We start from the raw sequence: 1,097,118 nt of genomic DNA on the forward strand, positions 1-1,097,118 counted from the left end.
CAAAAATGCCAGGCAATCGGAAGTTAAATGGAATGAGGTGGGCAGACAAGTCAAAGGCTCGTTATCCTTTGAGCGAAATTAAATTAAATTTTATTTAAGAGCCAATGAAAAATACATGTTAAATGCAAACATACGAAGAAGTCAACAAAGTGGACTAACTTATTTGGTTTAAATAATAATATTACAAATTGCAAATAAAAAGCAATTCATCATTTTAATTTCTGAGTAATTGAAGGCATAAATTGTATTATATTTCTTGCAGAGTTTCGACTTGTTTTTACTTCGCTTGCCCTCCGGCTGCCAGAGTTTAAAAATACATGGCGTATACGTAATGTTGTTTTCCAGCTTGTTTGTTGTCTGTAGTTGTAGTTTGACCCCAGGACAGTTGGCTGCCGCCAAAAGTGCGCTTAATTTTTAACGGTAAATTATAAATTATAATTAAGGTAGGCGGGGTGAAAAAACGTTTTGAAGGTGGAGCAAATGCAATTAATTAAAGGCGGCCGGGACTCGCTGATGGATGGCCAAACCACGGGGAATGTGTAATTTAAAATTAATTTGCACTAAATGGTATTGGGATTGGTGGTGTACATGCCACATGCAATCGCTGTGCCACATTGCGTGTGGCGCAGAAAAACCTTGAAATGCATTTAAAATACTTGCCACCTCTTCGCGTTCGTATTTTGACACGAATTTTTAATTGTTTTCATCGCAGGTGGGGAGTGGGAAATTGGCACATTCGGCGGGCTTTTTGCACTCTGCGGTTTTCTAAATAACTAAATATCTTTGGGGCTTTGGTTCAAGTGGGTCTCATTGAGCCACTTCTATGGCTGCACCACACCACCCGACCATTTGTTCCACATTCTCCGGCTCTTTTAGCCTCACATCGGGGGGCAAAGTTTCCAGATATTATCGCTGACCATTGCCCCGGTCACTCGGTCTCCGTCCACTTTGCACTTTCCATTTTTCCACCTGCCCAACACTCCACCCACGCCATTTGGACTTGGTTCTCTGCAGCATGTTGATTTATATTTATATTTGCTGTCCAAGTGTATCTCGGCCCGGCTCTAAAGTGGGTTATGAGGTTGCCAGCGGGCCATAAATTGAATTATGGCTCACCAAATGGACAAGTCGTTAGTGTAAATTATTGTCAATAAAGTTGAACATTAATTGCAGAAGCATTGCCTAAAATTTATTTGTAATTTTTTTTGTAAAAAACGCATTACTGTATATTTATTTTAAAAAAATTGTTGTTCTAGAATATTTTATTTTGTTATATGCTATTTACATTAATTATGTTTTATAAAAATATTCTCATTTTAGTTTGGCTCACTAAATTACAAAATGCTAGAGTAATTTTTTTCGCAAGTTATCAATACCCCCAAAATCATTCTCTACATATAAACCCACTCTCGCCAGTTCCTTTTGCAAAAATAGAAGTACATAAATATTTAAATAAATCAATCAGACAAATGAAAGCTCTTGTAAATATTTGTAGTCTGCTTTCGAGGGTCCCACTCACACATATAAAAACGACCACTCAAATTTATACAAAAACAATCAATTGGCAGCTCAAATCACACACACATATGCACGCACTTTTGTTTCTCTTTTGAATGGGCTATAAATGCCGGCTAAAGAAGCGCATAAAAAAACCTCGCCATAATGCTTGAAATGTAAGATAAACAAACCGGCAAAAAGATTCGCGCACAGCGCACACATACACAGGCTTTCGCAGGCACACTAGCAATAAAAGAGAGTTTTTCCGGCTAAACGCAAACTCACCAAATTTCCCTTGGAAAGAGTAATACGGACATTTTGAGAGGGAAGTTTTCGCTTTCGGTCTTTGTGTTGGAATGATTTCTTGTTTGAGGTAAATTGGATTTTATAGCCCGTTTTTTGTTAATGAACTTAATAAGTTTTTTTTTAAATGTGTTGAATTCAGAAATACGTTTTTTAATAATTAATAATAAATTATTATTAATAATTAAGTGTTGTAAAATCTTACAAGCTGATTCCAGTTCAGAACTTAGAAAATAAAAGAAGAAAGAATGCTATAGTCGGGGGCCCCGACTATCAGATACCCGTTTCTCTAAAGGGAGTGTGAGTGAGATGGAGATTTAAAACTTTGATCGGGCATAACTCTTTAACGGATGGTCCGATTTAAAAAGTTTCTTCTACATTTCGAAAGGTATTAATACAACAAAATTGCATTTATAGTTTTCCGAAATCTTGGGTGCCACACACATTATAAAGTCGTTTGAAATATAAAAGAAAATCGATTAATGCAATTCTGTACTTTATTTTAAAGGTAAACAAGTTGAATAATTCAACTTTACAAGTTGAAAACGTTGAAAACTTCAACTTTTAAAGCAATTAATTTTGCAGCTGAGTGTCGGGAACACTGACTACAGGCGAGTTTTCGGGAACACTGATCAAAAGCGGGTTAATGATAGAATAGGCTGCGGCCTCGATCCAATTCCTGAGCACAACCACATTGGCGTAGACATCGGGGATCAAGGGATGACCACAGAAGGAATTCCATGACGAGAGGCCAATTAGCTGGTTGCCGGGAATACTGACCAAAGGTCCACCGGAGTCACCGCCGCAAGGTCCTTTGCCCAATCCATTGGCACAAATCATATCCTCAGTAATTTCTACATTGTGAGTGTTACAAGACGGTTGGCTTTCACTGTAGGCAATCTGGCAACGGGCGTTGTCTTCTATCTGGACGTAGGCTCCCTGCAGGGTTGCAGTGCCAGGATCGGTGGCACCTTCCTGTGTGTTACCCCAACCAGTGATCTGTGCCCATTGTCCTGGTTTCGGTGCTTCCTTCGCTATCTCAATGGGATAAGCCTTTTCTCCCAAAGGAATGGGCGTACGCAAAAGGAGCAGAGCAATATCATTGGCATTACTTCCGTAGTTTGTTTCCGGAGAATAATCTTCGTGAACTTTAACTTTATCCACAACTCTTTGGTTATCTCCTCCCCATGTCGAGGATCCGAAAGACACAGAAATGTCACTGGCATTACGTCCTCGAACACAGTGTGCCACTGTCAGAACTATGTTTTCCTTGTAGATGACTCCGCCGCAACCTTTGGATTGCGTAATGTTCAGACCAACTTGCCAGCGATTTTTTTCAATCGGCGCGGGAAAACCGCAAGCGATCCTTTCGTCAACTGGATGAGGAACCCTTCCTGCAGACAGAAGGCCAGCTGCAAGCAGAATAACCAAACTCTTTGTAAACATATTGAACTTGTTTAGACTTTTGGTTTTGGTATGCACACTTAAAAGTGACTCCATCTTTTATAGTAATTTTCTGAAAGCGGTCAATCGTTACATAACACGAACTACTTATCTAAAAGAAATATATAATGTTTTAAAGTTATGTTCGCTGTCATATGTAATTATTTCCGTGTTTTTGCTTGGTGTAAAAAAGCTATAATGTTTTTAAGTTATTTAGGTTGTCATAAATAATTATTTCCGCGATTTTTGCGTGGTGGCAAAATGCGTTGCCCATACATCAAGATAACAACAACAAGCAGAACGATATAGTCCGGTGCCATGACTATCAGATACCCGTTACTTAGCTAAGGGAAGACGAGGGAGACGGAGATATGCATGCCGCAAAGCGACTGCTTTCACTGCTTTGATTTTTTTATTTTGTGCAAATTTTTTATTAAATGGTCCGATTTGTACTTCGATAGGTATAAATAAACACAACAAAATTGGATTTTTTACTTCTTAGAAATCTTTAAAGATGTGGGTACCAGACATATATTAACATTTGTACTGAATATTCTTATACTACAGAACAAACTTATGTACAATTTAAATGAAAAAGTTGTTTAATGTTTTTCGAAAGGTCAAATTTACCTGTTTCATTTGTTCTACTTGTGTTTTAGAGCACGCATTGCTGCGAGAGCAAAATGTAGCTCACTTTGGGGGCCGTAAAATTGTTCACTAAAATGGCTTTTTAGGTGCACTTGACGACAGGCCAAAAATACAAAAAACTAACAAGAAATACAGGCGCCCGCAAACAAGGAAAACAAAGCATAATAAATTGGGTTTTCTTGCTGGCGTGGCTGCTGCACTTAATAATTATAATTTATGCAAGAGTCAACAATTGTGGGCGACCGAAAACGGTGCCATACAAAAGGTGTACTTGGTGCTCACAGGGGAAGTGTATAAACTTTCGCCGAAAACTAAATTTGCATGGTTTTGTTTCTTAATTGCCTTGAAAATGGACTTCCGTTGAGGATAAGTTATGATCAGGAAGGCCTTGTGGTTGATAAAAGACATAATCAGGCCAAATTCCAGAACGAAATGAAATTTAATTATAACAAAAATCATAAACAGAATTTACTTGGCTTTCGAAAGTTTCTAAAAATAATTTCCTTCAAAATATTTTCATTATCAACCACCAAACTATTCTGATATTTAAAAGATACAAGTTTTATAGGAAGCTTTTATATAAATATAGCAGAACTATCATTTTATTATTGGCTATCCATTCATTTCCAAAAAAGCTTCGTTTTGAAGAAGTGATGAAGTGTGTATGCAATTATCATCTAACTGATAGCCGGACTTTTGGCCTGTTCCTGACATTAACGCGATGTTTGGGGCCTTTTGCAGTCGCGCCCAGTGAATTTCGACGGCGGAGTTAGCGAGGATTCGAATTGATGTGCTTCAATAAATTTCGGCTGGCGTAGTCAACGAGGTGTGTGTGTGGGAAGCACCCCAACCACCCCTAAGTTATCCTGTCCGTTACAATGGTATATGGGTATATGGTAACCGAGACCGCAACTCCCCACCCTTTTGCAAGCCGCAAAACCAGTTGACACATGTTGCAGTTAACATGGCAAGTGGATGTGCCATGGCTTGTATGCCCGTATCCCGGGTGGAGAAGGCTTCAAATGCCAGTTCAGTGGACTCTGTTTGCGGTGCAAAGTGATTTGCCATTATAGCACATACCCACCCACATAGTTTCTGTTCCCACCACACACACCACACTTGCCCCTTTGGGACCGCTGTCTTTGGCACTTTGATCATTTGCCATTTGCCTGTTTGCGTTTTAATTAACTTACACCGGCTTAATGAACTTTCCAGAATCCAGGCCTTTCAGCTCGAAACGAAACGAAAAGCAATCGGAAAGAGGCTGCTTATTAGCTCTTGACACGGTTCCATCCACGGTTCCATCTCATTGTGTTCCGGATATTTACCGGGCCATTCGCCGATGTAATTGTCGTTGCGGCCATTCGATCTGATGGCCAGCACCTTGGTCATAAGGCTTTGGCTTTGGCCACCTCGTAAGCTGCTTAACCGCTGAGCTCTTGATTTCCAAATGAAGTCGGTCGATCCGAGTGAGTAGGTGCAGTCGGGGGAGGTTTATCGCTTAAGATTACAGAATTTAGAGCTACTGCAGTACCTAAAAATAGTTTGATACTTAAATAAATAAATACAACATTGCCAATATTTATAAAATAAGTGGGGTATAATTTTCTTACATCCCTTAAATAAATATTCATAAGTATTTACCAACAAACAAATTAAAACGTCATTAAGGTCTGTTTGGGGTCAGATTTCCGTAGCAGCCGAACAACAAATCCATAAAATTCCATAAAAATCATTTATGTAATTGAACCAGGAATTCGCGAGGCTCTGCCATTAACAGAACAACAATTTATAAAGGAAAATAAAATTTTCATTAATTTCATCAATTGAATTCGTATTTTTTTCGTCGACGGGAATAATGGTTTTTCGTTTAATATTTTCCGGGAAAAGAAGGCTCCAAGGATGTCAATTTTTTCGACAGCTCTTCCTATTTGCACTTTGCCCCCACGGTTGGCTGTCAAATATTTGATTTGGCCTTGGTCTAAGCTTTTTGAAGGCCGCCTGGCCACTCGAAGCGAAATGCCTCTCGACACGAAAGCGTTTGAATTGTATAAGCATTCGAGTGGAATTTTAAGATTAGTGGACTCGAGATGGACTCGCCTAATTGGGCAGCTTATTAAAGCGCCCCCAACTAACAGGCCGTAGTCATTGAACTTGAAGTTGGGGCCAACTTTCTGCAGAGGGAAACAGCTGCTGGCTGGGAAAAACTTTTCGCCCACTTACGTTCGAGTTTTAGCCCCATAAATTTCCATATTCTGGTTGGGAAAGTCGAATGGGGAAGCTGAACAAACATAGTTGATCCAATTAACTGGCTAAGAATCACTTAGGTCGAAAGTTTAGCCCTGGCCTTCACTTCACTTCACATTGCTTTGGGGCATCAGAGTTATCCCCCTTAAATGCCCACTCGATTTCACCATTCTTCAAGTGAATCCCTTCAGCGATTTCGAGTCCTGTGCGAGTACACATGTCCTTTCCTCCGTTTCATTGTCCTGCGGTCGCCACAAACGAAGTGGGATTGCGGGGCTTTTGACGAGACAATCTGTATTCATTGCCACTTTAATATTTAGCGATGCGTAAGTCGCTGTCAGTCACTCCGCAGTGAAGTGATTTTTTCCCTCCCGGCTCTCTGTGTATTTTCACTCAATTTTTTCCAGTGATTTTAAGTGCAATAATTTGCATTGCAACTGACACGATATCACTGTGAAGTGCTGTGCTTCCCGGCGGCACTCACCGCCAATTGACGAAACAAACACGCTAGTTAAACATGGCAGAAAAAACGAGTGAATTTAAATTGCCAGAGAGCTATTTGAATTAACACTTCCGAAAATGTACAGAATAATTGGCGCATTTTTATCATTTTCACAAAGAAATACAAATCGATTTTCATGTCTGTTTTGGTTGTCTGGCTGAAAAATAAAGAAAAATACTCTTGTTTGTCGTTAAACGAGTTCATCTTTAAATGTACGATTTTTTGTTAATTAAGCAATTATTAAAAGAATTTTAAAATTTTTCTGTGGAATATTTTTAAAATTATCGGTTATAAACTAATTATTTCTCTCACATAGCTTTCAGTAGTTGTATATTTAATTATTTTCTCTATTAATTATCTTGGTAATTTGCATAATAATAAATTTTACTCTAGCCGAGTAAAAATATTGTTTAAAATATTTTTTCAAAGCTAAAAGAATAGGTATTTCAGTTGTAATCCGCTTTCAGTAAAAAAATGTCAAAGTTGTGATCCCGAAATGTTAAAAACCTTTCTCCGCTTTTTTAATCCTTTGACAGGACACCCCTCGTCTTTGCATTGCAACTCATTAAAAATGTTAAAGGGGCAACAACAAAGCCAAACAAACGGGCAAAGGACGAAAACGCAAGGAGGAGGAGAAGGAGGTACGGTGGAAAATCAGTGAAAGATGCCGGGGCAAATGGAGGAAAAGGAAAAATCCGCGAATGAGTCAAGGTGAACACACTCACTTTGGCCCAGAGATCCGTTTTGGCAGGCAAATGAAGCCGGGGTCCGGACCTCGGAAGATACCCCCCTCGGAAAACCCCTTTAACCTCACCCAACACCCTTTTCCATCCCACATTCACCCACCTTACCGAATGCATTTCCTCTAGACTTTTGCCTCGCTTCCTTTGTTTATTTGCTCAGTGCGTTTTCAGTTGACTGCATTGCCTTGTCGTGGGTCGTGGAAAAGCGGGGAAAAATCGCGGGAAAGGCAATGGAAAATCGGGACTCGGAGGGGAGGAAAATGCAATAAGTCACCGATTGGCGACAGGCTGCACAAATGTGTGGCCTAGTGCGAAAAAAAAGCGAGCGTTGCGTACATAAAAATGGGTTACCAGTGCAAGGCTGCCCAGGGCATATTACGTATACGTACCGTTGCCCAGCGTAATGGAAAGCCATAAAAACGATTTATGGCAGTGGAAAAGAGATGGCAACAGGCCAATAGGGGTTAATCAAGGTCAACCTCCTGGGATGACTATTAACTCCCCCTTTTTTGTCGTAAGAACTACTTGGTTTATTTTAGTGATCTTTACTTTAAAAAACTTTACTTATTTTTGAATTTAAAAAATAATACTTTTAAGATATAATACAAACTATTTTCTTATAAATTCCCTAAGAATCGACAAAAGGGCGTACAAAAGTCAGTTCACTCTACCAGTTTATCTTACCATTATCTTTCGGCCACACAATTGATTGAGTTTGGGGATTTGTAGATATCATTAGCTGTCCCACATGACATTTGTGTACGTCCCTGTCTGATTTAGCCATTTATATTCACGTTTCCAACCCGTCGGCCCACGAGATCTTTCGGTTCTGCTGGGGCTGGGTTGCAATTAATCGTTGAAAGGATTACACGCCCCCTCAGAGGTCCGTCGGACTCTCATCTGCCCACTTAAGTGATGCTAATTTATGGCCCCGGCACATCTTGTTTGTTTGTCGTCTCCGATGAATAAGCTTTTCCCCAGGGACTTTTCCCCTGACTTTGCTCGTTTGCCGCTCTGTTTGTCCCTTGCCATTTTCACCAGGAGTTTTGCGGTAAGTTTTTAAGCCGAGATTAGACGGCCATTGTTGCCAGTTTTGTCCATCGTCGTCGGCGGCTTGTTGTTCGCATTTCAATTGGACAACCAAGAAGACGGAAAGTAATATCAGTAACATGGTATTTAAAGATTTCTTAAGATATCATGGTTTAACAAAGCATATCAATTGATCATGACCATGGTAAAAGGGAATAATTACTTTCTTTTTTTACGGAATACATGTTTTTATTGTATTAAATTGTTTTACATTTTTTTAAACTTCAGTAATAAGTATTTTTTGCTTGGATAAGCAAACCCTTTTTTAAACCATACGATTTAGGGACTTCCGGCGTTATTATCATCTTTCTCTTCTAATGAAAGTCATTGAAATGCAGGTCAAAGGACACCTTTGTCCCTGCCATTTGCATCCTGTTTTGCCAGACCATCAATTTCAGGCGATTGTTATTGTTGTTATGGTTGCGACACCAAATTGCAACCGCATCCGAATCCAAACCGCCTAATCAACGTGTGACTCGCACACTAATGAACTACGGCCGCCAATTAGCCAATGACCACGCCCACCGCCCACCTGCTCTTTGACCTCCGCGTTTGACCGCAGAAGATAGAGTGGCATTGCCGACCTGCCGAACAACACGGTTGACCCATTCGACTATCCATTTAATGGCCTCAAATGTCATCAGTCAAAGGAGTACGAAGCTGCTTTGTGAAATCCTTGAAATGCTCTAATATCAAATGCCATACTGTAGATTCGCAATAATGTCCTTGCCGGTACTGGTTGTCAAACTATTCCTCATGAATGTTGGTTAGGATTATTCCCAGGGATTCTCAACTTGGCGATTTGTCATGTTGATTTGAAGTAAATTTAAAGAAAAATTTTTTGGAATAATTCAGTTTATATACAGCTATTTGTTTTTTAATTTTAAAGATAAGCATTTTTTCTTCTCAAGAATATATCAGAAAATATTTATTAAATACAAAAAATTATTAAACATTTTTAAAAATACTTACTTAAATAACTTTTCACCGCAATTTGAAAGACAAACATTTGTTCTTAATATAAATTAGATCTGTTAAAGTAAACATAAAAATCTCAAGTGTTTAAATCACTTTCGACTGTATTCTTCTAAGACTAAAGTGTAAAAAATTGACATTTAACACCCATATCGAAACCAAGGATAACCAATTTTCCTCGGATTTGTCAAGATCTGTTATGAAGATCAAGACTCTATCGAAATATAGGTAAAAATCAGAATGTTTTTATGGCGCTGCATGGTGTTGATCTTATTTTCACGGAGCTCTAATGGAATCCACAACGGAGTCGATGCTAGATTCGATTTTTGGAACTTCATAGTGGCTATCCGAATTAATGGGTATCAGGAGTGCGGTGGAAGTGTAATCGATAGTCAAATTGTCATCACGGCCGCCCAGTGTGTCAAGGGTATCGCATTGAACAAGATTACTGTGCGTGCTGGTTCTTCAGAACCTTATCGAGGTGGCAAAGTCTTCAAGGTAACAGCGGTGGTGGTTCATGAAAAATATAAGGCTCATGAGCTGAACGACGACATTGCATTGCTGTGGCTCAGTTCATCTGTTCTATCGAGTAGAGTAACCAAAATTCCGCTGACCCAAATTGAACCCGCTGAAAATGAATATCCAAGCAACGCGGGATGGGGCGAGAAACAACTGGAGTCCTATGTGTTGCCCAAAAAACTGCAGAATGGAGTCACCAAACTTCGACCTCGAAGCGTTTGCGTTGAAGAGCTGCTCGATCCAACTGGCCCGGAACTTCTCTGCTCATTTTACATCCAAAACGACATTTGTCCCGGCGACTATGGAGGTCCCTTGATCCTGGCCAACAAACTGGTCGGCATTGCAGTCCAAGGACACGGCTGCGGATACACCGAACTGCCCTCTCTTTACACGAACGTCTTTCACTACCTGCGATGGATTGAGGAGAATTCAAAGAAACTCAAGAAAAATAAATAAAAATACAAACTTAGAATTATCAAGAACGAAGCTTTACATAAGTATTCATATAGTAATAAACCATTTTCAAAAAAAGCTCTTACTTTAACACTGTTTGCAATGGGATAATAATAACAATTATAATAACCCTTTAATTTATATCCCGAAGCTTCAAAAATGTACGACTTTCAAAATCTCTGGTAGAGTTCAGACCCGGCAAAAATATCTACAAAATTAAAATATTATAAGCTAACAAAGAAATGCGATTCCATTTTCAAGCATATAAACTGTTAATAATATCGAACTTTTTTTTAAATGCTCTTGTTTTTATTGCTACTATAGTAGATTTTTAGGTATTAACACCAATACAATTAATATTATTCACAATTGTTTTATTAATCCATTCGCGCAGAAAAGCCACATCTGCATAGACTCCAGGTTTTTCTCTAGCACAGCCCTCGCCAAACGACACTATGCCAATGAGCTTCTGATCATTAACGCTAACCAAAGGACCTCCGGAATCAGTTGTACACGACCCGCTTCCAGGCTCATCAGCACAAATCATGTCCTTAGTTATATTTTTTAAATTATTATAGACATTCTGGCAATCATTGTGATCGATGGTAGCTACATGGACGCCTTGAAGTACGGGCCATACATATCCAGAGTTTTCTCGTGTAAATCCCCACCCTGTTACCAAGCTCATAGTATCTTCTTTAGGAGTTTCTTCAGCTAGAGCTATTTTCTGTACATTAGCATCGAAAATGAGAGGTGACTCCAAAATCATCACGGCAGCATCATGGGCAACTGTACGTTGATCGTATTGTGGATGTAATATGGCTTTAAGAACCTTTACCACCTGTCCATCCCTCTTCCAATGCGATGATCCAGCGCGCACTGATATATCTTGAATTATTTGTCCATAAAGGCAGTGAGCAGCAGTTAGAATAACCCGCTCGCTAAGTATGGTTCCACCGCAGAAGTGACCCCTTTTATCTTGCAACGATACTTGATAGGCAACATTTTCGATGGGAATGTAGTGTCCTCCAATAATCCTTTCCTCGGGGCCAGCAATCCTCGCAGCGGAAACCAATACAGCAACTGATAAGAGCACTATATACTTAAAGAACATTTTAACGTTGTTTTACTCAAGTTTCCGGTGTCTGAAATGAAAATTCTGCCCATCTTATATAGGGATAGGTGCTTACTTAATTCTAAATTCTATAAATTAAGAGATCTATAAATTAAGAAGTTTATGGGAATCTTATCTTTATACCACAAAAATGTATCTCCTTTTTTTTCTGGTGACCGTGGTAATGCATTTTCATTATAAATTCCATCTAAGTTCTTTCGCGTTATCTGTAATTTTTTTTTAATTGTTTACTTGCCAATTACACATGGCTACTATCCTAGGTTCATTGTATTATTGTTTTTATTGTTTAAATAAGTAAAGCTTTTATATTATATTTTACTTTACTTTGTTTCAAAATTCTAATTGCATTGGAAATACAATTCTTTTAATTTTTACAGAAATTCTTCCACTGAGTTTAAGTTGTTTATCACGTCATACATTTGAGCACGTTGCATATATGCTGTGAGAACAACTGAAGGCCTAGCTGAATCGGTGAATTTGTTTTAAGTTACAGTTTTACTTACCTCCCATCAAGGAGCCTATTATGATAAGTTTAGATAAAAGACCACTTTTCTTGATATTTTTCTGTTCCTGCGGGGCCTTCAACATGTTTGGACAATTTGGACAGAGAGGTCTTAGCTGCTGATCATTTTCCATAGCTGTTTTGATCAAACTTGAGAGTGAATCCAGACCAGAATTAGCCAATGAAAGGGGCTTTTGCTCCAGACAAACAGATAAGCTATTAACGGAGATATCACTTCTAGAAACTCCACGAAAAACTGACAAGATTGTCTGGCCATTTAAATGATCTCGAGGAGCAAAGATGGAGTGGATAGAAAAGAGATGATTTAGATCCTCTTGATAGTCAAGTTTATGTAGAGTGATGCTTATCTCACAAGTACCATAAGGCTCTATTCTGCCTGCACAGGGAATAACTTTATAGAGCCGCACGACGTTCGATTTAATCTGTAAAAGAATAGTTGGGAATTCGTACGGTACAGAAATAATATTCAGATCATCTCACTTTGAACAAAACCTGCTTATTGGTGGGATTCAGCAAAGTCAGCAGCCTCCTTTGACTTCGATCGTATGGGGCATAGAAAGTCAGAAGTTGAGGACTCACGCTAAGCAATTCCAATTCCATACCCCCCTCCAAAATTCCCCCTTTCAATTGATTTCGACTTTTGCCAGCTTCCCTTCTTTTTTTCCTTTTTCAAAAGCAACCGAAATGTGTCGGAAATATGCCAGGAATCGGAATGTTTCTGACAGCATTTGCATATGCTGCCCATCGATCCGAGTGCAGTCCATGTTTTTGCATTTATTGCCACCAGATGCCACATCCTAAATCCTCCCAATCCCCCACTACAAACATTTTCCCACCGAATCGCTGACCACAGCTGGAGGCATCATCGCGCATTAGCATTAGGCACTTTCCATGTTTTGGGGTTCGGCGCTTTCAAATTATTTGCAATCCATTGCACTTGTTCTGGGCAGCCAGCGATTGCGAGTGCGATTCCCATGCCGAATGCCGTTTCCCACAACCGAATGGATGATGAACTCAGCTGTCCAGTTGCCTTTTTGGGTCATTCATCTCCCTGGGGAGTACTGAGTACCGAGAAGGGAAAACCGAGAGTCTGGTGAACAATTGATGATGCCATATGTGGGGCGCCCTAGATAAATAATGGCACTAAGAGACGTTTAGATTGATTCACCGAATCAATTCTCCGGTTAAATTATTTGTTTCGCTTTTTACATTTTAGGGATTGATTTATATATTTTTAAAATATTACCAGTGTCCTTAAAATATTAAATCCTTTTTTATTTAATTAAAAGATGCTTAATGCAAACATGACTAACATCGTAACTTATGTTTTCTATCTGGATAGCGAATTATTAGTTGCATTTTTAAGTTAAATGAAGCTATTTAATATGGTTTATATTACATATTAGGTATCTGTATTTAATTCAAATATTTGTATTTATTGGTACAAACTTTTTGTTGTCCGTATTATTTGTATTTTATATCTTTCCCAGAAAAGTAGTTTATCTAAATTAAATTACGCAATAAAACAGATAGTTTTTTCCCCTTGGGTTTGCGACAAACATTTATTTTAAACACACTTTCACCTGTCATTAATTGAGTTATTTTCTGGATTATTTTTCCAATTTCATCTCCTCAGATCGAATCTCCTTACTTGCTTTTCCTTTTAGCTACCCATTGATAATATCATGAATCAGCTCCTTATAGTCTACCATGCCCTGCTCGTTGATCCTGCCCTTCAGCAGTTGGTCCGCCTCAAAGGCACTCAAGCACTCTCCGCACTGGGTTAAAATACGTCGAATTCTGATGGCGGGGAGCAGACCGGAATTATCCGTATCGAAGAGCTTCAGGCACTCGATGAAGTGCTCCTCCTCGATCTGCTTCTTCCGGGGACTCAGCCGGCCACCGTGCCTGCCCAGACTACTGTAAATGGTCATCACCTCGTCGAAGGAGATGCGCTCCATGGTGGAGGCCTCGAACTGGCGGACATGTTTGCCGACCATCGCCTCGGTGGGATTGGCACCCATCACACGAAGACAGTCGCCCAGGTGGCGAATGGATATCTTATTATCGCCACGGGTGTCGTGCCCCAGGAATATCTCATGCATTTCCAGGATGCGGCTCTTCTCCTCGGGCTTTGGGTTAGGAAGCGGTGCTGTCATCTTCTGATTGCAGCCTGGATGATTGGTCGATGATGGATGAATGGATGGGGGTTTGAGTTGATTGCCTTTCTTGGACATCGTCGGACTGTCGGGGTCACGGTTTATGGATCACGAACTACGGAATGGACGGGTGCAATCGGCTATAATCGTATATTAGCTATTAAATGACACACATGGTGCTGGGCAGACGGAAAACAATGATTGGAAGGCACAGAAATATGATTATGCCGGACATGCTGACAGGTGAAAGACGACTGACTTGATACAGATTTAATTTACAAATGTCAGCCGATGATTGAGTAGAATAATTCTAATAGAATTCAACAAAATAAAATAAAAAATACAAAAAATAAAAATAAAGTAGAACCAATTTAGTTTTAAATAACAATACAATTAAATATAAAAAAGGTTTCTTAGTTCGTTGTGTGCTTATACTCTAGTTTAATATAAAAGACTACTAGGTTTTTGAATGCGTATATTTTAGTTTTTAACAATCGACGGCGATTTCCTAAATACACGTACACAGAGAAAATTATCAAAAGTTTTAGGTGCAAAATAAGGGGTAAAACATTTTAAAAAGTAAAACGTTTCATACAAAATTATTTTACTTTGCATTTTTAAAACGTTTTCATTTTTATTTTTAAAACGTTTTTATATGAAAACGGCACCTAAAACGTTGTATAATTTTCTCTGTGTATTTACGGAAGTAAGCCACATCTGCGTAGACTCCAGATAAATTGGAACGAGCATAACCATCACCAAAAGAAACTATTCCAATGAGCTTTTGATCTTGTATGCTAATTAAAGGTCCTCCGAGATCCTGTTGACAAGAGATCTCTCCAATAGAGTAGGCTCAAATCATGTCCAAAAATTGCTTTTGGGTTGTTTTTTGATTATTAGAGTTTTCAGGGACACACCTGAATATTTAACATGTTAATAACACAAGTTTTTTACAGTGCTTGTTATTTTCCAAGCCCTGCTTATGACAACCAACGTAACTTCAAAACATTATAGCTTTTTTTAAACCGAAAAGCAAAAAAAATATATTGCTTAATAGATAAGTAGTTCGTGCTATGTAATAATTGACCGCTTTCAAAAAATGACTATAAAAGAGGGAGTCACTTTTCGGTTTGCATACCAAAACCAAAAGTCTAAACAAGTTAAACATGTTTACAAAGAGTTCGATTCTTCTGCTTGCAGCTGGCCTTCTGTCTGCAGGAAGCGTTTCTGCTTCAGGTTGCGGCTCTGACACCCCGATTGAAAAAGCTCCCTGGCAAGTTTCTCTGGTGATTAAGGAATCCAAAGGTTGCGGTGGAGTCATTTACAACGAAAGTATAGTTCTGACAACCGCACACTGCGTTCAAGGACTTAATGCCAGTGACATTTCTGTGTCCTTCGGATCCTCGACATGGGGAAAAGGTAACTTAACCGTTGTGCAAGACGTTACCATTCACGAACATTACCACCCGGAAAAGAGCAACGGAAATAATATTGCTGTGCTCCTTTTGCGTACGCCCATTCCTTTGGGAGAAAAAGCTAATTTCATTAAGTTAGCGATGGTAATGCCGAAACCAGGAGAAAAGGTGCAGATCATGAGTTGGGGAACCACAGACGAAAAAGCCAATGCAACCCTTCAGGGAGCCAACGCTGAGATCGAAGATAAGGCCCGCTGCCAGACTGCCTACCAACCGTCTTGTAAAACTAAAAATGTAGCCATAAACGAGGATATGATTTGTGCCAAAAAACCTTGCGGCGGTGACGAAGGCGGATCTTTAATCAGTGTTCCCGGCAACCAGCTAATTGGCCTCTCGTCATCCTTGTGTGGTCAGCCCGCGATCCCCGGTGTCTACACTAATGTTGTTAAGCAAAAGTATTGGATCGAGCTCAATGCCTATTTTGCAATAGCGCGGCGTAAAAATTAATTTCTTTAAAAGTGGAAGCTTTTAACGTTTTTACTTTGTAAAGTTTAAGTTTCCCTTTAATAAGATACAGAATTGCATTGATCGATTTTCTTTTATATTTCAAAGCTTGCTTCGGTTGGGAAGCTGTAATTCCAAACTGGTTTTAGCTGTGACTTTTTGGTACACCTTCGATCCTGACTCAGGATTCCTGAGTTATAAAAGTACCTAAGATTAGAACAGCATTTTTTAAGTTTGAAATGATTTCAATGTCTTAAAATCAAATTGGGCTTTATCAAAAAGTGGTTGAATAATTCTTGTATTTATGTTTTCTAAGATTTGACCCCAATTTTCCTGTCACGTTTCACATGGAATGAGCCGCCTCTCTTTTATAGGGCTACCTTCCGTCCAACTAACGGAAAAACCGCAACATATTTATAATGATAATGATAATAATATTTAGTATTGCGAGATAACTCCAAATAGGTCGCCTGGGTTATCTCCAATGATTTAATGACTTAAGAAAATCTACAAAACTAAAGATAAAAGGCATTATTTTAAAGAGCGTTTTTTCTGTTTCCCAGGATCAACGAATCGTGGAAGGTTTTGAATTGGTGCCTTATCGAGTGTTTTTAAAAATAATAACAGAACACTTACATAGTTACATTTTATTATAGAAAAGCAGAAAACATATCAGTTTGCTATGGATCATCTACAAGCTCTTCTGGTGATTCGGTAAAGGTGGGTCCTTCCTATTAGACATATAGACTACGCCTCTTGAGTTCACCCATTTCGCTTGGATGTAATGCTACAACCATCCCCCTGGCTTTTTAAACACCTAAGCCTGGACATCTGAAATGTACTTGCATAGGACGAACCGAGGTATTTTAATTCTTTAAATTTACACAGAGACAATTCAAATAAAAATAAAATAAACTTGAAAATGGAACGAAATTCACATACATTGAGAGAACTTGAAAAGGACCATTCGTGTCCTTAATTCAAGTAGATTGTGCTTTATTTTTTTTCTCAGTGTTTATTAAGAATATTTAATGACAAAAACAATTGTTTCTTAATTGGTAAATCTTAATAATCATTTTTCAAATTTCAGGACTAGGCAGAACTTCCAGAGAGCACTCTAATTTTCTTACAGTGCGCTCGATCCACGTCTTGAAAAAAACGGTATCAGCAAAATATCCAGGCATTAGATCTCGAAAACCGTCTGAAACGATGCCAACGAGCCGAAGCGGTTTAAGGGTAACCAAAGGCCCACCAGAATCTCCATGAGAAACACCCTTGCCAAATTGGGAAGCACAAATATTGTCCTCCGTTAAAATTATGGGCTCGTCTTCAGCCAATAATTCTGCCAATAAATTGTAGGCCCTTTGGCACTTATTTCGATCCTTAACGGAAATAAGTACCGCATGTAATTGATCAGGACCTTCTTGGCCAGGACTAAAATATGTCATCCCCCAACCACTAGCCAAAACTGGTGTTCCCGCACAAGGAGTACTCTCGGCCAATTCGATATTATGCGTGAAGTGGTCAAATTTCAGTGGGATGCTTAGGAGAAGCACTGCGATATCATTAAAGAGATGTCTATTTTTAGCACCGTAATTCTCGTGGGTAATAACTTTAATTACGTCCACCAACTGTCCGCCATTTCTCCACGAGGAAGATCCTGCCCGCACTGATAAATTATCCACCTTTGGGTCTTCAACACAATGGCCTGCAGTTAGAACAATCCTTTTGCTGTATATAACACCACCACAAAGCAGTAAACCATTTTCCAAAAGAGCCACTTGATATATAATAGGGGATCCAAAGGGTTCTCCACCGACGATACGTTCCTCAGGGCCTCGGACCCATACAGCAGATACAACACCAAACGCGATGACAGATAGTAAGCACCAAACTATCATTTTTAAATTTGTAAACTGCTGTTGCTGTTTTAGAAGTTCCCCACTGTAGCAAAGTTTTCAATATCTCATTTAAATAGGAAGCAACTCTTTTATAGGTCCGCTTAAGTCGTAAAAATAAAGCTATTAATCAATTGCTACATATTGTTTAACTTGTACACAGTTTATCTTTTTTTTTCAATGATATGACATTGTTATGGAATTTATTTTTTTCTTCCGCATATAGATAAGTGTAAAGAAAAAGTTCATTTTCGTTTTTCTTGGTTTACAAGTCGAAATTGTTAATTAACAGTACGCCAACTGTTAAATTTGATGTTTGTTGGCATAATAATAGCAAATTAATAGTTATTTTATTCATTTAATAAACTAAAGTAATTCCTGCCAAAGATTACAAATATATTTGACGATTTCAATATTCTTTATTCTTAATAAACGAAATCAAGAATAATGAAGTCCCGAAAAACCAATTCGTGAACCCTTTACTCTTGATTTTAAGAACACCTATTCCCAAGAAAAGTGAATAGAAAAAATTCTGAAATCAAGCAGCTTTTTTCTCTTTTTTTTTTTATCTTGATGTATGCGCAACGCATTTTGCCACCATACAAAAAAAAACCCCGGAAATAATGATATATGACAACCTACATAACTTAAAAATATTATAGCTTTTTTAAAAAAATGTTGCATCTACACGAAAAACACGGAAATAATTACATATGCCAGCCAACATAACTTTAAAATGTTATAACTTTTTTCTAAACCAAATATATTGCTTTAAGATAAGTAATTCGTGTAATGTAGTGATTGACCGCTTTCAGAAAATGACTATAAAAGAGGGACGCACTTTTCAGTTTGCATACCAAAACCAAAAGTCTAAACAAGTTCAATATGTTTACAAAGAGTTTGATTCTTCTGCTTGCAGCTGACCTTCTGTCTGCAGGAAGGGTTCCTCATCCAGTTGACGAAAGGATCGTTTGCGGTTTTCCCGCGCCGATTGAAAAAGTTCCCTGGCAAGTTTCTCTGGACATTAAGCAAACCAATGGTTGCGGTGGAGTCATTTACAACGAAAATATAGTTCTGACAGCGGCACACTGTGTTCGAGGACGTAATCCAAGTGACATTGTTGTGTCCTCCGGATCCTCGAAATGGGGAGCAGGTAACTTAACAGTTGTGGATGAAGTTTTTATTCACGAAGATTACTCCCCGGAAACGACCTACGGAAGTAATGCCAATGATATTGCTGTGCTCCTTTTGCGTACGCCCATTCCTTATGGAGAAAAAGCTCGGCCCATTGAGATAGCGAAGGAAACGCCGAATCCAGGACAATGGGCGCAGATCACTGGTTGGGGCACAACCCAAGACGGTGCCACCGATCCTGGGACTGTATACCTGCAGGGAGCCTACGTTCAGATCGAAGATAGCGCTCGTTGCCAGATTGCCTACAGTGATAGCCAACCGTCTTGTAACACTCAAAATGTAGCCATTACCGAGGACATGATTTGTGCCAATGGCAAGGACAATGGACCTTGCGGCGGTGACTCCGGTGGACCTTTGGTCAGTCTTCCCGGCAACCAGCTAATTGGCATCTCGTCATGGAATTCCTACTGTGGTCATCCCTTGATCCCCGATGTCTACGTCAATGTGGTTGTGCTCAGGGGTTGGATCGAGGCCACAGCCTCTTTGGCCAAATGAATATCTTTAAAAGTTGCAGTTTTCAACGTTTTCACTTTGTAAAGTTGAAGTATTCAACTTGTTTACCTTTAAAATAAAGTACAGAATTTCAATTATCGATTTTCTTTTATATTTCAAAACTTATTGTGTCTGGGAAGTTGTAATTCCCAACGGGTTTTAGCTGTGACCTGTTGGTCCACCTTCGATTCTTCTCATCTTAGTTTGGCCTTAAATCAAGTTGGGCCTGTTACCACTGTATCAAAAAGTGGCTGAATAAACTCAATTTAACTTTCCAGAGGTCTTTGAGTCGTCTTTCTTAAGTCTTCGGTGTGGTCTTAACTTGCGGTGGTGTTAGGAGGACATCATTTTATCAGCCGCCCGATGTATTTATTATACACACAAAAAAATTTGCTTGGTAAAATTGACCAACAAAGATAGTTGCGTAACTATTAAAATAGTTACGTGTATTTTGTTTTTGCTTTGGGTTTGTGTCTTTGCTAATTGTGTGTATTTTGTTGTTGTGAAATGACTATTTATTTAGTAGAATTGAAAATTTTGCTGGTTGGGGCCTGTTTGACAATTATTACAGTTCATTTTACCAAGTTTTTTTTGTGTGTGTAGACCAGGGACCCTAACTGTTATGAGTTTTATGTTAAAAATCACATTTTAACAGTTATTTTCTGATTTGTAAAGTAAAAGTCAAAGAATAACTGTTATTTTTTGAGTTTTATAATAAAAGTTGTCAAACACCCGTTATTCGTCGTAATCAAAAATAAAACTCAAACTTGATTTATGGCGATTTTGTGGGTAAAACAAATTTAAAAACAAGAAAGGAAGCTAGCTTCGGCCAGCCGAAGCTTATATACCCTTGCAGATCATTCCTATTAATTAACAAATCGCAAAAATGTTCAATTTTCTAATATTTCTCATTAATTTTCCGATCGTTCCTATGGCAGCTATATGATATAGTCGTCCGATTTTGATCAAATTAAAATTGAAATTCGGAAATATTTAAAAAGAGTTATATCCTAGAGTAGAAGATAATACAATAAAAACCAAAGAAGCTAGAATTTGTTTCCTATTACTTTTCCATTAATTTTCCGATCGTTCCTATGGCAGCTATATGATATAGTAGTCCGATTTTTTAAATAATTAATTCGAAATTCAGAAATATTTAAAAAATAACATCCCCAAAAGTAGAAGGTAATATTTCAAAAAACACCGAAGCTAGAATTTTTTAAAGCTTTTTTCTTCCGATCCTTCCTATGGGAGCTATAAGATATAGTTGTCCGATCCGGTCGGCTCCGACATATATACTACCTGCAATAGAAAGAAGACTTTTGCGAAAGTTTTGTCCCGATAGCTCAAAAACTGAGAGACTAGTTTGCGTAGAAACAGACAGACGGACAGACGGACAGACGGACAGACGGACAGACGGACGGACAGACGGACAGACGGACAGAAGGACAGACGGACAGACGGACAGACGGACATGGCTAGATCGACTCGTCTTGTGATGCTGATCAAGAATATATATACTTTATGGGGTCGGAGACGTCTCCTTCACTGCGTTGCAAACTTCTGACTGAAATCATAATACCCTCTGCAAGGGTATAACAAGAAAGGAAGCTAGCTTCGGCCAGCCGAAGCTTATATACCCTTGCAGATCATTCCTATTAATTAACAAATCGCAAAAATGTTCAATTTTCTAATATTTTTCATTAAATTCCGATCGTTCCTATGGCAGCTATATGATATAGTCGTCCGATTTTGATCAAATTAAAATTGAAATTCGGAAATATTTAAAAAGAGTTATATCCTAGAGTAGGAGATAATACAATAAAAACCAAAGAAGCTAGAATTTATTTCCTATTTTTTTTCCATTAATTTTCCGATTGTTCCTATGGCAGCTATATGATATATTAGTCCGACTTTTTAAATATTTAATTCGAAATTCAGAAATATTTAAAAAATAACATCCCCAAAAGTAGAAGGTAATATTTCAAAAAACACCGAAGCTAGAATTTTTTTAACGTTTTCTTTTCCGATCCTTCCTATGGGAGCTATAAGATATAGTTGTCCGATCCGGTCGGTTCCGACATATATACTACCTGCAATAGAAAGAAGACTTTTGGGAAAGTTTCATCCCGATAGCTCAAAAACTGAGAGACTAGTTTGCGTAGAAACAGACAGACGGACAGACGGACAGACGGTCAGACGGACGGACGGACATGGCTAGATCGACTCGTCTAGTGATGCTGATCAAGAATATATATACTTTATGGGGTCGGAAACGTCTCCTTCACTGCGTTGCAAACTTCTGACTGAAATCATAATACCCTCTGCAAGGGTATACAAATATAGTTATACAATATGCACGGTTGGCTTTTTTTAAAGATTTTTTGTAAGTTATATAAAACTCGGTTAGCATGTTTTTTTTTTAATAATTTCATTTTTTCAAAAATTTCAAAAGAATAACTGTTATACATAAAAATCAACAAATAACAGTTATTTTTGACTTTTATTATAAAAATCAAATAAATATAAATCATTACGGATTTGTAAACTACAATGGCTTACAAAAATAATGGTATATTTCAACAAATTTTTGGACTCTTCTAAGTGCATGATTTTTTTGGTAAGAAAAATTTACAATAACAGTTATTTTCGGTCCCTGGTGTAGACAAACAGAAAACATATCAGTTTACTAGGGATTATCTACAAGTGGTTCTGTTGAATTGATAAGGGTGGCTTATGCTATAAGGCACGATGGGGACGATGGTCTCCCCGTCAAACACAGCTATATTGAGCTGTGCTCGTCTTGAGTTCACCAATTCCGCTTGGAAGTAATGCTACTGCCATCCCCTTGGCGCATTATTAAGTATAACATTTTAAAAAATAAGAATCAAATAAACTTGAAAAAGGAACTTAAACCATTTACATAAAGATAACATTTATCTCAAAATAAGAACATTTGCGCTTACACGGTTTTTAGGAACGAATTTTCTTTTTTCAAGTACAATGTGCTGGGTTTTTTTCTCTGTGTATAATAAATATTTTTACGACAAATACAATGGTTCTTTCTTTATTTAAATATCTTAATATTATGTTTTAAGGTTAGGCAGAACTTCCAGACAGCACTCTAATTTGCTTACAGTGCGCTCGATCCATGTCTTGAAAAAGGCAATATCAGCAAAATATCCAGGCGTTAGACACCCAAAACCGAAATTAAGAAGCTCAAAAATTGTCCTCCGTTATAATAATGGGTACGCCTTCAGCCAATAATTCTGGCAATTAAAAGCATTTTCTCATTTATTTCGATCTTTAACGGAAAGCTCTACGGCATGTAATTAATGAGGACCTTGCCAGGACTAATATATGTCATCCCCCAACCACTAGCAAATGCTGTCGTACCTGCTTTAGGAGTACTGTCGCCAAATTCGATATTATGCGTGAAATTGTCAAATTCAGGGGGGTCTCCACCAACCATAAGTTGTTCAGGACCTCGTACCCATCCAGCAGATACCATTCCAAACACGATGAAAGATAGTAAGCTACAAACTATCATTTCTAAATTTTTGGACTGCAGTTTGTAACTTAGAATTTCAATATCAAACTGGAAAGAAACCGACTCTTTTATGGGTCCGCTTAAATAGCAGCCTTATAGAAAGCCATAAATCAATTTTATTTATCGTTTAACTTGTGAGTAGCCTATCTTTCACACCAAAGATATAAATATGTTATGAAATTTGTTTTCTTTTCCCCATACAGATAAGAGTAATGAAATATTTTAATATTGTTTACCTAAGTTAAGTAAGTTAAGAATATGTGATATGCGACATGATTCTTATAAAATTACGCATCGCAGAAATTAAAAAATTAAACTAAGAAAACAAAGACCATAATTTATTAAGACCAATAATACAATTTGTATAAATATTATTACTGATTCTTCCTCAGATACCTAATAGAAATATTAATTTCCTTATTAGTAATTATTAAATAATTATTGTTATTAAATTAAAATTATAGCTAAGTCAAAAGAAATATTTCATACTGCCAGAGAGTGCAAATATATTTTATTCACAACGCACTTAGCACGTAAATGAAAATCACGGAAATAATTACTTACGACAACCTACATAACTTTAAAACATTATAGTAATTTTAACCAAAAACCCGGAAAAAATTACCCATGTCAGCGAACATAACTATAAAACAATATTGCTTTTAGATAAGTAGTTCATGTTATGTAACGAATGACCGCCATCAGACGACGACTATAAAAGAGGGCCGCACTTTTCTGTTTGCACACCAAATCCAAAAGTCTAAACAATTTCAATATGTTTACAAAGAGTTTAGTTCTTCTGCTTGCAGCTGACCTTCTGTCTGCAGGAAGGGTTCCTCATCCAGTTGACGAAAGGATCGTTTGCGGTTTGCCGATTGAAAAAGCTCCCTGGCAAGTTTCTCTGTTGATTAAGCCATCCGAAGATTGCGGTGGAGTCATTTACAACAAAAATATAGTTTTGACAACCGCACACTGCGTTCAAGGACGTAATCCAAAAGATATTGTTGTGTCCTTTGGATCATCGACATGGGGAGGAGGTGAATTAAGACCGGTGCATGAAGTTTTCATTCACGAAAAGTACTCACCGGAAACGACCTACGGAAGTAATGCCAATAATATTGCTGTGCTTCTTTTGGGTATTCCCATTCCTTTGGGAAAAAATGCTACACCCATTGATATAGCGGACAAAACGCCGACACCAGGACTATACGTACAGATCACTGGTTGGTCTACCACCCACCTGCAGGGAACCGACGTTAAGATCGAAGATCACGTCAGATGCCAACAGTTTTGTAACAGTCTCATTACCGAGGATATGATTTGTGCCAATCGCATGGACAGAGGACCTTGCGCCGGTAAAGAAGGTGCAGCTTTGGTCAGTGTTCCCGGCAACCAGCTAATTGGCCTCTCGTCATGGAATTCCTTTTGTGGTATTCCCTTGTTCGATGTCTACACTAATGTGGTTGTGCTCAAGAAATGGCTCGAAGCCTTTAAGGCTATTAACCCTCTGCAAAATTAATCTCTTTAAAAGTTGAAGCTTTCAACGTTTTCACTTTGTAAAGTAAAGGTAAAGTTGTTTAAAATAAAGTATAGAATTGCATTAATCGATGTTCTTTTATATTTCAAAGCCTTTTGTGCTTGGAAAGCTGCAATTCCCAACTGGTTTTAGCTGTGACATTGTGGTCCACCTTTGCCTGATTGGCTAAACAGAGAAAATACTGACATTCTCATCTGAGTTAAAAAGGTTCTTAAATTCAGAATGACATTGCGTAAATTTCAAAGTTCTTAAATCAAGTTGGGCGTTATTTACAATGTTAATTTCAACAACTAAAGTCCGATCAGTAGTGTACTCTTATCAACAGGTGGTTGAATAAACTCAATTTAACTTTTCACTTCTCACCATTTTGTTCTGATAGTGAGAACCAGTGGCGGATCCAGGATTCTGTTGTGGGGGGTGATATCAGAACAATTTTTTTGTTGCATACTTTTTGAATACCAAAATTTCTTTTATTTTTCACCCGAGTGGGGGGTGATATATCAACCATATCACCCCCCGTGGTTCCGCGCATGGTGAGAACCGATGATCCAGATGTCCTTCAGTTGTCTTTCTTAAGTCTGAGTGGTCTTCGTCTTAGCTATTACTCATGGGTTGGAACTTTAGCAGAGTGACACTCAAAGAAAATCTTCAAATTGTTCTTATCAAAAAAATTTGTGATATCAAATCCGATTTTAAAAAGTAGGTATTTATTAAAATTATATAATTAGCTTTTGCTAACAAACTTTTATGAAACATTGTACGAATATTTTAATGACTTTTAAAGTCATTTAATTTTAAAAAATTAACACAATTATTGAGCTAAATGGTTTTCCTAGTAAGTAAGAAAAGTAAGAACTTTAACGTATGAATACAATAGAGATTGTTTTAATGTAAGTAAGTATCTGATGAGCATTATTGGTAATCTTTTAACGGGCTGCATGCGAAGCTTTTTACAGTTCTTTCGATCCATGTCTTGAAGAATGTAACATCGGTGTACAAGCTAGGAGTAAGACATCGGAATCCTGAAGAAACGATGCCAATAAGCTTGGTGGGTAATAAAGTAACCAGCGGACCACCGGAGTCTCCTTTGCAAGCACCTTTATCACTTGACGAGGCACATATGTTGTCCTCGGGTATATCATAATGTTCTTCAGCCAATAATTCCGCCAATAAATTGTAGGCCTTCTTACACTTTTTACGATCTTTTACAAAAACTGTGAGGGCCTGCAATTTATCAGGACCTTTAGCACTAGGACCAAAATATTTAATTCCCCAACCGGAAAGCAGAGCAGGTGTTCCTGCCTTCGGAGTACTCTCGGCCAATTCGACATTTCGTGTAAAATTGTCAAATTTCAGTGGGGAGCTCAGGAGAAGCACAGCGATATCATGAGTAAAACTGGAATAATTGTATTTCGCATGTGAAACTGATTTAGTTATGTTCACCGATTGACCGCCATGGTTCCAATACGATGATCCTGAGCGTACTGATAAATCTTCAATCTTTTTGCCATGCAAACAGTGGGCTGCAGTTATCACAATCATTTCGCTGTATATAGCACCTCCACAATATTGAATACCTCCGTGCAAAAGGGCCACTTGCCAAGGAATGGGCTGTTGAACAGGTTTTCCACCAACGATACGTACTTCAGGTCCTTGCATCCATGCAGCAGATACAACACTAAGTACCATCACATATAGTATGCACAAAAGAATCATCTTGAACTTCTTAGGCTAGCGTTATTATAACTAAGTTCTCGCAAAGTCGACTGGCAAGAGAAACAAGTCTTATATAGTGACTGCTAATGTAGTGAAACAATAGCAAGCTACCAATTAATTTTTATCAAATTTTAAGCAGCTTTTCAGTTGCATAGCCCTGACATTTTTTGTGGAATTTTTTAAGCTTTACCAATCAAGATAATTTTAATGGGATAATCCAAAAAACCTTATTAAAAGTGATTAAATAATAATTGGGTAACCGATAGGCAGCAGTCAAGTTGCACAATTTATAGGGAGTGATTAACGATATTCTATGAGCCCGCGAATGCAAAAGTCCTATAAAAGAGCTGGAAATCATTTAAGAAACAAATTCAATCTGAAAAAGTTTAAAATGATTACCAAGTTCTTACCTATCGCGTTACTGGCTGCTCTTGTGTGTTCCACCAGGATTCCAGAACCTGAGGAAAGGATCGTTGGTGGCGGTTCTGTTCCAATCGAAAAAGCACCCTATCAAGTGGCTCTATTAGAGTATGATATACAAATTTGTGGTGGTGCTATATACAGTGAACGGATTATCCTGACTGCAGCTCACTGTTTGAACCGCACAGAACTTGAAAATTATTCAGTGCGCGTTGGATCATCCTTTCCGCATTTCGGTGGACAAGTTTATAAGATTCAGAAAGCCAAACAACATGAGAAGTACATAGGGGATATATTCTCTGATCCCTACGATATTGCAGTGCTTCTTCTGCATAAGTCTTTAAGACTTGGAACATCAAGGGTAAATAGTATCATCCTTGCTGACAAGACTCCAGAACCGGGAACTGAATGCTTTGTTACTGGTTGGGGAGATACAGTTGAGGGCTCCACTTTGCGTGCACCAACACTAAGAGGTGTAAAAATTACCGTCGAGGATCACAAGACTTGTCAAGTGGCCTATTTTGGAGGTGTGACTGAAAAAAGCATTTGTGCTTCCGCTGCGGGAAAGCGTGCATGCCATGGGGATTCTGGAGGTCCTTTAGTATGCTTTCCAGGCCGCGAACTCGTTGGCATCGTTTCCTGGTCTGCAGGATGTGCCAATCCCAATTTCCCTGGGGTTTATGCAAGTGTAGTTTATTTTAAAGATTGGCTTACCTCTACGATTAGCAGCCTTGAGTGTAAAAAAGGTAATGAAGGTGAAAATGTAAATCAGAATGTAATTGTTATAGGACCCGTAAACACATTTAAGCCTGAAAAAGGTAAAGTTAATAAAAATGAAACTAAAATTGAAGCTTTAGAGCCAGAAAAAGATGAAGTAAATATAAATCAAAATATTATTGATATTAAATTCACCCCTAAGCCAGAATTAGGTAATATAAATAAACATGAAACTGCTAAGCCCACAATAAATAATGTAAATAAAAATGAAATTAGCATCAACAATTAAGCCTGTAAAAATTAATGAAACTGCAAATATAATTGTAATCAACTCGAATAAGAAATACATATAATTCAATCAAGATGTTAAATTTATTGCACAAATAAACGAATGTAAATGCAACAACTGACTTTAAATTTGTTAACCTGGTTGTCCATTTCAAGAACTCACTTATCTGGGATTTTCAAATCACATTAGCAGTAGGGAGAAAATGTTTCTTTAAAAATATGACCTGGTCATGTTCCTCGTATTTTTTCTGTGACTCGTCGGTTGACTTTTTCAAATTGATTGCTGTGCCAGCACTGTTCTATATCCTGTCCCGATGCTTATGAAGTTATCTCGAGTGAATAGTTTCATCCTGCACCAGTCGATCGATGGATTGGCATCGATGTCCTGGCCTCCTGAGAGGCAACCGTGCGACTTTACCAACTTATCAGCTTCTGGTTTTTGCTTCGCCCATTGCTCATAATGCACTTTGCATGTAAAGTATTTAATTAAATGAAAAATAGCAAAACCCAGAGGAGGAACCTGCCCTCCTCTTCGGTTACCGTGGCATCCGCATCCTTACATGCTCGCATCCTGGCGAGGGCCGCAAAAAAAAAGTTTATTTGTTTCGTGGCTGCCTCAGTCAGTCTTCATTTATTGTAAATGAGTTTGCCCGGACGGGATAGTGGGTTTCGTGGGGGGAAAAAAAGGATGCATGCATATATTCATGTGGGCCAAAGGATGCATATTGAATAAGACTGCTCGGCACGCAAATGACATTCCAATTCAATTCCGATTCCCAATGCAAATAATTTGCAGCCGAATGCTATTAATGAAGGAATTCTGGTTGGCGAAATGGAGACTATCACGAATATGTTAATAACATTTTATTTGCCGAACACTTTGACTTTAAATGGCTGCCAAAGAAATGAGGTTTCGGTCTTGTATTAAGAATATCCAAAGAATATGTATTTTGTTTAGTCCTACACTAGTCACAGGGACTCTGGAGCACCATGATGAAGTAATCCTCCTGCGGACACAACATCAGCTCGTGCTGGAGAGTCCGCAGCCGCAGGAAGGTGAATTCGTTGGTGGCATCCATGTCCAGGACCACCTGGCGAGCCTTCTCCCTCACAGTTTGCATTAAAGCCGCATAGTGCAGAGTCTGGTTGTATTCCAGGGTCGTCTTGATGGGAATCCCATCATTGTCCACCACAACTATCCCGATAATGTTCTTCATGGACTGAAAACGCTTCAGCAGCTCCTCCACTTCGGCGGACATTTTCTATCTAATTATTTTACTGAATTTTCGAAGTGTATGTGTGTGAGCAACGTATTTGACTTTTACGAATAATAACAGCAAATGAACAAAATTTCAAGGCTTACTTAAAAAAATTATTTTTTTATAAATCTTGTTCATTATTTTTTCATAAATAAACTAGTTGTATCATTATTATTAAAAAAATTTCATAAAACATTTAAAATCAAATGAATCACCTTTAAGACTGTACAATACATTTAATAAATAGTATTTTTTCACCGTGTAATGTCCAAGGGACTTTTCATATGACGGGTTCATTCCATCTGCCAGTTTAACGAGTCGATACAAGTTTTATGATGTTCGGCATAATCCGGGGGAGCTTCTGGTGCTGTTGTGTCCGTAAATAAGCATTCAAGTTGGCAACAATGCCGGATGTCGGACTGCAAAAGTTTCGCTTTTGTGGATGGCAAAAGTACGGAAAATTAATTGAATGCTGTTGATGCTGCCAATGCCCCTTCCCCCAGACGTGCTTTTGGTCCTGATCCTGATTCTGCTGCCGGGCCTGGACCACTCGAAATGCAGATGAAATGTTTGCATCAAGTTCGAGGCGGTGCGGAAATTATGCCACTCTTCCGGCTCCACCAGACTTCGGCAGACAAAAGCCGGACTTCGGACTGCGGACTTTGGACTCCAGCCAGAGTTGTTATGAAAAAGAGTGTAAAATTGTTCACTTTTTAAATTAATTAAAAGTCTTAAAACTCATAATGAAATTACTCAAACGGGCAGACAGACGGACAGGCTGGATGTGAAAAGGATTCGGGCAGTGAGTGCATACATATATGCAAATTCCTGGCCAGACTTGAGGGAAATTAAACTTCTTTTTCGACTTCTGGATGGCAAGGAAATTCATTTGGTAATTAAATCAATGTCCATGTGAAAAACCTCAAATGTAATTTGTCATGCAATTCCGGAGAAGTCAAAATGTGGAAAATACTCTCTCTAACTTCGTTAAATGGGGCTGGAAATGGAAATGGGCGGGAAAAATGTGGGAAAGCGTCTATGCATTTTATTGCATATTTGTTGAACAAATAGTTAGTTTTGCATAAAAGAAGTAAATAAAAATAACCAAATTGAAATGCAACAGGAGTCAGAGTGCAAATCCTCGATCCTTGTTTTCATGTTGATGCTCGCTCACGAAACTAAAATATTTACAAATGTTTTCGCAATTTATGCAACCTGCAAACATTCGCTTTTCACCAGTTACAAAGTCACGGTAAAACAAAAACCCTTTTTCCATTGTGCAATGCAATTTTGCAACTCTGATGGTGATTTGAGTATTTGTTTAAAGTGAAAAATATGCTGCAATGTAATTTGATATTTATAACATGTTTGTCTTCCTTTTTTTATAATAATTTAAGTTGGTATTTATGCATAGAATTTCGTCTGGCAACGCCAGAAATCACATTTAATTGGTTCTGGCCTTTCAGACTTTGAGCTTTAAAATGCTAAAATTTTCAACTCTGACATTTAAGCGATTTAAGTCCACGTAAATTTTATTTCGATGATATTTGACTCTTTTAATGAATCTGTAATTAATCGCAAATTAATTGATTTTTTTAATAAATATGCCTGGTCATATTTATCATTCATCTGTGGGATTTCCTCTGCTTTGTCACCTCTCGTTTCCTGCAGTCGGCATTTGCATAACGCTATTTAATAAAGAATAATTTATTAATCAACGAATCATTGGCCATATTTGGCCATTCTGGCTCCTGCAAATATTTCAACAATGCCACTAGGTGATAATGAGATCAACAGAGCCCAAACGACACACCATACCGACCATTCTGAGAACTCAAATTTAAAGTGCCAAATTCGAGTAAGTGAATTATGAGCCTGGGCAAGTTAATGAGAATCGGATTTCATTTGCAATTAGCAAGGAGCACACGCACACATCACATTGTCAGGGCCCACAGCTTTATGCCCTCTATGTTGGTTAATTTCGTTCTGGCCAAAATTTAAATTATGATTGAGCATTGAGCATTGCTGTGGCTGTGTACGTGCCAGCTTTGTTCTTAATTGAATTTTAATTAATTGCCGTGTGTGACGGAAAATGCACGACTGTAAAGCTGTTTTAAAGAGCACAATAATTATGTTTAAAGGAAAGAAAGGCTACTAAATTAACCCTTATTAAAGTTATTTGAATATATTTGGCGGGAAACAAAAAAATTAACCCTGTATTTCAGCATTAATCCATAGGACTTTTGAATTTAAAATATATTGTTGCATAATTGTAGACACCTTTTTTTTTGATATGAAATATATTGTAGCATACTTCAAGACACCTTTTTTAAGTGATTTTAAAACCTTTATTCATTTACCATTAGACGTCATTGTAGGTATGTATAATTAATTTTCTTTATTTTTCTTCCGAGCGTAGGCATATAATTTCCATTGAGAAAGGTTAATGTCACTAAATTCCCAGAGGTAAATTGAACCTTTTGAAATAAATCGCTCGGCGTGCTTCTAAATATAGCGTCAATCGCAAGTGAAGTGTCAGAAGGGATAAAACACGGCACAAATCCACGAAAATCGCTTCCTGCCTCCGCCTGCAATGCAATCTGATTTCGAGCGACTTAGGGTCCTTAAATAAAATACTCCGATACTGGGGAGCTGGTAAAGTGTGAAACTTTTTCATTTGACGCTCGCTTGCGCTTGCAAACTCATAAGCAAAAATGCCGGGGGATAACATTTTAAATTAAATATTAGAGCGAGGGCCTCTGTGAAAGGAGCCTCTGGGCAGGATAAATGCGTAAACACGATACCCCACTGTGTGTTCAAGGATGCCGTTTTCGACTCTACGTGGGGGTGTGAAACTGTTTGTCTGCACCTGACGCCTTTTTGTTGTGCTTTTTAGTATTTTATTACATTTCTCTGTTTGTGGGTATATGTGGATATATTTTTGGATGAGCCTGTTTTTGGCTTTTAAACCTAAATCATCTTGATAAATGAAAAGAACATTTCGGTAAGGAAATCCTTTGAGTGGCTAATCTTTGTGATTTGGGGAGCACTTTAATTATATTACCAGATATCCTTTTTATACCCGTTACTCGTAGAGTAAAAGGGTATACTAGATTCGTGCAAAAGTATGTAACAGCTAGAAGGAAGCGTTTCCGACCCCATAAAGTATATATATTCTTGATCAGGGTCACTAGCCGAGTCGATCTAGCCATGTCCGTCTGTCCGTCTGTCCGTCTGTCCGTCTGTCCGTCTGTCTGTCTGTCCGTCTGTATGAACGCTGAGATCTCAGAAACTACAAAAGCTAGAAGGTTGAGATTTCCCACACATATTCTTTGGCTTCCTACGCAGCGCAAGTTTATTTTAGCCGAGCGCCACGCCCCCTCTAACGCCCACAATCGCCCACTAACGATTTTAAAATGGGTCCTCCGCCCACATCTTTAAAGATTTCCGAGAAGTATAAATGCAATTTTGTTGTGTATATTTATACCTATCGAAATGTAGAAGACATTTTTCAAATCGGACCATTCATTAAAAAGTTATACGCTTTATAAATTGTCAACATATATCTATCTCCCTCGCACTCCCTTTAGCTGAGTTACGATTATTAGTCGGGACACCAACCCGACACAGCGTTCGCACTCCCTTTAGCTGAGTGACGGGTATTAGATAGTCGGGACACCAACCCGACTATAGCGTTCTCTCTTGTTTATTTTCTATATTATTTGTTTTTTTTTTCTCTTATTCAATTATGTATTATCCATTTCTGTCGATTACGAACCACTTTCCGCTTAGTTCTTCCATCGCCACTTTAATGCCCAGCAGACCCACCACATTTTCTTATCAAAGTGCAAAACTTTCATCATATTTAACGAAAAAAGGTCAACGATGAATAAAATAGGAAAATGAAAAAAAAGGAAGAAAAACCTTGACATCACCTTTTTCAATCAACTAAAAAGTGTCTTGTGCGCCACCGACTTTCTCCTTTCTCCGCGCCACCAGCACCACTGACTCAATAAGCCGGCATTTTATTTGCATTTTTTTCGTCACTTGCCCGCCGTCTGTCCCAAAGGCTGTCTGTCGTCATTTCTGCCGCTTCGCTGGCTGCTGCCAGCCGAGTTTTTCACTTTGGGCCTCCAACGATTCTGGAGGAGGAGGAGGAGTGGGAGGTGGCGTCCCAGTGGGTGGCGGCAGGAGGTGGAGCCAGGAGGCTGGAGCCATCGGCGGCAGCAAATTCATCATCGTCTCAGCACGCGTCTGTCAGCCGCGCTAAGGATACAATAAATGTCTTTCGCGGTCGCCCATCTCGCAGACAGCGTGTCCTTTCCCAATGTGTCCTGATGGCCTTGCTTACACTCGAAAAAATATGGGTAGAACATGTTAAGCCTGACATTTTCTCATGATGTGTTATTTCTTAAAATAACAAAAAAGAAATGTATTTAAATTTTTTTTTAAATCATTAAATTTTTTTTATGAACAATAAGTGTTTTTAATATTTTATTACATTTTGTTTAGTGTTTCTGTTGGTTCCTTTGTAGCCAGGACACCCTGTATGTGCTGTGCTGTGTGTGTTTGAGGTTGAGTGAAATACTCTGTCGGATTAATATGCAGTAGCGCTTTGCATTTTTTTGTAGCCTTCTCTTTGGTTTGTATCGTCATTTTCCGTTGCTGTTGGTTTATTCATTTGCCTTTGCCAGCAGCAGCTTTTTCTTCTGTTTTTATATATATTTTTCTTTTTTTTGGTTTTGCCTCTTAGCCCTGAGACTCAGGTGCACTTTGGGGATAACAAATTAAACAACTTTATGCAAGTGGAGCTGAATAAATTGCGACGGGTCTCGGAATATGGATTCACTCGACATAAGCAGGTTTTTTCCTGGTTCTGTTTTATTTTTTTTTTAGAATAAATATAGTTATTGGGATTACAGAAAGTGCTTTCAATTGGCTTGATATTTTTTTGTAATTAAATAAAATCAAAAAGTTTTATAAATTGTTTAATATTTTTATTTCGCAGTTAACCATTATAAAAGCGCCTATTTCTTGGCTTTCTGTCTGGCTGCGCCGTACACCTCACGGAACTGGGGATACTCCAATTTGCTGATGCTCTTCAGCTCGAAAAAGGCCTGCTTGGCCAGCCAGTGGATGACGGGGCTCCTCCACTCCTTGAGCACAATTTGGTACTTCTTATCCTGGGTGTCCTTCGACTTCATGACCTGGCCGTAGTTGTACCACACGTAGATCATGCAGCGCAACTTGTAGACCCACAGGTGATTGGGCACCGAGCGAATGATGTCCTGCAGCCGAGCGGTCTCCTCCATGGCCAAGTTTCCCAGGACAGTGTGGTCCATCAGGCTGTGGGCGACCTTCAAGTTGCCCACATAATTGTTGCGATTCTTGGTCAGAGCGATGTTGGCCCTATTGATCAGCTGGTCGGCATTATGGACTCCACCGGGCGACATGAAGTTGTACTTCACATTGAAGCATTCGAATTTCGCCAACTGCTCAAAGATGTCCACATCAATGTTGTGGAAGTCCTTCCACCATCCATCCCAAGAACGATAGTTCCTGCCCCGATAGATCTTGGTCCACTCCTTGCAGAGACTTTCGCGATGACGGTTGATTGAAAGAGCGGTAGACTTTTGGTCATTATAATCATCGTAATGGACATCCTCTATCTCGTTGTAAATGTGCTGAATGATGGGCGCATCCTTGGTTTTTTTCTTGCGTATTATATAGTTGGGCGTCTTCTGGAAATAGCGCACCGCGTACGATCGAGACTCCACAAAGGCCGACTTCGCCATTTCGTTGGTTAAGAACGGCAACTTGAAGCCAGCAATCATAAAAATCTTATCCGACGGCTCAGTACCTCCGGATGTTGGTTCAGGTTGATTAACCGACTGTCCATTATTTCCAAAGTTTTTATTGAAAAACTCACGGCGTTCGAAATCATCATTGCGATTATGTTCAGGCTGTCCATTGTTTCCAAAGTTACCATTGCAAAATTCTCGGCGCTCAAAATCCTCATCACCACGTTGATTTAGATGCTGTCCATTATTTTCAAAATTTGCATTCGAAAATTCTCGACGTTCGAAATCTTCATTGCGATTATTAAAAACAGACGGTCCTTCTGGAAAACCATATGCATTCGAAGGCGGCTCCTGAGTCCTGCGATAATAGGGTTCCTGAATATTTTGGACGGGTTCCTCATCGGGAACTTCGAAAAGAGCACGGCGAACTGGCGGCGAGCGTTCGCGTTGGAAACTTTGGGGGTTTTCCCAAATGAGATTCTCCGGCGGCGGTGGAGCACTGGTATTCAAATTGAATTGCCCTCCGGAATTAAATCCATTCCAACCACGCTGATTGCCTAACTCGCGATACATCATATCATCATTGACGGGGGGACGTCTGGTCACCATCCCATCGGTATTACCGAGGTTTTCGAAAAAATTGCGCTGCTTGATTTGCTCGACCGCGTGAAGAGGCAATGGGCGAGGACCACCTATGGTCATCCTCTGTGGAATTGTATTTCTTATGAATATTCCTTAATTTCTACACTTGAACAACTTACTCTCTTCATAATCGGCCGGTCCCTAAGCAAAATTGGACGAGTTGACATTTTGCTGCTTACTTCCAAGTTTCGATGAAATAAAATAATTTTTTTATTCCGGAGCTCCTCAAAGCATTCACTCGCTATGAAAATAAAATTCAGAATGATGATTTCCTTTATATGACTAAGGGTCTAGAAAATCGCCGCCTACTATGCTTAAAACTATATTCTTTATTCAATTACATTTTTTGATTTTTGCTGCTGAATTTGCTGCCATATTTAAAAAGCGATAAAAGATAAATTTTTTTAAATTTTATTTTTAACTAAAGCCATTCAAATATGTACATCTGAATGCAACTTCTTACAAATTTATTTCTAAATTTAATAACTTAGTAAGCCATGCTTTAGACCTCACATATAGAATTCTTAACCAACTTGCAGTAATCCAGAAAAAAGTTTTCCGAAAATTCTTGTTTTTTATGTAAATTGAATATTTTTTCAACGAAATAAAATGGACGCCTCTTTTATGATTGCCCTGCTCATTTCGATATTTTGCCATTGCATAGGCCTCTTCTACAATCCCGTGGAGGCCAGTACGGAATCGACTGTTTTCTTGATAATCGCCATAATGTTCCTGCACAAATTGAAGTCGGAGAGCAGAAGGAGTTCAAGATTAATACAATTGGGAGCAATACTCGAGGTGGCGGGCCTTTGTCTGGCGATCCAGGTGCTTCTGGTGGCCATTTGGTTTCCTGTCTTTCAAGCTCTGCAATTCTTGGTGGACTCTATCTGCTGGAATTTGCGTAATTATGTGAGCGACGAGCATGCCTGGATGGTGGAAAAAATCAATCAATCGGCGGTGACAGCGTTTCTACTGGTCATGGAGTCGGCCTGGTTACTAAAGGGTTTCGAGATCAACGATGTGCAAAAGTTTTTCGGCTGCAAGGACGACTGTCTCTCGAACAGTGTCCTTTCCCTTGTGGCCAAAGAGGAGGTTAAGGTTTTGCGCCGGGAAAGGATCAACTTGCAGAAGGAGCGCTTCTTTCAGTCGGCCCGGAAGTAAATAATTTATAATTGTATTCAATGGACTTTTCAAATAAAACTAAATATATTTATTAGCAAGTATTTATCCCCGTTCATTTTGAATGCAGTTTTCTTGTGCTTATACATACCTATTGAAATGTAGAATAATTTTTTCAATCATGCATGCTAATCTCCCTCGCACTTGCTTTACTTTATATTCGACTACAGCGTTCTCTCTTGTTTTGATATTTTGACGAACCAGAAAATATTTTTTCCCCACTTTAAGTTTCAATTCATTTTCCTCACTCCTTTAAGAAACAATAACGACAATATGCGGCAAGCCCTGCTCCACTGGACGTGATAAACTTTCGGTAATAATTTATTGCAATCACTCAACTCAACGGCCACGTCAATGGCCACGGCAAAAAAAAGAGGACAAAATGAAAAAGCCGGAAAAATATAAGTGTAGCTGCGAGTGGGCAATATTTTAAATTGCATCCCGAAGGATGGTAAAAAATAAGAGAGCACAACCAAGTGAAAACATTCGAATAAAATGTGCCGCACATTCGACACACGTCGCGACAACGAATGTGCAAAAAATTGAAATAAATAAGATATATAAAATGGTGGGACACAAACACACACACACACAAGCGATTGGGGAGTCAACAATTTATGCATCGCAGATACATATATATTTACGACTCCCCATTCGATGCGATAAGTGTGTTTATTTGAGCTTGCCCAATGCAATATTTACAATGCAGCGACACCAATCTTGGGGCATCTCCTGCGGCACACGCGGCGTATGTGGAATGCGGAAAATGGAGGATATGGAGGATGCCTGTTTGCTGACTCGGCGACCACGCCCCCTTTTGTCCCATAGACTCTATGGGCGCAATTAAAGCAAACAGCCAGGGGAAACTAATCTCGAGCGGCTCGTAAATTCCGAGCGGGCATTCCTGTGGGACACCACACCCTCCGAAGGATATCAAGGATAGCAGCCCATCCTCCTTCCTTGCCTCCTTCCTCATCCGGCAATTGAAGCTCTGTACGAAATCTGCGACGCCGGCGGAATGACTAAGCTGCCTTTCTAATTCCTCCTCGGTTTGTTTACGCTGCCAGCGAATCTGGAGAGGATATTCATCCTCTTCCTCAAGCGAGAAAGAAGTGGCCATCGCATGTGGAGCACAGAGCACCTAAAAGTGCCAGATGCTGAGCGCATGAGTTCGGGATTGAAATGCCGAGCCAAGGCATCATTTGCATATTAATTAAATGTCAAAAGGGTAGCGTCAGCAAACAGTTTGTGCCCGCTTCCAATTAAATTGACTTGCGACGAGGACGAGGATGTGAGGCTAGCTCAATCAAGGTCAACTAAGAAAATCGAAAGATGTTTACAGATGAAAACGGGATACCCTGTAGAAAGAAATTCCCCAAAAGTTACCATGTATAATTTTAAAACCTTTTCTACATTTTTCTCCTAGCCTGCCATGCTAACGAATTCGATTGGCTACCAAAGTACCTAATCCAAAAAGCCTAGAAAATGACTTTTCAACTTTCATTCTACTTCACCAAAATTGCAGTATTCTTAGCCAAAAATTGGCATCTGTCCATTGGGAAGCCCACTGCCATTTCCCACAATCTCTGGCCATTTTCAGGTCGTCTTCTTGACTTGAAATGAAAATTCCATAACCCGCTTATGACGCACTGCTGAAAAAAGGCTGTAGGATGAGGATGAAGATGAGGATGGGTATGAAAAGTCTGCCTGACTACGACAAGTGACATTTTGCGTCAATGGCTAAATGGGTCTCACTTTTCTGGTGCTGGTGCCCAAAAATTCGTCAGGCTGAGTCTAATTGGCAGATGCACACAAAACAATTGAGGTTCTGGCAGGGTGGAAAAGTGGATGTAGGTTAAAGTGTTGAGGGATTTCCTCTACTGCGTACTATGTACCTACTTATTAGCTGAATTAGTACATTGGACGATTGTCCATATCTGGTAATGCCAAGTGTGCATAAGACCCACTGACAATTGACTACGGAGTTGGCTTTGATTTCATCTTTGATGTCTAATGGATATTCTTTGGTTAAACTCCAACTAATCACTATCCAAGCCCGACTTATCCGCAATTCCCCGACATGTCAATTAAGTGATGAAAATTCCTTATCTACCCACAAGGCACCAGGGGTTTTCCTCCCCACCACCGCCACTGGCAACTGTCTTCGTCTCCGGTTTTGGTAATTTGCCAGGCCAAATGTCTGCTCAAGTCAAATGCGAAACTTGGCAACCGCAGAAGCAGCCACTCGAGGAGCAGCTGTCAAAACGTATAGACGATGTGAAGTGGATACATCACGGAGCTCCGGCAACAGTTGAAAAGGCTTGCGAAGCGATAGACAGGCAGAGGGATTTCGGCAAATCCCCAACTTGCATTCCACATGCTGCGGCTCAAAAGATATGCAAATCTTTAGCGCTGCTGGAAATGTCAAGCGAATTCGGCAGCAGGAAATTAGCACCCAAATTACAACAGAACCGCTAGGAATGTTCTAGTGTGTTAACTACGCATTCATTTTGAGTGATGAAGAATATTTATTACAAAAATAATTAAAATGAAATCAGTATTTCTGTTTTTAATAGAAAAATAAATTTTTTTTATATTTATTTATTTTACTTATTTTTACTTATTCTCTCACTCTCTCACTCAATTCTCTCACTTAAGAATTTTTTATAAGTTACAGTACAAGTGTTAAAGTGGTTTATATATTTAATATAAATTTGAATATTTTTAAAAACTTTAACTAACAAGATACCTTATAATAAGAAGGTAAACTATTTTTTTAGTACTTTTTTTGTCAGGTAAAACTCGAAGAAAATGTATTCTCCCTTCCAATAATATTTTTTTAATATTTAAATAATTATAATGATGGGCACTTTATTAATAAAATTTCAATAAAAGCAGTAGTTAGTATATAAGTTATCATTTCAATAAATCCCAGTGCCATTGTTGAATTGCTTTAAGTGTGTGCAAGTATTTTCCAATTGGTTTTCCCACTTTCCGGCTGTAACTTAGCATTTTCCCGGCAGTCAGCAAATCCAGTTACTCAGCTTGAGCGGCATTTTACGCTTCACCGCTTCTTCTCGCAGAAATTCCTTCGTATTTCCAGTGTTCACTTAAAACGATTTTCGGTCGCCAGTCGAGCGCGAGTAAGTCAAACGGAGTGACCTTTAGACTGAAGTCGAATAAATCGCCTGATGGCCAAAAAGGCATTTACCAATTGTGCACTTTCAGCAGCTGCAAATTTTCCATTTAACCATTTATCCATTCAACCCACAAAAGTATGCTAAACACGTGGCAAACCGTTTTTGTGGAAAATCAAATTATCAGCAAATTTATTTAATGCATAACATCGGGGATGACCAGATAGCCACAAAAAATAAATACGCTTTACACACGCAATTAGCAATATTTCGGCGGCCAAAAAAGCCATTGAAAATTAATCGAAATCAATGGCGATTTCCCGTGGTATTTTCGGTTGATTTTTCTGTGTCACCCCGATAGCCGGAAAATTGGCTCCGAAAATGCTAAGCCACAAAAGCTTTCAGTTTCGGTAGAGCGTATGCAGGTTAACCCACAATAAATGTTTATCAATGAGCCATTATCAGCTAATGGCGAATGCTTTGCATAAGCCAAAATAATCAATTTCGAAATATATGACCACCTGAACCTGAAATTGACGAATCAATTTAACACATAAACGCCTATGAGTCAAGTATCCATGGGGCCCAAGCCCACTAAATTTAGCATAAAAGCCCAAGTTTAGAAGTTTCCGGGAGCCACATTTTGTTTGCCTTTTCCCCCTCTCGAAATGGAGCTAGCCCGAGTTGATGAACTGTAAATGAACTTTGTGTTTGAATTCGATTTAGTTTTATTGCAACATGCTTGAGCAGCAGCACTCCATCTAGACATTTTCCCAAGGACTCGGACTCATGCATCCGCCTGTGGGTTGCGGAATCGAAAGTTGGGCCATTAAATAGCAGCAGCTGCAATTTGTGGCCCATGATACAGCCAATGTACACATAATATCTGTGCAATATTGGATGGGTTATATGCAGCCCTTTCAAGCATGTAAGGAACATTTTCTTCAAGGAAATCTAATGAAAATTCAGGATATTGGATAGGTAGAACTTATATACTCCATGGCAACACTGCTTATGCGTGATATTGAGCAGTTAAGTCATCAAAACGAAATCACAAAACGCAAACAGCTGTCATCGCCAGCATTCGTGTGACAATTAAATGACGCACATCATTTGCAGTTATGTCTTTTTATAAATTTTCCACTTAATATGCATGACAGTCCTGCAGATTTTCACACAACCGACAAATGAAGACAGATGAGTTGACAATTAATCCCGGAATCGCAATCGAGCATGAATTTCTTCTCCAACCACAACTATATATAAGGATTTAAAGTACGTACAAAAACTTATCAGTCAAGTGCAGAACGGGCTTTATCCGCATCAACTTCACTTTTTATTTACATTTCCATTAAGTCAACACGAAGAAAAAAGAAGTGGCCAAAAAAGCAGGACGAGGAATATAACGAAAAGCCCTACTTCAGCACAAAAAAAAAAACGAAAACGAAACGAGGTGGAAAATTTACTGAAACAAAGTCAACACGAATTTGCAATTTGGTATAAAATTTCCACTGCGACCGCTGCACAAATTGCTAATTCGCTAAAAACTTCAAGTTGACACAAGAAATTTGTGTGAATTCATTTTTTATGCGCCTCCTGTGGACGCGGCGTTGAATAAGAGAGCACGATTTAAGTAAAGGGAGATAGGGAGTGCAAAGTCAACTGCTCGGGAAACTCAAGTGTGACTGAATTTTCACTCCCGATGTCCTGCCTTTTGAAGGCATATTGATAGATGTTTTACATTGCCTTGAAAAAATATTATTATACAAAATTTTTGTACCCATTAAATTAAGCAAACATTTTTATTTATTTTTAACCAAAATGTAAAAAAAAATAAGTTGTTTTAAGTTAATATATTATTGCACACAAATATATATCAATCCTTTCAATAGTTTTATAAAAATTCTTTATCCTATTAAATTTAACTAGAATACATTTTTTTTGTCTGACCGAAAAAATTGAAAATAAATAAAATGTTAAAATAAAATAAGTATTTCAATAATAAAATTAGAATCAATTTTTTTTGTAAATGTAAATTAAACTAAATAATATCTCTACTTTGTAAAAAGTCCCCTAATTGTCTATTTATGTAGAATTAATCCATCAGAATTGTGCGTCAAAAAGAAAAGCGCTTTAAAAACAATGACAAGCAATAGTGATATGTTCTTGACAGACTAAATAAATGTTTTGCAAAGCTGATAAACCAGAATGATAAGATATGTGACGGAAATATATTTAAATGTTAAGGTCAGCCAAGGACTTTTTATCACAATCAGGTTTTAGAACGTTTTAATCAACAAATTAAATGTTTGTATTATCGAAGGTTAATCTCTCACCATAAAGTTAAGTGACTAACGATTTGTATAATTGCCGCCACCACTTTCCCCATCCACTATTCGTATTTGTGAATGAAATCAGTTGTTATCTTTGCTCGTTTACGATACACTTTGTTGTTGCGCTTATCAAAATCAAAGCAAATCGTCGACAGTTTGTAAATATTTGCACGGCACTCTCGACATTGAGTGGGAACTTGACAGGGCTTTGTATTGAAGCTTATCGCGAGCACTGTGTTTGCATATTTTATAATCCCCCCTTCGATTCTCCCGGGATTCCCCGAAATTCGGGGCATCTGAAGCATTTGCAGCAGGGATCACAAAGAAAATGCATTTATCTTTGGCCACTGATGCATTGGTTGTTATTAATATATCCGATTGATAAATACCCCAGTACTAAATTAAAAGTGTCAACGGAGGAACCTTCAGCTTTCCGCAGCTTTGTTCCTTTTTCGCCCCAGCTGGATTTTCGACAACAAAGCATTTGACATTAGTTGAGATTTTCAATGCTTTTACCCCATTTTCCAACATTTCCCCCCATTTCCACGGCGTTGAAAACGTGTCAAATGGAGCAAGAAAAACGGCCAGGGGATGGGATGGTGTTCAGTTCGGTTCGGAAAATAAGAAGTAGATTGGTTCGGTGCAGCCATAGAAAGGCATCTACATCATCGCCATGACGCCGGGTCTAAACTGTTTGCCAGTTTTGCCAGCTAGCCAGCTTGCAGCTCGGCACTTGGTCAAACTCTCGGGTACAAAGTTCGCCAAATTGGAAAATGCCAAGCGAAATGCCGAGGAAATGCAGAGAAAGCATAGAAAATGCGGTAGGGAAGGAATGGTTTTAAATGCCGCTCAAGGTCTTTCGCTTCCGATTTGATTTTTCCCCCGTCTTTTGCACGTTTTGTGTTACGCACTTATGCTGACCGTCTATTTTTACACATTAATTAGATAACAACCATAACCCAGACAAAACTGAGCCCTAGCATGGCGCCAGTTTATAGAATCGATTCTGCAGGGGCTTGACTCATGTGAATTTCTATTCTATTAGGTAAAAGCAGTCACACCCACAGCGGCAATCACAGAAATAATACCTTGACGGTAAAAATTCCTATCGTTGATTTTTAAATTTTATTTGACTCATGGGAATTGTGGTGTAAAAAAGTACAGAGTGAATTACCACCCAGTCACACCCACTGCGATCTTGGCCATAATGCCTTGAGAGTAATGTAGCGAATTTCGCAAAGCGACACTGCCCTAGTTTTATGTGCCATTATGACTCAATGTGGATATAGCTTTGTCTTTCAATTGGAGTCATTATCTCTCGGGGTCTGTCAACAAAACGGTTCAAGAACGTGTCCGATTGCATCAAATAAAATGTTTGTATTAACGTTTCCGTTGCTTGATTCCACTCAAACTAATGAATGGCAAGAGAACTGTCTGTAAGGCGACAAATGCACATTTTCATGACTGGAAATCAAAAAACAAGATTAATTGTAGGTGTGTCTTGAATATTAATTGGCAAAAAAAAAATATATTTATTTTAACTTTTATTAATTTTAAAATTTTTGATTAACATATTTTACACATTTTGTTTTGTACTTTTTAGTTTAAAATATTTTTGTGGCGTATTTATGTAAAAAACACAGGTTAAATAGCTTCTCCATTAGAGGATAAATAAATTATATTTATTTCTTTCTATCAACCTTCTTTCGTTAACCCATTCTGTTTGGCAAAGAATATATTTATTAAAAAAAAAAACACTTTATTTTCATTTTTATTATTTTTTAAAATCATGATTACAATATTTAAATAAAACCTTTTATTTTCTGATAGTTTTTTCAGTTTAAATATTTTTAACAGTTTGTATTACTTAATTTTAAATACTTTTTTGAAAAACAGTAAAAAGTAAGTAATATAATAATAAGTTCGATTTATTTCTGTGTATCAATTGCAAAGTTTTAACCCGTTCATTATCATTTAGAGTAGTTGACTCGATGACGGTGTCAAGTCAGCCCGTGTCATTTCCTCCAGGAGCCACCTCAACTGTTGAATTCAATAATGACACTCGATCCAGCTCCCCGGCGAGTAAACAACAACGGCATTAGGAAGTGGGTGGCGGCAGGTGGCAGTTATACTTATAGCAAAACTTTGGCCCGTGGACGGGGAAAACTTATTTGCTTCGAAATTACGTGTCGCCAAAGTTGGCCGAGGCGACATTATACAATTTATATGCACGTATTGCGCTCTATCCAAGATGAAATGTCGACTCTGAGGCTGAGACTGAGGCTAACGCCGTGCCTGCTCATCAACGTCATCAACGAGAATGTAATTACATTTTCCCGATTCATGACAGTTTTGCATAACCAAGGGTCCCGTTCATGCCCTCGTACTCGTCGTCATCCCCGTCCCCATTTCCGTTTCCTGTCACTTCCTCCTGTCTGGGATATTGCGTTCATTAATGAGGCAGGCGCGAGTGGCAGCCACAAAAGCCGAGCCAGGGATATGGCATCTGGATGGGGCAGGAATCTCCGTCTCCGGGAACCTGAATGAGTTTGCAATAAGCCGTCGAGAAAACTTCATTTAAAATCTATTTAAAATATCTGATTATAAAGGGTAACCATAATGGAAAGGTGCGCAGAGTTCATAAAAATCAAAGTTGATGGTATTTGGGTATTAAAATAAGTGACTGCTATTGCACGCCACTTTTTAATGATTTTAACAGGAAATGAAAACTTTTTTTATACCTTATAATAATATCATAATTCTTTGGAGAAAAAGTAGTATAAGAAATATAACAATAATTACCTTTCCCAATTTTTTGTAATAACTTTTCATAGTAAATTACCAATAATACAAATTAATTGTTTTTTGCTGAAGTCTCTACAACAACTCTTAAGCTTCCTTTCAATATTTACATTGATTCGCGTCATAATTCGCGGCATTTAAAACTGTTTCAGACCGCTATTGCTGGCACGTCATGCCCAAAGATTAGTCAGCCTTTGTCGGAACCCCACAACTGCGACTGTTCACCAAACTCCATACAGTTGTTGGGGCGGCAAATCAACTGATAAGAAAATCTGGGCAGGTTGCATAAAAACCCTCGCAGAGCCCCAAACGACTTCAGTTGCCACCGACAAGTGCCAGCGCCAGTGCATAAATATTTAAATTAAAATTAACAAAAGCATTAGTAGTTCGACTTAAGTGGATTCAAGTCAAGTGTGGAAAAGTGCATTTAAAAACTGCGAAATGAGTGTTCAACAAGTAAGAAGGAAAACTAATGAAAATATCATTTAAGAATCCTTTATTTGTTTTTAAAAAATAATAATACAGAAAAAGTTTTAACAATGTGTAGTGCCTGTGACCACAAATTAATGTTTACCAAAATACTTATAATAGTAGTTTTTAGTTTTAACCGTGGGTTTTATTGTTTCTTAGTTCGAGCAAGAAGTTCTTAATGCCCATAATTCATATCGGGCCAAGCATGGAGTTTCGCCCTTGATATTGAGCCCCAAACTGAATCGGTTGGCCACCGAATGGGCCAAGGTAAGATCATCTAGGATCTGTAGCTACGTAAAACTCTCTATTCAGACATGATTCCCTTTAATCAGTATTTGCTGTCGAGCAATCGCATGGAGCATCGCCAGAACAGTGGATATGGAGAGAATATCTACATGGCCTCCGGGGGAAATCTAGAAGGATCGGATGCCGTCAGATCCTGGTACGAAGAGGTACGACAATACAATTGGAATTACCCCTCCTTTCAAGGCAGCACGGGGCATTTCACTCAGGTGGTTTGGAAGAGTTCCACTGAGTTGGGCGTCGGTTTTGCAAAAAGGTAAGACCTTTTTATTGAAAATAATTACGTGATTCTATTTAAATATTTTCCACAGGGGCAATACCATCTTTATAGTGTGCAACTATAATCCCCCTGGCAATTACAACAATTTGTTTAGGGAGAACGTAGTTCCCCCGAGGCGATAAAAACGGTTTTATTTATAACCTACAGTCATTCCAAAGATATACAGGAATTTTTATACCCGCATTAGTGAATTTATATTTTGTTATCAGGGAAGTACTCTAAATAATTTCTTGAATATCCCTCAAAAATTTTTTAATTACTAACATTTCTTAAAAGAAATACCAAATGGTATAACGGATGAAAGCTTTACAAAGTAGCCTTAAATATTTATACCTTCCCATGGATATATACATACGAATATTGAAAACCAAATATATGCAGCCAAAGAAACAAAACAATTTTGAAAAATCCTTTAACATTTTTACAGAAGGATTACACCTCTCCGTAATTGAAATACTTACCTGTAAATTTGTAACCAATAGATAATTTTTGCTTAAATTTAAAATACATACAATGAAATATACATACAGTTTTATTTAAGATCAATTATTTTAAATTTCACTATAAGGACTTAAAATGTTACAATATGATAAACACAGTTAATACAAGAGTTCCCCACATCGATTTAATTACTCTTCGATGGTGCACAGAGTGGGCCGTGGGCGGGAGGCAATACCGGCAATAATGCTGCTTGAATATCCTTTTTTTGAGACCTTTTGGCTGCTGCTGCCAACACCATCGCATACATTCGAGGAATAGGAACTTGAAGGAGTTGCGGATGCTGTTGGCTTACTGCGATTTTTGGGCTGCTGGCGATGGACGTAGATTCCACTCCGTCGAATTTTGCGATACAACGAGATGTACTTTCCCGCCGTCGTCGTCCTTGGAACAATGCACTGTTCACAGAAGGCGGTCTTGCTGCGGGCGGCCTCGCTCAGGTGGGCGTGGCCCAGGGCCTGCAGGAAGGCCAGGACGAAGGCGTAGCAGTTGTGGCTCTCCTCTGCATAACTGGCGATGGACCACCGCACCGACTGGGCGCAGATCTATTAATGCAAATGTTCGAAAGGAGCGATGGAAGCTTAGGGATTTGCATTGATTTTGATAAGGGTGGATCGATTTGCTTGGCCAAAAAATATAAAATCAGATAAATGGCAATAGGAAGCAGTAGGATTTTAAAATGCAATGGAAGAATGTCGTATTTTGGAAGGAATTCATTGGAATTTTGGTTTAAAAATATATTGATGCATACTTTTAGACACCTTTATTAAATGATCTTAATTTCTGTGGCAACTGTCAACCTTTTATTAAACAGTTTTTATCTCTTGCAACAAATCGAGCCACCCTAAATTTCAAGGACCGCATTCTGCACTCACCTGCTGCAGGACTTCGTCCCAAAAGTCGTGCCACGGCTCCGGCACATCGCCCACCATCAGCGATTGCCGCCACTCCGGCGGATTATCATCCCGCCGATGGCGGCGCAGGCCAAAGCGATCGAACTCGACGATGTCGCCGCCGGATGTGGTCACTGCGATATGCAAATCGGTGGCGTTGCTGTAATCGCTGCGGAAACACAATGCATCAAAAATGTATTCCAGCCATAAAAGATACTCCGCCTAGCAAAGCCCCAAAGAAAAAAAAAATGTTCGGGAAAATTTGCACAAATTTGTTTGGTCTGAATATTAGAGATGATTCTGGCTACCCGAAATAAATGGAGAGAAGCCGCTTGGAATAGTCTGCCTCGTTTGCTTGGCTTCGGTTTATGAGATTTGAATTTTTTAAATTCAGAAAAAATCTACACCTTTTGAATTTTAGTGCTTCAATTGTTTAAAAAGTTTAGAAAATGTGGTAAACAATTTTTTTTTTGCCAAAAAAAACCTTAATATAAGCATTATTACTTTATTTGGAGAATATTATATTTATATTTTAAAATGGGACATGCAAGAAAAGAATATTTATTTGTATTTAAATTAAATTCTCTTTTAAAAAATGATAAGCCATATAAAAAATTCCCGTCCATTTTCAAAAAATGCAAAATCTTCAATTTGAAACGCAGTTTGAAACTAATAAAAACATTTATTTGATTTGTTCGTGGATTTGAGTGCCACCAGCTGCAGCAAATATGCTTTTGGACTGGTCGGTACAGTCTGAACGATACTCACTTGAGGAAATCGCCGGTGGAGGGACGCAGGACAATGGCGCATGGATACTGTGTGGCCCGCACAAAAGGATATGGCAAGCGAAAGGGCAGGAGCAGCAGACGGGGACCACCCCTGTCTAGTTCCGCATTTGGATCCGCATTCGCATCCGCATTCGTATCCCCATCCGCATTCGCATCCACATCCGCGTCCAGTGGGGCATTGCAATGGGGACAAGTGTGCGGCAAAGTGAAGCAGAAAACTTTCACGTTGCAGTGATGAAAACAGAGGATGCCCGGATCCGAGGTAATTGTGGTTGTACTTGTCGTAGCCAACATGGCTCTGTGTATGAGTTGCCTGTACAGTGAAAGAAAATAAGAACAAAAATAATTTTATTTATTATTTTATTTTATTATTAAAAAAACCTAAATGAAATAAATTGGAATCAACTAACCAATTTAATTAAAAAATTTTTAAATTTATGTTCTCACCAAATATTAAATAAAATATTTTTTGACGTCAATATCAATCACAATAAAAATACCTTTATTGGTGCTTATTTCTCTAAGTTGCGGCTCCTACTTCTGGATCCTGTTTTCTGGTTCCTGGATCCCGGCTCCCGAGTCTCCCCTTCTTATGTGCCCCTGGCACTGTGGATCCTTCGCCTTCTGCCCGTATTATAATTGATACACTTTGTCTATTGTGCCACTCTCCCCGTCTCCGTGGCCTTCTGTCTCTTTGGTGCTTGTGGTTTTTGGCCTGAAGCGAAAGGCCTGAAACGAAACGTAACGAAAAATTCTTGTAAATAAGCCGAAACCAGACGAAGTTGCGACCAAAAGCGGTTTGCCCGGCACATTCAGGCGGTGAACACTTTCTGTGGTCAGCAGAAGGTAAAGGGTCATGGAAAAAGACTAGGACTACCAGGGAGTTCAGGCCAAAACTGTGCGCCCATTGCGATATTTGTCATCATTATTGGTTGGTCCTGGTTTAAGTTTACTCAAAAGCTTTTTGATGTTGGAAGCACCCAGACAAGAGGCAAACAAATTGGAATAATAAGTAATAACAAAGCAAATAGGTAAAAAAAAAATTTCAAATCATTAAAAATATTATAAAATATATTATTTAATTTAAAAAACAATTTTAATTAAATAACATTTAATTTAAAAACAATTTTAATTAAATAATATTTAATTTTAAAAACAATTTTAATTAAATAATATGATTTATTGATTTAAGCCTACAACCCAATGTAACCTGTTTACTTAGTGTCTCCCCCGACAATCAAAATGATTACCAACCCTTGTTAGCGTGCCTGGAAAATCTTACTTACCAAAACCGTAAGTGCCGCACCCTCTTACCACAAGAAAGCTCCTCAATCAATTAAAACCATTTCGCAGAAAAGCCACCCTAAAAAATCAGTCATATGTTGGCCAACGAAGAAAGCCGGCTTAAAAGAAAGCGGGCCAACACACAAAAACGTAAACAAACCGGCAAAATGCGAAACCCACCACCTGACCAAAGGAAAAATCGGAAAACTGAATGCCACCAAATTGCCCAAAACAATAAAGAGAGCGAGGGAAAAGCTAACGAAAGAGAGCCAGGGAAATTCTATCACCAAAGGTGGAAAATGCATAATTCACGAAGCAAATTTCCCGGCTTCTCGCCACTGCGGACTCGGCTTTTCGGGAACGATGGCTCTAAGGAAGCTCGAGGCGAACCAGTTGACGGCGAGCCGTGCGAGCAGACGGTCGTGTTTCAGTCGCAGTCCCTCAAGGAAAGGTTCCCGACTTTCCCCACATATAGAAATCCATTACCATCATTACCATCGACACAAGTGCAACGTTTGTGAGAAACAGAGAAAAACTGTGTGAGCGATTTCGAACGCAAAAACGCAGGATATATCGTCGCATTATCCTTGCCAACCAAACAAACGAAAAACAAAAAACCTTAAAACAAAAAAAAATCAAATAACGAACGGATTTTGCTTGTTTACAACTCTTGCGGTCAGGACTTTTACGGATTTTCAGGGGGGTGTTTAGTCGTGTTAGTTTCTGTGGTTTTCCGCCCCGTGCCCTCTGTGTGTTTGTGTTGTGCTGCTGTAAAGTGGAAGACGCCATGGCAACACATTGCTAATCGATGACGTGACCAAAAACAACAAAAATAACCAAGGGACAAGGATAACAACAAAAAAATAAGGAAAAACCCCAAAGGAGCAAAGCGAAACCCCCTCTTCACACTTGGGATAACACAAGGATAATGACCATAAACTGACTTTGGTATGTGGCAATCAACATTTTGACAGCGAAAATTTGGCTAACTGATAAGTGTTGCCGTCTAACGAAATTCATTTTTGATAGCCCCTAAGTTTAGGCCCTTTTTGCTGCTTTTGGCAACCTCTTTTCTTTTGCGGCCGAATGCCTCGTTTCAAGATCGAAAAAGATATGCCAGCACGGAAAGTTGACATTCCGCAAACAAGCACGAGGAGCTGCCAAAAGGATATAATTTATTTCAACTTTTCCTTTTTGGCCCTCTTAACCCAATTAGTGGGCGTGGCACTTGTACGAAATTAAAATGTTTACTTTGCAAACTTGCCAAAAAATTGAGAGAAGAACTATTCATGAAAACTTTCTATGACAGATTAAGTGGATAATTTTCTGAAATGGGTCGCTAGATTATAAATTGCATAAAGATAAGACAGGTAATCGGTGCAGAATATCCTTAAATTCAAGAAAGGTATGTCAAAATAATTATACAGTCAGGAACTACATTTAAGTATTCGAACCAACATTTTCCACTATAAATATTTAAAGATTTTGAACCATGAAAACTTATAGAGTAAGTTATTCTGTTTAACCTTTGTACAACTTTATGTTCCCAACAAGTTTCAACCTCTTTTAAGTTGGACGTTAGAAAAACAAAAATTCATAAGTGATTTAAAAGTTTTCTAAAGAAAATATTAATTGAGATAAATTTAACAGGTATTACATTTAATTTTATTAAACGCAATTTACATGGCAAAAAGAGATATTTTTTTGTGTGATTATCAATATTAAATGAAAAGACAAACATTTATTATTTTCTGAAACTGATATTCTAACAAATTATGTTTGCTTTACTGACGAGCAAAAAGTTAAATTGGTTTTTCTCTGGGTCATGAATAAGCCAAGTAAGCAGGCAAAGGCAAAATAAATTGTGGAATTTCGCTTAAAGCCTCGAAAGAAAACGTGGATAACAAGCAGGATAACAAATGCAATAAAGGATACGACAACAGGCCTTCGGAGACTCAAAAGGAAAGTAACCAGAGGTGGATGGCAAAAATGGGCCATAACAGCAACAATTTCGGTGAAATCCAAACAAACTTTATCTCTATGTTGTTTGCCAACTTGAATTAAACACGCCCCCAAACACACATGGAAAAAAAATTGTCCGGGAAAATCTCAAAGAGTTGCGAGAAATGAAATTACAACTTGCATCCTCTTCCAGTCTTTTTTTTTTGGCAAGGCACTTGGCCCAGAACCTTCTGAAGGAATTGTTTGGCCAAAGAAAACATAGAAAGAGAAGCGCAAAAAAATGTCTGAAATCAAGTTAAGTTTACGCATTTTTAGTGCAAATAAAAAAAAAAGTGAAGGCAAAAGGAGTGCAGGCTACAAAAGTAAGGAATAAAGTATTTACATGGCATAAGGCATTTTAAAAATGCACAAGCGTAAAAAAAGTTCTGGACAAAATCCCTTTTTTTTTGGTCATGCTTCAAATTATCCTATCTAAAAACGAATTTCATACACCCTGAAACTAAGATATTTAAATATTTTTTAGTAATATTTTAGTTAAAAGTTCAGTAAGTGCATTGCTTTTATTTAGTTTTTGTAAACGTTACGAAAAAAACTAAAAAATATATGTTATTTTGTTTATATAGTAAGTTCGTTCTGTTTCAAGATACTTTGATATTTAAAATATCCCTCCGAAAGGATGTCCAAATATCAAGTAAATAATTAAGTGTGAGAGAAGAAGGAGCTGCCAGGACCTGCCAGTAAGTAAATTTAACGGCAGCAACTGACAGTAAAAATTGCTCAAAATTTTATTGTCCTGTGCTTCCCCCTTTTCTTGGCCCTTTACGTCTTTTTTCCGGTATTCTTTTGTTTTGTTTGGTCCGCAGCTGGTGACGCAGGATATAAATTACATGGGGAACAATAAGAAAAGAAAGAAGAAAAAAACAACAGCAGCGGCTACAACAAGTGTTCAGTGAATTAATAACAAAACGGCGACAATAACGACAAAGTTGAAAATCCTGAAGGGCTGTCCAAATGAAATAAGCCGAGTTGACAACTTTGCAAGCGGCTTCCTTTGCCCCAAAAGAGAAACTCAAAATTTCCCGCAATGCGTGAATTAATTCAGAAGACACGAGACACACACACGCGATGCCAGTTCTGTGGGGCGAAAAACAGGTGCGTGCGGGAAAATTATTTGGGAGGGGGTGGCGGAAAATGCGTAACTTTTTTCCGTTCGAACTAATTATGACAGCTCAGGAAATACCACAATGTTTGATTATTTTTCATATGGAATTATAAAACTATGTAGTCCCGTTTAGTTGGGCCTAGTCCCTTTAGGTGATTGAAAAATTCTATAATAATATCTGGAAAAAAATTAAATCAAATTAACACATTTGAGTTAAGAAATATTACCCAAAAAAAATTCAAATATTTATTTTACAACTTCTTTTTAGTACAATTATAATATTAACAGAGCCTTTTAATTTAAGATAAAAAAAACATAACCCTCTTTCTTGATGCGCCACTGGCTGAAGGTGGGCTTCACTTGTGCCGCATGCCGTTGTTACCTCACCGCCATTTTCCTCTCCCCCACTTTTCCCTTGCTTTCCTGCCACTTCGGGATGATTTTCCCCTTCAGCCCCTCGACAGCTTCATAAAGCCAAGTGTTTGCGCTTTGAAGTTTCCGCTTCCGCAGTGAACAACGAAACGTTGTTGTTGCTGGTTGTTGTCACAGGTTGTTGTTGCTACTGGTTGTTGTTGCTATTGCGGCACAGCATAAAACATACTTATTTTGAAGTTGGTGGCACATCCAAAAAACACCAAGAGACACACACTTTTATGCACTAAGAAAAAAATGTAAAATAATTGCCTTGAAATGAAAACCAAACCAATTTTTGGTTGCATACTTTTTGCCATACATTGCACATTTATTTATTTCACATATTATGTGAGAATGTTATACATTTTTTAGATTTCTATCCTTAAATCTAAACAAAAAATGTTATGCTATAGTTTTTCTTATGTGATTTTTGGACTTTCCTTTTTACGTTGAATTTATAACTTATACATTTTTTTTCAGTGCAGCAAGAGTATGGCAATGCTGAGCACTTGGCGAATTTTCTTTCGGCTGCATTGTTGTTCACCTTTCAGCGTCGCATCTGGTGTTTAAATCACGCAAAATTTAAATTACAAATTTCTTCTCGTTTTCAGTGGGTAAAAACCCCCTAAGCGTCAAATTTAGTTTGCGAATTGTTTGCTCAAGGGAAACTGAAGTGGCTGGGTAACTTCAAGGTAAATATTTAGTTAACTTTTGGGGCCAGCATTCAGAGAGTTGTTTATTTATTGCTAAACAAAAGTCCGTTCATTTAATCATAATTATTTAATCTATTAATTAAAAGTTTTCACTTTCATGACTTTGACCACTATCAAATTGAATGAGGTCAGGAATTGGCCTAAAATCTCCTTGAATTCCAATCTTTATTCGCACTTTTATGCTGTAAATATTTGTACACGTTGCGGTCATAAATAACGACAGATTCATGGAATTTTATTACGCACATTTTATGCGCCACAAACCGAAAATAACAAATACCAGAGTGTGAATAAAAATAAAAATGTAGGGGATACGCGACTTAAAGGAAACTCGATATGAGTGAAAGCGAGGGAAAAGGGCAAACACTTTCACTTTGTGCCCATTTAAGGTCGTGTATGGTGGCATTTTCCCCTACGTACGTGCAATAAATAAGCGACTTATTTATGCCCCTCACACAGACAACGCCAATAACAAAGTATTTGGGTTAGTAATGCCATTTACGAGGCAAAACAAACATAAAGCAAAAATGTAAAAAAGCTCTGTTTACGTGTATATACACACGAGTATATTCCTGCCGGTAAATCCGTCTTCAATGTAAGCTCTGCTAAATCTTAAAGAGGAAAAACGAAAAAATAAGAGAACAAAAACCCAACGGACGAACGTTCGTCTATTTAACTAACTGTGCATAATTCATAATTTAATTAAGAACTCAGCGAAATGAAAAAAGTTACACGAGGGACATTGACGCGCCCCCTCTCTGTCTTTTTCACTCTCCCCGTCTCTGTCTCCATTTTCCATTTCCATCCCCCTCCTGCAATTGTGTGTGTGAGTCAATGGCTGAGAAGCCCTGCTTTTCAGTGGGACGGTGGCTTGACATCTTAGCCATGTGGTGGTGCCTGCAAATGGCCAACTGCCAACGATGGTCCGGGCCATAAGTCAAGGAAATCTCCGCACCCAAATGACAAGATTTTCCGCAGTTGAGGGAATGCATAAACAAAGCTCTGGCTGGGATTACGCTTTCAGAGGTGCGAGAATGTTTGCTAAGCCCAAAGATGCATTTCACACAAAGACTTTAACGGCGGAAAATGATGGTCAGGGGAAATCATTTTGGGTTTTGATAACCTTCAACAGTTTTGGACCATTTTGAAATTTGACAGGCTTTAGAGGTTCGGTTCTTCACCCAACAAGAACGTGATATGAAACGATGATCAAATTGATGTTATATGGTATAAATTTTGAGTTTGCTCAGAATATAAACAACACTTTTTTTTTGTCGATTTCAAAGAGAAATTGGTATTGCATAGTGAAAACGATATGCGTGTAAATATCAGAAAATTACCCTGCCAATATCGATTTGATCCCGACGTGTTTTTTTGTATGTATTTAAGAATTTATTTTTTAATTTATAATTTTTTATTAATAATGACTTTTTTATTGCAAATTTGCATTTTTTTAATTATAACAAAAGTTAAATGCCCAAAACCGATTTGAAAATTAGTTATAAAAACTAAGAAATATATGTAGGAATGCTGTAAAAGCTCATAAATTTAATATTAGAAAAGGTAAATTGCAGTCATAAATATTAAATCCCTGGCCAATAAATTATCGCACATTTCCGCCGCAAAGTCGGCAATTGATTAAAACGCATTTCTGTGGCGCCCCAAAGTATCCACAGAATCAAAGCAAAAACCAGCGGCAACTGTGGAGAGGAGAAGAAAACGTTCAGTGGAAATGCCAAGCAAACCGCAAACGATTGTCCAGAACATTGTTCGATTTTCCCACCCCCCGTTTCCCGGCCAATTTCCACATTTCCACTGCCAACTTGTCACTGCAGAACCTAACAAGCCGCACAAAAGGCGTCCCTGCGACTTGGTCAGCTCTTCATTTGGTCAGCTGCTGACAGCAACCGCCATTCGCCACCACCAAAAGTGCCACCAACAACATCCACCAGCAGCAGCACAGTTTGGTGGTTTTCCTCCGCTTTTCCCCTGCCATTTTCCACAACCCTTTGCTTCCCCTCACAAACCTTCCATGGTTAATTAACTTGCCTCGCATCGCGTCGACTTGCCAGCGCAAAAATTCCTTTGAGCGAGTTTCATTTTTATACTCCCTTCGCTGCTACAAAGTTAAATGCTTTGACTTTAGCGAAAGACAAAGGGAAAACGATTTTCATCTACTAATTTAATTGCTGCGACGTGATATTGAGGGGACAAAAAGCTAATTGAGGAATCATTTCAAGACCTTATTGATTAAGAGTCAAAGGAAAGTTTTTAGCAATTAATACTTGTTCGTCTGGACTAGAAGGTGATTATTTTGAAAGTACTTTTAAAGCTGTTAATCATATTAAACGGAGTTTTAAAATGAATTAGGCAATTGGCGAAAATAAGAAAGTTAGTTAAGCCAATACAAATATTTTAAATATTTCAGACTAGGCTAGCTGTTGTCCTTGAATTTTAAATTGTAAAATTATTAAATCAAATAAATTAGGCAAATTGCAAATGGAATAAAATAAGTAAAGATTATTTAAACTTAATTTAACTTAATATTTTAACCTTAAAATTTCACTAAAAATATATGATAATGACTCAAACCAAATAATAGTTTAAATATTTTCAACTATCCTCGTTGCTTTTCTTAAATCTTTAACTATAAATTTCTCCAGCCAATTTATAATCAGAATCTTCTGCATAAGCAAAATACATCAGAATTAGCATTCTCACATTAAAGTTAAGCCAGAATCTACAAATTTCCAGCACGAATTTGCAGTTCTCGTAATCAACGAGTTGCATTTAAATTAACTTAATTTTCTGCTCATTTGCAAATGCAAACACTTTACTTCTCTGTGAAGACACGCATGCAATTACAGTCGCCCACATAAATATATAGCCCAGGCATTCACTTAAGTTGCACAATTTTAATTACAATTGTAGCCAAGAAACACAGACACCAATGAGCCACGCCCACTAAATGGAAGTGTTAAACAACAACAAAAAAAAAGAAGAAAAAAGAAAACAAGAAGCAAGTACAATAATAAACATACAGTGGAAATAAGAGAAGGATGCGGGTATCAAAAAAGGAAAATTCACATTGCGGAAGCGAAAAATTTTCATTTTAAGCGATAAAAACTTTTATTACCACTACGAAAAATGTTGAGAATGTTTTTGGCCGCCTGGCAGTATGCAACATTTTTGCACAGTCGACTTTTGCTCCTGCACACATCCAATAAACACACATACAAACATATATACAAAAAGGAGCCATCGGAGTTATCTCCGCCCACAATTCGGCTTGCTTTCCAGCCACTTGTATAATCGATGTATCCATGCCGATGCCTTTCTGCTTTCTGCCTACGAAAAACCCCCTTTGGGCACGCCCCTTGAAAATCCCCCCCTTTAACATCCTTTGTGTTGTTTATGTTACATTTGTGTGTTGCCTGCTTTTATTGCATTTGCGGCGTCGTGATTTTCTGGCGAAACTGGTTGAGGTTGGCAGAAGGAGTTTTCCCCCAAAGTGGAGCACTTTTCCCAACACTTTTTCCCTGGAGGAGGGCAAACGAAAGTAGTGCACAGGATTAGCCGAGGAGAAGAGCCCTCATTTTAGGCTTATGAACATTGCCGAAGCATATTTCATGCTCATATTGATTTTTGATAGCAACCAAAGTCAAGCTGGAAATGTGAAAATGAAAATGAAGGAAAAGTAAACAGGAAAATGCTGGCAATTCCCTGTTGAAAGTGCCTGTTATAACGAGTTTTTCCTAAATCCATTGATAAGTTTATTTACTATTTAAGTTTATAAATGAATCTTAAGGATGATTGACTAACAGATTAGAACTCTTTTAAATGTATTTAAATTAAGTAATATCAATTTAATCTATTTAAATGGAACTACTTGATCGTCTTACCCCAAAGGCAAACATTGTTTCTGGAAAATTAATCAAGCTAATGCTACAAAATGTGGTTAGCCCTAACCAAAAGCAATCAATTGATTTAGTTGTTCAAACCAAGGACAATTACAGCCATCAAACCAATGTGTCCGGCAACTTCAACCTCAACCGGAGAATGCTCGCAGATAAACGTATAAATAACCAATTCAGATTCAATTTACGTTTATTGAATCGCTTGCCCATATGGCCATCGAAAACCAAGCAAAACAAATTCGAAACAAAAACTATAAGGATAAAATTAAATGCAACGCGATGTGTATAAATTGCAAGACAAATACGCTTAAATAAATCTGCAGGCAGCAGAGATTGCTTTAATAAATATTGCCAAGGGGGGCGGCGGTGGTGGTCAGGAGAAATGTGTTTACACAGACCAAACGAGCGGCAAAAAAAGGCAAACAGCTGAAGGAAAATCAACGACAATATTCGAAACATTTTTAAAACACATTTAGAAAACAAAGAGGGAAGCTACCAGAGCGAAATGGTTCAAGCCCAACAATGTTAATGTCGAAAGGCAAGAGCTAGGTCAGCAAAAGGGACGAAATAAAGAAAAATATACGAAAAGAAAAGAAAAGAGAATGGCGCCAAAGTCAAGAAAGGCGAACACATGGCGTATGCGCAATCTTCGTGTATCGTGTATCCTGAGAGCTGCTCCTTTGTGTGCGAGAATGGAGCGCGTGCTGACACTTAATCTTCCAGTTGACGCAGATGCAGCCCAGGATATGGCAGTCATATATCCAGAAGGCTTTGAACTTCCTAGGCAGCGGATGTCGCATGTTATCCGCCTTCCTAGAGGGCTCAGAAAGCGAGAAGAAGAGGCAAAAGATAATGCACCGGGTAAAGAGGTTTCCTTCTAGGCTAAAAAATAAACTGAATTCAGTTGGAAACTAAAGCAATAATAGCTCATTTTGTTATTGATTTCCCTATAAAAAATAACAACTTCAAGGTATTTATAGGGAATATTATTTTTTATTGACCATTCTCCATTAAGACATAGTTTACCACTTTTTTGCTACAAAGCAATTTCAACCCCCATTTGACCAACACTGCGTATGAGTTATGAAAACCATTTCCCAACATCATAAGCAGCAACTGTGACAGAGAAATGCTCACGAATACTTCAAAGTCAGAAATTGATTTAAGTCAATTAATTATAACGACCAGCAACAACAATAACAAGAAAAGTCGACCGACTGGCCTCGCCCCCTAACTAACATACCTAGCATTCCACCCCCTTTTTGCCCCCCTGGCAATAAAGTATTAGTTCTTTGATAAGTTTAAGTACCTATACAGAAAGATCAAATTGATATGTGCAGGTTAATTTAATATTTTTTAAAGATCAAGATTATGTCTATCTTACTATTTTTATAACTTTTATAAAATGATAAAGTATTAAGTTGATATGTTTTTATGAATTTTACATTTAATATATGGAATTTTTATTTTATTCATATGAAATAAGGTAGAAATGATCGATTTTGTTTTCTGTGTACTGTATGTTAAGTATATTTCTATTGTATCATCAATTTATTTATTATTCTATAAAGAACTTAACGTTTTACTTTTGGAAAACGAGTTAAAAAATGTATTTTCGTGCAATCTTGAATAAATATTTTAGAGTGTTTATCCTTCGATGAAATAGGTAAAACTTTTTTGACAGTTCAAGTTTAGTAAATGAAGCTAAAACATATAACTGATATATTCCCAATATTTTTCCTCTCGGTGTGACAACATCAATTGGCCAGCTGCTCTTCGGTAGTCTATGATTTTGGGGACAGGGGTTTTCGGGTGGATGGTGGATGAAAAGGGCCATGTAATCGTATTAGGCAAACGGAACTGGTAGCTGGCCGAGCACGTGTTTGCTGAATGGGGGGAGGAGAATTGGGGAAAGGTGGATGGGCTTAGGATGGGTTGCAGGGGGGGTACTTAAAGGTAATTGTATTTGTGCACTGCAAACATGGCGTGTTTTATTAACAGAGAGAGCGAGAGTGGAATGTGTTTACTCATATGTCTTGTCAAAGACAAGTTAATTATTTTAACATGTGTGTAACTCTGCGTTCCTGCGTTCGTGTGCGTTCATTGTTGTGTGTTTAGCAGGAAACACCCAAAATTTACAACAAGATCCCTGGCTCAATGGCTTGGCATATTTCGCTCTTTCCTGGCTACAGAGTTTTTCCAAATATTTGCACAATATTTGTCAGAATTAATTAACAATATGAGCGAGGGATTGGCGGAACACTTGTGTTGTCTCAGCATATTTCAACTTTTTTTACGCCAGCACTTGTTTAATCGAAAGCGCTTTGCATAAATTGCACAACTCAAGCCGAAAAAAAATGTGCACAATTTAATTAAATTTATGCGAGAGAATTTCTTTGGTCTAAGGAAAAGCAAATAAACATGGCAGAACTACGAGAATTTTATAACAATGTGTTACAGGAAAGTAAATTAAATTAAAAACAAGAAAGGAAGCTAGCTTCGGCCAGCCGAAGCTTATATACCCTTGCAGATCATTCCTATTAATTAACAAATCGCAAAAATGTTCAATTTTCTAATATTTCTCATTAATTTTCCGATCGTTCCTATGGCAGCTATATGATATAGTCGTCCGATTTTGATTAAATTAAAATTGAAATTCGGAAATATTTAAAAAGAGTCATATCCTAGAGTAGAAGATAATACAATAAAAAGCAAAGAAGCTTGAATTTATTTCCTATTACTTTTCCATTAATTTTCCGATCGTTCCTATGGCAGCTATATGATATAGTAGTCCGATTTTTAAAAAAATTTATTCGAAATTCAAAAATATTTAAAAAATAACATCCCCAAAAGTAGAAGGTAATATTTCAAAAAACACCGAAGCTAGAATTTTTTAAAGTTTTTTTTTCCGATTGTTCCTATGGGAGCTATAAGATATAGTTGTCCGATCCGGTCGGCTCCGACATATATACTACCTGCAATAGAAAGAAGACTTTTGCGAAAGTTTCGTCCCGATAGCTCAAAAACTGAGAGACTAGTTTGCGTAGAAACAGACAGACGGACAGACGGACAGACGGACAGACGGACAGACGGACGGACGGACGGACAGACGGACAGACGGACATGGCTAGATCGACTCGTCTTGTGATGCTGATCAAGAATATATATACTTTATGGGGTCGGAAACGTCTCCTTCACTGCGTTGCAAACTTCTGACTGAAATCATAATACCCTCTGCAAGGGTATAATTAAATTTATATTTAATTGTGTGAATCCTTTAGTAAAATTTTAACGACTTAGGTAATTTCTACATTTGATTGATGTGCCTACTTAAGTTTCATATTGCATAATAAATCAACATCAATAAATATTAAGTAATTACCAAACCTATTACTTCTCTCTCACTTTCAATACTAATTTCAACCCCTTAAGAAGCTTAAATATTTCTATACCAAATCCTTCCTGTAATTCATGGCACAATTCATCACTATTTTGCCATTTATCTTACCAACTTCCTGAGGCCGTTTTCCCCCTAAAAAAACCTGTCACTCTGCTCCTCATCACCGACTAACGAAGCCGTAGAAAACCTGCTTATAATTACCCCACCAGATTACACATTGCCTAACAAGGCCCATTCATTAATGTCATCAAATTCTTGAAGGACAGGCGACAACGTCTTCCATCTCGTCCTGCGAATCTGCAACATTATGTCAACACAAACACACACACACACCCTCACTCAGTTGGCAAATGGCTCACGTTAATGGCAAATGTCCCCGGTCCCCGAAAACCATGGAACTTCAGCTCCTGGGATTTCCACAAAGTTGCAGTTGCTGCAAATGCCATAAAAAGCCATCTGAAACGGCAGCAACAGCAGTGGCAACAATAAAAGCAGAAACATCTAGGCTGTGGATCTGCTGAGTTCTGCTTCTGACCTGGCTTTCATTCAGGTGGACGACGTGAATTTGCCGAATGAAAACGTTTCGTTTCGGTTTTATGGCCCAACCTGCGATAGTTAACATTTTTGCAGTGGAAATGGAGCTCAAGTATGCAGGTGCCACCGAATTTAATGACATTCGCTGTTTAACGATGGCTAGAAAATATATATATTTCATTAGGGAAAAAACAAGAAGAATTTCGGGAAATCTTAATAAAGTTTTGCATTTTTAATACCAGTTTCCTGCACAATAATTCTTAGTTTAAGATATGATTACATATCGTTGGAGATCTTAGAAGTTCATCCAGCCATGGTTTTTTTGAATTGCATTTTTATTATAATTCCCAACTGATTTGTCAACTGAAAATGGCCAACATTTCGTTTGTTTCTTGTTGAATAGAGTGGAAAAGCTATGCTGTGTGGAGTGGAAAGTGGTGGATAGATGCACTCGGCAATGTCTCTGTGTAACTTGAACAACTTCAGGCTTCTTCTCCGGCAATTCGAGATTGCCTCTCCAGGACCTTCTCCTGCCACGCCCACTCCGCCCCTCCGCCCACTTGGCTCTTGGCCAGTTTAAGCCATTCGTGCGCTTTTCATGCTGCCTGTGTGTTTACAAGCTAAATTCATTCGCCGTCGCTCGTCGCCTGCCGTCATCAGCAATGTGATGATATCCCTGTACCTCCTGTGCATAGAAAACCCCCCTACTCGTTGTTTTCCACCTAGATATTGTCGCTTTCTCTATCTCACCGCTCATTGTTGTTGGCCGCCTGAGAATGCAAGTTTGCTGATGGGAAAATGGCTGCAACAATGGCAACACGAGCCTCATCAGGATCTATTGCCTGGCGTCAACATGACAACGGGAAATGCACTCAAAAAATAGTCAATGCAATTTAGAAGATTTTAATTCATTTTATGCTAACAAAAATAAAGCACATAAATATATTAAGTAATCTATTTAGAAAGTAATAAAATTAGTTAAAAAAAAATTAGGAAGACAGCTATAATGGGAACAATAAAAAGTAGAGCTTGAAAAATATCGATATTTTCGATAATTTCACAATATCGATTCGATAACATCGATGTTTCGAAGGGAAAACACAAATTAAATATCGGGAAATAGCCAACTGATTTTTTACCTTCTAAAAAGAAAATGTTTTTAATAGTGGAAATAAAACATTCTTTAAAATCTGTAAAAATGCTTTATTTTTTTAAGTGTACATTGTGTTTGTCCCATCTACCATAACGATATGCGATAAGTTTATGCAAGTCAGTGGACGTTAGCGTTTGCTTCTTTCAATTTGTACAGGACTCTAATTTCCAGCCGAAGAAAGGTACCAATCTGAAGCTCTCCCCATATTAGCTGGATAAAGTCCCAACATTATGACTGACGTTGGCCATATAGTCGTTGGCTCAAACAATATGGTCAGAAAACTCTGCAATTCTCCCAGGCAAAGATAAAAGGCAGTGGCAGTTGCTCGGTCGTTGGCCAAGTTAAGTCGGATTTATGTTGATGATGCACTCGAGTTATGAGGCGACTGACTGCAAGTTCTATTTGAGATCCGAAATCCGTCTCTCTTTTCCTCTCTCTCTCTCTGTCTGCCCCAATGTCCTGGTCAGCTTTCCGTTGCCATGGCACATGTTCACATGTTTGGGTTCTGCAATTGACGTTGCGTTCGCTAGAATTCTGAAATGGTCATATTCTGCGGCAGTCATAAAAAATATTTATTCTCTACCAGAGTTAAAAAATATCCTTTTTTCCCTTACTTTTTAGTCAAGGAATTGTATATGTGACAGGAAATATTTTGCGACATTTTAAAACAAAGAATAAAACTTGCAAAGTTAATTTAATAATCTACAGAACCGCTTTAAAAAAGTAGCGTATGTTGAATTTTTTTTAATATTTTTTTTACATTGGGCATATTCTGTCTCCATCCTCCAAACGCCAATCGCTATAACAGCAAAACATCTAAGTACCCCAAAGCAGCCAACAAACTAACCCAAATCTATGCAGCATATGTGTGATATGCGAACAAGTTCTCGGGTTTATTTTGACACATGGGTAATGGGAAATGTAGTGTACATCTGGCCATCAGACGAAGCGAAATGAAATGGAAAGCCACATGGCGGCATTATGGATTAGATGTGTAAAACGCTTTTCGACTGTCACACAAAGTGATGTGCTATTTGGGGATTTACTTTGGGCTTTGCCAGCAAATATATATTTATTTCCCAAAAAGGGACTCTCTCAATCGGATTAGAGTGGAAGGCTTCATTTATAATCAATTTATTTTACTAATTTCCTGCCAATAAATACTATATGGAAATCTACTTAATTAATCCCTTAAATGTATCCATAGAAAATCATTTATGATCTTTGCAGAGTTTAAAACTAGCTTAAATTTACACAAATTTATATATATTGTAAAAACTGCGCAATAAATCGACCCAAAGTATTTAATTGCCACTTGGTGGGGACAAATCCAAAGCTTTTCACCCCTCTTAAACAATTGTTGTCGCAAATATTATCCCAAAATACTCATGGTTTTTTTCTATGCGCTCTCTGCACTTTTTACAGATTGCAAATTGAAATGGCAGCAACAATGTGAACGACCAGAAGAGCAACAATACCAGCCAAGAGCTTTGAAAATAAGCAGCGAAAAAATAGGAAAATAAAATATCATCAGATAGAGAGATAGACAAATCATAAACAAGAATGCCGGGCATTTGCGGAGGACTGTGAGGATTGCAAGGATGCTGATGCGATGCGAAGGCGACGCAGATTGCATTCAAGGACCGCTGGGCCAGCAAACAATCAGTGGGGCAAACAATGAGAACTAATAAAGCACTTAAGCGGATAGACGACCAGCAACAAGGACACTCTCCAGCCATAGCAACAGTAGCAGTAGCAGCAGCAGTAGCTTCAATCAAAATAAGATTCCCCACTCGGCCACGGGGCGTATGATCAACGTGCATCAGTTTGATAGCCAGACAATGGCGGAATCGCCTCAAATTAGACGCGACATGAGTCGCCGATGTGCCGCATTGCCTTCGAAGGACACGAAGGACCGTGTGGATGGGGCCAGCACAGTTTTGGGGGCAACCACCACACCGCTGACAGCCAACGGAGCCACCACCACCGGGTGGCCACCGACTGTTGCCGTTAACCCGAAAGACATGCAACGAAACCACCTGCTAAAGATGCCAACAACAGCAACAATAGAGAAACCAACGATAACAGCAGAAAACACCACCACCACCAGCACCACTAGAAAATCAGCAACAGCCGTTCGGTACTCGAACTCCCTGACAACATTAAGGATATTAGCCAAGGGTCTGCTGCTACCCATCCTCATCCTGGGCATCCTCGTGGGCAGCAGCCAGGCGGGATTCGCCTGCCTCAGCAATCCCTGTGTGTTCGGCGTGTGCATCGATGGACTGAACAGGTGAGTTTGGGTGCAAAGCCCCCTGACAAATGGCTAGATAATGATAAACTACACCCAAAAAAAAATTTGATATGAAACGATGATCGATTTGATGTTACTCGATATGCTTGAAAGGTAAACAACAGGCCAGTTCGAATTTCGAATGTGTCTTTCTTCCTCCCACTCATGTAATTTTGAGAGAGTTTGAACTTCTCGCTTCCACTCACGTAATTTAAGTCGCCACACTGCTACTTCCTGTCTTTTTCGAAGTCTTAAAATCTCCGAGAAAGAGTTCGTTAAAAATCGATATCCGTATGCAATACCAGAAATTTACCATGCGAATATCGATTTGACTGCGATTTTTGTGTAGCAATTTATGAATACCAAAAAAATAAAAACGACAAATTAAAACTGCTAATAAAACACCTATAATTTTAAATCCATTAAATTCAGATCAATTTCGAATAATACTCCGGATTGAATTTCCTCCCATTACGATAGATCTCGTGGCAGTGGTTTCATCATCCTTAGCAAAAGTTTAAAAACTCTCCCTATCCCCTCCTTTTTTTTTTGCTTATTATCGGCCTGGCAGCGACCAATAAACCCGTCCAACACATTTCGAGTGGCAATAAACTTAAGCATCAGGAGAGCGAGCAGCTTCAGTTTCAGTTGCCATCGCCGGATATACCAAACCATGGGATCCCATACCATATACCATATAGGGAAGCCTCGATGTTGATGCCGCCACTTAGCAGGGAAATGAATTTGCCGCAGCTGTCCTCCTCCCTGCCCCCCTTTGGTTTTATTTTCTGCTCCTGTTTCAGGGGAGAAATATCCCATCCACCAGCCTTGCATCCTTCACACTTTTTTAATGCATGCCCGTTTAAATGGGGTTAAGTTGCGGCCACTGCAAATGGGGAAAATGTGGAGGCGGAAAAGCCAGAGGGCTGGGCCAAGAGGGGTTGAGTGGGTTTCAATTGCAAGCAGCTGGAAAATTATTAACTTGGACGACCAAACCAAAGTGCATTCTTAATGCAGAAAATTTATAGTCAAGATATGCGAAATATTTCAAGTTGTATTAAAAATTCAGCATGCATAGCGAATGGAATTTAATTAAATATTTTATTTAAAGATAATCATGTTTTGGGGAGAATTGAAATTGGAATTTAATGAAAAGGTGGAGGAAATATTTTTAAAATTGGTTTGAGACAACAATTTAGGCCGAAGATATTTTAATTTTATAGATATCCAATTTTATTTTATTGATTTTCATTTTCTAACCCAATCTTTTCCGGAATTTTTTCCATTCTATTATGCACATTTTTAGTTAAGGAAGACTATGCAAATCCATTGCAAATATCACCCGAGTCTTCATTTCATCTCAAATTCAAATCAGAGAGAAGCTCTCCAAATTGCTGCACTTTTCAGCCATTCAGTGGGGTAAACTTTTGAGGCTTAACTGTCGGAGATTCCACCATGAGATTTTTCCTCAGACAAACATACATACATAGCCACTACACAAACAAGTTAGAAGACGAACGAATTTCTCTCCTTGACGCCGTTTATACAACTAAGTAACTGCCATTTTATTTTTCTATGCTCACTTCGCGATATATGCAACCGCTAATCCCACCCAAAAACCATCCAGAACCACCCAACTAGCGACGGGGAAAAGCGGTTAAGGCATTTCTTTTTTACGATGGCTCCATGCGAAAGCTGCAAGTCAAATGCGAAATGCGAAAACCAGAAGCTTGAAATCTCTTCCCCGCCTGCATTTTCCCGGCATTTCCCAAAAAAAGAAAAAAAAAACTCAGGCTGGCCAAGTCGGATGGATGGAAAAGTTTATGTGCTGGCAAGCGAAATTTATAGCTGCAATTAAATTTAACACGATGCCATGAGATTTAAACGGATTAACTGAATAGTTTTCGACCATCTTAAACTTTGGATCGGCGGGGGCGTCAGGGGGAAAATATCGCGGTGGAGTTTACTGGCTTCGAAGAACATTGATATTTTATTGGTTTATCCTGGTTTACTTGCCCGATAAGCGAGCTCTTAACTGTTTTATGAGTTCGCTCTAAAAACTCCAATAAAAGCTGACTATAAAAGATGAGCAAGCGGATATGATTTGCTTGGCAAATTGCCAAAGCCATTAAGTAGTTTACCCAATTGAGATTTGATAATGGAGACTTCAAGAAAGTGGAAATCTTGAGATACTTAAGAACTTAAGAACCATAAAAAAACAACAAGATAGAACGCTATAGTACCACGACTATTAGATACCCGTTGCATGCAGCAAATCTACTGGTTGCACTGCTTGAATTCCATTATTGCTCATAACTTTTTAACGAATGGTCCGATTTGAAAAATTTAAAATACATTTAATAATACATCAAAGCTCCCAAAAAACGTTACAATAAAAGGTATTCCTTATTTTCTATGTTTAAAAATGAGAAGCTGATTTCCAAGGTAACCAAGAAAAAACAAACACTTTTTCTAAGAATCCAATATCTTGATGGCTTGCACTCTGATATTCCGACCGCAAAGTACCAGTCCAATGCCATTATGTAGTCATTTCCCAATTGCTCCTGGCTGAAGGCAACAAATCAAATGGTCTCCCGGGTGAAAATGTCCAACCGAAGGCCATAATCAGCCCGAATAGAATCTCGAGGGCTTCAGTTGGCTTCACCAAAGTGAACTGAAAACAAGGGCCGAGAACAACTGAACAGAACGGCAGAGCAGACGAGTGTGCCTAGGTGATTATCCCCGTACTTAGACCATAACAGACATGTGCACCGGGAGGAGCCTTCAGCTGCCGCCTCCTGCATCCTAATGTAATCCATTATAAAGGACAACAGTAAGCCAACGTCACTTACGGTACACGGGTAAAGAAACTTCTTTAATTAAGCCGGGTTTTCCTGGCAGCAGTTTTTACCTCAGGTTACACTCGGCCACAGTTCCCCTGACACTATTCTTTTTTATACCCTTGCAGAGGGTATTATGATTTCAGTCAGAAGTTTGCAACGCAGTGAAGGAGACGTTTCCGACCCCATAAAGTATATATATTCTTGATCAGCATCACTAGACGAGTCGATCTAGCCATGTCCGTCTGTCCGTCTGTCCGTCTGTCCGTCTGTCCGTCTGACCGTCTGTCCGTCTGTCCGTCTGTCCGTCTGTCCGTCTGTCTGTTTCTACGCAAACTAGTCTCTCAGTTTTTGAGCTATCGGGATGAAACTTTCCCAAAAGTCTTCTTTCTATTGCAGGTAGTATATATGTCGGAGCCGACCGGATCGGACAACTATATCTTATAGCTCCCATAGGAACAATCGGAAAAAAAAAACTTTAAAAAATTCTAACTTCGGTGTTTTTTGAAATATTACCTTCTACTTTTGGGGATGTTATTTTTTTAATATTTCTGAATTTCGAATTAATTATTTAAAAAATCGGACTACTATATCATATAGCTGCCATAGGAACGATCGGAAAATTAATGGAAAAGTAATAGGAAATAAATTCTAGCTTCTTTGGTTTTTGTTGTATTATCTTCTACTCTAGAATATGACTCTTTTTAAATATTTCCGAATTTCAATTTTAATTTTATCGAAATCGGACGACTATATCATATAGCTGCCATAGGAACGATCGGAAAATTAATGGAAAAGTAATAGGAAATAAATTCTAGCTTCTTTGGTTTTTATTGTATTATTTTCTACTCTAGGATATGACTCTTTTTAAATATTTCCGAATTTCAATTTTAATTTAATCAAAATCGGACGACTATATCATATAGCTGCCATAGGAACGATCGGAAAATTAATGGAAAAGTAATAGGAAATAAATTCTAGCTTCTTTGGTTTTTATTGTATTATCTTCTACTCTAGGATATGACTCTTTTTAAATAATTCCGAATTTCAATTTTAATTTGATCAAAATCGGACGACTATATCATATAGCTGTCATAGGAACCATCGGAAAATTAATGATAAATATTAGAAAATTGAACATTTTTGCGATTTGTTAATTAATAGGAATGATCTGCAAGGGTATATAAGCTTCGGCTGGCCGAAGCTAGCTTCCTTTCTTGTTTTTTTTTGGCTCTTTGCATTTTCGTTTCCGTTTCAATTTCAATTCGGTTTGCCGAAATAGAAATGGAAAAACCCAATCCCAAATGTCTACCAAATATTTATTTCCACAACTTCTCAAGTCTAATGTTGCGCTGGCCAACAGTTTATTGCACTCAACTGGCCGGCGGTTCGGCTGTAGGGTATGTGTGTTATGCATGAATACAGGAAAACGAAACGAAAACGAAAATTCAGGAATATAAAAGAAAATAAATGCGAGAGTGCAGTACAACTAACTTAGCTATATTAAAATAAAATTTATTATTTAAAATAAAATCGTAAATGTTTCGTTCAATAGGATCTTGTTTGATACATTTTGACATTATTCTAAAATGCGTTAAAAATTATTTAAGCTTTTATAAAATAAGCTTAAAGTGTATTTTTAATACTCTTTTTATACCCTTGTAGAGGGTATTATAATTTCAGTCAGATGTTTGCAACGCAGTGAAGGAGACGTTTCCGACCACATAAAGTATATATATTCTTGATCAGCACCAATAGCCGAGTCTATCTAGCCATGTCCGTCTGTCCGTCTGTCCGTCTGTCCGTCTGTCCGTCTGTCCGTCTGTCCGTCTGTCCGTTTCTATGCGAACTAGTCTCTCAGTTTTAAAGCTATCGCGATGAAACTTTCCCGAAGGTCTTCTTTCTATTGCAGGTAGTACATATGTCGGAGCCAGCCGGATCGGACCACTATATCTTAAGGCTCCCAATCAAATATAAGAAAATTCATTGTAACTTTGTAGGAAGTAGGCGTTTTGATTCTTGACTACTTAAAAACAAAATTGAAATAAATCGAAACGCTGAATCTGGAATCCCTGGAACTGCACCGAGTGAGTATTCTTTTATCTACAAGGGTATATAAGCTTCGGCTGGCCGAAGATAGCTTCCTTTCTTGTTTTTAATTTCATTAAACCGATTTTAATTTTTATACAAATTTAAAATAAAATTTAGTTTTTGTGATTTTGTGGCTAACGAGTTACAACAAGTTGTGAGTCAGCGTATTTATCTTTGACGTCCCACTTCAATTATAATCCGGTTCTATCTACCCTATCCGTACTATCCATATTGTGCCATTTGCCGAAACTATTTTTATCCAAAGCTCGCTTACTCTCTAACTATGGGTTTTCTCCATTTTCTTTTTTGCCATCCTGATATCCCGCTGTTTTTTAACCAACCTTTGATGCATCATTGACACACCGTTCCGCACACCCACCAAAACACGATGGAAACAACTAAAACAACAGCTCGTACTCGTGTTACTGCATTGATGGCTACACAGGGATCCAGTGCCAAACGAATTGGGACGAATGCTGGTCGAGTCCGTGTCAGAACGGCGGGACATGTGTGGATGGTGTGGCCTACTACAATTGTACGTGTCCGGAAGGATTTTCTGGTAAGTGTGCCCCACGCTATCTAACCGGTTGGGTGGACTTTTTATATGTGGATGGGTCCGATGGAGAGGAGTGTGTGCTGTGCCGCCTGAATGCGGTTTATTTTGGGGACCACCAGCATCCAGCTAAAATTCACGAAACTAAAACGGTGCACATGCATAGAAAATAATATTGTGAAATAATCGAAATATTTTCTAAATAAATAAAAATTTACTTTCACTTGGGATCGAATTAATTTCATCCTTCAGCAAAAAAGTTTTTTTTAATTTTGCAAATTTTTATTGTAATTTAGAAATGTTATGAAAGTATATTATTTTTTAATTTATAAATTTATCTTTCAGTAAGACAATAATTTTTATAATGATACCTACTAACATAAAGATATATGGAAGGAACACATATTTTATTCATTCAATTTTTTTCCCAGTGCACTTTAACAAATAGCAAAGCCGGGGGAAAAAGGGTTATGCAGTAAAGTGGAGTGGCAAGCCAGTTGAGTGGGTGAAGTTCCTCTTCCGTTCCACGTGCGAAATGTATTTTTATTAAGCCAACATAAAAAACTCAGTCTCGCTTGGTTTGCACTTGGTTTGAGAGCCTGAGACAGATCCCCCGGCCCAAAAAAACGCCAGCTCCGGCAAATAGAGAGGAATTCCTGCCAGGACGCGCGCACACAGGATTCTCCGTTTTGCCCCCAAACGTATTTGTAAAATTTACGCGGCACGAGAAAAGGGCGAAATAAAAATATAACGTACAATGCTCGTTTTTACTTATTTTCCCGGCATTTGCTCACATGTGTCTATTCTTCTTTTTAACGCGTCCTGCGAGGCAGAGAGGGCAAAAAAAATCCAAATATAATATAGAAAACAGCAAACGAAAAGAAAATAGGGAGTCATTGAAGTGCAGAAGCCTTTTATACCCTTAAAATGCTGTTGATTCGGCAGGGAGAAAAACTTTCGATGAGTATTTTCAATAGCCTAGGTTATTTTCTTACTTAAAGAGACTTGAAGGATATGGAGAAAGGTTAAAGCATAAATAGCAGGAGTTTTGGAAAGGATTAAGCTTTTTTGGGCCCTAAGTAATCTAAATAATAATAAAATATTATAGAGAATTTTTAGTGCAAAAATAATAGGAATTGCCTCTGTTCAAAAATGACTAAAAAATTATTTTATTAAAATTTTTACCTTTTTCGTCTTTTCTGTATAATTACCTTATCAATTAATATGATTTATATATGATCCTTTACAAATTTATGGTTTAAAAAGTTAGAAATCGAAAAGAGTTCATCTTGTTAATATTTTTTGACCCCTTAATCTGAACAAAGTACCCATTTCTTCAGAGTATCTGAAAAAGTGAGATGATCAAAGCCGGGCGAGAAAAACGCTTTGAGAGATCTCCAAAGGCGTGAAAACGGAGGCAATCCGAAGAGGGAGAGACATGGAGTAAAAATGGGTAAAAGTGGAAATTCGAAATGGGAAATGGGGAAAATGGGAAAGCCGAAGCTGGTAAACCAACTTTAATGTTGTCTATTGTGGTAGTCAATGTTGGGTGCTTAAGTTGCCTCTTGCCACTACATCTGTGTGTGTGTGAGTGTGTGTATCTGTGTGGGCCAAGCACGGAAGTCTAACCATGAATGTATCTAATGTTCATCCTTTTGGCTTCGTGTACAAGAAGACACATAAACACATTTACTTATGGTACGTGTGAGAAGAGAAGCACTTAGTGTCCGTTCATATATTTTCTTTTCCTTTTTTTTCTAGTGCCACCCCTTTGTCGTTGCACAAAGTTGACTTTATAAAATTTAGTGAAATTTATAGCCAGCGTATATAGGTGTAATATGTACCAGATTCGTATTTGTAGTCGTATCAACGCTAGACTAAAGCCGAATTACAAATTGCAGCAAATTTGTTCGGGAACTTTGCTGATGAGTTCAACGAGTGGAACTCCAGCTGAACAATCAGGCCAGCAGAGGTGGCTAAATGATATGAATGGACCAGGGGGCCAGGGGGATTCTAAAAACAGACCAAAAGTCATTGACTGACTCTTTTGGCCCAAAGAGTCTGGGGAATAAATTACTGAGTTTGCCAGGAACATTGGTTACATGTGTTTTTCGGCTGGTTGAAGGCATTTGAATTGAAATAATGGAGAGTAAAATTGTAGTTGATTGAAAGTTATGTTTTTATTTAAATAAATCTTTTGAACTGAAAAAAGAAATAAGGTTGAGCCAACTTATTTTAAAATCCATTTTTTATTTATATTTTAATATTAATAAATCATAAAATAAAATATTTTTTATAGTATTCCCAATTATCCTAAATAAACTCGGCAAGAATCGCAATTAAAGGCTGTCCTCCATTTTTATCACTCATACGACGCGTTTAACAATTTTGCTCCCCCATCGCAGAACAACTTTTATCGTCTACAGCCGAAACAATTGCATTAATTTAACATAAATAGAGCGGAGCAAAACAAAGGCCCACAAAGTATAAGCACTGCAAATGAAATCAACACAAAAACAAATAAAATTATGCACCGCACAATCCCTGGACCCCTTCTTTTTCACCGATTTTGCAGAGGGAACTAAGCGATTCCATTGCAAATTGCTCTCGGGCTGCGAAACAAAAAAGACAAGCCCAAATGTAAATAAAGCAAAAAAATGCATAACAAATTCAGCGCTTGAAAAAAGGAAAGCGAAATATGCTTTTTACCAAGGCAGCCGCAAAAAAATATATTATACAAACACACTCATATATAATAAATAGATTTTTTGCCAAAAGCACGAGAAATGTCGGAAATGAAGCTATAAACTGGGAAAAAAGGCGACCCAAAAAATATAATATGTATATATATATGTTAAAATGCAGAAAAATTCAGGAGAATTTCAAAATGAAATGCAGTCTATGAATGGGAGTCTAACGCAAAACAAAGCGAAATTAACGGATGCAAAGAGTTCTAAAAAAGGTGGGCGGAAAAGCAGGAAAATGGACAGACGCCTCGGGGCATTATTTAACCGCTCATTGAGTTTTGGAAAGCTTTCACCTTGGTCGAAACCCGCCACCCCCTTTCACCCTCTTTAAAGGATTCAGCAAATGCAAATGAAAGGGACCGCAAGATAATGTCGGAGCGGGACAGCCAGTGTTCTAATTAATTTTATGGGCTTCCTTTGCATTGCGCATATTTTCGCGGCCCTTTTGCCCTATTTTTTTTTCGGCTAGCTGGTTTTAGCGTTTATGTTTATGCCTTTTTGAAGTGGTTGCGGGAGATATAGCGGTATATCTGCCGGATCTAGGGTATGTGGTGCCATGTAGATCGTTATTTCGCCTGTTCCACTTACCAACTCTTTGTGCCGACTTCTATGACTTTGGGGATAAAGTGGTTTTCCGGACTAAATTGGTTGCTTTGATTGGGTTTTCAGTTTTACTTTCACTCGATCTCTTTGACATCCGTGTGGCTTTTACTTTAATCAAGCTAATTATGGGTGCAGCTGAAAATTAACAACATTAAACGTGCTATTATTAATCACAAATGTTGTTAAAATCACCTTTAAAAGTGTGAAAAAGTATGCAATAAAAAATATCATAGGCATTTGCATTGAATCCAGCAAAATATTGTTTGCATACTTTTAGTGACATTATATTATTTAGTGACATCCTGACATATATCTTATATCATTCGAAATATCTCCGCTTAACTTTCAAGATCATTCTTGGCATAAAGACATTAACAAGTACATCTACATCTTCATATCGCCAAGAGCCTGCAATCCTCTCTGTAAACTGCAATCACCAACAGCTTAACCTTGCTCTCCTGACGCAAACATCAACTCACACACACAAATCACCATACCGCCATACCCACACAATCACACAATCCAATAACAAAGCGTTGGGCATGCCTTTGTCCTTTTGCTCCTTGGCTCCTTGCCTTTATGCAATCATTGCAGCCACCAAGTGAAAAGTGTAGGGAAATGGTAAAAGCGGGGTTGGGAAAAGCGCTTGGCTTCATTGCAACGCGAAAACAATAAGGAGGGGGAGGGGGGATTTCTGCAGGATGGAAGAAGGTCTTCCTGGGCCTATTCACCATTGAAATTTCGCATTTCACATTCATGCAAATGCAGCAAATCAACAATGAAAAAATAATAAAGGATGGCACTCGAATGTGGGAAAAACGAAGAGAAAAATGCTCTAAAAATGGTAACTTGAGGGCAGAGTGTTGAATTTTTAAATTATAACTTTTTCATTTATAGCTAAAAATACTATACTGATACCAAATAAAAATCAAAAGAATTCAGAAATAGAATGTATTATTTTTTAAAGATCTAAGTATTTTTTACACTATTTAATATGGGCCTCTGCGCCTTTTACGAATATTTGCCTTTTTTTAAGGATTTCGTTTTGTTTTCGTTTTGTTTTTCCCACTCACTCACTTGATATTTTATCGTAATTTTCCTGGGCAGAAAGTCCTTCGTTTTTTAGGACTGCTTCATCAGCGAGTTTTTGAGCGAGCGGCTGCGTGTGTGTGCATAAATTTGCACCTGTTCACCTGTTCGTTCTACTTTTTCGCGCTCGCCGGGCAATTTGCACACATTTTCACGTAGCCAGGGAGATACATTCAATCAAGCATCTGGTTGCTCAGTCGCAGAATCATCCATCGATTCATGGCTTTATTTGGCTTGTTTCTTTTCCTTGATTTTCCGGCACCGGCAGCCTTTAATCAGAGTCAGCAGCTTTAATTCCCGACAGCGCCCCGATTTATTCCGTTAAATATTCACCCAATTTTCAATTACATGACTCAGCGATTCGCATACATTTTTTATTTCAATTATCCAGCGGAAAACGTGTGTGTTTATAAATAGAATTCAAACCAATTCCACCAACTGTTTCTCGTTTCTCATTTCGCAGAGGTGGCTAATCAATGGTCCTTTGGGATTCAGTTTTGCTGTTCATTTCTGTTGTTATTCTGTGCGACAGCAGCGTAAAATATTCATGGCTTTATTGATTTTATAATGTCAGCCAGTGAGTTTGATGAACTTTTCCCATACGCGGCGGGTGAGATATTTTTGTTTGCTTTGTCACGGGTCCTGGGATTAGTCGTGTAATCGAATACGATTAAGATTTTTATTTGTCCACACAACAGATGTGATTAAATAGTTTTGTGGCAAAAAGGCTTAATTGGCTTTAAATATCAATCGAGAAAATTCCTCAATTAAGTACTCTCAAAGCTTTGATGCTCTAAATCCTGTTACTCAACTTAATTGGTGGGTAAATCTACTCGGAGAAATGTTTTGATTTATTTTCAAATAAATACAGGTATCAATAAAAGATATTCTTGGCATTTTATTTTAAGTTTTTATTTGTGATGGGAGTGTGATTATTTCGACACTTCAACTAGCAAATAACTTATTTGTGTTGCAAAGAAATATTTTCCGCCATTTTGAATACATTTATTGATTTTAAGTCACACACTAAAGTCTCAGAAGTTTAAAAATTAAAACTACACAATACTTTCTAATTTTACGCAACATTCTCTTGAAAATTAATAGGAAGGAAAACGGAAAATCAGAGCTGGGGGAAATGTAGTACAAAATGCAATTAATTAAACGCGCTAATACACGTACATACACTTCCAAAGCCGTTTTGTGGGTGTAAAAGTGTGGATTACTTTTCCCCGTGAAAATGAGCTACGTTTTCCTATTTCCTTGCTTGCTTATTGTCAAGGATTTCTCTCTCTCCGAAAAAAAAATAAATGGAAACTAAGCAATTGGATGAGCAACAATGCGCACCACAAGACATTCAAGTGCAGGCCAAGCATTTCACATCAAGAGTACACTGCGAGGAAAATTTCTAAAAATGTTTTACAAAATATCTCAAAATGATTGGGGTATTGAAATAAGCCAACGTTATTTTTAATAGCATACTTTTAGACACTTTTATTAAAAAATTTAAAAATATTTAAAAAAAATTTATTGCGGTATTATATATGCGGTATATGTTGCTAATATTATTTTATAAATAATTTTAAATTATTTCCAAATACTTAGTTATATTTTTCTATACGACTTTTAAACTTTAGACGAATTTCGAACCATTTTATTCGAGTGTAGATATGCGAATTGAAATTGCGAGATTGCGAGTGACATGAATTGCTCGGGTTTTCGACTGGGGGCTGGCTGAGTGAATGGATCCCGTGATTAGTTTCCCCGTCGCATTCGAAAGCAGCCCAGAATCCGTGCAATTGGAGCAGGAATCGGTGGCAGGAATGAACCCAAAGTGCATTTCATTGCTCACTGTCGCAGGTCGCAGGCAGCGATTTACGGCAATGGATTCGAAGAAGGAAGTTGCTGGCCAACCCAACCCCCGAATATCACGAACACCCCCAAATCCACCACTCCCCCAAACCAATGATAATAGATTGCACTGGCTGGGATTAGTTTCGCATACAAATTGCGGAGGAGACGTGGCTCAAATCCCAACAAGCTAAATACTGTTCTTGCTTTTGGGGTAATTGAAGAATTTCAAATGAATAAACCAATAAATTAAAAGGATTTAATTTTGGGGAAAATTAAGCCAATTGCAACAAGGAATATAGTGATTTGAAGTCGTCAGAACAGATTTAGAAATACCCTTAAATTCGATTGCCATTCCTAATGCTCTTAAAGTTATGCTTTTTCAAAAAATCCATTTTTAATTGCTAGCAAAACCAAATTCTGTCATTCTTTGTTCCGAACTCCAGTTGCTGTTAATTATAATTTAAGCCGAATCCTGATCTCTGTTAGACTGCCAGCACTTTCAGCTTGTCGTGCACTCACTCGTTCATTTATGCATTCATTCAGAGATTTCAGAGGAAGCTGCAGCAAAGTATCCGAGTATGTGAGCATAAAATGCAAACGAAATGTGCAATATTTTCAACTCATGCACCTTTAGAAACGATGCCAGATTTCGAATGCACATTCGCCCAGCAGCTTTTCCCCTGCCTTTCTCCATTACTCACAATATATATCTTCCATGGGAAAAGGTAACAAGCAAATAAGAAGCACAAAATGTGTGCAGATAAAATTCAAATTTCAATTTGTGCATCGACTGGTGGGGAGAAGGGAGTCCTGAAAAGGACGAGCTGCCTCAAGGACTCGAGGGGAAAATGGCCATGTTTATTGTGACTCGAAGCCAAAACAAATGTTCGTACCTTGTTGCACAAATGTTTACAGTTCGCTGCCAGCAGCAAATAATAACAGAGCAAAAAAGAAATACATAACAAGAAAACGATGAAGAGGCAGCAAAAGCAGTAGACAGGCAAAAAAAGTTTCAATAAAGAAATATGGGAAGAGGGAAGGTACAGGCTTAAAGTGAAATTCGAAAGAAAATTTTAAGGGTCACCAACAAAGTATTATAAAATTAAGAGTATTTCCAGAAAAAAATGTGCAAAATTAAATATTTAATAAAACTTTGAACTTGATTCCTTAAAAAAGAAGCATTTTAAATCGGGAAACCGAAACAAACATTTATCAATTTCGAATATTTTGCTGACCGAAAATTTATCAATATTTTACCATCACTTAAAATTTGATAAATGGTTTATTTTTCCTATTTTCCTTTTCGTTTCAAATATTCCAACAATCGACATGAAGAATGTCAGAATTGTACGCCTCTTTTTTATTTTCATTTTCAAATTCCCAAATGGAAACCGAGGAAACCCGGACAACCAAAGCCCGTCCATTAAACAAAGCGGAAAAAAAGAAGACAAAGAGATAGGGGGGAAAATTGTGCGTCCAATTCGAAAAAATTCATTCATAAAACATGCCTCGTAGATTGCGGCAGTGAGTGAAGCATTTTTTGTGCCCACAAAAATGACCGATGCCGCCCCCTTTTCGACCCTCCCCCCTTTTCACCTCTAACCACGCACATGGTGAAATAAAATGAAAATCGATTTTCACTTTAACGACTTCACACATTGCACGGGACCCCAAGAAAAAGTATTGCAAAGGCCCCACCGAAACCACAAACGGAGCCAAAACAATGAACAAGAAAAACCAGAAATCATCGTGAATGCATTGAGGAAAGGTAAACCCAGACGATGTGAGAAAATCGAAAGGGGGAGGAAGTAAGGTTCCGTAGAAGGTGCCTCTGGTCTACTGAATTTGGGTTAAGAACTGTGCGTGAGGGGTTTTCTTGCTCAGTATTCTCTATGCTTTCTGTGTGCTTGACCACTTCCTGTATTTGTGCATGAATTGGAGCGTAATGTGACATTTCATGTGAAGCACACAAATCGGAAAAAAAAGAAGAGGAGAAAGAGTTGACCATTTGGGTGTTCCTTTACCGCCGGAGCTACATTTCCTATGCGCAATATTGTAAGCTATTGGGAAAGCTTAAAGTAGGGAACCAAATTTAAATAATATTGAAATTTTTGGGGAGGCTAGGGTTTCAAATGTACATATATCGTAAATGTACATATATCGTAAATGTACATATATCGTCTTTTATAAAAAGTCAATCGGATTTCCAGATTCAAAATATTTTGTTGCATACTTTTAGACACCTTGTAAGTGGTTTACTAGAGATGCCTCAAAATGCGACTTTTAAAGCAATAAAAAAAGTTATAGTATGAACTTCTGCATTTCTCAAACAAGTGATTAAATTTTACGGACGTTCGTAAGGAAAATTGAAATATTTGTAGAATTTTAAGGCCTATCTGCTCCCCCTCCCACCATTAAAATCATAAAGCAGAATGCGATTGCCTCGCTGCGATGGCCATAAACAAATTGAAATGTGCAGCGACTTGATGGCACTTTATGGTCAGAATGGGGAAATTGAAGCTGTTGCTCTGCCATGGCAGTGAAATACGAGAAAGTGCCAGGCTGGCTGGAAAATCCATTACTCAATCGAAGAACGGGTCCGAGCGGGCGATAAATTTAAATACGGTTTTTTATGAGGCCCATAGAACAAACGAATACTTTATCCCGAAAACGATACTAAAGAGTTTGATAATTGCAAGTGTTGCTACAAAAAGATTTATGGTTGGGGGACTAAAACAACATTTATAAAATGAAAATAAAATTTATATTGATAAAAATTTAAAGATAAATAAACTTAAGATAGAATTTGACAACTTTACTTTGTTTATTTTGTATTTGCCTGCATTTCGAGAAGTACCTGCATAATTACCTGTCCGAAATGAATCACACATCCCAAGCGCAAGATTCCATTCTCCGAAGTGTCCGACATTAATAAATTAATTTAAATTAAGTTGAGTATGAGGACTTGAATGCAAATGTAATCACAGAGCCAACAGCCTGGAAGTATGCAATATAAATTCGAGCACAGACCGCATAGTTTGATCGAAATGTGCATGGGAACTAAACTATATTTGCTAGGTAGACATTCCTGAAGCTGAGCTGAAATCCACAAAGGCACACAAAGGATACATCTAAACATATACACACGTATAACTACAAGTCATAAGATACATATATTTGGTATATCCACCCGTCATAAGGCAAACAAATGACATCGACTGACATCCTGTGCTGTGCTCGCCAGGATTTTGCGATGCCTTCTTCGCTTTCAGTTCCCCTTTTCGTGTTGATTTAGTGCTTATGCAAATTTAATATATGTTCAGGACTCTGGCCCATTTGCATAGACTTACATTATTGTTGCATTATAAAACCAGACACAAGGTCCAGACACGCACATTTATCTTTTATGACCGCTCGCCAGCTGCATTTCTATTTGAGCATTTCACTTTTCCCTTTTTTTTTCTCCTTTTCTACCCATCAGTGTACGTATTTTGTATAATTTATGAGTTCAAGTGATAAATTGTTCGGAACCCGCCCCCTCAATTGCAGTCCACTTGAATGCAATTTTCTGCTTTAAATTAAGATGATTTCCTCCTTTGTTCGTTTGGCGCATTAATTTGGCCAAAGTGCAGGGGAATTTCAAACGCCGACTTTTTTGACACTTTTGTTTCGACACTTTGAAGTGCTTTTTTTCTAAAAGACCGAGAGAAGAACTTTTTCTTCAGCCCAGACAAGATAGGCAAGATGGAAACTTTCATGGGGAGTGGAGCCGGAAAAAAAACTTTAAGCATATTTCTCGCCAACTTGTTGCCAAAAAGAGTTTGGCCAAGAAGGTGGCAGCGAAACGCAAACAAAAGGCCCAAACTCCAAAGGCGTTTCTATGCCGGGCAAATAAATTCTGAAACTTCAGCCATACAAAATATTTCGCTGGCAATAAATTTTGCAAAGAGCAGGCTGTGCGCACACACCCAAAAATATTACTCATACGCAGTGTTGCACTGGCAATAGAAAGGACTTCCCCCCCGAATTTTCTCATCCCCCATGGCGAAGATTGTCTGTCTGTTTGTCTGACAGTTGCTGCCTTTTGGCAAAACACTGAGACCAAGTCAACGTCGCTGCAAGTTGTTGAGCAGAAAATTGAAAAGTATTTCCAAGCATTTGTTGCCATTGTTAGCTGTCAAACTCGATACCCCCAGCAGTGCAGATTGCTCTATCCAAAAAGGAACTGAGAATTTTGCTAAGTTCTTGGGAAATTCTCTGCCATTGGAATGGAGTCTAGTTTTTTTTTTGTTTCTCGAATTGCGCGTAGTCTAATTTCTCTATCAGACAAACAATTATTGTGTCGATATTATAATTTTGTTCTTAATATTTATTTTATTTATTGAATGTTGAATAATATTAAGACTTAATTTTATTATCGGGCTTAGCAATATTTTTAATTTTTTTTTAAAGTGTTAAACATGATTTTTATGAATTTTTATATGTTGTTTTGTATTTAAAAGTAATAAGCTCTATTCTATAAATTTTTCAGAATAGAAAGAGTATTTTTTAAACTTATTTAAAAAGTTTTTAAAATATTTTTAATTTTTTAGATTAGTAAAGTATTTTTTGTAATTGTTTAATAGTAATAATCTTTACATTAATAAATTTCCTAGTTTAGAAAGAGTATTTATTACAAGTTTCCCTTTTCCTACAAGTTCTCACCCATTTCTCCTTGCCACTTCATGCACAGAGTTTGAAGGACAGCTACAAATTTTGGCATGTGTGTTTTATATCCAGTCTGTGTGGGTGGGTTACGTCTGTGTGTGTGCGTGTAAATATCCTTTTGAATTGTTTATATTGCTTGCAACCAAATCAGCACTTGTAGGGCTTGTTTTGATTGCCATTGATGCGCTTGTATCGAAAACTTTCCACTTTCTTATTTTTTTTGTGAATAAAGAGTAGAGAAATAAATTGAAAGGAATAGGATAGATGTGGAAACAGGAGAAACTGAACATTGGTGAATATAATGAAAGGTCATTCAATTGCACTTCAATTGTGCGCACTTGTTTCAAACGCAAAGGCAAAGGGAAACTGAAACTGAATCAAATGGAAGAAAAGGTTATTTAAGGGCCGTACAGCAATTTACTGAAGGGCAAATGGAAATGAATTCGATTCCCCTTCAGTTATCAATTAAAATGCCATGCGTATTTTTCTAACATTTTCCTTCAAAGAGTTCGCAATATAAAAACGCAATTAAAATTCATAAACTAAAACCGCAAAGCTAAAAACAATTAGCCTTTGGTGAAATAAGTTAAAAGCTCATTGCGGCAGGCGAAAAATAATTAAACCTCAAAACAATATCAATATCAATATCAGCTATAAATAAATAAATAAATTCCCTCGGTGCAAAAGAACTTTGAACTGCAAATATACATATTTCTATAATTAAAATGCAAAATACAAGTGGGTGGCTCTTTGACCTCCAGACAAGTAAGGTTATTCATTCGACATTCGTTTCAGGATCCAAATGCGAGGAGAATGTCGACGAGTGCATGTCGAATCCCTGCCAGAACGGCGGACTTTGTCGGGACAGAACCAATGGCTACATATGCACCTGCCAACCGGGCTACCTGGGATCTCACTGCGAACTGGATGTGGCTGTCTGCGAGACAGGTGAGTGAGATTCGAGATGATGAATGATGAAGGGACCAAACTGGGTCGAGCTTGTCAAAGGTGGATATATGTTTAGCAAAATATAAACGGCATTAAATGGAAATTTGTAAAACATCAAACTAGCATTTTCACTTGAATTATTAAATGGCTTTTTAGGAGACGAAAAGAATGTTGCAATAATTTTTAATATTAATTCTTGAATTAATTATCCGAGCCATAAATTCTTCAATACTTTTATTTATATGCATTTGCAATGAAAAGCAAATACAAAACAAAGCAATAAATTCTTCTTTTTATATTTATGTGCATTTAATTTTAATTAAATTGCAAATAAATGTGATGATGGAAAAATGAATTAAAATAAATAATTAAAAACTAGCTAAGAGAAAATAAAACAAAAATTGTATACTAATTTATTAGGTTAAAAATTTCCTCAGAAGATAAAAAAGAATTTTATTAAATTTTTATATTTATGTGCATTTTCTTTTAATTAAAATGCAAATAAAAGTGATGATGGAAAAATAAAGGATTAAAGATAAGCTGAGGGAAATGAAAACCAAAATTGTTCACTAATTTATTAGGTTAAAAATTTCGTCAGGAGATAAAATATAATTTTGTTTAACCAAATTAAGGTTTTCAATAATAGTTCCCTAACTTCCATACTTTTTACGTTTTCCTATATCCTTCAAACAGGAACTGGAGCTCGTTGCCAGCATGGCGGCGAGTGCATCGAGGGTCCTGGACTGGAGTTCACCTGCGACTGTCCGGCGGGCTGGCATGGTCGGATTTGCCAGGAGGAGATTAACGAGTGCGCCTCGTCGCCCTGCCAAAACGGAGGCGTCTGCGTGGACAAACTGGCCGCCTACGCGTGCGCCTGTCCCATGGGATATACGGGCATCAATTGCGAGGAGGAGATCCTCATCTGTGCCGACAATCCGTGCCAGAATAATGCCCTGTGCCTGATGGAGGAGGGTGTGCCCACTTGCTATTGTGTTCCCGATTACCATGGCGAAAAGTGTGAGTTCCAGTACGATGAGTGTCAGCTGGGTCCGCGTTGCATGAACGGCGGTGTTTGTATCGACGGAGTGGACACCTTCTCCTGCTCATGTCCTCCTCTGCTAACTGGTATGCTCTGCGAGTGTTTGATGGTGGGCGAGGAGTCCTTGGACTGCAATTACACGGCACCAGTGACGCAAGCTCCACCTAGGAGAACCACCACTACGTCCACAGTGGCGCCACCTACCGTGAGGCCCGTCACTCCGCCAGAGACAACGTTACCACCAAAAGTATCCGAAGAGGTCGAGGTCATAGTAGCCACCACAACTGCACCAGCGGAAGTGGTGACCTCTGCGGTGGTGGTAACATCTTCATCCTCTTCCTCATCCGAGGAAGTCGTTTCCGTGGAGATCAAGACGCCCACTTTGGCTCCCCCCGAAAGCGATAGTCACAGTATATCCGTAGAGCAAACCACGGTGGTTCCAGCACAACCTGAACTTGAACCAGAACCAGAACCCAAGCCACAAATCCCAACCGAATCGGAATCTGAATCGAAATCGGAAGCTGAAACTGAAGAGGAAATAATACCGGTCACAACAGCTCGACCGCCAACAAGTCGATCCTCCAGCTCATCGGAAGAATCACCGAGCATCTTTACCACTTTACCACCTCTACCGGGAAAATCCCAAACTTCCGCCTCGGGAGAAAGTTCGGGTGAAGTGATTACCTCCGAGGAATTCACCACAGTGCCCCATTTCGAAGTGAGTGGCAGCAAAAGCGAGAGTGGCAGTGCAGAGGTCACCACTTTGCGACCCACGGTGACACCCAGCATCACAATCTCAGTGGACATCACCTCATCCAGCAGCAGCAGTAGTAGTTCGGAGTCCGTGGAAATAGTCACAACACCAGCTCCCATTTTTGTGCAGCGAGTGACTACGATTGAGACTAGCATCTCCATAGACTATGTAACACCCACACCGCCCCCTGCGCCTCCGAAGGAAGCCACTACGCAACGAGTAGCCATGCCCACATTTGCCACAGAGCCACCACTCGATGTGGTGGAGACGACTGCCCCAACGCACCACCTTTGGACGGAGGTGCCCACCACGGCGGCTCCTTTCTTCACGGAATATCCCGCCGAAGTGCTGATCACCACACATCGAACGAGTGCCGGCAGATTCACCACAGTGCAACCACCTGTCCAGAGCACCACAACCTCACCCACTGACGACTCTTCAGCATCCATTGAGCTACCCACAACGCACACTCCGCAAATTGTGGTTACCATATTGGATCCGAATGAGACTATATCCCCGTTGATCACAACCACCGGGCTGCCAACCACGACGCATCATCATCACCATCATCATCACCACGAACCGGAGGGAACCACTCTTCAGCCTCTAGAGGAGGACGAGCACCACCATCACCACCATCATCATCATGAGGAGGTCACCACTGCGCCACAACCAGTGGAAGTGACAACGGGACATCCCCTGCAAACGGAGGACTTGATTGGGGTTCAGGAACCCGCTGTGGTGACCACAGAGGCGCCTTTTGTGCCGCCCGAAACAACGGTTCTTCCTGCGGTGGTGGTGGTGCCTGTTACGATTGCACCACCTGGCACTCCAGCACCACCTGTTCCGCCGGCAACAACCCTGCCAACACCTCCGGCTACCGAGCCACCACCGCCACCCACGGCAGCACCCACTCTACCACCGGTGACCCTTCCTCCGGTGACCCAGCCACCGCCCACCATACCACCCACTCCGCCATCCACGCAATCCGCACAAACTTTACCGCCACCGACGTCGGCCATAAATGTTTACACCACACCCGAAGCGCCGCCCACGGCCTCCCAAACGAAGCCAACGGCTGTCACGGAGAGCAGCGAGGAAGTGGAGGGCAGCAATACGGTCTCCTCCGCCGGCGGAAGGGGTTCCGGCGGAGTGCCCGAGGAGAAGGCAGGCGATGTCGATTGCATCAAGCTGGGCTGCTACAATGGCGGCACCTGCGTAACCACATCCGAAGGATCGCGGGTAAGTAACCGATTGAATAAAAACACTTTGAAATATTTATGCGTACTTTTAAAATATTAAACCATACCGAAAGAGAAAAACAAAAAATCGAAAACCTTTTAAAAGAAAGTGTATAAAAGTATGCAGTGAATACGAGTGAATCTATCGGAGTTTTAAATTCAAATATTTACATAGCATACTTTTGGACACCTTTGGATTTTTTTCTTCTTTAAAACACCCTTCCAACGAATTTTCCCCAAGTGTAGCCAGCCTCAGTAGGTCAATCGATAGGGACCCCAGCACTTTGGCACCTTAACGAAATCGAGTTGTTTGTTCGATGCCAAAACAACCAAAAACTAGGTAAAACAAGAAAGGAAGCTAGCTTCGGCAAGCCGAAGCTTATATACCCTTGCAGATCATTCTATTAGTTTACAAATCGCAAAAATGTTAAATTTCTTATTATTTCACATTCATTTTTCGATCGTTTCTATCACAGCTATATGATATAGTAGTTCGATCTTTTAAAAATTAAAATCGAAATTCGGAAATATTTCAAAATAGTCATATCCCAGAGTAGAAGGAAATGTAATAAAAACCAACAAAGATATAATTTTTTTCACATTAATTTCGATTTAATTTTTCGACCGTTCCTATGGCAGCTATATGATATAGTGATCCGATTTAAAAAACAAAAAAACCGAAATTCAGAAATATATAAAAAAAAATATTCCCAAGAGTAGAAGGTAAAATTTCAAAAAACACCGGAGCTAGAATTTTTTTACGTTTTCATTTTTTGATCCTTCCTATGGGAGCTATAAGATATAGTTGTCCGATCCGGTTGGTTCCGACATATATACTACCTGCAATAGAAATACGACTTTTACGAAAGTTTCATCCCGATAGCTTTAAAACTGAGAGACTAGTTTGCGTAGAAACGGACGGACAGACGGACGGACAGACGGACGGACAGACGGACAGACGGACGGACAGACGGACAGACGGACATGGCTAGATCGACTCGTCTAGTGATGCTGATCAAGAATATATATACTTTATGGGGTCGGAAACGTCTCCTTCACTGCGTTGCAAACTTCTGACTGAAATCATAATACCCTCTGCAAGGGTATAACGAGGCATCCTACGGTGCTGATTGTGTGCGAGCAGTCAACTTCACAATTTTCAACCCCATTGAGTTGCTAATTGGCCGTGTTGGAGTTGTGCGCCTCCGGGTTCCGTTTCCAATTCCACCTACCGACCATTAATAAGTCATTTAATATGCCAGCTAAGGCTGCAATTGCCTAGGCAATGGTAAATACACCAAGTAACAGGAATGGAAAACGAAAATGGACTACCATAATACCCTGTGTAGGAAGTAAAGTAGTTTAATGTATCTACCATTCCTACCACTAAAAAATCGGTTACCAATTTTTAAAAATGGATTTAATAATAAAGTATACTTACTACTTAATTTAATAAACATAACTAGGGGCAACCAATGACTACTCTCCACTATAAAATCTAAAACAACCACGGCAATTCAGTTGCTAGGTTCCCGTTTAACCCCACTGTAAATACAATTTACAGTCCCTGCAATCCGAGAGGCTTTAATCAGACCCTTTAATAGGATACTCGGCAAACGAGGGAGCATTAGCATTACCTACTCAACGGCCACACCCACGAGCGTTGCACTGGCGCCAACTAAATTTGCAAATTGACAACCTGAGAGGACCTCACAGCTCTCAGCTGCCCACGTACAGATAGAGATGCAGATAGATTTCCACAGATGTGCTCAACTTATACATAAATAATCACGTGTTTGTCGGGCAAGGTGAGCGGGGGAAAGGCAGGACTTGTAAGCAGATTTACTAAGCAGATTGTTGCTAGGCCAACGGACAGTCACATAATCGAAGTACTGGCTTGCTTCAGGTGGAAATTATACAAGGCAAATTATCTAGTTGGAGTTTATTACTTGCTAACCAAAGAAGCTTTAAAAAACTCCCTAGGTTTTTGAGACCACTTATAACGGTGCCTAAAAGTATGCCACAATTAGGAAAAAATATTTCCTGCATACTTTTAGACACCTTTTTAAGTGATTTCAAAACTCTTGTGATTTCTGTTGCACCCCTAGTATGAAAATCATGTTTTCTTGCTCTAATCAAAACCAAAGTTTATTTTGGAATATTTTTCCTGGCACATTTCCGGTAAAAACTTTTGCCAGCGCACAACCTTCTATCTGTCTGCTCTAATAATATCTTACATTTTTGTAGTCTCTTGCCTGCCTGTAAGTTCTCAGAAATGCCAATTGCTCTCGTAAATGAATAGTTAAGAACTTTGGAAATAACAGAAGCATTAAAAACAGGAAAATTTCAGGTAGAAAATCAGACAGCAAATAGCAAAATGCCGGAGAAAATGTTCGGCAAGCGAGACCACAAAAGCCCCTCCCAGTTGCTCTAGTTGCACTAACAGCTAACAATGGCAGGCCTGCCAAAGTATGCCTATTCAACTATTTATGAAAATGCTTGTGGTAATTTCAACCCACCCAAAAAAAGAGGATGGTATAGAGCTAAAAATAAGACCGAGCGAGAGGGGAAATATCGAAACTCGATGGCAAACAGAAAGCCATTTCAAATGGGTACTAATAACCGGAAAATTGTTCACAAATGATTGCATGTTAGTTCTGTTTCCATTTTTATTTGGAAATTTCGGCTGATATGGGGAAGTTACATTTGGGAAAAGCTCGAAAGGATTCAACATTGTTGTTTAATATGCTGTTTCAATATTATTTGCAGCCCTTTTAAACTGGAATTTTCACTCAACCAGAGGCATTGAAATTTATTGAAAATTGTGTAGGTCATTAAAATATTTACATGGTTAACAAATTCTCACCAATGACCATGTAATTTCCGCCCCTCAGGCTTTGTATCATTTAATATTCATTCCCCTTTTGAAGGTCAGAGTGTGTTGCAATATCTCGATAACCGAGAACTCCCCAACAACCACTAAATATATCACCATTAATATGTCAGCATGGCGCCCAACGTTAGCCAAATTAGTAGCACCACATGCAATTCCAGTTTTTTACGACCGAAACGTGAGGCCAATATGAGTTGACAGTGCTTGGTTAATATGAAAGCCACAAGCAAAGTTGGATAGGATGCTTAATAAAAAATCTCTTTCAAATTTAAGGATACATCGTCTATATTTGTACAAATATTTACACTGATTTCTTTAAAGAAATATTTGTTTAAGAGATACGATTAGCAAAAACTGTAGTTATTTTTAGAGTTCTAAATCGGTTGTTAAAATAGTATATCTTTGTAATGTTTTACAATATTTTCTTTAATGCGAATTTTTTAAGATAAATCTATCTCAACCACAGAACAGGTTGCAAACTCTTAAGTCACTCTATACACAAGAAGTTTAGCGGCACTAATGCAACTAATTTATTATTCAGACCCAGTTAATGAGTTAACAAAGCCAGCTGGCAATTTATTTATAAACTTTAGCTGCAACACACGTACATACATAGATCTCCAAAGTGTACCTATGAATCACAGGCACTCACACACAAAAACGGGGAAAAGCGGGGAAATTAAGGGAAGAAAGAGGGATGAAAAGCCACTCGGCATGTGGCCAACATGTTAACAAGAAAAAAATTAAATTTTCATAATAAATTTAGCGCTTGAGTGAGTGAGACAACACCGCAGGATGAATTTGTTATTGTGTGACACAACCGCCCACACACTCACTTACCCACACTCAAGCACTCACACTAATGCAGGCCAAGAAAAGTAAAGCAAATAGAGAAAAGGTGCGAGAGGAAATTATTTCACAGAGCATATGGCACTTTATTGTTGCCAAGTAATTAAACTAACTGCACAAACACTCACAGCAGCTCACACACACTCGAGGCTTTTGTTAATTTTCAGATTCGCCATTTTTATGCACTTCTAAAAATATTAAGTATACGTAATTATATAAATAAAATTATTTTTTTTTTTAACCAAATTTTTGGGTTTTAATAATTATTTGTTTTTAGGTTTTTCGATTAATGATTTATAAAATGAATAAATAAAAACAAATATTGTATTGGTTTTTAAAAACATACAATTAAAAAACATTTCCACTTCTAAAAATATTACGTATACGTAATACGAATAAATAACATTTTTAATCGACTTATGTATCTAATTGTTAGATTTTTTATATTTTTTTTAGGGTTTAATTCAAGGAGTTTATAATGACATTTTTTCCTGCATTTAAAAAAGTATAAATTAAAGGATGCTGTGAATTATTTCCCTCAGTGCTTGTTGATTTGCCATCTCTTCCCACGTCGCCTTTTTTGCATTTGTATAAAGGAACAAAAAACAGACTGGCAGAGCGACAGACATACACTTACATATGTCAGCTGTCATATTGGTTAGGCAAAAGTGGGAAATGTGAGGGGAAAATGGAAGGGCGGTGGGGGAAAATGGGGGGCGTGGCATGGGAGAAGTGCAGGCAAAGTGGCACTCGCACTCGGCGAAAGTCACTCGTAAAGTGGCATTAAGCACATTTCAAGTGCTACCCCGCCGAGTTTTTGGTTTTGGAAAATGTTTGCCTGGCTTCTGGGACCAAGCCAGCCCCCGGTTTCTACCCATTTTCCAACACCACCCGCCCCCTCATCCAATTTTCCCCAGGCTCAGTGTGTCTACTGTCTGCATTGCGTTGCTTTTGCCACCGCCAATGCCACTAATGAAAACTTTGTTGAGCCCTTTTAGGCTCCTCCATCACCGCCACATGTCTCCCTGACTTAATGCGTCCTCCGCAGACTCTTTTCCCCGTTTCCCAGCGATGGCTTTCCCCACACCCCACACCCCCACCCCATTCATCGTCCCATTTGAAGAGTGCACTTCAGTCATTCAGGCCATTCCAGGCATTTGCCTGTTGACATTTCCAAAGGCGTGTTACAATTAATTTCCATCTGGCCAACGCAATGAAACGCAAATGGGGAAAACGAGGTGGAAATGTTTGGCCAGTGAAGGACTTTAGAAAATCTGAGGGAATAATCCAGCTGCTGAAATTGAGTGCTTTAAATTATTTTGAGAGATACTAGTATTAGTTACTAAGCGGTTTTGCAGAATATAGTAATGTTAAATGGAATTGTTTTGTAAGGTTTTTATTGAAAAAGTGTCTTAAGATTTAAATGCAGCATATTTCAATTGACTAATTCCATTTATGAAGGGTATATAAGCCGCAACGGCTTAAATTTTTGGATTTAGTGTAATATTTATTTTGCTAAAAAAAAGAATTAAAAAAAAAAAAATTTTAATACTCACATAACATTATTGCGATTTTATCTACACAATTTAAATCGGTTTAACACATTTAAATTTAATGCTAAAGAATATTCAAGTTTTCCCTCTTCAGCAAGGACTCATTTCCGTTTATTTTTTTTCCACCCAGCCACACAAATTTGAATCTTAAATCTGCCACATGTTCTCCCTTGGCTCATTTTCGTTACATATTACTGTATTTTTTCTGCTCTTTTTTGTTTTTGGCCAACATTCATTATGCGCCAGCCAAATGCCGCAAGGTCAAAAGCTTTAATTAAAATGTTTCCTGTTAGCAGGGCACATGTGAGTGGAGGCAAACAAAAAGAGAGAATGAACAGAGTCGGCTAAAATTGTGTGAAAAACTAAATTCAGCCCACTCGGTGCCCTCGATGCTGAATAACACCCACAATCCGCGTTTTTCCGGCTTTTTCCCAGCTTCATTTGTCTAACAAGAGCGGTACTACAGCCAAGTTGGGCAAACAAAAACAAAGTTTGCGAATAAACTTGCAGCAAACACTTCAAATAATTGTTATGAAAGCGCTAGCAGCAACTAGAAAAGTTTTCAATATTTTTTTCAAGGTCACAACGGATTGAAAAAGCATGCAAAAGTGTGCTATGAAAATGTGATATGATATGAGCATCGAGATCCGCGACCCGTAAACATGTGATGGAAAAATAAAAATCATCCCAGCAGGGAGCCGATTTTAATGTTTTTTGTACTGGCAAACAAAGTGTGCGACTAAAAACAAGAACAGCGGAAATTTGTTGCCCCGAGGAAAAGAATGGCTGGTGAAAAGCAGTCTGTTCAATCCTTTTACTCTGGTTCGGTATTTTGTATTTCCGCCAAACAGCGGGGGTGTTGCGAAAGGGTTTTCATTTTCGTGTCGGGTTATAAAAGCTTGAATAATGTCCTTACAGATTGAAATATTTATGTTACAATTAAGACGGCGCTTTATAAAGAGTTCAAAGTTAAGAGGAAAGTATAAATATGCTGAAATTTCAATAAAAATCTGTGCTTTATATGTACTAAGTAGCTGAATTTGTAATATTTAATAGAAATTGAATTAGAAAGTCAAAAAATTTGATTAAAGGTTTTATTCTATTTGAAGAAAATGCACATATCGTACGCATATCGTTTTACCGTGCAACACCGATTTCTCCCGAAAATTCTCTGACTTCGAAAAAGAAAGCAATAAATAGTGGGAGGGAAAAAGACACATTCAAAATGGTTATAATTAGGCCAGTTCGAATTTCGAATGTGTTTACATTTCGAGCATATTAAGTCAAAGTTGATACCACATAACACCAAATCGATCATCGTTCATATTAAGTTTTTTTTGGGTATGTCTATTATAGATTACACGTACCATTTAGTTCATAACCATCAATTCTCTTAGTATAATGGTAGTAATTTCCTTTTGAAATAATTAAAGAACATAAATAACCGTTGGACCGTATAGTGGTTCAATATTATTTGTCATATATTTTTTTTTAGGAGCACCTACCAAACTCCTTGGGGCAACTTCCAACATATGGATAACTTCCCATTAATGGGTTGTCATTTCGCCTCCCCCACCAAAGGCATTGGCCAACGTGACTGTTGCGTTGCTTTACCTTATTCCCCCGCTTTCTTGGCACTTAATTTGCTCAATTTGAGGGGCGGAGTGGAAAAATCGGGGAAAAGTTTTCGGTCCCCCTTTTCCCCTCAGAACTGCTGTGTTTTCCTTGGCCCGCCTGTTGCAGTTGCAGTTTTCGCTCCTTGCACTTTTGAGCGTCCCCTGGTGCGGCATAAATTATTAAAACCAGGACAATGGACAAACCGAAAAAGGAAGGCGACGGCAACTTCGATACCGAGGAGAGCCAAAAAGTTAATTCATATTACTTTTCAATTTATTGGCATTTTTTGAACGTGCTTTTCTTATTGAAAAGTGAACAAAAGTGGCGGCGTGGTGGGCAGAAATTAAATTAAAATTGTTCAAGTTTAGTTCCGCTTTTTGGTGGGACTTTCCTATAAGTTTTAGTGCAAAGTTCGGGTTGTAAATATTTTGTAGCTACTTGTAAATATGTGCCTTGAAAGTGTAAGGAAAATAGTTGGGGATTCGAAACTTAAATCCTATTCAGTTGAGTTAATTACGATATTTTAACATCACTTTTATTTTAAAATATTTCTTAAAAAATGTTTTAACAAAAGTTAATATTTTTTCTGAAAAGTTTGATTAGGTATTTAGTTTTTAAGTGAATATTAAGCTTCAAAAATAAATACAAACTCAAAAAGCAAACAATTCTTTTCCTTTTGAATTTATAATTATTTTATAATATTTTTGGAATCTTTTTTCTTTCAGTGTGTTTGTCGCTTCGACCGCCAGGGTCCTCTTTGCGAGCTGCCCATTATCATCCGGAATGCCGCCTTCTCTGGCGACTCCTATGTTTCGCACCGCATCTACAAGGACATCGGGGGCCACGAGTCCTTGGACGCCGTCCTGCCGATGCACATTCAGCTGAAGGTGCGAACGCGGGCCACCAACGGACTGATCATGCTGGCCGCGGCCCAGGGAACCAAGGGGGGTCACTACATGGCCCTCTTCCTGCAGAAAGGACTCATGCAATTCCAGTTCTCCTGCGGATTGCAGACGATGCTGCTGAGCGAACTGGAAACGCCGGTGAACACCGGCCACGAAATTACCATTCGAGCTGAGTAAGTGAAAAGTGTCGACCACGGAATGCAATTACGCGTGTACATGCACTGGGGAAAAAATTTGCTATTATCAAGAACCATGCAACAATAAGACAGATTTATGAAAATACGAGACCTTATTTATTTTCTAAAGTTTCTTTAATATTTTTGAATCAATTTACATTTAAAAAATATTATAAATTGTTTAAAATTGATATACATTTTTTTGAACATTTTATAAAATTATCTTAGAAATAACTCAAAAAGATAGAGAGCCATTGGATCAATTTTTGTTTCATATTGTATCCGAAATACTCCAACTTTGGGAAATATAAGATCGTGACTTAGATTAGAGGCCCATTTCTCCCAGTGCAGGTATGGAGGTAGGTAAGTGTGGGTCACGCCCCCAACTTGCGAATGATTGAGCGGGGCGTCGACGACTGCCGGCATGTTAATTAACTTTTTAAACTGCGCGCCCCGCAAGGTGGAGGTCAGCATATGGGTCAGTGTCAGGGAACAGGCGGTCAGGACATTGCCCATTAAACGTGGCCCGCGTCGAATCCCATTTCATCCTCTGTTCGTCCGCAGAGGCCACAAATTATAATGCTTCAAGTGTAGAATAAATTGCAGTTTTTTAGCTTCTCTTCGGCGCCGACCTTCCACTTCCACTTGCCCATTTCCGCTCGCCCATTTCCACGGACATTAAATCCTGCGGGGCTTCCACTTTTGCCATCCATGCGTAATTAGTTGGAGATTTCTTTTTTTTTATTTTTTTGGTTACTTTTTCTCTTATTTTTCCTTGGTTGAAAATTTAATTTACCGCATTTGCAATGCTCACAACGGAATTTTAACGCCAAGGGTATGAGGATAATTAATCGTTTAACTAACATTTCCTGGCCAAAAAGGAAAAAAAGACAGACGGACTTAAAAGTAATTCAAATATTTTCACTATCGCAGCGCATTACATTCAAAATGAGGAAAATAAAGTTTAAATGGGTTTTGGCTTGCATCAGATGTACGAAAATAGTTGCAGTTAACTGGCGGATAAACTAAAAATTTGTGAGCATTTAATGCTAAAGTTACTAAATGGGCCAACATTACACAGTGGTTTCCCCCATAGGCCAAAATTCAAAAAATCGACTGAACCCAAAATTGGAAAAGGGTATGCAAATTTTCTCTAAAAAGCTCAAGCTTCTTTGTGGCATACCAGATTTTTCTGGAAAACTATCGGTACTTTAAAAAAAAAGACCTAAAGTCGTGAGCAAGTGTTTAGTCGCAAAGCAAAACTGCGCGCATCACTAACTTTAAAAGCGTGTATTTCTTAAATTACGTGTCCAAATTAATATTCTGTGATATGGATTTTGAAGTTAAAGGTATTATTTTTAAGTTTCGATATTAATAAAAGCTAACTTGTGTTGTCCTTATTATGAAATTACTTTCTAATGTTTTTAGCAGCTGTTGTATTCGTCTTTTAATGTTTACTTAAAGTTTTAACTGTGTTCCCCCAAGATTCCCCGATTCATTTTTTATTCAGTGTAATTGTTAATACCTTAAGGTATAAAAAAAGTTAAAGCTAGCTGCAGATACTTGCAGATGTGTCCATAATCAACAATCTACTAACAGCCTCTATTTTTGTCTTTAAGGTCAAATCAGCTGTTTATTGTGTTCTTTATTCGTGTTTCGTGTTTTTATTAGGTTCAAATTGTAATTTTCAGGGACCGAAAATAAGCATTATTTTTTATTTTTTGAATCTAAAAATCAGTCACTTATAATAGTCGGAAAACCAAATGAAATACACCATTTGGTTACTATTTAGATAACCTTTTCAAATCCGCAATGATCATGGTTTCTTGATTTTTAATTGATATTGCTCAGAAATAATCATTATTTTTGAGTATTAAAAATATATATCAGGAATAATCATTACTTGGAAGTGAAAAAAATATCGCTCCCAAATAATGTTTATTTTGAGAGCGATATTATTTCGCTTAAAAATATCACTCTATGTGCAATTGCAGCCGCTCTAAGCTGAATTTTACAAAGATTTAAATGTGTGCTTGTAGGTGGAAGCACGGAGCATATATACAGATACAAAAAAAATGGATTTTCTGTGTATAAACCATTTAAAATGCGGCTTTAAGTTTACAAGAGGTGTGTACGTATCACATTATCTATCAACAGTAGACATTTATGTCATTTATGTGTTACTAAAACGGCTTACCAAGATATAATGAACTATTCCACCCAGAACTAAATCGATATGTAGCCTAGGTGTTAGTGTGTTGGTAAACAGTGCGGTGAACACGAGTTCGTACCCCACACTTTTTTTTCTCCTTTTCTGCAAAATTTTATTTTTTTTTTTATTACCATTTGTACTACATATCTAGGCAACTAATATATTTTTGAACCACGGAACATAACAATATACATACTCATAATAAATACATAAGTATTTTACTGTGAATAATATACATAAAATGTATTACATATCTAGGCAACTGATATATTATTGACAACAAAAGTATAAGTTTTTCAGTAAAATGGGTCGAAAACTTAACTGTGTGTTCCGAAAATGTTTCTCTTTCGATGCAGAAAAAAACATATCTCGATGCAAAATTTGCAAGAAAGACTTAACAGGCAACTATAACTCTAACCTGGAGCGGCACTTAAAAACTCGGCACCTGGAGTGGTACAATTCTGAGAGGGGAAAGCAGGAGGACGTTGAGGTTGCTCAAAAAAAAATAAAGTATTCGTCCACCATGACCCAAAATGAAGTAAAAGATGCATGCATTGAGTTGGTAACAAAAGAAAAAATGCCTTTATCCGTCCTAGACTCCAAGGCTTTTAAAGTCCTTACCACTCAAATTTTTCGTGGTCTGTCTATGAATGTCGTGACGTCAAAGAACATTATGGATATCGTCAGTGAAAAACATGACCATATGAAAGCAAAGATTATATCTTTACTAAATAAAAAAGTAATATGTCTAAAAATGGATACTGCGACAAGGTGCAATAGAGGAGTTCTGGGCGTTAACGCTCAAATTTATAGCAAAGGGAAGCTGTTTATATGCACCTTGGGTATAATAGAGCTCAACAAAAAACACACCGGTCAAAATCTCTGTTCTGAAATATCGAGCATCTTAAATGCTTTTAATATAAACCAGGATCAAATATACGCATGCACAACAGACAATGGGCGAAACATGATAAAATCTGTTGAACTTTTAAGCGACCTAGAATGTGATGCGAAAAGATCGGATGGAGAGCCAATCGACGAAGAAGAACTTCTCGAGGACCTACGGATACAATCTATCCAATCAGTGAAATGTGCTGCACATACACTGCAGCTTTCGATTAAGCAATTTTTTGAGGCAATCGGTTGCCGTGAATCCATTAATAAGGCAAGAAGTATTATAAAACTTCTTAGAACACCGGCTTACAGATATTTCATAAAGGAAGAGTCATTGGCGCAACCGGTATTGGACGTAGCTACGCGATGGAACTCCACGTACAGCATGCTTAAAAAATTTTTGACATTTGAAGAGTTTTGTAAGAAACATTCTGAGCTTCCACAAAGATTAAGTGTTCCCGAATGGATTGAGCTTAAAGACTTGGTGAATACTTTGGAGCCTGCTTATATAGCAACACAAAAATTGCAATGTGCTCAGCTATACATGGGGGACTTCTACAAACTGTGGCTTGAGCTAAAACTGACAATTGGGGTCATGAACAGTTCAACCAGCCAGACATTCAAAAAATGTATAGAAAGTCGGGAGGAAAGCCTATTGGCAAGCAATGCTGTTGTATGTAGCCTTTATTTGGACCCAAGAATAAGGCGAGTCTTGCTACAAAGTCAAACCAGTTTAATGTACGCTAGGGCTAAACTCAAAGAACTGATTGTAAAAATCTTCAATATAGAGCAAAACGTAAGCCAAAAAAATATATCCACCAAAAATATTAAATTGATAATAATATTTTTAATTTTTTTGTAGATTCATCCTAAGCAATGCATTAAGGAGGCTTCCACATCGTCAGAATCACAAAGTGCTGTAAATATATTTATCTTTATAAATACACAAATCAACACTTATGTTTTTTACCTTTTTTTATTTGTTTTAGATTCGCTCATCAATTACAGAGAACTCTTCGTCTGCAAACGCAGCAGGAAGCAATAGTAGCTCCCTGCTAAGTGAGTTTTTAGACTCGATTGAAGTGGCATCGAGTGATGAAGAAGGCGATGAAATCATGGATTTTAATATAAAGGCAGCAAATCGAGAAATCGATCAATATAACCCCAAGCCAATTGATGTGAACACTGGCATCATGGAGTATTGGGAGCAACAAAAGTTTGCATATCCTTATCTGTATAAGCTGGCCACAGTAGTGCACGCGGTTCCAGCCACACAAGTTAGCGTCGAGAGGTCGTTCTCCGCTCTTAAACTTGTTCTAACGGACTTGAGGTGCAATCTTAGCTCAGAGTCCTTACAAAAGCTTTTATTTGTTAAACTAAATGAATAAAATAAATGCTTTTCTAGTTGGCAGAATATGTTACTGTTGGGTTTATATTCTTTGTTTGATTTACTTTCTTTTAACTTAAATAAATCTTACCGAGTTGGATCGCGGTGCAATAGTTTAAAAATATATCAGTTGCCTAGATATGTAGTACAAATGGTAATAAAAAAAAAAATAAAATTTTGCAGAAAAGGAGAAAAAAAAGTGTGGGGTACGAACTCGTGTTCACCGCACTGTTTACCAACACACTAACACCTAGGCTACATATCGATTTAGTTCTGGGTGGAATAGTTCATTATATCTTGGTAAGCCGTTTTAGTAACACATAAATGACATAAATGTCTACTGTTGATAGATAATGTGATACGCACACACCTCTTGTAAACTTAAAGCCGCATTTTAAATGGTTTATACACAGAAAATCCATTTTTTTTGTATCTGTATATATGCTCCGTGCTTCCACCTACAAGCACACATTTAAATCTTTGTAAAATTCAGCTTAGAGCGGCTGCAATTGCACATAGAGTGATATTTTTAAGCGAAATAATATCGCTCTCAAAATAAACATTATTTGGGAGCGATATTTTTTTCGCTCACATGTAATGATTATTCCTGATACATATTTATAAAACTCAAAAATAATGTTTATTCCTGATACATATTTATAAAACTCATTAATAATAATTATTTCTAAGTTTTTTGAATTTCGCTTATAATGATTACGGTCCCTGGTAATTTTTGTTTTCTTTTGCTATTATTGGATTTTTTGTTTATTATTATTATTGGGTTTTTTATTTTTCAAGTAATTTACAGGTAATAATCAAAACTAACGGATTAATATTCGTGGGCGGAAAAGAACCCGAAGGCGTGGTTTCTTATCCGCTTAAATATGATTTAGATGCAATAATAGTTAAATAAAAAAAAATTGAAACCAAAAATAGCAACGAGTTTCAAATTTGGTCCGATATTTTGTATGGTAGCTATATGATATAGTCGGGCGATATGTCCAATTTTTTGTTGCTATATTTAAAATATTTTTATAGAATTTTGGGGAAAATTTCGTAATAATATAACAACTAGAAGTATTTTTGGCCGCTGCTCCCATACAAGCGGAACCACTGTGCATTAGTGTAAAAAGTTATTTAGTAAAAGAACAAAAATTTATTGAGTTTTTAAAAAAAGTTAATGTAATAATTAAAAGATCCTGAAACTTAAAAAAAAATTTTCCAACGTAAATATTTGCAGCCGTCTAAAACAATTTATAAAATCAATGCCCCAACAATTTTCACCATTATCAACCTGTTGACTCAAAAAGTCATCAAATAGTCCTGCAATATTCAAATGACCGGCACTTAAAGTCATCATCAAATTGTCAGCAAGTCAAAACCCACAATCACTCAATTTTCCGCCACGAAAATGGGTTGTTTACAATTCAGCTGTGAGCAATTACTTAAAAATTGCCATCAAATTGATGGGTTAAGCGCATATGGAAAATGACCAAATAATCGTTTAAGGCGAATAAAACTTGACTAAGGCCAAAGTCAAATCTGGGCAAATTTAATTCCCCCGGCGAATCAAGGATAGACGAAACGCTGGCATAAACAGGACATTAAGGAATAAATATATATGTATATATCAAAAAGTAGGACAAAGTGTGAGCGAGAAAGCCGCCCATATAAATAATTTACCAGGGCAGTACAAAAAAGCGAAAGTGAGAGGCAGCTAGGGGGACACATTCACATTTTACGACTATCGAATCGACCACAAATTTACTTTTTAGCACTTGGTCCCAGCTCGGGGCGATCCAATGTCCGATGTTAAGGGCCTCTCGTCCTATATATACTTGCACAGAAAAAAATAATGAATTTTAATAACTAATTTTAATTGTAATCTTTTAATATTTGTCCCTAAATACGCAGCAACCAAAACTATTTTGAATATTGGATAAATGTTAATATTTTTTTATATCTTTAGTTCATTTTTTTCATGCAGGAATTTACATTGATTTAAATTAATTCTATATTTTTTAAGAGGAAATAGTTTAAAATTCTTTTTTAACTTCATTTTAAGATTCCTTGGTAAAAAGGATTAATCTTCCTGCGCAATAGTGAAATTTCATTTTTTGAATTATTAAAAATATATCAAGTTAATTAGTAAATATTGTAAATATTTTTTCCCGTGCACTTATATTATATTACATTTTTCCCTCGCTTTGTTGGGTGTTGTTTTTGTGTTTTGGTCTGGCAAGTGGATTTACGAGCAACAAATTTATGTTCGTTGCCTATTTTTATTTGCCTTGCGTGCTTAATCGTCCGAGCAGAGGGAACCGAAAAGGACTTTTTCGCCCGGGGGCCACTCGATGACGACGATGATGATGACGATGGTGTCGGGCCTTCGATGAACTATAGTTGCCCCCTGCCCTTTGGGGAAATCTAACCCATAGTGGGGAAAAGCGAATCCCACTCTCTAATGAGCCTAATGCCGTTCGGCACAATTGACATTTTACTTAAGGACTTTCATCGAACTGGTGTTGCGCACAATTAGTGTAATTAGAAAGCAATAACAATTACCGTTCGTCCGGGCCTAATTGCGGCCACATTTCTTTCCGCTTTCGACGGGAATTTCGTTTTAATTACTGTGAATTTGCCTAATACAATTCTCGTATTAAGTTCATTAATTAGGATGACTGGCTCTCCTTGGCAGCTTCCGCAGAGCCAAGAAGTTTTCAATAGCATTCAATTGGCCGTGTCAATAAATTATATTCAAGGATTTCCCACTGACTCACACCCAAAGAAAAACATGGACTCCCTTCGAGTGTAAACAATGCTAATTTAATTTGTTGTTCAGTCAAGTGCAGCTAATTGAACTTTAAATGGCATTGAAGGGAAGTTTGGATTTTTGGTTTTGTTTCGTTAATGGAACTATGATTTTAGGGAAATGGTAATTAATTTAGGCTGTGTAAAAGGGTATTAATTTAATGGCTTTTGCAACTTAAAAAGGATACATAGGATAGCTTTAAAGAAAAAGTATTTTCATGTACACTGCTGAAATCAACGTCAAATCCATTTTGCATATGTTGTAAAAACTAAATGCAATCAGAGAAAACTTTTCCCATCTGGCCAGCATATGGGCAACTTTTTTATAGCCTTATTCTGCTTCATAAAATAACAATAAAATATGTGTCTTTCTGCAGGCATTTATTGCACTGGCTCTTTGGCATTAAAATATCTACATTCAAATGCAATAAACGCGAAGATATGAATCCCAGTTCGTCCATCTGCCCAAACCCAAAATCAAACAAAAAGGGGATATTCTTGCGACCAAAAAAAATAAAATCAGAAATACAGCGGATGAGGCCGCACAACAAAGAACATTCAAATAAAATCAGGTGACACCATGCGGGGCAATAAAATTTGGTGGACCCTTTCAGAAAAGGGGAAATATTCCCGCCGTATTTTCCACCGAGCTTTTACCTCTGTCACATCACAGGAGCAGTAAAAATTCCATACCACCTCAGGACAGGCGAAACAAAAATTTGACAGTCGATTGACATTGCAGCCAATTGTTGGGCGGAGTGGAAATGGCTATGGCCAGGAAACTGTGGTTTAAAGTTAATTTATATGAAATCAAAATAATTTATAAATTAATTAATATTGTTAAACTGATATTTACTACCAAAAGAGAATCTCCAAGAGAGAATTAGGCAAAATGATATTATTTAATATCAACTTTACCAGTATTTCATGTATGTATATGCGTATTAGAGCCCTGCACGAGTAGAGTTTAAAATCAGCTCTGAGCTTGAGCTTGAGCTGTTTGTTTGTGACTTTGGAATCATAGGTCATGGGATCATAGAATCATCGAGTAAGAGCTCCTCCCATGAGCCTATGATTCCAAGAGCCCTTTCAAACAGTTTGGCTCGAGTAGCTCATGTCAAAAAAACAAACCAAACAAACAGCTCACGTTATTCGAACAGAAATAGCTCCAAGGGCTTAATGTCAAACATTTACAATAAACAAATATACAGTATTTTATTTACAAAAAGAGAAAACGATTATAAGAGAATCATGGCCGACCGCCAGTACTTTTTTTAGCAAACTCTTAAGAAATCGCGGTCCGTAGAGGGTAATTTTTTTTAGCGATTCTTGGGGGGAGAAACGTTTTATTATTCACTAGTAGAAGCAGCAAAATAATTATCTTCGGTGGACCGCGATTTCTTAAGAATCAAAAAAAGAAGAGACGGTTACAGGAAAACTATGGTCGACAAGCAATTTTTTGGCAAACTGTTAAAAAAAATTGCGGTCCATCGAGGGTAGCTATTTATTTATAGCAATTCTTGGGCGGAGAAAGGTTTTATTATTTTTTAATTTTTAACAAAGATAATTGTTGAAGACGACAACATATTAAATCGAGTTGATCTTAAGATATTGCGGTTGCATAAAAAGCCACAAAAATCCTTCATCCAACTTATTGCAAAATAAAAAAAAAAAGGTTTTTTCAGCTCCGGTCGAAAAACTGAGCTACTCGAGCCCATGATTCCATGAGCTTATGATTCCATGAGCCCTTTGTTTTCGAACGAGTCGAGTAGCTCATTGTAAAAATTTAGGAGCTGAGCTATTCGATTTGAACATTTTTGTGAGCTGATTTACTCGAGCTGTTTTTTGAAATGGGAGAAAAAGGGCTCTACGAGTATACTCGTGCAGGGCTCTAATGCGTATGCATAACCGCTTTTTTTTGAGTAGTTGTATATATTTTAATCTTGAATTTTTATCTCTAAAGGCAGATAATTTCTAAAATATAAATAAAATAAAAAAAAATTGACAGAGCTCCAGATCTTCTCTCATGTTTGCTGAACATAGTAAAAATCTTTAGTCCAATTTTTAAACAAAAATTTAACCACTGTAAATAAATACGGGTGGTCGTGAAAGCATTGCCTTCTCTGAAAGGTCAACAGGCAAAAGGTAGCTCAGGATAACAGATTGCTGGCAGGACCCTTTTTTGGGTGGACGAGGGAATTCGCGACGTGGGGTGGTGGATTGTGGTGTCATAAATATTTTCACGCATCGGCATGTAGGGAATTTTTCCTCAAAAGTCGTCCCCAAAAGCCGGGAATGCAGGGAGAGACACCAGCGCCAAAGAAAAAGTACGACGTATTAAATATTTGATGCACTTTATACTATAAAAAAAATTAAAAAGTGAAAGCTAAAAGGAATGCCTCGAATGTCCCTTTTTGCAGATTGGACTTCAGCCGGAATTACACACACTGCAACGCCTCGCTGCTGGTGAACGACACGTTGGCCATGTCCGGTGATCAGCCCACCTGGCTGAAGCTCCTCCCGGCCCGTCTCCACACCCCGGAGGCCATACTGAACACCTGGCTGCACCTGGGCGGAGCGCCCCAGGCACCGATTGGCCTGATTATCGAACTGCCGCCGGCCCAGAGCGGCACCGGCTTCACCGGCTGCCTTCATACGCTGCGCATTAACGGACAGGCTCGCGAGATTTTCGGGTGAGTCTACATTATAAGTGGGCACTGAGGGAAAGAGTACCATCTTAGATTTTTAAGATCATTTTAAAACATTCGTTTTGGATTTAAAAATCAATCATTAGTATTATTCGTGTAAGTTTGTAACTATTTGTTTTTACTAAGGTCATATCTGTTTTTATTTTTATTATGTAAATTATAAATTCCTTTTATTTGTAATCCATCTTTGTGCTTACGTCATTTGTTTTAAATTATAAATATAAAATAAGATTTTTAAAGAGATTTCTTACTGATGATTAAAATATTAGATACTTAAATTACATAGAAAAACTCTTTAATTAAATACTTAAATAAATATACCTTTATGTAGGTTTGCTTTAAAATATAAATAAATAAATATAAATATAATATTATTTAAGATTGAGAGAATACAATTTTTAAATATTTGTTAAGTTATTTTCAATTTTTTTTTGGGATAAAACAAATATTTTTCTGAGTGCCCTTAACCTTCTTCTCCAATTCCCCTTATTTGTTGCCCTTTGGGCTCTGCGAACACTGGACCACGGCTAATGAACAGCTCCCAAAAAGTTACGACTTCTTTTGGGCTTATGGCGAGGGGAAGGGGGGAAAGGGGAACGCATATATCTCCGCCGGGGGCATCTCTTAAATGTTAATGCCGCTTACACTCTTCCGTAGATGGAACCCCAAAGGCGAAAGGGGCGGGAATAAAACGAAACCATCAAAATGCCGCCACACAAAGTTGCAGGTGGTGAAAGCCTTGGAGGAGTTGCAGTAAAGACGGCCAACGAGCGTTAAAAACTTTTTTCGCAGGTACATGAAAAAATTAACTCTGCTTACGTGCGGAGATATAAAGAATATGGCCAGAGGTCGCAAATATTTGTAGCTAATACCAAAAAAAAAAAACATATAAACCAAATGGACTCGCATGTGCCCAATGGGACTGGCAAAAATAAACAAAAGTACTGTCATTAAATAAGTTATAAATTGGACTCGTTTCCCTAACTGTGATACTAATTAATCGTATAATAACACTAAATTCTGTTGGTTTTATTTTTCAAGGGTTTTCCTTAAACTAGTCGACTAAACTATTAAATAAATCTTGAAATGTCATAAACGTACATATAAAGTGTTCTTGACAAATTCATTGCTGCCGTAGACCTCAAGTTTCTTTACCAAAGGAACTTCTTAACCATAAAAGCAATAGCCATGCTAAAAGCTTATATATTATGGCCTCTTAGCAAGTTTGCTAGTGAAAATGCAGCCAACCCGATGAAAAGGACATCTCAAAGGAGGTGGAGGTGGTGGAGCTGTGCTGATGATGGGATGAGGACAGCCAGTCAGCGAATGCGGAAGCCATTCGTCAGTGTGCAACGTTCATAAAAGCGCGAGCACAAACAGATGGCCCAAATGCAGAGGGTTGTGGGTAATAATGGGGGTGGAGAAAATAGGGGGCAGAAGAAAGGAGGAGGGGGTGGGTCACATCCGTGTCGAAAGCGCTGACAGCTGTGGGCTGTTTGTCAAATGGCGCACAAGGATAGCGAAAAGGACACTCTGTCCATGGTATTGGCATGTTGAATTAGCCCAGCTCATGAAATTAGCTGCGACACCTAACTCATCGCCCTGTCTCAATTCTGCACAGAGAAAAATTAAATTCGTAATATTTTAATATAAATTTGACAAGTTAATTTTAAAACTTTTTACAAGAATTAAGATTTTACCAATTAATAACTTATCATTACTTAAAAATCTATTCTACTGAAATATATTTAATAAATATTAAATATATTTATTTATATATTTAAAATAAATATCCTAGAGCTTAAATAAATATAATATAAATTAACAATTTTATAATGAATGTATTTTATTAGTATTATTTTGTGAACTGTAACCCCCGATCTTCTTTCTTGGAAATACTATTTAGTAAATACGTTTTGACTGGGTTTAGAAATATAAAATGAATTTTTTTAATTTACTACCGATTTCATAACATATTTTGGTTAATTTCTTTTTATGTAGGGATGCCCTGGATGGATTTGGCATCACGGAATGCGGCTCTTTGGCCTGTCTATCAAGTCCTTGTCGCAATGGCGCCGCCTGCATAAAGATCGAAACCAACGATATTGACGAGAACGGCGAGAAGGCGGAGAAGTGGAAGTGCAAGTGCCCCACCGGCTACATGGGACCCACCTGCGAGATATCCGTGTGCGAGGACAACCCGTGTCAGTACGGTGGAACCTGCGTACAGTTTCCGGGCAGCGGCTACCTCTGCCTGTGTCCCCTGGGCAAACATGGCCACTACTGCGAGCACAGTAAGTAATCGGAAAAACAATGTTCTTCAAAAAACATATCCCAAATTATTCAAAGGAAATCAAGAAGAGACGACTACCAGTTACGCCTTACACAATTAATTAATTTCAAAATTAATGTTGATTCGATAAGAAGTTATAAGTTACAAGATAATATATAGATAACACATTTTCAAACGTGGCACAGATAAATAAAAGTTCATAAGTAGTTTAAATAAATTATATATTATTTTTGTTATCTTGTTAAACTTACCTTTAATTTATGGATTACAAAAAGCTGATATATCCTGCAAATAAAACAGAAATATACAATTAGATCTTAAATCAATTTTAAACGTATTTTTAAACGATTAAAGAGTTACAAGAATCCTAATGAAAATGCGATTTATAAATATTTAGATCTCTACACTTAAAAGTATAATTTCTCCTTTGTATTTTATTTCTTAAATGAATGCTAAAAATGTATTTTAAATATTCTTATTTCATAGATCTTGAGGTGGCCCTTCCCTCCTTCTCCGGTAGCGTCAATGGCCTCTCCTCGTTTGTGGCCTACACCGTGCCCATACCCCTGGAGTATTCGCTCGAGCTGAGCTTCAAGATCCTGCCGCAGACAATGTCGCAAATCTCACTGCTCGCATTCTTCGGCCAGTCGGGATATCATGACGAGAAGAGCGATCACCTGGCGGTGAGCTTCATCCAGGGCTACATAATGCTGACGTGGAATCTGGGCGCAGGACCTCGTCGTATTTTCACCCAAAAACCCATTGATTTCCGGCTGGATGCTCCGCGAGTTCCATACGAAATCAAAGTGGGTCGCATTGGTCGACAGGCGTGGCTTTCGGTGGATGGAAAGTTCAATATCACAGGACGATCGCCGGGAAGTGGAAGCCGAATGGATGTGCTGCCCATTTTGTATTTGGGAGGTCATGAGATTGCAAACTTCAATACGCTGCCGCACGATTTGCCGCTGCATTCGGGATTCCAGGGCTGCATATACGATGTGCAGCTGAAGGCGGGTCAGGTGACCGTTCCGCTGCAGGAGACACGCGGGGTCAGAGGTCGCGGGGTGGGCCAATGCGGCACCAGGGAGTGCCATCGCCACGCCTGCCAGCACGACGGCGCCTGCCTGCAGCACGGAGCAACCTTTACGTGAGCTCTACTTTTCAAATTTCTAATTCTAAAGGCCATTACAAAATTAATTATTAATTTTTTTTGGTTCACTCTAATTAGTTGCATCTGCCAGGAGGGCTGGTACGGTCCACTCTGCGCCCAGCCCACCAATCCCTGCGACTCCTTCAACAACAAATGCTACGAGGACGCCACCTGTGTGCCACTGGTCAATGGCTACGAATGCGATTGTCCTGTAGGACGAACGGGCAAAAACTGCGATGAGGGTAGGTTATTATTAAATCTGAATATCACAGCCACAAATAAATTAGGAAGATTAAACTTAGGGTTTGTGGATTGCAAAAGAAGAGGATTACGCTACCATAATATATCCCTAAAATCCTTAAAGTTAAATACAAATTTAAAATGTTCATAAATTCTTTAAATATGAATATTTTTTTAATATTTTAAAATTTTATAAGATCTAAAATACATTTTTTTTAGTTTCGAGAAAACTGTTTTAATATGAATAAAAATATTTCAAAATAATGATTATTTTTAAAGTACAATTTATCTATTTTCAAAATTATAAAAAATAAATATTTGCTTCTAGTAAATTTATAAATGGGAATAATATATAGAAAAAAATATTTTAAATACATTTGGGACGCTCCATATCAACCCGGCCACCCCCCTTTTTTTTTAATTTTCTATGTGGACAGTACCACATTGATTGCAAAGCCCCTTGCTTCCAATATTTTACCTCATACCCATTTTTTCAATGTTACCACTCTTTCGCCGTATAATCGCGTTAAAAAGAAAACACAAAATAATTTTTATCCTGCGAACGGAAGAAACAATTGGCATGGTTCGAAATCAGCAAAACCTGTCTTTCCATAGCCGATTACGAGAAAAAAAATAGATTTTATTGGACCGTAGATGACCAAGCGATAGCGTTTTTAAAGTCTAAAAGTGGGATTTCGTCCAAAGGGCCAGTCTGCAAAAATACCATTATATTTTTCTCAGAAAGCCTCATATTTAACGGATTTTATGCCACTGATTTCAAAGTGGGATCTCTCTTGAGGAATTAGCTATGAATTCTTTTGTACGTTTTTGTAGTAGTTAACTGTCAGAAAAAGCTAATAAGTAATATAAAATAATCGTATATGCTTTGGAAAAAATTAACAAATCAATGAAAAGAATTCATAGCTAATTCCTCAAGAGAGATCCCACTTTAAAACCAGTGGCATAAAATCCGTTAAAACTCGGGCCTTTTGAAAAAAATATAATGGTATTTTTGCAGACTGGCCCTTTAGACGAAATCCTACTTTTAGACTTTTAAAACGCTATCGTTTGGTCATCTACGGTCTAATAAAATCCATTATTTTTCTCGTAATCGGCCATCGAAAGACAGATTTTTCTGCTTTTGAACTATGCTGATTGTGCCTTTCGTTCGTAGGTTAAAAATGATTTTGTGTTTTCTTTTCAGCGCGAATATACGGCGAAAGAGTGGTAACATTGAAAAAATGGATATGAGGTAAAATATTGGAAGCAAGGGGCTTTGCAAACAATGTGGTACTGTCCACATACAAAAAAAATCAAAAAAGGGGGTGGCCGGGTTGATATGGAACGTCCCATTTATAAAAACTAAATCAGGTGATTACTAGTTTTTAGCAATTTGCAGAGAGCTTTAAAAATTTGTTTCTGTTTTTTCCTTTTTATTAGAAGTGAAATAAGTTAAATTCTTTTATTGCTTATCTTTTTTTTAGAAATCCGTTCCCTGAGCGACGTATCCCTGACCGGCAGACGTTCATATCTGGCGGTTCGCTGGCCATATCTGTATGATGGCGGTGACAAACTGGGCGCCAAGCGCTCCCAAATGGTCAGCTACCGGAATTTTACGAAAAAGCTAATGCCCCCGAAACCGATAACCACGCCCAGTACCCATTTTGTGATGAAACTACTGAATGAGGTGGAGAAGCAGCGCAGTTTCTCGCCAGTTCCGTTAATGGGATCGAAGACCTTCGAGGAGCACCATCGAGTGCAGTTCTTCTTTATCGAATTCCAGCTGCGACCGCTTTCGGAACGCGGATTGCTGCTGTACTTTGGAACCCTAAACAACAATCAGGATAAGAAGATAGGATTCGTATCGTTGTCCCTGCAGGGTGGAGTGGTGGAATTCAGGATCTCAGGACCCAGTACTCATGTGACAGTGGTGCGGAGTGTCCGGATGTTGGCCATTGGCGAGTGGCACAAGATCAAGATGGCGCAACGGGGCAGATGGCTCACTTTGTGGGTGGAGGGCAGTGCCTCATCGGCCTTGGCCCCATCGGCAGAAGTCCTGGTCGAACCGGACTCACTGCTCTACATTGGCGGACTGAAGGATGTGTCCAAGCTGCCGCACAACGCCATCTCAGGATTCCCCATTCCATTTAGGGGATGTGTCCGCGGACTGGTGGTCAGTGGAACTCGCATTGTGCTCAACGAAACCAACATTGTGGGTAAGTAAACTTGAAGTGCACAGAAAAAAATTTCATATGAAATAAGGTCATTTTTACCTAACTTGATATCAATAAAAAACCGATTTGATTAATGTCAAATTTATGATTTAAACATATCAAATTGATATTTTATAATTTCATAAGTTATAATAATACTTTTTTAAGTACTGAGAAAAAAAGATAACCGAATTCTTTGTTTATATCAAAATTATCTGAATAACATGATCTTTAAAAAATATTAAATTTTGTCAATTTTTTTCCTGTGTGATAGTTGTTTAATTTTAATATTTAATTAATGTGGTATAAATAAATTCCCAAGGGTTTTTTAAATCTCTTATAAAAGTGCTTGAAAGTATGCAGTCAAAAATAAAAAATATTTCGTTAAATACTTTTAGACACCTTTATTAATTACTATATAAGTTTTGTTGCAATCTAAATTTATGTATATTTTTTAAATTATCTATTAGAATCGCGCAATATTCGAGACTGTGATGGCACCGCTTGCGGCGGAGATTCCTGCGAATCCGGCGGACATTGTTGGCTGGACGAAAAGCTGCAGCCGCACTGCATCTGCCCGGAATATGCGAAGGGAGATCGATGCGAATATTCGGAGACCTGCAAGCTCATTCCGTGCAAGAATAATGGAAGATGTCTGAGAAGTGGGCGCTGTTCGTGTCCCAATGGTTGGGGCGGGTTCTACTGCGAGATTGGTAAGTGCCCGAAACAAAAATTAATTAAGAAGTAACCAGGAGGTCAATAACCATAAGCTGAGCTTAAGATTCGGTCCGCTCTCCAGTTTCCGAACAAGCGTTTTTGGCTACAATAGCAATAAATCATATTAATGCCAAGCGAAACAAGTTTCATAAATCTTCGCACAGCTTCAAGTTCAATTCCCAAAAATGTGTCACGAGTAAAAGTTTGTTTTCGCAATTCCTACAGTAGCTAAAATGATTTTATTATAATTTTTGCTTTTTTATTCCCTTTTTGTTTTTGTTGATCTCTTTTTGTGAGTTTTGTTCTGCGGAGTTGTAGTTGTGGGGCAAACAAGTTTTGAAGCCGCATCATAGTAGAACAACATTATTATTATAATTAGAGATTGACGGCAGCAGAAAAAAACCATTAACAGCGGGGCACTCTGGATGGTTCAGTGCACAGCGGGGTCAGGAAATTGGTTGGCCAAAAAATAACACAGAAATTAGCGATCTGTGATTCACAACAAAAGCAATAGAGAGCACTATAAATCGGAATGATAATAGAGATGCAGATTAATTAAAACTTGTCATGACTCAAAGTTTAATGCTCTCGTTTTTAACAAATATACAAATTTTATATTAATTAATTTCTCCCTTTATCCCTTTTTAATAATTGTTTTAATTGCCCCTTTTCTTTTTTAATTAATTGTTCTATCTATTTTAAGCCCATAAATATCGCAGTTCTAGAAACTTTTACCGACAGTTTCAATTATCCAATCAGTAATTTCAATCTTTTTATACCCCCTCATAAATGCAACATTATTCAAAATTATAATGACACCAACCGAAACATCAATCAAGCATCTGCGAAACAAGCTTTTTGATTATATGAAATCGGCAGATGCGTTTTATTTATTTTTTTTGCTATTTCTTTATCCATCGGATGTTATATGTGGATATTCAGCTGTCTGCCTTTCACTTATTAGCAAATTGTAAATTAACATGCCACAAAAGCAAGTTTAAGTTGAAATTGAAGAAATGCAAGCCGGTGAACGGAAAATGAAAAGATAAGAAGAAGTATAGGAAAAACTTAGAAGGTAGATCAACAGAAATCATGATGTTAGGGAAAGCGAACAGATGATAGACATTATGAGATAAAGAAAAAGATGGTTTATACAAAAAAAGATAGTAGAGAAAAGTGAGAGGAAGTGTAAAGAAAATTAATAACCGCACGATAATAAAGATTAATCTTTGCTGCAAGTTCAGGTTCTGAAGATGATTCATAACGAGAAAAAAAATGGAAAGTAAGTGAAGTTGAAGAAAATGCTGACAAATGGATGTAGACAAATTTGATGTTTGAAAGTCGAGACATAGAAAAAAAGAATAATCATTTATTGGAAAAAATTTTAAAATAGATAATACAAATGGTTTAAAAAATGACTAGATTTGGATTTTTTGTTTTGTATAAATTAAACTTAGTTCCGTTTTCTCGTTCGCCTGTTGAATTTAAAGTAGGGTTAAAATACGGATTTCCCATACGATTTTAAGGTTTTAACACTACTTTAAATTTAACAAACGGACGAGAAAAGGGCCCTTCATTTATTAAAAAAATTCTAATTTTTTTGTCTTATAAAAAAAATAAGATTATAAGATCTCTTTTCCTAAGTACATGGTTAGACAAAATCCCCTGAGTAGTTTAGAAAAAATATTGAGCAAGTCTAAGTGGCAGGTGATGGTAGGCTTGCTTATAAACGAGATCAGGGTCTGAAGATGAAGATTCATAAAGCGAAACAAAAGACGAAGACGAACAATGCAGCTGGAGCGGCAAGCTGATGCTGTAATTTAATTATGTATCGCATGCAATATGTTTAATGCAATGCCCGCGTGTGTGTTTGCTTCCCCTCTCCCCGCCGCAATATTATATTATTAATATGTTTTCCTGATTTTTTTTCTGATTTTTCTAGCCATGAGCAAGCCGACGACGCCGAGCTTCCGTGGCAACAGTTACCTGATCTTGCCGCCGCCGCGAATTCCGATGAAAGACAAGCGGCGGGGACCCTCTCTATATGTCCGCCCCCGCGAAGCCATCCAAGTTTCGCTGAATTTCTCCACCATCGAACCGGACGGCCTGCTCCTGTGGAGCGAGCACGAGAGGAGCAAGTTCCTGGGTCTGGGACTGGAGGCGGGTCACCTGAAGTTGGCCAGCAATCTGCTGGGAAGTTCCAACGATACGGTTAGGGCCCCGGCGAGTGGATTTATAGCCGATGGCGCCTGGCACTGGACGAGTGTTCTATTGGATCGGACGAGGCTGGAACTTCAGCTGGACGGCGAGGTGATCTTCACGGAGAGATTACCCGAAAGCGGAAGATCATCTCTGGCCTCGACAACCCCCAGAACAGCAATATCGGGCAGGCGCAAAAATTCAAACAAGGAACCAACAATTAGCTACGAGGATGTCTTCTACTTGGGTGAGTTTCAAAAATTATAAACATTTTTTTAATACCACTTAAAAAATATTATTTTTTTAACCGAGAGAAAATGAGTTTATTATTTTTTAAGTTTTCTAATGGTAATCTTAAATGCGATTGGAATTTTCATAAAATATCATAGCCCTTTTAAAGCCCCTTTCTAAGAACTATAAAATAAATATTAACATACCAGTTTATCACCAATTAAATCACTTCTAATAACGTATCATGATACAACTTAAAATTTTTCAAACTTAATACATTAACAAATGCATAGATAAAAACTTTAAGTTCACTTTAACTTGTTAAACAGTCGAAATTAAGTAATTTTGTTCTGAAAAGTTATTATAGGCAAAAAAAACAGGAAAAAAACCCGCACTAACGATCGATATTTGTTTTATACTACTGAGAACAACGAAGTTAGGCCGATTTAGCAAGATTTGCAATAATATTTTATTGATCACTGCACTAAACACTTAAAACATCGACTTCAAATTGTTAGTTGTTGAAAAGTCGCGAGCCGAATAAACACTGACTTAAGCTGGGCTGCCAACTCGGTGGCTTAAAACAGCTGTTTTTTTTAATTGTTTATTAAACAACGTCAGCTGTTAAGTTTTAGCATTTTTTAAAATTATAAAAATATGCCATGATTTCTTACAAATTTGGCAACCTAATTGGTAAAGCTTAATTTATAAAAATCAATTGCATTTTAATATAATAAGTAATTGTGCTGTTGAGCGCACTGTTAAATGTTAGCTAACAGTAGCTTAGACTTTGTTTTTAATTTTCAAATTTTATTATAAATTAATTGTTTAAACTAGATTACATCAAATAAAACCAGAAAACTAAATAAACATTAAAGATTTTTACTTAAACTTACAAAATAGTAAATAAAACCACTATGTTAGCCTTTAAAGTGGGCTGTTAGGCGCGCCAAGCCAAGTGCTGTTAGCTGTTAGCCACATATTTACATTTTCCAGCACTGGCAACATTCAAATTTAAATTCAATTGATAAGAGCGAATTTCTTTATCATTTCTCACAAAACAGGCGGATTCCCCAACTCGGACTCGGTGAGCAGGCGCACAAAGGGCCGGTTCTTCGATCCCTTCAAGGGCTGCCTGCAGGACATCCAGTTTGGAGCCGAACCCACAGCGATTATCAGCGACTTCTCGACGTACCAGGGCGAAAATATTGGATCGTGTGATCTGCACGGCGACGAGCCGCTAATTGTATAGGAAACGAAATCAAAAGAATATCGGCAAAATCGGAGTTACGAATCTGTAGAACACTTTGATCAATTTGGTCTTTCTAAAGAACCTAATTGACGACGCGATATATAGAGAGAACTACTTGTAAGCTAAGTGATAAGCGAGTTTATATAGGAAGTGTATTACCAGAATCAATATATACACACAGTTTTGGGCAAAGCTATCGATAAAAGACAGACGAATAAAAGACAAGAAATGGAACGTAATTTTGTAAATTTTATAGAAATAAATGAAAAACAAAAAAAAGACAATGTTTAGACTTAAACCGTGAAAGCAAAGAAACAAAAAAATTAACTGGTTTATCAAAACAATACAAAATTTTAGACTAGGATCTAAATCTAGAAAATACCGATACCAAAATCAGATATAAACTTCTCTTACGTAAGTGATATTTCAAGTGGAATAACGATTATATGGATAAACGATCCAAAAAATGCAAACTTAACTTATCTGTATGTATATTGTTTTTGTTGAGCCAATTATTTTGTTATGCAATCTTTAGCATTTTTGTTATACAATCGAAAACCACGATTATTTTCCCGAATTTCAATACTCAACTATCTACGAAAACTGCCCTCAACGAGCTTCTGCCACTTTTAGTTGTTTAACTATTAATTTTAATTTAGTTAATTGGATATTCGACTCCTTGTTATCTATGTACGTTGAATAGCATAAAAATCTCCTAATTGAAGCCATTTAGTTGCCTTGTAGTAAGTTAGCGTATACTCTCTATGATTTATCTTGAACTAACTCAAAATCGAAGTCGACTATTCTAGAACAAATCAAGAGGCATACGGAAAATCGATGCTAGTCACACAATACAATTATTCTTATAAATGGGAAACCAAAGTAGCGAGAAAGATACAAACAAACCAAAAAAATATATATACAATACTTATACAATACAAAACCCCAAATGAAAAAAATGTAACCAAAACTGTAGGTTAAGTATGTATTTATTTCGAGAGACATCTTAATCAGTTATAATTTTAAATAAAAAGAAAGTGGGAATTAGAAAAGGTTAATAAACTTAAAAGATGCTTGGTTTTATTCGGAATTACGGGACCTAAAATCTTTAAGCATTTCTCGACATCTTGTTATATCATCGCAAAATAATTTGCTAACTGAATAAATAATAGTAATGTCCCTTTTTATTACTATTATTTGAATAGGATTGCGTAATGTAAATGTTATTACCAATATCTTGATAAAACTGAACTTGCGTTGTTTTAGCTGATATTTCCTGAAACCCTAAATCGTGCTGTTTGGCATATCCTTCGGCCTCTTCCTTGGTTACAACCCGACCTCCAGGTATGTCCACCTTATTGCCAATTAACACAATTTCTCTAATGTTGTCCTCTTTCTGAAATATACCATCTGCTTTTATAATACTCAATATGTAAATATGTACAAATGATAACTTACCATTGCTTTAAGTTCCGTGGCCCATTGTTTCGCTGCCTCATAACTCTCCCGATTATGAATGTCATAAACGAGGACGGCCCCATACGTATCATTTTTATAAATCCTTTCACATAGACGACGTACTTCACTCTGAAAACTACATAATGCAAGACTTTTTAGCGACGACTTTCAAATAAATCCCTAAAGAAAACAGCGTATAATAAAGAATATTGTGATGCCAACTACATATGTACATAAACTATGATCGGCTTTGATTCTAGAAAATTTGTCGGAATTTTAGATTTTATATTATTTTGACAAAGAAGGAAAAGTGCATGAGATTTTTAAAGCCAATGATTTTTACAGCCAAACAATATAACTATGGCTGACCGCCAATTGCAGTCCTTTGAGTATAATGTTTTCGCGATTTTCGGGGGAAATCCCTTTTCAAGAATATTTCCTTTGTAACTTCCCCTAAACTCAACGTACGCGAATGATGTTTTCTTTTTCTTTTATTGCCCGTATGTATGTGTATCTCACTAAGTTTTTCGATGATATTATGGATTTTAGTCAACAAGAACGGAATAGCAAATGCAAAAATAAATATTAGTGTTGCTTGTCAGTGTCACAATTAGTCTGCACTTACCGCTTTTCACCCGGCGTGTCCCATAAAACAACCTCAGTTATCAAACCATTTTTTTTCTTTTCAGGCTTAATTTCGGTTGCAGGGAAAGTAGTCCATGGTAGATTTTCCAATTTACACTGCGATATCAAGGACGTTTTACCAACGCCGGTATTTCCCAAGAAAATTATGCTGTACGACATCGTCCGACCAGCTTTGAAAGCGTTCTAACTGCACACTTACTATGTTTATACGATAGCAATCACGATTTCTTGAAAGCGCGAAATAGAAATAACCCCTGTTTATACGACAGCCGAGAATTCATGCTTTTATTCACTCTCAGCTGATAGGGATGCCGGACCGGCAAAAATATCTAATTTTTAATACCACTGATTAGAGATATAGCCTATAAAAGGCCTTCAATTTCTAGCGATCTGGCAACGTCGATCATTTTTTACAGAGTTACCATACTGCATATCACCAAATCACGCTTTTGGGCTGAAATCATAGTCAACTTTCGTGTGTTGCCGAATTCACGAAATGGCGTTTATACAAGCACGAATCGGCCGAAAGCGTGAAATGATAGCGTGAATTCGGCATCGTATAAACACAGTAACTGAAATAATAAGTCTGGAGGCGAACAATGAAATAAATCTGTGGGCGAGGTTAGAGGTGTGATTTTCGATACATTGATGTCTAATTATGTTTTTTAAACATCGATATTTTTGAAGTAAAACCATTAAATCTATTGTACCAGAAAATCAGAATGAATTTAATAAACAGCCTATTCAAAACACACAAAAGTATAGAGTGTAGTGCTTTAGCTAAGAAGAAAACAGTCAACCCAATTTGAAGATCGATATCCCCAAACATCGATGTTTCTCCACCTACTCGAAGTTGATTTCAACAATTCTGGAATTGGGGAATCCCATAAATACTTCACATAAAGCGAAAATCCAATACCAAGTTTTTCATTTACTCATTCGGGATGTGCATATGTATGTATAATAGGGCGGTCCACATTTGTATGGAAATTTTTAAGGTCCTACTCTCACCCGCTTATACGGTGCGTATTGCGGTATTCAAGGTATACCAAAAGAGAATTTTCAAAAAAATCGTGTTTTAGGGTCTGCGAATTGGTTTCAAAGTTTATCACCCATACGCACTGTTGCCTTCGATCAAAAAGTTTTTCTGATCAAGGTGGCATAGATATTAACAATTCAGTTGATGTTCTGCTCTCTTTTTATTCCAACGAAATTCATAATTTGACAAGACAAGAAATGGGAGAACGATTTTTTTCGACCAAATTCGAACTGTTTTATATGTCGTATGAGTAATTTTAAAGCAAACTTTGAAGACGTTTCGCAAGGTCTAAATCTCAAAAAAAAAATTTTTGTTTTCACATACATTTTTTGCATACTTTAATATACCATGTTAAGGGGTGAGAAAAGAATTTCATTTTTTGGACCGCCCTAATGTATAAGCGTTGGGAAAATGTATTGTGAAAATTTAGTTATTAATTTTATTTTATTTATTCCGAATTTAAAGCACTAAGTTAATGGATTTTTTTGGGATACCATATCACAAACTGGTTTTTTTATTATACATAATCGAAAGGGTATTAATTTTTTTCAAAGAATCAAAGAAGAAAATAAAAATTGTTTCACAGCGATTTTTGCTTATTTTTCCTTTATTATTCGCTTCTCATTTTTCCTCTCAGAAACTTTGCTTACATATGCACTTTATTGTTTATTTACAAATACCAAGTTGACCGTCTGTACTTGAGTAATGTTTTCGCATTTCGTATAGCAGTTGCTGAAAAAAGAATGAAAAGTTTATCAAGACTAAACCAAGATCGCAATTGAACTAACCGACTTCGTGAAAGCACTTATAGACATTGAAGTTGGTTATTGCGGATGTTTCCCAAAAGATCAATCCGTTTCTTTCGGCATATTTCTCCGCCTCCTCAGAAGACACAACTCGATGGTCGGGAATATCAGCCTTGTTGCCCACTAAAGCTATAACTTTTCTGGGTTTCATAGTCTAGAAATTATGGAAATTTAATATAAAGCCAGTGGAAAACCAATATTTAAGTCCCACCCAATCATTGAGTTCCTCGGCCAATTTAATCACGTCGTTGTAGCTCTTTCGATCATGAATATCGTATACCAGCAAAGCACCTTCGTGATTGGAATATTGCCTTTGCACTATCTCCTTAAATCTAAAAAAATTAAAATTATATTACATTTTAGTTGTAAGGAAAATATGACTTAAAAATAAGTATGAACACCTGGGGCTGAAGAATTCGCGTTTTATCATTTTTATATAAATCCGGTAAAATACTTAATTTACTTAGTCTGAGTAATTTGTATGATACTCACCGCTCTTGACCCGTTGTATCCCAGATTTTTAGTCTGGTAGTTAGATTAGGTTCGAGAATAGTTTTCATCAGAAACTCCACTCCCACAGTGCGATGAACTTTTTTAGGAATATCGCCGTTTACATAATGCAACAACAACGATGTTTTTCCAACGTTAGAATTTCCTAGAATCACCACCTCAGAGCAAAAGAGAAACGATGTTTTTCCATTCTTAGAGTTACCTAGAATCCCTTCAGGGGAAAAAAGTTTCTGCATCGCTGATCAATCCGTTTTGGAAGCGCTCCGTTTCTCGACTAATTAAACGAATCCTCCAATGAATATTTGTGATTTCCCTTTGAGACTTAATTACTCATTATCCATCATATATTTAGTAGTGACTAGCTTTTTAAACCCAAACAAATACTCATATCATCTTAAAATAACTGTCTGAAATCCCACCTCCTTAATCATAATCTTTAATCAAAAAACCGCAAAAAAACGAAATAGGCCTAGGAAACCCGCAATTTAAATACAAATGTCGATTTATTCTCGATTCAAATCGAATGACTTCATATATATACGGATTCATATATATATAAGTATATACGATGTTTTCATTTATTATAATTTATAAATGTTAAATTTAAATACATACAGACAACATAAAAATTATGAATTGGAAAGAAATAAGCATCGGATCATTGATGCTTGTGGAACGATTTAAACAAGTAGTTTATGGTATTGTGTTGTTCGGTTTCGTTTTATTTACGTTTGTTTTCTCTTTGCATTATAGTAAAGTATTTCAAGGTTTATGTTTAAGATTTCACTTTACTTCCTCCGCTTAATTGCATACTAGATGTAAGTTTTATTTGTATTTTAATGGTTTACGATAGTTTCTTCTTTCTCGTTTATGTTTAAAGATAGTAGCATTAAATCTTCGATTGTTGCTAGAATGTGGAAAAATAGTTCAACGCAAGACGAAATTAAAAAAAGTTAAAATTATGCATAATTTTTTTTTGTGATTTTTCTTTTCTTTCATTTTCATATGTGTATATATAATTTATATAAATTGCAACTATCACACGTGTCCGCCGCGACCCGGAGTCGAATCCGCGTCCGCATCCGAATCTGGAGACAGGAATCCGTGCTCCGGAGCCGGAGAGACACACACATTGCCACAGACCGAGGCGAGCGAGGATCTTCAGCCGCTGGCCTGAACTTTTGCTCCTTGTGGTGTTTGTTTGTTTTATTTGGAACGCTGCTGAGAACAACTGCAACTGGAATCTTCCCTTCTCACTTAATTCGCTCAGAAACTTACACGAAATGTAAACTTTACAAATATTCTTTGCTCGCTTAGATGCTTTTTTCTTTTCTTTTTTTATACAATACATTTTCAAACTTTCTACGACACGATGAACTCTGCAAAAACCTTCTGCGCTTTCTCTTCAAGTTTTATTATGTTGCGTTGTTATTTGAAATGGTTTATGTTGGTATTATATTGATAGTGTCAGTTTTGGTTTTTCTTCTTTTTTTTTGGACAGATATCGAGTCTAATGGGGGAAATTGGGCTGTGGGAAGTCGTAACTAACATTCTTCAATTGCAACTTTTGGGACTCCTTCGTATTTAGGTAATATTTCTTATTATGCGGTCTTTATCATTATTGTTTTTGTGGCTCTCAAATGAAAGTAGTGTCCCCTAGGAGAGCCTGCTTTAGGTATTTCTTTCTGATTCTGGTTGAATTTTTAAATAATTTTTTTATTTATAATTATCAGCATAAACTTTTCAAATCTCTCGTTGGAAATTTCATTTTCTATAAGATCGAAAACAATCAATATTATTAATCGGAATCATCTTTCGTTAGTTGGCTTGGACTAACCTACAAAGGGACATCACTTGCAGCAGTTGTTCGTCGGTCGATTTGTTTCGGTTCCAGTCGGCCTTATGCTGGTTCCTTGATTGTTGGCGCCATCGTTCTTAGGTAGTTTCTTGGCTGTAATTGGGGAAGTGATTAGCAAAGTTTTTTGTCGGTTATTAATAGCTTACCAATGGCCAAGAAGATGTCGTTGACATTCATGCCCGTCTTGGCGGACGTTTCCATGAACAGCAGCCCGTTCTCCTCGGCATATTGCTTCGCTTCATCGAACTCTACGACGCGAATGTTTGACAGATCTGCCTTGTTGCCGGCCAGCGCAATGACAATGTTTGGTGAGGCCTAGAAAAAATGAAGAAAAGGATTAGTACATTAAATAGTAACATTTATTAAGTAAACACCCAGTTTTAAGGTTTGGAAACATAATTTACACCCATGAGTTCCCCCATGGCCAAGAAAAATAAATAAATAAATGCAATGGGGCGTGGATGAATGCCGAATGCCTCGAATCAAGTTCAATGCACTCACTGTGTGGGCTCTTAATTCATTCAATAATGAAACTCTCTACACGAGATAGCATTGACCTTGATGTTGGAACCGGAAGAGTGGAAATAATCGAAAAATTGGCTCACTTGTTTATGCAGTTCCTTGACCCAAGTCTTCGCACGCTGAAAACTGTCCTGATTCTGTATATCATAGACGACAATGGCGGCCTGCGCTCCCCGATAATACATGGGAGCTAAGCTGTGGTATCTGTAAGTACAAACAGAGGTGTGTTTCAGTAAGGAATAGGGAATCATTTGATCTATACGATTTTAAACGATGTAGCGGCAGAATAAGAGCAACTGCTGCATCGTTTACAACAAGATTTCCCATCGATAATTACCGCTCCTGGCCAGCCGTGTCCCAGATCTCGAACTTAACGACGGTGTCCTCTATGCAAATGGTCTGTGTCAGAAAGGCCGCACCTATCGTGCTCTCCTGGTACTCGTGGAACTGTCCCTTGACAAAGCGCAGCACCAGCGATGACTTGCCCACAGCGGATTCGCCCAGCAGCACCAACTTGAATTGGCAACTTTTGTTCTGCGATGTGCCATTGGGTCGTTGCGCCGCTCCAGTGCCGCTGGCACCGCCGCTGCGTGGTGTGGTTGCCATGATCGGTTGCTGGGTTGGGATCGGTTGCGGATGCGGTCTTCCTCCTCTGAGATGGCAACTGGTAATTGGTTCTACGGACGGTTACTGCAACTTACTCCCTCTGCTGAGTAAGCCTTGCGGAAAGATTGCTGGTGAGTGTGATGGATGCGGAATCTAAAAGAATAAATTTTTATAAAATTATTTTTTTTTTTAAATTTAGAATGTTTTTTCCGGTTGATTTTCCCGTTTTTTGTGGGTACAACTTTATTATTATTTTTTTCAAAGTATAAATTCTTCCATGTTTCATGTGTGGTCCCATGAAACGTCAGAGAACCGAGAGGCGCCTTCGTTTGTTTAATGACGCCGTCGACAAGCCCAATAAATTTAATTCAATATGTACATATATGTTCTCATATCCCATCAGTAAAGCAATAAGAGAAAAAAGAAGCGCCTGCTAATGGTAATCAATAAATCCCATTGAAACTGAAAGCAATACGCCCTACAAAAAAAACTCTCAACCGAATAAAAATTACTTAATTCCCCAACTTTTATACATCAGAAAACAAGTCATTATCATTTATGTCACTTAGCAACATAATTCAACTGATAGCCAAGCGATAAGGGAATTAAACTTTCAGAGAAAGTACTAATCCGCCACTAGAATTTTCAATGTCAAGCGGTGTGTTTGGAAAATTGCTTGCGTGTCATCGTCTTCAAACACAAACATAGTTAATTGCATGTGCAAAAACAAACAGAGCAACAACTAAAAATACTTTGGCAAACACAAATGGGAAACCTTAAAAATGTTGTTTAGGCGCAATTATTGTTTTTTCCGCTTTCTTCGTCTATTTCCAAACCCTTTTGTAAAAATAAACGAAACTACGAATTTCTTATCGGTCTATTGTATGGGGAAATCTTGGTTATAGCAATAAATACATTTATTGCAGCTCCTTTAGGGGCTACTAGACAATTGATAATGCACACATTTTCTGATAAAAATATTTCGAGGGCGGGTTATTCACGAATGTATAATGATTTTGTGTATATATTTATTATATACATATAGAGGACGCCTCGAATTATTCCGAGGGAATGCGTGTGGGTCTCACAATCTATCTGCTATCAGTTCTACTCATATGAATCATACGCACCATTGGCCCCTGGTTTTTTTCTGGAATGCGAGACAGTGCTATAGTGGATTTGATCTCCAAATAAGGTCAGGTTTTTTATAAATTAATAATAAAATTTCCTACTTTAAAAGACTATGAAAATCTAGTTTAATATTAGGACATCCCAAAAATATGAGTCTATAAATCTATTAGGTGATTTAGGTTCGAAATCATTACAAAGTACCCAAGCATTTTCTTCAGATCTTAAAATTTGATCTTTATTTGACAGACGATGGGAATCTCAGACTTGCGACTACAATTAATTAACACATTGAAGGCAGACTGTACAGTGGAGATAATTCTACAAAGATCGTGGGATGGAATTCTACACGAAGCTTGTTTACTTTGTGGAGAGAAGCGAGTTCAGAGCGGAAAGATAGGGGATGAGGGAGTGAGTGAGTGAGTGAGGGCGGAAGCTGTGATAAAAATCAATGCAAAATAAATTAACGAAGGAGAGAAAAGCGGGAGAAAGTAAAAGCGTGACAAACATATTGTTGTTGTTGTTGCCGAGCGGCGTTATTAAATTAACGAGCGGGGAGAGAGCGAAATATGCAGGCCGTCTCTCTTTCACATTAAAAATGCAGTCAGTCAACAATTGTTTGTTTCTCCCTTCCGCCCCCTTCTATTGTTTTTGTACAGAGACTTTGGAGCAAAGTGCACAGTCACACACACTCGCATACACACAAAGAAAAGCCGCAAACTTGCTCTCTTTCTTTTTTTTTGTAAATTCTCTCTCACTTGCGATAAAGAAATTTCGCCTACAATTACTTTTTGTTGTCCAGCGAATGACGTATTTTGCATTTTATTGCGTCTGTAGAGAAGGAAAACCGGAATTTAAATTTAATTAAAACAATCCGTTGCTCAGTAAACCAAAGGGTAATTTTCCATGGGAGGCAGACAGCTGGCAGAGAATAACTCACCGGGAAATGTATAAATTTATCTAACTCTAGTTAAGGCGGTTTTTTTAAACCTTTAAGACACTCGAACAATAGAACTGCCCTTCGCGCCCGTCTGCGGAAAATTCAATAAAATATAAAACAACGTTCAGGAAATTACGGTTCTTTTAGAACAGCTGACGATGCGTCATTCACACGTACCAACACAAACACAACGCATCAGAAGAGAGAATGAGAGCGAAAGCAACAACAGCAGGCAGTCACAACAATAATGGTCAATCAAATGGGAGTGAGATTTCTGAGGAATAATTTAAAAAATTTATAAAGTGCACATGAAATTGTAATGGCAATAATATATTGTAAAAAGAAAAAACAAAAAAAAAATCTTTCAAAAATATTTAAAATTGAATAAAAAATATATATTTATCTTTTGCTATACAATCTCACTTTCTCAGAAAAAATAACATTTGGAGTATTTTTTTCCCGGTTATAGTTTCTAGGTATTATTCACGTGCTCTCGACTGTGGAATTGCCTCACTCGAAAAGTCAACAAGTGCAATTTTCTCAGCACGCATATTTCAGGCACGTCTAAAAAACCGAGAATACAATTAGCGTTATATTTACAGTCGCACATACCACATGGTAAATATGTATTGTATGACAATTGCGGTTCTCCCATTTGCAAAGTGAGCGAAAAAGTCTTGAATAAACAAATGTAAAAAGGCGAACAAGTAGGAGATGCGATTTTGTTTACATTTCGGCTTTGGAGGAAAATTGAGAGAGGAAAAGTGGGGGGAGTATATATTTTTTTAGGAGACATGGACGATAAGAAAATGGATTGCAGATAAATACACACACACACACACCCGCACTGTCATGAATTAAGACGCAAATCAAAACGCTGGAACAAAGAACCGCAACTTTCGCTCCATTCAGGCGATTAAAGCCCTAATAAATCGGGTGATAATGGGCACCGATCGAGTTCGGTCAGCTATATTCTTTGCCCATTGCACCTGCAGTCTCTTTATCACCCAACAATGGAAATCGAGCACTTTTCGAGCCATTGCTAACCACTGTGCACGCTGCACTTGGAGCAGGTCAGATGGCCGTCTCGCTCTAGCGCCCGCTCTCTTGGGCAACGCACCCAAAAATTTCAGGGCCATCTATCGCTCTCGCTCTAGCGCTCGCACTATGGCGGACAGGGCGAATTTTTACACAATTTTACACAACTTTCTTAATTAATTACGGCGGGGCGACGAGTGTAAAGGCGAAAAACAACAACGCAAAAGCACTCGGAACCACGCACTTTTCAACGCGCCACTCGCAACCCATTAAACCATTTGCATTTACGTTTTTTCCCCTCGATTGAGTGCCCCAAAACAGCTCCAAGAAGACGAATCGAAACGAAACGAGCACAGAGGGAGATAGATAGCGACTGACGACTCGCCTCGCAAATTTATGGTCGCAAAGTCTTGTTTTTGTCGATTGATTTCCTGGGCGACGTCACCGCTGCGCAAGTGCTCTTCCTTTTAGTTGTTTGTTTTTCGTCCTGCTGCCTTGTGGGTGGCCGGGGAATTGGCGTGGTTTATTTTTATTGGTAAACTTAACTTACAACTTTCTTGCAATTTTTGTGTTTGACCGCAGCGCAACCGTTGGAAAATACCAAAATAATGGGTGTATTTATTAGCGCGGACTGCAACCTATCAGCCAATCGATACTTCCTTCTTATTATCGATAGTTAGCTGGTACACCCTGCGGTCATAGCGTAGACAACAACCTTTTCTATGCGTATTTTGAGGTATTTTTAGTTATATTCCAGTTGGTATATTTCAATAGTCTCGCCACGGTCATACTAAAGGGAAGAAGTAATAACATTGCGAGAAAAGAAGACGTGAAAAATTAAAGAAAAGTGTGAAAAAGTGCGAAATTAGTTTATACAACTAAATTGGAATTTAAATCGAAGCAAACGGACGGAGTACTGCGATTGAATTGATAGAAAAAACTACTGAATATCGTGTCCTGCACGCACACACTCGCACAGCCCTGCACACACACGCACACAGTTGGGCCTGTCGTCATCTCTCTCGCTCTCTCGCTTCTTTTTTTTCTGTCGCAGCTGCAACGCAAATTCCAAAAAGGATAATCCCCACCGATCTCGCGAATCCTTTCGCTGTTTCGAGAGCGGAAATTCAGCCGCAAAGGTGGGCCCCCAAAAATCAGCTAATCAATATTGATTTTAGTTTGCGGTGTGTCTACTTTTCGGGTGCTCCAATCAAAGTTTTTTGTGTGTGCGAAATTCTCGGGGATCCAGGATTTCAAAGGATTCTGCACACGCACACGCATGCACACTCTTGCAAATACAGTGGTCACTCGAGAAAGCGAACAAAAAAGTATAAAAAAAAGAGAAAGATATTTTTAAACTATTACACGTACACAGAAAAAAATTGATTTGATACGAACGCTAATTTGATATTTTTGTACATGTATTGCAGTTTTATTGAAATTGATTTTTTTCGCTTTATAGCAAATATACAGATTTCTTTAAATTTTACGAATTTTTTTTTTCTTTTAACTTTTTTTTTCTTTTAATTTTTTGAAATTTTATTGAAATTTATATTTTTTGCTTTATAGGAAAAATACCGATTTCAATTATATTTAAAACTATTTATTCAAAAAAAATTTTTTTCACCTTGAACTTTACTCCGAGAGAGCACTCTGTTCTAATTTTATTTAAATGTCTACAAAATGTCTAATATATAGTTTCGGTTATTTCAAAAATAATTTAATAAATTTAATTTTAAAAAGATTTAACTTAAAAAAATACATATATTTAACTTTGAACTTTACTCAGAGAGCGCACTGTATATACACACCTGATCTAGAACTTTTCCCTACCTGCAAATGGATTTCTGCCCGGTACCTCATTATATAAAACGATTTCCCCGCTTTCTTGCAGATGATGACCGAGGAAAACTCGAAGATCTAGGTGGATCAAGTGGTTTTTGGGTCCAGTTTCGGGACCTCGACACGAATAGCATGTTCAGTCCTATCAAAAAGATATTCACGTACATACAAAAAAATGCGAGCGGCTCGAATATGTTTAGCCCATCAGGAAACACGACAGCCGGCGAAAGTGCCCACGACGAAGGCGACAGAAAGGATCAGGAACTGGAGGATCAGGATCAGGGGGATCAGGAGCAGCTGCAGATACTGCCTCAATTAAACGACGACGACGACGAGGACGACATCGAGAGGCAGATCAAGACCTCCATAATCGATGCCACCAAGGTGCATGCGGCCAAGGCCAAGGCGTTGGCTTCCTGCTCCTCATCCTCGCTACCCCTTCCCCTGGAGCAGCTGGACGATGAACTGGCGGACTTTGCCCACGGACCGGCGGACACCGAACTGGAGGAGCAATTCCTCGAGCTGGACAACTATCCGAACAACGAGATCATCGTGCTCAGCGATGCGGATCTCAACTCTTCCATTGCCTCTGATGCGGTGTCCGAGGATCCGCTGGCCATAGACAACCTACTGGACTCCTCGTCGGTCACCACAAACGAGGAGGTGGACACCAGTGGCGAGTTGCTGTGGCTAAAGTTGAATAACGAAACGGAAATGCCCACTGGCTCAGGGGAAGTAACGTCCAGCAATCAGGAATCCCTAGAGCCCGCAAAGCCGGCGAAAACGAAGGATGAAGAGCTGCGAGACGGAGGTTCGGATTCCGGTTTGGGCAGCGAAACCTCCGCATTGCTTAAAGATCAGGCGGAGAAGCCAGAAACCGAGCCAGAAGTGCAGCAGGAAAAGCAGGAAACCAAACCCATTCGATCCAATCTCAAGCGAAGGCTGGAGGATGCCATCGATCTGGTGCCCGACATGTCTGCTCCCCCGGTGGCGGCCCAAAAGCGAACCAAGCGCTCCATTAACTTTGACGAGGTGAAGGTCTACTACTTTCCACGGCAACAGGGCTTCAGTTGCGTGCCCACTGCAGGTGGATGCACTTTGGGCATGGGTGCCAGGCACATAGCCTTCAAAACGATGACCCTGGCAGAGCATGCGGCGGAATTGAGGCGGGCACATCGCAGCCAGAACCAGGAACTCCAGCCACGCGGCTCCAGCAGCGATGATAGCGAGGAATCCGAGGAGGATTACCTAAGCGAGGGCAGTGGTTCGGATGCCGAGGACGGCTCCAATGGCTTCCTGCAGCCGGTGACGCCCAAGCAGAGAAGAGCCCTGCTAAAGGCAGCGGGAGTGAGAAAAATCGATGCCAGCGAGAAGAGCGAATGCCGGGATATCAGAAATTCGCGGGAAGTATGCGGCTGTTCCTGCAGGGAGTTCTGCGATCCGGAAACCTGTGCCTGCAGTCAGGCTGGGATAAAATGTCAAGTGGATCGAGCCATGTTCCCTTGCGGCTGTACACGCGAAGCCTGCGGCAACACCGTCGGTCGGGTGGAGTTTAATCCCACAAGGGTGCGTACGCATTACATACACACGGTGATGCGGTTGGATTTGGAGCAGCGACAAGGCTCCGTTCAGCCGCAACAGCAGCAGCAGCAATCCCAGCAGACTATCAGCTATTCGCCGGTGGGAACAACTGCTCCGACATCCGCGTACTTCCTGCAAACGCAATCGAACTACAGTTCCGGCTATGCCTCGCCAGCCTACACGCCCGAGAGCAGTGTGAGCTACTACCAGCAGCAGCAGCAGGGAGTAGTAGTGCCCACTCCTGGCCAGGTGATCCCCCAGCAGCAGCAGCAGGCGCAGACGCAGAGCTACGCGGCCTACGCACAGTTGGACAGCCTGGATTCGGGCCTATTTGCCAGTGGCAGCAATGCCACGCCCTCCTACGGAGAGCTATATCAGTCGCTTAGCTACGGCAGCACTCAGGTAACTATCTTTCAGGGTTCGGAATTTATCACACATGTTAAAAACATGTAAAATTGTATTTTACAAAAGTGTTAAAATGTGGAAAATAATTGTTAACATACAGCTCGCTTGTGTTGTTTACACAATGTGTTATTAACACGACGTGTTTTTTACACACTGTGTTTTTAACACAAATGAAAATTACATTTTATGGACATTAACGAATCGAAGGGAAAATGAAGAATCAATATTGGACCAGGATATCTTAATTGTTATTATTATAAATATAAATTGTTTCAACTACAAAAAACCGTGAATTTTTCAGTTCAACATATATTTCTGACGTTTTAACGTCAAAAACTCATTGTGTTAAAAACACGTTGTGTAAAAACACATCGTGTAAATAACACATCGTGTAAATAACACAAATAAAATGTGTGTGTTATTTATGTTTATAATATATGAAAACTGCAACTTTTTAAACTCGTGTCAATACCTTTTTTGAACTTAACACTTTATTTAACATGTTAATAACACAAGTTTTTTACAGAGTGTGTTACTTCCCGAACCCTGCTATCTTTAGTAGCTCTTATAATATGTTATTAACCCTTGGTTTCCCCTACAGATCACTTCCTATCCGGCTACCTATCAGCAGCATTCGCCGTCACCTGCTGGAGCACCGAGCTCCTGCGCCTATAGCTCCTGTGCGGTGCCTTCGGTTCCGCCGTATGGCAATGCCACCACCACCGCCTCCAGCAATGCTCCTTACCAGACCACCGCCGTCTCCACCTCCTCCACCTCGCCGTCACGGATTGTTGTTGTTGGAAATCCAAATGCCGCAGCATCCGCGGCAACAGCATCTTCCCCGGCCAACGGCAATGAATTCATCAGCTTGAGCACACCGATCGCCAGTTCCTCACGCCTCTCGCAGATCAACGATCTGCTGCAGCACAACCGCAACACCACCGCCGCCTTGGTGGCCGTCTCCGAGGGTTTGAGCGGTGTTCGCGGCTCTTCCAGTGCAACCGCCACCGCCAGCACCACCACCATCGACTCGATCGACACACCGCCCATTGTGGAGGAGGGCCAGCAGGGCCGGGGATGCATGAGCTTCGAGGCGTTGCCCCCGCCGCTTGTGAATCCAGCGCCCATTGTCGCCGTGGTGGAGAGCAAGCTGCCACCGATGACCACGCCATCTGCCCCTCAGCCACGCCAGCCGCTGGAACAGCATCACCAGGCCTTGAGCGAGTCCACCTAGAGCAGGGAATGCGCCACCAAATCCAATTTGGACTGGGTCGATTTGTGGGGTTTTAGTAGATTTTAAAAGCAATTCTCAGTGAACTTTGAATTGGATGCTATAGTTTTAGAAATTCGTTTTTAATATATAAGTTTTAAAGGGAACCAAAAGTTCTTTGTTAAAAAAGAACTCAGTTTTATTAGTAGACCAGAAAATCTGTGGAAATTCCAAAGTAAAGTCAGTTAAATTGTAATATTCTTCCATTTAACTACTTTTCTTTATTTAAAAAGAACTAATTCTTATTAGTAGACCAGAAAATCTGTGTAAATTCCAAAGCATCAAAGTAAATTTCAGTTTATTACAAATAATAGTTAAATTGTAATATTCTTCCAATGAACTACTTTAATTTTATTTAAAAAGAACTCACTTTTAAATAGTAGCTCAGAGAAATCCGGTAAATCCAGTAAATTCCGGTTTATTACAAATGATAGTTAAATTGTAATATTCTTTCTTTGAGTTACTTTTATTTTATTTATTTTTGTTGAAACCTGCTCGATACCTTTTCTTCCGGATCTATTGAAATTGTATCCTTTGTTGCCAAGACAAAATTCTTGAGAATTGCAAAAAGAGCACCCAAGAGACCCACCCTTAAATCGGAATAGGCGGAGGCATCTAGAGAGCTGGGAATAGTTTTTATAGCAATTTTACACAGCAAAAGACTTCATTACGTTTAAGGCGGCGGCGGCGGTGGCAGGTGTGGCTGGGCAATGGAAAGGGAAAGGAGCAGGCAAAAGGATAAACAGGGGCAGGAATCAAAAAGGACAGCGTTGGCGTCACTCCTCGATTTTGGGAGACCTCTTCAGTAGCGGCGAGGGTCATAAAAAATGACTCGGACCGCCTTGTATAAATCATTTTATTGTTAAATTCTAATTAGTCTCTAAGTGCATACTGTAATTTAGTTACTCTGTTGCTTAAGTTATGTTCCCTTCGCAAAATCAAGTTATCATCTATTCACTTTTTTTTTCAATTTTATTGTATAATCTTAAACGAACAAATTACTGCGTTGCTCCAATGAATTTAATGAGCTGAGAGCCCCCATATTTATCCCTAATATTCTGTGTCAAATCTGATTTAACCCAGCTTAACTACAAAAATCGATCGTTAACCGATTTTGTGTTTTGTACTCTGCATTTAGTTACGAAGCCAATCTAATTACCTAATGAGTTTTATGAGCCTTTTGTAGAATTATCCTCGATTTAGCTGCGTTTAAGTATTCGTTTAGCTCCTAAGTTCCTCATTTCTGACCCTTAGCGTATTAGAGTTAGTGAACCAACAACAAATGGCAGCAACCAGAAAAAAAGAAAGCGACAAAAGCATCCACAACATGCAGTACGATTTAGAAATATGTATATGCAAAACTTGATAACGACAAAAGCGAAAAAAATGAAAACGATAAAGAAAAAATAATTGCAATTATTTAAATAAATATTGAATACAAAATAGCCATATAAATGTTTTTAATTGTAGATTCATCAATTTTATATTTTTATAATTTTCAGGTAACTAAAGAAATAAACTGTATTTATTAATTACTAACTTTTTTCTACTCTCCTTACAGCTCACATATCTAAGGTGACCCCGATCTAAATAAATAATGAATCCAAATTAGCTATATTATTTTTTTTAATTGTAGATTCATCAATTATATTTTAGTAATTACCAGGTAACTAGAGAAATAAACTGTATTTATTAATTACTAACTTTTTCCAACTCTCCTTACAGTTCACATATCAAAGGTGACCCCGATCTGTCGTCGCAGCTCATCGGTAATGGCCACTAGTTCCAGACTCTCGGCATGCGTGAATTTCGGGCTCTCCAGCAGACGTTTCTCTATGCAGCGACGCACTTCCTCCGCTTCGTACCGCAGTCCGCAGGTGTTTGTGTAATGGAAATCAAACTTGGCCTGTGGCAAAGGCCAGGATTCAGGCGGACCATTGGATCGGCTCAAGTGGGTGCAGCACCAGTAGTTGGACAGCTGGAAGATTTACAAAGTATGGCTAAAAACAGCTGTACTGCTGTACTGATAATCCCCCGTGATTGCAGGGTTCAAGAGCTCACCTTAATCTCGCCTTTGGTGCCCGTGATGACGGCATCGTTTTCTAGATTCTCCAGCCCCGTCACCAAAGCCACTAATCTTCGCCCATCTCCATAGTCCAGCATAAACTCACCCTGTACGTCCACGCGATCCTTGTTGAGTTGCGTTCCGCTGGGCAAGATTTTGACGGGCGAAACGCCGAAAATGAACTGTCCCAGCTGCAAAGCGTAGATGCCGAGGTCCATGAGCACGGAGCCACCCAGCGAGCGATTGAACACCCGTTCCATGTGAGCCAAGCGGAAACCGTGCTGGATCTTCACCTGGGTCACCTCACCAATGGCATCGTTATTCAGGAGCTCCCTCAAACGATCGTAGCTGGGAAAACAACGTGACCACATGCCTAAAAATATAAGAATCTATGATTAATATTTTTTAAATTTTAGTTTAATGGATCCACATCATTACCCTCCATAAGAAATACACCCCGCTGTTCTGCCAAAGCATACAGCTCCTTGGCCTGCTCCAAACTTAAGCATATTGGAGTCTCACACAGGACATTTTTACCCCTGGCCAACATCAGATGGACGACAGCGTAGTGAAAGGGATTCAGCGTGCCCACATAAACCACATCCACCTCGCGATCCAAGGCCAAGGCATCGAATCCATCGTAATGTTTGGGAATCTGATTTCTCTGGGCGAATTCCTGAGCTCTCTGACCATCCACATCGGCCACGGCCACCACCACATGGCGGGATTTCTCCACCGTTCCCAGGGCGGTGACAAAATCCTGCGTTATCCTGCCCGCCGCCGCAATGCCCCAGTTCAAATTCGCCTGGCTCTGCATTGTGAATGTGAATGCTCTATGAATGGGTATCCGTATCCGTTCTGTTTTCGAGTCGAGCCGGGCAGCTACTGACGCCATGATAATGATACTGAGTGCCCAGTCCCGAGGGGTTTCCTATCAGTCCCTGGCATCTGCATTCATTGCACTTTTCGTATTCCATTGCATTCCGGTGTTGATAAGGAACCAAACAGATCCGCACACTGCCGCTCTATAAGTCACATTTTTTGGTGATGATGATAGGGGTTTCTATAAACTTACTATATTAAATTAATTTTCAGAATCCTTTAAACACCAGTCTTCTGAAAAAAACATTTTACAGTTCACAATATTTGAAAATTCTCATTGTATTAAAAATTGTCTTTATTCCACAGAAAAAAAATTCGGAATTTATACTTGGGAATTTTAAGAATAATTGAATCTATAAGTCACATTTTTTGGTGATCATCATTACCAATGGGTATAAACTTACTATAGTATATTAAATTAATTTCCAGAATTCTTTAAATGCCAGTCATCTAAAAGAAAGACGAAAAAGTTCTAGAATCTTAGAGTTCTCCACAAAATTCCCAAACTGATCACAAGGTTTTCATCCACTCCATATACGTATTCCAAATCTCTAAAGGGCTCTGACCATGAAGTGTTCTACGCAATCGAACTTATCTTATCACTCAGAACTAAGACGAGCCCCCTTTTTTTTACGGTTATCTGCAAAAACGACGTGTGTACAAAACTATAAAAGTACAGTTGCGTAATTTCCCAAAAGCTACAAATTTAAGAAAAGAAAAAAAATTAAGTTTTTGGAAATTTAATTTATTTTAACAATTTTTAAAAAGATGTTTAGAATAATATATTTTGCCTAAATTAGTAAGAGCTTTAGTCTAAGTAGGTGCTAAAATCTTGATTTGAGATAAGTAAGCAGAAACCCTGAGATAAGAAACCCCCGCGTTCTTTTTCTTCCAGCCCCTAAATTAAAAGACGCCTATCATGCGGCGAAAACGTGATCAATTGTGTGTATAGTCGAGAATTTTGCCATATCATCTACTTTAGTTACACCCCAGGCAGAGTTCGACCTACTGGGAATGTCATTGCTGCCGTTTCGCAATCAATATTTTGCCTTATCGCACTGTTTGTCAATCCTTGATATAGAGTGGGGCATCGGGAAAAAAACATGGAACCAGTGGGGTAAACTTTTTCTAGGAACAGGCTATGTAATATGAATTTTACACTTAAGATATTAAAAATAAAATAAAATATATATTAATTATGGTTAAATTTGGTTAGAAAATTTTGAGTATTAAATTAAGAAAATATTTTTTATAAAATGTCTGTTTATTACTTTATTTTACTGTTACACATTTAGCTATATAATCTAATTTTACTGCTCATCGTACTTGTTGAGCACACCGATCTGCTTGCGGATGGTGTCCTCGATTTCGGCGAAGAGCAAACTATCGGCGTAGGTGACGTTCTTGTTCTCCACATCGCCGGCGATGATGGACTGACGCACTGCCTCCGCCTCGTACCGCATGGCCTCGGAATTGGCGTAGTTGGTCTCGTACTTGCCCTTGGGGGGCAGCCACTCCTTCTCCTGGCCATCGATGTCGATCAGCTTGTTGGGCGTCCAGAAGTCAATCAGCTAATAGATAATATATATAAGTATTACATTCTGTTGAATCACGTTCGATCAATCGATTAGATTGCTTACCGTAACTTGTCCTTTGGTGCCCTTGATCACGGCGGTGTTGGCCAGCTTCTCCTTGGACGAGAAGCGCATGCGAGCAGTGCGACCACCGCTGTAGGTCAAAGTGGCGCTCACATCATCGTCGATGCCCTCGGCATTGAGGGTTCCCGTGGACTCGATCTTCTCGGGCTTCTCCTGGAAGGCCCACTGCGAGACCTGAATGGTATAGATGCCCAGATCGTAGACCACACCGCCGCCCAGATCGCGTTTCCTATAAAAGATATTAGTTATTAGTTCAAAAGTTTATCTGATTTAAAAGTCAACTCTTTCTACTCACTGCAAGCGATCCACATGGGCCAATGGGAAGCCGAAGTTGACCTCCACATCCTTAACCTGGCCCAGTTGTCCGTTGGAGATGAGCTCCTTGACGCGCTGGTACGAGGGGAAGAATCGCGACCACACGGCCTCCATGAAGAAGCGCTTGTTGGCCTTGGCAGCGGCCAGGATGCCCTCCACCTGCTTCTTGTTCATGGCCAGGGGCTTCTCGCAGAGCACATGCTTGCCAGCGTTCAGCATCAGCACAGCCACCTCGTAGTGCTGAGGGTTAAGGGTGCCAATATAGACCACATCTGGGGAATTAAATAAGTACATTAAATTTTAAAATATTAAAAACAATTTAAAAAAAAAAAATTCAACAGAAATTTAATTTTATTAATATTTTCTTTCAATTTAATTGCAAATGAAGTTTACACTTGAGAATTATAAAGGTAAACGAAAAAATTTAGTTTTAACTTTAGTTTTAGAATTTGTTAATTTTAATTTTTAATTAAAGAATTATTTCTCACAATTTTTTCAAATTCTCATTGTATTTATTAAAATAAATAATTCGAAATTTACACTTGGGAATTATAAGGAAAAACAGAATAGAATCCTTCCGTTGGATTTTTAATTTCTTCTTAAATTGTCGAATTACATAGTTATAGCTTTTTTTATTATTTGTCAATTCCAGTTTTAATTTAATTTTATAAATTCACATTATATTAAAAATTGTCGTTACTCTACAGAAAAAATAATTCGAAATTTATATCGGAATTATAAAAAAAAACTGAATAAAATCCTTCAGTTGGATTTTTAATTTTCGAAGTTATTTAATACATTTTTTATAAAAATTTTTTTTATATACTCACCGACATCGCCGCTCTTGGCCAGCTCATCGTAACTTCCTAGGGCCTTGGGGATGCCGTGCTTGGTGGCGAACTCCTGGGCGCGATCCAGGGATCGGGCGGCAATAGCCTGGACCTTGTGGTCGGTGGAGGGCAGGGTGCTCAAGGCAATGACGAAGTCCTCGCTAATCTTGCCGGCAGAGGCAATTCCCCAACGGATGAGTTTCGACATGTTGCTGGTTTGTGGAACGGGCTGCGAATGAGTGAAGAGCCGAGTGGATTGTTAGTTAAATACATACGGGTGGAAGCCCCGGAGAATTCTCCTTATCAGCGGAGAATTCGAGAGAATCGAGTGCTATATCTCTCGCTCTACCGGGAGTTTATCTTCCCTCCCAATTGTTTGAAAGCAAATCGACCAAAAGTAATTGTGCTATTTCACAATGTTATTGAATTTGACCTTGTTTGAGTATTACTTGAATTATTCTGGATGCCACCTGTACGGCAATTCAAAGTTATCAGCGGATCGAACGAGCCCTCCTCTCTTGGCCAATAAATTCCCCAATAAATAAAAATACTTGTCACGTTCGCCTCGCTACGCAGAGATAAAAGATAATTACATAAATAATTTAAAAAATGTAGATTATCTTGTCATGTTTTAGATGGTACTTGAACTCGATTTGGTACATTTTTGTATAGCTTTCAGGCTAAAAAAAAAAATAAATAAATTGTACAAGAAGTAATACTTTATTCTTCTTTAAATCATTCATTTCTTTGGATATATTTTTTTAATGGTAAACCTTTTTTTAGTTTTTGATACATTTTGTTCTGTGTAATATATTTTCTTAATCTTTTCTTTTTTTATTAAAAGTATTATACTCTATCAATTTTTTTTGCAGTGTACCGATCTGCTTCTTCCCCTTCATTTTACCTAGAACATTTGTTTTGTTTTCCAACAGGCAACAACTGCTTTACTATATTTCTAATTATTTCTCCTATTTTATAAAACCTGTTTTGCATATAAAAATTGAAATAACCTTGGGTGTTGGATAAGCCGGCTATTTTTTTTAGATTTTTTATAATAAAAGCACTTTCGACGTGTGATTATAATTATGATAATGATAGCGATGAACTCCCCCGCATTCTATGTATGTAAAAACTTCTTACGTTTAACTTGCTGAACTAAACGCTTGGATAAAACTTTCCACTGTGTTGTTTTTTTATGCGCGACAGTTCTATTTATAACTTTTTTTAATAAACTATTCCCTGCGCACCCGACATGAAAAACAATTCGATCTCCTCGATTTACTTGACAATTGAGCTTTTGACCACTGTGGTGGGTGTACCAGCTAAACATGCCGTTGTTCGCGTTTCGCGGTGAATGGCAGTTGGAAGAAGAGGATAACAGCTGTTTATTGTTTTCGTCGCAGATTTCAGAAATTACATTCTCTAAAATGCTACGAAAATTATTATTTAACACTCAAGTAGTATTAAAACAGCAACCAAAGGTGAGTATAATTGTAACCCATAAGTAAGAGATCGTTAAACATTCCCTATTTTGCAGTTACATCACATACAACACTTGGCAGCAGCCAAGATCTTGCAACTCGAACAAATCCACATTGATGAGGCCGTCAAATTGGAACCCACTTTATCCATTTTCACACCTGAGATCTGGCGAAGGGCCCATCAAACATTTCAAAATCACGGCTTGGAAACGGTTAATTTCCTGAGGATCGTTACCGGTAATCCTGCTGTTTTGAAAAGAACTCCAGAGAAAATAATCAACAGTCTGGAAATCTGGAGAGCCTGTCAATTCGGCGAGAATCTACTACACCTGCTCCTTACGAAATATCCTGAATTACTGGACATTAGTGACTCTCACCAGCTACTTTCACACATTGGCTTTCTCAAAAGTCGCGTTTCGACCAGCAAAAATGTTTGGAAACTATTGATGAACAGCCCGGATTTGATAGCACAACCCGAGGAAATTGTGGAGGAAAAACTGAATTTCCTTATCGAAGTGATGCGCATTGAAGTTCCGGAAATAGTGAAATCAGCTGCCTTAACTCTGCCTTTTGAGGAGATGCGTTGCCGTCACGAGTTCTTGGTGCGCTTGGGTCTGTTCAAACCCCGGCCTCAGAAAGCCGATCCCAATGAGCCCACTTCGAACCACAAACTCTATCAGATTACGGACACTTCCGAGAAGAGCTTTGCCACCAAGATATGTCACGTCACCCTGACGGAATACGAAGCCTTCAAGGAACTCTACGCCAAGGAACTGGAGCGCAAGTCCAGAAAGGCCAAGGAAGAAGAGGACCTTAGCGATGAAGATGAATAGGTTTAGGATTAAAGATAATTGTTAAAGATATTTTATTAAAAATGTATTACAAAGTCCGGACCCGAATTTTTGTATGTGTTTATCTGTTCTTCAATAATTACCTTGTACAAAAAGCATTGTTCCTTAATTAAGGGATATATTGCTTAATTTTTTATTTATTTTTTCTTTTAAATTTAAAAGGAGTCGTTTGATACGCAAATAAAACGTGATACTTCATCACATTTCCGGTAGTACATTTTACCAAATCCAATCGCAACGCAGTTCTCATTTGAATCCAAGTTATTGGGTTGTCCGTCGTTCCAATCTAAGAAATTAGCTGTTTTGTTGGTGTCTACAGATATGTATTTGCCCTCCTCGGATATATCGTTAATGCCAACCCAGAACCACAAGTTCTGTTTAATTTTTAGGTTTAGGGCGTCAAACTCCTCTTGTTTTTTAAAGGACACCAAGTGGGCGACCATCTGCTGACAGCTTTTTTCAGCAGTGGTCCAATCTTGGTAAACATCATTTTGTATATAGAAGTGCCGGGAACCAATTCGCTCGAAGTTTTTCAGGTTAAATACTTTTGTGTAAATCCTGATGAGGGTTTCCTGAAGGTCCTTGTATTGGCTTGTTGTATTTATATTCAACGAACTTTCCATCTTATCCAATTTATTCTTAAAGTCTTTTTCCTGGTTTTCTATCATCGTCTGTATTGCGATCTGCTGGGTCTCTATCTTGTCTAACTTTTCCCGCATTTCGGCCATTTGATCATAAAGTGGATGTAGTGCGGCGAGGCAGAAGGCTCCACACTGATTGGGAGCATCTTTCAAGATACAAACTGAACAGGAATCCTGTGATTGAGCCAGGATTGAACACAGGGTCCAACCAAAAAATTTAACGAAAAAATAATTCTTGTACTCGGTCATTTCAAATATGTACGTTTACTAAAGACAAGTGATTGTAATGAACTGATTTCTGGGTTTGGGGACCATTTACATAACAACATTCTCTCTGCTTTAAATTCGAATAATGATTTGCTCAATTGTGGAATTTACATAAATGCATTAAATAGGAATACCCTTGCTAAATTGAATTTACACCGACAGCATATGCGATACATATCGATAACATATCGACAAACGAAAAACGTAACGTATCTAGACGAGTTTTGCCATCTCTACAAATACAACTATTCATAATAATTTCTTTAAACACGAAAACGCGAGTAAAACTAGCGGGCTTTAATTGATTTCATTAAAGAATCAATTTGGCTTTACACCCCACTCGTGTTTTTCAACCTGACCTGGCATTTTCGCCCAGGAAAAGCGGCCAAAAAAGCGAGTGGAAGGGTAGGGTAGAACGGTAACCTAAGCCCACAAAAAAAAAAAAAACATGGAAGTGTGTTAACGACGTAAGTGTCAGTTTCATTTCAAAAACTATTCAGCTTTCGAGTCAAATTCGTTTCTGAGCATTTTGTGTGATTTTTATTTTGTGATTTTCAATCGTGTGCTTTGTTTGTGTTGCGTTGGTGTGGGTAAGTGTGTGCGCTGCGGTGCGTCGGTGTGAGTGGCTGCGCATGTGTGCGGCAGTGGAAGCGAGACGGCACCACTCGAGTAGCGGTTGTCAAAAACAGCTGATCGGGCCCAGGGGTGTGGGTGCACAAGGGGCGGCGCTAGTGGGTGGCGGGGGCGGAGAGGGGCAGCACTCACCTGTAAGCTTTCGCTGAAAAATTTACGGTATAAAAAGAATTGTTGAACTTGGAAAATGCATTTAAAAATGTGATTAATTTTCTAAAAACACTTATTAACGTACAGTTGTTACCCTCTCTACAAGTGGTTTCCATACCTGTGGCGAATTTTCATGCGTGGAAAATATGTCGATTCAGGGTCAGGGTCCTGCGCTAAAATGATATATTAAATCAGTAAAGTCCTGTCAAGTGTATTAAATATTTTAAAATAAATAAATGATAAAAAAGTTTTAAAATTTTTATTAAATAAATTACAAAAATGAATTAATTGTTAATTTTTAGTAAATAAATTAAAATAATTTTTTAAAAGTTTTAAAATTTGTATAAAATAAATTATAAAAAAGTTTTAAAATGTTTAATTTTTAATAAATAAATTTAAAAAAATTTTTATTTTAAGTTTTCTTTTTAAATTGTTATCAAATAAGTTTTAGAAAAGTTTTTAGTTTTATTTTTAATAAACAGTTTATAATAATTTTTTAATTGTTTATTTTTAGTAATACATTTTAGTGAAAGCCAATTAAATTAAATATATGTAAAAGTATTTAACTCCATTATAAAAACCAAATGAATATATTTTAAAATGTGAAATATTTATTTTTTTCCTTTTAATATTATTATAATATAGAAATTCTTAACTATAAACTAAAAAATCCCTTATTTTACAGGTGCTTTAAAGGGCAATTTTGCTCACTCTACCGAACCCCCTGGGATCCCGCGATCCAGTTTCTGTCCGGAATGCCCCTGAACGATGTGGCCTCCACCGGCGGAGTTTATCCGGAAAATGGAACGAAGCACAAGGCGCAGGCGATGGCGAAGCCACCGGAGTCTTCTGTTCCGGGATCGTCGGGACTCTCGCTCTTCGCCCTGCAGAACCAAAAGTGGCAGCAGGTCTTCGACTTGGACAAGGTCATCAAGCAGCTGCGAACGGCCGAGAAGACCTTTCTGCGCGGCGGGAAGAACTCCTCCGCCGCCGGCGCCGCTGGCGGAGATCAGCAGGCGAAAGTTCAAGTCCAGCGCCTCCAGTCGGCGGACATGGCCTACTACGATCTGGTGCCAAAGTTGGCCAGCCGAGATATAGTACTTTGTAGTTCCTGCTCGGGTTGCTACACGAAGGCAGGCTTCCAGCATCACATTGCGCTGCAGCATCCGAGCGTCTGGGAGGCCACCTCGAGCAAGGTGACCAATGGTTCGTCCGCAACCAGCCACGATTCGCGTCTCACTGCCACGGAGAACAGCCAAGAGGGCGGCGTAGTGCCCAGTTCGCCCACGGACACGCTTTCGGCCTCCACGCTCTCCAGCTGCTCCAATGGCTCGAGCAGCTCGGCCTCGCTGCAGCATCCTGCGGGCGCGGGATCCTCCAGCACAACCACCACCTCGTCCTCGTCCTCCTCGTCGTCGTCGCGTCACAAGAGCAGCAGCAGCAAAAGCAGCAGTTCCTCCGCATCCAAGGGCAGCGGCAGCAGCAGCAGCACTTCCGCCGGCAGTCGTTCGCGTTCCAAGTCGTCGAAGAACCGCCACCACACCTCGCCAGCTCCGGCGCCCGCGTTGGATTCGTCCAATCACAAGGAATCGAAGGGTTCCAAGAAAGGTGCGGTTATAGCAGCACCGCAGCCTGTTGTCGTCGCTGCTGCTGTTAAAGAGGAACCTCCAGCTGCCCCGGCTGCCATCAGCGTGTTCTCCTCCTCCAGCAACTCATCCTGCAGTCTACCGCCCACGCCCACATTGGGAGCAGCCTCCGGGGAGGTGGCTCTGGGGGTCAACTACTCACCTGCCCAGCTTCAGACGGAGGTGGAAAAGCTACCCGAGCTGCAGCCAAAGAAAAAGGTATTTTGTATTAGTTTAATCTTATACACAAAAAAAATTTTGTTTGGTAAAATTTACCAATGAAGATAGTTCAGTAACTATAAAAAATAGTACTTTAATTTGTTTTTGCTTTATGTACTATTAAATAGTTAAACGACTATTAAAATAGTTATGCTTACGGGATGTGTGTATTTTGTTTGTGTACCTTGAAACTATTTTAAATAGTGAAATAACTATAAATAATTGTATATTTACTTTAAAAATAGCAAGTTAACAACAATTTATGGTTCGAGCACTTTCTACCCTTTTTTACAGTTGCATAACTATTCTTTATAGTAGCTCTTACGTTTACAAATTACGTAAGAGTAACAATTTACTTAGTAGAATTGACAATTTTTATGGTTGGGGCCTGTATGAAAATTATTTATTAATTATTTACCATGTCTTATTTATTATTTACCAAGTCTTTTTTGTGTGAAACTATTTTAAATAGTTATTTAACTATGAACAATAGTTAAGTTAATAGTATATAGTGAAATAACTATAAATTATTGTTTATTTGCTATAAAACAGTAAGTTGACGATAATTTATGGTTCGGGCTCATTCTACCCTTTTTTACAGTTCATAACTATTTTGTATAGTACAAATAACCTAAGAGTAACAATTTACTGAGTAGAATTGACAATTTTTATGACAATTATTACAGTTGATTTAACCAAGTTTTTTTTTGTTTGTATACAATAAACAATAACTAAATTCTCTGGCTTTTCAGTTAAAGGGCTCAAGCGATCATCGAACAAAAGCTGAGAAGGAGAAGAACAAAGAGAAGCCGGCGGCGGTGATGGTGAATCCCTACGAGCAGCAGCAGGTGATCAGCGAGTTGGATCAGGCCGTGTCCTCCATTACGGGAGCAGTTTCCTCCGAGCAGGTGGCTCCCGAAGAGGAGGAACTCCCATTGCCCAACACCTCCGATGAGAACTCCATTTCGCAGACGCTAGACGAAATGCTGGACAGCAAGTTGATCAACGAGATTCTCAATAACTTTGATGAGAGCGCCTTGGACACTTCGCAACAGCAGCAGCCGCAGCAGCAGCAGTCGCAGAATGGATCTCTTTCGCATCCCGCACAGGCGACGAAAAGATTGCGCTACGAGGATGGAAGCATTTCCGAGGACTACACCGTCTATCAGCAGCAGTCGGTGCAGCAGGTTTACGGCGAGGAGGAGCACCAGCAGCAGCAGGAGCTGACCACCATCGATGCCATGCAGCTGCAACAGCTGATCTACCAGCAACAGCAGATGCTGGAGCAGCAGCAATTGCAGGAGCAGCAGCAGCAGCAGCAGCAACAGCAGCTGCAGGAGGATCAGAAGCTGCAGGATCAGCGTCAGTTTAGCGTTTACAATGTGCCATCGCTGACGGATGAGACAATGGTCAGTACCCAACAGCCACAGCAGCTGGAGGAGCACATGATCTTGCCCAGCATCATTTACGAGATCAGCGAATCGAATCCCGATTCCATGCTGGAGCAGCAGAAGGTTCTGGCCGAATTCCTAACCCATGCGGGCTATGAAAATGTCGACGTGAATGTCGTTCAATCGGTGAGTTCTGCAATGGAGACCACCACCACCAATCACCACCACTTGGCGGACGAGCTGGGTGACTTTGAGTTCAGTAAACTGGAGACTGTTAGCGACACCGTAAAGACTGTTAAACCCACAACCAATCCTCAGATCACCACCCATCATCCATCGCTGGCCAATGCCAAATACCACGAGGACAGCTACTTCAATGTGATGCTCTACTCGGGATCGCCACGTCCGCTGGCCATGAACACATTCGGCATGGTGAAGATGCCCCAGGGATTGGGTGTGACATTTCGCAAAAATCTGCTGACTACTCGCAAGGCGAACAATAATTTGTTGTCCCTGACGGGTGGTAATCATTTAGGCGTGGTTGGCCAGCTGGCACGCCCACCGCCGCTGCCTTCACCCGCGTTAAATAATGGTTTTCCGGGGAAGAATCCCGCTTCGGGAAGGACCATCTACGCCCAGCGATCGAATGTCATAGCACAGGATCGATTGAGGTGCAATAAAAGGGCGCTAATCAGTGGGAAAACTGGAGGAACAGGAGTAATGACGGCCAAGCGTTTGAATGAACTGCTGATGGGAAAGGTCAAGAAGGAGGAGAAGCCACAAGCGGAAGGAGAGGAGGAGCAGTCGCCGCTGAAAGACAAAGAACGCGAGAAGGAGGAGGATAACAAGCTGACCTTCAGCTTCTTCGAGAAACGCCGCCGGCTGTTGGCCGGCAAGCAGGAGCAACTCCAGAACTTGGGCCGCCCCAACTTCCACCTGCCGCTCCAGAGTAACCACAATGCCAGCCAAAGTCAAAGCCACTCGCCGCAGCATCTCCTCAAGAAGCAACTGCTGCGTACTTTATCCGACAGCAGCAGCAACATCAACATCAGCAACATGAACAATATAAACAGCAGCAGCAGCAACAACACTCCCAGCGCCAATAGCAATCCTCCCTGGAAGGGGAACAATTCCAATCCGGGCGGGAACTCCACTCCAACCAGCAGCGACTTGATGCGCGTCTTTGTCTGATCTGTTCTGATCGGATCTAAAAATCAGAGCCGCGCATCCCTAGTTATATATGTTTATACAATACGAAATACCGATTATGTGCAGCCTCTTCTATAAATGCTAAATTAGTTTTTTTTAAATAATTTTTTTAAATCAATTCTTCATTTTTTAAAAGTGATAATTAGTTATCGATTAGTTGATTGTATGTAGTTCTCTGTTTAGTCTATGCCCTAAGTTAACTTAATAAATATACACATTTATTTTCTCGTGGCTAAGCATTACGCTAAGTACTCGTAAATCATTATTTATAAACGCTGTAAACTTTTAAAAATACAAGAGCATGCCTAAGTTCAATTCTATTTCAAAAAAAGAGAGTTTGTTTCATTTACTGGATAACCATGAATTCCAAAGAAAAATGTAAAATAATACCTTACCCACATACATTTTGTTGGGATTATTTTCCTGGAAAAACAAATGGATTTCAAGCAGGTTTAAATGTGGGCTCTCAGTTGGATTATAAAGGGTGATGCGATGGTGATCTCCTAGAATTCCGAAGACTACCTGGCGACAGATTACGGTCGACTAGGTGATCCCAAAAATGGTGACCTCAATGTGCTGCTAAACGATGATGGTAAACTGTGGAGCCGGTTAATATTTTTCAGCAATACCTCCCTAATATCCCCTTATCTAAAGGATTACATGAAGGAACTTATTCAGAATAATATAAATTGCCCGGGATACCGAAAGTAAAGAAACCAAATTATCTTTTTAGGTATATCTTTATAGATACATAGATATAGATATTATTTATCACATGAAAAATTCGTTAAGAAATAACGGTCGAAAATTCATGGATTAGATGGTTCAAAAACGCGCTATACATTTATCAAAGTTCAGAACCTTTCACCATTTACAATACGAGATACATCAATAGAATCAGTCAAAAACGATTAAAAAGCACTGGGAAATCTTATTTAAGTAAAAACTACATTTATTTTCACATTTATTACGGATTTAATAATTATATATATCCAAAATATTTGTATTATGAACACTTTTAGACTATTTATAATGTCAAAATAAATGTTGTATAGAGAAATACAAAACATAAATCTGTTACAATATTCATAAATTAAGATGATATAAATTATATTATCTAAAAATTATAAATACTAAATAAAATAAATATATATAAAATATTCAACGTACTTGACCTATTCAGTTGTCGCGGAGTGTAAGTTGTAGCGGCTTGTACTTAGCACACGAACGGTCACACTGGCGGACAGGTTTTTTCTTTTCTTCGGCGAACAATTAACATGGACAATAACATTAGACGCTCATAATCATCTTCTAGCCGCTTAAGGCCAGGTGAGATCATCATCATCGCTGGCCGAGAAATGCACCTGAAGATGCTGCTAGCAAAAGCGTGAGAAATCGCCGGGGAAATCGCTGGAAAATCGCTTGAAAATCGCATGCAACGAAGTACTTAAATTTTAACGAACCGAAGAACTCAAGATGCCAATCCTGCCAATTCTCATGGGGCTACTGATGCTCCCACTGTCCTTAAGCCACTCTCACCAGGATGCCAAGCTCGTGGATGGCTTCAGCCTGCCCAGTCTTCCCTCGGAGCACCTCATCCGGTACCTGAACACATTTCCCAAACTGAAACAACAGCTGACCACGAATCTCACCGGCAATGCGAAGGCGACCATTTCATCCGCCTGCTGGGGTCATGAAAGGGATTGCAAGCCGGATCACCGCTTCCAGACGCCCCAGTGCCCCGGGGAGCACACCGGCTGGGCCAGGAGCAAGGATGCGCAATTAAGGACCTTCTACAATCAAGCAGACTTTGGTTACATCCAGGAGCAGCTCTCCCAGTTGGCGCCGCAATGTGTGCCCACTTATCTGGGTGATTCCTCGCTGGAGTGCACCCACTATCTGCGCTTTTGTCGCGGCAGGAATCTCCTTTTCGACTTTCGGGACTTGGTTAACAGAGAAGAGCGGATACGCTACCACATGGATGTTCTAAGTCCTGGTCAACTCCTGGGCCACTGTGACCTAAATCGAACTAGGCTCTCAGGTGAAATGGAGCACATTGGTTCGGCCCTGCAATCCTGGGGTCCGGAGCTGCGCAACTTTGAGGTTTTACCTCATCCCGTACTGGAAAGCGGTCTCTGCGATGTCGTCGTGAATACGCCCACTTTCATCATGAAAATCGACGCCACCTACAATATGTATCATCATTTTTGCGACTTCTTTAATCTCTATGCCTCGCTCTTTGTCAACCAATCGCATCCGGCTGCTTTCAACACGGATGTGCAGATACTTATTTGGGAAACGTATCCTTATGATTCGCCTTTTAGGGATACTTTCAAGGCCTTCTCACAGCGGCCCGTTTGGACGCTCAGCGATGTGGAGGGCAAAAGGGTGTGCTTCAAGAACGTTGTGCTGCCCCTGCTGCCCAGGATGATCTTTGGATTGTTCTACAATACACCCATAGTAAGTGTACAAAAAATGAAATGGTAATGGTCAATTTTCATAACATTTTGATATGAATAAAGATTATGTTAATCTTTTTTTATATTATTTACTCAAAAAATACTACATTTGGTATTTTTATGATATGATAAAATATCATGTTGATATGCTTGGATCTTAAATTTGACATAAATCATATCGGTTTTTTATTGAAACAAGATAGAAATAACCCTATTTCATATCGGTTTTCTTTCTGTGTGGGAGAGGGGAAATAGAAGATCAAAACAACTATTAAATTGATTATTTCTTTTTTAGATCCAAGGCTGCTCGAATAGTGGACTGTTTCGAGCCTTTTCCGAGTTCATCCTGCACCGGCTGCAGATTCCCTACAGGCCGCCACAGCAAAAGATCAGGATAACCTACCTATCACGACGCACAAAGTACCGCCAAGTGCTGAATGAAGATGAGCTGCTGGCTCCGCTGGAGGAGAACGATTTGTATTCCGTGCAGCGCGTCTCCTACGAAAGGTAGATACTACCTCCTTTTAAACACTTAACTAATTATAATTCTTTTACAGACTCTCCTTCACCGATCAGTTGGCCATCACCCGCAACACGGACATACTCATCGGCATGCATGGCGCTGGACTGACGCACTTGCTCTTCCTGCCCAACTGGGCCTGCATCTTCGAGCTTTACAACTGCGAGGATCCCAATTGCTACAAGGATCTGGCTCGCCTGCGTGGCGTTCGCTATCGGACGTGGGAGCAGCGGGAGCTGGTCTATCCGCAGGACGAGGGACATCATCCCGAGGGCGGGGCCCATGCCAAGTTCACCAACTATAGCTTTGATGTCCAGGAATTTGTGCATCTCGTCGATGAGGCAGCCAAGGAAATACTTAGCCACAAGGAATTCCCACGCGAGTCATCAGAAAATCCCTCCAAAACGCAGCACAACGAGCTGTAGATTGCCACAATTGTGATTAAATGCATTTATTTTGCTTATTTTCCAGATCCAAAATAAATCGGTATTATAAACTATTCTTTTTTTAAATTTGAATTTGCAAAGTGTGACCATGTCTTTGGGTTTGTTATCGGTGGGAAATTCGATAATTTGATCGAGTAAGTGCCATCACTATTATTGTTTACATTTTACCGGCAAAATCTATTTTTACAATTCTTAATTTTTTAAGTTATTTTGACTCCAGAAACTTCAAAAACTATGCACAATGGAGGCCGAGGAGGGTGGTTTTATAAAACACGAGTTAAGCCAACTGGATCTGAATTCCTGGAGATCTGTTAAGGAAAGTTTGGATAGTTTTTTGGTGACAATACCCACTGTGCTGGGTTTCATCCTTTCCCGCCTGCTTTGTGGACACCTGCCGGTGCTATCCACGCGGAGATTCCTGCTGGAGTTCCTTTTGATTGGATTACCCACCGTCATTTTGGTCACCGTGGGCAGTGCATATAGCTACACCTATTCCCTGGTGGTTTCTTTAGGTGTTTTAGCTTATACCTATAAAAATAACCCTCACGAAGTGCCAAAACTCAGATATGAGGTCGGCAAACGACCCATAGTCTTCACCCTGCTGAGGGCCACCGCGTACAGTGGAACCTGTGCCGCCATTCTGGCCGTGGACTTTCCATCCTATCCCTTTGATTACCGGAAAAGCAGGACTTTCGGTGCCTCCACGATGGACATGGGCATTGGCCTGTTTGTGGTGACTATGGGATTGGTTTCCCAACGAACGAGAAACACCGCTGACCTGAAGAAACTAAAGAGATCTGTGCTTCCCTTGCTGATTTTGGGATTGGCTCGCACTATTGTTATTGCAGCGATTGATTATCATCAGGATGAGACGGAATATGGTCGGCATTTGAATGCCTTCTTTATCCTGGGCCTCACCAAACTGATGGGCAGCTTCTACAGTCTTTTGGTGAAGTCGGATGAACAGCTTCTGGGACTTTCATTGGGTATGTTGCAAGAATAGCATCTTAAAATGATTGTAATAATTTTTCCTTTTCATTTTAAGGTCTGCTTTTCCTGCATGAACTGCTGCTCCAAATGGGTCTCTCCGAATTTGTGATGTCCTCTGCACCCCACGAGGGCTTTTTCAGTGGCAATCGCGAAGGCTTGAGTTCTCTACATGGCTGCGTGGCTCTCTATCTGCTCAGCATTTACTTTGCCAAGTGGTATACCTCCCGGGATCACCTCAGTTATCCAGATCTAATCATCAAGTTAAGGAAAATCCTTTTGTTGGCCATTATCTGCTGGCTTTTGACTTTTATAAGTTCATACTTAACAGGCATTGCACGTGTTACATTTAGTTTTGGCTATGTCGTTTGGATTTCCGCTGTGTGCCTAAGTCTTATTGTGATTTATGCCTTTTTCTTTGAACTGAAACTTGTTAACGTAGATTTTAATAATAAGAAAGCGTCTGGAGATGGCAAGGAAAAGAGCCTCAGCCTGCCCACCTTTGTGGAGAGTCTAAACACCAATGGTTTGACCCACTTTATGCTGTCCAACTTTCTCACCGGAATGGTCAATATGTCCTTGGACCCTGGTCATCGAAATGATGTGGAATCCGTTGCCATACTATCCGTCTACATATTTGTTTGCTCTGGAGCTGTTTTTATTATGCTGAGAAAGGGTATACGTATAGCTTAAAAAAATGTGTGATATATACTTGTATTATAAAAATATTCCAAACAAAAATCCGGGTAAGAGTTTATTCTTTAAATTGACCACACAATTAAGAAAGTATGCAATAGCACACCTTTCATCTTCAAGGACTACAAATCGACTCAAAGGGCATAATATAACCGTTCGGCATGACCAGAAAAAGGATGATGGGTGCCTCCGATCCGATTTTGGAGGGCGATTTATCCGCATCGGATTCCTTGTAGACCTCGTACACCATGCAGCCATCGTTGCCGCGAATCAAGCGGGTCCACAGCCACCTTTGATCCTTGCCACTGCCCCCGGAAAATTCCTGCGATGCCAGCTTCGTTTTCAGTTGATGACAGGCCACCGAACAGGTGGAAATTGGGCTATCCATGCGCTCTTTGATTGTCGCACTTCCGCCCGCCTTTTTCCGCAAAGGAATAATATCCGCCGGATGATCAAAATCCACGCGAGGAGTTCGCTGCCGAGGACAACAGGCGGCGGCACTCAGGCGACTCGAGGTCTTGCAACAGGATTTTGGAGTGCAGGGAGTAGGAACCTTTGGAATACAGGTTACTGGAGTAACCTTTCGACTGCCGCAGCTGCTCGTCGGTTTGGAGCAACAGGTGTTAGTAGTACTGGGCGGCTTGGAGCAGCAGGTGTTCCACATTGAGGACGAAGGAGGAACCGAGGTGCTAGCGGAAGTGCAAGTGGATGTCGGTGGACAGGATTCCTTTTTAAGAGATGATCCTGAAATTTTCTTTTATATTAGAAACCTTTTATCCCTTGAAACCCTTTTAAAACTAACCATAGCCCGCCAACTCCAGCATGGGAATTATTTTGGTGGCGCCCGAAAGATACAAAATGCGATCCAGGATCGTCATGATCACCTCATCCGGATGCGGACCCAGCATGTCGAAAACGGGCGCCTGTGGGGTCTTCTCCAGCCTCAAACCGGGCGGACACTCACAACATCTCGGCGTCTGGGATCCACAGCAAGAGCTCATGGTTCTAGTGTCGTCTTCTAATGTTGGTATAAATAAACACCCAATTTTTCCAAATGATTTTCTCCCAAAAAGCCGGACCGGAAGTGAGTGTTCTATGAGTGCTCGGCACTGGGCTGCTTTGTCCAAAGGGGCCAAGCGGCAGATGTCAAAGGTGCGATATCCGGCTTAGGCGCACGGCGAAGGCGAAGGCGTCACAAAAGAGATAAGATTTCTATTAAGGAAATGACTGGAATTGCTGGCATTGTCCTCTGGACAGCCGGAATGAGAGCACAGAGGTCGAGCGACTGGGAAAGGATATTTAATTTAACGGCGCTAACAAAGACCAAATCAAAGATGAGCCTGCGGGCGAGGCTAAGCATTCAGGACTTAAGGAGTGCGCAAATGACCAGCAATGAGCTCCTTATTGGATGAGGAAAGGGTATGACAGGGTTACGGGGCCTTTAGCTATGATAAAGTCTTTGTAGGGAATTATAAATGTACATAAAATCAAAAGAATAATCTAAGAAATAACAAATGGCTTGCACCTTTTACATACGATATAAGAAATTCTTTCTTCTTTAATGCAATAGTAAATAAAAATATAAAAACCTTAAAACTAAATATTTCACTGTGCTGTTTTCTAAAATATACTTGTAAAATAATTTATAAAGGTGTTCAAAAGTATGCAACAGTGTATGCAAGTGTTTCAGAACAACGCCACATAAAACTAATAAAAAATATTGCATACTTTTAGACATATTAAAAAGAGATTTTAAAATTGTATGATTTTCGTACAACTCTTGTTAAACAAAATTTTGTATTTCAACTCTTCTTTTAAAATTTTTTATAATAATATTTTTTAAGAGTACCGAAAATTCGCAATGTCAAACTGATATTTTTGACAATTTTTTCTCTCCGCCATGAATGTAATTACGGCAACAGTTTCCGCTGCTGATGCGTAGCCTCTGTTCGTCATTCGGCTTTGATGCGCTTTTAATGTCATATCCTGGCCAAGGACGAGGGCTCTTATCTGATTTGGGACAGCACAAATGCAATTTCCGTCCGCCAACCTTTCAACCCTTCTTTTCCCCCCGATTTATGTTCAGTTAATAGCTGGGAACCAAATATAATCATATATAGTATATCAGTTTATCTAGAGGCGTGTCCAGAAAAACAGCAACAGGAAAACGGAAAAGCCACGAGCACCTGTTCCCACAGGGGGTGGCTTTTTGGCTTTGATGACAGATTATTTTCATTAGCAAAAGAAACGAATTGTTGTCCATTTTTGGGGAGTGGAAAATTATGAGCGTTAATTATTACACAGGCCAACAGTGTTTTTGGTGCAGCCCTATGGGCATTAAATTGTGTTAATATAGACGGATATAAGCATATCTGCATACTTAGTTTTCGAGTTTAACGGGTGGTATTTGTGCAATCGCGGTTATAAAAAAGTAGCAACATTTTATATTTTCATTTAAGATATCTTCGAGGGTCTGTGCTCAGTTGTAATAAAACCTATGCCAAAAAATTGCTTAGATGCCCTTCTACATAATTGCATTTAAGGTTCCATCATTATTTGAGTTAATTAAAGCCTATGAGCCATTGAAGAAATTTGTTCACCTCTATTCCCAACCAACTTGATGCGGTGAACAGGCTTAAAAAAATACAAGGAAAAATATGTGCCCTAAAATATTTTACATGCATCTAGAGGCGTCTTTTCCCGAATTTTTGAGATAAATCCCACTTTTGTACTTCGAAAAATGGAATTTATAGAATTTTTTCCGTATGAATGGGAAAAGTAACAAGTATTTTGGAGTCACTCTTACGTAACGAGTTTGTCGTGATTTTACACAGTAGGCTTTTTAAAAATAACAGTGGCGTCGCCTTAAAATTGTGGTGGGGATTTTGTTTAAGGCATATTAACCCCTTAAAAATATAATTTGTCTATGTTCGGCGCCTACTGCTAACCAAATTGAAAGGCACATTTTTACGAATGTGTCAGATATTTATGTAAAATGGGATTTAAAAATAGTTGTTACTTTTTAAGTTCTTAAAGAAAAAATTCTATAAATTCCATCTTTCGACGTACAATGGTCTTATTTGTCTTAAAAATTCGGTGAAAGACGCCTCTAGATGCCTGTAAAATATTTTAGGGCACATATTTTTCCTTGTATTTTTTTAAGCCTGTTCACCGCATCAAGTTGGTTGGGAATAGAGGTGAACAAATTACTTCAATGGCTCATAGGCTTTTATTAACTGAAATAATGATGGAACCTTAAATGCAATTATGTAGAAGGGCATCTAAGCAATTTTTTGGCATAGGTATTATTACAACTGAACACAGACCCTCGAAGATATCTTAAATCAAAAAATTAAATGTTGCTATTTTTTTCAAACCGCGATTGCCCAAATACCACCCGTTAAACGCGAAAACTAAGTATGCAGATATGCTTATATACGTCTATATTAACATGTTTTAATGCCAATAGGCCTGCACCTTTTAATAAAGTCCATTTTGTTGACCTGTGTTATTTTCATGTTTTCCCCAGCATGTAAAACATGATATCCTGATTGATGTAGCCAACAATCAGGTTGAGAATTGGTTTTGCCTGCTTTTTTGAGCTGCCAATTTGCTGACGAGCTCCTTTTTTCGACTGCTCGTCAAATCGGATTCCATTCAAAAGGACCATTCATAAAGGGAAATAAAAACCCAAATATATGTGTGCATATGCATGAGTGTGTCTGCGTGAAGGACTAAGCTCCTGGGCCCTGGGGAAATCGCTTAAGCCGTTCATAATGAATATCATGTGTATGCGCTTATGTGTGTGGGAGTGACTAAGCTGCAGGATATTTTGGGAAAGGGCAGACGGAATTTTGCAAAACATAAATTATTTATAGCACACTTCTAAGGGCACCTATTTAGCAGGACACCTACACGATTTTTTTGTGATAAATACAAATTCTAAAATTAATTTAATTTATCAGTGAGCAGTAATTACTGGAATTATATATAAGGGCAAGATTTACCATCCCCCTGCACAAGTATTTGGAATTTCCTTACAATTGCAAAACATTTCCATAGAACTTTGCCAAGTTCCACATAAAATACTGATTCGTTATGGCTTCTCTACAACAGCCCCCTGAATTACCACAAGAGTTCGTGACTTACAGTGAGGCACAGACTCCATAACAACTCCCGGCACAGGGCAAACAAAATGCTTATCGAACAACAGTTTTTATCGGAGCTTATACGTCATGGCAGCAGGCAAAAGGAAGCCCCATTCCCTGGTACTTTTTGAAATGCTTTTAGTGAGCGAAATTGCGCAATTGTGGAGCAATCAATGCGAAGCCAAAAAAAGTGTTGAGCAAAATCGAATGGAATACAGGACACATGGCGAAATAAAGATGAGATTTCATTTTACAAAATAAATTCAAATCATTTTTGAACTTAACCAATCTTACGAGAGAAGAGTATTCGAGAAATTACAAGACTTTTAATTCCACTTCTAAAGCTGTCTAAAAGTATGCAACAATATATTTTACTGCATAATTTTAAGGACCTGAATAAGATTTTTTCTAATTCCGTTTAACTCTTAATTCTCCTTTGTTTTTATAAAAAAAATTTTTTATGATTCGATGTTATGTGGTTATGTAATATGCGGTCACATCAATTCGTATGCAATACCAGAATTTTACCATGCGCATTGCGATTATTCTAGTACTAAGTACGTATGTATAAAAAATGAATTTTCCTTATTTTTTCAGTGTGAAAATCCAAAAGAAGATGGACAGACAGTCGGTTGCCATGCTGACGTTCTCGGTCTGGTCTGGGTTCCATCAAAATTGCGTTGCTGTTAAATCGTGCGGAAGCTGATATGATTATGACCTTCCAAAGTGCACTGAGTATCTCCCATGGATACACATTGCCTAGTTGCATTCCCAACGATTGCAGCAATTAGCAGAAATATTTTCGGTAGTCTACCCAAGATCACACTCTTTTTTTGGCCAATCGCATTAAGTGATTCCAAGTTCTAAGCACTCCACTTAGTGGCCATGGTTATAAGACCCAGACATTAAGAAGATTAATTCGCAAAGTCGCTTGTTGTTATTTTTTCTTTTCACTTGCCAAATCTCAGATAACGTTATGCATCATTGTGTCAAAGATTTGACAAATCTTCGGGAGGCCAAAAAAGGAAAAAAATAAGGAACTGGAACAATTTCACATTTCTCAAGTTGAAATGCGAAACCGGCTTTCGGTTTTCCCCCATCGATTTGGCATTCTCTAAAAGGAATCATTAAATAAGAAAAGTTTGCTCGGGGAAGTTGCCCCCGTTTTACAGGAAAACAAATGTAAGGAGTTTGATAAACTCACACAAAGAGCGAAAACATTGCGAAAAAAATCGCAATAAAAAGCCGAGACAGGACATTGCCCCCCAAACTCAGTGCGCATTTAATAAAGCCTCACAAATGGAATGACTTGCTTCGGCACTCCCTGCTTTTTTGCCTTATTTTTTTGCCACACAGCGTAACCGCAACACGTTAACGGTTTCGGTTTCACTTTGTGATTTACAACAACAGAAATCGGAGGGGGGTTCTGGATCCCAACCCCTCATCAACGTCTGCCATCCTGGCGCGCTCATGTGTGAAAAGGTACTTTGGGAGTCTGGGAGTTCCCTCAGACGGCAATTGTTGTTGCCCATGATCTCCTGCTCCTTTGGCTGAGGAGAAGATATCTGAAAGATTCGTATACCCTTCTGCAGGGATGATACCAGTATACAAATTACCCTCCCAGGGGAAACGATTGATTTTAGCCGATTACTCTGATCACATTTCGATTTGATTGCTAGCTTTGATTTGGAAAAGCAATTTTTAAAATTGTATTACAAAATTCCTTGAAAAGGAAATGAAAAAAACTTTTAAATTATGATATAAAATTTATATGATGTTGTTGTCAGAAGAAAGTCAGTGGTGGATCCAGGATTTTTTATTATTGGGTTTTTAGAACCAATTTTTTGTTGTACACTTTTTGAATACCAAATTTCCTTTCATATAGACACATTTGCAGGCTTTTTAAAAATCTAGGAATACAGTAAACTTGTTTAAAAATATATTAATTTTAAAATCATACAAAAATCATGTAAATTTCCAACAGAAGTGAATATAAATGAATGCACATTTGTGTCTTTCTGCCGGTTGAAGAAATCCCTGTGAAATTAAAATTCACAAATCAGTAGGTGGCCATTTCCAAGTCATTAAATTCATTAAGAGTCGACTGGCAAAGTTAAACGAACGAAACTTTTCCACGTGCCGCCCAAAGATAAAGATATAGATAGATAGCAACAAGGGCGGTGGCGTTGTCCCAACAACCTGGGAGAGAAGGACCGTTAACCTTCAACCTTCAACCCACAACCCACCACCCATCCAAAACTCATGGCATTCTTCGAGTGTTATCGGGCGGACAGCATCATGCATATATTAAGCGTAAATTGCCTTGGCATTCATTCCAAAGAGCTAATAGAAATGTCTGCTAGTTAATTTAGCGTCATGAAGTTGCCCCGAAATTTTTTCATCGAGACGGTTGCTCGGGTGATGAACAGACTTTGAAGTGGTCAGGGCAGAAAAGGGAGGAAAATTTCTGAATGTGATTCCCAAAAAATATCTATGTTGGGTGTTTTGGAAAAAAGAAATGAAATAAACTTTTTTCTTATACATTCTTTTCATTAGAATATGAAGACTATTTATTAATAACATCTTCTTCTTGAATGTTTGTTGTTGTTTCTCCTTCTTTTGTTAGATCTTCGGTAAAATTTTCTGCAATATTAATATTCTTATTTTTTTATTTTTTACATCTGTTGAAATTGATGTTTTACCACGACTATTATTATTTTCGGTTAACTGTTCTATATTTTCATTCGAAATACTTGGATTCTCTTCTGCATTTCTTTCTGTTTCCCAATTTTGTTCCTTACTTTTATTTTTTTTGGGTTCACCGTCCAAAGAGATCTGTGATATTCTAGGCAGATCTTGAAAAGTTTTAAGAAAATGTCTCCTAAACTCTTCCTCGGGATCTTCAAGTCTCTCAGTTTTCACTAAATCTCTCTTCTTTTTCTTCTTAAGCATAATATCATCCTCGAATAACTCCTCACTTGAATCAGAATTAAATTCTGAATCAAATGAAACCTCAGAAAGCCGAGAGATATCTGAGTGTATTCCAATATTTCCATCGCATTTATTATGGGTGTCCTGAGGTCTACATTCACCGTGTAAGGAGACAGAAAGATAAGATAAGCTTTCTTGATCGGGAAGTGGATTGGATTTTAGTTTAGCACTATTGACAGTTATTTCATATTTATTTTCGCTAGTTTCAGTTTCGCAGTTTTTGTCTTCTTTGATACTTGTTGAATCTGGTGAAGTATAACTGTGCTTTCTGAGGAATACTTCCTTAGAACGGTGGGTCGTGGGCTCCTCTCCAGACTTTGGATCTTCCAATCTGAGGGGCTCTTCTTCTTGTGTCTTCTTACTTATTTCTACCATTTTAGAATCTGCATCAGATACCTCCTTCATTATATTTGGTTTTTAGTGTTTATTTTGCATAATTTCAAAGCTTACTATTCCATTGTTTGTCTTTTATTTTTCTGACATTCAGCTACTACTGCTATAGTAGTACTTTAACTTCTTACACTTTCATTTCATTTTGATTAATAGATCTACCCACTTTCACTTAGTTTGCAGTCTATGGTACATTTTTCTTGATTATTGTATTTTTTCTGTGAGCTGTTGACACCACATTTTTTTTATACTTTTACAATTAATTTATTTTATAGCCCAGCCAATAAAATTGTAAAAAAGCTGCAATTGATGCAAGCCAAAAAAATAGGTGAGTGTGGAAAAGCTTTTCTCCGCTTTCCGCCGAATGAGAAATTAAAACTATGTTGGAAACTATGGAAAAGCTATGGTCCATTGACGTCAGCAGGCGGCAAAAGGCGACGAAATGCAATGTTCAAAAATAGATAAAGGCATTTCGTGAAACAGGAAATCTGAAAGCAACCCCTTTTCTAATTGCGAACGCCAACTTTTCAGCGACGGGTGGGCGGGAAAGCAACCCTTTTTTGCGAGTGGGCGACGACGTCGACACTCCATTAATTGAAGCCCCTGGATTACGGGAAATGGCATTGTCTTCCCAAAGAGCACCCGCTGCGAAGTCCCGTACAAATCTTTATAATCCTCGATAATTTCGTTAATGGCTTTAATCACTTACGCGCAGGAATAAAAAGGATTAGGCCCGAAAGAGCGGGAATAATTTAAATAACATTTAATTTTATGCCAAGCTCGGCGAAATTTTCAAATGGCGGCCATTGCGATGAAAGGTCCTGGCTCCTCCTTTTGCTCCTGGTTGTCCTTGTGTGCATAAGGTCACACACATACTCACACTGTGGGAACTCTGTATACAAGTATGGTTATTTACCTAAATGCCACAGAAGCATGTATCTATATACATCCAATTAGGCGGCAACAATTGTTGCCACTTTCGTGGGGGAAACTCAACACTCTCTTCTCAGTGCTGTTCAAACTCAACACGAAAGTTTTCGGGGGGAGTCGAAAAAAGCTTCGTCCTGGCGGCGGCAGCTATAAAAATCCCGTCTCTGTCACTGGCGCCACACACAAACCACAATCGACGCCCAGGAATCGGACGTGAGAAGGGAGCGCAGCCCGGAAAAAAGTAGAGGAAAAAGATAAAGGGAAATCCCCCTCGATATCACAAGGATATGCCTTGGCAAGGACCCCGTTTGCTGTGGCTGCACTGCCGACGGAACTGGCGGAGATGTGGATATGGAAGTGCGTCTGGAAGCCCAAGAATCCAGCTCTCAGTTGCTTGGAGTCGGTATCAAAGGATCCCGTAATTCGAACGGTCGCGTGGGAGTAGTTCTTATCGCTACTCCCTGCTATTATATCTCTCAATGAACCTAAAGAATATCATAGCAACATCATATCAATCCATATCGATATAAAATCTATGATTAGCAAATTGTTTTTATTGTGGTATTGTTTTAAATTTATAATGGAAATTAAATGTGATTTTATGTAAATAAAATAAGTTACTTAAAATTAAATAAATTTAACAAAATTGCAATCAATTAATATATTTTTTACATGGGAAAAACAGTTTTTTTTGTGCATAAGAAAATTAAATAAAATGTTTAAAACATGATTATTTAAATTTATATTTCTTTAAATTTTTCTACAATTTAAATGGGGTTCTATGGTTAATAAATGTGGAACATATAAAAAATTAATTACTAAAAGGTGAACAGTATATATTACAGATTATTAGGATTTTAATAATATTTCTTAAATTTTAAAGTTTTAAACTTTTATGTTTTGATATTTGGACATTTTTCATTTCATTTTTATTAAATATTTTAAATAGAAAGTTGTTGTATATTTTTTGTACAGTTTTTAATTTATTCGAATTCGAGAGTAATAAAACCAGCAAAGAGCAAACAATCGATGCGATTGAACCGCCTACAAAGGCAACCATCAAGTTGGCAAATAAGCAGGTCTATTTCGACCCTCATTCCCCAGGATGCTTAAAAGTAATCAGAAAACTTTTGTGAATTGTGGTGGGCGGTGCTAGAAAATTTGCATATGTCAACACGAAAGAGCAGTAAAAATTGCCCTGAAACACAATTTATTTACCGAAGGAAGAAGGACGAAACGCATTGAAGCACAAGAGATACATTTGCCCGATGAGCAAAATTGAAATCTTAATTACACGGGGTTGTTCCACGAATCTCCGAACCGCTTGGCAAACAGTTTAAAAAACAGTCGAGAGCGATGTTTAGACACTGGCTAAGCAAACAATCCAGCTGGTTCGTGATTTGTTTGCTCAGCTCTTAATCATACCGGGTTCTCAACAGAGCACTTTTCATCGTGAAAAGCCAGCGGCAGTGAAAGTTTAATATGGCATCGATAACCCCGGGTGGCAATATATCGCCTTTTGGTCTGAAGCTAAACGCTGGCAAACAGTCGGGGGATGTTCTGCAGCATCCTTACTCCTTACTACCCCCATCCTATCAGATCCAACTCCATAAAATAGCCCTCTGTTGACGATGATGAGGTGTGACTGCCACCGCAGTTGCTGCCTGCTTTGTTTTATGCCTTCATCATCGAATCCTGGAGAATCCTGCTGTTGTGGCATCCACTTGAGGTTAATTGAATTTCATTGCGTCCTTGCTAAATGGAAAACGTTTTTTCCCCATTTAAGCTGGTTAGTCGAAACGTATGGAGCACCTGCAAAGCAGTATTATTAATTGAATCCGATGGTAATTGAAAAGTTTTCAGGCTTCCTAATTTGATATAAAGTCCAGGTTTCCCTTTTGGGTTTAAATTTGGGTAAAACAGCAGGACACTAGAAATCAAAATTTAGATTGAGGTAAAATTTGTTTTGGCATCTGGAATATGTATAATTTAAAACCAAATTTATAACAAAATATTTAATATATAAATATAAAAAATATAAACTGTAATTTATTAAAAAAAAAAATCATAGAAAGCTGAATCACAAATCCTTGAGCAACAATTTCTTTCGTTTATTAACTTTCTATATCGAGTTTCTCAACTTTGGCGACACATTAAAAGGATTTCGCTTGGCACGTGCCTCTGCACACTTAAGATGGGTGGTGAAAAATAATAAAAGAAAAGTGGAAACTTGAGAAAAAAGCCCTGAATTAGCATTTATTTTCAAAGAGCGTGTTTATTTGGCTATTTATTCAATTTTAATTTCAATTCTTTCCGCACTTTTCTTCGCGCCCTTAGAACAATCAGTCACGGGTGCAGAAGGAATAGATGCGATTACATTTAATTGAATTTTTCCGCGCTCTGTTTGCGGAAAGGAAAGCCAGAAAAACCGAATTGAATGTATTATATTACCAATAAGGAGGAGGCAAAAAAATAATAAAAAATGCGCAGCGCGATTGGCAATACAAAAAAAAGAAAAGAGAAGAAAAATCGGAAAACGTGATGCGGCCAAGTATTCAAATTTCTGAATTTTTTGGGCGACAGACCTGAGGGATAAAATCGAGCTGAGCTTGTTACGCTAAAGCTGCCTCATGCATTATTTATTTATGTTTGAACTAACAAGCCGCAAGTAGTCATAAAAATCCTGTACAGAAAATACCTGTTGATGAGGCCACACAACTCGCTAGTTTAACCCTCAATTACCAAAGTCTCGGGGGTGAAATTGAACCACGTGAGGGAAAGAGAAAGATTCCCTGGGGGGTACATTAAAATTTTATTAACTCGTCGGTGGTATTAAGAAACACTTGGCACGTTAAATCAATTTGCCATTTTATAAATCTTCATTTCGCACCTGAGACGTGATCCTGGCGAACAGCAGCAGCAGCAGGAGCCACAGGTGGTCCTGCGAAAGGAGGACAAGGAGCTTTGGGCTAAGCCCCGCAGCTGAAACGTGACTCCACGAGGCAGCCGAGGATTTGTTCGTTTATTTCTATTTATTTTTTGGCAAACATTTTATTTGCGAACTCATTTCAATTAGCTAAAATGCCCTCTTTCACACCATTTGCCTGATTGTTTTTCTTTGACCAAATGAGTGTGTTGGTTGTCGGGGTTCATTGCCCATTTTGGGGGCACTTTTAATTTCTGTAATGCCTTTTGTGATCTCTGAATCGGTCCTAAGTGCACTCGAGCTGCGTATTATTGTTACATTTTATTGTCGTCGACAGTGAGCTTTTAAGAAAATTATACAATTGCATTATGACGCCGCACTGACCACTTGGAAGCCTCGAGGCTCCCTTACTTTTCTTCTATTGCTATCTCTAACGATAGAGTTTAAAATTTCCAACGCATTGGAAAACCAGGAGGAGGTCCTTTGGGCCACACCACGCCAGCGAAAAGAGCAATCGTGGCAAACAGGGAGTTGTGTATTACAAATCGCTCAACGGGCGGCCCACGAAGGACGACGACTGTCAATGTTTTCGCCCTTTTGCAGTCGGTGGGTGGCATAATTTATGGCCGCCCATCGTTTCCCGTTCTCCGATTTCCGCGCTACTCCACTGCGGTTATTAAAATGCTCAATGCTCTTACCCATACCAAAGAACCAGATCCACACTCCGGTTTTCAGGACCTCAGGACTCCAGTTCGCATTGTCGTCAGACTACTGCAAAAAAGTGTAGCACACTCGCCGGCGCCGACTAATGGCAGTTGAAGGACCAAGCACGGTGGAATGAAGTCTTGATTATTTAGGAAACAAGGAAAAATAGTTTCAAAAACTCATTTTATATTCTTTAATACTAGTTTTAAAAAAAACTAGTTAATTAGGCAAAAAAGGAGACAAATAGATATATAGAGAGGACATGCCATGTTTTTATATGTTTTATTGTTTTATATGTTTTATATGGGCTAAATAAATAAATAAATATAAAATAACCGTTTACTGTTTTGAAGCAGTTTATATAAATTGTTAAATTTTTAAAAAATGTATTTAAATATTTTATGTAACATCAAGAGATACTTAATTTTTGTACCAAAATATTCATATTTAAAATGTTTTAACCCAAAGATATATAAACCGTATCCACTGTCTAAGCTTCCCTTTCGCCTGATAATCAATAAAATGTTTTGGCATTTACTTTCATTGTTTGCTGCTGATGCTGCTGCTGCCGTTGCAACGCCCCTTCTGCCACGCCCACGCTCAAGGACTATATTTGCATATATTTCGAGTGGCAACTGGCAAGGCATATTGCCGGGTTTTAGGTTTTATATCCTGCCTGTTCGCCGTGCTCAAGTCCTTTGCCACCGGGCGTGCCTCGTGAATTGTTTCACTGTCGTCGTTCATTTGGGTTGATGTCCCACAGACTGAGGACATGAAAGTCGCTTAATCTACTTAAATGTCTTTGAGTTTTAAGTCTCCCAGCCCTGGCCATTACAGAGTCTCACACTGAAAAAATTGCTTATTTAAAATAAATTGACCTTAGTTGATATTTGAAGTGGTTTGATAGTTATAGGTAAATGGTGAATTGTAATCAGATTATAATTTTATGAGTGATTTGTCGACCACTGTTTTATACTGTGTGTATTAAAAAGTTACATCTTCCGCGGATATTTTAAAGTATTTATTTAATATTATAATTATTTTGTGACTGTTTTTATTTTTTTTTTTTCTGTGTACTATTGTCTCTGCGAATTGAGACACGACTGCATCCCCTCTTACGATGGCGTTATTAACATGGATTTATGGCGTATCGTTCGGAGACTTAAGGCCGCTATTAGCGCACTAAGATGTAAACAAGCTGGGGCCGAAGGAAAGTTTAAAAGGAAGCAGGACGACGACTCACATGTCAATCAACCGCCGACTGCAAGGTAACAAAGCAGAAAAACGCAAATTTCAAATGAGAATTCGCTGGCGAAGCTGAAAAGGTAGCATCGGATAATTTCAATTAAAAATGCCTTTGAAAAGGCATTCGGTGGCTGGTCGCTGGGCAACCATGACAAAGCGTCCTCATTGATGTCCTTGTCGCCTGCCGTCGTCAACTGCCGTATCAGCAGTTTTAAATCTGAAGGAAAAATCAGGGGTGACTCAGGGGTGGAGTTATGCTATGTGGGGTGGTGACTGCAGCTTAATTGAGTTTCGCTTTGACGGCAACCGCATAAAAGGCAACAACTTTTAAGTATTCGCATTCACAGCAATTAAAGCCCTGCTTTTGCCAGGACAATCTGGACTTGGGCAGAGGAAATTTAATATTTTCCTAATGATGCCAAACACATTTTGCGGTTTCTTCACACAGTTGACCAAAAGGTTTGGTTTCGAGGGTTGCAGATTATAGCTTACCTTAAAATTTCATTTACAAAATCATAACACCAAATTCTAAAAGCTAAATTTAAATAATTTAGACGTTTTCTTTAACCTGGTAATTTAAATCTATCTAAAAAAACTTTTGAGAAGGTACACAACATAATTGTTTTGAAAATTACTTTTACAATAATGAAAAAATGCATTAGCATATTTTGAATCTGAAATATTTTTGACATGTTATAAACGAGAACTCAAAATAAAACTAACGATTTTCTTAATATAGATTTTACTGCTTTAATACACTCTAGTATCTATAAGTTCCTTCTTCCTCACTGAGTATTTCCCAAAACTTGGTTTAATATTGCCGCCCCGCAAAGCAGACTTTGCAGATTTTCTATGGCCATTTTTAGGGGTATGTTTACAGCATCATAAAGTTATCAACTTGACGAGCTTGTTGTTGCGATGACGTAGCAAACAAATTTTCACAGTTAACAATGGGCACGTCGTCGCTTCTGTTCTGATGGTTCCACGCCTGTCATTCCATCCCGGAGTCATTTTGTCAGCCCGTCCGCCCCATCCTCCCACTCGTTGTCGTCCTTCCTGATCCTTGATGGCAGCATAATTGATGCACTCGAGCGTAAGTGATTAGATTCATTATGATGCCTGGCAGGCAATGGCAACGGATCTTATTCGGGGCGATGGGAGAGAAGAGGGTATCAGGTGTCCAACGGCGAATTGAAATGTTTGAAAATTTTTAAAAAATTTATTATAACCGATTTAAAGCCCTGGAAAACTAGGGACTGCCCGCTGCTGCTAAATGATGTGTGACAATATTTTTATTGCCCGCTCTCTCTCTCTCGTTTACGACTGAGGGTCGTGCGGAATGGTAGGGGTAAAAGCCAACGTGCGCCAACATTAATCAAGGCATTCTAAAGATTCAGATATACACATTTATGAGTAAATTCATGCATTTTGAGGGTAAAACACAAAAAACGAAGGCAACAACAAAGAGCGGCACACGCCGGGCGACAAAAGCATTTGCTTCCGGTATGCCGCCTGTCACTGCGACTTCTACACTCAGCCAAAAAATAATGTCCTCAAAATAATATTTCAAATTAATCAAGATTCCGAAAACATGGTTTAATAAATAAAATTTACTTAAATAAATATTTTTTGTAATGAAATTTTTTTTTATTTATAGAGTGAATCTCTTAGGATTCTTTTATAATTTTTTTTGAGTGTTCTAAGGGGTAGGGGCAAGTGGGCGGTGGGTGGTCCTGTGGTAGGTAGAGTGCCTGTGCATTCTAGCTTGAAATAAAGTTGCACTGACTGACGCTTTTCGCCTTTTGTATTCCGCTCTTATTGTTGTGCGGCAAGCGAAGAGAAAAATGTATTTCGAATGAATAAATATATTCTTTCTATGACCCTAATGGATTTCGTTGTTGTTGTGCGACTGACAAAGAGTTGAGTCCTAAATGGAGGCATATGCTAATTATAAAGGGTAGATCTATCCTGGGGTAATAAAAGAAACTATAAATATAAGTGGTATATCATTTCTTTTAAGGGAAAAATATTTATGAGATAAAATTAAATAAGTGAGTTAAAGAAATTATAAACATATAAAAAAATTTATTTTTATAGTTACAGGATTATTCAGAATTATTAAAAAATCGCTTAAATATATAAGTTTTACGGATTCCGCAGGACTGCTTCGATTAAAGTAAAATCTCCCATGAAACAGACATCTCTTACACCCCCGTCTCATCGCTTTCCCCGGAGTTTCCTTCATATCTCTGACGCTTCCAGCTATTTGCACACAAACAAAAATAAATATTAAATCTCAGAAATCGTTTTTGGGCAGAGACACTCACCCTTAACCCTCGACCTGCGAACTCCCCTCATTCCCAAGGATTCGGTTTATTACTCTTACTATCCTATGTTCTATATGTGGCACGCTTATCGACGAGCACAGCGTTTAGTTTTGTGATTGAGTGGGTGGACATGTGGATTGACAGCATGAGTCTGCTGAATCCACAGAAGCTCATCAATTTTCCGCCTTCAATTTCCCGCTGAACCTGTGGGAAAACCGCTGCCTTACTTTTGTGGATTCAGTGTGGAAATTCAACCGCTTTTAAAGTCGTCAAAGTTTTTCGACTGGTAATTAAAACCGCGTGAAACCCTTTACTGACGGTAATCCGCAGATACTCCCCTGCCATAACTCACTCATAAATCAGACAACGAAAAGCCATACATCATAGACACCGTGGGGAATCCTCCAACCGAACAAAAAAATATATACACAGAGATGACAAAGCTGCAAAAGTTATTTTGTAATTAGTGCAAAAGGCAAAGACAACGGGAGACCGCTTCGAGGACACGGGGCACAACAAGCCCAACAGGATAATGATGATTACGCTGGCGCAATGAAATTGAAGACGACTTTCTGCCGAAGCTGCACTAATTACCGCTGACGCGCGATGGGAACGATGGGAAGCCAGGACGGATTTCTCCAATCCCAGTATGAAACTCCGGCCGGGGGACTGTCAACTCAAGTTTGACACTTTTTTGCTGACAATTTATGAGAGCGGACCAACAGCTATGGGTTGTGATTGGGGAACAGTGGTTGTTAAATAACAATTAAGTATTAAAAACTATTATTGGTATTTATAAAATTTTGTAAAAGTTTTTTCTGTAATTTATAAATAAATGATTATAAATAATTTAAATTAAAAACGAAAATATACCCGTAGAATATAGTCAATGAGCGTTGTTCTATACTGTACGTAAGCGGCAGAGGGTTGGCAACACAATTCCCTATGCTCAAAGTAACCAGATATTTATCTTATTTTTCTATTAATAAAATTGTCTATTTCAATAGCATTTTTGGAAAATGCATTGTAAAGTCATTTATACGGAAAATTCTGATCTTTTTCAAAAATACACTTTTAGTTTATAATTCCATTTTTGATATATATTATCATTTATGTTATGTGTCTAATTTGCAGGATAGGGAACTTTTAAAGGGCACCCAAATAAATTATAATTTTTAAAACGAAAATTATTTTTTCAGATTTGGTTTTCAGTAGATTTTTCCAACTGTGCACGGTGGGTAAGCTGACTGACACTCGAACCGCCTGACAACGCCGCCACTTAGTTTAGAGTTTTATGAGCGCAATTCGATTATTCTTCATTTACGTCAATCAATGTGGAGGCTGCTTTTAGCCGCTAGCCGCGCACCCTTAATCGCTTTGTTTAAATAGTAAAACGCCGCTTGGTTTGAGACTTTTTTTCCGAAATTTAATATCGCAGATGAGAGGCTGTTTTTGTTGTGGCTGCCTTTTATTGTGCCGCCGTCTTGTCTATGAAATTCTGTCTGCCCCAAAGTCTGCTTTTTCCTGTTTCTGTTTCTGCTTCGGTTTCTGTATCCCTTTCGAATGCGAAAATCCCGCTGCTGCTGTTTTGTTGACTTTCATTTCATTTCCCAGCTCGTCGGTTTCCTCGTCCTGCTTCTTGTTTATTTCGCTTTGCTGTTTACTTCCGCAACTTTATTATAGCTTTTTGCTGAGTTGCAACTGTTTGCCTGTTTGCATTATGCCTATGAGGGTAAGGCCAACGCGTCGTATTAGCAACGTGGCCAGGACATCTGGAATGGGATCCCGAGCGGAAGCAGGGGCATCCTTGAGGCATAGATTTTATGTGGATTATGAGACGACGTTGTTGGCGGGTGAGAATCGAGGCAGTTGCTCGCACTGTTTACCAAGATTATTGGCTACTTTAAGTGGTTATTAAGAGTGCTGAGTTGAGTTGAGGGAAAATATGGCATACATACATAGAAGTATGTGTAAGTATTGAACTCTAAACTATCTCCTTTTGGAAAACTTGTTATTTTTTTAAAGTTTTACTGGACTTTTTGAGAGGTGTGCTATTATTTTACATAGATTATTTAGCTTTTAATGCATTTTCTTAACTTAGATAAAAAAATTATAGATAACAAAAATTTTTATCTTTTCAACTTTTTTCAAAATTACAAAGAAAATTGTAAGTATAGAGTGACCCTTTAAATATTTGTTGTGTTTTTTATTGACAGCTGTATAAGGCTGTAAAGATATCCTTTCCCTATTAAGATCAGTTACCAAGCTCATATTAAGTTGTGGACTTAATAACTAACGATTACCTTTGCTTTTGTCATTGGATTGCCTAAATAAAAACATATTTTAATTGAAATAAAGAAGTATGGGTAACCACAAATATTTCTTCTTTTAGTGAGATTTATAGTTGCGCTTAAACATCCTATTTAGATTAACATATTTTATTTATTTTTTAATGTGATAAAAAAAATCAATTTTTTAAACATTTCCGTTAAGGCCGTTTGATTTTTAGTTTTTTCCTAAATACATTATCCGTTTCTTAAAGAGCTTAAAAAAACTCCCCAATGTACGAAACCCTTACTTAAGTTTGAAACAAAAAATAATGATATATTGTTTTACCTTATAAGTGCCTAATAACAAATGATAAACCATTAAAATCCATAAATTGGTCAACATAAAAAGCATCACGTACAAATTGAATCGATCAAATGGCAGAGAAGGAGACTCACTCATTTGTAGCTGGTCAATCAGCAGGAGGAGCGCTTTGTGGATGCTCATCTATAAATTGTACCATTTTTGCCGAAATTTGTAAAGTTTGGAGCTATTTTGAGCCCCCTCCCCCCCTTGCACCTAGCAGACGGGGGAAAATATTCAAAATGGCTGACATTCTGTGGAAAGTCGGAAGAAGGAGGAAAACAATGGAAAATGGCCTGGCAACATGTTAATAGCATTTCATGCACGACTGAGATTCGCATGCCAGCCCAAAAGAAGGTGGCACATTCCCATGTACCTCGAGCGACTCTGATTGGTTCTTTTTGGCCAGGTGGCTGGGTGATTCCCCCACCGCTGCCCCAAATCCCAGCGGCTACTGTTGCCATCCGCCGTCGACCAATGCCGAAAGGACGAAGGACTGCCGAAGGATTCTCGGGCCTGCGCAACTCGCATCGTCGCGGTGAGCTTTTCACCACATCAAGTGCGAATGGGACGGAATGCCTTGATTATGCTGCGAAGGAGCATAATCCGCTGGCAGGACATCCATCTGGGCAGAAAAGAAAGGCGAATGCGGGCGCTTTTAGTTTCACTTCGTGCGTTGTCCTGCTGAGGCCAAAAAGCGAGCCTGGAGCTGCGGGTATATAGCTGAGAAATTACAACTTAAATATATTAATTAATATGGATATATAGTGGAAAATATCTGAATAATCGTGTGTTTATATAGAGTAATTCGATTAAGTGCTGGTCTAGTGCTAAAAGCTAAGAAAAACTACGATTCTGTGACTACGCCTCGTAATACCCTTGAAAAGAAAAAACTCGCACGTTCCAGTGGTTGAAAATTTCCAGTGTATATACTACGCTCCTCCCACCCCCTCCCCCCACCCGATTTTTCCACCCAACTTTTCACTACTTTTGCCCCATGCCCACCGCTACAAATATATGTGTATATACAAATGATACTTTCCAGACCGAAATGGCAGCTTATGTATCCAAGTTCCACCGCCACCTGTCCTTCCCTGTCCTCCGCCGATCTTCGGCTGGAGGTCCACATCGTCGCCGATTTCGAACTGGATGTCACACAGTCTTCAGACAGAGTTGGATTCGGATCGCCATGGTCCTCGTCGTCGTCGGTTTTTTAATAGACAACCTGCCGCCGGTCTCGTGGTCAAACTCTGTCTGGATGTTGTCGTCCCACATTCTAAGTTCTTAATTGGTTTATAAGAAAGTTTTAGGTTTTTCCCTTTTTTTGCGGGGCGTGTGTTGCTCAGAAAATGTGAGATTCCTATAAATAAATAAAATAAATAAAAATTCTAGCGACTTAAAAAAAAATGTTTATATTTTTACATCCCTTAACTAAATATAAAATCTAAATTTTATATAATTTTATTATCCCACTTTCAGCGTATCGCGTAGTGTTTAATCAAGCTATATAATCTGTTATCTGTGTACCTTATTTGTGATATCCTAACCAACAACAACAAAATAGTTTAAAAAACTTAACGAATTTTGTTGCCTAATAAAACGTAATTAGCGCCAGGAAAACTACCGCAAATAACTGTGCTTAAGTTCCAACTAAAGGACAATTACATAATCGTTCACCACTACCAAATGGATTACGTAACTCTAGTGTGGCATGTAAGTAGGCATTGTGGCCAAAGGTCAAAAGTACAACTATTTTGGGGATAGAGATTCGAATGGAATCTTGGAGGAATTTAATAAAAAGCTGAGAAAAGACCAAATATTTTTCTTAATCAAGAAAACCATTTCTAAATTCCTGCTTGCAAAATGATATTTTATGTTTTTGTCAGAAAATTAAATGGATTTCAAAATAGCTCCAAAAAAACTAAATTACGAAACTATTTTTATCATCAAATCAAAAGAGTATTTCCATCTTAAAATTCAAACTAAAGTAGTTTTTGACTGTTTTCGTTTTCGTTTAATAACTAGACACACTTTTCTAACCCTATGGAATGAAGATTATGGTAAGCAAAAAATGGGTACAATTTCATACACCCGCTAAATGAAGCATAAAAGGCAATCAAAATGGCCCACAAAGCCAGAAATATTTACAAAATGTTCTGCCGGCTCAGCAGTTCCATTCCCTTCATCACTTCCTTAAAAGACCCAAGCCAAATTTATGAACATAAGCCGCTTACAAGAAATGTGCAAAATGATGAAATTGTACGAGACTTTTGCTTATCAGCAGCAGAACACAAATTTTTGGACCCTATTAATAAACGGAACAAATCTCTTTTGCAGGCACTGTAAATGAAAATGCACAAACTCGCCGAATATCGAAATTAAATGGCTACCAAGTGAGAATCCCCCGCTGAGCTGAGAACGAGCCAACCCGAAAATAGAGTCATCAAATTTGTGCTGGCTTCACGGAAATTAACCGCCGCCGATTCGCCACGCTTATATACACGGCAATCCGCCGTGAAGTAGGCAACAAAATATATTTATGCGCCCAAGTGATAACAGCGGAACAGGCAACGAAGCACAACAGACGCCACTGACTTTGGCCTAGGCGGAAGGACGAGACAGGACGAGGAAGGACTCAGCGATCCGGAGAGAGGGGCGGAGTCTGGACAAAAAAGGAATACGACCACAGCATCGCCATGAAGGGTCTGACGGCGTTTAAGGAGAAGGCGACAGGCGTGTTTGGCGGGTGAGTCGAATATGATATGATACCCATACCGTTAACACTAAGCAGCAGGGTTTTGGTCATAGCAAGCATTTAAAATATATTTTAAATTTTAATTTTAATGTAAAAAAATCATTTATTTTATTAATTTTCCAATCGAGCAAGAAACAGAATATTTAACACATGTATAAATATTTGTTTTTTACTTTTAAGATAGAAAAAAATAGATATTTATATAGAAAGAAATATTTAGGTTTTTGAAATTATATATAAATGTGTCTGAAAGTATGCTGTAAGAAACGTCAAACGAAATAAAAATGTATTTACTCTTCTGCTGCATACTTTTTACCACCTTTTAAAATGAGACTTTTTTTTAGTTTCTGAAAAAAATGATAAAATTATTCTTAAAATGGGTAACTTTTTATTCAGTCCCAGCTTCATTTAAATAATATTATTTCCTTGCTTAGCGTTTCTTTTTAAACTTTTTGCTGAGAAGTGTAAACCGATGACTGGGAGCAATATGCCCCAGAATGAAATATGATTGCAATCAAATGGACTTTAGATAGAACAAAAGGAATATTGAGTTTAATTTAACGCAAGGCTGGTCGGTGTTCGTGGTTGGCTGAACTTGACCATGCCAGGATAATGCAGTAAATATGCTTCCACCGAAATTGATACGCAGCTCAATCCCGACTAGCCGGCGTCGCGAAACTTCGGCACGTGTCGCGCCCCGGAAAGTTGTAAAATTATTGGCATGCTTAACAAGTCATTAAAGGGGGATGGCCAGGATTCTGATGACTTTTAGGACTTTCCAGCGGTGACAATGAACGCACTGGCATGCCGACGGTGAGCTCCTCACCGGTGCCTCAGGAATTCCGGGCACGTTGGCAGCACGTGTCCGGGAACTTCAGCTCCGGCACCTTCGAATTCCCCGGGCAAAACACAATAAAGTCGTACTTTTCTCGGGCATATTGGACAAACACTTCATGAATGAGTGACTGAATGTGTGCGAACCTGGTATGCAATTTTATGGCCACACCTCGCCTGATTTCTCAAGGACCTTGGGGCGCTAAATTAGAAATTGGAACAATAGGTGGCACATGGCACATCGCTTTCATTAAGGAATGTGTTGCATACCGACGAAGGGCTGCTGCTGCATCGTTTAGGGCAAATGAAATTGATTTTTACGAGCCGTTTCCGTTTCCGTTGCCAACAGGACCTGCCGCTGAAGCCCTCGAGTGGCACTTGGCGCGAAGAAATTGAAATGCCTCATCAGGAGGGGGGTTGTGCTCAAGGAGTTCCTTTATCCTTGCCAGTGAAAATGAAATTAGAATTGCCATTGAAGACGCGGTCGTGTCGCTGACAAGCCACCATTTCACCCACCCTCCAAATGCCGCAGCATCTCTGTTGTCAGGACAAACAAACTAATACACACCACATATATATTCCTATATATATCTGTGAATGTGCCCCATTTACATTTCTAATGGTCGCGTTTTTGTGGCAACGTTAAAGTCAAAAGCGAATTCGTACAAAAGCCTTCAGCTTGTGGCGCCAGTTATCCTTAATCTGGGCGGCGCCAAAAAGTCTGCAACATTTTTACTGACAATCAAAAGAGAACTTTAGCGCCAGAGATAGTTTGGCGAGGCGTCAAAAAAAATACCAGTTCCAGTCAAGGATGGAAAGTGATATCTGAAAACAGGCGAAGATGAGATGTTCTAAAATAAATATATAATTATATTTTTAAATAAAAAAAATACGGAGTTTTAAAAAGTGTTTAAAAGTATGCAGTGAATAAGGAATGAATTTATCGAACTTCCATAATAAAAATGTTGCATACTTTCGGATGTCTAGTATCTATAAATAGTCTTAGTAAAAAATATTTTGTAACTACGATAGAAAAGACAATTGTTCTAGAAGCTTTTACTGATATTTCATAGATTTATACTGAAGAACTTTAAGATACTGTGTTGATATAATATATAGATAATAAAATCATCTTTTAGCTCGTAACAAACCTAATGACAGCCATAACGCAGCCCTATTTTTTTGCAAAGGGCAAATAAGAATTGCCGCATAAAATTGGCGTCAGATTTAAAGTCGGTCAAGGCGGAATTTTATCGAAGGACGCAAGTTGCTCCCTTAGCTCCGTTTTTTTTCTTTCTGGTCTTGTTCAGGGGATCCTGCGTGACCAGACGAGGGTAGCTTTTTGCGGCAGACAGTTGAGTTATGTGACAGGCGGCGACTTCGACTTCGACGACGACAAAGTTATATCCACTGTAGTGGCTTGTTTTTGGCTGGTGGCTGCTTATTAGTTTGTATTGCATACTTATGGGGACTTTGTCTGGATATTTATGAAGAAAAATGCCAACTGTCTGAGGGGCAAGGGGCTATATCTCAGTTGATGTGTCACTTATCCCGGGTTAATGGCTTGGTCAGGGGTTGGTTAGGTGGTAGGTGGTTAGGTCACCACTCTTTATCAGCCCAGATATCAGCTAACACACATCCATCAATCAGCCGCTGACAAGGTCTTTTAACTGTGTTTAAACTGGGAAATCAAATCTGGAAATGCGATTTTCGATTTTTTACCTGCTTCAATCAACTTTAAATACTCGCAGACATGCTATCAGCACTTAATAAAATTGAATTTTATTCCACACCGAGGACGGAAGTTCTGCCGGCAATTCCTACCCTCGGTCACCGCAATTCCTTTGGGACCCTTGGGAAAAATAGCAACCACCTTCGATGGGTGGAATTTTCTTAAGTGAGGGGTGAGACGCAGCTGTTGCTGCTAACAAGCCGAAAATATTTGTGTTTTCACGCCCTCTCGTTGACCTGTTGATTTGGCTTGCTATCCGCTCTAATTGGCATGAATTATGCCTCAGGAGAAAAATGTTTGGATTATTTAAGGAATTATCTTTGAAAGCATATTTTTTATAAGAATACAAATATTTTAGATTTTTATGCATTTTTCTAAGATATTATATTTATTATCTCCAAAACTTGGAAAAAAATGTTTTTGTTTTATTTAAATTCCTATGTTTAGAATCAGATTAAAAAGTTCATAAATAATTACAAAATAAATCTGAATAATACATTTATAATTATAATTTTGGTTATTTATTCTTCTTTTAGCCTGAAGCCCAATATGGAGAAGTTCGAGATATCGCAGGGCTATCATGGCGGTCACGGTGGCTACGAGGAGATGGAGGGGGGCGACCGGGAGGGTCGCGGACCGGGCGGTGGCCACGCCTACGACGACGACGACGATCGGCCCGATTCGCCCGCCTCCTTCGAGGAGATCGAGCGACCGCCGCTCCGAAAGATCGACAAGTACTGCAAGGCGGAGTGTCCTTGCATGCCGGCCCGCTACACCATCGCCACCATGGCCTGCGTGGGATTCATGATCGCCTTCGGAATGAGATGCAACATGTCGGCGGCCAAGCTCAAAGGAGAGCACAACGGGGTAAATATATTAATATAGTAATATAGTACAACGTTGATAATAACACTTTATAAAAGTCAGTATAATTTTATAACCGTGATTTTCTATAATTAAAATTATCATTCTACAAACTATGTATTAAGAATTCCATTTTAGTCAAGTTATAAAGTCTTAAATGAAATAAATATAAAATCTAATTCAAGGGCTTAAACTATCCAATTAATTTAAAAAGCTTTGATAAGTGTATGCTATTTAAAAATACTTAATTTTGAATTTAAACTACATTTTTTGGATAAACGCTTTTTATTTGATTAAAAAAAATAAATAATTTTTTTTAATGGGAATTTAATAAGGTCTTGATTTTTATTAAAATTTCATAAAAATTATTATACTCATTTTGAATTGTTTTATTTACTTTGTAAGTTACACAAATTAAATGATACATTCTCTCATAAAATTTATTCCACATCTCCACGCTGTCAGTCTGCATATAAAATTGATCAAATTGTCAGCATTAAATGAGCAGAAATAAAAGCATGAGGGGGGAAAGCCATCAAATTCGCTTCGTTTGGCGAGAAGCTGTTGTCAATTAGGGAGTGTGTGTGTGTGGGTATCCACCCACTCAAAAGTCATATACAAAAGACCACGCCCCCACATAGAAACAGTGAATCCGGCTTGACGCTCGTTAATAAATGCCTGCAGCGGTTTTTAATGATTGCTGAGCTCCGTCACCCATCCCGTTAAATGTTAAAATGTATTTCCGCCTTTTATTTTTGCAGACTGTTTTCATGAACTGGACGGTCGCCGTGGAGAGCCATGTGGACTCGTCCTTCTTCTGGGGCTATCTGGTGACGCAGATTCCCGGCGGCTTCATCGCCTCCAAGTTTCCGGCCAACAAGATATTCGGCCTGTCCATCGTGAGCTCCGCCACATTGCATCTCTTCGTCCCATTCGCCATGACCCTGATGCACGGTCATGTGGTGATTTGCGTGAGGGTCCTGCAAGGACTCTTCGAGGTACGTAACCCAACCAACCAACTTACCAAATTCGATTTCGCCACAGATCAAAGCCGGGGATTACGGCTGCGTGATGTTGCGAAAATGGGGAGGGTTAGATTTTGCTTTATGATAAAGCAAATATGTGAAATGGAAACATGTCCTAAGCCCTCAAAGGGATGGGGGTCCTACCAGGGCAAGGGAAAAATAACAAAAGCATTTATTTTAATGCGATTTCTTTGTGTGAAAGGACTGGGGAGTATGTCATTTTTCTTTGGCTCGGAAGGGAAAGCAAGATACTTTGTCAAAAGATTGTTTGCTCATTCGATTTTGGCAGTAGCTAACAAATATTATTGAATGTCTTTCTTGAATTTTTTTTTGATAGGTTAGGCAATACATTCAAAACAAGAAATAATAGAAACAATGATTTTCTTCTAATAAAATAATAATATAAATCCTAAATGAGTGAGTGTTAAAATATTTTTACTAAAGCAAGGAACTTATTAGATTGTAAGACTGCCTAAATGTCTTTTAATTAAAAAAAGTTACCTATATTTTCCCACTTATTTTTCCCCAGGGCGTTACCTATCCGGCTTGTCATGGCATTTGGCGCTTCTGGGCGCCGCCCATGGAACGTTCCCGACTGGCGACGCTGGCCTTTTCCGGTTCGTATGCTGGCGTAGTGGTGGGACTTCCGCTTTCCGGTCTTCTAGCCGATACCGTGGGTTATCAGGCTCCCTTCTACGCCTACGGGGTATTCGGAATCATATGGTACATGTTCTGGATATGGTTGTGCTTCGAGAATCCGCGCAAACATCCTGCCATCAGCATACCCGAGCTGAAGTACATCGAGAAATCGCTCGGGGAGTCGGCTCATCCGTCGATGCCCTCGCTGAAAACAACTCCTTGGCGGGAGATGATGCGTTCGATGCCCGTTTACGCCATCATTGTGGCCAACTTCTGCCGCTCGTGGAACTTCTACCTGCTGGTGCTGTTCCAATCCTCGTTCCTCAAGCACAAGTTCGGCTTTAAGGTGGAGGAGGCTGGCTTTGTGGGCTCCCTGCCCCACTTGATCATGACCACAATAGTTCCATTTGGCGGCATGTTGGCGGATCACCTGCGTAAGAACGGCATCCTATCGACCACCAATGTAAGAAAGCTCTTTAACTGCGGAGGCTTTGGAATGGAGGGATTGTTTTTCCTATTCGTCGCGCATTCCTCAACGGCGGTGGGTCTTAAGAAATACAAAATTTTGTTTTGGATTTTATAGTTTTTAATTTACAGACGGGAGCTATGTTTGCCTTGACCTGCGGCGTGGCCTTCAGTGGCTTTGCCATATCCGGCTACAATGTCAATCATCTGGATATTGCTCCTCGCTATGCTAGTATCTTAATGGGATTGTCGAATGGCATTGGCACACTGGCTGGCATCATTGTGCCCTACGCTTTGGATGGACTTATCCAGCAAAATGTAAGTAAAGTTTATGGAAAAGTATTTATTGGTATCAAAGATCATATACAAAAAGTCACCAAACATAAAACTGGCGCCCAACGTGGAATCATATGTTTAGGCCCCACGTTGGGCGCCAATTCTATTTTTAAAAAAATTAATGCTTTTTGTATCATTTTAAATCTTTTAGCCTACTGGCTGCTGGACAACAGTGTTTACTCTGGCCGCTTGTGTTCATTTGGTTGGATGCACTTTCTATGGCATTTTCGCATCCGGAGAGCTCCAGCCATGGGCGGAACCGCCAGCCGAGGAGCAAAAGGTGTGGGCACCGCCACCAGGTGCCATTACCAACACGGATCCTAGTCAGGCGGGCATGTTGGGTGACTACATGAAGGAAACTTCATTTGTAAGTGAAAAACTGTTAAAGTTATACACCTTAAAATATGTTAGTAGAATAGAAAACTTTATTTAATTCTTATATATTTTTGTATAGAATATTACTTTAGGCATTCATCAATTAATTTTTTCCCTTTGAAAAATAGGGTGCCCCCGAGTACACTGAGCAGAGCCAAATGCAGCAGTCGAATGCCATTAGCTATGGCGCCACAGGACACGTGGCCAACAATCCCTTCGCCATGGCCAGTGGTGGCGCACCACCGATTGCAGAGGAGGATGCCCCGCCGAACTACGGGGATGTTTCCAATTCAGGGCAATATGGATACACGCAAGGACAAATGCCGTCCTACGATCCGCAGGGATATCAGCAGCAGTAAAGGGTCACTTTGAGATATATCATAGCTTTTAGTTGTAGTCGGAAATCGTTTGACGTTTATTGTTTGTTCTTGGTGTGCCGTTAAAGATTCCACCCATTATCTCTCCCCATTTGTTGAGTTCCATCGCTGAGGGGATCCTAAAACGCCTTTCGGAGTTTATAAGTATAATAACTACAGAGTAACGAATTTTTCAGCGAATAAGGGGATTCCACATGCATCACTAACACAATGAAACTATGTACCTAACAGAGAAACTACATATGCACACACAGCAATACCGATAGCCATTAACATTACCGGTAGCCCACATAGACCCTAAAAAACTGGCCTAATCGATCTATATAGCATATATACTACTAAGGCCTCGCTTGCGCGAATTTCTATTTACAAGCTCCGAAAATCCAAATCGAAAATGCAACACAAGATAGGGAAAGAACTGGAAAAATATATTCAACACTTGTGTATATCATATATCATCACATAATTTATACGAAGCCTATAATAATTATATTTAAATCGGTATAATCGTATATATATATAGCCAAAGATTGTTGTTGAACTGCAAACTGCAAGTTTTATTACCGTTGATGATATTATCTTCTGTGTAAAGAGAACATTTTAATCAAACCCAAGCAATTGTTGATGTTCGGCACGAATGATAACCATAAAAAGTACTAGCTAATCAAAAAACCATAATAATATTCTGTTATCATATTAAATATTTACGTTTAATTTGTTTTGTTATTACAATTTAAAGATGCACCGTAGGCTTTTGTGTTAGAAAAACATGAGCAAGGCATGATGTAGGCACTAAATACAAACCCCTTAAGTAGATAGCCGTAGGCGCATATAACCTCAGACTTGGTCTTCATATGCTCACTACAATAAAATAATAATAAGAAAAAGGAACACTTGAAATAAATATGTAAAAGATTTTTATAATTTTGATTTTCTTTGCCAAGAAAATCTACAAAAACATTTTTTTTACCTTTTAAAATATTTCTATGTTAAAAAATATTTCATGTAACTTTCTTGGCTTGGAAATTCAAGTATCCTTTTTTAAAATAATAACTATGTTTTAATATGTTTATTTAATTTTGTTCCTTTTGTAAAAATAAAAAAAACTTATTCTATTACCACTATTAAATCTCTCTAAAGTAATAAATTTAAACAATTTCGAAATATCTAGTAGATTGTAAATAAATTCGGCACTAAGTAATTTTATTTTATTTTAATATATGTATTTATGCACCAAATTTGATTTTAGAGCACAAATTTATCTTACAAAATGCACAGTTACTTCTTATTTTGTTTAGTTAATCGCACCATTTTTTCATTTTATTTAAGTTAGCAATTTAATTTATAACTTATATTACTGCCACACAAAACATATTTAGACGCACTTACTTTCGCACCGTTCAATTGAATATACAAATTTACAACAACATTATTTCTAATCGTCTGTATATTATCCAAACGTATTAAACTAGCCACAAGTATTATAAATAACTATATAAAGGTAATTTAAATTATTCACATTTAAATCACTATGTATTAAAAACGTGAAAATTTTCTAACTAAAAGAGTCAATTCTAATACCGTAATTTGTACAGCGCAGCGAATAAATACTCAAGCAAATACTCGTATAGCAAACTTATACTAGCTAATATATATTACAATTTTAAATGTTTTTGGATGCAAGTTCCAAGTTGAAGAAAACAATACTGCTTGTGTGAGCGACAATACTTAGTGACGTAAGCATAGTTAATAGTTAATACATTTATATTCATCTATATATTATTTAAATTTATTAATTTGATTATAGGCACAAATTTTTAAACGAATGCTTCGCGCAGGCAATTAAAAATGTTGGCCACTGGGGCGTATGTGTAATATTAGGATAGTTACAAATCCATTCTGTACATAAAACCATTTTATCAATTGAGTATTAAGCTCTATTAATTTGGAGGTTACAAAGCTAGAGACAATATCTTACTTATAGATTTAATTTCCTGTTTTGTAATATTTTTCGTTCGTTTTTGAGAGATACTCAAGCTCTCGGGGCTGTGTGGACAATAATAACATAGATGTATGTTAACCAGAAAGCCACGGTTACAACTTTTGCTTGCTAAAATATGAAATAATTAAAATCCCTTCACATAACTGTTTGTAAATAAAAGAAGTGTATCTCTATAGTTGAATGCCATCATTAAATGCTTTTGTGAGTAATTTAAGTGTACATAAAGCCAAATTAAACCGAAGCATAACTAAATCTTAAACGAGCGCATCTTTAATAGTGTTAAACCGTCAGTTTTTTGCCATCGCCAGTCACACAAGAACAGGTTACATCTAGGGTATTTTAACTACTAGCCAAACGTAAATGTTGTGCGTGAAAATGAAGTTAAAAAAGCTAAGAAAATGCATACACTTTCATACAGAAATATGGGCGCACAAATTAGAAACAGATATATGCTAATAATATAAATCATATAAATATACTCAAATCATAAATTAAATGACAAAGGGACTGTGAAGTCTGCCCCACAGAATCTTCTAAATATTGAAAAGGACATAGTAATGATATTACCGCTATACTTAAACCGTGTATATAATTAGAAACAAAATATTCTTTGTGTTTACTGAGAGTTCTGCATACGAAATATAAAATATTAAATCGAAATTAAAAATATTAAACACCATCGGAGATCCCTTTTCTGGCAACACCCGCCCATGTTGTATAATTTGTATGGTAGTTAAACCAAAATAAAATAAATACTTATATATTTCAGTGTATGCTCATTAACAAGAATAAAACAAATAACTATTCCTAAACATAAACGAGTAAATAAGACTCAAGACACAGGAAACCCACTATTAATTTGAAAAACAGCCTACATTTGGTTAACAGAAGTATAGATACAAGCCCCTTGCATGAAATCCGGTTATACGAATACCGAATATTTGAAGGTCGTGAAAAAAGGACAAAATTATACCCAATGAAATGTATTTGGAATTCAATAAAACGAACATGTTAAAAATTATGCCAAACAATACGAGTTTTTTATTCCACACTTGTTTCAGCATAAAACTTAAATATTTATTTGTACAAGTCCCAACGAAAAATGGCTGCATTTAGAACTAATAACAAAAATATGAAATAAATAGGTATCGAATAGGAAACAAGCTAAAATCACATGAGTGCTACGGTGTAAAAGATGCATAATAAATCCAGGTGGTTTTCCAAAACGATTCGAATACAAATCAATGTAAAATTCCGACTTGGCCAAGATACAAAACATTATCTCCGTACTCCCTGGTATTCTCCATTGGATCGTCCTTTGCCCGGAAATCCCCGAGCAAAAGGCGCCTTGGCATTGGTGGTCACATAATAATTCCCTCGAGCTCTGTGGGAATTAATATAATTATTAAAAAATTCTAGAAATGGAATTATATTAGTACTCACTTGTGGGAACAGTGTTCGCCCATTAGCACATATTCCGAGTCCTTGGGCTCACACCAACCTATCAGGTAGGAAAACAAGTTTGGGCAAGGACCCGCATAGAATCCCCGAGTCGTGGTTATGGACTCAATAAAGTAAGGTGTTACTTTCGTGTGATCACAGGCCAAGGTTTCTGGGGATTTAAGAGGATGGTAAAATATATTAAAATTGGGTTGGCAAAACAATCAACAGCATTATTGATACTATCGATGGTTTTAGACCGATATATACACTATTGATAATATCGATAAATCATTGTATCTGATTGACGATAGTATTGATAATGTCGATAGTGGCCACTTGTTTATTTAGTCTTATTTTCGATATTATCGGTAATATTAATTATAGCCACTTATTAATTTTAAATGGTTTTCAATTAATCGATAGCTAAATTTTCGATAAAATTAAATTTTAATTATATAGATTTATTTAAGCACACTCACGAAACAACGTGGCTGATCCCACACAAGCTGGCTGCCTGGTGCCTCCGTTGACATAGAAATCCGCATGGCCACTGGAGTGCCACTGGCCCAGGATTCCGGCTCCAGTGTGGACGACATCCACAAAGTGGGCATCTGTCGTGTCCAAGTCCCTGGAGTTGTTCGCTCCCGCATAGAAGAATATCGTTGGATCCAGCGCCGTAATCCTGCCCAGCTTTCCTTCCTCCGGCTTCAGATAGTTGGCCACCAGCCCAGCGATGTGGGCACCCACACTGTAGCCAATGAAGTGCAGATCATCCGGCTGAACGCCGCGGGGATGACGAGCGAGGTATTTTACTAATTGTGAGATGCAAAGACTTCCGAAACGCGGGGCCCAGTCCATCTGACTCAAACAGGGCTCCTTCACGGCATCCGCATAGTCCACAATGATGATGTTATACTCGCCCACACTGAAGTAGGCCTCCCGAAGATCCGGACTGGGACTCAATGTCCGACCGCCGCCGAAGCCATGGATTATGATCTTGGTGGGATGGCGGGGATTGAAGTGCGTGTAGTACAGGGCATTCGCATCCAGGACATCGATGAATTCCGGCTGCTCCTGGGTGCGCCTGGTGTACAGATAGAACTGGATCTTCGGGTGCGGACAGCGGTATGGCTTCTGCAGGCAAGAATCCGTCACATAGACTTGCGTCTGATTTTGACCAGCCGCCACCGCAGCAGCCACAACTCCCGCATTTTGACCAGCTGTATGTGAGATTGAAATTGCAAGATTCAAGATTTTAGTTGACAAACAAGTTTCGCTCTACGATATTACATTTAATTACATAAGAGGTAGTGGGGGGGACTTGCAGCGGCGACATTGAATGCTTGCAATTTGGCACGACGACGCAAATGTCATGCGATTCATGTTGCAGTCGCAAGAGTTGCAGAAAGTAAAAGTCAGCCAAAAACGGAAGTGACGCTATATTGTGGCTCACTTCACTCTTTGTTTGCCATTTGCGACTGGGTTTATTTTTGACAAAACGTGTGCTGCCCATGATATAACTAGAGCTGGATCTCGAAAACTGAATGCGGAATGAATATGCGTAATTTATTCGTATTTATGTGCTTCATGCGGGGTGGGAAAACCCATTTGAGATCGGCTTATCTGACACTTGGGCTTCAGATATGCCCCAAGTGGTTCGGATTCGCAATTGTTGGCAGTGGGTTTCACATGCATCGTTATGCTCTTTGGGTTATCCATTAAACTATTGTGTGTATCAACCATTTCACGCTTAATTTATTTTGCTTTTAATGGCTATTGCTTTATTTTTAATTTAATTTTGGGGACCTATAACATTGCAATTTTAAGGATCTTTAAATATTATAAGCTTCATATCCTACAAATTCTCTAGAACTTTAGTATCCTGGTATGTAAAGCATAAAACAAAATACAAAATATATACAAAAAATATTTTGGTTTAAATTTTGAATTGTTCAAGTATTTCTTAAATAGTTTTATAAACTTTACAGTCTACTTAAAAATGCTTTAGTAGCGAACAAGAAGAACAAAGAAAATAAAATTAATTAAAAGTAATAAATAAAATAATTTAAGGAAACATACAAATTTTTAAAATATTTGAATTTTACAGCAGTCCGCTAAAACTTCGAACTAGTTCCAACTATTTTTGTATCAGCAATGTTGAGCTCACCGCATGCGTAAGAAGCCGTCGTAATGCGGTTTGAATCTAAATGGCCAAATTAAAAATCTAACCGAGAATCGGCCTTCAACTAACTCAGTTGGTGGCGCCCAAAATGTTAACCAGCAATTGGCCCACTTGTAGTTGGAGTTACTCGTAGTTAGACGATAACCAAGAGTCATGCAACCGGTCTGGGAAACTATTGCAGATGCAGACTCTTGCCGGTTGGGTGGGCGCACTGGAAATACCCGAAGATATCGGCTGCCTTATAGGGCATATACGATATAGTATACCCATACCCCAGCGACACAGTGAGCACACATGCCCCAATTTAGTCCGATTTCGATGACAAGTGTTCGCTAGACCAGCAGCTGGTTAAATTAATCATGCAATAAGCGTACTTTTACATCAGAGACCGTAGCATAATGCCACTCAACCGCCCACCGATAATCATGATACAGACAACCGAAAATGAACATTATGAAAGCCGTTGGTAATGTTTAAAATATACTTTTTATAATATTAATATTTCCGTACTTATTTAAGGCTAAATTCCAACTAAACTCTAGCAAAAGTAGTACACATTTTTAAAGAAGTTGGTAATGTTCAAAGTATAAATGTAAAAATATTATTTAAAATATTTATTAAAGGCTCAAGTCCATCTAAACTCCACTATTCACTTGTATTTTCCCCAAAAAAGTTGATCCAACTTAAGATCCATTTTTATTTCTCTGTAGCCATATCATTCCCCACCCGCACTTTCCACTCTTCAATTAGCAATGGGCTGTGGTCGCGGTCATGCCTCAATTGCCTTCGGTTTTTCTGTTTTCATTTGTTTTTCACAATCGTTTATCTCTGACTTCGTGAGCTGCTTTTTCCATCTTATGTAAGACCACTCCTCCTGCCCCTTTTTACAATTTTTTTCACCATTCGGGCATTACGCATGCCAATTAAATGACTGGGATTTCTTTCGGTGGGTTTGTTTATATTTTTTTGGCGGGAAAAAATGCATGGGGAAATTTTTCGGTACTTTGGAGCTAGCCGGAAAACTTTGTCCAACTAACACAAATCAAAACCGAAACGGAAGCAGTCGAATGCGGAAGGAGAAATGCGAAGTTGGACGCGAAACACGAAATACTCATCGCCTGCTAAGTGAAAGATGATTTTTTGGGTTGGCTCGCTTTTGATTTGGCTTTATTTGTTTTTTTTTGGTTTGTTTTGTGGGTTTTTGTGTTTTTTTATTGGCCATGAGTCATGGACATTGTTTGGCTGGCTTTTACGTTGGAGATTATTGGCCAATTGACTTCGATTTGATATCGAGATTTGTGTGTCATAACCTTAAGGCTTTCAAGTGGTGTCTTAAATGGTGTTGCAAAAAGCCTTGCATGTCTTGTTTCTTTCATTAACAAAATTCTTAAAAAATTGCTTTATTACAGGCTTTAATATGAAATTAACTGCTTCTAGATTGCAACATATAGTTGACCCACTTTTAGGCTATAATTGCTTGGATTTCCGTTGGTTCATTGACCTACTAACTAGCCTAATAACAGCCCTTTAAAATAAACTGTAATTCTATATCAACTGACGACCGTGGCCCTCTGATTCTGTCTAAATTAAAAACTTGACAATGACACGCACCCCGAGTAACGCGCATACGCCCCGTATGACACTTTTTTTCCAGCGGCAATAAAATATAACCAGGCTATAAATACATTGCAAAAGCTAAAAAAGCTACAAAGAGTGTCAAGGTGCAGGGCCAACAAAAATATGAATTCATAATTAAGTGGCTAAAAATTTTAAAGATTTCAGGGCGGACTTAAACAGTAGTCGGGTCAATTAATTAACTTGGGCTACGTGAGATTACAAAAGTCACACCATGACAAGGCAGACTTTATGATTTTTGTGTGGGATGAGCCTCTGAAAAATATTTTCGGTACTCGAAGAGAGTTATTTATATGGCTGCTGGCCGAAGATATGAGGCAAGGTCGAAGAAAATGTTGGTAAATATTGGGCAACTAACAAAAAAAAAGAGGAAATTTAAGACGACGCCAATTTGAAGTGTCAACAGAAACACAAACCGCGGTGGTCACAATGACAGAGCGAAAAGAAAGGTACCGAAAAATATTTAACAACAAAATAGGTGCCAACCAGGGCGAAAGTAAAAGTTTAACTTAAATTTATCTCTTTGGGTTTCTTTTAGCACAACAACGCATACGAACCGGCGAATTCCAGGCGCAAAAAGAGTGTAAAACTCGCGCAGAGCAGCTGCAGCCAAAAGTCTGCACTTTTTTGCTTCCTCACACACTTTAACCACATGTTTTTCCGTTTATATTTTTTTTGGCAAATTCACACTACTTTTAGTTTTAATTGCAATTGCAAGTGCGATTATATAACTGGGCTATATTATGTATTTATAAAGCGGGATCTTTGGGTCAAGACCTGCTCGTTGACCGGCGCCTCAAACCGTCTCAAAGTGCAAAACTCTTTCTTAAGCACCAGCTCGAGAGCTGGTCATTGGACTCGATTTCGATTTCAATGCACAGCAAGACGACGGCGAAGCTGGCGAGGCATAATTCCGGCTGCCTCCGCACAGAAATTGATTCAGTTTTGTGTTTTACCACACTTCTTTTACTTTTTGCAGGCACGCGCGGTTTTTCGAGGTGTATTGTATCGGATTGGATTGGATGCTTGGGATCGATCTTGGCTTTCTCCGCCTCGAAGTACGCGAACACGTGCGATTTGATTGCGCTCCGGCGAGCCACTGACTGTCGAGTTCGTTTCCGAAGTCTTTCGTTTTTGTTGGTCAAAAAGTTCGCACCGGCGCACTGAAAAAGCTCGATCTGCGTGTAAAGCTTTTGTTTTCGGTATTTTAATACGAATTTGAAAGGGTTTAAAAAATATCAGCAAATAACCATTTGTAATATAAAAAATCTAAATTATTTTAAATATTGAACTGTACAAATTGGACGTCTAAAAGTCACAAAAAATGTGCCCTTTTTTTCATAAATTAGAAAATTTACTTATATTTACCCATTTATTTTAAAATTTTCTCCAATTTTATTAAAACGTTCAGTTTACTTCAAAAACATTACTTCTTAAAGTCATGGCAAATATTTTGTAAGACATTACAGTAACGACATCTGAAAACTCATTGGCAAGGCAAAGCGGTGCAGAAGTCCACCGGCAAGTGCCACATAAGAAACTTTATTTTCCCGCATTCTTCGAGGATGTAATCCCTAGACGCCGGATCCATGTAGACGACAACCTCATAGTTATTACATCCTTTGTAAATCACTTTTGAAGCATAGTCCTCCGAGCAGGTTTCCAAAAGTGTCTTTCTCACGACACACCATTTCTTAGTATCGAGGCAGGCATTAATTTTTTCTATAATGCCAAATACACTACACAGCTTCACTTCGTTGACCATCGGAATCACGAAGGAGCAGCGCACCAGTTCAAAGTTTTTTATGACCATCACCAGTAGACACTTCAATAAATGACAAATGATGAGAAGCTAGGAAATTTGGAAATAAAACTTTTAAAAACACTATGACTAAAAATTTACAAAATTATAGAAAGTTGTTTACTGTACGGTTGTTGAACTGAATGTAAAACCTTATGGCTAGACATATAATGTGTTGAAGTTTCAGGATTCACCTGCTTTGTTCACAATTTTTAAAAATTTGGCAACAGTCGCGTGGATTTTATTTGGATTTATATGTATGTGACTTTACATTCAATTTTTGCAATTAGTTTGGTCATTAGCTTACTGGGTTTATCTAAATTGTAAGTTGTAAATTTGTAACAAATATTTTTTTTTACAAAAAAGACATAAAAAAACACATCATTTATGTAATTAGTTGCACACTAACAGATAGGTTAATCTAAATTGTAAATTGTAAATTTTTAACAAATATATTTTTTTTTAATAATTTAAAAAAAAAATGTTATATGCATCCCTACTGTATTTTACATTTTAATAATTAGGTTGCATATTAATTAACATATTTGGTTTATCTAGGTCGTAAATTTGTAAGAAATATTTTCTTTAAAATAAACAGATAAAAAAGAAAAAAAAATTTAAAAAAAAAAAGTAATTAAAAATGGTTTACAAATAATTGTTTAATAATGATTTATATTTTCTAACTCAACTTAATGCTAGGTCCGTGAATTTACGAAGTACCGAAACGTCGAATTCGACTTCAACCAGCGGTCCTTTGGCGAATGGCGAAACCTCATGGGTTGTTAGGAAATACGAGCCCGAGGCACTGAAAGTTCAAAGGGGGAATTCAGAAATAAACCATACCATAAAATCCAGTAATATCATACTCAGCCGAAACAAAGTAACCCATCTGGGTGTTGGGCATATTGGAGTAATGGCTGCAACGCTGCGAGAAGAAATCGAACCAACCGCCGCACTGCTGGGCCCAAAAGCCCCTTCTCGAGACAATGGACTCCCCGTAGTAGACGGCTGCCCTATAATGATTGCAATTGTAGAACCGCCAGTTGCTGATGTAACTGCAGCCCCGTTGGTTCAGCTGATCGAGATTCGGATAAAAGTCCGCATGGCCCATGGGCGGCAGCATGGAGAAGAAAAAGGGATCGGTGTGGATGATGTCCACGAAATCCGCATCACTGGCATCCAGTTTTTGCTGCAGCGAGGTCTGCATCATGAAACCAGGACCCGCCGGATCCAGACCCGTAATCCTGGCCAGCGGTTGGCTCACATAATTGGCCACCATCCCGGCCACTTGGGCACCCAAACTAAAGCCTATCAAGTGGATATCCTCGCGTGCACAGATTCCAGCTGAGATTAGGTTATTTATCAGTTGAGCCAGACACTCGGAGACAATGGGAGCATTATTCACGGCCCAAGGATAATAGCAAGGCCACCGCACTAGGGTCTCATAGTCCACCGATATCACATTAACTGGCTGAGTTTCAAGCAGCACATCTCTAACTTCCAAATTGGGTGTCAAATTCCTGTTGCCTATAAATCCATGGATGAGTATTTTTAGCGGCAGTCGAGGTTCAAAGAGATCCTTTTGTGGATTCAGGGGATCCAGTAGATAGGGATCATCGCGGGTTTGGCTGAAAATTAAAGATAATCACTTCCTTGTTTCTAGTTTCCTATAAAAAATACACCTACTTGGTGTAAAGCCAGAAGGAAACCCGCGAATTGGGACACTTTTGCTCGCCGAAGACACAAAACTCTGGCAGCCAGCCGCGCAGCTGTTTTTCTCCTTTACAAAAACCGGAGATTATTAAAAGGAGAATCACCGCGGTATATTTGCCCATGACTAAAGTCAAAACTGCTCTAAGCTCGCATTCTAACGCCAATTCTATTAAATTTGCACGGCCTAACATTGAAAATGGCGTGGAAAATGGGGGCTCATTGAAAAAAAAAGAATAATAATAATACTGGCAGGTGATAAAAAGTCAAGGTCGCCAAAGGTGGTGGAAGGTGGGTGGCAAACAGTGGGTCAAGGTCGCTGCGGGTGGGCTTAGGCGTTAGAAACTGGTAATGAAAATGCTATTCTAGAACAGGGGATAAAAAAGCATTGATTTATGGAGGAAGGTTACTGGGTATGATAAATATGGCTTATTTCATAAAATAACCAGAAATAAACTAAATTTAAAGACTGTTTAATTTAAGCTTTGTTTGCAAAACAATTCTTATTTTTCAAAGCAAACAATTTTCTTTATTTTTACAAAACAATATCTTAGTTTAAGTTCTAGTTCTAATAACCCATTATATCTTTTAATAAGGGACTTAATTTAATTTAATTTCGGTTTATTTCAATAATTTAAATTTTAAATAAATAATTCTCTATATTAGTACTTATTTAATAATATTTCTAGACAAAGGCTGATCTTCTTCGCGATCGATCCAGTTTAATTGCTTATCTAAATCGGCTTCATCCATTTTAACAATAGCTTTCACCGCGTCCAATTCGAGAAACGCCTCCAATAGCTGCGGCTCATAGTCATCGTCGATTTCATTGTTCTCCCCATTCAGATGGAATTTGGCCAGGGTGTGACTATTGTCCACATCCTCCAGTTTGCCCAAAGCAAAGGGCGACGTACTTCTGGTTTTGAGGAAATAAGAACCTCTCAGGTCCTCCGAAACATGATAGCCCATTTCCGCCTGAGGTCCGGTTGTGGGACAAAGTCCAAGGAGATGGACCAACCAACTGGAACACTGGCGTCCCCAGAAACCCACGGTGGAGTTGATGGACTCGGCATAGAAGCGAGGAGCTCGCTCATGATTGCAGCTCCCAGGATCCTGCATATTCTCCTCCATGCAGCCGGGTTGTTGGGCCCCGAAATTGGGATAGAAATCCACATGACCCGAGGCTCTCAGAATCCCACGACCGAAAACATCCGTATGAATGACGTCCACAAACTCGGCATCACCGGGATCCAATCGTCTTGAGTCTGGACCCAGGATAAAGAGGGGCTTTGCAGGATCCAGACCCGTAATCCTCTTCAGCTTTCTCTTCAGATAGTTGGCCGTCTGACCAGCCACCTGGCCACCCAAACTAAAGCCAATCAGGTGGATCTTATCGTTCGGCACTATTCCACGATCCACCAAATTGTTGATCAACTGCGCCAGGCATTGACTCACTAGGGGAAGATTCTGCACCGCCTGGATGTAGCAGGGATATCGCACCAGTGGCCCATAGTCAATGGAGATCACGTAGACGTCCTCGTTATGCAGAAGTACGGGGCGGATCATGGAATTGGGTGCAAAATCACGGTAGCCTGTGTAGCCATGGATGAGGATCTTGAGCGGCTTCGGCGGTTGGAAGTCCCAGGGATTGAGGTCCAGGGGATCTAGCAGTATGGGGTTTTCTCGGGTAGAGCTGTCCGTAATTAAAAATGAGATTTTAATTTTATATTCATTAATTGACAATTACAACATGACAAAAGTATGTATAAAAAAAAACATTTTTTTTAACAAATCTATTAAAATATAAAAAGAATATAATCACAAAAAAAAAATTTTTAACCAATCTTTTAAAATATATTTTTAAAAATATTTTACTTACTTCGAGTAGAGCCAGAAGGATACATTTTTATTGGGACATTCTCCACGAACGACTTGGCAGGCGGGATCTATGAGACCCACCAGTGGATTGGCAGTCGCACTCCTCAGTAAAACTGTTTAAGTAGAGTCGAAATAGAGTCCCCTAGTTTTATTTTTTTTTTTGGGTCTTACTTACTCAACAAAGAGAGCCACACCGTCGACTTCATGTCCCAAATACTCGTACTTCTAAGGCCGTGTGTAAACTGGGTTCCGGCCAACGAGAGTGGTTGCTATTTAAGTGGAGCAGTTATCGCCTGGCAGCGATCTTTCTATTGGCAACTGATTGAGCCGGCGGCATACATATGTAAGCACCCACACAGGGGCAAATGGTGGTGTCAAATGGTGGGTTCCATTGGGGCCAAACGAGAACGAAAGTAGCCGAAGTTCGCGTGGTTGGTTACGAAATACATTGCAAACGACTGCCTTAAAAAATACTTTTTTTATATAATAAAATCGTTGAAAACTTTTGATTTCATGCAGATTTTCAAACACTGTTAAAAAAACGAAGTAAATTATGATATGAGAATATTAAAAAAAACAATTACAGTTAAACTAAAGATTTTAAACGAATTTAGTGTTAATATTATTTCAAACAAGAAAGGAAGCTAGCTTCCTTTGCAGATAATTCCTATTAATTTACAAATCGCAAAAATGTTAATTTTCCTATTATATTCCCATTAATTTTCCGATCGTTCCTATGGCAGCTATATGATATAGTCGTCCGATTTAAAAAAAATTTTATTCGAAATTCAGAATTAGATAAAAAATGACATTTCCAAAAGTAGAATGTTATAGGTTCAAAAACACCCAAAATATAATTTTTTTAAATTTTTTTTTCCCGATTGTTCCTATGAGAGCTATATGATATAGTTGTCCGATCCGGCTCGTTCCGACTTATATACTACCTGCAATAAAAAGAAGACTTTTGGGAAAGTTGTATCCCGATAGCTTGAAAACTGAGAGACTAGTTCGCAAAGAAACGGACAGACGGACATGGCTAGATAGACTCGGCTATTGGTGCTGATCAAGAATATATACACTTTATGTGGTCGGAAACGTCTCCTTCACTGCGTTGCAAACATCTGACTGAAATCATAATACCCTCTACAAGGGTATAAAAATTACAGTTAAAACTAAAGATTTTAAACGAATTTAGTGTTAGTATTATTTCTAAAAACAAGAAAGGAAGCTAGCTTCGGCCAGCCGAAGCTTATATACCCTTGCAGATCATTCCTATTAATTAACAAATCGCAAAAATGTTCAATTTTTTAATATTTCTCATTAATTTTCCGATCGTTCCTATGGCAGCTATATGATATAGTCGTCCGATTTTGATTAAATTAAAATTGAAATTCGGAAATATTTAAAAAGAGTCATATCCTAGAGTAGAAGATAATACAATAAAAAGCAAAGAAGCTTGGATTTATTTCCTATTACTTTTCCATTAATTTTCCGATCGTTCCTATGGCAGCTATATGATATAGTAGTCCGATTTTTTAAATAATTTATTCGAAATTCAAAAATATTTAAAAAATAACATCCCCAAAAGTAGAAGGTAATATTTCAAAAAACACCGAAGCTAGAATTTTTTAAAGTTTTTTTTTCCGATTGTTCCTATGGGAGCTATAAGATATAGTTGTCCGATCCGGTCGGCTCCGACATATATACTACCTGCAATAGAAAGAAGACTTTTGCGAAAGTTTCGTCCCGATAGCTCAAAAACTGAGAGACTAGATTGCGTAGAAACAGACAGACGGACAGACGGACAGACGGACGGACAGACGGACAGACGGACATGGCTAGATCGACTCGTCTTGTGATGCTGATCAAGAATATATATACTTTATGGGGTCGGAAACGTCTCCTTCACTGCGTTGCAAACTTCTGACTGAAATCATAATACCCTCTGCAAGGGTATAATAAATATTTTTTATTAGTGTATAAATTGCGTTCCACATTTTTATGGAAAAAGGCGTGAAATCAAAAATTTCTTAAGTAGTTATAAACATTTTCGCGACATCTCTTTTTTAGTTCGCAGTTTGGCTTAAAGTTTAAAGGTAAGAGTATTATTTTTTAAAGCATCAAAAATATTATAAATTCCATTTGTTGATCGCAAAAATCGCATAATTAAAACAAACAAACAAAAAAGTGTAAATTTGCCTAGTTCCCTCAGCGAAGTTAACTTTTCACGGTTGAACTATTTTCCAAATCAGAGAAAGTGAAGTATTAACTAATCCATCGCGTGTACACAAAAACAATCAATAAAACACTTTATTGGCTAATTAGTTAGGCTAATTGTTTATCCAACAAATAAATGAAATTGCGATTATTCAATTAATTTGCAACTTTAAAGTCTACACTTGCATCCACGTCCGTTCGAATGAAACTACTGCTGCAAAATGTGGCTTAAACATTTGCTACACTCCATTTTTATACCCTTGTAGAGGGTATTATAATTTCAGTCAGATGTTTGCAACGCAGTGAAGGAGACGTTTTCGACCACATAAAGTATATATATTCTTGATCAGCATCACTAGACGAGTCGATCTAGCCATGTCCGTCTGTCCGTCTGTCCGTTTCTATGCGAACTAGTCTCTCAGTTTTAAAGATATCGCGATGAAACTTTCCCGAAAGTCTTCTTTCTATTGCAGGTAGTACATATGTCGGAGCGAGCCGAATCGGACCACTATATCTTAAGGCTCCCATAGGAATATTCAAAGATATATAAGAAAATTCATTGTTACTTTGTAGGAAGTAGGCGTTTTAATTCTTGACTCTTTAAAAACAAAATTCAAAAATAGAAACGCTGAATCTGGAATCCCTGGAACTGCACCGAGTGAGCATTACTTTATCTGCAAGGGTATATAAGCTTCGGCTGGCCGAAGGTAGCTTCCTTTCTTGTTATTATGTAATTTCAATTAAAACGCAAATCGGCTGTAAGTATTCAAAAACAAGAGAGAACGTTATAGTCGGGTGCCCCGACTATCAGATACCCGTTACTCAGGTAAAGGGAGTGCGAGGGAGATGGAGATAGAGATAGAAAACTTTGATCACGCATAACTTTTTAACGAATGGTCCGATGTGAAAAATTTCTTCTACATTTCGATAGGTATTGATAAACACAATAAAACTGCATTTTTACTTTTCCAAAATATTAAAATTTTAAAAATCGTATATTAGCGATTATGGGCGTTAGAGGAGGCGTGGCACCATTTTAAAACAAACTTGCGCTGCGTAGGAACTCCAAAAATCTGCATGCAAAATGCCAATCTTCTAGCTTTTATAGTTTCCGAGATCTCAGCGTTCATACAGACAGACAGACGTTACCCTACGAGTAACGGGTATAATAACAGCTTTGGATTTCAAAAATAGCAGTCGGCCTGTGACACGCAGCGTTAACATAATAGGGGTATTCCAAGAAAGAAAGCTGAAAAAGTTTATTTTTCTTTGAGGAACCCCCCTTATGTTTTCACGCAAAGCTCCCCAATCAGGGCTGCTTTGGGGCTTTTCGAACAGCTGAAAAGCTCCCCAATCAGCAATTCCACGGAGAAGGGCACAGCTGTTTTTAAAAATGATAAGTAAAACTAGATTTTCAGCATCATCGCTGATTAGAATCGCCCGTGTCCGCAGCACCTTACATAATGGCCAAGCGAGACACCTGGAAGCAGATGCGCCAGATCTTTGGCCAGGCGGTGGAGGCAGTGCACCCAGAGCGAATATTCGCCGACTACCAAAAGTTTGACTTGCGGGCAGTAGTCGGTGAGAACCCTAGGGAAATCTCCATAAAACTGGATGGAGCAAAGCAGGATATCAGCGGGAAGACCTGCCACATCGTGGGCTTTGGAAAGGCTGTCCTGGGAATGGCCAACAAGGTGCATCAGGATCTGGGCACTCGCTCTGCTGGCGGAGTGCTAAGTGTGCCGGTGAACACCCTAAAGCAGTTCCAACAACCCATTGCAACGGGTTTGCGGATTCACGAGGGAGCAGCCGGAAATCTGCCTGATGAGGCTGCTCTGCAGGCTGCCCAGGAAATCCGTCAGCTGGCCCAGAAGATGACCTACCAGGACATCCTCTTTGTTTTCATCTCTGGCGGCGGTTCGGCTCTCTTGCCCTTGCCCCGTCCACCTTTGACCTTGGAGGACAAGCGCAATATTGCTGATAAACTAATGAAGCGCGGAGCCAGCATCCAGGAGATCAATGCCGTGAGGATTGCCTGTTCGGACATCAAGGGCGGTCGCCTGGCTAGGATTGCCGGCCAGGCGGGTCTCCTTGTGACCTTTGTGCTCAGCGATATTATCGGAGATCCCCTAGAGCTAATAGCGTGTGGTCCCACCATTCAACCGGTGGTTGGAGCGTCCCCTTCGGACATTCTCAAGAAGCATCAGGTGTGGGAGGAGCTCTCACCGTCGATACAAAAGGTGTTTGAGCCGCCAGAGGAACTGGACAATCAATTGCTACCCAATCACAAGATCTTTGTGGTGGGCAGCAATGTGATAGCCACCTCGACAGCCGCCTTGGAGGCCGAAAAACTGGGCTACATTCCCTGCGTGCTCAGTTGTGGCGTTCAGGGGGATGTTTCCCAAGTGGCTGGCGACTATCAGAGGTTACTACATGGCATCCAGGAGGCCAAGCAGCAGGGAATACGAGATGCGCAGCTCCGGGAGAAGTATGCCTTTGGTGAGAGAAGTTTTCCGGGATTCCGAAGGGCCCTGGAAGATCATCTAAGCAGCAAGAAGCCGCTTTTCCTGATCTGCGGAGGCGAGCCAGTCATCAAAGTTTGTAGAATTTATATCCTAAAAGTGTAATTTAATCATTAATTTAATTTTCAACAGGTAACTGGCCAGGGATTGGGTGGCCGCAGTCAGCACCTGGCTTTGCTCATGTCGCAGACTCTGCACCGCGACGAATCCCTGAGGGATTGCACCTTTCTGAGCGCCGGAACCGATGGCATCGATGGACCCACCGATGCAGCCGGTGCCATTGGAGACAGCAGCGTGGTGGAGAGCTACTTAGCCGATCACACCCTGGATGAGCTGGCCGAAACGCTGCGTAACTGCGACAGCTACAACTTCTACAAGAATCTCGCGCAGGGCGAGCACCATGTGCTCACTGGACACACGGGCACCAATGTAATGGATCTGCATTTCCTGGTCGTGCCTTAGTTTTCAACGCCCCCGCCCATAAATACACAGATACATAACATATAACGCATAGATGTGGGGCAGTTCGTTAATGGAGCTGCTCTTGAACCGCAGACGACCGCAGGCAATAGTCGTTTAAATTTGTTTTTACGATTTTCCTCTTTAATTTTGCTCTATGAAATTTTAACGACTTTTTTCATTAACATTTTTAATAACCATTGAAATTCAAATATTTTGTGATCTTTATGCTCTGAGACAGTCTCCGGTTGTGAAATGAAATCAGCCTGGAATTGTCTTGATTGTAATTATGTGGCAGGCGACAGATGTGATAAATCAATTTGTATATGCGATCACCGCAGAGCATAAATATATCTGAGTAATTTCCATTCAATTTCCATTTCTTTTGTACTGCGTCTCATAAAAATGCGCTGCTAATAAATCATCTTAATTGTTCGAAACGAAACGAAACGAAACGCCAAAGGCAAACAGTAGCCAGTAGCCAGCGAGCAACTACAACAATAGCCAGCGATAATTGCAATTAAAAATGTAAATTTATTTGCTTCGCTTTATTTCTATTTTTTATTTTTAGATTTAGCAAAACTGAAAAACTAAAACGCGACGCGCGCCCAGTTGCAATTTAGCAATTTTTACAACCGCTAACACTTTGACTGCATTTTTTTCTAATTGTGATTGTTTTGCCCGCTTCTATCAACGCTTCTTATTGTTTACTTCGTGCGGAGCACAAGTATAATTATTTTGCCGCGCATATGCCACAATTATTAAATAATCACATTCGCCAGTCAGTCACTCTCTTGTGCTATTTTTGCTCGATTAGGTTTGTTATTAACTACATTCAGTACTTTAGAGATGACTAAGTTCTGGTTCCTTTGAAACTATACTATGATAAATCTGAAATCTCTGGCTGCTGCGCACACAAGTCATTTGTCTCTATGATGGATTGTCATCAGATATCAGAGTTTTTTCTATTTTTATTGTAATAAAAATTGTAATCGCCTAATTCTTGTAATGTATATATAGCTAATATGGATTCTAAAAATATGCAAGTACTGCTGAGTTAAAGTGTTAATATAATATTTTTTATATATTTTATAATACGGATAAAAATACATTTCTGTATAAAAATGTAAATATTTATGATTGAATTTATTTGAAACAAAAAATCTATTTAAGAGTCAAGAAGATTACTGCAGAGATTACCAGGAAATGCCATGGACTGCCTTCAATTAAGAGCTCAGCTGCCCACTGGTGGACATGTAGGGCCCACTCGGAGATCCGTGGCCGACGATTAGAATCGTTTCCGTTTCCGCTTTGATGGCACAGATGTCATCAGCTATATTTAACATTTTTATTAGCCACCGACCACCGACCACTGACCACCAGCAGCCAACATCAACTCCCCTCCCACAGATGGATGGAATGTCGCGTCAATTTGTCTGGCCGGGCATGGCAACAATCTCGGCGAGCATCTCATCATGATCATCATCATCTTCGGAGCAGCAGATACAGCAGCAGAAGCATCGGCAAGATGGAGTGCAAGTGTCGCGTTGATTTATTAATTAAGCATTGGAGCGCGGCAGCTGACGACGATGCTAATGAAGTACTCGCTGGAAATTTTAATTAACGATCCCCGATCCGATCGCCATATAGCATAGATTCTTCTTGTGTTCTGTTGACTTATGACATCACACCCAGAAAAGCTGAACACAGTGGAACACCAGCTGCCAGCGATCTCATTGCCAGACAAACTGACGACGCTTATCACAAATGTACTTACAAACAAAAAAAAATATATATATGCTCGAAATCACCAGGGACATTGCGCATACGCCGCGTGGCCCCAAAGCCAACAATTAAACACTGTTCACCGCAAACGCAAACGCAACGCCTCCGGGCGACATACATAAATTTCATTCGCTCGTCTCTGCTCTTAATTTGTCTAGACAATGGCAAAGTTCACTCCGAACAAATATAATATAGGCAAAGTTCAATTAACGCTCGTGTCACATGCCTTAGTTGGGGGCAAATGGATACGAAAAATTCGAGAAAAGACAAGGAACGGAAAGCAATTTGCATTTTGCTGGGAAATCATCTTGACTTAGCCCCATATGAGTCACGTTCGAAGACTTTCGGTTGGAATCTCTTAATTTGAAGCAGATGTGTGGGGGAGATTTTGGGCGACCTTTTGGGCAAACTTTTGTGGCAATGAACTTGACAAAAATGTGGTAATTTTGGGAAGAATGCTTGAAAAACATTCATATTTCTAAGGCAGGAAGAAGCTTAAAAAGATAATTATTTAAAATATAAAAACAAATAAATTTGCAAACCATGTTTAAATTTTTAAAACTTCTTTAAAATATTAAGCCCTTATAAAATCACTTTTTTTTTATGGTAATATACAGGCGATGCTTTTTCCTGAGCTTAGCAATTTTTCAAATTTAAATTCAAAGTAAAGGTTGCAAAGGTAAAAATCGAAAAGCAATGAAAATTTCAATTTGACACGCTTAATAGCCATAAAACATGTTAAAAATTTTAGATACGCTTCAGTCCACATACAATATGTGCTAGAGATGAAGGCTTAAAATATTCTGCTGCTAGAGAAAGGTCCTCAAAAGAGAAAGTGATGAACTGGCTGGTGCTTCTTGTCCTGGGAGCCTTCATAACGATGGTGAAGGGCGCAAACGAGCCCTATGTGTGCGATGGAAAGGACGACAGAGTTTGTGATGAGTACCGCTGCATATGCCGACGAAGGACAACGGAACGGTATCCACACACGGATTATGAATTTTGAACAGAAAATTAAATATAATATGCCACTATAATTCCATCGCTGGGGTTAAATCTCCTTCGACCTTGATTTCCTTTGGGGGTCCTGGATTCTGAATTAAATTTAGCTTGGGATCATTGAGCAGCTTACGTGCAAGATACAGGAAAGGCTTTTCCAAATTAAAGTTCAATTTCACTGATATTTCATAGTTGACCAAGTTCAGCTTCCGGCCGAAAAACGACTGATTGTTCCGCATCCTTCGGTCATCCATTATCACCATGTCCCGGTTTTTGCAGATTACCACCGGGATTTGGCTGCAGATGCGCATCAGGTCGCGGTGCCACTTTTCACAAATGGCAAACGATTTCCTCGAGTTCAGACCGAACATAATAATTGCGCAGTCAGCTTGGATGCAGTATCCATCGCCCAGGCCAGCCAACATTTCCTGACCAGCGATGTCCCAGACCATAAAGTGAATATCTCCGCGGTTCGTGCGAAAGGTCAAAGGGGTCAGATCCACCCCCACTGTGGGCTCGTACTTTTCCGGGTATGATCCATCTAGAAGTCGCCCTATAAATGCCGTTTTTCCTACCGCCGCATCGCCCAAAAGGACCAGTTTATAAACTTTCATCGTAATTTTCTAATGTGAATCATTCAAAATTTATCTAGTATCCAGAATTCGAATAAGAGTATTTTTGATCGTTTAGAAAATTAAAGCTCGGCTTGCTTTATGACACAAACCATAATCAACATTTTTTTTAAATAGTTAATTTTTTATAAATGTTTTAATTTGGGATAATATTTTTATAAACCTTCTCAAAGAATTAAAACGACTATAAAAATATATTAAATACTAGAGGTTTAGTTATGTCAATTTATAAGCCAGAAATGCATTTTGCTCAAAAGTAGTAATTAAAAAAGTTTCTCTTCTAAACAATCAACAAAAAACTGTAAAAATAAAAATTTTTAATAAAAACTATCTTACAATACAATTAATTTTAAAAGGTTTTTCTTTTAGCTTTTAGCTTCCCATAAACCTTTTTTCGATCTTGCAACATTTGGGTACTGATGTTCATCGCAGCAATTATGTCTAACCGATGTTGGCATTAATAATTTCGGCCTGCTACTTGCCATTTATCAAAAGCATTGATCTCCCCCATATGCCGAATGGGCAGCTTAATGTCAATCGCCTCTTTTTCAAGCTCTGGGTTTCTTTTTTTTTTGTTTTTTTTTTGCCCCCTGAGCTCTGGACCATTAATGCATTACAAATAGGTGCGGCAGACCGCAACAGCAACATGGGGCAAAGGGACTTGGCCACAGACGCTTCGGTGCCGTTGACCAACGTGACTGAGATTGAGATTGAGGACTGCATCTCGCTCTGGCTACCTGAAAAGAAAAGAAAAAAAATCAGGCAGCAGACGACCTCAAGTGTACGGCAGCGCAATCGAGTTGCTGGTGCAGCAGCAACATGCAACATCCATAGTCCAGAAGCAGTTCAAGTTTGCGCCGAGGAATTCCTTGCCGCTGAAATAATTAAGCATTGCAACATTGTTTATTGTTGCTGTTGCTGCTGTTGTTGCTGTTGGGTGTTGCAGGCTCGTTTAACAAGGCAGCCAAGTTCTCAACAAGTGCCTCCTCCTGTTCTACAAGTTTTTGCCTCTCCACTCGGATTTTTTTTCATTTTTTTCTGCGGCTGCTGTTGGTGCCACTCTAAGGAATTTCCATTTTATTTACATTTAGAATGTGCCGAACGGACTCGTCGCATGTAAAGCGGGCCAAATCGAAAGCTATTAGACCTATTAGCATATCGGGCTGGAACATGGAAAATTTAGTGGCAACATTGTTGCCGTCGCGATAAACGCACTAAAAAACCGAGTCTCCGCTTTTATTACCGCATCAAAATGCCATAATTCCGCAGACCGAAAAAGAATAGGAAGCGATCGTTACTTATGTATTGAGAAATAAATGTAGAAAATGCCAATCGATTGGCGTTCAATTTACGGCGTTTACCTGATTGTTGTGGCCAGCCCACAGTTAACTTAATTGCCACTTCCCAAGCGCTTTATTTACGGAAATGCTGGCCGTCAAGCGACACTATTTACACTTAGAAAAATTATTGATTAACTTGTACAAATATTGGAGAAGAACGGTCGATTTTTCTAAAAGCTCAAGAAATTCAAACATGTTGGTCTAAACCCAAAGGATTAATTTGCTATTTAACAGATATCCTGTAAACTGAGATAATGAAGAATATATCTTTCCAAAACCCTAAATCCAATTGTTAAATACTAAAGAATTTCATTGAATTTTTTAAAGAATATTTTTAGGTAAAATTTAGACTGATGTAAGATCCATATTATTATTATAATAATCGGAACTATCTTTCCACATCTGAGTTTTTCTGGGTGCATAGACTGTGTGAAAGTGTTGTCAATGCTACCGCTTGGCCATAGCCTACAATCGCGATCTGGTGATCGAGTTGGAAAGGAAAATAGCAAGAAATAATAATAACAACAACTAAAATTTTCCATAACCTCAAAAAAAAGAGTAAAAAAAATATAAAAAAAATGCGGCGGCTATTTATAAAATGCGCAATCTGCGAGATGCGTGCGCCTATCTGTCCGTCGGTTTGTCGATGCCGCCAGCTGTGTGCCAACACCCCCTGCCCCCCTTTTTGGAGCCCCTTTGGAGCCCCCTCTATAACCCCCCTGCACTAGGTTGTCTGCGTTTATTGATTTATTAGAAAATTCCAATGAACAAGTTTTAATACACGACACACGGCGAACGATGAAGTCGATGTTGTCAGCATGCTTGTTGTGCTTTTTCTGCTCCTTGCCGCGTTGCTTTGTTGCACTTGTTGTATTCCTGTGTGTTGCAAAGACAATGCGGGGAAGAAAGGCTGCGGAAAAGAGACGGGGAGACTCGGGCAGCAGCTGGAAAAAGTAACAAGTGCAATATTTTAATTACGCTACAGCAACAGCAACGATGACTAGAAGATCAGCGGCATCAATTAAGTTTGCAGCATGGATTTGGGCAGCCAGCGTTGCCAGATTGATGTAACCCATTGCGTATGATTGATATTGCAAATATCTATGACACATATAAACATTTATAAAAAATTTTTTTCGCTTAAAATAAATCTGGATTTAGTTACTCAAAGCTTGTATGTTTTTATGATGAAGGAAATATTTCTATATTACTTTTTTTTAAACCTTATACATTTTTTTAAATAAAAAAAAACTTGTAACAAAGATCAAAACTATTGTATTTATTTTAATTACATCCCATCAAGTCTGACTCAGTTAAACTCTCACTTAGCCATATCTCAACTCGATCTAGTTCCAATAGCTATTACTACAAGCAATACGGCAACGCCGATCGACTCAAAAGATTGTCTATTTCCAACTCTAAGCATTTTGCAATCAATTTAGATTTGCATTAGCATTCGCTGCAGTCTCAAGAAGTCGGAGTCCGAGATTTGGAGCCAAAAATAAACCGAACCAGTTGGCCTGTTCGCAGCGCCGAAAAGTCAAATGTGTAACAGCTTTAAAGAGCTGAAGAGCGGGCCAAAGAAAGTCGAGATCGCCGAGCGGAGACAGAAGACTAAAGACTGAGAAGACTGAGGACTGTGTAGATTGTGGAAGACTGGAGACTGTGAACCGAAGACGGCGACTGAGAGAGTTGAAATATTGTAATTGTGAGTCTGGCTTGTTTGTTATTGTTGCCTTAGCGGTTGCTTGTTGTTTTTTTGGCTTGATTAATAATTAATCGCACTCGCACACATATACGTATATCTGCATATGTATATATATATCGCTGGTTTTAATTACTCAACTTAAATGGCGCTTTGAGCGACTTAAGCAACTTGCTTTTGTGTATGCGATCGACTCTCACTACTACGAGCTCAAAACTAACTAACTAGCTGCTGGTTTGTTTTTGTAGTTGCTGCTGGGCCGCCGATGTTGCTGCCGTGCTGTTGCTGTTGCTGCTGTTGCTGCTGTGCTTTGCTTTTGCTTTGCTTTGATGTTGTTGCTGCTGCTCGGCTCTGCTCCGTCTACGGATCGCTTTTGCCTGCCTGTTTGCCTTGCCTCGGCCGCTTTGGACGCTCATTCAGTTTTTTGCGCTCAACGCTCGTTGTACGGAACCGAAAAACGCGTTCGTTACGTTTCGTGTAGAGTGTCGCCAAATCGCCAACGAAAATCGCTTATTACAACCGAATATATACAGCCTCTAATCACTATTTTTCTGCTTCTGTAATCGTTTCGCGGTTTATTAAAAAATAAGAGTTAAACGCTGATAGTCTCGCCCGAAGAACGGAACAGAAAAAATCTGGAAAAAAACAGAAATATCTCTCAAAGTTCTCTCGTTTCCGCGATCGCTCGCTTAAGTCTCTCCGATTTTCTGATACCGATACCGATTCGGTATCAAATAAATAGGTATATTTGTGCCTGTGTGTGTGTGTGTTAGTGAGTGATGTGTCTCTGTGTGTCAAATCCAAATCCAAAATAGCCAAAATCTCAGCTTGGCCACTATCTATCACTATCATCAGCATCTCAAGCAGCATCAGCAAACATGTGAAGTGCCAGTGATTTCCATAAGCTCAAATCGAAATCGAAGCCACTGAAAGAGAGATATAGATAGGTCGAAATATCTGAGTGGATATCGGAGTCGAACCAGTGTATAATGTATGCAACGTTCGCGAACTGCCAGAATTGGTTGTTGTTGCAGTTGCAGCCAAAGGATTTGTGGATTTTGGAGCGTAACTGAGCGGCGTGCAGCAGGTGCACCAGGTAAGCTAAATTTAAACGTTTCTAGCTTATAATGCGCATACGCCATGGTGGCTGCGTGTCCAATGCGAGATCAATCGAATCAGTTGAACGTCTGGCAAAACAGCTGACCGGGAAAACTGGAACTGGGTGCAATATCTGAACCATTTACATATAGAAACGTTTATGGACAGCTTATACAATTTATAGAAACTGTATAAATCTGGAAGTATTAGATTTATTACTAAATTTCGCAATAAAAAAGACTAAAAATTCGACTATAGGAAAAAACAATATGTCTTATAATTAATATTTCGTTCTGTTAAACTACAAATGATTGTAAAATTCCCATTCATTGACAAAACAACCGCAAGAACATTTGAACATTTTTTCCGTGTAAAACCAGGCTTAGACAAGAATTTCAAAGCAAAAAAAAAATGGAAAAAAAACACAAAAAAAATTTTTCCTAAAACGGATAAAATTATTAAAAGTAACAAATATTTATGTATGAAAAGTAAAGAATTTAAATTAAAATGTTTAGTAGTGTCAAATATTCTTTAGATCTTCTTCTTCATTATTATGTATAAATTTGGATATCTAAAATTTGGCTGATTTACTCTAAAAATATAGAGACAATTATTTCGTTTGTTAGATCATTGTTTTGAAAAACTAGGAAGTCAAGGGTTGATTATCAGGGAACGTAACTGTTATAAGTTTTATTTTAAAAATCACACTTTAACAGCTATTTTCTGATTTGTAAAGTAAAACTCAAAGAATAACTGTTATTTTTTGAGTTTTATAATAAAAGTTGACAAATAACAGTTATTCGTCGTGATCAAAAATAAAACTCAAACTTGATTTATGGCGATTTTGTGGGTAAACAAAATTTTAAAAAAATATAGGTATAAAATATGCGCGGTTGCCTTTTTTAACAAATTTTTAGTAAGTTATAAAAAGCACGGGTATCATGTTTTTTTTAATTATTTCATTTTTTCAAAAATGTCAAAGGAATAACTGTTATTCATAAAAATCAAAAAATAACAGTTATTTTTTGAGTTTTATTATAAAAATCAAAAAATAAAAATCATTACGGATTTGTAAACTACAATGGCTAATAAAAATTGTGGTGTATTTAAAAAAATTTTAGGACCCTCCTAAGTGCGTGATTTTTTTGTATGAAAAATGTACAATAACAGTTATTTTCGTTCCCTGTTGATTATACAATGTTTGGCATTAGCTGATAAATCCCTTCCGCCAACTTGATATTATTGCTGAAAGTTTCGACACATTTCCCCGCTGTCTCTGGGCAGAGAGTGAAATTCTATCTCTAGACCCCGGACATTATCTCCGGAGACATGTGGATATCGAGTGTCACTTGCATATTCATGGGGGCCAAGTGATGAACTGAACTGAATCAACGGCATTCCCCACCAATCACAATTAGCGGCTGACACTGACGTTGGCCATGGTAAAAACCCTTTGACCATATGCCATATACTTGTTAATTTATGACGCCATTTGGCTAATTGAATAATTATATGTGACTGGCTGGGCGTGGCTGGTGTTCGGTTGAGTTTGATCCGATTGCATAAGCCATCCCACATGGAATCTAAATCAGAATCAGAGTCGAAATCTATATCTACATCGCTTTATCCGATTTGCCTTGCTAATTCGATTGGGGCCACTAAATCAGTGTTAAAGTTCACCCCACTAGGCTCAATTAGTTTATTAATTGCGATTTGCATTTGCGAAGCGCAGAAAACCTGGTTGGCTAGGTGTGAAATTGATAGCTTCGAAATGGGCAAAAATAAAACTAAAACCCCGATAACAAAACTAAGCAACCGCAGAGGCAGCAGCAACATCAGCAACTTAGAAGCAACACAATATAAACAGATATAGCAACAGCTGGCGAAGAGGCCATGAAGGTCTACCACTTTCGGAAATTCGACAAAAATGAAATAAAAATCGTGAGCACGCAATGAAGCAGCCAAGTTGAAGTTGGCTTCCACTTCCATCTCCATCTCCATCTTCATCTTGGCCTGGCAAATCACGTTGCTGATAACAACAACTAAGCAATGCGGCAATAATTTGCTGCCCATACCCACTTCACCCCGCTGTTGGCCAAGTTAAGTGGCTACTGGTCATCAGCAGAGGCAGCAGCAGCAGCAAGTAACTGGCTTAGGCCAACATTTTTATCAAAAGTGGTGGCATTAGCTACCCTACCCTACTGGGGCCCCCCCTTTTTCCCCTCCGAAAACAACAAAAACTGGTCAGCCTCTCGAGACTCCCAATAGTTTCACTTATTTTACACGCATTTCTTAACGATAAATAAATTCCACAAGCAGATGCGGCCAGCAACAACAACTTGGCCCGGTCAGCAACAACTTTTGCTATCACGTTTCCATGCAAACAACACACAGCCACAAAAATATTTTCATTGGTATTCGCTTGTACTTGAATTGCCCCATGAAAAAATGCAAAAGGGAGGGGTCTGGGGGAGGGGGAGCTGGAGGGGGGAAAGAGGCTGCAGCAGGTGGCAACTGCAAACTGCAGTCGCAAACTAATGCCTCAGGTGCTTTTGGCCTGGACTTTGCACCTTTGTCTACCGTTTGAGCCATTCGGATGCCAGATTTCCGCCTGATGTGGCGCCCCAAGGCAGCCGAGAACGATATCCGATATCGGTGGCTGACTTTTCATTATTTTATGGGCTACACCTTGACTGAAAAACCACTCGGATTGCACAAGAAGTGCGATTTGAGAACTTATTTTAGCTTAATAATGTTATTAATAATATAGGAAAAGCTTAGAGCAAGATTTGTATTTCTTTTTTCATATTTTTTATTTATCAGGCATTATTAGATATTATATATAATATTATTATAATTTGTATACAAATATTTTGGGAATTTCCATTTCTTTGGTTATAAAAATGTTTTAAAAATTTTCAATATTTCAGAAGCTTATACTCTTTTGGAATTCTGATTAAAAAGCTTGAAATTGGATTAGATCGATAGGAATACTTTCCAATTTGGAAAATTTATAATTTGTAAAATATTTTATCCTTTTTTTAAAAACAATTAAATCCCTAATAAAACCCTTTAAACTTGTTCATAAATAAGACGAATTTTTAAATTTTAATATATCGGTCAATTACACATTACTGAATTATTTATTAAGTATCTGAAGTCAGTATCCAGCACATCGGCGACATGGTTTTTTATTTAAATCCAACCAAGCCCACCTCAGTCACCTGCTAAACTTCTATGCTAAACGAAGATGAATGAACTCGACTTCAAGGTGGCCCCACGAAACGATTTGGCAACGTCTTCTTTCTGTCAAATCGAGAACTGATCAATTTTGCTTTTTATTTTATATATTCTCTCTCGAAAAAATATTGTATAAGGTCATCTTCTTCAGAACCCGGCCATACTGGTTTTTTTTGTTCGACGGTCCAGAAGAAGATGCTAAACGCTGTAGTTTCACTCGGCGGGGCAACGCGGCGTATGCGGTATACGAGTATAACATGCGAACTTGAGTTACTGTTCCAATTCAAATTCACTTTTGCCCCGGCCTTTCTAACCGCCTCACAATGATACTCCTAAATATCGGTATCAATTTCGCAGATATACATATATTTATTGTATATGATTTATCATGTCTGACACTTGGGCCAGACCACTTGTCAAATGGGAAATAGCCACGACAACGACAACGACAACATGCTGTGATTTTAGATAAATTCATAACTCAGCCCAACTTGTCTTGCCTTCAAAGTTCAAATCACTTGGCACTCGCATACACACAGTTTGGATCGTTTGGATCGTTTGTGTTTCATGTTAATTATTTATTTATGAGTTATTTTTGCGCGCGTTCATTATTCGATAAGCCTCAAATGGAGAGACACCATTTACATTTACAGTTATATATCGGGGATCGGGGCATATCGCGTATGCGATTCTGTTTGTTTTCATTCTGAAAATATTTTTATACCCGTTACTCGTAGAGTAAAAGGGTATATTGTATTCGTGCAAAAGTATGTAACAGGTAGAAGGAAGCGTTTCCGACCCCATAAAGTATATATATTCTTGATCAGGATCACTAGCCGAGTCGATCTAGCCATGTCCGTCTGTCCGTCTGTCCGTCTGTCTGTCTGTCTGTCTGTCTGTCTGTCTGTCTGTCTGTCCGTCTGTCCGTATGAACGCTGAGATCTCGGAAACTATAAAAGCTAGAAGATTGACATTTTGCATGCAGATTCTAGGAGTTCCTACGCAGCGCAAGTTTGTTTCAAAAGGGTGCCACGCCCCCTCTAACGCCCACAATCGCATATATACGATTTTAAAAATTTCAATATTTTGGAAAAGTAAAAATGCAGTTTTATTGTGTTTATCAATACCTATCGAAATGTAGAAGAAATTTTTTAAATCGGACCATTCGTTAAAAAGTTACGGCGGATCAAAGTTTTTCTCCATCTCTTTCGCACTCCCTTTAGCTGAGTAACGGGTATCTGATAGTCGGGGCACCCGACTATAGCGTTCTCTCTTGTTTTCTCTCCATTTATACTCTTGGCATTTCGAAGGAAGCAAGTCAGCTGTTGCCGCTGGCGAATTTCGATTTAACGAACTTGAAATCGCTGTATGAACTGCTGGCGAAACGATAACAAACAGCCACCGCAATTCTCTACTTATTATTATTTTCGTTTTCCTCTCGGTTGTATTTTGTAGTGTACTGGCAACGCGACATTAATCAGCGGACTGCGAAACAGAACTTAGTTTGAAGTACAAACAAATATAGAGCAGGAGGAACCTTGTAGTTGCTCAAACATATATGTTTTCGTCTATGATATGTGGGCCAGCAGGAAATTCACAGAACACATTGATTGGGGATCGTTTACGCGGGGCTTTACAATTTCAGTGCAAAGAAAAAATGTGGATAAGAAATAATTAGGAATTCTGGGAAGTTCTTATCAAATAAGGCAATTCATTCATGTTTATTTTTCAGTACTTAGATGTAGTGAAGAAAATAAAATCTAAACTTAGCAGGATTTTATATTTGACTTGTTTTTGGAAAGTGTAGTAATAAATATACATTTTTTGAATATCCTTATAAGTGCTGGTCGAGTATTTGAATTTTTTCTTCCCTCTTACAAAACTTCTAAATACAATTATCACCATTTAGAAACCCAAAGAAATTGGCCTTTACTCGCCTATTCGATTACAGAACTAGTTCTCTGGGTCCACACTTGTTTTTATTCACCTTTTGTTTGTTTGTTTTTTTGTTTGATGACAACGTCATCGTGATGATCATGATCATCGGCGAGAGAGATAGTTATGGACTGCTTCACAGTTAGCTGGATACGTCAGTTGAAACCACTTTCGGTTGGATTCGAAAAGCTTAAACTAGATTCGAGATCCAGATCTTTGCAACCATTCAATAACAAGATTTACATGTCTTAGTTGCCAACCACAAAAATTCAAGGAAACCTCAGCGGCAGCGATTAAAATTTTTGTGCAATGCAAACAAACCATAAAGTGCATTTTCATAGCTACATTTAAAAATGATTTTTAGTGGTCTCATGTTCTGGGTCACTAACGTAATCTATTTATTGAAAAAGGGGGATTTTCCAGTTAGTCAGTGGACGTAAAGTCAACATCCTGCGGTGCATTCACACTCTTGACTCCGGCTCTAAAATGCTCCATTTTCACTGATGCAAATCGCTTATCAGCCCAAGAAAGTGCCAGTGACACAAACACACTCATTTTGGTACAGGGTGATTAAAGAACTAGGATAGAACTAAGTAAGGAACCCTCTTTCCCAAAAATCTACCCAGATAGCAGTGTTAACACGTTTTAATACAATATTTAAAATATTTTAAAAGTACTTTTCTGATTGATCTAGAAAAAAAAGATTATCCATTAAAATATGGAAATCGTTTTTTATTACAATTTTTTTAAAGTAGGCCTTTCTAGTTGATAATGCTATTCTAAAAATACAAATTTAAATATTTTTGAACCCTTTATAAAACCTTTGCGGTCACCCTGTTTTTGGGGTCTGAGTGGGACACGCGTTCCAGCGTTTATTTCAGCTCCGCTCTGCTTCTCCGGCTATCACTTCACTTGACTTCACTTTTAAGATTTAAGGCGGCGGTAGCCTCGTCGTCTCCGCCGGTCCGCCCCTGCTTCTGACCCCCTGCTCCTCTCCTTTACCTCGCCGCCCCTGATAAGCGCCCACTCTTCCCCTCTCTGTCTCTCCCCTTTGGCATCACTGCAAAAGGTCTTCTTTGTTGTGAGTTGGAAAAGAAGAAAAAATCATCATAACAACGAGCAGAAGAGGATCACCAAGAAGGGGCTGAAGCAAAAAAACAGCACGAGGTTTGCTGAGGCGGCAACGGCGCTTGCTTGTAGCAATTTACAATAACAGCAAAAGGTACACTGTGAGAAAATTTTAGAAAAGTTGATTTCTTTAAAATATATTAAGCTATAGGTGCCTAGGAATGACTTAATCTTATTTTTTAGTCTTATCTAATGTCACATAAAAATATAAAGTAATTTTTTCTTTGGAGAGGGTTGAAGATCCCAACATCAGTTCTAAGAATGAAACTACAGATCACTTACAATATGTGGTAATATGCTGTACCCTAACTACTGCGAAATTTGTGTGAAATGTAAACAAAAGTTTTACATATATATAGAAAATAGAGGATTAAAGACACAAAAGCCATTAAATTAAAAAAAGTATTTTATTTAAAGGATATTTATTTTTTTGGTGTCAGTTCTTCCTTTTTTCTTCACGAAGTTTAATACTTTCGTTATAAAAAGGTTCCTGTGTACCCACTATGCATATAGTAAAAGCAACAATAATAATAACAACAGCGACAATAGCAACAAAAAACAGCTACAAAAACAAAAGAAAAGCAACGAGCGTCATCGACGACAACAACGAACGACGACGACTACTCCACCAACTGGCATGGCAGTGAGACGTTGATTGCCACGGAATGCCGTCAAACAGGTTAAAAATGTAGGTAGAAATTCAATTAAAAATTGGTTATTTATTTATTTTAGCATGCACATATATGGCAATAGCCGCCGCAATTTCCCCCTTTCCCCTGGCGATTGTTTCCTCCGCAAAGAAATAGTCACACGTTCGTACGAGTAATTTAATTAAGCTTTATTTTTGTGACACCCAAAACTCCCGGCTGTCAATCAAACGGCGTCAAGCGTGCTCGATTTGAAAGTGAAAACCCCGAAAAGCCCAGCAGGTGGCGCCAGGTTATTATATCTGCAGTGGACTCAGCCTTTCAGGTGCAACAGATACAGCTTCACAAAGACTCTGGTGCAACTTGTTCCAAAGAAATTTGCAATAAAAACTAACGCGCCCGAGAATTGGCATGCAAATCAATCATATGGGAGGTGCTTTTTATGAAGTAGTCGACGGCATGATACCCTGTAATACTTCTGATGGGTACGAAAATTTATAATATTTAGTATGAAATAAATATTTTTAAAATATTATTAAAAATTATTAAAAATTATATTTTTATTAAAAATTGTTCATGTCAGTATTGTAATACTTAAATCGTATATATTTGTAATTTTAACTCGTTCAATACCCCTAACCAGGGCAAGCCGATCTTGATCCGAATCGAACCTATCAGTTTAATCTGGTTGCTAATATACCAGCATCCAGTTAAAACCGATAGCAATTGCTTTTATTAATGCAAACCGCAAAAAGTTAATTTTAGCTGGGCTATTTATAAATCAAATAAAAACACCTCTTAACGAGGTAAAAAACTAGTGACGATCGCACCTTCAACGTACAAAAGTTCTGATATCAACTTTTGTGACGAAAAATAATTTTAGATGCGACTAAATAAGTACGCTACCTAAAATTTACTCGTTCGGCCCGCTTTAGCAAATATTTAATATCTACACGAATGTTTTTCTGTTTTAGCGTGCCGAATGAATAAATTTTAGGTAGCGTACTTATTTAGTCGCATCTAAAATTATTTTTCGTCACAAAAGTTGATATCAGAACTTTTGTACGTTGAAGGTGCGATCGTCACTAGTTTTTTACCTCGTTAAGAGGTGTTTTTATTTGATATCAGAAGTTTTTGTTTGTTTACTTTTGCTCTCATAGGTGCTAATATAAACATTTAAATTTAAATTGGTCATAAATCATAATTCTTAAACTATTGTATTTTAACGAATTAAGTTAAAAAGGCGTTGAAGTATTTCAAAATACCTTTTAAACGAGGTATAGCACATGTGTGTACCTTTAGTAGTGTAGAACTTAAAAACTAACGAAATTTAGCCATTTTTAGCTATTTTCCCGCTAAAGTAGCGGCTTTTTCCAAAAGTCGTAGAACAAAAGATTCCTATATGGAACTCTTAAGTGCAAATTTACTGATTCCATGACCCTAAAATACAGTTCGGATACCCTCCCACAAAATTCAATACTCAGGGAGCGTTAATTGTTCGAGGTGGCAAAAGTGGCTATTTTCGTATAAAAATAACTTTTAAACGTGACTTTTTACAGTAATGTGTTATATACCAAAATTTAAGGAATCTCAAGGGCTATACAGTTTAAGGTTTTAAAGAAAATCGTTAGAGCCGTTTTTGAGAAAAATAAAAAAAAGCTAAAAAAAAAGTTTTAAAAAATTGTCTTTTGTTCATATTTTTTTAATTATTACATTTACACAAATTGCATATAGAAGGCGTTTATAGCATTTAAAAATACCTTTCAAACGAGATGCAGCACAAGTCTGTAGCTTTAGTAGTATAGAAGTTACGGCTTTCCGATTTTTAGCTATTTATAGCTGTTTTCCCGCTAAACTAGCGAGTTTTTCCAAAAGTGGTAGAACAAAAGTTTTTTATATCGATGTGATGAACGTCATATAAAATTTTCAAAACTTAAAAAACATGTTTTGGACAAGTGGACAAGTGGACAAACTGACAAACAGAAATTAATTTTCATTTTGGGAAGAAGAAGAAAATCTTATTTTGGCTATAACTTTTGAACGGAGAGTCGGATTTTGACAAATGATCCCTCATTCGACGGGTATTTTCAAGAGGAATACAACTAAAACATTGCGAGGGGGCATTTATCCCCACCGGCCCCAACAGCTCCAAATTTGGAAATTTTCAATTTTTCACTTTCACCGCTCTCTCTCCCAAGCCAATTGATTTTCTTAAAGTCTTGGTATGCAATCCTTTAAGTTTTTGCAATACCTTTCGATTGGTGTATTACTCATTACGATCGGACTATCACTGCCGATTTTCAATTTTGCGGCTATATAATAGTAGTCGCCTTCGCACACTCTCCTGGTGCGCTTCGTCACTACATGGACTGCCGTCCATAGTGATTAGCAACTTTTGCGGCCCACTAACAATCGATCGAGTCATGTGCGATTTGCCCATATACGTAAGCACAGATATAGTTACGACCCCAAAGCCCGTAACTGGTTGCAGATATTACGAGAACGATCTCAGGTCCCCCTTTATAAGGTGGGAGAAAGGGTAAAAGACTGAGAGACGGAGGCGAGAATCATCTCAAATTTTGCCTGATGGATCGCTTCAATTTGTGACTGTGACGGGCTGTGATTAAGATACTAATGCGATCGATTTGGAGACCGCTTCTGCTCAGCTGGAAGCTGCCTGCCACTATCCGCTTTTTTCCGAACCTCTGACTCTGAGTGATCTTTGCCAAAAATCAAAATTCACACTCAAATTCACTCGAATCGTTTTTGGGGTCTCTGTGGGAAATATTTGAAAAGAACTTTGCTTCCAGGAAGTTCACCTACCAGGTGATCCCCGATCTCGATCGCACACTCCACTCTGTTTGATATATAATGGAAAAGTTTCGCCTACGAACGATTGTGGAAAAATCTGCGGTAGCTTGGCTGGAGCTTTTTCGCCCAAATAAAATAAAAGCATATTTACCTGGGAATTTTCGGCATTTTTATCCAATAAAATTTCGCCAAGTATGTGAAATAGTAAATTTCAATGAATTTGCATGACATGCAAAAATTCGTGGGAATGTTTAAATTGACTTGGAAAATTGTGAAATTCATCCTGAGAATCATAGTTTTGCGGGAAAATTTCGAAATGTAATGAAATAACTCACAAGTGTCTTGGGGACTTATATTTTATAAAATCTCAGTTTTAATGACCAATAGGAATTTAAATTTATAAATATGTTGCATTGCGAAAATGAATATTTTGCAATTAGAGAGTCTAAAAATATAACGTAATTAAAGCTTTTTAAAGAAAGTATAAAAATAGATAAGCAAAAGATTATTGATCTCATTCCACTTCCCATCGAAAATATGTACTTCCACCAAATCCATCTCCATCATTGTGTCCAACTGACAGGCATATGGACCTTTGATCCCTTTACACCGTTTCAATCAGTTTTATGGACCGGACCCCCATCCTATAAAGTCTGCCTATCAACAAATATGCGCAATAGTTGGGGGTCCCAAGGCTCTTCGCGGGTAAATGAACTATCGGAACTGCCGTGACCACCAAGTTGGGCCTACCAAACAATTCGCCTTGGAAAATTTCATGCAACTTTCCGCGTGTAAATAATTAAACCATAAAAGTCAATCGAAATTGAGAATGTTCCAATAGAACGGATCGCTTTGAGGGATTCAAAGGCGAGGGAAGTGTACTTATTTATGGCATTTATGGGCTGGGCCATAAAAACTTATGGATAGCCAAATTCACGGATAAATTAAAATAATTGAAATACTTTGAGATGTTAATTGCGATAGGCGAGGCGAACTTGTTGATGCTAATGACCAAACATAAATTTCAGTGGGCCAAGAGCAGGCTGGAGATACAGATACAAATGTGGAGATGGAGATGATGCATAGATATAGATATACAACTGTATATTTTACCGGCCGGCGTGGAGCGCGCATATGTATGCAATATGTTTTCTCTCTCTTTTTGGTTTTTCTCGCTTTTTTCACCTGGCCTCGAAATCGAATTCGCCTCATTTCCATGAACGCATTTTCATTGCGCGGCCACAAATCATAAATGTTTCTTCGTTCTCCGGGCCACAAAATATTTAGACAGATTTTGTTGCCAAAAGCCGTTTACGTTTACAGGTGGCTGCGGTGGCGCTGATTCGAGGCGATTTTCGCAGGGGTATTCTGCGGATAATCTACTTTGCAGCATCATCATCCCAGCTGGGCGGCGTGGTCAAGGTTAAGCGACTACTCCAACTATGCATATCTGTATCTGAATCTGTGGATGTATCTACACGGAAGAAAAATAATGAAATTTTGCACGAAATATTTGATGTTCTTGCTTTAGGTCTCAGCATTATTAAATATTTTTTCCGTATTTTATCAATTGGTTTTTAGTATAATTTTGATGTCTACCCTTCATTTTTTAATATATTAAAAAACCTTTCCAGAAGATATTCAATTGCTACTTAAATGAAAAAAATATTTCAAAAAAGGTAATATTTATAAATAATTTTTTTAAACAAACTTTTTGATCTTTATTTTTGTTTATGCATCAATATTGTTTAGATAACCATCTTCGAATAGTTTTTTCTTTCTGTGTATATCTGTATCTGCTGGCTGGCGCTGCAGGACATCATCATCATCGGCAGGCGTGCGCTTCTTTTAACGATTTCAACAAAAATATTTCGCTTTCTGCGCTGCTCATTAATTCGTTTCGATTAAAAATTGCCTTTTTCTCTTTTATTTTTTTCGTGTGATTTTTTTTGCTGCTCATCTGCAGCTTGTTGTGCATAAAAATCACAGCAAGAGATCACTTCGAAGAGTTTCTTCGCCCCGCGGCAGATGTATCTCAGAATCACAATCAGAGTATCTTGATTTGGATTTGTATTCAGATTTGGCATTTTGTCTAGCGGTGGAAAAACAAGTTGCCGTTGATGCGAGTGCCTCTGAAATTTTTATGGGCCGCTTTTTCCTTTTTTTTTTTGGTTTTTTGGGTGGTTTGGCCAGGGGCTTTTGTTTTGGTTTGTTTATGTTTAAAACGTACGCTACGTGCAATTGCTCTGGCAGCCCATTTGTTTATTATAAGGTCTGCGGCAGACTTCCCATGCGTGCCACTTGTTCTCACTTTCGGCTCTTTGTTTAGTTTGGGATTGGCGTTTGGATTTGGCCACTTAATATACAGAAATATACTCGCTTATTGCTGCAGCCGCCTTATTTATTTGCCTTTGGCATATTTTTTATTCGCAGGGCTTCTCCTGCGGCTCTTTCTCACGTAATCATTGCAAATATTTCGCACTGATTTGGAATCCCAAACTTTGTTTCTATTTTATATTTGCTATTTTCTATTTTCCGACTCGCCTTTGTTTATTTGCCCCGCGTGTGTGTGTATATTAGCGGGAAATAATAATTGAAAGTGTATTTCCAAGAATAGAATCTCAACGATTTGTAAGTGTTTTAGCCAGTTTTTAGCGAATGCAAAAATCAGGAAGAAATATGGTATGATGTGTTTTCCACTGGCATTCGATTCGATAGAAGTTTGGGGCGGGAAATTAATGGTTTGTTTTCGATTCGAGTTGCACTGATGAATGTGAGGCAAGGTTCCCCAGAAATTGGATCAGTCAACGGAAAGTTGTGGGCAGACCTGAAAACAAGAACTTAAAAATTAATAGAATAAATATACACAATTTTTCTGCAATTAAGATTTTCACATAGACTTGTTTAAACTAAATAAAATCATTAAAAACTGTTAAGAAATTTTAGCAAAATATTTACAAAATATTTATTAAGATTAATAAAAACGTAAATACCTATAAATGGTACAGAAAATGACTTTATACAATTTTCAAAAATGTATTTCGGTGTAGATTAGCAGAAAATATATTTAAAAATCCTAATTAACTATAAATATATTCTTTACAAATAATTAAACCTTAAATAAAAGATGTATGAATGAGAATAGAGATCCTCACTTTCATTTTAGTTTTAAAAATTATTCCCCCCACCAAAACAGCAAAGAGCCCTACAATGTATACCGTTAATCTCAATGATCTTGTGTATGTGCAGCCAACAAAAGAAAGCCAAATCGAAGCTTAGCCAAACAACTCGAACTCGGCCAAATGACTCGACAAATATCACGCATACGCCGCCTGAGATCAATGGGCATTATCATTATGGCTGACGCTTTCCACAAACACACACCCATCACGGGGAGTATTAAAATCTCATTACCAATGCTAATTAAAGGAGGGAGCCGCCCCAACTTCGCTTCAATCCGTCAAGTTCAAAATCACAATTTTTCTTTACACTCTTCTAACAGAGATTTGTGGATGCACTGCACCCGGCGAGCAATGTTTGTTATTTTCCAAGTGCCCACACGCTCTTACATAAATTATTAACAGCCGAAGGCAAATAAATAAACAAAACATTGGGCCAGCTTCTTCGGATTCGGATTCGTATTCGGATTCTGCAGCTGCAACTGCAAGTGCCGCTAAATCGTTGATCATCGCCAACGCTAAAGCTGTCATCATTTGTACATTCGTACCTGATCTCAGATCGTCCAAAGTTCAGCCGGCTATATCTAAATTATCGATGTCCCTGGCATTGCGGGAATCCAAACAAATCGGCTTCACTGCGTAGAATTTATTAATCTTCGCATTTAGATATTTTTCTTAAGGAAGACATTTTTTCTATAATTTTTTAAAAATATTCCGAATTGGTTTCATTTCTTTCACTGCACACTTTCCTCTTCTCATTTTTTTTGTGGACTGCTCGTGTGCATTACCGACTACTTAACAGCAAATCACTAAACATGTTTAAATATTTTAACTTGTTCGGTAGCCTGTTTGTCATTCGCCAGCCGCATTTGCCGAGCGGCAATATCTAAACGAATATCTCTCTCGGACGTCCCAACGCCTTGACAAAAGAAATGAACTGTTTTAAAGTGCTGCTAGCCGAGGAGGCCTCGCTGTCCACTTGCCTGGCCTGCCGGTTAAAAGATCATCCCAGCGGAAAACTACAAAACCCAAATTGAAAAATCATCAACCTCGTCAGCTCTGGATCTTCTTTCTTGCTTGGGCCTGGTCAATATTTGACTAAGAAATTTTTCACATTACCAGTGATCGGTACGGGGATCGAGGGAAGAGCAGAGTGATCTTGATGATGCTCAGTACTCTTTTACGAGGTGTATTCGTCGATAAGGTCGGGGATAAGTGTATAGTTATAATATTTACTCATATGTTGGCTTAAAAATAAAATTATTTGTAAAAATCAATTCAATATTAATTTCCGTTGCTACACAGAAAACTAATTCTATATGAAATAGGGTAATTTCTACCTTATTTCATATAAATATTATGATTCAAACATATGATTTTGATATTTTATCATTTCATAAAAGCTATAAAAATACTGTGTTGAAATACCAAATTTAGAATTTTTTGAACAAATATTGTTAAGTAAGATAAGCATAATCTTAAATAAAATATGAAAATAAATATTTACTAAATATTTCTTTATTTATTCTTATGTAATAATAACATTGTTTATAATATATAATCTAAAATAAAAGGACATTTTATTAGGAGAAGCTTTACACGAGGAAGCTAAGATCTTGTAGAGAATTTTCAAGATTTTTTTATAGCCAATTCCAGGGTAGACAAACTTCGATCTTTTTTCCTGGCGTTACTCCTTGACTCCAGCCTGCTGAGTGAAATGTTAGCGGCGCACACAGACACATTGCCTAGGAATTGTTTACATAGCAGTGAAGCCCAGCCTCGAGATCTTGGTCTTCTACTTGGACTGCCTCTGCCTGTTGCCTTTTGGCTTTTTGCCTGTTGCTTGGCCAGCGTTTTGTTTGATGTCGGCCTCGTTAAGAGCCAACGAAGCCAACGAGCTGGGCCGCAGCCGTATACCGTGTTCCATGTTCCATGTACAACCTTGTTTGCTCATGAACAGTTGAACAGTTGAACGTTGTCGTTGAACGTTGGCCGCTTACTTAGCATTAAGTTATTTTCATTTTCAATAGGCCGTACTGAATCTGAATCTGAAACCAAATTGGAATCCCAATCCGAGTCATCTGCGATTCCTGGCCATTCCATTCCACTGGAGTGTTTTCCTTTCGACGGCGCTCTCGAGTGCTCTCCAAACTGTTGAACTTCACTTGTTTTCCCCAAGCTATTAAGCCACTTGATCGACCATCCATACATACCGATCTCCCGATCTCCCTGTTCTGGTCATTTTCGGCACGATGACGCTGCCTTCTGGGAATTATGCAAATTTAGTGTCGAATGATGAGCGTGTGATTTATGCCTCTAAATCGCTCTAGCCGCTACTTCTGATTGCATAATTAATGAAGTTTGGCCCGGATGACAAGTAACTATTTTTTTGGTGGGAAAATACATAATAGCCTCGGCATCGGCATATCCCAATCCCACAAAACATTAAACATTTTCACACACAAAATACGCATGGCATCCATTTCCAGGGCCTTGTTTATTTATGTTCCACTAGCTTTTGGCTGGCGAACGTCGCTTTTTGCGCTGCCCGCTGGCACAAAGTTGCAAAAATTTGGCCACAAATCAGCAATCGCAATTATCAAAAACGCTTCAAACAGGCATCGCTACCTGTGCCACCATAAATTACCAATTAAATGAGCTAGTGCGAAGAAAGCACATTTCCAAACTAAATATTGAAACGCAATAAGTTCTGAAGATCACCAAGAGACCAGGTGGGGCAAAAGAATAGGGACAGTGGTCTCTTATACATTTTTTAGGAAATTAAATTCAAAATATTAAATACCAATAGGATTGATCAAATTCATTTAATATTTTTCTCCTGCCAAAATTATTTGTTTTAATTGAAATTATCAAAATATTTAAGAGAATTACTATTTCCATTGATTCTTATATTATTTTCCACTGTTTTGCATTTTCCTCGCTGTCTAATACGGCAAACCTCTATGAAATTAAGTTGAAAACTTGGCCCTCTCTGGCTGAGGATCTCTCAATATCTTCGGAAACGAGGCGGGCGTGGGGTCAAGATGGTTGGGTGGGGATGGGAAATGCGAAGGGGGCCTTTACGGTAAATTGCGCTGCTCGTTTTTGGCGCGTTTGCGCTTTGCGATTAATGCGCTTGTGTAAATAAACAATAAATATTAAGTGTGCTACACGCCGTGGGCAAAACGACGACGAAGAAAAGGAACAATCTGTTGGTTTTGACGGCGGGGGGATAGTATATGTATGTAGGGATTGTAGCTGGCGATGGAACGCTTTGGCGCGCAATTAAATGTAGCACTTTATGCTGGGCACGATCCGAATGCGGGAAAGATGCCTCCGGAGGAGGAGAACTCCCCACCTGGTGGGTGGCATGCGTGTGCTATGAGGGACACACATATCACCCCTTCAGCCCCCCGAATATTTCGATTCCCTTCTCAGACCGACCGTTTGAAATTTCAAGGCACCATGATTTCTAGGGGTTATTGGCCCTTTAAACATTTATCTTACGTATTCTTAAATAATTTTTTGATAGATACTTACAAATCAAATATAATTTGGTATTGCTTGATTTCCAGTAATACATAAATGTTAAGCTATTAAACATCGATCTTTGAATTTATATAGCATTTATAGTCCAGACTAATAAAATATTCTTAATTATCCTGAAGCCAAAACGGCTTGACATAAAAATCTAAAACAAACACAGAAACTCGGAAATAATATAATAATAATTATAAATTACCGAAACCTGCTGAATTTCTAACTAATTAATACAATTTGTATTTGAATTTCTAACTAATTAATATTTGTAATAAAAATTTCTTTATATTTCTTAAATAATATGATCATTTGACTAGTTCTTAACCTTTTCGGGATCCGCACGAGCTGCATTTGGCTGGCGTGCTCAGTTGGCCATTACCTCCTGATCGATCCTAACAAATCTGGATCCCCCGCCCTAGATACACCTTTCTCTTTCTCCTTCTCCGCTGTCTGCGTCTACCCCTCTCTTTCGTCTGTCGTCGCATCCAGGCGTAACGCACAAATTGTATTGATTATGCGGCTGCCATGCACTTTTCTTGTATCTCGTATCTGGTCGCGCCGTAAATGCTCATTTGATTTGCGAAGCAATCTGTTTGTTGTGTAATAAATTAATGCACTTGATTTCAACGCTTGGTCAATGTCTGCGATTGGGAGGTGGGTGGCTTCCCCATCGAAGGTGTGGGTAGTTCGAGAAGAACTCAGCCAAGAGATCCGTCGGAACAGCTGTTGAACTTTGGGCAACCAGGCGTATAGAGGTGATCTTTAAAGTTCAAAGGGCAAGGCCTGTGAAGCCTATTAATATCATTTATTTGCAGTATGATATAATGGGTATCAAAATATTAAGATACTAATACATGCTAATAAGGAGTTTCTTATGTAATTAAATTAGTTGAATATCAAATTTATGGGGATTAATTTGGATCTTTAATAATTTAAAATTTAATTGATTATATCAAATAATTGTTTACAATATTATTATATACTACAAACAAATTGTACAAATTTTCCACTTTAAAAAATATAAGTTTCCTTTAATTTTTCCGATATGCGCATTTTATATAACCTTCCCCATTAACTCTGTTGACCTTGACTTACTCTTTCGTGGTAGCCATAACTCACTTACTCTCTGATGGATGTATATATATTTTCCCAGCAGTTGTTTACATCTACATTTAGTTAAATGCAATTCGGTCCATAAATTTTGGCGCGTTCTACCGGGAATCAACCATTAGATAATAGTTTTAATTTGCTTATATAATGCTTATATAAGCACGCGGGAAAACGGCGTTTTCAGTACCGCGAAAAGCGATCAAAGGTCAGAAAAAGGCAAGAAAATACAGACTTTTTCGCTGGAAGGCGCCAACAACGCAGAAAAGCGTGGCGTGGCGGCGGCAACTTGTTTCTCTTATTTCTGTACTTAGTGGGTTAATGTATCTGTAAGATGTCGGTATATTCCGTATCTAAATCTGTGCTCGCAGCTGTATCTATATATGTGTTATGGCCTGAGCGCTTTGCTTTTGATGTTGATTAATTGCAAAAGCTGTTGATTGATTTTTATTGCAAATATTGATAAAAAGTTCTGTATTAATTAACGTGAAAAACACGCGTTTCGTGTTAATTGGAAAATGGTTATTGAAACTAAACAGAACCCAAAAGCAAGTGAGCGTACAAGCTACGCAAACAAACAGAACGGCAGCAGCAACAAACAAACAAACAGACCGTGAGATACAAGATACAAGTTGCATTTTGTGGAGCGTACAAATTAACGCAGCCAAAAAAACCCAACTGGAAAAACTGAAAACTGAAAAATGAAAACTGAAAAGTTTCGACACGAGAACAACGAGAGTATCGCTGTATTTGTGGGATATGTACCAGTAGCAGCCAACATTTGATTTATGCTCAACTTTGATATTTACCGCCTAATAAACAAAAAATTAACGCAAACGCAGCTAGCCGCATTATAAGTAGATGTATCTATGTATCGCACTAGAAATCTCTATCTGTATCTATTTGAGATTTTCGCTTTGATTTGTACTTGACATGCGTGCGTCTGTCAGAGGGGCAATTAAACAACATCACCGGAGTGCCAGTCGGTATAGGGATTGGAATTGGTATTGGGACTGGGTTTTGGGTTCGTTTTCGGGAACGGAATAGCCACCGTTGAAAGGGCAAGCGCTAATATTTGGTATTTGTTTTCGGGAACCAAGAGTTAGCGCCGGGCCACCAACGTCGATGAAAACCGGCGAAAGCCGCTGACGGCGAGCTGCGAATGACGTCCGAAAGGAGTTCCTACTTGTCAGGAGACACCATCCCGAGCTAGTCAAATTGACTCCTGGTAATTAGTCAACTGAAGTGGCCAAAGGGCGCATCACTCGCCACTGAAAGGCGGTGCTCCTTGAAGTCTGCTTTTTACTGGCCTGCACTTCAACAAAAAGTGAATTTAAAATTGATTAGGAAATTGGCAAATGTCAAATGACCCATTTTACTATCTACATTTATTTGTAACTAAGTTAAGGAAAACTTCACAAAATAAGCAAACATAATTTTAGTCCAAATTCAGAAATCATTTTTGTGTTATTATTTAATTTAAGCGTTAATATATAAAAGCTAACGGAATATATGAAAACAAATAGTATAAAAGCTTAAGATTAAAATTTATAAACGGTTTGAGTTGCACATTAAAAACATCTAACAGTTGTAGAACGATTTAATTGGCGCCCAACGTGGGGTTGCTAGTTAGTACTTGGCGCCTATCGTAGGGCCAAAATACACATGATGTTCCGCGGTGTAAATACTTTATATGCTTAGAAGCAACATTTTATAAATTTAATTTTTTAATTTCTAAAAAAATTGTCTTATTTTTATTGGGAACTTTGGTTTCCAGTGTTTTGTATTGGAATGCTGGTCCTAAAACGAGGCAACTGCGAGACGCCTGACAGTCTCTCCCTCTCTCAAAGGAGCAGTCATAAATCAATGAGGACCCGGCAGCAACATTGCAACATTGCAAGATTGCAGCATCCCAGCAACGCTGCACCGCATTGCTCCTGGCCAGACAATTGGCATGGCTAAATGCGAATGGCAACTCATAAATTTATTAATTTTTAATTAAACTTACAACGATTTGTAATTCCAACATGGTACCACCATTTATGGCCCAGACTGCTGATGGACTGTTGTTGCTGCCGCTGCTTCTGCTGGTCAACTGGTCGGAGTTGGCCAACTGAATGAATCTGCTTTAGCTCCAGGAGGAGAGCTGGGGGAACTCATTCTGCCGATGTCAGCCCGGAAACAACTCATTATCCTAATTAAAACGTGCGCCATGCGCGCCCGTTGCCATATATGAGCAATGCACGCGATCTGGCAATCGAGGCGAGTCCGAGTCTGCGGCTGCATGCGAAATTAGAAGATTGCCAAGATCCGAGATTCGAGATGGCACGTCCGATAAGATCGACTATCAGATGGTCGCCGGAGGGCCTTGATTTATCGCTATCGCCGTTGTAAGTGTAAATGCTCGATGGCTAGGAGAAGGATAAAATGGCAAAAGGGTTTTGTTTTCGGTAGATTCTAATGATATCTACACCTAAACAGAAATTGATATGTAACGATGATCGATTTTACGTTATGTGGTATCAATTTTGACTTGATATGCTCGAAATATTAACAACAGGCCAGTTAGAATATGTCTTTCTCCCTCCCAGTCATGTAATTAAAAGCGTTATCTCGCTCTATTTCGAATTGAGAGAGTTTTCACTTCTCGCTTCCACTTACGTAATTTACACTCTTTTTCGAAGTCAGAGAATCTTCGAGAGAGAGAGAAATCGTTATTGCTAGAAGTTTACTATTCGAATATCTATTTGACCTCGACTTGTTTTTTTTTAGGATGGATGTTAAAAATCGTTTAATATTACTTTCTTTCACGTTTTTGCTGATTATATTGCGGTGCTGATCCATATCGAAAGCTCTCACGCTGCCATCTCTAATCGCCGAGCTGATGACGAGCGCCTGTCTCCATTCATACGCACTGTGGACAGCCAGTCAGCCAGTTAGTCAGAGCCATTCACCAGACGAGACTTGAGACTAGAGACTAGAGCGGATCGGAGGAGAATAGCTTGTCCTGCCCAAAACGGGATGGACTGGGGATGGGTATAGGGATGGGGACTCGAGCTCTGATTCAGATGAAGATGGGGATGGGGATGGGTAGTCGGATGGGGCGAGGCGCAAGCGCATTTACAAGATGCCAGCTGGCAATTGGCCGGCAAACATTGCGGCTGCTCAACATGTTGCTGCCCCATGTTGCATACTGATCGATGCGGCTCCTTTGGCCGATCCTGACATGAATGGCTTTAACCATTTTTGGGCCTACAGCTAAGTGCTGCACGGAGCACATCTGTGCTGTGCGGCATTACCGATTGCCGATTGCATTGGTAATGAGTGAATCGCGGTACGGATTCCCTATGAATGAAGCTCGTAAATGGCGAGTGTATAAATTGTGCGGACAACAGAGAGTTTATAAATTATTTTCAATGTCAAACATAAGCCTTATAAATAAACAAGTTATCTCGGAAGGCAGGCAGAGGGGGTAAAAATAGATCAATATACTCGTACCATACGATCGATTCGATATCGAGGCTGATTCGCAATCCCTCTCTTTGGGTCAGCAACACAGAGCACACAAAAACCGAGTTGAACAAACAAACAAAGTAGCATTTTGCATTTGGCATTTTGCTCAAATTGAATTTCATTTTGCGGTTGCACTTAATTCGGCGATCGCTGCAATAATTTTGTTTACAATTTACGAGACTATAAGAGTATGTAAACTTTAGTGCCTTCCCAGACTCTCCGATCCGTTGCGATGTTGATGTTGTATGTTATGTTCCCCATCATCAGCACCTCGTCTTTCCCAGCTGCGAATTTATGGCGACAAGGTGACAGATTCTCAAACGATTTTATCATCTTGGCAACAAAGTTGGTAATATCGTATCGAGTTTAGCGCCCGCCTTTGTTTGGATTGGAGTGATCGCTAAGTTCGCCTATTTTACGGTGCTTTTGATTGAGCCAGAGCATGGAAAATGTAACATAACTTTATGGATCCACCGATGTTTACTCTGGTCGTCGTATTGGGGGCATCTTTCAGATAAAAAAGGACGCAAATAGGAAGTGGGTAGAGTGTGAAAAGTGCATAGGCTTCAGGTTCCGTTAAACCATTTTTTGCACTTCATTGGGATTTCAGAAAAACATTGGAAGACCCACAACTACTTTTGTTCTTTCTATGGTTTTAGATAGGTTACAAAATATAAAAAAAAAGTTTGTCTTTCTTTATTTTTTTTTAATTTTAACATAAATTTATATATTAGCTTTTATCTTTGAACTTCTAAAATTGCTTTGGTTTTACACAACGCCTAAGCAACTATTTCCAAAAATATGAAATTCAATAAATGTGAGTATAATAACCTGACTAAATCGAAGAGGCAACAAAAGCTCAAGTGCCGATACATAAAAACCAACAATGGATATTAGGCAACATTTATGTAAGTGGCAGTGGCGATTATTGCGCCATTACGATTAGTTTATGTGGTAGCAACTATAGTACACAAGACCCAGCAGATAAAGCCAACGACTTGGCAACAGTAAATGAAACGAGTGTTTACAGCCCCGAAGACAAAGTAAATTAATGTGCTCTGTTCGCGGGATCCGAAATAGTTAGTGTAAACAAGGAGGCACTCTTGAGAACGAGCAGTGGGAGAACTATATGGAAGCTAGAGCTGCCCTGAGATTGAATCTCTGGTTAAATATTTATGAAATCATAAAATTTGATGTCTCCCTTCCGTTGGCCACTTGACAGTAATGCGACCATTACGGGAATGTGTCGACTTGAAGAACCCGAGTCTTCTCGGCTTCTGAGTCCCTAACGCCGGTGCTAATGATGATTTTGATGTGCAGTCAACGGATTGGCTGCAGACCCAAGAAGACCCGGCGATTACGTGGAGTACTACCCATTTCGATTCGATTTCCCCATGCCGATGCCCATTCCCTTTCCCATTCCCTGTGCAATGTTTGTTTTATGCACGATCCGTTGTTTTACAATCGCTGTAAATAAATAGAGGCCGCAGATCAAAGGCCTATCAATTAGCACCCATTTCGATTATGCTGCATGCTGCATATGCAGCACTTGCACTGCCTGCAATTCACACCCAATTAGTAATAAATTTGAATGCTCACTGCAATTTGCCGCCATTCGGCTTAACAGTTATGGTGGCCATTAAGTTTTATCGATGGCGCTATAGCCATAGCTATATCTTCGACTCCCGGTCCCTAAGACTCTTGTCTTCGATCCTCCATTCAGGGAGCCAATTTGATTTGTGGCCCACTCGAGAGGGCCAGAAGATATCCACCTTTGATATTCTCGCACGTACCCCGCACAAAAAGCGATACGTGGATGCTTAACCGAACTTAATTGCAATTGACTTTTAATGCTTATGCGGGCTGCCCGCTGTGTTAATTCGAATTCAAACTGTTTCCATAAAGTGGGAGCCATGTGGCTCCCTCCCCATTTCCCATATGGATTGCCCAACGCCGTTGATGATGGCAAGAATACTCCAATATTGTCGAAGAAGTGTCTTATTTTCGACAGGGGAACTGTCAGAACTTCAATATCTCAGACACCCAAATTATAAAGTAGTAAAATATTTTTATGTGATTAAAAAACCCAACTAAAAACTTAAAGCCTATTATAAGATTATGATATCATAGAATATATATAAAAGATGGCTAGAGATCGTTATAATATATTACAGAATTCAAGGAAAGATAAAATACTGTCATAAAACGTTATATTCTCTATATACAATCTCTAGCAATATTTTATATATATTTTATGCTATTCTATCTATTCTATCATATCATAATATTTTAATATTGACTACTTTAAAACCTATTATAATATCATGAAATACATATAAAAGATGGCTGGAGATCGGTGTAGTAAATTCCAGAACTCAAGAAAAGATATAATATTGACATTATATGATCCCACAGTCAATCAAGTCAAAAATAATAGACTTCAAAATGCCTTTTATTAACCACTCATCTTTAATTGCACTTAATTCGGAGCTGGCCCCCCGATGCAATGTTCCCAAGGGAATTATTAACTGGCGCTAATAAAACGCTTCAAGGTATTGGGTTACCATCAGAATGGCATAAATCAAGTGCCGGATCCTGATGGCTAATGGCCAGCGGCGAAGGAGGAGGCTTTGTTACCAATTTATAAACAAACAAAACGATTCCGACCGACAACAAAGGCAGGGACATCGGCGGCAGCATCAAATTACCACAAGATCTCCGATCCCGATCCCTAAAACCCAAAACCAAGCTAAAACCCAGACCGACCGAAACCCATACCCATGCCCCGCTTCTTACAAAACGTTCAGGATCAGCTTTCACAAGATGCAACTTAGATTTCGAGTCCCCAGTTGCAGTTGCACTTTACGGCCAGTTTGTCATTCATCGCAGAGCAAAACACAAAACACACAATAATAACGTTTTAATTGAACAAAAGACAGGGCAGGGAATCCAGCAAGAATCCAGAGAGCCAGTCGAGCAACAATTGACGATTGTCGTAGGAATCGTATTCGGATTGCATTTGTATCGTATCGTATGGAAGGAGTCTCTGTTCGCCTGCAGTTTTGCGGCTGCCTCATGAGGTTTGTTTTTTTGTAGCCGTACGAGTATCTTTGTATCTGTATCTGGTTTTTCTAAAGTGACTGTGACTGTCACCTTTCCATCAACTTGAAGGCAGGCGGCTGGTGAAAGGCTCTCGTCTCTTGACGGCCGTCCACGTGCCAAGAAGCGGCATTGTTTGGCGACTTTTGTTCGATGCCTGCTCCTCGATGGTAATTGATTAGCTGGCCAGCAGCGAAACGAAGCGAATCAATGGGCACGTATAAAGGATCCCCTAATGAGATCCATTTGTTGATGAATAAACTGTGTGCGCACAACCAGCTGAAACACTAGAACATATAATAATGGCCATATTATGTTGCCTAATTGGGGGAGGGAATTTTCGGGAAGTAAATATCTTTATTAGGACACCCTTATCTTTATCAGTACCTTTTGGGTGATATATTATGTGTCGTAATGTCATAATTGTGGCTAAAATTAGTTAACAAAGTCACTGGAGCATACTAATCAAAGAAATATAAATTTTAACTTTTCTTTTCCACCATTTTGTTTTGAAATTGGGAATATGCAACTCAAAATAAGAACATTTATGGGTAGTCTTTATTTACGAACCCGTTTTGAATAATATATCGTAAATATCATAACTGATAGATTTTCGTAGTAAGAAAGTTTAAAAGTGAAATCGAAGGTGTTTGAATTAATTGTAAATTTAGTGTAGTTTTTGTTATTGTTAATAATATTATATAATATTTATAAATTTTCACACAATGCCTAAGCCTCTGTCCACAACTAACAACTGAGAGAACCAAAGAATTTTTTAAGATTTTTTTTAAATTTTTTTACATTGTGCCTTTATCAGCATTTGTAAACAATAGATTCAGTTAAATAATACATTGATTCGGTATTTTCATTTCAAAAATACATAGTAACTCTCAACTGCCTAGCATGCTAGACTTTGATTAAACTATACCAGCTAACCCGGGGAACCCGCATCCTTGCAGTTCCTATCCGCTTCGAGGACAATTAAGACTCACGCCCCCGTTGCGTGCCAGGGAAAACAGAATGCGAAAAGGGATCGAGATGATCCTGCTGTGCCCGAGGTCCTGGCATGTGGTCAGTAGACAGCCGTCTAGTATCAGTACCCCCGTCTAGGATCAGGATGCCATTCCCATTTCCAATCCCATTCCCATCCAGAACTTGGCAGTTTTTGCGCTGCGAGATGTTTTTGCCGGGCACTTGTCTTTAACAAATGACACACGAGCACTTGATAAATGAACGGCAGCTGATAATGGATTTCGTATTTCTTTCTTTTTTTCCTGGATTCCTGTTTTTGGTCCAGTGAAAGTAGCGCCAGGGATGGCAAACGGCGATAAGCCGTCCAAGGACTCCGATTTCTGGTGGTCCGATAAGCAGGGCAGTGCAAAAGGTAATTAAGTGCCATTAAAAGTTGAGTGGAGAGCCGGCATTCCTCGGGGCAAATGTATCTGTATCTGTTTATCTGCCGGATGCAGCGGCAGAGCGAGAGAGGAAAAGAGACCCAGCGAATCGAAGGAGGAGCACAGAACGACACCAAACCAACACCATCACGAGAATGCCAGAATGCCAGAAGACCAGAAGAACACCACACACAAAGACACAAAGACGGACAAATCAGACAGACGATTAACATACAAAAGGATCTCCACGAACTTTGGAGCCCGCCTTCTTCTCGGCGAATGTATCTGTATCTGTATCTGTGTGGAGTGGCGTGGAGTTTCTCTGTGCGCCAATGGGCATGAATCACCGCGGGGAGGTGGGGCATCATGGGGTTAAGCAGCCAAAGCGACGACGGAGAGACTGGGTTTTGATGGCAGAACTTACCATCCAAATTATATCGATTCTTATTCTCTTGGCTTAATTTATTTGAATATTTCAATCAATTCTAATACCTAATTTTTATTTTAATATATCACAATTTATTCTGTGATAATAATACAATGTAGTTTACGAAAATATTTCTTCTAGTATTCTTAAGAACCGTGGAAATACCCGGGAAATTCGATGCTGGGTATAAGTAGGGAAGCACAAGTGCCGGACAGACGGCGACAAGTGAAGAACTGGACAGGAACAAAGGCTACTTAAGCAGCCTTGGCGCCAGTTGGCCATGTGTGGTCAAGTAAAGCCACAATGTCTGGCAACGCTCCATTTGGTCAGTCTTTCGACCAGACGACGCCAAACGGACTTCAATGGGATCGCAACTGAGTAGGGAGTAGATGGGATTTCTCTCAGATGAGCTTCATTTCCGGTTGTCACACAATAGTAAAGTCCTTATAGGACTTTAATCTTCAAAACAGCCGATGCAACAAAAGATCTTAGGACTTATTATAACAATCAGAAAGAACATTTAATTTTATAAAGAGGAAAGCAGCTGTACTTATTCTTAATAAACCAAAAAAATTAAAAATATAATTTTATTTAAGTGTATTTACTACTTCCTCCACCCCAATCAGACCTTTGAGATCCCCAACTGCCAGCTTTGGCTAAAACCTTTTGGCTTTGTGTGAGTTTTAAAGGCAGCTCCACCTACCAAACCCCGATATTCGCCGTCTTCTTGGCTGGTCTGCAGCACCTGCTCAGTAAAAAGCAGCAAAAACTGCAACTACAACTGCAACAGCAACTGCAATCTTTTGTGGCAGAGTCACGTTGGCTGCGCATGCGCGGGTGTTTCGAAGACGGAGAAGAATTGAGGAAAGAGGCCCGAGTTACCAAAGCGTAGAGTCATCTCCACAAACAAACAAACGAACAAGTGCAACAACAAAAAAAGGCAGTTAAAATGCATTTAGCTGGACGACTGCCTGTGTATTGGTGCCGGGAGTATCTGTGTGCGCCTGAGTGCGAAAGAGCCGGCATGTGTCATTCTTATGGCTGCCACCGCTGCCCTTTTTTTACCTCTTGCCTTCCGACCAATAAAATTATACTAATTCCTGACTTTTTGATTTCATTTTCTGTGTTTGTGTGTTGTTGCCAAGGATTTCGTTACCTAAGCACACACACACGTGAAACGAAAGTCGGGGGCTCTCGCTCGCACATCCATGGCATGTGCGGTGATCGGTGATCATGATCATGATCATCGTCATTATAGCATCGCTGCCTGGCTGGCTGGCACATTCGAACGGCGGAGCATCGGAAGATCCGAGGTCCCAGACTCCAGGAATGCGCAGACAGTTTGGTTTCGTACTTGGCTCATTGCGCTCGTGCAGCTCGAAATCCCAATCCCAATCTCCCAATACCCGACAGCTAAATGCTCCACTCTGCTGGCCGAAGGAAACGAGTCGGCTGATTGGATACTTAATTCGCAGCAGTGTAAAATGTAAGTAGGGGTCTTTTGGAAGAATGTTTGGAAGAGTGTTAGAAAATTTCAGAATTTTTATTTATTTTCGTTAAGAACTCAAAGTTATATTTTGCTATTTATAGAAACTTTAATCTGCAGAGAATAAAATTGATATTATTGTCTGCCTTGTTAAAAGGAAATAATTGTTTGAAATATTGCATTGTAGTTTCTGACTATCAAAAACAAAATGATTTTCTTAAGGGAAGTGTTTGTTCTAAATTTTGTGAGCAAAAACTCGGCTTCGTCATTTTATTTGTTAGCTCATTATTAATTTCGAAGCAATTTACAAAATTATTTATTAATTTTTTTAGTGCTTATTGAGCTTCTTCAAAAATCTAAAAATGGTAAAGCCAAATTTTTTATAAATTTAGCTTATAAGAGTACTTAGAAGATTATTCTCTATATTTCTAATTAAATTAGAGATAACATTTCACCATTATTCGAAAACCTAAGTGCCAACCCCAACTTTTACAAAATGCCTGCCTTGAAATCCCAAAGATTTTGAAAACCAAAAAGCTCAGAAGGTATGGACGATTCTCTCCAGAGAAACCACTCAAAGCCCCAGAGAACGTCGACCAATTAACTGGTTGAGTGTTTGTGTGGTCACTCGAGAGAGCGGCGATAAAACGAGGAAGATTTTGACGTCGCGCTGGCTGGGAATCCGAGTCCGAGACCGAGAAACGCTAGACGAGATGCGTGATCATGATCGCGATAATGATGGAGATGGGGCTAAAGCCCCAAGTCTTCGAGTTCTCCCCGAACTGCGGCTCTCTCGGCTAGGCACTCGCTCTCTCGTTCGCCGCCGAAGTGTGTATCTGTGTGTGCTCGGCGCTTCAGTGTGTGTCTGTAGCCGAGCCGAGTATCTGAAGTATCGGAATCAGGTAGAGGTAGACAGAAAGGCGTTAGTCGTTCAACAGCGCTGATCGAGTTTAAATCTATAGCGAAATGAGCGGCGGACAGTGAGCCACTTGGCGTGAACCCAAAGCTTTCGAGAAAACAATTCTCGGGCCACCAAAAAAATACAGAAAATACAAAAAGTATCTGACTGATTCGCGTATCGTGAGGCGTGAAGATCGATCTCGATCCCTCCGAAAAAACAAAAAGATATCGGTGCGGAAACAAAGAAATTGAGGCATTTGAGGTTGTTGTGCGCGAGTGTGTGTCTTCTGCTGGGTGTGTGGAATGTCAACTGACGGGTTGTAAAGGGAAACCCTGAAATCCGAACAGCCAGCCAAAGCAAATAAAGCTGTGAATACGAAATAAGTACAACAAACAGATACAGATACAGATAGAGAAACAGATACTGGCGATGCCTTGAGATACAATTTAAAGAAATACAGTGCGTGAGTGTCAGTTGGAAAATATGTGGATAATCTGCCAGCCGTCAGCCGAAGGAGCCGCCGGGTGACAGGTGCACCGCCCAGAGCCACCCAGATCCCGATCCGCATCCAGATCCTAACCCCGTGTCATGTGCCGCGGCTTTCCAATCCCAGCCACATCTACCGACCAGGTGCGCCTCGAATGCGGCAACACTATTTTCAACAAGAACTCGATCTACTTCATCTACAATTATCGAAGGAAACAGAAAACAGTAGCCGAGCCGACATCCCTATCAGATATTTACACAAGCGTGATTTATTTGAAAAGCGAAACGACCGGAGCGCCATAAACATCTGTAAATTGTGCAAATATATCCAAGTGTAACCGAAAGCCGCTCGCCGCGATAACGGATCCCATTCCCATTTTGATTTTGATTCTGATTCTAATACTGAATTCCCCAAAAACCGATCCCGTCATAAATTCAGTGGAACGAAAAGTGTACGAGACAGTTGGTCGCTCCTATTTTGCTTGCTTATTCCGGGCTATCCATCACACGGCTTTCGAATTAATAACCGAACACATGTCGTATCGATATTCGACTTGAGCGATACGGGCACCAAACGGGAGATCCAATATCAAGCGATACCACCACTCGACCATAGGAAACTTTATAAGACTGAGGTGAGTGCCAGTGCCGGGCCTTCGTCCACAAGACCTAAGCTTATGTAAATGTGTCAGAAAACTGAAAAACTGAAAGACAGAAAGGGGCGGAGGTGAATATCTGAACTTGTGAGAACTGCACACAAGACGATTGCATAATGACATCGAATGCACCCATTCGATATGTAAAAGCCAAGTTCATTTGATATTGATCAAATAATTGGCGGTGCGAGGAATTTTCGGGTTGTTCGCCTTGTCGATGGCATGTGGCATTCAGTATTCGATATTTGAGAGAACTCAAATTGCTCTTCGCCAAAACTTGGCTATTCGAATTGGTAATGGGATATTTGGCAAATGTGGTTCGGCAGAAATTATGTTAAAGTCAATTGGTTGGGAATATTCTGATCCAGTAACTCTTCTTTAATTGATTCAATTTAAATAATATTTAAATATTACAATCTATGAAAAATTTAATTTAATTAAAAGTTTATGCTCAGTAATAAAATCAAGATTAGACTTCGTTAAAATGGTCACCTAGAACTAGAGTTTAAATTGTATTTTTAGGTCTTTAAAAAAGGTTCTAAGTAATTTTTTTTGGTAATTTATAGTTACCAAATATCAAAATAAGTGTTTCCGAAGACCTACCTTTCCTTATAAATATGGCCTTGACTTAAATCAACCTGTTGCTAGGACAATTTTGGGTTGCGCTTAATCAAAATATTTCCCCACGTACATCATAATCGTATTGTACTCTGGCCAGGGATCCTATTCCAAGAACTTCCCTGACCTTTGTTGGCCAGCACAATAAAGTACCGTTTTGATACACAACTAATATTATAGATGGGAACCTCTCAAAAATCTTTAAAAAAAGGAGAACATAAAAAGCGGCGGCAAAGACAAAACAAAAACGTCAATATCCTGGCACATAAATAACCCAGCAGAATATAGTCTTCGATTCTATTGTATCCGCTGGGTGCGTGAGTGTCCAAGGGTTTTGTGCCCACGTTGGCGTTTATTATTAACCAATCTAATTGCTGACGTTGTGCGGCACAGATTACTATGCTATATCTTGATTTTTTAGTATTGGGTAACCGGAATAAAACGTTAATCATTAATAATAAAAATGTGTCAATTTGCGAAACATTTCGGAGTCGTTGGTGCTGCGACAAAGAGCTGAAATTTGAACTTTAGCAGGCACTTGCGACATTTCACAGCTCGGATTGAGCTGAGTGCGAGCTATATAGATATTATATATATTATGATATCTGGTGTCTAGTGCGCGTAGTTTCACTGAATGGACAGCGAGCTTGGAAATCCCGGATATCGCCTGGCATTCATCGGACCGATCGGTCTAGGGGAAACCCCCTCTTCGGGGCAGGTAGTAAAGAACCTATAAATACGGCTAAACTCTGGCTGGAACTGAAACGGATAACTGAAAACTGAAAACCACACGCAACCACAACCCACGGCATACGAAATTCTGGGAACATATTAAAAACAAACAACAAATTATGAACAAATCATAAACATATTTATGAAATTTAATTTCATTCACCCTTTCCATGGTTTTCCCCTCCAATTTCCTAAGTTCAACCAATTTTCCCGTCGACCCGACGTTTCTTATCAGAGGCCCAAGATCTTGTGTGCACCCCCCAGCGTGTGCCATCTTTTCGAAAATTCCAATTTCCAATTTAACCATTTAACCGAAAGATCCCGATCCCGATTCCCAATCCCTTTGCGCTTAAGCGCCCTGTCATATAACAAATTTTTGTTTTTAGTACAAGATAAGATGGTAATCTTTATGTGAAAAACAACATGTAATTTGTTCTAGGTGTGTGCGTGTGCGTATGGCGTACCTTTCTCAAACTCATCTTGAGATAAAATCTCGGAAATTTATAGCCTATAACCAAAATATATAGAATACTTCTAATAATTTTCATAAATTTTCCAGATAGGGTTTTTGAGCATTTGCCGCCTGTTTGTAAATCAAAGCGTTATAGCTATAGCGTTTGCGATAAGTGGAAAATATGACGATCGAAGCTACTCTAATAACCGAAAAGTACAAAAAAAAGAATTGGGGGAATGGTATGGGGCTATATTGAATTTCTATTCGTAGACACAAAACGATAAACCTGGTCCCAAAAGATCGTGTGTCAGTGCAAAAGGTGCAATGTCCGCCTGCGATTGCAACACTTGCCGAAGAGCAAGTGAGAGGGGTGGTTGTTTAGAGTGGGAGGGGTGGTAGGGAGAGGGAGTTCGAGGCTCGGGAGAGAGAGCCACCATTTTTTACCGGCACCTTTCACCCCGTAGGACCATAGCCATAAAACTTTTGGACCGGCGCTCTGCGCTGCTCTCTTTATTTTCTCAAATGGGCCAAAAGGAAGCGACGTCGATCTGCCGCTGCGCTGCCACTGCCTCGGCCGCAGTCGCAGTCGCAGCTACCGCCGCTGTCGACGTCGCTTACCTGCCGAAGAAGAAGAGCCAGCGTTCAGTCGCGCAGCGCACGTCGTCCAACGCACACACGCTCAGAGACGCACACATATAAAGAAAGATACCGCGAAAGATACAGATACCAGATATTATCTGTCAGATACGAAAGAGTTGGACCCCTATAGTCGTCCCGCTTGCACCCATGGCCGCCTGAGTGTGAGTGCAAGAGCGGATTGAGTGGAATACGATCTCGGTCCCAGTCCGAATCGAATTCGGATTCGGATCTGGAATCGAAATCGGAATCCACATCCGAGTCCCTAGTTCTTAGCACATCCCGAAGCTATAACCCTTGACTTAACCCATGTTTTCGTCTCTTTTCAGAGTTGCAAGCGACCATGCGCGCATGGCTTCTACTCCTCGCAGTGCTGGCGACTTTTCAAACGATCGTTCGAGTTGCTAGCACCGAGGATATATCCCAGAGATTCATCGCCGCCATAGCGCCCGCGCCCGTAGCCGCTCAGAGTCCGCCAGAAGGATCATCTGGTTCCAGATCGGGCGGAGCATCAACCAGCACAGCATTAGCAAAAGCATTTAATCCATTCAACGAACCCTCCTCCTTCAGTGATAGTGATAAAAGCCATCTGAGTAAAAATCAAAGCAACCGCAGCAGCAACAGCAAAAAATCACATAGCAAAAGTGACGCGAACAATCGACAGTTCAACGAAGTGCATAAACCAAGAACAGACCAATTAGAAAATTCCAAAAATAAGTCTAAACAATTAGTTAATAAACCCAACAACAAAATGGCTGTCAAGAAGAACCATAGCCATCATCATCGGAGTAGTCATCACCAGCACAGGCAGCAGCCCAGAAAAGGAGCAGCCTCATCCACAGAATCTCATCAATCGTCGATTGAATCAATCTTCGTGGAGGATCCGACGCTGGTGCTCGACCGCGAGGTGGCATCCATCAATGTGCCTGCGAATGCCGGCGCCATCATCGCCGAGCAGGGCCCGTCCACCTACAGCAAGGAGGCGCTCCTTGTCAAGGACAAGCTCAAGCCGGACCCCTCCACTCTAGTCGAGATCGAGAAGAGCCTGCTCTCGCTGTTCAACATGAAGCGGCCGCCCAAGATCGACCGCTCCAAGATCATCATCCCCGAGCCGATGAAAAAGCTCTACGCCGAGATCATGGGCCACGAGCTCGACTCGGTCAACATCCCCAAGCCGGGACTGCTGACCAAGTCGGCCAATACAGTGCGAAGTTTTACACACAAAGGTGAGTTTCCGATTTTAATATATTTTAATAGCCATTTAATTCACAACCGGAAGCGGATATATTACTTAGAGGATGCCTCTTCCGTTTTTTTCATTGTAGAATTATCTATATCATTTTGAAAGGCAATACTTAAACGGTTTAAATATTTTGTTAGCTAAAAATAATGATAGTCCTGCTTTTTGTATTAAAATATCACTTAAAACGGGTTAAATTCATTTTCAGAAGATATTTTAGTTACTACTTATTAAAAACTTGGATGATTTAATATGTAGCCTTTAGTATGAACCAATATCTAAATTTAAGATATGCAGACCTTTATGGATTTTTCTGTTTTAGTGGCACTCTTTGAGGCATCTTTTGAATATATTTTAAACATATATCGTCAGAATTATATTGCCTTTTTATAAGAAGAATAATTTCCATTTTGATGGAAGAATGTTGATCCAATAAATTGTATACATACTGGTTTATCTAGATCGTTTGATACATATTTATTTTGCGAAAAGATTAAAAGGTATATTTAAATGAAAGAACTAGGAAATTTGATTAGGAAATGGATATACATATAGGCCAAGAATATTATAAACAGAGCAACTTGCCTACTTTATTAGGACATACAAATGTAATCCAATCCATTTTCGATTACTTCCTATACCTGGGTTTTCCACCTGCTCTTTGCGCACCGCCAAAAGGCTTCGATCTGTATTACCCCTAATTTATATATTCCCACTCATCGCAACGCGTACTTTCCGCTACCAAAATGCGAATGAAGACCGAATCGGATTTTCCCTGAAATTCTAGTTCATCTAAGCGATTTGCATACCTGCTCTTCTCCTACATGAACACCCCGATCCTGCGATCCCCCGATCCACCCCTCATATCATTCACGCAAGCGCTGTGAAATCACGCGGAAATTCCACGGCTTTTCCAAATGAACAGCTAAAAGGACACGAGAGTCCTTTTACCTGCTCTTCCGCGACGACAGCCCGGCAGTGACCTTGAAATTTTTCCCCGGAATTACACCAGGAACGTTTAGCGCATGCGCTAAATGGCTTTTATATTGTATTTGTAGGAATAACAATTATTATTAAAGCGTATTTCGCATTATTTTCCGCAGGATTATATGGTCGAACAATAAAGCAGTTAGGAGCAGGTAAACAGGCAACACACAAACCAAGTGTCTAAAGCCAAGTGTCTAAGCCGACTGGCGAGTCGAGTTTGTCTTGGTTACGGTTCAGTTTTTGGCCACGTCCTAAGGATGCGGCATCTGTGCCGTTTTCGGTCTTCAGTTTTGGGTTTCGGAACCCATCCCTCCGCCTGATTCTCGCTTCCCAAAAGAATTTACGACTCGCTTTTCTCTTTGTGCGAGGTACTTGAGAGCGGCGTCGATTCAAATTAAGATTTCCTCGGCAAGCGTGCAGAGTTTGCACCTTGCCGGTGTATATATACATACTCGTATAATATACAGATCCCAAAAGGTAGGCCGGGGTGGGCCAGGGTCTTTAGCACAGGCGCCAGTCGTAAAAAGGCGGCTGGACAACTGGAACGTGCGATTTTCGACCTTCTTTGTCCCAGATTTCCCGAATGCACTTTCCACGCTCTCGAGCGGTGGGTGTATTTAAGCAGGGGGTACTTACTTACTCAGCAATCCAGAAACCAGGAATACAGGTAGTCGGACTCTCTGGCCGACCGAAGGTGTGTCTAATCGTCTGGCAGGAGATCCGAGCCCGCTTTATATCACCTGATCCGCCGGATCGTCCGGCTTAATTCGCTGATTCCGATTTAGGGGGGTATAAAACAGGCAGGTGATAGATAAGGCTTGGTTAACATTCTTAAAAAACAGAAATATACAATATTTGCGAAATCAAAAAATGAATTATTTTATGGAACTTGGAGAAATGATAACATAAACATAAATCTTTTATGTACCCAGTATTTGAATATTAGATGATTTATTTAAGGGCAAAGGGATATAACTATTTTCTAAAAGCTTAGGGAGTGGCAGGAAATATATTTTTTATTATCATTTACTTTATATGTTTCTTAAATTAAATATTTCTTTTGAAAGGGCTTTTTAAGTAAGGCAACTAGGCGAACATAAAAAGAATTAATTATTTAGATATCATCAATTTTGTTAATATTACTTTTAATCCTCATTTTCCAACACCAAACTTACCTGTTACCCCCTTTTTCTCCCATTTCCAGATAGTAAAATCGACGATAGATTTCCGCACCACCACCGGTTTCGTCTGCACTTCGACGTGAAGAGCATTCCCTCGGACGAGAAGCTGAAGGCCGCCGAGCTGCAGCTGACGCGGGACGCACTGAGTCCGCAGGTGGTGGCCAGAACGTCGTCGGCGAACCGCACCCGCTACCAGGTGCTCGTCTACGACATCACGCGGGTGGGGGTGCGGGGCCAGCGGGAGCCGAGCTATCTGCTGCTGGACACCAAGACGGTCCGGCTGAACAGCACGGACACGGTGTCGCTCGATGTCCAGCCGGCCGTGGACCGGTGGCTGGCGAGTCCGCAGCGCAACTATGGACTGCTCGTCGAGGTGAGGACGGTGCGATCGCTGAAGCCGGCGCCACATCATCATGTACGCCTGCGCCGCAGCGCGGACGAGGCGCACGAGCGGTGGCAGCACAAGCAGCCGCTGCTCTTCACCTACACGGATGATGGGCGGCACAAGGCGCGCTCCATCCGGGATGTTTCCGGGGGAGAAGGGGGCGGTTCGGGGGGCAAGGGCGGAAGGAATAAGCGGCAACCGAGGCGACCGGCGAGGCGCAAGAATCACGACGACACCTGCCGGCGGCACTCGCTGTATGTGGACTTCTCCGATGTCGGCTGGGATGATTGGATTGTGGCACCGCTCGGTTATGATGCGTACTATTGCCACGGCAAGTGCCCCTTCCCGCTCGCCGATCACTTCAATTCCACCAATCATGCTGTGGTGCAGACCCTGGTGAACAACATGAATCCCGGCAAGGTGCCAAAGGCGTGCTGCGTGCCCACGCAACTGGACAGCGTGGCCATGCTCTATCTCAACGACCAAAGTACGGTGGTGCTGAAGAACTACCAGGAGATGACCGTGGTGGGCTGTGGCTGTCGATAGATTCGCACCAGGAGCACCACTTTTCTATTTCTATATAGGAAAAATGGAAAATGGAAAACGAAAGGAAATCGCGAGCGAGAGAGCATCAAATGCTGTTTGGTTCCAAGCCGTCAATGCTTTAAACACAACGCAAACAAAATGGACTGAATATTTGAATTTTAAGTGTAAATCGTTAGACTTTAATCGTATAAAAAAGGCGGCAGCCACGCCCCCACGCCCACGCCCCCGCAACCACAAGAAAACACCGCCCACCTACGGAGCCTCTGTCGATTTCCCCAGCCAGGCTGAGGAAAAATCCTAGATCAGAGCGATTTTGAGAGCGCAGAGTCCACTGTATATAGCCGCCATGCCACGCCCCCCTTAATCCCCACCACCCCAAGCCCATCCGTCAGATACTTCAGATATTAGATACTTTCGTATCTGTGTGAGCTGCTGCTGCTGAAGATACAGAAGAAGGAGAAGAAGAGGATTACGTGTAAGAGTTAAATCGACCAATTGAACAAATTGTATAAAAATGCTAATATATATATAAATATTAAACAACTATATCGATGCGAACTGGTATCTACTGTATGTACATGTTTGTGGAAAGGAGACCTATTCTACTAGCCGTTTTTTGTTAATAATTTTATAAAGCAATAGCAATCCATTTGTAAATTAACTAGCGCGAGTATAATCGAATAATGACTTGAAATTACTTAGGAACTATCAGTCCTAAACACATAGTTTTAGAAACAGATATTGTATATGTACTAAAAATACCTATATACTTTATACACACACACTCATCCATAAGCACACACACATACAAAACAAACACATATCGACGAAAGGGTATTCAAGCTTCGTTCCGAATTCAACTAAACGTAACTGTATAAACAAAACGTATGCTCTATAAATATATGAATAACTATTTACATCGTTATGCGTTCTAAGCTAAGCTCGAATAAATCCGTAAACGTTAATTAATCTAGAAACTTAAGACCTATCGCCTAAGCTCAGCATGTTGGATAAATTAATAGAAACGAAAGAAACAAAAAAAAACAAAAATCACACAAAAAGAAAGTCCGATGAATGGAAAATATCGATTCGTGCCTGATGTTGCAGAGCACGATTTGTATATGTAATTTTTCATATAAACTTTATTATTTTATTTATTTAAAACAAAGCATATTTTTGATGACGACGATGATGATGATGAGCGGGAGCGAAAAAAAAAAGAAAGATGAAAAATATAAAAGAAAAACAATTTATTAAAAGAATAAGCAAAGTTGATTTATTTATTTTAGATTTGAGTTGGGGGAAAGAAGGAACTTAACTAAAAAGTAATTTTTGTAATATTAAAAAAAAATGATCCTTCGAGCCGGATTTGAACCAGCGACCTATGGATGTCTACACTCGTTGCACTTCTACAGTCCACCGCTCTACCAACTGAGCTATCGAAGGTGTTGTCAGCTCAGGTGCTAGTTCGAAATTTTGTCACCTTATCAAAATAAATTCAGCAAGTACTAAGCAAAAAATCAAATCAAGCGAAACAATGGCAAAACGCTTATCGCAGCATTAAAAGCGCCAACAACAAAACTGTCACAGGTAATACCCCAGTACGTGTTGATAAGAAAACCAAGTGCCAAAGCTATAGATTAAAAACATAAGAAAAAGGCATAGCATTTAGTGGAGAGGTGGAAAACCAGCTGCAAAAGCTCAGCTCAACGGGTAATTTGTTAATTAAATGAGTCCGCTCGGAACGACTGATAACGATCTGCATGCATATCAACTTCTCTAGAACTGTCTAAAACGTAACAAATTGCTGGCAAATGAAACGATAGGAATCTGGAATAACTATTCAAACAGCTGAATGAACTTTGATGCTGATAAGGGTGGGTAATAAATATTAATTATACTACATTTCAGGTCAACAGCACATTTTTCGTATTCCCAGTTGATTGTTTAAATCAATGTCAAGTGATTGAAATTGCACAACAACTTGAAATGGTCAGAAGGTAAAAAAAAAATATTTTTAAGAGTTCCAAGCTAAAACTATTTTTCTAGCGAACTTTTTTTTAATTGAAATGATGAATGATATATTTACTATATGAAAAGTGTATTTTCAGCTGAATTTAAATCGCAGAATTGAGAGCATACAAAGCTGATAAGAATGGGGATTGCCCTATACTCAGCTTTAGTTTGAAAATCCCGATTTGACCTTGGTCTATTAATAGCCTTAGCGATTAAATGCTATTACAAAACTAAATGAAATGAAAATCAAGCGAAAGATGCAATTCCGTCGCAAGAAGGTTTGTATGAGTCATCTCCTCTGGGTTTATCGGAAGAGTAAATTAATTTACCCATCCCATCCCATGCGGCAAAGTGTATTTTTTTGGGCTCAATTAAATGACTCATCAGGTGGACGATATCGAGGCTCTTGGTCTTTTCAGTTGACTTGCCACACACAAGGCGTCGGAAGATAAAGTCCACTTAGGGGTCTTACGCCTTGCCAAAATATTTCTCGGTTTTCCTAGGAACTTGGCAATTTTTCGTAGGCCATTCCCAGATCTGTTGAAGCGATAGTAGAACGCCCACATATTGAGATTGGGACTGGGAAAATTCATTCAATCATAGCGGGAAATTGATACCAAGATCAAGAGCTCTCACCGACCATTTGAGATCGAAGACCGCTGATAAGCAAAACTTGGTGGAAATTCGAAAAAAGGGAGAAACTAAGCCGAGAGCCGATTCCTAGTCATTCTTAAAAATTATGAACATTTGTTGTAACATACCTGAGCAAATTACGAATAACTAACCCTCGCCGCGGGAATCATTTTTCCTTATCTAACAAGACGTTTTGAGCAATCGATCCACATGCACACTCACAGTCGAGGCCTCGGAAAACCTTACTCAATGGATCACACACAAGTCGCCGCTCATGGCGCTTAGCCATCCCGCTTTACCGCTTTCCCTGTCCCTCCGCTCACCTGTCCCTCATCTTCATCTCCCGAGCCTCACCTGCCCCTCATCCCCGCATCCCAGCAGCCCTGCATCTGTGTGTTTTCCTCGGTAATTATCCGTAAGCTGTCAGTTTTTTCGCTCCGCTTCCTCCGATGCACTTCTTGGCTAACATTTTTTGACCATCGTAAGTGAATATTAGAGATGACACACCGCAAAAGTATCGAATCTATAACAATCTACAAATCGTTTTTCTTTAATGTAAAAATTATAAATAATATAAAACAAATTTAATTTATTAGTTTAGAATTAATAATATTTAATTCAACTTCTGTTGAAACTAATTCTAAAATAACATTTATTTATTTTTCGGATTTTATTTATTCTTTCTTTTATTTTAGTATCACATTTAACTTTAATTCTGATTATTTTTTTTCGAAATATTTTAAAAGTTTTGTTACTATTCTGCTTTCCTATATAAGAGCTGCCATCCCTAATTAATACACATATATAAAGAAACCAATATTAGTTGTATGGCCGTTTTCGGGTTTTCGTTTTTTATGACTTGCCGCATTTTTGGCATCCTAATTGGTTTGTTAAGTATGTATTTCCCTGGACCTACCTTTTGGGCCGTCAAAAATTGCCCTCTGTCTTATCGGGAACACACTTTGTCCGAGTGCTGCTGCCGAGATACAAGGTGGTATGTGTCCTAGGCCCCCGGCCGAGTTCTCTGGACCTCTGGCCACTCGCCTGATAAGACGGATCGTGTCTTCTGCGCGCCTCTGGCATGATTCACTTGGTTAGGGTTCCCGAATCCCAATCCGAGTACGAGTCCCCGGCCCACAGGCGATGCTGCGTAGATGGTATAGGTGTATTTGGTGCATTTGGTTCCCCGGGGAGATGACTCACGGGCGGCGTTTACTAGGTGGCCACGTTAATTGTCGCCCCCGATACGCACTGTCTGTGTTTACACCCGTCGCCGTCCTTTCATCTGGCCGAAAAGTAAAAACAAAAATACAAGAAATCAGAAAAACAATCGCCTCTCACATTCGATATTCATTGCTGGCTCTGCATAAAGCGAAGCTCATTTTCCCCCCAAGACGCCTGCTCGCCATCGAAATACCGCCACTTAAATTTGTCTCCGCTGATAAGTTGTCTTTCACTCGGATTGTTTATGAACTCGTTTTGCAGCGAGCCATATATATACCTTCGATAGCTCAGTTGGTAGAGCGGTGGACTGTAGATTGGAATTACGAGTGTAGACATCCATAGGTCGCTGGTTCAAATCCGGCTCGAAGGATTTTTTTTATTTTTTTTTTTTAATTAACTTTAAAAAGGATAAGCCGATACTCAAAACTTATACTCGAACTTATAAAGTCGAACAGTCAGAAAAATACTTTCCTTTTTGTAAAGAAATTTTCATTTCGTCGCCTTTTTGATTGAAGTGAGTACTAGGCTTCAGTATTAAACATTTGTTTGTGAAAACTTGTGATTTGATTTTTTGAACTTCTATTGTCAACTTTTTAAGGAGTTGCTTATGGTTTTAAAATGTAGGCAAGTTAATAATAATACAAATTTTTTGTAAGAGAACCATACTCTTCATGTTATGTTGAACAAAAAATAACTTTAGTTTTAAAACAATACATTCTGTATATTTTCCTATATGAAAAGCAACATTTTGACCTTTTATAAAATAAGGAAAAGAAAAAACCATACATCAAGCATTTATTCTTTTAAAAGACAACCTCAAAAGAATACTCTGATAAATCTGAATCAGATCATAAAGGAGAAAACAAATTGTAACAAAAATTACAGCCCTCAATTTGCATTTGTCCTTTCACAAAGGACCGGCCAGCCACAAAGCCGAGAGCCAAGATCCAGAATAATAATAACAACTGGCAGCCAAAAAGGCAACAAAGGCTGGAGCATCAGCATAAATGTGCAGACTTTTTGACTCACAATCGATGGAATCGAATACAAAACCGACTCTACAGACGTCCTGCCGCTTTGGCTGCCGTTTTCTCTGGCTCATCCGGCTCCTCCGCCCAAAAACAGATGCTATCAATACATCATTTGCCTTTGTGCGGCTGTCACAAATTCATTCACCTGTTCTCGGGCCACGACTTCATCATCAGAAGCCCGAGAAGCCGGAGCAGCCGAAGCAGCCGGGCATCCAGACAATTATACTGCGTTGATCTCCAATTAGGCTGTCGAAACTCCATTTACACGGCCAACGGGCGTCCCATAAAACATCAAGACTGGGCCTTTTATACATACGCTTATAGGGGGGGAAATATGAGGGCATAAAGGCAACAGATTCAGCTCTCTCGTTAAGTTGCAAGTCATCATCGCATCTCCTCCACCATCATCCTCAGCGGCGAGTTAAGTAAATACAAATATGAATGAATATGAATTGCTCACTGGCTCCTTGTGAAGATCTGGATCTGCATCTGGATCTTGGCAGATCATCATCCGGCATTGTCTCAGCCGTCATTCCCCATTCCCCCTACCAAAATTCAAGTCGAGTGTTCGGGCGTACAACTCAAGAGTGTTTGCCCTTTCAGCGATCTCGATCCCGATCTCTTGGCCATATAACAGTTGCACTTTTGCCTCGCTGAAGTTCGAAATTCGTGTAATTTCTTAATGGCTCGAAAATATACCGACATTGCTGCACACATACGTTGTATATTCCTGGGCTCTGAAGCCATATATATGTATAAACGGATCTGGTGTGCTCGACCTTAATTAGTTCAACACTCGTTAGATATTCTGCAAAGCCACAGGCATTCGCCAGTGCGCATTTGCATGCCGATGATTGTGATTATGACGTTGGCATGCCGTCGAAGAACTTAATACTCGCCTTGGAGAATGGCTTTTTCCTCATTACTGAAATTCCAATGGATCATAGTTTGCCGAAAACAGACAGTACAGGTACCCTACAAAAATGTTCAGTCACTTTAAAAGATTAGAAAAAAATGTTTGTAGAATTTAAATAACTTTCTAAACATATTTTATTGAAAAATAAATATTCAATAATTATTGTTTTCGTAGCATTTGCATTTAAATAAAGAAATGCATTCAAATATTCTTAAATTAATAATCGTTTTGAAGCTTTCTTCACATTTTTTGTGTTCCAGTTATAAGCATTTTAATTTCATTCGCTTAAACCTTAATCGTTTGCCTTCACCTACTCAAATCTTCATTGTGCCTGGCTAAAGCACTTAATACCGTGCATAAAGCCAAAGTCTTGGCACTTTAATAACCACACATAGCCGGGTGTTAAAATGGGGCGCCACAGCCATGGAAAGCCAGTGTGGTTTGCAGCGCGTCGCTTTGTCTGCAGCTTCAGCTGCGGCTGCTGCTGCAAAAAAATAACAAACAAAATAAAGACTGAGAATGCTTTCCAGCTTTCCCCGACAGAAGAGGAACGTTCCCGCCGGGAGCAAGAAATCTTATTAAAGCGTAACTAAATGCCACGGATTAATGTCTAACAGGCGGTGGCAGGCAACAGGTGCTGCGCATAAATGCCAGTTTAGTGGCCGGTCTGACAGCAGGACATGCTGGGAGGAAGTGGACTTGGACCCCACATGAGGATGCCGATGGGGCATAAGCATATAAGCCTTGGCCGGCTAATGAAGGCCACTGCAAACGGCAGCAAGTTCGCTGCCTAAGTCACTCGTTAGAAGCTGGCGGCAAGTTCGCTGCCTAAGTCTTTCGTTTGAGGCTGGCGGAAACGAATGCGCTGGATGATCGCCTGAAACGCAGGCAGTAGCAATTGCATATTTGAAATGTAATCAAATCAAAACAAAAACAAAACAATTAATCAGCAGAAAATGGCAAAATGGCAATGACTTTGCCTGTGAAGCGAATATATTTATATTTAATATCCAATTAGCATATCCGAACGTGTGCCCTGCTATTCAAATGAGGCGAGAAGTTAATTGAATGTGAATTCATTGCTTTGCTGCATGTTCGAGCCGTGTGAACTCAGCTGGAGTTTTGTGTCTTCTAGAAAATTTTATTCGTTAGCCGATTTAATACCAAGCGGCACTCGCTGTGACATTTATAGGCATGTTTCACAAGCCCTAATGACTCAACCGAACTGGATCATAAAATATCTACTTTATTTCCTGCTCCAGCCACGTCGCCTGCCATCAGAATCAATTCGAAATTTATCTTTACAGTTATACATAAATTAGTATTTAATTGTCCCTTTATTTGCAAAATGTATAATAAAACGGTTGCCAGACAAAACAAAGAGAAACTGCAGTGAAACTAGATGTATGCAAATATTTTTTATATATTTTTTTAATTAATCGGGATATTTTATTACCGGAACATTGATTAATGAAGGTCTATGGCTCGTATTTCAAGCCTTGTTAGTAAAAATATTATATTGGTCTGTAAATTATAAATTAGTTACAAATAAATTTTTATGGGCCATTTCAATGCAAATAAAGTAATTAGTGAGTGGAACGCCATCAACTAGTTGGAAATAATGTTAATGGAAGTAAAGATATCTTGTTTAAACCAATCTGGCTATTTTCATATGAAAAATGATAATATTTGCCCACATTTAACCCTTATTGAGTGTTTCATCATTCCCCACTTCAAACCCACTAATCCCGTAGTCACTACAAGTTCTCCCTTCCAGTTCGCCGTCACTAATTGCATTAAATAAACAAAATAGTTGCTTATATGCGTAATTATGAATCGCATCAGTCTGAGCAATTTTCCAAGCTGACCAAAGCCCCCTTCCCTTACGGATCATTTCAAGCAATTAATAAACTAAAGACTGCATTTGAATTTTCAATTTGACACAAGCTCCCCGCGTCCGAACGCTGAGTGTTAGTTTGATTTATCATTTGCTAATTGAAAAATTATACTGTTTTGTATTTGTCAGGCAGTTAGTTAAAATGTTGTCATGTGGGGGTGAATGGGGAGGTGGGGACCACTGACAGTGCCAATTTATTGAATGATTAGACTCGGAATCAAGCGCGCACGTTGTAAATGATACCGACGACCGAGGAATTTTTCCTAGGAATTTTGATTGAGTTGAATAAGCAATCGAATGGCTGATTTTCGTATTTAATATGTAAACGAATTGTGTAAGTGGCCGGCTAAAAATAGCCGATTGGCATAGCAGACTTACCGACTGACTCGTCAAATTCCAGCCCTGCAATTCCGAGCAATCGAGAGACTTAGGCAATGAACTTGTACGATCTCGAACACAGAACTCCGGCTCATTGTTATCCTCTGGAAGGGAAAGAAGGAAGAGGCAAAGGTGACTGCAGCGGGGAGGAAAGCGAAAATTTATAAGCTACCCGGCGAATTAATGCACATAAATAAACAAAATGTGACGTTGAGCGAAAGACAAGCACTTGAAGTATTTTAATTGTCTAAATGCCAGTGCTGATGATCAGCTCCGATCGCCGACTACAAAACCGAACCGAAAGCAGCCTTCAACAATTGCTCTGCTCTTTAAAAGCACACTTGGCAACAAGAAAGGATTTTTAGAGCTTTAAATATAATAATATAGGGAGCAGTACGAAGTACGAAAAAGGAAATCATTTTTAAAATTCATACCAAAGCTGAAATCTGAAATATTTTTAAGATTTTAAAATTAATTTAAGATTTTTAAATATTTTTAAAGATATAACAGTTTAGTTTCAAAAACTAAAAAACTATTATAAACTATTCGCCCCAATTTTAAGGTAAAGTATTAAATAATTGTACCTCTAATAGACTTGAAGAAAAAAACTTTTTTCGAATTTTTAATAAATTTTAATAATAGTATACTCCAAAAATAAACCTATCCAGACTAGTGTAGTCGAAAATCACCCATCGCATTAAACTTGGGAAACTGTGGAAGCTGCGTGGCGGCCAGGAACCTTTTGGCCGCTTGCGCCTACGACAATTTATGTGTTGGCTCGAAATTTCTCACAGAAAACAAAGGAAATTCCAGTTGGGCCTGAGGAATGTGCCTCTCGCTCGCGCGTTAAGTGTCCCGCTCGCACCGCCATGCGATTGGGCCGCCGCCGCTGACATTTTGCATTTCGTGCAACGCATTCCTTGGGGCGCATGCGTACCACACACCAAGGACCATGGACCCTGGACCATGGACCATCCAGCACACAGCATATAGCATCCAGCATTGACACTGATGAGTCCGCCGGACCGAGGCAACCTCGAATGTCGTTGCCAGAGGCTGGTTTCTTGAGTCTGTGGATCCAAATCTGAATCCGAGACGAGGACCAGCATCATCTGGCCACCGCCAAGGTGGTCACCCCAAATGCAACACGCAACAACAACTGCGGCGTGATTGTTATGGCCGTGTTCTGCAGCTCCTCTCCCTTTTCCCTGCCCCACAGTTGCATTGTAAATTCGTAAAACAATAAAGAAATAAATTACTTTGGGCCCCAAGTCCAAGCTCAAGAACTCTTGGCCAGGTGGGGGGAAGCACAGACACAGACTCAGACTCAAACTCAGACTCGCAGGCTCACAAAGAACACGACAAAGCGTTGAAATCGTCGTGGCTTTTGTCCGAACAGGAACAGGGCAAACAAACATACGGCAATGCAGAATGAGGAGGGAAAATGGCCGTTCCCTCAAATCGCCAGCCAGTGTGGCCCCGCAGTTGTTTTGTTGGCCAGGTTCTGTTGGCCATCCCACTCCACTGCACTCCACTCCATTCCACTCCCACAACTCCAAAAGCAAACATAATGTCTGACATGAACTTTGCGCGCTGCTGAAATTGCGATTTTAATGCAATTCGTGAGCCAGCCAATCGTTCAAGTCCAAGTACAATTGGACCACCCCGATGCAAGTTGCATTTGTACTGGGACTCGGGATTGGGAATGGTATGGGTTTGGGTATGAGGATGGGCAGGTCAAGTTCTTGGCCGAGCGAAATAAGTTCGAAACACCCGCACCAAGCAGGCCAAATGATGATGAGGCCAGCACACGAATATATGCCGTCTATTGCCGTAGGGAGATCAAGAAATAAATCTATTTAAAATCGTAAAAAATACAGGAATAATGCGATTTGATTTTTTCTATTTTATTTAATTTTTAAGACTGTTATAAGACTACTAACGGTCGAGGGCCCAACTATAATATCATTATTTATATTATAACTTTTAAAAATAAATTAACAAGCTGAATAAAAGAAAAAAATATTATTGAAAATTATTATTATGAATATAGTTATTACTTTCTCTTTTTTATAAACTAATCACATGTTTTAAAAACTTTTAAGCTCCTTGCTTCCATGTTATATTTTATAAAATATTTTAGACTAGAAATATGGAAACAGCCCTCGTTTTTATGATCTTCCGCCCCGAGGGCATGAAGAAACACAAAAGCATTTGGCGTTGCCAACATGTCTGCCATGACAAAAGCTCCACGCTCCTCAGTTTTCAGACTTCAGTCTCGAGTCTCCAATCTCGAGCCCGTGATATTGGTGCGGAGTGATCTCGGGAGAGATCTGGGACGGGGTCTGAAAACTGAAAACAGAAAACTGCGACTGAACGACGAGCGAGTGTCATGAAATGCCAAAATGTCTAGCTGCGAACGCTACACACGAGCGATCCAACATCAACACAATGATTTCAATAATCAACGGAGAGGCGAGCCTGTTGTTTCTGGTTGCTGATGTTGATTTTCGGCTTTTGATTTTATGTTTCTGCCTCGAGGGCTTAATCTAGATATATACAAGCACATACGGAAAAAACCGGAGAAAATCATCGACAATCAACCGTAAAAAAGTGCTTCAGAAATTGGAATAAAGGCAAGTCTTTTTGTTGTTTCTCATAATTTTTTGTTGTTTAAAAAGGGGGCCCAAGTGCCACGCCCCCCTTCTTGTCCCCTGACCACCAACCGAACCGAACAACTGTTCAATACATTTTGCGTCTTTAATGGAATTCTTATCGTGCAGCAAATTATTGTTATTAATTATTTTCAATTCAATGGAGCAGGTACGATCGCTTCGATCGGAGCGGAGCAGCCTTTCCGCAGCCACATCAATTGCTCAAGGGTTGGGAGCGACACGCTGTCTGTGAATTGTGACTGCGAGTCCCAGGCAAAGTGTAAAAAAAATATGAAAAGTTTCATTAAAAATTTATTAGTGGCCCGGCCGTGTGCTTGCGCTCGTGTGGAATTGAGTGGATTCGGATTCGGATTCAAGTGGAGTGGCCAGGCACACCTTGTGGTGCAAATTAGAAATCGCGCTGATTGCGGATTAGCCTCCAGTTAAATGATGTTTGACTGATGTGGATGGGGATGCCGTTCGCGCTGGAACTGGAATCGGCATCAACATCGCCATCGGAATAGGAATCGAGGTGGGTCCCAATCGCCATCGCCCTGAACTCTGGCTCATATTTCAACGGCATTTAATATTTAATAAATTGTATAATTGACCGGGCGGCGACTGTAAAATGCGCGGGTGATGGCTGTATTTTAAAGCCTTCAATTGCAATAATATTTGGTTTATTCGTTTAGTTTTAAAAATTTAATTTATTTAAAGGTAAGTAGTGAATATATTTAATTGGGTATATATTTAATCGATTTTAATTTTAATTATATCGTTTTTTGAAATTACAATTTTAAAAAATTAGTTATAAATGTTTTCTTAAATTCATAATTAGATTTAAGCCGAATCTATTTTTTTGTTTTATACAAAAAATAAATAACCAATAAGATATTGCAGAAATTCCGCTTTAAAAAAAAAAGTTTTTTTATAAAAAAATCAATTAAAAACTAGTTAGTTTTTTTTTAAACTATATTAGAACTTTTTCCAACTTTCGCAGCCCCCTTTCGCCAATAACAAAGCTAATAGCCTCATAAGTCCAATCTTCTCAGTCCATACCTTTTGCCACCAGTGACTCCACTTTCCGCAGATGCAAATGAAAACAATGTTCACTATTCATTGCCCATCAATGTTGGCGGCATTGGGGCCTTTGGCCGTATCTCTTCTTTTTTGCACCCCATGGAGCGCCAAAAAGTAGCCAAGCGTGTGTCGAGTCGATCGGCGATCTTTCGGCTTACAAATTAGAAAAACCAACAGCGGCAACAGTCGGCAGCTTTTGCCGAACAGGATGAAGATGGGGAGGATGATGAAGCTCTCACAGCGTGATGATCGTTCATCATTATCATTTATCATGTTCAATATTCAATGCGTTTTGCGTGCACAGCAAACAACAAATAAAAATGTCTGTTTGCTGGCCATATGACAGGCAGAAATGCCATAAATGTGTTATACGACCGCCACAGCGGCAGCAGCAGCAGCGAATTCAACATTATTTTAATGATTTGTAATGGTTGTCAGATTTTTGGAGGCTGTTCCATATGGGAGTGCTTGCGTTGTTGAACTTTAAACGATCACATTGATGGGAATTCCTCGGCTCGTGGATGTTCGCACAGCGAATATGCCTGGAAGTCGAGTTTACCCTAGAAATCAATTGGCAAATATCTTAACTTGTGCTTTTCAGAGCCGTAAAATTGTTATGGAGAGTCATTAGATGTCTAGTTAAAGTTAACTGTTTGGCAATAAAGGCTTATATTTTGCCAATATTATCAGGCATATTCAAATGGCATGCAGCTTTTCAAATATATTTCCTAACAGTTATGTATATATTTTTTTTCTCTTTTAATCATAATTACTCGCCATTTTGAACGAATGTTTCTCATTTAACTTTTTTATTACCTTTTTTCAACTCCTAAAATGAAGCCATTAATTTTTCTAACCGCTTTTGCGGTCGAACCGATTACCCACTTCCTTTTCAGCACCCACTCAATTAATTTGTTGCTATTTCTGACGGCCAGTCAGAGGATCTGTGTGGTCCCAGTCATATATACCGACCGCAAATTACTAATCAGCCCGATCCGCAGACACACACGAAGATTCCGAAATTTATGCGGCTGATTAGCGCTACCCAAAAACATTTTTTAGCAGGCAAACAAATTAGCCCCACTTAAGAGCGTTCACAAAATTATTCCGTCAAAATGAGGAGAGACTTCCCGAAAGGCAAAACTTGGCCAACACCCGAAGTGTCTATGCGGACACCTCAGCCACATCCTATGCCGAGCTCTTATTCGATCCGATCCAATCCGCAGTCGAAGTCGAAACAAAGATATACAAATAAAGACAAAAAATCATATAAAAAATCGTTAATAAATTTCACAGACGGACAGAGGTTGGGACTTGGGGACTGGATCTGGATCTGGGGATCGTATCGGAAAGGAACGGAACGGGATGGCAGCTGCAGTCGAGCGTGGAATGGGTAGAGCTACCCTTTTATGCGGCCAGCTTTCGGGGCCCCGAGCCAGATAATCTAAAGTAAAACCCGTGGAGCATAAATAAAAAAGAAATTACTTAATTTCTTAATAATGTTGATGCTGTGTTGCTGTTGCTGTGTTGTTGCCAATGGCTTGTTTCGACAACTTTTTTATAATCCTTTTAGGGGCTCTCCCAGGCGGCAGCTGCACTGTGAGAAATGTAGCCTGTGCGGGCCGCTCTTTTAGGGTTTTGTGTTTTACATTCTGTTGAAATGAAATCTTTATTTCCTTTCGTGACTATAATTAATAATTTTCGGGCAACATCTGGGCGGAGGAGAGAGAGAGAGGCGGGGTGGAGCAGCCTCTGACCACCGATCACACCACACACGCAGATCATCATTATTCCAACGATGATGACGATGATCATCAAGGCGAAGTCGAGGTCTGCCTTCTTGGCCAGCAGAAATTGTTTTATGTCTGAAAATTGTTGGTTTGCCACAGCCCTTGATTTTGTTTCTGGCTTTAATGTTTCCCTGGTGGCCAGCATGTCTCCTGCGGTTTGGCGTTCTGTGTCTTCTTCCTTAGCTTTTGGGTGGTTAGCTCACCATGTGTGTATTTGCATTGGGTTTGTAGTAAATCATTTGCTAATTAGCAAGCAGGATCCGAGGTTGAGGCAGCGCTAATTTGAATATAATTGTGAGGGAACATGTCAGCTCAAAAGATAAAGATATTACCCACAACATATGGCTACATAAAAATCTTAAGATATTTTTAAACTCTTCCTTTTGTTTAAAAAATTGTATACCTTTTTTAAAAAATTTCAAGACGAAAAGAAAATTATAATTATCTTAGCAATTGTATGTTCATTTTATAAAGAGATTATAGGAACTCTATTATTTTATTTAAACATTTAAATAAATCTATTAGTGAAATAAATTCATCTTTACTAATAGATTAATTTATTCCCTAATTAATACAGAAATAATACATTTTCAAAAACAAAAACAAAAAATTATTAACCAAAAAAAGCCAATTATAATTATCTTAGAAATTGTATGTTAATTTCTTAGTGATGAAAATTAATTGATCGATTAATTATTGTATTCCAGCAGTCAGCAAAAATTCCTTCCATAATTTATACTGGTTCGAATTGCTTGGGAATTCCCAAATGCAAAGCCCGAAACTCCGGCAAGTTTGCTGTCCAAGTCTTTTGTTTGGCCCACCACTAAGCTTCACTTTCAACGGCATTCCTTTCGTTTCGTTTCGATTTGTGGCTGCTCAGCCGAGAATTAATGTCTTGCGATAGCAAATTTAATTTATTGCGATAATTTTTCATTTTTATTTTTGTCAACAGCCAAAGGAGGCAAGCGGATGGAAACAAGAAAAAATAAGCAGACTCCCAAGCTGAAATTTGAGAGAGGTCGGACTACCTGACGAGCTGCACGCTGGAGTAGCCCGCGATAAGCGGTACTAATAATGGCTAATAAGCCCATTATAAGGGTATAAATTGTTTTGTTAGCACTTTCAATAAATTTCGCACAAAATTGTGTGTGTTGCCCTTAGTTTATGTTAATGGACGCTCGGCTACAAATTGCAATGTCTCTGTTTTCTGTTTCCAACTCGCCATGCCCTTTGTCTCTCGTCGACGCCATTCACTTTATTTGCAGCTCGACTTTTATTATTTGCATATCATTGCCAGCAGATTTTTAATAAATTTTCGTGTTTGCCTCTTCTCCGCGGCTTTTCCACTTGCTTGTAGCATTTATCTCGGCATCTGTCCCTCTGTCCAGTGTCCCCGAGTTGCCAACATTTTGTCGGCACTTTTGGTCTTTGTTCTGCGCTGCCTCGGCTGCTGCATTTCAGACTCCTTTTTTTGTTGATTTTCTCATTTTGTATTTAATCGATTGTTCATTGTTTTGTTTGTTGTTGCTGCTGCTGCTGTTGGGGGTCTTAATGTGGCAGCCGCATTTATTATTTCGACATTCTTAACGAACTCCGAATTTATGAGTTAATACAAAAATAAGCATAGGGATTCGATTCTTGGCCAGGTCTCAATTTGTAACCGGTCTCCCCGCGGAGCTGGTGAAATTTCGCCCCATAAATTACTCACTTAATTGCCAATTTGCACTTAATTTTTCCTTCTCCGCCTGCAGTTAATTAAGCCGCTTCAGCCGCATTGCGCATACGCAGCGTGTGCCGGCAAAGGCATTTCGCTACGCTCTTCTGACCTTGTCTGGTCCAAAGTGTTGGGGCACATCGATACGGTTATTATTTATGCGAACTTAAAATGTGTGACCCCCAAGCGGTAAATGGTGGTGGCTCGAGGGTCAGGAGTGAGTTTTCCAAAAACAGTCAATATTATAAGGTAAAATTTAGGTTTCATTGTCAATATGCAGTGCCAAAATCTAAATTTAATGGCTAAAAATAAAATGAACCACGCTTATGGTATTATATATTTCTGACTTTAGCTCACTGGAGACGTGTTGTCTGGCAGGCAAGTCTACGCCAAAACTAGGCAAAACCAGCAAAAAAAAAACCAAATGAAAAGTGAAGCCGCGGAGAGGGGGCTCTGCTGTGGACGGAACTCTTTTATTTGTTCGAAATCGAAACCTGTATTGTGGTTTTTTGACAAATGCTCAATATGCGACAGCTGTTTACCCAATAAATCCATTAGCTGTGCAAACAGCAACAACAAAGACAATAAATTTACCAATTGACAAACAAAAGCAGTGCTTGCTGCTGGGTGTGACCAATAATCGATAATTGTAGCTTAATTTATTATTAAACAATTTTAAAGCGCAAACGCTGCGAGGGCGGTAACGTATAACAGTTACGTAAAATTAAACTTGTTATTTAAAAATAAAATTCTTTACCATATAAATACTTTAAAAATAAATGCACATAAAACTCCACATGATAAATTTAAAGGAGTCATAAAGTTTAAAGCTTACTTTTTAAGCCCTGAAGCTTATAAAATTATAATACATATTATTAAATTTAATATTATTAAATAGTTTTATTGGTTTTTATAAACAAATTCTTGACAGCACTTTTATATTTATATTTTTTAAAGTTTTTAAGGAAAATGTGGATGTGGCACGTAAATTGGGTTTTGATTTTATTAGCTCAACAATCTTTTTCACTTACTTTTCCTAGCAAAACCCATCGCTTGAATGTAATTAGCAAACGCAAGGCGTAAACATATCAAATAGTCATTGCCGTTTATCCACCAAACGCCGTAGACAGCGCAGCGCCAACGATAAATGTTCAAGTGACGTTGGCAACAGCGGAAAACAAAAGACTCAGGCAACAAACTTGAAATCGCTGTGGCACATTTCTCTGATAAGCAACCACTTTCTGTATGTGTGTGTGTCTGCGTCTGTGTTTGAGTGTGTAGCGAAGCGTAGCTGTATCTTATCTGGCCAATCAATCTTTGTTGTTTGTTTTAAACACGTTTCATAAAAATTAAATTTTTTATTTATTAAGCAAAGGCATTTGATGGCGTGCTGTGAATGATCCACTGCGAGAGATACATACGTCCAACGGTCGTGTGCTACACAAAAACACCGAAAAAAAGCCAAGAGAAAGACCGAGGGTTACGGGGGTAGAAACACCTGCTGGGCAACCCTGCCTCTGTGCCGGCTCCACTCAACTCAAAACCAAGCCCTCACTGTTTGTTGTTGCGTTATTATCATATGATATCATCACCCGAAATTCCTCGCTCGCAAATAAATCCTACATCTAAATAAATTTCAAATTCTTGGCTCAAAAGCACACACGTACGCGTGAGTATCTCCCGCTGCTTTGTTTGCATAGCATCGGCAGCGCTGCTCAGCATCATAAAATATTAATTAATTAGTCGGGGGGAAGAAAAAAGGTCTTAGAAAGCGTGCTCAGGCAGAGAGAGATATACGAGATGTTGGCAGTAAAACTCCCTAGATAAGCTTAATCATTAATTTCCTTTGTATTTGCTCAGTCTTCAAAGCAAACAAGTTTAAGTTTATGGCCTTTTCTGTCGTCGCTCATCGCTCTCTTTCCAAAGATCTCTTTCGATCGCTGCTACACTTGCTCTTGAAGAAGTTGTTAAAGTTCGTTTTATTGACTCGGCAAACGATGAGAAAATCAGCCAAATATTGTTTGTCCCCTCAGCTCGCTAAGCTGATTTGGCCGATAAGTAATTTTATTTTTATGCCATGATTAAATGAATCTTTATGTGGGGAGTCGAGAACACAAAACTTGTTTCGAAATCATATTAACCCATTAACGGGTTTCTCAGTTGCTATAAAGCTCTTGAATTGCGTAAGGAAATTTAACGAGAAGCGTAATTGGTTCATAAATGTATACAAAAAGTGAAAATAAACATGAACTTAAAATTATAAAACAAAAAAAAATAGTAATAATAATATTATTAAATTGAATTAATATTTTATATGAAGAAGTTCCTACACCCACTATTTTATTTTTTCTGACTTTCATGGGTAAACACTTAACCGATTTCACAGGGCGTATGCGCAATAAGGAAATGCCCGCCAACTTAAAAGGCTTTTAACGGCAGCCCACGCCCAGCCCACTGCACCACTGAAGTTCAAGTGCAGACAAACAGATATGGCGAAAAAGTCGCAAAAAACAAACAGACCTTTTGCATAACAACCAATGCAAATAAACATAAAACCTAATTGTTAGCTATCGAACGGAGTTGCGACAAAAAGGGCTGGCCCCTAAATCAATCTGCAACAATTAATGTTAATGTTTAATAAAATGTTGAATATATTGCCTATGGCTTATTGTTCCTATTTATATTTCGCGCTTGGCGATTAATGGCGTGCACGTTTTTGTAATATGTCACATCAAACTATGCGCAGTCCGTTGCATTAGCAATTAGTCGACAACAACAAGCTGCAGTGCAACCGCAAATTAAATTGCTAACAAATTACAAAACAATTTAGAAGGCATTCCGAAAATGGCAACCCACGATCCGAGACCGTCGGATGCGCCAAGCATTTTAAACTGGGCAATTAATTCAAAGGTGGCGCGTGGGATACACTTTCAAGCGGAATTAGAAAAATTAATTGTTATAACTTGAGAATAAATAAAAGAAATCATAGAAAAAAAAATTGTATTAGAATGTAAAATATAATAAAATTGATTATTGCCTATTTAATAAAAAATATTTAACTGCATTTATTATCCCACATTTTTTACATTTCCCAATCGCTCAAGAAAAATCTATATACCCCTTCGTTTTCTTTGCCAACTTCTATAAACATCTGACAAAACTATTTGCGGCATTTGTCGACAAGATTTCCATTTTGTAAAAACACATTTCATTCGACAGCCGCTATTTAAATGGCCAACAACATGTGCATTAAGACAGCTGGAATTTTCAAATATTTTTTGATGGCTTCACCAAAATTGGCCTCCAAAAAAACAATTTAATTCTCGAATAGTTCTAACGAGTTGCTCGGCTCATTCGTTGGTGGTCCGTCGGCAATTGCCGGCTCACGTTTTCCAACTCATGGTGGAAGCTTTTCGGTTTACCGAATCACTTCAGCCGCCGCTGCGTGGAAATATTTTAAATAGTTTTCTAATAGCAGCCACGAATAAAAATGCAGCTATTGGATCTCTGGGGAAAAAAACGCATCTCATGACCATAAGTGATTTAAGTAGCGATCAGAGAAGCCAAAAGCGGAAGACCCGAGGTGGTGTTTTCCTTGAACAACAGTGATTAGCAGTTACAATCTTGCATTAATTGTACCTATTTTAAGAATACTTTATTAAAGCTTAAAGTTCTACAGTAAAAACAGTAATAATAAAATATTTTCTTATTTTATTATTTTTGTTTAGAAGATTTTTTCCATTATATAAATAGCAAAACAAAGCAAACAAGAAAAAAAACTTTAAAAATTCTACGTACATGCGACATAATAATGTCAATCAGCGAAAATAGAAACTTTTTCCATTAAAAGTGCCTGCTTCCTTTTCAATAATTCAACAGATTCCGATGACTTCAATTGAAAGAGCATCCAATTCGCATTTCAAGGCTGACGAATTCTTTGATCGCGCGCCGCGTAGTCTGCGATGCGTAAACAAGCGTCTCCAATTGCCCCATAAAAAAACTCAATTGCAGACAAATTGTCGCCAAAAAAAGTCGGCTGTTTATCTTCGAAGCCAACACGTTCTCATATTCGTATAGGGCGCGTATCGATTACAATTGCACCCAAATGTTTACGCTCTGCGTTTTCCGGGGGATCTCGATTTTCGGGGCACTTTCAAGCCGAAGGCCCCACAAAGTCTAGCATAATAATAATGCCAAAAACAGCAAACAAAGCTGGCTAAATCGGGATCGCTGGGGGCGATTGCCGGGGCTGTCTCAATAATTCTTTTTATTATTAATAAATACGGCTTAGTGGGTCTGTTTGTTGTCGTTACTGTTTTCTGACTGCCGCTGCTTTATTTTATTGCTGGCTCTGTTCTGTTCTCTGCTGTTCTGTTGGTGCTAAATAAACAAAAGGCGTGTGTCGCCGTCGACAATTCGACATTGGGAAGCCAAGGCTTTGACTTTGAGCAGCGCTTAAGCCGCTTGGAACTGGGAACATGAAGCTCGAAGATCTGTCAGAGATCTTTCGTCTCTTGGGCTGCTGTCATCGCTGAAAAATTTCGCCAGCCTTTATCGTTGCTGTTTGGGATTCACATTCACATTATTATTATTATTATTATCTGTTTGGCTTGTTGTCGTTTTTTTGTATAGTTTTTTTTTGGGTGCTGCCGCTGGGTGTGACAAATTAACGTCGTGCCCAAGCGACGGCTGCTAAACAACAACAGAAATACTCAACAAAAATCGCGCGGCGTCAAAACGACGTGCAAAAGTTGTGGAGCCAAATTGTCTGGTTGGTTATTTGTTTAAGCTGATTTGTTGCTGCCTGTGATTTTGAATGGGCTGGCAAGCGATAGAAAGTCCGAGCTTAGCATTATTTATTTGCCCGTAATTTAGGTAGAATTATTTTTATTTATCTAAGCATACTATAATATTTTTACATTTACTTTTTAAGGGCAAAATGAACTACAGTTCCTAAAGAATTTAATTTAATATTATTACTTTACATATTTTACTAATGCAAAACCTAACTAAAATTAAGAGCTTATTGTAAGAGCATTTTCTCTTTGGTTTTACTTCAACTTTCATTACTTTTTGCCTCATCTTTTTATAAATATTTGTCTTAAATATGGTGTGATATGGTGCGATGCCAACCAAATTTTAAAAAATTCCGTCTAAAACAAGCCAAAGTCAAGTTTTTTTTTTTGAATAGACCAAGACATAAATTACCATCCACTTAAGGTTTTTGATTATTTTTTCATGTTCCTCGCTTTTTGTAATTTATGGAGTTTTTATTTATGAAATGCGCAATTCAGAAATAAATATGCGCATCAAAATGGGTCACTAAGCTTGACAGTTATAGGGCAATATACAATTCTCTGCGATGACCAAGAAGTTGGCCCAGAACAAAAGACTCTGACAACGAACTTGTTCTAGGTGCTCGCACTCCCAACTCTGCATTCACAATTAGTCATGCAAATCAGCGTTGTCAACGTAATTAAAACGTAATGACCGACAGATCAGCTAACGGTTCCAGATGTCATAAACTATATCCATTCGCCTGGGTCTTAATGGCAAATTAAAGCCGCAAACGCGTTTCCCAGCAGCATTTTCATTTTCAGCACACACCCCCACTTCAAACCAACGGCGACAATTTATTTTATTGCATTTAACCTTTTTTTTGTATCTTTATTATTTCAGGAAAATAAAATCACAAGTCTATATCCACAGTTGCGGTTTTGTGGCTATTATTTATGCGCTAGTTGGGGTGTGTTTCGCGTGGGCGACTGCCGGTGTACCGGGCAACACTTTCCCGAGGTGTTGGTGCTTGAAAACCGAGCTCAGGTCTCAGATAGATTGTGGGTGGGCATTGAGCTGAGCTTAGTAGCTAAGGAAGCTGTAACGGCTTTGTTATTATAATGCAAAGTGCAAACAGCAAGGCTATAATCAAATAAACAATAAGATCTAATCATAATATTTCCATAATTAAAAGGATATATAACTTTTACACAACCCCATTTCTTTAACCATTTGTTTCGCTTTATATTGCTAGCTCTAATCAAGAGTCCAATTTATTTTCCTTAAATAACAGGATTTGCCCGACAGGTTGGCTCTAATTGTTGCTGCCCGAGTATTATTCATTAGCGGCGGCTGCGTCAATTTTTCATGATTAAAAATGAAAAGTGTTGGCATTAAGTGGAGCCGGTTGATACTTCGAGTACCCCCAAAGACCTGACATCAAACGATCTCTGCATATTACTCATACGCAACGTTGCACCTGCTGCAGCCGGCAGTGCAAACTTAATTACTAAGCAGGAAATATTAGCGCACGTAGCTAAAGCAAATAAAACTAATGAACAAGAAATATTAATTTGGCCAAAATAAGAAACACGCGAGGCGGCAGCGATCAGCAGCTTTCAAGTGCCGAAAGAGTTGGACCCGAAGTTTTGTTTGGAGTCGAAGTCGGAACCAGACCCACAGACCACACTTTGCCACGAAAAACCTGAACATGCATTTTAATTGCAGTGGCCTAGGCTTTGGGGATCCGCGAGGCGAAGGAAAACAAAATGCTCTGCCACAATTTGTTTAAAGCACGGCACCAGTGTGAAAAGGAAAGTACAGAGAGTTTTTCTTTATAGAATGTTGGTTACACTATAGGGTGTAAGCTTACTGAATAAAATGTTACCAAAAGTTTTTAAAATATTTAAGAATAATCCTCTACTTTAGGGAAAAATGAATATATTGTTAACATTTTTACAATAAATAATAAAAAAAATTTTCTTTTTAAAGTCAATGAATAAAATATTACTAAAAGTACTTCAAATATTTTACAATATTCTTCTACTTTGGCAAAATATGAAAACATAAATAAAATTAATAAAATAATTCAATTTAAATTATCCTTAATTCAATGAATAAATATTTCCTTATTTTAATAACGTTAATTATGATTTTAGGAAAGCTAAAGTATTTAAAGTGTTTTTGTTTTCTCTCAACTTATTTTAGTTTTAAGTTATTTATATTGTTTATTATCTAAGAAATATTTTAATTTTGTTATTTAATTTCAGGATTATTTATATGCGACTCAAGACCCCTTTAAATGCTTCTTTGTAGGGTATGGCAAAGAGTTGTTCAAACAATTGTCTGCTGCATGTCTAGTCGTCATCGTCATCGCCTCTCCGCTTTGGTTGTTGCTGGGGCTTCACTTATTGCACGAAGCTAACGATGTTTGGGCCCAGTCCTCAGTCTTCAGCCGGCAACTAAAGTTGAGCAATCAAATAAAAATACTAAACCAAAAGAAAACGAAAAAAAGCGGAGAAAAAACATTGTCACGTCAAATTCATGTCATTTAATTAATTTTGTTTACTTGCTGCAACATTAATTTGTTTTTGCTGCCGTTGCAGTGGCGACTTGTTGTCTTTGAAAAAATTTTCCATCGTCGTCTGTGGAAACTGCCGTTGCTGCCCGAGCCTGAATAATATCCATATACACGGCACACATATACTGTCGTAGCCAACTTGAATAGCATGCCGAAAAATATTTTCCCACATGACTGCACTTTATGCAAATAAAACAAGACGCGAAATTCGCCTGAAATCAAAGTTCTCGTTGTGTATTTGGCCTGGCTTTTCTTGTCTCGTTCAAAGATTTGCCGACAGACTCTTGACGGGCTGTCAAATAAATGTCGCTTTATTCAAATTTCGCATTCGCACTAATTGTCTGCCGAACGAAAAGAAAAGACAAAAGGAGCTGCTAACGAGCACGGTTTTTTTACTGGATTTTTTAGCTGGGTCTTAAGTGCAGATTAGCCCTGAATTGGGCAGACTTTGTGTCTCAACTTTTGCAGGCTCAAAAGCCCTCGGCTCCTCAATCAACTTTCGATCAAAAAAGCACCGCAGCCTTTGTTTCACACACACAAAAAAGGTTCGAGTGGAACCTTTTTGGCGGCATTTTGCATGGCTCATTTGATTTTTGTTTTAGATGCGTTCTGATAGATCAAAAAATGTATAAAGACAATCGCAGGCACATTGGTTGAGGAGCAGCGAAAAAAGTAAACTAAAGAAAAAAAATCTGAGCCTGAGAAGCAAAGATTAAGAGAATAATGTATACATATCGGTTTTTCCTTAAATCCAATATTATCCAGTCTTTATAAAGAAAATTGCAGAACTACAACTAAAATCATAATCCATTTGTATAATTTTACATATTTCCATTTTGACATATCTATTTATTAAGTTAAATGATGTAGAGGGTACTTAAAACCCACTTTATAAGGCAGCACATCACTGTACTGAGATACTGTCAAGACGCTTATTGAAGTTGAAAAACGGAAATTATCAAACGAAACGAAAGAGATACGAGAACCGGAGACCCGGGGAACATACGACACCGGATGTCTGGAAAGGCCATGTTCTCGGGCATTCGAGGAGCAAAATGCCAAAGGATATAGGGCTGAACCGGCTAACTGCCTACAAAATGTCTGCTTAACCTGCGGATGAGTTAATTAAATCTGTCAATACTGAATCCCCAAAAAAATTCAGGGGGGTTAAAGAAGCGGGGAACTGACCATCAAACCATGTCCCTGGCCATGTCGTCGTCCATTCAAGCGACCCATCATCATCAGCAGAAGCAGCGGTGGCCATAAAAAATGTAGCACGCCATGTGCGGGCTTTTGGAACCGGGATGGAGGATCGAGGATCGAGGATCGGGAATCGAGATTCGGGGATCGAGGATCGACTCCTTGCCTGGAATGTAACTCGATTCCTATTAACTCATCAAGTTGGGCGCTGGGGCGTTGGTTCACTGTATATACATATGTGTTTTATTTATTCTTTTTTTCTGTTTTGCGTTGTGCCTCTGGTGGCCAGGCGGATTGAGAAATGAGCAAAAATTAAATCAGTTTCGGTTAAGCAAAGGGAAAAAGGCTTAAGGCAATTTGTAGCCCTGTGCGGTCCTTTTTCACCATCGTCCACAGGTGAGACTGTGTGCGAGTGTGTCAATGTGTGTGCTGGCTTTATAAAGGCAAATATGTTCACACACTTTACTAATAGCTTCATAAATAATAACCAAGGAGGTCAAAATGTTGGCCAAAATGCACTGGGAGAAATGTAGCTTCATTCAATTAAATACTCCTTAATTGTGCTAAGCCTAGTCCTTTGTAATCAACCAACAATATCACTTGACTTAAAGCCACAACAAAATCATCTATAAAAAAGCTGTGAACTTAAAACGTAATACTACTTACTTCTAATAAAGTTTTTAATATTTCAAACAGGCAATATACATTTTTTTATTCCTGGCACTTCTTTTATTAGTATTTTAAAAAGTAAAATAAATCTAGAAAATATTTTTTTGAATGTAGGTAACTGGAGAGAGGGTAAAAGAGATTCCAGCCACCCTGTCAGCCAGTCAGTCGCACATCCAGTTCCTTGGCCGTGTCCCCCTTCCTTTCCCTTTCCTCCTTTCCTTTCCGTTTGTGCCCCACACGGAGTTAGTTTTACCGTACACTGAAAAAAACCCTTGGAACATCTTTAAGTTTTCACACCATTAATTTTAGAAAACTAAACATTTTTAGTGCTTTTACCAACCGAACAATAATGATAACATAGTTAGATTGGCATATAAAATATATCAAATACTTAAGAACTATGCTATAGTCACCTTATAAAATAGGTAAAGCTTTCGAAATTCCTCACAAATGTTTTATTTTTGCTGTGCATCTGCAGGTGTGTGTGTTTATAGAGGATTGTGCGTCTCAAGTTTTCAACAACAAGATATAAGCCAATAAAGAAGGAACAGCGGCGAAAAGGATGAGCGGCCGGCCGGCCTGGCATACAGGGCACAAAAAGAAAGCGCAGGCAGGGAGAATATACCTTAATTACGGTTAATGGAGCGTTCGAAAAAACAAAACCGATGGCTTTATATGTGGCCGAGTGTGTGTATCATATGTTGGATCTCCATCTCCGGCCGAGTGCCACGGCGAAATAACTTAATCACATTTCGAAAGGAGAAGAGACGACCGCAAAAATCTGCGAGCCATGTTCGTAATTTTGTATATAAATGAGATGCGGCCACCTAATGAGCCTGATTAACCAACCGGGTTGGGTCTTGAGTTCCCCAGTTTCCCAGTTCCCGAGATCTTCAGATCCTCACGGGCGGTCTCTGTTGCGATCCTAACCGATCCCCTACGAAAAAGAATGGGCTGCGGTGTTTCATTTAACTGCTTTCATGCCACAGATCGCGTCGAATGGGACGCGTCCTTTTGACCTCGAGCTGGGTCTTTGGGCTCTCGATCTGCGATTCGGGCTTTGGGCCCTGCAAGTCGAGGTTCCCAGCTCTGGAATCCGGAGTTCTGCCGATCTGGAGCTGCGACTTTATGATCTGGCTTCGAGACGCTTTTAATTTGCATACGATGTGTCAATGATGTGGACGACGACAACGACGACAGCGTCGCGTGTGGTTTTCCTTTGCCTCGGCTGCCCTGCTGTCGCTGTGGTAATAAAAATCGCTTTTGCCTTAAATGCCATAAACAAAACGCCTGAACATTTTTGCTGACAGATGTCTTCATTGAAAATTATACATAGCCTGGTTCCTGGGGGTTATTGTGCGGGGTAGAGTTGGTTTCTTCATCATTTTTTGTGTGTTAACAGATCGGGCATCCAGAGACGGGCTTTTGAGGCTTTTGGGGTTTAGTCCCAGGCGTCAGGTGGCTTAAGCGTGAGAAAGTTTTGCCGAGGCTTTTTAAAGTTTGTACTGGTCTGGGTTTTTTGGTACTACAGAGTATTTTTTTTAATAATTAAAAATAATTTTTGGTCGATTTTACATAAGTTTTTGCATTATATTAAAGCTATCTATTAATATATAGAATTTTTTCAATCTACATTATTTCATAAAGAATTTCTTAGCTCGGATTGGTTTTCAATTATACAAAATTTTTAATTAAATGTATTTTTGTTTATAAAAAGAGGAAAAAAAATCGCTAGGAAAAATTGCTTCTTTAAATAGAATTGCATTAAAAAATGAAAAATAATAGAATAACTGATTTAAATTTTAAATGTATTTTAATTTCCATCATAAGCTTGTTAACAACAAATTCTTGTAGAGTAACTATAGTTCATCACCACCTCGTCTGTCCTTAAATATTTTTCGGCTGCTCTTAGTCATGTTTTGGCTATTTGGAGCTAACTGCCTTGACTCATGGCTGCCGGGACATCGTACCGTTGTTCCCTCTCGACGGGAACGCCACATAACTTAATCATAACATTTTGGGTGGCCTCCCAGTGCCCAAAACAATGCTGAATTGTTCTGGCCAGGCAAAAAAAAGAGGCACACATAACATGAGGATGAAGGGGCGTTCCGAGGGGGGATACACTTTGATTTCAATCTGATGCTGGGCCAGCATAATAATATTGTATCATTGTATCGCAAGAAGCCGCATCGCCGCCGACGAGGACGCATCGTCGTGATCGTGGGGGTTTTGTGCGATTGTGTGATTGTGGGTCCATGGGTTACCAGTTGGCTGTTGTTGTTTCGGCCCATCATCATCTCCGTCATCAATGGCAGCTGAGGGCCTACCGTACAAAAGGCTCACTCGCCGTCTTCCAAGCCTCCGAAACTCTCCTCCGTCGTTATTTGGACCGTTCTTTGGCACGCTGAAAATTTTATGACTTCATTTGCTGACCACCAAGCGAGCGGAGCAGAAGCCCCCGAATGAAAAAAAAATAAAAATGCCGAGATTGGCTCATAATAGGCCGCGTTCTTGCCTTTTGATGGCCTGTTTAGAAAGCTTGGTCTCTTTTTCGGCGCTTCTCGGGATGCAATACCCGGAATTTCGTGCAGCGGCAACACAATAGCCCAAAGGATTCTCTGAATTTCGATCAGCTTGCCGATTGGGTGGCAGCCACTCAGCGCCGCCGGAATTAACTAGCTCAAACGAAGTACCAACTAAGTGGACCCGTCGAGAAGCCCCAGGATTTTGGAGGGAAAATAATGAGGGTGCTATGATCGCTGAGTTTAATGAGTTGATTGCTTGGCAAACTTATTTTGTACAACTCATTTTTGAAAGAAAAGTTCTGGGCATAGAATTCGATTTCCAAATCTTCTCCTTTCAAAACATTTTCTAAATAAAATGTTCTCTATATGTAAATTGTCTACATTAACCAGGGACCAAAAATAATAGTTTTTTTTAGATTTTTACCTAAAAGGTCTAACTAGCATTTTTAATTAATTTTGTTTTCCAAATCTTCGTAAACATTAGAAAAATATTTGATGTATGTTTTAATGGAGTAAAATTCATAATAATAACGGCTATTTTAGGTTCCTGATTTTAAGGTATAATTTGTAATAAAAAAGGTACCTCAAAATAATGTTAATGAAGTAACATTAAACAAAATATTCAAAAAATATTATATATCATCGTTTCCGTTTAGTTGACAGTCTAACAATAATAAAAATTATTTCCTTTAATTTATACCAGAAAAAAGGGAATTATTTATTGAGATTACACAGATTTTCCCCAGTTTCCCCGGGCAACTTGCACAATAAAAACGACAAAAGACCAGTCAGCCACGTATCGTTATCTGTAATTTATGCACTTGTACTTTGAATCACTTAGTTGCTCTTGTCCTGCTCCTTGATTTCCGACCCCCACCCCCTTTCGCCCCTTCCCCTTTTATTTATCCCCCTGTCAGTGGCTCATTGTTGTTGCTGTTGTCACACACACACACACTCGCTCACAGAACAAACAACACAGAGCGATTAAGGCGATACGATTGTGATCTTATCAACAATGCCCAGCGATCAACCACAACAACAACACCATGGACAGGACACACAAGGAGTTGCCCAGGGGAAGGGGAAAGCGGCAGGGGCAAGAAGGAGTTAAACGCAAAACAAGTCACAAGTCCCAGGGTGCGTGCGTAGAACAGCTTTATAAATGTAAATTAGATCTCGTTTAGCATCGACTATGGGCCTCGTAAATAAATGCCAAATGACATCATTATCATCAATGCTTTGTTCGCTGCACACAGTGGATTCTGCTCCTGGGGAACAGTGGTAGGAAAACAATGGGAAAATTACTGAAATTATATGTGAAGTAAAGTAAGACAATAGTTTATGATCTTAAATTTAAAATCCGAAAAGCATTATTTAGAATAATTCTGAGATACAATTTAAACTCCTTTTTCTATCAAATACCGTTCTTAACAAATAGAACATAATTTTTCCTATTTCTATAATCCCTTTAAAAACTTTGCTATTAGCTAAGCTTTTTTAATTGGTAAAATAAATTCAACGCCCCAAAAAGCGTGCAAGGTTTTTTATTTAATGAGAAAAAATAATTCTTACAACTTTGTTTCAGTGGCGTTTACCGCTCTAAATTTTTAAATGAAATAATATTATAATACAATGTTGATTTTATTTATTTTTCTAAAAATCTGGGTTCAATAAAATCTCTGATTTTGGTTTTAATCAAATTTCTTAAGGTTTTTAACCAGTGTACCTTTAGAAACCTCATCCACAATTCACAATGCCGATCCCGATTTTATCCCTTTTTGGTTGGCTGTTGCTCCCGTTTCGAATGTCTCTGTTGCTCGTTATCTGTTTGTAGTGGCTGCCTTTGAAGTTGTCGATGGCAGCGGTGATAAGAGGGTGGGAAGGGGGGTTGGCAGGATGCCCTGACCAGGAGATATCCGTAGGTCCAGAAAGCAGACCCTTATCAGTGACTGGCGATCGACTCTTGGCCGGTGATAATGACTTGTAAGTACAAAATGGGTTGTCAGGATTGTTGCTGTTGCTGCTGCTTCTTCAGCTGTTGCTGTTGCAGATGTTGCTGTTGCGATTCTTTCGGCAATCTTCTGCTTTTCGCTGCACTTTTGCAATTCTGCCTGCACATCACTTCAATTAATTTCGCTGCTTTAATTTGCGTTCTGTTCGAAGTTGGCAACTTCAGCGGCTGTTGTCGCCGTAAACTTACAAGCAAATCGTGCTCGACGGCGTCCGTTCGTCTATGCCAGCTTCATTATTTTTTCTCCATTTGTTTTTTGCTTTCCAGAGTCTTTTTCCCTTATTTTGTGTTCCTTTTTTGCTGTCTTGTACAAGCTACAACTGCAGCAACATCATGAAAAATGCATTTTCAATGAGAGGATCCGCAGCAGCCACATCCCATCGAGGTAGACTGTCTGTCTCTCCAGCCTCAACTCACTTAAAATTCTTGGGTCTTGTATGCCAACTGCATCGCCAGGGGGCGGGGCAGGGGCGGTTGCACTTACAACCGGCGATTTCGACTGCGACTGCGAACTTTTGTCAAGCACTGTAAAGTCGTTTCGGCCAAGCGGCGCTTGGGCCTTAAAACTTAAAAACAAAAGACGCTGATGGCAATGAGTGTGTGACCAGGATGTGAGAATCGCCATCATCTTCACTGAGCAAAAAAATTTAATGTCATTGCTAAATTAATTTTAAAAAATTATAAAATAAATACATCATTTCATAAATTTGTCTAAAATAAATAAATGATAAATTCACAAATAAATAAAGACGGCTTAAGTAGAATATAATAAAAAATATTTAATAAACCATATAAGAAAGATTGTGTTTAATCCTAATCATTATCAATATTATAAGTGGGATTATAAGTAATTTAAATATATTATAAACAATATTTAAAAATTAAATAGTAAAATTTATAGGCTCCACTTAAATGTGCAGTGTAAATCGATGTTCAAGTTAATGACTCTCTATGCTGAACATGGTCAAGAGTCAGTTGCCAGTGGCTCCTCCAACTCCCCGAGTTGCGTATGCGTTTTTCTTGGAAAAACCCTCGCCCACATAATTTTCAATTTTTCCCTTAGTTTAGTGACTCTCTGTTCTTACTGTTCTTACATTTTGACCACCGGATGTTGACGATTGCCGCTGCGGCTTCTCTTCTCTTCTAATTGCCGTCGGAGGGGTCAGAGGGCACTCGAGGTGCCTTTCCCTATTCCCTATTTTCCCCGGCACATCTGCTGCTGCTACTTCGGCGGGGCAACAAATTTTCAGGCAATTAGTGAAAATGTTTCAATTTACAAAACATCCAAATGATAAGCGGGAAATTAGTAAATAAAGACATCAAAGCGCAGGGGAAGCCGGCGCTAATGGCGCTAGAGAAAGAGGATCGGATCGGATCGGACAGGTGGAGGAATTCGGATCGGAATGGAATGGAACTGGGGATACAACAGGTGATTAATTATAAGCACTGACAAAACATAAAAATAAAAAATTAACCGCGTACACAAATACGTAATAAATGAAAGCGGGAGGGTTCCCAAGAAGAAAGGCGAGTGTGTAGGCAGTTGGAACAGTTTTATAACCCCCATTTCGAGGGTATGTGTGCGCCCATTAATCGCGAGTTAATTGCCTACAAAGCGGCGGCTAATTGCCCACGTTGTTTGAGAAGTCATTGATGTGGGGAAAATGGAAGTGAACTCTCAGGTCGGATTCCTTAAGACAAATTGTCGCTGGGATTGGGTCATAATTATTTCATATCAGAAATATAAATCTAAATTTTTAGTCATTTTGTTTTCCATTTTGTCACCATATTACTTGGGTAAAAATAATATTTTATTACTTATTACTTAATTATTATTTTTACAGCAAAACTTTACAATTTAATAACTTATGATAAATATTTCTAAGTAGGTATTTTATTCTTTTTACGTTTATATAACACTAAAAGGTTAACTTAATTTTCCCTCAAAGAAAGCCATTTCGAAACCGTTCTGTTCTGTAACCACATGTTAGTTCGACTTTATTATGCACGAGTCTAAAACAAACCACACGCAGAAATAAAACCATCGCAGCCAGAGCAGCAAAAACTACTTATGCCCAATGGAAACGGGAGATGGGAAATGGAAGTTGGGTGGATGGTTGGATATTGGTTGGCCATGGGCTGGATCCTCGCTTCTCGTTCCTCTTCGGTTCCCAGGGCACGCAGATGCTGCAGACTAAAGAACCAAGAAGCTTCTTCTCCGGCAGACAAAGCGGTGCGTGTGCAATTGCCAACTCCAGCCAAAGAAACGTCAGCACAGGCCTCCAAACTGGCCAAGATCCATGGAGCTTCGGGGGATCGAGCGGTGTGGCTGGCGAGGATGGGACTTCGACTGGGGCTGTGCGGCATAAATTGCGCATAAAACATGGAAAATGAAGCGATAAACTTGAGATACGCGATCGTAAAGCAAAGGTAACGTCGTCGTCTTCGTTGCCTTGGCTCTCCAGTCTGACCCGAAGACTCAACAATTACAGAGAAAAGAATTTTAGGTATTACAAAAGTCAACTTAAGAACCTATTTCTGATCTTAAGAAATAAAGTAAGATATATAAATACAAATTTTAAACACAGATTTAATATGATTCCTTTTATCCATTTTTTTTTTTTTTTTTATTTTTCTAAAAATTGCTGGACAATTTAAACTATTTTTACATATAACAAGTATATCCTTAAAAAATTATGTTCCCAATCAATAATGATATCTACAAATTACAAAGATTTGTTATACTAAATAATATAAAACAAGAGAGAACGCTATAGTCGGGTTGGTGTCCCGACTATCTAATACCCGTCACTCAGCTAAAGGGAGTGCGAACGCTGTGTCAAGTTGGTGTCCCGACTAATAATCGTAACTCAGCTAAAGGGAGTGCGAGGGAGATAGATATATGTTGACAACTTATAAAGCGTATAACTTTTTAATGAATGGTCCGATTTGAAAAATGTCTTCTACATTTCGATAGGTATAAATATACACAACAAAATTGCATTTATACTTCTCGGAAATCTTTAAAGATGTGGGCGCAGGACCCATTTTAAAATCGTTAGTGGGCGATTGTGGGCGTTAGAGGGGGCGTGGCGCTCGGCTAAAATAAACTTGCGCTGCGTAGGAAGCCAAAGAATATGTGTGGGAAATCTCAACCTTCTAGCTTTTGTAGTTTCTGAGATCTCAGCGTTCATACAGACGGACAGACAGACAGACGGACATGGCTAGATCGACTCGGCTAGTGACCCTGATCAAGAATATATATACTTTATGGGGTCGGAAACGCTTCCTTCTAGATGTTACATACTTTTGCACGAATCTAGTATACCCTTTTACTCTACGAGTAACGGGTATAAATATATGTTTTAAAAATAATATTATTAACTTGATAAATACTAATTTATTTTTTTTTAAGATTTTCCCCAATTTTTCTCAGTGTTCGAGGGGAGTTCCCCTTGTGCGGAGCAGCATGTGGGGTAAGAGCCAACCGGCCGAGCATGTCCAGTGTATTTGTTTATGTTTGATGAAGCTGTTGGCTGCTGTTTGTTGGTGGCCATTAGGAGCGGTCCGGCCAACAAAGAAGCGCCCGAGGCCAGGATAATGAAGACCCAGAAAAGTAGGGTTCCTCCCTGAGAGGCCCTCGCTTCACTGGCCCCCTCTCTTTATTCACCAGCCGGTTACAATTTCCTTGCATTTATTTCGGTTTTGTTTTCGTTTTGTTTTTAATGATCGCCGGGCCAAAAAGGGGGCGTGGCCGGTCCCATGTGATGCGTCACGCAATAAGATTTTTGTTTAAATCAATTTCTTGTTGCACATTCTCTGATGGCTTCAGGAAATGGCCCACAGCCATGCGGGGTCCTCATCTTTTATTATTATTTTATTTCACTTCTTCGGCATGCTTTTTGCCTGTTTTATTTAGCCTGTTTTTGGTAGCCCGGCTAACAAGACGCTAACAAGCCGGCTCCCACTCCTCCAACTCCTCCTTCGCCACCAAGGATGATCCATCCATCCAGGCTGCTCTTTTATTGCCAGCAAATATTTGGAACCTCTCCCTCTGCGTTTCGGCTCGTTTCTTCTTCGTCGGGGGTGCTTTATTATTATTTGGCTGATTAATTAACATGCCGCTCCCGATCGCCAAAGGAGGACCACCGACGGTCCCAGAAAATGTTTGTGGTAGCACCAGCAGCTACTAACAGCAAATGGGAAACCAGAGATCTTGGTAGATCAAAAAAATTAAAATGTAAATATAAATAACACACAGTTTGACATGCACAGAGCATTACGGAAATTAATAAAAAAAAGAGTTTAAAGTATTAAAAAGTGATGCAATTTAATTAAATATTTAAGGTATAATAGTAACAGACGTTTTAAAAATAAAATCATCAAATGCCATAGATGGCGGCCTTGGTTTTCTATTGAACTATAAATGGGGCTTTTAAAATATTGTGTATGGTGTACATTTCTTTAAAAGTGGAAAAAAGCGTTGATCTTGTTTTTGGGAATTTTTGTTTTATCTCGACTTCTTGTTATACGATTTTGGTTATTAAAGACAGATTTTAATTATTTAATGCGATTAAAATGTCGCTTTATTTTAGTTTTCAAAATGACGTTCTAAAAATATTTATTTTAAGTTCAGTAAAGTAGATCATATTGTTGTCATCATTGTTGATCAACATGCTTATATTTTAAAAAATTAATACCAAAACTATAACAAATTCAATCAGATGCAAACCTTTTTTTAACCTATTCGATTTATATGAAAGATGCATTTCGAAATACAAATATTTTGCTATTCTTTCCAATAGTTGCGCTATAACTTTTATACTTACTGTGATAAAATCTATATTTGATATTTCCATAATTCTGACGTTTGAATCTTAAAAATTTCTTATCATAAGAACTAAAGAATTTCGTAAATCCATATAAAAAGCGTATGCATTGGAGAATGAAGGTAAAGTATACATATCTGGCCAGATCTCGGCAGACTCTTCACTTCGAGTCATCGTCCATTCATTGGGTCTGAAGATCCGAAACCCAAGTTGAAGCTGAAGAAGCTAAAGATCGCCTTCTCTGTCTGGCCGGCACTTCATTTTGTGGGATCGTCCGACCGCCTGACTGGCTGTTTGAGCCCGGCTCCTCGAATTTTGGAATTTGTTCTGCCTTGTTAAGAGTTGTTAAGATTATGATATATGTATGGGACGTCGGCGAGTGTGTATCGGTGTGCTGGCGAAGATCGGTGGGTCGAGGGAACTGGAAGACCCAGCAGACCCAACAGAACCAAGACGACGACAGCGGCAGCCATTATGATTCACAGCAGGAATGTGGGAAACGGCTGCCTGACCATTTTTTTTTCTCCTCAATTTTTCGGGTCTCGACTGGAGGAGGAGTGGAGGAGCTCTTCTGGGCTCCAAGATCTCCACACACAGATACTCACGCACACCGGCACAGTTGCATTTACCACATAATCGATTCATGCATGTGGCAAGTTAAGAATTTCTTTCATGTTGCGTTCTCGTTGTTAGTTTCTGTAGTCTTTTTCCCTCTCATTTTTTCTTTATGATTTGTTTGAGCCGCATCTTTTCGGACCACCCGTACCCGTGAAATCACTTTGGGTTACCAGTTTCTGGCTGGGAGTCCGACTTCTCTTTTCCCCTGTATTTTTGGTGTTCTTCTCTGTTTTTTTCTTTTTTTGGGTCTTGGGCTTTTGTTAAATTGCTCTTGTTTATGTTAACATTTAAATTGTGGCCACGGGTAGTCTGGATGGATAGTAAGCCAGGCCCAACCAAAACCAATATTTAAACTCAACGCTCCATGAATAATCATCGTCATCGTCAGCGTCATCATCTCTTCTGCGGCCTTTCAGCGGGGCCATCAATTCTGATTTACCAAAAGTGTTAATTAGCCCACGGATCGGTTTTTTCTCCTCCATACTTTTTCTCATTTTTTTCGGTATTTGTTCGCCGCTTATCTCGGAAAACTTCCTACAGTGGGTTGGATTTATTTGGAAATACTTTCAATGGGGAGCTTTATCTTGTTGGAAATTTAAGTGGATTTATTGGGTTCGATTTCTCAGTTTTTTTCTTTTTTTATGATTTTAAGTTCTGATGGAATAATACTTTACGTTTAGAAAGTTCTAATAAAATATACAATGCCCAAGTATTTTTTCAAAAATTTTCGAAAACGCATGGAAATTATTTGAAATTTTTACTTCAGGTCCTGGATTTCTTCTTTTTGAAAATTTAAGTGGATGATTTTAAGTTCTGATGAAGAAATACATTACGTTTAGAAAGTTTTAATAAAATATAAAGCATACAATGTCAAGTATTTTTAAGAAATTTTTAGAAAACGTATAGAAACCGTTCGAATATTTTAACATTATATTCGAAATCATTCGCATTTACTTAGTTTGTTTTCTAAAATTTAAATGAACTTCTAGATATTGACTACAATTTCCATTTCCAAACCGAACCAAAGTGGGACTTTCAGGGATAATTTAACGCCCTTCTTTGATTGACTTGCCTGCCATCCAAAAGAAGCGACATTCAATCAGTGCTGCAGAGCTTCGATAAAAAAAAGAGCTGCTGAGTGCTTCAGTGCCACTCTGCCATCGACTGTCCATTCATAGTTGGTCAGGGATAGTGCTAATTGCCGGGTGCTGTCCCTGCCAGCTTCTGCGCCTTTGCTGCTGCTGCTGCCTCTGTCCCCAAGTGCCGCGCATAGTTGTCGCCCCATAATTGTGGCACCAACGCCGCCGAAGGCATCGGGAATCGGGCCGGGGCCATCATCGCCTCAGCCGTTGACTGGTTGTCTGTCAGCTGTCCATCAAAGCGTTGCCAAGTTGGTGTTAATGGGTGCCTAGAATGCGAGTGCCCGAGTTCCCCTTTTCCCTTTTCCCTGGGCTTGTTGTACACGAGGCTACGCATGTTTTTGCTTGTTGTCCTTCGGGGATTAAGCGTCAGGTTGGAGTAATTGCTTCCCTCTTCTTTTTTCTTTTTGCCTGGCATTTAATTTATTTTTGGATATGCTTAAAGTAAACGAAAGAAGCCACACAGAAACACACGCATGCACTTGCACCCAGAACCCGGTCCACTCCGCTCAGCAGCAATGGAATCGGAGCAGCCGCTCCTAACTCGTCGTCGCCGCTGGTGACTGAATCTCGCCGCCCAAAGCGGAGAGCTCCTTAAGGAACTGCCTCGCGTTGGTCAGCGTGGAAGCGCCATAGATGATCCGCCGTTGCACATTGGACGTTTGCTTCTGCTTGATGAAGTCCACCAGGTTCTGGTACTCAATGTAGTTGCCACCGCCGACCATAAAGACCACGGCGTCCTGGAAGGGAGCCCGGTTCTTGGGCAGCACGTCGCCGCCCTTGAGAAGCTTGGGATCCAGATACAGATAGTCGTCGGTCTCCGCATTGCTGCGGCACTCCATCACCTGCTCGGTGATTTTCGTAACTGGAAGGTTCTAAAAGGAATATTGGGATATTACAACTGCCTTTTATTTGGAGAAGTTTTTACTTACATGCCGCTTAACCACCAGATTCTTGACGCCCTCCATCACGAAGGAGCTGCCCTGCGAGACGAGCTTAGTGAACATGGACACAGTCTTGGTGCCGCCGCCCTCGTACTGAGTGGCCTGGCTGATGCTTGGCGAGCGGTTCATGATGCCCTTCCAGCGCTGCACATACGCCAAGGCAGTCAGATCACAGCCCGCCGCCTGCAGCGCCTCCTTCAACCGCTCCTGCTCCGATTCGGGCAGCTGCTGGGCGCAGATAAAGTAGATGATGTACAGACGCAGCTTGTCCTCCGCCTGGCCGAACTCTCCATCGCGCAGGAGGTCGAGTAATGGCCTGTCCAGTGTCTGCTTCGACATGACCTTCTCCTCTATCTCAAAGTACGAATCTAAACGGCGCGCCTTGATGAAGTTCAGAATGGCAGTGGCGATCTTGGTGTGCATGTCGATCAGTCGCTTCTTCTCCATCAGCTGGGGCAGCGAATTGACGGCATTGGTCAGCCGGGCGGTGGTGTCGTTGACCAGCGAGAAGGCAATGTCCGACTCGCCCTCGATGCCCATTGAGGTCTTGAGGCGCTTGATCTCCTCCTCGGAGTTGCGGTACGACTCCAGCTCCTCCTGAATGGCCTCGGCCACCGTGGGAAACGGACTGCCCTTGTGCGTCATCCAGAAGCGATCGTTGCGGTCCAAATCGCAGGCCTTCGGCTTCTTGCGGGCTCCTAAAAGAGGGGATAATTAATATAATTCAAAGTTCAGGCTGATAATGAGTCATTCAACTTGCCCGCACTGGCCGACTCATCCTCCACGTAGACCAAATTCAATCCCAGGTCCAGAACATCGTGCACCAGCGCCTGATACGACCAGGTATGATGCAGCGGCGTGGCCAGATCCATATTTCTGTCCAGCAGCAGCAGCACGGGTCGCTGGAAGCTGAACACTCCGCCGCCCGCCTGCGTGGCGTCCATGTGGAACAGATTGGCGCGCGCATCCCAGAGATTCTCGCGCAGCTTCTTCTCCAGCTTGCGGGCCACCATCTCGGCTGCGCTGTTCCGCGGACACCGGATGATGGGCACATTGCCCAGGGTCACGAACAAAGCGAATAGCGAGTCCACAATCGAGTCCATCAGCGCCTCCATCTCCTCGTCGCGGGTGTTGGCCCGATTGATGGCGTAGTAGGAGAGCTGCTCGCTCTGCTGGTGCTTCAGCACAAAGAAATCGTCCTCCAAACTGATGAAGTTCACATACTGATCGTAGACCCGCTGGATATTGGCCACGCAGCCGGCGTGCAAAGCAGCAGCGGCCAAATTCTCGATTTTGCTGCGCGTAATGGGAGCCAGGAAGTTCAAATGATACACATCGTACAGTCCGTTTGAGAAGTCTTGCTGAATCCTGTCCAGATTCTCGTCGGTGGGCAGGCAGAAGTATATAGCCGGCACATCTGGTATAGAATCACGATCGGAGTGGAGTTGCCTATGGGATAATGGGTATATATAAGCTAGATTCCTGGAGGATCAGACTTGACTTACACATGCAGGGTGACGCCCAATTCGCGCAGCTCCTTGATGGAAATGATGGGCGATATGATGTCCTGGCCAACGCGATCGTAGATGAGGATCTTCCACACGGGCTCAGCGGCCAAGGCTTTCGGCTGCTGCGAGTTTAAATTAAGCATCTGCTTAATGGCATCTGGAATTGGATAGGCAGGAAAACCCATTAATTAAGCTTTCCCCTCAAGGAGATCTCATGTTTCGGCGGTTTCTCACTGATTTGGCGCTCCCGCAGGGTCAGCATTTTGTGTGTGGCTGTGGCGGCCGTCGGTCTGGGTTGGTTTCAATGGATCTTCAACAAACTTAGCCCCTTTTAGTGGCTAAAAAACATAGTTTACAAAAAAACAACACGTCACAAGCGACTGCGGGCAACGCGTTTTGGCCAATTTTAGTGCATAGTGGGGGCATCAGCTGTGCCGAAAGTGTGAACGCTAGCAGCGGAAATACCAAAAATAATACATTTTAGTATTTTTTTAGTATAATCGAAGAACAAAAACCGTTGACTCTGGTAGAACACCTTGTGTTTGCCCAAAAAGCCGGTTTAGTTTTTGAATTTCGAACGTTTCAAATTTGTGAATATTATTTTACATAAGAAAATGTTAATCATTTCTTTAAAATCTATTTGGTGTAAGTCGAGCTTGATCAGGCGCAGTTTCATTCTGGCTTTCGAGCTACAAGGTTGAAATTCCAACACAAGTGACGGACAAAAAGTTTTTTTTAAACATTTCATATTTTATCATAACTAAAAAACTTTTGGTAAGATATTAAATTAAATTCTGCAGCTTGCAGCCCCAAGAAAGGGGGTACTCCGGTAGACATCAAAAGAAATAATAGATTATTAGAAACATGAAAATATAACTTTTCGTAGGAAATCATTCAAGAATTATTGATTTAAACCGTAATTTCGTGAGGCATATGTTCGATTATTTTTTCTTTTCTTGTGGTTTTATTATTTATTTCATTTCCATATAGTCGATCATGTCACATACTCATATATATACATACGTACAGTGACGTAGCCATAGTATTTCCCACGAAATATATATAAAATGTTATATATAAAATTTATAGACAAAAAAATGAGACTGCGAATATCAGATAAGCGGTTTTCGCTGATCTTTTAATTTCTAGCGAAAAGTTACGTGTCGAATGAGTCATTTGTTTCATTTGCACACAAAATATGTATATTGAGTATGATAATGAGTCGATCGATTCATTTGAAACAAATCAGCACTCTTGCGTCGTCGCTTGATCGGCATTGTAGAAAATAAATAATCAAGTATTCCCTAAACTTAGAAACGCTACACTGATAAAAAAAAAATAATTCATATTTAATTAAAATATTTTTCTGAATGTTTTTCATCCATTTCGCTTTTTATTAATTTTAAATATGAAAATATTACAATTAATATGTATTGTTAATTAAAATGTTTTAAACTTTAATTTCAATATAAATTTTTTTAGTGACGTAAAATATTTAATTTTAATATTATTAACAAGGAATATTGGACCTTAATTAAAATATTTTTTATATTAAATATTATAATTTTGTATTCAATTCAAATAAAATATTCACTCAATATGCAAATATTTATTTTAGTTATTTAATTTTTTTTATCAGTGTAAGCAAAAATATATATGTTAGCGGCATTAAACAAAATAAATAATCAAATATTCCCTAAATGAAGAAACGCTTATCAAAAATTTACACATTTAAATTGATCATCTTTAAAGGGCATAGCAGACTTACCTAGGGAAAACGGCCCCCAGCGATTTTTAAAAATTTTGAATCAGCGATGGTAGATAATTAGAAGGAGAATATGGAAACCAATTTTCAAAGCTATTGGACATTTGGCTGAGGAGTAATCGTCTGCAATCCAAAAATGTATTTAAGTTTATATCTGACCAACGGAAACGCTTAACTGAAAATTAGTGATGAGAAATCAAAGGGATAAGAAACAGGTCCTCGCTAAAGAAGCTTGGAATTTTTAAGACTTTTTAAAAGTGCAGAAAACCACGATTAAAATTTTCAAAAAAATTTTTGACCACTTTCAAGTTTTGGCAACACCACCAATTTTTTACAGCTCCTGTGTCTTTTAACCATTGAATTAATAAAAAAAAATCATAATTTTATAGGTGGTGCAACAGTGTCAAAGAAAGGAAAAACTAGATTTCAAGTAGTTTTGTGGGACTTTTTCTACAACCCGGCCACCCCAGTTTTTTTTTTTAAGTTTTTGAAGTGCACAGTACCAACTTGATTGCAAAGCCCATTGCTTCCAATATTTATTCTCACACCTATTTTGGCACTATCATCACTTTTTTGCCGTATTTTGGCGTTAGAAAGAAAACAAGAAATCAATTTTATCTTTCGAGCAGAAAGCACGATTTGCATAATTCAAAAGCAGAAATATCTGTCTTTTCATGGCCGATTACGAGATAAAAAAAATAATGCTTTCAGACCATAGATGTCCATAGATGTTCAGACCATTTTTTAAGTCCAAAAGTGGGATTTCGGCCAATAGGTAAGTTTAAAAAATACCATTCTATCCCAATTCACTGGATTCAATGTGGGATCTCCGTTGAGGAATTCGCTATGAATTCTTTTCATTGACCTATTACTTTTTTCCAAAGCATCTATAATTTTGTGTATTACATATTAAAAATTACTACTTTTGACAGTTAAGTAATACAAAAACGAACTAAAGAATTCACACAGTAAATTGGGTTCCCTTTTGCGAAAAATAGAATGGTATTATTTCAAACTTGCCCATTGGCCGAAAGCCTATTTTTTGAATTAAAAAAATGGTATCGCTGGGTCATCAATGGTCTGAAAGCATTATTTTTTTATCTCGTAATCGGCCATGAAAAGACAGATATTTCTGCTTTTGAATTATGCAAATCGTGCTTTCTGCTCGAAAGATAAAATTGATTTCTTGTTTTCTTTCTAACGCCAAAATACGGCAAAAAAGTGATGATAGTGCCAAAATAGGTGTGAGAATAAATATTGGAAGCAATGGGCTTTGCAATCAAGTTGGTACTGTGCACTTCAAAAACTTAAAAAAAAAAGCTGGGGTGGCCGGGTTGTAGAAAAAGTCCCACAAAACTACTTGAAATCTAGTTTTTCCTTTCTTTGACACTGTTGCACCACCTATAAAATTATGATTTTTTTTTATTAATTCAATGGTTAAAAGACACAGGAGCTGTAAAAAATTGGTGGTGTTGCCAAAACTTGAAAGTGGTCAAAAATTTTTTTGAAAATTTTAATCGTGGTTTTCTGCACTTTTAAAAAGTCTTAAAAATTCCAAGCTTCTTTAGCGAGGACCTGTTTCTTATCCCTTTGATTTCTCATCACTAATTTTCAGTTAAGCGTTTCCGTTGGTCAGATATAAGCTTAAATACATTTTTGGATTGCAGACGATTACTCCTCAGCCAAATGTCCAATAGCTTTGAAAATTGGTTTCCATATTCTCCTTCTAATTATCTACCATCGCTGATTCAAAAATTTTAAAAATCGCTGGGGGCCGTTTTCCCTAGGTAAGTCTGCTATGCCCTTTAAGATTATAACTGACAGTTACTCATTTTAGTTCACCATGACCCACGACATCAAAGAAGAACTCTTGGTAAGTACAAGCTAAATTATTCATTGATTAAAGTTCTAATAAACAAACTAATATTTTAGCCCAGTTCCGATTCAGAGATGAATGAAGTGAATGGATCAAGCGATCAAAAGGAGGACGTACAACTTGTAATTAACCTGTTGAAACGCAAACTTGAGGATGCGGACGAAGAACTGAAAGTGAAGGATAGGCGAATCGCTGAACTAGAATCCCTAATCAAAGTCAAAGAAGAAAATGGGATTCAAATTGTGAGGCTGCCTGGTATTGATTTTGATTTCGATGCAGCTTTTGAGGATATTCCTTCAGCCGGGTCAGAATGGATGGTAATCCAGCGACGTATCGACGGAACTGTATCCTTCAACACACTGGATGCAATGCATGAACATTGGTATAAGCACGGATTTGGAAATCTTGAAGCGGAATTCTGGTTTGGTTGCGAAAAGCTTCATAAGTTGACTACAAATCGCCGGCATGAATTGTACATTCAACTTGTCGATTTTCAAGATGCTACTGCCTATGCGAGATATGATAACTTTGTGGTTGGCAGCGAAGGAGAAGGATACGCTTTGAAGTCCCTGGGTGAATACTCGGGAACCGCTGGAGATGCCATGTCGCGATCTGTGAATAAGAAATTCAGGCACTACGACTGTTACTATGGGTGTTTTTTTTTTTTGGAGTTTAAGTTACCGCGTCATCCGTAAGTGATGCGGAGTTATTTGGCCGCCCTGGTGTTCCAGGAAAACGCCAAGGCAAAATTCGTTTGTATGTGTTTCAAATTCACTTAACCTAAAAGTGAATCCACACCACGAGGTCCCTTGCCCTACCCGGCGCGAATTGTGCGTGTTCCTTCAAGGGCCTGTGAATGTGGACTGTACTATGGGTGTTATAATAGGGCGTTTTATTGGTCCTGGTGGGCCAATTCCCAATGGTAATTATATAAACTGTTATCATAAACCATAATAATAATAATTTAATATTTTCAGCAATCTGAATGGTTATTACCATTCATGGGAAATGAATCTGACTGATACGAATGGCGTTTGGTGGAGCACTTGGAACAACAGAGGAAGACTTAATCTGAAATCGTGTAAAATGTTTATCAGGCCATACCAAACTGAATGATAATTTAATCATTTGTCTACTCAAAATTCAATCAAAAGAACAATATTTGAAGGAATTATTTTTTAAAGTTTTTGCAAGTGGTTACAAATTTTGTAAATTAGTATGCCATTGTCCAACAAATACTTTAAAATAAACCAGAAATCTATTTGGTGCAAATGTTTTTTTTATTTGTACCTATTAAAAGTAAAATTTATTCTCTCAGTTGGGATGGGTTTTTTCCTTTTCAGCTAAATACTTTTAATACTACTAAAAAATATTACTAATACTACCCAAAAACAAATTTTTAAAATAAAAAAACCCGACATTATTTAAAAAAATTTTCAAATAAAAGCGTGTGACCAGACGAGCCTCGATCTATTGCAGTGGATACAGGCTATACACATTTTGGTCGGTATTTTTTAATCAACTAAAAAGAGTGCATTCGCAGCAGGTTGGCAGCTCGCTTCGGGATTTCCGGCATGGTCACACCTGTCAGCTGATTTCGAAAAGTCACCCTACTGAATTTCCCCGTTTTTCGTTTCATTTATTTTCATTTCGTCGACGCGAGTGGTTCGTTGTTCCGTGCCGTTTTATTTACGATTTATAGTGAGTGCAGTGTTGTCTCGCATCGAAATGATCCTGGAAGCGGAGCATCCGCATCAGCGCGTCGCGAATGCCGCCCAGGCGGTCCGCCAATCGCACCTCCGCTGGCGCCTTTCGCATATGACCGCGATGAGTGCCAAAAAAACACATTCGCGTACCACTTGCTGCGGTCGCGTCGTCAGTCGGAATCACTTTTTCAAGCACAGTCGCGCCTTTCTGTGGTTCCTGCTCTGCAATTTAATGGTGGGCGTGGACCGCGCCCACTCCCAGCTGCTCATCAACGTTCAAAATCAGGTGCGAAACTTCAAAAAGTATTATAAAAGAAAAATTGCCCAAATCAAAGCCCCCAAAATCACACAAAGCCAACAACAAAAAACAATGACGCTGGCAGCGCTGCCCATTCCATTTTCGAACAGCTCATTTCGAAAATGAGCGCGCCAAAACAAAACAATTTAAAAATGTGAGAGAGTACGAAAGGGCGAATAAGTGAGGTCTTTAAGCAAAATAAACAAAACGGTTGGCTAGGAAATTTACAAGAATTTACGAAACGATATTATTTCAAACTGTATGTTTAAAAGGACATTTCTTTTGAAAAATGGTAGATTTCTTTGAAAAATATTTTTAAGGGAAGTTTAGAAAAACCATTACAAGCCATATAAACGAGATTTTGACAAATTCAAAAAGCGGGCAACTTTATAACTTGACAACTATTCAACAAACTTTAATTTTTAATGTGGATAGACTTCTTTTAATATGTTTTGTGTTATTAAACACAACTCAATCCCACTAAAAAAAACTTTTTTATTAAAAAAAAATTATTTCTCGGGATTGAATTTAAATTGTATATATTTGATAATTTCTAAAACTAGTAACATAAACTACTGATGGTTTATAGTAGCTTAGGTTATTATATTTCTTAGAAAAGATAGTATAATCTGCATTGAAATCAAATTAAATTTATTATTCCTTTATCAGTTTCAATTGCTGCTTGGCAATAACCAATTTGGATTAGAGGGGAACAGATTTCTTCTTTTGATTTATGCTTTATGATTTAAATAGAGCATTGTTTGAATGTCCAATTATAAGCTAGTCGATCGTTAAGATGGAAATAAGATTTAAAAGGAATAATTATCTTAATCTCTTGCTCCATAAAAAAATACATTAAAGAAAGTGAATTATTTAATAAAATAAGTGCAGTTCAATGTCAAACTGGGGGCTTTCACTTTCCTGACGTTTCATTTTTCCACTTTAATATTAGTTGGCTTTGTTTGACTGCCTCAATATTGACACTTTGCTTTCGGCTTTTCCATAAATTTTAGATTAGTTGGCCAAAAAAGCACGGGGCTTATAATGAAAGCTGGCAGCAGCCAAACTCGCTGTTTCTGTCTCTTTCTCTTTTGCTTTTGCTATCTCACTTGCACACACGGGGCCATATTTGTTTACATGTGACATCCTTCATTGTTCTCCTCACTCTGTCCCTGGCCCCAAAATGTCCTGTCCCGCTCTCTTCCTCTGCTCCACTTCGCCTGCATCCTCTTTGCTCCTCTCTCTTTCCTCGGCTGTTCTTTGTTTACATGCGCCTTTGTGCAAACACACGAAAAACCCAGGAAAACAAGAACAAAAAAAAACAACAGAAAACAAGGATGTTTCAAGGATCGAAATTCCAAATACCCTTGCAAATCCATTAGTTATATAGTTTCTAATATTATTGAAATTCTCAAGTTTTTAAAGAATCCCATTTAAATAAATATTAATACCGATCCATTTCTAATAAAACGCTCTCTTGCACATTTAAAAAGAAACACAAAGCAAATAAAGAATTATCAATATTAATATTTTAACTACTTATTTACATATCGATTTTATCGATATGAATATTTTATCGAATTATTTATATATCGATTTGAATATGTAACTTCTTATTTGTATATTGAAATGATCGATATTAACTTTTTAAAGTTTAAAAGTAAAGATTAAATAAAAAGAACACTAAAATCCGACACGAACTAATTAATAAGGAAATAATAGTACTCTTTTTAAATCTATATAGACTTTAAGTCTAAATAGTAATACCCAAAACCAGAGTATTGCAACAATAACACCCACAACCAACATATTTGTTCGTGTTACACGTGTAGTAAAGGGCAAATTCTGTTGTTGTTGAACTACATTTCGGATGTTGTTGTGGGGTGACGAGTTGACTCCCCGTTCTCATCCTCATCCTGCCCTTTTGCCATAGCTCATCTCTTCTCCATTTCGTTTTCGTTGGCCCCTTATGTTTTCTTTTTCTATTTTTCAACTCTCTTGACTCTAATTTGGTTCATGGCCGCCCAGCTTCAGGAGGTCCTGTCATAGTTAATTTAAGTCCTGACAACACAGGGAACCCCTCGGCATCATCATCTCATGGCTGCCTTTGTGCCGTATTAATATTTTAGCTGGCTGGTTGGTGGGGGTGGAGGAATGCCGAGTGCCGAGAAAGTAATTTAACACTTGTTGCTCTCTAATCCGATTCTTTTGCAGGGCGGCGAGGTGATCCAGGAGAGTATTACCTCCAACATTGGCGAGGACCTGATAACGCTGGAGTTCCAGAAGACCGACGGCACGCTCATCACCCAGGTCATCGACTTTCGCAATGTAAGTGTAGTACCAAAAAATCTTTTCGAAAGCCACACGAGAGCCCAAATTAAAAGTTAAATATTCCTCTCTTCCACCCGCAGGAGGTTCAAATCCTCAAGGCCCTGGTGCTCGGCGAGGAGGAGCGCGGCCAGAGCCAATACCAGGTCATGTGCTTCGCCACCAAGTTCAACAAGGGCGACTTCATCTCCTCGGCGGCAATGGCCAAGCTGCGCCAGAAGAATCCGCACACCATCCGCACCCCCGAGGAGGACAAGGGCCGGGAGACCTTCACCATGAGCAGCTGGGTGCAGCTGAATCGCTCCCTGCCCATCACCAGGCATCTGCAGGGCCTCTGCGCCGAGGCCATGGACGCCACCTACGTGCGGGATGTGGACCTTAAGGCCTGGGCGGAGCTGCCAGGTGAGTGCTATTTTTTTATGATATTTTCAGGGTTACTCCTGATTAAATGCCTAAAGGTACATATATATCTAAGGATATTCTTGTGATGATAGGTAGGATAAAAATATATTAGGCGACAGAGCATATCTACTCCATTTCTATAATTTTTTTGTTGGTATTTTTTTCGATTTTTATTAAACAAATTTCATCTACTTACCCCAGGAATATGCCAATTTAATAACTTAATTTTTTTAATGGAAAACAAAAACCTTTTGTGCTTCTGTTTATATAATGTTCAGGCTGTAAATGGGTATTTCGCGTGTGCTACACGCAATATGGTTTAAGTTCTACACAAACAACATTAATAAAACGAAATTATGAAAGGACACACGTTGTTGAACAAGTTAAAACAACTTAAATGTGTTTTAAAAAAATGTAGCTTTTTAAATGTATAGAATTTTAATTAAAAGTCAATGGTCGTCCAAAATGTAATGCTCTTTTATTTTTAAATTTATTTGAGATATCAAAATTTAACGAATTAATACATAAACTCCTCAGAAATCGTTCTAAAATAAGTAAGGGAAAAACTTGGGTGTAGATATCGTTTAGTTCTGAGGGAATTTTGCACTTTGAAACTTTCTGTTTACGCTTTTCGTTCCGTTTTCCGTTTGTTGCCTTCCCCTGGCTCCTGCAGGCTCCTCGATTTCCAGCCTGGAGGCGGCCACCGAGAAGTTCCCGGACACGCTCTCGACGCGCTGCAACGAGGTGAGCAGCCTGTGGGCGCCCTGCCTGTGCAACCTGGAGACCTGCATCGGCTGGTATCCCTGCGGACTCAAGTACTGCAAGGGCAAGGGAGTCGCCGGCGGAGCGGACTCCTCGGGCGCCCAGCAGCAGGCGCAGCCGACGAATTATCGCTGCGGCATCAAGACCTGCCGCAAGTGCACACAGTTCACCTATTATGTGCGGCAGAAACAGCAGTGCCTCTGGGATGAATGACGACGCGGCGAGCTGCAGCTGATGCAGATGCAGATGCGCTGTGCCAGGCGGCGGAATGGGAGTGAGGATGCTGTCACCTGCCCGGGTGGTGGTGAAACAAGAGCAGCAGCAGGAGCTACACCGGCGACAATAACTGGGAGGAAAGATGGGAAGGATACAACGGGCGCAACAACGACGACCAACAAATTACGCCAACTGCTTTTGTTGGTCCAGCAGCAGATGCCTTTTGCTCTGTGGAGTTTTCCGGTCCATCACATTTCCCAGCCCCATTCGCAAACCCCACATAAACCCAGCGAGCATCAGCAGCATCAGCATCATTCTCAGGTTGCCCCCACCTCGTCATCACCATCATCATCATCCTCATCCGCAATGGCCGCCATCGTTGCGTGATAATGAACGCTCGAAATACCCAACTTCGCCATACTCAACCCCAAACTACACGGCCAGAAAAAAAACGAGTGTTGACACTTTTTCCGCTCACCATTCAAGATTCTGGATTCTGGTTGGACCACAGCTAAGATAAAAAGGAGTAAAGCGAAATAAATGTAAAAATGTGCTTCTGTATACTATGTATATATATATGTATATTTAACGATGATTAGCTTTTAGCCAGCTTACGTTTTACGCTTATGCCGGATTTCGTTTTAGACCTAGATTAGGTGTCCTTATTCAATTTGACCCGAAGTGAGCTCGCTGAATTAAAGGTTAAGCACTTATAAAACATTTTCCTCCTAGCATTTACCTTTATTTTATTTTATTGAATACTCTAAATTTTCTATCTAAAGAATTACTATAAAATTTGAGACTTTATAGCGTTTTTTCTATTCAACTCTTCTCATCTTTCTTCAACATTTTCTCAGGTATTTAGGAATTGCTAACCATTTTTCCTTCAAGCTTTCTCTAGCTTCCTCTAGCTTTCTTCGCTTATTTATCTGTTCTAGTCCAATGCCAATTTGTTTACTTTGCCCGTTCACTTCACACTTTTTCCATCCACATTGTGTGCAGCAATTTCGTTTCAATTACCCTTTTACAGCGTTTTATATTTCCTTTGTTTGCCTTTAGCTCCACTTCACTTTATCTTACCTTTACCTTTACCTTAACTGAAGCCTGATTAGATGTATTAAGAATGTTGGACACAATATCACGTTCCACGCTCCTTCCACTCGTGTTGCGTTGAGCTCAAGAATATTAAATAGGTATAGGGATATAAATAAATTAAATGTGGCCTTAGCATATTTTATGAGCGGTAGAAAAAAAGGAAATTAATCGAACTAAGGAATTTGTCAGGCGTTGGCAGAAGCAGAAACAGAAACTCGTAATTAATTGTGCTCATAATAGTTGTAACAGAAAAACCACAAGAATATGATATATTGCCATTTAGGGGATGGTGAGAATGTGGGGAATTCTACTAACCAAAACGACTGCCGCAATAAAAGCTTTTCTATCTTTTTCCACTCGATAATGGCTGTTTGAGATACCCCGTTTTTCTCTTTCTTTCCAATCTTTCTCCCTCTAAATCTACACTAACTAAAAACTAGACCGTAAACACGCCTGCCTTTTTGCCTTTGACTTGTAACCTTTTCCACTTTATATTCGAAACAAATGAAATACCTTGCGAAGAGAAAACCTTGAGCAAATTAAATTGATACCAATAATAAACAATACCAAGAACAATAATCTATTGTATAAATTTCAAGAACCTAGTCTACTTAGAGTGTTAGAATGGCATATTTTCCTAAAAGCGTACTACAAAAAAGAAATCAAATGAAAACAAAAGAAAAAGTCTTAAACCAGTTTCGACGACAAGAAAAACCAACGGTGATAATAATTTTTTCTACGATACAGAAAGGCAACTCCTTCGACTCACTGTGTGAAAATGTAATGGAAACGAAATTGATCAAGTGTAAAAATTGATTAGTATTAATAAGCATTTAAATACGATATAAAACTCGATGATCTGAATTGTGTAAAGAGCATTTGCCAATAATAAACGATTAATCGACTAGTCCTAACGAAAGTAATTGAAATTAATAATTAGTCTTAATACAAATGCTGACAAATTCTACGTTTTATATAAAAAACCAATAACGAAAACATTAAAGCTGTCTTTTATTCTGAATGGAACTATTATTTGCATAGATTTTGGTTATTTTCGATGGGCAAGCCAAGTTTATTAATGCATTATTCCTAATCATTGAAGAGCTCTCCGAATAGCCAACCAACCAACCAACCTCTCAATGCATTAAAATGCCCGACATGCTGTGCGTTGTTTGCCCAGCCCTTCAGTACTCCGCCAGGACCTGATCCGCATCCGCATCCGCATCCTGTCTGCAGTGCAGGCTGCACGGAAGGAGCCGTCTTGAGCCAGTGGCAAATCCTTTATGCGATTTGTAATTCATGAGCAGAGCGCACAGATTCTTATCATTTATTTTACTGCGCAATCGGTATCGACGCGGCGGGGCTAAAAGGAGAGGGGAAAACAAGGACCAAGCCAACAGACATCTAGACAAACACTTCCAGCCAATAACTATATTCATGGCGTCTACTGTAGCCGACGATAGCTTAAGACGTGCGGAAACCAAATCGGCGTCGTAGAAAATTGAATTTGTTACGATTTCGCAGGAGTAGAAGTACGACGAAGAGGAGGAAGGGGTGGAGGAGGACCCCCTGGAAACCCTATTCCGAATCCGAATAACCAACTGAAGGGGAGCCAACGTATGTGCATGCCTAATGAGCCATGAAATGCCAGAGCCTGGATATCTGGATCCCTTTTGCCTTTGCTTTTTTCGGTAGGTCATTTCCTGGTGGGTAATCAGCGACAGCTGGCTGCTCGAAAACAAACCCCCTGGTGGGTGGATTGCTGGGTGGTTGGCTCATGGGTCAGGGCCACCCAGTGACCTCCGACCCTCCACGTCTATATAATTAAAGCATGCAGCTGCTGGCGTGTAAATCAAACAAAATCAACTCTCTTCGCAGGCTCTTAATTAAGTTTACACTCTCGGAATTCGATTTCTCCATCCATATTTCTCGTTTTTCCCACTGGTCAGTCGTAAACCCAGCAAATGTGGCGAAATCAATAAGGTGAGTGCGTTTAATAAATATTTAAATAAGTTATTTAATTTATGTATATTGAAATATATTTTAATTCATTTAATAAATAAGTGTTTAAGACTAATTTAAGGTGTCTAAAAGTATGCTGTAATATATTTTGAACTCAAAATTCATTGAACCTTTATAAATAAAAATAATAACAAATTTATTGTAGGCAAGTTTAAACTTTTTTTATATTAATATTGCATTTAAATAAACGCTGTAGTAATTACAATATTTAAAATATTTGAAAAACTACTTAGTAAAATCTTAAAATCTTTAATTTTTTAAACATCAAGAGCATTGCTGTTCTTCCCCTCAACTTTTGCATTGAAATCCTTCAAAAATCTCCGCTCTTGACATTTGCAATCGGCAGTGGTATGTGGTTTGTCGGTTTCAGTGTCGGTTATCAGGCCAGCGAAAGCAGCTTTCTCCCCACGACATTCCACCCCTTATTCGCCACCCCCCACACTCATAGAAATTTTCCGGTAAAATCGCCCTAAAAACAAGGAAAATCGCCCTAAAACGGGGGTCAATGGCGACTAGGCAACAAAATTAGGGCAAATTGCCCTAAAAATACGGGTGAATTTGTCACACATTTAGGGCGATTTTTCGTAGATCTAGGGCGATTTTTCTATTTTTAAAGCTAATTGCCCTAAAAATAGGAAATGAGACCCTTACACTAAAGGCAGTTTCCTTTAAATCCAGGGCGATTTTTCTGGACTTATAGGCGAATTGCCCTGGAAATCGGAAAAAATACCTTTAAACTAAAGGCAGATTTTCATAAATCTAGGGTGTTTTTCTGGATTTTAGGGCAAATTGCCCTAGAAATATGAAAAAATATCCTGAAACTAAAGGCAGATTTTTATAAATTTAGGGCGTTTTTCTGGATTTATAGGCGAATTGCCCTAAAAAAAGCAAAGTGCTCCCCAAAATTTCCCGGCTTTTTTTCATAAATAAAAATACGATTTCATTATTTTTTTGTTTTTTTTATATTTTTGTTTGTTGTTATTTACACAATTTGTAATTATATACATTTACATACTTTTCTACTTATTCTTATTGCTAAAAGAATTACATCGATCTTAAAAATAATGTTTTGGCTTAATGTATTTTTTGGTCCTTAGGTTTTGTGCTTCCGCCGGAGGAAATTTTAGGTCTTTTAAGGTTTATTACAATAAGTACTGATTATCAAATTTTACTTCTAATTGAATGCATAGAAATAATATTTTTTTTTGGAATGAACAGATTGTTTCTTTAAAATAGTTACAGTTTTAAGGTTTTATAATCCTTCAAGAGTTCGGATAAAGCTTTACCTTTCTTATCAGACTATAAATGAATTTCATAAAACATTTTTTGGATAAATGTCGTGGTTTAAAACAAAAAATATTTTGAAGCACACATCAATACTTTTCAATAAGGTTGGCATTCTATAAATAAACCTCTGATAGGTAAACTGGAAATTCACCAAGGTCAAAAAGGGCTTGTTCCCACGTTGCAGCTGAATGGTTGCAGTTTCGGCTTTCCGGATTAGCAATTTTCCGTCAATGCCTTTAGATGTGTTTGCAGTTCCCCAACAGTAGCCTTCCAAACCAAGAAACGGCTTCGCGGGTCCGCAATGGTGTGCTTCGCGTTCTTGCTCCCGCCGTCCTTTTTTGTCATTGCTGTCGCACCAACACTGAATGGATCGCAACCCAAATTAAAGTTGATTGTATCTCTATTAAATAAAAACAGTCTATTTATTGAATGAGAAAAGAAAAAGAGAAAAAGCACATACCTTCAGCGTGGCTTTCCAAAGATTTGAGCAGTTTTATTCCCTTACTTTCGCTTTTAAAAAGTGCGAAAAGTGGTTTGCGGAAGCTGGATCTCAAAGACGTTCTCAATCTAAAACAAGAAATAAAATTGTTAGAAATGAATATAAAAATGCACTACTAACAGTCAGAATTTTCATTTAGCCTGCGATTGCGTTTGCTGCTACTTCTGCAACAAAAGCAAATTTCGGTTACTGACGAAATTACGCAATAGAAATTTGGGGGTTATTTTGGCATATGCACTTGTGAATGCGGTTTGTCCGGTGCATAAATACAGATTTCTGGTAAATATATACATCTGTATACATGTGTATATTCTGTTGCATCATTTTTTTTACCTCAAGCATTATTTACATATACACATACATATATGTATACTCTTATTAATGTTCTTACTTTGTTCTGCCACACTTCCAAAACTCTACATCTGGACCACTGCTTCCAGTCAAATCTTTTTAAGTTTCAGCTGCATTTTCCTCTGTTACAGATATGTAAATTCAATTAGTTTTTAATATCCAAATTGCACAATTATATATGTATGTACTCACCAGAAAACAGAGAAAGAATCGCCTCCCAAGTCCTTTAATAGCGTTTACATTTTTCACTTTTTCACAAACACGCCTTTCGCCGCCAAGCGCCCGAAAAATTATGACAAAGTCTAGACAATGCAACTCTTTCTACCCCCACCCTTGCCACTGCAACGGACGAAAGTAGCAAAGAAGAAGAAAAAGGGTGGACTTCTCTAAAGTCAAATGCGCTCAGCATCAAAATTCATAGAAAAAGGTACGCCCTAATATACACACACATTCACTTGTTTTGACCTGTCAACCACACACACATACACACATGTATTACATATGTATCCATTAATTGCGTCTTAAAATTTCGTTTGACTCTTCCTTGTTTTTAGGGCAATTTCAGAACATTTTTTTTGCTATTTTGTTCAACGTTTTAAGGCGATTTCGCCCTAAAAATAAGAAATTACTTTTGGAGTCTACTCATGAAAATTCGCCCTAAAAAACAGGGCAAATTGGCCTTTTTGGAAAAACTAACCCTAAAAAATATTTTCCATGGCGATTTTTCGTAACTTTAGGGCTAGCCACCCGTATAATAAGAAAAATTTTCGTAGTTTTAGGGCGACCTCGGTTTTAGGGCGACTTTTCTAGTATTTAGGTAAAAATTTCTATGAGTGCAGAAAAAGTTCTCGAGTGAGGGCGTACTATACTCGCAAGTCCATATGCCTCCAATGTTCGTGTGTGAGTGGCCGTGCTCATTGCTGTGGCCATGTGAGTTTTTCCTATTGACTTTTCAGGTCAAAAGGCGGCTGTGCGCTTAATATTTGCATAACTACTTAAAGCAACCGGCACGAACACGGAATGTTAAGGTACTTATCATCTGGCAGAAGGGCTCGAATCGGGGACTCTCGGTCGCTAGGCATTCGTGTGTTTATCTCTGCGTTAAATTAAAATCACTCATACGCCGTGTAATCATCGCAAATAGGCCCTCCAGAGTTCGCTTCTGCAGCAAAGTTCAAGGCGCACTTAAAGCGTTTGCAGGAGGGGGAAGGGGGTCTTAAGTCCCCTCCCCAGAAACCCCACTAATTTGGCCGAGTCACGTAGGACGGTGAAACAAAAGCAGCTGCAAAGCCGACGACTTGCCAACTACTTTTGAAATGTAATTTTCACTTTTGCCAACTTGACAAACTGACGCACAGACTGACATTTCCCTTTGTCATGGGCGTATGGGGGGTCAAGGGGGTGGCATTTCGGTTTTGCCCCCTGTCCCCGGGGTAATTGAAAGTTTTAACAATTAGCCGGGATCGTTGAGAGTACCAAGTTTATGGCCAAATGACTGCGCCTAATGGTAGGCCGTAATTATTGTTTGTGTGACCCTTGAATTGAACTCAATTTTAATGAAAATGGCTACATTGAGTTAAAAGTTGAAAATCATACAAGTTTTGCTTGTCTTTTTGAAGAGTTTTCCATTAAATGGGCTTCTTAATTAAAATAAATCATATTTGTGTGTTCATCCTAAAAAAGACATATTTAAATGTGCGACAAATGAATTCAAAAACTAAACCAATTTATTTTAAGATTTAGGAGTAGCGAATTTTTTCGTAAAGTTGTCCTTAAAATCACTCATACGACACGTGGAACCAAAAACTTAATTTAAAATGTATAAGAATTTATATAAATAAAAATGTTATATACATTTTTTTAGTCATTAAAATTGTACTTATTTTATTCATATTAAAAAGAATTTTTCTTTTCTGTTTGTTCGTACATTAATTTCAAATCAAATCAATGCGATTCCATCTTCCGGAACACCTGCCGTCTTAATTTGTAATTGTCATTCGATGACAGTTAATTGAATTGCCCCAATTGGATGACCCCCAGGCATTTCGGAAACTTTTTAGGGACCTTTCCTTCGTCTTTCGGCTGTCATCATTATCGCTGCCATTATGCGTGTGGACGGTCGGATGGTCAGCCCTCGTTTGTGTTCCTCAACTGCACTGCACATAAATCAATGACAATCAAAATTCATTTCGTTTGCCTTGATTTATTGCTTTTGTTTGATTATGTGGGTGGTCTCCTCCTTCCATCCCCAAAAATGCGATGTTCTGGCTTATCACAATGCATATTAATGTGAGTTATGGTGTGTGTTTGCCTGAAAAGAAACAAAGCAAAACTAAGTTCGGCTCGGAGTTCGGTGATTCCCTTTTTTCCCCATACAAATATTAAAGACACACAGGCAGCAACGGCATGTGCACGCCCTCTTCAGCTGAGTAGCAACCTTTTCTCAGTTTTTATTCCGCATTTTTTGTTACTTTTTGGGTTGGTTGGGTTGGTTTATACCCAAATCCACGCCCCCGCACTGCTGCCAAATCATCAATCAAACGCGTGTGATTTGCTACAGTTCAAATTTCGCTCTCAGTTCAATCGTTCAGCCATTCAAGCAGAAATACAAATATTTGCTTTTTTCCAAAGTACAAAAGCAGCCCTAAGGGTTGGGAGATAGGGGACACTAGAAGAAAATCCAGCAACTAAGAAAATAAATATGTAAGAATTTAAAAATATTTATATATCACTAAAAGTTACTCTGTATTTTGAATTTATATTTTTAGATTTATAATATATTTTAAAAATATTTATAAATAGTATTATCTTCATTAGTAGTAGGTATATCGTATTTATATATATTTCTTTAGGTGTAGTGGATGGGCGAAGGGCATAGCCAGTTGGGCGTCCATGCCGAGGGCTTAGTTCTGTCCTTCCTGCCTGACTGACATGGCTTAAAAATCGAGGCCTCTTCTCCAGCTTTTCCCGTCAAGAGTCGGCAGAAAAAGGGTAAGCCACTCTTCGCTCACAGGTAGCAGCTGTTACTCCTCCTCGCTTTTCCCAGTCCAGGTCTTCAGCTCTCCAGTTCTCTAGACCTCCTGCTTTTTCCATTTTCCGACTGCCTAATCTCCTGTGTGATGGGCTGGCAACCTGTTACATGATTTACCCCACCCCACCCACTTCTGCCCCAAAAGGAGCCGAGGGCAACAAATGGCCTCCGTAATAAGGCGCTGTGAAATTATTTAGAAAATTTAGCTAGCCAAGGGCAGCACCTTTTGGGGGCTTTAGATCGGATTGGTCGGGCTGCGGGGGCATAAAGTAAAATGGAATTTGTTTTCATCTCGTAGAAAAAGTTTTGTGGCTGCAAAGTGGAAAGACCAAGAAAGCTTAAAAGGTTTAGATGCTTATTATAATCCCCCAAATCATTTTCGGTTTACCCTAAGAGCTTTTATTCACTGGGTTATTGAAAGTTGAACAAAAAATACTTTAAAATATCTTTTTTCCTGGGAGTCTAAGAATCAACATTAGAATAAATGTCAAAGAGGTTAATATTAATATTTAATCTAAAAATAAAACAGTAAAGCTTTATTCATATTGTAAAACCATTAAATTTTTAAATTAGTATTTTTAAATATTATTTTTTAGGGCAAACTAGGAGTAGCGAATTTTCAGTGAAATCACCCATTGTGCGAGCCACAATTAGCTTTAGTTCCACTCCGAGTTCCAAGACGAATCCCCAGCTCCGGGGCACTTGAGCCGTTTCCGGCAGATGCTCTAAGAAACCGTCCGGAATTGCAGGGCTTTTTGAATTGTTGCCAAAAACAATTTATGGCAGCACACTGTGTCGTTCCAAATTTTGCGCACAATTGAGAATTGTGCAATTGCATTTTGGCCGCCGGAGGACGTCCAGATAAAAGGGGGAAGATGTGGAAAATGGGGGGAAATTGTTGTCCCAGCTGCCGCTTAAGTTTTGCATATTTATTCGATAACGAAATAAGCGGCACTTAAATTGTAAATAAGGCCTGCAGCAGCTGGCACTGCCACAATAATTAAAAACAATACGCTAGGAAATTATGCTTAAAAGTTTAATGTGCACGCTGGCTGGCTAAAGAAGAAGAAGAAGAAAAAGTCCTGGCAAGAAGAGGAGCGGAAGGAAGCGGCCGAGGACGAGACAAGCAGACGCATAAATCTTCCAAGTGTTCACTTGGCTTCATTGCAACTGCTTAGCTCTGGTTTTCACTGGGGAAAAATAATCACGATTTAGTTTATAAAAATTAAGTTTTTGTTTATTTCATACATTTTTCGTATTTTTATTTAATAGGTCAATAGAAACCTAATAATATTTATATTCAATTATAATTGAATTATAATACAATAATTATTGTTGTGTTACCAAAATCTTGATGTAAAGTGTTAGAAAATAAAAAATATTTAAATATTTGTGTCGTTCAACATTTAACAATGAATAATAAAAATATATTAATGAAAAAAAACGTTGTAATATTTATAATAAATTATTGATTTTTTATTACCCAAATACATACAAATGTTAATGTGTAATACCCTCATACTAAATAATTAATATTTGAAATAATAATTTGAATATATACTTTAATTTTCTTTTTTAATTTATTTGTTGAAGATTTCTCCCTATGGATCTTCTTTCTCTGGCGGAGTCTCGAGTGCATTTGCTAATGACAAAGTCAAACAGGCGACAATGGTTAGCGGAATGCCAGTGTCTGAGTCCTGCGTCCTATGTCCCGCGTCCTGCGTCCTTGAGTGGCCACAAGCTGCCGCTGGCGATTGTCGTGCAATGCGGCGGCAAGTGTTGAAAGCATGTTAATTGCTAGCCATAACACCAGCAACAACAATAACTATGCTACAGCTACAGCTACAACTACAACTCCGGCGCCAGCTTGACAAACAAAGTTGAGGGGGGTTAAAAATGAGGTAAAGTAGGGGGCAAGGTGTAGGCCTTTTGCTCCACTTTTACGCCAAACATAAAAGCCAAAGCAGCACCATTTACATGTGCCTAGCGGAAGTGGCCAAACCCTCCTTCTCCCATAATTTTCCCCAGTCTATTTTCCGCACCCCTATTTTTCCACCCCCACCTAACTAGGCCTCCCATCAAAGCTCTCGGAAGTATTTGTCGTGATATTTATCGCATAAGCCATTTCTCTTCGGGGCCTCAGCGGAAAATTGTGAAAATTTAATTGAAAATATAGCCGTGCCTTGTTTTCCGTTGTTGTTGAAAAACAGCGGAACCAGGAAAAGCGAAGCGGCAAACTCTGCATCTCATCAAACATTAAATTCTATTTTTTGCATAATATTATTGATTTTCTTTTCATTTTTTGGCAACAGCTGGCACAAAGTGGCGACAATAAGAGAAGTGGAAAACGTTTTGAACAAATAAACATGGGCAATTTAAAAATGGGTCATGCCTGGCTTATATGAATATTGTTTTATTAATAAGCTTGATATGGAATACAGTTTGTATACAAAGCGAACAGCTTTCCTTGAAAATAATTCGATTTATTTTTAATATTTATCAGACTTTAATTATACAATTCAATGGTTTTTTAAATGTAATTTATACACTTCAAAAACTAAAAAAAGCATCCTTGTAATCAGAGTCAATTTTGTCATTTTTTTAAATGTATAAAACCAATATTTTTTTGCCTCCTGTTTGGACTCCGACTGAAAATTTATTTGCCAAACGATATGTTTGTAGTAAAAAATTGAATTTTTAGTTTTTTCTAAAAGGTTTGTGGCCCTTTTTTGTGGGCTCTCTTGTTTATGGACTCTTGCCGTGTTTATTTCATTTGCACCTTTTACTTTTTCACTTTCGCGCCGCATTGCCACTCCGTTTGGTGTAAATTTTTTATAACCCAACAGGAGTTTCATTTGAAAATCACAGATGAAATGATGAATTCCCGGTTGAAATGAAATCGAGCGGCAGAGAGTCCATGAAAAAATCTATTAAAACCCCAAAGAGTCCGCGCCGAAAACATTTAATATCTGCTTTAATGCATATAACTTTTTAATTAAAAAAGAGAAGAGGACGAAAAAACGAGCATCGTTAAAATCCTGAGCGCATAATCCTTTTTAAGCGGCAGCAGAAGGGCAAATAAAAAAGAAACACGTACATTTCTGCATCCGCAAATTAATTTGTTTACTTAGGCTTCTGCTTTTGCTGCTGAGAACATTTGCTGACAGTTTCGAAAAAAGTACTGTTGTACTCTTCAGGTTTTTAAGCCAAAAAACTTTTTCCATGCATGATAATAAAAAATATATACATTTTTATTTAAACCATATATTAAATCTAATAATGTTTTTAACTATATAAGGCAGTATACCTGTTATTGTTGAATAAATATAAACCTTTTATAAAAAAAAAAAAAAAAAGTATAAAAGGGGTTTTTAAACTACAAATATAAAATATATATAAAACATATATACTTTAAGAAATAGCCTAAAGAACTCGCGTTAAATCACTGTAATTTTTTGTAGCATACTTTTTGGGGCTGAGTTTTTCGCCTTTAATGCTGAGGCTAAGCATAAAACCATTTACAAGCACTTAGTTTGCATATAACCTCAACACAAATAGACGAGGGTGGAGGAGGTTTTGGTGTAAAGGGGTGAGGGCTGAGGGGCAGACGCATTTGCATGTGAAATATGCATGAGTTGCCATCTCCTGTCTGTCTGTGTGTGCAAATAAACATAAATGTAGGGAAAAAACGCTGAAATTGCAAATGACAAGTTTTGCACTAAGCAGCAGCGCAAATACACAGCGGACAGTGGAGTGAAAATGGGGAAAAGGGTAAAAGTGGAAAAGCGGGGAAATGCAGAGGGTAGCGGCTTGTTACATTGACACACTTACTGCATGATGAAGCAAAATGAGTGACAAACTGACTGCGCGATGTTGTAAGCTGCTTATTAAGCAAAGCCAAGATGAGAATTGCACCGCATTGCGACCCAAAAAAAAGAAAAAGAAAAAAATACAGCGGTCCAAAAAAAAAATATTTGTCTGTAAGTGAGCCCTGCAAAAGCGGCTAACTTAAAATAAATAAATGGGTTACTTTCGCTGGGGCCGCTCATTTGAGACCCAAATCAATGTCAACGAGTGCTCCCCTTTGGGATCCAGCTTTTGCCCAGCGAAAAAGTATCAGGGAAAAAGGGTTGACGATTGCCAATTTTCTTATGCTTTAACACATTTTAACAGATAAACAATTTATAATGGTATTTTATATCGAAAATTGATAAGAATTGTGTAAAAAAAATTCAAATTTAAATTAAAAACAATATTAAAAATATTAAATATTAAAAACAATTTAAGCAAAAAAATAGGTAAAAAATAAATTAATCCAAATTATAAAAATTTAATAATTTCATTAATTTAGGTGGATAACCTTTCTTCCGGTGTACCCTCCGCCATCACGTGCCGTTCCGTGATGAAGTTGCCAGAGTTGTGAGCTAAAAAATGAGGAGATGGGAAGAGGTCCTTTGAGACTCAGTTAAAAGCCGAAAAACTTGGCACACGCAAAAAGGTTTAGACGCACCGCCGAGATTTCCTTTGGCCAGGGAATACGAAACTTTGTACCTACATAGCTTCAATAAATAACGAAATGACACGCAAAACAAAACATTAAGGAAAAGAATTTGGCGACAGCTAGAAAAAAGGAGATGCCCTTTTAAATTGATTAAGGTTTATTAAAAAAGAAGGATATAGAAAAAAATTATAACAACTACAAAAATTAAGTTAACTTTAATATTTTAAAAACAAATACAGCAATACAGCAAATTACAATAAAATAAAGCACATTAAACCTTTCGAAAATGCACTAGAATTTTCACAAAGCCATTTTATTAAGGGCAAATAAAAAATGAAAGCTCACTCGCTTTGCTCGCTGACATGAAAATGTGAGCGTTGTGTTCCATTAATTTGCCAACAACAATACCGAAAAGGGGAAAAAGAACATCTAGACCAAGAACTCACTGATTTTCGTGCCTGCCTGGAGCCATTGTTGTTGTTATCCTTAGCCAGGATGCTGTTGCTTTGACGCTTTAACGAGCACCGTCTAAGCACTCTGCGAATATGACGATGCGTTTGCTAATGCTTGTTTAAATATTACGCATACGCAGTGTTTAGCGATTTCTGAACATTTTCTATAGAGAAATCTTTTCTTTTCAGCATTTTTATTCATACCAAATTTAAACCTATATTTTATTTTCACACTAAATATTTTTTAAGATATTTCCTGAATTTTCTACCATATTTTCAGTAGCTTGTGTGTCGCAAACATTGTGTACTTTCGGGAGCGAACACCGTAATACTTTGCGTCTTGCCTGAATGGGGGAAAAAGTGCATTTTGACATCTTCATGCGCTCCGTTGATCTCGAACCGAAAAAGTTAATGGAAACGCATTTTCGATGCGGGTCTCTGTGTGTGTAGGGGATTTGTAGCTCTATTTTCCAGGAGCCTGTCACCGGAACAAAAGGATTCGGCTTTCAGCTTCAAGTGTTCGATAGCTTTATGCAGGTGAGTGCACTGTATAAAGGGAATAACTCACGATGGGTTTACTTTTACCGCTTCCTTTATTCAAACCTGGCTTTGTTTGCCTGGGCTAATTGGTAGAACTCCAGCCGATATCGATTTTTTGGATATGCTCCCAAAATCGGTTTGAATTCTTTTTTATTTCTGCCATTGCCTTTGTAATATCTGCAGCTGCTGCTGCATCTGGCAAATATTTATGCCGAATGCCGAACTTGGTTGGGGCTTTGCATTTTGAATTTGGGTTTTTTTCTGTTCCTGTTTCAGCCTTTGCCTGTTTGAGCACACATGGGCTTTTTGTGTAATCCAAGGCCTCGAATTTAATTAAAATTTTGGTTTATGCTCTTGAAATGGCTTCAATGGCGGTGAAATCGGTAGGAAAGCATCGATGTTGCAATTATATAAATTGAAAAATTGTAATTGGAACGCTATTGAAAGAGAAAGCATTGATTCAAACAATACAATTGGCTAAACTAATGAAAAAACTGGAAAAATTCACTGAAGTGTGAAAATTGTGAGTTTTGCATATAAGTTTTTAAAATTTAATACAAATATTATTCTCATGCTTTAAAGTTTAAACATTTGAAATTTGAAAAGAGTATTTCTTCTTATAACATTTTTTTAAAAATGTAAGCAAAGCATTTAATATTAAAATTTAAAATTTAATACAAATAATCATATTAAGTTTGAAAACGATAAAGAAATATAATTTTTTAATTAATGCTATCCCCTCGTTTGTATGTTTATCCCCTATTTGGTTAACTTTTTCTGTCTCCTTAAAGGCGGTAATCACACCTGGTAATTATATTAAGGCCTTAATTCCGCAACCCGCTGTGCGAACAGGTGTACTTAAGGTGTTCTGTTCTCCGACTCGCATTGTTGCTGATGCCCATTAATTTCGTCTTATGAAATCTCTTTTACATTTAACTCGTTTTCTGCGGGGGGAAATGCCACGCCTCTGGGCGGGAAAATGTTACACATTAAAACCTTTTTTTCTTTTTTCTGTGTTCTGCTTCAAAAGTCGTAAAACCGAGTTTTATGAATGCGATTAAGCGCGTGAACTGCAGAAGAGCATATTTCTCCTTCGCCGGACTGGATTCTCACCGCCTTCCATTTAACTGTCTCATTTTGTTGGCTTGGGTCGTCCTACTTTGCTTTTGTGCCCGGAATTTGTCATTTTTAATGACTGTGAAAAGAATGCGTTCGTAATTACATGGCAGAAACGAAAAACTTTCTGCAATGTATTTATGTGTGTGTGAGTGTTTCTGGGGGACTGGCATTCCACTGTATCATAAATTATTTTACTTATTATACTCTTTCGGGTTATGGGGAGGATTTCTGGGTTATTTTGGGGAGGGAGATAAGTAAACGGAAACCACAAAGAAATACATTTTATGGGAAGTTTGGGTCGTGGTTTAAAGGGTTGTGGCACGGGTTTTTTTTGGCAGAATGGCGGGTGCAACATTTTATGCCTTATAGATTCTCTATTTTACAAAATTTTACAAATTTTTTATAAAGAAAAATACTAATGAATAAAGTGATTAAGGCTATAGCTATGGTGATTTTTAATTAGCTCTTTTAAAATTCCTTTTCGTCTGCCTGTTCTGTCTTCACTTAAGTTTTTAGCATAACTGAGTTGCATGAACCAACTTAAGATGGCCATCTTCCCCAACCGCAAATTTCAGCCATTGTTACCCCACTTGAATCCGTTTCCAACTTGGCTGCTGCCTTTCGTTTTCCTGCCTTTCATCCGCATCCTTGTAGGTGGCGATGTCTCTGCCATTCTCTTCCTGTCTTCCTGCCCTTTTCTTCCCTCCCTGCGGTTCTTCGTCCTTTTTTTGCCATGACTGGCATCGCTTTCTTTTTATTTGCCGTTGCATTCGCACTTAAGTGATTTTGACACTTGTCCTACTTTCCATGCGTTGATTTTTTGTGTCAGCAGACCAAACGCCTCCCCTCGAAACTCTATGGAGGTATACTTCCTGACGAAGTTGTTCACCTTTCAATAATGCTGTGACAGACGGCGACGGAAGTGGATCCTGGATCCATGGAGCCGGGAGTCTGGAGAAGAGTTGGAGTAACCCAACTTTTTGCCACTACTCATTTTCAAAATTTTCCACTCTATTTTACACTGAAACTAATTTTATTTGTATTAAACAATTAGAGACGATCCTTTCATTAGTCTAATAAATAGTTACTTAATGTTATTTTAATATTCATGACCTGGAATTAAATTGGTTCATAATTTTAATAATTGGTTTTTAGTTTAATAACTATTTTATTTCAAGTTTCAAGTCCTTTTTTAAGGCGTCTAAAAGTATGCAGTGAAAAATAAGAAATCTTCTTATGGAATAAATTAATTAATTATATTGTTGATTTTCATTATTTAAGCTAGTGTTAAAATTCTGATAATATATTTCAAATATTTATGTGAGTATCATAGGCTGTTTTTCAGTGCTCATTCGCGTTCGGCTCTTGTACTTGCGTTCGTTAGTTGTAGTTGTATTTGCAGTGGCAGTTGTTGTGGTTCCAGTTGTCATCATTCCGTTCATAATACTCAACGTCATCAGCGTCTTTTGGCTTTGCACTGCGATGATGGGCGACAGGCAACTGAAGTGCACTTTTGCGGATTTGCCTGATGATTTGTCGCTGTGTGTGTCTCATTCCCTTTCTCTATCACTTTTTCACTCCCCGTCCTATTCTAAGCATCTCCAACTGGCTTTCTGACTGCTTGTCAGCCTGCCCTCCTGTCTCCTGTGCTCCTGACTCTTTGCCCGTTTGTCTTAGCCCCACTTCACATGCACATCGTTGGTTTTCCGGCTGAAAGTTCGCTTTTTGGCTTTAACTTGACTTTAGTGGGGGTTTAAAGGCGGTAGTTACTGTACGGTAAAGCTTGCTCAAGGGTCTCACTGTGTCTAGGTTTTTTCAGCGGAAAGCGGAGGTCCACATGAATTTTTTGAAGATTTTAAATCCTCTTTTATCACTTATAAAGAGATCTTAAGTACTGCATACTTTTAGGCTCTAATTCAATGGTTTTTCAATTGTTTGAAATTCCTCTATTTATTTCTTTTTAGGGATATTAAGTGAAACCTTAACCGCCGTCTTAAACTTAATTCCTCTAAATTATATTTAATCGATATCTGCAACAAGTAAAAAGTTTGTATCGGAAATTAATGACATCTCTTAAACGTATTAGTTGCAATGTCTTTTACGCTTTTCCCACATAAAGTAATAGCAAAACTTGCGGAGATTAAATCATTTCCTGTCCTAACCCAACCCAACCCCACATAACATAGAAAGGCACAAACTTTTCATCGCCCAAAGTTTTGACAAGAATTCCGTCTCCCTTTTCTTTTCGGTTTATCTTTTATTTTTTACCCGCTTTCAAAGTGCACACATACATATATTTTACAGCTTTCTAACACACAGACACACTGTGGCATTAAAAACTAATTTTATTTCTAATTAATTTTGACGTCTCGTCGTTTGCGGTTAAATATCCGGGCACGCGAGCAGAGGCTTTGTGCCATTGTGGTGCGGGTTGTGTGGGGCGAAGTCATTAAAAAAGTTGCCAAAAGACTGGCTGAGCACAACTTTTGGCACGTTCAAAGGAGGAAGTGGGTGGTGGGCGGTGACTTGTATCTGATGAGGTTCGGCTGGCTCCCTGTGTGTATTTAGTTGTCAGCCTCAGCTTTCTCGGCGGTGGTGGTGCACATTTTAAATGCCTCAAATGAAATTAACAAAGAAAAAGCCGTAAAATGTCACCACAGCAGGTGTGTAGGTACACACATCGTATATCTGCCACAGACAGCGACCATATATGTATAGTATACCATACCATACCGTACTATATATACATATATAGAGCATTGTGTGATGGGCGGTTCAGTGTCAGTGCCAAGGAAACGGCATTATCCCCAAGCATTGGGTCTTTTGGTTAAAATTTAAATGAACTTGGCTTTTTCAAGATGTGGAATAAAGTTGTCTGCGTTGCTGAAGGAGTGGTGTTGAAAACCAGAAAGGTGCTTACATTTTGGTTTGCTGATTTGCTAAGAAACCAAAGTCATTGGGTGAATTGCAAGAGATATTTTAGAAATGTTTATTAAACACTTTCTTTACTTTAACAGTTTCTTGTTAGTTTAAGAAGATAAACACAGATGTTTTTGTAATTTTTAATTATTTAAAGTTTTACTTCCTATTCTAATAATGTTTCTAAAAATTTTATTAAATTCTTCAAAAATCTGAAAGAGGATGAAATGCAAAAGTTCGATAGGCAACTTAAACAATGAGTCAACCATCACAGCTTACAGTACAGCGCCCCTTAAAGCTCTCATCTTTTGAATGGGTTTATTATCGTGGCTTTCGTCTCCAACCCAGAATAAGCCATCGTTCGCAGCTCTTTCAGCTAACCGATCATTGTTCTGTCCATTGTGCTCACTGCGGCGTATACGCAATATATTTTTCGGGTTTTATTTGGCCCTGGTCATTTACAACAATGTATGCAAATAGTGTGGGTATATGGCTGCGGCACGCCCTCCGCCCACCGTCCCGCGGCCCTCGAATTGTAAACAATATTGTCAACAAAATGCCCGCAAAAACAAACACACACACATACTCTTGCACATAAAGCACTATATTTTGCACATATATACAGACAGGCAAACAAAAGTTGCAGTTTTGCGATGTTCGTTTTATTTGGCTTTGCCCAAAGGTTTAGCAATGGCTATGGAATTTTTGATATGAGCCGCCAAAAAGGAAGTACAAATAGGAGAGTTTTTGCCGATTATAGACCTTAAAGATACCTTATTTTACAACTTAAGATGATTTATTTGTAATAATAAAATATTTCTACAAATTTAAAGGGTATTTAAATATATTAAACAAATTATTTTAAGAAAACACATTTATTACAAAATTAACTTATATTTAACTTGTATTAATAAATTAATTAATTTCCGATTTTTTTTTCCTATTTTAGATTTTTAAGTCAATCGGTTTCGGCGGAAGGTGCTACTTCCGGTTTTTATGGGGTCCTCTTTTAAAAGTGTAGATACTAATTAAATTGCTCATTTTGCTTCCTTTTAATAAAAAGAGGGATGTTATCTGTACCTGACACCTGAGTGTCCATTTGACCTTATTTATGTCCAGGGTGTCAAAACAAAGCCTAGTTGGCGATAATAAAACCTTAGGTCATTTGCTAAAGCGCTTAGTGTCAGAGTTTATTTGTTCGGCGCGTGTATGTTTGTAGGCCCTTTTATGGCTTTATTAAAACTAATAAACAATGGCAGCGACCAACAACAAACACCCTTTGCCCAGCGCTCTGTTTTCCGAGTTACGCTTCTGAGCTGCTAGCTCCATCGATTTCTGACCCGGACGGAAATCGGCTTTCACTTTTGGTTTTTCCTTCCTTTTTCATGCGTTTCCATTCGATTGTCGTAGTTAATGTCTCCGCAGTGGCCGCTTTTTTGCGCAATTAACGCGGGTAATCCCATCGGCCGGCTCGGTTTAAATGCATTTATTTACTTAAACCGTGTAAACAATTGATCAATGCGCTGCCGTCGCATTTTGTGCCGCGACGTCCGCCTGAAATATTCAATTAAAAGTTGTTAAACGAAACAATTACAAAGCGAGCAACAAAAGCGTATGTTCACGTCTCCGCACATTGAGTGCAAATGGAACAATGTCAACAGTGGTGGTGCAGTTTTTTCCCCAAAAGGACCTCCCAGCGGGAGTCCTGGCACCACAAACCACGAGGGAGCGGATCCGCAGCACAGTAAACCACATTCGAGAAAACCATATGCCCCTTTTTAATATGGGCTTTGAGCTTAATAAATAAATGCACGTTTTTTAAGTTTTATTAAAAAAATTGTATAAAATCAAGTAATTAATATTTTATAATAATAATTTGATTTTAAATGACAAAAAGTCAAAAATATTAACATTTAAAATTTTTTTTGCCATTTTATACAATTGCAATTTAAGCATTATTAAATAAAGAGAATATAGAAACTTGTTTTATTAATTTTCTTTGTATTCCTGAGTGTTTTAAGGCATTTTATGCCCAACTTGTTCCACTGTTTTATTCGCTGTCCGAGGTGTGATGGACTTAATTGTGCCGCAAAGTGAGTTATTTCTGAAAATCGATGAAAATTTACCGCCTTTGATTCAGTGTTTCTTTTTTTTCTTTACTGCAGTAACTCCACTATTGTTTTTTTTCCTGCGGTTGGCTTGGCAGTTCGCAGGTTGGCTTTAATATGATTGTCTGCGATAGAAATTTACAAAATTTACGAATGAAAAAATTAATTAACACCCTGGGGAAGGCATTCAAGCGGAAAGTGCATAAAATCAACAGTCCACTGGGAGTTGTGTGTGCGAAAATGACAGTAAATAAATGTAGTTTAAAAGTGCCTTCAACTTTCGGGCTTAAATGCAAGGCAATATTTTGTTGGTTGGCCGCTCTTTTCCATGGCTTCTCATGGCTTTTCGCCGGCTTCATTAGCTATTCCAAAGTTGGCTGTATATCAGGCGGAAGATTCATCTTAATATCCGCCGTCTTTTGCGGGACTCGAGGCTCCAGGCAGCAGGATGCACTCGTCGTGGCCATAATGTTTGCTCTGCCACCCCAGCCCCCGCCAAAAAGAGAACCTCTTCATCTTTTTTTGGGGCACAAACTTATGCCGCACATTATGAGAATGCCGTTGAGCGTCGTCGCCTGCACATAAATTAATGAAAATTTATTTATGCCCCGAAAAGTATAGTGCAAACAATGGTGCGCCGCCTTCTTTGAGAAGGTTGGGGGAAAATGCTTTCCAGTTTTCAGTTTCCAGTGCATTAAGCAATGAAGAAGACGCCACCAAAGGTTGCACACACATATATCACTCGGGGAAAATGTGTGCAGCAGTTTTGCTATGAGCAACTGTCATGCAACGGCAGGAATTCCAACTAAAAAATCAATTTGTTAAGCTTCAAATGGGAATTTTTCGTTGCAAATGGTGGATACACCGATCCGCTCCTTGCCCCTTCGTCATCGTCACTTAGATAATATGCTTTTGTGTCGGGTGAAAAATATTTGCCAGGATAACAAGCAAGGTGTTCCGTGTCGCATCCTTCCCCTTTTTCCCGCTTCGAACAAAATGACTTTTCGTGCTGCTTGCCAAATGGTCAACATTACATTTCCTATCTCTCAGTCCCGCTTTTCTCCGTTTTTTGCATGCAGTTTCCGTTTCCGTTTGGCTTAGTTGGCTGTCCTTCCTGTCGCTTTCCCCTACATTTCCCACCCACTTTGCATGTTGTCACGCTCTTCGTGTCCTGCACTCCAAAATGCACTTATCATTGTGAAGGTTCCTGGGGTTCAGCTCAGGACTTTGTTCACTTTACTGCCGCAGTTTGTAGATGTTTTGTCGAAAATGTCAACAAAATCCAGGCATTAATACACCATATTTAGACGGAAGCCTGTAAGTCCAACGTATTCTGTTTTCCTTTTTATGTCCTTTCTGCCACATCATCAATTACACATTTTACAACTGCTCTGTGTGCTCTCTGTGTTTTTCCCAAGGATCCCCCACTGGATCCCCATCAGGATCCCCATCAGGATCCCACAGGAGGTCACTGGCAAAACAGACATAAATCAAACATTTCCCACGTTGCGAAACAATTTCCGACTCAAGACTCCCTCTTTTCATGTCTATCTTTTGGCTGAGTTTTATTTATGGCATCCGCCAAAACACAAACTGAAGCACATACAGTACAAAACAGACAGACGGACAGACATTTGATAAATGTATAGACAATATGACTTCAGTTAGAAAATTTACAATTGCTTTTAACTTGATACGTGCTCGTAATTGTTGTTGCCATTATTGTTCTAGCCCGTTTGGCGCATTGTATTGCATTTTGATTTGTGGTTTATAAGCTTTTGTTTGGCCCATAAATTGTGCTTTATTTTGCATGCAATTCTTGTTGTTGCTGGCAAGTTTTGCCAATTGAATCGAAACTTTAAAACGAAGTTGAACAATTCCTGGTGAGTGCTAACATGTCGTATGGGTAATTTTTTTCCAAAAGCATTCCTAAACTCTGATTTTATTTTAATACATTTTATTACAAATTGTATTTTCTTTTGAAAGGTATGAATTTTATATAGAAATAGTTGAACTAAGGACAGGGTTGAATGACCTACAAAAAATTGGTTTAAAAAAATGCATATAAATAAAATAAAAAAATAAATAGAAATACATTGAGTTTGTATCAAACTCAAAATAATTTATATGAATAGGGATTTTTTATATTTATTTATGTAGTTTAGTATTATTTTTATTAACTTTACTATTTTAGGAAACTTTTTCTGCTTGAATTTAACACAAGCTTGCGGTACCTTTTTCACAAACTTTCTGCTTTCCCCAATTTGGCAGCAAGAAACCGTGAAAAACAACTAGCTGGGAGACACAAAGTGGAACAAAAATTTCATTTTGCTGCGCAACATTTCATTTAATTCATTCCTTCATTATTTTCATTATTGGTCACATTTTATGATTGTTGCTTTGGCTGGCAGTGCGGAGCCTTTTGAAAGGACCTTTTGGCATTTGCGGCATGCAGCTTAATTTAATATGCGTCTCACTCAACCCTCGGTTTATTTTCGCAACTTCCGCCGGATGATGTTTTCTTTATGGCGGCATTTTATGTATTTATTTTCGGGGGACGACTGAAAGGGTTTTACTTGTGCACGACACGTAACTTCGCCAGATGTCCAATCTTGAGTGCCTAAATTATTTATTAGGCATCTTTTGCGACAGCTTACGACCTTATGAAATATTATATTCTTTGTGTCGAGGCAGCAATAACAAATGAAACATATGGCCCGGCAGGCGGCCTCTTTGGGTGGTGGGTCAGCTCATAAATTATTTGTCGGATTGTGTGACCCACAGGTCAGGCATAAATCCAATCAAATTGACAGAAAGTCAACGCAGAAAGATCTACATATTCATTAGACACTCTGCAATGCGCCTGTCTAAGAACAATGTGTACAATATTTATTTTCAGAAGTTAATTTTTATGTTTGAAGTATGTTCAAAAAAGAAATTAGTTGGTAAAAATTTATTTAAAACATTTATTTTTCTAAATCAGCCCAAAAGTGACAGGAATAAATACAATGGATAATTAGCTAAAAAAATGTGGCTACAAAAAAAAATCACTTAAATAAATTAATCTCCGAAATAAACCATTATTTTAATGAAAAAAAAACATCTTAAATTTCGGAATAAATAAAAAAGGTTTTTTTGTAATCTCCGAATTTAGGGAGAAATTGGGTAGAATGTATCTACGAAAACGTGGCTCACTTTCCTTGGAATACTCTTGGCTATTTAGTCCTGCACACTTTCATTTAAATAACCATGAGCTTTTTGACATCACAAGCGTTTAAATTATTCATTTGCATTATTGTTTGCCATTTGGCCAATTAAATTGGCCACAAGCAGACTTTATATTTATTCATAATTTATACATTGGATTTCACAATATCAAATGAAAGCCACTTGACTATTTTGGTCGATAGGCCAAATTATTTACGACTGATTGGCTGGCATGGCAGCTCAATGTTCGTCAATAAAATTTGTCCGAAAATAGACCGAAAAACACGATGAAGAAAATGTGATAAATTTTCAATGCTTTTGATCTGTGAATTTGCCGTTTTCCCCAATTCGTTAATCAAAATCTATAGGCGTTAGGTCTTGGAAATGCAGTCTAGCAGCAAATTGCTAGTTTATATCGCTTGAAATTTATTTAGCCCGTAAAATGCAATCTCAATTGCAGCCGAAGGGAATTTCTATACTTCTGTTTGTTTTTGTGTGTTTTGGGGGGCAACAAATTTGCCATATCTTAATGGAGAACAAAGACACATAGACCTGAGTTAAACTGAACTGAACCGAACCCAATGGAAGGAGTGACTCTGGCCTGTGGACTTGACTAAGGGAAAGCCGAGCAAATATTTATTTGGACTTTCTGGGCGCCACTGGGCGGAATATTAGTTATCCTTGTCCTTGCCAGGACACTCCATTTGCACCTGCAAGTCCTGCCAAGGCAAAGCAAATGCAGCTGAGGCTGCAGCTCTTTATGTTTATTTTAATTGAATTGTTTCTGGGCGTATTCAAACCAAGGCCCAGTTGAGAGTGCACGTTATAAATTAACAGCTAATTGTATATGCAAATTAAACTGCAGTGCCACTGCAGCTGGCATTTAATTCATAATTTAAACACATTCGTTATTTATTTAGTTTTGCTCTCGAAACTGATGGGATTAATTATGCAAGTTAGGAGTGAATAGTCCATAGAGGTTGTTAAAAAATCTTTGTATACATTTAATTAACTGTCTATACTTAATATAAATATCTTTGCTATCATATAAAATTATATATTACTTACTTAACAACTGGAGAGTCTTAAGTAAATCTGGGCCAAGTTAATTTGCATGAATGGAAAGGCCAATTAAATATACACACAGTTAGCCGAATTAACAAAGCGTCATAAGCTGACCGACACAAAGCACATTGCAAACAAACACTGGCAAATTGGCAAACAAAAACATGTTGGCCAACTTGGGGGCGTCAGTTAATAGATTTATGCAATTGAAGTACTCCGACTGCGATAAACTCAACAGAATGGCATAAAGCTCGGGTAATTTCCGCTCCCTTGATGGATGGAGGACTTGCTGGGCGGAAGGACCTCGAAATGTCCATCAAAAACTGTGGCCATGCCAGAGACCATAACTGATAAGATATGAAAAGCAATTTACGTAAACTGTCAACGGCAAATGCGCCCTCGAGGACACGCTTTCATTTCATTTCGTTTAATTTTATATTTATTTTTTATTTATCCCCGATTACGTATTATTGACATTTTAAAGCCATCGCTAATTAATGCGCCTGATTATGTGGTCGAAGAATATGACATATCCATAAGTGGGCGAGAAATACGTTTCGCGGTTGACATTTTTCGTATATTCACAGTCGCAGGTGGCATTTACGCAGAGCATTTTATGATCCCCGATATGTTTTAGCAGCAGGCTGTGTTGTCTGTTGTTCGCCACCCGGAAGTTGTCACTGTCGTTGTAAGACACTCGATTGTGGTGCCAATGGAAGAAGCTCAGATGGTTCCTCGATGGCATCAACTTCACCCGGCCCTCGAAAATGCCACGCCAGTCCACGCGGCTCTGTGAAGTCTCACATCGCGATTCGCGAAAACTCTGCTCCAGGTCGAGGAAACTGGAGATCTCTAGACCATTCTTCGAGCGCATTATAAGGTAGACTATGGTCTAAGGGGTTAAATGATTATAATCTTTTATTTTAGAATTAAAAACAAATTCAATATCTCATGACTAAGACCCGCATTTACTAACTACCTAGCTTCGAGTTACTTTTAAGTTTTGCAAAAATAATTTAATCCTTTTAAAATAATTTTTTTAAAAAACAAAATTAATTTTAACCTTAAAACAGTCAATAATCCTTAAGAAACATATGTTTGGAAAATGGTTCTAAATATAATCCTTAATATTCCCTTACCGAAATTTGTTTATCCACCAGCTTCCTCTCCCGAATGGCAAACTGCTGGAGGACCTCGTCGTTGTTGTTCAAATAGTCACCGAAAAGTTTCAATCCACATATTCCCCGTGGCTTCAGTAGTATTAACTCCTTAGCCCTTCGCTGGTGGAATTGGTCGCGAGTTAGAAGGCTGCCCAGGCAATTCTTTCCGCAAGCATTCTGGATCAACTTCCTCTCGACCTTTTTGTTCCGCAAGTACCGGATGTCCTTGATGGTGATAAAGCTGTCCACATAATCCTGGTACTTGTTGAAGTTTATCAAACTCATTAGGGAAAACGCAGAACAGAAATTATCTTAAAGATTCTGGCTAATTGAATTACTTTTTAACTCGGACAAAAAGTAACTCAAACCAAAAGCTGCTGAAAAGGCAGCAAAATTGCGATTCTGTGTCGATAGCCTTAGTGTAAATCAAAAAGTATAATATTTTGAACAAGTTCGGGGAAAATACATTTCTGACAACTGACAACAAACTGGCAACTTTGGCTCAAAAGGCAAAACTTTTGCTTGGCTTTTGGGAAGACAGAGTTATTCCTGGATTCAATTTCGCAAGGAGATCGCAAAATATACTAAAATATAAGTAATCATAAAAAAATGTTCCTTGTAATAAACCGAAGTGGAGGGAAAAGTTCAGCAAAGGTCATATCTTAATTGAAAAACTTGCGGGAAACTGATAACTGGAATGGGCTCGAACAATTTGTAGCCGCTTTAATTTCATGTGCTGCACAAATAATTAAACATTGCCCACATAGAGTTCCCTTGCTAGAATTCGCAGCGCTGTTCGTGCGGCAAATTTAATAAATGGAAAAAGTTTCACAATGCCCAAGCTCCGACTTTGCCCTTGTCCCTTTTTGCCCCAGAATTGTGAGTATTTTCAATTACACTTTCCTATGTGCCACGCCTCCTCACACCGCCCAAACGCCCTCCCCCACACACACATACACTCACACGCACGCACACCGTCAGGGGCATTTCGCGTATTAAACTAATTACTTCATCAACATTTTAAACTGCCAGCCAAAAGGGAAATTTGCATTTTCAGCCTGTGCGAATGCAACGCTCTTTGTCCTTTTCCGCTTGATATCCTGTTGAGCGCAGACTGTCGTGGATTAGCAGGCTAACAAGTGACACCTAGTGTTCGGTTATGCGCTCTATAAATCCTGAGAGGTGCACACTATGCGACTATAGATCAGCTTAGCACATATAGTGGGAGGCCTTTATGAACTTTCAAAAGGTCAACAAACTTTTATCAAAAGGATTTTGATTTTACAAGTAAATAAGTTGTGAGGAAATGACGAGGGTTTTAAAATCACTTTAATGGGTGCCTAAAAGTATGCAATAGAATAAATATACAGTTGCATACTTTTAGACACCTTAAAAAGCGATTCACAATTTTTTTAGTTTTACGGGTGTAAATATTTAATATTTAAAACCATATGTTTGGTTTTTTTCATGCATTATATATTAATTAATTATTCTGTGTAAAAAACCTGCAGAAAACAAATAACTCAAATGTTAAGAGTTTCTAATCAGCCGTTATTATAAAGCAAATAGGGTGTGGAAAATGTCCTGCATTTCCTGGCAGTTTTCCAACTTGCTTTTCAATTTCCACACACAATACGCAGCAAGATTTTCCGTGTGGAGGTGTGCGTCTGTGTGAATTTACGCTATTTAGACACGCTTTTCCACTGTTTGCAGTTGTTGCTGCCGTCGCTGCAGCAATTAACATGCAGCCGCTGCCGACACTTGGAGCCCACTTGCCCTCCCAGAATTTTCCTCGGGATTTTCCCAAGCCCTCTGACAATTTCCCAACCCCCTACCCCCATTTTCCACCCCTCCGACGAACGAATTGCTGTTCCGTTTTGCGTGCTTTGTCACCATCTTGCCGCTTGCCGCCGTCTTGAGCGCGTAAATTGCTACTTCGCGGGGCAATCCTCCTCTATCCTCACCCCGCTGAAGTCAGGACTACCAGGACTTCCAGGACTCTGCCAGGACTTGCCGGGACTCCCGTCTTGGCCGTGGCCATTGTTTGACTTGGTCATTAGTAAATGTACTTTGTCGCAGCATAAAAAGGAGTTAAGTGCGCACTCTAAGGATTTATGTGCATTACCCAAGAATGAGGCAGCAATGCTCAATGTGCCTCTGCCATGTGTTAAGTGCACATTTTTGATGAATGCGGAGGTTCCACCAACTGCTTTTCAATTGCAGAGAGTGCAGATGGGTCAGGAATTTATAGTTGAGCAGTTGCCAATCACTCAGTCCCTAGAAACCATATCCATATCCCTTTTGATGGGGGAAAACATCTATATTTCATGTCCTGGACCCCTTTGTTTTTCCTCTGTGCGGCTAGAAAAGTAATTGAAGAGCATATTGCATGCATGAGCAAATAATCCCAGTACGCTCTTAATTTGAATTCCATTTTTGGCTCCCCATTGGGACTATGTAATCCCATCGTTGCAATTTCCTTATTCTAATGTCATTTGGCAGTGGTGCCACATGTCCGGCAAATAAATTGCATCCAGCATTTCCCTACTCCGATTCCTTTGAACTGTTGGCAAATGCTAACACAAATTATCAAGTTACCATAAATTGCTCTCGCCCAACCCGTACATCTTGCCAATGAAATCAAAGCCACATAAATTGCGCAAATAATTCTGCCTTCTCTGCGACTTTCTCCCTGCAGCTGAAAGTGGCGCCCAACGAAATGCAGCCAAGACAAAAGGAAAAGTAGGAAAAGGAGGGGCCAAAAGAATCATCACTTACAACTGACCACAAAAGCTCCTCGTCCCATGGAAGCGATGGTCCCACAATCGATCAAAAGGAATTATGTCTCAACACAATTGTAAATAAATCTTTGCGGCCATGTGGACATCATGTGCATGCCGAGGTCCTGGCCAAAGGACTTAGCTGGCAAAAGGGAGATGGGAGATGGACGATGGGACAGCCAGCTGAAATCCTGCATATCACAGACACTGGGTATATGAAGATTGAGTGGTAATGTGTGCAAATCTAAAGCTTTCCTTCCCAGCAAGATTTCCCCGCCCTTCACTTGCGGTTGCCTCCCTGCACGTTGACATGTTGGTAAATTGGTCCTTAGCTGATTGCATCGATAGCCGAGGCCGGTCTTAGCCAGAAACTGAGGGGGGAATTAAGTGTAAATGCCGGAAATTAATCTGCTCAAAGAGGGAGGACAAACGGACAGGCAAACCGAAATAGGCCCGAACCCAAATTCAATATTATTCAAAGTGATTTTACAAGTGCCGTTGGCACTAGGATATCGCCTCGTCGTCCAGCTGCCGGGTTTTCTTTTGAGCATCAGGGCAAAATTTATAATGCCCATCGATAATGATTTGTAATTTAAAGCTCAAACAAATTTCCGGCAATTTTATGCGGCAGACACGCGCCAAACATTTCCCGCCATCTTGTTTACTTTTCATCTGGCATGAAAAATAACTTGAAGGCTGTGTAAAAAAACCAAACTTATCGCCGTAATCATTGAGCCACGGAAAAAACAGCACATTAATTTGTTTCTTGTAAACTGCCTTTGCCGAGGGCTTTGTGCAATCAACATGAACGTGAGCATCTTCAATGGTCGGGATTGTTTTGGTTTGGTTTGGTTTCGTTCCTTCGTTCGTTTTGGGAAACTCCCCAACCGGAAATTCGATAGCAGGAAATGTGAAATGGCCGTTAATGGCGTACACAGTGCGTATGCGTAATGTGCGGGTGAACAGAGTAAAATAACTAGCCTTTTTGTCTCAATTCGTTCCGGGGGCATATTATATCACATGAGCTGGGAAATTAATCAAGTTTAAGTATTATTTCAAAAAGCATATTCATTTATAGCAATAATTCATACCCGTTTTTGAATATTTGTCAATAAATTCTTTATTGTTTCCTTTTTGTGGATTTTAATTGCCAGATGATTTATTCTTTTTAAAGAAATGGCTCTATAAAAATATTGATTTGTATGAAATATTGATATGTTTAAGCAATAAATTCTGGTTTAAGTTAATTTATTATTTTTTTCTTTATTTATATAGCTATTTATTAATTTATTTTATTTATTATTATTGCTTATTATACCTTCTATTTTACGAGACCTTTGAAATTTTCCGTATTCCTTAACGGCAGAATAACCTGATGCTGCAGACATTACCCAACTTGCTGGTAAATATAAACAGGCCTGTGGGCGATTACCGGTAATAAGAGCACATGTTGATGGAACATTAGGACATCACAAGGAGGCGGCTGGGGGAAATGGGAGTGGCACTTCATCCGACATCTGCTGCCGCTTCCTCAGTCGCCTGTCATGTCTATTGTTAGTCGCCCGATGTTGCCTGTTCCTCGTCATGTCGCCCATTAAAATCGTGTACACCATATGCCAGCCATATTAATTTTTTGCCACCCGGAAGTCTGGAGTGTATGTGTAGGTGCCACGCCCCCTTCCAGCCCACAAGCCCCGATTGATAGGCAGTTGCTGGCGATTACGTGGCTCCTCCGTTGACGGCGACACGTGAGATGTGGATGCGCTTACGTGGTTATGGTTATAGTCCTTACGTAATTTCGTTTGCTTATAATGGGCATTGTTGTCGTACAGGCAATTAAATCCAATTGCATGCAGCCCAAAAAGGATTAAGGGCAATTGACCCGCCAGTAATCTGCTTAAAATGTATTTACTAGGTATTGGTTTCAAGACATTAAAAGGTATTTGGAAAGAGGATTACAAAGAAAGCGCTTCAGATTTAAAAATCTGACCTGTAAATATTGTTAAAAAATCTATTTAATTAATTTAATTTAAATATAAATGTAATTAATAAATTTGTTATGACTAAAAGTATGCTTATCATTTCTGTTTTCGTAAGTTGTTTTGTAATTTAAAACTTGTTTAAATTTTTGGGGAATATTAATTTGCAAAGTTTTCAAAAAACATATCCCAGCCACATCATTAAAATCTGCTCTTGTATCTTCTATCTAGCCAAGTTTTCGGCCCACAAGTTTGCTGCTTGCTAACGCTTTAGTAATGACCGACCAACATCAACTCCTCTGGAAAATCCTTGCCGTTGACCGCACACAATTTTGTTATTTCTGCGGCAGACGAGCAATGTATCCAAGTTGACGGGAAAATGTGAATCCACAGCAGTGAGGGAAATTTTTCCGTTTGCTGTCAGTGGCTCATTTGGCTGCTGAAAAGGCCAGAAGTCTGGACGAAGTTGGGCACACAGACAGGCTGGCTGGCGACTGGCAAAAACGAGGGGATCGCATCCTTTGGACTCAGTTTATTTTTGGGGTAAAAACAGAGGAAGTGAATAAGTTGTTGCCAGTGTTTACTCGAGACTGCAAAATGGCCTGCAACTATCCCTAGAGAAGTGTTGTTATCAAAGCAATATGAAATGGACGGAGGGCTGGTTCTAATCCCAGTTTACAAGCTTATTTCCATACATAGAGTTCTCCGAGGCATAACTCAATTTGTGTTTGTTTGAACCAAGGATAATCATGTGAGTCACGATCTCTGGAGAATTTTCCCCTTTCGCAGGGCAACAAAATATAATATGATTTTAATCATATTTCCCGTAAAGGAAAGATTGCCTTGGCCTGCCAGCTCCTCTGCACTGAGCCTTAATAATGCCCCAAAGCATTTTACCAAAATTGAAAACTCGTGCAAATAATTTGCATAATGTACGAGATATACATGCTCCCCTCATAAGTATAAACGAGAAAAAAAGTGCACGAAACAAGTCGCCTTGTTCTTTTTGGCTGTCAACACACTCACAGCTTGGGTCATATTTATATTTTGTATTATTTATGCATACGAATGTGTATATAAAACGCTTTTTTTGCAAACAGTGGGAGGTATACATATATGCCGGGAAATATGACAACTAAATTAAGAGATAAACATTTCTTTTTCAAATTATTCTTTCTTTTTTATATTAAGAGTACAAAAAGGCAAATTACAAAAAGTCTTACCTTAAATACTTTAAATAAAAATCTTAAACCAATTTTATAAACTCAAACACAACCCATACAAATTATTTTCCGCAAAAAAAAAATATTCTTAAAATGGTTAATAATAAACAATGTTTCTGAAGCATATAACAAATTATAAATTATTTTTATATTTTTGTACAATTTTCTTTCTGTTTGATCCATAGTCCCTGCTTATTTAATATGCGAGACGCAGGAGTATATTTCACTTGGAAAACGAAATTAGCCCTAAATGGCTGGTAGCCCGAGGGGCTCTAATATTAAGTACTTGACCCACTTTCCCCTCCCATTTCCTCCCTTGAATGACATGGAAATACATGGATAATTATGGAAAATACTGTCGCAAAATGGGCCATGGATGTCTGGTGTCTAGCTGGCTTTTTTGCCATCCTCAAGTGCAAATTTTCCCATGTCCTCGTTGGCTTCGGTTGCAATTTATTTATATTGTAGACAAAGCTGCCCGGCCATCTCCCCTCCGATCCCCTCCCCCCGACCCTTTGACCTGACTTTTGCCATTGGCAAAGCTTCAATAATTGCTGCCAAATTGCAGGCGAAGAAGTCAGCTCTGCGGCAAATGGCCGTCCGAAGGGAAAACTTAATTGAAGTGTAAGCTGTTGAAGATGGAAGCTGCCTTCGGTCAGGTTTTTCCACTTTCCTACCAGCGAAGCCAGGTCACGTCAAGCTGCAAAAAAAAAGAAAAATAAGAATTAAAAAGTTTCAGCAAAAAAAGAAGAAAAATGGGAAAAAATAAGAATGCAGCAGGAGAAAACCGAAGCCAGCGCTCTAATGGATTAATTTACTTTGTCGCAGTGCCAAAGCACTTGAAATTGGAAGGCATCAGGGCGTGTAAAAGGTTTTTGTGGTCCCCTGCCACGCCCACTTCCCTGACTGCCTGCCTCCCCATCTCTTTTTTTAGGGGCGAATATTCCCGCTTAAATGGCGCCTGTCGGCTTTGAACCTAATTGAAATGCTGATGAAAAGAAAATTGTTGTTTAAAAACAATAATCAAAAGTGGAAAACTGTAAAACGTTTTCCACACTCACACAAACACACACACACCTTTGTTTTCATAAAAAGGAAGCGAAACGGCAGCTAAACAAAGCTGGAAAAACAAAAACAACAACAACAGAAAGGCGGTAACAATGTTGCTGGCCGTGTTTTCCCCCAATTCCCGAACTAGCTAGTTGGCTAAAATGGCCGAGGACGACCAGGTTTCCCTTTCAACCCGTTTCGCTATTTATAGAAATAACAAAGCACTAAAATGTTGCCCAGTAGAAATGTACTTTGTTTTACCCTGGACTGAAATAAAGTTGGTGAAACATTTTACTATTTACAAAAGCTTAGGAAAGATAAGGAAACTAAGAAAAAGTCCCGAACTTATTCACAAAAATTAAAAATTTTTTTTTCAAATATTTATTTATTTATTTATTTAATAAATATTTAATAAATAAATAAATAAATAAATAAATAAATTTAATAAATATTTAATAAATAAATAAATAAATATTTGAAAAAAAAAATCCAAAAAAAAATTTTAATTTTTGTGAATAAGTTCGCATTTATAGCACTTTACGTATGTAAAACTTTTAATTTTTTAGAAAAGTTTACAAAGGTATCTGAGCTCAAAACAAAGCAAACAATTTATACGCGCAACAAAAAAATTAAAAAGTTCATAAATTTTAGATAAAAGATTTTAGAAGCCATATGTGGTCAAAGTTTTTACAATTTCACTTTGCCTCTTATAACATTTCATAAACTTTTTTATTCCGCTAGGGAAGCCCATTATCCCAAAGGAAACTTATGCTATTAAACATAAAACAAATACTAAATGAAAATCGTAGATAAAAACACCTCCAATACCTGTCATGTATATCCCCTGAAAACCTGTGTTCCCATCTATTTGACGCCCCTCCTTCGCATCCTCAGTTTTCCGGCTGCCATATGTTGGTCAAAAATAAATTGAAATGGTTTCCCTGCGCCCCTGAATTTTAACCAGGAGTCCTGGATCCCCATGTGTGTGTGTGGGAAAGTATCCTCGCTCTTTTGTGTGTGGAAGCCGCAAGCATTTAGCAAGCGGCGCCTTAACGCCGGCAACACTATTTCAGAGACCGAGATAAAAAGTCCTGAGAAACGGGGAGAGGGGGAGGATGGGGGCAATTTTAGCATTAAATTAGGTAACCCCACACCGGTTTCGGCCAGGTGGGAGAGCTTAGCCTTTGCGACATCGTGTACCCGCATGTTAAGTAGTTTTTATGTGGCCTTGCCCGCTGCTCTGTTGTGTTGTGCCGTTGCGAGTGCATCATTAATTTTAATTTGTATTGCCCAAGCCGACGACGACGACGACGGCAACATGGCCAACTGGCAGCCATGGCAAGGACATCCCGGCCAGGACACTCGGCCATCCAACATTTAGAACCCAGAAGCTAGAACCCACAACCCTTCCTCGGTTTTCCCTGCTGGCAACCGCAATCCGACAACGTCACTTGCATGGCTGTTAAGTTTCACTTAAAGTGCCTCTTTGTTGTCTCTCTCTTGATGTCCTTTTCGTCCTTTCTGGCCCCCAGTGGGGTTAGGATGAGGGGTGAAAACCTGAATTAGGATATGGGCGTTAGGGAGTTATGAAATGTGATGAGAAAATATTGTGCACCTTGGGATAGAATATCCCGTAGAAAATATCCACCTCCTCGTTGCTGGAAAAACGAAATACCACAAAAGTATTTCGTCGGTTTAGTTTGATTTTTCGTTCGATGGCTATCCAAAAATATATATCTTGACTTTTATTGGAATAATGAATTGAATGAAAAGTTTTGGCCAAATGAATTTTTGTGGTAAATCGAAAAATAAAATATATGCGTGAGTGCTGAGAGAAAAATCAAATATTCTGCAGCAATTAAATTGGATTTCAACCAGTAGCCAAAACCAAACAATAATTAAATATATACAGAGCACTGGCAATGTATTGAATTAAAGTTGTGCAGATTAAATTGACTTAAGTCTTGGAAAATTGTCATATCAATGAAATATAAATTACTTCATTTCAGCCAAACAAATTGTCCACCTTTGAAAGGTTAACTAATCTACTGTCATTCCAAGGGGATGGAATTACTAAATATTTAGCACCCATTTTACCACATGTTACCCCATAATTAGCTGAGGCTTTTCCAGGCCCAACTAATTTTCGGTTTGCTTAGGGTGAGAGATTCGGCAGCTAATTGCTGGGAAAAACTTTGATGTGATGAAAAAAGTTGGCCCGCTTTTTACGTATATAAAAATAATATTCTATTTAAAAAGGGATAGTTTATATAAATAGGAATTCTTCGAGTGGACACTATCTATGTTTTTGGCTATTGATGGTAATCCCAATCGATTTTATTGATACTGTCATTTGAAAGACATATTTTACGTATTACAAAAATGAAGGAAAATTATGAAAAAAAAAAATTTTTAAATTTATGCTTGTGTCATAAAACTTATGGGAAAAATAACGATCTAAATCTTACTGCGATTAAATAGAATCAAAATTCAAAGTTAAGGCCTAACAATTGAAATACTTTAAAGTATCTTTTTTTATAAGATATACCAAAGATTACATTTCAAATTAAATTATTTTTTCAGCGATAGTATCGATCATGGGCTCAAACCATCGATATTTCTTTAATTTTAAAGCTGTCGATAGTATCGATAGTGCTATCGTTTTTTATACCAACCCTACTGGTAATGATAATAATTTATTTTACGGCTTGCTTAACTCGCACACAGACTGGGTTCTTCAGACTCTACAGCCCCCATATAAACTAGCAATCAGCGGTTATGTAGAAAACGCCAGACCCGCCCAGCGCAGCAACAACATAATTACACTTGTCAGTTCATTGTACCGCAAATGCTCTACGCACAAACAGCACACATGGCTATAACATCATACTACCTACCATACCAACGGGATTTTCCCGGGTAACTGGTAACTGGACCAACTATACTGGTGGAATGGGGGTCACTGGACGGACATTCCGTGTAACCAAAGTCGCATGTTTCACGTGCCAGCAGCAAGGACTTCATAATGATGCTCCCTGGAATTGGGATCGGGATTCGGTTGACGATGATGATGATGGTAATTTGTTGTGGCTAATTGCGTTAAAACCGCATGGGCAGGCATTGAAACGTGACACATTTTTGCGCCATTTTCGGGTCACGCCAACAGCTAAAAGCCAACTGGCAAATGGCAAGTGTAGTTTGCGAAAAATATAAAATATGCGAAAATCAGCAAACACAAACACAAACACACTGACCGTCAAAAGGTTTCGCCTGCCACAACATTATGACTAGAACATCCCCTTTTCGAGACCGGGTTCATGCAATCCGTTGGCAGGCAGGTCGACAGGCATTGAAACAAAGTCATTCCGGGGCCAGGAAAATGTTTTCAGCCTCTGGCAGGCAAAGTGTCAGCCTCAATCAGCCATTCACTCAAACAGACTCTACTCATCCGCCCCGTTGTCCCAGTTCCCAGTCCCTGTTCTCCGTTCCCTGTTACCCGTTCCCCGTAACATTCGTGTCTGGGCAATAAATTTGTCAATTCTTATTTATTATCCATCTTATTTGTTGTCCCCTGTGCAGCGATGTGCGATGTTTTCCTGAGTAGCCGGCTTTTTGTGGGGCCTAAAAACTACCAGTTCTCTGGAGATCTTGAAGGTGAAATATAGGATGTTATCTAGCTAGTACCTAAAGGTTTAAAAAATAAAACAAAATAAATATAAGAAGTAAATTCTATAAACTTTCGATTTTTTTAAGGTGCAACAGAAATCACTAGGGTTTTAAAAATAATGAACAAAATATTATTTTTCGCAGGATTCCAAAATACTACCGTTTTTAAATTCATCTCGTGATTTTCTTGCGCTAACACATTACAATATTTGTATCTCCTCGAAAGAGTTAACTGATATGTTTTAAAACCATTTATTTGATTTTAAACACATTTATTTGTTCAATGTTAAATATTTATTAATTTTATTTAATTTAATATATATAAATTTTACATATATAATTAATTTTTAAAGTCCAATCCAAAAGTAGATCAATGAACTCTAGGTTTAAAGAGCCGCAGGCGGAACAAAGGCCTTAAAAAGGCGAACCCAATGATTTGGATTCTGCGTTGATAGACACGAAACTTTATAAACTTGCGATGTAGGTGTGTGTTTTTCTGCTTTTGAGGTATGCCATAGCATTTTTTCTTTATTTATGTTCAGGCTTCGCATTTTTTTGGTGTGTTAGTTTCCTCCCCACAATACATACATATATCGAACGGTGCCAGCCATAAATAAAATTTAAGCTACACCAGAACGACGACAGCTTGGGCATGCGAGTGTGTGTGAGTTTGAGTTAGTGTGTTTGTATGCTTATGTGTGTGAGTGTGGGCACTCAGGCAACAAAAGGTAGCAAGGCGCAGTGGCATTTGATTTATGATTGCTCACCCAGTGAGGTTAAGACTTTGAAAATATTTTCACAGACACACAAAACACGAGGGACCCAGAGGACATTCCTCGGACTACTAGGAAATCGGCAGGATGGAAGTGGGATAGGCATAGGTCCTATAAGTTCAATGGCCTAAGTTAGCCTCATCCCCACTTCAACATCTCCTGCTGTTTCGTGAGACTTTGTTTTGTTCTCTTAGGCCGTAATGCACAGCACAAATACGAATACAAACACAAACACACACACAGACAACCCCTCGCAGGATACTTCCTCACACATCTCGACTGCTGATCCTGCTGTTCAATCTAATGGGCGCACATGTCTAAAACTGTGAACCATTTGCCTAAGAATCTCGCACGTTTCCTGCGATGGAGCAAATGCACTGGGAGAATTAGATGTTGCAAAAAGAAAAGTATTAAAGTAGTTGATCGATTGGTTTTTTGATAATTTTCATATCTACAGAATTTACTAAGAAATAACGATTTTGAAATCACACGTAAAGGTGTCTAAAAGTATGCAATAAAAATAAGTCAACAACATTTTTCAAAATATATTGTTGCATAATTTTAGACACCTTTGTAATTTCAAAGGCAAAATCTTTTGAATCTGTTTTTATGCAAACGACTATCGTTTAACGACTAACGTTTAACTTCTTTTTTCTTAAAATTAATTTATTTTAAAAATGCATTTAAATAAATATGATTTTCTCTCCGTGCAAATATTTAAGGCAGGAAGACTGACGAGCTGCCTTTGCCGCACGTGCCTGTTCGCTTTATCAGGCCAATAACGTGTGTGTGCGAGAACAAGTTTTAGCATAAGTCTGGCCAAGTTGCATTCAACATTCATTGTTGTTGCCATTCTTGTTCCCGTTGTTGGTGCCTCCGCATTATGGAAAATAAACTTGCATATCTTATGTGCGGCCAAGTGCCAGCCTTTCTGCCCAACTTTTCGTTCCGTTTTAAACGACTATGCCGCACCAGAACCAGAGTTCCCCAGAACAGCAGAGAACTGAATCATTTGCAAAACAATTAAAGTTCTATTAGGCGGCAAATGCAAATTCAGCTCGTTTCGGGTGCTTTCGCCCACACACATACACTCGGCACTTCTCTGGGATTTTTCGGTTGTGTCGCATAAATGTGTTTGCCAGTTTAGTGCATAAGCCGTTTTAATTGTTTCGTTAAATGAGCCAACAGCAGAAGCAGTGGAAAGCTTAACCGTAAAAAGTTTTTGGGGCAAAAAGAAAGAGGAGTGTGAGCAAAATGTTTTGCATGTTCTTTTATGATATGCAGATTGCTGGAATTTTTTAAAATACAAAAAATTAAATAAGTGGATAAAAGAGCTTTTTAGGCGGCAGGGAAGATTATCATTTAATGGTCTCTCGCATTTTTGGTTTAAGTATTTTGCTCTGGAGGGATTAAACTAAGCTAGTTAACTGTGAATTTAATAGGGCTTAAATTAATATTTATTAGGTGGTTTTTAATCTTATTTTTGCAGCAGATTTAACGAAAAATGTAGAAACCTTTAATAACATCTTTTGATATGCACAAATCAATATGCAATGCCAATAATCATCAATTTATTTATCCGGCTGCTATGGCTAAATTTCCGCTTTTTCCAAACCATCCAAGTGTCATATCATTTCCCTCGCAATTTGTCCAGCAATATTTTTGCAACAATGTCTGGACCACTGTCAACACACTTTTTACCTCTTTTTCTCTGTCTCTCTCTTTTTCTTTCTTTCTCTTTCAGCTGTGAAAAATGCATTTTATTTGTGCAATTTTTTGCCGAGACAGTTACACAATTTGTTTAGAGGTTCGATTCGGCAAATGTTTGTCAATATGTTTTTATCAAATAGCAACAATATTTACACATGCATAAATTTTCTGTCTGTTCGTGTGAGGCAACCCACACGACACGTGGTATAGTATATATATAAGGATAGGTGTATATAGATCTCTATATGGTGTGTGGGCGAGACACGTCCAATGGGGAGTTTTATGTTTGTGTCAATAAAGTTTTATTTTATTATTTCGATGCAGGAATGAGTGTGAGTTTGAGTCTGTTGCCAGCGGCATTCGCATGTTTGCTCTATTGAATTTATATGCATCCTTTTCACTTTGTATGGCATGTTATATACGCACGTGGCTGGACCAAAATAAAACATGTTGCTGCTCCCCGCTCTCAAACTTATCGAATTTATGTTCGACTGTGTATTGAATTTTAATGGTCTTTCGAGGCAAACGCACAAAATGCTTCAGGGAATTTGCAGCAAAAACTACTTAAAATAAACTCATCGCTCTGCTGCTCGTGCTCTTAAATTGGATTTCATTTTGGTTCTCAAAGAAAGAAGGAGGAATGGAAATGGAATGCGTTTGGGGAGTAAATAAATTGTGTAAAAAATATGTTTACCGAATAAAAATACATATCTGCAATTGCAACCGCAATCAGGGAAATTCGCAATGGGGACTTGCAGCATTTGCTTGACATTTACATGAAAGGGGAAGCTGCATCAAAGGCAGCTGGAATAGAGAACGACGACGAAGATATAGTCCGCCCCCTTGCCATTAATATTAGAATTTATGGATGCCAACTAACAGCAGCAGCAGAGGCAGCAACAATGCAACAACTTTGACAACTAGCAACTACAGCTACTGCGACAACGACAACGACAACAACAAGGGACAATGTTAACGCCATCGTGCATTGTTAGCAAATTCAAGTGTCTGCCGCTGCAGCAGCAACAACAAGAGGCAAGGAGTAACACCAGCAACAGCAACATGCAACATGCAGCAGCAGCAGCAACTGCAATGCCAAGCGGAAGCAGCAACAACAGTTGCTGATAACCATAACATTGAGTGATATACGAGAGCGGAGAGGGTTGATTGTGGATGTGTGGGTGTGTTTCTGTATCTGTGTGTGCCAGGACCTCCTTTGTGTGTGCTGCTTCATTGCTTAACGCAGCATAAGCAGCAACGCAGAGGCAGTCAGCCAGTCAGGCAGACAGCCAGAGAGCAGCTATGAGGAGGGGTTGTCGATGGCCCCACTAATTTCTGCTGCACATGCAATTTTTTTATGCACCCCCCCCCACCCCCCCCCCCCCCCCCACTCACTTTATTTCACCCCCTCTTGTGACAGTTTTTAATACGCTTTCTTTTCGAGGGAATGGCGAATGAAAAAGAAAGGGGCTTTGCAAATCATCGGAGGAGAGCTGAGTGTGACAAGTGGCCCTCCTTAATACACAGAATATGCAGTAAATATGCAGTAATATGGTAATAATATCCAACATTATTCTTTATCAGAAAAATTAACTTTTAATATTTTCTCATATATTTTTATACCCGTTACTCGTAGAGTAAAAGGGTATATTAGATTCGTGCAAAAGTATGTAACAGGTAGAAGGAAGCGTTTCCGACCCTATAAACTATATATATTCTTGATCAGGATCACTAGCCGAGTCGATCTAGCCATGTCCGTCTGTCCGTCTGTCCGTCTGTCCGTCTGTCTGTCCGTCTGTCTGTCTGTATGAACGCTGAGATCTCGGAAACTATAAAAGCTAGAAGATTGACATTTTGCATGCTGATTCTAGGAGTTCCTACGCAGCGCAAGTTTGTTTCAAAAAGGTGCCACGCCCCCTCTAACGCCCACAATCGCTTATATACGATTTTAAAAATTTCAATATTTTGGAAAAGTAAAAATGCAGTTTTATTGTGTTTATCAATACCTATCGCAATGTAGAAGAAATTTTTTAAATCGGACCATTCGTTAAAAAGTTACGGCGGATCAAAGTTTTTCTCCATCGCCTTCGCACTCCCTTTAGCTGAGTAACGGGTATCTGATATTCGGGGCACCCGACTATAGCGTTCTCTCTTGTTTTTTATGGTCTGTACATTTCTTAAAATTTTAAATAACTTTTTTTCATTAGAAATTAAAAATTTAATTATTAATCTTTAATAAATGTAAATTAGCTTTTGGAATTTAAAAAATAATCACAAGTAGATTATTAAGTAGGTACCTAATATTAAATAATAATTCTGAGAGGGACAAAAACATTTAAATTAAATCGAAAAATAAATAAAAATAAAAACAATTTATAAAAAACATACATATTGTTAAATAATATTAATTTGTAATGCCATCGCTTATATTTCCCTTCTGAAAGAGTATATCCTTCTGTTTCCTTCTACTCTTTCCTCTGATTTTTCTGCTCTCGTTTTTTTGCTTATGTCAGCCCAACACCACGAAAACTCGCACACACACACACACACACACTCGAATGTGCAACGGAAGTGCATTAAGCGCCATCGATTGTGTGCTTTAAAAATTATGGCAAGCCCGATATTTTGTTGTTTGGAGGTCAGCCATATTGTAAATTGACTGCCTAGAGCTCAATCAAAGTTTATATTACCCCAGAAAAGCAGAAAAGTAGAAAAGCAAAAATGGCACCCACTCGGGCGAAGAACATGCCGTTGTTGCCAAGAAGAAGTTGTATAAGCAAAGTCGATAAGGGATACACGAAAATATATTGTATGAGTTTTTGTGACTCGACATATAGATTGTTCCGTTCGCACACTTACTCGTCCTGCAAACTCTTATTTGTTATTGTGCTGTATTTTCCGGGACTTTTGCTGCCTTGTGGCTTTTATTCGTGCTTCGTGCAGCGGCAGCTTTCAACTTACGACGACTGCAGCTGCCAAATGTCTACCAAATATATATTGAAGTCTATTAAGTTAATGTCGCGTAATTTAGCAAACTGTCAAAATCGCTGGCAAGTGAACAGCAACTAAATTCGTTGCCATTCAATAAGTTTACTTGACATTGCCAAGTTGTTGGCGTGTGGATGTTTTTGCGATAATAGAGTTTTGGCTGGAACTTTAAAGAATACCGAAGCCTTTGTCGTTTAGTTATTTTATAGCAAAGTTAGAGGAATTATTGATTTATTTTGAAAAAAATTGTACAGCATTCATACTTCAACATTTACACCTGAATTAATGTTGTATTTACAAAAGACGTTAAATAATATAAAAATAAATACCTACACAGAGAGAATTCTGAGATCTCATCTCAGCTAAAAATGTTCTTAAAAATATAACAACATTTTATGAGTTTAAACGAATTTTCTTAATTCAAGAACAAATGCTATAAATTCTTTCTGTGTAGCGCTACCTTACCTCTAGCATACCCTTCTAGAATTTCGTAATTTGGCCTGTCATAATAAAAGCAAGCGAAACAAACAAAAAACTCCGACAGACAGGGCTTTTGAAAAGTGCGCAAAACATTTGAATTATTTACCATAAACTTTTTCCCCATCTCGCAGACAAAAAGCAGCAGCAATTCCTTTGTACAATATGGTATCTACATATATATGTATATATTCCCGCTCTTCTCACAACTCGGCCAAATGCTCAATTGCTGTTGATGCGTGGTCCTGTCCATACAAATTTTATGGCATACTTTTACGGGCATTTCCGTTTTGTAAACATGAGCGAGGCGGAAGTGGGGAAAAACGAAGAAGGAGAAGCACAACTTTATATGATTTTTATTTGAAAAATACCGAAATTGATTCGATGCGCTATTCGTGGAAAAGGGAACATGAACCTTATGACAGAAGGAGAAGTAAAAAAAAAGCAAGTCAAGTATAAAACTCATGCAAATTGACAAATAGTTTCTGTGACTTAGTTGCAAATTTAACATTGTCAAGTTACTTCTTTTGTTATAAATATTTTAGTATTTGTTATGGCAGGCTTTTCGGTAAACAATTGGAAATCCTTTTAGCCAGCAACCAGGGATTTCTTAATTGGCAAAGCGTCTGCGGTTAATGTATGATTTGATTTCGCCTCAATTACTTTGAATTATATCACAAATTCTGCATGAATTTCAATTGTCTGGCATTATCGTTCGATTGGCAATTTGGCAAATGGTTTGTCAATAAGCCATTTAAATATTGAACACACTTGCCACTTAACTGTCCTTTCTGATTAAGCGATAGCCCCGCCGCCACAAACAAAGAGTCCTTTTTATTATTGTGTAAACAATACATACACACAAAAAAATTTGCTTGGTAAAATTGACCAACAAAGATAGTTACGTAACTATTAAAATAGTTACGTGTATTTTGTTTTTGCTTTGGGTTTGTGTCTTTGCTAATTGTGTGTATTTTGTTGTTGTGAAATGACAATTTACTTAGTAGAATTGACAATTTTGCTGGTTGGGGCGTGTTTGACAATTATTACAGTTGATTTTACCAAGTTTTTTTTTTGTGTGTATAACAGTTTTTCAGTTGCATTTATCATAGACAAAAAACCATTGATTTTTCATATGCCTTTTGAATGTATTTAAGTGCAATTGAAGCCATTGGTAAAAAAAAAAATGCATTTATTAAAGAAATTTTTAATTATTTAAAATATTTATAGTTTAAGTTATCAAACTATATTGTAAAATGTTTTTAATTATCATACCCAAATAACAGTTAAATTACAATTTTGTAAACAATATTTGCTCTAGATGTTAATATTTAATTACAATAAATATATGGATTGTATTTTTATCTCTTCGATGATTAAATTTTCGCATTTCTTCCACTTTCAGACTTTAAATTAAATTCAAACTGGCCAAAATGTTTGCCAATTAGTTAGTGGCCATGCTCAAATGCCTGGTGATCCGATGCGTGTGCATTGTGGCTTAAATTTGAGCTTTCCGCTATCTTAAGCCGACACGCACTCAGATGCTCCTGCATCCTGCATCCTGGAGCCGGGAGCTTAAGACGTTGCCCGAATACCCGACACCTTGTCCGTGCAATGCTAATGAGCTGGCATTGGGGAAATCCCCCCACAGCCGGGCTCTCTGTTAATCAAGCGAATCTTGCATTAAGCTTACGCACCCCGGAGCCATGGAAACTTGGAAACCGGAGGAGCAGCCGTAACCTAGGATCACCCGTAGCTCCTTTTGTTTTGATTTTCGGTGGTCGGGCGAAGTCAATACATTTTGCGGCCGGCATGTGAATCAAACTAATTAAATATTTACAAAAGGCAGCCAAAGCCAAAACCCATCAAACATTCATTGAACCTCGTTTTGACTTCATTAGCCGCGAATCCTGCGGTTGGTCGTCTCGCAAGTCAAATTTACGGGCAGCTAAAGCTATTTAAATTTGAAGTTTGACTAGATTGGAAAACAGTATACAGAGGAAAAAAGAACTGGAATTATTTTGTAAGCTTAAAATTCTATTCTATTATTACATAATTAATAATTAAATATTAAAAAAAATCCAAGAAACAAGAGTATTTATAATAAATTAAATATTTTGCAGAATCAACATATATTTAAAAATATTTACCCACGGCAAGGTAAATATTTTTCTTGCGGCTTCGAAATGAAAGTCAAGTGAAGTTATGATAAATGTAAGCGGAAAAGCGGCGGCAACAAATCATGAAAAAATAAACTAAAGTTTAATTTGAATTTCAAGTTTTCGCGAAAAACTTTCCGTCGCAGTTTTCGGCTTGTCTCCGTTTCGTCCTTTTTACCTTTTTCTTTCGCTACTCTATTATAAACTTCCTTTCTGTTTGCGGACAAATGCTTGGCAATTACTTTTTAAGGTTCCCCGAAACAAATTGATTGCCAACGTGGAGTGGAAAAGGAATGGATTCGAGTGGAGTGGAGTGGAGTGGAGTGGCAAGGAGCGGAGTCCTGTGACGGTGACGGAAGGTGAAGGAGCGAGGTGAATTCAACGTTAAAATAATTCACATCGATAATGGCGCTTTAATCGCATGAAACTTCCGGCAATTTGCCGAAGAGTGTTGAGTGCTTGAGCTGAGTTCTGTCTTCCTGTTCCCGCAATGATTTGCCAGGGGCAAATTTTAGATTCTCAATGGAAGGTATTGTGTACACTTGAATAAATAAGAAAATTAATTACATTGCAAGTAAATCGATTAAAATACCCAACAACAAAATACATAGAAAATATATATAATAAAATGTTGTACAGTTTGTATTAATTAAGTTAAAATATTTGGAAACATTATTAAATAAGTAACAAAAATTAAACAATCAAAACTTTATTCCTTGTAGAATTTTCCTATTACGGCTTAGTACTCAACCCAACAAAAAGTCGTCCAAAACAAAAAACTTCATATGAAAAACAACGTCAAAAAATTTTGTTTCATATGAAGTTTTTGTTTTGGACGACTTTTTGTTGGGTTGAGTACTAGCCCTAAATAAAAATTATTTAGAGAAATACTTATTTGTAAATTAAGAAATATAAAAGATTAGTGAGAATATAATATTTTAAATTAATAAATGAATTAGTTATTAATTTAAAATTTAACAAAAAATCATTGATAATATGAATACAGCTTACGTTAATTAAGTTGAAAGATTTTGGACAATATTATTTTATTTTGGTATCATAGAGTTTTATAGAATTAACATAATCATTTTCCCAGTGCATGCCAATGAAAGCCCCAGCTTTGGTTGAATGCTTTGCCGCGCTAATTTGGTTAATGTATCCTTTATATCTACAGATACCCACGGATACACACACACACAGATTCGGCACATACTGCTTGGAAAGTCGGGTTCTCTCCATTCTTAATTTCGTGTTTTGCTTAACTTTTCCTGTTTTGTTCTGTGGGGCAAAGGGGAAAAGGTAAAAGTGCGGGGGGACCAAGTCGTTGACTGTGCAGCCGTCTACAAATCCGCCGGCTTTGTGCAATCAGCGTTAACTTGTTTTCCCTATTTCACATTTATATTTTTTTCCCGCCCTCGTTTGTTCGTTGTTCTTTCCTTCCGCCCCCCTTCCCTTGGCCCCGCCCCCTTTGGCCTTTGTCCCTTGGTTAGCAGATAAAGTACAAGGCAAAGATATGGAAATGTTTATTTAAAAATTTTCGTCTTCTGTTTATTTTCGTTACCAACCCCAAAAATCTCCCAAACACACATTGCGTATACGTAATGCGAGCTGGCATGTGGGCGGTGACTGTGCGTGGGAAACACGGCGTATGCGTACTCTTAATTTCCTTAAACACTTCATTAGCGCAAATGTTGTGGCTGCCTTGGGGAAATCAATTGAGTAAGGGATTAACATTTGGCTGAATTTTAATTTATCTTGGGTTTCTTTAAGTACCTTGCTGTGATTACTTTTTCTACATTTCTTTCAGCTAGCTAAGGGCAATAAGAGCTTCACTTTTGCCCATAAATCAATATTGGTATCTAGAAATTACCTCAGCAAATTATAAAAAATCAGAAATAAATACTATAATTTTTTAAAAATAAATGAAATTAAATATACTTTTATATTTAATTTAAATATTTTCCTTACTCTATTTTCTGTACTTTAAACTGCACTTTGTCAGTGATTAGTTTGCTTAAGTGAACGCATTATATTTGCTCAGCTAAAAGAATTAACGCATGACTTGCTGCCATATGGACAAAAGGCGCAGCTCGTTGAAAAAGTCGAACAATAAGCTAGAAAAAACTACTCATCTTCGGTGGAATGCATTTGGACAGTTTGAATGGGTTTTCCGTGCAGCTCAACTGTCACTAATCGAATCGGGGCAAAAGGCAGAAGGAGTGGTAAATGAGTATCTCTCTGGGGATTCAAGGGAGGATCCCTATCCCTATCCCTATCCCTATCCAGATCCAGCCATTCAACAGTCACTTAGCTGCACTGCTCTGTGCATCCTTAATTAAGCGCAGAAAGGAATTGTTTAATCTGCTTGAGAGTGTCCTTCGTCCTTTGGCTGGCCGTGCAATTAAGTAATTGAGAGAGAAAGCTCGGCGAGGGAATCAATTTTCGTGGAAGGGGGTGATGGGGCGAGAAAGCCAAAATCAATATTTCACTTGGCGTAAGGCAAATTTTCATAATTGAAAACTAAGTGCTGAGCAAAAAAGTTGGCCATTTTGCAGGCTCTCAGTGACTTTTGTTTTTATGGCATAATCATGGTAGGCTCCCCTCCTCTAGGATTATAATTTTTAACGGGTTTTGGTGTGAAAAACGAAAACACGCGGCCAACTTTTTGCCTTTGAGGCCCAGAAACTTTGCCACACGCATACAATTTGACTTTGAAATGGTATTCCTCTACACTTTAAAGTCCTCTTCGCCATTCAGCCATTCAATTATACTGAGTGTAGTTTTCAATAAACTCTGCGCAAAGTTCCATTTGAAAAATGGCAAATAAATGCACGCTTTCTGCGCTCGCGAATTCAATGAAGCAGCTAAGGGTTTCCGCAGTTCTAGGAAATAAAACTAAAAATAAAAAAGAAAGGGAGGTAGAGACCATATCGAGGGTCGCCTAATGCAATTTGTGCTCGAGCCCCAAGACCCAGTTACAGTTAAGCGGATTGCCCCGGACATGTATATAGAATATTTATACACTCTTAGCTTAAGCAGGGAAAACACCGAACACACTGCAGTGCAGGAAAACAGAGAAAATCGCCACTTGAATGGCTGAACGAGAACGGTTGCAAACTGTTGCTTTTGTTTTGTTGCTTTCCGTGCTTCTTTCTGGTACAAATGTGCAGAGGATTTACCCAATACCCGATACACTGTGATGATGGAGTTGGAGTGCTTTCATTTTGAGCAATCGCATTATCATAGAAAGGTGAACAATAAAATGGACGTGAATATTTGGTACATATTTATATGATAGATTTATCTAAGCCTTGAATTTTGAAGGGGAAATAGAAAATTTGAATAAATATACTCAGGGGAATTTACCTACATTTTAAATCAAAACAAAAATAAAATCCCGAAAATAGTCCAAAATAAATACCTTACAATAATAATAACAAGCCTACATTTAAAATAAAAAATATACAATAAAGTTAGAAATATATATTAATAATAATAAAACCCATACAAACCCCAACTATCATTCTAAAATTGTTGTTGATTTACAAAAATTCGGCAATATTCTTGTTTCATCTATTTTTTATCAAAACTTTTTTTAACTCCTCCCATTTCCCTTGCCATTTGCCATCTACTCCTGTTACAGGCTAACCCGTTTTATCCGCTATCTATCGTTGTCCCTTTTAGGATTTAGCAGTGCGATTTTTCACTCCCTGGAGCGACATGTGCGTAGCCCTTGTCCGGCGATCGGGAAACTTAACTGTCACTCGCAAAAGTTCATTGTCGAGCAGCTTGGAGAGGCAGCAGCTCCAACAGCAGCAGAGGATTGTGATAAGCAACAGCCTGCAGCTGGAAAATCTTGAACGAAAAAGCCGGGAAAAACTTTAGGAAAACTTTCAGCGCGGAAAAGAACTGAAACTAATTGTTTGGCAAAGTTAGTTAGGGGACGTGACTAAAATATCAGGCGAAGCGTATCAATTACCAGGGCAATGAGCCGGCAAAAAGCCATCGAACAATCCACACCATCCAACCAACCATCTAACAAAATTCAGCTAAATTGTGGAAAACAGGGGGCCCCAAAAAGGATCCGACAATTGCCGCCTGCGTGGCACATCATCAATAAAACATTTGGTTTGGCTTTGCGTATCAAAAAACGTAAACCCAAATTGCGGCCAAAGGGGTTTTCGATCAACAGGCGGGCATAAATCAATCACTTCCTGCCCTTTCGAGCAATTGGCCCCTCACATCGAATTGGTTTTGCATGGCGAAATTTTATTTATGGCCCCCGAACATCACAGAAAGTCTTCCCTTTGTTCTCGGGGCCTCTCAAAATGTGTGTTATTTGTGCGTTTTTGATTTGTGGCACATAATCGACACATAGTCGACAGCATTTTCTCTAATAAATATGATTTATGCGCTGGCCAAAAACGGAAACGGAAATGGAAACTGTAACAACTCACTCTAATGAGACATTTTCCTGCTCTTACTGCTACAGCTACCACAAAAATGTTTTCCCCCTCTGGGGATGGGGGGCCTTGGCAAAAGTTTACAATTTTTTGATTGACTTTGGGCCTGATTGATGCACGACTGGCGGCATTCGATTGACATTGATTTATGGCCAGCATCGGTTGGCATATTGCCCAGACATTGGTGACAATTGCTTCGGCACTCTGTTTCCACATTTGCAATTGTTTTCTAAAAATTCTCTGCGACTCTTCCGGCTGGCAGGGCATCCATCAATTTGTTTTTGGTAAAGTATTTTGATGATTTCTACACGTGGTGTGTGAACCTATTTTATTAGAAACCCAGTAACACTATTGTTCACATGATTAGGTGCAATAAATAAAAAACAAAGTTCTCTTTTAAAATTAAAAAATAATAAAACATGTAAAAAACATTTCTACAAAATAAATATATACTAATTTTCTTTAACCAATTTTTGTTATCATCATACAAACCTATATATAATATTTTTTTTTACAAATATTTATGTATTTATAAAAATATGTTTTTAAGTTTTAATCTACAAACCATTTTCTTCGTATTTAAAGAAAAGAAACATCCATTAGTTATTATAAACCATAGGTGGACAGGAATACTTTCAACTTGGAGCTGGTTGACATTTAAAGACCATTTAAAATATGTTCCCTCAACCTTCGTTCGTTCGTCGCCGCTTACTACATTATGCACTCACAACACTCGGCAGCTCATTCATTTTATTTATTCTGCACTTCAAAGCTGTGTGTTCTTTGCTAAGCCCCACCCCCGGCCACGCCTCCTCCTCCCCCTTTTCCACCTGTCCAAACAGCAAACTCCGTTGAGCTGAGGTGAGCGAAAAGAATTTGCATAAAACACAAGGCTGGCAAAAACTCGACACTATTTCATTCCAGCTCCCGATTTTGGCCCCCCACCTTTTCACATGTGTGTGTTTGTTTTGACATCAGTTTTTCATTACGATTGTCACGCTCTCACGACTTTTTGGGGAAAGAAGCGAAAGAACCACATCGGTGGTGGGGCAAAAAAGAAAATTACAAAATCCCTTTCACAAATACATTTTAGTTCTCGCTAATTAAATATGAATGCGGTGGCTATTTGGCAGCATTAAAGTTTAATAATCTGGGGGAAATCTTAATGGTTTTGCTTCAGCTTAACTTAACACTTTATTGGAGAAACTTTGTTCAATAAAAATATATCAAATTTGAAATCCTAATATTTGTTTATAGTATAGGTAATACTTATATCATATTTATTTTTTTGTAGTCCAAATTTAAAAAAAAAAATAACAAAATAAATATAAAAATGCAAAAATAACAAAATAAAAAATTGATTTCAATTCTTGAAACTATATTAAATTATACATTTATTGGAAAGAACCTAGGTACTACTTATTACTTAAAAGATTAAAAAAAAAAATAATTGCTTTAAAATTTAAGCTATAAGGTTCCAAATTCATAAATATTTTCTTCGTTTAATGAACGTATAGAATGTAGAAAATATCTATTAATTTCCATATTCCCATGGTAACTCCAATTTCAAAATGCTGTCTCAAATAGCAGTTAAAGGAAGAAATGGGTTAAGCGGAAATTTAATTTAATTTCACTTTGCCCCAACTCACAGTCCACAGTCCTTGCTGGCGGGTCCTTCGGTGTGGTGGGCCTTCTGCGGGTTTCCATCGGGCGGCGGCACTGGGCAACTATTTTCCGATTTACCACAAGAGTCGCTCTGCCACTGGCGGCTGCTTTTCGGCTACATTTCTAGTTCATTTCCGGCTAAAAATGAGCTGCTGCTTTGGCTGCATGGGGGAGGGGATATAAGGGGGGGATCTCGATTTCTGGGTATCCGTAACTACGATTCACATGTGGCTCACATTACCATCGATGGCAGGTTGCACCGGGCGCTCTTGCTCTGCCACTTTGGCACGCCTTTGTGCATAATTTTCCAATTACTATCAATAAATTGGCCCATTTTGGGTGTTCTTTTCCAGGGCAGACCGTAAAATTTAATTGAGAAATTATTACGCCGCAATAAGTTCGTTTAGTTGCTCCATCTGCACTTTAATTACCGCTTAGCATTTGCATTTTGGCCAATTTTTAGCATTTAGCAGGAGGAGTTGCAGCTGCTCGAACATCGAATCGAACTGCAAATCTCAATGCTGCAATTCGTGCTCGGCAAGCAAACATTGCATAAATTGCTTGGCAATGGCCACTAAAATGCCACATGGAATGGCAGCACGACTTTTGGCCATCGCTTTTCCATCCAGTTTTCCCAGCCCGGCCCAGCCTTCTCCTCTTTATGGTTTCCCCAGCTTGGCCATAAGCCAGAGCCAAGAGTATGGCAATTTGTAGCTGGAAAAGTTTCGCTTCCTTGTGCCACTCAGTTGATTTTGCCGGAATTGCGACAGAGTTCTGTGGAGAATGGGTGCGAATGTCGCAGATAAAGATACAATATTCAGATATTATTGGCGGACAAAAAGTTTGAATTGCGTCCTAATCGAAAAAGAATGCTAGTGAATCTGTAACTAAAGATGATGGCTGATTGGCCTGCTTTTATAAAAGTTAAGTTACAAAATTTCTGCTTAAGGCGTTAGTAAGAGTATTTTAGATTTTACTTTAACAAAAAAGAGCATAGAAAAAAAATAAGTTAGAAATTATATGTAATTTTTTTATATTTATAAAGATATAACATAAATATAAATATATAACATTTTAAATAAAAAATAAATAAAAATAATAAAAATGTATATATTATATTAAATTTCTGCACTTGTCTACTTTGATTGCATTAAATAAAATTAGAAAAAAAAAAACTTTCTAGTTTTACCTTTCAAGATTGACTTATCACGTAATATTTGTTTACATTTCATTACTTACGAGTATTTATAAAATTATGAATAAAAATATATTTCAAGCCTAAAAATATATTAGTAATTTAATTCAACTACTGGCTTTTCAATATTACATTATAAATAAAAAAATGAATAAATTTCTGCACCTGTTGTCTTCTATGATTTGCTTTAAATAAAATCTCAAAAAAAAGCTTCCTTATTTTCCATACATAGGTTGACTATTTTAACTTTCACTGCCACCATCAAATAGATTTGACTTTTCCATGCATTTCTATGAGCCGAGCTGCCTGACATGAATACGTATGCAACCTTGATGGCCCGCCATCATCAGGGAAATCACAATTCGCCCCCTTTTACCACTTCCTCCGCCATATGCGTTGGCGTTTTTGTCTTGAATCCTGTAACTGGTGACTGTGCAATGAATTCGCAATGAGCAGAGGCACCTGTTGCACGCTGTCGCCCACTAATTGCCCCCGAAAACTAGGCAACACAAATTGTTTTGCACAAAAGAGAAAAGTCAATAGGAAAGGCGAAATGGAAAAGGAAAGCCCGCACACAAGCACACAACTTGAAACTTAAATACAAGAAGCGTGAAAGCAATTTGAGGAGCAAATTTGTAGCCACCTCTCGCTGTCTCCGAACTTTTCTCTCCGCTTTTCCCGAGGGAAAAGTTTTCCCGCTCGCCTTTTGTACCGACTGTCCTCGTCTTTTCCCATTTTTTTTTTTTGCACTTTCTGTTTGAGGCACAACAATCGCATTTGCCAACTTCATTTATTGTTTTGTTAAGCTGCTAACTTTAGTTTATTGCCACGCAGCAAAGTTGCCCTGCAGCTCGCTCTCCGCATATAATTTGTCATATTTTTTAATGACTTTTCAAGTGAGCTTCCTGTGCGGAGGGCTGTAATCGCAAATGAAAACCGAGTCAACAGCTACATGGCCAACATGAATTGTCATTTTGTGTTGGCTAATCTGTTGTCTGTTTTTCTCTGTGTTTTAGCTGGTTTTTGGTCTCTTTTTCGGTTGCACGTGTCGTATACGTAATTTGCGGTTACCTGATCTGGTTTATTCTAGCTGGATTTTCACCAAAAACCTCAGCCTGCCTGCCCTTTGGACTTTTTGTAATTTATTTCATACCGACTCTGCCATTTATTATGCAAATGGCACACAGTTCTGGGCCATAAACGCAGACAAACACCGATTCTGGCCCACAAATCATTTTCATTATGTAGTCAACCTCAAACTCCAACTGCAAAACCCGTAATTTTAGCGAAAAATACTCCGCAAGTGCGTAAAAATAATTGAAATTATGAATTGAATCGAATGGAAATAAACATTTTTCACTTTCAATAAACGCGATTTTATGTTTATTGATTTTCAGCTAGTCAAACAGAAATTATTACAAATTAAACGGGGCCAATTGAAATGGACACAAAAATGAATTCATAATATAAATGCGCATTTTATCAATAAATGGCATGGAAATTGCGTAATTAAATTAATTTTTGTGTGGGAATTAGCGCAGCTGGAAATCAAAAGTATGCAAAACTCAGTTCATTTAAATATTTATGCTTAAACACTTTGAACATATAAATTTGATGAATTGGCTTTGATTGAAATGCTTTCATTTACATTTAGCTTTATGAATAATTAAGCTTTATAACTTTAGGCAACTAATAGGCAATCGATAATAATTATTCTTATTTTAATTGAATAATATTAAATGCAATGGCTTATGCAATATTTATTAGCATTTTTGAATATTTAATCTAACCGAAATAAATAATAATTGAATATTAATTGGCAAAGAAAATTATTTTAATTTAAAAATACCGATTGCCAGCATATCAATTTGCCTATTTCTTTAAAATATTAAAAGCCAATTTCTTTAAAAACCCTTAAATGTTTTAAATGGTTTTTAAAAATATCTTAAATGTATTTAAACGTTATAAGGCCTGGCCCAAAGTTTTCAACCATCTAAACTCTATCTAAATTGAAATCAGCGTGGACCAATGCTCAACAAGTTATGACTGCAAAAGTTTTTGTGCTTTCGCTTTCTCTTTTGCATTCTAAATCAGATCCTGGAGGACAACATCCTCCATATCCTGCCGCATTAATGCAGCGGGGTGTAAACACAGGCGAGCAGACAGGCGCTGGTCTCCTTGGCTAAACATTTATTTGTTTATTTACCGCTCGCAGCTCGAAGCTCGCAGCACCACAGCTCACAACTCCAGGCACGTCAGCAATGTCAACGGCAGGAGCAGCCAGGAACCGCGCTTACAGACCGCAAAGCATTTTCCTGCTGGCGCCGCAAGGTATGCCACAAAATGACAACGGAAGAAGAAAACCAAGAAGGACATTTCGTTAAAGCCAGGCTAATGCCTTTCAATATCAGCTGGAAACGTGCTGCGCCTTAAACCGAAGATGGGATACTGGCATCCCGAAATTCAATCGGTTTGTTGAAAGGAATAGGGATAAAATTATGTACCAGTTTAAAATTATGTTAAAAACGTTAGCTATTATTCAAATAATAAATCTAGAATATTTAGATTTTTAAATGCCTTATTGATTCTAAAAAAAGATAGTCATGTTAGATAAATAATAACCGCATAGTTTAATGACCCATTTATTATTAATCTCTTCTAGCCTGAAAACCTCATTATTAATATTTATTAGCATACCATTATATTTCTAATCATAATAAAATACACATTTTGATAATTTATTAGCTCTTTTTATATTTAAAAATTAATAGTGGAACTCGTTTCATAAAATTATTGATCTGGCAAGTATTTTCTTGACAGGCAATTTTACAAGCAAATTTTAAATTCGAACTTTCTGAATACCTTTTCACATATATTGTATCCCCACTCTCCGTGCACCGCAATTCAATTAAAATTTGCTGGAAAACTCATTAGGCGAGTCAAGCGACCATAAAGTTGTCAACTATTCCCGCAAACCACAAGGCGCACAGAGGCGCACACTACGTATACGTAATAATATTCTGAAATTGCACTCAATTGGTTCGTTATGAGGCCCGAGGTGTCAGACGGCGACCCATTCTCCAGGCATTTCGCCCTCTATTCATCAGACTCCTTCTACATATCCCCATTTTACTTCCTAACTTCCACTTCCTGCCGCCACTTGCCACTTTCCCATTTTCCCACCCACAGTAGATGGATATTGTCGCTTGGCAATTTGAAAAACCTGCCGCTAACAAGAAAATCGAACACCTTCTGGCAATTGTAGGCGTGTGCGAGTGTGAGTGTGTGGGTGAATGTGTGTTTGGGCACGTGTGTGCGTGCGAGGACATCAACCCTTGACAACTTTGCCTTGCCAGACAATTTTGTAAAGTTCTCTTTCCTATGCTTCCTTCGTCCTCCATCTCTCTGTACTCAAGGCACTCGAAAAAGTATTGATCACTTTCACATTACGTAATTGAAAAACTTTAAATATTTAGGATAAAAAACTAATAAAATTTACAATCTTTTTTATAGCTGCCAAAAACTAAGCCGCGAAAAGAAGAACCTGAAATTCTTAGGGCTTTTGCCTTTACAATTTATTGTTGCATACTTTTAGACACCTTTATTAATGTTAACAAAACTAAAGTTATTTTTGTGGCAATCTAAATTACATGTCTTTCTATAGTTTTATTTCGAAGTGACACTTTTCTTAGAGTGTACAATTTGAACATTTTTGTCGTTTTAACTTATCGAAAGAGTTAGACGAACATGAGGGCGAACTAGCGTGCTGGAAAACGCACACACGCAACCCGTTTGATAACTATATTACTAGACGTTAGTGCGTCATGGGTGTGAGTTTCTCGCTTATCGACAAGCTCACACATTGAGGAGTTGCCTTCGCTCTTTATTTTGAGTCATTTTTTATTTTCCCCGATAATTACTAAACGTTTTTATTGCGGCGACAACTTGATAAAAAGTCAGACAGACCCGCCCACAATATTAGCCCTTCTTCGGGAATTTATGCTAATGGTTTCCCCTTCGCCTTTTGGTTAACCTTTTTTTTTTTGGGTTCCTAAATTGTATTCTTTTCTCTTCTCACTGGCGAGCCCTTCGAATATGCACGATAATAATTTTATAGTGTTAAATGGGCCACAACAACATTGGCCCAAAATGAATGAGCCCAAAGAACCCTTTTCGGAGTCGTTACAGGACATTAACTTTTGTGCCAACGGACGCAATTTGGTTCCGACAAAACGCTAAGCATATTTTCTTATCACACACTCCCACACTGGGGAAAACATCTTTCACAGGCCCAACGCCCCAGTCCACATAAATCATCTGAAATGCTAATTAACCGCTCAGGTCTCCCGGGGAAACAACGGGAACTCCAGAACTGCAGATTGAGATATCATTCAGCGGTTTTTTCATAAGCAAAAGCGGAGGAAATTTCGCCCCCTCCCTGCGGAAAAACTCAAGCTCGAATTTCATTCACAGGAAATCCCCGCTTTGTTGTTACTGTTCGGAAAATGATTTGCACTTTGTTGTTGGCCAATTGTTTTGTCGGCTGGCGTCCTCTTTGACTTGTCGATGTAATTTAATTTGACAGCTCAAAATTCGCAATTTGCATTGGAATTGCCAGCGGCCAATTGGCGGGAACAGCGCGCCAAGTTGAAAGTAAATCCGTAAAATCGTTTTTACGTACAAATAATGAAAATGACATCAGCAGAATGACCTCGAGGGTTGGGCGGCGAAAATGGAAAGTTGAGTGCAAAAATTACGCGGTCCGTGCGTGACTGAAAAATATTGGAAAATGAAAAGAAAAGGCAGCGGCTATAAGCTGGGCACAGTGGAAATGTTGAAATATAATCTTAATTAAAAAAAATAATAATAATAAAATACCTTTAAACACATTTCAACATGATTTCATAGCCCTAGTGATATTAGCATACCTCTCCTAACTGTGTATTTATTTTATTTTTCATTTATTGTTTCAATTTAATTTAATTTCAATTCACAAATCCCACCCACTGTGCAACCAATCGACATTAGAGCCAGCTGTTCCCAGTGGCTTACTGCTGACCCTTTCAAGTTTCGAGTTTCGGGCAGCGCGGCTCATTAAGAAGCCATCAGGCATCCGGTGGCGAGTCCTTGCCGAGCAACAGTCGCTTTTCCTCATCCTTTGAATGGACCCCCTACCCCAAAAGTCCCACTGTGCATGTAATAGGAGTCCATGAAATGGCACAGGGTTCCGATGAGTGAAGTGCTGGCAAGTGCAGAACTGAACCGGCGAACTGACGATGGTCATGTGTTTTATGCAAATTCAATTGTTTCCTGTTGCATTGCAAATTGTTTGCCACTGGCAATCGGAATCGATGCCGATGCAATGCCTTCCTCCCCCTGCCTACAGTGGATATGCATTTGTTGCGTGGTTCGATAGTGAGTGGGTGGGCTGGGTGGTTGGGTGATGGGCGAGTGGTTGCGTGAAGGGTTGAGTGCAAAACGCCGTGTGCCCGAAGCTGCCACTCAAGAGCTGCGCCTGCATTAATGAAGTCGCCATCAACAGTGAAAGACAGCTGCGCTTCAGGGGAATTCAGGGGTGGAGATCATGGAGCTATGGACATTTAGGAATTTTTTTGGGGGTTTTTCAAAGCACGGTTTGTTTTTTCAAAGGAAAGCCGTTTCTAAAAAATTTTACAACACTAATTTTTTAAAAAATAATATAATTTTCAAAATTGCTAATTGTCTAAAAGTAGGCAGAGAAACAAAGAAACTTAAACTTTCAGACTTAAAACTAATTGTTGCCTGCTTTTCGGCAGTTTTAAAAGTGAATTTCAAACGCTGAAAATTTCTGTTGAACATTTGACTGACTATTTTAATGGAAATCCATCAAAAAAAAATATAATTAAATATTTCATAGTTTGGGGGCAGTTATAAAAGTGCTTTAAAAACACTACGTGATTGTGCGATCTTATTTTCAAACAATTTCAATGGTAACCCCCATCTATTTATCCTCTCCAAAGTGCGGCACACGCTTTTCCGCTGCAGGATTAAATCATAAAGTTTTTATTTGACGCACCCACCCACTAGTTTACCCGCCGCAAAATCTGTGTGCCAACAGCAGCGGCGAACGACAAACAGAAACCGAGCAAACAAATTAAGCGGCAATGACATGCAAGTTTAGACGCTCCCACAAAGCACACACATACCGATACAAAACACACTCTCGTATTCAGGACACCACGTACACACACCAACACAAACATAACTCTGATGGCGCAATTTATAAATGCCATAAGCCCTCGCTTTTTAGCCCACTTGCGACTCCTTCCACTTGCGTGTGCTTGACAATTTGCATACAAATGTGTACACAAAATAATACCTGCCAATAAAAATAATTGACAACTGACAGTAAAAATAAACAAAGCCACATACACACGCACTCACACTTGTGCGTTGGCAAGGCGAAAGCAAAGGCAAACATTAAATAAAATATGTGTATTCAGCTGGGGGATGTACAAAAAGCTGGGGAAAACTTTAAGCAGCTGTCAGGATTGATTGGGGAAGTATTTTCCAAAAGTATGGTTGCCTGAGAAGGGGGCTCACATGTGGCTTATGCCTAATAAAGTTGACATCGTCACCTTGATTGCGGAATTTGCGACGTGATTTTCATTTTAAATAGATTAAATGAGAAAGTTTCGGGGAAATCCAAGTGGGCTTTTTATAATGAAAATTTATAAAAGTAAATAACAATTTAATAAAATGTAATAAGTTAAAAATATAATATTCCCTTCTGTGTATTTCCATTGATTTTTAAACTTCATGGGATTTGAGAGTGGCCTTTTTTTGAAGAAAATTCATAAAAGAAAATATTAATTTTATAAAATTTAATAAGTTGAAAAATACAATACAATTTACAATTTTTTAATTCAAATCTAATTGAATATGGCATGTTTGGCAAAGCTTGCCGAGCTTCTAATATTTTTACCTCTTTGTGTCGAGTCGCAACGCCCACTTTGCTGCCCCCAAACCCCCCGACACCCTTTTTTTCCATTTAATCCACACCTCCTTCCACAGAGTATCTGAATATTATGCCTGCCTTTGCCTTTTGTGCACAGGACCAAGCTCACTTTATTTGCCGCGCACAACAAACAAACCACGCATGTATACACAGAGAAAAATAAAATGTAAATATTTAAGGGCAGGAAACAAATTTTTTTAATATTACTGTTAATTTGTACCTAAATAGTAGTAATAAATCGAATATAATATTTTTAATATTATAATATTTTTTTCTCAGTGCATACACTACCCACACTATTCTCCCCTTGCGGCCACGCCCACAATCGCCTTCATTTACTTCACTAGCCATTTTCTGGTCCGCTGTAAGCTGCGAGCATTAAAGTTAACAAATAAGGCTTAAAAACTGGTTGCGTGTGCGCCTGTCACGCCTCCACAGCTCCACGCCCACTTAAGCCCGCCTATTTATTCTCTACATATATCTGTGCTCCATGGATTCCTTTAATTAGCTTACGCAAGCTTTAATTAAAATATTTTAAATTGCTACACAGTTATTTCCATTAAAGAACAAACGATACACCCAGTAATTAATTGTATTAAGTCGAATCCCCTGTTTGTGTTTATTTTTTCTAACCAAAATTAATGACATTTTCCGGGAGTAATTAATTAGAGCTGGGGGAGATGGATGTCGCAACGGCCAAAAACTGACACTGTGTCAGCCTGTCTGGTAATTGACAAGCCATTATTGTAATTAAAATAACTCATACGCAGCGTTGTTCCAATTGCAAACTGAAACGGAAAGTGGGTGGGTGTGGGCGCATATATCATGACGGGCTCGTGGGCGTCACTTGTAGCTTTGAATTTATTTATGTAAAACAAAGCCAAAACCTTCGCCATTCGCTTGCCACTCGCTTTCATTTCTGCGGTCAAAATAATTGTCGCTTAGGTAATAAAATTTGATTTATTCTGCAACACTCACCCTTGTCTGTTTTTAATGGCAGGGCGGAGGGCACTGACAACGCTGCCAAAAAGCAAATTTCAAAGAGTTTCAAATCCAAAGTGACCAACAAATGCTCTCTCTCTAGTGGGCCATTAAAGCGGTGGCAAAAACACGAAAAATAAAAAAAAGTTGGGGCAAGGATATATTTTTCATGGATTTTTATGGGCACTCCTAATTGTTAAAGGTGAATGCGTGATTTATATTTTATAGATACAGATATAAGAATTTAGACGAAATGAAAAAAATATGTTATAATATTTTTAAAAATTAAAACTAAAAACGATAAGAATTTATTCGGAATATAATATATAAATATTTTATAAAAATTCTGAGAACCGCATCTAAAAACTTTTCTAAGAGTTTCAGGTATTAACCCTTCATATTTTTCAAAATTAAAACAATTACCAAAACTAAACAAAAATTTAAGAAACGATAGAAGGTCTAAATAATTAATGGCCATAATGTAATGGCCAGAACATCGTCAATATCAATAGCTGTCCGGTGTGATAAATGCACTTAGAGCGGCAAAAACCGCAGCATGAAGCGAAAGCAGAATTCAATTAAAAAATACTTTCTGGCATTATTTAATGCGGCAACATTTGTTACCCGTTTGGCCCACCGAAGCCGGGTAAAATCACTGCATCACCGCGAGGGAAAAAATCGCATTAAAAGCCTGCGAAAAGAAAACAAAAGCAGAAATCCCTTCGCTTTTCCGCATTTCCTTCTTGTTTTTTGTTTTTTTTTATCGCTGGCCACGTTGTGTTGTTTTGTTACCCAAAGCGCATTTTTCACTTAGCTGGCAGTTTTGCTGGATCGTCTCTTCTCCGGCGGGCTTTGTTTGCGTCTGTTTTCCGCGCTGGCCAATCACGCATTTGGCCAAAGCCCAGTCCCCTTCAAAACTGGCCAAAACCAGCAGATAAGGCCAGAACCGGGAGAAGCACACACAAAAAGCGGGAGCAGCGAGGAGAACACAGTGGCAGAGCAGCCGTAACAACAAAATCGAATGCAATTTATTTTCTAGTTACTGTTAAGCTGATTGCAACTGCGATGGCGAGGCGATACCGATGACGATGGCAATGCTCTGCGAGCCTCCAACGCTTCGGGCCAGGTTCTTACACGGAAAAAATATCTAATATATAAAGAGAACTATCAAAAGGCACAAAGCAATAAGAAAAGTCCACAGATTAAATAGATTAGCTTAATTTTGCAGTCTATTTATTTATAAGTCACTATTTTAAAACTTCCTTGTTGGATACGATACTCTGTTAATAAAAATAATAATATAGTATAAATATTTGTTATATTTTATATTCTTATATTTCATTTTCCTAAATAAAACCAATATTCCTTTCTGTGTAATCTCTAGTCCTGCAAAATCCTTTGAGCTGTACAGGAGGCCCTTCTGCTTTCCCCATTCCCTTTTCGTCCTCCATGATGCAGCAGTGAACGCACAAAAAACAAAACTCCTAGCCGCGAGTTTGCCTGTTAAAGGCCAAAAGCGTCACTTAAAAGCGAATCAACAGAGCACAAATGCCTTTTGGCATTGGAGTTGGTCAAAGCAGTTCATGAACCAGTTGGGGCTTACACGGTGCTGAAAAGCACGACCTAGTTCATAAGAAAGAAATATAGGCATTACAAAATTAAATTCCATATCATAATTGTCAAGTTTGCCAGAAGCACACAATACAATATTTTAGAGTGGTTATTTTATTTTCATTTTTAAAAAAGCTCAAAAAAAAAATTTTAACTTAAAAATATTTTTTGAAGTTTCATGTAAATTTTTAAAATTAATGTTTTTACTTGATCATTTAACTAGTTCACTTTACGTCATCTCTACTTATTTGTATGGCCCAGCGTTTCCAGGACGTCGAATGGCCAATTCACAAAGCTGAAAGCAAAAATTCCAATTTAAGCGGCGTGTCAAAATTGCAAATCAAAGTTTAGGGTTCCCGGGTCCGCAACTTTTAGCCGAGTGTTTGTATGAAAAGTGCTTGATTGAATGCCCGATTGAGTGACTGACAACTGGCTGACAGCGTTGGAGGCAGAAGAACGAAAGGACAGACTGTCCAGAATGGACAATTGCCAAATCGTCGCAATTGTCCTCACAATTTGGACCCACACTCGCATTCAAAAGGGTGAACCGAATGGTCGGTTAATTTGAGGCAATCACGGGGCAAATTGAACCCACAGCCAACTCAAAAACGGTTGCAGTGTCGTCACTTTTATGCCCCCAGATGGGGGTAGTATTACAGTTTCAAAAGGGATCAACCAATGATGCGTATTGACCGAACTGAGTTCTCTTTGCCATCGCCTCGGGCAGCCAAATGGGATTCACCATGTTCAGTTTATGTAAATATATTTCGGGATTGATTGGCAAGACAAGCTGAGATTTACATGAAAAAGAAAAAACATCAGAGAAGATTTGGTAAATGGGGTTTGCAAAATAGCCAAGAGAACTCAGAACATCTAGGAAATAGAAGATTCCTTAACAAAATTGTATAAAATCATCCAAAAAAATAAAACAAATATATAATATATATATAATGTAATTATATACTTTAATTTATCTTTAGCCTGAAAGAAAATAAACAAAGTCATCATGAAAATCATTTAAACATTTAGTGACCTCAAGAATATTTAATATTTTTTATTTATTTACAAAAATGATTATAATATTAAATCATTAAAAATCAATTCTAATCTACATACTTTATTATGAGGTGTATGATAATTATAATTATAATTGGAAAATTATCTGATTTCTTTCTTTCGGCAAACTACAACTTTAAGGCTGTGAGAGGATGTGATACAAATGAGGTGCGTACTTCTAACTACCCCAGGATCATATCCTTCCTCTGCGATATGGGTCTTCCAGGGGAATACTTCATCGCAGGAACCCCAACCATTAGCACGTGCTGTTTCGGGCCAATGGTAAAGTCCACTTCTGACAAGAGTCAAACGCTTTCGAGGGGGAAACAACGTGCATGTAATTGTGTCGCCCGGGACAGTCGGCCTAATCCGTAGCCCGTGGCCACTTTTCCTGCTGCCACTTAAAAATCCACTTAATCCCGCCGTCTTATAAAAATAACACAAAAAAAAGAGGAAAAGCGGAAAATAACAAATCTGGGGGCCTGGGAATGTATTCAAACTGCAAGTCGATTGTTATTTTTACGCCAACGGCGGAAATAGACATCCTGCCTCGCGTCCTGCGAACAAAAAAGAAGGGAAAAACTTTAACACAACTTTGGTCGAAAGCGCGGATGGGAAAACAGGGAAGTGGGCGAAGGAAAAGCGGGCAAGTCAATGTCGACTGAAGGAGTAAATTTTGTGCGGCAGTTGGCCAAAGTTTTTCCCCTCACTGGGCAGGCTAGTAGGTAGGTAGAAGTACACAGGACCTTGCCATTATTGAAAGTGCCCGTTGAGTAATTTAAAAGTTTGCGCCCCAGGACTCAACTTGTAGTCACCCATAGAACCCAGGTATTGGGGTCAAATTGATTCCTTATAATAACAAGAAATCAGACTTTAAATCATGTGCCTGTTCGAGGCAAACTTGTTGGTTCCCATTTTGGTTGATGGCCGATGCATGCAAGCCGATTGCCTCTGGAGTACATCAAATTCCTCAATAATTTTAACTCGCCAAAAGTTTTTCTCGTTTTTTTTAGTTCATAAAAAGGGACGAAATAGTAGGGCAATCCTGGCTTAACTGAAACTAGAGATGAGAGCGTGAGGGAAGTAATAAATATTTTCAGAAAAATGTTTCTAACATAATTTCTGAAGGTGTCTAAAAGTATGCATTGAGTAAAATAAAGACAACTAGCTTGAAAAAATATCGACAATTTGGTATTTCTCGATATTTATTTTGTGGTTTTCCATGAAAACTTCGATATTATCGAATCAATATTGTCAAAATATCGAAAATATCGATAAATTAAAAGCTATGGTACTTGGGGCTTTAAAATCGATTTTTACCCAATTTTTAACCCTGTATAAATAAGTGATTTTAATAGTAATAATAATATAAATTAAATTTATATTTTCTGAAAACCCGTGTCACACCCGAATCCTAATTGCTCATCTCTAGAAGTCGTTTTTCCAATTCGATTGCCCCAAAACAAGATTAGTGTTTGGGGCCAACGAAATCCGCTTTTATTACCGAACGCATTAAATATTCTTGCGTCAATGGACGAAAAGCCCGTCGTGGGAAAAGGAATTTGTGGTGCGTGGATGTAGAAAAGCGGGAATCTGGGAATCTGGAGGATGGGGCGAAAAAGGACGCGACTATGTGTCCATGGCCATTTGGGATTTGTTTTACAATTTAGTCACGCGCCCGGCTCGTTTCTTTTTATATTTCGTGCCCACCTTTTTAATTAATTTCTCCTTTCGCCGCTTTCGGCGAGATGAAAAAGCCATTTACGCGCTTCAAAGGATGCTCGTTAGGGTTCTCTGGCTCACTAATGGCAATGTCCATGCAAATCAAAATGGCGACACGGCGACTTCCGTTTCCGCTTTGCACGCTCTGCCCCCTTCCCCTCCCCGAATTCCCAGGGACTCCAAACTTAATCCTTTCTCCCGCACATTTGTCGCATGCGTTAATTTATGTTTGCCTAGTTTCAGTCTCAGTTTCTGCTACTGTTTCCAACTTTTGTACTTAATTAGCATAATGAGAGGTTCTCGGCTGCCATCGTTATTGTTCCTGCCTGCTGTTTGCTGTTTGCCCTGCTGCAACACCCAAAACTCCTTCAACAGGAGTGTATTTAGTCAGTTTGTTGACTTTTCGAGTGCCTGGCAGCTGCACACTTACCGTTAAACTTTGATTCAACATTGAAGATTTCAGCCGTTAAATATGCCTCCGAATATTGCCATGGCATCATGAAATTGTAAATGCCTTTAAGAGTAATTAAAATGATACGCAAGCAGTAAATACACAGAAATAACAAAACAGGATTAAATCGATATACTCATGGCAAATTTCTGATATTTATACGCATATCGTTTTTACCATGCAATACCGATTTCTTTCTCTTTGAGATTGTCTGCCTTTTATTAAGGTTAAGGTTAATTTCCAGATTTTTTAGCCCCGTTGCAAATGGCTCTGCCCGACCTCTGCCGCCACACAAACACTACAACACTGGTCGGCACACACACATTTTTTTTCTTAATTTGTCTAAATCTAAATAATAAACCTGCACATGCTCCTAGCCTTATATTAGGTCAACTTAAGTATTACTTGCTATTTGTGCATTTTCATGATGAGGCGCATTCAAAACTTGGCAACGTCAAAGAAAAGTTTTCGAGACGAAAAGCGCCCATCCACATATTCAATTGGAGTTACAAGTTTAGAAAGTTCAACAGCAATTTGTGTGTTCTTTTCGGGGGCTTTTCGTCCAAAGATTTCATAAATATTAAAAGAGTGGGAATTCTTTTTATGACCACAGAAACTAAATGAAACGCTTGTCAGAGGAGCTCGTACATACAGACTCAGAGGCCAAAGAAGTTGGCCAAAGTTTGCACTCCACCGACTCCTTTTCGAAGTCGAACGCAGCCAGCTGTGCAATTTGCTGGCAAAACTCAACAATTTGTGTGTCTCAAAAGCATAAGGACTGTCCAGGAAGTTTGGGTGGTGGGTCTCCAGCTGGGAGTTGGTCTGCGAACTTTTGGGCAAGAACTCCTTTATTGATAACCCTTGCATTTATTTTACAGTAAGAATCTATGGATCTCTACAAATCTCAATCATCCTCTATTTCACCATCTTCCAAAGTCTTCTTTTTATCGGGTATTTTGGTGAGATCCACTAAGGGAAGTTGGCTGGTAGATGATTTCCTTTTCAACCTCTTCCTTATCAACGCCATATCCACTTTGGGTTCGGGCATGCGAATGACCTTGGGCTGCTCCTCCTTCTCAACCTCCTCCTCGTCCTTAAAGGACACTGTTTCCCCCGGCGCCAAGCGCTCCACCCAATCGTAAACCCCATTGGCCATGGGCATCCAGAAGGCGATGAGCAAGTCGGCGCTCACAAACATCGTGGCCCGCGGATTGAAGCGCAGGCAGCGCACAGGACCCACATTGTTGCCCTTGAGAACGGCCACGGGATAACCATCGCTGGCGCGCCAAATGTGAATCCTGCCCTCATCCGCTCCTGAGAGAATAAACTGAGAATCTGGTGTGTAGGTGGCATCCAGAGGCTGCCTCAGGTGATTTCCATAGCCCGTAAAGGACTGCTGAAAGGAGCCATCGAAGGCCGAAACGCTGAACAACCAGGAGTGATCCGTGCTCAAGAGCATCGTCTTTCCATTCGGCGCAAACTGCAGCTGGGTCCACTTGGCCTTGTCGTTCACCTGGTATACGAACTTCTGGCACGGCTGCCCGCCCAACATCCGCACATCGTGGATCTCGATGCGTTCCGTATCCGTACTGGTGGCCAGGACCAAGCCGGCAGGATCAAAGGCGCACAGCGGTTGCCGAAGTTTCTTCAGGTGATGCGTGTGCGTGGAGCAGCGAAAGTCCCACACGTAAACCTGATCATCCCGTCCCGCGCTGACGAATACGTTCTCGTTTCCCGGCTGCGAGGCCAAGCGATGGACACTCTGCGAGTGACCGCTGAAAACGCGGACACAGTGACGCGTCTCGAGGTCCAGGCAACGGATGGCAAAGTCATACTGGGGGAGAGGGATTTTAATAGATATGTATACAAATAAAATAGTTTTAAAAGATATTTAGGGTGTTCAATTGCGTTGAAAACTTTGTAAAGTGTAAAAGTGTAAATCAATTCCAACAACAATTTCTATACAAAAAAGTTTTCACGGCCTACTTTTGAAAACTATTTTGTATAGAAATTGTTGTTGGAACTGCCTTACACTTTTACACTTTACAACGTTTGCAATGCAATTGAACACCCTAAATATATTCTTACACTAAACTAAGGTTTTATCTAAATATATCTACAGGTATCGATTTTTAATTTCCCTTTTAAAATTTTCTTTAATATTTCCCAAGATATTTGATATTTATTATATGTTAAAATAGTACTTATTTATTTATACGAAGAAAAGAGATACGGCCAAAAAGGTTATATATATTCCCGACTTATCAATTCTAATTTTAAATATTTCCGAATTGTATCTTTCCTTTAAAAATATTTTCTTAAATATTTCTAGGTTTCTTAAGAATTGCTTACTTATATAAATCATACTTTCGCAATCTCTTCAGATTTTGTATACTTTGCTAAACATAGCAAACTTAACAAATCATATAATTTAATAATATTACATCAGTTTTGCTGAGAACCCTTTCTTTTGTTTTGAAATTCAATTTATTTAAGTAAATCCATTCTAAATTGTATGTCATCTGTCATAATTTGTAAGTAATACTTTTAAATTTCTTCTTTCAGGGATTTTCCTGAGAACCCTTTCCCATATTTTTAAATCTTATATGAAAATATTCTACAATTAAATTTAAATACCTTACCCTCTGCAAGGACAGACATAAAATTTTGTTAATTTCTTAAAGCGAAAGGCGTACACTCTCTCAAACCCTTCTCCACCAAACCAAGACCTCTTTGTGCTTTTGGCTTTGTGTATTTTAGCGCCCCCCTTACCGAACTTTCCTTTGAAGCCCCTTACCTTTGAGGTGGAGTGCAGGGCGCGAGTGTCCCGCTGGGTGAAGCAGGCCACCTCGGGAAGGTAGTGGTGCATGTGCACCTGGCAGAGCTCCGTCTGCCGAGTGCTGCTGAAGATCGAAAGGGCGGAGTGGTCGCAGGCCAGCAGGCGACGTCCGTCCGGAGAGAAGTCCAGCGAGACCTTGTGCTCGTCCGTCTCCTGGAACACCTTGGCCACCCGGAACTGCCGCATGGCATCGTCATTCAACCTGATAGACATTTCTTTTGTAATATCTGTTCAGTATGCAAATAATGCTACCCAATGAAATGTGACATTAAAGGCACTGGTAACTAGATTACTTATTAAGATAATAAAACACTAAAACACTAAACAAAGGTAGGGGCACTAATAAAAACAAAAACGATGAACACCAAAGATTTAATTATTTAATTTAAAATTTTCACGATATGTAATAAAAACAAAAACTTAAATTAAATAATAACAAAAAAGATATAAAAAATGTAAAATTTAACAATTATAATAAATTTAATGATTTTACATATTTTTTTAATGACATAAAATAAGTAATTTGTCTAATATTTTAAATATTTAAATAACTAATATGTCTAATATTTTAAATATTTTTAAAATCTTTTTTCTTAAAGTACAAACAGTACAAACAGTTTGAGTTTAATTTTTCTCTCGTCATTGAAATTTAACTGATTTCCTTACAAATTTAACCAACACTATTTTCCAGCGACCGTCTTAAAATTTAAAGCAAACTGATTTGAATTTGCCCCGGATCAAGTTGATTAAATCAAGTGTTGAACCGCCTGCCACGCCCAGCGGACCGCCCACTGGCGCAGCTGGGGATGCATTTTAATTTCCATTTCGCGACCAAGTCCCAGATAGCCTTGTTCCTCATCATTGCGTCTCATTAGGGGCGGTGGGTGGTTGGGATAGTGGGTGTTGAGTGGTGGGCGTTGAATGGTGGCTAGTGGAAATTGAAGAAAAAACAGTCTGCTGAGTTGGCAACGCAGCTTGCCATCGGCTCCTTCAATCTCCACTTGTTGACCAAATGCCAGCAACTTGTTATTTAGGCCGATTTGCGTCATTAGTGCAGCGCAGGACCCCGCACTCCTCCTATGTTTTTTTCCCCGCCACCCCGGAAAAACCCAAAAACTCAGAGTCTAGGCAGCAGCTGTCGAGTGGGCAAACATTTTTGGCAGTAATAATTGAGGGAAATACCAAGAGTAGAAAGTGAACTTTTAGCCGGGCCAACGGAACTCTCTCTATAGCTTGGCGATTTAACTTGAAGAAAATGAAAAGTTTTTTAAGAAAATTTAATCACTGCATTAATGCAGAGTTGTTGAAGAAGATGATTTTACTTTTAACATCTTTATAATTTACCATTTATTTTTAGGTAGTAGATTAGATAGATAAATTTTTAATATTATTTAGACAATTTTTTAAATAATTTTTTGATAACTTTTAAGAATAATAATATAAAGAATAATATTCCAATTACTATATTTTAGGAATTGCATTTATGATTAATAAATTAATTAATTAACCATTTATCATGCGAGGATCCACGGGGGATATTTTCAATCGTGTGAAAATTAACGGGTATTTAAAAAGAATGCAACAACAAATTTGTTCTAATATACCCCTACAACCAAAACCTAGAGAGCTTTGGCTCAACTTAGTTTTTTCTTATACCCTAATAGATTTGTCCTTATATGAAATCTTTACTTCTAAAGCAGACGCAACAGAACTTAATTGACGTAGCTCGGCGAGAGTCCTTGAATGACAGGTTGCTCGTCAAAATGCGGATTTGTGCAGTGACCTCGGGCTTAGCACCTGGCCATATCAATAGCCACCACCTTCACCACCAGCAGGTGATTGTGGTCGGAATGGACTGTAACTCGATGACCCTGGCCAGGATGGCGGATGCGACTTGCGACCCCCGAAAGGCAAATGTAATTGTAATGTAAGCGGAAATAAGCGCCGCGAGGACACGCAGTGCTCACTCCCATCTGGCGTCGCATTTTAATTAAAATTTATAAGCCTTGGTCGGGGATTTGGCACCGAGCCACAGGATGTTGGATGCTGGCAGGACCAAAGGGCTGGTGAGCAGGATAGCAGGATAGCAGTCCCAGACCCAAGCAGTCATTGCTGGCGCGGCGTTTTAAGCTTTTAAGTTGCGGTGGATTTGCGAGGCTTTTGGAATCGGATTTTATGTGAAAATCAACTGCGGTGCGCATAAATTAAAAATCAGTCCGCAACAACAAACACAAAACATGGACGCCCATGGGCGAATTATTTGTAATTAATTTGCCATATTAGCTTTCTCCCACTGCCACAGGTATTTCCATTGATCCCAGGTGCTCAGCAAAAAAAAAAGAAGAAAGCGAACAAAAAATTGCCTCGCAATTTGCGCATTTGCGGCTTTGCGTTTGTCCAATTAAATTAAATTTATTTAAACAGAAACAATTTCGAATTACCATTATTATCCATTCCAATGGCACGGGTCATAATTGTTTTCGATCAAAATGGTATTAATAATATCAATTACGATTATTGTTTTTTGTAAAGAATGGAAATCATTAAAGAGGTGACATCGAACCTATGGGCATAATAATAACTTATTAATAAGAAATATATTTAATACGACTTTTTGTCCAACACTTAAGTTAAAAAAGAAGAGAGGAGGAGAGCCCTAACTATTAAAAACCCGTTACTCAGCTAAACAACTCTAATATAAATATGCTTTCTTGTACGTTTTTCGCGCAACAAATTTTAAATATTTCAGATTTTGCAATAACATGATGGGAATTAGAGCGACCAGAGGGTATTAAGAACAACAAAAAGTTCAAATTATCCATTTAAATTCAACGATCTCTTAGAGCTGTCAACTCTTTTCCTAAATATTTTTATTTTCTTCTTACGGATCCATGAAGACCAACTGCACTTTGAAAAGGGAACCAAAAATAAGTGTAACGTCAACATCTATCCTCTCTAAACGCAGCCTATCCAAAACTAAATTTTTCCTAGAAATCGCCAGGAGTAAATTTCAAACATGAAATTGGAACATTAAAGGGCATGAAACTGGATATCACAGTCACCCACTAGCCACAATCGTCACAAAATTCGCCTGGCAGGGATTACTGTCCTCGGTGGCCTTATCATAGCACCACACACACATAGAAGGGGAGAACAGGAAGTTCCAAAACCAAACTGCTGGCCATTAATTGCCGCCTTTCGATTATCCTTGCGACAAATATCCATTTGGCTGTCGGCCAGACAGGATTTCTGTTAGCCAAAAGCTCTGTTTACTGATATTTTATGCGCCATTCGGCGACTGCCATTGCACTAATTGCAATTTTAGGCACGTTCCCTGGCCATTTGCATAACACGAATTCGCCATTTAATTGTTCACAAAAATAGATTCAAAATTTCCAACATGCACGTGTCTCATCGAAACGAAACTGGTGTCAAAAACCAGGAGAAAAAAATTGAATTATAAATCTATGTTGGCCAGCAATTTAATTGCGCCATGTAGGTAACAAATCGAAAATCCGGTCCAATGGATATTTGTTGTCAAGCGCAAAGTGCAATTTGTTGTCAAGTTTTTTGAATGAATTCCTTAAGAGAGCATAAATTTTACAAGCACATGATATTCGGGGATGGGGATGGTGATGGAACAGTATTGGGAATGGGGAGTCGAGTTTATTACGAGCTGGGGCCCTCGGGACCCGGGATAAAGGTTCAAAGTGGCAGCACAGCTAAAAATTTGTGCAAATTTTTCAATTTCCAGGACCCTGGGATCCTGGCACTCTGGACGGCTGGGAGTGTCGGTAAATCCTGGCGACTGTGCGTTTGTCAAGTTGGCAGCAACAACAATTGCAGTTCACATACACCAGGAGGCGAAGTCAGTTGAAAACCAAAGCCAAAGTTCAAACACAATATCTCAAATATGCACAGGACTTTTCATGTATGTGTGTTGGTGGAAACGTTTAGAAATACACTTGAAAGTGTGTAAAAATAACAGGTTATGAAATCAATCCAAAATTTATAAAAAAAATTTATAAAAAATACATAATAAAATGCACACAAAAAAACACTACGCGGTCGAATCGATATGCTCATAGTAAATCTCTTTCTCAGAGATTCTCTGACTTCGAAAAAGGGAGAAAAAAGCCAAGTTTTCAATGAGCGAGTGGGAGGAAGAAAGACACATTCGAAATTCGAACTGGCCTGTTGCTTACATTTTGAGCATATCGAATTGAGGTGCGCGCATATCAAGTCAAAATCGATCATCGTTTCATATCAAGTTTTTTTTTGGGTGTTCATTCAATGTACAATATTACTTTAGCTAAAATTTTTGAAATCACATTTATATCTTGATTGGTTATTTGATGATTATTTCTTCTTGTTTAATTTAATTGATTTTCCTCAGTGTAAGCTTGCACTTTTCAGTACTTCTGCGTGTGTGTTGAACGCGTTCCTCGTGCGTTGCTCAGCAGCTGCCTTGCACCTCTGGAATTGAATGGTCGAGGGCCACGCCCCTTCGAGCCGTAAAAGAAGATAAATGACAGAAGTGAGCCATATCAGACACAGTCAGCAGTCAGCAGCCTGAGGACTGAAACCTGAAACCAGAAAACCAGCAGCCAGCGGCTCTAACTGCTTTGCATTTGGCCCTGCAGGTCGGCACAATTTGCCATCTTGAGGCTGCAGACGTCGGCCATCATCAAAAGTGAGTCCTTGTATCCCCCTGTCCTTCGTCCTTGTCCCCGGTCCTTGGTCAACTTTGCATTTGATTAAAAGCGGATAGCCGCCTCTGATGAATTGCACATGTGGCAGCTCCTCGTTTCTCGCTTTTGTGCCCTTATGCCATTATCAGGCAAAGTCAAGGCAGAGCAGCATACGCATCCGTATACGTAATGCGTATTACGTATACGTACTTTCCAATTCAGAACAGCTCACCTTCACCTTTCCGCTGCCTTCGGCCTAGAGCACTCTCGCAATCTCAATGGCCGGGGTGGGGAAAAAATTTAATTTAATATTCATATGACTGTATAACGCTACAAAAGTCGCAAAAAATGAAACGGACAGAAAATGCTCGTTAAATAAACCAAAAAAAGGCAGAAAATAACTGCGGGTGTATGTAGGAAATAAAAAGAAAAGTAAAATGGAAGACTTGCATTTGTCACCAAAACGAAAGATAAATACACTGGGTTTTAATTTATTGTTAAAAATATTTTTCAAATACTGAATATTATCACTATGGACGGCAGTCCATGTAGTGACGAAGCGCACCAGGAGAGTGTGCGAAGGCGACTACTATATATACACGAAGAAATGAAAATCTACTGTGATGGTCCGATCATAATGAATAATACACCTATCGAAAGGTATTGCGAAAACTAACAGGATTGCATACCAAGACTTTAAGAAAATCAATTGGCTTGGGAGAGAGAGCGGTGAAAGTGAAAAAGTGAAAATTTCGAAATTTGGAGCTGTTGGGGCCGGTGGGGATAAATGCCTCCTCGCAATATTTTAGTTGTATTCCTTTTGAAAATACCCGTCGAATGAAGGGTCATTTGTCAAAATCCGACTCTCCGTTCAAAAGTTATAGTCAAAATAAGATTTTCTTCTTCTTCCCAAAATGAAAATTTAATTCTGTTTGTCAGTTTGTCCACTTGTCCAAAATATGTTTTTTAAGTTCTGAAAATTTGATATGACGTTCATCACATCGATATAAAAAACTTTTGTTCTACCACTTTTGGAAAAACCCGCTAGTTTAGCGGAAAAATAGCTATAAATAGCTAAAATTCGGAAAGCCGTAACTTCTATACTACTAAAGCTACAGACTTGTGCTGCATCTCGTTTGAATGGTATTTTTAAATGCTATAAACGCCTTCTATATGCAATTTGTGTAAATGTAATAGTTAAAAAGATATGAACAAAAGAAAATTTGTTAAAACTTTTTTTTTAGCTTTTTTTTAATTTTCTCAAAAACGGCTCTAACGATTTTCCTTACAACTTTAAACTGTATAGCCCTTGAGATTCCTTAAATTTTGGTATATATCATGTTTATGTAAAAAATCGCGTTTAAAAGTTATTCAGAAACGAAAATAGCCACTTTTGCCAGCTCAGAACAACTAACGCTCCCTGAGTATTGAATTTTGTGGGAGGGTATCCGAACTGTATTTTAGGGTCATGGAATCAGTAAATTTGCACTTAAGAGTTCCATATAGGAATCTTTTGTTCTACGACTTTTGGAAAAAGCCGCTACTTTAGCGGGAAAAAGCTAAAAATAGCTAAATTTCGTTAGTTTGCAAGTTCTACACTACTAAAGGTACAGACATGTGCTATACCTCGATTAAAAGGTATTTTGAAATACTTCAACGCCTTTTTAACTTAATTTGTTAAAATACAATAGTTTAAAAATTATGATTGACCAATTTAAATTTAAATGTATATATTAGCTCCTATGAGAGCAAATGTAAACAAACAAAAACTTCTGATATCAAATAAAAACACCTCTTAACGAGGTAAAAAACTAGTGACGACCGCACCTTCAACATACAAAAGTTCTGATATCAACATTTGTGACGAAAAATTATTACACTCGTCATTAAATAGACTTTCTAATATTTTCTCATTCGGCACGCTGCAATAGTAAATGCCTGTAAAGGGAAAAAGGCTGGAATAGTTTGCTAGGGCGGGCCGAATGAGAAAAGATTAGAAAGTCTATTTAATGACGAGTGTAATAATTTTTCGTCACAAATGTTGATATCAGAACTTTTGTATGTTGAAGGTGCGGTCGTCACTAGTTTTTTACATCGTTAAGAGGTGTTTTTATTTGATTCTTTTATTATATAGATTTTAAAACTTAATACTATTGCACTTAAATTATTAAAAAAATGTATTTTTTTATATTAAGATAGTATTTGATCATTAATATTAATACTAAAAATAATTAAACTAAAATATTAAATTATTGAAAGATGCACTTAAATATAGGAATTCAAGAATAAATATAAAATAAAAGGAATCGACTGTTTCACTGTTTTGTTCCACTCTTTTAACCTTAATATGATTGTATATTTCCTTTTAGAGAGTAATTTACCACCGCTATTCAGTTAAAATTCTTTCCGTAAGATCTGTCGTCCAGAAATATGACACTGAGCTGCAGAAGGGGGTGGGTTTTTCGTGGGTATTTGTGGGGTTTGCGCCCCCCTGAACGTCATACAAAGTAAACACTCTTCGCACTCGGCAATGACAGTGGGCATGAAAATTTATTGCTCTCACCCCCGGAATGCCAGACTCTAGACTACCCGACTACCCATTCCCATTCTACAGACTGCCAGGCGTTGGAGTTCCGAATCCGAATCCGAATCCGCGGCGCATTAAATTTCGGCGGCAGGAGGATGTCTGCCATGCAACATGGCAAACTATGGCACTGACAAAAGTTGGAAATGTTGGCCATGGCCAAGCTCGGCATGCGGGAGAAAAAAGAATTACGGACGCAAATGGAAATACAGGGAAATAAATTCCAGCACAAGAAAATGCTGTGAAGGACCTGCTTGCTATACGACTTTTGTAGCTCGAAATATATATTTTTTAATATGCATAAATTGCTCACTTATTTTATTTGCTTTCATTTTTGGACAACCAACAACCGGAAATCAAAATTACTTTTGCTAAATACACTTGAAATATATATTTTAAGCTTTAATAGAAATATGTTTTATGAGAGCTTTCAAATGTTATTAATATAACACAAAATATATGAAAAAATCGTCGTTTATTTTCAAACAACTTTTTCAATAACTTCGTTTCTATAAATTAAAAATCAACAATAAATAAACCATGCAATCCAATCAAGATCCGAAAGGCAAAAACCTTTATTTGCTTGCATGTGTATACATTTCATATCATAAATACGAGTATATGCACCCGTATTTATGATTTTTTCGCAACAGCTGAAAATGGAAAAGGAAACGGGCAAAAAAGTTAAGAAGTAAAGCGGCTTGGGCCTTCAGTGCTGACAGCGAATTTCATAGTAGCCCACAGTAATTGTCCTTCCCGGTTCTGTGCATGTGTGTGTGTGTGCGATGTCCTGACAGTTGCCAGTGCTCTTGACAGCGAGTGTGCCAGGGTGCGAAATGCAAGGGTGTGTGTTTGTCTATGACAGGACCTGCCGCGAAGCCGTTGACAGTTGTCAATGTTATTAGCGATATTAAGGAAGCACCAGAAGTTGGATGGGCACATGTGACTAGTATCTCACGACGCTTCCCTTGAAGGATTAAATTGAATTTTGGTTCAGCATTTTTAAAAATTTAAAGAATTTATAAAATAATTGTTATGTGTGTGACAAATGACTAAAATTTATTCAAAAATACTTCAAATTTTTTTAAAATTAGAAATGATCAAAGAATTAATTTTTTTTTTACTTTCAAAACTTTTCTTTTGACAAACAAATTTGAAAAATTATATATTTGCGATTAAAATGAATTAGCCCCCTAGTCCAAGGACATCACGCACTCATCCCCATCAGCTTTCCCCAACAGATTAACCTTACAAGTTGTAAGTAATACAAAAAAAACAAATATCAGCAAACTGTTAATCAAGACCTTCCGAGAATCACCCACACATTCCACTCTAATTGAGTTCTCCAGACTGACCAGTTAGAATTTCTCCTTGACAGCAAACCTTGTGTCTGTCTCCAATATCTTGTGGCTGATTCCCTTAAAGTCAAACAGCATTTTCGTTATCTACAACTGCCCAAGGACCACAAAACTTCATCTGTGCTCCCCAAGCAGGATATATCCCACACCATTCACTGCACACGTATTTGCTGATTGCGAAACAAATATTGACAAGGCCGTAAATTCTTGGCCTTTTTCTTAGTTTACTCTAGCCACCATTGTTGACCAGTTAGCCGCTTTAAAGGTTCAAATATGTTAACTGTTTACATTTTTATTTAAAATTTATTTTTGTCTTAATTAAAAAAAAAAGAAAATAAAAATTTTTAATCTAAAACCATATCATATTAAACGTTTTAAATATAATAAGATTTATTAGAAAAGTCGTACGATTTTTTAAATTGTAATTCAAATTTAAATTTTTAAAAGTTAGGAAAATAAGGCCAATGTAATAAAATGTAGGCTACTTAAAAATTATACAATTTATTAGAAATGTCTTTAGATTTTTTAAACTTATATATTTTAATTGTGTATCTATTATATTTATATTTTAGTTTTGGGAGCTGACGTTTTTTAAGACTTTATTTTTAGACTTTTTCTAGACTCTTTATATATAGTAAACTATATATTTTCCCATCTGGTGCTGGCACCACTGGCCGAAACCCACAGAGACGTTTCTCTTATTTTTCCAGTCTGCCATATCATGTTCCATGTTGACGCACTAGCACAAAAGCTGAAATTATATTTAAAACTTCTCTTTCTCGCTTCCTGTCTTTTTCTGTGGCTATTTCATTTTCTTTTCTTTTTTTACTTTCTCAGCTTGTGGATGGCATGTTATTTACTTTTGTGGTCATTGTGGGCCATCCTCAGAGGCCCCCAAAAGCCCCAAAGTTATAATTCTTTAAGTTTTTATCTGCCGCACACATACTTATATAAGTAGATGGGTCCTTTTGGCTGGCTGGCTGCTTAAGTGGGCGTATTCGCAATATTCCCAGCTATATATGTACTCGATGGGGGCGCCACTTCAGCCATAATTTTAGCATATTAATGATTTATGACGTCTGGGGGAGTGGAGGGCGAACGAATTAACAGCAACAAAAGCAGCAACAACAGCCCTAAAGTTCCTGTCTATTTTCATTTAGAATTCGCTTAATTTTCATTCGCCGCCCCTAATGAAAATGTCGGACAACAGGCTGCGCTGAAAAGTGAAATTTCGCCTGACTCTTCTTGGGCCACTTTCAATTTTAATTAAGAGTTGAACCTTTGACTCGGTCTATTTAAGGCTTTTACATTCGGGTTGATTTCGTTTTTGTTCAGCCCGGCTGGTTTTCTTTACTTTCTGGCGATTTATGGGCATACAACAAATTTGTTAAGCTAATGATGCCATTTTTCCTGCCCAAATTACCTGACCAGGCCCACGGGGCGCTTGATCCAAGCCATTCCATCGCATCTGGGCCAGAAATACACAAATAAAATCTGGCCAAAACTGGGAGAAAGCCTAAAGTCATGTGTGGTTTTTATACGGATAAATTGCTTGGAGATGCGGTGAACTGCTTTTGGAGCTAGTTCGCTTGTATAAGGTGGGATATTAGATTGAGATATATGGCTATATAATAATAATTAATTGTTAAGATTAGATAAATAATGTTTAAGCCATCTGAAAGGCTTGTAAATAATCAATTTAATTTATTACTTTCGAGATGAAATAGGGTAATTTCTTCCTTATTTCATATGATTAATGTCAAACTTATGATTCAAATAGCTAAAAAATACGTTTTTTAAAATATCTAATGTAAATAAGGTATTTTTTCATATTAAAATGATATGAATAACTTGATTCTTACAAATATTAAATTAACCTGCACATATTAATATGATCTTTTGTAAATATTCTCGCACATATTCTCAAAATAGTTATATAAAAATCCCAACCTTTTTTTTATTTTTTTTTTATTTATTTTATTTTTTTTATTTTTTATTTTTTTTTTATTTCTCTTGTGGTTAGTAAAATTTTACGAAATTCTTAGCTAGTTCTCTTCGGGCAACTTGATCTCCCATCTCCATCGTCAACTATTGAGACTACAGCCCCACGTTTGTCCAGCAAGTTGTGCCAACTCAGCAGAAATATTTGCTCTGGCTTACTGACAAATAAGTACCTGCCATAAAGGCGGAAGATACTTAACCTGAGCCGTTCTTTATCCTCCATTTCCGGACAAAATGGCTAGTAAAGCTGCCCGGTGAATGTTGCCATGGTGAACTTGGTCGAATTTCCATTTAATTAGCGGCCACGTTTGTCAGGGAAAAATCAGGGCAGCAACACCATCGGAAAAAATGCAATGAAAGCAAAGCAAACCAAAGTCTATTAAGCAGGCAAAGCCAAAACGGCAACGTAGCACAGCTCCGATTTAATGCCAATAAACCGCGTGAGGCATTGGCATCGGCATCCGAGCCAGACAAACCGGGTTCCTGTAACCGAGTTAACCAGCCAGAACCCAGAACCCATCTGAAACCCCAGACCAAATGGGGGATTCCAAACAATGTTCAATCGGATGGCAAACGGGGGGGTTTCCGGGGCAAAAGGGTAGACAAAGGGCTGGAGGAAAAGAGTAATCTACCAACTGAATGTGCAACATGCCAATGCACATGATGTGTTTAATGGTTAAATTGTTGCTAATTCCATTAGCCGTTTGCTGACCTGCATTAAGCCCACTTCTACGTGTGGGTGCACAGGGGAAAATTTTCAAAGGATCTGTAGCTTAAGGTTAAAGTAAAGGATTTTAACTTAATCAGCAAATTTGTTATTTATTTTAAAAAAATCTTGAAATAAATGCATTCCTTGTATCGACTATCAGATACCCATTACGTATAAAGAAGTCCGAGGGAGATGGACATATGCAAGCAGTAAAGCCATACAGCAGCAGAGCGACACCTAGCGGCAAAAAATTGTATTGCTCATAGCTTATAAATGAATGATTTGATTTAAACAATTTTTGAATGGGTATGTAATAATGAACTTGGGCTAAATGTAGAAAAAAAATTGAATCTGTAACTTACAAAAACCATCCTGACTTTCCCTCAGTGTCTTGTTATGTGTGTTAGGATCTGTTTGTGGCGGTGTGGGTGTCCGTGTTGGTGTGTTTGTTGTTGTATTTGTGGCCAAAGTGTTGCAGTTGCCCCCAACTCCATGGAGGCAAACAGAAGACCAGGCCAGAACCGAAAGGCGACCCGCTGGCAAATGGAACGTGCACAAATTAATGTTACGTTGACGCAATGTTGGCAAGGCTCGAGTACCGTGACCCCCATCTACTGTCTCTTCCCCTTCTTATCCGGCCCACTCCACCACCCACTTAGCCACCCACTAAGCCAACCCACCAGCCTCAAATTTGGCACATTGTTTGCCAGGGTGTGCAGATTTGTCAAACGTGTTTTTGGGGGGCAACGGAGGCGGAGATGTTTGAGTACCGGAGCTGATTGGAAATGCCATAGATTTTGGGCCACTCACAAACGGCCAAGGGCAGCAGCACACCGTTCGGGGGATCCCCCAGCATTTACAGCCGGAAGAAATTAGCCTGGCTGAAATTTTCATTGATTCTAAAGAGGCCTGCATAAAGGTAACTACTATTTCTAAAGCTTTTCTGTCTCATTTTGACCTCCACCAATTTCAAATAAACCTACCTAAAATATTGTTGTCTATATTTATAATACCTCTAATAATAATATCTATTGATAGCCCCATCATTTGATAATTTATATTAACTATTTTTAACTCTTTATAGGTACTAAAAATATTTTATAAACCATAAACAATAAAAACTAATTTATCACAAAGCTAAATTAAAATGTACATAATTTATTTAATTTTATTTGTATTTTCATGTTTTAATTTAATCCCCAGAACTCTTTATAAATATAACTTTTTTTTAAAAAACATTTACAAATTTAAGAAAAACAAGAGAGAACGCTATAGTCGGGTGCCCCGACTATCAGATACCCGTTACTCAGCTAAAGGGAGTGCGAAAGAGATGGAGAAAAACTTTGATCCGCCGTAACTTTTTAACGAATGGTCCGATTTAAAAAATTTCTTCTACATTTCGATAGGTATTGATAAACACAATAAAACTGCATTTTTACTTTTCCAAAATATTGAAATTTTTAAAATCGTATATAAGCGATTGTGGGCGTTAGAGGGGGCGTGGCACCCTTTTGAAACAAACTTGCGCTGCGTAGGAACTCCTAGAATCTGCATGCAAAATGTCAATCTTCTAGCTTTTATAGTTTCCGAGATCTCAGCGTTCATACAGACAGACAGACAGACAGACAGACAGACAGACAGACAGACAGACAGACGGACAGACAGACGGACAGACGGACATGGCTAGATCGACTCGGCTAGTGATCCCGATCAATAATATATATAGTTTATAGGGTCGGAAACGCTTCCTTCTACCTGTTACATACTTTTGCACGAATCTAATATACCCTTTTACTCTACGAGTAACGGGTATAATTATTGCAAAGCTTCACTAATTAAAATAAAATGTGTACCTAATTTTAAAGAACTTAGCTTATTATAGGATTTCCATGATTTAATCCCATTCCCATTACTCTTATTTAAAAGTATTGCCCAAAACCCAACTCTTTTATAACTAAACCGTCCTTTTCACGGATTTAAAATTTCTGCATCAAGGATTTTTAGCACCTGAGCCCCCGAAATTAAAAGCTACCTGGCCAAATGATTTAACCCACAGAAAACCCTAAAACGTGGCAGCGCATTAAATTTGTTTAGTATGTGCACTAAAGTAAACGCGACAGGGCATCAAGCCGCACAAATGGTTATGGGCATGGGAATCTGGGTTGGTAAAGGGGGATCCTAACCCCCCCTTTTCGCTCCGCTCCGCCAGCTTCATTCAGTTAACGCGTCGCAGTGGCGTAGTTGGCACTTTTCTATTTATTTGCCCATTAACGCTCATTTGCGGTTATCAGGTAAATTGGATAAAAGCCAACGTAGCATGAAGCCTGTGCCTCTGCCTGTGTGCCTCTGCCTCCCACTGTGCAAAATCCTGTGGAAAGTCCCATTTTTCCCTCGCCACCTCCCGTTTTCAGCTCTCTGGCACTGCTTATCTTCGAGTGTTGTTGCAACATGAAATGAAGGCTTTGGCTTTGACTTTGCCTCCTGCCACACTGGGCACAAAAAATTGTAATGAGCTTATGGAATTCAGTTGAAAAAGTGATGGAATAAGCTGGTAGATTAATCCAATTAAAAAGGGAAACAGTTTGGCCAAATAAATGTGGGCATAGTTAAAGGCAAAAGTTTAAAATGAAGGGCCATAAATATTAAGATCATTACTTAAATGTATAAACTCAAGAAATTAGTTAATTTTTAGGTTAATTAGAGTTTTTAATTTAAAGTAAGCTTTAAACTCTATACTCCCATACTTTTCAATTTTTTATCCGTACTTTAAATTTAACATGCGGACGAGTAAACGGAGCTTTTTCAGCATTTTATTCAATCAAACATATAATTTCCCTAACCAATTTTAAATATTTATATTAAAACATAAAATAGAAGATATTACCCAAAATATTTCATTCCACTCCCACTTTTTTCCCAGTGTCGAAAGGAAATGAAAATATTCTTCCAAGTGCCCTCCGAATTTCTTGCCAAATCGTATTTCTTTCGTTTTCGCGTTAACTGCGCCAGTCATTAACTTTTTACGACTGTTTGATCCTGGTGTATCAAAAACCACACGCAAATACATTTATATCAAATTTTCAAATTGAATCCAAATATTTGCGGTGACAGAAAGCAAGCCGTAATTTTGGCAAGCAATCCGCAATTCGTTTGGCCTAATACATAAAACGTTTTGTTGCCGACTTATGGGGGCCAAATAAAATTTCATATTCCCTTTGTGGCAAATATTTTTCACCCTTCGACAGGCGGGGAAAAAGAGTCCAAATTTAAATGCGCCATATTGCAAGCTCAAATGAAATTTTGTGGCTTGTTGCAAAACAAAAAGCTGCAAAAAAAGGGGAGATGTACATAACACAGCAAGGAAAAAAGTGGTCTGCATCACAATTCTCATGCACACGCGGTTGCATTGTGGCTGGGGATCGGCGTTGTCCTTCGTCCTTCGACGCCGTCCACTGCATGCGGTCGCTCAATATGCAAGTGCATAGAGAAAAGGCTCAGCTATCCACTCAGAAAAAATATAATAAAAATTTAGAACAAAACCGAAAAAAACATACAAAATTATAAAAAAATTGTTTTATTTTTTTTTTTTGGGTTAATAATGAAATACTAGAATAAAAGAATAAAAATAATATTTTGCTAATATAAAATAACAAAAGATTATCAAGTAAAACTTGAAAAAAATTATTTTTTTGTTGAACTAAATTAGTTGTATGCTATAAAAAATATTACAGTTAGTATAAATATTGAATTCAGCACCAAGACCCCTGCTAAAATTAATAAAGAATCTTTAATAATATTCCAAATATTTATGATCTGTGGATTTTTTTTTCAGAATAAGCTCGAACTTAAGCTAAATAGGAGAAAAGCAGGGCGGGTAGAAAAGGGGGCGTGTCAGTTGGTCTGCGGTCGGTTTGCGCTAAATTAAATTTCGCCGCGGTTGCCCCCAAAAGTCCAACCCACTTGCACACACTCGTCTACAAATTACTATTGCGCCAAAAATATAAAAAGCCAAATACCCAACAGCAATCCTTATACAAAAGCAACATCTGCACGCTGCACTTATGCAATAAAGCCGAAAAATAAAAAAAGAGAAAAGAATTACGAAAAAAAAGCGTTCAGTTTTTATTTTTGCAATTTTGTATATTTCAGTTCGACGTCGCCATTGAGGAAGATTCCCAAGCCGGTGTCTGCGCCCATGGGCACCTTTTTCGTTTGCTCCACTAGGTAATTCGAAAGGATATGCACGATGGCTGTCTTAACGCTCAGTTGACCCACTCGCATTCCTAGGATAAGTGGGTTAAGAAAAAGGTGAAATTGTAAATATATATAGAGGATTTTTAAAATGTATATATTAGTTTGTACATTTAGTTGAGAAATAACACGTAATTATTAAAGAATAAAACCTAACAAATGTAATATTTATAAATGTAGCTAATGGTTTTTAAACTAAAAAATAAAAATTGAAAAACATTTTAAACATTTTAGTTTTAATTCAAATATACCAAAAAAATAGAAGAGCCTCCAGTACGTACTTCAAATTATAACATGTTCATAAGCTCTTAACCAAATTTTAGGACTCACCTAAACAAATACGAGGACCATCACCGAAGGGCAGGAAGCATCCACGTTTGTTAAGTTCACTCGCCGCTCCATTCTCGAACCGTTCCGGCTTAAACTCACTGGCCTCCGGATAGATGTCATCATCATGGTGGTATTGAAAGGCAGGGACCATTACTGTAGTGCCTGGTTCCAAACTCACAGTTTTCTCATCGCCCAAATTAAGCTGGATGGGCTTAGTGCAGATACGCATGAAGAAACCGATGGGAGTGGTCAGTCGAAGTGACTCTGAAAATATATTTTTAATTATTTTTTATTAATATAAATAATTTAAAATGTTTCTTTAGGTTTTTAGTTATTTTATAGTTAACAAAATATATTATTTTTCTGTATAGATCAGGGACCGAAAATAATTATTATTTTTATTTTTTCAAACAAAAAAATCGGCCACTTATAATAGGCCTAAAAAAAAATGATTTTCACCCAAATAATTATCTTTGTCCAATCTATGCATTCCCGCCATGATTTTTAAATTTTTGATTTTTATCTTTTTGTTCAATGGTAATCTTTATTTTTGATCAAAAAAAATAGGACTCAAAAATAATTTTTATTGATGATTTTTATTTTTTTTGCTCAAAATAAAACTCAAAACAGCCTCGCGTGCTTCCTGTAAGACTTTTCGCCAATCTGATTTCACAGCCGTCTAAAGGCTTATCAAAGCAACCTCCACGATTTTTTGCAAATTTTTTTAACCACTTTGTAAAAATAACTTATCCTATGATTTTTATTTTATTCCGATCAAAATAAAACTCATAACAGCCTCGCGGTCCTCCTGTAAGACTTTTCGCCGATCTGATTTCACAGCCGTTCAAAAGGTTATTAAAACTACCCCCACGATTTTTTGCAAATTTTTTTAACCACTTTTAAAAAAATGGCCAGTTGATACAAAAAGGGGAATACAAAGCGTTTCTCCTCCCAATATTCCATTATGTCGCAGGTCAGGCTAATAGGTTTTTGCAAAAAATCGTGGAGGTAGTTTTAATAGCCTCTTAAACGGCTGTGAAATCAGATTGGAGAAAAGTCTTACAGGAGGCCCGCGAGGCTGTTTTGAGTTTTATTTTGAGCAAAAAAAATAAAAATCATCAATAAAAATTATTTTTGAGTCCTATTTTTTTTGATCAAAAATAATTATTATGCTCTAAGTAAAATATAAAAATTGAATTTTAATCATTACAAAGTAATTTTTATTATTTAACTTATAATGATTACGGTCCCTGGTATAGATCTATAGATCACTTACCATTCAAGCATTGATCCAGATAGGGCAGGGCATTGAGCTTTTCGTAGCTGATATTACCATCGGAGGCCAAGGCGTCTAGTATTTCCGATCGCAACTTTTCCTGCTCTTCGCGGTGCTCGCTCAGCTGATAAGATATAGTGGTTGTTATTTATGAAATGTTTCTGAAATATTGTGAAATTCCCTTACCGAATAGAGCATGTGGTAGAGAAGTGCTCCAGAAGTTTCGTATCCATCCAAATGAACGGTGAGGGCGTGACCCACTGTGTCGTGAATGGAGTTTCCCCGCTGTTGCAGTTGGATGAGATGCGATAGGTAGTCCGTGCGACCCTCAGCAGCTCCACCTTGCCGAAGTTTCACTGCATCCTGGGTTATTTGCAGGAAGAACGCCTCCGCGGCCTTGGTAAAGAATCGCATGCTGAACATTTTCCGCACAAAGGGAGCCACTAGGCTCTTGTTAAACCGAATCATCGAGCTGAAGGCATGGACGGTCCATTCCGTGGAGGTCTTCTGGAAGGCGCCGATCTCACCAATTTTGCCGCTTAGAGAACCCGCATCGATGCCCCATATAAAGTCCGCCATTGTGTCGGCCGTAAATCGATAGGATAGCTGGGGATATACAATTATTTTTACCAAATTAAACTTCCTGTTTAAATACTCACATCTCTGGTTTCGATGACATCGCCCTTCTCCCGTCGCGCCCTCTCTATGTAGTCAACCAACTTCCGACCACTCTGCTCCCAAATGGTAAAGGCCTGTTTCAGTCGAGTGGGCGTCAATCCGCCCGCATTCTCGGTGCGCCTTCGTTTCCACTCCTCGCCAGCACTGAAAAAGGGTGACTTCTCCACATACTTCTCATCCGGATTGTGACCCACAAAACTGCTGGTTATAGTGTCACGAAAATAACTAAACTTGTCCACCAAAATCTCATGGGCCAAAGCGGGATCCAAAATGAGAAGTTGCGGTTGTCGAGTGATGAAAGTTCCCACAGCTCTGTGTTTGCTCTTGTATTTACTAGAAAATTACATATATAATATAATAATCTAAAAATTAATACATATTTTCATAGACCCACTTGTAGACATCCTGAACATCGAGTATGAGACTGCGGCTCTTGTTGACTAGAATGCCCGGATAAGTTCCCAAAATGGTCAGTGGTTCGGCGGTGACTACGCCCCGCTTTTCCCAATATTTGTGGTACCAGGTGAGGTAAAAGTAAACCCCCACAAAGGCCACATGCACGAAGGTCAGACACAAACCCACTATGGTCAACATGGCCAGGCACCCAACGAATCGTTCCGATTCCCGCGAAGTTCACTTGAAAACTGCCTGTTGGTCTGTGCGGCCCAGTAAAGCGTTTAATCAGAATGGAAACATACTATATACGTAGACAAGACCTATCAAATTTTAATCAGTACTTAACAATCTGCTTTATAAGTCGTATTACGTAGGTGTTTGGCACACGATTTTGATACCATTATCGACAGCACTCTGTTGATAAGATTTTGTTGGCGAGGTAAGTTAAGTAAAGTCCAATCTATGCTATTAATTTGATTATTATTACTATTATTATTACAATCCAATTAGTCGATTTTATAAACCCATTTTTTTTAATAGTCAGCAAGATTTGTTTTTAAATTTTTGTTTACAAACAAAGCAATAAGAACTCATAATTTTTTTGATGGCATAATATATATAATTTTTTGCTGTTGATAATACAAATCTATCTCAAAAACCGCCGGTATTCCAGGTTAACATCTCCCTGCAGAACGACTCCAAATCCGGAATCTCCCTTGGGAGTCAATCGTTCCTTTCCGCGCACCACTTGAAAGTCGCTGAGAATGTGAACTATAGCTGATTTCAAGGTCAGTAAAGCCAATGGAATGCCTGCAAAAATTATAAACAAACAAAAAAAATGTATATAAATATATTTCATTGATTACCGTTTTTGAAGTCTTACCCATGCAAATACGCGGACCATCACTGAACGGAAGAAATATACCCTTCCTCATTAATTCCTGATATGCACCATTATCAAAACGTTCGGGTTTAAAGGCGTCGGGATCGGGGAAGTATTGTTTATCATGATGAAACTGATAGTTCGGAATCATGATCGTCATGCCATCTTCAACATCCAGACGTTTAAATTCATTTAGCTGAATAATGGTGGGAAATGTACAGACTTTTGTATACTGCGGTATCAAACTGCTGAGTCGAAGAGATTCTGAAATAAAATTTGGATATTAGATGATTAAATAAAATCTAATTTAAACCCACCGTAGACAACTTGCTCCAAATAGGGCAAAGAACTTAGCTTGTCAAAGTCAAGATTCTTTTCTGATTCCACACTGTTGAGGATTTCCTTTCGCAGCTTCTGCTGAACAGTCGGATTCTCAGCCAACTGAAAGAGATATATTATTAGATAGGTATTTTTGGTACTCTATAGGATCCACCCACATAGTATAGAGCATGGAGGAGAGCCGTTCCCGTGGTATCGTATCCATCTAGCATCACAGTCAACGCATGACCCACCAGATCATCGTGGCTGGCCTGTTTTTGGTCACGAAGCTGTAGCAAATGTGACAGATAATCCGTTCGCGGGGAATCACCACCGCCCTTCAGTCGCAACTCAATCGATTCCTTGGTTAGATTGGAGAAAAACTCATCGGTTTCCTTGGGATAGAAACGGAAACGCAGCAGCAGGCGACTGCAGGGTGCCACAATGGAGGCCATAAAAATAGATAGCATATAGAAGCAATAACTGGTCCACTTGCTGGCCATCTCTTGCACTTTATTGGGCTGCTCCAAGGGTCGTGTTAGGGTTCCAGCATCGATGCCCCAGATGAAATCAGCCATTACATGGGCCGTATAGCGAAAGCAGAGCTGAAATAATGATTTATAAAAGTTGGAATATTTTTAGTGGAATATATATAATTTATCATTTGGAGAGAAATCAGTTCTTAGCAAAAACCGACATTATAATACGGATATTTGGTAAAGGTATGAACATTATAGCTTTACTGGTTTGGGCACATAGAACAAAAATTGACAGAAAATCAGATTGAAATGTGCTGGTCAATTTAATATAAGATCAAGTTATTCATATCATTTTGTTGAGAATGAATATTCCGTTTACAATATTTGTTCCAAAGGTACTACATTTCGTATTTTAAAAAAGTATTTGTTTACTTTAATGAAATAATAAAATATCAAGTTGATATGTTTCAATCATAAATATGACATTAATAATATCGACTTTCTATTGATATGAAATAAGGTATTTATATGCTAATATTAATATCCAATTTTTTCTGTGCCTAAACCTCCAAATTTAAAGGAGTGTTTTGATATATATTATTTAATATTTTACTTACATCTCTGGTCTCTAGGATATTATTTTTCTCCGTCACCTGCTGGGTCATATAGTCTGTAAGCATTTTTCCACCCTGCTCCCAGATGTTATAGGCCTGTTTTAGGCGATTTCCCGTTAGTCCCGCCTGAGCATCTGAGGGAAGACTCCGCCAGGATCGTCCCGATGCCCAGAATGGATTACGCCGGGCGTACTTGTCCCATTTGGCATGCCTTATATACGAACTGGTCAGCGAGTCCTTGTAGCAGCGAAAATTGCCGACCAGCACTTCATGGGCCAATTCCGGATCGAGAACCAGAATTTGCGGCTGACGGGTTACAAAAACGCCCACAGCTCGATGTTTGCCCTTGTATTTGCTGTAAAGATTTCGGAAATATTTATTTATATACAATTTTTGTAGTATTTTTTCCAGACTCACTCGTAGATCTTCTGCACATCCTCGACCAAATTGCTCTTCCTGGTGAGCAAACCGGGATAAGTGCCCAGCAGGGTCAATGGACGGGCTGTGATCAGACCGCGCTTGCGCCAGTATTTGTGGTGCCAGGTGAGATACAAGTAGATGGGCAGCAGCAGCAGGTGCAGGAGGATCAGGACCAACGATACTAGGATGTACATATTTCCGCGCCTCTTGTTGCTGCAGGTTCCTCCGCCTCTCGACCAATACTGATCGAACGGAGGGAAGCCGAAGCTGCGACTCTCGGGGAGCATTACAATCCGGAATGGATGGACTGGCTATTGATAAGGAGAAGAGAGCCTAGTGTTTTGACACTGATAGTTACCTATGTATATTCTGTATTCTATTTTGTTTATATTTATAGCTGACTTATCTGCTAGACTACTGTATGTATATTTAAATTTACTTTCACATTATCAAGCGCACGAGCGGAACAGCTGATGATTTTCTGATTGAGAGTCTTTTGTCTTGTGTTCTTATCTTGTACTCTGCAAGAATCCAATTCTAATCTTTATTCTGGTGAAGATGTAAGGTTAACAGATTGCGAAAACACCAACAAGTTTTATATTTTTTTGTTTTTATTTATAATTATTTATTATTAACAAATAAAATTAGTATACCAGATCGGACCTCGAGTCCTGAAAAAGTGCTCAATAGTAAACATATGTCGATGAAATCACTTATAGATTGAATTTAGTTTGTTTATTTATATTAATGTGGATAATAATATTTATATACAAGATTGAATTATTATTTATCATTTTACATGTTATACTTGGAAACATCTTTTCGGATTTAAATTTTATTTATTAAATTTGTTGAGTCACATTACTAAATATCTACATCTGCCTGGCAAATAAAGTTATATCTGTTGGAGCAGGGCGTCAGCAACAGCCCCTCGTCGCGGTCGTAAAAAGTAAAAATTGATACGCAATTTTGGGCGTGCTCCACGTGGACGGGTTCACCTTTGCTCCATTTCAAGAAGGCAGCTTTGTCAGAAGCCAAGGACACAAAGTTTCCCTGCTCTTTTTGATCGTTGATGCCCACGTAGTAGAATGAGAATGGCGTGAGTCTGGCGAGGATGGCATCCGTCTCTTCTTCGTCCTTGAACGCGGCCAGATATCCGCCCATTTGGCGACAACTACTGGCAGCGGTGGTCCAATTTTGTGGGATACCCGAGTCGATATAGAAATACCTGGTCCCGATCAGCATAAAATTTGCCGGCGGGAATTCCTTCTTCAAGGGGTCCTGGGACTTTAGATCCTCAGATTGACTTTCGGTAGCTGCTTCCAGAGATCCATAGTGACTACCAGCCGTTAACACGAAGAACAGAACGACTGCGAACTTGGACATTTTTGATTTAACAAATATAAACGCGATTTAGTTGAGTTTTCAGCGGCAACTGCAATACTAGATTTCATTTGGTCTGTTCATATTGCTTATTGTGAACTTTTATTTTTATTAGACCCTAGATAACCTTAATTTTTGGGAGCTTGCTGTTTAGAAAGTATTTTTGCGTCACGTTTTATATCAATGATAGGAGCATCAATTCGTTTTAAATTCCTGACTATAAATAAATATAGGGGGCATAGAAAATGGGAAATAAAATAAAATATTTTAAAGCGTTTTTTACTGCTTTTATTTAAGTAATGGTGGGAAATATTAAAAAATATTTCACAATATTATCATAAAAGAAGATGATAGGAACAGCAATTTTATGATTATTACATTAAAATGTATCCCAAAACAATTTAAATGTTTTAATTATAATTTGATTTCTAATTTTATTTGTTGAAATATTAAACCGGTAACATGAATTCGGAACATCGATTGTAATTTGATTAAATTTCGTTATCTGCCTGGCAAATAAAGTGTTTTTTGTTGGAGCACGGCGTCAGCATTAGGCCTTCGTCTTGTTTTTCATAATTAAAGATTGCAACGCAGTTTTGGTCATGAAAAACGTAGTCGGGTTCATCCTCACTCCACTTCAGATAGGCGGGTTTACCAGAAGCCAGAGACACAAAGCTCCTCTTTTTTTCGTGATCGTTGATGCCCATGTAGTAGTAATCCCATGGAGTGAGTTTCGCAATGATGGCCTGAGCCTCCTCTTCGTCCTTAATTGCGGCCAGATATCCACCCATTTGGCGACAACTACTGGCAGCGGTGGTCCAATTTTGTTTGACATTTTGTTCGATGTAGAAATACCTCGACCCGATCAGCTCAAACCTTGGGGGTTCTACCTTCTTTGTGGGTAGTTTTTCCAGCAAGGTTGATAGGGTGTCCCATGGACTCTGCGTACCCAGAACCTCAGATTGACTTTCAGGATCTCCTGCCAGCGATCCACATTGACTTCCGGCCATCAACAGGACGAACAGAACGGCTGCATACTTTGACATTTTAGATTGAAGAATGGGAAACCCGAATTATATTAGTATGGAGCGACAACTGCAGTATTGGGTCCCACTCGGGCTGTTTATATACCTGTTTGCCACCATTTCTTTTTTTTTAATTGGCCCTAGATAACCTTAATATTTGGGAGCTTGCTGTTTAGAAAGCATACGCTTGCAAAAGGTATTGCAATAATAATATAAATCATCAGAAGCAAAATAGCACTGAACTTACTTAAGATGATAGGAACATCCAATCGTTTAAAATTTGCGATTACAAATAAATATAGGGGGCTTAATGTAACAGTAATTAAAATAATGTTTATTAATGATATAATGAGAAAATTTTTTTTTAATACCAATTTACTTTACTGTTTTATTTTTGAAAAAGTTTTCAAGTGAATGTACCCCTGGTATTTAAAAGTAGATTTTTGTTTTATATATTGTACAACATCTTTGTTTAATTTTTATTTTACCGAAGATGATAAGAACAACAATTGTATAAATTTTACTTTGTATAGAAAAAAAATTTGTATAGAAATAAAAATGTTGATAACAATATTAAAAATCAAGATAGCTATTTTTGAAACCAATTTTAATGTTTTAATAAAAAGGTAAACCTGCTTTCTGATTTTATTTTATTTGTTAAAATAATTCATAACAGTTTTCTATATTTCGTTATCTGCCTGGCAAATAAAGGGTTCATTATTGGAGCACGTCACCAGCATCAAGCCTTCGTCGTCTTTGTCATAAGTAACGCAATTTTGGTCATGATAAACGTAGTCGGGTTCACCTTCTTTCCAATTCAAAAACGCTGGTTTGCCAGAAGCCAAAGACACAAAGCTTCTCTTTTTTTCGTGGTCATTGATGCCTAAAAAGTATTGACCCTGCGTAGTGAGTCTCTCACTTATGGCCTGTGCCTCCTCTTCGTCCTTTATCGCAGCTAGATATCCGCCCATTTGGCGACAAGTCATGGCAGCGGTGGTCCAATTTTGTTGGTTATTTTCTTCGATGTAGAAATACCTGGAACCGATCAGCTCGAACTTAGGCGGGGGAAATTTCTTCTTCATGGGTAGTTTATCTAGTAAAGTTGATAGGGAGTCCCAGGGATTCTGCGTACGTCCAACCTCAGTTGGAACTCCAGGAACTCTTGCGAGGGATCCATATTGAATACCAGCCATTAAGACGACGATTACAACGGCTGCGTACTTTGACATTTTAGATTTAACAATTGAAAGTCGTATTAGATCAGTTTGGGGCGACAACTGCAGTTGTAGAGCCCACTTGGCCTGTTTATATACCTGTCTGCGAACGCTTTTATGTATTTGGCCCTAGATAACCTTCATATTTGGGAGCTTGCTGTTTAGAAAGTATTTTTGCGTCACGTTTTTATACCATTGCAAAATGTATTATAATTATAATTATAATATTATAGCTGCTAAATGAAATGACGGTATTTAATCAGCAGAAGCAAAATAGCATTGACCTCTCTTAAGATGATAGCAACATCTAATCGTTATTCATTTCTAATAGAAATTTTTTAACTTTAAATAAATATAGGAGGCATAGAAAATACTAATAAAAATAAAATATTTTAAATCGTTTTTTACTTATTTTTATTTAAGTTAAGTTAATAGGTTTATATACCTGTTGCTGTTTAGAAAGTGATATATTATATTGTTGCAGCATAAGTAAACAACGCCTGTATAGTATATATTATATACTCAATAAAGAAACCTGTATTCTTATTTGTAACAAATATTTATAAATATATATAATCTGGCCTAATCCGTGTGGAGCAGGGGAACGATGAAGAACTGGACAAAGATCTCCTCCTGGCCCTCGCCCTGCATGACCAGATGCAGTTCCAGCAGGCCAACGGAGTTCGTTTTGATGGCCACCTTGGTGGCCGCTTGCATCGCCTTGTTGGTCATTCGGATCTGCTGACTTTTGTAGCGAGCGACCACCGTCTGCTTGCAGTTGAACATCATCATCATGGGACTCGTTTTGGCTACCTCCACGCTGAAAACGGCCTGCATGATGCCAACGGTGGTGATTTTGAAATGCGGCTTATCCGGCGATGTAACGAACTCGAATTCCTCCGCCGATTTCTCCAGTTCATGGAACACTTTCGATAGATTCGGTCCGCGTACGAAAATAACATTTATATCCGAGTCCTTCAAGCTCTTGTCGTAGTCAATTGGCTCCTCGCTGTCCATTGTTTTGATGGCGCACTCGGTGTTCACATCCTCGTCGTCGTAGGGATACAGAATGATCCTCAGAGGATCGCCCTCATCCCTGTACATCATCCTCAGACTGCAGTCGGCGGATCCAAAGAGATTTAGGCACTCGGAAAGGACATTCATCTTCAGGCCGAAGCTCTGGAAGTCCTGCACAACAAACTCCGTGAAGGCGCCCGGCGGCATGAAGAGCGTGGCCTGGGTGGACTTGCCCTGCTCCACGGTGATGCGCAGTCCATCCTCGGACACCTGCAGCATTCCATACTGGGGATTACATAAATTATAATTTAAATAAAAGAAAAGCTTATAAAAGTAGAGCTCACATCATTGAAGCAGATTGACTTTATGGCCTGGTTAAAGGTCTTGATGTGATCTAAGCGAGCTATAAACTTGTGATCGCCGTAGGGCGATTGTGTGGCATCAGCCATCCTAATCCTCTGCAGGGGGATCCTCTAATCCCTGAAGATGTCCCGCTGCAGCTCTCTGAGTTCCTCCTTTTTGAGCACCTGCTCGGAGGTCTTGCTGTCCGTGGGCCTAAGCAATTGATGGAGTCGCAATGCCAGGAGGTGCTGACAAATGAAGGACTCCCGGCTCTCCTCGCTCCAATCCTCCAGAATGCCCGCCTGGCCACTGGGAACGTCCGGGTAGAGGACTCCTCGGGGCAACTGCAGCACTTGGCACTGGAAGAACTCGCACTTGCAGTAGTTAACCCGCGGAATTAACCGGAAATACTCGGATCCCTTGGAAAGTTCGACCACCCAAATGTGTCGGTTGATTTTGCTGTAGAAAAAGGTGAAGCTATAGTCGTCCAAAAGTTGAAGGGATCGTAGTACCAGTTCTTCGCCCAGTAAATTGGATAAATCGGAGAACAACTGTCCACGTTGTTCTGGAATTTTAAATTATAGTTATTTACAATTGGAATTTTATAACTCGCTTAATTTTACCTTTTGTCAAGCTGTTGGATTCCGCTTGTTCTCGATATATTTCAAAGGTTTGATCGACCAATTGGGGTAAAAAGCTATTCGTAATGTTTTCCAAATCGAGCGCCATTCAGGACATCTTTAAATCAAGTTTTTTTTAAGGATAATACATTTTATTTATAAACAAGGCCGCCAAAAAGCCGGCTGAGCGTCATCAGCTGTTTATAGGATAACAGTCTGGCAACGCTGTTTTCTGGTCACCTTAAATCATTTGGGATATCGATTATTTTTTTTTTGGCGCCACTTTTGTATATCTAATATATTTAAATTCAAAGAAATTCAGAATATCAAAATATTCGAAATTGTTTGAGGAAACATTTTAGTGTAACATTTCTCCTGTAAGACTCGTTCCACCCCCTAAAACCCCCGAAAATACAAATAAAACCGTAGTCTTTCTTGGTTCGGATTGGTAAAATCATCTTCGAGATCTTCAAAAATATTCTACACGTAAGTTCAATGTAGTGTTAGGCGCTATATAACTATGGGCTATTTTTTATAAATCTGTGAGAGTTTAAGCGTTAATATGCGCTCGTTTTTTTTTTGGTGCTAGTCTAAGGTATTAATCATTAGGCTCTAATAATACTACTACTATTTCTATCTAGATAATGTTCTCCTTTTCGTGCTTTACGCCACTGCTGCGTCGCTTGACATTCTGGATCTTCATCATCTTGTTCTCATCGGCGCACTTGGTGGTGATGGCATTGCGCACCTCCTTTTCGCTGGCATTGCACTTGCGTGTGACCGCAAATATGATGTCCTGGATCTTCTGGGGATCCAACATGCGCTTGAGTGGCTTGTCCTGATCCTTAAAAGCGGGTGATGGCTTCCCCGTCATCGAATGCGTGGCCAAAGTTTCGCGATCGAAAATGGAAACGAGGAGTTTTCGGGTGGCCAGCGAGGAAACCGACCAGTTGACGTTCTCATAGACGCTGGCGGGCACACAGGTGTTATTCGGGCCAATGGACACCATCACGTTGTCCATGCTCTGCTTCTGATTCTTGCTGAGATCGGTGAGGCTACCATTGCGGATTTTCATTTGGGATTTCGCTGGCAATTTGATGTTCTGTCGCGGCGATTCCTCTGCCAACTGAATCTCCTGCAATTTGCGGCGCTTGATGAAGTGTAAAGGTGTCCCAGTGGTTTCCTCCTCCTCCCTTTTGATGCCACTGCTGATCCTGTACTGCTGATGTAGATTCTGCTGCTGCTGCTGATTCTCCTCGCCCAGGCAAATCTCCAGTCGATCCGAATCCGCCGAGGTACTGAGGCTATTAAGACTCTCCGCCGCCAATCGAATCTCAATGGCATCCGCATCATCCGGTGCCGAGATGATCTTGTAGTCCAGAATCTGGGTATTCTGAACAGGGGCACAAATCACCGAACTGGGCGGCGTGAGGATCTGGTGGCTTTGAACCGCAGGCGGGGTGGGTGGTTCAGCCAGCAAGGTGGCTGCCTGCTGCATCCTGGCGGATGTGGCATGTATTTGGGATAGCAAATCCGTGTGCTGCTGCAGTTTGGCCTCCAAATAGCGAACCTTATCCCGCAGCGCACGGTTCTCGGCCTCCACTTGGGGATCCGGCGCGGAGAGGCTGTGGAGCAGCTCGAAATCCTCGCTAGAAGTCTGCGACCAGGCATTTAAAAACAGTGGCCCACTGCTGCTCCGCTGGAACTGCGAATCCCCGCGAGAATTGGCGTTGACTATGCGCTGATATTGCTGGAAATTCAGGGGGTTTAAACTCATTGGATAGTCAAATTCCAGGAGCTACTCACGTTATCCATGTTGAATCCTCCAAGGATCTGCGTCAACTAAAAATTGGCGGCACAATGCGAAAAGCGGTTGCATTCCAGTTCCAGGGGTGGTTTTTTTGTTCGGTTTTCCACCGATTCCTTTTCCCTTCCAATTCCCCGGGAAGGGAAGCAAAAGCAAAACAATGGTTTCCAATCACACGCACGCTACCTGTACGCACACAGGGACAGCAGAAGTGCACGCATGTGCAGGGAAGAGAGCGTCTGTGTGATCGCTGTCTCTCTCGCTTTCCAGGTAGACACGATATCCTGTTCGCTTCCAGGTTCCTTGTTCCCTGTTGCAGGACGCTCTCTCCTGTTTATTTCCCAACTAGTCCAGCTGTCCCTCTTCTCATTCCCACTTTTGGCATGGGTTTTGCGCGGGAAGCAGAGTTGTTGTTGTTGTTGACATGACAGGGTTGTCGAGTGGCACGAACAATTGGCAATACTGCAACTATCGATTTGGGAGTCACGATGTTTTTAATAAAAAATCCTATTTTACTAATAATACTACAAATTATATGATAACTGAATAGCCAAACCTACATTTGTACTTTTTAAGCGATTGCTTATGAATGTTTATATATGTTTTGATTTGAATTTGACATTTTTAAACAATTTTAACGATAATTTTTTAAAACTTAGTTTCTTATTAATAAAATATTTTGTAAAACCGATTAAAAATGGCTTAATTCCATTGATATAGAGATTCTGGAGTACGGCGAAGGTCAGGTAATAATAGAATAGAACTAAATGTATTAGAACAATGTATAAGAATTCGTTCTTAAAATCCCAGAACCCAGAAAAACAATAGTTGGGTTTTGAAAGTAACCGGTTTTCAGGACCCAGACTGCATGTAATCCAATGGAATTGGAATCTCTCCTAATATAATTTTGATCCTTTTGGAATAGTGGTCCTCACTCACATGCTCTCTGATCGGAAACACACCCTTAAATTCCGAATTCGTATGGATACCTTATTGAAGGGTAAGTCTACTGGAATTCCGTCAGGTAGGTCGGCTATTGTGATGCATTTTGAATGTGCAGATAGATGGTACGTGCTTATTAATAACTTGATATATTTTTAAAGGATTTTCAAAAATATGGTAAATTAAATGCTAAAAAATTACTTATTATTTCAATATTTATTTATATTTCAAATTTTCATGTCAAACTATATATGTAACTAATGGGATGCACAACTTTTAATGATTTTAAAGTAAATAAGCTCCGAAACTCAACAAACATCAAAATATGTTAATGTTTCTAAAAAAAAAAGGTTTCAAAAACTTACAATCGACAAATTTTCAAGTTTTCATGTCAAACTATAAAAATAATGGGGTTCACAATTTTTAGATCCAAAACTAAAAAAAACCTCTAGAACAAATACCAAATAAATATGTTAATTAAAAAAAAAAAAAGAAAAATTTTAAAAACTTACAATCGACAAGTTCTTTGACTCAACTTTTACAATTCCTATGTAAATGATCTCGATTTGGTGACCTTGGCAGCCCTGCACCTTCAGGTAGGATTGCCATCTGGCGCAAGGAATAATAACAGTTAATCCGGGCCATAAAAACACGATTCCGAAACAGATTTACCCAGGGAAATATATGTAGATATTCGCAAAAGAAACCCCGTCACAGCTGCACTTTTTGGCCAGGACTTAACCTTTTTTCGCTACCTGTTGCCAAAATCCGCGAGACACAATGGCGGCCGGATTTCGTCCTTACGAACATCAGGACTCCCCCTCTAACCTTACAAATAGCGAGTCACCGGGAATTAGCATGTCAGTCGTCCGGAGAACGGAGCCGCCGCTGTACTTTCATCCGCAGACCTCTGTGATCCTGCCAACCGTTCAGTATTCCCATCCATATCACCATTATCTGAGTCAATTTGCACCGAACTTTGTGCCCTACTACTATCGCCTGCTCTCGCGTCCCATAATGAAGCAGGAGGAGATGGACATCGAGAACTACATCAACTACGAGGTGGCCTCCCAGCAGACCATGATGCGGCAGAGGTCCATGAAGCCGCTGGGGCAACTGCAGATCCAAATGCCGCCGCCCATAAGGGTTAAGCAACCAATTCCTGTAAAGCCCATCCCAGTTCGCCGCAGTTCCCCACCCAAACGTCGCGTGATCAATGCCCAACTGGTGGCCATAGCCACATCATCCGGTGGCATCAAGAACATAGAACCCAGGGTAGAACCCCTGCCCGCCGTGGAGGAATCCTTCAAGCAACAGGTGGCCAAAGTCCAGAAGAGTCAGCATCACTATGAACAGCTCTTCGGGCGCCTAACCACCATGCTAAAGACTCTGAATCAGCGATACGATAACGATGCCGAGGATGTGCCGGCTCCACCTTCGAAGAGACCCCGTCACATGTCCACCAGCTCCTCGGCATCGTCGCATCTCCAGGATACGGGCTCCGAAAAGGACGAGAAGGATGCCTCCGTTCAGTATCCACAGCGTGTGCAGAAGGAGGATGGCAATGCTGTGTACATACTCGGTCCAAATGGCACCCAAATCACAGCGAATCAATATGGAGAAGTCTTCTGGACCAATGCCCCGGTGGCCACGAGATGCCTCCTCTGTGTGGTCTTCAGCAGCGATGAGTTGGCCACTCACACGCTCACTGGGAAGCCCTCACCCGCTTTCTATGGTCGCGAAAGACCGCCGAAGCTTCAGCTCGATCAGCGCAAAGTGGATGATATTGTAGTCTGCGTTAGAAACCGAACGGGCGGCAAGGAGCGGGTGATCCGGGCCACCATAACTACGAAGTGCGCGGATACTGCGAAGAAATATAAGCGACGGGCCAAGAAGGCCCAGAAGGTGGCCATCAAGGAGGAATATTAGTGGCTAGATAAAATCCGGCTATGATTAAACCTTGAAACTTATCAACGACGCGCCAAAAAGGCGCAGAAATATCCGTAATATTGTAAATATTTCTTATAGTTCCTGATAAAAGTAGCTGTGTCACTTGTAAAATGATCTAGCTGTGATTCAATAAACAAAAAAAACCTAAGAACTTGTCATTTTGTAAATATAGTTCGGGTTGTATGGGTTGAAAACGTTTATCGAGTGCCAATTTAACGAATTTGGATTTATTAACACCTTTGAGTGCTTCCTTCAATCGCAGCCATTTGCACTTGAATTTTAAAAATATTTATTACTCTATTGCTTCTTCGCCTTGGGATCCCAGGCCTCCACTTTGTTGGGTGTTGTGGTGTAGGGGTAGTAGGCCTCTGTAAGAGGAGGGGTTTATAAATAAGGCTTTAAATAAGCTGTCATAGATGATTACCCTTGGTGCCGGAAAGGTTCTCGCTGTGGTCCGCGATCCACTTGTGCTTGGGACGGCAGCCATCACGAATGGGGGGCAGATCGGTCTATAAGAAAAGCCAAAAATTTATATAATATGAATTAAACTATTGATAGACCCAGAAACGGGTAATATAATGGTTTGAAATAGAGCCCTGCACAGGTAACCTGACTTGTTTGTCAAACCTTAAACCCAACCGACCTACTTGAAACCCATTTGACTTGGGTCGTTTGGGTTTGGGTAAGTGAGTCCTATTTACCCAAACCCAAACGACCCAAACCCAAACGACCCAAGTCAAATGGGTTTCAAGTAGAACAGTTCAGGTTTAAGGTTACCCAAAGAAAAAAAATTGATTTTTAAATAATGATCACAATTTTCACAGCTCATCGACCCGTCGCGAATTCTTAAGGTCAAGATGGTTATCTGTGTATAATATTTAAAATTAAAGGATACGATATATCGACATTTGTTTCCACATCCTCCGCCCATGCGAATTCTTTTGGTCTTCAAATTTTTCAGATGTATGATCCACAAAAACAAATTCTCTTGCTCTAAAGAATTCGCGGTTTTTGAAAAATCAATATAGAACATATTATTAGGTTTCTTAGTTAAGTTATGTATGATCCACACAAATAAATCCTCGTGTTCCTAAGAATTCGCGGTTTGTGAAGAATTAATAATTATAGAGCTAAGTATAAGCATTAGTGCCTTAGCTAAGAAGAACACGGTCCAACCAATCTGAAGATCCTCCTGTTCTTAAGAATTCGCGGGTTGGAAGAATTAATATAAAATCTATGGAAGTTCTTAAATCAATCGATTTTTTCAAAAACCGCGAATTCTTAAGATAAAGAGGATATATTTGTGTGGATTATACATAACTTAACTAAGAAACCTAATGGTATATTCTATATCGATTTTTCAAAAACCGCGAATTCTTAGGAACAAGAGGATTTATTTGTGTGGATCATATATGTATATTCCATATTTATTTTTCTAAAACCGCGAATTCTTTAGAGCAAAAGAATATGTTTCTGTGGATCACACATCTGTAATATTTGAAGATCAAAGAATTCGCATGGGCAAAAGAAGTGGAAACAAATCTTGACCTTTAGAATTCGCGACGGGTCGATGAGCTGTGAAAATTTTCATCATCGTCTTATTTAAAAATCAATTTTTTTTCTTTGGGTAACCTTAAACCCAACCGACCTACTTGAAACCCATTTGACTTGGGTCGTTTGGGTTTGGTGGGTAAAATGGGTAAAATTTTACCCAAACCCAAACGACCCGAAAATTTTGGGGTCGGGTTGGGTATGTAAATTTTTAAAAGAAAGCCTGACCTACTTGAACTGAAATTTCGTTTGGGTACCCAAATAACCCATTTTGTATACCCATGCAGGGCTCTAGTTTGAAACTATGTTTTCTATCGTACTTACAACTATATTGTTTAAAATCGTTCTTGAAAAGGTATGAAATATAAGGTATTTACTTAAAAACTATCAAAAAAACTTAAATCTGCTCTAAACAGATGGTATCTTAACCAAATAATATAAAATATCTTGTTTTTATGATATTAAAGTTTAGAATGGGTTCTAAAGTTTCTGAAATACTCCTTAAAAACTATTAAAGAAACTTAAAACTAATACTCCTTTAAAAGGTGAGAAATATATGGAAATTTACATAAAAACTATTAAAGAAACTTAAAACTTCTATAAACAGATGGTTTCCTAACCAAATGACATAAAATATCTTGTTTTTATGATAAAACTATATAGTTTAGAATGGGTTAACTGATATTCAGAAAATACGGATACTTTTTTCATAACAAATCCCCGATATTATTTAAGGATCCGTAAACAGAACCCACCTTATAGTGCATCCAGCCGTACCACTCGGCGGGAATCATGGATCCATCGTAATCCGTGTTCACATGGGGGGCAAACTCGATCCAGCGATTACGGCCGTAAAAGTAGTAGGCGTTCTCGAAGTACTTGTTGCCGTACTTGTCGATCCCCACCAGAGTTCCGATCTTCAGATCGTCGTTCCTGAAAAATTGTAAATAGGTTTCTGAGGATTGGAGCAATCTTATATAAGATCGAGACTCACCTATAGAGCTTCAGGTAGGTTTGCTTCAGTCCTCCGGATTCCCGGATGATCTGGAACAGCTTGGTCAGGCGGTTGAGGCCCAGGAACTTTGCCATGCTGTCGGGGAAACCTAATAAGTTATTAAACGTAAATAATTTCGATTTTCTTGGCTCACTTGAAACAAAAACAAAGTCGGTTTGCAGTGTGACTGCAGATGGATGAAATACCTAATAATACTAAATACTAAAGATACTTTTAATACTGCATTTAATACTAATATTTATTTATTTAAATTCGAAGGAATGGGGCAAAACCGACATCCAAAAATAAATAAATAAATAAATTACAATTCTTTTGTGTTTCATTTAAAATATAAAACTATTTTCAAATTACCAGTTTTTAAAAAAATGTAACAATTAAAAAATACCAGAACTTTTTTTTGCTATATTTCTAAAAGCATACGTTATAAGAAAAATTAATACAACGAATTAACATTTGTGGACTTCAATCAGCCTAGCTGAACCATCCCTTTTTGTTCAGTGAGTTCCACTTGGCAATGTTCACCAGAATGGAGGCCACACACTGATCCTTGTCCCGATTTTGTCCGTAGTAGTCGACAAACTCGCCATCGGGATTCACGAGGTACATGATGATGGTGTGATCTACGATATAATCGTTGTCCTCATCCCGCGGACCGGCACTGAAGTAAACCCTGAAGGCCTTGCAAACTTTGCGGATCTGTTCGACGGTTCCTGTGAGTCCGAGGAGTTTGGGCGAGAACTCCTTAACATATTTGGCCACCACCTCTTTGGAGTCACGTTCTGGGTCCACGGTGATGAAGATGGGCTGCACAGCCGGCGTTTGGGGGGACTTTTCTGTAGGGAATTAGAAAGAATTATAGGTAAAATCCAGAAGAAATGTGAATTTACTTACCCACTTCATCCACCACGGCGGCCATTTTCTCCAGCTCGTCGGGACAAATGTCCGGGCAGTGGGTGAATCCAAAGTAGATGAGCAGCCACTTGCCCAGGAAGTCCTCCGATTTGCGAACCGCTCCCTGGGAGTCCACCAATTCCCACTTGCCGCCGATGGCCGCCTTGCCCAGTTGCCGCTGGCGCTCCTTCAGCCTCGCCTCGTCCTTCTCGCTCTTCACGTACAGCATGAATCCCAGGCCACCGGCTCCCAGAGCTCCAATGACCGCCAGACTTCTCCAGGAGATCGGACCCTTGCCTTTGGTGGAATCTGCGGGAGCGGCAAAGTGACGGACGGTGGGTTGTTGGGCCCAACGACGGCAGCTGCTTGCCATCAAGCGTTGCAGGGAGCGGGACATCCTAGGTCCTGGTTTCGGGAATTTTCAAGTTTTACGTAAATCTTCTGGAGAAATAAATCTCGCCGGTGCCCCTGCTGCTTCTTCTTCTTACTCGTTTTGCCAATCACAGGAAGTGACCAAGCTTTTGGTATATTTTTGTATTTCCAACGCGCTGCATTTAAACAGTTTGGTATTTTTGGGTATAACCACAACGGTCCTATTTCTTCCAACACGTGCGGTTAATTTTTGTTAAATTATTTTTACTAAAGATTACTGGGGAAAATGGCAACCACAAAGCGCAAGCAGCCGCTGCTGTACATGGAGGAGTACCGGGTGAAACAGGATCCACAGGACTATGGACTGGCGGACGAGGTGTTTACCATAGAATCCTTCAAGGAAAAACTGCATATAACCATTGTGAGGTAAGTTGGAAAATAGAGATTTCTGGCAAGGATTAACCGGGTTTTATCTCCCAGAAACGACGAGGAGGGTTTGGAATTCGATCTGATTGGCGTCTATCCGGCCATTGCCAATGCCTTCCGCCGCCTGATGCTCAGCGATGTGCCCAGCATGGCCATCGAAAAGGTGTACATCTACAACAACACGTCGATCATCCAGGACGAGGTGCTGGCCCACCGGATGGGTCTGCTACCGCTGCGCGCCGATCCCCGGCTCTTCGCCTATCGCACCGAGGAGAGCGGCGAGGCGGGCACCGAGCAGGATACCCTGGAATTCGAGCTGAAGGTCAAGTGCTCGCGACGTCGCGATGCTGGCAAGGATCAGTCGAACTTCGATGATATCTACAAGAACCACAAGGTGTACTCGGGTCATCTGAAGTGGCTGCCAAAGGGAAAGCAGTCGCAGATCTACAGCGAGAGTGCAGTGAACTGTATTCACGATGATATATTGATTGCGCAGCTTCGACCGGGTCATGAGTTGGATCTCCGCCTGGTGGCGGTGAAGGGGTTGGGCCGAGATCACGCCAAGTTCTCGCCGGTGGCCACGGCCACGTATCGTTTGCTGCCGCAGATCAAGCTGAATCGCGAGATTTCCGGCAAGGATGCGTATCTCCTGCAGAGCTGCTTCTCTCCAGGAGTCATTGGAATCGATGAGAACGAAACGGCGTATGTAAAGGATGCGCGCTACGACACCTGCAGCCGGAATGTCTATCGCTATCCGCAGCTCAACGATGCCGTCACTTTGGCCCGCGTGCGAGATCACTACATCTTCTCCGTGGAATCGGTGGGCGCGTTAAAACCCGAGGTCATCTTCCTCGAAGCCGTCAAGGTGCTGAAGAAGAAGTGCCGGGCGTTCATAGACGAAATCGAGTCGGGTTAGTTATTTATTAAAAGATTATTCTATGTACATAAAACAACGTATAATTTGAGATATATAATATGTAAGAACTAAGCACTGCGTTTCAATTCGCGCTTGCGCTTGAGAATCTTCAGGCGGAACTCGGTGAGCACCACCTGCAGACGCTCCTGGCAGAGTAGAGCGTCCTCCAGATCCATGTTGTTCAGCTGCAGCGCCAAACTCTTGCCGAAAAGATCAAATTCACTAAGAATGGCATCATCTTCGGACATGGCATCGTCTTGAAATTCCGCGCTCTGTGGTTCGTCTGGCTTTATGTTCATCAGCTCCTCCTCCTCGTAGACCACTTCCTGCTCGTGGTGCTCATCTACCACATGCTGATCCTCCTCCACGATCTCCCCATCCACCACATACTCCTGCTCCTGCTCCTCGTGATACGGCTGATCGGTTCGCAGTAGATCATCGAGTATTGAGTCGTTTGAGTGAATTTCGTCATCGTCCTCCGCCTCCTCGTCGTCGTCATCCTCCATTTGCTCCGCCTTTGGCTCGTTCTTGATCTTTGTCTGCATTTTGTTGACCATCTTTTGCTTGGACTTGGGTTTCGGCTTCGGTTTGTTCAGGGGCTTGGGCTTTGGCTTGGTCAAAATAATAGAAGCCTCCAAATCCGGATCGTGCTCATCCTTGCAGAGCTCTCCTTTTACCATGTTCTGTAAGTTTAAAGGGAAATTGTTATTTTGGGTGTATATTTTGGAATACTATTCTCTAGATGATTTTAAAAAAGATACGTTATTTTGGAGAGGTTTTGATTGTAATGGATTTCTGAACAACCTTTATAGAGAAATTTTACCTGTATAATGTAATTAACGAACCAAAAAAAAGAAAATAAGTTAGATTTTTGAATATAACTAATTAATATTAGATATTTTTGGATATTGAACACGAAATACTAGATAGATTCTAGAACTGTTTTTTGGAAGACTATTCTTTGTTTGGTTTTAAATAGGATACCTTATTTTGGAGTGGTTTTTGGTTGGAATGGATTTTTGTACAACATTAAATTTTCACTAAATTTAACTATTATATTTAATTAAGAACCCTAAAAAGGAAAAATAAGTAGGATTTTTGAAAAGAACAAAATAATGTTAGATATTATTGGATATTGACCACGAAATACTAGATTAAATAGCTAGCCCTTCCTATTGCCCTTGGATAATCCCCACCTGGTACAGGATGCCGTGGCATTTGGAACTTTCCTGATGTTTCCTGGTCACCAGATGCTGCTTTATGGATGCCAGGCGGGCCAGGACATTGGTATCGCAGATCCTGCAGTGCGCCGAGTAGCCATCGTTGCTCGAACCAAGCCAGCTGGAGAAGGCCGGGAACTTTTCCCACTCGCTGCGATAGCGCTGGTGGTACAGTCGCTTCACTTTCTTGTCCTCCTCCTGCTTGTAGACCTTCATCATGGTGCTCTGCTCTCCAAACGGCAGCCGTTCGTCGGAAATTTAAGGAAAATACTTCTTTGAAAGGTGAGCGCCAAAAACAGTCTTTAATAACTGCTGGCTGTGGTAATTATTTTGGTATATTCCAAAAAAAAATTGCAAGCGAAGAAAAATCTAAAAGTCAAAGTAGTATGACTGTGTTTCGATACCAATTTGAATACCAATATTTGCAGCCAGGGCTGCAATGTGTATAGTTGCAATGGTCACATTAAAAGGTTGTTGAAGAGGGTTAACGGTTTTATTCAGCCTACAAAACTCATTTTATTTAAATGTTTCCTTGATTATACTTCTTTTTATTAAATATTTTACAATTCTTTTAAATTTTACGGGCAAAAAAATTATCTTAACAACGAAAGCATTTAATAAATTAAAATTTATGATACTCAAATGGTTTGAGTCTCAACTAATATTTATTCTAACCCAAATACGGTACTACTGAACTGCGATGACAAAATAAAGTAGCCGAGGAAAAACTTAAAAATTATTTAATTATAATATAACTCGAGACAACTTCGGCATGGTCATTCCAAAGGAGATCCTCAGCGACTACCGGGAGCTGTACGAGAAGGCCAACCGCCTGGTGGAGGAGGAGAGTCGCAGTGATCCGCCCACGGATCCATTTCGTTCCCACTACAAGGCTCGCGATGTTTTATCCGATTTAAAAACTCAACTGGACTCGCAATTGGTCTCCATCCTGGCCAGCGAGGATGATGGCGGCCAGGATGACCTCTGCTACCGCTCCCTGCTGGCCTTCGTCTGCCGGGATCTGGGCAGGATCTACATCTACACAGAGGAGCCTGCGGAGGGCGAGAAGCTAATCAATCGCTGCCTGGATTTAGTTACCCCTTTGAAGGATCGTCCCGAGGGCATTGTACCTTATATAGGTGCCATCAACGAGCTGAGCATTGTGCTGGCCTCCAAGGAGGAGTACCAGAAGGGCCTGGACATTCTCCTCCAGGCGGAGAAGAGCTATGAGGATTTTAAGGCCAGTGGTCGCCAGGCTTTGGCCATCAAAGATATATTCAATCCCCCGGAGGAGGGAGAGGAATCCGCTGCAGCGGGCCCGAAAGAACTGGAATCTCTGTATACCCTGGTTTCCTTCTACATGGCACAGATGTATGGTCATCTAGGGGAGCCGGAAAAGTCGGCGAAATGCTGCCATCGCACTTTGCACCGCCAGCTGGAATCTAAAACCTACGATGCCATTGATTTCGCTTTGAACACGGCCACTCTCTCGCAGTTTTATATCGGGGAAGAGCGCTTCCAGGAGGCAAGGCATCACTTAGCCGCCGCTACTCTAATTATGGCGGAGTACGAGGTGCACATGCTGGAGCCCGAGATGAGCGAGAAGCAGCGCCAGGACATCGCGGAGACCTTCAAGCATCGCTACGCGGATATCGCCCGCTGTTGGGCCAAGTACGGTTTGTACTTGATGCACACCTCTAAACTACGTTTGATGCGGGACGAAGATGACAGCGAGGAGGCCAAGAATGTGGAGAAAATCATGCGCAATCTTCGGCTGGCCGAGGCGCAGCAGTCGCGGTTTCCCGGCCTCGATCTCACCGCCTGCGAGAATCGCATTAGTTGCGAGTACTGCCTCACCTTCGACGATGCCAAGCTGGTCTTCCACTTCGTCAACGAGTGGCTGGATATTGCCAAGGATTATTACAAGGCCGAGAACGAGGCCACCGAGTACTCGAAGATCGTGCAGGATTACGCCGAGGCGTACGAGCACATTGCCTTTTTCGAGGAGAATCCCGAGAATCAGGCCAAGATGCAAAAGCGCAGGGCCAAGTTTCTAGAGGATCTACTCGATCTGCTCGACCCGATTTTCTACATGAAGATCTGCCGGGAGTGCTGGTATGGCGCGGGCACCGCCCATGCTGCTGTACTAGACGTGCGTCTGGATATCATCAGGGCCACGAGTACCCCTTCACCGGAGGAGATTAAGAAGGTCAACCAGAGCTGCATGAAGGCCATCAAGCATTTCGAGAGCTATGTTAAATCCTACTTAGCCAAACCGCAGAGCGAGGAGTGGCGCCCGAATATGGACGTGGAGGAGCAGCGTCACATGCTCTACGCCCACTTCCACATCGGTCGCATCTACTACAAGCTGATCAGCGCCCATCCGCTCCAGCAATTGGAGCATCTGGCTAATTGTCACTCTTACTACAAGAGATTCGATGCCGGTTGTCAGCTGCACAAGGAGGCCGCTGAGCCGCTGCAGGGAGAGATCGGTGTGGTCCGCGAAATGCTACAGCTGCTGCCCCTCAAGATGAACACGGTCAAGGCGAGATTGGGTTAGAGTAACCACATCCTGACATAACCATTCCCAAGAAAATAACAAAGAGTTGCATTTGCCGAAAGCTTTATAGTTAGTCTAAATAAATCGCTTACGTTACAAGGATATTTCGGGAATAATTTGTATTTTTGAAGACTTAAGTTGGTTTTTACCTTGGTTATACTGTGTTAAATAGCCGTGGTTATTTTAAATTATTTATAAATTTTAGAGACTGTGAATAACCGGTGTTTAAAGCTTTTATTTTTAAGTGCCTGCCTAGATTTTTTTATGTTCGAAAAAATTTAATTTGTTCTATTTGGTCACAAAGTATATACAAATCAGAGTATTTGAAAAAACTATGTTAAATAGCTGCAGTTGTTTTTAATTATGTATAAATTTTAGGCACCGTGAATACCAGTTATTTGAGGCTTTCATTTTATTTAATTTTTTTAAGTTCAACAAAATTGTTTTTTGTTCCTTTTGGTCACAAAGTATATACAAATCAGCGAGTTTGAAAGAAAAACTAAAACTTTATCATCTTTGTATAGCTCAACAAATAATATAAAAACTTTCTCCTGTCAAAGGTTTTTTTGAAATTTCTATCTAGCTATTTTATCTAGCTTGTTTTTTTAAGTCTCCTAGCCAAACTTGCAAAACAACGACAACCCTGCCCGCTGGCCATTCACATGCGAACAGCTGTTTTCCTCCAAAACAGAAAGAGGAAGAGCGCCGTGAGAAGTTGTTGGCCTGGCCAAAATCAGGGAAAATATAGTTTAATAGCCGAATCTAGACTGCCAGCGTAGTTTTTAGTTACTAACAAAGATATACCGATAAGTGGTTCCTCGAAAAATGGCGCACGCCACACCGCAGGTGCGTAAATAAACAGAGAATGCAGAGGAAACTGTTAGCGCGCCGCGTTTCTGTGACGCAATAGCTAAGTTAACTCTCGTAAAACCAATGGAATAACAAATATGTTTGATCCTTCTCCCTTAGGGCGTCAAGCTATTGAACGGATGGAAGCGTCCGGGTCGCTTTGACAAGGGTCTGGGCGCCCAGCTGCCCGAGGCGTACCGGAAGTTCTGGCGCGAATGGAAGCTAACGACCCCCGCTGCCGTTCATTACATCCCCAAGGAGCAGGAATGGGAACGCGACGAGGTGACGCACGCCATCAAGCCGGTGCAGAACATCCCACTGCCCCTGATCGACACCCCCGAATCGCATCAGGGCATCTGGGGCGGTGAGGCGGTGATCAAGGGCTTCCAGAAGCGCCAGCAGACAAAGCGTCGCGTTCCTCACTTTTGGGTGCCAAATCTGCGACGCTCCGTGGTCCACAGCCATGTGCTGGACTCGTACATGTCCGTCGTGGTGACGGAACGCACGCTGGAGCAGATCCACGAGTGCCATGGCTTCGATCACTATCTCTTGAAGAACCGTGCCTGCGATTTGCGCTCTGCTTTGGCTTTGAAACTCAAGCGTGAGGTGCTGCAGGCCCTGCAAAAGGGCGTTCCTTCGTTGGCTGCTGAGCCTGAGCGCCAGAAGGAGGTGCTAAGGGAGTACAGCCGCTATTTGGAACCCTATACACCGGAGGAAATCGATTGGTATGGACATACCTACCTGGAGGCCATACGCAAGCTGCAGAAGCAGCTGCGCGAGGCGGAAAAGGTGCTGCCGCATAAGCTTGAGTTCCGCAGCCAGTTGATTGAACAGCTGCGTCAGGCGGGGATCAGCGAGGCGGGAAAGCTGGAGAAAACCGAAGCACCAGCGGGTTCTTCGGGGGAGCACAAGGATTCCGACATCGAGGCGCTGACAAAGCTGTGAGTTCATAAAGGTTTAACTCCTTAAAAACATTTTCTAATCTTTAATATCTTACAGGGAATCCTCGCCCTCCTCCAGCTGGCTGTCCAAGATCAATCCTTTCGGCAAGAAAGAAACCTAGACCAGCCCCCATCCTCGCTTGTTTTTGATTTATGTGTTTAGCCTCGAGAGAATAAACATATTTTCGGAACTAGTTTAAACGTATTTATTGCAAATATTCGTTAGATTTGGTAGAGTGTATAAAAACAATCAGAATCACACACAGAACGTGAAAAGTAGAAAAGGAATGATTGCAAATCCCCAAGAGAATACAGAAATACATACAATACATAGAGTTTGTGCCGTATTAGCTCATAGTTTCAGGCTTCCTGGCCCTAGGCAATGGGGTTCTTCCTCATCAATTCGATGTCGGCCTTCATCATGTCGCTCACAAGCTCCACGAAGCTAACTTTGGGCGTCCAATTGAGCTCTCGATTGGCTTTGGAGGCGTCGCCCTGCAGCAGATCCACCTCGGTGGGCCGGAAATACTTGGGATTGATGCGAACGCGCACCACGCCGGTGCCTTTCTCCACGCCCACCTCGTCCACACCCTTGCCCTGCCACGTTATCTCGCGATCGATATGCTTGAACGCCGCCTCCACGAATTCCCGCACACTGTGCGTTTCCCCTGTGGCAATGACGTAGTCCGAGGGCGAGTCGCGCTGCAGCATCATCCACATGGCCTCCACATAATCGCTGGCATGTCCCCAGTCGCGTTTCGAGTCCAGATTGCCCAGCTCAAAGTACTCCATTTGCTTGTGATAGATCTTGGCCACGCTGCGTGTGATTTTGCGCGTCACAAAGTTCTCGCCACGTCGCGGACTCTCGTGGTTGAAGAGGATCCCATTGCAGGCGTACATGTTGTAGGCCTCCCGGTAGTTGATGACGATCCAGAAGCCGTACATCTTGGCGCAGGCTGAAGGGGGTTTAAAATTTAGTTTTGTAGTTAAAGGGTAGGGTTAACTAATAGAGCCCTGCGTGAATCATTCAATTTTTGTTTTATTATAGTATGCCATGAAATTTCTGATTTGTTTAATTTTCTAATTCATTTCGAATTGAATGAGTGAATGAATAATTTTTATGAATTTTCCAGATTTTTTTTGTGTTTTCTTTTGAGAACAAAAAGTGGAACATTTTTTACAAATCAATGTTAATTGCTTAGTGAATAAAATTAAGGCAGATTTAATCACAAAATTATGGCCCTTTCTTTTTCAAAAGAAATTTTCGTTTGAATTATTTCGGAATTCATGCCATGAATAATTTTTATGAATTTTTTAATTTGCCATATTTTTTTGTGCTTTCTTTTGAGAACAAAAAATGAAAATTATTAACAAATCAATGTTAATTGCTTAGAAAATAAAATTCAGGCAGATTTAATTACAAAAGTATGGCCCTTTCTTCTTCAAAAGAAATTGTCGTTTGAATTATTTCGGATTTCATGCCATTCATTCATTCAATTCTATTAAACTCAAAATTCAAATTAATTCATTCATATAAAACAAATAATTCAAAAGAATTAATTGAATCCATTCATGCAGGGCTCTATTAACTACTTACCATATGGCGACCTGGGATAGAAGGGCGTCTGTTCGTTTTGGGGCGTCTCCACGACTTTACCATAGAGCTCCGAAGTGGAGGCCTGGTAAAACTTGACGTTCTTCTCCATGCCGCAAGTGCGAATGGCGTCCAGGATGCGCAACGTGCCCACGGCATCCACCTCCGCGGTGTACTCACTCAGGTCGAAGGAGACCTTGACATGGGACTGGGCGGCCAGATTATAGATCTCCGTGGGCTTCACCATATTGATGATCTTCACCAGACTGCTGCTGTCCGTCATGTCGCCGTAGTGCAGCTTCATCCGGCCGCCCTTGTGCGCCTTGGGATCGGCATACAGGTGCTCGATGCGTGTGGTATTAAAGGTGCTGGCCCGTCGGATGATCCCATGCACCGCGTAGTCCTTTTTGAGCAGGAACTCTGCCAGGTAGGAGCCATCCTGTTGGGGGAGGTTACAAGTAATCAACTGGTGCTTTAGGAACACGTCACCGTGAGCTGGCAGGGATGCCCCTGAAAGCAGCGTGACTAATCCATCCATCAATTACACACCTGGCCGGTTATGCCTGTTATCAGTGCCACTTTATCACGGGAATCGCCTCCGGCACCGGTTCCATTTTGGTCCTTGCTGCCGTTGCTGCTGCTTTCGGGACGTGGCCTTTTGCTTTCCGGAGCCCCATCGGAGGACGACATGGTTGGGTGAGGTTTTTTTCAGCAAGTTCCAATCCTAGTTCGTATTTTCACGGCGCCGCTGTCCGGAGAGTAAACAAATTGTATCTGCGGCGCACAGGTAGAGCTAGAAGAATAATCGATTTGTCATCGATACATCGATGTGGCTATAAATATTTCGGACAGTGGGGCAAGTAATGTAAAAAAGTAATAAAATGTTAATAAAAACTAAATTATTTAAAATAAAAACAGTTTTACTAAAAATTATAATGTTAAATAAAAAAAGTACACGGACACTGAAATTATTCGAAATTATAACCAGGGGAGTCAAAAAAATCTCTTTGTCACAGTATCCGTTCCAAATTAAGTATAAGATTTAAAAGCAGGTTTTTCAGATATTTGTCCTACAAAACACCTACAAATCTCTAAAAATGTTGCCAAACTTACGGATATTTTGGTTTGTTTTGAACAAACAGCCCTTAAAACCGTCGTAGATTTTTGTGACTAATCAGAATATGAGTAATTTGCCAATAAAAAAAACCTATAAAAACTATTTAAAGAGTGCAAACTTTTCTAAAACAAACCAAAATTGATTTTCCAGTTTTTATATTTTTTAGCCTTCTCCACTTTCTCCCCGCTCTGTCCCACTGTGCGGCAGTGTTGCAAAGCGGGAAAACCCACGTAGCGATTTTTACCTTTCAGGCGAAAGTCGGACGAAAATAACGTTGGCACAACCACCTATCTTATCATTCCACCTCCACTCCCAAGACGATCCGATCCGATCCCATCCGATTTGCCACCGGGCAGCAATATCTTCTTCGGAATCCGAAACCGCAACCGCATTACGTGTGCGTAGGACGGTGGCTTTCCATTTCATTCTTGGATCGACCGGTGATAATACCGGTGCATAGAGGGCACTTTGCTAATTAAGTGATAGATAAACGAAATAAAAAGGCAGCACAAAAATGACGGATCTTATCAGGCAGGGAGCTCTGTTCCTCATGAGCGAGAAGTGCTACGATAACTACTTCCTGGAGCACAACTTCCTGGATGGTGAGTGGTAATTGAACCTTAAATCCTATCCATTAACTATCTAATAACTTTTCCAGTTCCTTGCTTCAAGGCCCTTTTAAGCAAGGGCCTGGGACTAGCCATCATTGCCGGTTCCGTGCTGGTCAAGGTGCCCCAGGTGCTGAAGATCCTCAACAGCAAGTCCGGCGAGGGCATCAACATAGTAGGCGTGGTCCTGGACCTCCTGGCCATCTCCTTCCACCTGTCCTACAACTTTATGCACGGTTATCCGTTCAGCGCCTGGGGCGACAGTACCTTCCTGGCCATCCAAACGGTGGCCATTGCCGTCCTGGTTCTGTTTTTCAACGGGCGAAAGGCCCAATCTGGATTGTTTCTCCTTGGCTATGTGCTGCTCATGTATGTCTTGAATTCAGGACTAACTCCCATGTCGGTCCTGTTCACCATCCAGAGCTGCAACATTCCCATCCTGCTGGTGGGCAAATTATCACAGGCGTACACCAATTATCAGGCCGGATCCACTGGCCAGTTGTCCGCCGCCACCGTGATTATGATGTTTGCTGGCTCGGTGGCCAGGATCTTCACCTCCATCCAGGAGACGGGCGACACCATGATCATCCTCACCTTCATTGCCTCCACCTTTGCCAATTCGGTCATCCTGGGCCAGTTGATCTACTACTGGAACAAACCAGCCGCCGGTGGAGTCAAGGATGGCAAGGCCAAGAAGCCCAAGAGCAAGAAGGTGGATTAAGGAAATAGTTAAACAGAGAGATTTGAACTCGAAACATAGGTTGCAACAACTTCTCGACATTGTAGAACAAATAGGCAAGGTTTAAATAAATTGAGTCCTAGTTTATTAGCTTGTCCTGCTTCTCAAAGTGCTCCTGCAGAAGAGCCAAAGCCCGATAGCGATGCGAAATGGTGTTCTTCTCGGATTTGGGCAACTCGGCGTAGGTCTTATCATAGCCCTTGGGCTGGAAAACCGGATCCCTGCGATAAAAGCAACGAATTTAATTAGAAATAGAGGTTTTATCAGGTTAGTTACGCAAGTGACTCACCATCCAAAGTCCCGGGGACCGCGAGGCTCGACGATAAGGCCCTCGGTGATGCCCTTGAAGATTAGGGGCTCTGCATCCGCACTCTCGCAATAGCCAAAGGTGCAGATGGCCTGGCCGGATTTGTCCTCCCAGCCGGTTAGCAAGCGATGCAATCCCTCCGGCTGCAGCTTCTCCAGGAACCACTTGATGTAGGGACCCGGGAGGCCTTCTAAGGCATTGAAGCACAGACTGGTGTCCTCCACCAGGACGGGTCCATTCACCTGACGCGCCGCCTCCTTGCACTTCTTGATGGCAATCTCATTGATGTCACCTGGTAATTGTACTTAGTATTTATCATTCAAGAAGAAGCGATTTACTTACCCTGCAATTCCGGCAGATCAATCTTTTTAGAGACAATTGTGCGCGGAAAACTGGGGCCCAAGATGGCAACCAATTCCTCCAGCTTCTTGGCGTTCCCAGTGACAAAGGTAATTGGTTTCGACATGATAAACACCACTTCCAATTGTCCTTCAATCTAAAAGAATTAGTGACAATTTTGTAAGTGATTTCGAGAGAGAAACGTGCGGGCAAACAGCTGTTTTCTGTTTAGCTTGGGCGCCAAATCAAAAACAGGGTGGTTATCACTCAAAAGTTTGCTTGAATTTGCACAAAAATAGGTTTACTTAAATTAATATTTATTATTATAATACATTAATAATCAATATAATTTAAGAGCCTTGACAGTAGCTAGTGGATTTTATTCAATATGTTTAAACTTAATTTAAAGACAGAATTTGTATTTATAAGAGCGCCAAATCAAAAACAGGGTGGTAATGACTCAAAAGTTTGCTTGAATTTGCAACAGACGCGGGCACAAAAATAGATTTACTTAAATTAATATTTATTGTTATTATAATACATTATTATTATTTATTATTATAATAATAAATATAATTTACGAGCCTAAACAGTAGCTAGTTGATTTTAATCTAAAGACAGAATTTGAATTCAAATGGGCGGCAAATCAAAAACAGGGTGGTTATCACTCAAAAGTTTGCTTGAATTTCTTACAGACGCGGGCACACAAATAGGTATACAAATTATTTAAGAGCCTTGACAGTAGCTAGTTGATTTTATTCAATATGTTTAAACTTAATTTAAAGACAGAATTTGTATTCATATGGAGTTTTCTTTTTGGGAGGACAATGGTTTTGGGTTTTTGGGATGACAAAACTTGTGAATAAATAAAACATACACATGAAAAACTTTTTCCAGCTGGACAAACGTTTAGTCGTCCAGTGTGAGATGCAGATTGGCCGACGGATGCAGACCGAGTTCCTTCAGGGAGCATTGATTGTGCTCCGCCTCGAGGGATTTGCGCGGGAAGGCGCAAATGAGCTTGTAGCCCTCCTGTGGGATGTGCTTGTGCGTTTGCCTGATGTACAGCCGCAGAGTCTGCAGCTTGGTGTCCGAGGGCCAGCGCAGCTGGACCATTTCATCTGAACCGGCGACATTCAGCAGGCGCAGCTTCAGCGCGGTCAACTCACTCTTGGCCTCGCCCAGGTGATTCTCATAGGAGGCGGCTGCCACGCCCTTGAGCTCCTCGTCATCGAACTCCTCCAGGCTCTCGTTATCGCTGGCTGCCTCGGTATTATCCTCGGATTTCTGCGTGCCTCCTCCGTTCTCGCTAATGGAATTTTTGATCGCCAACTCCAGCTGCTCCTCTTCGGTCAGCTCTAAAACCTTGGCCCTCTTCTTCGGTGTTCCCTTCGAACTGGCTGTGGATGAGCACGAGGCCTCCGGATCCGCCTCCTCCTCGTCATCATCGATGCAAGTGGCCGATCGCTTGGAGGTGCTGGGTGCATCCTCCTGGATAAAGTCGCGATGCTCCTTCAGGAACTGCCTCAAATCGGGCAGGATATTCTCCAGCTTTGGCTCCACACTGCGCCACACTTCCTCGCCTGTGCGCGGATCAATGACGCACAGGTAGGGCAGCGTGGCGCAGTGATAGAAGGCCACAAAGCGTCTGCCCTCCGAGGTGTCGTTGTCCACCTGCCAGAAGGTGAACTGCCGGCGTATCAGTTTCTTTAGCTCCTTGTCCGACCAGACGTCGCGATTTAGGGTCTGCGACTGGAAATTGTCGTCTTGCACGTTGATGAGCAGCCAGCGCTGCCGCTTGGTGGCAAATTCCCGGGCGGCAGTCAGGGATCCCGAGTAGAGTATGTCTGTGGGTGGCCGGAACAGGTCACCGAGGCGGGATGTGCTGGTTGCGGTGCTCGTGGAGGATCGACTATTCAGAGCCATGGCCTGGCCGGCCACCACCATCTGGGCGGCTCGTCCGCGTCGCAATCGATGGGCATTGGGATCGGCATAGACGCCGGTGGCTTGGAGCTGCTCCTCCATCAGAGCGCCCTCGCGGGCAAAGTCCCTCAGGGGATAGACTTTCACACGCTGCGAGACGCGCGATAAACGGCTGCTGCTGCCCGACGCAAAGAAGTTGTCGTCCTCGGGCAGGATCAGTTGCTCCCGCACCGGAGCTATGGGCGCCCGCACCTCCTCCTCGTCGTCCAGCAGGGGCAGCGATCCAGATGCAGCTGCTCCCGCCGCCGACGAGGATGTGGAGGCAGCCTGCTCGAAGAACAGAGCCACGGCAGCGGACACATCGTTTTCACAGGCTCCCAAATAATGTTTTGCCTCCTCCGCCGTGCAGGCGGTCACTTCCATGACCTGCTCCACCAGCGCGTCCGGCGCCTCCGTACTGGACATGGCTGTGCTCGGGCGGATTACTTCTCGGGGGAGGGCGCCTGGTTGAGATGCGAGGTCCGGAAAATGCGAGTGAACGGGAAAGCGAGAGCGATTTTCCAGGGACAGATAAATGCGTCCGCACAGCTGTGAGAAAATGCAGTGCTATCGATATCGATGTGGTCTAAGTTAACGATAACGATTTAACACAGGCACAGGTTAACTGTTTTTTATTTGAAATAAATAAATTAAGTAGGGCATTAAGTAGGGCAACCATTTGCTTAAAAAAGATTTTGTCAACAAACAAATAATTTGGAAAACTAAAAAAATCTTAGCTCACTTTGATGGAATAAAAAAAACTAAAGATATCTTCTGTTAAAAAAAAATATATATTTTAAATATTTGTATTGTAATTATATGATGAACATGTTCCAATTGTTTAATTGATTAACGTAATGAATTTAAACGAAATCCATTAAATTTAAAAAATTCAATTTGCGTTATGTCGCAAATGTGTCACCCTACCAAACAGAAAGCTGCCACTCCAGTTGACCAACACTACTCCCACTAGTGTTGTGAAACGGCAGTCCCTGGTCAGCAAAGCAGCAAAGAGGCAGAAAGACTTTGCGTCTCTTAAAATCCAGATAAGATTCGGAATCGAAAGGGTCCCCGAAAATATGACTAATCCGCGCCCCGTCTGATCGGAAATAGTCGAACCACCCACCCGCGAATATGTGAGCACCGTGAATTGGAGAAAATCGAAGCCAGCAGAGCAGCAGCAGCAATCAAAATCGAATGCAAATCAAGTGCAACAGAGAGAAAAATTGAAAGTGAATTTTCGGAAAAGCCAACAAAGAATATAAATATACCAATGATTTGCGAAGGAGTTATGTTGCGCGCACTAAGTTGAACTATTCAACCAGGTTGCCCTTTTCCCAGTTGTTGTTGATTATTTGTTCTCCCCCGTTTTTTGTTTATTGCTGCCCCGCGCGCTGCTGACGTCGCAAGATGGTGTCGCTGATAAAGAACCAACTGCTCAAGCACTTGTCCATGTAAGTCGAGTGTGACCTGTAGTGCATGCAAGTTCGTTTTGCACCCAGCAAATCGAATTACGAAACTTGATTAAAACAGCTTGCAAAGCGGAGAACTTGGAGACCGAATTGATTTTTCCCACTTTTCCGCATTCCTGATTCTGTGTGTGTGTGTGTACTGTTTGCAGCTTCCCACCCACCCCACAGTACCGTTATTCGTTATTCCACCTGTACACTGCCCGCTTTTATGCCTTCTTTATCGTTTATCGTTCGCCTGGCCCCATGCTAATTCGCCCAGCCACCCAGTCCACCCACTCCGCCCAGTGCCACCCCCTTTTTAAAGTAACAAGTGGATTGCGTTAGCCAATTCCCACCCACCCAAGCTACTTTACTTTTTTTCGCTCTTGTTTTTCTTGGCGCCGCATCGACGTCTCTGCGAAATCGAATTCCCATTCCCCCGAACTCATTTTCCAGCATTTGCATGCGAAATTCAATTTTCCGTCTTGTCCTCACCGCAATATGGTTTACTTTCGACGGTTATCCGATATAACCCTCGCAAAATAAAAGGTCTTTTAAAGCAAAATCCAATGTTTATTTGTTTACTTGCAATTATAAACATTACTCTCAGAAGAGGGGTTCCCCAAAATTTCTTAGGAAGGTTATTACTCATGCACCAAAAACAAAAATTTAAAACTTTTATAATTCATTCATTCACCCACTTTAAAAACTTCCATTAATAGTTACTCGCAGATTTCTTAATCAAGCTTTAAAAACTAATTGAGTTTTATTATTTTTAAATAACATTTTTCAGAAATTCCAATCCATTCACTAAATTTTAATAAGTCATTCATTCACCCACTTCAAACAATTCTATTTAATTGAGTTTTATTCTTTCTAATTAATATTTTTTGAGATCCCAATCCATTCACCCACTTCATTTATTTACTCACAGATTACTTAATCAAGCTTTAAAAAATAATTGAGTTTTATTTTTTTTAAAAAACATTTTTTTTAAAATACCAAACAATCAACTAATTGATATTATTTTCAATTAAACCGAAAGCTTTCAGAAGCACCAATCAATTAACTGGTTTTCATATAAATTATTCTGATGTTATCAAAACTTTTAGCAGGGTAATAAAAAATAAACAGATGACCCATAAATAGGCAATTTCCTAATCTTTTAGCTCTTAAAGGTACTTAAATTTCTGTGAAAGCAGCTTGATAAAAAAGGAAAACACTTAAAAATAATTATATATTTATCTATTTATGCTTTCTAAGTACAGAAAAGGTCAACTGGTTAACCTGTCTGCTATGCAGCTTATAAGCCCAGTTAATTAGCTCTCAAGTGCTGTTTCCCAGGGAAATAATAATGTTTTCATGCTCGATGTCGAGCATTTATTTTTATATCTACGCCCACGCATGAACTTTAATATGTCAAGTAGTCCTGCCACCTGCTTAAACAAAGGCATATTTACCCGTAACACATTGCCATTGTCTTGGCCCCTTTGTTGTGAATATATATCTTTTCACTTTCCCTTTCCCTTCTTGAGTTCTTGAATTCCCTTCCACGCAATTAGGCTGCAAACAAGCCAAGTTTATAACACAACAGGGCCAAAAATGTGTAAATGCAAAGCAAACTTGTTGCCCAAAGTTGTGAGGGAAATAAAGTTGGGGATAAAAAGGAAAAGCTTTTTATAACCCTCCATGTCTTGGAGTTCAAAAAGGTACAAAAGCTAACCTGATCGGAATTTTTATATTCGGTGGAGATTCCTTAATGCTTGGTATCCAAAAAGTTCTTAAGTAGCAAGTTGTGGAATTCCGCTTCCGTGGAATCCCCCCAATCAATGTCCACATTTCGATTTCAATTATGCCCGGCCATTAGCGGGAAATGGGTTAATTGGGTGGCAAGCATCTGGCGGCGACAGTTCACCCTTGGTATCGAACCCCTTCTTATGTAGTTTCAGCACCCCCATTACTTTCTATTCATCGGCAAACTCAATGCGACGTGTGCGACGAGGCTGATCTAATTGTTAAGACAGTTGTTGCTTCTCCCCTTGTAAACTTTATTATTTCCCTTTTATAATTATAGTTACTGCAAGAACCTCTCCTCGGACAAAATCAACCTGAGCACTTTTCGCGGCGAGGGAGAGCTCTCGAATCTGGAGTTGGACGAGCGGGTGCTCACCGAGCTGCTGGAGCTGCCCAGCTGGCTGCGCCTCACCTCCGCCTGGTGCAATCATGTCTCCTTCCGGATTAGCTGGACCAAGTTGAAGAGCGTGCCCATAACGCTGGTGAGTAATCCCGGGGATTAAGAGCAATGAACGGGCAGGAAGGGGAACGATAATGAGGATGTATTATATTTTAAAGACCATATCTGAGTTTACTTTAGATTAAATAATGTCTAAAGGACCTTATGAATTTTCAATATATGGTTTTTACTTCATTTATCTTTCGTTCCTTGATTTGTAAATGTGGTAAACGATTAAAAATGTATTTATCTTAACTTACTTTCATTTGTCTTATATTTTAAGTTTTCTATGGTGGAAAACGGTTAAAAGTTTATTTTAAAAAAATATGTATTTTAATAAGTCCTAAATAAGACTTTAAAATATAAAATCAGGAGGTTTTCAAACCAATGTTGTTGTTGCATACTTTTTGAATACCACATTTACTTTTATTACCACATATGTACTTTCAAATAATGTATAAAGTACCTTTTAAATGTTCAATATACGGTTTTTAATTCATTTATCTTCCATTCTAAAATATTAAAATGTGAAAAACGGTTAAAAATGTATTTATCTCAACTTACTTTCATTTATCTTCCATTTTAAGATTTTTAAATGTGGAAAACGTTAAAAATGTACTTTACAAAAATACATATTTTAAATGTAATCCTATATAAGTTTTAAAAATATAAAAAAATTTTGTTTTCAGACCGAATTTTTGGTTGCATACTTTTTGAATACCACATTTACTTTCACTTTCAACCCTAGTAAAAAGATTAAGTGTAAAGTTATTTATACATATTTTTAATTGTTAGAAAACTACCTAATCCACATTCCATAATCTCCTCCCACAGACCCTGGATGAAGTGCGCATCACCATCGAGACCTGCAATCCGACGAGTCGCGATGCCGGCGGAGGATCAGGAGCAGGATCTCCTACAGCTGCCGCGGCGGCTGCTCTGCCACAAGTGCCGCAGGGTAAATACAGCTTCATCCACAAGGTGGTCGATGGCATCACCATAGTGGTCAACACGGTGAACGTGAACTTTGTGAGCGCCGCCTTCACGGCCTCCGTTCAAATGTCGCGCATCCGTGTTGAATCGAAGACTCCCAAGTGGGCGAATGCCGATCTGCGACTGACGAGGCTGAAGGATGCCCAGAAGGGCATCATACTGATCTTCAAGGAGCTCTCCTGGCAGACGGTGCGCATCGAGGCCAGTTCCACGCAGGACAAGTCGCTGACCCCGCTGCGATTGCTCACCAATCACGCGAGGTGCCGGATTACGATAAGGAAACGGCTCGCCGACTGTTCGCTGCTCGCTTCCCGCCTGGTCCTCATTCTGGACGATCTGCTGTGGGTGCTTACGGACTCGCAGCTAAAGGCGGCTCTGCATTTTGTGGACTCTTTGTCGGGATTGATCAAGGCGGCCACGCATGCCACCCAGAAATCGAAGGCGGCTCGCAAAATGCAGGTAAATATTTGGTTTGTAGAATGATGATCTTGGATTACCCACTTAACCCACTTTCCAGACCCTGCCCGAGTACAAGGCCCAGGTGGAGCAGCAGCAGAATCGTCTCTCCGAATCCGCCCACACGACGAATGCGCAACGCATGTTCAACGCCTTCGATGTGCGGGAGACGTCGTATCATTTCTTTAGTCAGCGCATCGATCTGCATTTGTGCGACGACGAGGGAGACGGGCGCTCCAGCTATCCGGATTTGGACAAGGGCGGTGCCCTGCAGGTTTCGGTGACCGCCTTTCAGGTGGACTACTATCCCTATCACCTGGCCAAATCGGATCGCTCGCATTGGGCCAAGTACAAGGAGGCGTCGGTGGCACCTGCGTTGTGGCTCAAGGAATCGCTGAATGCCTTTCGCGAGGCCGTTCTGAATCTAAGTCAACCCAATCGACCGGCCACACATGCGCCGCTGGAACGGAGCACTCCCGCCTCACCGATTATGCTGAGTGCCAGTATGTTGGGCTCCCAGCATGGAGGAGGCAGCTTTTCTAATGGCAGCAGTACGCCCACAGCCGGCGGATTGGCTGGTGGTTCTGGGGGATCTGTGGGTTCTGGTACCGCCTCCGTGAACAGTCAACTTTCCCAGGCTGCGCAGCAATGGAGCACGCTGGAGAACCTGGCCAAGCTGATGAGCTCTTGTGTGATCCTGCGAATCGAGGACTTTACCCTGTATCGAGTGACCACGTCGGGGAAGAAGTCCATGCCCAAGGAGTTTGTTTCGGGTATGGATTCATCTTGAAACGGTGTACAGATCACTAACAAGCCACGCCTACATAACAGCCCACAAACACTGAATAGGCTTTAGTTTTATGAACTGATAACTCAGTTTGTAAGATTCAAGTCTTGAGCATCTCCAACTAATGTAACATTTTGGCCTCTCTTTCTCTCGTTGCTTTTAACTGACTTGACCATTCCATCCATGATTCATATGTAAAACGCTTTTGTTGTTGTATTGTCGTTATCGTTGCAATTGTAGCGCAACATAAAAGGAAGAGCAAATCCTCAGGTGAATATCAAAAAGGTTCCAACTCTGCTGATGTCATGTTGCATTTTGATAACTTCACTTTACTTTATTGAAAGGAGTGAAAGATTATTAATTATCCCAATCCATTTTGCAGGTGACAAGGACCGGTATTCCTTTCCTGCCGAGATGCCGATCATACATGCCGAGTATACTTACTTCTACTATCCTGGCGACTTTGTCTTTCCACGTGAGTTTTGAGTTTACTACAGGGTTTGGAAAATAACACACTCTGTAAAAAACTTGTGTTATTAACATGCTAGAAGTCAAAGTGTTAAGTTCAAAAAAAGTTATTGACATGTGTGTAAAAAATTGTAGCTTACTTATGTTAGAAACATAAATAACACACACAGTTTATTTGTGTTATTTACTCGATGTGTTTTTTACACAACGTGTTTTTAACACAATGAGTTTTTGCGGTTTGTGTAGCTTAAAAAACTCATATATGCTTCAAACGGTTAAGAATAACAATCCATTCGATTCGGTAATGTTTATAAAATGTAATTTTCATTTGTGTTAAAAACACAGTGTGTAAAAAACACGTCGTGTTAATAACACATTGTTTAAAAAACACAAGTGAGCTGTGTGTGCTAAAAATTATTTTTCACATTTTAACACTTTTGTTTTTGGCACACATGTCAAAAACTTTGCTCACACTGTAAAATGTAATTTTACATGTTTTTAACATGTGTGTTAAATTCCAAACCCTGGTTTACTATTTACTATGATTTCTAATATTAATACCCATATCTTTAACCCAAAACAGTGCCTCCTTCGAAGGTCTTTGTGCATGTGAATCCCATTCAGGTGCATTTCGATCTCAGCTCAATACTGTGGCTCAACTCCTTTGGCCTGAATCTGCACGAGAGCCTGCTGCGCACGAGCGTTGGATCCCAGCAGCAGCAACTGCCGCGCGGCTCGATTGCCTCCAATGGCACACAGATGGCCGCCGCCGTCAATGTTGACCAGGAGCCGAATCTGATGTACATGGACGTCAAGGTGGAAGCGATTATGCCGCGTGTCGTCATGGAGGCGTCGCTGGATTCGCCCAGTCAAAAGGATCGACCGAAGACGATGCAGATTCAGGTGTCGCGCTTTGCATTGACCAACATCCGGGAGATGGGTAGCTCCAGGGCGGATCTGGCCCAGGCTTTACATTCTCTTCAAGAGGGATCCCTCGTCTTTGGCTCCGGCTTTCCCTCCGTCGAGGGTGATATGTGCATCGTAACGGATCGCATTTTGTCGCATGTGGCCGCCTCGGATGTTAGTATAATGTCACCCGTATCGCCCACAATGCCCCGATCCGCATCCACGCAGTACCTATCCCGTTATGTCATGTGGCTGGAGCCGCGGGATGTGTGGTGCATCAAACTGGACCCGGTTTGGGTGGATTTCCTGGGCGCCCGCTCGCTGGGGCCCAACAAATCCATTCCGTTCGTGGACGCCGTGCCCATCACACTGTGGCTGCACTCCGGCTCCGCCCAGGCACAACTGGATGTGGGAAAGAGTGGCGGTGGTGGGATGGAGAGCATGGGCCTGGCCCCGCTGCCCACGTTGCCGCCACTGTCGCAACCGATCAATCCTTTCCTGAGCGATGAGGATGTGCGATTGGGAGGCTCGCCTCCAGCTGAAGCTGCTCCGGATCGCACGGCGGATGTGCATGCCATTGCGCACATCTCGAATCTGGTGAGCCTGCAGATCGATCACTATCAGCTGCTCTTTCTGCTGCGCCTTGCCGAGGAATTGAATGAGATGTCCACCTTCCTGAATTTGGACGCCGAGCGCATATTGCAAAAGGTAGAGATATGCTATGATTCCATATTAACCATTGTTAATTTTCTATATCCCTTTTGTAACCCCCAGCAAAACGAACAAAAGTCCATCATTTTTGGGTGCGTTGTGCCGCAGATCGAGGTGACGCTCGTGATGCCATCGCCAACACCTGGTAAGGAATCAAGTGGTGGTGATGCTGAAAGCGTCGTACCCGATTCAGCTAGTTTGGGTGATGATTTACACATGAATAGTAAGAATTTATATATCTTTTGTTGTCTCTTCTTCAACTCTCTTTAGTTTTATGGTTAAGTGACTCACGAAAACTAACAAACTAACTAAAAGTCTGCGAACCACACACTACTAACCTAGTTAATGTCTAACCTACACGTAGTTGTCACCGATATCGTGTTGTTCTTAGTACTAACCAACCCTCCTCCATCACTCAGATCACCAGACTAACTAGAATCCTGCTAGGAGCCAGTGTTTTACACAAGCCGCTGTAATTGTCGCTTACGAATCGTACCTCAACTTTTACAATTGGGCACCTAGGACCTTAGACACTCCTTTTAGGTGATGTTTAACTGAAGCTGATGGGAAAATTAATTAAGATTTACTGTGGTATGCCATATTGATTCTTAATTTTCCCTTCGATTCATTAATGTCCATAAAATGTAATTTTCATTTGTGTTAAAAACACACTGTGTAAAAAACACGTCGTGTTGATAACACATTGTGTAAAAAACACATTTTAAGACTTTTGTTTTTGACACACATGTCAAAAACTTTGTTCACACTGTAAAATACAATTTTACATGTTTTTAACATGTGTGTTAAATTCCGAACCCTGTCATAAAACCAAAGCTTCAGTTAAACACTCCTTATAAAATATCTCGCATGTCTTTTTGTACTAACTTACTAAGCCAAGCAGCAATTCTAGTGCATATCTAATATATTGTAAACTGATTGTAAATCGAAAACTTCCCAAATAACACTGATAAATATCAACCAGGCGGCAACATCACCTGGCCCACACCACCGCCATTGGAGCAGCTAAAGAGCAACACTTTCGGCAGCGTAGAAACACCATCCCCAGTGACCAATGACCCGCCCTTCGACAGTGGCATACACATATCCAATCCCAATACCCATGGGTAAGATTTAATTAGGGGGAAAATAAAGAAAATTAATTTATACTCCTTATCCCACAGCTACAATGTTCAGATACAGAGCACGCCCACGTTGGCCTCTTCCACGATCAGCCAGGCATCTCGTCCGGATACGGGCATCTCCACGCAATCCCAGTCCCAAACGCAATCAATATCCTCCGCTTCGAAGAGTGGCAGGAGTGCAGGTAGTAAATCCGGCGGCGATACCGTTCCCAGTCTCACCAAGGAGATCAACTCGGGTCTGCTGTCCATGAAGAAGGGCTTCTCGAGCTTTATGACCTCCATTGACTCGGCCATCAAGTCGGGCACACCGAACGACGATGCCAGTGATACGTTCTCCATACAGAGCGATATAAGCTCAGATTCGGAGAACTTTGCCATTGTGATGGGCGACGACAAGACCATGGATTGCATGGATGTCATGTTCCGGCTGAATCCCTTCACCAACGACAACAACATGAAAGCCTCGCCGGTGGAGGTGGCCAGTGAGGTGTACGAGGAGCAGCCCAGTAGCTACAAGACGAACATGTCCTCGCCATCGGAACCCTCGGAGGGCAGCACCTGGCGGCGACGTGATCTGGTGTCCATGGCCACCTTTAGGTTGCTTTTGTATTAAGTAATCGTTTGAAGTCAGTTAGTAATTTATTTTTACACCTGCAGATTGACCACCGTGGAGCTGATTCGTCAGCAAGAGGGTCCCAAGTCCTCGGTTCGCCTGCAGGTGGCCGCCGTTTCCTGCGATGAATGCGGAGCCATTCCCTGGGATGAGTTGCAGGTACAATTTGCTGACGATTTCCATTTGCTTTTGCTGGAATCTCTTTAGTTCCTTGGCCTTTCATTTGTTTTGTGTTTAATTTGTAAATACAAAAAGAAAATCAATTGTCATTCTTTGGTTCCTCTAAAGATTTTGCTCAATTAAATGTTTTGCGCTTAACTTTCTGCATGTTTCGATATCTCTTATCTGAACATTTTCTATAAGAATCACTGTTAAAGTTTCAATATATTTTCGGGAGTCCCCCGAACAATTTATTTAAAGCAAATTAATTCTTTCTGTAAGATATCTTGTCATATAATCATTTTCTCATTATATTTTCTCTCTTCTCTCTTAAAAACAAATATTAAATATACTCGAAATCAATCTCAATGTGTGCTAATCGAAATCAAAAACAATTTCAAAACCAACTCTTTATAATCAACATGAAACGAACACTTGTAAATTGATAAATGACAATCCTTACATGACACAACTTTCAACAATCACCAACAACTACAACAACAACAACCAACCAACAACTACAACAACACTCCAACAAAAAATAGATCGCGCATCAAGCAAACAAGGTATAAAATATACAAAATTTGAAATTACTTAATTTACTTAATTAATTGCTTAAGATTATTATTTCGACGCTTTGTAAATACTATCGAAATTTATGATTTATTAACATAATTTAATGGTTTTTGGTGCGACCGTTTTTCCTTTTCATTGTAGTGGACTTTTGGCTTGTTCTTGGCCACTAGTTGAGTAGTTAATAGCTTGTCAACCGGGTCGTTCATAGCTGGTAGCCACTGTGAATTGGCCCCGGAATAACTTTGATCAAGCATTCTGCCTTTCGTAGCAATCGAGAAGCTCTTGAGGAACTTGTTTGGAAATGGTTTACTCTCGTTCGAATGTTGTTTTTGAGCATGTGATGCGCCGGTTAGACGAAGCTATCTCCTAAATATTTGCTAGAACTTCCCACACAATAAGTACATGTCTAGAATTCCCCACCCACCTGAATTCTATTTTTATTTTTTTTCTTTTCCTTGGTATTGCTTTGTTAATGACTTATGATTTGCAACGAATTGGTAACAAATGCATAGGTAAATGCGGTCGAAAGAAGTACAGTAGAACAATGAAAACAGCACCCATTGACGTCATGTAACACCGACTAACAACTGTACTGGTAAAAAAATCGAAGAATAACTAAAAACACCCGCTTCTTAAACAAATGAAACATTATTCCATCCCCTCCATAAAACCCACATCATAACACTATCAAATCCACTCAACTCAGATACCACATTGCATGGTGTTGTTGCCTCTAGCTTAGCATGTTGTTCCCTAGTCGTTCTTCCAAGTAGCTAATCATGATCATAGATTTGTTTGGGCTTATATTCTAAAAATGTACCCTGATTTTATCCCCAACTCAGACCAAGTTTGGAGCGCGATGCAAGGCCTGGAATCTGGCTCCATATAATCCAGAGGCTCCACCTTGCATCCGTCTGCGCTTGGAGGAAACGCTGAATATGCCAAAGGAAATTGAGGGCCTTATCGATCGCAAACGCATTCAGAGGTACGTTTATTTCCGATTTATTCCAAATTTCGATCTAATATACTTGGTAATTTTCAGCTGGATCACTCACCATGCCGAAATTCGTGTTAAAGACATCAATATGGACCTGTCGATGAGCACCGTGATTGGCCTGGGTGATCTGGCCGAGGATGAGGTCATATCTCCCCCGATGCCAGTGACAGTAAGTTTAATTCTATACACAGAAAAAAAAATGGTAATGGTCACTTTGATATTTTTTAAAGATCAAGTTATTCATATCATCATCATATCAATCTTTTCTTAATCTTAATTGCTCAAAAAATACTACATTCCGTATTTTTTATGATATGATAAAATATCATGTTGATATGTTTGAATCTTACATTTGACATAAATCAAATCGGCTTTTTATTGTTATGAAATAAGGTAGAAATAACCCTATTTCATATCGTTTTTTTTCTGTGTAGCTATTCATTAGTAAAGGGTACTAAATATTTTCAATCTTTCGTAGGTAAATCTCGAAAATGTACGCATAAACTTGCTTGAGGACCGTCCACCCGTAAATATTACCTCACCGGGTCCAGTGCCCATAAATCTGTGCATTGGTCGCATGCGTCTGGAGCGAGACCAAAACGGATTACTCAATATTCAGCCCATAGGTGGGATAACTATATTTCTATTTCCAAAATATAATATAATATTTTGAGTGCTATATGGCAGATACAAACATGAGTGCCACTCAGCATCAGGCGCTGGGCAGTGCCTTATTTGGAGCACCTCGTGAACGCGATCGGGAGCTGCTCTCCATGCAGCTGGTGATGCAGCAGATGAAGCTGGACAACGATCAGCTGCGCCGGCAACTGGTGGACTCCAAAGTGAACACGGATAGCTATAGGTGAAAGTTAAAAAATATTATTTTCATAAAGGAGGTACTCATGTTTGTATAAAATCCTTGACAGGCAAAAGACCAAACAGGAGGCGGATGTCTTGAGATCCTATTTGAAGGCCGCCCAGGATGATATAAGCATACTGCTGGAGGAGAAGAAGGCTTTGCTGGACACCATCCGTTCCCTGCAGGTAATTAAAGCTAATGGAGGTTCTCTTTTCAAAAAGACTTTCTCACCGTTTCACTGTCTCTAACTTTGTTGACCGTAATGTTCACCCAAACTTTTCTTGCTGTTGTTGTTGTTATTATTGTGCGTAAAGTTAAAACACGTTAAGCTTAAGAACACCACAAATAATAATGCAAGGATTAAAGGTCAGTTAATGCCCAGCACGCTTGAGCCTTGCCTGCACGCCCTCTCAACTTTTCACATGCGCTTTTGCCTTTCTTTTCCGCATTATTATATAGAGAAAATCTAACGAAATTATTTGCTTTCTTGCAGGTACAACTGACCTCATCGAATATGAACCGAAAGAGTGATGGCAACAGGTAGCATAACTGCATGGACTGCATACAATGCTGTGGCGAGAACAACAACGCCTAGCAGTAAGCTAGTCTACAGTCAGATGATAAAAGATATAGTCGCTCTACCCATGACGTCCTCAACATCATCGCCATTCGATCTTGAGTTTAGCAGAAGACTGAGCCGTTCCCGAAAGCGGGCACCTTTCACGTTGCCGTTCGTCATTCTTACTTATACAAGAAACGTCTATATATAACTATAACTACTATATACTTACATTGTTTTTATCGGTTTTAAGCTGCCACAAGCTTTTGCTATCGTTCCAAAGAATGCTTTATTTTTATTCGACACTTTTTTGGAAAGTTTTTATGTTGATCTATTGCGTAGCCTTTTTAGAAACAGACTTTTAACTTTTAACTAACCACCATTGTTAATTATTTTACAAAAAGATAATCAAAGCGAAAGCTCGAACTATGTACAGTCGTGTCATTGATATTGCGCCTACTCAGCATATTGTATATTATAATATAACTAATTCCATTACTATTGGATAGGACATATTGTTGTGATTCATGATCATATCAAAAAAAAACAAACAAACTGAATTCTAGTAACTATTATGCATTGCTGTTGTAATCGTGTGCTAGCTAAACATTTGGCCAAATTTATTATATCGAACTTTATAGTATTCCCTCCGATGGGATAGACTCATCTAAGAGCTATTAAAATTTGTATTCTCGTTCCCATTGCATTCCAATCGACTCGATCATCGTTTGCCACAACTACTAATCAAAGCTAAATAAACAATGCAATACAATAATCAAAAGTGTTATAGACATCCTACACCTACGCCCACTAATTAAAGAAAACAAACTTAAATCAAATGTACCATGTTGAATGAATCAAAAACTCAAGTCAGTAACGCAACGCGTATACAAATTTTAAATTACAAGATTTCATATTTCGAATTGTAAATGAACAAATGTTTGTATTTGTATTATAAAGTTTAATATTAAACTAAAACGATTATTGATTGTTATACATTATACGAAAGTTTTCATCTGTAGCTAGGCGAAATAAACCATAAAAAATTGAAGTCATATTATTACAAATATATTCAAATGTAAATGTTCGCGTGGTGTGTTTTATTTTGTTTTCTAGATTGGGGATGTTCTAACCTGGGTATTGGATATTATTTACATTGATTTAAAGCAAAATACTGATTATTGAGCTTTGAAAAAATCTGTACTTTTGTTAGAAATAGGTTTTTTCTAAAATGTTATTTTTTGCTGTTGCTTAAAAAAACTAACAACTAATAGCCCAATCCTATCACTTTTAGGATGATTTAAAAAATATATATTTTTTCCGATTTGAACATTTTTAATAAGCGGTTACTTCATGATTTTTTTTTGAAAAATGTCCAAAAATAAAAATGTTCTGGTTTAAATGTAAATCGATTGGGTTTTGAATTACGAGCTTAACAAGGTATGACTTTCCATATTTGAACAATTATCTCCACAGTTTCGGGCCAAATACTGATTAGGGATTCTGTATTTTCTCTACTTTTCCCAAACTGTAATTTATACATGGCTTACAGCTAAAACCGACTTTTTAAAGTTGACAAATCCCCCAAAAGCAGCTACTCTCAAAGATATGCTACGTTTTAAAGGTTTGAAATCTGGAAATTCCCCCGTTATCCCCCTCAAAACCGTTCAAAATTTAGGACTTGAAATTTATTGACTTTTAACACCAGGAGAACATAATCCGCAGCAGGAGGCAGCTGGTAACTCTGACCTAATTCAAATAGCGGCTGTTTTTAAGATGGTTGCCCATTCCAAGCTTTTCGTCCCCCCAGCGACCAATAGGAATTAAACTTACTGGAAGACAACCGTTAGTTTAAAGCAAAGCGCAAATTAGAGATGGGCAACCACGCTGTTCTGGACAAATTTGTGTAGAGCTTGCCGCAAAAAGCACACCCCTAAGTAAGAGCGGATTAAACTAATCAGCTGATTGTTTTACACCTGGCAAACGTTTCTGTTTGCCTGTATCTTAATTTTATACCTTTTACCAAATAGAAATAAAACAAGAAGCGGTATACTTTTATAAGAGTTTATTTTTATTGAAACTTTACGATCATAGCCAACTGCTGTTGCTGTTGTGTCTCATTCATAGAATTAAATACTTTTAGAGCGCTTCTTTTACTGCCGTCTCGATCTCTATTCATAGCAAACTTACTGCACATTTGTGTGTTATTTCTCCTGTTCTTTTTGGGATTACATATGTAAAGTTGCACTAAATTAAAGATAAACCCTCGAAAAGTTGCACTTAAAAATTTCGATCTTTCTTCAGGCGATGTCTTTGTTTATCTCACTTACATGTTGTATACATATATATATTTCAAGTGTATTAATTTGCAAAAATATCTATTGGTATATAGTCTGATTTAGAAGAACGCCTAAAATACAGTTATGGGATAAACTGCACATGCACATATGTATGTTAGTACGTCTATATGTGGGGATTCCATCGCAATACGAAATTCGAAATACGCAATTCAAACGCAAAGTTTCTTCAACAATCAAGCAACAAAGTGTTACAGTAATAATAGTAATGAACATTTAAGCTACAATTGTGATGACACTTGCCGATGCCTTCGCCTCAAATAAATTTGCATTAAATATTTGATTTAATTTCATGTAAAATGCTTACAAATTAATTGTACAATGTGAAACAAGGCCATTTATGTATGTAAATGAAGCGGTAAGCTGCTCGAAATTCTTCCATTTATCTTTCGTTATGATTTATGATTAATGCTTGCATTCTCCTCCAGTAACAGGCGCGTGTTTAATGACTTACGGATCAGCTTACTTATTAGTATATATATTTTTTGTTTGTTTGTTTGTTCTTTATTAAAAATGCTAGAAAACACAAAAATCATTAGTTGTGGATTTTTTTACTTCATTTTTTATTTGATTTTTTCTTGTTTGTTTTTAGAGTAATCTTAGTTCTTCTTGTTGTTTTATACAAAAAATCAACAAAATAGTAAAACTAAAACTAAAGCAAAGAATTAATTTAAAAAGGTTTACATGAAAACTAAGAAAGTTGAATAAAGTCGAAATGATGATATTTGATTTGAATCGGAAATAGCTGGAAAACTCATAAGAAACTTTTAATTGCATTGCTGCGTCTATATAATCGTTTTCTTCATCTTAATCTCCCTTACTTTTGATGTTTTTCTTTTTTGTTTGTTGTTTCGTTCGTTAAAAACTTAAAGACACTTGGACAATGTTTGAAACTGCTACGAGTTGTTGGTTGATAAGTTCTTGTTGTTTGGGTTGTTTTTTAAATTTGATTTACAATTATCGATTGATGTAGATTGCAATTATACAATTAATATGTAAACATTGCTAGACTTGTTATTTATTTAATGCCTGGATGAATATTAAAACCATTCAAATAATGCTTAATAAATAAATAAACATGTTTTTATTGTGGTTTTGTTTCTGTTGCTAGTGCGCGGGTTCTTTACTTCTCCTTGTCAGACTCGGTGGCGGCGGCCACGGGCTTCTTGTTGCCAATGGGGATGGCCACTCGGATCCTATATAAAAGCAGGGAATTAGTAAATATATTTATAAGGATTAAAGGTTGAGCCAAACTCACTTGTCGGTGATTTCTGTCAATTTGCTGCGCACCAGATCCAAGTAGGTGTCGATGGATTGCTTGTTGTTCTCGTAAACCTTGGGCAAGGTAAACAGCGAGACAAAGGCTAAACAAATAGAGAGGTTTTTCAATTGTAAATCCAAATAGAGCTAAGGTAATTTAAAAAACCTACCCAAGATGACCAGAGTCATGCCATTGAACCAGGCACCCACGTAGGTGAAGACCCACAGAATGACGCCGAACTTGATCGAATCGATGATATCCTCAACCAGGAACAGACGCCTCAGCTCGGAGGTGAAGCCATTGATATGTGCCACAGCCACGCCGGCAATGTTCTGCACCTTGTCCTGCGACAGCGTCAGATCCAGCTCCAGATATTCCCTTTTAAATAAATAATTAAAATTAAATTAAATAATTAAAAAATATTAAATAATAACTCACTTGAAGGGATGTCCCTCGTTTGTCTTTTGCACGGCCTGTGTGACCGATTTGTAGATTCTGAAGGCCACGGTTCCGAAAAGAGCCAAAAGCGACAAGTAGGCGAACACACTGATCACCGAGAAGCTGGAGATGGCCACCAATGTGATCAGGCCGGCGCCGAAAACAATGCCGGATTTCTTCACATCGCGCCAGTAGATAAGGGACTCCACTGGAAAGAAGATCAAGAAATTTAATTAATATTTGTTTTATGATTTCTTATTATATATTTCCCATTTCCAATTTAAACCCCTCATAAACTGTGAAAAGAGATGAGATACAAAAATATACAGACACACTTCTCTCGTCGCACGCATTTACATATATATCTTTTTCGGATGGCGGCAATTATGCAATCTATGAGATAAATAGATGAAATGGATTCGAGCACCTCGCGTACATCTGCTTGGGTGGTAATTATCATTAGCATTTGCTCAAAACAGCCTGCAGCACAACTAAGCTCTGCATTATATTTTGTAAACCCAAGAACCCCCTATACTTTTACCGATTCCCACTCACACAATTTGCTCGACATTTCGGATTTTTCCTACGGTTGGATCGTCGTTCGCGGTGCTACGTTTGACTTTCGTTGCCAAGTTCTACACACTAGAGAAATATTATTTAGCGTCTGCTGCTGCTGCTGGCCGGGAAAAGAACATATAGGAAAGGCGCTAGAAGAAGAGTTCAAATTTTCCGGACCCAGCCGGAAAAGAAAAGAGAGCCGCAAAAGAGTGTTTTCTAAATGGGAAGAGCAAAGAAAGAGTTCTCGAGTGGTGAACGGAAATGAATAAATTGGTTGTTTTAATCGATTGTCCAGAATGTATCTCTTGGTTCTCAGACGCTGACGTAAACACCAACTATCCGCTATCCGCTAAATCTCTTGGCCAACGACTTCGGCTTTTCATTCGCTTTCATTGGATTTACCGATAAGAAGTCACTGCCCCTCGTCGTCTGGGTTAACCCAATTAAGATACTCAAACAAACAATAGTTCTATAAATAAATCTCAAGTATTGGATCCATTGGATTTGCTGGTTTTATTGAGAGGTCATTAATTCGAAGTGATTTATAAGGGTTCTCAGGTAGGAAATCTAGTAAGGTGTAGCCATTAATGAATGATATACGGGCAATAATGATAAGCAAACTATTATGAAGGGTTGTTAATAGTTATGGTACTTAATGGTTATTTGTTGTTATCTTGAAATGAACATTACTAGTCCCAATTTCTAGTCATAGAATAATCATATAATCAAAAATCCACTTGGTAAATCTATCTAGAATATCTGGAAATAAACACTAAATTGCTAAGATAATCCTAATCCGAATTTTTAGTAAAAAAAACTATCTTATAATCAAAAATCCACTTGGTACCTCACTCTAGAATACACCTAAACAAATAAGAGATAAATTAAAACAAAAACCCGCTGGGTAAACTAGTTTTCGACTGGGATACGGATTCGAATTTGTCTAAAGTTGCCAGGCCAGAGGGGAATATTATGTAAATATCGTGGAAATAAATTAGAAAGGAGACAATAGTGATGAGATGGCAGCGTCTGAGACCCTAAACTGGGTTAAAACCCTCTAAGAAAGAAAGCTCTCTTTCTCTCTGTCTCTCGTGGGAGAAAGTTTCCAAGGTATCAATTGAATCGAAGATTTTCGTTACAATTGCAACTTGAATCCCGCTGAAGAGATGATGATGGAGGAACTGGTTTGGTTTGGTTTTGCCTTGAAACTCGTTTTGGCCGAAAGTGAAGTGCAGTCTCACATCAGGAGTAGAATGTAGTAGTGAGAAATAATTACAAAAAAAAGTAAAGCAGATAAGACTGACTGAAACTGATAACATACTCGGTACTTAGTACCTGCAATGTCTACACTTGTTTAATAATTCAATTTAAAATTGCCCATGCAAGCGGGATTTATGATGATGAGGTAAAAATTTTGTTTTTGCATTGTTGCCAAGGCACTCGGTTCACAACGTGGCAAAAAATAAATATATACTTAAAATTAGCACTAGAATGGTAAAGAAGGTAAAAAAAACGGTATAGTAAAGACTGGATTTCTTTTTTTTGGTTATAGGAAATGTTTAATATTTTGGCCACGCTGGCGGTGATGATGATATTCTGCTGCTGACGTTGGCAGCAATCACTGCCGCCGTATGCTCCATAAATAATTTTTATTCCACGACCCCGCGAAGATAAGAACAGAGTTTCGTTGCTATTGGGTTTTAAGACCCCAACAAAGTGGACAACGTGGACCAGGTGATAACGATCCCTGGATCTATTTTAGTATTACCTGGTCCGCGCTCGGGAAGCGGCTGGAAGTTGCCGTTGGAATTGTTGCGTGAGTAGCGCTTGCTGCCGCCTGCCATGTTTTTAGTTTTATATATTTAAAACGATTTAAAACCGTTACTAGCTTGGCGCCAAAATGTATGCAAAGCGGGGTGGAAGTTTTGCGTGTCTAGGCTTAATTACAGCTATGAAACTTCAGTTAGTCAGTTAGTTAGTCACTATTGAGACACGCACACACGAGACTGGGACGATTCGGCCGACCGTCTGAATCGAGCGCAGCAAAAGAACTGGAAGAAGTTTGAGCACAAATTAAACCAACAAGCCTCCAATTTGCCATCGCATATGGGGAACGAAACTGCTTGTTTCCAGAGGCGGCAGAGCGAGCGGGACAGCGCATGGGGGGCATTGGGGGTGGAAGAGAGAGGGGGAGAGAAGAGGAGAGGGCGCGAGAGTGGCGGCAAACAAGTTTTATGGATTGAAAAAGCAGTGGGAGCCACGCCAAGCAGTGCACAGTGGGCGAGCTATCAATCAAATCGATTAATCATTAAGGTGTTGTTTTAATGGCACTAATCAGCATCAAATGTTTTTTTTATTCAACGCAACGCCGAATGTAATTTTTTAAAAAATCTCAAAAAAGTACTTAATTATGCCAATTTCTCCGTAATTAATTTTAATCGTAGATATACAATAAATATTCCATTTATTTATTTAAACAAATTTTTAATTTATTGGTTAGTGGACAGCGATACTTTATGATTGCATCAAATAAACAGTTACCAAAAATAAATATTAAATTAATTACCGCCAATCTAGGCATCCCGACCCACTGTGCGTCGGGAGAGAGCTCCATTGGAGAACGGGAGAGAGTGGAGAGAGCGACTCACTGAGTCGACGATCCGCATTGAAAGTAAAAGATAACGCGCAATAACAACAACAAATAGGGGGGAACAAAACGAAGGAGGGGGTGGAGTATGTACAGATGTCAGCAAACGTGTCAACCTCAACCACGAACTTGGATTCGCACTCGGCTCCGCTTTATAGAGCCGAAGATTGGAGATTGGACTTACGTATTGGTGTTACGTTGAGTGACGTAGTGGGTGGGGTTTTGCGGTTGAATCATGGATACGGAGCGTGACCAACAATGGCGAAATGCGGGAAATGCCAACACATACCGTTTAGGTTTAAATCAATAAATTAAATCTGCACTCGAATCGCTTAAAGATTTGCACTGCTTATCTATAGGCTAGGTTCAATGGACTGCTTGCGGCAGTTTGACAGCCACTGTGCAGTGAAATTTTCAAACCCCGCTTAGTACGAAACGCAATAGGCGGGAAAATTGCGTTTTGGCGAAAGGCGCAAAAGCGTTTATAGTGACATCATCATTCGCAAATCCACTTAAATCCAACAACCCCAATCACCTCTAACGCTTTTGCGTTGCTTTTCTTTTTTGGCGCGTTCGAATGAGTAAGCTCTGCTTCAAATGATATCATAGCGATGTTAGCCGCTGACATAATTCCTAAATGTTTGCTAAGAAATAAGCATGAATAATTGTGTGCACCTGACATTGTCAGAGAGAATCTGCAGAATTGCATAAGGCCATCGTGTTATTAAACAATTAAAAGAAATGCTGCAAAAATAAATAGAGAAAGCCAAAGAAATATACACAATATTCGGGGCATATCAGTTTTTAATCAAACATTTACCATATTTCTTTTTTGAGGAAATTCTTTCATCTGGCAAAAAGCCCGTCACGCAAAACACACCCAATTTGAAACCCCAATAAAGTTCCACGAATGACAAATCACTTGAAACTTTGTTCGCTTATCAACAGAAAAATTACCAAGGGGGAAGTGCTGATAAATATGAAATACCCCTTCCAGATTAGAAATAGTTTTAAGGCAATAAAATTCAATCACTTTTCGCACGTTAATCAGAAAAGAAATTGAGATTGGTGACAAAGCTTTTTTATTGCACAAATCAGAAATGAAACGGCAAGAAAAAGTTATCAATGATTCCAAAAATACTCAATTCACCAGTTTCCTATCTAATCAAAATACTCAAGAAGGAGACCTAACAGCCTTCTAGGCCCGAAAACTTTTCCCACTTTTTCCTTTAGTTCTCAACATTTTCCCAAAGACACTAAAAAGAATATTTATAAATAAATTATAGCTGCAATTAGAAACAACGCACAGAAAGAGAGTGTGATAAAGAAAGAGAATGAAAGAGCATGAAATAAAAGAAATTTCCCCAAGGGAAATTCTTGTTTCATATACGATTTTTCAGCTGGCCATGCGGTCGGCCCTCATATATTTAACAAAAATCCCCACTACATATTCGTTAAATTCTTTTCGGATCCCATTTAATTTTTCCGTTTTACTTACACGACTCACGATTCAGGGGCAAGTCTTTTAGTTCGCCCAGCGATTGCAGCAGACCTTGCAGCGTTTCCAGACCAGCAGCCATCGTATATTGTATTGTGTTTAGATTAACTGAGTATATATGGTTTTATTCTATCACTAAAGCTTTTTCGCCCGACTGCAAGAGAAAGACAAGTCAAATGTAGCGAAAGTTCTTTTTCGAGTGGCGGTATGCGAATACTACGCGGTTCACGGATCGAGGAAATGCGAATAATGCAACTGCGGGCATTAACACTAACCGTTTGCGTACAACTGAACGATCGCGAGCCAAAACCGATGGGAACCGACCTAGACGACTAGAGATATAGAACACGGCCGAGAGTTCTTCGCACTCGCAATCGGAATGGGAATGGCTGGCGGAACTGATATGGAAAGTGCCCGTTGACGGGGCCAGATAATAAGGATAGGATTAAAATTATTATTATTATATTATTTCATTCACTGTTGATTTATTTGCTTTAAAACGATAACCGCATGGTCTAGGTGCAAGTCTTGATATTGAATATGTGATAAAGTGATCGCTGGCTAAGGGAAATTAATTCTTTAATAATATTTTATAGATTTTTTTGAAGAACTGATCAAATTCTTAAGAAGTGGTTAGAACGCTTTTTAAAGTATCTTAAAGTATGCAATGATTTTTTACTTGATTCTGGAAAACGAATTAAAGAGTTTTGAGTTTATTTTGAGATTATTCTGTACCATTTCTATACATTTACCGTTCAAAAAAATATTTTAAATATTTTTATTTTGAGATTAAATCCATTTACATTTACCACCAGAATAAAATTTTTTAAAATCTTTTTTCCTACACTTTCTGGAATTTCACACTTTCTAGCGATCACTGTATCTTACATATATCGCCAGCGTTAGGGCACCTATCCAAGTTATATAATTAGAAAAGTATCCGCACAAAAAAACACGAGAAATTCCGAGATTTCTGGGGACGGGGGGGAAAAGCAGAGTGCTAATGCGACAATGACAAAGTCGCGGATACGTGTTTTCTGTCAGCTGCAAGTGCAGGTCATCCGAGGAGTTCAAACAGCTGACTCAATCCGTATCTCTGGCATCCGCAGAGGAGGAGGATGTGGATGGGGAAGACACTATGCAGTGCCATATAGCACTGGCACCACCGCAACGGACACGCAAAGTGCGGAAAGGAAGGGAAGGAACCATTTATACCGATCTCGTTTTCGTGGTCGCGTTTTCGTTTTCTCGATTTCGATCTCGATCCCGTCTCTGGGGCAATGTGACGTTGTCAAAGTCCGTACATCAACTAAACTACAATTAATTTCAGATGCGCTCAGCTCGTCGCAGGGCGAAGCGAACTCAATGGTGCCTATGCGAACACACACTCGTGCTGAAATACACACGCAGGTACCCAGCTCGGTGTACAGTGGCGGTTAATAATATAGGTTTTTATTTTATGATAAAAAAATTGAAAACAATTTTTTTTACTTAATATTTTGTTTATTTCTTGCTTTAGAGATTACGGAGATTCGTCATTTAAATTTCACACAATTTGTTAGTCTTTCTTCGTTGAGTCAGGACGTTGTTTTCAAGACTTTTGAAAATATTTACTGGGTGGTACTGAACCTTAACTTTCCCATGACAAATAGCAAGTTTTTAATACATTTTTTTGTTACCTTGTCTTAAAGGTCACTTCTACTATGATATGTTGAGCTCCTCTATAAGCTACACAGGGAATATAAAACCGTATTAGTGGGCGGTAAAAGTAAAAAAGCTAAATAGTAAAATAAATTGTTGCAAACTTCACCAGAAAAACCCATATTAGTAAGGAAAGGTTTATGATTTAGAATCTAAAACTTTTTCTAGATTTTCCAAAGTGCGAAAACGCCTTTCAGGTATGCAACATAATTCACTTAAACATATCCTTTCAGCACGAGAAGTAAATTTTTTCGGTAAATTACTCCTTAATTAAAGTAGCACTATTATCCTGACCCCCACCGTTGGCTATAAAGGGAAAAGGGAAGGGCCCTGCTCTTGGCGAATTTCAAATATAATGATTTCGAGAGAATCGTTCAGAGAAAGAGAGTCGGAACCCATTGAGAGAGGGGGTGGGTGCTTTTATTGTCGAGCAGCACGCATTTGTAGCCGTTAATGTAGTTGTCGCCTGCCAGCAAACACACATGTGGGAAAATGCAATCTATGTAGGTAGACGAATACTTTTCTCCCGAACATGTCTTTGCAAGCAGGGAGAACAGGTAAAAGGAACAGAGAGCGAGGGTCCAGGTGAGAAGTAGAGAGAATGAGAGGATACAAACAAGGAAGCTGAACCGAATCGGTAATACCGATCAGGTACACGTGATCGGGAGCCAAAAGGTCCTAAGCGAACTGGTTTTGGTTTTATGGACACAGTTAAGTACACTTAAGTAGATTCTAATAAATGTTTTCAATATCCAAAGGTCATAAAATAATAAATAAACAGTTTAGTTTGATGAGGGTTTTAAAATCTTATGAAGATGCTTTTTATTTGAGAAGGGTTTTTAAAATATTTATAAATTTTCTTTACAAAAGAGGATTGGACTTTATAAAAGTGATCTTATAGCAAACAGAAGCTTTACAAGCGATTTGGAAAGAAGACTAAGCTAAGATCTTGAAATATTTTGGTAATACTGCAATTTGTCTACTGAATACATTGAGGAGGGTTTCCAAAATCTTTTTAAATGTGGTTCCCAAAGAGGTTTTAGGATCAGACTTTACAAAAAGATCATATAGCTAACATATGCTTTACAAGCGATTTGAAAAGAAGAGTTAAGATCTTGAAATATTTCGTAATATTGAATAAAAAAAATTGACTGAAGATAGAAGTTTTTCAAATTAATTTATTATTTCGAATCCCCACTGTTTCAATATTTCGTCGCTCTCTAGTTCAACTGCTTGACCGCCCAGTGCAGCCTATGTACGTAGCAATCTTTAAATGTTAACAACAACAACAGCAACCACAAAGATAATGCCAGAGCAGCAACAACAATGACAGAGAATGGCTGAGATACTTAGCTAAAAGGCTAAAATTAGCAGGCAACTGTGAATTTCAAAGTTGACGCCGGCCGGGCAGACAGCATCCAAGTGTCCCAGCCTCCGAGGGGGGAAGAAAGAGAAAGACAGAACGCGATGAGAGCAGTAATGAATGAGATGGAAAAAGACAGCTTTTCGTTTTGGAGAGCTTCATAAACAATGACAATTGTGGGGCTCTTTCTCTCAAGTTAGTTCTCAAGTTCGCTCTCACTTGGTAGATTTCAAGGTTAACGGTTTCTCACCTTGGGGGCCGAATAAGTCCCACTGCTTTATCACTGACGAAAGCAGTATACTGCTTCCATCGAAAGCGCTCGAAATTTAAAAGTGCAATTTATATTTTATTACATTTTTGGCGATCTGACGTCAAACCCCGATAAAAACAAAAGCTCTAAGTACTCATGACTCGCCGACTCTCTTATCTCTAATTTCTTATTGCAAAGAAGTTATCGCTAGCCAAGGAATTAAGTCATTTCTACTGGCTTATCATTGTTATTCGTGCGGCGTTCCCGCTATTTTAGCTTTTTGCACTTAAATGCAAATTTTTCGAATATATAAATAATATTTTTTTTGGCGCAGAATTAGCGAAGGCAAGAAAAATGCCATCGATGATCTAATCGATTTCGGCTGGAAGTATAAAAATGTATATATAGACACTTTGTTGACCACGTAGCATTTCTCTTTCGACCGTTACTCATTCTAGATAGTCTAAAAACTGAATGAAACAAAGACCTAAAGACCGGAGGTTAAGATAGTTTTATCTTTAAATATAATAGCAATGTTGTCATGTCTAAAAACTGAAATGATTCCAATTTCACTACGATAGCTATTATCACATCCAAATACTATTCTATAATAGCTATTAATAAAATTTAAATGTAAAATATTGATTGGCAAGTGAAATTTTACGAGTTTGAATAGAAATTAAAAACTGGGACAATGGGTGATTAATCATCATTCTCAACGCTAGACTTGTTACGAATCATACATAAATCTCTAATTAACAGTTTTACATTCACCATACAAACGCCGCTTGGTTAGCTTTTCTTTATGGCCAAGTCCGGCGGCTGGAGAATGCTAATGTGGGCTGACTTCCCGACTGACTGACTCGATTATTCAAGTATTCGAGTGCCCACAGTGGGCAGTCCACGGCGAACAGCACTTAAGCTCTTGGCCATGTCCAAATTGGGCATCGTACTCAGGCAAAAGCCCCAGTGAAAACCATCAGAGCCACAGGTTCATGTCTAGCCACTCGTGCAAATTATATTTTGGCCAACGAAGGAGGAGAACGAATAATGTAGAATGTACGAAGAAAGCATATTTTCGCCAATTTGGGAGTGGCAGAGCAATGAAAAATTGATTTTTCTGGTCTAGCACCTTTGGGATAATAATCACAAAGTTTTACGGAAAGCGGAATTATTTAAATTTTAACGTTTCTTATTTACGAATATTAAATATTAGTTTATAGGCTCATTAAAATGCAACCATTTAACCTTGAAAATGCATTAATCTATAGAGATTTTATAACATTTACTGGCACTTATCCAGGTACAGTTTTCCTTATAAAGTGCTTTATACAATTAAATAATTTTATAGATTGCGATTAGGGACTCTATACATCACATGTATAATAAAACACCGATTAATTTTGAAGCCAAAGTCCAACATTCACTATGACTAAAGCAGGCACAAAATAAGTGCATGATTAACGAGTGATTTTTGTATATTAACTGCAAACCTTAGACGGAGGCTAAATTAAATGCGAATTAGTCATCACAAAAACAAATGATTTTCACAGCCCAGAGCTGATTAAAAATGGTATACTAAATGAATGCACCTACATATGTTTGTACAGTCATATAAGTACCTATAGAAAGTGGATGGAGCGTCGCTTGGACTAAGCTCAGATTGCATGCGAGGCCTTTGGCCCCTCTTCTCTGTGGAAATCGGGGAAAATGGCAGACGCCCCATATCAGTTTGCAATTTGCAGTTGTAAAAAGTTTTTTGTGAATATACATAAACAGTAAAGCCTCAAACACTAAAATTCAAATGCAGATATAATATTTAGCATTTAAGAAAATTTTGGTTTAAATATTTTTTATCAGGGATTATTTACATTTTCTTTTCTATTGTTAATAAAAGGTAAGATCAACTTTAAAGTCAAGTTAGCTATTTAAAGGGGGTTTTCAAAAATGGGTTTGAAATTTAAAACTTTTCAAACTTTGAATTGTTTTTAGAAACTCCTAGTACAGTTTTAATTATTGTTATTCAATGTTAGACTTCCATCACCCGTTTGGTTGTTTCAAATAATATTTCTTTTAAGTTCGTCTTAGGCCAGTATTACTGTACTGGACAGCCTGGTGGCGTTTGGCGGCTGAAGTTGGGTTGGCTTAGCATGCGATCCGATTACGGTTACCGCTCACCGCTTCAGTGCAAATCGTATGGCTGGCGGGTAACTGAACTATATAAAAACGATGGCTAATTGCAGTGCGACTGGACTTGCTACTAAACATATAAAAGGGGTAGGTAGGTGGAAATTGAAAGAGGGGGCGTGGCAGCTACCCCGCAAATTATTTTTAGACACCCCAGGTGAAAGCAGCATAAAACAGGGATATAAAGCGGTGCTAGCAACTAAACTAATTAAGGGTTTCTAAAGAAAAATTAAATAAAATTACTGAATAACTGGAAACTTGCTTTGTTTTTGTAATTTTATAGTAGAAATATTGTGAAAATTCGCAAAATAAATAAGAAATAAGATTGGAAATGAAATGAGCTGTCGAAAAAAAGAATATAACAAGCAGGATAAGACAAAAAATACTTTATAATCATTTGAATACCGCTTAAATATTTCTCCCAATAAGTATAATATTGCCCTATATAAGAACTGCGGGGTAACGAAAAAAAAAGTTGGATAGATAAGCACACATACAGAGACAATGCAGAAAAGAGCACTCGAAAGGATATGCGGAATAATGTGGCATACTTTCTGGGGCACTGCTTGCAGAAATTAAAGCGCCAACAACAACAAAAGCCTCCCATTTGTACTTGTGTTCGTGGGCTCTTAACCAAATGGGGAGCAAAGCAAAGCAGCAACAACAACAAAAACAGTAATAACAAAAAGGACAATGGGGGTGGCTCTGTGATGACATCATCATCATCATGATGAACATCATAACGCATATTGACAATCGTTTCGTACGATTTGTACAGTTTACAGTTACAGTTGAAAGGTCTGATGGCGACCAAACCAAAAACACCGCGGTCAAGCAGCACAGTCGAGGGCACAGTTTTAGCGGCACTTACCTTGCGGGTGTAAACGTTCGGGCTTAAACCAGGCATCTGCAAATAGGCGATTGATATATTGATTTTCGTTAGTTAGCGGTTAGTCGTGGTGCGAAAAGATAATGAAAACAGGAAGGAAAGGAGATGGCGTGCAAAAGCGGTTAACTAAAAAGCGTTACAAGCACTGAAAGTTAGGAAGAAAGCAGTTTAGGCCACTAAAATAATGCAGTATTAAAAAGAAAGGTTTGAGATAAAAAATAGTCATACTACACAAAAGCTTAAAAACCACTTGTACAACATACTACACACTCGATATAGACAAATTATACAATCCTTAATTATAAAACTACCACCCAGGTCACCGTTGTCAGAGGTTAGTTTTGTTGTTTTTCATCTTATTTCCCAATTTCGGGGTGAGTTTCGTTTTGGGGTATTTTTTCTATATTTATTTTTACCACTTACTGGGATCGAGTATGGAGCAAATCAATGGGCGATGCTTGCACACGCCATTCTGACCGGTTTCGCCCAATGCAGACATTATTTTAGGTTTCGCTTAGGATTTGTTCTTTATTTTTAGCACACTTTTTTCGTTAGCACTACGGTTTATCCTTTTTTCTGGATAGTAACTTTACGGGTTTTTCCGTTTTATTCGATTGTTTTCGTTGACAAAAGCACAGCGAAAAGAGAGAGAGAGAGCGATGAGAACGCACGAACGAATGGGTATTACGACGTTAAGGTATTACGCTATAAGAATTTTTCACTTCCGTGTGGCGGCCTCACGACGCGTATAGAGACTGAAACGTATCGGGAAAAGCTTCGGCCCAAAAAGCAGGCCGGGGAGTCTCCCCTCCGGAAAAAGGACAACCCTAAGCTCAGAGCGGCGGCGCCGAGAGAGAGAGAGATTTAGAAACTGCAGAGCGAGAGGCCCCCTACTGTGCCCATTTGAGCCTACAGTAGAACTTTACTAGCTCAAAAACCCTTTACTGTACAGCTGATTATAATAAATGGGAGAAATTAAATCTCTAATAAATGTGTCTAAAAGTATGCAATACAAATTATATTCATTTTTATTTGAGATATTTATTTTTGAAAGATCAACCCACTTTATGGTTTTAGATTTAAAGATTTCCTGTACAGCTGATTATAATAAATGGGAGATATACAATCTCTTATAAATGCGTCTAGAAGAATGCAATACAATTTTTACTAATTTTTGTAAGTGATGATTATTTTTAAATGGTAGATCGACCCGTTTTATTGCTAAAAAAAATATTGACAAAAATGTTTCATATCTTTATTATTTTTACTAGATTTATTTATTGTTAAAAACTGGGGATTGGGGTAAAAGTATTTCATATTCAATGGGTATTTTTATTCTTTATCACAGAATAACAAATTAAATGAAGTTAAATGATTTTGAATAAAGGAGGTTATTAGTCACTATAGACTTAAATTTTTAATGCAGTCTATTTTCAAAACTCTCCTTTCAGAGAGGTTCCACTGTAGTCGCAGGGCTGAAGGCAATGCAATGAAGGCGAAATCGAAATCGAAATCGATGAGAGGGCAACCGCAAGTCTCGCCAAGTTGAGCAACCGCGCTTAGCCCTGAACTCGGTGCTCCGGCTCGGAAAATTGCCGCCAAGTTTGGGAAAAGCTCTCTGGCTCGGGGCCATCGATTTCACCTAATGCAGCTGACCTGCCTGGAGATTCGAGACTGGAGACTGGAGAGTTTTTCCGCGAGTGGGGAGACTTTTCCGCGCATGCGTTGCCCCTGCAGGAATCGAATCGTTCTTGTCGCCACCCACTAAGTGGGCCGGAAATTACCAGACGCTCAAAACTTTTGGGTGCGGTGGGTGCAATTGAGCTGCAGATGCTGTTGCTATTGGTCTTCCCCACCCTCCCCTCTGCCCTTTGACCCCGCCCTACAGCTGCGTGCGGCGTGAAAATTAGATGGGAAATCAATCAGCGGACACTCGGAAAGCATTTCCTATTTTTTTCTGTCTTTAAAATCATTCATTGATCCACTTTGCGAAATAGATGCTTTTGGCCATCGACCAAGTTATGACATAAAATGCTTGACGCATTCCAATTGCGATGTGCTGCCAAATGGGAAAAACTTCTTTGACGGGTTAGCACAGTTCCGGCAAGATGAAATCGATATTTAGCAGGAGGATAAGGAAGCATGTTTTCCGGTAAGGTTCCGGATGGTAAACCATACCAAAAGCTTTAGAAACTATTTCTTTGGTGTGGATAAATTTGACCTATATAAGTGTTCCAGTTAAAAAAGGAAAAGTATAGGAATGAGAGAATAACTAGGAAATAATATTTAGTAATTTTAATATAGGCATAATAAGAAATATCTATGTAATGTTTAGAAAACTTATAAAAAAAAGGATTTTGAAAATGTTTCATGAAAAACAGCATACTTTTAGACGGCTATTAAAAAAAATTTAGGGCGGTAGAGATTACTTATATTTATAAAATCCATAACAGAATAATAAGAAATATATAAAAATTAAAAATAATGAAATAGGTAATTTTCTTTATGAGTTATACACATAAACATCATTAATCCCACATTATCTCTTATCGAAAATGAACTACAATGATGACCATATTATTTTTGGGGTTAGCTTCGGCAAAAAGCAATATAACTTTCTTAATATAGAGCAATTCGTCTGGGTTTTCCAATGAATGCCATGCGTTTTTCTTTTTTAGTGGGCTAAAAAAAGCGATTTCCCCCACTTAATCGATTTCTGCTGCGTGGGAGATGCAATTAACCGAAAATAATTTAAAAGAAACAAATCGACAGAAGGAAAAGTTGTTTACTCACAACCAATTTTCTTCTTTTTTTTTTGCCACAAACACAGCACAATAAAAAATAAAATTGTATGTGTTTTTTTCTCTAGTCTGGAGGAAATTGTTAAAGTTAATATACACAAATGTGTAAGGTTAAAATGTGACTTTTTGATATCGCGAGCTGTCAGTGAACTACAGTTGAACAGATCAGAAGAGAAGAGAAAAGAACAGATAATGCGGGTGCGATAAGGTGGATGCTAAACCATCGAGGAAGATGCAATGGAAAAATCCGAAACCAAATTGGAAGACAAAAGCGCAGCGAAGACAAAAGAACAGCTGGTAATAATATAAAAATAGCCGCATAATCGCAACAAAAGGGATGCACACAGACTGCAGACAGAGGCGTCGATGAAAATCACTAATTGGAAAATCTTTTTCCGCACTCAGTGGGTTGTCTACATAAGAATTAAATTATCCCAATCCAAGGCCTAAATTAACCCAACGAGGGGCTGTCGAAAGGTAACTACTACTACTATTAGAAACCGTGAAAAACGTGAGCTTGCCAAATAGTAGCAGAAATTACTACGCAACAATAAATTACTCTGCCGCAAATTGCTTTAATGGAAACAGAAAACAAGAAAAGTAGAAAAAAAACTAAAACAGAAAAAAGAATCGTAATGAAATAATGTGAAATATGAACGGACATGTGTACGTCAATGGAGGCAGTCACTCGGTTTGGGTATAAAATGGTATATATATAGTATGTATACCCTATATAATGGAGAGCTTTTCGGAATGGGCGAGGGGTTACAGCAGAGAGCAGCTGATTCATGCCGGTAAAGTATCTCAATAATGGTGAAACTAGCTTCGAGAATGTTGCCCCCTTTGATATACGAACGTGATGAGTTGCCCGGTTCGGATTAGTTATGCAATTTGCCTTCTTTACCTTTACTTTACTTGTTTGTAGAAGGTTTACCTATTTGCTTTTTCTCTATAATTCATTGTGTTACTTTCCGTAAGATTTGGCTCCCTACCTATTTAATTGCTTTAAAAACAGTACCTATAGAGGTTATTAAACATTTAAGAGGCTTATAGGTTTGAACTCTTTTATACAAGTTGGTAAAAAAGTTGGAAAATATTTTTTATTTATCAGGGTTTTAATGAGATTTAAATAAGGTTTTAAAATATATTCTCATTCATATTTTTCACAATAATTTTCTGGTTAAATATCATCTCAAAAGAACATTTATAAGAAAAGGGTTCTTGTTGTTTTTTATAGCTAATTGACCCCTGTTTTAACGGACAATCTTGTACATATAAAAAAATTACCTTTCTTTATAAGAAATATATTATTTTAATATTTTTCTCAAAATATTTTTTTTTATATTTCCTTTAATTAAAAACTAGTTGTTCCCTATAGCGAATGACCCCTGTATAAACCAGCCATATTTCTGTTCGTGGCATTCAAATGCGTGTGAATCACGCGGTGACGATCGATTTGCGAAAAATCTATGGAACCTATGAGGCTGCCGGCATACGGCTGCTGTTCAAATGCCGGAGAATGATTAATAGCAAAGGCCAGTTCCAAAGAGAGTTCCCTCATCTTCTCCAGAGCCATCGAAATTTCTCCGCCTTGCGATATAATATAAATTAAATAAGAGAACCCGGGCAAAAGGCGATGACATCATGAGTAGAGTTGGGTCGGCGGAGGAAAAAACCACAGAAAAAGAGAGCGGCGAATGACTAACGCACAAACAAAAATTAGAAAAAACAGGGAGGCAGTGGGCGGCAAAGGGCGTGGGATGCAAGGTGCGCCGCAAGGACACTAAAAAACAAACATCAAAATAATACGCGAGTTACGACAGTGCAATGTGATACTCTAATGACGACGGGGGCACAACAAATTAATTAGAAACGCAATGATAACGAGTTTAAAAATAAAAATAACAATCATATTTGCTCACCCAATCCGTATTTGTAGAAGATCTCCTCGACGGACACAATCTTGGGCTGCGGCGGAGATGATGATGATGGAACAGGCACAGCCTTTGGCTTGGGCGGCTCCTCCTTCAGCTTGGGCGGCTCTGGTTTGGTCGTCTCCTGGACACTGGGCTTGAAGACCACCTCCTCGTCATCCAGATCGGTTACCAAAGCGGTTGTCACGGGAACAGCCACTGGAACCACTGGGGATTTGGCAACAACTGGCGGCGGAGCAACTGCAGCGGGAGTGGGTATGGAAATGGGAGCTGGAGCTGCTGCCTCCTTAAAGTCACTCAACAGATCCTCCGAAGAGATAAATTTCTCATTGTCCTGCTCCTTGAGGGCATCCACAATGGGTTTCTTGGCCGGCGATGGAGTGTACGAGACGGACGGCGATTCGGTGTCCGAATCCTGGTTGGCATGGGTCAGTGGAGCAGCAGCAGGAGCAGCTGGGGCAGCAGCTATTGGCTTGCCCAGGAAGTCCTCATCCTCCTTCTCCTCTTCGTCGTCATCATCATCATAGAAATTGGCCTTGGACGGAGCCGTGGGCTGGAAGGCCTGAAGTGGAGCCGTTGGCTGGTCACTGAAGCTGCCCAGGAGGTCCTCCTCCACGGGAGCAGGAGCAGCAGGAGCCGGAACAGCTGGCGGAGGAACTGCTGGCCTTACTGGAGCAGCCGGAGCAGCTGGAGCCTCTGAGAAGGGCGCCAAAGGAGCAGCAAATCCCCGTTCAGCATTCATAAAATCGGTGGTCAGTCCACTGATGCCCTGCTTCACCTCCTTGCCGGCGTCGCGCAGAAAGTCCTCGAAATCGTCCGCTTTCTGGGAAATTTTGGTGTCCAGCTCCTTGGCGCCGGAGGACAAATGTTGAACAAACTCCTGCGGCTCCCCGAAATCCAGATTCTTCTGCTCATTGGCGAAATAGTGCTCCGTATGAGCATTATCATCCTGGGCGCCACCGCTCACATTTCCAGCATCGCCGCCGAGTCCCGAATCGTCGTAGGCCTTCTGTGCCCGCTGGAAGATGTCCTCGTTGGTGGCCGCCGCCTCCTTCTTCAGTTCCGCAAAGTTTAGATCCATTTTTCAAATTTTCAATAGGAAAATTTCACAGATGTTTTTTTTTTCGGATATCCTGGACTTTCTGATTGGAGGAGCGACGCAAACACACGCACGCACGCACACACTCACGTCGAGATGTCTCTCCCGCTCACACGTACACCACGCACCCACTCACACAAGGGCTACAGCTGATTTCGCCGGTTGGTAATTATTACTTCTGCTTTTTCTGTGGCGAAGAAAGCCGCTTTTCGCAGTGCTTTTTGTGCTCGGGAACGTTGAATTTGGTTTGAGCTACAGCAACTTTTGCCGTCGACGAGTTTTGAAAACAGTAATGGGCCTGCGCCTGAGGTGCAGTGTCGAAGAAATGTACTATTTTATACCGTTTTTGGGCTTTCAAATATACCAGAAATACTTGCAATAAACGGTCTCACTCAAATGTTGGGTTGGTGTCCTCGCTAAAGTATATTTTCGGTATTATATTGTTATATACCGATAATTTTTACAAATGGAGTTGGTCGTGGCTAAGTTAGCGAGGACACACTCCCAATAGACCGCTGGGAAAAATGGCCTGGCAACTCTAGCTTTCTTCGCGGTAAATTCAAATTTCTTTGAGTAACAACGAAAAAATTACATTAATTACGTTTAGACTTTACGGCACGTTTTTGATAAAGTTTTCACAGATCTCATTACGGGGTGCCACAGATCTCTTTTTTAACTAAAATCCATTATGGTTTTTACGTACATTGATACACAAAAGAAGAAATCTTTGATGCTTTAGTTAGCTCTATTTGATTTATTTATTAACGTAACAACCACTTTCAGGCGGTCCACTTGAGGCATCGCGTGTCCTGGTGCGTATTGAGGCACCTGACGCGGCAGTAACGCGTTCCGCAGGCGGTGCACGAGTACAGCGAGAAGTTGCCGCAGACGGCGCAGAAATGCCGCACGGGCTTTTGGGGAGGCGGCGCGGCGGCACTCTCGTAGTTGGGCCGCTTGTCCTTGTCCTCCTCGAGAAGCTGCTGGAAGTTCTTGCGATACTTGGCCCGGAAGTACTCGGCGCCCTTGCGCTTGCCCTTCTTCTCCTTGCCCGTCTTCAGGTTGTCCTGGAATTTGGGCAGCTTCTTTGACATGACCAGATCGGCGTGGGGATCGTCGTGGAAGTTGTCCTGCTCCAGGGCCTCCAGAGCTTTGCGGGCGCGCCTCTGCCGGGCAGTGGCATCCAGGACACGCTTCTTCTCAGCGTCCTTGATGCGATTGGATTCGCGACCCGTCATGGTTGTTATTTAGTTTTTTTCGGGTGATTTTTGAAGAGGGGTTTTTCTTAAGCGTCCTTGTCGTGCAGCGGGAAGCTTATCCGGTCCATTAAATCGTCCACTCGCGCCTGCAGCACTTCCACAATGTCCGTGGAGATGAACAAATGGTTCTCGTCCAGATCCTGGATAATAAATTTGCGACCCAGTGCCAGCTTTTCGTCCAAATGCAGCAGGAATTGTTTCATAGCAGGATCACTGCAGGGAATGGGGTATTTAGAGGTGTACTATCATAAAGGCGACCACTTACCACTCCACCAGCACTCCTTTCATAACATTTACCATGTTGCAAGCATTTGTTTGCCGAAAAAAATAAACAATTTGGCAAATTTCAGACGAGCACTCGGGCAATCACAGCGAAACGCAGGCACAGAGATGGGAGAGACGCGAATTTCATATCGATATATCGATGTTTTTGTAAATAACTAAGGCTATCGATGAATGTTTTTAATCAATTTTGTAAAGAATAATTAACAAAAAGTTAGAAAATTAGTAATAGGTGCGTTAAATGTCTCTTGTATTCCATTTTTAATTGTTGACATCATTTAATTAAACATCTAAAAACAACATCCGACATTTGCCAGTCCTATCAGTGCCATTCACAGCGAGACGCCGTGACAGGGGTGCTTGCCAGTCACACCGACGACGAACACTGTAGCAAAAGTGTGAGCAAATATTGAATTCCAAATTCAAGGGAGAAAAATAAAAATCGGGCCAAAAAAACACAATGGAAGCGCTGAACGGAAGGAATATGGCCCTGCTGGTGCTCTGCCTGTGCGCCGCCTATGCCCTGGTGCTCGCCGAGGGCGAGAAGGAGATACCGGCCACGAAACTCGGCCAGAACATAGCGCCTACGATGACTTTTCTTTATTGGTGAGTAAATATGCGGGGCAATTAGCATAATAGATAAGGCGCTCTGACTAACGTGTCTTTTTAGCTACTCCTGCGGCTATCGCAAGGCCTTCGAGGACTACGTGGGCCTGCTGGGCGACAAGTATCCACAGATTCAGGTCAACGGCGGCAACTACGATCCGCCGGGTCTGAACTACTACCTCTCCAAGATTATATTCGCTCTGAAGATCATCATTATTGTATCGGTGGTCAGTGCGCAGTCACCGTTTGCCTTCCTGGGGCTAAACACGCCCAGTTGGTGGAGCCATTTGCAGGCCAACAAGATCTACGCCTGCATGATGATCTTCTTCCTGGGCAACATGCTCGAGGGCCAGCTCATCTCATCGGGGGCCTTTGAAATCACCCTAAACGATGTGCCCGTCTGGTCGAAACTGCAAACGGGTCGCTTTCCCTCGCCGGAGGTCCTCTTCCAGATCATCGACAACCATCTGCAGTTCACCGAAAAGGTTCAGGAGAATCCGGACTTTGTTAAATAATAGCAGCGAAGGGATCGGAGAAAAAAGCGGCGGGACAGCAGCCGGGCAACACCAAAACAGATTCCCATTCCCGGCTCTGAATCCGCACACTGAACCCACTTACACTTAAGCTCTTGTCCTGATATTACCTACTTAGCTGTATCTCCCTCTGTTTTCACCCTCTACAACTTTGTATCCTTTGTGTATTCCTTTCAATTGCTTGGTGATCTGTATGTGTTCTTTCGTTTGAGCGGACAGGATGACGATAAGAAACCGGACAAAGAAACCGGGGTACATCTCGAGATTAAAAGCAACACAAACACACAATGAAGTAGAAAGCCTGCCTCTAGATAAAGATGTACCTTGTCCACAGCCTTTACGGGATTGAGTATGTGTATCATTACTTGTTAGCGGGGGAGCACCTAATTATAAAGGGATATGTGAAACCTTTTTCAAATTGTAATACAAATAAAATTCGCTCGACAGTTTCAAAACAGAAATAAACGGAAAGGATTTTTTTTAGGGTTTTTATACATTTAAACAAGAGCCCTGCATGAGTTGAACCAATGAATTATTTTGAATTTTTATGTTTTATGTGAATAAATTAAGTTGAATTTTGAGTTTAATAGAATTTAATACATTTTAATTTTCAATAAACTCGAATTAATAAAGGCATTCATTCTCTAAAGAAAGAGCAAAAAAGTGCTGACAAATTCAGTTCGAAATTAATTTGAAAATAATTAAATTTATTTATTTTTGAATAAAATTGAATTAAATAAATAAGAAATTTCATGGCATACTACGATACAAAAACACTGACTGATTCAGGCAGGGCTCTATTTCAAACCTAAACTTTTTTATTTTTTACCCTTATCAAATATTAAATTTTTTTAATCATTTGTAGAAAGTTGTAGGATTTCTTATATTTGGTTGCTAGCTGTAAAAATCCCTGCATTTTTTGAATTTGAGATCCTTTTTGGACAAGTTACATCAAAAAACACTTCAGAAAAACCTATCATATATCAAATCTCAAATAAAACAATATCTCATATGCATTGGTTTTATGTGTTGTAAATTTTATTTATCAAAAAACTGGGTTTTGTTTTTGGTTTTGTTACGTTTACAATAATCCCAACAGAGGCAAAAGATTTACTTTCTTTGCAGTGCAGGCAGTGGTTACTCTTCTCGTCCCCTAATTTAATTTTTCATTTTTGGCATGTGTGTTATATGTTATTAGCTTTCGGTGTGTCCACGTAATTAGATTACATCTCCACGGAAAATGGCACTGTTCAGTGGGTTGGCATGTTTGCTTCTCGGTTTTGGTTGATTAACTTTCGGTTGGGTTTTAGGTTTGGATCGTAATAGACTTAAGACATACATTTAACTGCTACTTATTAGCGAATTCTGCAATCTAGGGGGCGGTGGTGTCCTCTCGCGGGCGTCGGTTGTACTGGCGGGTATCGCCCCCATAGCGAGCGTACTCGTTGTAGGTCTGCAGGTTGCTCGGGCGCGGTCCCTGCTGGTACCTTCCGTTCAGATTGTTGGATGAGGCCGTGCTCCACGGCTGCCGTTGTGCCGTCGATGGTGGGTACCTCGAAGCGGAGTTCCTGTTGGAGGAACCGGAGGAAGACCAGCCAGGATTGGAACCCGAAGACCAGGCTGAGTTAGATCCCGGAACGGATCCTCCCGAAGACCAGCTAGCTCCGGTACTCGAACGTGGATTGGAGCCGGTGGACCAGCTTGAGCTAGATCCCGGAAGTGATCCTCCTGAGGACCAGCGACTATCAGGATTGGTACGTCCATTGGAGCCGCTAGACCAGCTTGAGCTAGATCCTGGAATGGATCCTCCCGAAGACCAGCTAGCACCGGGAGCGGTACGTCCATTGGAACCCGAAGACCAGCCCGAGTTAGATCCCTGATTCGAGCCTCCGGCGGAACCGGAAGACCAGCCTGAGTTATATCCCGAATTGGAACCTCCCGAGCGGCTGGATCCTGCCTGATTGCTGCCGGAAGAGTAGCCAGATCCAGAAGCACTGTTAGATGGCCAGTTTGCCCTAAAGTCGGGGCGTGAATTGGGAATCAAGGATCCACCGCTACGCCGGCAAACAGTGCACCTGGAAAATAATACAAGATATGGTATTAGAGGTAAATTGGTTACTCCTCAGCTGAGTTCATGTCCCACCTGCTGATCTTGCTGGTCGGATCCGCCTTCAGGGTCTGCTGGCGGGGCATAGTGAACTGTTCGCTCTCCTCGATTACGGTTAACCAGAAGGAGGCGATGGCATCGTAGTAGTTGCAGTGTCCATTGCCATGGCATTCGATCACCGGCTGGGCGCGGAACTCCTCCAGACAGGAGCCCGGGGAGACTAGGTTCTGTCCAACGCCTCCAACGTTGTCCAAGGTGGTCTGTGAATGAGGTTTCGGTGGTTTAAGTCTCTTTCAAGTGTCCAATTAAAACTCTTATACTAAAAAAAGGATTTTACTGCAAACCAAGCTAAACGACCAAAATTTGGTGACCCCGACTTTTTTTGTATATTTCTTTTTTCAACCGACTTCCATAAAAATCTCAAAAGGATTTTTGAAAACTCTATTTAAAGTATACAACTTTCTTTAAGTGTCCCGAGACATCTTATCTACTAACTCCAAAAATTTGGTGACCCCGACTTTTTTTGTAAGTTTTTGTTTTCAACCGTTATCCATAAAAACCTTTGAATGTTTTTCGAAAACTCATTATTTAAGTTATACAACTTTGTTAAAGTGTCCCGAGATTTCTTCTCTACCAACTCAACAAATTTGGTGACCCCGACTTTTTTTTATATATATTTTTTTTAAGCTATATTTAAGAAAATCTTTAAAGGATTTACGAAAACTCGTTACTTAAGTTATACAACTTTCTTTAAGTGTCCCGAAATATCTTCTCCACCAACTCAAAAAATTTGGTGACCCCGACTTTTTCTCTTTTGTGTTCTTTCAAAATTCAAATGAGTATAAATCCAGAGGAACTCACCATAAGGTAACTGAAGCCGTTCCACATCTCCTCCCAACCGTTAGGGCACTCCGGTATGGACATGGACTGCGAGTGCAGGGCGATGATCCTGGTCTTGGTCTCGCACACCGCGCAACTAAGGAGGAAAAACGATCGTTAATCGTCAGGTAAGGCAAGCATAAAGTGTAATTCCTTACCGCGAGATGTACTTCTCCTGGTCCCTGCCCCGAATGGGAGTCATGGCCACGTTCATGGGCTCGGCGGTGGACAGCCACAGACTGTCGTCGTTGTTCTGGGCATAGTGGCACACGTTCACCGAATCGCACAGCATGTAGGGCATGGTGGTGAACCTCTGCAGGCAGGAACCGGACTGACCCAGATCCTGGCCGACCGCCAAGCTGGCGCCCACGTTGCCCGACAGGGAGTAGCCCTCCCACAGCAGATTCGTGCCGGCCGGGCACTGGGGCACATTAACGGATTGCGAGTGACGGGCGAAGATGAAGCCGCGGCTCTTGGGCGGCGGTGGTGGTGGCGCTGGCTCACCTCGTGCTCCGGGCTGACCACGCAGACCAGGAGCTCCGGCGAAGCCTTGCTCACCCTTATCACCACGCTGTCCCTGCGGTCCATCGGCTCCAGTGTAGCCGACCTCGCCCTGCTCACCACGATAACCGGTCGCACCGCGCAGTCCCTGCAATCCTTGGTATCCCTGCTCGCCGAAATCTCCGGGTTGACCCTGGAATCCATTGAGTCCAGGCTCACCGCGATCTCCCTTACGAACGGCGGAGTAGGGGTGTGTCACTCCCGGTTGACCCTTGGGTCCGGCCAATCCGTCAATGCCATCGATTCCACTCCAGCCGATATCGCCAGTGGGTCCTCGAGGTCCCTGGGGACCTACCCTTCCGCTTTGTCCCGGACGTCCGGGGAATCCTTGCTCACCCTTGGCGCCGGTCCTTCCAGTGTTGCCCTGATAGCCTTCGTCTCCCTTCTCTCCCTGCCTTCCAACTATGGCGTAACCAGACTCACCACGCTCACCCTGGTGACCGATCTCGCCCTGCTCTCCCTTCTCGCCAATCAGGCCATGTCGTCCATTGTGTCCAGGCGCACCGGGATAGCCCACGTCGCCAACTGGTCCCGGTGGTCCAACGATGGCGGGGCCACGATGTCCGATGGCACCGTGGGCACCATTCTCACCCGATTGTCCTGGTGCTCCCTTTTGGCCCGGTCGTCCTGGACGACCCACGCGACCATCTAGTCCAGCATCACCTTCGTCGCCCTTCTGCGCCAGTTCAGTAAAGCCGGGGGCACCGCGAGGTCCTTGATCTCCGGCGAAACCCTTCACTCCGGGTGCTCCATCGAAGCCCGGCTGTCCTTCGAAGCCAATGTCACCACGTTCACCTTGGGCGCCAGGAGCTCCGACAAAGCCAATTTGTCCTTGTTCTCCCTGGGCGCCACGTTCGCCCTGGAAGCCGCGTTCACCCTGCTCTCCGCGATAGATTTGACGATCCTCCACGTTTAGGATGCGTCCTGGGAAGCCAGCTTCACCTTCGTCTCCCTGCTGACCCTGAGCTCCTTGCAGTCCAACTAGTCCACGAGGTCCCTGGTCACCAACGAGACCGGGACGTCCATCGTAGCCAATCTCGCCGCGCTCACCCTTGGCACCTTGGGGTCCGTCGAGTCCCACCTGGCCGATGGGGCCTTTCAGGCCATTAGCTCCACGGCGTCCAGGTAGGCCGCTCAATCCCTGAGCTCCGACCTCACCTTGCGCACCCTTTCCGCCGGCCAGACCGCGATCACCACGCTGGCCCTTCAGTCCGTAGCGCCCGTCGAGTCCATTGAGTCCGGGATTGCCCACCTCGCCCTTGCGGCCAGCAGCTCCGTCGAAGGCCACCAGCGAATCGCCAGTGGGTCCACGCTGACCCTTCTGACCGGTGGGTCCACGGTAACCGATTTGTCCAGTTACACCTGATTCTCCGTCGTCACCCTTGATACCACTGTAGGCACCAACGCCCTTGGGACCCTGACGACCGGGTACTCCGGGAGCCCCTTGCTCACCCTTGCGTCCAGGAAAACCGTTGGCTCCGGGATAGCCATCTAGTCCATCGTCTCCAGAGAGACCTAAAAGTAATTTTAAAGAAATTAGTGGACATTCTATTTATTGCTTAAAATTCTCTAATTGCTAAAAAGTTAACAATAATTGGGTAGAGTAAATATGAGAGATCTACCGAGTGGATTAAAGTCTTTTTAGGTAATATGAAAGTTACCATAGATGAACAAAAGTGATCGTGTGGTCCTAACTAGTGCTAGTACCAGTTGGGAATTATAAACAGGCAGGTTAAACAAAATAATAAAATCTTTCTTGAAAGGCGTCTAAACTATGTGGTTCCTGAGAACTAAGTAACTTGTTACCAATAATTCGGTAGAGTAAACTACCGAATGGATTAGAGTCTTTTTAGTTAATATGAAAGTTACTATAGACGAAAAAAAGAGATCGTTTGGTCCTAACTAGTGCTAGTACCAGTTGGGAATTATAAACAGGTAGGTTAAATGAAATAAAAAAATGTTTCTTAAAGGCTTCTAAACTAAGAGGTAGCTAAGTAAACCTTAATGACCGCTTACCTTTAGGTCCGAATTCGCCGTTGGGTCCACGAGGACCAATGTCACCCTGCCGTCCATTGAAGCCGATCTCGCCTTGATCGCCCTGATCGCCAGTCATGCCGGGAAGTCCACCGATGCCGGGACTGCCGGGATAGCCTTGAATACCCGGACTGCCGAGAAGTCCACGACGACCAGAGTATCCGATGCTGCCCTTGGCGCCGTGCTGTCCACTTTGTCCCAGGAAGCCCACCTCACCCTTTTGGCCCTTCAGACCGTGCGGTGCAGTGCGTCCATTCCGTCCGGGTTCACCCTGCGGTCCAACTGGGCCAACTAGGTAGTCACCACGCTGACCCTTGTTGCCGGGCAGGCCGGTTTGTCCTTCAGCACCGAAGGGTCCCATCTCGCCCTTCGCTCCCTTGGGTCCTGGACGACCGGCGAATCCGTACTGACCTGGTCCACCGACATCACCGGGCAATCCCTTGACTCCCGGACGTCCGGTCAATCCGATTTCTCCCTGAATCACCGCCTGACCCGGCAAACCGCGTTGTCCCTTGTATCCTTGGTTGCCATCCAGGCCCATGGGGCCATCCAAACCAGGCAGACCTGCTGCTCCCTGGGGTCCGTAATCACCGATGGGTCCGGGATAACCCTTGGCACCGATGGGTCCGGCAAAGGATTCACCCGCCGGTCCGCGGTCACCGAGCTCACCCTTGAGGCCGTCATCTCCTTGTTCGCCCTGCGCTCCCTGGTCACCGGGCAGGCCAGGATATCCCAGTTCGCCACGATCGCCGGTGTTGTCGATGATCTCGCCCGGATGGGGCTCACCCTTGACGCCCTTGAAGCCAGTGTCTCCGTCGTCACCGCGCTGTCCCTTGCGGCCATTGAAGCCCGCCTCGCCGGTCAAGTAGATCTTTGGTTTGGAAGCATTAATTCCGGGTGCGCCATTCTTTCCATCGCGTCCAGGCAGACCATCGCGACCTGCGAAGCCGGCATCACCGTAGTCACCACGCTGTCCGGGTTCTCCACGGGCACCGGGGGCGCCAGGTGCTCCGTCCAGTCCCTTGTCACCCTCCAGTCCCTGCTCGCCACGTCGTCCGGCGTCACCGTCGTCACCCTGCTCGCCCTTGACGAGGGCGCCAACGGTGAGGATCTCTCCCTTGCGACCGGGAGCTCCAGTTTTACCCGGGTCTCCGGGAATACCCGGAGTACCGGGCAGACCACGATGTCCAGCTCTTCCGGGCTTACCGGGCAATCCCCGCTCGCCTCGTGGTCCCAGCAATCCTCGCTCGCCGCGGCTGCCATGAGCACCCGGATAGCCGGTGTCACCCTCTTGACCACGCGGTCCTCGAGGTCCAGCACTGCAAATGGGACAGTCATCGCCTCGGATTCCCTTGTCACCGGGCAGGCCGAAGAATCCGTTGCGTCCATCGTCACCGGGACGTCCGCGGACACCGGGCGGTCCCTGGGAGCCCTGCGGTCCAACGATATTGTAACCCTCGCCGGGCAGACCCTTGTCACCGGGCAGACCGACCTCGCCTCGTTCGCCGCGATAGCCATCCTTGCCGGGCACTCCATTGAGACCAGCCTCTCCCTTGGCCCCCAGCAGATTCAATCCAGCATCACCGTGTAGTCCATAGCGACCGGGAAGACCCGCTTCGCCGGTGGGTCCCTGAGGTCCCAGCGGACCCAGTCGTCCATAGTCACCGGCATCACCGCGTTCACTGCGTCCGGGTGGACCACGATTGCCGTCCAGTCCCGGATCTCCTGACTGACCAGCCAGACCGATGGGTCCACGACGTCCCGGCTTGCCGGGCAGACCGGGCGGACCTCGGTTGCCCACCTCTCCGATGTCACCCTGCGGTCCCATGGGTCCCGGCAGCGATTCACTCAAACTGGGATCGTAGCGTCCCGGTGGACCGGCGTTTCCCTGGACACCGGGCATGCCGTCGAAGCCGTCCTCTCCGCGCTCTCCCTTGCTGCCATCCCATCCATCCAGTCCACTATAGCCGGGGGCACCCTTCACGCCCTTGTCGCCATCCGGGCCGGCTAGGCCATCCTTTCCTGGCTTTCCTCGCTCTCCGGTGGTTCCCTGCTCGCCAAAGGCACCCGGCAGACCATTACGACCGACCGGACCTTGTTCACCAGTCGGTCCAACTGGTCCCGGATCGCCCACGGGTCCAACATAACCCTTGTCGCCCTTCATATCGTCATTGTCCTTCTGCACAGCCGACGACAGAGTGTCGCCCTTCTCACCCTTCTGACCAGGTGGACCTACCAGGGAGTAGGGCAGCTCCGATATGGCGCCAGTTTCGCCCTTGGGTCCCGGATTGCCCGGGTCTCCCTTCTCTCCTGTGAGGCCGGCGAATCCGGTGTCACCCTTGTTGCCGCGATCCCCATCGAATCCGGGCGCACCGCCTAGGCCAGGAAGTCCGGACTCGCCCCGGTTGCCCTTGGTGCCCTTGGAATTGATGCCACCCTCGCCGGCTTCTCCGGGAGGACCCTGTTGACCGGGCTTTCCCTTCGGACCACGAACTCCGTTCGCGCCAGGAATTCCAATTTTGCCCTGCTGGCCGGGTCTTCCGTCGCAGCCGTCGATTCCTCGGGGACCTGGGGTTCCCGGCTCGCCGCTGGGACCCTAGATCAAAACAGGATAAATAGGTCTACTTTTTAGATTTTTTTTTTTATTGCTTGTTGGAAACAACAAATATGAAAGCAAGAACCATTTCTTGTGAGGCGTGTTTAAAAAGAATGTGCCTACTTCGGCTTATACAAAAAAAAATGGAGAGGATAAATAGGTCTTCATTTTATTTATTTATTAATTTTTTTTTTCTGCTAGTCGAAAATAAGAACCATTTCTTGTGAGGCGTGTTAATAAAGAATGTGCCTACTTCGGCTTATACAAAACAAAAAAATGGAGAGAATAAATAGGTCTTTATTTTATTTATTTATTTTTTTTTTTTTTGCCAGTTGAAAATAAGAACCTTTTCTTGTGAGGCGTGTTAATAAAGAATGTGCCTACTTCGCCCTATACAAAAAAAATGGAGAGGATAAATAGGTCTTCATTTTATTTATTTATTTTGTTTTTTTTTTTTTGCTAGTTGAAAATAATAACCTTTTCTTGTGAGGCATGTTAATAAAGAATGTGCCTACTTCGGCTTATACAAAAAAAATGGAGAGGATAAATAGTCTTCATTTTATTTATTTATTTTGTTCTTTTTTTTTTTGCTAGATGAAAATAAGAACCATTTTTTGTGAAGCGTGTCAATAAAGAATGTGCTTACTTTGGCTTATACAAAAAATAAAATTTTGTTTTATAGATCACATAGCAGAAAGCGTTTAAAGTGAACCGTAATCTTGCTTTAAAAAATATTTGTATTATTTTTTTTAACCAACTCACCGTAATTCCAGGGTATCCCACTTCACCTCTGGTTCCAATATCGCCCTAAAAATATTTTTTTTTTAATCATATGCGATCATATAGGAAATCCGAGTAATGAGATTTCTTACACGATGTCCCTTCTCGCCTTGTTCGCCATACTCGCCGGCATCTCCTTTCTCGCCGATTGGGCCGGCTGGTCCAAATGGTCCCTCATCTCCGGCCGGACCTTCCAAGCCAACCCTTCCAATGGGTCCTTGAGCACCCATACGTCCCTTGATGCCCTTGCAGTCGCATAGCGTCGTATTGCAAATCTGGAATAAAGAAAATTGATATTTGCCAGTCAGTCGGGGGAACTAATAGAATTTTGTACCACTGAATATATACCAAGGAATATAGAAGTGGTCTTGATTGCCCCTGATTGGAACTCTCATTTGGGTAATCGAAGATGTCAGAATCAATTCGTTTTATATTCGTTATGCCATTCTGTTTGATTTACTCATCCTCACACGCATCACGAAATATTTAGTTTTAATTTCTTAATTGATCTTTCAGTTCCTTTTATTAAAATAAGTTTTAAGCTATTTGCTAAAGGAAACGCGGTAGCGTTACTATTTTTTTGACCGCAGCTGTTTGATAATAGACATACATGATTCCGTTTGTAACTCCGTTAAAAAAATTTGTAAAATTATTTTGATTTTGGGGTTGGACTGACAAAACATGAATCCGTTCGCCTGTAATTGCAGCTCAAATTAATTTTCAATTCTGAAATCTTAAGTTTCAAACAGTCTTATACTAACGAATTGACCTTCGGCTCGTTAGTTTTATGCTTGGTGGTTTTCGTGCAATTCCTTTCCATAACATATGAAAAGCAAATGAAATCCCAGACCGCGGGGTTTAGCCAGAAAATCAACAACAATAATAAGTAGAGCTGCAACATTTTTCAGCTGCAGCTCGCAGTTCGCAGCTTTAATTGCACAGTTTCCGTTTGCAATGAGATAATCTTCTATATGAGTACGTTTACTTTGGCCTAGTCAATTGAGCGAGTGCATAGAACACGCTCACTGGACCTCCTCGCACTGAAGTTGAAAATGTGAAAAATTCGAAAGGGGGGAGGTGGAAATCTTAGAAACCCCCCGGTTTCACTCCACAGGCACAGCGCATTTTTAACCCATTTAATGTGCATTTATTTATAAACAACAAGTGCAATTCGGTAAAAAGCAATTATCTGGAATATTTCAAATTGGGAAATCGCTTTGATATCCACTTTTGAGGTAGGTTGAAAGTTGAAGAAGAACACCTATTTATTAGCACATTTCTTGCGGCTTCCTCATTGATGTCAGCAGATAAACATCCTTAGTTTTCCAACGTATTTATAGAATTGACATAATTTCATGTTGGTTAAAAGTCCGAATTTATAGCCCCGCCTTCATTAAATGGAATTTCAGTGCTCGTTCAAGTTTTTCTCTGACAGTTCCTCCAAAAAACAATTTAAAAATAAAATTAAAAACAAAAAAACTGCACACATGTTGCACGCATGTTTCGAGATTCTTTGCTTAAAATCTTACTTTTCATTTTTTTGCATATGAAATTTGTGTGTGTTTAATTGTTTGCTGCCTGGAAAAATTGGTGTCAAATGTTTGCCAAAGCAAATTCTCTTTGGGATTAGCGAAGCACCTCCGGATTGAATGGATGACTAATGGAGAAGATGCAAGCGACATCGGTAGAGTTCAAAGCCCCGGAAAATCCTCAGCAGATGAGTTCCCAGAAGTAAATCTGCTCGCAGGAGATCAAACCATCTGTTAACTAAATACTCGCATCACCAAATCCCGAAAAGAGAACGCTAAAGGTAAACAAGAACGGAAAACTAAAAGCTGAAAACTAGGAAAAATCGAAATAAGATTTTTCAATGCGGTGAACCAAAAGATGTTGTGGTTTTTTTGTTTTTCTTCGCCGCCAGCGAACAAATGAAAAATCCGAGAAAATGCAGATACCAAAATAAAATCAAGAAATCGGGGGTGCAGGTGCACAAAAGCAATTGCACTCGATTTCTGGAACAGAGCAGCACTGTGAGAAAAACCTCTGTATAATGTGCCATCGAATCTATTTCAATGGGAATTTTCGATCAGTTCTTGGTTTCATTCAAGTCTTTTGTTTCACATCACACATTCTTTCAATCGAAAAGGCTGCCAAAAGAAACCGAAAAATATATTTGTATATCCCAAAGGAGACACCATCGAATTTCATTCAATCAATTGCCAAATCTGAAACCCAAGGAATTCTCCTCAGATAACATAAAAATAAAATATATGTGAAGATAATAAGTATGTCAAACTGTGGAAATTGTTGCGGTAACACGTTCAAAAGTGACAGCACTGCAATTTCCTTGAACTTGACACTGACTGCACAAATGCTACATATGTATGCTTATGATATATACCCCGTCCATATATGGGCCACTTTTATTTTATTCGGTTTTTTTTGATGGCACCACAGCCCCAGACAGCCAGAAAACGCACCACTAAGTGGCGTCGTCGAAGGGGAGAAGGGAACCACTCGAAATGGGGGATTTCGATGGCTGTTGCACTGTGTTTCTGTTGCTGTTTCTTTTTTCACATACAAATATAATAATAATATATTCACTCGATTCCGCCGATGTCAGCAAAGGAGGCAGTGAGTAGTCGGCTGGGGGCTGGGAATATTCGCAAAATTAATAATAAAATTCCTCAATGGGCACGCGTGTCTGAGGAAGAGAGCTTAGCAAGTGTTTGATAACCCCCTTTTTAAAAAACCATTAATAAGAGGGGCATTTTTAAACTTAAGATGACACTAGTGGATGTACTGAATAATTAACTGCATACTTTTAATGATTTTTAAACTAATAATTATTTTATTGCGATCCTCTTCACTTGAAAATACATTTTTAGATTGTTGCATAATTTTAAATAAAGTGTATTACCTTTTTAACTATTCAGATTACTTTTAAAACATTAAACAAATGTTTAATTGAATCTTTTTGTTCAACTGAAAAATCTAGAAAACCTTTTAAAATTGTTTACCTGATAAAGAATTTATTTTGGGGACTATAAAACAACTTGTAGATCGTTGTAGCACTATAAAACTATATTTTCAACAATGTCATTTCCACTCCAAACATTAAAATAAGCCAAAAAAATCATTTTTGTAATTTTCCAAATTATAAATACTTGTATACTGTATAAAGAACTTAATTCATAAGATGAATTTTTAATTTTAAACAAAGTTTTTTAAAATATTTGGTTTCCCTTTGGCCTTGACCCTTGAGTAATCCAACCTGTTGCCCCACTGTGACTGCGAAGCGAAAGTCTGACCAAATCGGTGGACTATATATGCAAGTTCAGATGCGATAGTGTGTCGCTATGCGCGCACTTAAGCGCATTTACACATGTTAAAGCCAATTGTCCCAGTTGCCGATATTCCGTCTCGCTCGCACTTAAAACCCAGCCGAAATGCATAGTTTAAGGTCAGTGCGAGGCCTCCACACGGTTCCGAAAGCCCAGATCTGTTATATCTGGAATATCATCCATCTCTGGCGCGACAATTGGGCACACCCACCCACGCTAATCGCTTGCCGGGCGGAAAGATATAGAAATAATGAGTGGGGGAATTCTTTTTCATCTGAGAAACCAAGTTTATTGGCCCGACACGTTCTGGATATCTGAACAGTGGTCCTGGGTATCTGATGACAGTCCTCGGGTGCTAACTTTTCGCCTTTCCGCTGAACTGTAAGCGATACTACCCTAAAACTCTGGCCACCAATTCGACGGACTGCAATTATTCAGGGAATGCAAAGCGCAGCGAAATGTCTTCGAAAGAGATAGAACCACTCGGTGGAAAGAGATGGCTACACAGAGAGAGAGAGAGAGAGGCGTCTGGTAATCTGGGTCTCAAAGTTGGTGGCCTGGTCCGCCCGGATGTGGCATACAAAAAAAATAATTATAATTATCAGAGTGTCGCATATAAATCACAGCTGATAAGACTGGACACATTTTCAAGCCGCGAGAGAGCGGCATTAATTAATACATTTAAATTTGGCATTAAATTATATTTCATACATATTTATTACAAATCTTCATATGTCTCTTGTTCCATGTTCTTTTTTGAATTCGAATTCCAGGCGTTGGACAAAGGGGTTATCTGTTGCAGACACCAAGACATCAATGTGAGTTCTTTGTTGCCAAGGGAGAGTTGAAACAAAAAAAAACTTTTTAAGTAATTCAGAACTACATTTTGTACCGAAACGTTTTTAAACTGAAAGAATGAAGATCCTTCTTAACTTAAGAAACTGTTTTAAGAAAGGATTTCTATTTTTTAACCTTTTTCTTACTTAAAATATTTGATTGGCTCTAAGGAAATAGATGAATTTAATTATATATTTTTCAAAAGCTTTACAAATAAGGAAAAAACTACTCAAAATGTGTATTTCTAATGTTCAACTTCAACTGCAATCTAAGGAAAACAGTTTTTCAAGCTATGAAGATGCAGATACAATTATCGAGGATCCTTTTGTGCGTCACAATTGACCCAATTTGCCATGTCAGCCAACACGCGCCATCAATCAACCGCGTTTTCATTTTCATATTTATATGCCCCATGAAGTGGAGTGGGAATTTCGCACCAGAATCAGTAACAACAACAAATCTGTTGTAAAATGTGCATCATAAACGTTTAGAAAACTACATGCAACAATGAAAGGCTGAGATAGGAACTGTTGTATCAGACCCAGAAATACTACTTGTTTTATAAATATTCCTAAAAGTAATATGAAATATTAAACAATTTATTTAAACCGAAAAAATTTATAAATTTTAATAATAATAAGGATATGAATACACTTTAATTTATAAGGATTAATCAAATCATAATAATTTATATCAGAAATACCATAGAAAATAATTATTTCCCTATAGTAATACTATTATATAGAACCAACTATAGACTTCAAATCAGGGACCGTAAATAATCATTATTTGAGATTTTTATTTTAAAAGGCCCACTGAGGTTTTTACATATTTTAATCAACAATTTAACTGGTTTTTATGCACTTTATAGACATAAACAAATAACAGTTAATTTGCTTTCCAGATTTGTTGAAATGCATATACTTTGTGGACAAGAGTAAAAAGAACGTTATTTTTGACGTTTAAAACAAAATATCACAGTAGTCTTTTTAAAATAAAAATCTCAAATAATGATTATTTACGGTCCCTGCTTCAAATAGTTTATAGTAGCTCAAAAACCATAAAAGTATTTCATTGAACAGTCAACCTAGTTCCGATCACAAAAGTACCATATTCATGGCACCAAATGAGTCAGAACTACAGGGTAGCAGTATAAAAATCGTATATGGGCCAACATATGAGCAGCGTGTGATTGACATGAAAAAGTAAGACCCCCACACATACACACATATGGAGCATAAAATAATGGATGCACATCTGGACGGGCGCACTTGCAGCATGACATCATTTTGCTCCGGCTTGACATCATAACATGTAGAAAAAGTAAAAAAAAGATGCAGGAAAATCTGCACTGCCACTGCCACATGGCGAACACCCACGCACTCCGCAAGTGTGCAAAAAAAAAGAAAAAGAACAGAAATATAAAGAAGAAAACGCAGTTGGGCCTATTTAAGTGCCCGGTTACGGCATCATCGCACATAATTGTTTGGACACAAGCCTGACAGATGATAACTAATTGCCCTGCACTCAAATTAACATTGAAATTGATGGACAGCGGGCTGTCACAACTGAATATTCGCAACGATCGCCAATAAAGTGGCGATAAGGAAGCGCCAAGTGATTGAATTGCCTCAGGTTGCACCTGTCCTGAAATGTACTTTATACTGATTCAAAAGAACTGAGTTCTAAATTAGTCAATCAATTTAATTCTGAACCCAGAAACATTGTTAATATAACTATATTATGCATCAAAAAACTTCAATTGTATTAATATTGTTATTATATTCATTTAATAATTGGTTGAAAATATCAAAATACTAATAGACTTACAATTAAACAAAGAGAAATTCCTATAGTTTCCTATCTTTTATGTGATCTTGTACCGAATATATCTATAATATTTACAGTAGAACTTATTTAAAAAAAAATAAAATTTATGATCCTAATTTTTAACAAACATACAAATACACTTTTTAAATAAATGTCGGTTTAATATTTATTTTAGTCGATGCCAGTATTCCAGTATCTCCTATTCCGAATGTCCTTTAAAGATAATTTTCCCATAAAAAATCATGTCTCAACGACAGTTCTCCCAGTTATAGATCGTTTTAAAATCATTAACCCATTGGTTAACCATCTCAATGGCCAGCAAATAAATGCGGCAATCAAAACTCTTGAAAGTTAACCAAGCAAATTAAGTCGAATTTATTTTTAGCCATGACGCTAGATGTTTGCCGTCTGAAATGGAATCTCAGTAGCGCGGGCACATCATACATTGTACCTATGTAGTATATATACCATATAGTGTCTAAATATATGTACATATAGAATTTCAGATGCTCTGATGAATATCAATTTCATAAGCCGAGTGTCCGAACTGATAAGGCGGTTGGAAAAAAAAAAGAAAAAGGAAAAGGAGAACAACGAGCTGCAGTTATGAGACAGATGACTGATAACCCAATTTCACGAGCTTCTTCAACACTGGCTCTCTCATAAATAATCGTTTCAATTTACGAAATTCATTACACACAGGCGGCTACTAAGTGGCCCCTGCCCATATCACTCATACGACATGCTGTCCATATCGCACACACACACACACACACTTAGAGACTTCGCATAATTTCCGCATTCAGTTGCAGATAAATAAATAATTGAGTCAAATTGAAATGCAACTCGCCAAACAATTCTACTCAAGCACGCAAATAAACTTCCACAAGGAGTCCAACAATGAGATGATGATCATTGTTGTCCGAGTTGTTGCTTTTCTTGGGCGGTCTTCTCTCCAGTTGGATCCCCATACCCATCTAGATCCCCATCCCCACTTCGATACCCATTTCATATTCATTTTATTTCCATCCCCATTTGGCCCCGCTCTGTCTGGCCGGCGGTGGTCAGTGATTTATGCCAGCATCTCGGGTCAGTTTAGCCAGGACCAGTACATAAACAAAAACAAAAAGGAATTGAAGCACTAAAAGAAATACATGGGTAAGATAAATCAAAATAACTAAAATAAACTACTACTAAAATAAAATACTAAGGCCGTTTTCTCGTCCGTTTCTTAAATTTAAAGTAGGGTTAAAACCTTGAAATCGTATGGGAAATCAGAGATTTAACCCTACTTCAAATTTACCAGGCGGACGAGAAAACGGCCCTTGATCAAAAATATTGTAAGGGTTCAAAAATAAAAGATTATTTTTTTGTAAAATCAACTATAGTATATGGAATTTCTATAATGCAGTACTTCAACTCAAAATATCGGAAAACTAAATAAATATCGTTTTGATCTCACAAATTTATTCTTTAAAAATAAGCTTACTTAAAAACTTAAAAACATTATAGTTACAGAATTTAGTTTTAGCTGGATTTATAAAAATATTAGATTCCCATAATGTAGTTTCCAACTTTAAAAATTATTTTGAAATTTTTTCCTAAACTCTAATTTGTTTTTCCGAGTGCATAAGTGAAGTTTCTAAGCAGAAGCAGCCGCCGCAGAAGCAACAACAAACACCAAGAACTTTCAATTCCAATTTGAAATGGTGCAGAACGTCAAAAGATTGCCGCCCTCCCCCTTTTTACCCTCTTTAGCCCCCCTGACCCCCTGGAATCCCATCATTCCAGTGATTCTCCAAGAGAACCCTTCACCGATCACTTGAGCTGCTAATTGTCGGAATCGAACAGCACACACACACACACAATAGCACACTTACTCGCAGGCAATAACGGCATTTCCATATACATATGTATATTTATAGCAAAGCAAGTGCAGGAGAAATGAGAAGGGGAGGAAGAGGGGACTAGAGGGGGAGTGGGAGGAGAGTACCGACTGATAAAGACCATTTATCAAAATTCATTCATGGAAAGCAGCCTCAGCTGCATTCGATGAGTTCATCTCTCACCACACTCTTCCTCTCTTCAATTCAAGCTGCTCTTAAATGATCGGCTCTCTTTCGCCTAACGGAAAAGGAAATCATTTGTTCGGTTAATGTAGCGCCAAGCTGGTTGCAAAACCCATTTACAGTTTGAGGGGCACAGACTAAATGCTATTAACTGCTAAGAATGTTTTTAAAAACCTTGATGCTATGATAAACACCCTTTAAAAATTCTTCAAAAATACTGAAAAGTTTGGAAAGTTATTGAACAAGTTTTTCTAGTTTCAATGGAATAAAAAATTTATATTTTGTAATTTAGGTGGTAAGTATTTTTTAAAAACTGTTTTTTTTTTTAAGTTTTTTATTAATTGCTAATCTTTTGAGCCCAGCTAAATTCCTGTAACTTTTTGCACAAATTCGAGATAGCGGCATATTTTAAAACTACTATAAGGAAGAGGAAGTATGAATAATTACTAATCATGAGTGCATATTATAGAAACTTTTATGATTTCATTCAAATATTGAAAGAAAGAAAACCTAGTTGATAATGCCGTTTAATGAGTTGCTTTATAGTAAGTAAAAACTGCAATGATTATGTACAATGTATGTTTTGAGTCATTTTCTTATCGCCAAGCTATTTTTCGCGAGAAATGTAATTCCCCTTTAAACTTTTGTTCACCAAAAACTTTAATAAAAAGAATCAAATATTCTAGAAACCCCATTTTTCGATAGGGTAACTTGAACAACGGTAGCAAAAAGAAGTCAAGTTTTTCAGCGCTTTGCGGTTAATCTTCCAGATCTCGCAACCCACAAGACCTGGCAGCTCTCACTCGAAACTGGGGAGTTAGGATCCCAGACCCATGGCATTGACCACGTAACCGAGTGCGAAAAGAGCCGGGAGTCGAATTACCAAAGTCGTCAAACGAGCTGCACACTTATGATGCCAAACACGTGAGCGCTGAGGTTCAGATCCAAAGCGAATCGAGTGCAAAATCCGACAATCCAACACAGAAATATTAAATTAACTTAGTCAAAGGCAAAAAGTCAGGCCAAGCCGATAGCCTCTGGGCCTGCTGGCGACACTTGTGTTTCAGTTCTATTTTTTCTAAATTCGAGTCTAGGAATCCATGTCGCAATCAGCGGAACATGCTATCAATGGCGTCAATGCCGCCAACATAGCAATAGGTCTAATTAAATGTGTCGCAGCCTGATAAGCAGCACCGAATGCCATCGAAAACTAGGTGCCGCTCCATTTTTGAATCCACCCTTTCGAAATATTTTCGTAACAAAATGCCATTTGACCATCTAGTTGACCAGAATAATTAAATATAATTAATGCAATTCTCTAGATTGGGAAATTCGTTGTTTAAAAAAATGGTGCATAGTTTTTAGGGCACCCAAAAGCAACGTTTCTCGTCTATTTTAAAAATAGATCCATTAAAAAATCATATAATGATTAAGTTAAATTGTAATTTAAATCGCAAATCCAACTAAAATTACGACTTATGCCTTATAAATGTTCCTTTTTTGGTTGTAATATATTTATTATTATCATTAAAATGCTATGATTAAATAACATTTCAATTTAAATCGCAAATCCGGCGCAAATTGCTGCTTGTGCCTCATAAATGTTCCTTGTTTGGTTATATTATAATGAATATAATGTAATTATCAACGAAAAAAATGTGCATGACATTGCCATTTCTTAAAAATGGCTACAGAACGATTCGGCAATCTCAATCGTGCCCCATTTTGGCAATGATTATAAACTAATTTTACGACTAATCTCATTATTACCAAATTTAATTTTAATTGCTAGCCGGAAACGTTCAATGGCGAAGTCCTAATGGGTATGCCAAAAAAAGCCGAGTCCTCTAAATTGAAAGATTAGGGGGTTATCAAACGGCGTTATCGCCCAAAACCTTTTCACCTTAAGCCAAAATAATTCAATGACATAATCCAATCCCTGCTGGCTGATGGACTCGATTGAACCCCAAGAATCAAGAAATCAGGGACAGACTTATTGGATTATCGCTGAAAGCCAAAGAGTTGCAACTACGCGACGTTTCCATGCCGGAAGTGTGAATGAATCAAAAGAGTGCAATATTGCAGAATAACAATAACAATAGCTGTGATGATTAAGAGCTGACCTAATTTTAGTTGTTTATGGTTGATACAAAATGCAGGCGAAATCGATGAAGACAGTTTGAAAAGCATTGGTGGACCCATGAGTTCTTTTTTTTGCAAAATGTTTTTAGAAATATTTGATTAGACGAAATCTTTTAACAAAAGATTTCTTTAAATTATTTAATACAGTTTGAGAAGCACTCTATATGGTAATCTTTAAGCACGACATGTTAATTTAGTATTTACAGTTTGAGAATCACTTTAACAAATCTAAGCTCTGTTTAATTTTAAAAGTACTTTTTAAGGTATTTATTGTTTAACTTTATGTTTTAATGGGTTATATAGAAAACTAAATAAACTCTACGAATCTTCCAGCTTTACAAAATTAATAAATATTTATTAACCCCTTAATTTTTAATATTTTTACTTTGAACTCATTAAAGTATTTGAAATTCAACTCCTTAGTTTTCACTTACCTTTCCATCCGCCAATGTTACGGAAACAAGGCTGCCGAAGATGAAAACGGCGCCCAGCAGACCCGAGAGATGCCGTAGATCTCTGGGTAACATCTTCGATGGGTCCTTTGGTCCTATCCGCAAATTATTTAAGTCTCACTCTGGCGGCCTACCAATCCAAACGTCCCTCTCTCTCCCACTCTCTCGCTCAAAACACACACGAAACTGCCAACGAAATAGACATAATATAAAGAAATTAATATATTTTCGATTTTTAAAATTTCTTTAAAAAAACGAACATTAACGAGTTAAATATTTAAGAACTGTGGGAAACTAACAGAAAACGCTGATTTGCTGCTGCTGCGATCGTCGGGCACAGCACTCTCCCCACATGTGGAGATCGTCAAGCGTTCGAAGTATTACTAAACACGAGCCCCACCAAAGAAATTCGAATTCTTCGCCCGCTCGCTCGGCACGATCGTCTCGACTCGGCAGAGATCGGCTACCAATACGCATGCAACTGGCTAGTGAGATGGTATTGGTGCAGTTAGTTCGCTCAGGCACACAGGCCAGGGACAGACTAGTCCGGATGGACGTGGGTTTTGGGTGTAGATGTGCCCATAACTATGGCCGTGCCTATATGGTATATGCTCTATATGGTATGGCTCTGAATTTAGCACTTTGACGCCTTGAAACGAGGAAATGAGGAGTTGAGCCCGCTAACCAAATCAAAGCGGCCCGTTTTGAAGCATAAAAATCTATTTCCCATTTTGATTCTCAGTTTCTGGAGAAGGGTATATTAATTCTAAGCCTTATAGGATCAAATTTAAAGAAAATTCACTTAAAACTCGCGTTGAAAACCTAACATTCGAATTACATTTATGCACACTTTTTGTAGGATTTAAATTAAAATAGTTGGGGCCTATATTCGACTATTTATACTTTATTTATTTCCTTTATAACCTCCATTTTCTCTCATATTTTCGTCAGAGGAGTTCTGCTTATTAAAGATCTCTTTATCTCTTTACCGGGTATATTCTAGTCTCAAGACTCCCACTCAACTTCTAGTGGTTCCAATACAATTCGATGCTTGTTTGTTTGTCGCGCTTTGATTAGGTTAAGGCTTTTTCATTTAGTATATGGCATATGTAGAACTGATAAGACGGATATGTCTGAGTATTTCCTGTTAGAACTACTGAACAAGAGTCCAAGCTAGTCGGGCCTAACGTTCTATTAATTTCAACGCAGAAACACCAAAATAGAACCTTTCGAAATTTGAGCTTCGTTCTAGGTTTTGAGGCCAAAGCATTTTGAAATTCTATGTCTTGATAGAACCACTATCAAGGCCTCGTTCTAGTTGGGAAAGAGTTCTTTTGTCCTAGCGTACGTGCAGTCGGATATGCCCCAATGGCCCCAATAGATCTTTTCTAGGAAGCTGCGGAGATTAAGTTGGTTCGGATTTTGTAGGCTCTGCAATAATCGGAAGTGTCCCACTTCTTCAGCTCAAATATTTTTCCATAGATATTAAATATTTTTTTCTTAATAAAAAAGAATTTTTGGTGAAAAAAATATCAGATTCCTTTAATTGAAATTTGCTACTAAAAATGTTGTTTTTTAAATACGTTTTTATCAGCTGTTACACAAAATATTATATCATGTAAAATTTAATGTCTTTAGATTAACAAATCTTAATATCTTAATATAATCATCTCTTCAAGATGAAAGATGTTTTGAAAACATTTTTATATTAATCCTAAGATTTTTATTTTACTTTCAATAAATATTTATAATCTTTCAGGTTCAGCTTTATAAAAAATATTCGTAATACTATATAAATGATACTTTGTCATTGTAAAATTAATGCCATTAGTTTAATATATTTGTATTCAGCTTATTCCTTGAGTAAAATATGATGTGTATAATTTAATAAAAACGCTATGCATCAGATAATATCATACCAAATAAGTTCATAAAAAGAGTTGCATACCTACAGGCGAAAGAAAATTGTATTCGTGGCCTCAATACTTGATTGATTAATTCGAAAAAAAATATGTTGGAATTTAAAATTAAATGTATTTTTGTAAAACTTGTATAGTTTTTACTCTATTCGGGAGCAGACTTTCTGAGATTTTAATTGGCTCAGTTTTACCTTTTTAACTTAACTTAAATTTATACTAAACCTAAATTATTGTATCATAGTAAAACGTATGTAAATATTATTTCAATAACTTAGGGGCTGTTCATATTTTACGTAATCACAATTTTGGTGATTTTTATGATGATTACGTAATTTATGGACAGCCCCTTAGGTGAAACTGTAAAAAACCTTTAATTTCAACCTCCTTGAAACATGAAGAAGAATTATAATTTTTGAAATTATCCGGGCCCTAAAACATTTCTAAAAACGTAAAAGCAAAATATGAAAAGTTAAAAGATAAATTTAAAGAATTTCGTCGCAAACAAAATGTAACTAAAAATTTTAATATGATATGTTATCCTTTAAATTCTGGGCCCTGTAAGAAACAAAAAGTCTGATTAAAATACTTAATGTAAAAACAAACAAAATTTGTATGTGGCTATAATTAGAACGTGTACCAAAAAAAAAAACAAGGCTTGATAAGGAAGCCTTGGAAATTCCCAGTCTGAGAACCGAAAATTGTAGTCCCAAAGGCAGGAGTCGCATTAAAAACGGAAGCCATGTGCCCGATCTCTGGGGCGGGGGCTATCAGCTAATTTCGAGATGGAAGCTTGGGAGCTTGGTAGCTTGGGAGCTGGAAGCTGGAGCTTGTAGAAGGTGGCTCCCGGGGAGGTGAACCGGCGGAATGAAGCTGCTGTTTTATTGAGCAACTTAAATCGCATGTGGCATATCAACAGCAGCGACTTAGTTTTTTACACTTATCACCAACTTTTCATTCATTCCGCTGCGACAATGTTAACCGCTGGGATTAGTGGTGTTGCTACATACGATCCGTCGCCCATCCGTTCTATATGGCATATGGCATATGCCATTTGCCCACCCCCACCCCCATCTACATCCCATCCACAGCCCATCCAATCACACGGATAGTGTACGTGAGCCAAAGAGCCGAGCGAAGATCGGGTAAAGCCGAACGATCGACGATCGGAGATCGGGAAATCGTCGGTCGCTTTGGGCTTTTGGATCGCTCGAACTTATACTATAATTAGTCGTGTTCCGTCTCCCCGAGTAAGTAGTAGACTGGGCTCGTTCCAGAGCTCCTCTGGCCAACTGCCTTTAGTTTCTTTAGTCTGTTCTGTGGAGCTGAGTGGTGTGTGCCGTGCGTTCGGATCGGATTGCTCGGTTGTGGCTGTGAACTTTTGGTAGGGTCCCGTTGACCCGCCAGTTAGTTAGGAGTCCATCAAGGAACTTGAAACAAATTTTAAAAAATATATAATTTAAATATTTAAATCAAAGCAGAAGAAAACGCTTAAAAAACCTGTAGATAGATCGCTCACCAAATCTTTAAGCGAGCGTTGTGCCAGCTCCAGTGCTTCTCAAACTGTAACGTGAAAATGAAATGTTCCTTCAAGCTCGGACCTTAAAAATGAAACGAAATACAAGCATAAAAAATAAAGCAACTTGATTTTCCCACAAATATTAAATAACTGCCACTCTTTGAAATTATTCTGCAACTGTTGCGAAATTAAAGTGCCCAATTTTCTGGCTCATCTTTCCAGGCCCAACGACGGCAACATATAAATTAATATTCGACGAGAACCGAGAAAATTATTGTGCAGGTTTAAGTGCATAGGGCATCATGTTGCCCTTCTGGAAGCGGTAAGTGAAGATATACTCCTAGATATATCAAATAAACCCCTTACAAAATTTTGAATTAAAAAATTGAATACATAAAGAAAATATGAAATGGTCTCAAAAAAAGGGAACGATTAAATTAGGGAATCCTTAGTTCTGTTGAAACCATGATTAAATGAACAATTTTTTTTAAATAAGCTGACTTAAACCTGACGAAGAAAATTAAAAAGTAATTTTTTACTTAGAAATTTAACATTTAAATACGTGTAAGTTTATTAAAAGTTAAAACATTTATTAAATACAAATATTTAAAAAGAAATGTGTTATAAATATTTTAATATTTAAAACACTTACAATATTTCAATATTCATTAATTCAATAGTTTTTATTAAAACTCTGAAGAAAAAATTGTTTTGTATGTTGTATTTTAAAATGTAATTGTTTTTTTTTTAATAAAAACTTAAAAGTTTTCCAAAACGGCTTTCCAAATCCCACCTGTAGACTCTTATATCCGTTAATTTGCCAAGATCATATTGAGTTCTCTTAGGAAAGAGTCTGCTCTCTTAGAAGATTCTCTTCCACTGATAGCTTAAGAAAGAGCTGTCACTTTAAGAGAGAAGAGAGCTGCAACAACAAGAAACTAGACTGATAAGAGAGATCGCTTTTAAGAAGCACAGTTCCTAACCCCCCGATCTCCTTCGATCTTCTCTTTGCAGGCTGCTGTACGCCGCTGTCATCGCGGGAGCGTTAGTCACTGCTGATGCTGTAAGATCCAAAAACCCCATAATCCATTCGGATTTTTAACTCTACTCTTGTATTCATAATCTCCCTTAGCAATTTTGGAAGACCTCTGGCACGTCCGGTTCGATCCAGGAGTCGGCCAGGCACCAAAATCGTTACGATCCCAGGAACCCCATTGACCCCAGCTTCGAAATTGTGGACTCCGCCGGTCAGCAGCGCGGTGAGCCGCTGCCCAAGAATTGTACGGCCGGATATGCGGGCTGTGTGCCCAAGTGCATTGCGGAGAAGGGCAACCGGGGTCTTCCGGGACCCGTGGGACCCACAGGAGCGAAGGGCGAGACCGGATACCCGGGATTGGAGGGACCGCTGGGCGACAAGGGCCAAAAGGGTGACCCGGGTCCGTATGGAGTTCGCGGCGACAAGGGTGAGCGCGGATCGCCGGGTCTCCATGGTCAGGCCGGTGTGCCCGGTGTCCAGGGACCTGCCGGCAATCCCGGTGCCCCCGGTTTAAATGGCAAGGACGGCTGCGATGGCGAGAATGGTTTGGACGGTCTGGAGGGTCTATCCGGAATGCCGGGACCCCGTGGCTATGCCGGCCAGATGGGCGGCAAGGGCGAGAAGGGTGAGCCGGCCAAGGAGAACGGTGACTATGCGAAGGGCGAGAAGGGTGAGCCCGGCTGGAGAGGCACAGCCGGTTTGGCCGGACCCCAGGGCTTCCCCGGCGAGAAGGGCGAGCGCGGTGATAGCGGCCCGTATGGAGCGAAAGGACCTCGAGGTGATCACGGCGCAAAGGGCGAGAAGGGTGCCTCCTGCTATGGACCCATGAAACCCGGTGCCCAGGGTGTCAAGGGCGAAAAGGGTGAGCCGGCAGGGCAGTCACCACTCACACCGTCGATCACCCTGCGCGGAGACCGTGGCGATCAGGGACAGAAGGGCGAGCCCGGTCCATTGGGCCGCAAGGGTGAGGCCGGACCGGAAGGTGAGACTGGACTCGATGGACAGAAGGGCGAGAAGGGTCTACTCGGCCACCCAGGCGATCGCGTAAGTACACTTCCGCTTTAGTATTAACTTAACAAAAAGCTTTCTCAAAAGTGAGACCTCTTCCACGCCCGGTTCGATCCAATCTTATATTTAAATATATATAAAGTGTCCTCGATTTGAAAACAACTTTTCTTCTTTTCAAGGACTTTTTTCTCATAAAAGTGAGGGCCCAATTTTCTAATTGAGAGCATGTGAGCTTCTCTTATTTCCGCTCTCCAATTTATTTTAAGGCATTCTAAAAGTGATCCCATTGCAAATTCTCAAAATCCTACTCGATTTGAAAACAACTTTTCTTCTTATTAAGGACGTTTTTTCTCATAAAAGTTAGATGTCCAATTTTTAAATCGAGAGCATGTGAGCTTCGCTTATTTCCGCTCTCCACTTTTCTTTAAGGCATCCTTGTTCAGAAAGTAACATCTAGATCCTTACAACAAAATCGAAACTAAAGAGCACCTTTCTTTTATATTTAAGAACGTTCTGTTCTGTGAATTCGTTTGTGAGTAACTACTTTCTGCTTTCCCATCACAGGGTCGCCCAGGTAACTTTGGACCCCCAGGACCTGCCGGACAAAAGGGAGATCGCGGTGAGCCGGGCCTAAATGGTCTGCCCGGTAATGCCGGACAAAAGGGTGAGGCTGGACGTCCGGGACAGACGGGTAAACAGGGTCTGCTCGGTCCTCCGGGACCGCCAGGCGGTGGCCAAGGAACACCAGGAGCCCCAGGACCAAAAGGACCTCGCGGCTATGTCGGCGCACCCGGACCTCAGGGATTGAACGGAGCTGATGGACAGACAGGCCCGCAGGGCTACACGGGACAGAAGGGAGGCGCTGGCCTGCCCGGACGACCAGGCAACGAGGGACCAGCTGGCAAGAAGGGAGACAAGGGAACCGCAGGACTTGATGGACCCCAGGGCCCGATTGGACCCATTGGACACCAAGGACCACCGGGACCGGAGGGAGAGAAGGGTGAAGCCGGTTTGCCCGGAATTGGAATTCCTGGAGTTAAGGGAGACGAAGGACTTTCTGGGTAAGTTATAATAGACACATTTCACTTTGTGCTCCAATAGTTTTGGGATAACCCAAAATAAGTAATTTCGAAGTCCCTATATCTTCAGTTTGATAAAGTTAAAAATTTAGATACATTTTTATTAATATTTTAATGTTTTGTGAGAATTGTATTTGAGGATATCAAAGGGTTCGTGCCCCACGTTGGGCGCCAGATGTAACAAACTGTTCTTACTTTTTGCGCGGAGTTTTTTAGAGTTTAGTTAGAGTTCCCCCGATTTTGCAATTTATATAGATTGCTAATAGTAAACTTTTCGCAATGTAATCCTTTCGTCGAATAACATAAAATTTGTCTTATCCCCCAGTTATCCCGGACAGAAGGGAAGCAAGGGAGAGCGCGGCTTCAAGGGCAACGTTGGTGTTCCCGGCGACTCCAAACTGGGCCGTCCCGGTGCCCCCGGTGTGGCTGGAGCTCCTGGTCAAAAGGGTGATGCCGGACGTCCCGGTACTCCTGGCCAGAAGGGAGACATGGGCATCAAGGGTGACGTCGGCGGCAAGTGCTCGTCGTGCAGAGCTGGACCGAAGGGTGACAAGGGTGCGAGCGGTCTGGCCGGAATTCCCGGAGGCAATGGCGCCCGCGGTCCGCCCGGAGAGCGTGGTTATCCCGGCGAACGTGGACACGATGGCATCAACGGACAAACTGGACTGCCTGGCGAGAAGGGAGAGGATGGTCAAACGGGAGTGCCCGGAGCCGATGGAGCGCCCGGTGAGTCGGCCATTGCCGATCTGAGCCTCATTGAACCGATCAAGGGCGAGAAGGGTAATCCTGGATGGGCTGGCGCCCCCGGAGTGAAGGGTGAACGCGGCTATGATGGACTTCCCGGACCAGCGGGACGCAAAGGAGAGTTCGGCCTGAAGGGCGACAAGGGACTGTCTGGAGCTCCCGGCATTGATGGAAGACCCGGACGCGCTGGACGTGATGGTACACCCGGCCTGCCCGGCGTTTCCATCAAGGGTGAGCCCGGTTTCCATGGACTTAACGGAGCCAAGGGCGACAAGGGTTCGTTCGGTTTCAGCGGCGAGAAGGGTGAGCCCGGTACTTGTGCCGCCGCTGAGATCCGAGTGCCCGCCAAGGGCAACAAGGGTGAGCCCGGCCAGACTGGAATGCCGGGACCTGTTGGTGCACCTGGCCCGAAGGGAAACCAAGGTTTCGATGGACTCAAGGGCGACACTGGTCCCCAGGGACCTGCAGGCCTCGAGGGACCTCGCGGATTAACCGGACCACGCGGTGACAAGGGCAACCAGGGAGCCGTCGGTGCTCCCGGTAATCCCGGCAAGGATGGCTTCCGTGGAATCCCCGGACGCAATGGAGAACCCGGTCTGCGGGGAGAGCCTGGCATTTCGGTGGCTGGTCCCGTTGGACCTCCCGGTCTCACTGGTCTCACTGGACAGAAGGGCGATCGCGGACCAGTGGGTGCTCCTGGTCTACCCGGTAACGATGGCAGCGTTGGCTATCCCGGCGACCGAGGCGATGCTGGTCTGCCCGGCGTGGCCGGACGTCCTGGAGCCGTGGGCGAGAAGGGAGATGTGGGACCACTGGGACCACCCGGCGTCGCCGGACCTCCTGGCATTCCTGGCATTGACGGCGTACGTGGACGTGATGGCGCCAAGGGTGAGCCCGGCAATCCTGGCCTGGTCGGCATGCCCGGCAACAAGGGAGATCGCGGCGCAGTCGGCAGTGATGGACCCAAGGGCTTCCCCGGCGTCACCGGTGCTCCCGGAAAGCGCGGACCTGCTGGTATTCCCGGAGTAACTGGTGAGTTCTTATCATGAGGAATTATAATAAATTAAATTAAATTAAAAAATTAATTAAAAAAATCCCACTCACAAAAAAAAAAAAAATCTTAAATCGCCGCTAAATTTTTCTCACTCACAAAAAAAAGATTTCTTTAATCGCCGCTATATTTTCCTTTCCGTTAGTTCTTATCATTAATAATAAAATAAATTCAAGCAATACACCTAACACATTTCAATCAAAATCCCACTCACAAAAAAAAAAAAAATCATAATTAAAAATCGCCCCTAAATTTTTCTTTCCGTAAGTTATTATCATAATATAATAAAATAAAGTAATACCTTCTCACACATTTTAATACAAGTCCCACTTCCAAAAAAAAGTCCCACTCAAAAAAAAAAAATAAATAAATAAATTGCCGATATATTTTTTTTCCGTAAGTTCTTATCATGAATAATATAATTAATTAAAGTAATACATCCCACACATTTCAATCAAAATCACACTTACAAAAAAAAAAAAAATCTTTAATCGCCGCTAAATCTTTCTTTCCGTAAGTTAATAACTTATATATCATGTCAAAAATAATATAATAAAATAAAGAAATACCTTCTCACACATATCAATACAAGTCCCACTCACAAAAAAAAAAAAAAAATCTAAAATCGCCGCTAAATTTTTCTTTCCGTAAGTTCTTATCATAATATAATTAATTAAAGTAATACATCCCACACATTTCAATCGAAATCCCACTTACAAAAAAAAAAAAAAAGACTTTCGCCCCTATATTTTTTCTTCCTATTTCAATTCGCAGGTGCCAAGGGCGACAAAGGAGCTAATGGCTTGACTGGCAACGATGGACCTGTGGGAGGACGTGGTCCCCCAGGTGCTCCTGGCTTGATGGGCGTGAAGGGTGACCAAGGCGTGGCCGGTGGCCCCGGACATCCGGGATTGGACGGTCTGCCCGGCGAGAAGGGTGCCCAAGGATTCCCCGGTCTGGATGGAGCTCCTGGTCTGCCTGGCGATGCCTCCGAGAAGGGACAAAAGGGTGAGCCCGGTCTATCCGGACTTCGAGGCGACACTGGTCCAGCTGGAGAGCCTGGTTGGCCCGGCGAGAAGGGTCTGCCCGGTCTGCCCGTTCACGGACGTCCTGGTCCGCAGGGCGAGAAGGGAGACGCCGGACGCAATGGCGTCGATGGACGCGATGGACTGAATGGCGAGAAGGGCGACCAAGGACTGCAGGGCGTTTGGGGCCAAACTGGAGACAAGGGTAATGTGGGAGCTCCCGGTACCCCCGGTGCTCCTGGCCTCGATGGACTGCCCGGCGCAGCTGGTGCCCCCGGTCCTGCTGGCTATCCTGGTGTTCGCGGCGAGAAGGGAGACCAAGGTCTAGCCGGTCTCGATGGACTCAAGGGTGCCACTGGACCCGCCGGACTTCAGGGCTTCGTGGGCGCCACCGGTGAGAAGGGTGAGCGTGGTGTACGTGGTCAACCTGGTCTTCCGGCCGCCGTTCAGATCGAGAAGGGCGAGAAGGGATCCCAGGGCGAGCGAGGATTCACCGGAGAGAAGGGCGAACAGGGATTCATCGGAGAAACCGGTCTGACTGGACGCGATGGATTGAAGGGCGAACGCGGCCTGCAGGGACCACCTGGCGCCAATGGATTGAACGGCTTCCAGGGTCCCAAGGGCGATATTGGACCTCGCGGCGAGGCTGGCTATCCTGGAATCACGGTCAAGGGAGAGAAGGGTCTACCCGGTCGCTCCGGCAGGAACGGACGTCAAGGTGAGGTTATATTGCTAATGCAACTAATCGTAAGTCTTGTGGATACATATACCTATTTGGAACTGGGGGTAACTTCTTGTGAAATCAGTTCTTTGCTTAAAACTCTCCCAAAAGAAGAAAATTTGGTTAAAATATTAACCTTCTAGCTTTACTAGCTTGGACTCAGCTTTAAACCTTCAAATATTAAGGAGTGCCAAATTTTATTTTTTTTTTATTTGATAGCCTAGAGCCACTATGAATTTTTTTGTTTTTATTTTAATTCATATAAAAATAAGAAAAATATTAACCTTCTAGCTTTATTGACTTGAACTCTGCTTTGACCCTTCAAATATTAAGAAGTGCCATTTTTTTTTTTTTTTTTTTGGTTGATAGACTAGAGCCACTATGTATTATTTAATTTTTACTTTATTTTATATTCCAGCGCTACAAGTGCAGACTTATAATTATCGCGCTAGTCACATTGCTGTTTTATATATAGAAAAATAAATTATCTGCAGTATCCATTGCTCACTAATCCTTTACCCTTACCCAGGTCTTACTGGAGCACCTGGCTTAGTTGGTGAACGTGGTCTGCCCGGTTTGGCCGGCGAGCCAGGACTTGTGGGTCTTCCAGGACCCATTGGACCTGCTGGCATCAAGGGAGACCGTGGTCTGGCCGGCAGCCCCGGACTACCAGGACAGGATGGCTTCCCCGGCGCACAGGGATTGAAGGGAGATCGCGGATTGCAGGGCTTCAAGGGAGAACGTGGTTTGAACGGCTTCGAGGGACAGAAGGGAGACAAGGGCGACCAGGGCGTGCCGGGAGCACCGGGTCTGGTTGGATTGACCGGCGAAAAGGGTGACATTGGCTACCCGGGATTGGATGGCAATGATGGACCTGCTGGCCCAGTTGGAGAACGTGGCTTTATTGGATTGAAGGGACGCGATGGACGTGATGGTTTGCCAGGTCAGCCGGGTCAGAAGGGTGAACCGGGATTGCTGCCGCCACCGGGACCCAAGGGTGAGCCTGGTAGGCCGGGACTCGATGGACCCAAGGGCGAGCGCGGACCTCCGGGACCAAGTGGCCTGATCGGCATCCAGGGCGAGCGCGGCGAGAAGGGTGAGCATGGCCTGATTGGAGTGACCGGAAGTGTGGGTCGTCAGGGACCCAAGGGAGATCGCGGCGAGCAGGGAGAGCGCGGATTCGAGGGTCGTATTGGTGAGATCGGTCTGAAGGGAGAACCCGGAGCAGAGTGCAATGCTGCCTTGGACTATCTCACCGGCATTTTGGTGGCGCGTCACAGTCAATCGGAAACCATACCCACGTGCGTCGCCGGACACACGGAACTCTGGACAGGCTACTCCCTGCTGTATGTCGATGGCAATGACTATGCCCACAACCAGGATCTCGGCTCCCCCGGCTCCTGTGTGCCCAGGTTCTCCACCCTGCCCGTGCTGTCCTGCGGACAGAACAACGTCTGCAACTACGCATCGCGCAACGACAAGACCTTCTGGCTGACCACCAACGCCGCCATGCCGATGATGCCCGTGGAGAGCGAGGGAATCCGGCCGTACATCTCGCGTTGCGTTGTCTGTGAGGCGCCTGCCAACGTGATCGCCATGCACAGTCAGACGATAGAGGTGCCCGACTGCCCGAACGGCTGGGAGGGTCTCTGGATTGGCTACAGCTTCGTCATGGTGAGTACAGCCTCTGAAAAATCTTTACAGATTTTGTAGAAGCTTAAATTCTATTTTGTTGGGTTTATTAATACCTATCGGAATTCAGAAGACAATTTTAAAATCGGACAATCCATTAGAAAGTTATGAGCAAAACATTAAATGGCCGCTAGGTGGAGCCAGTAGCGGCCGCCATCTCCATCTTTATATTATGATATCAGTCAGAAGTTTGCAACGCAGTGAAGGAGACGTTTCCGGCCCTAAAGTATATATATTTTTGATCAGCATCACTAGATGAGTTGATCTAGCTATGTCCGTTCGTCTGTCCGTCCGTTTCTTCGCAAACTAGTCTCTCATTTTTTAAGCTATCGGGATGAAACTTTCCCAAAAGTCTTTTTTCCATTGCAGGTAAGATATAAGTCGGAACCGGCCGGACAACTATATCTTATAGCTCCCATAGGAAATATCAGGAAAAAAAGTTTACAAAATTCTAGCTTCGGTGTTTTTTAAAATATTACCTTATACTCTTGGGAATATTTCTGAATTTCGAAATAAATTTTTAAAAAATCGGATCACTTTATCATATAGCTGCCATAAGAACGGTAGGAAAATTAAATGGAAATTAATAGTAAAAAAAAATTATTTCTTTCTTGATTTGTGTTACATTCTTTTCTTCTCTGAGATATAGCTTCTCTTTAACATTTAAAAATTTCGAATTAAATTTAACAAAATTCCTAGATTATATCTCATAATTAGTATTATTAATTACAATATTACGAAAACTTTTCTTAATAACTTCTTAAGTAATTGTCCGATCTAAAAAATGTTTGGTACGTGGATAGATCTTAATTTAAGAAGACAACTTTTTTAATCCAATCTCTTTATTCCAATTTAATTTCATAGCACACTGCTGTGGGCAACGGAGGCGGTGGACAGGCGCTGCAATCGCCTGGATCCTGTCTGGAGGACTTCCGCGCCACGCCCTTCATCGAGTGCAACGGCGGCAAGGGCACGTGCCACTTCTACGAGACAATGACCAGCTTCTGGATGTTCAACCTGGAGAGCACACAGCCGTTCGATCGGCCCCAGATGCAGACGATCAAGGCCGGCGATCGGCAGTCGCATGTGTCCAGGTGCCAGGTGTGCATGAAGAACTCGTCGTAGGACCTCTAAGTAGTAGCACACCCCAACCCACCCCACAGACGCCCACACAGCACACACAGCATAAGTTTAATCTAAATGTAAAGCCTTAAATTTACCAACGAACCGTGTGTGTGTGTGAACCATTCACACACTCACAACACAAACAAACAAAAACACCGACGAAGAACCAACACTGCTACAAATTCCTTAAACTAACCAAAAAAGAAAAAAACGGATAAACCGGTCGAAGTGCTATTTACAGACCCGGACCACAATGCCATTTTTTTATCTGCCAATTAATGTTCTAAACAAATAAACTGCTTCTAAGTTACGTATGTAAGTTAAGTAAATCAAACAAATAAATAAACTAGCCTCGGTGGTATGTCGAAAAATATTACAAAATATTATTATGCGCGAGCATGTTCCATTTTATTTCTGATTAAAAACCCGATTAAATGCGAATTTTATGCACCATACATATAAAATGATTATCGAACGAATCCATTGACTTAGATCGTCTCCTCAACTGCTATACACAACTTTGTCGCTTATTGTTTACGTTTATGAAACAAACAAAAAATGGTAAAATAAAGAAAATTTATAAATACATAATAGATTTTTGAAATAGGAAATCTACATAGCCTTACTCAAGATTTCGATATTATCGTTCGGCTTATTTTTATGTAATAGATACTTCTTATGAAAGAACCCCATAAGTCTATTAAGATCTGAAAAATGTGTAGTTCCTTGGTTTTCGAATCGATATCCCAGACAAAGATTTAAAAACTTTTGTGCTTTATAATGTACCCCTAACCCTAAATGATTAGATCTTCTTCGTGCGGCAAGGGTTCAGGGTAGTTGTTGTGGTGGAAAACCCCCTATTGGAGAGCCCTTAAAAAAGCAATGCCAAGGCAAAGAAGAGAGAACGAAAAACGAAAACTCACCACGTGCACTTGTGCGCATGCCTTTCGCTCTCCATCCGGATTTCTAGTGGGGGTTGGGTTCTCCCAGGGGGTGGCAATGGCGATTGGAGTCGAGGGATGTAAGACCATATGATAATGATATGCAGACACACACACGCACGCACATATTCCAATTGGTGGTTGGAAGAAAAATAAGGGTAGGCCTTTGTGGCTTCAGGTTGGGAAGCAGTGAGCAAGTTGAGTTGGACACCAGAAGCCAGTGAGACTTGGACGCAAGCGGTGGCGGTCGTCGGTGGGAGTTGAACCATCAGGCAGATAAGCGGAGCAGCTTTTGGGAGTCCAAAAGAGGTGGAGGAGCAGCAGCTGAACCAAGAAAAAAATGTGTGTACCCCGAAAGAAAGAGTGAAAATTACGTGTTACCTTTGGAGAACTGAAATTAAGGCAAACCAAGAAGTTGAAGAGGCCACAAAGTCACCGGAAGTGCACCCAAATCCCCTCTAGAATCAAAAGCAGCAGCAACCCCCCAAAGAAAAAACTGAAAACTCAGACTCAACCCCTGTATTTATGATTATCGTGCTGCTACTGCTGTTCCAATCGCTCTGCCGCTACTGCCAACGCCTGGTGCTCTACGTCCACGACCGATGCTTCCCGAGGAACGTGCGTCTGCTCCAGGAGGTGGCCGAGACGGTGGGCGATCGTAAGGCACCGCAGCGCCTGGCGGAGCAGCAGTTGGAGCAACAGAAGCGCAGCCAGAAGCGCCGCATCCTCGAGCCCATCCTTCCGCTGGTCGGTGGAGCCAATTCCGAGGCCTGTCGCTTTTGTGCCCACAGTCCGCAGGGCTATTGCCGGCATCACTTTCACCTGCAGGAACTGCAGCTGCACAGGCAAAGGGGTTCGGGTCGTGGTGAGCAGGATTTCCGGCAGATCCGGAGGATCAAGCGGGAGCTAAAGAGGACTATAGGTCAGCAGCAACAGCAACTGCAGCCGGTGAGGAGCTATCGACTGAATTCCAGCTGGAGCAGCAGTTCCCTGAGCAGTGGCTACGCTTCGTTGACCACTTTTGGTTCTCAGGAGCAGGTGGAGAACGAGGAGGAGGCCTCTTTGGATCAGGAGAGTCTAGAGGAGATTAAACTGGAGGAGAAAGAACCACAGGAGCTGCAAGGGGAAGTTCAACAGCAAGAAGAAAACCCACTTTTTTAGCAGGAACTTCCCAAAGAGGTTAACCTATAGTTAACCAATGGTTAACCTACAAATTGGAAAGAAAATCTACTAGGGAAGTTGCCACTCAAAAAATCTACGAACTTGCCTTGAAAAGGAGAAATTCAACAGCAGGAAGAAAGCCCACTCCTTTAGCAGCAACTTCCCGAGGAGGTCTTAACCTACCCTTAACCAATGGTTAACCCACAAAGTCAAAATATTATCTACCAGGAAAGTTACCACTTAAAAAATCTACAAACTTGCCTTTAAAAAGGAACCCTTAAACTAATCCTAGTCACCAAAGAAACCTAAGAGGTAAATTTAGAAGAAAAAGGAATAGACTAGCTAACGGCTAGTTAACCACTAGAAGAACGAGCTTCCCCCTTAAGCTGTCATCGAGAAGAGGACCTCACGAGCTAAAGACGCAACCCCTGAAGCCGCTCCTTAATCAATTCCATCGACTTGAAAGACCGAACGGAGGACAACCACCCCCAGCAGGCCACATCCCCCGAAACGCTTTGAAGTGCTCCCTTTGTTTTCCGTTTTGAGTTTGAGAGGCGAAAAATTTCTAGTCACAAAACAAAACACAATGTCTGATGTGGAAGTGGATCCGCCACAGCAGCCGTCACATCCGGTGGTGGCGATAGCACCGAGGAGGCGTCGCGGTCGCCGCGGAGGAGCTGGCTGCCTGGCCATGCAGTCCTCCTCCTCGCAGGAGGCAGCTTCATCCTCTTCCTCCTCCTCCTCCTCATCGCCGCTTAATCGATTCTGTCCACTGTCCAAGGGCGTCGAGGATAACTGGACGTGGAGTAAGCGGCACCGGTCCAAGGAGGTGGTGCTCAGTGGACCCAATTCCCGAACGGTGCACTTCCATCCCAACTGGAGCAAGGGCACCGCCGGCGTTCAGGGCAAGCGGTCCCTGAACAACGGTCGCTACTACTGGGAGCTACACGTTTCGCAGCGGGTCTTTGGCACCTCGATTATGTTTGGAATTGGTACCAAGTCCGCGAGGCTACATGCCAATGCCTTTCGGAATATGCTGGGCGAGAACGAGCACGGCTGGGGACTCTCGCACAAGGGCGTCCTGTGGCACAAGGGCGTGGCCCTGCTGTACACGAAGCGCTTCCGCGAAAACCATCCCACCCAGATAGGAGTGCTCTTCGATGGGATAGAGGGCACACTCACCTACTACAAGGATGGCCGGTGCCTGGGCGTAGCCTTCAGGGGATTGGATCAGGTGAGATGTCCTTAAAGATCAGTGGTGGCCAGCAGAAGCAGCGGAGATGCAATGAATGAATTACAGCGTACGTGAGCGCCAAAACAGCGCAGCGGCAGAGAAATTCGCTATCCCATGGGCCATCACTGCTATAAATGTTATTTTAAACTGTAACTAAGCCTGCCCTTCTAATCCCCTCCAGATTGATGAGCCCCTGTACCCCATTGTCTGCTCCACGGCGGCCAAAACGGAGATGACCCTTAAGTGCACCCGTAGGGAATTCGTCAATCTCCAGGATCGCTGTCGGGCGGTAATAATGCGTAGGGTGCGCAGCTCATCGCAGCTGGAGAAGCTGAAGCTACCGCTGCCCATCAGTGATTATCTGGGCGAGGTTATAGACGAAATGGAGCCCCTGCGTCAGGTAGACAATTACGATATACTGTGCGATTTGTAGATGATCCCACAGTTAAGATTAAGTTTATAGAGTACGTCCTTAAACCGCCCCCAGGTAAATGAGCTGGAGATGTGCATCATGAATTATGATTTGTAAGCGGCCCGTGAATCTGTTTTTGTGCCATCAAAGTGGAGTGCACTCCGCATCCGCAGACGATGCAGTGTGCCTCAGGGACATGTAAATTTCTCGTAATAGTTGTAAAAGAGTGTATTGTTAAGAACCAAGGATTTATCGAGGTAATCCGAAATTTCAGTTTTGTTTTTAGCTTTCTGTTGAGAATTTTTAGCAAAAATATGTGTGGGGAAATAGGCCAATTCGGTGCAATATTTGTGATATAAGGAATGAGAGTAAATAGAATCGTATTTTCGGGGCTTCAAGTGCTTGCTATATAACCGCAAAATAATTACTTTAGAGCTAAGCATATTTTTCGGTACAGACGAGTGTGAAATCTAGTCAAAAAGAACACGCTGCTAAACTAATTTTGTATAATCGCAGTCGGCAATTGCAGCTTAATTAATGTAATCTAATCAGACGGCAACGTTTCTAGTCAAGTATTGCAAATAAACTGTAAAAACTTTTAAGCACATGTAAAAGTTCAGCACTACAAATTATTTAGTAGAAATGATTTATTATTTTGTAGTAGTTTTTTTGGTGTCTATATAAATTACTACACATAATGTAATTGGTAAATGAGAAACCAAACATACGACATGAAAATGAAATTCGTAAGAAGCGCTCAAAACAATTTAGCGATATTGATTTGGATTTACATAAATAAAACATAAATTTACTAACTAAATTAAGTGAAATACAATACTAAGCACAGGTTTACTATAGCACGATTGGCGATTGGCTGTGGGATCTACAGCTCGTCGGATAGATGGTTGATGTTCTGTAAGTGGTCGCCGTAATCGGTGGCCTCGCTGCCCACAAAGGTGTCGTAGTTGTTGAGTATTTCCAGGTAGGACAGCCTGTCGTCGTGATCCTCATCGGTGGACACGAACAGGTGATCCACTTCGTCGGTGGCAATCGCCGTATTACTTGGCACAATCCAGGATAAAACTTCATCACCTGTGAGCACCCCATCTCCATTCGTATCGTGATCCTTGTCGAATCGCTCCTTCTCGGTGATCAGCCACTCCTTGTCGTGCTGCGAGGCTGAATCGCCTACGAACTCCTGGAAGTTAATCTTGCCATTGTGATCCACATCCTTCTCCTGCATCGTGTGCTCCAGCAGGATGGGCAACATTTGTGGATGCTCCTCGGGATTTTGGAAGTAGACAAACTCCTCTAGGGTCAGCACGCCATCCTTATTCGCGTCGGCCGCATTGAACATCTCCTTGTCCTGCTTGATCATCTTCTGCTCATCCTCGTAGCTGTCATAGTCGATGGTCTCCTTTTTAAAGTCCTCGTCCTCCATGGCGTAGGTGTCTTGTAGGTATTCCTTCCACGTTATTTTCTCATCCGCATCCTGATCTATTTCCTCAAATCTGTCAGCGGCTTCCTCCTCAGATAGTTTTCTACAAGGTTTAATTTTTTGTATTTTAGTTAAGGTTTTAAATATATGTTTTCTTTTTTTTTTAATTTTTTTGAAGCAAGCTCAAAGCATTTACAATTGCCCAAGAGATTATTGGCTTGGCTAACATCGATGCAGTATTAATCAACAGACAACACTCACTTAAAAGACCTTAATATCCAGGCTTTCAACTCGTGCCGGTCAATAAATTCGTCCTTATTCAGATCCATCATCTTGACCAGTATCAGCAGACGTCGCTTCGATTCCTCCGGCGTGAGTGTGTCGAATTCCTGAGCCTCTTTCGTATTGCCTAGTATTTTTAAAAAATCATAATAGTACATAAGCGTGAAGATTTGAATGGTACATTAAACAGAAGCAATTTCATTGACGTGTTCCTTTCGGAAAACTATTTTAATGGTTTTACAAGGAAAACACTGTGCGGAAAGCGCGGTATAAAATAAAAATAATACTTACTCTAAATATTAAAAAAAGGTAAAATTTTAAAAATTATGATTTTTTCTTGAATTTTTTGAATTCGAAAATCCTTTTTTTATGATATGCAAAATCGGCTATTAGCATTAGACATAAAACACATTTTTCATAAATTTGAATATGTATGACTGAACCATATTCTCTGATGTTTGAATGATTCTTTCCATGTGCAGACCCACAAAAATAAACCAACGGCAAGTAAACAAAAAATATTGCTAAAGCATACACTGCAAAAAAATTAAAAAATGTATTCTGTGCCTAAGAACTTAACACTTATCTACATGTTTAAAAATATAAAAAAATATAAATTAAAGAAAAATTTACTATCGTTTTTCCAAAAATAGGTATAAATTTTCATCATTAAAAAAAAATGGTAAAAATTTAGAAATATGTCACTTATTTTTAAAAGAATAATACAATTTTTTTATGTTTTTTTTTTTTGGTAGGTTGAATACTGGGCCTTATGAATCATAAGTTATGATTCAAAAAACTACAAATTTTGTTGTATATATTTCAAAACAATCAAAATTTAATTTGTCTAAATGAGTAAAATTGAAATATTTGGATTTGTTTAAAATAAATTATGAAAAAGTTTCCACAAGTGTTTCTTACAGTGACCACTAGATTCTCAGTTTTATGAGTTCCCCCTGAATGGATGATGATGATCTTATTTCCTAGCGCTGACTCACCTATGATGGCCTCGTGGTCGAACTCCGAGTTGTGCTCGCCATCCGGGCCGTGATGATGGGCGTCCCGGGGGGCGTAGATGCCGTCCTTGACGCGCTCCTTGCTGAGATGCTTCTCGTGCTTGTGACTGTTGGCCACCGCCCCGTTGGCGGGCATGGGACCCACGGCGGCCAGGAGGGCGACGGCACACAGGGCCAGCGGGAGGAGCGGCATATTCCTAGGCATTTTAATTGATTATGCCGAGCAGCGCGTTTCTCGTTTTCTTTTGATTATTTTTTTTGGCAGCTTCCCGAGCACTTGAGTGGATGGGGATGGGGAGGGGGATGAGGAGGAATATGAAATGCACGAAGAAGATCGGATGGACACGTAATGGTCCAACAATACAATGACCTCAGTTCACCTTTCGCCAGCCTCTGAAATATGCAAATGTCAGTCGAAAAATCTATCTTTCGAATTTAAATACCCACCCAGCAGACCGACAGCTGTTGGCTTCGATTGTCACTCTTGGATATCTTTAACTACTAACATTTATCTTGAGGCCTTTGCTTCTACGTACAGGGGTACATTGTTTGCACTTAACTTAATTCACTATCTAGTATATGTATTTCATTCTAGGTAAATATACGTTTATTTATTTTTGCTGACAATAAAAAAACGGAGAAGCGAACAGTGTAACCCCTAGCGATACATAACCGTTTGCCTATCGATTTATCGATATAGCCTCGAACACTTAACAACACTGCACAGTTTAAAATTGTAACTAGCGATTGTTGTTTTATACGATAGTATTGTTTCTAAAATTATAAATGAAATAAAAACTCGTTTATTGGTCCTTAATTTAATTTAATCCAGTGGGTAAATAGAAAATTCTATCACAAATTCCAAATATCGTTTACTATCGACCCAAAACTTCGATATATCGATATAACCGTGAGTTACAAAGTTGCAAATTTGTTGGATTTTGTTTTTCTCTCCGCAATTAAGGAAAAATAAAGTAATTAAAAGGTAAATTACTGCTAGAACAAAGGAAGTTCAGGCTACCTACAGGTATAGCCCAATAAGAGGACCAGGTGAGCTATACCATAGAAAATCGAAAAGAAACTGCGACTCAGGGTAAAATAAAAAACATCTAGAAAAGAAAGGAAATCGGAGATGATTAAATTCAAATGACATCATTTTGCGACAGCTGTGTGGCATAAACCTCGTTTGGAGCCGCGCGTTTATTTATTTGGAAATTTGATCATAATTTACGTTCACTTTGTGGGCCCCAAACACGCAAAGGACACTCCAGCCAAATGGGTGTGCGTGTATTTTTGGCAGGACTATGTTTGTGCTTGTGTGTGTGCTAGTCCCTTGCTAAAGTATTTGTGTAGGAGTTGTTGACCGGCTCGGTTGGACTTTTATTTTTATTTTATCATTATTTCCACTGGGCGCCGAGCAACAGAAATACTTACTCATTAGTCGACCGGTCAGGTCAGTAATTATAGTCCCTGACGAAAGCTTGGCATGCAACTGGTCGCGGGGAACGACTTTATGGCGAGGGAGAATGAGAGCCGCACAGGGGTGTCGTCAGTCGAATTCCAGGGGGATTGGGGTAATGGTATCCGGAAAATTTCCATTTTATTTTTTCTGAGCTTGAGTTTTTCTTTAATTGTTGAAAAAGTATAGAAAACAGTTTGCTTTCTAAATTTTTAATATTTAAAAATTATATTGACATTTATTTTTAATTGGCTAAATATTAACTTAAAAATGATTTATTAAGCGACTAAATATAGTAATTTCCTCGCTTACACTACCGGTGCGATTCGTCACTACGTGGAATGCCGTCTACATTGATTGTAAAAATAAACTCAAAATATTGGCTGTGGTATAATTATAAAACAGCAAAAAGTTCGAGTTTTATATATATGAAATATAAAAATCCGTTACAAAAAAGAACTGATAAAATTTTTTCTTCGAAGGTTGTTCATGTATTTATTCGTTAAAACGCAAACCTAAAAAAATCGTTATTATTATATTTTAAGCCCAAATTTTATAGGAATTAAAATATTGAAATATATCTTAAAAATTTTCGACAAACGAAAGACAAATGCAAATCTATTAAATGTAGATATATTTACTCTTTTACACAAAATTCATTAATCCCCTTCATATTTTCCGCCCTTGCCGTTGGCTAGCACATATTGCATATCGCTTGGATGATTATCCTGGCCGAATGCGTCACTTTGTCATTTGGGTATCTGCCACCTTACACCGTAGGCTAATCCAATAAAAAGCTGCTAACCATTTCAGAGAGCCACGCTGCGCGACGCCTATAACAAAAAAAGAAAAACCACAACAGTTAAGCTAACGCTGGGAAAACCTCTTGGTCGAAACGTGGAACCCGATTTCGGTTTCAGTCGAGAGTCAACCTTCAGCAGCGCAACAGCGAGCTTTTTACTTACCCCCCCCAAAGTTTCGGTTTTGCCGTTTATAACTCATTTGTTTTTTTCACTTACGTTTTACGGTTTTTCGTTGGCACGCCCGCGCTAATTAATCCGAAGATATCCAGCAGTAATCAGGCCAAATGCCGTACATTATCATACGGGGGAACTTAGCCTCCTACAGCCACAAATATCCATGGCGAGTGCTCGTCTCCGGATTGAAAGGTAACGACCGTTCAGTCAGTCCCGTAGATACAATATCTCACATCTTCGTTTCGTTTCGCTTTTATTTTGTCGTCTGTTTACTGTTTCGACACAATTAATTTCGAGAGTTTGCCAAACAGATACGAACACACAGATACTTTCCACCCATACGAGCACATCACGCTAGCTTTTTAAGCGTTAGCTTCGGTTTTTCCACTTTGCACTACGAAAAAATTTTTTTTGAATGGCTACACAGTGACGGCAAATGTAGCTTGCCAGTAGTTGTGATTTTTCTGAATTTATCCTAATTTTTTCTTGGTTTTTGTAGGTTTCTTATTAAAGCTGCGCTTTTGTTGCATGGGCTCTTGCTTTATCTTGAAAACACTTGTTTTTTTGTGACCTACACTTTTTGAGACTATCAAACATTTTTAGATTGAATACACAATAGTCGTCAATATATTATGCCTGCTTATTTCAAATCTAATTGTTAGAAGATTAATTAAAATTAGAATTTGTGTACGAGATCTTTAATGAAACAAATTTAAATTTGTGGATTAAATATATCGTTTGCACATAATTATTAAAACGGAGTTAAAAAATAATAATTTTTTAATCTTGATATAAACAGAGATTGAAAATATATCAATACTTCCCCAAAAATCTAAAACTTTCGGTTAACAAATAAATCTTGTGCAATATTTTAGCACTTAGCCTTAGTTATTTTTTTTTCCCCATAAAATCAACAGCTGCCCTTTAATTGCATGCCATTTGGCCCCCAGGAACCCGCCTTCCCGCACCGTTCCTCTTTTTACGACCGGCACTGTGCGAAGTTTTGTCCCGCAGACGAGGTCTTCGTCAGTTTTGTTTTGTTTTTCGCTGCGTGCAGTTCGCTTGGCCGACCGGGTCTGCAGTTATATACATATAATATATAGATATACACCCGTATGTACGTACACCACATATTTATATCGACTTAATTCCGGTGCATATTTATGGAACTTTTATCTGTGCTCTGGGCAGAAGTCAATGCACTGGGATCTAGATAATAGACACAAAGAACACACACACGAGAAACTCCCATTTTTTGTTCGTTTATTATGAAACAGCAGTCAATAATTTGTTTGCCATTTCGCTTAATTAGTACACTCACACCAAAAAGACAATGGCCCTGGGCTGACGTCATTATCCAAGCCAAACGGTGTTATCTATCTTTTTGTTTGCCCTGTTTAAACATTTAGCCACACCAACCAGAGGAAAGGGAAAGCAATTTCCCAAGAAATAGCACCCCTGATAACCATTGCCCATTCCAACGTAAATTCTTCTTTCAGCTGACGACATCGAGCAGTTGAACAAGTTCTCTTGCGGCGGCTACAGTGACGAGTCCACCATCGTCTACCTAGTGCATCCTTGTCGGATTCTATCGGCGCTAGAAGTGAGTAATCCTAGCCTAATTAGTACACAGAAAAAAAATTAGATATGAAGTAGGGTCATTTTCACCTTGTTTTACATCAATCTAAATTGCAGCCGATATGGTTAATGTCAAATTTATGATTTAAACAGCCGATATGGTTAATGTCAAATTTATGATTTAAACATATCAATTTGATGTTTTATCATTTCATAGAAGTTCTAAAAATATGGTTTTAAAATACCAAATTTAGTATTATTTCAACAAATATTGTAAAATAAAATAAACATAATCTTTATTCATATCAAAATGATATTAAATTAACCTGCACATATCAATCTGATAGTTCTGTGTAGTAATAACTATATAGAGGTACTATAAAAATAGATAGTATGATTTTATATACTATATTTTACTACCAACTATACCCTGCTTAAGTAACTAGTATAAATAATTCTTTGGAAATCAGAACTGAAACTAATAATGTTTATAAAAACATAGTAACTATCATAAATTTAATATTTAGTTTGAATTATTTATATTGTTAAAACTTTTGGAAAAAATAAAAAACTTGAAAGATAACGGACAAATTTGGTATAGATTAAATACTATCTACTGACACACCATTATTTTATCAGTTCTACAAGTTTTTATCAGACATTCTAAAAATGTGAAATGTAGGGAGGAATTCCAAGTAAATGCCTTCTGATAACTTCATTACTTCATTGAACCAACAAAGGATAACCTCTAACCTTACCTTCAATAACTCAGTGACTCATGGATTACTTCATTTTCTCTTTCAGATCCTGGGATTTCGCGTGGTGGCCAGCTCATCGACGGCCGTGAAGCAGGACTACAACGAGTATATGTGGACGATGCGCAAGGAGTTCGACGAACCGGAACCCCTTGAAGCTGAGTCCGTGGTGCGAGAGAACCTATCGAATATTGGCCGCGAGGCAGCCAGTTTAGGCAACTATCACAAGGTGGATTCCCCTGAATAAGGAATCTGTCTAAACAAGCTAGCAATCAACCAAACAAACTCTACTCTAATTGTATAATTTTGTGTGTATGAATTGTGTGTGCAACGTGTGTGCGTGTTTTTTAAGTGTGGACAAAACTATAGTAACCTAGGGAATACTGTTCCAAAACATACTGTTCTCGAGTGAAGAAGGAGGCGACCAACCGAGTCCCCGAAAGACGAACGAACTATGAGTGAGGGCGTGGCCGGTGTGAAGGAGTCTCAGAATCTCAACAGCGAGCTACCTCCGGCAATTGTGACCGCGGCATCGGCAGTATCCTTAAACGCCGCCACCACCAACACCACCGCAGCCGTTGCAGCGAATGTAGTGACCATTCCCGTACCCATCCTGCAGTCCGAGGGCAATTTCGCATACATTACGGTCAAGGGCTCGCTGCACGATTACACTTGCACCATCTTTGGCCTGAACCAGGCGGAAGTTCAAGCCCTGTCCAAGCGCTTCGAGAGCGGAGTTAAGGCCTGCGTCAATGGTATTATGGTGGCAGTGCCGCCCATGGTAATGCTAAACACTCTGGCCCAGCTGAGCTACAAGGTTGTCTGCAGTTGCGGCGAGGCCGAGATTTGCTGGACCATGCAGCGTGAGGTCTAATTGGTTACCCAGGATCACACTGTCAAATAAGCTTCATAGGCATCGAACAACTGGAAAGCACAAGGAAAGTCAAGGAAACCCAACTCGAAATTAACTAGAAAAAAGGCTAAAATGGATCCACATAGCGCGGACAACTGCAAGTGCCACAAGCAAACGCAGCCGGCACAGCAGACGCTCAGCGACATGGACTTCGATCGAGGCATCTGGAATGCAGGTAGGGATTGGCCTTCTACAATAAGGTTTATAGCAGATTTCGGAAAATAACACACACTTTAAAAAACTTGTGTTATTAACATGTTAAATGTCAAAGTGTTAAGTTAAAAAAAAGTTATTTACTTGTGTGTAAAAAATTGTATTCTACATATGTTGGAAACATAAATAACACACACATGTCATTTGTGTTTTTTACACAGCGTGTTTTTAACACAATGAGTTTTTGACATTAAAGAGTCCGGATTGTATGTTGAACTGAAAAATTCACGTTTTTCTAGAGTATAATAATTCATATAAGCTTTGAAATGGTTATAACTAACATATGGCCCATATTGGAAATGTGAAATGTAATTTTCATTTGTGTTAAAAACACAGTGTGTAAAAAACACGTCATGCTAATAACACATTGTGTAAAAAAACACAAGTGAGATGTTTGTGCTAACAATTAATTACTGTAAAATACAATTTTTCATGTTTTTAACATGGGTGTCAGAAGCTTTAACCTATTACCTTTCCTTCCAGCTATCTACAACGAGGTGGAGCGTGTGAGGGAGTTCATCAAGAAGGGCCAGGCCATGGCTCGCGATGACTGCGACTATACGGCTCTGCACTATGCGGCCCGCAATGGCAACGTGCCCATCTGCAAGCTGCTCCTCGACGAGGGCAAAGTGGATGTGAATGCTGTGACCAAGGCGGGAGCCACCTCCCTGCATCGCGCAGCTATGATGGGTAAGACAAGCTCCATTTAAATTTATTTTCCAATGAGTACTATTAGATATTTGATTTGCAAGGCCACTTGGAGATTGTTAAGCTACTGGCCGAGCACAAGGCGAATCTTCTGCTGCAGGACGAGTGCGGACAGAGTGCTTTGCATCGGGCAGCCATGCGTGGCCACCTGGAGGTGTGTCGCCTTCTGCTGCAGAAGGAGCCGACACTTAAGCTGGTCAAGGATAAAAAGGATAAAATCGCATTTGAGTACATCATGGAGAACGCCAATGATGACTTTAAGCTATTGCTGAAGCCCTAAAAGGGCTTTCTCATTCCCCACAATGAGCATAAATGTATTCTTTATTATACTTTAAGCACTAAAATGTTTTCTCTTTAAAACTTTATTTTGTTTTTTAAGTCTGTTAACACGTTTTCTATAAAATTGCACCCGATATCGTTGTAAAATCCTACTTTAAAAACAGCAAACGTTCTTTTTTCGGTTTGCATTGTGTGAGAGATCGATTGTATAAAAATGGAAAAGTAATCTTAACGTTGGCTTAGTCAAATAACCTAGTGGATACATCATTTAAAAGAAATCATCTAAATAGACTATTAACATGAATAGTAAACATGAAATGTGCAAGTAATTTAGACAAGGGATTAAAACACAGGAAGGTACGAAATTTGTGTGGAAATTCTGTTAAAAACTTTGTAGTACATGGATAAGAAAATTAATATCACAGAGTCGTGTAACGAAGAAGGTTTTGCAGAATTAAGGAAAATATAATAAAGTCCTAAATCGTATTTTACACAACCTTCCTACACACTCGACGCCAATATACAAAAAACCTATATGCTACATACCATATAACCATAAATATAAAACCTATATAATCTGAATAAACTCCTAAAGCGCAATCAATCCCAAGACTCTGTGCATCTTATAACAGGTAGCTGTGCCTGTTCCGATCCCCTCACCAGGGGAAGCTCGGCAAAGTCGCTGAGGTAGAGCTTCAGGGTGGCGGGTATGGCGAACTCATCTACGATCCTGCCCAGCGATGATCGTTCTCGTGTAGGCAGATACCTTTGCTGTATCTCTGGCCGCGTTCGGAGGGATTTGCCGAGACACTCGCGTATCTCCAGGCGAGCAAGAGATTGCAGAGATCGTGGTTGAGTGCCAAATAGAGACATTACTCGCTCGAATTCCTGGCGGGCAGGTGGCCAATCCTTGGGCAAAGCTCGATGCTTGTGCGGGAACTGGAAGCCCGTGTGGCCTGTAAAATAATTAATATTTTATATTATAAATTACAGAATAGAGTTCCCAACTAGAGCCCTGCATGAATGGATTCAATAAATTATTTTGAATTTTTTGTTTTATATGAATGAATTAATTAGAATTTTGAGTTTATTTTGAGAACGAATTCAAACGACAATTTCTTTTGAAGGAGAAAAGGCCATAATTTTGTGATTAAATTTTCCTGAATTTTATTTACTAAGCAGTTAACACTGATTTGTTAAAAATTTTCCACTTTTTGTTCTCAAAAGAAATCACAAAAAAAATCTGGCAAATTCAAAAAATTCATACAAATTATTCATTTATTCATTAATTCATTCTTTCGAAATAAATTAGAAAAACATTCAATTTATTTCACATAGAACAGAATTAAACCAATCAGAAATTTCAAGGCATACTATGATAAAACAAAAATTGAATGATTCACGCAGGGCTCTATTTTAAATTACAGAATTAAGATCCCAACTTACAGAGTAATCTCGCAAAGGAGAGACTAGAAGGCGAACAATTGTATCTCAGCTCGTTGACCACATGCTCCCGGCAAATCTGCGCCATATTGCAGCCCTCGTGTATGAGTAACTCTGCTAATTCCAGGCGATGCAGGTTAATAGCTCTGGACAAAGGAGTTTGACAGTAGATCAGGCCGCAAACGATTGTGGGAGCACACGAGCCATACAAATCCCGACGAGCACTTGGTAATTTGGCGAGTAATACACGAAGGATACTCCGAAACTCCTTTACACAAACGATCTGCTGCACGGCAAACAGGACCAGACCCTCATCCTGGACATCCGAATAGAGACCCAGCCGGCGATGCTCCTCAGCTGCTTCAAGAAGATACTCCAGCATTTCGGGCCGCTGCAGATGGATGGCCAGCATGATGGGCGTGTAGTTATCACCATCCCTCACCGACAAACTCTCGCCGTACTGCAGCAGAAGTTCCACCATCTCCCGATCATCATACTCCACGGCGAGATGAAGGAGATGTTGGGAGGCCAGTCGCCGAGCTCCTCGCTCCAGCAGCAACTTGGCCATCTGGCCATGACGACCCCGCACCGCATACTGCAAAGCCGTGTGATTCTGCTTATCCTGAAGGTTTATCCGAGCTCCTCGTTCCACCAGCTCCTTGGCCAGATCCACCAAACTGCAGGCTATGGCCGTCATCAGCGGGGTCTCACCCTCGTCATCCGTGTCATTGATATTGATATTCGTTTGGAGCAGCAACCTGGCGGATTCCGGGGATTTACTTTCAATAGCCACATGCAGAGCGGTCTTGCCATCACTCAGGGTTTTGGCATTGACCAAAGCTCCATGTTTGATCAGTAGCTTGGTGACCCCGGCGAATCCCGCTCCCACATGCAAGGGAGCATATCCTTCGCTGTTTACGACATTAATGGGAGCACTGTGTTCGAGGAGGATTTTTACACACTCCTCGTGACCCCAACAGGCGGCATAGTGCAGAGGAGTGGCCAAGTCCGCATCGTATAGGTGGGGATCCTGCTCGCGACAGGAGACACAGCACTGGGATATGAATTCTCCGGTATTCTCGAAGGTTTTTGCGTAATACTGATAAAGCTGACTCTCTTCTTCTCCTCCTCCGCCTCCTCCATTTTCAGAACAACTTTCGAACTCATCCACCCACTCAAGTTTCTCCATACCTTCGGGCGTTCGCTCGATCTCCAGATTATCCGTGTGAGCTGGAATTTATTTTAAAGAATATATAACAATTGAGAAATCAAAATTATAGAGGTTACATTTTACAAATATTTGAATTGGTTACTTTATTTGAACAGTTTTCGAGCTCAGTTTTTGCCACATAGCACTCACACGGTCTACTGCAGTTGGAACTGAACTCTCTTGGCCATTTTCCAACTGTTATCAGCTAGAGAACAAATCACGATAACCGGTTTCCGCTCTCGACCTCCAACATTTGGGTTTTCTCTGCGCTTGCATTATGCTGGACAGCCGAAAAGAGACAAGTTCCGGTCAATTTAGGTCAATGACTACACAAAAAGATAATATAATAAATAAAATTTAAATTATAAATACAAATAGCCTCGATAATAATGAATTTTACTTGAATTATTTAAACTTAAATGGTCAATAGCTCATAAATATTTTTTAAAAAATAAGACAAAATAAGATGATTTAAATAATAAATGTTTACATATCTTAAAATAAAATAAAATTTGTTTTAAATAAATAATTAAAAAAGAATTTCGCTTGAATTATTTAAACTATAAAGGTCATTTGCTTATAAATATTTAAAAAAAAAATATTTAATTTATATTAAAATATTTAATTATGTTAAAATTAAATTCAAATCTTTTTTTAAAAAATAAGAATCCTAAATTGTATAGTTTTTCAAATTAATTTTCGGGAGACGAGCCCCTTCCATTTCTCTATCGATTTTATTTCGGCCAGCTGTTGTTCACCTGATGGAAAACTTTCTGACCATTTAAGCCACGCTTTTCCAGAAAAAATATCTTTTGCCATTTGTAAACTTTTTTGTGATAACCACAATTGCACTTGAATACTTTTATAATTTTTTTCCGAAAGTATATCTTGTTTATTTTATTTCACCGGAAGTGTTTCCCTCACGAGTCACTCGTGGAAAACTCACACTGATGGAAGACATCCAGCTCGGGCTCCTCGCAGGACTGCACCAGGAGCTCCAGCAGCTCGGCGTCGCCCAGAATAGCCGCTGTGCCCACGGCTGTGCGTCCGCAAGTGGGCGATACATACGAGGCCTGGGCACCTTGCATGATGCAGCCCAGCGCCTGCTCAAAATCCCCACTCTGCACGGCAGTCAGCAGGCGTTCGTTGAGGTCGTAGGATAGCATTTTGCCATTGGGTTAGTAATATACTTAATGGCTAATTCAAAGCGGGTTAGCAAAACGCGAAGCAAAAAACGGAACAAACCAAATAGGATAAGCAGCTCCTGCGAAAAGTGCGTTGATGTCGTCAGCGGCTGCAACACTCCCCCGGAAAATGTGATTGAAAACTGAAAACCAAACAACCGATGTGCGCAAGACCAAAGCCGGCGCTACAATGGGTGGTTGTTTTTTGGGGGGCGCATTATATACCAATTTTCTATGCAGATTACAGTAAAGAGAATAGTCAGCTGGCAAAATTCGCTTCCGAGCACACTCAATGCTGTGTTTTGGTTTATTTTCGCCATCAGTGAGCGCAGATGCTATGTTGGTGAATTATGAATGTGTCTCGTTGCCACAGTTTAAAAAAACGTTTAACATTAGCTAGTAGTCTACTTGATTTCCTTGGCTTCCTTGGCGTTCTGCAGGGATTCGGTGATGAAGAGCTTGGCCAGCGACTGCGAGCAGAATTGGGCGATGTGCTGGGCGTGGGTGTTGATCTGGCCCGAGGTAATGGTGGCCGTCAGACGGGCGGGCACGGGCATGGGGCGGAACTGCTTGGTCACCTCCTCCTCGGCCACCGTGGGCTCGCCCTTCGAGGTGCGAACGGCGTTCTCGGCGGCCAACTTGGCCAAAGCACGGTGCTTCTCCTGGAAAATTAAACAAAACAAGAGGAATTAATTTAAAGAATATTAAAAAATATTAGTTATGAAAATTGGGTTCTTAATAGGCACTTTCTATCACCTTTAATAATTTTATAACATGGTAAGGGTACAAAAAATGTTTATAATTATTTTTATTCATTTTAAAAATGGAATTAAAAACAAATATTTCAATATTTTAATGTAGAAATGCCCAACCTTCATAAACCAAATTTATTTTTACAAATTCTATTTCAGGTTTTACAAAAATATACAAAAATAAAACAATACGAAAAATTAATGTTCCGAATATTTTAAAATATTTCCTAGCCTGACTAATTTTGTTAATTGGAATTTAAATTTCATTTTTTTAACATGTCCATTAGACATTGTCTACCCAGTTTGTTCTAAAAGTAATTCCTAATTATAAAAAAAAAATCAAAACTAATAAATAGAAAAACAGAAATAATTTCCCAAAACTAATATGAGAGAATTTATATTTTCCTAGCTAAACTAATTTTGTTAATTCGAATTTAAATTTCATTTTTTTTAATATGTCTAGAAGACATTGTCTACCCAGTTTGTTCTAAAAGTAATTCCTAATTATTAAAATAATTCAAAACTAATAGAAAAAACAGAATTAATTTCGCAAAACTAATATGAGAGAATATATATTTTCCTAGCTTAACTAATTTTGTTAATTCGAATTTGAATTTAACATGTCTGCCTAGTTTGTTCTAAGAGTAATTCCTAATTTTAATTCCATATGTATTACTCTTTTTAAAAATCGAGCTCTAAAACCCTTGACTCCGATCATTAATTTTAGAACGATTTTTCTTACCGTATCCTGCTTGAAGACCACCTGCTGGTACTTGTTGTAGCGCACCGCCTCCTGGTACAGCTCGTCCACGCGCTCGATCAGGCTGCGCATTTGGTTCTCCAGCACGGAGGCGGTGCCCAGATCCAGGAAGTTATGGCCCTTGTCCTCGGGCAGCAGCTCGTTCAGCTCGCTCATCATGATGTTGGTCAGGGGCGAGTTCTTGATCACAATGGGGATCTCGGCGAAGAGGCTCTCGTAGCCAACCTTCAGAGTGCGGAATGCCTCGGGCGTGAAGTCGCCGTCCTTGTACATCTGGATGGCCTGGGGCGTCAGGCGGTAGGCCTTCAGGCAGAGGAAACCGCGCGAGGACTTCTGCGTATCGTAGACCACCACGACGGACTCCTCGATGCTGGTCTGGTAGTGGTACTGCGACTCCAGCAGGGCCAGCGACAGGCTGTTGCCCACATCGGAGCTCTGGTACCAGCCCACATGGAGATGATCGACGTTCACGCGACGCAGGCGGCGCATCACGGTCAGCTGGTACATCTCCTCGTCCATGGTCTCATCGCCGCTCTTGGGGAACGGGAAGCAGTTGGTGATCTCCAGGCACTTGTCCACCACCAGACCGAGCAGAGCGCCCTGGGCGAGGTCCATGTTGCTCGACTCCTCGTGGCAGTGCTTCACCATTTTCATCACGGCCTGTAGGGGGATATAAGTTAATTATTTGTTTAAATTATTTTGTAAAAGATGACTTTTCGCTTTAGTCATGCATTTGTACAGGGACGTGGTGGAGTTAATTCTTTGGGGTTATGTTTTTATTTTTTTGCCAAATTAAAAGAAATACAAATTAAAAATTTTAAAATAAACATAAATATACATTTAGTTATTAATTTAGTTATATTAGAATGTTTTTATTTGGTTAACCATTAAAAACAATTAAAAGTAAAAAAAGTAAACAAAAAAAATTAATTTTAATTATTAATTTAAATATATTATAATGTTTTTTTTGTACAACCATAACAAAAATATTGCATATTAAAAGGAATTCAAAGTACAAAAATTTTAACAAACAAAAAAATACATTTTAGTTATTAATTAAAATTTATTGTTGTTATTTGTTTAACCATATTAAAAATATTGTTTATTAAATATTTTGCTAAAAAATATAATTTTCATATTTCGAATTTTTAAGTTAATTTTATTAGTTTTAAATATTTTTCCCTTATTTAAAAGGGGATTAACCGGCTTTTGTACCCCTCTACACCACGCCCATGTCCCCGCACACACACACACCCAAAGCAGGCGAATTTTTGAGACAGCGCGTGGCAGCAACTTTTGCCGCTTCCGCGCCGGCTTCCACGGCCCAATCCCGGCCAGCTCCTTTGGCCAGGAGCAGTACTCACCAGACCGTCGCACTGGACATAGTTGATAGTGTTATCCGACTCCTCGGTGCGGGCAGCATGACGATTTGCACGATTTGCCATGTTGGTGTTGACGAAATGTTAGCGAAAAGAGCCCAACGACGTGAAGTCGGCTGCAGTAGAAAGGCGGCGTTTCGCAACACTAGACTAGTGTTAAAAACACTGCCCTGCGTCAGCTGTTCGGGCGAGCGATAAAAAAAAGGGCCCCCCAAAATACACTTTTGTTTATCAGATAAAAACGACCGAAACTGAAAGAAATTCCATTTCCTGGAACACCGAAAACTGGGTCTCTTTGCCACGACAAAAGCGGAACTGATAGCCGTTGCCAAGGGGCTAGAGCTGCGATTTGAAGTGGGTGAAGTTTTCAGACGTCTTACTTCAGTTTCGGTCTCTCATTCGAAACGCAACGCTGGCAAATCGTAGATCGCCAAGATGTCCACTAATTGGCGTGAATTGTTCCCCACCAAACTCACATTTGTGATCTTTCTGCTGTACATGTCCCTATTTATAGGGCAGGGTATGTAATCCCTTGCAGGGAGCTTTAAATTAAGGCTAAGCCGCACCCTAATTTTTCGTCTTTTTTTCAGGCATCTTTGTCACAGCTTCCCAGGAATCGAATAATTCCTATGGTTATAACACCGTCACGGTTGTTCTGCTCACCGAGGTCTTTAAGCTGATTGTTTCCACCTGCCTGTACTGCCGGGAGTTAGTAGTTATGTAGAGGGAATCCCCTTTATTACCCAACTAATCCTTTGTTGATCCTTTTTGCAGCCACAATCTACGCTCTTTGGTGCGGGATGTGCACAAGGATCGCAATGTTTTGGCCCTGTACATGGTGCCCGCCTTCCTCTACTGCCTGTACAACAATTTGGCCTTCGTCAACTTGGCCACGTTTGACCCCACCACGTATTATCTGCTGCTGCAGCTGCGCGTCGTCGTCACCGGCATACTGTTTCAAATTATCTTCAAGAAGTACCTGTCGCAACGGCAGTGGATCTCCCTGATACTACTCACACTGGGCTGCATGATGAAACAGATCGATTTCGGGAGTTTCTACAGCGATACCAATGATGATAGCGAATCGGCAGCTATACAGCAACAGCAATCACTCAATCGAACGGCTAGTAATGCTCAAATTCATGGCAAGAATATGTCTGGATTTGATTTCAGTCTGAGTGCCGTTTTTATATTGGCACAGACTATCTGTTCTTGCCTAGCTGGCGTTTATAACGAATATCTGCTGAAGGATAAGGGCGCCGATGTTAATATCTTTGTGCAGAATGTGTTTATGTATCTGGATTCGATTGTCTGCAATGCTGCCATCCTCCTGCTGCGCGGCGAGCTCCTGGACGCCTTCAGTCCACAGAATCTAAGCAGCATCATGCGCTTCAGCGTGCTGATTATCATTGTAAACAATGCGGCGATTGGCATTGTCACGAGTTTCTTCCTTAAGTACATGAACTCCATACTGAAGACCTTTGCCAGCGCCTTGGAGCTGCTCTTCACGGCTGTCCTGTGCTACTTCCTCTTCTCCATACCCATCTACATGAACACCGCGCTGGCCATCGCGGTGGTGTCCTATGCCATCTATCTGTACACCCAGAGTCCGGTGGTTAATCTCGGCAAGGTGCGTCCGCTGGCCAATTTGAGCGATGCCGGCGCCAGGTCAACGGACAAAAGGAAGCTGCTCGACGAGGAGGCGGCCGAATCGGACCTCGATATGGTGTAACTAGTCCTAGACTTAATCTTAGTCTGTAAATAGTTGTGGAAAAGTGCCTGCAAATGTTTTGAACGCCAGACGAATGTATTGAAAATGACACCAGGCTTTGTGCAATTGTAAATACCAAAACTTTTGCTTCTCTAGTTTAAGACTCTCAGCGTAAATGTATTTTAATCATAACATGATGGTAATCGAAGGAAAGATGGTTTTACATATGAATAGGGCTTCTTCAAGAAGCTTTTAATGGATCATATACATTGTATATTGGTATATTGGGTTGTCTGGATAATCTTAGTCTAGAATCTAGAGTGGTGTGCTGACATCATGACCATCTTCCAGCATGGGCGCAATGCGAGTGGTGAGGGCCATCTGGACAGCTTCGTTGTCCAAACTTTGGAGATAGTAGGGACACTCCTTGAGGTGCTCCTCCATGTCGCGAACGCGGTGCGTGGCGTTGTATTTGCAGGTCTTCAACGGCGGTCCGTGGTAGTTCTTCTCGCACTTTACGATGTGCTTGGGCATCCGGAAGAGCATGATGCGGTGGGTGTCGTCATACGGACAGATTCCATACTCGTAGTCGGCCATTGTGCAATCAAAAGGTTTTGTCAAATTACAAGCTTTTTTGTGTATTAAGTTACCTCCAAACCAACCAAGAAATTGTGGAAAATACAAGCTTTAGCACGATGGTTTTTCAGTTAATGTGACCATTGAAAGTCCCGCTATGTTTTGAACTTTCGACTAGAGGTGGGAGAATGTTGAGCTATCGATTATACTATCGATAATTAAATAATAGAGTATTTTCTTTGACGATTAAATTTCTAAATTAATTCAATTTTAATTTTAAAAAATCGACCACAGCTTTTTAATGATATATAACTAAAGATAAGTACTAGATAAATTAAACTAAATTAATCATTTTGGATACTAAATAATCGACCACAGCTCACTAATGAATATAACTAAAGATATATAATAATATGTAAATTAATTTAACATTTTGAATACTAATATTTCGCATTTGTTTCATTTCATTTTGGTTCTTTCTCTGTAATATTTTTAAAATCAGCCATTCAACTGTTTAAAAAACCCAAAACGTATTCAAATGAATTAATATCCCAGAACTAAAATAATTTATTTAATTTAAAATAAATCAAAATAAAAAGAAAGCCTTAAAAGCTTGATCATAATTATAATAATATAAAATTGTTCAAAATTATCTCAGTATATATTTCCCGCATCTGGACATAAAGAGCTAGTGAGTTGGAAATAATTAAAAACTTTCTGGGTTGTTCTCGAACTCTCTACGAATAGGATTTTCCCGAACAGCTGGAACAAATAGAGGAACCCCCTCAACGCATTTCCACAGTGCGGTCACACTCGGCAAACCGCGCGTAAACCCCGTCCCTCCCTTTCGCCATTCATTCGTCGTGAAAATCTCGTACAGTAGAGTTCGATCAACTGTCAATTCCGTCATTGTAACTAAACTAATTTTGGAGACCGAATTTAAGCAAGTGAAAAATGGCTCGTACCAAGCAAACAGCCCGTAAATCGACCGGTGGCAAGGCGCCCCGCAAGCAATTGGCCACCAAGGCGGCCCGCAAATCGGCTCCCTCCACCGGAGGTGTCAAGAAGCCACATCGCTATCGCCCTGGAACTGTGGCCCTTCGTGAGATTCGTCGCTACCAGAAGTCCACGGAGCTGCTCATCCGCAAGCTGCCCTTCCAGCGTCTGGTGCGTGAAATTGCCCAGGATTTCAAGACCGATCTGCGCTTCCAGTCGGCGGCCATCGGAGCTTTGCAGGTAATGTTCGGTCAGGGGTGCTCCCCCTCCCTTTCATTTCACATGTTCATGTAATAATGGGTATCTCTACTACGCAATTCACAGGAAGCCAGCGAGGCGTATTTGGTCGGCCTCTTCGAGGACACCAATCTGTGCGCCATTCATGCCAAGCGCGTCACCATCATGCCCAAGGACATCCAGCTGGCCAGACGCATCCGCGGTGAGCGGGCCTAAATGCCCCTGGCCGCCATCTTGGATTGGAAAAGCAGCAGCAGCGGCGGCGGCGGGAAAAACATCAACCCACAGCTGTCGCTTCGAGGGGGAGGAGGAGAAATGGAGGCGGGGAAGCGGAATCGGAATCCCTCAGCAGCAGCTGCCGCCGCTTAGTTCTTAGGTCTATCTATACTTACAGATAAGTAATAAATAAACAATGTTCTAATAAAATCGAATCATTTTTTTGTAAAAGTTTTTTTATCGTTATTAATCCATTGAATGTCAAAAACAAAAAAATATTGAGTGTAGCTATTGGCAGCATAAAATTATCGATTTATCCCTTAGATCGGTTATCAAAACTATTCGTTTTGAGTTTTAAGAAGTCTGTTCTGTTTCTTTTTAATGTCTCTATTTATATACAACATTTTTTGATCGCATTTCGTATATCATATATATATTCCATTGAATCACACTGGGTACCATGAGGTAGGCAGCATATTTTCCTATTTAAGAACATTAACAATAGATATTCTAATATTATACATCTTCAGACTGGATGGGAAATTTCCCAGGATCCGGACAGTTAAAGGCCTGAACAAAAGCAGGTAGCATTGTCACTGAATTGCTGGGCGGTCCGCCCTTAACAAAATCGCTCCTAAAATACAAATGTTTACCAAACTGGCTCTGTCCAAATCTAAAGAAGAACAACTCCCTTAAAGACATGGTGGTGAAGTTGAGTTGCCTCTGGCTGAACTTGGAACCCTCTGCGAAATAGGCTTCGTGGGCCAAATTGAGAATGACAAGACTCTCTTCGCGCAAACTCTTCGATCGTTCTTGACTCCATAAGTTTTTACAAGTAGGACTTCCTTTTATAACATGGTTATCATCGAACATGTGGAATAAATTGACTTTATGCCGTTTGCAATTACCGATATCTAAACCTTTGAACATATTAACCCCAAGGCGGATTGCCAAGGGAATCATCTTGAAAATCTCATGAGCTTCAGGATCAAAAGAAGAATCCGCTAGAAGGTCGTAAGCCAGATAAATTGTGTTTTCATTATTAGCAGTTGTGAAAAATTCATTTGAGATGGGATAGGAATAGAGGATGTACCGTTTGCTCTTGGCAACTGGATCGACCAGAAGGCTTAATTCAATATTCGTTCGGTGCTTCAAAATCTTCAGGTGGGCTGCCTCCAGATCCTCGTCAAGATCAAACTCCAGATCCTTATAATAATTAGTTACAAACCGGCGGTGTCCGCCTTTTCCGGGGAGATTTCCAATGCTCAAAGACAAGCTCTTCAAGCGGTTTTGCAGGTAAGCTATCTCAGGGGTCTTCAGGTTTAGGGAGTTCCTTTCCAATCTGATAATAAACTGATTACGCATGGCTTCAAATACCTTTCCGGCCTGGTTCAGGTAGCTACGGAACTTTCTGCGTCCCAAAATCCGTTCCTCGTATAAAAGATTGCTGGCGAATTCGAGGCAAAAGCGCATGACATTCACACAAGAGTCGCTTCCACCATGTCTGGATTTTCCTAGGGTAAACATAACATAAAACTGGAAGCGTGCAGTGAGGTAATGGGCCACCACCTGGCTGTCGACGGAGGTTAATAATTCCTGGAGTCTCATCATATAGTAGAGATTCTCTATCTGCACTTCAAAGTCCGGCGAAAACGGGCGATTAAACACAATCTCCAGATATTTGGTTAGGAGCACTCCATAATGTTCCAGTTCTTTTAGACTAATCCGTTTACCTAGACTAGTATTTTCCTGCTCATCCTCCCACTGTTTATCTGATGCAAACAGCTTTTGAAGGGCCTCATCCAGAGGGGCTATTTCCTTTGCCAATTCGGTGGACAGGCCAAGACGGAGTAGGGATTCGAGGAATCGGAACTCGAAGTTATACGCTCTTTTTAAAACCACTATGGGTTGGCCACTTTCCTTATCCAGTAGTACGTTCATTCCAAACATGACGTCATTTAAGCCATATCGACGAAGTCTTCCCAGTGTCTCCATCCATTGAAACTTCTCTTTGGGCCACTCACTTCCTTGGTTTGTAAGAAAGGGCCAAGATAGGTTTTCACCCGGTGGAACCAGTTTGAAATACCTTAAGAGACCTTTTGATTGCGACGACGCCAGACAAATTTTGTAGAATCGTCGGACTTTCTCCTCCAAGCTGTGCTCCTCAAAAGCTTGGTCCTTCAGTCCATCGAATAGGTTTTCAAACTGGGCGTTTACCGTCGGTGACGATTCCTCCCATTCAAGATTCTTTTGGGAGGAATTGTAGAAATTCTGGCACGGCTTGCCTTTATCATCCATTTCACCAACCATGCAGTTGAAGATTTCGAGATTGGGATTTGTAGTAGCTACTACATAGCCCAAAAAAATTGAGATTATAAAAATAAATTGTCTTGTTTCCGTCATCTTATTCGAGAAAGTGATAAGAAATCTTAATTTGCTCAGTGAAATTCGCGGAAAAATTGCCGGTCAAACAAATCTGACAAAATTATATGAAATTCTCTTTTGCAATGTGACCATTTTCGTTGACTAAACGTTCTTAAATAAAGGATTGGATGCGTTTCAAGATTTTGGCTCTGCCAAAAAATTAAGCAGCAAATATAAAAACTCATGTTCTCAAAAATAAAGTTTTTTTCAAAAACAAAACGAAATTCCCTTTGTGTAAAACTTTGCTCTAAACAAAAGCTGTTTTTATCTTTTAATACGATTAGCTTAGCGGGTTTGTGGGATGAGGGGGGTAAATCGTTTGAGGAAAGCAAATGCAAAATTTTACTTAAAGACTATGGTGTCCAGCATGGCGCCCAGACACTGCACAATATTGTTCTGCATGACCTTGTCCACCTTCTCCTCCAAATGCCGTTTGGGGTCCTGTTTGCCCACATTCTTGATCGCCAGCTGTTCGGGCGTCATTTTCTCCTCGTCCTCCAGCGACTGAAAGAAAGAAAAAGGCGGTTAATTGAGGTATATCTTTGAAATTGAATGAATCATCACTGCAACCCACCTTGTTGTAATTCTTGGCCAGGTCGAGCATCTCGGCGACGGTGTCCTCGTTGATAGAACAATGCTCGTTGTAGTCGGACAACGTGAGGCCATCCTTCCAGGACTTTTTGTGCAGATTGAGGAGCATCTTCTGCTCCAGCTCGTTCTTGCGGTAGTTGATGCTGATCGAGTAGTAGTGGCGATTCAGTCCATGGATCAGCGCCTGCACCGATGGCTTCTGCAGGTGACCCAAATTGGAGGTCGTTTGCCGAGGCTCTTGTCCCAAAACCAGCATATTGGGATTGATCAGGCGGAAGGCATCGATGACCACCTTGCCCTTGACCGACTGAATGGGATCCACGACGACGGCAACGGCTCGTTCGGACAAAGCTTCGAAGGATTGCTGCGTATTGATGTCCACGCCGGAGAGCCAGCAGCCAAAACCGGGATGGGAGTGATACCAACCGACGACCATCTCAGGTCGACCCGTCTGCTTCAGCATGTCCAACATCTTGGCCTGGAAGACGGGATCCACGGCCTCCACCGAGACTCCTGTGCCCGTTTGGGGCATGGCAAAGACATCGATGACCTGCACCGTGTAGTCGTCCACGAATTCGCCCAACATGAGACCCATCACCTCCATGGGAACGCCGGCGCGTCCGTGCTTGAGCATCTTGAGCAGGGCCAAGGATGAGATGTACACCTGCTCGGCGGTGTCCACGACGGGCGCATCTGTGGGCGGGGCAGCCTGTGGCATGGCGCCTCCAAGACGTAGCAAGCGATCCATTTTATGCGGCTAATCGAGGAGGATCCAGACTTCAGTTAGTAAGAATCGAAAAGCGCTGACTAATGTAAGTACTCACCTCTGGGGTTTCGTAGACACTCTGTATTCTAGACTTATAGAACCTACTTCCTACTGCTTTACGTGTAATTTACGTTCCTCGCCGAAAGCAGCAACAAAAAACACAAAGCCGTCTCGTTTGAGTTTGCAGAATTGCAAGTAATACTCGCAGCAGTGTTGTATCGCGGGCGGGCTATCGAAAAGCTATCGGAGGGAGGAGATGACAGTTCGGGGGATTTACCGCCAAAACTAGCTTTATTTAGACATTAAATATTTCTTCACTTTAGTTCAGCGGTCGGCAGCGCCCTATTAAGTGAGCATAGGGTTTTGTTCTGCCGGCGCGCTGCTCGCACATGTACAACGTAAAACAGCGGTCTGCACACACACATCGATGAGCTGCCCAGTGCAAATTACTCACACAAATATAAAACAAAATGTCAACGTATGTGTGTGCCGACCGCTGCTTTAGTTTGATAAATGTTTTTTTAATGTATAAATTACACAGGTACACAGCCAAAAATTTCCACGAACCATTTCAAGTTTTCCATGATATTTGGGTGCTCCTGAGTAAAAGTCCCATACAAAATTATTTTCCATCACCTACAGGTTCCGCGGTATAGCTAAGAATACAAAAAACCGATGTTTGCCGACATTTTGAATTACGTGGCCTATATAATTGGACCAACCTTTATTATTTTCGGTAGGACCTACTCTCAATACATCAAGGCATTCCTAAAAAATAGTCCCCATTGTGAACCATTGCCCATGTCTTTGGAATTCGACGCCAAAGTTGAAAATCCCAAAATTGTAGAGATTTTTCTGATGGAAAAACAATTCTGAGGATTAAATCTTGAATGGAAGTAATTTTAACTATTCATTGTATCTATTGTTCATTGTATGCTTTAATTTCGGTTTAAAGCGATTTCATGAGAATATTTTTTATTGGATTTATTATACTAATAAAACCGTTTTTTTTATTTCATTATCTACTCCTAAATGTTGTCAAATTTTAAAAAAGTCAAGGCATCCTACAGAATGGGAGTAAACATTTACATTTCTCTGTGTATGTTCAGTGAACGTATTTTAGTTTCTTAGTTCTAGAGGTTGCCATGACTTATTCAAAATTTGACAACATTTAGGAGTAGATAATGAAATAAAAAAATCGGTTTTATTAGTATAAGAAATCCAATAAAATGTTCTCATGAAAACGCTTTAAACCGAAATTAAAGCATACAATGAACAATAGATACAATGAATAGTTAAAATTACTTCCATTCAAGATTTAATCCTCAGAATTGTTTTTCCATCAGAAAAATCTCTACAATTTTGGGATTTTCAACTTTGGCGTCGAATTCCAAAGACATGGGCAATGGTTCACAATGGGGACTATTTTTTAGGAATGCCTTGATGTATTGAGAGTAGGTCCTACCGAAAATAATAAAGGTTGGTCCAATTATATAGGCCACGTAATTCAAAATGTCGGCAAACATCGGTTTTTTGTATTCTTAGCTATACCGCGGAACCTGTAGGTGATGGAAAATAATATTGTATGGGACTTTTACTCAGGAGCACCCAAATATCATGGAAAACTTGAAATGGTTCGTGGAAATTTCACAAAGTTTAATTTTGTGTTCCTGTGTTATTTGTTTGTTTTGGTTTCAATCACATACAAATGAATGAGCAATAAAGTTACCTCTAGGAAAAGTGTCAATTTGTAAAATCTAAATCTAAAATCTAAATATAACTTAATATATTAGGTTTTTTTAATAAAATTTTTTTATTACAGTTTTTCGAACTACAAAAACTTTGAATTTCATTAAGTTAAAATGATTTTAAGCAAATTATTTAAATTTTAATAATTGATAATTATTTTTTTTTTAATTGTCGACTTTTTACGAGGTTATTTAGCTATTTTTCGGTTTGCTAGTTGTCAACACTGGTCATGTACATTTCTTAAAATCGATATATATTTCAAAAATCGATAACAATTATTGGCGGCAAATTCAAATAGTTTCAAGTAATATCGGCAAAAATAACTCAAAGAACGCCGAAATGCCGACAAAAGTGCATTCCATTGGTTAATTTTTTGTACAACTTTAAGTACAATTGCGGTTGCAAGTTGAGTGAGCTGAGGAAAACTAAGACTTTCCGCAAGACCGAACACCGCAAAATTTATAATGCACCATCCGCCCGCAAAATGCCATGGGAAATGAGGTCTTCGCCAGCAAAAGCGAAACAATTTGGGCAAGTACACAATGCATATAGCCGCCTTTGTTTTTATTGTGCCAATTAATTGCACCGAAAACCTTTTGCCTTTTGCGGTCGCTTTTATATTTGCCTTTCACCTGGAGATTCAGATTGAGATGGAGCTTCCCAGCCCCGAAAATTCGTTTAAAATGCCATCAAAAAGGTGGAAAGACGACATACACCGGCTACAAAATCCAAAAATCCCGACGATTGCAACACTCGGACTACGACTACTCCATTTTCCGTCTCGCTTTGTTAATTGAACAATAGTTTTTCCATCTGCCAACAGACTTTTCCATTCGCCGCTCGGCTTTTCAGCTTTTCAGTTTTTCAGCCTCAGTTGCATTTTGTCGCTCGCCTTCAGCACGCGCACCACAATTGTTGTTAAACTTAAAGTTAAATATTGTTGGATTTTTCGCGCTCGGTTGAACGTTTTGCCGCTCGGTGTTCTGTTAAAGATTTCTGCAATTATTTGCATACAAATTGCTAGTAAATAGTGCACTTAATTGCCGACAGCGTAGCTAACTTCAGGTATTTTTAATAATTTTGTTAATATTTCTAGCTGAAAGGTGGCGAATTTCAGCTGAGAGCGACATATTTGTGTCGATTTGTGATTTTGTTGTTGGCTTTGGAACTCTTATCACGAAAACACGGCCACAAAATTGTTCTTGTTGATAAGTGAGAGAGGGGAATTTAGAGAGCTTTTTTACAGGGGGAGTGTTTTAGAGGTACACAAGAAAAATTAATATTGTGGAAATTTAATGTTAAAAAATCTATACAAATTTTTATCTTGATTTTTAGATTTTAGTTCTTAAATTTTAATTTTTCCCTATAAGTTAACACTTTTTTTCTTATAATTTAAAGGCTAGTGAACTCTTCAAATGATTTTGCACTGTGTAGTACTCAAGAACGTTACATTTAATTACTTAAACAGCTGCCTGGTATTTACTTAGGCACCGAAAACAAAAGAAACGTGCTCCATTTCGCCATTGATTAAATATTTTCACATCTGACTTGAGTATCTTAAGCGCTATCCATTGACCTTGTCAACGTTTAAATCAATCCCGTTCGAAAGAAATGCCGTGAATGCACTCAATCTGGTTACAAAAAACGTGGCAAAAAAATGTAAAGACGGTATTACAGTGAAGTGAAACAAAACGAGGAGAAAAACACGTTTGTTCAGCTGTGAAATTGACCTTTTATGGCCTATCTCAACCCAAAACCAAAACCTCCCAAAACTGAACAATTTTGTTGAAGCTGTTTGAGTTTAAAAGAAATGAGCGGAAATACTTTACAATGATAGTTGCTCTAATTGCTACCAAAAATGGGGAAGGGGATTTTAAAGCAGAGAAGAGAAGAGAAGATAATAAGGGCCAGATGAGTAAAACAATTATTTTGGTTTCAGTCATTTGTTATTCTTTGTTATTATGGGGAAAATGTTTTGGAGCTCTTTCCAGAGATTTACGAAAATTACAAGAAATTAAAAAATAAAAGGGGCTTTAAGCTTACAACTAAAACAGATTAACGAACATTGAACTAAACATTTAAAAAAATAAATAAATTAAAAGATAAATACATTTTATATTGTTTTTGTTGACAAATAAAAATATACTTACTATGCAATTTTACATGTTACATGTTACTTTTTACTAATTTATTTACTTGTTTTCACACTTAATACTAAAATGAAATTAGAAATCTTTTAAGCTGTTTAATATTTTAATAGACTTCAAGTTTAGCAACTTAATTCCAATCGATTTGACCAACCCAACCTTATCAAAGATTTCGCGTCTGATATCACATTAAATTGCTGATATCGCCGAAAAAAAATTAAAAAGAAATTGCTTATAGCCTTTTCAAAGTGTCATATAAATTTTCGCAGGTGCTTGTAGCTCTTCTAACCCGAAGACCTTTAAGATCGTGTTGGTTTTTCTTTTTGAAACGAGAACAGCCAGATCCATTGACACCGCAGAAGAAACCGAACCGCAAGCGAAAAAGATCTCAAAAACAAATTTCGTAATTATCTGCAGGGAAAAAAAAAATAAAAAAAACTGAGAGTTGCATGTCTGGGAAACTGCTTTAATTTCACTTTTCATTTTGGATTTGCCCAGCAAATCAGTGCAACTATTGGCGAGCGGGATGGAGTATACAATATGGGTACGATCATAATTATTAATTGCGGACTGAAGAAAGTTTTAATTACCCCGAGGAGCGTTTAAGATAATGAAGTCGTTTATCTGAGGCATTCAATTATAAAATTGCTTACATTTTGAAAGTGCAACCAATGATTAGAAATTGATTTGAGCTCAATTTGCATTCAGCTCATTTTCTTAGGCATAACTTAGCATTTCACTTTCTGAATGGGTACACTGAGAAAACATACAATTATTATCTAATTAAAGAAAACTATAATGGTCTCGATTTAAGGAAGTATTTTACTGTAACTGAACAAGTTATTAAGTATTAAATGCTTATTAGTTTATGTTATAAGATTTGTATTAAGATTTTATAGGGATAAACTAAATTATATTCTTATAATTAAGTATATTTGTATAAGAAAATAAATTATTATATTGTTGATAGTTTTTTACTTTTGTAGTGATGTTCTAATTTATTTTCTTTTATTGTATACACACAAAAATGCACATGAACATTTTTTTTTATCGCATATCGTTTTAACAAAAACCTCTTTTCAAGCATATCGAATTTACGGGGCCGCATATCAATTTAAAATTAATCGATCTATGTTTCGTATCGATTTTTTTTGGGTGTACCTACTTTTTAATTATTTTTCAGGAAATTACTTGAGAAAAAACCTTTCTAACCTTGCTATAATTGTTCTCTGTGCAGAGATGATGACGTCGCTGCAACTGGAGACGTCATTGCCGTTGGAGAAGGACAACGGGCCCGTGGAGGATACGGAAACCACCACCCACACGGCATCCACAACTCCCACACGCATTCCACATCCTTCGGTGGCCCATTTCCGGCGTTCCGCCTCTCTGCGCCTGCGCGGGAACCCCTCATCGGAGCTGGGTTTACGACCTGAACACTGGCCAGCCGGCGGAGGCGGATTCAGTTCGCGCGCCAAGCTCACGGCGATCCCATCCGGCCAGAAATCGCGTTCGCAACCGGTCCATTTGAGGCGTAATCGCAGCTGGAGCAATTTAGGCCACAAAACGGAGCAGGAACCGGAAGTGGAGGTTTCGAAGGCGGCGGATTCGGAATCCTCTGTAAGCCATGCCCTATGCAACGCCACTCAAATTCTTTCCCTGGCTGAAGACGAGTTGGAAGGTCCGAAAGTGACGAACAGCAATATGGCCAACGGAAAACCGCGAAATCTGGTAAGCTAAGTCGTATATCGTATTTCGTATTGATTTTCACTTGCCGCTGCTGACCTATGTAACTTTTAGTCGAAGAACCGCCCTCGCTATTGGGGGTGGTAAAAGGTTACAGGTTAAGGGATGGGTGGGGTGTTAGCACGCACTCGTAGTCGGAAGTACAGGGAATATTACGAAACTATCTGGGGAGCGCTAAAGGCATTTTCCGGGAATTTAGGAGCGGTCTTCTTACACTCCCACTTCAAAATATGTACATTTGCTTACCTCATAAGCTTATTCTATACTGTTATAGAAGAATGTCTACACACAAAAAAAAATCTTGGTAAAATCAACTGTAATAATTGTCAAACAGGCCCCAACCAGCAAAATTGTCAATTCTACTAAGTAAATAGTCATTTCACAACAACAAAATACACACAATTAGCAAAGACACAAACCCAAAGCAAAAACAAAATACTCGTAACTATTTTAATAGTTACGTAACTATCTTTGTTGGTCAATTTTACCAAGCAAATTTTTTTGTGTGTATATAAACTTAGGTGTATTCATTTTTTTTTGGCTAAATGATAGTCAAAATTATTTCAAGAATAAATTTAGAATTTGACTGCTATGAAAAAAAACAAGTACAAACTTTGTAGTAGATTAATTTCCGAGTTGTTTATTAAGGAAAGGAGTGTCTGTACTCTATAAATCTAATCTCTATTCCATTTGCTTTGTCACTTTTTGTTATTTTTCGGATAGTTGTATGATATTGAATTTAAATATGGATAATGGAAACAAAATATATCGGAAATAAGTATTATCATACACAAAATTTGGGATTTAAAAGATAATGAATTAGTTATATGGTCTTAGATCTTATGGGTTAAGAAATATTCTAGAATTTGCTGATATCATTTCCTCAATATCTAGGAATAAAAAATACTCATAAAATATTATCATGTTTCATAATATCTATCACTTCTTCAGGTTTCGCCAAGTTCATAAAAGTATTGTTTTGTGATTATGGATTTAAGTTTCCTGGAAAGTTATAATTGATTTAGCTGGGTAATGCCATTTTGTCACTTGCACTTTTCGAGCTGTCGTGATGACACGCAGCTTACAGGTTGTACTCTTCCCACCGACAGCGATCATTAAACCAGATATACTATATACATAAGTCTGTACGGTAGGGAACAAAAAATAAACCCAAAGCTGAGTTTGCATAATACTGGGGTGAAAGAGAGAGAAAGAGAAAAAAGAAAGGTGAAGACAAACACAGCTTACCTTACACACGCTTCACCTTCTCAACCTCAAGACCCCCCAAATCTCCCCCCTCCCTTGCTTTTTACCAGCTGTTTCGTTTCCACTTCCGCTTGTTCCGTTTTGCCAAATTGTACCTAGGAAACAGCTGATTTTCGGTTTGTTTGGGTTTTCTTGTGATTTGCGGGGGTTGAGAGAGAACAGGAAATGCAAGTGCGCAGCTTTTGAGACCCCCTCCCCCTGCTCCACTCTCCCGCCTCTGTTTTTAACCACCTTTTTTTTGTATCTTCTTCGTCTTTTTCGCTCTCTTCGCTTCTTGGCCAAGTGATTTGCCTTTCAGTTGATTTTTTATACTCACCGCGTTCAGAAGATTCGCGGTTCGGCTCTCTGATATTGTTAAAAAAAAATTTAAAAACCTTCTGGCTTAAACAATTCAAGCGTGCATTTTGCCCTTAATTCTCGGTTTTTTCCTTCGCCTTTTTAATATATCCCAGTACCTACACTAAGTACGGTGCGAGCAATTTTAATTGAAGACAACACAACTTGGAGCCATGGCTCATAAATGGTAATTACGCGCCTTGGACTCCACCATACACCTATGGGTATATTTAAAGCCATCATTAAAAGTGGAAGTTCGTTGGCCCTTTTGCATTATTTATTCATAATTGTTATTGATTTTCGACGCTCTACGTTCTAATTATGACGGAAATGTTCCAGTGAAAAGTGTGGTTTTTTTGGGGGTAGTAAGGAAGTGGCACGTGTGAATGCGTAATTTGTGTGCATAGAGAAAAGCAAAGTGAGGAGAATGCATTTTATATACAAGTTACAAAATAATTGAGTAAATTTACAAAAAAAAGTTTATTCTCAAGCTTTCTTTTTAAAAACCTTTGTAAGCTTTTGTAAACAAGTTTGTACAACATTTTTTTATTTATTTTGAGCTTATGAAAAAACACCAATTAGGGATGATTTATACGATTTTTTAGGTACAGACGAGTTTATATAAATTCAAAGAGAGTTTATATCACACTTTTTGAGGTAAAAGAATTTTGATTGTAAATTCTTGAGGTTTTTTAAAAGACCATATTAGTATTGTTAGAGAAATAAATTATTTTTTATTATCTAAAATTAATTTACAAAGAAATAAACTTTTTTTAAAAATTATTTCACTAATTTGTTAAAGTAATTTAAATTACAATCATTGGATATTCATTTTTACATCACTAAATTACAGAAAAAATCTATAATCCTTTACCATCCATCCCCTTTAATTTCCCTCCCTTTTTCGACCCTGAAAAGTAGGCAAAATTACTGTAGTCCTTTTTATATTTTAGCCAAAAACTTGGCCAAAACAAACATTCCCACAATGGCGAAAAGCGATTGCCAACACGTGACCAGAAGAGCAGAACTTGGCCAAGAGCCAAGTGGGCTGAATTGGCCATTACGTGAGTTTGGTCCGATGTTCTCACCTGCATTGTGTCTGCCGCCCATCTCCTCCATTCGGAATCAAAGTCATTGATTTTCTTAGTCAGCAGCTTAATTGATGGCACCTGAGCGCCGTATAAGCCAGGTTAAAATGCTTGAAACGTGACTCTTTGATGGCTTTAAGACGATGGCTTAAGTGCGTAATGTAAACGGGAGGTTATTATTATGTGGCAAAGGGGGTTTGGCCCGGTTAACAAGCTCTCTTACTATTATTATTATTTATATTCCCTTTCCCAGACTGGTTTTTTAACCATTGCTTAGCCGTGCGTAAACAGTTTCTTTTTGGCCTGGCCATTCCAGAAATGCCGTGAAGTATTCCCCAGAACTTGGGCAATTAAATAGAGCAAGAAACTCATTACTGATTATGAAATAAACGTGAATACATGTGGCATACAAAGAGTAGAGAGAGAATGCAAGAGGCAGTTAAACAGATTTGTCCAGATACCATGGGCCATTCAATCAACCAACTGATGAGTTGGTCAGTGTGGCAGAAAAAAAAGGGGCTTTACAAATGGGCCAGTGGTTCCTAAATCACTTCACATCGGGGACAACAAAAGAATCAATGCAGTGCCAGTCAATGAACTTTTTTCTTTCGTGGCATTTCCATTGAAAGGGTTAGTTTAAATACTTAATTTAATAGGATAATTACTTACGGGAATTTTTATAAAATCTAAAATCAGAATCAGTATTTATTTGCATTTCCTATCATTTGATTTATTATTTTTTTTGGCTATTTCAATTTGTATTAGGCATACATTGTATACTAGTGGCACCATGGCAAGTGTACTTTTAAGATTTTTAAGTCCATATACCAAGTGTTGCAAATTTTGTAGTGACGATTCGATAAAAAAGGATGCATTTTCTTCACAAACAGCTGAGTACATTTATCTATTTTTAATAGATTTATTAATTGCTAGGTCTTGCTAACCAAATAACTAGGTGCTTAATTATTTCCTAGCCCTAAGCTACCTAACCATGGGAAAATGCTTAGTGAAATCGATATGCGTATAAATAACAAAAATTTACCATGCGCATATCGAGTTGATCCCGTTGTGTTTTGTGTGTAATTCTAGCTTAATGGTTCGAGCTCTTGCATCGATTCTTAAAATTTTTAGCAGCAGTTTTGTATTTATAGATTATTAGTTTTTTGCAGAAAAAGTTTATAAATGATTTCGCTCTAGTTTTTAAGCTTCTTTGTTTACTTTCCACCAAGTTAATTTACAAAAATTATGCATAGAAAATGCTGAGAAATTTAATGATTTAATCGACGCAGCCACGATTTAAGTTAGTCGGCTAACTAGCTAAATGCAAAATACTAAATGCCCCCTTTGAAGCCCAGACTAATGAGCGGTTAATTGACCACAAAAATGCTGCTGCTAAAGGGAGGGGATCTTGAGATTTAGAGAGAAATAGAGAAAGATCGCCGCAATGAAAGTAAGCAAAGCGAATGCGAATACAAACCGAAAAATGTTTTGTTAAATGTATGGCAACAAATTGCTTTTAGGGGCGTTGCAAATGCGAATTGGTTTACCCTGCATTTTACGCGGCTATGTCTTGTTATTTTTTTTCTCCATTTTTTTTTTGCGAATATCTCACAAATAATCCATGCACGACTGAGCAGCGACCACGCAACAAAATTAGAAAATAGCTAAAGAGTGAAACAAGAGTGTAAAAAAAATAAGAAAAAAGATTAAGCGATCGAGGGGCAGCCACCACAACGGCGATAGATAGTTTAGTTACTAATCGCAGTCTCCGGCCTTTCATCCTCCATCTCTCCAATCGCCAATCTCTAATCTTCAATCTTGCAGTCTCTCAAGTTGAACGGCGGCAGTGACATCAGCAGCAGCAGCAGTGGCACCTCCTGCATGAAGGAGTCCTCGCCCAGGACACCCCAAACGCCGGCAACTGGAGGAAAAGCACCAGGATTAGGATCTGCAGAAGAGACATCACCACCATCCCACACCTGCATTCGCCAGGGAAACTGCGTCAAGGCCGCCAAGGGGAAGCTATCCACCCTTCACGAGTCCAAGATTTCACCAAGAACGCCCCCAGTCACTCCGGATTCACCTAGTACCTATCTGGACGATGATCTAGACTCCATGTACTCCTTTGCCACCACCACCTCGGGTCGCTCCACCATGTCCTGCGAGCATCCCTATGTGGCCAGGTAATATTTGCTTTGATTAGAAGCCTGGGGTTTTAATTAAATTCTGTTTACTAAGACTTTTCCCCTAATTACAAGTATTGGGGTGGTTTTTTTTAATTAAATTTTAGAACAACCATTTCCTCAATTAGTATTACATTATAGGGTTTTTTTTCTTTCTTAACTATACCTATCAAATACTCATTTAACTCTTATTATCTTATCTTTCACTTTTTTTTTAACCACACAAATCAGTGAACTTGGCAATCGTTTAGCTATGTTGACCACACATTTTAGGCAGTCAACTAAAAATATTTCTAAATACTTTAAGATTATGTTTTATAGTTCTGATTAATGATATACAATTAATACTATAAATATCTCTACAATGTTTGTCTGAACATATTTTATTTAAAGAGAGATTTTATTCTATACAGCTCTTATTTTATTATTTTTCATTAAAAATCGATTTTAAAGTTTTTTTTCCATTTTTTTAAAATTAAATTTCACAAGTTCTGATATAATAAAATTATTTTTTTTTTATCTATGAATATTTTTATTTAGTTTAAGATTTAATAGTGGAATTTAAATAATTTTTCTTAAGAAAAAATAATAGATAACCCTTTGGTCTAGGTTTCTGAATAAAATCATGTTTTAATAGAAAATTAAATTAAAACAAATTTTGTCAGGTTTTATTATAATGTTTTTAATAACATTTTTAAAAATGTTTATTAAATATATTTTGTATCCCCCTACAGAAACGGCACCACTTTCAGTGGCCGCAAGATGAAGTACGTGGTGCACTGCTCCAACTACGCGGGTCAGGTGGGATCGGACTATCTCACGCCGACGCAGCGGGCACAGCGGCAGATCCGGCGGCTCAAGGAACTGCTGTGCATTGCCCGGCAGGATCTCGAGCAGAAGGATACGGAGATACTGCGCCTCACCCGCGAGGTTGTGGAGCTGCGACTGTTCAAGGCATCGCTCAGTTCGCCCGAGGAGCGATCCGCTTCGTCGGATGCGGTGACTGTACGGGAGGCGGAGCTGAAGACCTCGCAGGATGTGTCGCCCATCGTGGACATGGTGGACGAGGGCAATGCCAAGGGCAGTCCAAGGCATCTCAGCCGGCAGCATGTGAATCACTCGCAACTGCAGGCCATGCAGATGTCGGCGGAGATGCAGAGCTCCTACGCGGACTCCGGTCACTTTGAGGACCTCACCATGTCCTCCGTGCACTCGAAGGACTCGCAGACGCAGAGCGAGGCTTGCGGAAGCTCCACTCCGGATGGCGAACAGGAGGCGTTGGCTTGTGGAGGCGCCGGTGGCGATGTGGCCAGCAATCTGGAGAACTACGAGCTGCAGCGGCAGGAACTGATACGCATGTACGAGCATCGCATCGAGGAGCTCATCCGGAGTCAGGATAACGCCACCAGCGATCTTAAGCGGTCGCATAATGACAAGGTGGAGGCACTGCTCCAGAAGCTGGCCGAGTGCAACACCCGCTACTCGGACATGGTGCCCGACTACGAGCAGGCCAAGCAGCGCATCCGGGAGCTGGAGAGGCAGCTGGAGGATCTGCAGCGCAAGCTGGTCGAGCACGAGGAGAAGCAGAACAAGATGTACCTGCACATGTACCAGCAGGGCCAGGAGGCGGAACGCATTTCTAGAGCGGATCAGGTGGGATTATGGATTTGTTTAGATTTATTTAATAATTTGGAAAGCTTTAAATTTAAAATTTTACCAAATATTACCCTCAGTGATTTCAAGAAGATTCTCTCCATTTCAAAAATAAGCCAAAATCGATTCTATCTTGAAATTGACACTAATTTTATCTTGAGAAACCTAATAGAGACTACTTTCATCTCTACTTTACGATCGCTTTAACTCCAAACACAAACTTGAAAGCCTTTTTATCTTGATTTCAAGAACATTTTTTTTCTTTAAGCCAAGATCTATTCAATATTAAAATCAAAGCTACTTTCATTTTGAAAAACCAAATCAAGACCACTTTCATCTCTATATTTTTACAGCTTTATCTCGAAAAGCTAACTTAAGAGCATTTTTATCTTGATTTCAAGAACATTTTTTCTCAATAAGCCAAGATCAATTCAATCTTAAAATCGAATCAACTTTTCATCTCAAAAACCAAATCAAGACCCCTTTTATCTCTATTTTTCAAACTTTAAAGCATTATCTTGATTTCAAGAAGATTTTTTCCCAAATAAGTGACAAGGGCAATTCTCAACTTGATAACATTTAATCTTGGCCTTTTGAATTAATGTAGTAAAACTTAAACTTCATGATTCCTACTTACCTTTTCCAGGCCCTGGACTTAGCACAGCGTCAGCCGGAGAGCAAGGTGTCCATTAATGAGCTGCTCCACCAGCTGCAGAGCACGCAGGACGAATTGGAGAACATACGCGTAAGATTCTTCAATATATTCCTCATCCTATTTTCGGTTTTGTTTTGTGTGTTGCATTTTGTTGCATCGTGAGGCATCTCAGCATATCTCGACACCATCACAAGAACAACAAGAACACAACGCGACAAGAACAAGAACAAGAAGAACACGCATTCGCTTCATCTATATAGCATATATATTTTGCTTGTGGGCGTGGCACTTCAATTGGGCTGACTTTGCCATGCTGGAAAAGCGGCACTTAATTGAAATGCCCGCTAAACGAAACAAGCAAAACATTTTTCTGTTTTACTCCGTTTCTAGCTGTTAAGATCATTTTGCATATAATTATTTTCTAGCAAAGATTACAACACATTTAAACTTACATTAAATGCAACATCGTTTACTTTCAACTCGTTTGATTTGTTTCATTTCCATTACGTTGCGAGTTCGATTAGCCCATAAGTACAGTCACGTAGTGCGAAGTGTGGCGAGTGCAAGCAAGTGCATGCAAGTAACCAAGTACAGTTCATGTTTCGATTCCGAACCCTTCCAATTGCATGCTGGACTTAAAGTTTAACTCTCTTTCTCTGTATTTATCCTTGGTTTAATTCTGTATTCTTACTTTTACTTTAATTTACCAAAAAAAAGCAACAACTCTTTCTAAATTTTAAATATTTCTGTCGTAAAACAACCAAAAAACCAACTATTTTTGTAGGCATCTGAGTGCAGAATGAGAGAGTGCGGCAGTAATAATGCTCTCCTTACTGCAAAAGAGGCGATTTCTTTGTGGGTACTTGGCGCGCGTAAGGTTTGTAATATCCCTAAAAAAATCCTCCCAAAACTAACTAACTCTTGAGTTTTTATGGCCAAATTTTCTGAAAAGAAGACGAAAAAGTATTTTTAGTTGCATTTTATGATTTGATCACGCACATTGGCTATATCGAACATTGGGTCTTACCATCCAGAAATCCCTCAGCTCACCTCTCACCCCCCAGACTAACCAGCATTTTCATCCGCATTCAGGGTAAGGTTATTGGGTTCCAAACTACGAAACTATAACTTCGATTAATAATTTCCATTTCGAAACATATCGTATTTATTCTGTTTTGTAAGTACTTGTTGTTTTCCGAACCAAAGTGTTTTGTAGAGGTAACAACTAGAGGTATGTTCAACATCATCCACACATGACACTCACATCCGGCTAGATGAGTTCCCATTTCGGGAGTACCAGATAAACACACTTAAAGCTAATCTCTATCTAAGATCCATTTAGCATGTGGTTCATCTCAAAGTTAACTTCCAATTAAAGCCCAACGAAAAAAACCATATAACCGTTCCCAAAAAACAATTCAGTGTTACATACATAACATTATAACCTAAATGTTCATATGGCATAGCACTCTACCAACGATTAAAGCGAACCTTTTGTAAATACATTTGATTTCAACGACTAACCACACTTTCAACTGCGAGTTTCAATATTCTCAAATTCTGACTAATCTTCTCTACTTCTTCTTGCACTTTTTCTCTCTCTCCACCCGAAAAACTAACCCGATTAAAATGTACAAAAATGTAAAAAATCTAGACCATTTACCGTCGCCTGCTGGAGGCCCAGAAGAATCGCACCCATGTGGATCCCGAGGTTACGCTGCAATTCCTGAAGAGCGCTATCTTCTACTTCCTGACGGACAAGGAGAACTCGCAGGGCCATCTGCAGGCCATCGAGAGCATCCTGGAGTTCACGGACGCCGAGAAGCAGAAGATCAGCGCCGCCAACCGAACGCCAAAGTGAGGTCCCCGCTATCATCGTTAACCACTGCGTATACTTATTATTAACACTTAGATTGAAAGCAAAAGTCAGCAGAACGATGTCGAAAATTTTGGTTCGCGCAAAATTGCATTGTTCTCAATATTGGTCGTTATGATTAGCTGGCGATTTTAATTGCAATTTTATTTAGGTCTCGGAATAATTTTGTTAAATTATGATGGCGCCGATGTTTTCTTTCTTTGGCAACGAAGTGTATAAATTTTCCTATAAGTTAATTTTGAATTACGTATTTAATCGGTCTAAGGCTTAAGGCATACTAGTACGTCCTTTATAATATTACGAAAATCTTAAGAGAAATATAATTTTACAAAGTCTACGTAGTTTTTGTAGAACTAGATAATCAAGTGAGAATAACACCAGCAAGTTTTGGTCGTTTCTGTGGAGTTTTAATGGCAAATAAATAAAAAGGAAAAATAACTTGTTTATATTGTCTATTTTGGGTGGTGGGTTTATTTTTGAAAAACGATAAATCAATTAAAAATGTAACATCAATAACAATTCTTGAATATTTTTTAAATATACTTTAAAAAATAACTGTAAACATAGTTAAATTAGTTTTCATGACGAATATAGCACAATCGTCCGATTCTCTGAATAATACTATATTAACATTAAATGTGAGGCTTAAAAAGTTATCTCTTTTAAAATATATTAAAAAATGAAATCGAGATTTATAAAATCGAACCGAAATCTCGATAAATTTGTGTTCGAGTAATGGCTAAAATGGTAGCCAAGTTCTCCACCTTACCGCGTTTGCTTTTTGTGGTATTATTGCACTACACGGTCACACTTTCTCTCTTTTCGATTTTTCGTTTCCGGCGGGTAGGTGTACAAAATTTTTGCTCCACGTTTTTGCCTTTAAATTTATCTTTAATTCTTTTCCACGTGCACAGATCACTGCTGGCGAATCGTTCCTGTGTTTAACACACCAAAAACAACAGCAAAATGGTAGGAGGGGCCTTGAAATCCGCCCAGAATTGACCCCAAACTAACCACATTTGTAACCCTCTATTATTGACAGGCCAAGCGCACCAAGAAGGTTGGAATCGTTGGTAAATATGGTACCCGTTATGGTGCCTCCCTGCGTAAGATGGTCAAGAAGATGGAAATCACCCAGCACAGCAAGTACACTTGCTCGTTCTGCGGAAAGGTGAGTTGCTGCGGTCTCTACAGACGTGGATGTGGTTTAGGGTGGACCAAAAAAGCAATCCCAAAGCGAAAAAAATGAGGAACATTATTAATGGACAATTCTTAAATAGCGCCAAAATTAATGTATGATATCAAACTGAAATTAATAGAATTTATGGCCAAAATATATCAGCAATTATGAAACTAGATAATATGAAATATAAGAAATATATCAGCAATTATGAAACTAGATAATATAAAAAATTATAAAACTAGATAATATATCTAAAATGCTTTAAAAAGATTAATACAAAAACATGTGTAATCAAAGAATTAATTACTAAAGAGGCAATAAGATTTCAATGTTTTTTCTATCCATAAATCTAATAATTCAACCGGAATACAGATTTTTGTTTTTTAAATTTTCCTCAAACGAATTTAATTTTGTATTAATTTGTTCATCTTAAATTAAATTACTTACACTATATTTCGATCATTGGCATTATTGTTCCCAATTTTCCCTTGACTATTTCCTTTAACAAAATCTTATTGGGCATCCAAACCGAACCACTCTAATGTACACCTATCTATCTAATATAGAGATCTGTTTTAAATAAGCTTACTAACTAATTTATCCCATCCACAGGACTCCATGAAGCGCGCCGTCGTGGGCATCTGGTCCTGCAAGCGCTGCAAGAGGACCGTCGCCGGTGGCGCCTGGGTGTACTCCACCACTGCCGCCGCCTCCGTGCGTTCCGCCGTCCGTCGTCTGCGTGAAACCAAGGAACAGTAAACATTAACGGATCGTCAATGGAAACATCTAATCCAATGCTCCGCTATGCTAGTTCCCGTAGTTTTAATCTGACAACGCGATTTTCCTGTGGTTTGCGCCGTGCCGGTCATGTGAAAATAAAAAATGGTTTTTACTTTTATCAGTATGCGAAAGTGAAGTTTATTTACGTGGAGAAGCATGTGTAGTGGCGGTCTCTTTGGATTAATTAAATCCATTGCAAACGCCGGTTATTCTTGTTCTAAACGATGCAGCTGCTGCGCTGTAATATTCGGTTCCCATAGAGAACTTAGCAAAAAGCCAAACGATTTCAATGTCCTCTGCGTAAAAGACATAAAGTACCAATTTCTCGTTCTCTTGTCAAATTTGAAGTAGAGTTTAATCTTTGAAAACGTGTGGGAAATCAGGGATTAAAGATTCCATGCGGACGAGAAATCGACCCTAAGAGTAGCTGTTTTGGAATCTCTTCCCGTCGTCTTGTTGACTCATAGATAAAGAATCTTTTGCTGTAGATTTGTGAAACCCAAAACCATCAAATGTATATTCCGATGTGTAAAACGACAGGAGTATCAAGAATTGCGGCCTGCAAGTTCGTCGCAGATTGCAATTTTTTCCAATTCCATTTCCGAAAGAGGAATTTCGTCAGCATTCCCATATTTCCTCTTGAAAAATTGTTGACAGCAATTCATTTATTAGTGGTTTTACGCCAAGCGTACCATGAATAAAACAACACCGAGGTTTCTCATAATTTGTCATTTTTTTATTTATAAAATTTAAAAAGTCTCTAAACAAACAAAAATCAAATTGAAATGATAAATTCATAAAAAAATGTTGGCTTACATTCAGTTTAGCGTAATCATTCTATTATTCCTTCGGTTTGTGTTTTGAGAGATTTTACAATTGAGAAATGGGAAACCTATATTTAGCTAAATATATATAAATCAACAATTTAAAACATATAGGCAGCTATTATGTTGTAGTAGGCCATAAAAACCGGTCGCACAACACATACTAAACACTAGTTATAGGATTGGTTTCGGGAAAGGGTCTCGACACCTGCCTGTGTTTGTTGCTTGATTGGATTCGTTTTCCTGTTCTTGTTATTTTAAATGTTAATTAAAAATTGCACCGTCACCAGTTAAAATAGTTGCTATTTTGCCATATGTATATATTGTTTCTCTATAACTATGGGTTCTCCATATAATCGTTTTTAAAAATAAATTTAGCTAAAAAGTTTTACTTGGCCTGTGTCTTGTCTGTCTTATCGGTTTGCTGCTGTCAGGGGTCTGTGGAATTTCGTTTTTAGTCAGGTTATGCTTCATTCTTTTGATTGGAATACTTTTCGAAATATTTACACAATAGCTGAGAGAGTAAAAGTTCTTCAATTTTGAGCAATATTTTAGTCGAGAGCTATTGTTGATGTTATATGCCAAACTTTGATTAAATCTAAATTTAATTTAGAACTTAATGGTAAACCTAAAACTAAATGCAATTTATAGTACAGTTTTGCTTGCTTCGCATATGTGTATATCATATAGGTACTACATAAATATTTTATTTAAATGTATATTTTTAATAGCTACATTAATCGTATTTACATTGTTTTTATACGTTTAGTTCTCTTCTGAATGTAGTTTATAAATATTTTTACACTGTATTTATGATATGCGTGCATTTTTAAGAGATTTTCTTATTTTTTCCGTTGTATAATGATTATGGTTTAGAAGCATTTTCGTGTAATTTCCATTTGTGATATGAAGAGCGCGTTATTTTGTTACAAAGCAACAGATTCTCTGATATTTGAATAGCCTAAATAGTGAAAAGTGCACGGAAAGAACAACCCATAAAGTGACATAAAGTTTAAATACAAAAACAAAAGTAGAGAACTTTATATTTCCTCAAGTAAAATTCTAGCTAGGAATGTCGTGTGCTTGGGGTTTTCGGTGAGGAGGGATTAGAACCTTTCTTCATCATTGTATTGTATTTAGGTTATATTATTATTTTCTGCTATGACACACTTGTGGCAATTGCTTGGCCTGCATTTGCTTGGATTCAATTGATGTACTTTTAAAATTATATTCTGTGAAGCACAAAACGTCAGTTAAATGCCAATTTATTGGTACTTGGTCGAAGCTAATGTAAATTTACATTACAATTACGTATACCTAGATAAATCGTAGAACTGCCTGCCTATTTCAAACACATATACATGTATATCATGTAAACAGATAAATCTAAATTTTTAGTATTGACTCTCACGCAATCACACACGCGCATCAAGATTTTGGGAAGACATCCTGCCGCCGGAAGAATTCTCCGGCCGCAAACACATTCACGCACACAGAGAGAGAGATACAAAGATATTTGCATAGAGAGAACTTAGATCCAAATGAACTTAGGCTGCTAAACGTCAAAAACAAGAGCCAGCAAGGATTAAACATATATATAAATTGGAAGTTCTCAGTATAGTTAGTAGGATCCGTTGAGTTTAGTTGTTGTTGTTGTAGTCGGGTGACCCGGTTCGCCATCCAGCTAGTGAGCCTGCCACTTGAACTTGGACTCCATTAGCCACTGCTGGCCCTTTCCGTAGCTGCAGGGACGAAGCAGCGGCGTGTTGGCATCATCCCGCGTGGCGCGCTGTAAGCACTGCCCAGTATTCGTGTGACGAATCCATTTCTCCTGCGAAATAAGTACAGAATATATTAGTTTCATATTGAAAAAGTATATAAAAATGGTATTTTAATTATAATTAAGTTCTTTCTTTAAGGGGTTACTACACTTTTTTTATGATTTTTTTTTACAAATATATTTTGTTTTTTTTTTCAATTAAGAAAAAACGTCTAGTAAGCTAAAGAATGTACATAACTGAAAATATGAAAACAATTGGTTCATAACTTCTTGAGTTATCGCGTCCACCGACTTTTAAGACGTTGTTTCTATAACATAGGATCATAACTTTTAAAGGGTATAACTCCTTAACTATTGATTCGTTCGAAATGAACTTTTCTGAGTGTAGTCTAGACAACTTTAAGTAATTAACAATAAAAACATTTTTTTTTAAACCCTTAAAAAACTACTTAGAAATGCACTCACCTCCGCATCGTAGACCCATTCCTGATTGCCGCCCATGTTGTGGCATCGCACCATGTTGACGGGTCCGTTAGAGCTGGATGCGTCCAGGCACAGATCGTCGGACATGATCTGCTGGCGCTTGGTGTAGGCGAACACCTGGTTGCCGCCCAGGCCGTGGCAATAGCTAATGCCCACCTTCTCGTTGTACTTCCTGCCCATCGTGTCCAGGCAGGTTTCCGTTTCCGCATTGCGGATCTATTTTTATAAGAAAAATCAAAAACCAGTTAAAGATAACTAATCAAAACTCTAAACTTCAACTTACCTCTCCAAGATAGTAATAATCCAGAGGCATTAAGCTTTCGGGATAAACATTCTCCAAGTACCAGCGGAAACTCTTGCATTTGAGGCGATCACGCAGAGCCTTACGATCGCTAACATCGCCAGCCGAAGCTTTGCGAGCTCCTAAAGTTATTTTATAAATAACAAAGAATAGTAAATAAAATACATAGGTTAATTAGGAGATAATGGAATTAAATACATATAACATATATGCTTGGTGAGTGTTTTGTGTATTAAGAACTAGGTGTATGTGTTGTTAGAAAGGCAAGTTAAAAATGCTTTTGTGACTGAATATAATTACATAAGAATACGTGCTGGTAATGAAAGATAAATACGATGAAATACTATGGAACATACATAGTTAGTATACCAAAATCATGCAAATACTGTATAACATTTAAGCATTTCAACTTTAAAGCTACATTGATTGTTCAAGCAGTACCAATAATGTTATTTACAAGCGTCTTATGCATAAAAACTAGAGCTTGAAAAAATATCGACAGCGAGATTATCGAATCCATATTGTCAAAATATCGAAGATATCGATTATTTTCAAACTCTAGAAAAAACCATATTATGGTGTTTTTTTAATAAAAGCTAAAAACAATAATCCATTACCAGTCTAAAAATACATTTAGCTTTATTAGTTTTTCTACAAAAAATAATAACTGGGTTCCAGGAGGTTCCAGTTTCTAATAACCACTCCCACTAAATTTAAACCTTTGTGATTATCCCTCTTCAAAAATAGAAATATTTTTTGGGGGTGGAAAATGGGGACGCAATTGGGACAAAAGACAAAAGAGACAGGTGGGTGTATTTTTTTGGGGGGTGGTAAAAACAAGACCATAACGATACCAAAAAAAAAGTCACAAAAAACACAGAGAAAGAAAAAACTGGAAATCGGGGAACCAGTAAAACAAAAACTTTTTGCAAATCAAAGATAAAAAAGGTGAAGAAAGCAAAAAAAAACATTTCGTGGTTGGATTCAGTTGATTGATCGGTGGGTTGCTATATTTTTTGTTGTTGCTGTTGTGGATTGGATTTCGGTCACGGCCATGCCATAAATCATAAATATTGATATAAATATTTATTATGTGTGTGAATATAGACATTGCATAATGCTAATGCAGGGCGTGCTGCTTGCTCGGGATAAATATTGTAGTTGTATGGTATGCAGAGATATATATATAGAGATTTACGGAACAAAACACACTATTTAAGAGACAGACAATAGAAATTAGAGAGTGGAGAAAAAGAACGTGAGCATGAGAGAGAAAGTGGAGGAGGAGCATTCTGTTGTTTGGTTTTGTTTTCTTGGTTTTTTGCTTGTTTTTTTTTGTATTTTTTTTTTTAGTTTGTTAACCTGGATAAAAACTGTAGTAGAACTCTTTCCAGTCGTCCAGCCAAACCTCGACCAGACGGGCATTATTGTGATTGACTATCTCCGTGGTGCCGCCGGGGAAGGTGTACGGCGTAGATTTGCGGAAAACGTGACCCACACGGGAGCAGGGCGCGATCTCGAGCACACCGCCGCACATCCACACCTGGATGGTTTTTCATATTTCGTATCGGTTTTGTCATTTGGGGATATATATTGGTCGTGTGTTTGGTTGGTTGTTATTTTGACAATCGAGCATTTTGTTGGTCAAGGAGTTTGGACGAGAAAGATATACACAAAGATATATAATATATAGAAAGCTGTTTGTTTATAGAGCGGTTTTAGCCAAGCCTAGCTTTCCGCACTCCCAGCCCTAAAACCTTTAAGCAATTTCAAGGAAAACGGCTTTCAAATTGAAAAATATCCAGGGGGAAATAAGAAAGAGCGACCCCTATAAGTCGGTATTATTTTTGAGGGATTATAAGCACTTTGTATGAAGAGCAGGGAATTATGCGTGGAATTTATACTTGAAAATAGGCCAATATTTTAAAGACTTCTCATAAAATTAAATTAACAAATATTATCGAGATAATTATTTTGATCTGATATTTTAGACGTCGTATTTTTTCCTCTTTTAAATTGGTTAACAAGTATTTTCATTAACATTATAATTAGATTTAAGCTGTATATAATTTAGGGTTTTGAAAAAATAAATTATAACCAAAAAGAGATCGATAAAATTCCGATATCATTTTTCTAACAAATCGATTTCACATAAAATGCAACCTCTAGTTATTATCAACCGTCTGCAAAGTGCTTATTAAACCACAGCCATCTTTCAAAACAACCAGAACACAGGGAACAAAAAAAAATTCAACCAAATATTAAATATTAGTTACAACTTAGGGTAATAAACGAAATATTAATATTAATTACCAATTGGTCAGATACTTAAAGCATAATTAATAAGCAACAAGTTAGTTTAGCTTAGGGTTTCAACTCGTTATTACTAGATAACTGGATTACAACTGGATACGTTTGGTGTTTAGTTTAAGGAAAGATGATATTATTTCTTAGTTAGCTGAACTTGATCTTGATTTGATGAACAGTCATGAGAGAGAGCATGAGCATGAGAAACTGAGAAGAATTGAAGAAAGAACATCGAGAAGAATTTCATTTATAGAAATCATAAAAGGAAACGAAACGTACTAATTAGGATATATGCCAGTGCGGTTATAAGGAGGAAGGTTGATGTGTTCGTACATCGATTCGGGAGCTCTCTGAGTTACATGACATATTTAAGGATAGCTATGTTTATATAGTAGGTGGTTACACGAAATCATTAGCTATAGATTAGTTTTATGCTCGAAAAAACATATCAGCTTGATTGAATGTTGTGTGTTAGTGTTTTAGTGGGTGGAGGGGAAGAACCTTTTCGAAAAGTGTTTTTTTGTTGTTTGGTTTTCTGTCTGTTAGCGTTTCGAAGCCAATTACAAATAGATAACGAGTAATTCTTAAAGTTAGGAGTTAGATGCACGCAATTTAAAATCGACTTGTGGTTGGAATGTTATTTGACTGTTTAATTTGTTGATTGATTGTTTGATTGTTGTTGGTTTTTTGTTGTTGTTTTTGCGAACCTGTGCTCATCGAATAATAGAAATCACGCCACTCGTCCAGCCAAACTTCGGCCACTCGGGCCGCATTGTGCAGCACAATTTTGGCCACGCCGCCGGGGAAGGTGTACGGCGATTTGTCACGGAACACGTGGCCCACGTGGGAGCAGGGGATTATTTCTAAAATGCCTCCGCACTGCCAAATCTGCGGGTTATCATCGATGATTGTTTGTAATGATTTGGTGTGTATTCGTGAGTAGAAATAAATTTTGGTTTCGTTGTTTTAGCTCAAATTTAAAGACTTAAATTAAATAATGTTTAAATAAAAGAAGGAAAAAAAAATCTTAATTTAAGGCAAGGCCTGAAATTGAATTTTCTTTTGCGGCTTGGCTTGGCAGCTAAGGAAAAGAAAACAAAAAAAAAGAGAATACGGGAAAAGCCATCTGTAAAATGCCTTGATATTGCCTTACACGGAACGACATCTCCAGATTCTCGCCGCCCCAAATGTCCATGCCCTCGTCGTAGGAGCCAATCTCATAGAAGTAATCCTTATCGATGGAGAACAGCCCACCGGCCATCGTTGGAGTCCTCAGTGGGGCAGTCCTATCGTTATTCCGGCGCGCCATTTCTCGCGATGGCACTCGGTACCTGTATGTAGTATAGTAAAGAGGATTAAAGAGTTACTTTATAGGGATTACTCCTTCCATTTCACTCACCATCTGAAGTTGAGCTTCCAGTTGAAGCCACCCCACGTGGAATCCGAGGCCGTGATGTATTCGAATGTCTCATCGGAAATCACATCAATAATGGGGCAAACAACCGTTCGACGATTCTGCACAATCCGCGCCAGCAGCGGCTCCAACCAACCTTCGGTGCACTCACAATGGGCATCCAGGAAGGTGATTACCTCGCCGCTAACATGCTCGGCTCCCAGCAGACGAGCCCGAATCAAACCGGAACGCTTTTCTGTGCGCAGCACAAACGTCTTCACCGGCAGCTTGGCCACATACTCCTCCAATTGTTTGCCCAGGAAGTCTGTAAAATAAGATAAAGAAGATAAGTCAGAACTAACATCTTGCAATATGTATTTTTTGCTATTTCTCGATATTTAATTTGTGTTTTTTTCCTTGTAAATATTTATAAATTTGAATCCATATTATTAAAATATCGAAAATATCGATAATTTTCAAGCTCTACCTTGAAAGTTCTTAAAAGTTTATTTGTGTTTTCACTTTTAAACATCGATATTATCGAATCAATTTTTATAATTTTAATCAAATTTTATATATTCATGAAAAAGCTAACTGTCGATATTTTTTCAAGCTCTATTTCAAGGACTCTTTGTAAATCCCTCAACTCACCCCTTTCGCTGGCATCGTCCACCAGAATGATCTCCTTGAGCAGGGCACGCGGTGACCGATTGATAACACTCCAAACGGTACGCAGCAGGGTTGTCCAGGCCTCGTTATGGAAAACTATCACAATGGAAGTGGTGGGCAGCTTAGAGGCATAATGTTTGCGACGGCAACTGCAAAGGGGGATAGAAATCCGGATTGAAAACCAGTTGAAACCATGTTAGGCCTCTCTTACCCTTCATGCCGCACATCAGTCAGCGAGCGATTCAACGAGATCATGTCACTGGCCAACAGATTAAACTGGTTCTCCTTGAACTTCTCCTTCATGAGATCCTTCATGTCAGCGGGTATTTTCACCGGCTTGCCCATCTCGCCCGGCTTGCCCTTGGCCTCCTGAACGGAGGGCGCCAGGAACCACTTCTTTAGCACCACACTGGGATAGGTCATGGATATGCCGCCAGGCGCAAAGCCCTGGCCCATGATGAGAGCTCCACCCGATTCGCCATCTATGGATTTCTCCGTATTGATCTCATTATCATCTACCAGCTGATTGTCATCCACCAGGCGTTCGGCATTGGGCAGCTAGATATTGCGGAAGATAAAAGTAAATTACATTTAGAAATAGTTAATTAATTATTGCACACTTTTTACTACAGGTAGTATAATTTTAAGGGATAAGAATAAGATTTTTTTTTAAATTCAGAAAAATTGCCAGCCTTTGGAAATGGACAGTATTTTTTCTTGAATTTAGTAAAATAGAAAATATTGAAATTTTCTAGATTTAAAGGCAAATATTCTATAAAAAGAATACTTTTTGGGCATTTTCAAGGGCTAAACTTAAGAAAGAAATGTTTATGTGTGTGGCATAAAGCCCGCGGGCACAGTGACACTTTATGAGTGGGCGTTATGACACTTACAAAAGTGTCATAAAGCCCGTGGCCCTAATTGAACGAGTATATTTAGACTCACCTCCACGTCGTACTCCCCGGATCTTTTGCAGCGCCATCCGTCCTTGCCAATGCAATCGGAATAGCGGGCGATGAGGACAAAGTCGAAGATCACCCAGACGAGCGAGGTGAGCAGGACGATCCGACAGGTATTGGAGCGCATGCGCCCGCGCATTTTGCGTGTGAAGGTCGAGAAAGTCATGATTGTTCTAATCTCTGTTAACTATCGTTCGTGCCTAGGCTATTATCCTGGGTTAACTGTTTTGGCGATTTGGGATTTTGTAATTTGATGATGTGGAACTAATATCTTGGTTTAGCACTGTTAGTACCCTGTTTTCTTTTTTAGTTGACGATATGTTGATGTGTGTGTTTTCTTATGTTATGTGTGTTGTGGTTGTTTGTTGGTTTATCAATCGTTATCAGACTTTTATCGCTCCCTCAAGCGTGAAATGTTATTAACTCGGTTGTTGGCACATATGGGAGCTCCTCGACTCGTCTCGTCTCCCTCTCTCTAGCTGTCTGTCTGTGTGCCGCCTCCCTTGCACTCTCGCTCATGCTAGCCCTTTTCGGTTTGACCTTTGACTCCTTTTGGCTTAGAGTTTCTATTGCCGCATATCCCTTCAGAAAAGATCACCAGTCCTTGGGCGACGATTTCCAGGTCCAGTTTCGCCTCGGAAAACTCATTCCCGGACCACTTCTAGATATTTTTGCTCCAACAGTTCCCTCCGGTTTTGAAAAATGCGACCTTCGTTATTATTAAACTGCAAGGAAAGGAAAAAAGAAAACAATAAGCATCATGATAAATCGTTTTGCTGTAATGGATAGCGGTGAACAAAAAATAAATGAAAGTTATGATTTCATATCGCTGCCGTGATTTATTTTTATACCCCAATAATCAAATAAACACTTTTTGTTACCAAATAGATAAACAGATAATTGAGCACAATTTATTTTCCGTTATTTGTAGAGCTATTTCTTCCCAATTGAGTTATACGCATGTGTTTGCAATTAGGGTCGATATAAGTAATTAATCATCATCCCATAATGATTATAATCATTATCATTCCAGTTATCTCTGGGTTATCAATTAATGTGAGTCAATATTACTCTTGGTAGATTTAAGATAAGTCATATTAATTTACGTCAACCTGGGAAAAAGCTAACATTAGCTTGTTAACGATTTTTTTTCAAAATAAATTTTAATTTTGCTTGATTAAAGTATGAAGAAAATATATAAAATATATGTTATTTTCTTTGACTACAAAAGCAAAGTTAAGGCAAGGGTTTCCCTTGGCTTTTCAAATGCAATATTTGTGAATGCCAAACAGGAAATAGAATATGAACTGAAGCAAGCAGCTTAATAAATTTGATTTTTATTGATATTTTTGTTTTGGTCCTCTTGTTGTTTGAGAAAGTAACGCAAACATTTTGCATGCAAATAGCGAAACCTCTGCATCGATAAATCGTATCAAAGCTTAACTTTCAATACCTTTTTTCCGGCTTGAATCTTGACTTTTTCTGTCTATCCCACCGCGGAATCTCTAGCGCTTTGCACACCAAATGCCAAAGGCAAGTATCAGCCGAAAGAGGAGAAAAAATCTGTGTGGTTTTTTTTCTTTCTTCAAATGCCGTTTTGGCCAAAAATTCCATTGACAAAGGTCATAGTCGCAGAGAAAAAACAACGGCAAGACAAGCAGCATCAGTTCCACCAACAACTCGCGCCAAACAAGCTGTCAGAGGGAGGGAGAGAGAGCTAGGAGTGACAGAGAGGGAGAGAAGGAGAGGCAGTACTAGCCAAAAGCGCAACAACTCTTAACGGTATTCTGACGGGGCTTTTCTGACTCCAATCATACCCTCTCAAGGGGTATTACTAACTTTAAACTGGAATTTATCACTGTTATTAATGTTATTCCCTATTTTATATAAACTTATAATAACTGGGACAGGTAATTCGATAACAATAAAAATGGCATAAACATTCAATCAATATTTAAAATTTGCGTATTATTTAACTGTTTGGTTTTACTTTCTATCAGAATTTTTTGTTTATTTAAAAAGTTAAAAATAAATTATTTAAATTTGCTAATGCAAAGGTCTTAAAAACAGGTTTAACATTTAATAATGTGCTTATTAAGGTTTTAATAATATTTGAAGGACCATACTCCCTATAAGAAATATATACATAAATTTGTTTTTTCAAATGCATTTTTATTAATTTATTTATTTCAACACAATTCTCGAAAAATTTGTTACTTCTTGATTAAATTTGTAGCTGAAAATTTGTTTGAATTAATTTCAAGAAAAAGTTAAAGTTCACCCGTTTTTTAGAGTATTTCAAACTTCGATGGTCGATTCATTTCAGTTTTTGCATCTTCCATTTTTTGCGCACATAACGTGCCTTTGAATCATTCATAAGGCATGCGACGTCAACCTCGTTGAGCGGCAAACTAGACAAGACTACGGGTCTGGGAGATCGTAGTCGGAAAAACAGAAACCAGTTTCCCACCATCTATCCAACACACGCACACTTGGCAAGGCTGCCTGGGGGCCAAATGGAGATGCAAAAGTGGGTGGTGGGTGGGTTGAGAGGCACAACACTCTGCTTAAATATGCAGTTGCATGTGCAAGACCCCAAAAGAGGCAAACTTCAGTGGCGCTCACTGGAGAGCCCTTTCAGCCATGTCAGGCCATCAATAATAAATTTGATAACAAGGAAATGTGAAATATAAATTCCAATTTTTTTTTTTTATAATTATCCAGGCGCGTTCGGGTAAAAGGTCATATTAAAAACCACGCTCCGAAATGCGAGTGCTCTTAAAATTATTAATAATTCAGCACAGATTTCCAGAAAAAAATTGAAATGCCATCTCATGATGCTTTCAATGCCCTGAAAACTTTATTTGATAAATGGAAACGAAGGATAAAAAACTTGCACAATTTATTACGTGTTTCCAATAGCTGACCTAAAAAAAAAGTTTAGAATAACTATTACATCATGACAAGGTATAAAAAAACCATCTGTCAAAAGGTCTTTCGCTTCGATTCGGTCTGCTTTTGTCGCATTTAAATTAATCAAATTGAAACAGCTCTGTTTCACGGTTGTTTATGTTTGCCGCCAACCATTTGCATGCATATTCCATCCACTATAGACAATTCAATTACAATTATGTCAAATGAATACATTTTACAATTTCAGAGTTCTGCTTGAAAAGAGCATAATTGGTCTGGTAAAATGTTGAAATTCAATTAAGGCCCCGCACACATATTATTCGAATCGCAATGGATGGATATTTTGTTGGGATGAGCGGTGGCTGTCGAAGTCACGCTTTGTGAACTGCTAATTGACAGGTAATCAGTTTAACTGCTGAAAACAGCAACGAAAGTAAACAATTATATATTTTTCATAATTTACAGAAGGGGTGGCAAAAAATAAAAGTGAAATTCCAATGAGAATTAATCACAGATAATAACACTTCACCCGTTATCTTTGCTCAAGAAATAATTGAATTACCATCTGATAACCACAATCTACATTATAACTTAATTACAATGTTCTATTCAAAGTAAGTGAAGCTGGGAAAATCAAGAAGAGCAGAGCAACAACGCAATCACAGTAGTTTCTCACTTTGTGTGACATGCAATAAACGAATTAATCTTTGTCACAAAATAATTGCATTCTCTAATAAAGAAATCATAAAGAAAATAAATATTTCAGACAAATTTTTTGTCTAAAATCCCCCCACATCAAAATTCTGGCTCCCCCTTTTGGCTAACAGTCTTGTTGATTTAATAAAAATTAATATTGAAAAGTTCCTAAACGATAAAGTTCGTTTTCCCTTAGCCTCCTTCTCCTAAAAACAATAAACAATACTTATTGCTGACTGAGAATAGCAGAGAAGTTATTGAAGTTCCACAGTTCTCAGCAGTAATTTGCGGGAAACTCTCGACTCAATGTTGAGTCGCAGTGCCGACAGCAATTGATGATTTATGTACGACAATCGACTTCAATTGTTGCCGGCTTCTCTGAACTTGAGCGCTGATTTCTGTCTGTCTCTCAGATTTTCCATTCGTGGGTGGCTCTCATGATAGAGATTCAATGCTTCAAGTTTTGCCTTTGCCTTTTATACTGCACTGCGCCAGCACAAATTTTTTTGTCGTAATTTAATTTTCCGGGATTTTAATTAAAATAGAGCGCGCGGCGCGAGCTCAGCAGTGCGCAAAAATTCACAGCACGTAACATTGAAAAAGTGTCAAACTGCCATAAATTGAAATATTCCAGTGCTGCCCGTCCCTTCTCTTCTTTTTATATTTTCCATCTTGAACGGGGCCACAAAGCGGAAGCTAACATTTTTTACAAGGGGCCAAAAGGAGTGGGTGGTGCTGATGAGCATGATGTGGCGCCCGCTGAAAGCTTTTCAAGCTGCGCTGTGTTTATTGCCACTGATAAGGCGCTTGGAGGTGGGCGGGGCAGCGAGGGGCGTGGCAGGCCTCTCTATGTACAGTAGTTGCTCGGGAATTTACAAAACTTTTCGGTTTTTTCTGGTGGTTTTAATTTCGAACAACTTTTCTTTTTATGATGCCGATTTACGAGTGCTCGTGCTATAACTTTTGCGAAACATATTTTAAATTAAAGAATTTTTGAAACCGATGTACAAATGATTCAATTTTTTTAAATCCCAAAGTATTTTTAATCTTGCGGTAATTTAATAATAAAAATGTAATAAATATGCCAAGTTCATTTCTAAAATTAGTATCATTTAAAAATAAATTTTAAAACAAACTAAAAAAAAATTTATTTCAAAACATCTTTATTTTTTTAAATTTAAAAATCTTTTAAATATTGAAACATTATAAAGATAAGAATAACTTAATAACCTTAAATAACCGTTTCAAAAAAATCAAGAGAAACCTATCAAACTTCTTGAGATTTTTAAGGAAATTACCTTCTCTATAGGAACATAAATATCATTTGATATCTAGTTCCTCTGAAACACTATTGTAAATGGGCTAGCTCAAAGAAATAGGTAATATTTGTACAATTTCTCAGCAGGCACTGTAGATGAGCTTGTAAGCGCGTTTCAACTGAACTTGTGCCCCAAAACACTTAGCACGCTTGTTGAGTGTGTGGCGCGCACTCAAAAAAGCGCACAGCAATTAATTTGATGAAAATCTGTGTCAGCTTTTACAAGAAGTTCTCAAACACGAGGCGGAAGCGATGTGAAGCGGAGATAGCTGCATAATGTTAACAGATCGAAACTGTTTGAAAGAGACGTTTGTACAATGTACAGCCATCCAAATATTATAGTTTATTTAATAGTTATGGCCATATGACACTAGGAATGATTTCGAGAAACTTTATATATTTAAACAAGACATGGAAGACATTAAAAACGATTTATACCCTTGAAACATTTAGTTCATTTACGGTTACTGAACTTTTTCAAATAAATTCAAAATTAAATCAAGTGTCATATGGCCATTAGTAGTCGAGTGAGAAAAATCTGTGCATGTTGTCAATCAATTCGTAGTAATTTATTAATGAATAGGCAGCTGTGTTGACAAAGGTCACGTCCCGTCGGTGACAAAAAACAATCAAAAAGAGCAGCAAAGCCAATAAACGAGGGCAACAACTATTGTGACAACGCTTACAAAATGAAATTGTAACACAAAATGCAATTAAGAGTGCAAAAAAAAACGAAAAGGAAAACGGCAAGCAAACCAGTAACAGGAAAATAAAAACAAAAGGCGCACAACACACAGTGAAAACAATTTGGAAAACGTAGGCAATTAAATGCAATTAATGAAATTGTACAATTACGAGAGTAGTTTGCTGACCCGCTGATGACCATTTGACGACGGACTGGTTTTAAATGGTGGGTTCCCATTTGGTCGCGATTTTCGTACATTTGCATACAATCCATAAAACATGGAAAAGATTTGTAGAAAATTTGAAAGAAAATAATAAACGATTTTGGTTTTTTATTTTCATTTTTAAAGTGTTTATATATTTTTGAAAAATTTGGGTCCATTTTATCTCCCGCATGTTTAAACCGTACTTTTAATTTAACATGCGGACGAGAAAACTGGTTTTAGTACTCCTAAATTAATAGTCTAAATAAAATATTCTTGGAAAGCCTACCTAAATAAACCAACAACACCTCTGAGAACAAAATATGTTGACTAATAGGCAGACATTATTAGCGCTACCACTTGACTTCCAGACATAATTTTGCGTACCCCAAAACCAACACAGGTTCCACACACATAAATTCATCATCTCAATGCCCCAGCATGCGCCCCATGTATAAATCATCCGACTTTAAGTTTGGGCACCAGAAAATATATTTGGTATAATTAAGTACACTCGTTTGGCGCACACTTCAACAACAAGTCGCGCCGAACTGAAATAAAAAAGTTCACATAAATTTCAAGAGTGTTTTCTTCTTATTCCTGTTTCTCTGGGGGGATAATACTTGTTGTAGGTGTCTCGGGGGCCCTGCACTCCGGCACTTTAATGATCTGTGGCCAACTGCCAGAAATGTCGGGGATTTCGAGAGTTCGGGAGTTCTGGGCTGCCTGATGTGAAAGGCGAGTAATTTATATTGCACACAAATAAAATTTATTTCGTTTTCATGTTGGCATGCAGAGAAAAGGAGAAGCCGGTCGAGCCGGGAATGAAATGATACAAATTAGCGCTATAAATACGCTCCATACACAAACACACAGGTTCCACAATCCACACACCGCTCGGCTTTTGGAGTCATAAAAACAAATGCGATGCCAAGTCCGTCCGGCAGGTTAATGAACTAAGACGTCGTCGTCAGCGGCGATGACAACGCCTCGCAATTTCAGCTAATAAAATGCTGATTTTCCCCCCTCATCAGACTTTATTTTTTAACAGTCGTACTTCCCTAATATGATACACAAGAAAGTTCTTGGAATTATTAGAACTAAGAGTTATAAAGAAGATTGTTATGCTCATATCAGAATTTTTTAAAGTTTTTCCACCAGTGATATCCTAATTTATTGCGTTTCTATCACTTAAATCACATTAAATATTCCTGCATTTTGTGATTTAAGTAAGAGAAGCTCTACTGTTATACCCGATAAAAACGAGTCGTGTTCAGAGATATGGGAATATCAATTAAAAGAGTCCCCCAAAGGGGCGCGACAAAAGGTTATATCGTCTGGGGAACGTTTCTAACTAAGTGAGAAACAACCGGTTTTAATAAAATTTGGCATACATATTTAGATTTAAAATATGGTGTGTGCTTTTATTCAGCTGGATAAATACATTATTTGCAGTTGCCTGTTGTGTGAGTTAAAATAAATCTAATTTAACCCAGTTAATTATCCAAATAAACGCAAATGCAAACCGAGCTAAGCAAATACATTTTAATAACACACAAAAGTAATTCATTTGATTGCCCTTTGGTTGGGTATCAATCAGCATAAATGGACAAAGCCATAAAAATTGCTTTGAAGATGAGATTTTTCCGCCGAGCCGACCAAAAAGAGAAAATAAATGACAATGAATTAAATAGGAATTTTCGAGAGGAGAACCGAAAAGAAAAGTAGAGGGGAAAACCTGTCACCAAACGAAGAGAAATGTGTCGAAATACGAAAATTGACAACTGAATAATGTATCTGGATATGGGGACATATTATCATCATCATTATCATTTGCAACCATCAACTGTTCCAGACTCATAAAGCGGATTTTGCGCTAATTTTTCTGTCTTCTGTCTTTTCTTCTCGTCGAATCTTTTGGCAAGAGAAAGAAAAAAAAGATTTCATGACTCGCATTTTAATTAAAAGTAAATAGAAAGAGAGAAAAAGTGGGTAAGAGAGAAGGACAACGAATCGGAGCTTAATGTTTGGCATGTGTACACAGGAAAAAATGTGTATATGATATAATTATTTGATATAATAGTAAAACTCACTTAACAATAACTGAGTTTTAATATACTTGCTTACTAAAATCAGGATTTTTGTTATAAATTTTACATAAAAATTGGTACAAAATATAAAAATGTTCTGTGTATCGAAAAGAACGAACAGAAAAAATAGAGTAGAAAAAAATTCCGCTGTGTTAAATGTAGCAGAAGAGGATAAGTAAGAGGCGGGGGCGTTTAGAAAGCAGAAATATGCTAAGAGACCCAGCGTTTGCATAGCAATTGCTCATTTACAGTACTCGAGTTCTTTTTCTGCGGCGTTTTTTATTTAAAACAAACTTTTTTTTTGTTATACCACTTTCCTGCAATTTGTAAAACTTTGCACGAAAACAAGGCAGGCAGTAAAAAAACGCTGAACCCTGCGCATAAAGGGGGAGACAAATAAGTGGAACAAACGAAAAGTTTTTCGAGGTTTGACATTTGGCACAATGGTAATTCTATTTGGACCATCCTTGGGTGGGCTTGAACTCGGACCCGGAAAACAAAACCCCCGCTTTACGCTGTACCCGCATCATTATTTTCCTTTGGTTTCGCTTTGTTCTGCCCTCTAATTATGCCCAGCAGCTTCGTTTATGCGATTAAGCCAATTATGCATTGAGAAAGGTTGACTTAATTAAATGGGATTATAATTGCTGTTTAGAAATTTCGAAAATTCGGGTGCTCTGTTGGTACGCGCTGTTTTCGGCTGCATTGTGAAATGGTTTTGAGAGAGATTAATAGGAATTTTAACAATTCTTCATTATGGATTTTATAAATTTGACCAATTTTCACCTCAAATTCGATTCAACATAGACATGAAATAAATTAATATTTAGACTAGCGCACTTCAAATTCATTTCCATTTAAACTTGACAAATTCAATTCAATCAGTTAAACTAGTTTTACCAAATCGAATCAAAGCAGGTCAGTGAGTTTTCGAATAAAAGACCCAGTCCCCCTTATCCCCTTATCACAAAAACCAATCACGCATGAATGCATCCGGAATTAAGAGATTCGAGGGGGGAGAAGAGGGGGCGTGGACGTGATTTTGCGGTTTTTCGAACCATCGGCGCACACCCTACTATCCCCTCTCTCTTTTTGGCGTATTGTTTCCTTCCCTTTCGCACACACACAACACAGGCCAAGCCAATCTCTCTTTGTCCCATTAAAATGTTATTTCCTTATTATTGCCTTGACTTAATCGCCTTCCTTGCCAGCAGGGTTTTACCCCCTCCTTTCTTCTTCGATTCCTTATTTTTCCCCCACTGTCCCACTTTTACAGCATTCTCCACTTTCGGACTCACATATAGGGGACAATTGTCCCCCACAGCCCACAGAGCCCCACGTTGGGCTCTATAATAATAGCAATCCCTTTTTAATGTTTTTATTTTAGGTTACTGCTTTACAATATTTGCGATTCGTTAATTAATTTATTAATTTATATCTCACATATTGTAAGCATTTGACAACCCCTAAAAATATTCACATAAAGGGCAAAAATAGATAAGATCGCGAGAATTTTTACAAACTATTAAATTTTTTTTAGTTATATCCTTCTTAAAGTACTATTATCTTGACCTTAGCTGTATGAATATATGAGTGACTGACGGACTTTATTCCCCCATTTCCATTTGGCTCCTCGTTTCCATGTGATGCGTGTCCATGACAATGGAATACAAATTTCTATGGCACACATTTGCTTATTTCTGCTCTCGTAGATTTTTGTATTATTTTTTCTCGGTTTTTTTGTAAGGGAGCAGCTTACACAACCTCATAATCTTCAGCTCGGCGCCGCCACAACAAACTAATGCAAAGTGCCAGACCTACAACACTATGCCAAAGAATTTCTGAGTCATCGTTGCGCATTGTGATTATAATGGGGCAACATCTGCAGATTTAAATTTCAATTTACACAAGAAAGATTTTAAATTTTATTTATAAAGAAAGTATACAACAATGTAGGTTTCGTATATATGTATGCATCAAGAGAATTGAAACTTGTTAACCAGAAAACATTTCTAGATTTATCACTATCAATTGTGACAAAGATATTTGAAATTCATCAAGCTCAAAGCTGTTGGTAAGAACTTATTTGCGGTGGGGAGGAAAAGAGAAGAAAACTCTTTGCTAAGAGTCTACAAAAGTTTCTAAACAAATGTACGCAAAATAATAAAGTTATTTGGCAAGTATTTACCCAACAATAAATTTTGGGTCGGGGGAAAAACAGACAAATTTAATACTACCATAAAAGCAGCTTATAAATGTGAACCAATATTTTAATAATATTTATTCAATTTAAAACCAGTACAGACTAGCTTTTAGTTTGAAATTGAAGTACTTAAATTGTTTAAAATTTGCAAATAATTTTTAAAACCTTTGAATAATTTCCCTTGCTTTTTTTTCTATAAATTTGGCAGAGTTATAAAGAGAAGCTGCATTGTTTCTCCCTCAGTTCATCATTGGACGTTACGATTGTCAGCTTATCTGTTATGCAAATGGTATTGGGCTATTGGGTTGCAAGCACAAATTGATTGGAAACCTGACACAGATGGAAACCAAGTGCCATTGAACTAATTAAAACACCTTGCGTAACCGTTCGATGCTGCTTAACCATAGTAATTAGCCTGATGAGGTGACTTTTTGTTCCATGGGACACACGTGAATTGAAGAACCTCGAATTCTGGAGAGCTAAATTATGTTAGGTAAATGTTATTTCAATGTTTGCTTCGCTATCGCTGTTCCATATTCCCTACTCGCATGCGAAGTGCCTTAGATAACAGAACATTCTTTCCGGCTACTTTTCATGCACTAATAGTTGATCAGAATTTATGGGGCCACCATCATACCAACCCAACCAACATAGCAACCCACTATGCACCCATCCACCCACTAGTTTGCATTGCACCCAACGGAGCTGCGTTGCCAACCTTGGTAAATATGCTGTGCTGGCTCTGCTGCATTGGACCTTTGTTGTTAATGCAGCCATTGTTGCTGGCGGGTGTGGTTGCTTAGCTTAGCGTTGTCATCTTGGCTATTTTCCGGTCCAATCTGGTTATTATCAAAGGTCAGAATCGGTAACTGTATGGGCAACCACAATTCCGTTTAGGTTTCAGAATTCAGTTCTTGAATTTCATTCAGTAGCAATCTTTTTTACAAACTATTATTATAGTCAAAAATTTTTAAAAGTATTTTTTAGTACCATTTTTTACTTTTATGTATTTTATATTTTTATACTCGTTTTGTCTTTTTAATACCTATTGAAATGTGGAAGAAATTTTTCAAATCGGACCATTCATTAAAAAGTTATGAGCAAATAAGTAAATTCAAGCAGTGCAAGCAGTTGCTTTGCTGCATGCATTTCTTAATCTCTTTTACACTTCCTTAACAGGTATCTGATAGTCGAGGTACTCGAATATACCATTCTTTCTTGTTATAAGGGAAAACAACCTTTAAAGGTAAATAGCACCAACAAATTTGGTACTCAAGAAGTGTGCAACAAAATTGGTTTCCCAAAACCACCCACAACCTATTCCTGATGATTACATTTCAATTTAAATTAACTAAGATTACATTTACCATAAACCAATTATATGGTGAAAATAGAAACTGGACAATTTTTATTAGCCACCGTTGTTTTAATTTAGCATTACTGGCGGTGCTGCTTGGCTGGTTGGTTCGCTCCAGTACGATTTGGTTGGGTTTTCGGCGGGGTTTGGGTTTGAGTTTGGGCCCGGGTTTCGGTTGGGCTTTGTCAAGTTCGACCCTGGGGGCATGGCTCATAAATTTTCGCTGCTATTGCAATATGAAATATATGTGCAACATAATTGAATTGCGTCTGTGTGGGTGCAGTGTGCGGCGTACTGTTAATTTTTAATTTATGCTCATAAATAATCAAGGCATTTTCATTAGACAACAATTTAAAGAGAATGGAAAAAATGAAAAGAAAAAGCGACGGAAAAAAATGCAAATTCATGGGCGAAAAAAAAACAAACATAAATTCTAAAGAAATGGGAAAAACAAATGGGGGGCTAAAGAGTATTGTATTCAATGGTTTCATAAAGATTTGTTCAGGGAAACTAAGTGCATCTATAAGCTGCTTTCACCATTTGTTTAAAGACAATATTTATGAATTTACCGTTTTTTTTCCTCACGATTAAGGAAAAGAATTTCTTGAATTCCTCTTGAAATACCCCTATTTCATAAAAATTCCATACCTTTTAAGATGCTTCAATGCTTCTTGTTGACCTCCGGCTTATGAACATTTTTTAGTCAGCTCAAGTGCCAAAAATAGAAATAAAAGTGCTAAATTTGCGGAATAGATTCCGTTTCTGGTGTTAAATGCCGCGTAATCATTTTCGGAAGCCCATAAAAGCGCAACTAAAAGAGCAGAAAAGGCGAGGGAGTTAAATCGATGGTGGTGGAGTGCGAAAGCTGTGCAAATATATACCAAGTCAGCTACGTCAGCTGGGCATTTTAATGTGTATCTTGTGACATTCGAAACAGCAGCTCGGAAAACGAGCAGGGGAAAAAAAAACACAAAAGAAATAAGGCCAATGATGCTTGTAATTGTAGCTCCAGTTGGAGCAGCGACTTTTGTTGGTTTTGCAACTGCTGTTGCTGTCGCTGCTGTGTTTTCTACCCACTTTCGCTCCAAATTCCCCCTTCCCCATTCCATTTTGACTGTTTTTGGCCATGACGGCCAATTGCAATTTCAAGGCTGCAACTCCAAGTCGAGCACTCCATCTTCTTCACCATCATCACATCGCATTGCATCGCCCACATGCGCAAACAAGTCTTAAAAACTCATTAACGTTTAATAATGTGAAAAGAGAGACGCCGCCGGCTGAACACTTGGCCACTGAGTTGTCACCAGTTTGTGGTACAGATAAAAATATTACGGATTTTTAAGACAATTTCATTACCAATTGGAAAGTTGCTTAGAAAAAATGCTTGGAAACGGCTAATCTTTCAAAATATCTAAATCTTTTATTTAAGTTTTAAGATGATCTTAATTTCCTTCTTATCATAACTTCTTTTATAATAGAAGATGATCTTAGTTTTAAACTCATCAGAAATTAATATATTTTATTCCTTTTATTACAGTTTTAAGATCATGATATCAGTTCCAAGATGATCTTAATTTTATACTCATCAGAAATTAATATTTTTACTATCTATATGACTCTTTTTTTTCAGTTTTAAGATCATCTTAGTTCCTTTTCTACCATAACTTCTTTTATAACGTTAGTTCCAATATGATCTTTAGATTTTTAATCATCAAAAATAAATATATTTAACATCTAAGTTATACAAAACAAGTTGTAGTTCATATTTCCCCTTTATAATACCAGTTTCTAGATGATCCTAATTTTTTTCTGTGCAGCTACCCAGCATCCTATGTTTACTGCCCCCGATGGACATTTGCTGCACTCAATCAAGCTCGAAAAACCGAAAGGGGGTTGATATGGGAGGTTGGCGGATGGCAGGGGGCTAAATTCCGGGATGAGTTGTCTTCATTTTGCCATGAGTGGCAGCGGGCAACTGCAACAGAGCAACCATAAAAGATGACAACGGCAATAGCATCATTTTTGCTCTACTGCCAGCGTGTTTTTTTGGTCGAGAAAGTGACCACAGAAGGAAAAGAAATGCCAGCATTACCTAATGGACTCTAAAATACTCTGAAGTTAAGATGATACCATTAAAAAAATATCTTAGAGATATTATAAAAATCAACCAATCTTTTTAAAAAGAGATTTACTTGATTAAATATCAAGAACCCAAATTTATCTTCAGGAAAGTGTAAATCAATAATTCGTATCTCAAGAAGTGTTTCAATTAACAACTTCTTAGTGTAGACAGTTCTTTAACCCAGATATCTACTCTATAAATAGAACTCTCGAGACATTCCAATTCCATCGAAAACTCGATCATGAGCAGGAAACTGTGTTTAAGACCACAACATTTTGTCATCTCATCTGTGGGCCGGCTTTATCACTTCTTGCTGTCCGTCTGTCCGTTTGTCCGCTTGTCCGTTCCGTCCGAATAAGAAAACGCAACGAAAAAACCGCATGACAGTGCTATAAAAACCCAGCTTCATCCTAGATAATTACGATAGAGTAAACCCGCTTTACTGCGGGGAAATCTTTTCTTCTACACAGCATCTATATATCTATCTGTGCAGCTTCTTCTTTGTACGCTGCCAGCCATAACTGTAGTTGCAGGTGTGTAGGTAAATGTACTCGTGTAGTTGTTGTAGTTTCGGTGTTTGCTCGGGGGAATTTACGGAGCGTTGATGGCTTTCTCCTCTAAGACTCGATTTTATGGAGGAGGAGGAGGAGAAGGAGGGAAGTGGATAACGTAGTGCTCCAACTAAACTGGGAAAATGGGAATGAGGAGAGGGAGATGATCTCTAGGCCATTAAGAGTGGCCACTGGCCAGCAAAAAAGTTTTCGTTTATTGGAGGCATGGGCCAGTTTTATAGCTTCATTTGCACACAACAACTGCTGCAGAGGCCGAGGTCAGGTTGCTATATCATAAGGGGGCATAGAGGACAGGTGGGCGCAGGAGTGGGCGTGGCTCGTTAGCAAAGTGCAAGGTGGATCGCTGTTCTTCAAGCGGAACGGTAGCCAAAGGCCTTCAGAGACTTCTAGCTAATCGAAAGCTTTAAATTAAAAAAATAATCTTACAATTTTCCTTTATCGTTATGATAAAATGGAATATCATATGGTTTATGCGACAATATTTCAAGATAATTGCAGATAAGGTTTAATAACTAAAGAATTCCAACGAAAAATAAATTGTACAAATATTATGTTCTTCTTGCGAAAAATTTTGAAGAGAAAATATTTATTCAATTAACACTAAAAACTTAAAAACTTTTAGTTTAAACGATAATTGTTAACTATTTTAAAAGATAAGGCCCAGTGAAATGAGTAATATTTCCAAGAATTCGACCAAAAAAAAAGCACCCAATAACATTTTGAGCAATCAGTAAGTAGGAAATGTTTCCGCGAAATCTTTCCCACAATCAGTGTTTCTTCTTTGTGTGTCGCGTATTGCCATTGGGGCTCTACTATAGCCAACGAAAAAGTCACGACCCAAGTGAGCATTATTTTCCGACGATCCGGTGGTCACTATCATCATTACAGTGCGGCCGATAAGTACGTGGCCCATTGTCATTAGCTGTGGGCATTAATTGCAGGTGGAAAGCGACGACCTTAATGCATTCGGTTCCACAGTGCCGGCTGATAAAAAGCAATGCATTTGCAATGCCACGAGTTGAAAGCAGAAAAAAATAATCTCGACTAGGGGATATCCGGTAATTACTGTCGTGTTAAAAAAAAATTGTAGGTTCAGATAGTAAGATTAAAATAATGCAAATTTCTTTTTGGATAAATTAAATTCTTTGTAAATATTATAAAACAGAATAATAATTTTCGAGATCATAGATCATTAACTGTTGATCCCGATAAGGAATATATGTAAAACGTCGGAACTGACCAGTACTATATAGATTATGCCCTCCCGACTCACAAAAGAAACGGGCATTAAGCAGGAAAGAAATCCTATTAAATCAAATTTTTCAGAATCTATAATTTTCGAGATCACAGATCATAAACTGTTGATACCGATAAGGAAAATATGTAAAACCTCGGAACTGACAAGTACTATATACAATATACCCTCCCGACTCACAAAAGTAACGGGTATTAAGCCGGAAAACTGCATTTAGCCAGAAAAACGAGAAGAGGAATCTTCAGCGGATTTTATTTACACGAACCGGTTTAATTGGCTCGACCCCCAATCAAAATCAAGTTCACGAACGCACTGGCATTACGAGTCCAATAAGTGCATGCGGGGAAAAACAGATGAAAAGTCTCTCGTGGAAAATCGCTTACCCAAAGGGAAAATCTCTGGAAGCTGCAGGATGTAGAGATGAAAGGAGAAATCAACAAAAGTGTTGCAGGATTAACGCGAATTCTTTTCGTTTTTCTTTTTTTGTTTTGGAGTGTGTATGTGGCGAATTAAAGTGACCAACAAAAACAGACACACACACACGGGCAGGCCGCTCACTAACTAACACACACACTCGCACGCACTGAGGGCGAGCGAGAGAGAGGGGGTAGAGAGTTGGAGCGAGAGAGCGAGCGAGGGGCGATTCGGAAATTGAACACGTTTGCCGCGGTTCCGATTTCGATTTCGATTCCGGCGGAGGGCGTAGTACCGCCCCTAGAATGTGGGCGACCCGGTTTATTTACACGTCCGTATGCCCGAATCGCTCAGATACATATATACATTACAGACCGCGCCTGCTGCTGCTGCACTTTCTACAACTACAACTACAACTCTCTGTTGCGTACGCGCGTGTGTGTGTGTTGGTGTGTGCGTTTCAAGTGCACACGTATGCAGCTGGCTGTGATTTCTTCAACTTGATTCGATTTTTATCCCGAAAATACTCGGCAAAAACTACTCACACTTGCACTGCACAAGCACTGTCGGATCTCTTGATTAATAATTAATTCGTGCGCGACGCGACATGTCCTCCCCGTAGCAAAAAATTACCAAGAAGAAGAGCGGTGCGGTGGCTTAAATAGACTTTTCGGGTTTTTGGGGTGACCAGAAACTCACTGAACTTCGGGATGTGAGAAATAATACCGATACTTTCTGAGTAAAAATAAATATCGTGACTGGTTCACAAATTTTAAGATTAGTTCTAAAATTATTTTGTTGTTAAGTAATATGATATTATAATACTTTATAAAAATAGCTATTAAATGCATTTACAATACATATACAATAAACTCCAAAAAATATTAAAAACTACCTTTTTCTATTCCTTAAATCCGGAATTCGAAATGTAAATGTAAACATGTACAAATAAATACAAAATTGGTAATAGTCTAGAAGAGCGGCCTGAGCACCAAAAACCGCGAAAAAATTACCCTCGATGGACCGCGATTTCTTAGGAATTTACGTGCAGAAGATTATTTGCGGAAATGCATGGTTCTCTTGTAATTGCATTTCAAAGTTGCGTGTTTTGCTATAAAAACAAAGTAGGATTTTGAGGTGTTTTGTGTCATTTTGCTATAAAAACAATGTAGCATTTTCTAGGAATTTATGGGTTTGCTATAAAAAACAAGTAGGCTTTTGTTGCTTAATCAGAAATGGCACTTTTGATTTTTGTTTACTATGGATTCCTGCAACGGGTGCACTATTTCTTATAAAGACTTTCTTGCCATGGACGAAGAAGAAGTGTTTGCATTTCTGCAGAGACATGGAGTTGTTCTAAAGAGCAAGGACTGTCCCAAGGGTACCTAGCGCGATTCACTTTTTTGAAAAGGCACCCAAACCACACCTCAAGATTCCATGCAATTTTCTCAGCAATGGGCGAATTGTTTAATCCTGAACGCGATGTTAGTATTTAAAAAGAGATGGGAAATGCTAAAAAAGCGCGATTTTTTTTTTTAATTTTTTTGCCTCCGGCGCTTTTTTAGCATTTCCCATCTCTTTTTAAATACTAACAATTAACTATCTTAAATTTCAGGAATCCACCGATACGGACAATGAAAAAGAATAGGCTTAATCTGTACCACTAACCAGCATTTTTTATAAATAAATATTTACTGTCCAATCATTAACCATAGTTTTATATAGCATTTTATTTACTATTACAAATAAGTTACAAGTATAAGGAGGTACTGATAAAGACTAAGGTTGATCCTCCTCGGATTGCGATTTCTTAAGACACATCTTAAAAATGTATATGTTGGTCATCCATGGTCGCCCAAGCTCTTAAGGAATCACGGTCCATCGAGGATATTAATTCGCGGTTGTGGGGTCTGGCCTGCTATAAAAACAATTTCACATTTTTGTCGAATTTTTTCGAACGCTTATTATTTTGACAACAAACGGAAAGCCCATATGTTTTTTATAGCAAAATGACACAAAACACCTCAAAATCCTAGAAAATCCTACTTTGTTTTTATAGAAAAACACGCAACTTTGAAATGCAATTACAAGAGAACAATGCATTTCCGCAAATAATCTTCTGCACGTAAATTCCTAAGAAATCGCGGTCCATCGAGGGTAATTTTTTCGCGGTTTTTGGTGCTCAGGCCGCTCTTCTAGACTATTACCTTGTAGAAATTTAGTCAGCAACTAAATTAAAGAAATCAAAATATCAATACCGATATTTTTTAAATAAAAAATTTATTTTGAATGGATCCCCTGCTCACACATCGATAGGCAGCACGCACCCGAAATCGAAGAAGAAGATGCATATCGATAGGCTGGGCAAATGACAAATTTTTTAATTACAATAAAAACGCCGACGAACTCTGCGCTGAAACTCACTCGCCTCGCGTCTTCCCGCGTCGCCATGCACAGCCGCAGTTTGCTGCCGGACCCGGCTGTCTACCAGCCGGACACCCTGGACCTGAACACGGACGGAAAGGCGGCGGACTATTGGTTCGGCTGCTTCAGGGACATGGTCGCGAAATTCGCCAAGGTGGCGGAGAAATCGCAGGAGGAGGATCAAACAGCCGCAGAGCGGGCGCAACAGTTCCAGGCGGCTTACCTGCAGCAGCTGGAGGAGCATCAGCGGAATGTGCCGCAGAACAAGGGCAAGGTTATCCTGGGAACCAGTGAGCTGCTCCAACTAAACGAGACTTTGCTGCGTCGCTATGGCTTCGCAGATCCCTGGCTGCGGCAGAAGAAACTGGAGAATGCCTCAGCGGTTTCTAGACTCAAGCAGCGCCTCCAGGAACTCGACGCTCTGGAGGATGAGGATGCCAGGTGGACTGAACTAGTGCGCGGCGTGCTGGCCGGCAATATGTTCGACTGGGGCGCCCAGGCCATATCCAATATCCTGGAGCAAGACAGCAATTTCGGCCTGCATTCAGCTTTGGAGCGAATCGAACAGCGTCCCTGGCTGCTGGACAATCTGGACAGTTGGCTGCAGCGACTGAAGGGCGAACCCCACAAATGCGCCGTGGTCTTTGTGGATAATAGTGGTGTAGATGTGGTCTTAGGTGTACTCCCCTTCGTTCGAGAACTCCTAAAACGAGGCACCAAGGTGCTACTCTGCGCCAATAGTGAACCCGCTTTAAACGATGTGACCAGCAAGGAGCTGAGTTCCTTACTAGATGAATGCGCCAGGGAATGTGAGGTTCTGCAGCAGGCTTGTTCCCAGGGAAAACTCCTGGTCTATGCAAATGGACAGTCAGGACCTTGCCTGGATATGCGCACCCTGCCCCAGGAGCTGTGCGATGCCATCGCCGCAAATGAGACTGATCTGCTCGTGATTGAGGGCATGGGAAGGGCTCTCCACACAAATCTAAATGCCCACTTTGGCTGCGAGACCCTCAAGCTGGCCGTGATCAAGAACAAATGGCTGGCCAAGTACCTGGGCGGTGGCGAAACCATGTTCGCCGTCATCTGCAAGTTCGAACCGGCATTGCCCAGCTAGTCCAGGATCAATTGTCTCCCTGTCGTTCTTTGTTATCCCCTGTTGACAGACAAACAAAGATGAAGATCATCTGGGTTCCTTGTTCGAAATTATTGTTATGATCCATAATCCACAGTCCCACACCGATGAGATTCATATGTGTATAAACCTAATCTTAATGCAAGTGCTTTTTTCGTGGTCACCTCACCCATATAACCGCTAAAACTTTTAATAATTAAAAACAAGAATATATAATAACAAAGCCTTTTGTTTATCATCACGGCGGTTTATTATCGGTATGGACTGCAATATTGATAAGGTGCCGATAAGGTCTCGTGGTTGCTGGTGACATTTCATCAGCTCAGCCATTTCCCACCATAAAACTTGGTTAATGTCTGTTTATATTTACATGCGGTCTCGTCTCGTTTATTTTTTGTGGCCTGACCTGCGTTGCGTGCCAATTCTTAGCTTTAGCTATCTCACTTATCTTTCGATTCGTGGTCGAAATAAAAAAGGCAGCAACAAAGAAGACAGTCACCATAATAACTGGTTGATAAGCAGATAGTAGATAAGATCGGCGAGCGAAGACGAGACCAGGAAGTGCATGATCTTAAGCTGTATTCAAATTAAATTCCGATTCACAGAACTTGGAATGAAAAGCCAGCCAAGCTATTATTATAAAATATGTCAATAAAAATCCAAAAATAACACACTAGACTGTAAACAACATTTTTTTGAACTGCAAGTTTTAGCCTTTCATAAAATTATTGGGAATATGGAATAGTGGGTCAATTTACTCAATAAAATACAGGGTATAAAGGGGTAGGCTTATCGACAAAACTGGTATGGAAAGTTTATAACTATTTTTAGAAATATTAAGAGAATATGATTAAAGTTATCAATGAAAAAACAAACGCTATACATGAAGCTTTTTTTCATTCAATGAGATAAACAAATATTTTGGTGGACGCAATTTTGGTTTTTGTATTTAAAATGATAGTTATAAATGAAAGTTATAAACAAGCATAAACATAAATAAATCAACGAAAATTCGAGTAGCAATACAATAAACAAATGGAATACTTCAAGCTTTCTTTCATTTACTGAGATAAACAAATAATTTGGGAGGCACACTTTTTGATTTTGTACTTAAAATGTTTAAACAAAATCGAGTACCAGTTTAAATTACTTAAAAAGTTTTGAAAGTTATAAAAAAGTATACACATAGACAACTTAAAAGGTATGCGAAAAAACTGATTTATAAAAAATTATACTTATACTTGAAACACAATACACGTCGACAAATTACTCATAAATAAAGCAACCAAAATTCGAAAAGAAAACTTGTTTGAATAACCAAATGTAACGGAATTTTCGAAAATCTAACAGGGTGGCGTGCCTCTAACAGAAAAGTTAACGTTAACAGTGGGCCGCCTAACATCAGCTGGCGAGATCTCGTGTCACGAATTCACCCCTTCAAATCGTCAGCTGTTCGCAGTCAGTTTTTCGACGGTCGTGTGAAAAAATTAATGCAAAAAATCCCCAACAGATAAACAATAAATAGGCGTGCGGAAAAAGGAGGAAACCGGGATTAGTTGAAACTCGCGTCGTTTTGGTTCTTTTAGTTTCCTTAAACCACTTTGCTTTGCGCTCTGTCAGGCATTTCAGTTCCGTTTCAAATTCGTGGCCCAAGTAATTTATCGGCGGATAATATGGATATTCTGAGGAAAATGTTCAAGACCGAGGCGGAAAAGGAGCCGGAGTAAGTACTGGATAATTGGGACTACAAAGTCCTGGGCATTATGCAAGTTTTGGGGGCCTTAGAAACATTGCAACGGCGTAAAAAGTCTAAAAATATTAAGGGGGGCTGCGAGAATACAGCGGCGTTTTTCAGGCGACACTGGATCGATAAACCAGGCACCTGCCTTTATAGATACATTTTCACCAGGATACACACACGCACGCGGAAAAGCGCCCGTTTTTCGCCGTTTTCTCTCCGTGTGGGAAAAAGCGGAGGCTGCGTATTGAAGCACCCGAGGGTTGGAAATCCCAAATCCCTACTCATCCTCCCCGTTTTCCACTCTCTTTCTCTCTCTCTCACTTTGGTAAACCAGCTCTTCGGTTTCCGCTTCCAACAAGGACGAGTTCCGGAAGCCCCAGTGGTTCGAGGAGGCCGAAACGGATGACGAACTCTTCGACGATGATCGCAAGTTCGCGTTCCAGGTCTTCACTAGTCCTTTGGAGATGCAGAAGCACTTCGAGAGCCAGCTGCAGCGACTCCTGGAGTCCTTAAATGATAACGATGGTAAGCGGTATTATCTCGAGGACTTTTGGAAATCGTTATAACATCCTAAAACTTGATTCTAAATATTTGTTTTTGAAATTTCCGTTCTCAATATGAAATATTACTCTTTTTTGTAACCCTTTTTAAGAATTTTCAAGGTACTGATTAAAAATATTGGTTTATCTTTCATCCGAAAATCATCAAAAAAAAGTATTTAAAACTATCCTTTTTTTAGCTGTTTATTAAAAATATTCGGTTATCCTTTAGTAGAAAATCCTGCAGATAATATAATATCTATTTCTAACTAGAAATACCTTTTTTTTTGTATGGAGATATTTTTTTGTACTTTCTCAGAAAGATTTTCCGAAAAATGCATATACTTTAAAATATGCATAAATAAAATATTTAAAGAAAAGTATTTCTTGTTAGTCTATTAAAATAAAATATTAAAGTATCCTTTCTAAGAAATTTTTGCAAGTTTGTTTATTGTAGGGAGATAGCTTAGTTATTCACTCCTAAGAAATCGATTTCCACCAATCTAATTGGTTGTTTGAAATGTAATTTACCGAGTGACACATAATCCATAGGTAATTGCAACTACGTAGGTTAGCAGAATAATTTACCTTACCTTAAATTACCTTGAATTTCAACTTTATGGTATTGAAAGAGATTTCTGTTTCCCACTAAATAATAACATTTAAAATTATACCTTTTTAATATTTTACCTATTCAGATGGCTTTGAGCGGGACTTGAAGGAGGACTTCCTAAAACCGGGCTTCGAAAGCAAGATTCTGAAGAAGTTTGAGCAGCAGAAGGACTTATCCCTTGATACCGATCTGGATGGCGAGTAAGTAGTTCAGAAATCTGTAAATCTCACAAGATTAATTTCTAAATAAATATTTTTCAGGATCTATGCCGATCAGTTGCACTCGCTCATCCAGCGCTTGAATCCCGAGGAGAAGTACGAGCCGGGCGACCAGGAACTGGGCAACATTTTGCCATCGAATCAGCATGGCTACCGGAAGAGCTTCCAGCGAGCCAAGCTCACGGATGAGGAGATGATCATGGGTCGGATCCATGGCACCATTTCCGCTGATGGCGACGGCCAGTCGTCGGCTCGTCCGCCGCGTCCGCCGATGAACAACAAGCCGGACATCATGACACCCATGACTCCGATGTTGCCGCGCAGTGGAATGTCTCCATTTGGCGGGGTTTTCGACGGCAACTATCAGGTGGGAAAGATTAGGAAGTTTTAATGGATTCAATGAATTATTTTGAATTTTTTATTTTATATGAATGAATTAATTAGAATTTTTAGTTTAATAGAATTGAATAAATTTAAATTTTGAGTTTAATAGATTTGAATGAATGAATGCCATGGATTCCGAAATAATTTAAATGACAATTTCTTTTGAAGAAGAAAATGCCATAATTTTGTGATTTAATTTGCCTGAATTTTATTTACTAAGCAGGTAACATTTATTTGTTACAAATTTTCCACTTTTTGTTCTCAAAAGAAAGCATAAAAAAAGTGGCAAATTCAAAAAATTCATAAAAATTATTCATTCATTCAATTCGAATTTTTTTTTTCTTTTTATTGAATTTAGAATCTGTCCTTTGGACAATCACTAAGTGATATAGGGACACCTTAACTATTATAATATTGTAGATAAAATTTGTTTACAAACATGTTCAGAAGCAATTCGAAATGAATTAGAAAAACATTCAATTTCATTTCACATAGAATTGAATTATAACAATCAATTTCATTTCACATAGAATTGAATTATAACAAATCAAAAATTTCATGGCATACTATGATAAAACAAAAATTGAATGATTCACGCAGGGTTCTAATAGGAACCCTTCTTATATATAAAGTCTCTAATTTTTTATTTTTTCCCTTAGGGTCCCAAGCTCTTCAGCCAGAGCGTGATGACCAAGACGGTGCGCAAGCCGGATGGCAGCTATGAGACCACCAAGGTGACTCAGGACTCGTCTGGTCACAAGACCACCACGGTAACCAGGATGATAGATGGTCGCAAGGAGACCATTGTTAGCCATGATGGCGGGGAGGCTTCGCCCATCGGAAAACAGCAGAAGGAGGTGGCAGTGGCCCGTGGCGAACGCAACATATTCGTGACAAAAGAAGGCTACGCCATGCCACGGAACCTCTGGTGACCAGTGGTGAACAACTATTGCCCCAATCAAGACAGGCGATCTCTGCTGGAGCAACTGAAACAACAGCAACAACAGCAACAGTATGCAGATAGGCTAAAGCGATTCGTCGGCAACATAGTCCCGCATCCACACAGCATCCAAATTAGAACCTACTACATTTTAGTTTACATTCTCCTTAGTGTTTGGTGTTTTAGATGAAACGCACTTGAGACAACAACAGCAGATGACGACGATTATTGACCATGATTTAATTGACCAGCGGATTGATCCAGCTGGCCATGTATATTATGTGTGAGAAAAGGCGTACTACACGCCGCACTTTCAGTTCCCAGATCCAGGGATCCATCACCTCTCTGCCAGGCCACAAAAAAGCTCGAAATGGAGTTTTGGTTCTCGGCGAGGGAGAGATTGATTGAGCGCTGCGAACGTGTGATTTTCAGTTTTGCGAGCAGCAGGAAAAGGCCAGCCGGTTTTTGGGTTGAAGACTACTACTTCATCCAATCCCCCAGAGAGCTGGCAAATCGCCGAAAAACTTCGGCAGTTATTATGTATTATTGTATTTGATTCTTCGTGTTACTATCTGTGTGTCTCAATGTGCTGCGATCGTCAGCATCTAAAGTGCCCGTAGTGATTTAACAGCGCGAAAAAGATTAAAAAAGTAAATGAAACCACTATACAATACATTACAATACAACAAATCAAGTTTATACACTATCTATCTATCTATTGCGTTAATATTTTGTTAGTTATACACACTCTACATTTTTTATATGTACACTTAAACACCCTTCGTGGTGAATTGATCTAATTTCTGCCCAAGCAGTCGAGTTCAACTCACAGTATTTTGAATTACAATTCGGTTTTTTGTTTATATTAGTTGTTAGTTTTACTAATCTGTAATGCCTAAGTTGATTTTCGATCAGATCTAATGTTTAAAGAGGACACAATGCATACACGCATTAGTTATCATTCAAGAAACATGCAAATAAAGTGTTGTGCAATAAAAACTGGGGTTGCCTGTGATTTTTTGGGAGGAAAGGGAATTGGATATTGAACATTTTTATAAACTGACATGGTGGATATAGGCCAGGATTTCTTAAGCTACTCATTTAATAGAGAATTTTATATTATTTTATGGAATTTGAGAAGTTTAGCTTGGTAAGTAAAGTGGAAATTTGATAGTAATAACCAGAATCAGGGATCAAAACAGGTAAGAATCTTTTGGGACTAAATATATTCAGGAAATATGAGTATATCACTAAATAATAGTACTTACCTAAGGTAATGTGGTAATTCTTTATAGAAGTAGTGAAAAAATCTGGTTATAATTAAGATAGGTCACTATTTTTAGTATAGTTGGGTTTAAACTAGAGCAACAAGATTTTATGGACTTCAGAAGCTTGTTAAATAAAGTAAATAAAGTGGAAATTTGATAGGAATACCCAGAATCAGGAATCATAAAACTTTACAATATTTTGGGACACAATACATAAGTAACTATCAATATAGCAATTAATAATAGTACTTACTTATGGAAATTTGGTAATCTTGTTCTTTATAAGGACCCTTTTTTTAAGCATTCTTTATAAAAGTAGTGAAAATCTCTGTTATAGCGTCGATAGAACACTATTTTTAAACATTCTTTATAGAAGTAGTAGAAATATCTGGTTATAACGAAGGTATTTCCCTTATTGAATGCATAATTTTATTCAGTTTAGTTGGGTTTAAACTAGAGCAACAGGATAGACAGGTTTTCAAGATGCTTTACAAGCTATTGGCTGTTAACCACCATAGATTTCGACTCCTCAATGATGGTGATCATCTTTCTTGACGAATCGCAGGCCGCAGTAGCCGCAGATGTGATTGCCGGGTTTGTCCTGCACATGAAACACAATCGTACAAGTGATTTCTATAAGATATATATCTAGTTTCGAGCTCACCAGGTTGATGTAGACCTTGGGATGACCCAGGGGACCATCGCCTCCGTCGCAGAAGACGACGCGTTCGGTGCATTCCTTGGGCGGCACCTCCTCGATGAGCTTGATGCCCCAGTTCTCGTTCACATACCGCTTGGCATTCACAAACCGCGCATTGCGGTAGTCGTCCTTATCGAACACCTGAAATGAGTTAAAATTTAGATATTTTGATACATATTCCACACAATGTTTGCGTAATCGCAGGATGGTTTGGTGGTTCCATTCGGAAATTCTCAATTATTCTTACTTGTCCGGTGTGCGTGACCTTCTCGATGTCGTTGCGACAGCTGGAGTGACGGACGGTGGCCAAGGGGCTCATCCAATTCTGGCGCGGACGGCCGAGTTTGGCCAAATTGTTTACCAATTGCTTGCTGGCCATTTTTTATACCACAAATTTGCTCGCACAATGTATTGTGACAGGAATTACCCTGTGCCTGTCAGCTGGCCTAACAGCGCGTTAACAGCCCAGATGTTAGTTGACATTTAGTGTGGCGCTCGACACTGTTAATTTTAAATTTTTAAGCTTTCCCATTCCTAGCACTTTTTTTACAAAATTCTCAATTAAATTGAAATAAAAATTAATTTCTTTAATAGTCTTATTTTCCGAAATAATCCACTACTGGGGCTTCACAATTATTTCATAAAATGTTTTATAGCTTCAGATTTTGTTTTTTCTTGCGTTTGTGACTGTTCTGACTCACAGGAAAAGCAAAATTGTGCTTTTGAAATTTATAAAGCTGAGACAGCAAAAGAATTAGCCTAAACAGAAACAAAACAATAGAACATAACATGATTTTGAATTTAAAATTACGTTCTTTTCAACATTATAATTATTTTATACAAAACGTTAATATATTTGAGTTAGAAATCTTTTTTTTATATTATCTAAAATGTTTTAAATTTTAAAAAATAGTTTAACATGTGTTTATCTTTTCTAACACTATTTCTTTTTTAGAGGATGTCCATCCCTGATCTATTTCTTTACGTTGACAACACTACACATTTTGTGACGCCGCCGGCTTTTCTAAACATTCTTGTAAACTATTTTAAGCATATTGCTGATTTAATCCTGCAGAATGAAAAGTGATAATATCTGGACAGAAACGATTGCCCAATATATAAAGGTTTTGTACTACTCTCTAGTCGCCCGATGACCAACTTGTTAGGAAAGAACTATTGGGTCAACATGTAAAAAAGATGTAAGAAACTACTAAACCTACTCTAAACATAAATACTTAACTGTTTCTTTACATAATTCATGATTGTAATTCGGTAACAACTATAATCGCTGGAGGAATCTCGCCTTTTGTCCAAGTCTTCTATCGAAACGCAGAAAAACTCAGGAAGATCCAGAAGAATTCTCTGCCCGAAGATTTGTTGGACCTATCCGGACTATAACTAGTGATTGAAGTGTACAATCTAGTAAGATATTATAAAATAAAAGTTAATATTGGGTAAGTTAAATATAAACATTTGTAATATGATTTTGTAATATATTTTGTACTATCCTTCTTCATCAAGTTTCGTATGATTCATTTGTACAGATTCCGTATAGTATGCCAAAGTTTTTTGCGCCACCTAATCGCACGGTCTTCTCTCAAAAAGATATTGTTTAGAAGCAGGGGATGTAAACAAAAACCGAAGAAAGAGCACACTTTTCCCTTGAAGAAAGCGCCGCACGAAAAGAAAAGCCGGCAGAAAATGCCGAGAGCGGATTCTTCGTGCGCTTTCCCCGAACCATCAGTTCGAAAATTTTCGAAATTTTCCCCCAAAGATCGGTGCTGTGCCTCCTGGCGCTTGGGGAGACCATTCAGTTAGTGTTTCGTGCTCGTCGAGTGTTGTTCTCGGTTCTTCCTCTGCAACATCTAAAGTTCTTCATTGAAAAGTCTTCTTTCCTGCCATCCATGCATATATACACGCCTCTATATATACGCATATATAGAAATTGAAATTGGAATTGTTCGCGCAGTGAATTCTGGTGTAAAATCAAAGCGAATTTACGGTGTGTAATGTTACGAATTAATTGGCGTATACCATGTGTGTGCTATTAAGATCCCATTGAAAAAGCTCAAAGAAATGCCAAAATTTTCAAGGATTACATAATCGGCTGTGAAGTGCTTTTTGGAAGAAAGAAAAAACGTGTTTTTCCACGTTTTCCGGTGCGAGAAAAATGAAACGGAAAGAATATGGAATTGTGTGGTCCCAAAATCGAAACAATGGATCGATCAAAGAGGATTATATCCCATAAAGCGGATGGCAATTAAAAGTGGTCCCAGAATAAAAGTGAAGCATGCGAGGCTGCATCTTTTTGCTCTCGGCATGGTTTCCTCCGACCAAACCGAACCGAAAGTTTAACGAACTGAGTTCATTTCTATTTTTGAATAATTCGAAAGCAACGGACAACGGAAAACCGACAACCGCCGCCGCAAAGTGAAAAGTCTGCATGAGTTTTCCCTCGTCGCGGTGGTGCGATTGGTATTGGGGGACGTGTGCTTTTTAAGTGGTGCCGATACACCACCGCACCTCCGAGCCGCCTACACTGTGCAGTTTTTGGTTTTTGTTTTTGGAGAATCCATAAAGGAACTGAAATATTGAAAGCAGATGACGAACCATTTTTCGGCTACAGAAACTGTGCAAAATTCTGGAAAAATTCTAGAACAGATGAGAACAGTGGTGGCAGGATATGAAGAATCAATTGTATTTGTTTTTGAAATTATTTATCAAATTTTGGATGTTATTATTGGCATACATCAATTACATTTTTGTTTAAAATCATTATTCATCCCAATTTGGTCAAGTAATTAAAGTAAATAATATTATCCTTATAACAAACCAATTAATTTAAAAATAAAAATACTAAGTTATAATTATTTCTACATTTAATAAAAAATATGACAACTTTGGGTTTTTAAACCTTGATTAGTTATATTTATTTTATTAAGAAAACTTTTCTGAAAAAAATGTTTAATTTTAAATAGTTTATTTATCTAAGAGAGCTTAAAATCTTTTAGTGCGAAATTATTATAATTTTCCATTTCAATGTCTGTTTATTTTATCAAGCTCAATTTATTTGCCATCCAAATGAAATTGTTTGCTCAAGACAATTCACTTGAAAAACAATTATTTAAATTTTCCGTTCTGTACATAATGTTTTCGAAATTCAGCTAATTTCACTTTCACGCAGCATCCAATACGAAATCAATGAGTTGAGACGTTTCCAAGGTTCCCACGCACACACTGCGAGGAATATATCATAGACTTTTGAGGCCTTTAAACAATTTTGACAGCAGCTAATCCCCAAATGCTCACTTCTCTCCTTGCTGCCTCTTTCGATCTGTAGCATAATGTTAATATGTATTCATATATGAATTGTAAATTTTCTGCCAGGAGCACATATATTTTCACTAATATATGTGACAACTAACTGAAATAAATATTTGTGCGCCAAAAAACACTCTTTGGAGACTCACGTCAGCCCCATTTTTAAAGATTGTCTAAATGTTTAGAGCACTTCCGTTAGAATCTATATCTTTCTTATATGCGGATACTATGTGCGTAGTCTGGTGAAATTAGTTGGCTAACCGTTTTCGAGAATAGGTCATGATTTATTTATGTTTCCTTGGCTTATTTTCATTTTTGTGGTCCACTTGACATAATTGGGTTGGATGTTCAGGTGATTGTTTTGGCTAATGAACAAATGATGATTTATGATTCTGCAAAGTTTCTGTGGATGGTCGAAAATATGCCAACCAATTCTTCGTTAGAATTTATGAATGTAAAATAGTTTAAAAAATATTTATTGAATATTAATGGTTTTACCTACATTAAAAATATACTTCATATGAAACGATGATCGATTTGACGTTATGTGGTATCAATATTGACTTTATATTTCGGTGCAAATGATATGCAATACCAGAAATTTACCATGCGCATGTCGATTCGACCGCGACCTTAAAAAAACAAATTTTGTGGAAGTAAAAAGACATTTTAAAAAACCTAAAACTCAATACGCCCCAATTTAAAGTCTAAATACTTAAAAATATAATTTTTTAATATTTTGTAATTATTCCTTTGCCAGTGTAATATGTTAAATTAAATCCACCAAACCCGTCCAAAAGTCTTTGTGAAACAATAGCCACCCCGCTCGTAAATTCGAAATAAAACCAAACCCAAAGATCTCGATCGTCTGGAACCGTTTGCCGCGAAGATGTCCGGGCAGCAACCGCCGCCGTATGGGAATGGACCACGTGGCTGGAATCCGCGTGCCCACAATCCCGCCTCGCCATCGCCGTCGTCCTTCCTCTACCGTCCTCCCTCGCCGTGGACCACGGCGCCCAGTCCGCCGCCGATAATCTCGGGACCTCGTCCCTATGGACACGCCATGTCGCCGGCGCCGATCAACCAGGTGAGGGGTCAACGCGGGAGCAACAATATACCCCATCCACGGCCCCAATGGCCGGGAGGTAACCAATCACCGGCGCCCTATCAACAGGCACCGGTGGCCGCAGGAGGTAACTATGGCTATGGAGGACCATCGCCGGCCCCACGTCCCTTTCGACCGGCTCCGCTGCAGCATCAGAACTCGTATGGCCAGCCGACCAGCTCCTTCCAGCTGTCGCCAACACCATCGCCCATTGTCTGCCAAACTCCGAGTTCGGATTTCAACTACAGCAACCGACAGACACCGCTGTCGCATCATCAGTACCAACAGCTGGGTGCCACGCCACCGCAGTTCTTCCACCAGCAGCAGGGAGCACCGGTCATCCCACCACAACCGAGACAACAAGGAGGACATGGAGGACACGGACTGGCCCAGGATCAGATCGATTTCGTGGGCGTACCGCTGGAGCCTCCGCAACCTAAATCCTACGTGATTTACGATGACGAAGAGGAGTTCGGTCCCTCGACAGCCGAAATTATTGCGAACCAATCGCAGGACTACGTCGACGAGAAGCTTGCCGAATATCAGATGACGATATTGCAGTTGCAAGGTGAGTGCGGAAAAATTACCATTATAAAAAAAATAGAAAAATTCATAAGTAACGAAAAAATATTTTTTTTTTAAACCATAAAGAAATTGTTTTTTGTCAATTTCTTTCTAAACATAAATCAATATCATTGTAAATTAAAAAATTTATAATCTTAAATTCCAAAATCAAAATAATATAATTAAAATTTCCATTTTTCCTATATTAAAAAAAAAATTTTGTTTACAATTTTGCTATTTTTATTGAACATGGTCTTATTGAAAAGGCTACATTTTTGGAAGGCCTATTTAAAAATATTTTCGAATACCATTTAGAATCTCCTACTTATGTATTTCTCTCAGTGCATCTGAGTCAGCGGCATTCTAGAATTTTTTTTAAGGTGACAACTTGGACGCCCCTTCAACACACAAATAACGTGTAAAATATTTGATTTTCTCTTGGCAAAGCATTGAACTTTGTTGAATCAGAGTGTTTCGGTTTATTTTTTCTTGATGGCCAGGCGGGGAAAGCGAATGTAAATGTCAACCGAACTTGACCCAGACAGCCTCATCGTCCCACGTTCCCCCATAAACCGAGTGATCCGATTCCGATTTCGAGACCACCGCATCCGCATCACACTCCTGACATCATCGCTCGAAAGTAGACTATGGCCCAGATTCTTTGGCTCTTTTTCACCTTTCGCCGCTTTTAAGTGCCTTTGGTTCGAACATTATTTTTGGCTATTTTTGTGCCTTAGGTGCGCTTAGCCAAAGGTAATGACATAATGTTGTCGCCAAAATGGAAACGGAATATAAATTTTTTTGGCAATCGTGCAAATTGCAATCGCCAATACGGGCCAAACACATCGAATGCCAAATGAATCGATGAATTGTTATGCACACATATAGATTGTACATATGTGCTTTCTAACAATTCGCAAGTGCCGAGAATGAGATAATCTGTTATTTAATATTTTTCACTTTTGAGGGTGGGTCTAGAAAATATTTGCAAAGTCAATTTAATTCTTTTGGCAATTTACTTTGGTAATTCGTATATCTTAACACTTCTGGTATCACTATTAAATGTATTGAGAAATTAAAATTTTTTTGTTAGATATTTAAACATATCAAAAAACTAAAGATTGTAAAAAAATGTTAGGAATATTTTTGAATTTTTTTTATGCCTAATCTGAAGTATGTAAAAATATGTTCCTAATATTGATTTTGAGATAAATATTTATTTTATTTCGATATATAAATTTTTCTTTAATATATTTTATTTTGAAATATTTTATCAACCGTAATAAAAGTATGTTTATGTAGTGTTTATTGTAATGAAAACGCTTTTAAAGCTAAAAATGCAGAAACTTTTAGAATTTTTTTTTATAAAAATCATATTTTTATATTTTGGAACCTGTTTTATTATAATTGAAAAGAATTGTTTTCGAAAATATTTTTAGTAATGGTATTATGTTTATTTTTCACTCAAAATTTCCTCTTACATTTCAATGGTTTTATGCTTTGAAATATATGGCTACATTGAATAGGCAGCTTTACACACTCAGGACAATAGGAAAATCGGATTTCTTTTGGGCCACAATTGCCGGCACAAGTCGAGTGTAATTAATTGAACGGCGTGTGATCGCACTTTGTGTGGAACTGATAGGCGAGGCTTTGATTTTGAGCCTTTTGTTCGGTGTACTTAGACTGATGATGAGTGGAACGGCCAATGAGATCACTTTTTAAACTCAACGAGTCTGTAGACTATAGACTCGACTATGGGATTATTCGGAAAAGTTGTTTATAGACTGAAGCACAACGCAGTGCTTTGAATGCGAATGTTCCAATGGTAATGGTGATGATGCCAGAGGTCCGGTGCTGATGTCACTGTGGAAATGGCTTTATTATTTTATTTTTATGTACATTGCATTTGCTCCGTCTGATTCCCATTCCCATTCCCATTGTCTTGTTAGGCCCCAAAGTTTCCAACCAAAAAAAAATAAAAAAACTTGGCTGCATCTTGATTCAGTTTTAGGCTAACCTATTTTTAGTCGCTTGTTTGGCATGAAATAGGTATCTCAAGGGACGACGGTCTGTGCTATTTTCGTATAATTTTCTCGCCCTGCTTTCTGGTTTATTTTCAAATTTAGCTGCGTTTTTCTTTTTAGTTATTTTATTTTTCTTATTCGTTTGGCTCTACTCGAACTTGTCTTGTCACGTCGAGAAATGCGATTAAAAATAGAGTTTTTAGAGTTTTCTGGGATTTTCAGCTGTTGCGTTTGGCTTCGTTTTTCTGGGATTTCGATGTGCAACACATGGATTCATTTGTATATTTTCAAAATACATGAAAAATGTACAAGAACTGAATTTATGGGGATTGTGGTTTTAATTAGGAGGAATTATATGTATTTTAAAAATGTTTGAGAAAACATTTAGGTTTAGCTAAATAAATTGATCATTATTTATTTAGGTTAGTCGGAAAAATGTGTAATGGTTTTTCTCCCACAATAAAAATGATTAATTACCTCTAATAAATCTTTGCAACTATACATAGATCATCATAGACTCAAGCTGATGGATATTTTAAGGTTATTTCAACTTGATTTCATTGAATGGCAAAATCTGTCTTCAATATAAAGTGCTTTAAATAAAACTTGTAATCCCCTGTCATGTTTAAGGTGCTATAACTTTAATCTATTTGACAGAATTCATTTAACAGTATTATATAATACAACAAATCTCCGGCCAATAAAATCTGATGAAAGGAATCTTGAAATTCCACATTTTAAATTTTGATCAAAATGTTTGTTAATTTATTCGTTTCTGCTGCAAATATATATTTTACAATAAACGTTTTGCCGAACACCCACGCGCCTCCACAAAATGGGAAACATATGAGAAATTTACATATATCTGGTTGAATACGTAGATGTATAATTGCTATAAATAGGGAATTCTCGAAACTAATTTTATCATTTTTCGCACATAGAAATCGGGCATGGATGATGATATCTCGACATATGCAAATGCCTCAATTCAAACAAATCAAAAATGTTGACAGTTGCCCAGTTCTCCTTTCGTTTTTTTTTGTATTTTTAATTGCTTTTCTACTTTTTCGAGATCTGGTCGTATGTGAGCACTCAAATATTTTATGGCTAATAGTTTATATCGTTTACATAGCTAATTTTTGTGCAAATAAACTTTCTTGGCTGATCTTAAAAGGAATTCATATTTCTTTAATTGCCTCTTGAACTGACTAAGGCCTCAAAAGCGAAAAAATATGTATTTGGCTTCTTCCCGATAGATGAATTTCTGTTTAGAGAATCGATTGTGATGCCTTGAAGTCAATATTTGAAGACCAAGAAGCTCTGTTCGTTTGCCTTGCCATTAAACTGAGCTACTTTATGGTTAGGTGTGAAATAAATGAGGAAACATCAAATATATCTTGAGAAGAGAAAAAGAAATAGCATTGAAAGTGCTGAAAATCGAATATTTCGAGAGCGGAAACCAATGTTTATGCGAAATAATGTTTGCCCAAAAGTCGAATTGACTGCTGGAGATGTGGATATAAATATAGATGGTCTAAAATTAGGAATCGTATATATGTACTACATAAGCAACTGGATCATGAGTCTATATTCTATATTCATTTGGCCAAAGGAAACTAGATAAAGAAATTTTTGTATAAATACTCAAAAGTCTTGCGGATGCGTAATTCTCCATTTAATGGTAACAAATCATGTGATGATTTCTGATCAAAGTGGATATACCATCTATAATTAATCATAGGAAATTCCGCTCTTTATAATTTCTTGTTTTTTTAATGGCAAACCATGTCTTTACATATCTAAGTTACAACCGAGTTACTCATGGCCTTTCAAGTGGCTGCCACTTAACAATTTTACAACCCGCACAGTGGCTCACACTCGTGGAAGCTCGTAAACAAAATTATGCTATAAAATAAAATTGAACATGTGAATTCTCTCAAGAAGGCGCCACTTTGTTGCCTTTTCGGAGACCAGCTGCTATTGCCACCAATGTTTACTTTGGTTTTATAGATGTTTCTTACATTTTCGAATTTTACATGATATTTCAAGTGGTGGTGGAGTGTGTGGATCTTAAGTTTTGGTCATTACAATAAGTTACCAATTAATAATAGAAAAAATGATTTAAGGCTTTTCATTAGCAGAACATTCAAAGGGGTAATAGCACTTATAAAGCTAAAAAAAGATTTATTTTAAGATCTTAAAAGGAATTTAAAATTTGGAATACAAAAAAGGTATACCTATTTTAAGATTCTAAATAAATAATATGAAACTATAAAATTCAAATATTACAGATCAACAAAGTTTGTTTTTTCGGATCCTGAAAAGAATATGCAATTATAGAACTTAAATATTCTAGACCTACAATAACAACTTCACTATGTTTGCAATTAACAATTTTAGGGGCTCTAAAAATTCCATATAAATTGTATTGCTTTCGAATTCATTAAAATCCGCCGACCTTTGTCCGGTTTGAAATTAGAATTTGTCTATGAATAACAAATTCAATTGCGTTGCAAGCAAATTGCTTTAGGCCATTTGAAGTGCAACTTTATATCTCAGGGCCAACTTCTCAGCGTGACAACCAGTGCTGCCATTTTGTCCTTTTTCCGGACAGATCTGTCCTTTTTTTAACGGGTTTATCCGGAAAAAATTTCAAACATCCCCTATCCGGAAATCTGTCCTTTTTTCAAAAATAAGGTTTTGAGTGTTATTTTTGCCAGTCGAAAGTGTGTAAACCTGTTTTTATATGCTAAAACGCCTTTTTAACCATCAATCTTACAGTTCGGCACTTAAAAAATAATTATTTTTACAAATTATCAAAGCAGTCGATGCATTTTCTTTATAGTACGATTTTTTCTGTAGCAAAAAAAAGAGGAAAACACTTTAAAAATTTCTCAACTTTTACTCTCTGCTTTTTTGTCAGAAAAAAATTTCAGATTTTAACGTCTCTTATTCGGGTTTGAGGCAGATATTGAATTTTTTTGTATTACCAATATAGTTACTTGAAATGCTCTTATTATTTTAATAATTTTAGATTATTACGTATACGCACAAAAATTTACCATGGTAAAATGTTCAAACAAAGAAGGATGTGAGTCGGGCGCAGTAGGTCATTACATAATTGAATTTAATATAAAATCCATTTAAATTAAGTAATTATATAACCCATTGGTAAAACAGAAAAATGGAGGCGCATTTACTTTTGTCCCTTTTTTTGTCCTTTTTTAAAATTTTTTGTCCTTTTTTTCCCTGTTTTTTTGGCTTATCTGTCCTGTTTTTCAAGCTGAGTGATGGCAGCACTGGTGACAACAATAAAAATATAGAGAAAAAATTCATATCAGATGCAATGCAATCACCACAGCGTGACGTCATTAGTCTAGTCTGGTTTGAAAAATACACGGCAAACTTGTTTATTTCTTATTTCTGATTATGTAAGCTCGCCAAACACGATGAAAAAACATTTGTTTTGGTTTCGGATTTATGAATGGCTTTCATTAAGTGCCGCTGTAAGTTGAGCTTTGCCATGCGCTGACCCATATTTTTAGGTCTCTCTCAAATGCAGTTTATTTTTTCTTAAATGTTTGTAAAACGATCCAAGTAATCAGGGTAGTTGTTTATAATAATCCATACTTATAGGCATAAGCAACCACCGGCCAAGGGCTGTGTAATTGATATTTTCTCACGCTCCATGATGTCACGCAGTAAAGGTGTAAGGTAAAAGGTTTACGATTACAGGCCAAAGCATTTAAATGCCACCCATTCATGTAGAGGAGGGCAAATCTCTTGGAGAGAGCTTACAAGAAATGGGGAGAGCTGGGTTTCTCAGAGAGACCCGAGAGTAACTGTTCCGCTTATCATTCAACAATTTTACCACCCTATAAAGGGGAACTCTTTTTGCGTCGTTATAAAATTAAAACTTTTTTATTTTTATGGGTTATTTAAAAGGGGAAAACATACAAACCAATAAGCTGTACTTTCATTTTAGGAGAATTAGTGATATTATTAGTGGATAAAAGCTACAGATATTATTTATAATACCTAACAAAAAACTACAGAATCCTTAATTCTATCCTTTAAAAATGTAGAAAACTTTAAAGTAATGAAACAAAATTTTTTTTATGTTTAAATTATTTATGATCTTAACTAACAGACTAGTAAAAATTCTAAACATTAGTTGGGGAAAGGTAAACACAGAACGTTGACCTTGTAAGATCTCGTTTCATTACTTAAAAGTTGGAACCCCAAAAGGTTTCTTCAAAAATCCTCACCCCCCTTAGAAAAAGCCGGCTACTGCGCCACTGACCCTAAATAAAAACAACCAGTCGGTTCAAACTCGGTGAGTACGTGCTGGAGTGGTAAACAACATCCATCAAAAGTCGTACAAAATATTGCGTGTGCTCATCGCGCTCTCTGTCTCAAGTTCTCTCTGGGATATTTAGTATCTCTCTCGATTTTAGAAATACCAACACACATCGGTGAGCACAGACTCTGGAAACATGAGCTTTACTACGATTACTATATACGCCGAGCTCTTCTCTCACGACTTTTTTTTTTTGGACTGGACAAGGCGTAGCATATTGAACGCTTTTTGGTTTGGGTTTGGGCTCAGTATTCAGTATCGAACCGGCTTTCTACGACAGCGGATTGGAATCGCGGAGCGACAAAGTCGCCGGGCAAATAATGTGATATAGCCGGCTGCCCACCAGGCTAAGTTGGAAATAAAATAAAAAAATTCAAACCTCCAACCGAAAAACACACAATTCTCGGGGCAGTGAGAAGAATTGCGAGAGCAATTTTCTTACCTAACCCAACGTGAGATAATCTCAGGCTGTCGCCTAATAAAATCCAAAAACCCGAAAGCTTCGAGTGTTAAATATTCCTACCTAATAAAAAAGAAGAAGCGTGTGTTTTTGCTTTTAGGCAAATTAAAGTTGAATTACGTGTGCCGAAAAAGTTAAAAAAGACTGAAGGCCATTCAAGGGTTGTTCAAAGGAAAATTCGGTGAAAAGTTTCGGTGTGTGTGTGCATTGCGTGAGAAAAATCAATTCTGCATTTGGTGGAAAACCAAAAGGAGTGGAGAGGAAAAAGGACAAAGGCTGGGGAAAACTCGTAACCGATGACAATTTGGCTTGACAAGGGTCTATTAGCGAAATCAATGCCATTATGGCTGATAGTGGAGGAGGACCAGGATCCAAGCACAAGGATCCAAGTTCCATAGATGCCGGCCTCCATGATGATGACGTGCCTCCAGTCCCAGCTGTTCGCCGGCGTCGCGCGCATGAGCAGAAATCCTCGAGAGAGCAAGTGGAGCAGGAGGAGGAGCGGCAGGAGGAGAGCCAACAGCTGGAGACATCGACGGTGACGAGGACTTATATGAAAACCATCACCACCTCCCTGACCACCTCGAGTAGCTCGAATATAGAGGAGTTGGTCCTGGAGGACCAGCCTTCATCTGCTCCTTCGCCCAATCAACAGAGACTCCGACAAAAGGTGGCCCAATACGAAAAGGTCTGGTCGGATGGCTCTAATCCCGTCAAGCGGCCCGCTGAGCAAAGCTCCGATGAGCTGCGTTTGGTTGACGATCCGGAAGATTACGATGCCGAGAATCCCTTCGAGATAGATGTCCACGAAATCGAGCGGAGATTGCGACAGGAGAGGCAACGTGGATTGGCCGAGGCGGAGGCAGCCAAGTTGGCCTTCCAGCAGGTTCAACTGAGGCACACAACTCCTCCTCGTCGAGTCGAGGTGACCAGTGACCAGGTGGCGAGTCCTTTTAACGTAACCCTTCGCACTACCAGTCGCCTGATGAGCCCCTCTGGCGAGCAGGGCAATGTGGAGGAGCATTTGGCGCCGTTTAATGTGACCCTACGAACGGCTCGAAGGACCAAGAAAAGGGAGCTCAATGAAGTAGAAAGTTTCCTTGAAGGAGAAAGAACTGTAAGAGAGGTTCCTTCCGCTGATGGCGTGAGAACCATCATCACCTCCTCGATGACCAGCGATGGCGGCTATGCCGAGGAGAAGATCTATCGCCATGGCGAGGGCTATGTTTCGCCCAGAGATTCGCCATCCTGGTCGCGTTCGAGTATCTCCAGTGAGCGATCCAGTGTGACGCCACCGAGGAGCGTGGATTTAACCGCCGGCGGACGAAGGATACTGATCAAATTGGAGCAGGAAAGTGAACTAATCGGGGAGGACTCAACCGATTCGTTTGGTGGCCGACAGGAAGTACCCATGGCAACGGGCAACATTGACATTACCGTCGGCGGTAGCAACCCCCGCCGGCGTTTGTACCAGCAAACAACTGTCCAGGTGGGTGGTGGTGCTACTACCCCCGAACAGGTAACACCACCCCAAAGGCAGAGACCCAGGGACCTGGAGCTGAAGACAATGCTTAAAACATCCACGCCAATTGGCACGAAGGAGCAACCGCAAAAGGGTCTAGTTAGTCCAGCTGCAACGTGCCAATTGCGCGGTTCTTCGACGGAAGAGCCACGGAAAATTGTAAGCCACAAAACGATAACCAGCACAACGACCAAGTCCTCGTCCTCATCCTTATCCACGTCGCGTAAATTAATCGAAACGTCGCCGGTTGTCGGGAATATCTCGGAAATTCGTATCGCCGGTAACGATCTAGAGATCGATAACGATTCGGACACCGAGGGCCGACCGGCCAGCAGTATAGTGATTGTGTCCACGCCCACGCGACCTAGCACTCCTTCATCCCAATCACAATCCCATTCCGCATCCACATCCGCTTCAGCTGCCCACGCCCTCAGCGGCATCGGCACTTTCAGCAAGAGTCTGCGCCAGGATTATCAGACTCTGGCAACGCAAAGTGGCCGCAGCAACGAATCACCCAGTGAACAGGAATACCACGAGTTCCAGTCCACCATGGCGTCCATCAATTACGCCCGCAGCAATTCCCAGTACGACAGCCATATCAAGGAGAAACGAGGTAAAAATCGAGAGAAAGTTGGTTAGGATATATCACAACAGTTGAGTTTAGGAATCGGGAAAAACTAGGGTTGGGTTAAAATAAAAAGATTTCTGAGAACATTATATTATGGTGTATTATACTTTCAATAATACAGTTTTGAAGACTTCTCAATGTAAAGTTTTTATATTCAAAGAAAAGATTTCGAAAGAATATTGGATTTCGGAAAAAATATTTTTTCTTTCAATATTTTTCTTCTTTTCAAAATTACAGTTTTAAAGTCTTTTCAATCCAAAGTTTTTATATCCTTATATTAAAACGACTTTTTGAGAAACCCAATTTTATTAAATCTGAATTCAGAAAACAGCTTTTCTAAGATTTTAAAAGTTTTAATCTTTGAAGCCAATAAAAAAAAAGTTTTTAAAAATTTAAAACGTAAATTTTTTCAATATGGACCTTATACTTAAATGACAAGAATTTTTCTACTTTTTATTACAATGTCTTCCTTAGAAATTCAAAAAATCTCTTTTGAAGTTTTTAACCCAATATTAAAATATATTTTTACCTGCAGTTTTGAAAAGATTTAATTACAAGTCTTAATTGTTAAAACCACATTCTTCTTGCCCTTATCTTCGAAAATTTAACCAAGGTAATCCCCCATTTAGCCTATTTTGAGGTAGATCTTATCTGTAACAAGTTTATACCCCCAACCGCCGCTGGTCTCCAGATAACAATGCTCAGTTATTTCGCTCGCTTCCCGTTTAGAAAACGATACATATATAATGGGCAAAAGTATTTTTAGAGGATTCTATAGGTTGTCAAGGTCAGTCGGCGGTACTTTGTGGTTACACCTGCGGCCGAGAGACATTTGTATGTTTAATTAATTATTACAGAAAAACAATCGATAAAAAACAAAACTGCCAAAATGACATCATCCAACGCTTTGAGACGCAGCAATTCGAACTTTAACTTGTTTAGCTGGCTGTCGTTATAAGTCAGTCGGTCGGTTGGTCGCACCCCGAACTTCTATACTTTTATACTATCTGGCGATTTATATTATTTATATACTGGCGCACAGTGCGTTTGTTATGTATTCGCCCCATCGACTACTACTGTTGGCAAGCAGTTTGTTACCTCTTTCCTTGGGTTCGGAAAAAGAAGAGGGAATTTATTGGCAGCGAAAAGCACTCGAACTACCCCCAGAACAGGTTGATGATGGGGTTGGGATTGGGATTGGGATCGGTATTGTATGTAGGATTGCTGTCTATTATGTGACCTCCTCGGCTGTTATTATGTTAAGCACAACAACCAATTAAGTGTCTGGCAGCCTGTCTGTCTTGCCCTCCTCGAAAATGTTGATCTGAGTGGATCGAACAGCGTGTCCCCCCGAGAATGACTAGCGCAATTTTCGGCCTGCACTTGACGATACACACGTTGTTCATCTAGGTATATGCAAATATTTTTTCAGACACATATTTGTATCTATAGATACGCCCTGCCATTCGCCTATGAGCATTTTGTTTGCATTATCTTTAATATATGATGAGTATCAGGGAAAGTTCTATATGCATGAAGAATATTTTATGGAAATTGATTTTTCATGTTTGCCATTTGGGTTGCTGAGAAGGTTTTTTGTGGGCTCATTTAGTTATAGGTGATTAATAGGTTACGATAAGGTCAAACAGGTGGAATACTTTGCAGTTTTGCAAAAATGTTATTTCTTAATTCAATTTTGTGAGCACTTACACAAAAAAAAAATTACAAAAGATCAGATTGATATGATATGAATGATATCATTTTAATATGAATAAAGATTATTTTTATCTTATTTTACATTATTTTTTGGTATTTGGTATTTTACATGATATGCTAAAATATCATTTTGATATGTTTGAACCATAAATTTGACTTAAATCATATTAACTTTTTATGAAATAAGTTAGAATTTATACTTTTTTATATCGGGTTTTTTTTCTGTGAAGGTTCCTAACACATTTCGAGTTGCAAAAGCTCTTCGTAGGGTATCTAGAAAAACCTACAAAAATCCCTAAATCGTTAGATGTCTTTATATGACAATTAGTGAGCATAAATCAAGTTTGCGTGAGTTAAAGTATTATTTTTCCTCTTCTCGGATCATCGTCAATGTCAGCATAACGGCTCGCTGTCAAATATTTTGATGTTGCGTGCTTCCAACAAACTTTTCGAATGCTTCGATAAATTTGTTTGACAAAGCAGCACAAAATTTGCCCCAAATGTGTGCCATATAACTATATTGGCAGGCCTATCCACACACACAATATCTCTAGCATATCAAATGTATATATAAAACGACATGGGGACAGCACTTTATAAATTTATAAACCAGCAAAAGTACGTCAAGCGTTCACTAATTGATGACAGTCACATGGATGTATAGTATACAGTAAACTATTGATTGGTGGCTTTTGACTTGGTTTCAATATATGTCCTCACTTTCCCAGCAATTATCATTAATGCCATTTTAATGGGTGGCGAAAAAAAACGTTTGAAAAACAAAACCTGCAACTCTTTCAATATTTATGATACACCTTGCGGTATATCCAGCCATTGAGCTTCATCAAGCCGCATTTCAAAGCCGAATTTGGTTTTGAATATGATTTATGACAGATATTCAATGCTTGGTTCAATGAAAATGAAAATGTTTTCAAAACAAAGTGGCATCTAACGTTATCTCAGGCGATCCGTCGTTGTAAGTAATCCACACAAACGGAACAATCCCATCAGCAGCCGTACAACTGAGATCATCGCCGACTTATTTATTTATTGATTCTGCTATTGTATTTATCTGTCAGTTGTAATATTTATAGGGCATGTAGTCGAGCGGATTTTAATTGATGCCTAAAATGCGGTCCAGAGAAGTTGGCGCCTCTGACTGAAATTTAAGCTGAGGTTTGTAAGCTAAGAAGCGAATCAAATTTACACCCAAAGCCGAACTTGAAGTACCCACAAGTTTGCACTTAACCCACAAAATATATATACACAGAAACAAGTTCAAACAAAATTTTTATTTCATATCTATTAAAAGCCGATATGATTTATGTCAAATTTATGATTCAAATATATCAAATTGATATTTTATTATACCATTTAAAATACCAAATTTAATAATTTTTGAATAAATAATGTAAAATAAGATCAACATAACCTTTATTCATATCAAAATGATATGAAATTTACCAGAGCATATCAATCTGATCTTTAGTCAATTTTTTTCTGTGTATATATTATTTTGGCTTTTTTTATGTGGGAGCAGATTCCTCTCCAGATGTTGGTCATGTGGCCAAAGAAATTAAAAAGTTCTTAATTTCGTGGCTACCTCCTCCTCAATTTTCTGTTCTGCTCGTGGGCAGATCTTTTGAAGATCTCTTCTGTAGCTTCTTTTGCGGTTTTCGTCGTTTTAAACAAATTATCTTCTTTGTTTTTGTTGCCATATTTATTTTCTTTTCGTTTTTGGGTACTCAATCATTTAGTTTTTAGTTTTGGCTATCGGTATCTGCTGGTTTAGTGAACGGTATTAATGACAAAAATAAATAAACATACATATATGCGCCTTCTGATTAGGGTAAACATACAGAGTACATATACTTAGTTATGACGCAATCGCAACCACTTGACTCTATGAATCCCCATATCGTATTTGCATCTAATATTTTCGAGTAGCTGTGAAATGCTTAATGGGTGGGGGTGGCTAGATTGGGAGGGGCAACCTGTCGAAGGCAATGGAGCGTAAAGTTAAGTAATGCCATTTATAAGACTCTTCAACATGTTGGCTACAGGCTACAATTTATGCGGGCTTTTTCTGACATATTTGCTGCTCACTTGTCGCCGCAGGTGACAACGACAAGTGCAACTCGACACACCTCACTGGTTTTCACTGTATTTGCGTTGAAATTTAAATTTAAATTTAAACGAAATTTAAACAGTTGATATAATAATCGAACAGTCTATGCTGGAGTGATCATCACATGGTCGATTGCCTCTGGGGAAGGTCAACATATTGAGTAGTTTGGTTTATTATAATATCAAGATGCCTTATCAAGTTTCACGAACTTTGGAATATAATCAAGTTAGACTGAGTCAGTTTAAGTTTAGATAATATTTTGGGGTTTTTGTTAAGGAATGTGCGATAGTAAAGGTATTTTCAAAAAGATAAGGGTATTCAAGAGGGGTTTATAATTTCTTTGCAAGTTTTAGAGAGTTCTCTATTCTATGTTATCCAATAGGTCGTGCCCCAAATAATTAAGCCAATAAACATCGGTTTTTGTATTACGGAAATCCCCTGCCGCAAAAACGCAGAACATTTAATTCTACGCACTTCCGTTGAAAAGCCCAACATATGCTCTATATCGTGTGGATTCAAACACACTCCCCCCGAAACGATTCGATTGCCTTTTGTTTATGCAAATGTAGAGGAACATTGGTTTTATTTTCCTATTTTTTTTTTGGTAGGGAAACCCAAACAATTAGCTATGCGTGAAAGTAAATAAACTATTTTTACCAAACACTTCTTTTTTTTTGTTCGGTCTCTTGGCTTCTTTTCTATTTATGTTCTGTAACTAGGCCAAATCAGACAAACGGGCGACTGAAGCTGAATATATAACAAACTGACTGCCCTTTCAGTACTCCACTTTTTAGTGTTAATATTTTTAGTAATTGGTAATTATTCTTAACGGGGTGAAAAAGCTCATAGGTTTCATTCATAAAACCGTACAAGTATTTTCTAAGAATTTGGTTTTCACAATTTCCACCACGCATTAGACGCGCTCATTAAATAGCAAAAATAGCGAAATAAACATAAATAACAATCAACCGACTTATCATTATAATCACCATCATTAACTCACTGACTGACTGAACCATTCATAAGATGAAGTAAAAAAGAACCGACAACCAAAACTGAAAAAGAACAAGAAAAAGAAGAGAAGGCAACAATTTACCGCTGTTAAAATACTTTGTTTTCATTTCTGAAGAATCTATAATGTCCATGCCCTCGGGGATCTTGTAATCATTCCATACATCATTATTGAAATGGAAATTGAAATTAACAAACCTGAAAAGTCATTCAACTTGAACGTTACGCCCTGGCCTGATTTTGCCCCCTGTTAATTGTTCTACGCATAATGCGGTGTAAAAATAAAACTCGTTTCTGTATGCTTTTACTTTTGATATTGCTGTTTGATTTTGTCTAAAGAGTTGATCGAGCGAAGCACTTAGAGTTAGGGAATTATAATTGCCCTCGGATTTAATTGGAGCCTATAGGTTTGTTTACTCTGTATAGAAAACTAGTTTTAGAAAGGTTTTTATTATAATAAGTTTTCATATCCAAAAATGTAAAATATTAGTCCTAATGTTTCTTATACAATCTTCCAAAATCCAAATAAAATATTATATTATATTATCAATATAATACTTCATTATTTTTATTATTTTCTAATTTTTATTGAGTGCGAGACATAGAAAATTCTACACAATGTCTGATAAGCTTGACCCGTATTAAACTACTTATACACACTTACTTACTTATATAGTCCTTATCAGATTCCCCAACTTCGAGTGCATTTTTCCTTATCTTTGCAATAATTGGCAAATATTTTCGCTATCAGCAAAAAGTTTTGGTAAAACAAAAACTCACTTGATTTATGGCATACTAAAAGTTTAACTAATCAACATGTGTCACACATATACATTTATTTTTGGTCAGGCCAAGACCAAAATAATACAAACAGAGCCAACTAGTTTTTAAAGAAAATATATTCAGTATGCCAAATGCGGTAGTTAAGTTTATATATTCGCGAAACATCAAAGATTTGTTACCAAAAATATCAGGTTTATATTAAACGAGTCTCTGAAGAGGCGTCTAACGTATTTGAGCAAAACAACTTAATTGTTTGGGAATAACAACAATAGATTTTATTTTTTGAATTTAAAAAAAAGTATATTTAGAAGAAAAAAACGATTAACACAGGTTTATATTAAAATAAAATCAGGTTAATAATATCTAAAAAAATTAAGGTAACCTTAAACCAGAAAAATTTTAAATTTAAACGTAATCACCTTAGGTGTACTTCAGGTATATTGTTTTTTGCCAAACGTTTACAAAATTTCGTTGGCCACAAGTGATTTACAATGCCACATTTGTGTTAATTTATTATGGGACCTGCTACATCGAATCTTTACAAGCCATTAGAGCATTTGAAAAGTGTCTGAAAGAACCATAAAAATGGCCATTAGGTGGGGTTTGGTATTTTACCTTGCCTCAAGTTCATCCAAATGCACCAATTTGTGGGCTTTGCCTTTGCCGAAAGTTGGCTAAATTGTGTATTTCACTTTAGAACGATTAATATATATATGAAAACGACTTTCAGTTGCTTTGCAAATTGCGCAACCTTGAACTAATTTCTATTTAAATAATCTTTTGTCAACATTTCAAAAATTGCGTCACTCAGATGGCAATAAATGAATGAAAATTCAATTCTAGAGAAATTGATAATATAAGCGAAATGTTGAGGGGATCATTTAAAATTAATTATTACAATTTGTGTGTTTTGTGTTCTTACTTTGTAAATCGTTTTGATAATTGGCTAAGCGTTTGACGCTTTCATGGCTGCGTCGATTTATTTTATGTAATAATTCTTATTCCAAGCATTCCTCATGTCTAACTGTAGAAATTTTCCATTTTCGAAAAACGAGTATTTCTTATTTATTACGGGAAATCTATTTTGGTTTCATATTGTTGGCATGCCTTTGGCCGAATGCCAGAAAGCGAATAGACCACGCACTGGGCCAAGTATTCTTGGAGCTGCTCAGTTCCCAATGGGCTGGATTTGGTCTGGTGGGGATGGGAATGGGGATTTTCCCCATCAGACAGCTGCTGGCTACCATTTTCCATTTCGACTGCACTTTTCCATAATGATTCTGCTTAATGCGTTTATTCTTTCGCTCTCTTGTGTATATTTTGATAATTGTTTACAAATTGATGTTTTTAACGCTTTGTTTATTATTTCAATTTGTCGGCTAAAGAATGAAATTGAGGTAATTAAGGCGCACAAAAAATGACTAAATATTTGGTTTGGCAAATCTCAGTTTTTGTGTTTACAATTGGCGGTCTACCTTTTGACGCATGCAAAGGGTCAACGAAATTTGAAATATTTTCCACTGATTTTTTATGGGCTGGTTTTCGTATTTTCAACTTTAATGTTTAAATGATTCATCCGAAAATAATTTTTAATAAGTAAATAAGAAATATATTTATAGGTACAATGCATTTTTTGTATACCCATTATATTTTAGCTTTATTTGGATATATTTAGGATTTCTTTAAATGATTCAGTCAAAGAAAGTAAATAAGAAATATATTTATAGGTGGTTAAAATATGAAATAAAAATCCCATGCAATTTTACAATGCATTTTTTTGTATACCCATTACATTTTTACTTTATTTGTATTTATTTAGGAAATAGTCCCATAAACTGTTAGCGATAATATCGCCAAAACAAACATGATGTCATCGTGTTTATTTCGCTTTATACACCAACTTAACTGATAATTCAATTAAAGCAAACATAAGTTTTAAAGACAGGCCGAACCAAAATGAAACCGAAAAACTGGTATATAAGTAGTATGCCCTGTGCATGCCAAGAAATGTATCTTATCGGTTGGGGTTTCAGTATCTTTGGTAGTATCGTCATGTCTCTTTTTTTGCCTTTTATGTCTTTGTCGTCTCGGCTGCCGACACTTGTCCAACAATTAATTGCAAATGAACGAAATGTATTCCTCATTTACTGACATTTACCTTTTCTCTCTTTTTTCTTTAAATTTTTCAGAGGAGCAAGAACGTGTGCAGAAGAAGACATTCACTAATTGGATTAATTCATACCTATTGAAGGTGAGTCTATCGTCTATACGTCTCAATCGATTTGCCATTCGTCTTAGTGAGAGAGGGGTGCCAATGAATTTTGTCTACACCAAGTGGCATTGGAATTTGCATATAGATTTGCATGTGATAAACCAAGCGTGAGAGGTGTTTGTGTCTGCCAAAAAACTAAACAAAAACTAACGCACCACCACACAAAATAGGTTAAGGGGCGTGACATGTCCATCACTTTGAATACAAAATCAGAAATTACGCGTGATAAGCGTATTTAAGCTTTTATTTGTCGAGTAATTATGATGGAATAATAAGCGAAAAGCGTTTGTTCAAAGATATTGTGATATAACAGATATTAAACAGCGTGAAATTTGAAGGTTGTTTTGGGGATTGTCGTTGTCAAGTAAATAAATCAGCGAGTGAATAAATTTTAAGACCCGATTTATGACGGTTATGATTTTTAATGATATACATTTTTTAATTTGTACCTTGTTTTGTACAATAAAAAACATAATTAGGTTTGTATTTTTTTATGAACAAACATTTTTCGGGACCTATTTATTTTGCCTCTGGGCTTTTGATCTTTTATGACCACCATATAGATTCGTAAAAAGTCCACAAAGCCCACAATTTCTAACATTAGCATAAATGTGTGTAAATACATATGTAAATATGTACCTTCAGGTTCTGCACAAACATTTGTCATGTCTGAACATATTCGAGTCACTCCTCATCGCCGGATAGCTTCCAAGAATATCTCACGAGCACACGCACCCAGTTCCTAGCAATGCTAGAAATTCCTCAAGGCATTCCTATAGGTGCTCTCCATCTTTCTTCACTTCAGTCTTTTGAACAATGCAAAAAAGATTGAAAGAAAAAAGAGAGTCAGAAGTTGACGGGGCTGTCGTCTAACCAAACAACCAGAGAAGAAAAGTGGTGAATTAATGGAAAAAGTATCTAGCAGATAGTTCCGTTTCTGGCGGGGATCGGCCGATGGCTTCAATTGCATTGCCATTAACCCGCAAGAAACCCACGCGACGCCTACTGACTTACTTTCTTGTCCCGAACGGAGCTGATTTAATGCACTTTTCAGTCTTTTCAGACTTTTCAGATTGAGTGAGCCATGTTTCGTTTGGTGTCTCAAATGCGTTATCTTTTAATACCAACGGCAATCTGCAGACATGAGCCGGCAATTTTTTTTCTGCCCACACTATTGTGGGAAAAATATTAGTAGTAATTGGAAAATTAAAAAAAAAATCATACTATTCTAATAAAACTACAAGTTATTATAGGAATTATTTGTGTTGTTGCTTTTGATAGTTTAGAAATTAAATACAGCTTTTTAAGTTTTTTAATTTAAAATTGATTATTACATTTTTTTTTCGTTGTTTAGTTTTATAAAAGTGTTGTACATACTTTGTCCATGTTTTCTACATACTTTCTCCATCTTTTCTAGATACTTTGTCCATGTTTTTAGTTTAATAATATGAGTTAAAAAATTTATTTTTTTTAGAGGCAGGAAAATTATACATATTTTTCCCCTACTGTGTATTAGTGCTTTTACGAAAAAACATTTTGCCGGCCGGCCGGCAATTATTCCAATACAATCCAATCCGGGCAGCCATTGAAAACCAGTTCCTCGACTCAGAGAGTGCAGCTCGATAAGGCTGCCAGTTGAAGTTGTATGTGGCATGGCACATAAAAGGAGCAGCAGACGACATGCAAGGCTCTCAGTCTCAATCTCCGTCTCCGAATCGATTTCCAGAATGCGTGGGTTCGGCTTCCCTGATTGAAGTCATATTTCAGCTGTCCCAGGAGTTGGAGATGCAACATCTACATCTCAGAGTTATGCAACCAATATGCAAATGAGTCACTTAATGTGCATAATGACAGGGCAAATTTGCAGTCGCTGTCGCTTTTACCATTGCAATTGCACAACGATTGGCTTGACACGTTTCACCGAGAGGCAATAAATATTACTCTTGCCTTTTGCTAATAAAAAGTGATTTATTTAATTTGCGTTCACCTATTGAAGCTTCGTTAGACCCGTCAATTAGCAGGCATCTTCCATTTCCCCCACATTGTAGCCACAACAGATACACACCGAGTAAAAAACATTTGATGGGGGCAGCCCAAAAATGTTGGATTGGTATTCGTTTTATTTATTTTCAAGCTCAGTTCAAGGTGAACGAGGTTTACATTTTCGTTTTTTTTTGTATTCGGTGTCGCTAGCGACCCAAAAACCCGCTCTGGACGCTCGCTTTTCATAGAATTTGATTAAAATTTATGAATTAATTTAAACGCTTCGGAACCAGCGTGGTGGGTCGCCAGTTGGATGTTCAGTTTTTGAGGGGCCCCAGTTCGCTTTCATTTCTTTATGACATAATTGATGGCAACGCCCCGGCACGAGTCGTGCCCTCTAAATTCGTAACTCCCGCATGTGAGTCTATATCTTGGTGGACCCATAAAACCAAAGTGAAAGGATCAAGCTATTAGAGGTGATTAAATTAGAAAGGATTTTGTGTCGGGAAAGTGGGCTACGATAGCTGGCGGTGGGAATATTTGTCAGGTGCTCATCTTATTGTGTTGGACAGGTGACAAGTGAAAAGATTAGAAAAGATTTACAATCCTCCAGACACTGAATCACCCAGAGAAACGGATTATGGTTATGACTGACTTATATAGTTTGTTGGAAAATTACTTTACCGTATTTCTAAAATCCGATTATACCATTTTATAACGAATTGCTTGACGAATAAAATGTAATATTATAGAGAAAAAAATTATACTTATATTTTTTTAGACATTATTCCCTAAATATAATTTATATATAGCAACATATCATTGAAATTTAAACCAGATAAATATTTAAAGACTTGTAAGAGAATTTTAAACTAATAGTGGATAAATAAAATGTAATATTGAAGAGAAAAGAGCATTATACTTATTTCCTCGATATTTTTTCCGAAATATATTTTGTATATAGCAACATATCATAGAAACTTAAACCAGATAAATATCTAAAGACTTGTTAGAGCATTTTTAAGCACTTAAATATGGTACTAACTTATCAACTTTGCTAGAAGTAATTATAATACTCAGCGGTCTGATCAAGGCAAGGTACCCATTTTGCGATTAGCCGGTAAGACCCATTTAATTTTTTTGATGTCATGTTCGGGGAGTATTAAGTTCCTAAGAGACGACTCCCAGGAAACGGCTGTAATGACATATGTCAGCCCGAAATAAACAGCGGAAAGACAAAGAAACTTTTTATATAAAGCACTATGACACCATAAATTCCGGAACTAAATGGAAAAGAAAGAGGCGTTTCTAGTGGAACAGGAAACGGAAGCATTGAAATTGATTTCGCAATGTCTGTTCTGAAGGAGAATTCACACAAAAATGAAAAGTTTTTGCTGTGAAAAGTTTTTACCCAGCATTGTCATTGTCTTTTGCATGTTGGCAACAGTTGAATAAAGTTTTGCAGCAACTATTTGCCCATAAGAAAGCTCAATTAAATGCTACACTCAATTACAATGAATTTTCCCCCCTCTGTGTTGTTTGTTTGTTTGTTGGTTTTTGGTGCCACTTCCGCTGCTGCGGCCTTAATGGCATTACCTTAAAAATTGTAATCTTTTGCGGTGGATTCAAGTTAAATGCCTGCTCGTGCCATTTGCCAATTTGTCTTCTTTCGCACTCGCAAGTATTACGGCAAATTATCGCTATGGCAAACAGAGCAATTTAAACTATTTTAATTGATTTAATGCGCCTTAATGTTGAACGATTCCGTGAGTTGCATTTAATTGATTAACCGAAAAATAAAACCTATGCAAATCCCAAACGAGCAGCCTAAAGTGACCAAAGGCAAAACATTAAATCCGTTCAGTGCACCCCATTAAGTTTGTTTATTTTCATAGCTATGAGTGCAAAACGTTGGTATAGTATAGTGCACATAATATAGTCATAAAAGTGGCATTAAAAAGTACACCAAATAGCACTTTAAGGCAAATGTGGTCTACTTTGCCCTCCTTAAGAGAGAGAGAGTTCGTAAAACCAATTAAATTAAGTGTTTTAAGCGGGGAAACTTTGATTTCTGATTAAGCATAACACTTGGCATAAATTTCGGTCTTAAGGTGGTGATTTTCTGGGTGAAGACTTTATGTCTCTAAATATTTTTATACCCGTTACTCGCAGAGTATATCTTTAAATGCAATTATTTTGTGTTTAAATATACCTATAAAGAAGTAGAAGAAATTTTTCAAATCGGACCATTCGTTAAAAAGTTATGAGCAAATAATAAAAAATGCAAGCAGTCGCTTTGCCATATGCATATCTCCGTCTCCCTCTCACATCCTTTAGCTAAATAACGGGTATCGATTATAGCGTTCTCTCTTGATTTTAGTCGTTTTTAATAACCTTCTTTTGCATTGAAGATATTTTATGAAATATTTTTTTTAATTTTACATTACATTTTCCATATAATTAACTCAAATCCATTAATTTGCTTATCCATTTCAGCGTGTTCCACCGCTTCGTATCGATGATTTAATCAATGACTTACGCGATGGTACGAAACTAATTGCATTGCTCGAAGTTCTGTCCGGAGAACGCCTGCCCGTGGAGAAGGGTCGCGTCCTGAGACGTCCACATTTCCTTAGCAATGCCAATACGGCCCTGCAATTTTTGGCCAGCAAACGGATCAAGTTGGTTAATATTAATCCCGCAGATCTGGTGGACGGGAGACCACCAGTTGTGTTGGGTTTGATATGGACAATCATCTTGTACTTCCAGGTAAGCATGCTTATACATTTAAACTTTTTATTAAATATAACACTCCGAGTGCACCAGTTCACGAATTGAGAGCACCACCAAAAATTGGTTGCTAGTTGTACACCTTCTCACGAGGCTACCACCAGTAGAGATGTACACACACTCCAAGTCAAAAAAAAAATCCCACTTAATTTTGAAACTTTGAACGTAATTAACCCCATGAACCTTCTTTTTCTATATACTTTTTTATTGATATCATAATCTTAAAACGTACACAAGCTTCGTAAAAAGAGGCGGAAAAACTTAGTAGTAGTTATAAATTATGCGCCACAGGTGGGTCCAAGTCGAACGTAATTGTTGTTATTTTGTCGTGTGTACCTCATACATACATATATCTTTTTGGGTAGAGAATCGTTTTTAGTTCGGTAGCAAAAACCTTTAAAGGCACTTCCCCATATCTTAAGTTTAACCATTACATTGCATTGCATGCGGAAAGTTTTTTATACAAGCAACTAACTCAATTATTTATTCATCATAGATCGAGGAGAACAGCCGCAACCTAGAGTATTTGGGTCATGGTATTGGCGGTTCGGTTAGTTCCCTCGACAGCGTTGGTAACCAGAAGCACGGCGATCTGAAGGCTGAGAAATGGAAGCAGGGTGCCAGGAAGACCCTGCTCAACTGGGTGACCAATGCCTTGCCAAAGTGAGTAGATCAAAAAAATCTATAGGTTTACTTTTATTCATTAATATATCTATTATAGGGATAGTGGTGTGGAGGTGAAGGATTTCGGCGCCAGCTGGAGAGATGGCGTCGCTTTCCTGGCCCTCATCGATGCCATCAAGGCGAACCTGGTCAACTTGGCTGAGCTGAAGAAGACCAGCAACCGTCAGCGCTTGGAGACTGCTTTCGATGTGGCCGAAAGCAAGTTGGGCATTGCCAAGCTCCTGGACGCTGAGGATGTGGACGTACCCAAGCCGGATGAGAAGAGTATCATGACATATGTGGCGCAATTTTTGCACAAGTATCCCGAACCAAAGGTGAGTTTAAATCAAGAAAGGAACCTATATAGCTTATATACCCTTGCAGATCATTCCTTTTAGTTTACAAATCGCAAAAATGTTTAATTTCCTATTATTTCCCATTAGTTTTCCGATCGTTCCTATGTCAGCTATATGATATAGTCGTAGGGTTTTGATAAATTTTAATTTTAATTCAAAATTCAGAATTAGATAAAAAATGGTATTTCCAAAAGTAGAAGGTTATATGTTTACATTTTTCCCTCGATTATTCCTATGGACATATATACTACCTGCAAAAGAAAGAAGACTTTTGGGAAAGTTTTAGCCCGATAGATTTAGACTGCAAGGGTATAATTACATATCATTCCTCATAAAAACCTCCTTACTTATAAAATAATATCACTTTTTCAGGGTGCCTCTCGCGACCAATCGCATGTGCAACAGGAGGCGGACGAGCTGCGTCGCTTCCTGGTGGAGAAGACCACCGAGTACGAGCCCATGGTCATGATGAGCTCGTTCCCACGCGATTTCAGTGAATATTTACTCGCCCGTTCCGAAGTCGATGCCCATTTGGCGGCCTATAATCGCTTGAAACAGCTCATCGAGAGCCAGAGCGGATTCCTGCAGGTCTCCCGCCAATCCTGGGAGGAGATCAACGAGCTGTGGCAGCGCCTCCAGTACCAGATGATGTACTGGCTCTGGCTGCTGGACTCGGAGCTGCCCGGCGACTTTGGCACCGTTGGCAAATGGTTAGCCGAAGCGGAGAAACTATTAATGGACAATGATATACCGAATGCAATGAATGAGGAGACGGCCGCCGTGATAAGCAGGAAGCTGGAGGAGCACAAGCTCTTCTTTGCCGATCTGCCACGCATTTTGGCCATGTTTGACAATGCCAAGCGATCGCCGCTGGCCCAGCAGATTCCCCTGGAGCAGTTGCGCAACATGGAGCGCCGTCTGCAGGAAGTCGGACCAAAGGCAGCGGAGCGCAGGATTCGTTTGAAGTTCCTCGAGCACAAGTGCTGTCTGATTGCCTTCTTGAACCTCGTGGAGAACAAGATGCGTGGCTGGACCGGGAAGTATGGGCACGAGGAGAAGGTGGCCCAACAGCTGGAGCAGTACAAGAACTTTGTGTCGCGCAACAAGATCTTCCAGGAGTTCCAGAAGGCCTTTGTCGATATGCAACAGGTGGTGGAGGAGTACAAGCGTGATGGCAATGTGCCGCGCAAGGAGATCAACGAGATCGATCGGTTTATGTACGAAACCGAGGAGCGTTGGAAGCGCGTCTCCATGGAGCTCAAGTGCTGTCAGAATTCTCTAGAGGAAGTGGTCAACTGCTGGCGCAGCTGGAACCAATTGGCTCCCTCCTGCGAGGAGTGGCTACTGTTGGCCGAGCAGAAGGTTAACCAGAGCGAAGACGAACGACTGGACTTCTTCCAGGACATACCCGTTTGGAAGGATAAATTTGATGCCCTAGCTAACTCGGCTAACTATCTGATTGCCTCCTGTGAGGAGCCCATTGCCCAGCAGCTGCGTCAGCGTCATGGAGCTCTCTCCGAGCGCTTTGAACGTTTGTTTGCCAACACCAAGCAGTATATGCATGCTGGAGACATCATACGTTCGCGGCAGGAGTACAAATCAGGCATAGAGCAGCTTTCCCGTTGGCTGCGAGGAGCTGAAGCTGTTCTCGACCAGAAACAGATCCTCGGCAACAGTGAACAGATCAAGCAATATGGCCAGCAGCTGCAGCAATTGGCCAGCGAAATCGATGACAACGAGGAGCTGTTCAAGACCATCAGCAGGAATTTCCAATCACTGATACAAGACCTCTCACGCGACGAGGTGGACAAGATGATGAAGCTTCTGAAGCAGGAAAAGGAATCTCTGGTGCGCATACGCGCCCAGTTGCCTGCCAAGCTGCATCTCTTCCATCAGCTGCAGATCCAACAGGAATCCCTGGAGGCCGGGCAAAAGGAGATCCATCAGTGGTTGACTGAAGCTGAACAGCTGCTGGGAACCCATAATCTTACGGGAGGACGTGATGCCATCAATGAGCAACTCCTCAAGCACAAGACCTACTTCTCACGCACCGTCTACTATCGTTCCATGCTGGAGAGCAAGAACAAGGTGTTCCAGAATCTACTAAAGGCCGTCTCCGCGGATGACAAGATCGACACTGCTCCGGCTACTCAACAAATGCAGCAGCTGAACGAACGCTTCAACTATGTGATCCAGAATGCCCAGCAATGGGAGCAGCGATTGGACTCGGCAGCCGGTGGATGGAGCAACTTCAAGGACAACGAACGTGTGGTCAGCGAATGGCTAACCCAGGCCGAATCCATGCTGGTGGAGAAGCATATCGAATCGAAGACCACCATCGAGACGCAGAAGTACTTCTTTGAGCAGGTCAACGATCGCTGGATGAACGATCTGGTGCAGTCGGCTCAACAACTACTGACCACCCTGCCCGCCCAGGAGCAACCTGCTGTGGTGCACAGTGTGGAGCAGTTGCAGTCACGCTGGAAGAATGTCCTTTCCCAGGCTCCTTTGCACCTACTGAAACTGGAATTCCGCCTGGACGAGAATGCCTTCTATCAATCCCTGAAGGATGTGGAGAAGGAGTTGCAGCTGGAGCAGCAGGCTCTCAATCGCAACGAGGATGTGGACTCTATTCTGCAGCGCAACCAGCAGTTCCTCCTCCAACAGGATGCGGTTCCCCGACTGGAGCGTTGCCTCCAAAACATGGAACGTTTGGCCCAAGCCCACAGGCAACAACAACCCGGTGACATTAGTCTGGATCAGGCCTACGACAATGCCAAGTCGCAGTGGCAACTGTTGTCCAACAAACTGGGCGACATGCGCCAGACTCTCCAGCAAATCCCAGCCCAATGGCAGGGTTATCATCTGAAGTTCAACGACATGGTCGGTTGGATGAACGGCGTGGATCAGAGCCTTAAAAATATCGTAAATGAGGTCAATACCATGGAGGAATTCGAGAAGGAGAAGGTCGTCTTCCAGGTGAGCTACTTAGAATATCTTCTTATAAGCCTTCCATTTCAATCATCCCTAAATAATATTCTCATTACCCCATCATGCATGCCTTAAGCTGAGGGAGCTAGTGGTAACTAATCTGCTTTTAAAAAGAATCCTCTCTGCAGTAACGTAATACTAATTAAATGTTTCTCTTTCCATAACAGAAAATCTGCCAAGATGCTGACAACAAACGCGAGGATATGAAGTGGTTGGTCAAGACATTGGACTCTCTGCTTAGCTACGCTACCGAAGATGAGGCCAATCTGGAGCAGAAGAAACTGGAAGACCTGATCGCTCGCTACAAGAACCTCATACCCACAATTGAGATCACCATGGTGAAGACGGAAGTTTTCTCCAAGTGCTACACCTACCGCCGTGAAGTCCACGAGGTGGTGTGCCTACTCAGCAAGGTCAAGGATCAGACGGCCAATATACCAGCTCCCGATAGTCTGGAGCGTGTGAATCGCCTGATTGAAGAGCAGCAGTATGCCATCAATCAGCTGGATCACCAGCGTCCGCACATCATGTCTATGCTACAGAGAGGACGTGATCTCATCAAGGATGTGCACGCCCCGGCCTTTGTAAATACCGAAGTGAAGAATCTGGAGACTGGATGGAATCAGGCGTACACTGAAACCTCCGACAAACTACAGGCCCTCAAGGGCACCCAGGCTGTTTGGAGCGAGTTCGTGGACCAGAAGAACGACATCTTCTCCATGTTGCAAACCGCAGAGACGGAGCTTCGTTCGTTGACACCACTGCAAACCGATCCCAAGAACGTTAGCCAGGATCTGAAGTCCAAGAGAGATTTGAATGTGCAATTGCAGCAGGCATCCCATCAACTTTTGCCTAAGCTGCATGCTCTCAAATCGGAACTTGCTCCTCTGGCTGCCGCCGACAAGCGTCCCATTCTGGAGAAGGAAGTCACGGAGGTGGAGAAGATGTTCTTCAACACCATGGAGCATGTGAAGGATCGCGTCGGCTATCTGGAGGACTACAGTGCCAAGTGGAACAACTACAAGACACGCCTGGCCGAACTGCAGGAATGGGCCAACAAGGTGGCGCCCAAGAACATCGAGGCCCTTCAGTCGGAGGATCTCACACCGGAGGAGCGTGTGGTCAAGGTGCAGGCCTTCAAGCGCGTCCTTGGGGATCGCATGAAGCAACTGGATCTTCTGGCCGCCGATGCCTCCGAGTTGGCGCCCAAGGAGGGCAACATTGCCGAGGCCAAGCGACTCAAGGGCGAGATTACCAAGCTGCAGGAGGTCCTCAGTGCCATCAATCGCAACGTGGACCATCAGGCACAGGCTGTGCAGGAGGATCTCGTGAACTGGCAGCAGTTCCAGGCCGGTCTGCAGCAAATCAAGCCAGCCGTGGAGCAAAGCGAAGTCAAGGTAAATAATGTAGTTTCTAAGCCCATCTCCCTCGAAGAAGCCGTTGCCATGCAACAGAATGCCCAACAATTCGAGACACAGTGCCAGGAGCAATTGGACAAGCTCCATGGCATATCAAACATCAGTCATAAAATGTTATGTAAGACCAATGCCCCCGATGAATTGGATGCCATGCATTCGCGTTGGACGGCCGTCCATGAGAACGCCAAGCAGGCGAGCTCCAAGCTCGAGAAGTTGGTGGCCAATTGGAAGTCCTTTGACGCCGATGCCGCCAAGCTCGAGGATTGGGTTGGCCAGGGTGAGCAGCTGATGTCCCGACGTCCAGCTGTTCTGAATACCCCACACATTGATAAGCTCGAAAAGGAGCTGGTCAAGCTGAAGTCCTTCAACAACGAGATCTCGCAGCAGCAGGCGAAGCTCGTGACTCTGGGTCAGAATGCCGATCAGATTAGTTTGCACTTGGCTCCCGAAGGAGCAGCGGCTTTGAAGGATCGGGTAAACCAAATGAAGGGCAAGTTGCAGAAGCTCTCGGAAGCCACTCGCGGTCACATCAACGAAGTTTCCGATGCCATTATATCGCGGCAGGACTTTAATGCCAAATTGGTTAACTTCTCCAACTGGATGGAGCAGCTTCGTAATCAGGTTACCCAAGTGGAGGAGATCAACCCAGAGCGTGTTGAGACCAGTCTCCATGTTATTCACGCCCTGCTTCAGGAACATGCCGATAAGAAGCCAAGCTTTAATGCCATCTACGATGAGGTTAAGCAGTTGGCTTTGGGAGCCACTCCCGAAGAGTCGAATGCCCTGAATGATGCGTACACCGCTTTGGTGGTGAACTACCAAAACCTGGAGACCAATATGCTGCAAAAGAAGGCCGCTTTGGAGAAGTGGACTGAGCTGCTTGGCTGGAAGAACGACACAGAGTCGCATTTGAACTATCTGAAACATCAGCTGGACAAACCGGAAGGACCCGCTGCCGAGGAGCTCGCGAAGGTCATCGATGAGATCGATAATCTGGGTCAGGGCATTGCCTACTGGAAGGGTCAGGCCAAGGAGATTGACGAGAATCCGGCCATCCAATTGAGAGATGCCCTGTCCCGCCGTCCACTGATTGCCACCCAAATTGTTAACGATGTGGAGAACAAGCTGGAGAACCTAAAGCTACGCTCGCAGAACCAACAGCAGCAAATCCAACAGATGACCGTACGCAAGGACAAGTTCCACGCCCTGGAGCACAACTTTGGTCAGGCTCTGCAGGAGAATCGCGCCAAGCTAGACGAGATTCTCAGCCAGCATCCCACACTGAACAACATCGATCAGATCATTGCCGATTTGGTCGCTCTGAATGAGGCTTTGAAATACCAGGCGGATCTGAAGAATCGCATCCATGACGAAGGTTCTTTGCTGATGCGTGAGGATATTGCCAGCATGCCTGCCATTCAGGAGAGCCTTCTTGTCATGGACAAGAACTATGATTCTCTGCAGAACGAGATTGCCGATCGCATTCAAAAGTACAACCTAATTAGCCAGGCTCTTAGGGAGTATGCCGATTCCAAGGATAAGTTCTCCAAGGAATTGAAGAAGGCAGAGGATTTGTTCAATGCCATACCGCAACAGCCACGTGACGAAACCGAGCTCCATCAGGCTTCCGAGAAGACCAGGAAGACCATGGAGCAGTTGCGCAAATCGAAGCTCAGTTTGGATGAACTCGAGCGTCGTGGCAACAATGTAGGCAAGCTATTCAGTGCCATTGGAGAGCCAATTCCACAGGAAGTGCCTCAGGAGGTAACAGCGGCCAAACAGCACTGGCAGGATCTGCACGACAAGACAGCGAAGAACGCACATGTCTACGAGACTGAAGCCGTCATTTGGTCACAGATCGAAGATGCTAAGAAGGACCTGCTACCCTGGTTGTCCGAAACAAATCAGGGACTCTGCGATGCTGCGGATAACTCGATTGAAATTGAGTTTGGACCCATGCGTCTGAGCAAATATCGCACGGAGTTGCCTTCCTACCAGGCTCTGAAAGATTCGATTGTGGAGAAAACAAATGACTTGGTGAAGATCAACAAAGGCGCAGAGATTCCCGCTCTATCGGCTCTCAATAAACTCTTGACTGATCAGTTCGCCGAAGTTAGCAACAATGCTGATCGTTTGAGTGCTGTTACCACTTCCTTTAACGATCAGGAACAAGAGTTGCGCAAACGCTCGAAGGAAGCCGGCGAGCGGGTAAGCAAACTCCGTGAGCAGCTGATCAAGTGCGACGACATGTCCGGTGATAATAACAAAATCATGGAGCGTCTTCTGCAATGCCGTGCCTTGCGTGGTGAACTCGATAATAGCGGAAACGAAATAGACAATATCAAACAAAAGGTCGATGAGTTGCGTAACCTGTATCCCACTTTCAGTGAGTCCATCATACCCAAAGAACTGAACAATGTGCAGAAACGCTATGAGAACGTTGATCTGTATGCTAAAAAGATTGAGAGTTCCCTGCTGCAGTTCCTCAAGAAATTCCATGCCGATAAGGTGGGCATGCTGAAGCGTATCATAGCCACCCAACGCGAGAAGGTGGCCTGGTGTCAGCCAGAGTCTTCTAGTGACAAATACAACCTGGACGTGAAGAAATCATCGTTGCAGGAGGTCAGCAAGAGCATTGATGACTGCAAGGCGCGACATGCTGAAACACTGAAGTCACTTGAGATGTTGAAGGCTGTGGAATCGCCGCAAAACCTGGCCGAGCTCACCAACGATGCTGAGTTGTTGCGTAAGGATATGCAGGCTCTGCAGGATAGCTTTGACAAAATCAAGGGAATCCTCGACGAGAACGTCGATTTGTGGTCGCAGTATGAGCAATCGAATGAGCAGATTTCCAACTGGTTGCGTGACGTTGAAGGACGCGTCAAGGCCGAAACTAGCATTCAAGTTAATCTACCCGAGGTGCCACAGAAACTTCAGGAATTGTCTATCCTCCAACAGGATGTTTTGGCCCATGAGCCCATAATTAATAACCTTGAGCAGACGTCCCAGCAGCTAATTGAAAAGAACCCAGAGGCGAGAATTGGTCAGTTTGTCACTCATTTGGTGCAGCGTTATCAGGCTGTGGCCAAGGCACTGACTGGCTACATCGACAAGATCCGTAGTGCCCAGTTGTCAAATGCAAACTTTTCCAAGGCAGCCAAGGACTTCAATGAGTGGTTCGGCGATGCTAAGATCGAGTTCCAAGAACTGGCCCGCATGGGATCGCCTGGATCTTCTTCGGCCACAGCTCAGCAACTGCAGACTGTTAAGAACTACATCAAGACCTTCGATAATGGCCAGGTTCTGCTGAACAACGCCGTGGATATTGGTGAAGCCCTCTATCCGGTGGTTTCCCCTGAGAATCGCGAACGTATCCGTTCTGATCTGCGCCAAATGCGCGAGAAGTTTGACTATCTGCGCGATGAGGCCAATGCATTCATGCAACAGGTTGAGGGTGTTTTGATTCAGAAGACTTCCATCGAAGAAAGCTACACTCAGGTTTCGCACTACCTCAACGAATCGAAGGCAAAGGTTCCCGCCGGTGACGAATTGTACCCAACTTTGGCCACCAAAAAGGCTGCTCTTCAGAACTACAAGACCCAGCTGCAGGAGATTACCCTCCACAAGAATGCTCTGAAGCAATTGCACGACAAGGCTGTGACCCTGTGTGATGATGAGTCGGAAAGGAAAACCGAAGAGTCCATCCAAGAGTATAACACACTCTCCAAGAAAATTTCCGATAGGATTACAACCGTGGGCAATCATGTGGTTAAGCATGAGGCTTACGATCAGGTTCTAGAAAAAGCCCAAGATTGGCTTAATACCATTAAATCCGAAGCCATTGACATTCTCAACGAGACAACATTCGAGAAGGAGGGCGCCGAGGAGAAACTGTTAGTTGTGGAAAATCTATTGCAACACAAACCAGAGGGTGACTCCATTTTCGACACCTGTCACAAGTTATTGGAAACGGTGCTCACTCAAACCCATCCCAATGGTCATCCAGCCCTGCTCAAGGGTTTCGAGGAACCGAAGCAATCTTGGGAGGACTTCATGACTCTGTGTCAGGATTCGTTGGTAAAACTGAAGCAACTCTGCTCGAAATGGGATGAGTTTGACACGATTATTGAAGAGCTGGACAACTGGATGAAGAATGTCGAGGCGGTGGTCAAGAACCAGAACCTAAAGAGCACAGCCGAAGCCAAAAAGGCTCATTTGAAGCAGCTACAGGACATCGCCAAGGATATTGAACGTCGTGGTTCGGCTATCAATGAGCTAATGGATCAAGGTCGTGAGATTGAAGGTGAAACCGATTTGAACCTTAAGTTGTCTCGCCTGAATACTCGTTATCAGACCCTGAAAAATCTATGCAAGGAATCGATTGCGAAGTATGTGAACTATGTGAAGGATCACGAAAGCTTCGATAACGATTTCGATGCCTTCAAGCAGAGTCTTCAGTCGTCGGTCGATGAATTAGCTAAGACCAATGAAATTGTCGGAGATCAAAGCGTGCTCCAGGATCAGCAGAATAAACTGCGTGAGATGTCCGACAAGCGTATTTCGGATTCCACACTCTTCGAGGGTCTCATCGACCGTGGCGAGAAGCTTTATGGTCACACCAGTCCGGAAGGCCGTGAAATCATCCGTCAGCAATTGCGTTCTCTGCGCACTCTGTGGGACAACTACACCGATGACTTGAACTCGGCCACGCAAAAGATTGATCAGTGTCTGCTGCAGTTCAATGAGTTTAGCATTGCCCAGGATCAGCTTACCAAGTGGCTGAAGGATGTGGACAAGGCCATGCAGAGTCACACCGAACCGAAAACGACGCTGCAGGAGAAGCGAGCTCAACTGCAGAACCACAAGCTGCTTCACCAGGAAATCACCACGCACAATGTTCTTGTCGATAATGTCTGCGACAAGGCACAGATACTGGTGGACCAGATCAAGGATAACTCGTTGAATGTTTACCTGGCCTCGATCAAGCAACTTTTCCAGAGCATTGTCCAAAAGTCCGATGAGATCCTGCACAATCTGGAGAATTGCGTGCAGAAGCATAATGAGCTTAACAATGCCCTTTCTTCGGCTAAGACATGGATCTCGAATGAGAAGGCCAAGTTGCTGGAGTGCGACGATGCCTATGGCGAGAAGGCGGACATTAAGCGCAAGATCGAAACTTTGGGACAGTTGGCTCAGAATAAACCACAGGCCATGAAGTTGATCAGCGACATACGTGATCTGTTTGAGAAGGTAAAGGCCACGACCTCCGAAAAGGGCAACGAAGTGCTGGACAAGGAAATCGAGGAACTGGAGACCACCATGAAGAGTCACTTCGATGACATCGAGGGCATTGAGGGCAAGCAGAAGGATGTTCTCGCCCAGTGGGACAAATTTGAAAAGGCGTTGGAAGAACTCACCAAGTGGTGCCGCAATGCAGAGGCTGTTTTCCGTGAGCAGCAGCTGAAGTCCACGCTCCACGAGAAAGTGGAACAGCTGGAGAAGTACAAGATCCAAAGGGAATTGATACTCCAAAAAGAGAAGGAAATCGATGCCTTTGGGGATGCTGCGCATGCCCTGCTCAACAACTGCGGAGCGGATCGTCTGAAGACACTAACCACTCAAATTACCAATCGCTATCAGCTGCTACAGGTTCTCAGCAAGGAAGTGGTTAACCGCTGGTCCAACCTGGTCGACGATCACCAGTTCTTCCAAGACAAGTACAACGAGGTGGACTTGTGGCTGCAACCCATTGAAAAGCAGATGGAGAAGGTACTTTTGGATGAACCCACCCAGAGTTCGAACATTCTGCAAGTGCTGCTCTCTGAAAAAGAGCAAGCAGAGAGCTTATTCGCTGCTTTGAATGCAGCTGGAGAAAAGGCTCTGCCAGAGACCTCAACTCAGGGAAGGGAGAAGATTCGCAAGGACCTGCGTGATATCCGCGATCGTTGGGACAAACTGGACGAGGGTATTCGCAACCTGGAGAAACGTCAGGAGGCCCAGGGTGTTCAGCTCTCTAGCTACCAGGATATTCTCAATCAAACAGTTAACTGGTTGGATCAAGTGGAGAAGCTTCTGCACAATGAAAACCCATCCAGCTGGACCAGCGCCCAGGAAATCCGCTCGAAATTGTACAAGTACAAGGCTACCAACCAGGACATCAATTCCCACAAACGCATCGTTGAGGCAGTGAATGAAAAGGCGGCCGCCCTTCTGGGCAGCGCAGCTCCTGCCAATGCGGATGAGATCTCCAAGGCAGTGGCTGAGGTGAATAAGCGTTATGAGCAAGTGGGTCAAGACTGTGCCAAATTGGTTGCGGATCTTGACGATGCCTTCGATGTGTACCAGCAGTTCAGTGAGTTGCAGAAGGCCCAACAGGACTACCAGAAGAATCTTTGGGATCGCCTCACCGGTTACTCTGACTACTCGGGCAACAAAGCAGCCCTGCAAGCACGTCTTCAAAAGATCAACGAGATTCAGGATGCTTTGCCGGAGGGAGTGGCCAAACTGAAATCCCTCGAGGATCACATTGAGCAACAGGCCAGTAATATCCCCGCCCGATCAAAGGAGGCAATGGCCCGAGATCTGGCAAATTTGCATGCTGATTTCGAGAAATTCGGTGCTTCTTTGAGCGACGTGAAGAGTGGTCTAGAGAATCGTCTTCAGCAATGGAATGACTACGAGATCAACTTGGATCGCCTGATCAATTGGTTGGGTGAGGCGGAGAATGCTCTGAAGAACTACAATCTGAAATCGTCGTTCGAAGAGAAGGAGGATCAATTAAATCGCTTCCAGTCCTTGGCCCAGAACTTGCGTCAAAACGAAGCCGACTTTGACAAGATGAAGGACGATACCTCGGAGCTAGTGCAAAGTTCGGGTGAAACCAGGATTGCCGTAAATGTGCAGCAGGTTTCCTCCCGCTTCCAGTCGATCCAGGCAACCGCCAAGGAGATTCTCAAGAAATGCGAGCAGGCTGTCCAGGACCATGGCCACTTCAATGATAAGTACAAGCAGTGTGCGGATTGGTTGGCTAATGCCCAGGCCCGTTACGATGATTGCTGTGACTTGTCCACAGTAGCGTCTCGTGACGATCTTCTGAAGAAACAAATGGTTATCCAGGAGCTTTTGGCTCAGCAACCCACTGCTACCCAGCTTCTCAATAGTACCGTTGAGCTGGGCGAAAAGTGCTATGGATCCACGGCAACCGAGGGTCGCGAAGCCATTCGCAGTCAGCTGGATGATCTGACATTCGATCAGTTGTTTGATAACATTGCCATCACAGCGAGAAAGATTCAGGATAAAATTGCCAAATGGTCTGGCTTTGATGAGATTGCCGACAATCTGAAGAGCTGGTTGGATGAAACGGAGAATTCTCTTCCAGCTGATATCGAGCTAAAAACCACTCTGGATGAGAAACGCACTAAGCTGCAAACCTATCGTGACATCCTGAACGATATCAACAACCATCAGGTGGAGGTGGGTAATCTTCAGGAGATCGCCGCCAATCTGCCAGAGAAAACGGACCTTGTGGATCAGATACTCAAGGACATTTCTGATCGCTTTGGAAAGCTTCAAAAGCGTGCTCAGAACTACGTGGAACGCTATGAGGGTATTGTAAGTGCCCATCAGCAATACTCCAAGGCTGTGATGGATGCTCAAGAGTTTATCGATGCCACCCTGAATACGGTTCACTACTGGGGCGATCTGGATCTGGAACAGATCTCACTGCACACGAACCTCGATCGCCTGAAGAATTTGAAGGCCAGTTTGGCCGACGAATTCCCTCGCGTTGATCAAGTGAGGGCTTTGGGCGAGAAGGTCATTCCGGGTACAGTGGATGTGGGCCAGGTCAACATCAAGTCTCAGATCGACACCACTCAGCAGGAATGGGAGAGTCTGCTGGCCACCATCAGCTCGACCATTGAAGCTATTGAAGCGCGTCTTCAACACTGGTCGGAGTACGAGCAATTACGCGACCAATGTTTGGCTTGGATTCGTGATACGGACAATAACCTTCACGCCATCGACCTAAAGGAGGATCTTCCGAAAAAGCGCGCTCAGTTGGATGCACTAAAGGCTCTTCAAGGAGACGTGCGCGCCAAGGAATTGGAGGTTGATAATGTCACGGAGAAGGCTCAAACCTTGCTGAAGGGTCCTTCCAGCACTCGTGCCTCGGGTCCCGAGCTGGTGACCAAGTACCAACAGATCTTCCACAAGGTCAAGGAGCTCAACAACCGTTGGCAGCAGTATGTCACGTCTCATGAAGATTTCGACAACGCCATTTCCGATTGCTCTTCTTGGATCAATGACATCAAGGAGAAGTTGGATTACTGCTCCGACATGTCCTCTATGAGTCCCAAAGAACTGGATAAGAAGTTGGCCACTATTCAAGATGTTATTTTGCTGAAGGACGAAGGTTCTGCCCGAGTCTTGAAGATTCTTGAGCAGGCTCAGCATGTGCTGGCCAACACAGCCCCCGGAGGTCATGAAGCCATCAATAAGGATCTTACCGATCTACAGGATCTCTGGTCAGGAATTGCTCTGCGCATCATGGATGTCAAATCCAATCTGGATGACTCCATCACTCAATGGTCCGGTTTCCTGGATCAAGTGCAAAATGTTCGCAAGTTCAATGAGTGGCTAGATGGTTTGGTCAAGGAATTGAGTGAGCATCAAACTACGATGACTGAGAAACGAGCGCAGTTAGATCGGGTTAAGTCTACAGAGGAGAAGGTTCGCGTAGAGAAGATCGATGTGGATGCCCTGAAGATCCAAGCCAAGGAGATGATTGCCAGCGGTCAACAAAGTCAGGCTGCCTTCCAGGCTCAAAAGGTGCTCGATACATTCGATGAACTCTTCGCCAAGACCCAGAAGCTGCTGTCAGATCGTCAGGATCAGTACAGGGATCATCGATTGTTCAAGGAGGCCTACGATGATTTGGTTAGCTGGATTGGACGCGCCCGCGAGAAGTTCCCCTCATTGAAACAGAGCAGTTTGAGCGATAAATTGGCCATCGAAAATGCTGTCCAAGCTACGGAAGCTCTTCTCAACAAACAAGCTCAAGGTGAACTTCTGGTCGAGCACTTGGTCCACACTGGAGAAGTAGTGCTGGCCAGTACCTCATCTCAGGGTCAGGAGATCATTAGGAATGACATTCGTGCCTTGCGCGACAGCTTCGAGGGTTTGTTCCGTGAAATTAACCAACAGAAGGAGAACCTGGAGGTCACAATGGTGCAGTGGCGAGCCTATAAGGAGGAGTATGAACGGCTGATGGAATGGTTGCAGCAGATCGATATCCTTGTAAAGAATCACAAGCTTAACCTTTGCCCCAATCTTCCTGATAAGGAGAAGCAGGTGGTTGATATGAAGGAAGTGATGTCACGTCTGGAGAAAGGCAAGGATGACATCGATAAATTCAATGCTTCGGCTGCCAGTTTGCTAAAGTCCCATCTGGATACCTATGTGAACAATCAGCTGAGGCACTTGGGTTCCGTCTATCAAGTCCAGGTAAACCTAGCCAAGGACGTTCTCAAAAAGGTGGAGACCAACCGCGATCAGCATCGTGAATACGATGCTAATATGAAATCTGCCAAGGATTGGATAGCCAATGCCAAGGCCACAATTCAGTCGGCGGGCGAGGGAGCTGGTTCCAAGGAGGCTCTGCAACGTCGCCTGGAGCAGATCCAGGATTTGATTCGCAACCGTGAGTTTGGACAGAATTTGGTTCATACCGCCATCAATAATGGCGAAAAGATTATCCGTAACACTCGGTCCGATGGACGTGATGCCATCAATAGCGAGATGAAGGAACTCCAAACCGAATGGGATCGTCTGGTGAAGAAAATGTCCACAGCTAAGGTTCAGTTGGAGACTAACCTCTTGCAATGGGCGGATTACAGCTCAAGCTACTCGCAGCTGCAGCAATGGATTACCGACAGGGAGGCCAAGTTGCAGCAGGCCTGTGAACAGAAGATCGTTAAATCCAAGAGGGGTCAACCTGGTCTCAGCAGTGGTTTGAGCGAACGTAAGGCCAATCTCCGTCAGACGAATAACATTGTCCAGGACATAGTGTCCTTTGAACCCATGATTCAGTCGGTTACCTCGAAGGCTTCTGTGCTGCAGCAAGGTGCCCCGGGCACTGAGATCTCCGATAAGTACGAGAATCTCACCAAGCAAGCCAAGGATCTGTATGAAAAGCAGAAGAACACCATCGAAAGCTATCAGTCCTTGATTGATGCGGGCAATGAGTTTGCAACCTGGCTGAGAAATGCCAAGGAACGATTGAGCAAGTGCTCTGAGCCCACCGGAGATAAACAGGCTTTGGCCGAGAAGACCCACCAACTGAAGATTCTGCAGGGTGAGCTGCCCGAAGGTGCTCAGAAACTGAAGAACGCTCTGGAGCAGGGTGAAATTGCTTGTCGCAGTGCAGAGCCCGAGGATTGTGAGATCATCGAACAGGAAGTGGCCCTTCTACAAGAGGAATTCGATGCGTATAGGGAGGCCCTTAACAAGGCCAAGGATTATCTGGAGGTGGGCATTGTCAAGTGGTCGGACTACCAGGATCAGTACACCGAAGCTTTGGAGTGGTTAAGCAAGACCGAAGCCTTGGTGCAGTCCTACAACAAGTTGCAGGACAGTTTGATCCAGAAGAAGGTGGTGCTCGAGCAATTCCAGGGACTTCTGCAGAACCTTTTCGACTGGCAGAAGACTCTGGATGATCTGAACATGAAGGCCCAGGTTCTGCTGGAGACTTGCTCCGATACAAGGATCAGTAATGCCATAATGCAGTTGACCACCAAATACAATGCTCTGCTGACCCTGGCGAAGGAAGTGATGCGTCGCCTAGAAATGCACTACCAGGAGCATCAGCAGCATCACAGTCTGTATGAGGAGTGTCAATCGTGGATTGAGAAGACCCGCGAGAAGCTGTCCGAGTGTGAACAAATACCCGGAACTCTTAACGAAGTTCAAATCAAGCTGAACACAGTGAAAAATCTTCGCCAAGGTTTTGAAACTGGTCAGAACAAGTTGCGTTACCTTTTGGAATTGAAGGAAAAGGTGATTATGAACACCGAACAAAATGGAGCAGCCAAGATCCAGGAAGATACCGAACAACTTAAACAGGACTTTGACAAACTTTTGGTGGATCTCAACGATGTTCGCCAGAAATTGGCCAATCGCCTTGCCCAGCTGGAGGAGATCTTTAAGCTCTACAAGATCCTGGTCGAATGGCTGGAGGATGTGGAGCCGAGTGTCAAGGCCAGTGATGAGTTCCTCAATGATTTGAGTGAAAAGCGCGCAGCATTGGAGAAATTCCGAGTAATTCAGCGTGACATCAATGGCCACAACGATATTGTGGAGAAGATTAATCAGCGTTTGAAGGAGGATAACAGCTTGGATCTGAACGACTTCCAGCCGGGTCTGGGCAAGTTCGATGAGCTGCAGTCGGTGGTGAATAAGATCATCGAATCGCTGGAGAACCAGGTGAACAGCCATGAGAAATACAAGCAGGCCTACAATGAGCTGCAGGATTGGCTGCGTCGCACTCGCATCGAAGTTGAGCAGTGTGCCGACTGCCATGGCGAGAAGGATCAAGTGGAGAGCCGTCTCAATCGATTGGGAGATCTGCAGTCCGCCTCGTTGGAGGGCAAATCCCTGCTGGAAGCCTGCGAAGAGCTCAGCCAGGCGGTGATTGCCACCAGCGGTAGCGAGGGCCAGGACAATGTGGCCCAGGAGATCAAGCATCTCACCTCGGAATGGGAAACCCTACAGGCTTTATCCCGCGATGCTCGCAGCAGTTTGGAATCTTGCCTAGCCGCCTGGCAGACCTTCCTGCAGAAGTTCAACAAGATCAACCTTTGGATCGAAACGATGAGCAAGCGCGTTACCAAATCCCAGGAAGGCGAAAACAAGACCCCCGAAGATTTGGTTAATGCCAAGGTAAGAAATCTTCGTCAAGTCGAGATCTCGCAACTGTCGCACGCACCTCTAACCAAAAAAAAGTACTAAAAATGTAATCGAATATATATCTATATAGCCAAAGCGCGCACGTAAAGTAGAACTCACCGACAACAAAATTTGTATCTAAATACCTCGTACCGTGAGAAATTAAATCATTAACTTAACCCACACTAATCACTACTGCTAACTTTTCAGCTAATCACTTTGTAATCTCAATTGCAGCTAATCATTTACACAGACACTTGTCTAATGCCTAATTGCTTTATGTGCTTTCAATGTGCATTGTTAGATTGTGAAACTAAAGTATTTTTTTCCCCTATAGAAACTGCTTGAGGAAGTGCTGGCCGAGAAGGATAATGTGGAGGACTTAAATGATAACTGCGAACTGCTCATGGAGCAGAGTGCCTGCACTCGCATTCGAGATCAGACCATCGAAACTCAGGCCAACTACACCAAGCTCTTGACATCCGCTCAGGGATTGGTGGCCAAAATCGAGAAGAATCTATCCGATCACACTGAGTTCCTCAACTACAAGAAGGAAATGGACGCCTGGATAGAAAAGGCCCAACAGGTCCTGGACGATTGCTCCACCGATGGCGATGCCGCTATTATTGCCCAGAAACTGGATACCGTCAATGTGAGTTTTTATAGTATCTAAAAAATTAAAATTTTGCAAGATTTTGTCTATCAAATCTCAGTATTTATTCTCGATTTATTTCCAAATTTTGGTTTTATTTATTTTTTATTTTTTTAGTTATTTTTTTTTGTCCTATTTTTAAAGAAAATGCTCTTTTATAGTTTTTAATAGATATTTAATTCAAATTATTTCCAAATGTTGGTTTTATTTTTATTATTTTTTTTTTATTTCTTTTTTATTACTGTTTCTTATTTTTAAAGCAAAGGCCCCTTTATAGTTGTTAATAGATATAGATATGTAATTCAAATTACATTTATTTTGCAGTCTTTGGCTTCCCGTCTGCCCGAGGGTCAGCATTTGTTGGCTTTGGTGCAGGATGCCTACTCGAAGGCGTCGAACATCACGCCCGAGGATAAGCAGGAGAAGTTGCGGGAACTGATGACCAAGGTCCGTGAGGATTGGGATGCCTTGGGTCTGGCGGTCAAGCAAAAGTTGAGCGATCTTAAGCAGGCACAAAATCGTTGGAACGACTTTGCTGCCAACAAGGATAAGCTTGAGAAGTGGCTGAATGAAACGGAGAAGACTCTGAAGGTGGCACCCGAGACCAAGGGTGAACTAAGCGAAATGAAGACTCTGCTGGAGCGCTACAAGACTCTTTCGAATGAACTGAAACAGAAGGGAAGCGAACTGGAGCAATTGCAGTCGGAGGCTCGTAATTTGGGTACCGAAGTGGATGCAGTGAATCGCTTGCAATCCCGATGCGATAAGCTCAAGAACGATTGCTCCGCTCACATTGCTCTGCTGGAACAGGAGATGTTCGACTATAATGCCTACCACCAGAGCCTCCAGGATGTTGAGAAGTGGCTGCTGCAGATCTCCTTCCAGCTGATGGCCCACAACTCGCTGTTCATCTCGAATCGCGAACAAACCCAGGAGCAGATCAAACAGCACGAGGCCTTGTTGGGTGAAATTCAAAAGTATCAGACCAATTTGGATGACCTGAATGCCAAGGGTCAGGCGCAGATTAAGCGCTACGAGACCTCAACTCCGGCCATTCGTCCCACAGTCGAGTCTCAGCTGAAGAATATCCAGGACAGCTATAACTCGCTGCTGCAAACCTCGGTGCAGATCAAGAACCGCCTGCTCGAATCGCTGGCCAAGTTCCAAGAGTACGAGGACACTTTGGATAGCATTATGCGTAATCTGGAGACATATGAGCCGATTATTCAGACCGAACTTGATGCCCCGGCTACCAGTCTGGAATTGGCCCAAAATCAACTGAGATGTGCCCAGGAAATGCAGAATAAACTGAACAACGAAAAGTCCCGACTGGCAGCTGCCGTTCAGGCTTGTGAGGCAGCCACTGCCTCAATAAGTCGTCCCAGTTCTCCGCTGGAAACCGCCATGCAGGCCATCCCCGAAAGGGAACTTATCGTGCGCGCCAAGCTCGAAGATCTGCTGGATCAGGTAGGACCAACATTAAATCTGTATTGTAGTTTCACTTTTAATAGTTAAAAATTCTGTAATTATAATTTCTCAAAAAGAATGGAAGTATTGTGTACACACAAAAAAGCATATCGCCGTAAAATCGATAATCGCATGTAAATTTCTGGTTATGCTATAAGCATATCGCTTTAACATGACATACTCATTTCGAGCATATCAAAGCTAAAGTTGATATTACATAATGTTAAATCGATATGCGTTTCATATATATTTTATTTGAGTGTAGTATAGTAGTTTAACTGCTTTTAACTGTATTTTTTGAAATACTCATATATTCCCATTACATTTCTTAAATTATATCACTTCGAAAACTTTTAAAACGTAGAAATTCTAGACTTCCATTCTATTTTCCTTTTATTATCCTATATTATTTTCTAACAAACGTCTTGTTCTTTTTATTAATCCCTTAACCACCACCACAAAACCCAACACTGCCCTAACTTTTGTTGATTTTGCTACACTTCCCGTAAATGTTGTAAAATGCACTACCCATCAAAAAAAAAATCGCTATGCCTTGCGCTTTGCTGCTATAAAGAAACCGCCTCCAAAGACTCGGAGCTCAACTGAAGATGTCAACAGAGATGATGATGATGAAGACGAGGATGATGTTGAGATTCAGGTTGAGCTCAGCGATGTGAATGAGGCGCTTTTGGATCCGATTGCCCACGAGCGTGTCAGCAACTATCGTCGCATAGTTCGTCTGAATAGCGCCCATGTGGGCAAGCTGAATGAATTAGTTGCTAAGGTAAGAGTAGGGATCAATAGGTGGCGGACTGCATGGCTATAAGTTTAGCAATTGCTTGTTTATTTTGTTAAAAAAACTTTTAATTTAATAACCTCTAAATGCTAATTATTTTTAATAATTCCTTTGATTTAGGTGCAATCCCACTTGGGTGGTTTGACTGCATCCGTTAGCGAACTGGAGCAACAGCAGAAGCAGCGCGCCGAGCTGCAGGATTGGGTGAAGAAGCAGCAGAGCTCTGTCTCGGATTGGACGATGCGTCCATGCAAACTCCGTCCAGAGGCTGCTCAACAGGAGCTGGTGTCCATGAACGATTTGTTGAACTCCATCGGTGACAAGCGATCGCAATTGATGCTGGAAATGACAGGATCATGTAAGTACTTTTTCATACATTTTTAGGTGGCTCAAAAGTCTCAATCACCTGACCCTTTTTATGTTTTTTAATTTCCCAATTATTAGTGGGCGATGAAGACACCGATCTGGATGACAACATCGATAAGCTCGAGTCGGAGCTCATGGATGCCATTGCCAAGAAGCAGGCTGGCCAGAATGTAATTGATGGCTATCGCCAGGGAATGGCTGATGTCCAAAACTGGTTCGATACCCTGATCAAGCGCATGGACGTTCTGGATCGCGGTTCTGGTCTGAATTGTGCCCAGAAAACGGCGGCCATTAATGAGATCAAGAACGAATACGAGCTGCAGGGTCACCCCAAGATTCAGGAACTTAAGGGCAAGGCTGCGCAGGTGGCGGAGGTCATTAGCAATCTGGATGGTCAGCAGGTGGAAGAACAAATGAAGTCACTGGATCGTCGCTTTGCCGATCTTGGCAAGCGCATCGATCGCAAGGCCCAACTTCTGGACGTGACCAACAAGGGAGTGGAGGGAGCCAAGGGCGAGATTGATCAGCTCCAGAATTGGGTGAAGCAGCAGATCGAGGAGTTGCAGGCGCCCACTCCTCTGGGCTACACACCCAAGGATGCCGAGGCCAGGCAGCAGAAGATCAAGAGCCTGATGAAGGATGCCGAGGCCAAGCAATCGCTGGCCGATGTCCTGGAGAAGCGAGTGGCCAATATGCAACAGGAGTTGGAGCCCGTTGAATACTCCCAGCTGGAGTCCGCATTGCGTAATCTCAACTCGGAGAATCGCAATCTATCCGGAGTCCTCAAGGCTGAATTGGATCGTGCTCTGGAGGCCAGCAAGGCTCGCAAATCCCTGGAGAACGATCTGGACAAGGCGCGCCAGTGGTTGAAGACCAAAATCTCCGAGGTGCGTAAGCTGCCCGTGTATCACCCACTTACCTCCACTGAGATCGAGAAGAAGATCCAGGAGAACCGGAAATACGATGATGATGCCAAGCAGTTTAACGATAGCGTTTTGACCGACGTTCAGCGACAGGCTGCCAACATAATGAAGGATTGCGATGACGCGGATAAGGCTGCACTGCAGCAGATCCTGGATGAAATCGCCGCCGATTATCAGACCCTAAAAGATGAAAGCAGCAAGAGAGGCAAGTCCCTGGATGATCTGCTGCAGGGTCGCAAGGCTTTCGAGGATTCGATGAAGAACATGGGCGATTGGCTGAACGAAATGGAAACCGCCACTGAGGGTGAGTTGCGTACCACTAGTCTGCCCGTTTTGGAGGAGCAGTTGGCACACTATAAGAAACTCCTCAATGATGCCGAGAATAAGGGAGGTCTTATTAATGACGTGTCTGAGCAGGGAAAGAGCATCCTGCCCACTTTGAGCAATGCCGATAAGCTGAAACTCAACGACGATATCAAGAACATGAAGGATCGTTATGGCAGGATCAAGAATACCATCGATGATCGCGTGAATGCCCTGGGTGATCACATCAAGAAGTACAAGGATGCCAAGAGCAGGCTGGCCGATTGCAGTCAATTCCTGGGCACCATTCAGCAGAAGCTCAGGGAACTCAATCGCCCGATTGGCTCGAGGATTGAGGATGTTCAGGATTTGTTGGGCGCCTATGAGGGAATACTCAAGGAACTCAAGGACAGCAAGAGCAAGATGGGCGACATGCAAATGGACGATTTGCCCGAGCTGCAGAGCATTTTGGCCCAGCAAGATGATATGATTAAGCTGATCGAAGATCAATTGGCCCATCTGCGCCAGCTACTCATGCTCCGCGAACAGTTTATCGCTTTGATTAACGAGATTATTGCCTTTATCATGAAGTACACCGATGTTATCATTGATATTGAAAACTCACCGGATAGTCTGGAGGATAAGATCAACAAGTACGATGATGTCATCGTGAAGATTCAGGAGTGCGAGGGTGTTTTGGCCTCGGCCAATGACAAGGGCCAAAAGATTGCCTCCGAGGGCAATGCTGCCGATAAGAATAGCATTACGGAGCAACTGCAATCGCTGAAGAACCAACTGCAGAATCTTCGCAAGGCCGTGGAGTCGCAGCGCCAAAAGCATCAGCTGCAGCTGGAGTCCCACAAGAAGATGGGAGCCGAGCTGAGTGAAATCCTCGATTGGCTGCACAGTCATGAGGGAGCAGCTAAGTCGCGTCCCCTGTTGGATCGGGATCCCGAATCCGTTGAAAGGGAGCTGCAGAAACACCAGGCGCTCAGCCAGGACATTGAATCATATCTGGATAAATTCAATAAAATCAATAATGGTGTTAAAACCGAAATTGGCATGCCCAGTTCCCTGTTGGAAATGCTTTCCGAGGGCAGATCCTTGGTGGCTTCCCTGCCCCATGAACTCGAGGAGCGTGAAAAGTATCTGAAGAACAACCGCGACTCTCGTTTGGAGTACATGCAGTTGGTGGCCAAGTTCAATGATTGGGTCCACGAAGCCGAGTTGCGGCTGCAGAACAGCCAGCATGGCATCGACTATGAGCATCTCGTTCAGGATTTGGATGAACACAAGATCTTCTTCGGCAACGAGGCTCCCATTCGCAATCTGGTGCACAAGCAGATCCAAGAGGCTGCGGATAAGATTTGGTCCTCGCTGAACAACTACGAGCAATCGGAACTTTCGGCCGAGTTGGCTCAGTTCCAAACCAAGTTGACCAATACTTTGGCCAATGCCAAGACCCAGCAGAGCGAGTTGGAGAAGGAGGCGGAACGCTGGCGGGAATATCAGCAGTCCATCGATCGCGTCAAGGCCACCATCGAACGTACCAAATTCAGCGATGAGCCTGTCCAGAATTTGGCCGGTCTTCACTTCAACATCCAGAAGCTGTCCCACGCCATCGGCAATGTTCAGGTGAGTTTTGGAATTATTTGCGGTTTGTTTGCAGGGTCTTGAGTTCTTTTAAAGACATTTTCTTAAATAGGAGTAAAAGGTTCTTCAAGTTTAGGAGTGGGAGTAAATGGATTTTTTTTAGTTATTAAATAGTTATTTTAAAAATGTTTATTATAATGTTAATTGACATTTTCTTAAATAGGAGTAAAAGGTTCTTCAAGTTTAGGAGTAGTTATTAAATATATTATAATGTTAATTTGTTTTAAAGAAAAAAAATTTAAAAATATATTAATTTTAATTTTCTCAGTATGGAATTTTATTACAGAATTTTTATAAAATTCTATATAGTAGGTAGTATAAGCAGTAAGAAAATAAATGCATTAATTTTAGTTAAAAGGAAAATAATAGTTTTTATCCATTCTTAAAACATGTTTAAAACTATTAACAAAGTAAATTAAATGAAATGAACTGAGAAATATATGCAAAAAAAACTACAATTTCACATTTAAAAATATTTCTTATAATACATTTTTTTGTCCATTTTTTTTTTATTTTAAAATTAATGAAAAAGGGTTTAATATTTATTAATTGAAGTGTTCCACTTTTCTATGATATAAGATGAATTTCAAAATGGAAACTCAACATATGGATTCTATATGGGCCACTTTTGTGTGTATTTAGGCACTCTTTAAAATAGCCATGAATATTCAGCTGTTCGCTTGCATGCTTTGCTCATATTAGTGTGCAGCCAAAAGACCTGTTTTCCAAAAAATGACACATTGCACAAGGATGTGCCATAAACATACATATGCGAACGTATCCACTTGAGAGCAACTTTATGGAGTGGCACTGCCACAAAAAAACAACAACAAAAATCAAAGTGCATTCGTTTTGCGTCGTTTGCATTTCGTAGTCATGGTTTTGCCGGCCGGCAAAAGCAAAAAAAATCACACTCTCTCACAAACTCACTTTCAATTGCATTTGAGTGCGAATCTCTTAGGGAACTCTCCTTTCTCTTAGTGCCAGTTTGGTAATCTCTCTTCATTTCATTTATTTTTTGAGTCCATAGTTGTTTATTGAACACGTTGAGTGCCCATTTGTTTACTTTCGTAAGCTTTTACCTTGGGAACTCATTAAACTTTTAACCTACTAGTTCACTATTTGTCGGTGTGTCGGCCTCATCGAGCTTATCGTTCAGTCGTCTGTTGTCAGACTTCCAGTTCGATTATAATTATTCAAGGCATTAGCTCGATTTTTATGCTCAGCAACTGGAAAAATCAGCTGTTGTTGTTGCTGCTGCTGCTGCTGCTGCTGCCGCCAAACGAATTAAGCTCATGACATCATCAGCAGTAGCAACACTGTATCAGGCAACCAGTTTTGAGCCAGGGATGGTGTAAAGTTTGGATTGAGAAAATATTTATTACCTTTAGTATTCAATTTTTATCTTTTTTTTGAGATCTTATTATTATTATTTGAGTTTATTATTCATAATAATCTAATTCAATTTCAAATTTGTTTCGATTTAATAAGTGCTTTTTCGTATATTAAGCACAACTTACGATTACACCTAAATGAGGTTTTCATTGGTGGGTTTTCAAAAATGGATTTTTTTTTACTACTAAAGACATTATTTCCTTAAATAATATAAAAATAAAAAATTCTTTTTGATTAATACTATTAAATTAATAGAGCTAGAATTAAAGTTTCAAATGGTTTTGTCACTCTTCTTTAAAAAGAATCCATTAACTTTATAGTATTTCAAGGTCTCAAAAACCTTTGTTTTTGTTTTAGCCCTGGGTTTTCAGTGAAATATTGAGCTACAACAACAACAAGCGCACATGTTAAGTGACTTTTGTCGGTGTTTGTTGAGCGAGCTTTAAGAGCACCGGCCCTTAGGGGCTTCCTCTCTTTTATGGCTCTTTTGCACACAGCTGTTTGGTTGTTGTACTTGCAGTTTGTTTGTTGTTATTGGTTTATAGGGCAAGCCGGCAATTGTTGTTGTTGCCAAACTTTTGAGAGAGAAAAAGAGACAGCGAGAGAGAGTGACGTGCACACGGTGGCGTATGCGTGATATACATAGCACATGCGAAGCCCAACTTTTGCCGCCCACGCCCACCCAAAAAAAAATGTTACATATGTATTTAGATACATTTTGGCAAATAGAAGCGAAAAAACGTGTTTGCCCGGCTTTTAGCTCTCTTTCTGCGTTCTCTTCAGTTATTTAAGAGAAACGAGATTCTAACTCGTGCTTATTTGCTTTTTGGGCCTGTTGGGTTTTTTTGAGTTCCACCGAGTTCACTTCAAGTTGAGACGTTTATCTGTGCGGTTGGCAGCGTGTTTTTGTTTTGTATTCGCGATTCGTACTATATATATGTACCATATAGAGAAAGAGAGCAGAAGAAAGAAAGAGGAGAATCGAATCGCTACATTTGTTAAATTTGAATTACCCGTTTCGTTATAACAAATGCCATGTGCTCGAGGCAAATCGCAAATTGAACAGAAATAAAAAATACAAACAAAAATAATAGCCAGCCAGATAGACAAAGGCTAACGTCATCGGCCATTTGAAATCTATATAAAAAAGACCAATAAGAAATCAAACAAAATCAAGCCCACAAAAAGAGGCTACACTTGAGGTGCGTGTGTGTTTGAGTGTGTGTGTGTGTGTTTGTGGAAAAAAATCTATAAAATTTTATACGAATTAAGCAGCGTTTGCCTTTCAACTCGCTGGGTTTCAGACATATGTCAAAGTTGAACTAGGGCACTACACATCTGCTTTTATAGCGTAACTCGAAGACCAAGAAGCAAATTTCTAACCACAAACCTCTTATACGTCTATATATATTTTGTATAAATCGCGATTCCGGATTTTTAGCGACGTTACGTCAGAATAATATTTCACATACCGCTCTTCTTGTTCCTCGCACATTTTCAGAGCCAAAATAGCGATTTAGCGCTAGTCAACCAGCAGGCCCAATCGCTAATCCGTCAGGCCGACGCCCGAAATCGCCAGCTGATCGAACAGGATAACGCCGGTTTGAATAGATCTTGGCAGGATCTGGTACGCAGCTTGGAGCAGCGCCGGGACAACCTGCAACAGTTGGCCGAACATTGGGACGGCTTCGAAAATAGCCTGCACGCCTGGGAGAAGGCAATTGGTCGACTGGAGGACAAGTTCCGCAATGTCGATCCGACTGTAAGATCCCGACGTCATTTGGAAGATACGAAGAATGCCATTCAGGTGAGTTAACACGTCCACCATTTAAGGTCAGCTTGGGTATTTACATACATGTTTGGATTTTACACTGAAAAATAGTCTGTTAAATATCATATCATTTGAATACAATGTCAAACATTTTGAAGCAAGAGGTTACTAGGTGTCAAAAGCAGGGAACGAAAATAACTGTTATTGTAAATTTTTCATACAAAAAAATCACGCACTTAAAAGGGTCCTAAAAATTTTTTAAATACACCACAATTTTTATTAGCCATTGTAGTTTACAAATCCGTAATGATTTTTATTTTTTGATTTTTATAATAAAACTCAAAAAATAACTGTTATTTTTTGATTTTTATGAATAACAGTTATTCCCTTGACATTTTTGAAAAAATGAAACAATTAAAAAAAACATAATACCCGTGCTTTTTATAACTTACTAAAAATTTGTTAAAAAAGGCAACCGCGCATATTTTATACCTATATTTTTTTAAAATTTTGTTTACCCACAAAATCGCCATAAATCAAGTTTGAGTTTTATTTTGATCACGACGAATAACTGTTATTTGTCAACTTTTATTATAAAACTCAAAAAATAACAGTTATTCTTTGAGTTTTACTTTACAAATCAGAAAATAACTGTTAAAGTGTGATTTTTAAAATAAAACTTATAACAGTTACGTTCCCTGGTCAAAAGAAACATTCTATTTATTTTATTTTATTTTCTTTATTTAAATGTTACTTTTGAAAGATAAACTAAGTTCCCATACATATGTTTATCAAAATGAGCCATTATTGTTATTATTGTTGTGTACCATGTGAAACTTTTTAAAGCAAGAGGTTATTAGATATCAAAAAATACATTTTATTTGGTTTATTAAAATGTTCAATTTAAAAGATAAAATAAATTCCCATACATGTTTATCAAAATGAGTTCCTACAGTTATTACATTTTTTCCACCATTTTTAAAATTTAAAGATATGAATTTTGTATTTTTAACTCATATTCGTATTCGTATCTCATTGTGTATATATTATGCGGCACCCATTCATTCATTTAGTTTCGTTATGGCAAATCCGCCCTCCCTTGGGGGCTTTTATGTTTGTCAAATATTTTTACCAATATCCATGCATAAACACAAACCGTGTCGGATATACATATCTGTATGAATATGTATATATAGCCGTGAACACCATGCCGACATCAAGTTCATGGTCACGTTGGGGAGCTTGCGCTCTCGTAGTTCGACCCGCTCTTTGGGCTCTCTCTTCTCCCCAACTTGAGCTTCTTAAAAGCTATGTAGCAGCTGAGTTTCAGAAGCAGGTCCAAAATAAATTTAATGATGTGTTTTGAATGATTAACACGGAAAGGCATTAAATCACAGTAATCAAGAGAAGAATATGGCTAGCAAAACAACATTCTAACTTTCGGTTTCTTTAAACTCTTGATTTTAGTTCACCCAGAGAACTTAGGCCCACTATTGATGAATGACCTATAAAAAGCATAGATTTTTTATTTACATATTAATAGCATTATTTTATTGCAACTTTATGAACTCACTGTAGTAAAACCTTGCCACATGATTAACTAAATAAAATTAGTAATTAGTATTTGTACTACTTATCAGCAATGATTTGAATGATTTGTTGTTGACTGAGTGAGATCATTGTTTGGGGCGATAACAGCTCTTGATGTTTATTTTCAATTTGATTACTATAATTGTACAAAGTTTCTAAAAAAAGCTAGTCCCACCTCAACTTCAATGGCAGGCTTTCAAATCACATTTCAATTGAAGCAATTTTCAGCCATAAAAGTTAGGCCCCTTCCATATCGAACTAACGATGTTGTCATACATGTGCCATATAAAGCTGAATTCACCGATAACGACAAAAAACAAAAGAAAAACCGCCAAACTTTACGATGATAAACAAACGCAAACACATAGTTAAGGTTTTAAGTTTTGTCTTTCCAAATGAGACTATAAATTTTATTTATTTTGTTGTAGCTCTCAGCTTAGATCACAAAAACTTCTTCCCAATCAAATAACCTCAAGCTCCGAAAGCTGCAAAGTCAAGTCAACAAATTTATTTTTCTCTTATTCAATGGTGACCTTCCAAAACAAAACGAAAACTGGAAATGAAACCGAAATTGAGGGAAATACAAGTTCTAGAAAAAATAGACATGTTGCAATGATGGCTATTAATGTTATTTATTCATCCATTACATGACCGCACCAAATTAAGCTTAATAGAAAAAAACTTTGTAATTAATAAATTTCGTATTTTTATAGGAACTACGTGAAGAATCAAATCAACTTAAATCATCACATAAAGAAATCGAGGCGCTCTCTAAATCCATCCTCACATTCCTTGGGGAAGTACACAAACCCTCGGCGGAGGCCATACAGGCCAAAGTGGATAAGTTAGTTGAACAGCAGGCCAAGTGAGTACCCACTGAAACCCCAATTACCTGAACTGAACCCTATATACATTGTGTTAAACTACGCGTGACTGGGGACCCAAAAAAAAAGAAAAACAAACCCAAACAGAACACAAACAAAGGTTCCGATCGAAACGTTTAATTCCGGAAATTGAATTGGCTTGCATACATTATCAAGCTGCCAAACTTGTTGCCTAATGAAAATGAATGGCAATTTATAGAATCTAACTGGTTACAGTTGAATATCTGAGAGGTTTTCATGTTTATATCATAGTCTTGGAGAAATCTTATGATGAAACGAATTTCTATAACAGTGAACGAAACCTTTTACGAGCTTTGTAACTTCATAGTAATATTTTTAATTGTAGCTATAAAGAGAAATTTTTGTTCTCGCCTTTTTCAAGCGTTTCCTAAGTCGCTTGACTAGTTCGGCCCTCGAAATGCCATCTTATTGTTATAGTTGAGTCAAAAACTGACGTCAGACCAACTGTTACGCTTCGTTGTCGGCGTTTTGTTGTGTGTGCATTACGTAAGCCGGGGATTATAGTTTTTTTTTTTTACCCAACTCATCCCTCCATTTCCCTTAAACATTAAGTTTAATTATAAGTTCTGGGAAAAACTCTTTTTTTACTGTTTGTTTTTTTTATTTTTTCCGGGGGCTATCCCGTTCTTCAAAGAACTGTGCCAAAGCTTCGGTCTTATCAAACGCGATAGGGGTCTTAGGAGGAACCAACATATATATTATTTATACGCTTCTCGCTTTTTTTTTTTGATAAGCGACACGAGGAAAGACGAATTCTTTTGCCGTGCTTTTACGGAAATGACTGATATATATTTCAATTCTGTTGTTGCCTGGCGCTAGAAAAACACGAGAAACTGTGCCAATATGCCAATTCATTTTGCTCTTCTTGTTGTTGATTGTTTTTCTTTGATTTTTTGGCGGATTTTCATTCGCTAATTTATTTATCACGTGCCATAAGCTTGGCAACATGTTGCCAGCAACATTTATTTTGGTTGATAAACCTCGAAACTCACCATACCCGCAGATCACGTAAACACTTTTTCCACTTTTTTTCGGCTTTTTCGTTGACAGCGGCCCACTTTTCTCCCTTTTGGCCTTTCACACTGACACAATTTCTGGCTAGATCACCCAGCCCCTCAGACTTTTCCCCTCATTCTACTTATTTTGTTTTATTTTTACACACAATTTGTTGTTTTTCCGACAGCACAGTCTGCTTGAAAAACGAGAGCAGCAGCTGTGGCTATAATTTGCCTCAAATTTTCCCCACAGTTTCCCCCCCAAAAAAACCAACCGCAATGTGCGTAAGTTTTCATGAGGCTTAAAACGAGTGAAATGACAAATGTTTTGACTACTGCCAGGCGATGACGGCTTCGATATTTCAAACACAAATTATATGGATAATCACGTTTCACTGTTGATTGAGTAAATAACAACCAGGAGGACGTGCTTGTATCATTAAAATTTGAATATTTGTTAGTACTCCCAGTAAACCAATATTCCATAACACTGAATAGATTCAATTATTATTTTCCTAATTAATTAGAAAAACACTTTCTAATTTAAATTTTAAACATGGCCATTATAATATATTTTCCAAAATATGACATATTTTCTGTTCTATAAATAATTAATTTCTTTTTCATTAATCACCCCGAATTTTCCCAAAAATGTGGCATTAAATTAGTTGAGGAAAAGGACCATGAAATATTTTTCCCATTCTTTTTATAAGAAAACTGTCTGTTTATGAAATAATCGCTTCCCAGTCAATTCCCGAAGGCGTCCCCCATTAACTCGCTTAAATATTCCTTCCTTTAATTGTTTTCATTTTCGAATGCGGCTGTCCCAAACAAAACGAATAAACTATGCCATCATCACGCCGAAAAGAATGATCTAATATATACCTCCAAGCGGCATGTCATCGATAATTATATAGTCACAACTGAGATATGTATATTATGTATCCCAAAATGCGACGCAAAATTCTAATGCATTTACACACTTGAGATATTAATAACAATGTTTTCGACATGCAAAAATCTAATCAGCCAAAAGACATTAAATATTGCGTAAGCCTCTTGCACTTTGTGGGGATTTAATAATTTATTTTTAACAATTTCTGTCGCTCTGCGGTGAACAGCGTGTTTATCTAGAAGGCGGCAATTAGCTCCATTAGCGAGTAAATTTGATTTTTGCTCAAATCGTATAGGGAGGTTCTCAAGTGAGATTATTATTTGCCATTGATGAAATGAAGGTGAGGGAATACGCGATAAAGCGAGGTGAGCAAAATGTAAACAAAATGCCGAAAAAATCATAAAAAATAAGTAAATAAAAGACACAAGTGAAATTAAAATTTTTAGCTTGAGTTGGGTGACTTCATCGTTGAGAAATGGCAAAATTATGAGCAAAAAAAAGGTAAACGAGAAAACCATATGTGCAAGTTATTAAAAATGGAATGATAATTGAACAATTGCTGAATCACACGAGTATGTCGTAGATTTTACAATCTTATCAGGTTTATAATAATTCATTAGGCACCCAAACAAATCCAAAACTTAATCTGTGATTTGCATATGCATTTGCATTAACAATTTGTCATTGGGGTTAAAGCAAAAAAAAAAGAGAAAATAACAAACTGACAACAACAGAAGCGAATAATAATAAAAACTTTTGCCCAAATGAGGTAATCGGGTAATAATAAGTTTGTTTTTGCCACTGTTAGCCGTTAACAGAGCGTTCAAAACGGTTTAAGTGTTCCATTCCACCGGCTTATTCTTACTCTCTCTTTTATTCTCGGACTCTCTCTCTCTCTAGTGGTAGGTTTATTACCGGCTTTTCTTATCTAAACCGGCAAAATGTCACATATTGGCTTTATCAATCAGCTTTTCCATTGAAAGGGTGGGAATGCCCTGGAAACTTGGTTGATTTTAGCCGGTTTTTCGTTTAATGTCAAGCTCTTTTGGCCATAATAATTAGTAGTATCCACCTCAGTCTCGCGTCCCCCTTTTTTATTCAGATATTATAGAGTGTGGTGAGTTTTCGTTCTTTTATTTCCGTAGAGCCTTCGTGCGCGGCGCTGTTAACGATCGACAGCCGACGAAAGCCGAAGCAAAGGGAACTGAAAAGTTTTTGGCAATTTTTGCGTGCGCCGCCAGCGCGTTGAGAATCTTTACGAATCAGTTTTTATTTAGAGTTAGTTGCAAGCGGACGTGTTTCTCACAACTGGATGGCTGGAAACTAAATGAAAGAGCAAACGAACGAAGCGACCGCAATACATATACGCATATTTTTAAATCAAATTAATTAACTAAGAAGTAGTAAAAACCAGAGAAGCAGCAAATACCGGCGAACCACAGGAAAAGAGGAAGAAAGAGAGAAAAAGAAATGTATGGCAGTGGATTTTCCTTTTGGCCTAATGGCTCTTAATTGAAAAATATCTTTTTCCTTTCCGATTTCTTCTATTTTCATGTTGAAGTTTCGAACGCCGCTTTGTGGATTACCAGGCGTATACGTAACGAGCACGAAAAATCAGCAACGAGTCAAAGAGTTAATTTTCTATTCTAAAGCATCTGCTTGGGTTTCACCGAAATTCCTCGACCGGAATTTTGAGGCAGTGGAAGTCAAGCAGAGAGCTCTCGGAAGTTCCAAAAGTTGAGCACACTTCTGCCTCCCAGAAAAAAGGAGGTCCGAAAGTTGTCGCCAATCTAGAAAAGAAGCAGCCAAAATCGCAGACAGAAGACTGAGCAGCAATTAAAAATTGTAGCTAATTGCCAGCGACTTACGCACTTGTAGTTAAAGTCGTGAAAAGCATAAGGTGATTGTTTGGGCACAACAGAAAAAGAAAACATAAAAGTAGTACTTAAATCCAAAACGATAGAGACTTCAAGACTTCACGACTTTTATTAAGTCATCGTAGAGTATAACCCCTCGAAAACCCCGTCGTCATATGCAAAACAACACCGGTCTCTGGTACTTTGTATACTCGTATACCTGCCAGGGTCGTCAGGTGTGATTGTTTTTGTTATTTATTCGATTCGGCGGAGAGTCAGAAAGTCAGAGAGAAAGAGAGAAAGAGAATATAATATGATTCGCACGCGTTTCTACTTTAAACGATGACGTAGCCAAGGCGACAGAAATAGCCACTGCCAATTGCTTATCGTCGTTTTTTGAGGGCCTGATTACATTCCTCCTGTCGCCATAATTGATCAAACTATGTTTTGCAAATGTTTCGGCAAACAACGTTTCGTATATTTTTCGTTGTATTTTTGGAGCAACACACGCCGCCATTTAGCTGCCTTTCACTTTCACTCGTGCCCGCCACGGCATTTCTAGCATATTTTGCCATTTAAATTAGAGCCATGCACTAAATTTAAATCGTTAATTTGTACAAAATGGCAGCCGACTTAAAATAGCGTAGAGGAAAAATAATTTTTCTTTTCTATTTTATTTTATTTATTTTGCCCGCTATTCAACGGCGGCTGCGGCAGCAATTCAAATCTAAACATTGAGAACTCACTAGTTCGATATTTGTTGGCTGCGAAAAATGACGCCGAAATAATTCTGGCTAGTTTATAGAGTATCGTTTATTTCCGCAGCCCAATGTTCTGTTCTCTTTTCGGCGGCTGGGCGCATTTAACAATTAAATTTGAAAATGTTTTCAGCCAACTTGTCGGCCAATTGGCCGTTAGCCAAATGTGTGTGTTGACTTGGCCTCATCTTGGGCCGCATTTCGCCTCGGCTCCTCTGTAAATATCTGTAAAGGGCAATAAACGTTCCATTAACGAATCCCTCGTCATTCCATGCCAAGTGCAATCGTTGATCACGAAAACGAACACTTGTTGTCGGCACACACGAAGTAATATTTCAAATACACTTCAAACGATTTGGGCTGCCGGGGCGTATGAGCGATATGCGTCATGTGCTGGAAATACGGAACGGAAATCAATGCGAAATTCAAATACGATCGATCGTTACTCATTGATTCATCCCGCTCACTGCAACGCCCCAATGACGTCAGCTTGTCTACGGCCAAAAAATGCAAATCAAAAAAAAAAAAATTTTAAAAAAAACATAAATAAATGGGATGAATATAAATTTAAACATGCGCCGCTTTTAAAAATACACACAAGCTAAAACTATAAAAAAAAACAAGAAATTTTAAAAGTTGTGCGTGTAGCAGTAGGGAATATTTTTATTTTTCTTCGGCGGCTTTTAACAGAAAAGTTCGCTCTTTTTGCCTCTCAATGGGATCAAGGCAATTTCGAATTATGAGCAATGTAGGAAAATCTTTTTCGAATTTCGAAAAATTGCTCAGACCCGACCAAACGTGTGCGAGCCATTTCATTTAGAAAACTCTCTTGTAGCCAAACGGCAGCATTCATTTTTCACGGAAATCTTCGCAGCCTCGAGGCCAAAGCCCAGTGGATCTTACATATATATATAGCCATATATATATGCGCAGCAAAACTTCAGAATTTTTCAGCCTTTTGTGCCAGAAGAATAACTTTTCGCCCCCCATAATACATCTCTTTATAGATAGAGGTCTTTAAAGAGATCTCTGAATTCTATCTATACCATCAGGAACCGCGTGGTTTTTACACTGTCTTCGCATAATCATATACCATTAAATAACGTGCCCCTGAGAAAACTCACCCGCTCTACTTTTTCCAGATTGAACGACACTCTGCGCGATAAGGAGCAACAGGTTAGCAAGGATCTCGAGGAGATCGAGCAAGTCTTCCGTCGCATCTCGCAGCTGCAGGACAAGCTAAACGCGCTACAGGATCAACTCCAATCGGTTCACGTCTACGACGAGCATATCTCCCAAACCGAACAGCTTCTGATCACTTTAAATAGCCAGGTGCAGCAGGCCGCCGAGGAGAGCAAATCGCTGGTGGCCCAGACAACGGCCCACTATCAGGCCAAACAGAATCAGCTGCCCAGCGACATTGCCCAGGAGTTCACCGCACTCGAGCTACTCGCCGAACGTGTCCAGGTGACAATGGAGACCAAAGAGAAGGATTTCAAGCGCGCGAAGACCGTTCGCACCGAGTATGTGGCCGGTGTGGATGAGATTCAGCGCTGGCTGCTCTCGGCCGAGGTGCAGGTGCAGGAACGAAGCCTCACACCGACACAGATGAAGGAGCTGCTGCAGCGCATCAATCACGAGATCACCGCCATCTACGAACGCTTCACCCTGGTCAAGACCAACGGTCAGCTGATCATCGAGAATTGTCGCAACAGCGAGGAGAAGACGCTGGTGCAGACGACCATCGATCAGTTGGCCGCATCGCTGGCCCAAGTTCGTGGCTGGCTGGATGAGAAGAAGCAGGCGGTGGGCGATAGTCTGGATGCATGGACGAGGTTCATGAATCTCTACCAGATCGTGATGTCGTGGGCGGCGGAGAAGCGAACCTTCATCGATCAAACGATTGAGCTGCGCACCCTGCCCGAGGCACGAAACAAACTGAACGACTATGTGACGGCTGTGAAGAGTATTAAACCGATTGTGAAGCATCTGAGCGAAATGGACAAGGAACTGGAGCACATTGGCCAGGTGACGACTGTGGGCGATCTCAAGGACAAACTGCAGGAGGCCGAGGATGCGAAGATATCCGTGGAAGCGGTGCTGCTAGAGAGGGTAAAGTGGTCTGACCTTTGGGACTCGCAACCAGTAAATAATATTATTTTTCCCCTTTTTCTTTTTTTTCTCTTTTAGAACTCCCTGCTGCAAGAGGCCTGCGAGGAATGGGACCAATGTGAACGCAAGATTAAGGATATACGCTCTTGGCACGAGAAGACGAAGCAGAGCCTGGACTCCTCGCAGCAGCAGAAGAAACCGCTGCGCGATCAGCTCGGCTTCTGTGAGAAGACCCTGGCCGATATTAATGTGCAGAAAACGAAATTGCGTCTGTCTATTGAGAAACTGGAGGTGAGTATTGGCCCCGGCGGCTGCGCTAATTCCTCCTGCTTACCATCTCATCCGCAGGTTCATTTCCGCAACGGCATGGGCGGTGATCCGCGCCTGAGCGAGAATGTCGATGATCTGGTGCGCGTGCTCGACGGCCTGGGCGAACTGGTCAAGGCCAAGTCGCAGAGCCTCGAGCAGACGCTGGCCCAGATCGATGTTTACCAGCAGCAGATGCAGACCCTGCGCCAGCGCATCATCCAGGAGGAGCAGCAGCTCCGCCTGGTGATGGCGCCCACGTACTTGCCGCACGATCGCGAGCGCGCATTAGCCGAGCAACAGGTACGTACCGTCCAAGTCTTTGCCAGATTTAGTAGACCCGTTTAGCAAAAAAAAAAAAAAAAAAAAAAGAAAACCAGCTAGCAGTTTAGTTCAGATAGCAGATACAAAGTATATTGCCAGGAGCTCTCTAGTAAAGTCGGTTATCCAATATTAAACCCCCTGATCTATATCATTTCGTCATTGCTGTGAACGATCCTTCATCGCTATGAAAAACAGTTGACAGAACAACAAAAAACAAAAGTTATTAACCCCTTACCCGAATATCTATAATATACAAAACTTGATTAATATTTGAAATGGTTTTGCCCCTTGCGCTTAAATGTGTGCGGGTAGATCTGAAGAAAACAGTTGCACGGTGGCTGCGTATTTAATTTTATTTTATTTAGTTTTTCAAGAAAAAAAGAAAAACAACGCGCATTTTTATTTTCTTATTTTTCAGTTTTATTCACTTTTTCGTTCGGCAAAATTCTATTACGTTTTTATTTTCGAATTGGTTTTATTTCATATGCTCTCACACAAATCAACATTTATCATTCACATTTCATTTTTATGTTTCCTTACGTTTAAACATTTTTCATTTCTCATCTACCAACCGTGCAGCTCTCATTCTCAAATGCCATTGCTATCATATCGCTCTCATTGGAAAAATACCCACAAAAAATTATACCTCATCAAAATCAAAGCTTGCGAGTCTCATCATTACCATTTGTCACGTGCTGCGGCCCGAAAGTATTTTTAATGCCCAGAAACAAATAAGTTCTTGTCGTCAGGGTTAGGCCACCCAGAAAATAAAAGCAAATTCCTACGCATCCAGACAATCACATGGACTATTTTTAGAGTCAAAACGTTTTCCATTGTTTTTGTTGGCCATAAACAAAATGATTATATTTAGAAGCAGGTGGCCTAGCAATAGGTTAAAATCAAGATTTCCCTTGTTGTTCAAATAGCTTGTAATTTTAATACTAAAATTTAACTTTACATTGCGAACTGCAATGTTGGCGGTAAGTGGCAAAATATAGAATTCAATTCAATTTGGTACTGTAGCTAATTTTGATAATAACTAAGGGGGCAGCTCTTGCTATGAGAACTTTTTTGATTCCCTTCACCTGACCTCACACATAAACACCCAAAAGAAAGTACAGTCATCACATGGCATTTAAATCGTCACATTTTATGGCACAACTACAACACATTAAGCTTTGGCTTAGACATTTTTAAAAAGTTTTTAATTTCGTTTAATTTTTATTTGATTTAATTATTTAGTCAGCTTAGCCAAGCAATCATTTTCTTCACAAAGCAGCTCCCTCTCCTTCTCTATATACCTTTTCTATAACTATCTGGTATTGTAAAACCGAAAGTCGGTTATCTTTTAATTATGGTTACGGTTTATAATTTGATTTGGTATTTTATTTTTTGACAATTGTATTTCTCTTTATCTTTTCTCTACGTAACTTTTGTTGAATATAAACAAAAATCCTGGTGTCGTTGCGCTGAAAAACAATCGAAAAACAAACATGCAAATTATTAAACACACTCCATAATAAACATTGTTCTTTACTAATAATATATTAAACCAATTAAAACTTATCTTTGGGCTTTGCTCGCTTGCCTGTTGCGCTACTTATAAAACTGTGACTAATCCAAATCTGCTGCATATCCGATGTAACCCCCCTTTAACGCCATCGAATAAACAACCCTTGATCACACACCCATAAACAAACACACATGGGTACTGCTTACTTCTTCTTCTTTAAAAACGAAATATCGAACATGGTTAATGGTCGCTTTTCCTGTATCTATCCCATGGCGTATAATGTGCTCGCTGTCTTAAAATTACCATAAACGAATCTCAATATATATGCTGACATCTTTTGTATTTCTTCTCTATATATCTATATATCTGCTCTCACGCCAACCATTCGAACTCTTTCAAAAAACAATAAAACATGCACCATATATACCCTATATATATAAACAATAGGCATGTCGGGAACGTGTCAAAAATCTGCATTCGAAAATAACTGCACGTAATGAGCGCATCAAGTTGTTAATACATCGCGGCACGCCGGACGATGCCAAGCTAGAGATTTAGGAAGCCGTACCCTTAACCATAAGTTAAAGCCAATCTAGAACTAGATCAAAGCCAAAGCAGCCACCCCGGCGTCTTCCGTTTGCCCTTGCTACCGCTCTCCTTCTCCCAGGGACGGTGGCCTCGGCCAAACTGTCAACTGCCGTCACTATTCTAATCAGAAAAACATGACCCATGTTTAAGAATTTACAATTATATATATATATGCTATATTTAAACAAAATAAATTAAAATATCGAATTATATTTTTAAAAACGCAAGCCCCTTTTGAGTATAATTTATGAGGGAGTTTAGGTTATTGTTAGGTAGCTTAGCTTTGAGTCCCCCCCTTTGAAACCCCTGCAATCATATCAAAGCTAACGTTTTTGGCAAATCTTCCCCCTATCTCTCCCACTCTCTCTCTCTTTCACTGTGATACGTGAACCATGATGAACAATTAGGCAATGCGAGAATCAATCGATGGCATGCAGCAAGTCTACGATGCGACCGCTCGAAAGTCCTATGCGCTGGATCCCCATTCAGTGGTGACCACTTCATCGACTGTCTCGTTGCTTATGAAGCCAACGGCGGCAGTGGGTCTAACCTATGCTGAAGTGTTGTCGGGACAAGCGAGTCCGGTAAGCAGCGGTAATGAATCGGTAACACCAAATCCCCGACCAGAACGTGACCCCTCTACAACGACGACATCGACAAGATCAACGACCCGGCAGCAACAACAAACGAACGACGATACTCAGAACCAGACAATTATTACAACAGTTACGACTACCACAACAACTTCGAGACGTACCCAAGGGGATGAAGCCCAAAGCCAGGAGCGATACGAGTTCAATGGCGGAGGCAGCACTATTCCCACAGCGATATATGAGCGCCAACAACAGGTTACACCACCCAGCGACAACACCCCAACCTCAGTTCCTAGCACAGCAACGACAACGACAACCAACCCCAACACTCAGTTCATCGAAAGCGAGCAGAAGCACCATCCTCAGGCGAAACCGGGTAAGAAACTTCAACCACCGCGGCCAGAACGTCGTGGTCGCTCGCCCAGACGACGACCTCAAGCTCCAGCTCAACCACAACCCGCAATCGAGATTCAATTGGAGCAGCAACCGCAACAACAACACCAGGAACAACTCTATTTGCCCATTGATGATCGGACTAGATCTCGTAGCCCCATGTGGGTGCCTGGATCGACTTCCTATGCCGAGGTCCTTCGAGGTCTGGAACTGGAGCGCCTTAAGGCCGAACAGCTGGCCGCCCAGGCAGTTCAAGGCCGCACGGATCTTACCATTCAGGATGTAGTGGATGCCAGTGCCGTAGTTTCTGGCAGTATTTACGTACCCGAACCCGAACCACAGCCCATCAAGGAAACGCAACAGCAACCGCAACTGGAACAATACATCACCGAAACAAGCACAGAACTGGACTATTCTTCCCCGCAGCAACAACAGTTGCAGCAACCACTGCTGCAACAGTCTCACCAACCGAAATCCCTCAGCAATTACGAAGTGCCCATGACAGCAGAAGAAATTGCAGCCACCTACTTGCAGCCCGATCCTCAATTGTATCAGACAATGTACGAAAACGTGGCCGATAGCGGTCAGTGGGGCTATGTGACAGGAGGGTCTGCGACCGAGCCACAGCAGCAGACTCAACAGAACTATTACGAGCAGATCATGCAGATGCAGTATCCCATACAGTATCAGCAGGTGGCTGTGCCACCGGCGGCGGCTACACAATATCAGCTTTTGACAGGTTACTATCAGCCGGTGGCTCAGACCGAGCCCTACTCGACGGTTTATCCCGCTGAACCGAATCAAATTTACTACAGCCAGCAAACGACTGAGTACTCCCAGGAATACCCACAGCAGCAGCAGCAGCAAATCGAACCCTTGCAGGACTACCAGCAGGAGACGGTAGAGCAGACCTATCTGCTTGATCCCTATCGGGTGGAGAACACTCTTACCTCGACCACGGGCAACAGCGTGCTGGATCGCGTTGTTACCACGTTGGCATCTATGGTTCAACAGAGTGCAACAGAGCCTTTGACCACCAGCACCCAGCAAATCCAACCGGAAGTAGTCCCAAGCGAGCCGTACTACATTGAAGAGCATGTTCACATGCTGCGACCTGTAGAACCACAGGAGTTTGAGCAGGACGAACCGCGACCAGACATTACTTTTGGTCAATTTGATGTTGATGCTATCGAAACCATACCATTGGATGAGCCACAAGCTCCGCAGTTCCCGGTCGAACCTCAGCTCCAAGTTCAATCTCAAGCTCTTACTACAACCAGCTATGTAACGGAGACCACCACCATTGTTTCCGAACAGACACAGCCAACTGTGATATTGCAGCAGACTCAGGAAGTCGTCGCAGTCCCAGAAGTCCCACAGCTTCCGGTCCCGGAAGCTCCAACAACAGTTACGGTCCACCCCCAGCCTCAGAGGCGAAGCAATAAACAGGTCCGGCCCCAGGACATCAGTACAGGCAGCACCTACGCCGAAGTCCTTTTCGGTCTCCAGCACGCAGAACATCCAGTTTTCCAGCCATCCAGCCAGCAACCGACCCCAGTGCGCCTTACGTCCTCGCCGCCCTTGCAACGCAAACCAGAACAGGCTACAATCAGTACTTCTACCTTCACTAATAAGAGCAATCAGCAATCCAGACATGTCGAGAAATCGCCAACATGGGAACGCAAGATTGACAATGTTGAGTCGCGCACATCGCGTACAAAGAGAGTGAGACACGAAACTCAACCAGAACCATTGCCCATTAGACAGAGTACTAGGAAAGATGGTAAGACAAGTAAGAAATCCCAGTCACCCGATAGAAATGGTGTAACTTTGGTGGAAAGCAAGCCAGTCACTGATGCTCCGATTTCCCATCCGGTGGTTGAAGAGACTTCTAAGCCAGAGCCAAAGCCAAGGAAATCAAAGAAGACTAAGAAGTCAACCGATAGTGAGAGCATTACAATTGCTGAGCCAAAAGATGAGCCAGTGCCATCTAAAAAGGATAAGAAACCGGCCTTACCTGTTTTGGAGAAAAAGGAAACGGTGGTGGAGACAACTGTGATAAAGAACATAATTGAACCTGCTGTTGAGATTACTCAGCCACTAGAAGCAGCTCCAGCTCCCTCAAAGAGAGATAAGAAACAAAAACCAGTAAAGGAAAAGGAAGCTCTAAAGCCAGACGACCCTGTTGCTGAAGTGGCACCAGTCGCTCCAACCAGAAAGGAGAAGAAGCAAGCCAAGACGGTTATTCAGGAGGTTGTAAGCACCAAGTCCAATGAGCCCATCGTCGAGACGGCAGCTGAAATTGAACAGAAATCTGTTCAGGTAAAGCAGGAAAAGAAGCAAACCAAAACTGTTGTTGAGAAGATAGTTGAAAAGGAGATTGTCACTGAGGAAAACCCTGTGATTCCAGTTGCACCTTCAAAGAAGGACAAGAAAAAGACCAAGACAGTTGTGGAGCAAGAGGTCAGTAAGAAGCCTGTTGAGCCTGTTATTGAAAAAGAGATTGCACTACCATCTGTGATTGAGACAAAGGAACCTGAAGTTAGTCCTACTCTGTCCAAAAAGGAAAAGAAACAGTCAGAAACTGTTGTGGAAACCTCTGTTACTATCACAGAAAACGTAAAGCCAGTTGTTCAGCCAGATGTTCCTTCTTCAGTGCCTACAAAGAAGGACAAAAAGCGTTCTAAGAAGGAAGCTAAACATGATGATATTGAAGTTCTTTCAACACCAGTGGAATCTACTGCTGTGGAAACTAACGTCGTTACCATCGAGAACACTGTGGTAACTGAGCCTGCAGTTGAACTTTTCGAACCAGTTTCGGAAAATACGGTTGCAAAAACCACAAAGGAAAGTTCAGCAGCTACTGAAGCTTCCCCGGCAGATATTACTGAGACTATTATCGAAGGCGAACCCACGATTACTACATCGACTAACACAATCTCAACGGAAAGTGGCACTACAACCATCACAACGCGAACAATAACCAAGCACATTACCAAGCGCATAGTAAAGCGAATTGTAGACGGCAAGGAGGAGATTGTCGAGGAAGATGTCATTGATGATTTGCCTGAAGAGAACATTTCCGTTGAGCAATACAATTTACCAACGATCGAAACTACTATCAATGAGGTGCCCATTGATGTGACTGGAATCTCTACAACGCAGGACACAATCGTGCAGCAGGGATCGATAACTAAGACTGTTATTACTAAGACAAAGCGCATCCTGAAACGCATCACCGAGGATGGGGAGGAAATAGTTGAGGAGGTCTTTGAAGATGAACCTGAGGTGGAACGTGATGTAACACTGCTGCCTACCACAGTTGTGACATCCTTGGAAGTCATAAAGGATGCTGCACAAAATGTTGTTGAAGAAGTCCTTAAACAAGCTGAGGAAATTACGCAACCCGAATCGCAGAAATTGATCCAGGAGAAAACAGTTGAGGTGGAAAGTTTAGCTGTACCTGAAGAAACCAATGAAGTCGTGGCTGTGATTACAACTGAGAAGGAGCTACAGAAGCCGCAAAAACCTTCGAGAAAGGATAAGAAGAAACAAAAGAAATTGGAGAACAAACCTGAAACTTCCATTGAGCAAAAGGTTGTCGAAATTGTCGACCCACAACTAGAAATCACAGAGCCCCTGAACATAACAAGTGCAACTACTACGGATAATACTCAAAAACAGTCGTCTGAGCAAACCTTTGTCAGCGATGATAGCGGCCTCATTAAGACGACAGTTATCCGTACAACCAAAATCGTTAAGAAAATCAGCAACAGTCAGCAGGAAAGCCAGGAGATGACCTCTTCGACTTATTCCGATGCACCCTCATCTTTGGGGTCTAACGATTTGGCAGAAGAAGCTACCGAACCTCCCAAGATAGAAAAATCGGAAACGAATAGCCGCGAAATAAGCGATGAGGGCGTGGTTAAAACAACTAAAACCACAACCACTAAAACCATCAAATCTCCCAAGGTAGAAGAAGCTCAAGTGGAACCATCATTGGAGGTTACATCACCTGTAGCGGATGTGGTGCCTGAGCCCGAGGAGGGAGGTGTGATAAAAACAACTATTGTGCGCACCACCAAAATTATCAAAAAGATTTCCCAAGAAAGCGAGAACATCAGTGTGGCCAGCAGCGAAGCCGAGACTTCCCTACCAATTGTCGAAACAGTCATGCAAGATGCTCCGATTGTGGCTGAATCTGTTACAACTGAATCAAACAGCGAGGGCATAACTAAGACCACAACAACACGAACAACAAAGGCTGTGACCAAGGTTCTGAGCGAAACTGAAGATGCAATTTTAAACCTACCTGATGTTCCTGTCACCTGCGCTGAACCGGATGAATCCATTGATCTTCCAGAAGTTCCTAAAATCCCTATTGGCGTAGAGGATAAACTCCTAGTTACGGCTACACCTATCGAGGTTCCCCAGCTTACCCAAGTAAAGTCTACAGTTTTAGACTTCATTGTTGCAGAACAGAATGCGGCTGAAAAATACACCAAGCCACAGAATGTCGTTCCTGAGATTTCAGTTATTGAGGAACCTTATAATCTAGCTCCAATTGAACCTGAACCTGAATCTTCAGAGGTTGGGGATGTTGTCAAGACTACAATTGTTCGAACAACAAAAATTGTCAAAAAGGTTTCCCAAAACGCGGAACAAAATGTTGACGCTTCTCTTCCCGATCCGGACATCGAAGAACCGGAACCAGTAGAGCCTGTTGACCAGGCTAGTGGTGGTGTAACTAAGACAACAACTGTGCGTACTACAAAGATCGTGAAAAAACTAAATGAAGATGGTGAAACTACCACGGAGGAGACTAGCACCGCTAGCGAACCAGTGACAGTACGAGAAGCTTCGCCAACTATTTCGGAGGTGCCGAGCGAATCTTCAACCACATCAAGTCAAATCGACGGTGCAATCATCAAAACTACGACGATTCGAACAATGCGAATCACAAAGAGAATAGCCAATGACGGACGAATTCTTCTCACAGAGAGTGAGACACCGGGAGATGTGATTGTGACTTCAAGCATTGAGATGCCCGATCAGAGGCCAATTAGTCCGGTTGTTTCCTCGCGTTCAACCTCCCCTGCTGTAACGCCTAGTTCCGAACTAAAGCTAGATAATCTGGGTTCAAACATACAATTAGGATTGAAGGACAGTCCGACTGGGGTCAAGGTTATTGGCATCGAAACAAGCACAATCGAGTTGCCGAAGCTTGGTGAACAGCAATACGCTGCAAACAAGACTAATGGCGCCATTAACGAGACGGATAGTATTACCACTACTACGACGACTACCAAGAATACAATACTCACGACCACACAACGACGAAGCTTCGAAACCGAAGATGGCACAAATGTTCTTTTCGTGGGAGAAGGCATTGACGGTGCATATCCACCGGGCACAGTTCAAAAGATTTCCCTAATAACCCATGAAGAGAAACTGAAGACACCTATTGTGAAAATGCATCTTGATTTTCCGGAGGTTAGTCTTCGGGTGACCGAGACTGTGACTGAAAATGTGGAATCCCTGCAAAGAACAGCCGAGAGTAGTAAGAATTCCGTGATTGAAGTAGTTGAGTTGTCAAAAACTGAAGTCCCAGAAGCAGTAGAACTTAAGACAGACCCCATTCCATTGATAGCCGTAAAAACTACCCCATCAGATGAACTAGTCAAGATCCCAGAAGCGATCCAATTAGCTTCCTCTGAAACTAGCCCTGCAGAATTAAGCCCTGAAGAGCAAAAGCTTTTCGAGGACATTCAGAAAAAACTATCCAAGAAAGATAAAAAGAAGCGACCCGCTATTCCCGAAGAGTTCATTAAGCAAGAAACGGTTCAGGTTATTCTAGAAGAGAGTAAAGGTAATGAAGCAATTAATGTCCCCTCTTTAGTTGAAGAACTAACCGATGCAGTTAAACCCGTAGTTAAGCAGGACACGATTGCGCAAAATGTTTCCCAGGACGAGTCCGTGATCTCTAGTGTCAAGTCAATCGAACACAGTAAGACAGACGTTTGTTATCAAGAGTCCGTTAAAGAAGTATTGCCAGTTTCGGAAACTCCTGTTCCAACCAAAGAAGAAGTGCAGCTTGATACTCAGGCAATTCCTCTTCCAGAATCCGAGAATTGGCTTTGCAACATTTCTCAAGACTCGTCTTTAATCTCCTCCGTCAAGTTAATCGATCACACGAAGTCAGACATTCTTTATCATGAGTCTATAATTAAAGTTGTCCCTGTTCCTCCTCAAGAAGAAGTGCCAGTTGAAAATACATGTGAAACTCAGTCAAATCCTGCTCCTACTAAAATCGCTAATCAAATTATTTCTGCCCAACCAAGCGCATTAATTGCTGACGCATTTGTGGCTAACACGGTAAGCACTTTAAGTATAATCACTAATGTTGAGCCACTTTCTCCCCTTGAAAAAATATTTGAAATTCCCAAATTTGATTTATCTACATTTAATATTGCTGAGGGTAATTATCACATAATCAATTCTAAAGGTAAAGAAATCGAACCAGTAAATTCTACAGAACCTGAACCTATACATTCACTAAAGACGGTAAGCTTTGGCGATGGTTCGGAAACTAGTAATAAAACTAACGTCACCGACATGGGTTCAACAACAACACCGGTTTCTGTAGCAACTCAACAAACAGAAAATGTCCCTACCATATATAACTTTGAGGTCCCCAAATTTGACATAATTTCGCTTAATAAGGCTGAGGCTAGGCAGAAAATATTGGAAGCCACAGAGGTTCAAGTCGAAATCACTTCTGAAGAAACAACAACTACTGACCCAATTGTTGAACCAGTTCCCAAGCCACAAAACGAAGTTACGCTTGTTGAAGAAGTGGTCAAGTCTGGGTCAATTGTTGAAGCTCCGATAGTGGATGAAACCAAGACAATTACAACAGTTACCACCACAATTCTGACTACTGAGTCTACCAGCGAAACTACTCTTTCTGAGGAGCCCAAGCAAACAGTTGAACCGGTGAAGATACCTGAGCAACCAAAGAAGCCAGCATACGCCGGTCTGCCCGTGGATGACTCTTCCAGCTCGTGGATGGATGTTTTGGACGAACCCATGAACTTCTCTGATGACGAAGAAGAACCCATTCCTGAACCACAAAAGGAAACCATGGTCGTCGAAGAAGTTGTAAGGCCTGAGTCGGTTGTTGAAGCTCCAGTTGTAAATGACACCAAGACTATTACAACAGTTACCACCACAATTGTTACAACTGAGTCTACCAGCGAAACTACTCTTCCTGAGGAGCCCAAGCAAGCGGTTGAACCGGTGAAGATACCTGAGCAGCCAAAGAAGCCAGCATACGCCGGTCTGCCCGTGGATGACTCTTCTAGCTCGTGGATGGATGTTCTGGATGAACCCATGAACTTCTCTGATGATGAAGAAGAAGCTCTTCCTGAGCCGGTCGTCGAAGAAGTCGAGAAGCCTGAGACAGTTATTGAAACAATTCCTGAGCCACAAGTAGAAGTAACGCTCGTTGAAGAAGTTGTCAAGTCTGAGCCAATTGTTGAAGCTCCGTTAGTGGATGAAACCAAGACAATTACAACAGTTACCACCACAATTGTGACTACTGAGTCTACCAGCGAAACTACTCTTCCTGAGGAGCCCAAGCAAACGGTTGAACCGGTGAAGATACCTGAGCAGCCAAAGAAACCAGCATACGCCGGTCTGCCCGTGGATGACTCTTCTAGCTCGTGGATGGATGTTCTGGATGAACCCATGAACTTCTCTGATGATGAAGAAGAAGCTGTTCCTGAGCCAGAAGTAGAAGTTTCGCTCGTTGAAGAAGTTGTCAAGTCTGAGCCAATTATTGAAGCTCCGATTGTGGATGAAACCAAGACAATTACAACCGTTACCACCACAATTGTGACTACTGAGTCTACCAGCGAAACTACTCTTCCTGAGGAGCCCAAGCAAACGGTTGAACCGGTGAAGATACCTGAGCAACCAAAGAAGCCAGCATACGCCGGTCTGCCCGTGGATGACTCTTCTAGCTCGTGGATGGATGTTCTGGATGAACCCATGAACTTCTCTGATGATGAAGAAGAAGCTGTTCCTGAGCCGGTCGTCGAAGTAGTCGAGAAGCCTGAGACAGTTATTGAAACAATTCCCGAGCCACAAGTAGAAGTAACGCTCGTTGAAGAAGTTGTCAAGTCTGAGCCAATTGTTGAAGCTCCGTTAGTGGATGAAACCAAGACAATTACAACAGTTACCACCACAATTGTGACTACTGAGTCTACTAGCGAAACTACTCTTCCTGAGGAGCCCAAGCAAACGGTTGAACCGGTGAAGATACCTGAGCAGCCAAAGAAGCCAGCATACGCCGGTCTGCCTGTGGATGACTCTTCCAGCTCGTGGATGGATGTTGTGGATGAACCCATGAACTTCTCTGATGACGAAGAAGAACCCATTCCTGAATCACAAAAGGAAACTACGGTCGTCGAAGAAGTCGTGAAGCCTGAGTCGGTTGTTGAAGCTCCAGTTGTAAATGACACCAAGACTATTACAACAGTTACCACCACAATTGTTACAACTGAGTCTACCAGCGAAACTACTCTTCCTGAGGAGCCCAAGCAAGCGGTTGAACCAGTGAAAATACCTGAGCAGCCAAAGAAACCAGCATATGCCGGACTGCCCGTGGATGACTCCTCCAGCTCGTGGATGGATGTTCTGGATGAACCCATGAACTTCTCTGATGACGAAGAAGAACCAGTTCCTGAGCAACAAAAGGAAGTTACGGTCGTCGAAGAAGTCGTGAAGCCTGAGCCATTTGTTGAACCAGTTTCTAAGCCTATCATTGAAGCTCTTGTTGTGGATAATACCAAGACTTTTACAACAGTTACCACAACAACTGTTACCACTGAGTCTACTAGCAAAACGAGTATTCCCGAAGCTTCCGCTCTTGTCGAAGAGGAGATTACCTCTGTGGAAGCGCTGACAATAGGCAATGAGGTAGAGAAAGTTAATCAATTGGAGAAACCCCTGGAGGAACCTATTGATACCTGGTCCAGCGTTTTGGAGGACACAATTCCTAACACTGGAAGCATTGGCTTCACTTCAACCCTATCAGCGGATGCTCCTGAGTTTACTCCTTCTTATTTGAGACATACTTACTCCGACCAAACGCATACGTTCCTTGCAAATGAAAGAGTGTACAACGAATTTATTCCAAGGAATAGGACAGAGCAAACGATTGTTCCACAATCAAAGCCCAAAAAAGCTAAGCCATCAAAGCGACAGAACAAGAAGGTGGAACCACAGGAGGAAATTCTCAATGTTCAGCCTGTACAGGAGACATACGTTCCAGAACCGATACAAATAGTGGAAGAGGTGGAGAATATTTGGACGAAGAACAGAGATGGAAAATCCTATGCTGATGTGCTACTTAACTCTGGCGTCACTGACGAAGCTGTCGCTACAACTGACTCACAGCCCCAGAAAGAAGTCCCGGCCACACCAGCTATAGTCAGCACCAAGACCCAAGAGCGCAAGAAAAAGACGAAGCCCGAGAAACGACCTATAGTTGAAAAGAGTATTCAACTGTCTGCACCAAGCACTGAAAGTGACAAATCTAAGCCGAGCAGCGACACGGAACAGTCCAAGCTTACCACCGAAAGTGAACTATCTAAACCAACAACAGAAAGTTCAAAGGAACCATCTTCCGACGAGAGGGATGTTTCTAGCACCACCGAACTGACTTGGTCGGCTCTTGTGCGTAGGCCTGGTGAATGGTCAGATACAACAGTAACTAAGAAAGAAGTTACCCACGCACCTGCCTTAATTGAGGAAAAACCTCGTAAGAAAGAAAAGGAGGAGACCAAAAAGCCAGCAAAGGCCAAGAAGACTAAAAAGTCAAAGAAACCAATCGTTGAACCAGTTTCCACCACATCTGAAGACGAACAACCTGAACCCGCGCCAGTACCAAAAGAGGCTTTACCTGTAGAGAAACCTGTAGAGACGAAACTGACAGAAGAACGGAATAAGAAGTCAGAGAGTAGCAATGCATTCTCCTGGGCCTCACTTGTCAAGAGACCGGGCGAATGGATCGACAACACTGTTACGCATATTAAGACTGCTGTAGCAACTTCAACAGACGTAAGGGAACCAACAAAAGACAATGATAAACCTCAAAGGCCCAAGAAGCAAAAGTCTAAGAAGAAACCCACTCCAGTGGCAGAACCTGAATCCGAAATTAGTAGTGAACCGGCGGAAGAAACTGTTGTTCAGCGCGAGGTCGAAGTTGAAAAGGCCATTCCTATCGAAAACACAGGAAATTCCTTCTCTTGGGCATCTTTGGTAAAGAAACCTGGCGAGTGGGTTGATGACATAGCCTCCCGTAAGAAGCCAGTTGAAGCCCTTAAAGAAGAGCGCAAGGAAGAGACGCAACCACGAAAAGAACGGAAACCTGCAAAACCAGAAGCCAAGCCTCAGTCTGAAAAAATCATCAAGCGCAAAGTCAAAGAGGAAACTCATGAGCCTAAAATCATTCAGTCGACATCAGATGATAGTGATGTTGTTGAGGTATTACAAAGTCAAGATGAAAATACAATTACATGGGCTAAAATCGCCAGTCAAATTGATCATATGACTGATTTGGCACCTAAGGCTAAGAAGGAGGTTCAGCCGATCCAAAAGACAGTCAAAAACGATCGTTATGAGAAACAGGCAAAGACAATGGTTCGTGCCATATCTCCAGATGTCAGTCAAGTTCAGAAAGAAAGCGGTCAGTCCTGGTCCTCAGTGGTTAGTCATCAAGTTACTAATTTTATAGAAGCAGAAAAGATTAAACCATCACCTAAATTTACTACGGACAAGGCCAAGCTCAAATCTAATTCTCCACCAAAAGTCACGAAGTTGGAGGAACCATTGCAAGACCCAGAATACTTCCCAGTTTCCAAACTACAAGAAAACAAGACACAGAGGTCATGGGCTGAAATGATTGACGATGGGTCGGAGGACGTGGTGGTTGAACAGAAATCGTGGAAGGAACTGATCGAAGACGAAGTAGAGATTCCACTTCTTCCTGAAAATGGGGAAGAGGCCAACATAAAACAGATCATTAAAACCATCCAGGAAATGAAGTCAACCAATGAAGAAAAAATCGGCCTCGGAGAAACTAAAACGGTGACAAAAGTCACAATCATAACAGAATCAGAACCCTCGCCACAAGAGGACTTGGTTATCGAAAAAATTACGAAAACTGAGCCATGTGTCCAATCTTCAACTGCTGACGAAAATAAAACGGTGACAACTGTTACCACCACAATTGTAACTACTGAGTCTACCAGCGAAACTACTCTTCCCGAGGAGCCAAAGCAATCTGTTGAGGCGGTGAAGATACCTGAGCAGCCAAAGAAGCCAGCATACGCCGGTCTGCCTGTGGATGACTCTTCCAGCTCGTGGATGGATGTTCTGGATGAACCCATGAACTTCTCTGATGACGAAGAAGAAACTGTACCTGAGCCGGTCGTCGAAGAAGTCGTGAAGCCTGAGCCAATTGTTGAACCAGTTCCTGAGCCAGAAGTGGAAGTTTCGCTCGTTGAAGAAGTTGTCAAGTCTGAGCCAATTGTTGAAGCTCCGATAGTGGATGAAACCAAGACAATTACAACAGTTACCACCACAATTGTGACTACTGAATCTACCAGCGAAACTACTCTTCCTGAGGAGCCCAAGCAAGCGGTTGAACCGGTGAAGATACCTGAGCAGCCAAAGAAGCCAGCATACGCCGGTCTGCCCGTGGATGCCTCTTCCAGCTCGTGGATGGATGTTTTGGATGAACCCATGAACTTCTCTGATGATGAAGAAGATACAGTTCCTGAGCCGGTCGTCGAAGAAGTCGAGAAACCTAAGACAGTTATTGAAACAATTCCGGAGCCACAAGTGGAAGTTACGCTCGTTGAAGAACTTGTCAAGTCTGAGCCAATTGTTGAAGCTCCTATTGTGGATGAAACCAAGACTATTACAACCGTTACCACCACAGTTGTGACTACTGAGTCTACCAGCGAAACTACTCTTCCTGAGGAGCCCAAGCAAACGGTTGAACCGGTAAAAATACCTGAGCAGCCAAAGAAACCAGCATATGCTGGACTGCCCGTGGATGACTCTTCCAGCTCGTGGATGGATGTTTTGGATGAACCCATGAACTTCTCTGATGATGAAGAGGAACAACTGCCTGAGCCACAAAAGGAAACTACTGTCGTCGAAGAAGTCGTGAAGCCTGAGCCAATTGTTGAACCAGTTCCTGAGCCAGAAGTGGAAGTTTCGCTCGTTGAAGAAGTTGTCAAGTCTGAGCCAATTGTTGAAGCTCCTATTGTGGATGAAACCAAGACTATTACAACCGTTACCACCACAATTGTGACTACTGAGTCTACCAGCGAAACTACTCTTCCTGAGGAGCCCAAGCAAACGGTTGAACCGGTAAAGATACCTGAGCAGCCAAAGAAACCAGCATATGCTGGACTGCCCGTGGATGACTCTTCCAGCTCGTGGATGGATGTTTTGGATGAACCCATGAACTTCTCTGATGATGAAGAAGAAGCTGTTCCTGAGCCGGTCGTCGAAGAAGTCAAGAAGCCTGAGACAGTTATTGAAACAATTCCTGAGCCACAAGTAGAAGTAACGCTCGTTGAAGAAGTTGTCAAGTCTGAGCCAATTGTTGAAGCTCCGTTAGTGGATGAAACCAAGACAATTACAACAGTTACCACCACAATTGTGACTACTGAGTCTATCAGCGAAACTACTCTTCCTGAGGAGCCCAAGCAAGCGGTTGAACCGGTGAAGATACCTGAGCAGCCAAAGAAGCCAGCATACGCCGGTCTGCCCGTGGATGACTCTTCTAGCTCGTGGATGGATGTTCTGGATGAACCCATGAACTTCTCTGATGATGAAGAAGAAGCTGTTCCTGAGCCGGTCGTCGAAGAAGTCAAGAAGCCTGAGACAGTTATTGAAACAATTCCTGAGCCACAAGTAGAAGTAACGCTCGTTGAAGAAGTTGTCAAGTCTGAGCCAATTGTTGAAGCTCCGTTAGTGGATGAAACCAAGACAATTACAACAGTTACCACCACAATTGTTACAACTGAGTCTACCAGCGAAACTACTCTTCCTGAGGAGCCCAAGCAAACGGTTGAACCGGTAAAGATACCTGAGCAGCCAAAGAAACCAGCATATGCTGGACTGCCCGTGGATGACTCTTCCAGCTCGTGGATGGATGTTTTGGATGAACCCATGAACTTCTCTGATGATGAAGAAGAAGCTGTTCCTGAGCCGGTCGTCGAAGAAGTCAAGAAGCCTAAGACAGTTATTGAAACAATTCCGGAGCCAGAAGTAGAAGTTACGCTCGTTGAAGAAGTCGTGAAGCCTGAGTCGGTTGTTGAAGCTCCAGTTGTAAATGACACCAAGACTATTACAACAGTTACCACCACAATTGTTACAACTGAGTCTACCAGCGAAACTACTCTTCCTGAGGAGCCCAAGCAAACGGTTGAACCGGTAAAGATACCTGAGCAGCCAAAGAAACCAGCATATGCTGGACTGCCCGTGGATGACTCTTCCAGCTCGTGGATGGATGTTTTGGATGAACCCATGAACTTCTCTGATGATGAAGAGGAACAACTGCCTGAGCCACAAAAGGAAACTACTGTCGTCGAAGAAGTCGTCAAGTCTGAGCCAATTGTTGAACCAGTTCCTGAGCCAGAAGTGGAAGTTTCGCTCGTTGAAGAAGTTGTCAAGTCTAAACCAATTGTTAAAGCACCAGTTGTGGATGAGACCAAGACAATTACAGCAGTTACCACCACAATTGAGACTACTGAGTCTACCAGCGAAACAATTCCGGAGGAGCCCAAGCATACGGGTGAACCGGTGCAGATACCTGAGCAGCCAAAGAAATCGGAACCATTACCTGCAGATGCCAAGAAAAAGCCCACTAATGTTTGGGAACTGCACTCATCATATGCTGATGTTTTGAGGCACACGGTGGACTTTATCAACTTAGAACAGAAAAATGTTGAAGTACCAACTCAACCCCAACCAGTTAAAAGTCAACTAGCAAAAGAACCAGTAAAAACTCCAGAAATAAAGGAAAAGACCAAAGCTAAGAAAGAAAAGCCAGCGAAGAAGCCTAAAGATATTACCATTTTGACTTCTGAAGATAAAGTATTACCAATAGAAAGGGTTTCACCAAAGGATGAAATTAAAACCTCTTGGTCAGCGATGGTCGATGACGATTTAAAGGATAGCGTAGAAGCAAATCTTCCTAGTAACGGTACCACTTTGTGGTCTTCGATTGTCCGACAAGGTGTCCAGGAACCTTTTACAAAAATTACTCAGCATGATGATAACGATAATATAGCTGGAGAAAGTCCTTCCAACCAACAGCAATCGCATGACCTACATGACTTTATTTCCCACGAAAGAAAATCAGTAGTGATTGAAAAGACTAAGAAACAAAAACCAAAGAAGGAAAAGAAACCCGCTAAAACGGAATCTCTTGTTGAAGTGGTTACAACTGAGCCGGAGCGTTTTTCGGAGGTCACTACCATTGGCAATGAATTTAAGTCAGAGGAAGAACCAAAACTTCAATCAGTTGCAGAAAATTCGACAATAAATCCAGTGTCATGGTCATCCATTGTCTCCCAGACTGTAGAAGTAACTCCGATAATTTCAAAACCAAGAGTATCTGAAAAACCACATAAATCAGTAAAATCTACCGCCGTGCAAGACTTTATCAGTCAAGAACAAAACTACTCAACTGCTGTAAATGGAAAACACAAGAAACCAAAATCGAAGAAAGAAAATAAACTGGCCAAAGAGGAACACGGAGTTGAAGTGACTCCGCTAAAAGAAGACGTTTCAGACCACTCAATTACTGATGAACCTAATGCAAAATTGGGAGCTGATATTTCAGAGGAAGTTTTGCCATCGCAAGCCCTATCGTGGTCGTCCGTCGTTTTACAAACATCACAGACACTGTCTTGGTCGTCAATTGTTTCACAAGACGAATACTTCAACTCCTCAACAAACAATATTTCAACACCTACCGAAGAAAAGCCAAGGAAGCAGAAGGCTAAGAAGGAAAAGAAACCTAAGGTGGAACCTGTTCAAGAGCCCGTCACTGAGTCTGTTATTCCAGAGCCTGTTGTTGAACCCATTGTTGAAGAACCTGTTGTTGAGGTAACCACTGTTGTGGAAGTAGTTACACCAGAGCCACAAGCGGAACCCGCAGAGGTCTCCCCATCACAACCTTTGTCCTGGTCCTCTATTGTATCTCAAACAACGGAAGTCACTACACACGTAACAGAGACACGAGTCACCGATGAGCCCGAGGATCAGAAACCTACAGAAGAAAAGCCTAAGAAGCAGAAGGCTAAGAAGGAAAAGAAACCTAAGGTGGAACCTGTTCAAGAGCCCGTCACTGAGTCTGTTATTCCAGAGCCTGTTGTTGAACCCATTGTTGAAGAACCTGTTGTTGAGGTAACCACTGTTGTGGAAGTAGTTACACCAGAGCCACAAGCGGAACCCGCAGAGGTCTCCCCATCACAACCTTTGTCCTGGTCCTCTATTGTATCTCAAACAACGGAAGTCACTACACACGTAACAGAGACACGAGTCACCGATGAGCCCGAGGATCAGAAACCTACAGAAGAAAAGCCTAAGAAGCAGAAGGCTAAGAAGGAAAAGAAACCTAAGGTGGAACCCGTTCAAGAGCCCGTCGCTGAGTCTGTTATTCCAGAGCCTGTTGTTGATCCCATTGTTGATGTAACCATTGTTGAAGAACCTGTTGTTGAGGTAACCACTGTTGTGGAAGTAGTTACACCAGAGCCACAAGCGGAACCCGCAGAGGTCTCCCCATCAGAACCTTTGTCCTGGTCCTCTATTGTATCTCAAACAACGGAAGTCACTACACACGTAACAGAGACACGAGTCACCGATGAGCCCGAGGATCAGAAACCTACAGAAGAAAAGCCTAAGAAGCAGAAGGCTAAGAAGGAAAAGAAACCTAAGGTGGAACCTGTTCAAGAGCCCGTCACTGAGTCTGTTATTCCAGAGCCTGTTGTTGAACCCATTGTTGAAGAACCTGTTGTTGAGGTAACCACTGTTGTGGAAGTAGTTACACCAGAGCCACAAGCGGAACCCGCAGAGGTCTCCCCATCACAACCTTTGTCCTGGTCCTCTATTGTATCTCAAACAACGGAAGTCACTACACACGTAACAGAGACACGAGTCACCGATGAGCCCGAGGATCAGAAACCTACAGAAGAAAAGCCTAAGAAGCAGAAGGCTAAGAAGGAAAAGAAACCTAAGGTGGAACCTGTTCAAGAGCCCGTCACTGAGTCTGTTATTCCAGAGCCTGTTGTTGAACCCATTGTTGAAGAACCTGTTGTTGAGGTAACCACTGTTGTGGAAGTAGTTACACCAGAGCCACAAGCGGAACCCGCAGAGGTCTCCCCATCACAACCTTTGTCCTGGTCCTCTATTGTATCCCAAACAACGGATGTCACTACACAAGTAACAGAGACACGAGTCACCGATGAGCCCGAGGATCAGAAACCTACAGAAGAAAAGCCTAAGAAGCAGAAGGCTAGGAAGGAAAAGAAACCTAAGGTGGAACCCGTTCAAGAGCCCGTCGCTGAGTCTGTTATTCCAGAGCCTGTTGTTGAACCCATTGTTGAAGAACCTGTTGTTGAGGTAACCATTGTTGTGGAAGAAGTTACACCAGAGCCACAAGCGGAACCCGCAGAGGTCTCCCCATCACAACCTTTGTCCTGGTCCTCTATTGTATCTCAAACAACGGAAGTCACTACACACGTAACAGAGACACGAGTCACCGATGAGCTCGAGGATCAGAAACCTACAGAAGAAAAGCCTAAAAAGCAGAAGGCTAAGAAGGAAAAGAAACCTAAGGTGGAACCCGTTCAAGAGCCCGTCGCTGAGTCTGTTATTGCAGAGCCTGTTGTTGAACCCATTGTTGAAGAACCTGTTGTTGAGGTAACCACTGTTGTGGAAGAAGTTACACCAGAGCCACAAGCGGAACCCGCAGAGGTCTCCCCATCACAACCTTTGTCCTGGTCCTCTATTGTATCTCAAACAACGGAAGTCACTACACACGTAACAGAGACACGAGTCACCGATGAGCCCGAGGATCAGAAACCTACAGAAGAAAAGCCTAAGAAGCAGAAGGCTAAGAAGGAAAAGAAACCTAAGGTGGAACCCGTTCAAGAGCCCGTCGCTGAGTCTGTTATTCCAGAGCCTGTTGTTGATCCCATTGTTGATGTAACCATTGTTGAAGAACCTGTTGTTGAGGTAACCACTGTTGTGGAAGAAGTTACACCAGAGCCACAAGCGGAACCCGCAGAGGTCTCCCCATCACAACCTTTGTCATGGTCCTCTATTGTATCTCAAACAACGGAAGTCACTACACACTTAACAGAGACACGAGTCACCGATGAGCCCGAGGATCAGAAACCTACAGAGGAAAAGCCTAAGAAGCAGAAGGCTAAGAAGGAAAAGAAACCTAAGGTGGAACCCGTTCAAGAGCCCGTCGCTGAGTCTATTATTCACGAGCCTGTTAGTGAACCCATTGTTGAAGAACCTGTTGTTGAGGTAACCACTGTTGTGGAAGAAGTTACACCAGAGCCACTAGCGGAACCCGCAGAGGTCTCCCCATCACAACCTTTGTCCTGGTCCTCTATTGTATCTCAAACAACGGAAGTCACTACACACGTATCAGAGACACGAGTCACCGATGAGCGCGAGAATCAGAAACCTACAGAAGAAAAGCCTAAGAAGCAGAAGGCTAAGAAGGAAAAGAAACCTAAGGTGGAACCAGTTCAAGAGCCCGTCGCTGAGTCTGTTATTCCAGAGCCTGTTGTTGAACCCATTGTTGAAGTAACCATTGTGGAAGAACCTATTGTTGAGGTCACCACTGTGGTGAAAGAAGTTACTCCAGAGCCACAAGCGGAACCTGCAGAGGTCTCCCCATCACAACCTTTGTCCTGGTCCTCTATTGTATCCCAAACAACGGATGTCACTACACAAGTAACAGAGACACGAGTCACCGATGAGCCCGAGGATCAGAAACCTACAGAAGAAAAGCCTAAGAAGCAGAAGGCTAGGAAGGAAAAGAAACCTAAGGTGGAACCCGTTCAAGAGCCCGTCGCTGAGTCTGTTATTCCAGAGCCTGTTGTTGAACCCATTGTTGAAGAACCTGTTGTTGAGGTAACCATTGTTGTGGAAGAAGTTACACCAGAGCCACAAGCGGAACCCGCAGAGGTCTCCCCATCACAACCTTTGTCCTGGTCCTCTATTGTATCTCAAACAACGGAAGTCACTACACACGTAACAGAGACACGAGTCACCGATGAGCTCGAGGATCAGAAACCTACAGAAGAAAAGCCTAAAAAGCAGAAGGCTAAGAAGGAAAAGAAACCTAAGGTGGAACCCGTTCAAGAGCCCGTCGCTGAGTCTGTTATTGCAGAGCCTGTTGTTGAACCCATTGTTGAAGAACCTGTTGTTGAGGTAACCACTGTTGTGGAAGAAGTTACACCAGAGCCACAAGCGGAACCCGCAGTGGTCTCGCCATCACAGCCTTTGTCCTGGTCCTCTATTGTATCTCAAACAACGGAAGTCACTACACACGTAACAGAGACACGAGTCACCGATGAGCGCGAGAATCAGAAACCTACAGAAGAAAAGCCTAAGAAGCAGAAGGCTAAGAAGGAAAAGAAACCTAAGGTGGAACCAGTTCAAGAGCCCGTCGCTGAGTCTGTTATTGCAGAGCCTGTTGTTGAACCCATTGTTGAAGAACCTGTTGTTGAGGTAACCACTGTTATGGAAGAAGTTACACCAGAGCCACAAGCGGAACCCGCAGAGGTCTCCCCATCACAACCTTTGTCCTGGTCTTCTATTGTATCTCAAACAACGGAAGTAACTACACACGTAACAGAGACACGAGTCACCGATGAGCCCGAGGATCAGAAACCTACAGAAGATAAGCCTAAGAAGCAGAAGGCTAAGAAGGAAAAGAAACCTAAGGTGGAACCCTTTCAAGAGCCCGTCGCTGAGTCTGTTATTGCAGAGCCTGTTGTTGAACCCATTGTTGAAGAACCTGTTGTTGAGGTAACCACTGTTGTGGAAGAAGTTACACCAGAGCCACAAGCGGAACCCGCAGAGGTCTCGCCATCACAGCCTTTGTCCTGGTCCTCTATTGTATCTCAAACAACGGAAGTAACTACACACGTAACAGAGACACGAGTCACCGATGAGCCCGAGGATCAGAAACCTACAGAGGAAAAGCCTAAGAAGCAGAAGGCTAAGAAGGAAAAGAAACCTAAGGTGGAACCCGTTCAAGAGCCTGTCGCTGAGTCTGTTATTTCAGAGCCTGTTGTTGAACCCATTGTTGAAGAACCTGTTGTTGAGGTAACCACTGTTGTGGAAGAAGTTACACCAGAGCCACAAGCGGAACCCGCAGAGGTCTCCCCATCACAACCTTTGTCCTGGTCCTCTATTGTATCTCAAACAACGGAAGTCACTACACACGTAACAGAGACACGAGTCACCGATGAGCCCGAGGATCAGAAACCTACAGAAGAAAAGCCTAAGAAGCAGAAGGCTAAGAAGGAAAAGAAACCTAAGGTGGAACCTGTTCAAGAGCCCGTCACTGAGTCTGTTATTCCAGAGCCTGTTGTTGAACCCATTGTTGAAGAACCTGTTGTTGAGGTAACCACTGTTGTAGAATTAGTTACACCAGAGCCACAAGCGGAACCCGCAGAGGTCTCCCCATCACAACCTTTGTCCTGGTCCTCTATTGTATCTCAAACAACGGAAGTCACTACACACGTAACAGAGACACGAGTCACCGATGAGCCCGAGGATCAGAAACCTACAGAAGAAAAGCCTAAGAAGCAGAAGGCTAAGAAGGAAAAGAAACCTAAGGTGGAACCCGTTCAAGAGCCCGTCGCTGAGTCTATTATTCAAGAGCCTGTTAGTGAATCCATTGTTGAAGTAACCATTGTTGAAGAACCTGTTGTTGAGGTTTCAACCCTTGTCAAGGAATTACCTAAGCCTCATCAGTCCGATTCAGTTCCATCCCAGGGCTTGTCTTGGTCGTCCATTGTCTCCAAGGAAATTATTGAAACACAAAAGTTGCCTGAAACTTCCCAGAAATCTTTGGATGTTCACGATTTTATCGCTCAGGAGCAAATATATTCAACAGTTGTGAATGATAAAACCAAGAAGCTGAAACCCAAAAAGGAGCCGAAAATAGTTCAGCCTATACAACAGCCTGCTGTAGAAATCCGAGAAAGAGAAATAAAATCAGTTCCTGAGCCATTGCCAACACAAACTTTGTCATGGTCGTCAATCGTTTCTCATAATATCGATTTGACTCCAACGTTTACAGAAAGCCGTGTTACTGAACCTGTGGATGTGATCCCCAGACCTCAAAATGTTCTGGACTTTACTCCTCAAGACCTGTCCGTTCACACTGACGAAAAGAAACAAAAGCCGAAAAGGGAGATGAAATCGCCTCAGACTAAAGGTCAGACTGAGAAACAAATTATAGAAACTTTCGTTGCTTACGAAAAGGTACCAGAAACTGAACGCATTTCTGGGTCTTCATCGCCCGAATTTAACATCCCATTGCCGGCTCCAACGAAACCGTCTGTCTGGTCATCATCAGAGACCTACGCCGAAGTAGTAAGAAAGTCTGGTTACACCAACAACACAAACATAAAGTATCAGAGTGAATCGACTAAACCAAACGTTCGGGGTCAAAATCAGCTGGCCCCTGAAAAGCAGACACAGGAAGTTCTTTTGGAGTTCCCTGATCCCATCATTCCCTCGATTAAAGAAGCGCAAACCGACGACCATCTGGAGAAACCCTCTCAGTTATCCTGGAAGGACTTAATAGATGAGGATGAAGGCGACCAATCAGAATCCTGGTATCAGGAAGAAACAATTGCCGTTGAAAATCAACCGCAGGAACCAGTACAGGAAAGACGTTCACGGATCAGCGATAAACCAACAATACAAATTACAGAAGTATTTACAGAAACTCAACTGCAGGCCGATAATGATCAAGGATTCTTGGAAATTACTTCAAAGAAGAGAAACCGCTCACGCTCTCGCTCGCAACTATCGCAGATTTCTAATGTTGACGAGAAACCACAAAAAAAGAAATCGAAGAAACCAAAAGATAAGACACATACAACACCATCTCAGAAGCCAGTGCAACCAATTCAGGATGCTAAGCTCCCTAAGGAAACTGAGGCATTTGAAGAAGAAGAAAAAAGTGCCACAATTCCGGTTCGGGAACCATCTCCTGCTCCCGCCCCAAACACATTTGGAATGTCATGGGCTGCCATAGCCGCACATAACGTACCAGAACCTGCTCAGCAAATTCGACCCCTTCAAGTTGAGACCAAGGCTACTTTTGTTGAAGATGTGAGGAAATTAACAAAAGAGCACACTGTAAGCATTCCAATCACATTGGAAGCAACGGAACCGAAGACTAAAAAACCGAAGCAAAAGTCGAAGCGGAAATCACCCACTGATGTGGTTGATTTCCTCAATGCAGAAAAATCTAGTCATCAAGTGATTGCACCCCAGCCTGTTCAAAAGGAGAAAAAACAAGACGAAATTCAGGAAGTAGACAGTGAAAAGCCAACTCCTTTGGCTCCATTCATTGACACTAAATTGGAACCTAAAGTTTCTGCGTCAACCGAAAAAGTGACAGAGACTACATCCATCACAGTTGAAACGGTCACTTCAGGTGAAATAGAAACTCCACTTGCTCCATTTGAAGTTGAAGCCGAAGCCATGGAAGACACACCAATTTCTGAGCCAGAAAAGAAGATCACGGTTGCTGAAATAGTAAACGAGGCTGAGCCAACCGATGCTAAGATTGTAGATGAAACTAAGACGATCACAACAGTTACAACGACTACAATTTCCACGGAGAATACCAGCAAAACTTCTATTCCTGAGCAGCCCACGATACTTGAAGAGCCAAGGAAACCAGCTTACGCCGGTCTGCCCGTGGATGACTCCTCCAGTTCGTGGATGGATGTTTTAGATGAACCCATGAACTTCTCTGATGATGAAGAGGAACCAGAGCCACAAAAGGAAGTTACTGTCGTCGAAGAAGTCGTGAAGCCTGTGGCAATTGTTGAACCTGTTCCTAAGCCACAAGAGGAAGTTACGCTCATTGAAGAAGTGGTCAAGTCTGAGGCATTGGTTGAAGCTCCAGTTGTGGATGAAAAGAAGACTCTTACAACAGTTACCACCACAATTGTGACTACTGAGTCTACCAGCGAAACTACTCTTCCTGAGGAGCCCAAGCAAACGGTTGAACCGGTGAAGATACCTGACCAGCCAAAGAAACCAGCTTATGCCGGACTACCCGTGGATGACTCTTCCAGCTCGTGGATGGATGTTTTGGATGAACCCATGAACTTCTCTGATGATGAAGAGGAACCAATTCCTGAGCCACAAAAGGAAGTTACGGTAGTTGAAGAAGTCGTCAAGTCTGAGCCAATTGTTGAAGCTCCAGTTGTGGATGGTACCAAGTCTATCACAACAGTTACCACCACAATTGTTACAACTGAGTCTACCAGCGAAACTACTCTTCCTGAGGAGCCCAAGCAGATACCTGAGCAGCCAAAGAAACCAGCTTATGCCGGTCTGCCCGTAGATGACTCTTCCAGCTCGTGGATGGATGTTTTGGATGAACCCATGAACTTCTCTGACGATGAAGAAATTGAGCAACAGACTCCTTTGGAACCACTCAATACTCAGGAAACCGAACTCGTTAAGGTTGAAACCATTAATGATGACCGAAAGCACGACCACCCAGTTACAAGCACTCCACTAGCACCTTTTGAAGGTTTCACTAAGGTTGTAGAGGCTGTTGATGTGGTTCGCAAGCCAGTCGAAAGAATTAACACAATTACTGAGATTACTGAAACTGGAAACACTCCTTTGGCTCCGTTCGAAATGATTCCTGACACTCCAGAGACTGCGTGTGCAGATGATGCGTTCATATGCGAAACATCCTACTGGTCAGCAACACTAAAACCAGGCCAGAAACCGTCAGCAACATCAACCACAGTTGAGACAACCGAGACAACACAAGAAGAAAGTCAACCCATAACAGTAACTATTCCCAGCGATGAAGTTATTGATGAAGTTGCCGTACAGTCACCCACTGATCAGCCAACAACATGGTCAGCAATTGTTCAAACCGAGACAACAGTCTTCCCAGCACCAGAAGAAAAAGAGGGCATTGAAAAGAAGCCTGATTGGTCTACTGTTGTAGTGAGCAAAACTACCGACTTCCAGGAGCCGAAGCCCTTGGATAATGTAGAAGAATCGGAGAACGTTACATTAACAACAACAACATATGTGACAACAACAGTGACTACACATAAGGATGCTCCCATTGTAGAGGATAAGTCCCAAGGTACATCCACATCTTATGTATCCACTGTGGTAACCAGCCATAAAAATGAATTGGCTTTGGAAGCTGAACCCGCCGCTCAATTAATCGAACCTGAAAACCTCTACGAGAATCTGAGTCGCGAAGGATTTAAGTTGCATCCTCAATACGATTTGTTGCAGGGACAATACCAACAATTGCAGGTAGTCAATCTAACGGAGGAACCGGCATCAGTAGAGGCCAAAGAAGAAGTTCCTTCTATAGAAGATTATGTGATAATTGAACCCGAAGCGATACCCCAAATTAATTCCGAAATCCTTGCATTCAATCTTTATCTTGACCAGACCAATCTATTGCCCCAGACTCGTATAGATGTTGATACGATTAGCCAGGTTCTCACGCTCGAAAAACCAGCTGAGCTTATTGTAGAACCAAAGCCTCTAGTAGAGGAAGTCAAGATAGTAGAAGTTCTTGATCAAAATGAAATTTTAGAAGCTTCTGTTGAACCCCTTGCTGAAGAACCTCTTGCCCCTGAACAAGCTCAACCCCCGACCCAACCCAGTGAACTGCTCTGGCACCTCAGCCAAGATAATTTCGTCAAACTAATCAATCACTATAGACAAACGGCAGGCGATGCTTATGCATTACTGTCAAGGACAACCACAGACAAGACGAAAGCTCAGGAAACTCAAGACGATAAGCAAAAGACTGACAGCATTACAGAAACTGTAGTGACAACGACGATAACGGATCGCGTTGTAGAAAAGACTGAACCAGAAGCATCGTCACTACCAATCATTCCTACCGCTCAGCCACTGGCCGCACCACCGGTAACCGGCAACCTCGATCAGTTGCGTCTGAATCTGTACCTGGACGACTGGCAGCCCGCCAGTGTCGAGGCAGATTTGGCCGACGATTTGTTCGACAGACTGAAGCGTGCTGATGTTGCCAGTAGCGAAGCGGAACTCGACAAAGACAAGAAGCAGGATCAACCCGATGGTGATATCAAGAAACCAGACGGTGTTACTGGCTTACCAGACAAGGACGAACATGACAGTGACGATGATGACGACGACGACGACGACGATGAGGGGGGTAAACCGACTGTGCCAGAAATTCGCAAGCCGAACGACGACGATGATAAACCGAACGACAAGGATCCTGGTAGCGGTAGTAGTGGTAATGCAACCCCCACACCCGAGCACGATACCCAGTACGGTCAGAACCGTAGCTGTTCATCGGAGTACAGGTCCACCGATCTGCCGGGTGGAGTGGGTCATTGGCGCGATGACAGTACTTATTTGGCTCTAGAAGCCGAACAGCCTCAGGTTAAAGTAGGAAGTGAAACACCAGAATCTGTACTAACCGAAACTAAAACCACAAGTTCCGCCCCCGTCCCCGTCTCTGCCCCTGAAACCAGTCCCAGTACAAGTACTAGTCCCCTTAACGTTGCAAACGCACTAATCCAATTGGCAAGCGCCACAACTCACACGCTGACCGCCAAGGCGAACGCAGCAGCAACAGCAACACAAGCAGCAGCGCTGGCAGCAACTAGCGCTCTATTGCCGGTTGCAACGGCCGTAGTCGATAAGCTAACGGCGACAACACCAGCGGATGTTGCACATGCAACACCGTCAGCAGCAGCAGCAGCAGAAACACCAGCAACACTACCAGCAGCAGAAGCAACACACATCGATACGACAACAACTAGCAGCAGGGAAGAGAAGGTGGTCTTGCCTACCGAAAATGAGGGTGTGACCAAGCGCACCACGACAACAACTACAACCGTAACGACAACAACCACAATTGAAACGCCATCGACAACTAGCACCACAACGACAACAACAACCACAAGCAGTAACGATCTGCAACAGCAACAACAACGCCAGAAGGTGAACATCACATTGAGCCTTCGTTTATTCATAATTCTAATTTTTGCAGCTTTTCTGTGTGGTTTCGGTATTTGTTCATGGCTTTTATACGGCAATCGTTCGTGTTGCTGTTGTGGCCAGGTCCCGGCCAACGCATGCTGCTGCGGCAATGTGTTGCAAGATGCCGCATCAGCATCCACAGACCCTGGAAATTGCCCGCCGTAAAGTTGGTCTGGGCCTGTTCACAATGGCAATTTTATAATGCAATTGCCTAACTACTAACGTAACTTGATTATCAACAAACATGTTTGATTTTTTATATGTTATTCCTAAGTTTTTCATTTTTATTATTTTTTGTATTGTATGTGTTATTTTGCTAAACGCATCCAATAGGCTTATGTTTTTGAGTTTGTATACCTAAAGAAAAACAGTTACTATTCCTTTATAAAAGCAACTAACTTAGACGTAAAGAAATATGTAGATTTGATGTACTCTAGTTCCTTCTACTAATCGATATTAACCTTTGTAAAAGCCCAGTAATCAGAGACTACTAATGGTAGTGATAATAATAAAATCTATATTAACCAACATGCACGTTTTAATACTGAGCTGATTTATATCCATATCCCCCCAGCGTATATGTAGTTTCCTTCGCAGATTTTTCGCACACCAGAGCACGAAACACAAGCACACACACGATCACGCATATCGAGCACTTTTCCTGCCCCACACACAGTGCCGCACAAAAGTGTGTGTGCACGCAATTAACGAGTTCCCAAATGCAGAAACTGTCCATTATGTGTACCGCACGTATATATGAGTTCATTGCCTTGCCTACCGCCCTGCTATCAAGAATTTGCGCGCAGAGAGTATTCCCTGCCATAGCTATAAATACCACTCAACCCAACGGATCCGATACGATACGATCCATGCGGTGCAGGCCGTCTTAGTTGCTCAAAAATAGTCTCCCGTTTATTTTACAATTTTTAGTCTGAAATGTGCAATGAACGCGTTGAGTGCGAATCTTGAAGAAGTATTTCAAGAATCTAAATGTTTGTTAGTGCCAAAGTGTGTGTAGCCCAAAAAGAGTAGATAAAAAAAATTGAAAACAGTATTTTAAAGGATTCTAAAAACTTGTAAATATATTGTCGAAAGAAAGTAAGTTTAATTTCCACTCAAGCATTGCATTTAATTTTCCAACTCTCTACCTAAAGACAGACATTAAGAATCGCATTTTTTGGTACTTTTGTCTACCGCTGTGTAAACGCCTACCTCATAAAATGCCGCCATTTAAATAAGTTAATTATTTATGCCAAATGCATGTGTTACGTTATGTTAAACGAAGTTAAATCTAAGAGCTAGCGTTATTTTTAAAATCATTAATTAGCATTCCCTTAAAAGAAATATTCCATCCATGTTGTATGGCTGTGCATTGCATCCATTTGAATTTTATAAATACCCATATATATAATTACTCTACTTCATGTACATATGCTGTATGTGTATAGAAGCCGGCAACAAATATTTACATCAACTTTGTTCCCTAGCAATAATCTTCCGAAATTTTGCAATCTTTATTAATATTAACCCACTTTTTACACCATCTCCCCAACAACAAAATCGAAACAATTAAAAAACTCTAGGAACTAATTACGCAAGAACTCGACGAACTGCTCCAATCGCTTTCGAGCGTCGAGGATGGCATCGCCAATATGAACCAGAGCAGCCTGGAGGGCATGCTACAGGGATTGAAGGTAATGAAATAATCTAAGGCCAATATAACACCACCTTTTTGGATGCTTGACACTCGGCATGTAATCGAACGTAGCTAGATTAATATTGAATTAAAATATACTCACCCCCTTGTATATAACTTTTGTAAACGATTATTGGATGCTGGCGTGTGTCAGAGAATTTTAATAACTCAATCGCATCACTCCATACAGAATCGTACATTTTTTTGTCAGGAAAAGAAACCCTTTTTTTTCGTTGTTAGTACCGTCCAGTTGTAGTAGTCGTTCCTTTTGCTGTCTAAATATTACACTTTTGTAGGCCCAAAATCCTATACAATGATTACAATTTGCACTTTTATTTGCGACAAACACATTTCTGAAACCTCTACTTTATACGCCCGATGTGCAGCTAATCCAAAGCAATCTCGAAGTACATGAAAGGGACGCCATCGAGCTGAAGGCCCAGGCGAAGAAGTTACCCACGGATCCGGCAACTGAACGTTTGCTCAACGAGACCGTGGATCGCATTGATTTGCTACTCCGCCGCACTCAGCAAGGCATTACCATGATAGCGGTGAGTGGTTGAGACTTATCTCTATCATTTATATCTTAATTTTAATATTTTATCCAATTTAGAATGCTATGCATGGCCAGAAGAAGCGTCAGCAGGAGATTGACGAGTACCAGCAGCATCTGCTGGAACTGGAGCGCTGGATCATCGAGGTTTCCGCGGAATTGGCCTCCTTCGAAACGACTTCGGATAGCAGCACGGATGAGCAGGTGCTCAAGTCGCAGGTGGAGAGGAGCCAGCAGCTGCTGCGCACCCTCAAGGATCGCCAGCAGTCCATGGAGGATCTGGTGGATCAGACGCGTCACCTGCAATCCCAGCCCGATGTTGCTCCCTTGGCCGACACTTTAATGGAGCAGCTGCAGAGCATCATCACCATTCTGCGGGAACAGGTCACAGTGGCTACCAAGCGCATCTTTACCATTGAGAAGCGCATCGTGGATTTGCGGAAGGCCAAGAGCGAGGAGGCGCAACGACAGCGTGTGCTAGCCGATTCACTCATCAAGCCACCAACTGAAGTTCCAGCCACCCCGGAGGCCGCTCACGAATCCATCGAGTCCAACGAGAACACCATCGATTCCAGTTCCATGCCCGAGGAGGAGATCAAGCCAACTGGCGTCTATGTGGAGACACAGACATCGCTTAGCCTGCAGCAGCAGCCCCCAGTTCAGGTGGTGACCACCACCACTGTGGAGGCGCAGACCAGCTTTAAGGAGCCAGCAGCTGTGGAAACCGTTGAGGTGGCTCTCCAAACCCAAAAGGAGCGCTCGCCCACCGAGAACATAATGGTTACCCAGACGATCCAACGCGGCCAGGAGACCATCCAGATCGACACCACTCGCAACAAGGATGTGCCTGATGAGCCCGAAGATGTCCAGATTGAGGCTCGCTATCATCAGCGACCCCAGGGCGATGTGGATCGCGCCACTGAGCTGATCCTAAAGAATGTACCTCAGGCATTTGAAACAACTTTCGTGGAGCCCGATGAGACGACCACCGAAGTGATTGTGGGACCCGATGGCACCAAGCATATTGTGCTGAAGAAGGTCACCCGAACCCGCCAACAGATTGTGCAGCAGCAGCAGATCAGCTCCATTGAGACAATCAGCGATTCGGATGGCAACATCGAGGTGCACTCCACGGGTCAGATTAACCTGGAAAATGTCCACACCACGGACACTAAGGCTGATCCAGAGGAGGGCAGTGTCCACACCGTAATCACGCAGCAAACACGTGGTGCCGTTGTGGATTCATCCCAGCCCGAGGGTGTGATCCTGCAGGAGTTCGAAACCGAACCCACAATTGAGACGTACGAGGAAGTGATTGCCCCAGGATCCCAGGCGCAACTGATTCCCATGCAACCCGGCGATGTTCAAACCCAAGGCACAATTCGAGCTGTAGTGCAGCAGGTTACCCGTAAGGTCATCCGTAAAACGCGCAAGATCATTAAGCGCGTGGTTATCATCGACGGCAAGGAGCACATCACCGAGGAAGTGGTCGAGGAGCCAGAGGAGATCGAGATCACCGAGGAGGAGACAGCCCCGCATATTAACGTGAATATTGTGCGAACTGTGGACGGCAGGGTGGTAAGCGAGGAGGAGTTCCAGCGATTGATGCAGGAGCCCGGCGTTCTTATCGAAGAAGTTGCCACGGATCTGTGCAAGCCAACAGCAGAACCGCAGCAACAGGTATTTGATATTGAGTCTACCCAAGTCACCACCACCACAAGAACAGCAACCGCAACCACACATGAACAAGAACAAGAACAGCCAGAACAACAGACACCACAACAAACGACTAAAGAAGCACCTGTAGAGTTGCCAGCACCTGAAGTAGATGTTGAACAACCCGTAGAAGTTGCCACTACCAGTCCCGTTCATGTTCCAACAGCGGATGTAGCTGAACCCAAAGACTCCTCAGAACCAGCCATTGTAGATGTCGCAACAGTGGTCGAAGATATCAACGAAATTTGGCCACTGGAACATCATCTCAAACCCACCAACATTGACTTCTCCCAGCACGTCGAAGAATTGGCACCACCACTAGCAGAGACTGAAGCCTCGATGCCAGTAGAGGAAATTTGGCCGACCAGCCCAGAAACTGGCAACTCACTGACCCTGGAGCACTACGAATTCGAGCCACAATCACCTCGTGAAGAGAGCACAAAATCGGATGAAGTTAAGCCTCAAGAGACTGAACCGGAATCTGCAGCTGAGATTAAGCCAGAGCCCATTACCACCGGAAGTATTACCATTACCAAGACTACAACCACCATCACAAGCTCTACGGAACTGCCAAGGGAAACTATCGTGGAGGACTTACCTGGAGATAAAGCACCGCTTTCTGAATCGAAGACCAAGAGTGACATTCAGAGTTTCCTTGAAGCCGAACAGACTCTATCCGCAGCTCTAAAGGAACAATCTTCAACGCCGACTGTAACTTCAATTGTTGAAACTGTGCAGCCTGCGGAAATTGTACTTGATGAGAGGACTGTGGATATCACCACCATCAAGACTGAAGAAAAACAAGAAGAGCCTGTTCCACTGGCGGAGCTTAAACCATTGCCTGTAGAAGAACCGGAACAAGTACAGCCCGAAGTGGCAGCCCTTGAGATCATTGAGAAGACTGAACAAAAGCCAGAAGAGCCGGAAAAACAAGCAGCTCCTGCTCAAATCGATCTGCGTTCTGCCACCCAACTGTTCATCTCTGGAGAGGCTGCGGCTTCTACAGCACCACAAAAAACCTTCCAAATCACCGCTCCCTCCCTGGAGGACAATGGCGCTGGTGTGCTGAAGGTTGTGCTGGGCAAGGAAAGCACCACCGAGGAGGATAACACTGCACCAACCACCGGCAAGGTTAGCATGACCATCATTGAGACTGCCGCTGCTCCCGTCGCCGACGCCAAGCGGCGTCGAAAGAAAAAGAAGAGAAGAGATACGAAGCACGAGGAGGAGGTCGAGCAAGAACAAGAACCAGAGACTGAGCCGGAGGTAGTGGCACTGCCCGTTAAGGAGCCTGAGTTGGACTCGGATCTGCCCGTTTCTCCGGAGGATTCACCGCGTGATACCGTGCGTCATGAGTCCATTGTTGAGATCAGTCCCGACAGCGATTTGTCCAGCATTGAGATTGACTCAAAGGTCAAGGTGGTGGAAGATGCCGTCGTCTCTTCGCCCTCGGAATCCCCAAGGACGCCAATGGTTGAGCTGGTTATTCCCACCGAGGTTGTGGAGCTGGCATTGGTGGAGGATGAGGAACAGCAGACCACACCGCGCGTTCCCTCGCCCACTGAAGAATCCGAAGTCGAGCAGGATCTTAAGTCTGTGCAGACTTCGCCGCAGCATCAACCCACACTGGATGAGACGGCAGTGCAGACGAGTCTGGAAGTGCAGCCCGAAAACCAGGAGAATGAATCGCAAACCTTGATTGTGGAGATCACAGAGACTGAGGCACAAACCACTCCCCGCAGCGAAGAGAAGCCAGTGGCAGTGGAGATATCCACAACCGAGATTCAAACGGATGTCAGTGGCCAGCCAGCCGAAACTGTGGAGATTTCAAGCCAAACCACAGTGACTACCACCATTGAGAAGGAACTGCAGACCACGCCGAAGGATTCGCCTCGCGCCCCCGAGCCAGACAGCAGTGATGTGGTGGAATCTCTGGTCCAGGATTTGGTCAAGGATATGACCACCGATCTGCCAGTGCGAACCAGCGAACAATCGACCGTAACTGAAACCACCACAACCACTGAGACCCATGTGCAGACAACCACTCCGGAGCCAAAGGAACAGGCTGAATTTGTCAAACCGGAAACTGTTCATGAGGAGACCTCAACGGTGGAACTGGTGCAAGTCGCCGATGGTGAGGCGCAAACTACGCCTCTTGGAGATCAGCAGCAACCCGCTTCCCTGGATGACACATCTCTGACTGCCACTTCGATATCCGTTTCGGAACCGTACGAACTGGAGGTCAAGACGACAGTGGCCATTCCCGCCGATTCTGATACATCTGTGGCCGAGCCGACGGTCTATGAATACACACAGACCATGCAACTGCCCAAGCAGGACAAAAAGTCCAAGAAGGACAAGAAAAAGAAGCAAAAGAATGAGCCTCAATTGGAGCAGCAGCTGCCGGAGGAGCCGCAGATCAGTGTGACGGTTGAAATTGCACCCGAGTTGCTTTCAGAATCAGGTATTGTGGTATCCACCAACCAGCAGATCGAAGAAGTGCCTCATGTGACACCCGTCGTGGAAACTCCCATTGAACCCGAAGAGGAAGGAACACCCAGAGCACAGAGAGTGCAACTCCAGATCACCAAGACCACTGTCTACGATGAGTATCCCGATCTGCCGGTGCACATCACCGAGCAGAATAAGGTGCTAATCGCATCCCAGCAGAGTAAGCGATCCGGAGCAGGACCCACATCCTCGGCGGTAACGATCGAAGAGGTCGGTTCACCCACGGAGGAGCTGGTGGTGCCCATCACCCCGGGACCGGACAACCTAAGTGGCGAGCCCCAGAACATTTGGTTCAGTGCCACCACCAGTGTGGATAAGACACCCATTGAGCTCTCGCAGGCTTTGATTATGAGCGAGAGTTTGCAGCACTATCCAGGACAACAGCAACCAATCCTAATCTCCACCAAGGAAGCCATTGGCGACCGCATCAAGCAGCTCAAGCAGGCATCGCCCCAACAAGCCACTCCCCTGAGCAATGTGCTCCATTTGGCCACTCTATCTGAACAGATTAAGGAGCTGCCCACGGAGCAGCGTCTATTGGAGGTGAATGAGGGGCTCCAGGATCTTGATGCTGCCATTAAGAATGGTGACAAGACGGTGATTCAAACCACTGTGATCACGGTGATTGAGAAGGTCTCCACATGGTTGGAAACCATCGAGTATCGCGTGTACCTCATCCGTCAGAACTCCAATGAAGGACCCTCGGAGGAGAAGTTGGACAACTATAACCAACTCAACGAAGAGCTGAGCACCATTAAGCAGAACGTGGGCAAACTGGAGCGACAATTGTCCAAGGCTGAGCCGGAACTACAGCAATGTGTGGATTCGCTCAAGGAGCACGTGGAAGCCGTGGAGCAGGTGACGCAACAGAATCAAGTCCAGGATAGCAATGATCTGGACAAGTGGCACAGCTTCGAGGTTCTCTTGTACAACGTGTCCTCGGTTTTGGCCCAACTCCAGCAGAGCTACGATCTTCTGATCAATCAGGAGTATCCCCTGTCCGCCAAGCTCGCCCAGCTGGATGATTTGGAGCAGCAACATGAGGCCGCGCAGCAGCAACTTGCGCAGCTTTGTCAGAATGCCCGAGCCTTCCAGCGTGACTTCCCGGGCAAAAAGATGCCGCAGGATGTGCACAATGCCTTCGAGACGAGCAAGAATATCGGCAACAATATCCAGGCAGAGCGTGAGCGGGTCCTTCAACTGCAATCCCTGGCGGAGGAGTACGAACAGACCCTCAAGGAGTTCACCAAAATCACTGTTCTGGCCGACAAGCTAGTTGAGAGCCCCATTGTTTCCAGTTCCCTCGAACAGCTGAACAACGAGGTGCAGAAGCAGCGGAAGTTCTTTGTGAATCTCAGCCATTGTCGTGCCATTTTGGAGTCCCTGGAGGAGAATATCGATAGTGAGACGCGGGAGAAGCACTCCGAGTTGCACAAGGAGCTCTACAACAGGGCCACCAGTCTGCTGGACAAGGCCTCCGAAAGGTCTTCCAAACTGGTGCAGGCTGCCTCCCGCTGGACTGTTTTAGAGAAGGGAATGCGAGATGAATTGCAGTGGCTGCAGGTAGCTCAACAGAGAGTCCCCGATCTCTCAGCCGTCACATCCGCCGACTATGATCAGTATACCACCCTCTATCAATCGCTGAGCAATGATATCTCACATCACTACGTCAAGATGACGCAGCTTTCGGGAATAGCCAACAAGTTGCAGCTCCTCGTGCAGGCCCCCAATCTCGTAGAGGAAACGAATGAGGCTCTGATAGTGCTACTCAAACTTCGCGAGGAGGTGGCTTTGTACCTGCATCGCCTGTTGGTCTTCAAGGAAATCTGGGTGCAGTACGAACAGCAAACGGACAAACTAGAGGCCTTTGTAAGGGAAGCGGAGCAAGAGCTAAGGAACATTCAGATACCATCGCAACCCACCCAACAGCCCATCGAGCATATGCGTCAATTCTGGGAGATTAAGGCCCGTTTTGAGCTGCACAACAATGTGCGTACCGATACGGCGGTGAGTTTCGAGAAATCCCTGCAGGTCATCCCACTGGCCGATGAGATGCTCCAGCGGCAGTTCCATGCCCAACTGGAGGATCGCTGGCAGGCCGTCGCCCAGGCCATCGAACTCATTCAGCACAATATTGTCGAATGCCTGTCGTCGGAGGATGTGCCTGCGGATGAGAAACTCAAAATGGTGGAGCGAGAGCTGCAGGAGATCTACCTGACCATGACCAGCATGAAGGGTGTGATCAAGAACGAAGAGGAGCTCTGTTTGTATATTGAGCGGGTTCAAGTCCTCCGCACCCGTGTGGGTTTCATTGGCAACGAACTTGGACGGATTGGACTGCAACAGCCCGCCATTGAGCCGGAAAAAGTGGGCGAACTGTTTGCCCTCTCGCACAAGATCAGCACCCAGATAGCCGAGGAGCTGGAAGGAGCATCTGTGCTGCGTGACCAACTGCAGGCCATCCAGGAGGGTATCAGTAATCAACGCAAACACCAGGCCAAGATCTCGGTGATCCTGGATGAATGTGAAGCGGCCGAAAGGCAGGGAGCCGATGTTCTCGAAAAAGCCGTGGCCGATTGCCAAGGCGCCGGTGAGGAACTGGTGACCAGCTGGCAGGAGATCATGCGCATCCGCCAGATGCTCCACACCCTGCCCATGCGACTGAAGATGTCTGTTTCGCCTGTGAAGTTGGAGCGGGATATCTCCCAGCTGCAGGACGACCACGCCTTCTTGGAAAGCAAGTGCACCAATATTATGGGCATCCTGCGAAACCGACTGGCCGTCTGGCTGCGTTACGAGCGCCAACTGGAGCTGGTCCATGGATCCGTCCAGGAAACCGACTTCATGATGGAACTAATCCGGGTCCACGGTCAAGTGGACTACGAGCGCCTGCGCAAAGCCACAGAGCGTCTGGAGGTAAGTTGACCGCCCAATATTTTATGACTTTGTTTACGCGCGCGGTTAGGGTTCGAATTATATTGGTTTCTATCTCCGTTGCCTCTTTATTATCTCGCTACCTGCTGGGCAGAATTTTCGCGAACTGCTTATCAGCCTTGTTTTTGCTGAGGGAAATTTGTTACATAAACCGCAGAATTTTCCTGACGGCCCTTAGTTATATTCAAATACTCGAATCTTTAACATCTCATGGAAACACAAGAAAGTCTGCTTATATTTTGGAATTTTTACTGTTTTACGAAAATACCACAAAGTCTTATAAATTGATAATTTAGGAACAATGCATTTGTTATAAAAAATTGTAAGTTGTATAATTTACAAAAATGTTGTATTTAATATTTTTTCATAATAATACAAAATTTTTAATTTTTTCTACAACTTTTTACAAGAGTATTATATTTAAATCGTCAAGGTAAAATTAAATTTTCTAAAGAGTTTGCACGATAAGTGATGATAAGTGACTAAGAACAAATATAAAAACCTTTTTTAACTTATAAATATTTAAAGATATCTTTTAAAATAAATTAAAAATCATTATATCGATTATAAAAGCATTCAATATTATATTCCTAGTAAATCTTCATATATAATTCACACAAGTTTGTTTGAATAGTGTGTTGCCCGCTTCCCAGCGGAATGAAAAGCTATATGGCCGTCAAGCTTTTCCCCAAGCTTTTTCGTAAGCTCTCGCTGTATTGTGGGCACTTTACGTAGCAAGTTTATCGTGGCCGCACAGTTAACGTTAACTTCGAACCGAGCGCGTATCTCCCGTCGCGGTCGGAATACCATACACCATATATAATTTCGACTAATCCATCTTTATCCGGGAATTTAAATCACCTCGCAGGGACTCGCCGGCGATCTTCACAACCGCGAACAACTGATCGATGAGCTGAAGGGTGCCGCTAAACCTCTGATCGAGAGCTGCGATGTCCAGATTGTCGAGCAGATCGAATCCGCCGTCCAGGAGGCGGTAGTCGCCTGGAATGACACCAGCGAGAATCTGCAGCAACTGCGAACGCGATACCAAAGAGCCGTCGAATTGTGGGACAAGTACCGCAACGCCTCCGCGGCCGTCAAGAGCTCCATTGACCAGCAAATGGACACGGTCAAGTCCCTGGAGCAGCCCCTGGATACGCTGCAACATGCCAAGGTAAGTGCTTCCCCGTATGCCGTGACCCATTCGGGTCTTCCGGCAAACGGGTCGTATGAGTGATGTGTATCGCGTGGGCGACAGTGATGCCAACGACCTGTTTTGCTTGTCAGATAGGTAAAATATCAAATGTCGTACAGGAAATGACAATAATTGACCAAACAATAGGTAGGGAATATGGGTCAATACTTTCTCATTCTAAATTCAAAGACACCAAAGGAGTAATCTGTTTTTTAAATGGTTTCTTTGGTCTATGATTTAACAAAGAGTTTAGTAATTTTTAAAATATGCAGAAAATAATCATACAAAAATGGCACTTTTCTTGTAAATTTATTTTTAATATTTCTTGAAAAAATAGAATTTCTAAGATAAAGATATCGGAAGAAAGTTTAAGGCATTTTTGTTTTAATTTTTTTTTAACAAAAATTCATACCATCATCACTGTTAGATGGACTATTTTATTTTGGCGGCAAACTAGGACAGAAGTGCGACGCTTTAATTGCCCACTGGAGACGCGGGTGGGCAAGAAGCTAGTAATTACATTGATTTTCTCCGTAGTACTCGCCCTATCAATTTTTTTGGGCGCGTCAATGTAATCGGTTCGTAATAGTTCCGCCATATACATACCTACATATATGTGAGCTAACTTCTGTTCCGTTGTGTTTGTGTCATAAATTATGCTTGGGTAAATAAAACAGACATCGTCGTACGATTTCTTTTCGGCATTTACTTAAAAAATTAACGCATACTCGGCTCGACGTTTTGTGTTTATTGATCATTAGGGTCATTATATTATAGGCCCTACACGATGGTGTAATTATATTTTCGGATAGGCAGGCAGGCAACCAAGCCAACTGTCATTTCACACAGGAGAGTTTATCAACCCGGTGGCGGGGTTATATTTTCGTAATATAGTATTTTTGTATACATAGCAGCTTTATCAACAGCAGCAGCAGTGGCAGAACAGGTCCGCAAATGCCTTGAGCTCCGAAAGAAGATAAATGTAGAAAATCACAATCTTATTTCTTAATACTCTATGTATGTTGGCATTTTCAATGCCACTTCTCTAAGCGCTTGTTTGCTTATGTTTTCGGCGTGATAAAGCATCGGCAAATACTTGCCAGATGATATCATAGGGCGGACATTACAAACCGCCGGCACTAATGCTCTGAATTAGAGAATTTATTCATCGAGTAGTGACCTGTTTTCCCTCAAATTGAAAACGAAAGTGCGCTGGGCACTCGCAGCCCTAATTACCATTTGTCGGGTAAGGGAAAATGCACTCGACAAACGCAGCACGACAATTGATAAGGGTCTGTGGTTCGAGGTCTCTGAGTAACGAAATGGAACGCCAGCCCGGCCGGCTTGAGCTAAATACTTTCCGTCGTCGAGTTAAATATAAACAAGTGACATTTTGCTAGCCATCCGAAATAATTGTGTTGTGGCTTTCGGGATTGTGGTTTTTTCAGAAAGAACTTTTTTATGGTGAGAGAAGCAGAGAAAACATTACAAATAATTATTCTAATTATTCTAATGGAGTTTTGAATGATAACGATTGAAATTAATTCAAGAAATTAATATAAAATGCAAAATGAGTTCATAGGTTAGTCCAAAAGTAGAACAAAGAATGCTTTAAACACAGTATAATATTTTTGGTATATTTTATATTACAGTTATAGTTTAAATATCGAGGTTTTGGTTCTTTCAGAAAGAACTTTTATATGGTGAGAGAAGTAGAGAAAACATTAGAAATAATTATGCTAATGGAATTTTAAAAGATAAGGATTGTGAGAAATTAATTCAAGAATTTCATATAAATACAAAATGACTTCATAGGTCAGTCTTAAAATAGAACTAAACCATTAGGTAATACAATTAAAACACAACCTATTTGGCAGTAGAATATTTTTGGTATATTATATAGTTATAGTAAAAATGGTAACTTGTTTTGGCCAGAAGTTTCTGCTTATGGAGAACATTATGTCTCTCTGTTAATTGAGTGGTTGTGATTATCTAGACCCTGAGCCTCATTATCTCTATGTTTCTATTCACACAGGTATGCCAAGACAACCTGACGACCCAGAATGATAGAATCTTGGAACTGCGCGACATTGTGGCCAAGATCGCCGCCGATGTGGGCCTGGATGCCTCGGCCCTGATGCAGGGCGAGTTGGATGCACTGGGTCAGCGGCTGGCGGAGTGCAAGGATGCCATTACCACGCTGGCCAATGTGGCCGAAACGCAGGACAAGGAGCGCAAGGAGCTTGACAAGGAGGTGACACTTGCCAAGGAATATTTCAACAATGTGCAGCAGGTGAGTGGTTAATGAAATTATGGTGGATAGTCCATCCATACATCCTAACCAGCTATCGATTATAGCTTTGTTTAGATGGTTATTTTGCATATGTTAGTTCGGTTTTAGCGTGTGGAAATTCCCACACTAACGAAACTAGCCGGCAAGTGTTATTGTTGTTGTTCCTGTTGTTGTTAATCCAATACGAAGGACATGCTATTTTAAGTGGGTTAAAAGTTGAAAAAGTTTTTGTGTACCCTGGGTCCTGGCAGCAACAACAACCCACTCACCGTGGTTTTTCCTCATCATTATTGATTGATAAGAGGCGTGAATATGCTTTTTGAAATTACTAGCAGTGGGGGAGTGGGAATAGCTTATAAAATCGTAATTGACACTTGCTTTGTAGGACGGATGCTGAATATTTTATGGAAATATTGACGGCTGCATGTCCTTTGTTTTTAAACTAACTCTTTGTTTTATTTCGCCTCTTTATTGGGGTTACCAATTACCAATTATAAAATTTGGATTCAAAACAAAACAAAAATCTGACATAAAATCGAAATTCGTAAATAATTGAATGAGAATAGTTATTAATAATTTCTAAAGCAGTTATTCAGTACTTAAAAATTTAGATACAAATATTTCATATCAAACAAGCAAATATTTGTGTTTTGTAGTACTACAATATTAATACGAAATTCGTATAATTTATAATGCCATTAAAATCAAAACCAACAATAAAGTCAACGGAAGCTTGAATGATTTACGATCATAAAACTGTACGTTTTACAATCAACTTCAGTGATAAGAACCATAAAAATGCCTACTATAAATTACCTCACCAAATTGGGCATTTATTGGTGGTATTTTTGGGACACCTTGCCCCACTGTAAGCTCATTTGCATGGCACATGCCAACCAGTTTGGTTCGCCACCCTCTTCCACTCCCATTCACTCCAAAACCCAACTCCTCCCACCCATCGACGCCTCAGACAATTGAAGTTGGTTGGCATGAGGTCATTGCCAGTTGGCGGAAAGAGTTGCAATGTGCCACACGACCGATTCCCATTGTTGTGGAAGCCATGCAGTGGACAGACAAATGGTAACCAGAGACATCCGAGCAACCATATTAGGGTCAGGCCAATTAGCGAGGCAAAGAAAATATTTCCAAATAATAAATATTAACATTTTGATTTCCTTTGTTCGCAGGACATTTCCCGCGAGCCACCGCAGAATCCCAAAGAAAGCGAGGAGCAGCTGGCCGCTTTGCGAGCCCATCTCCAAACGCTGGCCAGAACGGAGGAGCAGCTGCGTCAGCTGAAGGAACGTCATCAGAACAACGAGGTGACACCTTCAGCTTCCCCTGCCGATGATGATGGGGTTCTGGAGGTCCTAGCCCTTTGGCAGAAGATATTCCAGGACACCTTCCAGGAGTACCATCGCCTGTCCACGCGACTTGCCCGCAGCCAGAACAGCTCGGAGGCCCTGCGATTATGGAGGCAGTACCTGCAGCACGTCCAGTCCTTCCTCTCCTGCGCCATTCCCGAGGATTACAGTAGTTTAAGGGAACAGCAGCAATTGTGCGCCATCCACCAGAACCTGCTCATCTCGCAGCAGAGTGTCCTATCCGAGACGCCACTTGAATCGGAGCTTTCAGAGCAGTACAAGGCCCTCACCAATCTGCACAATGAAACTCTCTCGAGGATCATGCAGAGGAATGGTGAACTGGAGCGTCGGGTGAGCGGCTGGAATGCCTATCGCCAGCAGCTGGCTGCCCTTTTGGATTGGCTGCGTCAACGGGAGGCGGAGCGTAATGCCCTCCAGTTGCGATACATTCATCTGAAGCGAGTGCCGCACCTGAAGAACCGCCTGGATGCGATGATCCAGCAGCTGGAGCAGGGAGAACAGCAGTCCAAGGCTCTGCAGGAGCAGCAGCAGGAGTTGGCCCGCCATTGTGACGACGCCCTGGCCACCGCCATGCGCATGGAGCAGGCCAGCATTGGCCAAAGGATCAGCAATCTGCGGGCGGCTCTCAAAACCTGGCAGGGATTCCTGCAGCGCGTCACCCAGTTATCAGAGACGTACGAAAAGCGGGTGAATCATTTGCAGCAGGAATTCGAGGCAGCTCAAAAGCTACTGGATGAAAATAGTGAATCCCTGCCCACTCAGCCGGCTGCCATTGAGCAGCTTTTGGGTTCACTAAGATCCCAGAGGGTCCAACTGGGTGCCCAGGTGCCCAACCTAGAGAGCTTGACAGTCACCCAGGAGGAGCTTAAAGAGTGCATCAGTCCGCATGACATGAAAACCATTCGTCAACGCAACTGGCTCCTCTGGCAGCAGCACGCCGATCTGGACTACCAGCTAGCCAACTTGATTAACTCCATTGAAGAGCGTCTATCCCTGCTGTCGAACTACCAAATCCGCTACGATCGCATCTCCCAGTGGCTGCAGCGTTTGGAGCAGCGTGTGGAAAAGGATGCGGATGTCACTGCAATGACGAATCCCGAACAGGCAGCCAAGCAGCTGGAACAGCAAATAAACTCGGAGCTGCAGCTGAGGGATAAGGAAAGGGAGTGGCTACTATCCACCAGCAGGGAACTACTCACCCTCTATTCCGAGCCAGAGGTTCGTTCGCAGGTGCAACAGCAGAGCGATGCGCTCATCGATCGCTGGCAGCGTCTCAAGTATTTGTGCAAGCAAAAGGCCACCAAGATCGGGGAGCTCAAGATGACGCTGCTCCGTTTGGAGGAGCGCATTGCCCTGATCCGTGCCTGGCTTTTCGAGGTGGAATCTCAGTTAGATAAACCCCTGAACTTTGAGAGCTATACCCCAAATGTGATCGAGGCCAAGTTAAAAGAGCACGAGCAGATCCAGCGATCCATCGAGCATCACAGCAGCAATGTGGGTGAGGTCTTGAATCTCGTGGAGATGCTGCTCAACGATGCGGACAGCTGGCGAACGCAGGTTAATACCTCTGGTCTAGCTGCCTCTGCCCAGAATCTGGAGCAGCGCTGGAAGAATGTGTGCAGTCAGTCGGCGGAGCGAAAGAGCCGCATCCTCACCATTTGGAATCTACTCCAGCAGCTCATCAAACTCACAGCGGAGCACAAGAATTGGTTGGGCAAGCAGGAGAGTCAAATAGCGGGCTATGAAAGGGATCAAAAGTCGCACAGCAAGTCCAGCAAACTGGAGGAGCGGCAGAAGGAGCTCCGTTCGAAGCTGGAGGAGCTGGAAAGCCAGTCGGTTAATCTGCGTCACCTAGAGCAGATCTATGCCAAGCTGACCTCGAGTGCCGGCGTCGAGCCGGAGAACATCCAGAAGTTGACGCTGCCCACCAAGGTGATGGTGAGCATGTGGCGCCAACTTACGCCACGTTGTCATGCTTTGTTGGATGCCATCGACAAGGATGCCAAGCTGATGCGGGAGTTCAACAATGCCCAACTGGAGGCCACCAACTCGCTGAGTGCCATACAAAAGGCCCTCGAACAGCTGCCCAGTGTGGAGGATCAGCAGAGTTCCAAGGCGGAACCAAAGGCGGTGCTCCAGCGGCTGGAAAGTCTGGAGAAGAAGCTGCAGGAGGCCCAACAGCATGTTCAGCAGGCGGATAACCTGGCCCAGGAGGCCAAGACCAGGAGCAAGCAGCAGCCACAGCTGAAGCAGCTGCTCGAACTGGTTTCCGCTTACACAACCCTCTGGCAAACTGTCCAAACCCGCATTGTGACCCTTAAAACCAGTTGGCTGACCAGGGCAGCCGCACAGGTGGCCAATGAAGCCGCCAATGCCGCCGTTCAGGTGAACACACTGTCGCAGCGGAAACTCCGCCAGGCCCAGCAGATGCAGAGGGAAACCTCCATTACCGCAAAGGATGCCTACATCATGGAACTGCAGACGGCCATTGCCGAGTGCCAGAACAATCTGGACGAACTGCAGCGCACGGTGGTGGACAAGACCCGCAAGCCGGGACCACAGAAGATCGCCAAGCTGCTCGGCAATGCCCAGTCCTCCACCGAGCTGGTCAAGCATCTCAGCCAGCTGCTGCTCACCGAGTGCCAGGCGGACCAGCAGGCCGCCCAGGTGGACACCGTGGCAGAGCTCACGTTGCGCTTCGATACACTGCAGTCGCAGTGGAAGGCGCGACAGCAGCACGATCAAAATTCAAGGTGGGATTTTATGTTTATTTAAATCTGTGTTGGGATATTTATTTTGCCAAACCCAGGGAATCTATTTTTCAGTCTATTTACTTAGCTTTTATATTTAACGAATTTATTCCCAGGGAATCTATTTTCGGTCCATCCAATTAGTTCTTATATTTAAAAAATTTATTACAAACCCAGGAAATCTATTTTACAGTCTATCCAACTAGTTCTTACATTTAAAGAATTTATTCCAAACCCGTGGAATCTGTTTTTCGGTCTATCCAATTAGTTCTTATATTTAAAGAATTTATTCGAAACCCGTGGAATCTATTTTTCAGTCTATCCAATTAGTTCTTATATTCAAAGAATTTATTCCAAGCCCAGAGAATCTTTTTTTCGGTCTATCTTATCAGCATTTAAAGAGTTTATATTTTATAGTTTTTTGGTTACAAAAACTTATTGTATTTTGTTTATCCGCTGAATTTTTGGAGTCAAAGTGGCATATTTAAGAATTTCCCTTCCCATTTGTGTCTCAAATGCTCCTAAATCAATTGTTAAAAGACGAACGGCATACTGTATAATGGCTCATATTATAATAGATGACTTGTGTTCGTATACATTTAATTTAAATTTAATTTGGTATTTTTAAAATGAGTTTGGCAAGATCTCTGAAGATTTGAGGTATTCGGTTAGCCGAATCCAATTTCCTTTTTGGTGTTTGGGTCTGTTTTTCGACTAACAAATTGTTTTATTGCTTTCCATCTCGCTGTTGCCTACTTCTCTCTCCATGTCAAAACACGCACACGCATAATCACACCCAAAAAACAAAAAATCTTAACCATGCTTAACTCGAACCTGCGCATTCATGATGACACCAAACACACACTCCAGGTGCCACCTACCTGCATCCTACAAGTACAACTGCATTCAGTAAGTGTAACTACCTGTTTTCCCAACCTCCTGCTGTCTTAAACCAATCCTGTGTTCTTTGTGGGACTTTCCACTAGACAAAAGCTGGCAGCGAGTCACAAATGGCTGCCAGACTCCAGGGTGGAGGACAGCAAGAGGTCGGGAACTGTATGCCCAAAGTCTAAATAATGGATTTTGGAAAGGCCTAAGCCTGAGCTAACAAATAAATAGTTACTATAATAATAATAATTATATCAATATTAATTACTAATTTATATTTCACCCCTTAATTCTACCCCTTTTAGCGAGGTCGGCCGGCTAACGTGTCCGCTCTGCACACAGCGAAACTGGCAGCAGATCGACAATGATCTGTGGCGCCTGGAGCAGTGGCTGCAGTTCGCCGAGAGCACCCAGAAGGCCCAATCGGCTCCGCCCTCGAATATCGAGCTCTTGGAGGACGTAACGCAGGATCATCGCGAGTTCCTCTTGGATCTGGAGAGTCACAAGTCCATCATATCGTCTCTCAATGTGGTTGGTGACCATTTGGCCACGCACACCTTGGATACCGAGAAGGCGAGGCAGCTGCGTGGTCGTCTGGAGGCGGACAATGCGCGCTGGAACAATGTGTGCATCAATGCCACCAAATGGCAGGGTCTCCTCCAGACCGCCCTGATGGGCAACAGTGAGTTCCATCAGACCATCGATGAGCTGGTCAATTGGCTGCAGAGCACGGAGCAGAACATTAAGGCTTCGGAGCCCGTCGATCTCACCGAGGAGCGTTCGGTTCTGGAGGCCAAGTTCAAGAAGTTCAAGGATCTGCGTGCCGAACTGGAAAGATGCGAGCCGCGGGTCGTGAGCCTGCAGGATGCAGCCGATCAGCTGCTTCGATCAGTTGAGGGCTCCGAGGAGCAGTCGCAGCACACCTACGAGAGGTAAGGTGTCCAGTGGGCCAGTTCCGAGGGCGGAACGAAATAATTCGAGAACTAAGGGATTCTAAGAAAAGGGAAAGTGTACTAAAGTTAGTTGGGCGGAATTTAAATCCAGTATTTTATGTAGTTCTAGTTGCTATATTGATTTCCTTTGATTAGTTTGAAAATCCTTTTTGTAATGAGTAGTAATCATTATTGTAGACACCTATTAGTATTAGTTTTCTCTGATATTTACCCATGTGCTATTCCCCCATATAAATTATCAAATATTTCGGCCTTTATTGCTTGCCTTTTTTAACATTTCAAATATACCCCCACATTTTGCACACTCCACCAAAATACTTTCGGAAACTCAACCTTTCAAAAATTATATTCCACCTTCCCTCAAAATTATACTAAAACTATCTGTAAAGATAGATAAACCTTTTGGAACTTCCTACAACTAAACTTTCTAGACCCCCACTGTTGGGTTTTATATTTAGTAGAACGTATTTCTTAGCTTTACCCTCCCAACTATACAAAATCAATCATTCGTTTTTGCCTCTACACATATATTTTGTGTTGCCGTTTTTGTTGCGTATATTATTTTGTGTTGTATTTTTTGGTACTCAAAATTCTTTCGTCCGCCCATTCTAACCCTTCATCCAAACATAAACCATTAAGGGCCCATGCAAATGTTTTAAATGCTCCAGAACCCTTTCCAGATTGACCGATCTCCGACTGCGTCTTCAATCCCTGCGTCGTCTATCCGGTATCTATATCGTCAAGCTGGGCGCTGTCCTGGGCTATGAAGGCGATAATCTTGGCGTGCCACTGCACATGTTGTCGAGTGAGGTGAGTCTTTCTTTTCCTAGTTACTCTGTTCATTGGTTTCCTGTTTACAAAAAAAAAACTGGAGTTGTCCTAAAAAATATTTGATTTATTTGTTGATTTGTGAGCGCACCAGAAGTAAGTGAACCAATTGGCAGTCGAACGAGAAAATATTGAAAATTTAAAACCCCCTTATTATTTGTATTATTTATAATTTTTGTATTTTTCTTTCTTTTTCTTTATGGCAAAACAAAAATCTAGCTTTTGGATAATACTACATTATCAACCTCTTCTATGCAGGCCGCCGCACCAAACACAGAAAATGCAAAGTAAATATATTTAGAAATTTGATTTTAAGTTCTTGTTTCACACATGCATCGTAGATTAATATTATGCACTTTATATTTGTAAATGAAAAAAAGAGCACATTGTTTTTCCCTCAGTAGTTGCATGATTTACAAACAGATCTCATTGCTATTTTTGACCTTTACTAATAGATTTATCTTTCGAACCCATAGCAACAGCGACGGCGATGCTGTCGATGGCGATGTCATCAATACCACGGTTCTGGCGCGCGGTGCTCGATTCCTAGGCCGCGTTGCACGTGCCTCCCTGCCCATTCAGGCGCTCATGCTGCTGCTTTTAGGTGTGGCCACTCTGGTGCCCCACGGTGAGGACTACACCTGTATGTTCTCCAACACCTTCGCCCGCAGCCTGGAGCCCATGTTGTCGTATCCCCACGGACCGCCGCCAACGTAAAGTGGCCGTCGAGTTGCAATTGGATTAGTGCAATGAAAAAAAATCAAGACCCGAAACCCATAACCCTAAATGTAATGATCAAGAAAACCCAAAACAGACCGCAGTATAAAGATGCCTTTTGTAAGCGAAATTCCTGTAAGAAAATTCAAAAAAAAAAGAAGCGTTCAATAATGAAATGGAAGAGTTGTACATTTGTGTAGTTTATCACATTTTGTAATTGTATGTAATTTTATAGAGATTCGATAGCTAGAGGCATTAATAAAACAACCAATTTGTATATAACCTACTGAACAGACTCGACAAGCCGAACATGAAACAAATGAAATGAAAGAAATGAAGTAAAGAATATGCTAACTATTCAAAACTAACGACAAGTAACGAACTAAAACTTTTGTAAAACGATATATACATTATACATATATATTTGCACAGCAAACAATTTATATATTCATATATACCCAACATATATGATCCCAAGAAAACTATAGAGAACCCCAACATTTTGTATATAAAAATATCTAAGCTAAAACGAAATCAAAATACGCACACGAAAATTGTACTCATCACCGCACGTTTCCTTGTTTCGAGAGATCAATGGCAGCAAGGAGTTGCGATTGGGATCCTGCAAATTTCGTGGAACATTTTTGCAGGAACCAAACACGAATCCTTGCTGCCATCGATGGGCTAGAGAAGTGAAAGAATCCCAAGACAAATCATGACCCACATAGACCAATCGCCTGGAGAACTAATTGGAATCCAGTGTCTTTTGTTTCCTGCTCGTCTTTCTCCCAAATTCAAGGCGATGCAGCTCACAAGAGACATTGGCTTCTATTTAGACTCTGGCCCTTAGAGCCCCCCTTGCCAAAGGATACGTCTACCCAAGGCCAAGTTCTCTCCCACGGCCAAGGGATAGATGGGAAACCCTGCAGTGCGCCAGCCACAGGACACTGCGAACACCTCTGATCCTTAAACTCCAACCCGGCAATCGGGGGGACTAGACATTTCAAAGCATTCCTGATACTCATTTCCAAATTACCCATAGACATTTATCATCCTAGCCTCCTCTCGCCAAAAAACATAGGGAAACGTGCGTGCCACGAGCATTGAACAAAACGAAGCAAGTGTCCTATGCCGGTGCTAAACCAACCAACAAATTTTCTATGTCTAGAAAAAATGTAAAATGCGTATACAAAAAAATGAAATGAAATTCATAAAACAAAAGATTAACTCTTTGAAAAAAAATCGTAAAAATGCAATTTGCAAATAGACAAGCGACGTAAGTCCATCCAGTAAATTTAACCTATTTTTGTTGTTAATATTTTTTGATAAACCTAATTCTATTTGCCTTATACTTACCCAACTTGTTTATTACAACTATTTTTTATTATTATTTAAAACTTGAGCAATTATTGAGAAAATACATACATTTATTTATTAGACCTGTACGATTTATTACGTATTAAATTAAGTTTGATTTAAATGTTAAATTTGTGTACTTTGCTGCTTCTATCTGGTTATTAAATAATGAGCCGTTATCAAGTTAATATAATTTATGTAGCATTTTAAGATTTCCTTTCTTGTGAACAACTGTACCTTTATATGCATTATGATTATTAAACAAAAATATTAAAAATAAATTTCTGGTCTTTTCTTTAAGCTTTTGAGAAACTAGCTTTGGTACAGTACATATCATATTGTATCAACTCATTTACTGATCGGTAAAAAAAATATTGGAAATACCTTTTTAATGACATATAACAAAATTTCCTACTCATCATTATTATGAAAAACATTAGATTGTGAAAAATAAAAGGCTTTAATTTGGTCAAGCTCTTAGAAAATGACAAGAATGAGATTGAGAGATAGAATTCAACAAACGTGCCCACGAGACACCTTTCAAGTTTTTGTTAAAAAAAACAAAAAGTTATTGTTTTGGAAAGATAAGATTGCTGACGAAAACTAACTAATCGCCTATCCACTTGACAATTATTCTTCAAAAATTAAAGAAATTACTTAAGAAGTACCAATGAGTATCAAGCCCTTGAAAAGATTATTATAATTACAGTAAACAAAATTACAAAGCAGAAAGGGAAATACTTTCGACCCTTCTAAAAAGGTGGCAGGTCGAAATATTTTTTGTTGATGTTAAAACGTTTTTTAAAGTCGTCTATATTTTACTCATGACATTATTTAACTGTGAGGGTGTATAAACTTCGCCTACAGACTTTTAAAGAAGATAAGATTCAAACTGGAAAATACGAAATTCCCCAATTTACATAACAATAAAGGAAGTTCCTTAATCGATACCGACAATCCATTGTACCCAATTCCACGTGCCTTTTTGGCGATGATAATGCGTACAGCTACATATAAACATATAAATAAGCATAAACATATAAATGCGAAAATGATTAGATTGCAAGCGGAAACTATGAGCAACCTTCATATTCGATAATCGCAAATTTTTTGGAAAGATATATTTATTTTAAAATGAAGATAAGATTACCAGCGCGTATGATAATTAGACCGATTTGAAATAAATGAAATGGCTCAACCGACACGGAGTTGAGTTCTGTCTAAGATCGCGAGACGTTGTGACATGGGTCCGATTACTGCATTTCTCTTATTCCTGGCCAGCTTTTTGGTCCTGTTCTACGTCTTCCTTACCTGGAATTTCAACTATTGGAGGAAGCGAGGCATCCAGACAGCCACAACATGGCCATTTTTCGGCAGTTTTCCGAGCATTTTCACCAGGAAACGGAACATTGCCTATGATATTGATGATATCTACGAGTATGTGCGGAAAAATGAACAATATATGAATATATTGTTATGTGAAGAAACCAATTGTGAAAGCCATATTAAATACTTCTTCCTTAAATTTATGAAAACTAAAAAAATCTCTGTACAAAGTGCCTCTTAAATCAGATAATCTTAACTCTGTGCTTCGTTAGAAGAAATGTTGCCTACTTAATTGGGCACACATGCCATGTGGCGTATGAAACAAAAATCTAAAAGTGCGAAAACTGGTTTAATTTTATGTGGTGAAATGAAATTTGATAATTTTTAGAATTCCTTGATGATTCTAAAAAAAACCTGGTTAAAGAATATTAGTTAATGGCTTCAAAAACTAAAGTAATACATTTTAATTCAAACAGGAAGTACAAGGACACGGAAAACATGGTGGGCGTGTTCACCACCCGAGTTCCCCAGTTGTTGGTTATGTGTCCGGAATATATACACAAGATTTATGCAACCGACTTTCGTAGCTTTCATAACAACGAATGGCGCAATTTTGTAAGTAGAAACTGATTAGATGAAGATGATTAGTGGCTGAATTTCACCATTCCTCAACAGGTGAATAAAAAGACGGACATGATTCTGGGCAACAATCCTTTCGTCTTGACTGGGGATGAATGGAAGGAGAGAAGGGCGGAGATCATGCCAGCATTGTCACCTAACCGAGTAGGAATATATATAATTATTTCAAAATAATAAAATAATTATATTATTAATAATTCCAAACCAAAAGGTAAAGGCCGTATTTCCAGTTTCCCAAAGTGTGTGCAAAAAGTTTGTGGAGTACATCAGGCGGCAGCAGGGAATGGCCACCTCCCAGGGACTGGATGCTATGGATCTGTCCCTCTGCTACACCACCGAAGTGGTTTCCGATTGCGGACTGGGCGTTTCGGCCCAGAGCTTCACGGACACCCCGACCCCGCTGTTGAAAATGATCAAGCGGGTGTTCAACACCTCCTTCGAGTTCATCTTCTACAGCGTTGTGACCAACTTGTGGCAAAAGGTTCGCCAGTTCTACAGTGTGCCCTTTTTCAACAAGGAAACGGAGCAGTTCTTTCTGGACATCATCAGGCGATGCATCACCTTGAGGCAGGAGAAGCCGGCGCAACAGCGGGATGATTTCCTCAACTATATGCTGCAATTGCAGGAGAAGAAGGGTCTGCCCACGGAAAACATACTTATAAACACGATGACATTTATTCTTGATGGATTCGAGACCACGGCCTTGGTTTTGGCTCACATTATGCTGATGCTGGGTAGAAATCCCCAAGAGCAACAAAAGCTAAGGGAGGAAATTGGCAAAGAAGAGTTGACTTTTGATCAAATGTCCGAACTGCCCTATCTAGATGCCTGTATCTATGGTGAGTGAATCTTTTTAAGCCCCAAATTAATCATAACTATAATCTCAGTAATTTATAAAATTATTTTCCAGAAACATTGCGTTTGTTTTCACCGCAAGTGGCGGCCCGTAAATTGGTAACCGAGCCCTACGACTTTGAGAACAAGAATGGAGTTACTCTGCGTTTGAATCCCGGTGACGTGGTCACCATACCCGTAAAAGCCATCCATCATGATCCTCAGTACTATGAGGATCCGATGACATTCAAGCCGGAGCGGTTCCTAGAGATCAACGGGGGTATGAAGAATTATCGGGACAGGGGTGTTTATCTGGCATTTGGCGATGGACCGCGACACTGTCCAGGTTGGTGGTCTTATAGAGACAAAAAAAACTGTATAACTGAAGAAAAAAAATTAATTTTTTCAGGCATGCGATTTGCACTGACTCAACTGAAAGCAGCACTGGTGGAAATCTTACGTAACTTTGAGATCAAGGTTAATCCCAAGACCCGTTCGGATAACCAGATAGATGACACCTTCTTCATGGCCACTTTGAAGGGTGGCATTTATTTGGACTTTAAGGAGCTTTAGATTTACATTTAAATTTTAAGTACTCGTTTTAAAAAAAGCCGCAAGAAGCTTTATTAATAGAAAATACTATTTGGAGAATTGTAAAAAAATACTGTTAGTAATGCTGTTGAAAATAACGCTTTGAAGATTATCTGAACTCGTTGACCCATTCCAGAGTTTTATAACGAAAACAAATGCTTGCCTTTGGCAACAAAGAAAATGATAAAGGAAAGGAGAATTGGTGGCCCACGTTGCGTATGAGTTATGTGCGCCGAGCGTTTAGTAAATACACAAACCGGTTTTGTTTTTTAGCAAAGACACAAGCCGGCTGCAACGAACATGTTGCTGGAAACATGATTACGAAAAAAATGTTGAGCAACAAAATGCTTAGCAACATGTAAATGAAACCGAAACAAAAATAAAGAAAAAAGAAAACCTTTAAAAACGAAAGGCGGGAACACTGTTAATATTTTGACCTCAGCTGTATTGTTTTGCGTTTTATGACTATGTTTTCTTTTATTTTTTGTCCCTTAAAAAAAATCCTAAAAATATTATAAGACTGGGGTTTGAAAGATAAAGAGTGTATCTTTTGAAAAACTTAAACATCAAAACAAACAATGAATCCGTTGACCTCTGAGACCTCGACCTCCGGAAAGTTGGCCAATTTCAGCATTTTTCGAACTTTGAGGTCCTTGTGCTAAGAATCCTTGCGTCGGTAAACTTTTTGGAAACGCAGTTTAACTTAAAAAACATTAATTTTGTTGCACAGTGTAATCATTTGCGTTCAAAGCAAAAACATAAGATTTAATTGGAATTTTAAAATATTTAAGTTCTGCTCAAACGATTCCAAACATGACAAACAGATAAATAAAAGTTCAAACATGGCTGCGCATTTATCAGTTCACTTTAGTTCCAATTCAATTAACGTTGAAAGTCGGTTCAGCTCAGTAAGGTTCCGACTGCCTTATAGAACGGTTGTGCCATGTGTCCCATCTGCTGTACGCTGCTCTTTATAGCAGGGTTTTTGGCCCTGGTCTACATATTCCTCACCTGGAACTTTGACTATTGGAGGAAGCGAGGCATCCAGACAGCTACCACATTTCCATTCGTCGGCAGTTTTCCCAGCATGTTCACCAAGAAGCGCAACGTTGCCTACGACATCGATGATATCTATCAGTATGTGCAAAAAGATACGAATTTTTCTAAGCCCAAACCTGTTATAAAGTGACGTCATCCCCTAGGCAATACAAGGAAACGGAAAAAATAGTGGGGGTGTTTACCACACGACGTCCCCAGCTGCTTGTTTTGTGCCCGGAATATATAAGCAAGATTTACGCCGGCGATTTTCGCAGTTTCCATGACAATGAAAGGGGGAATTCGGTAAATAGAAACGGACTATTGGAGAACAGTTAAGGAATTCATTTTATACAACAGGTAGACAAAAGTGTGGACAAGATTCTGGGCAACAATCCATTCGTTCTAAAAGGCGAGGAGTGGAAGGAAAGAAGGGCGGAAATCACGCCAGGACTATCTCCCAATCGAGTAAGATTCATCCTTCTTTGGCTCCAAATAAATATTATATCGTATTATATTGATTATATTGTTAGGTCAAGGCCGTATATCCAGTGTCGCAGAGTGTGTGCAAAAAGTTTGTGGATTATATCAGGCGTCAGCAAAAGTTGGCCACCTCCCAGGGTTTGGATGCAATGGAACTGTCCCTCTGCTTCACCACCGAAGTGGTTTCGGATAGTGTCCTCGGGATCTCAGCGCAGAGCTTCACGGACAACCCAACTCCTCTGGTCGGAATGATCCAGCGAGTGTTCAACTCGTCCTTCGGCTTCATCCTCTACAGCGTGTTGGTCAACATCTGGCCACCGATTCGCCGGTTCTACAGCGTTCCCTTCTTCACCAAGGAAGCAGAAGACTTCTTCTTCGACATCATGAGGCGATGCATTAAATTGAGGCAGGAGAAACCGGAACAGCAGCGAGATGATTTCCTCAACTATATGCTGAACTTGCAGGAGAAGAAGGGTCTGGATGCGGCCGAGCTAACTGCTCATACGATGACTTTTCTTACTGATGGTTTTGAGACCACTGCTCTGGTGCTATCCCATACCCTATTGATGCTGGGACGTCATCCCGAGGACCTGCAAAAGGTGAGGCAGGAGATTGGCAGTAAAGAACTAACCTTTGAACAGTTGACCGAACTGCCCTATTTAGAGGCCTGCATTCATGGTGAGATACCTTTGATTAAATTACAGAAAATCATATATAACAATATTATGATTCACAGAAACCCTGCGATTGTTTTCACCGCAAGTGGCGGCCCGAAAACTGGTAACCGAGCCCTACGACTTTGTGAACAAGAATGGTGTTACCTTGCGAGTGAATCCTGGGGATGTGATCATCATTCCAGTGAAAGCACTGCACCACGATCCACAGTATTATGATAATCCACAGGCTTTTAAGCCGGAGCGATTCCTAGAAGTCAATGGCGGTGTAAAAAAGTATCGGGATCAGGGAGTATATCTTCCCTTCGGCAATGGACCGCGCATCTGTCCAGGTTGGTTATTTTATACCCTTATCAAAAAAGAACTGATAACTAAAACAATCATCTTTCCTTAATAGGCATTCGATTTGCTCTCACTCAACTTAAGGCAGCTCTAGTGGAAATCGTACGAAATTTCGACATTAGTGTTAATCCCAAGACCCGATCGGATGATCGACTAGATGATACATTTTTCATGGCCACTTTGAAAGGTGGTATTTACTTAGACTTTAAGGAGCGATAATAAATCGGTTGAAGTTCCTCAATCGATATAACTAAGATCGTTGATAAGATAGTAAGCCAATTAAACAAAAACTTACAAAAAATTCCAATAAGTACTTTTATTGATAATACAATCTTTGTTATTAAGGTGCATTGCAAAACCAAAATAATATAAATTTTCAGGGTGAACCCGCTTCAACATTTTACAATAATTTAACAAGTTTTACCAATTCCTGTCAAGTGGTTGATAGTGTCACAACATTTCATGAAATTACATTATTTTTCCGTTATCACCCAATCTTCTAAAAGTGATAAGAAACTCAACTGTTTATATTAGCTTTTAATCTCTGTTTAAACTCGCCAAAGATGTAAAAATTTATATTTTACTATTAATCACTTTAAAAACAGCTCATCTGTATGTTTAAATTACACTTTTATCACCTTTAAATTGAGCTTAGCGACCCCCTTAGTTGTTCTGCCCTTGATCTTGATAACACAATCAGTTCTTATCGCCGAGTCAAAAGCAGTGCTATTTATGGCAACCATTAGATGTGGTGGTGTAGGCAATTTGATCAATTTGTTGACTGGGTGAATCCATCTGCCTGCCATTGGCCATTCACTTGACTGATATCAAGTTTAATTTAAATAACTGAGCTTGCCCAATTGAGCGACTCAGTTGGTTTCCATCCGCGTTCGCGACCGGTTGTGCCATGTGTCCCTGTGTTTCGACGGTTCTTTTCGTAATCGCGGCCTTTCTGGCCTTGATCTATGTCTTTCTGATCTGGAACTTTAACTACTGGAAGAAGCGAGGCATTCCCTCGGCCAAATCATGGCCTTTCGTGGGCAGTTTCCCCAGCGTTTTTACCCAGAAGCGCAACGTGGTCTACGACATCGATGAGATATACGAGTAAGGGGTTGTTAAATATAAGATAGTAGAGCTAGTTAACTTTTTACTGATTGCATTTTCAGACAGTACAAAAACACCGATAGCATTGTGGGGGTATTCCAAACTAGAATGCCACAACTTTTGGTCACAAGTCCGGAATATGCTCACAAAATTTTCGTTAGCGATTTTCGCAGCTTCCACGACAATGAGATGTCCAAGTTTGTAAGTGGGAATGATTAAGTTCTGATCTTGAGATTGGATTTTTATATAACCTGACCAACAGACTAGCAAAAAGGTGGACAAGATTCTGGCCAACAACCCGTTCATATTGACAGGTGAATCCTGGAAGGAAAGACGCGCGGAGGTTACACCCGGACTTTCGGCAAATAGGGTAAGGTTATTATTATTATCTCATTTGAAGGATTTTATCTATCTATCCCCCAAGGTCAAAGCTTCCTATCCTGTTTCGCAACGCGTTTGTAAATCCTTTGCTGATTACATTAAACGACAGCAACGAATGGCCTCCTCGGATGGTTTGAATACCAAGGAATTGTGCTTGCACTATACCACCGAAGTGGTTTCTGATTGTGTTTTGGGTATCTCCGCCCAGAGTTTCACTGATAATCCCACACCTCTCGTGGGAATGATTAAGCGAGTCTTTGAGCAGTCCTTTGGATTCATCTTGTACACAGTGGTGGCCAATCTATGGCCACCGATCCGAAACTTCTACAGCGTTGGTCTGTTCGCCAAGGACGTGGAGGAGTTCTTCTTCGATATCATGAGGAAGTGCATCCAAGTGAGGCGGGAGAATCCGGGACAACAGCGCGACGACTTCCTCAACTACATGCTGCAGTTGCAGGAGAAGAAGGGACTGGACGCCGTGGAGTTGACCTCACATACCATGACCTTCCTCACCGATGGATTTGAGACCACCGCTCAGGTGCTGACCCATGCTTTGCTACTCCTGGGACGCAATCCTGAGGAGCAGAGGAAGTTAAGGGAGGAAATAGGAACTGCGGAGTTGACCTTTGAACAGTTGAGTGAACTACCTTTTATTGAGGCCTGCATTAATGGTAAGTTGGGATTCTCATAGGGGGTTCATATATGAACTTACTAAAAAGGTTTATTTACTTGCAGAAACCCTACGACTTTTCTCTCCCCTGACGGCTGCCCGCAAGGTGGTCACTAAGCCCTACGAGTTCCTAAACAAAAATGGAGTAGGCGTTAAGGTTTATCCGGGTGATGTGGTCATTATTCCAGCCAACGCCTTCCATTACGATCCTCAGTACTACGAGGATCCGCAGTCCTTCAAGCCCCAGCGATTCCTGGACGTCAATGGCGGAGCCAAGAAGTACCGAGATCAGGGTGTTTACTTTGGTTTCGGCGATGGACCGCGTATTTGTCCAGGTGGGTTACCTAGCCAAAGGTGAAAAGGGAAATCTTTAAAAAACAATCTGTAATTCTAGGCATGCGGTTCGCACTCACCCAAGTTAAAGCCGCCCTGGTGGAGATCTTGCGGAACTTTGACATCAAGGTCAATCCCAAAACACGCACGGATAATCAGTTTGATGACACATATTTTATGGCTGCCTTGAAAGGGGGCGTTTGGCTGGACTTTGTGGATCGCAAATAGACAAATACCTCATTGCTGCTTTGTATCTTATCAAATATACTTTGTAAAGCTAATATTATTTTATTTTTTCAACACTTTTAATACTTTAATTTGGTAACTTGACTAGTATTACACTTTTAGTCCCGACTGAGGGCTAATTGAACTAGGGGCAGCACCTTTATAGAGGACAGATCCGCCAGAATGGCTTCGATGCTGTCTAAGGAGGCCACCTGCATGATGCTCTCTTTTCTGAAACTCAGGATAATGATGGCGAATAGCGGCAGGATCTCCAGGCTATCGAAGCCAAGGATCTGGGAGGGAAAGTGGGTTATCAAAACCAAGGAAGGATAAAGATAGGTTTCAAAGTTACTTACCAGATCCCAGAGAACCAGCAGTTGGTCGGGTGGTAAATGTCCGGAAAAAGCGCGCATCAGCCACTTGAAGACGACCCTTAGACTATTGGGTAGATATATTAGGTAAATAAGAACCTCCCACCATTCCAACTTACGGCTGAATCTGCAGCTCCCGGAAATGAGACCACAACTGCGGTTCGTAGGTCTGCAAGAGCTTCTCGAACAGCAGGCACAAACTCACGATACCCTGCGGATGAGTATTGATCGTGGTCAAGCGATGGCAGTAGCGGATGTAGAAGGCCCTAAATGTGTAGTACAGATTCACCGGCGAGTCGTAGAGATAGCAGAAGGGGGCGGCGAACATGCAGATGCCATGGAAGGGCACCACGCCCGAGGGCGGACCCTCGTACGTCTTGCCCTTCACCGGAAAGGTCTCGTACTCCACACAGCCACCGATGTCCGTGTCTCGGGAGAAGCAGAGCAGCACCTGGTACAGTACGTCCTCGAACACAAAGTACTGGTCGTCATTGGAGGCAGTTAACTGGATATCCTTGAAGACCAGTTTGTCTACGATATGATCGGTGGTCCAGACAGCATTGCGCAGCTTCTGCCAGTAATCAATGTCCTATAAGGGATTATATATATCAAAAATTTAGCAAAGGGTTAACCGAGGGTTAATTGATTCCATTACATAGTCGTGCAACTTGCTGTCTAGTACAGAGGCCCAAAGAGCTCCTCTATAGGGTGCCGGGGTGCAACCCTTCTTCAGGAACTGCTGACACATGGGTGCATGCCTCCCCTCCAGAATCCGCTGACATTGGACCGTGAGATCGGGCACTCCCAAGTAGCCATCACTTCGTAGGAGATCCGCATAATGGGCACGTAGCTCAAACAAGTTCTTCACGGGCAAGGCAATGTGCGAGAACTCCCACTGTGGTATTTGACTGGTTAAAAAATATTATAAAGTATTTTAATATTTAATTGCTAATGGATTACAAGGCTCACTCTGTATTCTCGGTGGTTTTGGCGGGTCCTTTCAGCGAGAGTAGCACCTCCAGTAGATCTTTGGGTGCGTAAACCGGTCTATAGTTGGCCAGATCTAGGGTTTCGACCTTAAGTGTGATGTCAGTTTGGAAATCTCGAAGTTACCCACCCATATTATAGTTGCTCAGTTCGTTCCACTTGGCCATAAAGTCCTCTCGATCGGCACTGATCCTCGGTTGTCCATGCAGTGGAACCTTCAGCTCTGTACACATGGCATTCAAGCTCTTTCTAACCCTTCGATCCCAAAGAACTCCGGCCCTTTTTAAATAGCCAAGAGGATCACTAACGGTGGGTTTCTATGAGAAAAATAAGTAAATTAATAATTAATTTAAATTTCCTTGCCCAAAGACTACATACTAAAGTGCATAAAGTTAAAGAGCTGGTTGAAAGCTCCATATTTGCTCCACTTTGAGAGGTTTCTGATGAAATCATCATTTTATTTCTCTTATTTTATTATAAAGGTTGAACTTAAAGAACAGAATTGTAACTTGTTTTGGGTAAAAATCGGAATGTTGGAATGATAGGTATAGAAAAGAATACCTTTGTAAGGTGATATGTGGGTTGAACAGAACGGTAAAATATAATCAAATGAAACCTAATTTTAGTTTAACCGGTGAATTAGAAAACGGACCTTAAACCTAAGTTTGTTAAAGAAACTTTTTCTGAACAAATAGATGACTGTTATATTAATGTTCGTAAAATGATATGTGTTTCAAACAAAAAGGTAAGATCTAATCATATTAAACCTACTTTTTGTTTAACCGGTGGATTAGAAAACGGACCTTAAATTTTAGTTTGTTTTACTCAAACTCATTCTGAACAAATAAATGAATGTTTTAATAAGGTTCGAAAGGTGAAATGTGGTTTAAACAGAAAGATAAGATCTAATCAAATGAAACCTACTTGCAGTTTAACCGGTGGATTAGAAAACGGACCTTAAACATCGGTTTGTTAAAGAAACTATTTCTAAACGTATTAAAGGACTGTTTTATTAAGGCTAACAATAATACCCACCGCTCCCTGCTTATTCGCCAGGGACTTGTCATCGGGTTTGGCCAAGCGACTCCGCACCAGATTGTAGACAATGTTCCGGATCTCCGTCTCCAAGCCGGCGCTCTTGATGGCATCCTCCAGGGTGTTGCGCATGTCGTGGGTGTCCACGCTGGGATTGCAGACCAACTTCTGCAGCTCCTTGTAGATGGGCTCATAGCTCTTTGTGTTCTTGATGGCCGCGATTACCTTGGCGGTCATGTGATGGATGCTGGCATCCTGCAGCTCCTCCATCGCAATCGATCGACCGTTCTGTTGAGGACTCCACAGCTAACTAACTACCGACTTACTATTCACACCGTTTCTGATTAGCCCCAAGTTTTGGGCGTTCCGTTTGACTTTTATCGATCAAACTCCGCCGCCTGTTTTGATTTGGAGTCTGTCGTCGCTTCTTGGCGACGGAATGCAAACACTTGTTTGCCTGCTAGTTTCCTTGCATTTCGTTTGTTTCAGTTAGTTTGACTTCATTTGCCGCCCCTCGCAACCGACTAAATTCCATTATGTTTCGTTTCAAATGAAAAGCCAAAGGCGCGTGAAATTGCTTTCCCCGTATACTTTTTATTTTCATGCACATTCTTTTTCTTGGCATCTGTCACCTGGCTAAACGAGTTGTTGACATGGCTGGCGGAGGTGCTCCTCCTGTTGATTGCAAAGGTGGGCAAAAAACCAGCCAAAACATGTGTGTATGTCGACAGTATTTCACTTGAAAATTAAGATTAGGCACAAAAATAAGTTTTTTTGAAGGGGTTAACAACAAAAAATAAGAAAACAGGGTCAAATACTGAAATGTCAATCATTGCTAAACTTGTAAAAAGATTTTTCCTAACAGCAAAAAACATATTTTCCAATTTATTTATTTAAAATAGGTTATTGGATTGGTTAATCACATTTTAGTAACCCATATTTCTAAGCATCAGCTTTGTTTTCAAAGAGTTGGTCTATGAGTTCATCGTTCATGAAAGTGCGACCTTTGAGCTGACGATTAATATTCTTATAGTTTGTCCCCTTTGCATAAGGCGGTCCATTATTGGTCTCCAGAAAATACCTGCCCCTGGCTCTGAAATAAGTTAGGTTCCATCACGAAAATCTTTCGAAAACTTGGTTATTCAACTTACTCTGGATGAGCGTAGAAACCCATCGGTTCTATATCCTTCTTGGGAACACAGGCCCCTGTCGCAAAACTCTTGTAGTTGGGACAGTAGAAGCCATAAAAGCCGGCATTTGACGAAATGGATTCGGCGTAGTAATCAGCGGCTCGGTTATGGTAACAAAAATGGGTTTCCACTGGAAAATAAAAAGTAGGAAAAGAAACATACGACCTAGTGAATTACTTGGACTTACTTTGATTCACCGGCCCACAATTAGGTTGCTCTACGCCCATGTTCAAGTAGAAGTCCACGTGGCCCACTGCCTCCAGAAGGCCGAGCATCAGCACATCCGTGTGCACAACGTCCACGAATTTGGCATCAGTGGGATCAAGTTTCTGGGCCGTATCGTTGACCAAGTAAAGAGGTTTGGCCGGATCGAGGGCAGTGATATGTTCCAACTTATGTTCCGGCATAAACTGGCCCACGAATCCCGCCACATGGGCACCCAAACCCAAACCGATAAGATGCACATCCTTATTCGCGACCAATTTGCTTTCGAGTAGCAATCGCAGCAATTGGGCAATACAGCGACCCACGTACTTGGCATTGTGAACTGCCTCCGAGTAGCAGGGTTCATTAGCCAGTTTTTGAAAGTCCAAGGATATCACATTTATATCCAGCTTGATAAATCGAGGACGTAACTGGACGTTGGGCGTATAGTTGCGGTGACCATTGAATCCATGGATCAGCACCTTGAGCGATTTCATGGGTAGAAATTCAAGTACGGGAATGCTAAATGGTGAGATCTCCAATCCCTCCGGTTTTTCTTTTCTGTGGGTTTCAACGGATAAATCAGAGTAACCTATTAATAACCTTTCTTATCGCTCTTACGTGTAGAGCCAAAAGGTAATGTTGGCATTGGGACACGCTTCGTCACGCAGGGCAAAGCAGTTCGATTCCTCATCTTCTAAGCCAGCCACAATCATAAGAATTGAAAAGCCTAAGAAAAGGATTGTTACTGTGCTAAGTTTTTATGAAGGGCGCAGCACTTACCTAACAAAAAAAGGAAAGACCACAACTTGTTCATCATTTCCCTATTCCTATAAAATCCCTTCTAATTTTAGTTTTTACTTTAAACGCTCTAGGTGGCCTTAATCAATTTCGTTTCGTTCGGCCGGAAAGGAGACCGGAAAGCTTTTATAATTGCAAAAGTTTTTGCAAGTTGGCGCCCAACGTGGGGCGCTAAAAAAAAATCAAAGAAAACAAAAATGTTTAGCGAAATCAATGTAAATATGTAATTAGAATATTTAATTTTGGCCTTTTTGTGCAAAAAATCATGAAATCTAAAAATGGGAAAATTTAACAATATATTTAGTTTTTTAAATGAACTGAAAACTGATAGGAATCAAAATGTTGGATTATAAGCATTATAAAAAACTTAAATTTTTGGATTTTGTATCATTTTTGGCCAAGTTATAACAAAAAAAAATTTTTTTGAATCATATTTTTAGCAAAAATCCAGGTTTTTAGTCATTTTTAAAAAACAAGTAAAACGCTAAGTACTTTTGCACTATTTTCAGATTTTAGATAACTCTTAAACAAATTTTTTATAAGAGCAAAAATATGTTTAAAGATCATAATTAGCGTTTCGCCCCAGTAGCATTGACTTCGCTCCTGGCCAGTACAATTTGCAGTGGTAATTACGTCGTAAATCTAGCCTTAAATTTCATGCCACCAAACTGTCAGCGTCCGAATTAGAACTTATGCCACGAGTGTGGCCAACACTCGTGCTATTTATACAGGGGAAAACGAAATTATGCAAAAACAATCGAGGTGTCGGTGTGTGAGTGCACTCTCTAGAGGAACTCAGGAACCCCTTATACCTTATACCCCATTATACCATCCCAACCTATGCATGGTGGGACATTCCAAAAGTGTTTCTCGTTTTGTCATAAATAATAAAACTCAAATGACCATCAAAGCTAGTACTGCCTGCCATTGCCTTTGCCAAAAAATGCCGCAGGAAGGTTACCCCGTCCGAATCCAAAAACCGAACCCATTCCTAAAAACAAGAACCCCTCTCCCCATTCCAACTGGCCTGTCCATCTTGCTTGATGTCCATTTGCCCGCCTGAATGCCTGTTTGTTTGTTTTAAAGCAAAAATATAAAACCAAATCAACATTTTTGCAAAGAGTGAAGGGGGAGGAGGAGGAGGTTCGGATGGGTGTGTGGCTAACCGCAGCACTAGTAGTCACCTACTGGTAGTCAGCTAGCCGCAAAGAGCCTGTGTGGAATCGGCTGTGGACTACCAGCAGCAACCATCGGCATCTGGCCCACACTCATGATCATATGGACAAAAATTGCTATAAAGTACTAAAAATACAATTACCGTGAGAAAATCGCGCTGATTTTGTGACTGATTGTGAAGACGTTTATAGTCGATTTTTAGTGACTGACTGAGTGACCGACCAGGCCGCCTATATATGTATGTACTTATGAAGAGATATGGATGCGAGGGTGTACCTATATCTGTATAATGTATCTGTATCTGCTGTTGCTGCTCCTCTGCTCTTTGCATAATTGTGGCGTGCGCTGTGCGCTCGTTTTTCCGGCTGCCAGCGCCAAAAGATGATGGAGATGACGTCGCCGTTCGGCCGACGAACGACCTTAAGGCCCCCAACCAATAACCCAACCCAACAGAACCAAGAGAACAGGCAGTGCACCTGTAACACTTTGATCTGATTTAGATCAGCGTCTGGCCAGAATCAGTCTCCGCATCCGCCTCCATCTCCACCTTCACAGCCACCTCCACCTCAGTTCACATTCCAATGGCTGTTAATAAAGTGCTTTGCCGAAAAGCCAAACCAACAATAACCCATGGATGGGATGCTCTGCTCCTCTGCCGACAACGCTGCGTATGAGTGACGCTTCCACTAAGCGAAATTTGTTGTTTATAAATAATGATCTTGGCCAGGCGATCGGTTTAGTGCGCGCCCGCAGGCCAACGCAGTTGGAACGCATTGGAGATTGGAATACCATCGCTCGCTCGCAAATTGTCGTCACAACAGATACAAAATGGTATCTATCGGGTGTAGTTTCTTCTGGGCATAGATTGTGCAATCGTTTATGATGTGATGTGATGGCTAATTTCTATTTGGATAACCCCCTTTTAGGAGGACGATGAGAAAATGGACATCATGCGCAAGGCATTCCAAATGTTCGACACACAAAAGACGGGCTTCATCGAGACGCTGCGCCTGAAGACGATCCTCAATAGCATGGGCCAGATGTTCGAGGAGAGCGAACTGCAGGCTCTGATCGACGACAATGATCCCGAGGACACCGGCAAGGTGAACTTCGATGGCTTCTGCAACATCGCCGCCCATTTCCTGGAGGAGGAGGACGCCGAGGCCATTCAGAAGGAGCTGAAGGAGGCCTTCCGTCTGTACGATCGCGAGGGCAATGGTTACATCACCACCTCAACGCTCAAGGAAATTCTCGCCGCCCTCGACGACAAGCTCTCCTCCAGCGATCTGGATGGAATCATTGCTGAGATCGATACTGATGGCTCCGGTACCGTGGACTTTGATGGTTAGTTATCCCAGTTATTTTTAAAAAATTAATATATAAATATTAAAATTTTCTATTACAGAATTCATGGAGATGATGGCGGGCGAGTAGAGGAGCAATCGTGTGTGCTGACAAAACAAAAAAATCCAACCAAAAAATCAAGCTTTTGTGTTTAATAATAATTTTTTATTATTTTTAAATAAATTAACTAAACGCTTTAATACAAACTCTAGTTCTTGTGGTCTGCGCGCAGTAATAATGAAACAGAAAAAAAACTGAAAGATACATATCCATCTAGTTCACATAGTTTACTTTTTGCTCTTACAAATCTAGCCTAACATCTAGCTTAAGCAAGGTTACTTTTTATATAATAAGAACGATAAGAGATAAGTTAAACGGTTACAGTTAAAGATACATATATAGTATTTACAGAATCGCTTATAACGATAATATATAATATATATACTATATATCTGTATGGTTAGCGGCCTATAAACATCTTTGCTATTTACACAAAACAAAAGAGCCGACACAAGTGCACTTCTCGATAGTCCTTAATATATCTCTGGATATACATATAAATATGTGCTACTTATAGAGTGGGAGGAAGGCTCCTGTCTTTACGCTCTGTCTTAAGGCAACTAATTCCGTGGATTTTACAAAAGGCAGCATTTACTTGCACGAAAGTCTGCAAAGTTTTTACCTAAACACTAGATACAAACATAACACATAAATACATATATATGTTGTATGCTGAGGGGGTCGAAGAAGCATGGGGATCTTAAATCGTAAAGTTAAAGCATACAAAAGCTGGCACAAAAAGTTAAAGTATGTTACATGTAAATTTCGATTCTGATTGATTTCTTTTTTGTTCTCATACTTTATGTACATCATACATACTCTCTATATTTCTCAAATAGTTAAAGCATTTTTCTAACCAAAGATTTTTGCAGGGGGCCTTAGAAACTAGCTCCTGTTAGCTTAAGTAGTAGCGCTAAATCTAAATCCTCTAGCTTACAATCAGTGCGGCGATTAAAGTAACCCTATAATGTAGGCACCTCTGAAGGATCCTCTGCTTTGCTCCGCTCAAGTACAGGCAACTTATGATTAGAACCTAACTATTTATAAAGATACAGAAAAACAGAAAACTAAATGCAACTTAGGTCAAACCTAAAACGATACTATGCTGCTGCCTAGACTATCTTTATGGGCACATCGATCAGACAGTCTGTTTCCAGCCGCCCCAGCGTCTTCTTGACGCGCAGGGCCGTCAGTCGGACGGTGGGATTCGGGTGCCAGCACTCTAGCATGATTTTGGAGACGGTGGCCAGTACATCGTCCTCCTGCCAGCGCGTTGGTATCGGCGGCCGGAAGCCCTTTACGCAGACCACCGCATGCATATCCTCGAAGGTGGGATCCGAGGGCACAACATCGTGATACGGCAGGGCGTAATCCTCGCAGGTGGTCGTCTTGGTTCCCGATATCGGTGTGTAGCAGCGACGTGCCATTTCCCACAGCACCAGGCCCACTGAATACATATCCGCCCGCTTGAACTCCTCGAACTGCTTGGGATCCAGCTGTTGGCTCAAAACCTCGGGAGCCATGTAGCGCCGGGTGCCGACACGTGGATTCTGGGCAATGTGTATGACATCCAGTTCCGAGTTGTATTTCACCGCCAGTCCAAAATCAGCAATGGCGCACTGTCCGTTCCGTTTGACCAGTATATTCTTGCTCTTGATGTCGCGATGTGCAATAGCCGGTTTGCCTGGCGTTCCAAAGATCTCGTCGTGCAGGTGGGCCAAACCAGAGGCCAGCGAGAAGGCCAGTAACTGAAGCTTCTGCGGATTGATAACCGACATGGAGAGGTAATCGTGCAGGCTGCCCATCTCGTGGTAGTCGGTGATCAGCAGCATCTGTGTCCAGCTGCCGTTGCCCTTGATGTCGGCGGCAATGAAGCCGAGGATGTTGTCGTGACGCATCAGCACCGTTTGATAGATCTCCGTCTCACGGAACCAGGAAGCCTCTTCGGTGGTGAAGAAGGTCTTGACGGCCACCCGCTCGTCGCGCCACTTGGCCAGCCAGACCTCGCCGTAGCGTCCCTTGCCCACCAGTCGCACCATCTGAATCTGCTTGGCAATCGTACGCTGCACCAGCAGTGGCAGTCCCGATCCGGAGCCCGAACTCTGCTCCACCAGTTGGGAAAGCGGGGACAATTGAGTGTGACACATGGAGTTAATCAGACGCGGTTGCTTGCGCAGCTTCTCGCGCCGCTTGTAGGTGAGGCACAGGCTGGCCAGGATCAGCATGAACACGGACAGGGAGATGATGATGGAGGCGAAGACGGCCAGTGTGTGCACCGATTCGCTGCTCACGGGCAGATCGGGCGCCGGTGTGGTCAGCTTGGGCGTGTAGGTGGGATAGAGGTCGCGGTTGCAGAAGTCCTCCTTGTCGCAGCACACGATGTTCTTGCCATGCAGGTGAGGTACAGCGGCCACTTTGCACTGTAAAGATATTTTTATTAATTAAAATGTTTAATTGATTTTTAATTTATAACTTACCATTAGAAAACCGCCGTTGTCTTCTGGGGGCATGCAGCCAAAGGTGCGCTCCTCCTCGTACATCCCAGTCGTCTCATCGTACAGCTGCTGGACGGCACTGAAGCAACTGCCACCGGGTCTCGTCTCACAGGTTCCATTGCTCACATTGTCTGGACAGCTACCATCGCAGTAGCAGGTCAGTGAACGGGCTGTAATGGAAAAACAGAGAGTTTTTATTAGTATCTTCCATGGATAAAATGTAGAGTCGGGTATAAGGTTCTTCATTTTCCTAGTATCATAAAATTTCCAAATCTATTATTAAATATCCCCTATTTAATGACTCTTTCAATGTTGTTTAGTGGCTCTAACTTCTCAATCAGATACTAAAACATGTTTTATACAATGTATCTTAAAGACCCCTAAATACTTTCCAAAACTTCTTTTAGTAGGTTGCAAAAGATTTTTCACTAAAGTGCACTTAAAAATTGATGAGTAGGCGGGGCTAATCCTTCAATGGCAATCATTAATGATTGCTTTAATCAACGGCTGAGTTTGTTGCATACAACCATATCATTTTATTATAACCTCTTTAATCCTCTTGATTAGTTTGAAAAATATTCGTAAAAAACAAATAAATAATATATACTCATTAACTATTTAAAAATAAATATGGAACTCTTTAATTTTACCTTATAACTTAGAAAGGAGTTACTCATCTATCTAAAGTCTCATCCGTTAGCATTCTTTTTTCGACTTTAATGTTAGGTACTCCTCTAAATCAATCATACGAATAAGTTATCCTGACTGCGCGATTATAAGCCGCATGCGGGAACTCTACCATGAAAATGCGTTTGAGCATGAAGAGTGGGCAAGTTGCGGGCTTCAAAGTAGCAAGTAGCTGGTTAACGGTAACTCGGGCAATTGATTCAGGTCGCTGGCAAATCTGCAACTAATTACAAGCTGCTGTTTCTGCTCGGTAGTTTGGTAGCTTGGTATGTTGGTAGCTCGGTAGCTGCCTCAGCCACTTGACCAAACTTTTGAGCACAGAGTACATGGAGTACATAGCTCGACCGTTATGGAGTGGGCGTTATGCGATGGGTGCTAGTTTTACGGCCATTTGCCGCCTGCGACAGCCATCGAGAAAAGCATTAAGTGCGTTTTTCCGCAGGGGGGGAGACAGCCGTTAGATGAATGAGTTACGGTCGAGTGGGTGGCTTTCCCATGGATCGCTGGATCTCTGGCTAGTTGGAGTGCCCCGACCTGCTCAATACTTTTTCGTTTCGTTCCGTTTCGCATTTAATTGCATTCAGCCGCTTGCAGTTGAGTTCATTCATAAAAACCGAATGTGCTATATTTTTTATGGTGATTTCGTGGCTGGCACAAAAGGTGATTTGTTTACCCCGCCGTGGTATTTAGCATATTTTTAGACATTTTTATCGACCATTTATAAGTCGTAAAGCTCGGCACCAAACGGATGTGTGTCATTCGGGGGGATCTGTTGGATCTGTTGGTTCTGCTGGATACAGATCTCTCTGTACTGTTTTGCTGACTACTTGGGATTGTTTTCCGATTCCCATTATTGTTTATTGGCTCGCAATTCTGGGAAAACAAAACTCTCGGATTCCATTCGCTTATTTACGCTTTTACGCTCAAACGAGCTCGTTACAAGAGAACCCCCAAACCATCAGCCATCCATCAAAGCCACAACATTCACACGCGAAACGAGATCGCAGTTAGGAGCTATTAATGGTATAAGGCCTTAAAATGCTCGCAAAAGATACAATACGGTTGATTAACGATGCGAATTCCTAGCGAATATATAAGTAGATATTTGAACAGGTCGCGTGTTGTCAAGGCTACAAAAAACACAAGTGACACATGCCCAATGGAAACTGCATGCCATTCACAGCTTGCAGTTTTCAGTTTCAGTAGTTGCAAATACAAAAAGTCAAGCCCACAAATTGGCGGATGTTGCCTGCATCTGGGGTTAGCCACGCCCCTCTCAGCGACGAGATAATAATTTAATTACAATTTAATAGCCAGCGACAGCTGCTGTTTTTGCCGCTGTCGCCACGCGTTTCACAGGCGGTTTTTATCGCACCAATTGTATCTCGTCTCGGTTTTGGCATGCAAAACGTGCAGATATATTTAGCTATTGTTAGAAATTCATTGAAAACTATATGCTTTTAGCTAGCCAAATAGTTTTATTCGCTGCCAAGTTTTATTCGCCAAATACCTGTTGCTTCTTATTTCTTTGGGAGGAACAAAAATCACAGAGAACACACACTGAGAAAACTTGAGAACGAATCTTCTTGATTTCAGTATTTTTTCTACTCACTTTTTTGAGTGTGCTCAAATCTTGAAATCAAGAGTAAAGTGCGCTTGATTTGGCTCGAGAATAATTCTACTTGAAAACAAGATCACTTTTACTGAAATTGAGAATGCTTATTTAAAAAAAATTCTCTCAAAACCAGAAACTTTTCTTCTTGATTTTAGCGGTTTTTGTTCTCGGTGCAGAGAACGATGACCACGTAGCACGGTAGCCTGTTGCGGTGCAGACAAATTATGAATTTCTTACCAGACCAGACTGAACTAAAAAAAAATCCAACCAAATTATGAAACGAACCGCGGACAACCAAGTGGCATCCGCCGGGAAAGAGGAGAGAAAAGTGGTGGGAGAGGGAAGACGTCGCGCTTCGAAATCAAATTGTTGCCTGTTTCGGTTAGCTGTTTCCTCGGTTTCTTCGGCTCGAGGGGCAAAACCAAGGCAGCAATATGTGGCGGCTCCAAGTTGGCGCCAAGTGCACGCGCTTGCCACTCAGCCAAAAGCCGAAAAGTGAGGAGAAGCAACAAATAAAAAAAACCAAGGAAGGCCCAGAACAAAGCAATTTCCAGGTTGGCCTTGTGTTTGTTAGCTGCTGCCTTGCAATAAACAACCATTTTTATGTGAAACTCTTCAAACACGAAGGGGAAGTCGGCAAGTCTCGGTAACACAGACCCTATATGGCCGGCATTCGAACGCACAAAGATGCAGCCTCGTAAAATAATATTTCCAATCATAAACGATTGGCAAAAATGAAAGAAAAAGCTGATTCCAATCATAATTGACATTATTCCAAACATGCCACTGAAGATATTTCTTGTATTATTTTATGAGATATCCTATTTAGGGAACAAATCAAACAGTTTGGTCTTTAATTCAAGTTTTTCAAAAGATGAAAAAAATAAGATGAAGAAAAACTATTATTCTTAAATTCTTAAATTTTCTTAAATATAAAAATGTATTAAGATTTGTTTCACCTTTAAAAAATGGAAACTAGATAATTTAGAATTTATATAAATAGTTTAGTGCTGCCACATTTAAAATAAAATCCGAAAACCCAATGAGGAAGGGATGGGAGCTCAAGCTGAAGGCTGTAGCTTTCTGCATCGAGTCTTGTGGGTGGAGCAAGCCCATCGAATATATATTTTTAGCCCGGCCAGCCAGAAGTTGATGCGATGTTTGCGGCACGATCTCGACAGGGAGGCGGCAGGCGGCCCACGCCCACAGCCCACAGCTCACGGCTCTCGGAGATTGGAGATCTGATCATCATGGTGGTGACTATGGGACTATGATGATGATAAACGAACGCTTGGGTGGTGGTGATGGTGGGGATACTGCACCCATGTGAGAGAGCGTTGGCAGCGGAAATCGTTAGCTGAATCATGCCATAAAATATTCCCCACATGCGGCCGACAGTGCGTTGCAAAACTATAAACCCATCTCAATTGACAGACCTTTGAACAGCCACCGGAGATTGTTCTCTTTTTTCTCTCAGTTTTGATCTGCCCACTTTTTATGGCTCTGATGCAGCTGTGCAAAGTCGAGAGTCTAATTAAAATTGCAATCCATATAAAGTAATTACGGGTCAATGTTAATCTCTTTGGGGATTCGCTTTCCAAATTGGGCATTTCGAACACAAAAGGCGATATACAATCGAGTGTAAGCGGCTTTGATTGCAATTGTTTTTCTTAAATGAGCAAAGTTTCTGCTATTTAAACGTCCTAAAAAAAGTCAAGAGAGCTAACTTATCAAATAAGGTCAGTTAAAGTAAATTAAGTACGTTATCGAATGGGGTTAGTTGTAGATAAAGCTAATCTGGTAATCACTTTCAATTAGTGATAGAACACGTTTTCAGGTTTCTTACTAAGCGCAATTTGCAAGATGAATATTTAAGATAAGAAAATCTAATTACTCAGGAAAATATGTTAGAAGTAATTGAGATCTGGAAAATATTTGTTCTTTACTGATAAATTCTTTAAAAAGTTCATTTGAGAGAAGTACAACTGTGGAAAGAAAAACAGAAAGTGCTCACGCAGTCATGTGATCGGAAAAGATACACAAATCTATCTACTACTCGTAGTACTCACAGTAGAAAAACACACACCTGATGGCGGTGGTGCTGGAGTGAGCTCATCAATGGAATGGCTCGTGCATCATCGGCTCCGGTATTCTAATCTAAACAAAGGCAACAGTAACTGCAATAGCAACAAACACAAAGAGCCTGTGACGTCTGAAGAGATTCTTTAGCCAGGACACAAACCTCCGTTGGAAGATTTGAAAAAGCTTTAAGTTTAAATTTCAATTGCATTCATTATTAAATGGAATAGTGAAATTTAAAACATTTTTAAGTTGTTTTTTTTATTTATTTACATTTACATTTAAATAACAGCAAAGAAAGAAAGATCACTAGCAAGGACATAAACCTTAACGGAAGAATTGAAGAACAACTAAATAGTATTTTTCTTAAAAAAGTTAAATTTTTAAATTCTTTCACCATTTTAGGAAATACGTTAGACTTTAATACAACTTTATTTCCTAAAATGTTGCTAATTCTTGTATTTCCTTCAGATTAGTAGAGCATTTTCTAGTCACCTCTGGAAAACCGAATTCCACTTGTGGCATTTGTGCTTTTCTGCACGTTTTCCGCCGCTTCAGACTGTGGGCGTCTGTTTTCATTTTCATGCCTTGTTTTTGGGCTATACATTTTATATAATAATGTTAAGTTTTATTGTTCAACGTAGGCCGTGCGGCATGTTGTATTCCCCGGTATTTATTATAAATTTCGAGGAAAAGTGGGCGGCATTTTCCATAATAATTTCTGTCGGTCCTAATGAATTGGTTGGTTGGCATTTGATTTTCCTATCTATCCGCCAAAAGCGGATTTATTTATATTGGCAGATTTATTTGCCCGGTCCGCTGAGACTTCTACTTGTGACTTGCTGACGTCGTTGGCGTTTTTTTTTTAGACAAATACAACCATCTGATGTTTGTTTGTTTGTCTCGTTTTAAGATCGGATCGGCCTGCTTTGCCTCGGTTTACTTGGGGCTATAATTCTTTTGGGGCAATTTAAATTTAGTTGCCGCAATTGTTTGTAGGTTGCCAAATTTTATGAAGGCATTTGCGCATTTAAAAGTAAATGACGGAGTACGGAACTTTCCTTTTCGACGGACTGAATGAATTGGCATTAGATTAGACGACATTCCCCGCTAGATATCCAGCTAGATAAAAATTTCTGTGTAATTAACACTTGAGAACTGGTTCTGTGGGGTCGAAACAGGGTGATACAGTGATCGCTCGCTAGCGTCCGCCCACTGTTGCGTCACTGTTAACGCACTGTTGCGTCACTGTAGAAGTAACTTATCATCGGGTGACGATGGAGTCGCCATTGTTTCGTATGAAGTGCGTTTCGTTTCGCTTTGCATAAATGCATTTTACATTTTACAAGCGTTTAATTGACTTTCAAAACGTGTCACAGCCAATACAAACATGTTTTTGCTGTTAGCCAGCAGCTGTAAGCTGTAGTAAGCAGCATGAATGGCCAACTGCCTGGCAGTTTTTTGCCTCCCGATAAATCAGCCAGCTAACCAACCAGTTATTTCCCATGCTCTATGTATAAGATTGCCCAGATCTCCGTAGAGATCGTGGGCGTTATGGCGAACCTGCCAAGTGCCTCAGGCGGCTGGGCTCTTAATCAAAAGGCTGTCAAAATTCTTAATAAAACGCGCTGCAGTCTCTCTAAATATTTGCAAGTGTCTCTTGCGTCGCATGCGTTTTAATTAAGTGTCGCATATTTTTAATTAAATCACAAACGCCCAGGCGACGCGACTTCTAGGCGATAAAAAAAATACTGAAAAAAAGAAGTAAACCGCGTGGGCTCTGGAGGGAATATCCAAAAGGGAGGAGTGAGTCGAACCGAGCAAATGGGACAGTTGGCACAACAAAATGCTAAACAAAATGTCTGTCTAGTTTTGAGTTTTTTCTTTCTTAGATTTTTTGTGCGTGGGCAGCCGGATGCTGTGGATGTGAATGAGGCTTCTGTGGAGAGGGGAAGTACCAAAGCGACTTTAGAAGACACCTACACTCCGGTTAGCTTGGACCGCCCTTTGCATAATCTGCATAAATCGTATCTCAATCTACATTAGCCTCAAATCGAATTGGCATTAGAGAGGCATCCGGGTGTTCGGGTTACATAGTCAGTATACACTGTCTTATATACCATATACCATATATACCAGTTTGGTGGACATGTGATCGAGCGGAGGAAACTGCTTGAAATGCAAAGCATAGAGCGCTGCATAAATTAGCCGGGTTTCGAGAGAGAAACAGCGAAGATAACAACGACAACAGTTGAGAAAACAAAAGCTTGAGTTCACTTACAAAGCTTTGCTCAGCAGAATCTTAGATCTGATTGCCCAAACTAGCTGGTTTACTACCATTAGTAATTATTTTAATCTACACAGCATCAGCAGCATTATTACCAGGTATTTACCAGCCGAGAAATCAATAACCAACCAGTAGCCCACATGGATTTTAAACTTTTCGCCTGCGGGCTTTTCAGCTTCCTTTCAATAGCTACTGTGATTATTTCGCTGATGATGTTGCAACATTGGCAATGAAGTCATCATTATCTATTGGCTTCGGGTCTTCTATTGTGTGCGGGGCTCGCATGTGGGCAATAAATAAAATATGGGCACTTCCAAAATGTCGCTCGGGACATTTGCACACCTTTAAAGTTGAAAAAAAATTGTAAAACAATGGATTTTAATTTTAATTATGGGCTTTTCTTTTCACTCTTCCCAAGCTCTATTTTTGGTAAAAATCTTGATTTTGTACCACTTTTAGTTTTTAAGATATCGGTAAAAAACTGCCATATTCGCTCGGGACAAAAATAGAAGTGGATTTCGGGGAAGTTCATACAACACCAGAAATTAGCGAATTCTGATGGAATATTTGAATGCGATTTTTTTTAGAATGTTGTTCAAACATGTCGCTGTGAAATGCTTTTGGTTTCACTCAAAAATTCTTTGCCGTTTTTTTTTTATGCAGTTTCAACCACATTCGCTCGGGACATGTCGCTCGGGACATTTTTTCCGACTGTTTTGTAAAGCGGATTTCTTTACCTCTATCTCTCAATTGCTGGATGTTTTGCTTTTAACTTAATAGTTTAGCATGTGAATGAAGCATTCAGTACAGAAAAATGTCACATATTAGCATTCCTATAGGATAAATTAACAACAGAAGACAGGTCCAAAAAATAACAAAAAAATAGCCAAAAACTGATTTTTGCGTATATTGGTGGGGTTTGTCATAAAAATAATCAAACTATACTCCAAATTTGTAGTTAAGCTCAGTATCCAACTAATTAGAAACTAATATCGGGGCCAAATCATGTGGAAATATGTTTTATTCAAGTTTCAAGGTTTTTGGCTTGGTGGACTTTTTTTTGGAAGTGCCCATATATTCGAGTACACAAAGAGAAATGATTGCCCGCCTGCTTTTTGGTCAAGCGATTGCTAAATAAATCAAGCATACGCCCCGTAAATCAATAGCAATTAATTGTTTTCTTCCCATTTCGTTTTGCATACGCCCTCCAATGAACAATGACTTATGGATTGCCAATGGCCCATGCCCACACAGCAGTTTTGTATAGATATTAACATACAATCATTGGCAAAAATCTTGAAAACACCCAGTTAATCGAAGAAAGTTTAAGAGCTTTTTAAGGCATTTGTTGCGCGCTTGAGAAAATGAATGTTTAGATAATATTTAGAGATTCAACTAAATTAAAAAGTAAAGAAGTCTCCAACTCGTTTTTGCGGATTTGTCATGCGGAATGTGAATCAAGCTCTGAGCTTTCGTGTATTCCAAGAAAACAAATTACTATCATTCAAATCAGTTTCTTTAGAAATAAGAATTTATGCCAAGGTGTGAGCAACATGGTCAAAAATTTATGTATATTCTCCAAATCCTTGTGGGAATTGTATCCCAAAATTCTGAACAATGCCAAAAATGGGATACACAGTTCAAAATGAATTAATCATCGGCTAGAAAGAAAGAGGCTGTGGCGAGGGAGCCAAAAGACTTTTAACCCAAAGTTGAAGTCAAAACAAAATCGTTTGTTTTCCTAATAAAAAAAAAAGAATGATGGCGAAGGTAAACGGGTTTTTGTGGCGGTTGTTGCCAAGCCTCTGTGGTTGTTTGCACACTCCACGCTTGGGCATGACAACTTTTAAACGATTTTTCCTTATAAACGGCTATAATTAATGCTTGGTGCTGCCTATTTATATTTGTATTTTGGTGTGTATTTCTATTTGGTATTTGTCTTTTGGAGTCGCGTAAAAATTGTGAATGAAACGCTAACAGAAATGTTAAATAAATCCCAAACGAAACGGAAAAAACTCAATCCCAATGAGCAGATGGTCGAAGAAGCTAATGGTCACAGATTTATGTCTGACACAATTTGGCTTATGGACTCCACTCCCCCAATCCGACCTCTCTTTCACTCTGGCAATTAAAAACAATTGCAGCATTCATATATATGCACATCTGCGATTGTGCATAATTTTCCTATATTTTTCTCAGCCATTTTCCCTCTGCATACGGCAGCCGAATCAACACAATCAGCTTTAATTAGAGAGCCCGGCGGGCAGACCGCGCTGATTTGGCTTAATGATTTTTAATTGCAGCCGCAAATTATTTTCAAAAAAAATTAAAAAAAAAAAAACACTTGCAAAAAAGTACATGTGCTCACAGAAATATGAAAAATTACAGCAGCTGGCAAATTGAGGACCACCCAGGCAAAGGCGTTTAAAAACGCGCGAAAATCGCCAGTGAGTTGAGCAAAAATATCGAGAGTGAGTAATACACAAAATAGAATTTTCATAATAATAATTGGAAGCGATCTAAGTGCTTTAAGATTTCGTCTTCAGTTTTTTTTTAATTCTGTAAATTTTTGTATCTCTGTACAGAATAAATCATACCCTAAAAGTAAATGTCTACTTTCCATCTTTACCCGATAAGTTTTCTTTATAAACCTTTGAGATGTTTCCTTTACTGTGTCGTTCAAACTTACCTGAAACGAAAGGAAGTGGAAAAATAAATTAGCAATTGAAAGTAATCAGTGAATGGGTAAATTAAAATCACAAATAAAACCATCATCTGTCCACATAAAAATCTTATCGGCCAGCGACTTTAATGGCGGACATTGCATTGCATTACCAATCGAGCGAGAAAAAAAATATATAAAACTCAATTTGCATAATTCCACGGCAGCAGCAGTGGCAGCAGCAGCTGATACAATTTTTATTGCGATTTTATCAAGAAATCGAAATGAGCAAACAGAATCGGGGGATCAACGACATTAATATTGATATTGAGGCGATGATTGGCAATCATCATTCGCAGATCGCCGAAAGATCGAAATTGGAATTGGATATTCGAATGCTAATCAGTAGGAGGCGTTGGCCAAAAGTCACTCAAGCTGGGATATGTGATTTCCGATCACTGATCAGATGATTCGCTCCACAGTAGCGAATTGGAGGAGCAGACTCCGTTGTCGCTGTCTCGTTCAAATGGCTGGGTCAAAATTAAAATAAAAACAACAGAGCGACTAATTAGTCGTCGTCGTGGTCTTGGATGTTTCGCTCTTTTTGTTTCTAAATCGAAATTTATGCGCCTGCCAGACGAAATACCAAATGCTATTTGGCTAGAAATAAACTTGTACGCAGACATTGTATATATAGTATACGTATACTATAATGGCTATAGAGCTAGGCGGCATGAAAATAAAGTCAAGCTGTCTGCGCATTTGTCGTCTGCGATTTGTTGGCAACATTTTGTGCGCGAGACTTCTTCCGAGAAAAGATTTATAATTGCCTAACCAAAGAGAACAAGCCAAGAAAACTTAGGCTACACTTGGCGCCCGAACAGGGACTCAGGATGCATAGGTGGTCAACAAAAGTTGGAGGACCTTCAAAATTCTCTTTCGAAAAGAGGGTGTACAACTGTCAGTTGGCAAAGAAAGCCACGGCGGATGTCCAGCAGCGATCGCTGATGAATCATCGAATGGCGCCCGAGCAGGGACTTTGCATATAAGATTTAAAAGCATGTGGGTGGGCCAGCAACCAACAACCAATGCAAGTCGCGTCAAAATGTCAATTCGATTTATGGCCACAACCCGCTTCGCATACACAAAAAGACCAGCAATTCCAAATCAATTCACCAGCAACATGTTGCTGCTGCTACTACCGAAGCAGTTGCTACTGCAGCAGCAACATGTTGCTCCTCGCCACCTCCTCTGTTGGCCACCAGACTGTTTGACTGCTGGCAATTATTGTTACGCTTTTTTGGTCACCTGATGATGAATCAAAAAACATTGGCGAACGGCCACTCGCTGCCTTTTAAGGCTGCCCCGGCGACAGCATGACGTGTGCAGGCTTTTAATAGACAGGAAAGCATATATAAATCTCAGCTAGCACAGACTAACAGACACCGAAATTTTGTATTGAAAAAGCACACGTATATATACCGATATTGTTTTATATGATATGCACATACGGCCAAATGAGCAATACGTGCCAATGTGCGTTGTCATTGGCTCTCGATTCGCGTTTAGCGATTCGCGATTCTCATTGTATGGCTAACAACACAACAGTTGTTGCCGTTGTGTTTGCAGTCTAATAAACATGCCGCCGTGCTGTCTGTGCGACACATTTACTTACCAACAACAAAAAACCCGGTGAGTGGGTCCAATAAAAGTTATGAAATTTCGGCCAACAGAGCGGGACTATCAAAATACATATATATCTAACAATTAGCAGCACTAAATGGGTTGACAAACTTAGCGGGAAACTGTTAATTCTTGCAGGATTAGAGAGATGTTCTAAAAATGAATGTGGTACAATGACCTTGTCAAGCAGCTGGAATCATAAATTTAAGAGAGGCTGGAAGAGAACAGATATCATGTTAATCCTGCATAAGTCAAACAGCTACAGCAAAGTCATAAAAGTAACGGGGGTTTATGGATTACACCAGAGGTTACCTAAATAGTGGATATACCATTTTCTGATTATTAAGTCAAAACTATAATACTATAATAAAAAAAAAATAATTTAAAATAAATTTTTATTTTGCCATCTCATTATTGTTATCTTTAATTATAACAAAATCCAACTCCGCTGATAATTTTGACCGCCACTGTGATTCTGTACACACATGTAAATCATCATAAACTTGGGACCCCTTCGCAGAGACCCGAGATAATCGTTTCAAGCATTTAACGCGTTTGTATGGAGCACAAGAAAAAAACAAACCCGAGAATGGAATAAAATCCACTCAAATTTCACTTCATTTATCACGAAATCCATCATCAGCCAACGGCAAGCAGCAGTTAGCAAAGGAGCATGGAAAGTATGGACGGTGGAGGAGAATACATGGATGGAGTGAGGGAGCCAAAGTTACTTGCATTTATTTGATTTTGATTAATCGTCAACGAAATTAACCGGAATTCATGGGATGAGGCCTGTTTGCCTGTAGTTGCTTGCTAATGGAGTTGATTTTTTTTTTTTGGCTGGGCAGGAAACTGCATTTACATATGCACACGAGATGCATACATATGTACGTGTGTGTATATCTGGCAGATACATATCATTTCACTTGCCAGGCCCCACACCGCAGAATTCCATGCCAATGTTTTGACAAACAGCAGCAGCTGCCGCCTACTCAGCATTCAGCATATCCGCATCTTCCCGGTGCAGAACGGAAAAAGAGGAGCGGAGTGTGTAACTCGGATGGATGGATGGATGGGATGGTTGGATCGTCATTTTCACGCGCCCTGTGAGAGGCACACATGTGTGCTACACACGCTGGCGACAGATCGCATCGGCTGATCCACATCCAAATCCACACCGACTGGCAAAACAGGATATGCGGACGCTGCACTCGAACCGCAGCAGAACAGCCAAGTCGAAGCTAAACAAACATCTCTCAATTGAATGGTGATATTTGATTAAGATATAATGGAATAATCTGTGGTTAATCACAGAGTGACGGCAAGTAATGCCTCTTAATTATAAACCAGATATCAAAAGGAATTTAAAATATTAATATTAATTTTAAGTTGAAACGTTCTATAATGTTTAATACACAGAAAACAAATTGACAAAAGATCAGATTGATGTGTGCATGTTAATTTTATATCTTTTAAAGATCAAGTTATTCATATAATTTTGATATGAATAAGGACTATGTTTATCTTAATTTACAATATTAAAATTACAATAATTGATATGATAGCATATCCAGTTAATATGTTTGAATCGTAAATTTGGCACTAATCATAACGGCTTTTTAAGGAGAATTTACCGCACTTCACATCGAATTATTTTTCTATGTATGAGATTTTATAGTTCAATCTACGATTTCTCTTGTTTTCTCCGAGATTCAAGATGCGAGCTTACATTTCGTTATGCAATTTTCTCAGAACGAATCTGAAATGCACGCTTCACACAATATATAACTATATAAAGAACCACAATAAAGGAAGTACAGCCCTCATATCACAAGCCATTGTACCCTAACGTTTAGCTGTGGCCCGAGAGTAAATCAGGTTTTATTTGAAATCCCTGCCATTTGCGATTCCGAGAATAATTCGTTAATCTCTCATCTGATAAGCGCATCTAAATGAGCAATTATTGTATTCATTGTAATTATTGTATTCAAATTGAAGATCATGCGGAGCTGCTGCTGTTCAAGTCAATGCCAGAGTAATCGCTGATTTAAAACGAATCCACGTAGATGAGAAATAACCCAATGGCCACATATTAGTGTGTCGCCTTGTTCCGTCTGAAGACGCGACGGACGTCTAGTCGGGGTTTTTCTGCTGATCGGTCAGAACGCATCGCTCGGAAGGCCCGACAAATCAATGACCCCCTTCTTCTTTGCGTGTGCAGTCAGCCGAGGGAAAATCGACAGGTTGGCATTTAAAATTTAAACTTAAATTAAAAATACAATTTCGTTGAGGAAATGTGAAATGTGTGTGTGAAAAGTGCTAGCCGCAGCGAATAAATAAATTAAAATATATGTTTGACACGGGGGCTACCAGTAATATTTGATATGCTTTTGTTTCTAGCAAATATATTTTTTGAAAACGCTGAGGCGACTAAAAACGCTAGCAAAACGCATTCAAAATGCTGCCACACGCTTTTGTCGTAAAAAGAAACGTGCGCTTATGTATTTTACGTCTATACTATTTATTTGGTTTTTGTGTTGCTTTGCGCTTTGGTAATTATTATTATTATTATAACTATTTTTGTTTGTTTACGCGAACAGGCGGCGGCAGACGACAAAATTGATAAGATTAGCTAGGGAACTCGGGAACCCAGAAACTCGGGAACTACCAAACCTAGGCGACCCTAAAGCAGCGGCCGCCTGTCGAACGGTCGGTCGGTCATATACCTGGGAATTAGTATTTACTACCCCCCAAAACCCACACTTCCACGCTCTTATCAGCCTGCCTCGTCGACGTCGTCGGTCTATATCAGTTGGAAAGCACAATTTCGAGGCGATACGAATGATTCCATCGATTCCATCGCCATATAGAATATGGAATCATGACAGGTCTGCACTTGGCTTGATGGAAATGAAACTGGGTCTCTGCCGGCTGTCCATCGAAGCTTACCGTCGTTTCAATCAAATGCCGACTTGTCTTTCGAAAGGTTTTTCGGGGAAAACTACTCGATGGCGAGATTTTCATGTGGGTGTGCCTTTGACTCTTTGTCTTTCGAATACGAAACACAACAATGCCCACATCAAAAGGTGTTTTTCGTATTTGTTGCGCTTTCGAGGGTTTTTATCTGTTGTTGTCTGTTGCTTGGCATTTTGTTGCGATTTGTCATGGGCGCAACCGACTGACCAAGGGGACCAGGAACGAACAGGGAGCCACCCGTGGCGAATTTATTATTAAGAGACCCAGTGGACTGAGAGTGCGACTGCACAAAGCAAATCAAATACACAAACAGAGAGATCTGCACCTGGACGGATGCCCAGACAATTGGCAGGCGTGTATAAACCCCGGCCAAATTAGAAACAAACAAAATACAATGGTCACTTCAAAACAGAGGTATTAAAATATATTTCAAAAATTTATTTTTATTGTTCTATAGAATTTATCTTTATATTTATGTCAATGCGATATGCAGTTTCAGATGTAGCATTGTAATAAATATTAAACATATTCATGGTCGTTTAAAAGTAATAAGCTTGATTGCTTTGAATAGTATTTACTAATTGCTATGGAAATCTGGATTTACATGTTTTGAAAAACCCATAAAATATGCGTACATGTGGATTTTCATTTAAAATATGTAATAATTTAATGATATTTTATTAAGTTACTAACTTCAACTTGATTTCTTTAAATGGTCTTCACTGATTGCTTGGATTTTTACGGCTTGACATTATTACTAGCAAATTCTAAAACTAATAAAAGTCCTCTGATTGCGTCCACTGTGTTTTTGAATATTATCAGAGTTATTAAAAGATCAAAGAATGTTTTGCTCGAAGAGGATAAAAAGGGATTATATCAGTGTGTATCTACCACGCGCGGTCGTAAAATTCATTTGGCTGTCTAAGCCCAAATCAAATGCTCAGATGCATATCAAAATAATCTAGGCAAATGAAATGAAATGACAACAAAGTTGGGCACGGAAAAAGGCATAAAATATGTGCGTACAACACCCCAGAATGGAGAAGGAGAAAGGGGGAACCCATAAAATTGACAGCTGATCTTTTTCTCTCCCTTTTTTCTGTTTTTGGGTATCCACTCTTCGAATAAGGGGTGCCCGGATTGTGGTTCTCGGTTCCTCTTCGTATTATTTGTTCGTTTTTCAATCTTTTTGGCTCGGTTCTACCTGCTCAGGGTCATAAAAAATTAAGAAAAACATGCACAACTCCAGAGAGAAACGGAGAAACGTCGCATATTTTAAGCCGATGGAATCTCCTTGGGCTGGTCAGGAGACCCGAGATCCCAGACACACTTGGCATAGAACCAGAGAGCCGAACAACAGAACGCAATTAGAAAACGAATTTCAATTGAAATGAGGGAAGGAGGAGAGGATACAATAGGATATGCCCAGAGATTTGTAATATGAGCGCTGCATACTTATGAGACCATGATCATGCCAATGATAATGGCACTACTATACCATGATGATGGCCATGTCCGCCGATCCACTGGCCGATAAGCGACAAGTCTGAGCCGCAGTGAAAGCTTCGAGGAAAATCTCCCAGAGAATCGCAACTAAAACTATAAATGGCCAAAAGCCAATTCCCAAGATAAATGGTAGTAGACGAAACCAATCGAATTGTAAATACTCCTCTTTTTACGAGCCAACAATTAAATAAATACCACTTTTATTGGTTTGCACTGGTAAGCTCACTCGTTTTATTTTCATTTTCAAACTAAGCTTGTAGTTTATTGTACAGCTCAGAGAATCATGATAAATCAAAAATCTGGTTTATGTTTATTTAATAGTAATAGTATCAGCTAAGAGCCTATTTTCGTATCGGTTTTTTATAGCTTCTTATTGTGGTATTAAGCTTTTACAACAATAAAGTAATAAACTCAATTAAAAGTTAAAAATAAATCATTTACGATGTTGTTTTTAATACAATTACCATATCTATAAATTCTTGTTAGAGGCAAACGCGTACATTTTTTATCAGCTAGGTGCTTTTATCTTTATCACAAAGACTCTTATCTTTGTCATACTAACATGATGTGATAATAAATATTTAAAAATTGAGTAGACCTTATCAAAAATGATATTGTTTTTGACTTTTTTTTTGCTGTATAAGGTGGGAGATTAAAGTCTTAAGGAAACGGGCTGTCACGGCGGTATTTTTAGTAAAATTTGCCAATCATGATGTAGCCTTCTCTTAAGAAATTCAATTCATAAAGACTTTACTAACTATAGTATATTTTAAAAAGAATTCCTATCATTTCTTTTTTACCCACAACTAATATACCCCAATAGAAACCCGGGACAATTGTTTTTCCGCTGGTTTTCAAGGTGCACGAGAGAAAAAAGCAAAGAAATGTTATATTAATATTTACCATGAGCCTTCTTCTTTCTGGATTTCGGCGCCATGTCTGATGGCTACAACAACAACAGCAACAACGACGTGGGCCAGAGGCGCAGCAACAGTAACAACAACAATGCTGATGATTTTTATACGGCGGCGCGGCTGCAATGCAACTTAGTCGTTCTTTTTTTCAGTTCTGTTGGCCTTCCTTCTCTATATAGACGTGGATCGGGATCGGTATCGGGATCCCGGGTGTTTTGGGGCCAGTTTCCCCTTTCGAATCCCCTCTCTCTTTTCCGGGGCTTGTGCAGCAAAACAATAAACGCGAGGCAGGCAACAAAAGCAAAACAAAAGCACCAGGAGAACTGGATTCGTTGTATCTCGCAGAGTCTTTCGGTTGCTTTTCTTCTCTGGAGTTGGGGTTCTTCGAGTCTTCGAGTCTTGGTTTTGTTTATAGGCAGGCAGGCGGCGGTCAAGCCGGCGACACCATGGAGCCCGCGAAGAAGAAGAAGAGAGCGAAATTATGGGTTTCGCCAAAATAAAAAAAAATAAAAACAGAAGAAAAAAACTTGATCCTGTGTCTTCTCTTTTCCGATCTTTGCTTTTGCTTTGGCTTGGTGTGAGCGCGTGATCACGTTGATTATAATTATATACGAAAGGTGGCAATACAAATCAGGTGAAACTCAATCCCCAGTTAAGGCATATCCTGTGTTTTAGTCGTTTTGTATTTATGTTTACACTATTTTGATTGTCGACACTTGGCACTTGTTTGTAATCATAGAAATATTGGGGAATTTCTTATATCAATCTTTAACTTGTATGGTTAAAAAGCCTTTGAAAACACTTTTGTATTTTTGGTTTTATTTTTAGTTAACAATAGTCACAGGTTTTGTTTTTAAATCCAAAAAATGTTGGCTTTTCTTAGAGACGCGTGAACAAAATTCGACGATTTCTGGATTGTATCTCAAAATATGTTTGATTTCAACAATCCGCTGGATACGTCACGACTCGCGGAGAACGTATCTACGAATGTGCAACAGTTGAAAACGCCGCTGCTAGTAGACCCGAAAAAGAGAGGGGAGAGAGTAAGCGGCTCTCGCAGAAAGAGAGTGAGAAGGTGAAAACGCGTGAGAGTGCTACTTTTGGGCGTTTAAAAACGCGCCGTATCTCGACTTGCCAGCGTTTAAAAACGCGCGGAAGGTAAAGATACTTTTTTATGCTCTCCGCTCTCTCTCTCTCCCTTTGCATTTGTTCTTGTTTTGAGTTCTCACTTGAATTTCAAGTTTTTTTTATCCAAAGGTGTGTGCGTGTGTATCTTGATCTTTGAGTTAGCATCGTTGTTGTTGTTCGTGCTCGTATTTCTTTAGCTGCTTATTATAACTGACATATCTAGATGGGGAGTACATATATGGGGGGATATATCGGGAGAATAGGGGATTCGGAATCGCCTGCATAATTGCAGGGCCCTTTATGCATGCTTGCATACATATTTGTGCCGGGAATAATAACAGTTTTGGTCGAATTTGTTAGCGGGCAAGCGTGTGATTAACAGCAACACCATTGCCAACTAATAGTACTCCGCCTCCTGTTCTCCCGAGCGCATCCATGAGATATCCACAGATACTAAGTTACCCAATTGCATCTCCAAGATATCCATTTTCCAGCCTCTGCGGACTCATTAGCCGCACAGTAGTCGCAGCTAATTATGGCCTAGACTCTGAGGTTTCCATTCTTCTACCTGTGGAAATCAGAAGCGCTTAGCACTTCGGCTTTCTGCAGGTAAACTCCTGGCATTAAAAACGCATTTGAACCATACAAACGACCTCTGTGATCCGCGCATAACTTGCTCATTTATGGATTGCGATAACACCCGGCAGAATCGCTGCCCCGAACTTTAACATCCACCTCCGTCTGCTTTAAAAAAAAATATTTTTAAAACTTGTCACTTTAAAAAAAGATGTACAAATAATAGATTATTAATTGAACATTTTTCATTTTAAATTATTTATTACATACAAGTATTTTAATCATTCCTTTAAATTTCAGTTTGCTAATAAATTTACTTTTTACTAAGAAATGGTATAACTTTTTTCTTAATTGTAACATCTCATGTTCCCATTTTTATAAATAACTATTTTCATGTAAATTAAAATTTTTCTTCGTGCATTTCCACTCGAATCCCAGTGGTGATCTTTCGTTTATTATCACGCCCGCGGCCATAATTCATTTCGATCTGGTTCGGGGTCTGCTCTGCTTTTGTCTAGTCAAAATCTCTGGATGATGCCCCCAGCTCCAGTTGCCCAGCTTCCTAAATGCCCGGATTGTGGATGAGGCTGCTGCTGGTTTGCTGTTGCCTCCGAGGTGTGATTTCTCAAGTGTAGGAGTCATGCGGTGCACAGCCAGACGCTGAGAGGCTGCACCAGAGACAGAGAATCGGAGGAAGGGAGAAGGCATATGGAGAGAGGGGGACAGCGAAGGAGACTTCCAAAGGGACTGGTTCCAATCGGCCAGAGGGCAACTGCTTGTGTACCCCTTTCAAGGGGAGCCAAGAAATCAAGTTGGATCTGGGGATGCCATCAATTGAGTTTAATGGCTAGCAACATACCATTTATATTTAATTCGTTAGAAGAAAAGAGTTCCTTATATCTTTTTATATTTTCAGTGAAAAAATGTGTCAAGATATATATTGGTAAATATAACTTTCGGTTTTGAAGGTAAGGCTGGGGGTAATAAAAGTATAAGTATTTTTATTCGCATATATCGGCTATAAAGTCAATGGGTATTGTTTGCAGAATTTTTAAAACAATAAAAAGCTAATGGAAACTGCAAGCTAAAGTAAATGATTCACAAAAGAGCAGGTTGCCAAGAACATAAAGCCTCAAATATTTTGATAACCTTCCAAGAAACAGTTTTGTTTATAAAAACAAATGAAATTATAATATTTCTTTCTTATTAAATTATCAGCAAATCTTATTGCGATTTTAATGCTTACTGTACACCTTACAGTTTTTTTTATTTCTTTAGAGAAGATAAGCCTACTTTAAAATCATATTTCTATTAGTCCGCCACGCTTGAGAAATTGACAGTGGAATGTGCAGGGTCCATGACTTTTGTGGATCGCAATTGATTAGAGGTAGAATTCTGAAAGTTTCTCTACCGCGAAATTTCTGAACGATCCGCGTTAATTTGCGCAATAGGGGAAAAAGAATATGGATGCGAGGATTTGCTGCATTGCCCAATTAGCACCTGTGCTAAAAAGCCTTTAGCCGAGACATGGATTTGTTCGTTCTATTAGCACTGCACTGTACCCGTAAGTTTGTTTGCCCTAACGTTTGAGTGGAAATGCGGGGGCCAAAGGTTGATTCTAGCATACATATTTATTTTGGACTCTAGACAATAGAAAATCCATGTTGAATTTTCGAGTATTTCGTGTGAAAAACGGAGGAGGGCGGGGGAACACTATTCGATCCACTACAATAAACACAAAACGGGGCCGACACTCCCAGGGAAAAAGGCCAGACAAACTGGCGGGCCGAATGTATCTGTATCTGTAACGAATCTGACTGTATCTTTGGATTTATTGTTAGAACTGAGCATTAGATACACAAAGAGTGAGAGAGGAAAACCTCGGGTCACTGCAACATGGCCAACAGATGTGCGCAACAGGCTCCCAATCAACGAAATCACCAGAAATCACCAGAGATCAGACAGAATACAAAGGTCTCGGGATCTCGGGAAAGGTCCAAGATGTCACTTGGAGTGTGGCTGGGCCCTAAATCAAAGTCAGGCAATGCTGCCCGATTGTTCTCAGTCCTTTTCTTGTTTCTTTCCCTTGATTTTTTCTTTCTCTTGGCCGGTAGCACTAACGTCCACTGCCATCTCATGGATACCCAGTATCTGTGTATCTGTATCTGCAGCAGCATGGAAATTTTCGTATTGTACCACAAAATTTGTGTCAACGTGGGCGACACTTTATTGTGCCCGTGTGTCGCTGGGTGTGTGTAAAAATAAACCAAAGACATTTCATGTTGTCAGCAACATGTGGAAAAATGCTCGGAATTCGTTCCATTCTTGCACACACTTTTGCATTGAATTAAAATCTTATAGATACACACACGAGACAGCTCTTCATTAACACAACACCACATAATCTCCTCTCCATCAAAAACTAAAGTGCAATTAACCAGACACCAACTCATTTTCGATTCTATCTCAGGTTCGCTGCGGTTCTTCTTTTTTTTCACCTCTCTGCTGCACTTCACGGTCCCAAGGTGAGGTGTTAAAGTTTTATGGAATTTCAACAACGATAAATTATAATTACACGCAGTGCTGGGCATAAATCTACCCACACACATGAAGCACGGATTCTCCTCTGCCACGTCGAACATAATTTGTAAACGCATTAAGTATTCCCCCATATTAACACCTTTTGAGGGTGACTGCAGCCCGTCGGCTCTATAAATATAATTTGAAACAAAACTTTATCGCAAGCGGAAGACTAAAGGGAAGGTCTCTTCCACAAGCAGAATCAAACTGGAATCTAACGAAAATCGTGTGCCGCTTTTGGCGAGCGTCGTTCACCGTCCTCGATAGTATAGTGGTTAGTATCCCCGCCTGTCACGCGGGAGACCGGGGTTCAATTCCCCGTCGGGGAGATGTGATTTTTTTTTTTTTTTTCATTAGTAAAATATTATTTGTTTTCTTATATTGTTATCAGTTTTAAAGATTGGTTTTTAAGCAGTGAAAGTAGCAAATAAATACATTTTTTTTTTTACGAGTAGGCATAAATTTCGTTCAAAGGTAAGATTAAAAGTCAATTACTTAAATTTAAAAAACTTATAATTCTTATAAAACAAACATTAGAAATAAATATTTGTTAATGTTATAGTTCTGTTCGAAATAAGGTTTTGAGTTTATTTCTTGTATGTGATGCCTGTGCTGAAATACTTATTTTACACGTTTAACTATAAAAACATTATACAAATCAAAATAAAAATTAACAAAAAAAATAAATATAACTTAAACATAAAAAAAATGTTTTCACATCTCTCCCCGACGGGGAATTGAACCCCGGTCTCCCGCGTGACAGGCGGGGATACTAACCACTATACTATCGAGGATGTTGAACTACGCCCGCCAAACTCAAAATTTGGGCTTGCTGGTGATCTGTGTATAAGAGTTCTTTTATCTTGGGCTAATTTTGGACAGAGTAATCTTAAATGTATGAGATGGAGTCTATTATAATAATCATATATCATTGTATTTTCCTCATTATAAACATCATAAAAAGTAACACCAGACCATTTCTAGCAATGTCTAGACTTTTCCCAGACTCACCATTTTCCATGGCTTTGCTTTTCTCGTTGTCGGCTTCTTCGTATCCCTCTAATCCTGGTCCAGATCCATATCCCATTTCCATTCCGCTGAGAGCGGCGGCGGCTATTGCTTCGACATCTGGCTGAACATTCGCACTGAATTCACCTAAAAGGCAAAAAGAGAAAATAAATTGAAAAACTGTGTAACTAATTTGTAAACAACGAAAAAGAAAAAGGGAGAGCGGGTTGGCACTTCAGTTGCTCTTCTGTGGCGCCAGGCAAATGTCAATTAATAATTTAACAACAACAATTGCGCGTTTGTCGGGCGCCTGAAATACGAGATCTTAATTGAAAATAGAAATACAGAGAGTCAGCATTTGGAGAAGAATCGAGGGGAGTATCGAGGAGTAAGAAAAATAAAGGGGAGAATGGACAACTCTCTTCCTGCTGCAAAAGCGGATGAGCGTGGGCCAAGTGGACAGCTAAACGTGTGTCATAAACTTGGTCAAAAGGCCGCAGAATTTAGTGCCTTCCCAGACGGCGATCGTCAGAGAACCAGTTGCCAAGTAGTCAAGGGGAGAGGCATCTTTAAGATACTGTTTGACAGCTCGCCGAGATTACGTCTAGTTCTGTCGTCTGCACGCCACAGTCTTCTGGGGAAGACTCAAAGCCCACGCGAAACACGGGCTTGAAGACCGAGAGAGAGAGGTGCTAAGACCCCACTGGGCAACTTTCAGAGCAAATCAGCGGAAGTGCCGCAGACGCTGTCTCAGCGGTATGGGGCAATCCCGACCCCCTCTCTTGTTTTTGCCAAAATTAATGAGCAAACTTCATACGTAATTTGATAAACAAAAAGTGGTACCCGCTCATTGCGGGGCTTATCAAAACATTAGTTATTATTTATGATGCGTCTCATTTCGAGAGCAGGAAAAATATATACCATACGTTTACATATGTGTGCCACTCGACGGGCAATTGAAATCGCACGCGCATGTTGGGTGGGCGAGGAAAGTCGCGATTTCATTCCGAATCTGTCAAAACGCGATACGATGAATTATGCGAGTGCAGGCCCGATAAAAAGCTGCCATTCATCGAGAGATGGAGCGGGAAATGCCGATGCCGAAAGCGAGCCAGGGATTATCTTAATTACAACCATAGAAAAGTCGTAAATTAATGGAACTCAATAAAAAATTAGCGTAACATGAATAGTTGAGTATATCATAGTATGATTAGGCAACACCCTTTTTTAATAAGTTCATAAAAATGTTTTATTTGGATTATTGAAAAGTATCTTTAATAAAGAATTTAAAAAAAAATTAATTAAAGCACTACCCCTAAAATATTATTTATACCCCTTACTAACTTTTTCATAAGTTCTCCTAGTTCCAAACATTAAAACTACTGATGAATCATCAGTGATGATATATTCTTCTCTAGTATTATATTATTCTGAAAACCTCATTATAGTAAACTCAAATTTCGGCTATTTTCCAGTGCAACCACGAAGTGAACCGAAGCATTGATAAAAACCCAAACCCAATCCATGTGGCTTGACTATCGCTAATTGATTGAGTGCCTTGCACTTGTCGACTCCGTTTCGCAGACCAAACTACGTAATTCCCCCGACGCGTCCAATATTTTTAGTGTTGTTGTGGCTTACACTCTTTGGCAGTTACATAAGCCATCTATCAACGACTGCAAATTGCCGGGGAGGAAAATTCGCGGCTCTTGTGTTCGACACATTTCCAAGAACCGCAGAACCAAAACAAAACATAAACGTGACAATCCAGGTGGGTGCAGCCAGAAGAACCCATGGAAAAGGGGTAAAAGGCGAGGTGCTAAGAGGTAACTGATTTCGTATGGGCAGAACGCGGCGACAATAACCAAACCCCAGGCACAAAATTGGAGCACGTGCAAATTGGCTATCAATCAATATGCATACGGGTAGGACGATATATGTACTAGCACTCTATGATGATATAGTTCGCATCGCTTCAAAAGATTCGCAATTACGTAGAAATAAAAGCAAATGCCGACTGCATTGCAAATGAATTGAATGACTGCCAACCAATCGGTGAATCTGTTAGGCCTTTATGACACTAGACTCAAAAAAGGGTTAGAAATTTCGGAAATAGAAGGAAATAAATAAAATGTAACCGTAATTAACATTATAAAATGTGCACATAGTCATTTTAATAAGAATATTTACTTAAAATTATATTTAAGATAAATTAATAATTAAAATCTTAAAAAATATAAAATTAGTGTGACCATATAATTCACTTTGTAGTGCGAAATCTTTAAACAAAAAAGTACTATTAAAACTTAATAAATACAACATTTTTAAAAATTAATTTAATTTTTTCCGTGTCATATAAGCTTTTTTTTAGATGGTCAGTGAGAGAAAATCAATTGGGTGTGGTCTGTGGGTAACTGGGCTTTCCAGGGGTTCGGTCGCTCACTGAACTTTGCTTAGCTGTTCGCTATTTTTCTGTAAACATTTCAAGTAGTGCATTTGCCGCAAAAAAGGCCTGCAAAATCGCCACTCGAGTTGCAGTTATGGTAGCCCGAAACAAAAACATGGCCAACATTGTTGCTTAAGATAAGAAAACTTGGCCGCTAGTGAGAGGAAAAACACACAATGAATAATGAATGGCAGGCGAATGCTCGCCGAGATAAACCCACAATGAGTGTGTGGGTTCGGGTTCATATTTTCATATTCATATTAAGTGACTGATTGATTGATGGCCCAGGCAAAAAGTTGGAGGTTTACTTTCAGTTTGTCGTCGTTGGGTAAGTCACACGTATTATTTTTTTCTTTTCCAAATCGCTCATGGTTCGTGGATGTCAACTTCGAGATTGATGGCAGAACTGGGAAGAAAACCCCAAAGCTATCGTAATGGTGAAATCAAAAGTGTTGTGATATGGCAGTTTCGATTGCAAAAAAGTTGGGGGTATATTGAGATTATGAAAGATTTTATTAATCTATTTTGGCTGCTCTATAAATGTATAGAAATGTAAATGGCCAAAAATAGTTTTGAATCACACACACATTAATTAGAGTAAAACTGTAAATTGTGAAACATAAAAAAATATGTCTCAAAATTAGTGATCTCTGCTTCACCCCCATCAAAAATCCCCTCCTAACCCATTAGAAAGACTTTCGAAACTGGGTCGTCGCCGCAGAGTGCGCCCGCACTCTAGTAGCAATTAAAAATTTAAAATATTCTTTCTGCTGAACAGAATTTAGCAAAGTTGCATTGGCCACTCAAAAATAGATCAAAGCAGAATTTATGTTAGAGATTTTTGGTTTCTAGTCCTGAGTTTTTAGGGGGAAACGGCGGATGCCAGAGTGGGACGACAGGGCCAAAAATAAATTCCCGATGCAACCATTTGGAGTTGGATTCTGTCCATCAACGCGCCGAGTCCATGCTAAATGAGCTGCACCCCCCGCCGTCAGTCTTCTTCGGTCTTCAATGCATCGGCGTGTGAACATTAGTCAAAAATGCGTAAATGAAATCAATTAAAATTACGCATAGCACACGAGACGCATTCGGAATGGAAATCGCTGTGTGTTTACACATTCTGCCTACGCGCTCTGCATGGCCTAATGAAGGCACGTCCCCATGCCATACCATACCATCCCGTACAATCCGATCCGATCCCAATCCCAGGGGATTTGGGAGTGGGAATGGGTAAGGGTTGAACCCGAGTGCAATCGGTAATGGCCAACGCAAGAGGAAGAGCGAAGGAGCCGGGGGATCACTGAGTGCCACTTCAATTTGTTTACAACAAGTTGGCCCGCTGATTGCAGCTGGGCCTCATCTTTTACACACTCCAAGAAATCATCTTTTGACCTATCAGTAATGGAATTTATTATTTTTTTAGTTATTAAAATATAGCCTGAAACTAAATATTTTCTTCTTTATGAAAAAAATTGTTAGTAATTTCTTTATTAACCTGTTCCATTGATAGAAGATATTTTAGATTTTTTTTTGTAATAAAACTAAACATTTTTGCTTTTTATAAAAAAAAAATTATTTATAATTTCTTTATAGACCTGCTGTTTTATGAAGAGAACATTTTTAAAAAATTTTTTTTAATGAAACTAAATACTTTTACTTTTTAGTTTTTTTAATCAAATTATTTTTACTATTAATATTCAAACATCCTAATGATTATTAATTTTCCTAAAGAGTTAACCTATTATTCCTTTGCTCCTTTTACAATTATTTTTCGCAGTGTATTATTTTCTGCTTAATCATATCGTTTCGTTTTGCTTTGCTCCTCAAACGCGCATCACACAATGCAGCTTTAATTTTCTTTGGGGCCATATCAGATCAGCCAGACCAGAACCGATCCGATCCGAGATACAAGATCCGAGATGAGAAATGAAAAATGAAAACTCATCGTATAATAGCACTGTCAATGGACCCGGTTTGTGCTTGGCCCCCAGGTGTTGGCTGAAAGTGGAGGTCTTCACTTCAATTTGGGCATAAATGCAGCATAATGATCTCGCCGGCAAAGAATAGCCACAAATTGCTGGAATCACATCAATTTGTCTGCAGCTCAGGAATCCCCACGAAACTTTTTGTTTTGAGAAATAACTTCTAGGATATGCGCTAATGAAGCTGGCAAGTGATTGCTTGATGGATTCCCATATTTGTATTATTTTTTCCAAATGATCTGGATGAGTGAAAAGAAAAGTCTAAAAAAATAAAAAATGTGGGCTCTGTTAAGAATATTTTGATAATTACCAGTATATTTCAAAGAATAAATATTCTAAACATATTTTAATGGATTTTAAAAGTAAGGAAACCATTTTCTTATAATATTTAGTTGGCGAGTATTTTTAAAAAAGATCATATATCATAGATTTTGCAGTTAACTGGCCTCTTTTGTTAATATTTATGGCTTCATGCCTCGATGTTTGTTTGCTATTTCAGCCAAATGTGCAGAACCCGCCCAGAGTTCCCCGATGATTATGCATTTATGATGATTATTTATATAATCAAATGTGCACGCATGGATTTTCCAAATATTTTTCTTACTGGCTGAAGCCAAAAACGCAGCACAGCGCAGTCTTCAACATTTGACTGACGTTTGATTTGTAATTGAAAAACAGCCGCATAATTTCTAGCTCTTTATGTTTTCAGCTTTTCCGAATGACAGCATTTTGGGTGGTCCCACATAAATATATTTTCTCTATTTTTTTCAGCCTATGACGTTCGCAGAGTTTTGCGCAGTTCTCGATTTCAAAGGCCCAGAAGACGGCAAACGATCCCGTAGACCAGCGAAAAAGAATTGAAGATTTCCTGTTTCGACCATCATGATCATGATGCTCATTATGAGAAGATTCTATAAAAAGCACTTAAATTGAATAATGTCACCCGAAAGCGCTGAAATTGATGCAGCCGCGCTGAGACGGCAATTTCGTTGGATGACTTTGGAATGGGAATGGGGATTCTAGTGGGGATGGGGCTGAGGATGAGCAGACGGATTGGATGGTTGGGACGACGGATGCTCACTCGGCCGCTCACTTGATGATGATGATATGTCAGCAGCCACGTTGGCATGTAATCCAATACGGGCCGACCAGACAGACTGATAAATGCCAAAGTGTGAAGAGGCGCATTTCGGATAAATGTATTGTCTACAATTTCAGCAGCGACCAAGGAAACCGCAGAGCCAGGAACCCAAAAACAGAAAGTATGTGCGATAAGGTATTCCACAAGTGATGAGCGTGAGTCGTGAAAGCTAAGAGGAAATTGTAAAAGTGTTATATAAAATTTATTTTATTCTTATTAATATGTTGATATCTAACAAAAAGCGGAGATTCTTAAATATTTATTTTATTTTTATTGAGAGAAAAATATTGTTTCAATTTAATAATCGAAATATAAATTATTGAAAGATTTGTAAAATATCTATATTTATTATTTATTTTTTTTATTTATTTTGTATTATTTTTTATAATTTGTTTTTTTTTTATTTTTTTTATTTAATTTTTTTTCTTTATTTTTTTATTTTTTTTTTTTTTTGTTTTACCCAAAAATTAACAGTTAGCTTAAGTTTTTAATATAATTTTATTTATATTTTTTTTAGAACACTTCTCTTGAAAGTACCATGGTTCCTAGGACCTGTAGTCACGCTGCCATCACCATCATAATCACAAAAAGGCAGCGACAAACCCAGAAATACGACAGACATTGGAGCTACAGATAGAGATGCCGATGCCCAATGATAAAGAAAGACAGCGACGATCTCAATCTCGAAGAGTCGACGGTTTCCGATCTCTGGCGACCAGTGAAAAGGCTCGTCAGATGATATGAAGTGCTCTGAAGTTGGGCATGGCACCGAGCACCGAAATAAAGGCAGGGAACTCTTTATGCTTTTTTAGTATTCTTTAGTTTTCTTCGAGTATCCGTATCTACATATATTTATGCTGTTCGTATTTGGGGAACCTTCGAAGCGAATGTCCAAAATGAGTGGAAAGAGTGCTTGGCAGGCGGTTGAGGACGAGACGACAGCCGCATTTGGAAACAGACAACGCAAATCAAATTGTAAAAGTGTTAAAGGCTGACACATTCAAGTGTTTGACGCGTCCCCACCGAAAAACATGAGTTGGTATGGGTTCGTATCTGTGTGTACCTGTAGTGGTGGTAGCGTGTGTGCGGTATCACTTTCAAAGAACGTCTGCCAGTCAAGGGCCAAAAAAGCAGAAGCGAACATTCGCCGACAGCTGCACGAGAGAGCTTTTTAAAGATCTTCAAATCTTTTAAGTTCCGAAATAATCCACATGTGACTAAACCTAAATCTTATGAACAGGAATTAAAAATAGTTTGCAAGAGAAATCTATTCCAATGCAAGCAAATAAGCAAATATATTTTGTTTTTACCTGATGTATCAATTTCCCATTTATAACAGCTTAAAATTACTTTCAACTAGCCTGTTTTAATATTATTTATGGCTCGAATATTGCATAAATAAAATAGATCCTCATGGTGAATTAAAAAAACAAGCATTTAAAGTAGCCAAACACTGGTTAAATTATATATTGTCAACTTCGAAAAGCATCTACATAAATTGCCAGAAGCATTCAAGAATAATGATCGCTAAAAGGCTGGACAATAAATAATTTGTGAACAAATGTTGTGTGAATGTTATTCCACACCAGAAACTCCTACGCCAACGCTTTAAATTCGCATCGAATGCTAATTCGAATGGAATGACATCTTCTTAATTAGCCCACAAATTTGTTAATAGCAAAGCTAAATCAATAAATATATATATCCACTCAATACGCCTCCCACTCGATCTGGGGGTCTGGAAATGTTAATTGTTGGGCCAAACAGAACAATGGGCATGACTTTTACATTCGCAGCCAATGACCTCGAGGAATGCGGGAAAAAAACCCCAAAGAAATCGAGGAAAATAAAAGCACAAAAGGTTGGACCCGAAAAGTAGAACAAGATCGATCGTCGACTCTCAATTCGATTCGATTTCGTTTGATTAGACAACGAAATTCCCATTTTTTTGATGGCTTGCCATTGTTCGAGACCACAACCTCACCACAGATTTAAAATTTGAACTCGCCTGTTGTGATCAAAATGTTTTATGACTGCCACACGTTGTTTTTTGTTGAAGGAATCTTGGAAGTATCTCTGCCTTTGACTAATTTGCATTCGATGCGGAAACGAGAATAGTGCTGGTCATTGTCAGTCTTAAACCAAAATAATGGAAAGACGTAAAATGTTTCTAAGAAGTTTGAGGGGATAAAACAAGACGAAATAGGTATACTTCTAATAAAGTTACCAGTACATAGGACAAAAAGATCTAAAAAGCTAAATAAATAATATTATTAAATATTTGAGCACTTCACAAAGTGAGGAGAGTGAGTATTTTATCCCAAAATCATACTAATACTGATCCTGATAATGTATACATTTCTTAATAAAATACACTTTTAGCCAGGATACAAAAATGTATCCATAAATCAAAGAAGAATTAAAAAATCTATTCCAATTTTTAGATTAAAGACCCCTAGTTAGATGTGCTCGACTGTACCATCGTTCTGTTCTTGGATCAATTTACAGTCTTTGCCACCATTTTTTCTACAAACAGGAAATATTATGCAGATCTTCATTACATTTCATTTTGATAAACACGAATGTAGTTGAGCAGCGAGACCGGGGATATTGGCATTTGGCTTTGGTTTTCGGTTTGGATTCGGGTTTTGTAGAAGGAGCCTTTTTTGCCCGATGCCCGCCGCCTGATAAACAAGCAGGGTTTTCCGAGGAAAACATGGTTATGGCAGCGGGGCCACGAAGGCCATGAGGTGGAAAGGTGCTACAAAGTAGTGGGAGTGGAGTTAAGACTGGTTGTGGGAGTCGTTCCCAGAATGTGGGCGTGCCAACCGCTTAGATGTGGCGAACAAAACGGCAACAAAAGCGCGTGGAGCGTGCCTCATAATTGGCAATGTGAGACAAAACGAGACGAGAGGCGAAAGACGAATCCGCCAGCACAACACGACAATTATTTGGGCAATGCGGTAAACGGTTTTTCGTTCTTTTTTTTGGCCTTCTCTTTAGGAGAGTTTGCGGTCTCCGCATAACTTGGCTAACAAGCAAAAAACTGTTGACCAAAAATTAAGGCTCGCAATGCGCGTGCAAAGAGTCACAGAAGCAGCAAAGGCACACAGTGAAATGACACATCAGATAAGGCTATATCACCTACCCAGGCCACTGGGAAGCCAAGGAGACACAACTTGGTCAGGATGCACTGAAAGAAATGCTATCGAAATAACCAATTTTTTTTATTCAAGTGTAAGAACGTAAATAAAATACAAAGGAATAGGTTAGAAATGGTTTACAAAATATTTTACAAATATAAAAGAGGCCTATTTTTTTGTGCAGGTTGAATGAATACCAAAAACGGTTTGAGATAGAAATCTAAAAGCAAAAACCGAAATTCGTACATAATTCGAATAGTAAAATAAGTGCGTATTTTAAATGTTTAATTTTTTTTAATAAAACAAATTCTAAAATAAGTTTTTATTCTACATAGACCATTTAAACCATTCCAAGTTATTCTCGTTTCTAGCCGTGTAGTAAACGAGGCGACGACGCCGTTTGTCTGCCTCGTTGCCACAGACACAGCTGCAGCCGCAGAGCGAGAGCAAGATGCAACAATTGATTGCCGGAGAAGGAGCCCACAACCCGAACCAAAACCCAAGTCCAGTCAGGAGCTGAACAATGCGAGGCTGCTGCTTTTGCTGCTGCGATTCCAACTCCATTTGGATTCGGAGGCGGCTCCTCAGGGTCGTTGCACAGCAGCAACAGCAGCAGCAACGTCTGCAACGTCGTTCCCCATTTGTACTTTGCAATGCAAAAGACGCGACGTCCTCCGCCCAGATCCTCCACCTTTTTTGTCTCCTCCCCGAAATCCCCACACTCCAATCGCCCATGTCGAGTACACGAAGTACAACACAAATTGTGGTGTCGAACATCATGTTCTCTGTGCCCCGAAAAACAAAACAAAAAATACACAAAATCACAATCACAATGGACTTGAGACTTTAGACTTGGGGACAACAGGCCAAGAGCAAGTTGGGCCAACTAGTCGGCCGGTTTTCGGGGTGGATTTTTGAGGAAAAGTCTAATTGATGAGTGGCATGTCGCAAGGCTAGACACATGCAACATGCGGCATGCAGCAGCCGCAGCTCATTACCTCTGTGGTCTCCTCTGATCTTGGCCAGACACACAATGGACGCATAAACCAAGGAATCCCAGAGGCCCCAGAGACGCAACTTTGACGCATGAATAAGTAAGCAATGCCAATTTTCCATTTCCAATGGCAATGCCAAAACTTCAGAGACGAGTGACAGTGAATTGGGAGTGAGGAAAATTCATACCTACATAACATTGGGTGCTTATAATAAAGATTTGGAGCTGCACAAGAATTTCTTGCTTTATAAAATTCAACAATTCGAACGAGTTGCTTATAAATACAAATTAAATGTCAAGGGGGTGATGCAACAAATAAGAATTGCTATTGATACAAATTATCATAATCCGCATAACAAATTGACAAAAAGAATTAACTAATTATAGCTATTGTTAGGCTAAATCTTTATTTTAAATTAAAACTCAAAATTATGAAATTCAACAAAATTTAATTTTAAAATTAAACAACAAAAAATTGTTTTTTCGAAATGTACCTCCTAAAAAACCAATTAACCCATTGACATTTCCTTTGGCCATTAACCCACTATGCACGTTGGTTTGAAAGCTGCCAAAACAGCAATCATAATAACAACAGCGACATTAACTTAGGCACAAAAAGCCTACGTGACGTTGCACAAAAATTGAGGAATATTTTTTTGTTGTTAAATATTTTTTGAGCTCGGCCACAGGAAGAAATAAATTGTTATTCTTTTGAGTAGGGGTTTTTTTCTTTCAGTACCCATTGTTGTTGCTCTTTAACACTTTACGTGCGAAATAAGACAGCGCGAATAAGTAGAAAAAGGGAGGGAGGGAGAGTACGTGGTTAAAAAGAGAAAACGAGACGAAGGAAGCGCAAACTTTAAATTAGCTTTGACAAGATAAATGATCGAGCATCGGGCTAAAAACGAAATGAGAAATGGATACTAAAGGCGACTGCGACCTCTTCCCTTCATTTTAAGCAGCCATGACTTAACCGATGTACGCGGTAATTGTACAGTGCGATTCGAAACAGTAAAGCAAGTTAAGTTCATAAAAAATGTTTGAGAAAATATTAAAAATATATTTATCAGAATATTGATGAATTTGTTCGAAAACTTAAACTTTATTTCTTAAAAGTGAGGTATATGAAAAATGATAAACGAATATAACTATATAAAATCACGATAGCTCAACCCTTAATCATTTCATATACACTGTAGTTCGATCCATCGAATGCATTATAGCGAACCCCTCATCCGAACCTCCAGTGACCCCGACAGTTGGGCTGTACATATTCGCGCCTGGTGCATCCTTATCCTCATTATGCTCGTCTCCGTTTGCGTCATTGGGTCTGCTATTTCAATCGGACCGGAAAGGCCGCAGCACTAAGTATATATAATTTGAGCCCCACTCCTCGGCTTCCTTCCTTGGGGCTGGGGTTCCGTGCAATTTACAATTGGCACTGGCAGCGAGGCGTCAAAAGGCTTATTAAAAGAAATTTGCAATTGCAACGGACAGCGGACAACGGACAGCGGACAACGGACACTGGACACCAGAGAACGAAGCGAAGGAAACGCAAAACTGGGGCCCAAACGGAGGAGCCCATTTCAAATTGCATCCCAAGATGCACAGCTCGAGATTTACCATTGCAGTCCACCGACGAGCCATTTATGTTATTTCTGCTGCGGGTCTCCATCTTCCCTCTCCCTCTCTCTCTCTCTCTATAAGGTCCGATCGCACACAATCCCAATCCCCCAATCACAATGGGGCAGGCACGAAACTCCACTTTTAGAAGGCACCTTATCTGTGCAACGGCATCATTATTTCACACCAGCCCAGCTGAAGGCAGAAAGCAGCCATGGAGCTGCAGATGGAAATGGAGATCGGGCAGGAGGAGCAGGAGCAGGAGTAAGCAGACCAGGAGAATCGGAAGGGGAACGCGTCGTCTGTGGCAGCGGCAAAAGGGCACACAAAAACGGCATAAATATTATGGCCAAGCTGCGAACGAGCTGCAGGAGCCAAACGCAAACAGGGCCTAGAGATGGCCAACATAAAGTATTTCCTGCAAAAGGTTTCCAACTTATATTGAAAATTATTTAAGTTTTAAAAAACAAACAAGAAAAAAAATTAATTCATTCAATTAATAATTTAAATTTTTATTTCTTTTTTTTTATATTTAAGTTTGGTTTAATTTATAATATCTAAAAATTATATTCTGTAGTAATCATGTTCAATATTTATAATTAAATCCAAATCAATTCTTAATTTTTTTTTTTTATAAAAAAAACTAAACTAAATTCAATGTAATAAAGATTATAATTAAATTATAGATTCATTTTGTGTAATATTTTTTAACAATCTTATTAAAAGGTGTTTAAAGTAAAACAATTTTAAGAATTTTTCAATATATAGCCAATTGAAATATATTAATTTTTTAACCGATGGTTAAGTTCCGTTTAAAGTCGTGTCACACACCCATCGGCTGACCCCATGGAAAAAAGATCTCATATCGAGCCGAGTACGTGGCCGGCCATGCCATGAAATGCTTAAACATAAATTCAACGAGACGAGGAAGTGCAGGACGGGATGAAATGGAGGGAGGAGGAGGCCAAAGCCGGTCCTGGCACATCGCGATGAGCTCGGGCAGATTAGTCTGAGCCATAGAGCAGCGTTCGTGTCTTCGTTTCTCTTTCTGTGGCAGATGTGGATCTTGGCCAAGAAGAACACCAGAGCCAGAAGAATACAGAGCCAAAGCTCGCATTTTCCCGGGGTTTTAGGTTTTAGTTCTAGGCTTTCTCTTAACGCTGCGCTGGTCAAGCTCGACTGATGCCATTGCCGATGCCTGGACCGCATTGTTTCCCGGCCTGCAATAAATTATCGATTAGAGTGGGCTGCCGGCTGGATATGGGCAATGCAACTGGGGTGCATAAGGTATAAGCGGTTCAACGACCCACCCAAAATAACCCACCTATTACCGGCCAAAAACGAAGGGTATTCGTTACGTTTTAATGAGGCTGTGCTGCAGCCCATTCGGTTTGGCTAAAAGGTTCACGCCTACACTGACTTTTTGTGGCCCTGCAACTGTACGCAAGCGAAGGTGTGAAATTTCCAGCCTGGTCATATTCCCCAAAGGCCCCCAAAAGATGGTGCCTGCTACTCTTTTCCTGCCAGCGAACAGAGAACAGCCATCGAGCCCTAAAGCCTTTAATTTAATGCCAAGGCAATTCGCCTGGCCGGCAGACGTGGCTGGAATTTTAAATGTATTTTTGCCAGCCACAAGAATCCGAAAACGGCGAGCACAAAAGTGTGATTAACGCGTACCTGCAACTCAGACGGGAATCGAGGACGATGGGCCCAGCCTTTTTGACACAAAGCTCTCGACGGTTCGGGTTTGGTCTTGGGGTTTTTCCTTTTTGGTCTCTCAACGGACGACGTTGACAAAAAACCCGCGGGACCCGCGTGTGGATCCTCATAAATGCGCGCAGAAGCTGCACAAAAACCCGACGAGAATCCCGGCCACCACCACCTCATCCTCAACCTCCTCATCATCCCGATCCCTGTGCTCCATCTCGATGTGCCGCCGTCTACCTGAATGGCAGTTTGTAACTTTTGTGTAGCTCGGGGCTTAAATGCCCCAACTCGTTATGCTTACCACAGCAGCAGTCGGAGATAAGCAACCTATACACTGGGAAAAATCTACTTTAAAATATATAAATAGTAGACAGAAATCACAAGTGGTTTAGGATAGTCGGGGCAGGCAGAATATTCTAATATTTTATTTATATTGCTATTTTAATGCGAAATAAAATGGAAAAAAACAATGAATAACTTTTTGGGAATTATTTAAAGCAGGGAACGTAACTGTTATAAGTTTTATTTTAAAAATCACACTTTAACAGTTATTTTCTGATTTGTAAAGTAAAACTCAAAGAATAACTGTTATTTTTTGAGTTTTATAATAAAAGTTGACAAATAACAGTTATTCGTCGTGATCAAAATAAAACTCAAACTTGATTTACGGCGATTTTGTGGGTAAACAAAATTTTAAAAAAATATAGGTATAAAATATGCGCGGTTGCCTTTTTTAACAAATTTTTAGTAAGTTATAAAAAGCACGGGTATCATGTTTTTTTTAATTATTTCATTTTTTCAAAAATGTCAAAGGAATAACTGTTATTCATAAAAATCAAAAAATAACAGTTATTTTTTGAGTTTTATTATAAAAATCAAAAAATAAAAATCATTACGGATTTGTAAACTACAATGGCTAATAAAAATTGTGGTGTATTTAAAAAATTTTTAGGACCCTTCTAAGTGCGTGATTTTTTTGTATGAAAAATTTACAATAACAGTTATTTTCGTTCCCTGATTTAAAGCCTTCTAGGCGACTTTTTAAAAGAAATGAAATCCTGAAATCCTTATAATTAGCTGATATATGGAAAAAAATGCTTTAACATGTTTAATTTTGTTTATAATATATTTGTTTTTGATTTAAAATTATTAAAAATTATTAAAATCTATAAATTAATTTGATGCATTCATTTCGAATTCATTTCAAAGGAGTTCATTTTTCCGGCTGTTTATTTTTTTTATAACACATTTTCCCCAGTGTAGAGAATCCACTGCAGTTCGCTTTGCATACCAGGCGGCTGCTTTCCCTGCCCTTCACCCCCCAAAGATCCCTTCTGCCCGCCGCAGGCTCTCCCATTTAATGAGTGTTGTCTGGGTCGGTCAGTTGGGTTGGGACTCGGATTCGGATTCTGGTTTTTGGGTCCCGAGTGCCGTGTGTCGGTGACTGCATCATTTTAATAATATTGTTTACGTGACATTTGATTTATTATGAACTTTTTCTTTTGACAGATTATGTGGCGGCTCGACTCCATGCCAGTTGGCTACTGTTTCGCCTTGGCACGCACACAGGCACCGAGAGGAGATCCCTGGGATCGCTTTTGGGTCCGAGGACTTAATGGATCCGCGAACGAGTCTCTAAAGGGGAAATCTGCAAGCAACAGCTGCGGATGCTGGCGAATCAATTAGCCTGCCATATAACAGTAAGGCCCCACAATTACCCCAAATTACACGAAACAGTACCATATTAAGGCTATTCAATTAGTATTGCGAGCAAGGAAGGGTTTCCAAAAAGGTAAGTGGGAAAATTAAATTGGTTGTAAATATATATTTTATACTATATATTGCTAGGGGAAAACCTTCACTATATATTAGGAATATATTTGGTAGTATTCTGGATTCCTAATATTTTTTGAAGAGTTTTATATATATAGATGGAACATAGATTACAAAAGTTCAAAGATAAGTAAATTACAGTTCAAAAATGCCGACCGTACTTTAATATAACTAACAACCCCCCACTTTAAATACCACTATCACATCAGCACTTGTTTAAAGCCCGCGTTCTATCGTATCCTTATCTAAGCACTACCAAATCGTTTACAATCTGTTTGAACTCCCACCGAAATAGTGCCATTTCCTTTAATTTCCAGCGATCAGCGTCCGAATTGATTCCCATTAAATCCTTTCCCTTTAAGGCCCCTCGATCCATCTTACCGCTCGGTTCTTTGCCTTTTAACGCCTTTTTTACGACCCGCACAAAGACCGAAAGAAGAAAAAATTAATAGTTCTTGTCATTTGAAGCGACCAAAAATATAATTAAAAACCGTCTCAAGTGCCAGGGCTCTCGATAAATCAGTTCGAGGCGACAACACCAGAATCGGCAAAACGCATGGGATCAAAAAAAAAGAATTTAAAGACGAGAACATGAACCGAAACAGGCCAGAAGAAGAGGAAGAAATGTTGGCCCAGAGCCAAGCAGTTTGGATCCCCGATTCCCCATTCCCAAGCAGCACCTTCTTCTCCAAAAACTCTCAACTCGTTTGAATGTTGAATGCCAGAAAAATGTTTTCAAATTATAAAACCAACCTTTGCGCGGTGCAGTTTTCTGGTTAGAAGGGCTTTTTTTGGGTCCATTCTCTGGGTTCTCTGGGTCGACTTGTGTTCCCTGTTCTTTACTGCTCTGATCTGTTTTTCTCTCTTTTACCTTTCGTTTTTATGTTGTCGTCTGATTCGTTACGATTATTTACAGAGAACTCGACAATGTCGTTTTAATTAAGAACCAGTTTTATTTTTAGGTTTTATTTTGGTTGGCTTATTTTTTTCGCCTTTGCCCAGCGACATTTACAAATTAAATGGTGATAAGCTAAGGGTTTTTTTTGTGGGTGCTCTCTCATGCCACCGAAAATTTAATTATGCGGCATGCAAGGAGTGCAACAACAATAAGTGTAATATACAAGTGACCACTTTTAAATAAAAACTTAAGATTAAAATATCTGGTTTAGTGGATCCATAAAAAATATTTCACGGTTTTCGAGTTAAGAACCCAATTTAAGAACCCATTTTCGTCAGTGTGTCTGCGCTTATCGTTGAGACTTTAATCTTTATGGGTTATGAATGCACTCGAGTGGTTAGGCTCAATTTAAACAGCCATCGAGCCCGAGAGACCAGATCGCAGCGTTATTTACGATAGCTGTCAATAATAATAGTCATAATAAACACAATCGCCGGTCCCTTATTATGATGGTTATGATGGCGAAGGCGATGGCGATGGCAGGAAGGTGTTGCACCCATGCGGCGAGGGTGCGAGTGAGTTCGTTTTAATATTGACCGATTCCGATAATGTCATAAATGTGACAGCGATAAAAATCAACTCAATTTAGATGGGGTTCTCTTGCAGGTTGTTTTCGGTGCAACCCTGACTGAGAGACAGAGGAAGACAATTCAATTTCAAAACTTGTTTACACTTTACAGCGATGGCAAATGTTTGATCGAATGTCTCAGCGCACATATTGACATTGCGATTAGGGTTCGACGGAAACATTCTTTCAAGCAGGAAGCTTGGCGCAACAGTCCGCTGAAAATATCCAGAATTGATGGACAGAGAACGGCACACATTGCCGGTTCTTCAGTCGATTTCCATTTGCACTGCCATTTCCCATTGCAGTTTGAGTCGGCGGGGAACATTTTATGCAAAAGCGGACACGACTTTGCACTAAAAAATGAAACGATCCCGAAGAGAGGCTCTTTTAACAGAGTGGCTGAAAGGGAAGAAGGCTGTTATAAATACTGAACTTCTTTACTGATCTGAAAAAGCCCTTTAAATGGGAATTTATAAAAAAAGAAAAATGAGATTGACAGGTGCACTCTGGAGTTCAAAAAAGAGTTTTAAAATAATTACATATTTTTAATTATATAAATAAAGCCGGTCGATATAAAATTTAAATATTCCAAGAACCGTTTTCTCTATTTCATGTTAAAGTTAACTTAGGCTTTAAGCTCTAAATTTGCATTCGTTTTCAAGGTGTTATCCGATTTGAGATATTTTATTTAAATCGAAAAAATAAAGGAATTCCTAAAACTTTTAATAACAGCCCACTTTCACGAAAAACTCTTTATAGTTTTTAACAATATTTCCCAAACTTTAAAGCATAGTTTTTTTTTTACATTTTCATTATAAACCAAAACTTAACCATTTAAAATTCTAGCTCATTCACTTTTAGCTTTTAGCCATTTAACAATGTCGAAAGTTACTTCCTTTGGCAGTTCTTCTTTGGAAAGAAGACTGTCAATATGCATATGCAGATATATGAACATTGTCAGTCATCTTACAGTTTTCCCGCAGACATTCAAGCTCAGTGGAGTCGAGTGAGATTTCTGCGCATAGATTGGCAACGAGAGAGGGGAAATAAATTGCTTTTGGCTTATGCAAAAGCCGGGACTCCAGCTTCCCTGGAGGAAGATGGCCAACCGAAGATGCCAGGCAAAGCGCGAAATTTCTCGTACGTGTGCGATGGTCTGGACCCCAAGAAAAGAGTCAAGGAAGTCAAAAAGAACACTGTGGAGAATCGCGAAATATTCCGCAGCGTTCTTATCGCCGCCTTTGGATCGCAGAGGTTGAGGCTCCGGCCAGCGGAATGCGACGCACAATTAATCATATCTGAATATATTGCGCCCTTTGGTGGCATAAATCTCGGCTCTCTCGGGAACCTAAAAAAAAATAAAAGGGTAAAGAGGTAAAGAGTAGAAAACTGCACATTTTAGCGCTTCACGCGCATGCGCAACAAATCGCTTGATTAGAGTTCCCAAACTCCAAAGGCTCAGGATAAAAAAAAAAAGAAAAGTAAAACCCCTAGCAGTCTGAGCAGGAAATAAGCTCAGCTAATGGAATCCGAATGGTTCGGATCAACATTCCATCGGCCTGCCCCAGCTTATTACAGTCCGTAATGAGCGTTCCCAGCTGCATTTCTGCAGCCTATTTGCCAATTAAATGAAATTAAAGTCATATCTGGCAATTGGCGTCTCTGCTTCTGCGACTGATGAGGTGTCGCCAGCGGGACGCGTAATTAACCCCATGGATACCCCATCCCAACCACATCTCTATGCCGCCGCATCCAAAGACCACAGTGAGCCGCAGACTCTTCTAATTAAATTGTGGTGGCTACTTTTTAATTAAGGCAATGCCGAGTGCACCACACTGGCAAGCATCCAAAGTTTATAGAACTGCAGCATAGGATCGGATCGGTGATATAGGGCCTGCCTGATGAGTGCTCCCAAGTCAAAGCAAGGAGGGTCTAGTTAATTAAAAGAATATCGAAAATATTTTTGATAAGCAAAGGGTTTTTATAGCAAATTTCCATCATTAATTACAAAGAATATAATATCCTAGTTCTAGAAAGAATAAACACAATTGAGCAATAGTTTTTCTCATAAGTTGTGATTGCTTTGCCTGGAGCCAATTTCCTGTTTATTCAGGGGAGACAATGTTATTGACTTTGTGGAACCAACCTTTCCTTCGAAACTAAAAACCCAAAGGAGACCGCAATTAAGTGCATATAAATTTCTTATTTTTACGATCGCTGCTCTTATAAAAAGCTCACTCTATGGCCACCAGTTACAGTCACAGCTGCCAAAGGAGCACCCAAAAGCGCCATTCAGCTGGGCCCAAAAGGCTCAAAGGCATAAAATGCGGCGATTTATATCCACGAGTTCGAACTGGCGGAAAATATGAGCGAAATTCATTCGTGAACGAAACGAGGAGGATACCCGCTGCTTTCCTATTGATAATTAGCCATGACATTGCTTAGCTTGGGGCCATGAACTATTCGAAAAGCACATGTAGTTTATTTTACAGAGAAAAAAAATATTATTTAATTATTTTTTTAATAAAGAATTCTGTTATTATTAAGGATTATTTTTAAAATTTTGTTTAATTACCAAAATTAATTTACGGTTGAAGAATTTCTATAAAAAAACTAATCATTTTTTTTTTTTATAAATATTAAAAATAATATGGGCACTTCCAAAATGTCGCTCGGGACATTTGCACACCTTTAAAGTTGAAAAAAAATTGTAAAACAATGGATTTTAATTTTAATTATGGGCTTTTCCTTTCACTCTTCCCAAGCTCTATTTTTGGTAAAAGTCTTGATTTTGTACCACTTTTAGTTTTTAAGATATCGGTAAAAAACTGCCGTATTCGCTCGGGACAAAAATAGAAGTGGATTTCGGGGAAGTTCATACAACACCAGAAATTAGCGAATTCTGATGGAATATTTGAATGCGATTTTTTTTAGAATGTAGTTCAAACATGTCGCTTTGAAATGCTTTTGGTTTTACTCAAAAATTCTTTGCCGTTTTTTTTTTATGCAGTTTCAACCACATTCGCTCGGGACATGTCGCTCGGGACATTTTTTCCGACTGTTTTGTATAGCGGATTTCTTTACCTCTATCTCTCAATTGCTGGATGTTTTGCTTTTAACTTAATAGTTTAGCATGTGAATGAAGCATTCAGTACAGAAAAATGTCACATATTAGCATTCCTATAGGATAAATTTACAACAGAAGACAGGTCCAAAAAATATCAAAAAAATAGCCAAAAACTGATTTTTGCGTATATTGGTGGGGTTTGTCATAAAAATAATCAAACTATACTCCAAATTTGTAGTTAAGCTCAGTATTCAACTAATTAGAAACTAATATCGGCGCAAAATCATGTGGAAATATGTTTTATTCAAGTTTCAAGGTTTTTGGCTTGGTGGACTTTTTTTTGGAAGTGCCCATATGTTCATCCTCTACCCATTCTTTTTTCTTTTAATACTATTTTTAATACATTTATTAAGAATTATTTGCTGTAAAAAGCTTTTAAAAATTAAGCATTTTGTTTAACGGAATATAACAAAAAATATGTTCGTCTTGTACCTTTTTCTTTATCTTTTTATTTGTGTAAAACCGGATTGAAAACCCTTCTCGCAAAGCAGCCTTCTCGCCCTTGGCTTATCTTAATTTTTGCATTTAATAACCGCATTGCGGCTGAAACGAGCCAGCAAACTGCCACCGGTGGTCGGTGGTCAGTGGTCAGTTGGGCAACGATCGCAACGGGCGGCCATTAAGCTTAATATGGCCAAGTAAATTCTTGGCCAACTATGCCGAGGTGTGAAGAAAAGTGTCGACTTGTTAAGCTGGGTCTCCACAGCGGGCCCAGACAGATAGCCACCACCTTTGTGGGGATGGAATGGGATGGGATCGCCTGAGCGGCGAACATTTCTTGGAAACAACGCGCTGGATTCGTGGAAGCAATAAATAAGAAGGAGGCGGTGGAGGAGGAGGTAGCGGCATTGTCCTTCATGTGTGTTTCGTGGTGTAATAAATTTTATTTATTTTTTTGTAGTTTTTTTCTGCACAAGGATATGGCGAAAAGGGCTGTCGCACTCAATTAGCGAAACGCGAGTCGCGCGCGTTTTTGGCGCGGCAAAATCTGTTTGATTTCCTCTCTCGGTTAACTTTACGATCTTCGTGCGGTTTCCTTGTTAAAGCAAATTAACTAGACGTGGTCCAAAGATCACCACCTACCTAGAGCTACTCTTACTGGGCGGCTGTCAACACTCGCTATTGTCTTTGCTGCCTTAATGTCCAGACGAAACAATAGGTGAAAAAGTGAAATACAAGTTGCCTATAAAGTGCCTGCTTAAACTTTGATGAGCTTAGGACCCATAAACATCATAATGGTAGCTGCTCTATAAAACAAAATATACGAAGCTGGAATTAAGCTGCGGATCCGTGAAAGCAAATTCAATTTGGCGATTCCACCGAAGTCTGTGTACACTTTATGGGCAAGAGCCATTCGAAGCGGTTGTTAAAACCGAAATTTGTTTTTTTAATTAGTTCGGGCAGCTAAAATTTTAATTAAACCTAATGCGAAAGTAATACGCAAAGCGATGTGTGGCACATAAAATTAAAGCAGTCTGATTTGATTTCAGAGAAATATTTGGATTGGAGGTGATTATTATCTTATTTGGAAAGGCCTTTGAAACGTATGGAAAAAATAAACCGATGTAAAAATAAATTAATCATTTGGTTTTTTAGCCTTTACTGAAATAAGTTATACTCGAAATAAATGTATACACCCAAAAAAATTGATATAAAACGATGATCGATTTGACACTATGTGGTATCAATTTTAACTTGATAAGCTCGAATTTCAAATGTGTCTTTTTTCCTCGCGCTATTTTGAATTGAACGAGTAATTTAAGTGCTTCATCCTCTCTTTTTCGAAGTCAGAGAATCCCCGAGAGAGAGATTTTGTTAAAACCGATATGCATATGCAATACCACAAATTTACCATGCGCATATCGATTTGACGGTATTATTATATGTGGCTTTAGCTGTACATCCTTTGAAAAAATATATGTACCAAACTGATTGCAACTCACAAGAAAAATCACCTATCATCTAAGCGAATCAAAGTGTATAAAATTGATCATGGCAGACTTTTGATATTCATATTTAAATCGCCTTAAAATCGCATCAAAGCCAAATGGGCAATTGAAGTGCTTCGCTTCGATTTGATTTGATTCCATTCCGCTTCCAATTCGGATCGTCGCAGATGGTCGCGCATAAACTCGGTTGTTTATGGGCCTAAGCGGCTTTGGTGTTTTGGCTTTGGCTTTCCTGGCTCGAAGTAAAGTGACTCCGTTTGTGCCCCGGTTTTGCTGTGCCTCCGCATCTCCGCCATTTGCGGCACCAGGTCTGCGTGACCAGGTCTTGTCTTTGGTTTTTTATTTCTTACAGCTAGCCATCGGCCATCGGCAGTGTCTAATCCATGGCAATTAATTACATCGTTACACGCGCTGCCGCCAAACAACTTAATACAACATAAATAATTGTCAAAATGCTCGGCCACAGACGCGCGAATTAGTCTTCATTATGTCAATAAATCTTGGCCAATTGCCACACCGGATCATGCAACATCCAAACGGGAGTTAATATATCTTTATGCACCTGTCCCACGCCGAATTGGAAACTTAAGTTGGACCCCGTCCAATTTTCTTATCAATTTAGGTTTACTTTGATGCAACGAAAATATTTAAAGAAATTATTTTTATTTATTTAGCGATGATAATTTTAACATATTTTTTAAAGATATATTGTATATATTGTAATATCATTTGTTTTTTATAATAGAAGATGAGGTTATTTTTAGATTTCCTTTCAAAATATATGGGTTTTATTAAAAAGGAAGAATATTTTGTATAAATATTTCTTGCAACCAATTTCCAGTTAAAACGACGGGAAATGCCAATTGCCTTATTGATCGATTGCATATTTTTTACAGAGACATACTATATATGAAGTGGACGGCAAAGTTGGTCTATGGTCGTCTCAAAAGATGATTATGGTCATGACAGCTCGGCCTGGGAACTCGATCCGATCGGTTCTGATCCCCTGGTCGCCTGGACGAAACCCCTCAAGTTTGCCTGAAATGGTGACCGAAAAACGAGACTGGCAAATTTGCATAAAAATCAGTGGTATATCCCCCGACTCCTTCAGGTGACATTAACAAGCCACAAAAAAGGAAGCACCAGCCACTGTGATACGACCAAATTTTAATTAAAAGTTTAGTGGAGCGAGAGACACACGCCAACGACAACGACGGCAACACAGCAGCGACATCAACACCAAAAGCAACCCAAAAGCAACACTGCACTGTGGGCTAGAACTGAATTTAATATGTTATAAATTAAGAAAAATATTTTGTATTTTGTAGAGACACTTATTGTTGTTCTATCCAGTAATTTACTTGGTTAATTATTACAAGATAAAAGCCTTCTTAATATGAAAACTAAGCTATTACCACTGAATAAAAAAATACCCATTTAAAATGATAAAAAAATTTCTGCAGCGAAAACGGTTTGACGTAAACATCTAAAAGAAAAAACCGAAATTCGAAAATATATTTAAATAACATATAAAGGTAAGATAAGATATTTTTTAATTTTTGTTCCTATTTTTTAAACAACCTATAATATTAAAAAATCTAAAAATTAATAATTGCCCATGGTAGCCACAAAAGCGAACTGAGATCTTTGGGGCACAGCCACCGCAAAAGGTTGCTGGGGCAGAATGCCGTGCAACAAGTGTCAGGAGAGGCAACATGGCTAACAAGCGTCGCCTGTTCGTCGCCACCATCGTCTGCTGTCAGCAATACACGCAAAAGAAAAAGGAAATAGCACACAGAAACATACAGTAACACAAAAACACGAAGGAACCACACCGGCGACGAGGTGTTAAAGTAAATATGCAAGCGCTTACAACAAATTTTACATGCCGCTGCAATAATTGAAAAGTCATGTTGCCGCACAGCAAATGTTGCAGCGTACGAGAGCAACATGTTGCTACATGACTTTGTGCTTAGCCAGAAATAACCAACGAGTAAGGTCAGCATTAAAAACATGAATATTTTTGCAAAAAAGATGCTTGAAAAAGATTGAAAATTGGTGTGCCACAGACTTTGAGGAATGCGGCAGTAAGGAGTGGTGAATATTTTTAAGTTTAAAACCCATTAACGTTGTAATAAGAATATCTTATAAGAAACAATCATAGCTAAATCTTGCTAAAATGTATTTAAAAACAAAACTTTATAACTTTGGTATTTCTTTTTATTGATTAAAGGCCTAATAAAGTTTAGATTAGTTTTTATTTAAATTTCAATTTGATTTTTCCAGATCATTATTAGACAAAATAATAGCTTTTCCCCCTTTCATTAAATTTTTTTCTGAGCTTTATGGCTCTCCTTAATTTTATTGCAATCCCAAGCCTTATATGTAACTTTAATGCCGATGCTTTAGGATCCTGGGTTCCCAAGTAACTCAGCTTCTGTTGTTTTAGCGATTTCCCCCCAGTGGATTGCGGATGTGCATCAACAATATGTGTGGATAGGATAGCTCTGCTTTGGATCAGATTTTTTCTGCGGGAATTGCCCTAAAAGAATCGCAAACCATCGCCGAGAATCACGTACATAAATAAATAAGAAACGCAGGCGTAGCCACGTATGTTTGTATATTATTCACGCCGCAGCGGAAGCTGCAACAGTAGCGGCAACACAGCGGTTAAAAACAACAAACAAACAAACATTCAAGCCGCCACCGCATTGTTGGTTTTTGTGGCCAATGCCGCTGCAATTGCCACTGATCGCGTCGATTCAATTAGTAATTCTAAAAAGGCGGCAAGCGACGTCTTTTGCATCCTAATGAGTGCTGTTGCTGCTCCGCCAGCAGCCGATATTGCTCCTGTAGCAGCAACACATGCAGCATGCAGCATGTTGCCGCTGCAATAACATTTGTTCATAACAACAAAAAGAAACGGACAGAGACAGGGCCAGTTTTTCCATTCCAATTGTGCCGGCACAGCACTTTTCATGCCCAAATGCAGTTTGTGATTGCTGTTGCTGCTGTGACTGTTGCTGCTGCTGCTGATGTTGCTCCTGCTGCATTGACTATTTTTGTCATCCACGTCCACGCACTGGTCGTGCAACATGTTTGCGCGTTCATCGCTGCCATTTCCACAGAAAATGTAATTACTGTGATTTAATTTTTTTCCACATTTACTTCTATTGCGACTGCAACTTCGCTGCTCTTGGCCAGATTGCAACTGCCAACTGGCATTGCGCATTACAAACTTGGCTCAAATTAATTCTTCAAGCCCAAATGCGAAGCTGCAGCTAATCAAACTTTAATCAATGCGGCATTTTGATGCGACATTGCTGGTTTCCTTTTTTTTCTTTTTCCATTTTTTTCCCTGCAGCCAGGTTTCCCTAGTTGGAACGATGGGAAACTATGCCGCTTGGCCGCTGGGAGGAAATCTGTGTACGGTCATGCCAAGAAATTGTTATTAATCTGGAATGGTCATATGGGGAAATTAAACGATCGTAAACCAGGTTCGAGTATTTCGAATGCCTAACCAACAATTTCGATATCTGTTAAGTGCTGCAATCAATTATTATGCGTTTTGATATGAAGTAGCTGGATAATGGCTAATACCATTAGTTTTGTAGGGGTTCAGGAAGATCTAAAACACTTGAATTTATTTTAATTTGATTTTTAGATAACGTTTTATGAGACCTTATATTCATTAGTATTAAACGTTTCCTGCGAAATCTTACTAAGGGGTTTCTAACAATATTTTTCGCTTTAAAAATATGTCTGTTACATCATTTTGCACTTGGACTATTGCTTATTTTATTTATTTATTTACAATTTTATTAAAATTTGATTTTCAGATAAAGTTAAGTAGGTCTTTATCATTAAAGGTTTTCTGTGAAATCTTACTAAGAGGTTTTCAACAATATTATTCGCATTAAAATGTGTCGATTACATCATTTTGCACTATGACTATTGCTAATTTTACTTTTTTTTTTAAATTTTTTTATTTTTTTCTCTATTGATATTGCCAACCATTAGAAGATTAAATCTATTCTACCGTAACGCTTTAAATTTCATAGCATGACGATATTATTTATATGCATTAGCATGCCATTTTCGTCATTTTTAGTAATTTATGACAGTCTAAAAGGTTTTCTCTAAAAAGTTGTCGTGTTAAATTGTCATCTTAGTAATGTTTCTCCCTTTCAATCAAAATGTTTTAATAATTCATTGTTTAAACCTGATGTAAAAATTAGTCTCCTAAACGTTTTAATATTGCTCAAATTTTTTCACATACTTACATTACGTGCCTAATTGACCTTTGACGCATTTATAATCGCGTGTAATACCGCAAGCGTGCAGATTAAATAGACTTAAATTATAAGACAAATATGATCGACTATTTATTACCCACTATAACCTTTTTAAGAAGATATTTTTAAAATTGTCTAATTGAAAAATAAAAATTATAGAAATCTTATACGCCCTGCAACCGAATTAGAGATTAATCAACCACAAAATACGCTGATAAGAAAAAGCTGTTTCTAGATTGTTATTACTTTGAACAGTCTTCTATAGTATATACACAAATAATGATTATGATTATCGGCTTGGGGTTTAATGCAAAAGCTATGCCAAAGCTCAGTGGGCGGTGAAATTGCCTGTAGAACGGATCGAACGGTGAAAAAATGTGGATCGCTCTGCTGGGGACCCCGTTTTTATTGGCGGCCCTTTGGCTTCTACTAAAAGAACTAAATAAAACCTACTTTATTCTCTCGTTAGCCAAGCGAGTGCAAACTGTGGATGGCAGTCCATTGGAGAGCAAAGTGGCCGTGATGCCAGGAAAAACGCGATTTGGCAACAACTTGGATATCTTGAACTTTACGCCATGTAGGTAATTTTACTTATTTCTTTAATAACCAACCCATTTATTAAATTCTATTACAGCAAGTGTTTTTAACTTCGTTCGAGAATCCACCGCCAAAGCCAAAGGTCGGAATTATCTGTGGTACTTCCTATACGCACCCATGTATAATGTTGTTCGGGCCGAGGAGGCTGAGGAGATATTCCAGAGCACCAAGCTGATAACGAAGAATGTGGTCTACGAACTGATTAGACCGTTTCTAGGAGACGGCCTTCTGATAAGCACGGGTGAGTCATCTGTAGACTTAGGATTAATGTGAAACCGTTTTTCTTTAATAATTTCTAATTTAATTTTATGGTTAGAAAATGATTTTACAAAATATTTATTCGGTTTAACGAAAAACTTGTAAGCAAACCAATTTTAACGTCTATCATATCATTTATCTTAACATATTCATTTATAAAACACTATAAAGACTATTTATGTGATGATGATGATTTAATTTCTAGATCAAAAATGGCACTCCAGAAGGAAAGCTTTGACGCCGGCCTTTCATTTCAATGTCTTGCAGTCTTTCTTGGCTATTTTTAAGTGAGTTTTCATAACTAATTAAAATAATAATTATAAAATATAAATAAAATGTTAATTCCAATTCAGAGAAGAGTGCAACAAGTTACTAAAAGTACTGGACAAAAATGAAGACGGAGAGCTGTGTCTTAACCAAGTTATTCCACAGTTTACTCTAAATAATATATGCGGTTAGATGGATTTTTTTGTTTAAATATTCATTTATTAAGAAACCCTTATATTTAAAAACAGAAACCGCTCTGGGAGTCAAACTGGATGACATGTCGGAGGGAAACGAGTACCGAAGGGCCATCCATGCCATCGAAGAGGTTATAATACAACGCCTTTGCAATCCGCTGATGTATTACAACTGGTACTTCTTCCTCTGCGGAGACTATCGAAAACACGTGGAGAAACTGCGGATAGTCCACGACTTCTCGAGTCGCATAATCGAAAGAAAGAGGCAGCAGTTCCAGCAGAAGCAACTCGGAGAAGTGGATGAGTTTGGCAAGAAGCAGCGATATGCCATGTTGGATACCCTTTTGGCAGCCGAAGCTGAGGGTCAGATCGATCACGAGGGAATCTGTGATGAGGTCAACACTTTCATGTTCGAGGGATACGATACCACATCGACCTGTCTGATCTTCACCCTGCTCATGTTGGCCCTGCACGAGGACGTCCAAAGGAGATGTTATGAGGAGTTGGAACAGCTTCCCGAGGACAGCGATGATATCAGTGTGTTCCAGTTCAACGAACTGGTCTACTTGGAATGTGTGATCAAGGAATCTCTTAGGATGTTCCCATCGGTACCCTTCATTGGTCGTACATGCGTGGAGGAGAGTGTTGTGAATGGCATGGTGATGCCCAAGGACACCCAGATCAGCATCCACATCTACGACATTATGAGGGATCCCCGGCATTTCCCGAATCCCAATCAGTTCCAGCCAGAGCGTTTTCTGCCAGAGAACACCGTGAATCGTCATCCATTCGCTTTTGTGCCCTTTAGTGCCGGTCAAAGAAATTGCATTGGACAGAAATTTGCCATCCTGGAGATCAAAGTTCTACTCGCAGCGGTTATCAGGAACTTTAAGTTACTGCCCGTCACTCAGTTGGAGGATCTTACTTTTGAGAACAGAATCGTACTGCGTACAAAGCAGAATGTTAAAGTGAAATTGTCCAAAAGGGTGAAATAGTGATAAATAATGTTAGGGATATTTTTGCCAAAGATGTTAATTTCTTTTATGTAAAAAAACTAAACCAAATAAAGTCCACTAAGTCCAATTATAATGCTGATGAGGGTGATTGATTGTGTTTTCCCTGGAACTGATTTTAAGTACAATTTTATGGGGTCAAAAAAAAAATTGATTGAAGCACTATGTGGCAAAGTATTTTTCATTTTAAGACAAACATATAATTTTTATACAATGAATAAATAACTTTCAAAAATTTATTAAAGGGTATGTTTGTTGTCGTGCAAGGTAAGAAAATTGTTTTCTGAAGCGTCTAACATGTATTTATTTTAATTGATTTCCTAATAAAATTTAAGAGTCAAATAATTGCTGCTTCTTTTTCTCTATGTACGGTATATACTTTGGTCCAATAAAATTTACATACTATGAATATGAAACTCAAACTATACCGATTATTATCTACTTTTTTATGGAAAAAACCATTATAATATAGAAGCAACGTACATTTTAAAAAATCCACAAGCAAATCCTATAGGTTTTCATAATAATCATAAATTAATTTACAAGCAATTGAAACTCTACAACTAATAAATATACCCATCCATTGCATGATGTATGGGAACATGTTTTATACTAAGTACTAAGTAGTATTGATTAGTTAAAACACAATTTTTGTTCCGATCACTGAGTTCTAATCGCCAGCTTCATTTGTAGATCAGAGCTTAATCTGAAAGGTATTGAGACCTCTGGTCTGTGCTATTCTAGAAATGATTTTGGAAGTCCTGATTTCTGTGCCCGTGCTGATTTTTATTTTTTGCAAATTGTGGAAGCAAATAAACCAAACTTACTTCATTCTAAGTCTCTGTAAGCGAATTCGCACAGAAGATGGAAGTGCACTGGAAAAAAATATTTACGTAACGCCGACTAAAACCCGATTTGGAAACAACTTTGACCTAGTAAACTTTACAGCTGGTGGGTATTATTGTTATAACTATAATATATATTTTTATTTATTTATTATATCATAGATAGCATCTTTAAATACATGAGAGATGCTGCTGCCCAAGCAAAGGGTCGGAATTATCTATGGTATTTCTTTCGTGCACCCATGTATAATGTCGTGAGGGCCGAAGAAGCCGAGGAAATATTTCAAAGTCCCAAGCTTATCACCAAAAATGTGATCTACGATCTTTTGAGACCATTTTTGGGTGAAGGACTGCTGACTAGCACAGGTATTTTGAATTTCGTATTTAATTTAATTACTTCTAAGATGTTTTAACCCAAATCTAGACCAAGTATGGCATTCCAGAAGAAAAGCCCTGACTCCCGCTTTCCATTTTAATGTTCTGCAATCTTTCCTGACTATTTTTAAGTGAGTTTTTGAAATACAAGACGTTATATATTATTAAACCTATAATTTTTAAGGGAAGAGTGCAATAAACTGGTGAAAGTCCTTCATCAAAGTGTGGATAAGGAATTGGAACTCAAACAGGTCATCCCTCAGTTTACTCTAAACAATGTTTGTGGTAAGTCCATTCAACTCAATCGAATGAAATCACAAGCTTTAAAATATATTTAATACGAAATCATCATGACTAGCAAATAAAGAGATTACTGTGCTCCATCTCTTTTTAATTGAAATAAATGGGCAATATTTGAAAGTATAATAAGTGCCCATAAAGTACAAATTGTTTACAGTCTGGTTTTTTAAACTATTTCAGGAATTTTTATCTGATTCTCATAAATGTTTAATTGCAGAAACAGCACTGGGCGTAAAGTTGGATGATTCGACGGAGGGTTTGCGATATCGCAAATCGATTCATGCCATTGAAGAGGTCATGCAACAGCGGCTTTGCAATCCCTTCTTCTACAACATAGTGTATTTCTATCTGTACGGAGACTATCGAAAACAGGTGGATAATTTGAAGATAGCCCACAACTTTTCCAGCAACATCATAGAGAAGAGGAGAAGTCTCTTTAAGAGTAAAAAGCTTGGGAATGTGGATGAGTTTGGCAAGAAGCAGCGATATGCCATGTTGGATACCCTTTTGGCAGCCGAAGCAGAAGGTCAGATCGATCATCAGGGAATCTGTGATGAGGTCAACACTTTTATGTTCGAAGGATACGATACCACATCAACCTGTCTAATATTTACTTTGCTTATGTTGGCTTTGCATGAGGATGTTCAAAGGAGATGTTATGAGGAGATCCAAAACCTTCCCGAGGACAGCGATGATATCAGTGTGTTCCAATTCAACGAACTGGTCTACTTGGAATGTGTAATCAAGGAATCTCTTAGGATGTTCCCATCGGTACCTTTTATAGGTCGTAAATGCGTAGAGGAGATCGTGGTGAATGGTTTGATCATGCCTAAGGATACTCAAATCAACATTCACATCTACGAAATCATGAGGGATCCTCGGCACTTTCCAGATCCCGATGTATTTCAGCCAGAGCGATTCCTTCCCGAGAACACCGTGAATCGTCATCCCTTCGCTTTTGTACCCTTTAGTGCCGGTCAAAGGAATTGCATTGGCCAGAAGTTTGCCATTCTGGAGATTAAAGTTCTACTCGCAGCGGTTATCAGAAACTTTAGAATACTACCCATTACTTTACTTTCTGATCTTACGTTCGAAAATGGAATTGTTCTGCGTACGCAGCAAAGTGTTAAAGTTAAATTGCAGCTCAGGGAAAAGAAATAGGACACTTTCACTCTAACTTTCTATACTTTATTGTATTCTATTACTACAATCAATTATTGGAAATAAAAACCATAAAATAATCTGATAACAAAAAGCTATTTTTTTGCGCAGTTTTTTCAGATAGGTTTAGCCAAAGCTCAGTGGGCTGTGAAATTTGCAGCAGAACGGTTGGCCAAAATGTGGTTCGCTTTACTGGTTTCCACAGTATTGCTTTTGGCCCTTTGGCAGCTTTTAAAACAATTGAATAAAACCTACTTTATTCTTTCGTTATGCAAACGAGTGCGAACAAAGGATGGCAGTCCGTTGGAGAGCAAAGTGGCCGTAATTCCTGGAAAAACCCGATTCGGCAACAATTTTGATCTTCTTAACTTGACGCCCGGTAAATAAATAACACTTTCTTCTTAAAAAACATTTATTAATATTTTTATTACAGCAACCATTTTCAATTTCATAAGAGAATCCACTGCCAAAGCAAAGGGCCAGAATTATGTGTGGTATTTCTTACTAGCACCCGAATATAATGTAGTACGTGCCGAAGAAGCTGAGGAAATATTTCAAAGCACCAAGATATTAACCAAAAATACAGCTTACGACTTGATAAGGCCTTTTCTGGGTGACGGACTGCTGATTAGCACAGGTGAGTGAACTTGTTTAGAGAATAAACAATAACTTTGTTTATAATAATCTTTATTTTTAGACCATAAATGGCACACTAGACGGAAAACTTTGACACCTGCCTTTCATTTCAATGTTCTGCAGTCTTTTCTCTCTATTTTTAAGTGGGTTTGACTGAATCAATTTATAATTATATTTTTTTTAAGATGTGGTATTATTTCAGAGAAGAGTGCAAGAAGTTTATAAAAGTTTTAGACAAAAACGCAGGCGCAAAGCTGGAACTTAATCAGATTATTCCACAATTTACTCTGAATAATATATGTGGTAAGTGAAATCTTTAAGTTGTAATATTTAGATATTAAGGAATTCTTATATTTGAAACAGAAACCGCTTTGGGAGTGAAACTGGATGACATGTCGGAGGGAAACGATTACCGAAAGGCCATCCATGATTTTGAGGACATTTTTAATCAGCGCATTTGCAACCCACTGATGTATTACGACTGGTACTTCTTCCTCTGCGGAGATTATCGAAGGCAAACAGAGAAACTGAAAATAATACACGACTTCTCAAGTCGCATTATTCAAAGGAAAAGGAAGGTATTTCAGCAAAAACAACTGGGAGAAGTGGATGAATTTGGTAAAAAGCAGCGATATGCCATGTTGGATACTCTTTTGGCAGCCGAAGCAGAAGGTCGGATTGATCATCAAGGAATCTGTGATGAGGTCAACACCTTTATGTTCGGGGGATACGATACGACATCCACCTGTCTGATCTTCACCCTGCTCATGTTGGCCCTGCATGAGGATGTCCAAAAGCGCTGCTACGAGGAGATCCAAAACCTTTCGGAGGATAGTGATGAGATCAGTGTGTTCCAGTTCAACGAGCTGGTCTACTTGGAGTGTGTGATTAAGGAATCTCTTAGGTTGTTTCCTCCTGCCCCGCAGATTGGACGAAAGTGCGTGGAGGAATGTGTGGTGAACGGTTTAGTCCTGCCCAAGGATGCTCAGATCAGCATCCACCTGTACGACATTATGAGGGATCCCCGTCATTTCCCGAATCCCAATCAGTTCCAGCCAGAGCGTTTTCTGCCCGAGAACACCGCCAATCGTCATCCATTCAGTTTTGTGCCTTTTAGTGCCGGTCAAAGAAACTGCATTGGCCAGAAGTTTGCCATCCTGGAGATGAAGGTGCTTTTGGCAGCGGTCATCAGAAACTTTAAGCTACTGCCCGCCACTCAACTAGAGGATCTTACTTTCGAGAACGGAATCGTTCTGCGCACCCAGCAGAATATAAAGGTGAAATTTGAGGCAAGGCTTCAGTAGTGATTTACTATGTTAAAAACAATTGTATTAACATGACTTTTACATTTTTATGTTTGATGATGTTACAATTAGACAAATAGTTTCTTTGAATTTCTATTCTTCTAATTTTTAAACTTAATATAAATTTTAGAGTGACCAAATTTTTTGTTGATGCCTAAAAGTATTCCACACAAAATATTTGTAATTTGAAAAAACTTAGCAAAGACCTAAACCTTTTATTTTAATTACTGTAGATTTACATTTAAAAATAAATTTGTATTATTGTAATATTTAACAGGATTTGTATTAAAGTAAAATATTTAACTCCGGATTTAACTCTTTAATCCTTTATTAATTTATATTTTTGAATATTTAAAGATCATAATTTAGAATTTTACAAAATTCGTAAAGTATGCTTAAGTCAATTGATTAAATGTGTGATTTTTAAGTTGAGGTTCTACAATAAATAAATAACTGAAATTAATTGATTAAGTTTTGCTAAGGAGAAGTAGCAAAACTCATAGACCTCCGTTGTTAACAGACTGCAATACAATCACAAATTCCATCGAACATGTTTCTACCGTAAACAATGTAATTATCAATAATTATTTATAGAACCAACACAAAATCAGATGCACTTGCAGAAATTTCTTCGCTGCCAATAAGATATGGGAAAATAATGGTTGAAGTTAACGGGACGGTTTACAAACATTTCTAGAACTCGATATAAACAAAGCTGCCGCACGTGGAATCCAGTTATTTAAACAAACTTTGGAATTAAAGGTAAAATATGGTTTAAACATTTGAACGGAAAGAATGCGTCCTTCACATTTTTGACCATATAAATACTGTGCCTGAAAATCCAATTAATGATTTTTCCTAGGTCGATTTGAGGGTGGCTTCCAAGGGTCTTTATTATAACATGGTTTCGCCAACAAATGCTTAATTTAATTATATTTTTCCATTTTGCGCATCGAATAACAAAACAAACCGCACGCACACACACACACTCACAGTCACATGCACTGCCAGTGCACCAAACACAAACACACACACATGTATATGCGCGCATCATGGAAAAATCCTTTATATATAGGTTTTCCGGCTTTTCAGTTCGATTTTGTTCATATTCCTTCACTAAACTATCCACTCACCAGTTGTTAAATGCACAAAAATCACGTTTACACCGAAAACCAACAAAAAACAAAACATTTTATTTAATTCCACAAACACGAGTGTGACCGCAGGTCGAAACTACCGCGAGGCGTTAGGAAATTTTACGCCGTACGGTCACGCTTAAATGGCCGATTTTAACATGTACTAACGCCTTTATTCACTTCAGTTCTTGCGCACTGTTAAACAGCTCTGTAAACCGCGATAAAAAAGTGACTCAAATGTTAACTCTAACATTTTTGACGGAAAATACGTTACTTTCAAAAAGAGAAATTAATTAATAAAGTACCCGCGGTACTTTTAAAAATTCTTGCATTCAGTTGGGTTTTAAAAGTCGACCCTCTCATACTTTGCAACATCTATAGTACAACCCTGATACTGTGCAAGTGAAAAACAATGCAATTTCCTAAACTGTTGAATTGTTAAATTTCGGTTAGGAAAATCCCTGAATATTAATGACGTTTTGTTTACTTTCTCAATTTACAGTTTATATTGTTAATATCAAATTCCAAGACATCTAAAAATGTTATTTCTTTGTCCCGTTAAAGAAAGCAAGAAAAGTTGTTTTTCAGTAGTCCTCGTCATAATCATCTTCATAAGCAATTACCCCAAAAGAATTGCGACCTCTTTGGAAACTGAAACTGACGTATTGAGCTTTATTTATACTAATTTCAGTTTGGTGCAACAAGTAATTTTCCAAAAAAATAATTTTCGGAACAAAATCCAACTCTAATTCCTAAAATATCAACAATAAAAAGTACTCTGCTTTTTCTTGTGGAATAATCACTGACGTTTTGTTTATTTATAATTCATTAATGCAATTCAATTGAATAATTCACATAGCCCACGATGATCCACAATATGAGATTGTCCTAAAGTTTTCGCGGATTGAAGATAGTGAATATAAAATGTGAATTAAAAACGTAAGTATGAGAACGAAATTGAGCGAGTTCCTAAATAGGTAAAATACGGAATATTATATTAAAAAAACCTATCTAAGTCCTTATAAATGGTTTTTTATTGACACCAAATATACAGTTTCGGGAGAGTCATATTTCATCCTTATTCAGATTTAAGACGCTTTAGTAAGCTTGATTATCTCAGCTGCAAGTTCCACGCCCAGCTGCACAATGACAAGGTCCGGCAGAGGCACAAAGAAACCTCCTTGAGCTGGAACACCATCCACTTGAACAGCCTGAGCCTTTCTTTCCTTATACCTTCTAAAGGTATCCTGGGCACGTGCATGGAAATCTTGTGACAATGAGAGGTCAGCGGAGTATTTCTCATAGAACTTGGCTAGATCGTCGACATTTCTATATCTAGTGGCTTCATCAACCGAAGGATCGCCATAAACATGAAGTAGGCGTTGTTTTTCAGAAGTAAAATCATCATCGCCTTCGGCATTTCCTCCTTCAAGAAGACATCCTGTAAGAACCAAGAGGCAACTAAGAAAAAGATATTATAATTTGGGTTCTTTTTACAATAAGGGAATCCTACGACTTACCTGAAGAAAATGGTAGGATTCATGTTGTAAGTTAAGCTCTTGATTTCGAAACTGATACTTGATTCCTTTTGGGATCTCTATTTATACCTCTTCTGACATCAACCATTTAAAGCTGTATAACTAAGGTGCACTAGTAAATGTTTTTAAAATTTAAAGAAATAACACAGTGCTGATTAAACATATTCCCTTGAAAACTAAATATACTATAATATATATATACTATACTATAGGATTCTTCGAAAACTACGTAACAATAACTTGTCACGCTTATCTCTCTATGCAATGATTACAAAATAAATGCGAATGCATATCAATTCTCGGTATAAAATCAATTAGCTGAATTCACATTTTAGATTGAGCTACTTGATGTCAGAAGGGGTATAAATAGAGATCCCACAATGCATCAAATATCAGTTTCGAAATCAAAAGCTTAAGCAACAAGATGAATCCTTTAATTTTTTTTAGGTAAGTCGTAGAATTCCCTTATTGTAAAAAGAACCCAAATTATAATATTTTTTCTTAGTTGCCTAGTGGTTCTCACAGGATGTCTTCTTGGAGGAGCAAATGCCGAAGTAGATGATGATTTCACTACTGAACAACAACGCTTACTTCAGGTGTATGGCGATTCTTCGGTGGATGAAGCCACAAGATATAGAAATGTCGACGATCTAGCCAAGTTCTATGAGAAATACTCCTCTGTCCTCCTATTGCCAAATCCCCTTAAAGAACGTGCCCAGGATATCTTTAGGAGGTATAAGGAGGAAAACTCTCGTGATGTTCAAGTGGATGGTGTAGCGGCACAAGGAGGATTCTGGAAGTCCCTGATAAAGCTTCTCGTTGTGCAGCTGGGCGTGGAACTTGCCTCTGAGGGAATCAAACGTGCTACAGAATCTTAAGTCCTAATTAGAATGCAGTATAACTCACCAGAAACTGTATATTTTGTGTCAATTAAATAACATTTATAAGCACTTAAATACATTTTTTTGAACAAAGCAGTCTGTATTCCACCTTTTTGGGAACTCGCTTAATTTCGTTTTATACTCAGAACAAAAATCTCATATTTTCTCATATTTAAATTTTTAATTCACTTTTTATATTCACTATCTTCAATCAGCGAAAACTATGTAACAATCTCATATTGGCTTATCGTGGGCTATGTGAATCAACCAATTTAATTGCAATCAATTTAATTGCAATAATAAGTAGAAATAAACAAATCACCAGAGATTATTCCACAAGAAAAACAAAAGCATTATTTTTTGGTATTAGATTTTACTCCAAGAATCGATTATTTTCGGAATAACCTGGGGAAAAATCAGTATAAATAAAGCTTTTCCCCAGCTGCCTAGTGATTATGTCAGGATGCCTCATTTGGCCAGGCAATGCCCAAAACTACGACCAAATGCAGGCAGAAGACCAAACATCTTTGATCTTTGATGTCCCTAATGAATTTTCTTCCCATGAGAAAACCATTCCCATTCTTGGGCTGGTAAATGAATATCGATAATGTCAGAGACTTTAAATAACAAAAACCCAAAATAAGAAAAGGTTAGAATATTATGTTCAAAATAATGTATTTAGGTGCTGACTAATGTTATTTATTTAACACCAAATATATATTTTTGGGTGAATATATCATCCCAATTGAGACTTAAGATTCTGTAGCACGTTTGATTCCCTCAGAGGCAAGTTCCACGCCCAGCTGCACAATGAGATACTTGAGCAGAGGCTTCCAGAATCCTCCTTGAGCCGGAACACCATCCACTTGAACAGCACGAGAATTTTGCTCCTTATACCTCTTGAAGATATCTTCGGCACGTTCTTTAAAATGATTTGGCAACACGAGGGAAGACGAGTATTTGTCATAGAAATTGACTAGCTCGTCGACATTTCTAAACCGAGTGGCTTCAGAAACCGTAGAATTGCCATACACATGAAGTAAGCGTTGTTTTTCAATAGTGAACTCATCGTCCCCTTCGGCATTTCCTCTTCCAAGAAGACATCCTGTGAGAACCAATAGGCAACTAAGAAAAAATATTAAAATTAAAGTTATATTTTTAAATAGGGATTATTATGACTCACCCAAAGAAAATGGTAGGATTCATGTTGTAGCTTAAGCTCTTAACTTTGAAACTGATATTTGATTCACTGTGGGATCTCTATTTATACCCGATCTGTACTATTAAAATGCACTGGTAATAGTTCCCAAAAATGTGAATTCAGCAAACTAAGTGTGTTCCAAGAATTTTTTTTGCATTCTCATTAATATTGCAGTGATTGCAATAGCCTATGATAAGACCATTTCATATTTTCTTCTTAATTATTTAACAACAAAAAAGTGTAACAATTTCTTCTTGATAAAGTATTACAAATTAAAAACAAAGCGCAGCTAAAATTTAACCTATAACTAATAAAGCCCCCAAGAAAATAAAGTCAACTCTTTATGATTCGGTTTTTTAAATAATTGTATATTTGGTTTTTTTGTTGTATTATTTTTTTGATACTTTTAAAAAGTAAACTTCTATTTTGATCGAAAGTATTGATTGAAGCACTGATCGCCACAGTTAAGTGAATCGAGTGGCAAGTAACTAAATTGAGGGTTTTTTATACATTTAAATAGAGTGAGTTATTGGGACGAAAAAAGGTTTAACAAAATGTCGCGTTCGCAAAAGCAATATTGAAGAGTATTGGCTAACTTAAATCGCAATTTAAATACATAGATTCGTGTGTATGGTTACAGCTTTACAGGTCTTTTGTCGTTATTACATTATATCAATATTATAGATCATTTTTTTTCACGCTCATTTTCGCTTTCTCTACCAATAAAATTAACAACAATTCCGATGCATTTGATTTGGGCACGTGGTAAACATTGATAAACGTGCTCGCCTACTCAGACGCATAACAAATTTAAAATACTGTTTCTTCTAATATAATTAATATACGATAACTATTTCAGTAGTCAATTAGTAAGGTCAACATTTCAGTGAGACAAGAACGAACATATGTCTATATATATGCTGGGTACTCCTATGTCCAATCGAGTATACATTTAGTGTGTGTAAATAGTTTCTCCGTTCATATAGGTTAGTCGCTTACTAGATGTGTTACAAATTGGTACACTAGTGTGGATTGTTCCTCATTTGCGCGTGGGTGAGTTTTAAGTTTAAGTTAAAGTCACATTGGTTATTGCTGCCGCGGTGCTCTCGTGTCGAACAACATGGATATTCACATTCATTCACAAAAAAACGCAACGTACGAATACGACGAGTATGCAAACTTAGTCTATAACGATATATAGGTGCATGTTCGATGTCTGCTGATGCTGAGCACCTCTTCTCAGGTTGTCTTTTGTTTTTTTTCTTTAACTATAAACTATATCCGTTTGCCAAAACAGGATTGGCAAACTAAGGCATGCCGGGCAGTCCGCCGCCCACAAGTCGCTGCTGTTGCTGCTGCTGATGGATAAGGTTCACCCTGGCCCGCTGCTGCTCCAAACGCTGCACAGTGGCCGTCAGATGAGAGTTCTCCACATAGAGATCCTTCACCAGGATGTCGGCACTCTGCAGGCGCTGTGTTTGATCGGCCAGCATAACTCCCTGGGTTTCAATGCGGCTATGCAGTTCATTGAGCTCCACTTGATGCTGCCGCCAGGATTCTGGATGATATAATTTATTTTACTAAATATTCTTTTTTAAAAACCCCTTTAATTTACTCACGCTGCATCAGGGACTCGGTGTACTGCTGCTGCTGCTTGATGACATTCTGCAGATGGCGATTCCGCAGCTCCAATTGGTTCAGTCGCTGCTGAAGCGTTGGATGCGTTGTTCGCTAAAGAACAGATATACAATTTATATTAAAATATATACCATAACTAACTAGTTGTTCTGCTCACCGCATAGGCCTTTTCGAGCACGGGTCGTGCCTCCTGCAACTGCTGCAGTTCCATTACCAAACCGTCGCGTTGAAGGCTCAAATCCTTGATCTGCTCCTTGAGGGAAAGCTCAAAGAACTTGAGTCGTTTCAGTTCCTCCTTCAGGGCCGACGGACTGCTGCACTTTTCGTGGCTAAGGCAAGATGTTTTGCTGGTGGATTCGAAGCTCTTGTTGGACGCCGTCGACGAGGTCTCACAATCGGCAATCTCTCCCTCCGATTGAACCTGCTGAGGACTCTGGGCCCGCTTGGGTTTGCTGATGGGCGCTGGACCGACATTGGTGGTACCACTGTTCGTGGGCGAAGGATTCGATTGGGAGCTCTCAAAGGGTGTGGTGCTGAAGATGGATGTCTCCGAAGTGGTGAGGTTATTGCTGTTCAAACGAAGCAATTAGGGAATTTATGGAATCGTAATGTATACATAGGAAAGCTTTCGAAAACATTAAAAAACTGCAATATTATGGTATAATTACTTTGTTATCGTTTAAATAATATTTAGTGTCAAATGATTCTGATTTTAAAATTAACCAAGGACATTTATTTGAAATAGTGGCCAATGAATTTCTTATTACCTACATTTTGCCTAAGATATTCTGGAAAACATTTTATTATAGCACCTACCTAAGCTTTTTCAACGAAAAAAATTTTAAAAGATCAAATTTTGATTCTCCGATTTTATTTAATTTGTAATCCTGAATTTTAAGATTCTAAACATTCAAAGGTTTTAGTAATCTTTTTCGAATGGATATGTTTATAAACTTATTCAAGTTTATTTTTCGCTGAAATTTATTTTTATAACTCAAGACCTTTATGAATTCCTTTGTGAGTATAAATTATATTTATTGAACAAACACATACATAAACTTAAAGACTAGATTAGCTTAGATATGATATGGTTAGATGTGAGGAACTAAATCAAAACATATATGTACAGGACAAAACAGTGCAAATTATGAGGATGCAAACACCATGGACACACAGAGAGTGGCTTCGCATACTCACCGACTGGCTGTCTTGTGCGATGGCGAGCCTCCCAGCAGTTCGATGGCACTGGCGGTGGCCTCATCTCGATCGGCTAGGGATTTGGCAGGCTCCTGAATGGTGCTCTGCAGCCACAAGTAGCTGATGGGCGAACTGGCTGGACTTTTGCCCGCCTCGGCACTTAATTGGGCCACCGATTCGGAGGTGAGTTCACAGGCACCCGTGAGAATCTCCACGCTTTCGCCCAGCCGCTGTCGCAGATCCTCAATCTCCGACTGCAGGGAGCTAATCTCTTGGCTCTTCTCCTCGAGCATTTGCACGGAACTCGTGCGCAGTTGGGCCGCCTCTGCCTCCAATTCCACATACTGCTGCTCTAGCATATCCCGCTCATCGATGGGCGACAGGCGGCCATCCTTGCTGAACTGCTCCTCGTACTCGCGCACCTTCTCCATCAGCTCGGTGAACTTCTTGTCGCTCTCGTGCTGCTCATCCTCGTAGATCTGTCGCTCCTTCTCGAACATCTGCCGCTCGTCGCTGAGTTTCGTTTGCCAGTAGTCCTCGCAATCCTCATAGGCGCGCTGCATTTGCTCGAGGCTGGCTTCGAGTTCTTTGGAGCGGCTTTCGGGGGTGAGAGATCTGCCCTCCTTGGCGGCCTTTAGTTCGGTCTCCAATTCGGTCACCCTTTGCCTGAGATTGTTTAGCTCCTCATCTTGGCTTTGACTCCTCTGCAGCTCAGAGTTCAAAGCCAACCAATCGCCGCTCTGCTCGCCGTCTTCGGTGCACTTGCGCTGCTTTCCCAGGCGCGGACTTTCCTCTGTAAGATGTGTTTTGCTAGGGGAATCTCCGCGCCTTTTGGTGGCCGTGGCAGCCGCCTCCTGTTCCTCCTTCTTCCCTTTGGTTTTCGAACGGATTAGCTCCACATTTAAGCTCTCGATTTCGATGGTCAGTTCGTCAGTCTTGTCACGCAGCTGGGCGTTCTCCATTTGCAAAGCAGCCAGCTTCTCCATCAGCTGCAGCATCTCTTCCTCCTTGTCCTCGCTGTGCCTGCGCGGACGCAATGGACTGTGCTCGGGAGTGCCAGCGATGCTCGGCCTGTGGGCCAGTTCCTCATTAAGCTTAATGTTCTGCTCGAGCAGCTCGGTGAGTTGTACGTGCGCCTTTTGCTGCTCCGTTTCCAGTTCCGCGTTCTCCGCGCGCAGCAGTTCGAGCTCCGTTTTGAGACGAATCTCCTCCTGCTCAAAGGCCTTCAGCTGCGCCTCCAGCTTGCCCGTCATGCTGGTCCAATGATCGCGATCATTGCTCATTCGCAGCGTGAGTTCCCTCACCATGCTGGCATGTCGCTGCTCCAGCTGCGCCACCTGCTGCTTGGAGCTGTCCTCCAGCGAGGCATGCCGCTCATCCACTTCTACGGCCAACAAGGCAACCCTTTGGTTGGCCGCCTTATTATCTGCCCTCAGCTTGAGGTTCTCCTCGTGCTGCTGCCGGAAGGCCAGTCGGTAGTTGGCCAACTCGGTGGTTTGCAGAGCGGCCAAAGCACGCAGCATATTCGACTGCTCCTGATCGCCATCCAGACCGCGCAGCTCCTCCTCCAGCGCCTTGGTCAGCTGCTGCAGATTCACCTCCTCCTCCTCATCGAAACCGAGCACATGGAGCAAAGTGCGACTGTTCACAATGCTGGCCAGCTCCCAGGCCTCGATGATGCTGTGCACCGAGATCGTCTCCAGCTGCTGCGGCGTCACCGTGTCTGGAAATCATCATTAGCAATTAACAATTAGCGTGGGACGAATAAGATAAGCGGCTCTGTTTTTATATATGTACACATTAAATATACGAATATAGCCCAAGATACCAGGTGGGTGTGTGGGATTGGGAGTGGGTTGGTTGTGGGTGTGGATGTGGTTGTGGTTGTGGTTGTCGATGGTGTAAGCGAAAGCGCCGAAAGTTTGCTGTTTCTCTTTATCGAATGGTTCTTCAAAAGGGGGAAATTAATAATAATAAATCAAGAAAAAGGTAAAATAAAAGATTCAAATCAATAATGTTCCTAGCTTAATATTGATTATATAGCTTTAATTATATACTTCTCCTTGGGCTACATATTTATTGAAGATCTCAAGGAGTAAACAGGTTTACTAGGGGTAGGAAATGTAGAATATATGATTACCCGAGTAAAATAATAAATAATCACGAAAATGGAAAAATAAAAGTTCCAAATCAATAACGTTCCTATTTAATGGATGATAGCTTTTATATTGTCTATATATTCAATACTATAGCTTTGATTAAACAGCTTTACTAGGGGTAGGAAATTTGGAAGATGTGATTATAAGAGTACATAGAACGAATCAAATGGTTCTTCAAAATAATCATAAATCAAGAAAATCGAAAAATTAAAGTTCCAAAGCAATAATATTCCTATCCTAATATTGATTATATATATAACACCATAGCTTTAATTAAGCTACATATTTATTGAACTCTTCAAGGAGTAAACTAGGGGTAGGAAATTAAGGATATGTGATTATCCAATGGTTCTTCAAAAAAATAATAAATCAATAAAACGGAAAAAATAATTAACGTTCCTATTTAATGGATGATAGCTTTAATAATATAGCTTTAATTAAATACTTCTCCTTAAGCTACATATTTATTGAAATCCTCAAGAAGCGAACAGCTTTACTAGGGGTAGGAAATTTAGGATATGTGATTATACGAGTAAATAGAGCGAATCAAATGTGCGGCTACATAGGGTGCGATTAGACACCGAATGACTGGTGGGTTGGGGTTTTCGGTGGTTTTGGGTGTGGGTTTTGGGAGGTGGTGTGTTGACAATTGCTCGAGAGCGCACAAACCTTTGCAACTTGACCAACGGCCGCCGTGGTAGCTTCTCCGGTGATCGGAGGCCAGGTGATGGCCTACGAGTGTTTTTTGTACTTTAATCATTGCTTCAAACGTAATTTTGGGTATTTTGGGCTAACAACAACAAGGGAAAGGGGGAGTGGCAGGGGCAAACGGGGACGGAGATAATAGCTTACCCAGTGATTCCACGCTGCTACTGTGCTGCGTCTGACTCTGGGTGGAAAGCTGCTTCAACTTGGCCGCGGCCGTCGGTGAAGTATTCGCCCCCGTGGAGGTGTTGTGCATTTTGGACTGAATAATCCGGCGTGCCGGCAGCGAAGCACATCTCTTCAGCTTGCTACCGCTGGTGTGAACGGAACGCAGCCGTCGGCTGCCGGGAAGATCGCTCTGGGAGGAGGAACGTTGGACCTGTTAGAAGGGAAAATTAGATAGTTTTATTATAAAGTATAATATATTAATATAATACAATCGTTGACATTTTAGAAATCAGTGTAGATCCCAAGTCCGTAATGCTGGAGCATCAGAATTTGTAAAAAATATTTTAAAAGTAGTGTTTATATCCGCTGAGGAGAGATTTTAGCCCTACACAGAGAAAAAAACGGAACAATATCAAATTGATCTTATTTCATATAAATTTTTCCAAAACATAATGCTAAGATTTCATATCAATCATTCATATCAATATGGTGCAAAATTATATGTAATATCATATTGATATGCACACAGAACGGACCAAAATTTATATGAAAAAATACCCGATTGATGACAACTTTTGGTAATTTTTTTCTCTGTGTTGTAAATATGAAATCTCAATAAAAACTTCTGAACTAAATATTTGAGAAAAGCATTTTGATTGATGGCTATTTTTAGTCCTTTAAATCTATGTGTTGTAAATATAAAATCTCAATAAAAAAAGCTGAACTTAATATTTGAGATTTCATTTTTGACCAACTTATTAAGTTACTTCATCACTATCTACTGTGCTATAAGTATTTCCACTTCATAAAAAAAATCTGTTTACTAATCATTATCGCTTACACCGCCAGAAGTTGTATCGCCACTTAGTACGTGACTTCATGATTAACTTTATAAAACACCCACCTGAACTCCCAGCTCATCGCAGCCGTTGAGACTCCGCTGCTTCTGCTGCTGCTGCAGCTGATCCTCGTCCGTATTATCCGAATCCGTGACGGACAACTCGTAGATTCCCTGATGCGGCCTGGAGCGGCGTCCGTACTTCTTGGTGCCCACTATGAGTTTGGGTGAAACTTCGCGATCGGAAGACTCCGGAGGACTCTCGATATATGTGCTGGTCAAAGGCTCATCTGTGATCACCAGCGAACGCTCTGAAAGATTCAACAAATATAGGTTAGTAGCGAACTGGAGGAGTTGAATGGATCTCAGGTGACTACCAAAGCGAGCGGCTAACTTCTCAATAATCGGATCGCATAACTGTCCGCCAGATTGGCGGTAATACAATCGTGTTCCCATTTCGATAGAGACTAAGATGCTGAACTGAATGAGCCTCGTATTTATGCAGGACCACCAGATATGCAGACTACCTGATAAGGTTTGCTTTTAGGATCAGGTAGGCGACCCCACCAGTTGTGGGTCGTAAAAAATTGGCAATTGCATCTTTGGTTTTATGACCGCCAGCTGCCAATGTGCTAATCCGCGAACTGATTATGATATTCGTACCCTTCGGCATCCTATTTTTGACTAGAAAATTTCCACACCAGCGGATAAGATTTGAAAATTTTGGGTATACGTATTTCTACTTGATCCTTGCAAATTAGCCCTTAGATTTTCGCATAGATTACAACACTTTATAGCTGCTATAAGAATATCTTTTTGAAAGTATTATTGGTTTTACTTCATTTTAATTGATTATCGGGTTTGTTATTAATGAAATGGAATTAATATTATAAATTTGTGGTGTTACTTGTTAAATCTGAGAAACTGGTTTGTTAAAAAGTCGTACAGTTGATATAAGAAATATGGAATAAAATGTTTATTTCATAGGTGGTAAGTTAACTGTTCCTTAGGATCTCGGAAGATCTATTTCTAATCATCTTAAATTGATCTTATCTACCATTTTTGGGATTATTGATTGAGTTATTGGGAAACTTCTCTATACTCCGTTTTAAAGATCGTACAGTTGGTATAAGAAATATGGAATAAAATGTTAATGTCATAGGTAGCAGATTAACTGTTTTTTAGGATCTCGGAAGATTTAGTTCTAAGCATCTTTAATTGGTGTTCTATAATATTATCGTTAATATTGATTGATTTATTAAAAAACTTCTCTATATTCCGTTTTAAAGATCGTACAGTTGCTATAAGAAATATGGAATAAAATGTTAAAAGTTCACTGTTCCATAGGATCTCGGAAGATCTAGTTCTAATCATCTTAAATTGGTGTTCTATAACATTTTTGTGAATATTGATTGATTTATTGAAAAACTTCTGTATATTCCATTCTAAACTCCCCGTCAAAACGGAATTACTATCTCTAATAAGTGGCTGGCAAACAATCTGTAATTATCTGATGTTGTTTGAAAGGCAATTAAGGCGCAATTACAGATAAGCCCCGTATGATGATGATGTTGCTTTATGAGAACCTGTCGCGTTAGCTATAGCGGCTATATATCTCACGATATTCCTAGTATGGGTGACCGGACCGACGACTCTTAGTGTTATCTCACCCATAAAGCCCGATGACGTCGTACCATCGAATTCGGATCCCAGGAAATTGAGTAGCGCCTCCTTAAATTGGCCAAAGGACACGCCCACCTGGTGACTGCCGCCCAAACTGGTGATCAGTGCGGATCCCTGATCCCGGAGTTCCAACAGGGAGCACAATTTCAGCAGCGACTTCTCGTCCAGCAGGCCATTTCCATTCTTCTCGCAGCTCCGGAACATTTGATAGAGCTTCTGCTCGTAGGGATCGGCGGAAACCTCCATTATCCGTGCTATTATCCTGGGGAATTCAGTTTGCGGCCGGTGAAATCGATAGGGTGCCCAAAATTTTTCTTCGTTTTTTTTTTGGGGAAAATCCACAAACGCAGTCAGGGGTCGAAAACAAAAAAAACTGGGAGTGCGTGGGTGGGGGGAATTACGCGTGTATTTTTGGAGAGCAGGGCGCTGCGGGGTTACTAACACTACTAATCTATGATATGCACTTGGAGACGAAACATAAACACTCGCGCGTTTGCGGTTTTTTTGGGGATTAGGAATAGCGTAATTTCTGATAAAAAACAATAATGCAGTAATATTGTACGGTGGCGCCCTCTGGTGGGCCGTTAGCGAACTTCTGATGGAGGTGGCACTATCGCTTAGTTTTGGGACTATCGGGAGTATTGTTTGGAAAATGCAATTGAAACTAAATTAAAATAAAAAGAATCTATAATTTATAATTTTAATTACAAATAAATTCAATTTAAATAGCTTTCACGTTGTTTATCTTTTTATATGTTAAGTGTTGTAAAACGACATAGTTAAACTGCTTGCTTGGGCAACAAAGCAGTGCAACAAAGGCAGTTGCAAATTTAAACAAACTTAAGGAGAATTAAATCAATTTTAAATTATTCTTAGTTAAAAACTCCACACCTTAATCATATAATTTATAAGTAATTTAATTTAAGTTAAAAACCCGCAACAACACGTTTCTATCGCGCTATCGATAGCAGTCCATCGCTCCGACAGCCGCCAGCCGATAGTTCTATCGATTGTTTTGCAGCACTAATAAAATTCCATTTGCAAGCTAAAAAGAGGAAAAAATCAAAAATATCCGTGATCGCAGCCAGCGAGTGGAAAACTCAACCGGAAAATCATGTGCCACCGGTGCCAGGCGACGACGCCGAGGGATTAACTGAGTGAGGGCGCCAAATCCGGTCGAATCTCGGCCAGAGGGGCACCACTGCAGCACTCCGAAATCCAAAATCCGAAATCCGAGACTTGCGAGTGGAGAGGAAAGCAAGCGGATTCTTTGTTTTTTCCACGATCCACGGCGGGATTAGGATCAGGATCAGGGAAATCCCCGAGTCATGGCCATGCACTCGTACATGCGCCAGGGATCGGGAAGCGGCGGCGCAGGAGCTGCAGGAGGATCAGCAGGAATCGTAGCAGCTGGACAACCGCCGCTGGCCAGTCCGGATGAGATGCACGGCTTCCTGAAGGACAAGCAGGCCTGGGAGCATGCCATTTCCCTCTACCAGGGACCCGATCCCCTGGATCACTGGTACAACTACATCTGCTGGTACGAAAACCACGCGCACAGCGATCCGGAGCTCAAGTTTAGGGAGACTCTGGAACGCTGTCTCACTGTTTACGAGCACAACGACTACTATCGACAGGATGCCCGCTTGGTGAGGCTATGGCTTAAGTATATAGCTATGCAAACGGATCCGCTGCACTTCTACCAGGTTTTGTTTCAACGGGGCACCGGTCGCCAGGTGGCCGCCTTTTACATTGGCTGGGCCGCCTACTACGAGTCGCGCGAGGAGTTCAAGGATGCCGAGGCGGTCTTTAACCTGGCCTTCCAGGAGAAGGCGCAGAGCAACTCGGAGCTGCAGCATGCCCACACCAAGTTTAGTTATGCTAGGTCGTTGTTTCATCAGCGGCAGCAGCAACAGCAGCAATTGCAGCAGCAGCAGCAGTTGCAACAACAGCCTGATGCACTGCAGCAACTGACCAACTATGCACAGCAGCAGATGCCGCAGAGCTATCCACCACAGCAGCAACACCGTCCCCAGCCATATCAGCAGAATGTCTACCAGCAATATCAGCCGCATCCCGTCGCACAACCTCAACAGCCGGCGGCCTATCAGCAGGCTCACTACCAGGAGCAGCCACGCTATGAGCCACAGCCTGCAGCAGCAGCAATTCCCACAGCCAATGTCCAGCAGCAGCAATATAATCCAGTGGCAGAGGTAAGCATTTTTACCATATTTATAAAACTCTTTTATAAAGGATACCTTTTCCTTTTTCAGCCTAACTACGCACCAGCGCAACAGCAACAGTTGCCGCCGCCACAACAGCCTGCAGCAACGCAACAGCAAGCGCAACAGCAGCAACACAATGGCAATGGCAATCCACAGCCTGTGGTTCAACCTAGTAATCCCCCCGTGACCAGCGAAATAGCTGGCCTGCGTTTGCCGCGCAATTTCCACGCCTACGGGCGCAACAACCATGAGACCTGGAAGCCTGCTCTCACGCTCGAAGAGCCCGACGATCCCTCGCGGGTGTGCCACTATGCCAAGCAGTTGGTTTATCCACCGGGAGCTGGGATAGAGTACAGTCCCGAGGAGATACTGGCCAGAAAGTATAAACAGTTGATGGAACAGAAGGCCAAGCCAGCAGCAGCAGCGGAGGAAGAAGAGCCGGTAGAACAACAGCCGCAGCAACAAACTCTTTATGATTCCTACGAGTCGCAGACATCCTATTACATGACTGCCGTGGACGGAGCTCTTTACGGGCAGAACAACAATAGCAGTGGTCAGGAGAATGAAGACAACGAGGCGGAGGAGGCTGAAGAGGAGGAGGAGGAGGAAGCAGCAGGTGCTAATGAAGAGGATGAATCTGATGAGGAGGAGGACGACGACGAGGAGGAGGAGCCCAGCGAACCCTACACCAATGGCGTGCAGTTCAGTGCGCAAACCACTTTCGAGCAGGAGAACCGCTCAATCAAGATCAAGTTCAAAAAGGAGCCCAGCAGCACCTACAGTGCCTATACCATAGAGAATGTTTATCAGCATCAACAGCAGCAGCAACAACCACAGCAACAGATAATCCAGCAGCCACCGCCGGCAGTTCATCCTGCGCCGCCGGAACCTGCGCCCGCTTCTCCAATTCCCATCCAGCGTCACCGGAACGGTGGCGGCCATCATCACTTTCATCCCTACATGCTGGGCCAGACATCCACGCCGAAGAGCGAGGCGAACGGCTATCGCAGGGCACGCACCAAAGTCAAGCGCAGCAAGTTCCAGCCGGATCTCTGCAGCAACAGTAACTCGGCTTCCTCGGCGGCGGAAGCTGCCAGCTCGAGTAGTGTGGCATTCAATGATAATGCCAATTTTTCCTTCTCCAGCGCCACCGCTTTGGATAACTCAAATAGCTCGCTGGCCTTGGCCGTGGATAGACTCAACTTCCGCGATACTTCGCAACAGCAGCAAATCCTCCATCCGGTCAATAAGACCCTGCAGACGCACACCACGAACAATAATAATAACACCAGCAACAATAATAATGGCAATAGCACTTTGGCCGACTTCTCCACGTTCCAGGAGAACTCGTACTTTGCCACCCAGCACGATACGGAGGCTCAGGAGCGGCGGCTCTCGAAAGCCGTCGAGACAATTGCTCGCCACATGGCCAAGGAAGCCATCGATCCTTTTAATAGCGAACTGTGCCGCGCCTTCCTGGCCAAGCTGGACTTTCCGGGCGATCATGACGCGCATGCCAGCTACAAGATTGTGCAAACACTACTGCCAAAAATATCCAACACTCGCACGCTGAATGTCCTCGAAGGCGTGACCTTTAACATTGACAAGGAGGTGGGAAGAGGATCCTACGGATCGGTTTACAAAGCCACCGACTCCCGCACCGGCAATGTGGTGGCCCTCAAGTACCAGAAGCCCCCAAACACCTGGGAAATCTACATATGTGATCAGGTGAGGAATCAGGGAGATATAAAATATACAAAATACTTAATATTAATAATATTTATTTTGGTTTTAAATGTCTCTATTTATGAGTTATATAGAAAATATTACAAAAGTATTAATAATTTTTATTTTGGTTTCGAATATTTCTTTTTTTGAGTACTATTAAAAATATTTCAATATTATTAATTATATTATATTATATTATTATATACTATAAAATACTTCGTATTAATAATATTTATTTTGGTTTTAAATATCTATTACAATAGTTTTAATAATATTTATTTTTGTTTCAAATATCTCTTTTTTTGAGTACTATAGAAAATAAAACAATAGTATTAATAGTATTTATTTTGGGTTTAAATATCTCTTTTTTGAGTACTATAAAATACTTAATATTAATAATATTTATTTTGGTTTTAAATATCTCGTTTTTTGAGTACCATAAAATTCTTAATATTAATACTATTTATTTTGCTTTTAAATATCTCTCTTTTTGAGTACTATAAAACAAGTTTAATATTAATAATTTGTATTTTGGTTTCAAAGATGTATTTTTTTAGGTGCTATACAAAATTATTAAGAAAGTAAGATATTAAATTTATTTTTACAATTTAATAATTTACTTTTTTTTTTTTTTAATTTTACTAATTTTTTTTTATACTCGACTACTCCTTTTACTACCAACTTAAACCCAACAAAATGGTCATATAAATAAAACAAAATTCCCTTTTTTTCAGGTGCTGAAACGCATCACAGACCCGGAGGTGTTGCCCGGCCTGATGGACATTTCCACGGCGATCATCGCCCCGAATGCAAGCCTAATAGCCACCGAGTTCTCGCCGTTCGGCTCGCTGCTGGACATCAACAACAAGATCCGGCAGGCCACCACCAAGGTGATGCACGAATCGCTGGTGATGCACTTCTCGGCGCAGATCTGCAACATCGTGGACCACCTGCACCGGCAGCACATCATCCATGCGGACATCAAGCCGGACAACTTCCTGCTGATGCGTGTGCCCAATGTGGACAGTTCGCTGCCATCGCTGCGGCTGATTGACTTTGGTTGCGCCATCGACATGACCCTCTTTCCGGACGCGGAGCGCACCAAGTTCCGCAAGGTGGTGCAAACGGATGGCTTTACCTGCATCGAGATGCAGGAGGGACGCAGTTGGTCCTACGAAACGGATCTCTTCTGCATTGCGGCCACCGTGCATGTGATGCTCTTCGGCGACTATATGCAGCCGCAGAAGAAGGGCTCCAGCTGGGAGATCCGACAGAAGCTGCCGCGCTACCTCAAGAAGCATGTGTGGACCAAGTTCTTTGGCGAACTGCTCAACATGGAGGCGGACAAGCTGCCGGCGCTGCAGGAGATGCGGCTGATCTTTGAGGAGGAGGCCTATCGCATGGACTCGGAGCTGCAGAAGCAGATACGCGCCTTGTCCAACATTCTGCATCGACGATAACCTAGCTATTCCTATTACTTCTTATTTTTATTCTTATTCTATTGTTTTGTAAGTACAACGCTGTTGACCAAGTCACCCGATTTATTGTTTGAGCTTTCAATCTAGCACCATTTCCACTCTTTGAAGAACAGAAAATCTAAATAATTTGACTTTTTCGGCCACTGAAAAGTTTTACCTTAGCTTAGTTCTCTGACAAACAAACACTCTTTTTGCCTAACTCTTAATATTTAATCTTTCTAACTTTATTTATTGTTTCGATGCCAAAAAAAGGAAAACAGGAAAGTAGAAGAGCACATTGTACGCTACGAAATTCAAAATCTATGTAAATATTAGGCACAGACTCGATCAAAACGAAAATTGGCGAAATGAGTTTGTGAAAAGAAAACTAAAACCCTGGATTTAAAATGTAATTTTTTGATGTACAGCTAAGAACAACAGTATATTGAATGCAATGTAAAAAAGAAACGAACATACATATGTTTAAGATTAAAACTTGCTGTACTATTCTATTGAGTAATATATAAAGAACTTTAAATGATAGTGAATAAATTGACGAAATGTTAAAGCAACGAAAAAAAATGGGTAGCGAGAAAAAGGAAAGCAGCCGGTAACCCAGTTTTGTAAATCAAATGCCAAAGTGGCAAACGTATAATGTGTGTGTTGCAGGCAATTGTCAATTAAGTGGGGGCATGCAACAAGTAACAGCAGCGGCAGCAGCAGCAGCAACACAAGCAGCATGAACAACAATGGTGCGCTTGACCCACTTTTCCTTTTTGCCAGTCAACCAAACGGCAAACAATTTCCACCAAGCGACTGGAAAAAGTTGCAACTTTTCATGCAACACACACACAGACAGAGAGAAGAGATGGAAAAGCTGCAACAGGCACACAAAGTCAAAGTCGACGCCTGCGCTGCGGCTTTTTGTTGCTAGTTGCTAGTTGCGAGTTGCTTGTTGCTTGTTGCTCCCAGCTTGTTGCTCGTTGGTTGTTCGCCAAGTGAAAGTAAAGTGGGACAAATGCAATTATTATTGCATCTAGTAACCGACTTAGAAGTCGTGGCTGCAGTTTTGCAGTTTGCAGTTGGAAAGTTGCTCTGCCGGCGTCGCTTTTACACAATATTTTATTTAATCAAATTGCAAAGAGAAAATTGCAGCAGTCCGCCGGCGATTGGCGAAAAACTTTCTATTTTTTTGTGTGTCGACTGCAACGGAAAAGCTGCAAAATGGCAATGGCAACGTCAGCTGCAGCATTAGATATTTTTTTTTTCGCGGATTGTTTTGCATGCGATAAATTAATGAATGTGACCCAGTTTTTCGGTGCTTTAAGCATTGAGTGACAGACTGCGGAGTTGCCAAGCGGAGCGAATGACAATGCGGCGTTTATTAGATCACTGGGGCACCACGGCGATCTCGATCTCGAACTCTCAATCTGAATCTAAATTCCCGATCACCCAGCCCACTAGAAAAAAAGCCAACCAAGCTGACAAAAAACCAAATAAATAAATAGAAATGGGTGAAAAGAAGTACGTTAATAGATCAGTTAAGTGCTGAGCTGCGACACTTAACTGGTTTCTAATTAGGGGCTAACGGTATTCGGGTCTCGGCTCAAGGAAAAGTCTTAATCCCAGAAAAGTGGAGAGCTTTTTATTAAGTACCTGCCAGCAATTAAACTTGTTCAAATCGGGCTCTTATTTTCACCAGCTAGTCAACGGCTGAAGCGGCTTTGTCAGGATTTTAAACCAAGATTGCCGATTGTGATTTCTCTATGAAGAGATGGTAAGCTGTCTCCAGAATATACTAACTTATTGCATTTGTTATTAAATAGTTTTTAATTTAATCATTTTTTCCATTTTTTGTTTGTTTTGCTATAATTTATTTTTTCAGCTGGAAGAGTTGGTAAGCTCTTTCTCGAAGAGACTAACTAAAATCATTTTTCTAATATATTTTTAGTATATTATTTAATAATATTATTTTATTTAATAATTCTTAATTTTCTAATTTTTCCTTTATTGCCGCTTGTTTTATACCTTTTCTTTTAAAAAATTTGTGACCATTTTAATTTAAATTTTTGTTTTAATTCTAATTTATAAGCCATAGTGTAGAATTTTTGTTGAAATTTATTTTTCTTAAATTCTATTTTATTTACAATAAAAAAAGGTAAAAAATTCAAAACAGTAATAGTTATTATAATATTTATTTGTAATGAATACTTTGATCAGTCTCTATTGAACACTTTTACATACTTTGACAAGAATTTTTGCTTAAAAAAGTTTGGCATGATAATTAAATTTGAAATTGGATAGTAGTTTTAAAAATAATAGTTTTCTTCAAAAATCAAATTTGTCATTATAAAAAGGAATTAAATATGAGATATTTTTAAAACTCTTCTGAATAGTAATACGATTTGTTTTAATTTCAAAATATAAGAAAAGTCGATTGCTTTTATGACAGAATGCATTTTTTTTCTGTGCAGCAATATATGTAAATGTAAGTTATGGGAATATTCTGCAAGTTTCTCCCCCATTGAAGATCACTCAATAATAACCGATGGCTTTGCCCAAAGGAACGTTAAGAAGTCAAGTTTGTGGTAAGGAGCGACCTGACTCACTCTGGCAATTTAGGGTAGAACGACAACTACCAGTTGGTTAGTCATCCCAGTGACTAAGTGGACCTCTTCACAAAATGGAGGACTAAAGGTTAGGAAGGGGTTTGCACTGGGACCCTGGGCCCACCTAAATGGCAGTTGCAGTTGCAGCAGGCGGAATGCATCAGTGGGCACACTCATTTGCAGAAAAACCAGCTAGGAACCCCTCCCCCTTCTACAGATACCCTCCCTCCTTGAATGCCACGCAGTGTTGGCCATTTGATTGTCATGACCAACTTTTCACTGCCGCCCCATGTTGCCGCTAATATGCAACAACATGCAACAACTGTTTGCAAATTGCACGACAAAGCGAAAACTGGGAAAATAGTTAAGTAATTTGCAGTGGAAAGCATCAGCAGTGGTGGAGAGAAATTTTCGATTTTCTTGCTTTCTGCAGCCGAGCAGCTTCAAAATCTTGCTGCAGTGCATCATGTGGCACACATAATGCTGCTGCTGCTGCAGCCGCCGCGATCCACATCCGTTTGCTGTTGCAGTTGCAGTCGCTGTTGCTGTTGCCGCATTAGAAAGTTGCAACTCTGCAACTGTCATGGGCCGTTTGCTGCAGCTTTTCTTTTTCCCACTCGCCGCGAATTGGGGCTAACGTGTATGTATAGTGTACAGTGTACACTATGCAACAGGCATCTCCTTTTGAGCCGCCACAACTTGTAATGAGTTTTGACCTCATAAAATCTGCAGCGAATTTTCCTCAACATTTTCTCTTCTCGCAGCGAAATACTTTGCATCCCGCCGAGGGAAACTTGAGTAGGATGGAGAAACTTTTTGGCGGAAAATGTTAATAGGCGTTCGCCGTTTTTCGGCCGACAAACGTGAAAAAGAAAATTCTTGAACGAAAAGCGATAGCCTGGCATCCGGTAGCTGACCTACTAAAATTTGATCATTTAATTGGCAAAACACCATTCTCATAATATGATGTCCAGATTAGTTTTTTGTTAACTGACCTACAACAAATCGATAATTGATTTTATTAGTCATTCTTTGTTATCGATCTTTTGCGATAAGTGTTTTTATGTGGTAACTTCTAATCTTGATAACTTTTATAACAACCTATCCTATGAGCTCATGATTTTATTATAATGAGTCATTCCAGTATCGCCAAGAAGTTTAGCCAAAAATATGGATTTCCCCTAATTAAGTGCATGCAGGAAATGTTAGAATTATAAGAATTATAAATTTGTATTGATAATATAAGACCTTTTTTAAAATTACTTATGATATTTTCAATAGTTTATTATTTTATTTTATTAAAGAATTTTCTAAGTACATACTTTCTATGATCAGTAATTTGAATATTATTGAATTCATCGAAATATTGGTTAATGACCAAAATAATTCACTTACATATTTTATCAGCCTTCCGACAATTGACCCCTTAATTTCTATGTTTGGTGGTTTGAATATAATTTACTTATTTCATCAGCCGTCAAACCAATGACCCCGAAAAACCTTTGACTCCTCGAAAAAATCCTACGTCCTACAAAGCCTCCTTCAAATTCTATTTTCATCCCATCACATTTAGTGCTTACGCATCCCCATCATATTGTAATTTGGCTGCGATTATCGGGGTCTGGGGTCAAGTGGCCATGTGACTTTGACCGAGAGCCCTGTTTCGGCCGATGTCCTGTGACCTCCGCCATCGAGTGCATTAAACTGAGGCCGCCATGTGGCGACGACGACGCCCGCAGGACGAGTCAACGGCCGAAATATCCCGAAAAAGCGAGAAATCCTGGCCAAAAAACTGAGCCTGTGACTGGGCCGAGAGTTCGTCGAACGGCCGCTAGAGGGAGGGGGGCCTTTCGTAACGCCCTCGATGGGAGGATACCGAGTATTCCGAACAATCCGAGGACCAAGGACCGACGTCGACCGCTGTCATTGCACTGCCCCGCCCACCGGCACCTGCTGCCGCCGACGCCGCCCACTTCCGTCGACAGTGAAAACAGAAAGCAGAAAGGTTATTATAACAATAAGGAGCAGCCAATGTCTGGGCCCCCTTACCACTTAAAATTCTGCACGGGGCGAGTCTAATAACCTTTCCCTTTCACCGAACAAATCCAGCAGACGACGCCCTTGTATATAAGTATTTAAATGTATATATATGTAGGGACCTCCAGCGACAGTAAAAGTCATCGCCATCGAGGTCGAGACATCTTCTTCCTGCCGCTCCTGTTTCGGGCTTATGTAAGTTCCAGTCAGGCTAATGAAATCGTCAGACTCCTGCTTTATATATTTGGTAATGTAAAACGTTCACGTTTCGTGTATATTTTCTAATGATCGCTTGGGTGTTATTAAATTAGAGAATATATCGTAGACTTAAGAATTAAGATGGGGTGTTAGAGAAAACGTTATATACTCAAGATCGTTCAAAAATATATTTAGAAAACTTTATTAATGACACAGAGTTTTTTTAAACAAAATATTTTATTTATTGTTCATTTTTAAAAGTTAAGGTATTTTATAAGGACAACATAAAAGACTATAAGAAAACAGTGACTTTTTGGTTTTAAATATTTGTTTGGATATGACTTATTTTAGTAATATCCTGAGTATAAAGGTAAACAAATTGTGATGTTGATAATATTCTTGCTTTTCTCAGCGTTCATATTCCAACTTTTGTATCCTGTCTGAAAAGTAGAGTGCACAAAAGGGCGAAAAGACCGCTCCACTGAAGCGTAGCGTGCACCTGAGAGAATGAGAACGTGAGCAATAACATCCAGACGGGCAGACAATTATTGGGGGGAGAGCTGGGTTAACAGATATTTAAAGGGTGTCATACGCACAGTGGTCATTAATCAAGCATTAATTAAAAGAGCTCTTGGGTTTGTTGAAAAATCAATGTACTTTAAGGAAAGAAAAAAATTAAAAATATTTATTCATAAGTTGTATATTTTTATGAAGAAATAAAGTAGTAAGTAAAATTAAGAATATCATTATGTATTTATAATTGTACAAAAATTAAATGGTGTAAGTATTAATATTAAGTATACGACTAATAGGCCAAGAATAATTTAAGAAACAGTACACTGACTTACATAAATAGTAAATAGTAAGAATATTAGTTAATTCATTCCTAACCTTATAAATTGATCACATTACCCAAGAACTTTCCAATTTGACCCACTGTGCCACGGTTGGTCGCGCAGGAATTGCGGCAGACGGCAGACGGTACGTGGTGTATATGGTATATTGTTGATGGTAGACGGATCCAAGAGGATAGAGGGTAGAATCCGGAGGAGGAAGAGTTCCCGGCAAGTGAACGAACTGCTTGTTGCGCGAGTGTGCGTGAGTTAGTGCGCGTGTGTGTGCGAGAGGGTGTTCGATGATGTGGATGTTGCTTCTGGTCCCAGGTCCCCTCTTCTCTTCACCTCCCCTTCCCTATCCTTATGCCTATCCCTCTTCCCTCTCCGCAGATCAGAGTTCTGAGCCCTGCCCAAATGTCATTGCTCGCCGGCGACGCCAGGCAAAGACTTAACCTTGAAAAGTTTAACTTCGCCATAAAGGACGTGCGATAAGCGACTGCGGAGGATGTGGAGGGGAAATGGCGATGTATTCTTCAGCGAATGCGTACAGGGGTCTAAACATGTAGGCCTGTACAGTGGGCCATTGGTGGAGAGTCCTTTGGTCTCTGGTTCAGAGTTCATATGCTATTCCACTTTTATATCTGTTAATAGAACTGCTTAATTGTGTTTATTTTATTTAAAGTTTTCATTCTATTAGATTCTTAAGTTGATTTAATCGGTTGTAATAACCAATTTTAGTATTTTTTTATATTGCTTTATAATTTTTTTGTAAAATTGTGGAAAATAGTACTTAACTTTTATATACGAATACAAATAATATTTTAAAATAATTTGGTCATTTCGGATTTGTTCTAATTTAATTTTGTTACGTTAAAAATGTTGTAATTTATATTTAGTACGACGTTTTTTTGCACGTAATTTAATAAAACATATCCTAACTGAAGATTACTTCCTTTCTAAGATTTTAAAACTCTTTAGTTAAGATTCTTTATTTCTAAAAACCATCTTTTTCCGCAGGACCACTGTATGCACATTACTGAACTCAATAAGGTCGGGTTGTTTTTAGAAACAGTCGTTGACTCATATGCCGCATCTTGGAACGGTGCTCTCTCGACCATAAAGCCGCCTTCGATTTCGGGCCAAAAGCCATCCAAATGGTAGAAAGATCACGAATATCGAGAACTTGACAGGGGATCGCTGGGTGAAATGGGAATTGATCGCCAAGAGAGGAGAGCAGAGGGGCGGGGGCGCCAGCTAAGCTTCAAAACATAGCGCAGCATATCAATTGACTTGGCCAAAATAAAAAGAGAAAGCGGGCCCCGTTAAAGAACACGAACAGTGGGCAACGGTAAGATGGGGAACATAAGCAGCATAAAATGGAGTCCAACGGGCCAAAAGAAAAAGAACGAAACTGGGTCGAGCGAGCAAACGAGCTCAGGCTAAACGCAACATGTTCGAACATGTTAGCATTGAACTTGTTCGTTGGCAGTTGAGACTTTGAAAATACAAATGCAATTACCGCTGAACTTTTCATCACTCCATTTAGCAGCATTTACCAATTTAAATAACTAGTTTACAGCGATTTTTCTTGGCATTTTTGTGGGGCTATTAAAGTTACTAGAAATACATTTTATTTAACTTCTTTTTTGGCATTAGGAAAATGGATTTACTATTTACAGAATATATTTTGAGGTTTTAAATATTCTTTTAAACATTATTAATCACCATTTTTATAAATGAAATATTTGTTTCTTCTCTAATATTATTTTAAACTTTATTAATCACCATTCTATTGAATATTTTTTTGTTCTCTTTTATTAAATTCTTTAAGTATTTTTAAGATTTAAGATTCTTTTACTCTCCCGTTTGATCTTTGCTCTCTTCGCTCTCAGAACACTACATTATTCTGTCGGCGTCGACGCCAACTGCGACTGCGACGTCGACTGAGCCGGCCAATTGCAGGCCAACAACAAATTCAGTTTCGATTCGTTTGGCTCAGTGGCAACAACAACAACAAAACCGAAAAAAATCACCCACGTCAACAACAAAATCTCCTCGAAGATTCTATTATCGGCGAAAAGTGAAATTTCTGTTTGGTGGCCAAAAACAAAAAGACCAAAAAAAAAACAAATTAGCAAAAACCAAAACAAAAACGCAAAAGATCGAGAATTTCATAACGACCAAAACAGGCACGCCTTTCGTATTTTGGCCATTTCTTTTGTAATTTGTGGCGCAATTAACGAAATTGAAATATGCAATTGCTCACATAAGTCGCAATGTTTGGGTGCAAAATTCAAGAGACGCAAATAAGCAGCACACATTATACATTTGGTTGTACGAAATAACCCAATAAACAACAACAAGCCGCCGGAACAAATACGAAAACACATTAAAACGACGCGATCAAAACAAAAAGCCAAAATTTCGGTCAACAGAGATTGGTAAGTGTTGGGAGTACACTATTATAACACCCTTTAACGGATTGAATTTTAGGGAGTTGGGTAAATTTTAATATTCAATTTTAGAGAACATAACAGATTCCATAAAGAAGAATAAAGTTTATATATAAATTAATTTTAGAGAACATAACAGATTCCTTAGAAAAAAGTTTATACACAAAAACTGACAAAAGCACTAGGAAAAAGTTTCAAACAGTTTATTTTTAACAATAAACAAAAAATGTTGTTAAAAAATCGTTTTAAGATATGCGAATTTATCACTCATACGCACTGTTGCCTTTGTTGACTTGCAAAGGATCTTTAAGACCGTTTATCGAGGCCTAAAAGCCAAATTTAAATCTAAATTAAAATTTTTAGTATTTTTAAAGTCTTTTAAGTAATTTTTAAAATTATTTTTGTTTAGAAATTAGTTTAGTTTTTATTTATTTATTAATAAAGTCCACTTACAAATTATTCCCAAAAATATCTTTATAGCTTGACTGATATACCCAAAAACTATAGGTAATACCGAGCAAGTCGGTGAATTTCGGGCCGCTCTCTCTCTTTCTTTCCGATTTTCACGATCAGGAGCGTGATCACGACATGTGACTCACGTCGAGGCCTTTTGATAGGCACTCGATTGTTTTGTAGTTTTTTTCGCTTGCTTTTTTTCGCCGTCTGCGCTTCATTCATAAACCCCAAAGTTTACGCGGTGCTTCAGATAAAACCGAATCCCCAGGCAAACAAAGAAACTAATTGTATACAGGTGCGTTCCGCCGGGCGAAAAAGATAGAGATTTATTAGAACGCGGTGTTTCAGTGCGAATTGCGCGCGATTTTAAACGCGGAAGTCATCGCACTTGGAATCGACAACAAAAAAACTAATAATATTACATACAGAAACAGAAACAACAACAAGGGAACAAGCACGGTAATTGCAATTACAACTACGAAGTTGCGTTGGCGGTCACATCGCATATTCGCAGTGCGACAGAAAAGTTGTTTCCTTTGTTTTACCGTAAACTTTTATATATGTACTGAAATATATATATCTGTATAAAGATTTTCTTTATATGTATACAGTTAATATGGTACAATCCTCAATTGCAACCGAAGTTTTAAATACCCTTAAGATCTTAACGTGGTTTGGATGTTTTTTAAGATTTTAATAATGACAAATTTAAAACTCAATCCTTCATAAAAACCTTAGAAACCCTTATATCCTTTAAAGAAACCTTAGAAAATTTATATTTACTATTTTGACTTAGTTGATCATAGTTATATATATTTTTTAAATATTTTAATTTTTTATTTAATATTGAAATACCTTCTCAAAGTGTAAAAACAACACGAACAACAAAACCTTTAACGGATATTTATACGCACACACCCACAAGTTAAGCAGACAGGAACAGAGAGTGAGTGAGAGGGTGAATGAAGGGGTGAAAGAGAGGGGGATATATAGACTGACTGACAGACAGCAAGTGCAAGTGTTTCACTACAAGTACATACCCCATATCACTGTGGGGGTATCAGAATCTTTTTTCCGCTTTTTATATAATCCCCAATGTTAATATGTAAACCAGAATGATATCTCTCTGCATTGCGTACATAAGATCTTTCATTTATTATTTAAGAAGTAAACATTTTAATACGTTTAATATTTAACAAAAGCTTAATGTTATTATTTACAACTGAAGAAATGGTTTTAATCCCTTTTAATCGGCGTATTGAATTTTGAGCTAAAGCAACATTTTACATTATAACCATGACTAATTACCGGTTTTTAAATACTTGGGCCGCTGAGTCACTTTCCTAGTCTAAAGGAAAAAGCATCTTCTTACACTAGAATAAATATCTTTAAAAATTCTAGCTTATATCTTAAGTAGTTCTTAATTAAGACATTTCTCCGAAATTTTTGTCCGTTACTGAATACATAAATTTCAATAATCTTCTTGTGGTTTATAAAAGTCAAAGAACTCAAATTAAAGCAAATGAAATAAGATATGGCTTCATTTGCTTTATCCTTCCTGTATATAAATTTAAAGTATTCATTCATGACTCATTGCTACTGAAATTAAGTGCATGCAAAAGACAACAGTTTGCTATTTTAAAAAAATTGATTAAGTAAAAAATAAAAAAAAGAAAATATTATTTCATTATTTGTGACTAAGGATTTAAGTTATTAAAATACGATTAGGCATGAAGGTTACATAACATTAAAGCTTTTATTTTGATTTATCGCACAGTTTGAAACTTTAAGCTAGAATTATTTTCAGTTAAACAAAGAATTATGGGCATTAGAATTCGTTGCCTTTTGAACGGTAAATTTAAGGTGATGAATATTATTCGATGCGTGTGACTCATGTACGATTATTCATAGATTACTCAATTAACGTCAATTAGAGGGAAAGTGTACACATTATTCACGAGCAGAAACAACATGATGCAATGCATATTTGCTTTTCCCTCTTGACCATCCTTGAACCCAAAAATGAAATCTTACTTATCGGTCACTTCTCTCCTAAAAACAAAAAAACCATCTAGAAATATATGTATTTCCACCAACCCCGTATACACATTTGTATATTTGAGCAGAATGACTCGATAAATATTGAAACAAAGGCCACACAGCTGACGGCTGCAATGAGCACCCCCATTTAAGTGTGTTTGCATACATACCATAATATTTATGTACAACTTGGTGGCACTTATCGGTCGTGGTGGTGATAAGCGAAATGCATTCGTAATCGTCGTACGGCAACAGACCCCGGAGTCGGAACCCAGGAACCCGCGGAGTATGGAGTACAGGTGGCCATGGCGATAAGGCTGCACAAATCCTACAGCACAAAGTCAAATATCAAAACGCAGAACCGTCAAAATAATAGAACGAGTGGAATCGTATGCGAAAAATTGTTCTTAACTTTATTATAAACCAAAATAATAATTTCCTTATTTAAAAAGGGTTTCTTGAAATGTTATAGTGGTTAAGTTTTTGTATTATTTAATATTGTATAAGTATACAACTTTTTTTAGCAACAACAACGATTTTATTAAGGTTTTTTAGATTTTATTGGGAATGTCTATTAAATCTATTTTTCATAAATGTACCTATTTTACATATTTTTAACCGTATTATTTGTATCCTAAAAAGGTTTTTTTTTCAAACAAAAAATTATATCAGCATAAAACTCCCTAATTTGGAACAAGGGGCTTGGCATAAGTGAAAAATAAACCTGAATTCGAAAATTTCGGTTACTTAAGAACGAGATATCTGAAAAAGGTCTTATGGAAAACAGTTGTTTTGCAGGTTGTTCAGAAGGGGGAGGCGGATGGGGATGGTGGGCGGCTGGTGCTGTAACAGGGGTGCGAAAGAGACGGCAACAAGGCTGCCAACGGCAAGAAACGATCTCAAGGACAAAATCGAGTGTGAGCGTGTGTGAGTGCAATGTTGTGTGGGGTCAGGCAAATACGCATACCAACGCACGAGTCCAATGCCAATACTGCATATGTGTGTTTGTAAATGTGAATGGCAGAACCAACAACTGAAAGAACAAAAACAAAGAACTCTGAGCGAGAAAGAAAGAAAAAAAACTGAGTTGAAGTTGTTTTTATAACTCCCCAATGAATGAGTGTGTGTGTGTCTGGGTGTCTGTGTATCTGTTTTGCAAACAAACTGCGATCGGTAGGTTCAAGGCCAGTGCCTCGAAGGTTCAAAATACTCACTCGCCAGACAAAAGGAGTGTTCACCGCCAGCTTGTGCTGGTATTTGTATTCATAATCGAATGCATATGTATATATATGTATATACCACGCCCACATATGCGAAAGCGAAACTTATCGCCCGCCGCTTGTCGCTTATGTAATACAATCCTTCATGGGGGTGCCAGTTCCAGCCAGAGGAACTCAGACTCAGACTCAGAAGCAACAAGCGATCAGCACATAAATACAGTCGATATTCCTTAAGCAGAAACAGGATTATACTGGGAATTTTGAGTTAGGAACCTTTTAAAGACTAAAAAGATCTCGAAAAACTGAATGGAGATATTTTATAGATTATCTCTAACAAAATGGTTTTCTGTCTACTTTTGGGTTTCATAAGAGATTAAACAATATTTTTTAAAACCAATATTCTGATATCTAAGGTTTTAGTTTTCAATAAAACTGATATTAGAAATCTGTGGAACAGGTGTCTTCTAAAAAGATGAATTCCGCAATAATAATATTGTTGCCTGCTTTTCGGGATTTTAAAGAGATCTAAAAATACAAGAGATATTTATGTGATCTCAAAAAGATTTCTTTAAAAATGGGTTATAAGAGAACATACATACTTAATATTTTTGGCTTTCGATAGATTAGTTAGACAAAAATTTTTAAGATAATATTTTCGTAGTCTAATGCAATATTTTATTTACATTTTTCAAGATAGTAAAAATTAAGGTAAATCCAACTTAGTGGGGTTTGACTGTGGGCGTATGACAAGACATTATTCTAGATTACATAAAGAGCAAGATCGGAGATCCGAGGCGCGGAATGTGCAGCCCAGAACGCCGAACTCCCCCTCGTCCCCCCTTTGCCGACCCCCTCCACTCACCATCCCTCGGTCACTGGCCACACACATACACCACACACACACAGGCACACACTTGGTCACACATTGCGTATGCCATTTTGGCGCTATGGCCGCGAGTGCGAGCGGTACGGGGACAAGCGTTCTGCGAGAGCGGGCAGAGCTGCGACTGCGACGCCGACTGCGCTGCCCGCAGAGTTAATGCACTCGCAGAGAAGTTCAAGGCTGAACAAATCAGTCGTTGGCTTCTCTTTCTCTCGCTCGCTCTTTCGGCTGCAGCCCCTATATATACAGCAGGGGTGGATATTATAGTTCCTTGAATATATCAAATATTAAGAAATAATGTCCGATCTGTATTTCCTTGTTTTTTTTCCCGATATTCTTTAGCTTTGGATTTATTGTAGATTTATATTTCTTTGAATTTTAGTTCTTGAAACTCCTTTCAAAACAACATAATCACAAATTATCTGTAAAAATTAATTTTAAAAACAAATAAAATAGATACATTTATAAATTTGACATAAATATAATATTCCAGTGTTATTTTTTAGAAAATATGATCGTTTTTAAACATTTAGAAGTAATTAGTAGCAACATTTAATTAGTACTTAGTACTACTTTCTTAGCCGCAACTGTTTTGCACGCCCGGGTGTGTGGGTATTCCAATAAGATCATTTTGGCGGCGGGGCAGAAAAGTAAAAACAAAAATTATACTCGCATTATTGTTGTATAAATTAGCACAGCACCCAGTCTGTGTGCATTATATAAAAATGCGCAGCTGGCATCGTTGGGTAGTCGCATTTTCAGTCTTTTTCCCTCGGTGTTCTTCTTCTTCCACTTGGTCTATGTAAAATATGCAGGGTAATGTAATACGTATACGTATTTACGCCTCTGTGTTTGTAGGCCCATAAAGTACGGCGATAGTAATACTGTTGAAATATTTATGCATACTAACAATTAAATTGATATGTATACACATGCCAGTGACTGTCCCTCCATTTCCATCTCTTTTTCCTTTATTTGCCTTCTCTTGCAAAAAGATATTTCTGGTAAAGAGGCTTAAATAAAGAATAAGTACTTGGGGACGTGACATCCACCCTTTGGGATTTGTGTAGTATTTAAATAGAAAAGGGCTTAAAAACTAGTATATTTTTTACCAATTTTTAATATTTTAATTTTGTTTAAATAAAAATGTATCATTTTTAATTGCTTGATTTTATCTTTTCTTTATTTAGTTCGAATTAAAAATACATTCATCCTATATAAATAAGTTTAAAGTTTTAATTAGCAATCCAGTTTTACGTCACACGAATGAAATTGGTGGGTTGAATGTAAAAACATTTTATTTTAATACTATATATCATTTAACCTTGCTAATTAGCAATCGTGATTTACGTCATATTAAATTACGTAAACAAATTTCAGGTTTTTGAGGAAACATTCTAAATAAACAGCGCGTAATATTATACTTACATAATTATATACACACGTATCTTTTAAGAAGAAATTTAAAGTTCTATATTAAATGTGGGTGGGAATTAAGTTAAAAATGTATCCGTCAGATTTAATAAAAATTTTTAAAAATATTTTCCATGAAAAGTATAAAAGAAAAGTAATGAAAATCCATGGGAAGACAATGAAATTAGCATGCGAAAATTGGCCAACTAGAATCATGTGAATTTACCTAACGATTTGTAAACTTCGGCAATCGACTGCAAAAAGTTGCAATTAAAGCGATTTCCGTTTTCCTCATTCGCCATTTCCCCATATCCCCTTTCCACCTTATAAAGATCTTTTTAGCGGAATGACATCACATGCATTTCCCATTAGTCAGCAAAAAATGGCCAATTAAGCGAATGAGTAAATATTCTCAGAAGAACTTTTGCATAATGGTTGAATTTTGAACAACTGATGATGAAATGTAAGCGAACAGACAAAGAGAAAGACGAGATAAGAGACTCTGGGGCGTTAGGATTGCGATAAAAGTTCAACCGTTTGTTGCACACAAAGTTCAAGTTTCTTTCGTCAGAGTTTTTTTTATGTTCCTGTCTGCAACTGCGCAAATTGCTTAACTGCGAGAGGGAGAATGGAATGGAATATACCGGGTCTGAAAAAAAAAAAGAATAAAAAACAGAAAAATCGAGAGATATGACCAATCAACCTACTTTGAGGGGGCTTGGGGGCTGCTGTTGGCGCTCTAAATTTAGCATTTCTTAAGAATTTCTTGCGCCAAGCTGCGCCGTTGGCATTTTCTGATTTTCTGCTATAAAAGGGATAATACGAATATACTGCCTACTGGATGAGACTGTATCTGTATCTCTGTATCTGTGTATTCGCGACGATCCTCTCTACGTATGTGTGTATGTATCTCCCTCTCGGTCGCTGTCATTTCGTTTTCATTCTTATTCATTCTGGTTCTTCGTTTATTTCGTAATAATCGCAACATCCGCTGGCATCGGATCGGGATTGGGACTTGCGACTTCTTATATTGGGTTGGGTCTTCGACATCGCCCTCTGCATTCCCTTTATTCCTTATATATGCCCCCATCTTCTCTTTGTTGGCAGAACGATCGCTCTTTTCTTTGTCCGTTCAGCCGTTCTGGTTTCTTCTTTGTGTGGGCATTTTTTTATCGCTGTTGCATTATATAATTGTAATTTACAGTGGCACTTTTTTATATAACCCATGGGGCGTATGCTTTATTTACTTTGTTATAACAGAGATTACGTATACGCAGGGTATGATTTGATGTATTTAATTGGGTTTATTAATAAATCTGTTCTTTGGGATGTGACAGGATTAAGACACCTTTCGAAAATTGCATCCATTCATTAGTTATTCAATACTAAAATATTGGTATACTATTAAAAATTTATTAGTTATTTATTTTCTTATGGTATAGTATAGTCATTTGACCTTAACAATAAAAATAAAGTCAAAAAAGTATTAAAAAGTAATAACAAATAATAATAAAAGCTGTATGTATATAAATACCATTTTGTAACCCAGCAAAGCTCAACCATCCCACACTCAAAATATATTCTAGGTATTGACATCATCGCTTAAAAATATCTCTTAAGTCATAGTTATTAAAAAAGAGTTATTTACGATAAAGATAGTTCTCGAATGGATTTCTTAAGTCATAGTTATTAAAAAAGAGTTATTTACGATGAAGATAGTTCTCAAATGGATTTCTGGCCATCCAATATTACTGTTCCACGTAGTTTGCCGGCAATTTGCAACCAGGGCAGGCCAGGCATTTATCTTAATTGAAGATCGCGCGAAAGTCTAAGTGCAAATAAGCGGTTAGAGTTTTCTATTTGGCAACAACAATGGCAGTAACAACAAAAATACAGCGGTAACTGTGGCGGTACTAGCGACAACAACTACATGGCCAGAGGAAAGCAATTTGGAAAGTTGTAAGTTGCCCGAATGCATAATTCATTGGGTTCGACACCACCAGCGCTGCCGGTACAGTTGACACATTAGCCAAACTAGACAAAGCCGTCACAATTGCAAATGCTTTTGGCCAAAGAATGAACGAAGAGCGGCCAGAAAGTCTCCATATGTGTGTGGTATATATGAAAGCAGCAGCAGCAGAAGAAGTCGTCAAATGGCCAACAAATGAAGCGCATTGTGCAAAACTTTTACTCTGGCGATGGCCCCGCTCATATTTATTGTGGATTTTAGAAATACTCTGGGGGCAGTTATGTGCAAAAGTATACAATTTCACTAGAATTATGCATTAAATTATTATTTCAAAAAAAATTAAACCTATTAGTTTTACTTTAACATATCCTAGAATTTTATATTTACCTGGAAAAACAAACAATATTTTAAATTCTTATTTTTGAAATGCGGTAACATTTTAAAGTATCCTATTTTATTGAAATCAGAACGTTCTTAAGTTAAGAGCACAGAAAGTTTACCAATGCTTAATAAAATTATGAATTAAATAATGTTCAGAGATTTAAATAAAGTAATAGAAGTAATTTTTACTACCAATGCTTAATAAAATTATGAATTAAATAATGTTCAGAGATTTAAATAAAGTAATAGAAGTAATTTTTACTACCTCTCCAAAGTAATTTTCAAGATTATTGTATGGTATAAAAAATATTATTTCATTAAAAACTATACAAATTCCAAGAGTGTGTTCTTTTAGTTACTAAAGATAATAATATTTTGTAATATTTCATTGGCAACACCTACTTATATGAGGGTGTTAGTTTCTTCGATTCGACTAGAGTGATTTTCCCCCGTCGATACTTTTCGCTGGCGTTTGCCCATGGCCCATGGTCATTGACATTGCTCTGGACATGGACTTGAACATGAACATGGGGCCCACAATGCGAGTTTGCTTCTTCTGCCAGAAGAAGAAGCTCGCCAGCTGGCAAGAAGAAGCGGCAGCGGCAGAAAGAAAATTAATTAAACAATCAATTGGCGTAACACTTTCTCTTCTTGAACAATAAAAATAACAAAATAGTAAAAGATTTTTATGTGGCTCGCTTGGCGCTGCGCTCGTTCGTTCGCCCGTCTTTAATGAGTCGCTTCGGCGATTCGTGAGTGAACGTTCTAAACCGGTGTTCAAGCCGGGCCAACAAGAAGTTAGCCAGAGCAAGATACACTTGAAAAAAAATCAAAATTAAAAAATTATTTAAAAATTTATTTATTTAAATTTAAATTTTATATAACTAAAATGTAATTAATATATTTTAAATACATGTGAACTTCGGTATTGGACTATCTCTATAAAGATAAAGATTAAAGACTTGTTTAAGGTTCTTTTTCTGACATGTTTTAAGTTTATTTTTTTAAATATATTAGACTTTGTAAAGATAGCATCGATTTATACAAAGCTCTAACTTTTTTGTAGATATTCCTCGAATTTTTTCTGCGTGCACCTGAAGTTTTCACCCATCTGGAGTTGAAGAAATGTAGAACAGCGAAAAGAGTAGGTGAGCAAAGCAACTGAGCACGAACAGTTGAGCGGATTTCCAACTCCAACGGTGGCTTCCTCTCTCCAAAGAGAGTCTCGTGTTGTAACCGGTTTGTGGTGCTCTCAATTTGAAATTCGGTTTGTGTGTTGCGAGTGAAGTTCGACGAGGGGGCGGTGCGAGGAGGAGGAGGTGGAGGGGTGGGGGGAGTGGAGTAAGCGATGACGCAGCTTGTTACGTTCTTTTGCCGATCTTGCCCCAGCCCCAAAACAAAGAGAGTAACAGCGAGAGAGCGACTAACAAATCCGTTATTTGACCCAATTCTAAACTGGAAATGAACGAAAAATCACACAGTAAAAAAAAACATGTTTCTTAAAAATTATACCGGATGTGAGAGGGCGTTTAAATAAATAAAGTAGATCAATTTATAAAAAGTTCTATCTCTTAAATGGTTGAATATTAAAAGAAAGCTGAGATTGTAAGATTTCTTTTCTAACTTGAAATCTGGCTGAAAGAATCTTTATTTTTAAGAACTGTGCAGAGCAAAAACTATCATTAATCAATTTTAGGAACCCCACAAAGAAGAATTAATTAATCAAACAACTATTAACTTAAGTGATCATACGTTATGGTATCATATTATATCATATCCCCCAAGGAATCTTAACTTTTTGTCAGTGCATCGAGCCCCAAAAGAAAATGCAGCGAGAACAGCTCTTATCTTGGTATTGGTAGTACGTTTGTCCCAGTATTTGTGGGTCTTGCGTGAAAGTTTCATAATTACATGACAGTCTTGGTTCCCTTCTTTTCCATTCGGTTGGTTAATCGCGCTGCCTCTGCCGGCGTCGCTGCTTGCTGATGGCCCACTTCTGCGGAGAAAGTAAGAACTCCGCTCCGTGCTTTCTTTGTTATCGTTCCTCTTGTAATTTATTACATAAGACAATGGGGGCCAGAAAGAGAACAGCACACGACGAATCTTTCGAATGATGTGTTCGCTCTTACGGTGTTTTGGAGATTCTTCGGGTTTCTTCGCTTCGGTTCTCGACTCTTTTTTGGTAGTTCTCAATCTGTGTTTTCTGTGGGCCTAACGGTACTATGGCCTAATATTGTAACACACTCGTTTGTGCCTCTAATAATGTCGTTTACCCAATTCCGAAAACTTGTTTAGTAAGCGTTCTTTCAAGCATTCTTCTGGGTTGTTCCCCCTTTCCCTTGCCTCGTTTATTGCTGCATGCGTTTTGTGCACCATTTTCGCTGTCTTTTTTTTTTTGGGTTTCTTCGCAGCCTGGAGATTTTGGGTAGGTGGCATTACATAATTGCTGGAGCCCGCTGTTTTTTGGGTTAACTTTTACGGTTGGTAATTTGGGATGAATGTTGTGTTATGTATTAAGACGGCCTAGTTAAGAACAGTTATAAACTTGAGAGATATTCAGAAATAAAAATAATATTAATACGTGTGAGAGAATCATTGCATGGATATTCAGAGATAAAAATAATATTAATACGTGTGAGAGAATCATTGCATGGATATTCAGAGATAAAAATAATATTAATACGTGTGAGAGAATCATTGCATGGTGTACTAAGTTAAACATAAATTAGAGTTAAAATATACCAAGTTTTAACGTAGTTTACCCAAAGGTCTTTTAACAAGTGGTCACCAGAGGTCTTTGATCCCAAAATCTCTCGCCTTCATTGAAGCTTGACTTTCTCGCCCACGATTAACTTTCTTGGCAGACCTCATACCATGCCAGAAGATTCTCCGCATTTCTCCGTAATGCACTAATTGCTCGGAGAAAAAAAGCGGTTAAATTTCTATAACCCTCGCTGGCATTCGACAGGTTGACAAAAGCTAAGCTCGGCGTAGAGGCTTTTTCCCAATTAGAAAGACTTTGACGGGCGAACAACAACAAATGACATTATGTGAAATTCTAATAATTTCATTACGAAAAAAAAAGAAAGCCGCACAATTGTTGTTGGCTCAGCTGCAGCGCTGCCGACTTCGTGCATTGACTTTCCATTCTTGGGCTCCGAAATTTCATATGTGTACGTGTGTATTTGCTTTCATTATTCTAATTTCGTTAACCAAAACGAAGAAAATAATAATAATAAGACGGCCAGAAATTGTTTATCAACGACAACAACACACTCTGGGTAAATGATGAAAACAAACTCATAAATGAAATCAAGTTGAATGCACACACACAATCAGACCACCAGGCACGAGTATAACAAAAATTATAAAATTTTATTATATGACGAATTTCTTTCGGATACTTAACAACATCGCAAAAGTTGCACGATAAAAAGAAAGCAGAAAGCGTCCGCAGACGTTTCTACATGTGACGCGTGAGTTCTGCAAAATACAGCGCAAAAAAAGAGAGTATCGCCACCTCTCTTTCTGCCGATCTCCACCCCTCTCGCTCGCTTTTTTGGGGGGCTCGCACTCGCTCTCTCGCTCGCACACACAAGTAGCTTTTTTTTGGCTTTGCAATCGATCATTGAACTTTGGTTGTGAAAACTAGAGCAAGACCCAAATTTCTTCACAACTTTGTTGCCTCTGTGCAGTGTACACATACACGAAACCGGATACAGCTGGGGCCGAAATAATAGTGACATTTTGGGAAGAGAGTGCAAGGGCCTGGGTTCAACACCCACCCATGTTTAACGATTTTTTTTTTATTTCAACATTTATTTAGAAGCAAACGGATTCATTCATTTTAAAAAGTATTTTCTCTTATTATTATTATTTTTTTATTCCCAGACCATCTTCAGTGTATATCTTTTTTTCAGGGTGACAATAAATTATCTACCAGTCGAATTCGGTTGGAATTACATACAAATTCAAACCCGTATCTTATTAGAGAAGATTTCTGTATCTCCCTTACTTAAATTATATGTATTTTACCAATGATAAAATATGAAAATATTTTCTAAAACCTCCCAGTACTCGTATTATTTTGACCGCATGTGTAGGCACCACACATATGTGCCTTATCAGCTTCTCTTTGGTTTTGGTCCCACTCGACGATGGCTTTCTTTCTTTCTTACTGGCTGGTTGTTTGTTGGCTATTACCGCTTATGTTAAGTGATTTCTCAAGTGCGTTGTCTTGTGGCCAGCGATGAAAACACAAAGCCAAATGGATTTCTCAGCCGTTCTGATAAGAGTCATAAATACAGCCACATAGGCTTGTATGTGTGGGCCTTTATGTGTCAAAAGGTGAAACGCGATAGACCCTAAAATCAAATAAATTTGTTATATCAAATCATAAAGTAATCTGTGAATCATTGAAAATGGGGTAAACTAACTTGACTCCATAATGGTGTATTTGTTAATTGTTTATGATATGTGAGCAGCAGGCATATAACACTGAACTATTGACAATGTATTTAATCAATTTGACCAAAGTTACACTCGGAATTCTTTTTAATTTTATAATTTCAAAGAAAGTTCATTGTTCTGAATTTTGGCCTTCAAATTTTAGCACTCGATTGCGATTGTATTGAAAATTGTTTAATATATAAAATATACCAAGAAGGCTTCTACTGAAAATTTATAAATAAATTTTAACGATTTGACAGGTGAAGAAGAAGGTAGGCGTAATTATGAATTCTTTGAATATTTAAATTGTATTATCTTTAATTTTTTTAAGGAATTGCTAAAAAAAGTATTTATCCCCAAAAAAGCTTAAAATAAATCTCCAAAGATTTATTTAACCAAGTACTTTAACAAAATTGAAGAACTCTGCAATATATTGATATTATTATCGAGTTGGATGAACGGTTATTTTGGGGTCTTGAAAGAAAGCTCCGAATTCGGGTTCTGCATAATAAATGGGCTACCGTTATCGGTATACTTTTCGTGTGTACAAAATTTCGGTTTCGTTTGCCGCTTAGAACGGAGTGATATCAAAAGTTTTTTGATGAACTGGGGATTACCCAAGGTAGGGAGGGGGGTCTCCAGATCGGGGGACTTGGTCTCTGGGGCCTTTCTTTCACATGTGTGTGCGAGACGTTTCGATGTGGCGCAGTGTGAAAGTTTTAAGCTTCGTCAGACAAGAGCAACAACATACATGTATTGTTTGTGGCCAGTGTTTCGGTTGCTTCTGCCCCACTGCTGTTGCTCTTGCTATTGTTGTTGCTGTTTCCGAGATTTTCGGCCAAAGAGGAAGAGCGCGAATGTGCGAGCGAGTGGGCAATAGAGCTGCGTGTGCGTCTGCGGGAAGTTCATTCACATTTGCACTCATTACGCGGCCAACGTCGCCGTCGACTTTGATTTTGATTTTGAATTTGACGTTGCTGCTGCCCCCGCACTTAATCTAGAAATTTACGCTGCTACAAAATGCAGGCGCCATCTGGCGGGGATCTATAATAAATATTTTTTTTTAAGTCGAACCAAAATTTAATATGATTTTTTTTAATAAAGGTTCTTGAAAATATTTACAATCTGTACACTTTGTTAGTAAGTAAAAATATAAAATAATTACAAGCTTGGCTAGTATTTTTAAAAAAAACGTTTTATAAATTAAACAAGAAATATAATATTTAACAAACAAAATAAACATGAAAGCCACCAAATAAAATGAAAACCACTTTTTAACAGTAAAAGTTCATTTTAAAAGCCCCTTATTTCAACCTAAGATTTAAAGAAATCCCTGAAAACCCCATTTCATAAATTGTGAATATTTTTTGAAGAGATTCTGCTGAAAAAAGACTTAGAACCCATTAAAACAAGGAATATACCAGATGAATTCTACCAGGGGAAAAAGCTGTTGATTATTTCCCGCTCAATTAAGTGCGACCTGGCCCGAACCCTTGACCCCTCTGCCTCCCCTGCCCCATTCCACCCATCTAATAACGTTTGGCGGGCACGCTTTTCATCACGTTGCCGCTTACAGGTGTCCGATTGATTGCCACGGCTAAGTCCAAACAATTGTTGCTCCCCGTCGTCTGGCGTTCGTTTCGTTTTTGTGTCATGTTATAGGCGCAGCGCAGCGGTAATGTGACTTTCGAGTGCTCGACAGTTTTTCACCCCCTTTTTCCCACCGATTTCCCCGAGGCAACGTGCCTGCTGCCTGCCGTACAATGTTTATCGTTCGAATGGTGTAAGCAGCAAACCCATAGCCCCCTTTTCCCCTACAGGTATCCCTCAGTAGGCCAGCCAGAAATCGCTTCGAACCCGCTGTCACGTTTGCCGCTCACGTTTTCCCAGCAGCGCTGCTTCAAACAGGTTGCATGTTGCTTCGGCTTCGGGGTCTGTGTGCCAGCGTAACACTTGGAAAATGGGGTTTACCTGGGTGGGTGAGTGTGCCAGTGGCAAAGGGGGGGGGGCATTCGTATACGACCTGATTGGCGGGCTCTGGTGACGTCCACAACGTTGCTGTGGTAATCATCATGTGGCCTGTTTACTCACGTTGCACAGCAGTAACATCGCCAGCAAAAAAGCAACTGGGGAAAGCAACAGAGAAGAAACAGAAACATAAGCCCATCCACAGCAGGCGGGAAAAGCGAGTGTCCGGGAAATCCGTTGACGCGCTTTTCGAGGTCAAGTTGGCCGGGGCGTCATGGAAAATTTCTGCCGAAAGGATCTTCGGTCTTTTTAAGATGACATTTAAGGAAAATATACGTCATAAAATATTGGATATAGAGGAAATTCAGTTCTTTTATAAAAAGTTAAGAAACCGTATTTATCAAAAATTATATAAATGTAAAATGTTTATTAAAATTTGTTTAGAAATCTTTTATTAAAAATCTTGAGTAATTTAATTTAAATTAATTTACTATTTTGAAACAAGGGATATCCCTCTTCACATTGGGTTTCTATGTTATCATCAGTTTAACTATAGCATTTTTTGTTTACTTGTAATCCACTGCTATCACAATGCACAAATAATAAAACAAATCTATTTGTCTTTCGTCTCGAACTCTATTGTTAAACATGTCCATATAGGACCCTAAACAAAATTAACTTTTGCACTTGAAAGTACATATTTACACTCTGTAATCAAAAAGAAAGCATCGAATGAGCAGGCGAAATCACATTTCAATAATTACATAATCAACTCGATTTGATTCCAGAACAGAACAAAGAACGAATCAGAATGTAAGTCAACGTTCAAGAATAAATTAAAAACATATTATTTAAATGCAGATTTCATCATACATACATACATTCGTATTTATTATATAAGAAAGTGCATTTTTACCTTTCATTTGGAGGGTATAATCGAATTCTGATTATGTTAAATAGCACAGGACAACAAAATGGACTTTATTAAAAGGTGCAGGCCTATTGGCATTAAAACATGTTAATATAGACGTATATAAGCATATCTGCATACTTAGTTTTCGCGTTTAACGGGTGGTATTTGGGCAATCGCGGTTTGAAAAAAATAGCAACATTTAATTTTTTGATTTAAGATATCTTCGAGGGTCTGTGCTCAGTTGTAATAAAACCTATGCCAAAAAATTGCTTAGATGCCCTTCTACATTATTGCACTTAAGGTTCCATCATAATTTGAGTCAATCACAGCCTATGAGCCATTAAAGTAATTTGTTCACCTCTATTCCCAACCAACTTGATGCGGTGAACACGCTTAAAAAAATACAAGGAAAAATATATGCCCTAAAATATTTTACAGGCATCTAGAGGCGTCTTTCACCGAATTTTTAAGACAAATAAGACCATTGTACGTCGAAGGATGGAATTTATAGAATTTTTTCCGTAAGAACTTAAAAAGTAACAACTATTTTTAAATCCCATTTTACATAAATATCTGACACATTCGTAAAAATGTGCCTTTCAATTTGGTTAGCAGTAGGCGCCGAACATAGACAAATTATATTTTTAAGGGGTTAATATGCCTTAAAAAAAATCCCCACCACAATTTTAAGGCGACGCCACTGTTATCTTTAAAAAGCCTACTGTGTAAAATCACGAAAAACTCGTTACGTAAGAGTGACTCTAAAATACTTGTTACTTTTCCCATTCTTACGGAAAAAATTCTATAAATTCCATTCTTCGAAGTACAATAGTGGGATTTATCTCAAAAATTCGGGAAAAGACGCCTCTAGATGCATGTAAAATATTTTAGGGCACATATTTTTCCTTGTATTTTTTTAAGCCTGTTCACCGCATCAAGTTGGTTGTAAATAAAGGTGAACAAATTACTTCAATGGCTCATAGGCTTTTATTAACTCAAATAATGATGGAACCTTAAATGCAATTATGTAGAAGGGCATCTAAGCAATTTTTTGGCATAGGTTTTATTACAACTGAGCACAGACCCTCGAAGATATCTTAAATGAAAATATAAAATGTTGCTACTTTTTTCAAACCGCGATTGCACAAATACCACCCGTTAAACTCGAAAACTAAGTATGCAGATATGCTTATATCCGTCTATATTAACACAATTTAATGCCCATAGGGCTGCACCAAAAACACTGTTGGCCTGTGTAGTAAATAAATAATACGTCTTTAATTAGAACCGTATTAAAATTTACTAAAATGTGAGTAATTTTTTAAATGAGTAGTTTTAATTACTTGATTTACTTGCATTTACTTGATTTAATAACTTGGACTTTCATCGTCTGTTACAAGGCAGTTTATCTTCCAACTCAAGTGCAGTTCCTAGAAATTTATTTTCCTAAATGACCTATACCAAGATTAGAAACAATAGTCAACAAAAAGTGTCTGGAAAATATCATTTAAAGGCCTTTTGTACACCCATTACTTTACAAATATATTCTTTAAAGGCTATACCTACTTAAAAGTCATTAAATATTTTTTCATGTACCTATATTATTTTATTATATTACAGATTTATACTTTTTACCAAAGTTCTGTTATATACCTTCCTAGATTACTCTTGAATATTTCTTCGCTATTGTCAAAATATAAATGATTTCACATTTTTATATTTTCCTCATATTAATAGAGTATTAGCCTAGTCGACCCTCTTCGCATTTAATGGGTAACTTCAGCCGTAAGAATTGCTGTGCAACTACAATTACAGCAGCGGCACATCGAGCACGTTGCCAAGTAACAACAAAAACCTTTGGCGAATTGCAATCAATGCAATGTGCAAACAAAATACTTGCGAAGATTTGCATTTTTTCTATCGGGATTACGTCTCCCCGCAAGTCGCCCATATGCTGGATGGAGGGTGTTATGGAAAATAAAAAAATCATATTATTATTGCCACCAATCTCGATACAGTGAAACTTTGATAAAGAGAACGGAAATACATATTAAGGTACTCCGAGGAACGAGCCTCGAAAAAGTATGTTAACTTTACGCTTTATAGGGCATAGACAACATTGCGTATACGTAATATTACGCATACGTAACCATTTTAATCTTCAGGAGAAATTTTCATAAAAAATTTAAGAAAAATATTGAAATGCAAACTTTGTTGTTTTTAAATATGTTTTACAGATTACAATATTTAAAAAATGTTAATTTTAAAAAAATATATTTTTTGGACATTCCAAAAATTAAATAATTTTGCCAATCATAAGTCTTTATTTAAAAATATATTTAAAAATAAATTATTTTTGAAATTTCAAAAGAATTTTTTTTAAAACATAATTTTCTTGATGATCTTACTGTTTGGCGAATAAAAATAAAAACGTAAGAAAATATTTTTTATTTAAGATTTAAAGTCTATATATGAAAGAATATATTTTTCTAAACAAGTACAATTTTTAAGTTTTTTGTTTGCTACCGAGGGACCACTGTACCCAAGTTGGGAATGCTAGAAACAAACGCAATAAGTGGAGAACACGTTAATTTCCATTTGGTTTGCGTAGCCGACTCAAGTCGCCAACATGTGAGCCATTGCAGGCCGGCTGTTGGGGAGCGTTGCACTAGCCGCTGGTGCCTCACATTCCGCGACACGTGACCGCTCCGCCGATTGCCGGATTGCCGGATTGCTGGATTGCCGATTGTCGAACGTTGAGAGCATCGAGCGTCGAGCGTCCAGCGGCGAACGTCGAGTCAGCGCGCACGCCTCTGGCTATGAGAAATATAAATAGCGTTGCTATAACTTGACTGCTGATGCAGTAAGCAGGGGTGGTGATGGGGGAGGGGGTTTTCCAGGGGGTATAAGTAGAACCGACGACGACGACAGTGTTTCGTAACCGATTTTGGCTTTCTGCTGCAGTTTTCCATCCCCCTCCACCCCTTCCAACTGATTACCTTATTCCGAGTATGAGTGTTTCAAAACAAACCATAGATGAGTGTTGGTATTCCGGGGGTAAAATGTTAGTACGACTACTACAGGGTCCCATTACACATTTGCATACTGATAACGGATGCGCCGGAGATTATCGGGGGTATCCCAAGAGGGGTTGGTCGGGGGTCTAGAGCCCTTCCACTTCAACTGGACTACGTTTGGTTGGGACACGTGAATCGGGGGGCTCACGTGGATATCGCCTAGTGATCGCGTAATTGGGATTTGCTCATGATCAACAGCAATCAGGGAGCTGTAAACTGTGAACTGGAAGCTGGGCATCGGCTTCAAATTGAAACCACAAAGGGGATAACCAGATTGGGGCAGTTTTATGGGGTCTTAAGTATCTGAACTTATTAAGATGTCACTATTTCTTAACAAGATAGGTCAGTTATCATTTTCCATAAATCTTTAAATCGTTATAAAATAAAGTAATTGATCTTTTAAATACATTTATGATATAAACCTTCTTACATAAAAATGTAAACCATTATAAAACATATTTTCATTATCATTTATCCAATATGAAGTATTAAAATACTAGTAATCAAATATTTTTATAGAATAGGAAATATCTCTCTACCATAATATTTCTTCCTGTTGCGTTATAATATTTCCTAAAAATATCCCGTATATTCCTTATCGAATGAGTAACAATAAAAACTATTATGTATTTCTTATCTCACTAGAAAAAAGGGCATTGCAAGTTCCTCTAAAGGAAATATCTTCGGCAGTGCAGCATAAAACTCATGAGTTCTTTTTCCAAATGAAGCGATAATGAATTTCCAGCTCTAATAATAGAAAAGATAAAGCGCAGTTTATGCATTGCACTTTATCAGCCATTCTGTGGTTATTTTAGTTTCTTTTATTCTCCGATTTTCATGGGGTGTAAAATGAATGGTTTGATGGCATTTTGTAATCACTTTTCAGAACAACTGCTTAATGCGAATTCAATAGAATTTATTCTTTCATTACGATCCGTTGTTTGTTCCTCATTTGTGTTTCAGTGCCTAGTGACCAGGAACTTACGTAATAACTCCCGACCTTACTTTTTTACAACAAGTCATTCCCCGTTGTTTGCCATGTGAAGTGTCAGTGTTTATCTAGCTGTTCTTTTTGTTCTTGTTTCTTTGTCTTTAACTGCAACTAAGTTGATAGTCTGCGTGAATCTCCCCCCTCCATTTTGATAAAGCTATCGCTATAGTGCTTAAGTGCTTAATTATGATTTATATAAGTGTGGAGTGGTTTTGTAATAACTCACCAGACAGTTTGGTGGCTGCACAGATATCGGCGTGACCATATATTTACCTCCAAAGCTATCCAAAGTTTCCCAGCCACGTGATCTATCGATCCGCCTCTTGGTTTTCCTAAGTTCAAACTCATTAATAAGATTTTTTAATTGTTGGTACTCGGAAAAGGTTGTATTTACGGATCGAATATTAAGTGTTTAGATTGGGCGAATAGGATTTTCTGAGGAAATACCATATCTTAAATTGTGCGCAAATAAAGTCGGGGGAAACACACGAAATTTTAGGACTGGGAGATCTAATAATTTTGTGCATTTAGCTTACAATTTAAAATAAAAAATTTGTAATTAAAATAAATGCAGATTTTTTTAAGTTCTACCTATTTATACAATTTGTTTTGGTATCAGATTTAATATATAAATATTTAACATAGAATTCGGGGCTTGAAAAAATAAAAATGTATTTTAAACGTAATTTTTTTTTAGGATTATTGTGGAATTAATATTTTTTGGTAAATGTTTTAGAAATCAATAGTCGTTCAAATACCAAAAAAATGTCTTTTTTTAAATCCTACTCCTAAAATGTTAACTCCCCGCTCATTTGCATGTGTGTATGTATGTAAATGCATTCTCGATTATTAATAATGTGCTGGTTCTCTGAATATTTTGTGTAAGAGACGCTTGCGTCACCAAGCCAACTGGCACACACACACAAGCGAGCGAAAAAGAAGAAAAAAGGCGACCAGTACGGAGAATTGGAATCAGAATGGGAATAAGAATAAGAATCGGAATCGAAATCAGACTCACGCGGCCAAAGCACCTCAGTCACCTTACGTGAGTGTGTGTGTGAGCGTCAAGAGCGAACCCCCCTCCAACCAACCCCTCACCCCCCGCGCAACAGGCAATCACGTTCTAGTTTCAAATATGCAGCTCAAAACGATTTTTTTCTTCAGATTGCCCCGCTGATTACTCAACAACAGCAATGTGATCGCTTGCAACCAGAATGGCTCGCTGAGAAATTTCACTTTTTCCCCCCAATCGAGCCCCACACAACACGTTCGACGCAACAAGCTAGGTCGCGTGTAAAAACTTTGGTTGCAACGTGACCGTCGTCGAGCAGCTCGTCGGAGAAATGCTTTTACAAATTCAATTGCGATTCAGCCCTCTTTCGAAGCGGTTCAGGCGCTCGCGACAAGTCTCTGTATTATTCCCACATAATATATAGCCCATTCGATCCGCGATAAGCTAAACAGCAAGTGAGAGCCGTTAAAAGCATTTCGGCCAAGTGCATAAACCGCAGAAACGTCGCGTTAGCCAACTAAATCAGTTATCCCCCCAACAAAAAAACCAAAAGTGTTTGAAAAACAATTTTCAAAAAATTCTAAAACAATGCCAAAGGCGTTTTAAATAAAAAAAACCAAACATTATGTCGATTGTCTGCACGCTGGAACAGAAAGTGAACTTTTTCAAAGCGGCTGCAACGACCAAAAATCTGCTGATACTCAAGAACAATACGGATACGAATTACAGCAACAACTATAAGCAGGATAACTCCAACAGCAATAAATGTAGGTGTTAAAGTGCAACGAAATAAAGTGTTCTATAAAATAATAATAGTATAAAGTGTTGAAAAATTTAAAAAAGATTTTTTTGAACTTGATCTTGAAATATTGGAACATTTATTTAAAAAGGAATATTAAACAAAATAAATATAAATATTTGTATAATATTTACTGAAAAAACAACAACATCAGTTAATCAGTTCTAGAACATCTACTAAATTTAGTCGGTTAAAAACAATAACACGCGACTGATTGAAACGCAAAACAAAAATTCCCGAAAAAGTGAAGGGGGTGGTGGGGGGAGGTGGCGCGGAGTGACTGGCGGAGCTTAGTCATTTTGTTTTTGTGAATTTTGTCAAGACGCCGACTGCAGCGCTGCTCGCTCTCTCTTGCTCTCCCGCTTAGGGGTTGCCGGCAGCTGCGCCGTCGGCGTCGCAGTCAACGTCGGCAGAGTCTGGCACACAGAGTGGTGCTAGGGTATGTGTGTGTGCGAGCACATTGAACTGTAAATGCCAATTCGATGGTCATGGTGAGGGTGAGAAGGAGAAGAAGAGAGCAGAAAGAGAGGGCGGGGGAGCCCTCACACACACACTGACGTGCAATGTGCGATTTCTTGTTTACATTCTAGCCCCCCCATTTGTTGGTGTTGGTTCTTTGTCGTCTAATTCTCGCCTTCTCTCTTTCTCTCTCTCGCCGATTCTTGCATCATTGGCCGTAATCATTGTGTAAATGAAATGCCTGTGCTAAAAACGAAAGCAAACGGTAAAGCTATAGAGACGAGGGCAAAAAGCAAGGGCAAGGACCAATAACAAAGAAAGTTCTATGTGTGTGTTAGTTTGTGTGTGTTAGCCAGACAAGATCGCATTAGACTTTTTGGGGACCCAACGGATTTTGCATTGAATGGCGCACCTCTTGTCATTCTGTCAGCTTTATCAACTTGATTACAATTACTATATATAGTATATTCCTAGATAAGAATATTTTGAAAGAAATACCACAAATGGGTGATAAGTGAATTTGTTATTATGGTGGCAGGAAGGAGATATTCTGCACAATCTGCGATTTCGATTGGGAGCAAGGTCTTGTTTGTTTATTTATTATTTATTATTTTGGGCGAGCAACGAAAAGCGTTGCCTGCTTCTAGGCGTAGGAAATTAGGGGCCTAGAAATTACAATTTCGGAATTTTTTAGAGAAAGGAATGAAAATATTATAGTTTTTAAATTTTAACCTTAAGGTTACACTGAAAATAGGTAAAATTATTTTTGTTCATATTAAAGTGATTGTAATTTGTAATTATAAAAGTATAAATTAAATGCAACAATAACATAAAACTAAAAAAATAACGGAATTTAATCTAGGAAACGTCAAAAACATATATCTTAAAAGTTATATCATTAAAATAAGAATACATTTTTTTGAACCCATAAGCATAATAACTAATCATTCCTCTCTATCTTCCCATTGCAGTTCCCCACCTGCAACAACAACAACAACAACAACAACAACAGCAACTGCACCAGAAGCTAGCGCAGCTGCATCACTACAGCCAGCAAAAGCTGAGCGGCAGTGACTTTCCCTACGGGCCACGCCCCCCAGTTGGAGGAGGCAAGGAGGAGTCGCTGCTCCTGTTAGCGCCACCTGCGAAACTCTATCCGGAGGCATCTGTGGCCAACACTGCAATGCCCGAGGTCCTCAGCGGAACGCCCACCAACAGCCACAACAAAGCCAACATCGCCATGATGAACAACGTCCGGCTGTCGAATATATCGCCGACCCTGTCGATGAACGGCAGCTCCAACGAGGCATCTAATTGTAAGTTATTACTTATGGAACCCATAAAAAAATAAATGGTACTTCAAAATAATTACAATTTTTATAATTTTTTTTTATATATTCTGTTCTATAAAATATTAAATTGATTATTAACGATATGATCGATAAACAATTTATCGATCAAAATTATCCTTACACGCAAAATCAAGCATGTTTCCGTAAAATCGACATTGCCATGTAAATTTCAGGTCATATCGTTTTTACATGAAATACTCTTTTCGACCAAGTCAAATTTACATGGCCACATATAAAATTAAATATCAAATTTATCTTAAATAATGTAAAATCGATCTACGTTTCATATCGATTTTTTTGGGTGTAGTATTTAAGAAAAATAAGATGATCCACTTCCTCCGATCATCATATCATTTATTTTTACCATACCACCATCATATCTTTTATAAAAAACCATAAACTAACCATCCCTTTCTCTTCCTTTTGCAGTGCATCCCTTGTCCATGTACGGAGGATCCATCAGTCCGCAGTCGAATGACAGCGGGATGTCCGACAGTCTGGGCAAGTTTGTGCCTGGCAGCGGCTATGGAGACAACATGATGGGTCAATCGCCCTCGCAGGGTGGCAATGGACCCCAATCGGCGTTGACGGCGGCCCAAAAGGAGCTCTTTTCGCAACGCAAGCAACGGGAATTCACACCCGACAACAAAAAGGACGAGAGCTACTGGGATCGGCGGAGAAGAAACAACGAGGCGGCCAAGCGAAGTCGGGAGAAGAGGCGCTACAACGACATGGTTCTCGAGCAGCGCGTCATCGAGCTGACCAAGGAGAACCATGTGCTGAAGGCGCAACTGGACGCCATACGCGACAAGTTCAATATCTCCGGCGAGAATCTGGTCAGCGTGGAGAAGATCCTGGCCTCGCTGCCCACCAGCGAACAGGTGCTGAGCAACACGAAGCGGGCCAAGATGAGCGGAGGAGGTTCCTCCTCGGGATCCTCACCGTCGGGCAGTGGATCGGGTGAGGGATCGCCGCCTAGCAACCACAATGGCTACCCAGTGGGTCCACCACTCTCGCCCCTGATCTACGGACCCAATGGCAATGCCCGGCCAGAGGCCACGGTGAAGAGTGTCCATCATGTCCAGCTGGCTGTTCCTCCGCCTCCTCCGCCGCAGCATCTCTTAGTTGTGCCGCAGTCTCAGCCGCAACAGCATCTCTACCAACCGCAGCAGCAACATCTGCCTCATCAGCAGCAGCAGCAGATTCCCCAGCCTCCACAGCAGCAACAGGATGCCAGTCCCAGTGCCAGTGGCTCACCAGATCCTCACCAGCGCCCGCCAAACAGCAGCACCATTGCCAATCTCCAGGTGCAACTGCAGCAGGCTTTGAATCGGAATGTGAGGCCCGAGGATCTGGACAGTCTGCGCAAGGCGGTGGCCGCCGGAGCTCTGTACAATGCGGTGGCTCAGCCACCACCTCCTCCGCCCGCTGGTCTCTATGTGCCCGCTCCTGCCGCAGCCTCCTGGAGTCACAATGTGGAGGCAACGGTGAGCAGCAGTGCCGTGGATGCGGTGAGCAGTTCGTCGGTGGTTAGCGGCGGAAATCCCGCAGCCAGTGTGCTGAATCTTTCGCGCAGAGCGGCAGCCTGTTCGCCCAGCTACGAGCACATGCTATCCTCCACCACATCCTCCTCCTCATCCTCTGCTCTATCCTCCGCCTCTTCATCGGGCGCCGTTTCCGGCGATGATGAAAGGGAGGAACCACTGCAGCAGCAACTCCAGCGGAGCAGTTCGCAACAGCAGGGCAGCGATGCCAACAATTGTCTGCCCCTCAAGCTGCGCCACAAATCCCATTTGGGCGACAAGGATGCGGCGGCCACGGCGCTGCTCTCCCTGCAGCACATCAAACAGGAGCCCAACTGCAATCGATCATCGCCGCCGGCCTGGAACGATGGTGGTGACAACTCCAGCGATGAAAGGGATTCGGGCATCTCCATCGCGAGTGCCGAGTGGACGGCGCAGCTGCAGAGGAAGCTACTCACTCCGAAGGAAGCGAGTGTGGTCTCCAGTGCGGAGCGGGATCAGATGCTCAAGTCGCAGCTGGAGCGTCTGGAGTCCGAGGTGGCCAGCATTAAGATGATACTGGCCGAGTAACCTCAGAGTCTCAGGAGATGGAGGAAAAGAGATGCAGGATCAGGAGAGAGAGCGAAGAGACAGAGACTCTGGAGGGGATCAGCAGAGCAGGGAGTTCCATGGCGCCAGTAGTTCTAGATGTGTCCAAAACCGAGTGTTAACTATTAGATATCGATGCATGCTTGTCTCTATTTCTATGTTTAAAACTAGAACAACATATATGTGTGTGCATGTTTAACTATCCATCTTGTAATCGTGAATGTTTATAACTATATAGATCTCGTCAAAACTCGGAGCTAAACAAATCCTTAGGGTCTCAGCCCAAGAGAATTTCTTATTTAACCTGTTTATATACCTACACACACATGCTATTTGTTTGCATAGCCAAGTGGTGACCTTTAATCGGGGTCACCTTCTCCTATGCATCCCAAGTTTCCTTATGCACAGAAAGAAAAAATATTATATTTGTAGGCAAACGTTACCAAGTATTTGCTGTTGTACATATTACACAATTAATTATATTTACTCTATATATATTATATATATCTATATTCCTATTGTGTACATAATTTTAGTTGCAAGCTAAGCTTATTTTATTTTATTTTATTTGTACTTTAAACTATTGTGTAGTAAAACAAACATATACATTACACCTAAGAGACGCGAGGAGCACATTCAAACAAAAAAACGTGAGAGACGAAAGAAATCTGAAAAGAATTAATGAATATGGGCACTTCCAAAATGTCGCTCGGGACATTTGCACACCTTTAAAGTTGAAAAAAAATTGTAAAACAATGGATTTAAATTTTAATTATGGGCTTTTCCTTTCACTCTTCCCAAGCTCTATTTTTGGTAAAAATCTTGATTTTGTACCACTTTTAGTTTTTAAGATATCGGTAAAAAACTGCCGTATTCGCTCGGGACAAAAATAGAAGTGGATTTCGGGGAAGTTCATACAACACCAGAAATTAGTTAATTCTGATGGAATATTTGAATGCGATTTTTTTTAGAATGTCGTTCAAACATGTCGCTGTGAAATGCTTTTGGTTTTACTCAAAAATTCTTTGCCGTTTTTTTTTTATGCAGTTTCAACCACATTCGCTCGGGACATGTCGCTCGGGACATTTTTTCCGACTGTTTTGTAAAGCGGATTTCTTTACCTCTATCTCTCAATTGCTGGATGTTTTGCTTTTAACTTAATAGTTTAGCATGTGAATGAAGCATTTTGTACAGAAAAATGTCACATATTAGCATTCCTATAGGATAAATTTACAACAGAAGATAGGTCCAAAAAATAACAAAAAAATAGCCAAAAAGTGATTTTTTCGTATATTGGTGGGGTTTGTCATAAAAATAATCAAACTGTACTCCAAATTTGTAGTTAAGCTCAGTATCCAACTAATTAGAAACTAATATCGGGGCAAAATCATGTGGAAATATGTTTTATTCAAGTTTCAAGGTTTTTGGCTTGGTGGACTTTTTTTTGGAAGTGCCCATATATATTCTGCAATAAATAATTTTAAATCATAAATACCCTAATGTTTGTCGTTCTCAATTTATTTATTGTTTGCTGCTTTGGTTGCCCGTGTGGGTCACAGCGCTTTAACTAAATGTTATCAAAGTTTAAGAAACTTGAGAAATGAAAAGAGGAATCACACAAAATATATGTATTTGTAGAACGTATATATAGATCGATTGGTGTCGTAAATCGTAGTCCATGTGAGAGCAAGCATTCACTTTTAAAGTTGTATTAATTTTATGCCAATCACTGTATCCATATGCTAAAGCATTACACTTTACACTAAAACGCAGTGAAGCACACAAGAAAAATACATATGATTATTATAACTATAACTATGCGTACGCAGCCCTATCTATATGCATATTTAAATAACTCGTTTGTGTTGATCAATGAAAATAAAACTATTTATAATGATGAAAGAAAAATTTACAATGGTTTTTTATTGCTAATTGTTTTAGGGGATTTTTTAACGGTTGCCAGGCGCCCTTGAAAAGTTTCCGCTTTTGCTGGAGATGATTCATAGTAGGTACTATCAAAAAAAAATCAGCTAAACAAATTACAATTGCAACTGTAAATGTGAGCTAATCTATTACAGAGCTTTTAGAAAAGATTGCATCACCTTTTCACGAGTTGATCACATATTACAGCATGGTCGAGGGTTGTCATAGAAGTAATAAATATGGGTAGTTAGGAAATGCGGGTCTTAGAAAACTTGACTAAAGAATGGTTCCTGAAATTAAATAAAACATCCTTTTCGAGTGGTAAAGAGATTATTTATTCTTAATGACTTGGTTGCCTTGTATTTATACAACGAAAAAAGTTTTGAAAATTTAAATTTATTTAGAATAATATCGTGTGTATGTCACTAATTTGTTTTTCGTTTCGTTTTCATTATCATTATTCGAAATACAGTATAAGTATAATAATTAAATATTCTCTGTCTTTATAATAAATCCTTAAACATCACATGAAAAGTTTTTCTTGTTGTTGGGTTTTTTCTTTCTTTTATAAGTTTCAAATACTTTCTATCCGTTCTTTGGTATCATTTTCATATTGAAAACTTGAATATCGAATTTGTCGCTTGTTTCGTTAGCCTAGGAAAAACGAATCTAGTCCACAAAAGTTATAGACTTAGATCAAGACCTGTTTATAAATTTCGTTAATATATAGGTAAATATAATAACTTAATAATAGTAAGTACCATATGTTGTGGTTGTTGAGGGTTTGGTATTTTTGGGGATTCGGTTGTAAATATGTGTAAATACAGAATTTTCTTTGGTTTAAGACGATTTCTCACTTTCTGGTTGTATAAACTCTCCAGCCTTGCCATGAAGAATAGCGTTCGCGATATTTGGTATAGAGGTCTGTATATTTATCGTTTAACTATATAATATATCGTTTCGTTTTTTTTGTGTGTTTCGTTTGGTTTGAGAGTGCAACTGTAAATTGTAGGTACTTATAAACTAGCTACAACACAACAGATGCCACGCCATGTAAAATTGTAGGGTCTTGTGTAAGAATTTTGGTGGCTGAAAAAATCCATCAAAATGCTACATCTTCTAACTAAGTTTCCTCCTCGGTCGTTTCATCTTATCCACTTTTTTTCATTCTTTGGCATTACCTAAGAGAGGTCAAGAGTGTATTTTTTCGTTTTTGGAAAACGTTGATTTGGCCTTAAACTTTTTTTTGGTTTTTTGGTAGATTTGTTAGCTTCGGTTGGGTTTAGTTGTTCTGTTAATCGTGTGAGAGTGTTTCGTTTGTTGTCTGTGGTTTGAGTTTTCGTGTAAAAAGGTACATGATAAGATTGTTTCACGACTGATCGATGCCGAACTGCTTGACTATCCTACCTCTGACCCTGGGTGGAATGGCCACCCGAGGCTATAGAAGGTGTGGTACTGGTGGATGCAACAGGAAGTGGCACTCCCGATGCGGATTCAGATGCGGATGTGGTCTGCTCCATACTCCAGGGATGCACCATGTCGTAGTACCTGCGGTAGTCGTAGTCAAAGAGCTCGAAATCGATGCGATATATATTGAGCAATTGGTCCAACGTTGAGCGGTCGAGATCGGCAAAGTATCGCTCGACCAGAGCCTCCGATTTGACACCACTTCGCGCCTGGTTGCCAATCTTGCGCTGCTTCCTTTGTGGCAGCTTTCCCAATCCGAGGAGCAAGGATTCCAGTCCCGCCTGCCGTATTATGAACTCCGAATCCCTCTGAAAAGTCTCCGTTTTGCCTATGATAGTAAAGTTCACACTGCAGGGAGTGCAGAAACTGTAGACGGGAGCCCAGTGCTCATCGAATCTCTTGCCCGCCGCATGTTCGGCAATCAGGAAGCGCACAAACTCCTCGAAGGTGGGTCCACATCTTGGCCAGGGGCCGCCCAGATTGCGCCTCCTGTAGCGATGCACGATCTTGTTGCCCAGCGCCTTGTAGAAGGTGTTCTTATTCCCCTCCAGCTTATTCCGGTAGGCACTCAGTATCCGCTCGAAGGGATCGCGCACGAAGAGGAAGGACAGGGCACTCGGCAGCAGCTCCATCAGTTCGCCCAGTTCCGGGCGGGGAAAGCGCTTTCTCGCCAGCTCCAGAGGTTGAGTCTCCGTCCGCTGCAGATACTTCACATCGTAGCCAGCTGGAAAACAAATCATAGGAGTATTAGTTTAATATGTCTTTAAGTTTAATCATTATTGGTATTTAAAATTAAAATTGTTTTATACTTTTTTTTTTAATTTTTTCTGATAGATAATATGGTCAATTACACCCCAAAAAGAAATTGAAATGAAACGTAGATCGATTTTACATGATGTTATATCAATTTTATCTTGATATGGGGCCAGGTAAATTTAATAAGGTCGAAATGAGTATTTAATGTAAAAACGATATGAGTTTTGGATAACCAGAAATTTACATGCACATATCGATTTTTCGGCGACATGTTTTTTTTGTGTGTTTTCAATTACTTTAAAAAGGTAGTTTAAAATCAGAAAAATAGATAAATAAAAGAGTTCGAATGAAAGTTCGAAAAAGCTTTTCCCGGAAACGATCAATCAAAATGTCATGTTAAACAACTTTAATAAAATAATACTAATAATCACATGGAATTTCCATTAAAATGCGGTAATTTTTTATAACTTTAATAATTGCCATTTCAAAGGTGATTTAGGTAGCAGACAGAAAAACTCCTTCTAATTTCTCAATTTATACCATAAATGAGAAAACTTATTATAATTATAATTACTCCCAAAAAAAATTGATATGAAACGAAGATCAATTTTACATTATGCAATATTAATTTTAACTTGATATGCGGCCCCGAAAGTACGATATGCTCGAAATGGAAATTTCATGTTAAAAAGATATGCGTATTGCATTACCAGAAATTTACATGCGCACATAGATTTTTTAACTACATGATATTTTTTGTGTGTATAATAATAATAAATTTCAATTTAATTATTCTGGCTTCCTTTCTAGAACTTTGTTTATCTTTAATCTTTATTTTTAATCTTTCTCACCCAGTATATTAAAATAATACATCCACGTGCTGCTGGCTGCCTTGAAGACGTTGCACCTGAAAGTAACCAAACATATGGTTGGAAAATAAGATCCTAAGAAATAGATCCCAACGCACTAACCAGACGAGATTGTTGTGGCCAGGTGAGATGAAGAACTCCCAGGGATTCGGTGGGTACTTTTCCTGCAGCTTATAGCGATCGCAGACGGCGGCCAGATGTTCACTCCTCCTTTGCAATTCCCGCTCTGTTCTACTGTGCAGCTCCTCGGAGTACTCATAGACGGGATTCAGAGTGCTGGCCGGAGGCGGCGGAGGAGCTGCTCCACCAGCCAGCGGAGATGAGCTCCCGGCACTGGCATTTCCACCCGTGGTTGCCTTTCCCTGCTCCTGCTGCTTGGCCAAAATCCTCTGGCGCTGCAACTGCTGACGCTTCAGCTTGAGCTGCTGCTTCGAGGGCTCCGCCGAGTCCGCCTCCAATTCCGCCGCCGTAACCCTCTCCCGGTGCTCGTAGGCATTCAGGGACTCGCGGAAGAGGAAGGCAAAGTAGCACAGGCCCACCAGCACACAGGCACCTATCTTCAGATAGGTCTGCAGACGTCTTCCATAGCGCAGGCGGATGAGCATCTTGCGAATCTACCGAGGAGTCCTGCAGCGATCTCGCCGCATGTTCCACGGGCTTTCGGCGGTTTCTAAATGGGATTGAAAAAATAGAAAGATTTACTTTTAGTCATAAATATAATAAATATTAATATTATTATATTTAAAGAATTATAAATATTTCCTAGAATATTCTGAGAGATTTAATTCTTTGTTTAATTAATCATTTTTTCCTTTTCCTTCTTTGTAATAAGATATTAAAAAACTTCCTTTTTACAATATAGGTTTGTAAAACTCCAAAATCGTATCTTTTAAAAAATCAAATATAAAATATTAATTGAAATATTTTATTATTAATTTAAGTATTATTTTAAGCGATTATAGTCTTTGTTTAATTATTTTATTATGATTTTTTCATTAGGCCTTTCTTTTACTGCAATAAGACGTTAAAAATGGTATAACATTTTAGGTTTTTAAAACTCCAAAATCTTATCTTTTAAAAAATCAAATATAAAATATTAATTGAAATATTTTATTATTATTTTAAGAATTATTTTAAGCGATTATAGTCTTCGTTTAATTATTTTATTATCATTTTTTCATTAAGCCTTTCTTTTACTGCAATAAGACGTTAAAAATTGTATAACATTGTGTTATTTAATATTTATTCTTTTATTTTAAAACTTGTCTGATCTAAAATGGTAAATTAAATTTTAAAAATTCTAGTTTAGATCTTTTTTTACGACATCTTTCATTCACTACATTAAGACGTTAAAAAACATTATAAAATAATTATTTTATTATTAATATTATAACTTTTATTATAGCACTTGTCTTGTCTAAAATCTTTTTTTCCACGACATCCTAAAAATTCGATTACCATATATTAAAATAAAATTTCTTGAACTTCACTACAAAATGGAAATACCCTTTTCAAGACCACAAAAGTAAGTGAAAGCTTACAGATTCTGTTTTTGGATTCTGTTTTGGCCAAGTAACTCCCATTAATTTTTCAGCCACCCTTCCCCCTTCGGTCGCTTTGGCCAGGCGACACTTGTTGGTGTGTACACACCAGGCGACAAACACCCTAACAAGCATACACACACACACACAAGCAATGAGGCCAGCAAACTACGTCATCATAGCCCCAACACAGACACACTTGAGCGAAAAACGGCGAAAAAAAACTCTCTCGAAAAGTAGGACGTCATCCTTAAGCGTCAACATGCAATTGCCGTTGCAAGTTGCTAGTTGCCAGTAGCTGGTTAATGTTGCCATGGGGTCATTTTGCTGGCCAGGACTGGGAATTGCCAGTTAAGTATTCACAACACCTAGGAGACCACTTGAAAGCAGTTAAAGCTTTGGCTATCTGATGGCTAGCACATCTGTTGGTATAATTCTGCGGGTTCGGGAAGTAATCCCCTTTGTAATTTTTATAAAGGATATAGTTAAACTTACTTTTAAAGCGCGGCAGGCGTTTTTTTTATATATATATATCCTTTTCTCTGGGGGGGAGCTCCCTCTGTGTATACTGAAAGCCTATGGCTGCCTGCTGCTCCTTCAGCCTCAGCTGCCCCTCCTTCTTCACCTGGGGCCGCTCGGTTACGTGTTGCTCGTGGCTCCTGGAAATCCTGCTGCCTGCTCCGCTTCTGCCGTCCTGCTCGCGTCGGCCACTCGCTCTCAACTGGCAGGAGCAGCTGCTGCGGGTCCCTGCTGGTAGTCCTAGTCCAGCTCTCCTCGGAAGCCGACAATTCTTTGCCAGGCGCCGGCGCAGAGAGAATGAGAGCTTATGGACCGTGGGAATGTTGCTGCTGGCCACCGGAAAAAATCACAGGACCTTCGGGTCTCGATGTGATCATCGGAAAAAGTTTGCAAAATAAATTAAAATTTGAAAAAAAATATTTATAATAGGTAAATAAATATTAAACTAAATAAATTAAAACGTTTAATTAGATTTTATTTATATATTAATTAGAGTTTATTCTTATTCCAATACTTTACAAACCTTTAAACTACAGCTGGAAAATTATCGATGTTTTCGATAATATCTACGTTTGGAAGGGAAACACTAATCAAATATCGAGAAATAGCAAATTATCGATATTTTCGATATTTAGACATTGTGATTCAATCCCACACTTTACACTTTACACTAAAATATTTTCTCTAAAAAATATATACGATGATATAAGTTTCCCTCAAAATTAAAAACCCGGTGTTTTTTATTTTTTGTGTATATTAAATCTTTGTATTTTTTCTTTTTCTATAAATATTTTACTTTAAAGTACAAACAAATTAATAATAAACTTCTAATACTACGTTTTAAGACACTTTCGTTTTTTGTTGTTGTTCATCTTGTGTGGTTTGTTTTAAATATTTAAATATATCTTCTATTTATGTGTGTGTGTTGTTTTGTTGCCTGTTTGTTTACGAAGCGGTATATAAATTATTTATACGTTTTATACAACATTTCCATTAACGTGTTTTCTGTGTGCTCATCGGGCTGGCTTATTGCAATTGTTGGTTGTTGGTTATTGTGGCTGTCCGAAGTGTGTGTTTAAATAAGGTTCACTAAATATGCTTCAATTTTCTCGCCGGTTTGCGTTTATTGCGTGGTCGTGACCGTGGCTGGTGTGGTTTGCAGTTATGGATTCGGGTTCTATATACGTTTAGTTTAGCGGTTCTATATGAATATATGCAAGTTATGCTAAAGTATCAAAAGAATTATTTTATGTAGCAATCATACAATATATATAAGGTAATAATAATATTGAACAATATATAATGTTGTTGTTTTGTGTTTTTGTCTAGCGCTTTGCCTTTGCTTTACTTCAATTACTTTACTCTTTGTTTTCCCCTATTTGTTCAAATAACATTTAGCAAAAATAGAGCCTGCCTTATATACAATACAACTTTTTTGTGTTTGTGTGGTTTGTTTTTCACGATATTCCTCTTTTTCTTTCTTAAGTGTCTTGCATATGCAAAATATATAACATTATATAGTTCTTTCTCACTTTGCAAAACGACAAACACTAGGCGACTGATCCTCCCTTTTGCATTATATTTTTTGTATTTTTTTTTCGTTTTGTAGGTTTTTGTGTTTGTTTTCATTTTTTTTCTGGTGCTTGGCCTTTTTACATTTTTGACTAACTTATTGCATAGGTTTCCATGTGCATATATTGTTGGTAAAGAATTCGCGTTAAGATTACTGTCCTTAGGCTAGAGCGATTAAAACTAAAAAACAAATTTTTCGAAACAACGCAAGCTTACGGAAACTAATACGCTATATCTGTATGTATGTACTGTATTCATATATGTTTAATGGTTACAAAAAATATAAAACCTAGAGTAAACGTGCGGTCTGCTCTGATCTGATCTGCTCAATCCAACGGATCCAGCTTCTTATAGACTTTCGACTGGGCGCAGCGCGTAAAAGTAAGACAACCTAAAGCTAGAAATGTGTTCATGTTGCATTGTGAAGAATCAAAAAATATTTACAGAGTGGATCGGTCCATGGAAATAAGATTTCAAATTAAACTATGCATGCGTGTGAGAGAGTTTTCGCGGAGATGTTTTTCTTTCAGTTTCAGCCATCTATTCTACGTTAGTTTTTTAGGGGGAGCTTTTTCAAATGCGTTACTCAACTAATTTGTTCAAATTTCATCTTCTGAGCTATAAGCTACATACATTAAATTGCCTGTTTCACTTGACTAGCAAATCATTTCCAATGGGTGGATTCTTGGGGGATTAATAGCAGTGCCAGACGATTGATAAACTCGGACTGGGGGCAGAAAACAAAGTGTAAACGTAAATTGGCGCTTGCAACCGTGTGTGTTCGTGTGTTAGAGTGTTTCTGGGTGTGATGTTGCTCGCTATGAGACGCAACATTATTGCAACTTGTGGCTACCACTAACTATACAAAATCCTCAACGGAAACTAGGACTAAGAACTACGAAACGAAAGCGTTCGGTATCAGTGCGTGTGATATATATACAAGTAGCCGCCGCCGTCCGTGGATTCGACTTCACTACGCCAGCTGCGGCGAGCTGCTGCTGGCGGATCGCTGCTCATCCGCCGTTGTCGCTTCGCTGGCGAACTCCTGGAAACTCAAGCCCAAATCGTTGTTCAGCTGCACGATGTTCAGTACGTCGCCGGCATCGCGCCAAGTCGGCTGGTGTTTCGTGGCGATGCCTTCTCCGCCGCCGCTGCCACTGCCACTGTCGTCCTCCTCGCTGAGAATGTTGTTCAGGCAGAGGTTGAACTCATCGTAGTCGACAAAGTTGCCGCAATCCAACGCAGTGGCATTGGCCAGCTCGGGCATAAGTACCTCATCCACTTCCACGTCGGCGGCACTGCTGCTACTGTGGTAGGACAGCAGGTGATCGGCCTCCTCCATGTAGCCGCCGGCTGCTCGCGATGCCAGATTCTCGTATTCGGCCGTCTCATCACCATCATCCTCGTCCTGCGCCTGGGCTAAAGGAAAGCTGCTGCTGCTGCTGCCGTGATTGATATCCAGCTGTTGCTGCTGCTGCTGATGCGGCTGCTGTTGCTGCTCAAAGTCTTCGAATAGCTGCAGCAGATCGTCTTCGTGCGCATCGCTCGGATGGTTCAAGCCTTTAGCCAAGGCGCAAAACTCTGGTCACTTGTAGTCACGCGACGTTCTTCTCCGGCGTCCCTCGGTCAACATGGACTCGCCAATGACTGTAAGGGTAATTAATCATTAATTGATATATATATATTTATATATATTTTATATTTCCTCACCTGCACTGCGGGTCTTTCGCCGGGCTTCCGCTACGCTCTCCACACTGCCCGCATTGTTGCTACCCACAGCTGCTGCTCCTCCCGCCTTTCCAGGTGTTCCCTTCGGCTCTGCCGCGGCGGCGGCTGCTGCAGCAGCTGCGGCTGCATTGCTGCGACTGTAGATGATCTTATTGGCAGCCGCACTGGCCCGCACGCTCCGCCGTGTGCCGATCTTCTCGTCCGTCGGCGAGCTGGCATTATTATTGGTGGTGCTGGCTGCCGCTGCGGTGGCTCCTCGTGTGGCATGCACCACATTCGTGCTGCTGTTGGTTTGGCTGGTGGTGGTGGTGGTCACCACGGCGCCGCCGGGCATCGTAGTCGTCGTCACTGTGGAGGTCACCGCAATGGGAGTGCTGGAAGTGCTGCTATTGTGATTGCTATTAACGGCAGTGGTGTTTCCAATTGGCGCCTGAGCTTTGCCCATCCGCGGTGTTCCAAGTGGCGGAGTGGCAGCGGTCGTTTCTGTTGGGAAATTAATAACATTTATTTATATGCTTAATTAAATAGTAGCTTGGTAGCTTGAAACCAGGGTTCCAAAAATAACACACACTGTAAAAAACTTGTGTTATTAACATGTTAAGTTTCAGTGTTTAGTTCAAAAAAAGTTATTGACTTGTGTGTAAAAAAATATATCCTACATATGTTAGAAACATAAAACACACATGACATTTGTGTTATTTACACTACGTGTTTTTTACACAGCGTGTTTTTAACACAATGAGTTTTTGACATTAAAATGTCAGAGTTTAATGTTAAACTGAAAAATCAGCGGTTTTCTAGAGTAAAAATGGTTAAAACTAACATATATTAGTTTTAATTTTCCCTTCGTCTCGTAATGTAATTTTCATGTGTTAAAAACACAGTGTGTAAAAAACACTTCATATTAATAACACATTTTGTAAAAAACACAAGGGAGCTGTGTGTTTTTACAAATATTTTTCACATTTTAACACTTAAATATTTGACACACTGTAAAATACAATTTTTCACATGTTAAAACATGTGTGTCAATTTCTGAACCCTGCTTGAAACTAAACATATTTTATCACCCCTTAACCTTAACCCAACCTTCCCCTCGATCAAAGTCCACTTACTGTTCTGCGGCGGTTGTAGCTGCTGTGCATTTCGCCGCGTCACGTGCTTATCCACTGCTGCTGCTGCTGCTGCTGCCGCATCGGCGGCCTCCACCTGCGCCTGCTTGGAGTTTCGCACCTTGCCGGCCACTTCGATCAGCGGCTCGTCCGATTCGGATGACTCAATCTCCACTTTCTTGGGAGCTCCTGCATCAGCGGTCGTCGTTTCGGCAGGTGCAATGTTATTGGAGGTGCCGCTTCCATTACCGCTGCTCACCCGGGGACGTTTAATGCTATTCTCGGCTGAATCCGCACCATCATTACTGCTGCCGCATTCGGATTCCTGCCGCCGTCTCTTATTATTATTGTTGTGATTGGGCGTGGGTGTGACCACTCGAGGACTGGCGGTGGATGAGGCGCGGGAAAGACTCTTGGCGGTGCTGGGAGTATTTGTTGCCGGATCGGGACTCGCTTTGGGTGCATCCAGTGGACTCTCCAATCGACTGCTGGCCCGCGTCCTTTTCCTCAGCGTTTCACCCTCTATTTGCGAGGGTATCTCAATCGAAATGGGCTGCAGGGAGGCGGCGGCGGTTGAATTTGTCTCGCTGGAAGGCTGCTTCTCCTGCTGCACCGACTTCTCCTCTGATTTAAGCTCGACTTTCGGTGGCTCAGTTTTTACCTCCAATTTGGCTTCCACTTTTTGGACAACCGTCTTAATCGCCGGCTCCTTTTTGATGGTCAGCAGCGGTGGCATCTCCTCCAGCTTTGGTTGCTTGCCATCTGTGAGTTTCTTGATGAGATCATCGTGTTCGAGTATATGGTGTTCGCCATTCGTCGTGGCTGCTGCAGGTGCTGTTGTTGTTGTCACAACTGTTGCCGCTGGCAGCGAGTTCTCCAGGCTGTTGAGAAAACCACCAGCAGATGATTCGCTTGTTTCCTTGATCATCGAGGAAACAATATCCTCAAGATCCTCGGGAAAATCGCCCTCCATTTTGGCTAAAGCCTTCTCAATCTCATCATCAGCCTGCTGTTTTTGCTGCTGTTGCAGGGAACTTGATGGTGCTGCAACTACTGGCGTGGCTATCACCGCAGTTGCTGCTGTTGTGGTGATGATTTGCTGCTGTTGAACAGCCGCCGTTGCCTTGCTCACTTGAATGGGACTGCTGGAGGAGAGCTGATGGGGACTCTTTTCGGAGAGAGCATCCATCGACTCAATGCCGCTGTCCTCGCCACCGCCATTGTTGCCATGACCGGGCGTTCCACTGCCATTGCTGGCGGGCGAGTTGCGCAGCGTGCTGGGCAGAGCAGCCGGCGATGAGGTAGAGGTAGAGGTGGTGATTATGGACACGGAGGAGGCGGTGGATACCGAGGAGGAGTTAACCACCACTGTGGTAATGGGCGGCATAACCACTGGCAACTTTCTATCACAGATCGTAGTGGCCACTCCTGCTGTTCCCACTGCTGATGGGTTTATGATGCTGCTTGCCTGCTGCTCGATGACCTGCGGCGTTGCGGTGACCTTTGTGATCTCCACACGCTTCAATGTCGTCGCACTGGGCAACATGGTTACGGCCGCCGCCAGTTGTCGCTGCTGTTGCTGCTGCTGTTGTTGCTGCTGCTGTTGCTGCTGCTGCTGTTGCTGCTGCTGCTGTTGTTGCTGTTGCTTCTGCAGCTGCAGCTGTTGCACGGCTGTGATGTATGGCGGCGGCTTATGGTTTTTTGTCATCGGCTTGCCACCCACAATGGGCGTAATGGTGGCGGCAGTCTTGATAGGATTCTTCATGGTCAACAGACGACTATTGTTGTTATTCCCGCTGTTTGCGTTATTATTATTGTTATTATTGTTGCTGTTGATGGCACTCAAAGTAATGCTGCTGGGCAACGAGGTGGCTATTTTGCTCAGCTGTTGCTGCTGTTGCTGCTGCAGGGTGGTGGTGGTGGTGATTGTAGGCGTGGGTGTGGTTCCCGTGTTGGTGGAGCCCACTATGAGCTGCGGATCGTTGAGGGATTGGGCCAGCGCCTGGCTTTGCTGCGCCTTGTGAGCCTCCACAATGGCACTTATAGTCAGCCCATTCTTTCCCGCCACAATGGTGGTGGTCTTGGTGGTGGTAGCTACTCCAACTCCTCCTTGTTGTAATCCCACTGGCGTCGTCTTCTGTATGAGTATAGGCAATCCATTGACATGCGGCGTTGGCGGCGTTAGCTTCGTCTGCTTATTCTCCACCGGTTCCATCAGCAGCTGCTGCGGCGGCTGATCGCTGTAGCTGCGCTTAAGCTGCCTTTCATCTAAGCTAACCTCCTGATTCGCACCCTTCTTCCTCTCCTTTCGCGTGTTCTTGACCACCACATGGTTTTTGCCGCGCAAACGAATCTGCAGGGGAGGCACACGAGGTTCATTGGGTCCGGGGATGGCCTGAGATTGCTGCTGCTGTTGCGTAAAGTTGCTGTAAACAGGATGGTGTTGCTGTGGGAGTTGCTGCGGTTGTTGTTGCTGCATCTGCGAAGGTTGTTGCTGCTGTTGCTGCTGAATCTGCGAGGGTTGTTGCTGCTGCAGTTGTGTAGTTTGTTGCAGCTGATGTTGCTGTTGCTGCATTTGAGGCACCTGCTGCTGTTGCTGTTGCATTTGCTGCTGTTGTTGCTGCTGCTGTTGCGTAGGCAACGTCATTAGCTGCGTTTGCATGGGCAACTGTTGCATGTGGTTGTTTATTACAATTGTCTGCTGCTGCTGCTGCTGTTGGTTGATTATAATCTGTCCTTCGTAACCTGCACCCGCTGCCGGCGCATTTTCCACCTTGTCTAATTTCAATCTCAGCTTTATTTTCTCCTCGGCCGCCTTGGTCTTGGCATTTCCCTTGGCCCTTTCCCTCTTCGGTTTCGGCGTGGCCGTGGGATCCTTGGCCTTGCGCTCCTTCACTCCCTGTTGCAGCTTGCCGCGCAGCAGATTCGGCTTGGCCTTCTTGCTGGGCGCTCCAACGGCAGCTGTCATGGATTGCGGCGAGTTCAAGCCAATTAAAGGCGAACTGTTGCTAGATCTTGGGGAATTATCACCCAGATTACTGTGATTTGCCTTCGAGACGGGCGTTTTTCTAGCCCTACTAGTTGCTGACTTATTTGAGGCCAAGGAATCGCGCGATCTCTCCTGATCACTATTAATACCCATTGGATGTTGCTGCGCTGAATTTGAATCCTCCTCGGAAAACAGATTATTCGGCAAAAGCATATCGTTGGCGGGATTAAAGTTAAAGCTGCTCAGGTTGCTCATGTTGCTGTTACGGAATTGCGGCTGCGCTGTTTCCTCCTCGGCCTCCGTTTCGCTATCGTCGCTGGCCATTGGTTCCATGTCGCCGGTGTGTGGATTAATGATAAATTGCTTTTGCGGCGGACGCTGTTGCTGCTGCACATGCTGCACTTGCAACTGCGGCTGCTGTTGCTGCACCATTTGATTTAATTGCTGCTGCTGTTGCAATTGCATTTGTCGCTGCACATGTTGCTGCCTCTGCTGCTGCTGTTGCATCATCAATTGCTGTTGCAATTGCTGTTGATTTTGCTGCTGTTGCTGGTAGGGCATTTGCAGTATTTGTTGCGTCTGCTGTTGCGGCTGCATTAGCGTTTGTTGCTGCTGTTCCAGTGGCGCCTCCAACGTATTCAGCGCATCCATATCAACTGCTGATAGATTATCCTCTATTAAATCCAAATCCAGATCCTTGGCATCTTGCAACAGCGATTCCAGCTCGTTTTTATCCTCTAGACTGAGTGTAGAATCCAGATCACAGTTTAATGTGGGCAGCAGGGCATCCAAATCGTTTGTGGTCAGGGCATCCAGCACGGAAAGCGACATCAGGGAATCTACTTGACCTTGTGGCTGTGAATTTGAAGCAACCTGTGGCTGCTGCGCCTGCTGTTGCTGCTGCTGCTGTTGATTCGGCAGCGCAGGGGGAGGCAATTGCTGCACCTGCTGCTGCTGTTGTTGCTGCAACTGCTGTTGCTGTTGCGGCTGCCCTGGCAAATTGACTTGCTGCTGCTGCTGCTGAAGATTGTACTGCATCTGGTAGCGCGTAAACTCCTGGAAACTGCTCTTGGTGGCCGAATCCATCGGCTTATTGATTCCGGCCAGTGGCCAGCGGGAGTTGGCCGCCGCCTGATTGTAATCCGGTGGCGGAGCTGCAGGTACATGGTGTGGATTGCTGGCTGGCAAATGCTCGCTGGGAGCAGAGGTTGCAGTTACAGGAGCTGGCTGTTGCTGTTGCTGCTGCTGCATCAGCGGGCTGTGCATCGAATGGTGACTGGAGGCGGGCGAGGGTGCGGGACTCATGAATTGCTGCTGCTGTTGCGGCGACGCTTGCGTCATTTGCAGGCTCATCAGTCGCTGCTGCTGCTGTTGCTGTTGCTGCGGATGAGGCGGCGGAGGAGCCAGCGGCAGGCCACCAGGTCTCAATTGATGTCTTATCTGTTGCTGTTGCATGGGATTCATGACCATGTTGTTGAAGCAATCTATTAAGAGGAAGAAAATTCAGTTTAGTATATATTTTCAACTGATTTAGTTAAATCATTTAACAATCTGATGTCTTAATTATGTCTTATTAGTATTAGAGCCCTGCGTGAATTTATTTATTTATTTTCAAAAATTAGCAAATATCTGTCAATATAAATTTAATTTTTGTTTTATCATAGTATGCCATGAAATTTCTGATTTGTTTAATTCAATTATATGTGAAATAAATTGAATGTTTTCCTAATTCATTACGAATTAATTTAATTAATCAATAATTTTTAAGAATTTTTCGATTTTGCCATTTTTTTTTGTGCTTTCTTTTGAGAACAACAAGTGGAAAATTTTTAACAAATCAAATCATTTAATTTCGTGTGAAATAAATTGAATGTTTTTCTAATTCATTTCGAATTGAATGTATAAATGAATAATTTTTATGAATTTTTGTAAGTTGCAAGCTGAAAAAACAAATCAATTTTAAGTGCTTAGAAATTAAAATTCATGCAGATTTAATCACAAAATGATGGCCCTTTTTTCTTCAAAAGAAATTGTCGTTTGACATTCTTTCATTCAATTCTATTAAACTCAAAATTTACATTCATTCAATTCTATTAAACTCAAAATTCGAATTAATTCATTTATATAAAACAAAAAATTCAAAATAATTCATTGAATCCATTCTTGCAGGGCTCTAATCAACTTAATATAGAATAGAAATCAGATCTTAAAAGCTAAGCAGAGGTTTTTTTACCAGGTGCAGGCTGAAATTGTTGCTGTTGTTGCTGCTGCTGTGGCTGCATGAATCGCATCTGCTGCTGTCGTTGAAGTTGTTGCTGTCGCAGGGCCACTGCCTGCGGCGACATTTGCTGATGTTGCTGTTGAAAGCGATGCGGCGGTGGTCCTTGCTGTTGCGGCTGCTGCTGCTGTTGCGCCTGTTGAGTATACAAATGATTGCCATTGCCGCTGGGACTGAGCATCGCCTGCTGCTGCTGCTGTTGCTGCTGCTGCAGATTCCTTATCACCACGGGCGGCGGACAAGGTGGAGCCACCGCCGCCTGGGGCGTTGTGGGTGAGGAGGGCACCACCGGACTCAGCACATCGCCCATCAGGAAATCACTGGGCGTCGCTGGGCCAGAGGATCGCATGGGGGAGTTCATCATCTGCGCTCCACTGGGACTCATGCCAATCAGCGGCGATTGCTGCTGCTGTTGCGGCGACTTGAGCTGGTTCGGATTGGACATGGCATTGCCGTCGTTCTGGAGAAGATTAACCAGCAGTGGCGACGATATGGCTATGTTGTTGCTGCCCGTCGACGTGGCCGTTGGCGGATGGTTAAGCTGCTGCTGCTGCTGCTGTTGGCTGGGTGCCGTCACAATGGCTGGCTTGGCTATGGCAATCGGTGAACTGACGCTGCTGCTGCTGCTTTGCTGCCCTCCAGTTTGAGCACCCAAACCGGGATAAGGCGGCGGCGGTGGCTGGATAAACTGAGATTTGCTCCCGCTGCTGCTGTTGCTGCTTCCTGGCGTCGTTGGCGGCGTTGTGGGCGTTAGTTCGCCATTCTGCGGTGCCTGCTTGAGCACCTTGAGGGTTACATTTGGCGGCGGAGGCGGTGGCGGCAAAGGTGGACCCAAAGCAGCTCCTGTTTCCCTACCCTGCAGCACTCTCGCCTGCCGCATGCTCTCGAATGGGAAATCCCGGGTGGTTGAGGGCGAGGGAAGCAGCAGGGGCACCTTGCCCTCCATGGGACAAACGGTATTGGGGGATTTGAAGACGGCGGGAGTCAGGGCCACCTGTTGTTGCTGCTGCTGCTGCTGTTGCTGCTGATTTTGTTGCATTTGGAGTGGCATCTTTTGGAGTCCCAGACCCGCCGCCGCCGCTCTTCTTTGCTGAAGTGAGATTGCATCGTTCTGGGGCAGAATCCTCTGCTGCTGCTGCTGCTGTTGTTGCTGCTGCTGTTGCTGTTGCAAGAAGGCGGAGGCCGCCTTGCTGGTACTGGGGCCATCGAATCCCGTGGTTAGGAGACCACTTTTGTTGCCCGAAAGCGAGCCAGCCGCCTCTAGAGTCTCGTTTACATTATCTGTTATAAAGAGTTTAATAGATTAACTAGGGTTATTTACTAATTATAGATAGTACTCACCCTTGGTTATCTTAATATCTTGTCCACCAACTTTTAAAGTTATCACAGAATCGCCCTCGAATTGCACCGACTGAATGCTGAGGGCGCGCAGCTCGGGATTTCCATCGTTGGCCAGCTGGCGCAGCCGTTGAGCTGCGTCCCAGGGGAGCGAGACCAATATCCGCACCAGTGACGGTTCAAGCTGCTGCAATTGTAGCAGAAAATCAGGCATTTTTCTAAATTAATTAACATTTAAGTAGCCGAATTTTAGTAGGAGGCAAGAAGAAGAAGAGCGGAGATAGTGAAATTGCTAGGGATGACACTCGATGTTATCGATAACTATCGGTGGGGTCTGGCAGCCCTGGTCCCTCACACACACACACACACAGGCATTGGATCACCATAATTTATGGGGAAAACACACATTTCCAAACTTTAATATTAAATGAAATGCACAGCTTTCCAATCTATTATTTATTTGTTATTAAAATATATTTAAATTATTTTTCATAGCCATTTGTTTTTGCCCCTGCCTTTAACACTGCTAGAGCGGGATAGCCATAGTGCCCATCTCATTGGAAATTCCAACAACAATTTGTTTCGACAACAGTTAAACGCTTGAATTAAGTAACCCAAAGGGCTTTTCAGCTGACTGCATTTTCCACGCGCGGCGCACGGAAAAGGGGGCGGGGCTGCCGCTGCTGCTGCCCACAGGTTGCATTTTCACATGCGTGCGTGCGTTTTCCCTCTCTCTCGCTCTTCGCTCTGCGGGTTGTTATCGATACCCCGACGTCGTCGCCATTTTTCTTCTTGGCCTCTTGGAAGGGTGTGCGTGTGTGTGTGTGATGGGTGGGCAAGTGTGTGTGGCAGAGGGAAAAGGTAACCAAAATACTTGCTTGGAAAGAAGGCGGGGGGTAAAAAGGGGGGCGGGCGGGCTGATTAATAAAATCAAAAAAAAAAAAAAAAGGAAAGGAAAGGGGGGTAAAGGAAATAAGAAATTGGAAATAAGAAACACCTGAGAGCAAGAAATTAGTGCCGCCTATTGTTTTTGTTTTTATTGCGTGGGTGACGCAAGTGTGTAAGGGCAAAAACAAAATAACGAAGAAGAAAAGAACCGATTGAAGTGCAATAATCGCAAATCAGCTGTTCGGTTGCGCTTAAAAAAGCAGCGAAACAGCGATTAACTCACCTGTTTAAGTGGCATATCATCACACGACAATCGCACGCGTCGTAGGTTTAATTGGTAGAACGCTGCTCAATTCTCGCATTTAGCTTTCGATTCACCGCCGTGGCGTCCTTTGGATTTGGTTTGAAATCTTAATTGCAAGTGGACAAATCGCATTTTAGGCCTGAATTATTGTCGTCTTTTTTCGTGTTTTCCCCACTAGTTTTTTTTAACCTCTGCGACTTTTGTTTTTGGGCATTTTCCACTATTATTTTTTTTCTCTCTCTTTTGGCTTTTTACTTTTTTTTAGTAGTAGCCTCACCAACACACACACAACACACTCACTCACACACACACGTGCGGGGCGCGGATACGGATTTTCCTGCGTCACTTTTCAAGCGCTTTTCCTGCTGGAAATCTCGCCTGCCCGCCTTTAGATTATTGTTCAGGGCAATTTAGTGGTTTTTAGGCCCCCACTGTTATCCATTTCACATCCGGCAGCCGAATAATAATGCTTTATTAGCGGGTCTCGAAAATTTTCACGCATTCGGGCAGCCGATTTTCGGGGGCTTAATTTCACACGGTTCGTTCGCCTGCGGGCACTCGTTTGTAGCTCTGTTCGATGTCGAAAGATTCGCGCTTGCTTTTCGGCCCTCAATTGGCGCTGCAGCGATGCGTTTATCCTGTTTATTTTGTACAAAAAACTTCGTAATTATTAAAATTCCACGAACAATAACAAGCACACAGTGGTAGCCATTTTTATTTTCCAGCCGGAGTTGCCAGACGTGCGGGGGTCGGAATTACCTAAATTTGGCGGCCTTTTTCGGGTTTCCAGCAGGAAAGGGGGCTGCCAACCGGTTTTCTGCACCAGTGGAGCTACCAACCGATTTGTACGGTTTGAAAAATTTGATATTAAAAATAATTGTTAATTATAGACGTTTTTTGTGATTATTAAAAAAAGTATTAATATTGTTAAGAAATTATATTTATTTTGCGGTTAAAGCAGTAGCAGACTCATACTTATACGAATCAAGTTGGCAGCTTCTCACTAGTCTAGAATTGTATTGTATTTAAAACTGGAAAACCTCCCTTTTTAAAATGTTGTAAATTATTAAATTGTGTTTCTAATGTTTCTGGTATTTCCACTTATTTTTTAAACTTTTAATTTATTTTCCTAAATGTGTAAAATAAATACAGCGTATTGGAATTGCTGCCATAAAATCAAATTGGATATTTTTGGTCAAGTTATTAATCGATATTTGCAGTGCTGCCACCTTGATGGAAACACCGATAGTATAGGTTTTTCTCCCATCACTATCTCTGATTCTGAAATTTGCAATGTGAGTACATAACAAGAATTTTCTTTTTTAGAACCATTTACAAGGGGATTTTTGATAGGAAAAAAGTAATTAAGCAATGTTATTAGTAGGCTTATCTACTTAGTTAGTTTCTATCGAGAACTTAAACCCTTTCAAGTGATTTCTGGCCACTACCTTTGAAGACCTTACGTAACTGCCCAGCAATATAATATAATAATTGATTTTTCTTCACTTTACAGCGACATGGCCAACACTCCAGCAACCTCCAACGTGGGACCCGTGCTCCGTGGCCTCCACAATGCCACCATCAAGAAGAACCTGGCCATTTCTCTGGGCCTCACCGCCCTGATCACCGTTGCCTACAAAGTTCTGGTCAACGATCCCAAGAAGGCCGCCTACGCCGACTTCTACTCGTAAATACTAACCCATAATATCCCTAAAAGATATCTGATTTATCCTTATCTAAACTTACAGGAAGTACGATGCCAACAAGTCCTTCGAGCGCATGAAGGCCGCCGGTCGTTTCCAGTCCTGCTAGACTATTATTACCCCCACAAAAACACATGTAGTCTAAGTCAAAAGATGTTGTATAGCGAGTGTTACGCTTCTGTATTGAAAACTAAATAGATTTCAGTCTACGTATGTGCACGAAGGCGTTTTTATTTTGGATCTAAGGACTACGGTTATGTCCAAACTCACGAATTCGGGTTATTTATGAGTCCATATAATATGACTACCAAGCCAGAATTTGTAAAAATCAATGCTTATGTGTCGAAATATCTTAAAAAATAATAGTAAGTGTAGAACAGATTCATATTCCAACGTAAGTGGGATTAAGTTTTTATAAAGATTGGTAGTTCCTTTCAGAAAGTATACTTATTTCTTTTATGAGAGTATAAAATTTAAACTAATATTAATCTATCAATTCAAAAAAGTTGCTTTCCCTGGTATAAACTGAATTTAATTCTATAACTCACATGAATCCTATAACTGAAATAACGAATTCCATCAATATGCGCTTTAAATAATTTTTCATTCCCTGTTTAATATAAAATTTTTTGAAAACTTTAATGTTTTAACGTATAATGTTTTTAATTGAGTTTTTGTTTAATTTATTTTTTAAAACTAAAACTAACCTAGGGGTTTGTAGAAATTGAATTTTTAATCCAAGTCAAACTAAGCTTTCAATCAAATTATTATTAATTTCTTTATTATTTACTCGTATTTACAAACTTATCGAAGTAATGCACAAAACAAACACACAAAACCATGATGCCGCACACCGAAATCTGGGCGGAAGAACGTCTAAAATCTGATGGCAAAGTCTTTGTAGTCCAGTCGGCTGAGATTTCCCTGGTTGCGGAGCTCACATCGATCGATTTGACAGCCGGGAGAGCCCTCGCTGGACAGCCAGGTGATTCTATAAAGGAAATACATTACTTTGGATTCAAAATATATATCTCTGGAATACCCACACTTTATCCACCTCGTCCTTGGGACCCTGCATCTTCCCCACAATGGTGCCCTGCTTGCTATTCTTCACCCAGCCAGTAATTCCCGCCTTGGTGCAGCGATCGCGGGTGTCTTTCGTGAGATTCAGGCCTGCCGGTTGGATATATCAGAGCTACTATATTTTCTATATGGTCTAGAGAAAGTGGAATGGGGCGTGAAACAAAGCCAAGGACAGTTGGGGCCACCCCAAAGTAACCAGCTACTTGGGGGTTTTATTTTTAGATCGCTTTGATTTCTAGCCCCGATTCCTGATCCCAAACGCACCTTGTACATGTCCATAGACCTCAAAGTCCAGCGTCACCAACAGTCGGATATCCGGAATGCCCATTTCGATAGCTTTCGAACTTTTGGTTATGTAAATTTAACACCTAATTCCTCGGTTTTTTATGTTGCCTTTTTTTTATCACCTTATACGCACTTAAAAAACCAGCAAATATTTGTTTAAAATTCTACAAAAACTGGAATCCTTTAGTATATATTTTTTGAAAATTATTTATTTTATTCAAAAGCGATTTTTTCCGCCGCGATCGCTAGTTTGATTTTCAGCAAACCGTCGCAAATTTAAAACTAAAATGCCAAGTAGCATATCAATTGCTTTCTATTTTGCGTTTTCGATTTGTATTTGCGTATTTATTTTAGCCGCCCATTGCATTCTGCCTCTTTCTCTTTACTTTTCTTGTTATTTTTTTTAGAAAAGAAAATACGAACGAGATAGGAATCTTTCGGGACGGTCACAGACAGTCGAGTTTTGTGGTCAATATCTGATTTTTAGGTGCGCTACGTTGGGATTTTGGAAAGAGATCGGTTAAACATCGTTTTAAAAATTATAATAGATTTTTAAGTGTAATTTAAAAGTGAGTATTCATTATTTAATTAATGCTTTTATTATAAAAAGAAAACTTTTAAAAGGTGATTCCTTTCTCTAATTCTTAAATCTTCCCTCAATATCAACATATTGCAGAAATACCCTACATGTACCCATTATATCTGTATATAGCCTCAAAATCATACGATTATCTTGATTTAAGTCTGCACATTGCTCAATTTAACAATATAATTGTGCATTTTCATCGCCTCACGAAAATGTATTGAACCAAAACAATGCAGAGACTTTGTTTTTGGGACCCCCTGATTTCGCTTTCTATATAATGCACCTTTGAGAAATGTGGGGAATGACAAGTTCATAGCAGGCGCATCAGATGGGCCGTGAGACTTTTATAAGACCAGACAACAAGTGCATTTTATTTGTATTTTCCTTCGATGAAAGGGAAATCTCTATGCATATGGTATAATATGAAAATGTGTTATCCTTGTGTTAGGAATTTGCCCTCGACCAAGATAGAAAAAGCGGAAACCCAGAACACAGAAATAACTCTATGCTGGCTAAATATAATCCCTTGGAAACTAAATATACAATTAAAGGTTCTTTGAAAACTACGTAGCAATAACTAATCAGCCACAGAAATGCAATGATTACAAAATAAATGCGAATGCATATTAATTCTTGGTATAAAATGAATTAGCTGAATTAACATTTTAGGTTGAGCTGCTTTATGTCAGAAGGGGTATAAATAGAGATCCCACAGTGAATCAAGTATCAGTTTCAAAATCAATAACTTAAGGTACAACATGAATCCTACTATTTTCTTCAGGTAAGTCGGGAAAATCAATTTTGAAATAATTATTAAAATTTTCAATAATTTTTTCCCAGTTGCCTAGTGCTTCTCTCGGGATGTCTTCTTGGAAGCACAAATGCCCAAAGCGACGATGAATTCATCACTGAAAAAGAACGCCTACTTCATGTGTATGGTGATTCTTCGATAAATGAAGCCACTCGGTTTAGGAATGTCCCCGATCTAGTCACTTTCTATGAGAAATACTCCACTCGCCTCGCATTGTCACCCAATTTCAATGATCGTGCCCAAGATCTCTTGAGGAGGTATAAAGAGGAAAACGCTCGTGCTGTTCAGGTGGATGGTGTCCCGGCTCAAGGAGGATTCTGGCTGCCCTTGGTGAAGCTTCTAATTGTGCAGCTGGGCGTGGAACTCGCCACTGAGGGAATCAAACGTGCTACAGCATCTTAAGTCTCAATTGGGATAAAACTATCATCCAAAACTATATAATAAAAAAATAAAATAAAATTTATAAGCAAAGAAATACATTACTTTTATCATAAAATTCTAACTTTTAATTATTTTGGGACTCGCTTAATTCCTCTATTAAAATTAATCATTTTTAAAATGTAATCAATTACAATTTGCATTCATTATCGTCAGTCAGCTCAACCTACATCCCAATTTCAATCTCTTATCTGTACTCTTGTGAATCATTCAATTTAATTGTAATTAAAAATACGTCAGAGATTATTCCACAAGAACATCTAAAGTATTTTTCAATGTTAATGATTTCGGTATTAGATTGTATTAAAAATTTTTTTTTTGGGAAATAACCTGTTGCACCAAACTAAAATCATTATAAATAAAGCTCAATTAATAAATCAGTTTCGAAATCCGGCGCTTAGACAAAACACGAATTCTGCATTTCTTTTAAGGTAAGTTCTTTTACTTCCTCTCTAAAAAGCACAGTATTTATAATATTATTCCCAGCTACCTAGTGATCATATCAGGATGCCTTTTTCGGCTAGGCAATGCTAAAGACTACGAAGACGAAATAGACTATGAATACTTTGAAGACTGCGACCATATGCAGGTAGAAGACCAAACATCTTTGATCTTTGATGCCTCTCATGAAGTCCCTTTCCATGAGAAAACTTTCGATTCCATTGAAATGCAACCCATGGGAAAACCATTTCCATTCTTGGGCTGGTAACTCCAGAACCATGATGTCAGATGTTTTTAATAATAGTATTTTGTTGTCCGCTTTTCGTTTTTCTTTGCAAAAAAAATGTAAAATTAAATAGAACGCAGTTAGCCAGTTCCCAAAATAACAAATAGTTAGAATATTTTGTTCATAATGATGTATTTATTTATTTAACACCAAATAAATCTTTTTGGGTGAGTTATACTTCCCAGTTGAGATTTAAGATGCTGTAGCACGTTTGATTCCCTCAGAGGCCAGTTCCACGCCCAGCTGCACAATGAGAATCTTCAGGAGAGGCGCCCAGAAACCTCCTTGTGCCGGAACACCATCCACTTCAACAGCACGAGACTGTTCCTCCTTATACCGCCTAAAGATATCCTGGGCACGTTCCTTAAGGGGATTTGGCAATAAGAGGTCAGAGGAGTATTTGTCATAGAACTTGGCTAGATCGTCGACATTTCTATATCTAGTGGCTTCATCCACCGATGAATCGCCATACACCTGAAGTAAGCGTTGTTGTTCAGTAGTGAACTCATCCTCGCTTTCGGCATTTCAAGAAGATATCCTGTGAGAACCACTAGGCAACTGGGAAAAAATATTATAATATAGGTTATTTTTACAAAAAGGGATTACAATGACTTACCTGAAGAAAATCAAAGGATTCATCTTGTAGCTTGAGCTCTTGATTTCGAAACTGATATTTGATTAACTGTGGGGTCTCTATTTATACCCCTTCTGACACTAAGCAGCTCAACCAAAAATGTGAATTCAGCAATTGATTTTATACCGAGAATTGATATGCATTCGCATTCATTTTTTAATCATTGCAGTTAGCCACAGATAAGGCCTGATAATCTTAAGTTTAGTTTACTCATTTTTCGAAGAACGCTTCATTGTATATATTTATTTTTCACTCTCAACAGATTATTGGATTTCTTGGAAAAGTCACCAAATAGGCAAACATCTATTCCATTTTTGTTTGCATATATTTATTAGTTCAATTATACTCGTTCTTGAACATCTATGTAAGGGTTCGTGCTAAATATGGGTGAGTTCGTCACTTACAAAAATATAAAAGAATTTAATTTATCAAATTAAAAAAAGTACGAAGCAATAAGGAATACTAGGTGCTATTATTTATATTCTTGGAAAACGCTAATCAATGTTAATGCGAATGAAAAACAATTCTTGGAATGCAAGGTTTTTGCTGAACTCGAATTTTAGAAACGTTCAACAATGTGATAACTGGTATAAATAGAGATCCCTCAGGGATTGAAATATCAGTTCGGAAATCAAGAGCTTAAGCTACAACATGAATCCTATAATTTTCTTCGGGTAAGTCATAGTAATCCCTTGCAATAGAACTAATAATAATTGAAATAGCTTTATTTTTTCTAGTTGCCTCTTGGTTCTCATAGGATGTCTTTTTGGAAACGGATATGCCCAAAGCGACGATGAATTCACTACTGAAAAACAACATTCGGCGGTGTTTCCTACTATTTCTTCACCAACGACACCAAAATATAAATGGCCGTGGCAGTACCCAATCAACCCTCCAGTTAATTTAAGAGACGAATTAAATAAACATTTGAATAATGGTGTTAATTAAATGACATCTATGAGCAAATAAATAGATTACTGAACATTTAATCACATTTCGTTTCCTACACTTCAAGGCTTAAAGTTTAGTCCATTGAAAACTTTGTCAAAAAATAACGACAGAAGCATTTAATTTGCATTTTCATTTGGTTTAATGGAATATTAGCTTTTCGTTCGAGCTTAACCAAGAGGAAGGAAAAAACCTAAAAAATACAGTCTGAATATTTTTTATTTATATTTCTAGAGTTACATTCTTGATCCGAACAAAATTGTTTTTATGGTCCAAACTTACATTTCGATTGCTGGGAACGTTTTACTATTATATGGATCAGTTTTAGCCAGGGAACGAAAATAACTGTTATTTTTGTTTTTTTAAACAAAAAAATCAACGACAAGGAAGACTCATAAAAAAAAAAAACTATACCACTGTCATTATAAAACATTGTATTTTACATATTCGCAATGATTTTTATTTTTGCAATTTTTATTTAAAACTCAAAAAATAATCGTTATTCTCTGAGTTTTATATAAAAATTGACAAATAACACTTATTCCCTGAGTTTTATTTTCCTCTTGGAAAATAACAGTTATTCCTTGAGTTTTATATAAAAATCAAAAAATAATAGATCAAATACCATACCTTATTTTTTAAAACATTTTTATCGCCTACACAGCCGCCACTAAACGATTTTGAGTTTTATTTTTTCGATCAAAAATTTCGATCAAAAATAAAACTCAAAATCGTTTAGTGGCGGCTGTGTAGGCGATAAAAATGTTTTAAAAAATAAGGTATGGTATTTGATCTATTGGGTTTATTTAAAGATTTTTACCAACTGAAAATAACCACCATAAGTATGATTAATTAATTAATTTACGTCGCGCAAAGGAGAAATCCAAGTTTTAATTCATTATGCGCGGTACGCTATTTACATTTGTTTTACATTACATTTACATTACATTTTACATTTTGTTTTGCATTTGTGTGAGTAAATTGTACGAGGCGGCTAAACAGTGTGTGTGCGCAGACCGATGTTCTACAGTATACGTGGAGGCAGCGCTCGAGCAGAATAATTTCCTATGCTCACTTAATAGGACGCTGCCGACCGCTGCTCTAAACAGTTGTCTTTTTTTGGTCGCTCTCTAGGGGGCCTTTTATTTGGCCTTTGCCTTTGCGATAAGAAAAACCGGAGTAGAAGTGAACCGAAATGATAAAAAAGCCATCAGTTGCTTTGAAATTTCGGACAAAAACAGAAGCCGTAAGTTCGGCAATCCGAAAATCATCACAGATCCAGCGATTACTTGGTCATTAATTACAGTGTAAGCAGGCATAGTTGTAAAGTAGACAAGCAATCACTTACTTCGCTTTAACTAACCATCAAACAGACAAACAAACTTACAAACAGAAACCGTAAGTTCGGCAATCCGAAAATCTCCAGAGGACCAGCGATTACTTAGTCATTGATTACCGTGTAAGCAGGCATAGCTGTAAAGTAGGCAAGCAACCACTTACCTAGCTTTTCCTTCTCGGTTGCCAATCAAGGATTAAAATGGCCACATTCTACGCACCCAGACTTTTCCTTACGAGGCAGCTAGTTCGTTTCCGTTCCCACTTCTTGGCCAACTCGCCCAATGCGTCGCTGGACAAGAGCATTCTGCAGAGATACAGCAACCTAGAGACGCCCACCAATCGGGTGCAGGCCACTTACCTATGGATCGACTCCTCCGGCGAGAGAACTCGCTTGAAAGATCGCATTCTGGACAAGGTACCCAGTGGCGTGGAGGATTTGCCGGATTGGCAGTACGCCATGTACAATGTGCTGGATGGTGAGAATACGCTTAAACCACGTCGCATCTACCGGGATCCTTTTAAGCCGGGGAAGAAGGACATGATTGTCCTGTGTGAGACCTACAGTGCTGATGGAAAGCCATCGGCAACGAACAAAAGGGCTGCATTTCAGGAGGCAGTTGACAGGATTGGCGATCACGAGGATCCCTGGTTCGGTATTGAACAGGAGTATTTCTTAATGGATGTTCGAGGACGTCCCTTTGGCTGGCCGGCCAATGGATTTCCGGCTCCCCAAGGACCTTATTACTGCGGCCTGGGAGCCAATCGTGTTTTTGGGAGAGACCTAGTGGAAGCCCATACTTTAGCCTGTTTGTATGCAGGGATCGATTTCTCGGGCAGCAATGCCGAGGTGATGCCCTCGCAGTGGAAATACCAGGTGGGTCCCAGCGGCGGACTGAAGGCCAGCGATGATTTGTGGGTGTCGCGCTACATCCTGCAGCGCATCGCCGAGGAGTACGGCCTGGTGGTGACCTTTGACCCCAAGAACGGAGCACACACGAAGTTCTCCACGAAGGCGATGAGGGAAGAGGGCGGTATTAGAACCATCCAAGAGGCAATAGAGAAGCTGAGCAGGCAGCATGAGCGGCACATCAAGGCCTACGATCCCAAGGAGGGGGAGGACAACTCCATTATCGACAAGTTCTCATGGGGAGTGGCCAACCGAGCGACGAGCGTGAGAGTGCCAAGTAACGTGGCGACGGCAGGCAAAGGATATCTCGAGGATCGGCGGCCCAGGTCCAACTCCGATCCCTACGCCGTTTGTGGAGCTCTCGTCCGCACCTGTCTGCTCAACGAGTAGGCGGTAAATAAGCGATAAATCTATTGTACATAGTATACAGAGAAAAAAGATACAGTCAGAGGATCTACACAGAGAAATAATATAGAGTCACAGAGGCTAAAGTTATGATTCATAACTTATGAATAATTTTATGGAAATTTAAAAACATTCGCTAATAGAAATGGGTCTTAAACTAAGATTTTCTTAAATCAAGAAAAAAATGGTGTTCATTTATATTTAAAAGCATATTTGTCTGTAAGAACTTCTCACGTCACAAAGAAAAATAAATTAAGTTTATTAAATTAAAAAAAAAAATTTTCTATTTAATGGTATTTTTTGTATATTTTCAATCTTATATTCTATAAGGCTTTAAAAAATTATTTTTTTTTTCATGTTGGCCGAACGCGATGAAATATTGCAGACTAAAGACCAACCTTTTCTTGAGATCATTGTAATTGTTTTGATTCTAAATACGACAAAGAAGAAACTAATTTAAATAAAATTATTAAATAAATAAATAATTGAGAAGGAAGTATAAAATCCCTTGAAGTTTTATTTTATTCGAAAACTAAGAAACAGTAAACAAAGGCTACTGCAGTCATTACAAAATGAATGCGAATGCAAAAATTTTCCTGGAATTAGCTGTTTTCACTTTTAGAGGCGATTACTGGTGCCTTTCAATAACAAAACTTAAAAACGGGTATAAATAGAGATCTCTTAGTGAACAAAATATCAGTTCCGAAATCAGAGCTTAAGTTACAACATGATTCCTGAAATATTCTTTAAGTAAGTCATAGTAACCAAAGTAGGAATAAAGTACCTTACTTTTAACATTTTTTTCTCAGTTGCCTAGTGGTTCTCACAGGATGTCTTCTTGGGTTCGGAACTGCTCAAAACGACGATGAGTTTCCTACTGAACCACGCTTATTTCATGTGTTTTACTGGTCGGAACCATTTTATTAATTGTTTCCCAAATAAATTCAATTTATAATTATCTAAAAAATTAAATTCCTTCTTGAGCTTGGTTATATATGTAATATTTACAAATTTATTTATTTATTTCTTGCGATATATGAAAATATCAATGTACAATGTTTATACTCGTAGTTGAATCGTTATCACTTAGCTAGTGTGAGTGGGTCACCAGGTGAAGGTGCGTTCGTCACCAGGTTAAAGTTTGCAAACATAAGTCTGCAGTGGAAATGCAAATATACTTATGGTCTAAATATGGTCGTTCCTTAAATTTTCTGTACAGCTTTGGGATGCGGGATCTGGTTTTGGATTGGTACTACATCTATGGGTTAATGCTAAACATGTGACTCTTAAGTAAGCTCGTTAGGATTAAGCTTAGGCGTTTAAAACTAGTTTAACATCTAGACATAGAAACGATATTAACGGTAACAATGAGCCGGGAATCCTATCCCCCAGGATCCCTAAACGATCTGCACGGCGGGATGGGAATGGGGCGGCTTTTCGATGAGACTGCTCTGGGCCTCCTTGTCCTTCTCCGCATTCCGGCCAAGTGAAGCGTGCTCCGGTTTTAAATAATAATGCGGCGGCGGAGGCTGTGGATTGGATTTCGGATTGACTTGGTGGCCAGATTTCTTCCGGCGTTCGCGGAGGAAGTGCAGCCGCACATAGTTGATGGGTATATCGACGCTATCGGCTCCCACGCCCTCGGCATCGATGAACACCCCGCGCACCAGGATCGAGTTGGAGCACTTGAGGGCAGCGAGGAGCAGGAAAGGAACGAGATGCGTCAGCCAGAAGCTGAGCAACTTGTTATCTGGGGGAGGAAAATAAAATGTAATAAGTTTTAAATTAAAAAAAATGGCGTTAAGACAAAAAGGAATCTCTCAATTTGTAAAATAAAGCAGATTGCAAGCTTACAATTTTAAATCGATATAAAATTGTATCGGTTTGTTTCGGTTTTGTCTGGAAAAACGTAATAATTTAATTTCATCGCTATTTCAAGATAAATTTATTATCAAAAACAAATTTAAGAGTACTTTTTTCTTTATTTTGAGAACATTTCTACTCAAATTTATCATCAAAAACAAATTCGAAAGTAGTTTCGACTTGATTTTAAGAACATTTCTACTCAAATAGCGAATAATAGGTCATCTCTATTTCAAGATAAATTTATCTTCAAAAACAAATTTGAGAGTATTTTCGTCTTGATTTCAAGAACATTTCATCTCGACCGTATAACATTTGGTCATGCCTATTTTTTTCGTTCCAAATTTTCTGAGTATGAAAATAGTTTCTTACCTGGATACAGATACACATCCAGCAGATTCCAAATGCCGCGCCAGGCATTCACAGCCCCAAAGAAAGTCATCAGATAGTAAATGTCGCATATGATCAGCTTGAGGAGTCCACTGATCCTGCGGCAGACGTACCGCATCAGCGGGTGAATAAGGAACGTCACAAACACCGTCAGGTAACCAATGAGCTATGGGGAGAGAGGGGATTTAAATATCTAGTAATTAGATAGTTTTCCAGAGGGTTTCCTTACCAGCGATCCCCAGGCTGACTTGGCTCTATCGGCGGGAAACAGCAGCAGATCAAAGATTCCCCAAACTCCACGCCAGGCGATGACCACCAGACTGCCAATCACAAAGACCGAGAAGAGGGTGTCCAACACATACAGGCCAGGTTGATGAAAACCCTGCAAAAATTCAAGAGTAAAGTTAATTAAAAAGGCCATTTTATACGTAACAATAAACTTAAACGGAATAAATGATCTGATGTACACTTTTTGGTTGATATATTTGAAAATTAAGTAAGGAACAAAGTTTGATAAAGTTTTAAATAGGTTCTTTTATTTTTAAAGTATGAAATCATTTCTTGACTAAAGAAATAAACATTATCTATGATTAATATAATAGAGACAAAAAAGGACTATATAAAAAAATTGAAAATAAAAAATATTTAAAAATGCGTACTTACTTAAAAAATGAAATATTAATAGAATTTTATGTATTATTTATTTTTATTATTATTAATACATTTTAGATTTGGTCCCTAAGTTAAAATTGATCAAATGTCTTCCAATTTTTGTTAAAAAGAAAATAATTATCAAGTTCAACACTTAATTTTGTTGATTTTTGTTTTTAGACTAACAATAAAAGAAAATAACTATGAAATTCAATATTTAATTTTCTTGATAATTTGTCCATTTGTATCCTTTTTTGATTTAATTTGTAATAACAATTTTAATTCAGATAGTACGTTATCCTTGATTTAGTTTTTAACTTACGGGTATTTTGAACATGGTGTCCACCTCGAAGTAGTCGCTCTTGTGGTCCATGGTCACGGTGTAGGGGGCTGCACCCAGGTTCCTCAGCGTCCTGGTGGCCACCAGAAAGATGAGTGCAATGGCGGTCACAATGGAGACGATGATCAACGAATCCACGCTGGTCAGCCAGTCGCAGAGCAGCCAGGCTCCCCGCCACATATTCACGCAGACGATGCCAAAAACAGCCGTATAAAGTCTGGAAACAGCGTAGTAGGTGAGTCGCCTCCGGTCCGGATGAATGTGCTCCTTGAAGAAGTTCTGCGTGACGGTGAAGAAGAAGTGTCCCAGTCCGCCGATCAGAAAGCTGGCCATGGCTGATAAGGGTAAACTGCCGGGGAACAGGTAGACGAACATCAGTTCCCAGGTTCCCCGCCAGTAGGCAATCACACAAGGAGCCACCACGAGGCAGGACATCAGCATGTCCAGCATTTCGAGGAGCAGCTCATGGAGATCCCTTCTCGGCGTTTCCGCCTCCAAACGCTTCTCGCAGGCGGAGGACAGGTGACCATGGTGCGCGGTGCTGGTGGCGATGGTGATGTGCGGATGTGGATGGAGGTGCTGGAGGAGCTGCTGATCTTGGCAATGAGCAGGGACCGCCGAACTGCCCTTGTCCGTGGGCAGCATGACTGGATAGGATTTTTTTCCCTCAAAAGGTTTCTCTTTTTTAATTCCCCCGCTAATTACTAGCAATTATCACTCCGGATACTATTTTTTTTTGAAGGCTGGGGACCTGCTGCTCTCTGCTCTCGTCGGCGGCTCGGATGTTTTTGAAATAGTCAGGTAACTAGATGCATTCCGCAAGCGGTACTCTCCTCGTCGGCAATCACCGCTGCATTGCCGCTGCGGTGATAATAATCTGGCACTGATAATTAAACCGTCTATCTGCGAACCCCTCTCGATCTCTCCAAAGTCTGGCCGCTGTTGCATAATCCGCTCGAGCATTCGCATCCACTGTCACATCCACAAGGAGGTTGCCATTTGCGCCTGTCTGGAATCAAGGGGGGAAAATATATTATAACGTATTAGAAATAAAAAAAAGAACTATCATTAAGCCTGGCTCCTTATCACCTTTTCTGTGCCCCGCGCAAAGACATAAAGAAAAAAGTCCTAATAAGTATTTTATAGTTTCCAGTTTATACACTCATAAAAAAAAATCGAAGAATTTCCTTAAAATCTAGAAAATTCTTTCTTGAATTTTTGCCAAAGGCGACCTCACCTTTGTTTCAAGAAATGGTTTTTTTGAAAGGCACCATTAAAACCAGAAAAAATATTTCTTGTTTTAAGAAATTAAATTTCTTAAAACAAGAAAGGGTTTTTTAGAAAGCCACCATAAAAACAAGAAAAAATATTTCTTAAAACAAGAAAGGCGATTCTTGTTTCAAAGGTGGTTTGTTTCTTGTTTCAAGAAATTAAATTTCTTAAAACAAGAAAGGGTTTTTTAGAAAGGCACCTTTTGAACAAGAAAAATTCTTTCTTGTTTAAATTTCCTTTCAAGAAATTTTATTTCTTGATTTAAGAAATAATATTTCTTGAAGGGAAGTTTTATATTAACACTGAAACCCTAAAAATAAAATGTAACTTGGTTTTTTCTTTTGCATATTTTATTTATTTAAATTTAAAACATTTAACACTGAACATTTAAACAATTTTAAATAACACATTTTTGACTTAAGAAAACATTATTATATCCAAATATGTAGTTGCAGGCATAAAAAATTATTTTCTTCGGCTTTCCTCATCTGGAAAAAAAGAGTTATTGGGATATCAATGATTTGTTTTTAGATAAGAATAGATAGATGTTTTTAGATAATAGATAATAATGTAATGTTAATAATAGCCAAAATACAAACACGTTGGTCAGACGACCGAGAGAGGAGCAAGACAGGTAGAAAATGAAGAAGGAAGGGTTGAAAATCTAATTTCAGAAAGAGCCACATACATACATATATATTTACATACAGTCCTTTGCGCGAAGGGAGACCGAATGTAAGCAGGTCAGATCATGACAATTTTAAGAAGGAGTAGAGAGAAACGTCGCGACGCGTAGGTCAAGCGAGCGAGAGAGAGGAGCAGAATATGAAAGGGTTGAAAATCGGGTTTCAGATCGGGTGAGCCGCGTACATGCATAGATATTTACATGCATACATAAGTATGTCAAACAAATACAACATATTTTTCTTACCTTAGAAGGTTTTAAAACAAAATTACAGCTTCGACAAACAAATTATTTGGCTGTTGCAACTGCAGGTATTTTCACTCTGAAAAATAAATAAAATGCGAGTAATAAGATAAAGTTATTATAGAACTGTACACCCACAAATTTATGTACAAATGTATGTATGTACGTAGCTCTTAGCTAAAAAACAATTCACCTAAATTGGTATACGCTTGTTAAAGAGATTTGAAATGTATCCTTTAATTACATACATACAATTGTACGCCCGCTATACAAAAAATTATATACATATTTACATACCTTTGAATATTCGGAAAAAGGCTTCACCTCTTATCCGCTTGAAAATCACGTCCATCACTCACGAATTTTTTTCACAACTGACGCTCGGGGGATCAGAGAAGTCGGTAGCCGGATAGTAGTCGGGCCGAGTAGGCCCTTCGTCCCACTTCGTTTTTCTTGTCGTTAACATTCGGCAGCCGAAGGAAGTCAATGGCTACTTTCCTATATTCTAGGGTCATTTCATTCATATATTCAAAGGTGATTTTGTCCTAAAATACGTACAAAAATGTTTTGGCTGCGACGGCAAAACAGACATATGAGATTTTCATTTTTCTATTTTTAAGAAAAATTCTTTCTTGAATTTTTTCCATCAAGAAAGGTTTTCTGTATTCAAAGGCCAATTTTCTAATAACAAGAAATTTTTTTTCTATTTTCAAAGGTAGGCCGATTCAATGGCGAGATTTCCAAAATTTAGAAATTAATTTTTATGAGTGTAGACCCAGCAGCTGCTGTGATTGCGGGCTTATCAAAATCCAACTGTTTCCAGTATTCACCGACATCTCAAAGCGGACCTTGGGCTCTGTTCTAGTGTTTTAATATTAATATTGTTATTATTAAGGAAGGTTTGCTATGAAATTCAACAGATAACCCCCAGTATTAGGAAGTCTCTATCACTAATTTAATCTTCTAGTTTCTTGTTAATAAAAGTGATTATATTATTTGAGATAGTATACTTGTCTAATTAGAAAAAGAAAATTTTTGATGATAATTGCTATATTTCTTTTAAAAGAAGAAGATAAATGATCCAAATAATTATTTATTTTTTTAATTTTAAAATTTTCAACAAAATTGTTTGTTTGATTTAAGTGATATCTTATACTCACATCAATATTGTTATACTACTAAGATCATAATTATAAGCTTTATCATTATCTAGTTGCCAAAACTTAAGAAAAGTTTCCCCCGTGACTCATTAGAAAAATATTTGAGCAAGCATTAACATTTTTTTGCTTCAAGGGAATCCTTTATAGTCGCCCAATACTGCTTTATAAGGGGGGCATAAAGTGAGCCCCGCACAACAACAAGATATGAAAAGTCAGCACACTTGTTTGTTTGCCGTCATGTCAGATGTCCCAGATTTTATGGAGATCACCTGAGAGAGCCGGGCTCTTTTACTGATATCTCAACGTCAACGTGACAATTTGTGCGTTGAGTGGCCTCTCCACGCGGCACTTAAGCCGCCCCCTCTCGGACTTATCTCAAGTGACTTAATGGATCCAATTTAGGAGCTTTGATTATAACTGAACCAAAATGACAGCGAAACAAAAAGCGAAAGTGATGCGCTCCACACGACACACAGGGCATCGAAAGTGCCGCGAAAAGTCTTGAACTTGTGCCACTTGAACTTGTCACTTGAAAATGGCCAGGTCAGGGGCAATCAGAAAGGGATTTCTGGTCCATAACTTACAAGCTTAAAATAAATAACATACTTGGGTGATTTCTACATTCGCAAAACTACCTTAATGTTACCTTTGAAAGAGGGTACTTAAATAACCATAAAATTGTAATCTATAAATTATTCATAATAGCAAAAAGGTGCCTGAAAACACTATTTTCTAATAACCGTAAAATTTTAATTTATAAATTATTCAAAATAGAAATAAAGGCGCATGGAAAACATTATTTTCTATCTCACGAATCAACAATTATGACTTTTACTGCATCATTTATACCTTAACTTTTTTTAAATTTATAATATATCCTATAAAATGTTTAGAGTTGGTAAATAATTAAATTTGCTCACTAAAGTTATCTAAAATTATTTTAACTTACATTTTATACACTAAAAATTGTATTTTGCGAAATAAAAACAGTAGAACATTTTTAAAATATTTGAAAATTACATTTTTAAGGAAAGTTTCGAATTAGTGACAAATAAAATTGCAAATACTAAATTAAACTGAAAAAAAAAACAGTTTAATAAATACAAAATAGTCCGAAAAAAAAATCTAAGGCAAAGAAAATTGGAAATGGGTCGAGAACGATTGTTCTTAACTTAAGGAACATTTTTGTCCCAATTAAAGAACTATTGTTCTTATTTTAAGTACAAGATGTAGGAGTAAAACGTGGTTCAACAGAGAATTTTGTTCCTAAAATTGGGACTAGGGTTTTTCCCTCAGTATACAATCCCAGTCGTGTGTGTGGTTCTTCTTTGTACTTTTTTTTCTAAATTAAAATTCTGTATAATGAATTCTGCGCCGATTCCATTTATAGTCTTTTTCGTCTCCGACAATTAGTGACTAATTAGTGGAAGCCTCTGGCTCTCTGGCCCCTTGGAATTAGTGCAGGATGTTTGTGATTTTCGTATTTTTTTTGCTAGCTGTCCGTCTGCGGCGGCAACGCGGCGTATGCGCGATAATTAAACACACGACTTGCATTTGTGGGGCCTCTGGCGAAGGTCCGAAAAGCGGGGATTTCGTCGTCGGTTTCACTAAGGTTACCAGTGCTACTGCAATACTACTACTGCCACTGCTGTTTGGGTCAAGCGCATTCGCATTAAAAATCTGCTGGCTAAATAGACGACCCACTGCGAGGCTCATTGAGCTCAGCAAGACTTCCTCGTTTCGGGGGATTCAGAGATGGATGATGGATGATTCTAAATTGAGATCAGGGAGAGGGAGGGATCAGCATTGGGTTTTTCAAGTTCAAACTCCCCAAGTGGGCCAAGTGACGTTCCGTTTCGTTCCGTTCCAATGCGATGCAAATGCACATTGTACTCCAATTATGTCGGCTAATTGACAAAGAACGGGTGACAATTCAAATGCCAAATTGGACGATTCTCAATTTTCGCAAGGTTCTTGATAAGTCCCAGCCCCCGAGTTACGACTTGACTGTCAGCTAATTAGGTTTGCCAACACCAACGAGCTGCAAATATTATCTGTTTCTGGGGGAGATAGATAAACATATGGATAAGGCCCCGTCAAACACTAACGTCCCGCCTTTTATTTGGATATTGTTAAATGTTTATGATCCTAATTTGCCTTTGACTGATTCGAAAGCGTTTTCAGGTGCGATAATGGCCAGAGTACATCTCTTTACACTTCGCCTTTTGTTCAATATTTGTTCGTCTTATTATCAGCTCCTAAGTGCTCTTTTTTTTGCTGGCATTCTAAAGTTGAATAATCGCAGCTCAGCGATCCAATTTATAAGTTTGAGGGGCACACAATCACCTGGAGGATGGGCAAACATTTTCTGGATGGATATTTTAGCGCCTTTTTTGTAACACTTTAAATGCAAAAGGGCGATTTTTGTTACTACTGTAAACTCGAGTCTGTGATTACTAAATTCGGTGGAAATGAAAAACCAAAACACATTTTTAATTAACAGTCGTAAATCATTTGGTTTTTGTAAAGAAAAAGGAAATGTAATATGTGACAACTCTGCGTATGAGCGATATTTTGTAATGGTATAATTAATTATAACAATTATAATTGCGAATAAATATTTGCATTTGATATCCATTAAAATGCATCGCAAATTTAATATTTGCAGAAAATATTCATTGTTTTTTAATCATTCCGGTTAGATAAGATAATCAAATCAAATAAACTTTGTCACTAAGGTAAAATCAACTAGAGCCCTCAACTTCGTTTCGTATGTTTTAAACGAACCTTTGAAACTTCTTTAATTTTAAGTTTCTCTCGGTTTTTATTAAAAAACCTGAATATTTCGAAATTACTTCGATTAGATATGACAATCAAATCGAGTGGACTCACTTTATAATCGTTATCCCTTATCAGTTATCGATTTACAAATATTACAAAATTATATATTTTGAGCAAGCGGAAAATGCGTGCAGAGCGATAAACAAATAACAAACGCGACCACAAAAACACACACACGCACACTCTGGAAAAAAGCACACCAACACACTAACAGCAGCGATGGACTGTAATAAATTTATGCAAAAACAAGAACATGGGATTACCGTTTAAAATTAGCAGAGCTTGCTGTTGCTGATTTTATATTATTTTTTTTTCTGCTGCGGGGTGCGTGAGTCGCGAGTGCGAAAGGGAGGGATGCAGCAGTTACTCTGGGGTTTTATTTTGTTTTACTTTTTACAATAAAAAACGCACGCATATGACCGGAAATGATCAGGTTTTATTGAATTGCTTCGATAAATTCTTAGCTTCGGCTTCGATTTGTTTTCGATTTCGTTCGATTTACGGCAAAGAGCGACCGTGTGTTAGACCGTTAGACGTTGGCCGTAGATGTTTGATGCTCGAATGCGCGTACGCGACTTCTGGCGCTACTATATATATGCCTTTACCCGTAGAAATTGGCTAAGCTCGCCCGCACACTCACACACAAAATCCACACAACTACTGGCACAGTTTGCAATCTAGTTTATTTGTACGGTTGTTTGAACTCGGCGGACTGATCGTTCTGATCGCTCGTCAGTCGCCGGTGACCGCGGCTACTAAACTGGACAACTGTGGTTCCGGGGGATCCGAAACTGCGTCTGATTTGGGTCTCCGTCGCGGACTGAGTGCCCGAAAAGCCCCCAGCTGCAAAAATCGCCACAGCTTTGGATTAATCCCCCTTTTATCGAGTCGAAATCCGAGCTTGAGCAGGTTTACCGATAGCAAATTCGGATTTTGCAACTATTAAATTTTAATGTTCCAGAGAAAAATTAAATAAATATATTGAAAAATTCTATTAATTGTAAAACTATTATAAACATTTCTTCTATTTATATTTGGGTTTGGAAATATTTTGAAAATGCCATCAAAGAGCTTTCCTTTTCCAGAAGCTTTCTTTACAGAATATGGCAGCACTCTGGATTACGATCATCTCTTCTAAATACAGCAAAACCTTATTAATAATAATAATATAACAATAGATATTAAAAAACATCTAAAAAAAAATATAGAACCCATTAAAAAATATTATTGTCATTCCTCTGTAACTCATACCTACAATGTACTTTAAATTTATGTTTTTTAATACTTGATCGTGTTTGCTTGGTATCTGTTTTTTTTGCTTAATTATGAATCAATTAATAAATGATACGTATATTAAAAAACTATTACAGACCGATCAGCAGTGTTTGAATTACAATTTATTACAGGTGGCGGTAATACGTCACGAATTAGCATGAAATCGAATTAGATTATAAAGTGTGAGATTTAGTTTAGAGAGGCGAAAAAGTCGGTGAAAATAATTTGCGCATTACTATTGGGGAAATCTCATGAAAATGCCCCAAAGCTCCATTTTTATTGGTTTTTAATTATCACCAGACGTCGCGTAACAGAATTTTTGAAATAATTCGCACTTAATAAACTCATAAAAACGATGCAAGTGCATCGAGTGCAAATCTATAAATATTCAATTACGCCTGGGAACTGGAAAACTGATTAGCACAGTTATACCTACTTTCCCTTTGGAATCGCATTGCTTTAATTTATGCGTGAATAATTTTAGATAACAAAATTAAGTATTGAGATTGTGCAAAGAAAAATAAATTCAATTAAGCTTCTGTTTGACAGGTGAAGATTTATAACGCAATTGAAATGAAATTCCCATAATTTCTGCGCATAAAATATACTAGTGCAACCCATGACTGGGATTTGTGATTAGATTACCTTTCTAAAATCATCATCCTTAGGAGTTCTTAACTCATAAACCTTTGGCAGTCGGTCGTGATTTCCTTTGTCTCATTCTCAACACTCGTCATAGAAATTAAAAGATAATGGCTAATTTAATGGCACTCGTGTTTTCCACTAGCCCATTGGCGAAAATCTTAATGCTTATTTATGGTTTAACCTTGAAATCGGTTGATTTGGATTGTTTTGCCCAAATAAACTCAAGTACTAGTCTGGGCCTGTATCTCTGAACCTATGTTTTTGTCTTTATCAATCCAAAAAGTTTGAAGGAAGTCATAAAATATGATTTGGAATTTTTTTTGACTGTCTTTAAGTTTATCTTTAAATTATGAAAATCTATTATTTGTTTTGGTAATTATAAAGATTTATTTACGAACTTTTTTAAGGAGTGTTGTCTTATTGTTAATTTTTTTTAGTCTCACTGCTTTAAATATTTGTTTTAAATAAAGTAGTAATTTTTTTATTTTATTAAAAATGTATTTAATTATACATTGAAAATATCTTAATATTGTTTAATGTCTTTATGTTTTTCTTAGCACTTTACGAAAACCAATATTGCAAGAAATCAAGAGATTGCTTAATTTCTCCTTAATCTTACCAAAATTTCAGATAGCACTATCAAAATTTCGAAGAAATAAATTGGGAAACTACTGGAGCCCACTGATACGTATTTAAAGCCGGTCACAACATTACTAACCTAAGACAAAGTAAACTAGATCCGATTCGCAGATCTCAGAGATATTCCAATGCCAACAGACCCGTGTTTTTTTCGGTCAGACTTATGTATGCAAATCATACAAAAAATCACCGAGTCACCTAGTCACTATTCAACTGGATTATTTATTAATTTTATTAATTAGCCCAAGCTATATCAAATATTTACATACGTCTCCTCCGAATCGAGCGCTTGATGATCACAAACTGAAGCGTTGCCAAATATTTTGAGCGCCCGAAATTGGAGGGGCGATTCGTTATCGCCACCGAAATGATAAGAAACCGAGAGGAAGGTATAAATACGAGTCCATTCCACTCCCTTAGGCTGTTTGACTGGCCTATTCCACTTCGGCGGCGATTAGAATTTAATGTAAATGTCTCCGCAACTGGATTCTATGTGTATTTTTCCGCAATATTACGATTCCCGTTCTGAGCCATAATGTCAGATGACTAAAGCTGCTGCTATCAGAGCGTTGCGAAAACACAGACATAAAGGTCCAATCAGTTGCCGGGTCATAAAGATCGAGCAATGCTATCGGGGGATTCGCGGCTAAAATCGCTGGCAAGTCGCAGCCGTTTCTCAAAACGCACAATTTGTTTGTGGAATAAAATTAAAACTTTGACTTGGAAATCAAGAACTCAATAAAAACATTATTTTCCATATTAACTTGTTTTATTTTCTTAAAATGAAAACCTTTCCCAGGTTGTTGTATTGTTTTTTAGAAAACATTTTTTTGTAAATATTTAAAAAAATTGTCAATTATTAAAAATTTAATAGAAGTAAAAAACAAATTGATAAAATCTGTACTAATTTTTTAATTGGCGTGAACATCCTCTCAATGTTTAAGATGATACGGTAATTTTAATCGTACAGTCTCATTAAAGGTTATTGTGCTTGAAAATTCTGCTGTTGCTCAAAATTTCAACAAATATGCACTGAACAAATATTTTTTTAAGCGTAAATTGACGATCATTTTAATCATGTATGTTTACCCACGGAATTCATTTTACAGTACAACATTTATCAATTTATAGCTGAAATAATTTTTGTGACGTCTTCAAGCGATTTCCTTTGAAATTATAAATTAATTTAGAAATTGCGCACCACATGTAAACGTACAGTACCCACCAAGACGCCTCGATGTGCTAAGCATATGCATTTTGATTTCAGCTTTAAGATTTGGTTTTCTCGAAAAACGAGCAACGAGCAAAGTTGGGGTTTTATTTTAATTTTTGAAAAACTAACTGGAAGCAACATTTTTGGTTTAAATACATTTTTTAAAGTTAATACTTAAACTTAACTAATTTAAAGACAACTAATAAAAAAGTAATGTAAAATTCAAATGAGCTTTTCAATTGCATACTTTTGGGGAGGTGAAAAAAAAAATAAACTGCAATGATTACAAAATGCGAATGCAAATCAATTCTCGGAATAAAATTAAATAGCTGCTTAATGTCAGAAGGGGTATAAGTTTAAATTTATAGACGACACAATTAGCCAGGTCCCAAAATAAGGAAAATGCAGAATTTATGCTCAAAATAACGTATTTATTTATTAAACACCAAATCTTTTTGGGTAAGTTATACTTCATCCCAATTGAGACTTAAGATGCTGTAGCACGTTTGATTCCCTCAGAGGCAAGTTCCACGCCCAGCTGGACAATGAGAATCTTCAGCAGAGGCGCCCAGAAACCTCCTTGTGCAGGGACACCATCCACTTCAACAGCATGAGACTTTTCCTCCTTATACCGCCTAAAGATATCCTGGGCACGTTCACTAAGGGGATTTGGCAATAGGAGGACAGAGGAGTATTTGTCATAGAACTTGGCTAAATCATCGACATTTCTATATCTAGTGGCTTCATCCACCGAAGAATCGCCATACACCTGAAGTAAGCGTTGTTGCTCAGTAGTGAACTCATCCTCGACTTCGGCATTTCCTCCTCCAAGAAGACATCCTGTGAGAACCACTGGGAACTGGGAAAAAATATTATAGCTTAGGTTATTTTTACAAAAAGGGATTACAATGACTTACCTGAAGAAAATCAAAGGATTCATCTTGTAGCTTAAGCTTCTGATTTCGAAACTGATATTAGATTAACTGTGGGATCTCTATTTATACCCCTTTTGACATTATGTAGCTCAATCTAAAATGTGAATTCATCTTATTGATTTTATACCAAGAATTGATATGCATTCGCATTCACTTTGTAATCATTGCAGTTAGCCACAGAAAAGCCTGATAAGTTATTGCTACGTAGTTTTCGAAGAACGCTTAATCGTATATTTAGGTTCCAAGGGATTATATTTAGTCAGCATTGTGTTATTTCTGTAAGTTTAAAAACGTTTACTAATGCATTTCAGTTTTACAGCTTTAACTATATAATAAAAGGGTATATAAAAGGGTATACAAATACAATACCAAGTGTTTTTGTATAAAATCTAACTTTAATGTTATATTAAAAATCTTAGAATTATAAGACTAAGCTCTGGCGACCTTAAGTTCTTCAGGACACTTCTGCTTAAAAGCCTCAACCAGTTTGAACTTCTGGATCTTGCCAGAGGTTGTCTTAGGGAACGCATCCAAGGTGATCACATATCGGGGAACCTTAAAGTGGGCCAGCTTGCCCTTGCTGTACTCCTTCAAGGTCGCAGCGGTGAAGGAGGCGGGGTCAACGCCCTCCTCAAGGCGAACAAAGGCGCAGACCTCCTCGCCCAGTCGCTCGTCGGGCACGCCAATCACCTGGGAAATTTAAATATATATTGTAAATAAATATTAATAAATAATTTCCATATAGCCAACTCACATGGGCCTCAATGACCTGCGGATGGGCATTTAAAAAGTCTTCAATCTCTTTGGGGAAAATGTTCTCCCCACCACGGATGAGCATCTCCTTGAGGCGACCCACAATCCTGCCGTAGCCATTCGCCTCCAGGATGAACTGATCTCCGGTCCGCAGCCACATGTCCTTGCCGATGGTCTCCTTGGTCTTCTCCTCATCGCCATGGTAGCCCAACATGGTGACATACCCACGAACACACAACTCCCCGGGTTGGCCGAAGGGCACGCATCTACCCTCGGGATCCACCACCTTGGCCTCAATGTGATCCGTCAGATGACCCACTGAATCGAGGACTACGTCGCTGCTATCGCCGGGTAGAGATTGGAAGATCACCGCTGTGGTCTCCGTCAAACCATAGACACTGTGAACCGCTTCCACCCCAAGGATATTCCTGATATCCTTGATGAGCTGTGGCGCCACAATAGCCCCACCGGTGATGGCCTTCTTGATCTTGCCCAGCGGCACCTGCAGTTTCTTCTGCGTGTTGACCAAATCCACATACATGGTGGGTGTGCCATGTATAACCGAACACTTTTCTTTGACAATGGCTTGCAGGGAATCCTTGGGACTGAAACCGGGGGCGGGTAGGATCATAGTAGCTCCCTTGGATAGCGCTGCCATAATTGTAATGATCACTCCGTAGGCATGAAACAGGGGCACCTGTACACAGATCCTCTCGCCCTCCAGCTGATTACGATTTCCCACATGGATGCCATTGTTCACGAAATTGTTATGAGAGAGTACAGCTGCCTTGGGATTTCCCGTAGTTCCCGAGGTAAATTGAATATTACAAGGGGATTCGGGTAGTATGTTATTTTGGATTTGAGAAACCTCTTCACGTTCCGTTGGGTTTGCCAGGTCTAGTAACTCATCGAATCTCAAAGCACCCTTCAAACCATCATTACTATCGATTATCACGGATTTCAGGTGGGGGAACTTCTCACTTCTGATCTTGCCAGGCTGCGCATCCGAGATTTCCGGACAGATATCCCTCAAAATCTCATAGTAATTCTGAGTCTTGAAGGTTTCCGGTGCAATGATGGCCTTGACATTGACCTTGTTCAGGCAATAGGCCACCTCGGGGCCCTGGAAGGCGGGATTAATACCCACCGAGGTGAGTCCCGCTCGAGCTGCTCCCATCATGCCCAGATACCAGTGCATATAGTTGGGCGCCCACAAACCGATGGCATCTCCCGGCTGCAGTCCCAACTTTCGGAATCCCGCCGCCAAGGCATCCGCTTCCTTCAGTAAATTTTGGAAGGTATACCTCTTGCCCTCGTGACACGAGACAATGGCCTCCACATTACCATAGTTCGAGGCCGTCAGCTCCAACTGCTGTCCCACGGTTCGATAGACCAGCGGATCCTTACCCACATGGTGTTTGTGGCTGATCAGGATGGGCATCGAGGTGGAGATGCTGGAAATAATGGTATGAGAAAGTTTTAAGATTAAATAAATCAATTTTACTAAAGTTATATCTTTCAATCCTAGTTATTTCTAAAATTTTTATATTAATTATTCATAATGTACAGAACTATACAATTTAGATAAACGAATTTTAAGGTAGTTATTTTTAAAATATATAAATTTTTATCTTAAGGGTTCCTAATGTTATTCCATAATTTTTAGAATATTACAGAAAACTACATTTTTTTAAACAATTAATTTACATTTCAAAGTAAAATGGTTATTAAATAAAAAAAGTATTCATTGGTTTTTTGATATTTTTATTCAGGTTTTAAAAATTGATTTATTTTAATTTAAAAATGGATGTTGCCTTAATACCATTTAATTTAAAATTTTACCTACTTTTTTTATAACATTTGACATTATATTTATTTTTTATATCTACGTGTAGAAAATATAATTTCATCATAAGCGGTTTGTGCTTTTGCTGAGCATTAAACATTTTTTTGGGTAGTGTGAAAGCTGTTATTTAGAGAAAAAGCTTGAGAGTGTAAATACACACATTTGTACGCACATTTGTAATACATATATTTGTTATCACTTAATAGTTTGGCTAAGTGATTAGTGCTACCGAATTGTAAGCGAGATTTAATATCTCAATAGAAAAAGCCACAAAAAGGGGGCATGACAAAAGGCGTTATAATCAGTGGCATGAATTAAACGGTTATTCTATAGATATATACTTACAATATATTATCGGTACTATTTACTTGTAATTGTAAACACTTTTTATTTGTGTTGACGGTTTTGCTCATACAGAGATCGTATAAAGCAGCACTTGACTTTGGTGGTCGCCATAAATTATCAAGCGAGTGGAAAATTCTGCTGACGATTTGCTTATCTTTTGAAATTCATCTAAATTAAAACTCGATAATTAAAAAGACCTGTTGGCCGTCTATATTTGGACACCTTTCCATAGACACGCCCCTTTCTTGATTCTGGGTGAAGTTAACCACCTACTTAGGCTAATTAAATTAACTCTGATTTCCTGTGGGCAACTGTACCATACCATCTACATCTGGAGTCTAAAATATTACGCAACGTGGCAGAAGGGGGATAAGGGGGACTATTTAGCACACCCCATCACCAAAACTGCGCAATTAGACGAAGGAAAGTTTCTGGCCAGCTTCTTCTTTTTTGATAGGAGATATTATCAAAACTGACCTTGACTTTAACTATAAGGATAAATGATCCTTGAAGGTCTACCCACCTGCGCATCGAGTTGAACACACATTTTTGCCTCAGCAAATATCTGGAGATGATCTGCAGTTTGCTGTTCATCTTGCCGATTATCACAGTTGTTTAATTTTATTTTAATGAATTTTTAGATACTATAATTTCATAATATGCACTGGTACACTTTTTAATTTTAAAACGATTAAATATTTCCTGGTTTTTATGTTCTAGGAATATTAAGCAGAACGTCCGCAGCCCGTCAGGTTCCAAAACAAACTGAGTGGAGGTCTTCTAATCGCCATACGCTCGTCGTAGTACCGCTGCCTCTCCCGACGCTTTCTGGGTTTTTTTTAAACTTTATTATTTTTCTCTTTATAGCCCGACAATGGATTTGCCGGCGTTTGTTTTGTTTTCTGTTTGATCGCTTTTATTTTGCTTGCTTTTTGCTATTTGCTTTGGCAGCACGTGTGCCTGTGAGTTATCATTGTGTTTTCTATGGGGCAGCAGCTTTTAAAAGTCAGAGTCGCAGAAAAAGGGGAGCTATATTTTTAAAAGCTTTATATTACGTTGAAATAAATATTTGTTTCAAATATTTTGATATATTTGAAAGAATGCGTACTATTAAAATCAAACTGATTTGAAGGCGATCAGAAAGAACTGATCTCATTTCCTAAAAAATATTTTTAAACTGATTCCTCTATTCAAATTTAACTTTAGGGGGGTAACATAAAAAAAACAAGAGAGAACGTTATAGTCGGGTGCCCCGACTATCAGATACCCGTTACTCAGGTAAAGGGAGTGCGAGGGAGATGGAGATATAGATTAAAAACTTTGATCACGCATAACTTTTTAACGAATGGTCCGATTTGAAAAATTTCTTCTACATTTCGATAGGTGTTGATAAACACAATAAAACTGCATTTTTACTTTTCCAAAATATTAAAGTTTTTAAAATCGTATATTTGCGATTGTGGGCGTTAGAGGGGGCGTGGAACCATTTTGAAATAAACTTGCGCTGCGTAGGAACTCCTAAAATCTGCATGCAAAATGCCAATCTTCTAGCTTTTATAGTTTCCGAGATCTCAGCGTTCATACAGACAGACAGACGGACAGATAGACGGACAGACGGACATGGCTAGATCGACTCGGCTAGTGATCCTGATCAAGAATATATATACTTTATGGGGTCGGAAACGCTTCCTTCTCCCTGTTACATACTTTTGCACGAATACAATGTACCCTTTTACTCTACGAGTAACGGGTATAAATATCTTATCTCATCTTCTCTTTTTTTTCTCTTGTGTATGGGATATTTGAGGATTAAGGGTGCATTTTGAGTATCACCCTTTTCAAGTAGAATCATGCTAGGATTTAAAGCTATGAACTTATTTATTTTAGACTATACAACTGAATATTTATTTTCAGATTTTTCAGTGAACACTTTTTACACACCTAGGATTTTGTTGTGGGGGTGATATCAGAACATTTTTTTTTCACACTTTTTGAATACCAAAATTCGTCTTATTTTTCACCCGATTGGGGGGTGATATATACCTCATATCACCCCCCCTGGATCTGCGCTTGTATGTATTAATTCCCCTTAAAAGTAAATGAACTACACCCCAGTTTATGTTTGAAGCTTTTTCGATGTGGCGTGATGCGTAGCTTTTTGATCTTCGAAATGTATTTGTTCTCTCGTTTATCAGGTCATTATGTGCTTGTTAAACTTGAAGTCCAAGTTTGAGCGATTAGAACAAACAACTATGTATAATGAATGACTGCATAATTTAAGTAATAACATACGGGGGTATCTCCTAAACATTGAATAAGTGTTTGATGGTTCAGCTTATCTAGTTAACTTATTTGTATATTTTTCTTTTTACTATCTTAGTGCTAAACTTGATAAATCTATATCAACTGTTAACACTCAACTTCCATAGTAAAATAAAAAGAAAAAGTATATTATAATCATGAGATTTCATTTTTTTTATCAGATTGTAAGAAGCAAATTCAAGCAGTTTTAGTTCTCCAACCTTTTTTAAACTTCTCTATTTAGATAAGATAAGCTTAAATGGTTGGTTCTTGAATCATTTAGCACGGCATCCCTGATAAGTAAGCAGACATAATTCGCGTGGCTTGATATTTTTACTTTTTCTTATCTTATTTGTTTTCTTATCACACCCCCAAATCGCTTTTTCTTAAAGTGTGCTTCATGTCTAATCAGAAAAAATATTTATACATATATGTATGTATCTGCAGAATAGAAAAAGCAAGGCATTAGAAAATGTTTATAAAATTAGGTCTCATTTTATTTATAATTTTGTCAAGATTGGGAATTCATTTGAGGACCTACAAACCTTTTTAAATATTCCGTCAGTTAATAAATAATATTAACTTTGGGAATGGAAAGGCGTATTAATAATATTGATATTACAATATAATAAACTTCCCTATTAAAATAATATATAATAATATATTGATCTGATAATAGAAATAAAATTCAAATATATAAAGTAACGGAAAAATCCTTAATCATTTACTTGTACAATAGTTTTTGTAATAATTACTTTCCTGGCCTTTTGGGATTTCCACTTACTAGCTAGCCAGGATGTTACACTCTCAATCGCCACTGCTGCCCATTTGGATTTCCCACTGGCACTTAACGACGCTGAAAATCCCAACGAAACTGCAGATTTTGGCGCCAAAAAAGGAGGTATTACCCGGAGGATTCAGATTCAACAATTGTAAACAAACGCTTGCGCGGATGTTACTTGGATTCTTTGTTTATTTCGCGGCAGCGTCTTGCGTCCTTCGAGTTTGGAGCTTCGTCGTGTTGCCAGAGCTACCGAAAAACCGAGTGGAGGGCCGAGTTTTTCCGCTCGAGCGGCGCCTTGGGAAAACTCGGCTCTGTGTGCAAATGAGACTGGCAAATCAGAAACTCGCAGACGCTCGTGGCAAACGGTTGAATTTTTCTCGTGGCTCCAGAGAAATAAATAAAAACCTAAGAACTCCAGTGCTGAAGTTGGGGACTTTTTGGCCAACCGAAGAAGAAAAGGGGGCACTGCCGCCGTTAACGCACACGCAACCGAAGAAATAAAAGGGGGCTAAACATATAAATTTGTGTAGTAAAAGTGAAGAAAGCGAAAGAATCAAAGTGGAATAATAGCGAGTGTTTTTCGCTTTTCGGTTTTGTCGGTTTGTGTGTGTGGCTAGTGAGTTTCAGTGTGTCTGTTGCTGTGTTGCCAATGAAAATGCAAATTGTTGGTAACAAATATTGGTAAAATGCGGAGCCGTGGGCCGTAGGCCGTAGGAATTTTGTGCAATGCGAGTGCGAAGCCATGCAGCTTAAAACCCGCCATTCGCCGTATCGAATCAATAATAATACAATAACCGGAAAGGCATTACACGGATAATGGCAGCATAAACCAGTTAACATCCGTTCAACCAACGAACCCCCCTTTGGAAAATCCCAATGATCAGCGATTGATTTGGGATCCCTGACTTCTTATAGAGAGTGTTGGCAGAATGTCGCAGCCGCGCGGAGGGCGTGGCGGTGGGCGTGGCGGCGGTGCTGGGGGCGCCGGCGTGGGCCGCAAGACCCCCTCCTCCCTCACAGGTCCGCCGGATGACTCGGCCACGCCCAGCGAACGGGCAACGCCCGCCAGCAAGGCCGACTCCGATCCCAAGGACGACAGCTCGAGCAATGGCGACAAGAAGGACATGGATCTCTTTCCCGCCCCCAAGCCCCCAAGTGCCGGCGCCTCCATTCGGGATACGGCGAATAAGGTCCTCGGTTTGGCCATGAAAAGCGAGTGGACCCCGATTGAGGCGGAACTCAAGAAGCTGGAGAAGTATGTGGCCAATGTGGGTGAGGACGGCAATCACATTCCCCTGGCCGGAGTCCATGACATGGTGAGTACTACTACGGTTCTACTTCAGGCTTTACGGCTCATTTGCCTGAATTTGTAAAATCAATTGCGAGCCAGAAAGCGGGAACAGGAAGCGAAATAAGTACAGGAACAGGTCTTACACGTAAAAAAACAATAGTTCTTCGTAATTAAAAATAAACAAATTAGTTTCCGATTTTTTTTATAGTTTTTCAAATAATTATTTTTTTATAGGAAAATAGCTATTTCTTATAAACAATTGAGAAGTTAGGAATCTTTATGATTTAATATTATTACAAATTTCCCTTTTTTGTAAATTTATTTTATTGTTAAATAGGCGTGTATTTGGTTGATATGTTATTGTAATTTAAACATTTTAAAAGCATTATAATTATTTTTCAGTTCATTAAAGAAATAAGAAAGCTTTAGACTTTTAAAACTTTTTTTTAATTTTTGTTTTTAATATTTCAAAAAGATAAAGGGTAAAAAATTTTAAAACTAATTTTTACTCGAGTGTACAAAGCGTTGTACAAACGTCGCCCTTATCAACGTCGGCGGCATTTTCCCATTTCTGGTTGTTTACCAGCCAAAATAACGACACACAGAGCTCAGGAGGAACTGGAGGCCAGAAAACTGAAAAACAGAGGCTAGAAAGCAAAATGCCTGAAAGCGGAGAACAGCGAATGTTATTTGATAGCGCGGCCCAAATGTTTTGGCTGCCAAGGCGATGGCTTTGGTGGCTTTCAGTTTTTTTTTTTCTCGGAGCTCCAAGTTCCGGGCGTCCTGCCACAAGTTGCGCTGACTACCCAGCCAACTACCGATAAACTCATAAAACATCGAAGAACTGAAGCGCTTCGATTTCAATTTACCATAAACGGTATGAAACGGAGAAGTCGTTGACATAAAATTAACGTTGCACCGCTAATGAAATGCGGGGTGGTGTGCGCCGAAAGGGTTGAAATATCTTTAGAGGATTTCTTTTCTATTTTGGGTGGTACTATATACCCTACCCAACTCCCCCTTAAGGTTCAGGTTGTGTCTGCCAGACTAGACTGAGACCGAGACAATATTTGCATAAGTATAGCCTAGAGTTGGGCTATTTTTGCCTTGATTATTTCCGTTTCTCCTGGCTTTGGGTCTTTATTCGGTTCTTGACTTGATGGCTTTGCTCTTGATTTCCTTTTAATTACAAAAGAACGAGCTTATAATATGCAAGACAGCTTATCAGCACAAGGGTCCTATCGCAATAATGACGAATCTGTATGAATGGGACTTGTCAATAAGGTCTGGAGATTGAAGTCCAATATTTTATTTGCTGTCTTTTGTCAATTGTTTGATAAACAAACGTAATTTAAGGGAATTCCTTAAGTTAATATAAGCAAAATGAAATAAGAACTAACGAATATTCATTTAATTATTTCATACTTTTTTCGATTTAAATAGTATTAAATTTCTTATCAGTCAAGAAAAGCCACAGCTGCTTTATTACAAAATCGATTCCACAAATGATTAGTAAATTAAAAAAAAACGTGTTATCAATGCAAAATTAAGGCAATTTAATCGGTCGTCATTTCGAAGTATGAAATTCACACATATTCAGAACTAGTGAATTAAACTAGTTATTTCAAGGTTGTTTAGGTTTTAATACCGACACTTAAACCCTTAATATTATAAACAATTTTTTTTTGTTTAATCTTGTCGTAATAAACACAAATTCTTATCAGTGAGCTAAAACGTTCCAGCTCTTAAGTATTACAAAATCGATTCCACAGATGATTAATAAATTAATAAAAAGTGCTATCAATGCAAAATAATAGCATTTTAATCTAAGTAAAATTTATATAACGTTTAAAATTGAGTCCGCACTATATAAAAGATTATGGGAAATTTTAAATTTTAACATTTATCTTTTCTTATACATTCATAACATTTTTTTGAAAATCCTAACTTATTAAAATCTCATAAATTTCCATTTTTAGAATACCGGCATGACGCCGCTGATGTACGCCACGAAGGACAATAAGACGGCCATAATGGATCGCATGATTGAGCTGGGCGCCGATGTGGGAGCCCGCAACAATGTGAGTCTTGACCGGGAAAATGCTAGGAATATTTTTAAAGCCCTTTAGCTCCCGAAATCCCCACTGCGATGGGTGGCCAAATATAGAAGCAACCCAGCTGTTTAAGTGAAGCAGCGGCAACAAAAGCCGCTAAAAATGTGTCAAATCAATAAAAACCGCATAATTAAATCTCGAGAAGCGGGGGCGTCGGTGGGTGAGCCCGTGCACCCACTTTATACGCACGATTCTCACACACCACTCACCCCCGTCAATACTTCAATTCGGCAATACCGCCCTTCCTCAATGGGTCAACTGAACTGAGCTTGGCCAATGGTCGACTCATAGGGGAGTTTACTTCATTTGACTCCAGTTGGGTCGGGTTTCTCAGCACGAATGGGAATTTCCTTGAAGGAAAAACAAGAAAACATTGCTTTTATTTTGGTTTTATAACCGCTATCGACGTTGCAATTTAAAGGCGTTTATTTTGCAATCAAAAAACGCGAATAACTTAATTAAAGAACATTCAAGTTTTAAGTTTTACTTGGGCGTTATTAAGTATATTGGTTTCTTAGAGTTTCTATAACTCATAATTTAAATGAAATTTTCATTTCATTAAGGTTTTAAACATTTTTTTTGCGTCATTAAGTTTATTATTTTCATGGAATGTTAAAACTCATAAATTAATTGATATTTTAATTTTATTATTAAGTTTTAATTTGGACACCATTAAACATATATTTTTTTGCAAATTCTCATAAAAATATAACATTTTTATTTAGTATTATTGTTGATATTATTGTTAAATTAATAGTTATAAGCTATGAAATACCTTAGGCTATAATCCAAATAATAGGTATCTTCAAGGCTCAATTTAACCGGCAAAAAAAGAAGAGATGAAAGGTCATCGTTGATGTTTATCCCTGATTTCTTTAGTAATTTGCCATCGTGATTATGGCCAATTCTTGTTTTGATGTCAGCGAGTGAAGTGAGCAAAGTTGGCATCGGCCATTAGGCCAAGTTGCTAACAATTGGTCGAATTCGCTGACCAGCTTGCTTTGCATGCCGCAATTACTTAGCAAAATTTCACTTCAAGTCGGTTTTTGGTTTTTGGCTGACCATTCACATGTCCTTACTTATACGCAACGTACTTTATTTCGGGGCTTGCGGCGATAAAAATCCTTGACCTAATTACAAAATAATTGTTGCCAAACCAGCCAGTGCAGACATGGCGAATTGAATTACCAAAACAAACACAGAAAGTTCAATTTTCTTAGCCCCTTGGAATTTGTTTCCCCTAAAAGTGGACGATTGCGTTTGCTTGGGTTAAAGACTGTGTGGGGAAATGTTAAAGGTACATGAAAGTAATAAAACATGAACAAGCTGGAAATTACAAGCTAACCATGAAAATAAAGTACACGATAAATATTTATTTGAGTAGAAAAATGTGTTGTTTTAGAATTTTAATTGGATTTATTTTGTTGCATCTTATTGTATGAGAATCACATAAATTATTGTTTATAAGCTTTAAAGTTACATTTTTATTTCTGTGGTCTTTTTGTTCGTTAATTTTTTTTCTAATGTTAATTTTAATTATTCAGCTCAGATTGTTCCAAATGGATGATTGTTCCATGTGCGCTCGCATCACTTTGTTTTTGTGCTAATTAAATAACATGATATCAGTTCCGTGAGATTGTAAAAAACGCACCTTGTTTTAGAAAACCAAAACATTACCTCATCCGGATAATTACTCTTGTTTTTTTTAAGGGAAATGTCACTTCGTGACCAACTCGGATAATTTCACGAACAGGGCTTAAATGAATTAAAAAGTGGGCTCGTGGCCGAGAGAAATGTTTATTGCATTTACAATCTGCAACTTATCTAACTGTCAGACCACCAGCCCAAAAGTAATTCCCCTTCAACACGACAGGTCCAGGACCATTATGGCCATTATAAAGAATACTTGTATGATGTAATGCGCCGGACTAATTAACATTTTTAACTTTTCAACTCGAAGGAACCTTTTTGGAAGCCGACTTAGAGGCGTGTTTGCAACACCTCTTTGCAACTTAAAAGCCAATTAATCAAGCACATGACTCCGATGTCCGCCCAGTTGGCCAAAACCAAAGCTAAAGCCAAAAAAAAACTCCATTTGACCTTTCGAGTGTAGCCCAAACCGGAGACCTCGACGTCAGCCCCGACTTCCGCCACATTTTTATGGCCAGCGGCGTCATTAATATGCAATTTTAATTAAATTCAAGGGGAAAGCACTTCCATATGTGGGGCGATGACAGCGTGAAATAAAAATGAGCAATAAGAACGCCAATTCATTTGTCAACTGGCCTTAGTGCGTGAGTAAAGTAATCTCCCTCCGACCCAAAAAAAAAAGGAAATTAATTAACTCCTTTTGAGTGGATGAGAAGAATTACCTCCGTAATAAGGACTTGCAATTATATTAAAGAAGGTGTGTGACATTGCCACAAAATGACTTCATTTCTCGACTATCTCTGAGCCTTAAAAAAACACCCATCGAATCTGGGTCGTCTTTTTCTACTCCCTCTATCCATTTGCCAGGGCAAAAATGTGCTGGAAAATTTGCGCTTCCGCTTTGGTTTTGTTTCCGGTTTTTCCTTTTCGCCCGTCCAAGCAAACACAAACACAAAAACCAGAACACGAGGCTCGAAAACGAACTCGAACCGGGCTCAAAAGTATGCAAAGCAGCGCGTGAAATATTATCTGTCTACCTTGGACAACCCTTCTATACCCTCCGATTCCACCGATTCTTGGAACTAAAAGTTTACTTTGGTTTTTGTTTCGGGCCAACGTCTTGGATTGGCTTTCTAGCTTTCTGGCTTTCTGGACATGTGTCAAAGCCTTCGCTTCGAGCCCTGCGGCGTTGTATGCAAATTACCAGGAGCTGCGGCCAGAAATAGTCGCAAATAAACCGCAGAAAACTCGAATTTCACACGACACGAAGCCCACACACACTTACCAAGGGGAAAGGGGTTTAAAATTCTCATGAAATTTTCCTAGAAATTCCCAGAAATATGGAAATTTTTAAAGAAAACAAGAGAGAACGCTATAGTCGGGTGCCCCGACTATCAGATACCCGTTACTCGGCTAAAGGAAGTGCGAAGGAGATGGAGATAAAAACATTGATCCGTCGTAACTTTTTAACGAATGGTCCGATTAAAAAAATTTCTTCTACATTTCGATAGGTATTGATAAACACCATAAAACTGCATTTTTACTTTTCCGAAATATTGAAATTTTTAAAATCGTATATTTGCGATTGTGGGCGTTAGAGGGGGCGTGGCACCCTTTTGAAACAAACTTGCGCTGCGTAGGAACTCCTAGAATCTGCATGCAAAATGTCAATCTTCTAGCTTTTATAGTTTCCGAGATCTCAGCGTTCATACAGACAGACAGACGGACAGACGGACAGACAGACGGACAGACGGACAGACAGACGGACAGACGGACAGACGGACATGGCTAGATCGACTCGGCTAGTGATCCTGATCATGAATATATATAGTTTATAGGGTCGTAAACGCTTCCTTCTACCTGTTACATACTTTTGCACGAATCTAGTATACCCTTTTACTCTACGAGTAACGGGTATAAAAATGTTCTCTGCTTAGAATTATAAGGATTAAATATAAGGTTTATAATTATTTTATTATGACTTAAGTTTATTAAGTAATGTTTATAAAATAGATAAAAAATAATATATAATATCTATTTTGTGAACTTTGCATTTTTTATAAATAAGTTTTGTGATTATTGGCGAAATTTGTATAGTTTAAAAAAGATTTTGAAAATTATCGATACCTTTGATTTTTTGACAATTTTGATTTGATAATATCGATGTTTTGAAAAGAAAACACAACGTAAATATCGAGAAATAGAAAACTGTCAATATTTTTTCAAGCTCTAGTTTTAAATCCCTATTGGCTTAGTTTAATACTTTCCATTTGCACTTACCAACCTGATGACAGGGCAAAAAGACCTCTTCACTTTATACGACGCCATATATAAGTATATACGAAACCAGTTCACTTCCGTTCGGGCTGAGAACAATGGGGAGGCTTAGTTATAAATTAAGCCCATGGCACACGGGGCGTATGTGTAACACGTTGCGTTATGGCTTATTATATAAGGTAATAAATACTCCCTCATGCCCCACTTCACAACTGACACACTTCACTCTTTAAGACGTTATCTTAAAGGACTTTTCGTTACGTTTCGGTGATTTGCTCAGGGTCATAATTTTTAGCCCACCTGGTTTTCTTTTTTTTTTTGGTTTTTCCCGGGTGCCATTGATGCAGTTTTTGCATGTGAGGTTTCGGCTGGGCTGTGGCCATTAAGAAATCCTTCGGTAAGTGAAAGTCCGCATGCAAGATTGTGGCTTAAGTAATCAAGCAACGGTCGAGCCACTCCTTTTGCCCCGAAAGGCAGGCCACATGCAAAACCCAACTGACTTTGACCCATTGAACTGACCCAGCTTTCTTTTGGTGTGGGGGCGTGGGTTTCCTGCCAATGAATTGCAATTGATTTCACCCACCTCTTCTCTTCTTTTCTCTTCGCAGGATAATTATAATGTGCTACACATTGCGGCAATGTATTCGCGTGAGGATGTCGTCAAATTGTTGCTAACAAAACGCGGCGTCGATCCCTTCTCCACCGGTGGCGTGAGTATTCCAAAAGCTATAGCTCTATATACTATATCCCCCAAGAACTGAGGTCGCGACACGTCAGGCGACACACTCAAGTCTCAAGACTGGAGTTTCGCGTCTGTACTTTCGAGTCATTGAAATCGCTGCATACCTTGGGGCTGCTGTCAGCCCGATTCGCAGGCAATTTGCGGCTATTAGACGCATACTTCACCTGGCTAATGGCTAAAAAAAAAAACAAAGGTCAGAGCCAAGCGAAGATGCAACTTTGAGGCTCGCATGTTGCATGTAACTTTGGCGGGACCGGCAATTAACTGGCGACAAGGTTAAGATGGTAATGTCTGGGACGCGCTTAAAGAAACTTCTGCGAAACTTTAAAGAAGTAATGTACTATTCCAAAACAAACATATTTTTAGGAGATTGACAGACTCAGAATAGTTTAAAAAGTTCTAGAGATTAAAACTATTTAGAATTGGCTTAAAGCGCTGACTTCTAACTCAAAGTAATTATTATATTTTAAAACAAATTCAGTATGAGTAGGTAATTTGCATATTTTAAAACAAATTAAATATGAGTAGGTCATTGGGTAAGACCTAATTATAGATGTTATTATATTGTTTAAAATCAAAAACCATATCATCATCACATCAGAAATACAATATTAGAACGTAGAAAAATTGCGATGACTCTCTTTAGATTAAAATATGAATAAATGATGATCACATCGTCAAGCATTTTGGCAATTATTTCTCCAAGTTTATTTCTCGTGTCGGCATTAATTTGCTTTTCTTTATTTTTCTCGGCCGCAATGGGGTTTATTTTTAGGGGGCGTGAACTGTGCCGAAATTACTGATGGTTATCAGAAGAGAGCTCCGAAATGAAACGAGGGACCGAGAGGGGTGGAGCTGCAGAAGCGAGACAGACAGATGCAAACTTTTGTTTTAGCAACAGCCAAGTTTGAAGTGTTCCGTTGGCGTGTGTGCGTGGCGGCAGAAGGACTCCACATCCACATCCACATCCACTTCCAACACCTGGCCCATGTTTCCTACACCTGCTGCTCGACCTCCCATCCCCCACCCCCCCGTTAATACACCTCTCTCGCTCTCGCTCACTCCCACTGCGGCTGTCAGTGGGAGTTCTTTATTATGCTTTTTTTTCGGGCTGTCAATCTGTGATATGAGCGGTAGAGGCAAAAAAAAAAAGAAAAATGACACGAAATGTGCTTATAAACGCAAAAACGAGCCACTTGCCTATTCAGTAGCAAATGGGATTTTGAAGCGAATAGGAACCAGTTAGCCAGTTTTTTAGGTGCGAACATTAACCACAGAGCAGCATATTAATTCCAACTAATAAAATAAAAAGTGTGACCCTAGCGATATGTGCGTGTGCAGTGTGTGCATATTTTCAATTGAAGCATTAATCAATTTTTTTTGCAATTTCAGTCGCGTTCCCAAACTGCGGTGCATTTGGTGTCGAGTCGGCAAACCGGAACTGCAACCAATATCCTCCGCGCTCTTCTCGCGGCAGCTGGCAAGGATATCCGCTTAAAAGCGGACGGCGTAAGTGTTACCATGTGTGCTTGTGAGTGCCAGTGTGGCTGTGTGAGTGATGGATGGAGCCACAAGTGTTGGCCGCTTTATCTCCTCTATATCGTTTTGTTCCCCAAAATGTAAACCCATGTGAAGTCAAGTACTCTCGACAGTGGTGCCAGGCGGTGCCAACGTAAACAAAGACTTAATAAAAATCACCAAAAAATATATACATTACAATAATAATGGCAACAACAAAATCGAGAGGAGCAGAGTAACATAAAGCAAACCAAATTTGTGGAAAAATCGATATGCAAAACTGCTCACGGTAAATGCATTTCGACTGGCTGAATATCACAAAAGGCCCAAAAAAGTTAATGCGGCTATTACACAGCCAGAAAAAATTAACGTCATTTAACATTCAAAAAAGCTTTTGCTTACAGTAAATGGTGTTTTAATAGAAAAAATAGATATTATAGGATTTCTACAAAATCATTTACTTAATGCTTATTAGAGAATTAGAAAATTAGTTCGCATCTTAAACCTACATTATTGTACGAATATTTATTAAAAATTGTCTAGTTTATAAGAATTAGTTTCAGTAGTATATTTTTGCTTAGTAAGAAATAATTAACAATTTGGTTTGTTTTTCAAACTATTCTTTTTTTGACACTGTAACAATAAGGAGCTCTCACCATAAGTAAACCCCCGTGAGCGTTGAATTACCATCAAAGTTGTTGTCTCCGTCTGATTAACCGAGCTCCTGACCCTTTTTTTTTTGGATACCCACCTAGGAAATCTCAACTGAAATGCGGAACTATTTGTCGCATCACGTGCACGGGTGCAAATGCACGGGCGATATTTCCATTACGCACGCGAGGGGAGCGCATAAATTTCCACCGAATAGCCGAATCGAACGATTGGGCGAAAATCGAGGGAATTTTTGGGGGAGATCGGCTGCGGGTGCCACCGATTGATTGTCTAGACAAAATGCCTACCCACCTCGATTTGCGCTTCGATGGCTGTGGCAAATGGCAAACAGCAACTTGATTTAAATCAATTAGAGAGAGGTGGAATGGCACTGTCAGGCGAAATTAGCCGGATGAAGTATTTAGCTTTCGATGCCATTCACTTCGATTCGATTCGCTTTCCTTTTTTTACACGCATATTCCCTGGTTAAATGTATAGGTGTATCTTTGGGTAGGATAGTATTTTTTCCCCCCTCGAAAAAGAGAGGGCGCTCAACTCGTTGCCAACAACAAACAAATAACAAACCGAGGAAAACTCTACCAAAAAAAGGGGGTCAAGTCGCTGTACAACTTGATTTACTCGCCTTTCCTGTTAGATAGGGATAATGACTCCCCGTCACGCCCCCTCTTACGCCCCTCCTTCTCCTCTTCCTCCTTCGCCTCCCCAAAAGCTAGTTGGTTTCAAAGTTGGAGCGCCAAAGTTGCGAACTTGGCTAAAAATAGCAAAAACATGTTGCCGTTAACACTTGAGGCTCGAATTGGCTAATTGGATATTTATGATTATACGTGTGTGGGCCTGAATGGATGGGTGTATGTGGGTGTGTGATGTCCTTATCTTAATTATTTTGTAAACTATATAACCTATCTTTCGAATAGCGTGGCAAAATACCATTGCTCCTCGCCGTGGAGTCGGGCAACCAGTCCATGTGCAGGGAGCTCCTGGCGGCACAAACTGCAGACCAACTAAAGGTGAGTTATCTGAAAAACTAAACCAAATCTCCTTGTAAATTTAGGCCTTCAACACCTAAAAATAAAAATATTTTTACCTTCAAGTTTTAAAATTTTTTATTGTTGAATTCTTAACTATAGTATTTTTAAGGTTATTGCAAATTTTATTTGTTGGTCCTACAAGCCGGATTTTTTCAGTTAGAAATTTCCACAACTTTACATTTTTTACAAAACATTAGAAAAAGCTTGAAAACTAAACTTTAAATCTGAAATCGTTCACCACTTCCTACAGCAATCAAAATGCCTTCCTTAGCTGTCAGAAAATGTCAACACTAAGAGTTATAAGAAACCATAAATTTAAATTCACTTCACTATCTACGCACTCAACGGTATTCCTAGAAAATTATACCCACATTTGCGCTAAAACCTGTGGACTTTATAATCCGCCCGCCAAAGTGCCAATCAAAATGTCCAGCTGAGCTGTCGGAAAATGTCCACAAGGCTCCCTAAGCCTTGAACTGTCCAAAAGCCAAGCGTGTAAATAAATCAAAAATGCAAATTAACCTCCCTCAGTTACGCACAGGTGCATGAAAAGAAATGCATGAAAAGTGCAACAGTGCGCGACATTGGCAAAGTTTGAGCAATTTTCAATCAGAAGTTGAAGTGCAACACATGCCAAGAGCAGTGCGTGTTGATTAAATTAACCAAAGGGCTTCGCTTGGGGCTCGCTTTAGGCCAAGGGTTCAAGCCAAAGTTTAAGTTAAAGTTGCGCCTGACTTTGGCCGCTGGCTGAGCACGCAATCAGCCGGCAAAACAGCCGCAAACTGGGTCAAAAGTGAGGCGAAAACGCAGTTAACAGGGGAGGGAGATCTGATTTGCATAGCCCAAAATAAAATGTGTTAAATAAAGTTAAGTTTTAAACACTTGGAAAAATAGGTTATTTGAAGACATTAAAAAGTTTTGGATATTTTTAAAGGAAAATATAGACTTTTTACCCATATAAGCTTATAAAGAACAAATATTTTCCATGAATTTGATGTTTTTAAAGCGTCTAACCAATTTCTCTGTATTTTCCTCTGAGTGCATTTCCTCATGCTCAAATTTCGTTTCGTTTTTTTACAGGCAACGACGGCCAATGGAGACACGGCCTTGCATTTGGCCGCCAGACGGCGGGACGTGGACATGGTCCGCATCCTGGTCGACTACGGAACGAATGTGGACACGCAGAATGGGGAGGGCCAGACGCCGCTGCATATCGCGGCGGCCGAAGGTGATGAGGCCCTACTCAAGTACTTCTATGGCGTGCGCGCCTCAGCGTCCATTGCGGACAATCAAGGTGAGTCTGGGGGAAACTAGACCAAGGATGGGCTGGATAAAAATCATGTTCACCTTGATATTAACAGATAAAAAATACATTTTGAAAATAACGTTTAGCTTTGACCGTGTTTAAGCTTAAATACAACATTTTGGCGCCCCCACATTTAATCATATTAATATTAACAGATAACAAATATGCAATTTTCAGTTTCCTATGAAAGCTAGTAAAATGGTTTCGCAATAATAACATAACTTCAAACTTTAAAAGCATTATGATACAATTTTGGCGCCCCTTATCATTAAGGACCTGAATTTATATAGTGAACTGATTATGAAAGAATGGAATTCAATATTAAAAAATGTCCTTAATCCCTACTAGATCGCACCCCGATGCACTTGGCCGCCGAGAATGGGCACGCGCACGTCATCGAGATACTGGCCGACAAGTTCAAGGCGAGCATCTTCGAGCGCACCAAGGATGGCAGCACCCTGATGCACATTGCGTCACTCAACGGTCATGCTGAGTGCGCCACGATGCTCTTCAAGAAGGGCGTCTATCTCCACATGCCCAATAAGGATGGAGCCCGGAGTATCCACACCGCCGCCGCCTACGGGCACACGGGGATCATCAACACACTGCTGCAGAAGGGCGAAAAAGTGGATGTGACCACAAATGTGAGTGGTATAAAGTTGGTTTCTTCTGAAATATCTAATAGTTAATACCTTGCAGGACAACTATACGGCTCTGCATATAGCCGTGGAGTCGGCCAAGCCTGCCGTTGTGGAGACCCTCCTTGGATTCGGGGCGGATGTCCATGTCCGGGGAGGAAAGCTACGCGAGACACCCTTGCACATTGCAGCGCGAGTGAAGGACGGTGATCGGTGTGCCCTCATGCTGCTAAAGTCTGGAGCCAGTCCCAATTTGACTACGGATGATTGCCTGACCCCCGTCCATGTGGCTGCCCGTCATGGCAATCTGGCCACGTTGATGCAGCTGCTCGAGGACGAAGGCGATCCGCTGTACAAGTCGAATGTAAGCCCCATCTATAGAGCTTGAAAAGTATTGATATTATCGATTTTTTCGATATTTTTAAACGATATTTTCGATATTTTTAAACATCTATGTTTATCAGAAAAACTATCTAACTTTTTTCCTTGAAAGTATTGGTATTATCGATACAATATTGTGAAAATATCGAGAGAACTAAATATCGATGTTTTCGATAATATACAAATATCGACGTTATCGATATTTTTCATACATCGATGTTTATCAGAAACACTATCGAACTTTTTTCCTCGAATGTATTGGTAATATCGATAAAATATTGTGAAAATGTCGAAAATATCGATATTTTTCAGAGAAATTATGAATCTCTTTATAATACAAATAATCGTATTTTACAGACTGGTGAGACACCGCTTCACATGGCCTGTCGCGCCTGCCATCCGGACATTGTACGCCATCTGATCGAAACGGTGAAGGAGAAGCACGGTCCCGATAAGGCAACCACCTATATAAACTCGGTGAACGAGGACGGCGCCACGGCGTTGCATTACACCTGCCAAATCAGCAAGGAGGAGGTCAAGATACCCGAATCCGATAAGCAGATCGTTCGCATGCTCCTCGAAAACGGAGCGGATGTGACGTTGCAAACGAAGAATGCCTTGGAGACGGCCTTCCATTATTGTGCAGTCGCCGGTAACAATGATGTGCTGATGGAGATGATCTCGCACATGAATCCCACGGACATCCAGAAGGCCATGAACCGGCAATCGTCAGTGGGTTGGACTCCCCTGCTGATCGCCTGCCATCGGGGGCACATGGAGCTGGTTAACAATCTCCTGGCGAATCATGCTCGAGTGGATGTCTTCGATACGGAAGGACGATCTGCTTTGCATTTGGCCGCCGAAAGGGGATACCTTCACGTCTGCGATGCCCTGCTGACCAACAAGGCCTTCATCAATTCCAAGTCACGTGTGGGCCGCACGGCCCTCCATTTGGCTGCGATGAATGGGTTTACGCACCTGGTGAAATTCCTGATCAAGGATCACAATGCGGTTATCGATATCCTGACGCTGCGAAAGCAAACGCCGCTCCATTTGGCGGCGGCCAGCGGGCAAATGGAGTGCTGCCAGCTGCTCCTCGAGCTGGGCGCCAATATCGATGCGACGGACGATCTGGGCCAGAAGCCCATCCATGTCGCCGCCCAGAACAACTACTCTGAAGTGGCCAAACTCTTCCTGCAGCAGCATCCCTCGCTGGTGAATGCCACCAGCAAGGATGGCAACACCTGTGCCCACATTGCCGCCATGCAGGGATCCGTCAAGGTGATCGAAGAGCTGATGAAGTTCGATCGATCGGGTGTGATATCGGCGAGGAACAAACTCACAGATGCCACGCCCCTTCAGCTGGCCGCCGAGGGCGGTCATGCGGATGTGGTCAAGGCTCTGGTGAGAGCAGGTGCCTCCTGCACTGAGGAAAACAAGGCGGGCTTCACCGCCGTCCATTTGGCGGCACAAAATGGCCATGGTCAGGTGTTGGACGTGCTGAAGAGCACGAACTCGCTGAGAATCAATAGCAAAAAGTTGGGTCTGACGCCACTCCATGTGGCTGCCTACTACGGACAGGCGGACACCGTGCGGGAATTGCTGACCAGTGTCCCGGCGACCGTCAAATCGGAAACGCCAACGGGACAGAGCCTGTTCGGGGATCTGGGCACTGAATCGGGGATGACACCACTCCACCTGGCGGCCTTTTCGGGCAACGAGAACGTGGTGCGACTGCTCCTCAACTCGGCGGGTGTTCAAGTGGATGCGGCGACCATCGAGAACGTAAGATTAAATGGATTTTATTTTACGGTCCAATTTCTATAACACGAACTTTAGGAATTCGAAATCATACAGAAAAAAAGTAATTTTTACCTTATTTCATATCAATTTCATATCAATTAATTTCAAATTTATGACTAAAAATATCAATTTGAAATTTTATTATTTCATTTTTCAAAATCATACCACACAGAAAAAAAAGTCATTTCTACCTTGTTTTATAACAATTTCATATCAGTTAATTTCAAATTTATGACTAAAACATATCAATTTAATATTTTATCAATTCATAAGAGCTTTAAAAATACAGTTTTAAAATACCAGATGAAGTATTTTTGAACACATATTGTAAAATAAGATAAATACAACCCTAATGCATATCAAAATGATAGCTTTTCATATCATGATCTATAAAAAATATTAAATTTTCCTGCACATATTAATCAGATCTTTTGTCAATTTTATTTCTGTGCTGTTTATTGGCAATATATGCTATTTCTATGGCAAAATTTCTATAATTTTCTATAATAGATAATCAAGGTTTTGTGTTCTTTAGTAGGACTTTATATAGGAAATATTCTACACTGATTTATATATAGTTCGAATAATAGAATTTCGACTGAGCCACCTCTTAAAGACCCAACTAACCCTTCAATTCCTTTTACAGGGCTACAATCCACTCCATTTGGCTTGCTTCGGCGGACACATGTCAGTGGTCGGTTTGCTCCTGAGTCGGTCGGCGGAACTCCTCCAGTCGCAGGATCGTAACGGCAGGACGGGCCTCCATATCGCCGCCATGCATGGCCACATCCAGATGGTGGAGATTCTGCTCGGCCAGGGCGCGGAGATCAACGCAACCGATCGGAACGGTTGGACGCCACTGCATTGTGCTGCCAAAGCTGGCCACTTGGAGGTGGTGAAGCTGCTGTGCGAGGCGGGTGCCTCGCCCAAGTCGGAAACGAATTACGGCTGTGCCGCCATTTGGTTTGCCGCCTCCGAGGGACACAACGAGGTCCTTCGCTATCTGATGAACAAGGAGCATGACACCTACGGCCTCATGGAGGACAAGCGATTCGTCTACAATCTGATGGTGGTGTCCAAGAATCACAACAACAAGCCCATCCAGGAGTTTGTTTTGGTCTCACCAGCGCCCGTGGACACGGCTGCCAAGCTGTCCAATATCTACATAGTACTCTCAACGAAGGTATATATTTATGATGTTTCCCCTTGGAATCCTGCTAAGGTGTATTATATCTTCTTAGGAAAAAGAGCGCGCCAAAGATCTGGTGGCTGCTGGTAAGCAGTGCGAGGCCATGGCCACGGAGCTCTTGGCCCTGGCAGCTGGCTCTGATTCCGCGGGAAAGATCCTTCAGGCCACCGACAAGCGTAACGTGGAGTTTCTCGACGTCCTCATCGAAAACGAGCAGAAGGAAGTGATTGCACACACGGTGGTCCAGCGTTACTTGCAAGTGTGTGATATGAAAAACTGTCTATCTATATAACTATGAAGCCCATTCTAAGCCCCAATCATTTTTTTTTTAGTTTTTTGGGGTTTTTATTTATTTATTTTTTAATTTTATTGATTTTTATTTATTTTATTTTATTTATTTTTAAATTAATTTATTTAAATTATTTTTTTTAAATTGTTTTATTTTTTTTTTAATTATTTTATTTTTTTGTGTTATATTTTTTTTATCAGTTTTAATGACATTATTTTAATTTAAAAAAAAATTTTTTTTTTTGTTTATTTTTTTTTTTCTTTGCTGTCCGTTGCAGCAGATCTGTATTAGGTTTAACACATGATATCATAATACTGTTTTTACCCCCTATTTAGGAACTCTGGCATGGCTCGCTGACGTGGGCCTCCTGGAAGATCCTCCTGCTGCTCGTGGCCTTCATTGTCTGCCCACCGGTGTGGATCGGGTTCACCTTCCCGATGGGCCACAAGTTCAACAAGGTGCCCATCATCAAGTTCATGTCGTACCTAACCTCGCACATTTACCTCATGATCCACCTGAGCATAGTGGGCATAACGCCCATCTACCCGGTACTCCGATTGAGTTTGGTGCCCTACTGGTACGAGGTGGGCCTGCTCATCTGGCTGAGTGGCCTGCTGCTGTTCGAGCTGACGAATCCCTCCGATAAGTCGGGACTGGGATCGATAAAGGTGCTCGTACTGCTGCTCGGAATGGCCGGCGTGGGTGTCCATGTGTCGGCGTTTCTGTTCGTATCGAAGGAGTACTGGCCCACATTGGTCTATTGCCGCAATCAGTGCTTCGCATTGGCCTTCCTGCTGGCGTGTGTCCAGATCCTGGACTTTTTGTCCTTCCACCACCTTTTCGGACCCTGGGCCATCATCATTGGGGATCTGCTGAAGGATCTCGCCCGGTTCCTGGCGGTCTTGGCCATCTTTGTGTTTGGCTTTTCCATGCACATCGTGGCCTTGAACCAGAGCTTTGCCAACTTTTCGCCGGAGGATCTGCGCAGCTTCGAGAAGAAGAACCGAAATCGTGGCTATTTCAGTGACGGTAAGTCGAAACGTTTGCTTTGCTTACTCCCGTCTACCTTTTTCGTATACATTTTGATTTCCAACCTTTTCATTTGGAATGTTTTTCGCAAACTTCCCCATTTTGAACGTTCAATGTGTCTTGATAAGTATCTGTGTCTGCCTTGAATGAAAAGCCATCTAATTTGTGTGTGCTCGATGTTTCACATAAGTAAAATAAAAGCAAAAGAACCAACTACAACCACATAATACAACAATTGCATGCTCAACAAGTACAAAAAACAACCCGAACCTCCAAAAACCTTGATGTCGTAATCCTCAAAGAAAACCCAACCCCCCAACCCGAAAGACCTCCACTAATAATGTTCTCCCTCTGATCTTAACCTTAACTGAATAATCCGAATGGAACAGATGACATGCCCACTCCTCGCCCTCCGCCCGTGGAGAATTATGTCGATAGTCGCTTCAGCGAATTCCGACGAAAGCACAAGGACGACCGTAAGTCTCCTCCCACCCACTACTACTACTACTACCGTTTGCATGGCCCCCTTTTTCGGGGGCTGTCCCGCCCCCTGAAACCCCTAATGCCCCAATGCCGGAATCGAACCCGTTGCGTTGCCGCCTTCGATGTTGTGCGTAAAGTTTTATTGTCGTTTGTTTTCCAGTTCCCTGGAGGAACATCCACAAGTCCGCACTCGCTGCTCGAAATCCCCTCGCCTTGCTCGTTTCAGTTACTTTCGTTTTGAGGCATGTTCGCGGGAAGTCCCCTTCCCGCATCCTCGATGTTGTGGATCTGTGTTTTTATAGGTATCAATGCGCTTAGCTTTATTATTTAGTTTGTAATTGGATTTGTGGTTTTGTTTTAAAAACATTTTTAATTTAATTATATTTGCACAAAAAAGATGAAAAATAAGTGAATAATATTTAAATTAAATTTTTAACGAAAGAAGAAATAATTCAATCACAATTTGAGACTTTTCCGTAAATTTTCTTTTTTTTATGTGTTTTCTTCGGTTATTAAAATATTTTCAAAATATATACATAGGTGTTGTCAAACTCTTTAAGAATCCCAGAACTTTAAGTTCAATTTTGTTATTTTTTTTTTAAATTTATGTTACTTTTGTTAGTTTTTCATTTCTTTAAATTATTTTTGTCGATGTCTAACCAAAACAGTACCCATTAGAACTTTGTACAAACTCAAAATTCCAGTACTGCATGTTGATGTTTTAACCCCAGTCAATCCAACCAAAAATCAATCAATCAGCAATATCGATATTAATAAATGCCCGCCTGCCCGGGGCTTTCAGCTTGCGCCGCTTGCCCACCACCAAATTCTGCACAATCGAAACAATCGAAACCGATCGAATCGAATCGATAACGAAAAACGATAACGCTACTGATACCGATACCGATACTCGTATTCGTCAGTCATTCGAACCGCTCAGCTGCGAACTGCGAGATGCTGCTTTTGACGTGTTTAACCACTCACCCGCACTCTCCAAAAATCCAAATAAATCCACCATAAATATTACTCGTTTATGTAAACTTCAAAATAATCGAAACAACCAAATAAATAAATAATCGCACACACGCCTGTGCCAAGCCGACAATAAATATATCGATATATCCGATATATATGCTAGCTGCAGCAATCCGCGCTAACGAATGCAATATTGTTGAGATATCTGATTGTGAGTAACGTTCCGTTCGGACCCATGTTAGGACCCATGACGCCCTTTCTGGCTTTCGAGCGACTCTTCTTCGCGGTCTTCGGACAGACGACCACCCTGGACATCAATCCCATGCGACACTTGCGTCCCGAGTGGACCGAGGTGCTCTTCAAATTTGTCTTTGGCATCTACTTGTTGGTGTCTGTGGTTGTACTCATTAACCTGCTAATTGCCATGATGTCGGATACTTATCAGCGCATTCAGGTTTGTATTGCCAAGGTCACTAATCTGTATTTTCTCTCTGCTTTCCCTCTTCCCTTTAATTTTTATTTTTATGTAATGGAATGCTATTTGTTTTGTGCTTTAATTGTGTAACAACAACAACCCCAAACTGACCGTTCGAAATTGAACCACAATTGGGCCTAAACCTTTAACTGGGGGTTGGTCGATCGGAAAAAAAACAAAAATAATCAACGACAATGGAAAAAAAATGTTACAATCGAATCAACCAACCCAAACTGGGCGTCCGTTATCTTTTTATTTTTCAATATAATTTCTGCGTGCTGTCCGGGGGTGTCTATTTGTATCTGTTTCTGAATATGTGTATCTGGAAATGTATCTATGGGGCTCCGGACACAGTGCGCATGCATCCGATTAACTCGTTCGAGTTGTTGTTCTTCGCCGTGTTCGGACAAACGACGACCGAGCAAACGCAAGTTGACAAAATCAAAAATGTAGCCACGCCCACTCAACCGTATTGGGTTGAGTACCTGTTCAAAATTGTCTTTGGCATTTACATGTTGGTGTCGGTGGTTGTGCTCATTAACCTGCTGATTGCTATGATGTCAGACACCTATCAACGCATCCAGGTAGTATTGCTAAAGGCGCTTTTCCCTAACTCGACTATTTTTCTTAATCCTTACTATAACCATAAGTTAAGTCTCTGATATCCATATTGCCTTGTATACTAATCCTTTTCTTTTTCAGCAAAGCAGTATAAGAAGTAAAGTTAAATATTTTCGAAGCAGACTTAAAATTACCTATTTTAGCATGTTTGTTTAACTAGAGGTTAAAATCTAACAGTTATTTTTAGAAAAATGTATCAATATTTAATTGGAGATCAAATGGTTGTTTATTTCTAACCGTTAGTTACATGCAAAACCTAATAGAGTATAAAGAATGCAAATTTACCTTATCGAAATTTAACCAAACATTGAGAAACCAGAACCTGGATTCACTAGAGACCTTGGCATGCTCTGTAAATCCATCAACTGCCCAGACTTGCATCTTCCAGGTTTTTTCAGGAAAAATAAAGTTAGCAATCTGAGGGATACATCTTTTACAGTACATCTTTTTACAGTAAAAGTGTATCTCAAAGAGTGAAGCCTGCTGCCTCTAGTTTAGTACAAAGTGCAGACTAGCTTTAGTCGATTAGAGCCTACCAGTGTGATCTTGCTTTTGTGACCAGTGTTGAGCAAGGCCAGAACAAAAAGTGTTGGTCAACGCATGCTTAAAAAACTATGTATAGAATTCGTTTGCTGCATGTCTATGTGTCTGTGTTTGTCTTTGTCTAGGATTTAAGTCTGAAGAGATCCACCAATATGGCGGCTAGGTTTTGTATGGTAATTTTGGGAACCCTTTTTCCAGAAATTGCCATCCAAAACAGGCCGCTGCATTTGCGCATTTCAATTATAAACAACCTGATTTTCGCAGCTCTTAAGTTACGTATTAACCGAGTCGAAATATCTGTAAATTCCGAGGCTTCCGATCACGAATCTCATCCCGTATATTCCTTTGTTCTTGTTCTCCCCCTATATCATGTCTCATCCAACATCGCGCACTCCGCTAACAAAACAAAAAAAAACTATAAAACCTATGAAATACTAGGCCCAATCCGACATCGAGTGGAAATTTGGCTTGTCCAAGCTTATACGCAATATGCATCGCACCACAACAGCGCCCTCGCCGCTTAATTTAGTTACCACCTGGTTTATGTGGATCGTCGAGAAGGTCAAGGTAAAATCTCAGGTCACAGCCGCTGTCGCTGTCTCTCTCTCTCTCTCTCTATCTTTATATCCGTGTATCCTGTATACTCCCTACAAATCTATATATATCTTTGCAACTACCAGAACCGATCCTGAACGGGTGTAGTTTGCTGACCTTTTCCCCAACCCATTTAAAGCAATTTGGCAACAACCGCAATGAGTTTTAAAACACTGTGAATGCTTTAAGTGTGTTGCCCACTGAATAAAACACCTTTTGCACCTGGCACATGATCTGTGATTTAATACAAATTTGATAAAGCAGGTGATGGAAATAATATTTATTTCTATCTCCCGCTGTTTCGCACTTTAAGTCCTGCACTTGACACTTGATTGCTTTTGATGTAATTAACGATTGCTGACTGCGTTTATGTTGTGTCTCTTGTCTTGTATGTGATCTATGTCCCGTGTCTAATGCGCCTTGATCTAACCCACAAATCTGCAAAACCTTCAAAACCTGCAATCCTACAAATCCACAAACACGCGCCTCAGGCACGCATGAAGAAAAAGAAGCGTCCAAGTCTGGTTCAGATGATGGGAATACGTCAGGCCAGTCCGCGAACCAAAGCCGGCGCCAAGTGGCTGTCGAAGATCAAGAAAGGTGAGACATGTATGTATCGCTGCAGGGCTACAAACGACCAAAACCCGTAGATCCTGGGAATATGAAAACCCATCCAAAGGGTTTTGTAGCTAACAGCGTGTCAGCCCAAGTATAACTCTCTTCTCCATCAGCTCTTCTGTCTGTCTTGCTTTCTTTCCTCAACTCTTTTCTCTCTGAACGATTGGCTCGCTCTAGCTCAAAATTCTTTCATAAACTTTCTAATTTTCCTATGCACAGAGATAAAATCGCCTGAAATTGAAAAGTATTTTTTCGAAGCTATCCAACTATTTATTCTCCCAAAGAAATTTAAGAATGAAAATTATTTTTTAGCTAGTTCTATTGCCTTGACATTTTCTACAACTTTCTATAGATTTCTATAGTTGAATTTTAGAAGTACAAAAATTCTAATCATTTTTGAGAAGTAGTTTATTTTATTTCTTGTCATTTTTTTATAATAGAATCTATGGGAAAATTAATACATTTTTTTGTAATATGTGTGTTGAACTAACTTTAATAAATATTGGTTATTTGAAATCGGCTAACAAAATTAATAAAACATATTTTTTAAAATTTAAATTGAAAGCAATTGAATAAATTTGAGTTTTCAATTTAAGCCCTTATAAATGTTAAACGAATTTTAGGAATAATATGAGAATATTTTAAACCTTTTCTTGATTTTTGGCGCTTTTAACTCTGTGTATCTTACGGTATAATGGAACCCTCGTGCTAATGTTATTCTCCTAAATCCCCAGACTCGGTGGCCCTGTCTCAGGTGCATTTATCTCCCCTGGGATCGCAGGCCAGTTTTTCGCAGGCCAATCAGAATCGCATCGAGAACGTGGCCGATTGGGAGGCTATTGCCAAAAAGTACCGTGCATTGGTGGGCGACGAGGAGGGTGGCTCTCTCAAGGATTCGGATGCGGAGAGCGGATCGCAGGAGGGCAGCGGAGGGCAACAGCCACCGGCACAGGTGGGCAGACGAGGCATCAAGGCCGCCCCGGCAAACACTACAAAATAAACACACAGAAACGACACAGATACAGAAACCGAAACTCACCTTTGGATGGTTAATTAACTACGTTTTGATTGCAGGTCTAAGCTTCAACCTATCTCTTCCAACTATCCTTCCTGACTATCTCTATATCTCTTCGCGACTATCCAAGCGTCTATCCTTCTGTACTCCTAAGATCTAAACCTAAGAAACTATCTATCACTAAGTTGCACCCATGGCATGCTTTTCTCAGACTCCCGTTAACCCAAACTTAACTGGAGCTTAAGAAAATAGTGCTATAATTCCTAAGCTAAGCCCTCACTTACTAAACTAATCTTAGCTAGAATATTGAAATTGTTTTGGGTAATTTTTTGAAGCGCAACTGGTTATTTATTTTGATATGATTTTGTGTCGTCGATCTCTACGATAAGCGAAACAACAAAACACGTTTTCCATGTTCGAGATTTTTGAAATAAGTAAGTTTACTCGTCCTTTTTGGACCGATCGAATACGTCCACTTTGCCTTACATTTTTTGAAGCGAACTCCTAGCATTTTGTAATAAGCTAATAATTCTGATGACGACGACCGATCGACCATAGCGTTAATTATAATTATTCTAGCTCTTAAGTGCCCAACTCTAGCTTCACTCGGAGCTAAAAGACAACTGGTTTTATATCAATATCGCATAATCTCATTGTTTTCGGGTAATTGTCAAGTAACTACATCCACTTTATTTACTAAGCTTGATTCATTTTGTATAAGAAATGTACGCCTACAAATTGTTAATTGTACTTGAATGTAAATAAATAAGTCATATTTTAAAAGAATGCTTTATTAAAGTCCTTATTATTGGTTATAAATTAGAAATATTGGGTTATTAGGTGTTCAAAACATCGTGAGTTTTAGATTTGAAATCCTTTTTAGCCAAGTTATAGCAAAACTGCCTTTTAAAAATACACATATTGAGAAAAAATTCAAACCATTAATTTCGGCGCATATAAAACAGTATTTTGACTAAAATATTGATAATAGATATAAAGAAAAATAAACAAAGTAAAGGGTATTACATAGTCGAGGCATTATTGGTTTTATGTATATGTGGCTTACATTTTACTTTAATTTTACATTATACTTATGTAAGTATAAAGGTGCGACATCTGAGAGTCGTTTGTATAACCTACACAACTTGGCCTCCACAAAATTCCACCAGGTGGCGAATATAATCTTATGTAAAATGTATGTAAGGAAGAGGAATAAAGTATATTAATTAAAATAAATTAATTAATAAAATTAAAATTAAATTAAGTATTAACAATAATTAATTTATGAAAAATTATTATAAAAAAATGAATTTTTTAAAAATTATTATAAAAATGTATTCTTAAAAACAACAAAATTGTTGGCTGTCGGTCACCTAATGATTATTAATTAATTGTTGAATTAACTAAGACTATGTATGTAAATATTTATTTTTTCGAATATGTTAACAGAAATAACTGACCAAAAACTTATATGACTGCCCTGAGAAATCTGCTAAATGGGCTAAAATTCTCTCCTTTAAACCGTGTAATTATTGCCATAAAACTAAGAACTGGCAATAAAGTTTCCCTAATTTGCCTGGCGGATTGACAGATTACCAAGAGACATACAGCCGTCATTAGCCAGGGGGGCAGGGGGCAGAAAAGCAAAACCGCATCGGCAAATTGACCAAGGTGTTGAACTTCGAAATTGCATTTTAATTTGGCTCGAGCTGCAGGTTGGCCCGTTGTATTTTCGCCTCGATTGCAGGTGTCACACAGTCTGTTTAAATGTGTTGAAAACCTCAAGTGGTCAATGGTTGCTGTAGCTGCCTGCTGCACTTGCACTCTCGTATTATTGCACATAATTGCCCGTTGTTGTTGACATTGTTGCTCTGTGTGGCAGTTGCAATTGCTTTTGCTGTGCTTGATATTTGCTACAGATAAAATGTACGAAAATGAAAACGAGTTTCTGTTGATTGTAGCAGCCAAGGTTTATGGCCACAAGCGTGTCAATTTAAGTTGCAATTAGGCAGTTAATAAATTTACCGATTCTGCCAGTCAGATAAAAAAGCCCAGATGTCAGCTGATTAATGCCACTTTCCCATATTTCCCAGCGATTCGGTAGCGTAGAAACTCAAATCGATTCAAATCTTATGCGATTCGATTCAATGCTGGCGATGGCGATGCTGTCCGTCATCCATCAAAGGTTTTTTCTCTCGACCAGGAAGCAGTTTCGATCCGGGCATGCAACATGTGTGTGGTGTGTTGGCACAGCAGGTGACATTTCCAGGCCAGATCAGGAAAATGTAAATAAATGATCGGACAACGGACGACACCCATATGATCACAAACGGCGGACGGCAAACGGCAGACAGCAAACACGACATGGAGCAAGTTGTACCTGGTTATGTTGCCCATGTTGCTGTTGCTTTGATATACAAAACACTTTTTCATATCGAAATTTGTGATAGGCCGTGATTAATGGCGAGCGACACAAACACTTAATTTGACGCCAGGCCCGTAGCTGGCGCCTTGGGGAAATGAAAATGGAAATGGCAGGGATCCGAACGCAAACTCTTCGATTGCACAGAAAGAAATTCTAAAAAACCAACAGGTGATCTTAAAAATAATTTACGAAAATAATGTAAAAAGTATATAAAACTAAATGATAACAAATAATAATTGGTTAAAATTCTATACTTTTTTTAGAGTCTTACCATGGTAAGATATGCATGATATGATCTTCCCTTTTTTTTTGTAACCAAGATATCAAGTATTTAATAATATTCTTAGTTCTTACGAATTCTTCTTTCTAATTACTTTGTTCAGTTGTATGTGCTATATTTTTCTTCACGTGTAACTTTGGATTAGCTGCTGGTTCGCTGGCTGGGAGAAACAATAATCTCGGGCAAGATTAATTATTGTAATCACATCAACAGCAGAGCCATGCGAACGGATTCGGATTCAGCTTCACAAATTTGGAATGGGAATGGGAGTCACAGAAAAACCAACACAACACGAAAATGATCAATGATCATCGCTGGATTCTCTGTTGATTTTTATAGCGAACGCCCGATCGCTGGGTTACACATTTCATTGGCTAATCAAGATGCTAATTTGAAGAAGATTAATTTGTGCGCGAGTTTCTGACTGCCTGCCAGGCATACATATACCCGAAGATCCGAAGATTATAATCTGCTAAGCAAGAGGAAACTGAAGGCTTATTTTTAATACAGGCCAACACAGCCCCCAGAAATGTGTCTTGTATTTAATTAAATACGTGGGCACTGAAAAAAGAAATTGCCACGATTAAAAGGTTAAATTCAAGATCTGAACTATAAAAAATATTTATTAAAATATTACATTCATACTTGTAATGCAAAAAATTTACAAAAATTATAAAATAAATCCTAAAAAATATTTTGTAAGTGTTATCACACTTTTTTTCTGAGTGCAGATGCCATTTAGCAGGAGAGTGTTGGTTTGGCTGTGCAGTGACACGCAGATTAATTGAAATTTTATGAGTAGCGCAGACGTAAACAATCAGCAAGACCACCTTTGCCAGCCCCTAAGGTCATAGGAGCTCGCCAAGATCCCCGTCCCCGGATCGCGTATCTATATATCCAGGTTCCAACTCCGAGTCCACTAACTGGCCCAGTCCAAGTCGGCGGGGCAACTTGCCATCGGACAGCTGTTGCTCACCCCGTGGCCAAAAGAAACTTGCAACATTATGAAAAATGGACCACTACCATGCACAGTGGTTGACAGTTTATGCCTTGGGATGGAAATATGTAAATTAAACTATTCGAATTTTAACTCAAATGTCAATCAATCAAAAAGAAAAATCGTAGCGCTCATTTTAGGTTCATACATTTAATTTTATAAAAAATATAAAATATTTGTTTATGGCTCATTCCACGTGAAACGTGATAGGCCAATTTGGGTCAAATCTCAGAATCAATCGAAACTTTTTTTTTCGATAGAGGATTGAAATATAAGGATCGGTTTTTATTTTTTTTTTTTTTAACACTTACCGTTTATTTTTAAAAAATAATTTTCTAATTAAGCTCCGATTTTTCAGTTATGCATCACTTGAGACTCGTTTGAGTTATTTCAATATTTGGTATGCAACTTTGTGGGATATGTTCATGTCTTTCAGAAAAAAAATTTTAAAAATTTTTAATTTTAAAATTAAGTATTTTTTAACAGAATTTAAATTTTAAAAAATTCTGTACGCCGGAATACACGCGGTTTCCGAATAAAAAAATTATCCTCATATTGCTTCATCAATTCTTCACGAAGTGGTAAAATAAAATTTTTGTATTTGCAAGACCTACTAGTAAAGACAACGATTTTAGTTTGGCAACTTTGCATCGAGCAACAACAGCGCAACGTGTAAGAAGAGAACAGCAATACGAACACGGGAGAGCAGCAATAGTGCTTTCCCTTTCTTACACGTTGCGCTGTTGTTGCTCGATGCAAAGTTGCCAAACTAAAATCGTTGTCTTTACTAGTAGGTCTTGCAAATACAAAAATTTTATTTTACCACTTCGTGAAGAATTGATGAAGCAATATGAGGATAATTTTTTTATTCGGAAACCGCGTGTATTCCGGCGTACAGAATTTTTTAAAATTTAAATTCTGTTAAAAAATACTTAATTTTAAAATTAAAAATTTTTAAAATTTTTTTTCTGAAAGACATGAACATATCCCACAAAGTTGCATACCAAATATTGAAATAACTCAAACGAGTATCAAGTGATGCATAACTGAAAAATCGGAGCTTAATTAGAAAATTATTTTTTAAAAATAAACGGTAAGTGTTAAAAATAAAAATAAAAACCGATCCTTATATTTCAATCCTCTATCGAAAAAAAAAGTTTCGATTGATTCTGAGATTTGACCCAAATTGGCCTGTCACGTTTCACGTGGAATGAGCCTTATGTAATAAATGAAAATCTATTGAAATTCAAATTTTTCCTAGATATTTTGAGTAGTTATTAAAAACGTTAATAATTATTTTCTGTTTAACTACAATTTTTGAAAGGTACACTACAATTTGTATTTCATTATTTGAAACCACTGTGCCTTATGATCCTGCTGACGCGATCGCCACGCTAATTGATAGACTGTGAAATTATTTAACAACGGCTGGAAAGTGAGTCCAGCTCAGTTGTGGCCCGAAAGGAGCTTCCAAGCGTGGCCAGATGATGGGTCAGGAGGCTTTCGACCCGGTCATCAAGACCCAGGTCGGCACTTCTTTTGGTGGCTTTCCGCCCCCGGGCCACCCATCCATCCACGCGAGGAGGAGCTCAACTGGGACTTAGGGCTAAGTGAAAAGTGTTAAAAAGCGCGACTCACGGCGGGCAGTTGTGTGGCGGATTTGAAGACAAATGAGCAGCGGCTTTTGACATTTGCGAAATTTGAAATGTCAGCCGGGAAGTGAGGATAGTGACGAAGGTCCCCGGATGGGAGGTCCCGGATCCATGGCGGATCGCCTCAGATAAGTCGCGGAGAATTTAAATTAAAACTCAGGTGAAAGGTTATTAATTTGCAAGTGGATCTGGGGCGTGTAGCTCGGCGCATTGTTAATACCCGAAATCTCCACTCATTTGGGTTAATGTTGATGGCTCTTTGACAGGGATGATGATGATGAGGATAATGACGAATGCCAGCGGCGATGATGCCGAATAAAATGGCAATGCCAGAGGAGAGTGCGATTTAATTAATAAGCATATTTAAAGAAAGCTTTCTTTTGGGCTAATAAATAAACAAGAATGTGGCAAAAAATTCTTTAAAAAATTTAAGTGGGTTTTATGCATTTATAAATGTTTTGTAATTATTTTTAATATATTCTTTAATTTATTAGGAATTTATTTTTAATGGTGAGGATTAAAACATTTGTTATACAAGCACAACAAAAAAAATGTTAAAAATTTAAGAGTAGATTTAAAAGTTTTAAATACATACAACCCCTCCTAAACTTCCCTAGCTGTTTATGTAATAAACCCTTTGAAAGCCCATCGATCTGCCTGAAAATCTTTCGTTTCACTATGCCTCAAACGCGAATATCTCAATCTCTGTCGCTTTTTGCGTTTCAAGTTACTGCAGCTGAAGTGTGAAATTTGCTGAGCTAACCCAGGGATCGAGGTCCCAACTCGAAGTTAGGGACATGATGGGCCCCTTGGGCTTGGGCTTTGGCTTAGGCATGAAGTTAATTCGAGGCCCAAAAGATAGGTAGCCGGGCGAAATGCCAACGAGCCGTGGCCATTTCCACTTGGTAACGGTAAGCGAGGGAAATTCAGCACGCACGACACACAAAATGCGGCGGTGGAGTGAAGTGGGACCAGGGGCGAGAAAATAGGCAACTGTGTGACCATAACTTATGCGCAAATGATTCGATTTGGAGGCGTAAAAAATGCAGATACCCCGTGCACAGCTACCCAATAATGGTCGACCATCTCTACCGAAGAAGCTGTGAAAGTTGCACTGCGACTCGCGGGAGAAAGAGTGGCAAATTTGAAGAAAATTTAATGCCACCTACCCATCGTCGGTAGCCAGAGATAGTTGCATAAAAAAAAAAAAAATACAAAAAAAGCGGTATATATAACTGACCACGTAGGCGGCACACGGATGCCGATGTGTAATTTTTGTGAATTTATTTTATTTGGCAAGCGCGAGCTCAATCCATGCACTGGAAAAATCGTAAATACTTTAAAAGAAATAGTAGTATTATAAATTACATTAAATTATAGTGATTGAAAATAAATAATAACTTTGTGGGTAAATCGATTTTATAACAGTTAGATTAAGGTTAAAATAATTAGAAAATAATCAGAATTAATTAGAATTAAAGTGCAAAATATATCCTTGAGATAATAGAAAATGCAGCTATTTCATATTCTTGTTTTTTACTGTCCTAGCCAGCACACAAACTTTTGTGTCTTATTTTTTCTTAAAGTGACTTTAAAAATCCGCAAAAAAAAAGAAGCAGCAGCCGTAGCAGAAAATCACAGCAAAATAATTGGCAAGTTGTGGGAAAGATTTCTCCCTGGGCACTTCGTCTAATTGAAATTCCCATGCTCATCGCTCAGCGCCTCTAATGGCGACCCCAGCTGCCACACACACAATCTGAATCTGGCCGGGCCAATTTGAGCCAAATCGCCCAACGACACGCACTTTTGGCCAAATGCACGCACTCGTGGGCTAGAAAAACCAAAAGGAAGGAGCCGGGGGAAATGGAAATGGAAAATGGGAGTAAGGACGAAAGGCCTGGACTTTGTGATTGTCTCTGGTTGCATTCAACGGCCATTTTCGGTGCTTTTAATTGTCAGTGACATCCCATCCCATTCCGTTCCCCTTTTTATCTGGTCTGCGATTGCGAAATGGTTCTCATGTGACCCGGCATTGTAATTCTGCTAACGAAATTTAATTGGCCTCTAAATGATTTTAATTGTGCCACTGATGTTGGCCATAAGTTACATCGCAAATGGCCGGCCATTCTAGATGCTGCCCCACAGATAAGGCCATCGATGTTGCACTTGAAAATGGTGGAGAAAAAAAATTATGCAACTGGTGGCAGTTGGGTATTTGGATTTGTAATAAAGTGCAATTTTATTTTGTCTGGGAATTAAGATTCGCAATTGCTAATTTATTTTTCATCATATGTAATCTCAATTGGTTTTAGGCAAGCTTTAGAGGCAGTTTTGCAATTTATCAATAAAGGGAAAGTTTTTAGAAAAATGAGAAACTATAAAAAATGTAGTTAACGTATACCTAAAATTTTCGAATTACAAAATTATCAGACATGTAATATGTTTACTTGTTAAGAAAATATGTTGTTTATTTGTGAGTAATCTTTTCAGTTACGGATTCTAGTTGTCTTTTTATTAGAACCCTCTCCTCTATTAGCAATAAATATGATAATGCTGAAATGCTTTGCCATCTAGGGTATAACAAACTGCAAAAAATAAACGATCAACGCCGGTGTGCAGGGTCCTCCTTCTTTCAGATCACCTCCGCATCCGCAATAAATCCGCAACATATCCGCACCGGCATCCGCGTCGGCGTTCTCGTCGCCGTCTTTCATTTCCTTTGATCTTGTAGCGCCGATCAAATCGATCAAATGTAATTTTCGCAGCACGAACGTGCGGCATGGCCAAAAGAGACCAACCGGGCCAACTACGAGCGCCAAGTGCTAGCCCTCTGATTTGGTTTCCCCTTTTTTTCCAGGTTTTTTGCTGTTTTGCGTTGTGGCCAAGTACATTTACACCAATTGCACTGATCGATCTGGGTGTAAGTTATACGCCACAGCAGCAGCAGCACCGTGCCAAATTCTTAATAGTGCCGGTCCTACTACGAGAGCAAACTGAATCCAAAGACGGGGCATCAAGGAACCCCAAGAACCATCGAAAGCCAGGAACCAGGAGAGTCGAGGAATGAGAACTGAGATCCGAGAGTAAACAGCCAGCGACAGGGCCAAAACCATCACGATGGCGTTTTGTGGTTAAACTTTGGCTGGGAGTTGAGACTAACCTAAGAGTGGAGTTACACGCAGAAAAATATGGTTAAATATCGATCATAATAAAATTATGGAATTTTTAAAGAAGAAACAGTAAAGAGGAAATTATATTATTCTAGTAAAATTCATTTTTACAATTTTTTAAAAATTATTTTAAGAATTTAAATATTTGTAGCAATTAAAAAAAAGGTTATTATTATAGGAAAATCCTTGTAGCATCAGAAAATGGGAGAGAAATAATATTAAATTAATTAGTTTAAATTAAATTTTACTATGCCTTTAGTACACCATTTGCTTTGGTAAATAAAAAACTAATTAAAAAACATAACTGATATTTTTCGCAGTGTAAGAATGATGCTTGGACGCTGGCGGTTTCGCTATAATTAAGGACTTTGGTGTAATTTGTACACCTATTTAGGATCGCGTTGATTACAGGCCGGCGTTTTATTGCTTTTGACACCTAAAGGGAAACCGGCTTTCCTCATCCTTGGATATCCAGCCCCCCCTCTGATCCTCTAGATCCCCAAGCCCTCCTTCTTAACCCATTTGGAAGCTGTGCGAAAAGCAGAACCCCCGAGAGTGAGATCCCCCGATTGGCGCAGTGAAGTGGATTTATTGGCTGACGTGAGTGTTTAGCGTTGACGGCATAGAACAAAAGGAATCGCCAGTTGACTCAGGCCTTGGGCATCCACTGTAGATGGGATCCGCCTCTCCGGGCGAACTCCCACATCCAAGTCCTCGATGGAGTTTGGCTTACTTACCGGACATCCGCCATTATCATTGTATTTATTGACATTTCTTTGGGTAGTTTATTTTTTTCAATTATAAATTTAAAAAAAAATGCATTTATGCTTACTAACTTTTCTCTTACTTTCAAGGAAGCATCGATGGTTCAGTGGTAGAATGCTCGCCTCCCATGCGAGTGATCCGGGTTCGATTCCCGGTCGATGCAAGTTTATTTTTATTTTTAACAAAAATAAGCACAAAGTTCTCATTTTACTTTTTAAGGCTCTCAAACTGTTCACCTCTTTAACACATATTTTTTTAAACATTTATTAATATTATTATATCATTTAAATCACATTCACCGATTAAATTAAATATAAGTATCATAAATATATTTTTTTCTAAGCCATAATTATTTTTATTTTTTATTTTAAATCATATTTACCGATTAAATCTAATTTTAAGATCATAAACATATATTTTCCAAGTCATATCATTAATATTATCATTTAATATTTATGAATTAAATCAAATAACTTAATCCCCTCCTTTCAAAGGTCACCACTTGTGGGGGCCATCAAAAAAGGCAGTCAATCGTGGCCCAAAATAATTAAACGCCAGACACTATAAACATAATTCATTATCGCGCTCGCAGTGCCAGACTAAAAATGGTAATTTGTCTAGCCAAAAAAGAAGCGGGCTAGGCTACCCAAAAATCGTATCATAAATAATTTGTCAGCAGTTTGCCAAAAAAACAAAAAAAAACGGAGAGAATCTGGCGGCATTATCGCTGGCAATTAGTTGCCAATGGCCACTGCAAATTCAAATTCGAATTTGGAATGTGTGGGCGAATAATAATGAGAAAACCGAGCAATCAGATGGCGTCGATGGTTATCGGTGCGAAAAACAATCGCCCGTCGACTGACTGACTATTGAAAGCATTTGTCGTCGCTAGTTTTTCGGGGGCGTTTTTCTGGTACCCCGTATTCCAGATTCTGCGAAATGCCGCCCACACAAATTCACGGCTGCTTGAACAAATTGCTTTGACACTTTTTCCAGCGAACGGCGACTGGGGATACTGGATATTCGGGACTTAGCATGGTGTACTGGTGGGTTTTTGGTCGGATCTTGTGGGTTGGGGTAGCTTTGGAGCTCTGCAGTTCGCAGCGGGTGAGCGCCGTTAAGAGCGACTTCGACACTTGAACGCAGGCGCGGGCAGCTTGAAAAATTGCGGATATGTCACACGATTTTATGGCTATATAGAGGAGCATCGCATCGAAGGAGATCCCCGGCAGCATGTGCAGGAGCAACTGCAGCAGTCGCTGCGCTGTCTCCGCGGGCGAATGCTAAATCATCATAAAAATGTTGCAAATCGCAACAGGACTTGCCATGGCCACTTTGCCCCTACCTATGCCTTTACCTTTACCTGTTTCTGATCTGTTCTGTACTGGACAAAACAGTCGAGAGCATTCCTGATTACTTCGTGGGGCAGCAGAACAGTGGTGAGATATGCTTTATAAGAATTTTATTACAAAACATTTTTCAAACAATTTTTTATGATTTTAAATTTTTAAAATATCAATATCAGTTGTTTTTCATATTTTAAGTGTTAAAAAAATCATTAGGAAAAAATATTTATGATGTTAAAATATTTAAAAATATTTTCATAAAGTGTTTTTCATATTTTAGTGTTTAAAAAATTATAAGAACAAAATGTCATTAGAAAAAAAAAGTTTCATTTATTTTGGTTTCTTTAAAGAAAGATTGTAGTAAAAAAGAAACGGGTTTTATTATAATAAAAAGACAAGAGAGAACGCTATAGTCGGGTGCCCCGACTATCAGATACCCGTTACTCAGCTAAAGGGAGTGCGAAGGAGATGGAGATAAAAACTTTGATCCGCCGTAACTTTTTAACGAATGGTCCGATTTAAAAAATTTCTTCTACATTTCGATAGGTATTGATAAACACAATAAAACTGCATTTTTACTTTTCCGAAATATTGACATTTTTAAAATCGTATATAAGCGATTGTGGGCGCTAGAGGGGGCGTGGCACCCTTTTGAAGCAAACTTGCGCTGCGTAGGAACTCGTAGAATCTGCATGCAAAATGTCAATCCTCTAGCTTTTATAGTTTCCGAGATCTCAGCGTTCATACAGACAGACAGACGGACAGACGGACAGACGGACAGACGGACATGGCTAGATCGACTCGGCTAGTGATCCTGATTAAGAATATATATACTTTATAGGGTCGGAAACGCTTCCTTCTACCTGTTACATACTTTTGCACGAATCTAATATACCCTTTTACTCTACGAGTAACGGGTATAAAAATGGATTAATCCAAAGACGTGCTTAGCTAATTTTGTAACTGAAGATTACTTTATTAAGCCAATGTAATAATTTGCATATAAATTGGATTGCATGTGAGGCAAACTGGTTCAGCACATGTCGCTATAAGGCGATTAAATGGGATTACAGTAGGAGGTAAATAAACTAATTGGATATTTGGATTTAGTATTAAAATATACAGGCTTATAATTTTAAAATTTTCTATATTTTATCACATATTTTTAAATATTTCTAGCTATGGTATCGAACCACTATGCCCATGGTGGCCTTCCACTTAGCAGGCATTCCTGCTGCTCACTTACGGCAAATGACAAGACGGTTTCACACCTCGGGGAGTCCTCGCCCAGGGCAGCCACTCCCCATCCTGCCCCATTCTACCCATACTACGTACCCATCCCAGCTCCAATTGTACATCTGTGCATTAGTAAAGACTGGTCTAAGAACACCGCTTCGTGTGCAGCAACAGCAAATCTGACAGCCTCCAAAGGGAGGCTACACTGTAGATTACGACGGTTGGCTTGATTCGCCTCTGGGCTGGCATTGCATTGCACAAAAGTTATGTATTAGCGCTTTTATTGGTGAAATGCACATGTTGCATGCCAACTGCTCGTTCGCATTCGCATTCGGCCAACATTCCACTATTGATGTGGGTAATTAAAGGCGGTCGATCTTGAAGGGGCCTTTTGGGTTCTCAACGCATGCCATCTGCAGAAATCACGGCGACTTGGCAGGCTATATCGCTTAGGACGGAAAATAAAAGGGGACTAAAGTGTGCCTAATAAATAGTTCTAACTTTCTAAAACGCTAATGTGCAGAAAATATTTATGAAAAGGGTTTAATTTTTAAAATTATTAGTTCACATTCTGATTCTATAATGTTCTTGAATTAGTAACTAATTAAACCTGAAAATGAGAGAGAAGATTAAACTCAAAATAAGAAGAAGCAATGTTCTCATTTTTTAAATTTTGTTAACGACTTAATCACAGTAACCTCTGTTGGCATTTACGAAATTGAAGCCTATAACCAAAAATCCTAGAACAATGACCGTGCGTGACTATATCCGCAAGTTTATACTGATAAACAAGAAGAACCACAAGATACAGTTCGCCAATCCGCTGGAACTACTGATCACAGTGCTACTCCCACCATTGCTCATCCTAGTGGCCATTCTGATGCGTTTCTTTATAGAGGTGGGTTCTCACTCCGATAAGATTTACGGACCCATAGATTTGGACGACGCCTGGCTGAAGATGGTGGAGAAGCTGCAGAAGGCGCGACTGGTGGCCGATAAAGCCAATATAAAGGCGAATCCATTCACACCGCATCTGATTATCGGTTGGGCACCCGACGACTATCGCGTCTTTCAATCGATGATGGAGCGGGTCACGAGGGAGGTCGATCCAATGACCACGTTGAGTTTCAAGGATTGCGATCGCTTGCAAAAGGCGATGGTGGAGAATAGCCTGTTTGCTGGTATCTGTTTCGATGGGGATACGTTTACCAGGCACCAGAGCTTCGAGGAGGGCACCATAAAGAACCCGGACATCGTCAGTACGCTGCTCAACTATACGATCATGATGCCCAGCGAGCTGAGGATGATGGACGGCGACTTCAGAAACGCCAACTGGATGACGATGTACGAGTACGATACGTTCAGCTACCTTATCGATCGGCTAGATCAGCCGTCTGAGGGCGGATTTGTGGGCTACGTTCGCGAAGGATTCATCCGGCTGCAGAAGTCCGTCACCGAATCCTTTCTCTTCCTTACCAGCCGCAAGCCCCTGCCGACCATCCATTTGAGGCGCTTTCCCGTAATCGGACACAAACAGGATCCCATGATGTTTAATTTGGACTACGGTGTGCCCATCCTAATCGTCATCGGGTTCCTCTTCCCTGCCCAGCTTTTCGTTTGGGTAAGTTAAGAATCTTGGGTTATTAGAAAACCTTCAACTATTTGTATTTTGATCTCTATTTGCAGCAGGTGGTCAGTGAGAAGCAGTCCCAATTTCGCCTATTTCTGGTCAACATGAACATTGGCAATCTTATTCACTTTGTTTCCTGGTACCTCAAGGGTTTGATTTACATGATGATAAGCTCGGTCATTATAGTGGTGCTTTTAAAGGTAGGTTTTACTAATTTTTTAAGCATAGCTACTCAATTTAAGAAATTTTGTTCCGATTTTGTGAGAATCTTTAGTAGTGGTAACAATATCAACATTTAATTTACTATGCATCTCAGGACCTTTTCAATTTCCTTAAGCCAATTTTGGTGTGTGAGACTCTATTTTAAAAAGTTCTCATATTATTATGATATGTTCTATATTGGTCAATTGTAAATTCTGTTAGATTGTTGGATCTCAGGACCTTTTCAGTTTCCTTTAGCCAATTTTGGTATGTGAGTCTCTATGGTAAAAAGCTATCATATTAAAATGCTATGTTCCTAATCGGTCAATAGTAAGTTCTGCTAGATTTTTAGATCTCGGGATCTTTAGGGCAGAATGCCAATTTTGGTATGGTAGATGCTATGGTAAAGCTTGATCATTGTAAGTGGTTATTTTTACGATATCTTTTCTCTCTCCCAAGATACGCTGGGACCAGGATCACGGGGTACTGCCCCAAACGCCCTGGCACGTACTGATCGTAGTGCTATTCTGCTACAACTGCGCCTCGCTTGCCCTTTCGCTAATGGTGGCCGGGTTTTTCCGGAATCCCCTCAACGCTGTTCGGGTACTAACTCTCGTCTGGCTAACTTCCTATTTGCCCATTATTGCGCTGTGGAATAACCAGAGTGGACATATACAACCCATGGAATATATAGCCTATGTGCTGCCAAATGTGGTAATTGCCCTGGTATTCGATTGCCTGATCGAACGCGAGTCGGTGGCCCATGTTCCGTGGGAGGATCATGACTATACTCAAAACTATAGCAAGGGTCCCATAACAGTGGCCTCGAGCAGCTGGATCCTCATGGTGAACTCATTGGTGTACTTAGTGATTGGTCTGTATGTGGACATGTGGCGGGCGAGCGATCGATCGGGTAAGATGAAAAAGCAGTCGGCCAATGCCAGTGTCCATGAGGATCCGTATCAGGAACGAGCGGATAGCTTTACGCATCAGGGTCAGGCCATTGGGGTTAATTCCACGAAGATCTATGAGGTGGAACCCTCGCATCGGCGCTTCAAGCTGAAGATCAAGAAGCTCTGCAAGCGTTTTGCGGCCAACGATCGTCCGGCGTTGAATCTCTTCTCGTGGAATGTGTACGAGAACGAGGTCACCGTGCTGATGGGTCACAATGGCTGTGGCAAGAGTACACTGTTCAAAATCCTAGCCGGCTTCTTGGAACCCACTCGCGGCACTGTGATGATATCGAGCTATAATATACAGACGGAGAGGAAGGCGGCATCCATGGAATTGGGCATTGCCTTTGGTAATGAATTGCTTATACCAGCCTACAGTGTCATTGATTATTTGCGATTTATCTGCCGGGTCAAGGGACTGCATAATAAGATAGAAATAGATGGACAGTCCAACTATTTTCTAAACATCCTGCAAATCGGAGATTTGAAGGCCAAGCGAATCCGCAAACTCACCGCCCGCGATTTGTGCTTGGTCAGCATTTGCAGTGCCTTCGTGGGCAATAGTCCCATAGTCCTTATAGACGATATACACTCGGACCTCGATAAGCGCACCCAGATGCTGGTATGGAATCTGATCAACGAGGAGAAGTCCAAGCGCACCATTATTCTGGTCTGCAACTCTCCGCCGCTCGCTGAAAATATTGCCGATCGAATGGCCATCATGTCGAATGGGGAACTCAAGTGTACCGGCACAAAACCCTTTTTGAAAAATATGTACGGACATGGCTATCGATTGGTGAGGAATCGTCTTCTAATTTGTGAAAATGTCCTATAAAGTTTTAAAGTGGGGGTTTAGGTTTTGTTTTTAGTTATCTTAATATTCGGTAGTTTTAAGTCTTAAGAATTCGCGTTTTATATTAGCGTAAGTAAACTCCCTTCTTTACTTTAAGACCTGTGTGAAGGGCAAAAACTGCAATTTGGAGGAACTGCTCATCCTGATGAACAGTTATATGCCTAATATCGGCATCGAGAGGGATATTGGCTATAAGATCACATTCGTGCTGGAGAACAGGTACGAAGATATGTTTCCCATACTGATCGAAGATCTGGAGAACAATATGCGGCGACTGGGTGTGGTCAGCTTCCGGATTCGGGACACCTCGATGGAGGAGATCTTCCTGCGATTTGGATGCGAGGAGAACGACCAGAGCGGCGTTTTGCAGTCGCCCGAGAATGCCCAAGGTATGCTGGATGAGTACTATGCCACCTTGGCGGAGGCCAATGAGAAGGGGAGACTGACGGGCTGGAAATTGAGTTTGCTGCAAGCGAGGTATGTGAAAAGAGTGATCAATTTGAAAACTGTGGTTTCAAAAAAAGTAGTACGGTTTTTGGATCCATTAATCGGAATTATATTTAAGGTACCATGGATGGTCCACAGTAAATTCGATTCTTTCGACAAAACAAAATTTATTAATATTTTTCTAAGAGTTTTAATATTTTCGATAATTAGATCGATTTTATATTAATATTATTTCCATCTTCATTATACAACCCTTATGGCAGGGCAATTTTCTACAAACGTTGGATCACGGCCTATCGACATTGGATCATTTTTATTTTCGAGCTAATATTCTATTGTATAGTAGCGCTGGTCATTTTCTCCAGCATTATGATCTACGGTAAGAATTTCCAGTTGGTGCCGCTGACCTTTAACCTCAGCGAGCTGAACACCGTGGATGCCTTCGTTGAGCTGTTTTCCGAGGAGGAGGATGTCAAGAACATGTACGCCTATTATACGGAATTGCTCTATTGGTACGATGCCCATTTGACGACGCTGACGAGGAACCATCGCAGCAAATACGCACTGTTGACCCAAAGCGATTTTAGCAGCCGCGCAAACGGTCAACACATATTCGGGGCCACCTTTGATGAGAATATTGTCACCGCCTGGTTCAACAATATACTTCTGCATACGGCTCCCTATTCCTTGAATGTGGTTCACAATGCGGTGGCAAGGTGGGTTTGGATCATTTTGGGTATATTCTGAAACATTTTTGAAAATTTTTGTACATGGTGACCCCAAATTTTTACTTTTTGGCCAATAAATTTGATCACACTCTTGATTTTTAAGTCTCTTAATCATTTATGAGTAAATTTCGTATATTTTTAAAATTTGGTGAGCTTTAATAATCACATCACATGTTTTTTTTGACCAGTTGGTGACCCCAAAATCTATTATTTTGTTTTTTTTTTTTTAGTACAAGAATTTCTTTAGGGTTTAGTGTAAAAAACTTAAATATTTTTCGGATTATTACATATTGCAGGCACCTTTTCGACGAAGAGACTACCATTGATGTTACCCTGAAGCCACTTCCCTTCCGGACGCGCCTCAACATGATTCCACCGGCACAACATGGCTTTAATGGCTGTGTGGCATTCACCTATTGCTTACTGTTCAGTTTCGTTTGGCCAGCATTTGCGGTTTATCTGATCAGCGAGCGTGGCAGCTTGTTGAAAAAGCAACAGTTTTTGGCCGGAGCCAGAATTTGGGGCTACTGGATTTCCATGTTCCTGTACGACCTATTCTTCCTGCTGATCTTCTGCTGTTGCACTGTGGCTCTGGTGGCCATCTACGTGGAACCCATTCACGATGCCATGCTATACGGTGATTTTTTGTGAGATTTCATTAGAGTACCATCTCAATTACTGATCATATTTATCGATACCCCAGTTTTTATAGCGCTAACCTTGCTTTTGGCTGGACTTTATGTGACCCTGCTCGGTTATCTGATATCGGGTGTCGTCCGGAACCCGTGCTATGGATATTTGTTGCTATGCGGAATAAACGCTCATGGGTTTCTGTTATTTGCAATGAAATATACGACTGGCATTAGATTTATGGCCCTAGAACTGGGCTTCTTTCCCATGTTCACGGTGGCAGTGATACTGTTCGAGACTTTTGAGATCTACGAGTGGAAAGTGGGCTGCCAGGATCCCATTGTGAACTTCACCTCCGTCGAGGTCTTCAAGTGCGAAAGCGTTCCCAACTGCTGCAGTTAAGCATTAATTTGATTAACTACATTTCACCTGACCCGAACTTTTTATTATTAATTATTCCGATTAAAATTCATAGTATCTATGGACTACCTTACCCCTGGTCCCGGAATTCCAGAAGAACTTGGTGTGCTGGCGTTGTTTGTCGTTGCATGCGGGATTTTACTGTTCATCTCGGAGTATTATTCGATCGTGGGATTCGGACGATGCCGCAGGGCATCGAAGAAAGCTCCTGAGACCGTTGGAAATAGGGATAGCGGTCGTTATCCCGGCCATTTGTCGCAGGACTCTGCGGTCATCGCTGAAAAATTCCAGACCAGTCATTTAACGGAGGAGGAGCGCAACCAATACGCAGCTATCGGAATGGGAATGGTCACTAAAAAGCGAAAGGAACAGGTGATTAGGGACCTGGACTTCTCTGTGGCCAAGTAAGTAATTAAATATCACTCGCAATGAAAAAGGATTATATAGATTCTTATAACATTTTTATTATTTAGGAGCACGCTTTTCATATACCTTCTTTCAAAGAATATAATTCTAATAAATAGGTACCTTTTTCATTTCTATTGAAGAACTATAGTAAACCAATTTTTAAGAATTTTTTGACAAATTTGATTTTACTTTTGAAATTAATATCGAAAATTAATATCGAAATTAATATCTGCGAAGTGACTTCAAAGTTAATCACTCATACGCACTGTTGCCTGAGTTCAAGAATGTATTTTATTTAATTATTATATTAAACCATTTCAAAAAAGTATTATAAGACATATGAAAAAAATATAAATTGCATCATATTATTTTATTATTATAACTAAAAACTTATATTTAATTTGTTAACAAATCCTCGATGTACTTAGAACGGAGTGCCTTAGCATTTCCGGGTCGAATAACTCCGGCAAGACGACGCTGGTGAAGCTGCTGGTGAGCGAGGAGAAGCTGAGGAGTGGACAGATCTGGATCGGGGGCTACTCGATGCTCCTCCAACGACTTCAGTGCTACCGGCAGGTGGGCTACTGCCCCCAGAGGGACAATCTGCCGGCGGAGTTCACGCCCCGTGATCTGCTCTATATTCACGCCATGCTCCAGGGACACCGGCACAAGATGGCCAGGGAACTGGCCGACTCCCTGCTCCGGATGCTGGGACTCACTCCCTGCTGGAATCGATCGGTAGCAATGTGCACGTCTGGGCAAATCCGTCGATTGTACTTTGCCTACGCCGTCCTGGGATCCCCGAGTTTCATTTGCGTAGATGGTGTGCCGGCTGGATTGGATCCCACGGGCAAGCAACTCATCCTGATGATGACCGCCACCCTTCAGGCGATGGGATGCAGCTTTCTGTACACCAACCTCACGGCTCTGGACTCCGAGCGACTGTGCCAGCGAACGCCGCTCCTCTTGGACGGCCAACTGTGGACCATTGGAACAGTGGATGTCGAGAACGAGAACTACAAGGGGGGATATCAGCTGGAGGTGCGATTCAAGCGCAAGGTGAATCCCAATGTCAGCATGTCACGGGCCACCTGGAACCTCATCAATCACTTTCCCATGTCACCGAACAAAAAGTTCAGCGCCTTCATGGAGATCAAGTTCCCAGAGGCCACGCTAAAGTGAGTGCCTTTCTATAGGTATTACAATCATATCCATAAGGATTTTATTCTATTTATCAGGGTCGAAAGAGAGGACTCAATGGTCTTTCAAATTCCCCTGGGCACCACCACCTTTGCGGACATATTTTTGACACTACGCAAAGATTCCTTCGAAATGAACATCGAGGACTATTTCATCACGCGCAATTTGCGCATGGGATTCCAGATTTTTACTATTGATCAATTTCACGATAATAATCTGTAATCACAGACTTCAATTTTTTAGGGTTTCTTCGTGTACAGTTTTTTATGTTAAATCATTTAAGCTCTTTGAGTTCCTGTTGCTTGCTAAATATATTAAGAAAATGTTTTCATTCGGTTCACTTCAGCTTCTTTTAGAGCTTCATTTTAGAAAATTATTTTATGAAATTCTATTACTGTGGCATTTTGTTTTTCAATTTCGCTAGCTGTACGGACAAGTTACTTTAAAATTAAGAAATTTTAGTCACAAAATATTATTAAAAAATGTATATTGGTCTTAAAAAGGTGCTTTTGTCCAAAATGTAGGTATGTTTTTAATTTAAATAATATGTTTAATAATTATAAATATAATTATAATAATAATTATAAAATGTAACCCAAACATTTTTCTCTGTGCAAGTTTGGAACCTTTGAGCTGCAGTTTCTCAGCTCCTCACTTCAATCAGTAATCACAAAATTTGCTGGCTGAAAGAGGAACAAAACCTGTACACGTTTGGCGGCAACTGGGCCTGTTCCCCTGTTCCCCAACCTTCGATTCCATGGGGCCGGCATCCTTTGAGCCTTTTGCCAAATTACCGCGCATTTAATTTCCACTTTGATGTTGCATGCGGCAAGCAGTTTTGCCAGTCGATGTGTTGGGCATTTTTTCTTTCAGCGGCGCAGCATTCGGCACCTGAAAAGCCAACGAAATCCGATTTGCATGTAAATTTTCCAGCTCGTCTTGATTTCTTGGCCGCTGCTGTTCGCTCATAATTACGGACGCAAATTGGAGTTTGATTTTGTGGCTGGGCTGGGCTTTTTGTGGGCCCTGCCAAAAGTTCAATTGTGTGTGGGCCAGAATTTATGGAGACTTTTTTGATGGCAGCGAGACGTCTCTCAATGCCAGCGGCTAAAATTCGATGATGCCTGTATATTGTATATTTTTCGGTTATTCGAATTTCGAAGCGAAGCTCCAAGCCGTTGACAACATGTTGTTGGCGCATTTCGAGAGCGGCATTATGATAATTTTATGGCAAATCATTTTGTTTACAATTTTACAGCCCCACGACCACGGCGGCACGCCCAGATTAAGACCGCCATGTGGGCGGTGCACAAAATGCTGCGAATGATTATCGATTTTACATGGCAAATTACAGGTTGTGAGTGTCAATTTGGGTAAACTTTGATCTCATGGAAGCGAAGTGAATTTGAAAGCATCTAAAACTGTTTAGTTGGGGATTATGTCTTTTGATCTTCCTAAACTTTTCTTAAGAAGAATTTATGAGCTGGAATTTAAATGTTATTTAAGTTTAAACGATTTGTAAGAGGTTTTAAATTAAATAATATTAATTAAACAATAAAATAAAAATAAAAAATAAAGTGTTAAACACAGTTTTAAGTTTAACACAGTTTTTGTGGCTGTTTAAATTAAATATTATTGATTAATTATTTTAATGTATCAATTTATCAAGTACTTGTATAATGTATAGTTTGTTAGTTTTTTAAAAAATATTTATTGTTCAAAAAATAATTGAAAAAAAATGTATTTAATTGGCCGTAAAATGGTTTTAGTATATTTATACTTTGCATGATTTTTATTGCGGATTAAAAATGCTACCTTTTTATATAGCTTTGTTGGTCTCCATATGGCAAACCCAATTGGTTGGCTGACTTTGTATAGTCGAAACCCGTCGGTGGATCATCGCCTGGCAATTTCTGGTGGGTCTGCCAGGTTCGACCCACTCACTCCACCTCCACATCGACAGCCACTACCACTCGGCTCCGAAACCGGCCTCGAAAGTGGGCAGAGCCACAAAGAGATCCACTCAAGAGGAGCCACCAAGTTGGGGCAACAAAGCAACTACATGACAAGTACACACACCGATCTGGTTTTTTACTACTTTTTTCTGGTGGTCTGGTCCAACACTTTGGTTTTGGGAACGAGCGCTAAAGAGCTGCTGATGCTGATTCCAAACGAGGCAGCGAAGAAGCCACCCGAAGACTGCAAACCAGTTTCTACTCGATACTCGACGACTCCAATCCCAAAACGAGTTGCCAGCGAAGATTACAATTTGTTGGTATTTTTTTTAGGTTTTTTCAGCTTTTGGCGAGCTGAACGAATCAGTGCCAATGAGGTTGGAATAAACGCAGAGATGGAGCTCAAGCAACGCCCACTGAGAAGGTCTGAAAAAGCTGACCGGGAAAATGGCTGCTTATTTTCGTGAGCTTAAATAATAGGTCTTGTACAATTATAATTTATAACTGAAATTAATTTGAAGGATTTATACAAGCATTTATATGATTTTCTTATCGTTCAGAATTTGAAGATATTGAGAGCAACATTTTTAAAAATTATGGTGATGTTAGTATTTGGTGTTCATATCGAAATATTTTTAATAATAATAATATTTTTAGCTCTTCTTTAAAAAAGATTGAACTATTAAATAACTAACAATAAATTTATAATTTTATTTTTTTCAGTTCTTAAAAAACGTATTAAATTGCCTAATCTAAAATCCACTAAGAGCATTTTAAACCTAATTTTATATACTCATTTTCTTTAATGCCCTTTTTAAGATAACAAAACAAGAGTTGGTATCAGTTTACTTGTTCTTAACGCCAGTGAAGCGTAAAGTTGAACACCATTCTTTCCACCCGAAGATATGCAATTAATTTTACTAAAATTACCTAGCTCCATTTGTGATATCCCTGAAATGGGATTACCATAGGGCTCACCAAAAAAAAAGAAACCCTGATGGATGACCGATCGAGTGTGTGTGGTTTTTCACACTTTTTTACTTCACGCCTCCCTGCACTTGCCTTCATCCCGAAGTGGGCGTGGTCTGTGTCATTTCCCCCAGCAATTTTGTCCGCTTCTCCGGGGCCTGAGATCATCTAATTTCCCGATGGAACTTTCCTCGCAATTAAGCACGCTTTCTGCCCAATTTTTAACCGCTGCACGCATCTCATGTAAAACGATGCCACATGTGTTGTGAATTGTATCTTAAAGTATAAGTATCTGTGACTGCTCACGTTAAGCGGAAGATCGGTTTTGGTTCGCTTTTCACTCAACATCTTCTTGTGCATTTGGGTATCTCTGACTCTGGGTATCCCGCCTTTTGTTTTTTAACAAATATGAAATTATCCGAGCTGTCGAAAGTACATTGAAAAATATTCGTTTTGGTCTGCATGAAATTATTTTGGATTTTCCTCGGTTCTTAGGGTTACAAATATGATGAGGAAGAAGGTGAAGGTTTATACGCTGCTTTCTTTTACTCACATATTTCATTTAAATTTTCGAAGAATTAAATCCGCTAAATATTAAATTATGTTAAATTTATAAAGTTTTAAAGTTAATTAATCAACGTTAATCATTTTTGTAAAAGTGTTCTTAAAAATCAAAAATACCGTTCGAATACTCTTATTCGTAATAATCAGAAATTAAATCAAGAAAATAATATTTTTTAATAAATGTTTATCAAAATGTTAATGTTTTTTAACAAATTTCTATTCTATAAAGATTTAAAGAAAATATTTGAAAAAGTATTTGTTTGTTCTCTTTAATATTTAGTACTAAAATTTAAGCCAAAATTCTATACAATTTAAACCTTTTCCCTTTAGTTGATCATAATCTCAAATTTTCCCTTTCGTAGAAGAAATCGACTGCCAAATATGTTTCCCCGTTCCAGTGGCAATGTCAATTTGCATACCGATTGCACCGGCCGTATGTCAAAAAATGTGAAAGTTTAATATAGAAAATGCTCAAAGCCCCGGGTTGGGTCCTGGCCCCAAAGTTCCCTGCCAGGCGGATGGCAATCCATTGACTGACAAGGACAAGTCGTGTGCGACAGTTGACAGCTGCTGCCTGCTGGCTGCCACCGTTTGAATCTCTCCTCCAATCGACTACACTCCCGATTCCGATCCTGGGTGGTCGCCGCCACGGGATGTCCACCGTACAGTAGTCACTGATGGGTGGCTGCTGCTGATGGTTTTGAGGAGGAGGAGGAGGTGGTGGGGCAGCTTCAATGGCGCCAGGCGCAGCTTGGACAAATGACAGTGGACGACTGCAGCTGATGAATTTATGCGGAAGCCGCGATGAGAAATGCATTTTTCATAATAAATTGAAGGAGAGTGGGCACGTTAGCAGCGAGAGGAATATCAGATTTTTCAATTAATATTTAAATATTACAGTAGATAAGAGCTAAGGGGAAAATGTGTATAAATATTAAATCGCTTCAAAAGTATTTAAAACGAATAAAATTAAAACAAAACGATCTAAGTTATTATAAAATGCTTAAACATTTTTGAACTTTAGAGAAAATTTTAAAAATTATTTGGCATAGTAAATTGTTAAAATGTTTTTTACTTACTAATAAGCCATATTTACTGTAATATTTTTGGCTGCCTACGTATTTCCAGTAGTGGGCAATAAATTTCCATCGGGAGAAAACAAACTGTCAGACATTTTTATCAGCAATTAATCGTGTTAATCAAATGCCTTGTCAGCATCATTTACCAAGAAACGAAATTTACGTAATGCCTGACGATCCATTACGGGCTAACAAGAGTTGAGTGAAAAGCTCTTTCGAAACGCCACAGCCGATGGCCAATCAATCAATGACAGCGACCTCAGAGTCGAGCTTCGATATTTGAAGCCAAGTTAGAAACTCATTGCACTTCATACAACCGAATGCCAAACAAATTGTTGAAATTAAGCGCACGAGTCACCAACATGATCACAATGGCGTGAAAACAAGTCAAAGTTGAGTTCGGTGCTGACTGCGTGACCGAAGATTGGATGTGGAGATGCACTGGGAAAATAAGGGGCCGATTTAGGAAAAAACTTTATAAAAATTTAAGGAAATTAATCTCTAAATATTTTTCCAAATATTATTTTAATATCAATACAATTTAAAAAGGACCACTTCATCGATAAAGTTAATAAAGATTCTCTCGGTGAGTACTTAGAATTCTCAATTAGTTCTAGCTAACGATGATGTATGTAGCATGTATTATGATAGGATTAATTAAATGTTTTAAGTTTAATTAAAAAATAATTTTATACCCTTGCAGAGGGTATTATGATTTCAGACAGAAGTTTGCAACGCAGTGAAGGAGACATTTCCGACCCCATAAAGTATATATATTCTTGATCAGCATCGCAAGACGAGTCAATCTAGCCATGTCCGTCTGTCCGTCTGTCCGTCCGTCTGTCCGTCCGTCTGTCCGTCCGTCTGTCCGTCCGTTTCTACGCAAACTAGTCTCTCAGTTTTAAAGCTATCGGGATGAAACTTTCGTAAAAGTCGTATTTCTATTGCAGGTAGTATATATGTCGGAACCAATCGGATCGGACAACTATATCTTATAGCTCCCATAGGAAGGATCAAAAAAAAAAAACGTAAAAAAATTCTAGCTCCGGTGTTTTTTGAAATTTTACCTTCTACTCTTGGGAATATTTTTTTTTATATATTTCTGAATTTCGTTTTTTTTTGTTTTTAAAATCGGATCACTATATCATATAGCTGCCATAGGAACGGTCGAAAAATTAAATGGAAATTAATGGGAAAAAAATTATATCTTTGTTGGTTTTTATTACATTCCCTTCTACTCTGGGATATGACTATTTTGAAATATTTCCGAATTTCGATTTTAATTTTTAAAAGATCGAACTACTATATCATATAGCTGTGATAGAAACGATCGAAAAATTAATGTGAAATAGTAAGAAATTTAACATTTTTGCGATTTGTAAATTAATAGAATGATCTGCAAGGGTATATTAGCTTCGGCTTGCCGAAGCTAGCTTCCTTTCTTGTTATTACTAAATTATACTTAAATAAAATTTCAATAGTATAATCCCAACTTTCCATACATATTTGTATTGCACTGTATATTTAATAAATTATACTTCTAATGGGATTACTATTTTTATTTTTCCGTGTAAAGTTCAAATTCAAAAATGGTTAAGCAAGGCTTATGGCCCAAAAAGGTTTTCCATGCTCGTGCCATAGAAAGTTTTTGTCCTTATCGCGAACCCCTCATCTCGAGTTGTCATGTCAACGCTTCTGATTCCGATTTCTGGCTGCATTCCACGCATGTCACGGTGCCCAAAAGTTAAGACTCGACCGCAGATTGATGCCCCCGGCACAGTGGGATACTCGGATTTGGCTTTGGATGCCCTGCATCCACTGGGAGATGCTTGGACTGGAATGGGGATACTTGGCTAACTGATGGCTGGTGCGGCTGGCAGCTCCTCAATGTCAGCATCAGTCGACCAATATCATCAACCACGTCGCAGTCGTCGTCAGCGTGATTAATTTGCCGGTCTTGTAACTTGGAACTTGTAACTGCCAACTTGGCGGCTCCCCAGCCCTTCTTAACCCTTCGGTTACCTACTCGCTGCCGCTGGCTGGCATTTATTAAATGCGGATTTAGTTAATGGGTTATTTTTGGTTGGATGTCGCTGTCTGGGCCATAAATCAGTGGCCAGAAGTGCGGGTATCGGTCAGGGCTTAGTCCGTTAATATGCAATGATTAAAAGTGTCATTTGTTATGGTTTCGGAAATGGATTGAACAATGCCACGGATTGCCGAATGCGAAGGGATTTAAATTGCACAATTTTGAAGGTCTAAATTAATTATTTATTTCGAACAGTACAATAGAATGTGATAATTGTGAAATTTAGAATTTAACAAAATTTTTATATCCAAAAATACTTATTTTTTTAAACAACCAGTCTTTTTTTTCTGTTCATTATATCTAAACATGCAAAAACATGATTATTGAACAATTTGGAATTTTTACATTAAATATTTAGTGTGATTATAAAAGGTTCCACCAAGAACGTGTACGATCTTTGGTCAAAGAGCCCATAGCATCATGAATCCTAGCTATTGGTTCGCCGAATTCGTAGGCCCAGATTAGAAAGAATACCAGGAATAGACCCAGAATGACAAAAAAGGACTTGCAAATACAGTACAAAAATCCAAGAATATTCTGTAAAAGTTTCATATTAATCAATTAATGAAAATTATTAGGAAGCACCGGCATATCATTACCCTGATTTTTTTGGAGAACATCATGACTAAAAGTACTTTTAACGGCAATTTCTCGAGCTCTTGCTTCTCAGTTGGTATTTCGATTTCTGGATTCTCTTCCGGTATTGCCCCCATATTGTTTTCCTCGACTACAACTGCAAGTGGTTCATGATAGATTTCCAAGGCTGAACCTTCTTCATTGCGATGGCGTTTCTTGGACTTTTTCGATGGTCTACGGTATAAAATCTGGTCCGATTTGTCCATTGTGCCACCTAAGGATCGAGAGCGACGACGACATTTGTATCGATCAGAAACGTTTTCTTCATCCTTAACATTCTTCGCATGTCGCCTATCCATTCCGTCATTTTCGGATCTTGAGTTTTGAGCTAGCTCTGGATCGTCGACGTCCTCATTGAAGCAATCCACCAAAGTGGATAGGACTTGACGTTCGTACATCGAATTGGAAACGTATTTCCTGGGGATCGACTGGGAACGATACATGGGAATCCGTGATGTTCCGTACCTTGGTTCGATGTCGTCCAAAAGATTCTGGAATTCCTCCATTAAAAAAATAAGATTAAAATAAACTTCTAGCTTTTAGTCCCCGAAAATAAAGGTTTGCTTCACTCGTATGGGAAAATTATACTGAAGTCGGAGATATTAAACATCTGACATTATATTTAGCCGCCTACTTGGGTTTTAAAATCTTCTTTAACTTTTCAGATATGTAAATATATGGTAACAAATTCTCAGGCTTCTTTGTAATTTTTTTAAAATAATTAATAACCGAAATATGACGCAGCTAAAACGGAAACGATTTGTCGAAAGACTCGCAAACAAAGCGATGCAAATTTCATTTATTATTAAGGGGGCAGATCTGCCAAAATATTATTTAAAATTAATGCGGGGACAGTTTCTGCAGCGGCTGCACCCACATGCCGATCTCTTCACACCTGTTTTGGTCGAAAGGAGAGGGAATATTGTCAACATGTGGTCGAGAATCAGGAATCGGAGTCCCGCTGGGCTCTGCACTCTGTCCGGAATCTTTTTTCGGACACTGTGTGTGCAAAACAAAACGACGCCGCTTTGTCTCCGGTTTTGTGTGAGTTGACAGGACACAAGGCAAAACACAAACAGCACAGGATAAAAACACAAAAAGGCTCAAGACAATGAGAAACCGAAAATCAAAAACACAGAATGGAGGTTTGAGGAGCAAAGTGGCAGTTTTTATGCCACGATATGGGTGCATAAATATTTGCTAGCCATAAGTACGACATGTTTATAGTGCCCTTCGGTGTTCCGGTTATACAAGTCAGTTCAGATGTTTAGGTTTGGCAAAGTAAAATCTGATTTCTTTTATAGAGTCTTGTTTTTAATATTATTTTATTCAGAATCACTTGGTAAAAACATTTTAAAGTAAAAACCATTAAACTTTAATTAACAATTATTAAATAAAAATTTGTTTTTAAAAATAGAAAAAAAAACCCACTTGTTAAGTTTGATTTTTTGTGGACTTCTTTTCTTATACTTTTTAAATAATATAAAATATCTTTTTCATTCTTCTATTCAGTTTAAAAATTATTCCTAAAAACCTATAAATTGCGTCGTAGGTGTAAGCAGTTCCATCCACTCCCACACACACATGGCACATCCTTAAAGGATATTTACTTATGGCTCTTTGCTTATTAATGACTTCGCTTAGGGCCTCATTGTCTGGATCTGGAGATTCGCCTCGACTCACTCGATTTTTGGTTTGCGGCTGCATTGTGTGCTCTCTTTACCGCCCCCCTGATGGCCGTTTGAGTCTCTGTTCTGTTTGAATTTAGCCGCTAAATTATCGGAAATAACGGTTCGTTCAGACCGTCCACTAACGGTACCCAATGGCTACTGTGCGCGCGCCGCTTTTAACATGGAATCTTTATTATCCTCTGCGGTTCAAGAAAAACTCGGCCCAAGGATTCCTATTTCCCCAGGGTGAAATCTCAGTGAATGAAAACAAGTAGCTAGAAGTATAGGGAGTTGTGGGAAAAATAATATAAGAAAAGAAAAGGTTTAAGAAAATATAGGATTTTTTTTTCTGGGAGAGAAATGAAAATCTTTAAGCACTATTAAATTTATTTAAGCCAAGAATATCATAATAAATATATTTTTGTGTAAATACAAATTCCCATTTATTTCTTCACCTTTCGGCACTTATAAATTCAATTTCGATAAGCCAATCTCAATAATTGCATGGGAAACCCTTTCTTTGAATTCCCCAAAAAAGTTTAATTTAAATTATAAACATCACTGGCCACTAATTCAAGTAATCTGCATTTATTAAGAAACACTTCATCACCCCTTGGCTTATTTATGTTGATGTTTCTGTGGCCTGCCATTGGGCCAAAAACAATACTTACATAACATATGCCAGGAATAAACAATTTTTGGTTTCTTAGTTGCCCCTTTATCAAGCTTATCATTCACAATTTATCGGACCGCGGAGACGTTTGGTGTCAAATTTGGGTGTTGACCACAGGACGCGTACATGGCAATCAACGCCAAATTATTTCTTTTGTGTGCCACCGCAGAACGCCCCACTTTTGAAGGGGAATGGAGTGGATTGGAGTGGAGTGGTGGCATCCTTCCTTCCTTTTTCCGTGGGCTGCCGCAGCTGCCCCGGCAATTATTTCAGGTAGCCATGAGGAATGCGGTGCGCTCTATCTATGGTATAATTTTGGGTTTGGTAGGAAATCGAACGGGAACGATACATAGAGAAAAAAAAGAAATAAAAATGTTAGTTAAAAAACATATACATACATATAAAACATAACATATATATATATATAATAAAATAAATACAAATACAAAATAAAAAATAAAAAAAGGAAATAAAATCAGTATATATTTATAATATGTATTAGGACAATATAATTTAAGACAAAATTTAGAAAACCTAACTAATATATTTTTTAAAATCCTTAAAGCTTTGTTTATAATTCTTGGGTATCTTAATATTGCATCAATTTTTCTCTCAGTGCCTGGCCGGGTTGCATATCGATGGCGACACCTTGCGCCATCATCGCTCGGGTAGATTACCACTGTAAATATTATTAAGCACGATTACAATCGCTGCGGCAGACGGAACCGTTCATTAAAATTATTATGCACACATATATACGGTACAGTTCAATATATAAATATACTACCATATCAGATTCCGTGTTTGGGCCAAGTTAGCCAACAAAGTTGCGCATGCGCAGTGGGTTCGCCTGGGGATCGGTTGACAGGTCTCCGGATCTCTAGATCTCTGGGGTTGACAATGGTCGGCTGGGGATGGGACATTTTACGCGTAATTGACAAGCTTTCTGGGGCCCTGCTTTTATGCGGCATTTAAACCAACTAATTGCCGGCCGACCGAAATTTCCCTCGATGTGAAAAGTTCGTCGTCTTTTTTGTGTCATGTTTAATTATATCCACATTTATGTAAATAGCTATAGTGTTTTTCTCTCCCCAGGTGCACAGTTATGCGCACAATTAGATACCCAAAATTGTTGCGTGTGTTTAGGTGCGCGTGAAAACAACCAAAATGCCTTTTAGGAGCCATTTCAAAGTGTTCAGCGATTTCGGGGGTTCAGGGGCCAGCGAATTCGTAAATTATTCAACAAACTGTCACGCAATATTTCGGTTTGGGAACCCAAAAACACACTAGTTTGGAAATCAAAGCAAAAACGCTTTGTGTTCAGTGCGGGGGGACCACACACATTTAGCCAATTGATTTGGCCGCCCCAAAAGAACCCCGGATAAATCCACACACGCACCCGCAAAATGTCCAACAATTTCTGACAATTAGCGGCGCTTTTCATGTTCATTTCGATTTACGTATCGAGGTCTCCCCGTCATATTGACAATTTAAGCGCAAATTTGTTTCAACATTCAGCGACGACTCGTCAGCGATTGAAAGCTGATTTCTGATGCCTGATTTCTGTACGATTGTAATGCCTCCTCCACGCAAATGTATTTCCATTGTTAGCATTTCGAATGGAGGCGAACACTTTTGACATTTAAATGACATTTGAATTGGGTTAGAAAGCCAATTGGCGGGGCCAACAGGCCGACGGTCAATGATTTCGACGGCAAGGCCCAAGTGCGATCATGTTGAAAGCCAAAATGGTGAGGTAAATTGCTTTTTTTTTTGGTAAGACGAAAGTGTTTTAAAGGGTCGGTGGATGAAATTGTTTCTCTTAAAATTTAGATACATTTTTGAAGTATTTACTAACGAAATTTACCATTACTAATAATAAATAACACATTTCAATATATTTACTTTTAATAAACTTTAAGAAATAACCACATTCAAATTGTAGATAAAGTGTAAAAGGTTTTAATAAACAACCATGTTTGTTTCTTATTTAATTCGTTCAATGCCAAACTAAATTTATTGTTCAGTCATTAAATAAATATATTTAAAAATACCTTAAAAAGTTCAACTAAATCGCAAACCATTGACGCATTTAAAATGACTCAAAAATTGCAAAATGATCCGCTTTCCCTTTTGCAACGCCACAAAAATATAAAAGGCAGTCCGCAAACAAGTTGAGAGGAATTCATCGTTAAATCTAGAGTCATAAAAATTTTACGCAAATTGTTGCCATCGAAAGGGAGAAAAAAAAACAAAAACAAAGAAAAGCTGGGAATCGCAGATGGGCATAATGAGTATTATCAATTTCTTTTGAAATTTACTGCCAAAATGCTTAAGCATGGCGTCGATTTGCTTAAAGAAATTCCATTGGATCGAACAGAAACCAGAAGGATGGAGGAGATCAAAGCCCCCACGAGGAAAATGTGGCAGAGGGGGAGGTAATTTTCAATTTTCCACAATTACTGCGATCGGACGGGAAGTGATCTTTTTGAGGGCGGTGGCTTGGGGGAGGGGGATGGGGATGTGGAGGCTGCGTGTTTGGCACAAAGTGCAGATAAAATTAATTAAAATTTAATTCAATTCAATTCACTTGCGCCGGCGCAAAAAGCACAAAGAGATTTATCGCTGATAAACGCGCCCAGAATGGGAAACCTTTCGGGTGGAAGTGGAAGTGGGTGGTGAGGGAGGTGGAAGGTGGTGGCGCACAAGATCAATGGGTGGATTGGATTGGTGGCCAGAGCCACTAGAGGATCAGGTTGGCTGAGGTTGCCGTTCGACTGGCGCAATGGATCACGCCGTTGATTAATTCCCCGTTGTTGCCTCGGCCGGCCATTAAAATGCCATAAAATTATTAATTAAGCGAGTGCACTAGGAAAAGCCACTTGCTTTTCAGTTTTCAGATTTATAGCCCAACAGCAGAGGCAGCGATAAAGTGGAATGCCAGTACGTTCGTATCGAATCGAAATCGAATTGAATCGAATTGGAATGGAAAATGTTTGTGTATCATTCGCCTTTTCCATCTTGCAGTCGCATTTCCCGAGTGCCGCCTCAAGCATTATGGATTTTTAACGAGTTTTCAATTTATTTGCGCGCCAGTCGCGGAAAAATCTTTCGAGTGCTTTTCATACAGACACTCGACCATCATCAAGTGGCTTTTCTTTCGGACATTCGGACTTTGGGGCATGGTCATGTGGAAATGCGTTGGCATGTTGTTTATTTCATTTCACCGACTTTTTGGAAAGCTGTGGACTAGTCGAGACAACAAAACGGAAATCTTTAATTTCAAAGAAACTTCTAAAGGGATTTTAAGAATTTTATGACTAAGCTTTTCAATTAAATTTTCATTAGATAACGTTTAATTTGGTATAAAATGTATTGAATATTAACAGATCAATTAACATGCAGCTTAGTTTAAATTATATTATTTTTCCATTATTTATTTAAATTAGATAAGCCCGAAAAAAACCCAGACAATTGCATTATTATCTATTGATAATCACGGCTAATTACTAACCAATAAGCGTCAAAGGACCGAAAACAAAAGCAAATTAATGTAACCACTCCTCAATCACATAAATGCCCCCAAACAAATGAAGACCCAAAGAAGCCAGTCAAATTTATAAGGCACAAAGTCCGTGGGCCAGGCCACAATCGTGCTGGCAAATAAAAGCCGCCAAGGAAAATGCAACTCAAGGAGAAAATACCGAAGACAATAACAAAAGACTCGAGGGGGAGTGGAAAAAGCAGCAACAATAGTCAATAAAACATGCGGCAAATCATGTTTATCGCATTGATTTATGCATTTTTAATGTGTTCGCTGTTGCTTATCGGCAATGCGCCTAAATCAACGGGGCCCCCAAAAACCGAACACACTTTCACTGCAGTGCCAAAGTCGAGGCTTTCTGGGATCCAGAGGGATCCAGAGCCGCACTATACTATCCCACATACCAGGGCATACACCGCAGAGACCGCTGAGCTCCTCGCTTTGAGCCACGTTAATTTTTAAATCTCACCGCCTGATTAGTTTGCTTCGCGCCAAACGAACGCCGCTGCAATTGTGCGCCATCTTGATTAGACCGCCGGTCTTGGAGCTCGGATGCAGCTGAATTGGCCATCCAACTACGGCTGCACTGAGAAAAAATATTAGTTAAAAATACAGAAATTAAAGAAATAGTACTACCCAAAATTTATGTTCTATTATACAAATATTTATTAAAGTATTTTCTCAGGATTTGTTTATTGGCTCTCGCATTAATTATTTTTTTTTCTGTTGTTTATGCTTAAAACTTTTATTATTTTTTATTGCTTAATTTCTGATAAATATTGTTGAGGCATTTTTATTTGTTTTAACACCTAAATAAATTAAATGTAGATTTAAAAAAAAATAATAATTAATTTGGGACAGTCTACATTTTTTAAGCCATTATAACATGAATTCAACAACAAATTATATGGTTGCAAAATATATTAATTGCTGTTATTAGCCCTACAAACTTCAGGACTAGGATTTTTTTGAGTGTCCAGCTTAAGTCGTGGTCATCTTTTTTGGCCAGCAGAGCATCCTACTGGGAGACGGGGCATCATCAAAGGAGGCCGCCTTTTGCCGCTGCCTTTTGTCTTATTAATAATTCACATTAACGCTTGCGAGTGCGGCCAGGTTGCCGCCCGTTTTGGCCGGGCGTTTTGGCCAGCAGTGAGGAGGAGATGAGCCTGGTCTGGGGCCAAAACGAAAAATCCCTGAGCCAGTGTGGCCAGCCCCCTGGAAACTTATCGGGGATGCCGCATCTCGAGTTGCGGCTATGGCTTTTTGGGCCGCTTGACATAAATGCCGAAAGCGCACGAAATACGAGCCGAGTTCGAATAAATGGTCAATAAATAAGGTGTGAAATAGCCAAGTGGGCTGAACCGGTACCGGCTGAATCGGTATCGGTATCGGGTATCGGTTCACAGGGCGGACAACAATCCGCTGAGGTGTTTCAGATATTTAACACTGGCCTAATGTTATTAGTAGAGAAATTCCAAAGAAGATTTTTGATTAAATGGGTTTAAAAATATAGAATAATTAAGATACAAAAAATGTATTCATCAACTCAATTTTTGTGAATATTTTTATTTAAAAATAAACCTGCATAATAAATCACATTTTTAAACTCTCTTAATTGATCGTTTCGAACACTTCATTTTACTTTATTAATGGTTGACATTTTCCTAACGACTTATTTGAAACGGCCAAGCTAAAGAGCAATCACATTTCAAGGTGATCGACATTTATGGCATTTATGAAATGTTGATCATTTATTTCCCTTGACTCCAAACATTTTACCATAAATTATTCCCGTTCACACCCCTTTTCGGTTGATATTTCCATTTGGCTTTTCGATTCCGGCGAACGTCTGTCACATTTGCACGCCGTTTGGTTTGTTTTGTTTGCTTAGAAGCCAGAGTTTCATAATTGCAGCAGCTAGCAGGGATTATCGATGTCGGAAGGCCCCTAATTTGCATATCCCAAAACAGGGACGAAAACGGAAGTCAAAGGAGTCTAAATTATGACAGTCGGCGCATGTGTCAAAAAGTAAACAACTCGGAATTTGCATAGGCAAATTAAAAAGGCTTAGTGGTTCTTTATTGGTCGCCAGTCGAAAGGTAAACAATTTCCCGAAGCATTAGCTGGCTTTTCGACAGGGATCCTTTGGATTTTGGATGTTTTGGGATGGAGCAAGTATTTCTTTCTTTTTATATATTTTGGAACGTGTCCCAGCCTGTTCGAAGGGCCTTTGATTGGCGTCCGGGTTTATGGCCACAGAAATACACTTAATTGCCCCTGTCGTGAGTGTAATCAAGGCGAGAGCCATCCGGCCACGTGTGTCCTTTTGATTAACAAAGGGTTTTCCGTTTCCCGCTTTCCGCTTTCCCCGCCACCTGCATTTTCCACGAGGCTCGCTCGTAAATCTCAACAGGCAGCCGCATCAGGGCAAATTAATACAGCCGGAGCAGTCGAGGGAGCTCCATTCATTGCGGTCATGTAGCGTCTTAGCCGCATATCCCTTAAATGATGTACAAAGAAGTGGTCAAGGGTCAGGGGTCGACTATTTGATACTTAACATGTAGCTTATAAGTTGGTAGATATGTTGCAAACATTAAAAATTTATTTTTGCAATTTATTTCTGGCTTTAAAATAAATTGAGAAATAATTTTGTGAATTATTTTAATTGCGAGTAGTGTAATTACTGTTTTTCCGGTTTAGATTGTGAAAAATATTTGAAATACAAAAGAAAATTATTATTTAGTAAGGGAATTTGAAGAATTATAGGAATTATAGAATATAGAAAAAACATTTTATTATTAACAACTTGTTTATACTTTACATATATTTGAAACTATAGAAATAAATATATCTTATCTTAAAATAATTAAATTAAAAACACTAGAATTTTTTCTAAGCCATTATTTTTCAGAGCAGTAATCTAAAAATCTCAGAGATCTTTTTAAATCCTCACAAACCAATCCAGATTCCATCATACCACTTTCACCCTCTACTCGAAGGGTATTAAATGTGGCTGGATGAAGAAACGGCAGCAGCAGAAGCTGAAAAAAAGGAAAATGCCAACAAAATCGTAGAAAAAAGGCCAAACGATGGCCATAAATGGATCAACTCGCCAGTGAGCGCACCTGAGGCCACGCAGGATAACGGAGCAGGAGCCCCGATGGCCAACTTCCAACTGGCAACTCGAAGGGCAATAATAGCCGGAGAGAGTGCCGCCGTTTTATGGCCCAAACATGCGTCCACATCCCTGTCAGGATGTCAGGGGGTTTTCCTTTTCCATTTCCACCCCCAACTCCCTTCGGTTTCAGCTGCAACAAATCAGTGCAAGGATTTTTTTACGATTAACTGCGTAATTGAGTCGTTTGGCTAAGGAAGACGCATTCCGGCCAGGGTAAATTTAATTAAACTGTAATAAAGCAAATCCCGGGTTCTTCGTTTCCCGCCCCTTTTGTAATGAGGGCTAAATCGGGCTTAAGCAGCCGCCCACTAAGTAAGCAGAAAAAATTGACATAAAACTTGTCTTTCATGAAGTGAGGGGAGGGTCTTGGGTTTGGGGGTTTCAGGGGTTAAGGTAAATAAAGCCATAGGCCAGCCACCGCTGCCACGCCCCCTCGATATGGCAAATTGAGGCAGATTTATCAAAGACAACAGTGGGTGCCATAAAAAAGTTTACGTCTCGGGAAAGGAAGGTGAGTACGAAGCGGAAAGAAATTGCGGATAAGCACCAAAAGATGTGCCGCTCTGCAGAAAATAAAAAAAAAACATGGAAAGGGAGTGGGAAATGCAAAGCATTCGTCGAACTTCTGGTGGGTGGAAAATGGCAGGAAAGTGGCCGGAAAATGCCAGTGGGTGGGGCAGGTGAAGAACTTGCCGTGGAACCGCAAAATGGCTGCTAAACTGACAAGCGAACTTTATTATTTGTATTTTTTCCCGCATTTCCCTCTTCATTTATGCACTGAGAAAAGGGATTACGCGAATTTTGAAAAAGGTGAATATTTGTTCATTTTATGATGGCAATATAATAGTTATTTCTAACTTAAAAACATCTATATAATAAATTATACGCTTAGTACACAGATTTCTAATAAATTTCTAGAGCTTTAATTGGCACTTTTAGATTTTCTGAGTGTTATTTTTTTGAATGCATATTTTTTATAAAGTTTCCAGAGTTTCCACCTCACTCCACTCATGCGGAGGGATTTGTTTCGATATCAATGTGGAACGTGGCGCTAGAAGGACGCAGCTGCTCCGGCTAAATTGCTTTGCATGCAGCGCTTAAGTGGAAAGTGGGTGGTGGTTAGTGGGTGGTAGGCGGGCTTTTGGTGGCTAGGTGTTTTACCTAAGATTTTCCCAGTTCAATTTGCTGCGAAAGAAATCGCAATGTGTTTATGCGCAAAGATGTGTGTGAAGAAGGGGAAAAAGATACATAATCAGAGAAACTAAGAAGGACGATAGTTTAAAAGTTAGCCAAGGAAAAGATATTTCTAAAGTTGTGGTTCCGAATCCTTTAGCAAAGTTATGCTGTTTTATGGCTAATTTTTATTTTGTGAAATTAATACCTTTTTTCAAATAATTTTCTTAAATTTTAGACTTAGTAAATACGAATATTAATTATAAATTATAACTACTTATATAATTAATATTATTAAAAAGAATTACAAATATATGTCTTTTCCTGAAGGTTCTTAAGATCTAAAATTAATATTATTTCAATAAAAACTTTAAAAACTCCCTTAAATCCTCACACCTCAGTGTTCATACATCATCAAATTGTTAGTGCACTTCGCCATGCGTAAACAGTGTATAAAAAGTCATAATAATTAGGTCACTTCATTCTTGAGATCTCGAAACGTTTTGCATACGCTTTATGACACTCTGCAATTAAGGTCGCCGCAATGCAATTTTAGTTTTAATTGCTAGAGCTTTCGAAACGGCCGACATGTGGCAACTTCCTCGAATTATACAGTTGGCGGTATTATAGTACAGGTAAATGGGTTTTATGGATCTCACTCTCCGTCGATGGGATCTCGGGATCTACTGGTGTGTCATAATTTTGTACGCTAAGTTGGCAACACTTTGCAGTTGGAAATGCGAAATGCGTGTGTCGGCCTCTGTGTGTTTATTTTTTAATTGCCGCCGCTTTTCAATGGAAATGCAACTAATTACACACACGCAGAAGGCTGGCAAAATTGTTAATAATTAACAGGTTTTCTCTCTCTCGCCAGAGGAAGTTTTCTTTTTATCCCAGCACTTGGCACCGCTCGAGTGTTGAAAAATGCATTTCACATTCGCAAACGCAATGGAAATTGCAATTGCAATTCACAATTGCATTCACACACGACTGGCGCAGCATTGAAATGGATATTCACGCATGATTGTCGGTCTATAAATTAAAGTGCTGAAATTAAGCAAGAAGAGGAGGTTCTGTTAGAAACAAAATTATGTCATTATCTGGGATAGAACTATGTGGGGTAATAATATGTACACCAAAAAAAATTGATATGAAACGATGATCGATTTGATGTTATATGGTATCAGATATTCATAAGCAATACCAGAAATTTACCATGCGCATATCGATTTGACCGCAAAGTGATTTTTTGTGAGTAAGTTTTGGGGACCAAATAAAGTTTCTTAAAAAATTTACGATTGATAAAAATAGAAAAATAAAATATAATAAAATATATACTCAAAAATTAAAAGATAAAAAAAAAAATTCCAAATAAGTAGAAAACTTTTGCTATCCTATCAAAATTGATTATCTGACATTCATCGAAACCAAGCACACGATTAAACGTCCATTTCAGTCCAATAAATAATCTCGGATTCCCTTGGCTTTGGAGGTCTACTCCACATATTTCCTCTGGCACATTTACACACCTATCAAAAACAGCTTTGTCTCCGCCGAGATCCGTGACCGAAATAAGCTGTCAAAATAGGAGAAACCACCAGATGTATGGCATGCTGGTCAGTGAACACAGCCACACATAAATTAAAAACCAAGAAATAACTTAAAAAAAAGGAAAAAGAACAAGAAAAACAGAGACAGAGGAACGTTTAGTGGCGCAAATTAATTGAGCAACATTAATTTCGAACCGACCAAAAATAACTCACACGAACACCCAACCAAAGTCAAATTAATAACCGAAAATTGCTGAGACCAAGACCAAAGTTTAGAATATTTTTCTTTGGGGAGTGTGAGTGAGTGAGTGGTGCACTGCACTTGTGAGCTTTGAGCCACCGAGTCATGCAACCACCGGCGAACCACATTTTTTGACGCCTGCTGCAAGCGAAGCGACGCCAAAAACTTCATTTACAACTTAATTTGGCGCCATCAACGGCTGCCGGCCGACAGCCCCCCATTTTCCCCCCATTTCCCCGCTTTTCCCCAGCGACTGCCATAATTATGGCAAATTAAATGCAAAATGTGTTTAATCTTAAACAGCGAGCCACGAACACGGCTAAAAACGAACCATGAACGTCGAACGCTGCACAGGTTTTTTTCTTATTTTTTTATTTTGCACTTTGATTGCGCTGTAAATTTGTCTGCCGCTCACCGCTAGGCAATTTTCACAGGCCGATAGGATATGGGGAGTACATTCATTAGTTTAACTATTTAGATAGACACTTTGAAAATATTGAAAAACGACAAGTAATAATAAAATTCCAAAAAAAAATTAATAATTGTGTTCAACATAAATCAATAGTTTTGGTAGCTTATTTCACTCGTTTATTGATCTCAGATTGTTTTTAAAGACAGAGGAATCGAAAAATATAATTTTCAGTATTAATTTTACTTTATTCAATGATAAATATTTACCAGGTAAACAAATTTTGGCTATATTAATTCATAGATCATTTTATTTCTTACTATTCATGCTGAAGAAAGTTTTATGATGATTCTTCATGACAACTTATTAATAACTTGTTAATAATTTGTTTTCAAGAAGTCTGAAATTTGTTAATAATATTTTTAAAAAGGCTATTTAAATAAAAACCTTTTTATAATTTAATTTCAAAAAGTCTTCAGGACTTTAATGCATTTCAAATTATCTAAAAATTGTAAAAGAAATTTGAAATTAATTTTTAGGCCTTTTAATTTAAAGGAGTGGCTTTTCAAGAGTATTTTCCAGTCCTGCTAAGCATATGGTAACTCCAAAAGTTGTCGAGAATCCCATGGTCGTCCCGTCGTCGTAGTTGTTGTCGTCGGTAATTATAGCGGGCCGCACACTAATCAGCGTAATGTGCGAGCCATAACTATAGGCAAAAGTCAACGCACAAATGGAGAGGAGGGGGCGGACGTGGAAAAGCACTCGACTTTGATTACACGCGAATTGCCAAGTCGGTCGGCTGACTTATTGAAAAGCGGCAAAAAGCTGGGGGAAAAAGGATGCGAAAATCGCCGGCGGTGCTGACTGAAAACCGAAACCATTGGCTGTGTCAAAACAATAAAATACCCAACTAATTAAGGCCGAAGATGAGGCCACAGCTGCCATGACAGGAGGATCTATATAGATGGGAATTCACGTTCACCCTGCTCCCATTCTCTCCAAATAATTTATGGGCAACTTCACAGGCCAAGCGAGAACATAAACAGTAATTCGGGGATCTCTAAAATCTGTCACTCCGCTTCTTCCCAAAAATAAAAGGGATCGTCCTTGTGCGGTTGTTGTGCAACAATTGCAGTTGGCGGGACCAAAACAATTGCAGGGTTTGTTTTGGGCCATTTTATTGCATTTGCTCATTAGTGCAAATAGAAGATCATTTCTTTGGCAGCCTCCTGAAAAATTCACGTGAAACTTGTTTGCCACTTTTTGTTTCCCTATTTTTCCCTATTTACACAGCTTGCCAAAAGAGAGAAAAGGTTCGGATCTCTCGTAAAACTGCCAAAAGGTGTTAAACTGGCAAAAAGTCACTCGATCGATCGGAGGCTCTGCTGTCTTTGGGTTCGTTGAAAAGCTGAAAATCTCCCATTGTGGCACATTGTGGTTTTTCGGGTTCGGCACTCGAGCAAACAAAGTGTCCCGAGCTGATGAACAGCGTGCCACATTCATTTATCACAGTGGACAATGGTTAGTCTGTCTTTTTTTGGCACGATCTAGTGGGTACACTCAAAAAATTTTTTTTCCTAAATTTTAGAAAATCGCCATAAAATGAAATTTTTTCTTAATTTTAGAAAATTTTCTGAATTTTAGAAATTGTTTTCTTGAATCTAGGAAAAAAGACCATAAAAACAGAATTTTATGAAAAACCTTTCTAAAATTTAGAAAAATGATTTTTTTTCTTAAATCAATGGTGTTTTTTCCTAGTTTGCTCTCCAAAAGTTTTCTTAAATTAATGGCGATTTCGCCATTAAATTAAGAAAAAATGTACTTCACCCCTTCCTATAATCTAGAAAGTCGCCATAAAAAATACGGTAAATTTTTCTAAATTTTAAGAATTTTTCTGAATTAAAAAAAAATGTTTTCTTGAAAACAAAAAAGTAGAATTAGAAAATCACCATAGATTTAAGAAAATCTTTTTGTATTTCTTTTATGCTTCTGACTCTTTCTTCGAAACGAAAAAGAAGAAGACAAGGGGTTAGTCCGCGGCGCGTTGCGACGACAGTTTTGGCGTATGTATGTATATGTTTATGTGTGTTTGTGCGTATGATCGAGAATTTTCTTGTGCGTAGCTGTAACTTTTATTGCGTTGTTGTTTTGGAAATGCAGTCTCTCGCGAGAGAGTTGCTTGCGTTGCGCTGCATTTTGAAGTTCAGTTTTGGATGAGCATTCAAAGTAATAAGTTTGTGTTGAGCCCATTTAAGAAAGTTAAAGTGCGATCCCTCTAAGAGGCAATTAATAGGTAAGCAATTTAAATAAATTTAAATATAAATTTGGTAAGTGTGTGAAAATTTATGGTAAGCAAAGGCCATACTATTGCAGGCCGCAAATACTATCCTTCTCTAATATTAATTTTTATTTTCGATTGCAGGAATAATTTCAATTTCAGGTATTGTTGATAATTTGGCAGTAAGTAAATTTTAATAATAGGTAATATATTAAATACCTACTTAATATTAATATTAATAATTTTTATCTTTTTTGTTTTGTTTTCTTTTTTCTTTTTTGTTTAGGAAATATTTATAATGTAATTTTTATCTTTTTTTGTTTTCTTTTCTCTTTTTTCTTTAGGAAATATTTATTATCTTATTTTTATCTTTTTTGTTTTGTTTTCCTTTTTTGTTTAGGAAATATTAATAATTTTCTTTTCATCCTTTTTATTTTCTTTTCTCTTTCTTGTTTAGGAAATAAAATAGTAAAATAAATATGTATACATTTTATTAAAATAAATAAAATTTTCTGAAAATAAAAAAAGTCCTTTCTTATTTTAAGAAACAAAAATTCTATTTTCAAGAAAAGTACTTTCTGGATTTAAGGAAATTTTTCGCAATTTTATGGCAATTTTTCTTGATTTTAGAAAAGTATTTCTGCTTTTCAGAAATTTTTTTCTAAATTTTAGAAAATTCCTTTCTAAAAAATACGGTAAATCGCCATCGACTGAAATTCATGGCGAATTTCTTGATTTAATGGCGATTTCGGGCTGTTTTTTTTTTGAGTGTAATGGTTTGCAGGAGAGGAAGGCCTTAACACCCGAAGTGGGTGGCTAAAAAGGTGCGATCATAAGTCAATGAAACAACATTTTCAAAGGAAAGTTATGATAATGCAGGACTAAAAACTGTGTTTTATTTTATTCTATTATTTTAGCTATATTTAGAAAATAAAAAGAGAAAAGTATTTTATTTTTATATTTAAAAAAAATTTTTAATTTATTTCTTTTTTTTATTTTTTATACTGTTATTTTTGTACATATTTTTTAATATATTTTTTTAATCTATTTGTACTGTTTTTAGGATGTTAGAAATTCTAATAGCCTTCATAATTTTTTTATACCGCTTAAAATATATTTTTAATTCCAAATTCCTTTTATTCTATTCCATAAGACCCCACACGCCATAATTCTAATTCCTTAAATTAGACAGACAGTGGCTGCACCTTTTGGAATTAAATTAAATAGACATTTTTACTCTCGCTTCCCCGACTCCTTTTCGAATTTATTCCCCTTCAACTCACCCACAACTTCTTGGCTAAATGATCTTTATCGCTTTGTCCTGCCCCGCTTTTGGCCGTTTTTGTTTTGACCGCGACTTGCCAACAAATGAGCCTAATTTGTCAAAATGCCCGGTGGGCATTTCTCTGACTTTCATTCAGCTTGAATTCCATTCCATTCCTTTCTTTTTCAATTCCCGATCCGAATTCCTCGCCTTCGAGCATGAAAATTCGTATTTGACAGGCCTTGTGGGCCTCGTTATTAATAAGTCCTGATCCTGTCAACTTACGGCACATGTCGAAGAGGACCAGACCATCCAGACTACAGCAGAGCAGACTCAAAACAGCAGGAAGCGGTCGGGAATACCGTTCGCTGGACAGTGATTAAGCGAGAATTAAATGTCAGGCGGTAGCAGCAGATGAGGGATCCAGATCCCGAGATCTCGGGATCCCGAACTAAGCGTGAAAAGTGAAGAGAAGATCTTGACTAATACGCTACGCCCCGAGCCACGATCTCCGATCTCCACCAACTGTTCCAGCAGAAAGCCAATCCCGATCCAACACCAAATAAAAGTAAAATATGCAAATAAGGCGGAGAAAAAACAACATTTTAAATGCGAGACGTCAATCAACACAGCGTCAGCTTCCAACTGCCAAACTGCCAACTGCTAACAAAGGCCAAAATTGAAATGATTAAAAAAAGATTATAAAGTTCGCCAGCAGCGCAGGAGCACTGAAAAAAATTCATCAAATATTTGTAGATTATTCGGATTTTATTTAGCAAAATTATGTCTTAGATTATAAAATAGATATTTTTATTGGTGGTATAAATCCTATAATTTTAATATTTGAGATTGTGTTTTTTGTATTTAATTTTTTTGTTTATTTGGTTAAATATATATTATGATAATTCATGATATTACGATATATTTTAATGTTTAAATTATAATTAAAATTAATCCCCAAGTTTATTTCTCTCTGTATGCATTTGCTATACCTAAAAGTATATATCGGTTTTATGGCTCCGCCGTTCACTCAACTCAGGGCTCATTAAGCAGCCATGACGAATGGAATTGAAACTGATATATGAATGTTCGACTGGAGAGTCCCAGTGAAGACACTTACGATCGCTTTATATGACAGCCTGTAGGGCTTCGTTCACTGTACAGTGATCACTAATCACTGTGTCAATCGACTGGGTGGTCTCTTGCTGATTTTCAGGTGACTTGGCGTGAATTTGTTAACTTTTTCGAAGCCCGGAGCTGGTTTTGGTTGGGGCACTAAAACAAGATCGATACAAGTATAAAGTGCATGCACAGAAACTACAAGAGGTTATATTTAGAAGGAGGTATATTCAGAATTTAACGGACATAGTTGTAATATGCTCTTATAAAAATTCATAAATAAAATAAATAAATAAAAAATCATAAGAGAATAAAATCAATAGTATTCTTAAAATAAATAAAAACACTTTACAATTCAATTTAAAAGAAATAAGACCAACAAAATCTTTTAATTGAATACTCAAATAATAATAAAGGGATATTATTAGCTATATTTCTTAGCCATACTAGCACCTAGAATTTTCTTATTGCTACCAATTTATTTCATCGCTCTATATTAAAGCTCAGGATCATTTAAGCCTTCCACTAACTCAAGCTGTTGCCCAGCATAAATATCTCTGCGCCATTTTGCCAAACAAAAAACTGTCCACTAATGCGCCTAAGCTGGACCCAAAAAAAGAAAAGAGCAGCAACCGAAAGCAAATGTAATCAAATCAGGTAAATTTGTCATAAAATACCACACAACAACACGGAATCAACGGAAAGAAAAGATGAAGAAAAAACTAATTTTGAAATGGATTTCGTACGCAGTTTTGAGCACAAATGGTCCAGGAGTTTGGGCTGGGACCTGGACTTTTGCTTGGGTGTCTTGCAAATTATGCGAAACCATTTCGAAATTGAACGCATGACAGGCGCTCCACCCCCCGAAAACCCTCCCTATATACCAAAAACCCCACCATTACGACATTGGTCAGCAGAAAACTTGCAAGTCAGGCAAGAATGGGCAGTGTCCTTACTGCTCTAATAATAAAACAGCTCGGGACAAAAGAAAAACTAATAAAACAAAAGTTTCCCCATTGCCCTCGACCATTTGTTGTTTACCTTTTTATGTTAAATCACCGCACGGCAATAACAAGAACAAGGATGCCCCGTCGCATATAGCATCATATAACATATGCGACCCGTGTCTGGACCAATAAGCGGTCGCAAAAAGCTGAATATTTCGCTTATGGTGGGGTTTCTTTATAAATAACCTACTGTAAATTTATAATAATTTTGAAAAGATTTTTTTCTGAACTGAAACTTTTATAGCTGTAGGTTTTTATGGTATTTTAATCCCTATACCATGATAATTATAATGATTAGTATAATAAATTATGGATTTCAAGTTAGTTATTTTTATAATTTTATTGGAATTTAATGGTAATATAATGACTATTAACTTATTTTTTTATAATTATTTACTTATTCATTTAGAAAAGATGTCCTGTTCCACTACAATATTAAAAATATTTTTAGTGAATTTAGATTTAATGTTAAAAATAATAGAATGTACTTACGAAGCTCTACTTTATCCCATTCCCTGAACCTTGGAGATCCCAACTTCAGTTGTTTGTGGCTTGGGTTCGTGATTTGCTAAACTTATGAAATTACTTTACGTGTATCCTGACCATCTCCCCCCCTTTTGGCCTAAAACCGCTCAAGTTTTTTTTTGCCCCTGTTCGAGGGCATTTGGTCAATTCCTGCGGCTGTCATTGTGCTATTCCAGCGCCTTATCTCTTCAGGATTTACATAACATGGCAAGGAGAAGGGGTGCAAGGCCTCCTTTTTCTTTTGCTGCTGCAGAAAGTTTTACGCAAGTCCATATGTTGGATTAGACGACGTGTGTGTGGGAGTAGTGGTAGGAAAAAATCCCATAAATAGAAAATCACATTAAGTTTTGAAAACTCTGCTGTCCGTTGTTTGCATATCCACAATTTCTCCGCAGATAAGCAATGCCAAAGTTTAGGTTTATGGCCGCCACGTTCCATTCAAAACTTTATTCCTTTCTTATTCTATACATTTTTTATTTCGTTTAGTTCTTCGGAATATATATTTCGATGGTCAACCGGAGATTAGCAGTGGAAATGTGCTTATTTTTGTCTTAAAAAGGATTCGTGGGGGTGGGTAAATATTTATTTTAATTTAAGACAATGAAAAAATTAATAAAATAAAATTTAGTTTGATGTTGTTTTCATTTCTTAAATAAATCAAAAAAATTGTATTTTTTTAGTTTGGTCTCGAAAAGAAATTTCTAAAAATTCCGAAATCAAAATAATCGTTTTTTCTCTTCTCGAAATAGCCATTTTCATTTGCCTGCCAAATGGACACGCTTTTTCTTATGCCTGGCACTCGGCAATTTACGAACTGACATTCTAATATTTCTACGCAATTTACGCAGAGCAAAACTGAATGAAAGCCCCTCAACTGGGTTAATAAAAGGCCAACGAAGCGTTAAGAAAAAGCAGTTAGTGGGTCCCAGACTTTGATTGATCCAAAAAGAAAAAAAAGAAAAGGCAAAGAGTTCAATAACAAACAATCGCAGAGGAAACTCTTAATTTAGGCAAATATTTCCGCCAGCGTGTAATATTGACTACAAATGCATGTGCAAATGTTGCCACGGTTTGAAGGGATCCCAAAAACCAAAGGATTACGGATAACAGCGGCTGTGACACGCCCCTTACTCCAAACGTTTTTTTTTTTGGAGCTTTGGAAAAAATCAGGCAAAGCAATTTAAGCCAGAAAAGGGTGTCACATGTGCCAAATGACTTTTGCGTGTGGAAATGACAATGATTTCTGCTATGTAGACAATAACGAAATGCAAACAAAGGACAAACAACCGAATGAGGGGAAAAAGACACAGGACATCACGGCAGGACGAGTTCATAGAGCGACATTTGCATTTGCCTGCCATATTCGCAAATGAAATTGCGAGCCGGGACAGCCAGCAACTTCAAATTAGTTTTTGGCCAAAATAGTTGGCGCTGCCAAGGAAATGATTAAGCCACCAAAGTAGAGGTCCCCTTACTTCTTTGAGGCACTGAGAAAAATACTATATATATTTTTATTAAAGAAACCATATACGTAATAGGTACCATAAGTTTCTAAGTCCCTAATCTAATAATCTAATCTTTGCATTTTAAAAATAATAATAAAACCTATTTCATAAACAATGTTATATACTTTTATATTTTATATCATAAATAAATCAAAATTAAGTAATAAGAAATTTCCTATAAAAATCTTTGAATATTTTTTAAAAATCATTAGCAAAGGGCATTACAAAAACAGAATCTGAGGTTTTATAAAACAAATTTTAATAATAACAATAATAATAATAACAACAATTTTTTAAATAATGTTTTTCTTTCCTATCTCTTATAACGAAACTCCAGTTAACTTAACTTTTTGGTGACCGTCACTTTTTAGTTAAAAACCCGTGACACTCCTGTGAATAGCTCACTCTGAATTTTTTGCCACAGTGCACGTATTCCCATCCTTATTCCTGGCAGGACGCGTCACATGTTGGCTCATAAAGCTGTCACAAAATGACTTTACAACTTAATACACGGACAGGGCCAGAAGCGGAGGCTTGAGGCCCGAGCTGGAGACATAGACATCAATCACATTGACTGGCGCAAATATAAACGTCAAGTCAAGTTGGGGGAGTGAAAGAGAAGTCGCCTCCCTGTAGAAGCTATAGGAATGGCGTGATCCTCCAACACGGACCGACAGATGGCGCTAGTCCCGGTCGAGTGCCATTAGGTGGCAGCAAAGGCATTATTTTGACCGCCGAGTGCAAAGTTATTGTTCCCGGGGTCCAAAACCCGCGAAATTGCATCTGGCAGCTGTCTAAATGTCTCGCGCATTTTTCGCGACACTTGTCGCGGCTCAAAAGTTCCAAATACCGATTCGATTAGCGGAGAAAATCGGACAGGACATCAAGGACCCAATGTCTATGCTAATTTGACGCCTTTGCTGGACGGAAATGAAGTGATTCAGTCGGGGCATTTAAAAACAGGACAGAAAATCCAAAGAAGAAGCAGAAAAAGTAATAGAATTTTAAATATTTTTAATTTTTAAACAACAAAAATGTATTATTTTCAGGGATTTTATAAAAAACGGTTGAATTTTTTTTAAATATCCACTTAATATCTAGCTTTCTCGTTTATTTTTCCTGTACCATATTAATGATCACAATTTTCCAATTTTCATTATCCAATTGATTCATACAAAAGGCGCATTGCCATTTCGCCAACAATGGACATACTTTTCAAATGGTTAGTTTCATTAATCCACGTGCATTTCCGAATAGAATCGGGCAATTAGATGGAGCAACAAAGCGGCAACCAGACGACGATAAAACGATAAAGCCCAACGATGATTAGTAACCCTCGGAAATTATTATTATTGTATATTTCTGGCCGTAATGGCCGCCCCATATCGCACATTTACACTCCTCCAATGGCGCTCGTTGCATGTCAACCTTAGATTCAGTACATAACTCTCTGAATAATCGAAATTCAGGGGGGTAGACGAGATTTGTGCTGTGGGGTTTTACTTCTTATGAAGATATAGAAGGTAAAGATTTTGTATGAATCAAATAATGTACTTTAAAAAAAAAATTAATTCAATTATATCCCCATAAAATATGGGGAAGAAGTTAAAAAAAAGAAGCACACTCCTTCAATATTTTTTGCAATTAACTATATTATATTTTTAAATAATATATACTTTATATACTTTAAAGAACATATTTATTACTAAAAAAATATTTAGTAATTCATCAAATCCTCAAAAAAAAATAGTTTTCACGACTCTGACCGAAACTCAAACAATACACCCGAAATTATCGAAATGCCAACCGTTTTCGCTCTAATTACACGGCCAAATCGGACGGGAAAAACAAAGGCAGCCAAATAAAATTGTCACCTGATGGTGTAGTTATTATTTCTGTCTGAGTGTGTGGGCGTTATTTTGGCCCAGCCATTGTTTTTTCCCTGCACGTAATCCCCGGCAAATATAATTGCCATAAAGCAGAAAATAAAGCCGAGTAAAACAAGCCGAAATGAAAAATTGCTTGCGTGAATTTGTTAAAGTTTAGAGCTTCATTTTGCATTTTGGCTGCAACCCACACAGCAAAAAAAAATCTAGGGAAAATGGCAATGTCGCGCACGAACTTGGCCATAGTTAATTGCAGGCTGCACCTGCTCAGCGGTGGGCGTGGCCAACGCCCCCTTACCCTCGACCAGAGCTATTTGAAACTTACCAGATCCCATATCCCAGATACCTGATTGCATCTTTTTTGTCGCCTGGGCCAAACCCCAATGCGATCGTCGGACCAACCCAGTCCATGTAATTTCCATTGACAGGCTGAGTTTGATTCTTGCGGTTCCTGAGATTGTGGATTCGGGGATCGCGGTACACAGGGATATATAATGTATATATGGAGAGTCTTGTGCATACATTGCATGGCTTTCATATCCGCATCGCGTGCTGCATGTCAACGCGTGTGTTCCACGTAATTGTCGCTGACTTGGTGGCCATTCGCAAGATGGCCGCGTCCTCCGCATCCACCTGGAGGACCATGGGCAGGGATCTATACATTGTAGTCCAAATGTTGGAAGAATATGGGGTCTTATGTTTGGTAAATGCAATAAAATCGAAACCGTTTTCTTGATAGTTTTACCAAGAATATATGGAAAGCAATTTATTTTTAACAAATTTTTTAAATTATTGTCATTATAAACACATCAAATATTTTTAGTTTAAACATAAACAAATTCAATTAAAAAAAAAATAGACAAAGTCACATCTTTTGTTTGAAAAAAATGTTTGAGTTTTTAGACTAATCTTTGGAATAATCTATTAGGAATTGTATTTCAATTTAAAGCATTTTTATGGAAATAATTTAGATTCCGTTAACCAAGTAAAAATTCCTTTGATATTACCATATTTTTTTATCATTAAAAATCGTTTATTTTTTACACAACATTAGATGGTCTGAATTGTGTTTTATTTGCTTTTTTGTTATTATAAAATGCGAAAGTTTATTTCTAAAATTTTTAAATTGAAATGTAAAAATATTCTTTAGTCCAAATAAATTATTGATTTAAAATCTATGAAGCCCACCGTGCAGTGACAGCAATTTGCGACGCCTGCATCCGAGAGCGTGCTTGGCGGCCATCAGCCGGAGCTTTTGCACCGCCCTGTGATTAATTGCAATAGGCGCTCGCTCGGCAATGATTGGTTCCTGGTAAACTTCGGAGTGTCATGACATCGACATGGACACGAAAATGCAGATGGAGTGGAGATGGCGCGAAGTTCTAGGAAAAGCAAAGGAAAGGCCAAAGGAATGCCAGACAAATCAGCGTCACCTTGTTCTGGGGTTCTCGATTTTGAATTCTTGGGAGACAGAACGACTCGATCGGCGATAAGATCGCCTTGCACATCCCACGCCCGGATACTTGAGAAAAAAAGGGGGAAAGACTCCTTTTCTCGTTGATCTTTCACACCTTGTGCTGCAGTCAGCTTCCTACAAGTCAGGTTCCCTTCTCGACTTTCCCCCCTTTGGAAAAATCACTCCATTGTTGTCCCGCTTTTCATTGTTTTCCGGCCATGGCGTTTTCCTGGGATCGCACTGGCGATGTCCTTGCGATATAAATCGCATTAATCACACGACGGCAACAATGGGCCAGCAAGGTGTGATCACCGTTTTGACAGCCAGAATGACAAGAGATTTTTATTTTTATTGGCCAAGAACAACCTGTATCAATAGAATACCTGACTAAAGTCGAGCTGACATTGTGTCTGCCCGATCCATTGTTTGGTTTTCGGTTAAGATCTTTCTTTTACGATGGGATTCCCCCGCCCCTCGCGAGAAATCCAACTCCAAGTCATTCGATGGCAATTTATTAATATTTAATAAGCCTTGAGTTCTGGGTTCCGAGTTCTGAGCTCTTTATCGTGTGGGTGGCTTTCGATGTGGGCACATTCTTCGCATCCCATTGAGGACGGTCGCGGTGTGTGGTTCTTCCCACCTCGGAATCACTTGGTTGTTCTTGGTTCTTTCCCCACCCTGGAGAATACAGCAGCAAGTCGGTTTCTTCTGCTCTTTGATCTAACCGTTTTGTTTATGTTGCATAAGCAATTTGCAGCCTCGACACTGGAGAAAACTATGAACAAATTCTTATTAATTTAGGAAAAATGCTAAAAATAATTAAACAATACTTGTTTTATTTTTTTTTTAATATAATTTGGAGCATATGATTATTTTTAAAAACATTTTGAGCGATAAGAAAAATTATTTGATACACAGAGAAAATTATCAAAAGTTTTAGGTGCAAAATAAGGCGTCAAACATTTTAAAAAGTAAAACGTTTCATACCAATTTATTTTAGTTTGCATTTTTAAAACTTTTCATTTTTATTTTTAAAACGTCTTTATATGAAAACGGCACCTAAAACGTTGTGTAATTTTCTCTGTGTAGGTACTTTAAAAAACAGAAATATGGGACACCTATTTAAAATGAAATTCAAAACATTTTTAGAAAACTTATTTTAATTATAAAATTTAGAATAAGGATATTTAAAAGAAAACACCCCCTAATTTTTCCCCATGCCCCAATTAACTGTCGCAACTTTATCATCGACAGCAGCAACAGCAACAATTGCTGCTGCAAGTTGAGCTCATAAATTTTGACAGCAAACGGAACGCGTGTTAATAATAATTTCAATTGCTCCGCCAGCATTTGATGTTCTCCGCCGTTTTGGGGGGATGGCGCAGACTCAGATACATTTTCAGGATGTGGTTTACACCGAAGATCGTTAATCTCCGGGAATCGCTATTGGATAGGATTGGGGTGATGGTACGTACTAGTGCTCCTCTAGCACATTTGATGTGGCAATTACCATGTGGCAGGAAACAGTCGTGCGGTGCGGCCAAAACAAATGTATCTGCATACGTCGTATCTCGGCCATTTGTATCTGCATCTCAATCTGAGCATCGGAGCATCTGAATCTCGGACTCCGTGGCAACAGTGGGCGTGCATCATTGGCAATTTTACCATATTATCAACGCATCTGTGAGCTGACAAAGTGTTTTCAACGCTTTCGGTAGTTGCTGCTTGGGAATGTTGCTGGTTGCAAGTTGCTTGTTGTTGGTTGCCAGTTGCAAGTTGCTGCTGGCTGGTGACTGCAGCTGGTAGGCGTTGCCGGAGCTGCGAGCCCGCTTCGATCCCGATTCGATTAATTTTCGCATTAAGATCGGCACAACTCCGCCCTGGACATGGACAAAGGATTTGCTTTGCCAGCACTGAAGAAAAATGTGATTGAGAAATGGATATCTAAGAAAAAATAAAAGTAAATACAGATTCTGTATTTTTTTATCCTTTTTAAAAAACCTATAAAGTCCAAAATAACTAAATAAATGAAACAGCATTGGAACTAAAAAATATTCGTATTAAAAAGTAAGTAATTTGGAAAACGGTTCTTTAAAATAATCTAAATATTCCTTAAATTTGTATTAAATTTGATATTTTTCTTTCAAATGTATATATCTGATTTAATTTATTAAAATTATAATTGTATAATTGTTTGTAAAAGAATAGATGGCATATTTAATTTTTTTTGCTTTAAAATCAAGTGATTTATTTCCTTATTGCTCAAAGTGCACGATTTTTCGCAGTTGTGGGCGCGGTAATGAAATCAAATTAGGCAGAGATCTCGTTGCTGGCGGCGTAATTGATTCGCTCCGCTCGTCTGGGATTCTGGGACTCTGAGACTTCCTCACCGATCCCAGTGCCGATCCCTTGGCCAAGGATAATTGCCGGTGTCCTTGGCTTTCGGGTCGCACCTGCCTTCGGGTGACACGCTCCGCTCGCACTTCGCCCACTTTACTTGGCAGATCTGCTCAAGGATGCCATAACGGCCATAAAACACAATTGTTCGCAATTATTTTTTTTCTGTTTGCCTTGGCGCAAAGGATTAAGGCAGATCGAACAAAAAAAAGAAAACAAAACAATTCGCTACGCAATTTGTATGCAACAATAACAGGAGAAGGAAAAAAGTAGAGATTCGAACACACATGTTGTTTCGATTTCGGGTGGCAATAAAATTGATATATCCTTTGGCACAATATGGCCGCCATGTGCATTTAGATGGCCATGTCCTGACGGCTTAGTTTTCCGCCTTTTTCCCATGTTCCCACCGCCACCCCCACCGCTTATTGGCCATTTAGTGCACGTAGGCAAAAGGAGCAAACGCAAGGAAAATAGTGAAATTTCCCAAATAAAAACTAATAGCCAGTGAGATAGAAAAACAGAGGGCTCCATTCGGCGGCTTCCCGTAATCCCGTCAAAGCGTAAACAAAATAGGAATACATAGGTTATGGGAAATCCGTTCGATTCAATGAGAACCGCAATGGCTTCTAGAGATATATGTACTTGATTGGCTTTTCCGTTCTGTCGCAATATTTTCCCGCATTTCTGCTGGGGTCTCTGATTTCTTTCCTCGGAATCAGTCATAGATTTTTCCTATGTTGTTCATAAATAACTTTGAAGTGCTTTGTTTTGTTTTTTGGAAGGTTATGCGACATGCAGCGAAGTTTTGTAAATATCTCAAGGTATAATTTTGTGCTTTGTATGTTTTACTAAAGGCAAGAAGGTTCAGGACATTTAACTAAGTTGTACATTGAAATAAAGTAAAAAAATATATTTTTGTAAATATTCTTATATTTTATTCCTCTTAACCTTTGATAAATGTCTTAATTTATCTACTTAATTTAAAAGCATTTCCACACCCTACCGACTTCATTAACTCGGCGATTTCCACGAAAATCGTTGAAAACTATTTAAAGAAACGACTATTAGGAAAACACGCCCTTTTAATTTCATTAAATCAAATTCAAATTGCCCGAATCCAACCCACAATGAAAACAAAAACAAAGCGATTGCAATTTTTCACTCCCCCTGAAAACATATAAAAAAGGAGCAGGAACAGGAATAGAAAACCGGGGAAAAAACCTGGAAAGTTGAAAAAATATGGTGGCATATGCAAATGAGATTTCAGGGCAGGAAACAAATCATTGAAAAATTGTCACCGAGCCGCGACAAAGCAAACAAAGCGAGCGAAGGGTGGTGGGAGAGGGGGGATGGGCCCACCCTGTCTGAATCCAGATACTCCAGATACTATAGTATGTGTAGGCACTCCCTCCACCGATCTGGCCACCATCAACATCACCATTAGTGGCTCAATTGTGCGCCACATCGGCTGGCAACCACGAATCGCATGCAAATGAAACCGCAGCCACAAAAACAACGGTTACACTTGGACAAAATAAGTTGGGATCTTATTATACTATCTTGTGAAACAATTAAACTATTTGAATGTGTTTTTTTGTAGAATAAAAGAATATGTTAAACCTGACTCATATAATAAAATAACTAAGTAATAGTAGGGCATTTTCAGCAAAAATATGTTTTTAGATTCGACAAAAAAATTAAGAACGAATATATTCGGTATACTGCAATTACAAAGTAAACATATAAAAAAATTAAATAAAAGAAAATTGAAATTTATTTAATGTTAATGTCTAATAAATTATTTTTTTTATTTTATTTACTTGGTAAATCCATTGCCATCTAATNATTTATTTTTGCGTAAAACAATTCTGAGCATTTAATTCTTAGAGAATTCTGAAAAAGTCATATAACTAAAAAATAGATTTAAAAGTAATATAATTATGAATTTTGGAAAATAAAATAATATCTATGTTTACATTTTATTGATTTCTAGAATACTGTTTTTCACATTTTTCAATTTTTGATTTTTCTCAGTGCCGGGAAAAAAGGACATCATCCTGGGAGGACGTAGGGCGCAGCTGACGAATTGTGAAAAAAGTCTGACGGAGGGAAACAAGATGGTGGCACCACCCGAACCCCTCCCCCCGCCCTCTCAACCCACCGACCGCTTTCCCCTCCTCATTTCCCTCTTTTTTCCCCGGGTCTATAATTTTCTGCTGCGTTCTCACGCCATCGTCGCATTTTTTTTCCCGACCATCTTTTGTTGTTTCTTTTGAGCAAACATTTAAATTAAAAACATTTACATACGCTGGTGGGCGGAACAGGGGGAGGAGTGACAGGAACCCAGATATTCAATTATGATTTTTCAATTGGAGGACCAAGCACTCGAGACACATTCTCAGATAAGTCCTGTCGCAGGATGTGGGAAATGGGTTTTCCCTTCGACGGCGTGGAAAATTATATATTGGTGGTCAGAAGTGGTAAATTTAAAGGGAGTAAGTAATAATAGTCCACAAATGTAAATATAAATAAAGTATGTAGAAGAGTTGGGCAATAATTATTCCTAAAAATGTATATAAAAAATTTGTCTGGCACCTAAATTTATCGTTTTTATACTGGCTTAGAAAGTTAGAACTCTGGGGAAATAGTAACATCTTTTTAAATATTTATTTATTTTTACAACGCCATAAATGAAATTTGCTTTATTTAACGATATGATCCTGAATTCTTTTCAGAAAAATAGTAATGATAACTTTTAAAAGCCTATTTAAATATAAAATATGTTTAATTTCATTAACTATCTTTCATTAACTATTTTAAAAACCAAATTTATATTTAATTTTGCTTTGAAATACTCTTTTCACCTCGTCTAAAACTCAAAGGTAGCTAATAAAAAAACTCACTCACTTTTCTACTCAATCCGGTGTGGTGAAGAACCGAAGCGAAACGAAGTGGAATTGGACTGAGTTGAGAAGAATCGTAAATAGTCGACGAAAAGCGGTGAGCACAACCCCACCCCTCTCCATTATTTTTCACCACGGCAACAACAACAACAAACCACCCAAAGAACTGTCAACAGCCAAAAACAAAATGACGAATTTATGAACTCCTCGGCGTGCTCTCTTTCTCTCTCCCTCCCCTGTCGTAAGAGCGAAAGGGATGGCCTGACAAAAATGCTCTCCACTCAAATGGCCGAACAGCTAGTTGTCCCGCTCTATCGCATACCCAGCTTATGAATTGGTATTGTTTTTGAGTGCATGGGAATGTGTGTTGTGTTCGAATTGGAAAATGGAAATGAGTTATGCCCCGCGACGCTGACGTCGCTGCAAGCAGCATGGGAATTCGCTGCTCGTACGGCCATCTCGCTTACACTAGCCTAATTGAAAACCGTATTTTTTCCACATTCGTTTTGCGGTTTCAATTGCGGTTTGGCTTACGTCACGTAACGAAAGTTTTGGGCCATGTTCTCTGGAAAGTTATGCCTTACGTCGCCGCACGTTACGTTACGCGGTGTTGAAAGCCTTTAGCCGTAAGACCCATCAGCTGTTGTTGTTTCTGTTTTGGGGGTCAGTCGACGTCGCAGTCAGCGTCGCTGCCGACGTCCTCGTATTTGTTGTTGATTTTTGCGTTGCGTTTTTTTTTTGTTGGTTTTTATTTGTTGTTTTTGGCTTTGGCTTTGGCGCTTTTGGCGTTTACATGGCGAAAAGCGAATTGGGATTCATTCAATGGTCAGCTGCGTGACTGTGAAGCAGCGACGGCGCTCCGGAATTTCCCGTTTCCACCTCGAAAGTACGCAAATTACGGAAAACACGAAAAGCCGGAGATCGCAAAAAACGCGTGTTAAGTCGTAAAGCTGAAAAAGTGTTTTCACACACGTTGTAAAAAAAACAAAAAAACTTGGAAACGTTTGCAAAAATATTTTATAAAAATAAATATTTCAAAACAAAAAATTTATAAAAAATTATAATAAATCAAAAACCTTTATAATTTAAAACATTTAAATTCTTAAGGTGCTTGAACTTAAAACTTTAATTTCCAATTACTTACCAAAAATAAGTTATTAAGCCTTAAAGTAACTAAATTACATTTTGCCAATACTAAACGAATATTTAAACATTTTGGAAACAAGTGATAAACATGGCATCATGACTTGGAGCTAAAAAGCCGGCAAATCAAAATTCGAAAATACGGAGGAAAACCATTTTTGAGACGAAAAATATGCTTGCGATCATTGTTCACTTCAGAATAAAGTAACAAAATAAGGCAACAAAATAAAAAATAATATTATACAAAGATGGGTAAATAATTAGTAAAAGGTTAACCCAAAGAAAATCTAGGATAAACGCTACAAATTCTTCAAAAAATATTCCAAATAAATTTGAAAAAAAACCGTGGAGGAGTTAGAGGTATAAATTTCAGCCCGAAAATGCTTTTGAGCAATCAGCCGACGAATACGAAACCGCAGCAAACGCCTTCGCAGAACTTCAAGTCGAAGTTGCAGCAACAAATCGTTTCGGCAGCGGCGGTAGCAGCGGCGAATCTCGCCAACGGCAGCAGTCATCATCACCAGCATCATAATCACCACCAGAATCTGAGCCACAACCATCATAATCATAATCACAATCAGCACAACATTTCCTTCGCCACGGATTTCTCAATTGCCGCGATTATGGCGCGCGGCGGAAACGCCCCGAGCAGCCGGGAACCTTCGGAACGGAGTCTGAGTGAGTAGTAAAGTAAAGTAGAGTAGTTCCCGATCCCAAAGTCAGACCCCAACAACCCAACACCCCAAACCAAATATAGACAGATGCAAATGAATGGGCAATCGATTTTATCGCTTGGTTTTTAGCTGCTTTCATCAATAGTTGCACGGAATAATAGAACTCATGACAACGAATATTATTTATTATTATTTTCAGTAGAGTATTCTCAAATACAATATATTTGGATATATATAAAAGCCAAAACATTATTTCGCTTAATATTGGCTAGTTTCATCAAAGTTTCATAAAAATATGAGTACCATTTGTAAATAATTTTACTTAATATAAATATTTTTCAAGAAAAACTTATTTATACTTATTTATTCTTTATATATAGCGGTATTCTTCATATAAGATGGTATTCCCCCCCTTATTCCAGCCGAAGCTTATATACCCTTGCAGATCATTCCTATTAATTAACAAATCGCAAAAATGTTCAATTTTCTAATATTTCTCATTAATTTTCCGATCGTTCCTATGGCAGCTATATGATATAGTCGTCCGATTTTGATCAAATTAAAATTGAAACTCGAAAATATTTAAAAAGAGTCATATCCTAGAGTAGAAGATAATACAATAAAAACCAAAGAAGCTAGAATTTATTTCCTATTACTTTTCCATTAATTTTCCGATCGTTCCTATGGCAGCTATATGATATAGTCGTCCGATTTTGATTAAATTAAAATTGAAATTCGGAAATATTTAAAAAGTGTCATATCCTAGAGTAGAAGATAATACAATAAAATCCAAAGAAGCTAGAATTTATTTCCTATTACTTTTCCATTAATTTTCCGATCGTTCCTATGGCAGCTATATGATATAGTAGTCCGATTTTTTAAATAATTAATTCGAAATTCAGATATATTTAAAAAATAACATCCCCAAAAGTAGAAGGTAATATTTCAAAAAACACCGAAGCTAGAATTTTTTAAAGTTTTTTTTTTCCAATTGTTCCTATGGGAGCTATAAGATATAGTTGTCCGATCCGGTCGGCTCCGACATATATACTACCTGCAATAGAAAGAAGACTTTTGGGAAAGTTTCATCCTGATAGCTCAAAAACTGAGAGACTAGTTTGCGTAGAAACAGACAGACGGACAGACGGACAGACGGACAGACGGACAGACGGACATGGCTAGATCGACTCGTCTTGTGATGCTGATCAAGAATATATATACTTTATGGGGTCGGAAACGTCTCCTTCACTGCGTTGCAAACTTCTGACTGAAATCATAATACCCTCTGCAAGGGTATAAAAATTATAAATAAGATACATAGAGGAATAGACAGACTTTTTAGTATCGACGAATATTTTCGGAGTAAAAACGCTTCATTCATGAATTTCTTTTTCGATTTGATCCCTGTTGTCTGCTACAAACAAGTTTCACTTTATTATAATATTCAATATTCTTTTCATTGAGTATAATAAATTTTCTGGCCAAAGGTTGAAAAGAATATAAATTTAGCATATCACACATGTTGATGTTTATCCCAAGTTACGGGTTTGTCTGGTGATTTAACTATAAATTTTTACGATATAATAAGGCACGAGCAGCGTATCGTTTATAAAGAGGATTAAAATATGAAAGGTTGCTGAATGATTGAAAACAATGAATTTAAAAATTTATTTAAAAGAACAATTTCAGATGGAATGGAATTTGTAGAAAAATTAAAAAGAAAATTAGCTAGAAAGTTTACAATAAAACCGAAAATGATCTTGAAATAAAGTTCCGTTCAAATTGACAATAAAGGCGAAAAAATAAAATTCGTTGCCAAGAAAATATGTGTTTAGCGAAAGAAAATCTTCAAGTAGTTCAGATCTACGGCGACACAAAACAAGAAAATTAGGTTAGTAGGCAAGGAAAATCATACATCAAAATATATTTTAATTATTCTACTTTTTTGCATTCTTTTATTTTATTCAAAAAAGGCTTTAGTATTCATCTCTACAATCATTGGCTGATGCAAAAACTCATTTAATCGATTAGTAATATTCCGCCCCTTCCTTTTTTGTATTCACCCTTTGGAAAAAGTGTCGCAGCTGCATTATATTTCTATATTTTCCGCATTTTTTGCCCGCCTTTTTTCTGCTATATAAATTATATTTTGATGACAATGCAACGTTGATGACTTGATAATTGCAGCAAATGCGCGGCAATAAAATAATCAAAGCCTATTTGAATGCGCGGGGGGCTGGGAAATGCATACATGACATGATATAAAATCGCGCATATATACACCCAAAAAAAAAATCGACTGAAATCGCCCTTGGTTTTAGAAAATCGCCTATGAATTTGCTTTACTGGCGATTTTGTCTATATTAAAGAAAGTAGGTTTTTAAAATCAAAGACGTTTTTTCTAAAAATCAAAAAAAAATAGACTGCAATTTAGAAATATTTTGCTAGAAAGTAAAAAATTATTTCTTAGAATTTAGAAATAAAGGTTTTCTAAAAAATAGAAATACGGTTTTTTTTTTTTAAATAAAAAAAAAAAATTTCTCAAATTCAGAAAATACAAAAATCTATTTTCGGGCTTCGGAATTATACCCGGTTGTTTCTGTGACGCCACGGCCTTTGTGTTGTTTTTTTTTCGTTCTTGTTTGTCACCTTATTTTAATTTCCTTTAATTGAGCACATGGGTGGTTTCAAATTGGAACTGAAATGAGTGTACAAATTACAAATTATAAATATAAAAACCCAATAACTTACTATTTTGAGAAAAACATCTTGGTCGCCGCACGCGGGATTCGAACCGCTAACCGCTCGCGCCTCACAGTTTGCAGTCAAGCACTCTACTAGCTACGCCACGGAAGCATCACGTGAGGCGCTGTACAAAGTCTATTCACATTTTGTTCTCCTATTTTTACTCAAATTGATCTGGCTTTCTTCTGGTTATTCCTTTTAGTTTATCATTTAATTTTACTTTTAAATATTTATTGATTAATATTAATATTTATATATTTATTATTTATTATGGTTCAATAGTAACAGTAATTGAATGTTTCAAATTTGAAAAACTTAAACAAAATGCAATACATTTTTTTTATTAATATGTAACTATTAGTGTTAAAAAAAAAACAAAAAAAGACACCACGAGTTTTTCGTCTCGACGTGGGTTTGAACTCACTCTTGCAGCCGCAAGCTTGAATAACATATGCATGCACGCACGCGTTAGACCCCTAGGCTACCAATCCCGGAAATTTTCTTCGATTAATAGCGATTTTTTCTTAGGCTAAAAAAAACTTTTCTAAAAAGTCTATAAGAAAGGAAATCGATCAAATACGGTTAAATTTTTTATTTTCTAGAAAAATATTTCTTAATATCACACATTTTTTTCAAAATGTTAGAAAAATCTTCAAAAAAAGTTTCTGTTATTAGAAAAACAATATTTCTATTATGTAGAAATATTTATAATTTTAATGGCAATTTTTTTTTAGTTTTAGAAAAGTTCAGTCTTTTTTTTTCTAAAATCAATGGCGATTTTAACCCTCAAAAAAAGAAAGGATGATTAGAAAAATAAACCTTATAATTTAGAAAAAAATTGATTTTTCTGTATTTCAGAAAATATTTTCTAAAAAAACTCGTTCAATTCAGAATTTTTTTGAAGATTAGAAAATTTTTCTGAAGATTAGAAAATTTTTCCTCTTTATAGAATATTTTTTTGAAGCACAGAAAAATTTTTTTTTTCTATATTTAAGAAAAAATAATTTTTTGAGTGTATATATCTGTGTAGTCTGAATGCGAAACTATTTAGATGCCATAATTGGGTAGAGACAGAAGCGCAAACAGATGCATTCATTAGTGTGAAAAGCCCCCATTTTCCTGCCGTCCCTCCCCTTTTGCAATTGGCAAACGACATTGGCAATGCCAACACAGAAAATTAACATATGAAATTGCATTTTGAGCAAATAATTGAATTTTTGGCATTATCTGTAAAATGCATCTGGTCGCGAACTGGATTCTCGTTGCTATTGCTATTGCCATTTGGCTGTTGCGACTCGTCATCGACAACATGCAACATGTTGCAGCCCAGAAGCAACTCCCACATTAACGAGCCACTTTGATGTCTCTCTTTTCTATGGGCACTGGGAAAAATAGGTTGTGTAGCAAGGATCAGAAGAGAAAATTAAGAAAATATAAACTATAAGTAGACTATTTTAGTTATTTTTCATATAAAATATTAATTTATTTGCATAAAAAAAATTCTTGAAGTGAAATTTTTATTATTAAAATATATCCCTTAAATTAAATATCAAATTATTTCTCCGCGTGTAGGTCCCGCATCCGTGGAGCGCTATTCAGGCCAGGATGTGGACGATGATGTTGATGTTGACGTTGATGTGGTGGACTGCAGTGACTCGGAAATGCCGGCGGCAACTGCAGCAGCAAATGCAACAGCAACAGCGGCGGCTGCAGCAGCAGCTTTGCAGGCGCAACAACAGGCGCGTCAGGCATTGCGTGTTGCACAGCAACAGCAACAACAGCAGCAGCAACAGCAACAAAGGCAGCAGACACATCACCACGCAACGGCAAACAAGCAACAACGCCAACATCACAATCATCACAGCAGCAACAGCAACAACAGCAACTCAGGCAACAGCAACAGCAAATCAAGCAGCCATCGAGGGCGTTCTGCTGCCGCAGTTGGAGCAGCTGCCACGCCCTCGCCACCACCGCCCCCGCCCTCGCAAAGTCCCGAGGAACTCGAACGCCTGTCGCCAGAGGAATCACCAGCACAGGTAAAGGATGCACAAAAAATAATAGCCTTTAAAGTCTAAAAAAAGTAAATTTTTTAATTTTCAAAATAGTTTTTTATGTTGTTAATTTGAGTTTTTAAAAATATTTGATTTTTTTAAAGCCCGTTATTAATTGATAAATTCTTTCTGCAAACTTCACTTTATTACTTAAAATTATTTGTATCAAAAATCATTTTTAAATCAATATCCACAAAATATTTAATTTTTATTTCTGTGTAAACCTCGGCAACAAAGTGTGCAAGAAAAAGGCAACTCCCCGAGCGACCTATTAAAAAATCCCCTCTTAATTCTCTCCTCCTCCTCTTCTTCTTTCTCCTCTGATTGCCACGCCCACAGCAGCCCACGCCCAAGATAGTGGGCTCGTGCAATTGCGACGATCTCACGCCCGTCCAGTGCCACCTGGAGACGAAGGAGCTGTGGGATAAGTTCCATGAATTGGGCACTGAAATGATCATTACCAAATCGGGCAGGTGAGTAATCCAATGGCAGGGCGGCAACATAAATGCATAAATTAGGGGCTTCACGCCTAAGTGAGTGGGTTGCAAACAGGGGGAAAAGTCATGAATGATTTTTAAACGGAGATGAAAGCGGAGATATATCATAATTAAACTATTTTTATTTTTAAAAAGGCATCTCAAAGATAATGTTAAATCTTCAACAAATTTAAAAAGGATGATAAACTAAAAGTAAAACTAAAAAATGTATAACAAGAAAGGAAGCTAGCTTCGGCCAGCCGAAGCTTATATACCCTTGCAGATCATTCCTATTAATTAACAAATCGCAAAAATGTTCAATTTTCTAATATTTCTCATTAATTTTCCGATCGTTCCTATGGCAGCTATATGATATAGTCGTCCGATTTTGATCAAATTAAAATTAAAATTCGGAAATATTTAAAAAGAATCATATCCTAGAGTAGAAGATAATACAATAAAAACCAAAGAAGCTAGAATTTATTTCCTATTACTTTTCCATTAATTTTCCGATCGTTCCTATGGCAGCTATATGATATAGTAGTCCGATTTTTTAAATAATTAATTCGAAATTCAGAAATATTTAAAAAAATAACATCCCCAAAAGTAGAAGGTAATATTTCAAAAAACACCGAAGTTAGAATTTTTAAAAGTTTTTTTTGTTTTGTCCCGATAGCTCAAAAACTGAGAGACTAGTTTGCGTAGAAACAGACAGACGGACAGACGGACAGACGGACGGACAGACGGACGGACAGACGGACATGGCTAGATCGACTCGTCTTGTGATGCTGATCAAGAATATATATACTTTATGGGGTCGGAAACGTCTCCTTCACTGCGTTGCAAACTTCTGACTGAAATCATAATACCCTCTGCAAGGGTATAAAAATGTATAATATATTCTATGCTATCTATAATCAATCTAAATATTTGTCCCGATAGCTCAAAAACTGAGAGACTAGTTTGCGTAGAAACAGACAGACGGACAGACGGACAGACGGACAGACGGACATGGCTAGATCGACTCGTCTTGTGATGCTGATCAAGAATATATATACTTTATGGGGTCGGAAACGTCTCCTTCACTGCGTTGCAAACTTCTGACTGAAATCATAATACCCTTTGCAAGGGTATAAAAATGTATAATATATTCTATGCTATCTATAATCAATCTAAATATTTGTCCCGATAGCTCAAAAACTGAGAGACTAGTTTGCGTAGAAACAGACAGACGGACAGACGGACAGACGGACAGACGGACGGACAGACGGACAGACGGACAGACGGAAATCATAATACCCTCTGCAAGGGTATAAAAATGTATAATATATTCTATGCTATCTATAATCAATCTAAATATTTCTTCCTTATTGCATTTAAAGACTTTTTAGAGCCCCAATTATGCTCAACATTGGCGGGCCATTTGAAAACTTCACTTATCGACATATTCACTTATTGAAAGAAATTTCCCGATAATCGATCACATTTCGTTTTTGGCCCCGGCAACATGCATTTTATTTCATTAAACATTCGTCGGAATTCAATTTGCCGGCGGTGAAAGAGAGGCGTGTGGCGGGGGGAGTGGCAGGGGGCAGTCCGGGTCATAACCATAATGCCGCCCGCGGCAATCGGCCACCAATCAAGCCTACGAAAAGTCCTCGAACGAAAACACAATCAATAAAATCTTTAATGCGCCTTTCACCCATGTAAAAGCCAAACTCACAACTCGCCTTTTAGGCTATAAGCTCTCAGCCACGCCCCCTTCGTACGCCCCTCTCTGTCTTAACTGGAAAATATCAACAACTTTTCGGTTAGTTCCTCATTTACATCATAAAATTTTGATTGACAAGGCATCGAAATAATTTGCGTCGATTTTCGATTAGCAGAAAAAAAGAAACAGACGAACATTTCGTCAGCTGTTTTGGCTCGAAAAAAAAAATATATATACCTCCGAAACCCAAACACGCATACCCACATAAAACTGAAAATACCGGGGTTAAACGACTTTTCATTCGCAACTCAACAAAAGTTGAAGGAATTATTGCTCAACGATATTTTCGATTCTCGTGCAAATGTTTTTGGGATAGAGGTTTTAAGGGGGGCTTTTGGAAATGAGAATAAAAACGAAACATGGACATGAAACATACAAGTTTTGGGGCAAAGAACTTTAGCTTTTTTGTATTTTGTTTTTGCTTTTTTTGGCCTCCTCTTTCTCTCTCCCAGAAAACATGCGAAATGCGCATTAGTCGCTAGGTGGTAGTTAGGATTTCCCCCCTCTTTTGTTTGTTGATTTCTTTAGGTTTTGTTTTTGATAATATTGGGCATTATAGAATTTTCGTAATATCAAAGTCTAAACCCTAAAATTATAAAAATGTAATTTACTCTGGGGTAATGTTGATTAAATCGATCAATTTTTTTAAGCTTATGTATTCAAAAATTAAAAATCGAGCTATAAATTTTTGTTAACCAAAGTTACAATCTACTTCTTTATTTTTTCTTAAATAGATTGATTGCTTGCAATAATTTTATATCCAAAATTGAATCGTGTATAAATATTGTAAAAATGCATATACTTCATATGTTTTTCATAGTTACAAGGTATCCCATAGTCGACTACCAAAGCCTCCTGGAGTTAATGCTTTCCATATTTTAGCTACTGTTTTTTGCTTTTTTGCCTGGCAACTTTTGTTTATTTGGCTTTGTTGTGTTGCTTAACCCTTTGGTGGCCGTCAACAGGCGGCTTTATTCCCCTCCGCCCCTTTCCTGCGCATTTACGACACATTAACAAATTTACTCCTTTCGTAGTCCCAAATTCCCCGCATTTTGGGCCCCCATCCCGAGATCCACACCAAGTATAAATTGCATTGTAATAGCTGCCGATTGTCGCGCTAACAACGCATTTGCATGTCCTTTGCTCTTCTGGCTTCGTGTTTTTTCGTTTCTGTTTCTGTTTTTTTTGCTTTTTGGGTTTTTTGAGCCCTGTAATTAGTCAAAGGATACCGATGAACGGCCAACACTTATTTACATTTGTGCGGGTTTGACGGACGCATGCAACAGAATTGCAAAAAGGTGAAAAAACAGAAGCCAAAAGCAGTAGCAGAATATAATTCCCATTCCGAGCGATATCCATCTATGTCAGCACATCGTTTGCTATAGCTAAACATGTCCACGAAAGGGGCGGGCCAGGTGGCTAAGTGGGTGTGGCAATGCGGGACTTTTTTCTGTTTGTGAATGATACATTTTAAATTGCAAAATATACGACTGGGGGCTTAGCTTCTGAAGGCGACTCGATGGCATGACTCGCTGCACTCTGTCATGGGGAATATCGTTCTGTAACGGTGAAAATACAGAAATAGGTAGTTATTTATAAAGGAAATTAAAGATATGAAAGAACGATTAACGGTCCAGCTTATCTACATACAAATATTTTAGAATTCAACATTTTCTGAAATATTCGAAAAATATAATTATTTGTTTTGAATTATTTTAGAAATATTAAATTCATGGGAAAATGAATTGTTTAATTTAAATTGCGTTTTTTGCTAATGAAATGCCTTTTTTTAATAGAATAAAATCTATTTTGTGTACTAACAATTTCCGAAAAATTATTTTAAATTAATATGCATTGTACAGCCTGCACCCAGAAAACAAAATGGACTAAAAAGGGGCCTAATTACCTAAAATTTTAGGAAGCATGGCCAGAAAAATGCGCCAAGGCCATGCATTACCTTAAATGTTGTCCATGTGGACTATATTTTTTACGCAGTTTTGAATTTATTTCTGGTAATCGTTACCTAAAAAAATGGCTAGTGGACTAGATTTTTAGGTCAAAATTACCTAAATATTAGGTATTTTCAAAAAAAATTAACATTTTTACTATTGATAGTAACATATTTGTTTATTTTAATTGCTTATATTGTTTTATTCGGATAAGTAAACATTTTACCTTTCTGAAAAAACAATCATGTTATTTTGTCCTCGGTGGGAATCGATCCCCGGTCTTCTGCGCCAGAGTCCAATATGCTAGCCTCTGGTCTACGGAACTACTTAAAGGCCCTGCGGCAAAACCAAAGCCTGCTTCTAGGGGCACAGGCGAATTCTATTTTTAGAATAGGGCACTATTACCTTAAAAGTAGGAAAATAGTCCACGTTGGTATTGAGTTTATATATTGAAACTTTTATATCACTAGCTTTAAGATAAGTCTAATAAAAATTTTTAATAATAAACTTAAAAAACCGAATAAATTGTTTATTAATATTAAGGACCAATATTTTTATTAAATTGTGTGTAATAATCGACTTCAAACTATTCCTAAATTTTAGGTCTTATGGACCAATTTTAAGGTTACGATGGCCTATAAAAATCTCTTTAGCTTTACCTAAAAAGTAGGAACATAGTCCACATGCTAATATTTTAAGGTAACCCATTACCTAAATCTGAAATTTTAGTCTATGAAAATTTTTTAGGTCATACATTACCTAAAAAATAGTCCCACATTTCTCTGGGTGTGTCAACTTTTTTATTGCATTTTATTTAAATTTTTTGCAAGAGAAAGGAAATTATATCTGTTTAATTCTTCCACATATTATCCAACAGTTTCCCCATTTCCAACCCATTTAAAATGCAATTCTCTACGGCAGCTGTGAAAATGTTGCCTCCACATGCAAATGCGCATGCGTGGCTCTCATCAGAAAGAAACCGTGAAGAGCGGACAAGAAATGCCACAAATTGCCAACACATTTGGAAGCGAGGCAAAAAGTAAAGCGACTTTTCAGATGATTTACAGCTGAAAAGGCAAAACAAAAAGGAGTCAGGGAGTCGGAGCGTTAGATTTTTTACCTGTTACGCGGTCAAGTTGGGATGGATTTCTTTGTGCGTGCGGTTGTTGAAATAAAATATCACGTGGTTTGCGATTTTGTCACGCTGTCAGCGGTTTTGAGGTTGGCATTTTTCAAAGACAAAAGGCAAAAGACAATGGAGGCAAAAGTCAGGAGTCGAAACGGGCGGGCTAATTGTTTGTTGACCCATCGAAAATACCCAGAGTTTGTCAATATTTTGCGACAAACTCTTCACGCATATTAGCCACCGCAGGATATATTTCAGGATATTTAAGGACAGTAGCCTGGCTTCGGAGGATGCGTGGCAATTGCAATTTCCATGGTGCAACCCCTTGCAGGCCAAGAAATTTCTCAAAAACATTTTCCACAACTTCATTAATATTTCCCTGGGCAGCTGAAATGGTCGGCAGATATATCGAAACAAGTTAATCCCCCCGTTTTAGGGGAAAGGTGCAGGGTCTGGACTCTAGAGTTATGAATTAATCAACTAATAAAAGATAGTCAACTGGGGGAGTGTTGTCAGCTGGCGATAAGATCTAAGTTATAGTTTTCTTGCCAGTTTTCGGGGGTTGCTTTTTTAGTTTCGCTTTGTTTAGCTAATTTGCATTTTATTAATTTAGACCTTGAGGCTTAATTTGCTGCAACAAAGGTGTTGATAATGAATTGCCATTCCTACATGTTCCTACATATATATATGGCTACTAATTGAAAGAGCTACCCCATGGCAAATGGTGTGTAAACTTCATAATTGTAACCTTTGGCACCTAAGCTCCCTTTGCGGCGGTCCAAAAAACTGAGTAAAAGCCATTTCCCTAATTTTCCCATAAACAAATACATAAAATCCACACTTAGAAGCTCGGCCAGCGGGCGAACTAAACTCGGGGAGAACTGGGAAAACCCCCCACGAAAACAAAAAAGTCCAGTTTGTCAGGGGAGTGGCTTTGGTTTTGCTTTAGCTTTAGCTTCAGCTGCCCTCGGGCGGCTCTTCAACTCGTAAAATGTATGTAAATGCTGGAATATGATTTACGACATTTCCGCCCAGCAGCAAAAACACCACAAACTAAAAAAACACAGAAAAGCGGGGGCGGCATTAGATATGGGCCATCAAAACGGGGCGTGGCAGTTGCTCGGCTTTCACACATTTATGGATCACATTAGCAGGTCGGTCAGGCCATCGGAAAAGTGTTAACAATTCTTTCATAGCTTGGAAGAAAATTTACGTTCTTACTATTAAAAGAATTTGTTGCAAAAAGAATTTTATAACCAGAAAATAACATTGAAGCGAAGCATTAGATAAAAATAAATAAATAAAAGTAATCAAATAATATTATTTCAGTTGAAAATGAAGAAAAGTAACCACTTTTCAAATGTAAACTATATTTACTTTTTTGTTACATTTTAAATATATTTTTAAATTTTTGTAACATTTTAAAATAAGTTTTAAACAAAATTAAACAAATACTTTAAATGCTACAAAAATATTTATAATTTTCTCTCTGCATAATTTGTAGCATGAGCTTCTTATGGAAATTTCCCCTGTTCGTTTCGGGGCTAAAAACAAAATGGGAGCTTCCGGTTAGGCGGCTTCCGTTCTTAAGTTTTGGCGGTCAGGCTCGAGTGAAGTTAGTCAGTTGGACTCAGTTTGTGAGTCCGTGCAGATATCGAGATAAGCAGAACACGTTAAGTGCTCGCTACAATGGTGCTAATTGTGGCATGCAACTGCGAATGCAACATAAACTGAAATAGAAACAGCTTACGAGCTTACAGCACAAATCACAATTACAGACTGTGCGATTTGGATTCGTTTTGGCCTGGTAACTGCGATAAATGCGCGGCCACAACGGTTAGTCAGTGGCTAAAACAATCGTGGTGACACTGGAACCGCCCTCCAGAATAATGGGCTGTAAACACAGCTCGTACAAACAAGGCTTTTCAGCGGTATCGTTAGAGGTAGAAGGAGAGTTGTGAAAATTGGACTAGAAAGAAAATCTTCCAGTAGACCTACTTAAACAGGTACAAATTGTATTTGCGTGCTTGACAGTGAAAGTTCTTTCTTCATTTGAAATGATCAAATTAACACTTCAAAATATTTTAGAGTCTGGAAAAATCTAGAATTTGATTTATATTTTAAATTTTATGCAGGAAACATATTTAGTGGATGCTATGTATTTTGTATTGCATTTATTTATTAAATACAAATATTTACAGTCCAGTAGGCCAAAAATAAAGTTCTAAGTTAATATTTAAGTACACAAATATTTTTGGGTCTGAAAAAATCCCGAATTAGTTATTTGATATTATATTTAATATTTAATATTCCCTTGCCCATATTTTACTTAATACAAATTTCCAAAAGCATGTAAGCCAAAAATAGCCCTTAATAATACCATTTTGTTAAACAAATGTTGCACAATTAGCTTACCAAAGCAACTGAAAGCAAATCAATTATAATTATCCAAGTCAGAATATCGGGTTCAGTATTATACCATATACACATGCATTCATTCGGAAAGACAAATGACAAAAAACTGGGCTGGGTCATTAGCGTCATTTACACTTACCTGCGACCACAAACACGATTTTCCGTGAGTTGGTGGGTGGTTAGTTGGTTGGTACACACCCCTTTTTTCACCCGCCCACCCGCTGGGCTTTCAGGACGACGACATCGCTTGCGGAAATGTGTCAAAAACGTGCTAAAAGTCATAAAATTAAATATGCGTCTTATTTACATACCTTGCTAGCTCGCCACCTCCTTTTTTTAGTTTTTGTGTCGGAACACAATGGCGGGCAATAAAAAAATAGTTCACAATTTTCTTCCCTTTTTGTGTGCGTTTCCTTGAGTTCAGTAACATTTTCCGACTACCTCAATGCACTCAGAGCAAAGTCGGGAATTATTTTCAAAAATATTCCACTATAAAAATTATTTTACAATTTTTTATATAATGGAATAAATATTTTATTTCTCCTATTTCAGACGCATGTTTCCCACCGTTCGAGTGAGTTTCTCGGGTCCTTTAAGGCAAATTCAACCGGCGGACCGATATGCCGTACTCTTGGATGTCGTTCCTTTGGATTCGCGGCGATACCGTTACGCCTACCATCGCAGTTCGTGGCTGGTGGCCGGAAAAGCCGATCCACCGCCTCCCGCCCGTATTTACGCCCATCCGGATTGCCCCCTTAGTCCGGAGGCACTGAGAAAACAGGTCGTCTCCTTTGAAAAGGTGAAGTTGACAAACAACGAGATGGACAAGAGCGGACAGGTGAGTCGACGCGTTAAAATTTGTGGGACAAGATAGACGGAGATGGATGGGAGAAATATTGAAGTTTTTAGCAAAAGCAAGTTTTTAAATACCAACCTTTTATAAATTTCATAAATTAACTTAGAACTTTAAAAAATAATATGCCCAAGTGATGGATACTTTTTTTTTTGTATTAATTTCTATAAATATTTATACCAATATTTTTGGGTTTATTTCTTAGTCTCACCTTCAAAACAAGTACCAACAACCTTCCCGCCTTTTATAGCCCAAACTTCAGTCATCTCATGATTCAGTTGTGAATAATTTAGGCCCAGCGACCAAAACACATAAACTGGCGGGCGTCTTGCCATTGTCTTCCGGAATCCGGCGAGGTCAAAAGGGGTCAGCCAGGGTTGCCAGCAAACGCGAATGCAACACATATGCAAATGGCATTGCGCGCGCACAAAAATGAATGAAAATTGTTGGCAATTTGGTGGCAAATACGAGGCAGGCTCAAGACCCTGTTCACATATATATTTCTGGGATTTTCGAGCCTGCTACCGTTTTTATCACGGCCATAAAGACTGAGTGGGGGAGAAGTGTAAAAAGACGCTGCGAGGACAGTCAAAACAAACGTCGACTACTTTTTTATGGACGTACATTTTTTATAAGGCCCACAACAAACAATTCGCATTCAGGAAATTTTTCTTATTTTTTCTTTCCATCCGCAGGTCGTGCTGAACTCAATGCACCGCTACCAGCCCAGGATCCACTTGGTGCGTTTGAGCCATGGCCAGAGCATCCCCGGCAATCCCAAGGAGCTGCAGGATATGGACCATAAAACCTTCGTTTTCCCGGAGACCGTGTTCACGGCCGTGACGGCCTATCAGAATCAATTGATTACGAAACTGAAAATCGATTCGAATCCGTTTGCGAAGGGATTTCGCGATTCGTCGCGTCTCAGCGATTTTGATAGGTAAGTTTCTTACTTCTCTTGTAGATGCCCCCGTTTCGCATTTTATGGGGTCATGTCTGATTTATGGCCTAATTTACGATGGCCTGTTGAGCCGTAAAGCCGATACAGTAGCCCAACTTGCCGCTGATTAGCGAAAATGTGTGAAAGTGCCAGTCGGCAGGCTCTTGGCTCTTCAATTAGCATGCAACGTGCAGCACCGGCGCTCAATCGGATCGAACTTATATGATTATATGATGGCCCAAGTCGGTGTCGGTATGTCATTTCGATACACATAGTAGTTAACAGTCTTTATGGGAGAGGCAGAAAAGTCGTAGATTTATTTTCCTTTGAAATTTAGAAAATTCCATTATAAAAAAATTTATTAAATAAATATTAGGCAATAAGAAAAAGTACAAATTAAATGAGCTATTAAATAGGTTTTTAGATTTAATTGCCTATAGAATTTTAGTATTTTATAATAATTTTATCAGCTCAATAAATTAGAATTCTAGAATATCTACAAATAATAATAATAAAAATAAAACAGAGTGTATTATTTTTACAAAAATTAACAACAATGTTTAAATATTATTTAAAAATTAAAATACTTGTTAATTCAGTAAAAATTGCCTGCACCAGCAACATTTTATCCTCGCTCAGCAACATGTTGCCCCACGCCCGACAGGATCAGTCGAAAATCAACATTTTTTCCAGCTCTTCTGACTGGACTGCTGCCCTTTTTTCGACAGCGACTTCAAAGTGTTGCAAGGCGGCGACTATTAAGACGGCAAATGCTCTGCCGCCAGCAGCAACAGCAGCAGCAACAGCAACACGGGCACAGCAGCAACACCAAGAGCAATGTTGCTGTTGTAGCCGGCACGGCGGCGGCTTAAGTGGCGTAAATTACAGATCGGCGCTTTTAACTTTGATGCCGATTCGTACATGAAATGAAAACACGAAAATAATGAGTGAATGTGGCTCTTGTTGCTGGCGTTGTTGTTCCTGTTGTTTAGTGTCGGCAATTGGCAGTTACTTTCGACGTAATTATGTTATTGCTCCGGCTGAAGTGGCGGCAGCAACAAGTTGCTCATCGGGTTCTGACACTCCAAGTTCTCCAAGTTCCAAGCTCGAACATCTCCAAGTCGGAATCGGAATTGGAAATGGAATTGGTATTGTCTGCAACTCGAACTTAATGGAGTGGCAATGGATCTTTAAGAGCACATTCTGTTTTCGCTTCAGTTGGGTGGAATCCAAATATTACAAAAAAGTTCGAAACAATATTTTTAATATTTATATCCTTATCTTTTGGGATCCTTAAAATTGTATTATCCCCGTTTACCCATACAATATACTTTTTGGATAATGTTCCATGTTCCATTAATTTAAAATGAAATGAAGATTCAAAGGAATTATCATTTAGTATTCTATAATGGATTAAATTAGTTAACTTTCTGATCTAATTACATTATTTATTTTATTATATTTTCTCAGGGATCCCATGGATGCCTTCTTTTTCGACCAGCACATGCGAACGGCTCCTCTGCGATTTTTCCCGGATCCGCTGATGTCGCAGCTGACTCCTCAGGAGGCGGATGCCGCCTCCTTGGCGCTGCTAGAAAAAGCCCGTCAGCACTTGCAAATGTTTGGCCGATCGCCGTACACGGAGATGTTGCTGCCGCATTTGTACCAGCGATCGGCGGCGCCACCCCCACCCCCTCCGGCCACCCACCTCAGCGCCTTTCAGCTGGGCATGTGGCAGCAACAGTGGCCGCAACTGACGGCCGGATTCTTGGCCAGTGCCAATCAACAGGCGGCTTTGGCCTTGGCAGCAGCGAGCGCCAATCGAACGCCACCCCCTCCCCCAATGGCTGTGGCTCCCCCCGCCCCTGCCACGCCCACCTCCTCGTGCGGCTCAGCGTCACCGGATTTAAGGGCCCGCCCCCAGCTGAGTCACTATCCTCAGCGATTCAGTCCCTACCAGGTGCCCCAGCATCAGGCGTCGCCACCAGCCTCGAATAGGGCAGAAAGTCCTTAAGATACAAAAACTGTTAACACAACCCACTAAGCCACCCAAAAAACACCACCCATTCCCCCTTTTTGCCCCACCCAAAAAAATACTCTGATGTGGTTATTAAATCTACTGATCCTAAAAACAAAAAATAACTTGCTTATTTTTGTGTGCAATAAATTAAAGAAAAATCTATTTTCAAATCAAAATTTAAATATTTAATGTTGTTAAAAATATTAAAAATAATTCACATACTTACTGCCAGCTTAAAATAATTTTTGGGAGTTTTTTTTAAAGATTATTTACCTATTATAAAGTAACTATGAAATTATTAAAAAAAAACTTAGAATTAATGACCACATCAGAATATCAAAGAAATGTATGTGCAATGTTGTTGAACAAAAAAATTATAAAAATACAGAATACCCTTTGTAAATAACCCCGAATATTTAGCTGCAACATCCAAAGAAGCATTCGATGTTGCATGTGATGCTAAGCTAGAAAACCGTCTTAACCGGTTTCACTGTATTGTAATTTTCGTAGCATTATAACAGTATTAGTTAATTTAATTAGGCCTAGCAATATGCATACCCCACTTTTTGCTGTGTGTTTTTGTTGTCCTCCCTAAATGTGTTCCTAAAACTGCAAATTATTGTGAGAATTCCACGCTGAATTAAACCCTCTAGACACTCTGCCCCCTAAAAAAAAGCAAATGCAAAACCAATTACTATAAACACTTGATTAAATTATGTGCAAAAAGCGAGAAGGAGCGATGAAAATGAATAAACAATTTATAACACAAAGCGAATGGCTTTCATTTATATTTTTATTAAACAACATGCAATTGCAATGGCCGGACAATAAATGTTTTTGTAAATATGGCCAGCGATTAATAACGTTAATTCCGCTGATGGGTTGGGTTGCAGGTTGCTGGTTGCTAGTTGCCGGTTGCTAGTTGCAGTTGCAACCTGCAACACGTGATGCGCAGTCGCGCATGGCCACTGACATTCGGGAACGGCAATGAAATATAATTTATAGAATTTTGTACTCTTTATGAAAGTCTAATTAATTACTACTCCGTGTTTTAGTCTGCCTCCATAAACTATAAACTACGAAAGGGTTGCATGTGCCATCAACAATGGATGCAGTTGCACGCGACATGCGTCATCAATTTCTAATGATGTATGTCTGCTCCACGGACGTTTGTTATTAATTTCTGTTGGGCTGCTCTTACACGGCCATTAACATTTTAAAGTGTTGTTTGTTAGAAAGGGTTCCACATCGCGACCTTATCTTTATGTGTAGATAAATGGGCGGCGAACATTGTCGGAGTTGTTTACATTGCGAATTTAAGTGGATTTTAATTTGTAAATTTTCTTCAATAAAAAATAGTGTTCCTAAAACAGAATAGGGTTTATCACGATATTTTATATCTAATGCTTAATATTTTATTTTAATTATAAACACTTTTAAGAGGTTTCTTCTTATACCAACCCCCTATTATTCTCACATTTAACAATTTACTTCCAACTCACCCTGTCAATCGGTTTTAATCACATACCAAACACTCAATCACGTGAAACACATAGGTAAAATATTTAATAACTTAATTTCGGTGCCCATAGGCCTGTACCATGCGGCAAAATTCAAATGGGCCTTTAAAAAGAGGGTCAGAAAACCAGAGGCAGGGCCAACATTTAAATATGGCTTATATAAACTCAGAGCCAAGGCATTTTACCTAACCGATAACTAACCAATAATTATACACTCGAAGCTTGCAATTAAAAAATCGTTTTCGACCAACGAGCCAAACTTTCCAAATGGCTTAATTTACTGAGTGTGCTTGAGTTCGGGAAAAACTGTGAGAAAGTGTCATATTGTTATGAAAAATATATCAAGTTGGGACCAACATTAATTATAAGGTTAACAAGTTTTGGAAATGGTAATATTTTCTGTAGTTCGATTTCCTAATTACATAAGTGAGAAAATTAAAAAGTATCAAAGAAAATAATTAAATATTTACCACATTTCCTTCCCCATGAAATTTGTGTAAGCCATGAGAATTTATCACAAAAATTATATTATCTTGCTTTACAAAGCGTTACAACATTTTTATTTCCCTTTCTAGCCACAAAAAACCTACACATTTTCTGATATACCACAGATACCTAGAATTTTCTCACTCACTGCGACAAAGTCGTACACAAATTATCTCGCCACTAAAAATTTGCCTAATTTCCAACATAAATATGAAGCAAGTTATCTCGAGCGACCGATCTCGCAGGCGGCACAACCTTAACATCATATCTCCCGACTAATTTTTCTGTGTTTTTTTCCGGGGCACGGGACAGGAACAGGAGGCAGAAAAAGAAGAAAAGACAAAAAACACCCCCTAAAGGATGAGTTTTGGGATCTTGATCAGGCAGGCGCTAACAAATTTATGACTTCTTCGGGCGTAGAAAACATGAAAGGTGCTACTAACTGCGAGGGTGAGGGAAAAAATTCAGAAACAAGGTTAAAGGAGAGATTAGAGGGTCTCTGGAAAAGGTGGCCTCCGCTTAGCTCATTACACACAATTTGCAGTTAGGTGCGAGCATATAAATTTCTGTGGCCGCCTTATCAAAATTATGTTAACCTTTATCTAAATTATTTTTCGTGTATTTCGGCTTCAACCGAGGGTTGTGCCACATAAATTGTAGCCTTTGGTGCGGATTTATTTCTGCTTCCGAAGCAGTACATACATATCCTTAAAGCTCATAAAATAAAACCTTTAAATGGTTGCCAGTTCAGCGAATAAAATATCGTGATCCACTTTACCGCTTTGATGGAATAACCAGATATTTAATTACGAGGGCGGATCGCGTTCACATTAGCCACGAACATGAGTTAATTATACCATCAAATTTATTCAATTTATCAAAGAACCAACATGGAAAAAACAACAGCAGAAAACCACGCTATAAACGTCAGCGTGTCAAATGAAGATACGAGTACATTTAGCCAGCGGACGAATCGTTGGGTCCCATGATTTGGCAACTTTTTTCTGGCTTTTCATTTCTGAGTGGTCAGCGAGATGATAAATGATAGTTTTGGACAAGTATCTTAAGGAGGGATGGTGGGAATGGCAAAATTGAATGAAAAATGTCAGTGGTTTAGTAAAATATATAAGGGTTTGCTTCCGAAATATATTTTTTTTATAAAAAATGAAAACTAAACTTTAATTAATTTTAAAAAAAGGATAATATAATTGATAAAATAAAAAAGCACATAATGTTTAAATATATTAGAGAAAGATGATAATAATATCATATAATATATATAATATCATATCATATAATATATAATATAATATAATATTTTATTTTATGAAATAATTCATTTTATCATTTGATATTATGGGAAAAACATAAAAATATTTATTTAAATTCAAATACATTTCTAAAAAGATTATCTAACCAAATTTGACCATATTAACGTTAAATACAAATTATTTGTATAACCATAATTTTAGTTTAACTGTTAGAATTACCTAAGTAATTTACTAAAAACCCGAAATGAGCTTTAGAAAGCCACCAAGTGCAAACTAGACGGCATTACGATGCCCCTGGCCAGGCCTCTTTAATTATGGTGATTCAGAAGCACATACACACGTCATATAAAAAGTAAAGAGCACTTTTTAACAAGAGCGGAGTGGAGAAATTAATTTCACGACACAGAAATGTGCCAAAGGCCTCTTGGCCCGGCCAACAAGCGAAGCCTACATCACACTTCAACACAATCGGGCAATTTCATCGAAGGGGGATACGGCGATGGCAATGGCGGATGGCCCCAATTGCATTTCACGTTCCGCCAGTGAAATTTTCAGTCCACCCAGTCCATATAAGTCCATATCCACATCCACAGCCACATTGGCGATTCTGGGCAGGCATGCATGTTGTGCCTGTGTCTGTTTTGTCTGCATATTGAAAATTTGCATGTTTAAGCATATCCTTGCCAACACTTTCCGAGCTGGACGCAAAATACATGTGCTATATACTTTGTCTGCTATGTGTATATATTTATATATAGCCAAGGAGTCGGGCCCAATGTGCCGGAAGTGCTCGCAGTTTAAAGCTTATCGCTGCAATTTAAGTTGGTCCTGCAGGGGTAAAAGAAATTTCGATACCCGGGGAAATTTCTGCAGGCAGGTATTTGAATTTTAGAAAAATATTTAAGATTAAAATAAAAGTGTTGGGATAACAACCAAATAAATTGGTGATTTATTCCTTAATCAAGGTTAATATCTGATAAGAAATAAAATATAAACAGAATAAATTTAATAAAAACAAGAGAGCTAAATGAGTGTGAGGGAGATGAAGTTATGCAAGCAAGCAGTCGCTTAAAAGTGGCGCCATCTATCGGAAAATTCATCATTTGCTCATAACTTTTTAATGAATATTCCGATTTAAAATTTTTCTTTTACAATTCAATGGGTATTAATAAGGACTATAAAATGGCATTTATACTTTTACAAAAAATATTAAAATACTTTTGCAATAAGACTTTTAAAATTTCTTTCAAATTAACACCCGAAAATTTAAAAATATTTCATTAAAAGGGTAGCAGCACACCCTTAGCTTTGAATTCCCTGCCCACTTAAACGAAAGTAATACCATTGTAAATTAGTTTCGCAATTTCGTGCACGCCGGCCGAATCGTTCAATGAACTTGCCGCAAAGGAGGTTGTGCTTTGAAAGGTTCATTAGCAGCTGTCAACTGGCTAATGAAGTGCCCAAGGAAAAGATCCTCCGGATAATCGGGAAAGTATGCAGTATATGTATATATGTGGGCCAACTGTTGGCAGCAAATGAACTGCCTGCTGATTGATCTACTGAAGTCTTCATCAATATCTTTAGCAGCATCTTTCGGATTCTCAGGGAAAACTTGACTATTAATAAATGACAAGTCTGCATTAACAAATGCAACAAGGCCATGAAAAATGTTCATTTCATTTGGGTTGCTGCTGCCAGATGCAAAAAGCAACAGCAACTTACTTTATGTGTTGACACTTGAGAAATTTGTAGCTCATCTTTTGCCGGCATATCTGGACGGCCTCGTTCTCAAACCGAAAACGGAGACAAAAACTTGCCACTAATTACAGGAGACCAGACACACAGACTCACAGTTTAAGTGGCACATTTGCACATGCGACCGGCCGGAATGAAATGTATCTTACGGATACATCTGCTCCCAAGTTTATTTGTTTGCGGGGGCGTCAGCTGCAGCCGACTTAATTGCCTTGCTTATTTCGTTATTGGCCGTAATAAGATGTCAACGCTACGCAAAACGATTTTCCGCAATTCCGAAAAGCCACAAAGTGTGGGGAAAATACATTTGCATATGAAGCTCATTTGATGGATGGTAATAGATAAAGGCTTATAAATTGTATGATTTTTTTGACAATTTTTAAAAACATTTTAACAAAATATTATTTGAGAAAATAAAATAAAAATTGCTAAAAATCAATACTTTTAAAGTCTTTGTATATTTTTAGGAGGTTAACGGTAAAAGACAGACTTAGTTTAGAGCTAGTAATATTTTAAAACATTTTATTTAAAGATTTTAATATTTATGTTTGCATTATCTTAACACCTGTCGCTGTGTTTATTTCAACACTCTTCATCTTCTATAAAAGATACAAAATTAAAGCAAAATTCCCATATTCCACATGATAAGTAAAACTGTTTCAACTTGGAAATCTATTCTTTGTAGTTTCCACACTTCAATGGGCCACGAACTGATTTTAATGACCACCGAGTGGAAAAACGACTACATTTTCCGTCATAAATTTCCTAGTTTTTTAGTGGGCTTCGCGTTTTTCGTCGCCTTTACACATTTTTTTACGGCCTGTGAATTTTGTGCGACGAAGCATGGAAAATAATAATCAAAATAATCAGCGAGTCAAGGTTGGAAATAAAATTTAATATTAATCAGGTGTGAAATATGCGAAAGATCAAAGGAAATATTGAGGGACATTTACCTATATAGTATAACCACCTAACCTAAAAATATAAATAGAAACCGGGCGAAGAATTTCCGTGCGAACGGCAGCTGCGACGAATGCGAAATGAAAGCGAAGGAGCAAAGAAAGAGAGCAGGTTTTTGAGTGAGCGAAAACTTGCAGGCGGCCATTTTGGTGGCAGAGGGGGGGTTAAGCCCGGATGCGTGAGTGAGGGAGACGGCGAAAGTCGAATAGAAAGAGAGGGCAAGCACTTCCAGTGAGGGGAAACGAAACTGAGTGCGAATTTTGAGTGCCAAACGGGCGGATGATTGAGGGCGTTCCTCGCCAAAAATGGCAGCAGAATGTTGAAAGCTCTAACTACGGCGCACGCACTCAAGGGGGAGCGAAAGAGAGGCAGCAAGTATGCGAGGAAAAGAGAGAGGGCTATAGGGGGGCGAAAGAGAGGGCGGCAAAACAAGATGGTAGTGCAGCAGACAAGTTGCAACTTGTCCGTAGCTTGTTAACAATTGCAGCACTCAAATAAATGAGCCACAAGGAGCCCGGATTGAGTGCGACTGTGTGTGCTTACACTTGGAAAAAATAGGGATTAATTGGAATTAGTTAGGGTTCTTAGATTTCCAATTACTAATCAAATTTTAGAGGCAAATATTTTTATTTTAAAATTTTTCAAAAATGTATTATAACTACCAAGTAACATAAAAAACTTTGTTTAATAACATTTTAACTAACTATGTTTGGAATTCACAATCCAAATATTTATTAAATTCGCCCAGTGCCTGGAGAAATTAGTTTTGGCAAAAGAAGAAGCAGCAGATGTTGCTGCTGCTTTTGGTGTTGCTGTTGCCAGGCTGCAGGCAATATACTTAATTAAAAGTCGCACGAGACAAAAGCCAAGTAAAAAGCGATTAAAAAGAGCAAGATTTTTGCACAACTGCTGCAATCCCTGCCCCTTTCGTTCGGGGAATTCCCCTTGGGTGCCCCGCCCCTCCCGCCTTTCACTTGCAATTGTTTGTCACTCAACAACGTTGTTTCGCTTTTATTTTTCCTCTCCGTACTTTTTCCGATTTCTTTGTTTCCCTTTATTTTTTTTTTTTTTTTGGTTTTTACAGGGGACACTTTTTAGTTAGCACATCAAAGTGCCTTTTGTGCTGCTGTTGTTGTCGCCGCCAATTCTGATTATTCACATCGATTGGAATTTGTGAAATTTTCACGAATTGACACTTTTAGCCACTTGGGTGGTTCTTGTTCTAAATTTACGCACCTTGCGGTTGCCGCTGAAACGGTTGCTGTTGCTGCCGCACATACTTGTTGCTGTTGCCATCGACACATTGCTGATGCAGTGACAAACCAATTGATTCGATCGAAATGCCAGCAATTTATTCACTAGTGCATCTAATGTGTGGTCCCTGCAGTGTAGTAAATTCAGAAAAAACAAATTGAAACAAAGAGGTAAACATTTATTTTGTTGTAAAGCTTTATGAAATTTTTGAAAGTAAAATAATATATTTAATATCATACTTTAATTTAAGTTTCTATATTTTATACTATATATTTATATGTTTATATATCTTAAAGATATAAAAATATATATGGAAAAATTTTTTTCAAACGCCTTAAACTATCTCCATTAATTTGTTAAGAGCCAAAAATTCCTTGAATAAAAACCACTTAATATCCAAGCCCTTTAAAATAATTAATTAACCGGCCTTCTGATGACTTTTCAACTTTGCTGCTGCATTTCTCAGTCGCTCGTGTTAAGTAAAAGGCACCTGTCTACCGGCTTTTCTTTCCGAGGACGTCATGCGGCTTTTCCAGCTAAAACGGTTACAGATCGATTCAGAATTTTATGGAGCGCGTGTTGTTTTGGGGCTGGACAACGGTAGGCATTAAATTATTATAGTCCACATTCGGCTTTAATTAATTACAAATATTTGTTCAGAGAGCGCGCTACTTGGCTGCACTCGAATTGAAAGAGACAAATTGATAAATGATCGCTGAAGGGAATTTATGTGCATTTTCGGTGGGGAAAATTCACCTGTTCCAGACAACAAAAATATAAAAGGAGGAAAAACACATGTCACTCGCTGAGGACGATGATGATGAACTCCCCTCGATGGCTATAAATAGTCGCCGACTCACACAAATCGCTCTTGATTAATGTCGCCCAGTTAGTGCAAAATTAGATGAGAAATTGTCAAATGAAACATTTATGGCCACTAACCAAATAAATTATTATTTATGTCGCAGGCAATGTGAAAAGTGACAGGCAACACACAACCAACATCCAACAGCCACACACATGTGGCGATATCCGATTTCAAACACAGCCATTAAAATATTATGAAAATGTTCCCATTTCTTTTTTGCTGTAGTTTGTTTTCGGGCGTCACTTTTGCGCACGAGTTCTGGAAAATGGAAAATATTCGATGGGCGTTCGGGGGGCTGGACGGTACTGTCAGATCTCTGGGGCCACACAAGTGGCAGCGAAAATGAGAAGGCCATTTAGTATGCAAAGGCTTCGAATGAAACATGATTTATGTGTACAAAACTTGTAGTTTTAAAAATGAGTAAATTAAAAAAAATTATAACCATTTCTAGATATTAAATAAATATTTATAAGGGAGTATAAATTAAAAGATTATAATTGTTGTAAAATTGATTTTTGTTAAGCTTTTAATAAAAAATGTATTTATTAAAAATGTTATTACATATATTGGTTCTTAAAAATTTAATTTTAATTTTCTTGAGCCTGATTAAATTTTTTTTGCTCAATTCTAAATGAAAATTGTTATCACTTATATTGGTTCTTAAAAATTCAATTTATATTTCCCAAAAATGCAATTCATTTTTTTAGTTAAATATGGAAAAAAAAAATATAGAACTCTGTTCTTTATTCGATTCCCACCCACTTTATATGGCTGCTATATCCTTCGCCGAGAGTATAAATAACACAACGCTAATGAGCGCGTCGAAATTTATGACATTCGACAAGGAAAACCAGCGCCACACTCTCATATTCCTGTATGCATCGCATAATTCTCACACTTCGGCAGGCCACCGAAAAAAAAGCAGAAAAAAAAGCGAACAATCCCCAACAAATTCAAATTGAATGCCATGTCGCCCTCAAAACGAACCGAACCCACCGAACTCCCCCGCCTGATTGCCAACACATTGGAAATGTCAAATATAGCTGACAATTAATAAATTATGCGAACGGAGCGCTTAAATGGCGCCAGTTCGGGGACCAGGACGTCACATTTTCATATTGTCATTAATTTTAAATAATTACGAGAGCGAGACAGACGGACGGCGAGAGAAATCAAAACATTCCCTATGGGTGGGCCATATGTGCGAGCGATGAAGAGGAAATTCCACGGCCCTCTTAATTAACTGAGTGCCATCGAGATCCTGGCCACAAATTGTTCACACTTCAGCGTTTTCCCTGCATCTTTTTTTTCTCGATTTTTCGGGGAACTCTCTAGTCGGCCCACCTTATCCATCCGTCCCCTCAGCCACGTGTTTGAATTTTACAGTAAAAAACGTCCCCCAAAAGTTTTCTTTTTGGGGCATCTAATTGACATGTTAGTGACACATGTTGCCGCAACATTTTCGGTCTCGAAAACGCGACTCCTGGGCGAGGACCTCACACGAAAATGTCAGCGTAATTCGAGTCGATGATATATGCTTAGGGAGCCGCGGTTCGTTAGTTGGGAATTATTTATACGGAAATCTTGTGACATTGACAGAGAGCCAAGAACACCGCGCGGAGCTTTGGGTTTCGCATATCACAAGTTCGCTGGGGTGGCAATGAACTTGGAAAACGTTTTAAGATCAGGTCAAAGAATAACTTTGGAACTATATAAAATTTTAAATTAAAAATTAAAATGAAATCGAAAGAAAATTTTAAAAGTTATTTGTTATATTAAGATTATACAAAAAGTTAGATATAAAATTAAAATATCAAATTAAAAGTGAAATCAAAAGGAAATCTTATGATATTAAGGTTTCTTTAATTAGCATCTGATAATATATTTTTTAAAGTAATATATTATCATTTAAAAACCTTTGTTAGAATGTCAAAACAATTTGTAAGAAATAATAATAAAATCTCATCGCTAGCTTAGCCAATAATTGGTATAATAAGGGCTTAGCTTACAGCACCGGATATCATTTCACTTACCCAGTGACATTGCACACTTCCTTGAATCTGACACTCGACTCTTATTTTCCTCCACTGTCATTCAACCTGACCAACGTTCGCTCATCTGCGGTAATCCCAAAACAATCCCCGCTTTTCATAGGCCATTAAAATTAACAATTATGTTGTTTCCGACGGATCTATCTGTTCGGGGAGTTTCCGAGTTAAGCCGCATTATGCGCAATGCCAAATCCGTTTCTAATTTTTAAAATCCGACGAGGGGGGAAGTCGGTCTTTGGCGATAATCGCCAATGGACCAACGGTCGGTCCAATGTTGGCTAACTAAGCCACTGACACCCGCCCACTCACTTACACACGTGTCACGTCTACATGTCTGCCTTTCTGGCCCACTGACAGCTACAAATTGTAGTACAAGGCGGAGTTTTGCACTGAAAAAAACGGGGTTCGAATAATAAATATATTAGTGCTGAATTTTTTAAATGAAATATAATTTTATTTTTAATAGGATTTAATGCAGAATTGTTAATGCCCAATTATTTTTCATTTATCTTCAATTTAATATTATTTTTATTATTTTACTCTAACATTTTAACTTAAGATTTTATTTAATGTATCCGATTAATTGTTTTATATTAAACTTGAATAAGAATATTGTTGGTTTTACTTCAATGTTCAATGTAAAAGAAAAATGTGGCTTGGCCTCAAAAATCGATATTTTCGAAATATGTTAGAACTTAGCAATTTTACCATTTCTTCCCGTGCAGATTGGCTTGGCTTTGCCTTTGTATTTTTTGGTGGGTGGGGTCGGGTTGGACATATCTCCCTGTTTGTTGCGTAGACATTTTACTCTCGCCTCAAAGTGGGCTCCGAAAAACAGGAAAAAGTACGGGTAACCGTCAACGCCGACGCCACGTTCGTGTAACTTTCAGCATAATGACCCAGACACGTGGCTGTCTAATGTGGCCATGGCCAAGAAGGAGAGTGAGAATGTGGCCGAGAGATAAACCCTAACTAAGGAAGGGGGGAAACTTCCATGGGGGAGGTGTCGCTCCCACCAGCAACCATTGTTTTTCAACATTTTTATGGTAAAATGTTAAATGAGCAGGGCGCTTTTATTGTCTGGCCCAAGCGCCTCATTTTTAATACATTTTATTGCAATTTGGGATTTCGTTCGGTGCTGTCAAGGATTTGTGCTTCGGTTTCGGTGCAATTAAATGCGTGCCAAATCGCTGGGCTAATTGAAATTGCTCCTGATATCCAATTAAGCTAAGTGCATCTTCTTGATTTCTAGTGTTGGTTCCTTGGAGTTGGTGTGAAGTGTTCAATTCAGTGAGTAGTAGTTTGGTTTTGTTTGAAAAGGGCAGTTAAAGTTTTACTCACTGTGGGGAGTTCTAGTGGTTTTATTTACTTAAAGGATTTTTTTAAATTGTTTTCTTTAATAAAACATTTTAATTATTTAATGAGGAAATTATACAAACTAAATTTAGGATATTTAAGCTTACAACATTCCGGATATCCAACATTTTATCTTTATTCAATAAAAACAAATAGTCGGCAGTGTCTTTGAGTCCATTCCTATGACTCTATTAACTTATTTCCCCGCCCGTTTGCTACCTAGATGAGTTGTCATTGATATGGACAATCCATCAATCATACATCGAGTTCGGGTGGTACCCTAGATTCTAATCTTCATACTTGGGCCAAAAAGTTAATTTACTTATAATTGCCGAGTCCAAGACCGAGTTCTCCGGTCAGTTCGTCAGTTCGGGCGGGTAATGACTTGTAATTCCGCTAATGAGACTCGGGAACACTGGGGAACTGGGGAACCGGTATCGGTATAGGTATCCCTTGTATCCGTCGTACTAACCTGTGTACACTAATAGCAAGTGTGACGCTGGCGATAAGATGGATATGGGGATGCATAGATAGACTAGAGAGCGAGACCAGACTCGAGCATTTCAATTAGAGCAGAATATTGTTGGATCGGTGGGGCGAGAACCAGAGGGCAACTGGTTCGGAATCTCGGAATCTCTTCCTGTCGATATTAACGCGCAATAAATTAGCACAACCATCGCGGCGGCGAGGTGAGAGAATGTCTCATCCCAGCTCTTTTCCCCTTTTCCCATCAGATCAGAGAATCTGCAACCCATCGAAATCGCAAACGCGTCTAGCATGCAGAGGCAACGTTAGCGAGCGATACGCTTCCCAGTCCTGCCCCTAAAGTGCACTTAGAAAAACAAATTAAAATTATTAGAAAAGTTTTTTCATTAAAGCATTTTGCAAAACATAAATTCTAAAAATATTTTTCCATTTATTATTTATTTTAACACATTTCTAATTATTTTTTTGATTTAAAACAATTTTAAAACATTGCATGTACTATATTAGCTATAAAATGGTGTGTTTAGATATTTTTTGAGATAAAAGGTTAGTCAAATATCTCAAAGATACATATGTTTGTTTTCACTTACTAATAATTTTTAATAATATCTTTATGTTTTGTTATATTTACTTTTAATTTACTTTCACAGTGCACTTGCCCACTTGCTCAGTTCTCAATCTCGATGCGCTGCGCATAATCTTCCCGACTCTTTCGACGGTTAATTTCAGTTTGAGATAATTATAGAGCGGCTGCCACCAAAGGCACAGGTCCCCACCCCCTCTGCCCTTGCCCCTTTTGGCCAAGAGTGGTGGCAACTTCGGCGGTGCAAGGTGCCGTGTGGTTGGAGGTTGAACGTCGAATGTTAGTGGTTGGTGGATGCGCTTGTGGTTGTGGCATTGGCATGCGCTTGCACGCGCTCGAATTTATTATTAGCCCTCTCCGACAATCGCAGCGATTCTGGGCTATACGATGTTGCCTCCGATTCTCGATGCCTCAGATCTCAGATCGGATCGGGGCGTTGAGTGTAGTAAGTGATAGTGGGCAGCAGTTGCAGATGCAGAAGGGAACGACGAGTCAGTGGATTCAGCAGCCAAAGCCAAAGCGCTTGGCCAGTCCATAATTATCCACGGCGATCGGTCGAGGGCATATTGAGCTTGAGTATATGCAAATGGTTGTAACAACTAGAATATGGCGTGATTACAGAACGTTTAGCAGGGGCTGGGATCAGCCATTGAAAGGTGGAGAGATCTTAACATGTGAGATTGAATAGAACAATTAAATAAATTAAAAAAGAAGGTAAGAAAAGAGTTGAGTATTAGAAGTAAAAAAATTCATAGAAATTAAAAATAAGCAATGTTATAATTTTTAAATATTAATAATACATGTTTTAAATAAGACTAAGTTAAGTAAAATTTAAAATCTAATGAAACCCCTTTTTTTGTATTAAAAAATTTATATCTTCTATCATTTAATTAGAGTATCCCTTTCTTCTATACATTTCTTTCAAAAATCCCATATTCCTATAGTTATATATGTATATTTGGTACCTACATGTATTATTTTTCAACATATCGTTCGTGGCCAGTCTCCAAAGCGAAAATGCCGACAGGAATCAAAGTCATATGCGACCACGCCCACCGCTGGCATGTTGATCTTCATCAAGATCGCCCGAAAACGGGACTGAATGAGTGTCCAAGGGGAACTTCTGCCTCCCATAGAAGCTAATCAACAATTTTCTCACCTCTTTCCCGGCCGATGGGATAAAAAGCGAAAAAGAAATGCTCAAAAAAATACAAAAAATATACCAGAAAATAAACTCTGCGGTAGGCTTTTGCCTCGCTGAATGTTCTGTCTTCAGTGGACCCAACAGATCCCCAGTTCCCGATTCCCGATCCCGACACTATCCCAGGCAATTTGCAGCCTTTGTTTTTAGCCGCGCTTTTTCGATAATAAGACCCAAATTGAGGGCCGAACCTGTTGCATGTCGGCAAATCGGGTTAATCGATTTTAAATCGCTTTTATGTTTTCATTTTGATTCCATCTGCGGCAAGATTAATCTGCAGCAACTATTAGAAGATCGTTAGACCTTCTCTATGTGGAGGGTTAAAAACAAACAATAAATTCTAGACTAGAATTGGTGGGGAAATTGTCGTGTGAAATATGGAGCTCGCTTTCGGTTGCGGTCGCCGCAATTTAAATCAATTGGGTAATGTATGGGCTCGTTAATGGAAATTTATTCCTGCAGTCACAGGCCCACACATCGAAATGTCTGTTTTCAACCAAATAAAACTTGCTGAATTTTTGCACAGCAAGTTGCAAATTGATGGACAGTCAGCAGACGGCAAGGGAACCCCCTGTTCCCCTCTAACAACAGGTAGGCTTTATGTGGCCGAGTATTTATAGCTGCCCGCACTGTGCTGATTTTTCAAATGCCTCGGTAATCGTGTATACACAGGGAATAATTGGATCTTAAATACTTAATAATAATATATTCGTGTCAAGCAAATTAATTTATAAATCAAATTTGTAACTTAATAATTAAAGTTTATTGTATTTAAATGAATACAAATTATTTTAATTCATTATAATACTTGGTAATATTTATACAACATTTTTTCAAAAGAGTTTCCAAAAAATAGGTTTTATTATTGCATTTTTTATCGCTTTTAATATTTTAATTTTATTTTTTTGAGTGCATTTTTGCACAACAACTCAACTGACATAAAGGCAGCCACTAAGCCACTGGTCTCAAGTCTGGGCAACAGATTTCGGACCCGATCTGCGCTGCCTTCACACATGTAAAGCTTAAAAAATTACTTTTTCTCAATAAGTTTTGATAAAAATCAACATCATTTGTGGCGGCTCAGTTGGGGGGAATTCCGATATGTGGTAGCTGCCGTTGCTGCCCCCAAAAAACAGCAGTCTTAAAGCGCAAAAACGGTTCGACAAGAAGGGTTCGTTGAATGAGCTATAAAACTATTAAAAATTAAAAATTAAAATATTATTTGAAAAAATGTTTAAATTGCGTAAAAATTATGTATATAAAAATATAAATACTTTTCTGACAACTTTTTGAAGTAACCCTACCCAAAAACCCCTGTAGAGCAAGCAACTTCTCAAACCTCATTAGCTTACGCATTCGAGGCGAGATGAAACCAGTTGAAACGGCCAACAGATCCGCGGATGCTTTCTCCCGCTCCTCGGGATGTTGTTGTCAGCTTAAGTCGGTAACTGCTGAGCCACTGAGCCACCGCCACCACAGTGAAGCTCTGTGAGCCACAGTAAACCAGCGATGGACAGACAGAGAGACATAAGACCACATCTCGTGTCTTACGCTCGTCATTTGCGCGATTTTTAAGCTGATGATCAGCGACAAACGATCTTTCACTGGCAACATGATGGATTCGTACCACCAACAAATTTGCCACTGATGAATGGATTTCTGTCCGTCTCCGACTCCCCCCAAATGATCCGATTCCAAGCCATCCCATACCATCTTATCCAATCCGATCCGATCCGCAGGGGCCAACCCACCATGTGCAGCTCCTGGAATGCGTAGCGAGTCGTAGCCAGAGCCAAACAAAATCAGACATCAGTCGGATGAGTGTAATGCATTGTAACAAATTGGACTGGCGTTTGTAGCGACAGCCAGACAGGATATTTCAGTCGGAAAGCGCGGGGAACGGAACGGGGCCAATGCAGTCTGGAAGTCGTTGGCCAAGAGAAGCTAATCACCCAGAGAAAAGTGATATAAAATATTTATAATATAGGTTTATTCATTGACACTTTGATTTACCTTTGTGTGACTTTGTTTCTGTTGTATACTAAGCGCAGGCAGAAAAAAAGGGAAAACGAAAACATTGTTGTTAGAATTTAATTGATATTTTTTAGAATTTTCAGAAGGAAATAGTAGACGCCATCGAAAATTAGATCCACTCTTTTTTAAATGTTTGCCAATAAAATTTCTGTTGTACACTGTGCGTGTGTACAATTAAATTTGATGTTTCATTATATATACATGTTGTATTTATTAGATATTTTATTTATTTAATTTTCCACAGTGCACTAACAAGTTAGTGGCGTAACCAGCTGAAGGTGATTGATTTCCCTGGGCTTTGCTTTTGCCGTACTCTAATTGGTGACCGCGTTCAGAGTGGCGGAGACGGAGACCACCCATCCAGCGCCTTTAATGACACTTTTCCCCAGGTCCGTTCGCTTTGATATGGTAATAAGGAAAATCCCCTCAAAGACGCCGGCAATTGTCAATTGATATACGAAGAGCTGGCTGTCACAATGAGTGATATGGAAATGGAAATTACCGGAGATTCGAGGCGCGCACACTTTTGTCAAACGCGTCAATCAGTTGGCGGTGGGGCTATTCCGAAATTGCCTCTTAGTCTCCTCTCAGATAGAAAACCATCGAAAAACCACCGAGCGTTGACGTGTCAGAATTTTCATATGCATGTCAAGTGTCTCTGAAAATCACGCCCCTACGAAAAAGCGCTGATTATTGCGGTTGTTCGTTGATTTCCCTCTGATTCGTTCGCCCTGTCATGTCGGTTTTGACAGTTTTCGTGGTCGCAACAAAGGGAAATGCTGGTTCTGCTTAGCTTCAATTAGATGAATTGAGGTTTCGTTCACACCAGCAGTCTGCAGCCTGCAGCATCTGAATTTGAGTCAGGACTCGACCGTTACGGCATTATAATTGCCATTGGATTAGCTGTCAGTTTTTCTCATATTTTTTTTGGTCCAAGACCCGAGGCTCTTTTTGGTTGGTGGCCACAATTTGATGTGACATTGATGTGTCAGCCCGTTAAATGAGCAAATATGACAGGACATCAGACTTGTTTGCGGTTGCCTTTTTTTCGGAATCGAAAACAAAGTCAGAATCCATCGCTTGAGGGTTGTTGCTCCGCTGGGGATGATATCATATCAAATCACCCTGATGACGATGATGAGTGCATTGTTTGCCGGGCTGACTTTCTCAGGATTTGTCACTGGTTTGATTTGGCTATGAGGTTATAAGAAAAACCTTGACATTGACTTTCTGAAGGCAAAAAGTTAATTGCAGTTCAGGGAATGTGAATAGGAAAATTAGACGACTTTGCTGAACCATAAGGATCTTTGGTTAGCTAACAAAGTCTTGTAATTATACCCGTTACTCGTAGAGTAAAAGGGTATATTGTATTCGTGCAAAAGTATGTAACAGGTAGAAGGAAGCGTTTCCGACCCCATAAAGTATATATATTCTTGATCAGGATCACTAGCCGAGTCGATCTAGCCATGTCCGTCTGTCCGTCTGTCCGTCTGTCTGTCTGTCCGTCTGTCCGTATGAACGCTGAGATCTCGGAAACTATAAAAGCTAGAAGATTGGCATTTTGCATGCAGATTCTGGGAGTTCCTACGCAGCGCAAGTTTATTTCAAAAAGGTGCCACGCCCCCTCTAACGCCCACTAGCCCTCTCTATCGCCCACAGTTTTGAAGCTATTATGAAAATAGTAACTGATATGTATTTGTTTCGTCAATACATATCGATTGGCCAAGTAAAAGTTTGCCACGCCCACTCTAACGCCCGCAAAACCCATTTAACGCTTAAACCTGTCTAGCGCCTACATTTCCGCCTTTCATGGCCAGTAGTACCAATATCTTGGGGTAGATGGCTCAATTCAATATACAATAGCGCCATCTATTCAGATGGTTAATTTGAACTTTTTGTCCTTTTTTTCTGTGGTCACACTAATTCACAATATGTTATTGCAAATTTTAAATTATTTGAAAAGGGCGCGCATTTTGTCTCTTTTTGCTCGTATTCGTTTTTCACAAGTGCATTCACCTGCGCTAGAGAGAGACGGAAGATGTGCTAGGCAGAATTGAAAGTTTTAGAAGGCCTCCACGTGGAGTTCCCTGGGTAAAAAACGGGAGCTAATTCCAGCTTCGAAAAACAAAAAAGGAGGCATATTTCTATTAAGTTGTTTAGCTGAGTAACGGGTATCTAATAGTCGAGGCACTCGATTATAGCGTTCTCTCTTGTTTTCTTTATTTTGTAAATGTCAAAAGATAATCTGTATTTGAACTACGGTCCTTCTGACCTATGTTTTAAAGGAATAACGAAATTTTCTGAGATTGACTTTAGAAACAAGAAATATTTAATTGAAAACAAATATTTAAAAAATTATTAAGTGCTCATAACAATTTTTTTTTAAATTTGTATAAACATTATGGAAAAACTAAGCTCCTTAAAATTTGTTTAAAAATTTCATGGTTACTTTTTAATACTCTCAGCTAATTTTTCCTACCCCAATAGAAGTTCTCTTTCCTAACTCCTTCACACAGTTAAACCAAAACTCCGAGCTAAATCAATAATTCAGTCATTCGTTTAAGCCACTGCACCCGTTTTCCCTTTTCGAAGCCCTTTTTGCTATCCGTTTAAAAGCATATTAGATAACTTGTTCCGAGGCATGAAAAATAAAGCAGAAAATTTCGATTTCATGGCGATAATCATGAATCGTGATTTATTTAGCGGAACAATTTGTCAGTGCGGTGGCGTTTTCACCCGAGGGCCGAAAGTCCATTTCGGTTATTTCAGTGGGTCGTCTGGTTCACAAAAGGGGTGGAAGTGCCGGTTGCTGTTGACTTGTGAGTGCTTTGCACCCGGAATTTCGGAAACGAGGAAACCAGGGAACCCAATCACGGACACATTTACGAAGGGAAATTCGCGCAACTATTTGTGAAATTCGGGTGGAACATAAAATTGCGTTATCTATGGTCTCATTATCATCAACAGACGGCGGGCAAAGTCCCGGAACTTCCCCCTTCACGATCCCAATCCGAATCCGAGTCCCAATCCCAAACCCAATCCCAATCCCGTCCGGATGCAGTCAAGTTGAAAATTAATTTTGTCACAGTTGCGCATCGGCGGAAAGTGTCATTATGATATCGCGATATTCCCACTGACACTTCGCCCACCGCGATGATTCCCTGGATTCCGTTGATGATGAGAGCCTGTCGTTGGATCTTCCGTATTTTTCATATAATACGCAGTGTGTGTTCGAGGGTCGCTCCTGGCGTTGCCAATTGCTAAGCACACGTCTGATCGTCCACCCCTCTGGTTTTCCCATCCGGCAAATTGAAATAGTCGCGTGATTCAGTCGATTTTTTAAGCGATTCGATTTGCCGGCAATTTGTTTGGCATTAGGCAGTTAAAAAGTTTTCACTTTTTTTGTTTTTTGGGGTAGGACTCGACTCCTTGAGGCATTTATTTTGGTTTCGCCTACGTGGGAATTTGTAAATTAATTTAAATGAAAATTTAATTTTATTGGCTGTGACAATTGCTGCACGCTTTTTAGTTGGATTTTTTTTGGGAGACTTTAAAAGCGTGGGAAATATTTAACAATTTACCAAGGTAAGGCTAAAATTTAAAAATAGTTTTTCAAGGTGTTTCTTTTTTATAATTTAAATATTTTAGTCGAGAAAATACTAATTTTTGTTGCTTTGAATTTTGATATAAATTCGAGTTTTCTTAAGGGTTTTTTTGCTGTTTCTTGGCCAAAAAGTTGGCCAAATCGAAAGGTCGCAGTGTTTTGTACATCTAATAATCCAATTAAATGGAAAAAAAATCAACAAAATTACTAAAAATAAAAAGACTTAGTTTAAAAGATTCAGGAAAGTCGGTCTTTTTATTGTCAATATCCCCGACCAACAAACATTAATCCACCAAAACTCCCAGCCCCGGCCAAAAGTCAAAGAATTTTCCAACTATTTTGACGGCCATCAACAAGTCGGCCAAAATCGAAAATCCGTTGATGTCGGCTCGTGTGAGAGGGCTCAAAGAGCTGGCAACTACTTTTCACTTTGCACTAATCGCATCTAATTTGACAGATTTACATAAGGATTAGGCGGAGACAAAGACGAATCCCAAGACCTCGGTGGGAAGGGGCAAAGGGAGGGTTCTCGGGTGATAAAACTGATGGAATGGCCTGGCGTAAGTACATATTGATGACTTGACACTGACTGACACTGTCAAATGTCAGTGGGCCGAAAAGAGAAGGATTAGACGGTGAGACGACAGAGGTCGATAAGTTGGGGAAGATACCATATATGCATATGTACACATTTATCGACGACAGTCTGGATGAAACAAGTAGAAACCTACTCAAGTGGGCGTTTCGGTCCGGCGTAATTCACACTTTTGTCACGGGCAGTTGACCCTGTAAACCTGCCGAGAACAGAACCCCCCAATCCCAATCGCAACTCCATCCTATACGATACAAGCGGATATTGATGACACAATGCTGCACATTAAGTCATTCAATTCGCAATGTTGCGCAGCTGTGACGATTTTTAGCACCAGTCTACCGGCAGACTGGAAGCAGCAAATCAACGACACATCAAGCGCGAAAAAAGGGGTTGGGTTGGGTCAGGTCCGGTGCAGAATTGTTTGGAATACTACGGTCTAGAGCACTGGAAAAAACAATCGAGAAGAAACCCAAAACAAAATCAAATTCGTTTAATTAATATTCCTTCTTAGTTAAAAAATGTTGTGCAATTCTAAATTCATTTATTTCTCAATTTTATTTCTCGTTTTTTCTAGTGTACATCTGGCGTCAGGCTTTTCCGAGACTGAGTCTGCATTTGGGGGCGCGCCGGCGACTTCATTACTCTGCGTCATTAGGCACTCAAATTGTTTCCATTGGGTTTAACTCTTCTACTGACTACTGGGTATATGAAGGGTATATTAAAGGTAAACAAAATAACTACAAAAAAAAAATAATCTTAACTAATCTAAAATCTTATTAACTGCTCTTAAGTAGGATTAGGATTTATTTTTATGGTACTTTTATATTTCAATTATTAATTCCTTTCCATTTTAGTTTTAGCTTGGTTTAATTTAGTATATAAAGTTAAATTTAAACTGAATAAGTAATAGGTATTTTCTAGTCAACCCTTTGTTCCTTCATTCTACTTGTTTAACTCTTTCGATGAAATTGAAACGGTTGCGCTTCAATGCCAAACGGAAGTCGGCGTCAACGTCTAAGGTGCGTCCGTCACCTCATCCCCCTCCCCCTCCTGGCCACACCCCTGCCGACCCCTGACCCCTGGGCCCCCCTTTCGCCCCCGTCTATGAAGTGACAAAAGGTCGCGCTTGGTCAGCGCCAGAGGTTCGGTGTCATTTAGTCATTCAGTCAATCGATCGATTGGCATTATCGACCCGCTGCGAACTGTGCTAATATCGTCGAGTTAACTGCTGTGCAGTTGTTCGTAATTTGCTTTTAATTTTTATGACCGTTGCACCCTTTCCGCCTGTTGTGGAAATTAAACTGGTATTGTTGCACTGAGAAAAAAATAATTAAAACATTTAAATATATAAATGGCTTAAAAAACAAAAAGAAATATTATCTTATTTATTTTTTTTAATTTTTGTGTTAATAACCACATTGTAAAAAAGTTTAGCTTAAATCTAACTATTTATTTTAATATAAAACAAAACCCGATTTAGTACAGGAAATACCATTTTAAATACACAAAAAATAATTTAAGTCATATTCTGATCAGCTAATTATTTTTTATTTTTCGCCGTGTAGTTGAACTGGAACTGTTGAAGCGTTGCCATCAACGCGTCCCTCTCTTTGTCGCTGCAAATTAACAGCGCTAATGATCGATTTTATAGCGGGCAATCGATAGAAGCTATATCAATAAAAGTGCCAACTACACATGCACTTTGTTGTCAAAGGGTTCAAGCTAAATTACCTTGGCTTGGCGTTAATGAGCTGCCCATATGACATGTTGAGGGTTTGTTTCGGTTGACTATATAAAAATGCAGTTACATTTTCGGCCGACAAATGAGTTGTTCATTTGGGTATACAAAGATATTTATTATTTTTCTGACAATTTCTGTAGAGTATGAAAGAATTCCAAATAATTCCAATATTATGGAATATTAGTATATAGAATTTATTAGATTACAGATTTAAGAAATATTTTTAAATATTATTAAAAACTAGCTAAAAATAGGTTAATTTCACTATTGAAAACCTGACCCAGTTAGTGCAGACATTCGAGAATAAAGTTGTTCACTTCATGTCAAGAACAAATCATATTAGAATTGATTTCCATGTGGCCCACTTCGAACACCCCGAGTGTTTTGATAGATAAAAACCAAACTGGACACCTCTCCTTGTCCGGACTGAAACCCGTTTCATTAACATTAACCGCTTCCGCGGAGCTTCTGGTTTTGGAGCCACCAAGTGTGTGGCAACCGGTTGGCTGAGATTCGAGGATGCCACCACATCGATTAAACGGCATTGAAATTCTAGAAACTTTTCAGCGGGCCACGATAGTCCAATTTGCCTAGACACGTACCAAAAATTAACAGCAGACTGTGGCCAAAAAAAAAAGAAAAGAGGAGGATGGCCATCATTTGCATTTTGTGGCAAAAGAGCAGCTGACAACTTTATTTCGTTGCCGTGGTCCCGAGATGGCCTCAAATTACGCTGGAGCCGGACTTTGGCCATAGAATGGACACTAGATTTTGTCAGAGAAGGAGCTGCCTTCAGTCGGGGAGTTAGCGCCCAATTTATCATATTTCCCACTGGCTCCGAACTCTGCTTCAATGGCCATGTCATGAGCTTGGGTTCTCTGGTCATCTATCTTGGTCTCTATGTCTATAGAGTATTTCTTTACATTAACTTAAATGGGTTTCATGAACTTTAAAATAAATTTGACTTTAAATTGTTCATAAATATTCACTCAATTTACATTTTAAAAATTCTAATTAATTCTACACCTTTTTTTATATTTTTCATTAAATATTTAATGTTTTTTTCCTTAAATGTAGGGTACTATCCACTTTGTTTTCTTCACTGTTAGAGACATCCTTCCCCATTGTGGCTAACTGGCGCCCAAATCCAGTTTGCGACGACGTCTCCTCGTTGAAATCATGTGCATTCGCTTGTGTGGCTTTTCACAAAGAATTTGTCTGAGGGGCCATCGAGGGCAGAAAAAGGAGGGGTCCTGAATCTGTCTGGAATCCAGCACACAATGGGTGGTGGAGCGCATTGTGAACGCCACTTAATTACACGGAAGTTTGCCCGAACTGAACCGAGATGAGCTGCAGTTGCTGCCAAGTCGCGTCATGTGGCTGACTGGAGAACAGAGCCAGATTTAGGGCCTCAGTCCTCTGGGCCAGTTCAAGGTTGGCCTAAAAGGTAAGACGATACGCTACGGCTACTCGCTGGGTGGTGATGCAAAAACTAATTGCAACAAGGTTGCATAAGCACTAAAAGAAGATGTTGTTAAATGGGGAGTAAGAATTTGTTGATTATATCCTAGATGTAATATGAATGTTTGGAGTTTTCATTTCATTTAAATTTTATTTAAGAAAAAAAATCATAAAACCCAATTTAACTTAACAAGATTATTTAAAATCAACAAGTTTATAATTTTCTTTAAGATTTAAATTATAAATCAGCTACATTTCAATCCTATGATTATATTTTAAATTCCAGAAGTGGATAATTCTCTTTTAAAATTTAATTTATAAGATGATACATTTTTTCCCAGTGATCTTTCGCTCCTCTCCCTCTTCAAAAAAACACGCATATGGCGTGCCAAGTGCAACAAGCGAGTTGGCTGCCAATAAATCAGCAAATATTTCAGCAATAATTCAGAGCGAGAGGTGCTAGCTTGTTGACGATGGTATTCACGCCTTGAGCACGCGTCTCCTCGAAACGTCCAGATCCCGAGATCTGGGGATCCAGAACCACTCGATCTGAAGCTGGATCGTAATTAATAAGAGCCAGCTAGGATCTGGCCCATGGCGATTAATCAGCATATCCAGCTGCGCCTTTGACACTGGCTTAAAATGTAATGATTTAGTTGCATACTCATAATTAACATGCCGCATGAGTCATTCATACTCACATTCACATTTGAAGTCACGATCGCACCTCGGGCCAAACTCAGTCGTCGTCTCATTAACTCGCTTTGGTTTTTGGTTTGTTGCCAAGTTTTTGCCTAATTGAAAGTCGGCTTCATTTGAAATGGGCCAAAACGCATCTTCTTTTTCCTCTTATTTTTTTGTATATATCTTTTTGCTCTTAGGGTGGAGTCGAAACCTTTGGAAGTTTGCCGAACTTGGCCTGCAGTGCACGAGGAGTAATTCCGGTGTTAATTTGTACGCAAGATGCCCATCAATCATGGGAGGGTCCACATATTTGTGGGCGTTGGCGGCTAAACTTTGAAGGAGCAGCCCCTGAAAAAGACGGCGATGGTGACCCAATCGATCGGAGAACGTGAGAAAAGTGATTGACTCCAAGTATGCGCATAATAAGTTTGGCCACTGAGCGATAATATAAAGGAAAAGTATTGATAACTACAAAGTTTAAATTAGGTTTTTAATTTTAAAAAAATATTATGTTGAATCATGATAATATAGCTTTAAAAATCTATCTTCAGAAAAACTTACAATTAAATTCTTGGAATATTAAATTATTACTTTCTTATTCCTTTTTTAACATAATGATAAGAAAGGTTTCAAAAAATTCTAAAATATTAGTACCGTATCGAAACCTCACTACATCTTCGCACGAGCATAACATAAAATTCCTGGAATATTATTTTTCGACAGAGCTTAAATGTGTTCACCTTTACAGATGTCGTAACATCCACTTACAGCAGCTGCGATCGTGTCAATAATGTGACACTGCCACCCAACTTCAAGCATCGAAAGACATGAATGAATCGGCCATACATATAAGCTATATAAGAAGTCGGAGTCGGCAATCAAGCCAAAATAATTAAACGCTTGTCAGACAAAGCAGAACAAGCTGGAGGAGATATATACATTTGGAGGGAATGGGGGCCTCTGTCTGATGTCGGGCCCACACACATGGCTAACCGAAATCCGAAAAACCAAAAACAGTTTGACACAATGCCGCGATAAATTTGCTCATCATTCACTCATTCAGACGGTAAGTCATTCACGATCGCACCTAAAAATAAAAGCGGGCCTCATCGGTCTTGGGTTGGATGTTTTTACCCAGAGGAAAACTTGCGGCGAGGTGTCAATGGAAAACTCCCCGAGGAAAAGAGCCGAGGAAAGCTGCTGGCTGGGCGACAATTCTCTCTCTGGCTTCCTCATGCCAGTTTGTGGTGATCATTCATGTAACTGTAACAAGATCATTCCCCGATGCCTGTGTGTGGTAAAGTGTCAACGTTTACAATGTTTAAATGTCAAAGATGACAGCAGACAGAATGCAAGTCAAGGGGGCCTTGAATGGAGGAAATTACTAGCAACAGTTCGTGTTTTCTTGGACCAACAATTGTACTTTACAAAACAATTTTATAAACTTAGTAAATTTATATAAAAACAAAAATGTTGTAATAATTTTATAGAGGAAAGGCTGAAATTATTTTTAATATTTTTTAATCAATTTATTATATTATACTATTTTTAAAAATATACATTTGTTTTTAATTATTTCTTATAATTACAGAACATTTTTATAAGGCCCGTAATAAAATTAATTCACATATTTATTTATTTTGCAAACAATTTGTATGTATTTTGCATAAAGGATACATTTTTTTTACCTTTTACTGGCAGTGCATTTTCGATTTAATAGTTACATCAAGTTAACCTTTTAATTACGGGCCCACCCACTTGCCTCGAGGTGTTTTGATCTTTCTCCTTATTCAGCCTTTTGCATTTCCATAAAAAATTACAACTTGTTTGCTGCCTGGCGTCACTTAATTGTTTTCCAATGAAACTGACTGGGGCATGTCAAACAACTGTCAGTTAGTTCGTCATCATTACCATCATATCATTATCATCATCATCATCACTGGAGGAGGGGAAAATGGTAGAGGAAATGAGAAACAGCAGCAGACTTCTCCGTTCGATAATCGGGATCTTGGCATATGATTAATTTGCAATCGCTTTATTCTCCCCTTCGTCTGGCTTTGTTTAAACAGAATATTGACTCATAAGTTTGTTGATTAATTCAATTCAATCAATAAATCAAAAATCTGTTCGACTCACACAGAAAAGAGAAATTCCCAGTGCCCAAAAAATACGAAAAATCGGAGACAGAGAGCTTCAACACCGCTGGCAGTGTTGAAATATTGACACCACAGGTGATTTTATATGGAAGTCAAGAGGTTTACTTAGAGCTAGGAACCTTTTTTTGGTTGATGTGTGACCCACACTTTGTAGGGTTAATACTCTGATGGCAATTTTGGTGTTTAAATATGGGAAAGAACAGTAAAAAACGATTTGATGCGGGTCGAGAAGTTGCCTAATGAGGTTGCATAAGTCACAGTTAAAACAAAAAAGTATTTAGATTATTTTCCAACTTTTAAGTCAATCAATACCCTATTTGGAAAGAGACTACACATTTTAATATTCACAAAAGCCCATTTAATTCGAGGGCTGATTACTTTTGAAGTCCGTTTGAACCCAAAATTACCTTCCATAATTTGATTCCCTGAAATGTAAAACTTGCCGAAGAAACACCAGCTGGTTGGCCAATTTAAATCTCAGCCCTTTCAAACTGTCACCAATTTTCTTCGGAATTGGAAATGAATTTTTAAACAATTTCCCGATCCCTAAGCTAATTTTCTCGCCATTTTGCAATGAAATTTTGAATAATTCAAGTGACGCAAATGGTTCGTTGTCCACCTGGTCGCCTCTTTTGGCTCCCTTTACTCCTTTCCCGTTTATATAACGCACATGACAGTGTGACAAATTTCACATAAAACAATTGCCGCGGAGGCAACAACTGTCGCTAAATAACAAACGACAGGCAGTCAGCGAAAAAATATTTAATTGAATTAAATTGTTTGGCATGTTGGCCGAACGGCTGTTACCAATCGCAATTGGCCAATTTAGCAGGCGGATAGCAGGATAGCAGCAAAAAACGCAAAGTAGAAATTGTTAGACAAATGAAAGGCCGTGAGTCAAGTGGCCCCCGAAAAAGCGAAAGAAATTCGCCGATGGTTAGATTGTTTTAGATGGAAGTGGAAGTGGATGTGGAAATGTAAGTGGAGGTGGAAGTGGAAAGTGACTGGCGAGTGTCGCTTTTATTGTTTACTTTCAATCACTTTTCGTCACGAATTCGTTGGATATAACCAGTAAAGAGTAGCAGCATAAATAAACAATGTCTAAATGGAGGGGTTTTGTCAATCGAAATGGGAGGTGTTCCATTTGACTTCAGCTGAGTTTCAGAAGAGCCACGGGTGTTCATTTGCATATTTGCAGGGGTGTATACAAAAAAGATCCTAAAAGGGAGATTAAACGAATAGAAGAAGAAACCAATATTTTGGAAATATTAAGGCATTTTTTTCAAAATTGCTTTAATAAATATCATAGAGTTAATAGATAATATTTTAATATATCAGGCCAAGAACATGAAACAAATATGTTTGTTACATTTGGCGCCCAACGTGGGACCTTCTTTAGACAAAAAGGTAAATATTTAAAAATTGTATAAAAAATTAAAAAGTTAATTTCTCTTTTTATGACATCCCCCTTGACTACACCCCTGGCACTTGGCAAATCACAGACACATGGCTGACTGAGTGCTTTGTGGACATTGTTGACAAATTGCACATAATGACATTAAATTGAAAATGATTGTGTGCAATTGTTTTTTTTGCCTCCCCCTCTTTATATCTATACCCATCTCTTTTATTTTTGGTCTAGCCATCTCACTTTCGCCCACTGTCCAGCGGAAAAGTCAACAAGAGACGAAGGCGTTTTGCGTTTACGTTTGACGCACAAATTAAAATTAATGGCGGGCAGTGGTGCGTAAAGCACGGCACAAACAAAAATCCCAAGCCCAGCACGATACATCAAAAAGTCGCCAACAACGACAACACACCCACTGTACACAAAAAAAATGAATAAAAAAATACAAATAATAAAAAACAAAACACGTGCGCCCTATAAACAGAAGCTGCACTTGAGATCTCTTTTCGATTTGGGGATTTTCTGGCTGTTTTCCACTTAGGTGGAAAATCGTTTCACTTTGCCTAATGTGCAATTAGAAAACGCATTTTCATTAGCTTTATCGCAGGCCTTTAGTTTCAGCTGCTCTTTCGATAAGCTTTCAATGGGCCTAAGTAAGAGTATCTCAAAAATGCGCTTAATTTCGCTTATCGGTTTGAGGGGATAATATATAGGAAACGGTGGAAAAACAGATGACTAAAAGCATTTTGGCCTCTGTAATGATGATGATTATGAGATGATGGCTGAAGAGCCTGGGTGGGTGGATCGAAAGGTGGTCGAGGGGTTTAAATTAAACGGCCATATGCTGTAAGCCAAAATTAAAAGGTAATCGAGATAACTGCTTGGAGTGGGTGAAGGCAATAAAATTACACAATTCCTTAAGCATTATTAAATAAAAAGCAGACAAAATATTTTTGATTAAATACATTTTTTAGGGAATTACCCTCTAAATCTTCAATACATATTTTAAAAACTCGCTTTTAAATTTTTCCGGAACCTTTGTCTAAAATTTTAAACCAATTTTAATCGAGTTTTGTAAAATCAAGCTACATTTCATAATTCTAAGCCACCTTTCCCATTCCCTTAGGTTTTCTATGTATTTTTTCTAGCCACTCACCGCAGCAAAATCATGTCATAGATCATTCGTTCAACCAGCCGTGTTTATTCGCGTTTTAGCATATAATTTCCACATTTACTTAATTACAGACATCTGCTCCAATCGCTGGCAGTATGCCATTTTCATTTCAGTTTCCAGCCGAGTTCATTGTCTCCTCGCAGAGCTACTCTCACTTTGTCTACATATATCTGCGACTTGAAGTCGAAGTCGAACAGCTTTCGCCATTGAATTGAATACAGCCAAAGTAGTTGGCAAATTAGCAACAGCTACAATCACAATCAGCGGAGAGTTTTATTTATAAGCTCAATCATATGATCGTGTGAAATGATTACGATCATTGGCCATCTATCAATTCGATTCGTTTCGTTTTGGCTCATAATGAAACCCAACGGCTGCCAACGTTTAATTAACTTGATAAATCGTTTGTAAATTTCTTAATTATTACGTAGCCGTCGTGTGGTCAGCCAGCCCCTAAGTACGGCAATAATTTAAACATTTTTGCCTTGCCATTCACCTTACCAGCTTATTCACATTTATTTATTAATTTTTGCGATTAATTTAATGCGCGACGACAAACGAAATTGCTGAATGTCGCTAATTGTTTATGAGGTGCACACAACAACGCAGCCAATTATATTGCATATACATATTATATAGTACACATTTAGCTCTGGCTATTGAGAAACTGTTAACAAGTTAATTAGATAATTGAGCAAAAAATAAAAAGCACATAAAAACAGATTTGTGATGCTATGCGAGAAAAACTGCTCACGTAATTGCATATTCGCTTAATTAGTGTGATTAGGCTAGTCAGCCGGTTAGTTCTAACTGCTAACCACTGCTAAGTGCCCAGTTCAAGATGTTTTGAATAATTGCTGCCGGCTTACTGTAACAGAAAAAAAGTTATAGAAAACATAAGCTCTCGCATGAATATGGAAAACTTGAATTTTAGGGATTGCCAACCCTTTTCGGGAACTTGGCAGCTACTTTAAGTTTTCCATAAGTGCAGCTGCCAAAAAGTTTGGAATAAATAGTTGGAATAAATAGAGATGTTTGTGGGGCGTATATGTATCTTATAAATTCCTAAAGGTTTTATTAAAATTTGAAGAATTTTTCCATTTAAAATTAAAAAAAGGGGAAAGGAAAAAAAGGAATTATAAGCATTATGATTTTTTTTATAATAATTGTCATATTAAACGTGTCTTTCTATGTATACTATATATATATACCCCTCCCTTTCTCATCTCTAATTCAAACTGTAATTAATTAAAAGCCAACTTCTGCAAAGAAAGAGCTCGGAAGCTCCGAAGCCAAACTGCCTTACTAAGCGCCTTGTGATCCTTTCTTAATTGAAAAATGTCGTCACACAGAACAAAAGGAGAAATGGCAGTGGAAAGCAGAGCCAGAGTATTCAGCACGGAAAATCCCTGTTAATCCGGCACTGAAATTGGAAAAACCTTGGCCCAGCAAGTAGATAGGGATAGGAAAATACTGTGTATGTAGGGAAGGGGAAATGGGAAAAGGGGCCTCAAAACGTGGCTCGTAAAACTCTTGAGCCTCGAGACATAAAATTGGACAAATTATGTAATAAATGCAACATAAATTTTGGCTTTGCTCCGCTAATTGGAAAGCAATGCAACAATATTTCGAATAGAATCATTTACGGATGCTAAGCAGAGCTCATTGCTGTATTACCATTTCCATTTCGGATTCTGGGGACAATCAAAAGTGTCACAATATTACACTTTCACAGACAAACGCGCAGCGGGGAAACAAATCGTTAGATGCCCAGTGAGTCACCAGACAAAAAACCAGACTTTATGTCTATAAAGTATAAAGTATTCGTATTCGTATCTCTGAGCCCCGCAGTCTGGATTTCATTCATAAATCGCCCCCAGCGTTATCGCCTCGAAATCGTATGCGCACAAAAGAGGTCGTCACACCTTTGGAAATCAATATATATCCGGACAATGCCGCGCTGTTGATATTTTCCCCGCCCCTTCCCCCGGTAACATAAAATTTCTTTTCAGCAGTTTGGCCGCTTTGTCCGCCGCTTGACACATTTTATGGCCCAAAAGTTTTCATGAAAAGTTCGAAACTAGCCGCGACAAATGAGCCCGCCCGAGTTTAGACCGCCGTCGTCGCAGTGTCTGCACCAGATGCTGGTCATCTGTTTGGGTTCGGAAAAAGCTCTTGGATGGGGGAGTATTCACTCAAGTATTCAACTTACAAATTGGCTAGAAAAAAGAGTTCAAAGTAGCTTTAAAATTAGAATATTTATAATACTTAATTTATAATATTTATACAACTTATTTTGTTTTTACAATGATTACATGATACAATTATTCCTTAAAATATTTATAGCTTGTTAATTAAAAGCCGACACATTTTATTTATTTGTTTATATATTTTTAAACTGATACCTGCATTTTTTGTAGGTTAGTATGTATTAAGTAATTATGAAACGTTAATTTAATTGGTGGTTGTTAATTTCGAAAAATGTTAATAAGTTTTTTAAATTTATTTATTTTTTTCTAGATCATAGTTTTAATGTTTCTTTAAAAAAAATCCCCTCATTTAGCTAGAAAAACGATAGCTGGCCAACGCTGTCGTTAACAAAAGACAGATTTACCATTTATGTTCATCTCATTTGCATGAAAATTTGTTGAAAAGACATTTAAACGAATCGAATATCGAACTGCCTGGCCCGGCAGTGTGGAAACGGTAATTTGTTGACCAGGTTAAATGTGTTATTAGCACCGTTTATATGCAAGTTACGCCCCAAAAATAGGGCCAAGCACTGATGGATATCTGGGATATAGCTGGTTATCTTAGCTGGATATCGGTTCTGACCATAGTTGGAGTGCCCTAATTTATGTATCTGGATGTGGATGTGAATGTGGATGTTGGCATTCAACGGCAGTGTTATGCCTAAATCGGTGTCTGTTTAAAGTGCAATAAGCGTGGCTAAGACTGATCTATGAACGGTCTTAGTTTGAGGATTTGGTTCGATATTGATTGTATTTCGGTTTCGGGTTTTTGTCATCTAAACTCAGCTCATTTCTGGATAAGCGGGGGCATCATAATGGCCATGAAATTGAAGACAGAATTGGAGAAGAATTGACTAAGCGCTAAATGGGAATAGTTTTTTATAAGAAAGCGGAATCAACAGTATGTGCTGTTGGGAAAGGTAATATTATACTGCGCAGATAAGAACATATAAGAAATACACAAAATTTATCAATCTCACTTTCTAGACAATATTATAAATTTTAAAAATTATTCCAAAAAATTCTGAGTTTTTAAAAATAAAATAAATTTTTTGAAAAGCATAAACATTATAACGACGATACTGACCAGTTTTTTTATATGTAAGTATCAGAGGAAGGCTGGTGTTTAAACCTAAAAATGGTCTATGATTTGATTTTCAGCCCGTTTGCACTGCAATCTCCCTCCTCCTTTAAGACATCCCATAAAACGCCATGACAAACACGGCAACCCACCGAGCTTGTCACGCATTTCAAATGGCTCTGCCACCAGCGAAGAATAAACGACGGGCGGGATGGGACGGTATCTTCCACCCAATTGTGAATTGTGGGCAAACAAATGCAGTCAATGCACATTGGAGGCATCTTTCACATGCAAATGGAGGCGACCCCGGGCTAGAAAATAAGCTAATCCCCACCGAACCCAAACGAAAGACCACAAGGTGGAAACGAACCCAAAACCAAAACCAAACCCACAAAGACTGCCAGCCAAGCCTCGTAAATTTGCAGCTTATTGGCAATAACTGCAAGTGGCTTGTTAACAATTTAACACGTCTTAATCGTTAAATTTGTGGATGCGCAAAAAAAAAAACAGAAAAACACTATACAATCCGAGAGGCTGAGCGGTGAGTATTTCGTATTGCCACGTTAAATGCCAAACGCATGACACTTTTGTAGGTGTGAATGCCAAACGGGGCTGTGGGGACACTTCTGCGTTCTGAGTCTCTGATTTTAATGGCAAACCGGTTGGGTTCCAGTTCGATCTGTTTAATAATGATATTTTCAGGCAATGGAAAAGGCTCAGACGTGGACCTTAACTCTGGTTCCGTCCCAGTCAGAGCCAAACAAAAGACTTAAGTCATAAACTTTATGACACTTTGCAAAAATCTCGCCAAGAATGTCATCAATGAAACAAATCGATTTGTTTACATGCCAACGTCGACAGCGTAGCTGGTTGCACTTAGGGAAAAATGTAGAGTTTTATTTGTAAACAAGGATTTAAAATGGAAAAAAAATGGTAACAAAAATGCAGAACTTTTTATTTAAATTAAAAAGACTATGGAAACTATGGCTTAAACTAAAATATATCTTTATGTTTCTTTTACAGAATTAAGAGAAAGAAAATATTTTATTTTATTTCAATTTATTTAAAAATGCTTTAGGATTAAATTATTTTTTAACCTTTGAATTTTAAATATTTTTAATCTGTTCAATTTTTAGTCTTTTCCTTTTTTTTATTATTTTTATTATTTTCTTTCAGTGCCTTGTTTTAGCTGGTGTCGTTGGCAGTCTGGCCTCCGTCTCTCATTGCCAATATCGATTTGACTCCTTTGGCTTGGCCTTGTCTGCCACCAGGTTGCAGCAGCCCCACCTCCACCTCCTTCTCCATCTCCACATCCCCACCCCTCAACTGACTCTCATTTATGTGGCTTTGCCTGTTGGCTTTGTCCACACAATTCTGGGAAGATTTTAATCTTACTCACTGTAGTCTGCTCCAGCTTGTTTTTGTTGCTGTGGTCGGGGGCATTCGGTGTGCGGTTTATGGGTTTTCGTGTCTGATAATTTTCTGATTTTAATGTGCGAAATTAAACATCACATTTTTCAACACGAACGTTTTGGGTGTGTATTTGTATAACTCAAAGGGAAACAGGTCTCAAGTTGGGATTAGTTAAAGGAGAAAAGAGAAAAATATCCTTGAAATAATAATAATGTAGATTATACATCTTAAAGTTTATTTTAAATTTTAATAAATTAATCAGACAAATCAAATCTCTTCCTAAATACCCCCAATTTCTCTTTATCTACCCCTTACCTTTCTTATAAGCAATGTTAACATACGTAAAAAGTAACTTCATCGCTGCGTAGCTGTCACAATTTGTAGGAAATTAATTCCAAGTGGCCGAAAATAAATAAACAGTCACAAATTATGCCCAAATTAGCAAACAACCAACCACTTGCAGGGTGGCACACACACATAGATACAGATACCACCCCCTGGGTGGTTTCATATCAATCAGATACACGTTACATGTGTAGCATAATGCCGGCACAAACACAAACATAGTTACATTTTCGGGGGACAAGTGACGGCAAAGCGGGCAATAAATACACTCAGAAAATGAATCGCCCTGAATTTTAGAAAATCGCCTATGGATTTGCTTCACTGGCGATTTTTTTCTTTAAAATAAAAAAATTTTCTACTGGTAAAGAAAATTTTCTTCCAATTAATCAAAATTCATTAAATTCAAGAAATATTCCAGAAATATAGAAAAAAATCGCCAGTAAAGCAAATCCATAGGCGATTTTCTAAAATTTTTTTTTGAGTGTACAAACCGCATAAAGCGGTGGCCTAATCCTCCGAGTGGGGGGTGGTTGTGGGTGGGTGGGCACAAAGTCACCCCCGGGTTATTTATACACCCCCGAAAATTCAGCAACAGCAGCAGCACCAATTACTCAACATGATTTCAATGAAATTACCGCACACAAAACAAAGCCAAGCTGGTTTGAAGGAAGCGAACCCTCAACTCTATTGGGATGGAGTACACTTGGCAAAAAAAAAGGTGAATAAATTTATTCAACTTTGAAAACCATATTTTGATAATATGCAAGTTTTGTGATTTCGTAAGTTAACTTTTTAATTAAAGACAAAAAATATTTTTTTTGAAATATTATGAAGCATTTATTTCTAGAACGATTTTTGTTTGTTTTTACTTCGCATGTGTGATTGTTTAATTTTAAATTTGTTTCTAAGTGTATCAGCAATTTAAAATACTTAATTATTTTAAATTTTTGTTTAGATTTTTATCAGCCTTGATTTTTTGTTAAAATTTAAATATTCATAAACATTTTTTCTTAGTGCTGCAGCAGCAACAACAACAACATCAATCTCAATAACAATTCATAATTCATGTTTAACATGCGCCCCCGTTGTTGAGCAATTTAGCAGTGAAACCATCCTGCCACCCCAACCACTGAACCACCCTGCCCCTGCCTCACCCCCTTCATCCAGCACCACCCCCCGCCGCCACCCTCTCAAGTGGCCCACTCATCCTCTCGACAGTCGCATAAATTGTTGATTGTTTGTCTATGCTGTGGGATGTATTTATGGCACTCGGGGAGTGAAGTCAACTTTTTTCCGGCTTGCTGGCTCAATAACAAATGACACCCCAATGGGGTGGACCGACGACAACTCAACTCCGTCAGCCATCCACCTGCCACCCTCTCTGGAGTTTTCCTCTGCTTTTCCGATGATCATCCCTAATTGGTGTTGAATGGAGTTTGCCTTGTGGCTGGTGAAATTTTCCGCTTTCGGGGTGAAAGGTGGTAACCCTGAAAGGATGCTGACTGTTTGTCTGCGTCTGTATTTTTTATGGAAGAAATTTAAGGGTTGCATTGTGTTGTTTGCCAAATCTTTTGGAAGGGCGTGATACTTATTAACATAATTGAGATCTTTGTTTACTTTTGTTTGGGATAAAAAGTGAAATTATGGTTTAGCAGGGGAGTGGAAAATCCATCCACGGATTGACTTGGGGTTAAATCTTAATTTATTCTTATTTATGGTAAATATATACAATTACGGATTATCGATGAGCTTGAATAAAATACTTTCCCCTGAAACAAGGTAGCTTAGTATTAAAATCCAAGACCAAAACCCATCTGACACTTTACTAACATAAAAAAAAAACCTTACAAAGGTAATTTTAAAATGTCCTTAAATTTTATTTCAGCCAATTTTAATTTTGCAATTTTATGTGTCAGTTTTATGGGCACGAGTTTAATTTTCTGAAATTTGTATGCAATTTACAAAAGAAATCGCGAGAATGCGACGACAAACGCCGCAGGGGAGCTTTCAAGTATTTTCGTATCCACCAGCCTGTGAAATTAGCATGCGCTTAAGTTATAATTTAATTATAATTTATTGTTTTTAAACGGACCTTTATATTTATACACCCGATGGAACGCTTTGCGGCAGCGTTGAAGTTCGATTTCTGGTCTGTTTTATGAGCTGTAAAAATGTGGACTTTATGAGGCACTTAATTTGCCCAAATAAGGAGGACAAAATTAAAAAAGCAACAAAATCGTCTCGATGAGTGGGTAGTTCCCCCAGCTCGAATTTAGATGTTGTAGACCGATCGACCACTCCTTTTGGCAAACGAAATCATAATTTTTGTCAAACGCCGGCCAGTGTGACCATGTGTGACTGAAACGCAAATGGCGAGCGCTGCCAACTGGCGGCGAAATATATAAAGTGCCAACCGCTGCCACCCAATTACCAAATGACATGACAAAACCGCTTTAAGGCGTCGTCGTCCGTGTCTCCATACAAAATTGCAAATTAGGAGACCCGGCGTCAAGTGGAAAAAATGCTGGGAAATAACAAAGCAAACAGCCATAAAACTTAAATGCCAAAGACAGAAGGAGGATTACTGGGGCGGGCTTGGGTTGAGTTTGGGGGGATGGCAGCCCCCAAACAGGAAACAGGAACCGAAGTAGAGATAACTGCCAACATGGCGGTCGCAGAAAGGAACAAAGGCGGAAAGGCAAAAAATAGAAACAAATAACATAAAATGCAGGCAATAAAAAGCAGCCAAGCAGCGAGCAACGCGGAAAAGCATGAAAATCTAACAGGGAAAATGGCTAAAAAAAAGATAAATAGAAGGCAGTCAAAATTGGAAAGCTGGGAATGCTTCGAAGGGAAAATACCCTAAAGAACGATATTAATTATTTGAAAGCAATTAATAGGATTATCAAATAAAAAGTTTTAACATAAAATAAACAAAGCTACATATTTTTTATGGACTTTACAAATTTTTATTTTTTTTTTAATATTTATAGATATTTTAGAATCTTTATAAATATTACCGTTAAATAATTAATATGTTTAACTTTTCTAAATTTTAATACTTACCTTCCTTTGAAGTCCACCCCTTATCCCCGTCCTAATTCAAAGGGAATAAGGCATAAAAAAAGTCCGCGTCCTGCTTGCGTTTATTTTTTTTGTTTTGTGTTCGCTTTCGCTTATCTTTAACTGCCATCAACAAGATGGCAACTTCCGTTCGCGCGCCATAATGTTTTCTCTACACAGCAAGGATCCTTGGCACACACTCACAAGCACACACACACAAGTCACGCACACTGCGAGAAATGTGGGGCAGGGGGTTGGGGAAATGGTCACCAGGGCGTGTAATTGAGTGCTACAGGACCCTTTTAACATTTTTATTTGCACATTAGCGAGGGTGGAAATGGCGAAATTTGCGCCCAAAGTGACAGAGCGTTGAGTGTGGGCGGCAAGGATATCGATGATGGGGAGGGGGCGTGGTTGGGGGGTGGCTGCTTGGAATTCGCTAACCATTTCCGTATTGACTTCCCGTTAGGACTGTCAATATGCTTTTCGGACTGCGACCGATGGTGCGTTCATCTCGAAAGTCGTAGACAAATTTGTTTGTGGTTCCAAATGCGACAGTTGCGGAAAATTGGCAGGCGCTTCGATACCAAATAAAAAGGGGAGTTCCAGATTCTCCAAACATATGCCAAGATGTCACAGGAACAGACAACGATCAATTCTTATGGGCAAGGACATAAAAACCGAGGGGTTGATGGCTCAGCAAGTTAATTTAATGTTCAATGGGCATTTTACAATGCGATTGGAAGGAAAATCGATTAAGCTGATTATGTTGGGTAATAAAATTATTTAATGAAATGCTTGTAGGCATGCACTTAAATTTGGAATAATGCTTAATTGAGATCTTTATTTAATTAAATAAAACTAATGGATTTTGAGTAATATTTAATAATATTGGTATCTAACTTTATTGAAAAATTATTTCTATATATTTTTTAACCAAAAATAAATTAAAATTCTACGGTAGAGAATAATTTAGTTATACTTATTCCAAGTACACACTTGTAAATCAGAAAAAGCTCACCATTTCGCACCACATTTCAAACTACATTTAAGCCTGTGTTTGCAAAAAGCAAGGCCACCATTTCGCAGATAAAGCCGCAATACGCAAAAACGAAGTTGGGCCCACAGAACGGACCCTTTTGGCTCATAATTCAAACGCAATAGGCCAAATGGCAGCCATTTTGAAACCCTTTTCATACGCGGCGTATGAGTAACATGGCGAATGGCATGAATAATTCCAGCACCGCCGTCGCAGTCGCAGCTGATGATAAAACATGAAAATGGGCAAACATAAATCTAGCTGGCACGCACACAAGATATGCCATAAACACAGCCAGGCTCATTCGGTTCTTAAATATTCTGCTCTTTATTAAAGTGGCCCAGTCCTTCGCTTTTCCCATTTTCCCTTTGTCCCACTCCCCAGAGTTTCCCCCCAAACACTTTCACTACTGCCATTTCGGCCAGGAGACAACATTTACATCAACATCACCATCAGCATCAGCTTCCACTCAGCTCGTTTCGCTTCTCGTGGTCGTTTGGGCAAAGTCAACTTTCGTTTAGCTTGTAAATAGCTCGTTTTCGCAGACTTCGTAACTCGACGCCATGTTAATATATAACAATTAATCTTAACTAAAAGTGCCTGACGCCCACCAAGGATCCCGGGAGCCTTGGGGTTTATGCGGAGCTAAATGGAAACGAAATCTAACTGAAATTCGGAGTATAAGAAAATCAATATGTGAGAGAAATATGGATTTTTTATTTTGTTTTATATATTTTCAAAGTTTTTTATTAGGTTTTATTTTTTTTTAAGTTAGATTTAGGCAACTATATCTTTTGTTAACAATTTAAAATTAATTTAATTTGTTCTAGATTTTTCTTGAACAACTTTGATTTAATATTGAAATTTTTGGAGAATATTGTGTTCGATTTTTCCGCATAAACAAGTTCTCGAAAAACCTTTTATGCATGGCAATGAGCTCCACTCGGACCACAACTACAACTACAGAGACGCTGAGGCAACCAGGACGCCATGTTGTTTACCCACCATCCACCCACCCACTCACCCACACACACACAGAGACAGAAGAACACTTTTTGCACATTACAGTGTTAATGTGCCTCACTGCCGCATGTAAAAAGCCAAGTAATTTAAGCAAGTCTCGCAGACACAGCGAACCAAAAAGGACACTCAGCCACCCACACACACAGTATATATATACATATACCCCGAAAAGGAGGGACCACCCACTACCACCCACCTCCCCGCCTTTATGTCTGTGTGGGTGTGTGCGTGTTAATGATTTTTTGCACACAGCTTCACAACTTGACGCTTTGGGCTTGTCTGCGCTGTGGATCCCTTCTTCTCCTCTCTTTTCCTCCCCTTTCCAGAATCCTGTGTGTCCTTTAAATATGTGTATATATGGGGTATACTATATATCAAAGGGCATAAATTTATATGGGTTTCATGGTTTGCCACGTGCATTCAACGCTTTGGGTTCCAATCTAGCTGCTCTGTTGGGTTTTTGGTTAGTAAGAGGGTAAAAAAATATTAGTGGTTTAATATATGATTTAAAATATGGAGTTACAAAAAATGTTACGTGAATATTTTATTGTATATTTTTTGAATATTTTGTTAGCTAATAAAATAAAGAAATGTACTATTTTTATAGTAAGGCTTATAATCTAAAAATAGTTATTAAATTTAAATAAATAAAATAATCCCGAAACTTTAAAATTCTTAAAGCTCGTTGCTCTCTTAAGAGTCATTATTTTTCTAACTGTGTTTTGAGCATTCTAAATTTATCTGATTAAACTGTTTACCCCAGTTGGCCAACAAAGCCTGAAAGTATGTTTTTCCAAGCACTATCAACACATTTTCATCTGGCGCTAGCTGAAAGGAAAAATAATAATACAAAAAGAGAGGACAAACAAGTCACGATGTCAGGAAAATGTTCCGCTAACTGTGCTGGCCAAAAAGAAATGTCAAGTGTCAATCAAAAGCTCAGCGGGTGCTGTGTGCATTAACCTTAACCCCCGCTTAACCCACTGACATCCTTGGCTTTTCCTCTTGAGAGTTACCCAAGAAAAACTGCTTATCATAATTTGCCTAATAGAGGCGTTACCTGCCCTCAAAACTTCCGACCATTATTAATTACTCTATTTACCTTCTCGGAAGGGGGAGAAAAAACGGAAAAATGAAAAGGAAAAGGAAAACCGCCCAGTGACTTTGAGAGCTGACCCCTCGGCTTATTACATTTTAATTGTTTTACAATTTCTGTTTTTTGGGTGGCGCCTATTAGCATTTTCGGTGGAACCATAACCACGTGGTGCAATTCCCAACAGCAACAAAACGCTAGAAATGGTTGCGTCCGATTTAAACCATAAATTATAGAGATAAGCATAAGTGTCGGTTTCTATGCATGTCTGTTTATACTTGTCTATCTCATTTTTTTGGGCTTTAATTGTTTTCGTTGGTCATGGTGGTTGGGTGGCAATTGTGACTGGGAGTGGGAGTATCCAACATTTTGCTAAGTGTAATGAACAGTTGCGAGTTTAACTTGGGAAAGAGCAGGTAATTGTTATGTCTCACGTTGCAAAGCGGGGCTTTAACTTGGGATATGAGGCAAGCTGTGGGCTAATTGCGGTATTAAAAGGTCATTTAGATTGAGTAATATTAAAAAAATGTTTTAGGGTTACGAAAATATTTTATATTGCGTTGGAAATTATTTAACTACTTTTGGAGAATTTCTAAACAGATCAACGATTTTTTATGCAAGACGTATTTTTCATTTTTCAAATTACTTTTATATTTTTTATATTCATTTACTAACAAAAATTGTATCTTAGTTTAAAATTCTTTTTGAAAATGGTATTTAAGGCAATTTTTGAATAGGTCGACGATTTTTTATTCAACAACCATATTTTAATATCCAAGTTCCTTTCATATGTATTAAAATTCCGACTCTTAAAAATCCATTGTTTCCACCCAGACTTTCGGGTGTGGACTTCCAAGTTAGATAAAATATAAGAATCTCCTTGAAGCAGACAAAACTTCTCGCTGATTATGTAAGCAACTCAGCGCGGCCAAGAAAAACCAATTTAAAATTCACAGCACATTTTCCGCTGCTCAGTAACAATATTGACAAAATAAAAAGAAGAAAGAAAAGGAGAAAGAAATCCCCGCAGCCAAGAAAGGAGAGCAGAAGGAAAAGCTGGGAAAGCGGCTGCTTAAAATTCCGTGAGCATCGTTTCACAACTTTCCAACTTGCCAAAAAATCGAAGCGGAAAAAGGAGGGAAAAATGCAGGAGCATAAATTCTCCGGGGGCGGCAGAAAGTCAAGGAGGAGCGACCGAAAGAAGAAAGAGCGAGAAAAACTGGGGAAAATGTGAGGAAAATAAATGAAAATGCTCCAGAGCTCGTTCACAAGAGTGCTTACGGCATCCGCAAGGAGCTGTTGAAGTGGCAAATTTGCGCAGAGCGACGCAGGACAACCGCCCCCATTTTTCCGCCCCCTCTACCACCCCCTCGATTTTCCCCTGATTTTCCTCGTTACTTACAACAACTACATGCCAGTGTCAACACATACTTGGCCATTCAAGTGGGCAACCCCAAGGATGCTGGCTGGATGCTGACGCCATGTTGGTTTTCCTCTCTCTGCTGGCCGAAAACACACATTTTTATGGCTCTGACATAAAGGCCAAAAAGTACCGAATGTCATTTGTTTGTTTGCCTTTTCCTTTGCGCAATTAACCCGTTTTTGTTTTTATTCCGACTGTGAGACAATAAACTTTTGTGACAAAAGGCTTTTAATGGCTTGCCGACAAAGTTTCGCAATTTTTTCGCAATTTGCCGCCACAACAATTTGCGTTTAATTAACCAAAAGTTTTCCCCTCCCCCGCGCCGCAAGAAAAGCGTTTAGAAATGAACCTAATGAGGGTGGGCGGGAAATTGCTGTCGAAAGTTTTTGGCTGGCCATAAAATTAATTTTGATGAGCTACGCCTGAGTTTGTCATTTGGTGGGAGTAAAATTTACTGGATTGGCTTATGGGAAACTAAGCCCAAAATCAAATTAAACCATAAAAGTTCTTAGAAAAAACTAACAACCCTCTGAACGGATCAGAGATCAACTCAAATCGGAAAAGCGGCGTGTAAATGAGGCCATCATAATATTTTGAGCTGCAACCCAAACAACAGACGCGGCCACATCATCAGTTAAGGGGTTAATAAAGCCGAAAAATGGGTGGGGTACTGGGTGGTTTAGGGATAGGGATATTCCCCTAATCACATTCGGCTTGGCGGCGGCATAAGGTGCACATTACTCATAATGCGAGCGTGTGAGATTCCAGGCATTTGTTTCATTTTATATGCTTAATACACCTCCGAAAGTGGGTAGCGCCAACTGGCGCACCAAACGCAAACTCACCCCTGACTCATCCTTTCCCGTTCAAAAGTCTCTGAAGCCCCCTACTCATATATATTAATGCACTAAAAACAAATACTCGCATCAGTTCACATGCTAAGTCATTGGGTTTAGCTAGTTAGTTAGTTTAGTTATGTTTAAATATTATTTTATTTTAAAAATCACATAAAACAAATTTAAGTAGTTTTCTTTTATAGAAAATGTATTTGTTTATTATTGTAAAAATTGAAAAAAAAAAAAGTTTGCTTCTTTTTGTTTGTAGAATTTTACAGTTTTTTAAAACATAAACCTATTTTTTAAATATTTTTAATTTTTCCTGCTTTATTCTAAAACAAAATCTTTTTATTTATTTATTTTTTAAAAATATTTGTTTTTATCTGGAAAATTTTTACTGGAAAATTAAATAAGTATTTTTTTGTAATTTTCGAAAAATGTTTTTATTTCCAGTGCACACACACTGACTCCAATCAGCCTAATCGCTTTGGTTGCGCCGCAGAGCTTAACTTTTGTTGATGTTGCTGCTGTGCCTTTGGTGTTGCTGCTGTTGATGTTGCTGCTGCTGTCGTGACTTGTTGTCGCCAAAGTTGAAATTGGCCTGGCCAACTCGCTCATGTACCGTCGTAGTCGTATCGCATCGGGCGTGTTTCCGGGCCCAGAGAAATGATAAGCAGGCCCCAATCATCATCATCATCATCTTGGGTACTCCGTTTTTCCCCGCCCCCTCCTGCAACACGTGTGTGTGTCGCCATATTTGCTTTTATTGCCCTGGTTCCGTTTGTTTATTATGTGATTTTCCATATGGCCAAAAACGTTTCTATGTGCGTGCGCTTTCAAGTTAATCGCACACAAATTTTTATGTTAATTTTCATAAATTTTATTGTCGCCCCAGAAAAGGTCTTTTTAATTAGTTTTCCTGTGTGGGATTTATATATTTATGTGGGGGAGCTGATGTTTCTTTTTGGGATCTGCTGCGGTTTTTTAAGAGTTGTAAGTCATAAACCGGGGAAACAACAAAATACTCCAAGTCGGGCAGTCAAGTGTCAAATTATCCAAAGGCGCTCGGGGAGTTGTAAACGTTTAGTCAGCGAGTGGGCCATTCGACCATAAAAAAAATAAGAGAAGAAAGAAAGGGGGAACTTCCAGGAGGGAGTGCCGAGAAAGAGCTAAGTTATTACATTTAGCGGGCACTAAAATGTCGCACAATCGCTATAAGGTGGCCTTACAAATTAGAAATGCAGTAAAAAATACGAGAGCTGTGTAGATCAGGCTCGTAAAGATTAGGAAGAATTTCCTATTAATTTATGTATGTTTATACAACAATAGCTAATTATGTTCCTCTTTCGAGAGGATTAACTTAATCATAATTGACAAAAGTGTTTAATAAATAGAATAATATTGTAATGTATTAAAAATAAATATTTTTAATCTTTAAAAATATTGTATTTTAATTTAACAAACGTGTTTCAATATTCATAAATATTATTATTATTTTGTATCAATTAAAAATAAATAAAATGTAAGCCCCCTAGTCACTAGTCAAATAGTACAACCGATTTTTTAACAATATATTTAGAAAACAAAAGAGTATTCATAGTTTGAAAATTTAGTAACTGAAGTATCTCTAAACCATTTAAGTACAACACGATCCCTGATCTTCCATCATTTCGCAGCGATCGTGTTTGAATGGTCTGGGCAAAATCAGTGCGGAAAATGGGAAAGTCTCGGGGTTTTGCGAGTATGTGATCAATCATCGTTGTTTCTGGGTGGCGTGTATGTGTGGCAAACCCAAATCCAAACCCAAGACCCCTCCCCCTGATGAACCAGATCGATCAACGTGATTGACAAAGCGACAAACAAACAAACAAGCTAACAAGGATTCACAATATTTGAATAAGGCCCAATTGAAAATAGTTCCGCATTGTTTCGTGTTTTTGTGGATGGAAAGTGTCACAATTGAAGCAGCGCAGCTGTAGCTTCGTTTTCCGATCGAATTTTCGGCAGACCCCTCGTATTTTATCCCTGTGATAGATGGTCGGTCCAATTTGAGTGAGTGCGTGGCGGTTGATTCATCGGAGGGCAACCAGGGCGACTAATGTAATTACCAAGGAGAGTTGGCCAGGGAGTCGCATCAGCTTAATCATTCCAACTAATTGCCTTGGGCCACAAGACTTTCCCGATGAAATAAAAAAGCGCTTAAAAAAGCAGCAAGTGGGCCCCGGGGAAACAGGACAGGCCAATTATGCTGATGGTAAACAAATTGCGCACGTTCCATGGCATCAAAATTAGTGGAACAAGAGCAGGAAAAAAAGCAACAAAAATATACAGAATAAGAAAGAAAGGAGCTGACATTACAGAAGGACACGCCAGGCCTGATGAAACTGAAACTGAGCCGGGCCGAAAGATCTAATTACGCTAATGACAATGGTCGATGCAATTAAACGCTTCAATCGAGCTGCGTGCAATGACGACATAAGGTCAAAGTCATCCTCTTAAATCGAGAGAGTCAGCTGGCCAAGGAATCGAACGCAATATGAATTCATTACGATTCGATAACGAAGCTAAATGCAACGAAGCCATTTAAACTCTGGCTTCTGTCGGCAGTTGCACGCGAGCTCTAAAAAATAATGCAAAAAAACACTGGAAGAAAAATCAGAAACCAAATGCAAAGGGTTACAGGCAAGAGAAATAAAAGCCTTGAAAATATTATATATGATTCTGAATAAAGAATATATTAAAATGTTTTATTGCCTAAAAAAAAAGAAAGCAGATCAAAAATCTATCATTTTCGCGTGCTAAAAAACATAAAATTTATTATTTAACCCATTTCCGTTTTTTGGATAATTTCATAATTTAGGCCCGTTTTCTCGACCGCCAGTTAAATTTAAAGTAGGGTTTAAACTCTGATATCCCATACGATTCCAAGGTTTTAATAAGTTGTTAGCTCAAAATATTTTGAAAAATGTTATATTAATTGATTTTAGTAAACAAATTTTTCAAATTTCTTTTATAAAAATAGGTGAAATTATTTTTTAGTCTTAAAAACATAAATTAAAGATTTAAATTTAATATTTAGGTATTCACTAACATTTATAAATGTAAAATACTTTTGTTACTGTTTTAATACTTTTTCTTTCAAGAAACTCATGAAACAGATGCAATCATTTTTCAGTGTCAAGAAACTCCGAGAAAAGAGCCTTCTTCCGCCACAATTTAAGCGGATTTAGCGCCTGTTGACGCCTCTCGAATTTCCAGAGACCGCACACAGTGCTTCATTAGCAACACCTACGAAAAGGCGAAAGGAGGGCGATGTATCCTTTTGGCCATTGCCTCATCAAAGGGTGTTTTGCAGGCGGACTGAAAGGAAGGAGCAGGCGAAGTCGAAACCCTAGACGTGCTCACAAAAAAAAAAAGGGAAACATTTCTGGGCGTTGCAAAAGACCTCACATGAGGCCTGGAGATTAAGGCATTGACTCATTTGAATGGAAGCGAGCCTGCGAGTGTGAATAATGAGTGTTAAAAGTGTAACACACAACATATTGGAAATATTTAAAGAGGGATTGTAAAAAAAATAACAAAATATAAAAAAAAAATATTTAAATTTTTTGGAATATATGGTAATAAATAATATAATATTAATATAAATATTTAAATTTCTTAATAATTATGGATAACCCTTAATAAAAACCCACAAATAAACACTCAATGATAACTGTGCCTCGAATCCTGTCATTTCACCCAGGAATAACTATAACCCTCCAAATCAATCCTGTATCTGTCACAATCGAAGGAATGGAAACCATCTTGGGCACAACCCAAAAACAGCATCCTGAAAACCACACACAAGCAACCTAATTATGATTGATGTGAAACTGGAAAACCAATTCCACATCTATGAAGTGCTCATTAAAACCGCATCAAAAGTCGAACAATGGAGGGATATTTTTCAAAGGATGCTGGATGCCTCAAATGCAAATCAAATATGAAATTTTTTAATATTTTGTTGGCACAACACAACAAATTTCAATATAATGCCGAGGGGACGAGCGCGCAGAGCGTGGAAAATGATCTATTGCCCAGAGAAAGAAGGTCGAAGGACGAAGGACCGAGCCTGATCTTTTTCTGGGCAGATGCAGCAGCATCTTCGAGGAGTCTTCCCCTTTATTTCTTCCCTAACAATTTGAATTCAATTTAGAGCAAACGGTTCAGCTTGACTTGACTTGTGCCCTGTGACAGACAGAACAGAAAATATAAAAGGACATTTCGTTTGTTTGTTTTTCTCTCCTTGCCTCGGTGAAAATTTATGACAAAAGGACATGTGCAACATTTGCAGGCTGCCCCGCGTCGTGTTTTATTTTTTAACGATCTTGTGGAACCACCATTTTGTGGCATAGAAATAGAGAACCTCCCTAAAAAACCTTGGGTTTCATTAATCAACTGCTGCACGTGTTCCAGGCGCTAAGAAGTCAATCTATATAAATGCCAGGAAACCCGCCCACTTTTCTTTTTTGGGCACACAAACCTCAATTATGTTGTGCAATGAATGAAAGTGAGATTGCGGCAAGTGCAAGAGGACTTCCTTCTTTCGCACTTTTAGCTCCCGGATTAGGTTTAGATCTCTTTTCGAATCCCCGAGCGCACCTGGATCGCAGTTGGTGGGCGCTGGCCAAAAAGGATAATTGCAGCAATTCTCCTGGGGCGAAAAGTGGGTGTTGCGACTTTAGCGGCTTAGGACTCCTTCGGCAAACAACCCAAAACGTCGGTCAAGTTCAAATGGCAAAGGATATTTCTGTATTTTAGGAACCTGTTGTAATTGACACCTTAAAACACGGCAGTCCTTCGATCAACCGCACTGGTGGATTTCTGTCAGTGCGACGGCGCGTTTGATCCTGCCCCCAGGAAGTGCTAGAAATTCGCAGAAATTGCCACTACAAACGAACCGCTCGAAAGGGAAATATTTTGGGGATTAGCATACGCAAATTATGGATAAGTAAAAAATTTCCTTAGTATCGGAGCCGTTTTCACGAATTTTAAGGATAAATAAAAACACTTATGACATAGTTTTTCATAATCATAAAAAACTAAATCAATCATTTTAGGAGTATTAAAAAAAATGATTTGAACTATCTTCTACATTTTGTTTGAAAACAAATTAATTTAAAAAATAAAACCAAATTTAGAAACAAAATAGAAGATCGAAGAAAGGAAAAAAATATTTTTTAAAGGACACTTAAATATGTTTTCATTAAATTTTGGCACAGCAGTAACAACTTAAAATTGTAAATAAAAATAATAAAAAACGTTCACCTTGCACTCTTATCATTTTGCCAATTTGACATTTCGCTGCTGTGTAATATTCCCGATAATTTATGAAATTTCATTATAACTTTAGCAGTTTTCTCTCCGCTTCTGTAGATTGGGTAATAATTACCGGCAAATTGCCGACTCAAAGTGAACTCATTTCGCCCGTTTGCAATTACGGGCACTCTTGGGTAATCTCCGCGCATCTTAAAGATCCAATCCCCGAGTCGCTGACTTTGCAGCTGCCTCTCCAGATTTGCAATGTGAAATCGCCGTCTGTAATTGGGCCATAAAAAAGGAGAAGGATCCACCAGCTGCCCGGGTGGATATGTAAATTTAGTGTTAAGGTGCACAAAATGGGCGTTTTAGTGAAGATTAAGCCGACTCAAAGAGCTTCGACTCCAATTGCAAAGGGGAAAACCTTACAAAAAGTGAAGGGAAAACAAGGAGGGGCGTCGCCCGACAATGACATAAATTTTAGAGCAGAATACAAAAAAAAAAACAAATAAATAAAGCCAAGATTCTGGGGCCTCAGTATTACGCATCGTTTAAGTTGTGATTTATGTGGCAAAGCCGAAAACCCTTCAGAAACACACAGAGAAACACACACGGACATCCCAGAGATTGAGGCTCGGATTCGGTTTGTTAATGAGTCAAATTACACACACAGCACCACAAAGGGGTTAAGAGGGCGAGGGGGGTTTTGCTGAGTGGCCGCCGAAAGGTGTGACAATTGTTACTGCACACGTAGGATATAAATATATAGGTATATGTATATATAAAAGCAGCCAACTCAGAGATATGCAAAGATTTATGGTGTCTGCAAAAAGGGAATTCCCAGAAAATTTGCTACTATTCCTAGCGGTCTACTGTGGTTTTTTGTACACCAAAAATTACTGTAAAAAAAACTGGCCAACTTTTAGCGGAATTGCTACCGGGCTAAGAGGAAAAATGAGTGGAAAAACTCGCAGCCGGTAGCCAAAAGAGAGTGTCGGGCATTTATCAAAGCGTCGGCTCCGTTTTGAAGATGCACCCAAAAGCCGAAAAAACCGAAACACCCAAAACAAGCAGGTCCCCAGGGCAAAGCCCAGAAAGCAAAAACCCAACCCAATGAGTTTCATTAATAAATTCCAGAACAAAACAGCCAGACAAACCGGTTGCCCCAGCCTTCTTCCTCCTTTTACACCCAGAAATATTCTTCTTTTTTTTTGTGGGCGTTCTCGGTGCAAACAACTGAAAATAATGGAAAATATTTGGTAAATATTTGCGGGCTGGCCACAGGACACGAGGGAAATGCGTGAAGGATGAAAGATGATTTGGCAAATGTCCTCGCCAGACAAAGCGGCACCGAAAAACTGGAAATACCTAATGTGATTTGAGGATCTTCAAGGGGAAGAATGAAGATTCCTTTGGATTATGAATTATTAATTCTGTAATACGATTTGGTATGGGTAAAGTAAAGAGAGAGTATAAAAAATACTGAAATAGTTTAAGCTATGAATTTTGAAATATATTAAATTAATACTTAAGCAATGTTTAAGCAATAATTATAAACAATATCTTTATTTATTGGTTGTAATTTCTAATATTTTGCTTTGAAGTTCCATAAATTGAATAAATAATGTTTGTTGCTATGCATTTTATAATAATATTTTTTCTTTATGTATTCAAGAAAATAAAATTGTTATAAAATACAATGTAATAACAAGTAATAATACAAAATCATATTTCCACATCTCAGCACACATGTTGCTGCGATTCCGCCTTATAAATAGAAACTCAATAGTGCTTGGGTTGCTTCCGCTTTTAATGCTTATCGGGCGGATTTTGAAGTCGCGGCAAGTGCCGAGCGGAAATTCACCGCTTCCTCGTCTTCAGACCCCTTTAAAAGTATAAAAATAAAAATAATAAGAACACGTGCCTCCCACTTCAGGGCGGCTCAAGTGCCAGAAAAATCGAGAAAAAGAAACCCCCCTTGATAAACCCTTTGCAATCGAAGCCCCGGAAAGTGTTATATGAACTTAAGAAGCGGAAATGCCGCAGACAAAATAAGGGAAACTCAAGTGAGCAAAGGGAAAAATGAAATTGAAGCCAGCTCAAAACATTAGTTATCTATTTGCCCATTGATCATCAATCAAAGTGACCGCCCCAGGAAAATTGGAGCAGGAAAATATGTCCTTCTCATTGACCAATGGAAATTTCCACAATTCTGTCGGCCGAATTTAAAGTGAAAGTATTCGATTACCCAAAGCGATCGTTAAAAAAAGAAGGAAAAGTATCGAAGAAATTTATAAAATTGCCGACAAAGCCAAGGGCAAAAATACTTGAGATCTCAAGAGGGAAAGGACATAACAAGGAGAAAGTCAAACGAGGACAGTTAGCCGCACTAATTAACAAGCAAAATTGTTTATTTTTACAAGTGCCAAGTGGCCACTTTTTTCTTCTGAGCGGCCGCCCTTTGTTTTCACAACTTGTGTTTTCCTTGGCTTTTGACATTTTGGTGACATACGCGACTGCCACCTAAAAAGACACACATGTAGATGGACAGTAAAGGGCAAACTAATAGGACTCATTGCAGGCATAACAAACATTGTTCTATTTTTTTTCCAGTTTTACAAATTATTTTTAAACATTTTTCAAAATTTTTTCCATGTTTCTTTAAATTTAAAGAGGTTTATTCTATTTTAATTTGGACTATAACAAATATTTGATAAATTCTCTTAAGGTAAATATTTATTTGAGACTCTAACACTAAATTTAATTTAATATGCAAGGGATATTCCTCATAATGAACTATTAAATCGACTGCAATTGTAACCAGAACACACACGACGTATCCCTCCCACTCCACTTTCAGCATTTCTCCCAGGGTGAAAGTGTCAAAGTGACATGCCCACTTTGTCTTTCCCCGACGTAAAAAATGTCTCAAATTACAGAAATCACACAACAAGAAGATATTTTCCTCGCACAGGATAAGCGGGATTAGTCAGCTTGTTAGTTAGTTAGGATCTCCAGATTCCGGAACTCGGGATCTCAGGATTTCCTTTCTTCATAATTGGCGACCCTCACGACGACACGTAATGAATTTGACGAACTGTCACTTTGTATGAATTTCCTTTTTCTCAATCGCATTTTCTTTGCATTTTTTAGCGGGTTAATTGGCACTGACAAAGGTCTTGACTTTGGCCTGGGAAACATAACGATTTGTTGACATTTGTAAATATTATGGGGGAAATTTTCTAGGGGAGTGGCTTCTGTCATATTGCATGCAAATATGAGAAATTGTTCTATAAGTTGTTATTAAAAATACTGCATTGATGGGGCGTTACTAAATTGGAAAGATCCCTGTTATTTACTTTTATAGTGGTTTTGCTGAAGGGAAATTCTTTGGTGGTGGGTCGCAATGGTTGAAATTAAAATTTAGGGTTCTTGTAAAAGGGTTGATTGTTAGGATTGTAAATGACGTTTTAAAACATAGGCTAAGGCAAAAAAAACTGATAAGATAGAAACTTCATGTTTAAAAAAGATTATTCGTATAAAATAGATTCTTCACAACCGTAAAAATGTTTTATAAAAATACGCTTAGTTAATTTTAAAGTAAAAATTCTTATTTATTATGTTTCTGAAAAAATATAACATTTTGTCCTAAATGCAAATTAATTACGTATACGTAATATACAATTCTACAATTTCTGGAAAATAAAATAATTTTCCCTGAAACTGAAAAAAGGATTTTAAAAACTTTGAAATACTATATTGCTTCTTAAAAGAATTAAAGACATCCAAATTCTTTTTAGATGTTATTTCCCCGGCTTACACAAAACAACATTTTCGTAGCTGAAACTAATAAATTCTCAACGCATGATTGCAATAACCTTGACTCAAGGTCCATGTCCTTGCAGATGAATAAAAAAAACAGAAAACAGCAGGATGCAACTGCGAAAAAAACCGAGGAAGAAAAACTCACTCAAATTCCATTGAGTGAGCGGCGGAACGTGTTGGAAACGAAATGAAACAGTCGCTCAAAACGGAAGATGGAAGAAACCGAAACCGTGAGAAGAGGAGATAACAGGAAATGGAATGCGACGACAACGGCGAAAAGTTGTCTAAAAAAATCGAAGAAAAACCGCAAGCAAAACGTTGGCACTTCATAAATGGGCGAGAAAGAGAGGCGAAGAGAGAGAGGAGAGCGAATGAGAGGCAGCTATGGGGGTGCCATTAAGTGCAAGCGAGAGAGCCAAAAGCGCCGACATTTTTAATTGTAAATGAGTTATGACGCCTTCGCTAGAGAGAGAGGTGGGGAGCGGGAAAGAGAGGGGCGCAAGTTGCTGACAGCGCCGCCTCTCTCTCTGTCGCACGTTGCCTCCCCCGCCGTATTTTCCAATTGGAAAACGCACCGAGAGAGCGAGCGGCGTTTTCACTCAGTGTGTGAGAGGCCCTATGGTTGACCCACTCGCACTTGGACTTTGAAGGGTAAACCATATAGTTGTCTCGCTTGCTCAAGTATCTGAAAGATATGCGGGAAAACTGGTTTCCCGAGTTTTGTGCCTGCCGTCGTTTTCGACTTCTCTTCTCAGCGGCAACAATTTCCTGACACAATTCAGTTCGTCGTCGCCTGCCTTCCGTTGCGCACACACTCAGTCCGCGAGATTCTCAGTTCGCGTGCGCCAAAGATACAAAAGAAAGCAAAAGATACAGATAACAGAGATCTGAAAGATACAAACACACCTTCGAGATATCAAATCCCAAGCTAAAAAGTGCTGAAAATGCAGATAGCTTTATAAGTGCCAAGTGTTGACAAGTGCCCAGATACAATATCTAAAAAATACCCGAAAAAGGGTATTTTTACAGTTCAAATCCCTATAGAGAACGAATAGAAAACACATACAAAATGCTGGTGGGTTCGCATCCGTATTTGTGCAACGGCGTTGTGCCCGCTGCAACCGCAAATACCGCTCCGAATGCCAGTGCACAGACAGCAACAACGACCGCCAGCAAAAGTGCCGCCGGCTCGGCGACGGACTTTTCCATCGCCGCCATCATGGCCCGCGAAGATGCCTCCAGTCGGGAGTCCTCCATCCGCAGTGCAAGTAAGTTGAGATACGATCTTGAAATACCCTCTATAAGGAGTTACTTCTAGGAGTTAAATAGGGAAAATAGCCAGTCAGTTGTTAGAAAATATCTTTAGTCTGTTTTTCTTAAATATTTATGAGTTAGAAGCTTGAATAGGGTATAATATGGTTTTAGATCCAAGCACATATTAAAGATACTTCTTATAAAGAGCAAGTAATTGGTGTTTTTCATAATTTTTGGCTAACAAGGCGAAACATAAATTTGTTTGGTTAAGAATTTGACGAATATATCTCCTAAAAGGAGCTTTCACTTTGAAACATTGCATTATAATAACTAAATAAAGTCTGAATTATTTTTTGTTTTATTTTTAAGCATTTTTAAAATTTGAACTTTCGTTTTTTCTATATATTTTGGGAATTATAAGCCACTCAAATAAAGAGTACTCAAAGATACAAACCAATATTTCATTGTCATACTAAAATAAATAAAAACAAATTACTTAAAAATTCCATCAACAACTCAGCGCCCAAGAATAAAACAGCTAACATTATTAGACACAAGACAATCGCTAATTGATTGCACAACAAATCTATTAAATTACTGTGTTGTCGCTTTGGGTGCGCAAAGCTCCATTTAATTGCCATTGACAATTAGCAGGCGTTTGAGCCCGGTCCGAATAACTAGTTCTCTTTGGCCGACGGCATTCGCAATTAAGCCAAGCCAAAGATCGCAAGTCAGATATATGTATATACAAAAACACTTGCAGCACTTATAACCGATAATATGCAAATTGTGCACAGCATCTAATCGCGTGGAATTCATATTTCCATCGGACGCCAAACAAAAGCTGCTAATTATGTTAATTAATTTTCAACAATGTGCTTCATTTTATTAATTTTACGAGGCGCAGAAAATTAGCGACGGCCAAAATCAAAACAAAAGACCCAACAGCAAAGTCTCATATTTTATGATCTTTTATCAAATATGCAGCTTTTTAATTTTTATACTTTTTTGTTTTGTTTATTTCCGTGGCTTTCCGTTTGCTTACTTTGCATTTTAACACCTACCGTCTGGGTTCACCTGCAAAAAAGCGAGCATATTCATTCGCTTAACCATTTCGTTACAATTTTCGGATGAAAATGGGAAAGCGTATGCCATATTTCGTCTTTGCCCTATAGGCATTCATATTATTCATCAACTTTTGCACACACCTTGGGGCCCTCGACTTTTTCTGTCTTTATGCAATGAAAAAGAGCAATCGCAGCTAGAGTTTCGGGCTGTTTAATTGCCAATTTGTGTTCAGTTTGCCAATTAAGCGAGCGGTCGTCTCATTGTCTCATTGAAATTGTAATCGTAACGCGAAGCGAAGCGGAAACTCCAAGAATATGAGACGACTCCACGCTGTCTGCCGCGAAATCCACTCCACCAGTCAATGTTGTCAACGGAAAAGCGGAAAAACGGCCGCAGTTTGGTTAAATGCACAGCGGAAAAATCGTTAAAATATCTAAAAGATTTTGTGATCAAAAATATATTACAGATTAGTGATTTTTTAAGAGTTTAGTGAGGTTTTTAAATGGAATACTTGGTGATTTACTATAGTAAAAATTTTCATAATATCCAACGTATTTTAAAAATATATATAAAATACTTTAAATGAGAAAACAACATTTAGAAAGTATTGTACAACGTGTGATAATTTACTTTTAACTGAAAACATATTTCACTTAATTTTTCAAGCTAAATATGCATTTATTTTTATAAATAGGGATACTTACATTTTTTTTAGCGTTTTTTCTCATGTGCATTTATTTTTTCACTTAACTTAAGCCCAAAACCAAAGTCTGCAATTCACATTTAATTTTCAATTTTCGCTTTTCCTTCTTGTGTCATTTAAGGTCCCATTTCGGTGGAGGATGAGGTTGACGTTGATGTCGTTGACTGCAGTGATGCCGAGGAGCCGCCGACCAAAGCCCGTCGTTTGAACCACCATCAGCACCACCATCACAGTCACCACAACAACAACAACCATAATAACAACAACAATAATGTGGCACACAAGAGTCGCAACAGCGTTGGTGGTGGCGCCGTGGCACAAACAGCTTCTGCGGAATCCCAGCTAAACACAAGCTCCACGAGCAGCCAAGGACGCTGCTCCACACCGCCCCAATCGCCGGGAACGGAGGACAGTGAGGAGCGTTTAACACCGGAACCGGTGCAGAAGGCACCCAAAATCGTTGGCTCCTGCAATTGCGACGACCTGAAGCCGGTGCAATGCCACCTGGAGACCAAAGAGCTGTGGGATCGCTTTCACGATCTCGGCACCGAGATGATCATCACCAAAACGGGCAGGTAAGCATCCAAAAACAAGCAACTATCCATCCATCAGTCAGTCAATCATTCAGTCAGTCGGCAGTGCAAACAGGCATTAGTTTAAATGGGGGAAAAAACGTGGGAGATTTTCGGGGGAGTTAAGTAATATTGGAAAAATTATGTATTAATAAAAATTGTTCATAAATTAATGCTAAAATTTTATTTCGATTTTTTATAAATAAAATACAATCAATTTACAAAGAGACATTTTCGGGGAGTTTAATAATAATATACAAATATTTTATTATGGCTAAAATCGTTTATAATGGTTATTTTACCATTGGTAAATATTTAAGAGAAACCCTGTTTTACATTCCTTTCATTTCCCACAATATTTTCACTCTTCACTTTTCCGAAAAACTCCTTTATTTCAAGAACAACTGCTCCTCTTTTATTATTTAAAATCTACTCTGGTCATAAATTGACTCGCCAAATGGTTTGCGATGTCAACAAAAATTTCATGCCATCTCAGGGACTGTGTGGGGTCCAAAAGAACTGTGCAAAAAATCAAGGGAAATTTGTATACCTGCTGGAAAAGAAAATCAGAGCTAAAGGCGTTACTGTTGTCAGCGGGAGAATGGGAACAAGATCAATCCAAATGACGACGGGTTGTCCACAGTCCACACACCTTTGCTCCCACACACCTGACCACACGCACACAGGTCACACAGATACACCTACATAGATACACCCTAATGATATTGTAAAAATCACACCTCGGAGTCGCAGACATCAGGGCGGTCCCCGAATTTCTCGCCCGAGGTTATGTCACCGGTTTTTTTTTTGGAGGGACACATTAAACCACAGGATATTGAACAGATTTTCTTTAAAGAAGGAAGAGTCTCTCGCTTTTGTTTTCATTGTCTGCACTTGTCAAAGCAGGGAAAATTTAGAAGAAAATCTAGAAGAAAATATAGTAGAAGCCCCCATAAATTGCGGACTTAACTAGCTGTGTGGCAATGCCCCCTAAAATATTTAGAATAATAGAAAAAAGTCTAATCGAATTCATTTTCTTTATTGTTACCCTTTTTCCAGACGCATGTTCCCCACTGTGCGAGTGAGTTTCTCGGGTCCGCTGAGGCAAATCCAGCCCGCCGATCGCTATGCCGTCCTAATGGACATCATCCCCATGGACTCGAAGCGGTATCGGTATGCCTACCATCGGTCCGCCTGGCTGGTGGCCGGCAAGGCCGACCCCGCCCCCCCAGCCCGCCTCTACGCCCATCCCGACAGTCCCTTCAGCTGCGAGGCGCTGCGCAAACAAGTCATCTCCTTCGAGAAGGTGAAGCTGACTAATAACGAAATGGATAAGAACGGACAGGTGAGTTGCGGTTGCGAAAGATACTCGGTTGCCGAGATACTGAGATACTGGAATAGCGAGATACTCAGATACTCGGTTACTGAGACATTCAGATGCTGAGGTAGCGATTAGCCGCGAGTGCTAAATGATTGATAATTTTGCAAGACGGGAAAATATACTGAAATTAATTCTGTTTTGATTAATGCAGCTTAGCTAAAAAAATAGAAAAATCTGTGTTGCTTATTTTTACTTAGAGAAAATTATTAAATGATCTTGCTTCTCTATATTTTTGTTACTTAAAAAACTTTATAAATGTTAAATGCATATTATTAATTTTTTTATTTTTTTATATTCGTGTTATTTAAAAGACTCCATTGATTACGATTATTCTGTTATATCATAGTTCATCAAACTTTAGAGCCATCTTTTAAAGGGGGTTTATCAATCATTTTCTCCACTTCCCTCATCCCAAGATATACCATTTTCAAACGACTTACTACAATGAAACCCTCTCCCTTTCTGTTCCCTTTCCAGATCGTCTTAAACTCGATGCACCGCTATCAGCCCCGCATTCACTTGGTTCGTTTGAGCCACGGCCAGAGCATTCCGTCGAATCCCAAGGAACTGCAGGACTTGGATCACAAGACCTACGTGTTCCCGGAGACCGTGTTCACGGCGGTGACTGCCTATCAGAATCAGCTGATTACCAAGCTGAAGATCGACTCTAATCCGTTCGCCAAGGGCTTTCGCGACTCCTCCCGCCTCACCGACTTCGATCGCGATCCAATGGAGGCCCTGCTCCTGGAGCAGCAGCTCCGGTCGCCACTGCGTCTCTTTCCCGATCCGCTGATGCAACAGTTTGCCGCCCAGGGAGATCCCTCCTCGATGGCCCTCTTCGAGAAGGCCCGCCAGCATCTGCAGATGTTCGGAGGCAACTCACCGTACGCGCAACTGATGATGCCACAAATGTATCAGGCGGCAGCGGCGGCAGCAGGTCCACCACCACCCCCACCTGGATTGGGCGCCTTCCACATGTTCCAGCAGCAATGGCCGCAACTTACCGCCGGCTTTCTGGCGAGTGCCAATCAGCAGGCCGCTGCCGCCCAAGCCGCCGCTCAAGCTCAAGCGCAGGCGCAGGCAGCAGCAGCGGCAGCAGCGATGGCCGCCAACAGGACGCCCCCGCCGCCGCCCACCGCCTCCACCCCCTCGTCGACGTCATCGGGATCCCCCTCCCCGGATATGCGACCCCGGCAGCAGTACCAGCGCTTCAGTCCCTACCAACTGCCCATCAACGGCGGGGGTCAAGGTCAGGGGCCACCGTCCTCGGCTGCCGGCTCTCCGCCCTCGGGAAACCGCAGCAGCCCCGCCCACTAAGCTAAAACGCCACCAAGTTCTTGCCACGAGCAGTATTAAAACTATAAACATTGGGTTTAAAAGTCGTCTAAAAACAGAAATTATAAGAGAAAAGATACCACAACTTTACTAAGATTTTTTAGATTTTTGAAAACTTTAATCCAATCCCAAAAATTGGAACACATTTTTTTTTAATTCAAAACGACTTTTATTCCCAATGAGAAATTAAAGAAAAAAGAAAACCTCTTTGTTGTAAATTATTTGTTGTTTATATAAAAAGCAAAAAAGAAAAACATTTCTCTCTCTATTTGTTGTAAAAATTGTATATTAATTTATAAGCTGTACAGTTCTTCTCACTTTCCCCTAGAGAATTTTTGTAATTTAGTTTAATTTATTGTACAAATGTTTCAATGTTGTTCAGAAGAAAAAAACTCATCTCAGTGTAAAGTTAGAACAAAATTCACTCAAAAAAGTATGCAAATAAAAAAATAAAATAAATATATATAAATAGAAACGCTGCACGATTGTAAACTATATATAGCTATATAGTGTAAACACTAATCGTTAGTTATGCTACTACATCTAATGATATATTCATAGTATTAATAATAAATTCATAGACGCTTCAGTTAGTTCTATTTATCCGGCGACGAAACGAAAAGATTTATTTAGCATAAATTAAAGGAGAGTAAAACCATAATCTGTATTCAATGTGAGCGCTAAAAAAAGTGAAAACACGAAAAATATTTAAACAAAAATTATTAAAAAAACAAAACAAAAAAAAACACAAACACAAACATACAAAAACAAATCAAAAATAAATAAAAATATGTGAATCAAAAATTTAATAAAATTTATTTTTATTGGGGCCTTTGACAAATAATGGAATATATTTTTAATTTCATTTATATTGTGCCATCAAATCAACATGTGTATAATCTCGAACAATTTCCCAACATCTCAAGTTTCGACAAGACTCACATTACCCGCTACTTATCCTTTATAAAAAATACTCCCCATAAATTACGCATTATAATGCCCTGACAAACACTTCATTGCACAGCTATGCAAAGTAGCCAGAAATCCTGTTTGAATTTCTCAAACAATATCGCAGATATATCCTGTTCCACATAGGCGTAATTCCTTGGGTGCAAGTGTCGCCTTGCCGGCAGAACAAATTGAAAAGGGAGAAGGCAGTCTGAAGGGAAAAAGATACAGATACCCCGGTACAGATACACACACTCTCTTGTTCAACGAATGCATTTTCATGGTCACTCAAAGTGAAATTTTTCATTGGGAGTTTCGGGTGTTCAGAAAATTCGATTGACACGCCGGAGTTTTGGGTCTTAAGTGGAGTCTTGATGGATGATTGGGCACTGGATTTGGGTCTGAATTTCTGGTGTGGATAAGCGTAGAAAAATCGTATTGAGAGTTTTTGGGATTTTTCCACTTTTCCCCATTTTGATTGAGGGCCCGAACTAATCGGAAATAATAGCATTTTTTGATAACTATATATAGTGGTCCCTCTTTGCCTAATTATAAAGAAATTAACTTGGAGGATAAACATCTTGTGGGGAGGGGAGGAAAATAATAACAACACTTCCTCTAATTATATGGTGAACTCATTGAAAAAGGTGCTATCGGCATTTGTCTATCTGGCACCTCACTTGCCAAATTTATATTTATACCTGCACTTTCCCTTCGGACATTATTATGTAGCTATCTCCAGGCGACGATCTTCGATGTTCGGGAAGCCCGAGTTAATTACAAACTAATCAGAAAAACAAACAAAACATTAGGCTATCGCCAGCAGGCGATCTTTACAGGAGCAACCACTTCGACGGGCATGGGTATGGGCATGGGTAGCATATACATATGTCAAATGTCGGGGTAATTTATAGGCCAAGACCGCCAAAGATCCATGTAGTCCAAGTGTCAAAACAAACAGAGCGCCGCCCCACACGAAAATGGTAACAAACTCATCATTTGCCAGTGGAACAAGATGGGGAAGCTCTGCTCTGAGCTCCCTTGGCATAAATTTCCTTTTGGCGTTTGCGTTTTCGTTTTAATTTGAATGTAAATGATGCTGACGCAGCTGTGGATCTCCGAGGCTTCTGGTACCCCCATACCATAAATATATATACTGTTTGCGATGGGGAAGTCTGGTGGGGAGTCTGATGAGCAGCAGACTTGTGGGCTAAGGTTAAATGTCGGGTGTCCAACAAGCAGTGACAAAATATTTAAATTTCCTCGGGGGGCGTTTGTAAATATTTGAGCCACTTAATTGGTGGGGCGTGGGTGGGCGGGACCCGGAATTGATTTATGCCGGCGAAGGGAAATCGATTTGAAAATGAACCCATTAAAATTAAACATATTTTTCAAGTGAAATATGGCTTACACAGTGCAACATGAAAAATGTAACCGCAATTCTGATTTCATGGGCGGAAAGAACTCATCGAAATAAGCTAAAACCCATTTGGGTTTCTCTGGCTTAGCTCGCGTTTACCTTTTATAGCGAGTTAAAGTTTTACATACAAAATTTATTTGTAACGGCCATATCTTCTGAACCGATTAAAATTTCACTTTCAAGTCTTCAGTGTTTATGTAGCTATGAACCCAAGGAACTAAATTGACAAATGACTCTTGCGCACTTAGCACCTAGTGCACCTAGCGCGTTAAAAAACAAATTTGCCTAATTTTTCGATTTTTAACGCGCTAGGTGTACGTCTTCGCAAGAGTCATTTGTCAATTTAGTTCCTTGGGTTCATAGCTACATAATCACTGAAGACTTGATAGTAAAATTTTAATCGGTTCACAAGATATGGCCGTTACAAATAAATTTTGTATGTAAAACTTTAACTCGCTATAATAGGTAAACGCGAGCTAAGCAACAGAAACCCAAATGGGTTTTAGCTTATTTCGATGAGTTCTTTCCGCCCATGAAATCAGAATTGCGGTTACATTTTATAACCCTAAAAATGTTGCACAGTGTTATTAAGGCGTAAAAAAATACAGTTCGTTTAGTTTTTGGGAAATTAAAAGTAACTAGATATAATAAACAAATTTAAAAAAATAATACCAGGCTTCTTAATTTTATACATGTTTTTATTTATATTTTATCTAATTTTCCTGGCTGTTTTTTTATTGAAAAGTTTTCAATTCTGCTGCATGACTTTCCGAATATGCAGCATTTTTCAGGCCGAGAATGAGTGGCCACGCGTTCGAGACAAGTTGCAAGTTGAACCGGCAATCAACAATCAACGCTGCCCCTGCCACGCCCCACTCATTAACCCAAACATGATCGGGCAAAATGTCTAACGGTAGATAGATGGGGGGTGGGAGGGCGTCCAAAGGGGGCGGGGCACGTGCGCCCAAGTGCCGCGGCACGTGTGCCACAAAGTGCGAGTTTATGGACAGCCGTGACACGGCGGTGCCACCAAATCCCTTGTCACCTTGGCGCCACGGTGAAAATTTGTAGAAATTAACATTTTTTGTTGGCCGCCGCTTGTCATTACATGAAATTGCATAAAAATCATTAGGAAAATTATTACAGTTGGCATTCTGTAAATTGAAAAGCTACCTAACTGATATTTTACTTAATTGTATCTTATAGTAATAAATAATATATTTTTTTCTCCCACAATAAACCATTATTAAATTATTATTATTTATATATTATTTCTCGGAGATGCTCTGACTTCGGAAAAGAGAGGAAGAAGAATCAAACTTCAAATCGATCATCGTTTCATATCGTGTTTTTTTTTTGGGAGTATGTAAAACTTAAAACAGTTGTCACTTCCGAAGTTAGACTGTCTATAGAACAAGTGTTAGAAAAAGCAACCAAGACTTGATGATGTTGCTGATGATGTGCAGGTTAGGGTCAGAATGGAACTCTGAACTCCGTCCACTAATTCCAGCTGGCTGCCGGGTAATGACTTTATAAACACAACCTGTATCCATCCGTAGGGTGGGACCTACAAAACTGTCCAACTGTCAGGCTGCTGACTAAGTAACATGCTAGACTGGACACACAACGAAATCAATTAGATGGATAGAAGCCGCCGAGATGGGAAATCGGAGAACGAAACGAAATGAAACGAAACTCATATATCATTAACAATTTCCATGTCATATGCCGTTTACCTGATATCTTCGAGGGAACCTTTGTCTATCGGCTTGTCACTCTGCCAACGAATCAAACTTGTCAAAGTCATCAAATATTCAAATACATTTTACACATGCAACCGCAGAGGAGAAAAACAAAATTATTTCGTTTTTCGGGAGAGAGGTCAAATTGTTCGTAACGCCCCCACATAACTGTAATTACCAAGGAAAATTGATTTTTATATTATAATGTTTAGGGGTCTAAGCAGGCTGAGTTTTCCTTCAGCAAAAGGGTGCCATTAAAATCTGTAAAGGGAAAACCAAAACTAAACCTTGGCTGTCCCCTCAATGAGAACTTAATGCGGCTCGAAATGAACGAAATCCCCATTTGGGAATACCAATGTGTGCAGTCCGGGGTCTTTTTGTATTTTTGGCAATTGATTAAAAGGCTTAACATTTCAGACAATTGGCCATTTCGGACTGGCCTTTGTCTTTCGGGGCTCAGTGCTTTGCTGCAGACTCTGGGTATTAGTTGCAAATTAGTGCGAAATGAGCAAATTCTGTTAAATCTCGTGTGCTTAATGTGTGACTTTATGGTCAGATGGATAGAGCCAACATGTGTGAGGCTGTGGCTTTTGGAGTCTAAGCATTCCCTTGAAGAAAATAAATCTCTTATTAAATTATATAGGCACTTGAATTCTTTTGAAAAACAAACCACTGTATTAATATTAAACTGACATTGTTAAAAAAATAAAATCAACCCTTTGAAAATCTGAAATATATATATTGTATAAAATACAAAAAAACCAAAAACCATGGAAGCCGAAATATATTGCCTTAAATAAATTCGCATTCATTTCAGATTCTTTTGTTTTAATATTCCGACTGCTTATAAAATATGACTTAAAATCAACCAGAGCGTTATGCAAAAATGCGCTGCCACAATAAATTGATAAATATTTTTTGTTATTTTTCGCATGTGCATTGGCAAGTTGAAATTTATTGATTTCTATGATATACGCTGACATTTTGATGAAACGTTGCCATTGAGTGCAGATAAGCATAAGATATGTGAGTTGTGTGCGTTATGCGATACCTTCGGAGCGAGAAAAACATCGAAACGGATTTGTAAAAATCAGAAAACGTGTTACGGCCATGTAGAATGCAAATGAAAACACAGAATATAAAAAAATCAAATTAACTTCTGGTTGGATTGTACCGCCAATCCCCAACCCCCCGATCGAAATGACATAAAACTAAGCGAATAGAAACTCACTTCATTAGCAGCTTTGAAAATGTGATCGTAGGTTCCACGGGGAAAGGTACAAAATACAAACCGAATTCAAAACATAAACAGAAATACTTAAGTCCCAGGTTGTAAATACAAAATCTGCGGGCTCGACACGAATCATTTTAATTGTTTTCTCTTTCTTTTTGATTAGTATAAATTATGCAAAAATCGTAAAAAATACAGTCAACGACTCAAATGATTTATATGTATGCAAAAAAAAGAAAAAACTGAGAAGATTGTGTCCAAAGCAGTCTCATAAATATGGTTGCCAATAATGTCTTAATAAAAATTTAAAGAGCGACTGCAGAAGGGCAGGGCCGACTTAAAAACGCAGTCTTGAACTTGCTGGTCTTCTCTGAAACTTTGTCAGCTCTTTCGTTCATTGTCATACAAGGTTTTCTTCGAAGACTACGCCCCTAAAAATGAGAAGTGCACGGTAGACGAGAATTTACCAAACTTTTGAGCTGTTAAATAAACAAAGAAATGGCACGAAAAGGTTGAGAAATTACCAGACACACAACCCCTGGAAAATTACCCACACACATATATAGATGTATCCGCATCGTTAAGCGAATTTTCTGTCATTTGCCAATTTCCAGGGGGGGAAATATTTCGTGTTCAACCACCAAACGACTGAAGGAAGACAACTTTTGATGGGAATATACTCGTATATAATTTTTTCGGTTGGTGCCGGTGACACCAAATGACATTTTGCAAGTATGTTGCACTTGTCTCATTATTACTGCCACATGTGTGTATACGTGCCACACGCCTCACGAGGCTTTGATGTTCCACTGAGTTCGGCACTTGTCATTTTTATGGCCAAACATATTTCCCAATATGTGAATATATATATTGTACTTGCAGGACCGACGTTTGCGTGGGAACAGTCAGAGTCTTTTTCCTTTTTCTGTGGGTGACGAGATGTAATTGCTAATTTTGTTATGCGATATCATTGGGAAAAGTGAGGAAAAAAAGGTCTTAAAAAATGATCAATTGATTTGGAAGAAATACATTGAGTTTAATTGAATTTAGCGATCAAGATAGTCTTAAATATATCTTAGATATATCCATTAATTTGTTTATACAGCCAACTAAAATTATTATTTAAATATTAGCGAACTAAAAAATTATTTATATAAAGAAAATATGATTTTATTGAATTTTGCTATTTTAAATTAAATATAGATTTATTTTGACATTAAATAGAATAAATTTATTATTTAAATATAGCCGAATTAAAAATGGTCTTTAGTAATGATCGAGTTGCTATTGATTTGAATTAAGCCATTTAAAAATAAAGATCAATACTTTTTATTATTGAAAAAAAATATATTACTTGAATATTATCAAATTTATATTTCAGCTCTTAAAAGCCACACTAATCCATTGAAATTGATATATCCCCTGTCTATGTGGAAAACTAAAAGTAGTTTCAAGTGCAGGATATGAGATAGAGTTGGGTTAGACGAGGGCTAAACTATTTTCCCTGGATGTTGCCAAGCAGTCTGCACGTCTCGAGACTTTGAAGTTCACAATTGCAACCGCACAAAAATGTGCCACATGTGGCAGTGTGTTTACTCACTACTAAAATAATGGAAACATGTTGTAAAAAAGTATAAATTTACTATGTAAACAACAGTGAAATTGCCTCCCACCCAACCGAAAATTATGAATGGAAGACAGAGCGGCACCGACATTTAAAGATATTTTATTTTCTGGGTGTAGGAAATCGTTAAGTAGATGTTTATGTTGCTGGCTGCTTTCATGTGGTCGTCGTCACATTTTTTTTTCTGTGTGTGTTTTGCCTTTGATGGGGCAGCAGGCGAAACTGTCGCCTCTGATGTGGCAGCAAATTGCCCATACATACAGTATATAGAGGAGAGAAACGCAATTATGGTCAAGTTATGGTGGCCGAGGGCAGTAAAAATATGAAATTGGGGTGGTCTATATACCAGCTCGTTTATATACATTCCTCCATTTCGATGGATTTCCGCTCTTGCAATTTCGCCATTAGGCGCATAATCAAGTTGTTAACAATTTGTTAGAGCCGAGGCTTCACGGATCCATGGATTGCGTGCCCACGCATAACGAGAAAGTCCAATAAAATATGTACAAATAATTTGCCATGCGTAATTTGTGCAAATAATATGCGTAATTGTCAGAAAAAGGGAGGCTCTCTTCGGCACAACATCAAAGCTAATGGCCACATGATGTACACTTTTTAAATGAATCGAGACTGGAAAAGAAGCAACTGAAAGGGGGAAATGGTTGTTGTCTCTTTTTTTATGGGCACAAACAATAGTAAAATGAAATTTAAGGCAGGCGACAAAGTAAACACCACAATAAATACGAGTTTTTTTTTAAACAACGAATGGAGATTACTCTAAAAGGTAAAATAATATTCGTGGTTTATATAAAATGTTGTTTTTGATCTGAAAATAAAAATTTCATTTTTATCTTTATCTTAAAATAATTAAAGAGAAAAATATTTATAAATAAGCAATCTTATAGTTTTTAAAACATTCGAAACATCACTTGTAATACAAAAAAACCATATCAAATGGCACCTTACTTTCATATTTCACTTAAGGGTGATGATATGGGGAGGTATTGGATTTTAGGATCGGGTAAATTCCCATTGGGTGGTCGTTAAACTAGAACGGAAGTACTTAGGGCAAATGAAAACATTAGCATAGGTCAACCCAATTGCGAATAAGTAAGTAATTTAAATAATTAGAAGACCCTCGGATTTTTTTTGGTATACATATGACCTTGTCAGGTTGTCAAGGCTACCGATATTCGGGCCCATTAACTGCGTGTGGCACTTCATTATGGGCATTTAGGGCACTACAATAAAGGCATTGATTGGGCCTAAATGGCTTTATGGCCTAGAGTGTCCTTGAAGTGCAAGACAACTAATGGCAATGGCTCACCTTGATTTTTAGTGTTTGACATTTGACAAGCGCATTTACGAAATTAATAATGGTATACGCGTGTTTCCATCTTCGAAATCTAAAGAAATCCTTCGAATCCGCGGGAGTCGTTAGCGATTGTAAAATTTTATTGATCCCATATTGTCTGGCGATTTTTGTTTTGTACTAAACGAAGTCGGGAGAATGTTTAAGTAGTCGTCGTGCTGCTTCAGTCGAGGGACACGCGACAGGAGCTGGTGACAAGTTTTTGTTTGCCGCCGGAAAAGTTTCAGAACCATGACTCTATCCCGTTTAGAAGGATCTCAAGGACGCACTGCCGGACGTGCGACGAGATCTATGGGTTCCTGAGCCTGGAGCTAAGCGAAAGTCCTTGGAAAACTCACATCTAGCTGTGGGAGATGTCAGGGCCATGTCATATAGCCTTTGGGGAACTTCAGGAGAGATCTTCTAGTAATTGTCATAAACTCAAGGTGATTTAGTTTTAAAATATCTAAAAGCAAAATAAATTGTCATAAATATTATGAATTATCGTAAGAGATAAGAGTTCTGGAGATGATTTATATAAATGAATTGCGAAAGGTATTTGAATTTAAAATATTACCCTCAATCCTTCCGAGAACACCAAAACACCCACTTCTTTTATCAAGAAATCAACTTACACGTGTTTCGCCCCAGCATCATTCATACATCATTCAATCAAATCACCAGATCACCAAGAAGGTTAAACCCAATCAAGTGCTACCTGATATCAGTCTCGCAACGCCCTAAACCAAAACCCTCGACACTCGGAGGGATCAGACCAGAGTCTGGATCGCACTTGTAAGATGCTGTGATTAATGGTAACGAAAAACGGAGAAAAAACACAAAAATCGAGGCCCAGTTCTGTGGACAAACCACAGCAACAATGGAGGGCACACCCATTAACACCGGGGTGAAGCATCCAGCCAACAAACAACGAAATTTAAAAGAGCCAGAAAATAGAAGAAACCTGGCAGGAACTGGCTTCCACGAAGCAGACACAATTGCCAAGCAACGTTATTAATTACATGCATTAATTTCTGGCACAGTTCAGAGAGACAAGTGATGCAACTGTGCACTGGGAAAAATTCTATAATACACAGGATATGATTGTGGAGAACATAAGGTTCAAATATAAAGGTCCATTGATATTTTCTTAATATAAAAAAATTTAAAAATAAAATTTCTAGGTAGTTTTCTTATTTCAATAAATAAAAAAACATTTTAAAAAATAAAAAAAACGGTAGTCTATATTTTTTCTGTGTACTTTCGGGTCCAAAGCCAAGAGCCAGACTCAAACTCAGGCGCCACTGTTGATGGATTCGTGGCTGGTCCGTTGATGAACAGCCGTCTAAATTATGGAACGCCTGTCACCCGCTGCGAATGCCATGGGTGTGAATGTGAGTGTGGAACTGAGTGTATGTGAGTGCTGCGGATCGACCCCACAAGCCGCTCACCAATCCATGTGAACGGATGGCGAATAAATTCAGTTTTACAGCACCTTCTCGACCGACTACACTCAGAAAATGAATCGCCCTGAATTTTAGAAAATCGCCTATGGATTTGCTTCACTGGCGATTTTTTTCTTTAAAATAAAAAAATTTTCTACTGGTAAAGAAAATTTTCTTCCAATTAATCAAAATTCATTAAATTCAAGAAATATTCCAGAAATATAGAAAAAAATCGCCAGTAAAGCAAATCCATAGGCGATTTTCTAAAATTTTTTTTTGAGTGTAGGGGCTATCCTTAGATCAATTAATGACGGTAAGACTACAATGTATAAGCCATCTAAAAGGGGTCTCAAAATGAGACAATGTTAATAGATTTCAGAACTGAAATATTTATTTAAGATTAAAAACAATTGTAACAAATTAAAATTGATAATAATAAATAAAAACAAAATTTTCGAATGAAAAATATTATTCATTTTTAATACAGTAAGACACAATTTTATAAATTGTATTCAAAACGATTAATTGAATTAGTCATATTTTTAACCAAAATATAAAGTTATAAACTAAAAGACTTCGACCTCTTCTTAATACCAGAGTTAAAGGATTTTTTTAGTAATTCTAAGATAAGTTAAAAATATTATTTACAAAGGTATAGAGCTGATTCTCCTTCGAATTCGATTATATCCCCGAGAAATATCTACTCTACCTTGAGTGGGCTGCACCGAGACTGTTAAAAAAAACGACGAACAATTCCCCTGCACACATATATCAAAAAGCCGCCATGTCGTTAATTTAATTTGTACAATTTTCAGCCAAATATTTTCCACACTACCGAAACTGCCAATAAAGCCCACGCAAGTTTTCAGCCAACCAGTCTTGGTTGGTCGCCTAGAAAAGCGTCTACTACTACCAGTAAAATCGCAAAAATATACTTGCCATCTCTTTCTGGGCAAGATTCGCAACAAGTTTTTCCAGTTTTTCTGTTGTCTTTTATTTTGGCCACATAATTTTCTTGTGCGCGCGCAATTTTTCAGCATAATTTGTAGCAAGTTTTTTTTGCCAGCTTTATGTTGTTGTCATACTATACAGTATGTGTTTTTATTTAAACATTTTTGTGGTGAGACTCTCTTCCGCTGCGCAGAATTGCAGTCGCTGCAGTTTTGTCGACAGCAACGGGCGCTGCACGCTCCATCCGTCATACGATCGGCGAATATACAACTACATAAATATATATACCTAGATTCATGTCGATACGGCAAGTGATATAATGGTATAAGGGAGTGTGTGAAAAAATTTGACTGAATTCCTGGAATTGCCCCCATGCGAAACGGAAGCGCAGTTTTTATTTTTCTTTTATATTTTCTTTGTTTTTTGGTCGAGTCAGTAAGTCTCGTTTGAGTTTTGAATTTTGAGACCTTCGTCGTCTGACTGACCCACAAAACTTTTGATCGGCTCTCTCATTGCATTGGCGATCGAATGCAGATAGAAAGACCCCCGATCCCAGATCCCAGATCAACTTTGACGCGTGCCTGGCCCCAGGGCATGACTCTCCAGAAATATGTGTATATAAGTCCATAAACGATTTCTATACCCTGGATTTGTGTCGCGTCATTGTTGCAACATCAGCGCAAACAAGCAAGAACACACTTCAAAAAGCCCAACAATGTCGAGTGCTAATAAAACCCACTGAGAGGGCCTGACTGACTGACAATCTCAACAACGGTCGTGAGTTATTTGAGGCGGCTAATCCCGTGAATGCACAGGGAGAAATTTGAAAGGTTTTATTAAGTTTAGTTATTAACAATAAAATTATAAAGTGTCCTAAAAAACTTTTCTTTTGTATATATTTTTTAACTATTTAGGCTAAACTAAATAGTTAGAAAATATGTAGATCATTGATAGTATTATTCGCATAATCTTTTTTTTATTAAATTTTAGATATAATATTATGATATTAAATATTTTAAATACAATTTAATATATTTAAATAACATTAAAATTAATAAGATATCATTGATATTATTTTATTCTTATTTACTTTACATCTGGATTGGTGTGTTCTATCTCTATCAAAATCAAATCTAGTCTAAATCTTTCCCAATTGTATTAAACTATAAATTAAAAAGACCATTAAGACATGCTTAAATAAATATTTAAGGGTTTTCAAAATAACTTCCTGACCTCAACTACTTATCCCTGAGTGTAAACTCCAGTGTTAGACACTCAGGAGTATCTGGTGTGTGTGGGGAGCTGAACAAACAAGCTATTTAACACCGCCAGAAATGCTGAGCCAGCGGCAATGACTGGCCAAATACTGGATGCAGGGGATACTGGATGTTGGGATACTGGTCACAAAAGTGTCGAAGATCGAAATCAGCAGCCGAGAGTCGCGGAATTGATCGCGTCGATTAATTTGTCTTGCTTCTCTCTCTCGTTTTTTCTCCTCCATCTTCTCGTTCTTCCAGCATGAGTGTGCAACATGTTGCATCTCAAATGGAATGCACTTAATCACGATTAGTTGTAATCGATAAGCAAGCCGGGCTAATAATGTGCACTCTCCACGGAGCTTAGAAGATTTTCCTTCATATGTTATATCTACAAATCTTCGTATATGGTGGCTATACTTCGGGTGGTCTCCCGACCCCATTTACATATGAAAAAGTTTGGCTAACCAATGGTTTCAACATAATATTGTTTGGCTTTGTCCGGGCCTGCTGCTTGGCCATGATAAATGGCACAATTTATTTAAATCAAGCGACCCGGGGAGACCTCCAAAACAAACACCGAATTCGGTTAATAATTTGTTCATTTATCAACATTTGTTAGCGGCGATTATGAATGACGTGTGTGGCTGCTCTCGAAGACCCAGGTAGCCAAAAAGTCTCGTCGGTTTGGATCGAGATCGAATCGAATCGGAACGTCCCCAAAACGAATTTCAGTTCATTCATAAAATCTTGTTTCTTTTTTTTCGTCACAGCGGGCTATCGTGTTTTGGTAATAAGAAGTATCAATTATTTTATAAGGATTTAACTGGTTTTAGGGAAAGAAGTAAATATTTAATTTATACCCTTGCTGTAATTCTTACTCCTTCAGTAATTATACGTACTTGCACACACACCCCATTCTTGCACCAAGAAATTTAAAAACATCAAAGAGTAGCCATGCAAATGTTGACCAACCCAGTTGACATTTTCCATAATTCCATATCACCTTCCCCCACAATCAAACCCGAACCAAAAAACACGCTCATAAAAGCCACGCCAAGGGTTTTTGTTATGGGACAGAAGTACAAACCCATTCGAAAACTATTTTTATAACGTACTAATAACTGCAAAACTTTCACTGCTCGTTTTTTGCCACCCAGTTTTTATTTCGTGTTTCGGTGTTGTTGTGCTTTTTTTTGTTTTGTTATTAATTAAATTACACGCCAGGCATTTTACAACATTTACAGCAAATTACAAATGCCAGGCATGAGCACGCAGCCGAAGGTGAGAAGGGCGCAGGGAGGGAGTTGTAAAAAATATTATATCACCAGACTGAAAATATTATAGGAGAAGGTTGAAGGATACCAGGGATGAGACTTTTGTATACCCAGTGATTACTATATCATTTTTTCATTATTAACTAAATGAAAACTAAAGAAGTTTAAATATTTGCATGCTTTATTTATAGGACTTCCAAAACAACAAAGAATATTGCATACTTTTTGGAACCGTACAAATGGACTTTAAATATTATGCGACTATTGTATACCCAGTGATTACTATGATTACTAATTATGAACTAAATAAAAACTTAACTTTGTTTATAAGACTTCTAGAATAATAACTAATATTGCATACTTTTTGGAACTGTATGAAGTGATTTCAAATATTATTTAAATTTATATTGTTTTGGAAAAAATTGAAACAATTTTTAAAGATCAATTGGTTTTTATAATGCAAATAAAAAGTGCGTGAAGAAATCTCCAAAAACCTATAGTTAAAATTTCTTAAAGAACTTGAATCAATATCTCCAGGAAGTCATCCTAAACTCCAAAACGCATATACCCCGTAGATCCCACAGCATTCGTCATAAAGCAGAGAACTGTAGAACCTGGCCATGGTCTTGGGTCTTGGACTTGGTTTCGTTTTCCGTTTCGGTTTCGGTGGCGGTGTCTAAAATATACGAGAGTCCGAGTCCCCGGTTGGCAGTTACCGGTTACCGGTTGTGGCTCTGCATCCAAGGCATATCCATGAGTGTTAACACTCATAACAACTGCTAAAGCCCATTTTCGCATGTTGGCAGCTTATAAAAATGCAGCACTCGGCCGTATAGGCCATATAGTATATATAGCACCCACTCTAGCCCTTTTCCCTACCCCTCCCCAAATCGTAGGTATGTGCAAGTTTCCAAAAGAGATTTTGTGTGAGCGATAAACACGCGCCCAGGCACAAAAGTGTAAATTAAGCCGCAGACGCTGAGGAGAACTGGCAGTCGTATGCTCGTGTGTGGGCCGCCCCGCCAAGTGGGGGAAAAGGGAAAGCGAAGGGGGGGAAAGCGGGCGGGAAATGAAAAATTATGAGTTATGCCAGGCAAGGACATGGCCTGCTCAAGCTTCATTTGCTAAGCCATGGAGCCGCAGTCGCCGTCATAGTCATTTCCACAGTCGCAGCTAGGAAATGTACAAGGAAAAATTACTTTAATCGAAGTCTTTTGGAAAAAGTATCTTAAAAGTCCTAAAAGTACAAACCAAAATAAAAATAAGGAACTAAAGGTAAACTTATTATAAATTAATAAAATCCTTTCAACATAAACATGTTCCTTATTTGGGAAAAGTAGCTTTAAAAACAAATTAAAAATATTATTTTAAATTATTTTCACCTTGGAATTCAAATACACATTTATAATTATTTCTTCAAATAAATTGTATCCGTTTTTTGAACCCATAACATGTTTCCATTTGTATATTACTCATACATTAACTCATAAAGATTTTTAGAACCCTCTATTGACTTTAAAACTAAAGTTAGAAAAAACAAGATAAGATAAGGTGATATTTTTAAATAAATTCTTATCAAATTTTATTTAAATATATTTTAAAAGCCCACATTTTTCCCACGTGTATCTTCGAATAGAGCACTCGACTATGCATATCCTGGGCCTGGTCGGTAATGTTCTCGGCCGACTCGGCCTGGCTCCCCGGCAATTGTTGAGTTGAGCTGGCCCAGTTAGCGTGTCGCTCATTAGCATGAACATTTGCAGGGGAATTTATGGTGTCCATGGCACATGCGAAATGTGGGTTAGCAATGTGCAGTGCGCGGCATTCTGGCATTCTGGCTTTCAGGCTTCCAGGCGCTCCGGCGTGGCAATTTTATACTCATCAGCGAGGCATTTCTCAGCATTCAGTGTGCGGCGGATGACGGACTCATAAATTAATTAATTTTGGTGTGGCTTTCAGCGCGTTATCACCGCCCAGAGATCGCCACTCGCAATTGTATGAGCCGAACTATATGGCATATATATGTTGCCCCAAGGCAGCTGCGATCAATAAAACGAATGGTTAGGACTCATTATCAGGAGGACTGTGCGGATCCCGAGGGGATAAAGGATAATCGGGCGATTCGAAACGAGTTCAGCTGGCAACATGTTGCAGTCACTTGATTCTTATGCAAACAAGGCCCAGAGGTTGTCCGACATCGTGTTAAAAAACTTGTTCGCAATTAAACGATGTCCTGCCGGCAGGCTGACTGAATGTCTGCCGAGGGATGCCGATCCTCAAGTGGGGCACTGAGAAAAAAATTAGATATTTACATAAATGTTAACTGATTAATCATATGGCATATATTACTGAAGTATATAACTAGCAATTTAATGATTTATTTATAAATAGGTACTTAAAATTTGTACCACTTAAAAATACTTATTTATACAATCTTTTTGATTTATTGAAGAAGAACTTTCGAAAATTAATATGTAAAATATTTTAATGCATTTAATAAACCTGTTTTGAATTAAACATTATTAATAAAATTTATAAAAAATTTTTAGTATTAAAATTAAAAAACAATTTTTTTTTACTTATTGTCAGTTTTAGGAAAAAATATCAATCAAAAAATATATTAGTGAAAAATTTAATTTAATATTTTTTCCAAGCCAAAAATTTTATTTTTCATTTTCTTTATTATTTATCTGAACTGTTTCTCTCAGTGTCTGTGCCACGCATGCGCATTCGACTTCTTCCACCTGGCATCGCCGTCTTCTTTCGCGTTACAATCGTATTTCTGGGGCTGCTGAACCACCAGACAAAGGTTGCACGTAAATGACCCAAGTTATCATAAATATGTCAAAAGTTGAAAATTAAATGTACAACATGCTGAGTCCGGATCCTCGCGCTCCATTCGTGCTCCCCTTTCCCCGCCCCCACATTCTTTATTGATATTTTTGCACTTGTTTACATTTTTTGATTTAGAGCCATTCGCTGATGCTCGTAAGAAGGACCACACGTGGCGCCATCTTGTTTATGATAAGTGAAATCCTGTTTGCGGGCCGAGATTTCGATTGGTGTGAGGCTGGGATGATTGAATGCGTGTTGTGGTTTATGAGTCACAAGGCAGTAAAAAGTCCTAACTAAGAAGGAGCTCCAAGAACCGAGAACTATAAAATAAAAGTTCCTTTATGCAGAAAAAGCAGCCATTGCATAGACTGTTCAGGAAAAAAAGAGAAATTCTGTGAACAGAATTATAAAGTATTTTTCCAAAATATAATAATAATAATTTAAATACCTTATTTATTTATATTAACTTGGAAAAACACAATATTAGCTGTTCTGTAAATAAATATTTTTTTTAAATATTTGTGATACACATGTATATTCTTTATATTTAATCCTTAGTTCAATTTATATCGACTTGGCCAGGCCAAAACCTCAGCACGCACTCCACTCCTCGATCCCTTTCAATCCTTGCATGTTCGTAGGGAATGTGCTACTTGAGGTCCGTGCAGAAAATAACTTTGCGATAATATTAAATTGCTGTCAACAAGAAAATATGTTGGATGAATTTTCCAGCTACCAACTACCGACTACGACTGGGCTGCAATTGATTTTCTGTCAGCGCGGCCCAATGGAAATAAGGGGGGCAAAACACTTTTCCAAGTGTTGATTTGTGTTATATGGTAGTTTCTTATCAACAATGCAGTCTATTAGGCATTACCCTGGATTGACTGACATGCAATTCGCCGCGCAGTGAGGCAAACAAATAAACATCAAAGGTGGAAAAATAATTCCGGGCCTTTTGTGTTGTAAAATAACACGGGGAAACATGAAAAAATGTATATTCTGGGTGCCAGGGCGCCAAACTATTAACGGAATAGGAGTAAATTTGTTAATGCCTTTGTCTAAGCCATGTGCGTTGGCAGGTGGGAATGGAAAGGTTAGTCCTGCAGGACCAAAAAGGGGTTAAATGTGTTTATTTGTTTATGGCCCCCCCGCCAGCGAAAGGGTTAGGTCCTATATATAGCCCGATATTCAGCCGACCTGGCTGATGGGCCACTGCGTTTGACTAATGTCTCATTTGCATGCCAAAAGCAGTTAACAAGTTTTGCCTTGCCGGCAAGTTCGCAGTAAGAAAGAAATTATGGCTTGTCTTGCTTTTAAAAACAACTTAGTGGATAATACACCCCTAGTGTTAAGCCAGGCAGTCAGGGGCATCCATATATACCATATACATATAGGTATGTGCCTTTTAAAGGGTGGAGACGGAGAGACACATTCATTTCCTTCTTGGCGCGCCTCAAGTGTTGTCACCTGTCATAATAAGTGCGGAAGCAGCAAACGGCAAACAAAGAGACAGCCAGAAAGAAGGAAAAAGTGCTCAAAATGTAATAAGAAATTTATAAGTATAGGTTTATAAAAGTACAGATACCCTAAAAAACCTTAAGAAATCAAAAATTAAAATATATACAATGTATATAATTATACAAATTATATCATACAAAACCAATTGCAATTAATACACATTTTAAAATACAACAATCAGTATAAATCATCTTTCAGCACTCCATCAATCAAAATCCGTACTAAGAAATTTCTCTCAAGCGTAAAATGAACTATGGCACTTCAAGGTTTGTAAAAACACGAATAATTACATATTTTTACAACAACAAAGTTATTAAAAGGTTTATCGCATTCGACTAATCTCAGATTTGTATTTGCATAAAACAAACTGACAACAGATAAAATAACTAATCTTCATTTCAGCATTTTTTATTAATTTATTAAAAGCTAATATATTTATTTAAATTATTTAAATACTTTATAATAATTTGATTAACACTTTAATTTTTCCTATTCCTTTTAGAAAGTGTATTAAAAATTAAAGTTGCCGACATTGACGTGGCTGCAACTGCAACTTGGTGCAACTTCTGCTGCTGCCGCTGCTGCTGCCTCAAGTTTCCAATTCATTTTCATAATTGCAGCAAATGTAAATTGCAATATTTTTTCCCATTTTTCTCTCTCGGCCTTTTCTTCGGCTTCATATGCGTGCTGCACTTGAATTTGTTGGACTGTCGCACTTGAGTCGAACTAAAGTCGAAGTCTTGAGTCTGAACCTGTTCCACGCGCAAGAGATGGATTGTTGTGTGTTGCTGTTTTTTTGCTTTCTTGGGGCAGCGGCCGCGCTGAAACGGAACCGCAAATTATTTTAATTTGCGTTAAATAATGCAACGAGGTGAGAAAAAATTAAGAGCATTTCTCAGAGTCAAAGTCAGAGAGCGAGAGAGATGACACAGGTATCATAAACGAAGTTTACACGCCTGGTATTCGAAAGATGAAATCATTAGAAAATACTTGAGATATTTAACATACTAGTCTGGAAATTGCAAAGCAATTAGAAATAAATATTTTTATCAAAAATGTTTCCTTTTGGAATTTATAAAAGGTTAAGGATAATTAAAATATAATACTATTCAGAAGCATTATCCAAACATTTTTATTAGCTAGAAAGACTTGTGTATAAACGTGGTTATACAGCTCATTAGTAGTAGCCCCCTCTGTGCTGCAGTTGCAGTGTATCCTGCCACAAAGTTAAAAGCGCCGACCTGTAATTTGCCAGCAATAAGGCGGCGGCGCAATAAACTCAATTTGTGCTGCTCGATAAAAGCCGAGTGCCATGTCAGGAGATGCTAATACAGCTATCTTCAAAATTATAGGAGAGGATGCTATTAAAATTAAATTAATAATAAAAATTAAATTAAAAAATACCCTTTCTTAGGAGTACGATTTATTTTTTAAATATTTTATTTTTCTTAAACCATTAAATAAAAAAGCTGCCTTTAATTTAGGAAATAATAAATATTTAATGAAAATGTATTTTTTATTTATTTCATTTATTCAATACTATAATTTTGAACCCACCTGTAACAACTTTTACGTACATCTGCATGCGAAGTTAGTGCGGTTGTAACGTGTTCATTTTGCTTTGGGGTGCTAAAAGCCGAACAATTCAAGTAAACTCCCAGCAAAAAGTCGGACTGGACTGGAAGTCAGTTTAGCTTTTGACAAGTTGGAGCCACTCGGAGGCCAAGGCGTTGCCAAAGTCCGGGCTTTGTTATCTGCATATATATATCTACCGATATAGCGATATTCATGGGTGTATAAATATAGTCCCATGATCGGTAGCCCATTTTGGCTCACAATTTATGCACGTTTCTTCGATCATAACTCTTAATTAGCCGATTGGAAACCTTGTCAACTGTGTTGATTGACAAGTCTTTTAAGATTTCGGCAATCAACAAACAAAATCTACACACCAAATATTTTGTGCGTAGGCCAAGCACAAGTGAAAGGTGTGTCCCACAAAAATAAAAAAAAATTTATAAATACAGTTAAAAGAATCGGAAACTAGAAAGGGAAACTGATAGTGTTGGCTGAAATTTGAGATACTCTACGGGGGAATTTCAACTAATAATTTGATAATTTCTTTATTAAATACTATTATAAAATGTTACTTCTTAAAATAAAAAAAAACGTCTTTTACTACTTATTTAATTTTTAGGAAGCCTCCACCTAAATGTATTTAAGTCATTTAAAAATGCTATTAAATGTTGCTAATTTTTTATCTGTTTTCTGTATTTTAGATATATCTTATATAATTTTAACTAATTTTTATCCACGATTTAAGCGTAACATTTATTTTTATTAGCTCCAAGACTATCCCCTTCGAAGCCAAAGCCAAAGATTTGTTGGCTATAAAAACCTGATACTTTTGGCCCGAGGCTAACCCACACGCAGACACAATGGCTACAGTGGGTCCCAAAAGCAAGCCACCCACATGGGCAGCTGACAAACGCTGATCGATTGGACGCCGAAAAAATCATAAATCTATGCTAGCCATAAACTTGAGGCAATTATTTTATGATAACTACAGAAAAGTGGCATACTCATAAAAAGTATATGTGTATTTATATATCACAAAAAAAAAACCAAAGAGGGGAAATCCATTTGAAAGGACGACAAGTTGTTTCGGTCGAATCAATTGTTGCGCATTGAATCGCGGCCATCAATCATAATTTTCAACGATCAACAGTTTTGTAGGCAAACGTTTTCATGTAAAGTCTTAAATATTTTCACACCTTATAAACAATGTGCAGTCACGATCCGGTGGGAGTCTAATGCGGCTATTGTCTGCCACAATTCAGAGCCAGCGACAGTTGAACATGATTCGAGTTGGTTTTGTTATCTTTTTTTATATTATTCTCCTACTTTTCTAGCGAATTATGACGTGCCCGGACCGAATGATCGATGAATGCCTCGATTATGAAATTCTGTATAGAAATTGTTGGGGAAATCACGTCATAGATGAGTCAGACGAGGCTCCTTTGGCCCCTGCCCCTAGAGATACGAAAGTCGAAACGCTTCTTGAAAGTTGCCTTTCACTCTGGAGCAGACCCTTCGGATTATTGGCTGACTTGCCGACTGACAGCTTCATTAATACCCCTCAAAAGGTAAGTTATGCATGGCGATAGATATAGAAATAGAAATAGAAGTCGAAGGTGACAAATGTGTTTGCTTATGGTTTTTGACAGCCAACAACTTGTATACACAATCTTTTCGTGCACTGCAATTTTGAAAATCTTGAAAATAAATGAATAAATAATACCATGATTAAGAAATTAAAAATATTAAAATTATTAAAGGATTTTATAATAACTGTCATAAAACTTATGTTATTATGTTTTTTTTTTCTATTTAATTTTTTAATACCTTTTGAAAATTTTTTTAAAATTTGTTCTTCAATTTTGTTTAACATTATTCGATAGTAAAAATGGTTTACTCATTCGTTGTGTGTACTTTGAGACATTCCTGTTTAATTTAGTATTTAGACCACTTTCAAATGCCTCTTACATTGTAGTTAAGAATTTAAATTACACTTTGTCGCATGCTAATTCTGGCCGGCGATTAAACAGTCTTTCCACTGCAGTTTATAAATATATAAATAGGCAAACTGACAGTAGCCACCGAACCATTTGCCACTCGGTGGTTCAACGACATTTAAGACCCCCAAAGATGCGACAGACGGTAGACATGGACACCTACACCGCGCTCAAAACTTAAGCAGCTTCCCGACTTGTCAGCGCAAAATAAGACAAATGTTTCATCTGAATTCCAAAAAAAAGAGAGATTTTAACAAAAAAAGGGGTGAAATGAGGTTCACATAAAAACCGAAATCTGATTTATTGGTGTGCAATTTTAAAAGCCTAACTTTATTCGAACTTTTCTTGGTACTCCTCGAAAAATACATGGATTTTGTTATCATTTCTTATTTATTACATAGTATACTTATATAATGTTTATGATGCTTTTCAGAATTTAACCAATTTGTTGAAATTTTATATTTCATTTTATTTAATTAATTTTATTTAATTTTATTTTAATAAGATCAAAGATATTGAAATAAAATACCGAAATGCCTTCTTACATACACCCAAAACTCTTGTAGAACACAAAAAAAAAATCCCTCAGAAATATAATGATCCCGCTTACCGCTTTGGGCCAACTCTGTGTGGTCCAATTAAATTCTTTGGCGGGTGCTTGGCAAGTCTTGCAAGTCTTCCGTCTGCCACCAAATGTGCGAATGATGCGTGAATTTCGCGAAGCCGAGCAGGGAAAAATGCAAAAAAAAAACCCACAAAGTCACAGGAGCGTTGACTGATGAGGCCGGGCTGCAGGGCATTAATTGGAGTTGGGCCTTCGACTGGGGCATATTTTATCGCTATTGAAGCGTTTGGCGTTAATTAAGACAAAATCAGGCGGAATTTTTGTCACATTGCTGCGGCTGCGGTTTCCCCCTTTTAGCCCAGTGGCCGTGATTAATTGTGCCTTGTGCTGCCTGCCAACTTGCACACTCAAAAGTCTTCTGTATAAATAAGTATATACGGAATACATGGCTTGTTCTTGCTTCCTTTTTTTATTTTTTATCTTTTTTTCCTGCATTTTCCTCCTCTAGTTGTACTCGCATTTGCGGGCAAGAAAATGAAAAATTAGTCGAGAAAATCTGGCGAAATAAAATGTCGTCGGCGACATTTTGCAAAGAGATTTTGCCGCTTCTCTGTGTGGGTGAGTCGACTTGATACTATATGGATACTATATACGCTGCCATATATTTGGCTCAACTTCTAATCGTCGCGCATTAGTCAGTGCGTTCTGTGGGTTCCTCTGGCTGCGGATAGAGATTTCAAATGGTTGGACTTATGGAACCTAACTGAGGCGCTACTGCACATAAATAAAAAGAGAAAATAAATTAGATTAAAAAGAAAAACAAATACTTAATTTTGAAATAATATTTTTACCTATAGTTATTTAGTTTTCAATTTATTAAATTTAAAATTTAATAAGCCCTACTTTCTTAAATGATAATATAAAGTAGATGTTTACATTATTTATTTTTTAATAATAAGTTAATTGACATTAATGGTTTAGTGGTAATTGTTTGCGACATTTTTACATTTAAAGTTAAGAGGAACTATATTCTAAATAATTTTGAAAAATAAAACAAAAATTCGGGAGCTTTACTCGACTTCTAGAATTTATAGCGCACTTAAAATTCGTCCTAACCCATTTTATACCACCAAACTTGCATTCCGCACTGTACTTTATTCTTTTACGCTTTTTCCCCCACATTGCAGCCATATAAAAAGATCAAAGGAGGTGGCACTTGGCTGTTGCTACTTTGGTTGACACATCAACGCTTCTCTATCGACACCAAATGGGATTCTACAAAGGGAAAAACCAACAGTTGGCAATGCTCGGCCACTAATTAATGCGCTTTTAATTATGAGTAATAAAAAATGCGAAATGCCAACCGCAAAAGCTTAGTGGACGCTCGACAACCGCAAAATGAGTGACGGATGGGGGAACGGGGCACCGAAAAAGGGTTCAACTGCGACTGCTGCTCCTCTGCGACACGTCAATTGTAATAACAATAACTGCTCAAGACAGCCCAAAAGTAACACATCCGCAGGAGGACAGAGGACACAATGGCAGGAGGCATGAGGTAATGGACAGGACTTGAGAAATGGGGACAGGAGACAAGCTGGCTTGTTAGCACACGACACGCTGTGGTCACCAAATGAGCAGCTGACCAGAAAGGGTTTTATGGCCAACACTAAGGAAAAATCGTATTGTACCAAGAAAAAGTTCTAGGGATGTGTCTATAATAAATCCTTTTACTAATATACATACTTTGCAGCAACAAGAAAATTACTTTAAAAATGTAGAAACTTATACAAAAAGGTTTTAAAGATCAAAAACATATTAATATTTATTAAGATATACCATGACATTTCCAAATATATCCAGTCAGTAGTTAGGTATTGTCATGCACTTTTTTTTATTGTATCTTAAGTATTTGAGGACACACAAAATAATGACATCAAATATTAAGAAATATTAATATTTTATTATTATATAATATTCTTTAAAAATAAAAATTATTTTAAGATATTTTTTAAGCTTATATATTTTTTGTCTGATGCTTCAATAATCTTATTTTTTCAGTGTGTGGTTACATAGAAGTCCTGTCCTCTCCGGCCTCTCGGTTTCCCGTAATTGTCGTGTCAATTTTGGTAAAACTGTTTCATCCCGACTTGGACTTGTGCTTGTACAGAGTGTCAAATTTTAAACATTGATTATCTGGAGACATATTCAGCAATTAGCAAATCAACTCGGATGTGGCTGAGGCTGTGGCTTCTTCTCGGCCGGAAATTCTGGCAAAATTGTGTCCGTAAATGACAATTACCAAATGTGTCAAAAGCATTTGCCCTGACCGAGTGTTTGTTAAGTTTTAATATGACAGCAGATGGACACGGCAAATATTTTATCACTCGGGGCAGGCGAAGTCTCGTAGCAATTTGCATACATCAGTAGCGCCACTCGAGAGGCTGTCCCCGTGATATAAGAAAAATACAAAGGAAGAACAGAGGACACACACACACCCCTCTATTCTCTATAAGGACAAGGACGCTCTCCCTACGGACATGTTTAACGGTTCAATTTTACACATCATTTAATCGCAAACAAGTTAGCTCGCCTCTTGTTTTGTCACTCAATTTAAATTTATACAAATCTACTACGGCCGGTGGATTGATTTACGACCTACTCCCTGAACCTTTCACTTGACAAGATTCCGGCTCACTGATTCCGCACCGGGAAATTACAAAGTGTTAACACGAAAAGAGCATCGAGACAATGCCAACATATGTCCGCATAAATTGTAGGAATTGTTCAAAATTTAAATGATATTCTAGGCGACAATGGGGTGAAAGGCTCTCGGCATATGCTATGTATTCTACACACAAAAAAATTTGCTTGGTAAAATTGACCAACAAAGATTGTTACGTAACTATTAAAATAGTTACGTGTATTTTGTTTTTGCTTTGGGTTTGTGTCTTTGCTAATTGTGTGTATTTTGTTGTTGTGAAATGACTATTTACTTAGTAGAATTGACAATTTTGCTGGTTGGGGCCTGTTTGACAATTATTACAGTTGATTTTACCAAGTTTTTTTTTTGTGTGTATGTATTCTTTAAAAATTAAAAAAAAAAATTTTTTTTAAATATACATTGTAAAAATAGTTTAGTACCCAACCATTATTTTTGGTTGCTGTAATATTTATTTAAAATATATTCCGTCAGTTCTAGATAATTTCCGAAACTCTCTTTGGCTTTGTTCAGTCCCAATTCCCTTTCAATTTCCTTGAGACTAAAATATAGCCCTTTAGTACCTCATACCAACTAGATTGCATGTTTTAACCTAGTAAAAGTCTCAAAAGAACATCTCAAAGTGATGAAAGCAGCCGCCAGTTCTCGAGACCCATTGTCTGCCTCAGAATTCGCAACTATAAGGTATACACATATCTATATGGCATATAATTTCGTACCTAGACGCTTTCGGGATTGCATTGACAACTGAAGCGTTATCGAGGTGCATGCAATTTACTCATCATCACAGATGGAGAGGTGATAGCGGACATGTTACTCTTTTAATTGATGCGAAGATGGGTCGGAATGAGTTATGACTGCGACTAATATGGGCCGCTGCTTGTGCGGCAATTACCAACCGAATGAAGGCAGGATGGCCCAGTCGGTCGGTCGGTCGAGTGGAGTGTCTATGTGCCTATGTTGAAAGACAATAATGCTTAATAATGAGCTGTAAAGTTTATTAATTGCCACACGGCGTTAGGGGCACTACTCTTCCTGCCCATCGCCTCCCCATCGAAACGGCTAATGAGCCATTTGCGTGTCGTCGATTTATTGCATTATTTGCACACACAAAAGACACATTAAAACAAAATTATTAAAATTTTCGCAAAGCCGACGGGACATATGTCATAAGATGACCGAGTTCATTGGACCCCCAAAGGGTTAACTATCTGCAGAGAAATTTACATGCAAGTTTCTAGGTTTAAGCTTCTGTAAAATTATTTATAGATTCTTTTAAAACTCAGCTAACAAAAATATCCCCACCTTCACAAAAAATTCCACATTTGGCTGTCACAGATAAAATATGATCTGAAAACAATCTGACACATTTTTTAAAAACCCTATCACGTTTGTAAAATGTATCACGATTTTTCCACGACTGGCAAAAGCGGAATGCTTAAAGTTTAGCCAACTTTAAATCATTGCCCATTTGATTCGTGACCCGATTCTCCCGCTCTCTAGGTCTGCTTGCCCTACTGAAACTGATTTCAAACTTGACTGATTTTAACGGCCAAGGAGCAACAACAAAGTCAAGAGTCATTGAAGCATGTATGGCGATTTACCCCGTTAATGAGACCATAGATAACAACGAAAATCAACTGTCAACTTGGGCCAAAACAGAAAGGAAGCTCCGCTGATTAAGTCAACCCTGCGTGGAGGAAAAGTTCACCGCCCCTTATTTGTTGGAGAACCCGAACCCTCCTCACAGGCAAAGTCAACTACCCGAAGAGAACCCAATGCCAAATTAAGGGGGTAAAATGTGCGAAATATCACAACTTGGCACTCGTTGCGGCAACAACAACGCGAAAGTTACGCTGGATTAACAACCCTTACTGGGTCCTGTCCCTCGGAATCCATAGATATATAGATATAGCCTAGCCCTCTCATACGAAAACCCAACCCCTTATGCCGACTGCAATGAGAGCAATTTATAAAATTGTTACGCTAAATAAATTAAAATTTCACTTTTAAAGTATTGGGCGTGAAATTGAGATTAGCCTGGCAGGGGGATAAAAAAGGACTTTTAAGGAGGGTAAATGTGGGTTTTTTTTATAAAAGCAAGAGGCCTTCCACGTGCTGAGGATATTCAAAAAAATTAAAGAGAAGAAGGTCATTAGTATTTGTTTCCAAAATCGTTTTATACATTTAACTATATTGTCGTCCTTATATTTAAAATACATATTTAAGATATTATTAACAAATGATAATTTATATAAATTATACAAGAAATTAGATAAAGTAAAGAAATATACGAGTTATTATTTTATAAACAAACCCCTCAATAAATCCCAAATAAATTTATCCTAATACCAAACTTAATTTGAGATATATCTCAAAAGTCATTAGGCATTTGTCTGCTGTAGGTATACGAAGAATACAAATGCCTCACCCAACCGATCTCAGAAATGTTCCTTATCTTGTTCGACCCGAAATTCTAATCAAACATTTTCTCACCTTGCTCATGTTGCTGTGGGGATCGTTGGTGTCTGCTACCCTTTACCTTTTTCCGCTGTGGGCGTGTTCGCTGTTGAACGTTCTGTCGGCATAAAAGAGGCGGCATCCACAGCGGCAACGTTTCTGTGTTCTTCACTCTTTTTTTATTATTTTTTTTTTTGTTTTTTTTTTTTTCGTTTGGCTGCAGCCGCATTTAACTTGCTGTTGCGCCGCCGTCTGACATGTGAGAATTTGCCGTAAATCAACCTGTTGCTGTTGCTGCGATGATGTTGCTGCTGCTGCTGCCGTGATGTTGCTGCTGCCGCACACGTTTTTCGGCGGCCACTTGGCTTATGAAGTGCCACTGAGAAACAGGTTAATCGATTTTAAATCGGTTTCGATGTTGTTTTGATCGCCGTAGCCTGTTCTAGTTTTATACTAGTTTTTTTTGTGGCCCCTCTTTCTTTTGTTTTTTTTTTTTTTTGACGTTTGAACTTGATTACCGGTGATTTTAATAATGATGTGCCTGCTGCTGCTGCTGCAAGCATACGAAATGATAGTTAAAGACAGTTCATTAAGTCTCGCCTGGCAAGTTGATGGGCTTCGTACATGGATATTCGTGGATCTGTGTAGATCCTGCCTTTTTTCTAGCCATAAGCCACTTGGCTAATTAGCTGTTAAATGAATTGCTCCAGTTTGAGCAGCCGACTGCACTTGCCAGGAAGATTAATACCTATCAGAGGGTACGAAAACGGAGATGTGCCGACTGATCCAGGTGAATTCTGAGGATAGGATTGGGTTACAGGTATAAGTTATCTTCAAGAGAGTTGTATTTAAGTTATTACGCCACACGACTTCCTGTTTTTGTTTTAATTTTGTAGTCATTTCTTAATACTTTCACTCACTATAAAATAAATAAAAAATATTTTCCAAATATACTGGAAAATAAAACCAAATAACTTAAAAGCTCAAAATTAAATTTAACAATATTTAATTCAAAAGCAAAGATAAAAAAATATTTATAAATAAATAAATTATACTACATTTTATCAAATGTCGTATTTAAAACCAAAAAGTTATATTTAAATAACTGTAAAAATGAAGAACTCCTAAGCCGCCATAGAGAAGTCATTCGCAAGTGTCTGCATAGCGATCAGCAAACAGGGAACACCATCAAAAAGACCACATACAACATAATTTTCCGCCACATTGCAAGCAACAGGAACGCCTAAAAGACAAATAAATAAAAGTCGAAGGGGAAAAAGCGAAATAAAAGCGGTGGAAAAGTGGCCATAAAGCAAAGTAGAGCGGAGGATGCAGGATGGGCATGGGCGAATTGTAAAACCGAGGCAAGATGATTTATTTGCGAACTCGTCTGTTTGGTTCCATTTCAATGCGAATGACAAACGCGACGATGACGATGCGCTGCAATGAAGTTGGCAGTCAAGCACTTAAAACTGCAGTAATTGCGGCAGTAGCAGTAGCAAATGCAGTTGCAGTTGCAGCAGAAGCCAACTTGAAGTTGAAGCAAAAGTCGGGGAGCAGGAAGTGCGCGCCTGCAGATCATCGCAGTCGCATATCACTTTACACTGCATTCAGCGCCGAGTGCAGTCAGCCCCATGTCAAATGATGAATTACAAGCGGAAGAGAGACATTTCGCACTGGTCTCAGCCTCCAAGACCCCAACTCTAGCCCCGAAACCCCTCGAGAAACAGCAGCCTGTCTCACAAGTCAGCCGGAAAATGCACTGTGGAAAAATTATTAGTTAGTTAATTAGTTCCTTTAATTGAATTTGTCCAATTTTTAAAACGAATTTAAAGAAAATATATAAAGACAAATATCAAACAGTCTTAATTTCTTAATTTGTTCCCTAAAATAAAATTATTATTTTTAGATACCAAATTTTAAAATAAATGAGAAAATACATTTTCATAAACTAGTAGTTTTTATACCTTAGAAAAAATAATAAAAATCTTGGGATTAAAACCTTTATTTAGCTAAACAATTACGGAAAAACACCTATAAATTCTTACCTGTTTTGATATATTAATGTGAGAAATTAAATCCCGCATCACTTTTATTTCTTGCAGTGTACTTGGGGCCTCCAAGAATCAGTGGCAGACTCAAGTGGCTTGCTTCATTGCCCACTGACAGACGCGCTTCTAGTCGCCACACACACACGGAATTTACACACACCGAGCACCGTGCACACACATACTAATTACCTAGTTAAACTGTCAAATTGACAGATGACAGTTTTTGCCTGCCCAATGGCAAGCAACACTTTGTGCGTCAGTCAAAAAGGCAAAGGCGGCCTCCTTTTCCCCCCTTTTATTTTCAGTGCAATTTTTCCCATTCCTTTGTGTCTTTTTTTTGGCATTTTCTGCAACATTTTTATTTGTCATATGCGTAAATATTGTCGGGCCGACCGCCCATTTCTGTCAAACGGCTGTCTGTTTGCGTTCACTGGTAAAAAAAACGCATAGTAAAATCAAATATTTTTTTAGTTGATTTCATTTACTACTTTTCATAGTTAAATCAAATAAATAAATCATTGATTTTAATTAAAAGCATATTTAAACCTTCATTCAAATATAAAAATAATAAAATCGAAGGGAATTATATTTGAAATGATATTACTGATGTTGAAAACCAAAGTCGCAATAGTAGTTTTTAGTATTGTAAATAGTAAGTTATATACATAGTATAATCAATGTTTTTTCTGATCCGATTAAATACTTTCGCTATTTATTTTGAATAAAAAGTTTATTTGACACAATTATTTTGAAAGTCAAGATTCAAATAATATTAAATTAAATTTCCATAAAATGTATGAGTGAAATGTAGCATTTTTAGTTTTAAAAAGTTATATGTGTTATGGATCGTGTTAACTTTACATTTAAGTTGAACTTATCCACTCGCGCGTAACATGGTGCGATGGATCAATGGGTAAGGCATCTACCTCTGACGCGAGAGGATCCCGGTTCGAAACCGTCTGAGGCAGAGTAAGTAACAAGTTTTTAAGAAGCGTATTTAACATTTCCTTAACATTTATAAGAACAATATTGTATTAAAAAAGTTGTAAGAATTACTAATCACAAAAAAAAAAAAAATAAGTTGTGGTGTCAGCGGGACTTGAACCTGGTACCCCCGAGCACAAAATAGTATCAGAACCAAGCCCTTGACCCCTGAGCCATGCCCATATTATTTCCTATCGAGGCAGAATGCTCTTTTAAGTTCACAGTAATATTTTTGATTGTAATGACAATAAATAACTGCATTTCAAAATTAAAGTAAATACTTTAGGCGCTCACTCGAAAAAAAAAAAACAAATTTGTAAATTATTATTACAAGATTCTGGATAAAAAAATAGTCAAATCAAATACAAAAATCTTTGAATTTACTATAAAAATATTTAAAACATTATTAACTATGCGCCATATACGATTTTACTATTTTCATGTTAGGATCTATTTCGCTGGGAAAAATAATTGAAACAATGGTAAAATAGTGACATTTACCATTTTTTTTTTACCAGTGTTAAAAATCATAATTAGCCACATAATGAGGGGAGACCTTCGCAGAAGTCGACTTTGCGGCAAATTTGCACTTTAATGCCCAGAAATCGAGGGACCCAGACAATGCGACCGACGAGGATGACAAGTTCTCTATTTGAGTATTAATTATGCGAACGTGTGAACAATTTTAATTGGGTGTAAGGCCGTCGGCTGCCAATGGTGAATGCAAATTTTTGCTTTCAATTACATTTTAATTTTTCGTTATTATTTTTCCCCGTTTTTTCTTCTGCGCACTGCACTCCACACTCTATCGGTCGACATGTAATTGCGCGCTTTCCTAGCCGGGCCACAATTAAATTGTCATAGACATGACGCAGCATTATGATGGGGCAATTATAACTGTCAGATCTGACAGCATTACAGCTCTCGTGGCCAGTTTGCGATGAGAGTTTTGAAAAAAAGGGGGAGTGGTGCAAAACAAATTTTGCATTTGGTTTGCAGACCACCCAGAGTTTGATTGAAATGGTTTTGATTGAGATACGTCCACTTTTCAGCTGGGATTATGCCAGTCGAAATAAGTGAAATGTGGCCAAGCTACAACATTTTAAATTATGCTATGAGAACGGTCACTTACTTTCAGCAAGTTGCAAGGTCACACTGTGTCCAAATTTTACATATGTAAATCTATTAAATTAAATAAAATTAGGTTAAATTTAATTAAAATACCTTGAATTTCCTTACGAAGCACAGTGAACTTTTGTACCCCATCTTATCAATATCAACAATGTTGCACATCCAAAATGCGAATCGTCGTCTGTTACTTTCAGTTCGATTTATGGCGGAACATTAATAAGCTGTCAACACATGCGTTAGACCCCAAAAAATGGACGTCATAGCAGGCCCCAAAAAAAACCCGAGTGTTAAGGCCAAAATTCCAGAGGACCCCCGAATCGCTGATCGGAACCCAGGTAAGCGTACCGAGTGGTGTGTTTTCAATTTCACTTAACAAACTGCATACAAGCTGTACGCTAATGAAGGCTCATAATTTTCGAACGGCACAAAACAATTTGACAGTTTTATATGCGCTTTTAATGCCCAAGGTATTTGTGGATGTTTCTCCGTTTTATAGAAGCATTCGTAAGGATGCGTATAAGCAGCTTTGCAACTGAACCTCATCGAAAAAGAGTCAAGGGTGCACTGGAAAAAAATGAATATATTTTTAATTATTTAAATAATTGAATTAAAAAATTGTTGAATTTATTTTTTGTATTAAATAATAATAATTTATTTAATTTAAGTCCTCATATACCTTTTTGAAACCAATTCTTGTTAAATAATTATTTCTATGTATTAAGGTTTGACATAAAACTAGTAAAAATTATGGAAATTGGAAAAATTATGAGAAATCACAATACTTGAACCTTTCAAACTTTAAATTTAAATATGAACTATTTTTTTTCTAAGTGCCTTTAGCCGACGAGGCCCCTAACATTTGCATACCCTCGTTTATATTTTGATCGATCGTTCGACATGCGAAAAGGCCAACTGCAGGTCTTCAGAGACTTTAGAACTCAGAACTCGGACGACGGAAAACGCAGACTGCCGGGGTCCGTGTTCGCTTTTATTAATTTTTTGTTTGACTTTTGCTTTATGGCGTGTTCATTGTGGCCAAATCCTGTCCGTCTCCCGTTCGCGGCCATTTAACTGATTATTGGGTCCTGTGTCCGCCGCACAGCAGGTGGTTTTCACTGTACCCAAAACGTCGTCGCTGCGTCTGGGGCATCGTCATCGATGGGGCATTGAAAAAAAAGAGAATATGCCTCCACAAGGGGCCTTTCACTGGCACCCACGCAATTTAGGAATTCACCATATCCAGAAATCAGAACCCGAAAAAAAAGAAAAAACGCTGGTCGTGCGATAATTGTGTTTGGTTAAATGGCTCGATAATCCGCAGAGGGCAGCACCGCCCCATTTCTCGGCCACACCCTTTATGTTAATCATAATAAAAACATCAACGTGAATATTTACAAGCAGCCCTCAGGGACTCGGGAAAATATAGTAAGATCTCTCGAGTCCCTTGTCCAAATCCCTGGGCCTAGGTTGCCAGGTTGCTGCACTCATAAAAATAATTTTCTACATTTTAGAAAATCGCCCTAAAAAATTTTTCGCCTTTGAACTGAGAACAATTTTCTATTTTCACGACAAATTTGCCATAAATTTAAGGCAGGATACCATAAAAAAATATTTTTAGGGTTAATTTTTCTATTTTTCTAATATTTAGGGCGATTTTTTTCGATTTGCTTCGTTTTGACCTTTTCTAAATCCAACGGCGAATTGCCCTAATTTTTTTTCTAAAATTTTTCTAAATACAAGGGCGATTCGCCTTAAAAATCACTCCAAAAGTGTGAAATTCGGTAGCCCAGCGGTCTAATCACTTGCGCTTTCAACTTAGCTTTATGAGGACTAAGGTCGTGGGGTTGTGGGTTCGAACCCTGTGTGATTCAACTTGATTTTTATGTTTTTTTTTTTTTTTGTAAACATTATAATACTGAGGACATTTTTTCGTCCGAATTTTAAATTAAAGTAGTCTTTAAACCTTAAAAACGTATGGGAGTTCTGAGTTAAAAGCATACTTTGTGTTTGCGGGCAAGAAAACGGGACTAATTGTCACAGTCGTCAGGAAAAAAATATACGGTTTAGTTGCCTTTAGTCATATTATAACGTAGACCTCAAGAAAATAAGATGTGTGCAGAGTTTGTTCGTCGTCTTGCGCGATGGGTCTGTGGTGCAGCGGTAGGACGTTAGACTCTAAACCGAGATGTCGTGGGTTCGATTCTCGCCATGGCCAAAAAAAGTAAGTTGTTTTTTCTCCTCATATTTATTTCCCTAATTCATTTACAAACATGATTTTTCAGTTCTAACGGCTGTGCTGTATAGATCGGGCCCCCCTCTTAACCCGGCTCCCATATAAACTACACACCAATACAATAATATGAAACGGTGTCCTCCGCCGGTGTTGTTTAATTAAAGCAGTCCCAGTTCCCAGAATATAGACGATTAAAAAAAAACATGCTTCCCAAATTCAGTTAAGCATGCTCAAACACGATTTTTTTTAATTTGTCTAATTTTTTAGGGCATTTGCCTATAAAAACAGAAAATTCGCCCTTAATTTTAGAAAAATACACCTTAAAATTAGGGCAAATCACCCTAAAAACAGGAAAATATTTCTTATTTCAAGAAAAATCACCCTAAATTAAACCAAATTTCCATCGGGATTTTTTAGAAAATTTTTCTAAATACACGGGCGAATCGCCAGCGGATACGATTTATGGGCGATTTTCTAAATCCACGGGCGAAAAGTCAGTTTTTTAGGGCGATTTAGGGTAAAAATTTCTATGAGTGTGTTGTAACTGCTTAAGTGCAACAATTTTATTTGCAGCAGCAGTGCATGCAACTCAACTTGAACTTGAGGCATGCGAGTAGTTGCACTGGGGGAAAAAACTAGTAGCTTTGTACCAATAAAAATTTAAAAAAATGTTATTTTGTTTAATTTAGTTACACATACGCCATGTATGCTGCAACTTTATTATTTTCATTATTTATTTAGTTCTTAATTTTATTCAATGTTTTTACGTCATTAAATATTAATCTTGAAATAAATATTAATTTTTAACCAAATGAATATGAAAAAAACAATTTTTTGAGAATCTAATAAGTATGAAAACAAATAAGTACTTTCATTTAACCGTCCCTATCTTCTCTAAGTGCACATTCCACTTGTTATCCCGTCCACAATCCACGTCATAATCTCTCTATTTCGAGCCCAGCCAAATTAATTATGCAACCGAAGTTAGCAATTAATTGCGATTATTTAATTATTTTCTGCCAGTGCACGCTCGTCCCGCAGTAGCAAAGTCCACTGCCCGCCATTTCCCTGCCCCTGCCCATCATCTCATCCACATTTTACTTGTCTGTCAGTCGGTCGTCCATCCGTCCGTCGTTTCTGTCTGAAATTGCCAACATGCCAGAGATTACCAACTGTCAGTTGAATGTCATGCCAATGGAACATGCCGTCAACTGAAGTGTTGAACTAATTTAACAGCTGTTGAAAAAAATATATGCTGCATGCACCACAATATTGCACTATATATCGTAAATGCGGCAGCTTACACGGCGTATGTGCAATGTGCACGAAGAAATGAAACAGAAAAATGTGAAATGTGAAATTGAAATAAAAATACAGCGAACAAATGCAAAAAAAATCGAAAACGAGCAGCGAGAAAAATGATTGAATTTAAGTGCAGGGCAATTAAAATACTTGCTCAGTGTACGGCAATATGATTGCAACACAATTAGCTGCACATTAAAACCATACGATAATTAAGGAGCGTTCCGTGTCGAGGGGAACAAAGTGGGTAGAAAGGGGGGCCAGGTGATGATGACCAGCGGGCATATCCATACACACTCGGCCCACGCCTTTGGTAGTCAAATGAAATCAGCGCGACGACGTCGCTGATAAATGTGTACGCCAGAAAATGCACTGCAAAAAATTCGAAGTTTAATTGAATAAACAAGAAGAATAGATAAATAAATAGTAAATCGTTTCCTATTCATCCAAACAGAACCAAAAAATAATTTAAATGTTTAAGATCGAAAAGAATTTTAAAAGTAGAATTGAGAAAGATATCCCAAGACTATTTTAGTAGCACCCAATGCCATCTCCTTTTATTTTATTTTTTGGTTTTTAATCATTTTTTCCTCCGTTTTTTTCCAGTGCACTTGCTGCATCTCAGGCATTCCACGCCAGAGCGTTGATCGTCGTGTAATTAGAAAATGTTGTGCATGATTGGAATTGTAAATGAGCTGCAGAGCTCAGGAGGAAGTGGGCAATCTTGGCCAGCAGCAGCAGCACCCCTTTTTTCTCGAATCTTTTTTAGACGGATGGAAAGATGGAAAGACGGACGGATGTTTCGTGTTTCGCGCTTTCGTTTAAATGTAAATTATTACAATATTTTTGCACATTTGTTTCGCAGTGTGTGCGCCGCTTTGCTGATTTTTATCTGCAGTTTAAAAAAGTTTTGTTGTCTGCATTGATGTTTGCCGTATGTAAACGTTGATTTTAATGATGTGCCATGAGGCACGATTGCCTCTCGTGTGGGATAACTCAGGCATTTTATTAGCCGCCGAATGGAATGACCAACTCCGGTTGACTAACTTGGTTAAGTTGATTGTCTGACATGGCCGTGGATGGCTAATAGACGCTCCGCTGCCCAGCCAGTTTACTTGGCCACGTTATCCACAGCCACTACCACATCCACATCCACGTTAATTCGATTCGAAATTAAACCGAACATGATTTTAAATGTTGATTTTTACGTTTTAATCGTCGCGTTTATATTGCCATAAAAACTGAGAAAGAAAAACTCATCAGTCTCTTACTGTAAAAGATATTCCAGAAATAAAATTAAGCAAACGGCAAGAGTTTCGTGTTACACGGAATTGGAAAACATATTTAAATTACCTTTTGGAAGCGTTCAAGTCAGAGATTTAGAAAGGAGGAAAGATGATATCCGAGATGATCGATAGGGAAGCTATTGGATTTTCAAAAGTCCAATAAAACGTTTAAAATTCTTTCACAAATTTACACAAATACCGGAAAACAAAGAAGAACTAGTTTTCGAATTTAGCTGCCAAAAGAGCGTTAAATATACGGAATCAAATTGATGTTTGTTAACTATTTACAATCTATAAAAACTTAAAAATAATTCAAGAGGGATTTCTCTTGTTTCAAAAATTGAAACGTACGGATTAAATTTATTCCCAAAATAATATTCTGCATAAAAAAAATTCAAATCCAAATTCTCGATAAAAATTAAACTTTTCTTACTTTGTAAGTTTGCAATTCCATTTTTTGATTCTACATGACGCGAAATATCAGTAACAACTTTGAAAATAGAGATTTTTACAGCTCATAAATCACTAAACACCTGTAAAGTGAGTTTAATGCCACACGAATGGGATATTCCCAATACCGATGCCTCTGGGGGGCTATAAAGCAAAACCGATTTAAGACTAACAGTTACAATTCTTCCACAATGCCACACCAGGCGAGTTGAAGTCGAAGTGGAGTGGGGGGAAAAGGCGATGTTTTTATGTGCAACGAGCGTTTTGTTGAAAATATCATTAAAATATCAAAGTTTATCACCTTGCCACACACGGCCGAAGTTGATCCGATGTAAGACCTCGCAGACAAAGCACCAACCAAACCATGAAATATCTTCGGATCTGGATGGAGTGGAAAACGGAGAGCGGGGAACGGGGGATAGTTAATCCGTTCATTAGGTTTACGGACATAAGCTCGTGTTGTTTAGTGAGGCGTTAGAAGCGAGGCACAACAATGGACCCACCTGGGCACCGGGTCCCAGCGATCGGTGCACTAAGAAAAACGGTCCCAAAAAGATGTAGATTATCTTAAATGTGAAATCAAAAGGATAAAGGAAAATTATATATTTACGTAAAATTTATAATATTATAATTCGTTTTAAAACCAATTACACCAATTAAAAAAACCAGCAATTAAAAAAAATATGGGTTAAAAATTTGTAATGTTATTTATTAGAAAATAATATTTTATGACAAAGGATTAAATAAATAAATCTCCAGTTCAAAAATCGCATATTTAATGTTTTTATTAGGTTGCTATTAACTAAAATCTTAAATATATATATATTTATTTTTAATATTTATTTGCATCCGAATTTTTTTTCCAGTGTCTGGGGGAATCTCTGAATGGCATTGACAATGAGAGCTGAGTTTTGAATATGCTTGACAGGCCGACAGCTTTTCTGGTCTGGGTCCGAGAGCACAATATTTTGACATTTTTACTGCCCGCTTATGAAAGACCAAAGAATTCCCCAGTTGGCCCAAACTCAAAGCCCAGTCAAATGAACGCTCCGGCTTTTAGTTTAATTAAATTCTAATTTATTGCATTTTATCGCCGGTTAAAGTGTATTTTCATGTTGCTGCCATGATTTTGATTTTGAGATTCGATCACTTTTTGCGCAACATTTTTCCACTTAGTTTGCATACGATTTGATTTTTAAACAAATTAACACTTTATTTTGTCAGGTTAAAAAAAAACGTATTTATAAGCTGATTAGGGGTAAAGAAAAAGTGAGCGAGAGCCATAAACCACTGCAATAGACTGAACTTTTGTTAGGGACTAAGCAGCTTATATCAATCAGTTCCTCACAATATTATGACTTGATTATGGCGAAAGACTAATTTTTATTCGTCTAAGAACTTCTGCTCTGTATTATGTGTTAAGTTGCCCATTGCCAAAGTCTTTGAAGGTCGTGAAGACCTTTCACGTTGATGTTGATGGGAATTTTCATTGAACAATACTGATTTTTTGATGATTTTTGTTTGTACAAAATTGGATTTCATAATTGGGGAGCAAAAGCCATAAAATCCGTCTAAAAGACCGTAACGGAGGAGCAGCTCAAGAGGAAGATTAAAGTGTGGCTAAGAAAAGCGAAAAGCATATTGAACATGTGAAAATAACCCGGAAATAACCCTTGTTGTAAGCAAAAAATGGAGGGGATTAACTGGAAAATTTATTGGAAGCGTTTAATAACTATATTGGTGGGTTGCAAAGGTTGATAATAACACAAAGTTATTATATTTATTTAATTTAAAATAGTAAATAATTAAAAATGGGTTTATTTGAAGAGCCTTAAAAACTATAGATAAAATCCACTCATTATATCTTAGTTGAGGTTTCTGAATGGTATATAACTAGATTTCCAATCTCCAGCACTCCACCACCATCCTCGACCGAACAACACTCAATTTTCTAAAACTCAGATAAGCGGCGACACGCAGTTTTAAAAAAGATTTGAACGCAGTTAGCACACCCGAATACATATGGGGGGTTTGAAAAAATGCGGAAATCATACGGGCCCCAGAGAGTGGGCGGGAAAATGGAACGGAAAAAACCCTGGAGCCGCAAGGAACCAGGATAAGTTTTGCCGGCCTCGGCCTGCACACGCTCCCCGAGCCAATTAAACGCGCGTTATCTGAGCCAAATTTTAAAGCGTTGATACATAAATCCTTTCGTTAAGCCCCGCAGCGTTCTTGACAGCCAAGGCACATGCTAACATGCCATTTTCCACACCACCCGGCCAAAAATACCCATCCCATTCCATCTCAACCCATCCGCAAAACCCATACGAAAAAGTAGCGCGAAACTTTTTCGAAAGAGTTTTTCCTCTCGGGCAGAAAAGTGAACCCGCTCCCTTAAGGATAACGGCGGCCAGGATATGGATGCCTAGGATGTGGGTGTATTTTAAAATTCAACTGTGGCTTAGCGTGCGCATCATAAAATAAATTTTAAGCGCAAGTGGCGCCATTAAGTCTGCTTTCAACTTTTTTACACCCAGTACGCGGAAAACGAGGGTTAAGGGCTTTGGGCGGAGGGACAATGTTACTCCGTATAATGTGTAAAAAGTTTATCAAAACCCTTTCCGCACCCGAAAAAGAGCAAACGAGATGAACATATTTATATAAATTGAGTCGCACACCAGGGTGACCAAGAGAAGAAAAGTTGAAAAAGATAAGTTAAGTTTATTCAATGATTTTTGTAACTTAAAAAGCAACGCATAAATAAAGAAACATTTGCTAACAGATTTCCAGAAACCGAATTAACTTGTATTACAAAATTTTTAAATTTTAAATTGTAATTAAATACAACGAAGGAAACACAAAAGAAGAAAATTAAAATGTACTTTCCACTTTATGAGTTTTTTTTTTAATTTTTTACATTTTATTTTTAGAGGGCTTTTTTCATTTATTTTTTATACAGTGGATCACCCTAACCGTTTATATACACCCGATATATAAGTATGTGTTGGGCCCACCCACAAACAAAATGGCGGCACAACATAACACAACATTTTTTGGCTACCATTTTCGTGCCGCAAAACTTTTCGACGCGCTCTTTTACAAATTACCAACAACTTTAGTACGTTTTTTACGATCGAACAGAGCGTTTATGTTTATCTCCTTTTTCTGTGGGAGTGGGTGTTGCCATATAGCCAGATATATATTTCTATGTATATTGAGCAGACGGAGAAGTATAGCGACCGATGAAATATTGTCGGTGAAAAACTAATTGAAATTGCAGTTAATTAGCCTTGAGGTTGTTTATGCTCAAGTATCAGGCTGTAATTGAATTCCACTTCCTTTTAGCCTGGCCAACAAAAGGAAGCAAGGCGTAAGGCAATTTTTTTAATTAAATTTAGCAGGGGCTTTGCAAGAGAGCGGCCTTTTGAAAGGCCATTAAGAGCCACGTTTTGACATTTATATTGACAGCCAATAATAGACAACATAACTACAAGGAGCCAAGGCGGCCGAAAACTGGAAACTGCCAACTGGCAACTGCCAACCGGCAACTGGCGTCTGGTGTGAAATTAAAACCCTTGCGGTATGGAAATAAAAGTATATGTACAAAACCAGTAGCCGAACGCCTTGCCAAGGTGGCATAAATCTTCCAGTCGATTTTCACGGGGCCAATACCGCTGCACTATGTACAATTTTGGTGAAAAAACTAGGTATTTTACTTACAAGTTTGTTTGGTAAGAATTTTAAGAAAATATTAAAATTTTACAAAAACAAAAATTTAAAAAAAAAATTTTTGTATTTATTATACCAAAATCTTAAGTTATAATAAGAGAACGAGAAATAAATATACAAGGAATTTTATTTAAATTAAACATATTTTGGTATAAATAAAACAATTTATTTATTTAAGGAAATATTTGAAGTGGACCTATTTTGTTAACCGAGCTTGTATTTACACCGCGTAGCCACTGGAACCGCCGAAATGACAATTGTGTCAGCTACTGTATCCCAGACCCACCGAATAATCCCAGCGTCGACAAGGCGGCTGATGGCGGCACCAACTTAGAAGTGCAACTAGCGAAATAAATTATTTTTATGCATTTGCATTTTCCAATTTTTAACACCTCCGGGGGTCATCAAGCGTGGCCATCCAGGCGAACTGATGGGGTACCCAGAAGATCGCAAAGCTAGGCAATCGTAATTACCTGGGATAAGGATAAAAACAAAAGGGTCGAAGAGTTGGATACTTAGCAAACAAGAACCAATGAAATATTAGGAAATCTATTTGATGCTCTAAAGTTAAGAAGTTACATTTTGCTCTCTTATATTAACGAAATTAAAATTATTTCAAAATTATCTGTACACCTTCATAAAACTTTCATTAATATTTTAGGAATCCACCAAAAAAGGTACAACATTTATATATTTTATTAGGTGTAAAAGAAATACATTGTTTTTAGATAAGCAAAAAATAATGGAAACTTCTAAAACATTATTTGGGGTTCATTCTAAAACTGTGTAATATTTTTAAAAAACAACTAACCTATTTCACCCAGGGTAGCAAAAGAGTGTAACGAATGTCCACACCTTTCGACCAGCCTGGGTATCAAAAGGCGACTGAGGACCGACAATTATTGCGGCTTGCTGCAAGCAAGACAAGCAGCCTCGGCCACGTTGACGTACCTTTTGGGCATAAAATTGAAATCCCGGCCAGGATGCGAGGCTGCCGCCGCTGTTTGGCATTAAATTTGCCACATCTTCGACACACACAACACAGCAACCTGTGAGGAGGGACGACAGCAGCAGCAGGAGCAGCAGCAACATCAGCAGGGCGATGGCAACGACAGCAACATACAAATTTATATGGCCGCAGGGCATGCTGAAATTATGCCATCAAATTGGTATCAACAGCCCATGCAGCACCAGCAACAACAATACAACAGCAACATCAACGGGAGCAGCAAATGTTGCTGCTAGGATGTTCTGGTTTTGCGAAACTACAACAAGCGTTGCATTGCAGCGACAATTTGTGTGCAATGTGCAAAGTAAAATGTTGCTGGGTGTGAACCTAATGCGTGCAGCAGCAACATCAGAAAAGTGGCAGCAGCAACAGCTACGAGCTTGTAAGCAAATTAGAGCAACTTACCTTTACCTTGCTGCAAAAATGCGACTCTAATTGGTTTAGATATAGACGTTATGCCTAGATAGCCATAAACAGGCTTTTTAGTAGCGAAAAAATGTATTAAAAATGTAAGGGAAGGAAAAATTTTCTTAAAAGTGCAGAGAAACATTTAGCATGATTTAAAAAAAAGTAAAACCATTTCTTATATAGGAAGGGTTATTTCAAAAGTATTGGAAAAAAAGGGTTTTTTATATCTATTAGTGTTCAGTTAGAAAGAACTGAGTGCGAATTAAACTTAAAGCTGAAAATGCATAGTTAAATTGTGTTATTTAAATAATTTTTCATTAAAAATTCAGCTGAATCGTTTTTATTTATGTTGTTATTTTTATTTAACTAACAAAATATTTAATATCCAAGACCTGCTTATATCGCACGTCTTATTTATATACATTATTGCTCCAAAAATGTTATAAGTGCAGCAAGTAATTTCAATAAACGAGCCCTCAAAGGTCTCCCCACTTGCGGCCCCGAAAAAAAAATCTTCACAAAAATTAAGAGCACAGAAAATAATTACGCACTATTGCCATAATTTCATAAAAGGCTGCGGATCGCCGAAGAGAAGAGAAGGCACCGACACCGCATCAGGTAACATGAACCTGTCGGCAATCCACAAAACCCGGCCAAATGGCCACAACCACAATCAACGCCCCACAAGAGCAGATCAAACCCATATGAGCACTGGGAATAAGTTGGATTTGAAAACCACAAAAAAAAGGGGAATTTATTATATAACATATCAGTTATTTTAAAACCATTTATCTTGTTAATGAAGGCTAAATTTTATTTTCAGATTTAAGTTATACAAATGATTGTTAAAAAGACCTTTAAAACTATAATTTCCTTATAATATAGTTGACTTTTAAAAGTAAATATAATTTCAGAAAATACTAATACTGGTGTTTTAAGAAACTTTTCGTTAAATATATATTTTGTAATTTCCATCTGACATGTTTAACCCCTATTTTCCATTGTATCAGATTTAAACATTTTTTTAGACTTGATACATTTTGCGGAATTATTTGCAGTGTAAACTCAAGAGAGACCACAACATTTGGCGGCCCCAACAGAAGTTATGATGGGGCCGGGCCCGGCGGCGTTGGATCGCTCTGGTCCTGGCCTCCTCATAGAAGGATGGGACCGGGGGACGAGTCGGGATGCTGAATGGGAACTAAGGGAACTCTGCGTTTTGGCAATTGGCGCGGCCTTTTTAGCCCTCAGCCTGAAATTGGTAGGAGTTGATGCGTTGATGCAATTACACCATAATATTCACACTTTGCGAGGTGAGAAAATTGCGGGCTATTAAAAGATCATAATAACGCAGCACCGCTCGACTCGCACTGTTCCGCCGATGAAGATGAAGATGCTGGAAATTGCGTTGGGACTGGGCGATACAAATATATATGTGTATACATGTGGCAGATGAAATTGTGCCCCGGCCAAAGGCCCCGTTGCCGACATTTATGACAGGCTATGAAATAATTTTTGCACCCCTTTTTTTCTCTCTTCTCATTAAAACAAAAGGAATAGCATCGGCATATATATTGCCTCCATTGGCAGAAGGAAAAAAATCGCGACAATGTTGCACACATGTCAAACTGGGGCGCTTCGCTTGATTTAGAACTGTGCCAAGTGGCGTTCGCAGAAATTGATTTTAAAACCGCTTTCAAACCCATTAAAATCCTCCTCAATACTACCGTTCATACAAAGTCGGCTTTTGATCATCCGAAATGCCAAAATTTAAATCGTTTTCGCCGAAGACTTGCTAATAGATTTTAATTATATTTTTTGTTCACAGAAAAATGTAGATATCATAAATCCTTTCCTTGGTTTTTTATCGCTTTTAGCCTTTTATCACCTCTGTATACGCGCCGCATTTTTGCAAAATTAAAGATTATTGTGTTAATGCTAATATGGATAATCTAAACGGTGCAGTCAACATTTATTTAGATTTTGATGTTAAAACTGGTTTTGAGTTATAAGCACTAACTTTATATTTTGGCTAATTGTTACTCACTTAAAATCAATTTATTAATGTTTTTTGATTACCAAATATAAAGCTGTATTTTTGAAAAAAAAAAAAATATCAAAAGTTTTTTTCCTAATTTGTTATGCATTTTTTTTGTTAACAGAAAAACACAAATGCTTTTTGAAATTTAAAAAATCACTTGTATTGACTTTCTTTGGGAAAAAATAAAAATATATTATATAAACTATAAAGACTTTGAATAAATAAATTATCGAATATAAGAAGAATATTTGTACAGATTCACTGCATTTCTTTTGACGTATTCTCCCTTTAGTGACGCACTCTCATAATCAAAATTATTTAAAAAATACCCCATTTACATTGATACGATCCAAAACCAGTTGACAGGTCAGAAATCCAAAGTGTTATTCGAGCGATCGTCAAAAACACCACACAAGCGAGAGATCGGCGTTGATATTTTAACACAATATCAGATTACGACCGTGGACAGTTCGATATTCGGATCGAATCGAATCGGATCGGAGCTATCTGATGAAGGTGCGCTGAGCATCCCGAGTGGCCTTTAATCAAATCAACTAGTTAGCGCCCATTTCAATACGTTTTATGATTATTAATATTATATGATTATTCCCAGCTTGATTGTCGCTTTGTTCGGAATCGAAATCCGAATAGGATTTGAGTCCAGACCCCAAACACACTCCACTCCGTGCACGTATCCATATGTATATTAATGCCGATCGGAACGGCAATAACTACCACAACGGAGATGGGGAGAATATATCAAGAGTCATTAGAATTGTCAACGCATAAATTAATTGCTCGTAAAGTGGCAGAGTTATGGATATTGTATCAGTTTTTGTCTCTGTCGCCAGTGTCTCGTTTTTTTTTTCTGTTCGCTTTCAATATTATATTTATTAATTTGAATGAAAGGTATTCTGTGTCTGTGCTTTTCAATTTAATTTGTTTTTTGATTATATTTTTTATCAATAAGTGCAACATTTCTTTTTTTCTCTAATTAAATCGAAATGCGTTGATTGGCATATGTATATGTATGCAAAATAAATTCATATAAGACCGGCGAAATTTATTGCTTTTGTTGGGCCAATTTCCAAGCTAAACACATGTCTTTTGTGCCATTTGATATGCGGAAAGATTGCCGATTGAGGCGCACATAAATTAGCCGTGTTCTACATATATAATTAAGTAATCTAAAAACTGGCTTCGTCTGACATAGAAATTGGATTAAAACTGGATTGGAGACATCAGCAGAGCCATCAAGAGCATTGAAAGCTGTGATCTGTCAAATAACCGAGATATGCGAATGAAAAGTATGATTGAAAGATCGCGGCATTGAAATGTTGAATGGGCTCAAAGATTGAAATGGAAAACAAAGCATTTTGAGTGAATGGAATGAAAGGAATTTATTATGGAGCTTAAAAAATGTAAGAAATGAATTTTAAAAGGTGCCCAGGAGTTTATAATAATTTTATAAGGTTAATAAATGAATTACATTTTATAATAAAGTATTTATAAAATTCTTTATTATATTTACCCATCTGAACTTATCCATAAAACCAATAAAAATGGTAAGGTGAAACCACCGCTTGACCTTTAATTCACCTGGCACACAAGACGAATCGCATGAAGCAATCAATTGTTCAGTAAATCCCCATTTCAACACATTATCAGCATAGTAGGAAAACAGCATTTTCCACACGTTACTAATCAAGGTAATTGCACAACAATTTTGACTGCTGGCAATTACGATTTCACGCGCATTTTGCCACGCACAACTAACATTTTTCCCATCTTGGAGATGTTTTCAAAACACGAATTTATAGATGCTACCAATGGATGCTACCAAAGCATTCGATATGGCCAAAAATGCAGCGTTAAATGCATTAATTTATGGAATTTTGATTAGCAGAAGAGTGTTTTTTGTTTTGTATTCGATTTCAGGCGCCAAGTGTTCGCAGGCAGTTCCAATTAGTGACGGAGATGGTTCAATCGGAGGCTTCAACGCCGACTTTTCAAAATTACATTTCAATTATTTTTGTTATTTTATTGCTCAGCTCCTCGGACAGGCGCTCATCGCACCTACTTTCCTCCACACCGATAATTGTGCATAATTCAAGGGGTTTATGCCGACTTGGGCTGTCAGTGTTTCCAGATTCTCGACTTGGCCAACACGTGCAACATGCCAACATCTCTGAAATCTGTGGCACACAAATTAGCTTCGTGCTTAATGATTGCGTAAATGGTTGCTGGAATGCGTGTAGCTGCTGCCATTAAATTGGTAGCTCCACAAACTGGCCAGAATATGCGGGCTTTTTACCACATTTATATAAAAAAGAAGAAAGAAGAAGCATTAAAAAGGTTAATTTACGAATAAATATATTATAAATATTAAAATTTGTACTCGTAATAATTTTAATTGTATTAAAATTCTAAATAAAATGATATTATTTGTATATTATTAAAATGTTTAAGCAGTATTAATTCCTTTTGAATTTTCATTTTAAATATGCAATAAATTATAGCCCTATTTCCTTAACATTTTTAAATTCCAATACTATTACTTTCCTCAACAACTAATTCGCTTAATTAAAAACCTGAAAATACCTTTGGTCTCACACCGTTTCCTTCGCCACTTTTAAATTATTTTGCGACACGCATATCCTGCATATCCCTCGCAAAAATACCTCACGAATATTTCGGGTTCTGCAAGGCCCGCTTTTTTGCTCGATAAATTGGCCGTAAGGTGCCTATGTGTCTGCCATAAAAACGAAAGGCCATCAGCATTGACCCAGTCGCCAGTTTCTGGCCCCGTCATCATCAGGGAATCGAGGAACCGGGGAATCGACGACGAGTCCAGACATATTGAAAATTAAGGCGAGCGCACGTTTAGCCGGCGGCCAGAAAGATCGTCATAAACTTGGAGTTCCAACTCTCCAACTGGCCAACCGGCCAAGAAACACTTTTCAGATCATTGATCATCATCACACAGCCAGGCCCAGAAGAAATTGTGATTATGATTCATAAGCGTCGACAACGGCGTAGTCTTGACTTTATACACGGTAACAAAAATTATTGAGGGTTCTTTATTGTGGAGTACAAATTTAATATTTATTTAATAAGGGAAACCTATTGAACCTATTTGAATTGCTTAGTTTATTTTGCCTTAAACTAAAACTTGTAGTCAATTATCATAATTATAAAATTATGTATGTTTTATTTAAAATATAGTTAATTTAAAATTCATTTAATCATAATATTTAAATTAATAATATTATGATAAATATTAAAAATCAATAATTCAAACTTATTAAGGTCTTGGCTTTAATTCCGTATTTAATTTTTTCTATAATGAATTTTATTTATATTTATGCGCATTATTACCAGCATTTTTTGTGAAATATAGTCACTTAAAAATATATTTACTTATACTATTTAAATAATAAAATTTCCCACAACATTTTATTTCTGATTTTTCTTCAGTGTTCTGTTTTGGGAATATTCGTAAATTACCGGAATTACTGGGGCCTCCTTTAGTTTTTTGTGGCCCAAAGCAGCGGCCAACACCTTAGAATCGGTTGGCGTGTCGGCAGCGGTGTTCTTTTCTTGTTTTTTAGATAAATGAATTTGCGCTACTTCAAGCGGCTGCTGTGCATCAGACAGAGATACAGATACAGCTACAGCTACAAAGAATCCGATACAGATGCACGCACAGGGGATTGGGATACCATATAGCATGGATTTAGGGTCTGGAGCACCTTTAGTCGGGGGGCTATCAACAGCAGCGACTGCAATTCGTCAGCGGCTGTGATTGAAACACTCAAAACCAGACCAGACTGAGCCGAGAGCCGAAAGCCGAACCCAAGCCCAACAACCCTGAGGAAACCCAAAACGATGCCCGGCTGCAATTATACCGAAAAACCATCCATAATTATAGAGCGGCAAGATATTTCGAAGTTAACACTTTCGTAGCATGGCTTTGGGAACTTGCTGCAGGCAAATTTTATTGATGCATCACAATTTAATGTGCACTCCAGCCTCTCGAAGGGATAGGATCGCATCGGATCGCTTGGATCGCTGGACAGATCATCATCAGAGGGCCCCGGGAATGTATCGTAATTTTTTAATAAACATTTTTTGGTTTTCTTCGGATTTTTCATGCTGTTGATTGGTATCTCTCGTGCGTTTCTGGCCCTATATGTTTGTCAAGGCACGCAATCTTCTTTTTTTCTTAATCAGAAATCGGGGTTATGTGGTAATGTGTTATATATGGCAATTGAGGTTAAGTTGGAACATGAAGAATGTGTGTCAGCGCTTTAAACTGGTTCGAGTGTGCGGCTAATGATGTGAGGGGAATTTTATAAATTCAGGAGTTTATTAATAGGAATTTATTGTACCAATGAGGTTACTTATTTTTAAAGAAATCAGAAATTATATTTTTCGACTTTAAAAATTTATTTAACACACATATTTTATTAAATCCTTCTTTTCCGTCACACATAAAACAAAATGACAAATAACTTTTTGTAAAAACCCCAGTCAAGCTAAAAAATGTAATCAAATTTACTCTTGGCCGCCAATCAATAATGCCAAAAAACTTTATCAACAAAAGCCACAAAAAAATGAAGGGAAAAATAAAATTAAATGTGGGCGGGGGTTGTAAGCCACAACAACTCATTATTTTGCATATCACACATATTTTGACATGGCCATAACCAACAACAAATAAATTGCAGCCAATCGGGTTAGGGTCTGTGCTACCATTTGACCACCATTGCAGCCGTTTCCCCCTCTTTCGGCCACAAAATTCACTGGGTCATAAATCGCAGCCATGTTCAATAATTCAGGGTCCAGAAAGTTTTTCCCCCCAAGTTAAAAAAAAATACAAATACAAATCAAGCGCGAAAAAAGCGCGTAAAAATCGGTGAGGAAATTTATGAGGCAAATAACAACGGGAGATGACAAGGGCCAACACAGCAGAGGCCAAGCGGTCAGCAACCACCTACAGTTCAATTTGTTTCGACCTGGTTAAGGGGGGAATGGGTTTGGGTTTGGGAATGGGCAAGCCTTATATCATTGGAGGAGGAAGCTCGGGCGTAGGGCTCTCGGATTCTCGGACTCACAACAAAAAATGGTGATAAATATTTGCGTTTCATTTGTGCCTTGTGGTCGGAACATATATAAATAATATTCGCACGATATATGTCCCCTTGGCAGGAAGATTCAGAGAGTTCGGAGGGGTTTTATCCTTCTCTTTTTGCGACTCTGTCTGCGCAGGCGCGAAATGGACTAAACTGGCGCCCCCGGGCAAAATGCGCCTCTCGCCTCTTTAACCTCCACGTGGGCGCCGCAAAAAAACAAATAAAGGAAAAACAAGGCAAAAAAATGGGTTTTCAGGTCGAATTTTAAAACACCCTTTCTTATATTTAAATTATATAATAAGGAATTTTTAAAAATAATATTTTTAATTTAATTTTTATTAAAAAAAAATCATGTATTTATATATTACTATTCGTCTAATTATATATGAAATCGTGTTTCTAAAATCCAATAATATTTTTCTATTAATTGTTGTATTTATTAAACATCCTTAAAATCGAAGGGAAAGTAATATGAAAATGCTCAATAAAATTATACCGATTCCCGCAGATAAAGTGTACGCTAAACAGACAAAAAACGTGTGATGTGAGGAATTTTCACTGCAAACCCAATGCTCAAACCGAATCCAACTGCCGAGTCCGTTCCAGTGTTTGCTCCAACTTGATATATGCGCTGCCTGCTCATAAAAATGTCAAAAAATGGTGTGTTGCATACATGGCTTTGTCCCAGCACTTCATACTCCCCTCTCCCCGCCACTCCAATCGAAGAGGAGACACTCCAGGATCTGGAGCTGCTGCGCATGCGCGCATATTTCGCTTTAATTGGCAAGCGGAAAAAAAAGAAGAGTCCCAGCTCTCTGGGCACCTCCAACGATGACGCTAAATGTGGCAAGCGCACGCACACATAGGTGGGCCCCCGGGTCCAGTCCATCCAGAATCCAGCAGAATCCCAACTCAGACCTTTCTAGAGATCCGGCCGGGTTTGTTTAGCGCCTTAAGCGCATTTAATGTGACACAGAACGAACAGGATAACGACGACGACAGCAGCAGTCGAGGGAGCAGCCGCAGCAGCACGTGACACAAAGGTGGATGTGGTGGACTGCACTGAAAGAAAATTTTAAAATTAATATATTAGAATACTACACTCAAAAAAAAATTTTAGAAAATCGCCTATGGATTTGCTTTACTGGCGATTTTTTTCTATATTTCTGGAATATTTCTTGAATTTAATGAATTTTGATTAATTGGAAGAAAATTTTCTTTACCAGTAGAAAATTTTTTTATTTTAAAGAAAAAAATCGCCAGTGAAGCAAATCCATAGGCGATTTTCTAAAATTCAGGGCGATTCATTTTCTGAGTGTAAAGACTAATGTTTCCAAATTTTTAAAATAATTAAATTTTCTAATGATTGTATTTTAATTGAAAGAAATTATTTTAGAACAAATGCTAACTTTTTAGAGAGTTTGATGATCTATTAAATAAATTCCATAGAATACATTAACATTTGTTAATTTTACAAGCAAATACTATATTTAATACCAAATTTCTTTATAAAGAATGGAATATAATCCTTTCTATCTCCTAAATTATTTCCTGTTATGATGTGATATTTGATTTTTCTTTCACTGTTGATGAGGTGGACCCATGAGCTCGGATTGTGGAGGACGCATGCGTGCCAAAAGCAAATTTCACGCAAATCAAAATGTCATAAATTCGTGGCTTATGCCTGGGACCTCCCTCTCCGGTCTTATCCACACCACACCACCCCAACCCATCCCGATTGCAACCCTCTCTAGTGCTATATTTATAATGAAAATGATACGTCTGCGCATCGCAGTTCTCTCATTTCGAAAAGAAGAAAAGATGAGGGAGATGCAAAAGCAAATGACAAGTGCTAAATTGGCGCGCGAATTTCAACATGTCGTCGCCGGCAGTAACAAAGACAACAACAACAGCAGACAGACTTCAAGTGGGTGGGCGGGTACATCTTGAAAAATAAAACAAAAACAATGGAAAAATAATAAACGAGTTTAGAAGTCAACCCTAGAACTGGATAATATTTTCAGTTCATCTTAAAATATCATATTTAATTTTATCATATATTTATTAAAATATTATTAACTACCTATATTTAATAGTTTCTTATAATAGTTTTTTGATTCTATTATAAAAAGAATTAACTCAAAACCCTGTTATAAGGATTAATAATTTTAGTGTACAGTCCCAGTAACTTATTTTCTTAATATTATTTCTTATTCCTTAATGGCTGAAAATGAACACATGTCTTAAGTAGAGAAAGGCAATACTAAGACCCAAACATATGTTATCCAAATACAATATGGCAACTGTAATACGCAACTATTCAGTAGTCGGTAGAAGTCAGGGGGCTTATAAACGTAGGCCTCTCCGCCCCGCCCCCAATTGTTCTTAGTCAGCACGTACTGTACCTTCTGGGTAAGGAATTACCCCATTAACAATTTAACAGCCTCAATTTCAGGCAACTGCTTCTGGATGCGTGATTGCGAGTGTAAGTGCGAGTGTGCGAACGCAATTGGTATTGCCAACATGGCAATTGCACATTAACGACATAACACCGTTATAACGGCAGCACACCTCATCGGCAAATATCGCCCCACCAATAATCCCCCATCCCATCCTATCCCCATTCCCGTCTCACCTGAACTAACGCACTGATTACGCCGATTATGCATATTGATCGGATATCGCCGTGGGCACGTCCCAGCCATCATTTAGTGGGTGGTTCGGGAGGTAGGATGCTACCAGGAATTAGTGTGAAATTATATCGGGTACTACTCTACCTAAACTTATAGTGTTCTATATTCTATACCAGAATTGGCTTTTGCTGGAAAATATTTGTTTACTTTATCCACAATAGCTATTTTAAATTTTTAAAAACAGTTTTAGAATATTATTGTTTTAATTATTAATTAAACGATTTAAATTCAAAAGAAAAGACTTTTTAGGACCAAGAGTACTTAAAAAATGAAATAAATACGATGAATATATCGGTTTTAAGCAATAAAGTTGTTTCAATAAATGGTTATTTATATATATAGATTAAATTCCAAACAAAAATACGTTAATAACATAGTCTCAATTCAATAAATAAAATATATATAATATAAATAAAATGTTTTCCTCTAAAAAAAATTATTTAACAAATAGTTAAAAAAGAAACAAAACAAAAATTTGTTTATTTCAATAATTAATACCTATTATTGGTATTATTATGGGAAATAGTATAGTTTTATCATTAACTTTTAATCGTATTCCTTGATTTTAGTGCACAATCTGACATCTCCAATTGATTTTCGAACATTTTTGACAGCCCACAAATCGTAAACATTTAGTTCTAAACGTCAAAGCCGGCGCTATAAATGCTAATGAGGAATCATGCTCGTGGCGCATATTATTACTTTTCAGTTATGTTTTCCACTGAGAGCGTTTTCTTTCATTGCTTTACGGCCATCCTGCCGTTTTTCTCAGCGGGTGTAAAATTCCCCACCAAAATTTGTTTCCATTTTTGTGGAGCACTCGAACAATGCCGTTTTAATTTCGATCAGCCCAAGGATACCATGTAGCGTTTTTTATATTTTTACAGCTCATCCATGACGCGAGGGGGGGATCACTTGAAAAGGCCGCCAAAGTGGATACAAGTTTGCCCTTTTTATGTATTTTTTAGCTATTTGATACTTTTCTTCACACTTTCCGCTTTAGGGTTTTTTTTCATATTCCCTTTCTTTTTATGTTTCTGCCAACCCAAATTCAAACTGCATATTTTATCACATATTTCTGTGGCCATAACTATTCATTTCTTTCTTCTGGCAGCCCTTAATGTTTTCCACACTTCTGATGGATATTATAAATTCATTGATTGGGCTTTATGGTTCCGTTCGAACGTAAAACCGTATAATCGAGTAGATCGGAATTATGATTTCTTTTGTGGCTCGGCATTAAAGTTGAGCACAAAGAATTTTAATAATCGAGGAAAAATTAACGTTTAATTTAGTCATTTTTATTGTGGTTTTTGGTTTTGAGGTTAAGTTGATGTTTAAAAATATTAAATAATAATATTTATTATATTTTCCAAACAATAAAGAATATTAATTTTATATCGAAAATCCTTAAATCAAACTTCACTATGACTCAGCCCACAATGATTCACATGGTCCTCGACCCTAATTTATTGCACATGTGTATTTTCCCTCAACCTGCAGCCACAAAAGTGAAAAAGAATTTCCCACCCATACCAAAATCAAACCACATTGTACACCATGCAATTGATATCCCAAAGTACACATATCAATTTGGCACACACTCGTAGGACATTTATTTTATGCCTATATGTGATTAATATGTTGAGCCAATTCCACCCCAAAAGGGTGGTTTTCCCCTGCTTTTATATGGTGCGCAAATCCCAAAGGGAATAAACCGAGGACAAATATCAATAATTGCCGAAACAAGTGTATCCATTTTTACCACAAAATAAAGAGAAAAAGACCTAATTCAAGAATTTTCCCATCGTTAAAAAAAGGTTCCCAGGCCAACAAAAGTTTTTGGCAAATTTACAAAACACAAATTAATTTGCACTCAACTGCAGGTACCCAAAAAGAGATGAAGAAGAAGAAACCCTCTTCAATCCTCCCCTGTGGACAAAAGTTTAAAAAGTTCAACCCCGAAGCTCATCAATTAAAATTTAACCAGCCCGAAAGTTTCTTTCCTTTTTTGTGTGTGCTCGTGTATTCGTTCATCAGAATATTAGGGATAATTACATTTTAATCATCTTTATTGCTCTTTCACAAGTTTACTGTTATATACAAGACGGTTTTGCATGGTATATGGCCGGGTTTACATGAGTCCACTGGCCACAACAATTAGGGGTTGGCCGGGGCCAATGCGGTTGGGCTTTTTTATGGGCCGGGAAAACAAAAACTGAAGAGAGTACGGGAATGGCAAACGGGGAACCGCAGACATTTTTCAGAAAACGGTAGCAACCACAAAATTTCATAAAGTTTTTGGTTCGTTTTTGTTGTTTTCGTATTTCTCGTGTGCGCTTCATCAATTGGTAATGAGTGGAGTAAAGTGGTTGGTAACCGATGAGGAGGGTGGGACTTTGGTAGTTTAAAGACATCGGACTGGCACCAGCTGTTGTCATTTACTGTGTGGATCAGTTTGAACGTTGAACTCCGCCGGTCACTCGAGTCACATTCCATTTAATTTGAATTTGAGTTGAATTCAATTTGGTGAAACTTTGGCCAGAAGCAGTTGGGTTGGTTGGGCACTGGATTGAAATCGATTAACAGGAAAGTTTGCAGTTTATTTTGAAGGAAATAATGCAAAAGTATTAGTTGAATAAATATACAAAATATTTGTAAAAGAATTTAAGAATTTAAAAATAAATAGAATTTAATATATTTTTTAATTTATTTTCTTACAAAAGCAGCCTAATAAAATTGGGAAGAAATAGCATTAATAATAAACGTGTCCTTTTATTTTGTAAAAGCTAAAATTAAATATCAAGAAATATTTATGAACTAAATTTAAATTAATATATTTTAAATTAAATTTAATTTTTTGACCACTTTAGATGTTTTTTTAAAGACTTTTAACCAAAAATCAGTAAAATAAATATAAATTGAATTTTGAAAGCTCTCTGGCGAATATTCTAAACTAAATATTTACTGTTTGGGGTAAAGGCATAAATTAGCAGCATAAACTAATCAATATATAAATTCAGTTCAACTGGAGAGGAAATCGTCTTGCAACTCATTCTTATCTGCCAGGAGCTGCTGCTCAATGCACAAAAATTGAAATCAATTAAAATGACAACAAAAGTGGCCATAAATACTCATGTCCAGTTGCGCTGCTTTTTATGGCTTTTTAGCTCTGGCCTTTTGGTTACTCTGGCAAATCTAATGAAGATTTACTTTAGGCCATAACACACATGGTGGAGGCGCTTAAGTGGCAGCAGCACAGCAACATCGTGGCCATTTATTTGGAATTTTACATTTTACAACGCCGAGTCGAGTGTGGGAGGCCCCTGGTGTCGCAGATAGAGATGCGTGCCCACCAGCAGCCAGCAACACCAATACCATATAGCAACAGCAATAGCCAACAGCAACACCAACAGCAGCAACATGCAATTATAAGCGTTGTACACACAGCAATCCTCGCCAACCCAAACCCAAACCAATTCCAATTTCTAACAGTGGCAATAGCTTTGGCGACAGTCCCACCAGCCTCTTTTTTGGGGGCGTGGCAGCATATGGCCATATATAGGATGGCCAGCCATTGCCAATGCAGCACATAAAGTTCGATATTTGTTGCTGTTGTACTGCTACTGCTGATTCTGATGCTGGTGGCCGTTTCTGGATTTATGTGCGCTATATGCGGTTATAAATTCCAAATACATGAACGACTCCGCTTGGCCAGATCTATGCGCCAAATTGCAGCAGCAACAACAGTTGAAGCAACAGCAACAGCAACACCAACAACAGCAACATCATCAGCAGCAGCAGTGACAGAGTTTTCTTTTTAGAGTCGTAATCGGAAAAAGCCAATCGGTGTGCTGCCTAATATTTATACCGTGTAATAAGGATGTTGACATAAGGTACAGCAAGGATGACAAAAATAAAAAAATAAATATATTTATAAGATTTTACGGAAGAATTAAATTTAAAGTATAATAATACGGGCATTTGTGCAAAATCAATCAGTTTATAAATTTGTAGTTCTGGGATATTATACTTATTGGTTACCTTTATTTCTCACAACTTATTTATACACCCAAAGAAAATATTCGCCTTGAGTTTGAGTAAATTTTAAATTAATTTAAGAGTTAGATATCATTTAAATATTATTTTGTCTGTATATTCACCATAAATTCAAAGTAAAGTATATTTAAGTCACAATGAACAATTCATTTTTTAACAAAACTGAGTTTTTTATGAAGAAAAAAATTTAATTTTCCTAGAAATTAATGAAATTAATTATATATATCTTCATAAAAAATCAATGTTAACGGCATGTTTAAGATTTTAAAATTAATTTATATTGCTTTGAAATCCCACAGTACCCCAAAAATCGATACCCAATCGCAGACTTTCCCTTATGTTTTCAATTAGACAAGAGAAGCATCGAACGCACTGGAAAATGGCAAGTGATTCTTCTAAATTGCTTCGCTGCGCAATTATTTCAATTTCGACTGAGGCGGGCCAAGCCGAAACCACCAGCATCCGGGGATTGGGATGCGGATACGGAAACGGATCCCCCAACCAAACCAAACCACATAGAGCCACTTGGTTCGAGGTTGGTGGAACTGGGCTCAGTGGTCGTATTGTCGTTATTTGAGTTCCTTGGCTCATAAATCAGTTTGCTGCCTTTTTAATCCGTTTTAATTGCTGTTCGTTGGTCAGACTATGGATGTCGCAGGACTAGCACAAGGATATAGTGCCACAAGGATCTAGTGTTGTTGCTGGGCTGGCATTGTTGTTTTCGAGGCGATTAAGAGACCCGGAACACGTATCGCAGATGAATCTTTCGTCCTAAGCACCTTTTTGGCCATTATAATCGTTGTACGCAGTCTAAAAGGGAATTACCTTCATCTCTTAGTCACCAACAAACAAAACAAATTTGTTTACAATTTAAGAATTTTAAGGAAGTCTTTGTAGTCATTTTACATAACAAATTACACACTTAAATATTTTACAAATATTAAAATATAGCCTTTTGAACAGTTAGTTTCTATCAAAAAATTTTTACAAGTGTTAAAGTAGTTTTACAAAATAAATTACGCCCTTATATAATTTACAAAAATACAAAATCTACCTTAGGTAAAGTTTCTAAAATAATAAATATATTTTTTATCATTTTGGATATTTTTGGTGATTTGGTGACTTTACAGACAAATTTACACCCTAAAATAATTTATAAAATTCTGCCTTAAATACAAGCTTTAAAAACCATAAATATATTTTCCATAATATTGGGACCACTTCTTGTGCTCCCCCAAAAAAGTGTTCAATGCATTTAATTCCGTGCCACAAATTTGACATAAGTGCTGCCTAATTGTGGTCGACATGCCCACTTTTTCCCTACCAAACCGCAATTATACATTCACATTATGAGTTATCCATCAATAAAATGTTCAAATTTGTAATTACAGCCAAAAAAGCGGAAAAGTGGTTAAGATAAACGCCAACCGCTGCCTTCCGTTTGGGAAAAAGGTGAGAAAAGTATTGAACAGAACACGAAATGTAACGGAAAAAATGGTTTCAGGACAACCGCAAAATTACATGCATCTGTTTAAATGTTTCTTGTTGTTCTAATTGCCCTGAAACACCCACAAAAAAATAAAAACAGGAAAAGAGGATGAGGAGCTGGCAGATCATTCGTGGACAACGCTTATCACAAAAGGCAGCTCCCGGGTGAGCCGTTTAGAAAGTGCCGCTGCTGTCACTCCGGCAACTTTAACAGGTGCTCGCTGGGGGTATAAAAAACACCAGCAGTGGCCAGAAAAAAAAATAAATAAACAATAAAAACGGGCGAAAAAAAGCTGGCAAATGAAAACTGCAAGCCACCAAACAAATGCGGATAACAAACTGTCAAAGTTTTACGCTTATTACCAACAGCAGGGCGAAAAAAAAACGAGAAACGAAAAATAACTGGGAAGTAACAACAACTGAAAAATTGTATGACAGAGTGTCCCTCCTCCTCTTCTCCCGATTTTGGTGGCACTTGGGACCACGAACCTGTCCACTTTTTAGTCGTCTGCTCCGCTGCCCAGCGGGATGCGGTGGCGAATTTTAGTGGGTGTATTGCCATGTTTTCAAATTGACTCAATATCTCATACCCTTTTAAATTCAAAATGACACTGGAGTTTGGTAAGGGAACAAAATTTAAAATTTTCCAAAACTGTAAATCACGCAAAATTTAAAATAAATAAGCAACAGAAAATAATAATTTCACTGAATACAAATAAAAATTGGATTTTAGGTTAGATACATTTTCTTTCATATTAAGAACACCCTGTTAATTGCTTAATTATTTTCAGGGTATTTAAAACATCGGTATTTTATTGTACAAACCCCTTTTATATTTTTGAGTACGAAATTCATGCTAACAGAACAGATTTGTCACAGCGGAAATGACAGCAACTTTATTTTTTTTATTTTATTTCGCATTGTTTACATTTCTTTTCATCTTTTCGGCCTTAAAATATTTAAAAACATTTTTAAGTAGGAAAATTCTTTAAAAAGATTAAATAATTTCTAATATTTTATTCGAAATAATTTATAATATATTATAACAAATCATAGCCTTATAAACTAGGCACCTAATACTTTCTTAAAAGTTTTAGCAGATTCAAAAATTTCTTATATTTTATTCGCAATAATTTATAATATATTGTAACAAATCATAGCCTTATAAACTAGGCACCTAATACTTTCTTAAAAGTTGAAGCGAAATAATAAAGTAGCAAATCCCCCTTTACAATTTGTATTCCGAAAACGCTGGCAAAAAGTTGTAAACTTTCAACAGATATGGCGTGATTACAGTGGCCTGCGGCTAGATGGAAAATTCTCCGGAAAAGTCATTTATAAAATGGAAATTATACACATAAACCGAGGACAGGCGCACCCACAAAACCTTCGGAAGAAGAAGGGGAAATTCTCGGAAAAGGACACTTGCTTTTCTCGAGCTCATCAAAATATGCTGGCTGGCACACAGACACGAACAAAATGGCGACAAAATACGAGGAAATCGCACCCACATACAAAAAGGACATTAACTCATGCACACACACATACGCACAAGGAGTAGCAGGAAAAATGAGTCCCATGTCTTTCATTAAAACTTTCGGCAAATTATCGGGTAACATATGCTTGCGGCTTGATTGTCAAATATAGTTCACCAAAGGAACTCTGCACTTCGTCCTTAGTCCTTCGTCCTGCGGCATCCTTGAGTGAGTGCCCCTCACAGATACACCCACACATATACATATATAACACTTTTCCACTTGAGTGTTGTAAGGGGAATTTTCCTCCAGATAGAGACATGAACTCTGTATAAATATTAAAGCAACTTCAACGTCCTCCATACGCCGGTTTTCCCTTTGATTTCCTTGGGGAGCTAAGCGCAAGCAGGCAAAAAAGAGAAAAGCTTCAGGGAAAGCATTTCCCCTTTTCCTGCCATTTTCCAGCATCCAGTAGAAGGGGTGTCGGAATTGGATTGGGGATTGGAATTGTAACGAAAAAAGGATGTAAATCCGCGCAGGCGTTGTAATACTTTTCAGCCGGCATTGCAATGCTCAACACCCTCGGGTGAGTAAAATAAATTGGCTTCTAATAATATGGGCAACAATATTATTATTATATTTTATATGACAAAGATTTAATTTTATTTCTAAAAAATTGTGTTTAATTTTTTGTAGCATACTTAGCGGCAAATCTACAGTTAACCAGTTTTGTTAATATTGTTTCTTAAGATATTATACAAGTAATTATTCATTTATTTTTAGCTTTTCAGCTTTTCCTGGTTTAGTTTAACTTTATTTGCTACAAATTTATTTGAAGTCCTACCTGCATCAGCAATAAATTTTTAAATATTTAATAACCAAAACCAAGAAATGTTTACATATTCTGGTACTAAAGTTAAAACAATTGATATTCCTTTTAGAATTTTCAAATATTATTATAGCCAATTTTCAAATATTATCGTAGTGAATTAAAAGTGTTGAATAGGGACTACTATCAACTTCTTATCAACTGAATTATAATTTATATTATAATTTTGCCAAATTTAAAACCACTTTTTGGTCAACTTAATTAGCAGGACACTGGCTGTAAAGCCAAAATTCCAGCTTCCCTCCTCCAAACTCCCAACTCATATAATTTCCCCCTACAACTTTTCGCCTGCTTAGTTAGTTTGCCGTGGCAGTCATTAGTAGTCCTATGTTAATTTGGTGCGCCTAATAAACTGCTACTTTTTGCCAGCGCCCACCTGGCGCACACCCACCATTGCTCTGACCCCTCAAAAAACACCCCCTAGACACCCCGAAAACCCACCCAAAACCCGAAATGGTGGCGCTGTGCGAATTTGCCACTTCAACAGCTCCTTGGTGGCAACACGGTCACGTACGCGAAACGAGTGAAAGCTGAAATTTCGTTGAAAAAGGATATATGGGCACAGAGCTGGCATTGTCCTGGGGCCGTGAGCTGAATTCCAACTGCGTTCGTATATATATGGTATAGAGTATGGTATAACCCCCATTCCTATCTGTCTGCTTGTCTGCCATCTTGGCTTTTACATACAGACTTTTTCGCCCGTTTCTCTTTCTTATTCCTCGGCCTTTTCTTTCTTGTTTTTTTTGTAAAATGGCGTGGCAATGTGGAAAAAGAAAATGTAGAAAAGTTATTGATTTTTTTCTTGTGCTCTCAAGTTTCTTAAATTCAGGATGCTCGAATAATTGTGCAGCCAGCTGTCAGAAGAGATCAGCTGACGTAACTGTCAAATTGTTTGTGATTTTGATTTCACTCTTATTTATTCATCATTTTTCGGTAGTTGTGACACCGCCTGGCAGGCCATCACATGTCAGACAGCCGAAAAAGACAAATCAGAAAAACTTTTTCGTTACACAACCTGACATGTCACGAATATAAGGTAAACAATCCAATCAAATGCGCTAGTTTTGTGGTTAAACAAAACTAAATTGGGAACTTGCAAAGGTGACAGGCAAGTGACAATTTGGGATTGAAGTCTTTATTCTTTTCCAGCGAACTTATATCCTCTTTATAAATAAGTTTCATAAAATGTTGTTAAATATTATATTAAGTTGTGGAGTAACATAAACTTTTCTTTATTATTTTAAGGTCAATAAATTTTAAATTTCCGGTTTAATTGCCTTGAATGTACAAAATATATACATATTTTATTCCCCTGAAAATTGTGTCAGAAATCTCATCAAGTTTCTCATTATATTCCATAATTTTGCCTCTTTCTTCGGCCGCTCTTTTTTCGCCTGACCAATTATGTGTATAGTTTTTTTTTTGAGTACTTTGCTTTCAACACTCTTTAAAATAAGCGCATTAAATGCAAAGCTGCAACTTCCGATTTTTACGCGGTGCACACGAAAGCGTTTCGAACCTCCTGCAAACTGAAAACTGAAAACCAGTTGGCGGTCTTAATTATGAGCAAATGTTGGTCAAGTTATGCGTTCCGTTCTTTATTTTCGTACTTCTCCCTCCTTTTGCAGGCTCACTTTTCACCTGAGACGGTGGGTTGTGCGAGCTTCAAGAGGGCCCGCATCGAAATCCTATAATTATGTGCAATCAATACTTTTTTGGTATCGGCTTAAAGCCGGAACGGATGCGTATAGAACGGGAATAAGTGGGGTGGAGGTTGAAGTTCTACCGGCCAGTTGCTAATAAAGCGATTGAAGAGTCGACGAACGGAGGTGGAAACTGAGAGGGTTTACTTAATGCGGAAACACTTTTCCCTTGCTTAAAAAACACATTTTATTTTTCACATTTTTATAGTAAGTTTTTATATCAAGTTTTTATTATCAAATTTGCCAATCTAAAATTTCTTTTTTTGTGACTAGGATTCCTACAAAAAATAGTGCCTTTAATTCAATATATTTAATATTTCTTTCTGTTGGTACTTTCAAAAATGTTGTTATAATTGTCGTGTACTGCCAGACATTTACTTTTATCAAAAAAATATAATCACAATTAAAAGCAGTAATATTCATTTATAATGGAGCCGAAATAGCAGCCATTTTTGGCGCCCACTTTCAAAAATACTCAATTAATGCCGATAAATTAGCATGGTCATACCGAAAGTGTCTCCTCTTAGCCGAGACACGAACCATTTCGCTGCGTCACTTTTAGTGTGACCGTATTCGCTTAGTCGAGACACGAACCATTCACTGCGTCACTTTCGGTGTGACCGTATTCTGCGATGGTTTGTTTCTCCGCTAAGCGGAGACACTTTCGGTATGACCATGCTAATTTATCGGCATTAATCGAGTATTTTTGAAAGTGGGCGCCAAAAATGGCGGTCCGTCGCCCCGAAAGATTGGCAACACAAATTTGCACTGCCATTCCAGTTGGAGTTTATTTTCCAATTGAGCTAATTTTTCTTTTCATTTCTGAGGGAAAACAGACCGGACCGACGTTTTGGAAAATGGAGTGTTGGAAAATGGGCAGTGCAAGTGCACTAATTCGCCAGCCGCGAATATTGTAAATATTGAATCCAAAATTTAATGCTTTTATTCGGTGTTTTTATTCCGCCAGAGATTACACTGAGCAACTTTGAGGTGTACTCATGTGTACGTAGCGTCATGTACTACTTGCACACGCACGGAATCCAGTCTTTTTGTGTAGCGGTATTATCCGATAATTTCGGGTCAAATAACAGCTTAAAGAGAATGGAGATACCGAGACTGTATGATATTACGCACTTTAAGGATCGGATTTCCCGCTAACATTTTTTTTTCAGAGGACGAATCCGTACTGGAATTGTACGCGCCAGCGCCAGCACCTATGTTGGGCATCCACAACAATATCCCCAATATTACCCCCAACCTCATTATCCACCCCATTATCAGCACCAATATTAAAAATATGGCAGTGCACTTGGCAGAGTGCGATCCGGCAAAGAATACATTTTATTGTCCTGACTGTCCTATTACAGCACCAATTCCGGTGCAGAAGCACAAATGCCCAAAATTGTTCAAAAAAAAAAACTTTAAATAAACCAAACACGTAAAACGGAAGGTATTTTGGGAGCGCCTAGACTTGCCGGCTAGGGAACCGGGCAAAGTCTTTTCGTGTATCGGTTAAGCAAAAATCAATGCGATTATTGCTTTGCACACGTTTCGAGGCCCTAGTATTTGCTCTCCACTACTAACCAAGTCCGCAAAATGGGCTCACAGAAAGGCGTTCATGGGAAGCAGACGTAATTCAAGAGTTAGAGTGTTCTCCATAAACACAAATGGTCAGGTCTGACGTAAACTTCTCCCAAATCACTCCCCAAAATTAAAACTTGCAACGCTAGTGGCCAAGTGGGGCGATTAGAAATATTTTATATTTTTTAGTTCCAGCTCCAGAAATAAACATAAAAAAAATGAGCAACCACAATTACACAACAAAAACCAGCGCAAACATTACAAAGTGAGAAGGAGGACATTACGAAACATAGAGCACGAAATACTTAATCATCAAACCAATAAAGAAAACTTAAAAAAAGAGCAACATGAACTTAACTCTATGTGTCCAAGTTCGATTTCTAATTGCTGCAAAATGAGACATCGGCGGAACTTTGCAGAAGAAAAGCGATGCAAGTTTGCGCTAACAGAGGCCCTACCCTTCTGTTATTTCCAAATAAATGCCAAAACGCCAGGCTCAGAAAAATCCTAAACGGAAAAAAATACTGAAATTCTCTATATAAGGTCACACTTTTCGATACACAAATTTTTTTATCGAAATATCAATATTTATTTCCGCTGTTTAGATGAGATACCGCTCCACGGAGTCGCAAGGTGCTTCTATTTTTTCAGCTCCTTTTTTACATTTATTAAATTGAAATGAACTGCATTTCCACACCACCCTGGAGGCATAGTCCAACTGAATATATATTTATATTATGCGTCTCACAAATTGAAGTACGTAGTAATAATTTACATTATTGTTGTTATTAAAATTTGGGGTGCTACGCATTTGCAAAATAGCTTCTCCCTTTCTGTTGATATGTTAAAAATTTCATATATGCCTTGAACTTGCTGCATCCACAATTGGATTGTAGGTGCCCAGTCGTCGGCAAGTTGTTCCAGGGCCATTATTGTTCATGTTTTTGAGGGATAGATGTGAACTCCTGGGCCGGGAGAACCATTTGCGATGAATTTTGGTTATAGTAAACCACTCCTCTATGAACATATCTTTCTTATATTTTTTATTTTATCAATGTTAATTTTAAGGGAACGAAGGACCATTTCCCAACCCTATAAGCTCCAAAGTGTCGTTCGCCATGTATATAGGTTGTACACCCGCTCCAAGGTCCTAATCCGCACTCCGAGGTTATCCGGGAACCAATCCAGCATGTGGGTTATGTCCCTCAATTGCGGCACCGTCCATCTATCCAGGGAAAAATTGTTTATGGGACAGTTGTCGGACTTTTATGATTTCTGTCAGAAGTTTGCATCGCAGTGAAGGAGACGGTTCCGAACCCAAAAAGTATACATATTCTTGTAAATCGTAGTAAATCGTTGTAAATCGTAGTAAGCCATAGTAAACCGTAGTTAATCGTAGTAAACCGTAGTAAATTGTAGAAAATCGTGGTAAATCGTAGTAAATCGTAGTAAATCGTAGTAAATTGTAGTATACCGTAGTAAACCGTAGTAAATCGTAGTAAACCGTAGTAAATCGTAGTAAATCGTAGTAAGCCGTAGTAAATAAAATTTAATTAATCAAAATATGGCCATATTTAACTTTAATTAACTATTTAAAGATCGAACTTTTGTTGGGTCTTCCCACAGAACTCCATCCAGCATCCGTTGAACGGATGGTCCGTAAGGTTTTGCCGTTCCAAAAATTTGCCAAAACAGCAAAAATTTGGTTTTGTTTACAAATTTTTCATATTAATATTGGCTAGGCAGAGGCGTAGTAAGAGCGGAGTATGGGGTACGGGAGGTTAGGCTCCCCCCCAGTCAGCAATATGTATGCATATTCGTTTTAGGATATGTTATAAACGTTCAGATATGTTTTTAAACTATTTTCTTATTCTATTTATTGTATTATTCCACAATAAAATTAGGAGGACGCAATTTTACGACAGTTTCAAGTCGGGAGAAATCCCCCTTCGTTAATGTTGAGCTGAGCAGCTGCTCTTCAGTCAGCTGTTATTGGATGGTAGATGGTGGATGGAGTTCTGTGGGAACACGAGTTTCACATTCGTCAAAAATCCCAACCGTTTCAAACGGATGGACTCTATGGGAAGAGGCTATTAGGCGATGTTTTTTCTGTTTTCTCGGTGCAACTCTGAATTCTACCTCTTGACTATGAAAAATTGAACGATGACTGCGAGCCCAAATCAAATCTTAACAATAAATAATCGTCTATCTAATCTCTTTAGATATAATAGATCCTTTGCAATAATGGAAAGAGCAAGAAACATCGTTTGTAATATCTTATTACACCCTTGAAAAGGGTATTATGATTTCTGTCAGAAGTTTGCAACGCAGTGAAGGAGACGGTTCCGAACCGAAAAAGTATATATATTCTTGAGTAGTAGTATTCTTAGTAGTAAACCGTAGTAAGCCGTAGTAATCCGTAGTAAACCGTAGTAAGCCGTAGTAATCCGTAGTAAATCGTAGTAGACCGTAGTAAATCGTAGTAAGCCGTAGTAAATCGTGGTAGATAGTGGTAAATCGTAGTAAACCGTAGTAAATCGTAGTAAATCGTAGTAAACCGTAGTAAATCGTAGTAGATAGTGGTAAATCGTAGTAAACCGTAGTAAATCGTAGTAAATCGTAGTAGATACTGGTAAATCGTAGTAAAACGTAGTAAACCGTAGTAAATCGTAGTGAACCGTAGTAAATCGTAGTAAATCGTAGTAAACCGTAGTAAATCGTAGTAAGCCGTAGTAAACCGTAGTAAATCGTAGTAAATCTTAGTAATAGCACAGTATGTTAATTTATGATAAATAACTAAAATTGATAGATAAATTAACTAAAATTATTATTTAAGTTTTAGTAAATTTAATTAATCAAAATATGGCCATATTTAACTTTAATTAACTATTTAAAGATCCAACTTTTGTTGGGGGTTCCCACAGAACTTCATCCACCATCCGTTGAACGGATGGTCCGTAACGTTTTGCCGTTCCGAAAATTTCCCAGTTAGTCCGCCATCCAATTTTGACGGACTTTAACGTTCTCTTTTATGCGATAGTTAGGTGATGTTTTTTCGGTATATCTCCGAATTCCTTCCTTTTTACTGTGAAAAATGGAACGATGACTGCGAGAACAAATCAAATCGATGGCGGGAAAAAATTTAAAATTGCATTAATTCATTATTTTTTGGCTATCGTTGAATTATAGCCTCTTCTTATATATCATGGTCACACTGCGCGATTTGCGTAGAACAGTTGTTTTAAAAACACCTATTTCCCAGATGCAACACAAAACAAAATGTATAAAATAATTAAGAAGTGGTAAATAAATAATATTTAATTACTTTAAATGAAAATGTTGAAAAACAAAAACTAGATTAGACAAAATCTAGTCTACAGAGATTTCCGAATTATTTTATGAAGCCCGTTAAATGAAAAGGGCCTAGCAGGCAGTTTTATTTTGATTTTAGTTAATTAAAAACATGTTCTTTTATTTTGATATCTATTAAAAACAACACCTATGGTTTTCATTTAAAAATAAAATGTATCCATTAAAAAAAAAATTTTGATAATAAATTGTAAAAGTACAAAGAAATTAAAAAATATCTATTACACTATCGAATGTCAATCGATAGTTTTTGCATACACAATTTAATCGAAAGGACCCAACGCACGTCGATTGCGCAGCACGTATTTTTTCTCACATCTTGTAGTGGTATCGCTTGCATTAAACACCCTGTGGATCTCACGCTTGATAAATTAATAATACATTTAATAGAGCATGAGCGCTATTGTTTAAGTTTTACACATAATTTAAAAGTTTTATTTGGAATTTCGTGGCTTAATGTATAACATGTGATAACTTTTTGAAATGCAGTAGCAAGAACCTGCTCGGTGGGAACCCAAATACATTTAGCTTATTGACTTAAACATACCCATATGCACATACATATGTATTAAACAGTAGGCGCATATGTATATTCGTGTGGTGCTGATAGTGTAAATGTGTAAAATGTCTGTGGAATTGTAAATATGTTTTTGTTTAAACAAATATGTACATAAATGCACAAAAATCGGTGCATCCATATCTGCATATTTCTGTACATGCATATGTGCTCTAACTGCAATACATACTACCATTCGCGGACAGTTCGTCGAAAAAGTGTGTCTACTCGGCGAGATAAAACAAAAAACAGTTGCCAAATCAGTCGCTATGTTAAGTAATTCGAAATTACTGTTCGGTGTTTCTAATACGGATTTTGATTGTTCGAAAATCGCCCGTTTATGCAGTGAACCAATTTAATTGCTCGAATCCCGTGCGTTGACTTCAATAAGAAAACTTTATTGGCAAGTTGAGCGATTCGACAGTCAAACTGAATGTATTATGCCAAGCGGAAAATTGTTATATTGTTTATCTTTGATAATATGCCGATACATGTAAGTATGTTTCACTTGTGTGCCGTGAATGCGTGGTGCTGTGCGTGTGTGTGTGTGATTGGCAATTTTAAGGACCTGCATATACGTATACCGAACTTCAGCAAAATGCTAAATGAAAAGGGCTTTACTTAACTCTTTTTTACCTGCTCCTAAAAAAGAAGAAAACTTCTTATTTCTATGCAAGAAATGCAGTTTCTGGGTGCACATGTGCATACACACATACATATGTATGTGTACTTGCCTAAATCTGTATCCAAGTAAGGTTTGCGATTTTCAGACCTACATACAAGAATATCTCGACCCAAAGTTATGATTATCGTTTATATACAAATTAATTGTCCCTAATAAGCAAAACCTCTACGGCTGATAGTCCCAACAATTGAATAACAATGCAATACTTGACATGGAAATATAAATGTGTCGGAATTTGAATGTAATTATTACCATTTCTTTCTAATATTACTATTAGAAGAGTACTATCCCAAAGATCCAAAACAATACCTTGTACAGGATTACTAACCTAAATCAATTATTTCTCCCAGTCTTTTTTTAGAATTTTTTTTACTTCACTCGAGAATTTGTTTCTAAGATTTTTGCTTCAGGATTAAATTCGATGATTTATAGGAATCTTTACCAATTTAATACAATGCGATATTAGAGTACCAAGACTGATTTGCAAATATTATTATTAAAAGAAGTAATTAATTAATTTGCTTGTTTCCTCTTTACAGAACATTAACATTGAAATGGAGTAAGATATAAGTCAACAACTGGTTTCCAAATATATTTGAATGGATGCAGCTAACCTAATTTAAAAAGACAAGTCTTTTAACTTTAAAAACATGGCCAACACCATTTCGTTAATGTCTAACGTGATACGCAATGTAGTGAGCAAAAAACGTATACGATATAAGGAAAAAGGATACAATTTGGATTTAACCTGTAAGCCTCTCAATTAATTAAATTTTTAAGGAATATTCATACTAATACTTACCCTTTTTGTACAGACATTAATGATAACATAATTGCCATGGGGTATCCAGCTCCGGATAAACTAGAGGGCCTCTACAGAAACCGTCTAGAAGATGTCTATAAATTTTTGGAAGAAAATCATGGCCAGCATTACAAAATATATAACCTATGCCTAGAGCGTAGTTACGACGTCGGAAAATTTCACGGGGTAATATACACTGACCCATCTTGTGTGGGTACATCGTTTTCAGTATTACATTTTTCCACTAATTTATTACAGAGAGTAGCTGTTTTTCCGTTCGAAGACCATAACCCTCCAACGATTGAGTTAATACAACGATTTTGTCAGGATGTTGATTTATGGCTTAAAGAAGATTCGTCCAATGTCGTGGCCGTGCACTGTAAAGCTGGAAAAGGAAGAACCGGTAAGAAGAGTCTCCAGAGATCCATCACAAAAAATTAATCTCTTGAAAAAGTTGTTTTGTCTAATTTATTAATATTTTTGTCAAATTTATCCCTATTTTAAGGTACCATGATATGTGCATATTTACTGTTCAGTGGATTACAAAAATCCGCTGATGAGGCATTAGCCTGGTATGATGAGAAGCGTACAAAGGACCGTAAAGGTGTGACAATCCCATCTCAGCGTCGATATGTTCAGTATTTTTCCAAACTAGTTTGTTCAAGTGTTCCATATTCGAAAATAAGCCTTAACGTGAGTATTTAAAGGAAAATTAACTAACCAAGCACTCACAACAATTAATATAATATAATATATCTCAGGTATGTGAAATACGATTCTCGGAGTCCCCCTTTCTGCAAAACTTAGGCACGGTACAATGTTCAGTATCTGTATTAAACGACTCAGCCACAGAAAATGCAAAGCCAGATGTAAGTATTACTACGATCTCTTCTCACTTAATTAATATATTTTTATTCATATTTAAAGTCAGAAATTGTATCTTAATATAAAGCTATGTATTTATAACCTGTTTAATTTCATAAATGTACTGTTTGTTTTTAAGAAGTCAAGAAGATTTATTATTAGCCCCGAAATGCTTTGATTAATAATACGTTTTTCATAAAAAATATTTTGTAAATCAGCAGGCATACATATATGTTTATCTAATTACCATTTTATTCTTCTTGTTTACTTTTCAGAGACTGAAAACCTGGACGATTGATTTTCAAAAATCATTTGTATTGACCAGTAAACCATCTTTACCAGTTTCCGGTGATATAAAATTCGAACTTACACAAAAATCATCAAGGAAAATAGTTTGTCATTTTTGGTTAAACACATTTTTTGTGCGAAATTATTCAAGTAAGTATATTTAGTAAATCATAAAATGATTCAAGAATTAAATGATCCTTGTTTCTACTTAGCTTGCGAATCCGATGGAACAGTTAACAGATATATACACACTTTACACAAATCGGAAATCGATGATGTACATAAAGACAGAGAACACAAATCGTTTTCCGAGGATTTCAAGGTACGTTTTAAAAGATTTTTAACGGCTTATTGATGTCTAAGGTACTAAAAATGTATTTCTTTTTTAGATTTCAATCTTATTTGAATCAGAAAATTTTAGCAATGATGTTCAAGCTGAACCATCCGAAAAAGAGAAAAATGACAACGTTTTGAATTTTGAAAGATCAGATTATGAAAGTTTACCTCCAAACTGCTTTCTTGAAAAACAAGTCTTAACTGCGATCGTCAATGATAACACAGCGAAAAGTCAAACAGTAGAACCGTTGGATCATAAGGATATAGTTGTAAGTGAAAACACGTTTTGCGCAGAAAATATTCTTAATCTATAAATCTAATATTCGTAGACTAAAATTCAATACGACACATCAACCAATTCAAAAAATACTTCGACTGCGTCAAAACGCAAACAGCCTAATAGCAAACCTCTTTTAACAAGCTTGAATGATTCCACAAAAGAGGAAATAAAAAAAAATCATATATTTAATCAACCGTCCATTAAAAAAACTGATTTAATCAAATGGCAGAATAGTGAAGTTCATATCACCTCTGACACTCGAAGTATAAATGAAAATAAGAACATCAATTACAATTCATACATCACATGTAAACAATCCTCTCCAAAATTCAACTGTGGTACCGAAGAAGGCCAGGAAGATTGGGAATCCGGTGAGTTTTCTGAACACTATACCTCTCAATGACCAGATCTCACTAAAATCTATCTGTTTTAATCGAATAATAAACAATCAACGTTATTATTTCACGTTTTTATTAAAATGATTTTATTTTAATTAGAACTCTTGACCATTACCGGTTTTTTTTAATTAATAGTACTCAAATTACCATTTCTCAGATAGCCTTTTTACCATACATATATCGTCCAAACATTTATATTCTTATTGACTTCGCCAGAATAAACACCCGAGACGATTTAAAAGACTTTGGCTGAACGATCTCTTATTTTTGATGTATAAAACGAAGCCACCAGAACTGGATTTATATGTCCCCAAGACTTTTACGAGTATACTAGCAGACAGGCTTGCAAAGATCCACTTCCTTTAACAGGGGAGCCGATCGATAACAGCTGGGCTCTGCACATCTGTTTAGAATTTAATGTACATAGGTGAGTGGGAGCCCATGCCTGCGGCTTGAAAGGTCAACTAACCGGGCAAACCCTTAATCAGTATCCTCATCGATTCTCATCAAACATATTTCACCGTTTCATAAATATATGTCTCTGGACATTTCATTAAATAATAGTATTATCAAAGTATAAAATCTTTTTGATTATATCTAAACTTTAATTTGGTTTTCAATGTTAATCCGATGGTTCATTGATTACTGTTACCGTATGCTAAAAAAAATCTCAGCTTAATCGTCAAAGTTGAATATTTAAACATATTTTGTGTGTTTCATTATCATTATGGTCTTCGGCATTGCATTGCTTTGAGTAAAAACCATTCATGCAATTTCGATATCATTGTTCTGTTTTATTGACTAAAATATATTATTAATGTAGATTGATTGTTCAAACTCAACTAATGATATGAATATTTTTATTTCATTCCAGGTGAATCAACATACCTGTAATCAATGCTTATTACGGACTTATAATTCTTGGTGATTTAGCAAAGTAATTAAAATTGCTAAGTAATTGGCTAATCTATTCGAATTTGTAAATATACTGTATGATATTTATTTAAGTAGTTTTAACAATTATTTTAAATAAACTCATGTACATTTTGTATTGTAGATTTCATTCGAACTTTGGGTTTTTGTCTGAAGTTTTGGTATTATAAGGTCAAGGTAAGGTGGCAAGAGCAATAACTGGTACTCCCAAAAAAAAAGGATTATAAAAACCCCGGCTAGTCCTACAAAAATCAAAAATGTCTAATTCAAACGGACAAAGAATTTGGGAGAGATAGGCGTTGCAAGTTATGTGCTTTAGGTCCTTTAGCCACGCAACGCATTTCAATAAAATTGGAAAACCGGTGGTTACAATATCAAGTTCTGAGTCGCTTAGCTCGACGATGTGGGTACTAGGTTTAAGGCTATTGACCGGCAAATCTTAGCTAGCAGACACTTTCTTTCGACCTTAAAATAAATATACAAGAAATTAAATGTTTTTCGCTATAGTTGATGAAAATATGTAATACGTTTCCTAAATAACATTATTTTATTGTAAAAAGTAAAATATCAAGAAAATACTAAAAAGGCAAATAATTTAAAATATTGGCGGCGAATCGCTATTATACACATATTTTTGAATATTTTAATTTTGCATATAATAAATCAAGACTTCTTCAGTTAAAGGCGTTATCTGCATACTTTATGCTTATTATTCTCAATAAACACAGCTGATTGAATAGATACGGTCACATTAAACAATTAGATATTATTTTGCATACGCAACAGTGCAATTACGCATGACGGAAGCATTTACTAATATATCAAAATATAACTTTTTAATTAAACCTTCTGGTTACTTTTTAAATTTCCTAAAATACCAATTAAAATCGATGTGTCAGTTCCTCGTCCCAAAAAAGAACGCCCTGATTTGATGCCTGCCCTGACGCTACCTTGACTCGCATATATTATTGTGTAAAATTGACGTAAACTCTTGGAAGTTCTCTGCTTAACGTCAATATCTAATTTTAAAAATGACTAATTATTCGGAATTTTTAAAGAAAGTTTTTAGCGATATTGGTCAGCGTTCAGCATATTCGCAAATGCTAATTGGTGTCACTTCAGGATGGTATGTGTTATATCATTGCAGCGCAGCACAGCTGAATTTAATCAGTGCGAAATCTCTGATACTTGCCGTATATTAAATGTTTACCTACCTTAGTTATTTACTAAAACCTTTTATACTACATATTTGCTATATTCTCAAGAAACTGAGGATTAAATGCAATTCCTGTAGCTATTTGGTGTACATAGATTGTACATACAGACATACATAAGCCATATTTGTGTAACAAGTAAAGGACATTCAACAAAAGTGCATTCGTTTCATAAATATTTCGTCATAATATATGTTTCGAATCATAAATTTAATAAGAAGCTCGCTGTCAACAGGGAACAAAACTAATAATTCACACATTTTACAGGGCAACAGGATTTACCACAATGAAGATAGGCAAATTTGCTGCTTTTGCCGTGGGCGGCAGCATTATCTTGCTGGAAATTGCACACCAAGAAGGGCTTATAAAAATAAATTGGACAAAGTTGGATAAGAGCGTTGATAAGCTTGCCGATAAAGTGGAAGCTTCGTTAGGTCGTGAGAAAAATTGGAAGGATAAGGTACAACTTTAAGATCTCGAAATTGTTTTTTTTATACTCAAAATCCCCTTGTATTTCCAGACCGAAAGATATGTCGACAACCAATTGGATAGGGCTGAAAGCCTCTTGACAAGAAACGGCAAGAAGGTACAGAAGTGGTATACCAAACTAATTGGCGATGAAGAGGGCCCGAAAGTAAACGATCTGCACATTTTTCTGGCATCATTCTTCGGTGGCGTTGCCCTAGGTATTGCGACCGGATAATTTAATTGTCGATGGCACAAGTACATTTAAATACCATATGGTTATTATGAACAAATCTCACTAAATAAAGGTAAAAAAAAATATATATAAACGGAAATCAATTTGTTTTATATATTTTATTTTATTAAATTCTTAAATCTACTTATGTTACAGTCCTTTCGTTGAAAATACATATGTATGTGTAAATGCCTACGCTTGCATTTCTGGATTGCTTGCTTTAAAATGGCCCTCGTGCCAAGTTTTAAGACGGTTTGATATATCTGTGAACGTGGGACGTTTAACTGATTGCTCATGCCAGCACTCGATCATAAGCGAGTAAACTGCAGTGGGGCAGTTTTCCGGAGCGGACAGCAGTTGCCTTGAACGGATTAGATTGATCACCTCCTGGTTACTGTAACCGTAGTATGGCTGAAAGATATTAATCGTTACATTTTGTGAATTTATATGATGAGTCGTAGATCTCACCTGCATTCCATAGCTGTAAATTTCCCAAAGAACCACTCCAAATGACCATACATCGCTCTCCGTGGTGAACTTACCATACAAAATGGACTCTGAGGGCATCCATCTTACGGGCAATAGCGATTTTGACTGAACCCTTAAAAAAAAAAACTCATTATAACACAGATTTATAAGATCTGAACAAGACTAAAGTCTTACCGATAATAATCTGAGCTGTAAATGTCTCTGGACAATCCAAAATCGGATATTTTCACAACCAATCCCTCGTTTACCAGACAGTTTCGGGCAGCCAGGTCCCGGTGAACGTAATGATGGGCCGACAGATATTGCATTCCCTCGCTGATTTGCAGCGCTATCTGCAGAAATTCCAGTTGCGATAGAGATTTACCTTCGGTGGGCGAGTTTGAGATCAGAAACTCGTGCAGATCGCCATTAGCCATGTACTCAAAGAGCATGCAGTAGGGCTCCTTGTTCAGTACTACCCCTAAAATGCATACTATATTCTGATGCTTCAAGTCCGAAATGAGTTCGATTTCGCGCTTAAAATCCTGTTGAGTTTTCACCGAGGCGTTTTCCTTCAAAGCCTTAATGGCAACCGTTATGGTGGTTTTATTTGGCTGCGATAGCTGTCCCTTGTAAACTTTTCCTAAAATGGAATAATATTATAAATTATAAATGAATAATACAGGCTTTTAATAACAAAGACTTACCAAAAGCTCCCTCGCCCAGCTCCTCCAAAAACTCAACATCTTGTAGAGTAAAATGGGATATTCTAAGAAGAGTATTTCTTTCAATAAGTTTTGAGTTCAGAGCAACATGATCGGATAAGTTCCCCAAATTGCCCCTGCCAGCATCTTGAGTATTATTAAGTTGTGAGTTTCCGTAAATATTCTTATCGGCGCTGGGTGTGTTGATCTAAAACAAATATGTTCGTTATGATTTTTCTGTGTATCTTCTGTGTACTCACATTATGAATATTTCTCATCCCATAGTGCATGATGGTTCTCCTCTTAAAGAGTATAATGGCGAAAATGATAATGAAGATTAAGATAATGGCTGCCGCCGTTCCAGCAATGGCAATCCAAATTTTATCTGCACATTTTGGAATATCACACGGTTCGATAATGCGCTCTCGCGAAGAATCCACGAAACACCAAGGGCTATTCTCCACACTTCCTGGGTTCCTTTAAATGTAGAAAAGTATTTCCTTTAAAATTAGAAGTTCAGATTTATACAACAAAGTTAACTTACCTGCAGTAATTCTGACCGATGAGCTCAGGGAAATCAGATATTTCTTTCATTAGCCAAGACCATCTTAAACAAGGCTTTCCGGAGGCGGACACGTTCGCAACTCCTCTGTAGGTCGAGCCGTCCTCCCAGTAACAGTTCTCCGTCTTATCCACCTCAATGGTTATGCCCAAGGATAAACAGTCCTTATGCTGGGGCAACTTTTGGCAGTCCTCGACGCCAACCATCCCAATGACCGGATGTCGTTTGGCGATAGCATATTCCTTCTGACAGAGCTCGTTTTCCAGCAGCTCGCACTCCTCGCGGCAAATTCGTTTTAGGTTTTCAGACTCTCTGGTCGGTGGGTATTTACTCGAAATATCAGTGCTGAACACATCTTCATAGATGGTGGATTTCTTCTTAAAAATGTTGATGTTCTTTATATCTTTAGTTTTGGTCCTCTTCCGGCGAATAGTGACATTTGCATTTTTAAACTGTTTTGCATTCGTAGCGACATTAGCAAAATACAATAAATTCGTGCGTTCGGGAGTTCTGCAAATTGGCATTGAGCTAAAACATAAACTGGGCAGGGCGTACATGCGACAATTTGCGTTCATATCTCTGAAATTAGGCATTTGAGAAATCGGCTATGGTTATGTGAAGATATAGATACTCACTTTGATTCCCTAATTACGCCATATGCCGCTTTCAATCGCTCCTCCAAGTCGTTCATCGTGAGATTCGGGGATACAAAGACATGGGCATTGCTCAAAACATCTCGGCAAATAGTGCCATTGTAAATGTGACAGATCCCCGACGATTGCTGAAACCTGCAGTAGAATAGTGATATTTAATAATTATATAACTTAACTTTAATTTCGAAATAAAAATAATTAAATAAATATATTTATTCCAGACAGACTTTGAAATACTTTAACGGTTTTTGTTAACTAAAGAAACAAAATATTCTAAACCCCTGATTTAAATAAAATAAATTCACACAAATAAAATAAACTGTTTCCATGTTCACCAAATACCTACCCGTATATTCCGGAGTCCACATTATAGCTCCCCACATCCTTTCTTTTCAATACAAGCAGTAGCGAAATACACGCAATAAATGCAGAATATCTGTTCATATTGCTAAACCTCTGACTAACAATATGAAACCTTTAGTTATTTTAGTAGAACAATTGACATGCCAACGATTCTGAAAATATTTTTGTATTTATCCTTTCGCGAAAACTTTGTATGACATACAACATTTCATCCCTTCACGCAGCGTTTGGGGTTGTTGACTCCTTATCGATGAATCGATATACATATCTTGGAGTTACAAATGTTCATAACAAAGAAATTAAAAATATATTTAAAAAATGATTATAAAAAATATTTTAATTTTCTACCACCTCTAAAAATGTAATACATACTACTATCTATGAAATTATTTGCTAACAAAAAGTAAGCTAACAACTATTTCTAAAAATTTGTTTATTTGGCAAATAGAAAATCCGTTTTAGCAAAAGAATTAAAATTTTTAGTTTTTAAAGTGTCTTTTATTGTTTATTTTAAGATTTTTTTCAGAGAACTATAAATTTCAGTACGTCATATTTACTAGAAGAATAACAAACAATCCTTTGTTTTTAACATTAACAATGTATTTGGTAAAAGCACAAGTACAGATTTAGAGATTATCTATTGCTTTCGGGACTGTAACTAAAATGTTGGTTACTCCATACTGTCGACAGTTTCCTCCGTAACGAAGCCAACGATGCTGAAGGCGGTCTCCTCGCTGACCCACAGAAATCCAATGATTAATGCCTCCAGAATTCCGATGGCGGCTCCAGCGCAAATATCCAAAATATAGTGACGTTGAAGAATGAGTCGCGAAATGGCGACGCTCACGGCCCAAGCTGTGAGCGGTAGCCAGAAAATGACGTGGAGGGGATACAGCTTGGTGAAGAACAGGAGCACGAAGAAGGCCCTGGAGGCGTGGCCAGAGGGAAAACTGAACTTATCCGGCCCAATGGTCAGCATATCCTTGTTGGCAACCGGTCTTCTGCGCCGAACGAGCGCCTTCAGCACGGCCACTATAAAAACATCGAGTACCAGTCCAAAAAGCATATTCACTTGCATCTGATACAGGCTCTTCGAGCTGAGCAGCCAGATAAACGCAATCCATGAGACAAACCAGGCGATTCCATCGCAGGATATCTCCAGGAATCGGCTGTGAATCCGCAGGGACTTAAAGACGGACAGGTTGGAGACGGCCACAACAAAGTGCTTGGACACCTGCACATCCTTCTCCAAAAGGTACTTAAGAGCTGGTGATGACTGCAAAGTAATAGGGAATTTAAATTTAGTACTTATCAGTTTCTGAATCACCACAAAGACCAACCGTCTTCATATCGCAAGATGTTTTTTGTTTTTATTTATGGCTAGTGATGGCAGTGCTATTCTCATTCGTTATTCGATTTGTATTCGATACATCGAAACAACATATCGCCAACGATTGGAACGGTGAACTGGAACACTAACCGGCAGATTTTATTAACCAATTTGTTTTAAGATTTCAGAGAATTTATTATAAGCGCATCTGAATATTTACTAGTTTACATTTACATTGTTCAATTTGAATCCTTTTCCATTTTCAATCGGATATGACTGACTCTAGTCGTTTGTGTTTCGGTCCCACTCCAATCTGGTCACACCGATTTAAATAACTTTTGTTGTGATCGAATATTCCAATAGATTTTCGTAAATTGTCCATGTACAATTATTCTCATGCGAAAGTGCCGAAGATAGTTGGTTCCACACTTTTCAAAACAACAAAGTAATTGAAAATGTTTGCAAGTCTTGTGCCCAGTGTATAGAGTAACATAAGCAAAAAATCGATTTTATTTTTTCACAAGAAAATCGGTTCGATTTCTGCGTTAATGGTAAATAAATATTCTATATCTTTCCCATACAAAATACTGAAACCCAGAAACTATCCAGCAAACCGTGCCAAAATCGATTGATACAAATGCCAGTGTGCCGGTAACGAAAAAATTATTGATATTTAACATAAAATGTCAACTTCCCAGAGTGTATGTACCTATGTATGCGCAAATGTCTAACGTTTACATATCGACACCACCGAAGACCGCTTTATTATCTTCAACACAGGCGACTGTATTTTCCATGCATGAACACAAGGAACAAGTTCTATCTGAAAGATAGTTTGAAAATTTAGTAAATTATCGACCCATTGCACCTATGTGTGTATGTAGTTTACATCTTACATATGTATACCAGTAGAAGTTTACAGTTTTCACCAGGCCAGTACACAAATTGTGTGTATGTACGTATTTACACAGGCGTGCATACATATGAACTTATGTACATCGCAGTGGTCCAACATTCCGTACTTTTATGTTTAAGCCGACATATCGATTTTAAATCGGTTTTTTCTCTGTGCGTGCCGCTAAACACTTTAAGACCGAAATGGATCGAATATCTGATGGGTGTTTTCCCCAACCCTTTTTTGTATTGTCCGAGAAGCGGTTTATCTCTTATCATTAAAGGTAGGGCATTTAAAGTCGCTTCGAAACTGCGTTATGCAATTGTATCTTTTATAAGGAGTTCCCTATTTAAGATTATTTTTCATGAGTGCCTAAGGGGCTTGTTAAGTTTGGCAATAAAGTCGCACCAGACTATCCAGCCAAATCGTCTGCCTCCCCAATTCACCCTTCGCGACAAGAGACCCATTTTATGTCCATAACATTTGGCCGAAATAAGGCCAGGCGAAGTTAATGTTTTTCTACCCCCTAATCTCTGACGAAATTTTCTGAAAACTGCCTCCACCCATTTGGAGAGCAACCATATTTTTGTTACTTATATAAAATACTATCTTATTGGTGTTGAGTCCGATTATTGATTTATCTTATTTACTTTAATTTAATCTTTTAGATCGATATGCTCCTTGCTTTCAACTAAGAGTAAAAACAAAACAACATCAAAATGCAGAACATAATGGCAGCTCAGCACCAACACTACACCGTTGAGGTGGGAGATACCAACTTTACCATTCATAGTCGGTACATTAATTTAAGGCCTATAGGATCTGGTGCCCAAGGAATAGTATGGTAAGTGGCGCACATTTATTTTAAAATAAACGACTTTATAAACTACTTATAATCAGAACACTCAATTATTTTATAAGTATCCTGGTTCTAACACCATAATTTTATTCTACAATCTCTTATTATTTTTAATATATGTAAATAGAATTCAAAGCTACAATGCGTATCCATATATTTTCTTTTTGTGATCTTACCATAACTTAAAAACTAAAGCAAGCTCTGTTTTCTGTAAAAAAAAATCTGATAAAGATAGATAGGAAATCTTTTCGTATAATATTGTTTTAACACGCACTTAAGAGAATTTTGGACACACAAAATATGCGAAACCAACTCGTATATTATTATAATGGGAGATTTCAATATACGTTGACATTTTTAGCTAATAATAAAACCTATTGTAAATATCTTACAGCGCTGCTTACGATACTATAACCGAACAAAATGTGGCGATTAAAAAACTATCACGACCATTCCAAAATGTAACCCATGCTAAGAGAGCATATAGGGAATTTAAGCTAATGAAGCTTGTTAACCATAAAAACGTAATTAAACTCGGCTACGAAATATTTTACTCTTATTAAACCAAACGTTTATCTGCAGATCATTGGCTTGCTTAATGCTTTTACACCGCAAAGGAACTTGGAGGAGTTTCAGGATGTTTATCTTGTCATGGAGCTGATGGATGCTAATCTCTGCCAAGTTATCCAAATGGACTTGGATCACGACAGAATGTCTTATTTGCTTTACCAAATGTTATGTGGAATAAAACATTTACACTCAGCTGGGATTATTCACAGAGTACAGTATTAACATCTTATCAAAGTAGTAAGAAAAATAAATTAAATTTTATTTACAGGACTTGAAACCATCCAATATAGTTGTAAAGGCAGATTGCACTCTTAAAATTTTGGACTTCGGTCTGGCACGCACTGCAGGAACCACTTTTATGATGACTCCCTATGTGGTCACCCGATATTACAGGGCTCCAGAGGTCATTTTGGGAATGGGCTACACAGAGAACGTGGATATATGGTCCGTGGGTTGCATTATGGGTGAAATGATAAGGGGAGGCGTTCTGTTTCCTGGAACAGATCATATAGATCAATGGAATAAAATTATTGGTAAGTTATGGAGCAAATCTTAATTGGCGCTTGCTAACAACCTTTGTTTTCCTCGTTTCAGAGCAATTAGGAACTCCATCTCCCTCATTTATGCAGCGGTTACAGCCAACCGTCCGAAACTATGTGGAAAATCGTCCTAGATACACTGGATACTCATTTGATAGACTTTTCCCCGATGGCTTGTTTCCCAATGATAATAATCAGAATAGCCGCAGGAAGGCTTCTGACGCTAGAAATCTTCTTAGTAAAATGCTAGTCATTGATCCAGAGCAGCGGATATCTGTGGACGAGGCTTTGAAGCATGAATATATCAATGTTTGGTATGATGCAGAGGAAGTGGATGCTGTAAGTGTATAGATATAATGGGTTCTTAAGCTAGTATATTCATCGATCTAATATATTTGATGCTCTTTCTTTGGTTTTAGCCTGCTCCCGAGCCATATGATCATAGTGTAGACGAGAGAGAACATACTGTGGAGCAATGGAAGGAGCTAATTTATGAGGAAGTCATGGACTACGAAGCACACAACACAAATAATAGAACGCGGTAGAGAACGACTTTTTCCTCCTTAGTCAGTCACAAAACTAAAGCTTACCAACAATACGGCATGTATTGTTAAATTATTACAACAAATAAAATATTCAAATTGTATTTAAAACTATAGTAACCATTAAAAAATAAAATCAATACACAAAACTTTGTAATTTCTTAATTATTCATTTTTAATTTTAATAGCAAATTGTGAACCTGGCTCCTAGTGCTAATTTTATTTTAGATTCTAATTGTGGTTTATTTTGTTTTCAGTGTTTTCGGTGTATAGGCTTACAAATAAATCGGGAATCTTTAGTACATGAATGAATGAGAAGAGAGGATGGAATCACATCCGGTTTTTTTAAACAAATATATATATTTTATTTAAAAGTTTACCCCAGTAACCATGCCGAATATTAATATTCTTCTTTGTTGTCTACATATTTGTCTAAGTAGTTTCAATGCTGGCCACGCCCCTTTTAGAATATTTGAGCTATATATTTTTAAGCCTAACTAAATTTCATCTTAAGTATTGTCCAAATACAGCGGAAAATTGTAAATCTATAATAATGATTAGACAAAGATAGTAGTATTCATAATTTTTTTTTAGGTTTAATTAATTTTTATACCCTTGTAGAGGGTAGTATAATTTCAGTCAGTGGTATAATTTCAGTGCAACGCAGTGAAGGAGACGTTTCCGACCACATAAAGTATATATATTCTTGATCAGCACCAATAGCCGAGTCTATCTAGCCATGTCCGTCTGTCCGTTTCTATGCGAACTAGTCTCTCAGTTTTAAAGCTATCGCGATGAAACTTTCCCGAAGGTCTTCTTTCTATTGCAGGTAGTACATATGTCGGAGCCAGCCGGATCGGACCACTATATCTTAAGGCTCCCAAACAAATATAAGAAAATTCATTGTAACTTTGTAGGAAGTAGGCGTTTTGATTCTTGACTACTTAAAAACAAAATTGAAATAAATCGAAACGCTGAATCTGGAATCCCTGGAACTGCACCGAGTGAGTATTCTTTTATCTACAAGGGTATGTATATAAGCTTCGGCTGGCCGAAGGTAGCTTCCTTTCTTGTTTTATTATAAAACCAAATTTTAAAAATAAGACTAAAAGCAAAACTAACAATAAATTAGAACGTAGATTAAAAAAAATATTTAATAAAAATGGTTTTTTATTGAACCACTGAAAACGCAACTTGGAATAACGCATTTTGAAAGGACTATTCGATAAACACGTTGCCATCGATAGCTGGCTATGCTGCGATTACGATAACGGAAAAGTGTCATCGCGAATAAATGTGGGTTTGATAATAAAGAATTGCGTTGGTGAACAATAATAATACAAATCCTAAATGTATCAGGCGGACTACTTGTAAATACTGATATTGCGAATATTAGTGATCCAAGCAGCAGGACGCTTTAGGTAACACACGCCCCGGCCCAATTGCCGTCGTCGTATTATTTCCCATATCCATGTGCGTTTGTAAATGATACCACCAGAGTGCCATATGTATCGTTGTTTGTACATACATGCCTACAGAGAAAAATAACTCGTAGATACATATGTATGTAAGATGTATTAGAATTCCTCAGATATATGTATATATGCATATATATTTATGATGCTCATCTATAAAACAAAATATGTACAAACATACGCGCGTACGTATGTGTATAATAAAATGAGCATCTAGCTGCGGTTATCTTAATGCATTGCGCAGAAACTGAACTGAAAGCGAAATAAACAAAGTGTGCACTGTACAGTGAGCCAATTATGAATTCCGAATTCCATCGCTTACATCCGATTCCACATTCTCCGATTCCGATTCTAATCTGTCGCCGCGTAAGCTGCAGTGGAATTATTGACATAAACGGCACGACGTAATTGCGTATTTTGATGTTAGATGTTGACAGACGGCAAGGATTTTCGCGAACGTTTCTCGCGTGTTTGTGTTGGTGTTGTTGTTGTGCCGTGAAAAGCGATTTGTTTTTCCGGGTGATGAGAAATAATGTTTGTTGTTTATGTTTAGAGGCGTATAGTACACCCAACGTTAGGCCATTAGTCCCCAAATTAAATATAAAATACCGTATGTATGTATGTAAATTAATCGAGGCACCGAAAAGTGAAAGCCCAGTGATAATATGTGCATTTTATTTTTATAGTAAAAACTAAAATTTAAACTTTGCCTTTCAGGAAGTACGACTAAAATCATGGCTTCAATATCGGATGATGGGATGGTGCTGAGTGGCTACCACAAAAAGTTGAAGACCATGAAGAAGAAGTTCTTTGTTTTGTACGAGGAAACCGGCAGTTCCTCGGCCCGTTTGGAGTACTACGATACCGAAAAGAAGTTCCTGCAGAGGGCGGAGCCAAAGAGAGTTATTTATCTGAAGAATTGCTTCAATATCAACCGGCGTTTGGATACGAAGCACAGATTTGTCATTGTCCTATCCTCCAGAGATGGTGGATTCGGGATCGTCCTGGAGAGCGAAAATGATTTACGCAAGTGGCTGGATAAACTACTATTTCTGCAAAGGAATATAGCCAATACCAATGGAACCATACATTCAGCTTATGGTGAGCTAAAATCGCTGATACCTATTTTTAAGTAACTGATTAAATTGTTCTTCTCTGCAGACCAAGTTTGGCAAGTTGTTATCCAAAAGAAGGGAATTTCGGAGAAAGTGGGAATCACTGGACCGTATCACTGCTGCCTTACTTCAAAATCCCTGACATTCGTGTGCATTGGACCGGAAAAGACTGCCAATGGCGATGATCGAGTTTCCAGCATTGAAATTCTTTTGACAACGATTAGGCGGTAAGTAGTCTTGTGGATTAAAACTAAGAACTGGTAAATCCATCTATAATTCCAGATGTGGCCATGCATCGCCTCAGTGTATTTTCTACATGGAACTCGGCCGCCAAAGTGTCTTGGGATCCGGAGAGTTGTGGATGGAAACGGATAATGCAGCTATTGCTACAAATATGCACAATACGATATTAAGGTAATTTCATAAAACAATATCCCCACATTCATTTTACCTGATTATTATTTATCTTTTTAGCGCTATGTCAGCTAAAACAGAGTCAAACACGAATTTATCAAATGTTTATCAAGCCAGACCTGATATTAGCCACGAACCCATGAGAAAGCGATCATCGTCTGCAAACGAAGCTTCAAAACCGATTAACGTTATACAAAACGTTCGCCAAAACTCTCTTGAAATGCGGAATTGCAGTTCACCGCATAATTATAGTGAGTATTCAATAGTCTCGGTAATTAAAAGTGCTATTGAATATTAAATTCATTCCGTTTTAGCCTTTGGAAGAGAGAGGTGCGATAGCTTACCAACCAGAAATGGAACCCTAAGCGAGGGCAGTAATCAAACATACTTTATATCCAATCATGGGCTAAGAGCTAACACTATATCTGGTATCCGTCCGCACCCATCCAACAAGCACAGTAATAGTCCAACATTCACCATGCCATTAAGATGCTCAGAGTCCGAAGAGTCGTCAATTAGTATCGATGAATCCGATGATAATGGCAGTTTTAGCCACTATCGATTGAAGTAAGTCATTATCTTGAAAGGCAATAGTATTTAACTACCTAAAATGATCTAAATAACTTCAAATTATTTAATTTCACAGCACCCGGTCATCGAAAACTGCTATTCCTGAAGAAAACATTGATGATTTTGCAAGTGCTGAATTTAGCAAGGTCACCGAACAAAGTGGTAATGCAGAAAGCGAAATACAATATGCACGGTTTCTAACCAATTGATTATTTTGATGCCTATAGAAAGTGACGAAAACTACATACCGATGACCCCAATAAATCCTCCCATATTTGGTGATGTTATCCATGAAAAAGAGAAGCTTGAGATGCAATCCTCAGAGGACGGAAACCTGCATTTCGACTTTCCGGAGCACACATCCGAGAAGCTGGCCAAGGATTTTGATCTTGATTCGGATAATCAGTGAGTTTAGCTAGTATAGTCTTGCACCGCAATGTAAACAACATATTTCTTTTATAGATGTGGACGTCCTATTCGGGCTTACTCGATAGGAAACAAAGTCGAGCATTTAAAGCTAAATAAGCGCCTTGGATATTTAAATGACACCGGACAGAATCCCAATCGCGTACGAGCCTACTCGGTTGGTTCCAAGTCAAAGATACCGCGGTGCGACTTGCAACGCGTTGTCCTCGTCGAGGATAATAAACATGAGTTCGGAACGAATAGAAGTCACAGTAGCATTACAAAGGACGGTCCCAGCTATGGTGCGGGTGCCAACAGGGAAAAGAAGTCCACAAGTGCTCCACTCCTGAGTCTGAAGAACCAGATAAACCCCGACCGAATGAGTGACTTAATGGAAATTGATTTTTCGCAAGCAACCAATTTGGAGAAACAGAAGTTAATCAAGAACAATGAAGTTCCCAAATATATTGAAAACGAGTTTAGCACTTCAACCTTGCACGCTACAAGTCAGAAAGACATTTTCAACGGAACCAAAAATACTACCACTACCACGAGCAGCGCCACAGAGGATGGCTACCTAGAGATGAAACCAGTGGGTAATTCATATACTCCCAGTACAATTTGCCTTCCGAGTAAAATAGAGAAGCTCAAGCTATCGGACTACAATGTAATACCGAAGGATGCTAACAAAATCAGCACATATAATATTGTCACTGACAAGTGGAGAGAGCCATCGAAAAGCGAAGAAAAGAAGTCGAACTCCGCGTTAAATGAAAAACCTATTAGTCTAGAACCGACAATTGTAGAAAGTAATAGCCCTGATGTATATTCACAAAACAACATTGACCATCAAACATTGCCCGTGCAAAGCGATAAGCTAATTAACGAAGAAAAAATAATTGAGAACAACAATTTGGATATGGGCAGTCACGAGGAAAAGAAATTGGTTCATTCAATAAGTAGTGAGGATTATACGCAAATCAAGGACAAATCGAATGATTTTACAACATCCGAAGTGGGCTACAAAATTCTTCAAATAAAAAGTGACAGTTCACTTATCTCATCGAAGCTTTACCAAAAAGGTATCGCCAAAGATAATTCAGAACGATGGCACAGACTTACGGATAGTAAAATCGCCGATAATACGGACTTCAAATTAAATATAGTTGCGAAACCAACTGATTCGAAAAGCCCCGATTCAAGCAAACAACCGAACATTCTTCAGATCAAAGATTTTAATTTCCCCTCAAGGTCTTCTTCTCGCATATCCCAGACGGAGCTTCACTACGCAACCCTAGATCTTCCCCACTGTAGCGGCCAAAACCCAGCATTATACCTGAAGAGAGGGTCGCGCGAATCACCGCCAGTGTCCGCATGCCCGGAAGTCGGAAACTCTTATGCGAAAATTGACTTTGATCAATCAGATTCATCTTCCTCCTCATCAAACATATTTAATACGTAAAGTTTTAAAATTTAAAACAATATGTATATGATTTGATTAATATTGTACATTTATTGTAAATATTCTCTGACAAGCAAAGCTTACAATTTTGGATGCTAATAAATAAATTTTATTTAAATTATAATACTTTGTTTTTAGGCTTTATAACACTTTTCTTTATAAACGCGAAGGATTAGTGATTGGTGAATTAGCTTGGGAAAAAAGTGGTGAAATTAAGAAAATTTTGAGCTGTTGGGGCCGGTGGAAGTAGATTCCTCGTCTTATTAAAATAGTTTTATTTGTATTACACCTCCATGTTGAAATCCGAAACTCCCTTGACAAGCCTCACCAAAAAACAAGATTCTGGGGGAATCTTGGCTGTCAGTCTGTCTGTTTGTCCCAAAACGACCTTTTACGTTGCCAAACTCGCTTCTTCTTTTAAAAAATATCTTCTAAACACGTGACCACGCCCACTTTTATGGATACAAATCGCCCTAGCCTGGCAAACATTTTTTGAGGTATATACAGAAATGATTTTGATTTTATTAGTCAACAGTTTAAACGTTGCAACCTAAAATTTACAAAACCACTGTTTTTGTTACCTCGGCGTTTATCCTATACTTCTTTTTTAAAATTGTCAAGCCGAAGTTGACTTTCCTAACTACACTATAAGCCCATGATAAGTCTAGTGATTTTCCTGTTTTTTATGATTTTAACATTCCAAATTCATTTTGGCCTTTCCAGTCAATGGCCGCCTATACCCCACAATATATATATAAGAACCAGTCGTTCAAATTATATAAATAGCGCATATAAAAAATTGAATTGCTTTCCATTTATTTAATACAATTTGGTTTTCTGAAATATTTCATCTTTTTTATTGATTTCATGATTTTGACTCTATTTCAGATCCTAGTGTTACAGTTGCATCCGTTTTATTTGCTTACATTTCCCTCCTCGTTTGCAGAATTATTAAGATCACTGTTGTTGCAAGTATCTCCGACGGATGCGCCAATGTTTGCGACATAAAGGGCGGGGTCTATGACCTTCGGAATAGGCTTTATTTCGGTTCCAAGTTCTTTTTCAATCCGATGCAGGTCAAACCGATCCTCGTAGGTTATCAGATTAATAGCAATACCTAAAAACAGAAAAAATAAATTCTATTTAGAAACCAGTTCACTTTAAAAAGGTAATCTTTATCAATCTAACAAATAAACTGACTAATCTTGATATGGTTTTTTTCTTACCCAAATGACCGAAACGTCCCGAGCGACCAATTCGATGCAAGTATGTCTCTGCCATTCGAGGGAAATCGAAATTGATGACTACATTCACGGCCTGCACGTCTATTCCTCGGGTAAACAGATCCGAGCAAACCAGATTCCGGCACAGTCCTTGGCGGAAATCGTGGAACACTCGGTTTCTGTGTGCTTGGGCCATCTTTGCGTGAATATAGTAACAGCAGTAGCCCAGTTCTGTGATCTTTTTAGCCAATAACTCGACACGTTGTGTGGAATTACAGAATATAATAGACTGATTGATTTGCAGCTTGGAGAACAATGTGTTCAAGCAGTGTACTTTCTGGCGCTCTTGTACAAATGCATAGTACTGAGTGACACCCTTCAATGTTAGCTCCTCCATCAGGTTTATTTCGTAAGGCTCGCGTAAATGCTTCTCCATGAAATTCTTGACTGTTAGTGGAAATGTTGCGGAAAATAGCAAGATCTGGGGATCCTTTGGTAACTTTAGTATAACATGATCCAGCATGCCTTGAAAATCAAGCGACAATAGTTTATCGGCCTCATCCAAAACTAATATCCTGCAATGCGACATATCAGCAACTTTCTTGTCCATCAGATCTAATATTCGTCCGGGAGTGGCAATAATTAATTGTACTGTGGGGGTAAAGGAAAGTGGATAGTTAGAATCGAAGCTTAGTAAACGATTCAAGTATAAAACACACCTTTCTGATATATACGAAGAATGTCATCCTTCAGAATGGTGCCTCCTGTTGTGACCATTACCCGGATATCAAGATGTTTCGCCAGCTCAATACATATCTGTGAAGTTTGTAGCGCCAACTCTCGGGTGGGGACCATCACCAGGGCCTGAATGTAGTCCTTGGTAGGATCTATTTGTTCTAAAACCGGGATACAGTAGGCTCCCGTTTTGCCAGTACCGTTTTTGGCCCGAGCCAGTACATCCTTTCCACTTAAAGCTATAGGAATAGCTGCTTCCTGAATTGGCGAAGGGCGCTCCCAACCCTTCTCGAAAATACCCATCAGCAGTTCTCTCTTAAGGCAAAACTCCTCAAACTCGTTTCCTCGCGTATCGGTCACATCCTACAAAAGGAGATTACATTTAATTTGGCATTAAAATTAAGTTTAAGTTTATTTCTAGCAAATCTTCCGAACTTACAGTTGTTTTGAATCGGTTGTCCTTTGGCGGCAGCTTCAGCTTTGATTTCCAGCCCATATCGTCACTTGTGTTCCCAGCAATTTGAAGATCATTTATAAGCCTGAATAAAAAAAATTAAATTAGCAAATATATTTTGTGCGTTATGAGCAAAATTAAAAAATTAAATTATTTTTTTTTATTTTCTTAATTAAGAAAATATTTGTAATCTTTTTTAAGTTCTTTTAAGTTAGATTTATTTTCTTTTTCTCCCACACTTTTTTTTAGAGCGCAGAAAAAAAAGAAACGCTTCACCAAAAATTTTAAAATGGCAGCCCACGAATAACTGTTCACGCTGAAATACCTGTTTTGTTCTGATCTTCAAAACGAAGAAATCGCAAAAAATTAAGAAATTTATGCACTTGAATTTATTTGTGTATTTAGCCAGTGCAGCGCATATGTACATATATATTTAACCGACTTGTTTAGCGGCCAATATGTCCACGAGTGCACATGTGCACTATGTACATAACTATTTTATACATACTTATATGTATATATAGCTAGCTAGCATACACTTTCAAGTGAAATTCAAGCGTAAATTACATTGTTTACGTTTTATTTTATTAGATAACATCAATCGGCAGTTATAGTCGGTAATTAGAAGCTTTGTCAAGAAGATGGTCGGAGGAAAAGATATAAAAAAGAATATATACACATATTCGGCTTTATATTTTCACTCATTTGAGCGGTATCTTATAAATAATTTAACGGCTTGACTACTTAACTGAGTCTGGGCATGCATACATATACTGTACTATATCTATGGGCCTCTTGTAAGCCAAATATAAATAAATATTAAATATACAAACCCCTTGCTTGTTAAATTAGTGTGCCCAGAATTTAACTTTTCAGTCATCATTATTCACAGTGAAAATTTAGTTTACTTCGTTTAAAAAATGTTTCTCTTTCTTTACTTTCGGCTGACTTATTTAGTCACTGCTTACACCGATTTAATTGTATTGCTCACGTATTCAACTTTGCGTTGCGATAAAAAATGGCATTTAGCTACAAAATATTGAAGTCGCCTTGCAACATGCTATCAATAGTACAAATTTCTGCTTGACTCGGAAAATATTTTCACTCGGTGTACTCACAAAATGATGCGAAGTTTTTGCCAGTTTTGGAATATTGAAATGGAACAACTTTTTCAGGAGCGTCACCCAAATTGCTTGCTATTTGACTTCAAAAAATTATGGAATTTATTTATTTATTTTAATACATTGTGAAATTAAGGTTAATAGAATGATTTGTACAATATTTTGAGTACTATATTTTGAAAAAAATAATAATTCCACTATGCTGTAATATGGAATATATTAGTTACACAAAATTTGTAATTGCGTGCTAATTATAATAATAATCTTGGATAAGAACGCTTATCGTTTAATACAGATATATCTGAACAGATACTTGCTGCATTATTATTCTCAAATGATTTCAGGTGGAACGCTTGGAATTGATTTATGTTATGTACGTTATCGATAGAAAACCTACAGCAAAATGGAAGCTGATTTCATCGATAAATTCAACTTAACTAAACTATCGATATGAATCTCGAGGAACCTAACGAACGTTAATATAAACACTTTCTTATCACTTGCAAAAATGTTGCTGTATGTCAGTAAAGAAATAAGAAAATAAAATCGTCAAAAGATAACTTGGTTTCTCGTGAAATTCTGCAATATTGAAATTCATGCAACAAGAAGAAGGTGTTATGTAGTTTAAGCTAAAAAGTTTTTAATAAATAACCTGTGCATATTTTTAGATAATGTATTTGAAAAAGGATTTAAATAACTTATAGGATTTAAATGGAGTTGTCTCCTTTAAATACCTTCTGATTTATGCCCTCATCACTCAACATCTTATTTAACCTAGTATTTACTTTACATTAGTTATCTACTCACTATCTACAGTACTAACTTGCACAAAAAAAACAAATGGTCAATTTGACCAATATAATATACTAACTTGGTCAACAAATTCATTTTTACACAACAACACAACACAAAAAAGTTATTTTTATAGTAATTTTACTTTTAAATATTAACCCATTTTTAAATGGTTATAATTATACGTACTATATTTTACCAAAAAAATTTTTTGCGTGTACATTATCAAATTATTAATTTTTCCGTAATGAGCTTTACAAAATGCAAGCAAGAACCGATCCATTTGTCTTGCCGTAAAAAACTAGTATACAAAGTCATTAATTGAAATGTGTAAATATATTATAACGTACCCAAATAAATATGTAGCCATTTGCCGCACTTGGCTGTATTGATATTTATCCGTGTGCACCCAGCATGCTAAGTGTTAAAACACTCCATGGGGTATAACTTATTTGTATAAGCTTACGAATCCATAAATGTATTCCTTATATACATCGATTTGTATCCGTATGTGTGTAGACCAAATGTTTACCCATAAACATTCGCATTTGCTCGCGAAGGAATGGCGAAGTCTTCAGTTCGTTAAATCCGCCAACTGCATGCGGTTCGAAGTTTATATTGCCCGATAACGGTTCAATTTCAATGATAAGATATGAAAAGTCCGTTCTAAGAAAAGATACAAACATTACACAAGCTCGGAAATTGGTCATTGGAAATAAAACCCAAGGCGTAAACAATGATCATCGGACTAAGTTTAGCGTGCCTGATTTTAAGTGGCATTTTGAAAGTGGGCGCCGTTCAAATATGCTGCAGCCCGAACTCAGTACTTTTTAAATACCGCGGATCGGATAATTCGGAAGTTTTCGAGTGCGCTTCCGCTGACAGCAACCTCAAAGAATTTCCGGATTTAACTCAAGTGATAGGCAAAATGATAGCCCCAAAAGGCCTTGGATTAGAGGCACCCGATGAGTCAAGCCACCAATTCCAGTTATCAAAGTGCCAGAATTTTACGAGCCTCAATCTAAGTGAACTGAGTGAAAGTGCTTTGTACCTGCGAAATAACTCATGCATTGGGCTATTAAACAGACGTCTCATCATTTTATCTTGTGAATTTGAAAAGAATGTGCCGTCTCAAAGTGTGGGATTTGTAAACAAGTGCTGCCCACAGGGATTTATTTACGTTTCCGAAAATAATACATGCATACTTGGCGAAAACGATTTCTTTGTTTATTCTTCTATCATCAGTAGTCCAATTATATTTTTTGATAACGCCTTAAACTGTTCGGGCAACAAAGCTCTCGTGGAATATACTGTGTCTTCGGAGAAAGTGCAGTTCCATAACGATACCTTGGTTTGGAGAGATGGCTCAAACAGTTTGACTAGATCCAAGTTTTGCATCGAAGCCATTTATGACTCCGAAACATCGGAGAGAAGGAAAGTTTTGGGTCAAAAATATCTGGTTCGGGCTTGTCAGGAACCCAAAATATGCCAAAGAATTCCGTGTATTCGACGATGCTGTGGGGAAGGTGAAATGTATGCGAAAGGAAATATCAGTACGTACTGTAAGAATGATGGGACCGATTTGAAATTCGAGGGCTTTCAGAACTTGAATATAAACGCCAACTTCTCAAAGCCATCAGGTACGTTTGCAGATTCTTTAATTTCCAATTTCTATCGGTTTATGGGATTTAACAGGAAATGAGCCCAATTGAACGCGGGAATAATTGCCCATTAAATGAAAAATATAAATCGGAAATCTATGCGATAGATTTTGATAGGTTCCATTTGCCCGATCACCTGTTTTGTCGATGAGCGTATAAACAAGTATCTTTAAGTGCTACACAAATGTACCTAACGAATTTATCTACAAATATTATTATGATACGTCATTATTGTTGACATTTTTCGTTAACTTGGTCATTTTAATTATTTTTGTCAAAGTTTCTTATCTGGTAAATCAAGCAACGAAAAGTACTTTCGATGACACGCGGTTTTTTTTGTTGGGTTAGGTCAAATACGTGAAATCATAAATAGAGAATCCTTTATGATTACAACTCATTATATGTTTTGAAAATATTTTTTTCAGATTTCGGAATTGTTCATGGCTTACAATGCCAAAAATTTCGATTGGATCCCGATAATTTTCCAGATGATGCGCACACAATCAGTTCTTCCAATGGCTCGCTTATTATTCAAAACACTTTAAAAATGTATACAAATACTCAGTATTGTTTGGAAAGGGTCAGACAGAATCAAAAGGTAAACTCCTTCCTAAATAAAAAATATAATATTCACTACAAAAAATATATATGTATTTTTAATTCTTAATTATTTGACTTCGTTTCTTTCAGAGCAGCTTTATACATTTCTATGCTTTGATACAAAGGTAGTGGGCAGTGACCGCATTCGCTTTAAAATGTATCCGATTGGACTTCTCATATCTTGTTGCTTCTACGCACTTACCTTGATTGTTTATATATCAATTGCCAAATTACGAAATCTTCCTGGAAAAATTCTGATTTGTCTTGTGAGCAGTTTATTTGCGGCATATCTTGGAATAGCTTTGGGCCAGTTGAAGCCCACATCAAATGACGACATCTGCTTCTTTTCTGGTCAGTACAGTGGCAATTAGTAATTAGTAAATTAGTAAATATGTCGTGCTGAGACATGAGGCCAAAAGTTATTGTCTCATAAAAGTCAGAAATCAATATAGGTACACTTTAATTATTTCCGATACTCTTAATTTATTGAATCTTTGGTTTAGCTGTTTTTCAGCTTTTCTTTATGAATTCGAAAAGATTTGCTTGTATTTCAATTAACACAAATTATTTTCTTATTTTAAGGTTTCTTCGTGTACTTTTGTTTAATGGCTGCCTTTTCATGGATGAATATAACTTCCTTTGACATATGGAAAACCTTCGGGTAAGAAAAGTGTTATAAAATAATTATAACTAATGATTTCAGAGTTTAAAAAAAGTTTAGAAAAATTTCTAATAACTATGACTGAAAGATTTATTTACTTCTTAAAAATTATATTCTATTTTTAGATCAACCAAAATTAAAAGTTGCGAAAAAAGTGACCTGAGACGTCAATTTATTTGGTACTCTTGTTACGGATGGGGACTACCAACTTTGCTAACGACAATCACCATTGCGTTTACAAAATCAGACATCTTACCGGATGTGGTTCGACCAAATTTTGGGCACGGTCGTTGCTGGTTTACATGTAAGCTCGTTAGAATTTCAGAACTATCTGCAATTTTCTAAAACACACTTATTAACTTCAGATGATTCTTTTGGATCTGCAAGCTTACTATTCTTCTCGGGTCCAGTTGGAATTCTTTTTATATTCAACTTGGTCCTGTTCCTGCTTACGATGAAATACTGCAACAAAGTCAAAAACGAAATATACAAGATGCAGAGTTTAAACAGTGATAAGCCAGTACTGAAGAGGAGATTTTTTCAGGACAAAACCCGATTTGTTATGAACACAAAACTATGCTTTGTTATGGGCATTACGTGGCTTTTGGAGATAGTGAGCATTTTGTTTTACGATCATAAGAAAACCTTTTTCTGGACCATCAGCGATTCGTTCAATGTGCTTCTTGGCATCTTTGTATTCATCATTTTTGTTTTTAAACGGAGAATTTGGAATGAAATCGCTGTAAAGTTTGGTAAGTTTTGACTCCTTATTTTAGTCTATTCTTTTTATTTTGTTTATTTATGATATTTCCAGGTTTGCAGTCAAGCCCCAGCACTACATCGACTAGAAATCGCCTTGGTGTGACAAAATCATATGCTCCAACTAGCACAGCCATGACGACGCTCCGATCTTCTCCAGGCAGTTGTGAACTGGTCCGCAAAACCTCAGCGAAACCGGAAAATGAAGTTATGCTTTAGATGGAAATTACTTATCATTAACTATTTATAATTTGTAGAGCCTTATGAAACTAGTCCCTCAGTTTAAACATTAATAATACATATATGTATGTGTATAATTTAGCTGTGAACCGAAATATTTAGTTAATAAGTAATTTCTATTTTTTTATACTTATGTGTTAATTATATTACATTAATCAAAACAGTGGCGAATACATGACTTCAGTAAATATGTTGTTATTTTTATTTAATTATTTTTAAAAACTAAAACCTCAGTTTCATTGACCCTTTACAGCCCATTAAAATCCGTATTTTGTGTTTGTTTTATCAAAATATTTATTTAAATGACTCCCAAAAACATTCGTAATGAGGTAAATCCGAATCTGAATTAAAAAAATATATGTATACTCTTTAGATCTTGTTGAATGCAGCAATGTCAACACTTTGGACAAAGTCTTCCAGTTTTTCGATCTCCTCAGTCAGCCAATCAATGGAAACCTTATCGTCCTCCACCACGCACGAGATGCTGAGTTTCTGGATGCCAAAGGCAACGGGGACGAATTTGGAAGCTCCCCACAGAAGGCCGTCCTGGGTAATTTTGCGGATTTCAGTCTCCATTACCTTCAGATCGGTTTCATCGTCCCAGGGCTTGACATCCAGGATGATGTTGGACTTGGCAATAATGGCAACTTTCTTGGCCTTCTTGGCGGCATAGGCGGCCAATCGTTCCTCGCGGATGCGCGCTGCCTCCTCCTCTTCCTCCTCGCTCTCCGAACCGAAAAGATCGACATCATCGTCGTCGTCTTCTGTTTTCTTCGATTCCGCTTCTGGCTTCTTTGACTCTCCGTTCGTCAAATTCAACTTGGGTTCGGCAGAGTCTAATCGCTTAACCACGGCACTTAAAAGTTGGTTCAACGAGGAAACCTGGGATTTCAACTCCTTGGTTTCACTTTCCAGCTGAGCCAGGCGGCTGGCAAGCTCGGATTTCGAGCCATCGTCCAGGGTAACTCCATCAATCTGGAAATACACAATGCAGGGTTATTAAAAAATAAAGTAAAATAATAATAGAAATTGTAAAATCAAAGTTTTTAACGTGGTTTTTGAATAAACAATAAGAACCTAGGAATTATATCATGGTTTACAGACTAACTGAATTGAAAATAAACACCGGCTATAAGAAAACAAAAGTGAGGAAATATCACAACCATAGTTACCTTTTCCAGCGAGTTCTGTATGTGTTCCCTAGCCTTTGCGATTTCGCTTACTAAAGGGCTGTTGTGGCTGCGATCAGTTACCTTTAAAAATAAGACAACACCATTGATTACTTGTGGGATCTCACATTTGGTGTATCGAGTATCGAACTACGGATTTAGAAGTTATAAATCGCTAATAAATATATAAACTTGGTAGTAGTCTTTTTATAAATTATTTCCAACAAGAGAGAAGTATACAGCATATATTTAAAGATTGTTGTCATGCTGAAAAATAAGCTTGATTGATGTCAGACTGATAGGCCGTTTTCTTATCAGCACAAAATGTTGCCTATATTTAGCTAACAAATTGGAAAAAAATTGTTTATTAAAATCTATCTAATCTATAGGTTTCTCCCTGGTTTTCAGACAGTTTTGGTAATAATTTTGTTGAATTTCTTGTATATATTTCTATATTCACATATGTATATACCTTGTACAATGTACATACAATTAATTACACGAATATACCATTGCACCATATGAACACGGGAATTTTAAGTTCAAGTACGTACATAAATAGACACATTTATAAGATCATTGTACAAATGTACTTGTGTTATAAAAATGTGTTATTTGGCGTCCTCGCTTGTAAAGTAATATATACAATGTATGTACAATGCAAATTTTTGCATGTAATTGCCAAAACCATTCCGAATTCCTTTACCGGCCACGTGAAATCTTTCTATGTACTTATGTACTTCTATCTGCACAAGATTGGTGGATTGGTTTTACCTTCAGGGGGCCCTCGTAGAATCGCTTCTCGGCGACATCGTAGCGGCTCTTGTCAGTCCAGAATTTGTCCAATGCTTCTACTTTCATTTTAAGTCTTTTGCTCTTCGCTTGGCTCAAACACGTTGCACAATTAGCAGAATAATACGATAACTATTTTTGCGTGCTTATCGATATTTATTTTAATCTTTTCTCATTATTGTAGGAACGGTGGAATGACATCTAAAAAAATAAAAATGATTTTTTTTTCGATTTTTTGACAGCATTAAATTTGGCCCGTTTTCTCACTCTCCATTCAACATTTTTAGCTGGAATTTATAGCCTCTTCCCATAGATTTTCTTCCCATGGGAGTTTTGACAAATGTGAAATTCGTGTTACCATAGAGTTTCCATCCACATCCAATAACAGCTGATCTGAACATAAACGAAGGGGGGTTTCAACTCAGCAATACTGTCGTAAAATTGCGTTCTCCTAATCTCATTGAAGAACAATACAATAAATAGCATAAGATAATAGTTAAAAAACATATCTGAACTTTTATGTTGTGTAATTACTGAAATTTCCGAAAGTGAACTTGTATGGAACAGCTTATTAACAGCTGACCGAAATTCAACATTTTAGGAAATCCCCCAACCAAATTGTTCGTTTAAAATGTTTGTGCATACGTCGTTGGTGGAAGTGTTCGCTTCTACATTAAATAAACATTTCTTCGACGTTTGCTTAGACAAAGATAGAAACGAATATATAAGTTATATCCAAAATGCTCATTTCATCTTAACTGTTATAATCAGAATAGTTGTTTTAATTCATTTTAACAGCTGTTTGATTCAGCTGTTTTTAATGGTTGACCTTGGATTTGTACATATTTTACGTTCCATGTGATACCTATATTAAAAATAATAATTTGTTTATTTTATATAAAAAAGTTTTAACACAACAGCAGTTTTAACAAAGAATTATCAGAATGTTTTCTAAGCCACTCTTATGTATAACATATACAAAACATCAATTTCAAATTGTGTTGAAAACTATACTTATATAAAAATAAAATAGGGGAGTGTAGGGTAATTTGACGAGTAGGGTAATGTGACGAACTCGTCGAATCTCATATATGACGTCACGACAAAAATTCCAAATAAATGTAGTCGTCTCCCCTTATCGTGTCGACAATGTATTTACAGTAATATTAATAAGAAGTCCCGTAATTTGTTCGTGAGGTAATTTTCGCTAAAAATGTGGTGCGCAAACCAGCAAACCTATTCAATTTACTTGTGATTCAGCAGTGCCAGAGCAAAGATGAGTGGAAAATAAAATCAGGCAAATATATGCACGTATACATGAGATCTTTATCAACAGTTTTTGGTACCTCGCGTTTTTTTTTTTTGCGCCGTTTGAGAGTGACACCGTTTTTGCTCCAAGCCTACCTTGTAGGGTATCGTGACGAACTTTTTGTAGGGTATTGTGACGAACTTTTTTTATTCAAGAATTTTAATTGTTATCGTTGATTATTTGTAAAAAAAATATAATAATACCAGATTACATTTACTGCTGCAGTTTTATTGTTGTTTTTAATAGTGAGGTCAGTTTAATTTAATAAAACAAAAAAAAAATTTTAATTTAAAAAATTGCATTTTGACCATTTTTTCTTGTAAGTTTCGGTATTATCTTATTACTTCTTTCTTTTCCGTATCGAAAATAACTTTTCCGTAAATTATATATAAAAAAATGTTTTTTGTTTGTTTGTGAAAAGGATGATTTACACCAAACGCTGTGGGATTTGGCTACGTTGAAATTTCGAATACAAATTTTTCAGAAATATGCCTAGTAAATGTAAGTAACTTTCTGCTTTTACACTTTTAAAAAATATTGATTTTTGGAGAAGTTACATTAAAGAACAAATCGTTCGTCACATTACCCTACAACTTTTGAAAGTGCAAAAAAAGAAGGGTTCACGCCAAACGCTGTGGGATTTGGCTGCATTGGAATTTCGAATTTTACAGGGATATGCTCAGTAGATGTAAGCAACTTTCTGCGTTTACACTTTTGAAAAATATTGATTTTTAGAAAAGTTACATTCAAAAAACGAATCGTTCGTCACCTTACCCTACACTCCCCTATATAATTGAAAAGACAAATTCATTGCATATGCTAAATGTACATCATACTTAGGAATTAAAAAATATATACATATTTACTTGTTCTAGAGCCAATGTGAAAATGGGACACCACTTTTTGTTCCGATTCCGCGTTTCAATTTGTTGAGCGAGTGATGTTTTCACAATTGTTTTCGTCATTTACCAGTCAGTTCTCACTTCGACTATTCGATAGCAGCCTACAACAAATTAATTTTTTACGAAGAAAGTGTTGTGTATTTGTTACTATGTTATCATATTTGTGATTGTAGGTCTCCGTGTCTTGCGTTTTGTTAATCATTGCGAATTTTTGGTGCGTACTGATAATGGTTATACTTTGATTGGTTTTTGAGACTGCTTTCTGTTGGTTTAGTTTTGTGATATGTATATGCAGAGAGCTCTGAGCATTCCAGTGCACAGGATTTAATGTCTTTTATTAAATATTCCGTGTCGAAATATTCTTTGGCGATCAGTTGAAATTAATACAAAAGTGATTGTTATTCAATTTAATTTTTAAACCGTCTCGAGTATTGCAATTTTTGTTGCGTGTATTACATACACTCGTCTAAATCAGGTGGGATATTAATACCTCAGCATATGAAACATCCACTCAACATATGACTATTTGTGTTTATGTACAATTGTCCAAAAGTGATTGTGTATGTGCTTACATATGTAATTCGTTGAAGTTAGGCAGTAAAAACTTTATTCGCGAAGTTATTCTAATTCTCTTGGTATACATATGTGGGTGCGTGTGTGTGTAGCTACATGTACACATATGAAAGTGGTTTTTCAGTGAAGAAATCTGCAGTTAGAAAAAAGTGTTTGGGCTGCCCTCCTTCCCAAAGCGAAACGGAACCAGTAGTTTTTGTGGTATGCCACAAAATTTTTTTTTCGTATTCATGAAACGAACTTGCATAAACCTACATACATTAGTGGAAACAATCCAATTCATGTTCATGTTTAAGGAAATCGTGAGGCGTAACCACTTGATTTCGTTTTAACGCAAGGTGGCAACGCCTGCTGCAAAATGATATGCAAATCTTGTGAAAAAAAAATTTTTAATACATATTGTTGCCTTAAAAAGAGATTAGGCCCACAAATGAAGTCATCATTCAATGAAGTTAAAAAAGTTTCGTCAGGTATATCAGGAAAACAAATTTTCGTTTGATAATTGATTTTTGCCTTGGGGGGAAAAGTCAGAATCTACAAAATCTTGAGGTTATTGCTGGCCTTTTTTTTGGTGTGGCCGTTTTTACGATTGTTGTTGTGAAAAACTATAGTGTTATATGTAGTTTCTAGGAGTTGTGTAATAAAGCCTAGAACTACCTCGAGGAAAAGCGCAAGCTTTAGAAACAGTTTTTTTTCTATTTTTTTTTGCAAGTATTTAAAATTTTGTTTGATTAGTGGCAAGTGGCAGATTCAGAGTTTCTTGGGACTAATTTTTTAACCTTCAAAGGAAAAGAATGGAGAGAGCAAACAGACTGCCTTGGCTTATCGTAAAAAGAAGAGTAATAAATTATATACTGGGGTGTCACAGAAATCTCTTCCAACTAAAGACGGTTGACGAACTTAAGAAACATAACGGATTTTCGTTGGAAAATGCAAATGACAGCCCTTTGCCTCTTTTTCCAGTGATGCCACCTAGGCGAAAAACGAAAATATCCCTAGTTTTCAATGTGTTCGATTTAAACATTCATTCCATGCCCATGGTGAGTTTAATGGTAATTTATATGACTGCACCGCTCTCACTCACTGTTTTTCCGTATGTGGATTCTCACCACTATTGCTGTTGCTTCGCACATGTTGGATGCGGTGAGAAATCGAAGTTAGCTTTGAACTTGGACTTGAATTGGCTCTCAGCAAAAGTTCGGGTGTCAAATGGTTTCTCTATAATATAGATTATAATAAATATAATAATATATAGATAATAATTCTCTATATAGAGACTATATAGATTCTTACTCTATGCATAGAGTAATAATGTATAGAGACGCCATTTTCGCACATGTTGGATGCGGTGAGAAATCGATGTTCGCTTCGAACTTGGCATTAAATTGGCTCTCAGCAGAGCTTGGGCAGAGGTTCGGGCAGAGCAAATGGTGCCTCTATATAGTTTCTTACTGTATGCTCTATGACTAAAGAAATATCAAAAAATAGCCGGCTTCGTGCGTGAATGCCGATGAACGCGTTTAGTCGTCGAGCAAAGAATTACAAATTTGATCTTTCGATGTGTTCGTGCAGAAGTGGTTTGGCAGCAAAAAACTTAAAATGGACGGGAAACTTAAAAACCACGGAATAAACGCATACATTGCGGGTAAAGGTAGAGAAACATCGAGTTTGGGCACACTACAAAGAATAAGATTTTTAAACTGTGAGCCTATCTTAGTACTAGGCTTAAGGCACAACTAAAATCGAAAAGATCCGTTCGTCATTTATGAGAGAGAGAGCGAGACGACAATAGACCGCCAACGATTTTTTCCGAGGCCGTTTTTCACCGCTACCAAAAAAATACTATACCATTAGTGATGCCATTTTTGAAACAATAATTTTATACAATTTTGGAAGGTTTCCCATTTCAGAACGAATAAAAACGCATACAATGTTTTGGTGCAACCCTTGCCCAGGTCTTGCCAAGAGCGGCAAAAGCTGGAGGTTATGAGTCCCTTAAACAAAGCATAGCATTATCTCTTGTCACGATTAACTCATTTGTTGAGTCGTTGGAAGGCTTTTTGTTCCTGCACAAAATAAAATTTTAAAACGGAAATCGCCTAAACTCGTACAAAATACTGAATAAAAATACTAAAATACCTTATGTTTCGCTGAATCGGAACAATAGCGTCTTTCCCCTTCTGTCTAAATACGGTATTAAAACCGAATAAAAAAATTAATCCTTAATAGTAAAAATAAATGTCAACTTTATTTTCTAATACTTTTAGTGACAATGGATGAAAAGGATAAAGCTCAACACAACATGATATCCAACCTACCGCTTTTGTTTGCAAATGGATATCCAACATCCCTAGAAAAAATAACGGAACCTCAGTTAGAAAATTTTATTCCATTCATGGTGCAGTGCTCTTTAGGACATATAAATTTACCAAAGAAAGTAGATTGCAGTGAACCAGAATGGTGGCCCGAAAACGCACCATTCGAAATTCCGCTGAAAAAGCCGAAAGCATTTGTTGGGGTAAGCAAGAGTACAACCCAATTTTACATAATATTGCATAATGTATAATGCATAATTTGATCTTTTTTGTAGAATTGGATGGAAAAAATGAAAGAAATTGTGGTTATTTGCTATCAATTTCACAAAAGCTTATTTTTATTAAGATTTTGTAATGATTTAGCTGCGTACGAGCACGCGAGCTTGAGGTTCATAAACAATTATAACTCAACGACATCATTGTATGACAGAAGAAACAACAAATTGCTGGTAACATTTCGAAATGAAAACATGGTAAGTACATTTATCTTCTGATTATGACCGTATTTGGATATCTTTTTTCTTTCTGAAATAATATGCAACGAATATTTTGGTTATGTTTCAGTCATATGATAGACAACAAAAAAATAGAAAGTGCTTGTTGCTGCAAAAGAATAACAGTTCAATTAGCGAAAACGTACAACATATGATGGTTGAGCCACCTCCTTTTGATATTTATCTATGCGACAACTGTGATGCTGAACTTTACTCTAAAGAAGCTATTCTGGTAAGTTTAATACCTTTTCATATTTAACATCACCAAAAATAAGTGTTTAATTATATATGACTTCTGCGTTACAGGAACACGAAAACATTTGTTGCATGGAAGATGATGTTATACTTTGTGATTCCCCTGAGCCAGATAACAAATGTGAAGGGAAGAACGAAGATATTGAACTGCGCAACGCCTTTCTATTAAACTTTAGCCTGCAATCCAAATTCACTGATAACAGTACATCAAAAGAAAAACAAAAAACATATTCTTTTCATGAAGAAACATCAACGGAAACATCAAACAGAAAGAGGCGTCTACCATCACGGAGAAATCGAACAGTTCATTCATTTAGTAGGTGTTCGTTTATCCCAATATCATCACCTGCAGGACAGCAATTATTAAAATCGACAAAACAAACAAACTCTAAGGAATATGTTTCCGAAAGACAGGAACGCCTGGATCGATTTTGTTACACGCCACTAATTATTAAATCAAACACCAGGCAAAAGTATTTCGAGAAAAAATCAAACACAACCGTACATTGCACATTTAAAAAGTCGCATGAACATAATTACCATATATATTCCTTTCCGCGACGTCAATTTGTTAAACGCAGGGACACTACTGAGAACTTTTTGTTTTTGAATTCTCCCTTGATTAAGCAATGCCGTCCAATTTCAGTCAGATTGAAAAAGATATCGGAACATATAATGGAAGAGCAAAATCACACTGCAAATACTAAACTTAATATAAGACTAACGCGCCACAATTCGCTTAATTCGCATTGGAGGATTTCACCTACTAAGGAAGTGGTTGTTGATACAATTGACTTATGCTCCTCCGACGATGATGAGCAACAAGAAAAACCAATCGGCTCGCCTAAAAGACTGGGTTCGGACGCACTTACTATAATAAAACTTACGCATAACAACAGAAAGTCCAGCAGGCGAGCTATTGAGCCAAGCAAATGTCCTTCTGAGACAGAATCAGTAGTAGATAGTTCTGTTAAGCCCCTACAACAGTCTTTATACATTTTTTCAAATTATAAAGCTAACTCGGTAATTAGTCGTTGCACTGTGGACTCGATATCAAATCATTCATTGGTGAGTTCCTTGAGTACATCGAATACTTTTTCTGATTCTCAAGGACACCGAAAAGAATACAATCAAGAAAACTGCAATTTTTCTAAAAACTTGGTCACACTCACAGACTGGTACGCTCATTCAGCTAATTCGGAAAAGAGCCCAACAAATCAAACTACTGAGAGTAGTACGTTTGAAGCACTTTCCGCGGCTCCGCCGTTCAATAGCACTGGGCGCATAATTTCCATTGATTTAACTTCATAGATATTTTAATCCATAATTAAGTTACCAATTGTTATTTTACAAGAAAAATTAAAATAAGAATTACCATATTTGAATAAATCATTTGTTTAAATACTTTTATATTTAATGTTTTTTGTAATTAATGTAATATTGCAATTATTGTAGAAACGGAAACGGAATTTATAATGCAAAGTAAAAAGAGTACTAGTCAACCCTCATACACCGCTGATAAAAGTATAACAGGAAAAATAGAGATATCTGCGCTCATACGGACAGACAGATGGACATGGCTAGATTGACTCGGCTAGTGTCCTTATCAAAAACATATATACTTCTAGGGTTCGGAAACGATTTCTTCAGCCGATGAAGTACTACGAGTGAGGGATATAAAAATGGTTATCTGTCATGCTCTGAGCCCTATGTCGAATGAATAAGCAAATTTAGCCTGAAATCATTACTGAGCCCATTTTCGACAGAAATTCTAAAGCTTATCTGGGTCATAATGGGTCATGTCATACACTTATTTTGTTATCACCACCAAAGATTGTTTTGGTGTCTAAGGGCCGGTTTCTCGAGTCCCTGTCAAAGTCCCTGATAGCTATCTGTTCGAAAAACTTAAATACCAGATAAACTGTTCGTAATAGCAAATCCGCTTTCTCGACTGCTTTAATTTATCTGAACGAGAAACAATTACAGAGTGCTGTTAACGCACAGAATTGTGCTGTGAAGGGTAAAAAATGGCGTGCTTCGATTATTTCATCAGCTGTTTGGGTATAATTCAAAGGAAAAGTCAGCTGTGATTTCGTTTCTTATTCTTAGTTGGCTTTGGTAAATCAGATGTCATTCTATCGAGCCGAAAACGCTTAACAGGGACTCCGAGTCCCTGTCAAAGTTAGCTCTCACATTGGTGCTCGAGAAAGCCAAAATGCCTTAGCAGGGACTTTATCTGTTCGAGAAATGTTAGCCGGCACTCGAGAAACCGTCCCTAAATGTTATAAAAAACGATTTGCTTAGTCAAATGAAAGAATCTTAGTCTCTCTAATTAAATGAAGCTCGCTGTCTATCCTAGTAATAAAAGAGCATAAGAGAGCAAACAAAATTGTCTGTGTTCCGATAGAGCATTCATGTTAAAATCGATTTAATCGATATTTTTGAATATCAAATTTTTACGGAATCGCTGCATCGTCCCTGACTTCCCAATACTTATTACTATTTTCCACGTTAACTGCTTAGCATATTAGGCGTAGTAGACTATTTTAAAAATTTTTTTTCGATAACTCATGTCGATTGTTTGAAAAATATCGATTTCCAAAAAAAAGAATTTTTAACTCTATGTTCCAGACCGTTGTTATGTACCGTGTGTGTGGTAGCAATGCGCAGGCACAGACAAATCGCATAGCTAAGCAGACTAGGTTTGGTGCCCGCTGACCGATAGTCCAATGCAACCCTTTATCGGTATCTTATTTTCGTTTGTCAAATATAGTAATGGAGCTTACAAAATTTTTTAGTTTTGAAAAACGCATTTTAAGAAATAAAGAACCCATGTTTCCATCAAACATTAGATAAGTTTTTCACAGCTGTCATCTCATCTGGTGTACATCGGCATTAATTAATAATAATAATATAACGTCAAGAAATTTTGAAGTTTTTTGTTGTGGACGACTTTAGGATGAATACCAGCCCTACAAAGAGTGCTTTCTTTATTGTTTATTTTCCTACCATGTAGTAAGGCATACATATTGTGATTTGTGTGATTTTGGTATTATTCGGACCATCATTCAATGGTGGGATGTTCATATTTCACACTGTTCTATTCCATTTTATTCCCAGTGGGAACAAAGATCTGACATCTTTCAAAGTGGAATAACTATTTATGTGTAATATCATTTCAAATTAACAAACGAATAAAAAATTAAAAAAACATGAGATTTCCCTATCGTCGTTAAAATGAAAAAGTGGTTTTTATTAAAATGCAAGGAAGGATTCGGTAATTAATTAAGAATATGTTTAGTGCTAACGATTATTTAATAACATCTTGTAAAAATTTCTCTAATTCATTCTGATATTTTTAATTTAATTTTGCGCTCTATCAGTTAATTTATACATCTTTCGTTTTAATCCAACTAAAAGATGATTTTTTTTTATTGTCCGTGGCTACTGCAGGTAATAGCTCAGCTCAGCTGTTTATTTGATGTCCCATATAGTAATAAAACGGTA

At 39.3% G+C, this 1,097,118-nt stretch overlaps 124 protein-coding genes, 9 long non-coding RNA genes, 5 other non-coding genes and 2 pseudogenes across 233 annotated transcripts; 72 read left to right on the plus strand and 68 right to left on the minus strand.

The window, feature by feature from the left end:
- Nucleotides 1-2,373: 2,373 nt before the first annotated feature.
- On the minus strand, nt 2,374-8,529 carry LOC108055334 (trypsin alpha-3-like). Its single transcript, XM_070213737.1, has 2 exons — nt 5,085-8,529; nt 2,374-3,212 (listed from the first exon to the last, which is right to left on the minus strand). The coding sequence occupies exon 2, from the start codon at nt 2,638-2,640 to the stop codon at nt 2,374-2,376; it is 267 nt and encodes an 88-aa protein (XP_070069838.1). The 5' UTR covers nt 2,641-3,212; nt 5,085-8,529.
- A 1,155-nt stretch (nt 8,530-9,684) lies between these two features.
- LOC108055340 (hypodermin-B) lies at nt 9,685-10,672 on the plus strand. Its single transcript, XM_017138651.3, has one exon. The coding sequence runs from the start codon at nt 9,688-9,690 to the stop codon at nt 10,420-10,422; it is 735 nt and encodes a 244-aa protein (XP_016994140.2). The 5' UTR covers nt 9,685-9,687; the 3' UTR covers nt 10,423-10,672.
- LOC108055339 (trypsin-4-like) lies at nt 10,668-12,792 on the minus strand. 4 transcript variants are annotated; one of them, XM_070218554.1, is made up of 3 exons: nt 12,558-12,792; nt 12,058-12,499; nt 10,668-11,502 (listed from the first exon to the last, which is right to left on the minus strand). In XM_070218554.1, the coding sequence occupies exons 1-3, from the start codon at nt 12,675-12,677 to the stop codon at nt 10,751-10,753; spliced, it is 1,314 nt and encodes a 437-aa protein (XP_070074655.1). In that variant the 5' UTR covers nt 12,678-12,792; the 3' UTR covers nt 10,668-10,750. The 4 variants fall into 4 exon arrangements, with proteins under 4 accessions (XP_070074655.1, XP_070074651.1, XP_016994139.2 ...); XM_070218550.1 differs by having other exon boundaries at nt 10,668-11,514; XM_070218557.1 differs by lacking the exon at nt 10,668-11,502 and adding an exon at nt 11,697-12,005 and having other exon boundaries at nt 12,558-12,791.
- An 815-nt stretch (nt 12,793-13,607) lies between these two features.
- LOC108055341 (myosin-2 essential light chain) lies at nt 13,608-14,496 on the minus strand. The gene has a single exon (XM_017138652.3). It carries the CDS (start codon nt 14,312-14,314, stop codon nt 13,745-13,747), a length of 570 nt encoding a protein of 189 aa, XP_016994141.2. The 5' UTR covers nt 14,315-14,496; the 3' UTR covers nt 13,608-13,744.
- An 865-nt stretch (nt 14,497-15,361) lies between these two features.
- On the plus strand, nt 15,362-19,742 carry LOC138911818 (trypsin alpha-4-like). The gene is made up of 2 exons (XM_070213750.1): nt 15,362-18,037; nt 18,973-19,742. The coding sequence occupies exons 1-2, from the start codon at nt 18,028-18,030 to the stop codon at nt 19,740-19,742; spliced, it is 780 nt and encodes a 259-aa protein (XP_070069851.1). The 5' UTR covers nt 15,362-18,027.
- On the plus strand, nt 15,793-16,158 carry LOC108055333 (kallikrein-4-like). Its single transcript, XM_017138643.3, has one exon. It carries the CDS (start codon nt 15,793-15,795, stop codon nt 16,156-16,158), a length of 366 nt encoding a protein of 121 aa, XP_016994132.3.
- A 4,322-nt stretch (nt 19,743-24,064) lies between the features above and the next one.
- LOC108055332 (trypsin iota-like) lies at nt 24,065-24,808 on the plus strand. The gene has a single exon (XM_044394830.1). The coding sequence runs from the start codon at nt 24,065-24,067 to the stop codon at nt 24,806-24,808; it is 744 nt and encodes a 247-aa protein (XP_044250765.1).
- Nucleotides 24,809-25,738: 930 nt separating this feature from the next.
- On the minus strand, nt 25,739-26,368 carry LOC108055329 (trypsin epsilon-like). Its single transcript, XM_017138641.2, has one exon. It carries the CDS (start codon nt 26,366-26,368, stop codon nt 25,739-25,741), a length of 630 nt encoding a protein of 209 aa, XP_016994130.2.
- A 565-nt stretch (nt 26,369-26,933) lies between these two features.
- On the plus strand, nt 26,934-28,089 carry LOC108055337 (trypsin alpha-like). The gene has a single exon (XM_017138648.2). It carries the CDS (start codon nt 26,934-26,936, stop codon nt 27,966-27,968), a length of 1,035 nt encoding a protein of 344 aa, XP_016994137.2. The 3' UTR covers nt 27,969-28,089.
- A 727-nt stretch (nt 28,090-28,816) lies between these two features.
- Nucleotides 28,817-29,311, minus strand: robl22E. Its single transcript, XM_017138649.3, has 2 exons — nt 28,932-29,311; nt 28,817-28,861 (listed from the first exon to the last, which is right to left on the minus strand). Exon 1 carries the CDS (start codon nt 29,224-29,226, stop codon nt 28,933-28,935), a length of 294 nt encoding a protein of 97 aa, XP_016994138.1. The 5' UTR covers nt 29,227-29,311; the 3' UTR covers nt 28,817-28,861; nt 28,932.
- Nucleotides 29,312-34,221: 4,910 nt separating this feature from the next.
- LOC123003183 (uncharacterized) lies at nt 34,222-35,946 on the minus strand. The gene is made up of 2 exons (XM_044394831.2): nt 35,789-35,946; nt 34,222-35,732 (listed from the first exon to the last, which is right to left on the minus strand). The coding sequence occupies exons 1-2, from the start codon at nt 35,834-35,836 to the stop codon at nt 34,254-34,256; spliced, it is 1,527 nt and encodes a 508-aa protein (XP_044250766.2). The 5' UTR covers nt 35,837-35,946; the 3' UTR covers nt 34,222-34,253.
- A 234-nt stretch (nt 35,947-36,180) lies between these two features.
- LOC108055343 (uncharacterized) lies at nt 36,181-36,892 on the plus strand. Its single transcript, XM_017138653.3, has one exon. The coding sequence runs from the start codon at nt 36,279-36,281 to the stop codon at nt 36,828-36,830; it is 552 nt and encodes a 183-aa protein (XP_016994142.2). The 5' UTR covers nt 36,181-36,278; the 3' UTR covers nt 36,831-36,892.
- An 8,542-nt stretch (nt 36,893-45,434) lies between these two features.
- LOC108055336 (Golgi-associated plant pathogenesis-related protein 1) lies at nt 45,435-46,798 on the plus strand. Its single transcript, XM_017138647.3, has 4 exons — nt 45,435-45,576; nt 45,751-45,858; nt 45,924-46,150; nt 46,206-46,798. Exons 1-4 carry the CDS (start codon nt 45,562-45,564, stop codon nt 46,294-46,296), a joined length of 441 nt encoding a protein of 146 aa, XP_016994136.2. The 5' UTR covers nt 45,435-45,561; the 3' UTR covers nt 46,297-46,798.
- Nucleotides 46,798-113,219, minus strand: LOC108055335 (MKRN2 opposite strand protein). 2 transcript variants are annotated; one of them, XM_070213503.1, is made up of 7 exons: nt 112,903-113,219; nt 106,198-106,231; nt 74,005-74,154; nt 48,854-49,082; nt 48,334-48,666; nt 47,548-47,734; nt 46,798-47,217 (listed from the first exon to the last, which is right to left on the minus strand). In XM_070213503.1, exons 5-7 carry the CDS (start codon nt 48,645-48,647, stop codon nt 46,804-46,806), a joined length of 915 nt encoding a protein of 304 aa, XP_070069604.1. In that variant the 5' UTR covers nt 48,648-48,666; nt 48,854-49,082; nt 74,005-74,154; nt 106,198-106,231; nt 112,903-113,219; the 3' UTR covers nt 46,798-46,803. The 2 variants fall into 2 exon arrangements, with proteins under 2 accessions (XP_070069604.1, XP_016994135.2); XM_017138646.3 differs by lacking the exon at nt 74,005-74,154.
- eys (eyes shut) lies at nt 49,849-115,005 on the plus strand. The gene is made up of 14 exons (XM_044394800.2): nt 49,849-50,585; nt 64,318-65,185; nt 70,527-70,675; nt 82,462-82,614; nt 83,308-85,649; nt 93,286-93,638; nt 103,366-103,638; nt 105,655-105,947; nt 106,433-107,093; nt 107,175-107,338; nt 108,821-109,552; nt 110,020-110,262; nt 112,209-112,712; nt 113,761-115,005. Exons 2-14 carry the CDS (start codon nt 64,701-64,703, stop codon nt 113,946-113,948), a joined length of 6,540 nt encoding a protein of 2,179 aa, XP_044250735.1. The 5' UTR covers nt 49,849-50,585; nt 64,318-64,700; the 3' UTR covers nt 113,949-115,005.
- LOC138912517 (ras-related protein Rab-26-like) lies at nt 114,993-116,225 on the minus strand. Its single transcript, XM_070213510.1, has 4 exons — nt 116,032-116,225; nt 115,407-115,542; nt 115,179-115,344; nt 114,993-115,105 (listed from the first exon to the last, which is right to left on the minus strand). Exons 1-4 carry the CDS (start codon nt 116,208-116,210, stop codon nt 115,029-115,031), a joined length of 558 nt encoding a protein of 185 aa, XP_070069611.1. The 5' UTR covers nt 116,211-116,225; the 3' UTR covers nt 114,993-115,028.
- A 1,648-nt stretch (nt 116,226-117,873) lies between these two features.
- Nucleotides 117,874-118,956, minus strand: LOC123003184 (ras-related protein Rab5-like). The gene is made up of 3 exons (XM_044394832.2): nt 118,389-118,956; nt 118,108-118,228; nt 117,874-118,050 (listed from the first exon to the last, which is right to left on the minus strand). Exons 1-3 carry the CDS (start codon nt 118,640-118,642, stop codon nt 117,874-117,876), a joined length of 552 nt encoding a protein of 183 aa, XP_044250767.1. The 5' UTR covers nt 118,643-118,956.
- Nucleotides 118,957-120,084: 1,128 nt separating this feature from the next.
- LOC108063493 (RAS oncogene family member Rab5) lies at nt 120,085-125,173 on the minus strand. 4 transcript variants are annotated; one of them, XM_017150617.3, is made up of 6 exons: nt 125,049-125,173; nt 121,124-121,545; nt 120,870-120,990; nt 120,411-120,579; nt 120,244-120,357; nt 120,085-120,177 (listed from the first exon to the last, which is right to left on the minus strand). In XM_017150617.3, the coding sequence occupies exons 2-5, from the start codon at nt 121,390-121,392 to the stop codon at nt 120,257-120,259; spliced, it is 660 nt and encodes a 219-aa protein (XP_017006106.1). In that variant the 5' UTR covers nt 121,393-121,545; nt 125,049-125,173; the 3' UTR covers nt 120,085-120,177; nt 120,244-120,256. The 4 variants fall into 4 exon arrangements, with proteins under 4 accessions (XP_017006106.1, XP_070067872.1, XP_017006098.1 ...); XM_070211771.1 differs by lacking the exon at nt 125,049-125,173 and adding an exon at nt 124,884-125,010; XM_017150609.3 differs by lacking the exon at nt 125,049-125,173 and adding an exon at nt 124,787-124,939.
- Nucleotides 125,174-125,272: 99 nt separating this feature from the next.
- Nucleotides 125,273-131,029, plus strand: Axud1 (AXIN1 up-regulated 1). The gene is made up of 3 exons (XM_017150554.3): nt 125,273-125,637; nt 126,393-128,323; nt 128,928-131,029. The coding sequence occupies exons 2-3, from the start codon at nt 126,473-126,475 to the stop codon at nt 129,558-129,560; spliced, it is 2,484 nt and encodes an 827-aa protein (XP_017006043.2). The 5' UTR covers nt 125,273-125,637; nt 126,393-126,472; the 3' UTR covers nt 129,561-131,029.
- Nucleotides 131,030-131,317: 288 nt separating this feature from the next.
- LOC108063455 (trans-1,2-dihydrobenzene-1,2-diol dehydrogenase) lies at nt 131,318-132,533 on the minus strand. Of its 2 annotated transcripts, none has more exons than XM_017150565.3 (3): nt 132,100-132,533; nt 131,658-132,034; nt 131,318-131,574 (listed from the first exon to the last, which is right to left on the minus strand). In XM_017150565.3, the coding sequence occupies exons 1-3, from the start codon at nt 132,476-132,478 to the stop codon at nt 131,323-131,325; spliced, it is 1,008 nt and encodes a 335-aa protein (XP_017006054.3). In that variant the 5' UTR covers nt 132,479-132,533; the 3' UTR covers nt 131,318-131,322. The 2 variants fall into 2 exon arrangements, with proteins under 2 accessions (XP_017006054.3, XP_017006064.3); XM_017150575.3 differs by having other exon boundaries at nt 131,482-131,596.
- Nucleotides 132,534-133,786: 1,253 nt separating this feature from the next.
- On the minus strand, nt 133,787-136,622 carry LOC108063554 (trans-1,2-dihydrobenzene-1,2-diol dehydrogenase). The gene is made up of 5 exons (XM_017150684.3): nt 136,487-136,622; nt 135,347-135,575; nt 134,497-134,788; nt 134,184-134,430; nt 133,787-134,114 (listed from the first exon to the last, which is right to left on the minus strand). Exons 2-5 carry the CDS (start codon nt 135,552-135,554, stop codon nt 133,854-133,856), a joined length of 1,008 nt encoding a protein of 335 aa, XP_017006173.1. The 5' UTR covers nt 135,555-135,575; nt 136,487-136,622; the 3' UTR covers nt 133,787-133,853.
- Nucleotides 136,623-136,674: 52 nt separating this feature from the next.
- On the plus strand, nt 136,675-137,744 carry LOC108063561 (transcription termination factor 4, mitochondrial). Its single transcript, XM_070218545.1, has 2 exons — nt 136,675-136,827; nt 136,884-137,744. Exons 1-2 carry the CDS (start codon nt 136,675-136,677, stop codon nt 137,658-137,660), a joined length of 930 nt encoding a protein of 309 aa, XP_070074646.1. The 3' UTR covers nt 137,661-137,744.
- Nucleotides 137,745-138,786: 1,042 nt separating this feature from the next.
- Atxn7 (Ataxin 7) lies at nt 138,787-144,139 on the plus strand. Of its 2 annotated transcripts, none has more exons than XM_017150637.3 (3): nt 138,787-139,053; nt 140,055-141,213; nt 141,966-144,139. In XM_017150637.3, the coding sequence occupies exons 2-3, from the start codon at nt 140,125-140,127 to the stop codon at nt 143,793-143,795; spliced, it is 2,919 nt and encodes a 972-aa protein (XP_017006126.2). In that variant the 5' UTR covers nt 138,787-139,053; nt 140,055-140,124; the 3' UTR covers nt 143,796-144,139. The 2 variants fall into 2 exon arrangements, with proteins under 2 accessions (XP_017006126.2, XP_070073027.1); XM_070216926.1 differs by lacking the exon at nt 138,787-139,053 and adding an exon at nt 139,054-139,176.
- Nucleotides 144,140-145,036: 897 nt separating this feature from the next.
- Eogt (EGF-domain O-GlcNAc transferase) lies at nt 145,037-147,291 on the plus strand. The gene is made up of 3 exons (XM_017150721.3): nt 145,037-146,273; nt 146,568-146,779; nt 146,830-147,291. The coding sequence occupies exons 1-3, from the start codon at nt 145,290-145,292 to the stop codon at nt 147,215-147,217; spliced, it is 1,584 nt and encodes a 527-aa protein (XP_017006210.2). The 5' UTR covers nt 145,037-145,289; the 3' UTR covers nt 147,218-147,291.
- Nucleotides 147,292-147,393: 102 nt separating this feature from the next.
- PIG-Wa (Phosphatidylinositol glycan anchor biosynthesis class W a) lies at nt 147,394-148,957 on the plus strand. 2 transcript variants are annotated; one of them, XM_070215698.1, is made up of 3 exons: nt 147,394-148,224; nt 148,284-148,488; nt 148,557-148,721. In XM_070215698.1, the coding sequence occupies exons 1-3, from the start codon at nt 147,480-147,482 to the stop codon at nt 148,576-148,578; spliced, it is 972 nt and encodes a 323-aa protein (XP_070071799.1). In that variant the 5' UTR covers nt 147,394-147,479; the 3' UTR covers nt 148,579-148,721. The 2 variants fall into 2 exon arrangements, with proteins under 2 accessions (XP_070071799.1, XP_017005869.2); XM_017150380.3 differs by having other exon boundaries at nt 148,284-148,957.
- On the minus strand, nt 148,955-150,039 carry LOC108063327 (uncharacterized). The gene is made up of 2 exons (XM_017150391.3): nt 149,724-150,039; nt 148,955-149,665 (listed from the first exon to the last, which is right to left on the minus strand). The coding sequence occupies exons 1-2, from the start codon at nt 149,920-149,922 to the stop codon at nt 149,037-149,039; spliced, it is 828 nt and encodes a 275-aa protein (XP_017005880.2). The 5' UTR covers nt 149,923-150,039; the 3' UTR covers nt 148,955-149,036.
- A 5,127-nt stretch (nt 150,040-155,166) lies between these two features.
- Nucleotides 155,167-156,538, minus strand: LOC108063394 (uncharacterized). Its single transcript, XM_070217738.1, has 2 exons — nt 155,772-156,538; nt 155,167-155,712 (listed from the first exon to the last, which is right to left on the minus strand). The coding sequence occupies exons 1-2, from the start codon at nt 156,463-156,465 to the stop codon at nt 155,636-155,638; spliced, it is 771 nt and encodes a 256-aa protein (XP_070073839.1). The 5' UTR covers nt 156,466-156,538; the 3' UTR covers nt 155,167-155,635.
- Nucleotides 156,539-157,573: 1,035 nt separating this feature from the next.
- On the plus strand, nt 157,574-158,036 carry LOC123003243 (uncharacterized). Its single transcript, XM_044395174.2, has one exon. The coding sequence runs from the start codon at nt 157,668-157,670 to the stop codon at nt 157,800-157,802; it is 135 nt and encodes a 44-aa protein (XP_044251109.1). The 5' UTR covers nt 157,574-157,667; the 3' UTR covers nt 157,803-158,036.
- A 9,820-nt stretch (nt 158,037-167,856) lies between these two features.
- Nucleotides 167,857-168,819, plus strand: LOC123003244 (uncharacterized). Of its 2 annotated transcripts, none has more exons than XR_006412485.2 (2): nt 167,857-167,929; nt 168,694-168,819. It is a non-coding gene; the product is annotated as an uncharacterized lncRNA (long non-coding RNA). The 2 variants fall into 2 exon arrangements; XR_006412484.2 differs by lacking the exon at nt 167,857-167,929 and adding an exon at nt 168,237-168,565.
- Nucleotides 168,820-168,841: 22 nt separating this feature from the next.
- On the plus strand, nt 168,842-177,649 carry VGlut (Vesicular glutamate transporter). Its single transcript, XM_044395123.1, has 8 exons — nt 168,842-168,927; nt 169,552-169,960; nt 173,072-173,402; nt 174,161-174,397; nt 174,954-175,604; nt 175,661-175,846; nt 176,016-176,231; nt 176,368-177,649. The coding sequence occupies exons 2-8, from the start codon at nt 169,911-169,913 to the stop codon at nt 176,596-176,598; spliced, it is 1,902 nt and encodes a 633-aa protein (XP_044251058.1). The 5' UTR covers nt 168,842-168,927; nt 169,552-169,910; the 3' UTR covers nt 176,599-177,649.
- Nucleotides 177,650-179,670: 2,021 nt separating this feature from the next.
- LOC108063423 (phospholipase A1 member A) lies at nt 179,671-185,840 on the minus strand. Its single transcript, XM_070217002.1, has 4 exons — nt 185,247-185,840; nt 180,541-181,281; nt 180,062-180,230; nt 179,671-180,002 (listed from the first exon to the last, which is right to left on the minus strand). Exons 1-4 carry the CDS (start codon nt 185,248-185,250, stop codon nt 179,897-179,899), a joined length of 1,020 nt encoding a protein of 339 aa, XP_070073103.1. The 5' UTR covers nt 185,251-185,840; the 3' UTR covers nt 179,671-179,896.
- Nucleotides 185,365-185,691, minus strand: LOC138912620 (uncharacterized). The gene has a single exon (XM_070213772.1). It carries the CDS (start codon nt 185,689-185,691, stop codon nt 185,365-185,367), a length of 327 nt encoding a protein of 108 aa, XP_070069873.1.
- Nucleotides 185,841-186,253: 413 nt separating the features above from the next.
- On the minus strand, nt 186,254-187,538 carry LOC108063305 (inactive pancreatic lipase-related protein 1). Its single transcript, XM_017150369.3, has 3 exons — nt 187,366-187,538; nt 186,546-187,307; nt 186,254-186,484 (listed from the first exon to the last, which is right to left on the minus strand). The coding sequence occupies exons 1-3, from the start codon at nt 187,512-187,514 to the stop codon at nt 186,364-186,366; spliced, it is 1,032 nt and encodes a 343-aa protein (XP_017005858.3). The 5' UTR covers nt 187,515-187,538; the 3' UTR covers nt 186,254-186,363.
- Nucleotides 187,539-187,988: 450 nt separating this feature from the next.
- On the minus strand, nt 187,989-189,746 carry LOC108063339 (pancreatic triacylglycerol lipase). The gene is made up of 3 exons (XM_017150403.3): nt 189,443-189,746; nt 189,269-189,380; nt 187,989-189,082 (listed from the first exon to the last, which is right to left on the minus strand). Exons 1-3 carry the CDS (start codon nt 189,471-189,473, stop codon nt 188,059-188,061), a joined length of 1,167 nt encoding a protein of 388 aa, XP_017005892.2. The 5' UTR covers nt 189,474-189,746; the 3' UTR covers nt 187,989-188,058.
- Nucleotides 189,747-191,345: 1,599 nt separating this feature from the next.
- LOC108063569 (glycerate kinase) lies at nt 191,346-195,465 on the plus strand. 2 transcript variants are annotated; one of them, XM_070213909.1, is made up of 3 exons: nt 191,346-191,363; nt 192,937-194,081; nt 194,139-195,465. In XM_070213909.1, the coding sequence occupies exons 2-3, from the start codon at nt 192,948-192,950 to the stop codon at nt 194,466-194,468; spliced, it is 1,464 nt and encodes a 487-aa protein (XP_070070010.1). In that variant the 5' UTR covers nt 191,346-191,363; nt 192,937-192,947; the 3' UTR covers nt 194,469-195,465. The 2 variants fall into 2 exon arrangements, with proteins under 2 accessions (XP_070070010.1, XP_017006197.2); XM_017150708.3 differs by lacking the exon at nt 191,346-191,363 and having other exon boundaries at nt 192,895-194,081.
- A 1,623-nt stretch (nt 195,466-197,088) lies between these two features.
- On the plus strand, nt 197,089-197,287 carry LOC108063366 (uncharacterized). The gene has a single exon (XM_017150436.3). It carries the CDS (start codon nt 197,089-197,091, stop codon nt 197,254-197,256), a length of 168 nt encoding a protein of 55 aa, XP_017005925.2. The 3' UTR covers nt 197,257-197,287.
- Nucleotides 197,282-197,863, minus strand: LOC108063356 (GTP-binding nuclear protein Ran pseudogene; annotated as a pseudogene).
- A 2,617-nt stretch (nt 197,864-200,480) lies between these two features.
- LOC138912388 (uncharacterized) lies at nt 200,481-202,017 on the minus strand. The gene is made up of 2 exons (XR_011417919.1): nt 201,907-202,017; nt 200,481-201,852 (listed from the first exon to the last, which is right to left on the minus strand). It is a non-coding gene; the product is annotated as an uncharacterized lncRNA (long non-coding RNA).
- On the plus strand, nt 201,845-239,452 carry dpp (decapentaplegic morphogen). 2 transcript variants are annotated; one of them, XM_017150586.3, is made up of 3 exons: nt 201,845-202,022; nt 234,343-235,239; nt 237,445-239,452. In XM_017150586.3, the coding sequence occupies exons 1-3, from the start codon at nt 201,920-201,922 to the stop codon at nt 238,350-238,352; spliced, it is 1,908 nt and encodes a 635-aa protein (XP_017006075.2). In that variant the 5' UTR covers nt 201,845-201,919; the 3' UTR covers nt 238,353-239,452. The 2 variants fall into 2 exon arrangements, with proteins under 2 accessions (XP_017006075.2, XP_017006082.2); XM_017150593.3 differs by lacking the exon at nt 201,845-202,022 and adding an exon at nt 230,449-231,552.
- Nucleotides 239,453-239,706: 254 nt separating this feature from the next.
- TRNAY-GUA (transfer RNA tyrosine (anticodon GUA)) lies at nt 239,707-239,798 on the minus strand. Its single transcript is given in 2 exon segments — nt 239,707-239,742; nt 239,762-239,798. It is a non-coding gene; the product is annotated as a tRNA-Tyr (tRNA).
- A 2,703-nt stretch (nt 239,799-242,501) lies between these two features.
- Nucleotides 242,502-242,595, plus strand: TRNAY-GUA (transfer RNA tyrosine (anticodon GUA)). Its single transcript has 2 exons — nt 242,502-242,538; nt 242,560-242,595. It is a non-coding gene; the product is annotated as a tRNA-Tyr (tRNA).
- Nucleotides 242,596-274,427: 31,832 nt separating this feature from the next.
- On the minus strand, nt 274,428-276,897 carry Slh (sec1 family domain containing Slh). Its single transcript, XM_017150671.3, has 5 exons — nt 276,720-276,897; nt 276,483-276,642; nt 275,738-276,426; nt 274,966-275,675; nt 274,428-274,908 (listed from the first exon to the last, which is right to left on the minus strand). Exons 1-5 carry the CDS (start codon nt 276,745-276,747, stop codon nt 274,573-274,575), a joined length of 1,923 nt encoding a protein of 640 aa, XP_017006160.2. The 5' UTR covers nt 276,748-276,897; the 3' UTR covers nt 274,428-274,572.
- A 189-nt stretch (nt 276,898-277,086) lies between these two features.
- On the plus strand, nt 277,087-281,297 carry LOC108063346 (fibrinogen-like protein 1). The gene is made up of 5 exons (XM_044394837.2): nt 277,087-277,259; nt 280,088-280,123; nt 280,183-280,770; nt 280,993-281,048; nt 281,104-281,297. Exons 2-5 carry the CDS (start codon nt 280,094-280,096, stop codon nt 281,240-281,242), a joined length of 813 nt encoding a protein of 270 aa, XP_044250772.2. The 5' UTR covers nt 277,087-277,259; nt 280,088-280,093; the 3' UTR covers nt 281,243-281,297.
- A 453-nt stretch (nt 281,298-281,750) lies between these two features.
- On the plus strand, nt 281,751-287,936 carry oaf (out at first). Its single transcript, XM_017150648.3, has 4 exons — nt 281,751-282,118; nt 284,345-284,458; nt 284,542-284,860; nt 285,534-287,936. Exons 1-4 carry the CDS (start codon nt 281,855-281,857, stop codon nt 285,833-285,835), a joined length of 999 nt encoding a protein of 332 aa, XP_017006137.2. The 5' UTR covers nt 281,751-281,854; the 3' UTR covers nt 285,836-287,936.
- A 3,203-nt stretch (nt 287,937-291,139) lies between these two features.
- Nucleotides 291,140-387,064, minus strand: ND-B17.2 (NADH dehydrogenase (ubiquinone) B17.2 subunit). Of its 2 annotated transcripts, XM_070219719.1 has the most exons (6): nt 386,967-387,064; nt 386,813-386,908; nt 386,574-386,751; nt 384,692-384,776; nt 384,566-384,635; nt 291,140-291,149 (listed from the first exon to the last, which is right to left on the minus strand). In XM_070219719.1, coding segments are annotated over exons 2-6 (429 nt in total). In that variant the 5' UTR covers nt 386,908; nt 386,967-387,064; the 3' UTR covers nt 291,140-291,148. The 2 variants fall into 2 exon arrangements, with proteins under 2 accessions (XP_070075820.1, XP_016995945.1); XM_017140456.3 differs by lacking the exon at nt 291,140-291,149 and having other exon boundaries at nt 384,475-384,635.
- Nucleotides 310,473-311,671, minus strand: LOC108056568 (cilia- and flagella-associated protein 299). Its single transcript, XM_044395217.2, has 2 exons — nt 311,174-311,671; nt 310,473-310,926 (listed from the first exon to the last, which is right to left on the minus strand). Exons 1-2 carry the CDS (start codon nt 311,477-311,479, stop codon nt 310,525-310,527), a joined length of 708 nt encoding a protein of 235 aa, XP_044251152.1. The 5' UTR covers nt 311,480-311,671; the 3' UTR covers nt 310,473-310,524.
- Nucleotides 350,969-353,236, minus strand: LOC108056567 (WD repeat-containing protein 82). Its single transcript, XM_017140385.3, has 2 exons — nt 352,938-353,236; nt 350,969-351,974 (listed from the first exon to the last, which is right to left on the minus strand). The coding sequence occupies exons 1-2, from the start codon at nt 353,190-353,192 to the stop codon at nt 351,045-351,047; spliced, it is 1,185 nt and encodes a 394-aa protein (XP_016995874.2). The 5' UTR covers nt 353,193-353,236; the 3' UTR covers nt 350,969-351,044.
- Cyp309a1 (Cytochrome P450 309a1) lies at nt 368,421-371,499 on the minus strand. Its single transcript, XM_017140379.2, has 6 exons — nt 371,252-371,499; nt 370,839-371,190; nt 370,366-370,785; nt 370,180-370,303; nt 368,904-369,167; nt 368,421-368,605 (listed from the first exon to the last, which is right to left on the minus strand). The coding sequence occupies exons 1-6, from the start codon at nt 371,449-371,451 to the stop codon at nt 368,445-368,447; spliced, it is 1,521 nt and encodes a 506-aa protein (XP_016995868.2). The 5' UTR covers nt 371,452-371,499; the 3' UTR covers nt 368,421-368,444.
- On the minus strand, nt 371,863-374,368 carry Cyp309a2 (Cytochrome P450 309a2). Its single transcript, XM_017140377.3, has 6 exons — nt 373,965-374,368; nt 373,551-373,902; nt 372,634-373,059; nt 372,454-372,577; nt 372,137-372,400; nt 371,863-372,063 (listed from the first exon to the last, which is right to left on the minus strand). Exons 1-6 carry the CDS (start codon nt 374,252-374,254, stop codon nt 371,900-371,902), a joined length of 1,620 nt encoding a protein of 539 aa, XP_016995866.2. The 5' UTR covers nt 374,255-374,368; the 3' UTR covers nt 371,863-371,899.
- On the minus strand, nt 378,100-379,090 carry Rad1 (Radiation insensitive 1). Its single transcript, XM_017140380.3, has 2 exons — nt 378,951-379,090; nt 378,100-378,891 (listed from the first exon to the last, which is right to left on the minus strand). Exons 1-2 carry the CDS (start codon nt 379,053-379,055, stop codon nt 378,172-378,174), a joined length of 825 nt encoding a protein of 274 aa, XP_016995869.2. The 5' UTR covers nt 379,056-379,090; the 3' UTR covers nt 378,100-378,171.
- On the minus strand, nt 379,080-379,758 carry Sws1 (SWIM domain containing Srs2 interacting protein 1). The gene is made up of 2 exons (XM_017140381.3): nt 379,572-379,758; nt 379,080-379,513 (listed from the first exon to the last, which is right to left on the minus strand). Exons 1-2 carry the CDS (start codon nt 379,675-379,677, stop codon nt 379,080-379,082), a joined length of 540 nt encoding a protein of 179 aa, XP_016995870.2. The 5' UTR covers nt 379,678-379,758.
- insv (insensitive) lies at nt 380,000-381,781 on the minus strand. The gene is made up of 2 exons (XM_017140453.3): nt 381,375-381,781; nt 380,000-381,318 (listed from the first exon to the last, which is right to left on the minus strand). The coding sequence occupies exons 1-2, from the start codon at nt 381,381-381,383 to the stop codon at nt 380,206-380,208; spliced, it is 1,122 nt and encodes a 373-aa protein (XP_016995942.2). The 5' UTR covers nt 381,384-381,781; the 3' UTR covers nt 380,000-380,205.
- Nucleotides 382,931-384,400, plus strand: Elba2 (Early boundary activity 2). Its single transcript, XM_017140455.3, has one exon. The coding sequence runs from the start codon at nt 383,098-383,100 to the stop codon at nt 384,244-384,246; it is 1,149 nt and encodes a 382-aa protein (XP_016995944.2). The 5' UTR covers nt 382,931-383,097; the 3' UTR covers nt 384,247-384,400.
- A 151-nt stretch (nt 387,065-387,215) lies between the features above and the next one.
- On the minus strand, nt 387,216-388,222 carry Scox (Synthesis of cytochrome c oxidase). The gene is made up of 2 exons (XM_017140384.3): nt 387,725-388,222; nt 387,216-387,666 (listed from the first exon to the last, which is right to left on the minus strand). The coding sequence occupies exons 1-2, from the start codon at nt 388,119-388,121 to the stop codon at nt 387,305-387,307; spliced, it is 759 nt and encodes a 252-aa protein (XP_016995873.2). The 5' UTR covers nt 388,122-388,222; the 3' UTR covers nt 387,216-387,304.
- An 82-nt stretch (nt 388,223-388,304) lies between these two features.
- Polr1C (RNA polymerase I and III subunit C) lies at nt 388,305-389,510 on the plus strand. Its single transcript, XM_017140444.3, has 2 exons — nt 388,305-388,522; nt 388,577-389,510. The coding sequence occupies exons 1-2, from the start codon at nt 388,383-388,385 to the stop codon at nt 389,436-389,438; spliced, it is 1,002 nt and encodes a 333-aa protein (XP_016995933.1). The 5' UTR covers nt 388,305-388,382; the 3' UTR covers nt 389,439-389,510.
- l(2)05714 (lethal (2) 05714) lies at nt 389,430-391,042 on the minus strand. The gene is made up of 2 exons (XM_070216354.1): nt 390,635-391,042; nt 389,430-390,121 (listed from the first exon to the last, which is right to left on the minus strand). The coding sequence occupies exons 1-2, from the start codon at nt 390,875-390,877 to the stop codon at nt 389,507-389,509; spliced, it is 858 nt and encodes a 285-aa protein (XP_070072455.1). The 5' UTR covers nt 390,878-391,042; the 3' UTR covers nt 389,430-389,506.
- A 288-nt stretch (nt 391,043-391,330) lies between these two features.
- Nucleotides 391,331-393,320, plus strand: LOC108056601 (KIF-binding protein). Its single transcript, XM_017140449.3, has one exon. The coding sequence runs from the start codon at nt 391,431-391,433 to the stop codon at nt 393,216-393,218; it is 1,788 nt and encodes a 595-aa protein (XP_016995938.2). The 5' UTR covers nt 391,331-391,430; the 3' UTR covers nt 393,219-393,320.
- Nucleotides 393,321-393,869: 549 nt separating this feature from the next.
- Nucleotides 393,870-395,213, plus strand: mRpL28 (mitochondrial ribosomal protein L28). Its single transcript, XM_017140443.3, has 3 exons — nt 393,870-394,064; nt 394,188-395,008; nt 395,067-395,213. The coding sequence occupies exons 1-3, from the start codon at nt 394,044-394,046 to the stop codon at nt 395,128-395,130; spliced, it is 906 nt and encodes a 301-aa protein (XP_016995932.2). The 5' UTR covers nt 393,870-394,043; the 3' UTR covers nt 395,131-395,213.
- Gmd (GDP-mannose 4,6 dehydratase) lies at nt 395,199-397,405 on the minus strand. Its single transcript, XM_017140441.3, has 3 exons — nt 397,152-397,405; nt 396,606-397,041; nt 395,199-395,964 (listed from the first exon to the last, which is right to left on the minus strand). Exons 1-3 carry the CDS (start codon nt 397,290-397,292, stop codon nt 395,384-395,386), a joined length of 1,158 nt encoding a protein of 385 aa, XP_016995930.1. The 5' UTR covers nt 397,293-397,405; the 3' UTR covers nt 395,199-395,383.
- Nucleotides 397,406-397,948: 543 nt separating this feature from the next.
- Nucleotides 397,949-399,153, plus strand: LOC108056604 (mannose-P-dolichol utilization defect 1 protein homolog). The gene is made up of 2 exons (XM_017140451.3): nt 397,949-398,321; nt 398,378-399,153. Exons 1-2 carry the CDS (start codon nt 398,234-398,236, stop codon nt 399,046-399,048), a joined length of 759 nt encoding a protein of 252 aa, XP_016995940.2. The 5' UTR covers nt 397,949-398,233; the 3' UTR covers nt 399,049-399,153.
- Nucleotides 399,129-399,932, minus strand: LOC108056605 (inosine triphosphate pyrophosphatase). The gene is made up of 3 exons (XM_017140452.3): nt 399,716-399,932; nt 399,356-399,665; nt 399,129-399,287 (listed from the first exon to the last, which is right to left on the minus strand). The coding sequence occupies exons 1-3, from the start codon at nt 399,837-399,839 to the stop codon at nt 399,146-399,148; spliced, it is 576 nt and encodes a 191-aa protein (XP_016995941.2). The 5' UTR covers nt 399,840-399,932; the 3' UTR covers nt 399,129-399,145.
- Nucleotides 399,933-400,414: 482 nt separating this feature from the next.
- LOC108056600 (UBX domain-containing protein 7) lies at nt 400,415-402,366 on the minus strand. The gene has a single exon (XM_017140448.3). It carries the CDS (start codon nt 402,098-402,100, stop codon nt 400,622-400,624), a length of 1,479 nt encoding a protein of 492 aa, XP_016995937.2. The 5' UTR covers nt 402,101-402,366; the 3' UTR covers nt 400,415-400,621.
- Nucleotides 402,367-402,651: 285 nt separating this feature from the next.
- Nucleotides 402,652-415,671, plus strand: LOC108056587 (bridge-like lipid transfer protein family member 3B). 5 transcript variants are annotated; one of them, XM_017140425.3, is made up of 18 exons: nt 402,652-403,128; nt 405,200-405,401; nt 406,193-406,810; nt 406,869-407,580; nt 407,835-407,864; nt 407,977-408,069; nt 408,646-409,676; nt 409,743-409,824; nt 410,662-410,803; nt 410,861-411,418; nt 411,479-411,593; nt 412,139-412,159; nt 413,012-413,154; nt 413,212-413,335; nt 413,645-413,792; nt 413,854-414,028; nt 414,093-414,210; nt 414,519-415,671. In XM_017140425.3, exons 1-18 carry the CDS (start codon nt 403,085-403,087, stop codon nt 414,567-414,569), a joined length of 4,407 nt encoding a protein of 1,468 aa, XP_016995914.2. In that variant the 5' UTR covers nt 402,652-403,084; the 3' UTR covers nt 414,570-415,671. The 5 variants fall into 5 exon arrangements, with proteins under 5 accessions (XP_016995914.2, XP_016995911.2, XP_016995912.2 ...); XM_017140422.3 differs by having other exon boundaries at nt 402,653-403,128; nt 409,743-409,902; XM_017140423.3 differs by lacking the exon at nt 412,139-412,159 and having other exon boundaries at nt 402,653-403,128; nt 409,743-409,902.
- A 1,809-nt stretch (nt 415,672-417,480) lies between these two features.
- Rtnl1 (reticulon) lies at nt 417,481-435,856 on the minus strand. Of its 6 annotated transcripts, none has more exons than XM_017140404.3 (6): nt 434,457-435,856; nt 429,716-429,751; nt 418,641-418,848; nt 418,372-418,580; nt 418,200-418,305; nt 417,481-418,137 (listed from the first exon to the last, which is right to left on the minus strand). In XM_017140404.3, exons 1-6 carry the CDS (start codon nt 435,547-435,549, stop codon nt 418,065-418,067), a joined length of 1,725 nt encoding a protein of 574 aa, XP_016995893.2. In that variant the 5' UTR covers nt 435,550-435,856; the 3' UTR covers nt 417,481-418,064. The 6 variants fall into 6 exon arrangements, with proteins under 6 accessions (XP_016995893.2, XP_016995896.1, XP_016995897.1 ...); XM_017140407.3 differs by lacking the exon at nt 434,457-435,856 and adding an exon at nt 430,157-430,309; XM_017140408.3 differs by lacking the exons at nt 429,716-429,751; nt 434,457-435,856 and adding exons at nt 423,344-423,497; nt 424,559-424,655.
- A 439-nt stretch (nt 435,857-436,295) lies between these two features.
- LOC108056564 (zinc finger HIT domain-containing protein 1) lies at nt 436,296-436,802 on the minus strand. Its single transcript, XM_017140382.3, has one exon. The coding sequence runs from the start codon at nt 436,800-436,802 to the stop codon at nt 436,347-436,349; it is 456 nt and encodes a 151-aa protein (XP_016995871.2). The 3' UTR covers nt 436,296-436,346.
- Nucleotides 436,803-436,843: 41 nt separating this feature from the next.
- Tfb5 (transcription factor B5) lies at nt 436,844-437,245 on the minus strand. The gene is made up of 2 exons (XM_017140383.3): nt 437,089-437,245; nt 436,844-437,036 (listed from the first exon to the last, which is right to left on the minus strand). Exons 1-2 carry the CDS (start codon nt 437,121-437,123, stop codon nt 436,850-436,852), a joined length of 222 nt encoding a protein of 73 aa, XP_016995872.1. The 5' UTR covers nt 437,124-437,245; the 3' UTR covers nt 436,844-436,849.
- Nucleotides 437,246-437,443: 198 nt separating this feature from the next.
- Nucleotides 437,444-438,709, plus strand: SelT (selenoprotein T). The gene is made up of 2 exons (XM_017140403.3): nt 437,444-437,711; nt 437,776-438,709. The coding sequence occupies exons 1-2, from the start codon at nt 437,566-437,568 to the stop codon at nt 438,224-438,226; spliced, it is 597 nt and encodes a 198-aa protein (XP_016995892.2). The 5' UTR covers nt 437,444-437,565; the 3' UTR covers nt 438,227-438,709.
- A 547-nt stretch (nt 438,710-439,256) lies between these two features.
- On the minus strand, nt 439,257-458,284 carry vkg (Collagen alpha-1(IV) chain viking). The gene is made up of 9 exons (XM_017140402.3): nt 458,175-458,284; nt 457,858-458,061; nt 447,294-447,476; nt 447,184-447,228; nt 443,808-446,421; nt 441,389-443,306; nt 441,213-441,327; nt 440,388-440,611; nt 439,257-440,319 (listed from the first exon to the last, which is right to left on the minus strand). The coding sequence occupies exons 2-9, from the start codon at nt 457,948-457,950 to the stop codon at nt 439,617-439,619; spliced, it is 5,895 nt and encodes a 1,964-aa protein (XP_016995891.2). The 5' UTR covers nt 457,951-458,061; nt 458,175-458,284; the 3' UTR covers nt 439,257-439,616.
- LOC138913917 (uncharacterized) lies at nt 452,220-452,851 on the plus strand. The gene is made up of 2 exons (XR_011419799.1): nt 452,220-452,587; nt 452,660-452,851. It is a non-coding gene; the product is annotated as an uncharacterized lncRNA (long non-coding RNA).
- Nucleotides 458,285-460,949: 2,665 nt separating the features above from the next.
- Col4a1 (Collagen type IV alpha 1) lies at nt 460,950-471,382 on the plus strand. Of its 2 annotated transcripts, none has more exons than XM_017140420.3 (9): nt 460,950-461,041; nt 461,533-461,632; nt 462,325-462,373; nt 462,443-463,390; nt 463,919-464,415; nt 464,759-466,209; nt 467,003-467,971; nt 468,504-469,648; nt 470,531-471,382. In XM_017140420.3, exons 2-9 carry the CDS (start codon nt 461,613-461,615, stop codon nt 470,789-470,791), a joined length of 5,340 nt encoding a protein of 1,779 aa, XP_016995909.2. In that variant the 5' UTR covers nt 460,950-461,041; nt 461,533-461,612; the 3' UTR covers nt 470,792-471,382. The 2 variants fall into 2 exon arrangements, with proteins under 2 accessions (XP_016995909.2, XP_016995910.2); XM_017140421.3 differs by lacking the exon at nt 460,950-461,041 and adding an exon at nt 461,048-461,175.
- Nucleotides 471,383-472,216: 834 nt separating this feature from the next.
- On the plus strand, nt 472,217-472,893 carry LOC108056574 (uncharacterized). The gene has a single exon (XM_017140395.3). It carries the CDS (start codon nt 472,258-472,260, stop codon nt 472,891-472,893), a length of 636 nt encoding a protein of 211 aa, XP_016995884.2. The 5' UTR covers nt 472,217-472,257.
- Nucleotides 472,894-473,165: 272 nt separating this feature from the next.
- Nucleotides 473,166-474,812, plus strand: SP555 (SPRY domain-containing SOCS box protein SP555). Of its 3 annotated transcripts, none has more exons than XM_070216454.1 (3): nt 473,166-474,127; nt 474,309-474,527; nt 474,591-474,812. In XM_070216454.1, the coding sequence occupies exons 1-3, from the start codon at nt 473,480-473,482 to the stop codon at nt 474,654-474,656; spliced, it is 933 nt and encodes a 310-aa protein (XP_070072555.1). In that variant the 5' UTR covers nt 473,166-473,479; the 3' UTR covers nt 474,657-474,812. The 3 variants fall into 3 exon arrangements, with proteins under 3 accessions (XP_070072555.1, XP_070072560.1, XP_070072557.1); XM_070216459.1 differs by having other exon boundaries at nt 473,167-474,127; nt 474,584-474,812; XM_070216456.1 differs by having other exon boundaries at nt 473,181-474,127; nt 474,615-474,812.
- A 356-nt stretch (nt 474,813-475,168) lies between these two features.
- Nucleotides 475,169-477,958, minus strand: LOC108056571 (reticulocalbin-2). Its single transcript, XM_017140392.3, has 4 exons — nt 477,723-477,958; nt 477,258-477,668; nt 476,239-476,386; nt 475,169-476,080 (listed from the first exon to the last, which is right to left on the minus strand). The coding sequence occupies exons 2-4, from the start codon at nt 477,478-477,480 to the stop codon at nt 475,423-475,425; spliced, it is 1,029 nt and encodes a 342-aa protein (XP_016995881.1). The 5' UTR covers nt 477,481-477,668; nt 477,723-477,958; the 3' UTR covers nt 475,169-475,422.
- A 195-nt stretch (nt 477,959-478,153) lies between these two features.
- LOC108056577 (uncharacterized) lies at nt 478,154-482,291 on the plus strand. 2 transcript variants are annotated; one of them, XM_017140398.3, is made up of 4 exons: nt 478,185-478,325; nt 479,799-479,903; nt 481,211-481,314; nt 482,094-482,291. In XM_017140398.3, the coding sequence occupies exons 2-4, from the start codon at nt 479,822-479,824 to the stop codon at nt 482,289-482,291; spliced, it is 384 nt and encodes a 127-aa protein (XP_016995887.1). In that variant the 5' UTR covers nt 478,185-478,325; nt 479,799-479,821. The 2 variants fall into 2 exon arrangements, 1 of the variants encoding a protein (XP_016995887.1); XR_011417692.1 differs by lacking the exons at nt 479,799-479,903; nt 482,094-482,291 and having other exon boundaries at nt 478,154-478,325.
- Nucleotides 482,292-482,498: 207 nt separating this feature from the next.
- On the plus strand, nt 482,499-482,918 carry LOC108056578 (uncharacterized). Its single transcript, XM_017140399.3, has one exon. It carries the CDS (start codon nt 482,499-482,501, stop codon nt 482,916-482,918), a length of 420 nt encoding a protein of 139 aa, XP_016995888.1.
- Nucleotides 482,919-482,995: 77 nt separating this feature from the next.
- Nucleotides 482,996-484,761, plus strand: LOC108056575 (ankyrin repeat domain-containing protein 39). The gene is made up of 3 exons (XM_017140396.3): nt 482,996-483,132; nt 483,654-483,860; nt 483,923-484,761. Exons 1-3 carry the CDS (start codon nt 483,030-483,032, stop codon nt 484,156-484,158), a joined length of 546 nt encoding a protein of 181 aa, XP_016995885.2. The 5' UTR covers nt 482,996-483,029; the 3' UTR covers nt 484,159-484,761.
- LOC108056569 (ankyrin repeat domain-containing protein 17) lies at nt 484,225-488,163 on the minus strand. Of its 5 annotated transcripts, none has more exons than XM_017140387.3 (3): nt 487,757-488,163; nt 485,604-486,830; nt 484,225-485,113 (listed from the first exon to the last, which is right to left on the minus strand). In XM_017140387.3, the coding sequence occupies exons 1-3, from the start codon at nt 487,974-487,976 to the stop codon at nt 484,758-484,760; spliced, it is 1,803 nt and encodes a 600-aa protein (XP_016995876.2). In that variant the 5' UTR covers nt 487,977-488,163; the 3' UTR covers nt 484,225-484,757. The 5 variants fall into 5 exon arrangements, with proteins under 5 accessions (XP_016995876.2, XP_016995878.2, XP_016995877.2 ...); XM_017140389.3 differs by having other exon boundaries at nt 488,056-488,154; XM_017140388.3 differs by lacking the exon at nt 487,757-488,163 and adding an exon at nt 486,914-487,000.
- Nucleotides 488,164-488,266: 103 nt separating this feature from the next.
- Nucleotides 488,267-491,011, minus strand: eIF3h (eukaryotic translation initiation factor 3 subunit h). Its single transcript, XM_017140393.3, has 3 exons — nt 490,871-491,011; nt 489,489-490,166; nt 488,267-488,656 (listed from the first exon to the last, which is right to left on the minus strand). Exons 1-3 carry the CDS (start codon nt 490,949-490,951, stop codon nt 488,399-488,401), a joined length of 1,017 nt encoding a protein of 338 aa, XP_016995882.1. The 5' UTR covers nt 490,952-491,011; the 3' UTR covers nt 488,267-488,398.
- A 239-nt stretch (nt 491,012-491,250) lies between these two features.
- On the plus strand, nt 491,251-492,827 carry senju (UDP-galactose transporter senju). Its single transcript, XM_017140391.3, has 3 exons — nt 491,251-491,405; nt 491,476-491,593; nt 491,660-492,827. Exons 1-3 carry the CDS (start codon nt 491,321-491,323, stop codon nt 492,615-492,617), a joined length of 1,161 nt encoding a protein of 386 aa, XP_016995880.2. The 5' UTR covers nt 491,251-491,320; the 3' UTR covers nt 492,618-492,827.
- Nucleotides 492,822-493,332, minus strand: LOC108056579 (gametocyte-specific factor 1). The gene has a single exon (XM_017140400.3). The coding sequence runs from the start codon at nt 493,191-493,193 to the stop codon at nt 492,912-492,914; it is 282 nt and encodes a 93-aa protein (XP_016995889.2). The 5' UTR covers nt 493,194-493,332; the 3' UTR covers nt 492,822-492,911.
- Nucleotides 493,333-494,012: 680 nt separating this feature from the next.
- Nucleotides 494,013-494,852, plus strand: His3.3A (Histone H3.3A). The gene is made up of 2 exons (XM_017140438.3): nt 494,013-494,408; nt 494,493-494,852. Exons 1-2 carry the CDS (start codon nt 494,127-494,129, stop codon nt 494,619-494,621), a joined length of 411 nt encoding a protein of 136 aa, XP_016995927.1. The 5' UTR covers nt 494,013-494,126; the 3' UTR covers nt 494,622-494,852.
- A 37-nt stretch (nt 494,853-494,889) lies between these two features.
- Nepl3 (Neprilysin-like 3) lies at nt 494,890-497,141 on the minus strand. Its single transcript, XM_017140375.3, has one exon. It carries the CDS (start codon nt 497,022-497,024, stop codon nt 495,138-495,140), a length of 1,887 nt encoding a protein of 628 aa, XP_016995864.2. The 5' UTR covers nt 497,025-497,141; the 3' UTR covers nt 494,890-495,137.
- Nucleotides 497,142-497,269: 128 nt separating this feature from the next.
- On the minus strand, nt 497,270-498,621 carry Rpn11 (regulatory particle non-ATPase 11). The gene is made up of 3 exons (XM_017140432.3): nt 498,461-498,621; nt 497,620-498,393; nt 497,270-497,549 (listed from the first exon to the last, which is right to left on the minus strand). Exons 2-3 carry the CDS (start codon nt 498,382-498,384, stop codon nt 497,388-497,390), a joined length of 927 nt encoding a protein of 308 aa, XP_016995921.1. The 5' UTR covers nt 498,385-498,393; nt 498,461-498,621; the 3' UTR covers nt 497,270-497,387.
- A 2,417-nt stretch (nt 498,622-501,038) lies between these two features.
- Nucleotides 501,039-513,539, plus strand: qtc (quick-to-court). 7 transcript variants are annotated; one of them, XM_044395083.2, is made up of 8 exons: nt 501,039-501,216; nt 503,536-504,029; nt 508,559-508,917; nt 509,652-510,570; nt 511,217-511,315; nt 512,010-512,102; nt 512,880-513,082; nt 513,138-513,539. In XM_044395083.2, the coding sequence occupies exons 2-8, from the start codon at nt 503,538-503,540 to the stop codon at nt 513,217-513,219; spliced, it is 2,247 nt and encodes a 748-aa protein (XP_044251018.1). In that variant the 5' UTR covers nt 501,039-501,216; nt 503,536-503,537; the 3' UTR covers nt 513,220-513,539. The 7 variants fall into 7 exon arrangements, with proteins under 7 accessions (XP_044251018.1, XP_070067869.1, XP_070067888.1 ...); XM_070211787.1 differs by lacking the exons at nt 501,039-501,216; nt 503,536-504,029 and adding an exon at nt 505,637-505,833; XM_070211780.1 differs by lacking the exons at nt 501,039-501,216; nt 503,536-504,029 and adding an exon at nt 507,445-507,527.
- A 470-nt stretch (nt 513,540-514,009) lies between these two features.
- On the plus strand, nt 514,010-515,188 carry RpL37A (ribosomal protein L37A). Its single transcript, XM_017140419.3, has 3 exons — nt 514,010-514,070; nt 514,144-514,272; nt 514,897-515,188. The coding sequence occupies exons 1-3, from the start codon at nt 514,068-514,070 to the stop codon at nt 515,041-515,043; spliced, it is 279 nt and encodes a 92-aa protein (XP_016995908.1). The 5' UTR covers nt 514,010-514,067; the 3' UTR covers nt 515,044-515,188.
- A 590-nt stretch (nt 515,189-515,778) lies between these two features.
- Nucleotides 515,779-540,290, minus strand: Pgant5 (polypeptide N-acetylgalactosaminyltransferase 5). 5 transcript variants are annotated; one of them, XM_017140416.3, is made up of 11 exons: nt 540,153-540,289; nt 539,577-539,598; nt 523,767-524,505; nt 523,033-523,379; nt 522,804-522,970; nt 522,159-522,477; nt 521,913-522,090; nt 519,815-519,995; nt 518,435-518,574; nt 518,134-518,367; nt 515,779-517,719 (listed from the first exon to the last, which is right to left on the minus strand). In XM_017140416.3, exons 3-11 carry the CDS (start codon nt 523,944-523,946, stop codon nt 517,573-517,575), a joined length of 1,893 nt encoding a protein of 630 aa, XP_016995905.1. In that variant the 5' UTR covers nt 523,947-524,505; nt 539,577-539,598; nt 540,153-540,289; the 3' UTR covers nt 515,779-517,572. The 5 variants fall into 5 exon arrangements, with proteins under 5 accessions (XP_016995905.1, XP_070073386.1, XP_070073426.1 ...); XM_070217285.1 differs by lacking the exon at nt 519,815-519,995 and adding an exon at nt 521,467-521,647 and having other exon boundaries at nt 540,153-540,288; XM_070217325.1 differs by lacking the exons at nt 519,815-519,995; nt 539,577-539,598 and adding an exon at nt 521,467-521,647 and having other exon boundaries at nt 540,153-540,290.
- A 1,652-nt stretch (nt 540,291-541,942) lies between these two features.
- On the plus strand, nt 541,943-543,386 carry LOC108056602 (4'-phosphopantetheine phosphatase). Its single transcript, XM_017140450.3, has one exon. The coding sequence runs from the start codon at nt 541,976-541,978 to the stop codon at nt 543,143-543,145; it is 1,170 nt and encodes a 389-aa protein (XP_016995939.2). The 5' UTR covers nt 541,943-541,975; the 3' UTR covers nt 543,146-543,386.
- A 1,047-nt stretch (nt 543,387-544,433) lies between these two features.
- Nucleotides 544,434-548,597, plus strand: LOC108056594 (uncharacterized). Its single transcript, XM_017140439.3, has 5 exons — nt 544,434-544,886; nt 545,239-545,429; nt 546,142-546,256; nt 546,317-546,641; nt 547,318-548,597. Exons 1-5 carry the CDS (start codon nt 544,837-544,839, stop codon nt 547,588-547,590), a joined length of 954 nt encoding a protein of 317 aa, XP_016995928.3. The 5' UTR covers nt 544,434-544,836; the 3' UTR covers nt 547,591-548,597.
- A 675-nt stretch (nt 548,598-549,272) lies between these two features.
- On the minus strand, nt 549,273-550,002 carry ND-13A (NADH dehydrogenase (ubiquinone) 13 kDa A subunit). Its single transcript, XM_017140440.3, has 3 exons — nt 549,814-550,002; nt 549,531-549,707; nt 549,273-549,467 (listed from the first exon to the last, which is right to left on the minus strand). Exons 1-3 carry the CDS (start codon nt 549,943-549,945, stop codon nt 549,396-549,398), a joined length of 381 nt encoding a protein of 126 aa, XP_016995929.1. The 5' UTR covers nt 549,946-550,002; the 3' UTR covers nt 549,273-549,395.
- A 1,373-nt stretch (nt 550,003-551,375) lies between these two features.
- On the plus strand, nt 551,376-663,209 carry Msp300 (Muscle-specific protein 300 kDa). 15 transcript variants are annotated; one of them, XM_070211848.1, is made up of 29 exons: nt 551,376-551,568; nt 553,648-554,560; nt 571,381-571,442; nt 575,943-576,215; nt 576,733-576,899; nt 576,958-577,234; nt 577,628-580,234; nt 580,414-593,601; nt 593,945-594,259; nt 594,584-595,726; nt 596,301-596,510; nt 596,643-596,880; nt 596,967-599,749; nt 602,664-602,969; nt 605,237-605,388; nt 611,075-612,044; nt 612,123-612,335; nt 612,393-612,653; nt 642,737-642,847; nt 643,236-643,400; nt 643,463-650,545; nt 651,432-651,737; nt 653,794-654,051; nt 655,239-658,189; nt 659,057-659,095; nt 659,380-660,006; nt 660,696-660,837; nt 661,075-661,142; nt 661,332-663,209. In XM_070211848.1, exons 2-29 carry the CDS (start codon nt 553,777-553,779, stop codon nt 661,570-661,572), a joined length of 35,940 nt encoding a protein of 11,979 aa, XP_070067949.1. In that variant the 5' UTR covers nt 551,376-551,568; nt 553,648-553,776; the 3' UTR covers nt 661,573-663,209. The 15 variants fall into 15 exon arrangements, with proteins under 15 accessions (XP_070067949.1, XP_070067950.1, XP_070067951.1 ...); XM_070211849.1 differs by lacking the exon at nt 659,057-659,095; XM_070211852.1 differs by lacking the exon at nt 596,301-596,510 and having other exon boundaries at nt 551,379-551,568; nt 580,414-581,643.
- LOC138912053 (uncharacterized) lies at nt 608,459-609,222 on the plus strand. Its single transcript, XR_011417702.1, has 2 exons — nt 608,459-608,790; nt 608,880-609,222. It is a non-coding gene; the product is annotated as an uncharacterized lncRNA (long non-coding RNA).
- A 196-nt stretch (nt 663,210-663,405) lies between the features above and the next one.
- LOC108063802 (probable cytochrome P450 28d2) lies at nt 663,406-667,151 on the plus strand. Its single transcript, XM_017151012.3, has 6 exons — nt 663,406-664,365; nt 664,731-664,869; nt 664,930-665,037; nt 665,105-665,732; nt 665,804-666,073; nt 666,137-667,151. The coding sequence occupies exons 1-6, from the start codon at nt 664,172-664,174 to the stop codon at nt 666,298-666,300; spliced, it is 1,503 nt and encodes a 500-aa protein (XP_017006501.2). The 5' UTR covers nt 663,406-664,171; the 3' UTR covers nt 666,301-667,151.
- A 73-nt stretch (nt 667,152-667,224) lies between these two features.
- On the plus strand, nt 667,225-669,135 carry LOC108063816 (probable cytochrome P450 28d2). Its single transcript, XM_017151029.3, has 6 exons — nt 667,225-667,455; nt 667,521-667,659; nt 667,714-667,821; nt 667,887-668,514; nt 668,573-668,842; nt 668,908-669,135. Exons 1-6 carry the CDS (start codon nt 667,262-667,264, stop codon nt 669,069-669,071), a joined length of 1,503 nt encoding a protein of 500 aa, XP_017006518.2. The 5' UTR covers nt 667,225-667,261; the 3' UTR covers nt 669,072-669,135.
- A 605-nt stretch (nt 669,136-669,740) lies between these two features.
- Nucleotides 669,741-671,621, plus strand: LOC108063815 (probable cytochrome P450 28d1). The gene is made up of 6 exons (XM_017151028.2): nt 669,741-669,956; nt 670,019-670,157; nt 670,219-670,326; nt 670,381-671,008; nt 671,073-671,342; nt 671,402-671,621. Exons 1-6 carry the CDS (start codon nt 669,760-669,762, stop codon nt 671,566-671,568), a joined length of 1,509 nt encoding a protein of 502 aa, XP_017006517.2. The 5' UTR covers nt 669,741-669,759; the 3' UTR covers nt 671,569-671,621.
- On the minus strand, nt 671,609-674,559 carry LOC108063812 (TBC1 domain family member 19). Of its 2 annotated transcripts, none has more exons than XM_017151023.3 (7): nt 673,959-674,559; nt 673,054-673,240; nt 672,906-672,999; nt 672,592-672,844; nt 672,056-672,525; nt 671,922-672,003; nt 671,609-671,858 (listed from the first exon to the last, which is right to left on the minus strand). In XM_017151023.3, the coding sequence occupies exons 1-7, from the start codon at nt 674,226-674,228 to the stop codon at nt 671,685-671,687; spliced, it is 1,530 nt and encodes a 509-aa protein (XP_017006512.2). In that variant the 5' UTR covers nt 674,229-674,559; the 3' UTR covers nt 671,609-671,684. The 2 variants fall into 2 exon arrangements, with proteins under 2 accessions (XP_017006512.2, XP_070067570.1); XM_070211469.1 differs by lacking the exon at nt 673,959-674,559 and adding an exon at nt 673,302-673,449.
- Nucleotides 674,560-674,832: 273 nt separating this feature from the next.
- On the minus strand, nt 674,833-676,243 carry LOC108063817 (inactive pancreatic lipase-related protein 1). Its single transcript, XM_017151030.3, has 5 exons — nt 676,136-676,243; nt 675,974-676,082; nt 675,336-675,913; nt 675,110-675,278; nt 674,833-675,051 (listed from the first exon to the last, which is right to left on the minus strand). The coding sequence occupies exons 1-5, from the start codon at nt 676,170-676,172 to the stop codon at nt 674,901-674,903; spliced, it is 1,044 nt and encodes a 347-aa protein (XP_017006519.2). The 5' UTR covers nt 676,173-676,243; the 3' UTR covers nt 674,833-674,900.
- Nucleotides 676,244-676,818: 575 nt separating this feature from the next.
- TpnC25D (Troponin C at 25D) lies at nt 676,819-678,879 on the plus strand. Of its 2 annotated transcripts, none has more exons than XM_070211470.1 (3): nt 676,819-676,925; nt 678,256-678,673; nt 678,735-678,879. In XM_070211470.1, the coding sequence occupies exons 1-3, from the start codon at nt 676,899-676,901 to the stop codon at nt 678,761-678,763; spliced, it is 474 nt and encodes a 157-aa protein (XP_070067571.1). In that variant the 5' UTR covers nt 676,819-676,898; the 3' UTR covers nt 678,764-678,879. The 2 variants fall into 2 exon arrangements, with proteins under 2 accessions (XP_070067571.1, XP_017006520.1); XM_017151031.3 differs by lacking the exon at nt 676,819-676,925 and adding an exon at nt 677,783-678,160.
- Nucleotides 678,817-736,907, minus strand: tkv (serine/threonine receptor kinase thickveins). Of its 2 annotated transcripts, XM_017151020.3 has the most exons (4): nt 736,779-736,907; nt 702,933-703,076; nt 681,211-681,398; nt 678,817-681,153 (listed from the first exon to the last, which is right to left on the minus strand). In XM_017151020.3, exons 1-4 carry the CDS (start codon nt 736,834-736,836, stop codon nt 679,846-679,848), a joined length of 1,698 nt encoding a protein of 565 aa, XP_017006509.2. In that variant the 5' UTR covers nt 736,837-736,907; the 3' UTR covers nt 678,817-679,845. The 2 variants fall into 2 exon arrangements, with proteins under 2 accessions (XP_017006509.2, XP_017006510.1); XM_017151021.3 differs by lacking the exons at nt 702,933-703,076; nt 736,779-736,907 and adding an exon at nt 697,627-698,632.
- On the plus strand, nt 702,179-702,250 carry TRNAD-GUC (transfer RNA aspartic acid (anticodon GUC)). Its single transcript has one exon. It is a non-coding gene; the product is annotated as a tRNA-Asp (tRNA).
- TRNAD-GUC (transfer RNA aspartic acid (anticodon GUC)) lies at nt 702,644-702,715 on the minus strand. Its single transcript has one exon. It is a non-coding gene; the product is annotated as a tRNA-Asp (tRNA).
- LOC108063813 (probable cytochrome P450 4ac1) lies at nt 728,608-731,094 on the plus strand. 3 transcript variants are annotated; one of them, XM_070217659.1, is made up of 6 exons: nt 728,608-728,627; nt 729,165-729,272; nt 729,330-729,533; nt 729,756-729,837; nt 729,904-730,004; nt 730,066-731,094. In XM_070217659.1, exons 2-6 carry the CDS (start codon nt 729,218-729,220, stop codon nt 731,004-731,006), a joined length of 1,383 nt encoding a protein of 460 aa, XP_070073760.1. In that variant the 5' UTR covers nt 728,608-728,627; nt 729,165-729,217; the 3' UTR covers nt 731,007-731,094. The 3 variants fall into 3 exon arrangements, with proteins under 3 accessions (XP_070073760.1, XP_017006515.2, XP_070073765.1); XM_017151026.3 differs by lacking the exon at nt 728,608-728,627 and having other exon boundaries at nt 728,727-729,272; XM_070217664.1 differs by lacking the exon at nt 728,608-728,627 and having other exon boundaries at nt 729,168-729,276.
- Cyp4ac2 (Cytochrome P450 4ac2) lies at nt 731,737-733,705 on the plus strand. The gene is made up of 5 exons (XM_017151022.3): nt 731,737-731,975; nt 732,032-732,235; nt 732,294-732,375; nt 732,429-732,529; nt 732,762-733,705. Exons 1-5 carry the CDS (start codon nt 731,771-731,773, stop codon nt 733,703-733,705), a joined length of 1,536 nt encoding a protein of 511 aa, XP_017006511.2. The 5' UTR covers nt 731,737-731,770.
- On the plus strand, nt 733,883-735,755 carry LOC108063814 (Cytochrome P450 4ac3). The gene is made up of 5 exons (XM_017151027.3): nt 733,883-734,084; nt 734,139-734,342; nt 734,403-734,484; nt 734,544-734,644; nt 734,705-735,755. The coding sequence occupies exons 1-5, from the start codon at nt 733,883-733,885 to the stop codon at nt 735,643-735,645; spliced, it is 1,530 nt and encodes a 509-aa protein (XP_017006516.2). The 3' UTR covers nt 735,646-735,755.
- A 953-nt stretch (nt 736,908-737,860) lies between the features above and the next one.
- LOC108063819 (protein Turandot M-like) lies at nt 737,861-738,324 on the minus strand. Its single transcript, XM_017151032.3, has 2 exons — nt 738,302-738,324; nt 737,861-738,242 (listed from the first exon to the last, which is right to left on the minus strand). The coding sequence occupies exons 1-2, from the start codon at nt 738,322-738,324 to the stop codon at nt 737,870-737,872; spliced, it is 396 nt and encodes a 131-aa protein (XP_017006521.2). The 3' UTR covers nt 737,861-737,869.
- A 368-nt stretch (nt 738,325-738,692) lies between these two features.
- LOC108063821 (protein Turandot M-like) lies at nt 738,693-739,197 on the plus strand. The gene is made up of 2 exons (XM_017151033.3): nt 738,693-738,766; nt 738,825-739,197. Exons 1-2 carry the CDS (start codon nt 738,744-738,746, stop codon nt 739,195-739,197), a joined length of 396 nt encoding a protein of 131 aa, XP_017006522.2. The 5' UTR covers nt 738,693-738,743.
- A 755-nt stretch (nt 739,198-739,952) lies between these two features.
- On the minus strand, nt 739,953-740,406 carry LOC108063804 (protein Turandot M-like). The gene is made up of 2 exons (XM_017151015.2): nt 740,384-740,406; nt 739,953-740,325 (listed from the first exon to the last, which is right to left on the minus strand). The coding sequence occupies exons 1-2, from the start codon at nt 740,404-740,406 to the stop codon at nt 739,953-739,955; spliced, it is 396 nt and encodes a 131-aa protein (XP_017006504.2).
- Nucleotides 740,407-740,741: 335 nt separating this feature from the next.
- On the minus strand, nt 740,742-749,363 carry Nin (blastoderm-specific gene 25D). 2 transcript variants are annotated; one of them, XM_070215521.1, is made up of 7 exons: nt 748,801-749,363; nt 747,173-747,417; nt 746,248-746,479; nt 743,237-744,959; nt 742,197-742,608; nt 742,021-742,132; nt 740,742-741,959 (listed from the first exon to the last, which is right to left on the minus strand). In XM_070215521.1, exons 1-7 carry the CDS (start codon nt 749,033-749,035, stop codon nt 741,709-741,711), a joined length of 3,210 nt encoding a protein of 1,069 aa, XP_070071622.1. In that variant the 5' UTR covers nt 749,036-749,363; the 3' UTR covers nt 740,742-741,708. The 2 variants fall into 2 exon arrangements, with proteins under 2 accessions (XP_070071622.1, XP_017006642.2); XM_017151153.3 differs by having other exon boundaries at nt 748,777-749,363.
- Nucleotides 749,364-749,789: 426 nt separating this feature from the next.
- Bub1 (Bub1 kinase) lies at nt 749,790-754,767 on the plus strand. Of its 3 annotated transcripts, none has more exons than XM_070215619.1 (4): nt 749,790-751,002; nt 751,063-752,742; nt 753,477-754,250; nt 754,308-754,767. In XM_070215619.1, the coding sequence occupies exons 1-3, from the start codon at nt 750,118-750,120 to the stop codon at nt 754,200-754,202; spliced, it is 3,291 nt and encodes a 1,096-aa protein (XP_070071720.1). In that variant the 5' UTR covers nt 749,790-750,117; the 3' UTR covers nt 754,203-754,250; nt 754,308-754,767. The 3 variants fall into 3 exon arrangements, with proteins under 3 accessions (XP_070071720.1, XP_070071721.1, XP_017006656.2); XM_070215620.1 differs by having other exon boundaries at nt 754,473-754,767; XM_017151167.3 differs by having other exon boundaries at nt 749,791-751,002; nt 753,477-754,767.
- Nucleotides 754,768-761,898: 7,131 nt separating this feature from the next.
- Nucleotides 761,899-789,733, plus strand: vri (nuclear factor interleukin-3-regulated vrille). 2 transcript variants are annotated; one of them, XM_070215253.1, is made up of 3 exons: nt 761,899-762,320; nt 785,334-785,678; nt 786,144-789,733. In XM_070215253.1, exons 2-3 carry the CDS (start codon nt 785,546-785,548, stop codon nt 787,805-787,807), a joined length of 1,797 nt encoding a protein of 598 aa, XP_070071354.1. In that variant the 5' UTR covers nt 761,899-762,320; nt 785,334-785,545; the 3' UTR covers nt 787,808-789,733. The 2 variants fall into 2 exon arrangements, with proteins under 2 accessions (XP_070071354.1, XP_017006639.2); XM_017151150.3 differs by lacking the exon at nt 761,899-762,320 and adding an exon at nt 783,456-783,871.
- On the minus strand, nt 771,054-773,285 carry LOC138913348 (uncharacterized). Its single transcript, XR_011419031.1, has 3 exons — nt 772,606-773,285; nt 771,789-772,149; nt 771,054-771,274 (listed from the first exon to the last, which is right to left on the minus strand). It is a non-coding gene; the product is annotated as an uncharacterized lncRNA (long non-coding RNA).
- A 565-nt stretch (nt 789,734-790,298) lies between the features above and the next one.
- On the minus strand, nt 790,299-793,445 carry LOC108063923 (carbohydrate sulfotransferase 11). 2 transcript variants are annotated; one of them, XR_011417605.1, is made up of 4 exons: nt 792,943-793,445; nt 792,823-792,878; nt 790,510-791,939; nt 790,299-790,451 (listed from the first exon to the last, which is right to left on the minus strand). XR_011417605.1 is itself a non-coding variant. In XM_044394900.2 (3 exons), exons 1-3 carry the CDS (start codon nt 793,443-793,445, stop codon nt 791,152-791,154), a joined length of 1,347 nt encoding a protein of 448 aa, XP_044250835.1. In that variant the 3' UTR covers nt 790,299-791,151. The 2 variants fall into 2 exon arrangements, 1 of the variants encoding a protein (XP_044250835.1); XM_044394900.2 differs by having other exon boundaries at nt 790,299-791,939.
- On the plus strand, nt 791,990-793,569 carry LOC138911972 (uncharacterized). Its single transcript, XR_011417606.1, has 3 exons — nt 791,990-792,144; nt 792,827-792,991; nt 793,083-793,569. It is a non-coding gene; the product is annotated as an uncharacterized lncRNA (long non-coding RNA).
- A 2,649-nt stretch (nt 793,570-796,218) lies between these two features.
- Nucleotides 796,219-807,845, minus strand: Ncoa6 (Nuclear receptor coactivator 6). Of its 2 annotated transcripts, none has more exons than XM_017151125.3 (6): nt 807,089-807,845; nt 805,921-806,101; nt 804,535-805,860; nt 799,316-803,785; nt 798,183-798,683; nt 796,219-798,119 (listed from the first exon to the last, which is right to left on the minus strand). In XM_017151125.3, the coding sequence occupies exons 1-6, from the start codon at nt 807,101-807,103 to the stop codon at nt 798,058-798,060; spliced, it is 6,555 nt and encodes a 2,184-aa protein (XP_017006614.2). In that variant the 5' UTR covers nt 807,104-807,845; the 3' UTR covers nt 796,219-798,057. The 2 variants fall into 2 exon arrangements, with proteins under 2 accessions (XP_017006614.2, XP_017006613.2); XM_017151124.3 differs by having other exon boundaries at nt 805,921-806,104.
- Nucleotides 807,846-808,261: 416 nt separating this feature from the next.
- Nucleotides 808,262-809,025, plus strand: cype (cytochrome c oxidase subunit cyclope). The gene is made up of 3 exons (XM_017151227.3): nt 808,262-808,404; nt 808,623-808,796; nt 808,858-809,025. The coding sequence occupies exons 2-3, from the start codon at nt 808,627-808,629 to the stop codon at nt 808,919-808,921; spliced, it is 234 nt and encodes a 77-aa protein (XP_017006716.1). The 5' UTR covers nt 808,262-808,404; nt 808,623-808,626; the 3' UTR covers nt 808,922-809,025.
- A 618-nt stretch (nt 809,026-809,643) lies between these two features.
- On the minus strand, nt 809,644-810,465 carry LOC108063938 (acylphosphatase-2). Its single transcript, XM_017151226.3, has 3 exons — nt 810,160-810,465; nt 809,859-809,985; nt 809,644-809,803 (listed from the first exon to the last, which is right to left on the minus strand). Exons 1-3 carry the CDS (start codon nt 810,221-810,223, stop codon nt 809,689-809,691), a joined length of 306 nt encoding a protein of 101 aa, XP_017006715.1. The 5' UTR covers nt 810,224-810,465; the 3' UTR covers nt 809,644-809,688.
- Nucleotides 810,466-810,560: 95 nt separating this feature from the next.
- On the plus strand, nt 810,561-811,990 carry TotM (Turandot M). Its single transcript, XM_017151225.3, has 3 exons — nt 810,561-810,749; nt 811,436-811,547; nt 811,607-811,990. The coding sequence occupies exons 2-3, from the start codon at nt 811,525-811,527 to the stop codon at nt 811,977-811,979; spliced, it is 396 nt and encodes a 131-aa protein (XP_017006714.2). The 5' UTR covers nt 810,561-810,749; nt 811,436-811,524; the 3' UTR covers nt 811,980-811,990.
- Nucleotides 811,991-812,934: 944 nt separating this feature from the next.
- LOC108063920 (protein Turandot M-like) lies at nt 812,935-813,381 on the minus strand (annotated as a pseudogene).
- Nucleotides 813,382-815,742: 2,361 nt separating this feature from the next.
- On the plus strand, nt 815,743-817,000 carry LOC108063794 (glutamine synthetase 1, mitochondrial-like). Its single transcript, XM_017151005.3, has one exon. It carries the CDS (start codon nt 815,862-815,864, stop codon nt 816,957-816,959), a length of 1,098 nt encoding a protein of 365 aa, XP_017006494.2. The 5' UTR covers nt 815,743-815,861; the 3' UTR covers nt 816,960-817,000.
- Nucleotides 817,001-817,959: 959 nt separating this feature from the next.
- On the minus strand, nt 817,960-829,358 carry fusl (transmembrane protein fuseless). Of its 5 annotated transcripts, none has more exons than XM_017151172.3 (5): nt 829,248-829,358; nt 820,201-821,223; nt 819,457-819,609; nt 819,210-819,393; nt 817,960-818,724 (listed from the first exon to the last, which is right to left on the minus strand). In XM_017151172.3, the coding sequence occupies exons 2-5, from the start codon at nt 820,861-820,863 to the stop codon at nt 818,372-818,374; spliced, it is 1,353 nt and encodes a 450-aa protein (XP_017006661.2). In that variant the 5' UTR covers nt 820,864-821,223; nt 829,248-829,358; the 3' UTR covers nt 817,960-818,371. The 5 variants fall into 5 exon arrangements, with proteins under 5 accessions (XP_017006661.2, XP_017006660.2, XP_017006659.2 ...); XM_017151171.3 differs by having other exon boundaries at nt 820,201-821,227; nt 829,248-829,318; XM_017151170.2 differs by lacking the exon at nt 829,248-829,358 and adding an exon at nt 826,683-826,936.
- A 1,320-nt stretch (nt 829,359-830,678) lies between these two features.
- Nucleotides 830,679-831,207, minus strand: LOC108063803 (protein Turandot M-like). Its single transcript, XM_044394840.1, has 2 exons — nt 831,196-831,207; nt 830,679-831,050 (listed from the first exon to the last, which is right to left on the minus strand). The coding sequence occupies exons 1-2, from the start codon at nt 831,205-831,207 to the stop codon at nt 830,679-830,681; spliced, it is 384 nt and encodes a 127-aa protein (XP_044250775.1).
- Nucleotides 831,208-831,501: 294 nt separating this feature from the next.
- Acsf2 (Acyl-CoA synthetase family member 2) lies at nt 831,502-834,842 on the minus strand. The gene is made up of 3 exons (XM_017151207.3): nt 834,594-834,842; nt 831,881-833,333; nt 831,502-831,816 (listed from the first exon to the last, which is right to left on the minus strand). Exons 1-3 carry the CDS (start codon nt 834,662-834,664, stop codon nt 831,556-831,558), a joined length of 1,785 nt encoding a protein of 594 aa, XP_017006696.2. The 5' UTR covers nt 834,665-834,842; the 3' UTR covers nt 831,502-831,555.
- Nucleotides 834,843-838,084: 3,242 nt separating this feature from the next.
- On the plus strand, nt 838,085-861,178 carry nompC (no mechanoreceptor potential C). Of its 4 annotated transcripts, none has more exons than XM_017151191.3 (17): nt 838,085-838,471; nt 840,426-840,527; nt 845,096-845,197; nt 846,622-846,738; nt 848,334-848,426; nt 849,528-849,741; nt 850,102-850,397; nt 850,453-850,755; nt 851,130-852,557; nt 853,222-853,758; nt 853,817-854,023; nt 854,389-855,082; nt 855,472-855,558; nt 856,783-856,994; nt 858,618-858,746; nt 859,265-859,373; nt 860,126-861,178. In XM_017151191.3, exons 1-17 carry the CDS (start codon nt 838,085-838,087, stop codon nt 860,389-860,391), a joined length of 5,283 nt encoding a protein of 1,760 aa, XP_017006680.1. In that variant the 3' UTR covers nt 860,392-861,178. The 4 variants fall into 4 exon arrangements, with proteins under 4 accessions (XP_017006680.1, XP_017006679.1, XP_017006674.1 ...); XM_017151190.3 differs by lacking the exon at nt 856,783-856,994 and adding an exon at nt 857,370-857,599; XM_017151185.3 differs by lacking the exons at nt 855,472-855,558; nt 856,783-856,994 and adding an exon at nt 857,370-857,599 and having other exon boundaries at nt 859,265-859,382.
- An 8,609-nt stretch (nt 861,179-869,787) lies between these two features.
- TRNAG-CCC (transfer RNA glycine (anticodon CCC)) lies at nt 869,788-869,858 on the plus strand. The gene has a single exon. It is a non-coding gene; the product is annotated as a tRNA-Gly (tRNA).
- Nucleotides 869,859-872,960: 3,102 nt separating this feature from the next.
- LOC108063781 (phospholipid-transporting ATPase ABCA3) lies at nt 872,961-880,087 on the plus strand. 3 transcript variants are annotated; one of them, XM_070218269.1, is made up of 11 exons: nt 872,999-873,118; nt 873,174-873,898; nt 873,964-874,107; nt 874,568-875,857; nt 876,012-876,391; nt 876,625-877,077; nt 877,386-877,726; nt 877,793-878,116; nt 878,195-878,543; nt 878,976-879,725; nt 879,786-880,087. In XM_070218269.1, the coding sequence occupies exons 2-11, from the start codon at nt 873,236-873,238 to the stop codon at nt 879,967-879,969; spliced, it is 4,878 nt and encodes a 1,625-aa protein (XP_070074370.1). In that variant the 5' UTR covers nt 872,999-873,118; nt 873,174-873,235; the 3' UTR covers nt 879,970-880,087. The 3 variants fall into 3 exon arrangements, with proteins under 3 accessions (XP_070074376.1, XP_017006478.2, XP_070074370.1); XM_017150989.3 differs by having other exon boundaries at nt 872,962-873,898; XM_070218275.1 differs by lacking the exons at nt 878,976-879,725; nt 879,786-880,087 and having other exon boundaries at nt 872,961-873,898; nt 877,793-878,090; nt 878,195-878,488.
- Nucleotides 880,088-886,562: 6,475 nt separating this feature from the next.
- LOC108063798 (uncharacterized) lies at nt 886,563-887,633 on the minus strand. Its single transcript, XM_017151008.3, has 2 exons — nt 887,003-887,633; nt 886,563-886,940 (listed from the first exon to the last, which is right to left on the minus strand). The coding sequence occupies exons 1-2, from the start codon at nt 887,543-887,545 to the stop codon at nt 886,767-886,769; spliced, it is 717 nt and encodes a 238-aa protein (XP_017006497.2). The 5' UTR covers nt 887,546-887,633; the 3' UTR covers nt 886,563-886,766.
- Nucleotides 887,634-916,695: 29,062 nt separating this feature from the next.
- On the plus strand, nt 916,696-934,088 carry H15 (T-box protein H15). Of its 5 annotated transcripts, none has more exons than XM_017151215.3 (6): nt 916,696-917,641; nt 921,955-922,418; nt 922,776-922,906; nt 930,723-931,008; nt 931,719-931,963; nt 933,434-934,088. In XM_017151215.3, the coding sequence occupies exons 1-6, from the start codon at nt 917,344-917,346 to the stop codon at nt 933,975-933,977; spliced, it is 1,968 nt and encodes a 655-aa protein (XP_017006704.2). In that variant the 5' UTR covers nt 916,696-917,343; the 3' UTR covers nt 933,978-934,088. The 5 variants fall into 5 exon arrangements, with proteins under 5 accessions (XP_017006704.2, XP_017006703.2, XP_070067721.1 ...); XM_017151214.3 differs by having other exon boundaries at nt 922,773-922,906; nt 933,434-934,087; XM_070211620.1 differs by lacking the exons at nt 916,696-917,641; nt 921,955-922,418; nt 922,776-922,906 and adding an exon at nt 930,252-930,333 and having other exon boundaries at nt 933,434-934,084.
- A 5,749-nt stretch (nt 934,089-939,837) lies between these two features.
- LOC138911939 (uncharacterized) lies at nt 939,838-942,191 on the plus strand. Of its 2 annotated transcripts, none has more exons than XR_011417573.1 (3): nt 939,838-939,922; nt 941,696-941,829; nt 941,890-942,191. It is a non-coding gene; the product is annotated as an uncharacterized lncRNA (long non-coding RNA). The 2 variants fall into 2 exon arrangements; XR_011417572.1 differs by lacking the exon at nt 939,838-939,922 and adding an exon at nt 941,039-941,399.
- A 6,445-nt stretch (nt 942,192-948,636) lies between these two features.
- Nucleotides 948,637-949,921, minus strand: LOC138911888 (uncharacterized). 2 transcript variants are annotated; one of them, XR_011417522.1, is made up of 3 exons: nt 949,788-949,921; nt 949,485-949,718; nt 948,637-948,967 (listed from the first exon to the last, which is right to left on the minus strand). It is a non-coding gene; the product is annotated as an uncharacterized lncRNA (long non-coding RNA). The 2 variants fall into 2 exon arrangements; XR_011417523.1 differs by having other exon boundaries at nt 949,079-949,718.
- Nucleotides 949,922-952,533: 2,612 nt separating this feature from the next.
- LOC138911833 (uncharacterized) lies at nt 952,534-959,377 on the plus strand. Of its 4 annotated transcripts, XR_011417480.1 has the most exons (6): nt 952,542-953,393; nt 954,582-954,731; nt 956,826-957,195; nt 957,551-957,853; nt 958,091-958,959; nt 959,032-959,377. It is a non-coding gene; the product is annotated as an uncharacterized lncRNA (long non-coding RNA). The 4 variants fall into 4 exon arrangements; XR_011417479.1 differs by lacking the exon at nt 957,551-957,853 and having other exon boundaries at nt 952,534-952,627; nt 959,032-959,364; XR_011417481.1 differs by lacking the exon at nt 957,551-957,853 and having other exon boundaries at nt 952,543-953,393; nt 956,858-957,195; nt 959,032-959,372.
- A 26,722-nt stretch (nt 959,378-986,099) lies between these two features.
- mid (midline) lies at nt 986,100-992,399 on the plus strand. The gene is made up of 4 exons (XM_017157593.3): nt 986,100-986,593; nt 988,472-988,925; nt 989,982-990,267; nt 990,781-992,399. Exons 1-4 carry the CDS (start codon nt 986,395-986,397, stop codon nt 991,618-991,620), a joined length of 1,779 nt encoding a protein of 592 aa, XP_017013082.2. The 5' UTR covers nt 986,100-986,394; the 3' UTR covers nt 991,621-992,399.
- Nucleotides 992,400-1,057,904: 65,505 nt separating this feature from the next.
- Nucleotides 1,057,905-1,062,852, plus strand: Pten (phosphatase and tensin-like protein). Of its 3 annotated transcripts, none has more exons than XR_006412456.2 (12): nt 1,057,905-1,058,623; nt 1,059,355-1,059,565; nt 1,059,631-1,059,803; nt 1,059,876-1,060,020; nt 1,060,123-1,060,310; nt 1,060,379-1,060,486; nt 1,060,757-1,060,919; nt 1,060,982-1,061,091; nt 1,061,159-1,061,374; nt 1,061,435-1,061,756; nt 1,062,000-1,062,210; nt 1,062,658-1,062,852. XR_006412456.2 is itself a non-coding variant. In XM_070217576.1 (12 exons), the coding sequence occupies exons 3-12, from the start codon at nt 1,059,466-1,059,468 to the stop codon at nt 1,062,675-1,062,677; spliced, it is 1,545 nt and encodes a 514-aa protein (XP_070073677.1). In that variant the 5' UTR covers nt 1,057,905-1,058,080; nt 1,058,337-1,058,623; nt 1,059,355-1,059,465; the 3' UTR covers nt 1,062,678-1,062,852. The 3 variants fall into 3 exon arrangements, 2 of the variants coding, with proteins under 2 accessions (XP_070073677.1, XP_070073678.1); XM_070217576.1 differs by lacking the exon at nt 1,062,000-1,062,210 and having other exon boundaries at nt 1,057,905-1,058,080; nt 1,058,337-1,058,623; XM_070217577.1 differs by lacking the exon at nt 1,062,000-1,062,210 and having other exon boundaries at nt 1,057,905-1,058,080; nt 1,058,477-1,058,623.
- Nucleotides 1,062,853-1,063,680: 828 nt separating this feature from the next.
- On the plus strand, nt 1,063,681-1,064,732 carry LOC108063258 (FUN14 domain-containing protein 2). Its single transcript, XM_017150296.3, has 3 exons — nt 1,063,681-1,063,842; nt 1,064,198-1,064,390; nt 1,064,451-1,064,732. The coding sequence occupies exons 1-3, from the start codon at nt 1,063,748-1,063,750 to the stop codon at nt 1,064,631-1,064,633; spliced, it is 471 nt and encodes a 156-aa protein (XP_017005785.1). The 5' UTR covers nt 1,063,681-1,063,747; the 3' UTR covers nt 1,064,634-1,064,732.
- A 1-nt stretch (nt 1,064,733) lies between these two features.
- Ror (Tyrosine-protein kinase transmembrane receptor Ror) lies at nt 1,064,734-1,067,595 on the minus strand. The gene is made up of 8 exons (XM_017150295.2): nt 1,067,364-1,067,595; nt 1,067,000-1,067,152; nt 1,066,347-1,066,943; nt 1,066,063-1,066,279; nt 1,065,806-1,066,010; nt 1,065,294-1,065,741; nt 1,065,099-1,065,231; nt 1,064,734-1,065,041 (listed from the first exon to the last, which is right to left on the minus strand). Exons 1-8 carry the CDS (start codon nt 1,067,459-1,067,461, stop codon nt 1,064,823-1,064,825), a joined length of 2,070 nt encoding a protein of 689 aa, XP_017005784.2. The 5' UTR covers nt 1,067,462-1,067,595; the 3' UTR covers nt 1,064,734-1,064,822.
- A 363-nt stretch (nt 1,067,596-1,067,958) lies between these two features.
- Nucleotides 1,067,959-1,068,872, minus strand: LOC108063158 (polyisoprenoid diphosphate/phosphate phosphohydrolase PLPP6). The gene is made up of 2 exons (XM_017150152.3): nt 1,068,721-1,068,872; nt 1,067,959-1,068,656 (listed from the first exon to the last, which is right to left on the minus strand). The coding sequence occupies exons 1-2, from the start codon at nt 1,068,727-1,068,729 to the stop codon at nt 1,068,051-1,068,053; spliced, it is 615 nt and encodes a 204-aa protein (XP_017005641.2). The 5' UTR covers nt 1,068,730-1,068,872; the 3' UTR covers nt 1,067,959-1,068,050.
- Nucleotides 1,068,873-1,069,030: 158 nt separating this feature from the next.
- Nucleotides 1,069,031-1,072,280, plus strand: bsk (mitogen-activated protein kinase dJNK). 2 transcript variants are annotated; one of them, XM_017150243.3, is made up of 7 exons: nt 1,069,031-1,069,261; nt 1,070,274-1,070,449; nt 1,070,859-1,070,988; nt 1,071,047-1,071,244; nt 1,071,303-1,071,567; nt 1,071,629-1,071,912; nt 1,071,993-1,072,280. In XM_017150243.3, the coding sequence occupies exons 2-7, from the start codon at nt 1,070,325-1,070,327 to the stop codon at nt 1,072,116-1,072,118; spliced, it is 1,128 nt and encodes a 375-aa protein (XP_017005732.1). In that variant the 5' UTR covers nt 1,069,031-1,069,261; nt 1,070,274-1,070,324; the 3' UTR covers nt 1,072,119-1,072,280. The 2 variants fall into 2 exon arrangements, with proteins under 2 accessions (XP_017005732.1, XP_017005733.1); XM_017150244.3 differs by lacking the exon at nt 1,069,031-1,069,261 and adding an exon at nt 1,069,762-1,069,888.
- A 1,113-nt stretch (nt 1,072,281-1,073,393) lies between these two features.
- chico (insulin receptor substrate 1 chico) lies at nt 1,073,394-1,077,680 on the plus strand. 5 transcript variants are annotated; one of them, XM_017150242.3, is made up of 9 exons: nt 1,073,394-1,073,536; nt 1,074,308-1,074,691; nt 1,074,752-1,074,932; nt 1,074,988-1,075,119; nt 1,075,180-1,075,370; nt 1,075,434-1,075,686; nt 1,075,766-1,075,851; nt 1,075,917-1,076,094; nt 1,076,152-1,077,680. In XM_017150242.3, exons 2-9 carry the CDS (start codon nt 1,074,325-1,074,327, stop codon nt 1,077,554-1,077,556), a joined length of 2,793 nt encoding a protein of 930 aa, XP_017005731.2. In that variant the 5' UTR covers nt 1,073,394-1,073,536; nt 1,074,308-1,074,324; the 3' UTR covers nt 1,077,557-1,077,680. The 5 variants fall into 5 exon arrangements, with proteins under 5 accessions (XP_017005731.2, XP_070073124.1, XP_070073116.1 ...); XM_070217023.1 differs by lacking the exon at nt 1,073,394-1,073,536 and adding an exon at nt 1,073,571-1,073,588; XM_070217015.1 differs by lacking the exon at nt 1,073,394-1,073,536 and adding an exon at nt 1,073,892-1,074,208.
- A 668-nt stretch (nt 1,077,681-1,078,348) lies between these two features.
- me31B (ATP-dependent RNA helicase me31b) lies at nt 1,078,349-1,081,045 on the minus strand. The gene is made up of 5 exons (XM_017150233.3): nt 1,080,802-1,081,045; nt 1,079,954-1,080,053; nt 1,079,499-1,079,877; nt 1,078,783-1,079,430; nt 1,078,349-1,078,673 (listed from the first exon to the last, which is right to left on the minus strand). Exons 1-5 carry the CDS (start codon nt 1,080,849-1,080,851, stop codon nt 1,078,471-1,078,473), a joined length of 1,380 nt encoding a protein of 459 aa, XP_017005722.1. The 5' UTR covers nt 1,080,852-1,081,045; the 3' UTR covers nt 1,078,349-1,078,470.
- Nucleotides 1,081,046-1,081,930: 885 nt separating this feature from the next.
- Nucleotides 1,081,931-1,085,992, plus strand: mthl15 (methuselah-like 15). 3 transcript variants are annotated; one of them, XM_017150230.3, is made up of 7 exons: nt 1,082,333-1,083,521; nt 1,083,968-1,084,140; nt 1,084,238-1,084,493; nt 1,084,725-1,084,803; nt 1,084,929-1,085,107; nt 1,085,169-1,085,555; nt 1,085,618-1,085,992. In XM_017150230.3, exons 1-7 carry the CDS (start codon nt 1,082,618-1,082,620, stop codon nt 1,085,779-1,085,781), a joined length of 2,142 nt encoding a protein of 713 aa, XP_017005719.2. In that variant the 5' UTR covers nt 1,082,333-1,082,617; the 3' UTR covers nt 1,085,782-1,085,992. The 3 variants fall into 3 exon arrangements, with proteins under 3 accessions (XP_017005721.2, XP_017005719.2, XP_070068656.1); XM_070212555.1 differs by lacking the exon at nt 1,082,333-1,083,521 and having other exon boundaries at nt 1,084,233-1,084,493; XM_017150232.3 differs by lacking the exons at nt 1,084,725-1,084,803; nt 1,084,929-1,085,107; nt 1,085,169-1,085,555; nt 1,085,618-1,085,992 and having other exon boundaries at nt 1,081,931-1,083,521; nt 1,084,233-1,084,416.
- Nucleotides 1,085,993-1,086,071: 79 nt separating this feature from the next.
- On the minus strand, nt 1,086,072-1,087,904 carry eEF1delta (elongation factor 1-delta). Of its 2 annotated transcripts, XM_017150234.3 has the most exons (3): nt 1,087,746-1,087,900; nt 1,086,975-1,087,055; nt 1,086,072-1,086,777 (listed from the first exon to the last, which is right to left on the minus strand). In XM_017150234.3, the coding sequence occupies exons 1-3, from the start codon at nt 1,087,830-1,087,832 to the stop codon at nt 1,086,172-1,086,174; spliced, it is 774 nt and encodes a 257-aa protein (XP_017005723.2). In that variant the 5' UTR covers nt 1,087,833-1,087,900; the 3' UTR covers nt 1,086,072-1,086,171. The 2 variants fall into 2 exon arrangements, with proteins under 2 accessions (XP_017005723.2, XP_017005724.2); XM_017150235.3 differs by lacking the exon at nt 1,086,975-1,087,055 and having other exon boundaries at nt 1,087,746-1,087,904.
- A 2,136-nt stretch (nt 1,087,905-1,090,040) lies between these two features.
- On the plus strand, nt 1,090,041-1,095,021 carry ova (ovaries absent). Of its 2 annotated transcripts, none has more exons than XM_017150281.3 (5): nt 1,090,041-1,090,188; nt 1,092,815-1,093,065; nt 1,093,138-1,093,335; nt 1,093,427-1,093,588; nt 1,093,663-1,095,021. In XM_017150281.3, the coding sequence occupies exons 2-5, from the start codon at nt 1,092,820-1,092,822 to the stop codon at nt 1,094,920-1,094,922; spliced, it is 1,866 nt and encodes a 621-aa protein (XP_017005770.1). In that variant the 5' UTR covers nt 1,090,041-1,090,188; nt 1,092,815-1,092,819; the 3' UTR covers nt 1,094,923-1,095,021. The 2 variants fall into 2 exon arrangements, with proteins under 2 accessions (XP_017005770.1, XP_070075254.1); XM_070219153.1 differs by lacking the exon at nt 1,090,041-1,090,188 and adding an exon at nt 1,090,303-1,090,449.
- The last annotated feature ends 2,097 nt before the right edge of the window (nt 1,095,022-1,097,118 follow it).

This window comes from Drosophila takahashii, chromosome 2L, assembly GCF_030179915.1.
Source record: "Drosophila takahashii strain IR98-3 E-12201 chromosome 2L, DtakHiC1v2, whole genome shotgun sequence".
In the NCBI taxonomy this organism is placed as follows: Eukaryota; Metazoa; Arthropoda; class Insecta; order Diptera; family Drosophilidae; genus Drosophila; species Drosophila takahashii.

Coding starts and splice junctions, on each gene's coding strand:
- LOC108055334 (XM_070213737.1), bottom strand. CDS start 2,640: ATGATTTGTGCCAATGGATTGGGCAAAGGACCTTGCGGCGGTGACTCC.
- LOC108055340 (XM_017138651.3), top strand. CDS start 9,688: ATGTTTTTATGGCGCTGCATGGTGTTGATCTTATTTTCACGGAGCTCT.
- LOC108055339 (XM_070218550.1), bottom strand. CDS start 12,677: ATGGAATTGGAATTGCTTAGCGTGAGTCCTCAACTTCTGACTTTCTAT. Junction 12,500..12,557: donor ATAAGCAGGTTTTGTTCAAA/GTGAGATGATCT, acceptor ATTCTTTTACAG/ATTAAATCGAACGTCGTGCG. Junction 11,515..12,057: donor AATAGGCTCCTTGATGGGAG/GTAAGTAAAACT, acceptor TTAAGTATATAG/TGCTCTTATCAGTTGCTGTA.
- LOC108055341 (XM_017138652.3), bottom strand. CDS start 14,314: ATGTCCAAGAAAGGCAATCAACTCAAACCCCCATCCATTCATCCATCA.
- LOC108055333 (XM_017138643.3), top strand. CDS start 15,793: ATGGTAATGCCGAAACCAGGAGAAAAGGTGCAGATCATGAGTTGGGGA.
- LOC108055332 (XM_044394830.1), top strand. CDS start 24,065: ATGTTTACAAAGAGTTTAGTTCTTCTGCTTGCAGCTGACCTTCTGTCT.
- LOC108055329 (XM_017138641.2), bottom strand. CDS start 26,368: ATGATTGTGATAACTGCAGCCCACTGTTTGCATGGCAAAAAGATTGAA.
- LOC108055337 (XM_017138648.2), top strand. CDS start 26,934: ATGATTACCAAGTTCTTACCTATCGCGTTACTGGCTGCTCTTGTGTGT.
- robl22E (XM_017138649.3), bottom strand. CDS start 29,226: ATGTCCGCCGAAGTGGAGGAGCTGCTGAAGCGTTTTCAGTCCATGAAG.
- LOC123003183 (XM_044394831.2), bottom strand. CDS start 35,836: ATGTCAACTCGTCCAATTTTGCTTAGGGACCGGCCGATTATGAAGAGA. Junction 35,733..35,788: donor ACCGGCCGATTATGAAGAGA/GTAAGTTGTTCA, acceptor ACAATTCCACAG/AGGATGACCATAGGTGGTCC.
- LOC108055343 (XM_017138653.3), top strand. CDS start 36,279: ATGGACGCCTCTTTTATGATTGCCCTGCTCATTTCGATATTTTGCCAT.
- LOC108055336 (XM_017138647.3), top strand. Junction 45,859..45,923: donor TGGCCACCGAATGGGCCAAG/GTAAGATCATCT, acceptor CCCTTTAATCAG/TATTTGCTGTCGAGCAATCG. Junction 46,151..46,205: donor GGCGTCGGTTTTGCAAAAAG/GTAAGACCTTTT, acceptor TATTTTCCACAG/GGGCAATACCATCTTTATAG.
- LOC108055335 (XM_017138646.3), bottom strand. CDS start 48,647: ATGTTGGCTACGACAAGTACAACCACAATTACCTCGGATCCGGGCATC. Junction 47,735..48,333: donor TCCACCGGCGATTTCCTCAA/GTGAGTATCGTT, acceptor GTGTTTCCGCAG/CGATTACAGCAACGCCACCG. Junction 47,218..47,547: donor GGGACGAAGTCCTGCAGCAG/GTGAGTGCAGAA, acceptor TTGCATTAATAG/ATCTGCGCCCAGTCGGTGCG.
- eys (XM_044394800.2), top strand. CDS start 64,701: ATGATCAACGTGCATCAGTTTGATAGCCAGACAATGGCGGAATCGCCT. Junction 70,676..82,461: donor GTGTCCGGAAGGATTTTCTG/GTAAGTGTGCCC, acceptor CATTCGTTTCAG/GATCCAAATGCGAGGAGAAT. Junction 85,650..93,285: donor CCACATCCGAAGGATCGCGG/GTAAGTAACCGA, acceptor TTTTTCTTTCAG/TGTGTTTGTCGCTTCGACCG.
- LOC138912517 (XM_070213510.1), bottom strand. CDS start 116,210: ATGTCGTACAGCATAATTTTCTTGGGAAATACCGGCGTTGGTAAAACG. Junction 115,345..115,406: donor CCACGGAACTTAAAGCAATG/GTAAGTTATCAT, acceptor GGTATATTTCAG/AAAGAGGACAACATTAGAGA. Junction 115,106..115,178: donor TCAGTTTTATCAAGATATTG/GTAATAACATTT, acceptor TTATTTATTCAG/TTAGCAAATTATTTTGCGAT.
- LOC123003184 (XM_044394832.2), bottom strand. CDS start 118,642: ATGCAGAAACTTTTTTCCCCTGAAGGGATTCTAGGTAACTCTAAGAAT. Junction 118,229..118,388: donor GATACAACGGGTCAAGAGCG/GTGAGTATCATA, acceptor TAATTTTTTTAG/ATTTAAGGAGATAGTGCAAA. Junction 118,051..118,107: donor CCGAGGAACTCAATGATTGG/GTGGGACTTAAA, acceptor CATAATTTCTAG/ACTATGAAACCCAGAAAAGT.
- LOC108063493 (XM_017150617.3), bottom strand. CDS start 121,392: ATGGCAACCACACCACGCAGCGGCGGTGCCAGCGGCACTGGAGCGGCG. Junction 120,580..120,869: donor TCAAGGAACTGCATAAACAA/GTGAGCCAATTT, acceptor CATTTTTTCTAG/GCCTCACCAAACATTGTCAT. Junction 120,358..120,410: donor CGACATCTTCTTGGCCATTG/GTAAGCTATTAA, acceptor CCCCAATTACAG/CCAAGAAACTACCTAAGAAC.
- Axud1 (XM_017150554.3), top strand. CDS start 126,473: ATGTTCAGTCCTATCAAAAAGATATTCACGTACATACAAAAAAATGCG. Junction 128,324..128,927: donor TTAGCTACGGCAGCACTCAG/GTAACTATCTTT, acceptor TTTCCCCTACAG/ATCACTTCCTATCCGGCTAC.
- LOC108063455 (XM_017150565.3), bottom strand. CDS start 132,478: ATGCAGAGCCAGGCGAATTTGAACTGGGGCATTGCGGCGGCGGGCAGG. Junction 132,035..132,099: donor GGGTGTATTTCTTATGGAGG/GTAATGATGTGG, acceptor TTATATTTTTAG/GCATGTGGTCACGTTGTTTT. Junction 131,575..131,657: donor GCACCAAAGGCGAGATTAAG/GTGAGCTCTTGA, acceptor TAAATCTTCCAG/CTGTCCAACTACTGGTGCTG.
- LOC108063554 (XM_017150684.3), bottom strand. CDS start 135,554: ATGTCGAAACTCATCCGTTGGGGAATTGCCTCTGCCGGCAAGATTAGC. Junction 134,431..134,496: donor GCCCATGTGGATCGCTTGCA/GTGAGTAGAAAG, acceptor TATCTTTTATAG/GAAACGCGATCTGGGCGGCG. Junction 134,115..134,183: donor GCACCAAAGGACAAGTTACG/GTAAGCAATCTA, acceptor ATTATCTATTAG/CTGATTGACTTCTGGACGCC.
- LOC108063561 (XM_070218545.1), top strand. CDS start 136,675: ATGCCGTTGTTCGCGTTTCGCGGTGAATGGCAGTTGGAAGAAGAGGAT. Junction 136,828..136,883: donor TATTAAAACAGCAACCAAAG/GTGAGTATAATT, acceptor CCTATTTTGCAG/TTACATCACATACAACACTT.
- Atxn7 (XM_017150637.3), top strand. CDS start 140,125: ATGCCCCTGAACGATGTGGCCTCCACCGGCGGAGTTTATCCGGAAAAT. Junction 141,214..141,965: donor AGCTGCAGCCAAAGAAAAAG/GTATTTTGTATT, acceptor CTGGCTTTTCAG/TTAAAGGGCTCAAGCGATCA.
- Eogt (XM_017150721.3), top strand. CDS start 145,290: ATGCCAATCCTGCCAATTCTCATGGGGCTACTGATGCTCCCACTGTCC. Junction 146,274..146,567: donor TGTTCTACAATACACCCATA/GTAAGTGTACAA, acceptor TTTCTTTTTTAG/ATCCAAGGCTGCTCGAATAG. Junction 146,780..146,829: donor CAGCGCGTCTCCTACGAAAG/GTAGATACTACC, acceptor ATTCTTTTACAG/ACTCTCCTTCACCGATCAGT.
- PIG-Wa (XM_017150380.3), top strand. CDS start 147,480: ATGGAGGCCGAGGAGGGTGGTTTTATAAAACACGAGTTAAGCCAACTG. Junction 148,225..148,283: donor GCTTCTGGGACTTTCATTGG/GTATGTTGCAAG, acceptor TTTCATTTTAAG/GTCTGCTTTTCCTGCATGAA.
- LOC108063327 (XM_017150391.3), bottom strand. CDS start 149,922: ATGAGCTCTTGCTGTGGATCCCAGACGCCGAGATGTTGTGAGTGTCCG. Junction 149,666..149,723: donor GCTGGAGTTGGCGGGCTATG/GTTAGTTTTAAA, acceptor AGAAAATTTCAG/GATCATCTCTTAAAAAGGAA.
- LOC108063394 (XM_070217738.1), bottom strand. CDS start 156,465: ATGAAGGAGGTATCTGATGCAGATTCTAAAATGGTAGAAATAAGTAAG. Junction 155,713..155,771: donor CGAAAATAATAATAGTCGTG/GTAAAACATCAA, acceptor TTAATATTGCAG/AAAATTTTACCGAAGATCTA.
- LOC123003243 (XM_044395174.2), top strand. CDS start 157,668: ATGCCTTGGCAAGGACCCCGTTTGCTGTGGCTGCACTGCCGACGGAAC.
- VGlut (XM_044395123.1), top strand. CDS start 169,911: ATGAAGGGTCTGACGGCGTTTAAGGAGAAGGCGACAGGCGTGTTTGGC. Junction 175,847..176,015: donor ATGGACTTATCCAGCAAAAT/GTAAGTAAAGTT, acceptor TAAATCTTTTAG/CCTACTGGCTGCTGGACAAC. Junction 176,232..176,367: donor ACATGAAGGAAACTTCATTT/GTAAGTGAAAAA, acceptor TTTGAAAAATAG/GGTGCCCCCGAGTACACTGA.
- LOC108063423 (XM_070217002.1), bottom strand. Junction 180,231..180,540: donor GGGATCAGCCACGTTGTTTC/GTGAGTGTGCTT, acceptor TTAAATCCCCAG/AAACCTTGGCCTGTGATCAC. Junction 180,003..180,061: donor GGCGAACACTGTTCCCACAA/GTGAGTACTAAT, acceptor TAATTCCCACAG/AGCTCGAGGGAATTATTATG.
- LOC138912620 (XM_070213772.1), bottom strand. CDS start 185,691: ATGGTCATAAAAAACTTTGAACTGGTGCGCTGCTCCTTCGTGATTCCG.
- LOC108063305 (XM_017150369.3), bottom strand. CDS start 187,514: ATGGGCAAATATACCGCGGTGATTCTCCTTTTAATAATCTCCGGTTTT. Junction 187,308..187,365: donor TCCTTCTGGCTTTACACCAA/GTAGGTGTATTT, acceptor TTTAATTTTCAG/CCAAACCCGCGATGATCCCT. Junction 186,485..186,545: donor GGTTACTTTGTTTCGGCTGA/GTATGATATTAC, acceptor TTGAACTTTCAG/TGCCTCGGGCTCGTATTTCC.
- LOC108063339 (XM_017150403.3), bottom strand. CDS start 189,473: ATGAAGTCGACGGTGTGGCTCTCTTTGTTGA. Junction 189,381..189,442: donor GGTGTGGCTCTCTTTGTTGA/GTAAGTAAGACC, acceptor CTACTTAAACAG/TTTTACTGAGGAGTGCGACT. Junction 189,083..189,268: donor TCCTTCTGGCTCTACTCGAA/GTAAGTAAAATA, acceptor AATTACGGACAG/CTCTACCCGAGAAAACCCCA.
- LOC108063569 (XM_070213909.1), top strand. CDS start 192,948: ATGGCCAAGCGAGACACCTGGAAGCAGATGCGCCAGATCTTTGGCCAG. Junction 194,082..194,138: donor GAGGCGAGCCAGTCATCAAA/GTTTGTAGAATT, acceptor AATTTTCAACAG/GTAACTGGCCAGGGATTGGG.
- LOC108063366 (XM_017150436.3), top strand. CDS start 197,089: ATGAACTGGCTGGTGCTTCTTGTCCTGGGAGCCTTCATAACGATGGTG.
- dpp (XM_017150586.3), top strand. CDS start 201,920: ATGCAACGTTCGCGAACTGCCAGAATTGGTTGTTGTTGCAGTTGCAGC. Junction 202,023..234,342: donor GCGTGCAGCAGGTGCACCAG/GTAAGCTAAATT, acceptor GTCTCTTTTCAG/AGTTGCAAGCGACCATGCGC. Junction 235,240..237,444: donor GCGAAGTTTTACACACAAAG/GTGAGTTTCCGA, acceptor TCCCATTTCCAG/ATAGTAAAATCGACGATAGA.
- Slh (XM_017150671.3), bottom strand. CDS start 276,747: ATGCTGACCCTGCGGGAGCGCCAAATCA. Junction 275,676..275,737: donor GGATGAGTCGGCCAGTGCGG/GCAAGTTGAATG, acceptor CCCCTCTTTTAG/GAGCCCGCAAGAAGCCGAAG. Junction 274,909..274,965: donor ATCTGGTGGTTAAGCGGCAT/GTAAGTAAAAAC, acceptor TATTCCTTTTAG/AACCTTCCAGTTACGAAAAT.
- LOC108063346 (XM_044394837.2), top strand. CDS start 280,094: ATGACCCACGACATCAAAGAAGAACTCTTG. Junction 280,124..280,182: donor ACATCAAAGAAGAACTCTTG/GTAAGTACAAGC, acceptor CTAATATTTTAG/CCCAGTTCCGATTCAGAGAT. Junction 280,771..280,992: donor AATTCAGGCACTACGACTGT/TACTATGGGTGT, acceptor GAATGTGGACTG/TACTATGGGTGTTATAATAG.
- oaf (XM_017150648.3), top strand. CDS start 281,855: ATGATCCTGGAAGCGGAGCATCCGCATCAGCGCGTCGCGAATGCCGCC. Junction 282,119..284,344: donor TCATCAACGTTCAAAATCAG/GTGCGAAACTTC, acceptor ATTCTTTTGCAG/GGCGGCGAGGTGATCCAGGA. Junction 284,459..284,541: donor AGGTCATCGACTTTCGCAAT/GTAAGTGTAGTA, acceptor TTCCACCCGCAG/GAGGTTCAAATCCTCAAGGC.
- LOC108056568 (XM_044395217.2), bottom strand. CDS start 311,479: ATGAGTTTGATAAACTTCAACAAGTACCAGGATTATGTGGACAGCTTT. Junction 310,927..311,173: donor TGGTGGATAAACAAATTTCG/GTAAGGGAATAT, acceptor TTAACCCCTTAG/ACCATAGTCTACCTTATAAT.
- LOC108056567 (XM_017140385.3), bottom strand. CDS start 353,192: ATGTCTATCAGGTTGAATGACGATGCCATGCGGCAGTTCCGGGTGGCC. Junction 351,975..352,937: donor CCCTGCACTCCACCTCAAAG/GTAAGGGGCTTC, acceptor CCTCTCCCCCAG/TATGACTTTGCCATCCGTTG.
- Cyp309a1 (XM_017140379.2), bottom strand. CDS start 371,451: ATGTTGACCATAGTGGGTTTGTGTCTGACCTTCGTGCATGTGGCCTTT. Junction 370,304..370,365: donor TCTACCACATGCTCTATTCG/GTAAGGGAATTT, acceptor ATATCTTATCAG/CTGAGCGAGCACCGCGAAGA. Junction 368,606..368,903: donor TGGTCCTCGTATTTGTTTAG/GTGAGTCCTAAA, acceptor CACTTATCCTAG/GAATGCGAGTGGGTCAACTG.
- Cyp309a2 (XM_017140377.3), bottom strand. CDS start 374,254: ATGCTCCCCGAGAGTCGCAGCTTCGGCTTCCCTCCGTTCGATCAGTAT. Junction 373,060..373,550: donor ATATCCTAGAGACCAGAGAT/GTAAGTAAAATA, acceptor TCATTATTTCAG/CTCTGCTTTCGCTATACGGC. Junction 372,401..372,453: donor TTTGGAGCAAGTTGTCTACG/GTGGGTTTAAAT, acceptor ATTTTATTTCAG/AATCTCTTCGACTCAGCAGT.
- Rad1 (XM_017140380.3), bottom strand. CDS start 379,055: ATGGCTGATGCCACACAATCGCCCTACGGCGATCACAAGTTTATAGCT. Junction 378,892..378,950: donor AGTCAATCTGCTTCAATGAT/GTGAGCTCTACT, acceptor TGTAATCCCCAG/TATGGAATGCTGCAGGTGTC.
- Sws1 (XM_017140381.3), bottom strand. CDS start 379,677: ATGGCGCTCGATTTGGAAAACATTACGAATAGCTTTTTACCCCAATTG. Junction 379,514..379,571: donor ATCCAACAGCTTGACAAAAG/GTAAAATTAAGC, acceptor TTAAAATTCCAG/AACAACGTGGACAGTTGTTC.
- Elba2 (XM_017140455.3), top strand. CDS start 383,098: ATGGCGGCCGGATTTCGTCCTTACGAACATCAGGACTCCCCCTCTAAC.
- ND-B17.2 (XM_070219719.1), bottom strand. CDS start 386,907: ATGGCAAAGTTCCTGGGCCTCAACCGCCTGACCAAGCTGTTCCAGATC. Junction 386,752..386,812: donor ACCTACCTGAAGCTCTATAG/GTGAGTCTCGAT, acceptor ACAATTTTTCAG/GAACGACGATCTGAAGATCG. Junction 384,777..386,573: donor ACGGCTGGATGCACTATAAG/GTGGGTTCTGTT, acceptor CTTTTCTTATAG/ACCGATCTGCCCCCCATTCG.
- Scox (XM_017140384.3), bottom strand. CDS start 388,121: ATGTCCCGCTCCCTGCAACGCTTGATGGCAAGCAGCTGCCGTCGTTGG. Junction 387,667..387,724: donor CGCCGTGGTGGATGAAGTGG/GTAAGTAAATTC, acceptor AATTCCCTACAG/AAAAGTCCCCCCAAACGCCG.
- Polr1C (XM_017140444.3), top strand. CDS start 388,383: ATGGCAACCACAAAGCGCAAGCAGCCGCTGCTGTACATGGAGGAGTAC. Junction 388,523..388,576: donor CTGCATATAACCATTGTGAG/GTAAGTTGGAAA, acceptor TTTATCTCCCAG/AAACGACGAGGAGGGTTTGG.
- LOC108056601 (XM_017140449.3), top strand. CDS start 391,431: ATGGTCATTCCAAAGGAGATCCTCAGCGACTACCGGGAGCTGTACGAG.
- mRpL28 (XM_017140443.3), top strand. CDS start 394,044: ATGGCGCACGCCACACCGCAG. Junction 394,065..394,187: donor TGGCGCACGCCACACCGCAG/GTGCGTAAATAA, acceptor CTTCTCCCTTAG/GGCGTCAAGCTATTGAACGG. Junction 395,009..395,066: donor ATCGAGGCGCTGACAAAGCT/GTGAGTTCATAA, acceptor AATATCTTACAG/GGAATCCTCGCCCTCCTCCA.
- Gmd (XM_017140441.3), bottom strand. CDS start 397,292: ATGTCGTCCTCCGATGGGGCTCCGGAAAGCAAAAGGCCACGTCCCGAA. Junction 397,042..397,151: donor TAACAGGCATAACCGGCCAG/GTGTGTAATTGA, acceptor CTCCCCCAACAG/GATGGCTCCTACCTGGCAGA. Junction 395,965..396,605: donor CTATCCCAGGTCGCCATATG/GTAAGTAGTTAA, acceptor AACCCCCTTCAG/CCTGCGCCAAGATGTACGGC.
- LOC108056604 (XM_017140451.3), top strand. CDS start 398,234: ATGACGGATCTTATCAGGCAGGGAGCTCTGTTCCTCATGAGCGAGAAG. Junction 398,322..398,377: donor GGAGCACAACTTCCTGGATG/GTGAGTGGTAAT, acceptor TAACTTTTCCAG/TTCCTTGCTTCAAGGCCCTT.
- LOC108056605 (XM_017140452.3), bottom strand. CDS start 399,839: ATGTCGAAACCAATTACCTTTGTCACTGGGAACGCCAAGAAGCTGGAG. Junction 399,666..399,715: donor TGATCTGCCGGAATTGCAGG/GTAAGTAAATCG, acceptor TACAATTACCAG/GTGACATCAATGAGATTGCC. Junction 399,288..399,355: donor GGTCCCCGGGACTTTGGATG/GTGAGTCACTTG, acceptor CTTTTATCGCAG/GGATCCGGTTTTCCAGCCCA.
- LOC108056600 (XM_017140448.3), bottom strand. CDS start 402,100: ATGTCCAGTACGGAGGCGCCGGACGCGCTGGTGGAGCAGGTCATGGAA.
- LOC108056587 (XM_017140422.3), top strand. CDS start 403,085: ATGGTGTCGCTGATAAAGAACCAACTGCTCAAGCACTTGTCCAT. Junction 409,677..409,742: donor CCGAGCGCATATTGCAAAAG/GTAGAGATATGC, acceptor TGTAACCCCCAG/CAAAACGAACAAAAGTCCAT. Junction 413,155..413,211: donor GATCGCAAACGCATTCAGAG/GTACGTTTATTT, acceptor GGTAATTTTCAG/CTGGATCACTCACCATGCCG.
- Rtnl1 (XM_017140404.3), bottom strand. CDS start 435,549: ATGGATCTAAACTTTGCGGAACTGAAGAAGGAGGCGGCGGCCACCAAC. Junction 418,581..418,640: donor AACGAGGGACATCCCTTCAA/GTGAGTTATTAT, acceptor TTTATTTAAAAG/GGAATATCTGGAGCTGGATC. Junction 418,306..418,371: donor CATGACTCTGGTCATCTTGG/GTAGGTTTTTTA, acceptor CTATTTGTTTAG/CCTTTGTCTCGCTGTTTACC.
- LOC108056564 (XM_017140382.3), bottom strand. CDS start 436,802: ATGACGGGTCGCGAATCCAATCGCATCAAGGACGCTGAGAAGAAGCGT.
- Tfb5 (XM_017140383.3), bottom strand. CDS start 437,123: ATGGTAAATGTTATGAAAGGAGTGCTGGTGGAGTG. Junction 437,037..437,088: donor AAAGGAGTGCTGGTGGAGTG/GTAAGTGGTCGC, acceptor CATTCCCTGCAG/TGATCCTGCTATGAAACAAT.
- SelT (XM_017140403.3), top strand. CDS start 437,566: ATGGAAGCGCTGAACGGAAGGAATATGGCCCTGCTGGTGCTCTGCCTG. Junction 437,712..437,775: donor ACGATGACTTTTCTTTATTG/GTGAGTAAATAT, acceptor GTGTCTTTTTAG/CTACTCCTGCGGCTATCGCA.
- vkg (XM_017140402.3), bottom strand. CDS start 457,950: ATGTTACCCAGAGATCTACGGCATCTCTCGGGTCTGCTGGGCGCCGTT. Junction 443,307..443,807: donor CGGCGAATTCGGACCTAAAG/GTAAGCGGTCAT, acceptor AATTACTTTTAG/GTCTCTCTGGAGACGATGGA. Junction 440,320..440,387: donor CCGACCAGCAAGATCAGCAG/GTGGGACATGAA, acceptor ATTATTTTCCAG/GTGCACTGTTTGCCGGCGTA.
- Col4a1 (XM_017140420.3), top strand. CDS start 461,613: ATGTTGCCCTTCTGGAAGCG. Junction 461,633..462,324: donor ATGTTGCCCTTCTGGAAGCG/GTAAGTGAAGAT, acceptor TTCTCTTTGCAG/GCTGCTGTACGCCGCTGTCA. Junction 463,391..463,918: donor TCGGCCACCCAGGCGATCGC/GTAAGTACACTT, acceptor TTCCCATCACAG/GGTCGCCCAGGTAACTTTGG.
- LOC108056574 (XM_017140395.3), top strand. CDS start 472,258: ATGATTATCGTGCTGCTACTGCTGTTCCAATCGCTCTGCCGCTACTGC.
- SP555 (XM_070216454.1), top strand. CDS start 473,480: ATGTCTGATGTGGAAGTGGATCCGCCACAGCAGCCGTCACATCCGGTG. Junction 474,128..474,308: donor CCTTCAGGGGATTGGATCAG/GTGAGATGTCCT, acceptor AATCCCCTCCAG/ATTGATGAGCCCCTGTACCC. Junction 474,528..474,590: donor AAATGGAGCCCCTGCGTCAG/GTAGACAATTAC, acceptor TTAAGTTTATAG/AGTACGTCCTTAAACCGCCC.
- LOC108056571 (XM_017140392.3), bottom strand. CDS start 477,480: ATGCCTAGGAATATGCCGCTCCTCCCGCTGGCCCTGTGTGCCGTCGCC. Junction 476,387..477,257: donor CGACCACGAGGCCATCATAG/GTGAGTCAGCGC, acceptor TAAAAATACTAG/GCAATACGAAAGAGGCTCAG. Junction 476,081..476,238: donor TGGATATTAAGGTCTTTTAA/GTGAGTGTTGTC, acceptor TAAACCTTGTAG/AAAACTATCTGAGGAGGAAG.
- LOC108056577 (XM_017140398.3), top strand. CDS start 479,822: ATGCCGTACATTATCATACGGGGGAACTTAGCCTCCTACAGCCACAAA. Junction 479,904..481,210: donor GCTCGTCTCCGGATTGAAAG/GTAACGACCGTT, acceptor TTCTTCTTTCAG/CTGACGACATCGAGCAGTTG. Junction 481,315..482,093: donor GGATTCTATCGGCGCTAGAA/GTGAGTAATCCT, acceptor TTTCTCTTTCAG/ATCCTGGGATTTCGCGTGGT.
- LOC108056578 (XM_017140399.3), top strand. CDS start 482,499: ATGAGTGAGGGCGTGGCCGGTGTGAAGGAGTCTCAGAATCTCAACAGC.
- LOC108056575 (XM_017140396.3), top strand. CDS start 483,030: ATGGATCCACATAGCGCGGACAACTGCAAGTGCCACAAGCAAACGCAG. Junction 483,133..483,653: donor TCGAGGCATCTGGAATGCAG/GTAGGGATTGGC, acceptor CTTTCCTTCCAG/CTATCTACAACGAGGTGGAG. Junction 483,861..483,922: donor GCATCGCGCAGCTATGATGG/GTAAGACAAGCT, acceptor TTGATTTGCAAG/GCCACTTGGAGATTGTTAAG.
- LOC108056569 (XM_017140387.3), bottom strand. CDS start 487,976: ATGCTATCCTACGACCTCAACGAACGCCTGCTGACTGCCGTGCAGAGT. Junction 486,831..487,756: donor GCTGGATGTCTTCCATCAGT/GTGAGTTTTCCA, acceptor AATAAATTCCAG/CTCACACGGATAATCTGGAG. Junction 485,114..485,603: donor CTCCTTTGCGAGATTACTCT/GTAAGTTGGGAT, acceptor ATTATTTTACAG/GCCACACGGGCTTCCAGTTC.
- eIF3h (XM_017140393.3), bottom strand. CDS start 490,951: ATGGCAAATCGTGCAAATCGTCATGCTGCCCGCACCGAGGAGTCGGAT. Junction 490,167..490,870: donor ATGTCCAGTGCGACGGTCTG/GTGAGTACTGCT, acceptor ATCCCCCTACAG/GCCGTGATGAAAATGGTGAA. Junction 488,657..489,488: donor TGGTCTTCAAGCAGGATACG/GTAAGAAAAATC, acceptor TTAATTTTCCAG/GAGAAGCACCGTGCTTTGGC.
- senju (XM_017140391.3), top strand. CDS start 491,321: ATGTCCACTAATTGGCGTGAATTGTTCCCCACCAAACTCACATTTGTG. Junction 491,406..491,475: donor GTCCCTATTTATAGGGCAGG/GTATGTAATCCC, acceptor TCTTTTTTTCAG/GCATCTTTGTCACAGCTTCC. Junction 491,594..491,659: donor ACCTGCCTGTACTGCCGGGA/GTTAGTAGTTAT, acceptor TCCTTTTTGCAG/CCACAATCTACGCTCTTTGG.
- LOC108056579 (XM_017140400.3), bottom strand. CDS start 493,193: ATGGCCGACTACGAGTATGGAATCTGTCCGTATGACGACACCCACCGC.
- His3.3A (XM_017140438.3), top strand. CDS start 494,127: ATGGCTCGTACCAAGCAAACAGCCCGTAAATCGACCGGTGGCAAGGCG. Junction 494,409..494,492: donor CGGCCATCGGAGCTTTGCAG/GTAATGTTCGGT, acceptor CGCAATTCACAG/GAAGCCAGCGAGGCGTATTT.
- Nepl3 (XM_017140375.3), bottom strand. CDS start 497,024: ATGACGGAAACAAGACAATTTATTTTTATAATCTCAATTTTTTTGGGC.
- Rpn11 (XM_017140432.3), bottom strand. CDS start 498,384: ATGGATCGCTTGCTACGTCTTGGAGGCGCCATGCCACAGGCTGCCCCG. Junction 497,550..497,619: donor TGGCCAAGAATTACAACAAG/GTGGGTTGCAGT, acceptor TCTTTCTTTCAG/TCGCTGGAGGACGAGGAGAA.
- qtc (XM_044395083.2), top strand. CDS start 503,538: ATGATGACGTCGCTGCAACTGGAGACGTCATTGCCGTTGGAGAAGGAC. Junction 511,316..512,009: donor ACGAATTGGAGAACATACGC/GTAAGATTCTTC, acceptor CTATTTTTGTAG/GCATCTGAGTGCAGAATGAG. Junction 512,103..512,879: donor GGGTACTTGGCGCGCGTAAG/GTTTGTAATATC, acceptor TAAAAAATCTAG/ACCATTTACCGTCGCCTGCT.
- RpL37A (XM_017140419.3), top strand. Junction 514,273..514,896: donor CTTGCTCGTTCTGCGGAAAG/GTGAGTTGCTGC, acceptor TCCCATCCACAG/GACTCCATGAAGCGCGCCGT.
- Pgant5 (XM_070217325.1), bottom strand. CDS start 523,946: ATGACTTTCTCGACCTTCACACGCAAAATGCGCGGGCGCATGCGCTCC. Junction 523,380..523,766: donor CCGGGGAGTACGACGTGGAG/GTGAGTCTAAAT, acceptor CGCAATATCTAG/CTGCCCAATGCCGAACGCCT. Junction 522,091..522,158: donor TGGAAGCTCAACTTCAGATG/GTGAGTGAAATG, acceptor TACTACATACAG/GTACCGAGTGCCATCGCGAG.
- LOC108056602 (XM_017140450.3), top strand. CDS start 541,976: ATGACAAATTTTTTAATTACAATAAAAACGCCGACGAACTCTGCGCTG.
- LOC108056594 (XM_017140439.3), top strand. CDS start 544,837: ATGGATATTCTGAGGAAAATGTTCAAGACCGAGGCGGAAAAGGAGCCG. Junction 544,887..545,238: donor GAGGCGGAAAAGGAGCCGGA/GTAAGTACTGGA, acceptor TTGGTAAACCAG/CTCTTCGGTTTCCGCTTCCA. Junction 546,257..546,316: donor GATACCGATCTGGATGGCGA/GTAAGTAGTTCA, acceptor AATATTTTTCAG/GATCTATGCCGATCAGTTGC.
- ND-13A (XM_017140440.3), bottom strand. CDS start 549,945: ATGGCCAGCAAGCAATTGGTAAACAATTTGGCCAAACTCGGCCGTCCG. Junction 549,708..549,813: donor AGGTCACGCACACCGGACAA/GTAAGAATAATT, acceptor AACTCATTTCAG/GTGTTCGATAAGGACGACTA. Junction 549,468..549,530: donor CCAAGGTCTACATCAACCTG/GTGAGCTCGAAA, acceptor TTTCATGTGCAG/GACAAACCCGGCAATCACAT.
- Msp300 (XM_070211845.1), top strand. CDS start 579,068: ATGATGAAGCTTCTGAAGCAGGAAAAGGAATCTCTGGTGCGCATACGC. Junction 596,511..596,642: donor TGAATGAATTAGTTGCTAAG/GTAAGAGTAGGG, acceptor CCTTTGATTTAG/GTGCAATCCCACTTGGGTGG. Junction 599,750..602,663: donor ACGCCATCGGCAATGTTCAG/GTGAGTTTTGGA, acceptor GCACATTTTCAG/AGCCAAAATAGCGATTTAGC.
- LOC108063802 (XM_017151012.3), top strand. CDS start 664,172: ATGGGTCCGATTACTGCATTTCTCTTATTCCTGGCCAGCTTTTTGGTC. Junction 665,038..665,104: donor CAGCATTGTCACCTAACCGA/GTAGGAATATAT, acceptor CCAAACCAAAAG/GTAAAGGCCGTATTTCCAGT. Junction 666,074..666,136: donor TGGACCGCGACACTGTCCAG/GTTGGTGGTCTT, acceptor TAATTTTTTCAG/GCATGCGATTTGCACTGACT.
- LOC108063816 (XM_017151029.3), top strand. CDS start 667,262: ATGTGTCCCATCTGCTGTACGCTGCTCTTTATAGCAGGGTTTTTGGCC. Junction 667,456..667,520: donor GACATCGATGATATCTATCA/GTATGTGCAAAA, acceptor GTCATCCCCTAG/GCAATACAAGGAAACGGAAA. Junction 668,515..668,572: donor TTTAGAGGCCTGCATTCATG/GTGAGATACCTT, acceptor TATGATTCACAG/AAACCCTGCGATTGTTTTCA.
- LOC108063815 (XM_017151028.2), top strand. CDS start 669,760: ATGTGTCCCTGTGTTTCGACGGTTCTTTTCGTAATCGCGGCCTTTCTG. Junction 669,957..670,018: donor GACATCGATGAGATATACGA/GTAAGGGGTTGT, acceptor TTGCATTTTCAG/ACAGTACAAAAACACCGATA. Junction 670,327..670,380: donor CCGGACTTTCGGCAAATAGG/GTAAGGTTATTA, acceptor CTATCCCCCAAG/GTCAAAGCTTCCTATCCTGT.
- LOC108063812 (XM_017151023.3), bottom strand. CDS start 674,228: ATGGAGGAGCTGCAGGATGCCAGCATCCATCACATGACCGCCAAGGTA. Junction 672,526..672,591: donor ACAGCAAGTTGCACGACTAT/GTAATGGAATCA, acceptor AATCCCTTATAG/GACATTGATTACTGGCAGAA. Junction 671,859..671,921: donor TGCTGGTTCTCTGGGATCTG/GTAAGTAACTTT, acceptor TTTCCCTCCCAG/ATCCTTGGCTTCGATAGCCT.
- LOC108063817 (XM_017151030.3), bottom strand. CDS start 676,172: ATGATGAACAAGTTGTGGTCTTTCCTTTTTTTGTTAG. Junction 676,083..676,135: donor GTCTTTCCTTTTTTTGTTAG/GTAAGTGCTGCG, acceptor TCCTTTTCTTAG/GCTTTTCAATTCTTATGATT. Junction 675,052..675,109: donor GGTTTCTACGCTCATCCAGA/GTAAGTTGAATA, acceptor AACTTATTTCAG/AGCCAGGGGCAGGTATTTTC.
- TpnC25D (XM_070211470.1), top strand. CDS start 676,899: ATGCAAAAACAATCGAGGTGTCGGTGT. Junction 676,926..678,255: donor AACAATCGAGGTGTCGGTGT/GTGAGTGCACTC, acceptor ACCCCCTTTTAG/GAGGACGATGAGAAAATGGA. Junction 678,674..678,734: donor CGGTACCGTGGACTTTGATG/GTTAGTTATCCC, acceptor TTTCTATTACAG/AATTCATGGAGATGATGGCG.
- LOC108063813 (XM_017151026.3), top strand. CDS start 729,071: ATGTGGATCGCTCTGCTGGGGACCCCGTTTTTATTGGCGGCCCTTTGG. Junction 729,534..729,755: donor CGGCCTTCTGATAAGCACGG/GTGAGTCATCTG, acceptor TTTAATTTCTAG/ATCAAAAATGGCACTCCAGA. Junction 730,005..730,065: donor TACTCTAAATAATATATGCG/GTTAGATGGATT, acceptor ATTTAAAAACAG/AAACCGCTCTGGGAGTCAAA.
- Cyp4ac2 (XM_017151022.3), top strand. CDS start 731,771: ATGATTTTGGAAGTCCTGATTTCTGTGCCCGTGCTGATTTTTATTTTT. Junction 731,976..732,031: donor CCTAGTAAACTTTACAGCTG/GTGGGTATTATT, acceptor ATTATATCATAG/ATAGCATCTTTAAATACATG. Junction 732,236..732,293: donor AGGACTGCTGACTAGCACAG/GTATTTTGAATT, acceptor ACCCAAATCTAG/ACCAAGTATGGCATTCCAGA.
- LOC108063814 (XM_017151027.3), top strand. CDS start 733,883: ATGTGGTTCGCTTTACTGGTTTCCACAGTATTGCTTTTGGCCCTTTGG. Junction 734,085..734,138: donor TCTTCTTAACTTGACGCCCG/GTAAATAAATAA, acceptor TTTTTATTACAG/CAACCATTTTCAATTTCATA. Junction 734,485..734,543: donor TCTTTTCTCTCTATTTTTAA/GTGGGTTTGACT, acceptor GTATTATTTCAG/AGAAGAGTGCAAGAAGTTTA.
- tkv (XM_017151020.3), bottom strand. CDS start 736,836: ATGTTTTGTTTTTTGTTGGTTTTCGGTGTAAACGTGATTTTTGTGCAT. Junction 703,077..736,778: donor TTTTGTGCATTTAACAACTG/GTGAGTGGATAG, acceptor TTTGCCTTTTAG/GTGAATTCAGTGCGAATGTT. Junction 681,399..702,932: donor AAGCAAAGCCATGGAAAATG/GTGAGTCTGGGA, acceptor TTTCCATTACAG/CCCGTTCACTGACCTGCTAC.
- LOC108063819 (XM_017151032.3), bottom strand. CDS start 738,324: ATGAATCCTACCATTTTCTTCAG. Junction 738,243..738,301: donor AATCCTACCATTTTCTTCAG/GTAAGTCGTAGG, acceptor TCTTTTTCTTAG/TTGCCTCTTGGTTCTTACAG.
- LOC108063821 (XM_017151033.3), top strand. CDS start 738,744: ATGAATCCTTTAATTTTTTTTAG. Junction 738,767..738,824: donor AATCCTTTAATTTTTTTTAG/GTAAGTCGTAGA, acceptor ATTTTTTCTTAG/TTGCCTAGTGGTTCTCACAG.
- LOC108063804 (XM_017151015.2), bottom strand. CDS start 740,406: ATGAATCCTACCATTTTCTTTGG. Junction 740,326..740,383: donor AATCCTACCATTTTCTTTGG/GTGAGTCATAAT, acceptor ATTTTTTCTTAG/TTGCCTATTGGTTCTCACAG.
- Nin (XM_017151153.3), bottom strand. CDS start 749,035: ATGGAGGTTTCCGCCGATCCCTACGAGCAGAAGCTCTATCAAATGTTC. Junction 747,418..748,776: donor GACGTCATCGGGCTTTATGG/GTGAGATAACAC, acceptor TGAATCTTTCAG/AGCGTTCGCTGGTGATCACA. Junction 742,609..743,236: donor TCGCACAAGACAGCCAGTCG/GTGAGTATGCGA, acceptor TCGTTTGAACAG/CAATAACCTCACCACTTCGG.
- Bub1 (XM_070215619.1), top strand. CDS start 750,118: ATGGCCATGCACTCGTACATGCGCCAGGGATCGGGAAGCGGCGGCGCA. Junction 751,003..751,062: donor AATATAATCCAGTGGCAGAG/GTAAGCATTTTT, acceptor TTCCTTTTTCAG/CCTAACTACGCACCAGCGCA. Junction 752,743..753,476: donor AAATCTACATATGTGATCAG/GTGAGGAATCAG, acceptor CCTTTTTTTCAG/GTGCTGAAACGCATCACAGA.
- vri (XM_017151150.3), top strand. CDS start 783,730: ATGTCGATTGTCTGCACGCTGGAACAGAAAGTGAACTTTTTCAAAGCG. Junction 783,872..785,333: donor TAACTCCAACAGCAATAAAT/GTAGGTGTTAAA, acceptor TTCCCATTGCAG/TTCCCCACCTGCAACAACAA. Junction 785,679..786,143: donor CTCCAACGAGGCATCTAATT/GTAAGTTATTAC, acceptor TTCCTTTTGCAG/TGCATCCCTTGTCCATGTAC.
- LOC108063923 (XM_044394900.2), bottom strand. CDS start 793,445: ATGCTCATCCGCCTGCGCTATGGAAGACGTCTGCAGACCTATCTGAAG. Junction 792,879..792,942: donor GGCCACAACAATCTCGTCTG/GTTAGTGCGTTG, acceptor GGTTACTTTCAG/GTGCAACGTCTTCAAGGCAG. Junction 791,940..792,822: donor GTATTATTTTAATATACTGG/GTGAGAAAGATT, acceptor TTTGTTTTCCAG/CTGGCTACGATGTGAAGTAT.
- Ncoa6 (XM_017151124.3), bottom strand. Junction 803,786..804,534: donor ACAATTTCAGCCTGCACCTG/GTAAAAAAACCT, acceptor TCCTCTTAATAG/ATTGCTTCAACAACATGGTC. Junction 798,684..799,315: donor GCTACAACCGCCGCAGAACA/GTAAGTGGACTT, acceptor ATTTCCCAACAG/AAACGACCGCTGCCACTCCG.
- cype (XM_017151227.3), top strand. CDS start 808,627: ATGGCCAACACTCCAGCAACCTCCAACGTGGGACCCGTGCTCCGTGGC. Junction 808,797..808,857: donor GCCTACGCCGACTTCTACTC/GTAAATACTAAC, acceptor CTAAACTTACAG/GAAGTACGATGCCAACAAGT.
- LOC108063938 (XM_017151226.3), bottom strand. CDS start 810,223: ATGGGCATTCCGGATATCCGACTGTTGGTGACGCTGGACTTTGAGGTC. Junction 809,986..810,159: donor GGTCTATGGACATGTACAAG/GTGCGTTTGGGA, acceptor TCCAACCGGCAG/GCCTGAATCTCACGAAAGAC. Junction 809,804..809,858: donor AAGGACGAGGTGGATAAAGT/GTGGGTATTCCA, acceptor TTTCCTTTATAG/AATCACCTGGCTGTCCAGCG.
- TotM (XM_017151225.3), top strand. CDS start 811,525: ATGAATCCTACTATTTTCTTCAG. Junction 811,548..811,606: donor AATCCTACTATTTTCTTCAG/GTAAGTCGGGAA, acceptor ATTTTTTCCCAG/TTGCCTAGTGCTTCTCTCGG.
- LOC108063794 (XM_017151005.3), top strand. CDS start 815,862: ATGGCCACATTCTACGCACCCAGACTTTTCCTTACGAGGCAGCTAGTT.
- fusl (XM_017151172.3), bottom strand. CDS start 820,863: ATGCTGCCCACGGACAAGGGCAGTTCGGCGGTCCCTGCTCATTGCCAA. Junction 819,394..819,456: donor AGTCAGCCTGGGGATCGCTG/GTAAGGAAACCC, acceptor CTCTCCCCATAG/CTCATTGGTTACCTGACGGT. Junction 818,725..819,209: donor GGATGTGTATCTGTATCCAG/GTAAGAAACTAT, acceptor TTCCTCCCCCAG/ATAACAAGTTGCTCAGCTTC.
- Acsf2 (XM_017151207.3), bottom strand. CDS start 834,664: ATGAACAGCAAACTGCAGATCATCTCCAGATATTTGCTGAGGCAAAAA. Junction 833,334..834,593: donor GTGTTCAACTCGATGCGCAG/GTGGGTAGACCT, acceptor CATTATTTCCAG/CATCTCCACCTCGATGCCCA. Junction 831,817..831,880: donor CGCAGGTCATTGAGGCCCAT/GTGAGTTGGCTA, acceptor TAAATTTCCCAG/GTGATTGGCGTGCCCGACGA.
- nompC (XM_017151190.3), top strand. CDS start 838,085: ATGTCGCAGCCGCGCGGAGGGCGTGGCGGTGGGCGTGGCGGCGGTGCT. Junction 838,472..840,425: donor TGGCCGGAGTCCATGACATG/GTGAGTACTACT, acceptor TTCCATTTTTAG/AATACCGGCATGACGCCGCT. Junction 850,756..851,129: donor ATCCGCTGTACAAGTCGAAT/GTAAGCCCCATC, acceptor CGTATTTTACAG/ACTGGTGAGACACCGCTTCA.
- LOC108063781 (XM_017150989.3), top strand. CDS start 873,026: ATGACCGTGCGTGACTATATCCGCAAGTTTATACTGATAAACAAGAAG. Junction 873,899..873,963: donor CTGCCCAGCTTTTCGTTTGG/GTAAGTTAAGAA, acceptor CTCTATTTGCAG/CAGGTGGTCAGTGAGAAGCA. Junction 876,392..876,624: donor TTGAGTTTGCTGCAAGCGAG/GTATGTGAAAAG, acceptor CCCTTATGGCAG/GGCAATTTTCTACAAACGTT.
- LOC108063798 (XM_017151008.3), bottom strand. CDS start 887,545: ATGGAGGAATTCCAGAATCTTTTGGACGACATCGAACCAAGGTACGGA. Junction 886,941..887,002: donor TGTTCTCCAAAAAAATCAGG/GTAATGATATGC, acceptor AAACTTTTACAG/AATATTCTTGGATTTTTGTA.
- H15 (XM_017151214.3), top strand. CDS start 917,344: ATGCTTTTGAGCAATCAGCCGACGAATACGAAACCGCAGCAAACGCCT. Junction 922,907..930,722: donor ATCATTACCAAATCGGGCAG/GTGAGTAATCCA, acceptor CTCCTATTTCAG/ACGCATGTTTCCCACCGTTC. Junction 931,964..933,433: donor CGTCTCAGCGATTTTGATAG/GTAAGTTTCTTA, acceptor ATATTTTCTCAG/GGATCCCATGGATGCCTTCT.
- mid (XM_017157593.3), top strand. CDS start 986,395: ATGCTGGTGGGTTCGCATCCGTATTTGTGCAACGGCGTTGTGCCCGCT. Junction 986,594..988,471: donor GTCCTCCATCCGCAGTGCAA/GTAAGTTGAGAT, acceptor GTGTCATTTAAG/GTCCCATTTCGGTGGAGGAT. Junction 988,926..989,981: donor ATCATCACCAAAACGGGCAG/GTAAGCATCCAA, acceptor CCCTTTTTCCAG/ACGCATGTTCCCCACTGTGC.
- Pten (XM_070217576.1), top strand. CDS start 1,059,466: ATGGCCAACACCATTTCGTTAATGTCTAACGTGATACGCAATGTAGTG. Junction 1,059,804..1,059,875: donor ACGTCGGAAAATTTCACGGG/GTAATATACACT, acceptor AATTTATTACAG/AGAGTAGCTGTTTTTCCGTT. Junction 1,060,920..1,060,981: donor TTTTGTGCGAAATTATTCAA/GTAAGTATATTT, acceptor GTTTCTACTTAG/CTTGCGAATCCGATGGAACA.
- LOC108063258 (XM_017150296.3), top strand. CDS start 1,063,748: ATGACTAATTATTCGGAATTTTTAAAGAAAGTTTTTAGCGATATTGGT. Junction 1,063,843..1,064,197: donor ATTGGTGTCACTTCAGGATG/GTATGTGTTATA, acceptor CACATTTTACAG/GGCAACAGGATTTACCACAA. Junction 1,064,391..1,064,450: donor AGAAAAATTGGAAGGATAAG/GTACAACTTTAA, acceptor TTGTATTTCCAG/ACCGAAAGATATGTCGACAA.
- Ror (XM_017150295.2), bottom strand. CDS start 1,067,461: ATGAACAGATATTCTGCATTTATTGCGTGTATTTCGCTACTGCTTGTA. Junction 1,066,944..1,066,999: donor GGCGTAATTAGGGAATCAAA/GTGAGTATCTAT, acceptor GCCTAATTTCAG/AGATATGAACGCAAATTGTC. Junction 1,066,280..1,066,346: donor ATCGGTCAGAATTACTGCAG/GTAAGTTAACTT, acceptor CTACATTTAAAG/GAACCCAGGAAGTGTGGAGA.
- bsk (XM_017150243.3), top strand. CDS start 1,070,325: ATGCAGAACATAATGGCAGCTCAGCACCAACACTACACCGTTGAGGTG. Junction 1,071,245..1,071,302: donor CAGCTGGGATTATTCACAGA/GTACAGTATTAA, acceptor TTTTATTTACAG/GACTTGAAACCATCCAATAT. Junction 1,071,568..1,071,628: donor TCAATGGAATAAAATTATTG/GTAAGTTATGGA, acceptor TCCTCGTTTCAG/AGCAATTAGGAACTCCATCT.
- chico (XM_070217011.1), top strand. CDS start 1,074,011: ATGTTAGATGTTGACAGACGGCAAGGATTTTCGCGAACGTTTCTCGCG. Junction 1,074,692..1,074,751: donor AACCATACATTCAGCTTATG/GTGAGCTAAAAT, acceptor TCTTCTCTGCAG/ACCAAGTTTGGCAAGTTGTT. Junction 1,075,852..1,075,916: donor CAAGGTCACCGAACAAAGTG/GTAATGCAGAAA, acceptor TGATGCCTATAG/AAAGTGACGAAAACTACATA.
- me31B (XM_017150233.3), bottom strand. CDS start 1,080,851: ATGATGACTGAAAAGTTAAATTCTGGGCACACTAATTTAACAAGCAAG. Junction 1,080,054..1,080,801: donor ACTAATTTAACAAGCAAGGG/GTTTGTATATTT, acceptor TTTTTTATTCAG/GCTTATAAATGATCTTCAAA. Junction 1,078,674..1,078,782: donor GGGACGTTTCGGTCATTTGG/GTAAGAAAAAAA, acceptor TTCTGTTTTTAG/GTATTGCTATTAATCTGATA.
- mthl15 (XM_017150230.3), top strand. CDS start 1,082,618: ATGATCATCGGACTAAGTTTAGCGTGCCTGATTTTAAGTGGCATTTTG. Junction 1,084,141..1,084,237: donor GGGTCAGACAGAATCAAAAG/GTAAACTCCTTC, acceptor CTTTCAGAGCAG/CTTTATACATTTCTATGCTT. Junction 1,085,556..1,085,617: donor TGAAATCGCTGTAAAGTTTG/GTAAGTTTTGAC, acceptor TGATATTTCCAG/GTTTGCAGTCAAGCCCCAGC.
- eEF1delta (XM_017150234.3), bottom strand. CDS start 1,087,832: ATGAAAGTAGAAGCATTGGACAAATTCTGGACTGACAAGAGCCGCTAC. Junction 1,087,056..1,087,745: donor TCTACGAGGGCCCCCTGAAG/GTAAAACCAATC, acceptor TTATTTTTAAAG/GTAACTGATCGCAGCCACAA. Junction 1,086,778..1,086,974: donor TACAGAACTCGCTGGAAAAG/GTAACTATGGTT, acceptor GTGTATTTCCAG/ATTGATGGAGTTACCCTGGA.
- ova (XM_017150281.3), top strand. CDS start 1,092,820: ATGGATGAAAAGGATAAAGCTCAACACAACATGATATCCAACCTACCG. Junction 1,093,336..1,093,426: donor CATTTCGAAATGAAAACATG/GTAAGTACATTT, acceptor GTTATGTTTCAG/TCATATGATAGACAACAAAA. Junction 1,093,589..1,093,662: donor ACTCTAAAGAAGCTATTCTG/GTAAGTTTAATA, acceptor TCTGCGTTACAG/GAACACGAAAACATTTGTTG.